General features: G+C 45.2%; 4 protein-coding genes, 4 long non-coding RNA genes and 1 pseudogene across 11 annotated transcripts; 5 read left to right on the top strand and 4 right to left on the bottom strand.

The window, feature by feature from the left end:
• Window positions 1-19,584: 19,584 nt before the first annotated feature.
• RARS1 (arginyl-tRNA synthetase 1) lies at window positions 19,585-45,994 on the top strand. Its single transcript, XM_032337067.1, has 15 exons — window positions 19,585-19,686; window positions 21,213-21,347; window positions 22,871-23,059; window positions 24,852-24,960; window positions 25,477-25,577; window positions 26,155-26,276; window positions 27,585-27,705; window positions 29,175-29,304; window positions 30,797-30,901; window positions 34,171-34,349; window positions 34,860-34,969; window positions 39,489-39,594; window positions 44,177-44,349; window positions 44,487-44,734; window positions 45,770-45,994. The coding sequence occupies exons 1-15, from the start codon at window positions 19,642-19,644 to the stop codon at window positions 45,877-45,879; spliced, it is 1,983 nt and encodes a 660-aa protein (XP_032192958.1). The 5' UTR covers window positions 19,585-19,641; the 3' UTR covers window positions 45,880-45,994.
• A 20,083-nt stretch (window positions 45,995-66,077) lies between these two features.
• Window positions 66,078-73,084, top strand: FBLL1 (fibrillarin like 1). Its single transcript, XM_032337066.1, has 3 exons — window positions 66,078-66,145; window positions 71,404-71,469; window positions 71,709-73,084. The coding sequence occupies exon 3, from the start codon at window positions 71,962-71,964 to the stop codon at window positions 72,967-72,969; it is 1,008 nt and encodes a 335-aa protein (XP_032192957.1). The 5' UTR covers window positions 66,078-66,145; window positions 71,404-71,469; window positions 71,709-71,961; the 3' UTR covers window positions 72,970-73,084.
• A 20,790-nt stretch (window positions 73,085-93,874) lies between these two features.
• Window positions 93,875-117,916, bottom strand: PANK3 (pantothenate kinase 3). Of its 4 annotated transcripts, XM_032334905.1 has the most exons (7): window positions 117,573-117,916; window positions 108,459-108,811; window positions 105,716-105,969; window positions 103,614-103,790; window positions 102,776-102,899; window positions 101,176-101,301; window positions 93,875-100,238 (listed from the first exon to the last, which is right to left on the bottom strand). In XM_032334905.1, the coding sequence occupies exons 1-7, from the start codon at window positions 117,598-117,600 to the stop codon at window positions 100,188-100,190; spliced, it is 1,113 nt and encodes a 370-aa protein (XP_032190796.1). In that variant the 5' UTR covers window positions 117,601-117,916; the 3' UTR covers window positions 93,875-100,187. The 4 variants fall into 4 exon arrangements, with proteins under 4 accessions (XP_032190796.1, XP_032190797.1, XP_032190798.1 ...); XM_032334906.1 differs by lacking the exon at window positions 108,459-108,811 and having other exon boundaries at window positions 117,573-117,913; XM_032334907.1 differs by lacking the exons at window positions 105,716-105,969; window positions 108,459-108,811 and having other exon boundaries at window positions 117,573-117,913.
• A 66-nt stretch (window positions 117,917-117,982) lies between these two features.
• On the top strand, window positions 117,983-193,400 carry LOC116585516. The gene is made up of 3 exons (XR_004283676.1): window positions 117,983-118,283; window positions 119,531-119,652; window positions 191,986-193,400. It is a non-coding gene; the product is annotated as an uncharacterized LOC116585516 (long non-coding RNA).
• LOC116585518 lies at window positions 168,789-185,243 on the bottom strand. Its single transcript, XR_004283678.1, has 3 exons — window positions 185,234-185,243; window positions 172,788-172,790; window positions 168,789-168,964 (listed from the first exon to the last, which is right to left on the bottom strand). It is a non-coding gene; the product is annotated as an uncharacterized LOC116585518 (long non-coding RNA).
• On the bottom strand, window positions 188,314-778,201 carry SLIT3 (slit guidance ligand 3). The gene is made up of 36 exons (XM_032334904.1): window positions 777,538-778,201; window positions 732,714-732,785; window positions 726,465-726,536; window positions 677,595-677,666; window positions 380,813-380,884; window positions 344,119-344,190; window positions 323,830-323,901; window positions 317,735-317,898; window positions 308,504-308,645; window positions 299,218-299,289; window positions 294,322-294,393; window positions 290,408-290,479; window positions 279,054-279,197; window positions 277,666-277,829; window positions 267,693-267,843; window positions 266,646-266,720; window positions 259,627-259,770; window positions 258,551-258,694; window positions 255,783-255,946; window positions 254,577-254,709; window positions 241,909-241,977; window positions 240,316-240,387; window positions 239,628-239,699; window positions 231,243-231,314; window positions 229,138-229,301; window positions 226,585-226,709; window positions 220,464-220,561; window positions 216,606-216,745; window positions 213,348-213,441; window positions 208,382-208,519; window positions 206,604-206,844; window positions 204,669-204,799; window positions 196,294-196,448; window positions 194,804-195,089; window positions 193,860-194,065; window positions 188,314-192,323 (listed from the first exon to the last, which is right to left on the bottom strand). The coding sequence occupies exons 1-36, from the start codon at window positions 778,173-778,175 to the stop codon at window positions 192,088-192,090; spliced, it is 5,010 nt and encodes a 1,669-aa protein (XP_032190795.1). The 5' UTR covers window positions 778,176-778,201; the 3' UTR covers window positions 188,314-192,087.
• LOC116585517 lies at window positions 267,850-277,425 on the bottom strand. Its single transcript, XR_004283677.1, has 3 exons — window positions 275,788-277,425; window positions 274,487-274,651; window positions 267,850-273,915 (listed from the first exon to the last, which is right to left on the bottom strand). It is a non-coding gene; the product is annotated as an uncharacterized LOC116585517 (long non-coding RNA).
• Window positions 505,634-526,984, top strand: LOC116585515. The gene is made up of 3 exons (XR_004283674.1): window positions 505,634-505,894; window positions 523,347-523,468; window positions 526,691-526,984. It is a non-coding gene; the product is annotated as an uncharacterized LOC116585515 (long non-coding RNA).
• On the top strand, window positions 776,833-827,434 carry LOC116585514 (annotated as a pseudogene).
• Window positions 827,435-837,830: the final 10,396 nt, after the last annotated feature.

The raw sequence follows: 837,830 nt of genomic DNA, 5'->3' as shown, positions 1-837,830 counted from the left end.
GAAACACAGTTCCAGAAATGTGGAAAGATCTGCTCTAGGTCTCTCAGATAACAAATGGCCAGAGCTAGGACACAAACGCTGTCTATCGCTTCCAAAATGTCTTTTGTGTTGTCAGCTCTGGTTTCTGTTTCATGGCACTGTGGTCATTTGTGGGCCCTACTCAAAGGGAATTTGGGGGGTGTCTGGGTGGCTCTGTCAGTTGGGCGTCTACCTTAGGCTTGGGTCATGATCCTGGAGTCGCAGGGTGGAGTCCCACATCGGGCTCCCTGCTCCGTGGGGAGTCTGTTTCTCCCTCTCCCATTCCCCTTGCTCTCTCTCTCTCTCTCACTCACTCTCTCTCTCTCCCTCTCTCTCAAGTAAATAAATAAAATCTATTTTTTTAAAAATGGAATTTGAACGTTTGGTTTTGAAGAATGAGGTCATGAAAGCCTGTGGTTTCTCTGCAGGAGAATCTAAGAAAGGTGGTGTGACTAGGACACCCTAGCCTGAGAAAAGACTGACCAGCTCAGCCCCATTCACAAAACCAAGGGTTACCTTTGACCACAAAGCCTTTGCCATGTACGCATTGGTGATCTTTGTGCTTCCTACATCCGAGAAGACTAATAAGATTTGTCCAGTTAACTGTGCCCCTGCTAATCAGACTCCAGCCACCTCAACCTTGCTTTTCTGTATTCTGTGTTTTACAATTCCGGTTCATTCTGCCCAGTCCACTCTTCCTTCACGTCTTCACCTGTCTTCATACAGCTCTCTGATTATCAGTATTTCGATCCCAGTTCAAGCCTCCACCCCTCAGAGAGACCTCTCCCTCTGACCCTGGGCCACCCTATCCAGCTTACCCTCCCACAGGTCCCTCTCTCAGACAACGACCCAGTTTGTTCCGAACAGTGTTCTCTGCAGTCATCTGGTCACATCCCCTCCTCTGTCTCTCCCCTCTAAAAACGGGAGATCACAGAGCAGGGACCTTGATGGCTGCACTTTCCGTTGAGTCGAATGCAGAATGGGTCCTCGGTAAATATTTGTGGAACAAATGAATGAGATCAAATGTCTTCTCCAGAGCTGTATGTACTCCCCTGTTTGTCATTCCTGACCACGGCAGAGGAAGAGTCGGGGTGGAACAAGAGTGCGGAAGGCTGTTCTTTGGGGTGTGGGGTTGTAGACACCCCTCTGACTCAGCTCAGGGCAGCCCTCCCCTCCCAGATACGCTCAGGCCACCCTACGGAGTAAAGAAGCAGAAGGGGTTGGGATGGTTAACACCCACACACGACGTTTACTTGGTTTGAGGGAAAAGTCAGGTTATTTACCCCGAAATCATTCCTCTCCTGTAACAATGAGTCGTGTTATGTTAAGAGCTAAGACGCAGATACCACACAAAATGCAAAGGGTTCACGGGAGCCTGGGAGCCCATCCTTCCCCTCACTGTGGGCCTAGGCGCTGTTCTAAACGTTGACTTATTTTTAACTCCTCACTCCAGGCCCATGAGGTAGGTACTGTTAGGATCCTTCCATTGAGGGAACTGGCTCAGAGGAGTAACTTGCCCAACATCACACAGAGAGTAAGGGGTAGAACTGGGATTAAACCCGCTGTCTGCTCTCAAGACGCTCACTGGAGGCACCAGGGACCCTTATCTGTGTATCCTTTTTCCACCTCAAAATGCACACTAAATGTACTGTCCTGTACCTTACTGTTCTCAGGAAGATATTTGTAAACAACTTCATGCTTTTATTTTTTTTTTAAGATTTTATTTATTTGAGAGAGAGCGAACACGAGCAGCAGGAGGGTCAGAGGGAGAAGCAGACGCTCCGCTGAGCAGGGAGCTGGGTGTGGGGCTCGAGTCTGGGACTCCAGGATCGTGTCCTGAGCCCCACAGGCACCCCAAACAATTTTACTCTTTTTAGCAGTGATGCAATATTCCACTGAACGGTATACCGTAAATCAATTGGTGGACAGTCATGTTGTAGCCAATCTCTTGCTTTTATAGCGTCTGATTGGTCTTTGTACTTCCATCCTTTCACACACCTATGAATGTATCTGTAGATTAAGGACGGCCTGTGGTTTTGAAGTGCACGATCAGAGCGCCACATGAAGCTGTAAACTGCCTCTCAGACATTTCTCAGCATGTTTGCTACCTACTCTAAGTGGCCTGAGGATTTGTAGAAATAATCCATTTAGGTCCTGAACAGATAGATGCAAGTTGTTAATGAATGGTAGGGAAGTTGTTATGTTCTTTACTTTTTTTTTTATTTGGAACTTTTTTTTTAAAGATTTTATTTATTTATTTGACAGATAGAGATCACAAGTAGGCAGAGAGGCAGGCAGAGAGGCAGGCAGAAAGGAGGAAGCAGGCTCCCCGCAGAGCAGAGAGCCCCATGCGGGGCTCTATCTCAGGACCCTGGGATCATGATCTGAACTGAAGGCAGAGGCTTTAACCCACTGAACCACGCAGGTGCCTCAAAGGAAGTTGTTATGTTCTATCAGGGGAGTATATTCTAATTATATTCTGGATGCTTTTGGGAATAAATAAATTTATTTTTTTAAGGTTTTATTTATTCATTTGACAGAGAGAGAGAGCATGAGCAGAGAGAGAGGGACAAGAAAACTCCCTGCTGAGCAGGGAGCCCAATGTGGGGCTCGATCCCAGAACCTGAGCTGAAGGTAGATACTTAACCCTCTGAGACACCCAGATGCCCCTTTCCTTCTTCTTTTTTTAAAGATTTTATTTGGGAAAAGTAAATTTAAAAGCTGTCCTACACCATCAGGAAGACTTCTTCTCCCCAGGGCACTTGGGACTAAATAAGTTTATTTAGGAGACAATGGTAAGTCATTAGCACAGAGCAAAACCAATTGGAAGTAACAAGGAGACATAAACTTGACAGTATTTTTTACCACTTGCATTTACCTATTTGATTTGTTTTGTTTTGTTTTGTTTTGGCCGTCTGCCCATGAGGCTGTTGGAGGTGTAAGGGCAGGTGTTATTCATGTCTTGTTCACTATTTAAATCCCTAAGGCCAGAGCAGTCCCTGACAGGTGGACCACCATCAAGCAATTGTTTGGTGAATAAATTAGGCTAAGACCAAAGTTCTAATTCTAGCCCTACTAAGTAACATAAACCGGATGAATATTTTCCAGTGGTTTTTGACCCTCTCAACAGGCTGTCTTGATAACAATGACTTGATACATTGTTTCCCAAAAGGAAGCATCAGATAAAATGTTAGATGGTACCTAGCTTAATTTTTGTCTATAATTTTAACATGCATATCAAACCCATGAGTTCGAAAATATTACAGCTTTGGATGAGGGTAAGTATGTAAGTTAAAGTGAATCAATACAGGGGCGCCTGGATGGCTCAGTTGGTTGGGCGGCTGCCTTCTGCTCCAGTCATGGTCCCAGAGTCCTGGGATGGAGCCCCGCATTGTCAGGCTCCCTGCTCAACAGGGAATCTGCTTTTCCTCTCCCTCTGCCCCTTTCCTGCACTTGTGCTCCCTCTCTCTCTTTCTCTCTCTCTGAAATAAATAAAATCTTTTTAAAAAATGAATCAATTTAAAGAAAAGATAGCATAATATAGTGGCACAAAGAAATGGCAAAAACACTGATGATGGAAACACATTTGGGAAAGACTGAGTTAATATATTTAGAATAGTTCTAAAGGGTCACCTTGCATGATCTCCCATTTCACAGATAAGGAAAGTAGGCTCAGAAGCCATGCCTTACCAGCAATAAACTGAGTTCTTGGTAACTCTGCCTATTTTTAAAAGCTTATATCTGCTCTAATTTATATTATTAAAGCAATGGTGCCCCTCCCAATATAAAAATCACCATATGGAATATATGGCATATGCTTTTTTTCTAATACATCTCCCTCATCCAGAAATTCTAAACCCTTGCCGCATCCATATTGTTAAGAATTACTGATCTTAAAAAAAAAAAAAAATTACTGATCTAGTTAAAAATGCAAGAGGCAGCAAAAAACAGTCACAGCAGTGCTATCCCCTCCTCCTCATTCAAGTCCCAACCTCTGTGTTGGTGCCAGCCCCCATGTCTGGATCATCTCCCATTACTACAGGAGAGAGAACACAGATGACTGCTCTGAATCTGTCACAAGGCTTCAGAAATAGTGCCTAACCCTGCCTCCACCGTCCCCCAGAACCCAGTCCTCTTCCCCTCCAAGTGCAGACCCAGAAGGCTAGAGAGAATGTTGACTCCCGAGTCCTATCCTTCAACATGGCCTTGTGTTCAGGTGCCACCTGCCTCTCCCCACCAGCAACATTCCTTTCTACTGGAATGTCCTTGCTCATCCCATACCCAGCCCAAATATCACTTCTAGAAACCCTTAACACCTATCACCCAGGCCTCCCTACCACCACCATCAACAACCCACACACACCTTCCTTTTCTTAAAGATGTGAGGGGCACCAGGGTGGCTCTGTTAGTTTGGCAGCCAACTCTTCATTTCAGCTCAGGTCATCATCTCAGGGCCCTGGGATCAAGCCCCATGTTGGGCTCCCTGCTCAACGGGGAATCTGCTTGAGATTCATTCTCTCTCTCTCTCTGCCCCTCCTCCCACTCTTCTCTTCCTCTAAAATAAGTAAGTAAATACATAAGTCTTTAAAAAAAGGGGGGGTGGGGTAGTTTATGTGATTCTCTCCCAATATACTACATTGTCAGCACCTTGTGAGTACAGACGATAATTCATCTGTGTTTCCAGTGCCCAGTTCTGAGCCATGGGGCCTAGTGATGTAAGGACGCAGGGAGATAAGACTCAAAGCTCTGTCTCCCCATGGAGTTAGTACAGGAAGCTTTTAATCAGGGTATTAGGGGTTGAGGGAAGGGAACTTGCATAAGCACCCTGGTTCATATGCACAAACCTAGCATGTCAGCATGCTAGTACATACATTGTATGTTCAAGAAATGGCAGAACCCTCTGCCCAGAGGAGGAGATCTTAGTATTATAATGGGCTAAGGTAACTTAGGGAGGGGGGGAGGTGTGGGAGTCTGTGTAGGTCCTCAGCTCTGATCCAGCTCAAACTGGCTCACACAAGGGCCTATCAGGTGAAACAGGGTATCTCCCTGGCTGGAACTCTTGGTTCTGGGGCACGGGGCTTGGGGGTGGGGGGAGGGAGTGGGGGTTGGATGTCCGGGGCCAAGCTATGCCCACCTCTTCCCTTTAACCCTCAAGAGTCCCGAGGGTGCTTTTCCAAGCTGGGGGAAGTTATGGGGAAACTGCCACTGTCCAGTCCGCCCCAACTTTCTCTGTCTTCCTCCTCCGTGAGTGTGAACATTGGTGTTGAGGAAGAAAAGAGTTAAGGTACAGGCAGGGAAAGATAGGAGGCCCCTATCTCCCCTGGCGAGACTCACTCCCAGGGGCTGTATGACTGGGCTTACAGAAATCCCAAATGTGGAGAAGCGCTGAGGTATACAAAACCAGAGATAAGGGAACAAACCAGGCCACCTGGCCCAGGATATCAGGGAGTAGATTTTGCTGGCAGCTACTTTGTAATCACAGAAAATGGCCAGACCTGAGAGAAGTAAGCCATTAAGGATGTCACTGATAGTCCACGCATAAACCAATATGGCCCAAGAGTCTCAAGGCCACAAGCTTCCCGGTCAGTTCTCAATCCAAGACTGCCAGTGAGAGCCCTCGGTGGCAGCCCATGCAGGACCCTGCTCACTCTGGAGAGCTTTTTCTTTCCTTTCTGTGCTCGCCTTCTCTTAATAAACTTTCATGTCACTTCCCCCTTTTGTATCTGCTGGATTCATTCTTCAACTCCATGGGACAAGAGTGCTGCCCCCCTGTAACTGAGGCGGCACCCAGACACAGGACGGCTCAGCGGGAAGGAGAGGCAGGACCACCTCTCCAGTCGCAGGGAGGGGATGTGGAGGCTTTCAGATGGGATGGGGAGGACGTGCCTCCTGCTAGGGCCTTGCCTCAGTCCCATCTCCTCTCTGTAGAAGTCACTCTGTGTGAGGGAGTTTTCAGGACCACCAGGCTAAGAAAGGGGGGCCTGCCCTCCTCTGGAGTCTCAGTTTGCGAGGGTGGCACCCGCTTTTTTTTAGTTCAGAATTTGTTTTCTGGGAGACCTGGGTGGCTCAGTTGGATGGGCAGCTGCCTTTGGCTCAGGTCATGATCCCAGGATCCTGGGATGGAGTCCCACATCGGGCTCCTTGCTTGGTGGGGAGCCTGCTTTTCTCTCTCCCTCTGCCTGCCACTCTGCTTGCTTGTGCTCTCTATCTCTCTGTGAAATAAATAAATAAAGTCTTTTAAAAAAAAAAGTTTATAAAAAAAAAGAATTTGTTTTCTATTATCATGTAAGTAAGGAGCGCACGCGGTAAAAAAGCAAAAACTCAGGTACCAAAGGACATAAGATGTGGAAGTCACCCTCATCTGGAATTTACAATTAAAACTAGCTAATCTATTAGTTGCCACTTTAAATAACTGACCTTGTTAAGCAGAATGCAACTGCATAAATTTGAGGATCTAATAAGTTTATTAAATGATTCATGAATCCGTGGCACCCTATCTAGCAAGTACCAGTGTGCTATGAGGAGTTGTGCAAAATGCAAGGTTTCTGTGGGAAGGAGGGTGGGGCAAGAAGTTACTAACAAAAGAAAAGGGTTGTTTCCGCATGATCACCTTCCCTTTGGGGGAAGGCAGGGTGTCCAATGGTGCCCATTATCTCCTACTCCTTTGGAGCAGAGAGAGGCTCCGTGTGGCAGATGACCTCATTGATGCTGGCCAAAAAATTCCTGACCTACCCATTAAGACTACATTTCTAGGAGAGGTTGAAACTGCAGTTAGATTAGGTGTTCAGTCTAGACTTGGTGACTTGGCTTACGTGATACCATCTAGGATCTGTGGTTTTCTTTTCCCCCCTTTGATTTGACTCCCAGCCTGAGAGATTTGCACAAAATTTAAGGCATTAAGTGCTAATTCCTGTTACCAACCCCGAAGCTCTTGCAGGTTCTCTTCTCCACTGCTGGTAACCACTGCTCACGACATTTTTGGGTTAACCCTGTGATACACTCAGATCACAACTCCAGGCTTATAGTCTAAATCACTCGTTCTCGTTGCGTCTCCAATGTTTCAGTCTCTGGAAGATTGAGCCCGCCTTGGGCTCTGCGCTGGCTGGGAGTGGAGCCTGCTGAAGATCTCTGCCGTCAACTCGGGTCATGATCCCAAGGTCCTGGGACGGAGTCCCTGCTCACTGGCGGGAAGCCTGCTTCTCCCTTTCCCACTCCTCCTGCTTGTGTTCCCTCTCTCGCTGTGTTTCTCTCTTTCAAATAAATAAATCTAAAAAAAAAAAAAAAAGCTTTTGAGAGTGTAGAAAGCACCAGGAAGATTATAAGAATGATAGTTCCTAATATTTGGAGCGTACTTTGGAGCCATGGTCCCTAAGACCCAAACCAATCAAAGACCCCGTTGCAGGAGTCAGCCGTTTAAGCCAAGTGGCTTGCTTAGTGATCTTAAGTAACTGAGTTTCAGCTTCCCCAGAAGTGTTAACCCAGATACAGCAGGTGGTGTTAGGCACAGCACAGACACCTCCTTGCTCAGCTAAAACATAATCATGAGCTATCCTATCAAAAATAATTCTGACCAGAGAGGCTAAAAATCTTCATCGGGCAGCTATTGCTTTAGTGGCAGATTCTGCAATGGTTTCAAGAATTAATTTTTTGGAAGAAAGCCTCATTGTCTTTATCCCTAACCAGGGAAATAGGGACCTGCCAAAATCCTGAATCCCGACAGCCTCCTGCCAGGTCCTTTGTAACTCCACAGTGTAAATTCGGGGCAGGGGGCTATCAACCAATGAGGTCTCTTATTTTGCTTGTGAAAAATTAGAGGCAGTTAGATTTTCTTCTAGCTGGAAATGAAAGGTTGTTCTAAATCCCAGGTTACACACTCCACCACCACCCCCCTCCCCACCCTTAGCGATGTCATGGGAAATAACAGATGAGAGCATTATTTTCCTAAGGGAATGTCGAGGAAAGGAAAAGAAAAGGAGAAAGTGTTCATGTTCACTTAGTATGAACTGGGAGCAGTCAAGCTCGATGTCAGCTACTTCTCTTTCTCATCAAGTTGATGTGGAGGTCTCCAGCAACGTCCGTGATCAGAGCACTTGGTAAGGAGCCTTCCACAGCTCCAGGGCCATCTTCCTCTTATATGTTTCCAGAATATCCAGTCACCAGACTTAAGACCAGGACTGCAGCTGGGGCACAGTGGTGCAAGAGCTCCTGGCTCCAGGGGTCCCAAATAGAACATGTCCAGCCACTTGCCGCTGACAGAATCCAAAGGCGGAGAGACATGTGGTGGTGAAACAAGAAAAGGATTTATTTCAGTGAAGCCAACACCAGAAGACAGTGGGCTAGGAATGTTCAAAGACTGTCTCCAAAGTGCTGAAAATATCCTAGGTTTATAAAAGAAAATATAGAACAAAGGTTGGTGAGTGTGTGCAGGTGGGCAGTGAAGGTCAAGTCCATCACAAGCAGTCTTGCTGGCTCAGGGCAGTCTATTGCTTGAGGGGTAATTTTGGTTCCCATCCCAGGGTGTTTTGCCTGTAGGGTCTTTTGCCTGAGTTAACAAATAGGTTGAAAAGAACTTACTCAGAAAATTTGAGGTCAATAGCAATTGCACTACTGGGTATTTACCTCAAAGATACAAATGTAGTGATCTGAAGGGGCACCTGCACCCCAATATTTATAGCAGCAATGTCCACAATAGCCAAGCTACGGAAGGAGCCCAGATATCCATCAACAGATGAATGGAGGGGCATCTGGGTGGCTCAGTCATTAAGCATCTGACTTTGGCTCAGGTCATAATCCCACGGTCCTGGGACCAAGCCCCTGCTTGGTGGCAGGAAGCCTGCTTCTCCCTCACTACTCCCCCTGCTTGTGCTCCCTGTCTCACTGTGTCTCTCTCTGTCAAATAAATAAAATCTTAAAAAAAAAGAAAAAACCTGATGAATGGATAAAGATGTGTGCCTCGTGCCTGAGCACCCGCCCGCGCCCGCGCGCTTGCACACACACACACACACACACACACACACACACACACACACCCTATTTTGCAGCCATCAAAACTTGAAATCTTGCCATTTGCAATGACATGGATGGAACTAGAGGGTATCATGCTAAACGAAATAAGTCAATTAGAGAAAGACAATTATCATATGATCTCACTGATCTGTGGAATTTAAGAAACAAAACAGAGAATCAACAGAGGGAGAAATAAAACAAGACGAAACCAGAGAGGAAACTAGACCAGAAGAGACTTAATCTCAGGAAACAAAAGTGAGGGTTGCTGGAGGGGAAGGTGGGTGGAGGGATGGGGTAACTGGGCGATGGACCTTGAGAAGGGCATGTGATGTAATGAGCAGTGGGTATTATATAAGACTGATGAGTCACAGATCTGAACCTCTGAAACCAATAATACATTCTAAGTTAACTAATTGAATTTAAATTTAAAGAAATAGTTTTTGATACAAAAAAAGTTTGATGTCAAATGTAAGTAAAGTCTTCTCATGACCAACAGTATCCTTTGAATTGAGATCCAAGAAACCTTCTTAAATCTGTTGATGATGAGCTTGAGCACAAGACATTAGAGACTTCCAGTGGCTGGTCATACTAGCATGAGACAACAAGAGATCAGCAGAAGGTTGTATGCCAATAGACATTGGTCTGCCAGTGACTCTCATGCAACATGAGTTTATGTTTCCAGAATGGGGAACTTCAGATTGTCAGCAAGACCAAAAGCAATACATTGAGTCAGGAGGTCCAGTAGCTTTGGCAAGTTTAGAAGTTTTTCATCTGAGGATCCCATTTCGAGTGAGTCCTGTTGCTCAACACTGGACCACATTAATTATTCCTTATTGCACTTTGGTTAGGCTTTGACAATGACTGCAACATTCCAACCCCCAGAGCAGAAAAAAAGCCCTGATAGCAATGGAATGCCTAGAAGACCACATACTTCCCCTTGTCACAGGCTTAACACCTACGGACCTCCACCCATGATCACATGCTCATCACTGGCTTTCTTGCATTTATCGACGCCCCCCCCCAAACCTCTTGCTATGAAACTGTAGGTGTCCATCTTATCAAGAGAGGTCAGTTGTTAAGGCTTGAACTTGCTACCTCCCCAGCTACCAGCACCTGAAATAAGTTTCTCCCTTTCTTTTTACAAACCCTCATCTCTTGAGTTATGGGCTTCTCTTGCAATGAGTCTATGGGAGTTTGCTCAGCAACTCCCATAGGCAAAGGCAGCCGGGAGCTGTGCTTTGGATTTGTCCAAACCTCTCAGGGTTCCCTGGGATAAGGTAGCTGGTAGCAGCACTGGGGTTTTCTTGTTCATTTCCTGAGTTGGTGGCTGCGATGGTTTTGGTAACACCCCTAGTTCTCTCAACCTTGCCTGGTGACTGAGGATGATAAAACAGTGTTAATTTCAGGAAGTCTGCAGGATTTTCATTAAGGTCATATGATTTGTCCAGTGAAGGGGGTGCCTTGATCCCTGAAGATGATGGAGGGTATAACCCAAGTGGGAAACATGTTCTCTCAGGTTTTTTTTGCCACTCTAAAGGCTCCCACCCTTCCAGAAAACATCCATACAAGAACATACTGATAAGGCATACTAAGTGACAGCTGAAGTCAGGCTACAGATGTTCAAAGGGTCCAGAGGGAGGAGATCTGAGGCCTCTGGGAGTAAAAATAGTTTTTCCAGGATTATGGGCCTGGCAGATCAGACATTGTGGGTTCTCTGTTTTTGCACTTTTATAGAAGTCTCCCTGCCAAGATCTATTTATAATTCAAGTCATCTTAAATGTACTGTGATAGGTGAAGGAATGCAAACACTGAAAAATGGAGTTTGTCAGGTAGCAGGAGGACTGTCTTGGATTCCCTATAACCCCAACTGTTTCATAGGCAGCCACTGTTTACCCATCTTCATTTCTCTGATTCAGGAGCAGACTGTTGCTGCGGTACACGGACATCAGGATGGCACAAGTCTGGTTTTAAATTACTGCCATAAAATAGATTTGATAATACAAAACGTACCAGTTATAAACTGGAGTTAAGCTTGTTTACTGGCAGATGGAATTGGTTAATTTTACCTGTCTAGATGGCTAAAATTCTGTAAAGTATTTGTGGAAAAGACACTTAAAGGTATGTTTTTTGTCCTTGACAGGTCAAGTTCCAAAAGACCTCTTTCCCCCACCTCCACTTTTTTTCCTTTTGATAGGAATTACACCCTCTGAAGTTGGCATATCTAAGAAATGGTTTAGATTAGAGTTCTGGAAAAGACTCTGGGTACACTAATTATATCTAAAGGCATGGGTGGGGGTTGGGGGGAAAAGCAAGCTTCTCCTAGGACTTTTGTTCACTTAAGGCCAGAGTTTTTACAATACCTACAAGTCATTTGAGGTAAGTAGGGGAAATTTGGGGATTAGTAAAAAGGATTGGTGAACTTGGAATTGCTTCTGGAACCATACCTCTGGTCCTGCAAAGACTAGTCTTGTAAAATAAGGACAGCTGTTTCTAACACCTCAAAGAATTGGGTTGCCACATAAATAATATCAAGGACTGACACCCCACTCACCTCAGTTATGATACCTTCCTTTCCCTCTGGGTACATTTAGCTTAGAGCTGAATGCCTAAAGAAATTCCTAGCAGGCTCCGAACGCCCCTTCCAAACTGGCTAGATTTCGGATCATAGAGTCATTAAATTCTTGCAAATATCTCATCAGGATTCAGCTGGGACAAACAGTAACTATTTCTGGCAGTATTAAATGACTTAATGGACCCAAGCGGTGTCCTTAAAGAGGGTGCAAAAGATACTCTCTTCACCAGGTCTAGAGTCACTCCCAAATATAGCGAGAGAAAGGACCTACAACCTACATGTACCAGGCAGGCAGAAAGCTAAGGCAAATCCTTAGGATGTGACATGAGATAAGCAAGAAGGCAACAGCTATCCCTGAGAGAGAAAGGATCAATAACCAATTAGTTTGGATTTGAAAAGGAAGGGACAACATGAATTTTTATTTTCCTCTCTCTCTCTCTCTGCTGGGCTCAGGAGGTAATCTATTTACCAAAACTTTTGAGGATTCTCCCTGGATTGAAGAAATTCTTTTGGCCGTGACCAAGGAGTGAAAGAAAGAAGTCTGAGAAGGATTGCCTGTAGCCTCAGGTCATCTTATGTTAAAAGGCAACCGTTTTCATAAGTCTCTTCCGAGTAGAAAGGCAATTCAGACGGAGGATTACGAGAATGGGCACTGGGGGATGGGACGACAGAGGGGAGCAAGAGGAGTTATGTCAGTCTTACGTATCTGTCTCAAAGTCTTCAGTTGTAGGTAACTTTCCTCTCCTTAATTCTTCATTTCTTTTGCAAGGAATCTCTCAGTAAAACTATTTTTCAGATTTGGAACCTTTAAGAGGCTTCTGCATGCAGTCAGTTCCCATTGTGTTTAGTTTGGGAACTCTTGCTTTCTTTCCTTTTTTTTTTTTTTTTTTAAAGATTTATTTATTTATTTATTAAAGAGAGAGCAAGTGGGCACAAGCAGGGAGGGGTAGAGGGAGAAGCAGACTCCTTACAGAACAGGAAGCCTGATGTGGGATTCAATCCCAGAACTGCAGGGTCATGACCTGAGCGGAAGTCAGCCACTTAACCGACTGAGCCACCCAGGCACCTGGGGAAGCTCTTGCTTTCAAATGCATAGATGATCTTATCTAATTGGACCATTTCCCCATAATGGCTATTATAACTTGAGGTTGATTTTAGTAAGATTTTGCTATTTTATTTTATTTTTTAAAAAATAATTTTGGTTATTTTATTTTTTATTTATATATTTTATATATTTATTTATTATATTTACTTATATTTTATTTTTTTAATAATTTTGGGGTTTTTAAAAAAGATTTTTATTTATTTATTTGACAGATAGAGATTACAAGTAGGCAGAGAGGCAGGCAGAGAGAGAGATTGGAGGAAGCAGGCTCCCCGCTGAGCAAAGAGCCGGATGTGGGGATGGATCCCAGAACCCTGGGATCATGACCTGAGCCGAAGGCCGAGGCTTTAACCCACTGAGCCACCCAGGCACCCCAGATCTTGCTATTTTACTAGATATTTGCAACTTCTGGGACTATAGTTCTTAGAAAAGAAGGTGTGGGGGCACCTGGGTGGCTCAGTTGGTTAAGTGGCTGCCTTCAGCTCAGGTTATGATCTCAGGGTCCTGGGATCAAGTCCTGTGTTGGACTTCCTGCTCAGCGGGGTATTTGCTTCTCAGTCTTTCTCTGTTCTTCCCCATGCCTGTGCTCAAACTCTCAAATAAAAAAAGTCTTAAAAAAAGAAAAGGTGTGCCAGAACACGGCAGGCTCACCTGCCTGGACTTAAAGAACCCCACTTCTTTCAGCTAAGCCTTTTATTTGCCCAGATCCACACTAATCATCTGAGAAGTGTGGAAGGAACTAAATGTGCAGGCCCAAAGAATGAAACTGTGGACTGATTCCAAACAAATGGAGAACTTCCACCAGCAATTTCCAACTGGGAATCTGGGAATCTGGAGATGAAACCAAAGGGCTGAGGTTTCTTTTTGCTGCCTGATGGGCCTGTCTGTATTTAGCCAGGTGGGCCCTGTGGGGCCTTTCGCCTTGATCAATTTCCATTGCTCAAGCCTGTTGTCTAAAAGTGGTCTCTACTCTTACCTATCAATCTGTCACAGCCACTAACTCAGGAAACAAAAAGGGAAGGCCCGGGAGCGCTGCCTCGGCCAATTCCTCAGTCCTGGCAACTCTCGAAGGAGGGGACAAATCAAAAGCACATTTCAGTTCTTGGTTGGGTTTGCCCAACTTGTTGCTGAGTAAAACTCAGGTAATCTCATTGCAAGAGAAGCCAGTAACTCAAGGGATGCCGGTTTGGAAAAGAGAAAGGGAGAAATTGATTTTGGGTGCTGGCATCCAGAAGATGTGCAGGCTCCAGCCTTACCAACCAACCTTTCCACCTGCAAGATGGACGCCTCAAGCTGCTTTGCTATATAGCAAAGCTTATCATCACTTTGCTATAGCCTTTGTTATACAAAACAAGGCTCACAACGCTACACCTTAATTTAGCAGCATCCAGAAATGTTACTGTGCCTTGGCCACAAGAAGATCCTGTAGGCATCGTCCCCGGTCGCCATAGAATCTGGCATGGAGGAAAAGATTGGACTTCCAAAGCCTCCTGTATTAGTTTGCTAGGGCAGCCATAACAAAGTAGTACAGACCAGGAGCTGACACACCAGAAATTTATTTTCTTTTAGTTTTGAACACTGGAAGACTGAGATGGATGTGTTGTTGGCAGGCAAGGTTGGTTATTTCTGAGCCTTTTTTCCTTGATTTGTAAATGGCATTCTTCGTCCTGTGTCTTCACATGATGTTGGGGGGGATGTGTCCTAATCTCCTTTTATAAGGACACAGATCAGATTAGATAAGGCCCTATCTTCTTGACTTAATTTTAACCTAATTACCTCTTTTTAAAAAAATTTTTACTTCATTTATTTGACAGATAAAGCCAGAGAGCACACGTTGGGGGGTGGGGGGATAGGGAGGTAGCAGCAGAGGGAGAGGGAGAAGAAGGCTCCCCGCTGAGCAGGGAGACAGACATGGGGCTCCATCCCAGGACCCTGAGATCATCCCCTGAGCAAAAGGCAGACACTTAACTGACTGAGCCACCCAGGTGCCCCTAATTTAATTACCTCTTCAACGACCTTCTCTCCACACACAATTGTCAGCTAGCCCTCTTGCTCAACTTTAGATCCCCAACAGTTAAAACCAGAAATAGACACGACTGCTTACCACATGCTCCAACTAAAACCCATCGTGCTTATTTCTTATCACACTTTCTTGAGGTATGGACAAAGATGTTTTATAATGACCGGAACATTCCAACCACCAGGCCAGAAAAGCTCTGATAGTAAGGGAATGACTAAAAGACCACGTTCCATCCCTTTCCTGGCCCAGGATCAGGCACTGAACACATACCAACCCCCACCCATGATCACGTGCTGCTTACCTGCTCTCCTGCATACACCCCCCGAACCTCTCCCTGCCAACACGAGGCCTCCATCTTGCAGGTGGAAAGGCTGGTTGGTAAGGCTGGAGCCTGCACATCTTCTGGATGCCAGCACCCAAAATCAATTTCTCCCTTTCTCTTTTCCAAACCGGCATCCCTTGAGTTACTGGCTTCTCTTGCAATGAGATTACCTGAGTTTTACTCAGCAACAAGTTGGGCAAACCCAACCAAGAACTGAAATGTGCTTTTGATTTGTCCCCTCCTTCGAGAGTTGCCAGGACTGAGGAATTGGCCGAGGCAGCGCTCCCGGGCCTTCCCTTTTTGTTTCCTGAGTTAGTGGCTGTGACAGATTGATAGGTAAGAGTAGAGACCACTTTTAGACAACAGGCTTGAGCAATGGAAATTGATCAAGGCGAAAGGCCCTACAGGGCCCACCTGGCTGAATATAGATAGATAGGCCCATCAGGCAGACCCACCTCAAAATATCCATAGACCCTAATGGACCAATGGGCTACTTAGAACCAGGCACATTTACCAAAACAGGGAAAACTCCATACATCCCCATACCTCCTCATCTGCCCCCTTTATTTCTTTTTAAGATTTTATTTATTTATTTGACAGAGAGAGACAGTGAGAGAGGGAACACAAGCAGGGGGGGTGGGAGAAGCAGGCCTCCCACTGAGCAGGGAGCCTGATGGGGAGCTCAATCCCCTGGGATCAGGTCCCAAGCCGAAGGCAGATGCATGACTGAGCCACCCAGACGCCCCTCATCTTCCACCTTCAGAAACCCCTAACCGCTCACTCTACTGTGTTGCAGCCAGTCTCTCCTTTGCTGTCCTGCCTGCAGCTCCCTTGCTGTATATTCAGTAAACTTCTATCTCCTTTGTTCTGCCTTTGGTGAATCCTTTCTCTGCCTGCACCACCAGTCCCCACCGGATGGTTGCCCCACATTTGGGGGCTCCCATCTGATCGGGATAGACATCCCAGTAATGCAGTCACATTCTGAGGTACTAGGGTTTAGGACTTAGACATGAATTTGGGAGGAATACAATTAATCCCAAAGCACCCCTTTTGGAAAACAAAAGATTATACTCCTCCACTACCCCATCCAAACCCTCTAATGGCTCCCATTGTGCTTAGAATAAAATTTAAAAACCCTGCTCTGATTTATAAATTCCTATGTGCTTCCCTTTTGCCAATTTCCCCACTTGGGTCATATCCAATCCCCCTCTTTTCTATTTGCAAATAAATTTATCTCCTGCCTCAGGTCATTTGCTTTGGATATCTCTCTGCTTAGAACCCTCCTATTCATTCAGGTAGGAAACAGTTTTTGAGCAAATCCTTATGACAAGCACCACTCTGGGTAAAGCATCTTCCAAACTGGGATATATATATACATATATATATATATATAGTGTGTGTGTGTGTGTATATACCTTGAGGTATAAGAAGACATTCCTAGAGGTTTGTGGATCTGGATACATTAGGGAAATCTCTCCACGGATCTTGAATTTTTGTATCCTTTTTCCTAAAATTGATTTGCCTGCAATGCAGTTACCCGACTTTTTATACTCCTCCGTCCACAAGAAGAGACAACACCTCTCCCATTGCCCTCTGTGTAAAATAACAGGAACTGAACAAGGTACACTCCAAGAATGAATTTCTCCTGAAAGCAAATCCTTGAGCACCAAGCAAAAGATCGTTTGTAAAAAGACGGCCCTTACTTCCTGCCTTATCTTGAAGGTGGAGATCTACCTGTCCATCGCTTTGTCCATCCACCAACTCATTCCTCCTTCTCTACATCTATCTTTTTATCTAAGAATTTAGAAATAAGAAGGTGTCACAGGAACATATATTCACTTTTACTTGGTTTAAAATATAAAAAATAAAGATATACTTTTAAGTTAAAAAATAAGTAAATATGATTTGAACGATTTGATTTGACAAGGAGAACTGGCTTTGCCAATTAATTAAAATGGTAACATTCCAGATGGGTTAAATATGCAGCTCTACAGGTTTTCGTTCATTTGTTGCAGCTCTACAGTTTTGATGAAAATACACTGAGAAATTCTTACACAAGAAACATCTTGCAGGGAGTCCTGGGTGGCTCAGTCAGTTAAAACATCTGCCTTCAGATCAGATCAGGATTGAGTCCCGCATTGGACTACTTGCTCAGGGGGGAGCCTGCTTCACTCTCTCCCAGCTGCTCCCCCTACTTGTGTGCTCTCGCTCTCTCTCTCTCCCTCTCTGACAAATAAATAAAATCTTAAAAAAAAGAAAGAAGGAAACATTAGGCCATGTTGGGCTGGCAGAAAGAAAGGGCTACTTAAGATGGCAAAGTCCCCGCAACAAAACCTGAGCTCGGACAGGAAAACAAGGACCCAAGCAGGAATCTGAAAACCCTCCTGCCCTGGGCTCCCGTGGACCCAATGGGACCCCGACAAGCAGGTGAAATATCCAAATAAGGGAAACTTGCCAAAAGACCCCTGAACTCCTCTCGAGGCCCCTTAAAAGTCCTCTTCTCCCTGCCTTGGGCGCGACTTCTGCCACTCTGCTTTCCAGAGTCGTGGAACCTCGCCCAAGGATGCCCACCTCCTCCCGGCACAACTTTCCTGGCTCCCCTTCTCCTGAGCCTTGAAACTTCACCGGAGAGTGTCTTTAATAAATCTGCCTTGCACCCGCTTTGCCTGGTGTTGTGTTTATCTCGCTGGAAAAACTTTACAGGCCAGGAAATAGGTCATTGCCACTATTTAAAATTGTGACAGGAGCACCTGGCTGGCTTAGTCAGTAAAGCATGCGACTATTGATCTCAGGGTTGTGAGTTTGAGACCCACGTTGTGTAGAGATTACTTAAAAAATAAAATCTTACGGCCGCCTGGGTGGCTCAGTTGGTTAAGCTGCTGCCTTCGGCTCAGGTCATGATCACAGGGTCCTATGATCGAGTCCTGCATCGGGCTCCTTGCTTGGCAGGGAGCCTGCTTCTCTCTCAGCCTCTGCCTGCCACTCTGCCTGCTTGTGTGCTCTCTGTCCCTCTCTGACAAATTAAATAAATAAATAAAATCTTTAAAAAATAAAATAAAATAAAATAAAATCTTAGGGGCGCCTGGGTGGCTCAGTCAGTTGAGTGTCTGCCCTCAGTTCAGGTCATGATCCCAGGAGCCCCATGTCATCTGGCTCCCTGCTCAGGGGGGAGCCTGCTTCTCATTCTCCTTCTGCCTGCCACTCTGCCTGCTTGTGCTCTCTCTCTGTGTTAAATAAATAAATAAAATCTTCAGAAAAATAAAAATCTTAAAAAATAAAAAGTTGTGACAAGAGTTTTGGGGTTTCAACTTAAAAAAGGAAATCTTTGTTGGAGTATAAATTTTTAAAATTCTTTTATAAGACACAGAAACAAAAATGTTTAGAGACCGCTGCTAAGCACTGGGGCCATAGGGAAGAGTGAAAAAAGACCATTCATATCCCTGTCCTCTCAGAACTTAAATTCCAAGTAAGGTGTTTAAAATTTTAAGTCAGATGAAAGGTCTTCCCTAACCCGTCACTCTACCTCATTATTTTTAAGAAGAAAACCACAGGGCCCAAATGGCATCACTTAGGACAAATCACCAAGCCCAGCTTAATACTTAATCTAATTGCACTTTCAGCTTCTCCCAGAGATGTAGTCTTAATTGGGCAGTTAGAAATGTTCGGGTCAAGGATGCCTAGCTGGCTCTGCCAGAGGAACAGGTGACTCTTGATGTCAGGGTTGTTGAGTTCGGTTGGATGTAGGGATTACTTAAAAAAAAAAAATCGTAAAAAAACAAGTTTTGTCTGGTCAGAACCAGTAATACCTATGTGGTATTATCTGACACCAGATTGGTATGGATCTGTCACTTGGACCCTCTCCATCCTCCCCCCAACCAAGGCAGATAACATAATCAACCTAAAGCCGTTTTGTCTCCCAAGAAAAGCGTCCGCACTCTAAATAATCCTTGTGGTTTACTAACTCTTTGTCTTATCTATAAATCCTATCTTTTTTGTAGCCCTTTAGATCTTCCCTCCAACTGCAAGATGGGAAGCAGCCTCATTCACGAATAACTTAATAAAGCCGATTAAATCTTCAGATGTACTTGACTTTGGTCTTTCAACACTTGCCTGGCAATTAAAACTACCTGAGAGTGTTTACTTCTTTTGTCTAGCATATCTCGTGAGGACCTTGTCTGTCTTGTTTCGAGGTCGTGTTCTAGTGCCTAGAAGAGCGTCTGCCACGTATACATACACAGTAAATGCCAGTTGAGTAAATGAATGAATTTTGTTAATTGTGTTATCATTTCACAGAGGGGCCGACTGAAGCCCTTGAGAGACAGAAGCGCTAGGTAAGTGTCTTTGTCCAGGTTAGACCAAGCACAGGGCATCTCTTGGCCGAGTCCCCCCCCCCCCCCCATTAGAGTCCAAAGGGAGCGGGCAACATTTCCCGGGGTGCGGTTCTCTCCGCAGTGTCGCCGGGATCCCGCCAGGTGGCAGCAGAGGTGGCGGCACACAGTTGACAAGAGCGGGCGGCGCGGGAAGGAAAGTTTCCGCTTCCGGAAGGGGCCGCTCGTTTCCGCTTCCGGACACTTGAAGTGTGAGTCGCTGACGGGAGGATGGAAGGTTTAGTGTCTCAGTGCTCCGCGAGGCTGTTGCAGCAGGTAGGGTCACATGGGACCAGTGAAAAGCCTGGGAGAGGAAGGACTAGGATCTGCCTCCCGCCCGAGCTGCATCGGGACAGCTTCAGGGAGCCCGGGGACCGTCCTGGGTCCCCCAGGCGCGGGCAGCGTTGTCCAGAGATCCGGGCCTGTGCTACCTCGGAAGCGAACACCCTCCCAGGGATGCCCCTCCGGGGTTGGAGGGGAAGAACCCATCCTCACAAGGCCCATGTGACAGTGATCTTCAGCCTTCCAAACCAGCATGCCCGCTGTAGAGGTCCTCGCCCTCCTAGAGCCCCCCAGATCAGGGTCTTCGGTACGCTGGAGCTTGGCGTGTTCAGTACAGGCTTTCTCCACTGTGGTCCTCCTTCCCCGCACACACACGTGCTCTCTCGGGATGCGGGGGTCGGGCAGAGAGGGAGGTGGGATAAGAGCAGGAGCCCTGGGTCCTGGTTCGCCGCTCAGCCGTCCTCTCCACTGATACTGAGCAAGAGGAATGGAACAAGCCCACACAGTGGTTCATTTGCCCCCCACTGTCCATATTCCTGGGGGAAAAACAGTCACAGCTTATACAAGTGAAAATGGGACATTTCCATTATTTTTTATGCTCAGGTAGGGAGGAGTAATAAGAAAGTGGTTTAAGTACTTGTATCAAGGGAACTGGTTTATATTAAACCAGCAATCACGACAAACAAGTGGGTCAAGTAAAATGGCAAGTTCTTCCTGGTTTGGAGCCATATATTCTTTGTCAGGGTGGGGGTATAAGTACCTTCATCGGGTTGTGATAAAGAATCATAGAGATAGTTTCTGGAAAAAGTTCAGCGCTGTACGTGGAATGAATATATATATACATATATATATGTATATATATAATGTATATATATATATATATGCTGATTTATGGCAGCCTGTTCTTGCGGTAACTATCTGCTGTAAACGTTCTCAAATTTCAAGTGAGGAATCTCCTCCTTAGCAATTCTTTTTATGTTGGAGACTATTTTCTTAAGAATTGGCATGTTTTTAGTTTTCGATATTAGAGTGAAATACTTGGTCTAGGACCTGAGACAATGGAAAGTAAGGGGAAAATTGGGAAGTCATTTTGTCTAAGAAAGGGCAAAAGGCACTTGAGGTATATTCAATGTGACAAAAGGCATTTCCTTTTTAAAACAGCCCCAAATTCTAAGATTTGGTAGTTGTGTCAGGCTGGTCGCTTTTGAACTTAGCTGGTACTCTCACTGAAGCAGACTGGTTTACTAAGACCAGAGAAACAGGATACATTATGTGCTTGATACCTCTCCTGCAACATACACACTTAATTCTTTCATACAAAAGGATAATATGCTGATGTAATCAAAAACCTCCAGGAGGAAAAATCACAGCTTATCAAAGGGAAGTTCCTTCGTTCCCATCACCTCTGCCATGCCCTGTTGGAGAGAGGAAAAGAATAAGTTTATGGTACTATTCCCATTACAGAAGTCATCAGTCATAAGTGGACTGTGGACTGAACAAAGTGCCTTTTTCCTTCTTAGGAAAAAGAGATTAAGTCTCTGACTGCTGAAATTGATCGGTTAAAAAATTGCGGCTGTTTAGAAGCTTCTCCAAATTTGGAGCAGTTGCGAGAAGAAAATCTAAAATTAAAGTATCGACTGAATATCCTTCGAAAGGTAAGTACGCCAGGTTGTTCTTCCTTCTGTAATTTGAATTACTGTATCTTTTACAAAACTTTTGTTATCCAAGATTCAGAAAGTATACTCAGGAACATGGAGACATGAAGAAAGAAACCCTATCTTTTCCCCTGTCTTAGGCTACTTAGGATTGAGTTGTTGGTTCAAGTAATGGAGAAGTTGGTATAGCCTTGTCCTTCCAGGGCCCCTTGAAATGTTTGATCATGCTAAATAATCTGACCAGCGTGAAGTAGGCTTCAAATAAGGTCGAGACATTTCTTTTAATAGTTTATGCCAGTCCCTTTTTTAAAAAGACCACTTTTGAATTTTAAGTAAATTGCCTCTTTCAAAAGAAGATATTATAGAATATACTCACAGTCCTCTGCCCTAAGTTGGTTATTTTATCATTTTATATTTTATGGTGTCATATTTGGTTTTTTTCACTTAGTAGTTCAGAATTTTTTCCCCACAAATCTTGTGCTTTATTTGTTATTTAATAACCTTAAAATCTAACAGTGTTCATCAGTTTTTTAAAAAAACTGAGCTTGATTTAGTGGAGGTTTTAATGTCTTGGTCTGCCTTTCAAGTCTGCTGATGACACATCCTGGAGGATGACCTCACCCCCATAATTGTTCTGCAGTGTGTGTAGACTACTTTCAGCCAGGCTGCACTGGCATTAAATTCTTTCCAAAGCTGACTCCATTTATCCAGACTCTGCCCACCCCACTCCCATGCAGTCTTTTTATCACCTTGTTGGGATCTCTTCTGTTTGAAATAACTTTGTCTTTGAGTCTTTTAAAATAACATTTCTTTTCCATGAAGTCTTCCCCCAGATACCTCACTTTTCTGATTACCTCATTTATTCTGCACTCATTGGTATTCATTTCTGTATTTATTTTAATTCACAAGTATTGTAATTATTTTAATTCAGAAGTATTATTAGATGTCTCTTGTGTGGTAGAAGGTATGAGGAAAAACACAGAAAATAAGTACAGTTTGTTATTTTAAGATTTTAAGTAGTCTCTACACCAGCATGGGGCTCAAACTTACAACCAAGATCAAGAGTCCCATGTGCTACTGACTGAGCCAGCCAGGTGCCCCAAGTACAGTGTATTCTAATACACGTTTCCATAATGCATAATAGCTTTAATGTGTACACTTAACACATTATACACAGAATACTGTCAGTTTCGTGGGGGGGGGTGCGGTTCATGGGTTCTTTCACAGATACTTTGCGCTATTGAAAAACAGTAGCTAAACACAAGGTGCACAAACAACAGAAAACAAGTCATAAATGAATAAAATACTGTGTGGGACACCCATTCATTCACTCTACTTCTTTCGCTGGGTCACTTTCGTCACACGCTCTGACTTATAACCACTTACTGGATGGCTGTCCTATTACGTTTGTCCCAGATATGAGCATTGCACAATGTATGTTAATTTTTCTCAAGACATTTAAAGGTTTCTCAAAATTTGGGGGAATATTTAATATTTTGTTGATATTTTCATTCTTTCCTTAGAGTCTTCAAGCAGAAAGAACCAGACCAACTAAAAATATGATTAACATCAATAGCCGACTGCAAGAAGTCTTTGGTTGTGCCATTAAGGCTGCATATCCAGATTTGGAAAATCCTCCTCTGATAGTGACACCAAGTCAACAGCCCAAGTTTGGGGACTATCAGTGTAATAGTGCTATGGGTATCTCTCAGGTGATTGTATTATTTTAAAGCATTCTTGGTGACTTGATTTTCTTGAACATTAATCATCATCATTACTTTTTTTTTTTACATCATAAATAGTAGCAAACTATTTTCCACAGTTCTGAAAAATTCAAGGAAAGGGGAAGTATGTTCTTAATTTTAAAACACAAGTTTGAATATTCAAATTTTATGTGTATATTTTATATGTATTTTCAGTATTTAAGGGTGGTAGTTGATACTCTCGGTACTTCTCTCCTGTTGTGTCCAGGATTGCTTGGTGTTACTAATGAGTATTGGAAAGTGAGAGATTACAGGTTAGCCATTGACCAATCAGTGTTGCCATTACATATGTGATGCAGCTGTGGTATCTGAGGTGGGCTTATGTATTTCATTTTTTGTTAGAGGAATACCTGCTCCTTTTTTAAAATAAGAACCATTTTGAGTTACTTTTTTTTTTAAAGATTTTATTTATTTGACAGAGAGAGACACAGCGAGAGAGGAAACACAAGCAGAGGGAGGGGAAGAAGGAGAAACAGGCTTCCTGCTGAGCAGGGAGCCTGTTGTGAGGCTCAGTCCCAGGACCCTGGAAACATGACCTGAGCAAAAGGCAGTCACCTAACACCTGAGCCACCCAGGCATCCCTTGAGTTATATTTTTTAATTCACTTTTTATTTTTAAAATTTCTTTATGAGAGAGAGCGGGTGAGCAAGCATGAGTTGGGAGGCAGCAGAGGGAGAAGCAGACTCCCCACTGAGCAGGGAACCTGATTCAGGACTTGATCCCAGGACCCTGGGATCATGACCTGAGCAGAAGACAGATGCTTAATTGGCTAAGCCAACAACATTCCCACTTTTTTTTTTTAAGATTTTATTTATTTATTTGACAGACAAAGATCACGAGGCAGGCAGAGAGAGAGGAGGAAGCTGGGTCCCTGCTGAGCAGAGAGCCCGATGCAGGACTCAATCCCAGGATCCTTGGATCATGACCTGAGCCAAAGGCAGAGGCTTTAACCCACTGAGCCACCCGGGCACCCCCATTCCCACATTTTTAGATTTTTATTAAATTATTCAAGAGAGAGGGAGCCAGGGGAGGGAGAGGGACAAGCAGACTCTGTGCTCACTGAGCGTGAAGCCTAACACTCAACCAACTGAGCCACCCAGGTGCCCCAGAATTCCCGAGTTTTAATAGCTGCATTGTATAATAGGTTTGTGGTTAAGGTATAAGGGTACTATTTTTGTTACCCAAGCCTGAATATTGCACACTTTGATGATTTGAAAATTCCGGATGTGAATATCCTGTTCACCAGCATCATAACTAAAGATTTTATTTTGTTTTTGTTTTTTTTTTTAAGATTTTATTTATTCATTTGAGAGAGAGAGTAGCAGAGAGAACACAAGCATATGGAGAGGGGGAGGAAGAAGCAGACTCCCTGCTGAACTGGGAGCCTGACTTGGGGCTCAATCTAAGGATCTAGAGATCATGATCTGGAGATCATGACCCGAGCTGAAGGCAGATGCTTAACCATCTGAGCCACCCAGGCGCCCCATAACTAAAGATTTTAAATCATAAAAGAGTTCTAGATAATATATAGATTTGTTTTGTTTTGTTTTGTATTTTGAATTCCTCTTGGCACTGTTGATGCTTGCTGCTCTAATCTGTCCATCTACAAGGTCATTGGACTTCTCTGCTTCTGCCTCTTGGTGGGTCTTAATGGCAGATGCAGTTCATGCTTTATCAGTTGTGTATTTTCGAGTAACTTGCTGGACTCTTGTGTAATGAATCATTTTACATTGTGTTATAGATCCTCAAAACCAAGGAACAGAAAGTTAATCCAAGAGAAATTGCCGAAAACATTACCAAACACCTCCCAGACAATGAGTGTATTGAAAAAGTTGAAATTGCCGGCCCTGGTATGACAGCATTACCCTTCTTAAGTAGTCGTATTGATGTTGGGTCCTTTTTGAAATAAAAAAGAACCATATAATATATAAGTGTAGGTTTAAACTGGTATACCAAACAAGGTGGTGAAATACCTTGGATTGAGAGTTAACAGAGCTGATGTTTTAGTCTAGTCTGAGCTGCCTAATTGTGGATGAGTTATTTCACCTCCCTGTGACTGAGTTTTTCTTTAGCAAAAAGGTGATAATTGCAGATAAGTCTGTTTTAAAAGGGCCACCAACAAATCATATACTGAGAGTGAAGGGGCCCACGGTTAAGTAGGAAGCTTCAAGAGAGTGGTAATATTTGAAATAGATACTGAAAGAAGGAGTTAACAAGAGGGCCTCAGGTGGTGTTGGAGTCTTTGTTTTGCCAGAGCCATATCAGCACTCTGGAGCCAGCGTAATTGAAATTTAGTCTCTGGAAGTGAGCAGTCTTCTAAAATCGGAAACTATCTGACTTCTTTTCTCTCTTTTACTGTTCATTAGGTTTTATAAATGTTCACTTAAGAAAGGACTTTGTGTCGCAACAGTTGACCAATCTCCTGGTGAATGGGGTTAAACTCCCTGCCCTTGGTGAGAATAAAAAGGTATATGCACAGTTTGCAATGATATATTAACACCTTAGAACTGTATGACAAGGGCTGGGAGGGAACCGTTGGTCACTTTTTATATTGAGATTTAATTATTAATATTCGAGATTATGAATATAACTGGAATAGCCTTTTGCCTGGGTCTTGATTGTATGTGGCTTTTCTTTCCACTTTATTCCACAAGCCATTTGAAGCAGTCTGCTGATATTTATGAGGTTTGGCTGAAACATAAACATAAAGTTTGTATAAACAATTTTGATTCTTTTTCAATTAATGGGCAAGTAGATTCACCAGAAATCTAAAACAGTTGAATTACAACTGTAACCTGTTATCTAAGTCTGAGTTTATTTTTAAATGTTATTAATGAATGTTAGCAGAATAAAATGTCTACACCTCTTTAAAAACTTTTTTTTAATTGAAGGTATTGAAATAACATGCAAATTTAAGATTTACCAGATGTTACTTTGATACATTTATATATTGTAACATAATTGGCTTTTGTACCTATATTTATCACATTAAATAATTAAAGTACAATATTGTCTAAAAAACTTTTTTCCTCTTCCTGTCTCAGGTTGTAGTTGACTTCTCCTCTCCCAACATAGCTAAGGAAATGCATGTAGGCCATCTCAGGTCAACTATCATAGGAGAGAGCATGTGCCGCCTCTTTGAATTTGCAGGATATGATGTGCTAAGGTATGTGCTCTTGCCTTTAGAAATTTCTTTAGAAAATGGAAAAAGTTGTTTGAGAAAGAATCTTTGACTAATCAGTGATTTGTAAGTATGGTTCTGCTTCTGATCACCCAGTGGGCTTTTTAATAGACTGTCTGTGGGTCAACCAAGGAAAAATTACCCCATTCATTCCACAAGTACTTTTTTTTTTTTTTTTTAATATTTTATTTATTTATTTGACAGACAGAGATCACAAGTAGGCAGAGAGGTAGAGAGTGAGAAGGGGAAGCAGGCTCACTGCTGAGCAGGAGCCCAATGTGGGGCTCGATCCCAGGACCCTGGGATCATGACCCTAGCCGAAGGCAGAGGCTTTAACCCACTGAGCCACCCAGGCACCCCCACAAGTACTTTTTGAGTGCTTCCTGTATCCATGGGGTTATATTCTATTAGGGGGAAGGTAGGCAAGAAAGAGATTATGCTGGGCCTGTAGGCCATGGCAGGAAATTGGAGTTTTATTCTTAAGTGTGAGGGGAAGCTATTGGAGAGTCCTAATTAGGAGGAGCAGTGTAATCTGATTAAGGATTAGTCTGGCTTCTGTGAAGAAACTAGGCAAAGAAGGCAGAACTGTAAGTTAGACAGCTCTTGTAATAGTCCAGTTAAGAGATGATCTGATGGTTTGAAATTAGTTAAAAACAGTAAAGGGTGTAAAGTGGTTGGATTGACACATTTTGAAGAATTTTGTCCACTGATGTTAGTTTTTAAATCACACTAAGATAATTGGTTGAAAGTTAAAATTTTCATGAAGTTGTGATGATCAACATTAGTTTACCTGCCTATGTCTCAGTTATCTATACAATAAACAAATCACAGTCCACTGATAGGAACTTCATTGACTACAAATCCTGGAGGCCTGTTATGTGCAGACTGTCAGTGGGTATACATTTAAAAAAAAATTTTTTTTTTTAAGATTTAATCTATTTATTTGTGTGAGAGAGAGAGAGGAACAGCGAACACAAGCAGGGGGAGGGCCAGAGGGAGAACCAGACTGCTGGCCAACGTCAGACTCAATCACAGGACTCTGGGATCATGACCTGAGCAGATACTTAACTGAGCCACCCAGGCACTGCAGTGGGTAAACATTTCTAAATGTACAGATGCTGTCCTTGCCTCTTCTGGAGCTTGCAGACCAGTTGAGGAGACGGCTGAATAAACAAGATGTTATTTGAACATGATGTACTGGCACTTAAATGTTAGTGGTTCATAATGGAATATAGTTTGTCTAATTTAAGCATGTTTGTCATTTAAATGGTTTTTTCTTTTGATTGGCATTAGATTAAACCATGTAGGAGACTGGGGGACCCAGTTTGGCATGCTCATCGCTCACCTGCAAGATAAATTTCCAGATTACCTAACAGTTTCACCTCCAATTGGGGATCTTCAGGCCTTTTATAAGGTTAGAAACCGTTTATTGTTACAGTATTTGTGTGTCTACCATTCATAATAATTATTAGTTTTCTTTAGGGAGTTCAGAATGTATTTGAAGCTACCGTGGGGTTAAAACTAAACTCTCTGCCATTTCACACAGCATTTTTGCATTTTTAATTAGTGCATGTTAAAAGTTGAACTCTACCATGTTACCCATTAGTAAGTGAATTTTTAGGAGCTTGTTGATCAAAAGATTTTAGTATTTAAAAATTTTTTTGATGTTCTTTTTTATATGAGTTGAAAATGTTATGTGTAAGAATAGTTATTAAAAGAAAAAGGTACTATATTTTAAATTAAGCACTGTCAACTTTCCCTATGTGACATCCATATACAAATCTTTATTACATGATTTGTGATTATAATATAATTTTTGTATTGTGTTATATTTCATTATCAACTTTCATGTTACTATATGGTTTGACTGCACATTGTTTTGTTGGATTGGTGTACTGAAGTTCATGCTAATCCCTATTTGTCCCCCCCCCCAAATTTTTGGAGTGCATTTATCCATTCAGTAAACAGCTTTGTACATACAGGTTTTTTCTGTTCTTAAAATTATTTCCTTTTGATGGACAACTTCCCAAGAATAGGATTACAGTATTAAAAAGTAAACATTTGTGTGGGTTTTTTTCTTGTTGTTTTTTGGGGTTTGTCTTGTAAGTATTTTCTAATGAAAAAATTGAAAACAATGTGTTGACTAATGTGGGGCTATCAATTATATAACTAATGTTATAATCTATTGGAGTTCTGTGTTCTGAATATAATAAGGTAGATCTGTTTGCTAGAAAGGGTTTATGATACATTACTAAATTTAAAAAGCAGTAAAAGAAAAGCCATATATTCCAGTTTTTGTTAAAACACATAGGTATGTTTTTGCAAAGAAATGTCTAGAATTAATGTGCAAAATGTGATCCATGGTTAGGTTGGGGTAGGATTAACTATATATTTTTTCCTTTTTTGCAGTAAGCATGTGTTATTTTCAGAACAGATAGAACCAATGAAAGCTGTTTTATTTTTAATTACAAAAAATTACTTATCCATCCAGGACCATATCTAGAATGGAAGATGAAGCACAGAAAATTCAACCCTTTCTGTTAGTTATTCTTTATATACTCTTAAGCCATTGGGGTGGAGAAGGTTTTTGTGCATTGGAAAAGTGGAGGAAGCACTGTGGTGAGAATTTGTATTTTCAAGAAAATGATTTCAGAAGAAGTCATAGGATTCTTTGGCACATTGATTCGTAACTATTGTTGACTATTGTGATAAAGCACCTGTTCTCTTTTTTGTACTGGTGTTGTAAATTTTCACTTTCCTCACTTTTGTTTTTGTGTGTGTGTGTTTGCTTTTTGTTTTAGAAATGAATAAATTCTTGATCTAGAAATAAAAGGCTGGCTCTTTCTTTATAAACATTACTTACTTTTTCCTTCTCAAACATAGGAATCCAAGAAGAGATTTGATACTGAGGAGGAATTTAAGAAGCGGGCATACCAGTGTGTAGTTCTGCTCCAAAGTAAAAATCCAGATATTACAAAAGGTTGGAAGCTTATCTGTGATGTTTCCCGCCAAGGTGAGTTTCTAGGCTTAATTCATTTATTCATCCCAGAAATATCATTGTGTGCAGTTTCCTTGGATCTTTACTCAGTTGTCCTTTAGTGACAGGTTAAACTTTGAAAGATGGGCAAATAGATTTTTTTAAAAAAATACTTTCTGACACTGATAAAACTATTAAGAAAGTTTATTAAGATAGTCAAGTGCAAATTTTAACTTTCTTAGAAACCAGGAAAAGGAAAAGTTAATTAGGAAAAATTCAATTCCAAAAAAATTTTTTTTTAATTAGGAAAGGAAAGGGAAAATCCTATTCATAGTAGCAACCAAAGATATAATACTCATTGGAATAAATTTGTTTAGAAATGTGTCAGACCAGAGTGAAGAGAAATAGACAGCAGGATATAAAACAGTTTCAGATTTTCAAACACGATCTTTTATTTTTTAAGGGTTTTTTGTTTGTTTGTTTGTTTGTTTTTTAATTTATTTGACAGAGAGAGACGCAGAAAGAAGGAATACAAGCAGGGGGAGTGGGAGAGGGAGAAGCTTGTTCATTTTTTCTTTTCATTTACATTTTTTTAAGGGTAACATTTCTAAAGTTACACAAGAAGCACCTGTTGCTTGTAGAAAAAACATAATGGACAGGGAAAAAATATATAGTCTCACTGACTGTTAATATTTTGATGGGTGTCTTCCAGTATTTTCACATTTTCAAAATGGCAGTATGTATATAGTGTGCATCATATTTTAAGCTTACTTAATAAATGAATTAAAATGTTGCAGCGTTGGTTTTTTTTGTTTTTTTTTTTTAAGATTTTATTTGATAGCACAAGCAGAGGGAGGTGCAGAGGGAGTGGGAGAAGCAGGATTCCCTCTGTGCAAGGAGCCCAATATGGGGCTTGATCACAGGACCCTGGGATTATGACCTGAGCTGAAGGCAGACACTTAACTGACTAAGCCACCCAGGTGCCCCTAAAATGTTGCAGTTAAATAATAAATGTCTTGGGCGCCTGGATGGCTCAGTCATTAAGCATCTGCCTCTGTTCAGGTCAAGATCCCAGGGTCCTGGCATCGAGCCCCACATAGGGCTCCGTGCTTAATAGGAAACCTGTTTCTCGCTCTTCCACTCCTCCTGCTTGTGTGCCCTCTCTCGCAGTGTCTGTCTCTGTCAAATAAATAAATAAAATCTTTAAAAAAAAAAAATCTTTTTTTAAAAAACAAGTCTTTGTACATGTATCCTTTTTTAAGATTTTATTTATTTATTTGAGAAAGAAAGAGAGAGTACAAGAGGGGGAAGGGCGGAGGGAGAAGCAGACTCCGCTCTAAGCAGGGAGCCCGATGTAGTCCTTGAACCCAGAATTCCAGGATCATGACCTGAGCCAAAGGCAGTCACTCAACCAACTGAGTCACCCAGGTGCCCCAGTAATAAATTTCATTTACTGTAAGATGCATGTCTCCTATTTGTTTAAATTCTTACACATTTTTTTTTTTTATTTGGTGACTTTTTTCCCTAGAGTTCAATAAAATCTATGACGCATTGGACATCTCGTTAGTAGAGAGGGGGGAATCCTTCTATCAAGACAGGATGAATGATATTGTAAAGGAATTTGAAGATAAAGGTAGGCATTCTACTTTTTGTTTTTTTCTTTTTTAAGCTTTTCATTATGGAAATTTTCAAACAGGTAAAAGTGGAGAGAATATTATGATCTTTAATCGTTAGGTTTTTTTTAAATCTAGACATAAATTACATTTAATATACATCTTAAAAATTAGATAAATCCTTAGAGTCCCTCCTTACTCCCTGCTTTTCCCTTTTGTTATTGAAGAAACTGGGCCATTTGTCTTAGAGAATTTCCCACATGGTATTTTTTTTTTTTTTAAGATTTTATTTATTTATTTGACAGAGAGAGATCACAAGTAGGCAGAGAGGCAGGCAGAGAGAGAGGAAGGGAAGCAGGCCCCCTGCTGAGCAGAGAGTCAGCTGTGGGACTCGATCCCAAGACCCTGAGATCATGACCTGAGCCAAAGGCAGCGGCTTAACCCTCTGAGCCACCCAGGCGCCCTTCCCACATGGTATTATTTAACAGTTCCTCCATCTCTGTCTTCTGAAGAGGCTTGATTTAAATTATGGTTTGTGTTTTCTATTTTTGTCTTTTGTTTATTTACAAACAGTCGTCAGTGTTTTGTTGGCTTTCTTTATGTTAAGATGGATTAGTAGGTTCAGGTGTCAGCCTGATCTGTCCACAGATTTTTTTTTTTTAAGATTTTATTTATTTATTTGTCTGAGAAAGAGAGAGAGCGAGCACAAGCAGGCAGAGAGAGAAGCAGTCTCCCCACCGAGCAAGGAGTCTGATGCAGGACTCGATCCCAGGACCCTGAAGGCAGCAGCTTAACTTACTAAGCCACCTAGGCGTCTCCTGTCCACAGATTTTCCTGTTAGACCCTCTCTGTTGTTTTTAGCAGCTATTGATGATCATGACTTTGATCCATTACTTCATTGGAGGTTGGAAAATGGTAGTGTTCTGTTGTTCCTCCTTTGTTACTTTGAATTCTCCTGTGCCAAACTTTGCCACATAATTATTTTGGGTTATCCTGAAGTACAGTTCACAAAAGACAAACAGTGTAAATGTATGATTCATCCATTTCAGAATAATAAGTTAGTTTTTAGCATCTTCTAGATTCAACTGAATTGTTTTTAGCATTATTATAAACAGCATGTAATATATTTCATATTTTTTAATCATTTGCCTTCTGTCCCATTTTTGGCTAAAGGTAGCCTCCTCAAATTGGGTTTCTTGTTTTTTGTCTTTTTCTTGACCCCTGTAGTCTCTAGTCTTTGATAGTTTGCTTGCTTTCAAGTACCCAACATTCTAAGATTATTTTGTTTATGTCCTGCCTCAGAGCTAGAATCAGCTAACCTGTTATCTCCAAGAAAGCCTAGTTCCTTGAATGGGAATTGATATTTATTAATCACAATCTGTGGCCTAGGGATTATACTTTTAAGACAGTAAAATTTTAGGGACTTTTTTAATGACGAGAAGGAAGCACAGAGAATTGAGTAACTTACCAAGGCAATGTAGCTAATAAGTCTGAGAATTAAACCTAGGAAGTCTAGCCTCAGTGCCTTTTTTTTTTCTCTTTAATTTCTGGTAGTTAACACAGTGCATTCTTGGTTTCTGGAGTATAGTTGAGTGATTCATCACTTACATAAAACACCCAGTGCTTATCATAAGTGCCCTCCTTAATACCTATCACCCATCTAGCCCGTTCACCACCTCCTTCCCTCCCTCAGCCCTCAGTTTGTTTTCTGTTGTTCAGAGTCTCTTATGGCCTATTTTCCACTCTCCTTTTTTTCTTGCCCCCTTCCCATATGTTCATTTGTTTTGTTTCTTAAAATTCTACATATGAGCGAGATCATATGGTATTTGTCTTTCTCTGATTTATTTCATTTAGCATTAGCATAATATCCTCTAGTTCCATCTGTGTTGTTGCACATGGCAAGATTTGATTCTTTTTGATGGCTGAGTAATATTCCATTCTGTTTATTTGCCACATTGTTATCCATTTATCATTCAGTAGACATTTGGGCTCTCCATAGTTGAGCTGTTGATAATGCTGCCATAAGCATCTGGGTGCATGTTTTTCTTGGAATCTGTGTTTTTTTATTCTTTAGGTAAATACCTAATGATGCAGTTGTTGGATTGTAGAATCACTGTATTTTTAACATTTTGAGGCACCTCTGTACTAGTCTCCAGCGTGGTTGCCCTAGGTTACATTCTTGCCAGCAGTGCAAGAGGGTCCCCTTTCTTCACATTCAGAACTTGTTTTTAACTACAATCTTATACTGCCTTTACCTTACCAAGCCTAAGATTCCTAAACTGTAAGAAATCAATACTAATAGTATATGTGCTACATAGAGTTATTGTGAAGGTTGAATTTCAGACTTAATGAAATTACTACACAGTAGTAATCAAATATAGCTTTGTTATTGTCATCATGTGCTTTCTTGTCCCTTACTGCATCAAAGAATTTTGCCTTTTTCTTTTTTTTTTTTTTTTTAAGATTTTTATTTATTTATTTGACAGACAGAGATCACAAGCAGGCAGAGAGGCAGGCTGAGCAGAGAGCCTGATGTGGGGCTCAATCCCAGGACCCTGAGATCATGACCTGAGCCCAAGGCAGAAGCTTAAACCACTGAGCCACCCTGGTACCCCAGAATTTTGCCTTTTTCAACATGAATATATGAACATGACTTTATTTTTTCTTTCCACTAATCATTCCAAATGCTAAGCCCTGCCTTGTTTGTTTCCTGGACCCTGGTACAGTTTTCACTTCCTTTCAGGAGGCAGTCGTAGAAATTGCATCTTTTCCCCAGAGAAAGTATATGGCTCTAACTTGAAAACGGAGCATGGATTCCCATTTCTGTGTCTTTGAGTAGGTGGGCTCCAGTAAGGTGTTTTTAAGATTTTATTTTTATTTATGAGAGAGAGGGGAGAGCAGAGGGAGAGGGACAAGCAGACTCTGCACTGAGTGCAGAACCCAATGCAAGGTACAGTCCTAAGACCCCAAGATCATAACATGAGCTGAAACCAAGAGTCAGAATCTCAACTGACTGAGCCACCCGGCACCCTGTAAAGAGTTTTATAAGCATTTGGAGCCAAGTATAGTGTGACTCCAGAAAACTACCAGGATATTTCAGCTGTGTCCTGGGAACATTGTGGGTGCCAATACAACCTTGACAATAGCCATTTTCCAAAACTCATAATAGGTTATAATGTGGGGAGGAAGTGTGATTTCTTGAGCTCTTTAGTAAATATCTTATAATGGCACCATCTTTTACATTCCTTTAGGGTTCTTTTAACATTATTAATAAAGATTTCTTTCCTAGGATTTGTGCAAGTGGATGATGGCAGAAAGATTGTTTTTGTCCCAGGATGTTCTATACCATTAACCATAGTAAAATCAGATGGAGGTTACACCTATGATACATCTGACCTGGCTGCTCTTAAGCAAAGACTATTTGAGGAAAAAGCAGATATGGTTATCTATGTGGTGGACAGTGGACAAGTGAGTTTGTAGATTTATGTTCTTACATCATCCGTTTGGAGCTGAGACAGTGTGGTGCGGTTTATGGCATTTAGCACTGGAAGACTATAAGTCTTCCCAAAGACTAAAATTCAGAACTGCAGTGGAACATAAGATGAAAAACAGGGTTTGGATTTGGTCATACTCTAGAACTTTCCAGCTTTTCAGCTTATTTCCATAAAAATCAGTGACCCTTCCTATCTGAAAAGGTGGTTGTGGACCTAAAATTTAATTGAGATTATTGCACAGGAAGCTATTCTTAATTCAGCCACTTTAAAAACCTCTGGACTTAGAAAGTACAACAGTTCTGCTCTTACTCTCTCATATTTACACTCTTACTTCTTGGGTATAAAGAAGAGTTTTTACAATTATGCTTGCCTTCTAAGATTTGTGAGTGGACTTTACAAATCTTTATCCCTCAGCACAGAGTTTTAAGTCACTTTTTTGTTATTAGAAAGCTGAGTGCGTGACTTTCTGTTTGTTTCTTTGTAGTCTGTGCACTTCCAGACAGTATTTGGTGCTGCCCAGATGGCTGGTTGGTATGACCCGAAAGTAACTCGAGTGTCTCATGCTGGATTTGGTGTGGTGCTGGGAGAAGACAAGTAAGTCTGGAGAGTCTTGAGTGTTAGTAATGTACCTGACCCGCAGATTTCTTTGGAAGAGACTACATTTCATTTGATACCATATTAGAATTAAAACGTGTACAATTTTCTATTGTCTGTATGTGTGGTAGAGGTGAATCCAGCTGAGGCTTTTTATACCTATATCTTATCACTGCTAGAGAATGTAGCCTTTTAGGGAGATTTGGACAAAGTTGAATAAAATAGACTTAACAGATTTACAGGAAGCCCAGTGTAGGGCTCACTCCCAGGACCCCAAGATCATGACCTGAACCGAAGGTCAGTCATTTAACTGACTGAGCCACCCAGGTGCCCTGAGACCTACGTGTTAATATATTTCCAGTTTTTCTATTTTCCAGTCATCTCCCCATGTTCTTTTCCGTGTTCATGAACTAAAAGGTTAATACAAGCAAATATATATAGATAGATAATATTCATCAATTCAAAGGCACAAAATTTTTAGCATCTTGCATTTGATTATGTTTTAGGGTCACTTAGCTACTTATCATGTCTCTTAAAATCATTTTAGAGTTAGTGATACAGCCCAAATATCACACAAAGGTGGTAATGGTTTTAAAAACCACATGAAGGGGGCACCTGGGTGGCTCAGGGGGTTAAAGCCTCTGCTTTGGCCCAGGTCCTGATCTCAGGGTCTTGGGATTGAGCCCAGTGGCGTCAGGCTCTCTGCTCAGCAGGGAGCCTGCTTCCTCCTCTCTCTCTGCCTGCCTTTCTGCCTACTTGTGATCTCTGTCTGTCAAATTTAAAAAAAAAAAAAATCTAAAAAAAACACAACTGCATGAAATTGCTCAAGATGCTTGGTTAGCCTATGTTACAAAAGCCTTAATTAAGCATTGTAAAAGTCAGGCTAGTTATTATTTTAGATACAGATTATGTGGAGATCACAGACCTTATTGGAATCAACATCAAACACTTCTATATTATAATATAGGACTCCTCTATAGAGTTGCACCTTTTTAGAATGAAAAGACACAAAGTCTTTATTTTGGTATTCATGGTCTCCAAAGAATGTGCTTAAAAACTAACCAATGAGTTGAGTATGGCCTATATTTTCTTAGTTTCTTAACTGTTCATTTTTTAGACCAATGTTTAGATGATTATTTTTACAATTAGGTGAAATTATCAGATTTACTTTTATATCCATATTAATCACTAGTATTCATATCTTGGCATTTAACTTGTTGGTCATATAATGCTAAGGGATTTTTTCCCTTTATTTGCTGTTTCATATTTATGCACTCAGCATCATGTTGTGGCATCCTAGGCCATAAAGAAGAAAATGAATTTTTTTTTAAAGAATTTATTTATTTATTTGACAGAGATCTCAAGTAGGCAGAGAGGCAGGCAGAGAGAGAGAGAAGGAAGCAGGCTCCTTGCCGAGCAGAGAGCCTGATGTGGGGCTTGATCCCAGGACCCTAAGATCATGACCTGAGCTGAAGGCAGAGGCTTAACCCATTGAGCCACCCAGGCGCTCAAGAAAAAGAATTTTAATGATAGCTAACGAGTGGCAGCTTACCATATTTTAAATATGTACATTAAAATGGTCAGATTCTGCTGTTTCTTAGTGAAATTTTGTTTTATTTATTTTTAAAGATTTATCTATATAGGGAGAGAGAGTGCACGAGTGCGGGGAAGGGCATGGGGAGAGGGAGAGCATCTCGGACTCCCCACTGAGTGTGGAACCTGAAACAGAGCTTAGTCCCATAACCTTGAGATCATAACCTGAGTTGAAATCAAGAGTCAAACACTTAACTGACTGAGCTGCCCAGGTGTCCTAAATTTTATTTTAAAGTGGTTTTTTTTTTTGTTTTTTTTTTTTACAGTAGTTAATCCTTTAGTCATCTTCCTCTTATTCCTTTGACCCCTGTTTATTGAGCACCTGTGCATGGCATTGGCTGGGTGCTCCAGTGTATACAGAGAGATAATAGAACATGACCTTCTTGAAGGAACTTATTTTATGAAGGGGAACAATTTCCTGGAGAGACTGTTAAACTATACATGCCAGGCCCCACACACCAGGGCAGTTATTGACATATTAGGTTCTGAAATAGGTGTTAGGTATTTTTTTTTAAAATATTTTTAAAAAATATCAGTATTCAGATATGGATCCCTTGTATTAGAACCAGGGCCGAGGAATAAACCCACAAAAATGCAGAAAAATTCAAGACAGGTGCAGATAAGGACTAACAGAAGAGACCAGTTATTATAGAGACATTAAGGGAAGGCCTCCCTTAGCATTTTGGCTAGCTTTTTGATGGGTAACATTTTATCAGGCGGAAGATTTGAAGGTTGCCGAACACTACTATTTAGGGGATGTCATAAGGAAAGCCACAGAAGTATTTAATGTATTCAGAGGATGGGTAATAAAGGGATTTTAATTCTGTGATAAACGGCAAGAAGATCCTTCCTGAGGTAACTCTGAAAATACTATTTTAATAGGAAGTATCTTGATTATTTTGGTAGGCTTTGTGTTGGATAGAAAAGCGTGCTTATTTGTACCATTATTGCATTGAAAATTTAAAAAAATTTTTAAGTAATCTCTGTACCCAGTGTGGGGTTTGAATTCCCAACCCTTAGATGAAGAGTCACACACTGTACTACTGACTGAGCTAGCCAGACACACCAAAGAATTTTTAACTTAAAAAAAAATGTTATAAATTCATTGTTGTGCAAACTTCTGTTTAATAGGTAAAATCCAATTTTTAAAAAGTAATCTCTGCTCACCTGACCCCAGAATCAAGAATCATATGCTGAGGGCACCTGAGTGGCTCAGTGGGTTAAGCCTTCAGCTCAGATCATGATCCCAGAGTCCTGAGATCCAGCCCTGCATCAGGCTTCTTGTTCTGTGGGGATCCTGCTGCTCTCTCTCCCTCTGTCTGCTACTTCATCTGCTTGTGCATGCTCTCTCTCTCTTTCCCCCTGTTAAATAAATAAATAAAATCTAAAAAAATAATAAATAAATTAACTTTTAAAAAAAAAAAGAATCATATGCTCTACCAACTGAGCCAGCCAGGGCCCCAGGAAAATCCAATGTTTATGAAATACTTTAAAATTTTGTTTATTTGAGGAGCGCCTGGGTGGCTGGCTCAGTGGGTTAAGCCTCTGCCTTCGGCTCAGGTCATAGTCTCAGGGTCCTGGGATTGAGCCCTACATCGGGCTCTCTGCTCTGCAGGGAGCCTGCTTCCTCCTCTCTCAGCCTGCCTCTCTGCCTACTTGTGATCTCTGTCTGTCAAATAAATAAATAAAATCTTAAAAAAAATTTTTTTGTTGTTTATTTGAGAGAGATTGAGAGAGAGAAAGAGCATGAGCAGGGTGGAAGGGAGAAGCAGGCTCCCTACTGAGCAGGGAGCCCAGTGTGGGACTTGATCCTAGAACCCGGGATCATGACCTGAGCTGAAGGCAGATGCTTAACCCTGGCGCCCCTGTGAAATAGTTTTAATGATAATGTTGCCTAAGACAGTGCTTATCAGTGCTTTTGCCGCATCCTCAGATTGATTTCAGTGGGTATGAATGGAGCCCTGGCATCCTGCTTTTCTTTTTTCTTTTTCTTTTCTTTTTTTTTTTTAAAGACTTTATTTATGTTTTTGACAGAGAGAGAGATCACAAGTAGGCAGAGAGGCAGGCAGAGAGAAAGGGGGAAGCAGACTCCCCGCTGAGCAGAGAGCTCATGTGGGGCTCAATCCCAGGACCCTGGGATCATGACCCAAGCTGAAGGCAGAGGCTCAACCCACTGAGCCACCCAGGTGCCCCCATCCTGCTTTTCTTAAGCTTTTAAGTTGATTTCTGTTGTGCATCCAGAGTTGGTTGCCAGTCAGCAGGTGGGATTATTATCTAGAGAAATGCAAAGGAGATTCCAGTTTGGAATTTGTATAGTCCCTAAACCATTCTAGGAGCAAACATGTATTTTATTAACTTTTCAGAGAAGGCAAAATAAGCCAGGCTTTTTGTTCATGAAAACAAGCAAATTAACAAATGTCTTTGTTTTCCTTTTGGGCAGTGTATTATAGGTCAACATAAAAAGAATGCTCTTAGGAGCCTAACACTAGAAAGCTTTGAGTTGAGGGCAATAGATGAAAGATAATTTTAAAGTATCACTCTTTTTAAAAATTATTATTATTTTTTAAATTAACATATAATGTATTACTTGTTTTAAGGGTACAGGTCTGTGATTCATCACTGTGCTCACCATAGCACAGACCCTCCCCAATGTCCATCACCCAGCCACCCCATCCCTCCCATCCCGCTCCACTCGAGCAACCCTCAGTTTGTTTCCTGAGATTAAGAGTCTCTTATGGTTTGTCTCCCTCTCTGGTTTTGTCTTGTTTCATTTTTTTCTCCCTTCCCCAAAGTACCACTCTTTATTTTGGCATCTTACCTGGTTGCCAGCTGGAACAAGGCAGTGTCAAACCTTCATCTTCAAAGATTTCTAAGTGAGAAGTTCTGTTTCAAAATCTACATAATTGAGACTCTGAAATTTTTTTAGGAAGAAGTTTAAAACGCGTTCAGGTGAAACAGTGCGCCTCATAGACCTTCTAGAAGAAGGACTAAAACGATCCATGGACAAATTGAAGGAGAAAGAAAGAGATAAGGTAATCCAAAGCCTTATTTGCATAGTTTGTACTGTGTGTTGTATTGTGATTTTTTCATTTTTGTTTTTATCAAGAGAACTGGGGAATATTATGAGGAGCAAATCCACTTAGGACAAGCTTATATTGCTCAGAAATTATTCCACAGTAAGTTTGTTCCCTTACTGAGTATTTAGTTTGAAAATACAGTTTATGGCTATTAAAAAGACTCTGTTTCCTCCTGTGTTAATGTGGCATAGTATCTCTGCTTCTTGTTAGCATTTTCCTATTTCCACTTTGAACCAATGATTCAAAACTCTTTCTATTTAAGAGGTTAGATTCTCCAGCTTACCATAGGAGCTACATCTACTGAGATCCTTTTTCTGGTAGCACTTGGAAAGTAGTAGTCCTGGCAGTCAACACCTACCACCCAAGGCCATTGGTCAGCCATCAGAGTAGCAACAATGTAGTGGGCTTTCATAGCACCCTTAAAAAGGACTGTGGTTAGATTTGTGTGTAATTTGAGTGATTAAAGCAAAGTGAAGAAAATTTGACAAGGAAAACATTTTTTAAGATAGGAAAGTCAAAGTGAGATTCAAAGGGTCTTGTGTCTCTTACTCTTCAGTAAGTCAAGTGATATTTTGGAATGGACATAACTACTATAAACAGTACAATTACAGAAAGAGAAATAGAGAAGGATGAAACACAGACATGAAAGAGCCAAACACAAAAGAAGGTCCTTTGAGGGAAAGCCCTTTTGTTTGGTTCAGATAGATCACGGACAAGCTAGAGAGGATGAAAGCAGGCTATGAGACTACATTGTCCCCACCCGCTCCTTTTCCATTGCCAACAAAATGAAATGTAAAATAGCTTTTCTCTCTACTTCTACTAGGTGGTTGCCAAGCCTCCACAGCTGGTATCTCCTGAGCAGTTTTTCCTTTTAGTCGTGGCTTTGGCATATCTAGCACAATCAGATGAAAGCTGGGAATTTTGGTCATCTCACCAATTTGTTTATTCTGAGTGATGGTAAAAACTGCTTTGGCTCTTTTATTTATTTGACCAATTTGCATACCGTAAAATGTGAAACATGATGATCTATCTCTTACACATATGTATGCCTGGTAACTCCAGCCATCACCCCAGAAAACTTCCTGTCAGCATGGGTCACTTTTATTTGTTCTAGGACTTCATAAAATATGGTGCTGTTTTCTAGGTGTATCAGGTTCATTTCCTTTTATTGCTAATGAATGGTGTTCTGTTGTATGAATATACCAGATTTTGTTCATCCATTCTATTGATGGGCATTATAGTTGTTTCCATTTCTTGGTTGATATTAATAAAATGTTAATTTCAATATTGTTATAGCCCTTTTATGGATATATGCACTTTCACTTTGGGATATATATCTAGGAATATCATTGGTGGACTTAAGTTTAGAGTTGGCTTATGCTTAATTTTATTAAAAATTGCCATGGAGAGTATTGTGGGTTTTTGGGGGGTTTTTTTGTTTTTTAGTTTTTATTTTAATTTTTTTTTTCAGTGTTCCAAGATTCATTGTTTATGCACCACACCCAGTGCTCCATGCAATACATGCCCCCAAGGAGAGTACTATAACCAGTATGCAATCCTGTCACTAATATATGACCACTTCAGTTGCCCCTGTCTGCCAATACTGGATTTGTCAGTCTTCTGGTGAAGGCAGTGGCATCTTACTGTGGTTAAAATTTGTGTTTTTCAGGGTGCATAGATGCCTGCCTCAGTTGGTTAAGCCTCTGACTCTTGATTTCAGCTCAGGTCATGATCTCAGGAACACGAGATCAGGCTCTGAGCAGAGCATGGAGCCTGCTTAATTAAGATTCTCTCTCTCCCTCTGTGCCTCCCCTCCATATGCACACATCCGTGCTTGCTCTTTTGCTTGCTCTATCAAAAAATTGCATTTCCCTGATGAGTCATGATGTTGATTATATTTTTTAATGCTTAATTGGCTGTATATTTGTCTTTTATGAAGGATCTTTTCAAGTCTTTTAACCATTATTTGTTGCAGACCATCAATATTCATTTATATTTATATATGTATTTACCCTTTCCTATGCACTTCCTTCCTGAAGTATTTTTGCTTCCATTAGGGATTATTGTCCTTCAGTCTGAAGATCTCCGTTTAGTACTTTTTTTGGTTGTTGTGCAGGTCTGCTGGTGATAAATTCTGTTGGCATTTGTTTTTCTGAAAACATCTTTGTAGTGCCTTTAGGTTTTGTTTATTGTTTTTTTTTTTTTTATTTCTTTTCAGTGTTCCAGAATTCATTGTTTATGTACTACACCCAGTGCTCCATGCATTACGTGCCCTCCTTAATACGCATCACCAGGCTCACCCAACCCCCCACCCCCTACCCCTCCAAAACCCTAAGATTGTTTTTCGGAATACATAGTCTTTCATGGTTTGTCGCCTTTAGTTTTGAACAGTATTTTTATCAGGCATAGGATTCTAGCCTGGTAGTTGTTCTTTCAGCATTTTAAAGGTGGCGTTCCATTGTCTTCTAGCTTCTGTACTTTCTTTGAATATCACTTGTCTCATTGTTTCTCCTTTGAAGATACTGTGACTTTCTCTGATACTACTTTTACTATTTTTCTTAGACTTTTAGTACTTTGACTAAGAAAGACCAAAGTGTGGTTTGAGGTTTTTGTGGGTGGGGGGTGGGGGTGAACTCATCCTGCTTGGGAAGTAGCTGGGCTTCTTTAATCTGTAGGTTGTAACCTTTCATTCGTTTAGAAAAATTCTCAGCCATAGCTGTTAAATTATTGTATCTTTGCCATATTCTGTTCTTTCCAAAATGCTGAGTACTGTATTAGAATTTTTGACTATGTGTCCTCCATGTCTCTCACATTTTTTTTTTTTTTTAAGATTTTATTTATTTGAGAAATAGCAAGAGAGGGCAGGAGCTGGGAGGAGGGAGAGGCAGGCTCCCTGCTGAGCAGAGAGCCCGATGTGGGGCTCCATCCCAGGACTCTAGGATCATGACCGGAGTCAAAGGCAGAGGCTTTAACCCACTGAGCCACCCAGGTGCCCCTCAGTATCTTTATTCTAAGCAGTTCCAAATTTAGAGTTGCTTTTGTTGTTTTTGTTTCCTTTTCTTGTCCATCTTACCCCCGACCTAACCCCCCCTCTTGATTTTCAGTCACATCTATTAGCTTTATTAAGCTGCCCTTTTTTTTTTAAACTAGATGCTAGGTGTTGTGAATGAAAAATTTTAAAAGTTCTCTATAATGTCATCTTCCAATAATCATTTCAATCTTCCTCTGGCAGATAGTGTACCAGCTACTATCTTAATTCTGTCAGTCTTGGTCTTGGGTTTTTTTAGGGCCGAATGAAACATTTCAGTTTTACTCTTGGGGTAAGGTTCTTATTGATGAAATAAGGCCCTTCTAATGTATTCACTAGTGCCCTTCCCCTTGCTCCTGCTGGATGACCTAGCCTCACACAGCTGCTGAAATCTGGTCAGTTCCTCAGCCACCCACTTGCTCTTTCCTGCTGGATTTGTGGGGAGTCCTGCCTTGTTAATGCCAGCCATTGGGTGGGTTTTCACTCCTCTGTGGCTCCCACTTGGTGATTTTGTCCTCACTGCTTTGGCATCTCCAAACTCAGCTCTGTCCTCTTAATCCAGTAAGACCACTTCTTTCTGCCCAGCTTTTGTTCCATGTTTGCCCACCACATAGTGATTTGGACAGTGTCCTAGGGGGAAAGGTCACATAAATGTGGAACTCAGTCAACTTCTGTGTTTCCCTTATACATGGCCCCTCAAACTTAGCTTGTGTTGATGTTCTCTAGTGACTTCATATAGTTGTTTCATATGATTTATCCAACTTTTAAATAGCTGCCTTTGGTAGTAGAAGGGTTGGTATACTACAGGCTACTCCCTCATGTCCAGAACAGCACCTTAATCACTTGTGGCCTGATAGTGCTTGAGAATACATGGCCAAAATTGACAGAACAGTGCATGAGTTCTTTCTCCTACTTCTGACACCATGTTTTGTTTTTTTAAGTTCCAGTGTAATTAACATACAGTGTTACTAGTTGCAGGTAGAGTATAGTGATTCAGCAATTCTGTACATACTTAGTACTCATCAAGATAAGTGTACTCTTAATCCTCTTCACCTATTTCACACATCCCCCCAACCCATCTCCCTTCTGGTAACCACCAGGTTGTTCTCTATATATGTGGGTCTGTTTTTTGTGTTTTTTTAATCTGTTCATTTGTTTTGTTTCTTAAGTCCCACACGAGCAAAATCATACGGTATTTGTCTTTCTCTGATAATTGGTGTTTTCTATTTCATCTCTACTGAATATGTTTTGAGGAAAGTATTCAAGCCGACACTTCATATTTTATAGATCAGGTTTCTCATAGAAACATTCTTTGTTATCCAGAGCTGATGAGTTGTATTTTCATTATTCTTCCCTTTGTACATTGGCCCATGTTCCCTCAGTGTCAATATTTATTAGTTTACTGATAAAGGAAAACCATTAGATGCTCCAAATCCCTGTCTTGAGCCTGAGACACCAGGACAAAGGCAGTGGTCAATAAACTATAAAGTATTTGTTTTTTCCCTAAAGGTCTTAACCGTAGAGGAATTAAAGGCTGCTCAGACATCTGTCGCTTATGGTTGTATCAAATATGCAGATCTTTCTCATAACCGGTTGAATGACTACATCTTCTCCTTTGACAAAATGCTGGATGACAGAGGAAACACAGCTGCTTACTTGTTGTATGCCTTCACTAGAATCAGGTAATTGTACTGTTGTTTTATTTTGAATTAGTTGATAGGATTTCCAGCTATATCAGTCATTTCTTACTGTGTTGTCTCTTAAGTGGAGAAGAATGTGCCTGACCATAGAAATTGATGGCTGTTGTCTGATTTCTTAGGTCTATAGCACGTCTGGCCAATATTGATGAAGATATGCTCAAGAAGGCTGCTCAAGAGACTAAGATCATTTTGGACCATGAGAAGGAATGGAAACTAGGGCGGTGCATTTTACGGTTCCCTGAGATTCTCCAGAAGATTTTAGATGACTTATTTCTCCACACTCTCTGTGATTATATCTATGAGCTGGCAACTACTTTCACAGAATTCTATGATAACTGTTACTGTGTGGAAAAAGATCGGCAAACTGGTCAGTGTCTCATTCATTGATCATATTGGAGGGTGGGGCTTCAGCAAGGCATTTCTTTGAATTGGGTGTAGATGGTTTTCAATTTGTTTTATTACTGGAACCCACCCCACCCCCCACTGCTTTCCCTCGCAAACAGTTATATACTGGTCCATATCATACATAACAGACAAAATTCAACTAGATCTCATAAGAGCATAAATGGAATTCTCATTCCCAGAGTAGTTTCTCCCACCCTCAGGCAAATGGCATAGAACCATAGGACTCCAAAGAAAACAGTTGAAAGAGGGCTAGGAATAGGACATTGCCAACAGAAGCAGAATTACTGAGGGTCCCAGAACGAGTCTTTGGGAGTTCTTGTTAATGGAAACTGCCCTTGGGAGAAAATTGGTATCTTTTCTTATCTAGGCTTTAAGGTTACATAGTTATTGAAGTAGACTGAATAATTTGTTATAGAGCAAGTAGGTGTTTTTGAGGGTCATGCCTGTGAACTGAAACTGTATTAAGAAAAAATAATCTCACTATTATCCTGGAATTAAGGTTTATAGTTTATATCAGACCATAATGCCTAAGATAAAAGTCTTGAAGAGTTTAAAAAGAAAGATAAATCATTGCAGATCTTATTTCCCCTTATCAGTTAGAAACAGATGTCTTGAACAGGAACACCTTTCTTTTTTAGATTGTCTATCTGTATTTTTTTTTTAAGATTTTATTTATTGATTTGACAGAGAGATCACAAGTAGGCAGAGAGGCAGGCAGAGAGAGGAGGAGAAGCAGGCTCCCTGCTGAGCAGAGAGCCCGACGTGGGGCTCGATCCCAGGACTCTGAGATCTTGGTTAAGACCAAGGCTTAACCCACTGAGCCACCCAGGCGCCCCTATCTATCTGTATTTTTTAATATGGAGGTAATTCTAGTTAAAGCTCTAAAACATGATGGAGTAGGCTGTTCATCTTTGAGTAAAATACAGAAGTAACAAAGACTCTTCAGTAATGATTTTTTAAAAGACACATTAATCCCGTTCTTCTTTTATTTTCTCAGGACAAGTGTTGAAGGTAAACATGTGGCGTATGCTGCTTTGTGAAGCGGTAGCTGCTGTTATGGCCAAGGCGTTTGATATCCTGGGAATAAAACCTGTCCAAAGAATGTAATCCTTCTTTGAACACTGTGTGTTTTTACCAAAAATAGCCATTTAACACTATTTGCTTTTTTATAATCATGCGGATACAAAAATAAGTAAAGGAAATTTGTCAGCGATCTATGTAATGTGTTTTTTTGTTTTGTTTTGTTTTGTTTATTCTTCTAACAACCAGGCCTCTGGAAAGAAAAACATTACTTTCACTAATATGCTGATTTCTGTTGACCATTTAAGCGAAAATTATGTAGTGGGGTCATGGAGTAAGAAGGTTTATTGTATACTTCAGTGAGAGTTTTTTTTGGGTAGGCTGTGTTGGATGTGTTCTTGTTCATTTTAATTTGATAAGGAGTCCCATTTATGGAGCTCTGCTATAGACCCAGGAATTTCACATGTCTTCATTGTCCCATATAGTCCTCATTTCATTATTCTTTTGTTACACTCACCCCTGTTTGGCAAGTGACAAAACTGAGGCTTCACAGAGGTAAGTATTTTGCCCTAGAGTACTCATATAGAAGACCAAAATTCATATCTATGTGTGTCTGACTCCTCAATTTAACCTCTTTCTTTTATAGCAAAAGGTGCATTGGGAATATAACAAACCTGGATTCAGGGGAAGGTCAAGAAAATTAACAGACTGGAATTTTTTCAGAAAGCTACAGAAGCTTTCTGAAGCTATAGATTAACTCTTCACATGTCATTGGTCATGTACCAGTTTAGTTGCAAGGGAAGCTGGAAAAACTTGAATAAACACAGAATTGCCATTATTAGCTTAGATCAGTCAAGATTCATCTCCTAGGCATGTTGAGTTTTTTCACTCCAAGAAACTGGAGTTACAGAAAGACTAGGTAAAGATTTCTGTTGACAATGAAGGTTGTCGGGGAAGGGGGTGATTGTTGGGTTAATAGTTAATGTAATTTGCCAATATAAAGATAAGATTAGAGTTCATGTAAAGAACAATACTTGGAAAACAAATGCTTAAATGAACATGAGCTGTGTTGTACCATGCTGTTTTTAAGCATCTCCAAGCCCAAAGGAACCTAAGAGATCATCTTAATGAATTATAACAGTAGCTACAATTGACAAACAAATGGGTATATAAAAGGTTGAGATGTTCACACAAGATCATTACTCTATAGCAAACATTGAAGCTAAACAATTATCCTTTTAGCCTGGTAACTGCAAAGAGAGAATCTACTACTGAGTCCACTGGTCAGGAGATCCAGGAGTTTTATGGGTGAAAAACAGGATTCAGTGAGATATAGGAGGAACTAATGGAAGACTGAGGTGCATGTTAAATTAACCAAAGGTCATAATTAGTTCGTATACTGACAAGTCAGTCTTCTGCTTCCTGATAAAGTAACTTTGTGCTTATTTAATCTTTAAAACATTGTCTTATCAGAAATTATAAATATCAGGTAATAGGTAATAACAGAAAGTTGTCCTTAGGAAATAATAGAGTTCTAATTAGCCTATGTTTAAGGTGCTAGTCTTTGGGAGAAAATGGGAAGACTGTCAGGAAACAAAGAATTCCCAGTGAGGGTATGAGATTTTGGAGGGAGAAAGTGAATATTGGTAGTCCGGACCTCTGGATGAAGGAAGGTTTGAGGCAGCTCTGTGTCAGAGCATTGTGTTGAAAGTCCTGGGATACAGAACTATTTCTTAGCCAACAGTTCTGTGTGTGACCTTGTTTTGGTTTTCTGTCTCCTAGGAAAGTGAAGGGGGAGGGGAGGTATCAAACTAGAACCTGTCTAATGTTCCTGCATTTCAACCCTGACATCTGATGATCTGACATGCATATGACCAGAGCCCCAGAAAACCATGTTGTCATGGTCTCTATAACCATCCTTTAGTAACTGACTGGCTGCTAGGTTCTAATTGTCTTTTTGTCATTGAGTTCTATTTTAATCATCATTGTTGGAAAACACATTTCTATTCCAAAATGCATTGTTTCAATTATTTGAAATTTGTTGAGGCTTGCTTTATAACCTAGGAGTTGTTCAGTTTTTTTTTTTTTTTTTAAGATTTATTTATTTGATAGAGCAAAAACAAGGGAGTGGCAGGCGGGGTGGGGGAGAGGGAGAAGCAGGCTCCCCTCGGAGCAGAGAGCCTGATATGGGGCTCGATCCCAGGACTCTGGGATCATGACCTGAGCTGAAGGCAGATGTTTAACAACTGAGCCACCCAGGTGCCCCTGAGTTGTTCAGTTTTTACAAGTGCGCCGCATATACCTGAATATGATGTCTGCAGTTTATTGGATACACTATCCTGTATAGTTCTTTAAGTCTTTTATATCCCAACGTTTGCAAAAATGGATTGAGGAACTTCATAAGTGTGCATTCCATAAAAGGAATGAAAAGCTGGCAAAAATTGTTATAGTCAACTTTTTCAGAACTGGAAACTAACTAAAAGTTTACAGACCAGGGCAATGTAATCAAGAAGAAACAGCTGAATCTTGGTAAGAGCAGACAGCTTTGTGGCATTTTAACTTTGCCTGGTCTCATTCCCCCTCTCCTTAGCTTAGCAGTGGCCTTGAAGATAACAGCCACATCCCCTGTGAGTATACCAGTACCACAGTGAGTATAATGGAACTGACTTGCAAAAAAATTGTGCTTGTTTCTTTTGAACCATCTGGTGGCTTCTTGGAGAACAATTTCAAAGGATTTGCCTTTGTCTTACCTAACTCATAATTCTCCAGTACGGAAATAGTTATCTAGGAGGCATTTATCAAAAATACTCACGGGCAAATGTATTAGTTGTTGCTGACTGGGGAATGAATAACAGTTTGGGGGGTGGTATAGAATAACCAAAGATCCTGGGAAGAGGCTGGGGAATGAGACTGCTTTGATGAATAAGGACTTAGAAAAGCGCTGACATACTACTGGGTATCTAGAAAGCCATGCTCATATCCAGGATTGTGCACCTACTCAACAAAAACTTTAAAAGGTCCACCTGCAGCTGATTTTTAAGGCTCTGCAAGCAAGAAGTAAATACTGAGGCAGAATTATGACCTTCCTGGTTGAGTGTTGAAAGTTGTACCAGCATGCACAGAGCAATTAGTGGGGAAAAGTTAACAATGACAACAAACATCACTAACAAACCCTGGGGTGGGGAGGATAGTACCTGATTTATTTATACAGAGTTGCCACATTCAAACATTTAAAATGTCCAGTAGTCAACAACCAAAATGTTACAGGAGCATGTAAAGAAACAAAATACAGCCCATAGCTAAGGAAATAATAGAAATTATTCCCCAGGAAACCCTGACATTGGACATGCAGGACAATGACTTAAATTAGCTATTTGAAATATATATATAAAATACTTATTTTATATATATATATTTATATATAAATATATATTCATTTATTTATATTTATTTGACATAGATCACAAGCAGGCAGGCAGAGTGGGCAGGTGGGGGAAGCAGGCTCCCCGCTGAGCAGAGAGCCCAGTGTGGGGCTTGATCTCAGGACCCTGAGATCATGACCTGAGCCGAAGGCAGAGGCTTAGCCCACTGAGCCACCCAGGCACCCCTGAAATATATTTAAGGAGTTAAAGGAAACCATAAGAATATCTCTCCAAAAAGAGACTAGGAATGAAGAGATAGGAATAAGAAGTCAAGTAGAATTATGGAGCTGAAAAGCATAACTGGAATGAAAGATTCACTAGAGGGGCCCAATGGAAAGTTGAATAGATAGAAGGAAGAACTAGTGAACCTGAAGATAAACCAACTGAAATTATCCAATCTAAGTAACTTTTTTTTTTTTTTAAAGAAAGATCAGAGTGTAAGAGATGTGTAGGACATCATCAAAAACATCAGCATGTGTATAATAGGAGTCCCAGAGGAGAGAAAGAGGCAGAAAGAAGTTCAAGAAATAATAGCTGAAAACTTCCTAAATTTTTTAAAAAGATTTTATTTGTGAGAGAGCACACAAGCAGGGGGAGTGGCAGACAGAGGGAGCAGGTTGCCTGCCAAGCAAAGAGCCCACCATGAGACTCAATCCAAGGATCACTACCTGAGCCAAAGGCAGATGCTTAACCAACTAAGCCACCCAGGCATCCCCAAAAGCTTCCTAGATTTGATGAAAAACACAAATCTACACATACAAGAAGCTTGATGAACTCTAAGAAGCTCAATAAATTCAGATCCATTCTTAGACACATGATCAAACTGTTGAAAGACAAAGATAATTTTGAAAACAGAAGAAACTACTCATCATGTGCAATTGATTATCAGGATAAGAGCTAATTTCTCCATAGAATCCATGGGGACCAGAAGACAATGGAATGGTATATTCAAAGAGGTGAAAGGAAAAAAACCTGTCAACTATGACTACAATGTCTGGAAAAACTACTTCAAAAATGAAGATACACAGTGGAATATTATTTAGCCATAACAAATGAAATCTTGCCATTTACAACAACATGGATGGACCTAGAGAATATAATGTTAAACAGAATAAGTCAGAGAAAGAGAAATACCGTATGATTTCACTTACATGGAATTTAAGAAACAAAACATACAAGGGAAAAGGAAAACACAAACCAAGAAACAACTCAAGTATAGAGAACAAACTGATGGTTAGTTACCAAAGGGGGCGGGGAATGGGTGAAATAGGTGATAGGGTTAAGGAGTGCTCTTGTTATGATGAGCACTGGGTAATGTATGGAATTGTTGAATCACTATTGTACACCTGAAACTAATACTATACTATGTTAACCATAATGAAATTAAAATTTTCTATAAATAAATAGCCCCCCAATGAAGACAAAACCGACATTCTTAATGAACAGAAATTGAAAGTTTGTCACAAGGAGACCTTCCCTACAAGAAATGCTAAACACTAAAATAAAAGGACACTAAATAATATTGCAAATCCACACAAATAAAGAATGCCAGTAAAGGTAACTATTTAGATAAGCATAAAAGGCAGAGTTAATGTATTTTTTGGTAATTTTTTCCTTATTTAAAAGATAGCTGCATAAAACAGTAACTGTAAATTTGTGTTTATGGGCATAAAGATGTAATTTGTGACAAAAACAACAAGAGCAGACATAGCAAAGATTTTGTATGCTATTGATACTAAATTGTTACATTAATTCAATTATAAGGAATGAAATCTTGCCATTTTCAACAACCAGGAGGTATCTCAGGGGCATTATGCTAAGTTAAGTCAGAGAAAGACAAAAAATACCATATGATCTCCCTTACATGTGGAATTTAAAAAAAATGAAAAAACTCTCCTGGGGAACAGATTGGTGGTTGCCAGAGATACGGTGGAGGGTGGGAGATATGGGTGAAGGGAGTCAAAGGCAAATAGAAAATAAATATGGTGCATTACTTAACAACACCAGCGACTGGTTTACTATTATCTAGTAATTTGTGACCAAAAACAAAACTCAAGAAAAACAACCTCAAATTATGTAAACTGTATACATTCTGAAACTAAATGGTGGCAACAAGGCCATACTTCAAATTCTGGAAGTTATATACAATTTATACCTAGATGTACTCTGTAATTAAGCAAGTATTACCTATAACCCCCAATATGACAGAGTTTAGAAGGTGGGGGAAAAAACCTATTCACATTAAAAAGATTTTTCATGTGTCCCCACTCTGAAATGTTTGTCTCTCAATTGCTGGAATTACTGCATGGGTCATATGGCCATTCCTAGCTGAAAAGATCTGAAGAGAAAGCAGTTTTCAGCTGGGCATATTGCCCTTCCCTCTCTCAGGGGAGGAGAGGATTGAACTTCTCATGAGATTCTCTCATAATATCTTATAGTAATAAATAAAGGGGGAAATACTGGGCAGATGGTCAGCAGTGTTTTCCACATCAAGTTTTTTTTCTTGAAGAAACAAACTGGCTTAAGTAATGAGGAAACAAAGTCCACTTGTAGAGATTGCAAACTGAGTTGACTCATTAACTCTGTGGTATCATCTGGAGCCCTAGTTGTTTCCCTATCTCTTCTCTGCCATCTCTTAGCACTGACTTCAGTCTCCAGTGGATAGCAAGATGGCTGCCACAACTTCAGGTGTAATTTTAAAAATACTACTTGCATTTCTACATACTTGGAATGAACAATACAAAATGAAATTAAGAAAATAGTTCCATTTATAATGGCATCAAAGGGAATAAAATACTTACAAATACATTTAGCCAAGGGAGTGTAAGATTTGTGCACTAAAAACTACAGAACCATGTTGAAAGAAATTAAAGAAAACCTAAATGATGGAATGACATTCCGTGTTCATGGACTGGAAGACTTAATGTTGTTAAATGGAAATACTCCCCACATTAAACTACAGATTCTACCTAAACTTTTCAGTAGAATCCCAGGTGACTGGAGAACTTGACAAACTGATTCTAAAATTTATATGGAATTGCAGGAGACCCCAATTAGAGAAAAATCTTGAAAAGAAAGAACAAAATGAGAAAATTAAAAATTCCCAATTCCAAAACAATTCAAAGTGATAGTAATCAAAACAGTATGGAAGGCTGCAAGCCTTTTCCCATTGAGGATGATATTTGCTGTGGGTCTTTCATAGATAGATTTTATGAAGTTCAGGAATGTTCCCTCTATCCCTATACTTTGAAGTGTTTTAGTCAGGAGTGGATGCTGGATTTTGTCAAATGCTTTTTCTGCATCAATTGAGAGGACCATGTGGTTCTTCTCTCTTCTCTTATTAATTTGTTCTATCACATTGATTGATTTGCAAATGTTGAACCATCCTTGTAGCCTAGGAATGAATTCCACCTGGTCATGGTGGATAATCTTTTTAATGTGCTCTTGGATCCTGTTGGCTAGGATCTTGTTGAGAATCTTAGCATCCATATTCATCAGTGATATTGGTCTGAAATTCTCCCTTTTGGTAGGGTCTTTGTCTGGATTGGGGATCAAGGTAATGCTGGCTTCATAGAAAGAGTCTGGAATTTTCCTTCTGCTTCAATTTTTTGAAAAAGCTTCAGGAGAATATGTATTATTTCTTCTTTGAAAGTTTGATAGAATTCCCCAGGGAATCCATCAGGTCCTGGGCTCTTGTTTTTTGGAAGGTTTTTTTTTTTTTAATATTTTATTTATTTATTTGAGAGAGAGACAGTGAGAGAGAACATGAGCGAGGAGAAGGTCAGAGAGAGAAGCAGACTCCCTGTGGAGCTGGGAGACCGATGCGGGACTCGATCCCGGGACTCCGGGATCATGACCTGAGCCGAAGGTAGTCGTCCAACCAACTGAGCCACCCAGGCGTCCCTTTTTGGAAGGTTTTTGATCACTGCTTCAATCTTGTTACTAGATATTGGTCTATTCAGGTTGTCAGTTTTTTCCTGGTTCAATTTTGGGAGCTTATAGTTTTCCAGGAATGCATCCATTTCATCTAGGTTGCTTAGCTTATTGGCATATAACTGTTGATAATAACTTCTGATGATTGTTTCTACTTCCTTGGTGTTAGTTGTGATCTCTCCCTTTTCATTCATAATTTTATTAATTTGGGCTTTCTCTCTTTTCTTTTGGATTAGTGTGGCCAATGGTTTATTGATCTTATTGATTTTTTCAAAAAACCAGCTTCTAGTTTCATTGATACATTCTACTGTATCTCTGGTTTCTACCTCACTGATCTCAGCTCTAATCTTGATTATTTCCCTTCTTATGTGTGGAGTTGGTTTGATTTGTTGTTGATTCTCCAATTCTTTAAGGTATAGAGACAGCTGGTTTGTTCTGGATTTTTCAATTTTTTTGAGGGAGGCTTGGATGGCTATGTATTTCCCCCTTAGGACCGCCTTTGTTGTATCCCATAGGTTTTGGACTGAAGTGTCTTCATTCTCATTGGTTTTCATGAATTGCTTCAGTTCTTCTTTGATCTCCTGGTTGATCCAAGGATTCTTAAACAAGGTGGTCTTTAGCTTCCAAGTGTTTGAGTTCCTTCTGAACTTTTCCTTGTGTTTGAGCTCCAGTTTCAAAGCATTGTGATCTGAGAATGTGCCGGGAATAATCTCAGTCTTTTGGTATTGAGTCCTGATTTGTGACCCAGTATGTGGTCTATTCTTGAGAAGGTTCCATGTGCACTTAGGAAGAATGAGTATTCTGTTGTTTTAGGGTGGAATGTTCTGTATATATATATGAGGTCCATCTGGTCTAATGTGTCATTCAATGCTCTTGTTTCTTTATTGATTTTCTGCTTCGATGATCTATTTCTGAGAGAGGCATGTTAAGATCTCCTACTATTAATGTATTCATATCAATATGACTCTTTATCTTGATTAACAGTTTTCTTATGTAATTGGATGCTCCCATATTGGGGGCATAGATATTTACAATTGTTAGATCATCTTGGTGGATAGTCCCTTTAAGAATGATGTAGTGTCTTTCTGTATCTCTGACTACAGTCTTTAGTTTAAAATCTAATTTATCGGGACGCCTGGGTGGCTCAGTGGTTTAAGCCTCTGCCTTTGGCTCAGGTCATGATCTCAGGGTCCTGGGATCAAGCCCCGCATTGGGCTCTCTGCTCAGTGGGGAGCCTGCTTTCCCCTCTCTCTCTGCCTGCCTCTGTGCCTACTTGTGATCTCTCTCTATTAAAAAAAAAAAAGTCTTAAAAAAAATCTAATTTATCTGATATGAGAATCGCTACCCCGGCCTTCTTTTGAGGCCCATTGGCATGAAAGATGCTTCTCCATCCTTTCACTTTCAGTCTGGGTGTATCTTTAGGTCCAAAATGGGTCTCTTGTAGACAACATATGGATGGGTCCTGTTGGGACTTCATCAAAATCAAAAGCTTCTGCACAGCAAAGGAAACAGTCAACAAAACAAAGAGGCAACCCACGGAATGGGAGAAAATATTTGCAAATGACAGTACAGACAAAAGGTTCATATCCAGGATCTATAAAGAACTCCTCAAACTCAACACACACAAAACAGACAATCATATCAAAAAATGGGCAGAAGATATGAACAGACATTTCTCCAATGAAGACATACAAATGGCTATCAGAGGGGCGCCTGGGTGGCTCAGTGGTTAAAGCCTCTGCCTTCGGCTCGGGTCATGATCCCAGGGTCCTGGGATCGAGCCTCGCGTCGGGCTCTCTGCTCCGCGGGGAGCCTGCTTCCTCCTCTCTCTCTGCCTGCCTCTGCCTACTTGTGGTCTGTCTGTCAAATAAATAAAAAAAATCTTTAAAAAAAAAATAAAAATAAAAAACTTAAAAAAAAAATGGCTATCAGACACATGAAAAAATGTTCATCATGACTAGCCATCAGGGAGATTCAAATTAAAACCACCTTACACCACTTAGAATGGCCAAAATTAGCAAGACAGGAAACAACATATGTTGGAGGATGTAGAGAAAGGGGAACCCTCTTACACTGTTGATGGGAGTGTAAGTTGGTGCAGCCACTTTGGAGAACAGTGTGGAGATTCCTCAAGAAATTAAAAATAGAGCTTCCCTATGACCCTGTAATTGCACTACTGGGTATTTACCCCAAAGATACAGATGTAGTGAAAAGAAGGGCCATCTGTACCCCAATGTTTATAGCAGCAATGGCCATGGTCGCCAAACTGTGGAAAGAACCAAGGTGCCCCTCAACAGACGAATGGATAAGGAAGATGTGGTCCGTATACACTATGGAGTATTATGCCTCCATCAGAAAGGATGAATACCCAACTTTTGTATCAGCATGGATGGGACTGGAAGAGATGATGCTGAGTGAAATAAGTCAAGTAGAGAGAGTCAATTATCATATGGTTTCACTTATTTGTGGAGCATAACAAATATCATGGAGGACAAGGGGAGATGGAGAGGAGAAGGGAGTTGAGGGAAATTGGAAGGGGAGGTGAAACATGAGAGACTATGGACTCTAAAACAATCTGAGGGTTTTGAAGGGGCGGGGGGTGCTGGTTGGGGGAACCAGGTGGTGGATATTGGAGAGGGCACGGATTGCATGGAGCACTGGGTCTGGTGCAAAAACAATGAATACTGTTACACTGAAAATAAATTTTTAAAAATTTTAAAAAATTAATTAATTAATTAATTAATTTTTAAAAAGTATGGAACTGGCATTAAAGATAGACCTGGATTAATGGAGTAGAAATAAACCCATAATCTATTGTCAGTTGATTTTCTTCTCTTTTTTTTTTAAGTTTTTTTTTTTTTTTTTAATTTGACAGAACAAGCACAAGCAGGGGGAGCTGCAGGGGGAGAGGGAGAAGCAGGCTCCCCACTGAGCAAGGAGCCTGACTCATGACTCGATCCCAGGGCCCTGAGGTCATGACCTGAGCTGATGACAGATGCTTAACTGACTGAGACACCCAGGCATCCCTATTGTCAGTTGATTTTCAACAAGTTTACCAAGATTATTCAGTTGAGTGAAGAGTAGTCTTCTCAACAATTGGTGCTGTAATACTAGATATCCACATGCAAAAGAGTGAATTTAGACCCCAACCTCAAACCATATGCCAAAATTAACAAAATGAATCAAAGACTCAATGTCAAATGTAAGAGCTAAAAGTATAAAACTTGGAAGGAAATATAGGTATAAATCTTCATGACCTAGAATTAGGCAACTCTTTATTAAATCTGACAAGCAAACACAAAATCCACAAAAGAAAAAATAATTTGGATATCATCAAAATTAAAAACCACTGTGGATCAAAGGGACACTATCAAAGTCAAAAGATAATATTTTGGAAATATAATGGAACAAAATATTTGCAAATCAAATATTAGTGTATTGTCCAGAATATATATCTCCTATGCTCTCTTACAGGATAAAGAACTCAATAACAAAAATACAAACAACCCAGTTTTAAGATGGACAAAAAACTTGAATAAAAATTTTTCCCAAGAAGATATATAATGACCAATAAGTACTTGAAAAGATATTCAACATCATTAGCCCTTAGGCAAATACAAAACCATAATGTGTCAACATTTTACAACCACTGGTTTGGCAATAAAAAAGTAGAAGTATTAGGATGTGGAGAAATTAGAACCATTATACACAGCTGGTGGGAATGTGCAGCTGCTATGGGAAACAGTCTGGTTAAACAGTCTGAAAAACAGCTTTTGAATAGTCAAGCATAGAGCTGCTGTTTGACCCAGCAACAACAGTCCTAGGTGTACCCAAGAGAATCAAAAACATATGTTCACTCAAGAATTTGTACGCAATGCTAATTGCATTATTCATAAAAGACAAACCCCCACCCACTGATGAAGGGATAAGCCAAGTTGTTAATCTATCCAATGAAGTACTAGCCACAAAAGGCAGTGAAGTACTGATACACCCTACAACATAGATAAGCCTTGAAAACACACTAAGTGAAGGAAGCCAGACAAAATTGTACGATTCTATTTAAATGAAATGTCCAGGATAGGTAAATCCATAAAGACAATGAATTAGTGGCTGCAGGAGCTAAAAATAAGGGGGGATTAGAAATGGCTGTTTAATAAACATGGAGTTTCTTTTTAAGATGATAATGTTTTGGGATGAGGTTGTGGTGATGGTTGTATAACATTATGAATATATTAAAAACCAACAAATAGCACGCTTTTAAGTGGTTAAATTGATGAATTGTGTTATGTGATTTTTGTCCCAATTTAAAAGTCTTTTATGTTCTGATTATTTTTTTATCTGACATTTTATCAGTTGCTGAAAGAAGTTTGTTAAAGTTTCCCACTATGCTTTTATTTATTTTTTTTGAAGATTTTATTTATTCATTTGACAGAGATCACAAGTAGGCAGAGAGGCAGGCAGAGAGAAAGAGGAGGAAGCAGGCTCCTCGATGAGCAGAGAGCCGGATTCGGGGCTCGATCTCAGGACCCTGGGACTATGACCTGAGCCAAAGGCAGAGGCTTTAACCCACTACCCAGGTGCCCCCCACTATGCTTTTAGATTCATCTATTTCTCCTTTTAATTTGGTCAAACTTTGCCTTGTGTATCTTAATGTTCTATTATTTGATATATAACAATGTAAAATTTTTATGAAGTCATTTCTTATTATTTGTGGTAGTTATGTTCTATAAAGTTGTTGTGAGCATTTAATTCATGAAAACTTAACCATTACTCCTTGAAAAATAACAGGATTAGATTTCCTAGAGCCTCTGGTCACATTTTCATTAACTGATCAATACATAACTTTGTTTTATGTGTGTTTCTTTTGTAAGACATTATTTAATATAGTTGATTCATCAACATTGAATTCACAGCCAACAGCAGTATAACTCATGCTTGAAAAAGCTTATGTAATACCCGTTCTTTCTGTAAGGCGCACCACAACTTTCTTGCACTGAGGAACAAACACCTCAGCACTATGCCTGGGGGCCATTTTAAACAGTGAAATTACCAACAAAAAGCAAAAAAAATGTGAAAGTGTGACACTAAGTAGGCATAAAAAGGACAATTGTTCAATAGCTGAAATAAGATGGCAGAACACTGCCTTGTAATTCAGCTGGGAATGTGTTCATTGGATCAGTCAAACTTCTCACTGCTCTGTGAATATCCATGAATGATTGCAAAAAATCTTCATTCATCAAGTATCAATTTTGGGGTTACAAATAAATGTTACCAAAATGGTAGATTCACAAATACGAATCATGAATAAGGAGGACTGTATCTTGCTGGTGACATGATGTTCTGTCATTTTGTATGTCCCTCTGGACTATATTATCTTCCGTGAACCTGTGCAGCCCTCAAATTCCTACACACATATACACATACACGTGTGCATGTGCAGGCAGTGCTTATAAAAAGGGAATTGGGAATGCTGCTGGGTCACCAGCTCATAGTTTCTGCCCTATGGAGTAAACGTTCCTTTTTTTACAGTGATTGTAATTGTAACATATCCTAATGGATAACACTTCCAATCACTGTTGTAATAAATTACCACTAACTGGGTACTTTGACATCATTGAGATTTATTCTTCCATCATTATGGAGTCCAGAAGTCCAAAATCAGTATCACTGGGACAAAATCAAGGTATTATCAGGGCCACACTTCCTCCAGAAGCTCTGGGGGAAATTTATTTCTTGCCCCTTGCAGTTTCTGGTGGCTTCCAGCTTTTCTTAACTTGTGGCCACATCATTCCAGTCTCTGCCTCCGTCATATCATCTTTCCTTCTGTTGGTGAAAACTCCCATTGCCTTTCTCTTGTGGAGTAACCTGTGACTGCCTTTAGAGCCTACCTGGATAATTCAGGACAGTCTCCTCACCTCAAGATCCTTAACTGTATGTGCAGAGACCCCTTTTTTCATACATGGTAAAATCACAGGTTCCAGGAATTAGAACTTGATATCTTTTAGGGACATTTACCAGCCTACCATACCTAATCTTGCCTACCCATGTGCTCTGTGGGCAAGAAGCCTTTACTCAGAGTCCCACTGAACCTTCAGGCTTGGGTCACCATCCAGCTGAGCCTGGGAAAGATGTGTCCATTTCTAAGGCAGGGTAACACCCCTCAGAGGCCAGAACAGGGACCAGGAGCCAAGAAACTGGTCTATTGTCAGCTCTACTGTGTACCTTGGACAAAAGACCCAAGCTCACAAAACCTTAGTTTTCTTATTTCTGAAATGGGTGCAGTGGCATCTGCTCTTCATCACCTGGAGATCCCAGAGCTCCGGATGGACTTGTTAACTGCAATCCCCTCCTTATTGAAAGGAATGTTTTCAAACTTCTGTAAATGCTTTCCAGAACCAGATTAGATATGAATAAATATATTAAAATAGTGAATTGAATTACTTGAAAAAGTTTAAGCCTCTAATTTTGAGGTCTAGGGTGTGGCTGAAGGGCTTCCTCCCAACCCACTTTCTTCAAAATAGATCAGAACAAGAATTCTTCACTTTAGAAAGCAGTAAAAAGCCTCCAGCACAGTGGTGTGAAGTGGGACGGAGCAGGAGGAGCTTGCATCTTTGGAGACTAGCAGCTTGAAGAGAGATATATAGGACATAGTCTATACAGTTAACCTGGGGGGAACAAACAGTAACCAGAGACAAGCATTACCGTAATTTTCAGAAAGTTTGAGTCGTTTAGTTTGGCAAGGAAAAGAGGTTTGGGACATAACAAAGGCCATCCAGGATTGGTCCCTGTGTTCTGTAAAGGAAAGAGAAGGACAGGCCCCATTCTCAGGTAGTTCTTAATTGAACATAGAGCTTAGATGCACAGTAGGGACCTCAGTGGAGCTGAGAGGGTGCTATGCCACAAAGAATGCCAGGCTGGGTGTCCTCTCTTGGCACCTGACACAGGAGGAATCCAGAAATCCCACATATCTTTTGCAGACTGTGTGTAGAGGGAGTAGAGCCTGTGTTAGACCACCCTCAGGGAAACCCCTGCTTTGCTGGGATCACCACCTTTGCCCCCTCCCCTAGGTAAGAAGGAATGGTGACAATGATGCAATCTTCCCTCAATCCCAGTTGGCTTTCTCAACACTGCTTCACCCTCCCCAGTAAGCACTAGCTGTAATTATGAAACTAATTTTAATAAAATTAGTTCTTTAAGGAAGATAAATTGTGTCTGACAAAACTCATAGAATATATAACACCAAGAATAAACCCCAATATAAACTATGGACTTTGGTTGATAATTCTTTATCAGTGTAGGTTCACTGATAGGAACAGTGTACTACTCTGGCATAGGATGTTGATCGTGGGGGAGCCCGTGCATGTGTAGGATTGGAATCATATGGGAATTCTGTATTTTGTACTCAAATTTGCTGTGAACCTAAAACTTCTCTAAAAAATAGTCTATTTAAATAAAAGGGTATGGGGTTTGTGTAAGGGCTCTTTGCTAACTTTGACCTCTGGCGCTTCTAGACCAGCATACTTTCCTTGCTTTGATTTGTATAAAGATTTGCAGAATATCAAGGGCAAATTCAATAGAGAGTTTGAGTCAACTATTCAAGAAACTCCTAATTTTAAAAAGTGGTGGTTTTTCTCCCCCAAAATAAATATTGGCTTATGGTTAGGAAAGCAGGGTCTGAGCATTGTATTCTACATGAACCTTACGTATTTCTGGTCTAGACCACTCCCTTAGTGTATTACAGAAAAATGCAGCTTATTTTTCTGAAGCTGGAATGTAAAGTTTTTATTATTTTCCTTCTTAAATATTTTCTTTGTTTCTATGGATACTCAAATTGTTTTAATTAAAATTCAATTCAGAGGTAATTTTATAGTTATTCTTTTAAACAGTAATGTTTGTGGGGTGGGTGCCTGGGTGGCTCAGTTGATTAAGCATCTGAATCTTCATCTCTGCCCTTGATCTCAGGGTCGTGAGTTCAAGCTCCACGTTTAAAAAATAATGTTTTTTTTTCTTGCAATGAAACTAATTTTAGAAACTATGGATGAAGCAGAAAAGAACATAAGTTATCAATAATCCTATTACATTTATTCTTTTTTGTGTATGAATATCTGCACATGTTTACATTTATAATGGAATAGAGTCCTATTTTAACCAGTCTTTTTTTAGTTAATATGTCATGGTCATTGTTCCATGGCTTTGCATATTCTTACAAAACATCAATATTAGCTGAAATCTTTTTAATTTTATGTATATACTACATAAATGACTAATTTATATTATTTATTGTTGAGCATAGAGCTTATTTCTCAACTTACGTTTTTCAGGTAATACTGCAGTGAAGATTCCTGGAGTTAAATTTTTGCACATATCCATGATCATCTCCTAATAAATAGCAAAGAAGTGGAATTGTTGCGTCAAAGGGCACACTCATATTACAGGATTCAGCACACATTAACAAACGATTTCCAGAGAGAGGGTACCCATGTCACAGTCTCAGCAACAATGTCCTTGTACCTTCATCAATGCTGGGCATTGAATTTGACAGGTTTGGTAATGCAAGGTTAGTACTGGAAAACTTAATCAGCCTAAAAACTGTACCCTAAGTCTGTAAAATACACGAGAAGGACATGTCCTTCCTCTGAAGAAATTCACAGAATATGGACTGGATTTTTACACATTTCAAACACTTATTGATTGCTTAATCTCTCCTCACCTTAATCTTGCTTATCGGTTCTGAGGATGGTGAGTTTATGGACTGAATTTTGTTCCCTTTTCCTCCCACACCCATTCATATGTTGAAGCCTAACCCTCAATGATTGTACTTGAAGATAGGACCTTTAAGGAGGTAATTAAGGTTAAATGAGGTCACATGAATGGGGTTCTACTTTGACAGGACTGATGTCCTTATAAGAAGAGGAAGAGACAGACACCAGAAGTATTTCTCTTTCTCCCCCCTTGCACATGCACAGAAGAAAGGCCTTATGAAGACACATAAGAAGGCAGCCACCTATAAGGCAAAGATAGAGTTTGCACCAGAAACCAACCCTTCTGGGATCTCGATCTCACTTTTCAGTGTTGAGAATGATGAGAGAAGAAATTTCTGTTTTTTAAGCCCCCCAGGCTGTGGCATTTTGTTATGGCAATTCAAATAGACTAACACAGTGGGGATGTGGCCAGATAGCATTGCAGGTAAGGGTGGAATGTGTAAGATTGGATGGATGGTTTTAAATCCTTGTTCTACCAATTATTAGCTGTGTGACTCTGGACACGTTATTAATTTTTTTGTGTGTCTAGTTGAGAAAGATAAATGAGGATGTGTGTGTATGTGTATATTCTTATTTACTCTTCCCACCTAGACAGAATTGCAGAATTATATATTATATATTATATATGAGCTAACAATTATATACGTATAGTTACTATAGGCACAGTGTTCAACAATGATAATTGGTACTACTACTACCAGTAATAATAATTGAGATAGCTCTGAGCAGACATTCATCAAATGTTAGTTACCACTTACAAGTTATATACCTTGGCTTAGGAAACTTATTTCTTCCTTCAACTATGAGCTTTCCCAACTGTCCAATGGAGATAATAATACCTTCTCCCCGAGGTTCCTCTGAGGACTGTAAGAGATAAAACTGTTAGCTCAGTACCAGGAACACAGACAGAACATTTCTTCCCTTAAGAATGTTTTAGAAATTTATGTCAGAAAAATAATGTGTAAGGGTGCTCAGTCAGAAGAGTGTGTGACTCTTGGTCTCAGAGTCCTGGGCATGAGCCCCATGTTGGGTATAGAGGTTACTAAAAATAAATAAATAAACTTTTTTAAAAAAAGCATTTAGAGCAATAATGTACAATGCCTGACAAATTAACGACCCAAAGAGTTTCTTCTCTGAGGAACTCTAAAATCAGGGTTGAATCAGTGAGACTTGGTCAAATTAAGTCTTTACCTTTGTCAAGAGTCTTTCCCCTTTCTCTTGGAAAAATGATCCTTTCAATTCCTTTAGGCTGATGTTGAGTTTCCTGTCACCAGGCTTGCCTGACTGAATGAAAAAATCTAAGAAGACTGAAGCACCAATTGAGGAGACTGAAATAAGAGTAGGGATTGGAAAAGAAAGGAAGAAATATTTTCTTATGATTTTGCTTAGTAAATACCTATATGCTTAGGAGATTTCAAGCATAGTTAAAATGTGCCAATATCTAGCAGCAAAGGAATTCTGCCAACATCATAAAGCCCCTCTGTACCTGCTCTACCTTAATAGCTTTGGTAAGAACTATTCATTTGAGCATTTATCATAAGGCTCTACGATCCTTATAACCACCTGATTTTTCCACTGAAGACACAACTAACAATTCAAGGAGCCACGACTGGGACCTATGCCCATTTGCTTTGAAGTGTATGTTTTTCCTTCTCCACTTTCTCTTTCTCTCCTCTTTTTCCTCACTACTTTTCAGATTCCTTCCTTTTCCTTCGAGTCTATCCAGATTTCAGGCCTACCTTCGCACCCTTACCAGGGGTATCACCTATCCCTATGGCTTCCAGGTCATCTGTTCCTATGACCCTGCATTTGGTGGACTAAGAGGGATACTGGGTGCCCTTTCTTTGCAGGGCACAGAGCCCTCAATAACATACCAAGTTGCACAGGGGCCCGGGAGCCAAGGAACCCAGAGGAATCTGAGTCCCGGAGTCACTGAAGACAATGCAGGTGTTTCAGTGAAACAGTCTCAGCCTTTCCAAGATAAACAGAGAATATTTTGAAGGTGCTGCTTTTAAAAATGGCATGTTTGGAGAATCTGAATATTTCTGGCCAAAACAATTTCATACTGTGACCAAGGGAACAGAATAAAGGAGTTCAGTTACAGTACTATGTGGAGGCAGAATCATTGTACTTCAACAGACCTGTGTTTTTTTTTGGGGGGGGGGTTAAAGATTTTATTTATTTATTTATTTATTTGAAAGAGAGAGAGAGAGAGAAGCACAGAGGGAGAGTGAGAGAGGGAAGCAGACTCCCCACTGAGCAGGGAGCCTGATGTGGAGCTCAATTCCAGGACCCTGAGATCATGACCTGAGCCAAAGCAGATGCTTACTTGACTGAGCCACCCAGGTGCCCCTTAACAGACTTGTGTTTTAACCTTTAAGATTTTTATATTTTTTAAAATTTTATTTTCATTTGTCAGAGAGAGAGAGCACAAGCAAGGGGAGCAGCAGGCAGAGAGAGAAGCAGGTTTCCTGCTGAGCAAGGAGCCCATTGCAGGACTCAATCCCAGGACCTGGGATCATGTCCAAAGCCAAAGGCAGATGCTTAACTGACTGATTTGCCCAGGTGATCCTAAATGTGTTGTTTTAATTTTTATGGCTATAATTGTGGTTTCCCTACTGGCTATCAAATTCTTAGAAAGCAGAACAAACTAGTGGTACAAATGGGGTCATAGAGAAATTATTCTTAATATATTGGGGCAAATGATGAGTCATCTGGCAGCCTTGATTTTTTTCTCCATTGAACAATTAATTTTTACAAAGAATTTACACTAGGTCATGATGTAATTTTCCTGTCAGTCTTTGACTTCCTTCTTAGCCAATATCAGCTAAAGTTGCCAGCATTAACTGTCTTGGGAAATTAGTTAAATAATATTCAGTTGGTTTATAGAAGTTTTATTGAAGTTGGAGAAATTAGATGGGGTCGGTTGAGGTAAAAACTTTTTGATTTTTTGTTGTTGTTGTTTGATGCTTTGTATTTCCAAATAGCCAACATTTCCATGACTTAAGTATAGGCAATGCTTATAAAATGTAAAATGTAACAAACTGATAAAAGCCCAAATAGATCCACTGTATTTTTGTAGGGATTTTAGGTAATTTTTTTGTAAAGATTGTAGATTAGAGGATTTGTAGTATGGACAAGCTGGCTCCCTTCTGAATCTCATTTTCCATGAGGAATTACTCATGATTTCTAAGGTTTCTTCTAGAAGGAAGATCTTTGAAAAGGTAGGTTGTTATTTATAGACTAAATTGTGTCTCCCCAAAATTCATATGTTGAAGCCTTAACTCTCAAAGTCTGTGTTTAGAATAAGGAAATAAATAAGAGTTGAGGTCAGTTGAGAAGAGACACCAGAGAGTTCACTCACTCTCTCTCCATCAATTGAGGGCACAGTGAGAAGGCAACCTTCCACAGACCAGAAAGAGAGAGCTTTCACCAGAAACCGACCAGGCTGGCATTCTAAGTGTGCACTTCCGGCTTCCAGAGCTGTGAGAAAATAAATTTTTGTTTCTCTGGAGAACCCTGACTAATACACCCATCAAAGCTTTCTAAACATTAACTAAGCTCCAGTCACTAATTTTGCAGAGGGCAATAGAGGGCGAGTCTAAGCCACCCTAAACACAAAGTGCCACACCCAGCAAAGGAATAGCCAAATATTAATGGAATCCCAATTAAGGAACTTAAGCTGTTCTCTAGGGCACAGACTAGGAAAGGAGAGACATTTTCTCTTTTTTCTACTTCATTTAACATGCTATATTAGAAACATGGTTGGGATTTGATTATGGCTCTGGGTTTTAGTCCTGTGTTAGTAAAAAGATACTGATATTTTGCCTTGATTAGTAAATTTAAATATATGTACATTGAACAGTAAATTTCATTTGTGATGTTTTGTGTTGGAAACACTGGTCAAGGTGTGCCAGCCTGGCATTATGCAATAAATACTTCTGGCAAAAACATTTTACCAATCACTGACTATCTCACTCATTGTTTCCCAGATGCTTTCCAGTTAGACAGGGCATATAACTAGTTCCAGCCAATGGGTTGTAAGTAGAAATGACTACATCAAACCCTAGGCCAAACCATAGGAAAGGGAATGTGAGTTCTTCATGCACACTTTTCCCCAGTGGTGACAATATAAGCCCTCCTGTTTCTCATGTTACAGCCACAAGACATTGTTACCTGAGCCCTTCAGTGACTACATGGAGCAAACCTCCAACCGATCTTCAGTGGACATGAAAGGTAAGCAAGAGGGGCACATGGGTGGCTCAGTCAGTTAGTGTCTGCCTCAAGTCATAATCCTAGGGTCCTGAGATCGAGTCCCACGTCAGGGTCCCTGTTCAGCAAGAGCCTGTTCTCTCTCTCTACTATCTCTGTCTCTCTCAAATAAATAAATAAAATCTCTTTTAAAAAGTAAGCAAGAAATGAACATAGTTTAATTAATCCATTGAGATTTGAGGGTCACATTGCTGAATCTTGGCCCAGCCCACCTTGATCAAATACAGCTATGGCTGTCACTTGGGATGGAGATGCAAATCCCGGGAGTCACCTTTGGAAGTGGACCGTGGTTTTTAGAAACCGGGTTGGGGAAACCACTTCACGCATGACTGTTTAAATACGAATGAGACTGGGAATGAGGCTACACAGCCTTCCAGCTTGTTTTATCTAAATCATGGCTAGTCATTTGTTAGTCAATTTACTAGAATGGTATATGAGAGAAATAAAACAAAGTTGCTCATGTATATTTTTAAGTCTTTAAGTAGGACTGGTGTACTCCATATTAACTATTAAGGCCCTATTATTATAGGACGTATCATGGAATACTAAGTCCAACTGTAAATAGAAATTTAAAGTGGCTATAGTCGTTCTTATTCACTGTCAGAGAGAAGTATCTGAATCATAATGACAAATTATCTGGGGCTCCTGGGTGGTTCAGTCAGGTTAAGCATCTGCCTTCGGCACCAGGTCATGATCTCAGGGTCCTGGGATTGAGTTCTCCATCAGGCTCCCTGTTCAGGGAGCCTGTTTCTCCCTCCCACTCCCTCTGCTTGTGTGCTCTCTTTCTCTCTGCGTCAAATATGTAAATAAATAATCTTCAGAAAAAAACAGATTATCACTTTAGGAAGCACCTTGAGTAAGTAGAACCCATTGTTCATGAACCTTTGAGATTTCAACATTATCAGTGGCTCCAAATGAAAATTTTAGTGGAAGGGTTTTTTGATGCCTTAAGATGCCAATACTTGGCATGAGTCCTTGCACTGATAGCATTCCGGGGCCATGCACAGCTCTTGCTGGCTCATGGGTGCTCCCAGGTTACAGCATCACAACAGATAGGTTATTCAAAAAATGGCTTTTCCAAGTAGGAATCAAAGCCAGGAGACAGAAAAGTTCTCCGGGAGTCATCAAACCCTGTTCTGGGCAAGGATGCCTCTGGTGAAAAGCAAAACTTGAAAACTTAAATTTTAGCAGTTCTAAGGCTGTCACCAGCAGTGGGACAGAGGTCTAAGAAAGTTCCCAAGGCTTGCATACATAAGGTAGGGTGGTTCTGGAACTCTTAGCAGATTGGAAACCTGCTAAGCAAGTTGGAAATGACAGTAGTAACATAATGAAACTGATGGGGGATGGGGTTGGGGGAGAAGAGATCTGGAGAATTGTCTCTGTTATAGTAAAGTAGAGGCTGCCTCAAGCCCTGGCATGAAATCTGGTGAGCAGAGTGGGCCACCAAAACCTGAGGGATGGTACCACCAGTGAGGTATCCCACTGCTGTTGCCAGTGGCAGAAATTACTCCCAGAGAATGACTACAAATTCAGGAAGATGTTGTTATTAGATTTAGAGTTTGAAATCACTAGCCACCCCTCCCAGGAGATTCCATGTAATAAATCACAAGGAAATGCATGACATTCTTGACTATTTCAGTTCTGAAATGAATAGCACGTGCACTGGAAAAGCCACCTCAGTCCATGTAACACAGGCTAGGAACAGGAACCTGAGAGATGCTTGCTTGTATTGTGGTAAAGGGATGTTAATAATAGTATAATAGAAAGTGATAAGACAAAGGTTGGAATGTGTCAGTAGCTGTGACCTTAACGGCTTATACCTGGAATGCTGTACAGAACTATCTAAACTAACTCAGGTAAAAGTTGGTGGATCTCTTGGTGTTGAATATGGATCCTCTTCAGTGGTCTGGAGGCATAATAGAGAGGGTTCATTGTGGAGGATTGTGCTTTAATACCCTGAATAAAAACAACAAAGGAATTAGCTATTCAAATACAATTGCAGACCTCCATGATGCTGTCTACTAGAGTGAAAAATACTGAGGAGAGGGCCCCTGGATGACTCAGTTGGTTACATGTCTGCCTTCCACTCAGGTTGTGATCCTGGGGTCCTGGAATGGAGCCCCGCATTGGGCTCCCTGCTGGGGGTGGGGATAGGAAGCCTGCTTCTCCCTCCCCTGCTCCCCCTGCTGTGCTCTCTCTCTCTGTCAAATAAATAAATAAGTAAATAAATCTTAAAAAAAAAAAAAAGAAAAATACTGAGGAGAGTTTGTATACCTATATTACAGATGATGTTAGGGTATTTATATTATGACTTTCTTTCCCGATGTAATAAGCTTCCCCCCATGCTGAGGTAAACTTTATGAACTCATGCACATTTTCTCAGTTACAAAGTTCTGGTTGTATATGAGACAGTGTAGCCGAGTGAACTGTTAGTGCCTTACCTAATATTCCCTAGGCCCAGCTCTGAGTTTATCTGCAGCTGTAATAAACAGTTTCCACCATGACAGCATCTTCCTACCCCAGAGCCTGCCTCTCTGCCTGATGGCTTTCTGCGGCATTAGAGGAGTTCGCTGAGCCACACAGAGGAGCAACTCAAAGGGCAGAAGAGTTAATGCCCCAGAAACAACTCTCAGCAATAGAGAAAGGGAGAATGGTGAATTAATGCCCTAGCCTCCCAGCCTGTGATTGAAGACTGCTTGAATGCCCTCCACAGAGGGTGCTCAGGACATTTGAACACTCATCTCCCACTGTGGTAATCTTCTAATTAATGTACCTTATCTTAGCCTTTCTATTTTCCTGTCTTATTTCCCCAACCCCTATATGTGCTTCCTGGGATCCCCTCTCAAAAAAACCACCTGGACCCATGTTCTTGTCTCAGAGTCTGTCCTCCAGATAAATAGATTGATCTGTATCTCATCTAGAACTACATCCACAGCTACATCTGTATATAGAGAGAGATTGCAAGGGAATCGTTCACCCAATTATAGAGACCAGTGATTTCAAAATCTGCAGAGTCAATGTTGGAGTTTAAGTCTGAAGGCAGGCAGGCTGCTATAGAACCAGAAAGTCAACGTGCCAGTTCAAAGGCTCTCAGGCAGGAGAATTCTCTCTGGGAAACGTCAGCCTTTTGTTCTATTTAGGCCTCCAACGGATTGAATAAGGTCCACCCACATTATGGGGGTTGGGGACAGACTGCTTATGTAGTCTACGTGTTTAAATATTAATTTCATCCCAAAACACCCTCACAGAAACATCTGCGTAAGTCTGATCGAACATCCAGGCACTCCACGGTCCAGTCAAGTTGATCCATAAAATTAACCATTATAGGGTCTGGCTTGGGAGAAATACAAACCAAGGCACCAAGTGTAGTTCATCAATTTGGAGAACTCCTCAATTGCAATGAGAGCAGAAACCTCCAAGGAGAATGTTTTATAACAATCATCACTTCAGGAACTGTACATTGCACTCTTTAACTGCCTGTCCGCATTCCAACACATAAGTTTATGGCCCTTATTAAGGAGGCATTTTGACCCTCTGAGAAAACCAGATTTGGTGTTGCTGTCCATGAATTTGAAACAGGAAGAGTTCTGGTCCAGGATGAAATAAAACCTTGACATGTGTGTATTCAGTACATCCTGCCTGATATTTGCCCTCATCTTCAGGTATGTTTTGTCTTTCTCTGGAGCAGGCACTTTATTCCACTAATAGGGAGGTCCACAGGTTGTTTATACCACCTACATACACCACCTTCCCCCACTCTTGGCTGAGTCCCAAACCAGTGAGAGTAGGTAAAACGTCTGGGTTGGTGTCGCTGTCCGAGGTGCTGACTGAATGCTTCTCTTCCTTACAGTTTTCCCTGTTGTATTGTGCTGCCTAGTGTTTTCGTCTTTGTTTTTGTTTTTAATGCTCAAAAAGATGCTGTGGATGGAAAGAGCACAGCTTTTGAAACAGACTAGAATTAGGGAGTAAACATAAGATTTTGGCTCCTACTGAGTTGTGTTACAGGATTTAGGGCTTGAGCCCATGAATACTCATTCACAGTGAAGAATCAAAAATTTCTTGCTGTTACATATTCCCAGAACAAATTTTGGGATTTAGCACAGTTGATGGAAGAGAGCAAAGCTAAGTAGAGAACAGCCAGGGCTGCAGCTTGTAGAGTATTAACCAAAAAGGGGAGGCACATGGGTGCCTAGGTGGCTCAGTTGGTTAAGTGTCTACCTTTGGCACAGGTCATGATCCTGGGGTCCTGAAATCTAGCCCTGCATTAAGCCCCTTGCTCAGCAGGGAATCTGTTTCTCCCTTTCCCCTTCCCAATCCCAATCCCCCCTCACCCTGCTTGTCTGTTCACTTGCACTCTCTCAAACAAATAAATAATTTTAAAAATATTTATTTATTTATTTTAAGGGGAGTCACTCTACTTCGGCAATCTCTGACTTGGAATTTTCCTCTTTCTGACTTCCTATATCCAGTCCATCAGAAAGCCCCATCACTTCTATCTTCTAAATACTTCCTTTGGCTTGGTTAGTCCACTTCATCTCATCTCTGCCACTTCTCTGACAACAGTAATCATTATTACTACCACCATCACCACCCCTGCTCTAGCAGTTCTAATTACCATCATTGGTAGGATGCCTGGGTGGCTGAGTCAGTTAAACATCTCCCTTCAGCTCAGTTCATGATCCCAGGGCCCTGGGATCAAGTCCCACATCAGGCTCCTTGCTCAGCGGGATCCTGCTTCTCCCTCTGCCTGCTGCTCCGCCTGTTTGTACTCTCTTCTCTGACAAAGAAGTAAATAAAATCTAAAAAAAAAAAAAAAAAAAAAAACCAAACAAATTACCATGATAATTGCTGGGATCATCCCTTTAGGATAACATTTTCAAAGCAGAATAAGTTAGAGTATGGGTCTATTGGTTAAGTGTTTTGTCAGAATACGTGTACCAATTTGCTCATCAATATGGTATAAGGGTACAAAAACCACTCTTGCACAAGTGCCAAAAGTTCTAAGACGCAATACATTTACTTAGAGGAAACAAACAAAAATTAATGCATTTTATTTTATTTATACCTCAATTTATATTTATTTATACCTCAATAAAAAGACCAAAAGAAATGCATTAAAAAAACAAAACAAAACTAACACAAAGTAATTATCATGCGCCATGGCTGGGATAAGTGTATGAAGCGCTTTAACACAAACTTTTGAGGTATGTTCTGTTTTACAGATGGGATGTTGAGACTCAGCTCAAAAAACTTGGCTAAGTTGAAACAAGAATTTCAGAGAGGGTCAGGTAAGCTTCCTAAGACCACACAGCGATTAAGTACTCTCATCTTCATCTGCAGCGGAGAGATGCTTCCTTCTCTGCGCCCCAGGAGAAGTGCAAAGGGCCCCTAAGAAACCAGGAGATGAGGAAAGGGAAGAGTTAAAAGGAAGCAGGTTGCGTCTGCTTGAGGGTTAGAAGCGGGGCTTCCGGGGCTGCAGGGTCGCCAAAGCGGCTGTGATGTAATCACGCCCATCTTTGCGTCAAAGGGCGGCTCCAGGGATGCGGGCACTGCGGTAAAGCTGTTCCCGACAACTGCGCACCTTGCCCCAGTCTCCTGCTGTGGCTAACCAGGCCAGCAGCGTCCGCTGTCGCCATTGTCCCACGTCAGGACCACCATCCAGAACCACCTGTGACTCCTGACAACGGCTCCAAGCCACTGGTAACCCCTGACAACCGCCGCCAGCTCCGAGACACCGTAAAATCACCGCTAGCCACCCACCCGGGTGCCCAGGGCGCGCCATGAAGTCTGCCTCCAGCTCACGCGGGGGTGGGTCGGGTGGCCGTGGGGGTGGTAGCTGGGGCTGGGGCGGGGGGCGGGGAGGAGGGGGCAAGGGAGGAGGAGGCGATGGCGGCCCTGGGGGCAAGAGCGGTTTTGGCGCGCGGGCGCGTGGCTTTGGCGGCGGTGGCGGTGGCGGTGGCGGCGGCCGGGGCCGGGGGCGCGGAGGGGGGGACAGTAGGGACCGTGGTGGCAGCGGGCAGCGGCGTGGCGGTGTGGGCAAAACCAAAAACCGCCGCAGGAAGTGCGCTAATACTGTGACGGTGGAGCCACACAGGCACGAAGGCGTCTTCATCTATCGTGGAGCAGAGGACGCGCTCGTCACGCTGAATATGGTGCCGGGCCAGTCGGTGTACGGCGAGCGGCGGGTCACTGTGACAGAGGGCGGTGTGAAACAAGAGTACCGCACATGGAACCCCTTCCGCTCCAAGCTGGCAGCGGCCATCCTGGGCGGGGTCGACCAGATTCACATCAAGCCCAAGTCCAAAGTGCTGTACCTGGGCGCTGCCTCAGGGACCACGGTCTCTCATGTCTCTGACATCATCGGCCCGGACGGCGTGGTCTACGCAGTTGAATTCTCCCACCGCGCTGGCCGCGATCTGGTGAACGTGGCCAAGAAGAGAACCAACATCATCCCGGTTCTGGAAGATGCCCGGCACCCGCTCAAGTACCGCATGCTTATAGGGATGGTGGACGTGATCTTTGCCGACGTGGCCCAGCCTGACCAGTCTCGGATAGTGGCTCTGAATGCCCACACCTTCCTGCGCAATGGGGGCCACTTTCTCATTTCCATCAAGGCCAACTGCATCGACTCCACTGCATCTGCGGAGGCGGTGTTTGCTTCCGAGGTGAGGAAGTTGCAGCAGGAGAACTTAAAGCCCCAAGAGCAACTGACCCTGGAGCCCTACGAGAGGGACCACGCTGTGGTCGTGGGCGTGTACCGGCCCCTTCCCAAGAGCAGCAGCAAGTAGCACCCAGCAAGGGCTGTCCCCGCGATGTCCCCAACACTGTGCTGTGTTCAGTATAACTATGTATGTGTTTTCTTCGTGGGTTGTTTTTCTTTCGTCTATTAAATGGCATAAAGAAACAGTACTGAGGCGTATCATCAGTAAGGCCAGACAGTTTTACCGCAATAACAATCAATCCCTAAGTCTCTAAATCTTCAAATCCCTAAAGAGCTAAAATAGCTGGTGATAGGAACCCACCAAGAAAGAGCATGAGAGTTGTGCTTACTCTAATCACTTAGCGCCCTGATGTCCCAGGGCTCCTCCTTACACATGCTTTCCCATCACAGGGATATGGGGAAGAGGGCTGGGGAATTACTAATGAGCCTGGAAAGTCTCATTAGAACTGAGGGAGCACTTGGGTTTACATTGGGTAAGTCACATGACTGACCCTGACTCCAATGAGTGGTCCTGAATATTGATGGACCATAGTATAGTATAACACACCCAAGTGTCTGACTTTAAGCCAGAGTTCTGGTACAATATGTATTTGGTACTTTCTTCTTCAACTAAGCCCTTTTTGCATCCCCTAGTACTTATTCACCCCACCCGCTGGGATGGCTTTGTTTTCGATGCCCCTTTTACTTGCAAAACAACAGGGCTTTTAAAGGTAAACTGGTTGCCCAAGTTTGCATAATCAGTTAGAAGATAGAATTTAAATCCCACTCTTTTGGGCTCTAAAGCTGCAGCAATTTCCTCTATACCACTGGGATCATAGCTCTTCCCTACATGACCCACACTGGACAAAATGCAAGTCCTCACTTGTGGACACATACAAAACAGAGTTCTGTGGTTTTATTGTGTTCTTTCTTCCACCTTCCTCTGCTGCCCTTAGATTTCAAAATAACAAAATAAGGTGGGGGTGGGAGTAGGATGTGGGTCTACTTTGCAAAGTGTTCCCACTGCAAGGCAGAACATACTCAAGATGGTATCACCGAGTGTCTGAGAAACAACCAGAAAAATGCCTTCAGAAAGTATGTTACTGAAGGGCATTCCCTGCAGATCCTGAGTTGCTGGACCTTTAATTCTGGCTCTCTAAACCAGTTCAAAGGGAGTGGGAGAGTAAGCAATCCCAGGGGAACTGGGAATGTTCCCCAACTAGGCCTTTAGAAAGACATTTTATTTATTCATTCACTCATATATTTAAAAAAAAAAAATCCCCATTGCCAAGGTCATTGATACTGAGTCTGGGGATGATTGTTCACTAATGCATTCTTTGGAGAATGGTTCTGCCTTCCTAAAGACGGGCAGGGGCAGAGATTGCCTTAGTCTGCATTCTCTGAGACGGTATTTCCTGAGTAAAATAATATAAATCAGATTTTTTAAAAAGGCGTCCATATCTCCACTCCTCTCCTCATTTCCCACCACATGCACATAAATGCTATAATGCAGGGTGAAAACTACCATTCAGGTGTGTTGGCCCCGACAGACTCAGGAAGAATAGGTTGAATGGAATAAATGCCTACAGAAACCCAAACCTGTTATTTCCAAAAAGAATATGAAATCTTCATGACAATCCTGCAAAGCAATGATGATAATTTCCATTTAACAGATGAGAAAAAACTGCAGTTCAGAAAGATGACATAACCAGCTTAAGACCTTCCAGTAGGGTTCACAGCCAGAAATCAAACCCATTGGAAACAGATTCCTAAATCTGTGGCCCTTCCCTGCAGATCTATACTGGCTCCTTTGCTTTGAAAATCCCTCTCTTCAATCCTAGGCTTATTTAACTTGATGCTGGAATGAATCCCTGAGGCTGGGTTTGGACTCCCAGGAAAGTTCCAGAATGTGACAGGATCCAGTCCTGGTCAGAGCTGGCTCAGCCTCAAAAAGGAGCACTTGTTTCTTCTTTACAGGGAAAACTCAGCCTCGTTCCTTGGCATGAGCACTCCTATGTATACCCACAGGGCCAATTTATAGTCCATGTCTGATGCTGCTTACAGTGGGGACATTAATGGAGAAATGACACAAAAACAACCGCCTAAAGAATATCTCTGTGTTGTAGATGGGTTCCTGGGCCAATGGAACAACACAGTAAGTACCAAGAGAAATATGGGACTAAGACTGAGGGAACAAATGAAGGAAGCTGGAACCTGATTTGGAGAATAAAGGCAGGAAAAGGATGGAACTGTAACTCCAGTGGGCAGCGTGGCCCAGAAGTAAGCAGCAGTGACACTGGGCACCTGACATGCTCAGAGCCAGAGATGCTTGGGTTCCTAGAATGTATTAAATTATGATCTCTACCTAGGTGTCTTAGACCACTTGGGCCCTCATCATAAAATACCACAATCTGGGTTGCTTACGCAATACATATTTTCTCACCGTTCTGGTGGCTGAAAGTCCCAGGTCAAGCTGCCAGCAGGATTGGTTTCTGGTGAAGCCTCTTTCCTTTGCTAGTTGATGGCTGCCTTCTCCCTGTGTCCTTAATGGCCTTTTCTCTGTGTGTTTGGTGGGGGGCAGAGGGGATAGGGAAAGTTATCTTTGGTCTCTCCTCCTCTTCTTGTAAGGACACCAGTCTTATCAAATTAGGGCCTCACCTTTATGACCTCATTTAAACGTAATTAACTCTTAAAGGCCCCGTCTCAAAATATAGTCATATTGAGGGTTAGGACTCCAACACTTGACGTTGGGGGAACATGGTTCAGCCCATAACACAAGGGTGGGGCAGGAACCTTCAGCTCAAATGCCTGTCTTACTGGTTTGTGAGAACTGACTGAGGAAAGCAACGTCCAATGTGAAATACTCGTACCGAGCTCCGCGCACTGTTTCTCCCTCCCATCTTTCCTCCCCTTGTCCATATAAGATGACGAGGTAGCTGAGAATTAAGGAGGAGCATAAAAGCCTGGGGCTGCACTGGAGTTGAGGGGAACTCAGCAGGGCTTTCGGAGGGGCCTGATGTTCCAGCTGAATGGTACATGCAAGTGGCTGCTGAGTTTCAGGGAATCAGCAGGCCGCCAAGAGCCACAGTGGAGCCTGGCCCAAGCGCCAGTGCGTGACCAGCTGTAGGCTCCCCTGCAACAGGTGCAGGGAGGTAAGAGGCTGATACTCGAAAATCAGGAGTGATGAACTCTGCGCCAAAGCAAGTCAGCAGAAGCTGGGCGGGGTGTGGTGTGGAGAACACACAGATCCAATCTCTCCTACTCTCACCATCACCCTAATGTCCGTCAGTTTCCTTCCTCGCTGCCGTCCTGCTGTGAAGCTAGGTGCACACCCATGTTGCAGTGAGTATGTTTGCGTTCTGCCTCACTCGTGTTTTTTGCTTAGGAGGTCTCAGGCTGGGAGCTGAGACCATTTGATTTTTTTTTTTTTAAGATTTTATATATTTATTTGACAGAGAGAGAGAATACAACCAGGGGTAGCAGCAAACAGAGGGAGAGGGAGAAGCAGACCCTGCCGAGCAGGGAGCCCCATGTGGGGTTCAATCCAAGGACCCTGGGATCATGACCCAAGCCGAAGGCAAAGGCAGATGTTTAACCCACTGAGCCACCCAGGTGCCCCTGATTTTTTAAAAAATATTATTTTAAATTTAATAATGAGAACAAACGTACCAGAAAAATACTGAAACGTTAATGTTCAGTTTAATGGAGTGCTATAACATGAACACTGGTGTTGGAGTTAATTCTAACATTTGTGTGGTCTGAAGCAAGAGAATGTATGCAAGCCTGTGGCCTGTCCCTTCCCCTCTTCGACCCCTGGTCTGCCTATAACCTCAAAGGCCTCATGCGCATGTCTGTAGAATCCCTGCCTTCAAGTCCAATGCTCTTTAATAAACTCTTCAAGTTTCCCCCATGCTTTTTAATAAACAGCCTCCTTTAAGGCACCCCACGGAGCTAGAGTGTCAGACTGGGAGTGTGACCCTCTCTCAGGAACACTGGGCTGGAGAATACAATAGAAGCAGACCCAGGCTGCTCAGGCTGGGTTCTCGTGCCTGATCCAGGATCTAGAAAATGGGGACATGGATTCCTGGGGGGCATGGCCTTGTTCTCTATGGATTCCTTGCCCTGCGGGGCAAGGTGCAGACATAGGAAAACCAGAGCAAAGTCCTGTAAAGTCCAGGAAGGGGCTACTGGTTGCTTCTGCCTTAAAGTGGCCTCTTCACCTCTCCACCCATCCAAGTGTCAACATTCCTTCTTAAGGAGGCAAATCCAAAAAAAAATTAAAAAAAAAAAAAAAAAAAAAAAAAGGAGGCAAATCCAGTTCTTCCAAGGAGTCTTCCAGACCTTTGGCTCCCAGGAAATTCCTCTATCGAAAGCCCTTGATTCATGCAAATTCGGATTGAGGTAGCATTTGCTAGGCTTCCAGACACCTTGCTTAACTTAGTCCACCTTGGTCAACTACCCCTGGGAGGTAGGTGTTATCACCCCTACATCACAGATAAAGAAACCAAGGCTCCGGAAAGTGATATGAGTCACCCAATGTAGTTTAGTGAGGAAGTGGGAGAACAGGGGCACGTAGGTGGCTCAGACAGCTGAGTGTTCCACTCTTGGTTTCGGCCTGGGTCTTGATCTCATGGCCTGTGAGATGGAGCCCACATGGGGCTCTGCACTCAGCAGGGGTACGGGTGGGTCTGCTTGAGGATTCTCTCCCTCTTCCCCATTCCACCCCCACTCTCTCTCAAATAAATAAATCTTTAAAAAAAAAAAAAAGGGGGCGCCTGGGTGGCTCAGTGGGTTAGAGCCTCTGCCTTCGGCTCAGGTCATGATCCCGGGGTCCTGGGATCGAGCCCCGCATTGGGCTCTCTGCTCAGCAGGGAGCCTGCTTCCTCCTCTCTCTCTGTCCGCCTCTCTGCCTGCTTGTGATCTCTGTCTGTCAAATAAATAAATAAAATCTTTAAAAAAAAAAATAAGGAAACTAGGAGAGCAGGACTGTGTTGGTTCTTTAAGTTAATGAAATGAAAATCAGATGCTCCAGGGAAAGACATGGCTTCAGTGTTTTTCATCCACCTCGCAGGTGATTCTAATGTGTACCCAGGGCTAACACCCACTATTTACAATTCCATACCATTCTTGTCATTGATTGGGAAAGGCAGATTTATTTATTTATTTATTTATTTATTTATTTAAAAGATTTTATTTAAGCAGAGGCCTTAACCCATTGAGCCACCCAGGTGCCCCAAGGCAGATTTATTTTTTATTTTTTAAAATATTTTATTTATTTATTTGACAGACCGAGATCACAGGTAGGCGGAGAGAGAGGAAGGGAAGCAGGCTCCCCTCTGAGCAGAGAGCCCAACGCGGGGCTCAATCCCAGGACCCTGGGATCACTACCCGAGCCGGAGGCAGAGGCTTTAACCCACTGAGCCAGGGTTCAGTGGCTCTGAAAACTTTTGTTAAGTTTTTAAATGAAGGGCGCCTGGGTAGCTCAGTGGGTTAAAGCCTCTGCCTTCGGCTCAGGTCATGATCTCAGGGTCCTGGGATGGAGGCCCACAGTTGGCCTCTCTGCTCAGCAGGGAGCCTGCTTCCTCCTCTCTCTGCCTGCCTCTCTGCCTACTTGTGATCTCTGTCTGTCAAATAAATAAATAAACATCTTTTAAAAAAAAAGTTTTTAAATGAAAAACTCTTTTTGTTAAGTTTTTAAATGAAAAATTTCCCAGGTGCCCCGGGAAAGGCAGATTTAGTACAGTATTTTGAATAACTGGAAGACAGTAGCTGAGCTTTTCTTTGGTTGCTGGTACTTGGGGCCTCTGTAACAGCCAAAGTACTCCCTAAGATTCCAAAGAGGAGGAGAGGTTTGAAGTCTGTGCCTGAAAACAAAGTTATTACTGTTTCTGTGCATTTGGCCCCTGAGAGCTACATGCAGATCATGTTGGTCAGGAGTTCAGCTGAGCTGCCAGGTATCAGAGTTAAGTCCATACTTACTGCCATGGAATAAGCAAGAGGCAAAAACTAGAGAAAGTGGTGACTCCCCGTGGTTCACTTCTCCCATGCAATGGCCCTGATTGAGGGTCAGCGGGCTGAGAGCTACGTGGGGTTCGGGAGTAAGGCTCATCTCACTATTTCCAGCACCTGGAACAAAAGACACTTTTATGGACTCTGAGGTGGGTAATGGGGGATGAGAGGAAAGATGAGGAGGAGTTTTTGAGTTTTGAGTCAGAGAGGGAAAAAGCATCTTCATTTCCCCCTGCAGCCTCCAACAGGTGGCAGAGAAGCCTGAAGGAGACCTCTAAGGCCTCAGATAAGGACACCTAGAAACAGGAGGAGACAGGGTAGAAATGTGAATTTATCTGCCGGGGGCCCCGAGTGCTTCTGAGACTGCAGGGTGCAGGCTGTGCCCCGAGACGGGCATGGGAAGGCACCTTCTCCCTACCCCACAGCGGGTCTCCCGAGTGGAGCCTTTGCGATCCCCTCTGATCAGACGCAAGAGACTGCGCACCCATATTTAATCAGGAGCCAGACTCTAAAAGTGCTCAACATTTAAGTTGCTTTGAATGGGCTTTTCTGTCTCTTGAGCAAAAACATTTATAGATTTCTTCCCAAAATGTTGCCTTTGCATTTTTCTTTTATTTTTCTCCTGCTTGCCGTTTCCATTCTCCGGTGGCCACCCAGCCTCCCGTCCAATATGGCTCCATGTCCGCTGTCCACTAGACACTTCTCCACCTACTGCCTCCAGCCATGCCTCTGCCTGCAGGACTTGGGCCTGAACACACCCCTCAGCAGGGGCTCCTCTGATTCATAGCTACTCAGAAGCACAGGCAACAGCCCTGTCTTGTTTTTGGCGTCTGAAGTTGGGAGGGCGGAAATATTTTTTTTTCCTAAAGATTTTATCTATTTATCTGACAGAGACACAGTGATAGAGGGAGCACAACAAGGGGAGCCGCTGAGGGAGAGGGAGGAGGAGACCTCTCGCTGAGCTGGGAGCCCGATGCAGGATTTGATGTCCAGACTCTGGGATCATGACCTGAGCTGAAGGCAGATGCTTAATGACTGAGCCACCCAGGTGCCCCAGGAGGGTGGGAATCTTGTGGGGCTGAGCCCTCAGCCTGTGGAACGGAGGCTCTGGAGTGTGTCAGAACTGAGTTGCGTCATAGGGCAACCAGCTGGTGCCGGAGAACTGCTGACGGAGACAGGCCCCGCTTTCACAGGGTGGCATTGGGGGACAGAACCGACTCGGAAAGTGATTAGGTCATGAGGGCAGAGCCCTGTGGAATGGGCTTAGTGCCTTATAAAAGAGATGCTGTCTCTTAAAAAGATCTCCCCCGCTTCGGCCACGTGAGGGCATAGCAAGAAGCTGCAGGTCTGTGAGCTGGAAGAGGACCTTCTTCAGCGCCCAGCCATGCTGGTGCCCTGATCTCAGACTTCCAGCCTCAGCACTGCGAAAAATAGGATCCTGTTGTCTGTAAATGACCCTGCCTCTGTCACCTGAGGGACTAAAACAGCATGGCATTCAAAGCCCTCCAAAGGCCCGTGAACTACTTCTTCACTCTTGTTTGACATCACTCTGAATGTCAGGTTTCAGTCATTCTGAACTGCTTGTATCCTCTTGTGCGTCAGAAGCGTGGGCCTTGCCCGTGATTATTTCTGCCTATAATGTACTTTCTTCTCCACATCATCTGTTTGACTTCCTCCTTCCTTGTGCTTCCAGACTTAGCTCAGACACGTCCTATGGACGGTTTTCTCTGCCTCCTGTTCCATCCATCCATCCATCCCTCCCTCCTGCGCTTAGGGGAGAATAAAGTCTCTCCTCCCTCCCTATTCCTCTTGCTCTGCATCTCATTTGCTTGGGAATTTACATCTTATTAAAGTTGTTGCTTATAGTTAAAAAAAAAATTTAGGGGCGCCTGGGTGGCTCAGTGGGTTAAAGCCTCTGCCTTTGGCTCGGGTCATGATCCCAGGGTCCTGGGATCGAGCCCTGCATCGGGATCTCTGCTCAGCGGGGAGCCTGCTTCCCTTCCTCTCTCTCTGCCTGCCTCTCTGCCTGCTTGTGATCTCTGTCTGTCAAATAAATAAATAGAATCTTAAAAAAAAAAAAACAAAAAAGAAATCTGGCTACATGCAGTAGCCATTATGTGTGGCAGAGTGTTTCATCTCCGTCACACAAGACGGCTTCCAGAAATGCTGGACAAGAAGAGCTGAGGAAGAAACTGGAAGTTGTTTTTATGGTGAACCATGTCTTTCTTATCTCCTCCTATGATTCTAATATTCTCTCATCCAAACCTTCTTCCTTCCCACTTATTTGTCCACCTCACTGCCTTTAGGACTGGTAGATCCAACAATCATTCAACCCCATGAAGACCCCCAACTCTCTGATCCACCCTCTTCTTTTTTTTTAATTTTTAATAATTTAATAATTTTTAAAATAAACATATAATGTATTATTAGCCCTAGTGATTAGCCCTAGTGATTCACCATTCACCACTCCTTCAACTCCCTGCTTCTTGTCCCCAAGTTCTCACCTCCTTCTTTACCTGGCTAAGATCTCATGGTTCATTATAGTTATGTCCTGGCTGAATTCCTTGTCCAGTTCTTTTCTGAACCCAGCTGTTTCTTGGAGCACTTGATCAAATGGAAATAAAGCTGCCAATAGATGCTACCAACACTCTTTTTCAACCTCTCCTAAGGTCCCAAGTTCACTGACACGTTACCCACCTTCCATGTTATTGGGTGACAAAAGCTTCTCTTCTTCATAACATAATTGACTATCCTTCCATCGTCTCCTAGCTGCTGGCCCCTAATCCAGTGCCACGTATTTAAAATTTTTGGTGTTCTGTGGCATTCCATTTCTCATCCAACACCTGTATCAGTTGGGATAGGTATATCAGATGAATTATGCTATGAACCAAGCCTTAAAGCCTAAGTGAACAGTGGTTTCCTCTCTCACACTGCAGCACCTTCGTTATTTGGTGGTGGGTGAGGGAGAGATAGGGCCACTGTTTATTTAAGTCACTTAGTGTCTGCCCTGTTAGCTTGATCTCTGTCTTGAATACTGCTAGTTGTTATACTAGAGGGAAAAGATGGCTCTGGAAGGTCTCAAACAAGTGATTAAGTGATCTAGCTGAGAAGTAGTGCACATCATTTCCAATCACCATTCACTCACTAGTTGGCCAGAACTAGTCTAACCACAAGGGAGCCAGAAAGTGCAATCCTGCTATGTGTCTGAAAAGGGGAATATTGAACATTTCTGCTAAACAACATTAATGAAGACCACAAGATGGTACAATTATTAACCTTGTCCTGCATGTGTGAGGCACATGGAGTTAAGAAATTTGCCTAAAATCATGTGCCTCATAAGTCAGAGCAGGATTTAAATCCATGTTATAGAACACTTGCTTCTAACCACTGCTCTACACTTCCTCTCAAGCCATCAGCAGACATTGTTATTATCATGTAATTTAATTGTGATATGTTCAGAGACTGTGGTCTTATTTTTTGAAATTTAGTGAGACCCTGTGGTCTTGTAAGTGATCAATTTTGTAAATATTCTGTGTGCTTGAGAAGAACGTGTACTCTCCTACTGCTGGTTGATAATATAATGTTAAGACCTTTAGGTCTAGCTTAACTGTAGTAGTCAAACCTATATTTTGCTGAATTTTTGTTTACCTGAACTGTTTTTTTTTAAAGGTTTTATTTATTTATTTGACAGAGAGAGATCACAAGTAGGCAGAGAGGCTGCGGGAGAGGGGGAAGCAGGCTCACCGTTGAGCAGAGAGCTTGATGTGGGGCTCGATCCCAGGACCCTGAGATCATGACCTGAACTGAAGGCAGAGGCTGAACTCACTGAGCCACCCAGGTGCCCCTACCTGAACTGTTAATAATTGAAAGAGGTGTTGAAATATCCCACTGTGATGGCAATTTTATGACTTAATGTTTCATCAATTTTAGCTTTATTTTTGTGGCTATTCTATTACTTGCATATATATTTTAAATTATCACATCTTTTGATTAATTTAACATTTGTGATTGTACAATGGGCCCTGTTCTTAATGATGGCCTTTGTCTTCACATTTATTTTCTTACCTTAATATAACTACCTAAGCTTTCTGTTAATGTTTGCCTGATCATTTTTTAATTTTATTTATCTCAAAATTGAGCTATAGTTGACATACAATCTTATATTAATTTCAGGTGTACAGTGTAGTGACCCTATCTATTTATATATCTGTAACAAAATGCTCACCATGGTAAGTGTGGTTACTATTTGTCACCATACGAATTTATTACAGTATTACTGACTGTATTCCCTCTGCCATACTTTACATTATTATGACTTACTTATTTTATAACTGGAATTTTATACTTCTTTCTTTTTTTAAAGATTTTATTTATTTGAGAGAAAGTGAGAAGGAGAGGGAGCAAGAGCACAAGCACACAAAGAGAGAGGGAGAGATAGAGAAGCAGGCTCTCCGTGGAGCAGGGAACCCCATGCGGGGCTCCATCCCAGGACCCTGGGATCATGACCTGAACTGAAAGCAGATGCTTAACCAACTGAGCTACCCAGGCGCCCTGGAATTTTATACTTCTGAATCCCCTTTTATTTTGCCCACTTTCCCATTCACTGGCAACTACTAGTTAGTTCTCTGTATTTATGAGTCTATTTCTGTTCTGTTCAATCATTTGTTGTTGTTGTTGTTGTTGTGTAGATTCCACATATAAGTGAAATCATATGGCATTTGTCTTTGAGTTATTTCACTTAGCATAGTACTGTCTAGGTCCATCCATGTCATTGCAAATGGCAGGATTTCATTCTTTTTGATGACTGAATAATATTCTAGTGTGTGTATGCACACACCACATCTTCTTCATCCATCAGTCGATGGACATTTGGACTGCTTCTCTATCTTGGCTATCATAAATCATGCTGCTAGAAACATAGGGGTGCATGTGTTTTTTTGAATTAGTGTTCTTGTATTCTTTGGGTAAATACCCAGTAGTGTGATTGCTGGATCAGAGCATAGTTCTATTTTTAACTTTTTGAGGAACTTTCATACTGTTTTCCACAATGACTGCACCAGTTCACATTCTGGCCAAGAGTGCAAGAGGGTTCCTTTTTCTCCACGTTCTCACCAATACTTGTTGTTTCTTCTGTTGTTGATTTTTAACCATTCTAACATGTGTGAGGTGGTATCTCATTGTAGTTTTTTTTTAAATATTTTATTTATTTATTTGACAGAGAGAAAGGGAACACAAGTAGGGGGAGTGGGAGAGGGAGTTGGGAGAGGGAGAAGCAGGCTTCCTGCTGAGCAGGGAGCCTGATGCGGGACTGGATCCCAGGACCCTGGGATCATGACCTGAGCCGAAGGCAGATGCTTAACGCCTGAGCCACTCAGGCGCCCCTCTCATTGTAGTTTTGATTTGTATTTCCCTGATGATGAGTAATGTCGGGCATCTTTTTATGTGTCTGTTGGTCATCTCTGTCTTTGAAGAAATGTCTGTTCAAGTCTTCTGCCCATTTTTAAATTGGATTGTTTGTTTTTTGGTGTTGAGTTGTGTAAGATATTTATATATTTTGGATACTAACCCTTTATCAGGTATGTCATTTGCAAATATCTTCTCCAATTCAGTAGGTTACCTTTTTTTAAAAAAAAAATTTATTTATTTTTTTAGAGAGAGGAAGAAAGAGAGATTGAGAGACAGAAGGAGGAGCAGAGGGAAAAGGAATGGGAGAGAAGCAGACTCCCTGCTAAGAGTGGAGCCTGACGTGGGGCTGATCCCACAACCCTAAGATCATGACTGAGCCAGTAGCAAGAACTGGAGGCTCAACCAACTGAGCCACCCAGGTACTCCTCAGTAGGCTGCCTTTTAGTTTTGTTGATTATTTCCTTCATTGTGTGGAAGATTTTGACTTTGATGTGGTCCCAACAGTTGATTTTTGCTTTTGTTTCCTTTGTCTCAGGAGACCTATCTAGAAAGATTTTGCTATGGCTAATGTCAAAGAGGTCACTGCCCATGTTTCCTTACAGGATTTTTATGGTTTCCGATCTCACATTTGGGTCTTTAATCCCCCCCCTTTTTTTTAAAAGAAATTTTATTTATTTGACAAAGAGAGAGATCACAAGTAGGCAGAGAGGCAGGCAGAGAGAGAGGGGGAAGCAGGCTCCCTGCTGAGCAGAGAGCCTGACGTGGGGCTCGATCCCAGGATCCTGAGATCGTGACCTGAACTGAAGGCAAAGGCTCAATCCACTGAGCCACCCAGACACCCCCTCTTTAATCCATTTTGAATTTATTTTTGTGTATGGGGGTTCAGTCTCATTCATTTGCAAGTTGCTGTCCAGATTTCCCAGCAGCATTTATTGATGATACATTCTTTTTCCCATTGCATATTCCTTCCTACTTTGTTGAAGATTCATTGACCATATAACTGTGGGTTTATTTCTGCATTTTATATTCTGTTCCATTGTTCTATGTGTCTATTTTTTGTGTCAGTACCATACTGCTTTAATTTCTATAGCTTTGTAATATAGCTTGAAGTCTGGAACTGTGATGCCTCAGCTTTGCTTTTCTTTTTCAAGATGGCTTTGACTACTAGGGGTCTTTTGTGGCTCATAAAAATTTTAGTATTGTTCTAGTTCTGTGAAAAATATGGTGATATTTTGATAGAGATCACATTAAATGTGTATAATATTTTGGGTGGTATAGACATTTTTAACAGTATTTGTTCTTCTAATCCATGAACACAGAACGTCTTTCCATTTCTTTGTGTTGTCTTCAATCTCTTTCATCAATGTTTTATAGTTTCCAGATACAGGTCTTGTCTCTCTTTGGTTAGGTTTATTCCTAGGTATCTTATTATTTGGGGTGCAACTGTAGTGGGATTGTTTTCTTTTTCTTTTCTTTTCTATTTTTTTTTATTAACATAGAATGTGTTATTTGCCCCAGGGGTACAGGTCTGTGAATTATCAGTCTTACACAATTCACAGCACTGCCCATAGCACATACCCTCCCCAATGTCCATTACCCAGCTACCCTATCCCTACCCCCTCACCCCTCAGCGATCCTCAGTTTGTTTCATGAGATTAAGAGTCTCTTATGGTTTGTCTCCCTCCAGATCCCATCTTGTATCATTTTTTTCATTCCCTACTTCCCACAACCCCTCACCCTGCCTCTCAAATTCCTCATATCAGAGAGATCATATGATAATTGCCTTTCTCTGATTGACTTATTTCGCTCAGCATAATATCTTCTAGGTCCATACACATTGTTGCAAATGGCAAGATTTCATTTTTTTTAAAAGATTTTATTTATTTATTTGACAGAGAGAGATCACAAGTAGATGGAGAGGCAGGTAGAGAGAGAGAGAGAGAGGGAAGCAGGCTCCCTGCTGAGCAGAGAGCCCGATGCGGGACTCGATCCCAGGACCCTGAGATCATGACCTGAGCCGAAGGCAGCGGCTTAACCCACTGAGCCACCCAGGCGCCCCAAGATTTCATTTTTGATAGCTGTATAGTATTCCGTGTGTGTGTGTGTGTGTGTGTGTGTGCGTATACACACATACATGATATATATAAATATATATATATATATATATATATATATATATATATCACATCTTCTTTATCCATACATCTGTTGATGGACATCTAGGCTCTTTCCATAGTTTGATTATTGTGGACATTGCTGCTATAAACATTCGGGTGAACGTGCCCCTTCGGATCACTACATTTGTATCTTTAGGGTAAATGCCCAGTAGTGCAATTACTGGGTCATAGGGTAGCTCTATTTTCAACTTTTTGAGGAGCCTCCATACTGTTCTCCAGAGTGGCTGCACCAGCTTGCGTTCAGTGGGATTGTTTTCTTAATTTCTCTTTCTGCTGCTCCATTATTGACATAGAAATGTAACAGATTTTTGAAAATTGATACATTGATTTTTTTTTATCCTATGATTTTCTTGAATTCATTTATCATTTCTAGTGGTTTTTTTGTTGAGTCTTTGGGGTTTCTGTATAGACTATCACGTTATCTACAAAGAGTGAAAATTTTACTTCTTCTTTACTAATTTGGGTGTCTTTATTTCTTTTTGTTGTCTGATTGCTACAGTTAGGACTTCTAGTTCTATGTTGAATAAAAGTGCAAGTGTGCATTCTTTTCTTGCTCCTGATCTTAGAGGAAAAGGTTTCAGTTTTTCATCATTGGATATGATATTATCTGTGGGCTTATCATATATGGCCTTTATTATGTTGAGCTATATTCCTTTTATACCCACTTTATTGAGAGTTTTTATCATGAATAGAAGTTTAATTTTATCAAATGTTTTTTGCATCTGTTGAGATGACTGCATGATTTTCATATTTCATATTGTTAATGTGGTATATCATGATTATGGATATTGAACCATTTTTGTGTCCCTAGAATAAATCCCACCTGCTTATGGTGACCAGGAGGCACTATGAGATGTTTATGGACAATAGTTCTTTGCCACTGCATCTGGATATAGTAGGGCAATTTCACAAAGTGTGTGAGGTCCTTTTTGGGTTGGATGTCCTGACTGATATTGAAATTCTTGGGCCTTTTCTCAAACAGTGGACTGATTACCTTCTTGGCCTCCTACTTCTTCACAACAGCAGGGGCTGGGGTCATCTTCCCCTTAGCCTTTGGATGACTGGAGGAGAGAGCTTAAAATAAGTGTTGATAGGTTATTTATTTGTTACCATTTTGTTAGTTGGTTTCTGGTTATTCTTGTAATTCTTATCTGTTTCTTTCTTCTTTTGCTCTCTTCTCTTGTGATTTGTTGACTTTCTATGGTGTTATGCTTGGATTTATTTTTATTTTTTGTGTATCTCTTTTCAGTTTTTATTTTGTGGTTACCATGAGGTTCATATATAACACCCATATGTGTAACAGTCTATTTTTTAAAAAGATTTTATTTATTTATTTATTTATTTATTTATTTATTTATTTGATAGAGATCACAAGTAGGCAGAGAGGCTGGCAGAGAAAGAGGAGGAAGAAGGTTCCCCGCTGAGCAGAGAGCCCGATGTGGGGCTGGATCCCACGACCCTGGGATCATAACCTGAGCCGAAGGCAGAGGCTTTAACCCACTGAGCCACCCAAGCGCCCCTATAACAGTCTATTTTAAGTTGATAGTCACTTAACTTTCTTTTTGTTTTAAGATTTTATTTGTTTATTTGAGAGCAAGAGGGAGGGAGAGAGAGAGCACACAAGCACAAGCAGGGGGAGCAGAGGCAGAGGGAGAGGGAGAAGCAGGCTTGCTGCTGAGCAAGGAACCTGATTCAGGGCAAAATCCCAGGACCCTGGGATCATGACCTGAGCCGAAACCAGATGGTTAATTGACTGAGCCATCTAGGTGTCCCATCACTTAACTTTCTTTCTTTCTTTCTTTATTTTTAAATTATTTTATTTATTTATTATTTATTTATTTATCAGCGAGAGAGAGAGAGAGAGCACACACACAAGCAGGCAGAGTGGCAGGCAGGGGCAGAGAGAGAAGCAGGTTCCCTGTGGAGCAAGGAGCCCAATGCGGAACTCAATCCCAGGACCCTGGGATCATGGCCTGAGTTGAAGACAGCGGCCTAACTGACTGAGCCACACAGGCATTCCATCTTTCAACACATTCTAAAAGCACTACATTTTTCTCTGCCCTGATCCACAAGATTTATGTATTTTGCATCATCTTATTATTTTTAGTATCCCTTAATTATTATATAGTTGATTTTACTACTTTTATCTTTTAACTTTCATACTAGCTTGATAATGACTGATCTATACTACCTTTACTATATGTTTGCTTTTACTGTTGAACTTTTTCTTTTGTAATTTTTTTTACTTATGACCTTTCATTTTCCACTTAAGTCCTTTTAATATTTCTTATAAGTCTGGTTTAGTGGTGATGAACACCTTTAACTTTTCTTTGTCTCTGAAATTCTTTATCGATCTTTCAATTCTGAATGATACCCTTACTAGATAGAGTATTCTTCATTGTAGGTTTTTAAGTGGTAAATCCACAGGGGAATACCAGGGTGGGATGAATGTTGCTAGCAATGTAGTTGGAGAGTGTCTGCCAACATTGGGCAAGCTAGGTTGAAAAGGGTCAAGAAAAATGGTGCCCGGCATCACTTTTATTCCCAGAGAATGTTCCTACAGATCTCTGTCCCTCTGGCATGCACCTAAAATCAGTCAATAGATCTACATTTATGGCCCGGTGCTTTTCAAACTGCTGACTCTGTTCTGGGCCTCAGAGTGAGTGAGATGGTGCCTCGGCCCTTTAATAGCAGAGATTTAGTAATCCATAGCCCTCAGGCTCTCCTGGAGTTAAACACACTAATATTCAAAGCCCCTGGAGTTAAGCCCTGCCAATTTTCAAAGCTAGATCTCTCCCGGACAGATCTCCAGAGCAGTAGGTACTGTTTGGAGCTTCAACCCCTCACTCCTGAGGAAAGTCCTCTGTGTCTGTATGTTTGTGGGTTGCTGATGGCTACACACAAAAGTGGGTTCCAACTTTTTTTTTTTTTTTTCTGAGTCTTGGGGTTAGTGAGACTGAATATGAACCCTCCAGGAGAGGAACCTGTTTCCTATAGCACTTTCGGATGCCTGGACATTGGTTCAGCTCTGTTGGTTTCCTTTTTTTCTTTTCTTTTTTTTAAATTTTGTTTTTTAAGTAATCCCTACACCAAAATGTGGGGCTCAAATTTAACGATCCCAAGATAAAGTGTCACACGTTTTACCCAGTGCGCTGGACAGGTGCTCCACCCCTGCTTTCTAATTATTATTTTTTTCTGTTGGCTTTTTAAGCCAGATGTTCTGGAACTTTTCTCTCTGGGATAGATCCTAAGGGCTGGACTGCCTGATGTGGGGTCCCAAATTGGGTACCTCCTGCCCTGGAGATCTGCCCTGGGAAGAATGCTCAGGTATATGGTTTTTCACTTCTAGAGAAGTGTGTATCTGGTGAGATCCTTCCCTATTGTATTGTTGCTCTGGGTATTGGGTTTTTTATTTTTCTAAAATTGTTACTCTAAAATGGTTACTCTGCCTCTCCCACCTTTTACTTTAGTTAATATTCTACATTATAAAGGCATATATATGTTTTCCTCCTTTTAAACCCAGACTACTCCTTTAATTGGCAAATTTAGTACACTTATATTTATTGTGTTTATGAAGATACTTTTTCTATGGTTTTGCTTTTGTACTTGTAGTTGTTCTGATTTTTCTATATTGATTGTTCTTTCTTGGATGTTCTAACCTTATTTTTTTTAATTTGAATAACATTCTCTTCCTGTATGCTACTTGCCCAACAGAAGGAGGGTTAAAAACACCACCACCACCACCACCACCACCACCACTGCGTGGGTTAAGAAAAGCTAGAGTTCAGTTAATAACCTGCTGTGTGACCTGGGACAGGACAATTGACTTCCATGAGCTTTATAATTCCCTGTAAAATCCTGGGTTTGAATTAGCAGTCTGTGAGATTCTTTTTTTTAAGATTTTACTTATTTATTTGACAGAAACAGTGAGAGGGGGAACACAAGCAGGAGGAGTGGGAGAGGGAGCAGGGAGCCTGATGCAGGACTCAATCCCAGGACCCTGGGATCATGATCTGAGCTGAAGGCAGACGCTTGATGACTGAGCCACCCAGGCGCCCCTGCAAGATTCTTTCTAACTCATGGATTCTCTATGCCCAAACTTGGCTGGTCACTGGCTACTGGAGTGTGGAGATACTAGGGCAATTGAAATTTGAAGTTTACTCTTAGATGAAGAGTCTTTATTTTTTTTTGCACAGTTTCATTGAGATAAGACTTGGATTCAAGATAGCTTTCCTTTCTTTACAGCATTGGGACAATTTCAGACTAAAGTAGCATTATGGAAAGGAACCCAAGAAAAAAACAGAATGTTAGTAATATACTTTGATATATATAAATTGTGGTATATTCACCCTATGGAATATTTACTCAGCAGTAAAAAGGAATGAACTACTGATCCAACATACACTAATTTCAAAAAATATGCTGAGAAAGTAATATGAGTACATATTATAGGTAAATCTGTAGACAGAACATAGATTGTACTCTAGAAAGCCTAAAGTAGGGAGGGATGGGGTATTGGGAGGTGAAAAAAGGATGAATACCCTATGAGCCCACTTATCTTTAAAGTCTAGGAAAGGTAAATTGAATCTACTATCATAAAGCATTTCTCAGTTGCCATAGGATTAGTATGGGAGGGGACCAAGATGAGAGGCCAAGGGAACTGTTAAGAATGATGGAAGTACCTTGGGAGTGGTAGTTGTGGAGGTGTATAAATTTATCAAGCTTACTTAAGTATATAATTAACTACTATTTTACTTCAACTATACTTCAATAAGAGGATTTTATACAATAGGTCCCAGGGGCACTCAGTGGTTCACTAGGTTAAGTGTCCAACTCTCGATCCCAGCTAAGGTCTTGATCTCATGGTTGTTGAGTTCAAGCCCCACACTGGGTTCCATACTGGGCATGGAGACTACTTAAAAAAAAAAAAAAAAAAAAGTCCAAAACCAAAAATAAACAAAAGCCAGTATCACAAATTTACTGAAATCATTTTTTGAAGTATTAAACTGTTATCCTGAAAAAACCTGAAGAAATGTTCTAGAAATCTGAAACATCAGGATTTTAAAATTTCAACTCTTAAAACAGGATATTTAAAAACAACAAAACCCAAGCCACATGCTACATAATATATATTCATTTATGTTTTTCAAGTTGAGAGCCTTGAGTTTTCTAAATGATGTAGTTGATGTTTCTCCCTGACCCCCCCCCGTCCCCCCACCCCCAGAAATCAGGGGTAGCTGACTCCAAACTCTTGCTAGAGAAAAACAAGCAAATTAGGCTCTTCATTCCAAAAGAACATACCATCATGGTTTCCATAATCTTTCTATTTCCAGAAACTGTAAAGTTTACTTTTTAAAGCCCTGATTGGAGATGCCCATTTATTTATATCAACATCCATTCGAATGCACTTCTGGGGTTATTATTATGTGGGAAAAGCAACATTAAAAAGACCAGGTTTTTTTTTTTTTTTTTCATGTAAAAGAGGTACAGTCCCAGAGATGTTAGGTTTTCCCAAGTTTATTTTAGAAAAGAACCCAAAGCAAAGCTCTTTAAAAAACCCTCAAATCCCAGAAGCATAAAATAAGAAATACACAAAGCTTTTATAATAGTATGTGGCTGGCTGAGTTGGTAGAATGCGTGACTCTTGGTCTTGGGGTTGTGAGCTCAAGTGCCATGTTGGTGGTAGGGGTTACTTAAGAATAATTTGGAAATCTTGGGGTGCCTGGGTGGCTCAGTGAACCAAGCCTCTGCCTTTGGCTCAGGTCATGATTCCAGAGTGCTGGGATCGAGCCCCACATCGGGCTCTCTGCTCAGTGGGGAGCCTGCCTCCTCCTTTCTCTCTGCCTGCCTCTCTGCCTACTTGTGATCTCTCTGTCCAATAAATAAATAAAATCTTTAAAAAAAAGAGAATAATTTGGAAATCTTAAAAAAAGTTAAGTGATAACAGACCTTAGATGCAGAAGCATTAACAGTGTTTGCTCAATATACAATACCTTTAATGGAGGAACACGTCAAGAGAAAGGAGGCATCTTGCTTTCAACATTTGTAAGCTTGTGAATAGAATCCAGTATGAGCTTTCTTTCCCTCCCAGAATAAGTGAGTTTTGAATGAAGCACTTACGTGTAATAGCCTTGAACTACTTTTGCTCTTCAGCGACTTGATTTCCAGTTGCTTGCGGTACTTCTAAACTACATCTCAAATTTGGCATTTCCACACCAGACTCATCATCTTTCCCCTTAGTCACCATCTTACTTTTTTTCATCCGAACTGTTTATTGGATTTTTTTTTTCTTTTAAAGGTTTATTTCAGAGAGAGCGAGATGTGTGGGGAGGGAGAGAGGGAGAATCTCAAGCAGACTCAGCGCCGAGTGAGGAGCCCAATGCAGGGCTTGATCTCATGATCCTAACTAAAACCAGGAGTCTGACACTTAACCACTTAAATGACTGTACCACCCAGGCATTCCAAGGGATTTCTTTTTCCCTTAAACAGAAAGGCTATGTACTCCCCAGGTCATATTGGTAGTCTTCATGTTTTCAACCATTCATATGTGCCTGGAATGAACATTTGATTTGAAAATGATAAACTTTCCAAATTAATTCCTCACATATTAAGATCATCTTTTTTCCCTTTTTTTTTCTTTTTTAAACAAATCTAACAGTCATTGTCTATTAAAAATAAGTAAATGAGGGATGCCTGGGTGTCTCAGTGGGTTAAAGCCTCTGCCTTTGGCTCAGGTCATGATCCCAGGGTCCTGGGATCAAGCCCTGCATTGGGCTCTCTGCTCAGCAGGGAGCCTGCTCATCCACACCACCACCACCCCCCGCCTGCGTCTCTGCCTACTTGTGATCTCTGTCAAATAAATAAATAAAAATCTTTAAAAAATTTTTAAAAAATAAGTAAATGAAGTTTTGGTTTAGAGGAAGCATGTATGAAGTTAACACTTCCAAAGACCACAAAGTTCTGGCATCTCCTGTAGAGCATATCCAAAGAGTTTGGAAGAACCCCTCTGTTAACATTCATTCCTTATATATGGTAACATGGCCTCATTTTGAGAAAAAGTTATGTTTTCTACATTTTAATAAACGTTAAGTTCTGTATTTCATGAAGGTTTGTATGTAAGAACTTAATATGCTTTCTGGGAATCAGAAGGTGGGGAAAAACTATAATTCTGTCTTACACAGGCAGACTAGATAAGGACACTCTACAATGAATTCACTCAGCAAGTATTTATTTACTGAATGCCTTCTCTGTGCCAACTACTGGTGACAGATTTAAGGCTGTGCCATGTTCTTGTTCTCAGAGTTTACATTCTACTGTAGGTAATTTCAGTTAAAAATTTAATCAGAGTGAAAATGTGGGAATACAATATATAAAATGAAATAATAAAAAGATACACATATATTAAACAACTTAGAGAATTTATTTGAAAAGTAGGAAATAAAAGGAATGATTTTAACATTTATTTAGAATATGAACAAATCTAGAAAAAGTTGAACTACAGGAAAGAAGGCAGAGAGTACCGAAGTTGGCTTAATGGCCATCCAATACAAACAAGCAAAACCCAAGTTTCTTTCATGCAAATAAGCATTAAAGAGAAGAGCACAGGAATGTTTATAGAACAGGCCACAACGAGTATTCTAAAAATTTACATTAAGAAAATGTACATAAATGAAAAAATAAACTGGACAATTTACAAGAAATGTTTTATAGGTTACAACAGGCTGTAAGTTAGTTTATTATGAATAAAATTTGTAACACATCATACATTTTTACATCACAGATTCAGTGTTCAAAGAATTCCAACATGACAAAGCTTAGACTTGACAAGAACAATGCAATAGAATAAGGCAACTTAAACTGAAATGGCCTGTATAAATAAAATTAAAACATACAAACACCTAGATATGATTTGGTCAATAACTGGGCAGGATTAAGACAAATGCCATTCAACTTCAGTTAAAAAGTCGAAGTCTCAATGTAGTTTCAAAAAAAAAAAAAGGGAAAGCATACAGTGTATAAAAAAATAATAAAACCGTCTTAACAGGACTTACATCCTAATTCCATTAATTGTATTTGGGACAAAGAAACTAAGATACTGATGTTAGGTGTATAAAGTTACCTTTTGTTTCTAAACAAAAGTTTGCAAACTAAAAAGGGCATCTCAGAAAAAAATTGTAAATTTAAAAATGGCTGATCTGCAATCACTACTAACTGTGCCAGGTATGATGTCCATGATTCAGAGATACAATGTAAAGCTAAAATAATCTCAAACTATTCGCATTATTTATGTATACTTTACAAATTATGTAAAAGCTCAAATGTTTTCTTTGAAAGCTACTGAAACTGTAAGCCATGTAATGAATGAAAGATGTTATTAGCAAAAAAAAAAAAAAAGTCAGCAATATCTTAGAATGGAAATTCAGTTGCATATTTTGTAAATTCAAAACTTTGAATTTTAACTTCATTTACTCCTTTGAAAAATATATTCCTCATTAGTTCTTTTAAACACAGAATTAGTGGCAGCTGCAGCAAAATGACTGAAAATTTAAAAGAAAAATAATCTCTTTACCCAAAGAGCTAGAATATAAAGACTTCTAGATTTTTTTTCTTAAGGAAAAAAATATTTATTTCCCCTCAAACACATCATTCAGCACAACTATTTAGTACTTGAAGTCCCAGTATCAACTCACTGCTACATTTATTTTCATAAGCTAGGAATGTCAGAACCACGTACAGTCTTTTTATCCTCAATTCTAAAGATAAAAGTATTTCAGGTCTTTGTATTTGATGTAAATGACTAGAACACATGATATTTCAATTCACTTGAAAGTAATTAGAATTGTTTTATAAATTTCTTTACAAAATGTGTTTGACAAAAGCAGTAAATAATTCCTGAAGGGGTTTATTCCGTATCTGTTCCTACTCAAAATGACCAGAAAGAAGAACAGCTTAAAGAAAAGGGCCACTAAAAATCCCAAATATAACTACTATTCAAACATACATGAACCTACCAGGATGTTTCTTTTTGTACAATGGAAAAGCTGTAATAATGTCCACGTAATTTTAAAGTTAACACAATAAAAATTCCAGATACTTCCACAGATTCAAGTGGACACACCCACATACACACTCTTTAATAATATATATAAAACCCCTCATATTACTTTAACTACTTGGCCACCATAGGCAAGAACATAGCATTACGAGAGAATAACTAATACCATTCTACTGGCTTGGTGAGAATCCAGAATCTAGTACCTCTATCAACATATACAAATCAAATTAACGCCAAAACAGGACATAACATATCTAAACATTTTAATCTTTCCAAATGTAGCCATGAATGGAGAAACTTTTTTCAGGATCCTGATGATAACGGAGTCGTTTCCCATTGTAATAAATCACTTCCCTCATTTTACAATGAAAGAAAATAACATTCAAAGAATTTAGACCAGTGGCTGGCACTATTTCTAATATAATACCAAGTTATGATCCCACATCCACTGAATACACAAGCAATAGAGACTTCTCTGAGAAGTCTTTTTGGAAGTGGAAACTGCTCAGAATTTTAGATATGGTCAAAAAGCTGGGGTGATTTACTTTTTATACCACCATCATTTTTATTGGACTATTAAAAATAACTTAAAAGGAAGAAAAAAAAATTACGTCTTTTGGTCTTTGATTATTAGGCTCAGTAAAAATTATAAGACCACTACTAACTTAAATATTGAAAACAGGCAGTAATACAGATAAAGCACATTATTTTCTGAGGTTATCTGATGACATAAAGTTGGGTGAATTCCTTCGGTATTAGAATAAAACCCACATTTAATAAACTTATTAGGAAAATAGGACATCAATGACATTTCCTGGTAAATCATCTTAAATAAGGTCAAAGAGTATTACAAAAAGGGAATATATTTCTAGTATTTTGCTTATACATACCACAAAACAATGAGTTAAATGCTAAATAAAGCACACTCATTTATTTCTGATTATCCTTTAAACAGTTTTTACATGGCTTTAAATAAGAAAGGATTTCTAAACTATGTTTCCTCAAATGCAGTAAGACTAAAAAGCATAAAGTGCTCAACAGAAAAAAAAGATACACTACAAAATATAACATTTTTTGCATATAGAAAGCAGAGTGGTTATAAAGGATATCTGGAACTGTTGCCTTCCTAAGCTTTCCGCAAAGAATGCAACCTTAGAAAGGCAAGATGTGACAGACTGCTCTTACAAGGCAAAAGTTCCATCGGATATAGAGGAAAACCATTCCCTTTAGCTGCATCATTTTTCTTACAGAAATGGGACTTTCAGGAACTAGTACCTAAAATACAATAATCACATTTGCATGCAAAGGAAAAAACTCAAGAATCTTTACAGAGTCTAATAATTTGGCAGACTCTGAACCTCTTGAAAGACTGTCAATGGCCACGTATATTACTGGCAATGGCACTGACTTAACCCAAATGAAGAGGCCACCTATTCAGAGTAGCTGAAAAAGGAATACCCCTGTTGACAGGCAAGCCAGTCTAATATTATGCCTTTGGGGAAACTGGGTATAGAATTGAACACCATTAGCTCTAAACGTCTCTAGTTAAAAGGCAGACTTTTTTTTTGGGAGGGGGGTGTTGGTGCACCAAGTTCTAGACCTTGTGTTCTTCATCAAGCCCAAGACAACCTGAGAGTGCTCTTTGTATCTGAAAGTATTTTACCACTTCTAAAGAATGGAAATTAAATCCAAAAGTTATAAAGAAGATTCTGTGTACAGAATTCAAGAATTAAAAGGGTCTCTTTTTAGTCCTTTAAAATTGTCTTCTCAAAGTTCAATTAGATAAGGTTGGGGGAATTTAAGTCACTGGAATCATTGTATTTGCTTCAGTGAAGAAAACCGACATTTTAGAGATTGCTGATGCCAGTCAGGATGGGGCCTGGGCAACTTTATCAGTATCACTGGAAAAATGATACACAGTATGATAAAATGGCAGGATCCAAAGTAAGACATTTTTGGATTGGTCAGAAATACAGCTAGTCTGTGTAAAATAGACTAGCCCAAATGAGCTACTTCTTTATCTCCTTTTGTATTAAAAAAAAAAAGTTCCCATATTTTCTCATAAAAAATAACACTTCCCATATCACCTCTCAAAAATTCTTTAAAAAGCCCTTATTCATAAAGTTTTATTTTTAATATTCATAAAGTTTTAATGGATATGCAATAGTGTTCATTTTTAAGAGCTAGTTCTGGACTGCACTGTCTAGTACAGGAGCCACTATCCAAACATGGCTCTTGAGAACTTGGAATGTGGTTAGCCTAAACTGAGGTGTGTCCTGTTTAAATATACACTGGTTTTAAACACAAAGTTGAAAAAAAAATACAGTATCTCCTAAATAACTTTTTATAGCGATTGTATATTGAAATGGTGACATACCAGATATACTGGGTTAAATAGAAATATATAATCAAAATGATTTTCACCTCCTCCTATTTAAATATGCCTACTAGAAAATGTAAAATTACATATGGCTTACACTTCATGTTCTTAAACTGTAGTCTATTTCTATTATAGAACTTTGAGGCATTACGCTGATTGGGCTAAGAACTAAATCTGTTTACCTCTGTATGCTTATAAAGAATTTTGTGAGACTGTAATAAAAAACTAAAATCTTGGCAGTCTTTATCACAACTCTGTATTCACACTTATTATTCCAGTAATTCTTGACTATACATGAGAACAGCCAAGAACAAAAGTGGTGAAATGGTTGTTCACTGTATATGCATTTTAACAGGTAACTTCAAAGGACATAAAGTATGAATTAAGTCTCAAATTAACCAAAGCACTGATCAAATTAACTTACATGGACTCCGACCATTCTGTTTCTTTCTTAAAGATAGCCCCATGCTATGGCTAATACAGTTTGCCATGAACATGAAATTGTCATTTAAAAACAAAAACGTTTTGTTCAAATGTCCAAATCACAAAATTTTAAAATAAACTGAACACATGGCTTTTTGTAGTGACAGAGATATCTAGCCATAACAATGGAAACATAAAAGTAAGAAACATTTAGTCATTGTAGGTTTTCAAAGTGACTTACTGACCTGACATGAATTCCAAGTTCCAAATATTTTAAATTCTAAAAAATTACCTTACATGCTTTTCCCTCTGAATATTCACTCCTATTATTCGTACCTTCATGCTTTTAGATAAATAAAACAGAATTTTAAACATCTGAGCATGAAACTTGAAAACTATAAGGAGAAATGTCTTTATCAAGCACCTCTATGCAAACTGTTCTTTATGGAGCAAAATTATGTTCCATAAAAACATATTAATACTTCTTTCTTCCTGTAAACAATTTTTAAGCTCTTCAAGGCATATCCACACTTACTAGTAATTTAAGGAGGTGAATATTTTCCCCAAGTCTACTTCTTAAACCAATTAAGTAACAGGTTTGAACAATTTTGCTGAACTAGACCTCCAAAAGTTACTGCCAAAGTAAATACCTGAAAAAAATTAGTAACATTATAAAAAATGACTTCAAAATGGAGCACAAATTCCAAGGCAAAAGGATTTACAAATTCTGGAACTATATTGCCTTTATTACCAGAATGTATAAAACACTGATCCTTTCCTAATTCTGCAATACTGCCCTCAGACCCCTACAGTTTTGAAACAACTCATCTTTCAGATTTCCAAGAGATCTCTTTAGAATAAATGTGATTTTTGCTGCTATTTATAATAATGAATTTGAATTTGAAGTTTCAGACCTAATTAAAGAGAAATGACTAAGTTCAGGCCCAAGATAATGTGGTACGGAAAGAGCACAGGTCTCTATCAATGCACACAAACCATATTCTATTAGTATAGTCCTGGGACCTCATTAAATGGATTTTCAAATAAGTAATTAAGTCTCTAATTATAATTAATTAGTAATTAAAATTAATTGTAATTAAAAATTACGAAACATTTTAAAAATATAATGATTAACATAAAATACAGAAAGTGCAATTATCACCAATTATGTGATTTTCTAGGACTCATCTTAAAATTCAGGCTAATATTTAACAATAGTATTTCAATTAAATTATGGCATTTGAAAGAGCTTATACTTTGGGAAAAGATCACATTAACATGCTTTTTTGGTGGGAGAAATTTTAAGAAAACTGCAATAATAAGTAATTCATACTGCCTTACCATTTCTACAATCACATCAAAACAATCATCTTTGATAGCCATTTCAGTAAGTTTGATACAGGGTATGTTACTGCCCATTTACTAGTAACCAAGACACGTAAGAACACAGTTTTAACAAATATTCAGATCCAATTATCTTCAGGAGCTAAACATTTCAGAGACTTTAAGATTTGTGTTTGAGCATACAGTACTGAAATAGTTGGCTACATAAAATAAATAGGAAAATCTTCTGCGAGGAAGCTCAATAATCAGAGGCTGTATTGCATTTTAAGGATTTAACACTGGATATATACAGAAGGGAAAGCATTTCAATGAGAAATACTTCATATGTTACCAAGCTCCTCCTTTTAATATGGCAACTTCTGGCAGCTTACCATCTTGACATTTAAAAATTAACAGGAATAGTGCTACTCTGTTATCCTTTGGTTCCCAGTGACAAATAATGCAGTAATAATGCCTCTGGTTTTCAGTTCCTCATGGATGACATTTATTAGTAGAGAATAACCTGATGCCTTTTAGCTGAAATTTGGCAGTCCAAGAAGTGCACCAACTGCTCCAAAGTATCCCTGCATAATTTTAAAACAATTATTAATGCAGTTCAGCTTTTAAATTAGCATATGATATTAACAACTATTAGGAACAGATATTTATATATGATCTATTTAAGAATTCTTATTCAGAAACCTATTTGTGTTGTAAGCTAGTATTTGAAAAACATGAAATACATAATTTTAAAGTATGGCTTACAGACACTGAAAAGCTTCTACAGAGAGCCATTACTACAATTCTGAGCCCTTCTCCTCTTTCTTCAATACAATTCTTTTTGTTCCACCTGCCACTCTCCTGGCATCCAGCACGGCATGTGGAGCCTGCACAGCAGTACACCGTAGAGAGAGCAGTGACAATGAAACATAAACACAAGAGAATACTCTGACTCTGTGTTATCAGAATTATTAATACGTCCATCTGACCAGAAACAAAACAATTCAAGGTAAATTGACTTAATCCAAACCACTATATGAACTGACAATTTCAGACCAGAATAACTGGATGTAATGAACGAACACGAAAAAAGTCCTGAAGAATGAGCTCCAAAATTTTAACAGTGGTCCCTCTGGAGGTAGGGGGTGAGGTTGTGGTGGGGGGATTAAGGAGAATTTTCACTGCTAAACTATTTATTTTTGTGGTGTTCACATTTGTTATCTCAGGGGAGAAAAAGAGAAAAGAATACAATTTAACTAAGTACACAAGCAGCCCCAATAACTAAGGAGTTCACAAGATCTAATATCACTCTCTCTTGCTCAGAGGAAGTAGGAAACTCCATGTTAATGGGATGCCTACCAGGTTACAGTAAACCCTATCCCCCCAACTCAAACTGAAATGAGAGACTCAATATACTATTTAGGTAAATCATAGTTTTATGAGTACACAGTAAGAAGCAACATATGAAACCTGTATGCTGCATGCTGTTAAAATTCACAAAGCATTATTTTCCTATCATACCTCATGCTCTAGAAACAATGCTTTCAGTTGACCTTTTGACCAATAATCCAGTGCATATGCCAAAAGTTTCATTGAGAGAGTATTGACACGTAAAAAGTTCCCAACAAAGACAACTCGGTTTATTTTCTAAAAGAAAAGAACAAAGAAAATGAGTTGAAATAAAAATTATCAAGTAGAATTTATAATATAGAAAATCTCTACTTTAAGATTCCACTCACTAATTTGGTTCCATAGATAACTTGAAGGAAATCTTATATGGAGGAACTGGTGTTTCAATCTTTCTACTCACAATAATATACTGAACTTTTGAGCATATATTTTTGCATACTGAGTTCGGTTATTGTAAACTATGGCCCTTAATTATTGTCAAGTGGCTGGTGAAAATCTAGATCTATAGGGCAAAGAAAAAAGGTTCCAGATTATTGTCAGCCCCCCAAAGTGAAATATTCCCTAAACTTGGGTTAAAACATCTGCTAATGGCTCCCTTAGCTAACTTACTACACTGTTATTGAGAAACTTAGAATCCTGGATTTAAATAGAGTAATTCCAAAGAATTAATTTGGGTCTTTTCACAGATGTTCTCTGCTGGAGCTTCTCTTTCCCCAAATATCTGCATGCTGATTATTTCACCTCCTTTCAGTATTTATCCAAGGGTTACGTTTTCAATAAAGCCTTCCTTCAACAATCCAATTACTCAGCAGTTTGTTTTCTGCTGGTCTATTCTCCCATCTTATTTAATGATTTTCTTTTTTAAAAAATAGATTTATCACCATATACACACTAAAAATTTATTATATCACTAGAATGGATAAAGTTGCACAAAGTCACAGACCTTTGTTTTTTTTTCACCAATGTATCCCAAGTGCCTAGAACAATGCCTGGCATATGGTACTCTATAAAATACTTCATGAATAAATGAATGAACAAATGAAGGGTTTCCTCAAAAAGCAAAATTCCCAATTCATTTTAAGTATCTGATATTTACAAAAATTAAATAGGTAAATACATCTATTACATGCAGGCAGAATTATATATATAATCTCCTTCAAATAAAAATAACCCAACAATGAAAGTAAATATAGGAGTACATGCTTTTCGTTAAGTATACATCATTCAAAGTTCAGGTGAAGAACAAGTCTCAATGCCTTCATAGCCCTGTACAATGCTGCTTGATCCATATGCAACAAGGCAGCACTGTAAAGAAGCCAAAGGCAATAAGAAAACTTCTAAGCACCTCACCAATCAAATTTAACATTAACAGCAAAAAACACCCTTTTCAATAATTAGATACTTCAGAACCATCCTGTTTGGAAAGATTTTTCTTTTCTATCTTCAAGAAATTTAGGTTGTATATTTCTGAAAAAGTTTCTAGATAAATTTGAAAATGCAAGTATTTCTTTTTTCTATTTCCAATTTGAATTATCTGCTACTTTCTTTAAAAGTAACGTAACAATTAGGTGCACATGGTATATACAGCTAATAAGCTTTGGGATTTAAAAGAGATCTCCATTCTATAGGCCTCCTTAAGGAACACAAAGAAGCTCTGCTGCATGTACAGGAAGCTCCAATCCACATTTTTCGAAAAGTTACTTTTTTTTACCTCATTAACAGCACACATTCGTGCCACAGAACCAATGTTATTCGTGATAGTAACTAAAGTAGCTCTTGCTAGATCTTCTTTACTGACAGATTCTCGCTTCTCCTTATAAATCATATTCCCAAAACTGCAGAGAAATGAAAAACAAAATTCTGTTGATTATAAGCAACATTTCATATATTTTTGGAATTTATCCTACAGATAAATTTACACAAGTACAAAATAAAGTATATAACAAGGTTACTGACTGACCCACTTAACTACACATAGCAGAATACTGGAAAGCACCCTCAAACTCGGATAAATTCACACAATAAAATACCAAGAGGCTGTCAGTAAGGAGGAAGAGTAGGAGGGTGAGAGGTAAAGGAAGAGAAGGGGGAGGGAGGGAAGGAGGGAGAGAGAGAGAGACAGACAGACAGACAGAAAAGGAGGGAGGTAGAGAGGGAAGCTGGCAGAGAGACTAAGATATATTGCCTATTGACTTCTTAATGTATGTATTTTTTTCTTTTTTTTTTTTTTTTGAAGATTTTACTTATTTATTGAGAGAGAGCAAAAGCGAGAGAGATCAGATGTAGAGGGAGAAGCAGACTTGCTGGGGAGCTGCAGAATGCAGAACTCAATCCCAAGACCCTGAGATCATGATCTGAGCTGAAGGTAGAAGCTGAACCAGCTGAGCCACCCAGGTGCCCCCTTAATGTGGATCTTATTTTTAAACTACATGAATGTTCAAAACTTGGAACCTAATGTGGGTAAGAGTAAGCCCCCAACAACTTCCTAATATGTTGCCTTCTAAAAACTAAATAAACAACTTTAATTATAATATAAATATTAAACTTACCTAGATGCTACAGCCCAACCTGGCAGACCGAATCTTTCATAATCTCCTCCATAAATGTCACGGACCAGCTTGTCAGCTTGGGTGCTGTCACCTTTGGATGCCATTTCAAGAGCCTCTTCAAAACTTTCACAGCCAGTCAACAAACAGCATAAACCCAGAAAGGTACCCCCTCCAAGGCTTTAAAACAAAACAAAACAAAACAAAACACTAAGTTACATTTACACATTGTATTCTTCCTCCAGAGTAAAAAGGTTGAATATCCATGTAATTAATAACACAAATAACGAACACACTGCTAATGTCAAGTGCTGAAATATTAACATAATGAAGATAAGAAAAATGCCAAACCAAACTTGTCAGATGGAAGAATAAAAAAGCAAGGGTTGGGTGGGTGGGGGGGATCAGTTGGTGATAGCAACAAAAAGGCAGAAAGAGATTAACTTCTAATATCTTTACCCAATTCCTTAAACTTAGTAACTGCTAAAAACTGCTAAAAACATGTAAAAACTGCTTTTACATGTGGAGGGGAAAAGCAGTAAGTGTTAAAAATTAGTACCAGATGAATGAAAAGGAGAAAACTTTTAACTCCAAAGAATAAATGGTTTCCAGGAAAGGATTTAGTGAAAGGCCTACTTACTTGGTCTGACATAGCTGAAATCAATTCAATGTGACACATTAGCATTTGAAATAACCCAGAAATGAGTATGGTGAGAAAACTTATGTTAGGTTGGTCAATATGTTGATGACAAAAATTTACTTGGTTCTATTATTCTTTTGGATATGCTGATTAAAATGAAATCATGCCCCTCTAATCCCTAAAATAAAAACCTTTGCTCCCCAATCTCTCCTAAATTTCTAACAGATTCCATCTATCCCTGATCACTGCTAGAATTTAGTTAATGGACTGAATTTCTTTTAGAATTGATTGAAATAGGCAATATTTCCCTGTAATTCTTTGGCTCAGAGTTACAGTAAAGGTAGATTTTTAGCCACCAGAGAGATAAAATACTAATTAAATTTAAGTGCCTTTTGGTGCCTGGCCAGCTGAGCTGGTAGAGCACATGACTCTTGATATCAGGGTCTTGAGTCTTGAGCCCAACATGGGTTAGAATTTACTTAAAACAAAAAAATTTAAGTATCACTTTAATAAAGTACTACTTTAAAACAAAAATGAGTTTTTTTCATAAATCTCCAAATCTTTCTTCCTCAAACAATTAGAGGAGTTTCACCCCCCTCTTTCTAAAAGATTTTATTTTATTTGACAGAGAGAAACACAGCAAGAGAGGGATACAAGCAAGATGAGTGGGAGATGGAGAAGCAGGCTTCCCGCTGGGCAGGGAGCCCAATGCAGGGCTCAATCCCAGGATCCTGGGATCATGACCTGAGCCAGTTAGAGGCTTAACGACTGAGCCAACCCAGTAGCCCCCGTTTCTATCCTTAAAAGCTTATCAAGTACATGTATCAGAATCATAAAAACAATTATAAAACTTCATTTCACAATAATATTTCAGGCATTATAGAAAATCTTAAGGGATATTTAAAAGATCCATGTTATCCCATAATGAGCTTATGTTAAATTGATCTTGTAAGAATTATTTCACTTGGTTGAGCATCTGATTGATTTCAGCTCAGGTAATGATCTCAGGGTAATGAGACTGAGCCCTGCATGGGGCTCTCTGCTCAGATGGAGTCAGCTTGAGATTCTCTCTCCCCCTCTACTCCCACCCCCCACTCTCTCAAATAAATAAAATAAATCTTAAAGAAAAAAAGAATTATTACAATGTTGCCCACTTAAATGTGAATCTAATCTAACCAGCATGCAAGCTGACCAGTGGCAAACTTCAGGCTTAAACAGATCTATATGACAGGGAAAAACAAGGAGAGGAATGAATGCTTTGGAAAAGAGAAAGTCATTGGAATCATTCCAGATAAAAATTCCCTCTTACAATTATGGAAATTTTGATAACACTCTAACTTATACTTACATATCTACATTTTCTGCTACTGCACAAATGTACCTTAGAGGCTAGCATCAAGATGATTTCACAACTTCTGTGTATAAAACAACATGAATGCTGCAATAAGAACAGAAAGGTCACTACCTTGTCCCGGTTACTCGTTTATAGTTGTCTTTGGAATGGACTGCTAAAATACTGACTCCTGAACCAATGTTCACTATCAGCAGTGGATAGGGATCATCCAGGTTAAAAGGCATCTTTTGGCATCGCTCAGGTTCTGAGGCATTAGCAAAATAATAGCACTCTGCTTGTCCATTGAAACTGACAGAATCTATATACAGCAAGCCCTTTACAAGGCAGTCAAGTTCATCCAGTTTGTGCAGGTGGAGGTTTCCAATCTATAAAAAACACCATAGAAGTTTTATAAAGTGAACAAGGGACAGTATTCAAAATATCTGACTCAAATGCACTGTATAATTTTCATGTACTTTATAAAACTTCAAAATCATCTATGACCCATACATTTTCACTTGTTTTGTTTCATGTCAGAATCTCTTAGTCCAGAGGTTCTCAGGGATGGTGGTATTACCTCTGGATACATTCTGGGAATTTTTAGGGATATTTCAGTTTTCACAAAGATGGAGAGGAGAACAGGACCAAACTAACATACAGTGGGAAGGACTTGGGATGCCAGATACCTGCAATGGGTAGGGCAGCTGTGCAAAAACAACAAATTATCCCACTCTTGCCTAATCTTTGAGCATTCTGACAGACATTTTTTAAGGCAGCAGCAAGGAAATTTGTTTGTAATTATCCGAGCCTATGGAAGCACAAAGTATTCTTCATCTGGCTTTAATATATATATGCTAAATTTGCTAGGAATGCAACCACCATTTAAACTGAGGAAGTAACAGACGTTTTTATTGCTTGGAATTTTCCCAAGTGTTATGTCACAAACAGCAACACCATTTATGGTACAAGATTCTCCTAAAACATACCGTATGAATCTACCAGCATTTGTGGGTTTAGAATTCATGGTGAATTTATGTTTAAGGGCCAGCATCTAACTATCTCATTATGCCCTCTCATGTGATCATACCAGAGAATCTACCCATTTTCTAAATACCTTCATTTCCTGTCTCTATATTATAGTTTGGGTAACTAGTTTGAAATTATTAAAGTCATTTCAGGTTAGTAAAGAATGTATTATAAACTATTTGTAAAAAAGATCTCAGCTTAGAGATCACTTCCTCTGGGAAACTTTTGTTCTCCACAACTTGTTAGGTAATACTACTCTGGTGTTCCCATGACCCTGCTTTTCATAGCTATACTATTAATTATAACACACTGTACCTTTACTTGTAACCCACTGTTCTGTGCGGTCTAGGTATTGCACTCTTTCAAAGCTAAGACTGTGTCTTATTCCCAGCTGAGTTCTGTGTCTAGCCTAATACCAGACACATGCTAAGTGCTCAAGTATTAGCTTAATAAATGATTGAGTATTAATATAAAGTTATTACAGAACTTCATCACTAGATAATACTGATACTACTGGGGCACTTGGGTGACTTAGTCAGTTAAGTGTTGGCCTTCAGCTCAGGTTGGGACTGAGCCCTGTGTATGGGCTCCTGCTCAGCATGGAGTCTGCCTCTCCCTCTGTTCATGCTCTAATACATTAAAACACACGCACACCCCTTAAAAAGAAAAAAAAAAAAAAAAGAAAATATTGATACTTCAATGGGCAGGTAAAAGCTGGCTTCTAAGATGCCACTTCTGGTAAGAATTCTGGCAAACACTAAATATCACATGTTCAAGCAAACTAGTCTCAAATTTACGAAATTTATGTTAAAATTACTTAACAAGTTGAATACAAATTTAGACTTTTAAACTATCCCATAATTTAAGGGTCTCACTTATGTGAGCCAAATAAATCACTTATATTCTATTAACAAAACTTAAGAAATTAAATGGTTTACATGCATATTTTCAAAGAAAACAAATTTTAGTAGCCCCAAATGCCAACATTCTAATCTTTATTCTAATGGAAAGGACTAGAAGCTTGATAAACCCCAGTAGCACTTAGATCAGTGTTTACATAGTCCTCTTGCCATATCCAAATGACCCCCCCTTTGAGACAGGAACATGGTAAGGCTGGTGGATAAAACCAGATAAAAGGGGTAATGGGGACTCTCAATGTCTACTTAATCAAAAGACACTGGCTTCAGCAGATTTATTTATTTTTTGGTGGGGCGGTGGGCAGGGAAAGAGATGGCCCTGGGAGAAAGTACTATATGGATAATACATAAAAGCAATGCAAACACAGGGCAATGCAATAATAGTGAAAATAATTCAAACATCACTTATATCTGGCTTTGTATACCACCAAATTCAGACACTGACCCTTTTACTGTAGGTTTATAGTAGTCCCTAAACTTAGCAGGTTTTACCAAATATTATGGACAATAAGCCCAAATCTGGATAATTTTCTACTCAGCCTATAAAGGTAATAATTAAGGGCCACAAGTGAAAAGCTGGTCATGAATACATACTTCTTCCATATCCAGCATGGGGAACTAATCTAGGAAGCATGCTAGATATAAACAGCCTTGTATTTTAAAAATTAAAGAGGGGGTGCCTGGGTGGCTAAGTGGGTTCAGAGTCCAACTCTTGGTTTTGGCTCAGGCTATGATCTCAAGGTTGTGAGAGTGAGCCCCACGATGGGCTCCATGCTCAGTGCAGAGTCTGCTAGTCCCTCTCCCTTGGTTTCTCATGCCCACCCCTCCCGCCACACACTCTCTCTCAAATAAAGAAATCTTTAAAAAAAAAAAAAAAGAGAGAGAGAGAGAGAGAATGGGTATCAATTTTGGGTTTTGATTAAGATACCTACTGTGCGAAAATCTTCTTCAAACTTATAAGCACCACCTCCTGTAGCACATAGCACCGTGTGTAATGTTGAGAAGTTTTTATCTCTTCCCATTTGAATAAAAGTAGGCAGGTCGTGGGTTGGAAATCTGATAAAGTGCAAGTTCCCTCTTCGCCCAAAAAGTGTTAAATCCTTCAGTTCAAGATGTACATCCCGAATACCAGTGGATCCATATGCTACATTAGAAGTCAAATATTTCCGGATACTTTTTAAGCTCTCAACTTCTTCTTGCTCTTCCTCTGCTGTGATATCAATAGGTTCAAAGTATGAGAGCTTTACTAGAGTCCCCCCAATGTCCATGCCAAACCATGGGAAAGCTGTGGATAAAAAAACATACATATATATCAACTCTAGAAATGCAAATTAGGAGCTAGTTAATTATCCACAAACATCATATATCCTGAATTATGCAGTCAGGGGTTAGATGCTTCTTCTATATGGAACTCAAACTCTTTCCCTTCAAAGTATTATTTTATATGTTTCCTAAAAACCTGTAACAAAGGCCCAGGACCTTTTCCCTGGTCAGGTAGGTATTCCTTTTCATTTATTAAATACTTACCATATGCCCCAAGGGATCAAGAAAAATTTGGACCAATTTTGTTTTAATAAATAGGTCATCACCTATGGCTTGGTAATGTTTCTAATAAGATTTTAATGTAATAAAATTGGCCTATAATTACTTCAAGCAACCCAAGGGAAAAAGTACCTCCTTAAAAAGAAATCTTAGTCTTTGCTCATTAAACATTATATTTCTTTGGTACATCTAGTTAATAAAATTAGCTGTTAATGTTGAAGATAAGTCTACTTAGGCACATTTGGACAGGCAGTTATATCATTTAGGTTTGGAACCTGGTGCTTTTTCACTAACTGTACTTACAGAACTTTGGAAAAGCTATTAAATTAAATTAAATTTTCTTAAACTAGTTTTTTAAGGTCTGTTTCTATTCTCTGGGATCTTAAACAAAATGACAGAGACTCAAGAATAATTTAATACTTAAGATATACACATTACAGGTGCGTGGGTGGCTCAGTGGGTTAAAGCCTCTAGAATCAAGCCCTGTTATCAGGCTCTCTGCTGGGGGGGGGGGGACACACACGACTGCTTCCTCCTCCTGTCTCTCTGCCTGCCTCTCTAGTTGTGATCTCTGTCAAATAAATTAAAAAAAAAAAAATCTTTAAAAAAAAAAAAAAAAGATAGACATACTACAGAATACTTCAGAACAAAATGTATTTAACAGTTATGTCTAAGTTGTCAAGGAAAACTAGTTCCCTCCAAAATCTGTTTCTTAAATATTGATATTTTATTTGAAATATGTGACTATTAGAAACCAGGTTCATACAATTCAACAAGAAAAGATTCTATATATTTCTCTATTTCAGAATTTATGTAATGAGAAAGGAGTAGTTCTCATTATCTTCTCTTGGAGAAATAGTTCACTCGTTTTTTTTTTTTTTTTTTTTTAAAAGATCACTTGTATTTGTATTTGAAACCCAATTTCCAGATTGGGTTTCCAGATCTACACTGAAGAGTATTAAAAAAGAAACTTCTTAAAAAAAAAAAAAATGACTATAATCTGAGGGGCAGTAAGATCCAAAACAGGCATAACACACTAGTGTCACCTATAGATTTTTATAAGCAACTAAAATATTAAAGAAACAGACTAAATTTTCTTAATTTTTAAATCCCTAGTAGCAAGCAGCAATACTAACAGTTATAGAGGTGAAATTTACAGCAACTGTTTGCTTGAACAACCCGTTGAAAGAAAAAACAATATGGAGTACCTCTACTGATCCAATAAATCAGAGATACCTCCAGAGTTTTCCCAATCATAATTAGGACACTTTTCAGTGGACATTAGATAAAACATAGGAATGCTACTGGTATAACTGAAATTATTTTTAAGATCTTATTTGAAAAAGAAAAGGGGGGGAAGAGTGGGGAAGGGAAGAGGGAGAGGGAAAAGCAGACACCTTGCTGAGCACAGAGCCTGACATGGGGCTCCATACCAGGACCCTGATACCATGTCCTGAGCCAAAGGCAGACACTGAGCCACCCAGGAGCCCGATTTCTCTTATTTGTTGATGTTTGATTCTAGATTTCATGGGGACAGGTGTGCAAATCACTGTTCCACAAAAAGTGCATTTTGGGATAGAAGAATTTCTACAAGGTAAGATTTATTAACCCAAAAAACCTTTATTTTCCAAAATTAAAAATACTTTAAAAACCGTTTTAAGTTTATAGTTTTCCTTTCTATGTTTTTGTCAGGTGTCAAAATATACAAATAAAAATATTACTTCAGAGAAAACTACAATGCTGCAAATATTACCAGGTTCAAAGTTCATGATATTTTTATTTTCAGTCGTAAGTCCCGGTCTGCTCCCAGGTTTATAAATATGTGAAAACTGCTGTTCTTGAAAGAAAAAAACCCAATTAACGTTTATGTGAAGAACTTTTAATTCTTACACGAAAACATCAATTAAGTTTCAAAAGAACCTTACTTAACATTTATGTGAAGACCTTTTAATTCTTTTTTTTTTTAAGATTTTATTTATTTATTTGACAGAGAGGCAGAGAGGCAGGCAGAGAGGGATGGGGAAGCAGGCTCCCCACTGAGCAGAGAGCCTGATGTGGGGCTCCATCCCAGGACCCTGGGATCATGACCTGAGCTGAAGGCAGAGGCTTAACCCACTGAGCCATCAAGGCACCCCAAGAACTTTTAATTCTTACATGAAAACATAAATTAATTATCAAAAGGACCTTACAGACTAGGAAGGTTATCTGAAGTTTACAGATTAAATACTGGAGAGTAATAAATTTTCTACTTTTCTAAAGCTATGCAGGAGCACCAAGGTTTTTGCGTCCAAAGGTCAAGGCCAATTCTAATACCTAACTGTGGAGTAGGCAAGAGAAAGGCTCACTGAATGAAATCCTGTTTGTGAGATCTAGGGTACTCAAAAGTATTAACTAGTTCTTTCTCAGAGAAAACTACTGCTTAGATATAATTATAGTTAAATTGATAAGGAAAAAGAAACAAAACCTTCCACTGCTTCTTTTAAAAGGCTTTTGTTGAGGGATGCCTGGGTGGCTCAGTTGGTTAAGCATCTGCCTTTGGCTCTCAGGTCATGATCCTAGCCAGACTCCTGGGATCACGTCCTGCACCAGGCTTCTTGCTCAGCAGGGAGCCTGCTTCTCCTTTGCCTGCTTTGCCTGCCGCTCCCTGTGCTTGGGCATGTGCTCTCTCTCTAACAAATGCATAATATCTTAAAATAATAATAAAAAAAAAAAAAGGAAAAAGCCTTTTGGTGATATATTTGCATGAAACAACCAAGCTTGTCCTATCTGAAAAAGAAAACTCCACACAGAAAGTAAAAAAATTTGTAAACAAAGCTATGTTTTATTACTACAGTATATCAAATCCCTCGTTTCTTTTAAGTTACATTAATTACTGAAGAATACTCTAAGATATGTTATGACATGTAACACTCAAAGAACAACAACCACCAGCCTGGGTGGTTCAGTCAGTTAACTGACTCTTGGTTTCAGCTCAGATCATGATTTCAAGGTCGTGACTGACCCCAGCATTGGGCTCTGTGCTTAGTGGGGAATCTGAGTGATGATTCTCTCTCTCTCTAAAATAAAAAATAAATAAACAAATAAAAATGACCACCAACAACCACCATGAACTCATAAAACAGTATTCCCATTCAACTTGAAATCTTTGTGTGACCCACTTTTGTAGACTGGACTACAGGAACAGAAGGTTCTATGAAAAAAACTGCAAATTAAATTGGAAAAACTGTATGATTTCTTTAACAGTTACTGACTACAGAGGTCAGTTTTTAAAATTAAGAATGCAAAAAGCCCAAACTCATCTCACATCTAGCATATGACACACATTTGTTCTTTTAGTGCCGTCTGTTCTTAAGGGAAGGGTAACTAAAGATGCTATATTGTAGTCGTTTTCTCAGTAATCATGTGCAAACTAGAACATGACATGTGCTTTCTATTTCTTAGTAAATTTCAATTATGACAATTTTCTTCTTAAAATCAGGAAGGTAGGGATTGAAAGAAGTCAGCCTTGCCAGTGACTCCAAAGAAAAAAGTTGAACAGCCACCTTTGGCACAGTGAGACATTTAACTCAGCAGAGTTCTGGAATTCATTTCTTTAAGCCAGAGGGGGGAGAAAAAAAAAAATCACATTAAAAAAGTATGGGGACCCTCTCCCATGGAAGCCATGGAGGAGCAGAAGCCATGGCTCGAGCAAACTGAGGCACAGCCCTGGGCGCCTCACCAAGCACACCAAGTTTGTGTGGTCTCAGATGATCCCAGGTATGCCATGTCGCCCCAGATGAGCAGAATGCACAAGGTCTCCAAGGATAAGTGCGCCCCCAAGTTCATCAAGAAAAGGGTGGTGACATATATCTGTGCCAAGAGGAAAAGAGAGGAAATGAGCTATGTCCTGGCAGCCAGGGGTAAGAAGCCGCCAAGAAGGACTGGCCCCTCTCCCCACTCTGTATATACTAAAGCCTCTTTGGAACTTGAAAAAAAGGAAAAATTAAATTTTTTATTTTATTTTTAGGCACTCTGTATACCCACCATGGGGCTTGAACTCACACCCTGAGTTCAAGAGTCCCATGCTCTACTGACTGAACCAGTAAGGTGTGTCTCACAGAAAACACAAATTCTTAATTATGATCTACTTCTATCATTTAGTAAGTGGTCTGACTACTGATCTTTACATTTTCTAGTACATTAAAAAATATATATATATTTTGTCACCAAAACAGGAAGGGGAAAGGACATGGAGCTCAAACTTTATTTACAATTCTAAATATGAGGGAACTATAAGGTTATTAAGTACAACCACAGGTCCACTAATAGATCATGAGGTTAAGAAAAATACCAAGTTTCCTAAAAAATCAGGCAAGCATCTATACCGATAGTTTTGTTGCTTCTAGCCGAGACAGGTTAAAGGTCGGTCACCAGCACACAAGCAGGCTACTTACTGCATATAACGTCAACATTTTTTATTCTTTGATAATAGAACTCTCTACTGCCAAGGTGAAAATAATGAACCAAAATACACATTTAAAAAGTAAAATACACACTTCATAAATACAAATGAGTACTTTTGATGATGGGAAATATGCACTGCCTTCTCCAGACTTTTCTAGAATCTATTTGGCGTTCAAAAAAAGTAACAACTCCTATTCTGTTTCCCAGCTGAACCTAACAGAGCTGTCAGCTCCCCATCGGTAACAAAACATCCAGAACTACCATAAGCATAAAGTGCTACCAAGAATTTTATCTTTCTTACCAGGTAGACTGTGTGTGAAGAAACCTGCCAAGTCCAATCCCCTTGATATCTAGCAGGGCAAACTGTTGATTTCTAACAAAATATCTTATAAGAGTTTGGTGTCCTGCTAGATGTGAAGGGGTGGGGGAGAAACATTAAAGAACTGTTTAACTGCTACTGGCTCCATGAAGATTTCAGCCCAAAGGGATCCTATGCCAGATTTAATTCTTTAGCAGAAAGAGGGGCCAAATGATGAAAATGTTTAAAACATTAGTAGATTATTTTAAGAAACAAAATTCTAAAATGGGCATGCGCACGGGTAAATTCCATTGCCATTAATTTTGCTCTTCCCGATAATCATTCCAACTAAAAATGCTGGTGTTTTGAAATAGACTAAGAAAATAACCATCTTCACACCTTCAGTATCATAATTCCTTAGAAGAGTGTTAGGTAAATATTTCTTTTTCCTTTGGTAAATTAGGTACATCCAAGGGAATACTAGAAACTATCACATTCAACTGTACTTCATTATCAACTGGAAGGGACAATTCTTTTTTTTTTTTTTTTTTAAAGTATGCTCCACACCCAGCATGGAGCCCAACATGGGGCTTGAACTCACAACCCTGAGATCAAGAGTCAGATGTTTAACCAAATGAACCACCTAGGTGCTCATGGAAGTAAAGATTCTTAAGTAATGATTCAATGTACAAACAGGCCAATCAAATTATATAGAAGCAAAGGCACATATGCCATATAATTCTCTCTGCTCTTGACAAAAGCTTTAGGTAACAGCCTGGGTTAGCAAAGCAGAGACTCAAAAACCTTCATCTTATCAAATTAAAAAATGTGTCTTTTAGTATCATCGTGTTAATTAGGCTCCATGCCACAAAGGTAAGCAAAACAAAGGTTGAACATACCTTAAGACATCCCATCAGCTGAGGTACAAAGGAACCCATAATTGTTTGGCTTTTTAGTATCTAATATTTAAGCACTGTGAAATATTTAAGTAAAGGTAAAGCAAACAAACACTGCCATTTTTCAGGTTTCCATATTTTCACAAGGAAAAATTTTTTACTAGGTTAATGTTTGACTTCATCCTTCCCTTGGAGTTGAATTAACACATACTTCCAATGCTAACCTTTTACTTGTATTATACAGTCCAGCAGATGAAACTACTTCCTTTTCTTATTTTCTGATTAAATACGTGCATTTGATTTATAACCTCCTAATATATTAGTGATGTATCTAAAAACAATGTTCTAACACTCAGGGGAAGGTAAGAAAGTGTGAAGCCAAAGCTACTTGCTTTGCATATAATGCAAATGCATGTAAAGATAAAGCCTTACACATATTGAAGTGCTCACTAAATTTATAATCACGAAAAAAACCCACAAACCTACCCAACTACTCAAAACAACACAAATATATTTTTAGGTAATCTGAGTGTTAATATTCCTAAAAATATTAGAAATAACACTCTCCAGTTACGTATGTTTATTATTTACAATGGAAATAACTTCCCTCACAAAAACAAGATGTTCTTTACTTTTCGTATGAAGAACTAATGAAGCAGTAGTATCATCTTTTACACATTAACAGGAAATGTTACTTTAGACTTCTAAATCCTATTAACTGACTAGTGTTTCAACATGACTCTTTCATCATTAATAGCCTCATACTGTAATAGCAAGTAACTTAAAAAAAAAAAAAAAAAGTGTTCTTGGGGCACCTGAGCAGCTCAGTTGATCAAGCATCTACCTTCAGCCCAGGTCATGATCTCAAGATCCTGGGATGGAGCCCTGCATCAGGCTCCCGGCTCTGCAGCAGGGAAATCTGCTTCTCCCTCTTCCCCCACTTGTGCACTGTCTCAAATACACAAATCCTTAAAAAAAAAAAAATTTTTTTTAAAGGCACTCTTTTCTCAAACTAAAGTTTATTTAATAAAACTTTATATCTTTGCGGAAACACCTTTGACAGAGGTGGCATCCATACCTGATTACAAGCGTGACCAAATCTAACAAATCATATTACTGTCATGGAAAAAAAAGAAAATACCGTTAATAAGAGTCTGCATATGAGCTTGTCATAGTTAAACTTACTTTACTAAATGGAAGTTCTTTTTTTTTTTTTTTAAAGATTTTATTTATTTGACAGAGAACACAAGTAGGCAGAGAGGCAGGCAGAGAGAGAGAGAGAGAGAGAGAGAGAAGCAGGCTCTGCACTGAGCAGAGGCGCCGATGCGGGGCTCGATCTCAGGACCCTGGGATCATGACCTGGGCTGAAGGCAGAGGCTTTAACCCGCTGAGCCACCCAGGCGCCTCCTAAATGGAAATTCTAAGACAAGCAGGGAAAATGTATGTGTTAAGGGAAGATGTCCAAGTGTTTTACATGACTGCATTTGTTCAAAATTAGTAATTCAGCAAATATAAAACAATTATAAGTGGTTTTACAGTACTGTTATTTAAACCTTCACATCACTATTTTATAGGCTCCTTGAACAAGAACTCTAGTTACCACAGGATATTTTAAAAATTAAAAAGAATTTTTTTTCAGCAGGCAGATAAACCCCCCCAATCAGAAAGGTTTTCTTCTCTAAGTATTTGGACTAACCAATCCCTTTGGGTGCAGAAAAAACACTGGAGTATGAGGGAACCTCACTAGCACAGAGTTGGTTGGTACAGCCTTGGAAAAGTTACTCTGAGGCTAAATAAATTCAACTCCCTCATCTGTAAAATTAAGACCAAATTATCTCACATTTAAATAACAATTAGTCGTTTTCAAAGTGCTTTGGTATGTTGCCTTTCTGGTGAGGTTTCAAGAACGCTCAAGGGCCAGAAGGGAAGGTGTCAATGCTCCCTTTTTATAGATTTCTTAGAACTCTAAGATCACATGAAGACATTAAAAACTGTTAAATACCAATACAATCGTAAGATAAGCATGGTTCCCCACATTCCTGGTTCCTCTGGGAGAATACACTTACTAAGTATGAAAATCACGATGAGTGATTAAATAAGCTATTCACAGGAGTAATAAAAGGCTCCTAATAAAAAGGAAAGGAAAGCTGATCTCTTTTAAAACACGTGAAGAATGTTTTATTAAAAAGCACGTACAAAAACAGTCGTAGAAAAACCTCTAATAAGAACATCTAACAAAGTATTAATAGTGGTGAGCTCTGAGTGGCGGGAATACCCGTGATTTTTATTTTTTTTTGTTTGTCTCTTCTTTTAAGCAAACACGACCTAGTTGTTATTCTAAACAAAAACAGGCCAAGGCAATTACCCACTGGTAGGTTACAGACGTGTTTGAAAAAGATTCTAATTTTAACAGCAGGGACAACTCCCAGGAACACACCGGTATTTCAAGGACACAAGCGGGAAGCACAACAATTAGTGAAAGAAAAAGAAAAAAAGAAAAAGGTGGCAAATGCCCCCACGCAAATGACACCCGTTTTCAACCCGACTTCAGAGGAAGCTGGGGGAGTGGACTGGTAGCTCTAGCCTTGCCTGGCAAAGGCAAACCGAATCAAAAATTCCCAAGCGCGTCCCAGATCTCGAGGAGGAAGTGGGAGGAAAGGGCCAGGGGGCGGCAGGCGTTCGTCACGCGCGCACCGGAGGATGGAGAAGAAGGCTCCATCCCGAGGCTGAAATAGTCCTTGCGCCCCCATCCCGTGCAGGGCGCCGGCGACCAGCGACAGGCCGGGAACGAGGCCGCTCCGTTAAGGCGCTTCCACACGGGGCCCAAAGTGCTCTCCCAACCCGGCGGCCCCAAGCCCTCATCTTACAGGGTTTCTTGGCATCCTTGATCTTCATGGCGTCTGCGGAAGGAACCAGGGGGCAGGTTCGGGTCCGGAGCACGCAGGTAGTGCCGGCGACTCTGGAGCTGCCTGGGCCGCGCGGGAAGGCCCAGCCGGTTCCTCCCCTCAGGCCGGGCGGGGCGGGCCTAGGGCGGGGCGGCGGCGCCTGAGGCGAGGCCCGGCCCAGGGGCGGCTTCCCCACCCCCGGAGAGGGTGTGCCGGGACCGAGCGAGCTGGGGAAGGCCGCCGGCTTCGCCGCTCCGGGGCCCCCCCGCAGCCGCTCCAAACAAAAGGCCCCGGTCCCCCGAGCCGCCGCCGCCGCCGCCGCCGCCGCACTAAGAAATAGCCCGCCCAGGCCGAGAGCCCACGTGACACAAGCTCCCCCTCTCTCCGCTCTTCGCGGGCTGCTGGGGATTGTAGTTCTCCGGGTCCTGACGCCTTGGTCTTTGGCTGCAACTGTAGGGTCGGACTACAAAGCCCAGGATCCGTCGCGGTCCCTCCTTTGAGGCCCCTCCACTTCCGGAGATCGCCTCAGTGTGGTCCCAGAGAGAAGGGGGAAGGGCCTTAATCACGCCAGCGACGAGACGACCAATGATGGCTGAGATGGGCGTGCTGTGGAAGTCGGGGGTCTCAGGCCTCACCCCGCCCTTGAAAGATAAGGGAAAGGGTACTCCGTGCTGGTATTGGTGTCGCTGTTCTGTAAGTCGCGGACGTCCTCTGGAGGTAGAAAACGTGGTCGTCGTACCATGGAAAGCCTAAATGCCGGACTGTAGGTCCGCTGTTCAGGCAGAACATTGAATGCATTTGTAAATTCAAGTCATTCACAACGCGACCCTCTGACTCCGTAGAGGCACCTCCAATGTTGTTGGGGTTGGAATAATAAAAATAATGGCAAAAATAATAACATTTATTGAGAGTGCTTACCATGTCCTAGACACTCTGCTAAGCACATTTTAGTGAAATTATTTAGTTCGGTCGAGCAACTTTGTAAACTGCGTTACAACCATTCCCACGCATTTTGAGTGAGGATGGGGTGGGATCTGAGAAGTTAAATAACTTGTGGGACACGTGCTGTTTGCCACAGTTCCATGCAGTCCGGCTCCGTTCTTCCAAAGGGGAGAATCTCCGGAGAAGAAAATTAGACGCTCCAGTTCTCACAGGAAAGACGGAGACCCCTTTCCCTCCGCCTCCTAGATTCTGAGTTTTCTAGCTGGAACAGGAAGGGATGGCACTGGGGATCTTCTCCTGGCCTCCCTTCGGCCCCTCTACCTCAGATGGTTTGAGAGTGGGCCCTGGACGATTAAGCTTTACTGTCCCTCCCCTGTGAAGGATGACACAAGGATTGTGAATATGGACAGAAAGGGACACAAACTACCCAAGGAGCATGTCCTGAGAGCTGGCACTTCGCAGTTAAAATCTAAATTTTAATTTAGATTTAATCCTCACAACCACCCTTTGAAGTATAATGAATAAGAACTTCAGATTTCAATTTTTGGTCCAGTAACTTGACAATAAATTTGGGCAAATTACTTCATCTCTCTGATTCTCATTGGAAATAATGATGTCTATATTCCATGGGATTGGGATGAGGATTAGACGAAAGAAGGGATAAAAAGTGGTTAACTCATTGCCTGTCATATGGGTTGTGATCAGTAAGTGATGACTACATCTATTATTGCTATTGTTATCCTTATTGTAAATATGAAGAATGGTTATCTATGCTGTTAGGCTAAGGTAATTAGGATTGGACCTCAGGTCTAATTGGTACTTTGAGGTACCTTATTTTTGTTATTTTGACCCCAGTTTCCACATTTGTTGTTTGTTTATTTTTATTTTTTATAGAAACAGTCTTTTGAGTTCCCAGATGTGTGTGTGACCCGATAACTCTGAACCATGACTCGTAGACTTAACCTTCTTTTCCCCTCTTCCCATTCCATCACATACAGAACTATGGATGTCCTCAAACGGTCCTGTTTGCCAAAGTTTTATTGGTTGAGAATCACGATTTCTGATCGGATATAGCTTCAAAAACTGTGAAGTATCTATTACGGGTTCACCTGCTGTTTTTGTAAGTATTGTGTACATACCCTGTTCTCTACCAACATATATCTTCTGGTTATTTCCGGCCTCTTTCTGATAGCATCAGCTTGGAAATCAAAGGGGAAGTGATAAGTGTGTCTTGTGATAGGTTGGCCATGGACTGAGAGGCAGGAGAGCTAGAAATGAGAACTCATAAAAATTTGGATGAGTTTTGGACACAGGCACTTGCTAGTTTCTGTGGCCACAGAGATGAATGACATGTGGATATGACTTAGCTTAATTTAACTTAAAAGTTAGGTTTATAGTGGTGATGATATGTGCCAGAAAACACTGAACTTTGAATAATGAGAATTCTAGTCTTAGATCAGCCACAGAATTTCGGTGTGATCCTGGGAAAGTCTCTGGGTTTCAGATTACCCATTTTAACATGAAACAGTTGGGGTTTCTTCCCTTTCTGATTTTTGAGGTTCACTAAAATGTCTCTTTTTCAGGAACATTATGAGATGTATTCAACTGTGCTTTCCTTTAGGTTTTTCCCAGTGTTATTGAAACTGATAAGGTTACCCTGATTCAGATTTTGACCGGAAAGTTTCTTCTCTAGCCCCTGTTGCCTGTCGGCCCAGTCCCTCCCTCCAGTACTGTCTGGGTAACTGCATTTTCTCTCTTCTCTAGCATGTTCTAAAAACCTCTCCAGGCAGAGCCAATGTGGGAGCTGGGGAGAATATCTGAAGGGGCTAAGAGACTGTCTTCCTGTATCAATACTTACCGTTTACAAGACACCAGAAATTCACGCTATCTTGCAAAGGAACAGAGGAGAGCTACCACATCCTCATTTTACTTTTACCAAGTGGGTATCCATTGAGGCAGGTGGTAGATTGTACCTAATGATGATTATGAGGTCTCTTGGCATAAAGTAAACACACACACAAACACACACACCCCTAGCTTCAAAGCCCAGACCAAGCTTGTGACAGTGGATTCTGTCTCTAATTAGATGGTCGAGAATATGTTCCAGTCAGTACTTGGATCCACAGACACAAGCTAGCATCTCACTGTGAGAGGGCGTCATTTGTATGAGCATCATCAGCATCACCATAAAACCGGAAGCACAGTTTTATACAAAAATGTTAATTGAGCTTTGACTATGTTCTGGACACTGGAATACATGCTAGGAAGAGAGAGAGGTGAAAAAGAGAGAACTAATAATCAAGCCAACTAATCGGTGAACAAGAATAGGCTGTGATATCTGATGTGAAAGAAGTAATCAGGCTGATGTGCTAGGGCAGAGGAGGAAGGCTTTATTTTATTTTTTTGTTTCATAAATCATTTGTGCATTTGTTTATTTTTTATTTTATTAACGTATAATGTATTATTTGCCCCAGGGGTACAGGTCTGTGAATCATCAGGCTCACACATTTGACAGCACTCACCATAGCACATACCCTCCCCAGTGTCCCTCACCCAACCACCCTCTCCCTATCCCCCTCTCCCTGGCAACCCTCAGTTTATTTTGTGAGATTAAGAGTTTTTTATGGTTTGTCTCCCTCCAGATCCCACCTTGTTTCATGTTTTCCCTCCCTAGCCCCCACAGCCCCCTGCCCTGCCTCTTAAATTCCTCATATCAGAGAGATCATATGTTAATTACCTTTCTCTGATTGACTTATCTCGCTTAGCATAATACCTTCTGGTTCCATCCATGTCTTTACAAATGGCAAGATTTTGGGGTTTTTTGATGGCCGCATAGTATACATATATATGTGTGTGTGTGTGCACGTGTGTATATGTATACGCACAGGCGCGCACACACATACATATATATATACACACACACACACACATACCACATCTTTATCCATTATCTGTTGATGGACATCTAGTGGACATCTAGGCTCTTTCCACAGTTTGGCTGTTGTGGACATTGCTGCTATAAACATTCGGGTGTACATGGGAAGGCTTTATTTTAGTTTGGGCAGTCAGAGAAGGCCTCTCCCAGAAAGTAGTGTATGAGCTAGAATCCTTGCAAGTTGCTGGGGAAGTCACAAGTAGGCAGAGAGGCAGGCAGAGGGGGATGGGGAAGCAGGATCCCCGCTGAGCAGAGAGCCCAATGCGGGGCTCCATACCAGGACCCTGGGATCATGACCTGAGCCGAAGGCAGAGGCTTTAACCCACTGAGCCACCCAGGCACCCCAGTAAATAAAACATTTTTTAAAAAATGAATTAAAATGAAAAAGAAAGTCAACTATCTGGTATATAACAGATTGATTGATTAGGAAATGGTTGACTTGAGAAGTTTAAGAAGCAACCAGTTATGCAAAAAACTCGAGGATGAGTATTCCAAAGTAGAGGGTAGAGCATGCACTAAGGCTCTGAGGCATGTTGGGGAAACAAGGTGACCAGTGTGCCTGGAGTACAGTGAAGCAGGGAGGTAGAGGGTGGGGAGGTGAGGTCAGATAGGATCCAGTTCATGCGGGTCTAGTAGAACATAGAGGAAGGGTTTGGATTCTGATCTTAAAGCAATACAAAACCTTTAGAGGATTTTACACTAGGTCATAAAATTTCTTGGAAACCATGTTAAAGAGTTTGGACTTATTCCAGAGAACAACAGAGACCCTTCAGAGATTTAAAAGCAGGCGAATATCAGGATTAGAACCAGGGTTTAGAAAGTTTACTCTGGCTGTGGTAAAGGTAATAGCTTAGATGGAGCTCAGGCAAGAGACCAGCCAGGGGAAGACATTCTGACTGTGGAACGAGGGCATAAGTGTAAGAGTGATTGAGTTACCATCATTAACTAGACCACAAGCTCCCTTATGTCATGAGCCTCACCAACTCTTACTTTGGATGTTTTACAACATAAGCATTAGGTCTTTGTGAAAGTCAATGTTTAATTCATATACAGCTCGTTGAATTGACTAGCTAACAGAAAATCAACCTAGCTTCTCCATCTCCTCTACGGAAGCTGAATCATTGTGCAGAGCACTGATCATATCCATGTTGTATTTGTCTGTCTCCTTAACCTTGTTCACTTCTTGTCTGTTTACATTGACACCCACTGATGGTTGAGGCTACAGGTGAGTCAGTTTCCAGCAGCAACTGAACTGGAGCAATTAACATCTGGAACCAAATAAATGCCCAAGCCCTGTTTGGAATGTCTGCTTCTAGAGTCATCCAGCCACAGAGTCTGTTGCACAAGGCAAACTTTCATTTGGCGTGCTTACTAGAATTGTCAGTTCTCCTACATGAGAGAAGACCTATTCATTACCAGAGGCTTTGCTAGCCAACATTGGCTCAGTCAGTATCAAGGAACAGTGATGAGTAATGTTTATTGACCAGCTACTGTGTACCAAGCTCTGGGCTGAGGATTTACATTTTTTCTCTCACAACAATCTTATACAATAGGTGTTCTTAACTAATTCCTTTTATTTATTTATTTATTTATTTATTTATTTATTTTTTACATGTATGAAGGTTTTTTAAAGATTTTATTTTTAAGTAATCCCTACACCTTATGTGGGGCTTGAACTTAAAACCTTGAGGTCAGCAGTCACATGCTCCACTGAGTGAGCCAGCCCTTAACATTATTTTAAAGAGAAAGAAATTGAGAATTAGAGAGACTAAGTAACTTACCTAATGTCATATAACTAATAGGATGGTGACCAGGATTTATGCCTAGTTCTCTTTGATTCCAAAACCTTGTGTCATTTTAATAGTAATTTTAAATTTACTTTATATGTAATGACTCTTTATAATTATTAAGATTTTATATGTTTATTGTCATAACTCAAGCAATTTAAGATTATATAAAGTAACTATGGGAGCTGTCTGTTCTGGCTATCTATCGCTGTGTAAAAAATCACTCCAGTGCTTAGTGACTTAAAAAAAAAACAGCAGTGATTTAGGGGATGCTGCGGGCCATGGCTGCTGAGCAGCACGTGGCCCCAGCAGCCAGGTCTGAGGTGGCTGTGGGGACATGGGGCTGGCCTGGAGGCCTTGGGAGAAGGCAGGCTGGGGCCAGGGTCTGGAATCACCGGCTTGTCTACACTTGTGAAGTCTGTGGGACACTGTCCTCCAAGCACATCTCTAAACTGGCCTATCACCAAGATGTTGTCCTGGTGACCTGCCCCTGTTGCCAGAAGCACTGCATCATCCTGGACAAACTGGGCTGATTCTCAGACCGGATAGGAAGAGAAATATTGAAGAAATCCTGCTGGTCAGAGGGGAGAAGCTGTGCTGAGCGGCTGGTGATGGGGCCCTAGAGCTGGTTGGGAACCCCAAATCCACTGCTGCTCTAGAAGGGGGTGAGGACGAGGATCTCACTTATCCTGGCAAGGTGGAGCTCAGCTGACCCTTAACTTTTGCCTTCGAGAAGATCCTTCAGCCACAAGCCCTTCTAGACTTGCCTGTTTTCTATCAATAAAAAGATACACTTGGAAATAGAAAGCAATAATTTAATTCTCTCTCATGGTTCTGAGGCCTGTTTGGTTCATCTAGTCCTATCTCACTCATTTTCTCTTACGTGCTTATGGTTGGATCTCAGCTGGGGCTGGAATCTTCTTAGTTTTCTTACTCCCATGCTGACTACAGACTGGGACCATAGTGGCGCTTTCTAGAACACAATCCCTTGGCCTCGCCCTGTGTCCTGGGCTTTCCTCACAGCATGATGGGTGGGATCCAAAAGTGAGAATTCCAAGAAAAGAAATAGACTCTGCTCATTTCTTAAGGCCTGGGCCAGAAACTGACAAAGTACCACTTATGCTGTTTTCTATTGATCAAGCAGTTACAGAGCCAAGATGGAAGGGAAGGAGACAGAGCCCACTTTTACATGGTAGGAATGTCAAAAAACTGGGAGGTCAGATTTTAAAACTACCATGGTCTGCTTCTGACCACAAATTATGTTCTTTCTTCACTCAAAATTCAGTTGTCCCATCCAAAGACTCTCCCAAACATCTTGTGCCATCTAGGACAGGCATGAAGTCCAGGTCCTTGTCTTCTGTATTACTTCTAGTTACGGATGAGGGGCCTTGAGTCTGGATCTTTAGTAATAGCTCTTCAGGAATGATTCTTCTTGATCTGAGTATCTGTGAACAAAAAGACAGATTATTGGGATGCCCCAGTGGCTCAGTTGGTGAAGCATCTGACTCTTGATTTTGGCTTAGGTCATGATCTCAGGGTTGTGAGATCCAGTCCAGCATCTAGCTGGCTCCACACTGGGGGTGGTGCTTGCTTAAGATTCTCTCTTTCCCTCTCCCTTAGTTCATCCCCCTCCCCATCCTTAAAAAAATATCTATCTATATTTATATATAGATATAGATAGATATATAATATAAACAAAATAAAAAGACAGGTTGTTTTCCACGCCCAACATACAGTGGTGGGATAGGCATCAGGAAACGACAATATAATTTTTTTCTTAGGATCCAATTCTATTCGGTGATTCTCTACAGCTCTGTCTTCAGAGCTCTTGGTTTTACCTTCTAAATTTAGCTGTCCTTTTCCATGAAATGTAAACTGTGTTTGCCCTGAGTGGTTTCTGAGGTTTCTGAGCCTGCTTCCTGCTCAGAGAAGTTCTGGAATCCAAAGCCCCTCTTTTTCCCCACTGTGCACTATTTCCTTCTCTTTTAGTTCAAACTGATTCTAAAAAATGTTGAGTTTTTAAATGATTCTTCCTCAAGTTCCTTCCATTGGGGAAAAAGCCATGACCACAAATCTCTTCAGCTCATGTATGTACTTTCTACTTTGGATGCTTTTTTAGGGACATCCTATTGTTTAATTAAGACAGACAAGTGCAGTCTGAAATTCTTCAGGGTCATTTTGGCTGTTTGAAAGGGTTAATGAAGTAGTGAGCAGGACCCCTTTGCTTGAAGATCACTTTAATTTGAGAAGAGTTTGCCCTCTGGAGAGGCTGGGCATTAGAAGTCATTTTATTTCCAAACCCAGAAAACCCTGACACTTGTATATACTTTCTAAAATTTGCTCTAATACCAAAAAGTTTCTTTTGTTAGCTGCTCTTTCTCCTTTGCATTTTACTATACATAGGTTGGCCAGGTCATCATATTATGGAATATTTCCTTTTCCACATTATAGCAGACAACAGTGCACCAAATCTTCCACTGCCCACAGGGGTCCCCTTCCTTCCAACTTCCAGTAGCATTTTCCTTTAAGTCATCATCAAGACCCTTTAGATTTCCACTAACATGCTCTTTGAGGCCCTTCTAGCTTTTGCCTGCTGGTCAAACATGATAATTATAAAATTGTGATTTATAGTAAGAAATATTGCTAAAAACAATACTCATTTTTATGGCTTATGGTCCTCTGGCTTGATGGGGCTCATTTAGCCCGTTCTCATGTAGGTGTCTCATGAAGTTGCAATTGTCTGGCCAGAGTCATCTTGAAGGTTAGCCCAGGCTAAACCAATCTCATCCCTCCTTGGAGAATATATAATAACCAGGATATGGACAGATTAAGCTAGTTAACTATGGAGAGCCAAGGGGAGAAGCCGTGGAGACTTCTAGAGTCAAAATGTTGCAGAGGCTGATATGTTAGGTCATATGCAAGATGGTTAAACAAAGCAAGTCAGCTGTTGGAAAAGAAAACCAAGGTGTAAAGATGACAGAGAGCACGAGGCACTCTGATTTCCAAGTCCGTAAGTCCTGGCTGTGCTTTGTTTCCATTATACCTCTGTATTCTTACCATAAACATCCGTTTTTGCTGTATTGGCCTAGGGAGATTTCTGTTTCTGACATGCAACATATTGACCTGACATGAGGATCTTTATTATTCTCAAGGAGTGGTGGGAAGAAATGAGCATGTACTTTAGGGCCATTGATTGAGATATTCATGTTATTCCCCAATATTAATGCAAAGAAGTCATTGTACTTCCCTCGGTTACCAAAATCTGCGAGACACGGGGTACGTAGAGCTGAACAAGGTTGGCAAGGTCACTGTCCTCATGGAACTCACAGTCTAGTGAGACTCACGCAGAGCTAAGTTCAAATTCTTCCTGTGTCAGGAACTAGCTGAGTGAAGTCCCCACTTCTCACCTGGGAAGTGGGCAGCACTTTGTGGACTTGATGTGAAGATTAAATGACATCTGTGTATGTGCATGGAAATGTGGAGACCATATGACACATGAAAGGCAATTAAATATTTTGGTTTATTTTTACTTGTGTTTTTTCTTAAATTTGGGGCTGGATAATGCTTTGTTGTGGAAGGCTACCCTGTCTTTGCAAGATGTTTAGTAACGTCCCTGGCCTCTACCCACAAGTTGGTGGTAGCACTCCCTCTGACCCCAAGTTGTGATATCCAAAAATGTTTTTACATATTGCCGGATGGGCCAAGGGGTAGAGATTGGGTGGGCAAAATGGCTGCCTGTTGCAAACCATTACATCAGATAAAAGGCAGACTTTTATGCCTACAGCTATAGACTCTAACATCCACTTCTAAGTTTAACTTCCCAATCCGCCTAACTCCCTTTCATGGTTTTTTTTTTTTTGCTTCCAAAACTAAATGAATGGCATCAGGAGGAAAGTAGAAACTAACGCCAATTTGGTAGTGCTGACACTGAAGGAAGGAAAATCTACACAGCCCCCTCCCTCCTTCCTTCTCTGAGGCCAAGCCCAGTTTTGCCTGTTTAATTACCTGCAGTGATTTCAACATTAACCAGGTCTGCTGATCCACCCTGGCAAGAGAAATAACAGAGTTGGCCAGATCTGATAGTGCAGAGAAATTGGAGGCTTTCCCTAGCACTGTTTACACAGACCTCATCTGGGGGTTGAGGGTCATAGCTTTGGTGGCTTATAGCTGGAACACTTGTCATTACCTGAGGCAGAGGAAAAGGATTCTATTTCCAGTGGTAAGCGCAGAATTTCACAAGGCGAGGGGGCATGGGCTTAGCAGTCTGATTTGTATGGGAACTAAATTTGCATGGCAAGAATATGATTTATCCATATATTCTGTTTAAAAAACTATACAAGTATCTTAGTTTTCTAAAAGGCCTTTATTTATACTCCACATAAGTTTGAAAAAAAGTCAGTTCATTTTAAATAACACAGTGCTATGATAACAATTTTGTTTAGGATGGGGCTTTCTTTTGGCACAGTACTATTAGAGCCTGTCGGGTAAGACTGACGTGACTCTCTGACTCTCTGTCTTTCCACTTTCTCTCTTGTTCATTTACTGGCCTTCTGCTTTTCCTGAACACCAAGTTTCCTTAAGGCCTTTGTACTTGATGTTTCCTTTTCTTAGAACTTGCGCTGTCTTAGCTGGTGTGCAAAATGCCTTCACAGGTTGAGTGGCTTAAACAACAGAAATGTATTTCTCACAGTTCTGGAGACAGGGAAGTCCAAGGTCAAGGTGTTAGCAAGGTAGGTTAATTGGGAGGCCTCTTCTCTTGGCTCCTTGGTGGCCTCCATCTCTTTGTGTGCTCACATGGCCTTTCCTATGTGCATGTACACAGACAGGTGGGAAGAGTAAGCTCCCTGATGTCTTTTTTTTTTCAAGGACATAGGCCTGTTGGATCAGAGCCCCATTATGACTTCATGCGACCTTAATTTCTTCCTTAGTGGCCCCATCTCCAAATACAGCCACACCGAGGGTTAGGGCTTTACTGTATGTATTTGAGGGGAGGGAACACACAAATATTCAGTCCATAACACTCTCTATTAGGTCTAACTTGGTTAAAAAAAAAAAAAGAAAAAAAGAAAAAAGGGTGCCTGGGTGGCTCAGTGGGTTAAAGCCTCGGCCTTCGGCTCAGGTCATGATCCCAGGGTCCTGGGATCCAGCCCTGCATGGGGCTCTCTGCTCAGCAGGGAGCCTGCTTCCTCCTCTCTGCCTGCCTCTCTGCCTACTTGTGATCTCTGTCTGTCAACTAAATAAATAAAATTAAAAAAAAAAAGGTCTAACTTGGTTTAGTTCTTGGCTCTCTATAACACATCTTTCCTCCCCTTTTTTTTCTGTCACTCACTATCCTTCTCTGCTTTGTTTTTCTTCCTGCACTTAATACCACCTAAAATTATTTTACATTAAATGAGTGGTGCTTATTTTCTGTCCTAGGTCTTAGATTAGTTAATGTTTAAATGTGCTTGCTTAAATAAATTATTTGTTCAACAGATTTTTATTTTGTGCCTACAGTGTGCAAGGCACTGGACTTGGTTCTAGGATTGCAGTGATGAAGAAAAGTAGGCATATTCCCTGCCCTCATATTGCTTCCAGTGTGGGAGCGTTTATTGAATACTTAGTAGGTATCAGGTATGGTGCTGAGAATTTAACTTAGATGACCTCACTTGATCTTTATAAAAATCCTATCATGTGGGTCCTATTGTTTCATTAATTTTACGAAAGGGACCATTGGGCCGCACAGGGATAAGCCACTTTTTCAAAGTCATTCAACTAGTTGGACCTGGGCCCTAGTCGATGCTCTTGACCACTGTACTACCCTGCATATGGAAGGCATCTTGGAGTACAGAGCACATTTGAGGGGGTGAACAAAATCATGTATGGCTGTAACCTCACTATCAAAAACCTCAATATCAAAAAGTATTCAATACTAGTTATTCCCATTAAACATCAGAATAACTATAGGTACACTATACTGTAAACAAGTTTAGATATAAACCTATATGCACAAGATTGATATTCTGAGGCATTATTAAGAATGTTATAAAAATCACTGCCACGGAATTCCTTTTCTTTAGAATGTGTGATAGAAAACCCAGTGGAGGCTTTGGAAGCAGGCAGGGGGATTTGAGAGCAGACTTGGATTCATGTTTTTACTCTGTCACTTACTGCCCTTGGAACTTGAGCAGGTTCTGAGACTTAAGTTTTCTTAGCTGTGAAATGAGGATTATAATACCTACTTGATAAAGTGTTGAAATATTCCTGCAAATAGAGGATACCTAATGAATAGTAGTTAGTTTTTACTGTATTATTTTCACAGTACATTTAAACTATAATTTGAGGGGCACCTGGGTAGCTCAGTCATTGAGCGTCTGCCTTTGGCTCAGGTCCTGGGATGGAGCCCCACGGTGGGCTCCTTGCTCAGTGGGGAGTCTGCTTCTCCCTCTGCCCCTCCCCCTGGTCATGCTCTCTCACTTTCTCTCTCAAATAAATAAATAAAATCTTTTAAAAAATAAACTATAATTTGATCTTTAAACAACTAACCTGTACAGAAGCGTGGGTGTTACGTATGGTGAGGCTAACCTGAAAGACTGAGTTGTGTAACCTGATCACTAGGAAGGAGCCATTTCTCCATCAGTTCCCCTGAATGCCTCAAGATAATCTCATCAGTCCTAGATTCCCTTTCCCTTGGAAGAAGTGTTTCTGGGACTGGCAGTCTTCCAAGGTTCTAGGAGGTCAAATGAATCCAGGTCCCCTTGTTATGTTTCTTTCTCTTTGCCTCTAGATTCAATAGGAAGAAGTCCGGGTCTGTGTTAGTGGGTTGGATAAGGAAGAAGTGAGAACAGGGAAAAAGAAAAAAAATTGGACATGGGTTCAAGTTATACCCAGTTCCCATTGGAGCCCCAGAAACTATCCCCTTCCCTTGGGCGGGACAGAAAGAATTAGAATCTTGCTGTCAGGGGTTTGTCAGACCATGTGTTTTCATGCTTTTGGCTGTGGGTATTTGGAAGGCTGTGGGTTGTGCCTGCTGAATATTCATTCTCACTTCTTATAAAAATAACTTGACTTATTTTCCTTTGGGAAACTAACCTCCCCCTCTTAGTCCCTGTTCCAGGTCCAGGTAAGTCTGTAGCCAGGCTTAGCAGTTGGTGCCTTCCATTCCTCTTTCCACAGTGATGGTTCCAGGATGGCAGTATAATCCAAAACTGGCCAATGAGGCTCAATTTCTGTGCATTTTTTGGCCGCCTCGCCTCAGACATGCTAAACTCTGGGCCTGTAATCTTGCTTCTGCCTTGACCCCCTAGAGAGAGCTCAGCTCAGAGTGGAGGCAATCAGGCAAGAGACCTTACAATATCATTCCAGCTCCTCCATCTTATCAGGCTCCCCTTCCAGTTACTTGAACCGAAAAACCCAGTTCCTCTGTTTTTTTCTTTTCTTAAATCAAGTTGTTTTTTTTTTGACACTTGGAGTGAAGAGAGTCCTGAGTAATACATCTGACTTTGTGGAACTGGAATGAGCAGACAAGGCAACCAAGATGTGAGGGGGCGTGGGAAATCATGTCCTAGAGAAATCATAGGGAGACCAGCAGTGTTCACCTCTGCCTCAGGGGCTGCTGCTGGGTGGGGCTGTTGTTTGTCTTGTCTAGTTCCTGTTCTAGAGAGTAGAACTAGACCAAAGAGGGGTTAAGAAGTAACAGATGGTAAGTATGTTGTTTTCAATAGTGATTGCTGGAGAAAACAGGTGGAAATTTCTAGTTGGGGAACGAGTGCCCCATCACTAGAGCTGTCTGATTCCAGGAAGCTGGCCTGACCCTGCTTGAATATTAAGCATGGTGGAGGGAGACATATTTAGATTGACTTTGAGCCCCTTTTTATTTTGGGAGTTTATGATTAGATGCAAATTGTTTGAATATATCATTTTGCCTGGAGTATGTATAAATGAGCCTATATTTCACTAACAAGATGTGCTCTTGTAAGGACTGTGTCTTGCATACCTCTCTAGCTTAGGGCAGACAGAGGACAGGTAACCTGGTAATGAAACTGAAATGCTCTGTATTCTAATCCTGAGTCTATCACTTGTTTGATGAGTGACCTTGGGCAGTAAGGTTGTGTCCTCTTTGTAACAGGAGGATCCTATTACCTACTGCTGAGGGTTAGCCTGTGGGTTGGCCGTAAGGCATGGTAAGCACTTCTCTGATAGCTGTTACTATTACGTGCTCAGCCCCTGCCTGTGGAGTGAATGGACAAAGGTGCTGGGAGAACCCCAGAGAAAACCCTGCCAACTGGTTTTAGAGAGGAACTCAGGGTGAATTTGGGAGAAAGAAAAGGTGTGGCAGTCAAGGAGAGCTCAGGTCTGCTCTTGCTGGTGGGACACATTGCCTGAATTCTAGTTTCTTCTTTCCTGGATAAACGGGCATGTATCCTATGTCAGGTTCTATAGAAGCTGTGTGGGAGAGGGATAGGGACACTGTTCAAGTGATTTATGGGGGACAATGCTCTCAGGAGACAGGGAGTGAGCAGGACTGGCTACACAATTTTTTGGGTCCAGAGCAAAATGAAGATGGGGGGAGCCCATTTTCAAAAGAACAGGGAAAAAGTGTTGTTAAAGATACTAACATATAAAACTTATTTCTTTCTTCTACCATTTTTCTTACAACTTGCCATGGTATTTTTAATTTGCTATTTAATGTAGTTCTAAGTAAAGGAAAAATAAAAATTTAAATTATTAGCATGAATTTTACCATTTATCTTCATTTTTTAAAAAAAGTAAAACAATCATCTAATTTATTGTTGGGCTATGGAACTGTCATTTTCTTCTAGACATTGATAATTTAAACAAAGCACTGGTAAAACTATCCAGATAATCAGACATTAAAAATTAGTTTGTGGTAATAGGTCCTTTTTCTTATCAAATATCCAATTGAGGATTTATTTATATACTAAAATGTTAGTTATATTTTTCCAAGTTTTCAAAAATGAGGACAGTAGAGTATTTCTCCAAGGTGGTTAGGTTTTTAAATGGCCCTAAGGTGCTCTGTCCTGGGGCGCTGGGCTGGCAGAATCAGGAGAGCGAGTGACTCTTGATCTCAGGGTTGTGAGTTCAAGCCTGACATTGGATGTGGAGATTGTTTATTTATTTTTTAAAAAGATTTTATCCATTTATTTGACAGAGATTACAAGTAGGCAGAGAGGCAGGCAGAGAGAGATAAGGAAGCAGGCTCCCCGCCGAGCAGAGGGCCCATGAGGGTCTCAATCCCAGGACCCCGGAATCATGACATGAGCCGAAGGCAGAGGCTTTAACCTACTGAGCCACCCAGACACCCCTGGAGATTACTTTAAAGATAAAATCTTTGGAGTGTCCGGGTGGCTCAGTTGGTTAAGCATCTGACTTCAGCTCAGGTCATGATCTCAGAACCCTGGGATGGAGCCCATCAGGTAGCTCTCTGTCTACCAGACTTTCTGGAAGAAGCTCTTCATTATCTGCCTTTATATAACCACACACTTTTGGTGACTGTAGATATGAAACATTCTTGATATTTTCAGATTTATGAACTAATTTTCCTTTGTCTTTAGTATCATTAGTCTCCAAAGTGGCTCTACATTATATTCTGCCCCATCGGTGTTGATTCTTATTATAATATCATCATCTCCTGTGTGGGCAAGAACTGTAGAGTCAGGCTTACCAACCACATGTCCACTGAAGGAGTCTTGCAATTTGTTGGTATACTCACTTTGATCTTTACCATCTACCACCACGACTTTGAAATTTTGGGAAGAGTGTTCAATACTTGATGTCAGGTATAATTTTTTTTTTTTTAAAGATTTTATTTATTTATTTGACAGAGAGAGAAATCACAAGTAGGCGGAGAGTCAGGCAGAGAGAGAGAGACAAGCAGGCTCCCGCTGAGCAAAGAGCCCGATGCGGGGCTCCATCCCAGGACACTGAGATCATGACCTGAGCCGAAGGCAGCGGCTTAATCCACTGAGCCACCCAGGCGCCCCGATGTCAGGTATAATTTAAACTGCCTTTTCAAGGCTGAAAAAGTCGGTAGTGTTTCTAAATGTGTTGAGGTCAATCGACCCCTTTTTCTTACTGTGTGCTGTTGGATATTGGATAAAGAGAGGGATTTGTAGTCTGAGAAAGAATCAAGCTTTTCCAGTCACTCCGGGGAATCATCCGCAGGTGGTGGTTCCAGCACAAAAGGAACCACGCTGGTCAAGAAGACGAGAGACACTGCTTCATGTTCCCGGCCTGGCCACTGGCTCCACCTCTCTGGGCAGCCTCTGCCTAACCGGGGCTCAGAACACTGCTCACACTGGGAGAGAAGGGGATCTGCCCAGCCCTGCCCCTCAAGCCTCTTTTTCCTCCCATGCCACCTACCAGAAGACTCCCACTTATTTTCATTTTGTACAGTGCCAATTTTAAGTGCAAGTATCATCCAAATTATATTAGTTTGTATTTTTGTGCTTCATCCCCAGAAGGTGCCTCAAGCTAGTCAGAAGACACAAACACAAGCCAGATCCAGGAAGGTTGGAAGGGAGGGTGTGCAAGGCAGAAAGATACACCAGCACCTGACATGCTGCCTCTGGGCTCAGGAAGTTGAGCTAAGAATGTCCTCTTCCCATAGATCACCCATTCTGGTCCACAGTGGAAGGACACCCTAAGCTTATTTCAGCCTCTGTGCTGGGAGTCTAGCTACCTTCACTGGGGGTAGGTGAGAGGCTTGCTCTTCCCACAGTGCTTGCCAAATGTGCTATGCATTGCCAGCCAGAGGTAAGAACAGCCACCACCTTGCCCAGCCCCACCTTTCCTTGTGTCTGCACTCAGGCCCTTGCTGTGGGCAGAGGGCTGCTGCCATCACTGGGCAGGGCAGGGAGGGAGAGGTGGGGCAGAAAGAAGGGTGTAAGGAGGTGGAGGTGGGAAGGTGCTGGGAGGTGACACTGCCTGTGAGCTGAGGCCCTAAGTCCCTGCTCATCCTTATTAATTTAATAGGACTTCCCCTACAAACAGATTCAAAGATAAACTTTTTAAGAATTTCAAGATGGCAGGTGCAGAGCAGTAAACTTCAAGCTAGAGGCCCTTATGAGCATTGGACCCTATGTGATTGCTTTGGTCTTAGGCTTGTGAGTATCTCTGACCTCATTTTTTGGCCCATCAATTCTTGATCTCTTTTCATTGTGTATATTAAGCAGTACCCTAGTTGGATGTCCTGATTTGCTCCCAAGATTACTGTGTTCGATGAGCCATCTATCTAGATGCCTGCAGGTTAGGGTCCCTGGCCACCATTCTACCCTCGTTGCCCTTTATGGTAATTGTACCCATCTTGTTTCTTATGGTTGAGTGCTTTGCTGGTCTTTGCTATTCTGGAATTTTATTATCCAGTTTTTTTCTATTACAGCAAGTCCTTTAGAAGACTGCTACTACAAGCTTCTTGAGGTACTATTGCCAATCTCACCAGTATTTCTTTTTTTTAAAGATTTTGTTTTTAAATATTTTTATTTATTTATTTGTTAGAGAGAGAGAGAGAGAGAATGAGCGAGCGTAAGCAGGGGGAGCTACAGAGGGAAAGGGAGAAGCAGGCACCTGCTGATCAAGGAGCCTGAGACAGGACTTGATCCCAGCACCCCAGGATCATGACCTGAGCTGAAGGCAGACGCTTAACTGACTGAGCCTCCCATGTGGCCCTCACCAATACTTTCTTATCTCCCTGGTAAAGGGAGAGTCCTCCAGGCCTTCTCAAGGAATATGGTCTGCTGGTGGGTTTTCCTGTCTCATCTGGTAGGCCCATTCTAGCATGCCCACTGCTCTGAGCGGGTCAGACCTTCCCTCCAGTTTGCAGTGGCAGTTCTGGCATCTCTGAATTGTTATTTGGCTTATTGCTTTTTCCAGTCTTTCAAGAGCCTCTCTTTGGCATATTGAAAACATCCCCTGGGGCTATCCTGTGACACTGGAGAGAGGACCCCTCTTCATCAACAAACTCTTACCCAGCTTCTATATCACCCTCCTTGATTCATCACCCTTTTAATCCTCCCCAGACATTCTCCCCTCCCCCAGTTTGGGCTTATGCATGTTGGCCAGGTCTAATATATAATCCCTTTCTTTCCTCAGTAGGCCTAGCACTTTCTGAGTTGGTCCATGCTCAGGTTTTTCCCCCATGATCAGTCTGGTGGCCAGGAGTGGAGGTGGGGCAAATCTCTAGGAGGGCAAACATTGTTTATAAAGCCCCCGACTCATTTTTCAGCAAGGTAGAGTGGAGGTGAGGGCTTATCTTCCAGCACGGGAACAGGGACACTTGGTAGGCCCAGAGAGGCTTCAAGTGTACCTGGGTTTATCTCTTCAAATAGCCCCTCCCGAGAATCTGCATCCCTTCTTTCCCTGTCAGGGCCTCGTCTTGGGTGTGAATAGATGTTCCTAGCAGAGAACTGGGCTGCTCTATCAGCCTTCCAGCTGTGGGAGATAAGGGTCTCTCTAAATGCTGCCATTCAGGCCCTCTGAAATTGTTTATCAGTCTGTCGTCCTCTCTCTTCAGCACATCTTAGAACACCTAGTTCCATGGTCGCTTTGGTCTGCATTTGTCCCAGACCTCTCAGATGCCGGAGGGACTGTGGAAAGCAGATTCTCAGACTCAGGGGAGAGATCGAAGTTGTTTGGACTTTGGCCCAATTTCTCTGAAAAGTGATTTCAGGATTGAAGATATTTTAAGTCATTGTAATGCATGTCACTGGTACTGTCTCTACTGGGATGGCTTTTGTTATGGGATAAATGAAGAGGCCTGGCAAAATGTGGCTTGCTGCTAGGATTGCTTTCTGGGATCCCATAGCTGGATAATTATGGACCACCACAGGGATCATGTTGGAAAGGATTTTGTTTCCATTTGGTTCCTGGGATGTTCACTCTATGTTTTCTAATTACTGACCAAGTTGGAGAATCAATACGAAACCTGAAGAACTTAGAGTATAAGCATCGATTTTCTGGGGTGCCTGGGTTGCTCAGTTGGTTAAGCTTCTGCCTTTGGCTCAGGTCATGATCCCAGGGTCCTGGGATGGAGTCGTGCATCAGGCTTCTTGCTTAGTGGGAAGCCTGTTTCTCTTTCTCCCTCTGCTGCTCCCCTGCTTGTGCTCTCTCCTTCTTTCTAATAAGTAAATAAAATCTTTAAAAAAAAAAATTGATTTTCTGTTAGGGATTGTTGGGGAGCCTGGGTGGCTTAGTCCATTAAGTGGCTGCTTTCAGCTCAGGTCATGATCCCAGGGTCCTGGGATCAAGCCCAGCGTCAGGCTCCCTGCTCAGTGGGGAGTTTGCCTCTTCCTCTCCCTCTGCTCTCTCTGTCTCTCTCTCTATAAACTAAATAAATAATAAGTAAATAAATAAAATCTTAAAAAAATGAATTGTTAGGGTTTCTTACAGTTAGTTTTAGGTATCAACTTAGCCAGACCACAGTACCCAGATATTTGCTCAAAAACCAGTCTAAATGTTTCTGTAAAGGCATTTTTAAGATGAGATTAGCATTTAAATCAATAGGCTTCGGGTGCCACGGTGGCTCAGTCAGTTGAGCATGTAACTCTTGGTCTCAGCTCAGGTCTTGGTCTTGGGGTTGTGAGTTCAAGCCCCACACTGGGCATGGAGCCTACTTAAAAACAAAAAAAGTAAATAGGCTTTGAGTAAAGCAGATTACACTACATAATGTGGGTAGACCTCATCCAGTCAGTTGAACGCTTTAGGAGAAAAAAAAAGTCAAGGTCCTCTGAGCGAGAGGGAATTCTGCCTCCAGACTGCCTTCTAAAATCAGTTCCTCTCTCAGTCTCCAGCTTGCTGGTCTTTTCTGTGGCGTTTGGACTGGGCAACCCCAACTTCAATCGCACAAGCCAGTTTCTTTTTAAAAATTGCTCTCTCCTTTCTCTCTTTCTCTATACACATCCTAGTGTTCTGTTTTTCACAGAACTCTGACTAACCTAGGGATATAGTTAGATCTTTTTCTTCAACTGTGCTAGATAATAGTGTAACTCTGATTGTAGAATGAAGATTTAGGATTCATTCTCTTAAGTGTGACTGACTGAATTTGAATCCTGCCTCAGTCACTTACTGTGTGATGTTTTAAAAATTTTAAATGCATATAGAAATACAAACACATAATAAGATACAGCTCAATGGTGCCTGGGTAGCTTAGTTGTTAAGCGTCTGCCTTCGGCTTAAGTCATGATTCCAGGGTCCTGGGATGGAGCCCCACATTGGATTCCCTGGTCGGTGGGGAGCTGTTTCTCCCTTTCCCATGCCCTCTGCTTGTGTTCTCTCTCTTGCTGTGTCTTTCTCTGTCAAGAAAATAACTGAAATCTTTAAACAAACAAACAAACAAAAAAAGATACAGCTCAATGGATTTTCAGAAAATGAACACACTAATGTAACTAGCAAAATAAAAAAAACAAAATATTACTAACACTCAAGAAATTTCCCTTGTGCCTATTACCAATCACTACTCACACTGTCACTAAGGAAAATCACAATTTTGACTTCTAAAAGAGTATTTTTTTATTGTTGTGTATTGTGTTATCAATTTTTGCATTTTATATGTAAGGAATCAGCATTTTTAAAAAAAGATTTTATTTATTTATTTGACACAGACAGAGATCACAAGTAGGCAGAGAGGCAAACAGAGAGAGAGGAGGAAGCAGACTCCCCTCGAGCAGAGAGCCCGATGTGGGGCTCGATCCCAGGACCCTGAGATCATGACCTGAGCCAAAGGCAGAGGCTTTAACCCACTGAGCCACCCAGGTGCCACCAGCATGTATTTTTTGTATCTATCTTGTGCTCAGCCTTTTTTTGGTATGATTAATTTAGGTGGCTTTATGTCATTATAGTTCCCCCCATAAAATTTGTTTATTTTTTTAATTTAAATTAAATTAACATATAATGTATTATTAGTTTCAGAAGTATAGGTCTGTGATTCATCACAAGATTTCATTTTTTTGATGACTGAGTAGTATTCCATTGTACATGTGCGTGCGTGTGTGTGTGTGTGTGTCTGTCTGTCCGTCTGTCTATCCATCCCACATCTTCTTTATCCATTCATCTGTTGATGGACATTTGGGCTCTTTCCATAGCTTGGCTATTGTGAACATTGCTGCTATAAACATTGGGGTGCAGATGGTCCTTCTTTTCACTACATCTGTATCTTTGGGGTAAATACCCACTAGTGCAATTGCAGGGTCATAGGGAAGTTCTATTTTTAATTTCTTGAGGAATCTCCACACTGTTCTCCAAAGAGGCTGCACCAACTTGCTTTCCCACCAACAGTGTAAGAGAGTTCCCCTTTCTCCACATCCCCTCCAACACATGTTGTTTCCTGTCTTGCTAATTTTGGCCATTCTAACTGGTGTAAGGTGATATCTCAATGTGGTTTTAATTTGAATCTCCCTGAGGGCTAGTGATGATGAACATTTTTTCATGTGTCTGATAGCCATTTGTATGTCTTCATTGGAGAAGTGTCTGTTCATATCTTCTGCCCATTTTTTGATATGATTGTCTGTTTTGTGTGTGTTGAGTTTGAGGAGTTCTTTATAGATCCTGGATATCAACCTTTTGTCTGTACTGTCATTTGCAAATGTCTTCTCCCATTCCGTGGGTTGCCTCTTTGTTTTGTTGACTGTTTCCTTTGCTATGCAGAAGCTTTTGATTTTGACAAATTAATATGAGAAGAGAGAAGAACCACATGGTCCTCTCAATCGATGCAGAAAAAGCATTTGACAAAATCCAGCACCCGTTCCTGATTAAAATGCTTCAAAGTATAGGGATAGAGGGAACATTTCTGAACTTCATCAAATCTATCTATGAAAGACCCACAGCAAGTATCATCCTCAATGGGAAAAAGCTTGCAGCCTTCCCGTTGAGATCAGGAACACGACAAGGATGCCCACTCTCACCACTCTTGTTCAACATAGTATTAGAAGTCCTAGCAACAGCAATCAGACAACAAAGAGAAATAAAATGTATCCAAATTGGCAATGAAGATGTCAAACTCTCTCTCTTTGCAGATGACATGATTCTTTATATGGAAAACCCAAAAGACTCCACCCCCAAACTACTAGAACTCATACAGCAATTCAGCAACATGGCAGGATACAAAGTCAATGTACAGAAATCAGTGGCTTTCTTATACACTAACAATGAAAATACAGAAAGGGAAATTAGAGAATCGATTCCATTTACTATAGCACCAAGAACCATAAGATACCTGGGAATAAACCTAACCAAAGAGGTAAAGGATCTGTATTTGAGGAACTACAGAACACTCATGAAAGAAACTGAAGAAGACACAAAAAGATGGAAGACCATTCCATGCTCTTGGATTGGAAGAATAAACTTTGTTAAAATGTCTCTACTGCCTAGAGCAGTCTATACTTTTAATGCCATTCTGATCAAAATTCCACCGGTATTCTTCAAAGAGCTGGAGCAAATAATCCAAAAATTTGTATGGAATAAGAAGAGACCCTGAATCAGCTAAGGAAATGTTGAAAAGCAAAAATAAAACAGGGGGCATCACGCTACCTGATTTCAAGCTTTACTACAAAGCTGTGATCACCAAGACAGCATGGTACTGGCATAAAAACAGACACATAGGCCAGTGGAACAGAGTAGAGAGCCCAGATATGGACCCTCAACTCTATGGGCAAATAATCTTCGACAAAACGGGAAAAAATATACAGTGGAAAAAAGACAGTCTCTTCAATAAATGTTGCTGGGAAAACTAGACAGCTATATGTAGAAGAATGAAACTCAATCATTCTCTTACACCGTACACAAAGATAAACTCAAAATGGATAAAAGACCTCAACGTGAGACAGGAATCCATCAGAATCCTAGAGGAGAACATAGGCAGTAATCTCTTCAATATCAGCCACAGCAATTTCTTTCAAGATATGTCTCCAAAGGCAAAGGAAACAAAAGCCAATATATTTGTATTTTTTAGGTAAATACCTAGTAATACAACTGCTGGATCATATAGCTCTATTTTCAACTTTTTGAGGACCTCCATACTGTTTTCCAGAGTGGCTGTATCAGCTTGCATTCCCACCAACAGTGTAAGAGGTTTCTCTTTCCTCTGCATCCTTGCCAACATCTGTTGTTTCCTGATTTGTTAATTTTAGCCATTCTGACTAGTGTGAGGTGGTATCTCATTGTGGTTTTGATTTGTATTTCCCTGATGCTGAGTGATGTTGAGTATTTTTTCATGTGTCTGTTGGCCATTTGGATGTTTTCTTTGCAGAAATATCTGTTCATGTCTTCTGCCCATTTCTTGATTGTTTTTGTTGTTGTTGTTGTTGTTTGGATGTTGAGTTTGATAAGTTCATTATAGATTTTGGATACTAGCCCTTTATCTGATAAGACATTTGCAAATATCTTCTCCTATTCTGTTGGTTGTCTTTTGGTTTTGTCAACTGTTTCCATTGCTGTGTAAAAGCTTTTTATCCTGATGAAACCCCAATAGTTCATTTTTGCTTTTGTTTTTCTTGCCTTTGCAGACATGTCTTGCAAGAAGTTGCTGCAGCCAAGGTCGTAGAGGTTACTGCCTACCTTCTTCTATAGGATTTTGATGGATTCCTGTCTCACATTTAGCTCTTTCATCCATTTTGAGTCTGTTTTTGTGTATGGTGTAAGAAAGGGGTCCAGTTTCATTCTACTTCATGTGGCTATGCAATTTTCCCAACACCTTTTGTTGAAGAGATTGTCTTTTTTCCATTGGACATTCTTTCCTGCTTTGTCAAAGATTAGTTGACCATAGAGCTGAGGGTCCATTTCTGGGTTCTTTATTCTGATCCATTGATCTGTGTGTCTGTTTTGTGCCAGTACCATACTGTCTTGATGATTGCACCTTTGTCATACAGCTTGAAGTCCAGGATTGTGATGCTTCCAGCTTTGATTTTCTTTTTCAGGATTGCTTTGGCTTTTTGGGGTCTTTTCTGGTTCCATACAAATTTTAGGATTGTTTTTTTCCAGCTCTGTAAAAAAAAAGTTGATGATATTTTGATAGGGATTGCACTGAATGTATAGATTGCTCTGGGTAGCATAGACATTTTAACAATATTTGTTCTTCTAGTCCGTGAGCATGGAATGTTTTTCTATTTCTTCCTGTCTTTCTCAGTTTCTTTCATGAATGTTCTATAGTTTTCTGAGTACAGATTCTTTGCCTCTTTGGTTAGGTTTATTCCTAGGCATCTTACAGTTTTTGGTGCTATAGCACCAAAGGGATTGATTCCTTGATTTCTCTTTCTTCTGCCTTATTGTTAGTCTATAGAAATGCAACTGATTTCTTTTTCTTTTTTAAAGATTTTATTTATTCAAGAGAGAGAAAGAGAGCACACGTGGGCACGAGTTGGGGGCAGAGACAGAGGGAGAGGGAGAGGGAGAATAGACTCCTTGCTGAGCAGGGAGCCCTATTTAGGACTCTATCCCAGGACCCTGGGATCATGACCTGAGCTTTGAAGTCAGACGCTTAACTGACTGAGCCACACAGGCACCCCGAAATGCAACTGATTTCTGTCACTTTTCTGCCACTTTTCTGAATTTCTGTATGAGTTCTAGCAATTTTAGGGTGGAGTCTTTTGTGTTTCCAACATAGAGTATCATGTGAGTGTGGACTTTAAAACAGCCTCCTGATAACCGTATGAACTTGGGCTAGTTAAGTTTGCACATCTGTGAAATATGGCTGATAATGGCATCTGCTTCAGAGGGTTGTTTTGGCGCATAGTATCAGTTAACCATTGTTTTTGTTCTTACGTTATTATGACAGTGTGTGGGCAGGCTTCAGTGGGGAGCCAAGGCTGATGGTTGGTGTTGTGGATTTGAATGTCACATCCCTATGGGAGTAAGTAGAGTAAGGAATGAAGGTGGTTTAGAGAGTGGTCCTGGCATTTAACGTTTAGTGGACAAAGAAAGAAAAGGAGATGGAGAGGGATGGTGTATCCTAGGAAAAGGTATGGCCACAGAGGCCAGGGGAAAGTTGAGTCTCAAGAGAAGGAAGGGGGTCATCCTCTGAAACAGAGAATCTGGAGAAACTATCTTTTCTTTTAGTCAATCGGATTTTGCAGTTAAATGCTCTCTGGTGAAATTAGATCAGTTTCAGTGGAGAGGAGGGGACAGAAACCAGATTAAAGCCAGTTGAGAAATAAATTGGAGGTGAAGAAGTAGCAAAAAACATAGAACTTTCTCCCAGAATGTTTGGCTGTGAAAAGGAGAGAGCTTAAGGCAATGGCTGGAGAAAGTGTCCTGTCAGAAGAAACAGAAGTGGGTTTGTTTCTTGTGGAGAAGAGCCAGTTCCATCTTTCCCATCTCTTTCTCCTTCCTTCTTCCCTTCTCCTTCACCCCTTCCCTCCTACCTCCTTCTAGTTGTCTTCTCTAAGCCTAACTTTGTATCATTCTGGAAATGAAGCAAGTGACTAGGAAGGTTTAGGGGGAGAGAGAGAGCAAGAGTAAGAGCGAGAGAGAGAGCGAGAGAGAGAGCGAGAAGCTACTTGAGGAGGGTGGGATAAACCATGAAAGGCACTTGTATTGAGGAAGTAGAGCGATGGGGTCCCAAGTCCAGGTGGGCCTTTTATCCTTGCCCAGTGTTACAGGAAGGGAGGAGTGCTAAATCAGTGGGTATCAGTGCAGGAAGGTTTGCAATGGGGAAATAGGGCAGGGCGGGAAAGTAATCAGGGTTTCTTTCATTGTATTTAGTTGGCTTATTAAGAGCATCAGTAGGCTTGAAATGGGCATCTGTATCTTTCCCAGAGATGAGTAATATTCTCTTCTCACAGAGCTCTGCACAAGACTGGGAAAAGTGAGGTGGTGTATGAAGGGTGCTGGGAACTGAGAGCCATGCATTGCTGACAGGGGAAAGACATTCACTGAAAATATCTAATTTTGCCTGGTTATTGACTCACATGATGCCAGGACTCAATGACATAAGAGCTGATCTAGTGATGACCCCTGGGGGGACCCAGGCACAGGGGTCATGGCCGGATACTTTCTTTTTTGGAATGATTTGATTGTAAGTATTAGGGGACTATTATGAGGTTCCCCTGAGGGCTTAGAAATGAGGAAATCAGAGGGCCTCCCATAATCTGATACTGAAATGAACACAATGATGTGCAGCCAGAGGGGGCTGAGTATATCCTAGCTTCAAAACTTCACCTTACACGCAGGCCAGATATCTCCACAGGCTGACACATATCAGGTACTTTGGGCACCAATGATATCTGTGGAGATACCGTCTCAACTACTAGACTCCATTTTCAGCTGTTGTATTTGTATGAGTATGGGAAATGCATGTGTGTTTGAAAGCATGTGTGCAGATATGCACATATATTTGGGGGGTCTGGAATTCATCTTCTGTATGCAGAAGCACAAAAAAGAAAGAAAGGTAGGTGAGTGGTGTACAATATACTTAATTTAAAAAAAAAAGATTTATTTGAGAGAAAGAGAGGGTGTGCACAAACAGAGGGAGGGGCAGAGGGAGAGAGGCTGAGCATTGGAGCCATGAGATCACAACCTGAGCCAAAATCAAGAGTTAGATACTTAACCAACTAAACATTCCAGGTGCCCCAGAATTCTTGATTTTCTAATATTATACTTATCTTGCTCATAAATATCCATGAAGCTGAGAACAAAAGTTGTTAATAACCTCTAATTTCTAAAGGGAGGAGTTAGCCCAGCTATGTAGAATATGCTAAGTGGGGATCAAAAAATCTGGTCCCATTGCTGCTTTGGGAGTATAAAGAGGTACATAGATGATGAAGAGAGATTGACTAAGAGCAGGAATCCCTGCCCACACATACCCAAAGCGAAGGGCCTCCCTGAGAACCACTGAAAGACTGACAAGTATCGCCTGGAGTTTAGAGGGAAATCTGGAACAGAGAACTAGTCCTTTCTAAAATTGAAGGCAAGAAGTTGGCTAGAGCCTGTCTAATGAGTCAAGGCTACCACGAGTGGCATGGGCTTCCACCAAGGCAGCTGGTAAAGAAACCCAAAGGATGCTGTCCAGGACAGAGACAGTAGTGATTGGGTTGGCCGGTGTGCTTGTGTGTGCTTGTATGTGTACGTGCATATGCACACATGCCCGTGTGGGAACTCCAAGTTTATTCTCTGTAGGCATAGTGATGAGGGTTGTTGGGAGATACTCATTATACTGACTTTCTTCTTCAGAGAGCACCAGCTTCCAGTGGCCTCAACACTTCCAGCTAGAATCTCTTCAGCCTCCAGAATTCTCTAGAGGTGACTAGAAGTAACATGTGCCTCAGAGCCAAGGCATTTCACCAGCTTCCCCACGTCTTGTGATATTCATGTAGAAATAGAGGCACGTTGTTGGGCCAGTCTGGGCCTGGTAGCCAGGGACATGGCCCCTCTTGACCTCCACTTTCATTGAACCTCCACACATCCTGCTGTCTATCACTGGTTCTTTGACCTGCTGTCCCCTGCCAGAGAGATGAGGTAACAGAGCCACTACCAGTGATGCCCAGGGCTTGGGTCACAGGAGTTGTAAGATCTGCTCCTGGCAGAACTGCCTGCCCAGCTGAAGCAAGGATGAAAGATTGGGAAAAGTCATAGTTTACCACACTTCAGACAGAGAATGTGAAATCCCAGTACCATGCGGAGAGCAGCCTGCTTCCTGGAGGTTTCTCCACCCTCGCTGCAAACTCTCACTGAGCCCCAGGGGCACTGGCACATATTATGACTGAGGTTCCCCTTCTGTAGTCAGCATCTCAAATCAAGATGGGACCCACTCACATTATTAGGCCTTTTCTTCAGAAAGGGTTGCGCTTTCTGTTGGTCTACATGGATCCTAAGCCTGGCTTTATCACTTAACAGCTGTGTGACCCTGTGTGTTTTTTTTGTATGTGTGTGTGTGTTACTCCCCCCTGAGCCTCACTTTCTTCATCCTTGCAGACGATCAGATCTATTCTAAAGGATTGTTGTAGGAATGAAATGAGATGAAACTAATAAAATGACTTGCGTGATGTTTGGGGAAAATACAGGACACACAAATTGTTTTCTTTCCTTGTCAGCTTTACCTAGAACCTGACTCCTAATAGCACTGTGAGGTGAGCACTGCTTGCTGGGAAGAGGGAGGGCAGCCTCTGTCCCAAACACTTGTATGCTTGCTATGATGGTGGAGAGAATGGGCCTACTCCCCTCAGCCAGCTGCTCTCAGGGGGATGCCACTGCCTGCAGGAGGGGCATCAGCTCTGTGGGCACTGGGGGCCAGGTGTGTTGCAGGGTGAGAGGTCCATGCATAGTGCAAAAACTTACAACCTGAAAGAAAGACCCTGCTCAAGACCCTCTCCTCTGACACCCATCCTCAGACCTAATGGGCTTTTACCTGGCTCCCAGTTGAGTCTTACAACTTGAGACCATCTTTCATGCTGCCCCAGAGGGCATTTTCTGAAATGCTAGCCCATTTCACATCCCTCCTCTCCTTGAAACACTCAGTGGATCCCTAGTATTTAAAACTGTACTTTTCAAATAATGGAATATGACCTTTAGTGGGTAATGAAATCAATTTAGTGAATTGCAACCAGCATGAAAAAAACTGAATAGATTAAATGTCAGCTTCAGTCACATGTAAGTATTGTTTTGCAAAACATTTATTTCAGAGTATTTTAAATGTAAGCTTGTAATCTTGTATTGAGGTTTTGTGGGTTCAGAACTCTCTTGGGAGCTTCCTGAGTATAATCTGAACTGCCCACCTCTTGAAGGGCAGGGTGCTCCAAGTTAGTAGGTGGCAGTTTTAACAAGCAAAGGGAACTTACATACGAGGCTTGTCTTGGGCAACTGCAAGATGAATGGACCCCCCAGATCCATTCCTCAGATCTTAAAAGCTTACATAAAAAAAAAAAAAGATTTTATTTATTTATTTGTCAGAGAGAGAGAGAGAGAGTACAAGCAGGGGAAGCTATAGGCAGAGGGAGAAACAGACTCCCCACTGAGCAGGGAGCTCAATATGGGACTCTACCAGAGGACCCTGAGATCATGACCTGAGAGGAAGGCAGGTGCTTAACTGACTGAGCCACCCAGGTGTCCCAAATCTTGAAAGCTTTTTAAGAGGACTCAACTAGGCTCAGTCACATATACCATGCAGGTGTTCTCAACACCACATCGCCATCTCAAGGTTATGTTCTTGGAGCAGCCTCTGGGAGTGGGAAAGGCAAGAGGAACCCACATTCCCAGGACAGAGGAGAGGATGAGGAGCCCTCCAAGTGCACAGGTCATATTCATAGGTCAACTGGCAGTTACATCTTTTTAATGACATTTCCCAATAGGTACAACGTATTCAGTAAAGTGCACAAGGATTAAGTGTGCCGCTTGATGGGTTTTTTTATGTGCACACTCTCATTTAGCTACCATCTAGACCAAGACATGAAACATATCTAGTACCCCAGAAGGCTCCCTCATTCCCCTATCCTAGTCAAAACTAGCCCACCCTTGCTGCTAGATAATTACTTTTCTGACTGCTCTAATCATCAATTAGGGTTTTTTTTTTCTCTCCTGTTCTTGAACTAAGTGGGGTTTGGAGATTGGATTCTTTAACTCAATATGTGTGAGATACATTTCTGACATTGCATGTAGCTGTAGTTAGCCCATTGTCATTATTGTATTCTATTGTGTGAATGCACCACAATTTCCTTATCCACTTCTCATGTTGATGGACATTTGAGTTGTTTCCACTTTTTGGCTATTATGAACAAAGCTCCTGTGAATATTCTTATACATGTCTTTTCATTTCTACTCATTTCTTTTGGCCATACTCATAGGAGTAAAATCTCTGGGTCACGGGGTAGATGTATGATAACTATTAAAAGTACCAGTTTTCCAGAGTAGTTACATCTGAGATTTATATGCACATATGTTCACATACATGTATGATATATGTATGTACATACCTATGGTCCAGGTAGTCACATAAAATGATTTTATTATTGTGGGTCTTGGTAAACAAAACAAAACAAAACAAAAAAACAACCCACGCACAATGAAAGCTACTCATGAGAAGAGAAAGTCAAATTCTTTGTCACAGCTCACAAAACAGGGCATGGCCTGTTTCTATCTCTGTGGCCTCAACTCCCACCCCCTCTCCCAGTGTCTTCTCCTGGCTTGCCTGAAAAATCATTTTCCTCTTTTTTGTTTGTGGACTCCTACTTTTCCCTGAATATTCATTTCAGATTAATAGTTTTTCTTTTTAAACTATTACTATTGTTATTTATTTTATTAATGTATAATGTATTATTTGTTTCAGGGGTGCACGTCTGTGATTCAACAGTCTTACACAATTCACGGTGTTCACCATAGCACATACCCTCCCCAGTGTCCATCACCAGCCACTCCATCCCTCCCATACCCTTACCAGTGTCCATCACCCAGTTACCCCATCCCTCCACTCCTACTCCCCTCCAGCAGCCCTCAGTTTGTTTCCTGAGATTAAGAGTCTCTTAGGGTTTGTCTCCATCTTTGGTTTCGTCTTGTTTCATCAAATGAATAGTTTTTCTGAGAGGTCTTCCCCGATCACCCCTTTCTCCTCTCCCTTTTTGCCCCTCTGTAACCCATGCATCCCTCATCATCATGTTTAGTGTTTTGTATCGTCTCCTATGCCAAATTGTTTCCTTATGTACAAGGTCCCTGAAGGAAAACTGTGACCCACCTTTAGCATCTAGGGTGTACATTTGTTCTTTACCTTCCCACTTCCATCATCCCCTTTTAGTAACAGCCCCTGGTATTAATCCAGGGAGCTACCATTCCTGCACTCTCAGTCCAAGTAACTTGCTCAGGTGTGGTCCCATTCACCAGGTGTCATAGTGGTGCTCGTGACCACAGTCTAGGTCCCTCATATCCAGTATCCTTGGCCATAGAGCTTGGTTGCCTAGCTAGTTGGAAAGGGCTTTGGGAGGCATAGACCCCATCGTCTATATCTTTTCCATCTCCTGTCCACCCTGTGGTCTATAGCCCAGTATCTGCTAGGCATTGTGGTAAGTGCTTTACATTTACAATTTCATTTAGTTCCTCTAGGAGATGAAGGTGATATTATCATTTCCATTCCCATAGGAGAACTCTGGTTCGGAGAGGAAATAGCACATAGCTAGTGTACTTTCAGAGCTGGGCCTTAGACTAAAAGCTCTGGCTGCCTTTGTAGCAATGAGAAAACATCAAACTTTAATTCTTATTTATTTATTTAAAGATTTTATTTCTTTATTTGACACAGAGAGAGAGAGAGATCACAAGTAGGCAGAGAGAGAGGGGAAGCAGGCTCCCTGCCAAGCAGAGAGCCTGATGCGGGGCTTGATCCCAGGGCCGCGAGATCATGACCCAAGCCAAAGGTAGAGGCTTAACCCACTGAGCCACCCAGGTGCCCCAAACTTTAATTCTCTTAAGAGTAGGTGCTTAAAGAACATAATTTTCATGTATGAGTAGGTTTTTTACTGGTGTTACCCATTTACTGGTGTTACCCATTCTCTAAGCATTTTAAAGATGTCAGCCCATTGTCTTCTGGCCTTCGTTGTTTCTGAAAAGCAGTAAGCAGTAATTATATTTGTTCTTCTGTTTTTGTCATATGTCTTTTTTTTTTCATCCTGGGTATAATAAAGATTTTCCCCTTGTCTTTAGTCACTAGTAACTTGATTATGGTATGTCTTGGCATGGTTTTGTATGGGGATGTGTGTCTATTTGTTATGTTTGGGGTTTTCTGAATTTCTTAAATCTGTAGATTGAATTTGAAAAATTTTCAGCCATTATGCCTTCATATATTTGCTTTCTGTCTAGTTTTCTCTTTCCTTTTTTTCTGGGATTCCAATGACACAGATGTCAGATTACTTAAGGTTTCTCATTGAGGCTTTGCTCATGTTTGAAAAATATTTCTTCCCTCTGTGATTCTGTTTGGATAATTTCTGCTGATGTATCTTTACATTCATTTCTACTTTTAGAGTATGCAGTATGCTGTTATCTTAGCTAGGGAATTTTTTTGATTTCAAATATTGTACTTTTTGTTTGTGAGTTGACATTTGGCTTACTTTTTAGAATTTTCTTATCTATCTTCAAATTCCTCAGCTCTCCAGCTATTATATTCATCTTTTCCTATAAAATACTTTAAATATGTCGATTATATTTAATTTCAAGGTTCCCATCTGCTAATTCCAATATCTGATTCCTCTTCTGGGTTCTTTGTATGCCAGGTAATTTTTATTGTGTACTTATATATGTAATAGACTCCAGAGTCTTTTGATTCTGTTATCTTTCTCCGAAAAGAATTGGGTTTTGTCCCAGTAGGTGGTTCACTTGCTGACAAATCACTTTAATTCCAGGGGAGTGTAGTTTCAGCCTTTATTAGACTTGTCTCTTGCAGTTCTATCCTAGTCTTGGGTATAGACCCTAGTCCTAGTATGTGGTCCTCAGTCCTAAGGCATGGTCCTGAAGGAGTGCCAGTGGAAAGGTCATGTGCTTACCAAGCTTCTCTAATGTGGCTGTGTTTGCTCAGTTTTGTAATCTCCTTGCAGTTGCTTTCCTCTGGGTAATTTAGTCTTACCCTGTGTATGAACTATGGACACTCAGCCAAGTAGTAGAGGAGAACTGGCACACTGATTTTAAAAGGAAGTCTCTTCTGTGCTTCTATCATTGCTGGATTTCACTCCTCCATTTCCAGTCACTCTGGCCCTATACACAGTGTAATTAAAGGGATGTGCCTTTAGGGGAAGATCTTACCCAATGTGCTTCATTTCTCTCAAGGGTTGGATCCCCTTAGTTTCTGCCTGCATTGGTGGCTGTCCAGTGCCTGAAGGTAATTGTTTTTTAAAAATATTTTATACAGAGTATTTAATTGTTATGTGGGAGGGTTAGTTTGATACAGGCTATTCTGTTATTATCAGAACCAGAATCTCTTGTTCACGTGTCTTCCTACAGTCTCAACACCAGTGAAAAGGGAGAACTAAGGAGTAAGAGAAGCGATGGCACAAAGTCCTGAGGGGCAACTCAACATGGCTAGCTGGAAAGAGGCAGTGTGATACTCTCTGATACTCTGCTTGGTCACAAGCAGAGACTGTGGGGGCAGATAACCAGGCCACTTATCAGCTGTATGAGTTTACACAAGCTCCACCCACTGGGTCTGTATATTCTTATCTGCAGAATGGGAATGATAATATCACTTTCATAGTTTTTTGGGAGAGTGAGAAATATATGAAGTGCTTAGCACCAGATCTAGCATATTATCATAACCAAAGGTGGTCATTACTGTTAAGAGAATGATATGTTCTTTTACGGAGGGCCTAAAGGAGAGAGACAAGACTAGAAGAATCTCTTTTCCGTACAGTAGGTGGGTGACTTCTGTTGGGGCTTTTTGGACTAGAAGTCTGTAGACATTCACAGTTGTTTGGAAATGAGCAAAGTCTCACACCTTCGAATTTTTTTGTGTGTTCCAGGTGGGGCTTATCAAGAGCTGGAGGGTCTGAACCAGATCTATGCAGAATTTTAAAGGGACAGCTGTAGAGTTAAAGAAGAAGCTGACTGAAAATGTGTATCAAGGGCAAAGGCTTGGAGATGACACTTTCGCCCAAATGGTATTCCAGTACAGATTCCTTCTCTGAGCACTCCAACCAGACATAAAGGAGTCTTAATTCCCAAACCCAAGCATGTCTGGAAAGATCCTTTGTATTGAGGTAAACTTCATATAATAGAAAATTCCCATTTTAACTATTTTAAAGTGTGTAATTCAGTGACTTCTAGTACATTTATGTACTACTAGAAGTACATAAATTCTTCAACCTTCATTACTAATTCCAGAACATTTTTATCACCCCAGGAAGAAACCCCATACCTGTTAAATAGTCAACCACTGATCTACTTTCTGTTTCCATGATTCGTGTATTCTGGACATTTCATGTGAATGGAATCACGCAATATGTGACTCTTTGTTTGCCTTTTTTCACTTGGTGTAATGTCTTCAAGGTTCAACCATTGCCTGGAAATTTTTAGATACTTGTTTTTGTATAAACTCGTGTGTCTTTTTGACTTCTTCAGGTTACCTCCTCCATGAGGGTCTCCTACAGGGAACAGGGAACCTTGAAGAAGTGAGCATGGGGAATGGTGGGTGCAAACAAGTGGGGCACATTTGATGAAGGACAGTTGGAAGGCAGGCAGACTGGCAGGGACAAGCGCTCCCTCACTCAAGAGGAAATCACCCTAAAAGGATTTTACACCACCTTGGAAGGAGCCCTCCACCCTTTTCGGGTGACAAACATCAGTGACAAAAACCTGATTGGATGACAGGTGCAGGGAGGGTTAATCAGATTAAAACAACCCACTAACAAGCCCATAAACACCCCTAAACTTAGAAATTCCAGTGGCAACTGTCTCGGGTCCCCTCCCTCCTTGGGAGCTTTGTACTGTCCCTTTGCTATCACTCAATAAACCTTGCTTTGCTGCCTACCACTCTGTCTGGTCTACGCCTTCATTCTTCGAAGCTGCGTTACCAAGAACCGCGGGCACGGACAGAGGAAAAAGAATCCTCTAACACATTGACACACTTCCGTTTGATAGGTTTCTATTTCTGCATCCCATTTGCAGTGCTCTTGAGGCTCTTCTGTTGGAGTATCTGTTTCAGTTTTTCCACCTAAAACCCCCCACCTCAACTGTAGTCCAAAGATGGATGACTTTCTAAGGCACCCAATTAAATATAACAAGGTGATGTGCAGGAGGAAGTACCTGTGTTTTAAAGTCAGGTTGGATTTGAATCTCACCTCACAGACTGCGTATAGGTTTGGGGAATTCCAGAGTAGAGATCTGTGTCCACTTTTGCAGGTAGAACCTGGCGATAGGATGTATCCCTAGGGATATTACAGATGCCATAACATGGCATGAAAGGAGTAGAAAGAGCTGCTGGAAACCATGACTGAGTCAGTCTTGAAGAGTTCCCAAAGCCCTGTGCAGTGGGGGAGCAATCAAATGACTTTTCTCTGTGTCTCAGAGGGGCAAGTGAGTGGGTAAACAGCCTTAGCTCCACCTCATTTCTTGTCACGAACATGGCCGCAGCATGGCAGAGGGGCCACCCAGTGTTCCCATTTGTGGAAAACAGGGAGGGGGCACAGGGAAACCGCAAACTTGGAGATGACCTGCCAGATACTTAGGGCAAAAGCAGGACAGGTGTCCAGAGGTCCAGGGTATGGGGGCATTTTGGCAGCTTGCAGGAATACATGGAAACAGCAAAAGGTGGACACCCTCAGAGGATACCTGGAGATACCTGGAACTCAAGTGTGATTCTGGAGAAAGGGGGTGGCAGATGCTGAACTGAAATTAAAATGTTGCCTAGTGCTACAGGATGGTGGCTTAAAACAGGAATTCGGTTCAGTTTAGAAAAGGCAGTGCACATTTTAAGCACTTCTGAGAAGCTAAGCAGAGAGTCCTAACTTAAAAAAAAATGTGTTTTTCCCACTGTACATCATTCCACTTTATTTCATTTTAAGCTTGTGAAAATGATTCAACTGATGCATTGAAGAGGCAGGACTTTGTAGCTTTAGGGTTGGGACCAGCTGGCTCAGGGCACAGTTTCTCAGCTGAGGTTCCTAGGGAAACTGCCACAGGCACTTAGCCAGCCGCTCTGTGCTAGAAGGGCAGGGGTTAGCTGACATTTGCTCTGGGCTCTTCTGGAGGCTGGCTGCTCTCAGCTGCAGGGCTTCCTTCCTCATCCTCCTCCCACCCTTGTTCTCTTCCATTTTGAATGTTTTTAAAATTATTTATTTTTTATTTATGAGAGAGACAGACAGAACATGACCAGGGGGCGGTGAGCAGAGGGAGAGGGAGAAGCACACTGTGCTGAACAGAGTGCAGAGCCCAATGTGGGGTTTGATCTTATGAATCTGAGATCATGATCTGAGTTGAAACCAAGAGTCTGCCAAATAACCGACTGAACCACCTGAATGTTTTTTAGATTGAGGTGAAATTCACAGAACAGAGAAGTAACCATTAGTGAGTAAACAACTCAGTGTCCTTTAGTACATGCACCCTGTTGCGCAACCATCACCTCTCTCCAGTTCCGAAACATTTTCATCATTCTCAAAAGGGACTCCCCAATTTATGTAGTCACTCCCAAAAGACCCTGGCAACCACTGATCTGTTTCCCTTCTCTGTGGATTTACCTATTCTGCACATTTCTTACATATGAAATCGCACAGTGACCTTTTGTGTCTGGCTTCTTTCCTCATCCCTCTTGTACCTTTCAGTCCTATCTCTTCTCCCTGAAGCACTGGGGCCCACCCAAAAAGTCCCTCAGGCATTTCCAAACTCCATTTTCCAGGATTTAGGCCAGAGAAAGCAAAGGTTAAAGGGTGGGGGTTGGGGTTGGGATTGGGAATTAAATTGGGTTAGGAAAAAAATGCCAACAATTTTGATTAGGTCTCAGCCACTGAATTTGGTTTAAAGGCAAATGATCTCTGGGCACTGGGTTTTAAGTACCGTGGCTGTGGCTTCTGAGCCACACCACGTGTGAGACAGGCTTGCTCTAGCTCCTGACTTGAAACAGATGCTCTGTGCCCTTGACGGAATGTTGGGTTTTGGAAAAAAAAAAAAAAAAAATGCAGCCCTGTTGAGACACTGGTGTGGCTAGAGTTCCACAAAGCCGTGTTTATCATCAGACAGAAAACCAGGGGGAAACAGCTACCGGATCCAGTTGCCCCTTACATCCCCAGTGGCCACACCTGGCCCCAAGAACTGGGGACGCAGCAGAGAAGCACATCACAAACTTGCGGTCCAGGGCTGCCACTTCTCTAATGAATTATGGCAGAGTTTTGAAACTAAGGGGAGGAAATTGTAGGCGGAGGAAATTGTAGGCGGTGGCTTTTCTATGTCTGGTAGAGGAGCTAGCTTGTGACACACTGCAGGCTCTGCGGTTTCTCTCTCTGGCCTCAGTCGTTTTTCTGTGGACTGAGATGCCTCCTTGTCTTTCCTGGGTGGGAGAAATTGAAATTATAGAACCTCCTTCTGGTTGTCTTCATGCAGGATGGGCTTTTTCATCTTGACCTAGGAGGGCCTGTCCATTGATGAAAATCAGTGTCCATGCTTCCTCTGCCTCCAGCATTGGTTATGCATGCAAAGCTGTATGGCCTTGGGTTAGTCATTTCCCTTTACAAAACTTGAGCTTTCTCAGCCGTAAAGAAGACATTAGATTGTGTAGGGAATTGAATAGTGTCCTTCCCCTCCAAAGTTCATGGCTACCCAGAACCTCAGAATGTGACTTTATTTGGAGTTGGAGTCTTTACAGATGTAACTAAGGCAAGTCCTGAGATGAGAGCCTTCTGGATTAGGATGGGCCCTAAATCCAAAGGACAGTGTCCTTATAATGTTGTTGGGGCACAGGGTTGCAAGAGTACCAGGCTTCATGGGTCCCAAACAGACCAGGTTTGGCCATTTGCCACTAACAAAATCCAAAGAAGAGAGATGAGTGGTAGCCAAACAAGAATTTATTTCAGCAAACCGGGAAGACAGTGAACTAATATCTCAAAGACTGTCTCCAAAGTGCTGAAAATACTCCTTGATTTCTATAAGGAGAAGGTGGGACAAAGGTCAGTGGATACCTGCAGTAAAGGGCAGGTTGATCATTATCTTGGGTCAATCACTGGCAGGGTCTTGCTGGTTCAGGGCAGTCCTTATTGCTTGATGGGGTAGTTTCTGTTGCTGGTTCCCGTGCTGAGAAGCTTTGCCTGTAGGGTCTTTTGCCTGCTTTGAGAGAGAAGCTGGAAAGAACTTAATCAATTAGAAAGTCTGAGGTAAAAATGGAGGTGTCCTTCAATAAGAGAAAAGGGCATACAAACACACAGGGTGGAAGCGGAGGTAGGCAGAGATTGGAGGGATCTGTCTACAAGCCAGGGAATGCCAAAGGTGGTGGACAAATTTCAGAAGTTAGGTGAGAGGCAGGGAGTTTCAGCTTCCAGGAGTCAGTTTTGCTGACACCTTTATTTCCCACTTCCAGCCTCTTGAACTGTGGAGGGAAGAGACTTCTCTTGTTTCAAACCAGTTTGTGATACTTCATAACAGTAGCACCAGGAAGTTGATACAGATTAGATACTGTTTCTAGGAGTAATCCATATCTTCATGGTGCTTGTAGTTTTTACAAAGTGTATTAATGTAATTTATTTCTCCTGGTAAATTCTTGCCAGGTATGATACTGTGGTCTATAATAAGAATTATATATTTGGTCTTCCTTCTTGCTCCTGGCACAGAGCTCCTAAAACCTTTGAAATTCCTTGTGATGAGAGCCATAATGGTGTCTTTTGTTACGGGAATGAGGTAACTTTGGAGAGCAAAAGGCTGGGGGCTGGTTGGCAGTGGAACCAACCTAGTGATTAGAAGGTTGAAACTTTCAGACCTATCACCTGACCCACCAGGGAGGGGAGAGGGGCTGGAGATTGAGTTCAATCACCAACAGCAATGACTTAATCAGTTACACCTGTGTAATGAGGCCACCATAAACTACCTATTAAGCCCTGGGTTTGGAGAGCTTTTGGGTTGATGGGCGCATGAAGCTCTGGAGAAAGCAGTGCCCTCAGAGGGAGTATGGGAACTCTGTCCTTTCTCCATTCCTTGCCTTCAGCGTCTCTTCCATCGCGTTGTTCCTGAGTTACATCCTTTCACAGTAAACCAGTAATCTAGTAAGTGAAAGGTATTTCTGAGTTCTCTGAGCCACTTCTGCAAATTTATCACACCTAAGGCAGGGGCAGGTCCTTAGAACCTGCAGTCTGTAGCCTGTTGCTAACAACCTGAGCAAGTAGATTCTGAAATTGGGGGAGGGGTGCATCTTGGAAGACTGAACTCTTACCTCGTGGAATCTGATGCTATTTCAGGGTAGTGTCAAAAGGGAGTTAAATTGTAAGACACCCAGCTGGTGCCCGAGAATTTTTGGTGGTGTTTGGGGGATAACACTCTCCCCACCCGCCCCGGCCTCACTGGAAATTGATTTATTGCAGAATCTTTTAACCAGGTAACGTTTTTGGGCTTTAGGTAGATTTTACCAACCCATTCCCTTTTTTGTGGATGCCCAGAGAGATGACCTATTTATGGAAATGACCTAGCAAGTTAGAGGCAGCTCTCGGCCTGCAGTTTTTGTGGCTTTTCTCTAGCGCAGTGGTCCACATGAGCTGAAAAGTTCCGATCCATGAGGATGTATATGGAAGAGGGCTTTCTTAGGCATGAGCTGAAGGCTGTCTGGTGGGAAGGGCAAGCCTTACCAGCTGCACTGGGGTTACCGTGTTTGAGGCCTGCTAGCGAGACTCTGGTTTCTGCTACCTTGGACTCACAGCCTCTTCTCATCTTTAGAAACACTTCCTGCAGTCCCGCCCCCCACCCATGGTAAACAGAGATGATTGTTCTGGAGGCCAAAGGTGGGATAGCAGGCCTAGGTTTGAATCCCAGCTCTGCAGTTTACTAGCTGTGGAAGCCCCGGGGAATGACCTCACTTCTCCAAGGTTCAGGTTGTTCAGCTATAATCTGGAGATAACAATCCCAGCCATTAAGAATTTTTGTGAGGAGTAGGGATAAATGTGTAAAACCACTGGCCCACAGCCGGTGCTCTATAAAAGCTGTTCCCATTATTTCCCTTAATAGTTGCCTTGGCTTTACTCCAGCGCTTACACAAGGTCTGGTTTCAGTCTTCCACTAATTAGCTCGCCAGCTTTCCTTAATCCCATGAGCTCCAGTCTCTTGCACAAGACCCCCTGAATGTGGGCAAGCAGCCAACAAGAGACGTTTACCAAGGGCTTGTGCAAAGTATGGTGTAATAGTGGAAAGGACAAGGGCTTTGTTCTCGGCCAAACCTGATTCAAATGCCCCCTCTCCTATTTCCTACTTGTGGGATTCAAGTCTTTCTCACTCCCTGGTGAAGTGGGGAGAGCAGAACATGAAGGCAGCATTGCTTTGGTCTTACACAAAAGGATAGCCTGTGCTTCATGAATGTTGGTTTTGTCACCTCATTCCGTGAATCTACCCTCTCTCTTGTGACTAGGCAATCCTGTACTTCTCCAAACACTGCTCTGATATCCTATTAGCTGCTGTCAAAATGAGATGGAAGATGAAGTCCTTTTCAAAACAGCGTCACTGAGAAGTGGTCAACCTGAGAATCCTTCTCAGCTCATTCTATTTTACCTTAGGACTCCAAGCAGGGCTTAGCAGCTATTCTTTTTTTTTTTTAATTTCTTTTCAGGTTAACAGATTTCATTGTTTATGCACCACACCCAGTGCTCCATGCAATACGTGCCCTCCATAATACCCACCACCTGGCTCCCCCAACCTCCCAGCCCCTCTCTTTTAAAACCCTCAGGTTGTTTTTCAGAGTCCATAGTATCTCATGGTTCGTCTCCCCCTCCAATTTCTCTCAACCCCCTTCTCCTCTCCGTCTCCCCATGTCCTCCGTGTTATCCCTTATGCTCCACAAATAAGTGAAACCATATTATAATTGGTTCTCTCTGCTTGACTTATTTCACTCAGCATTATCTCTTCCAGTCCCATCCATGTTGATACAAAAGTTGGGTATTTGTCCTTTCTGATGGAGGCATAATACTCCATAGTATATATGGACCACACATCTTCCTTATCCATTCATCCGTTGAAGGGCATCTTGTCTCTTTCCACAGTTTGGCGACCGTGGCCATTGCTGCTATGAATATTGGGGTACAGATGGCCCTTCTTTTCACTACATCTGTATCTTTGGGGTAAATACCCAGTAGTGCAATGCTTAGCAGCTATTCTGCTGCTATTCTTTCCCCCACCTCCTCTTCAACATAGGGAAAGAGGCATTTTTATTTTATTATTTTTAAGTAGGTTCCACACACAGCATGGAGCCCATTGTGTGGCTTGAACCCACAACCCTGAGACCAAGACCTGAGCTGAAATCAAGAGATGGACGCCCAATCCACTAAGCCACCCAGGTGCCCCTAGCCTCATTTTTAAGTTTAATTTTTTTTTAAAAGATTTATTTATTTATTTATTTGACAGAGAGAGATCACAAGCAGGCAGAGAGGCAGGCAGAGAGAGAGGGGAGGAAGCAGGCTCCCTGCTGAGCAGAGAGCCTGATGCGGGCCTCGATCCCAGGACCCTGAGATCATGACCTGAGCCGAAGGCAGCGGCTTACCCCACTGAGCCACCCAGGCGCCCTTAAGTTTAATTTTTAATGCCACGTGGAAAGTGCATCTTGAGTCCAATGATGAAACTTCTAGATATTCAAAAATGTTAATGAGAAACTTAGTGTTAGGGGCGCCTGAGTGGCCCAGTTAGTTAAGTGTCTGCCTTCGGCTCAGGTCATGATCCCATGATCGAGATGCTCATTGGGCTCTTTGCTCGGTGGGGAACCTGCTTCTCCCTCTCTCTTTGCAGCTCCCCCTGCTTGTGTTCTTGAGTACGCTCTATTGTCAAATAAATAAATAAAATCTTAAATTTTTTTTTCACTATTTTTTAGCTGCCAAATGTTGACCTCTGCTGTATATTTACGGGTACTTGGTGAATTCCTAGTCTTAGCTTATCTATCCATATTATGTCATAATTGTTTTTTATTGAGATAATTGACATAATGTTACCTAAGTTTTGGATGTATAACAGTGATTTGGTATTTGTATATATTGTGAAACAATTGCCATGATAAATCTAGTTAACCTCTATCACCATACATGGTTAACAGTTTTTCTTATAAAGAGAATTTTTAAGATTAAGCAACTTTTACATATCTAGTAGAGTATTATTTGCTTTTTTTTGAAGATTTATTTATTTGACAGAGAGAGAGATCACAAGTAGGCAGAGAGGCAGGCAGAGAGAGAGAGGAGAAAGCAGGCTCCCTGAGCAGAGAGCCCAATGTGGGACTTGATCCCAGGACCCCGAGATCATGACCTGAGCCGAAGGCAGTGGTCCAACCCACTGAGCCACCCAGGCACCCCTAGAGTATTATTTTCAACTTTAGATCTACAATACACTCCTGTAGTTACCATGCTATGCATTAGGTTCCCAGGACTTGCTTAATTGTAACTTCTGTATTTGTAACTTTTGACCACCTTCTCCCTCTTTCACCCCCCCCCACCTGTGCAGCCTAAAGATGTCTCTTTCCCTACATTGGAGGAGAGGTGGGGGTGACAGAATAGCTGCTAACCCTTGCTCTGACCCACCAGTTTGTTCTCTATTCAGTTTTTTTTTTCTTTAGATTCTACATGTATGATCATATGTTATTTGTCTTTTCTTATTTTTAGTTAGCATAATGCCCTCAAGGTATATCTGTGGTTGCAAATGGTGAGATTGGCTACTTTTTTATGGCTAAATATTCCATTATGTGTGTGTGCATATATACACTATATATACATAAATATACACAATATGATATTGTATTTACAATTTTAGTAACTAATTATTATAGTAATGGTCATCTCTCTGTCACATATTCTTTATCCATTCATCCATCAGTAGCCACCTAGGGCATTTCCATGTCTCAGCTATTATGTTATGCTGCAGTGAACATGGGTAGTGCATCTATCTCTTTGATAGCATTCTGATTTCCTTTTTACACATACCTACAAGCAGAATGCTGGGTCATAGGATAGTTCTATTTTTAATTTTTTGAGGAACTTCCATTCTGTTTTCCATAGTGGTTGCACCAATTTACATTCCTACCAATGGTGCACAAATGTCCCTTTTTTTCCACATCTTTACCAACACTTATTTCTTGCCTTTTTGTTTTTTTAAATAGCCATCCCAATTAGTGTGAGGTGATACCTTTTGGGTTTAATCTGCATTTCCTTGATGCTTAGTGATGTTGAGCATTTTTAATGAACCTGTGGGCCATCTGTATGTTGTATTTGGAAAAATGTTTATTTAAATTCTCTCCCCATTTTTTAATTGATTTATTGCTCCTAAGTTGTCATATGACTTCTTTATATATTTTGGATAATATCCCCTTATATATATGATTTGCAAATATTTTCTCTCGGTAGGTTGCCTTTTCACTTTGATCATGATTTCTTTTGCTGTGCAGAAGCATTTTAATCTGATGAAGTCCTACTTTTTTTTGTTTGTTGTTTTTTGTTTTTACTTTGGTTGCTTTTGACTTTGGTGTCATATCCAAAATATGATTGTCAAGACCAACATCAAGGCATTTATCACCTGTTTCCTTCTAGTTTTATGGTTTCAGATCTTACATTTAAGTCTTTAATCCATTTTGAGATAATTTTTGTGTATGGTTCAGGATAGCAACATAGTTTCATTCTTTTGCATGTCGCTGTCCAGTTTTCCCAAAACCAAAACCATTTATTAAAAGAGATTGTCCTTTCCCCATTGTATACTTGTAGCCCCTTTTCCTAAAATTAATTAACCTTATATGCATGCATTTATTTTGGGTTCTCAATTCTTTTCCATTGGTCTGTGTCTGTTTTTATGCCAATGCCATAGTTCTGATTACTATAACCTTATAATATGGTTTGAAATCAGAAATTATGATGCATCCAACTTTACTCTTAAGATTGCTTTGGCTGCTTGGGGTCTTTTGTGGTTTATGCAGTTTCAGGATTGTTGTTTCTGTGAAAAATGCCATTGGAATTTGGATAAAGTTTGCATTGAATGTGTAGATTGCTTTGGGCAGTATGGACATTTCAAGAATATTCTATTAAGAATATTCTCTTTTTTTATTATTTTAATTTATTTTTTAATTTATTTTCAGCATAACAGTATTCATTACTTTTTTCACCACACCCAGTGCTCCATGCAATCCGTGCCCTCTATAATACCCACCACCTGGTACCCCAACCTCCCACCCCCTGCCGCTTCAAAACCCTCAGATTGTTTTTCAGAGCTCATAGTCTCTTATGGTTCACCTCCCCTTCCAATTTCCCCCAACTCCCTTCTCCTCTCTAACTCCCCATATTCTTCCATAGGCGCCTGGTGGCTTATTCGATTAAGTGATTTTACTCCTTAATTTCCTCTTGGGTCATGATCTCAGGGTCATGAGATCCAGCCCCATGTCAGATTTTGAGCTTGGGATGGAGTCCGCTTGGAATTCTTTCTCCCTTTCCCTCTGCCTCTCCTCCAGCTCACTTGTGTGCACATGCTCTCTCTCTCTCTCTCTCTCTCTCTCTCAATAAATAAATAAATAATCTTCAAAGAAATATTCTTTCAACTCATAAGTGGGAATATCTTTCCATTCACTGGGGTCTTCAATTTCTTTAATAAGGGTCTTATAGTTTACAGTGTATAGGTTTTTCACTTCCTTAGTTAAACTTATTCTGAGGTATTCTTTCTGAAGGAATTGTAAACAAGGTTATCTTCTTAATTTCTCTGATAGTTCATTTTCAGTTTATACAAACATAAGATTTTTATATGTTCATTCTGTATCCTGCAACTTTACTGAATTCATTGATCTAATTTCTCTCTCCTTTTTTTTGCTGAGTCTTGGGATTTTCTACATGTAATATGTGTTCTGCAACTAGTGACAGTTTTACTTCTCCTTTCCAATTTGGAGGCCTTTTTTTGTTGTTGTTGCCTAATTGCTCTAGCTAAGATTTCTAATACTATGCTGAAATAAAAGTGAGAGTGAGCATCTTTGTTTTGCTTCTGAACTTGGAGGAAAAGCTTTCAGGTTTTCAGCATTGTGTATGATTTTAGTTGTACATATGCGGTATGTGGCCTTGATTATGTTGAAGTATGTTACCTTTGTACCCACTTTGTTATGAGTTTTTATCATAAAAGGATGTTAAATGTTACGGTATCTATTGAGATGATATGATTTTTATCATTTAGTTAATATGGAAGGTCACATCAGTTGATAAAGTTGAACCATTCATGCATCAAGTGGGAATAATGATGATCCTGTTTTCTTCTTCTTCTTCTTCTTCTTTTTTTTTTTTAAAGACTTATTAATTTGTCAGAGGGAGCCCAAGCAAGGGTAGTGGCAGGCAGAGGGAGAAGCAGGCTCTCTGCTGAGCAGGAAGCCCAACGAGGGGCTTGATCCCAGGACTCTGGGATCATGAACTGAGCCAAAGGCAGACTCTTAACCAATTGAGCCACCCACTCGTGTCTCTCTCTCTCTCTCTCTCTCTCTCTCTCTTTTTTTTTTAAATTGAGATATGATTGATATATAGGACTGTGTAACTTTACAGTGTATAGCACAATGATTCAATTTACATGTATTATGAAATGATCATAACAGAAAGGGTTAACTACCTTATCTCCTCTCATTCAGTAGGTTGTCTTTTGGTTTTGTCAATTGTTTACTTTTCTTTTCTTTTTTTTTTTAAAGATTTTTATTTATTTGACAGACAGATCACAAGTAGGCAGAGAGGCAGGCAGAGAGAGAGAGGAGGAAGCAGGCTCCCCACTGAGCAGAGAGCCCGATGCGGGGCTCCATCCCAGGATCCTGGGATCATGACCTGAGCTGAAGGCAGAGGCTCTAACCCACTGAGCCACCCAGGCGCCCATTATCTGATACAACTAGAAAAAAATTTTCCTTGTTTTGAGAACCCTTAGGGTTTATTCTCTTTTGTAAATACCATACAGCAGTGTTAACTATAATTATCATGTTGTACATTACAACCCTAATATTGATTTATCTTAGAATGGAGTTTGTACCCTTTGATAGCCTGTATCCAATCTTCCCTCCCCCCACTTCCTGCCTCTGGTAAACACAAATATAATCTTTTTCTGTGAATTTGGCATTTGTTTTCAATATGAAACTGTTTAATTATTCACTTAAAGTGACAGTAAAAGATATCAAAGACAAATACATCAAGTCAAATAGCTGTAAGCAAATTTAGCTTTGTAGAATATTGAGATTTTTTAAAAGGTAAATCAAAGATTTGATAAATGTAGGTAATTATTCTGGCAAAACAGAATCCTTGTTTTATCGGCAGTTAATTTTAAAGATAAAATGACACATGTCTTATTAAGAGCAGATCAATAGTTTAAGAAGACTTAAATTTTTTAAGTTCAGTTTAGGGTGCCTCAGTGGCTCAGTGGGTTATCGCCTGCCTTTGGCTTGGGTTGTCATCCCAGCATGCTGGGAATGAGCCCCATGTCTGGCTTCCTGCTCAGCAGGGAGTTGGCTTTTTCCTCTGACTCTCCCTCTACGTGCTTTCTCTTCTTTCTCTCTCTCTCTCTCTCTCTCAAATAAATATATCTTAAAAAAATAAATTCTAGTTTAGTTAACACACAATGTTAATTTCAGGTGTACAATACAGTGATTCAGCAATTGCATATATTATTCAGTGATCACTGTGTTAAGTGTACTCTTAATCCCCTTCACCATCCTCTTCCCTTCCCCTACCACCATCTCTTTTCTGGTAATCATCTGTTTTCAATAGTTAAGAGTCTGGGCTTTTTTATTTGTCTTTTTCCCCTTTGTTAAATTCCACATGTGAATGAAATCATGGTATTGGTTTTTCTCTGATTGGCTTATTTCGTTTTAGCATTATAGTCTCGAGATCCATCCATGTTGTTGCAAATGGCAAGATTTCATTCTTTTTTATGGTTGAATAATACTTCATTGCCTATGTATACCACATCTTCTTTATCCATTCATCTGTCTGTGGACACTTGGGCTGCTTCAATATCTTTGCTGTTGTAGGTAATGTTGCAGTAAATGTAGGGCTGCATGTATTCCTTCAAATTAGTGTTTCTAATTCTTTGGGTAAATATCCAGTAGTGCAATGACTGGATCATATGGGAATTCTATTTTTATATGGATTCTTTTTTTAGTTTTTTGAGGAACGTCTGTACTGTCTTCCACAATAGCTACACCACTTTGCATTCCCACCAACAGTGTACGAGGGTTCCTTTTTCTACATACCCTCACCAGCACTTGTTTCCTGTGTTTATTTTAGCCATATGACAGGTATAAGGTGGTAACTTATTGTGGTTTTGATTAGCCTTTCCCTGATGATGAGTGATGTTAAGCATCTTTTTATGTGTCTGTTGGCCATCTATATGTCTTTGGAGAAATGTCTGTTCATGTCTTCTGCCCATTTTTTTGGGGGGGGGGCGTTGAGTTTTATAAGTACTTTATGTGTTTTGGATACTTTCCCTTTATTGGGTATGTCATTAGCAGTTATCTCCTCTCATTCAGTAGGTTGTCTTTTGGTTTTGTCAATTGTTTACTTTTCTTTTTTCTTTTTTAAAGAGTTTTATTTGACAGACAGATCACAAGTAGGCAGAGAGGCAGGCAGAGAGAGAGAGAGGAGGAAGCAGGCTCCCCACTGAGCAGAGAGCCCGATGCGGGGCTCGATCCCGGGATCCTGGGATCATGACCTGAGCTGAAGGCAGAGGCTCTAACCCACTGAGCCACCCAGGCGCCCCGATTGTTTACTTTTCTGTGCAGAAGGCTTTTATTTTGCTGTAGTCCCAATATTTTATTTTTGCTTTTGTTTTCTTGCCTCAGGAGACCTATCTAGAAAGATGTTGCTATGGCTGTTGGCAGAGAAATTACTGCCTGTGCTCTTTTCTAGGATTTTTATGGTTTCAGGTCTCACAATAGGTCTTTAATCCATTTTGAATTTTTGTCTATGATGTAAGAAAGTCGTTCACTTTCATTCTTTTTTTTTTTTAAATATTTTATTTATTTATTTGACAGAGACAGATCACAAGTAGGCAGAGAGGCAGGCAGAGAGAGAGAGGAGGAAGCAGGCTCCCTGCTGAGCAGAAAGCCCGATGCGGGACTCGATCCCAGGACCCTGAGATCATGACCTGAGCCGAAGGCAGAGGCTTTAACCCACTGAGCCACCCAGGTGCCCCTCACTTTCATTCTTTTGCATGTAGCTTTTCAGTTTTCCCAACATCATTTGTTGTAGAGACTTTTTCCCATTGGATAATATTTCCTACTTTGTCAAAGATTAATTGACCGTATAATTGTAGGTATATTTCTGGTCTTTCTATTCTGTTCCATTGATCTATATGTCTACTTTGGGGCCAGTACCATACTGTTTTAATTACTACAGCTATGTATTATAACTTGAAATCTGAAACTGTGATACCTCCAGCTTTGTTTCTCTTTTCAAGATTGCTTTGGCTATTTAGGGTCTTTTGTGGCTCCATACAAATTTTAGGATTTGTTCTAGTTCTGTGAAAAATACTGGTGTTATTTTGATAGGCATTACATTAAATGTGTAGATTGTTTTTGTAGTATAGACGTTTTAACAAAATTTTTTCTTCCAATCCATGAGCATGGATTGTCTTTCCATTTCTTTGTGTCATCTTCAATTTCTTTAAACAGTGTTTTATAGTTTTCATAGTACAGGTCTTTTACTTCCTTGGTTAAGTTTATTACAAGGTATTGTATTTTTGATACAATTGTAAGTGGGATTTAAAAAAAAAATTCTCTTTCTGCTCCATTATTAGTGTATAGAAAAATGCAACAGATTTCTGTACATTGATTTTGTATCCTACAATTTTACTGAATTCAGTAATTCTTTCTAGCAGTTTTTTTGGTGGAGTCTTTCAGATTTTCTATATATCGTCTCAAAGAGTGAACATTTTACTTCTTCCTTACAGATTTGGGTGCCTTTTCTTTTTGTTGCACTATTCCTGTGGCTCAGACTTTGAGTATCATGTTGAATAAAAGTGATGAGAGTGGACATCCTTGTCTTATTCTTGACTTTAGGGGAAAAGCCCTCAGTGTTTCCCATGGAGTATGCTGTTATCTGAGGGTTTTTCATTCACGGCCTTTATTATGTTGAGGTATGTTCCCTCTAAACCTACTTTGAGGATTTTCCTCATAAGCAGATTTTGTACTTCATCAAATGCTCTATCTGCATGTTATACGGTTGAAATGGTCATATGGTTTTTATCCTTTCTTTTATTGGTATGATGTATCCTGTTCATTTGTGAATGCTGAACCACCTTTGGATCCTGGGAATAAATCCCTCTTGATTATGGTGAATGATTTTTTTTTTAAATGTATTGTTGGAGTGCATTTGTTAATATTTTATTGAGGATTTTTGCATCTCTGCTTATCAGATATATTAACCTATAGTTCTCTCTCTCTCTCTGTCTTTTTTTTTTTTTTTTTTTTGGTGTCTTTATCTGGTTTTGGTATCAGGGTAATGCTGGCCTCACAGAATGAATTTGGAAGTTTCCCTTCTCTTTTGTTTTCTTGGGAAGTTTGAGAAGAATAGGTATTAGCTCTTGTTTTAAATGTTTGGTAGAGGGTTCCTGGTTGGCTCAGTTGGTTAAGCATCTGCTTTTGGCTCAGGTCATGATCTCAGAATCCTGAAATCAAGCCCCATGTCAGGCTCCCTGTTCAGCAGGGAGTCTGCTTCTCCCTCTCCCTCTGCCACTCCCCCCCTCTCTCCCTCTCTCTCTAATAAAAACCTTAAATGTTTGGTAGAAGTCACATGTGAAACCACCTGGTCCTGGACTTCTGTTTTTTTGTTTGTTTGGTTTTTTGTTTTTGTTTGTTTGGGGGGGTAGGGAGGATTTTTTTGTTTCTGTTTTTGTTTTTTGTTACTGACTCAGTTTCTTTGCTGGATAGCAGTCTGTTCAAATTTCCTGTTTTTTCCTTCTTCAGTTTTGGTATGTTATGTGTTCCTAGAAATTTTTTCATTTCTTCTAAGTTATCCAGTTTGTTGGCATATAATTCTTAATAGTATTCTCTTGTAATCTTCTGTAATTCTTTGATGTCAGATCCTATTTCTCCTCCTGCATTTGTGATTTTATTTGGGTCTTGTTTTGATGAATCTGGGTAGAGGTTTATCAGTTTTGTTGATCTTTTCAAAGAACCAGATCCTGGTTTCATTGATCTGTGTTTTGTTTTAGTTTCTATTTTTCATTATTTTTGCTCTAATGTTTATGATTATCCTTCCTTCTGGTTTTGGGATTTATTTATTTATTTAAGCTTTTATTTGTCAGAGAGCACACAAACAAGGGGAGCAGCAGGCAGAGCAGACAGAGGGAGATGCTCAGCAAGGAGGCCCATAGGGGACTGACTCAAGCTGAAGGCTTGGGGATTTATTTGTTCTTTTTCTAGCTCCTTTAGGTGTAAGGTTAAGTTATTTATTTGAAAGTTTTCTTCTTGAGGTAGGCCTGTATTGCTTATAAACTTCCCTCCTAGAACCACTTTTGCTATATTCCAAAGATTTTAGACCATTGTGTTTTTATTTTCTTTTATCTCTGTATGTTTTTTGATTTCTTTTATTTCCTGGCTGACTCATTCGTTGTTTAGTAGCATGTTGTTTGATCTCCATGTAATTGTGCTCTTTCCAGATTTTTTCCCTTGTGAGTTATCTCTAGTCTTACTGTATTGTGGTCAGAAAAGGTGCACTATAGGATTTTGAATTTTTTTTTTTTTAATTTGTTGAGACCTGTTTTGTGGCCTGATATGTGATCTATTCTGGAGAGGGGTTATGTGAGCTTAAAGAATGTGTATTCTGTTGTTTTAGTGTGGAATGTTCTGAATATATCTGTTAAATCCACCAGGTCCGATGTGTCATTGAAGCTATGCTTTCCTTGCTGATTTCTGTTTAGGTGATCTGTCCATTGATGTCAGCTGGGTGTGAAGGTCTCCTACTATTATTGCATTACTATCAGGTATTTTTATGTTTGTTATTAACTGTTTTATGTGTTTGGGTGCTCCCATGTTGGGTCCATAAATATTTATAATTATTTCCTGTTGGATTATTTTCTTTATTATTATATAGTGTCCTTCTTTGTCTCATGTTATGTTCTTTGTTTTAAAGTCTATTTTGTGTGATACAAGTATTGCTGCCCTGGCTTTCTTTTCACATCAGTTTGCATTGTAAATATTTCTCCATCTCCTCACTTTCTTTTTTATTTTTATTTTTTATCTTTTTGAGATTATTTATTTATTTGACAGAAAGAGACACAGTGAGAGAGGGAACACAAGCAGGGGGAGTAGAAGAAGGAGAAGCAGACTTCCCACCCAGCAGGGAGCCTGATCCCTGGACCCTGGGATCATGACCTTGAGCAGAAGGCAGGCACTAAATGACTGAGTCACCCAGGTGCCCTCTCCATCCCCTCACTTTCAGTCTGCATGTGGCTTTACATCTGAAATGAATCTCTCCTAGGCAGCATTTTGGATGGGTCTTGGTTCTTTTGTTTGTTTGTTTTGTTTTGTTTTGTTTTTTGTTTGTTTTTTTTAATCCCTCCTGTCACCGTGTGTCTTTGGTTGGAGCATTTAGTCCATTTACATTCAAAGTAATTATTGATTGGTATGTACGTATTGCTATTTTGTTACTTGTGTGGTCATTTTTGTAGTTCTTTATTCCTTTCTTTGCTTTCTTTTCTTACTATAAATTGGCTTTCTTGAGTGTTATGCTTTGATTCCTTTTTCTTTATTTTTTGCTTATCTGTTACTGTATTTTCATTTGTGGTTAACGATAGGTCTGTATATAACATCTACTCCTATATTAAGTTGATGGTTGCTGAAGTTTGAACCTATTCTTTACTCTCTTCCCCACATTTTAGGTATGTGGTATCATAATTCATACCTTTTGTTTTGTGAATCCCTTGACTAATTTTTGCAGGTATACTTATTTTACTGCTTTTGTGCTTTCTACCTTTTTTTTACCCACTCCCCACCCGCCCAAGAACACAGAAAGCTTTATTCATCCACACCATTCCAGAGAAAGGCAGGCTCACTTTAGTATGTTGTCATCTTGGGCTTCTACCGGTTTCTCTCTTAATCTGTTTCTGTTCATCCTCCTGCTTTTCCTCCTCAGCAGTTATCCTTCTCTCCTCTTCTGCCCGAGGTTTCAGGTAACCTTGATTGGTGGGGAGACCTGCACTGGCGGCACCATCTTGTCCATAACCTTCATGCAGGAAGCACAATTGCGGAGGATGCTGCAAGGGTACCTTTCTTACTTTTACTTATGGTTTTTCCTTTCTACTCTACCTTTAATATTTCTTGTTAGGTTACGGCTGGTTTAGTGGTAATGAACTTTTTAACTTTTGTTAGGCTGAGACTCTTTATCTTCCCTTCTATTTTAATGATAGCTCTGCTGGATAGAGTATTCTTGGCTGCAGATTTATCTCCCCAACACTTTAAATGCATCTTGCCACTCCCTTCTGGCCTGCAGTTTCTGCTGAAAAATCTGATAGGCTTATGGGGTTTCCCTTGTATGTAACTGTCCTCATTTCTCTTACTGCTTTTAAAATTCTGTTGCTACTTTTTGCCATCTTAATTACTATGTGTCTTGGTGTAGACCTGGGGTTGACTTTGTTGGGGGTATCTTTCTGCCTCTTGGGTCGGAATTTGTTTTCTTTCCCAGATTTGGGAGATTTTCAGCTATTATTTCTTCAAATAATTTTTCTGCTCCCTTTTTCTCTCTTTTGGGATCCCTATAATATGAATGCTGTACTTGATAGAGTCACTGAGTTCCCTAAACCTACTCTCATTTTGCATAATCTTTTTTTCCTCTCACCCTCTCAGCTTGTTTACTTTCCATTACTCTTTCTTCTAGGTCACTGATTTTTTGTTGTTGTTCTGCTTCCTCTAGTCTGCTATTTATTTTATCTGATGTATTTTTAATTTCAATTATTGTATTCATCTCTGATTAGTTCTTTATCTCTCTAACTGTCTCATTGATATCCTCCAATCTCTCTCTCTCTCTCTCTCTCTTTCAGGACTTGGGAGTATCTTTTTTTTTTAATTTTTATTTATTTATTAAAAAATATTTAATTTATTTATTTATCAGAGAGAGAGAGGGAAAGAGAGCGAACACAGGCAGACAGAATGGCAGGCAGAGGCAGAGGGAGAAGGAGGCTCCCTGCCGAGCAAGGAGCCCGATGTGGGACTCGATCCCAGGATGCTGGGATCATGACCTGAGCCGAAGGCAGCTGCTTAACCAACTGAGCCACCCAGGCGTCCCTAATTTTTATTTTTATTAGAGAGAGCGAGATCACAAGTAGGCAGAGAGGCAGGCAGAGAGAGAAAGGGGGAAGCAGGCTCCCTGCTGAGCAGAGAGACTGATGCCGGGCTTGATCCCAGGACCCTGAGATCATGACATGAGCCACCCAGATGCCCCTTCGGAGTATCTTTTATGATCATTACTTTAAATTCTCTGAGATACTAATTTCCATTTCACTTAGGTCTCTTTGTTTGTCTGTTTGTTTGTTTTTTGGTCTTATTCTTTTATGATCCCCTCCTCCATCTCATTTTGTCTAACTCTGTGTTTCTCTATGTGTTACCTGAAAGTAGTGGGTAGCAAGCTCAGTTTAAAAAGGTGTATGCATCCTCCACAGAAGGTAACCAGCCGCTGCCAGGATCGAGACCCCGCAGAATGTACATTAGGGAGACACAGTGTTCACAGGGTTTGTTTCAGTCTTCCGAAGGGGGCAGGACTAAAGTGCTGGCACTGAGGCAGGCCCAGCTGGAGGTATGGGGGGTGTGGGGGTGCTGTGTAAGCAAGTTAGGTAATGAATGCTGGCACCTTGCCGGTTACTGCAGGTGGCTATGTGTTTATGCTTGGGGACTGGGGAGGAAAATGGCACCTGCCACATTTCTTATTCCTGAAAAAGTCACTCAGTGATCCCTGCGCTGCCTTTCTGAACAAATGCACTCTGAGACTAGTGAATAAGTCTCCTTCCTGTATGCCCCAGGCATTTTTCAAACTGCTCCTTCTATACTGACTCTCTGTGAACTATTTTTAATACTTTCTCTTTAACCGTGGCGACCCAGGTTCTTTCACAGTCTGGGCTCTCCCAGGCCCAAGCCTGCTGACTTTTAAAGTCCCAGGCTTTAAGTCCTGCATGTTGTAAGAACTCACACAGTTCTTTGATTTTCAAAGCCAAATGCTATGTGGATTTGGCTTCCCCATGAGGCTCCCTTGTGTGAGGGTCTGTTTCTTCCATTAAAAATATATATATATATATTTAATTTCAATGTAATTAGCAAAGTGTATTATCATTTTCAGAGATAAAATTCAAGGGGCGCCTGTGTGGCTCGGTTGGTTAAACATCTGCCTTTGGCTCAAGTCATAATCCTGGGTCCTGGGATCAAGCCCTGCATGGGGCTCCCTGATCAGTGGGGATCTTCTTCTCCCCTGCCTGCCACTCCCCCTGCTTGTGCTTGCTCTCTCTCTCCCTCCCTCTCTCCCTGCCACCATGTCAAACAAATAAGTAAAATATTAAAAAAAAAAAGAGGTAGAATTCAGTGATTCATCAGTTATATACAATACCCAGTGCTCATTATTTCAAGTGTCCTTCTTAGTGCCCACTATCCAGTTATCCCATCCCTCCACCCACCTCCCCTCTAGCAACCTTCAGTTTGTTCCCTAAGAGTCTCTTATGGTTTGCCTCCCTCTCTGATTTTTGTCTTATTTTTCCCTCCCTTCCCCTATGTTCCTCTGTTTTGTGTCTTAAATTCCACATATGAGTGAAATCTTACAGTATTTTTCTTCCTATGATTGACTTATATTGCTTAGCATAGTACTCTCTAGTTCCATCCACATCATTGCAAATGGCAAGATTTCATTCTTTTTGATGGCTGAGTAATATTCCTGTGTGTATGTGTATGTGCATGCACATATGTGTGTATGTATACAGTGTGTGTGTGTGTGTGTGTACACATTGTGTGTGTATGTGCATACGTATATACACATACCACATCTTTATCCATTCATCTGTTGATGGGCATCTGTGCTCTTTCCATAGTTTGGCTATTGTGAACATTGCTGCTATAAACATTAGGGTGCATCTGCCCCTTCAAATCATATTTTTGTATCCTTTGCAATTACTGGGTCATAGGGTAGTTCTATTTTCAACTTTTTGAAGAATCTCCATAGTTTTTGCCAGAGTGGTTGCTCAGCTTGCATTCCCACTAACAGTGTAGGAGGGTTCCCCTTTCTCCATATCCTTGCCAACATTCGTTATTTCCCGAGTGGTTATTTTAGCCATTCTGACTGGTATGAGATGTTATCTCATTGTGATTTTTGATTTGTGTTTCCCTGATGCTGAGTGAGGAACATTTTTTCATTTGTCTGTTGGCCGTTTGGGTGTCTTTTTGGAGAAATGTCTGTCCATGACTTCTGCCCATTTCTTGACTGGGTTGTTTGGTTTTTTGGGTGTTGAGTTTGATAAGTTCTTTGTAGATTTTGAATACTAGCCCTTTATCTGACAAGATGTTTGCAGATATCACCTTCTATTCCACAGGTTTCCTTTAAGTTGTTAACTATTCCTTTTGCTGTGCAAAAGCTTTTTATCTTGATGAAGTCCCAATAGTTCATTTTTGCCTTTGTTTCCCTTGCCTTTGCAGACATGTCTAGCAAGAAGTTGCTGCAGCCAAAGTCATAGAGGTTGCTGCCTGTGTTCTCCTCTAGGATTTTGATGGATTACTATCTCATATTTAGCTCTTTCATCCACAGTGAGTCTGTTTTTGTATATGGTGTAAGGAAATAGTCCAGTTTCATTTTTCTGGATGTGGCTGCCCAATTTTCCCAACACCACTTGTTGGAGAGACCGTCTTTTTTTCCAGTGGATATTCTTTCCTGCTTTGTTGAAGATTAATTGACCACAGAGCTGAGGGCCCATTTCTGGATTTATCCTGTTCCATTGATCTGTGTGTTTGTTTTTGTGCCAGTACCATACTGTCTTGATAATTATAGCTTTGTCATACAGCTTGAAGTCCAGGATTGTGATGCTTCTATCTTTGATTTTCTTTTTCAGGATTGCTTTGGCTTTTGGGGTCTCTACTGGTTTTAGGATTGTTTTTTTCCAGCTCTGTGAAAAAAGTTGATATTTTGATAAGGATTGTACTGAATGAATAGATTGCTCTGGGTAGGCTAGACATCTTAACAATATTTTTTCTTCCAGTCTATGAGCATGGAATGTTTTTCCATTTCTTCCTGTCTTTCTCAATTTCTTTCATGAATGTTCTATAGTTTTCAGGGTCCAGATCCTTATCTCTTTGGTTAGGTTTATTCCTAGGTATGGTTTTTGGTGCAATTGTGAATGGGATTGATTCTTTGATTTCTTTCTTCTGCCTCATTGTTAGTGTAAAGAAATGCAACTGACTTCTGTGCACTGAGGGTCTGTTTCTTTCCTTTCTCTGTGCCTGTCGCTCCCTCCCTCCAGTGGACGGACTTGAGAGTCTGATGTGTTCCTGCCCTTCCTACCATCTTCATTGTGGCCTCTTCTCTGCATTTAGCTGTGGAGTTTATTCTTGCAGTCTTTGGGTCATTTACACTGATGTGAATGTTATCCAGTTGCATCTGTGGGACATGAAGTGAACTTAGGATATTTTAGCAATTCTCTTCCAAATTTATGAGCACAAAGAATTCTTTACGTGTATTTGTATTGTCTTTGATTTGTTACCAAAGTCTTGTAGTCCTCAGAGTAGGGATCTTTTTACCTCTTTGGTTAAGTTTATACCAAAGTGTTTTATAGTTGATGCTATTGTAAATGGGATCATTTTCTTTTTCATGTAATTCATTGTTAGTGTATAGAAATGCTATAGCAACACTGGTTGAGTGTCTGGCTCTTGGTTTTTGGCTCAGGTCATGATCTCTTGTGTCATGAAATTGAGCCCAGCCTTGGGCTCCACACTCAGTGGGGAGTCTGCTTGAGATTCCCACCCTTTGTCCCTTTCCATACTTGTGTGCATGTACTCTCTCTCTACATAAATCTTTTAAAAAATGCAATTGCTTCCCATGTTAGTTTTGCAATCCTATAACTTTACTGAATTTTTTTAATTAGAGGTAACCATTTTTTTCCCCTGGGGTCTTAATGATTTTCTATGTAAAAAATCACGTCATCTGCAAGTAGAGAGAGTTTTAGTTTTTCCTTTCCAATTCTGGTGCAGTTTATTTATTTTATTGCCTAATTGCTGTGGCTAGGACTTGCAGTACTATCTTGAATAAAAATAGAGTGAGTACTTTTGTCTTGTTCTTGATTTTAGAGGAAGAGCTTTCAACTTTTATCACTAAGTATGATGGTAGGTATGGGCTTGTCATTTGTGGCCTTTATCACGTTGAGGTAAAATCCTACTATTCCCAGTTTGTTGAGCTTTTATCCTAAATGGGTTTTAATTTTGTCAAATGATTATTTTTCTGTGTGTGTTGAGATGATCATATGATTTTTCCCTTTCTGTTTATGTGATGTGCTGCACTATTTGCAGAGGTTAAACTGTCCTTGCATCCCAGGGATAAATGTCACTTGAGCATGGTGAATAATCCTTTAAAAGTGCTGCTGAATTCAGTTTGCTAGTATTTGAGAATTTTTGTTTTTATATCAATGAGGAATATGAGCCTATAATTTTCTTTTTGGTAGTGTGTTTTTTGGCTTTGGAATCAGTGTAATGTTCTGGTAAAATAAGTTTAAGACCGTCTCCTTCTTGTCTTTGTTTTATTTTTTGTTTTTGTTTTTTGAAGACTTTGAGAATTGGCATTAATTCTTCAAATGTTAGTTAAGATCCACCAGGGATGTCATTCTGGGTTTTCTTTTTTGGGATATTTTATTTATTTATTTTTATTATTTTTTTAAGATCTTAATTTTATTTATTTATTTTTTCCCCAGTGTTCCAAGATCCATTGTTTATGCACCACACCCCATACTCCATGCAATACACACCCTCCTTAATATCCACCACCAGGCTCACCCATCCATCCACCCCCTCTTCCAAAACCCTCAGTTTGTTTCTCAGAGTCCAGAGTCTCTCATGTTTTGTCTTCCCCTCTGATTTCCCCCAGTTCACTTTTTCTTTCCTTCTCCTAATGTCCTCCATATTATTCCTTATGCTCCGCAAGTAAGTGAAACTGTATGATACTTGACTTTCTCTGTTTGACTTATTTCACTCAGCACAATCTCTTCCAGTCCCGTCCATGCTTATATAAAAGTTGGGTATTCATCCTTTTTGATGGAGGCATAATACTCCATAGTATATATGGACCACATCTTCCTTATCCATTCATCCTTTGAAGGGCTTCTTGGTTCTTTCCACAGTTTGGCGACTGTGGCCATTGCTGCTACGAACATTGGGCTACAGATGGCCCTTTTTTCACTACATCTGTATTTTTGAGCTAAATACCCAGTAGTGCAATTGCAGGGTCATTGGGTATTTCTATTTTTTGGGATATTTTAAAATCATTCAGTCCCTTTACCGATAATTGGTCCGTTTAGGTTTTTTTTTTCCCCCTTCATGATTCAATTTAGGTTGTATGTTTTTAAGAATTTTTCTGTTCTAGGTTGTCCAGTTTATTGGCATATATTATTCACAGTAGCCTCTTTTAGTTGTAATGTTTTCTTTCTCATTTTGAATTTTATTGGTTTGGGTCTGCTCCCCTTTTTCCTTGGTTAGTCTAGCTAAAGTTTGCCCAATTCTGTTTCAAAGAATCAATTCTTAATTTTATTTTTCTATTGTCTTCCTCTTCTTATTTTATTTATTTCTGCTATAATCTTTATTTCTTCCTTCCAACTTTTGAGTTCATTTTTTTCTTGTTTTAGTTCCTGAGGGCACAGTTAGGTTGCACATTTGAGGTCTTTCTTTTTTCTTAACATAGATGTTTATTCCTATGAACTTCCCACTTAGATGTGCTTTGCTACATACCATAAGTTTTGGTATAGTATGTTTCCATTTTTGTTTATCTCAAAACACTTCTTATTTCCCCTCTTTTTTCTTCATTCATTGGTTGTTCAAGAGCTTGTTTAGTTTCCATGTATTTTTTAATTTCCTAGTTTCTTTCTTGTTATTTGTAGTTTCATATGAAGGTAGTCAGAAGATTCTTGGTATGATTTCAGTCTTCTTGAATTTGTTTGTGGCCTAACATAGAGTCCTAGAAAATGTTCCATGTGTGCTTGCGAGTAACAGGTATTCTGTTGTTTTTGAATAGAATATTCTATATGTGGCTAGTAGGTTTATTTAGTCTATAATGTTCAAATCCACTGTTTCTGTTGGTTCTCTGGATGATCCGCTCATAATTGGGAGATGGGTATTAAAGTCTCTAACTATTGTTGTATTCCTGTTTATTTCTTTTTTTTATTTTAAAAAAGATTTTATTTGTTTATTTGACAGACAGATCACAAGTAGACAGAGAGGCAGGCAGAGAGAGAGGGGAAGAAGCAGGCTCCCTGCTGAGCAGAGAGCCTGATGTGGGGCTCGATCCCAGGACCCTGAGATCATGACCTGAGCTGAAGGCAGAGGCTTTAACCTACTGAGCCACCCCAGTGCCCCATATTCCTGTTTATTTCTAAGGTGTGTTTTGGCAGTGTTAACTTTTGCTTTATTTTTGGGTGCTCTGATGTTGGGTACATAAATATTTACAAATGTTCTACCATCTTGGTGGATTGACCCCTTTATTGTTATATAATGACCTTCATTGTCTCTCTCTCTCTCTCTTTTTTTTAAACCCTCTTTTGGTTTAACATCTGTTTTGTCTGATACAAGTATAGTTGTCCCTGCTTTTTGTTGTTGTTACTTTTGTTTGAAATATCTTTTTAAGTGCCTTCACTCTCAGTCTATGTGTTTAAAAGACTAAAATAAGTCTTTTGTAGGTTGCATATCATTGTACCCTTTAAAATAAAATCCAGGGGCACCTGGGTGGCTCAGTGGGTTAAAACCTCTGCCTTTGGCTTGGGTCATGATCCCAGGGTCCTGGGATCGAGCCCCTAATCGGGCTTTCTGCCGAGCAGAGAGCCCTCTTCCTCCTCTCTCTGCCTGCCTCTCTGCCTACTTGTGATTTCTGGCTGTCAAATAAATAAATAAATAAATCTTTAAAATAAAATCCACTCAGCCATTCTTTGACTTTTGGGAAATTTAAACCATTTGTATTTAAAGTAATTTTTGAGAGGTGTGAAATTATTGTTACCATTTTATTTTGTTTGGCTTATAGATCTGTTGTGCCCTTCCCCCCCTGTTGTATTGTTTTTGTGTTTTGATGTCTTGTGGTATCCATATACTTTGACTTCATCATGTTCTTTTGTGTAATTACCATAGGTCTTCCAGTGTGGTTACCATTAGGCTTACAGAAAATACCTTAAAATTGTAAAACCTCCCAACAACTTTCCTTCAGTAGAATTCCAAAACTTTACACTTTTATTTCTCTCACATTTTAGGTTTTATGTTCAAATTACCTATTTCTTATATTGTGTAACTAATAAAGGTTAATGTAGATATGGATGTTTAACTTTTAAACTAGACTTGTAAATGAATTATGGATCACCAATATTCTATAACAGAATCTAACTTTGAATATATATTTACCATTACAAATGAATTTTATACTCCTTTCTTAGGGTTTTACCTTTTACTTCAAGTCAGAGAAATCCTTTTAGCATTTCTTGTAAGGCAGGTCTCATTGTCCTAAATTCCTTCAGCTTTTGTTTGTTTGAAAAAGCTTTTATCTCTCATTCATCTCTGAAGGACAGCTTTGCTGGGTATAGAATTCTTGGTTCTAAAATCAGTCAAAAGTCAAAGACAAAATTTTAAAAGCTGCAAGAGAAAAGAGAAATTAGATAAAAGGGAACCCCATAACACTATCAGCAGATTTTTCAACAAAATGTTGCAGGCCAGGAGAGAATTAGATGATATATTGAAAATATTCAAAGAAAAAAATTCTGAATGATTATAATAAATCTTGCTTTACACCTATTTGGATTCAAACTATTTGGGATATTTTGGAGCCTCATGGAGATGGATGTTTATCTCTCCCCTCAGGTTTGGGCAATTTTCAGTCATCATTGCTCTCTATATACACCCTCTGTCCCTTTCTCTTCTGAAATTCCCGTGATATGGGTATTATTTATTTTGATTATATATCATAAGTCCCATAGGCTTTCATCACTTTTTTTTCATTTTTTAAAAAAGTATTTATTTGATAGAGAAAGAGTGAGTATAAGCAGGGGGAGTGACAGGCAGAGGGAAAGAGAAAAGCAGGCTCCCAGAGGAGCAGGAAGCCCAGTGTGGGGCTGGATTCTAGGGTCCTGAGATCATGACCTGAGCCAAAGGCAGATGCTTAACTGATTGAGCTACCCATGTGCCATCATTTTTGGTTTTTTTATTCTACTAACTGGGTAATTTCAAATTTCCTGTCTTCTAGATCAAGGATTCTTTTGTGTGGTCAAGTCTCCTTTTGAAGCTCTCTATTGAATCCTTTATTTTAGTCTTTTTTTTTTCAGCCTTAGAATTTGATTTGTTTTTGTTTCTGTTTTCTATTTCTTGAACTACTGAATTTATTCACATACAGTTTTCCTAATTTCATTTTGTTATTGGTGTGTTTTGTAGTTCACTAGACTTTTCTTTCAGTAGACTTCTTTAAAAGAACTATTTTATGGTTTCACTTATTTGTGGAGCACAACAAATATCATGGAGGACAAGGGGTCTTAGAAAGGAGAAGGGAGTTGGGGTAAATTGGAAGGGGAGGTGAATCATGAGAGACTATGGACTCTGAAAAACAACTGAGGGGTTTGAAGGGGCGGGGGGGGGTTGGGGTACCAGGTGGTGGGTATTATAGAGGGCACAGATTACATGGAGCACTGGATGTGGTAAAAAAATAATGAATACTGTTTTTCTGAAAATAAATAAATTAATTTAATTAAAAAAAAAGAACTATTTTGAACTTTTAAAAAAGATTTATTTTAGAGGGAGAGGAAGAGAAGGAGAATGCATGAGTAGGGGGGGACAGAGGGAGAGAGAATCTCAAGAAGACTCTGCGCTGAGTGTAGAGCCCATTTCGGGGCTTGATCCCATGATCCTGGGATCCCGACCTGAGCTGAAACTAAGAGTCAGATGTTTACCTGACTGAGCCACCCACGTGCCTCAAACTATTTTGAATTATTATCTGATCCGTTATTGAGGCTGTCCTGGTTTCCTTTGGTGGCTTCATGTTTACCAGAGTTTTCCATGATATTTGTTTGATATATTTGTCTGTGCACATTTGAGTAAGTGTCTCCTCTTCCAGATTTTACATATTTGCTTTGGCAGGGAACTTTCTTCACCATTCTGATCTGTTTGAGTTTCTGGGCATGTCTGACTGTAATGTCTTTATAGGTGAGGATTTCACTTGTGGTCTGTTTTTTGACAAGGCCACTGCCCAAGCTCAAAGGTTGGGCTGTGTGTGTTGTTGGCTGAGAACTGTTGGCGACTACTGCTGGCTTGTTGGCTTGTTTCCCTGCCTAAATGAGGCTATAGGATGTTATCTGGGTTCTCTAGTCAGGCTTACCAAATGGGTGCGATTGGGTAATATACTCAGTAGTGGGTGGGGCTATGAATTAGCTTCTCTGCATTGCTGGGGCAGTAGGATGGGTCTGAGGATCTGTGTGCTTGGTTTTTGGGGACCCAAATCAGACAAGACTGTGCACTGAATTTGCTGATAAGACAGAGCCCCTGGTTTTGCTCAGCAGATGGCAAAGTCGGTATTCTGTGTTTAAGGCCTCTGTAAAGAGTGCTGTTGGATGGGAATGTAGCTCCCTGTGTACTCTGGTTAGGTTCTCTGTTCAGGTAGGCTGAAGACTATTCACCAAATGACTGAGCTACAGATTAGTTTCCCTGCCCAGGTACAGCAAGAAAACTAGTTCCAAGGCTGCAAAGACTCTTTGTGGTCTTGATTCTAGGTGTGCTGTCCCTAATTCTCCTGGTCTAATGGGGCGCCTGGCTTTGTTCTGGAGACCATGAGTCCTGGCTGCTGGACTTTCTGTTTCAGTGTTGCTGGATCACATAGCTTTGCTGGCGTTCTGGCCAGGCTTTCTGTGTGGGTGGGTCTGGATGCTTCATAGAGGTGTAGATAGGGCTACAATTTAGCTCTGGCAGGGTTCAGGGCTGGGGAGGGACTGGGGGGCAGATCCAAGCAGTTTTCAAGAATTTCCAAGTATGAGGCTTTGTGGTTGGGAGGGATCAGGAGCTATACTCAAGCAGTGGGTAAGGTTCTGAATTAGCTCACCTATCTGGTCCAAGCAGGATAGCTGGCTTCAAGGCCAGCAAGGCTCTTTATGCTTGAGCAGGACAGGAGCACCTAGTAGTGGGTGAGGATATGATTTCACTCCTCTGCCTACGGGGGCTTGTGGGGGGTGGGGTCAGCACACAGACTTCATAGCTCTTGATTTAAGATGCCAAATCAGGCAGACCTATGCCCTGCTGAGGTCCCTGTCAGACTTTGCTACCGTTTTGGCTCTGCACATCAGCAGAGGTGCTGGATGGGACATCCATTTGGGCACGGTAGGAAGTTGGTCTGCCAAGATTTGAGTGCTGGTTGCTGCAGGTCCCTTCCCCTTTCTACTTCACAGTCATATTACCAGTGGTCAGTGCTTGCACATTCTCTTGAAATCCCTGTGGTATGAGACCAGAGTGGGGGTTCCCAAGAATGAGCCCACAATGTAGGGGAGGGCAGATCTTCATGCTGGGTTTTTTTTTCCTACTGGAGGAAATGTAGGCTCTGGGGAGACCTCTTGATGTGTGTTGCAGTGGTCTGGGGAAGGGACAATGCAATCAGCATGTAAACACCTTTCTTACCCTTCTAATGTTGTCCATCTTGGTCTTGGGTGCAGGAGGATGCTTTAGCCTCACCCCCACTTTCTAGATGGTGTCTCTTCTACAAATAGTTGTTAGTTGTTTTCCCTGTGATAAGCAGCAAAGTCAGGAATGATTTAAGTCTCTGTGTTGGTGATGTTCCTTTTGTATGATCCTCCTCCTCTTTTTTTTTGTTTTTTTGTTTTTGTTTTTTAAAGGTTTTATTTATTTGTCGGAGAGGGAGGGCACAAGCAGGGCGGTGGCAGGTAGAGGGAGAGGCAGGCTCCCCACTGCACAAGGAGCCTGATGCAGCACTCGATCCCAGGACTCTGGGATCATGACCTGAGTCGAAGACAGATGCTTAACTGACTCGGCCACCCAGCTCTCCCTTGTACGATCCTTCTAATGTATTTTTGAATTTGGTTTGCTACTATCTTGTTGAGGAATTCTGTATTTTCATCTGAAGTATTGATGCATAATTTTCTTGTATTCTTGTCTGGTTTCAGTATCAGGGTAATACCAACTTATAAAATGAGTTTGGAAGTGTTCCTTCCTCTTCTATTTTTGGAGTTTGAGGAAGATTGCTGCTATTTTTAAGTGTTTGGTACAATTTACCAATGACATTATTTTGGCTTGGACTTTTGTCTATTGGGAGGTTTTTGCTTACTGATTCAGTCTCCTTACTCTCATTCATGGTCTGTTAAAATTTTCTACTTCTTGTTACAGTCTTTGTTCGTTGTACGTTTCCAGGATTTGAACCATTTCTTTTAGGTTGTTCAATTTGTTGGCTTATAATTGTTCACAGTTGCCTCTTGTGATCCTTTGTATGTCTGTGGTATCAGTTGTAACATCCCCTCTTTCATTTCTCATTTTGAGTCCTTGGTCTTTCTCTTGGTGAGTCTAGCTAAAGGTAGCCTATTTTGTTTAACTATTTATTTTTTTAAAAAAACCAGCTCTTAGTTTAATACATTTTAATGGGTTTTTTTTGTTTGTTTGTTTCTATAGCATTTATTTCTGCTCTGATCTTTATTTTCTTTTTTCTACTAATGTTGGGCTTGATTTTTCTTTTCCTAGTTCCTTGTGGTATAAAAGTTTATTTGACATCTTTCTTATTTCTTAATGTAGGCATTTATTGCCATGACCTTCCCTCTCAGAACTGCTTTCACTGTGTCTTTAAGTCTTGGCATATTTTCAATTTCATATGTTTGAAGGTATTTTTTGATTTCTTAGAATTCTAATGTGGCCTATTGGTTGTTCAGTAGCCTGTTTAATTTCCAGATTTGGGAATTTAATTTTCTTCTTGTAATTGATTCTAGTTTCATACCACTGAGGTTGGAAAAGGTGCTTGATGTAATTTCAGTCTTTTTAAAATTTATTAAGATTTGTTTTGTGGCCTAAACTGTGACCTGTTCAGAAGAATGTTTCATGTGTTCTTTAGTAGAATGTATATTCTGTTGCTTTAAGATGGAATGTTCTGTATGTCTGTTAAGTCCATTTGGTCTAAAGTGACATTTAAGGCCAATGTTTTCTGATTTATTTTCTCTGGATGATATATCCATTGATGAAAGTGAGGTATTAAAGTCCCCAGTCATTAATGTGCTGCTGACTTTTTCTCCCTCTATGTCTGTTAATATTTGCTTTGTATGTTTAGATGCTCCACTGTTTTGTGCAGAAATACAAATGTTAGATCTTGTTTGATATACCCCTTTTTCATTGTATAATGACTTTCTTTTGTCTCTCATTAGTCTTTTTCTAAAGTCTTAGTCTAGTTAGAAGTATAGCTACTCTAGCTTTCTTTTGGTTTTCATTAGCTTGGAATATCTTTTTCTATTCTTGCATTGTCTGTGTGTGTCTTTACATCTGAAGTGAGTTTCTCATGGACACTGTATAGATGGGATTTTTAAAAATTATTATTCATTCAGCCATTCTGTCTTTTGGTCAGAGAATTTAGTCTGTTTATATGTAAAGTAATTATTGATACCTGCTGGTGTCTTGGTAATTGTTTTTTGGCTGTTTTGTAATTCCTTTTTCTCATGCTCTCTTCCTTTGTGATTTGATGATTTTCTGTAACATTATACTTAGATTCCTTTAACTTTTTTCTGTCTACTGTAGGTTTTTGTTCTGGTTACCCTGAGGTTTATATAAAATGATTTATAGTTTAAGTTTCAAGCCCCTGGGTGGCTCAGTCAGTTAAGCATCTGCCTTTGGCTAACTAAAGTCATGATCCTGGAGTGCCTTCTCCATGGGAAGTCTGCTTCTCCCTCTGACCCTCCCTCACTTGCCATGCTCTCATTCACTCACTCTCTCTCCCTCAAATAAAATCTTAAAAAAAAAAAAAAAAGTTTGAAGGGGTGCCTGGGTGGCTCAGTGGGTTCAGCTTCTGCCTTCAGCTCAGGTCATGATCTCAGGGTCCTGAGATTGAGCCCCACATCAGGCTCTCTGCTCAGTGGGAAGCCTGCTTCCCACTCTCTCTCTTCCTGCCTCTCTGCCTACTTGTGATCTCTCTCTCTCTGTCAAGTAAATAAATAAAATATTTTTTTAAAAAAAGTTTGAATACATTCTAAAGCTACACATATTTATTCCCTGCTGCCCCCATGTCTTATGGTTTTGATGTCACAATTTACATTTTTTAAATCCTGTGTATCTATTTATTATGGTTTTAGGGTTTTTAAAATTCCTTTTGTCTTTTAACCTTCCTACTAATTTATGTTATTAACCCACCATCTTTACAACATCAGTTTATTCTGAGTTCCCTATATTCACCCTTAACAATGAAATTTATACTTTCAGATGTTTGACTGTTACTAGTTAGTACCCTTTATTTCCCACTTAAAGAGGCTCTTTAACATTTTTTGTAAAGTCAGTCTAGTGGTAGTGAATTCCTTTTAGCTTTTGCTTACCTGGAAAACTTTATTTCTCCAGTTCTGAAGAATAGCTTTGCTGTGTAGAATATTCTTGTTTGGCGGGTCTTCTTTTTTTTAAATACTTTATTTACCTAAGTAATCTCTACCCTCACCATGGCGTTTGAACACATGACCCTGAGATCAAGAGTCACTTGCTCTTCCGACTGAGCCGGCCAGGCACCCTTGTTGGCAGTTTTCTTACTTTCAGCCCTTTGATAGTATCAGCCCTGCTGCCCACGTGAGCCAGGGGTGACCACAGGTCATTCCCCGGGAGGCAGCCACAAAAAGACAGGGCACTTGACATGTGCACAAGCTCCTTTCTGGGAGACACCGGTAGTCTGAAGCACACTGGGGAGAGTGTGAAGATAGCACCTTTCCTCCTGGGTCTTTGTAGAAGATTGTAGTCAACTCTTAGATGTGTGTTTAATTAGGCGCTGGTCCCTGAGGCTGAAGTTATAAAGTAATTGGCCTTTTTTGTAGAAACCCTGAGTACCTCAGTCTATTGCCTCCCCACTATGCTGTGGAGTGTAGCCGTGCAGAAGTCTTTATCAATGTGTGTAAGCCCCATGGGCCACCAGAGTCACGTGGTCAAGAGTTTTTCCCTGGGTGGCAGCCACAAAACGGGGGTGCCAGATGGGTACACAAGCTCCTTTCCAGTAGATACTGGTGAACTGGATGCAGGCAGAGAGAGAGGGCAAAGATAGCATCTACTGGCCTCTGTCTTTGGAGAGTATATGTGTGGTATATGAGAGTTTATGAGTATATGTGTGGTATGTGAGAGTTTATGTGTGGTAAATCAGATGCTTTAAGATAAGCTTTATATACAGAAAAACTGGTTGCTTTCCTGCCTCTGTGCTGTATTCTGGGGTGGGTGAATCCACAGGCTTTTAAGAACTGTTCCTCAGTTTGCTATAGCTTTGTGGGTCTTAGGGATGCAAGCCCTGTTTGTATTCAAAGCTGGATGTTTTGGGGGCTCACTTCTGAAGTGTAGGTCTTAAAAACTGGGATGTGGGATTCAAACCCTTCACTCCTCAATGAGAAACTCAGGGTTATTAATTTACTTCTGATTGTGGGTCTCTGTGCCAAAGCATTTATGAACAGATTGTGTCTTGGCCTTTCCTTACTGGTTTTGATGTGGGTTTTTTCTGGTTCACCCAATGTGAAGGAGTGGGTCAACGAGTTCTTAGGTTTCTTTCTGTAGAAACTGTTGCATATGTAGCTGTAGATTTGTTGTCTGTGGGAAGCGAGGAGTTCAGGATCCTTCCTGTGTTACCACCTTGAACTGGAACTTGTCATTTTTTAAAATAATTTTTTAATAAGATTTTATTTATTTGTCAGAGAGAACACAAGCAGAGGGAACATCAGGCAAAGGGAGAGGCAGGCTCCCTGCTGAGCAAGGAGCCCTATGTGGGACTTGATCCCAGGACCCTGGGATCATGACCTGAGCTGAAGGCAGACATTTAACCAACTGAGACACCCAGGCATCCCTAAATAATTTTTAAAATTTCTTAGATTTCTTAAATTTAAAAAAATCTTCTAAATCTTTTAAATCTTCTTCTAAATAATTCCTTGTGGTGAGTAGTTTCTATATGCCATTTTTGCCCACCCAACATCTATTACTTATTTTCTTTGGGGAAACACTTGTCTTCACCTTCGACTATCTGTTTCTGGCTCCAGGGATGGTCATGTGATACAGGCTTGGCCAATGAATGAATCTTATTCTTTTGCCCATAATGTCTGGTTCGGTGGTGGACATTTGCCTGAATCCAGGCCTGTCAGAGACAGTGACTCTGCTGGCAATGACTCTGCTCAGATTATTGGAAAAAAGCCCTTTTCTCCTGGACTTGAAATTAGTAGTATGTACTACTTTGATTATGCAATGGCTGAGAGTCACTTTGCCAACTCCCCAGGAGGGCCTTCCTGAGAATGAAGCCCATGCAGAAGAAAGCCAAGTATGTGTGAGAGACCCAGAGCCGTTATGACCTTGTATGAGCTCTAGGATAAGCACATCTCTGTCTGATGAAGTGAGAACTATCTTAGATTTTCCAATGACTTGAGCCAACATATTCTTCTTGTGGCTTAATCTGAATTGCTTTTTGCCACTTATAATTTTTAGAGATTTATGCCATCCTTGGATTTATTGCCATCCTCAATTTTTAGAAGGGGAAACCGAAACTCACAGTGATATTTCCAAAGTCAAACAGCCAAATAGGGTAGAGAATGTGGAGCTCCTTAGGGCCAGTGGAGTTGGAGCCAGATGGAGGCCTGCTTACTTATCACTTAGACCTTCCTCACTTACCATTTAGACCTTCTTCCAGTCCTGCTCTCAAGGCTGCCTCACCTCTAGTACCCCTGCAAACATGGACATTTACAAGGTCTATTTACAGAGCTCTGGTCAGGTGCTGAGAGCCTCTCCTATCCCTGCAGCAATTTCCAAGATTATTTTGAGTGAGCAAGGTTACTCTGACAATGAGTTAATCCTGCCCTCTTTACTGGGAGTTTGTTCAACATCCCTTGCCCCATCTTAGAGTCGGGCTGCTTATGACTTTTGACCTATACTTTCTGCACTCACCTTGGACATTACATAGACACATCCACAGTCCTCATGTTTTGATTTGATAACTTTCACTGTTCTTCCTGCAGGAGCCTAGCTGAAGGGTAGAGTTCCAGGAAATAGAAACCTCATTTTTTAAAAATCTTATTTTGCCAGTGGCAGGTCCAAAGATGAATGCCCCCTGCTCCACCGTATTTTATATCTTTCACCTAAGCATAACAAGTCCATAATCCATTGTTCTGCACCCATTTGCCATGATTATAGTAAGGACAGAGTGGCAAAGGAAGCATGATGGTGGCACCTCATTGCTGGAAATTGTCGCAGCCCATTTCCCATCAATAATTGTGTTCTAAATACAAGGACAAACCACCAGCCTGCTATGTATTTGCACCAAGGGACCAGGTTCCCCCGAGGAGGCCACTATTCATTGCCTATTGAGCACTTTCACCCTCTTCTTCGTTTATAAATGATTCCATTCAGGTCTTGCAGGAAGGATCTGAGTAGTCCCAGACAGGGTTTCTCAATCTTAAGACTACTGATCCCTTCCTTGGCGGGCTGCTGCTTTGTTGTGGAGGCTGTCTTGTACATGCTCGCAGCATCCCAGGCACTCCCCCTGCCCTAGTCAAACAATCAAAACTGTCTTTAGGCATTGCCACATGCCTCCTTTGGTGGCAAAATCTCTCCCAGTTGAGAAACTGCAGTTAACACAGAAGGGAATTTGACAGGATCCCTGGGAGAAGGGGCTACTTGGTCTAAGCTTGGAAGGTGGAGGCTATTGGTTCCTGGCCAGCAGCTCCTCCTGGCAGGGATGCTCGGGCAGCCTGGTCTAGGAGGCATCAGCACAAAATCTACTCCCCACTTCCATCTTAGATTCTTTGACACAGAAAGCTTTGAAGCTAATATTAAGGGCATCTTAATGGAGGCTCAGTGCCTCCCGCCCCGGCCTGTGTGGCCATGTCTTGCTCTGGAAATACCAGGGGAAGAAGGAACAACAGGCCTGGGTGCTTATCCAACACTTGGTGCATCCGCTGCCCCCCATTGTCTTGCTCTCAATGGTGTTCTTCACAGAAGTGCAGGGCTATCTGCTAGGGAAGCAAAAGTGACCTTCAGTCAGCTGGTGGTGGCCTCCAGACCCATGGCATTCTTCATTTAGAAAGGCCATGTGCTCCCAAGGATTCCTCAGGGCTGGGAAGCTGAAGGGTGACTTCTTCCCTCACCTACAATCCCACTCTTTGTGCTTGCTCACCCACGTCTTCGCCTCTGGCCTCCTAGGATGCTTGGGCTCTCACTCAGATTCCACCTGCATGGGGCCAGTTATCTAGTGAGTACTGTGGGGTCAGCCTTCCTCTTTATGTTTCTTGGTACTTCACCTGTCCCCAGGTCCCAGTTCTTCAGAGAAGCTTTCCTTGATTTCACCATGGAAAGTACCCCCAGCTCTTTGGTCCTGTCAACTCGGGTGTGTGTGTGTGTGTTTAATATTATATGATGTCTTTACTTATTTGTTTGACACTCAATTGAAAGTTAAGTTCCAGGGGCACCTGGGTGGCTCAGTGGGTTAAGCCTCTGCCTTTAGCTCAGGTCATGATCCCAGGGTCCTGGGATCGAGCCCTGCATTGGGCTCTCTGCTCAGCAGGGAGCCTGCTTCCTCCCCTCTCTCTCTGCCTGCCTCTTTGCCTACTTGTGATCTCTCTGTCAATTAACAAATAAAATCTTTAAAAAAATGTTAAGTTCCAGGAGAACAAGGACTTTGTCTTGATCATCTTTGTGTTGTCCTCAATGCCTAGATGAGGACTGGCACATAGTAGATGTTGAATAAATGCTTGGGAAGGAATGAATAAAAGAGGGGGTTTAATTAGGCATTGGAGTGCCCAGGACCAGTCTTCTTCCACATCTTACTGAATGTTCTCTGCCCTGGAGTGGCTTCTTCCCCTGTGCCCCTTGGCACCCAGTCTGTGACCATACAAATCACACACCCTGCAGACCTCAAGCCATGTGTTGGGCCTTCTCCCCCATGTCTCTAGAGACCTCTGAATCCTTTTTTCCACACTTCATGTTTCAGGAAACCAATTGTTTTCATTAACTCCATACCAGACTTGTCCAAACCCCATGAATGTAGTAATCTTTGCCCCAGGGAGTGAAGGTCAGGAATAAAAATAAAACACACACCAGGGAGAAGGGCTGAGTTTATGGTATTCATAAGAACATCACATAGCTCAGCTCTCCTGTGACTCATTCATTTATTTTAATGATATCAGATAATGACAGTCTGTTGAATCAAAAAATGCACATTATTTATCCCATAATGGTGAAGTGGCACTATAACATTGTTTTATAAAAACCATCTTAAAAGTTTTTTTTGTTTTGTTTTTGTTTTTTTTTTTTCCTTAGAACCTATTGTAGAATTAGAGAAATAAGCTTTGCCAAGTGCCCTACTCTGTCTTTGTTTGTTCTGGCTAGGAGGCGTCTCTCACCCACTTTCCCCAAGTGTTTCCTTTGGTACCGTCTAATCCAGACTGGAACATATGGATAAGTGCCCCCCAAACCAGGCACTGCCCCAGCTTCCCAGCCATCACCCATCTGTTGTGGGGGAAAGATACTTTTCTGGCCACCTAGAAGGTATCACAGGGTCTGTATCAACCTTCACTCTCCCTGTGCTCACAGTGGAGCAGCAGGAAGAATGATGGCCTGGGTAGACACCTGAGTCTGTTCCTGCCTGTGGTGTTAATTTGTTGGATGATCTTGGTCTCTGGTTTAGACACTCCCTTTCTCTGATTCTCAGGTTTATCCCTCACCACGGATTCCTTGAGCTCTGATACCTGTGAGTTTTGAGAGGCAGGTTCACTTAGGCTAGAGGCTTCTCCTCCCAGCAAAGGTGGTGGGGGGCTGCTTGGCCGTAGGGCTCAATCTGATGGAAGCTTTGTATCTGGTGGAAGGCGAGGTTAGCTCCATCCCGCGCCTGGCCATTCCCAGGTTCCTAAGGGTCATTCTGGGGGATTTCCTCTTTCCCTGGCCCCAGGAAATCTCCCACTCTTTCCTTGCCCCTCTTTCCCTTATCCTATCCTCTTTCTGAAGCATTAGACTCCGGTTCCCTTCTGAAATTGAAAACGCAAAGCCATCTTCTCCATGGGGCCTGTTGGCATGTCAATCACAGCAACAACCATAGCAGTAACAGCTTACATGAAAGATTTTTAGTTTACACTTTACAAAGAGCTTTTAAATACATCATCTCATAACCATTTTAGGGTCCCTTGGTTGAGTCAAAGGGATTCTTCCTTCCCCTGAATCCTGCTCAGGAGGAAACAGAGCCCAAGCCCCCTTTCACATATGCCCGTCCCCACACGCAAACACCGAACCATACTTTTAAGCATGCAAGTTACCTGACTGACCTCTTCCTGCTCTGGGGGACTAGAATTTAGCTGTTGAAATAAGAACATTTTAATCTGCATTTGTTAGAGAAACTTCCTTTTGGGGAGCATTTTCTTAATCTTGGATTAGGCATTTCATAAAGTCAGTGCTTGTAAAATTGAGGGGAAGTCTCAAAATTACCCTCAAGCCCCACTAAGACCCTGGCTGACTGCAGCTGGGCTCGGGAGTAGGTGCAGGGCATGGCTGGCAGAGGCAGGGCTTGGATTCCTTGGGGGTGGCAGAGGGAAAGCTGGCAGCCTGTGAAGTCTTCCCAGAAAGTCAGGGACCCTGGGGCATGGCTCTCAAGACGGCAGGCTGAGTGGGCTCATGTCGCATGAAGAGAGGCTAGCTGGGGGTGTTGGTGGTAGAAGAAGCCTAGGGTTTACCTGTGTGAGTGAGGTGGACTGAAGGCATGAGGGATGGGGAACGGTACTGGGGAGATCTCAGTATACCCCTTTCAGGACTCTGGAGCTACCGCAAAGACTTTTGGGACCTATCTGGAAATCAGCATTGTTTAGCTACAACAAACTCAAGTGAACAACTGGGAAGCCCCCAGAGCCATTTTGGGTGGCAGAGTGCTCTCTCCTCTTCCAAGACTGTCTCATCTTTGCCACCAGTTCTCTTCCTAAAACAGACCTTGTCTTACTAGTCCCCTGCTTAAAAACCCTGCTGGGTCCCTGTGTTTTAGCCTGCCGTACCTGGCTCTGACTGCTTGAACCCTTGCCTGAAGTTCCTCCATCTTATTTCTCCCTCCTTTCCCCTCCTCCTGGTCGTCCCTTTCTTCCTTCTGTTGCCCCCCCACCATCCCTTCTTTCCTTTTCTCCTTCCCTCCTTGCCACTTGCCTTGTGCTCTTCCGTCTTCCTTTTCTGCCTCTCTCTTGATTCTTGGACCCTTTGGCCCACTGTTGGTCCTCACAGAACCACTAGGCTCCTCTGGGGAAGCTCCATCCTGGAAGGTCCTCTGAGTTCCACATCGCCCTCCCTCACGCTGCTGCGGGGAGGCTCCCAAGGGGCAGGAGGGGTGAGTGAGAGACAAGGCACTGGGCTGAGCAGTTGAGACCCTGAGCGCCTGTACTAGTCTGAGGGAGCTGACAGACAGGGGCAAATCTCCACTGGGTGAGCTGCCGTTGCTCACATTCCCTGATCTATAACTCTGTCTGGAAGTTTTCTGGATACTGGGGGAACAGAACCAGACTTAAACACAAGCAGGAAAAATAGTAGTAAAGAACATCTACTTTCTTTTCCTGGTAGGGCTTGTCTGATGAGCTACCTGTGAATTTCTTATGGTTATGCTATTTAGAGAAGGAACCCAGAGCTTTGAGTCTGGCTCCTCTACTTATCAGATATATAGCTTCAGGCCAGATACAGAGCTTGAGAGAGGCGTGTTTGTCTGTGAAATGGGGCCATATGGCTTTACCCTTCTTAAGGGAGCAGGAATTGCACAGAGCAGGGATGGCACAGATGAAAACAGGTGCAGCACCGATATGTGTTGGAAAGTGTTGCAGATGGGCAGGGCGTTTTGATGACAGCTCATGAGGGTGGTCTGGAGGATCAGGTGGCAGAGGCTTGTCCCATAGCCAGATTCTCCCAGCACTTTCCAGAGTTGGACATCTACCAGGGCTGTGGGCAGTCTGGGCTCCTGGCCTTCCTCATCCCCCTAGCCCTGGCTGCCTGTTCCTCTAGTCCTGCATTCCAATGTGAAATGGGCTGGAGAGAAAAGGATGGTTCAGAACTTTCAAAGGAAGGGCCAGTGGATGGGGCCTGAGGAGATGTCATTGACCCCTTCCATTGACTCACCTGGAGAGGGGCAGGGGAAGAGGCGGTGTTTTAAAATTTGGCAAAGCAGGCTCAGATGAAGCCTGTGGCAGTTTCCAACAACCCTGTAGTGGCAGGGAGGGCCAGCCAGGAGGGAGAAGGGGGGTCTGCAGGAGGTTTCAGAACCTGCTGGTGGCCTGGGGCAGGTGGGGGCAGCGACTGTGAGGCGGAGGTGGCCAGGGTGCAGCGGCTTTTCCTGGAAGGATGGCCTTCGGCAACCAGGACTTAAAAGCTGGGTGCTTTTAGGGAAGAAAAAGAGAGTCATTAAAGTAAGAAGAAACAAAGAAAAATCTTTTCCTTCTCTTCCTCTTATCATTCCTTTTCCTGAGCTCAGTAAGCAGGTCTTGGTTTCTGCTGACACGATACTGTTTCATCAGCATGAAAACTTCCTTCTTTCTTCTCCGACAGGCTATCACTTCTTTATTCTTATCCTTTTGTTTTAAAACATTTTTATTAGTCTTTTTTCTTAAAAATTTTAACAGCTGTTTATAAAAACCACAACAAATACACAGGACTTGGTAAAAATAACTCACTATATGGTACATATACTCAGACGGTGTGATATTTATATAATAAAAGATGAAAATAGTCACTTTCCATAATAAAAATAAGTTCTATTTTTTGTTTATTTTACAATATACTTAATATTCTCTTCTTCTGCTTTCTCTCCAGCTTCTACTTCTTCACCTCAAATCTCAAGGGGGGTCCCACATGGCTGTCCCAGCCCCACGAAGCTGGAGTCTGAGTGGTGGGGGGGCAGGTGGGCAGTTGGCCTTAGGAACATGGGCGGCAGCCGCACTCGAGGTGTCTCTCCACCTCCTCGACGAATGAGGAGCCGTCGGTGCACTGGAAGACGTATTTCCGCCGCTTGCTGCGGGTGGGTTGACAGCACTGGGGCCCACAGCCCCCACGACATTCCATGATGGGCACTTTGGAGGCCGTGGCACATGAGGCATAGCCCTTCTGGCGGCGGATCACCTCTCGGACCACCTCCCCCAGGCATGGGTTCTCTGCAGGGGACAGAAGAGGCAAGGTCAGGGCCTGGGTGGTACAGATGACCGGCCGGGGGCCATTCCTGGGCCGGCTGTCCGCGAACCTTGGTGGCCTGAAGACCCTTTGTACTTCACGTGTTCTTCCACCTGCCTGTCCACGAACCCATGCAGCTGTTGCACAAATACGGAGTGCTTCTTCTGCGCCTGCCTTGCTGCTAGATTTACAACTAAGGCCTGAGCATTTCCTGGTGACAAAAGCAGGCCCTGTCCTTTCCTTCAAGGAACTCAGACACCACAGTAGATGTGGCCAAGTAGTAGGCTACGGGCTAAATCCTGGCCCCAGATTTTGATTGTGCCACCTAGACTTAGAAACCAAATTAAATGTCACCATTAAAAACCCCACAAGATCAATTAAATACTGGGATTTCTGGCTTTGCCAAAAACCAGGAAGTCTCTAGTTTTGCCCCGTGCCCACTGGATAGAGTTGAGATACTAATTCTCTCCTCCCCGAAGTGAATGCGTGGTAAGGATAAACCGAGATGGGGGCTACAGACCTGAACAGCCCAAGGCGTTGGATGTAGCCCAGGGCTGTGTCTAGGGGACCTGCCGTGGAGGGGGGGAGCTGAATGAGGAGTTAATGAGCCCCGATAACAGCCTGAATCTTCCACGCCCAGCCAAACTCTCTGTGTGGACACTAGGAGGAGGTCTAAAGCAAGGCCCTGAGGAGAAGGAGGAGCTTAGACCCCCAGCCCTGCAGCCTGGTCAAGACACTGGTCATCCCTGAGCCACTCTCCTCGTCTGGAAGACGGTGACCCATTTCCCTGTTCTTCCTACTGCTTCACAGGTTATGAGCCTCAGGGGAGACTGAAGGAGAAAGGGTTCTATTCATTTTAATGAATTTTGGTAAGCATGATGTAACAAGCTCATAATTTTAAAAAAATTACACATTAGTGCCTGTGTGTACAATGCGGGGTGGTGGGCGAGATCCCATTGGGGAATCTGGTGACAGGAGTGTGAACGCTATTTTTTGACAAGTTTTCTGTTAAATCTCAGATTATTTCAAAATGTATTTCTTAATAAAAAATTTCAAAACTTGGTCTGTTTTGCTCGAGAATAGTATTGCAACTAGGTATAAATGTGAGAGTCCTTTAGAGACCAAGGGGTCTACCTAGAAATCTGGGCCCAAGGAGGAAGACTTCTTTTTTACCATGCAGGAAAAAAAAGCCCTCCTGGGGGAGGTAGATTTGAATTTTAATAACAGTTCAGTTTTAATTTTCCTGTTTTTGAGCTTATTTCAAAATGAACAAACTCCACGGGTCAAGGTCACGGAGGAGGGGAAGGAGGAGGGCTTGGATCCCCGGGGTTTGTGGGGCTAGTTACACTGCAGTGGACAACTGCTTCAGAGAGGGAGGGTGTTCCCACATTTTCACGATGAAGGTGCAAGAGCACGCAGCCTCTGGGCGGGAACTGGACTGTTGGCAGTCTGGATCCACAGTCTAGCTCTGCCTCCCATGGCCGCCTCCGGTCCCCCTCCCCTGCGCACAGTGAACCCACCTTGCTCGCAGTGCTCCCCACTAAAGCCAGGCTGGCACAGGCAGAAGGGCTCCCCTCGATCGGAGAAATGGCATTGCCCCTGGTGACACTTGAAGGCAGAGCAGGCGTTGGAGTCATTCTTGTGATCACACGTGGCCCCGCTGTAGCCTTCTGCACACTTGCACATGTACGAGGTCCCAGCTGGCACACATTTCCCGCGGTTGCAGCTGTTGGCAGAGGACAGAATGAGAAAGGGGAAGGCAGAGCACTGCAGAGGTTTTCTCTGTCCACCACAGCCAAGGCCCAGGCTCAGAGCGGGTCCTTGTAGGTCTTGTCCATCCCATAGTCTGCCCTCTGCTAGCTCAGGGGCTGAGCAGCAGCATCCGACCTGCTGGAGGCTCAGATCGCCCCAAGTCAGCTGCCAGCTGTGGCCACGAGGCTGGCTGGCTTGCCAACTCCCCTCTCCAAGTGGCAGGTACTTGCTCTGAAGCAGCTAAGCGTTCTCTAAATGTTGTAATTGCTCTGGCAGCTTAATTGATAACATCACTAGTGTACACCCCCTCCCCCCAGCACCTCCCACCCACCCGCAGCGGTGCCAGGCAAGGGGGTAAGTGCTTTACACCTGACATCATTCTTACCGTCTACAATCCCCTCTCCTCTGCGGCTTTGATGCTGCACATAGTCTTACCCACATCTCTGAGAGGGAGACACTGATGCTGAAACTCACCGTCATTCCACTTGACGGAGATAGGTGCTCTCAGCAAGGCCCTCACACACGGTCTCTAAGGCGGACCTGCTGTGGGCTGTGTGAGCTCTTGCCCGCTTGAGCAGTCACACTGACGTGGGTTCTGGGGACCGTCTGACCACAGTCCTTCCAGCTCTCCTCAGTGCCGCTTTTTGGGCAGGGAAGGGCTACAGGCAGGGACTGAGTCCGTGTGGGGAGCCCGGGCTCGCAGGGCACTGACCTGTGGCCCAGACAGGGGTCCCGGACTTCCTGGTCGCATAGCGGGCCGGTCCAGCCCGGGTGGCACTCGCACACCACGCTGTCCTTCTCCACGGAGCGGCACAGGCCGTGCTTGCACACGGTGCAGGACTTGCAGCCGGGGGACACTCCCAGGGCCTGCGGCGGGAGGGCCTTGAAGTCTTGCAGCTCGTTGTTGATGCGCACCTCATGGATGCAGCCGTGGAAGCCGCCCAGCGGCCGGTCTGTGCCCTGGCGCAGGGCCGAGAGGCCCGTGGAGGTGGGGATGCCTGTGGGAGGGGTGCCAGGACAGCTGCCTGAAGACCCTCCCCTGCCCACCAGCCCCTCCGAGCCTGAAGGAGGGCTCGGGGTGCTCAGAGTTGAGCACTCACAGCTCTGAGCATCTGCTGTTCAGATGGAGGGAATGGACCGAAGCCGGGGCCCACAGCCACACGAGGGCTCCTAGCCTTTGTCCTGTACTTGAACTCTTTAAAAAGCGTGAATTTGCTGCCATCATTTTAAGTATAGAAAATACCCCCCCCGCCAAACCCTTATTTCAAACTTCTTTAGAAATAGAAGGTCTGGCTCGCCACAGGGCCACACCTGCTGGACAGAGGAGGACCACCCCCTCCAGGCAGGGGACAGAGGGTGTATCCCATTCCTCTGATGTCCCCACCAGACCTCCCCTGCCCCTTGTCACGGCTCCACAGAACATAGGGCGGGAGAGCTAGAGTTTGGGAGATAAGGGGTTTTGGGGAGCAGCCTTGCTCTGTGGAACTTCGGGGATTTCCAGTGGGGGAGAAACTGTGTCCCTTCTGGGACTGCTCTTGATGGAAGGCTTTCTCTGGGCCCCTGGCACCTGGATCAGCTGTGAACAGTACAGATTCCTGAGCCTTCCAGAGGGGTGTCCTCGGCAGGGAGGCCTTGGGAATCTCTTTGTTGCACAAGCTGCTCTGGTGACTTTTTTTACTTTTGCACATAACCCTTTGAGAATTACAGGCCCTGGGCTGCATTTCAGGCCCAGGCTCTGCCAGACAGATGGCTACTTCCTTTTTGGCCTTTGTATGACCTTCATCTCAAACGTGTACTACATACGTCACCTGAGCCTCACAGTGTTTGACGTGGTGGCAGAGCAGAGGGAATGTGACCTGAAGTCTGTGGATGGTAGGGCCTGGATTTGACCTCCCATCTCCTCCCACCCCTTTCCACCTTCACCTTTCCCCACTATTCCCATCATCTTTGTCTCCTGAACCACTTGTAGTTCCCCAGAAGGGGCCTATATTCTCTCCTTCTCCTCCTCGCCATGATCTGCCTATTTACCCTTTAGGGTAATCAGCTTGGTTGTCACTACCTCCAGGAAGCCTTTCCCGATATGCTTTGGCAGTGGATGGTGAGATCAGGGGAACCCCGGGCAGTAGGCCGGGGTGGGTGCCCAAGCACAGAGGGTGGGTGGGAGGTGGAGGTGATGGGGATGGGAGAGGAAAATGGCCTTACCTCCAAGGTAGAGGGGGCTGTTGATGCCTACTGCCGGCTGCTTCTGGAGCTTTCCCAGGCTCTTGGGGGCTCCTTTATCCACCACCAGGTTCAGGGTCTGGTTTAGCATCACCAGCTCCACACTGTGAAACTGCCCATCATTCACGGTCTCCACACTGGGCAGGAGAGAAGGGGCGAGAATCAGAGGGTTTGCTGGGTGCCTCCCACAGCCAGGCACTGGCCCATGAACTTGGCCAGCATTCCGAGCATTTTGTATTTTTCATTTGGAAATAACTTCAAACTTAAGTAAGTTGCAAAAGCAGAAACAGTACAGAGAATACTTCTTAAACCCACAGATTCTCCTATTAGCCCCACTTGCTTTATCATGAATTTTCTGTCTCCATACCCATCTATCTCCATAGACATGCATACACACAGATGTATATACATATATACACTGAATCCTTTAAAAGTTACATACCTTTCCCTTATCCCAAAATGCCTCAGTGTGCATTTCCTAAGGACATGGATATTCTCTTACAGAAGCAAGCTGCAATTTTCAACTTTGGTAAATTTAACATTGGTAACATACTTGTATCTCTACTCAGGCTGGATTTTAATTTTTCAGTGGATCCAGTAGTATCTTTATAGCACTTTCCCCCCTTTCCAGTACAAGAGCCAGTCTATGGCCATGTCATGTATTCAGTTATATTATTTGCATTTCTTTCTTGAATTTTATAGAGTTAAGCAGACTCATCCTCAGACCGCCTTCTCAATATTTGCTCTAGGGTATGCCACTAGGACCATTATTAACATGTTTTTCTTCAATTACTCCATTTCCCCCATAAGCATCAGTAAGGATATAAAGCTAGCATTGTTCTAAGGACTCCTGCCCATGAAAAGAATATTTCAGGGTGATTTATATTTTTCCTAGTACGTATGAAAAATAAAGGCTCTCAATTAAAGTGTCAATAGTTTGTGGCATCTAATTCATCTCCTGCACCTCCGGCAGTCTGCTGACCATACGTGGATTAGAACACCGCACAGCACTGCTTCACATGTTTACAGCATTACAGAAACGAGGAAAGAGGGGTGCCTGGGGGTGCTCAGTCAGTTAAGTGTCTGCCTTCGGCTTAGGTCATGATCTCAGGGTCCTTGGACCAAGCCCTGCATCAGGCTCCCTGCTCAGCAGAGTCTGCTTCTCCCTCTGCTCCCACCATAGGTAATCTCTCTCCCTCCCCATAAATAAACAGATAGATAAATAGATAGTTAAAATCTTTAAAAAAGAGAAGGAGACAGAAGGTCAGGGAGGTCAAATAATGCTCCTAGGTCCCCACAACTAGAGCAGGACTGTACACTGAGGTCCATCTAGCTTTAAAGCCCACACATACGCTCCTTTCCCGTGTTGCCTCCCTTAGTCCCAGCAGCCCTCAGTGAGGGCTCAGGAGGGAAGTGCAAGAGCCAGACATCGTGCTGAATGGCTCTCCGCTCTTTTTGGACCCTCACCATCATTCTGTCAAGTGACATCAGATACCCCATTTCACAGATCAGAGCAATGAGGCCCAGAGAGGTGAAAGGATTTGTCTGAAGTCATCCAGCTAATATGTTCCAAAAAGAGAATGCATAGGCAAAACTTTTGACCCCAAAGTTCTGCTCTTTCTGCTATTTGATCCTTGGTCGGGGCTGGGAGGGAGCCTTGAGTGCAGGTGACAGGCATTTGGAAATACTGTACTCTTTCTCTGAGCGCCCAAGTGGAGAAGGAGCCTCCGCATTCACCACCGCCATCCGACTGGAGAGGGCAGAGTTCAGCTGCCTCCTCAGCCCTTTTCGACTGAAGGGAGTTTCAGCAGAGAGATGAGGAAAATACTTGGGGGAAGAGAGGCTCACGTGGGGTGGAGTGGAGAAAGCGGAGTCTGTCCTAGCCCCTTCCTTGGCGGCCCCGTGACCACTCAGAACCCCTCTGGTCTTCGTCTCCTCATCTGTAACAGGGGGAGGACAACCTGACAGAATTAGCGTGATGAGCGAATCAGAGGAGGTACTTGAAGGTGCTTTACAGACTGTAAATCACTGGGAAAATGTGACCATCATCAGTAGCGTTGGCTGGTCCGTTAACAGCAGCAGGAACCCACCATTGCCTGCAAACTAGCGGCTCCTGCTCTCATGCTGATGATCTCTGGGAGAAAGGGCTGGTTGAGGGGGACGTGCAGGGGCGCAGGACCCCCCCAAACCCATCATAACCGTTCTCTTCCCTCCCAGCCATCCACCCTCCGTCCGTCATCTGCCCTTGCAGCCGTCCGTCTCCCACCCACTGGGTGTCTGCTCTGAGCCCCACTGTCCCAGGAGCTAGAGATCGGCGGCAAACAGGACAGACACTCACAGAGCCCACGCTTCCTCAGCCTACCCCAAACCAAACAACCAATATGTCAGCGTACGGGTAGGTCCAGAAATAGGGCAACAGGGGTGGAGCGGTAGCTAAGAGTCCACTGGAGGATCTCATTTGTGATGGGGAGCCAGGAAGTTAGAAGAAGATGGAGCTGTTCAATTCCAGTAGCTTCTAACTGCTCTAAGTAGTGAGCTGAGGAAAAGGCTGAGACCTGTGCTCCCGAAGATGAGTTGATGGTGGGTGGGGGGAATGAGGCCCGTGTGTGGAGACTACAAGCTTCCGAGTCCTAACGCAGCTTTTAAACATACATGCAAGAACATACAGCTGTGTCCCCAGACCATCTGGCAAACTGACGCTGTCCTGAATGAGCTCCCCATCCCCGAGCCATGTGACTAACGCTGGGCAGCCACCTGTCAGAGACGGAGCTGTAGAGAGGCCACGGCTCTTGGCATTTCCTTCTGACCAAAATTCAGGGAGTCTGAGGCGGCTGTTATAAACACACAGACACAGTGAACAAACACACGCCACTAACCCCTTCCTGGCCACGGGCGCCAAGCCCGTTGCTTGCTTCCTTCCTGGGCTCCACGTGCTGGCCCAGGCCCTGGCACGCCTTCGCTGAGGGCCCCAGCCTGGAGACAGTGGTTTGGTAGGAGCCGCAGGAGCAGAGAGGACGTGAGGCCACCCCCGCCCCTGCCCCTGAGTAACTGCTAGGCTCCCCAGTGCCCTAGCCATTTAGGTCTGTGGAAGGCCTCCTCTGATTCCCACAAGGGGAGTCATAGGCAGGCCCCCTTCCTCTGGCTATAGTCTTCTGCTAGGTCATGCTTGGGTGTTGGAGAGATCTGCTCTCACATGGGCCTTCCAACTGAGGTACCCTGGGCAAATCCCACCACTCTGTAGACCTGAGGTTCCATTTCCACACTCCAGCAATGGCACAGAGGTCGACCTCACCATGCTCTGATGGACAGCACATGGTTCCTGATACCTAGCAAGCACTCAAAGGTAGAATGATGATCTCCTCCACCCTGACCCTGGGCTTGGAGTTGGGTGTGGCAGGAGGGACCGAGTCGGGGAGCAGGTTCATGGACCCTAGAAGAGCTCTTCTACCTTCCAGCTGCCCAGGGCTTTTGGTTTCTGTTTCCGCTGGCTAATAACCATCTCTGAGGAAGGCACTCATGAGCCCCATTTTACAGGGAAGGAACCAAGGACACATTGCTAGGAGGTTCAAAGTCAGGACTTGTTCCAAATCCAAAGCTCCCATAACCTGTGCCAGTAGGGGCTCCTGGGTTAATAGGATGCCTTCTCTGTTAGGGTTTCCTGGAGGTGATGCCTAAAGCCAGTGGTTTTCAGACTGCAGGTCTCTGGAGGTTTGGGGTAGGTGGTGCTCCAGGTTCTGATTATCCACCACCATCTCATAAATCAGGATGGCTCCATTTTCTCTCACTGTTTTCTCCTTGGTAATCTTGGCCCTTGAAGTAAATGAGAAAAATGGCTCTGCTGCTCTAAGAAAAAAGGTTGGGGTAAAACAGACAAAACCCCCAAAAAGCAACCTGAAACTATCTGCTGTTAACTCTAAAAGAAAGGATCCTACTAAGGTTCCAAGCCCCATTAATTAGTCTCCTGGAGAGAGATATAGGGATTACAGGGGAGACAACTGGGCTCTGAGAGTCTTCCTCAGTAGCCACTGGGCCAGATGAACCAGCACCACGTGGGACGTGGAGAGCCGTGGGCATGTCCGAGCTAGCTGGGGGGCTCCTGTCTGGGAACGGCATGAGGACATTTCGAGTTCTACTTCCTCCCTCCCTCTTCCTTTCTTCTTTCCTTCCTTCCTTCCCTGCACTTCTCCCTCCCCGCCTCCTTCCTTCCTCCTCCTTTCTCCCCTCCCTTCTTTCCTTCATCCATCCTTCCTTCCTGCCTCCCCTCCCTCTGCATTTTTTAAAGTAGGCTCCTTGCCAAGTTGGACTCACAACCCAGAGATCAAGACCCGAGCTGAGATAGAGACCTGAGCTGAGATTAAGAGTCAGGTGTTTAATTGACTGAGCCACCCAGGCGCCGCCTCTTCTGCTTTTAATACCAATAGCAGGCTCATGTTCTGTGCTACTCTGTGCGAAGCACTTGACCTGCATTCTCTCACTTAGCCCTAATAACCCCCACAGGAGAGGTACAGTTTTTTTTTCCATTTTAGAGATAAGGCCTAAGGCTCAGAGACTTAAGGTGTCCAGCTCACAGTCTTAAAGTGGAAGTGGTGGAGGCAAGACTGAAACCCAGGATCCCAAGCCACAGGACACGACTCCACCATGAAATGAATCATCATTCCTCCAGGTACTGGGCATGTTCACCTGGATGCCGTTGTGGCCACTAGGTGGCGATAGAGCCTCACAGGACCAAATCGTCCCTGGGAGTTCCGTTAAGTGGTAGCGGGAGACATCAAGACCAGGAGGCAGAGACACCAGCCCCCTCCCTGCCCTGCCCCCCAACTCCTGGACTGTGCCTGCATGGTCTTTCTCTCCCTCTCTCTTGCCCTGGCCGTTATGCCCCAGCATGGTGGAAAAGTGGGTTCTGGTGGGAACCTGACCCTGGCTTGACTCTCTGTTCCGCCACTTTGCTGGCTTGTGTGCTACGGGGCCAAAGACTTCATCTGCGCATTATGCAGCTCATCCCTAAAATAAGAGTGATGACACTTGCCCGGGACTTGTGCGGAGGGGCAAGGGAGAAAAAGACCTTGGCAGTGGATGGGACTATGGTAATTAAGACTCAGGGAGCCTGCACTGTGGGCTAAACAGAGTTGTCTTGTGGCCCACATTTAAACACTGAGCTATTTCACATAGAAAGCCCGGGTTTCTAGCTTCTCTTAATGATCTACATTCCCACAAGGCAGCATCTGCTGGAGCTGAGGTCAGCAGTCCCTTTGGACAAAGCCTCTGCTCTCCAGGCTACCACAGTCCACTTTCCCAAGTCTGTTACCTTACTTGGCCCCTTGGCCTCGCTGGTAGGAAAATAATGCCTGAATTCCCTCTGACAAGTCTCAGAACTCAGCAATAGCGCAGCCTGTTCCCATTCTGGGGCAGGTAGGGGCTCAGACAGGCTTTACTGTGTGTTTGCCCTAGAGCCTAGGGTAGGACCTTGAAGTACAGCACCCCCACCTGTGACTACAGCTGGGCAGATGAAAAAAATCAGGCATCCCCATGAAAGCGGCCCAGAAAGCAGCTGCTCCAAGCCTACAAATCCCTGCTGGGGGTGCTAACTTCTCATTCTCACTCTGGGGGCTGTCCATGGGGCCTGAGTGGGCAAAATTTTGCAAGCTGCCAATTCCCCTGATTAAATCAGCTTTGGTTTGACACCCTGGCCCTGAGGCTGAGGAGGCCTTCCTAGGTGGCCAGAGGTCACCACAGTGACTCTGTGCTCTGCATTAACTCCAGCCCCTAAGCATGGCTTCTGTGCATGCAGACGGGGTCTGGGAGACACTGTCTCCCCCTGCCCAGGGCCTTCTCACTTCTCCGCCTGTGGAAATGCTTGTCAGCTCCAGTTCCAGCCTGAGCTCAAATGTTACCTCTTCCTCCAGGGAGCCTTCTCCGGTTCTTTGAACAGAAATGTCTGCTCCTTCGATGTCCCTTAGCATGTACCAGTGTCTTCTGGGAGACCTATTCAATTCTGCTTCTGTGACTATTGCTTGTTTCTACACCTGCCTTCTTTTCTGGATTGTGTTTTGTTTAACTCTGTGTTGCCCATACCTAGTCCAGGGCCCGGCCCACATAAGGCGTCTGGGAGATGTTTACTGAGTGAAAGAGCACACTGCTGGGGCACAGTGGGTGCTGCCTCCGAGAAGCCTAGAAACAAACCCATTTTAAATACAGGATTTCTGGAGACTTGGGTCCTTTAGGACTGTGAGTGGCAGGACACTAAGGGTCTGTCCCTAGGCTTGGCGGGCAGACCTAGACATGGGCATCCTTTATTGGGTTTGTCCCAGGGGTAAGAGAAAGAGCCTGGGGTCTCCCCGGAGCCCTGCACCAACCCTCAGCCCACTGGCTCCCTGGCAAGGGCTGTAGGAGAAAATTCTCTAGCTTCCCATTTCATTCCTCACATCCCGAGTCAGGCATTAGCAAAGGGTTCCAGCATTCTCACCGCAACATGATCCCTTAAGAGCTCATGTCAGTGTGGGGCATGGGCTCCCAGCTCCGGACAGAGCCCAACCTCTCCTGAGGCCTTCTTCTGCAACACTTCTGTCTGAGACATGCCCAAGTCAAGGCTCAGTTTGTCAAACACCTTCGCACCCCCAGCCCTCAACAACACCCCCAAAAATGCATCTTGCGATTATGTACAGTGCACAGGGGAGGAAAGAGACGTTTCCAGAGTGTGTGAAAGAGCACTTTACTGGGGCATCACCAGTCCTGCCACAGAGAAGACTGTTTGGAAACAAACCCGTTTTAAATATAGGCTTTCAGATGTGTCTGACACCACAGGCCCATGACCATGACCAGTGGCTCCAAGAACGCAGATGTTGGGAGCCCCTGACTCTAAGGGAACTCTTGAGGCCATTGAGGTGAGTTCCTTCTTCTGGTGTCCATTGTAGCCCACTGTCCTAACCTGCCTGGGATTCCCTCCACCCACCCTCTGCTGTGCACCTTCTGTCTGGTCCAGCCCTTTGAGCTGTCCCTTAGGCTGGTCATTGCTCTTCTCCTGGCCTGCTCGCCCACCTGCTCTCCCTGCTCATGTAAACTCCACCCTTTCTTTGAGACCCATCACAAAAGGCTCTTCCTCCAGGAAAACTTCCTGTGTAAGCTGCCACTTCAAGACTTGTGCATTGAAATCGCCTGGAGGCTCCTTAAAACTGATGGCTGGGCCCTAGCCCAGAGCTTGTCGGTAGGTGTGGGGTGAGGTCTGAAAATGGGCATGTCTGACAAGTTTCTGGCCGCTGCTGCTCTGGGACCCCACTTTGAGAACCACTGGTTTAAACCAATGGTTTTCAGCTGGGCTTGTTGGGAGTTGTTTTGGGGGCCTTCATGAGAGTAAGTACGAGGGAAGAAACTTTGCTTCCTCTCAGCCCTGACAGGGGACAGTTTTGCTTCGGTGTATTTAATATTTTGATTTCAGTATAAAGTTGTAACTGCATAACTGACTTAGTTCCTGGGAAAAAAAGTCTGTAAACTGCTAGCCATCCCCAATCCCAGTGAAACGTGCGCCTGCCTCTAGAGGGGAAGGCTGGCCTCCAGATGTGGTCTCTCTCGTATACGTGCTTTCCCCCCAAGAAAGGGCTCTCCTGCCACCGGCAGTTTTTATGTGATTTTAGGTGTAACACAAATATTTCTCATTTTAATGGTGATTTTTGTAATAATTACAAAAATAGAACTAAAATAACTTATTAGTTTAGTATTTATTTTACTGAGGAGTAGGAAAAAAACACTGAACTAGCATATCTGTGATTTCACCAATGATACGACTTAAGATGAAGCTGAAAGGGAAGAGGGCGCGGATTTAAAAGCTGATGTAAAGCGGCCTGCTATGGAACAGGACAGCTGATGTGCCGTATTTTTATAGTTTTACAGAAAAATCAGGGTGACTGTTGGAAAGACTGAAGTTTAGGGAAAAACCATCCTTCAGAACAGTTTGAAAGTCACTTAAGGAAGAGTCCTGCTCCCTCGTGCTCTGGGATGTCTTCCCCTTGAGTTGCAAGCTAATCTCCCCCTGTTTTCTTTCTTAAACTAATAAAAGATTAGGATGACATTTTGAAAAGGGCAGCTCATTAAGCAGCCTCATCCGCATTGGCGCACGCGCTCCTGCACAGTAGCCAGCTGGCCATTTATCTTATGGTAATGAGGTGTCATCTCCCCGCGGGGGTCGGCCTTCCCGTCCTGCCTCTTCCTCCAGCATCGCCCCTCCCCCTCCCGCCCGCAGATCTGAGCTGGGGAAAGTGGGGTGGGGGGGGGGCGTGGGGCGGGCAGGGAGGAGCGGCTTCAGAGAGTTCCCTGGCTTCTCCTCTAGGGGTTCGTGCCTTGACAGGCGGCGCTGTGGTTCCTACCTGTACACCGTGGTGGGTGGGGAGCTCAGACTGTCATAGACAAGCCTCACGTGGCCCTGGTACAGCTCCAGCGCCAGGGGGTCGTTGTCTCCCTTGTAGAGAAGGATGCCATTGTCCTTGTCCGTGGCCACCTGGAGAGAGGCATGTGAGTTAGGGCTCGCCTGAGGCCTGGCCTCCCCAACCCCGCCCTCACAGAGACCTCTTGCAGAGGGCATCTTCTGGAAGAACCCCAGATCTGAATCCACGTTCCCATTTCCTCCTCTGTCTAGTCTGGGAGTTTCCCAGAGCACAGATAGTTACCCTCCAGCAAGTGCGGATGGAGCAATTCAATTCAGTAACTATTTACTGAGGACCCACTATGTGCCACTTTATTTATGTGCAGGAACATTAGATTATTATGTATAAGATATATATACATATACATATGTATATAACATATATAGAATATATAATCATGTATTTTATTGTGTGTGCGGGTGGTGGGGGTGGGGTCAGGAGCCTTGAGTGCTAATTGCCTCTCCCACCAGCACACAATGTGATCCCACCCAAATCCTCACTCCCCTCCGGGCCTCAGTCTCTCTGTATAAAGTATGATAATAATCATGAACAAAATGCTAACAATGACCATTGCATTCAGTGTTTACCATGAGCGAGGCACTGTGTTAAGAGTCATCTGGGGAGTTTTTAAAAACACCTGTGTCTAGGCTTTACCCCAAATCAACTCCAGATGAATCTCTGGGGGGCAGGGCCCAGGCAAAGATAATTGTAGGAGTTCTCCAGGTGATTCTAACGTGGTGCCAGGGCTGAGAGCCCCTGGTTTCAGAGGCTGCTGCCCAGAGGGCACCGTGCTGCAGGGATGGGATCCTCTGACCAGCCTGTCTACTCCCACCACCTAGCACAAGTGCAGCCTGAAGGACTGGAAACGGAGCAGATGGTCTGACGGGACCTCTGGATGTCTGTGGCGCGGGCTAACCGGGACCCAACATTCAGGTGCCTGGGTCCGTGGGACAGAGAGGGGAAGGCAGGAGGGCAAGGAGGAGAATGCAGGAGAGGCGGACGGTAGCCAGAGCCGCCTCCTTGTGAGTGCCCAGGGTCAACCCTCATCTCAGAGGCCTGCCGGCTGCACTGGGTGCTCCAAAAGCCAAGGCAGTCTGAACGCTGTGCGTTTCTGCAGCCCCACGCACCTGCCAGGGGCCTGGACACAAAGGCACTCAACAGATCTGTGTTGAATAAATATTTTTGCCATAAGCTTAAAGCTGGGCCAGTGCAGCCATAAGCGAAAGGAGAGCAGGGCCCTAGTTAGTGCCACGTGGCGGGGGCCACTAGCTGGTCTGCATCCCTTTGCTGTGTCTCTGGGGTTCTTCTTCCCCAGCAAGCTGCTAGGCAGGGGCCTGCTGCTTCTCAACCCCATTCTATCCCCGTTCCACCCCTCCCAGAAGCATTTAGGTCACCCAGAGATGCATTTTGGAATAAATGTGCTCGGGTCCACAGGTAAGGAACTTGAAAGAAGTTAGCTGGAAAAGAATTTGGTTCCTACTAAATGTTTTTCCATTCCCTAAAAAATGCCCTGAGTGTTGGTGCCTCTGGGCCTTTGTCCATGCTGATCCCTCAGGTGAAAAGGGCATCCCCTCATCCTTCTAGCCTTCTCTAGGCGAACCCCTAGAGCTCCCGCAACACCCGGGGCTGGCACCGGCCCTGTTTGTCATCTTCTCTGGACAAGGGGCCCTGTCTGCCTTGCCCACTGTCAAATCCCCATTGCCAGCACAGTGTCTGACACAGAATATTTGAGGGACTATTTTCTAGGTAAATGAATGGATGTGGCTGGGAATGGGGGCTGTCATTTGCGGTGACAGCCAGTCAGGAGTTGTCCTAAGAACAGCCGTGGTTCTCAGAATGGTCCGACGGAGCCTGGGGGCATGCTGGGGAGAGGCGCACCTGCAGGGAGATGTTGGCCTGGGGCCGGACCTTGGCGGAGGCCAGTTCCACGTAGGAGTCTTTGCCCACAAAGTTGACGGTGATGAGCTTCTCGCACCTCGGGCCGGCGAAGCCCGGCGGGCAGCGACAGGTCGGCTCCTGCTGTACCACGATGCACTGGGCCCCATTCTGGCACTCGTACTGGTCACAGGGACTGGTCTGAAGCAGGACCATGGGTGGGGGCTGCTCACAGAGGAGCCCGCTGGGAGGAGGGGAGAGAAGATGGAGGAGGAAGGAGCGGAGGACAGTGAGAGGAGGCAGTCAGAGTTATTTTGCCCAGAGGGCCACTAACAGAGAGAGGAAAGAAAGATGGGAACTGGGGCTTGTTCCAGCCCTCCCACTAACTGGGAAAAGTCCTTTTCCTTCTCTAAGCCCCCATTTCCCCATTTTTACAATAACGGGGTTGGAGAGTGCTGGTCCCCAAATTTCAGTGTCATCAGAATCTTCTCGCATAAATTTGTCAAAAGCACAGATTCTCACCCACCAACAGAGGACTGGCCAAACAAAGGTGGCACATACAGACAACGGAATATTATTCAGCCTTAAGAAAGGACATTCTGACACCTGTTACAAGGTGGATGAACCCTGAGGATGTGAGATAAAGCAGTCACAAAAATGCAAATACTACCAGTTCCACTTACATGAGGTACTTAGAGCGGTCAGATTTATGGGGTCAGAAAGTAGAATGGTGGTTACCAGGGGTCATAGGGAGGGGGAGGGGGCAGTTAGAGTTTAATGCATGTAGAGTTTCAGTTTTGCAAGATTAAAAAAAGTTCTGGAGACGGAGGATGGTTGGCTTACTTGATGCTACAGAGCTGCACACTTAAAAATGGTTAAGGCGGATGATTTTACATTATATGTATCTCACCGGAATTTAAAGACATTAAAAGAAAGTGCAGATTCCCAGCCCCTTCCCGCCCTCCCCTGGCTCTCCCCCTGCAATTCTAAATTAGTAGCTCTGGGGTGGGGCTCAGGAATGTCTATTTTCACAAGCCTCATGTAGATGGTTTCAATCAGGCTTTGGAAAAACCAGACTTCTTCATGATTCCTTCTCAGAGTCGGTGACCAAGGGTCATTTGCATGGTTGTGTTTATGCCGTGCGGCAAGTACTAATGTATATGGAACTTTCCCCAAACTGACCCCCACCCCCCCAACCTTAAGTCTGGTCCCTGGTGCCCCTCCAGCGCCCCCTGCACCTTTCCCTTCCAGTCAGTGTGGGCGCTAGGGCGGGTACCCAGTGTCTCCATCCACACACCCCAAGGACCTCTCCTGACCACCCGCCAGTGCCTCCCATTCCCTCTTTCTCTTCCTACTTCACTGATTCCAGTGATTAACCCCAAGCTTTTCCATTTACCTCCATTTTTCTGCCATTAGGGTACAATAATGCTTTTGTTCTCTAGCCTAAAAAGAAGACCACCGCCCGTGTGGCCATCTGACTACCCCACCGTGTAAGCTGAGCTCCAAGACGGTAGCATCTTCCGTTGGAAGGAATCACGCCCAAGCTTGACATCACTTGAGCTGCATCTTAAGTCCAACTCCCACACAGTTGCCCTGGATGGCTCTCCTGTCTATTACATGGGCTTAACAGCATCTGCTCTCAGACATGGAAGGGCTGACCTTCCAAGGACACCCAGGAGGCCCAGGGCTAGCGCTGCCTAGGAGTGGGTCTTCATTCTGCCTGCCTTAGCCTGCCCGTCCCGCAGCCTGAGGGCTCCTTCCCGAGGGGCCCCCTGCCATACCTGAAGCCCTGGGGGCAGATGCACGTGTAGCCGTTGACCGCATCCACGCACTGGGCCCCGTGGTGGCACCTGTGGGCCACGCAGTCATCGTTGTCCACCTCGCAGAGCTTCCCACTGTAGCCGGGGAGACATTCGCACCTGAAATGCAGCAGAGCAAGGCTGTTCTGTGAGCCAGGGTGGCTTCCAGGGGGCCTCCTGTCTTCTCTGGGTACCCACATTCCTGAGTCCCTCTCATTTCTCAAGGGCTCCCTGAAGCCGGGCCCACGATCGGCTGCACCAGCCGTCTGTGGGCTCTGGGTTCCCACAAGCTGATGTCTGCTTATGTCATGCGGGAGCTCCTGTTTTTAGGAGCTGGTGGCGGCACTCAGAGAGAAGGGTGGGCACTGCAGCCCAAGCACCTGCTGGCCCAGAGGCACCCAGCTGCACATGGGGACCCCCGGAGTGTGCACCTGGAGCACGCAGCCCTGGGCTCCTCTGTCTGGGTGACACTGGCCAGAGTCCCAGCACAAAACAGACCCTGAAGGGACTGCATTGCTCACAGGGGCAGGGGCACACACACAGGCACACGCAAACACCAACACTTCCTGGCGCTTCTGCCTCCTGCAGGCCTGGAGCCCACGTACTGCTGTGGGCCCACCAGCTGAATTCCACTGGGCTGAGTATAAACAGTAACCACAGCCCACCCAGATCAGAGGAGGAAGGTGGGCCGGGTGGCCAAGGTGGCCAGGGAAGCAAGACCTCTGAATACACATGGGACAGAGCAGCCCGACCCGAGAAGCCACAGGACAAAGGGATGGTCCTCCCTCCTCCTCTCCCTGCTCCTCCTCCTGTAGGAGTGGATGGAGTGGAATCACAGATGCATCTCGGCATTGCTGGGCTCGCTTGGCAGAGCACAGCGTGTGCCATGGATTCGTGGCTAGCTAAGACTCCGTGTTGGGTGTCGCTGGAGGAGGACAAGTTCCAGCGCCTGAGGATCTGCTGAGCCTGCATTCAGAAACTGGAATCAACTACTATCTGACCTGTTCACCTTTACTGATCTGCAGGGTAAATTCAAATATGTGGCCTCCTGCTACCCCAGAAAATGCAAACTTTGATGTCATAGCCCTCACTCTGCCTAGGTTTTTAAAGAGACCAACTGGGCAAGCTTCTTGGTGGGGGTGGGGCACGGGCTCAGTATACCTACTAAGGTGAAGCCAGGCCCCTGGAGGCATTTGTCTAGAAGTACCTGCCCCACAACTCAAGCTGCACGAGCCCCTCTGAGACAGCAGCGGCCGCTCAGTCCTTGCAGGGTAAGGTCCAGCCTGGGAGGCATGGAGTCAAGGTGGCCGAGGAGGTCTCGTTGAGGACTCGGAGGCCGTGTGCCCTAGAAGACAGCAGGTCTGGGGGCGAGTGTGTCCCTGTCCTTCTTCCTGGCAACGCTATAGCCCTCTTCACACCTGTGCTGCTCCAACAAAGCCCCGGGGCTCCTGTTACAATGCAGTTTCTGATCAGGGCGGCTGGATGGGGCCTGGAATCAGCACGCCGCACAAGCGTCCCTGGGATGCGACTGCTGCGGGTTCCTGCACCTGGCTTCCCACAGCAAGGATCTGCCCACCACTTCTTCATCTGCTCAGAGGAGCATCTGGGGGCATAACGTGCATTCCCTAATGTGCTCCCGTGTTTCCCCCTTGCCTTTCTTCTCAAGCGTAATAAGGCTTAGATGATTTTGTTATGTATAGAACTTTTTGATTCTGGACAAGGGGGTATAACCAAGTGATCTCCTTGGTCCCAGGAACATCAGGAGTCTCCCGATGTAGCTAATAAGCCAGTCAGGTCTGGACTGACTCGCAGCCCCAGTGTTTCTGCGTGTGACTGCATGGACGGCTTGCTTCGGCTCGCGGCACCTGGCCCCGGCCTAGCAAGCGGAGAGTTGTTTTTATAGCCGGAGACTGCGGAGTGTGGTGGGAGACAGGCCAGCGTGCCTGCCGCAGGCAAAGTCCTCCGCGCACGGTAATCATTGTGACGTGCTTCTGTCATTCTGACTGCCTCGGTTCATGCGCAGTGTGCTTCACTATCTTCCAGGTTTGGTACGTTACGATTTCAGTGTTTGTGTCACAGATAGGTATATGGTTTTATCTGTTCTGTTGCGTCCTCATTACAGCATCACACGAGGACATCAAGGATGAACATCTTCAAAGTTGGGCCAACCCTGCATTGGCTGCATGTCTCTTATTACTGTCCCTGCAGCCTGCCTTGGGATATGGGTGAGGAGGGGAGAGGAGGGGAGGGCAGAGAGGAGGGGAGGGAGGGGCACTAAGATTAGGACATGCTGCACTGGGAGAAGGGGTGTTTGATTTAAATGCATTTTAATACAATCCACACTACTGAGCTGGCTATAGCCCTCTTCAAGATGCTGGGAGACACTGTGCCTAATTACATCATCTCAAGATACTAAGAATTAGACTGATTTCCTTCTATGTTCTATATTCTTCCTATTCCGTATTCTATATTCCCGCTAGAACTCAAGGGGCCTTGGTTACAGTAGAGTGAGGTTTCTAGGGACCAGTACCAGAGGATCCTGTCTCTGGCCCCAAGTCCCTCACACCCCGACCCTAGACCTGTACCCCGATGGGCCACTTCTGACCAGTTCTCATGCTCACTGTGCTCTGTCAAGTTGGCGTCCTCTGAGTTTGAGGAATGCCCCGGATCTGCTCTCCAGCTCTGGGTCTTCTACTAGTCTTCACAGCTCAGATGCCTGGCCACCATGGTTGCCCCTCGTAGGCACACCCAGAGCGCTCTGCTTGTCGGTGCAGCCTGCTCTGGTTTGGGTTCAAGACTGTTTTACGCATCTCTTCCTCCCCTTCAGTTAAAGAGCAACTCTGAGTTGAAGGCAAATCCAGGAGTAGGAAAAGTAGGATTGGGGGTTGGGAGGCTTCCCTCACCCTTACTTACACTCCGGCAGCCCAGCTACCTCCGAGCCCACGTGGCACCTCTCAGAGGGGAGAGGAGCAGAGAGGGCGGGTTTGAATGAGGGTGCGTGCACGGCAGGAGGCGGGACGGAAGCTTCCTTTGGGGTCGGCAAAAAAAAAGCCCCTAAGAGGCCTCTAGCATTTTCTCTGGGGATGAGCTCTAGGCTGGAGTAGTCAAAACGGGAAAGGAAAACACCGGACAAGATATGTTCATGTCCCTCCCTCACCTCTACCTGTTCTAGACCCTTCTGCTGCTGGTGGGACCCTCTCCCGTTCCCTCAGCTCATTCAAATCCCACCCATCTCGGCTCACCTCCGAAAGTGTGTAGGGGCTTCCCTTTGCTTTAGCAGGTTCTTCTTTCCCCTCCTCAGCTCCTTGGTAGCACTCAGAGCCAGAATTGAGGGCTCCAGAAATGCCTTCTTTCTACACACTGGTTTTGTGTCACATTTTCCTCCCCTGGGTCCACAGCAAGGGCCTCGAGAGTGAAGGAATCAAAAACTTTTCACAATACCCGTGGCACTTCCACAGTGAGAATCAGAGGACAGAAGGGTCGGCTCACTGAGGGGCAACAACCAGAACCCACGATTCCTAGATTCTAGGATCACAAGATTTCTCAAGTTCTTAAGTCTTGGAGAGATTTATGAATCTAAGAGTGCCCAATTCCTAAGTCCCTAAGATTCTGTGATTTAATACTGTCATTAGTCTCAGAATTTCTATAATCTTGGGTTTCCATGAAGTGCTAAGCTTTGCAACATAGCATTATAGTCTCAAAACCCCCAGAGTCTGGGAACTCTTCTGCCTTCTGACTGAAAGCTGGACACACGCAGACTGATGACAGATCCTGGAGCCACCTAGACCCAGAGCATGAGCTTTGCTCCAGAGGCTGGAGATGCTACTGGATGGAAGTCTGGTCAGGATTTTTTTGAAGACTCATCAGCAGAGGCACGGAGCTCCAGACCCACATCCCTTATCTTTAGGGGTGACTCTGTGGAGTCACTTCCAAAATCTTTGCTGAAGGCTCGTCTGGGGTGCCCCCAGCTGTTTTGACCTTTGCATGCTCCCCCAGATTCACTGGTGCTAGAGGCTCCCACCACCTCTCCAGTGTTGGACAGAGTCTGCTGGGGATGAGGGGAGCCAACTGTGTGTGCAAGGCAGCTTTGGGAGAGGATTTAGGGGAGACTGTTCTTGGTCCTAGAGATCTGCGACGTTCCTACTGATGTCAGTCGATCCCAGGACTCAAGGATCTCACAGTTTGCTCCAGAAGAGGCAGTGGTACATGTTTTCATGAAAGAGGGGTTGTGGAGGAAGTAGGGAAAGAGCCTGGGAGTGATTTCCTGGGGTGTCATCTGATTCTCAGGCTCTGGAACTGGAACCTTCTGAGACAGACACTCCTTCCACCCTTAGAATTGCTCCTGAGCTCTCCGATCTCCCCTGGGCTCTGCTGCTCACCGTAGAGAGAGCGCCACCCACGGCCCTACTGTTGAACCAAATCAGTGTCCCTTCGCCCCTCCCTGTGCCCCCTCCCCCTTCAGCATACCCAGGTACATAAGCTGGCAACCTCTCCAGAGCCACAGAGGGCAGAATGCTGCGAAGGAGGCACGCAAGGAAGATGAGCAAATGCCCTTCAGCTTCCTCAGTGGGCTTGTTCTATCATACTAGCCCTGGAGAGGAAAGTATGCTGGGGTTGGGGTGTGGTGTGGGAAGACAAGGAAGGAGGGGAAGAAGAGGGTAAGGGAAAGAGGGAAGATCTTAATCTCCATCTGTCTGTCTGTCTATCTGCACAGAGAGACGGACTCACAGAGAGAACCACAAAGAGACAGACAGAGGCACATGCATAGGGAAACAAAGAGAGACGGGAAGAATTAGACCATGACCAGTCAGAGACATAGAGAAGCACAGAGTAATGAATGAGTTACAGGCAGAGAGAGAGATCGGGAGTGGGAGAGAATGGAGAGGGCCCCATTAGAGGCAGAGCCCCCAGGACCCTGTGTTGCTGGGGACACAAAGCCAAGCCTTACCTGAATCCTTTGTCCAGGGAGATGCACTTGGCCTCATGCTGACAGAGGTTCATCCCGGGCACGCAGTGGTCAATCACTTCATCGCACAGCTCACCTGCAGGGGTGGGTAGAAAGGTCAGGTGCCTGGGAGACCCTGGCTAGAAGGTCAGATCCATCCAGCCCCCAGTCAGGAGGTCGTGGATCTCAGGTGCCCTGCATTCACTCTCTTGGTGCATTCTTTCTCTTGTACCCCTGCCTTGGTCTCCGTAGCAGTGATACTGGGAGGACTTGAGGATTCCCCTGGGCACTGTCACAGCACCATCCTTCAGCTGTTTCACTTGATCATTCAGGGGCTGCTGCAGCTGAAACCATAGGATGCCAGCCCCTGACCTTGGTCTATGCTTAATTGTATTTCTCCTTCCACATCCATTTATGGAGCACCTCTCGCGTGGTAGACACCTTGACAGGCACTAGGGACACAACCGTGACCTAGTCTTGTCCTCCCCATGGCCTGGGGTGGGGGGTGTAGATCTACAAATTAGTAGATGACTGTAACACAGAGATGTAAGTGTGACCATGGGGTAAAGTCCGTGAAAACTCAGAGGCTTCTTGGAGGAGTGGATGTGGGTTAGCAGCAAAGTCCACCTGCTGTAGATAAGTAAGCCCCCCTGGATTTTCTCAGAGAAGAAACTATGAAAGGAATTCTGAAGTTGAGGTCTCTGGATACACTCCCTTTGAAAGCCATCATGCTGAGAAATGCCTAATGGGTCAGAAATACCCAGGGATGGCACTTGCACACAAGCTCCCCAAAGCTCACACCACCTGAGATGTACTCTGGGAATGTGGAGCAGAATGAGATGGGACAGCAGGGTAACGGCAGGGGCAGATGCACCCCTGAGCTCTGGGCACCCCTAAATTCAGCTGGTCAAGCCAGGTGGAGAGTGACCTAAGAGAGGAAAATGTGACCCATGGGATTTCTTTCGGGGGTGGGGGCTGGAACACGGGCAGTGAGGGCTGCTGGGACAGGGCAGAGGAAGGTCTGAGGGTGGCTGGGGTGGAAATGGATGACACACACAGCCCCGGTGTCTGTTCTGTGCTGTGATGCGAAGAAGCTGATCCATACCTTATCCTCATTTTGCCAGCCTCTCAAAATCACAGAGGCTGCTGTGTTTTTTATAGGCATTTCCTTTTCCTCACTTCCTGGGGAGACCCAGAGAGACAGTTGTCTGTGTGAGACTGGCATTTTCTAGGACAGAGAGGTCCATGGCATCCCATTCTCAGGCAGAGATGCATTTGAGTTAACTGCAGACACAGGCCATGGTATCCCACTAGCAGGAAGCCACCTCAATAAATGTTTCCTCAGTACCCCCACCACTGCTCATTTGCCCACCATAAATTCAGTCCAACTGCCCTTCCTTTGCCCCAAAGTTTATTTTGAGTTGCTTTGCTTTCTCTCTCTTTTAAAAAAATTTTATTTATTTATTTGACAGAGAGAGATCACAAATAGGCAGAGAGTTAGGCAGAGAGCCCGATGCAGGACTCGATCCCAGGACCCTGAGATCATGACCTGAGCTGAAGGCAGAGGCTTAACCCACTGAGCCACCCAGGCGCCCCCGTCTTCTCTTTTTAACTGCTGGATTTTTACTGTCTCTCTTCTGGTACCAAGTGGATTCTTCTGGATCAATAATTTAACCCTATATGATGCCTCCTCTCCTCTAGGTAGACCAGATGCCCCTTGAGAGCATACTTTTAGACTTCTTGGTATCCCTTATAGCTAATTCAGTGGTCTGTATACAGTAGATTCATAATAAGTGTTGCCTATTGCTAACTTAACTCTTGGCTACAACTCTGCTCTGGGAAGGTAGAAGATATAGAGAAGGACACCGTCAGCAGACTTCCCTGCACTTTTCTCCGGCAGAGAGCCTCTCCTGGGACCCAGGAGGCTGAGGGGTAGCAGTGTTTCCTCAGTCTCCGTTGGCATGCTCTACTACAGTCCCAAGAGTGCGCTTGGGGGATACCGGGCTAACGGGCTGGGGGTCTGCATATGGCACAGGGACCTGAAGGGCACTGGGGGCTACTTGGCTTCCTTCTCCATGGCCTCAGAATGCCTCTAATCACTGTCCATGTATTCTCATCTCCTACCTCGTTCCTGATGTCAAGCCAGGTGCCAAAAGGACAGGCTGCTGCCGTCCCTGGGATGCCCAGTCCTTGTTTTCATCCTTGCCTTGGGCTGCTATTTCCTAAAATACGTTTCTTGCAACACACCATGTCTGTGTTGGGAAGGAGATCTGGGGTAGGGTAGGAGGGAAGCTCTGACTTCAGATACATCTGGGACTTGCAGGGTTAAACAAAGTTAAACAGCATTCTTTCAAGCAAGAATTGTCGGAGCCTCTAGCGTGCTGCTTCTGTATCATACGGAAGAGAACTATTACTACACACAGCGCCGCTCCAACTCTCGTTCCTGGAGGCTTTTCCTCAAAGAACTCATGGAATTTATGGAGTTGCATTCTTGAATATGCCACTTTGGGTTGCTCCTACAAAGGAGGCTGTGCTCCCGCCACTGGGCGGCATTTTGCTTCATCATCTAGTCTATGTAACTGTTCTCATCAGGGGCTGTCAATACAGGACATAGAGGTGCTGTGTTTTAGGGGTGGATGGGTAGCATGAGGATACTGATGAATGACCTGTGGGAGGCTTCCTGGATTCTCTGTCTGGGTTAGGTTCTTTCTCTGTGACCCCACGACTCCCCGGGGGCTTACAGGTGTTGTATTCTCTTTCTACATGTCTCTCTCTACTTGACAATGAACTTCTTACGAGAGGCCACTTTGTCTTGGCCATTTTTGTATCCCGGCTCCTAGCAGAGTGTCTAGAAGCTGTGAATTTTTAGAGAAAGCAGACTAGACCTGAACAAAGCAGAAATGGAAAGCAAATGCCTTTCGCTGGCCTCAACCAGCCCTGGCTCTCCAGGGTTCCCAAAGGAGGGGATGGCCATCAGCCACTGGAGCAGACAGCTGCAAGTGCCCTGGGAACCTGATTCAAATGGGGAGGAGCTAGGGATGTGCCGGGTGGGGTGGGTGAGGGGGGCGGGGGAGGGATGGGAGGGGCCAACAAGCCAAGAGGGCTTCTGGGAAGCCCCTCCTGGCACAGCACCACGTTTGGGGGATTCACATCTCTGTCCATGGGGGCAGAGGGTGGGGGCCCTGAAAGAAGCTAAGAAAAGAGAATTCTTTAGCACATGACCCCTGGCCCACCGCCATGCGCAGCTGCGGGGGGCCTCACCCGTGTAGTTAGGAGGGCAGACACACACGTAGTTGTTGATCCCGTCCACGCAGGTGGCATTGTTTTCACAGTCGTTGTCCTCACAGTCGTCTGGATTGATCTCACAGCGCTGGCCCTCAAAGCCCAGAGGGCAGGAGCAGCTTTGGGGATGTGTGGGAAGAGGAGGAAGGGAGTGGGGGTGGGGGGGGCGTTGACAGAGAGTGGGGTGGGGTTGGGGTGGCAGAAAAGAAGGTTGGGGGGAGATAATTAGTCAGGTTTCTCTCTGGATGGAGGTCCCAGGCGGCACTCTATACCTGAAGCCCTGGGGTCCTGAGCAGGGAGACCCTTAGGGCCACAAAGGTCATTTCATCTAGTCTGTGTCTCTGGGCAATAGTCCATCCCCTGGCCCTGGATGGCTGCCTGCCTCCATGCCCCCAGCCCCCAGGTGGAAGTGGTTTCCTGGAGAGAGCTTAAATTCTCCAGCTGTCTTCCTTTGGTTCTTCTCCGGAAGTGGTTTGTAGACAGAGAAACAGCAGAACACACATCCCCCTTTGAGTGACTTTCTACTCAAGGACAGGCCTTCTACCTCGAGCAGGAATAGGACACAGTGGCCAGATCAGGATCCGCGGCCAAGTATCGGGAATGAATTCTGGGTCTGCTGCTTCCTGGTTATGAGACCTTAGGCCAATTAATTAAATCCATGTCTCAGTTTCCACATCTAGTGACTGGGGGAGTATAACCTTCCCCCATGGTGGTTGTGGGGCGTGAGGAGATGACACAAATAAAAGGCTTAGTGGAACCCTGGCACACAGAAAATGCTCAGAACATGTTCGCTAGCTTCACTTCTAGATACTTCTACATCTGGCCTCCTTACCCTTTCTCAGGGATGCCACTGTTCCCTGTGTGTACTCCTACTTCTGGGACCCCTCCAGCTTCTGGGGTGTAAGCGGACGGGGTGGGAGGCTGCTTTCCTGCCCACGCCGCGGCTCTCGGGTGAGCTTCGCTCAAAACACTGGATTGCACGCAGCATTCCCCTAACTTGTCTCTGAAGCACTACATCTCTTGGATAAAAACCTCAAACCTTGGCAGTCCTCTGCCCAGCTTTAGTCACATCCCAGAATTAGGGGTGCAATCTAAGCCAGGACCGAGAACCCTGAGCGAATGAGAAGGGGCACAGGTGGGAGAGGAGTATCTGATTAAATGAGCTGCAGGGACTTCCTTCCTCCGTGGCTCAGCCCCCCCCATCAGGGATTTACACCCCATTCACGGACATCTGTTCCAGCTGCAGACTCGGGATTCTAGGCCTTTCTCTGTTTTAGAGACTGCTCTGATTTGGGATTGAGGCACTAACCTAAACTAATAGGAAGTGGGTTTCTAGAATCCTACTTAACTTCCTTTCCTCTACAACCTGAAAGCTGTGTCACATCTTCTACAGAAGGCTCGGGGCGGGGGGTTCTTCGGTCTGAGCTCTTGAGGTAAAGCAAAATGATGGATTCTTGTTTTCTGTGAGGGACTCTGGTGTTCATGAAAAGCGATTTCCTCAGAGCCAGACAGAGGGTAGGTTTTCGAAGGTCTGAAACCACAGTATTGCCTGTTTTCTTGAAATGAGTTACCAGGGCTGTGCCCAGAGCCTCGGGATTGCATGAAACTGGGATACGGATGGCTGGCCAGGGACCGGCTTTGCTCGTGCAGTGGACAGAGGGTGGGAAGGAGACTGAAGTCTCCTCTGCCCTCACTGGAAACCTTGGCAGGCGGTTGTCAAGGAGACTCCAAGAGCACCCAGTTAGCTATCTCCTGTCTTGGTCTCCTGCCCGCCCAGCTCTTCTGGCCTTCGCTCTTTTTGTGAGCAGATAATGCACTAAGACTGGAGAAGCATCTGATGAGGAGGCAGATGTAACTTAGATGCAGTTATCCCGGGGGAGGGACCATATCCTGGTCCCATATGACTGCCGTCCTTGTAAGAACACAGCCGGGTAGAGACAGAGACCCAGGCTGAATGCCGCATGATAATGACGACAGAGACCGCAGTGGGGCAGCTGCCAGCCGAGGAAGGCCTGAAATCGCCAGCCACCCGCAGAAGCGAGGATGGGGCGAGGAAGAATCCTTGCCTTTCCCCTACAGGGTTCAGGGAGAGCGTGGCCCTGCTGTCACCCTGCTGACACTTCGGGCTTCTGGAAACGTGAGAGAATACATTTCCGTTGTTCCAAGATACCCCTGTGTGGTACTTCGTTACAGCAGCCTTAGCAGACGGACACAGGAAGGAAAAAAGGAGCACAGCTTCCCCGACGAGTGTCCCTCACTTTGACAACCTATCAGGGGTTAACCTAGTGAGGGAACGGGCTGCTCCTGGGGGCCCCCCATAAACTGTGCTGCCCCCAGTATGTGGTCCTCACTGCCTTAATCCTCCACTCCATTTCCCTAATCCCGGAGGTCTGGGCCCTTTTTCTTGAAAATGAAATTTGAAAAGTATTTCCAGTTTCTCAGTATCCCCTCAGCAACTGAGGTGGAAACAAGATCCTTCTGCTCACCTGCAGCTCCAGAGAGGGAGGCACCCACAGAGAGGAGGGCGGGGCGTGTTTGGGGGTGGGAGGTGTACTGCAATGGCGAACCAGAGAGGAGAGACATGGTCGCCTGCAGGGGCACTCCTCTCTCTTGCAGACCTCCATCGCTTGGCTGGGTGGGCAGAGCCAGGCTCTTAACCTGGAGGTGTTTCCTGGCTGGGGCCACATGGCCACCTCCGTGAAGTTCCTGTGTGGTTTCTCCCCACCGATACCCGCTCCCAGCGATAAGGTTGGAGTGGGTGGTTTGGCTGACTTCAGGCAGGAAAACAAACCTTGCCTTGAATTTCACTTTTTAAGAGCCAGAGTTTGATGGGGCTGGCTTGGCAGGTAGACGCAGGGGCAGGCTGGGTTCCTTGGGTAGGAGAACTGGGAGCCCAGAACCTATTGTAGACCACATGGCAGCCCCAAGCAAGTGCCTCTGATACTCGTTTGCAATCTGAGCTCTGACACATCCACACAGCTTGGCTCGGCACCCCTTCCTCTCCTGCCTCCCACCCACTCACTAGGGGTGTTAAAGGAACCGCTTCCTACTGGTCTGCTTTTGCCAGGGCCAGGGGCCAGGAAAACTGGGCATCTGAAAGCAATCGAGAAGGGTGGGAAGTAGGAAGGGGGCCTGGGGATTGGCAGAGGCCTTGAAAGCCCACTTTTAGAACAGGGATGGGAAAAACATAAGTGGCTTCTCTTCTCTTTTCTTCCTGAGCTCTTAAGGAGGAACAAGTTTGGGTGGGAAGACCCAGGAATGAGTGTCAGGATAGGTGACTGAGCAAATCCATCTCTGTGCCTCAGTTTCCTCATCTGTCCAATGGGGCTAGCCCTAGCCTCCAGTGGGTAGGGTCACTATGAGGATTTAAACGAGATACTACAGACTAGCTCGTGCCCAGAACATAATGAACATGTAGTCAATGTCACCTGTTATTACTGTTTGTAGCACCCAGAAGAGTGCTGGAATTCCCATGCTGGGGGGGCCCTGAGCCATTGTGCCATCCTTCTCTGACTTCTGCCAGCAGCTGTAGCCTCCCCTGGTGCCCACCTGGCTCTGGAGACAGACTCCCTGAACTCCCTGCACCAGCACTTGCTAACCGTGTCACCGCAGAGGATGGCTCCTGGGGGTGCCCCGACCTTCTCATCTGTATCGTAGGGATCACAGGAGCTCCCTCATAGGGTGAGAAGGGCCTTGAGCTCATCCGCGTGATGGACTTGGCACAGTGTGGGCACATAGTAGGCCCTCAGGGAACAGCTATGCCTCTTCAGCCTGCCCCAGGAGTCGGCCCAGAAAGCCCTCTGACGGAGGGAGGAGAGGCCCACAGGGTGCATTTACCTGAACCCGTCCTTGTGGCTGTCGCTCAGGTGGCAGGTGCCCCCGTGCCAACAGGGGTTCTGGATGCAGGTGTTGATGGGCACGGTGCAGTCTTTGCCCTGAGGAGAGGAGGGAACAGCGCCGGGTTAGGGAGGCTTTCAATGGCCTTTCAATGGCTTTCAATGGCCCATCCCAGAGGATGGGGCCGGGCAGATGGCCGCAAGGAGGCCCCGGGACCAGTGTGCTGTGTGGCCTGGAGGAAGCCAAAGGGGACCCTGGGAGTGAGTGAGCGAACTCAGGAGTTTGGGCCTCAGCTTCACTAGTTCCCGGAATTCACATCCTGTTCTCTATCCCGAACTGCAGGGCAAGAATACAGGAAAACCTGGGTTCGCGGTCCAGCTTCATCTATTTCTGGTGGGCTGACCATGACCTTGTGTAAGCCTTCTAGCCTCTCCCAGTCTGCCTCACAGAGGTGTAGTGAGAATGAAATGCGGTATTTCCCATAAGGAAATACCTCAAGAATGTGAAACATCTGGCACACAGTAGGCGCTTGGTACATGCTAGCCGGTGACTGTATTCCTAGACCTGCGGAGGCTTCCATGAGGCCGCAACATGGGTAGGGCAGAGGAGTGCTGAGGTGTGGCCAGCAGACATCGCCCCTGTAAAGTGACAATGCCCCCAGTCGCCCATCTTTGATGGGTCTGGAAGTGGGCCCGGGTGTTGGTACTGAAAGTTCTGATTCTTTCAGAATCAGAATCAGCCGGACTGAGGACGCTGTGACAGACAGCTGTGGGTGGGGTGGCATTCCTCTGGGGTGGGCCCCTCTGAAGGGGCACACTGAGCTGAGAAGGAGCCAACTGTGTGGTAGGCAGGGAGGAGCACACTGGGCAGGACAGTGAGGGCGAAGTCACTGAGGAGGGATCCGAAAGCGGACACTGTGGCCGTTAAGCCTCCGCCAAGGGAGCCGCCCACTGCTTGGCCCCAGGCTCCAGCTTCTCCCGTAGGACTGATGCCCCAGAACCGCGGCTAAGTCTTGACAAGCAGTCCCCTGGAGGACCCATGGGGTCTGGGGAGGCATCCGCTGCATTCGTTTCTGGGCTGTGGGCTTGGTGTGGGCAGCATGCCAGGCGGGGTGATCACGGGAGCCCTCCCACTGCCACACCACCTGCTCACCATCTGCCTGAGAAAATCCTCTTCCTGCCGAGGCTGCTGCCAGGACCTGGGGCGGAGTGAGGCCGGGCTCCCTGGCTTGGAGGTCACTGCCAACGGGGCCTGCGACCCTCTTCCCAGCTCACAGCCTGAAGCCACAGGCAGTCTCCAGCAGCCTGGAAGCACAGCCGCGTGGGTCTGGCCCTCACGGCTCTCCCTGCAAAGGGCCAGTCTGGGGGTTTCTCAAGGAGGAGAAGGAGAATGCAGTTTGGGTGGGATCTGGGCTTACTCTAAACCGGAGCAACCCGGGATCCCTTTCAGAGACTCATTGTGTGCGATGGAAACTGCAATACTCATTCTCAATTTATTGAGCACATTTTCCATTCCAGGCCTCACACTAAGGGTTTTATGTTCACGATCACATATAATGTTCACAACAACCCTCTGAGATTGGTATGGTTGTTATTACGGCCATTTCCAGATCGGGAAGGCAGGCTTGGAAAGTGAGCTAATATGTCCAAGATGGCACGGCAGCAAGGGGAGCAGGCAGAGGCTGAAGCCAGCCAGCCAGTCCGTAGCCAGCGCCGGGGACCTCTCTGCGGGCCCTCTCACAGCACGGCTCCAGGCTCAGCACGCCTGGGTAGACGCTCCCGTCCGACTGCTGTGCACCTTCAAGGGATTACCAGCTCTCTCTGAGCCTTGTCGGCACTATCTCTAAAGTGGGGATAATAATGACCTCACCTACGGGGACGAGAAATCACGCACGTATATAACACGCACCTGGCACGTGACGGTAGCGCTGGAAGGAAGAGCTCTTGAGATGGGGATGACGTCAGGGGTCTGAGGCAGGGCTGGGTGGGGGTGGGGGCGGAGAGCCAAAGACTTTTTCAGGCCTTTGGTTGGGACTGAATTGTTCAGGAGTGTGAGTGTGTGTTAGACGGATAAGCCGTGAAGAGCAGGACAGGAGGACCTTGATCAGGTCAAGGCGGTGGCCTTCCTCGCTCCTACCGGGGCCAGCCTCTCCGCTCTGGGGAACTCTCAAGGATCAGGGACTCCAGGTGGGATCCTCCCTTGGGGGGTGGGATGGGGAGACGTGGAGTTGGTGGGGTCTCCTGCAGTCCCTTACGCTGAGCTCAGAAATCCAGGAGGCAGACCCTAGCTCTTGACGATGTGCTAATTGGGCCTGGAGGCGAGGATTTCTGTCACTTACGTGTCCTTGAGAAATAATCACCATTGTCAATGCCCGGCTAATTAGCTCAATTCAACTCTCTTCAGCCTCACTTTGCTCAAATCTACTAGATTTATGGTGCTCTATGGTCTCCCACCGCTGTGTGTGTGTGTGTGTGTGTATGTATGAGAGAGAGAAAGAGGACAGACACCATGGCTGGGACTTCTGGCTTCTTTTAAAGGAGTTTGGGAGTCACTGTCCCCACTGGAAACCTCTTTCTGAGATGGGGCCAGGTGGGCCGCTCCAGAACCTTGCCTAGTCAAAGTATGGCCCTTGGGCTACTAGCACTGGCATTCCCTGAGACCTTGTTAAAAATGCATAAGCTTGGACCTGACCTCAGCTCTTATGGGTCAGAACCTGCATTTAATAAGGTCTCCAAGAGGCTCCCGTACACATTACAGTGTGAGGAGCGCTGTGCTGGGACACTGAACAGAGCCACATGAAACTAAATGGCTGAAAACAGAATGAGCCCAAACACACAGTCTTTCCCCCAGAGTTAGCATAGCTGTAAAACCGTTCTCTCTCTGAAGCAGCTGTTGAGTCTTGGCTCTGAGGCTGCCAAAGTGCATGCATGACCTGTTCCGTCCTCACAGGGGCTCTGCCGGTGAGGAGACGCTGCGCATGTGCAGGGCGGGGATGGGGAAGGGTGGGGGGCACGTGAGGCTCAGAGGGAACTGGTTCCTTGTGGGGTGTAGACTCTCCTGCAAGGGAGATGTGGCTTCTGGGTTTAGCTCATGTACTTCCTAGGTGTGGGAGCTGCGGATATTATTTAATCCTTTGAACCCCAGTTTCTACCACTACCAGAAGAAGACAACAAAACCTCTTTCAGAGGATAAAAGAGAGTATGAGATCAGGTGATGTGCTTACGTTGCTTCACAGAGGCCTGGCCTTATAGATGAATAGTAGCTGTTACTAAACATTACGCAGTGGGGGGTCATGCTTTTTGGGGTGATATTGCGGCTTCTCACGGTCACTCAGACAGTTAGTGGAAAAACTGAGATTTGGGGAAATAAGGAGATAAATGTCAGAATGCTGAGCTTGGTTTCGTGGGTGTCTGCTGATTGTCGCTAACTCTGCAACTCACCCAGGACTACTCAGTCACTCTGCTCGGGTGGGCTCTGACCCCAGAAGAAGGGAACACAGGGGAATAAACACACGGCAGGGGGTCGGATGGAACCCATGGTTTAAGGGATCTCTTTGGTTCTACCTGCTGCATTTTGAGGTTAAGGAACCTGAGGTGGGGGCCGGGGAGTAAGAGCTGTTCCAGGTCACACAGTCAGGTAGAGACAAGCTCTAGGGGTCCTGCTTGGTGTTCCTTCCACCAGCGCACCCTATTCTGCCCTGGTCTGGAGACTCCAACAGCTCCCACACGGCCACGGATTCATGGTGCTTGCCAACAGGCCATGAATGTGGTGGTCAAGAGCATGGGTTGTGGAATCAGGTGGTTCTAAGCTCTGAATCCCAACGGTCTCCTCCACTATCAGTTTCCTAAACTGGAAAATGGACCCGGCCTCCTAGAGCTTCAAGGAGGGGTAGGCAAGATAATGTTTGCACCTTGTTCAGTGTGCTCTCGGTATGTAGCAGACATAGTAAGTGCTGCCTGCTCATGTTCCTGCTGTCCTAGTCATCACCATCATCACCGCCACACTCCGTCCCACCACCAGCCTCCTCCACGTACCCCAGACCTGTGCGAGCCCAGCAGCTTCCTAAAGGCCCCAATCTCTGCTCAAATTCTTCCACAAGGCATTCAGAACCTTGCAAGCAAAGTCCAAACAAGCGGCATTGTCCCGCCAGAGCCCTGTGCTTGCACTCTGCTCTGACACCGAAGGCCAGGCCAGTTTCACAAGCGTAGCAGGAAGTGGGGCAGGAAGCAGCTGGGGGCTGCAAACCCAGCTTCCGGACTTTCAGACACAGGCTGATTGGACAGAGAAGGAAGCAAGACTCAGACTGTGAAGTGGTTTCCCTTCACTGTCAGAGAGGGATGACATTGCCCGCCTCAAAGGCGATTATAAAACTTAGGGGAGGGAATAAATGCAAACATCCAGCTGAATGCCCAGCACACACAGTCAATGCATAAAAGAGAACAACATACATCTGGAACTGGGGATGTCATAAATGTACATGTCTCCTTTCTAGGAGAGCAACTGATGGCCTCTGACCATTCAAGGTCATGGACCGAGAGTCCTGGGTGAAGGTGAAGCCAAAGGCCGCAGCAGGCCGGCTTACTGTGTGCTTACTGAACAACTCTCCTAGGTGCGCTGCACATGTTACTGTGCCTGTGATTCGCACCGCACACCTGTGAGATGGGCCCTGGTTTGTTGATGGAAGGCGGAGAGGAGACCCCTGGCCACCACCGCACAGCACAGCTGGAGCCCACACTCGCCCTCTGTGTAATTCCACAGCCTGTTTTCTGCATTAACTTAATACAAGGGAGCCTGAGGACCTATGCCCGAGGATGTCATCTTAATTTCTCTACTTCCCCCTGCAATGTCTGTGCACATGCACACGTAGGATGCCTGGGTCTGGCGTGGTTGGCTGGGTCAAGACTGGCTGGCAGGCTGCAAAGGGAATCCTCTGGCTCTCCTGTGCCAGGCCCATAGGTGGCACTCTGACACTGTCGGCTGGAGACACAGCTGGCGAGAAAGAGCCACCGGGAAGCCCTGTTCCCCAGAGTGAGTCTGCCCCTCAAGCTGGTCACTACACACACAGATGCCCCTGGGGACAGCAGGCCCAGCGATGCCGGCTCCCTCCCACTCTGCCACACTAGCCATGGGCGTTAGATAGGCTCTGGTGTGGTCCTGCAACTCCTGACTTGCCCACTCCATTTGGATGGGCACCCTGGGGAGGTGGGAAGCGGGGGAGGTCCTGGGGAAGAGGATTCAGCCACGGCTTTGCTGACCCCAGTAAGGCGCTGGGAGGGGCTCGGCCATCCAGGGGAAAGGGTGGGGACCTTGGAATCACATAGCGCTAGGTCCTATCCCAACCCTTCAGTTTATGAGCTTTGGGACATTGAATCAAGCCCTTTCAACAGTCCAAGATGCAGTTTCCACATCTGTAGATGGAAAGTAATTAGTCTTCCCCATAGGGTGTGTTTAAAAAGTAAAGGTGAATAAAATGCCAAGCAGACCACCTGCCACGTAGTCTATACTCTATAGATGTTAGTAGGGAGGCAGGATAACATGTTCTAGATGGATGAGAAGAAAGGAGGAAAAGTTGTTCTGGAGGTAGCCTGGATTTCTGGGGAGGACACCCAGGAGAACCGGCATCTCCATCCCCTTATGGGCTGACCTGAGCCTGTCAATGTTGGTTTGGCAGCCCCCAGGCCTTTCAATCGACCATCCCTCTATCCTTCTTGAACTTGAGCTGGAGCGGTGCTTCCAGCCCTGGCCATCCGAGGGCGGAGCTGGGGAGGTAGAGGGGAGGATCTGGAAATCCCCTTGAAGGGAAGCCAGGATGGTGAGTTCCACGGATGCCTCTGCTTGGAAACATCTGAACTCTCTGAGACTTAACTTCCCCATGTTTAGCAAAGAGCATACAAATATTACATTTCCTCCTTATCGCTGAGTGTCACTGTCAAGACTGTAGGGGTTCTCTGTGGTTTGCACGACTGGGCAGCAGTAGATGAGGAGTGGTACTGGCAAAGACCGCTCTAGAGTGACCAGCAAAATGGAGTTGTCCAGGCTGCCCTTGGAGAAGGGAGGGTCAGCAGGGCACAGGGTCCCCTCCTGGGGCCGTGGAGGGTGGGGGCAAGGCTTCCTGTCTTACCTTGTAGCCATAGGGGCAGGTGCAGCGGTACAGCTCCACGGGATCCTGGCTGCACGTCCCGTTGTTCTTGCATGGGCTGGAGAGGCAGGCATTGCACTTAGCTGCAATGTTGATGTCCACTGGCCCTGGACAGCGAAACCAGAATGTTGGTAGCAGGTCACGGTCACCCCTCCCTCCCCTCCTCTCCTCTCTGGCCCCATCCTCAGCCAGCTGCCGGCTCCTCTCCATCTCTACACACAGCGGGCAGTTGGCCCTCCCCAGCCAGCACCATCCAGTCTAGCTAAAGTCCCATTAATGAAGTCACTGTCCAGTGAGGGAAAAAAATCACAGTGGGGCATCATTCAGAAGCACTTCTGCAGTCAAATCAATTACTATAATTAGCCTGATCCGATTTTGGAGCTAATCTACAAACAATGCACCTTAATTAGAAGCCCCTTGTGTATCTTTTAATGTTCTGGGAGCTCTGAGTCCAGGCTCTATTTGGACCTTCCATTCCTCTGCCCCCAAGCACCCCTCCCCATGGAGTAGTTCAGGCTAGGCTAAGGAGGGCGTAGTGCCTGGGCCAAAGGAAGTCCTTCTTGTGGAACCCTTGAACTGGCAGGAGGAGGGAAGAGGTGACGGCAAAAGACACAGCAATGAGGTCAGTGGTGGCTGGCAGACTGTGCTCAGGCGCACATTGCCTCTAAGACAGTTCCGACCACGTCCTGTTCTCTTCAGCTGTAAGGGTGTGAGTGTGTGTGTGTGGGGGGTGGCCCTCATGGTCCCTGCACAGACCTTCAGAGACTGGGTTGAGACTGACCCGCGCAGGCAAGTCTGACCATTTGTGGGTAAGGGAACAGAAAGAATGGCCCGACGGAGCCTCGGCCAGCTGACTCAGCCCCAGGCTTCACATTAGGAAAGGGACGTTCTCTGGCCTGGTTTGCCGGGGACTGAGGGGATTCCCAGGATGCAGAACTTTCAGTGCAAAAACCAGGAAGGTCCCAGCCAAACTGGGATGAACAGGTCACCTTATGATTTGAATAGCCAAGGTGATTTTAAATATCCCCAGCGCTTCCAGGCTGTGCCCCACCCTGACTGAATTCAAAACCTGGAGCTTGGGGCCCAGGCACTAGTAGAAAGGTCCTCAAGTGATTCCAAAATGTGCAGTTATGATTGAGAAGCACTGTTTTAGAGTGAGCTGGGCCTCTTTAACATCAATCAAGTCAGATGTTTTGGAAGCAGGAGGAGGAAAATGAAAAATTAGCTTAAAACCAATGGAATGTTTTCCTGCTTTAAGCAAAAATGTGAGACACATGAAGTTTATAGAGTAATCAAAGCATGTATGTAAATCAAACTCAAGGCTCTAAGAGATGAGCAAAGGACATTAACAGAAAATATATAATACAAGCGGAAAGTAAATTTTTGAAAAAAATTCAGTTTCCCCAATAAAGACAGACAAAATAGGAGATATGATTTTTTTTAAGCCTCTCTAATTAGAAATGAGATGAAATGAGATAAAATAATGCAAGAGTCTGGTCGAAAATGCACTCAAATGGTGCTATTGAGGGCATAAAGTGGTTTACGACCTTTTTGGAAACCAATCGGCAATATGCGTGAAGACCTTAAAGATGATCACATACTCTGGTTCGGTAGCTTCTGTTCTCTGAATCTTACTAAGGATATAATTGTGTTTTATTTTCTTAGAGGGAGGGGGCAAAGAGAGAGAGGGTGGGGGGAGGGGCAGAGGGAGAGGGAAAGAATCCCCAGCAGACTCTGTGCTGAGTGTGGAACCTGATGTGGGGTTTGATCTCACGACCCTCTGCTGAAATCAAGAGTTGGACTGAACCCACTGAGTCACCCAGGCGCCCCTAAGTGTATAATTTTAAATAGAGAAAGACCTTTATGCATCAGTGGTAAGAAAATAATTGGAAATATCAGTGAGTACTATGGGTTCAGAAGCAGGAATTGGTTAAAGGAGTTATGGCAGAATATTAGCCTGGTGGGCAAGACTGTGAACTCTGGGATCAGAAAGACCCGGAAGCCTCCTAAAACAAGTCTTGAGAAGTCCCTTAATCTAGGTAAGCCTCAGCTTTCTCATTTTTAAAAATAAGGGTAATACTGAAGTCTACCGAGAGTGTTGGGGAATACTTGGAAATTAAGAATTAAATGAAATAACACACAAAAAAGGGCTTAGCATCATGCCCAGCACATAAGAACTCAGTAGCGGTTTGTTATCATAATGATATAGTCTATTAAAATCTCATGTACCAAAAGCTTGCCATAGTAAAAATGGGAAAATGCTCATGCTTTAAGAATGTTGGGTAAAGAAATGCAGGCTAAAGATTTTTCTCTGTGCAAAACTACATAGAGAAAGAAGTCAGCGAGGAACACATAGGGACGCCAGCAGAGGGACCTGGAGGAGAGATGACAAAGCGTCTGAGTCTCTCCAGGTGGCCCATGGAAGAGACGGGGCAGTGGTTGCAGAAGTGCCATCTGTTGAGATGCCCAGCTCTGATGGGCTGTCGGAGACAGAGCAGACCCCTGGGCGGGAGGCAGGGGACAGTCAGTAGGTACCTTTGCACTGGAACCGGTGGGTGGGGGTGGTGAGCAGGAGTCTGTCAGCCATGGGCTCGGGGCTACTGCAGCGGGCGATGCCGGGCTCCTTGTACCCCGCCTTCACCCACTCTGAGAGCCAGCGCAGACTGCAGTCACAGTGGAGTGGATTGGTTCCCAGCGCCCTAGAAGGCAGAGCAAGATGTCAGGGCCCCCTGCTCAGCTTGGCCCAGAGGCTCCATGGAAAAACAGAATCTTCAGACTCTGGCAGGATTAGGGGTGTCTGACTGGAGGCCTAATGGAGAAGTAGTTTCCACTGGGCTAGTTTCCACCAGACTCCAGATAGTCCTTCCAATTCCTCCAGATGTTTCCACCCCATCTAAGGCCCTCCCACATCTGAGGTTTTGCTCGCACCTGCCCTGCGAAGATTCAATCCTCAACTCAACCCCAATCCTAGCCCTTCCAGGATGCTTCAAACTTTGGCCGGCTGATTCTCCGGCTCACTTGCCCCGCTGAAAGGGTCTACTCTGCAGAGAAGGTGCTGGTACACAGCAACCTAGGGAGAAGCTTCAGACCATGGAAAGGGCTCAGAGCCTGCCACACCTACACATTCTGTGTCAGTATATTGATGATTTTGAGCTAAAAGTACTTGAGAAATGGCAGGTGACAGAAGGGCTCTCTGACTTCCCTCTTTCTTTCTCTCATTTTTAAAAAGATTTTATTTATTTATTTGTCAGAGAGAGAGAGCGAGAGAGAGAAAGAGAGAACAGAAGCAGGCAGAGTGGCAGGCAGAGGCAGAGAGAGAAGCAGGCTCCCCGCTGAACAAGAAGCCCGATGCGGGACTCGATCCCAGGACCCTGGGATCAGGACCCGAGCCAAAGGCAGCGGCCTAACCAACTGAGCCACCCAGGCATCCCGACCTCCCTCTTTCTACCTAAAAGCAAGTCATAAAGTTTCCCGTGAGAAAGCTGCATTCCCTGCACTAAAAAGAGAAGATTCTTACCACCAGAGCCTGGGAGTCAATGCCAAAATGGACCCCTACGAACAAGCCTGTTCAAATAAACCTCATCTTCCAACAGTCCCTTGATATATTTCCTGGCCACCACCTCTTAACAGACTGCCCCAGCCCAAGGCCCTTTGTCTTGTCCCATCCCCACAGGTTATCATTTTTTATATAAAAATGTATATAAGCTTTTGGGCCCAATGGTGGCTTCGGGTCTTCATTTTCCTTTTAAAGACACCCACGTACACATAAAAATACCAGATACATTTGTATGCTTTTCTCCTGTTTCCCTGTCTTACGTTCATCTAATTCTTAGGCCAGTCACAGGACCCAAGGGGGTAGAAGCTGACTACACCAGTCAGCTTAAAAATGCACAGGAGAGGGGATGGCACGGGCTGGTGCAGACCTCTGCACGGGGGTGTCCACACAGAAAATACAAGAACTTTTGCTTCTTTCAAAAATCATATCCTTTAGCATTTCTACTTCTTGAATGTTTTATAAGGTGCATACATAATGTATCAGTATCACAGTATATGCATGCCCTATGAAAATAATTAAATATGCATGGAGTTGGTATACAGACTCAAAAACGGTCACTGGCAGAGGTATGTAACAGCTAATACGCGCAGACCTCGGTTTCCCCTGCATAAAATGGGGAGGGAACACCTCATGCCGAGTGGTAGTAAGTTTGTGCTCTAGAGTCGAGGTGAACCAGGATTTGAACCAGGGCTCTGCTGCTTACTCGCTGTGCAGCTCTTGGACAAAGTCTTGAGCTCGTCTCAATTTTTAAGTTTCGCCACGTGTAATAAGGGGACAGAAATGCTTTATTGCTGTAACAAGTGAATGAGATAATTCATCTAAAGAGTTTATCACATAGTAAGAGTTTTATGTTAGTTCTTCTTATTAAACATTTACGTTGTTTACATAATAGATGACACCCCTGAAGGTGTCTGGAGCAGAGAACACACGAGGTGCACCATGTGGGCACGTTTTTATGGAACGTGCCCTGTGCGTCCCGGAAGGAACATACACTGAAATGCGTACAGGGACGTCACGGTCCCTAGCACAATCAGGATACTCTGTCTTCAGCGGATCCACACCCAGGAGAACTGAAGCTACTTACAGATGGGAAAGAGACGTCAGGTCGCGGAAGGAGCCTTCAGGAACACTGGAAATGTCATTGCCGTGGAGAGTCCTGAAGAGGAAGCACAGGGTGGAGGTTAAGCCCCAGGTATGGTTCTGAGCTCAACAGGCCCTTGGGGTCCCAGACTGGCCCCGATGCCCCTCGACTGTACTCAGAGTCCCACTGTTCCTAGAAGGAGGTGCCTCCTCTGTGGCAGGTGTGTGCCTATATCCATGTCCAGCTCAGCCGTGCGGATGGTGGGGGGTGGGTAGAGGGTTTGAGGGAGATGCGGATGGAATTTTGAATCTGACAGGCCCAGGGTGGAAGGAGAAACTAGTCCCTTTTAGCTGTGGGATCCTGGGTGCATTAGCTTTACTCTTCCGAGCCTCCGTTTTGGCACCTGAAACATGGAGAGAGATGTCTATGTAATGGAGGCAATGGAGAGATTCTGGGAAGAACCATGGTCAAGACTAAGCTCCAGAGCGACGCTGCTTGCCTTCAACTCCTGACTCTGCCACTTACCAGCTGTGTGACTCTGCCCGAAGCTATTTACCTCTCTGTGCCTCAGTTGCCTATTGTTCCCTCAGCGGGAATGAAAGTAAACAGATTTGTTAGAGAAGGTGGTTGTGGGTGCATTAATCCATACAAAGTCTAGCATTTTCTATGTGCTAAATGACCAACCATTATTCATATATGTGAAAGGGTCTTGAAAAATGGCTGGTACAGATCAATAAATTAGTTCCCTTCACATTCACCTAGAGAGGTTTGGGGCAGACTGAGAAATGTGATGAATCCCAGCTCAGGTGACGGGGGGTGGGGGTGCTCCCCAGCAGAGTCCATGGAGCTGGACACTCATCCAGGTCTGGCGTCTGCCGTAAAGCCAACGTATCTGGTGCTCGCGTGCCTCCAAGTGCATTTCCTGACAGCATGTCCAAGAGGCCAGGCGACGCGCTCGGTGTTCATCCCACCCCTCTCCACCTTGTGTGGCAAGAGCTGGGAGCCATTCTCACTTGCAGAATGATGGCATAGACGGCGCTTTTAGTAAACGGCTGCAGAATAGGTCCACAAGAAAAACGAAATGCACACTGCGTCAGCACTCAGGTAGCACTAGTAAATCCGTAACTCATGGCTTACACCCTCCTTTGAAGGACTGATCATCAAACGCCCATAGAAAGTCCCCATCCCGATGACTTCCTTGGGTCTGGCCTGAGAAATGCACGGTAGGTGAAATTCACAGACACTCAGGGGCTCCGCTGGTGACTACTGCACACGGCCGCCTGTGCTGGAAAGGAGCCCACCAAACAATGGGGCAATGAGAAGTGACTGCGGGAAGTGTAGAAGGATCCTAACTAATGAATCTGCCCTTTTGTTTTCCTTGTAGCTGATAGCCTGCCCTGGGCTTTGAGCTAGAATATAGACAGGAGCTTAATTACACTTAACACAGAACAGAGCCTCTCCGACAGACTGAGTGCCAGAGCCAACAGATTTCCGAGACCCATCCTCAGGGACTCTGATCCCATGTATTTGGATGGGGGCGGGGGCAGGAGGCTGCATTTCTAACCAACTCCCGAGTGACGCTCATGCTCTCGGTCCCCTGAACCACATTTAGCTGCCCTAGGTCATTACCCTCATCACCTCACGCCCCTTCCCCTTTCCTATCCCCAGGACAGCTGGAAAAAGGTGCCCAGTCCTCCAAAGAGAGCTGGAGGTAGCTTCTCATTCCCTGGATAAGAAGGGGCCAGAAGTACTTCCTAACACTCACCAGTATCATCTAGTCTGGAATGCATGTGGTTATTTATGAATCATACCGGCTCCTGCCTGCTATTAGCTTGGATGACTTCATGGCTGCTTGCTGTTCAGCAAATGCACCCAGCCCCGTTGTTAATCATTTCTGAATGAGGCCTGGGCCCCTGGAGAGGCACGAAGCCCTAATTTAAAAACACCAAATGACCCAAAGGCAGCTTTGGCGCTGTGACTCCCGCAAGTCACGCTCCCATTTATTACGAGCTGAGCCACTGAGATCCCCATAAACTGCAGAGTAACGGGGCTGTAATTTACTGGGACAGCACTAAAGAAATCTGTCTACGCTGCAGGTTCCCACTCCCGGTTTGGCCCCCAAAGAAAGACTCTTGGCTGTCCCGCCACCATCCTCAGGGCTGTCGGAAGTGGGACAGCTCATCTTCAAGGGCCCGGGACTCCTTCCCTGCTGACTCTTAGGAGGTGTTAAGGCCCAAACTTGGGCATTTTGAGGTACAGATGAGGGCATCACTTGGAGTAACATGAAAGCGGAACCTTCTCATGACAGTTCTGGGTTTCCTGAACCTCAGGTCTCCAGACCCTCAGGTGCTCTCGGTATATGTACGTGAGGCAGGTGCTCAGGGTTCGTGTGACAGATGGCAGGGACGACCATCATCCTATCCTGTATGCGCGTGGGGGTGGGTGGGCAGATTCTCTTCTGAGCAGGCTAGGTCACTCTCAGGTGACTTGGGGGTTAAGTTCTAGATCAGAATGCCTGGGTGTGCATCCCTATTCTGAACACCATCGGCTATGTGATTATACGATTCAAGGCACTTCATCTTTCTGCTTCAGTTTTCTGATCTCTCAAATGGAGGAATTCTTAGGATCCACTCATAGTAGATATCTTTTCAGGGGTGTGGGTTGATTGGCATCAATCTCTTTTTGGTAACAGTTCTTTTGCCATGGGGGAGTCACCTTTCCCCACCTCTCAGTCCGTCTGTGCCCAGTCCACACGGGCACAACTATGGCCCAAGTCAGCGTCAGCCCAGAGTCTCTGAGAGGGGTTGGAGGCTGAGTATGTGACCTACGTGGACCAGTGGGAGACATTTCTGGGGCTTTCTCTGGAACTGTTAAGCCAGAGACAGTTTCACTTGGAGAAGCAGAAAGAGGCACATTTCTGATAGTACAACAGGAGCTCCCACACCCAGTCCCAGAAGGTAATGTCTACTACTGACTGTTTCAATTACCTGCATTGAGAAATTCTCTTCCTGCTTACGGTGGTTTGAAATGATTTTCTCCTCCTTCAGTCAGGAAGGGATCTAACATACTGTTTCCTAAACCAGTTGCAGAGATTCAAGATACAATGCAAAAGGTTCAGATGGCACAGAGCTCAGTGCAGAGGCCTGCCCGAGACGCGTACTCGCTCATGTGAGCTGTGAGTATGGCTAGCTTCATCATGATTCCGTCCCCTTGAGGCTCCGGGACATGTTTTGGGCTAGCCCTCTCAAAACATTCCCCCCACATAGTGGAAGCCTGAAGCTATGCAGTCTATACCCTGCAAAGGCACTAGTGAGTCAGATTCCCAGGCTGGAGAAGAGACACCTTGGGTTTTGGCAGAGTGACCCTGCGCCCATCACCTTCCGGCCTGTGTCTCTTTCCACCACACTCTTTAACTCTCATCAGAGGATTCTCTAGGCCATGTTTCTCCAGTCATCAAGGAAAGTCTGAAATGGGCAGCAAGGAAAAGAGATAACCTCTGGCTGGGAAGGAGAGAATGTGGTGGCAGGGGGACTGGGCTGGTCGCTGGGAGCCTGGTTCCCATCCAGCTTCTGCTCCGGCCTTGTGGGCTAGTCCTGCAGCACTGCTTCCTGCTCCCGCCCCCAGAAGCCGCACTCCCCTCCCAACTGCCGCTCCTTGGAGGGAGACTCAACCTTGCTGAGCCTGTTTCCTGGTCTGGGGGATGGTGATAATAGTGGTACATTCTTCAGAGGGTGGATATGAGAAGAGGCTATGATTAACCAAAGCACGTAGCCCAGGCTGTGTAGTACACACAGAAGGTTTGATAACTGTCAGCCGTGATTGTGATATCCCTCTCAGAAAGCCTTCTCAGGGGATGGCCAGGACTGGGTCACATGCCTCCCCTGTGTAGTCCTGTGGCTCCCTCCCAGGTACCACCACGTGTGGCAGGAGGTTATCTACTTGTCTGTTTCCTCTTCTAGACTGTGAGCTCTCTGGGGATGGGAATTGTGTTTCATTATTTTCCTCTCTGATGTCTAGGACAGTACTCAACTGATGGGGGGCACTTAGGAAAGGATAAACAAGTGAATGTGGACAAGTCGCTAAGCCTTTCTGAATCTGTCTTCTTATCTTATAAACAAGAGGTTGGGATAGGATAATTTTTTAAAGATTTTATTTATTTGGGTTGGGGGGAGAGAGAATGAGCAGGGGGAGGAGAAGAAGGGAAACAGACTCCCCCTCCCAGACTCCCTGCTGAGTAGGAGTCCGATGTGAGGCCTGATCCTAGGACCCTGAGATCATGCCCTGAGCTGAAGTCAGACACTTAACTGAAAGCCTCAGGTTAGAATAATTTCTGAGACTCACCTCCCATTTCTAAAATCAAAATTAATTTATTTTTGGTAGCACCAGAGGGCCAAACCAGAACCAGGGTTTAGAGGTCAGAAGGAATCACCTTTTGGCTCACCAGAATTGTCTAATGTTCAGCAGCCAGTCAAACATGGAGTAGGAGTGGAGTGCCTGGGTGGCTCAGTTGTTCAGCGTCTGCCTTGGGCTCAGGACATGATTCCAGGGTATGGAGCTGGAGCCCTGACTTAGTCTCCATGCTTCTGGGGGTGCCTGCTTCTCCTACGCCCTCTGCCTCTCTCCTAGCTTGAGTCCTCTCACTCTTTCTCTCAAATAAATAAAGAAAATCTTAAAAAAAAAAAAATGGAATGGGGTTGGGATGCCTGGATGGCACAGTTGGTTAAGCGCCCAACTCTTGATTTCAGCTCAGGTCATGATGTCAGGGTCTCGAGATCATGTCCTGTGTCTGGCTCTGCGATGAGTGTGGAGTCTGTTTAAGATTCTTTCTCTCCCTCTTAACTAATTAACTAACTAACTCAATGGAGTGGGGTTATCTGGGAAGGGAGCAAGCTCCTGGTCTCTAAAGGTAATCAAGCAAAGGGCAGTGGAGCCCTTTGCAAGATGCTACAGGGAGAACCCATCCAATTGGTAGAACGGGAATGAATAGCCCGGTGCACATAAATAGCAAGCACCATCTTCCTTCAGGGACAAGGGGCTAAAAATACTGAGGATGATGACTGATAATCCCACTCCCTCCCTCATGAGCAGAGCTAACTGATTCCAGGTGGCCCCCCTGCAGCTGGGGCTGGGCACTGACAGTTGGGACCACACACACACACACACAAGGCATGTGGCTCAGTGTGGGGCAAAGATCAGGGAACATGCAGATCCCTGAAGAAGAACCAGAATGTCCATGAGAATGTTCTCTTCTAGCTATTTTTAGATTAGGAGCAAACGAGGAAAAGCAAATTTTCACCCAGCGTTTTGTACTCAGGGTTCCCTGACAACTCTCTCTTTTTTTTAAAGATTTTATTTATTCATTTGACACAGAGAGATCACAAGTAGGCAGAGGCAGGCAGAGAGAGAGAGAGGAGGAAGCAGGCTCCCCGCGGAGCAGAGAACCCGATGCGGGACTCGATCCCAGGACCCTGAGATCATGACCTGAGCCGAAGGCAGCGGCTTAACCCACTGAGCCACCCAGGCGCCCATCCTGACAACTCTCTTGTCTCAGAAATGTATTCGTATCCGCTCACCATAACACACACACACACACACACACACACACACACACACACACACACACACCGTCTCACTCTAAAATTCTCACATCTTTCTAGAATACTTTTTGGCCCTTTTCTTTGGCTAAACCTGATGCTCATTCTTTTCCCCTACCCCAAACTGCCAGCAGCCGTGGATCTCTGGTCATTTCTGAAATTTTCATCAAAGTAATGAAACCATTTAGAAATGAGAAAAGACATAAATGCTCAAATGTAGTTGTAGCTATTACAACTCCTGATTTCACAAAAACCTACCTTTTCCCCCTAACCCTCTAAATTGCGAATATCCTACTATATTCATTCATCTTTAACTCTGCCTTCTTTTATTACAGAAACAACTTCACATTAGCGGATAGTGATCAATGATTTCTTTTTTCATTTGCTATGTTCCCTTATAGTCCTTCTTTATAAGGAGAAAGGTAGGCAAGTTATAATTGTAACATATATACCAATTAGGTTCACTTTTCCACATAAGGCTATGTGGTAAACACTTCCCCATGCTGCTACCTTGTTTTCGTCTTTACCTCTTTTAATAATTGCCCTTCATGGGCCGCCTGCGTTATGCTTTTCCTTAAACATTTCCTCACTGTGGCGCTTGTGGGTACTATATAAAATGTAGGTTAAAAATAACAGAGCAACCAAGACCTTAAAGCAGAGAACCTTTCCCTCATACTGTATTATTCCTTAGCATAAATTCCTAGCTGTGCAATTACTGAGGGAAAGGAGGTAAATATCATAAAAGAAACGTCGTCCATAAACATTTTTATTTTTCCTGAATTGGCCTTTATGCAGAAAATGGTTGCTCCCCACTGAGGCAGATGGTTGCAACAAGGACCTCTAAGACCACTTATTATCTATGAGATCCCATGACTCTAAAATGATGATGCCATAAGCCTACTAATTCTTAATTCAAGAAACAAGCAGAAGTATGTGGTGTGTTGCTGTGTGCTCCCGATGAGCGAATGAGAGCAGTCTGGAGTGAGACAGGCGAGGTGCCCAGACTGCAGGAAACCCCAGCGATATTCACGTGGCCACCCTGGGAGACTAGACAAATGGACAGGCAAGCATTCTCAGTCTCCCTCCCTTTCCTGGGCTGGGTTGCCGCCCTGGAACCACTCGAATTTGGCAGCACACCCATGCAGAGAACTGGAAGACCAGGATGGGAGACAACAGTTGGGGATTGGGGAGGGATGGTGGGACGTGGGAGGGGACAGCAGGTCCGCCCCAGTCCCGGCCAATGAGAGGAGCCCATTTTCCACCGTGTTCAACTAGAAACAGGGAAATGGTTCTGCTGATGTTTCCATTCTCAAACTCCCCAGAGAAGGCGGATAATAAATAAGTGACAATAACAGATTGCACACTGTCAGCGCGGGCACTTCTTTGCCCCGAGAGAATTGATTTTTAATAACAGCGCAGATGACATGTGGCGGGAGTTGTCGCTGACACCAGTGTTTTGTGGGCTCCAATAAATCACATCAGCCTGGAGGCTCTGGAATGGACGGGCTCATTGGGTGCTGTTTGCTGATTGCTAGTGGATCCTGAAAGGGTCCCAGGGCTCTGAGTCAGGGGGCTGGATGCTGTAGCCTCCTGATGGCTGGATTCTGGGCCAGTTACAACCCGGACCTCAGTTTCCCCATCTTTAAAATGGGCACAATCCCCTCAATCTCACAGCACTGTTGCAAAGGGCTATATGAGGCAATGACCATGAAAAGTGGCCTTTCTGTCCTCATGGGAACATCATTCAAAGGATCTTCCTTTGCCAACAAAATATGCAGGATGACAAGGCACAAAGATGAGGTGATAGACAACAGGGCCCCGGGATGGGGGTGGCACAGTGAGGCACCATTCCTGCTCTTGTAAAGTAATACAGGTACCGATAGTAACAAGTGAATATTTATAAAGTGTTTACCACGGACCAGAGCTATGCTAAAGGCTGTATATACATCATCTCATTTAATCCTTGTAAAACTGTATGGGGTAATTACCACCTGTATTTTATGCAAGACACATGGCTAGGGAGGGGCAGAGCCATGCTTGGAAAGAGGTAGATTCTGTGGCCGTCTTGTCTTTGCTAGGAGCTCACCCGCCTCAGTCGGCTGCCCTCTACCCTGGGTTAGGACAGGGTGAGGCAGGTGTCATAATGGTGATGGGGAAGGGGGGGTGGGTGTGGAGGCTGCAGACTCTGGAGCCCCATCTAAAGGGGCAGGGCTGCTTGGCCTCGTAGGAATGTAGATAGGAAGCCCTGCAATGGCCACGCCTCTCCATTTTCTGAGAGATTAGAAATAAGGATTTGTATGAGAAGCCCTCTGATGTTTAATTCTTAGCAAATTCCTAAATCTTTGTTCTTTTGAAAGGATGCTCTGTGAGTCCACTAACTCTACAATGGCTGACTCATGGCTGTCTGTGAGCTGAACCAGGTCTCTGGGCTTCTAGCCGTGAGCCCTGACACTCCTCGCAGAGGTTTACAGGGCTTACGCTGGCCCTCGGAAGCCAGGGGGACCAGCAGCGGCGTGCTCATCAGCACAGTGGCCACAAGCCACACGCTGGGCTCTACTGGGGTGCAGAATACGCCTGCGTGTGCTAATCCTCCCTAGAGAGGCGCTGCTGATCTCACTGGGCACAAAAACCAGCAGAAACTCCAGGTGTTTGTGATTTGCTCCTGGTCCATGGGCGGTAGTGGGTTGCCCCCCTGCACTCCCCACCCCATTGAGCCCGCAGGAGCGCTGGGCTGGGGACATTTTGGCGGGGGGGGGGGATAGGAGACTTGGTGAAGCCCAGCGAGGGTACTCACAGCACCCGGAGAGACCGCAGCCCGTCGAAGGCGTGGATGGGGAGGCACCGCAGCCGGTTGTAGCTCAGGATCCTGTGGAAGGAGACACAGGGTGCTCTTGGCCACTGCTATTCTCAGCTGCTTAGGGTGTACCGTCCACGCTGTGAACCAGTCAAGGCAAATGCTTTCTTTCTCTATTTCAGTTTTAAGATATTGACAAAAAACATCCCAACAGTAAAAGGAAGAGAGATGCTCTCCACTGCTCCACTGGCTTTGTTTCCCCAGCTTCCTCTCGTGTTCCAGGGCAGGCTGGCCTCCTAACCAGCTTTGCCATTGCCTCCCTCTACGGTCAAATGGTCAGTGCTCACCCTGTGCCGAGCTAATAGGAAATAAATGGATCTGAGCAAAACATAATTGTGGAGGGAAACCTTCCACTGGGAAGGAAAATTCACCAACCCCAGAAGGTATTCCAAAGAGGGTGTTCTGCAGAAATAATCAGGTCTTATAGTTCCTCTCTTACCGCCCAGACAGTAGGGTTCTGACCTACTTTGTTTTCCTTCTGATGATTAAGGTTTGCACTATGTGAGGGCAGCCATGGCCCTGAGGACCACCAGAGCAGAGAACACCGGCCCGAGGGGGCAGGGAGAGGGGATGGCCACAGGCCACTTACTGCCAGGCCCATGTTAGACACAGCACCCCCTGTACTCACAGCGTGGAGAGGTGAGACAGGTTACTGAACGTGTAGTTGGTCAGCACGCCGATGCTGTTGTTGCTCAGGTCACTAGGAAGAGGAAAACAGAAGGGCCACACTTGACTGTTAGTTGCATCTGCAGGGGTTCATTCCCAACTTTCGCACATCCGTGCGTACCGGCTGTCCACCCATCCATCCACCCATCGATCCTTCCGTTCCTCCATCCACCCACTCACCCGTCTACACACCTATCCACCCACTCGTCCAGTTTTTTTCGCTCAACATTTATTCAATCACTCATTCAAGCATTTGCTGTCCATTCGTCCATCCATCCATTTACCTTGTCAACCAATTCCAAGTCTACCCTTCCATTCATCCTCCCACATCTCTGCCAAGAACAAGCTCCAGCTTCTTGGCAGGGATAACTATCCCAAGCTCTGGTTTTTAAAAGCAGCTGCGCATTACAGTCCCCTGGAGAGTGCTTACACCCTCCGAGGCCTGGGTACCATGTCCAGACACTCTGGTTTGTAAGTCAGATCTTCTGAATTAATTGCTTGAGGGTGGTTTAGAGCATCAGTACTGAACAAACAAACAAATTAATCAGCTGGGTTCTCGACTCAGGGCACGTTTGCTTCCCCAGGGACATGTGGCAATGTCTGGAGACATTTTTGGTTGTCACTTGGGGAGGGACATTACGGGCATCTCATGGGTAGAGGCCCCGAAATGTTGCTCAATGTCCCACAGTGTCCACAGCCCGACAAGCAAGAATGACCTGGCCCCAAATGCCCACAGGACTGAGGGGTAGAAATCTCATCTAGAGGCTCATCTGGGGGATATACAGGAAGCCAGGCTGAAGGAGGTGACAGGTGGCTTTCTTCCACCTTTCTTCAGTAGCCACAGTGATTCATTCCGAAAGAACATTCCTTTTCCCCCGGTGAACTGGCTCCCTGCCCCCTGAGCAGCCAGGGGGACCTTCCAGTGACCACTCGCCCCAAAGAATTATTTTGTGCCCTATGGGTCCCCTCCTGGCAAGGCAGTGAGGCTGTCAAGGGACAAAGCTCACGGACCACGCAGCTTCCTGGGCCCCACCCACGTCCCGCAGTCCTGTTCTTTATTTGGGAGTTTTTCCTGGATCTTGGCAGACTTGGAGCCAGTAGGAGCTGCCACCTGAAGGAACATCAGTTTGAACTTGGAACATTTTCTAGGCAACTAGAGGAGGAAGAAGAAATGCTCGTTTAAGTTCCTGGCAAACCTCAGTGCAGCCACAGCTTGCAAGAACCTGGAGACTGAGGAGTCTCCTGATTCAGCTGGGGCCCCAGAAAGTCAGAGGCTCCCCTACCTGTCCCTAAGCCCAGGGGGAAGGTGATGGGGACGGTCAGTGATGCCAAGCTCTGGGGATTTCTGTGTGTAGTTCTCCCTGGTAAGGCCTGACACGTCAGACCGGCTCACGCCTGCCAGCTGCCTCTCTGTGTTCCACCCCAGGAGGAAGGGCAGGAATGCCGAGAAGCCCGCAGACCATCCTCCTTTACCCTCCGCATGAGTTTCCTGAGCCTCCCCAGGGGAGAACATTCCATGTCCCCCCACCCCCGCCCCCCATGCCAGGCTCCTTACATAAGTGTCAGGTGTCGGAAGGCAGACAGCTCCCTGGGCACGGCTGTTAAGTGGTTTCCTTCCAGGTACCTGCAAGAGAGGTGCACAGTGACCCCTGGTCCAGAGATGCTGCACATGTAGTCATTTCACCAACATCCCTCCTCCGACTTTCTAAGCGAGGTCGGGCCTCTGTTTTACTCTCTCATAGCTCCTTTTCTCCCCCACCCCCCATCTCAAAGCACATACTACATTTGTCACTTAATATTGATTTGTGTGATTATTCAACAAACGACACTTTTCCCCACTGGTCCACTATCCTCCATGATGGTAGGGCTGTTGCCTAAAACAGTCCAGTGGTGGACCTCCCCACCCTCCCTGAGTGTGTATAGAACTGGCATACAGTAGGTGTCCAATAAACATTTCCTGAATACATAAATCACTCACTCTGTACCCAAACCTCACAATACTCTCACGTGGCAAGGGTTCACAGTTGAGGAAACAATTTCAGGGATGTTAAAACACTTGCCCAAGTTCACATGGCAAATGAGTGGATGAGCTAGGATTTGAACCCAGGTCTCTGACTGTCGTCTCACTACAGTTCCCTGTGGCCTTTACTTAGCTACTGGAAGGCACGGGAGAGCTGAGCCACAATTCCTGCTGAGAACCCTAATTCAGGGTTGCACCGGGAAGCTGAGGAGCAAGAGTGCATTCCTGGAGCACTATGCTGTGGTTCCCAGCAGGATGACTGCCTGCGGGTGGGGACCATGGTTCAGACCCCAGACGTCCAACAGACAGAGACTCCTCCTGGACAGGCAAAGGCTGTGGCTAGACCTGTCTGGACTTCAGGGTCCTGCACTGACCTGCTCACCTAGGATGAGGTCCCCTCCTCCAACACTCGAGTGTGCTTGAGGACAAGAGAAGGAAGTCTTGTTTTGATCATGAATTACGAAAGTCATGACTACTCTCAAGAGGGGACATGGGCCAATTCATTCAATCCCATCCTTGCTGTAAACTCCTTCTCCCTGGGCTTCCTGTTGCTCTTGGGAGAAAATGACAAAATCTTTAAGATGGGTTACGATGGCTGATCTGGTCTCCTGGGCGAATCTCCCTTATGTCAAGGGACATTGCTCTTGGAATGGTGCTGATGCCCAACAGCGCAAGGGTTGCCTTGAGCTCCAAGGAGGCAGATCCTCTGTCTTTCTCTCTAGTCCAGTGCTTCTCATACTTTAACATGGGTACACATCACCTGGAATCTTGCTAAAAGGTAGATTCTAATCTAGTAGGTCTGCGCCAGGTTGGAGAGTCTGCATATCCAACAGGCTCCCGGGTGAGCATGAGAACTGTTGGTCTGCAAGCTATATTTTGAGTCACGAGGTGCTGGCACACTGCCTGGCACCCAGCAGACCCACTGCCAAATGGTTGAATGGGATGACATGGGTTGAAACAGGATGGGAGTCAGCTTGTCAATGGCCAACCCAGGCTTATTTTTAAGGACAAGTTGGAATGGGTGTTTCCTTAAATTAGGGCCAAGTGACTTTACTTCCAGGGCTGGCCCCTGGGAATCCTCATGGGCCAGAGCACTGGCAGGACCCCATAAGGTATGAGGTGGCCATGGCATGCTGGATTATTGTCCCTTTGGTCCTTAATCCTTTGGGGTGTACCTATTATGTGCCGAGAGCAATGCCAGATGAGGGAGGTAGATACAAAGATGAACCAGAGCCCATTTCTGCCTTCAGGGAGCTTGATCATCTGCCCTAAAATTCAGCCACATACACTCAGATCATGCCCACCGGCAGAGGAGCTAAGAGACATGTATTCGCGGACGCATCTGTGTATTCAGGCAGAAATATTTCTTGGTGACTGCAGTGTGCTGGCAGTGTACGTACTGGTGGAGAAGACAGGCGTGATGCCTGGTTTTCCTGGCACTAGAAAATCGAATGTGGAAAGGAGGGGGAGGGGCCTGCGAGGGTGCAGGGAGGAGAGAAAGCCTGGGGGAGATAGAGAGAGAGAGAGAGATTAAGGACATGCACAGAACGCGACAGAAATTACAAACTGATGCATGCTTTGAAGGAAAGAAGCAAAGTTCTGGAATGGAGACGCTGCTGAGGTGGGGGGCTTCGGACGGCCGGGGAGGAGGGACAGCTGGCAAAGTGAGGCCTGTGGAAGGCCCTGGGCTTGGGTGCTGCTGAGGCAGAGAAAGAAGCCTGGGAAGCCGGGCTGGGGGCTAAGGGGGAGGGGCGGATCACACACTGCAGCCTGGGAGGGGTGTCTATTCCCGGGGCAGGGCAGCCCCAGAGGCTTTAACCCACTGGCCGCAGACAGGTGCAGGGGGCTGGGGCACACAGGGCTTGCCCTGCATTCACCCTTCTGCTCTGCACTGAGGGACGGGTGGCGGGGCATTCACATCCTGTGCGGACACGGGCCCTGTGGCTCAACCGTGGTGGCAAGGAGCAGACGTGTGAAGAGCTTCCAGCCTTCTCCGCTGTGGGAGGGGCGGGATTCTGGGGTCATGCGGGGCCACCTGCTTTCAGGGAGTGTTTTGTGGACAGTGTGGCACGAGGGAGGGAAAAAAGGAGGGAGGGAGGGAGGGAGGAGCTGGGTGAATGAGCAGGGCTGGTGCAGAGGCACTGGTCCAGGGAGCATCTCTGCTGGAGGCAGGCTAATTAATCACGAGGGAGCCACTTGAAGGGGTCTAGCCTCGGGCTGGCAGTGACGGCTCACCCTCTCCCATGCTGCTCATTCTGTCATTCTTGTCTGTTTGCTACAGCTACTTAGCAAACTCGAGGCATCTAAGAGGAAACCCAGAATGAGACACCACAACCCCAAATCTCCCTGCTGGGATGTTTACAGAAGGCCCCATGACAAGCACATCAGAAGCAAGTTACTTAACCTCACAGACAAGGAAACATAGTGACAAGGAAAATAACAACACAGAAACAACAGGTACATAGCCTAGTGCTGTGGGATCCAGAGACTCTGGTCTGTTATTTAATCCTCTAGATATTTTGCTGGTGTTTTGTCCATTTTGTTGATGAGGACACGGAGGCTCTGAGAAGGGAGGAATGAGCCCAGGAGCCAGGATGGAAACTCAGGGCCACTGGGCTGTGCCATCCAAGAAGCCAAACCCACGGTATTTCAACTCTCCCCCTGAGGCTTTTTATTTATTTATTTTTTTAATATTTTATTTATTTATTTGACAGAGAGAGAGAGGTCGCAAGCAGGCAGAGAGGGGGAGGCAGGCTCCCTGCTGAGCAGAGAGCCCGATGTGGGGCTCGATCCCAGAACCCTGGGATCATGATCTGAGCCGAAGGCAGAGGCTTTAACCCACTGAGCCAGCCAGGCGCCCCCTGAAGCTTCTTATTGTCACCTTTGGCCATCTCTGTCCTGAGAGGAATCACTCTACCAGAGAACTTACTCTCTTACTTCTGCTAGAACAGAAGATGCACGCAGCAGGGATCTGGGCCGCTTCTGTTTCCTGCTGCATCCCCAGAGCACAGTCTAGGGCTTAGCACACAGTAGGACCTCAAGTATTTGCTGAATGAATGAAGAGAAGGGCTGTCTACAGTGGTGTCAAAGATGCCCTGTGGCTGGCCCACGTCCATCTGTAAGGCAGGCCACACGCTCTGTGGATGCGGGCGTTTGCTGAAAGTTGAATGAACACATCAAACCACCACTGGAAATCAGGGAGGCTGACAGCATGCTCATCAGAGGTGGGGAGGCTCGGGGGTCCCCGGAGGGTAGGCAACATGACACAGAAGCTTCTGGAACCTCTGGGCAGCCGTGCCAGTCCCCTGGGTTCCAACCTGGCTTTGATCAGTGCTCTGCCGAGGCCGACCGGATCGGCCTTGCTCCCTGCTAAAAACCCTTCCCTGGCTTCCACTGCTTGCTAGAGAAGGACTACCCGAAATCCTGCCCCAAATCCTGTCCAAGCTGTCTGAGGCCTGTCCCAAGTCAGTCAGGGTTCTCTAGAGAAACAGACCAATAGGAGAGATACACACACGACACACACATATGAATATATATACAGAAGGAGAGAGAATTTGTTTTTTAAAATTTTAAACAAATATTTGAGAGGGAGAGCAGAGAGGGGCAGAGGGAGAGGATTCTCACGCAGACTCTCCGCTGAGTGTGGAAACCCACGTGGGGCTCAGTCCCAGGACCCTGAGATCATGACCTGAGCCGAAAGCAAGAGTTGGCCGCCAAACCGACCACAGCCCCCCGGGCACCACGAGAGAGAATTTACTCTAAAGAAGAAGGGACAGCAAATCGGAAACTCAAGTAGGACCTCAGTGTTACCATCTTCAGGCAGAATTCCCCCTTCTACAGAAAACTCCAATTTTTTGCTTTTAAGGCCTTCTATGGATTATATGAAGCCTACATCCACGTTACTCTGGGTAAGCTCCTTTACTTAACTGCACCTACAAAATACCTTCTGGGCAACACGTGGGCACCGCAGCCCAGGCAAGCTGACCCATGAGATTCACCATCCCAGGCCCTGCCTCCCTCTGATGTTCACCCCACAGCAAACTCTCCCTTAGCCTTAGCCCTGCCCCCCCGAATGTCCCATGCTTCTTTTGGAGGGCAAGTCTGGGCACACACGCATACCCCCATCCCCCACTCGTTCACTCCAACGGCTGCTCAGAGCTCAGTTCCAGCACTGCCTCACCGACATCATCCCCCACACCCACTGCGGACATGACAGGCTACTCAGTCCAAGCTCTCAGTGCATTTTCTTCACAGCATCGCAACCCCTCGCGGTGACCTCCACATGCGAGTCTGTGATTAGTGGGGCGGGACCGTGTCTGTTTGCTCCCTGTGGCACCCCAGGACGCTGGCTGGCAGCGGTTGAGGCGCAGGAAACATTGTTTGTGTGATGCAAATCCCCGAAGTCCGCAGGAAGAGCTGGATGCGGCCCTGCAGGGCTGAGAGGGGCCCGTGTGGGACCCACTCTAAGGGCACCACGTCCCTGGCACCCTGGTGTGGCGGCGCAGAAGACATGAAATCAAAAGGCTTCACTTCACAAACACAGAGGTGGCTGTGCGGGAAAGCTCTCTTTGTGCAAAGCCCTTTGTGAAGACTCTGAACTCGAAAAGTTGCCTGCAGCCTGCAGCCCAGGCCCGGAGGGACGCTTTCAGAAGATGCCACGCTTGCCCTGCCGGCCTCGGAACGATCAGAGCCTCTCTAGCGGGTCAACCTTTGTGTCGCTCTGCATTTAAACACTCTGTGTTAGTCCCGGCACCAGCCCACAAGGACGTGCCTGCCTCACATGAAAATCCACACAGAGCTCTGTCGGATGGATGCTCCCCTTCTCTGTTAGGAGTTTGGAGGCGCTGACGGGCGTCACATGAAGAACTCTCAGACCTACTGAATCATGAAGGAGAAGGGCAGCTGCCTTCCAGGAGCCCCCACTCATGGCCAGTTGTTTCCACAGGAGCGTAGGATGATGTTCATGTCTCTAGCTCAGGAGTCAGGCAGCCCAGGCTCACATCCTGGCTCCACAAGCTAATAGCTGTATGACCCTGGACAACTTACTTAACCTCTCTGAGTGTACGTTTCATCTGTAAAATGGGGGGGCTTATCATGATCACCACCTTGAAGTGATTATGAGGAGTCTCTGTGGAAAGCTCTTGGAGCAGTGCTCAGCACATTGGTTTTCAGTGTTTTGAACACACTCACACACACACTCTCTCTCTCTCCATCCAGTAATATATATGAATATTGGAAAACAGATAATGATCCCCATGCTGTCTATTCTCTATTCTTGTTCCAGAGTAATGTTTCTAAAATGAGAACTGCATCGTGTCACTTTCCTGCTTAAAATTCTTCCTTGGCTCCCTCATCTCCCCTGGGATAAGGAGTCAGCCCTCACCACAGCCTACGGGAACTGCAGATCCTTCTGGAGTTTTCAGGACACACCAGTCTCCTTTCCATTCTATTTGCTCCATCACTGGTCTTCTTGGTCTCTTGACTTTCAGATCTTTCCACATTTGGGTTTTCTCAAAACAGTTTCTTTCTTTCTACTGCTTCCCACGTCCCACCGCCACCACCTTTTCCTGGGAAACACTATTCTCTGTCCTATCTGAAATGCCTAATTTTCTGACTAGCCTTCTTACTTCCCCCCCCATTCTAAGTTTCTGATATCAGGGGTCTCATCTGTCACCTTAGCTGCTGTGCTCCCAGCTCCTGTGACATTATCTGGCACAATAAATTCAGTGAACACGTGACAGCATGAAGAAGGCTTCTCTGAGCCTGTGGCCTGTGCTCCCGCTTCCCTCAGGCCCTCCCACAGATGGCCGTGACTGCCCACTAGCCTAGAAGTATCCCCTACTGAAGCCATCTGCTGAAGGCTTCTCTGTGCCAAGGCTTGTGCCTGGACTCCTAAGTGCTGCTCTGCCCAGAGCCAGCTGCCCTCCAGCTGGCTGCAGGCAATCTCTGTCCCTCTCCTTGGGCCAGATAAAGGCAAGGATATAGCCAGTTGCTCTTTAAAGTGCTCCGGGGAACCGCCCAGTGCGTGTGGGTGGGGGGACGTGGTGAGTACATGAAGAAAGCAGCAGCTGGCATTATTAGACAAGGCACAGCTGTCAGGATGGCCCCAGTTGGAACCAGACAGGCACCTCTAGCATCATGGCAGGGGTGCTGGGTTTGCCTTCTCCCTGCTGAAATGCAGGTGGCAGGTGATGTTCATGGCATCTCAAGAAGACACATGACTGCCTCCTGCAAATCACCAATGAGCCAGGCCAGGGGATAGAGCACATGCGGACCTAGGCCTCTATCCATGGGGGTAGCTGAGTGGCTAAAGGATGGGCCTTGGGGTCGGACCGCCCTGGGCTCATGTCAATGCTCTGCTGCTTCCTGGGAGTGTGATCTCAAGAAATTCTTCAACCTTCGTGGGCCTCAGTGACCTCCTCTGCAAGATGAGAGTAACAATACCTGCCTTGTACGATTCCTGGGAGGATTAAATGAGATCACAAAAGGAAACAATCGACCACCGCAGCGCCTGGCACACAGTCCACGCTCGGATTGCTGGCTGTGGCCGATCGCAGCTGGACAGACACATCTTCCCTTGCTTCCCTAAAGGCTGGGGTGGGCAGAAAGGCCTGCACTCCTCCCTATCCCTGCGCATGTACGTCCCCGCCATGCCTCCGTGCTTGTCACTTCCTACATTGCTCTGCCCCTTCTCTAGCACGTACCTCCATCGCCCTAGGCTTGAGCTGCTGGCTGTGCCCCAGACCCCCATCCTCTGACCTTCTGGAGCTAACCAGTGCCAGGCCAGGTCGTCCCCCCCTTCCTTCTAGCAGCGCATTCTCCTCATCTCCCCCTGCCATACACAGTCTCACAGAGCTGTGTCTCAGCCTGTGCCCTGATGGTTAAGCCCCAAACCCTTTCAAGCCTCCTATCAGTCCTGTGGATGTGGGGTTACTGTGAGCCTGCTTCCCCCATGTCCCCAGCCTCCACACCCCAGCAGAAGTCCCCTCTTCCCACAATGGTGCCTGGGGGAGATATGTCATCCTTCCCTTCTCCTCTCCTTGGGATGTTAGTGGTGGGACAACAAATCCATGCTCACAGTCCTCACATGAAATCAGTTTGAAAATTTCCTGGATTTTAAGCAGGAGAGGACGGCAGGGGATGGGGGGATGGAGGGGGTACGGTTTGCTGACACTAGATTCTCATTCTCCTCTTTAGCCCTCAGGAAGGTGTGGACTTGCAGGTTTGTTTCCAGAATCAGGAAGGTCTGATGTTAATAAACATTCCCTTAAATGCAAGCAAAGAGATTTGTTAGGTTTCAGTTCTTCTGGAATGGCAAGCCTGAATCCATGAGGCTCGTGGCCCAGTGAGAACAGAACTCTTCTGAAGCTGACGACAGCCTACCTTTGCAGACTGAATTTGTGTCACCTTCCTTGGGGGGCAGGGGCTGACATGTCTGCTTCTGCCCTGCTGTCAGTAAGCTTTTGCAGGCTTGCTTCTAAATCAGGACCTTAGTGTCCCCCTCCAGAGGGGGTCTGGATGGCTTGCAGGGTCATGTGTAATTACTTGAGTGGTTCTTAAAAGGTGTGGTCTACGGGCTACTGGGGCTCCTCTAGACTTTTTCAGGGCTCTGGGAGACTAGAACTACTTTTTTGATAACAATTAAAACACTGTTTTCCATTTGCATGGGTCAGCGAAGTCGCCTGCACCTCAGTATGAGTCGCATCTGTGGCACCACGTGATAACAGGGGGCATTATTCTTCCCCTCTAAGTACATGCAGGTGAGAAAAAAAAAACAGTTTCATTTAAGCATGTCGTCTGTGAAGCCATGAAAAATTATTAATTGCACTGAAGATCAACCCTTGAACACACATCTTTTTACTATTCTGTGTGGCAAAATGGGAAACATGCATAAAGCATTTCGGCATTGGTTTTCTGGAGAAAAAGCTGTGGTGTCATGGAGTTACCAGCTCAACTAGCCATTTTTAAACTTTTCTTCCATAAAGCATTTCTACTTTGAAGAATGGCCAGCAAACAGGTAACTTCGGAATGGGTATTTAGTTGGCAATGTGTCAAAAGTAAATACTGGAAGCCTGTCACTTCCAGGAAAACCACTAATAATACTTATTGGCAGTGATAAAATTCAAGCTTGCTTCCAAGTGAAAATTCAAAGTTTAGAAAACTTGTAACTGCCACACTGAGCAGTATCCCTTTCCTGGGAGGCTTTTCTGAGGGGGTCTGTGGTGATGTTACTGACTATGACTTTCTTGATACTGTGTGATGCAATGTGCCAACCTCAGAAATTTCTGCATAACTCAGTGAACCAGTATCTTCCAAATGACCAGTGCATACTGTTACACGATCATTCATGGGGGAAAGCGCCATTCAAGTAACATAGGACAGAAAGTCCACTGACACAGCTTTGGGTTTCACACAACAACTAGCCTTTACGAAACTACCCCATGTGATATCAAAGAATGTTCACAATTATTTGGAAGGGCTATGAAAATCCTCCTTTTTCCAACTACATGACTTCGTGAAGCCAGATTTGCTGCTTGCACTTGACCCAAACCATCATGTTACGACACAGGGAATGCCGAAGTGGTTATAAAAATCCAGTTGCCTGAGGACGTGAACAGACATTTCTGCAAAGAAGACATCCAGATGGCCAACAGACACATGAAGAAGTGCTCCACATCACTCGGCATCAGGGAAATACAAATCAAACCCACAATGAGATACCACCTCACACCAGTCAGAATGGCTAAAATTAATAAGTCAGGAAATGACAGATGCTGGTGAGGATGAGGAGAAAGGAGAACCCTCCTACACTGTTGGTGGGAATGCAAGCTGGGGCAATCACTCTGGAAAACAGCATGGAAGTTCCTCAAAAAGTTGAAAATAGAGTTACCCTATGACCCAGCAATTGCACTACTGGGTATTTACCCTAAAGATACAAATGTAGTGATCTGAAGGGGCATGTGCACCTGAAAGTTTATAGCAGCAATGTCCACAGTAGCCCAACTATGGAAAGAACCTAGATGTCTATCAACAGATGAATGGATAAAGAAGTGGGATATATACACAATGGAATACTACGTAGCCATCAAAAGAAATGAAATCTTTCCATTTGTGATGATGTGGATGGAACTAGAGGGTGTTCTCCTGAGCAAAATAAATTAATCAGAGAAAGACAATTATCATATGATCTCCTTGATATGAGGAAGTTGAGATGCAATGTGGGGATCTGGGGGTAGGAAAAGAATAAATGAAACAAGATAGGATCGGGAGGGAGACAAACCATAAGAGACTCTTACTGTCACAAAACAAACTGAGGGTTGCTGGCGGGGAGGGGGTAGGGAGAGGGTAGTAGGGTTATGGACATTGGGGAAGGTATGTGCTATGGTGAGTGCTGTGAACTGTGTAAACCTGGTGATTCACAGACCTGTACTCCTGAGGCTAATAATACGTTATATGTTAGTAAAAAATTAAAAATTTTTAAAAATTAAAAAAAAAATCCAGTTGCCTTCTACCACATTTGTAAAAATGTCCCTTTTCTCAATTAAATTTCTTTTGGTTTGTTTTCCACAGAACTTTGCTGTTTATATAAACATGCAATGAGAAATTGTTATTTTTAAATGGATTAATAAGTATATTTAAAAAAAAATCCTTAGTAGTTGTTTCCAATATGGTAAATGTCATAGTTATAACCACATAAACAGAAGTAAGAGTCCTCATTGGCTTTTGAAAAATACCTAAAGGGGTCCTGAGACCCCCAAATTTAAGAACTTCTGGGGTAGGGGACAAGAGCATGGCATGTGGGATCAGACCAAGCTGCCTTCTGATCCTGACTGGCTGCTTACTGGGGATGAGGCTTAGGGAGTGGCTCTTAGTTCTCAGCACTGAGAGAGAGCTGGGGGATGGCATGCCGACCTCAGGGACTGCTTGAACCTGCCAGGGCGAGAGCCACAGGTCTCAGGTGGCCCCTCATCCAAGAAGAGAGCAGGCCTGACAGGGGAAAACTCACTTCCCGCCTCTGTGGTACCACCTCGCTGGTGCCTGTGGTAGGAAGCACTCCTCCTCCCTTTGGAGAAATGCTGTGGACCTTTTTTTCTCTGCTTCTCAATGAATTAAACCTAATATTGTTTTGTACATTGGCAGCTCTGCCTGAGACCACTAATGATGCCTAAGGGAGCTGGAAACCAGCACTGGATCCAAACACTGAATCTGGTCCTTGAACCGAAGGCTCCAAGCCACTGCTTTCTGGGCCTGTTGACTTGTACTTTTTCCAGCATCAGTTTCCCTGCACCCCTTCCTCAGAAACCCTCCCCAGATCCTCCTACTTCCTTCCCTCCAGGAAATAGTCTGCGCTCATTGGTGAAGGCCGCCATCTTGGGTGTGCTTTGGAAACCAGCCTGGCTGAGGGGGCTGCCATCATTTCCAAAGCAGGAAGTTGTGTTTCCCCAAGCCAGGAGTTGAGTTTATCATTACAGCCAATTATCTTTGTTATTTCCATCTCTATTTCATGAGCTTTGAGGAAAAGCATCCACAGGCCTGTTTTCATGGCATTCTTTTCCTCTTTGGCATGTGTTACTTGGCACTCAGTTGGCCTAGGAAGGAGGCGAGTACCTGGGTCATTTCTGCGGCCCCCACCCCACGGCACTGGGGGAGGGACGGGTCTGGGGCTGGCGGCACTACATGGTGGTGCTCGTGCTGACCTCTAGCAGCACAACCAGAGCCTGAACGCAGGGTTGTTGTGGATGTTTCAGTGACTGTCAAGACCTAGCGATCTCCCTCCCTCCCTCCCCATCTCTCTCTCTTTTCTTTCTTTCCTCCCTCCCTGCCCCCACCCATCCTACCCTTCCCTTCCCCTTCCCCTTTCCCCCTTCCCCCTTTCCTTTCCTTTCCTTTCCTGGCATGGGCGGCCCAGGTCACTGTCTCCCTGAGTGTTGGGAGGTGTCGGGAGCCACAATGCGCATCGAGGCATTGACCTGCTATCTTATGTCACTGCCCTACTCTGGATCCCCCGGGGAAGCACAGGCAGAGCCAATCACAGAACAGTCCTTGCTAGTGTCCGGGTCACTTCTGCCACTTGTGTCCGAGGGCAGGGTGCATGCTAAGCTGCCTCAGAGGAAGGGGCATGTCCGGGGTCTGGGACACGGTGTGCACTTGTGATATGGGTGGGGAGTGGCAGGCAAGTGTGTCTTCCCGCGCTGGCACTCTGGGTCCTGGTCACACCTGACCTGGCTCTGCCACAACCCACAGCAGCTGCCGTGGGGTATGTGGGGCAGCCCCCCCCCCCCACCGCCCCGGCCCTTCGGGCTTCATCTCCATAGGGAAGCTTTCTCTGATTCTCTGATCTCCACACCCAAAGGAAGTGTCTTCCTCTAGGATGTCACAGTGACCTTGTCCTCTCTTTTGTGGCACCGTGATAGCTGTCACCTCGCACACGCTGCTGAGATGGCTGAGCATACGTCAACCTTCCACAGTGAAGTGGGGGTCCCACATGGGTGGGGGTCTCCCCAGTGTGAGCAGAGGACACACCAGGCTCTCAACAGACAGGTGCTGAGTGAATGAGTGGCCAAATGGAAGCCGGAACACGGCGTGTGCGGTCTGGGCTCCTGGCCACTTGAGAGACACCTCCCTGCCTCCGGACCGGCTGAGCTCTCCATGGGGCGGAAAGACAGCTTCCTCCACAACGTGAAGAGTGCTTCAGGAAGGGAATGAGACCTCTTTTGTGTAAGTGGGAGTTTCTGGGGCAGGAGCAGCCCCGAGGAATTCATGTGGGGAGCTCGGGCTGTGGAGTCAGATGGCTCCTGGGTGGAGCACGAGCAAGACCCAGGGCTAAGATCTCATCTGTGATGTGGGGGGCTGTAAGGGGGGCACGGATCATGTTGGCAGAAGTGCTCCGGAAGCCACAGTGCCTGCTGGGCAATGTTCTTACTATTAACCCTGGGCTGTTTCTGGTGTCAGACTGAGACTGCTGGGGAACCTGGAAGGTAGAGCGCAGAGCAGGGGTTTTGGGGTGATCTAGAAAACAAGACGGTAACCTTCTCAGGGCCTGATGGTTGTCACCTGCCAGGCAGGGGCACTGGGGAGGAGGCTCTGAGGCCACTGCTGGGGTCCCCTCAAGGAAGGGCACCCCAGGCAGTCATGCCGGAGACCTTAGAGATGGAGTGCGGTGAATGCTGGCGGTGGTGGGATTCGAGGGTGGGGGTACTTACAGTTCGGTCACGTCTTTGGGAATGCCTTTGGGGAGGGCGTGCAGTCCCCTGTTGCTGCAGCGAACCACTGTCTCCACGCAGGCGCACTGCTCCGGGCAGTGTGGGCCCAGCTGGCAGCTGCTCTCGTCATTGCCTGTGGAGGATCCTAGCATGAGCACGGGGTACACTAACTTCTCGTGGGGGGGGGCGGCGGGTGAGCAAGGCCAGGCGCCAAGGACCAAGCCGTCTTCAGGAAAGGGAAGCCCTCCACTCGGAGCCCAAACCAGAAATAAGAAGCCTTGCTGGTCTCCATGGGCAAAGGGGAAAGAACGTATGCCTGGGTTGGGGAAAAGGGCACCCTCTGCTGCCACCCTCAACATTACCTGAAGACTTTAAAAACTTGATTAGCCAGAGAATTAGATAGGGAAGAGGTTACCGAATCAGGGATAAGCCAAACTGACTGAAGGAGCTGCCCAGGGTAGGTGGACAGCCCTGTCTACTACCTCTTTCTCCTCCCTTTCTCCACTCCTTCCAAGGACACAGTCCCTCTGCGGTGGTGAATGTGTCCCCAGCCCCCATTATACCTTAACCTTAGTTAATCTGCTAACCAGTTAATTTGTCTTTAGATAAGCTATAGCTGACCAAGTACAAATTGTGCTGGCTTGAATTTATGTTAATATGCCCTTGGGAATCCTGGCACTCAAAGCCTTGGACCTCCAGGTGTTCATAACCGCCCCCAGCCAGTGACAGAAATTTCCCAGGAGCTCCTCTTGAAGTCTGTTTCTCAGGATACATGAGCCTCATGACATAGACAGGAGAACTGAGGGCCAGGGCTCTCATGCACAGTTGTGTAGGTTGCGTACTACACAAGGGTGCCTCATCATCCATTGGGCTGTGGATGAGATAGATTAAGACATTAGTACAAGAGTATTCTTATAGCCATAAAGTGTCTTGTTTTAAAAAATCAGTGTACTATGATACTTTTCTGACAAAAGTAAAGAGACCCCTTTTAGAAAGAGACCCTTTTTCTTAATTTGCATGAGGGAGCCATAAGGCTAGCCCCATACCTGCAGAGCTCTTCAAAGCCACAGCTGCATGCCAGAGGGAGCCAGAATCGTGTCAGATCTCAGGGGGTCCTGACCGTTAAGTTCCCTGGGGCATCTCTCTTCTCTTATATGCTTCTTGGCTTCTCAGGTACTGCCCTTCTGCCCTGCCCAGCCTCCTCACCTTCACAGGTAAAGTCCTGGATGGCCACATCCTGGATGGGGATCTCCTTGAGGAAGAATGGCTTTTGGCACCGGGGGTTCCCGCTCACGACCCGCCGCTTCCTCAACCATTTGCCGAGCCAGGCCAGGTGGCAGTTGCAGTTGAAAGGGTTGGACAGGAGGTTTCTGGGAAGAAAGAAGGGGCCTCTCTGAGTGGTTAGGACCCACTCTTCTACCGTGGAAGCTGGTCTTGGGATCCAGGACTGCAATCCTGGAGCCCAGCTCTCCAGGGAGGCCTGCTCTGGGTTCCGGGGAAGGAGGGAGAAGGTCCGGGAAAGGAAATGCAGACTCTCTTCTAGAATCCTGAGGCCATCTTTGCAAGGCCCTCGCTCTGGACCTCTGAGGACGACAGGACCGTGGTCTCCTGCCACACCCTCCCTTCTCCGCTGAGCTCCAGCTGCGGACTGTCTTTAGCCCCTCAGCACGTTCTCTTACACTTAGCGCCCCCACCGGCGCTGGTCCCCGGCCTGGCATGACTCTCTCTCCTGTCTGCCTGGCTGCCTCCTTGCTCTCCTCCTTCAGTCCTGGCTTACACGGAAATGAGGCGTTGCATCTGCCCCATGTGGCTGGCACAGCGCCCACAGAGCGCATACTGGCCTCCGTCCTTAGACTCTCGGCTCCCCCAGTGTGGGCATCAGACCGGTCTGTCCATCCTGTGTCGCCGGGGTCCTGCCCGGTACTAGCATGGCCACTGTGTATGTATCTGGGGAATGCGGTGACTGGCTTGGTGGAGGGACAAGAGGAGAGCAGCTGTGGGCGGGTGCGTGTTGCTAGAGGACTGGGACTAGGCTCAGCGCTCCATGAGCCTGAGGATGGACGGGACATTATTCCCATCTCACGCAGGAAGGAAGTAAGGCTTAGGGAGGTTACCTAAGAGGCCAGACAGCCCTGAGTGGCTGTGGTAAGACAGGACAAATTAAGAGCTTGGCAGTCAGACAGCCTGAGCTTGAATTCTGACACTGATGTGCCCCAGCTGTGCCAAGTCAGGCAAGTTTCTTCTCGTGTCAAAGCTGGTTCCCCTGATGTGTTGTGACTCTACCTCTCTGGGCATCTTGTGTGTCTCTGGATTCTCAGTGCGGAGACACACAGGAGGGGTGAAAAGTGGACTCAAATAAACCAACCTGCTGGTGCCAGTTCCTAGCCCCCTGCCCCACCCCCGTCTTGCTGTCATTCATTCATTCCATTCATGCCCTGATTCTCCAGGTATATGATGGGCACTCAGTGCCAGGCACACATACAGGCATGGTGGACATAGCAGTGCACAGAAGAGCTGCACTTCCCTGTCCTTCTGGAACTCTCATTCCAGCTGATGGGAGGTGGACAGCACGGATCAACAAGGCAAAGGTTGGTTGTATGGTCAATTAAGAAATGGTCCACGCTGGGGAGGTCAGCACAGCTGGGCTGAGGAGCTGGAGGGGATGGCATGGAGGCAGAATAGGGTGAGGTAACCTTGAGCAAAGACTGGAAGGAGGCCAGGGGAAGGCGCTTCCAGGTAGTGGGAGTGGGTCTAGGGCATGGGGGCCAGTGAGGAGTCTTGCGGGGGCGGCGCTGGCCTGGAGGGAGGGTAGGAGGGACCGGATGGTGTGGGCCCTTCAGGACATTTATAATTTGGCTTTTATTCCCAGTGAGGTGGGATACAGGAATAAGAAGCAGCAATAGGAGATGCAACCAAAAGCCTTCTCTTCTATCTTTCAAAGAGTCACTGGGAAGGAGAGAGAGAAGGATGAACCAGCAACTAAGGTTAATGCAGCCACGTGGAAATACTATGTGCAATCATAAATGCTGAGTAGTGTCTATATGTCAGACCCCTCCTGTCCATTTTACAACTACAGATTCAATCCTCATAACAATCTACTAACAATCATACTAACAGATTCAATCCTCATAACAATCCTATGAGATGGATTACACAGAAGGAACAATTGAAACACACAGAGAGGAAGTAACTTTTCTAAGGCCACACAGCTAGTAAGAGATAAAGCCAGGGTTTGAACCCAGAAAATTTGCTTTAGATCCCATCACTTTATTATTCTAAAGCCCGCTTTACCAATACAGTGAATTATCTGGGCAGGAGCACTCGTTTAGGTGTCCAGAAGGCTAGATTCTAATTCTGGTTCTGACACACATTTAAGCAGCCAGTGACATCATTTAAAACCCTGTCAGACCATGTCACCGGCCTGCTTAAAACTTGCAGTGGCTTCCTGACATGCTTTACATGGAGACCAAAATAGTCCACGGCAAGCCTGTAACCTGGCCCTAGCCTCCCTCCTGCCTTGCCCCATACCTCATCCTCCCTTACTCTGTGCTATGACCATGTTGGACCATGCTCTGTCTCGTATATCTGCTCTGCAGTGATCCACCACAGGGCCTTTGCACATGTTCTTCTGATAGAAAGAAATGCACTTCCCATTCTGTTGAACAACCTAACACCCACTCACCTTCCAGAACACGACTCCAGTGTTCTTTGACAAAGTCTATGTTGGGTTTTGCTATTACTGTGGACCTCCGTTCTGTGATCATTCACTATGCTATAAGCTCCAGCAAAGAGGGACCATGTCTGTGAATCCTCAGCACCAAAGGGTGCCTGGCACATGAGGGAGCCCAGCAAATGGTTATTAAGTTGACAAATGGGTAGGTGACCTTGGCCAAACATAGCAGGGAGCTGCCAGGGGAGAGGTGTGCAGGAGAGGAGCCCAGAGTCAGTGTGCAATGCAGGTACAGGGGACTTACATGGTAGACAGGGAGACAAGGGTGGTGAAGGCGCCAGGGGTGATGGTGGTGATCCGATTGTCATAGAGGGACAGCAGCCTCACTGAACTCAGGCCAGCAAACGTGTCATTGCTCACACAGTTGATCAGGTTACTCCTCAGCATCCTGCAAAGAGAGGGGTAGGGATGAGGGAACACAGGCATGATCTTCTCCCCATCGAGCCACAGGGTGTGTGTGTGTGTGTAGGTGGGATGCTTTCCCCAACTGCAGGCCCAGACCAGTCGCAATGCTGAGGCTTGTTCTGTGATAGCAGGGTGTGGGGTCCCACTGCAGCCCCCCATGAATGTGTGCGTACACTCTTGCCTGTGCGTGCTTTATGTAAATGTGTGTGTCATGAGTGCATACATGTGCACATGTATGTTGTGTGGTAGTCAGTGTCTGCCTGTATATTTCTGTGAGGAGAAAGGAGAATCAAGGTGCGGCTGGGGAGGACGCCTGGGTGGCTTAGTAGGTTAAGCCTCTGCCTTTGGCTCAGGTCATGATCCCAGGGTCCTGGGATGGAGCCCCACATCGGGCTCTCTGCTCAGCAGGGAGCCTGCTTCCCCCCAATCCCCGCCTGCCTCTCTGCCTACTTGTGATCTCTGTCAAATAAATAAATAAAATCTTTTTTTAAAAAAGGGTGTGGCTGTGGGCCATCAGCTTGTGTGTGTGTGTGCTTGTGTGCACACGCTTGTTTGTGTCTGTGCTTATCTGCATGCTGCTTGTGAGTGTGTCACATTTAGGCACATGTGTCTGTGTCTAAGTGGGTAAGTGTGTGTGTGCCTCTCTCAGCACATTTCTGGCATGAATCTGTCTATGTGCACACCTCAAGGCAAGGACTTTTTGGGGTGTGTGGGCTGGGGAGCCGAACATGCTAAATTCTTGCCCATCAAGGGCTGGCAAATATCCAGCACCTCTCTGGCTCCAGGAAGGGAGGGGCTCAGCTTGTCGGGACAGGACCCAGGCCCAGGGGCTGCCCGCCCCAGCCTCAGAGTTCCCCACCGGTCCCTTGCCCTCCCATCTCCTTGCAAGCCTTGGCCCAGGCTCCAGGTGCTCACAGAGTCTTGAGGCTGCTGAGTCCCTGGAACATGCGTCCGTGTAGCGTTTCCAGCTGGTTCCCGGTCAGCATCAGTTCCTGCACACCGGCCGCTCCATCGAAGGCACCCTCTCTCACCTCTTTGATCTTATTGTTACTCAGGTTTCTAGAAAGAGGGTACAGAGTGGGTCAGGATGCAGGGAGGGAATCATGGGCCCTGCAGTCAGAGGGGACCCTCAGGTGCCCCTGGACCAAGAACTGCATGGTGGGGCTCCCTGATGTCTGGTCTTCAGCACCTGTGGCTGCGGAGGGACCCCAGTCCTGCACGGTTGGAGCTTGCATGTCAAACAGGTCGCATGCAGCCGTAAGTCTTTTCAGGGTGATCCTTTTTTCTAAAGCTCGAGGATGAGCACATTTAAGAGGGTGAGTCTCAAGCTGAGAGTTTCTCCTTTCATCAGAAACTCTCGCCTAGCAGTGCTTCTCAAGTGGAAGGCAGGAAAAAAATATAAAATGTGCCTTCTGCGGGGGTGGGATGTTTGTAGAGCTTCTAGCTTCTGGCTCTACAGTTGAGATCCTTCATATAAATGGACACTTTCTAGTTACTACTTTCTGAGTACTTATCACGCAATGGGTTCCATGTGAGGGGTCTGGCCCACAGAATCATGTCAAACCCTTCAAACAACACCTATCAGAAGAGTATTATGTGTATTATCATTGCTTCATTTTATGATGAGGTGACTGAGGTTCAGAGAGTTTAAGTAACTTGCTTGGTGTCACACAGCTCATAGAACTGGGGTTGAGGCCAGGCTTTCTGGTGCATCAAAAGTCCGCCAGGGAGCGCCCTCTTTCCTAAGTAAATATTCCTTTGGTTGTGTGGATACGTGGTACCCTTCTGTTACTGCTTTGTGGGATTCAGGGCTTGGGATATTGTATTTTCTAACAGCATGGTCTCACCAAGACATGGGGCCATCCTTTCCAAGTCTGCCCGAGCTCTGAGGAGGCCTCTCCCCTCATGCCTGATCACCACACGTCAGGCCTCTTGTGAACTCCTGCAGGGTCCCCAGGGCTGCGCGTCCCCCAGGGCGCTCCTTGGCAAGGGGCCTCCGTGGACCACCCAAACGGTCGGGCCTGAAATGCATCCCAGGCGAGACGGATGGAGTGGAGAGCAATGGTGTTTACACAAACTGGAGGAAGAATCCAGTCTCGGGAGCAAAGAGCCTGTCCATGCCTTGCACAAGCAATGGTGTTCTGTGAATGGTGAAATCTGGTGGTGTAGACGGAGCCTGCTAACCCTCTAAGCACACTGAGGATATCAGGACCCAGGGCTCACCAGAGATGGATAGGCTGGCCCACGGTCGTGCTGGGAATGAGAGAGGTGAGGACGCGGCTCCAGGTCCCGGTCCATGTCCCCACCCCACAGAGCCCCTGGTGCTTTTGCTTCCCTCTCGCACCCGTGCGCAGCTCTGGGCTCACTCACGGCAATCCCAGGGGGTGAGGCCTCCCTCGGGAACTGGCTCAGAGCCAGTGACTGGACTGGGAACCCATGAGCTCGACACCAGCTTGTTGCCTCCTTCCCAGACAGGGCACAGCCTGCAAGGCAATGGCAGTGCCCACGCCTGTGTGCAGGTACAGAGGAAACAGTTGGAGCCCCGTCAGCACCCTCAGCGCTCCTGTCTGGCCCTGCTCCCCTCTGTGCTCCGTCCTGCTGAAGAAACAAGAGCAGTACTCCTCAGTGCCCTCCCCCAAGGTCTGAGAGGGTTGGGAGACTCTCTCACTGGACTTCTGCCCACACCCTCCCCCCCACTTCCTGGCTGTCCTTAAACTCAGCCTTTTCTTTTCTTTTCTTTTCTTTTTTTTTTTTTTTTCTTTTTAAAAAATAAATCCTGGTAGTCCTGGTCTGGGAATAACCCAGGAATGAAGGTAGCGCACAGGGGAGACTGCAAATTACCCCCAAATTAGACACAAGAGGAGAGATAAAGGCTCCCCCAGTAGCTGTAACTCATACGAACGCCGGAGGAGAAGGATTTTGCTCCAGAGAGTTAGGCTCCGTGGGGAATTAAAGTCCACAGGACGGGCAATGAAGATGAGTTAAAGCAACCATGAAGGGGGAGGACTCCCATTTCCTGACATCTGTTTCTTCAAATGAGCAAAATTAACATCACATTACTGTAAGGTTTGTGAATTGGATTTCCTCAGGCTGGGAGAATGGAAAACATAAGGAGAACAAAAAGGGAGGGGATAGAATTTTCTAGAAGACCAGGCTGTGGCTGGCTCTCCATTCATCAAAGCGCTGCTCAAAACTACAGGCAGCTTGGGGCAAGCACGCCACACACAAAACGAGAGCATCCGGCTTCTATAGGAATTCTATCTTACTCTCAGAGTACTATCTTCCTGAAGACACCCAGATCCCAGGGACCACAAAATGTGAAGCCAGGACCACTCAGGCTGGTGGCCTTTCCTCAGTTTCATATCTATGAACACACCTGAAAGAATACAGTTTCATCCTGGCTTTGCCTCTGATGAGGATGGAATCTTACATTGAAAGAGCCCAGCCTTGGAGACTCCCACGTAGGTTCAGGAGATAGTTCAGAAGGGCAGTGTCCTGATAAACCCAGTGTGTCCCCACTGCCTCTGCTGGCTGTCCTGAGAAACAATGAGGCCCCTGCAGGCTGGGGATTTGTCTGGCTTCCCCTGGAAAGCCCGAGTTTGAGAAGGCAAGCCTGGGCCTCTTCTAGCCCATGGCTTGTAAGACAGCCCAAGCACTCTGGCAGCATGGAGGCATCTGTAATCCTGTTTCAAGCCCAGTCCCAGAAGAAAGGGTAGTAGGGAGAGAGCTAAGTGGATTTTGTTCTAGAAACTGAGGATACTGGGTCATCCTGGAGCACACACTCTGCATGCTGTCAGGGCAGGGAGGTCCTGTCTACCCTTTTGATGAACCTCTCTCCGGCCAAGGTGGAAATTCTATTTCAAGCTGGGGTTGAAAGCTCAAATGTCCATAGGGCCCAGGCTGGTGACTTAATGCAGGAAGCAGGTCCAGGGGGATAGCCAGTCCACAAGCCCAGTGACCAGAAAAGCACTTGTCCTTACTTAGTGGGGCAGCTGCTCCTCATTTTAACTCAGCTGGAGACATTTGGCCCTGTTCTGCTAGATCTTCTGCTTTTCTGAGAGATCCCTGAAATTTGGATTTTTTTTTTTTTCCCCGTGAGTACTCCTGATTTTTAAAGGTGGGCAACAAATTCTTACTAAAAACACAACTACTGCCAACAAATGTGCCTGCATGTACCTGATTTTGGCTAGAGGGCTGCCGGGTTTCTGCCTGCGGCTGAGATCCTCCTTCCGTGTAAGGACTGACCTAGAAGTCTGCCTGAGAGGCCGTGACCACAGTCTGAATGTGACGTCATTTGAAAAGTCGTCCCAATAATCCTTTTGGGTAATGGCTTATATATTTTTCTTTGGCAGGGGTGGAGGGAGGACATCCCTTAGTACACATGATATTCTTGGAGATCTCATTGTTCCAACAAGACACGTCACAGTCCTTGAGGAAGCTCAGCAGACTTGGCTTTAACCTTACTCTGAGCCAGCTTGCCCACTACCTCTATAGGGATGTGGGGACAGCGACGGGTCCCAGTTAAGACCCTTTACTTAACAAAAAGAGCTGCCATCAGGTTATTTTAAATACGTGGTTGCAGCCGGTGGCCTTTGGGACCAGATCGGTTCCTTTGGCACTTGCCTGGTTGGTTAGTGCAATGAATATGAACTTATGCCCACACATGTGCACACACACGGGAGTACTGCCTTCAGATAGTGCACGCATTCCCCAGCCCATCGGCACTGTTAGCACTCCTGGCTCCGCTGCTTGACTTTTAACCTCGGATAAGTTACTTAACTTTCTGTGTTTCAGCTTCCTTATTTGTAAAATGAAACAATCTCAAAGCTTTTTTGTTTTTCTTGCGGAGAGTTACATGAATTAAGATCAGTACAGTCTCGCACGGAGTGAAGCGTCTCGTAACTGTTAGTGGTTATCTATTTCTATTACTATTATTATTGCCATGCACCGAGCTCCTTTCCACATCTGTGCTACTCTCTGGCTCTTGGAAGTATCTGAACTTGCAACTCCTGTTTTAAATATATAGCTAGCCACCCTGGTCACTCAACCCAGATGTACTCCTCTGTCTTCCTGCACCTTACCATCCCAGGTCCAAGGTCAGAGGCACGTCTTTCAACAACCTCTTCACACTTATTTCTGATCCTCATCATAACTTACAAGGAAGGTAGATTTCTTTCTACCATGCACAACTGTAACTAAGGCTCAGCAAGGTTAAGGGTATTCCTGGGGTGACACAGCAGGAGGGAGATTAAGCTGAACTCAGAACAAATGCAGGTAAGGCCTGCACCTGGATTTCTGGCTGCTACGGGGAATGTCTGGCAGCCCAGACCTTCGAGTTCCAGCACAGCAAACAGTGGGACAAACCCAGCGACCTTTGCCTCTTTCGGCGAGAACCGGGTCTGTGTTTTGCCGCAGTCCCCACCACTCTCTTGTGGCTTGGATGCTGAGGCTGGGAGTTGGGGGTCACTGAGCATCGTGTTCATGTGGTTGTTTTTCTCGATGCACAGAAATGGTTCTCTATTCTCCCATCCATGTCACAAGGGGGAAGACGAGAGAGAGATTCCAAGTGTGTGAATCTCATCTCACACGGGAGGGTAATGTCTCTCCAAGGAAGCAAAGACTACTTCATCCTGTTTACTATATCGTTGTGTACTTGGGCAGCCTCACTCATTTTAATACCTGCCTTCTGGGCAGGGCAGTTTCTCTGCTGAGGTTTAAAACAGTACGCCTTTCTCAGGTTGGAATGAAACACGACATTTCCTCGCAGGAGATGGAGGATATCTGTGCTGGGCCTCCGAAGCTTGACCCTACAGACAACCACAGTCCTCACCAGGACCCACGTGTGTCCTTCTCTCCTCTGTGCCTTCAGAGTGCTCCTCTCCTGCTCCCAGTTACAGAGCAATCACTGAGGCCACAGCAAAGGTGGTGGCTGTGGGCGGGGAGGGAGGGAGGTGCAGCACAGGGCAGGGGAAGGCCTTTCTCCTTCTGGTCTGCAGGGGGCTGACGGGTGGAAGCGTGGAGCACATGAAAAAGGTTTATCATCAGTTCTCATTATTCACGTAGTTATAGTCTGAAAAGTCCTGGGGGAAAACTGAATTAGGGAATGCCAAACCACAGCTCCTAGGAGAAATGCAGGGTTATGTTCCTGTGAGCCTCTGCTCACAATACTGTCATCCGCTGATCAGTACATAACCTTGCCTGATGGGTGCTTCTGCTTGACGACATCTTATTTTATAGATGTGGCTGATTTACTGACATTGCGCTCACGGCCCATAGCACCAGTCCTCGTGTCTGAACAAAGCTAAGCAATGCACGTGTTTTCTCCACGAGGCCCATCGCGACCTTCCTATGCTTCGGAAGGCTAGATGCCGCAGTATGTGTCCAAATCATCAACAAAAGGCATAAACATGCAAAAAGATGTTGCACCAAATATGCTGTGAAAAGCACACTAGTTCACAGTCTGAGAGCTGAAACAAGAAATCAGAGCAGGGCCTTGTTCGGTATCAGCTGAGAACAGGCGTGCAGGACAACTCAAACTCCCCACTGTTTTGTCCATGTCTACAAATGAGCACAAAAGCACCATGACTATTGATTCTGAGATGACAAAGAAGTTTCAGTGAGTAAGTGAATTAGCAACTATGGGATTTGTGAATGATGAGGATTGATTTGTATTTCCTTTGTTCCAGAGGCAAACCCAATGCTGGGGCCAGGAGGTGTGGAATCTGGGGTGGGAGCAGGGAGAGGGGCCGAGGAGAAGGGAATCAGAGGGTAGAGAGCCCCTGCTTGTACGGGTACCTCCACGAGGGTCCCTGGGAAGGGAAGATGAGCGGAAGCAAGCCTCACTGGACACTGCTGTGATTACGGATGGACCCCAGTGTGAGTGCCAGCCCCGGCGTTTATTGGCATGTGGCCTTAAAGAAGCCCTGCCAGCTACATCCCCCATACAAAGGGCAACGTGAGGCCAGCACTGGGCAGGTGTACAAGGACGACATGAGATGATGCACATGAGGCAGGGAATGTGGCCTCTGGCCCGGGACAAATGCTCCCTTAGCTCAGCCACATGATTCTTGTTTGGCCCAAACTCGGAGGCAGGGAGAGGGTTATGTGGATGGGCAACTCTGGCACTGGAGAAGCCAATGCAAGCATGTGGGCCCTCTGCCTGAGGTCAGGCTCAGGTCAGGGCCAAGGACACCTGGGCTGAAGCCCCATGTGCAAGACGTCTAGCACTTCTGCTCCAGTGTGCCTCCCCGATGCAGAAGCCTCTAGAAGCCATCTAAAAACAGAACATTTGTCACCTTGTGAAAAGTCCTAAGTGCACTGGCCCCTAGACTCTTGGGTCCCATTGCTGGTTCACCTGACTTCCTCTTGCCACCCCTTGGGGTAGAAGCTGGAGGTGGAGGATCAGGACGAGCAAAGGACGCCTGGACTGAGTATTGGGGTTAGTGCTGAATGGACACTCTGCACAATACGTGGCAATTTAAAAGCAGTGAAGTTTTGGGGCACCTCGGGGGCTCAGTCAGTTAAGCATCTGCTTTTATGCCTCGGGTCATGGTCTCAGGGTCCTGGGCTCGAGCACCGCATCGGGCTCCCTGCTCAGCAGGGAGGCGGCTCCTCCCCTCCCTCTGCTCCTCCTCCCTCTCCCCTCCTACCACTCCTGCTTTTTCTTGCTCTTTCTCTCTCAAGTAAGTAAAATCTTTATTAAAAAAACAAAACAAAACCCAAAACAGTGAAGTTTCATTTGGGTCTGTCTCTGCATGGCTGTGCCTTACTGTCCTGCTTCCAAATACATGCCCGCAGCAGGGGGCAGGAAGAGGCTGGGAGGGGTTGGAGCAGAGGGTGAGGGAGCCACCGGGGCCCTGGCCTTCTGCTCTAGTCGGCAGCACAGACCCTGGCCAGGCCTGGAGGCTGCTGCCAGGTGCTGGAGGCTGACTTACATTTTCCGCAGGTTGGGCAGCTTCCTGAAGATACCAGTGGCCTCGAGAACGGATATCTCATTGTCGTTCAGTCGCCTACACGGGAAACAAGTAGACGAGGTGGTGGGTTAGCCGGGGAAGGGGGCATCCCCTCTGCCGCCCTCCATGGAACCCTCCCCAGCTCCCCCATGGCTTGACCTAAGTAGCCACCTGGCCCTCACATTCAGCCAAGGTCAGTGGAGCCAGGGAAAACTCAGGGAGAGCAGCACGAGGGCCCAGGAGGCTGTGCCTGGCCGTGTGCTTCTGTGATGTGTCAGGTGGAAGGGAACGCTAGCACGAGCACCGCTGATCAGGAAGGCCGCCATCGTCCATGCAGGGCTCACTCCCTGCAGGAGTCAAGGTGAATTCCGTGCTTGCATTCTCTTGCTTGATCTTCTTAAACCCCTAGGAGGCAGGCACCTTCCCCCCCATTTTACAGTGAAGCATAGGACACTGAGGTCTGAGAAGCACCTTGCCCAGACAGAAGAAGGTGAAGATGACGGGAACCAGAAGTGGGTCCGACCATCACGCACGTGCCGCGCCCTCACCCCTACTGTGCTGTAGCTCTTTAGCTCTCCCGCTTCTGCACAAACGAGCACACCCTTCCAGTTACGAGTGTAACCGGAGGCTCAGATACACCTCATCGTTCCAGCATCTTCTCGACTTTGACAACTATTTACCAAGCATCTTTCGGTTACGTGATAAACTTCGTTAAGGGCCTGGAGGGACTGTCTGCTTTGCGCAGTGTGGAAGCCGGTGGGCCTAGCACCGTGCCTGGCTCACAGTGGGCGTTCAGGAAATGTCTGTAGAATGAACTAATGGTCTTTACTTTCGAGGAAGCAGTTCCAGGCAGTGGTCAGTAGGGGGTGCCTGGGTGTGCATCCTCTGCTGAGGACGTGGAGGATGGCCAAGGAGCACTCGTGGGACTGAGCTGGGAGGGGGCTGCCTCCCAGAGACGCCGCTCTGGCTGGCTTAGGGTGACAGGGTGCTTGGGGCCGTGTAGGGAGTTCCGGCCCAGGTAGTACTTACAGATCGGTGACGTATTCGGGGAGGTGACTTGGGATGCGGGCCAGCTTCTGGTTGGAGCAGTCCACGATGGTACCCTCGCAGCGGCACTTCTCGGGGCACACGAGGTCCATGAAGCACTCACTGCTGAACCTGCTGCGGTAATCCTCTGAGCCTGGGCGGGGCCAAAGAGGGCAGTCAGGATCACCGGGGGGCCCGGCCTGGGCCGAGATTATGGGTAGTGGCAATTGGGAGACACGTGGTGGTGATGGTGGGGGCTGTCCCAGGCATAGACACAGCATTGTCTTCATTTGTGACCACCCTCCCACTGTCCATTTGGTCTTTGTCCCTCATTGAGTCCTCTGGGAAGCCAGGCTCAAGCTCTGTGGGCTCTTAAGCTTTTGTGGGTCATGAACCTCTTTGAGAAGCTGATGCAAATTTATGTTCCAGAGAAATGCTCCTAGGTGCACATGTGCAGAATTTGGGCTACAATTTGGGGTGGAGAGTACTTAGTTCTGATGCCCATCATTTGTGGACCCTCTAAACGTTCATGAAAATCCCAAATGAAGAGATTTTGATGGCATTTTGATGGGGGCTGTGTCGGGGGGGGATGAGGTCAGGGAAGGGGGTCACAAACTCAGTTCTCCTCAAGCAGCTGATGAAACAACAAAGGAGACCCAGCGTATGGAGGTCAACGATCACTGACACCACGTCTCAGCACTGGGAGAACAATAATGAGGGCTGCAGACCTGGGAAATTGGAGCCCAGGGCCCTAAATGCGTGTGAATCCTGCCTGAGGATCCTCTTTAAAACCAGTAATAGCAATATATTCACACTTAAAAACTGTCAAGACAAGCACAACTCTTGGGAGGGTCCAAGTGATTTGTCCCGTCTCTGAGAATAAGGTTGGTTTAACTACAGTGAAAGAAGCCAGTTCTGATGAGCTAAGAGTGGTTGGAATGAAGATTTATTTATTTATTTATTTTTGCCATCGAATCTCTCCTGAGATCGCACAGTAACAGCAAGAAGATCAGCAAGTGACGTCTCAGGACAGGCCCGGGGTGCCGCTTTACTGATTAGAAATGATCCCTTGGCACCCGGGCACACCTTGTGAGACCAGCAGGCTCAGCAGCGGTCACTGGGGAAGCCCTGGTTTTTCCCAGCTGACAGGGGTCAACGGTTCATTAGCACCGTGCTAGGCACAAAACCCAGGCTTGGTCCACGTTTGTCCGGTTGTGTAAGCAGGGCACTGTTCGCACTCCGGCTGTCCTGTATGTGAATGTCCCCAGAGTGTTTTGGAGAACGTGAACATCACGGGGTTGCTTAAGGGCTTGAGGCGGACCTTGGTGATCTGATCCGCGGTAGGGCCAGTGTGGGCCGCTAGCAGTGCAGAAACTTTAGCAGTCGTGGGCTTGTCCAGGCTCTGGCACTTACTAGCCTCCGCCCCTCCACGTGGGAGATGGGGATCTTGGACTTGCCCCCGCTTCGTGGGGATGGTTGTGCAAATGCAAGGAAGAGCGTGACAGTGGAGAGGCTCTGGGGAAGGGAAAAGAACTGCATGGACATTTGTGATCCTATTACTGTTATTTTCCAGAACCTCGTAGAACATTTGGCCTATCGGAGGCCACTAAAACATCCGTGTAGCTAGTGATCATAGCTGACTTTTACGGAGCATGGAGCACGAGCCGGGCACTATTCTTCAAAATTCAGATGGGGGAGCCCATTTAGTCCTTGTAACACTCTGAGATTATTGTGACTCCATTTTACAGATGAGAAGACTGGGGCCCTTGGTACACCACAGAGGGACGAACCCAGGCAGGCAGATACCAGGGCCTGTGTGACCAATACTGTGCTTTCCTGCAAATGTGCGGGATTTTTGACAAAAACCTTCATCCCGGTCTTTTCTAGGACTGATTATAGAGTCCAACTTGGCAGAGGGAGACGGAACAGCGCTTTCCTGCAGGGGGCAGTGGGAGGTAGGAAGCAGCCATCTTCCACGCTCATGGCTTCTCACCCCCTCACCTCATCAATTTACGCTAATCCCTGATAGCTGATGAACTTGGTGGTCCTCTGATTCTGAAGTGAGACCTTCTCCTGAAGATGGGATCGGAGGCCTGGACCTGTCTCCTTTCCCTCTTTGCCCGTTCCCCACCCCCTTCCTTCATCCCACCTGCCACCCCCAGGTTTGTGTGAGCGAAATCTGTGCACGTATGCCCACAGTTCTTTGGGCTGCTTCCTAATCCAATGCATTATGCAAATCTCTTGCCCTTGGCTTGCCAGCATCCATCCCACCGAATAACTCTGACCTGGGCCATCTTCCTCCAGACACATCAGCGTGCGGAGTCCTGGGTGAGTTTCATTTTGCAAACCCTGCTAAATGACAATCCTCTCTTGTTCCTGCCGGTGGCTCTACATGGTGATGGCATGGATGGACACTTCGTACGCAGGCATGTTATTTTTCCTTTAGAAGGCGCCTACAATGGAATCCTCGCAAAGTAGAGGAACCCTGAGCGCCGATCAAATTTTGCCTTTGGAAGACAGGAGGGAGCACGGTTGTTCTTCAACAGAGCGAGCCTGAAGATGTACACCGGCTGGGCTGTGGCCGGGGACTGCGGCCGATTAAATGCGTTTTCATTTAATCAAGGGTGAGAGCGTCTGTAGTTAGCAGGAATCGCTCTCTGTAGTATAGTTAGATTATAACTGGTGGACCTCTGCGATGGAACCGCTGACCCATTTTAATGAAATGATTTTGCAATTAGATTCGATGGACTAATATGTTCTTTCCAACATTTCCCCCCTGCTGTTTTTGTTATTGCCCTGCTTTGTCATAACGAGGGGGTCGGAATGTGGTATTTTATAGGCGTGGGAGCCAGAAATGTTAATAACGGCATTTGCCCAGATCCCAAAGAGTTCCTTCCCCAGCCAGAGCCAGCCTGAAATGCCACCCCCAGTACTTCATATTTCATTACCCAAACTACCCAGGGTTTCTCGGAGCCATTTGTTATGCCTAATGCTCATAACTACCCAAAAGTATTTTTAACTTTTCCAGAGCTTTAAAAGTCAATTTCAATCTCAGTGCATATTTGTCACTGCCAGAAATACTTAGTAGGAGGGGAGAAACTGAACGGGCTGCGGCTGCTTCTCTCTGGGGCGAGTTCAGACAGCGGAGATCTCAGAGGACTGGAAGAAGGGCCATAAAACAAAACGACGGTCCTGGGAGAGCTGATGTCATCAGGCCTCTCGCCAGCTCCTGCCCCTGAAGCCCTCCTTCCTTTCTGCTTGAAGCTCAGAACAACGACACTTGGTACATGATCACAGACAAGCTTTAATAGTCAAGGGGGTGGAAATCCACAGCACTGTGGTTTTATTACAAATCCTTGCCCTATGGTGCTTTCCCAGGAGAGACCGTCTTTGACATTTGTATGGTCATGGGACTGGGGCAGGTAGGGAGCCACAGCTCCCATTCTTTGGATGGCCCTGGAGGCTGAGGCCAGCGCTGGGCCCTGGACGGCTCCTGTCATTAGCAGTTCGATTTGCGTCATTCTCTGGGCAACCCGTTTGTTGAATGAAAGTCACCTATTTGTTGCCATCTGACGACCACAGCCCTGCCAGTGCACGTGTCCAGAACTCTCCTCTTCTACCTCCAATATCCCTAGGAGGGGTAGGATGAAAGGAGGAAAGCAGCAGAGAGAGGAACTGGGTTGGGGGGGCGCAGTCCAGCAGCTTGAAGAGAGAGTCATGTGGACAAGCAAAGGGTCATAAGTAATGACTGGAATCAAGAGAACATGGCTAGGCACACAGTTACGGGGTCACAGGCAGAGGCTAGGGGATTAGACACCCGTGGCTGGAAGATGTCCACTGCTTTCCCAGGACTTTGGTGATCAGTGGGGCAGACAGCTAGCTGTCCTCGCAACCTATTCCTATTAGGATCGATGATGGATGCAGCCATCTGCCTGAGAGCAGAGGGAAAGGCCCATGGCCTGTGGCTGGGCACTGCCTGCCTGCAAGTCTGCTGCTGCAGAACCAGGGAGGTGCCCAGAAAGGTGCCATCGTAGACCCACAGCAGAGGCCCGGCCCCTGGCAGGGTAGGCACAAGCTCCGAGAACCCAGAATGCCTCCCCTGTTCAGGATAGGGAATTGCTCCAGGCTTGGGGGTTTTGTTCTGTACCAAACAGAATCTTGGCATGTCCATGCTGGACAGGGGAGCCACTTAAATACCGTGCTCCTTGCTTGCCTGCTTACTCACGTTTTCCTCTATTAACAGAAGCGAGCTGGAAACGGAGTGGTAACATAGTTTTTCCCACTCCCTGTCAATTCAAGTCAATCCTATCATTCTTTTTCCTTTTTATAATTTGAGGCAATGGTTTGTCCACAGCTGAGAAGGTGGAGTATTATAGCTGGAGAGAGCAGCCATGTGACCCTGGCAAGTCAGGTAACCTCTCTAACTTGGTATCTATCTGCTTCTGTGCAATGGGCCTTATCAGCTTGTTGTAAAAAAAAAGTAATGATGGAAAGAGTTCAATCCCTGACCTATAGTCAGCACTCAAGGTATGGGGAAAGCACCCAGAGAGGCACGCAGGACTCTTGGGTACTCAGCAACAGTGAGGCCCTGGCTCTGAGGGGTGACCTCAGGGAGAATGAACCAAAAACAATCTTCTAGTTACACTAAGGATTTACCAAGAAGCAAACAGAATGGCAGGTGCCACCATCCCTTTATTGTCAGAGACAGCTGATTTCTGCACAGCCCTTGGGGGCATGGAATCAGCACCATGTGAGGAGCCCAGCACCTAAGTCACCATGTCAACTGTTCTTAGGAGGTGAAGGACATGGACTGGACTTCAGGCTGCATGGCGGGGGGTGGAGGCCTAGGGCCAAGGTACTCATGAGGAGTGGGGGTTGGGTTCAAAAGAGCCACAGGTTAAATCCAAAGTCTCAGACTCATGCCACTTTCACCCATTCTCATTGCTTCACATGCATCCCCAATACTTCCGGTAAAGATGGTGGGTAGAGAGTGGGTCACACCAGTATGACCTCTGGGTTAGCTACCACTTGGGAAAAAACCTTGCGCTGGAACCCTGCCATGAAACCATGGGGCATATGCCGTCGGGGACCTGTTCTCTCTGAATAGAAGATAAAACAGTGGTTTCTGAGCTTTGACCTGGACTTTACCCCTCGGCTGGCATTCAGTGTAGCTCTGGGGGATGACGACTCCACCTGGGGTAGGACATGCGGATATAGATCTTAGCGTGTCCCCAGTTAGCTTCTCCGTACCCGTTTTCAGCCCATATCTGCTACCTGGAGGTGGAGATTGCTCTGGGACTCCTTCGAGACTGTTCCCTCCCCCGCACCCCCCCCATTGCCCTTTGTGAGGCTAGACCGGGACAGGCGGGTCTGGCGGGTGCTGGGCTGCGGTGCTCCAGAGCAGAGAAGAGGTGTCCAGCGGTGGCGGCGGTGGCGGCGGGCCATGCTGCAGGAGAGCGCGGTGCTTTCCGCGGTGCTTGACAGAACCATGTTCCGTTTCCATCGTTCCACCACATGGTTAGATCAAGCACAAAGGAAAGCCCCGCGGCGACCGGTCAGAGTCAAGGTCAGGAAGCAGCGTCAGAGAGAGGACAGGAGCACTCAGAGGAAGCAGCGTGGAGAAGCGGAAGCCGGAGCAGGCCCCCACTGAGCGTGATTAGTACCAGGAGCAGGGTTCCACAGGAACACTTCTGAAGACCGGAGCCCCACCGCCTTTGTAGCCCGTTCCCAGGGGAGGTACAGGGGAAGGGGAGAAGAATGGGCGGGACACTGTTAGAAACCTCTACGCAGAAGGAGCAGGGCACACTGGAGCCTTCCCAAGGGAATTATGAGCGCAGATGTCTCTGGTCATATCACAGGCCTGCACTGAACCTCTAAATCCCACTCAACCACACCATCCATCTGCCCAGATATCAGACTTAGCAGAAGCATCCTCCTCACGCTCTGCAACACGTCCGTCCCCATAGCTGAGTGGATCTGTAGCAGTCTGATCTCCCGGCCTCTTCAATGAAGAGACAGGCACAGCTTCCGGTGGGCTAACAAAGCTGCAACGCTCTTCTTCAGGAAAAGAGCCTTTGATATTCCACACCTCAGGAGTTTCCTCAGGACCCTTCCAGGCGCCCAGAAACCCTCGGGCTGACAGACATTCATCCCAGATGACTCGACGTATCGTGCGGGGGGTGGGGGGGTAGGGGGGTGGGTATGGCATCAAAAGAAAATACAGGACCTTAGCCAGGGAGAAAGACGGGAAGCGATGGAGCCCTGGGTTTGGGACTAGGAAACCTACAATCCCGACTGTCTGCGAACACTGACTTTCACAGAGGAGGCGAGCAGTTCCCATCAGGATGAGTGGTCTCTTTTAGAATAAGAGAAGGAAGGGGAGGGGGAGGGCACCAGATTCTAGGGTCCTTCCTGATTTCCAGATTTCCAGGGATGGAAATGGAGTGGGTGGAGGGTCCAACAACCAACTCTTTCTGGGTGCCGCGGACCTAGGTGAGGGCACCCAGCCTCCAGATCCCTATCCGCAACAGATCAGGGGCAGTTTTTATGAACTTCCTCCCAAGCCACTGGGAGGACATGTGTCTATCTTGAAGAGGCCAGAGTCGGGGCCCAGGGACTGGGACCCTCCCTATTCTTGCCCTCTGACAGGAGAGACGGAGTCGCTGCTCCTCTACAGGGTGCTTTTGGGACAAGATGGTGCATCTCGCCTGTGCATACATAGGTTGTCTGCAGTGGTTGGTCAGTGGTCAAGGTCACATCACAGCCCCAGATCTGACCTCTTTCCAAAGCCCTCCCACCTGACCAGCAAGAGGCAGTCACTGCAACCTGGTCTCAACCTTGCTTCGATCCCTGGACATGCAGGGCTCTGCCACACTCTGGTTTGGGGATTTCATATTCCAGTTTGATCAGAGCAGGGAAAAATCATCCCTGCTTCCAAGCCTTCAAACGTGCTCTTTGATTTCCTTCAACAAAAAGAAAAGGGAAGACACTGGAGAAAATTTTCTCAGTACATCAGAGGTGCTGGTTTTCATATCTTGCAAATACTACTCTCTAACCTCGGACGATACGTTTCTGCTGTGCGGGCCTCCATTCCACCATCTCTGGCAGGGACCGGGCGATTACTGAGTTCTCTAAGACTCTTAATGCCCTGAGTGGGGTCATGTCTTTTGCCTTCTCTGTACATACCACAATCACCACCTTCCGTGCTTTTCCCCGTGAATTTCTTCTTGCCAACAGATCTCTACACACAAAGGGAGGGGGTGTGACGGAAGATGGGCAGCATCTTCCAACTGCCAAGGGCTCCCCTGGGGATGGGCTTGGGGTCCCAGCCAGCCAGACAGTGCCTTTTCAGGGGAACTTAATCCAATGGCCAGATGACCCCAGCTGGCAGTGTTTCACCTCTAACCCGATATTGTTGCCCAAGCGGCGGATGCAGCTGATAGAGGCAGACACAGGGCAGCTGGGAGCCAGACGCCCTGCCTAAGGAGGGGCTTCATGGGCTGCAGGAGCAGCCCTCAAATTGGATTCTAATTACATCAGCTGTCTTTGCAGTGGGGGTGCTTTTAAGGGAAAGTAAAACACAGTTATTATCTGTCAACTCCAGTATGTGTCACCTGCCCCTCCTTCTTCTGGAGCTTCCTGGAAATACAGAGCTTTGGACCTATGGCTTCTGTATCCCCTAAAGCCAAGGGAGGTCTGGGCCCCAGTGTCTGTCAAAGCCCAGGCCTCTGATGCTCCCCAGTAGCTCTCTCTACCTCTCCTCTCTGCAGCTAGATGAAATAATAGCACACAGAACGTTCTATGTCAGGCGTCAGCTCTGACATTCTCTACCTTTATAGAAATAATCTGCTTAGTATTGATTATAAAAAGGCTTTTAGACAGGGTCAGTCCAAGAACCCTGCACTTCTGTTTCTTTTTACAATTTCCAACCACTCCTGCCCTCCATAGGAAAAGCAGCCAGGATCTCTCCCATACCAGTGTAGGCAGGTAGGGAAAGAACAAGAGAACGGGGCGTTATTGTGTCCTGGGTCAGGTAGCTGTTCGCTTCTTTACTTGGTCTGTCTGCACGTCCCCCCTGCCACCCCGAGTCCCAACCTACAGTCATTCCTAGGCACTTGTCCAGATTCGGTCCCTGGGAGATGCCGGTCCTAGGACCCTGGGCTGATTCCACTCCTACTCTGCCCCCCCCAGGGTCTTGGCATCAACCCGGAGCCTTGACATCACGATGGAAGACCAAGGGGTTGGGGTCGGCAGATGGTACCCCGTCCTCCTCTGCATCTTACTGCCCCTCTTCTGCAGCACCACTGCTTGTCAGAGCTAATGAACTCAGCCCTGGACAGATTTGGAGAGGAACAGAATGGGAAGAGGGAATAAGAGGGGCGTGTTATGAGAAAGGCCCTGGGGAAGAAGGGCTGCTCTTCAGGAGACGCCTCTGGGCTGGGAGAGGGTTTTCCTCCCAGAGATGCTGCTGGCCCCAAGAAGGAACTTTAGGAAGGGTTGCAGAGAGTGGGGGTCAGGCCATGAGACTGTGAAAGGAGTCACCCAAGCAGTTGGACTGCCTTCCCAAATGTTCCTTCTCTCCAACACGCTGTGCAGCATCGAGGAGTCAACCAGACTTGGGGTCTGGTCCTCCCATGTGCTTGCTATAACTGTGGGGTGGGTGCCCTTTGACCTCTAAGGCTCTGGCTTCCTCAGCTACAGAAAGGGGACCCCTCCCCGCTGAGCTCAGAGGACTGACTAGTGGAAGAACCAGATCGAATGAGGGGCACTCAGCCCAGAGTTTATCACTGGCCAGAAACTGCTCTTGTAATTGACATTGTTATTCTGTGGAAGACAAAGTGGGACCAATGCCTCATTTGGGCACAGAGTCCCTGTGGTACCGCCAAGCCCTTTCCAGGTATTAGTTGCTGAAAAAGCAAATGGCTGAAGTTTACCCCTCTGGAGACAGGGACTAAATGATCTGACTTAGAGGCCAAGAACAACATGAAAGAGGCAGAAGTCTGTCTGCTGGTCTTCTCCTGGCCACCAGGGCCCACGCTGCCATTCTCCCCGGGAGAACTCGCTTCCATAAGATGCTCTTGGGCAGGAGAGAAGAAGGGCTCTTGCTGACACACAGATTGTAAGGGCTCGTGCCAACCCCTCAGCCCATCATACACAATGCAGCATGGTGATTTTTTCCAGCAGCAACTGACACACATGGTTGGCATTTTTTAACGGCCTGTTCATCTAGCTCCTGGATCAAGGACAGCTACGTCTCTTTCCAAGATGAACCAAGAACTCCCCTGCCATTCACCCCTGGTATCTTTCCTGGGTGTGGACAGGAGGAAGGTTTCCAGAGAGAGCTTGGAAACGGAAGGGCAAGGCTTTGCTTTCCCACCGAGCACAGCTCTTCATACGCAGAGTGCATCAATCTAGGGCAGAGGAGTTAGCCTACAAAAATGTCCATGAATCTGTAACAAACTCTGGCCTAAGGGCTGTACCAAAGGTGTCTCAGAAGGGACGGGAGGCCCCCCAGATTACACGCCGCCTGCAGCCTCGCCTGGGACATATTTATTTCCCTATCTGCCATTTAGGTAGCACACCTTGGGAACTAAAAGAAAGTAAATCGTGGCCTCTAAAAGGCACATGGGCAGAGACTGGCCTTCCCCTAGCTTCCACCTGGCCCTGGAGATGGGCTGCCACCTGGGTTCTGTCTCTCCTGAAATTGTGCACCCTCCTCCAATGCTTTTATTGTGTGTGTGTGTGTGTGTGTGTGTGTGTGTGTGTGTGTGCGTGTGTATGTGTGTGTGTGTTTTATTTTAAATCCATAAGGTAATTGGTTTTCTGCAGGCCTAACTGAATTTCCCCAATTTAATTTGCAAAGATGCTCCCTAGGAGCCATTACAGTGCTTGCTGTCCTCCAGATTGGATTACTGGCCTCTCTGGGGCTGCTGTGCTCTGAGTCGGAAGGTGGGGCCCAGCCCCTTAACCTGATTACCTGAGCAGCGGAACTTCTTGCTCTTGATCTGGCCGATGCGCTTGTTGGCCAGCCGGCGCGGGCTGCTACAGCGGGCCCCGCTCGTCTCGATGGGGTTGTCCTGCAGGTAGTCGGCCAGCCACTTCAGGTGGCAGTCACACACAAACGGGTTTTGGGCCAAGTGGCTGCGAGAGGGAGGAGAACGGATCAGGAGTGACCCAGGGTGCCATGCTCCACCACCACCTTCCTGGTGCTGGGCCCCTCCCTTGGGGGGGGGGCAGCAGGGAGCTGAGCGGGGGAGGCCTGCTGTGGGCCAGATGCTGTCCCAGGTGCAGCTGGCAGCTAGCTGGTGGGCGGTGGCGTATGGAGGGGGGACCATGTCCCTGCTCTCCTGACTCGGGCAGGACCCACCACTGATCTCGCCTCAGACCCACACCAGTTCTGATGGGCCACATAACGTGGCAGGCTCAGGGTCTGTCCTTACAGCCGCCCAGATTGGACTTCTTCAAGCTCCATAAGGCCAGGCACAGAAAGCGGCTGGCATGGTGACTGGCACATGGCGGGCGTCCCACACAGAGTAGTGGGTACTGCTGCTCGCCTCGTCGCCGGGCCAGCACCGTGGTTTGGCTTCCTCTAGCTCATGAGAAAACCCTTCTCAGCGCCAACGCGGTGCTCAGCACGTGGTTGCTGTTCAACATACAGCGGCCGTTCTTAACACTCTTATCAGCACCTGCCTCTGTCTACGCGGAAGTGCCAGGTGACTTGGAAGGTGTCCAGAAGTCCCAGGTTCGAGGTCAGGCCCAGGCTGGGCTGAGATCTTCCTGCGTGTCTTGTACCTGACGGGGTGACTTAGGAACATCTGCAGTGCTCAGGAGTGGGGAATTGCTCCCTGAGGATGGAGGGGAAATATTCCGAGTGCCTGCACCAGAGCTTTGGTTTTGCAGGGTGGGTGGTGGGGTGGTTTTTGAGGGGGACAGGACTGGGCTATCAGCAGAGACGGAGCCAGCTCAGAATACACTGGCCACAGTGGTTAAGAGAGCAGAGGAGGTGCAACTCTGCCATTCATATCCTGCTTCTTACTAGCTGTGCAACCCTGAGTAAGTTACTTAACCTCTCTGTGCCCTGGTTTCCTCACAGAGAAATGAGAGATCATAACAGCACCTACCTCAAAGGGTTGCTGAGGCCTAAAGTTCTGACTACAGGGGAAAGTCCTCAGCAAGGTGTGGAGTACCAGGGGAGTGCTCGGTAGGGGTGAGTGAGAACCACTGTTACTAGTCCTTCCTCACCGCAGGCTCTGGACCTCCTCCTGGACATGCTCACTTTGCCTTCTCTGGGATGCTCCGTGTGTCTGGGCATCTGGGGTCACTTGCTTTCTGGGCACGTGCTGCCACTTGCGGGGGTGTACTCACAGGGTCTGGATGGCCTGCAGAGGGGCAAAGAGTCCCTTGCTGATGGTCTGCAGCTTGTTGTCATAGAGGGAGAGCAGGTTGAGGTTCTGCAGGTCCTGAAATGTGTTCACGCGCAGACAGTTGATCTTGTTGGCATTGAGGAGGCTGCAAGCAGGAGAGAGGCCAGTGACTCAGTAATCCTGCCACTTCCCTGTGGAGCAAGGCTGTGCCCACAGGTGACAGGCTACAGACTCCGCGTGCGCCTTACAGCCACGGCCCCTGCTGCTGAGAGTGGGTGGTGGGGGGTGGGGGGGTGTTCCTGCATCCCTGTGGCCCCTGGAACTCCACACACATCTGGGCACCTGTACACCACTTAGCATGGGTGCTTGCGTCACCTGGAGCCTTCCCTGTGCCCTCGGGGGGAGGCTGGAAACAGCATGGCCATGCTTTCCTTTCTGCTTTAGAATGCGGAGCTTCCAGGAATTGCAAAAACAATCACTGGGCACCATCGTGCTAAAGCTTGTGTTGATTGACGAAGGGCAATTTTGACTCAGAGAACTCCTTGGAGTGCTTCTGAACCACGGGTCCCGCTGGAATCTGATGGCGGTTATAGGCCGTGCGATCTCCCAGAAAATACACCCATGGGTGAGCATCCTCCCTTTGATGTGTGTGCACATATGCACGCACGCGGATGGAACCTCGTGTGACCTGACCTCTTGCCCCGTCCCTCTCACCCACGTACACACGCTCATGACACTTCTGTTCCTCCCACACGCTCATGACACTTCTGTTCCTCAAACACCCCACAGCGTTTAGCCCCAGGTCCTTTGAACACACTCTTTACCCACTTTCATCAGGCGGTTCCTTCCCCTCCTCTGGTCTCAGTGTGGATGTCACCTCCTCGGAGAGCCCGGCCCCGATCCCCTCATCCCACAGCAAAGGCCCCCAGGCTCCCCACCATGGTGTCCCATAGCCCAGTTTACTGTCTTCGTAGCAAGCGTCTCGATTTGTGATGGACGTTCACTGCTGCTTATCATTTACCTCCCGCCTATGACGACTAGAAGCCCCGATGGCACAAATGACATCTCTTTTCTTCCCTTTCTTCTTAGTGCTTCTTAGTGACTAAGAAATACACCCAACCCCATCCACAACTCCAGGGGGCCACAATCCGGTGAGGGAGGCACCCATCTGCCCTGGTTTAGAGCCTCAGACCCCTCCCTCCACCAAAAACAAATAAGCAAGCAAACAAACAAGCAGCACTAGAGGAAGCTGCCTTTCCAGAAAAGCTCTGGTCCAGCACAGGGGATGCTGTGAGGCTTCTAGGAGCATCCTCCAGAACAGGGTTGGCAAGTCAAGAAAATCTGAGTCCTAAGAATTTCCCTTACAATGTTAGACCGACTAGTTGTGCCCTCTTAACTGGTGTAAAACCAGTTCTCATTCCCTCTTGGATTGAAGAGAGGATGGGGAGAACTAAACTAACCAGTAAAAATGTTAAATTTTTTCAAATTTCCCTTTTCAAGGCTGGCTCAGTGTTCTCCCATGTGGGAATGGCCCAGGAGACTCGTCGTGGGCTGGCTTGCCTCTGGAGGCCCAGACACCAGGGTCCAGGGGGACTGGAGTTGGTGATGACGAGGCTGCCCACGGGAGCCCCGTCATCTGTGCCACGGCTCCCTTGCTGCAGGCCCGTCCTCCCAGTGGGCCCCCTGCAGCCTGTGTGTGGGCAGGCAGCTGCAGCAGCGACAAGGGGGAAAAAATGCCTGTTTAATCTGGCTAATAGTGGGCAGAGTCCCAAGGGTTCACACAGATGTCCTCCTGGAGGAAAGCTCCCACTACTAGAATACTTTTCTTGTTTTCCAAAGTGCTTTCCTGGCATCCCATTGTTCCCACGGTAACCTGGGCAGATGGGCAGGGGCCAGCCTCCTACGTATAGGTGAGAAAACGGAGGCTGAGAGTGTGGTGGCTTGGTCAAGGTCACACGTGTTGCCAGGGAGCATGCTGGAGGCAGTTACAAGAATTGAGGTCTCTGGAGGGTGCACTTTCTTCTTTATGAATGTCTTATACACCCCACCCATCTGTCTATCTCCTTGGTGGCAGGCCCCCAAGAGTTTCCTGTGCTTTGTGTATGACACTTCAGTCAAGGTCACTCTCCAAGAAGGGCACCATGGAGAAAAGCTGGGGGGACCCATCACGGCCGAGCACCCACAGGGAGGGAACGGACCCGTCACACAGGCTTGTTTGTATCTGGTTTGCTTGTTTACAAAGAAGAATAAAGTATGTGGTGAGAGATGTGTTCCAAACCTTGATATTCAGGGCCTTTTGAGGACATCACTTTGCTAGGAAACATTGAACAATTCAGGAAAGAGACCAAGTCAAGGTCTGATGGTCTGAGGAGGGACCCCCCCACCCCAACACACACACAAGATCTTACAACATCCCACATGCAAATCTGTTTATTTACCCTCCCAGTGTTTTAAAATCAGGAAATCTCTCTCTCTCTCTCTCTCTCTCTCTCACACACACACACACACACACACATCAGATTTCTATTTCCTTTAGAAAAAAACTTTTTTTTAAGCAGCTCTAGTAATGTTGCATCCCCTAGAGGTGGCCACGGAGTGGCCGTCCCCCTTAGATAGGACCGCTGTCCCCTTTGCCACAGTCCTCACTGGTCCCTATAGTACCTTTCACTAGTTTCTTCTCCCATCTCTCCTAAGTGGGCACTCATTTTGGGGACCCTCGTGCAGATGAGCGAGCCCGGCTGCTGCTCTGGGGAATGCTGGACGTTGGACAAGGACGAGGCCCACAGGGCGAGTGCCCGCGGTGACCTGGACCTGCCTTGAAAGGGTATCCCAGTGGCCTGCTACTCTGGCCCTCCTCACTCATGGGAAACTACTGAGGCTTCTTGTTCCCTGCTGCTTCTAGATGTTTTAGTGTGGGATGCTAGCGCCAAGACCGGAGGCATCAAACAAGCCGGGCTGGCGGAATGACCAGGCAAAGACAGCATGAGGCACTGAGCACATGAGGAAATGCAGATGGGCAGTGTCCTGGTCACTCGTTCTCTCCCAGGATGCCTGCCTCTAAGGCAAGACACGTAGGTGCAGGGAGAGATAAAATTAAGTTGCTTATCCAGATTTAGATGCTGGGGACAGCCTTGCTGATCCCTAGCTCCAGCAAGATCTCACAACCTGTCCTGGCCTCTGTCCTTTGAGAGGAAGGTTGGTGGCTACCTCAGCTCCATCTGCCTTCCACGGGGGGGACCTCCGAGCTACCTGGTACGCGGACAAGAGTTGGAGGGGAATTAAGAAAACACACTGGGATAGAGCAAAGAGGTAGTAGCTATCTGGAATGGGGTTCAGCACTTCCCTAAGAAGTCCTGAAGACAGGCCTTCTCAGTATTCCACTGGAGGGACTCGTTCTCCCTCTTTCTCCTTCAAGGCTGCTCCATCTGTCCTGTCCCATGACATCACCCCCCTCTGAGGAGCAGCCGTGGAGCTGCCGGTGGACGGATACTGAAAACACAGTGTCATCTCTAGAGATACCACTCTGTGCGGCACTAGGATTGTCCTCACTTGGCTGGAGAGGAGACCGAGGGTCAGAGTGGTGACGGATTTGACCAAGGTCATCCAGTGATAAGTAAAGGGTCAGCCTGACTTCAGACTTCAACTCTTTCCACCATATAATATCCAACTGTCTTTTCTGTGCCCATTGGAGGGTGCTCCTTGACTCTGGGAGTGGCTGTTTTTGCTAGCTTGGAAATGTACCCGGGCATAGAATGCACCAGGTGGACATAGGCCTTGCCTCTTGGTTGTGTAGAGGTATCAGGAATCCTGCCAACTCTTAGGAAGGACGTGGCAGCAAGCTGTCAGAGATGGGACACTCTTTGGAACACTCACTAAATTGCCATTGGCACAAAGTGGCTGGTTCTTCACCGAGGGGCTCACACATGTACAAAGCAGGGTTCCCATTGCCCAGCGATCACTGACCACATGCTGATTTGGGAGCTGGTATGCATGGCTCCCCTGAATTCTCACTCCACCCTGGGCAGATCAGGGGGCAGTGATTGAAGCCAGAGACAACAGTGTCCCTCATGCAAGATGAGAAGCTCCAGGGCGCCTGGGTGGCTCAGCTGGTTAAGCGGCTGCCTTCAGCTCAGGTCATGATCCTGGAGCCCCAGGATCGAGTCCCGCATCAGGCTCCCTGCTCATTGGGGAGTCTGCTTCTCCCTCTGACTTCTCCCCCTCATGCGCTGTCTCTCTCAAATAAATAAATAAAATCTTAAAAAAAAAAAAAAAAAAAAAGATGAGAAGCTCCAGCTTGCCTCTAACTCATAACTTTGACCTCCTGACTTCATCCCAGCTTAGTCTGTTGGATCCAGGGAATCAGGGGCTGGGGGCATACCATGCTCATAAATATTTCCCCCCCAAGCATATTGAACCACTTTGTGGGGCCACCTGCTCCCAGAGCTACCTGCTCCCAGGCCCACCTCCAAAGGGCCTCAGAGGTCTCATAAACAAAAGAAGAGGGGGCTGAGATGGTCAGGCCAGACGAAGAGCAGGGCCACATGACCCTACCAGTAACAAAGCACGATGCTCAGCCAGGTACCCTCCAAAGCCCTTACAAACACGAACTCATGCATCTCCACACATTCTCCTGCAGGACGAGTGTCATCTCTGTGTGACCGATGACATCACTAGGACAGAGAAGGCTTAAGTACCAGTGACCAAACTTGCACAGCTAGTAAGTGTAGGCTGAGAAGTGAACCCAAGCTATCTCAGCCCGAAGACTTTGCTCCCACCTAGGTGCCACCCTGATGCCCACAAAGGGGCCTGGGGAATCACCTAATGCCTCTGGAGGAGGTGGCCGAATGTTCTCCGTAGAAGCTCCCACAGACTTTGTGACTTTGTGATGATTCTGCAATAAAATAAAACAAAACAAAAAGAGCCATGCTCCCCTCAGAGGAGATTAAGGAGAGTGGGAGCGCACGGATATCGCCTTCTACATTTATTTCCAGCATGAGCCCTAACGAGGCCCTCGGCCGCCCCTCTTCTCGGAGCACGTTCAGCTTCCCATATGTTCCGTGTCAAGAGGTATTAGCACTCAGCCACCTGACTAACCAACGTAACGACGCTGCTGAGAGATAATCCTTTCCAGAGCTGTTGCCTTCAGAAAAGGCAAGGCTGGAAGCAAGCCACTGAGAACCACAGAGAGAGAGAGAGAGTGTCTGTGTATGTGTGTGTTTGGGGGTGGGGTGGGGGGTGAAATACCCTGAGTCTGTGTTCAGGAGGGCCTTGTGACTCAGGTCCTTCTGCTAGGGGACTCGGCCTGGCCTGGCCACAGAAGTCCCAGCTGCTCTCCACATGGGGAGCAGCTGGCAGCTTCATTCCTTCAAGGCCCAGGTAGCACAGGAGAAAGAACCACAGCAGGGAGATGAGGTCCACCCTGATCGGTGAAGAGGACCCACCACCCCCAGTTTCCCTAAAGAAGCCAGTGACACAGAAGGCCACTGAGCCCCCAGTGTTTGCCCCTGTCCTTGCCCACATATCCTCAGGGAAGAGTCCCATCGAGCTCATAGGCCTTTGCTGCAAGGTTTGGAAAACACGAACATCTGGAGTTGGGTTTACTGATAAATCGCATTAAAAATCACCTTGGCACTCCGGCAGTCCACGTGTTGATTCAGTGGCCCGGAGCTAACATTCTGGGTGGCATTTATATCTCCACACCTGCCCACGGGTCTGTGGCAGGACAGCGGAGACATTATCCCTCCCTACTTCTGTGGTGTTTGTCGGGAAATGCCCTGAGCATGTTTCAGACCCCACAGTGCAAGGTTTTCTCAGAAAACTGGTGCCAAGAAAGAGTAGTGACCCCCTTCCTGGAAATAAGCAAAACCCTTGCAGGAAAGACCATGGGACAGGAAGATGGCCCAGGCTCCTGCCTTGAGGGGCAGGGTGGGGGGTGGTGCTTTGTGGGTCCCCTTTTCCTAACGCAAGGCTGGGGAGTCAGTTTTCTGTCTCATAAACACTCAGACGCAGATACACAGGAGGGGAAGGATGGTACCAGCAAGGGCCTGGCATAGCCCTTTCTACGGTTCCTTCTTAGAAGAGCTCTCCCTGAAAGTATTTACCACTATTATACACGGGCATAAACTATTAGCGAGGACACCAATCTGGGGAGGTAGTTTGGACCTCTGATGAAGCTGCTGGGCACAGAGTCAAGCCTCCCTCCTTAATCTCTTCCTCTTTTTTTTCTTTTAATTTCTCCAGAATTAACCTCCGACCATCCTGAATTTCTTTATCTCACTCGTTTGCCTTAGAACAAATATTATGCTCTCACCCTTACCGTATCATGTGGGGGATTTGCTCCGACCTTCAGGAACCTACTGCAAGCAGACCCGGAGAGGAGCCAGGTGATTCCAAGGGCTAAGAGGTCAAGAGTGTCTAACCTTGCCCTGTCTTGCTCTGGGCCATGTGGGGCTAAACGCCCATGCGAGGAAACAGGAGGAGCCCTCCCAGGCCCAACTAAGGACAAAGGGGACTGTTTCCTTCTCTCCTGATCATGGCTGCACTGCTGGTCACCAGCTGTGGGTTGTCATGGTGATTCCTGATGGGAGGGAAACTGCAAATGTAGCAATGCCAGCAGGTGGCCTGTCTGAGAAACAGGACCTCCTTGGAGTCCACAGACACAGGATGACTCTAGAAAGAGGGTTCAAGCAGAGGGAAGTGGAGACTGAGGGACCAGACAGGGAAGCCATCACTGGCTCTCTGGAGGTCAAAGGCCTTGCCTAGTGGGACCTGGCTTGGCTCCCCCTCTTCCTTAACAGTGACTAGGGTGGTCAATCGCCTTTCCATTGCCTCCTGCTTGCTAATTGGTCCTTTAAGAGGGGTGAGTTATTCACTCGATGACCAAGCATGGGATGACCCCGGACTTTCAGTCTCCCTGATGACCTTCCTTGGGAAGCCCCAGGTACAAGAGAAAGGGGAAACAGCACTTCTCAGGAGTGCATCAAAAAACAAATTTACTTCTGCAGCAGGGGAGAGTTCTCATCTTGCCTTGACCCAGTCTTTAAGGACAAGCAGCATCTTTGAGCCCACTCATGGGATTAGCAGGATGTCAAGGAACTGGAGGAAGTCCCAGGGAGACAGCAGCCCAGGACTGATACTGAGGCACAGCCAAAGGAACGAGATACAGTTAGCTCAGCGGCACCTCCTCCTTGGCGTGAGCCAGTGAGGAATGTTCCATGGATCCCCAAACTAGCTCTGTAGATCTGCTTGGGACTGCGGCTGAAGCAGAAGTCTCTGGCATGGACTCCAGAATTAGACTGCCTGAGTGCCAATGCTTTGCCACTTACATGCTGAGTGACGATGGCTATGTTCCTTAATCCTTCAATGCCTCAGTCTCCTCATCCATAAAATGGGCCTTTCAACAACACCTTCCTCTTAGCATTGTTGTAAGGATTAGAGAAGCATATAAGCACGTCAAACTCCTTTAGTACAGGCTCTGGAGCATAGTAAGTAGTCAGTAAATGTTAGCGGCTACTATTAGTAGCAGTGATATTACTTGAGAAGCAGCTGGTGAGGAAAAGTGAGCTACGGGAGTGGAGTTTTGCTTACTGCCCTGTAATTGGCATGTTGCTTGGCAAACTCCAAGATTCTCAAATGGTTTTGTCTGCTTTCCAAGAAAATCAAACAACAGGTGCCTGGGTTGTCTTAACTTATTCCAGCCCCAAGACAGTCTGGTTTGGTTTAAGACCTCCTGGGGCAGGCTTAACATCGATCACAGCCAGTATTTACATGAAAGCTTCTGCCTCAAATGATGGCCCACCCCACTCAGGTGACTTCTATGCAGGCCACGCAATCAGTGAATGCTTTTTTTTTTTTTTCCCCTGGGGAAGCTGAAGCAGCACAACTGGCGGCTGTCTGTCAGAAGAGAAAGTGATGGTTCTAGAGACATGCTGATGGCTTTTCTTGCTTTGGGAGAGGTTGACCTTTGAGCTACAACATGAGGGATCTGGGGGCACCTGATTGGCTAATGTCCTAGGAACCCAGGAGCCTGGATAGGCAGGGGAATGGACAGGAACAGGAGCATCCTAAATACTGATTCTAAGTTTCTGGTGAGGAAGGGGACAGGTGCAGCCCCGGACAAGAGGACAGGTCATCTCTCTGGTCATCCAGCTGCCTCCATCCCTTGAGTTGGGAGCATATGTGCAGTGGCATATCCTGTCCTAGCCGTGGCTTCTGAGATGTCTTCATGCGGGATATCTGACTTCTCAGAGGTTTAGGAGGGAGTCTCTAAACATATTTCAGGTCCCATTGGGCACTGGGCTTGCTCCCCAGCTGTCTGTTCTAAAGAGGGAAGCTGATAGACCACCACATGCTCCCCCTGGTGAGTGTCTGCAAGAACCGAACCTGTCTGGGATGAATTACAGGGAGACATACTAGCTATTTTGAAACATTCGAAGACTTTGAGAATAGCCTTTTCTGAGTTTCCCAGAAGCCATTACTGAGGTTTAGTATAAGAAAGGTAGCTTCCTAAGCTTCTCAGCACACAGTGATGACGCATTGCAAACACCACCAGTAAGAACAGGTGGGCTATGTCATAGAGGGCATGGGGCAGGGGTTTCTGTACCAGCTGGGTAGAAGACTGTGCTTGGAGCCCCGAAGTTCCTTTGACCTCTAGGATTCTGGGACTTAAACTAAAGGAGGTGACTCTTTTGAGGCTGACACCCAGAGGACAGGGCGTTGGGTTTAGGGGTTTACTATGAAGCTTTTCCACATAGACCCATTTGTGGCAGCTTCTGAGAAACTTGGAAGCCCAAGATGGCCTAGTGTTGGCCATCTGCTGGAACCAAGCTATGAAGAAATTGACCCGGAGGACGACCCAGGGATGGGGCAAATTTGGTGGGATGGCTGAAAAATTTTTTTTCTTTGGTGGAGAAATGGGACAAGGGGGTGCAGGCAGGACAACTCAATGTACCCACTTTGCTACAGGCAGCCTCACAAGTGCCAGGAAGGAAAGAGCTGGGATCACTTCACCGCAGAGACAGCTTGACTTTGTGATGTACCAATAATTTGAGAAACGGAGAGAGAAAAATAAACACAAACCTCTTGCAAAAAGCCTTGAAGTCAAAGGAGAGGAAATTACCCAGACTACCAGGGTATTCTAATCAGAGCCTTCTTATCAGAGTGTCTCCAGCCTAACAAGGAGAAATCCAATCTACAGTGGGCTGGACGCTAAATTCGATCTAATCAGGCCGTGCTTTCCAACTGCTCAGCAGCAGGTCAAAGCCCAATGACAGGCGGTGGCTGCTGCTTCTTTCTGGAAAGCAAGCCCTCCTAAGTTGTGTCAACTTTTGGGAGCGTGTGAGGGGGATGCTTTGTCTTTGCTCCCAACTACTCCATTCCATCTGCTCAAAATTGTGGTGGGATTGAACTAGAGCTGCCTTCCCTGCCCCTGCAAAGTCCTACGAGTTCTATTAATATCACTGCTGTCAGCTCCAAGCTGGGAGACATTTCCTTTTTTAAAAAACATGCATCCCCTCCCCCAACCCATGCATTTATTGATCTTTGCAACAAGCAATGCCCTGGGCTAGGCACTTTGATGCAAGCTAGGTTTCTCCTTAATGTATGCAAGGGCATTTTCCCGATCAGACATGCTGCATCAGACATGCTGATTGTAAAGGGATATTCACCCCAGCCCAGTGGAACACAACACCCCAAAATCTCCCTCAAGGCCCACGCTATTGTTACACTTCTTTCCAGGCATTAATAGCTATAGTTAGCTAGTTGATGGTGGTGGTTGTAACTTACAGCTTCTTTGCTAGAAGCAAAGGACACCATCTGTGAAACTCCCAGCTCCCCGCAGAGCCCTGGCGTGTCATTGTTAACTAACAGCCTTCAAGGCTCACCTGAGGGCGGGGGACTTAAAACCCGTATGCCCACACAGACTCAGACTGAGACGGACGTGGAGACGGAGGTGACGGGGGATACAGACAAAAAGACCCGGAACCTTCCTTCCCTCTCCTGCCACTTCATTACAACAAACCCGACGACTGCTCACAGACGGCCATCAGGCCGGGGCAGCCACCGGGCGTTATGTTCCTGACTGCGTGGTCCTGCGAGGACCTGTCCAGACCCGAGTCTTCCAGGACACAGGAAGGGTAGGGAGTGAATATGCGGAAAGGGAAAGACTGAAGAAAATTCTCACATCTTCTTCCTTGAAGAGTCTTTGGGCATCACCCTGAGAAAGTGTTGCCAACCTTCCTCTCTCTGCTCGAGCCTCCGGCCTCCCTTCCAGCCAGAGACCAGCTTGACTCCCTGGTCCACAAACGCCTACCGTCAGGTTTGCTTAACTGCACGCGGGGACCTGGGGGGTCCCTTCCTCACTGCCTGTGACTTGGAGATGGTTTTACAAAGATACAGGCACCCACTTGCTCACTCGTCTGCCCTCAGAGGCACTCTACTCAGGGGGCTGAGCGACTTCTCCAGGCTCCACGCTGATTCTGCTGTGTGCCCAAGGGCAGGTCATTTACCTCCCTGAGACCTTGGTCTACTCCAGTGCTCCCAGGATACTCAAGATCAACTCCCAGGAACTGCGATGGTCACCGAGCGGGCAAGGAAGTGTGCGCGCAGACACACACACTGACACCCACTGCACACGCACGCACACGCCACACTACCACATCACAGACCAGAGATAACTCACCCCCATCATAATATCTTTAAATACAGGACCAGCTAAGTTCCTCTCCTTATCAGAGTCCAATTATCTTCTTCAAACATTTAAGCTCAAATGACCAGAATGAAATAATTGCAAATAAATAATCCCAGAGCTTAAAATTCGAGGCAACAAATCTTCCTTTAAATTAAATAAACACATCCCCCCTCAGCCACATCTTAGCAAGAAAGAGTCGCACTGGTGACGGATTACCCTCTTCTGTATAATTATTTCACCACCCCTCCCCCACCCGTCTTCAAGGTCACATGCCTGACAGCAGCTCCCCCGCAGCTTTCTTGCAATATGGTGTGTCAGTGTTTTAGTTCCCTACTTTCCTAGCTCACCCCTGCAAGACGTTGCCCCTTGTAGATTCAACGCAGGCTACATTCTGAGCCCCCAGATCTGTGGTCAGTGACTCATGCCCAGGCCAGGCTCCTGAGCTACAGCATTTAGATTTGTTTACTTTGACCTTGGCCTCCCTCTGCCAACTCCCTGGTTTTCCTTCCACCAAAAAGAGGTGACAGAGGTGTGGGGTGGACAGCTCAGATTTTTTTTCTTTTTGGTATGTGTAAACTCAAAAGAACTGTACAGTGTGTGGCTCGAAGTTTACAGAGAAGAACCTGCAGAGTCCCCAAGACATACACAGTGACAAGGGGCCTACTCACAGCAGCTGTAGGGATACCAGTCCATCAAAGAGTCCCTTGGCAAGCTCCGTGATCTTGTTGCCATAAAGTACCCTGCAACAGAGCAGAGAAGAGCGCGGTCACTGTGGAGGCAAGGCCACTGGGACTCATTCCCGTAGAGGCCACCACCTCGGCCAACTCCAGCGGGTGGGTGGGTGGGGTTTCTCATAGCATCTTCTTCTCCGGCCGGCCTCAGCCCCGCTCCTTACCAGGGGCACAGTGGGCGAGTGCCACCAGGGGCTGGAGAGGCAGGCTGTGTGGGAGGCAAGGAGAAATGGGCTCTATCCTGTTTCACCCCTGGGCAGGCCAGTTCAATAAACCACAACAGGGAGCAGCAGTCCCTCTGTAGTGTCTCCCTGAGCGGCTAGTATAACTCACACCTCGGCAGTAAATAAGACGTGTAGGAAGCTGGTCAGCCCCGTGTCTTCTTGTCTTCAATGGGTATTGATCAGGCTGAGCCCAGCCTAGAGAACATTTCCTTTTAATATCCCGTTGCATCCTAGGAATTCCTGAGCGGAGTTCCTTAATCATCCATTCAGACGGGGCTTTGGGGATCTGGGGTCCTATCCGGGTGGCACAGAAACTGCTGGGTCGAGGATTGGCTCTTGGGAAACACGGGAGAGCAAGGAACTGTGACCTCGGAGCAATGCCCCTGCGCTCCAGCCCCTCTTTGAGCTGCAGGAACCAAGAGACTCTGAATTCTTTTACCCCTCTCTCCGTCACACCTCCAGGGTCCCTCATACTGTGTCTCTTGTTCATGGCCTTCTGAAACTTGGTGGGGGGATGGGGCTTGGGGGAGAATTCTGCAGTCAGCCTCTCTGGCCCAGCGCCCAGGGTGTCTGGTTGGCCCTCTGCATAGGCGCTGAAGGCCACTGCTGGCCTCTTTCCGCTCTCCTCCGTGGCACAGCCTGCTTCTCTCGGTCTGGAGGAAACTGAGCGGGGAGAGCTTTTTTCTTTTTTCTTTTTTTCCTTTCAATTCCCTCTTGGGCCCTGAAGTACACTGAATGGGTACAATATTCAATCCCCACTCAGACTTCAAATCCAGGCTGTTCCACGTCTTTGAGAAGACAAAATATTAGGATGAGGAAATAGTAAATGGGAGCGATAAGCCAAGCCCCGTTTTCCAGACGCCACCGGGAAAAAGTGTCTCACTCAGCCGGCGGGTGTGTTTCATTAATGTTTCAACAAATTAATGAGTAAATAAAAGTCAGCATGATGGCTCAGACTCACATTTGTAATTCATATTAACGTCCCACCGCTCTCTGTGCCAAACGTTGTAGCATCACTGTCTGCTCATCTCAGCTGATGTCAAAGCTTCTGGTGTAGCAGCAGCTGGTGGGGTGGTGGGACCGGGGACTTGGGGCAGGGCATTCTCCTATAACCCATCATCCCTCCAGATGGGACAGCTCTAACCTGGTGGGTCAAACCACTCTCCGGCAGACTGGAGAGGGCTGTGGGGCTACCCTGGAGCATTCTGGGAGTAAACCCACCTGGCTTTGCTCTCAAATCTTTCCTTGACTGCCTTCTTCCCACCTTTCAGGTCTGAGGGACCACATCCCTTCCTTGGGAAGCTTCTCCTAAATATTTTAATTATTATTATTATTATTTTTTTACCACCTGTCACCCTGTTTTTATTTCTTCATCACTTTTCTTTAGGTTATGTTCTATTATTTCTGTATTCATTTATTTAAACATTTTTCTGTGCCTCTACCTCTCAGCTCCCTGGAATGTCGGTTCCATGTGGTGACGTGTGGCGAGCTCATGGCTGGAGCTCACGGCTGGAGCGCCTCCCTAGAGCTCAGAGCTGACACGGCCTAGCACAGTATTTGTTTAAACAAATGAATGCGTATGGGCAAGGCTTTCCTGCCTTTTAGTTAGCTTGGCCACTCCTGAGTCTGGGCTGGGTGTGTTTGCGTTCCAAGCTCCACGAGACCAAGGGTCTTGTCTATCCAGCTCATTGTCACATGCTATGTGCCTAGCAGGCCTCTACTTGAATGCATGAATGCATAAATTAGAGGTGAGAGGCACTTCCCTTACGGTCCCAGTATATTTCAACACTGGCCAGTGAGATGCCAATTTCATGTTTGGCAACCAGGTTTTGAATTTTTTCCCCCCTGCAGGACCAGAAGCATCTCACAGTCCTCAGATTGTGCCCAAGTTCTAGCAGAGGGAAGCCAGATAAGGGGAATGGGAGGGTAGGGGGGCAGGGATCGGATCCTGGCAGCACACGGAGCCTCTCTCTCTCTGCTCCTCTGTGATCTTCAGCACAATAAGCAGACACTAATCTCACATACAATCCTGTCTTTGATATCCCAGCCAGATGTTCTATTCGATAAATGAAACTAATTTACTCTGCAAGCAGCAGGCAACAGCTGAATCAAGAGACTTCCCTGTCCTCAGCCCCTTCCCAGTGGGATGGGGCCAGGTGGGGGAAAATGTGTATCTTGTTACCTGCCTACTCATAAATTAAGCAAGCAGGTTGCAGAGAGAAGCGAAGCCTCAACAGCTTGCTTCTGAGCATCCTCGCCCCTACTCAGTGGGCGGGTCATCCAATAATACAAATAATATCAACTGATGATACCTTTCTTGGGTCTTAGTGCGTATTTTTCACATTATCTGGGGAGTCAGCATCGCACAAGAATTGAGGGCACGGGTTTTGGAGTCGCACTGCTTGGGTTCAAATCCTGCCTCTCCCAGTCATGGACTTTGGATAATTATACTTATTCGACAAACTTTATTTTTGTGTAATTACTATAAACCAGGTGCTGTTTAAGGTGCCAGAGATTCAGCCAGGATCAAGAGAGGTAAAAATTTCTGTTCATGGGGCGCCTGGGTGGCTCAGTGGGTTAAAGCCTCTGCCATTAGCTCAGGTGATGATCCCAGGGTCCTGGGATCGAGCCCTGCATCGGGCTCTCTGCTCAGCAGGGAGCCTGCTTCCCTTCCTCTCTCTCTCTGCCTGCCTCTCTGCCTACTTGTGATCTCTGTCTGTCAAATAAATAAATACAATCTTTTAAAAAAATAAAGAATATTCCTGTTTATGTAGAGTTTAGATCACCTGATTCCTTCTATTGTAAAAGAAATGAGGATGGAGTCTCTGTTTTAGGTTGTTAAGAGCACGAAACCTGCAAGACCCCTGGCACACCCTTAGGGCTTCATAGGTACTGCCAATTATTTTAATCATGGTCACCTCTGAATGTGGGTTAGACAGGAAAGATAGCCCCATCCCCATTTTGTCTGATGGGAAAATATACAGTAGACTCAAGGGGCATCCCCTGTGCCACATGACAGGTGAGTCACTGACAGAATCAGGACAAAGCTCCACGCCTTCTTGCCCCTGTGGGTCTCTGAGTCCTCAGTGGGCGAGGCTGTGGCTCCACCCAGGAGGCTGCCCTAGGACTGCAATATCCAAGAAAAGAAGGCCTTCCAGGATGGGAGGGATGCTTACTCAGAACAAAGGCCGTGAGGTTGGTTTGGAGAAAAAGCCTGAAAATCAGGGGAAGAAAATTAGCTTCTCCCTTGACAAGGTCACACAGATGGGCAAAATGGGTGCACTGGTCATAAACATACATTGCCATTCTGTCTCTCCAGTTCCCCAGAGAGCCCTGCTGAGGCACACGGGAGGGAGGGGGAAGTGCGGGTAGAGCAGAAGATGCATTTGAATTAGAAGCCAATAACTGGGAAGGCTGCTGGGCACTTAATCAATAAAAATAATGCATTTGGTTGTAGAAATATTCCCCAAGATCAATTTCCCCTGAAGAAATATTTGTTTCTTTTACCAGGTTGCCACAAGTGTGTAAGGGAACATAAAGCCTTGATAAACACCTCCTGAAATATACACATCCCTCTCGCACTGCCAACGCCCCCCCCACCCCCACGCGACTCTGCTCCCCACTTACAGCGATGTGAGTGATTTCAGACCCTGGAAGGCATCCGGAGCAATGTCCGATATCTGATTCTTGCTGATGTCTCTAAAACACATTAATGGGAGAGTCTGAGAACACAGCTCCAAGGTGTGAAACGGTCATTCCTAGTTCTGAATCAAGCACTTCAGATATTTAAAATGGTGAGAATTAATCAGTTTATTCCTAGTACAAGAAAAAGGGCTTAAAGACCATTCAGTTCAACTGTGTCTTGATGAAATACGATACATTTGTTTCACTCTTTCTTGGCTTTCAGAGAATGCTCACCCTCCGCATCTTGACTTCAGCTTTGTCCGTGTGAGCCCTCCCTTGGTAGGGAAGACCGCACCCGGGCACACCGGGGCCTTGCGGCATTACCAAGCAATTACAGCATAAACAAAGGCCAAACGAGGGCCAGGGTGCAGGCATGCATCTTCTTGTCGCATGCCTCAGCCAATGCTGATTTCCTTCCCCGTGTTGTTCTGAGTCATTTCACCTCCCCAGTGATCTTTCCTTCCTGACCTGAAAAGAGGTTTTGAGCGGTGACTTAAGTCTCTGTCTGGTTCGGCGCACCCTCCGGGTCACGTGAGAATCATAAGATTCTTACGGGATGGCTCTGAGATGTGGATCTGTCACTGGCAGGGCATGAGCCCAGGGTGGGGGTGGGGTGGGCAGCAGGGGAGTGATGTCCAGGGCTGGGGGATAGCGGGGATGAGCAGGAGGCTGCGTGAGGAGTGGCCCTGACCCGGCTCCTCCTTGGAGCCCAGAGGCTGCCCCTTTCCTGCAGCCCAGTGACTTCCGAGCCTCCAGCCTCTAGTTCTTGTTAATGGCACCTCACTGAGGCTGAAGACTTTCTGTGAGTCCTTAGCTTGAGTTTGGCCCCTGGGCTCCTGTCATTGGAAGGTGAGCTGTTCCCGTTTCCAGAGACAGTGCCCCTCTCCAGTTCTTTCCTTTAACAAAAGAAATCAATGGGTCTTTGCTTTTGTGTGGGAGAGAGAGAGCTGGGGTCTTGGAGGGTCAACAAGGAGGAGACGAGGGAGTATGGAGAAGAAAGCACATCTAAGCAGAAACTTAAGCGACTGCCTCTGGCGAGGCCAGACACCCTGCCCCCAGCCTCTGAAACACACTCCCCGGGTCTGTTTCTCCCCTCCTTCTAATAGCCTTCAAAGGGCTGCGCAGCCACCTTTCCTAGGCCTCCGCTCCCTTCCCTCCCTGGTTCCAAAGCCAGTAAGTTGAAAGATATTTCACAGGTTAAGGCTTCTTAGGCACAGCTGTCGAGCTTATCCCTTTAGCTGGCAAGATCGCCTCTCACAAATCCGCAGATTGTGCTCACAAACCCGTCAGTTTACACCAGGCTTTTCTCTGGCGCTCCACTTTTGTAGAAGGGTCTTAACAAGCAAATGCCCAGGATTATCCCACTCCTGCTCGCCCTCCGCCTGCCTGTCTCGCAAGGCACGTCAGGCCAGCACGTGGGGTCCGTGCTCCCGTCAGCCTGCTGAGCGAGCCTGGGGTTTTGTTTCATTTTGTTTTTGGGCTCTCTTTTGTCTTCTTGATCATGGGATGTCCCTTCAAGCTCCTTAGACCTCTAGCCTGCAGGAAGAAGTTCTGGAACAGCGGGGTGGGGAGGAACCCTCCGCTTTAGCCTCGTTGGGGCCAAGTGGTTTTCAGGCCACAGCTGGCCTTTCGGACATGCTCTGCTCTGTAGCATGGGAGGGATATCTGGTGGTCTTGGAGATGATGGGGAACATAAGTGGACTAGTGTTAGTTCAGCTGGGAATTGCCCCTGGTGGTCACTTCATCTTAGTTCTTAGTTCTGCAGAAAGCAAATGGCAGCCTGAACAGGTGAAGGACCCAGAGTCACAGGTGACCTGACACAGCTATGTACTTGGCACCTCAGGTCTCCCCTCGCTTCCCAATGATGGGTACACTAGGCAGTGGCGCTGGACAGAAGGCAGGCTGGGAAAGGCTGTTGCTGCTCACTGACCTCCACGCTGGACTCCTCCAGGTCCACAGCAGGTGGCCCTGAGCTGCCTCCCGGAGTCTGGGTCACTCTCGGTCAGCGGTTCTCAAACATCACTAGGGTGTTTACTAAAGTGCACCCCCAGGGAGTCTGCTCTGGCCAGCAGGGGGAAGGGGGCTGGGAATCTGCATGCATAGCCCATCTCCCGTGACTCCCATGCACATGGTGCCAGGGTCATCCTTTGGGCCATTGTGCTTTCCAATCTGGTTGGTCTCAGACATACCCCAGTGTCCCAGGGCTTACAGCCTGGGTCGCTAAGAGGCAGTGGACTTTCCAGATGGTTCAGAACCAAGGTGGCAAATTCCCTGCTGGCAAGGCTCAGAGTAGGGGACATAGCTGTGGGACTCTAGCAAGGGCTGACACCTGTGGAATCCTACTGTATGTAAGAGCATGGAAACAGGAGAAAGAAACGAAAGAACACACCTTTCTGGCCAAACCACACAGCTGTGGCTCCCGTTAGCCAGCGCCACCAGGTAACCAGCCCTGGAAGACCAGGGGCTCCTCTCTATGGCCTTCTACTCTCCTCATAAGTGGCTTCTCTACTGTGATACTAGTTTTTACCTGGAAACACTTTTTATACTAAGCTGGCCATGAGAAATAGGCATAAAGTCATCCCTTCCAGGACAATTCTTTTTTTGTTTTGTTTTGTTATTAGAGGTAAGAGGAGGGTGTGGTTCATGTTTAGTTGAGGGGAAACATCTGTTAGAGAGAGTGGTTATGTATACCCAGAAGCAATTCACACTTAGGGTTTTAAAATCCATTCTCACCAGGGGCCCTACTTCTCCCAAACCATCCTACTCCAGTCTTGGCTTGTAAAGTTCTGTTAATCAGAGAAATTTTTAAGTGGTCTCTCTTCCCCACCGCCATCTCCTTGGGGGAAAAAAAGGGCATCATAATAAATATCAGTAGCATCAGAAGTGATCAAAAATTAAATTCCCTTCCCAGATCGTGACTGAGAAGGTCTTATGAATTTTGAATGCACAGATCATGGCAACTCCAATGGGATGAAGAAAGGACAGTAAAACATAGCCAAGCTCTAAATTACCTGGACTTCACAAAAAATTAGAGCAGTAACTTAAATCATGCAAGAGATATAGGTTGGGGCAGTGACTGAACTTGTCATTTTTCACTGAAATTACTATCTGGCTGCATAATCAAGCTAGGCTTTAAAAATGAATTGGGGGGGGGCGGTATGGAGTGAGCTGGGGAAGCAGGGAGACCAGGAGATTAATGGCCCAAGGTTTTAAATATTAAGGCCTATATTTATACAGCTCCTCCAGCAAGAATGCTGCCAAGGGGAGGGTGAAAAGTCCGTGCCCGGGGCGAGCTCATTATGTTGGTTTCTACTGCTGGAACTGTACCAGGAGAAAATCTTGTTTGGTTTGGATTTCCAGGGAGAAGGGAAGTTGCCTTCCCAAGATTGTACGGTAAAGCCTACCAATGCCACTGTTTCTTGGGGATGTTTATTTTTAACATAAAGAAGTCAGCACACACTTAACCTCTTTCATGGAGGCCCTCCTACTCCAGGGAAACCGAAGAATCAGCCTTCAGCGGAAGGACGTGAGATCGGTCGGTGCGTATTTCTACCTGTTCTTTCTTCCTCTGTGGGGACCAGAGAGGGTGAGGAACGGGGATGAAAACAGCATTTTGATGATCGGACTACGATGAATGATTTCGCGGCCCGGCCAAGGGAAAGGTGTCTCTTCCCAGATTCTTAATATCTACGCTGGCAATGGCTGGACCGGTTTTGAATCCCACTAGGCTCTCTTCCGAGCGCCCTGGTCTGAGCGACTCACAGAGCGGGGCTCAGGGCAGTCACAGGCTGGGGAAGGGTGCTGGTGATGATGGTGCCACCATGGGGGGGGGGATGAGGGCCATGACGCCTGATGCTGTCAGCGGCGCTGTGGTAGGGAAGGAACAGCAGTGTTGTTGTCCCCCGGGTACTGATAGGGTACAGGGGTGGCAGTGATCCTGGACGCAGTGGTAACGGGGATGGTGGGGATAATCACAGGCAAGATATATGTGCTTGGAGGATAAGGAAGGGCCCAAGGCTTCTTATTTCACTTAGAAAGACAGAAAGCCCTTACCATGGCCTAAAGGGCCCACAGGGTCTGGCCCCTACGTACCTACCTTCCACCACAATCCCCACCACTGCCTCACCCTCCAGTCCTCCTTGCTGCTCTGCAAACCATCAGCATATGCTCCCCAGGGCTCTTCACTCGCTCTCTCCTGAGAGCGCCTCATTCCCACCCTTCATTTGGGTCACCTGCACGGAGAGGCCTCTGTGGGCCCTTCCTTAGTTTTACTTCCCAGTGCTTACTGATTTCTGGTATTTGTTTCTTTCCTGTGTTCTCCCACTCCGGTACGTAAGCTCCACGAGAGCTGACCTGGCTTTAGCGCACACTCTGTCCACAGACCCTGCGGTTCCTGCACGCGGCAGACGCTCACTCTCTGTTAGAGGAGTGTGTGCGTGGCTGTGGACATGTCGGTTAGGGCGCTGGAGACCGACACGAGGCCACTGTCCCAGCCTTCCTGACACTCCTACTTCAGGTCCACATCAGGAAAGCGAGGACAATCCACATGGTGGTATGGGTTTCTCAGCCAGCTGGGCTCCACCTCTCACCCGGATGATCTTACTGTGCTCTAGCTGGAGAGACCCTGAGTTCTGAAGTGTCTAAATCCGTATACCTCAGCATCTGAAAGCAGCGCTCGTGAGCCACACCTCTCCATCTCAGACAGCAGTCCAGGTCCGACCATGACCTCTCCAAGAAGAATGTGACGCAGACTGTCCGCTGGGCAGCTTGCCCATGAACCAGGACACATCACCCCCCACATGGAAACATCGGCCTTGTCTCCCCCCAGGGAAAACTCACATTCGCTTCAGCTTCTTGTACTGGGTGAAGGCTCCAGCGGGGATGGATCTGATGGAGTTCTGTTCCAGGCGTCTGAGAAACAGAGCAGAGAAGAGTCAGTTAACCACCCACCTGTCTACAGGGGGTGGCTGAGGGCCTCGAGGACAGGATGGTCCCTCTCATCACACACATCCAGAACACCAGGCAAAGACCATGTGAAAGCTAGAAACTCGTGTTCTGGTGGATGGAGCACCCGTCCCAGGATCTAATGGGCTCTGGAAAAATTAGAAAAGTAATTGAGGATTCTGGCTCTTGCTTCTTATAAACCATCTTTGAAGGCAGAGGCCTTCTTCAAAAAGCTGTAGCACCAGAGTGCTGAAAAAGTCAAAGGGATAAAGGGAAAAAGAAGAAATGACCCGTGGGCTAGCAATGCCCATTGGCCAGAGAAGCATGTCACCTTTCAGTTACAGACTCAATCCCCCTGCCACAGGGGGATCAAACAGGCAGAAGTGACAATGGCTGACTTCACTTCTGGTTTCTTAATTAAGGTATAACCGATTGATTAGTTTTTAAGAGTATGATATACAGTATATAACAACATTAGATATTTGTTTCTGGGGTTTTTCAATGGGCTATTCTAATGTGCTGGAGAAACGGCCTTCAAGTCTTTAGGCTTCTAGCCTGACAGCCATCAAAATGGCTCCCTGGCACCCTGAGGGCTCTAGAGGCTCCAGCTGGACCACCCCCCACTCCAGGCTGCTGCTAGAATCCGTGGCGTTACCACCTTATAGACTTTACTGAAGTGCTTCCTCTCCTAGGACTCCAGAATAAGAAGTGCTACAGGCCCAGGGCCCAGAACTCCCTTGAATATAAGGAGCCACGGGGAACAAGTGAGCATCTCAATGCTTTCCTCTCCTGCTTCTTCGATGACTTCCTGTCACCAAGAACCGGTGTGGTGGGCCATAGGTCTCCCTCTGTTAGAAGGGATGAGGGATGCCCTGGCTTCGGCTAAGGACTCAGCCTCTCCTCGTCCATCTCCCTTTTCTCCAAGGCACGGATATTTTCATCACCTCCTCATCTGGCATGGATGTTCCCTGAACCCTCGGCTGGGAAGACGCCCAAAAAAGCGTGTGCAGAGAGGGATGGTGGGAGCAGAAGGAACAGACGGGCGGAAGTGGCTCCCTTGGAGGCTACATCTAGTGGGTGCATTTCTGGCGGGGATGAGCCCATTCATCTTGAAGAGTAATCCCCGCTGCAGAGTCGGGGAGACAGCCGTATTAATTTGTGCCTCTGCGATCTCATCTTCATTGGGGGAAGAGAGTATTTGTTACTGGAACCGCTAATGGAGCAGTTTGCCAGCAATTTTCCCATTTCAAACAACATCTCGGCCGCTAATGTGGAATGGTTTGTCAGGCCTACCCATAACACAGACAAATCACTCTCTGGGCCAAAGGAAGGGTTGGGGGCGGGGGGGAAGGGTGAGTGGGAGGAGAGAGGAGCATCAGGATGGATCATTCTTGGCTGCTGGATGAATAGAGTCTACAAATGAGACTGCCACGGTCTATTAGGAAAGCCTTTGTGGCCCGCCGGAGGGGGCGGGGAGCATATTCTGCTGGGCACATGGGCACAGGCTGGCTGGATGGCGGCCCGGCTGGCTCACGGTAAGGCACAAGAGCAAGCCATCGGGTCTTGGAGTCTGGGAGCTCCCAGATCCAGCCACCCATGGAGGCAGCAGACTCGGGGCCAGCTGCCTTGACTGAGAAGTTCCAAGGACATTCTTGTTTTCCAGCCGAGCAGGGTTGAGCAGGCATCTCTCAGCCAAGGCGGCAGCTCCGTGGGTCTGTGGGACTGCCAGTCAGGTGGAAAATGCTCTCCGGGAATCCTGTGATTCACCTGCCACTTCAGCAAGGGATCATGGCTGGAGGATGCCTCTGGGCAGAGCCACTGTCGGTAATGAGGTAACTCCCTCAGTTTTTGCAAGAGGACCTACCGCTCCCAGCCACAGGCCAGGAGCCCCGGTGAGTCAGGTCAGCACCATGTGCAAGGTCAACCAGCTCTCCGTGCAATTCATAATCAGTTGACCTCCACTTTACTGATGGGTGTAAGGGCCAAGGGAAGGATGAACCAGTGAGCACCAAGGAGTTTAATAACCTGGGGCCAGCAACAGCCCAAGACGGTCCATCAGAGAAGCAAGTTCCACGGCTCACAGAACAAACACGAAGAGCTACCATTCATGAGGCCAAGTTGATTTGTGTCTGTTAGCTCTTTTAATCCTTACATTTATGAGGCAAGCTGTGGTGGCTTCCTTTTGCGGATGCAGAAAATAAAACCTAGAGGGATCAGATAGCCTGTCCAGAGCAAGAGAGCTAACAAGGAGCAGGACTGACATCTGTTTCTACTCATTGGACATACCGCCTTTCTTTCTGAAAACAGAGAAACTGAGGCCTACAAACCAAAGTGACTTCCCCAGAGTCACAGAGGCATTTGGGAGGGTAAGACCCCAATGCTGATGCTGAGACATCAGGCAGCCTCTGCAGAGGTCGGTGTTTTGTACAAAGGCTGTAGGAGTTGAGGGAGATGCAGTACAGATGCGAATATATATAAATATGCAAATAGAGTGCAAAGGTGTGGTTTTGAACAAAGAACGCCAGTCTCGGCAGGGACGGCTCTGTGCATCCTGTACTCGGCAGACGTGCACACCCCAGGGATGGTATTTGTCTCTGTAGTCTCTCTACTGCTCATGCTGCTGTGGGTCCTGGCTAGACACTGGAGCCCTTACGGAGGGCCAAGGCCATGGTGAGAGCCACGATGTGGAGGTTAACCTTGCCCCAGGGGGAATCAGAGTTTGGCGGGGGGTGTAGTTGTGAATAGTGTTTCTTCAAATGCCAAGTAAAGATGAGGGTAGGGAAAGCGACAATAGTAAGAGCTAATAGCTATCAGGAGCTTGTAAGTCGGGCATTAGGTACACCTCTCTAGTCATCCTCATCATCCCCACTTTAAATGTGAGAAAATGGAGGCTCAGAGATGTTAAGTCGCTTGTCCAAATTCACACAGCCAGGAAGAGCTATATAGCCGGATGACACCTGAACTCTCCATCCCATTCAACAACCTGAACTCCATCCCTGAGCTCTGCCGAATCCCATTTGGAGCAGAGGCATGTCTATTTCCAGTCACTGCCGGCTCATCCTCAGGGAAACGGCCCCTTTGTCAAGGGGGTAAGCCCACAGTGCCACGTGCACATACAAAGTTTCTATGCAGCAGATAGCCCCCGGTGGGTTGGATATAGCCTAGCACACGCATGCAAAGATCCATATTCCCAGTGACAAAATTTCGGAGTGAAGGATGAAAAGCAGCATTAGCATCAGCAAAAACTGTCACATTTAGAGAGGTGTCTGAAGCCAACAGCTGTTTCAGGTCTCTCTTAAACGGCACATGTGTCTTTCTTTGTCTGGCAAACACTCTTCAGGCTGCAAACTGATTTAATAGAACTAGCATAAAAACAAACATACAAATCAAACATCTGAACATCTTCCGCAACCAGTAAACACAATGGGAACATCTGATGGGGATTTTAGCCATTTGTGCTCTGTATTGATTTGCCCTAGTTTCTCGGTGCTTCCTTAATGATCTGTCATTTGCAAACATGCGACTGAACACCATATATTTCTAGCAGCGCAGAAGTCAACATGATGCCAGAGAGACTGGCAGGGGCACGGCAGCGCCGGGTCATGGCCACGAGTCTCCTGATGGAGCGGTTCTGGAGCAGGGTTCGAGGGCTGGTGGCGGTGATGGCTGAGGGGACAAGAAGGACAAACATCTACCATCTCCTGAGGACCAGCTTATATGTTAGACACTGGGCTCTTTGCATGCTGGCTCATTTCATTCCTTCAACAATCCGATCAAGCAAGTATCATCATTAGCGTAATAACAACAAAGACGCGGCGGCAGGCACATGCGACATGAGTCATTCGTAACCTGCTCTGCACAATACCTGGCATTTGCCTATGGAAGGCAGAAGAACAGGCACAGAGCCAGAGCTGCTCCTCTGACTCTATGCATATGCCCAGATGCCTCTCCCAGAGAATTTTTTTTATCACCTTAGGAAAAAAAAATGAAAGAAAAATAGTATGGGGAACTTGAGACTATAAACCATTCTACAATGTCGTACATGTGACCTGGTGAATAGGTTTTCTATTTAGGTTCCATTCAATGTCTTCCAAACATTGTGCTAATTTTCTGCACAACTGTGCTATTTAATCTTCATAGAAAATCTCTAGTAGGTCTGATGAGCCCCATTGTGCAAAGGGGGGAGGTGACTGAAGCAGGAGATGTTAAGAAAGGTGCCCTAGGTAAGAGGCAAAATTGGAATTTAACCATGGACTATTTATCTCAAGGCTCTGTTCCTAATTATTCTGTGCTTCCTCTGCTTCTACTGTTTACCACTGCCCCATCCCACCCCATCTCCTCTCTTTCCACGTGGCAGTCCCTCAGAAACCTGGTGCTCTCAGAACGTTTAAGAATCCCAGATGGTGACGGCTTCCAGAACCCTCCAGTCCTTTTGTTCTGTTGGCTGCTTTTCCACCACCCCCCACTCTCTCTTTTTAAAATCCCCTGGTGACCAGTATAACGGGAGAATATTTGCTTGTGCTAAGCAGATAAACACTGTTTATCTCTTCACCCCAGATCAACAGGGGGGTTGAGGTGAGATGAGGTGCAAAGTGGGGCTACTTTACCCCAGACGCTTTTGCTTATGACTTGCCAGTAAGCCCATCCACGGCCTTTCTCCACCAACTGAACTGAGCTGCTAGAGCAGAGGGCATGAGACACACTGGACGGCGCTGTGGGTTGAGGGGGACAGAGCAAACCGGAAGATGGAACACAGATTAAGAAGAAGCTCTAGCTACAGAAGGTTCTCTCGAGCCTTGAGAAGGACCATGGAGGGAAGACAGAAGACCACAGAAGAGAGGAGGTGTAAGCCTCTGGCTCTTCCCAGAATCTACCCCAGCTAAAGGCTAGAGCTGGTGGAGAGAAACGACAGGGAGTGGCAAGAACAGTGCTGTTGGTGGTAGCTCAGTTTCGAGGAAAATCTGCAGGGAGCTGCCTCACTGTGGGTTCTCTGGAAGAAAGCTATTTCTAGAGGAATTGGCTCTGCCATGCGGGGAGACCAGCATACAGTTCTCTGAGCTGCTTCGGCTTTGAAAAAAATTTCTGAAAAGAGTTCGCCAGATTGCTTTGCATGAGAGATAGGCCTTCCTCCCTCTAAAATGTTGGGGAGCACAGAACCCCTCCCGAGGTGTTGGAGCACCACTGCTTGCTAAGGGTTGTGCATAGGGCCTGGAGCGCCTGATAGGGTGCCCAGCATCCCTAAGGAGAGAGGGAAAGTCTGCATTGTATGCGTGCCATGGACAAGAGGCAGAATTCTTGACAGTAAAAAGAAAAAGTCACATTCAGATGTCTTTGGGATGATAAATCAGACACTTCTTATTCATCCTGGGGTGCGTACTGCAGTTTCAACTCTCTACTCTCTGTCTCATCTTTCAACCTCCCCCATCTGCTGGTCTTCTCTCCCTGCTAAGAGGATGCGTTTCAGCTGCTTTCAAGACTTCTGGGCCAACACACAGGTCCCCAGGCAGGCTTTGTCGCCTTGAAGAATGAGCAGGTTTCTTCCTCAAAGGTCTCTCTTACGTGTCACCTCTCCCCATATATTCCGAACCAAAGAATCTTGCCTCGTCTGCTTTAATGTCTCAGCTTCATTTCATCACAGAAGGAGAAATCCTGGGCAATCTGTCTGGTGGGCCATGGGTGCTCGGGAAGCAGGGGCAGCCTTATTTCCATGTCTGCATACATTTGCATGAAGATGAGCCACTGTCCGGCTCCATTCCTAATGCAACTGGCCAGCCTGTTTTTTGAATCTCTTCTCTCACCCAAAACCCTCAAAAGCTTGACATAGCGTTATGAAAGGTTCACGCATGCAGGTAGCTCCAGTGCCGATGATATGGTCCAACCTTTCTCACTGAGACTGATACAAGTGGAAGTGGTAGTAGTTAAACAGAAGTGGTAGTAGTACTAGTACTGGTACTAGCAGTAGTAAAACACCAACAGTCCTGGCTAACAGAGTCTATCCTATGTGTCAGACACAATGCTAAGCATTTGGCTGCACACATTCATTTCACTTTCACAAGAACTGTTAAGAAGGTACCATTGGCCTCTGCATGTCTCAGTTGAGGAAAACAAGACTCAGAAAAGTCATTTATCAAGAGCTAAAAGGCAGGGCCAGAGCCAGTACGTGGAGCTAGCTCCCTGAATTCACCGTCTACACTCAAGAATCCGGTTTCTGTTTGCGGCTGTTTTTAGAAGCACTCTAGCTAGGTTGGTTATTCCCAGACTTTTAGATCTCACAGGCTAGGTGGTTCCAGACCTTTTACTTTGCCAGTTAAGGTGCCCTGTGTGTTATATATGATACGTGTTTATACAGAGACATACATTGATAATTACGTAATAATTACACATGTAATTACACACATATTTGTCATGGACCTGTGCGTAGGCACACAAGCATATGTATTCTGCCTTTAGTGGGCATTTTTAAAAACAACAATAACAGAATAAGGGAGCCCAGGAATTTGAAATAAAGGATAGTCCTTTAAATTGACCAGTTTTGCTTAACAGAAAAACATCACATTGTTTTTGTTTTTCTCACTTTACCTCACATCAGGAAAAAGATATCAGTGATCAGAGAGCCTTTCAGAAATCACTACACTAGTTTGTTAATATCCCTTTAAAAATTTGGTGTCCAGGTATGAAGTCGAGAGTCCGGGAATGGCTGGGTCTGCGCGGATCCCACCTCTGATGTGGACATCTGCACTTTCTCTCTCCCAGACACCTGTGCTCTGTGCCTGTGAGGCCCAAGTTGGAGGTATAAAGATGAGGAGCAGAGAAGGGGCTGGTGGGGGTCAAGTTACCGCTTGACTACTAGACTGGCCTCTTTCATCAGGCTGTGGTTTGAGGAAAGAGCTATGGTTGTCGAGGAGGGAAGATAAACCTGGCAGATGGAGGGGGAAAGGAACAAAGTGGGGCAGAGAAAGAAAGCAAAGATCTATGGGAATCGGAAATGAGGTGAACGTGGGCAAGAATTCTGTCTTGAACATCTGTCTTGGGAGAGCCAGAGGCATGGATGGAGAGGGAAGGTGGAGGTTCTTATGACAAGGAGCAAAGTGTTACCTGGGTGACGAGGAAGAGGGGGCTGGGAAGGGGACTGGGAGGATCACGGGTGGGAGAGGGAGAGAAGGGGGGAATGAATTAGGGGAGGAAGATGAAGACAAGGGAAACAGTATGGAAAGGAGAGAGCATAAGGCCAGGAATAAAAGGAAATGGGAGAAGAAGAGAAGCGAGGGGATAAACGGGAGAGGCATGGGGTCTAAGTGAGCTCCACGGAAGGAAGGGATCTCCAAGGCTAGGGCAATAGACCCTTTCGTGAAGGGACACAGCAAAATGTGAAGTGAATTAATTGCTGGTTGTTGCTGAAAGGAAGACTGAAGGTTGAGAGAAGGCCACACAAGGTGTGGGTGTCAGGACAAAAGGACGCTTGATGGACTAGCTCCTGCCCACAGGAAGAGGTGCAGGCATGAGTTGTGTCCCCCGGGGCTGGGGAAGAAAATGTTAAAGGGAATTAGGGAAAAGTTGGTAAAACCAATAAAGAAAGAGGAATCCGAGTCTCCACTGTGGTAAATCATGTTTCTTCTCATCTCAATCAGGATGAAAGCAGAGTCCATAAAATGCCCCCCTGATCTGGCTCCACATTGCCTCTCTGATCTCATCCTCCAACACTCTCCCTTGTGTTCACTTCACTCCAGCAACACTGGCCTTCTGGAACAGCAGACACACTTCTACCTCTGGATCTTTGCACGTGCTGTGCCCTCAACCTGCAATACTGTTCCTCCACATAGCCACTTTATTTTCTCCTCCTTATTTACTTTGAATATTTCCTTGTTTTATTTTTCTCCACAGAAGCTACCCCTTTCGATCATATCCTATAATTTGCTTTGCTTTGGTTATTATTTATTACCTCCCCCACCCCCCACTAGAATGCAAGCACCATAAAGGCAGAAATTTTATCTTTTTTATTCACTGATGCTCCTCAAGCACAGAACTGTGATTGGAACACAGTGGGCTAACAACACATGTTTGTTGGATGAACGTATGAATGGCTGGAAGAGTTGATGGGCCATCTATCAGACCAGAAGGGCATGTGTAGGAGGAGGAAGGCGGAGGAGAGCAGCAGAGAGGCTAGGGGAGTGTGTGTCTGATTTGGAGGATTTTATCTGATGATATTTGGAGCAGGAGGGTTGTATCTCACTGTGTTTTTAATAAAGCCACCTTAAAGCGAAGGTAGAACATGAACACACTTGTGGTCATTTAATGAGTGATCTTGACGTCGGTGTCGACTGACCTTCTACTCGATCCAGAATGAGAAACCGGCTATCATCTAATGCGCGGCAGAAGCGAAGACAAGATTGAGCTATACGGTCAACCAATTTTTGGTGGAACTTTTAGTGGATCCGTGCACACACGTGGACACGCACAATCTTGTCTGTGTTACCTACAGACCGCGTCTAGAGGACAAGAATCTGATTTGAAATGATTAACAGTTCAGTCTCTTGTTCAGTTAATGGCAGCCATGAAAAGAGTTCGTCACTCATGTACTTTCTGCCAACACTACCACACTGCACAGAGCACTTGCTCATGTGCCAAGGACCGAATTAAGGGCTTATGCGCTGTATTTCACTGTTTCCACAGTGACCCACGGATGATACTATAATTACCACATTGTTAAAGCTGAGAGAACTAGAGATGAAAGAGAGCAATTATGCTGCCCAAAGTCACACAGCTAGTGGAAGGTAGAGCTAGAACATGATCCCAAGGCGGCTCCAGGGAAAGGACTTGCAAACTGCCACCATAAAGGGCCAGAGAGTACACGTAACGGGGCTTGGTGGGCTGTAGGTTACAACTACTCAATCCTGCCTTATGAGGACAGCCACTGACAATGCCTACACAATAGGTGTGGATGTGTTCCAAGAAAATTTTATTCACAGAACTAAGTGTCGGAGTATTTGGACCCCTAGGCAGTTTGCTGACTGCGTTCTGGAAACTACCACACCTGGGAGAGCCTGGAAGGATAGCAAAGAGATTCCTGAGTGTTCTCCATAGTTAGCTCTGACAGGCCATCGTGCTGCCAGACCACCGGGGGACTGGCTGAGATGGAGAGGTAAACTCGCCAGGGACAGAGAGTGGCAGATGGGGCACTTACATTTCGACGATGCCCTCTGGCAAGTTGGCGGGGATCTCAGTCAAGCCCTTCCCTCGACAGTCCACGATGTTATTACTGCAAGTGCAGGCCGAGGGGCAGGAGATGGAGTTGGCATTGCAGGATGGAGGTTCTGAGTGCGGGCCTGTCGGGCAGAAACACAGCGGTCAGTCACGGCAGGGTCAGGAGCTGCCTGGCCTTCTGTGCCCCTTCACCACTTCCCAGCATTACCTGAAAAGCTACCTGAAACACGTTCGCCAGCTGACATCTCCCCTTAGCTGGGAGACACAGCTGCCACTGGCTAAATATTTAGCCAAGAGGAGAGATTCTGACCTTGACCTGCTTCTGGATTGTCCCACCGGCTCTGTCATCCCATCAGCCTCGTCTTTCAGAGAAAGGGTTGTTCACAGAGTCAATCCCGCGTGAAAATATGCCACAGGCATGCAAACAGCACACGCGGGGACTACGCTCTCAGCCCAACATTTGAATGAACACCCACGTTGTTTGGCTTTTATTGGAGGACTGGATGCTGAACATAGACACATTTTCCTTCTTTTCTCTAGAGGCTAGAACTCATGACTAAAACCAAGTGGGAGGAAAAAAGGCGTCAGAATTTCATTATTTGGGCACTGATGTTGTCCAACCGTCGATAGTACCCAGCAGTGACAACATCCAAGGCATTTTCAAACAGCTTGTATGTCCAGAGAACATGCAAATAAAACCTACCTCATTGGAAAAAATGGGAAATAAGTTAGTACATATTTTGGAGTTAGTTTTTTGTTTTGAGGTGAGAACCAGTGTGAGTTTAAAGCAAAGTAGTAAAAACTCACGTACTAAGGCGCTTACTTAGAATATCAACTGCAGAGAAGTACATAAAATAGCAAACTAACTCAGGGTTCCAACAGTCACAAGCAGCAAATTCAGATGTTTTCAAGACCGAAAAACTTTCATGCTATCCCTATTTCTTCAACGTAAGGCAAGAATCTCGAACCTGTGGTTAGTTTTCCAAATGACAACATTGTGGACCAAAAAGTAGACTCAACCCTAAACCCCCTCAGGACTTTATATCCCACACCGGCTAGATCCAGTCAGCAGGGATGCTGTCAATGTCTTTCCAGACCCCCAGCCCCAGAGCAGAGGGCCACGGGCTGGGTAAGCTCAGACCAACCCTGAAGATCTCCTCGTTGCTCTGACATGGGACTTCTGGCTGGGAGCCCTTGGAAAGAGATGAAACATGAAACACAAAAATGTCGGCAGGGAAAAACTAATTTTGGTGTGGCCTCTGTTCACTGGAGAAGCCAAGTCTGGGAAGCCAGAGAGGGTCTGGTTACAGTGGTTGCATCAGAGACCAAGGGGGCCTGTAGCAAATGCCTTTTCAGACACTGAGACTCAAAGTGGAAGCCTCCCTCTCCACACTCGACAGTCCCTGTGCCTGGGGCTCAAAGGAATGTGGAAGGCTTGATGTGGAACGCTTACCTCACTGGACAGTGTTAACTCAATAACCAAAGATTCTTATTTCCTTTGGCTCCTCTCTCTCTCTCTCTCTCTCTCACACACACATCAAATATTTAAAAATGTCCTCCTAGCAGGGACATTTGAGAAAATATTCTTGTCAAGAGCACAAGGACGTCCAACTCCCCAGTGTTGCACTAGCGCATTTCATGGAGACCAGAAAAATGCCGAAGAGATGATGACTTATACCGAAGTTCCCAACTGGAACATTCTCTGAGAGAAGGGATACCAACTTAGTTTGAAACTGGAGAAGATTCCCATTTCTGAGAAAAATGGCAATCCCAGAGAATCAGTCTGTGAGAGTCTCAGATCAGGAACGAGGATGCTGTGGCCCTGGAGTCCCACTGCCTCAATTTGAATCCTGGTTCTGTAATTTCATCCTTATATCCTGTGCCTCAGTTTTCCCCATCTGTGAAATGGGGGAAGATGACAATATTTATTTCATAGCATGGTTTTGTTGTGAAGGTAAAGGAAGTTAATGCATGTAAAAGATTTAGAAGAATGCACAGCACGGAGTCAGAGTTTAGTACTGTTAGTTGTTGTTATCATTACTATTAATGAGTCTGGCTCTGCCACTAATGGTCTGCAAGCCATAATGCTCCTCTGAGTTTTTTTGCTTCGATCTCAGTCAATAAGGAGTTTGGACTGCATGACTTTTGAAGTCCTTTCTGGATGGAAAGATTCAGGACTCCTGGTTTTCAGAGGAAGGGAAGCAGGAGTAAGACACCCAACAGCACCTCTGCATCCCTGGCACCACCGCTTTGCAGGTGGTCAGGGGGATCTATTGTGGGAAGTGCTCCCTCCCTCTCCCCACACTCGCAAGAGAGGCTGGGAGAGGCATGGCTTCAGGTGTCAGGGCTTTTGAAGTACAGATCATGCTCCCCAAAGAAAAATGCTAGGCCTGGCCCTCCACATCCTGGGGCAAAGGGCACCTAACAAAGTCAGGGAGAGTCATCACACCCTGGGCACCTTCCTGCTTGGGCAAGTCAGGGGCTACACGGAAGGCTGAAGTCTGTGCCCTTGAACTTCCATCCACTGAGGCAGAGGCTGCCCATCTTTTGATCTGTAAAAATATTACTTGGTTGGGGTGTGTCAGAAAGGGAAGTCAGGGAGAAAGACAGTATAGTCAAGGGCTCATGTGGGCGACAGGAAGTTCTAAAATGGAGTTTTTTTGTTTTTCCCAAAAATGTCCCTTTTGACATCTATGCTGAAATTAAATCTGTTTAAACCAGACCCAGGTTGTAGTCTGGAATCCCTCTGGGGATGAGCTGGGTCTTTCAGAGGGTGGCTTTCATTCTGCAGGCAGCATGTGCTACATTTCAAGGGATGCTGTCAAGGTAAAAAAAAAAAAAAAAAAAAAAAAAAAAAGCCTTTGAAAAAGATTCCGTAACCAGGTCACTAACAACACCTTTAATTACGAAGAGAGAAACAAAGGTAATTATAGCCTCTGTCGGCATCCTGGACTGGCAGCTCCCAGCCAGGCATTCACAGGTGGTGAGGGTGTTATCCTCTTGTTGAAACAAACATGTCAGGTTTAAGATGGGGTTGAAAGATGGGTTCATTTCCCCTGGAAACCTTCCCCCCTGATCAATGTCCGACAGACTGAGCCCACTTCCCTTTGAGCCTGGGAGTGCTGTGATGGCAGAAGTCCCTCCCCTTGGCTTTTGTCTTTGGAGAGATGGCAACTAGCATGTAAATTCTATAAGGGCAGTGACCTGTGCTGTCTTCTGACCTCTTCCATCCCCAGTGCCCAAAATAGGACTGAAACACAGAGCAGGAACTCAGTAAACATACCTTGGGTGATTGAAAGGATGAACACATGGATAAAATTGGTCTAGAAGCCTGGCAGAGTGGGGGCTGAATGTCACCAAGCTATGTGGGGGGGGGGGAGGCAAGCAATCCTTCTAGAAGGGTCCTGAAGGGAGGTCACCTGAGTTCTGAGGGCCCTGGGCTCCGCAGTAGTGTGGAGGAATGGAGTGGCTATTAGGTGGATGGGACTTTCATGCCTGAAGTTCAGGTCTTTCTACCACAGCTCAGTGCCAGCAAAGGCCAACTGCCCAGTCCCCTGGGGCTCCCTCTGAGCCTTGTTGACCTGCACAGCAAATCCCTCCCTCCCAGCCTCTCCTGTCCACATGCGATGTGGTTGGTGCAGGTGACAGTGGATTCCCAGGGGGCCAAAGTGATGAAACACCCACCTTTCTTCTGAGAAATTTTAGTACTATACAAGCTGGGAAGCCGAGAGGAATGAGAACAGAGTGTTTTGATCAGGGTGGAAAGAGTCTCCACCTGTCTTTGAAGGGAGGGGCTGATCTGGGCCGGTGTCTGCCTACACACACACGGGCATGTTCCTGTTGTAGGAACATGTGCCTACGTCACCCACGAACATTCACAGTCCCGAGCAAGCCTGCCTGCTGCTATCACCTCCTCCTCTTCCTGGCAAAGAAAGCAGCTTAAATCAGAGCGTAGTGATTCACTAGCACACAGAACCCCTGTAGTCCATGTTCGGAGATGTTTCGTGATGAACTTAGGAGAGCACATGAACTTTGCTCTTTGTTTTTAAATGGGTTCCCAAACTATCTGCCCTGAGCACTCTTTCAGTGGGATGAAAATGTTGCTGCCTTGAGGTGGAAGGAAGTTCTCATGCAGAACAGGGAGACGGGGAGATGGGCCAAGTACCTGTCTGCCCTTGGGGCTTGTCTCCCCTTTCTGAATCACTACTGGGAATTTCAATGTGGAACCAGAGCCACCTTGGTGCCACACAAGGAGCAAACAGAGACGGTCCGCCTTCTGGTGTCTCCTGACGCCTCAGACCGTGGTCTGATGTCTTGAAGGAGGGCAGAGCAGAATGTGGGGCAACCAGATGCTGGCCCTTCCCTGCTCTTCCCTGATCGCCATCACAAGGCAACTGCTTCCCGGTGCGGGGAGGGGGCCCACAATGAGCACGAGGGCAGGAATGTGTCCCTGGCTAGCCCTGTCACGGGGAAGTGCCTGTGACGGCTGGCATGGACAGCGATCATGTCATCCTGTCTCTGCTGACTGCGCCACACCCCCTCCGGTCTGAGAGAGAAGGAGGAGAAGTGAGGACTGGGGAACCTGGCTCCTGCCGGCTGCCTCCTCAACTTTGTTCTTCTACTCGGCATCGTGCCAAAAGGGGAAAGTCCTAACTCGTGCCCAAATGAGTGGGGCAAAGGTCACCAAACTTCAGACCTGAAAAGGGCCACAGAGATGGTGAGGAAACCATCCCTTGGAGGAGAGTACTTGCCCAGGGACACAATGGTGGCCAAGCTGAGAATGATGTCATTCTCATAATAGCAGCTAGGGCTTAGGGGCGGTTTCCTATGTTCCCCATATTTCATCCAGTGCTTTGTGGGCATGATCTCACTGGGTTCTCACAAAATCTGTGATACAGGTTCTAATATTATTTTTTTATTACTTCCATTATACCGATGAAAAAAGAGAAGAATAAAGAGGTCAGGCAAACTGTTCAAGATCATGTTGCCGATGAACGACAAAGTTCTAAAATTTGGTCCAGTGCTCTTTGTACCACCTCCTCTACCAAAAAAGACACCCGACGCCTCTCTTTACTGCCATGATATTGAAAACGGTAAGAGCCTGGCAATATCAGGAGGTAGGAAGAGGAAGCTCAGGGGCCAAGACACAGACTGTGTAAGCTCTGCTGGAGATGGCGGGACACTCTTGTTAGAGCTGTGTTTATTCCTTTCTGTCTTTAAAGGGACTCCCACCCAGCAGAGTGCACAGAACTGAAAAATCCAATGGCCTCGTGAGCATGTGGAAATAAATTAATTCCCGCATTCAAATTAAGCATCCCTGTTGGCCTCTGGCCTTTCAAAAGCCAACAACAGACTGCAATGACAATGGGGCTTGAGCAATTATGATGAGAATATAAATGAATGTGATTTAAATACCAGAGGCATGATAATTTTAGGAATGGCTAAATAAACCTAATAATCTCATTCTTGCAATGTCCAATTATGGTGTTTTAATTAAAACCTCCTAAGGAGATGGGCGGCTAGTCATGGCTTACCTTAATTATCTTTATACTTAGTAACTAGTCCCAAATTAAAAAAAAAAGGAAGGAAGGGGAAAGTGTCTTGTTTCCAGGGAGATATGCCTATTTCATTTTTAATAATAAATGAGGAAGGATTTCTTGAGAGGCTTTTAAGAGCAAGTATTGTTCTAGGCATTGGGGCACCTGAAAAATGTCTGATGTGAGCCTTTCGTACTAGAAGACAAGACTGACCTTCAGGAAAGAGTAGCTCACCCTCAAAGACGATGCGGAGGTTAAGTGTGAAACAGGTGGACAAACCAATGAATACAAAGATGTCTAAAGGAAAGAGATAATTGACTCAAGGGGTCAAATATTTAACCAATACCCTTGAATTACAAATTGTGACCAGTAGAAACTTTTTCAGATTAAGGAACCAGAAAATTGATGCATGGAAGACAAATCCTAGCGCTTAAACCCCAGCATAAACCCTTTAGGTAAGGATGGGCTAAAACCCAGAACGTGGAATGCCCATGAGTCCAGTAATGGCCAAAATAGAACCTTTTCTCTGGCCTGTTCTTATGAATTCAATAAAGTCCCAGTCCCGTTCAGGCATCAAGCAGCAGGGACCACAGCCTCTTCTAGTCCTAGGGCCCTGACCCTCTTCTTAACAACAAAAAAATTCACAGAGGAATCCTTGCAGCAGTGGCTGAAGGAAACCAAGCAGTCCAACTGTATACCTGAGAAAACGTTAATAAAAAATGAAATATAGTCTCCCACCCTTTGAAAAATTCCTAGATGTCTCCTTAGAGGAAGAAATAAATACCTTCAATCGGAAGGGTACGTTGACAGAGGAGATGATTTTGGCCAAAGTGCCCTGCTGGCCAATTTCTGGGTTAGCTGGAGTGATAAGACGCCCGCTGCCAGGAATCCTGGGGAGAAGAGGCCTGGCTCCGGTCGGCTGGATTTCATTCACAGGGAGATAGCGGGGACTTGAACAGGCAGGGCCTGCCCAGGCTGAGCGAGATAAAGCTCTTTCCTGTCTCTGGAGTCATGTGTTGAGCGAATTTTTTGATACGGTTTAAGGGCCCTAGAGGTTTTCTGACGCTTCCCTGACAGGGGCTGTTGGTGATGAAGCTACACGCAGGGATGGTTTAATTGGCGCCCCAAGCCTTTTTCTCTCCAGAGCAGATGACCTCTAGCTTCCCGGAGATGCTCTTACTCCTGCCTCTCTCCACAGAAGTCCTCCTCTGGGGAGTCACCGGGGGAAGAGCCTGAACAAGGAACACTGATGGTTTCACAGTCTACAACTGACAGGGTCAGATTCCTACCAAACGGCCACATGCGGATGCCCTGTGGGATCTGCCACGGGTGGAGCCCGCACTCTACCTGGTGGGTGTTGGGGTGGCGGCGGTTGGTGTGTGAAAGCAGCCCTCCGTGTTGGCCTCCTGAGTGTGCACACATGGGGTCTTGCTCCGCGAGGCTTCCTCTGCCATCCCCCGCACACAGCCTCACAAACTACCTTTAACAGTTATTGAAGAGGTCGAACCTTCTAGAGGTAATGTTCCTCCTGCACCCCACTAGGATGGCGGTGCTTCCTTCGTCGGGGACAGTCAATTCAGCTAACCATGACATCTGACTTGGACCCTCAAGGAAGGCAACCCCCTGCGCAGCTCTGTTTTTAACCCACGAGAGCCTGGAGAGCCTCCAAGAATCCCTCCCGCAGAGGGCTTCCCACACTGAATTTCCCACAGTACATTTATCCTACGGGTGAGGGGTGCAGGTGAATGGTGCATTCATGTCTGGAGCCTGCGGGCCAGATGCTGATATCTTCAGAAAACACCCAGCTTCGTCCTACCAAGCGTGAGGGATCACCACAAGCCCTGGGCTGAATGGATATAAATGTGGAGGCAACAGGGTCGCTCGTACTGAACCATCAACCCACCTGCTAGATCTAGCCTTTTCGAAGCAGGGAGGTTTAGGACACCAGCACGTCCAGGACCTGGGAGGGTCAGCCTCTATCACTGAGCAGGATCCAGGGTTTGGATCCTGATGGTGACAGTTACCAGGAAGCAAGCTGCCCCTCCTTGATAGGGAAGGTGCTTTCCTGACGAGGTGGTACGCGTGTTGGCACGGAGCGTCAGCCTGGCACCCACCAGTAATGATGTGTTTTCACGTTCTCTCTAATTAGTTTTTCTCACTAGCTCTTGGATGACTCCTGCACTCTATAATTATTTCTTTCACTGGCACTTATGCCGATATTGTACTCTTTGCCTAATAATTACTGTAATTATAGTCAGTGTATGTGAGTTGGGTGCCTGTGTGATAAACGGTTTTATTATATGTGTTTGACGGGAAGTGATTTCTAAGTGGGCGTCTATAGGAAATTATTAAGGTGCTGCTCTGAGACATGTTAAAATGTTTTTGGATAATAAATAACTTGATGAAGTAGTAACATGACAAGAGAGAGCAGGAGGGAGCGCAAGATGAAGTTGAATTAAAAAAAAAAAAAAAAAAACTTCCGTTGCCAATGCCACCTAAGAGCAGAAGGCGGCCGGTTTGCACTGCTGGCTGGGTCGGGGCCCTGCAGTACCCATGGGGCTCAGGCTGCCTTCAGTTCTGAAAACAGCAATGGTCAAGAAATGTCAGGGGTGCACTTCCTTCCCTCCCACCCCAGTGCCGAGGTCCCTCTCCTTCCTCCTTCCTTTAGGCCGACCCCCTAAGATCAGCTTTCAGAGGCCACTGGGCTCCCATTTCGGGATGCCTGGAAATCGGGGATGCCTCTGTGAGAAACTCAGCTGAACACTTTCTGTTTTTGAGGAAATTCAGGGATGGGCTCTCCTGCTTTGCCACCAGAAGAAGAGAACTGGTGGGAATGGAAGGTGTCAATGAGAAGTAAAAACAAATAGGCAAACTTGGAATTGAGGGCTTGGGTTAAAAGCCACTACATCCTCTGGGAAGATCTCGGGTTGCTCAGCCACCTCCTGTCCCTGGAGGTGTCCCTGGACAGGTCTGCACTGCCTTCCATCTTGTGCACAGTTCTGTTTCCTGTACTAGACACTCTGTGCTTCTATTATACTTCAGTTACTCACAGATCAAACTCTGCTGTTGGCTCAGTGCATTTTGTGGGTCCACTAAACTATAAAAATTAAGCTCCACTTACTAGCTCTTACCAAAGTGCTGAGTATTATGCTAAGGGCTTTCTATGCATTAGTTTCATTTAATCCTCCCAACCACCCCTAGAGTTACATACTATGATTTTTCCATTTTGCAGACATGCGGTAATTTGCCAAAGTCACACACTACTGAGGGACAGAGCTAGGGTTTCCAGCCAAGCAGGCTGACCCCCACCACCTCCACTCACTTGTCTCTCAATTTCTATGAGCAATTAGATAATAGGCAAGTGTTTAGGAAACGATAAACAATGCACTTAACGCATGTTAAGTTTCTTAGCATCGATGGACTACGAAGCTCAACAGAAACTGATTGATTCATGACTTCGTGGAGCAGTTTCCTTTACTAGAGGACAAGAGCTTCTTTCTCAGGACTCTAGTCAGGGTACCCCAGAGTCCAAGGGACTGTGCGGTGCTGGGGAACCTAGGAGACTCCATGCCCAGGTCTGGGCTGGGTGTGGGCTCATGCCCACAATGATGCGAGAGTGGGCTCGGCGGTGCGTGGGTCACAGCACAGAGGAGAGAGGGGCGGGGCAAGCTCACCTGGACACACGTACTCCTTCTTCTGCACATCTGCCACGTTGAAGCCCCTCAGGTGCACAGGAGCCATGCAGAGTGTGAACTGGCCAACTGTCCGCCGCTGTCGCAGCCAATCCGAGAGCCAGGCCAGGTGGCAGTCACAGTACAGGTGGTTGGAATGGAGGCGCCTGGGAGAGGGAGGGACAGAGGTAAGACGCTGTCATGGCCTGAAGTGAACATAGCAGGCCAAACCTCCGTGCCCCTTTGCCCGGCGTGATAATCCTCAGGAGCCCCGGGAAGCATTTCCCTCTGCGCTCGTGAGTTACCACAGGACCCTCAGCCCTTTATAGCCAAACCACAAATGACTGTTATCTTCACGTGCAGGCCACATCCGACGGATGCCTCTGGGGTTCTGAGCAAGTCCCCATTTCTTAATAGTAATTCCACCTTTTTTTTCCCCACTCAAGAAAGCCTCGGCATACAGAAGGAGGAAAAGTGACGTGATTAAAGCAATGGTTCAGATGCGAGTCAAACTTCTAAGGAGGTGACCTGGTTTCAGATTTCAGGACCATAGTTAGCCTGGGCTCCCGATGGCTTGAAACGGCTCCGCAGTCTCAATGTCTCAGTCTATAGTGACACCATGGCCAACACGGGCCATCGCCTTCACTCTTTCTCCTGTATTTCCTCCCTACAGTGAATGAACCCTCCACCCCACCCCGGGAATACTGGGAGGCTTGTGTGCACTGGCCCAGGGAGCAGGGCATGCTGGGAAGGGTCCTTTCTGTAGGAGGCATCTTTTCTGTATCCACCCCCATTAAAAGCTTTTATTTATATACTTGACAAAGAGAGGGAGAGGGAGAGAGAGGGAGGGAGGGAGGAAGCAGACACAGCAGCAGGTAGAGGGAGAGAGAGAAGAAGGTTCCCTGCTGAGCAGGGATCCTGAGGGGGCTCGATCCCAGGAGCCTGGGATCATGACCTGAGCTGAAGACAGACACTTAACTGACTGAGCCACCCAGGTGACCCTACCCACCTCCATTTAAATAAGGAGCTGCCCATGGCAGACTCCTGGAGCCCACTGCAATGTCTCCACAGTGCCCTCTTCTTCTCAAGTTCAATTCCACCAGGTGTATTTGCTATTCTGGTTTAGGTGCCCCTGGAAAAACCCTCCTAGCTAGTTCCGGGACTCTGTGGCTTTCCTCCTCCAGTAGCTGTGATTCCAGATCAATTTATTGCCTCTGAGTGATTAAGAGTTGCTAGAGGGATCTGCACGTTCTACTTCTGAAAGGAATCCCATCTGGTTAAATGACTTGAATTTACCTTCCATTAATTGAGGGACAAACTAAGGATATCTAGGGATTTCTACAGGTTCTTTCCTAAGGTTTTGCTATCGGGGGCTTCCAATTTCCATATTTCCCGCAACCCTAGGTCATTAGCAGTGGTGGTGGTAAGTTTTAGTCACATCAGCTTATCACACACTTGGGTTTCTGCTGCAAATTTCAAGCGCCCAATCCTGGACATGCTAATCAGCCAGTAGTATCTTGAGACTTTCAAGTACTCTGTGTCAAGTTGGTTATTATTGAGTGGCAGCCTGAAACAGTGGCTTGGCTACCACCATGCCTGAAATGGAGAGCTCTGAAGGGCTCTTGACTACACTCCACTGAGCATAAAGTCAGCATTGCTCAGCACTGGCCACGTGCAGCCAACTGGAGGGGCGTGCCGGCACAGCCTTCCTGCCATGGTGTGGGTGCAAACCTTGGGCAGGCCCGGGCCACTGGAAGCCTCAACAGCCTCAGGGGGTTCCAGATCCCATCATTTCTGTCCAACTAAATGAACCCACGCCCATGCAGAATGTAATTCTTTTTTTCTGCTAAAATTTTTTGAAAAGATTTTTATAATTTTTGTTTCCAAATGATTAATTTTGATGTTGCAATGTTCTTGTGGATTTCAGAGTCAATACTTTAAAGTTGAACACATTTTCAGAGGCTCCACATCCCAAGATCCTGTGCCTGGAATGGGCCCCAAGCAATTCTCCCCTTTGAGTGTCAAAGCTCAGACCCCTTGCCACTTCCTCTTCATCTGGCATTTCAGAAAGAGGTGTCACAGGCGGGAAAGGGTAGGGGAGGCACAATCTTCAACTAGGGGAAGAATATGAAGGAGATGAGGGAATTCCTTTTCGATCCTGGGCCTTCTTGGGAAATTTCAGCATGCGTGAAAATGATCTGCTTCCTGACCTATCAGTGAGCTACAGAGAGAGACAGACAGATGGACAGGAGGGAGAGAGAGAGAGGGAGAGGAGCAAGAGAGAGAGGGGATGGGGTGTTGGCTCTGTGGGCACAAAGAGACCACTGGTGTAAGGATTGCTGAGGATACTGGCGACAGTGACAAGTGACGGCATACGTGACAAGATAGAGCAAAGGCAGGCCGCAGTGCCAGCATAGGCTGAGGTGCTGGAAGACTTCTGTGCGTCCGGAGGATCAGAGCCTTCTAAAGAGAGTCTAGCTTCAATGAGGAAAGGCGGTTGCCTTCTTTGGCAGTGACGTACGGAAGCTGAGCAAACAGGGATTCCTATGAAGGGCTGAACATGGGTCCACAAGGTAGATCAATGTCAACGACTTCCCATCAGTTCCCATCAGGCGTAAGAGATCAATGGAATGGCTAAAGTGAGGTTTAGGTCAGTCAGATCCTTATTAAGCAGATTAATTTCTGGGAGACTGAAAATGTTGGAGGTTTTCCTTTTGGAAGATGATGCCAGGTTGGTTCTTTCTCAACCACTGCAAGGTGGCCCCAAGCTACCTTTTCTTCCTTACCTTCCTCCAGATGGTTCCTAACCTTTTGTCTGCCTTTGCGGGGATTCCTCCACTTCCAAGAGGGACCATGGAAAACAGGTGGCCAAAACAGACCTGGAATCCACCTAAAGGCTCTTGTCAAAAGCCTAGAGCAGTGGACGGGCTCAGATCCTCCCACCCGTCCTAGAATTTTAAACACCGGGAGTGCTGGGAGAGTTGAGCTGGGCAGACTCTTCCAAGCTCCAGCCTTTCAAACCAGGTTTGGGAGATCAAATTGAGGAGTATCACCCCAAATACTACTATCGAAAGGAAAGTTATCACATCGATGAGGAAACGTAAGTCTGGACACTGCCAGGAGTATTCCTAATCTCCTCAAATGGGAAGAAAAATTATTTTATTTCCTTTTCATGACTTTGGTGAATTGGGATGGCCGTGACCTGGGGGGGAGGTGGCCTCCAGTGGCCTTTCAGGCCTTCCTCGGCTCCTCTGCTTTTGTTTCTGCTGAATGGAATGAGCTCAGGCTCTGAGGTCAAACTGCCCAGATCTGACACTGGCTCTGCGCTTTTCCGACTCTGACTTTGGGCAGTGATTGAACTCGGGGCCTCAGTGCTATGAACTGTAAAGTGGGGCTTATTAACGGTGCCCCTTCCTAGGGCTGTTGTGAGGACTGGAACGGTTCATGAGAAGGACCCAACACAAGGCCCTGCACACTATGAGCCATCAAAGGAATGTGTGCAGCTACTACAGTTGTGAGGGCACTGGCTCCACACTTCCGTCTCCTCCCAGCCCGGAGCCCTCCCTGGACAGGGCGCCATTTCTTACTTAGACACCAAGGCATCAAGGCGCCGAGGTGGTTCCTGCATGCATTTCTACGATCTTCTGCTGATGGAAACCTCACATCCCATGTCGGCAAATCCACCTCCACAGAAGATAAGGTGAATGCATACAAACGCCAATTTGTAAAAGGTGCCTTTTAGCCACAGGCGCTAAATTAAATTTCCAGCAAATCCTTTTAGAGAGGGTCAGTGTTCATTTTCTATAAAATGTGGCTTTCTGAATTAAATATAAAAGCTTTCCTTTAGAAATCCCATTTATGACTTCCTTCCTCGCTCCTCTTCCCCCCTTCCCCACCCCCCGTCTCCCGCACCCCTACTTTAATTACAGTGAAGGGGGATTAGTCAGTGCAAGTCTCTGGGGAGTTCTGTACAGAGCCGTCTCTGAAATTAAACTAAAGAGAAAGTGGCAGCAGGCACGGAGCAAAGAGAACAGACGAGATTGATTGATTGATCTCAACTCATCAGATGAGTGCTCGGGACCGCGGGGAAGGATGACAACAGAAACAAGGAGAAGACCCTCCTCCACCGTCCTTTCCCACCGGAGGCCGCCAAACAAGGGACCTGAGAGCCAGACCCAGCTCCCCAGGGGCCCCGTCCCGTGGACCCAGCCGAGCCTCTGTTATTGCTGCTCCTAGATGGAGAAGAGCAAGGGGGAAGCCGAAGTCACAGAGAAGGAGCCACAGGAGCTGGACTGCGGGTTTCTGCAGGGGAGCATCCTTTTTCTTCTATTCCACAAGCCCATGTGGGGTGAGGCAGGCCCTGCACCCGGAGGCTCGTTTTCAGCTTTCAGGCCAGAAGCCCCGGGCACACTCCTCGGCAGCTCATTTGTAGCTTGCCGTGGGCTCTGAGGTGGTCTTTGAAGACCCCCATGGTTTCTCCTTACAACCCCACGACTGCACCATCCCATTTCAAAGGGCAAGGAAAAGGAAAGATTTTCTTGGTGGACTGATGCTATCACCTGAGGGGTCAAAGGGAGAAATGGGGAGCAATGAGGGACACTGGGCTTGGATGCTTCTTCGCAGTAACCAGTATCTGTTGAGTGGACCTCATGACACAGGCCCTCTACCTGCAAGCGTACCTCATTCTCACCACTGTGAGATAAGCACTTACGAACTCCCTGTTCTTGCAGAGCAGAGAGAGGAAGAAACTTGCCCAGAGTCAGGGGCAGTGAGGGCTCGCCTTTACACTCAGGTCTGCCCAGGGAGGTCCGTGCTGTTCCCTCACACAGGGCTCCACCGCTCTCTGCTTCATTCCCTGCCCACCCCCCACCCCGCCCTGATAAGGTCACTTTCTCACTCACGCAGGGGTTCTCAAACATTATGAGCATCAGAATCTCCCTGGGGGCTTGTTACACCCCATGGCTGGCCCCACCCCCCCAGATTGCGATTCCTTGGGTCTAATCTCATTCCATGATGCTGATGCTGCCGGTCCAGGGACCCAACTTTGGGAACCACTGCTCTACGGATTTTTAAATCCCTGTGGATCCCATGTTGCTCAGGGGCCACTGATGAGCTGGTGGCTTGGAACTTTCAGTGCAGATTCCTGGACAGAGTGACGGTAACAGTGATGGCCAACATCATTCATCATCTACTCTGTGCCAGGCACTCCTCGTACCTCCTGGACGCATCGGATCCTCTCCAGCGCCCCCATTTTTAGCGGGAACAGAGGTCCTGGAGCTAACAAAGGGAACAGCAGAAATTCCAGCTCGCTGCCTTGGCCCTACATGTATTTAGCTGAAAGCTCTTGGGGGCTGGCTCTCCGCTATTACTGTAATGCTCACGCTGGTGAAGTTGCCCCAACACAAGGAAACCATGCCTGTGAACCCCTATGGAAAGGCCAACGGATTCCATTTGCAGAGAAACTTACAAGGCGTTCTGGTTGAGAGGAGAAGGAACTCCCCAGGTAATAAAGGCACCGGGACTGCCCTCCACATGGGGTGTTGTGGGAAGATTGGCTTTGGGAGTACACGGAAAAGGAAAGCGGGAGCCTACCCCAAAATTAACGGTCAAGAACAAGTTCCTGTATCCTACCAGAATATCATCAAGGGAGTAGGGCACTCTGTTGGGTGTGGGACACAAGGATGGGGAGAAGGAGGGGTTAAGGCTCCCACTTGGCCACGGGACACAGAGGGGAAAACATGACCACGGTGCTACGACAGAACTGACAATGGCAGGTGACATCAGCTCAGGAGACACCGAATCATTACATCCCAGTTAGCCATGTTCTGTCACAATGTAACACTAATAAACTTTTCCATCAAGATGGGACACACAAAGACGCATTCCCCCGTCAACAGGATAAAGAGAAACGCGTCTGTCTGCCGTGGAATGGGGTTTCAGAACTGTGGGTGGCACTGCGATGCTTCTCCCCCATCTGTGGCTCACCAAGATCTCCTCGTCAATGGCGGGAGGAGGCAGGTTTGCTCTAGGACCCACGTGCAGGTCAGGGCAGGGCACATGGGGCGGAGTGTGGGGCAGAAGCAGGGACCTTTACTCACAGAGTTCGAATCTTCGGCATGTGGTTGAAGCTGGTGACGAGGATGCGGCTAATGTTGTTGTTGTTGAGGGTGCTGTGAAGGTAGAGGAAGAAGGGAAACAGTTAACAAGGACGTAGCATGGGGGGGCAGTAGCGATTTCTGGAGGGTGGGGGGAGGAATTGGTGCGACTGTCAAGAGGATCATAAATCCATAGCTATGGGGCAGCTGGAGACAAGGGGGTGGGTCTCCAGAAGAGGAGAGAATCCCTGACTCCGTCTTTCAGAGGAAAGAGAGGCTCTTTCCTCTCGTCAGCTGCCCTCTCAGTACTCTCAGACCCACCTACGGCAAGACTGTCACTTCCTGAAATCCTATCAGGTGCTGAGCACAGAGGACCTACGACGACATCTCCAATTCTCACAAGCCCAGTGTCAGCTACGTATCACTGTCCTACTTTTTGAGAGAAGAAAACAGATACGTGTCATTCTGGTTAGCGACACACGTCCCTGCGAGGTGGACATTGTCCTCGTGCTACTGATGAGGAAGTGGAGGTACGGAGGGGACGGAATTCTCCCAGGGACCCTTAGCTGTTGAGCTTGGGAGACGGGATTGGAATCCAGCACTGTCTTGCTCCAATTTCCCTGCTCTGCCCACTGCCCATACCGCCGAACCCAGGGTGCTACATGGACAGTTAATTCTGGAAGTATATTCTCATGAGCTCACCCTTGTTCCCCTCCATGGGCCCCCGCTGGCCCAGGAAGGAGACTTTCTTTGGAGCCTTCCATGGTTAAGCTGACTTCTTTTGTCCTCAGCTCTTGAGAAACATATTGCCTTTCTCTTAGAATGCCTTCCAACGTTTCCTATCCCGTGCGTGACCGTAGCCCCACGACCTGGTCCATACGTGATTCAGACTGAGTCTTATATGCCCTAGTTGTGCGATCTTGGGGAAATTACCAGCATCTCTCAGCCACAGGCCCTTCATCGGCAGAAGCAGGCGGGTAACGATACCTCTCCCACAGGCTGGTAAAAGGCTCAGTGTGCAGTCTATATTCGGTAAATGAAGCCTACCATTTTATGGACACTGGCGGAGAGAATCTGGTCCTGTCCTGGTCATTCATGGTTCCCCCCACCCCAACCTCCATGGAAGTGGAAATCCAGCTTCACCCAGCACAGTGGCCCCCATACCCACTGCAGCCAAGGTGCCTGCCCATCCTCTCCCTTTCCACCCACCACAGGGGGAGCCCACCCCCCCACACCCCCTTGCCTCAGGCCCTCCCTGGAAGTCCTCAGGGCCTACTTAGCATTTGTTTGGTTAATAAGGCCAGAAGGAAATCTGTTTACCTGAAGACACAGAACCCAGTACGTCTCTCTACCTCATCTGGTATTTACCATGGGTCCAGCACTAATTCTGTGGCTTATCTTTTCTGTGAAGTGTGTGTTAACCCATCCTGTCTCCCCACACCCAGGTAGCCTTTGGAATATCTCATCTGACGAGGCTGAAAAGTCTGTCACTCTACTTCCTTGGCAGGAAGCTTCCTGGGTGTGGGGACTATGTCCCCCTGCCCCCCGCCAGTCCTCCATCAGATGAGGAATACCTCTGGGGCTGAAATGATGCCTTCATTTCCCTTTCTGTGCCAGAGTTCTAGACTCCACACTTTGGGGATACCTCATTAGGGTCATGGACTCAATACCAGACAACAGTCTAACCATCTTCCTCTCCCAAAGGCAAAGAGCACGAAGCCTTTGGAGAGAAGAGGCTTCCTTCCAAGCATACCCAGCCACTCACATCAGGGAGAGTCACAGACAGCCCTAACTGAGCTGAACACACAGTGCAGGGCTTGACCGTAAGTACATCTGGCAGCAATGACTTATTAATGTATTACTACACTGATGTTTAAATGTGAGCTGTAATGAGGGCTATAAAACATTTACGATAATAGCAATTATTCCAGAACCAAAATGACTAAACACAGTCTTCAGACTTTCCTGATTTGCTGCAGGGGGCTGGCCAGCCTGGGGATGACAGAGGGCTGGTGACCTCTTGGATGCTGATCTCCATGGCAGCTACAGGTTTTGTTTCCCTGATAGACCTAGATTTATTTGATCTCTAGTCTTGGTGGCTTGCGCCCATGCATGGAGTATGGCGCTCTCTCTGTTGCCCACACCCCTTAGTAGTCGGCTTCCAAAGAAGGTGGTGGTGTTATAACCACCCCTCCCCGCAACCCCCGCAGTGGAGCAGCATTGGGGAGCATGCGCCTGGAAGGGAGACCTGGTTCAGACTCTGGCTCTGCCACGTACAGCCCGTGGAACCACCAGTAAGTTCTCTGAATCTCATTAGGTTTCCTCCCTTAACGTGGAGATAATAATAGCACCAATCTCACAGAGCTTTAGGGGTGATATAATACGATGATACTAGTATTCCCAGTGTTAGCTGAGAGCTTATTGTGTGCCACGCAGGCACTGGGCTGGGGGTACCACTTGTACCATCTCTTAGTTGCTGCAAACACCCTATGAGACAGGCACTTTTGTGATCGCCTCCGTTTCACGGACGAAGCAAGCCCAACTCCAGGAATGATGCCTGCATTGGTCACCTTCTGCTAGGAGAACAGATTACTAAAAATTTTGTGGCTTCAAGCAACACAGTCTGGAGGTCAGAAGTCTAATGTGGGTTCAGGGGACCACATTTCTTATGGTGGCAGCAGCAGGAGAATGTTTCATTGTCTTCTGCTGCCTGTCCTCAGCCTGTGGTCCATTCCTACAGTTCCCCGACCTCTTGCTTCTGCTGTCACATCCCCCCCCCCCCATCCACTCTGACCCAGCTCCCTATTAAGAGGAGCCTCGTGAGACATTTAGGGCCGAAGTGGATAATCCAGAATAAACTGCTCATCTCAGGATCCTTATCTTAGTCACATCTACCAAGTCCCTTTTGCCATAAAAGGTAATATTCCTAAGTTCCTGGGATGAGAACATGGACTTTTGTGGAGGGAGGGGCCTGATCCAGTCAACCACCCTGCCCTGAAACAAAGCACACTTGTGAGCACACGGCCTGGCTCCTGGCAGCACTCAGGAACCCTCAGTTGTTGTTTGACCTTGTGTCTCTTTACTCTTTTATGGTTTACAATAAGCTTTTGCATTCACTTTATTGGATATTTGTAGGACTCTGAGGTTGGAATTCTTATCTCCATCTTGGAGACGAGTGGTTTGAGGCGAGGAAAGGGACCCCCATGGTAGCTCACGAGCTCCTGGGAGGATCTGGGAATCGCTGTTATTTTTTATACCACAATTTCCCCCAACTTACCCACTGCCTCCTGTTTTCAAGCCAGTTTGTTACCCCAGTGTGGATGTTTTCTGTCATGTCCACCCTGGCACCCAACACTAGAAAGAAGTGCCCAAGTGTCTCTTGTTCTATGAACTTCCCTGAAAATTAACCAACAGGAAAATAAACAGTTGGGTCTGATGATGACCCGCCTCTGGAGGGCTTTGGCCCGGACTAAGCTGTGGGGACCTCATCATCTTGTTTTATGTACCTCTATCTTCTGGAGTTCTGCCAGTTCTACAATCTAGCTTTAACCTCACCGCTCTGCTCCTTTGGAGATATTTTGAGAAAATACATTTTACCCCAAGTCACCCAGGTTGGAAGTTTCTCCTCAAGTAAATGCAGTGTCAAGATCAAGATCAGGGTCAAATTAATTCTCTAAGACTTCAGAACTACGCTGCCCTCCTCCCAACTTTTGCACCATCACAAGCTACTAAATGGGCATCTCAGTATTAACTAGAAATAAGGCCACTCCCCCCATGAGATTTAAAGACAGTCTGCCTACCTCCCATTTCTTTTCCCTAAAACCCTTACCTGTTATACTGTTATTTATATTGAGACTAAGGGTGACCTATATACTGTGCAATCACTTTTCTGTTTTGTCATCATCAGAACATAAATGTTTAATGAAAAAGGATCATTTTCCATATTAAAATGATCCATGTAGGCAATGCTACTTCTCCCAATGGATCCCACGCTCTCTCAGTTCTGAGCACGAGAGGGAGGGCATTAAACTGGTTTTCCCCAGGACACTAAGGGATTAGTGAACTTACTGCTCCTGGGGAGCACAAACAGAACCTTGATACCCAGAAAGAATGTGCTTATGTTCCTCAGCGGAATCCTGTGTACTGTGGCGAGACCAGGGCTCCCCAGTAGGGAAGAACGCACAAGGCCAGGAGATGACAAACTACCGACCACAAGTCAGATCCCATCTCATACAGCCTGTTTTTGTAAATAAGGTCTTACCCATCCATTTATGTATTGTCTACGGCGGCTGCTTCTGTGTTACAAGAGCTGAGCATATGCGACAGAGACCACGGGGCTGGCCGCGCCTAAAATAGTGCCATCTGCCTTTTTATAGAAAGTGTTTACAATCCTGGTTCTCTAGAACTGGGAAGTTCCCGACGCGCCTTTGTCAGTAATTGCCTGTGATGTGGGCAGGCAGCATAACCGCTCTGTAAGAAGAGGGGATTAGGTCAGAAGCTCCCAAAACCCAGGTAGGAAGCCCCAAGCAGCAACTGGTAGGGCTGGGAATCGAAAGCAGGAGGTCTGACTCTAGAATCCACACTCCTGGCCCACAGCACAGGCCCACCTGGACGATGGGTCCCAGTGCTTCCAGAACCTATGATGCTGCAATGAAATCCGAACCAAGAGAGGACCCTGCTCAAGGGACAGGGCAGGTGAATCCACCTTGGGCTGAGTGTGGAATGAACTTGGGTAGTGGTTCTCTAAGTGTGGTCCCCAGACCTGCAGCATCATGTCTTCAGGCCCCACCCAGACCTACTAAAGCAGATGCTTGGCGTGGCGGTGGGGGGTGGGGGGGATGTCCCCCAGCCTCGTGTGTTTTAACATGAGATGCTCCCTCCATAGTTTTCTATGCAAGCTCAAGTTTGAAAACCACCGAGCTAGACAAAAAGCTAAGAATAGAGCCTTTTACCTGAGTGGGAGGACAGCGTACAGGCTACCTTCTTGCTGACTCTGGGACTGGAAGCCTCTTCTGCGGACCGCATGGGGGGTTTCCTGCCTAGAAAGAGCCCCAAGGTCTGAACTAGTACACAGCCCTCCATGGAACTGCTGTACTCACCCTTGGAAAGCTCCAACTTGGCATCTGCCCCCGGCTCCCTGCTGCTCTCTGCTCTGTGCTGACATGTGGCTCTCCCTCACGGCCCTCAAGATAGCCATCTTCGGTCTGGAGGGGCCAAGTCCAGCTGCAGCCACGCCACCCTGGCAACCTTAATAAGGCTGACATTTCCCTCTGTCTCCTCCGATTAGGCCCTCGCTTTATCACTCTGTGCTTTCTTGGCTCTGGCTGTAATCTGCGTGTTGTGTGTCCATAGCACTATGTAATTGACTCTAATGCAGCAGTATTATCTGTGAGCACGTATCACATAATTGCAAAGCCAGGCACCCACAGTAAGTGCCACCGCAGACTCCCAGAGTGCCAGCCCTCGGGGTACTCCTCGAGCCCCTCCTCTTCCCCTCCGCACAGGTAGGGATCCAGGCTCCCTGGGTTGGATAATCCCTCTTGGAAGATAGGCCTATTTCAGCCCTCTTCTCGAGGCAGGCTGATTGTTCCTTACGACTCGTCTCGATAAATAAGGTGGTTCCCTCCTTAACACTCCCCAGGAAGGACATGCATAGTGAGTCATCAGCAGCCATGGCAGTGGAATGTCTTTTTCAAGGGAGCTTGGAGGTGCCCTGACTTGTCCTTACACATACCCAGGTTCCACGGCCAGCCCTCCAATCCCTGAAGCTGGAACTTCTCCAGCAGGGCCTGTATTGAATTCCCAGGGGCAGAAACAAACCAAAGGAGGCAGCAGCATTGTCTGAACAGCAGCAGAGTGCAAAAACTGCGGCGGCAGGACCCCGCAGGGAAGATCTATACTGCCGGCCTGGGGAACGGGAATCACAGGGGATTCCGGCAGGCAACCTGAGGGCCTCAGAAGGAGGGGCTGAGGGCTCACGGCCACTCCGACAGGGAGAGAGGAACGAGGCTGAGGATGCTTTAGATGTCTGCTCCCTTCTCTGGCCTGTACGTCAAAGCAGGGCTGACGTGTCTTGGTCTTGCTTGGTGGCTGCTGACTGATCCACTGTGGCCCCAGGAATAAGGCCCGTTGCTGGTGACTAGGCCCTTCCACATGCTCCTAGGTCCTGGGGATGTGAATGCTTTGGGCTGGCTGAATCCATGATAACGGGGGTAGGTGGTGTCTCTTTGTGGCCTGGCTGCGGGAGAACACACACCGAGTGCCCACGGAGGTTAAGGGAGGCATCCCCAAGCCTTACCCCCAGCCCAGAATCTCTCCCCAACTCAATGACTCAGTCATTTCTGGAGGAAGCTCCCCTGAGCGTTCCCTTCCTATCACCCAGCTGCCCACTTTCTGCTTCGGCCGGAGGCTCTAGGAAACTCTAGAAATCAGGAAGAGCATACACACACACATCCTTTGAGAAAATCTAAACTGAACGTTATCGGTTCTGCCACGAACTCTCTGCCTTCTCTCATCGGCGAGACTAGCGAAGTCTGTGGCTTGGAGGCGAGCCTGCCGAGATCCTCCCGTAAAGATGTCAGTGAGAGCAAGAACAACACTGATACTAATTATTAAGGAGTCGCTATGTGAGGACACTGGGTTGAGCACTTTTCACATGTCATCTCACTTAATTCTCCCCACAATGCTGAGGTAGTCCATTCCATTTTGGAGCCTCAAAAGATCTGCTCTGACCACAGCTCTACAGCTGTGGAGACGGTGTTCAAATACAGGGAAGCGGGATGCCAGGGCCTGATTTTCTTTACCGTTGTGCAAAACTGCCTCTCACGGGATGGTCTGACAGAGGCTGGCTGCCCAATTTCCATGCCTTTTCCAAGGCCGAGATGAGTCCTAGAAGCCAGTGCTGTGCTCAGCCCTCACAGGCTTCCACGTGGTGGGGACCATGGCGTTTGCCTCCCTGCCAACGCTACTCAGAGGCCTTAGCACGACCTGAGCCTCCTCTTGTCTGTAGAGCACAGAGCTTGGCACGGACTGTGAGGACCCTGAGAGAGGCTACGCAGGAGAGGGGCGATTTGGTCTCAGAGCCCTCTGAGCTCAACGTCTGTCTCAACGCGTCTAAGCATTGTCAGCAGCCGCCCTTGCTGTTGGATCGGTTGGTTGGGATTTTTAAGCATTCCCCTCCAAATCAAGAGTACAGATCTGCTTCTTAAGCAAAGCTCATCTCTGGGCTGTTTGGAGCAGGTAGTGAGTCTCTGCGGGCAGACGGCGCAGGAGGACTGAGAGGGACGGAGGGAGAGAGGAGAGAGGATGTGGGAAGCCCTCTCTCGCACACTACCTGCTCCTGCTCTCCGGGACTATCCTGGGTGCCGCCTATTACTGATTTCCTTGATCTCCCTGCGGACCGTTTAAATTAAAGCTCATAACCATTGTGTGGGCATATAATGAAACCAACTGATGCTGCACTGATTAGTCCATTACTCTCAACTGTTAGAAAACATAATGATCTCACAAGGGGCCTTATTCACTGACGTATAGCAGGCGAGCTCTCATTTGACACCTCAAATTAGCAGCCAAAGCAATAACAGCTGGGGTTTTTGTCTCAATATTTGTACCCGACTCTAAAGTGATTTGGCATCGGGTGAGTGTTATTTTTAAACACAGAGCTCTTACCGCCAAGTAACATTTTAAACAGTCTCCAGGTGTCATGTAAAACCTACAGAAATAAATAAAAACAATCAGCTGCCAATGTGAGTCTTTGATGAGACGGATTCCTGAACAAAAGGGCTCGTCTTTGGTTTTCCTTTCATTATATATTCACATTGTGACAGGAAGAAACTCATCTCCTTCTACCCAGCAGAGCCTCAGTGTTCAAAGGGGGTGGGGGGATGCCTCCAAAATAAATGTAGAAAGTGGAAGATCAAAAGAGAATGACGCATCTTCAAATCCTGTCACTGCCCGGTCGGATGTCCGGTAGCTTGGTATTCCTGGGGCTCCAGTATTTTTGGTCCTTTAATTCTCCTTACTCTTTTTTTGAGATCATCACAGACACCGGCTGGTGGTGATTCAGAATGATTTCACTGCCTCCCAACGACCAATTTAATTGTAAAATATACCTTCAACAACAAGAATGCGTGGCCTCTCCCGGTTCTGTTTCGTCATCCTTGGGCTGGGAAACCGGACGATCCGTCTTGTCTACTACATTATTTAGAAATCAAGAAGTTGCCAGTGTGCCAAGATGTCCACAGCGGACTGAGAATAGAAGAACGACCTCCAGCTTACATAACTGAACAGGTGAGCGTGCGGTCAAGGGGGGCGGGTTTGGGGGCGGGCAAAGAGCGATTCCCCACCTCTGCCGCATTTCCGCCCATAAGAGAGGAAGAAGGGGCAAGTTTTTCAACGCCCACTAACGGGGACACAGAGAGAGACGAGAGGACATGCCAGTTTTGCGCCCTGTGGTACAGGCCGGGCCTTGCCCAGTGTTTGGCACATAGAACAACTTGATAAATATTTCCTGCATGGATGGATGAGTTTCCAAATGTGAAGGGTCATGCTTTCGGCATCTTTTCATCCAAATAAATTTCCACTCTGAACAGCCGCCTGGGCTGATCCGGGAGTACAAACTCAATTGCCTGCAGGAGCCAGGCTTTACATCTGAGTAAGTGGGTTGCGTGGGGTCTGCAGTAAACCCCGCTCTGCCACCTGGGATCCTCACTTCTCGTTTCAAAGGCTTGTTGCTATGCCGGAATGTGGGTGCACCTGCTGTTGGTTGTTCCTCTTTGTTTGTTTTTTTAAGAGAAAACCAGACATGTGGAATTTTTATGTGAAGTCTCCTTTTTTTTTTTTTTTTAAATATTGGTGATTAAATCATATAAAGGAACAAAAGTCACAATGAAAAATAACTTGGGTTTGGCTTGCAGATGACAGTTTTTAGTCTCTGAACCAAAAAAAAAATCAATTAAACAATTTGAATCATATATATATCACGTATGTATCACACATACATCATATATGTATATTCAATACATATCCTATATATAACATACTCTGAGACATGTTGAGATATATAAATGTAGCGGTGTATGTGTGTATACACATATGTATATTTATACATAAAATCGAAGTACGTTCATGGTGAAATGTGGTTGACACCTTCCTTCCATACTGCAACTCCAGGAGGGCAGCCACCAGGAACCTACCATTCAAAAGAACTATCTTAAAATATATATATATATATTTTTTTTCTTTATTTATTTGACAGAGAGCACGAGCAGGGGGAGCAGCAGGCAGAGGGATAGGGAGAAGTAGGGTCCCTCCTGAGCAAGGAGCCCGACGTGGGGCTTGATCCCAGAACCCTGGGATCATGACCTGAGCTGAAGGCAGACGTTTAACAGACTGAGCCATCCAGGTGCCCCTCAAGTAAACTATCTTAAGTGATAAAAAAAATTATTCAAGTTTCTTCCACCCCCACCCTCTCCAACTATCATTACCTGGAGACAAAGAGTCTTAAGAAAGTTTCTGTTTATAAGGGTAAGTCTGGGTCCCACCAGGAAGGTGCGTTCTTGCCAGCTTTCCACACACCGTGCATCACTCTTCTGGCCAAATCTGTAAGTTATTTCTTATGTACGGTTTGGAGTTAAGCCACAGGGCGCATGAGGCTCTGTTCCTGGGCTTAGATGCTGGCAAGGTCCAGGTTTACCCTCTGATATTTACAAGGGAAGGGTTCTCTCAGGAAGCTAGACACAGTTTACTTGGGCTACTTGGGTTCAAAGAGATGCAGGGTGCTTCCGCGTCCAGCCTCTGATCACCACTGGTAGCCAGGATCAATGATGTAGAATTCAATCTCTTCCCAGACTGCCTTCCTAACAGACAGCAACCTGTTGGCTACTGCAGTGGTCATCTCCCAAGCAGTGGCTGCAGGACTACAGGGCCCTAGAAAGGGAAGGTTTTGGTCTCCATACTGAACATACGCTGTTCTCTCTGGAAAAACGCTAGAGATTAAGAGATGATGGGATGGATAGTGCATAGAGACTGGCATCACTATTCCTCGTTTCCCTTCTGCCAATACAGGGGAAAGGTAGACGGCAATACAGAGCACTGGATAAAGAGTCAAAGGCTTGGTTCTTCTGTGAAATTTTTCTATGGCAATGTGTAAGTCACTCAACCTTTTGGGGGGAATTCCTTTCTCTTAAAATGAAGCAGTGGGACTGGTTGACCTCCAAGGTCGTTCCAAGTTACAGTTCCACTCAGCTTCTGTGGGGTTAATGGGCTTGCTTCCCTAACTAGATCTCTTGTCTCTATTTTATTAATGGAGAAGGGACGGGTCCAGACATGGGAGCGATTTTCCTACCCAGTTGACTTGGTGGAAACGATTTGCAAGGCTGAAAAAGTGAATAATTGGGATCAGGAAACTATTTCTCGCAGAGACAGAAATTCACATGGGTGGGAGACAGTTTTAATAATCATACTCCTGGGTTTTAATAAAAAAGGGTCTTTTGCAGGTCCAAGATCCAAATGGTTAAATTCAGAAAGAGAAAGGACAGAGCTGGGGGGGTGGGGGTGAGGGGGAGTGGCAGATATCTCAAAGTATTTAACTTCAGAAAATAGACTGTTTAAAAGTGTCTCTTAATGAAGGTGAAACAGCCCCAGTGACCTGGAACAAAGCAAGCAGGGAAACAGGCATGGTGGGAGCTGTGGGGACTTGCAGAGGCCAGTCTTGTCCAAATGGGGTACTTACTCGCCACTCAGCTCTAAACCTGCGAGGTCCAATGAGGTAGCCACAAGCTGAAGGTGGTGATTTCAATTTGGATCAATTAGAATGAAATAAAAATTCAGTTCCTCGGTTGTATAAGCCACACTTCAAGTGTTCCAGAGCCACACTGTGGTTTGCGGCCATCATGCTGGACAGCACAGATAAGAGGCATTTCCTGCACCACACACAGTCCTATGAGACAGCGCCACTCTAGACCATCAGAGCCACATGCCGAGGACTGCCCCAGATTCCAGATATTCTGGGGAAGTTGAAATTGTATAACTTTTAAATAAAATTACCTGGGTTCTAAACATTGGCAACAAATTCTATTTTTTTTTAAACACCGCAAAGACTAAAACAATTAAAAAAATCACACTCTCTATCTGAAGTTTTCAATGAACTATGTGCCAATAGATGGGGTCCTCTGATTTAGTTATAAGTCAAATGGGAATGGGTGCTCTAGAGTTTCTATGAGCCCAAAGAGTCCAGAGATGACCTTGGAGAAACAGAATCAGATTCCCTCCATCCTTCCTCCTCCCCATCCCCTGTTTCTAAGCCCTTTTGCAGATAAAAGCATGGAAGCTGAGAAAGGTACAGCTGATGCTCTGATTCTCCCCCAGCCCTGCATCTCCACGTCGTCCCCATGCCATCCTCCCCTCCACAGAGCCAACTAGCAGGAAGGGGTGGGTCAATTTCCTTGAGTTCCTAGGACCTTGACTTTCAAGACACAGTTCTGCAGAGTAATGGACTCTTGGCCACAGGTGAACTGAGCCAGCCAATATTCTGCATCCTGGATGGAAGTGGAGGTTGAGAAAGGGGCAGGTTCAGCTCTTCAAGGAGTCACAGGTCCCTGGCCTGGAGACCCTTGACAGCCATGAGATAAGAGCTGGACAAGGGCAGGATGCTCCCTGAATACACTCATACACTGCTCACTGAAGCCATTGCTGGCTGCTGGGGGAGAGAGAAAGGAGAGAGGCTGACCATCGGCTCAGGAGTGTGTTTGCAAATCGGTGTAGAAGCTCCATTTTGGGAGTGAACTGACCCCTGTGTGCACTTGGTAGCTCTGTGGTGTTTCCCCACTGGCCTCCTCATCTTGCCGCCAAGAGCAAATTCTCTGGAATCTCTTTTGAAAGGTGCAGTTATTTTTCTAGTTCATTTAAGGTGGGATAAAGCAAAGCTAGTTTGTCAAGCCAGAATTTCAGGCCAGAGACCTGGTGGCTGGAGGAGTCTGTGGCCGCTATGAACAGTAAGACTTCCAACACCTGATTGCACCTAAGTGGTGCTCACGGGGCACCACTTACCAATTCCCAGATCCTCTGTGCTCAAGAACAGTTCAACGACCTTCACCATATCCTCTTAGCCCAGGAATGTACACCAGTGCATTTTCAATCCAGAGACTAAACAGGACTTTAGTTAACAGGAAAGTACAATCGAATGGGAACCCTTGGAACAACCTCCCCCACCCCAATTCTAGCTACTTGAACTTTAAAGTGCTGCGTATTTAAATGGGAAAAAAAAAACCAAGCCAGCCATTTTAAGAACATGGCTATGACTGAGCCTTGAGCCTGGGTTACTCCGAAGGAGGAGTGTGTGTTGTATGGCCCATGTGAGCATTCACAGAAAACCTGGTTCCATTCCTAGGATCCTGGGAGTTCAATGGAAGTTACTGGTGCCTTCCACAAAGTCCAATTTTAATTCTGATTGCCTGAACAAATCACAATTTGTAGCACAGTACCAAAAAGAATCATATTCTGGCAGTATTTTAAGACTTTGAGTAGGCAGTGACAATTCTATGTTCAAAGCTATGTTGTGACGAAATACCTTGATTCCAAAAACATTTTCAGCTCCTAGAGAAGCCCAGGTGAAACACCTTGTCAATAAATGAAAACAAGTCTTGTCTGTTAGAAAAACACCACTTTTGGGGGGCACCTGTGTGGCTCAGTTGTTAAGTGTCTGCTTTCAGCTCAGGTCATGATCCTGGGGTCCTGGGATTGAGCCCCGTGTCGGGCTCCCTGCTCTGCAGAAGGCCTCCTTCTCCCTCTCCCACTCCCCCTGCTTGTGTTCCCTCTCTCACTGAGTCTCTCTCTGTCAAATAAAACCTTTAAAAAAAAAAAAAAAAGAAAACACCACTTTTTACTATGGCTCTAATTTTGTTCATAGGTAATAAAAAAATAATGCCATTTAGCCGGAGGAATAAAAAACCAAAGGTAATGTGAGAAATGTGCTGTTTCAGTAAAATACTACATCATTCAGTATTTAAAATAATTTTGGGATAATCACAGCTTTCGTTCTATTCAGGACTGAAGCGTAACAGAGAATCTGGAGGCTGGGGTGGAGTAGGCTTCCATTTGGTTAGTTAATTTCAACTGAATTTGGTTCCATGTACTTTATCTATCTATCTATCTATTTATTTATTTATTTATTTTTAAAAGTTTATTTATTTGAGAGAGAGGGAGAGAGTGAGCCCTAGAGGGTGTGGTGGGGAGTGGAGGGGACAGATGGAGAGGGACAAGCAGACTGCCTGTTCAACAGAGAGCCCCACCTGGGACTCGATCCCAAGACCCTGAGATCATGACCTGAGCTGAAGGCAGATGCTTAAATGACTGAGCCACCCAGGCACCCCAGTTCCATGTACTTTAAATGACCACCTACTTTGTTTCAGGTTTGTGTGAGGTTCTAGGGTTAAGGCAGTGAAATAGTGCAGGCATGTCCATCTTTGGTTGTGGTGAGCATCCTGGTTGGGTGTTTGTTGTTTGCTAGACTTAGACCTAGGGTACCTCCTTCAATCCATGTACTAGCCTACAGGGTAGGTCTTACTGCTTCTATTTCTCGATGAGGAAACGAACCCCAAACCACCCAGTTTGGTGAAGCTGGACTGGCAGCCAGTCCTATGGGAAGACTCTAACACCCACAAGGTCAACTGTGGCCTTATACCTCCAGGGCCAGTGTGGTTCTGTGGAATTGGATGTAATGCTGATTAAGCTAAGGTCACAGGTTTAGATCTGAGCACCCTGTGGGTCAACTTTTGAAAAAGAAAAACTATCATTCCTGAATCATTAGGGGCATTTACAATAGCCTGTAATCCTATTAATGCATATAAATGTTTCTTTGGCATACGCGCTCCAGAATGCATTTTTAAAATTTTTTTTGTAGCAGAGCAGGGAAGTTCAGGGGCTCAAACACCAGGCAGAGCTTGATTTGCTACTTGAAGAGCAGGCCCAAGTACTTTCCAGGGGCACTTTGGGAAAGTCATTTAGCTTCTCTGAGCCTCAGTTTCCTCCTCAGAAAAATGAGATTTAGAGGTTCTATTTTGTAAGGCTGTGGTGAGGATTTGCATAAAATGCAGCATTCTAGTATCTTGTCATAGTCCCTGGAAGATAGCAGACACTAAGAAACGGAGGCGACAACAGTAATTATAATATCTATAGTGACCATACTAATAATTGTTATCATATCATTGTATTATATGTTGTTAATTACTATTTGTTAATCAGAGCATCTAGTTCTTCACCCAGAGGAAGCTCGGCTGAAGTGGAGGATAGCTCTCCATTCCTATAAAGCTCTGGGTTTTCTGTATTGGGCCGACAAGATCTAGAACATCCTTATACCCAGTGCCCAGCACCCTTCAGCCAGGACAGCAAGCCCATGCTAGAGGAGTAAGCACACCCTGATCTGGGTATCAGGTCTATTGTTAATTTCTTGTCACTGACTTCTTCTTAGACTAGCAAAGGACTTTCTTCTCCATCCTTCTGTGTCTACAAGTAGGGCTTGGGGTCAGGCCATGTTGTACCTGCAGGCATGTGGTTGAATATCTACCCTAAAAATCTGGTCGATTCCCACCCACCACTGCTTTAACTCGTGAATCGTTCTTCTCTAAATGTGGACCAAGGTTGCCTGGGTGGCTCAGTGGGTTAAGCCGCTGCCTTCGGCTCAGGTCATGATCTCAGGGTCCTGGGATCGAGTCCCGCATCGGGCTCTCTGCTCAGCAGGGAGCCTGCTTCCCTTCCTCTCTCTCTCTGCCTGCCTCTCTGCCTACTTGTGATCTCTCTCTGTCAAATAAATAAATAAAATCTTTAAAAAAAAAAAAATAAATGTGGACCAAGAAGGAGCTCAGTACATGGGATAGTGAAGGGGTCCAGGAAACAAGAAACTGGGTGGGGAGTGTTTATCTCACTTCTCATCAGTTCCATAGACCCAATGACAATTTAAAATCAAAGGGAATTTGGAGGCTAGTTTAACTCTTGAGAAGAACTTTCCAGAAGATGGGGCATGAGAGATTCCTGCTTGTTTCTGTGATGTCCTCGCTCAGTTTGGGGGTCCTCGACTCCCATGTCACTTGGTTCTGCTTATACATGTCCATTCAACAATTCTGGTAATCTCTGGCCTCTAGACTTTGATCTTCCAGAGAACTGCTCTTCTGAAGCTTTACTGACTCTGGCACCTGGCACCAGGCTGGCACGCAGTGTGTCCTTGCTTCTCGGATGGATCATAGCACGTTCCACCCCGGCTGGTAAGTAGCTGAAATGAATGGAGCTCGGTGGGAAAGGAGAGTCTATGCATCCCTTCTAAGGAGGGAATGTGCTCTTTAGCCATAACTGTCACAGTGCAGAAATGCAGCCCAGGGTTGCCAATGCTTCTGGTTTACCGGAAACCCAAAGCTGGGCACCTGTACTTTTATGAAAAATTTTATAATTTTAAAACACGAGATGCTAATGTCAATTAAAAAAATACTCCACAAGATTGAAAAAAAAAAAAAAACTCATCTGTGGATGCAACATAGTCTGTGGTCTATCTAGTTTGCAACATCTGGTTTCCAGAGAGCAGAAATCAGGATCATTCCTTGATTCTGTCATGTACTCAAGTCTGCCTTCCTCCCCAAATCTCCTAAATAACATACTTAATAATGGCTCTGAAAGGACAGCTGTGCTTGGGATCCCCTGTCTTACTGAGGGGTATTTTTCTGGACTGCCTAGTTGCATGAAGATGTCCAGTGTGGGCAAAGAGCACAGGATCAGGGGTCTGCAGACCCAGGTTTTAGTCCCCTTGCTGCCACCAACTTGCTGTTTCCCTTGACAAATCCCTTGGCCAGAGCCTGGCCAGGGTGAGGGACGGGGGTAGATACCCAGGTGCAAAATGTTATATGGCCCAGGCCACACTCCTGCCTGTTCTTGATCTCTCTGTGTCTTATCTCCAAATAAGAGGTCATCCTGAAGGTCCTTATAGGCCCAGCTTATAATAAAGCCGATGAATTTCCAAAATTGGCAAGTGACATAAATGAAGGGAGACCTTCAAAACAACGCACGCTGGTTATCTGCAGATGTGTTGGACCTGCATGCAATTTAGCGGGTACCGTGATTTATCAAGGGCAGGCCACTCACTGGGGTACGTGAGCATTTTCAGGCTATGCTCCCGATAGCTTTTGCACGGCATTTTTGGCAGTGTATATCTATTGAACTTCTGATTTGCTGCATGTTGTCAGGAAACAATGTCTGAAAATAATTTTTTCCTCTCCCACAGGACTACTGAAAAAATTATTTTATTAACTAGGTTTTCTTGCTTTTGTTTTCTTTGTCCACACTCTTAATTTTTTTTTTTTTCATTAAACATATTTCTGGCCCAGGACAGCACGGTGGGCAGGGAGGTGCCTGGCTGTCCTCCACCTAGCTGGCCAGGAAACCAGCTCAGAGAGCTGTGACGGAGTGGCTCCTGATCACACAGGGTCAGAAATGCAGTCTTGGCATATGCAACTGCAGTATAACCCCAACTTGGAGGAGACCGAGTATGTGAATCACCAAATGTATAGAACAGGTGGAAAGGAAAGGCCAGTGATTTGGGCAACAGAAGGCCATCTGAGTCATAGCAACTCTCGGTTCAGAACCTTAAGGCCATACAGAAAGCTGGGGCCGGATCGTTGGAATAGCCCGCAGACCACTGAATGACAAAGTCAACTGGTGACGTGCAGAAGCGAGAAGAAATCACCTCTGGGACTAGAATGTAATTCAGTGAAAAAGCAGGACTCTTTTCTTTCCCTGGCAAGTCTGATTTACCTTCAACTTTGTGGGGGTCCACTAACAGGGTAAAGGAAATGACAATTTCAGAAGCATGTGGGAGGCTCCACCACTCTTCTGGGCAGGACTGTGAATCGCCGCTAGCTCGCATAGCCCAGCTCTCGGGGGCCAGTTCGCACTAGTCTGTGGCACCCACTGGCCATGCTTTCTGGGAAGCCGATGCCTTGAGAGCTTTGGCAACACAGATTGGGAAAGCAGCTTGGTAGGACAGTTAGTCACATGGGCTCTGCCACTTACTAGTTAAGCAGCTACTTGGCTTCTTTGAGATGGGTCTTTTGCAGAAGGAGGGCTGTGAGAATATTGAGGGAGAAGGTCCATAAGAGCACCATGGCCACCGTCGGGCACGGGTTACTGCACAGCACATGTTACCAAGGCAGTACCCTCTGTGCTGTGATTCCCCCCTCCGTGTGGCATGGGGGCTTTGAGAAGTTTCACCTGCACTATGCTATTTTCCTTAGTCCCTTTTCTGGCTACCTGGGAAGGGGAGAAGGGGGTGGCTCTTTTCCTTTGTTCCCCATATTCTGTGCAAGATATCCCCCACTGTGCAGGAGCCAAAAATGAGGATGAAGCGAGCAGCTGTCATAGCCTTCTCCAGCCTGGTACCCACTCCTCTCTCTCTACCTCCAGGGGTTCTCACGGGCTCCCCTCAATTCCCATGATGTGTCCTGTAGGACCAACCTCAGCCTGGATGGGAAGAAATTTCACAGCAGTTCCACCCACAGAAAACAATGGAACAGGGGGATCCTATGTGAAATATTTCCACCAATAGTTGACGTCCACAAACTTTCCTTAAGTTAAATTTGAGGGAGCTTTCCATGGGAGTTATCGTGAGTCTTTCCTCGTTTTTTTATTTCATTATGCCTAATGTCAGAGAGAAAACACCTCGAGTAAGACTCTATTTTGTCTTCTTAATTTGAAGACTTCTAAAGCTTTGGATAGTTAAAGATGACCTTTCTGGGGTAGTGTGTTTTGAACCTCTCTCTTTCAGGAACTTATTAAGTTAATATATGATGCCTTCACTTAGTTCCTATTTATTATTTCATTGTCAAGATTCTTTTCGGTGCCTAAGTTGTGATTACAGAGAATTGATATAAAATGTCAATGTGCAGATGAGATTTGGAAGGTCTGGGGGTGGGGAGGGGAGATTCTTTCAATGGAGATGTTGGCTCCTGCCAATTCAGAATGGCTCACCATTAAGATAGATGGTTCCAAAGCCGCATGCCTCTGCTGGAAATTAAGAACCCAGGGAATAAATGATTATGATTAATTTTGAGTACTTAGCCATGTGAAGCCAAATGAGAGTGTCTTTAAAACAAAGCTATTGATCTGGCTTTGTTTGGAACTGAGAAGATAAACTCATCAGATCCCGTGATCTCTTTGTAAAAATACGGAATGAGAACTTTTTTTTTAAACCCCACCATAGGCTTTCAAGCTTCAAGTTTGAGAAACCTGGTGTATCAACATGCTATAATGTACCAACATTTTAAAAATAGCAAACACTGGGGTAGAGAAGAGCAATCCAGTTCTGTCCCAGACAGGGGTTTGATGGGGATGAGGGCACGACAGGGAGGAAGTTAGGGGAATGGAAAGGACAGAAGCCACCGCTTCTTAAAGTTGAGGGAACAGACTCAGAGAGGTTGCATAGCTTGCCCAAAGTCCCACTGTGCCCAGGTGTGTCTGACTGTCCATCCCCATCCTCTTTCCCCCAGACAACCTTCTGGTGAGACGAGGCACCACTCCTAGTACAGAGAGCTAACATGCGGGCTCTCAGGTTGTCACAGCTGTTCCATGGCAGCTGGTGATTTCCATTTCCTGGTCTCTTCCCAAGGAATTCTCTCATCTTCCTGAAGAAAGGGGTGACATGCTCCTGCATCCCTCTCCAGAAATGCTCTTGTGCCGGCGGGAAAATTGCACCTACCCTTCCCAGCCCCTCTCTCCTGATCAGAGAAATCCTGGGTCACTGAACGGGGCTGGCATCCTCTCCCTAGCAGACAAGCATTTGTTGCCCATTCCGGGGTCAGAGTTTGGGTGAGAAGCCACCATCCATCTTAGGACTGACAGCCTGACCTCCCTGGCTGTGGGTCCAGCCGTTTCTGTCCCGGGAATTCGCGGCTTTCATCAGATTTCCGGCTCCTTGCAGTATCAGCATCCCCTTTTATTTCCCGTGATTCCTCTTGGAATCACCTTCCTCTCACACAACGTGGAGAGGCTTTCTCCAACCCGTGCCCACTGTCTGGGGGGCCAGGTGAAAAGAAAGGGACATTTTAATAAATCCATTCAGTCATCGGTTCGACATTTATTCATTCCTCTGGAAGTCAGAGATATATAACCTGGTGATTAGGTAAGGGTTTTGTGCTTTTTTTTTTTTTTTTTTTTTTTTCAGGGGGATGCTGAACAAATCCTACCCTATCCTTCGCTGGATAGAACTATACCATCAGAGCTATTTTTAGAACCAAGCAATTACAGAATTTGGAAAGGGGAAGCCATCCGCAAGTTACAGCAACAAACCCTTCACTTTCCAAATGGGAAAACCGAGACTCTGAGTGCGGAAGGGACTTGCCCAAGGTCACACAGCCAATTAGGGGCTGAGTCAGGACCGAACCACACATCTCCTGGCACAAGTTCTACTAGGCTTTATTGCCTTCCTTTCTAGGTTTCTCCAAATCAGGGACCGCTGGAAGTGTTGTTTGAGTGACAACCATCAAAATGTTTTCTTACACAATTTAACTTCAGTTTGAATGACCCCAAGATGATTCCTAGCTGAATTCTACCCCCAACCCACCCCTGGAAATCAGGTTGGAACCACTGGAAAATCCAGAACACAGGAAGGCAGCTCCACAAGGTATGGGGGTGGGGGGAATTACACCTCCTCTCGCCTCTCCCCCACCCTGCCACTTTAAGGTTACTGCTTAAAGTTTGCACTGAAACCCGAGGCGAGATCCCAGGAGCAATGGCAATGACTAGACTTTACCAGGCTGTTTGGCATCCCCCTGCCCCGTGCCAAGGTCCCTTTGTGATCCTGGGTAATTCCAACTGACCCCTTGGTGCTGTCCCCTCTCGCATCTCCCAGACCTGTAACCTGTCTCTCCCCATGCTCACACTCAAACAGACTCTCCCTGAATGCCCTGGCAGGCGCCGGGGGGCTATTCTGGCCCATCTGTTCCACCCAGCAACAAATACCGCGGGAGCACCGGGGGAGAAAGGACTCAATTGCGACTTAATTAGCAGGAACCCCAGTTTGCGGGAGGTGAGAAATCACACTTCGCTGCCTACAAACACTTTGGCCAAGGTGAGCCAGAGGGATCTCCCGGTTCCCAATTTTAATAGCACTGCAGCAGAAGACACAGAAATGCAATCCACACGGAGCCCCCCTGCACACACACGCCCCCTCTCTCCTCCTCACAGGGACACACACACACACACACACACGCACACGCACACGCACACAAGGCAGCACCGGTCGCAAAATCAACTCACAGGATCTCCAGATCGCGCAGCGCCCGGAAGGCTCCATCTTCAATGCAGCTGATGTGGTTGTTGTCCAGTTGCCTGTGGAAAAGCAAGGGGAGGGCGTGAAGGCTGAGTGGGGGCAGCGCCGAGGAGCCGGGCGGCCCGGGCCGGGCGTCCCCGGCCACCCGAGTGCCTGTCCCTCCACCCCTGGCAGTCTCTGCTCGTCCCTGCCAGGAGCTCGCGCAGAGCCAGCCTGTCTGCCACGCTGCTCCGTCTCTGCTCTCTGACTGTTTGAGAGAACTACACAGACGAGCGCACCAAAGGCTGTCAGGTCTCAGTAAATATTAATTGCGCATTTTTTTTTTTTTTTTTTTTTTAGGCAGAAGGGAGTAATTTCATTACATTAGGGCATCCAATCCATTACGAGCTCTTACCGTCATGTCACTGAAACAATTTCATTAAGCTAAAGGCCTGTAAATCATTGGAGGTCACTGCTCTGCCCTCCGCGACCTCCCAGAATGCTTTTTTCCCTCTCTCCCTCTCCCTCGTCTCCCTTTACTGGAAGTTGCAGTCTTCTGCTCTGACACAGTGCTAAATCTCAAGGCTTTATCTGCCCAAGAGCAGTGAGGGTGCATGGGGAATATACCGATTCCAAATTAGACTCAACTAATCTAATTTTATAGTCTTTTTATTATTCTAAGCACCAAATGTCTGTGGTGGTTTGATGCCTCTGTGCTTTGTTATGGGGTCCATCTGGTAGGTCATTCTATTGAAGCATTTTCTGACTAACTACAGAGCCCCTCAAACTGCACCAAACCACCATCAACATTAAAGAAATCCATTGATGGGGGAAGAAAAGGAATATTGTTATTGCCTTAAAGATGTACCACTTAAATTTAAATTGGGGAGAATTAAATGCACCTATTCTGGGACTCCTTTTTTATTTCCCGTTCCATCTTATGAGCACGAAAATAATGTCTCTTAAAAGGATGCCTTAACTAATATACATTCTAGTTGGGGACTGAGGTATTTTAGTTGAAAGATAATGAATATATACCATTATCCCTAAATCAATATAGGTCTTAAGTGTAAGTCGCGACCACACTCCAACTCAAATCTCGCATTATGTATTAGTCATTTGATTTCTAAAATAAAGGATGATAATACAGAAAACATTTATTGGCACCAGATTGTCTGTTGTATTTTGTGTGCAGAACACACCACGGTCTTTGGGGCGAATGGCTGAAAGAAGTACGGCTGTCCTGAAAAACTCCCTTATTGACTTCTTTTTTTCTTTTGTCTCAGAAAAAAAATCAGCCCCTCTCAGGTGAAGGGATTTCCTGATGCTGGAATTTTCATTTGTGACTTGTACTAATCTACCTCAACAACTCTGTGCAAAAGATGTGTCGACAATACGTTCAGTAACCCTCACGGAGGGTTTTATATTCTGCTGCAGGAAGGTGGATTAAACTTAAAATACTATCATCATCGAGAGACCAGATAGATACAGGATTTCTGTAAAGGCACATGAATGAAACACGTACAATCAGAATGATGTTGTGTGTCACAACAGATGGGCTCTGCCACGATATTACAGGGAACCGAATCATCTCCATAAATGCCCCCGATATAAGATTTAGACATTTAGGGTTTAAAAATAAGCGGCAAATGGATATCACAAGAAGCAGAAACACTCTTTAGGTGGACAACTTCTACATCTAGAATTCAAAGTTCTTACTGATGCCCACTTCCCAGTGTCCTCGCTACCCGGAATTCTTCCCGAGTCTTTCTTAACGTGAGTTTGCTGAATATCCTTCCCCAAGATTTCCTGTAGGTACTGGGGCTGCGGATTTCCCTGCAAAGGTTCTATTAAGGCAGCCTAGTCCTGCTGCCTGGTTTCTAGATTTATCATCAGTTTAAGGGCAGATGATCAACAATGCCTGCCCCACATCAAGGCCACCAAACCTTACCAAGCAAAATGCAATGGAGTTGGCTTTTGGCTCCAAGAAATTCTTCAATAAATATGCTGAATTCGGCAAAAATGGCCCCATCCACCTAAGTACAGAAGTATCTAAATCATCAGATTGAGAAGTCTGGGGTAGTGTACAATGATGGCCGTTTGTGGTGCATCTGCTTCTGGGCAGACATTTCAGAGAGGTCCTTGCTATTAGAATATTATTTATTTGCTGGATTTGTGAGATGCTTCCTGTTGCTTTTCTTTTCGATCATGAGAAACCAAAAATGTACAGAATGTTACGTGGAAAGAATGCAGTTTGCAGGGGAGAAGTGAAATTCATAGAAAGAAGGGAAAGAATGAAGAGGTAGAAAGAGATTAAAAGGGTGGGGGAAAGGTCAGGTGCAAAAGATGACAAACCAAACCAAGCCCACTGTTCAACGTTCCACCAGAGTCCTGCCCGGCGATTACTGGAGCAGCGGAAACAGAGTCTCAGGGAGGGACTTGCTCGCTCTAAGGCTAAAAGCAAGGAAGGTCTCCTACGTGATCAGTTCTGTGATGTTTAAACAGGCTCACTGGGCGGCACAAGCGGACACCTGGTTGTATATTAGTAATGAGGAAAACTGAGCAGTAACAGAAGCGTCTCTGTGGGTGAGTTTTCATAGATGCTCTTAGAATGTATGAAATGTAACAAAATTTCAAATATTTATGCAGAAGTGGGGTGTACATTTATTATAACCACGATTGCCTCCTTTTACTCTACCCACAGATAAACAGTACCCTGGCCTCGGTCGTCAGTCATTCCCATACGCATGGTTTATCAGGAAAGTCTTCGGGCGTATGAGGCCTAGGAGGAGCGTGTCAAGCAAAGGAAAACCTGAGAATTGCTTCATGGCCCAGCTATTAATATCTTCATGGCACTGAGCATCAGAGTGTTCCGTAAAGGTCATTAATTGTCTGCAATCAATCCTGATATTTCATGCAAATAAGCTAGGCCCCTAAAGCAAAGTAAATACATACTTTTCTCAGACAAGGTTGCTTTTTCTTTCAAAATCACATCTCAGATACACAAAAGTTAGTCCCCAAGCACGGGGTGGGGGATGCGAAATAAATGCAAGCCCAGCATCCCTTGGCAGTTGTTTGGAGTGGGGCACTACCAAACACACAGAGATCCTTCTGGAGTTAAGGCCAAAGCCTTTGACTTAGCAGTTTGCTTCTGAGGGTGGATGGAGGCTGCTGAACTGTGTTCTGAGCTCTTGGGTCAAAGGTCCATTTTGCAGCTTTGTAAGGACTCTTTCAAAGGTCCTCTCAAAAACAAATTTAAAAAGCCCATTGCTCACTCCATACTCCGTTGCTCGGGAGGCATGAATGTGCAGAAGGAACTCTGGATATGGGAGCACACAGAACTCAAAGAACTCAGCAAGTCTTGGGATGCCCGATCTTTCTATTTACCCCTGGCAGTAAGAGGTATATTTCACAGATACTGAATCCATTTTTATCACACAAAATGACCTGCCCTGGTGCCTAGCACAGTGCCAGGGACTTCCCAGCTGGCCATGCTTGGTTGCACAGTGAGTCCTTCTACTGAAGGTATGGCAAGGTGGGGTTCAAGCCATGAGCTATGATGTCCTGGCTGTGGCCCTATGTGATGGAGCACTCCTTCTCTGACTATACGGGGAGCATTCTGCCACACACACGTCCGCTGGGGGGGTATTTGGAGAGGATGTTTGGAATAACCTGAGATTTCTGTGGTGAAGATGAGGAGCGGGAAGGCAGTGGATGGAGGGAAGTTTGGCTGGTTTTTTTTTTTTTGGAGGCGACTTTCATCGTCGTCTACTCTATACAGAAAACTCAATTTGATTTACACTCTCCTGCCTGTGACTAAGTCTGGAAGCCCCAAAACATTCATGATATTAAATTAGCTGCTCTAATTTCCCTGGGCAGCTCAGGTTTCACCAAACAATGTGTGCTAAAATGATACCAGAGTCCATTTAGAAAGAACTCCTCCAACAAGAGCTCACAGCCGACTCCCTGAGAGGAGCCTCCCGACTACTGTATTTTTATACTCTGCGAATATAAACAAGTCCGCAAGGAAAGCCAGCATGAGTGAGGACTTAAAAATAATCTTCACCAAAGGCAGACGGGGGAGATAGCACTTTTGTCAGAATTCCCCTTCGTAAGCATAATATTATCACCATTCATCTCCTTCAATCACAATTTCAAATTTCATAATTGAAGCAGAAAAGAAATATTTTTGCAGTTCAGAAACTTAAAGAAGCATATTTAAATCCTTTTCAAAGGGCTTTAAAAAACCTGATGACAATATTAAGAGCCATCTACCTATCTCCTAACCACCCCCCTCACCCCTTCACCGCCCCCCCCCCGCCCCCGCCAACAGCAACAAACAAAGAAAGAAATGTCATGATTTCCATGACACTTTTGAGTCGCCGTGAGGAGAAAACACCTGAAAGATCTCCAGAAACAGGCTTCTGGAAGAAAAGTAGAATTCCCAACTAGTCATCTAGATGCAGGGTCTACATACCGAGGCACATCCATCCAGATGTGTGCTTCTCATGCAGATGTTCTGGGAGACCCCAGAATCTCTGCCCTTGGACAGTGAAACTTAGCCTAAGGGCACTGCTGCTCCAGGCCCCCAATCCAGTCCCGCACGTGCTCCAGGACGGCGCAGCTAGAGAACCCGCAGTCCTCATGCTAAATGGAGAAGGAGCTAAGGTTCAGAGCTCTTTGGAATTAAATAGTTTGCTAATTTCCAAGCAAAATGATCTACACAAAAGGCACACAATAAGGAGAAGGACTTCTGCATGAAATCCACAAGGGAAGCCTTAGAAGAAATTAAAAGCAAGCCTATGGGCTCCGAATCCAACGATTAACTAATCTGTAAGAGCAACTGAGGGTTAGTAGCTATTCATGCTGTGTTAGGTGCCTAGGATACAGAATGAAGTGTAAGACATCCTTTGAAAATTTCTGGAAGAAGCCAGCACCTGTGGTGTTTACATTTCAATTATCTTAAGAGGTCTATGGGAATTCTAAAACTAAACTAATCTAAATTTGTTTTTGATGAAATATATATGTTTCTACATATAAAGTATACTCCTTTTTCCAAAAGAAGAGAAACAGAGTGTTGTAACTATTAAAAAAAAAACAAAAAACAAACAACAGTAACAAAAAACCTGGGGAATCCGTGTTTTCTTAAAACAAAGCGAAGTAGCCCAGGTTTCTTTTCTTCGCATTATCCAAATGTCCTTTAAGCAGAAAACAAGGAATCCAGTAGTGCTTCTTAAGGTTGTTTTTCTTTAAATGACAGTTTAACATTCTAAAAAATCATTATTGAAGAACAAATTATAGAAGTATTTGTCTGTTGCTGGCTGGGGTCTTCAAAAGAAAAAAAAAAGCTCAAGGTTATTTTAACTGGCAAAGGGGAAAAAAATATGTTCAAAAAGAAATGTATACACTCCATATAATTGAGTACTGGCCACACTTTGTAGGCAAATCAAACACTTGATCTAAGCCACAGTCTGCTAATGAATTGTCACTGCTTCTCATCATTAAGGAGCTACTGTAATTCCACATTAAAATGACATCTCAAATGAACAAAAAGAGGTGAATCTATTATTTTGCACATTTGGTACACTTGTCCACCAGACCCAAGAATACATGCATATTGATATGTTTACCGATCCATGAATTATTTATGTATCCACAATGGTTCCTGTCTATAGAACTGACAACTTTATGCCTATTTCCCCTACATAATAATTACATGCAATATCTCCCTACTGTATGCATGTAAATGCAAGTGCTTATTATAAATTATATATATACTTTATAATATATGATACACATATAAATTATATATATAAATTTTATAAGTTATATAATTATTAAATTATAAAATTTATAACTATTATGAAATAGTTAAAGTGACTGCTGACCTCTGAAATTCAATGTGCCCATATCTGGTCATACTTACAGATACATTTAGATAATTAAATGATTGAGAGTATTCCAAAGAGTTCTACCAACTAAACCTACTTCGTAAAGGACAGAATCCTAGGTTAATCAAGCTCTCTGATCAGAACACCCCGCTTAGAACTCAGTTAAAAACTGAAGCATGAATCTTTTCCAACAAGCCTCCTTGTACAGACTTTGCCACATGGCTGGCATAATACCTTTTATCAAGTACATATCCCTATTGCTGTTCAACATATGCAACTTCTCAGCAGAAGCACAACCGCATCCACTCCAGTAGATGCTCCCGAAACCAAGCCCTACAGTCATGCAAACACAGATGATGGATTAGCACAAAAGAGGCAAGCCAGACCTTGGAGAATAAAGGGGTGTTTTACACATCACTGGGAAATATCAATAACTCCACTTCTGTGTTTACATAGTTTCCGGTTTGTTGGGGATTTGGCAAATGACTTTGTGCTGAAAAATGCAGGGGGTAGAATCCCCGCAAACCAATTTTGCATGAAGGATAGTTGCTAGGAAGAAACCGAGCTCTCACTTAATTTGGGCTACTATCCATTTGAAACCAATTTCTAACATTTCTAGATAAATAAAACAAAAACAAAAACACCAACCAACCAAACAAAAACCAAACCAAACGGACACATCCTGTATTCAGGATGAGAGAGTTCTGTTCGTTTCGCAGCAACTTTAGACCACGGGACCAAGGAAGTTGGGTTCTTGTTGCAGAATGTGCTCTCATGGTTCGAGACTTGTCTCCAATCCATCCTTTCTTGTATCAACCTAATATTAGGGACCAAAGGGCTTCATACCCAGGATGTCCAAACTGCCAGGGTTTGCCTGGAACGTTCCCATTTGAGCCCTGAAACTATATATATATATATATATATATATATATATATATAATTTTTTTTTTAATTTACTTATTTGACAGACAGAGATCACAAGTAGGCAGAGAGGCAGGCACAGAGAGAGGTTGGAGAAGCAGGCTCCCTGCTGAGCAGAGAATCTGATGTGGGGCTCGATCCCAGGACCCTGAGATCATGACCTGAGCCGAATGCAGAGGCTTTAACCCACTGAGCCACCCAGGTGCCTGAGCCCTGAAACTTTTGAGACCCATCCTGGGGGACTCATCAGTCTTGGCAAACTGTAGTGGCTGTGCCCAGGTGAAGCCCCAGGGCCTGACTGCATGAGAGATAGATGGACTCTGGGCACGTCACTTCTTCACCAGTGTTCCTAAAACCGTAAAAGGCGTGCTGATTCACAAACTCAGCCTTCAGTTAAGTCTACTCTAATAGGCTCCTCACTGCATCTCCTGTAAAATGGGCTGTCATTTTACAAACACACCCACAGCGGGAGCTCTGGAAGTTGCTGAGATGTCCTAACATACATTCCCAACTTTCCTCCCTGGGAATTAAAATGTCTTTGTACGAAGCACCAGCGTGTTTTACTGGCCTCCTTGCTGAGGTCATGAATACTCAGAGGCCAAACAAATAAAAGGCTGTCTCCATAGTGACTGGGGCAGGTTTGTGGTTTCCCTAGTTACACTCTTTGAGCAATAACCGTCTGGGGTTCCTCCCCAGTGGAGGGGAGAGGGAGTGAGAAACCAGAAGATGAAATGGGCTTTTGTTAATGGGCCTGAAAGTTACCCTCCACGGATCTGCTTTTTTGTGTGTGTTTGGTCCATCAGCATACATTGTCAAGAGTTTTAAAATTTTTTCACTCCCCATCCCTCCAAGGGTTTCAGAAGTTTTTCCCACTGGACTCTAGAGAAACTGTTCCAGCAACACGAGTATGAGCAGCAAGAAGCAGGCAGAGCAAAGTATTTCTTCCCAGACGGGACAGATGCAGGCATCAGAGCCCGGCGGGAGGCTGAGCTCCACTCAGGCACGGGACGTAAGCAGCTCGACTCTGTGCTGGTCAAAGGGGTCTCTCCCCGGCAGCCCATCAGAGTCGCATCAAGGGAGGCCAGGGAAAGAACTTTGTCTCCCTTTAAGAGAATCACACGGATCTCTCACGGAGAAATTAAAGACCTTCTGAATTTACTCAAATTTCCAACCCATACGGAGGAACTTTTGAACGCTCTCACCATTTGCTACCATTTGTTTTTTGTAAAACAAAACACCATTTGTTTTTTGTAAAATAGAAGACTAGGTCGCCTATAAATTTCTAGCTAATGAATGAAGGGACTCCTATCTGCCCCAGTGGGGCCGGAAGGTTTTGCGCTTGCTCGGGACCTGCCTGTCACTCCTTTCCTCTTTGCTGTCTCTCCCTTTCGGAACGGGAATGCTTGTCCTATGCCTGTCCCACCACTGCACTTTGGAAGGACATGTCTGATTTCACAGGTTCATAACTAGACAGCAGTTTGGCTCAGAATGAATCATACCTGTAGCCTCAACTTATTTATGTTTTAAAAGAGTTATTTATTTTGAGAGAGAGAGAGAGACTGCACTCAGCCGGAGCCGAGGGAGAAAATCTTCAAGCTGACTCCCTGCTGAGCGTGGCACCTGACACGCCACTCAGCCTCAGGACCCAGGAGATCACAGCCTGAGCTGAAACCAAGAGCCAGAGGTTTAACCTACTAAGCCACCCAGGCGTGCCCCTTCGGCCTCAATTTAGATGAGACTTAGGACTTTAGATTTTTAGGCTTATGCTGGAATGAGTTTGAGTCTATTGAGATGGAATGAAACATATTTTGCCTGTAAGAAGCCTATGAAATTTGGGGCGCTAGGGGCAGAATGGTAGAGACTGAATGTTTCCCCCCACCCCAAATCCTATGTTAAAACTTCTTCTCTAAGGTAATTCTATTAGGAAGTGGGGCCTTTGGGAGGTGATTAGGTCATGCCAGCGGAGTCCTCATGAGTGACTCATTCATATAAAAGGGAATCCAGAAACGGATTCCTTGCTCCTTCCACGATGTGACATTACAGCGCAAACACAGCTGCCCCCCCGCCCCTGCCCCAGGAAGCAGGCCCTCCGCAGATACGGAATGGGCTCGCACCCCGGTCTTGGACATCCCAGGCTCCAGCAGGGCGAGAAACAACTTTTTGCTGTTTATAAAGCACCTAGTTTATGGACAGCATCCACGCCCCCGAGTCTGTTTCTTCATTTGTGAAATGGAATAACATTTAGCCCAAAAGGAAGTTTTGAGTATGAAAGGAATGAAATATATGCACTCTGAAAAGGTATTTGTGGCATTAATTTTCTTTCCTTTGAAATAAATAATCGTAAAAACAGGAATTCATCTTCTGTAATCTCTAAAGTCTCCTTCAGATTTGAAGCTATGCAGCCTGAGGTCAATTTCTTATGAGATTCTTAAGAAAAAGTTCCTGTTCATCTCACTCAGATCCTTCTGCGCTTTGAGCCTATCCCTTTATCCACTCTTCCTACATCCCAGGCCAAAGAATCTATTATTTGAGGTATTCAATACATTTTTTCTAGACTGAGGGCAGTAGTTCAGACCACATGCTTTTGGTACTTCTCCAGGTGATAGGAGATTGAAATATGAGAAGCCATCAAAAACCTCCATGAAAGAAAATACAAATTTTTCTTTTACCAGGAGAATGAATCAATATGGGCCCATATTTATAATTCCTATAGGTGAGAACCTTTAGGGAGAGTGACTACAAAACTGAACCCCATTCCTTAGTGACCTTTTTCAATTAATAACCAACCAAGTTATGTGTTGAGCACCTAAAATAGTCCATTGCCACCCTCCTGTCCCTGGTGTGTCATTTCCTTCTTTTTTGTTGTTAAGATTTTATTTTTAAGCAATCTCTACACCCAACATGGGGCTTAAACTCACAACCCCGAGATCAAGAGTCCTACGCTCCACACGACTGAACCAGCCAGGTGCTCCAGTGGTGTGTCATTTCTTAATCTTAACATGCCTTAATCGGGACATGGATGTTTAATGACTCCCTGTGGCCTACACTATAAATGATGACAACAACACAACCACAATCACAACTGCACATAGTAGTACTCAGTCACTGTTAGGCAGCAAGTACTGAGCTAGGCATCTTCAAAGTCTTATCTCAGTTGGGTCTCATAATATTGTGATTCCCGTTTTACAGATAAAGCAACTGAGGCTTGGAGAGTTCAACCTCTGAGCTTGGCCTTGAACCCAGGTCTGTCCCTGCTCATGACGACGACAGGTGGTGCTGCTTCTCTGTGAATAGCCCCAATGCCTCAGCACGGCACCACTCCATCCGCTCAATGGTATGTGAGCGTGCCAAGGGTGTGCAGGGTTCCTCATCATGCCGGTCCTTCCTGCCTCTTCTGTTTGGGGCATCCCCTCTCATCCATCAGGGCTTGCCTCAGAGGCCACGACACCCAGCAAACCTTCCTGTGCAAACGCAGCAAAATGAACGGCTCTCTCCAAACCCTCCTGACCCTTTGGTCATCCTTCCATTAGAGCACTTTTTTCACAGCAGTAGGGCTAATTGTAAACACATAAGGAAACCAAGGTTCCGAGAGGTTACGTGGCATCTTCAAGGGAACTCAGCTCATGCATCGGAGAATCAAGGTCAAACCTGCCTTCCTGATCTGGGAGTTTACCCGGGGCTTAGCCGGGGCTTACCTGGCATTGCTATCTTTCCCTCTCTGACTTCCAAAGTGAGAAGAGAGGGAGCCTATATTAGGAGCACGTGGAATTAACTCAGTTATATTCAGTTGGGAAGAGAACAAAGTCAAGGTTTGGTCTTGGCAGTGGTTGCTGGAACGCAGTTGCTTTCACTGGCCTGAAAGCATTCTGACCCAAACAATGGGAGGTGAGGGCAGTACATTTCACAGTGTCCCCTTGCTGTCCCCTGTGTGCGTCTCAATGAGATTCCCTGGAAATCCCAGTCTATTTAACTTTTAGGACCACTGGCGGAAGCAGGCACCTATGCCTTAAGGAGATGCTACAATATCCTGCTGACTACTGGGACCTGGCAGGTGGCCTCCGACCCGCCTGGGACAGCTTTGTGCTTTCTTGAGCAAGGTGGAGGCACGTTCAAGGAAACGGCTCTCTGTCCTCTGGGAGACTTTCAAACGGCCCGGAATTTCATCAGTCTTTCCCAGGCACGGCCTCCCCCAGGGGCGACACAGGCCTGTCTTCTAAAGTTGCACAACTCAAAACAACAGGGCAGTACTAACCAGGTCATGTACTGGGATGGGCAGGGTCAGCGGCCATTAGTGAGGTGTCACTCAAAGGTGTCTTTGTGGCAGCAGAAGCCAATTAAAATACGTCTCGTAAGCTCACTGTAAGGGGATATCAAGGTCCCTGTAATTAACTGCTGGAAAAAGGGGCATCAAAACTCAGCAACATGGGCCAGGCTGATAACTACTTTCAATCCAGCTAACGCACAGAACTGAAATACTCTAGGAAAAGGCTGGCTTCTCTTTCACTATTCTTGAGGAAGGAGGGAGAAGGCCTGGACTCACTGGCAATGGGACAGCAGGGGCAGGATCTGTCTGGGTCACAACTGCACCTGCCCCAGAGCACCTGGCACATAGGGAGTGCTTGGCACACACCCCCGGGGGCGTCACAGTGAGCCACCACTTTATACTCACTAGGATGGTGAGAATCAAAAAGATGGAAAGTGATGTGGACAAACAGGGACCCTCTCACAGTGCTGGTGGGACTGCAGCTACTCTGGAAAAGAGTTTGGTGGCTCCTCAAAAGTTAATCATAGAGTCATCTGATGGCCCTGTGATTCCACTCCTAGGTATATGCCTCCAAGAATTGAAAACTGGTGTGCAAACAAAAACTTGCACACAAATGTTCATAGCAGTATTCTTTGCAATAGCCAAAGGCAGAAACAGTCCATATGTTTATCAGCAGATGAACGGGTAGACAAACCAATGCAATCACATGGTGGAATATTATGCAGTCATTAAAAAGGAAGGATCTCCTGACATGTGCTACAACACAGATGAACTATGAAAACACTGAACTAAGTGAAAGGGCCAGACATAAATGGACACATACTGTATGATTCCATTTCTGTGAAATATTCAGAACAGCTAATCTACAGAAACAGAAAACAGATTAGCATTTGCCAGGGACTGGTGATATGGGTAGTAAATGCTTAATAGGTATGGGGTTTCCTTCTGGAGGGATGAAATGGTTTAGATAAAACATGGTGGCACAATATTACGAATACAGGAAATACCACTGTATTGTGTCTACTTTATTTTTTTTAATTTTTTAAAAAGATTTTATTTATTTATTTGACAGACAAAGGTCACAAGTAGGCAGAGAGGCAGGCAGAGAGAGAGGGAGGAGGAAGCAGGCTCCCTGCCGAGCAGGGAGCCCAATGCGGGACTCGATCCTGGGATCCTAAGATCATGATCTGAGCCAAAGGCAGAGGCTTAACCCACTGAGCCACCCAGGCACCCTAAATTTGTCTACTTTAAAATGATGGATTCCGTTACATGACTTCTGACTTCCTGACTGCCTCCCCCCTCAAAAAAGAGGGGCTTGCTCACTTGCTCTTTCTGTGGCAGAGAGGAGTCTTATGAGAGCATCACACTGTGAGGGTAATTTATACGAGGCACCATCAGGCGGCAAAGCCAATTCTATCTGACGTGAAAAAAAATATCTTGGCATACGAAGAGCAAAGAGAATGAAAGAGAAAAATATGGGGGGTGGGGGAGAGTTGATCCACCTACTTTTGGGAATTATTTATAGCAAATTTTAAAATTCTCCTAGCTGGCTTTGGGGATACCAGCAGTCACTCAGCACTCAGCAAAAAATAAAACCAGTTTAAGCAAAGAGAATGAGGCTAGCAAACTTGATGGGGAGGGATTGGGGGTGGAAACAATGGGCTTGCTTCCCAAGTCAAATGATTAGCTACTATGCTGTCTTTTCTATACCACTACTCCCTCTTCCCCATCAGTATCCAGCACAGATAACTCAGTAGGTTGTACTGACTTTCCTTCTTGCCTTTCTTCAGGTTGGTTCTTTGGCTCCCCACCAAGAAGGCTAGCAAGAAGGCCAAGCTTTTCTCTCCTCGGTCCAGAGAAAGAAGAGTCTCTAACCAGAAACTCTTGCCTGACTAGACCTCTGGGAGCCCCCTGGCAAGGCTCCCGGGGAAAGACATGGGGGCAAAGCCTGGGTAGGGTGCTGAGTTGTTTTCTGTACTCTTTCCTCCCCAAATTCTCAGGGCTCTGGGGCAGCCACATGGTCTCACTGAGTTGAACGAATCCAAACAAGTTGGAACGGGAGGAAGAGGCCAGAAAAACAAAAAACAGAAAGTGCTGGAAGCCATAGGGATGAGGCACCACTGGGACAGTTCCTGCCTGGGTGCAAGGTGAGGACCAGTTCTACTGATGAGGTTCCAAGTCCCAAGGGAAGGTTTCCAGCTTTCCACTGAGGCTGCTGCTACCTCCTGGTCATGTCAAGACTGAAAAGAGCTTCTGAGCCCTCCTGTGATTCCCAGGAAAAGGAAATGAGAACATGGCTTATGCTTTGAAACTGAGGATAAGCAACACCATGCTGGGGAAGAAAAGAACAAGAATGATTTTCTTTTTCTCATTTGCCGGCAACAGAGTTTTATCTAAGATGGAGTGGTTTAGTGGAGAAAATAAAGTTTGTTTGGGAATCAAATGACAAAGATCTTTGACCTTCCTGGGTCACGACCTAACTTCTCTGGGCTAAAATTCCCCTATCAGTAAAACAAAGCTGTGAAAAAGACGATGTCTGTGCACCCCTCCAGAGCTGAATAGTCAGGGCTGCGGAATTTTAATCCAGCCCCTGAAGTCCTCGTGTGAGAAATTTCTCATGATGTGGTTACAGGTACTATTGGAGGAGTCAGACTTTATTTTTAGTGCAGTATGTTGAGAATGCAAATATGAGTTTCCTTCTGGCTGGAACAGTTAAGATGGGGACCCTGGAGGTCTGCACAGGTAAAGAAAAAAAAATACAACAATGAATGAAACATGGTATTAACTTCTGCTAAAATGTTCCACAGAAACCCACTGAGCTCAGCAGTCTGAAACAGTGTCTGATGGGTAGAGATCACGTAGCGTTTCTTAGGTAGGATAAGACCAGCACTCTCATGCCTTTGAATGTTTGTGGGATTAGAAATAAGGGGTCAGGCTGCAGTGGCTCCTTCTACCTCATCTTGAAATGTGTCCTCTTCCTGGTCAGAATGGCATCTTTCTCCATCCCATGAGTCACAGAGACGACTTCTGAAAACCAGTAATGTTTACAGTAAGCCCAGAAAGCTAAGGCTAGAGTCCCCAGTCAAACAAGGGACAGGCAAACGGAGAGTATCGCTGTGGGAACACAGCCTCTGAAGGCCCGAGAGGAGAAGACCATCCCAGTGATACTCTCGAGTTGAGTGATTCACCTTTATCTCTCAAGGAGGTAACAGGGCAGAGAACGCCTTCTAGGACTTGGCTGAATTTGCGCCTGAAGTACCTTAGAAATGAAACCCCTCTCCCCTCCACATTTGATCTTAGCCTAAAGGCTGAGAAGAGATTCCATCTCCTCTCCAGCAATGATCTCTGGACCCACACTGCTCTTTCTGGCAAACTCACCCTATTTTTACATCTCAGCTAAAGCCTAGTTGTCTCACAGCCCTTGGTTTAGGAAAAGCAAGGCCCTTTGAAGCTGAACCTAGAAGGAAAAATGCTCATTTCCAGGTTAAAAGTGCTATTTTCCCAACCCTCCACTTAGATAGGGCCTGGCTTTTGTCCACAAAATGCCCCGAAGCAGCCTCCCTTACTTATCCAGAGTCAGCCTCCTTTTTGGTTCCCTCAGCCACTGCTGGCCCTTCTGCAGCTGGTGCCTGATGGATAAAAATACATAAGTTTGTGTCTTCATATACTTTCCTGAACTCTTGAATTCTGGTTTTTTTCCCCTTAAAAAATTCTTAGTTCAAATTGACCACCCCAGTTTCCAGTGCTCCATCGTAAATCCTTACTCACTCTCTGGGCACTCACACTCTGGGACTAACCGTACGTTTACAACACATTCACATCCCAATACACTTCGGTCCCCTTGCCCCTGGCCAGCCTGGGTGCAGGGGGTTCACATATGAAAAGTGGAAGGGGGTAACCACTGCCATAGGTCTTCTCTGAACAGAAGATAGGCAAGGCTTGGGGTGGGGTGAACCTAACAGTCCTCCCCCAGTGAGTGATGTCATCTCACAGGACTTCAAAACGGAAAAGTCAGGACCCATCCGATCAGAGGAAAGGGTTGGATAGTCAGAGCTAACATTTCCTTTGTCTGTGATGGATAGCACTTTGGAACTATTTCCCGTCCTGATTTTTCCTTTGGTCAGCACTGCGGTGGAAGTAGGGGGCGGAGGGATGGGGTCTGTATCGGTCACGCTGTTCTATATGAACCCCTCCAAGAAGAGCGCAGCACCAGAATTGTGTCTGTACAAAAGGTTTGCATTAACTGTAATGAAGCAAATGACAAAATCAATAAAGCGGGGATCGCGCGGCTGTCATAAAGATGATGTAAATCCAGGGTTCACCATGGTTATGAAGCCATTTAGAATTGTAATTAAAACCAGCACCATTTTTTTCAAGATAAAAGCCCCTTTGACAACCATAAATGCAAGCTACAGGAAATTTTCAACAAATATATTCAAAATTAATGTATGGCACAAAGATGGCATAAATTAACTGAGGATAATCCATAAGTCCGGGCTTCGGAATCTAAGAGCACTGAGTAAAGAGATTTCGATTTTGCGTTTGGTTTGCAAGCAATGTGGTTTTCAATTTTAATCAAGTTAAAGCTTGACAGAGCACTTAGAGACTCTGAATGAATGGCATATTTCTGACAACTACTTTTCAATGAGACTGAAAATGCTGTCTCTGTATTTGCCCAACTTGAGATCTGACGGCATTTGTTATTTTATGCATCCCACATATTTCAGAAGAGAATCTGTGTGTGTGTGTGTGTGTGTGTGTGTGTGTGTAGGAGAAGATGACCTTTTTGTTTTATTCGGGAGTGGGAGCAGGAGGAGGTAGAGAAAGGGGGTGGGATAGCAAAGTCTTTCAGTCCTAATGAGCTCCCTGCCTTGGACTTATTTTCTGAGCCCTGATTGCAAACTGTAACACTGGGATTTCTTGGGAAACAACCACCTGCCTACCGTGTCATCCACTGAACTTCAGAGCCTCACTGTTCATTTCTAGGTCATTAACAGTATCACCTACTATGGCCCTCTGTCCTGCTGAAGGACATTCCAGCCCTCTGGGTGATGGTAACTGTTGAGTTGTAGAATTTCCATGTTGGAATCAATCTTGGAGACTATCTGGTCCAAGTCCATCATTTTTACAAAAAGAGGAAAGAGGGGTTCAGAGAGGGGAATAATTATTTCAAATCCTAAGATAACACTTGGCAGAATACTCAGGGCTTGATCACAACCCCCTTAGGTCACACTACTTGGGAAGGGAAGAGTGATGTACGATACGTCAGGGAAAAAACTGAGACAGTGAATGATGATTAAACTGTATTGTCAAGTCTGAACGCCGCTGGAACCCAGGGATGCTTGAACCTTTCAATCCAGGGCTTGGAGTGCAGTGAGGAGGTGGGGGGCCAAAAAGGAACGGAGTCCAGGGATTAAGGGATACAGGCATCATATTTTTCTTTTTTTTTCTCTCTCTCTCTTTATTTTTTAAAGATTCTATTTATTTATTTGACAGACAGAGATCACAAGCAGGCAGAGAGAGAGAGGAGGAAGCAGGCTCCCTGCAGAACAGAGAGCCCGATGTGGGGCTCGATCCCAGGACCCCAAGATCATGACCTGAGCCAAAGGCGGAGGCTTAATCCACTGTGCCACCCAGGCGCCCCAGCATCATATTTTTCATTTTCTGTATTTTATGATTGCCTGACATCTTGGAGGTGGGTTCTGGAGGGGTGTCTTGCTGACTGAGGAGAGAACGCATCATCCAGAGCTAGTTAAGTCCTGGAGATGGTAAACAACTTGTCAGGAAGCCGGTCTTTCCTATGCAAACTACAGTATCCTATCATCCATACCTGCAACCCTGCTTCTCTCTCACACACACACACCAGGCTGGTATCAATCATGCAGACCCAGGCAGCAGAGTTTTTGGAACAGCTCCCACACCCCAAGGCCCACTGGAGTGATTCAGACTAGCCAATCCCAAGCTGTTTACCCCACCCTGCCTCTCCTTTCCCAGGGAACCTCAGTAAAGGCTGTGGTCTATGCTTTCGCTTTGCTTCTGCCTCCTGACCTCAGTGCTTCCCTATGTGGCCCTCCCCACATGCCGTGGTGAGCCTCTCATTTCTAACACAGCTCTAAGTAACAACGAACTATTTTTTCAATGGCACTGACTCCTGTTTTATCACTTGGTCACCTTTTATAAACCAAGACCCAGGGACAGGTCAAAGGGACCCAGGTTTTGGTCACAATTCCTGCTCACTGTCTGAATGATTCTGGACAAGTTAAATCGCCACCTTTTAAAAAAAGGAGAGGTGTGGACTGTATTTGCAAGTCCTTTCTGGCTGGGTTAAGTCTAGGACTCTAAGTAGAGCAACCTGAATTCCAGGTCCTCGAGTCAGCAGGCAGAGGCTGGCTGCAGGGGAGGAAGTACATGATGGCCAAACCACTTATTATAAAAGCACGGCTCATACTTGTCTCAGTAGTGAAATGGGCAAAGAAAGGAATTCATTTTAGGAAATCTAATTGCATTAAGGAGCTGATCCCAGAAAAGGCATTTGGATTAATAGTCTACTGAGAAGGCTCGTCTTCTGTGATGAACAATCGGGCAGAGAAAATTTACACATTCACAACTCAGTTACACTGGTGGACGGCAGGTTCCCCAAGCTGCACATGGGCCATCTTAATTGCTAGGAAGGTGTAAATGCTATGAACCAATTTCATAATAGACACAAAAGGAAGTTGTGGGCCAGCCCTTGCTTTAAAATGGCCTGAGACATGTGAAGATGACCCGGAAAAGCTTGACTCAAACCATTCAACCTCTGAGACACACAAGAAGAAAGTCCCTCAAAATTCAAAGCAGAAAGCCCTAGCTTGGGGCCGTTGGGATTTTTGTGCCCAAGGCAGAGATGAGCCCTTTTAAACATTAGCAGCTAGTCGTTAGCAGTGAGAGCATCACTTATTGTTCTATGTATGCGAGACGTAACTAGTAGAGACTGTTCTTCTCTTTGGAGAACATGAGACGTGACCCTTTCTAAGGCAGAGGTCAAGTTTAGAATCTTGGCTTCGTGGTCTGTATATTTTCCTTGTAGCTGGAAAATATACCTAAGGCTGACTTGGGACCAAAAAAATCCCTTGGTCCCTATGTAAAATAAGACACAGGCAGTAAAAGGCAGATAAAAGAGAATGGGGCCAGGGATAATCTGCTTAAGGAAATGTTGGGAAAACCCCTTTGGTTACAATCCCAGTGAAATGTCTTAAAGCCTGAGTGCAGAAGACTCCAGAAACTGGTTAACAGCTAATTGAGGTTTTACTGGCTGGCGGTGTCCTCTTACTGCATGGTTCTCGGTTGAATCTTTTTATTTTTTTTATTTTTTTTTTATTTGACAGAGATCACAAGTAGGCAGAGAGGCAGGCAGAAAGAGAAAGGAGGAAGCAGGCTCCCTGCTGAACAGAGAGCCCGATGCGGGGCTCGATCCCAGAACCCTGAGATCATGACCTGAGCCAAAGGCGGAGGCTTAACCCACTGAGGCACCCAGGCGCCCCATGGCTGAATCTCTATTGCTCAGCCATCTCTTCTTCCCCATTCATTTCTCTCTTATCTATTTAACTCCTCAAGATCCCCTGAGTTGGGTTTTATCTTCTTCATTGTGTGGTTTAGAGAACAGCGCAAGCTAGGTGTGAAGGAGGAGGAAAACGTGGGCATGAGACCTCGGGGCCGTGAGACCAGAAGCATTCACAAACCCAAATTAAACGCAGTCTGTTCACAACACTATACGGTGTGATTTCCCTGACAGCTGAATCATGACTCAATATTTGTATCTTCCCAATGAATCGATACACTGGTTTCTTTCTGTGACCAGGCAGAGCCAGGAGCACACTTTGAACTTGGGTGTGGAGTCTTTTTTTTTTTTTTTTTTTAAAGAATCAAGCAAACATTGGCGGGTTTGTGAGCTGAATGTGCTTAAGTAGACAAAAGCGATATTCAGCCAGTGATCTAATTGACATTTTACTTGGGCAAGAGAACTGGGGCCGGCCCAAAGGCGGGCAAATTCATTTTCCAAAGGTCATGGGGTTGGCTGCTGGTGATTCGTTGTTGAAAGATATCTCAGGGCTGGTCAAGGCCACAATCAGAGATGCCTACGGAATACAAATAATTCCCCTCATTCAAAACTGGCAGGCAGAACTGTGGGTCAACATGGTTGTACTTATGCAAATGGTAATGATCATAGTTTCCAGTTACGGAGGGTCAACTGTGACAGAGACAGGTGGGCACGGGGCATGGCCGGCTCGGAGTCTTTTGAGTTCTTGCTCTGAAAAGCACTCTCTCTTATCTATGTTATACCAGGGAATCAAATGAAAACAGGAGAGCTCCCGTTCTTTGGGCTGAGATCAGATGGATTTAACCTACAATTTTTTAATATGTAAATATATGCACATTATGAAGAAAGGTTCAAGGAGCATCAAAAAGTCTAGAGTGAAAGTAATACCCCTCCTGCCCTATTCCTCCCGTTCTGCAACTTAGCTTCCCAAGCAATAATGTCAGAATCTCCAATGAATGTGTCCACAAATATCTCACCATAGGTAAAAGCATAGGAGAACAAATGCAAGTGTCCTATTTTAAAAGCATAAATGGTAAAACAAACAAACAAACAAACAAACAAACCCAAAAAACAAAAAACCACAACTGTATCAACGTTCCTGCACCTTGTTTTCTCATTCATCAGCTCTGGATGCTGTTTTGTTCCTGCACCTTGTTTTCTCATTCATCAGCTCTGGATGCTGTTTTGTATCATATACAAAGATCAGTCCCACTGCTCAGTCGGGTGAATGACATACCACGATTCATGTAACTAGCAGCCTACTGATGGGATTTTAGGTGGCTCCCAAGACATCTTTGCTACAAATGACACTTACCTACATGCCTTTTGAGAACTTGTATAACTTTATCCATAAAACAGATTCATCGAAGTTAACTGGCTGTATTGAGGAATATGTGTATTTTCACATTTGATAGTGGTTGCCAGATTGCTTGTTAAGGGGGTTATACTGGGGATGCTCCCTCTGTCAGTGTAAAATAACCACTCCACATCCTTGCCAGCTGAGTGCCCCATGAATTCTTAGCAAGCACTCAAGAAAAGCAGCTCTCTAATCACATCCAAATCTCATGGGGAGCAGTTGGACACACTACCCCGGAATAAAGACAAAATACAGTGAGGTCTTTTTTCTCAACTTCTGTCAGCCTTCTAACAGTGGGCTATGGGCTATGGGACATGAGATACTAGCGTACTCTGGTATCTGTTCTGATTGCTGTTAAGTAATGCATGTTCACTGTAGATATATCAGAAAAGAGACAAAATAAAACATAAAATAAAGTGAACTCATTCTTAAGTATTTATCCAAGAGAAACAAACACACAATTCCAAGTTCATAGCAGCTTTATTCATAATAACCACAACCTGGAAACAACCCAAATGCCCACCCAGAGGAGAGTGGATAAACATACTGTAGTCGATCTGCACAGTGGAATACTATTCAGCAACCGAAAAGAACAAATTGACGATACAACGGAAGATGAATTTCAAAATACTACAGAAAGTGAGAGAAGCTAGTTACGCAAGACAACACACTGATACGAGTCTGTTTATATGAACCAGTTCCTCAGGCAAAGTGGTAGCGCCTGAAAGCCCGTGGGTGGCTGCGGGGGTCGAGGCATGGGTGAAGGGAAGCCGGGACTGACTGCATGCAGATACAAAGCACGTTTTGGGTGGTGGTTACAGGACAATATCCTCATCAAAATGCACTGATCTGTATAGTTAAAAGGGATGCGCTTACTGTAGGGAAATTATACCTCAATAAAGCTGATTTAAAAATTAAAATCACCTGAATACACCGCCATATGCACACTTTAAAATGTACCTTTCATTGTATTTTTAAAAAATAAACGAGAACATAGGGTTCAGGGATCTGAATTTTAAAGACATCTTAATGACATATTGGCTAGATTCTTTAATAGCTTATTTAACAGCTTAACTCCTTATCTTATACTGTTTTCTCATTCCTAACAGAAATAGTAGTGGGCTTCCCCTGAACCGCCCCCCCACCGCCATCGGGTAAAAAAAAAAAATCATCCTTGTAGAGTAACCGAGTTTGAGGAAGAATAATGAGTTTTGACATCTCTTTTTTTCAGATGCCTTTTCCTTTGTCCCTATAAGATGTGTGCATTACACTGGCCTTGGGCAGATGGCAACCCTCTGGGGTCGTGGTTCACGGGGTAGCAGAGTCGGCATAAACTTAAAGCGAGGCCAGGCTCATTCCCCAGCTTGTAAGGCACTCACAGGGAAAAACCCAGAAAGCCTCCAAAGAAAACCGGAGGTCCTCAGCTCTACACTGTTTGGGGAAGACAAAGGCCTCCAAGTAACTGAAAGGGAGGCTTTGTTTTCTGGCTTCACTCCAAAGGAGGCCCTCCCACGTTCTCCAATCCATTGTCAGGACATGGGACCTCCTCCACTGACAACATTCCAAGGGATTGACAAATTAAGAGCAACAAAGGCCAGAGCATTGGACACAAAGGAGTCAATGGAAGCCACGACCACCGCCTCTACCGGGAAAGCCCAATACAGACCACAGACACTGGCCTCATAAACAAGGCTGGGTCCCCCTATCCTTTTTCCTCTAGGCCCCTGTGCTCTCATTTCAATTCTGATTTGATTTCCCACTACTGTTTTCAGAACAGTTAACAGTTTGAGTCAGATTGATGTAGGTTCACATTTCAGCTCTGCTGCATGATCTCTGCAAACTACTGAACCTGTCTGAGTCCAGACTTCATCTTGAAAAGTGGGACAATGCCCCCTACCTCACTGGGTGGTTACAACAAACCCCATGAGATAAAAAATGCACATCTGAAGTGCTCGCTATGTGTCAGTTCTAACTACTTTATAAACAGTCTCTGATTAGTCTCCATGGGCGGGGGCAGGAAACAAAGCTCAGAGAAATTAGCCACTTGCTCAAGATCAGTGGGGAGGGCTGGGACTCGGCCCCAGACTTCTCTCACTTCAATGCCAAGTCCTTATCCAGCATACGAGTCATTCTCAAGCCTTACAGAATCAAGCTGGAGGGGGGCTAAAATGCAGATTCCTGGGCCCCAACCAGAAATCACGATTTAGTCATTAATAAGGTGCAGGAATTTGCCCTCTTGCTGAGGTCTGGATCTGGAAGCAGAGCATCATCAAGCCAGATTCTGGAAACACTACACGTGACTATAATGAAGATAGGTGACCATTACTTCACCATTGTTCCTTTAAAAACCAACTGCAGATACCATGGGGGCGGGCAGGGAGGAAGGAGACTACAGGACTCCACTGCTGAGCTGTGAGAGGGCAGGCAATCAATGATGGCATTGAGATGACACTGGTGCCAGCGGAGCACACAGACGAAGCTGTGTGCATTGAGTAAATAGTCTAGTCAAAATAAATAACCTGGAGTCAAGCTGAAGAATGTGTCAGTCCCTCGGGGGACTGGCAGCGTTGGGATGCTTCCGTGAAGAGGACCACTGGGGTGTGACTTTGCAAAAAGCATGGCAAAGTCACTCACTTCAGGGATGGGCCAAGGCCGTACTCTGAGGCAGCAAACCCAATTCCTGGAAGGGTATTTGGCCTCAAAACCCTATGGGATGTGGTGAAGAGGGAAGTTCAAGTCCAGGGACAGTGCTCTGCTTAGCACAATTAGCAGTGATCGGCACGATGTGGTTACAGGAGTATGGTTCTTAAATTCTTCCCTCTGCAGCCATCCCGACAGCCACCGTTTATAGTCACTCTTCCACGGCCTTCGGACGCTGGTGGATTTTAACTGGTTTAAGGAATTATGGCACTACGGTCTGCCAACACATTAGCAAGGATCAAATTACTGACATGTGGGGCTTTGGGACAAACCACCAGAACCTTCCATTCACTTCTGCTCCCGCAGCCGGCACTCCTGAGGGAGCGGGAGGCACCATTTAAGTCAGACCCCTGTTTGACCCACAGATGGTATTATGTAGGCTGCACAGTGAGGATACTCAGTGTTTAAAGAGATTTTGTGTTAGGTCTTAGCATCACAAAATCAGATGATTTTACAGAAAAATTTCCATTTCTTGCTTCTCGCAGGAAAATGAAAAAAAAATTGTGCTAATGGTGAGCCTGTAGGTACCTGCTGGAGCCAACCAGTAACGTTTAGATAGAGCCATCGTTCTCCAGAGAGCCATAGCATCTACTACTTCCTGTTCCTCCCTCAATAGCATCAGGCCCTATCCCCGCACCATTTGTCCACTCACGGTATGCGAGCTTACAACCCCCCACTGAAGAGCTTGTCTTCAAGATGCTGGGACAGAGAGAATGCCCAAGCCAACCAAACCAAGTTCCCAAACCTTCCCTTTCCTCCAACCCTTCATGCCAATAGGCCGACTGTGGGGTTCTCTCTCCTTGCATCAGTGAAGGTGAAGGAGAAAGAATGTGGGGGGATGGGGTGCAGAAAATATATATTTACTGAGCATCTACTTTGTGCCAAGCTCTATCATCAGGCCTTTCCACTTGTTATATCATTTAATTTTAACCTGAAAATTTATGACTTGGTTAAAGGCTAATAATCATCATTTTACTGAAAAGGTAATGAAGGCTTGAGGAAGAGAAGTAGTATGCCTCAATAGTAAAGCAACCGTTGCAGACCAGGGACCCTTTTAGGGAAGAGGTGGGTTGGTTGCTCTTTCTTTGGGATAGCTCTCCACAACCACGGGGTGCTTGGGAAACTTGTAGGACTAGGCAAGCAGGCCGGGTGGGGACAGCAGAGCACACTGTTTCTAAGAAGAAAGCTGCAATTCAGCTTCAGGCCACTGTTTGCTAAGCAGACTTGAGCGTCCAGTGTTACCACATCTGATTTTTTCCAGAGAAGCTGGATATCCATATTTCTCAAGCAAGATTTACTGATCTCTGAAAGCCCACAACGACTAAGAAATAAAACTTGTCTGGAGGTGGGATTTTGTCCATTGGTTCTGATTTTCATTAAATGCTTTTCTAAGTACAGGCAGCATTGCATAGCGGTTATAGGTGTTAGACTTAAACCCTTTGGGTTCAAGTCCCAGCCCTGCCACTTACTAGCGTGTGACCCTGGGGTTTAGCACTTCACTCCTCTGTGCTCCAGTCTGATCATCTGTAAACTGGCAATAATCATCATAAGGGTGTCATGGAGACTGAGATGATAGGCATTAATTAATAAGATTAAGGGCCCTATAAGAACTTATTACTAAGAAGAATGACTGTCTGTTTTGAAGCTACTACTCCTTTCTTGATGCAGCCTCTGTTTATTCTGTGAGGGAGTGGAGAGGAGATAGGAGCATTTCAGGTTACATTTTGGGCTTTAGAGGGATCTCAGCACACATATCCCATCCTTAAGCCCAAGAAATGGTATAGCTTCTAAGAGCAAAGAAAGAAGTGCAACTACCCGAATGAAATGCTAATGAACTATAAAATCTCAGAACTGGGGCGCCTGGGTGGCTCAGTGGGTTAAGCCTCTGCCTAAGCCAGGTCATGATCTCAGGGTCCTGGGATCAAGCCCTGCATCGGGCTCTCTGCTCGGCAGGGACCCTGCTTCCCCCCTTCTCTCTGCCTGCCTCTCTGCCTACTTGTGATCTCTCTCTCTCTCTCTGTGTCAAATAAATAAATAAAATCTTAAAAAAAAAAAAATCTCAGAACGGCTGCTGGGCCACGTGCCATGTAAGCCAAATCTTATCTACTGGGTACTCATCTGTCCAGCTAGGTAGTTTTCCTGGCAGACACAGTAACTGAGAACGGATCATTGGCATTTAGAAGTAATTTAGCTTTGGGCATTTGTGCCTGGAGCCTGGTTAGAGAGACAGCTTTAAAGGAGAGTGTTAACAATGGCAAATAAGGGCTGTCTTCTAAATGGAAACACTGTAACACATTGTCCATTTAGAGAGCTGAGCACTTGCGGCAGACACAGAAGCGCTCCACTCCAGCAAAGCCAGCTCCACTCCAGCAAAGCCTGCGCGTGTGGATTTGTCAGTCCTGATATACAGTGAGGCGCTCTGAAAACACCAGCTCCCGTAACACACCCGTGAGCTATGCTGGGGCTGACACCTCAGGCTCTGGAAACCACCGTCTCTGCCCCTGCACAGAGGACTTCCTTATTCATCCGGCAAATATTGCTTGAGTGCCGTGGCTGCCCAAGTCTTCCCTCCCCGAAGCAGATATTTCCCTGAGATGCAAACCAGTCGATCTGGTGAGGCAACTAGGAAGGGAGATTGTGCAGGAGAGCTGGTTGAACTTAGTCATGCCACAGAAATCTGGAACCCCTCCCAAGGATGTCCCAAAGATTTCGGGTGCCTTCAGCCCCATTCCAGAAAATGTCTCCCAGTCAATATTCAACTTTCTTTTTCTCTTTTCCTTCTCTCTGAGGGTAAGCCCAGCCCTGACCCTCAACCTGGGTGGTCACCCTTCTAGGCACTGAGAGAAAGTGTTATTCTGATCTTCTTCTCCGCTGGGCCCCACCAGATCCTGGCTTGTTGATTCTGCTGCCCAGAGTTTTCTCTCAGTGACACAACCTAGCTCCTCCCTGATGGTCCATGGTCCCAAAGAATCATCACCCTTTGCAGTCAGAGCCTACCTGAAGGATTGCCTAGGCCAGTGACTTTTCAAGGTTTTTTGTTTTTTTTTTTTTTTAAATAGGACTCTTGCTTACTCAAAATCTCATGTTGAATATCAATGTCTAAAAGAGAGAATTAAAAACCTTATCATTATTAAAAGTAACTTTTTCTTTGTAGGCTCCTGAAGCACAAGAGCATCTCAGAATACACACGGAAATCCACAGATGACAGCGCACCAATTCCTTATCTGAACAGAGGAGGAAGCCAACACCAAGAGGTAAAGTGGCAGCCCAAGGGCAGTATTAGTATTGGTTTCCTACTGCTGCCATAACAAATTACCACAGACTTAGAGGCTTAAAATAGGAATATATTTTCTCAGCATTGGGAAGTCAGAAGTTCTAGATCGGTTTCACTTGGGCTCACGTCGAAGTGCAAGCAGGGCTCTGCTCCTGAGAACCTGCTTTCTCACCTTCTCCAGGTAAGTTCTGTCCTCACTGGCTGCATCACAGGGTCTCTCTCCCTCTGCTTCCAGTACTGTCCTCTTTCTTATAAAGACCCTTCTGATTATATTAGGTGCACTTAAATAATTCAGGATAGTGTATCCATCTCAGGAGCCTTCATTTAATCACATCTGCAAAGTTCTTTTTGCCATGTAGGGTACATAGTAATATATTCCGGGGCTTAGGATGTGGCCATCTCCAGGGGGGTTGGGAGGTATGATTCAGCCCATCACAGGTAGACAGCAGTTAATAGGACAGCTGAGACGGAGCCCATAACTTGTGTGGGCTCTTCTGGTACTTTCTGTGTCTTGATGGGGACAGGGAGATGGATCAGGGTGGGGAAGGTACACCTCCTTTTCTCTGACCTGTTTTGTACCTTGCCTATTACAAGCCATAAAGCAGAACACGGTAGCCCCACGGGAAGAAAGATGAGAAGGTGTGATGAAGTTAAATATGTTTAAGAATCTGAAGCAGAACACCGTAAATATAACCTTTTTCTTTGGGCATGTATTTTGTCTCAGAGGGGAAGACAGACAATGAGATGTGATAGTCTGATTCCAATTGATTCTCAAAGATGAGATAAAGGAGCAATAATTATTATTAACCTTCATAACAGCACCATGAGAAGGTTAGTATTTCCATTTAACAGATGGGGAAACTGAGGCCAGAAAGGTGACATATTTGGCTATAGACCACAAAGGTGGTAAGAGCCAGGGGTCACGTGACCCCATGCAGGCTGACCTGGGAACCTGAGATTGAAACCATTATGGAGACTCTGGGGAGCTGATGCAGAGTCTGGAACAACACCAGGCCTGGGTGGGGCTTTGATTACCGGTCTTTTCTGAAGGAGCAGTACAGGTCTTCTCTGAAGGAGCGGCGTCAGGAAGAAATTCTAATGCTCACACCTCAAACTACAGGTGAGAAAGTGGGGACTGCTCCTGGCTTTCTGGCTGATGAGCTCTATGACCCTTCACTCCCCCTCTCTCAAAGAAGCAAAAAGATGACGTGGGTTGTTCGAGTCTGAACAATGGAATAAATAGAAGCTATTACGAAGGGCTGTGAAATGTGAAGGGATTCCCCTGTCCATTTAAAAACTCACACTCCAGGGCTTAGGAGAATGGCAGGGGGATGGATGGGGGAACACAGGGCACTCTCAGGGCAGTGAAGCTATTCTGCATGTTACTACAAAGGTAGATATGTATCGTTAGACATTTGCCACAACCCACAGAATGTATAACAGCAGGAGCAAACCTTACTAGAAACTATAGATCTTAGTTAAATGTGTTAATATTGGCTCAGCAATTGCAACAAATGCACCACAGCAGTGCAAGATTTAATGGGAGAAACTATGTGTGTGGGCAGAGGGTATATGGGACTATGGACCTTCTGCTTAATTCTTCCGTAAAACTAAAACTGCTCTTAAAAAAAAATCACGTCTATTAATTAAAGAACTCACACTTCCAGATACTCCTGCTGGTCTTCTCAGAAATTCTTTCCCAGATGGTGACCATCACCATTTATTCCTGCCTCCCAGGGGCTTGGCTGGAGCTGGGTGCCAGAAATGCTTTCCCAGCATCCCCCCATTAATCTATACCTGCTGCTTCCAACAAAACATCACCCATGCTCACCAAATCTCAGGGCCCTTCCTAGCTAGCCACTCAGAAAAGCACTGACGCATCCTGGGATTCTGCCCCAGCCTTGCCACTGATCAGCTCTGCTGCTTCCAGAGAGTTCCTGTAGTTCTTTGAGCCTGCCTCATCTATATCTGGAGGTTAATAGACTTTTCTCTAATCTGGCAAGGCTGTTGTGGTAATTAAACAGGATAATACCTATGGGACACCTGGGTGACTCAGTTGGTTAAGCATCTGCCTTCAGCTCAGGTCATGGTCCCACGGTCCTTGGATCGAGCCCCGCATCGGGCTCCCTGCTCAGGGGGGAGTCTGCTTTTTCCTTTCCCTCTGCCCTTCCCCCAATTCATACTTTCTCTCTCTCAAATAAATAAAATCCTTAAAACAAAAAAGATAATATCTATGAAGGCTTTGGGCAAACCATGAAGCATTACTGTTCATACATGTAAGGTACACACTTTCCTGTTAAACTCCTCACCAGTAATTTCCCCATTTTATAGATCTGGCGACTGAGGCTCAGAAAGGTTAAAATAACTTGCCCAAAGCCACACAGGTCATAAGTGCAAAGCTGGAACTAAACAACAAAAAATCAAGTCTGACTCCAAAACTCATACTTTACATCTACACTCTTCAAAACTATACTACATTGTCTCCAATGAGACAAAGAATGAAAACAACATTCTAGTTACTGGAGTCTCCCAGTGTAATCTCCACTGTAACACTCGTATTTCCTCTTCTGAAGACCCTTTTTTAAAGATTTTATTTATTCGACAGAAAGAGGGAAAGAGAGAGAGAGAGAGAAAGAGAGAGAGCACGCACAAGCAGGCAGTGGGAGAAGCAGGCTTCTCACTAAGCAGGGAGCCTGATGCGGGACTTGATCCCAAGACCCCGGGATCATGACTTGAGTCTAAGGCAGGCACTTGACCCACTGAGCCACCTAGATGCCCTCATTTCTTTGTAGACCTAAAAATCTCTAGGCAAAATGCTCAGCCCTATGGTGAATTTCTCATAAGACCACTAAGCCCAACTCTGAGGAGCCCAGAATCACTATGCCTTCTTGCCAGGGTGCAGGAAAGATGGGATTCTATTTTACAGGCTTCTTTAAAATCCTCATTTTCTGTGGATTTAATGCTTACTGGGGTTAAACATCTGTGATGAGTTAAAAAAAGCATTCTGCCCACAAATAAAAATATCCCAGATAGTAAATTTCGGTGCTGGCCTCCGAAAAAAAAAAAAAAACAACACAGGGATTCTCTGGGTTGGTTCTTGAGGCTTTGCTTTAATTTTCCTTTGTCCCCAGATGTAATCATGCTCTTTCATTCAGGGTTTTAGTGATTCTCCAAGCGCTGGAGTCTTTTTGTTCTGAAAGTCATCCACTTATTAATTTTCATTGTTTGAGCATCTATCACATGTGCCAGGCATAGAGTGACTCTTGGAAACAAGCAGACAGTGAATAAGACAGACTCGACCTCTCCATTTACATAGCTTCAGGCCACCGGAGGAGAAAGACAGCTGAGCAGACAGTTATGACTTCGAGTGAGCATAAGAACTACCCAAAGCCCAACAGAGGACCCCTAACACGGACTACAGCCTGTGTGATCTGGCTGGGAAGAGACTGTGTGGGTCACTTACAGCCTCTAATTCTAGGCCCAGCGTCGGGGATGGGGCACTGACCACTCCACCTCCTTGCCTTTGGATAACATAGTAACATAGCTTTTCCAGACTATAGGATTGAATTCACCGGTGTCTTCCACGATTTTTCTCACTTCAGTGGATTTACTTGAATAAATCAACTGCTATTTATGGAGCACTTGCATTGTGGGCCATGGGGCAGATAAAGAAGACGCTCTGGGGATATATTTATCATATTACATATGCCCCGTGTGTATCTGTTTGCCTCCCTCTGCAGATGAAATTTCTCAAGAACAGGGACTGTGTCTTCCTCATCTGTTTCCAGGACTGGTTTGGGGTGTGGTAATGGTTTGCGCTCAGTCGTGAGGTATGGAAGGAGGAATGCAAAGACAGAAGAGCAGAAAGAAGCGGGGAAGGGAGGGAGGGAAGGAGAGGGGGAAAGAAGGGAGGTGGGTTGACACGATCCCTTTTTAAGGATAGCTTATTTGGGTAGCACTTCACAGACAGGGATCTAGTCCAACTTTCTCCAGCAGCACTTCTGAACCTGACGTAGTCAGAGCCACGAGCGCAGAGGGAGGAAAGGCTGGAAACCCTGCCGCCCCTTGGGCAGGTGATCACACAGCATCTGGTTGCCTCCTGGGAGCAGACTTTCCAAACCCCTGCCGAGAGGCAAGCATGGCTTTCTTCAGGAGGGGCAGCCACCACTCCTGGGCCTGAGTCGGCAGAGATGCCTGGCGTTGAAAGCTACTTCTGCCTTTGGCCTGCTAGGCCCTGGTGACCGGCACGCGGTTCACGTGGCCAGTCTGCCTGCACTGGCTTCTGTAGGTTTCTGCAGTTTGCCGCTGCCTCTTCAGGTCCACCGAACCTGCCTCTGGGGTCCTGCCATCTCTCAACAGCTTCACGAGTACCCCAGCAGCCATCTGGACTTGAGTCTCCCCTCAGCTGGCCATCCTCCCCACTGTCATGAACATCTGACCACACCAGTGCCCTCCAGTGGATCTCATGATGTCATGGATCATGACATTTGAAGTCCTCCCTTCCCGCCAGCCCCAACTCCCGGCCTCACTAAGCTTGGCAGTCTTCAGTGCCTCTCTTGCTTGCCGTGTTTCAGCCATCAACTCTTCCAAGCATTGACTCTTTCACATACCTCTGTGCCTTTGCAGTAGTGGGTGATTTTTCACATGCTGTTCCAACTGCCTGGAAACCCCTTCCCCTGGACGAGCTCCTACTCATCCTTCAAGACCCAACTCATGTTACTTCCTGAGTGAAGCCAGAATCGAGCCTGCCTGGGGGCTTTCCTAACCCTTCCTCCATTATCTCCAACTGCGTCTTGGTACACAGCCTACACCTGCTCATTTACTAGTTTGTCCCTTCCCTAGACTGAGTTCTTTAAGTACAAGGATGGTACCTTGTTACTTCTATAATATTTTTTCCATATTCAACATTTTAATGATTGTGAATGATCTCCTATATGTGACAAGTCAACTGCAAATACTCAAGGAATGACTGAACAAACATTCATTCAATGCATTTTTAGTCGACTGTACTCTCTGCCACGAACTGTTTTGGGCACCAGGGACCCCACAGTGACAGAGGCAGGCAGGGGCACCGCGTACTCATGGTCATTCTGTGAGACAGATGGAGACAGGGTGACGAATAAGTGAACAAGAAAATTTCAGGGGCAATGAGTGCTCTGAAAACTATAACTGGGTAGTGGGATAGAGAGGAGGGACAGTGGGGGATGGAGCTGCTTTGGTTGGGTCAGGGAAGGCCACCCTGACAAGCCGATGTTGGAGCTGAGACCTAACGGATCTGAAGGAGTTGACCACGGCGAGCTGCCAGTGCTTAGCATCCCATGCAAAGGGAGGGGTGAGCGCCAAGTCCCATAGGTGGGAAGCAGCTTGGGGTGTTTCAAGGGATGAGATGGAGCATGGGGAGCATGATGTGGGGGAGGGGGGTCCGGCCATACAGAGTCTTGCAGGGCATGGCCAGGAGCATGAACTCGGTTCCAGGCACAGTGACAGAAGGAATGGCTGCGGAGATTAGCAGACGCGGATGCTCCCAGCGAACGGGTGCTTCGAGTCCCTCCGCACGCCTCCCTCACCCTCACATGAGATTACTGGCTGCTCACCGGGCGGGCGGAGACAGCCCTCATTAATCTCAGGAAGCAGGAGGGCAGACTCGGGCAGTGCGGCAACCCAGACTAACTAGAGAACACAAAGGCCGCCTGCCCAGCTTTGTTTTGAAACCGTCCATTCCAAATTCTGCTGGCTGGCAGAGACAGGGGGTTATTGATTTTCCCTTCTGGAATGCATGTCCTACAGAGTCCTCACAAATAGAAACTGAAAAACAGAGAAAAACACAAGTGCTGGGAAAGATAGGGCAAGGCGACATTTTTTTTTAAAACAATCTATTCTGGATTTTGTCTTTTTCTTCTTATGCTTTGTTGGATTGTGGCTTGTCATCTGTTTTTTTTTTTCCCTCAACTCACTTCTTTTTCCCTCTCTCTGCGCCGTCCTGGTGACCCCCCCTCTCCTCCTCTCTCACCCTCCCTATGTCTCTGGTCCAGAACCGGGCACGGCGTTGGCTTATGGGAGGCACTGTGCCGTGCTGGATACTGCTTTATCTACAGGTCAGTCTCTCTGAGGGTTTCTTCTCCAGACCTGTTTGTCCAGCTCTCTGCTTCTCTTTAAATACAGCACCTCTCCCCCCTTCCAGACAGGCAGCAGAGCAGGACGAGCCCGTAAAACCAGCTTTTAGTAATTGCATAGAGTGGTATCCCCGGCTAAGGACCTTTTCTCTCTTGAGAACCAGGAAGCAATCAGGGACTTCCTTCCACTGCCTTGTTGGGGTAGGGGCCATTAGCCCCCATTCCCACTGGGTTAATTGCCACCTGTGTCCCGCCCTGGGCTCTGACGAGAGCTACCCACGTACCTCTCTGCCTCTGTGAATCAGGGCATCACTAGCTACAGCCTTCTTGGTTCCTTCCTGCTGTGAGCCCGGGTGAGTGGAGAGGGATCTGGGTACACAGAAGTGTCTACGGGTAGAGTCTGGAACATGGTTGGGGGAAGAAGTATGAAGAGGTATGTAGGGAGGCCTAGGCCCAACTGTGTCTGCTGACTTTTACCAAATCAAACACTGATCGGAACTTAACTTTATCAGCTGGAAAATGGGTGTATCACAGTCTCTTCCTTCTTAAACGGGAATGGCAGGACAAGCAAAGAAAATTCCATGTCAAAACTACAAAAGTTAAAAAAAAAAATAGACAATCCTTGATCTTTCTCCTAATGAAAAATATGGTGTCTTGGACAGGCCCAACTGTTGTCATTTCATAGTCTGATACTCCAATCACTTATCTTCTATTTCTATTTTACCTAAGAAATGAAACAGTGTTATGTTCCCTGAGCTCACACAAGGCGGTAGAGAAGGCGCACCAGGGGGAATGGGAGATGCTTCTCAAACACACTGATGAGAAGGATGTACATTCCTGAGATTTTAAATTTGTAACAAGAGAGACAGTCTACATGTGGGTAATTGAGGTCTGGTAGGAGGAGGAGTGTTTCCTTAATAGGTTTTATACAAACTTAATTTCTGCAAAGCGTCTTCTATTTTACATGTACTGATGCATATTTAAATGTATAACTTCAATTATCACCTCAACGCAGATACTTCCCCCCCTTGAACTTGCTCCTCAGCTCTGCTCCTATGTCTCCAATTACCCACGCGGTATTTTGTCTGAAGGCTCTAAGCCTATTTCCTCTACCTCCCTCTTATGAAAACCATGGAAGCTGAGACTCATAGACATAGCTGTGGACCAGAGACCAAAGTCATTTACCCAGCAGGAACAAGAGGATGGGATGTCAGGCTCCCCAATTTCCGAAGACACAGAAGATGCTCCATTCACGCTGCCCGTGGAAGACCTGACATCCCTTCACACCCAACTTAGGGTCTTCAAGTCTGGCTCTTCTCCGGACCTTTCAGTCTTCGCAGAGTGGAAGCTCCAAGAAGGCAAAGCTCACAGGTCTACAGATCTCACTTTCTATGGCTTCCTTCAGACCTGGCATTTAGTAGGTTCAAAAACCATTTTGGTGGCTGCATAGATGAAAGACTATGGAAATTGACCATCATTCTTTGTATCATCTGAGCTTAGAAACTCGTCGTTTTCCACACACGCCTTCCCTCCCCCCGGGCCACTTACACCTCATTAATTGCCAGTTTCTGTTGACTGGGCCCCTACTGGCATCTTTGGATCCTCCTTCGCTTCTGATTGCTCTCTTTCCCAAGCATGAGCCCTGACCCCTTACCCAGGACTCAGCATCATCTCCTGTTCCCGCCTTTCCTTTTTCTCCTCCTCCTGTCCTAGGCTCCTCTTCCACAATAAATGATTTCATCCTGACTTTTCCCACATTGGAAGCCATCTACATTCTCAGTTACCTACATCTAAAGTCCATACACCCTGCAGGCAAGTCTCGCTGCCTCCTGGCTTTCACCTCTCTTCCTAACCTTATCATCTGTTGTTCTGCCTCATAAATCCCCACCCCCACGAGATGGCTCTGCTTGTGTCCCTTGAAACATGCCTTATACAGTCTTGCTTCTATATTTGCACACACTATTGCCTCATTTACTTTGTGAATTCCAACCGTCACTCAGGCCAGGGTAAAGTCTTTGCAATTATAACAACAACCAAGGAATACATCAGTAACAATAGCTAGAACTTTCTAAATCTCTTCCATGTACCAAGGATAGTACTAAGTTCTCCATATTATTTTATTAACCTTCACAAAAAGCCTAGGAGGTTAAGTACAATTCTTATCCTTGTCTTATAGTGGAGGAAATCTAGGCTCAGAAGGGTCCAGTAATGTGCCTAAGGTCACAGACTCGTGTGCACAACAGCTGAAAATCAGACCTAGATCCACCAGGTGGCCAAAGCCATGTTTCTAACCTTTAGGCTGTGCTCCCTAAAGCCGTCTTTCTTCTCTGAGCTCTGATAGCTACTTATTTGCCAGTTTTCACCTGGATTGTTAAATCACTAAATATCGTCTGGTACACATGTGTTTCTTGTCCCCCAGTTTTACCGTAAGCCACCCGAGAATGGAATACTTCTGGGCTTCATAGGTTCTGCCCCACAAATGCATGCTGAAGGAACTGATTCCAAGTGTAATCAACCCCCCTTCAGTTCTGCTGGCTGATTCATTCCTTCAGCAGTGTGTTTACTGATCTCTCCTCTCCCCTCGGGACCACATGCTGACACTGGCTATAAAAAACAAAAGAGAAAATCCTCCCTAAATTCAGGCCTTTGAGTCAGACCTATTTGCAAGGCCTGGAGAAGGAAGGCCTGACACTTGCCCCCTGAGTGACTCAGGAGTCTGTGTTTGCAGAATCTTGAATCCTGGAGTCCCTGAGGCCTTTGTGAGGTTAAAGATATTACAGGAAAACAACAAGCCCCCCAATTCAGCAGCTACCGTGACCCACTGTGAGATTTAGTCACTTTCTTGAGAACCCAAACTGCAGCTGGTGACTCCACAGCCCTGCGTATACATCCCTGCACGGTTTTGTTCTCGCTGTTGCTGTCGTTGTTAACTGGCCCATTTAAAATTAGAGCCAGGAGACAGGACAGATAAAACACTTTGCATATGTAAAATGTTAGTCTGGGGATCAGCCAGTTTAAGAAGCTGGTTGACCTTGAGTTAGTCACGTCCTGCTCTAGTCCTCAATTTTCTCACTGTTGACTGGTGGGGTTTTAGAGGATCTCTAAGTTCCCCTCCTGACTTGCCTTTCTGAGATGCTAATTCACACAGTCTCTTAGTTTTGGTTTATATGCAGTCTTCAGTCACATTCTCCAAGGCTTTGCCTGCTCCAGCCTGCCCTCTCCTCCTTCAGAGCAGACACCCCCAGATGAAGCAAGAGGGCAGCTTCCTGTGTGGGATCCCCTTGAAAGTCCTCTCTGCCCTAGGCTCCCTTCACCTTGAGAAGCCTCTGCCCTCTTGTGTGCTTTGCATGTTAAACAGCTAAAGCTTCCCGCCAAGTTCTCCGCAACAGGGGAAGCAGACAGCCTGTATCTGGAAGCCATCACCGGCTTCCCAGGACACTCATATCCCTGCAGTCCTTATAAGGAAAACCGATAGCTAAAGTAGTTTTAAAGAAACTTCCTTCAAGACTTCTCAAGTTGAGCGTGAGCCCGTAGAGGCCAGTGGACAGAAAGGCCTGCCTAGGCAAACCCGACTCCCTTCTGTGCCCCTCTCCCAACACACGCTCTGAACACACCGACACGGTGGCAGGGAAGAGGATTTGGAAGGCACAGTCCTTGTGAAAGTAAGAGCCCAGGAGTCACTGCTAAACAGGAAATAGGGGAGGCCGGGTTAACAATGACAAAGGTTATTTGGCAAGTTAAGAACCGTAGTGATGGACGAGTTCCACATGGATCGCATCAATGGACACAGGCATCTGCATGGGGTAGAATTACACAGAATCACTCGGGCAGGAACGCACACAAACGAGGGTGTGTAATTATCTGAGATCTGAAGAATAACATCTGTGGGTTGTACCCATGGCAGTTTCCTGGTTTTCATACTGTACTTCTTATGTAAGATGTTACCACTGGGAGGAAACTGGGGTCAAAGGGCGCATAGACCTATGTACTATTTTTGAAACTTCCTGTGAATCGATAATCACTTCAAATTAAAACTAAACACACCCTCAAAACCAACCAGCGAGTACAGTGAGTGGACATGGCTGTGTTCCCCCACAATCTCGGGACCCCAGTGGGTAGGCCCTCTCACAAGATCTTATAAGTAACAGTGACATCTTCGCCATCACGATCATCACCGCCATCGTCAAGGCTCCTGTTTATTGAACACTTACCACATACGAAGCACACGTCCTCATTTGTGTCAACACCCCCACCAGTCTGTCGTCCCCATTTTATAGAAAATAACGACCCTGGGAGTAGCTGAGTCAAGTCCCAGGCCACAGAGCTACTGTGGGGCCCGGGTCTGACCCAGGTCTGGGACTCCAGTGCTCACACTTGGGGCCGAAAAACCAGAGCGCGACAGGACTCCGTGGAGCTGTCATGGCATCCGACGTGTGTTCCCTGGAAGCCACTCAAGCACATCCCTTCCCCTGTCCCAGAGGCGCCTGCACTGAGATACCACACAGCATGGTGAGACCACCTTCCTGTCCCATCCCTCACCCCTATTCTGGCCAGAAAGCCACATCTGCAGAGGAACAACAGCGATAACAACAAAAAAATCACTTACAAGTTCTTCACGTTGGCGATGCCCCGGAACGCCTTCCTCGGGATCCCCAGGATCTGGTTTTCGCTCAGATCTCTAAACAGGAAGAGAAGAGGCACACCGCGTTAAGGACCCAGGCCCGGCGTTATCTGCATCTCATTATGACAACAAAACCCCTGGGCTGGCTGCCTCTGCGGTCAGGAGTGGTGGAGGGACTGTTCAGTCTCAGGCCCCAGGCTGCTACAGCCTCCACATTGTTCCTGCCGAGATGGCCTTTGCTGGAATGGTTACCAGGCGGGAGCAGCTTGCCTCCAGGGCGGGCTCTGTGGGTGGTCTCGCACCTCCAGGCCACGAGCCAAGACGCTGGGTTGTTTGTTGCGCATACCGCACCCAATTCTCTGTTTTGCCACCTCCCAGAGAGACCCCTTGCCCCCCTCCTCTCTTGCCGTCCCTCCCCCACTGCAGGGTCAACAGTACTCAGTCTCCCACTCTCAGGGACTCTCTGCCTTTGTCATCTGGAATTGGAAAGGAGCCTAGCCATCCTGATTTTCCGATGGGGGTGACCATCTCTGTTTACCCCAGACACCCCCTGGGGGCCTCCTGGGCTTAGTGACAGGCATGATGACTTCAAATTGCACTTCTACAAACCTTCCCCAAAGTGGAGGGTCCCACAGGCGCCTCCTGTAGCATTAAGCAGTGCTAATGTGTTGTTTCAAGGAGGAAAGGTAAGGGACAAAGTGACAGGTGTTGAAACTGTCTCAAACCCAGGTCTCGTGCCAGGGTCCTCGTTAACAATCCCCCAAACCTCAGTTTCCTCTCCTAAGACCCATGTGGTTAGTTTTCTGTTTCCTTCCTCCAAACCCCCACTCAAACCAAACACATGCACTTGTTTTCATTCATACCTCAAGCTTGCTTGGAATCTCAGTAATCAATCATACCAGTGTATGTCTACACACACATACACACACACACACACATCAATCGTATGCATATACATCTATAGATACAGATATATAGCTCAATTATTGTGAAAATAACACAAAAACCATTAGATACAAAGGTAAAAAATCACCTACCCAGACCATAACCAGAGTTACAAATTAGGAGCAATATATATAAATTTCACCAATGTGATCTCACAGTATATAGTCAGTAATAAACTTTTTTCACTTATTATACTGAGAACATCTGTTCATGTCATTAATAGTCCACGTATGCCAACATTTTTAATCACTGTATATCATCCAATTGTATACAGGGCTGTAGGATCGCGTACTGCAGGGTCGGGAGAAGGGATTTGTCATTTAAGGGAATGTGAGGATGAGGTTTCCTCCCCACACCTTTCCGGGGCAATTGTTGACCTCCTTCCTTGGTAGGAAGTCCTGTAAGGAGAAGATACTGGGTCTCAGGGTCAACATCTTTAACTGTCAAGTTGTCCCAGAGGCAGATTGTACTAATGGATACCCCCCAACCCTGATTTTCCACAGGAGCCTAATCAACAGCTAAAGAGGAACTCCTAATATATTTGGAAAGAGAGGTCAGCCAACCATCCTCCACAAAAACCTGGGCTGTCTAAATTAACCTCGTGTGAAGGAGCAGGAGGAAAAACAGAAAGCAGGAGAGAGGCGTTCCTTTCTGCTTTCCCCTGTAGCGAGGAGTTACCACACTCCGAGCAGCTGGCTGGAACCTTGGACACTTGGGGATTGTCTGGGGCCACGGTTAAGCCCCAAGGCAAGGCTCAGAGTTGGGGTAAGGTGTAGCTATGACTAGCGGTGGCTTCGGGGGCTGAATAACACGGTGTTCCCCATCTGAAATCCAGTTTCCTTTGTCTGCAGGCTCCCCCGGCTGAGCCTGATTCAATGAACAGGGCTCCAGCCTGCAGTCAGGGCACTGAACAAAGCCCACAGAGACAGCAGAGGTCAGGCAGGGTCACCAAGGTCACTCCTCTGCTCTCCATCAGACTCCAGGAGAAGAGGGCACAGGTCCTGTCATCTGACTAATGCAGTTTCCACCAGGCATCTGGGCTGTACCCAGGGCTCCAGCAACCACAATGGGCCTAGTCTTCTCTGCCAAGTGAAGGCTGGTCTCCAGGACAGCGAGCCCCTGCCCTCTCCCCTCCCAGGCTTGGCTGCTACCTTTGGCCGCTCTGGGAAATGGGTCCGGCCACACTTCTGGCCAACCCCTGATGATCAGAATCCGGGCCATGGGAGCAAACAAGAGAGAGGTTTGGACGAGTCAGCAATAACCATGCCTGGGAGCCAGGAGAAAGCACATGTGCTTCAGTAGTTCACTAACCCTTAGAGTTTACTATGCCCCAAACACACTGAAGAAATAACCATCTCCTGACGGTTCTGACTTATAATACAGCGGGATGATAAGAGGAGAGCAGCATTTTAGCGAGCTATCCAGCCTAGCTACTGGGAAACGTCCCACAGAAGCAATCACGCGGGTGAAATCCTACAACCGCCCAGGGCAGCCACTCGGGCTGCTCAGCCCTATTTTGTTGCTGGACGTTGATCCAATCTTGCTCCTAGTTTAAGGGCCCCAGTTGAAAGCACAGCTTTCTTTCCACCTTCCTGCCATGGCTTTCCGCCTGCTGCCAACTGAGCAAAACGGTGGGTCATAGGGAATTTATCTGTTCCCCATGACAATCTGCTTGTAAATTTTATTAATTTTATTTTCCATTGAGCCTCTCTTCTCCAGCTAACAATACCACCGCCATCCATCTGCAGGATTGTATATTGATTTCATAAATACCTCCAGTAGGCTGACCAACTGACAGCTTTAATGGTGTTACTGATGGGGCGTGGAGGAGGGTTCAGGGCTGGGTGCTTCGTTTTCGGTAACTGTCCCTTCACAATTATCTCGAGGCCTTTGTGAAGGCTCCTAATAGCCTGTTTATCTCAGCGTGATGCCAGAGCGTGGAGCCAGTGCTAAGCGCTACCCTTGAGAGAGACAAGAGGCACCATTTTCAGCAGACATTTAAATAAAAATAACAAAATCTATCCATAGTGCCCCAGAGCCTAGTTCCGGCCAATCGCTTGCCGGGAGTTTCATGCCTTGCCCCTCCTGAGGGAAAATGCTTAGAAGGAACCAGGGAAAAATAACTTTTTTTTTTTTTTTTTTTTTTTAAACATTAGATGAAAGGTACGAGGCTGGAGCTCGGCGAGAGGGTAAGGGGCGTGCTGAGATTTTCTGGGGGAAGTAAAGGAACACAGCTGTTGGGAAACGCTTTCTTGGTTGGGAAGTCGGGCTACAGGTTGGGATGTCTTTTTAAATAATTAGGACTCTGAAAGAAAGGGGGACTGCATTAGCTAAAGTGCATTTTCCTGCTTCCGGAAAATGATTAACCGACGGATTATTCCATCCAAAAACACAAGACCAAAGAGGACTTATTAAGGAGACAGTAAGTCAAATAGGAGTTGGCAAGAACCAATATATCCCTCTTCCAGCCAGCGCCCCCCCCCCTTTTTAATTTACTAAAATGCTTTGGACACAGATTAACTTTCTTCACAAATTTATTATGGCTTCATCTACCTTGAAACGGGAACTGCAGACACTTTGATAAATGGATTGAAAGGCTGTCTAGTTCCAGTGGAGCTTTGAAATGCTTCCCGGGGCTCTTCCTGCAATGTCAGGCGTGCTTTGTTCTCCAAGCAACAGTGAATGACAGTCCCCACCTTCACCCCCACCTCTGCCCACCCCGTGTTTTCCAGGGACGACGGCAAGGCAGTGTCCTCTTTGCTGTGGCGGGGACAATGCGCTTGTCTCAGTCACGTTCATGCTCCCAGGAAGTCCCGTGTTAAATGGCAGTTAGTGGAGGGTGGAATTTACTCCTAGATGTCAATCTTCAATTATTCTAAAGGTACAGGATGGGGCTTGGAAGCTCCCCCAACCTTGGGGCATTCTTGTTTCTGAGGTGGGGCAAGCCAGTTAGCTGGACGATCATTGCAAACTACTGAAATGCTGCAGTTTCCCCATCTTTACAGCAGGGGCTTTATGGACCTCCTTGGTTCATCATGGGGATGAAAGGAGTTGATATGTGTGTGTCTTGCATATCACCTGGAACCCTGTAGGCATTCACCAGATGGCTGTATTTATTTCTTGGATTTTCCGCCCATTTAGTCCTGCATTTTACATTGCTGAAAACATCCTTTATGAACCTCTTCAGGACATATGTCTACAACTGTGCAAAGAATTGAACACATAAACATTGCTAATATTCTTTCCATAAAATCTGGGGGAAGGATCAAAGTTTCCCTCCTCTATCATCGAGATAGGAGTATCCGTATTTTATTCTAGAGTCTTTTGAATGGGAGAGGAGAGCTTAATTCAGGGGAAAAGGTTCATCTCAGATTGGGCTCTTAAAGCAGCTGACAAGTAGCCAAGTGATGGATTCACAAAGTGCTCCTGGAAGACACCAGTAACGGCTGCAGGAAGCAGGATCAAGAAGGGAAATAAAGGTTAGGAAAAGTCCTAGCCTTAGCCCCATACCCTGGGAGCTCCTGTTTCTAACCAAGGGATCTGGGCCTTTAGAGCTCTGCACCAGACAGTCCTTGGTTAGAGAACACCCAAGAATAACACAAATTGCCCGGCTCTGCCTGTTCTCCATAAGGCTGAACAAGGTGACCATAAAAACTCAAGGACACATTGCTGAAGAGGTTCCTGGTCCTGATCTTTATCCTCAAAATCTGAAGAAGCAGGAGATGGGTACCAGTGTCAGTAAAACGACCCAAGGGATCCAACCCAATGCATTCATACAAAGGCCATAAGGATAATTCTCCTGATTGAGAAGTTCTCAGAAGATTAAAAAAATTATTCATGAAAGATGACCCATTCAAGGAGCAAGAGGTCACGGGGGAAGGTTAGTGACCAAAGGAAATTGGAAAAACCCAGTCTGATACCTTCCTTTGTCTACCTCCCCAGATTCCTTGCGCCGAGACCAATCAGGTACCTTTTTACTAACTTAAAAAAAAAAAAAAAATCCCATCAACTCTTGATTAACCAGACTAAAAGATGGGATGACCTAAAAACATTTCTAGGGGCACCTGGGTGGCTCATTCAGTGAAGCAGCTGCCTTTGACTCAGGTCACGATCTCAGGGTCCTGGGATCGAGCCCTATATCAGGCTCTCTGCTCAGCAGGAAGTCTGCTCCCTCTCCTGTACGTGTGCGTGCTCTGTCAGATAAATAAATAAAATCTTAAAAAAATAAAAGCACTTCTATTTGGAACCATTACTGGATTTGAAATCAGGGCTGTGGATTACCACTCTGATTCTTTTTGGCCTGAGTATGTATTAAAATTACTTTCTTGGTCACTGTCTAATAGGAGGAAACCAGCCCTATCAATCAAAAGTCATTTAGGGAGCTAAAAATTTTCTGATGGATAATCCATGAATCCAAAAATTCTTATACTCTCCCTGCTGCCATCTCATACAAAGCTGAACTCTGCTCCCCTTAGCCCCAACTCCTAATAATAGAGGAACTTTAACATTATCACTCCGCCCAAGGAGCCCAAGAGAAAGATGGTCTTGCTTTCCTTATTTTATACAGTGGGAGGGACAGAGAAGCAGGAAAAATTATTCCCTGGGGATTTTACAATGTGGACTTTGGGGAGGATTTATCTTAAAAGGAAAATCTCTTCTGCAGGCAATTTATCTTAATAAGCAAGATTATATGTTTGCGGTTGGGTCACTGTCAAAACCAAGTGAGCCCCGAGCATATGTCCCAGCTAAGAAGCCCTGGTGCCTCCAGCTGGGTGCCTAGTCAATGGCATCCTTTGTCTGAGGGAGATTATAATGGGATAACTGAATCATTCCCTGAAAGAACTGCCAGGAACGTCAGGGACCCAGAGAATCAAAGGATCCATGGGGGACAGAAAACCAAAACCCAAAACATGACCAACAAAACAAAACAAAACAAAAAGCTTCAGTCATTTTCCACCACTCCAGTTGGCTTCTGAATATTTCATTGCATTAGTTTACAGGCTTGCTTTCTTGATGCTGAAGTTACTGAATGAAAGAGAGGAGGAAAAGCTCCTTTCATTCTGCCTCCTCTGAGAAGCCCATTAGCAAAGTCCCAGCCCACCATTCAGAAGTTTAATATGGCAGATTAAGTGTCAGCTCAGATTCTTTCTTTTTTTTTTTTTTTTTTTAATTTTCAGCTCAGATTCTTAATTCATGCAGCAAAACATAAATTTAGCACCTACTATGTGCTATGCTGTGTCACGTGTTGGGACACAGAAGCAAAAAGAACCGAGTTCCTGTCCTCCTGGAGCTTGCATTCTCTTTGACCCCTGATGCAAACAAACAGAATTCTTCCCACATTTAACTGGAAAGTAAATATCTAGATGTTCCCAAATGTAACAGCTGCAGTTTTACTGTTCTGTTTTGTTTTGTTTTTTCCTTTTCAACCAGAAAAAACTCTGTATCTAAAATCCCATTGCGGACTGTTCCTAACCAGCAAGGAAAAGAATTCACAGCTTTGTTTTACTCGAGGCTGGACATCTTTTTAGTTTTTGGGGGGGTGGGGCGGAGGAGGGAAAGATGCCGATCTGAATCACTGGGGCTTGCAGTCTTGTTTCATCAAGTACTTGGGTTCTGTCTTTCAAAGTGGACAGTCTGATAAAAATAAGGACTGTCTGAAGATATGAGGAGTCGGCCCGGGATGGCACGGGCAGCTGTTCTCACAGCGGGGCTCATGGGCTACCTCACCACAATTTACCGATGATGCTTCAAAACAATGCAAATCCCTGGTTTCTAAAATAATTTAGATAGGATAATGGTATTGTGGGCTATGTTCCCCTTCATTTAGGTCTTTATCTTTGAGAGATACATACTGAAGCAATTAACGATTAAATGATGATGTCTGGGTTTTGCTTCAAAATAATGTGGAAGAAGGGGGGAGTGGGTGGAAGTGGAGAAGGAGTAAGATCGGCCGTGAATGGGCACTTACTGGAGCCAAGTGTTAGGTGCAGAGGAGGTTCATTTATAATTTGTGCTTGACATTTACATATGTGTGAAATTTTCCAGAATTAAAAAAAAAAATAATGCAGATTTCTGGGACCCATCCCGGACCTACTGAGTCAGAAACCCTGGGGATGGGCTCTGGAGCATTAACTTTGGACAAGTTTGAGAGCACAGGTAGGATGATCTATGCTGAGTTCACACCCCATGCTACTTAATGGGCTGTGTGTCTGTTAAGAACATCAATTCAATTCTGAGCCTCAACTTGTGCTTCTGTGAAATCAGGATAAGCAACGAGAGTAATGAAAAATCAAGTACTTTCTATACTCTAATGCAGGATATAAATGCAAATCACTATCTTTGTTTTATTAGCATGAAGCTCACAATTACAGTATCCTACTACCTTGAGTGTCTGGGGAGATTTGGGGTCCAAGATGCAAAGGCCTCCTGTGTCCCAGGTGTGAGTGAGCCTCTTGGTGTTGGACAAAATGCTTATGGGATAGTGTCACAGAAGGCTAAAGGGGGACAGAGTGACAATATCTAATTCGTACCTGATGAAGCCATTCAGGGGCCCCGTTTGGAGGTTGACCTAGAAGAGCTAAGAGTCCATAGGTGGTTACACCCCTCCCGAGGACCCCAGCAAATCACCAGGAGGGAACCAAGCCCTTTGTCCCTGGACTGTCCTAAACCAGCAGGGAAGACACTGGCAACTGGGATTAGAGCGTTCCGGGTTGGGCCTCACAGACAAGTGTTCCCCGAGGTTTCTAGGAGGACTGAAGCGGAGGGGAGAAACACTGGAGGACAGGTCAGGAGCAGCTGGGCTCTGAGGCAGATCCTAAGCGGTGACCATTCTAGAGCAGGTGGAGACCTGATGTCTGAGCACCCGGAGTTAAGGAGATCCCCCAGGCGGAGAGACTAAAGGCTGCTAGTAAGGTTAGGGTTATTGGTTTGCTCTATGATTAGTTACTAACATACACACCTTCTGGCTCCTTAGGAGCAGATGTTCTAGAAATCACAAATTCAATTGCATTAGGATCACACAGGTTCAAGAAAATGAGCAAATCAGGCTGACCATGGACCCACAAACATGGAGGACACAGGGCCCAATCCACTGAATTCCCCCCAGTTCAAATCAAATAACCCTCCATGCTGGTGCCAGGACACTGCACCCCAAGGCTGAAGGGTACAGAGGCCAACACCCCTCCAGAGGGGATCTGCTAATTCTAGGACGGGATCATCCCATGGAAATATAGCATAAGACACTCATGCAATTTAATTTGTTCCATTAGCTGTATTAAAAATAATAAAAAGAAATAGTTGAAATGAATCTTTTTCATTTTCATTTTACTTAACCCAATATATCCAAAATATTTTAACATGTAATCAGTATGAAAATATATTGAGATACTTTATATTCTTTTCTACACCAAGTCTTCAGAATCTGGTGTGTATTTTACATCCATCTAAGTCAGACCAGCCACAGTTCAAGTGCTCAGTAACCACACACGGCTAGCACCTGTCATACTGAACAGAGCTCTTCTAGAATAAGGTGAGGCGCTCGATGCTGGAGTTCTGCACCCACTCATCGTCAAGAGAGGAAAAGAATATCAGCTATTGGAACGAATCTAAAGGAATCCAGTGCGGGACTCCTCAGAGGCTGGGGGCAGGGTGGATGGGTAAACAATAGGAAATATGGAAGGGAGCCATTCAAGATAGAAACATTTGGATTTAAGGGCTTGAAATATCCCAGTCATTCAGCCATTCCTCCTCCACAAAGAGAACCTCCTTCCAGCCAAAGGATTTAATTTGCGTCTTTCTGAACGAACTTTCCAGGGCTGGCAGGGTTAACCAATGCTTGCAGTCCAAACAGAAGCTTTCCTCATCGAATTATCATATGCAACGCCAACTAAAGCTCTTTGCGTTCAGGAAACAGCATTATAATTGACTGATCATCTCCAGCAAATGGTACAGAAGCTGAGCTTCTCAACAGCTCCCTAATTCCTAGAATTATCACAATTTAGCGACAAGGTAGTTACATCAGATGGGATTGGGGAGCGCTTGTTATCAGTCTAATTGTGCCTTCTGTTCTGGTCCAGAATTCCCTGCTTCACTAAGTGGCTAAGAAACATTACCAGGATTCTTTTCTTTTTTTTCTTTTTAAAAATATTTTATTTATTCATTTGACACAAAGAGAGCGAGGGAGAGATCACAAGTAGGCAGAGAGGCAGGCAGAGAGGGAGGGGTGATGCAGGCTCCCCGCTGAGCAGAGAGCCTGATGCGGGGCTTGATCCCAGGACCCCAAGATCATGACCTGAGCTGAAGGCAGAGGCTTAACCCACCGAGCCACCCAGGCGCTCCCATCACCAGAATTCTAACTACCTGCATCTGACTCGAGTTCGTGAGTCCACTGCCACGTACCCTTTAGGGGATGGCACTGAGACTGTGGTGTTCTTACATCGTGGGCTGAAACCTGATGCTGAAAATCACCTGATCCTAAGGATTGAATTATATGCCCGAGATAGCCCTTTGCCAATTTTAAGCTCAATGGAATGTTTTGGTTTAACTTCCCAATCTTGATGTGAGTGAGTGTGTGTGTGTGTGTGTGTGTGTGTGTGTGTGCGCGCACGCGTGCACGCGCATGCGGTGGGTGGGGGGTAATCCACCTAGTTCAAAGGGATGGGGACCAGGGTTTTCCTTTTTTCCTTTGTTTGGAGCTGTGCACCTGCTCAATGGAGCTGGGGAAAGGGAGCCCGTTTCTGTGCAATCCGTCCTCCTTGCAGGCCGACATACTGTTCCTACCCCCTCCCTTCCCTCTGTCCCTCTCCCTTGGCAGCCCTCTGAGTCTTTCATCCCTAATTTGATTGTCGTAGCTGACACCGTCAATCCGAAATCCAGTAGCACGTCTAAGGCTGGCTGGACGAGGGGAGTGGATGGGGAGCAGAGGGGGAGGCAAATTCATCTTGAGAATAGCTTTATGTAAATCGATCCTCCGGCCGAAAGCTGGAGCCAAGCATTTGCTGATTAATTGGAGAAGCGTCCTTGTTCCCGTGTCTTCTTTAGAGAGATGGCCCAAATTGAGTCCTCTCTTCTTCACAAAGACATTCTCGTGCCAAAAAGCTTTTGCAATTAGGAGATGAAACTTTATGAGCAGGGGGTGGAGGCAGCAGGGGTTGGGGGAGCATTTATGGAATCGTTCTGAAATGAAGTATGCGCCTTTGGGCTGCTTCAGGATTAACCGCGGACCTAGGCACCTTCATTTGCCTCCCAGATGGTAGCCTGATAGCCTAGGTTCTGAGGCAGAATATCCCAGAGGCAAGGCTCCGCTTGTACAATTAGCAAAAATTAAGGGGGCTGGAAAGTGTACCTTCTAACATGTTTTTCTGGCAGATTCCAAATTCATATTTTCAATGACCACTTGGGCCCATTTCTGTTGGCATCAGGAAGGACAGCGTGTCTGTGATTGACTTAATCTCTTTTCTCTGTACCCCTTACCGCCTCTGAAAAAGAAAACTCCAAAGAAATGCCACACCATCCACCAGAAGTGGTCCTTTAACCCTGGGCGCTGTTAAATCTGACCTTACCCAAAGGCTCAAGGCAGATTAGGGACTTAGCCACAGGTAGAAGTGAGTTTGAATCCAGAGAGATCACATGCTTGCCAATCCTTGTGCTGACTGAAGGTCAAGCTTGTATGGAAACATAGTCATTTCCACGGGCTCCTTCATTAAATTATTAGCCTCACATGGTCAGAAACTTTTGCTGAGCCCAAGCGCTGACACACCACTTAAAAAATATTTGTTGAGTGCATTAAAAATAAGCGAGAATGATTTCATGTCATTGCCTGGTTCATGAATGGTCAAGAATACAAAGCTACGGGGATTTTTCCCCAAGTCCCGTCTATCCCTTTAGATTATAGAGAGCTCTGTCCCTGTGCTCCTACCCTTCTATCTCAGCCTCGCTGATGCAGGGCAGGGTTCAAGAACTAATGCCACTAGAACAGGCTGCGCTCTAAAGAGCCACCGATCAAGTCTGACTGAGATGGGTTTAGTGAGCTACCCTGAAGACTGGGAATGAGCCGGTACCTGGGAAGGGAGGCTAAGCAAATGGTTTGGCTTTTTAGAATAGGGTTTAAACCTGGTCTGAGAGGACACCAAGAATTTGGAAAATGAATTCGGTTCAGAAAAGGGCTGTGTGCCTGACAAAGACACATCTCCAAGAACACCCCCTCCTCCCCTCCTCATTTCTGGATTCTGGCACTCACTGGGACTAGGAGAATACTGATAATCAAACCCCGGGGACAGAAGGAGACACTTGTAGCATCACACTATAGGACATGTCAGAAAGGGGATGACTGGCAGGGAGAAAGCTTTGATTATCTTTGTGATAATTTGCTCTGTGATCACTCTCCCTTCTGCCAAAGGGTCTAAGAGGTGTGGAAACCCCCACGGAGCCTGAGAATTAAGGAGTCCAACCGGGGAAGGTGGGAGCAGAGAGGCAGGCCAACGGGCTGAGGCACTGTTGTCTGGGAGCAGATAAAGCCACTTCCTGATTTCTATCCCTGTAATGTTCGGTGTTCAGCTTGGTCATGAAGAAAGGATCCTTTCTCTGGGTACCCTGTGTGTGTCTGACCCAGGACTCATGTTTTATGGACTGAGCAACTCCTCCTTCCTCCACTGGAGGATATGCTACTGGGCTCGTCCTCTGCCTCTGCTCATTTTCACTGAAGAAACGGGAGCCCCTAGGGGTCAGGGGGTGTTGGGTTGGGAGGGATTATGCCTTGGCCTGTGGCTGCCCAGTGGCTGGAGTCTGGAAGGCAGAGCAGCAGATCAAGGAAATGGGGCTTGTGTATGCCTGTTCTTTCTTGTAACTTTTCAGAACCCCATTAAATAAGTGAAACCTCAGGGATGAAGGTGAGATGCTATCCTGGGGCCATCCGCTGGTAAAATCAATGCAGTCTCAGAGAGGCTCAAAATTATCTTCTGCCCAAGCAGGAAAGCAATTCAGCAAGAGCTCAGTGCCCTGAGCTGCACAGCCAGCTTCTCGAAGCCCAGGGCTGGGTGAAGCATATCACGGCTAAAGCCATTAAGCTATGTTAATACTATAGCATGACATTTCTCGCCGTGACCCCCTGCACTATTTATTGTTCCATTCAAAACAATTACAGCTATTGCTAATAACTCACACCTGTGGATGTCCTGGTATCGACTCGGGCGGAAAAGATGATGTTCTCTTGCTTATTTATGTAGGAACGGATGCAGCCCAATAGGCTGACACCAAGCCTGAAGTTAACTCTGAGGTTTAATCCCGGACCTGCTTCTGGCCATTTAGCTTGAAAGGCAGGAGATGAGGGGCGTGCGCTGGAAGAACCCAGTGATCCGCAGAGATGAAAGTAAGCGGTGATGAATGTGGGGCTGCTGTCACTGGTCTGATGCCCAATACCACGAACTCCGCTGTCCCAGGCAAAGAGGGTAGGAGATGGGGGTGGAGAAGAGGGATAGAGGGGGTGACTCCTTCTGAAACACCTCCCTTGCCTCTCTGTTCATTAACCATTGCCCGAGCCATACTCTGCCTGGTAACTCTCAGCTCCCTTCTTTCGTAAGTGACCCCAGATGTCCAGCCTATGGTCAGGATTCCAGGAGACAGCGAGGCACGCTACTGGAAGCATGGCTCAGGAGCCAGAAAACCTCGGTGTGATTTCAGACTTGGCTTCTTGCTAGCTGTGTGACTTTGTATGAGCAGATCACCCTCTCTGAGCCTCAGTTTCCTCATCTGTAAAATGGGGACAATTGAACATATTCATGGTGGGGATTATTATAAAATGGCTAATGAATTTAGAGCTGTATGTTACCTGGCTGGTAAGAAGCACTTGATAAATACCAGTTATTATGAGTATCTGTTCAAGTCTGCGTTCAAAACACTATGAGTAGACGACAAGAAAATCTGCCCACATTCCTTGTCCCAGAGAACATTACAAAGGAGCTCAAACTGCAAAGCAGCAATTCCCAGTCAAATTTAATACCAAAGAGAGCAACACTTGGATTCTGCTCAGCCTGCCGTGCCTCAGAGCTTCCGTGGGTCCTGCAGGGAGACCTGACCTCACAGATTCTACCAGGCTTTTCCTGGGATGCAAGGTCAGGATGGACAGTCACAGAGTTAAAGCCCCACAGCTCTCTGCACGCCCTTTTGGAAGCTGGCTGGAAACTTACGGCTCCAACAGCAACTGCTGTGCAGAGAGGCCAGCAGGAGGCACCACAAAGAGGCGGGACAACGATGGGGCCGCAGGAGGCAGCTGGGGGGACCACTGGTAGGAGAGCTGGTAGGAGGATCCAGTCAGGCAGGGTTTAGATGGGAGGTGTCCTCAACGCTAACTCGGGCTCCGGGCTGAGGACAGGCTGGTGACCAATCCTGGTGACCAATCCCCAATTTGTCCTTGGGACAAATCCAAGTAGCCCTCCATCTTCCGAAGGAAGCGGGGGAACATGACCTTGCCTGGGGTCCACAGCCGTGCAGCAAACAGCCACAAGTGGAGAGGCTGAGATCACTCAAGATGGGAAGGGGAGTTGAATTTGCTACTAAAGCAAATTCCCTGGTTATACTTCCTACCCCGTTAAAACAGTCCTGTGGCTTACATTTCAAAGCAAGGTCATCATTAATAAGGTGACCATGGAGTTAGGGGCTATGGGTGAAAGCTAAGAAAAGGAGAAAACATAGTCTGTGGGAGAGGACAAAAAGGGACAGCACGTATGACGTCACCTCTTAGGAAATGAAAGTCACCTCTGCGACAGACTCAGCTGTTCAAGGCAAGATACTGGGCTTCTGTCCTCTCTCCTATCCCCAAACCCACCCTGGAGGCTGCCGTAGGAGTCAGAGGAAGGAACCAGAAAGTTAGCCTCTGAGTGCTGGTGTGGAGGGGCCGTGTCTGTGATATTCTTTAAAGTCAGCTATGGATGGTTGGGAGAAGCCAAGCAGAGAGGGACAGAGATACAGAGAAATAGACGAGATTGAGAGAGAGAGAGATAGGGAGATAGAACAATAGAGAAAGAGGGAGGGAAAAAAGAGGCAGGGACACAAAAACAAAGAGGAAGGGAGATTGACAATGAGACAGAATAGAGAAAACAAAAGGAAAAAAAAAAAGAAAAAAGTCAGAGAGAAACACACGTGCACAGAAACAGTGATTTCCCAGAAGAGATCATGAAAGGCAGAGATGCACAGAGAAAGAGAAAAGCACAGATGTGAGACAAAGGACACCGGGTCGAGACCAGTGCAAACACGCGGAAAGAGCTGGGTTGGGAGAATGAGGGGCAGAGGACAGCAAGAGGCAAGGATCCGGGGGAAGCTCTGCAGAGATCCCTCTCCACAGATCCTTCGCGGCTGGGCTTTCTCCGGATAAGGGGAGCAAGAAAGGGAGGGGATCCAAGGTCTCTTTTCCATCAGACATGGGGGGCTGCTCTGGAACCAAGGGACTGTGATTCTCCTGCCTGCACCGTGCACGGAACTCAGGCCTCCACCCCCTCCTGAGCCTCGTACACAGACCACAGCCCCCTACACGGAGGGGAGCGGGGTATCACCCAAGCGCCCATCTCTAAGGAATGGCTCCAGTCCCTGCATCCCTCAGCTCCAGAAGGCAGGCACAAGAGGTTCTGGCAGAGGAAAACTTGCGGAGGTTTCAAACTTTTTACATTACGAAGCGAGTTTTTAAAAGCTCCATAAAATTTCAAGGCACATACTTAATGCTCAAATGGCAGAATATATCGATCCCTGACCATCCTCTAGTATCTTAAGTTTACCCAGAGGACCATTTTATTTAATTAACTTGATGCTTTATTAATATAAATATTCTCCTATTGATCATAAGAGGGCCTGACAGGCACTCAAGCTGGGTATACATCACCGTCCCTCTGAGCAGCACCATTTAGAGGAGTAGCTGGCTGGGAATCAAGAGAGTGGCAGGAAGTGGTCCCCTGGGACATCAGGCACTGATGAATCTATGGCAGTTTTTATGGAGGGAGACTTTTTTTTTTTAAGTTCCAGCTCCTTGATTCTCTTAAAGCAGAAAGCATATGGAAATGAGATATGAAAACGGTCTTGGCTTACATGTATCAATTAAGCATGTCAATACTTTAATTAAATCACTCGACCTAATGAGATTTATACCAATGAATATGTTTTATAGTTATAATAGCTTTTCTGGCCACTGTTCAAAACGTCAAATAAATTGTAAAAAGAGGATTAAAAAGAGACATAACTGACATTCTGAACTGAGGCCAGGCTTTTTCCTTCATTCTTTTCTTTCCCCTTTATTCATGAGATTTTTGGACAATATGTGTAACGTAATGGGCCCTATAATGGATTAGGTTTTTTTAAGAGTCTTTTTCATTTTTCAGTTCTAATCCTTCTTATCAACTTCTCTAAGCCTCAGATCATTGTACCTGCAAACGCCCTCATTTTCTTCTGGTCCTTCGGAGCTTACTTTTTCAATCATCTATACTTGGAACTCCCTGATACACACACACAGAGGAGGGCACATCCCCTCTGCCCTAACATAGAGAACCCCAAGGAGGCCAAAGGTTAAAAGCATCATGACTGAGAAGGCTATTACCAGAACATCAACATATCTGGGTAAACGTATTCTAAATTTCTTCTGTAAAAGCCAGGCTAAAAAGCCTATCTTCTCTAACTAAATAATGTGGCAAAGGAGGCCAAGACTCTTGCTTCTCTCCTCTTACGCTTTTGGTCTCAGCTTTTCTCATCAATTTATTTTTGTATATAAGTGTCATACTGTAGTCTCTGTCCCCAAAGATAGAAAGCAAAGAGAAGACTTCTAGGCAAGTACAAATGCACTCAAAATGTGAAAGTGAGCCAGTTAAGCAACAGGGAGCATTCGGAATGCTGTAGTGGGGTCCCCCTGGTACGTCCCAGGCAGAGCGAGCAGAGCTGGGAGTAATATGATGTACATTCAGAGTTACTATCTGAAATTGGGATTGCAAGAAAGAAAAAAAAAAAATAGAAATGATTTGGGGGTGCTGATCTGAAATACACACGACCTGAAACCTCGGCCAGGCCCACTGGTTTGAACACTGCCCTAAATAAAGCAGAATGACAAGAAGCAGGAAGGGAGTGTTGCTCAAACATTTGGGCTCCCTGGTTCCCCTGAGGCTCTGGTGTATGGGGGCTGTATCTGTGGCCCCCCACCCTTTCACAGCCAGCGTCCTGCCAGTTCCTGGGGGAGGGTGGCACCGAACAAAGGCTTCAGAATCAAGAAACAGCTTAAGTCTTCCCAGTTTGATTTCCTTTGCAGACGTGATCTGGCTAACATTAGGGAAAAGGAGCAAACACCCCTACCATCACTGGGTATTATTCGGAATGAAGCATTTTTGCACAGAATCTGTGATTCGCAACAAATTTTAGGGTAGAAGATGGAAACTTCTGGGTCTACAGATGGCAAACTGAAGCCCCAAGGGAGAAAGGATAGTGCCCAATATCACACAGCCTGAGGCCAGAAGGCAGGACCCAGAGTCTGTGGAGAAGGCTTCTGCCCTCCACACGTATTGTTTCTGTTTTATTATTTAAAAAAAAAAAATGCGTGGGCTGTCAGGGAGGTCTGGATGCAGTAGTTATCATTTCCCAGGGAGCATACGGCCGATCTGGCTAACTGGGCAGGTGTGCTCTTCTGTTATTTCTCTGCAACATACGAGCAGCCTTCCTAATGCTCCATCTGCATTTGAAATGGGTCGTCTTTCTAGATTCTTCCACACAGCACACATTTATTAAGCACCTACTACATGCTTGTCACAGGTGGTAGGTGATGGCCACGATCTTTGTTCATGGAGTCTACGGAATTATAGGGAGGATAAACACAAGCAAACAACCATACAGATGAGCATTTATAATTCAGTTCGACGCTTGCATGATAGGAACACACATAACAGGAACACTCAGTAGTCTGTGCGAGGCAGCCAGGGAAGAGTAAAGCTCGAATGGGTGAGTAGGAATCAGGCAAGGGAAATGGTGGGGCTGGTGTAGTCTCTGGACTGGCCGCATTAATGTCAGCCGGAAACCTACCAGAAATGCAGATTCCCAGATGCAATCTTAGACAGTCTAAACCGAAAACTTGGGGGTATGAAAAAGCCACTTGCATATTTTTTTTCACTGAGGAAATACACGTTATTTTTTGGTAGAAATTTAGAAACAGACCCAAAGTAGGGAGAATGGTATAATAAACATCAACTTGAACAAGTATCAATAGTGTGTTAATTTCATTTCACCCCTCCCCATCCCTTCCTTCCACATACACACTTTTTTTTTTTCTTTCTGGGGTAGTTTAAAAGCAAATCTTAGACATCATTTCATTTTACCACACATATGTGTATGCGTGTGTGTATTCCAGGATGTCATTCTAATCAAAAAGGACTTTAACCATCGGGCATTATTACACCTAACAAAACGAACAGTAAGTCTGTAGCCAAGATTCTAACAAAGTCCGGCACGGCCTCTGGGCCACCTGAGTTTTAACCAAGGCTTCGGGTGAGGTCAGCATGGCCAGAACTGCTGGCGTAGAGTCCGCCGGTGTGGGGGGCAAGGGGGACGGTGCGGTTTGAGGAGCAGACCAAGGCTGAGAGTGGTCAGAATGGGGCGAGGGCAGAGTGTGGGTGAGCGGAAGCTGGTGGGGAAGAGAGGAGGTGACGGCCGATGGGATCAGGTCTGGACATGATTTCAGGACAAGAAGAGCCACTGGAGGGGCTAAGCAGGGGAGGGGACAGTTCTTAATGTTGATGAGACTCTTGAAATGAAAACAGCAGACCAGCAGGAATAGGTCTTCCTTATGCTCTTTTGTTAAAAAATAGCTGATATTTTAGCGCATTTCCACTTACAGGTGGATTTTCACAGAAAAGGCCACAGACAGTCATGGTGTCACCCTAAGCCTCCTCCTCTCTCAGCTCTCTGTGGGAAGGCGCAGCCCTAGTCGGTAAGCACCAGAGGGCAGGGCGGCAGATGGGTGGAGAAAGAACTCAAAAGCAGCTGGTTTCCCTGGGGGTGTGAACCTGGTGCCCCCGGGAAACCCAGACAGAGTTCTTGCTTCAGCAGGTTTCCTGGCTAGGGCTTTAATTGTCTTTGCATCTTCTAATGGGTCATAAACGTATCTCACCTCCGCACTTCATTGGGGCCGGGATGGGGGTGGGGGTGCTGGATCCTGTTCTCCAGAGCAGAGAGCTGCAGCTTCGCTCCAAAATCCCAATGTTACAGAAAACTAGGGCAGGACCCTCGGATCCCTTGTTCTTTGTTCTGGTCCTGTAGGCAAAAAGGCAGCCCTTGTGGGGGGCACAGAAAGAACGGCTTGGGGGTCACCGGCCCTGGGTCATCCCTGCTGTGCAGGCTGGAGCTCAGTGCCCCCTGGCTGGTCCTCCTCCAGGTCTCCACCCACCTCCCTCCTCTCCCCACCCCTTGTCATTGCCCCTGACCCCCATCTCTACTGTCTATCCCTGCCTACTCCCCGTAAACATTGCAGAGTCACCGTGGTGCCTTCCAGCATGTTTTAAACTAGTTTGGTGGGTTTCAGACTGCTATTTACATGCAGAATTATTTTGTCTGTTGGGTGTTTCCAATAGTATCCTGATGAACAAGACAGATCACACTGGAGCTTCTCTAGGTGGAGAGGGGACAGGGGAACCCGGCATTGTCACACCCCTAGTAACGAGAGTGCTTTGTCAGACTTTGAATATTACCCACTGCTTCCTCGGAAGCTGAGGCACAAACGTCAGTGCCTCGTCGGAGCATTCAGCAGAGAGGGCTAAAACCCTCTAGCCCACGGCACCTGCTTCTAGCACTCTGTCCCTCTTGTGCCATTTCCAGAAGCTGACCAGCGCTCAGAGTCGGGGACCGCACACTCCACGAAGACTCCGTTTGACCTCATCTGAACTTGTTTATAGTTAACGGACTTGGGGGACCACCCATTCTAGATAAGAAAAAAACCTTTCTCTTCCGCCACCAATCCCCGCCCCATCCTGCTAGGGTGCCTGGGGTAGGAGACTAGCTGAGAAGCTGAACAGTGAGGGAAAAACCCCATATAGCCTTATCCTTCATTCCTGCTCATCAGTGTCTGTGTATTCACAGCGGTGAATCAGAGCTCCCTCAAAGAGGAAGCTATGAAACTTTAAACATTCTGACTCTTATGTCCCCTGTGGGGCTAATCCAGAAAACTTTACTTTAGAAAGAACAACAGTGATAAAAATACCTTGCACATGCTTAACTAGCCCTTATCACGTTTTCTGCGATCCTTAGAAGCATTTTGGCGTACGTTTCAAATTTCTCTTTCCTATCAGGAGAACAGAGGAAAAACTCCCAGACATCACTGCAAAATGCAAATTCCAGCTTTGGGGGCAGGCGTAATGGCAGGAGGGTGAATTGCTATGGAGATAATACATGGTGATGGACACACGTGCATAATTAGAGGCGCCCATAACGAAGTGGGTCAGATCACCGGTTTCCGGGGGAGGGCAGTTCTTCCGTGCCACAGTGTTAGCAGTCCAAAGGTGCCCTGGGCTAGCACAGGAGTTTTAGATAATCCTGGGCCTCCTCAGTGTTATAATCCCACAACCTTCTTTAAAGAGAGATTCCAAACTCTGCCCTCCAACGGGGAGGTAGCCATTAAAGCACCACGAGATCCTAGGGGGTCTTAGCTCAAGTCTGCACTTAAACGCATTAAGACCAACACTTCAAGAGGACCTACTCTGTGTCCACTTCCACTGGAAAAACAACGCAGAGGCAATTACCACCTTTGTAATTTTATAAGTAAGGAGACCTCAGGGCCAATACTACGGTCCCAAATGCAACTTGCCCAGGGGCCCAAAGCAAGGAGGAGCTGGGATTGAATGTGTCTGCCTGACTCCAGAGCCGTGCCCTGCCTTTGCAAAACCCCCAATGGTTACTTGGAAGAGCTCAGTTCACCCCATCCACCCTGTACCCCCACTTTTCCTTGATGTGGCCCAGTTAGAGGGAAGGGCAGATTTCCATAGCCATGCACACGGAGAGGACGTCTAGACTTCTGACTTGGAAAGAAGCTGGTATTTTCCTGGTTTAATACTGTCAAATATTCAGGAGTTAAAGACTACTTTTATTTCAGCAACTTTCATTTATTGGGGTCACACTAAAGCTTTAGCATTACTGAGGCGATGGGGCTATGACAAGAATTTGAAGGGGCAGTCTCTTTTGAGAAGAGTTTCATGGACAGTGCTCATCACATAGCATATACTCCCACGTGGAAGTTAGTTTCTGAGTAAGTTTTGGGTTGAGGTTTTGACTATTAGGCAGCAAAGCATTAGGAGGGGATGGAAACTAAAGAAATAGAAGGTCCTGCGAGAGCTCGGTGGGTGTGCTAGACACAGCAAGCCCGGAACCCTAATCATCAGCAAGTCCAAATTTCCGCTCCACATCACTCGGAGTCTGCAGAAATGGGGTTAGCAATGTTTTTTCTCATAAGGAAAATATCACATTACCCTCCCCACCTTCCCTCTATGTTTTAACGTTTGAGAAAGAAAAGAATGAAAAAAAAATATCTTAACACACCATACCACGCTATTACACTTAAAAATACAGAAAGGATTAAAACTGCCAGACTGCATTAAAACTAATGGCTGGTTTGGTGCGACCCCTCGTTGCCGTGGCATTGTCCATTGTCTGCGTCAATAAAGAAACATCACAGGCAATTTATTGGGAGTTATTCTCAAATGAATTGCATTTGCTGAGAAGAGCACATTTAGCATTTGGTGATTCGTATGTGGAAAACATTATTGCTCTGGAAAAGAGCTTTAGAATAAGTGAGATTAAAGCCCATGGGGATTAAAAAAAAACAAACCTGGAGAGTTTAAGTTTAATTAAAAAAAAAAAAAAAGCATGCATTCATTATGTATCTGTGCGTGATTGTGGGTTTGGAAGCAAGTGCATCAGGAAAGTTCTGTCTAGATCCCAAATAGTGTTCTCTTCAGCGAGGAGTGGAATTGGGAGATAAAGGTTAAGGGGAATAATTTATATTTTTTTGAATAAAAAATAGAGGACAAGAAAAAATATATGACCCAAACCGTACACTTTATAACTTTTGATATTTCTGTACTATAATTTTTATAAGAAAGTATTCGTAATTTATTCATGTGTACTTGAAAGTTAAAAGTAAAGTGAGTGAGTGTACGTTCAGAGCCCCCTTTCACTGCTCCCGGGAGCAAGGAAGGGATTTTTTTTTTACACTTTCTCAGCAAGCATTTTAAACCTCTGTGCTCCAAGCGGCTGAGGCCAGGCCCTCGGCTCCATCAAGCCCCGTGTCCTCACAGAACCACAGCGTGAGGACGACTCAGCCTGGTGCTGGGATCTCACATGGAAAGGGGGAAAATCACTGGAGCACACTGGCCACTGTCCTCTTCCTCGTCTCCGTTCCTGGCTCATCAAGTTGTAAATTTACCTACAGCTTTCCAGCGAGAAGATCTGTTCTTCTTTCCTTCACACCTGTATCCTGGTGTGCACAGTATTTTTCCTTTGAATTACCCCTCTCTTGGATAGGTAACAGAAAAGATATCCTGAATATTCTGTTAATCAGAAGGCCAGTTATTCAGCAATATTCAAGTATGAGCACATCCATGGCAGAGGCCAGGAAAGCAGTTTGCAAAAGTATCAATCACCATCGATTGTGAGTTCTGGGTTGCAACGAAACGACTGACTTTTCTTTCCTTCCTTTTTCTTTTTTGGATGATTGGTCATGTCCAATTTTCCCCTACTGACTTCAATGATGGTATCCTATGTAAAATAAAGAAACTTACTATTTCCTTAGAGTAACACTCAAAGACATTTTTGAAAATATAGGAAGGTAGAAGCAATTATCTATAATCCTTCTATCCAACCGTGGAAAACATTCTTCCAGCCCTCTAGAGATATATTTGTGTGTGGACACATGCTTATAAATAAACACATGAATAAATATACATATCTTTAGAGAGGGAGGGAGGGAGGGAGAAAGGTTTGGCTTTACGCTCTTTCTTCACTTAATAGCATAACCTGGGTGGCCATATATACAGGGGTGGGAAGAAAAATTTTCATTGTATGCCTTTTGAATCTTTTAATTTCAAATGATTTGAATCACCTATTTTGAAGTAGATTAAAATGTAATTTCTTATTGTAGTCAGCATTTTCTGTGCTATTGTACTTGCATACTCTTCTTTTTGAGTGGTTGTGTTATATTCCTTGCAAACGTGCTAGAAGAGATAGACGGTGACCAGGTCAGTCACATCGGTGATGGTCAAGTCACCTCTTCCTTCTAACCTTCTCATTCTTGCCCAAACTCTTCTCCCAGTCTGCTCCACTAGCATGCAGCCCACGGCTGGTCTGCGGAGGACTAAGGGCAGGTTTCCAGCAGAGCTGATGTCATTCTATGGAGTGAGTCTTGATGTCAAGCAGCATGAGTGGTAGAAAGGGCAGGAGGTTGTGAAGAGTCTGAATTAATAGCATCTCCAATTCCCAGACTTTTCATGGGCCACACTGCTAAGCCAAGAAGGGACACAGTGCTATGGATAGATTGTTCCTAAGGTGGCTCCAGAGACTTCTTCCTCTTAGGACAAGGGATTTTAGAACACATATAATCAGGGTAACAAACAAAGGAAACAAAGGATCTGCACTTAAAAAAAAAAAAAAGTAATCGTGAAGACCAGGGAACATGGCTTATTACATATTTACCTTGGCCTGAAAGAACATAAAAATGCAGACTGGATAGTAAAGTTCACTGCAATTCTTCCAAACCTGATTACCCTATTTCATATATGTAAGCTCTATTTCAACGAAAAATGCTTTCCACGTAAGACCTACGGAGGAGCTGCAATCATTTCTGATTTATACAGAGGCACACATTCCACGAACCCTGTGGAAGAGGCCCCCCGGGGGCACTCTTAACACCTACCTAACCCTGACCTTGACTTGCAGCTCCCTTACCGATTGGGACGTGATGAGGAAACCACATCAGGATACCCATCCAGTGTTTGCATTTTCTCCCAACATGCTCAAGGACTCCTTTATGCAAACCTGTATCAGACACACAGATGTCTGTCCTCCAGTCACACATCTGTCCTGTCCATGTGTAGATGTGAATAAGCAGCACCCAAGACAGCAAGGGACAGCCCCCGAGCTGTTCTCCCACGGAGACCAGTATTTAGGGCACAGTTTTGCTTCTTGTGGAGTCCTCCTTTGTCTAGAGGTGGTGCGAAGTGGTGTTTGATTTGGCCAGCCTGCTCTTAAAAAAAAACCTGAGCCAACATTTAAAATCTGGGAAATTTGTAAAAACATCTGAATTTGGGGCTACTCTTGAAAACTCCAAGGATCCATCAACTTAGCCTCTCCTGTTTCATGAATCTCCGTGACAGCTGCCCTCTGCAGAAGACGCAGGCAATTTTTATCTTGAGTTCGGTTTTGTCCACCAAAGTCCCTGTTGCCTCCTAACATTAGGTCCCTGTGTCCACTGCCGTTTGTCATTGAGCTCACATTGTTGTTTTACTCATCATAGAAAAATAATTTTATTATGCCTGCCCGCTTCACTCAATTACTTTGCTTGAAGGCATTTGAGTTGTAATCCCTGGCCTAGAGTTCTGAGAAAACGGCCTGAAGATTTATTTAGGCATTCCAGAAAGTAAGAGACGCAAAAAACAAAACAATGCCTTCCTCTGCACTGTGCCGGTCCCCCGACTCAGCTCCTTCTTGCATCAAAAACGGGTTTTTGGTTTGAGCATATTCTGAGGTATTGTAGGTCATGATCCCCTGAGCCAAGACTCCGGACCTTTCTACTTAGATGTGGCCATACTCTCCAGTTGTCTCCCAAAAGAAGTCCCACCTCCCCCCTTTGCCCTATGTGCTTTAAACCCATTAACTTAATTTGTTACAAATGCGCAGCATTCCCTTTCTTGTTAAACACGGACAAATCGGTACATGATTTCAAAGCTGAGAGAAGCACATAATCAGATGATTTTGTGCAGAACCAAAACATCTGGGATGAAGACAAGCTTCTTAAAACAATTGTTTTCTCTTTAACTCTTTGGCTGGTTTGGTCTAGCTGCAAAGATGAAGTCTGTTTACTTAAATAGTAATGAAACTAAAGATTCAATGTAACTTCCTCTCTCCTGTCCTAGAAAAACCAACTTCAAGATGAAAACCTCTAAATGAGCAGAATTTTCTTTACATTAGCTTGCTCCAGTTGTTCAAAGAAATTTTTTTTATCCACAAAGACACACACACACACACACTCATATAATCTACCTCTGCACACCTGTGTGTTTTACATACATACACACATACTTGGCCATGCATCCATGTTGGATTTAACCATCCCACAACACTTGCAGAGTTAAATGGTAATGCCAAGGGGGTCTGTACACTTGATCAAAATGACGTCTGCAAATAGAACCGCTCACAAAACACACTTTATGCTTTGTCTTCATTGGAGACTTTCCTAGGAGACGGTGAGGGAAGCCACAGCCCCCAATCCTCTGTTATAACAAAAACACCAATGAACATCCGAGACTCTGGGAAAGAGAGTATAGCCTAATTTTTTGCACCAGGTACAAAAGCAAAAAAAGCTGGGTTTAAAATCATACAGCTTCTCCATTGGTTTGATGAAAGCCAGCCTCCTCTCTCTGCCCTAACTCCCATCTCAGGCTGCCTTCCCAAGACAAATAGTGCACGTAATTAAATACCAAATGATTAAAAACACTTGTGAGGGAATAATTATTACGTATGTAGCAGATCTATGTATTAGACCGCAGTGCATACGTTTTGAATAATTGATGAAGTATCTGAGCTGTAGTGGCAGTCCTGGTAGGTTCCCCCTTTTCTGCACAATCTCCAAACGCTGGTAACGAGTGCATGTGGGAGAACAGCTGCAATGTGGATTTAAACTCATTTTCTCTCACTTACCATTAGCTCCCAATGAGTATGCTTTTAATGAACAGTCTGATTAAAAATGGGGTTTTGCAAAATGTAAATTAAATGCATGGCTTAGGAAATTCTTGAAACATTCTCACCGCATGTAATGTTAGGTTAGCCTATTGAAAACATATACATGCACTCTGGCCATAAGAAGTAGCCATCATTTGACCATCCTCCGATTACCTTTCTAAGTAATTCCAGCCTGATTTCAGAGTAAGGGAGATTTCCGTTCGGTGGCACATTTGTCGTTGGGATTGCAGCAGGCAAAGTGGAAGTTCAGAGCTTTAACAGATTCAGATTTACATCTGGGCTCCGTAACATTTTGGAGAAATCTTTTTCACTGCGTCTTAGCTCGCTTGCCTCACTTATCTTGGACAGTCTTAGGAGTCGCTATAGTAATGCTTGGAAACTGCCAGAAACCTAGCCTGTGTAAATGAACGTTGGCTGTCCCAGACCACCCTCAACTTTCTGGACTGACCTTCACTTGCACGTCACTGCCCTTTATCAAGTGCTTAGGATGCCCCAGTTTTTTTTCACTTTCTCCCCATTTAATAGACAGGAAAACCAGGGATCTGAGAGGTCAGGGAAGCTGCCTACTGAACAGCCCGGAAGTAGAGTGACAGATTAGAGTCAGACCTTTTGGCTTTGAGCCATTTTTACCACAGGCTGCTTCTGTACTTCCCCGTTCATGAACCCCTCTTTTCCTCCATCTCCGCATGCCCAGGCAGGAATTGGGATGTTCATCCCACATGGACTGACCACTGAATGCGCATCAGACCCTTCCATCCCTCTAATGACTCTAGGATAGAGTTTACATACTTTACAGATGAAGGAACTGGGTTGTATATACTTGCCCATGGCTTCTTGACAAATGGCCAAGTTGGGCTACAAATCCATCTTCCACCAAACCAAAGCCTTGAACTTTCTGCAGTCACACTCACCTGCGTTGCTCTTATTTCTTATCCCTCCCCCGTCTCTGTGCCTATCCAGCCTGATGCATCTATTACTATGCATTTGGCTTTGGGATTTTACCCCAGCCTGCCAGTCTCCTGATTAAGAGATTCTCTCTTGTGGCCTGAAACTCCCATAGCCTAGAAGATAGGATGAGCATTTAACTCCAGTCGGGCCGTTCTTGCTAGAATCATTTTAGGTCTGTCGGTCTTTTCTCCCTAATTTGACAGCAAAAGCTCTTTCCCCTTGTCAGTACCTTCCCCCCTGTACCTGGCTCTGTAGAGATTCATGACTGCCGCTGGTCTGAGAAGCACGATTGCCCTTCTGACCAGAAGACCGGGTTTTAAAAAAACTGCATCCATTAACTTTCCCCAAACCCAGCTGCTTTGTTTGAACGCTCAACCTTGTTTATTAATTCAATACTTAAAAAAATGGATACATGTCCATAAAAAACCCATAAAGGTATAAAACAGAAAGTAAAACCAATTATTTTTTTCCCCTCACACTGACCTCCCGTCTCTACACCTAAAGAATTTAATATTTTGTGTCTCTTTCTTGAAAACATTTCTATACATACTGGCATTTATACATATTACTTAAAATATACACAAATAAGAAAATAATATACACACTATTCTACATTTTTCTTTTTTTAACTTAATGGTACCTTTTAAACTTCACTGCACCTTGCCCCTATCTGCACATGCAGGTCTCGCTCTTTTAAATGACCACGTGCTATTCTTTTACATATGGACATGCCGTAAACTATTAATGTGTCCCAGTGAAGGCTGCTTCCAGCTTTCTGCGAGGACAGTGAGCTTCAAGGCACATATGTCTTGGAATATTTTGTGAATGTATCTGTTAGGCAAATGCAGTGCAATTGCTGGGTCTTAAAGGGTAAATGCACTTAAAATTTTGATAAATATTGCCCAAGGGGTCTCCAAAGAGGCTGTACTAATGCTATTTATTTTGAGTAGTTCACGTAGACTCTATAGGTCATGGTCCCTAAGGAGGGCCCCGAAGTAGGGCTAATGCTGTGGGCAGCGTCAGAATCTGCCCAGGGTTTGGGAAAGATTTAATCAGATTTAATCAAGGCCAGAGAGAACCACAGTGGTAGCAGTACGAAAATGCAGGGCACACACTGAAAGAGCGCCTTCCGCTAGCTGCTGTATCGTTACTCAGACTTTCTGGAAACAGCCTCCGGGTTCCGAGGATGAGCACCGCTCAGGATGAGTCCTCTGGGGAGGGAGAAATTCTAGCTGCTAGTCCCAGCTCTGCCCCTCATGATGCTGTTTTACCCTTAGCCAGACCCTTCTCTCTGTTCTTTCATTTCTTTATTCCTGATGTAAGGTGGACTCAGGGTCACACATTGAATACGGGGAGGAGGCAGAGAACCTGACTCAGTGGCTGGACGCAGACGTCCAGTTTAAGAACTGAGCCAAACTCGCCTCCAGAGGACTCCAGGGGTGGGGCTGGGGGCTAGTGAACACGTCAGCCTACTGCTTCTTGAGCCCCCAGTCTCATGGGAATCCAGGAATACAGATTTTTATGCAAAATTACTGAATTTCTTCTTCTAGATTTTTAAATGATAGAAACTAAAAATTCAAAATCCTATTTGATAATTAATACACAAAAATCCCTCAGTTCACAGTAATACTCAAAGTAAAAAACAAAAAACAAAAAACAAAAAAACAACCCTTTGTCACCACTCTACAATTCTTTATACTGGAAAGCTGGTTAGTTACAGGGCAGCAATCAAGTGTTTATCTGATCTTTCCTATAGGAACTGTGTTTCAGGGTAACCAACTGGTCTAGGTTTCTGAGCTTTTCTTTACATAGAAATTCTAATTAATAGATCTAAATAGAATGGTAGAAAAATCATTTTGAAACTTAACCTCCAATTAAATGATTAATTTGGGTAACAGCTATCAATGAATGTTAAATCATTAAGTTAAAGACTGATTCAGGATGCCAAATACTTGGTCACAGATTATTGCTGGTAATGAGGGTGGAAAAACAGCCCCCCCTTTTAAGATTTATTTATTTATTTGATAGAGAGGTGGAGAGATAGAGAGAGAGAACAAGCATGGAGAAGGGCAGAGGGAGAGAGGGACAGAGAGAGAATCCTCAAACAGATTCCCTGCTGAGGGCAGAGTCCAAGCAGGGCTTTATCTCAGAACCCTGAGATCATGACCTGAACCGAAATCAAGGGTCAGACACTTGACCAACTGAGCCACCGAGGTGCCCCCAAAATACAGCTTTGAAGAGAAGGATTAGACAGTAACCACCTGAACTCAATGATTAACCTTAGCATGACGGCAAGAAGACAAAGATTAGGGGTGTCTGAAATACAGTGTCACTGGTGGAGGCTTCTTGTGAAAAAACCTAAACCTGAATCGGAGCAAGCCGAATTAACCAGCTGTTAGAAATACAAGGATACAAATTCAACTGTAGCTTAGAGGAGCCATCAGAAAAATCCAGAAAGTGGATACCTCAGGACCTGGTTTCCTCAGTAAGTCAAGGGCAAGAGAAAAATAGAGGAAGGAACTCTACGAAAAGCAGAGGGTAATGTTTTTCACCAGCGCTATCTAAGAGAAATAGAATACGAGCCACAAACGCCAGCTCCTGCAGAATCTTAAATTTTCTAGTGGCCACGTCGAAAAATAAAAAACACATTAAATGTATTTTATCATATCCACGATATCCAAAATATCATAATCTCAACATACAGCTGATATAAAGTTGTTAAAGAGCTATTTTACATTCATTTTTGGTGCTGTCCTGGAAATCTGGGGTGCATTTTACACTTACAGCCCATCATAATTTTGATAAGCCACATTTCAGGTGCTTGTAGCCACATGTGGCCAGAGGCTATTGCTAAAAGAGCAGTAACGACCAAATGCAGTGTGTACATGGTGTTTGGTTTGTAATGTGAACAAAACAGCTGTTAAAATATTTTTAGAAAAATGGGGGACTTATCATGTGGACTGGATATTGGATGATACTAAGGAATTATTATTCATTTTTTGAAAGTGTGATAGGGGTGTTGTAGCTTTGGAAGAGCATATTTTTACTTTTTAATGAGGCATACTGAAATATTTAGGGATAAAGTGTCACAATGTCTATAATTTACTTTAAAATACTTCGAGGAAACCACCCCAGCGATCCCACCAATAGCAGAATATTTACAACTGTTATCTGTGTCAGTTTCAGATGGCAAGTTTCAGCCAGCAGCATAACTGCGTTGGAATTCCACTGCTCTGGGAAAGGAGACGCTTATACAGCAAATGCCAGACTTGCTCTAACAGGACTTCTCTTCTCTCCTCTGGAAAGCAGGCCCAAGAGAAGCTGCAGCCAGGGTAGGCTGTTCCTGAGAGCCCTGCCAGGCAGAGAAGAGCATGGCTGAGGCAGAAGGACCCAGTGAAGTCAGAATCCTAGCTGAGTGCGGAGCCGGAGGAGGGGGGCCCCTGCAGGCACCAAGCCCGTCACTTACCGGACTCCAGGCAGGACGCATCCCGCACTGTCCTTCATTAGCGCTAATGGAATTTCAAGGTCAATGACCAGTCATAAACATCAGCCCTAAATTAAGTGTATCTGAGGCTCCTTGCCCAGAGGATTTTTTTTTTTCTTTTTTCTTAAAAGCCAAGCTGCTTGGGAGATAGGGGAGTGTCAAAAATACTGTTAACCTTTCAAGATGAAAACATTATCAATTCTATTGATTTAGATCATAACTCGCTTCCACTTAACTCATCAAAAAGGATTGCCAATTTTAGACATCATGTATTTCTCAGTCTTAGGGAGCCTTTTCTTACCTCCTCCTCCCCCATCTCTTTCTCCGGGCAACTTTTCTCTCAAGTCCACTGGGGGACACCTCATACAGGAGATTGACTGGGGTCTGGCTAGATTGCTGACAACACTAAAATGCTGTACATCTCACCCGTGGTGCTTTGTATTATTGATAGTGGCTTCTCTGCCTGTCATTTCTCCCCCTCTCCTTCCAAACAGCTGGGAACATCCCTGCGATCCTTGTCATACAACATGACTAATATGTTCAGCTTCAGAGGTACAAAGGAGACAGAAATAAATGAGGGGATCGCTAAATAGGAGTTTTTCTATCCCTCCAGTGGGATGATGAGTAACTAGGAACAGACGGCCTCAGGCATCATCGCATACTCATCATCATCAGGTTGAGAGCCTGAAAGACTCTTAAAAAAAAAAAAATCTGATATCAACACCCTATCTAAGGTCAAGTGGATGTGAGCTTAGGGCCAGAGTCAACAGCAGCTTCTAGCTAAGCCCTAGTGTTACCACACCTTGTGGTTTGTAAGCCAGATTTTAGCGGCTCCAAACTCCTCCTGCTCTGCTCTGTCTGAGGTGTTGTGCCTTAGCTCTGTATCAGCTTGCTTCCTCCCCTACTACCGATTCTGTGTGTGGCACTGCAGCAAGGGAAAGAACTGGTCCCCTGACAAAAATCACAGTCAAGCTCCCTATTTGCTTCTTACAAATACTCCGTGTTGAAAAATTCCGACCAGAACTCCAAACAAGGCACCCCTTGCCGCAGACACTAACGACAGGTTTTTCTTTTGTTTTGTGTTTTATTTGCTTGCTCTACAAAATTCTGTCTGTATTGAAGAAAGATGGACATAGTCCTTCCACCATGCCCCTGTGGCTCCCTGCCAGCCTTCTCTCTAAATCCTGGGGTCTGTTGTAATGACTCCTGCATCTCATAAAAAAGAACAATCTGGTATTGCTTTTATGTCCGTATTATCTCTGGAAGCATACCCTCCAATATGGAAGGTTTTGGTGTGTGAAAATCTAATTCCTCTTCAGAGAAGCCAAGAAAACCTGTGTGGTGTTATTGTGTAATTCTTTTCTCCCCAGGCTGAAAGGGTTAGCTTTATCAAGCTAATACAATCTTCTCTCCCAAGACAGACTAACTCTGACTTGAAACAATCTGAATAAATAGCTCAGCCTTCCCCCAAGTCTCTTTCCATTCATCTCAGCTGAGGAATGAGGGAATATGGATTATCATTTTGATTACAAATATATTTCTATCTAGAGGAAGATCTACAAAGGGCTAAAGTCACCTCTATAAATTTAAACAGTCTCCAGTTAGCCCTGAAGAGTTAAACTGCCCTTTAAAAACAAAACAAAACACATCCTGGTGCTCCAAAGATGTTACATTAGATAGATGTCACATTGATATAATAAACAGCAATGCCAAATCTACTGAATTAAAGGAAAAGAGAACCACATGCTGAGATTTTCAGATGAAATCAGGTAATGACAGGGAAGAAAAATGAAGCTGCATTTAAAAACGGCTTGAGAGTCCAAAATTCAAGGTGTGGAGAGACTCCTAGCAGGGGAAGTCTCAGCTATACACTGCATTCGTCTTACATATATATGCATTTCTGCCTGGTGTTCCGAGTTGGGTAAAAGAAAATGAGATTTAGAGGGTCCCTGGGGCCGGTAATACTTGGGTAAAGGAAGTTCATATATCAGTTGTCACTGGGGCCCCAGCCACGATGTCAACGGCTGCGCTAAGGTGAGGGTTTTTAGAAGATGTTTTATAAGAGGTTTGTGAACCCGATTTGTGTTTCCAACAACTTTCTTGCACTCGCCATTAATTACAGTCCGGTGGAAGAATTCAGCTCTCAGCGGTTTGGCTCCATGGACAGAGGCGCGTGGCAGGGTTATGCCCCGGCAACAAGCACCCAGGTGAGGCGGCAGGGCAGCCTCTGGGCCTCATTTGGGGGGTGGGGTTCTCCCTAAAGCTCTTCAGAAAAGACGGTGTCACAGCCTCAGTGATGCATTCAAGGTGATACAGAGATGGCAAAGCTTTGCTTTTTGTCTAGCTCAAAGAACCCCGGCTTTAGTTTGCGGCCATCTCATTTCTTCTTAAAAATGGTCTGCTCCAGCCATTCCACTTCCAGAGATTTCGCCTACAAACATCCTCAGAGCCATGTCCGGAGATAGACACAGAAGGGTGTTTACTACAACACTGTCTCAGTGATGCTGGAAACAACTTAAATCTTGTCGATGGTTGCCTGGTTAGTGTTAGACTAAATTCTGGCACATCTAGATCAGAGAATACCAAGAAGTGTATTCAAAAATAATTATGTTCCGACATGGAAACATTGCCACGATATGTTAAGTGAAATGGTAAACTTCAGAACAATATGTAGTCTGATTCTATTTGATTAGGCATAGGAACTTTCTGGAAAGATACCCAAGCTGTTAATAATGGCTATGACTATGACAAGGAACTTTTAGGTTGTAAGATTAGGTGTTACTTGATTTTTATAAAAATAATAATGTTCTTTATTTAAAACACTTTAGAAGTCCCTTATTTAATAAAGACAAATTGAATCACATGCTAGGCTTTTTTATTTCCCACATTAAATACCACAGAGTGCTTTAATTTTTCAACAATAAGTTATATTTTGGATTCTATACATTATTGGTTAAAGTCACTTCCTCCTTGATAAAAAGTGGGAACATAAAAGCTAGGAGCTTTTTTCCATGCCGTGTTTTGGGGATCTACACTCAATTTGATTTTACTTAATATGGTTTCTTCCATTTAAGGACTTCGCTTTGAGAAGAGTCAATGTCCACAGTCAGTAGTACACACTCAGCGATTTAGAACAGATAAAATCAAACAGGGGCTTTGGCTTTTCCTATGTGGAAATGAAAGTCATCTCTTTTTAGCAGGAATTATGGAACCCAGTTTCTGGAACAGCAGACTCTAACAATGGCCTTGATTCTGGAAGATAAGTGACTTTGGGATGTCTGATCCCATTCGGACAGAATTCTAGAAGAGGACATTAAAAGGCTACAGAGGAAGCAAGTCTGCCCTGCCTTTGGGGAAGATCAGGATGCTGACTGGATTCATTTGGCCTGTATTTTGGGATCATGGAGAAAGAAGGTGGTGGTTTGGGAAGCAGTGCGGAGAGCCCCTGACTGCCCGTACACTCCACTCACCAGGGCTGGAAAGTGCACTAAACTTGCATAAGGAAGTGGGTGAGATGTAGCCCCCCGGGGTGGCGGGGTGTGTGTGTGGGGGGGGTTGGTCTTTATTCCCACCTGCGGCTGCGACGACGTGTCTCACTGGTGAATAATTCATTCTGAGGTGATCGTCCTCACCTCTAGTTACGTTGTGCTTGCTCTCCACAGGGCCGGCTGGGTGTATGAGCAGTTATGCTGGCTAGGGACGAGGTGTCCTGGATAGGGGCCATTTGGGGATGCAGGGTCTCCACACAGCCCCCATGTGTGGAGACCCTGCATTTCCAACTTCTTTCTCCATCTTCCACGGCAGGCTTACTTCTCTGAGAGTGTGTGTGTGTTGGGGGCAAGCCTCTTCTCTCAAAACCACTTTTGTATAAGTCAGTTTCTCAGTCTCGATCTTCCTGGCTTATTTAAACTGAGTTTCTCTCCCCCTTTTTTTTTTTTTTAAAGATTTTATTTATTTATTTGACAGAGAGAGAGATCACAAATAGGCAGAGAAGCAGGCAGAGAGAGAGGGAGAAGCAGGCTCCCCGCTGAGCAGAGAGTCCGATGTGGGACTTGATCCCAGGACCCGTAGATCATGACTGGAGCCGAAGGCAGAGGCTTAACCCACTGAGACACCCAGGCGCCCCACCCCCATTTTTTTTTTTTTTTTTTAATAGGAATCACAGACCCCATCCACTCAGTCTCCTAGGACGCATTCACTGATAAACCAGGCACAAGGTGTGGCATCGCTCATTCCTTCATTTATGGAATGGAATCACTGCATTCTCCTCAAATGACCCCTTGCTACGCTCCTTCAGTGGGGGAGCAGCTTCGCACGATGGCTGAAGGCAGAGGCTCTGGAGCTGGACGACTGGAGTTTAATCTCAGGCCTCAGATTTAAAATCCTCATCTTTTCCCTCCAAATCTGTGTATTTAGACATCATCGGTCACAAGACATGTCGAAGGGAAAGTGATAGAGAACCTCCAAGGGGATATTTCCCTGCACATGATCATGCACAGAAGATGGCGTTCCTTTTTCTTTTTCTCTTCTCAGTCTTCTTGAAAGCGCTTACAACTGCACGGTCCTCATGTTCCCAAACACCCCATTTCCTCCACTGCTTCCACCCAGAGGTGCACACTGGGGCTTGTCTATTCCCCTCACGTGCAAGATGAAGAGGGCAATTTTATGTAGTAAAGAAATATGGGACAAGCCAACCTCAAGTTCACATCCGTTAAAGCATTTCTCTGTTGGCAACATTTTTACAAGCTTCTCACAGCTATATGCTTAATTAAAATAAAAGGGTGATATACATCATTGCACCAAGTCCTTGCTGATGTAGAGGAAGGGGAAGGGGGATGACTGCATTAGTTTTCCTTTATTAAAAGAGTTATTTCAGCATGACATCTCAAATAAAGACTAGCCATTAGCAAAATTAAAAATTAGGTGAAGTTGATTTTGGGAAATGCACACCATTAGAGCCCTCCTCCTGCCTCCGGCTGGCTGCTGCTTCTCCCATTCTGGCTCCAGGCTGCTGCCCCGCCCTGCATTCTTGATCTGCAAGTTCCCCAAACTGATTATCATAATGATGGAATGACCCGCAGAGGGAACAGAGTTTATAAACTCTGCTTGACCCACTAAGGAAAAAAAAAAAGGTCAACTTTTACTGAGCACATACTACATGCCAGTACTTTACCTGTAAATGCTTGCTTAATTATTTAAACCACCCTTAGGGGGCACCTGGGTGGCTCAGTATGTTGAATGTCGGACTCGATTTCGGCTCAGGTCATGATCTCAGGGTTGTGAGATCAAGCCCTGCGTTGGGCTCTGTGCTGGGCATAAAACCTGCTTAAGAGTCTCTCTTTCCCTCTCCTCCCCTACCCCCCACCCCCCGCACTCTCTCCCTGTCTAAAAAGAATTAAAAGTAAAAATAAATAAATAAATAAGAACAACAAAAGAAACTACTCTTAGGGAGTGCGGGAGAAGGAAAGCAATATTAACTGAACACTATCACATTCTAAATGCATTCTGTGAGTTAAGACTCATGCCCGTATGTTATTCCTCCTATTAATAAAATGAATCCCATTTTACAGATGAGCAAACTAAGGTTTTGAGAAGTAATTGGCCCCATCCTGCAGTGTAACTATGTCAAGGAACAAGTTTCCAAGGGAGGTAGGTCTTTATCTTTGCAAACAAGATTAATCCTACAGACAGGGTGGGAACCAATGTGAAGAAAAATCTGCAGAGGTGGGAATGTGTGGTGCATTTGAGAAGGGACTGACCAAGACCAATAATTAAGCTCTGAAGGGGGAGAGAGAGAGAGACCAAGGTGGCTGTAACTGCAGATGGTGAGGCAGAGCGCACAGATCACATACTTAATTAGGGAAGAGCAGGACTCCTAGGAAAAAAGGAATTAAGGATGATTCCAGCCTGGGGTCTTGATGATGGGACAACAATAGAGGGCCCATGAGCAGAAAAGAAAGGCCTGAATTGAAAATATTTTTGGGAAAGGGTTTAACAAATCATTAGCTGGAAGAAAAAATAAAAGAAGCATAAACAAGCTGATGCCCAGAACAGCCTACAGGCCAGAGGTCTCGGCATGGGTCTGGATGTTTCCCTCTCCCACCCCTTCACCAGGTTCTATCATTTACATTTCCAAGTCTGCGTGCAAACTCCTTCTCTGTGTCTGCTGGCAACGCCTTCCCTGAGCCACCATGACCTCTTCCTGGGCTGCTCCAAACCCTCTGCTCCCCTTAATGGGCTCTCCACCCTGGAATGAGAGGGGTCTTTTACAAACATAAGCATGATGGGGTAACTTCCTTCTCTTCTAAAGCCTTCTCCGTGTCCTTAGACCAGGCCAGGCATCAGCAAACTACGGCCCCAGGGGGCCCAATCCAGCCTGCTGCCTGTAGTAAAGCTCACTGGAACTCAGCCTCTTGTTCACTGATGTATTTATTGTCTGGGGCTGCTTTGGGGGCTGCTTTGGGGGCCACAGCAGCAGAGCAAAATGGTTATGACAGAGACTGCCTGGCCCTTGGCAGAAAATGTTGGGTAACTGCTGGACAAGGAGTCCTTAAAATAGTTCACAAGACCCTGCCTGATTAGTCCCCAGTCTCCAGTCTCTCTTCATGCCTCTGACCCTTTTGCCCTTGGCACTCCAGTGGTTCTGGCCAACTCCCTGCTGAGCACGGGGGCCACAGAAATGGGATTCAGCGGCCATGCGTTGGCATGGACTATACAGCATCCTAACTCCACGTGTTGCTGGGAGACAGTCCTTTTGGAGGGAGGACACTCCTAGCTCCAGGCTTTGTCCGGCTTCCCTTCTGGGTTCTGCAGACTTCTTTCTTCCCTATAGACAGGGGTCCAGTACCCGCATACCTCTTTCTCCTTCCTTCTCAAGTCCCCCTGTTAGCACAGGAGCCCAACTCAACCACTGCGCCTCATTTCAACACAAGCCAGTGCAATGAATATAGGAACATTTGAGTTTTGAGTCTTACTTCTAAATGATAGCCTTTTCCCTTTATAAAAACAAAAACAAAAACAAAAAAACTTCCCTGGGGATCTGTAAGCAGGTGGGAGGACTTGGCAGAGAGGAAAGAAAAGGTAGAGAAATCCCTTCCTCGTATCCTTCAGATTCTGTCATAGAGGAAAGCAATGGTTTCTTCCACCGAGAAGAGTCCCAGTTTCATTCTGAGCCAACGGGTACTGACTGAACATCTTCCAGCAGTCAAGAAGAGTGCTAGGAATGTTATTTTGTGCTGTCCTCCTAGACATGTAAATGAGCCTGGGATTCATCATAGGTTAACAGGAGCTCCTCTAGAGCTTCAGCAAGAAGACCAACAATTTTGTAAGCATCTATCAATTTTGCAGCAAATGGGATGAAATGCTTATCAACTTGTTGGATGGGTTCCAGGGTATCCCTCTGGGAGTAGCTCCCAGGAATAATACCACAGAACTGGTCAGCCATGGGAGCTGCCACAATGCATGCGCTGGGGAAGCAGGAAGCAACTGCCCCAATGACTGGTTCCAAGTCAGACCACCTAGCTGTCCTGTGGGGATTTTAAAAGCTACATCCAGAGAATTTGGCTGCATAGCCACATCAGGCCTGCGGGAGCCACACCAGCAAGAAGGATCCTTGGCAGGCCCCCTCTCTTCCCAATGGACTCAGTTCTGGATTCCAGTCTTGTAGAAGTGTCTCAGATGGCAGATATCCAGTCACCGCCAGAGCCGCAGGGAAGTCTGAGGACTGCCATGTTTAGCTTTCCCATCTCTGCTTTACAGGCAAGTACAAAAGGAGGATGTTGGTGTGAACACAGAATGAGGCAATATGTAGTCTGCATCTTGTAAAACAAAGTGGGGGGGGTGCCATTTCCCTGATTTTATAGAAGCAGAAACCAAGATTCTGAGGATGATGTGCTCAGTCTCAAAGACAAGTCCAGGTTTGTCAACTCTAAGCCTCATGCCTGTTCTGAAGAAAGAGAATGTCATTTGTTATATATCAAGGCAGTAACCAAGTGAGTCTTGGCCTTCTTACTGCCTTAAATGACACATTTCAGAGCTCAGCTAGCTGCTGGAAAACAGATTAGAAGTCAGCTGACAAGGGTCAGCTGTGAACCCAGATGGGTAAAATCTGGGATCTCTATCAGCTTTTCCAGCAGCTCCCCATTCAGAAAATGATTTGCACAGGCTGTGTTCCACACACCAGGTCGCTCAATGACAATAGCGCTTTTCTCCAGGGGCAGTAACTCAGAAGTCAGGAGCACCATAAAACGACAATCTGTGGGTCCCCAAACACAGGAAAGCTAAGTCTATCCATCCACCCAACTCAGCATACGCAGTCCTGAGCAGAAGCTCATCTCTCCAGGAGAGGACATAGATTTCCAATCTGGGGATGCAATTTTCTGGAGCAGACACGAGTCATTATTCAGTTGGTCATTACCACCTTGTCATTTCACCATGGGGTCATCACAGCACCCACCCCGGGAGCCCTGGTTTGTGCTTGTACCCTCCATTTCATCTTTCCTATTGCCAGATGTGTACTTACAATCTGATCTATGTTAATGTCCTGCTCAAGAACCCCTGAGCTTGTCATTGCTCTGTCACAGATAAAGTCGACTCAACAACAAAAACCACCCAATTAAAAAACAGACAAAGGAGCTGAATACACTTTGCTCTAAAAAAAGACATGCTAATGGTTGACAGGTATATGAAAGGATGCGCAGCATCACTAATCATTACGGAAATGAAAAGCCAAACCACAGTGAGATACCACACGATATGCTTTAGGATCCCTACTATTTTTAGAAGGATTAAGTCCTAATAATATGTTTTAGAGAGGATCTGGAGAAAGTGGAACCCTCATGCAGGGTTGGTGGGAAGGTAAAATGATGTAGCTGCTGTGGGGAATGGTATGACAGTTCCTCATAAAGTTAAAAATGAAATGATCAAATTGATCTAGCAATTCTATTTCTGGGTATATGCCTCAAAAAACTGACATCAAGGTCATGATGAAATGTTTGTACACCGATGTTCACAGCAGCATTACTCACAATAGGAAAGGGGTAGAAGGAACCTGAGTGGATAAACAAAATGGGGTATATACACAAAATGGACAGTTACTTGGCCCTAAAAAGGAATGAACTTCTAACACGTGCTACAGTATCAGTGAACCTTGAAAATATGAGGCTTAGTGAAATAAGTCAGTCACACACACACACACACACACACACAACCCCACACTGTATAATTCCACTTAAGTAAAGTACTGAGAGTAGTAAAATTCACAGAGGCGGAAATCAGAGTGGTGGCTGCCAGGGTCCAAGGGTGCTGGGGCAGGTTATCTTGGGGTATGGAGTTTCAGTTTTGCAAGATGAAAAGAGTTCTGGGGATGGTTTGCACAACAGTGTAAATATCCTCAACATTAGTGAACGACCTACTTAAAAATGGTTAAGATGGTAGATTTTGTTATGTGTATTATACCACAATTTAAGGCCTTTAAAGAGAGATCTAAAGTCCCAGGTGCCCGCTGTGGTATTCCACGCCTTAGGCCACTGTGCTCCCACCTGTTCTAGCTTTACCCTCTTGCTTCTTTCTACAGTTAACTATACTGACTGTTCCTGAAGTTCATCACGCCCTTTCACATCTCTCGCGCTTGCTCCAACTGCCCCCTTGACCTGGTGTCCATTTCTCCAAATTTGTTCATGACAGCTCCCCCAATCCCAATCATTCTTCTTGACTTCTCACCGAGTTTAGAATCAAATCCAAACTCTACTCTGGTCCGGAAGGCCATTTGAGACTCTGGCAATGGACCGCTTGCCTTCCTGTTCTCGGACCTGCAGTCACACTGGCCTTGTTTCTGTTCCTAGAATATCCCAAGGTTCTTTCTGGCCTCAAAGCCCGGGTTTGCATCTTCTCTGCTTGGAACACTCTCACGCCACCCTTCCAATGGCTAGTGGCGTCTTGTCTTGCATTTCAGCCTTATCTTTGAGAGAGGACTTCTCTGACTGTTCCCGCATAGAAGGGCCCTATCCTTATTCTGAAGCTCATTTCCTTTGTGGTATTTACGAAAACTTGCATTTGCCTCACGTATTTCCTTATCATTATGTCTGAGCCTATGTGACCTGTGAGCAGGTGAGCTCTGTGGCCGTGGGGACACTGTTCAGCCCAGTACTGCTCATGTACCATTAACTGGAGGACTGAGCATGCTCGACACGCAGGGAGATGTCATTCTTGTCTGAAGCCCTTCTCATTTGCCTCATGGAATGGACCCCTCCTTACCTGGTTTACTTTGCACTTTCTTCCACGGCTAGCGTATCGCCTCTCACATCGTGTCCTAGTTAGTGTGGGCATGGCTATTTCTCATAGTAGATGGAAAGCTTCAGGCCAGGGATGATATGTTATTAAATGGGACATTCCCAGCAGCCTCCTATAGAGTGCTTGGCAAGTAACAGGTACTCCATGAAGAGGTGTTTAATGTAGCATTTCCCAAACGTTTGTCATTTTTTTTTCCACTTCACGATTTTTGGCATGCTTACTTAACTTACACTTGTAGTAAGTAAATTTTAAATTTTAAATTGGCTCGCATTTTAAAAATTATGTAAAAAGGAAAAACAGTAATATCAGTAAAATCAAGAATTTAATGGGTGAGTTACAGTTTTCTCTATTACACGTTAAAAATAATTTTTTAAAAGGTTTCCCATATATCCCTAAATTGGGTGGACTATCATTCTTTGAGAAACACGGGTGTAAAGACTGGGAGCCTCGCCTCCCTGCCATGCCAGGGTCCCTCCAGATCTCTGGATTTGGGGCCGTGCCTGGGAAAGATGGGTGAAAGAGGCTGCTGTGTATATCACATCTGCCGCTCATGGACCCTCCCTCTGTTTAGAAACCTGGCTCGGGGGCTGCTTCTTGCCCCTCTGTGGCTGTTCGAGCCTTTTGCAAGGAGGAAATGCCAAAGAGATGTAGTGTTTGACATTACATTCTTCTTTAGAGGATTTGTTTGTTTATTTATTTATTTTAACATCAAAACAGCCGGGAGTGATTCTAATTAATATTTCAGGTACTACTTTACTTAAAATAGAAATTTTAGAGCCAAAACACCTTCACACTTGTTCTCCCCACTTTCTCTTCATCCTGTCTTTGGAAGGGAAATGGGCACTATTTTATACATGGAGAGAGTAACCCTGCCTAAGGTCATCAAATTACCTCTGCCCAAAGTCCCTGGGCTGGTGACACAGGACTTCGACCCTCAGCACGACTCTTCCCATCAGGGCATAGGTCGTTGACCCAGATCCAATAATAAATAATAAATTACTCACTAAAAATACCAAACAACCACAATGATAATCCAACGGCTACTACTTGGTAGTGCTTATTATTCCCAGGCATTGTCCTAAGAACTTATTCAATCCTCACAACAACCCAATGGGTTTGGGCCCCTTATTGTGTCCATTTTGTAGATACAGAAACCAAGGCTAACAGAGTTGAAGTGATTCCCAACCCCACCCAATGTCCCCAAATCATATTAAGCATTATTATTGTTGCTGCTATAATGGCAATAGCTAACATTTATTGAGGACTTACCATGCGCCCAACGCTGTGTTAAACCTTTTATGAGATTTAAATCATTGAGTCATCACCGTAATCCTAGGAGTAGGTGCTATCAGGACCGCCACTTTACAAATGAGGAAACTGAGGCACAGAGGGGTTAACGCACTTACTCGAAGCTGTGTGGGCATGCAGAGAGTGGCAGAGGCAGGACCAAAGGCAGGCCTGCTCCAGAGCCAGGGTGGGTGTGGCTCAGAGAGGAGCCGAGAGAGGGGTCTGACCAACGGGAAGTAAGACTTCCTGGGATTCCATCTCCCTCGCTTACTCTGAAGGGATAGCTGTCTCTCCTGACTGGCAGGTTATTTATCTGAAGACTACCTGAGGAGTTTTGTGCCCGGGCAGACAGACAAAGCCTGGCTCCATGGGGGAGGGGAAACGCCGGCAGAGACGGCCTGATGGCTCACACTGGCGCCTGGGTGGGAGAATGTGGACCACTGGGAAGCAGCTGAGGCCACCAGGGGAGGTGGAGGGCTCCTCACAGTCAGGCTCTGGCCTGCTTTATTCCATGGGGTCCCCCCACCCGCCACTTTTCGGCCTGGAACCAATACTTAAGGCAGGCAGGCAAGGAGGAGACATGGTGAGTCCAGGCACCTGTAGCACGCGTCACCCTCAGGAGACAGAGAAGGGGTTCCAGGCAGAGTGAGGCAGGGGAAAGCCACCCACCCATATCTCAGCACAGGTTCTTGGATATACCCTCCAGATGAAACAACACCCATGGGGAGGAGGACTGGTCATTCCAGCATCTACTCTCAGCTTTGGGAACCCTTGGCTGCATCTTTGCCTAAAGATGGCTCCCAAGCGGGGGAGGGAAGGGGACGGGGGACCAGCCATTCTACCTACGGCCATCAGTGTGGAGGAGATGACTCCTTTTTCAGTCTTCCCCACACAGGGAGAGAGGCCTATATTTAAGCAAACAATAAACCAGGCAGGCATGCTTGGAGGCCAAATGGCTTGTCCTCTGGGGCTCCGAGGTCGGCCGGTGTGGTTTCCAATATGCGCCCTGCCACTCCTCACCAGACATCGGTTACTCACACCTCCCACAGCTGGCTTCCAGGCTCCTCCTCCCCAGCTCGTGCCTAGAAACAGAACCCTGGGGAGGGAGCCACAGGCGACACCTGCAGCTTCGTTCATATAAGTTGCAGAAGTCCAGTTCTGGAAATTCTCACACCAGAAGTTCCCCAGGAAGCCTGTTGCACCCAGCACAGAGCCTCTCGTCCCATCTCATGCTGCCACGGGCCCTGGTCAGTAACTTGTGTGCTTCTGGGCCCACAGAAAATGGAACGGCCTATTTCTAAGGACAAATGCTACAGAGCCACTGCCTCCCTCTACAGATATGGTGTCCCGCCCTGACCACTGACAGCCAGCCCCGGCCCACTGCCCTCCACGTCCCTGTCAGCCCAGAAAGCCCGGGAGTCCCTCACAGACAGGCTTCTTAGTATTGACCGTGATTTGGCAGGAAGGAAACCTTCCTTCCTGTATGGAACGAACTCCCCAGGTAAGTCAGAGCAGCAGCCACCAAAATGGCGCCCCCAGAAGAGAAAGACCACATTTCACTTCAGCTCAGGTTATAGGTATGCATATGTATGCTGTTACCTGGCAATTGCCTTTCAGGGAAAAAAAAAAAAATCAGGCGGAATCGAAATAGCAAATGACTGACGGACGGACGTGCTCCTTCATCCACCCCGCAGATCCCACTGGACATCTGCCATGTGCCGAACATTGTGTTAGGAGCTGTGGATAGAGGGATGAGCAGAATAAAGTCATGGTCCCTGGCATCACTGTGCCTAAGCCTGAAGTGAGAGAGATGTTGACCCCCTCCGCCCCTCTGCAAGAACTCAAGTCCTACGTTGAGAGTTTCAATAGCCGTTCTCTGGGGAGGAAAGTCATCGTGTGTCTGAGTGCACGTAATGAGGGGTGGGAGCCGGGCCGGGTGGCACGGGGTGGTCAGGCCTTCAGTGGCCCTGCCCCCCTACATTGCACTGAGTGTCAGCGAACAAAGCGGTGATGTGTGGCCAGAAGCTCTGAGGTGCGGGTGTCTGTCTGCAGACGCTTCCGTGCAGGGAGAACTGCCAGGACCTGCTGGCCGAGAGGACTCCTGGAGGTGCCCCTCTCAAAGCCTGCCTTAACAGCTTCCTGGGGACGTTTTCACCAGGTACCCAAGCCCTGGAGCCTTACTTTAAAACGTTCTTTGACACATCTACTCTGAGTCACAGACCTGCGGGGGGCGGGGGGGTGGGGAAAGAGTGGGCTGAATCTGACCTTTTTAGGGAACCTGCCTGTTGGCTGGCCTGTTGCCATCACAGTGCTCCCAGTGGGACAGTGGGGATTTCAAATACAGTGGAACTGAGGCTACACTTTACCACAGAGAACCACGGCCGATGAAGACAGGGCATGCTGCCTGCTGCAGGGAGCGCGGCTGCCGTATGCCTCCAGCTCCCGGATGCCTCCAGCTCCCGGGTACGGGGCAGGCCCTGTTGGGACAATTCTCCCACTTCAGCCCCACATCCCAACTTCTACTCTACTCTGGACACTTTTCTTTTTCATAGAAGGCACCATAAGTTTTCAAGTTATCCTTCTGGAATAGATAAGAAGGGCATGAGAAAAACAAAAACAAAAACACAGACCCCTGGATTTCTTCTCTTTAAGTCATCTCTTTTCTGCGCTCCTACCTTACAAGGAGGCAGATAAAACAGTAGTTTTTGCCCCCCGCACTTTTTTTTTTTTTTGACAAAATTTTTCCTTCTGTTTGCAGACAAAACCCTGGTGTATTCATCTCAATCAATCAACATGTGGCCCAGACACCCCGTGGGGCATCACAGTCAGTCACCAGTGAACCTGGAGGGAAACAGAGCTGGGTTCTGATCCCTGCCCCTCCACATCCCAGCTGTGTGACGGGCCAGTTCATACCTTCTCAGTCTATTTCCATATCTGTAAAATGGGGACATATACTTCCTGTTCGTTAGTGAGGTCATGCGCTTCTACACCAGTCCCACATACACAAAAACTCTGGCAGCACAGACCACGGTTTGGGTAGCGCCCCTTGGAGTTGAACTAATTCTGTGCAGCATGCATAACCCCGTGTGGTAGGCTCCCGTAGCAAGAGCTCAGTCAGTAGCAGCTCTCAGCGTAAGATCCCAGCCTTTGGAAGCTGACACTATTAATGAGTCTGAGTATTACCACCAAGAATACCAGCAAAGTGGGAAGATTGCCAGCTTATAGAGACGACACTCACTATCAATGGATACAGAGAACCTCGCAGCACTGGAGAGAAAAGAACATAAGCAAGGATGCCAAGATATGCATGGGGTGTTAAACACAACAGCTGGGTTAAAGTGGAGGATATTTAATAATCACTAGCACACTCGAAATGACTTTGCAGTCTGCTAAGTATTTTGGACCGGCATCTCTGCTAAGTCTTATAATTGGTAGAGGAGGCAAAACTCAGGGTTCCCTGCTTAGGGAACATTAGGACATTGAAGCTCTAAGGAGTGGTGTCTCTTTCTCTACAGAGCACCATTAGTAAGTGATGGAGTCTGGACTTGGGTTCAGGACCTCTAGTTTCAAATCACAGATGTGGGTAAAGACTCAGAGAGGAGGGGCACCTGGGTGGTTCACTAGGTTAAGCCTCTCCCTTTGGCTCAGGTCATGATCTCAGGGTCCTGGGATCGAGCCCACATCAGGCTCTCTGCTCAGCGGGGAGCCTGCTTCCCCCTCTCCCTCTGCCTGCCTCTCTGTCTACTAGTGATCTCTCTCTCTGTCAAATAAATAAATAAAATCTTTAAAAAAAAAAAAAAAAAAAGACTCAAAGAGGAAAAGGTAAGTATCATCTGGGGCCAGACCCAAGCCAACAATGGCCCAACAGGAGAATCTGGATTTTATAGAACAAGCAATGGGGAAAGAAGGAAGGTCTTCCAGCAGAAGAGAGGCACAAGATGTTTTGGAGGATGAACCTGGTTGGGATAAGCTGAGTGGCACATGGAATAGTGACAGACAAGGAGAAAGTCATCATCTATTCAACCCATGTTTGTTGAGCGTGGTGTTGAGAAGGGGCTGCTCACTCCGTCTTCTCCCTTTCTGACCAGCAGCTTGCATTCTGCTCTACCGGGCAGCAGGGGTTCTGCATATGACAAACATGAGATCTGCAGTACTGAGGGCACCACGGGCTTGACTTGCCTCCCAGAAGCCCACCAGGACTTCCACTCAGTCATCCTCTGAAAAGATACATTTGCCAAGGTGGGCAGGGCCCCTGGCAGATGGCACAGCCATCATCACTCATCCCGAGCTCCCGAAGGACTAATTAACCTACGGGGAGCACCTGCTTTGGGAAAGAGCCTGGAGAGCTGACAGACAGTCTGCTCTCCCTTCCTGTTTGTTAGGATTCGACTTAAATAGTCAGTCGCTAGATGATCCACTCTGGATTCACATTTTCTTTGCATGGAGCAAAATTATAGGAGAGAAGGAGCTCACTTGTTCCTTCATTCATTCAACTAGTAATTACTGAACCTACTGTGGGAAGAAACAGAGGCCAGTGTGACAGCGTCAGAGGTCAGGCTGATGGGAAGTGTCAGGCTGATACTACGTTGTGTAGATGTTTTGGAGGCATAAGGCTCCAGAAGCCACACAGGATGAGGGGGAGGCTTCTTGCTGAAACTGACATTCACATCAGTCCTGAAAGAGGCAGCCTTTGAGACAGGGCAGGAGTGGTTTGGGAGGGGGTGCAGAGAGCCCGTGCAAAGGCAGAGGCAAAGCAAGCCTGTTTTGAGAACTAAAACAACAACAACAACAACAGTAAGCTATTATTCTTGAATAATCATTATTATTCAATTATGCAATATAATAATTACTATAATATATTCTAACTATTTTGAGCACTTACTGTGGGCCAGACACTATGCTAAATGCTTTATGTACATTTTCTCATAGATCTTTAAATGCAAAACAAGAATAACCCTAAAAAGTAGGTCTTGCCCTCATTTTGTAGACGAGAAGTTAACTTAGAGAGGGTAGCTAATTTGTCCAACATCACCTATTAAAATATAATAAAGTCAGGATTCAGTTCAGGTTGTCTTTGTTCTGAAATCAGAGCCTCCTTGCTGTGCATCCAGGACCTCTCCGGCCACACCTCCTCCAGGAAGCCTTTCCTGACTTCATCAGTCTACAAAGACGAGTATTCCTTCTCCACTTATCACTGGGTCCCCTCTTAGCACCATAACCAGAGAGCATCTTCCCCAAGGCTGGGGGTGTAGCCTCCACTCTGTTGTTTTGGTGTGTTTCTTTATTTCTTTGTTTTAATTCTCTCATAGCACCTTCAAAAGTATTTGTTGATTGACCATTCTTTTTGCCCCAGTGTCATACTGATAAAATGATCTTCTTACATGGAAAAGCTTGTTAGGTCTACACATGTCTCTAACTCCTGCCCAGAAGGGAAGTTTGAGTGCATTTCTGTTTTCATAAATAAAGATGTACAGGGTTACGATGAATACCAAGGAAAGAGTTTCAGCACAAATCACGACATTCTGTTCTGAGCTCCCAGAGCCCTGGAGAAAGTCTGAGAAATCCCATCACAGCACTCACAGACACTGTGGTGTGGTTTGAGAAGCATCCTTTGTATTTGTGTCTGATTTTTGTTTAAAGAATATTCTTTCTGGGTGCCTGGGTGGCTCAGTAGGTTAAGCCTCTGCCTTCGGCTTAGGTCATGATCTCAGGGTTCTGGGATCGAGCCCTGCATCGGGCTCTCTGCTCAGTGGGCAGCCTGCTCCCCACCCCTCTGGCTACTTGTGATCTCTGCCAAATAAATAAATAAAATCTTAAAGAAATATATTCTGTCCAAGATGGCAAACATTAAAGAAGCAAATCTGTTTATATTTGGTAACTAAAAAAAGTATCAGACTATAAGCAAATTTCAAACAATGAAATGAACAGGACCTACCAAATAAAGACTCTGGAATCCCATAGTTCTAGTTTTCTCTGCACAATTAGCAATGCTTAGCCTAGGGAGGACTGCATAGATGTGAAATTAGTGAAACGGAACAAAGAGATTCTAACGAAAGCAGCCCCTCGGCACTAAGGTATTTGGATCTGATTACTTGTGGATGGGAAATCAACAATCATTGGGCCAAAACCAAAGGTGGGGCCAGCTCATTCACCTGCCCCTCCTTGACCACAGCTTTTCCACTCAAAGCAAGTGGTCAGAGACCTCCCAAGCCACAGTCTCTACCCTGAAAGAATAAATGTCCCCAGAAGGGAGAGAAAATTAACTCAATGAGCAGCCCAGATCATGCTAGAATAACAAGCACACAGCTTCCATGTCACTGGACTTCCTTTAATGCTCTGTTCCCAGGCTGGGTGATACCCGGACACTGATCCTCAATGGACGCAAGGTGGTGATCAGCAAAAGGAGGGGGCTTTGGAATAATTAGGTCATTTAGTCAATCAACATATATTTATTGAGCACCTACTAGGTGCCTGTCCTGTGCTAGAGTCTGGGGCTACAAATCGTGAAGATTTAAATGTAATCCCTATTCTCCTGGAGCTTCCCATTTGGAGGTGGTGCCTAGAGATTAAATAACAAGTAACTCTTTAATTGTAACTAGGCTTCGTGCTGTGGAAGTGAGTTTATCATACACGGAGGTGTGCGTGTGTGTGTGTATGAATGAGGCTGCAATCGGAGAAGTCTTTCTGGAGAAAGGGGATGAGAAGTTCAAATGAGGCCTTGGGGTAGGAAGGAGTCCAACACACTGGAGGAGCAGGGAGAAAGCCAGTGTGTCTGGAACACAGGGGCTCTGGGAATGCATGTCGTGATGACATTGGGTGAAATCACGCAGGGTCCCTACAGGTCATGTGGAAAGATTTTCATTTCTACCCTAAGAGAATGGGAAAAACCATTAAAGTGTTTTAAGGAGGTCAGTAAGGGGATCTGATGTGCATCTGGGAAGAGACACACATTTCATGGAAAATGAGTTGGATGGGGAGAAACCTGCACAAGGAGAAGCAATTTAGGAGATGGGAGTCCCCGCGGCGGCCATCTGGCCTTGGGCGGTAGTGGTGGCAAAAAATGAAGTGGATCTATTGTTTGTTTCAGAGGTAAAACCCATGAGACTGACACGAATCTCCTGCAGAGCTGGATGGGAGGTTCTAGTGTTCTCTGAGCCTAGGACACTGGAAGCCACTGGGAGCTGGGGAAGAAGAGCACAACATGTGTGAGAACCGCAGATTGGCTACTCCCCAGCCGTAGGACCTTGGGTAAGTCATGTGGCCTCCCATGCACCTTCGTTCTCTTCTCTGATTAATAGAGGTCAACAGCTACATTGCCCTTCTTTCAAGACGTCAAATAAAGTGTGGTATCTAACACAATGTCCAGTATATAAGAAACTAATAAATGATAGTCGTTACAATCATCCTGTGTATTTTTCCCAGCGCAAGCCACCAAGTCCACACTAAAGCTCCCTGACTTCCTTAGTGAGAACATCTGACTTCCAGAGGCAGGCACACAAGATGGTCATGATCCTGGTGGGTCCATCCACATAGTAGACACTGTACATCTGTATCATTATTATGTTTTCCTCCCCAGAATCTGGCTGTAAAATCCTGTTCTAACAAACCAATACATCATACCAGTTTTCTGACACAATGGAGGAAACTACTAGGAGGAAGGGTGAACCTCTTCTGATTCTTACAGTTTGCTGCCGTCCTGTCCACGTGCGAGAACACGAACTGTATGTATTCTGGCTAAACACAAGACAAAAAAAGTATCCAAAAAACCCTGTTGGCATTACCCATTAGTATGCATGGATTTTAGCCCCTGACTTTTATAGAGAATGTGTAGTTCTAATCCAAGAAATTAACGTGCAGGAGAAAGGGACATTGAAACAGGAAATAGGTAAGGAATGGACAGAAGTGCTCGGCACATTGCCGGGGCCTGAGTGACAGATCCATGGAGGTAGGACTGTTCTGTTGCTACTGCTGCTGCAGACACTGCTGTTCTAGAACAAACTCAACGTCCAAGCATTATACATTAGAAGAACCCTTTCATGTCACTCAGTGAGCATCTCAAATGCCAGGGCTTTACATCTGATAATTTAATAAATTTAGCTTTTAGTCCCCTCTATCCTGGTTTATCCTCTTTTCTCTATAATAATTGTGGCAGAGACCAATCTGCCTTCATTGGGAAGACAGAAGACATGATATACCCCCAGATCTACAGCTGGACAATGACATGAAAAAGGGTCCTTGCTGGTTATAGGAAACCCTATAGGCAACACAGGAATGAACAGCCACAAGGAGGCATGCAAAGAACCAGAAATACGGAATAAAGGGGAAGCCAAGACAGACAAAGCAGCAGCAAGCCAGATCGAGGCACGCGGGCATAAAAGAATTCCAAGCGGTGGCAGGTGAAGGCTGGGGCAGACGAGTGGGGGTTCTTCAGGTGCTACTGCTGTGCATGGGCATGTTTTGTCATGTGAGCCCAGTGCCTCCTGGCCCTTGACTTACTATGTCAAAATAGGTAACAGGCAAGAGCTCAGATGTGTGTACCTGGCTTGGAAGTCTAGCTAGAACTGCTGTCTGAGAAGTATAATATATCCTAGGAATACAATAAAACTTATGGATTCTCATACTTCCAAAATTTGGAATTTTTGCTAATTCAAAAAGGTTTGAGATTGATCCATGTATATTCTACAGAGGGAGGCTTGGCTGAACAATTTACAAATGTAGGCAAGACAGAGGGGGACTTATGTCGCCAGGAAAACCCTGCATTCAAAGTACATTGGACAGTTTTAAGTGTTCTCTTATAAAGTAAGCTGCCTTAAGCAGCTCTACTCTATTTCATGTTAGGATATATATATATCCTATTTTTTAAAATTTAGTGAAATGGATCTTTTCTCATAAGTGTTCTATAATCAAGAGTGTTTAAGGAGGCATATTATCTACTTTTATGTAAGGCACTCTGGTATACGAAACGGAAAGTAACACTTAAGACCATGTTTTAATGCTATTAGTAAGTATTACTGCTCCTATATTAATCATCATAATAATAGCCACCATGTATTAAGCACTTTTCATGTGCTTTGCACTGTTAGAGAGGTTTCATACATTACTTAGTTTAATCCTGTTATCCTATTTTTGCAAATGAGCAAACGGAGATTAGGGGCTAAATTAAATAGCCATGGTTACCCAGGTAGTAAGTGGCAGAGACGGGAAATACACTGGATAGGACTAACTCTGGGACCCATGTCCTCACAGCAGATGGTGATACGGGGTGGGGGGGGGGGATAAAAGCTAAATAAAACTGTCAGGCAATAAATGATAAGTGTCAAATGAGATGTGGGTGATAAATGCTAACAGAAGGTAATAGCCCTTGGTAAGTGCCATTGGCTGTTTTGGTAATAACAGGTTTGTTCTGTTCAAGTCTTCATCTTGAAAAAGTGTGCTGTTGCCCAGGGCTTAAGAACAAGAAGACTTAAATGATGGAATGTTTCTGGATGGTGCTTCTACAGGTTTGTCATCTTGAATGCCAGATGTCACCAGTCCTTCACGTAGAGTGGTGATTCCAGAGGAAGTAGGTGACTTCCCACTGCTGTAAATCAACAGTTAAGAAGGACCACATCCTTGAGTAGATTTACCACTCTATATTCAAACAACATCACTGATAGCAAGGAAGAAGGAAAAAAAAAAAAAAAAAACTACCCAGAATCTCCGAGACACATAGAGTTACAAAGTATTTTTATCATCTCTGTTTAAAAAAAAAAAAAAAAAGAAGCAACTGGAGTCTTCAGATTTTTACACCCTGATCTATTTTGCAAACACCAACCATCATATTAAGGGTATCAACAAGGCGAGGGTGATTTAGCTCCAACCTGGAGATGTGAAATAAACTAGGAGGCAGGTTGAATTAAATCAATCCTGAAATGAATCTTGCAGATATCAAATCTGGGTTTTTCAGGACAGTTTTATTTGCTAATAAGCCTAATAAATTGAAAGCTGCCAGCGTTGTCAGGAGACACGTACCTTGGAAAGTATAAACGATGTGAAAATGCAGGTTTTGCAGCAAACAGACGTGGCGAAGGATGGGGTTGTGAAGAGGAGCGTATAAGCTGTTTCAGGGGAGCTCTGGCTGGCCGGCCCTTGTCTCCAGATGGAACCACTCAGGATCCCCCAGGGACTGTTGTCATTCCCGAGTGAGTTATAGGAGCAAGAGAAACGCAAGACTGTCCTCTAGAAAGCAGACAAGCCCCCAAGGCTTGGACAATTAAAATCTAGTCGATTTTAACTTTTGGAAATCTTTGAAAGATGATATTCTTGTTTTAGCCTGTAGCTGGCCTCCTTATTTCTTATTATTTTGGTTTAAGGCCTTTTGAATCACCAGGAATTCATCTACAATCTAATTTTCTTCCATTTTTTCCTGCCTATCACCCTCCAGTTTAGTATGGATGCCCTTCTCATCTCCGATCTCTCCCCAGTTTTCTAAAGGATTCTAATTAGTCAGTGACTGAAATCAAAGACACTGGGCTCATTCATTTGTTGGTAGGAGAACAGAGTCAGAGCATAGTTCGAACTCTGGTTTGGCACACTATCTAGGTTAGGTCATTTCAGCCTTTCCAGACTTGCTTTTCTCAGCTGTCTAATGGGAATAAGAAGTGCTAGTCCATGGGGTTGTTCTTATCATCCATTGAATAATTTTTAAAAGTGCTTCCATAGTGCCTAGCATATAATTACGTGCTCAATACACCATAGCTGATATTATTTCTTCAATGTACCTGAGTGCTGATGAACAGTGGAGGAGACAGTTTTCCTTGGTGTAAATCCAGCATTTGAGGCTTGTTCCTCCCCTCACTCCCCACAAGATTTATCTGAGAGAGAGAGCATGCACGAGAACATGAGCAGGTAGGATGGGTAGAGGGAGAAGCAGGCTCCCCGATGAGCCGAGAGCCTAATGCAGGACTCAATCCCAGGACCCCACGATCATGAGCTGAGCTGAAGACAGCTCCTTAACCAACTGAGCCACCTAGGTGCCTGGAGGCTTGTTCCGAAGTGGAGAAACTGAAATCCAGTCTCTGATTTGCCTCTTTCGGGTAAAGGAGTGAGAGGATTTTCAATTTTTCATGTTAATCTTTTCATGTGTCCAGAAACAGGGCTTAGAGAAATGCAATAGAATTTGGCATCAAATAAATCAAAGTTCAAGTGCCAGGCCTACTAGAGTGGATAACAGAACCCTCCTGAATGTAACTTTCCTCATCTGCACAGAGGTAGTAATAAAGATATCTACCTTGTGTTTGTCAGGGTCAAATAAGATTATTTGTTTGAAAAGAGCCTGCAAACTGCTAAGCTTTGGACCTATGGGTCAAGGCTTCTTTCAGCATCTAGCACTGGGCCACGTACACAGCAACAGTCAACGGAGCTGGGCGCCTGGGTGGCTCAGTCATTGGGCAGCTGCTTTCGGATCCCGTAATGATCCTAGAGTCCTGGGATCTAGGCCCACATCGGGCTCCCTGCCTGATGCGAAGCCTGCATCTCCCTCTCCTGCTCCCCCTGCTTGTAGTCTGTCTCTGTGTCTCTCTCTGTCAAAGAAATAAATAAAATCTTTAAAAAAAAAAAAAATCAATGGAGCTTTCCCTCTAGTTACTTTATCATTTGGAGTGTAAGTAGCTGGCGTTGGTGGGGGTGGGGTGGGGTGTGTGTGTGTGTGTGTGTGTGTATGTTAGGGATGGAGAAGGGAGTAGGGCTGGTCTCCAGAGTCTCCACATGACTCAGGCCTGGCTCAGTGCAAATAGAATGTCCCCTGGCAGCAGTGGTTGGCTCAGGGATGCGCCCACGACCAAGCCAGACCCAATCCAAGTAAGTTCCAGAACTTTTACAGGAACGATTGAGGGAAGAAAACAGAACAAAACAATAAATGCTTCTTTTTTCTGCCAAATTCCACACTGAAGAGGTAAGTGTAGAAATGCTGGGAGCCATTACACAGAAAAAGTCCCAATGACATTAGTGAACTACTAGGTCCAGCCTTGTCTGAAGCCTTTAAATCTTGAGTTTAATGAGCCAGTAAGTTTCTTTCTCGATTTTTTTTTTTTTTTAATAGGAGTCATTTTGAAATTGGGTTCTATTATTTGCAAATGACAATCCTGGCCATACTTCAATAGTCTAAATTGGTTTTGCTTGTTTTTTAACCTTGGTCTCTAGGCTGGACAAGCTTAAGGAGTAAACATTTGTAGGACATAGCATATCTGTGTGTATTTCCTTTAGGGGAGGAGGGGGGTGCATAGAACCACTAGTCTGTAGAAATCTAGATTTCTGCTTATGCATAAACTTTCTTTACTGGCATACTAACTTCTGCCCTAATATTTACTGTAATGGTATTCTGAATATATTTACTACCTAAATGTAAAGGTTTTTGATCATTTCACATTCTCCTTGACCTTCCCCAGGTGTCTCCAGTTGCTGATTATGAAATGAGGCCCTAAAGATGGTATCAGACATAAAGGGGCTGAATGGCCAGTCTGCTGGTGCCTCTCGAGTTTTGTGGGGTCACTAAAGTCTGAGATTGAGATGGTAATAGATGCCACCTTGCTAGCCAACTCCTGATTTCTGAGAGGTGTTGGAAGCACCAGCCCTGGCCAAGTGAAAGTGTGTGATAATCCACTGGCAGTGTTCACCATCAGGAGAAGGAAGGGGAGCAAGTGCTAACCTTGAAAAAGGTTGGGGTCTCCTACTTACCTATTTGGAGTTTTAAGTCTCCTTAGTTCACCCAGAGGGTTTGGGGGTCCTCAAAAAGTGAGTGAATTATAAGAGATTGGCTGATAATTACCTCTTTTCACTAACCCTAATATTCATGTGTCAAATCTCAGGATCTTCAGCAGGGCCTTGGGCCTTTATCCTACAGAGATGAAGTGATAACCAATTTTCCAAAAGGAGGACAGACTCTAGGGAATATGCCAGAAGGGTTTTGCGTGACTCCCCAAAACCAGTTCCATGATGTTTCCTGCATACACACTTTTCTTGAGCCCAGAAGAAAGAGAAAAAAAATTTTAGCAACTAAACTTGTCTGCTCGAACTTTTATCTAAAATAGTTCTCATGGGGGCGCCTGGGTGGCTCAGTGGGTTAAGCCGCTGCCTTCGGCTCAGGTCATGATCTCAGAGTCCTGGGATCGAGTCCCGCATCGGGCTCTCTGCTGAGCAGAGAGCCTGCTTCCCTCTCTCTCTCTCTCTGGCTGCCTCTCTGTCTACTTGTGATTTCTCTCTGTCAAATTAATAAAAAAAAAAAATAGTTCTCATGGGAAATACAAAACACTGATCTCAACCCACTTGGCTAATCCAAATAGTCAACTGCCATGAGCTGAACACACACTTGGTATTTAAGATACATAGAGAAACGGAGTTCACATATATTTGTAGAGTTCTGGGTTAGGAAGAGCAGATTGGAGTAGTAACCTCAGTTCTGGGACTGTCTCGCTGGGGTGGCCGCAGGTTAACCTCTCAGAGACTCAGTTTCATTATCTGTAAAATCATTATAATAATGCCTATTTATTCCAAAGCATTGCTGTGTGGGTCAAAATGAGAAATGGGCAAGTGCTCTGTACCGCTTGGAAGCATTATGCAAATGCAAGGTATCATCCGGGCTCGAGCTCTCCATGTGCATATATACACATAGCTTATGAATAATATATAAGCTCCGTGTGGCTCAGACCCATTTTGATCAATAACGTCACCTCCATGCTCCCATAGAACATTAGGGACAAACATCTTGAATTAGCAATTTGACAATAACCATAATGGCACTGAAGAACGGTGTTGAAAAAAGGAAAACAAACAGGAAACTGCTGACCATCCCTTTAAGCCACAAACTATCTGAACAAAACTCCTTGGCAAATCCCTAAACGGTAATTCAATAAACAAAGCCATTCACTTGGTTTTATCCCCAAAGTCCTTGGTGGCCCAGCAGCACACATTCTGAAGGTTCACTTTGTTATCCACAGTCCCCATCCTAGGACTAATCTTTTTATAATGAACTTAATCGAGTTAGAACTCCCTAGAATGGCCACATGTCAAAGTAATTGGATAACAGCCTGAGATTTTGTAATTATTCCTACTCTGCAAGCAGAGCTGGTTTGAGTCCGCCTACCCCTCCTATCACTGACGGCTCTTCCAGTGATCAAGCGGATGCCAAGGGGGAAAGAGTTGTATGAGCTCTGCCCTGGGGGGCAGCGGTGTTAGCAGGAGAGAAGTGGGAAAGAGAGGGAAAGCCAAGAGGGGTGGAGAGTCAGCTTCTTGGTGGTAAACCATCTCTCTAACAGGCAGTAAAGAAACGCAGACCTCGCAGACCTCACGAGGCGTAGGTGTCTCTGCACCATGGGGGAGAACCATTAACCCAGTTGAGAAAGCAGTTTTGAACAATTCTGCAGCTGCTTGGGCACGGCCGCCCTCCTCATTTTCCAAGTTACCTTCCCCCACTGAAGCATGCCACCCTGGTCTCTGTCCTCTTCACTATCCTCCAGACTCAAAGGGCACAAAGCTCCTCGTGGGGCACAGGCCCAAAATGCTCTGAAAGAGGAAGCAGGGGTTGAGTCCGTGATGGGGAAATGACGATGTTGAAAGGGTTCCCTAAAAACGGAACATTCAAACGCACAATAAAACCAAAGGGTGTCTTCCCTCTCCCAGTTTGTTCTCTGTCTATGCGTAGAAGTCCCGTTAGCAGGTCTGGACTCCCCATTCTCCAAGCGCTTTTGTGTGGGGGTAAGGATGGCCCTTTATTATCAAATGGGTCTCTCCCTTGTATCTCTAATTGACTTTGAGTGGACAGCGCGGTGGTCTCACTGAATCAGCCCATTTCAATACTCCGAGGGGTCTGTATTTCCAGTCATCGAAATGAGGCTGAGGGGACAGGAGCGTTAGAACCCCAACTGGGAAGACCTGGGCTACCAGAGGAAAGGAGAGGGAAGGGGGAGAGAAAGGGTCCTCTCCAGCTCAGGTCCTCAACACGGAAGCTTACCTTGGGCAGTGGGAGTGGGCCCCTGGGGAAACTGGCAGCTTCTATAAACGGAGACCCCAGCCGGAAAACTAGCCCACGCCACCCAAAACCACACTGCACGGATTCGCATCTGGGAGTTGTTTCAGTCTTTACCGTGTGAAAACTCATTCTTGGGAAGAAATTCAGCAGGAGATCACAGGTTTCTGGATTGGATTGCACCACTAGGATGGGGGAGAGGCAGACACATTCGGGCCTGGCCTCACTGCCGAGGGTCTCTACCTCTTCCTGTTAATCACTACTGGTCACCCTGCCTGGAGCTCTCTGCACACGCTTTATTGTTAGTATGCGCCAAGTCTGCTTCCAGTTATTCTAAATACATCAACACTATGATAGAAAAAAAGCCCTTGGACTGCTTTAGGGGTAAACTTAGGTGCTTCCTCTCAACACACTGATCAAAACACATGCATATGTGGCTCTGTGAAGAGGCCACCAAACTCAAAATCAAGTAAAGAAAAGAGAAGGCGCTTCCTCTAGGAGGCCTGGGCCAAATCTCTTGATTTGTTCTGCTCTCTGAGCTCGTGCTAATGTTCAGGATTGGAGCAGGCACAAGACTGGCCTCCCAGGCAGGCGAAGGCCTTGGAAGGTTCTTGGTGAACTCTTCCCCCGTCCCCTGCTGGGCAGCCACCGTCTGTAGAGGTGCTGCGGGCAGCCTTCCCAGCTGCTTCTTACAATGACGCCACAACAGACTCTGGGCCCATTTAATGCCCGTGATGAAACAGAGGCTCTGAGCTCAGAGACAATTTCACCCCCCTTGCTGGACTGTTGACCATGACGATGGGATCTGGACTCACATACCTGCTCTCAAGCATCACCCACACTGGCCCGGAACCTGCTTGGCAACCGAGGGCCCGAAAGCCTCAGTGGGACCAAGGCGCAACAGACCCCACTTTCCTCAGCCATCGTGGCCTTTCCGTACTGAAGACTTGGTCCTGTCCCACCAGCACCAGTCGGGGCAGAAAGCCTTGATGTCGCCCACCACTGCTATCAGGGGGCAGCACGGTTCAACTGGGGAGGCGAGTGGGACACTGAACCCCGATCTCCCAAAAGCCTTTAAGTTGGCCTGGCCGTACCTTTTCCAGCTGGGCCTTCCCAGCCCCAAGGGGCAGCCGCTGCCAGGGAGGGTTTTCCATGGTCCCAGAAGTGCTCCCCAACGCTCCTTACACAGCACAACAGTGACATCCAGGGGAGAGGCTGGGTGATGGCAGGGACCGCCAAGCTCCAGCATCTTCTACAGTGTTCAGGCTGACTTACAGGCACACAGACCCTGAATCAGCAGGGGCTGGGCATCTGGGGCTCCCCAGTCAGCGAACCCCCTGCAGTTTTCCGGGGTCCTTCTATACCGACTGCACAGCCTCCCCTTGCCTGATCCTCACCCCCTCTCCCCCAGCCGTTGGCTCAGGGACCCCAGCGTTCAGGGAAGGAGGCTCTCACTCAACCTAACTGAATACACCACAGCTTTCCTCACCCCTAAACACATCTCCATTCATGAGGTCTTGTTAGTACTACCTGATGAAAACAGCGGCTGTTTCTGAAACTAAAAATGAGCTCAGTTCTCCCCTCAAAGAGAAAGTTTTCACAAGCAAACAGCAAACGTGCTGGGTGTCACATCATTACTATTATGTCTCTCAGTACCATCCCATTCATATTCATCAGGCCGTTTCCCTTGTTTTGATCTGCACTATAAAGAAAAAAGGTTGTCTATGGACCCAAGGAACATATACTGCACACAGAATTAGACCCTAAACACACACACACACACACACACACACACACACACACAGGCAAGCATTTCAACACATAAACAGACACCAGGGGCAGGAGAAGCTAAAAGGCTGAAAGAAATGCAACAAGAGAGAAAACAGATCCTTGCCTCTGCCGGGACCATTTTCTGGGGGAGCATTTGGGCTGGTGTCTGCCCATCACCTGTCCATGGCCTGTGGGTGCGGTCTCGGCAGCCTGTACTCCGGGATGTTCCCTGAATCCCTCAGGAGCTGCGGGAGAGCTGAAGTCTGCAGCCTGGGCAGCGGGACTCCTGCTCCCTCAGGCCCCTGCTCGCTCCTTATTTTGGCCAGGAGGTGGCAGGGCAGAGATGCTGTGCAAGACTGAAGCCCAAAGGGATGGCAAAAAAGGAAAACCAGATCGGGATGCCCTGATCATCCGTGCCCTGTATCCCTGCCCAGGGAAGGAGCAGACCACTGTCTGTCCAGGCTGAGCAAAACTCCAGGTCTGCCAGCGCAGCCACAGGGGGTCAGTTCCTCTGCACAGTTTGTGGGGTTTGGTGAAATCCTTCTTGAAGCGTGTGCCCCATATCCAGGGCCTGAGGGAGGGTAAGGAGCCAAGGCCTGAGCGATAGATAAGGAGCCTGAAAGGTAGTTTGCATCATCTTGGAAGAAAAGTAGGAAAGGAAGGGCCGTAGAAGCTGCTGCCCCCCGGAAGGGTGGTGACGGACACATTCATCCCTTTGTCTTCTCCCCAGCCTAGACTGTGCACCCGAGCATCACGCCTGCTTTGTCCAGAGCCTTACACGGTGTCTGACACACACAAGGTGCTCAACCACTCTATGACTTACAGTCACGACCACAGGAGGCACGGGAGCTGCTTGGGTGAGCGGTTTTCTGGGTCTGGAGCAGAAGGAGAGTAGGAAGGAACTCCGTTTGGAGTAGGCAAGATTGAGGTACAAATCCCGTTCTGATCCGTACCTGTGGGAACTACAGATGGACCGTCGGTCCATCTTTCTCTCTGCTTCTGAGAGAAGAGATCATGCTGGGGATACTGTGCCGGTTTAGGTAGTAAACTCTCCCTTGAGATTTCTCAGAAAAGGAGATTCTAGTAGAAAAGGTTTTGCTGCAAGATGCAGGGTTGAGACTTCCCCTTTTTTGCCCCCCCAGCAGACGCTTTCTTCCTGCCAGTTCTTGCTCTAGAAACAAGATCTATGGAGAATCTAATACATAAGAGAGGCACGTGAAGGGAGTCTGGTTGAACACGAACAAGGCCAGAGCCCTGTTCTTTGGACTACGCCCACCCCCGCCCCATTGTCATTCTTTTCCCAGGGCAGCCTCAAAAGCATCCTTGTGAACCCCCAAGGGCTCTACTGAAGTGGACTGGGAAACCACGGGTAGGGACTGATTATCAAGGCCCCCAGAATTTGGTCCTGGCTGGTCATCTGCTGGGCCACGTTCAGGCTCATCTTCCTGAGCTCTCAAAGGTGGCGTGTGGACTAGATGAGCAGCTCCCACACGGGGTTGCTCTTCAGAATCCTTGGTGGGGTTTGTTAAAAGAGATGCCTCCCCACCACGTCACATCCCTGAGAACGGCACTGCCTGGGGCAAGGCCAGAGCGTCTGTATTTTTCACAAGCATTTTTGGAGAGACTCATGATTGGGATTGGAAGCCCCTGGACAGCGAGCGGACCTGTGAGAGTCTCTCCACCTGCAGGAGTTCTAAGGCTCTGTGGCCTTGCTTTTAACCCTCAGTAAACCTGACTGGGCTTGGAAAATCTAAGCTTCCTTCCCAATAATGTGTCCCCAGAGCACAGGCCACAGCAGATGCTGGCAGTCATGGGGATCATTCAGCATCTGCAAACATCGTAAGAGAGAAGCCACTGTGAGAAAGTATCAGGTCATCAACAGGGGTGCCTGTCTGTAGTATGTCCCTCACATGCGGCTGCGCGAAACCCCAGTCCCCAAAACACATCACAGGGATGCTCTTGCTCTCGTTACAGCCAGCCCGTTCTCCAGGGAAGGATTCCTTTGAGAACCCTCCCAAAGCAAGTGCTGTGACTACACACACACACGAGCCCAAAAACTGCTGGCTGGATTGGGTTAAAAAATAAAACCCAAAACCAACAGCCAAGTGCCCACAGTAGAAGGGAGTCTTCTGCTGGAGTGACAAACAGAAGTCAGTGTGTCAGGCAAAGTCATAGCTAGTTAAGATGGCCCTTGAAAAGTCCTTAAACATCCATGAAACACCACACAGGACAGCTCTGAGTCCACAGATCTGTACATTAATATGTAATTGTTGAAAACTTCTTAAAGAGCCAGATGGTCAATATCTTAGGCTTTGTTGGTCACACAGTCTCTGTCACAACTATACAACAGTTCTGCTATTGTAGCAAAAATAAATAAACAAATAAATAAAGCAGCCAAAGACATAAATAAGTGAGCATGGCTGTGTTCCAATAAAACTTTATTTGCAAAAACAGGCAGTGGGCCAGACTTGGCCCTCTAGCCCATTTCCCAGGCCATACTTTGTCACCTTAAGTTATCGAAGGCAATAGCGGGAAGGACCTATTTTATAAAAATTAGGTCTTAGAATAAAGTAACACAGGGAAACCCAGATCTCCACAAAGGAATGAAGAACACTGAAAAAGGTCCTTCTTGTATCAAGAAGAGCCTCCCATTCACACATGCATACGCTTTAGGCTGTTCATCGAAGTTCAGTCAACAGTGTCAGCTCTACAACGAACAACTGTTCCCTTTTAAACAACCCTCCGGAATGAGAGATAGGCCTACATGGGTGGTCTGACCTGTGGAAGACTGACTGGCCATTGAAAGTTTAACTAAACTCTTCTATTATATTGCTGCCTCAGCATCCAGTTTGTAAGCTAAGTGGCTTGCAGGGCCCTTGAACGGACACTAGCCCCCTTTTCAAGTGTATGCCATTTAGGACAGCCGGCACAGTCACAAGTGTAAGTTTCTGTTAGGACTTCCCCAGAAGAGGCTGATGACGCAGTTTCTTCTGCCTCCCAACTCCTTCTCTTGTGCACCCATGAGATAAGACCACCATAGAGCTTACCAGAACCTCCCATTTTTGGTTTGAAGGACCAATGCAGCCTTAGCCTGGGAACCCCCTAAACACTCTACCCACAGATCCTAACAGAGGCATGTGCCGCAGGTCCTGCTGCTGCTTGCTCTCTGCCTACCCCCTCCCCTGACCTCCCCATGTGGCCACTCAAGGCGTGCCACGTACTTCCTCCAGGGCTACGAGTAATAAATTTCTCTTTAAAAAAAAAAAAAAAAGGTCTCAAAACACTACCACACGAGGATATGGGGTGAGTGGTGAGTAACAGATTCATGTTTTCTTTCTCAGAGTCTGCCTGGGCATACAGGGACCAGAATAACAGGTGAAGTTGCCCAATATTTAAGTGACTTATCTGCCTCTTACTGCTCAGCACAAAGTTGAATTCCGTAAGTTGACTATTACCCTTTACAACCCAATATGTAAATATAAAAAACACCAAGCCTGTTTATCTTTTTCCTAATTTCATTGATTTATGCTGCATTCAACAATAGTTTGAAACTGTGGCATATCTAAACCATGGGTGGTAGGAAGGCAAAATATTAGAAAAAGTCTGGTTTCATCCCTTTATATCAGGAGATGGGCCATCACCAAGAGAAACATCAGCACTAGCATGAAGATTAGGGAGGGACTGCTGTTGGCATGGAAGGGGAGAGCTCTGGGTTTTCTAAAAGTCAAGATTCAGCAAGAGAACAGTACCTTTTTTTTTTTTTTTAAATAAGAGTCAAAGTATAAAAGTTCTCATGAAAGCCTTACAGACATCTGGCCTAGTGTTCAAGGTAGAGTGACTTAATGCCCACATTGGTCAAAGGAATGGATTACTAGCTATAAACAATGCTTACTGTTAAGAAAAATATAGCTCCAGGCAACTGGAAGGAGCTGCACCATTTGATAGCAAAAAGTCTGAGAAATAAGGTCCCGGTTTACTCCTTATAGAAGGGAACCCTCTTTATAGTAAGGGTTCCTGCTGACCAACAGGCTGAGCCCTGAGCTGGCCTGATAGGTCACTCCTTCTGTCTACCTTACAGAACCATCTCTGGAGACACCTCTGCTAAGGAAAGACACAGGGTAAACAGACCTATGATGAAGCACTTAGACACACACAGCTTTGATGGATGTGGGAAACCTAGCCCAGCGCCCAGAGACACCCTGCTGGAAGGTCACAGTATATCTCCCTCAGCCCAGGCTTCCCCCTCCAACACTGGGCTATCCACCTTGCCCCATGGCTCAAACTGCTCTTGAATTTCCCGACATTTCTTGGAGGTGGAGGCAGCTCCAAAGAGTTGGGAAATAGATTTAATGAGAAATATTCCCCCAAATTTCCCAAGTGCTACGGGTTATAAATGAGGCCATGAATCACGGGGCTGCCTGTAATATTTTATAAGTGGTGTTGGAAAACCGCCTCTAATAAACTTGGTGGAAGATAGATCACCTTTCTACAAAAGCCAAAAGGGATGGTGGAGGCAGAAATATATGCAAAGACCAGATCTGGATCCATCTCTGGTTAGGACGCAAGGCCTCTTTCCCCCTCCTTCTGGCATTGCCAGCCCTCCAGCTGCAAGGGCTTTATTCCTGGAGCTCTGCACACGTTTACATTTCACACTGATTGTCAGCACCAAGGGCACATCTGGTATTACTTCCCCCAAGTGGCTGATGCTCCCTCGGGCTCCCCCAGCCCCCGAAGTTCTTACAAACATTTCCCCTGCCTTCTGGGGGGGGCGGGCTGAGGGCTAACTTTGTGGGGAGCAGGAGGAAGAGGAGGAGCAGGAAGGAAGGGAGAGAGGAGGAGAGGGAGGGAGGAGGAGGGAGAGGAAGGAGGGGAGAAAGGAGAGAAAAGAGCAAGAAAGGGGGGATGGGGAGGGGGTGGGAAATGCCTCCAACAGTAAAGAATAGAAGAGTAGAACAAAAATGAGACTAAAAAGAAAGTGAAAAGATGATGAAGGAAGAAGAGGACAAAGGGAAAGGACAGGAAGAAAGGAAAAAGGAGAGAGGGTTGGGGCGCCTGGGCGGCTCAGTGGGTTAAGCCGCTGCCTTCGGCTCAGGTCATGATCCCAGGGTCCTGGGATCGAGTCCCGCATGGGGCTCTCTGCTCAGCAGGGAGCCTGCTTCCCTTCCTCTCTCTCTGCCTGCCTCTCTGCCTACTTGTGATCTCTGTCTGTCAAATAAATAAATAAAATCTTTAAAAAAAAAAAAAAAAGGAGAGAGAGGGTCAAGAGAACGGGGAGGGAAGTCCTTCCTGTAACACGCTGATCCAGCGGAGGATTCTTTGCTCGGACATCTCCTCCACGGAGATGTAGGAAGCACCCACGCGGAGCTCTCTCGTCCCACCACCTTGGCCAGGAGTAGATTGCTACAACTTGATTCCACCATCGAGCACGCAGCTCGGGAGGATTCACAGCAATTCCAAGCTCTTAGAGGGGCTGCTCCTGGGAAGGGCCCACGCGCGTCTTCGCAACTGTTCTCAATCTAGCTACTCTCCAAGGAGTCTACAGCTTAGTGTGAAAAGGAAGAGAAAAAAAAAAGAGAGAGAGAGAGAGAGAGATTTTGCTTCCTGGGCTCACGTTGAAACACAACAGGCCAGAAACAGCCTCAGCTGGTTCTCATCTATAAAATGAACGGTTGCGGCAGTTAAAGGAGAATTAGTGCGAAGCACTAGGCGGGTCTCCAGGCACATGCAAGCACTCCGCGGCTGGTTTCCACAGGCAGGGCGACGTGCCTGCACGGAGACGGTCGCTCTAGCCTTGTGGAAGGGGTGTAGGTGCTGAATGCTTATTTGCTTCCATGCTCTCTTCTGGGCTCCATAATTTACTCTCAGCCCAGGGAATTGGGGCAACAGAATCAAACATTTGCTGTGCACAAAGAGCCCTCGTACATAAATATTTATTTGCCCTTCAAAATGTTTTTCCTGCCGCCAGCGCCTGAGAACTGAAGAACTGTTATATTTAAGGATCTGAGTTGACGGCTTCTAGAATGCAGCCATAATGGGCCCCCAAATAGGTTTTTCCTGTGGAGCTGGGAGCTGAGAAAATTTGACTTCAAAGGTGTCATTTCTGCTCTGGGGAAACAGGTGTCACTCCAGGGCCTAGCAATTCACAGAAAATTGTCTTATTCTAGGTGATCTAGCGCAGGAAGGAAAGAGGCAGTGGTGGTGGGAGGAGGAGTTGGTGATGGCCTCAGGGCAGTACCTTTGGGCAAGTGATTCAGCCTCTCCTGCCCTACCTGCTCGTGGATCACCTGGGAATCCTTGTCCCAGCCTCGCCAGGCGTGGAGGAGCACGGATAGCAGACACAAGGTGAGAGAAGTGTGTCTGGCACAGATGGTGCTCTCTGCAGATGTTGTGACTGTTGAGTAAAAATTTGGCTATTTGGTTGGGGAGGGAAAGTGCCCCCAACGAGGAGAAGAGGCCCTGTGAGAGGGAAGGCATTAGCCTCAAAGATTCCAGTCGTACAGATGAAAGCGGGTTGACACTTGGAGAAAGAAGGAGTTCTCCGAGATGATTATTCTATTGGTGAATGGACATAGTACTACCAGGTGGGCTTCCTTCCCTCCATTTTACTGAGGAGCAAACCACGGTTGACAGGCAGGACAGGACCTTTCCAAGGTCCTTTGAAGCCAAGGCCCTCTATTGCCAAAGCTTAGGAACTCCGAGTTCAAACACACAACAGCAGCGGCCAGGCTGGTAAAGCCAAAGAGCGAAGTGTCCGGAAGGAAAGCAGTTGTGTGGGGAGATGGAGGGTAAACAGTTCATTGAAAGGGCACAACTGAGGGTAAACAGTTCATTGAAAGGGCACAGTTGTTCTGACCGTGGCTGTGAGAGCATGTGGCCCAGGGTCGCCAGGTCTTCTGATTTTTAAGCAAAACAAAAATTGTGGCTTTTTAATGGTGACAAAAGGAAGACAGAAGCACCTGTGATGAGGGAGCAGAGCTGAGGACAAAGCACGAGAGAGGGGACAATCTGCAACCTCCCCGCTCCCCACTCCCAGGTGGGATCTAGGGGACATTGCTCTAGGGAACTTCCAACTGTCTTAATGGTAAAGTTTGCTAGAGGGAAAAACAGCCTTAGCTTGACAATAAGGCCTCTGGAATCCTGAGTCTTCTTGAGCATATGAAAGTCCTTTTGGACACTTCCCTTTTTCCCAACCTCCCCCAATTCCCAAGTATACAATCAGCCACTCCTCACAACCCCCAGGCTACTGCTCTTTCTACCCACCGGTCCTGTCCCCGTACTTTAATAAAACCACCGTTTTGCACCAAAGACATCTGAAGAATTCTTTCATGGTCGTGGGTTCCGGATCTCAGCCCACCAAGCCTCACCTATATTCCAAAACTATATCATCTGCACCTCTGTGTAAGATTTGACCCAAAGTCCAAAGTCCTCTGGGTTTGGGGAGCAGGGGGCATCCTCCCCACCCCCCTGTCTCCAAAGATGTCAGAATATCCCTGGTCCTTCTACAGGGGGGCCTGTTCCTTGGCCACACTCCTCTGGCCACCTAGTGGTACTCCTGGCTTCCTGGGGGTGGGGTGGGGTGGGGGTTGGGGGAGCGCTCGCCAGGTGTTTCCTATTTAATTTTGATGTGCAAGTCTTAACAAGAGCAATTTATAAGCCTGACATTGTCAGTGGTGGTCTGAATAGCTTCTCAGGCTAATACAAAGGCTGCCAGAACCCATTAGCAAATCACTTGGGTAGTGTGGCGTTTTGAAAAGAAAATTATTTTTCTATTTTTGCAGGTTAGACAGCAGTGCTCCCTGGAGGCTCCCCCAAGAGGGACTCTGTGTGGCTGTTTTCTCGGAGTAGCGAATACTAATGGTCAGGACTAAGCTGCTTCCTGCTGTCCCTCCCGCACCTCCCACCCCCCTTCTAGCCAACTGATTCCAGCCTGTTCCATAGTTCAGGTTGGTGGCTTAGTGAGCTCTTGCTCTGGGTCAGGCTGTTCCGAAGACCGAGAGATGGGAAGGCAGGAGCTCAGATTCTGTGGTTTGGACTACACCCTGGGAGACACGCTCCAGTATCGGCCACACGGTCAGGTGAACTGGTGTGTGCAAAGGGCAGGCTTGGGAGACATGTCACCTTTGGAACCACTTCCAAATCTTGGGGCCACTGCTGAAAGGTCTGGGATAAGAGCGGGGATTTTTAAGGACTGCATGGTGCAGGGAGTGAGGGAGAGGACACCTAAACCAGTACCAGCAGGGAAGAGAGCTCTAATGGGGAGGCTAAGTTTTGTTTCGTGAGCGGTGATGCAACCTTCCCTCCTGCCCCCTGTACCCCCTCATCCCAGCCCAACAGGTTCTGCAGGAACATCTCCGTTAGTGGCTAAGACTGCAGGTTTGGTGGGGGTGGGAGGGCGAACTCCCACTGAGTTTGGCCTTAACTTGCTCAAGAAACAAGAGGAAAGAGCAGCCGACAATACATTTGGGTTTATTCAAATCCATGCTAGCAAAATAGCAGGGGTGGCCATCTGCTGGCCTCCTTCAACATAAACTCTGCAACCACCTCAGGCACAAGGGAAACTTGTTCTGGGATTTAAAGGAGTTGTGGGGGAGGGGAATGCCCACACAAATGGTGTAATTCTAGAAATTACAGAATAAGCTTTCCTAGAAAGAGATTCCTCCCCACCTCATTCCAGATGTAAAGGCTGGTTATGGTTCACCCCACGACACCCACTATTCGAACTCACATCAGAGAAAAACTCTTCTTCACCCCCAATACACCCCACAATACACCAAAGGACATAAAAAGACCCTGAACAGCTTTATGAGAATTCAGAGTATAAGAAAGTGAAGATGTTCTCAGGATGTGAGATAAGGACCACTTGGAGAAACTCGTCTGTGTTTATGTAGGCAAGGATAAGACGGATGCCAAGACATTTGAAGAAATATTAAGGTTCACTAAAAAACACATCAAGTTACTCTTCCCCTGCAGTGAGACGTTTCCATCAGCTGAAGCACGAAGAGACACAGAGGACGTGCGTCTTCGAGGTCGCCAGGTTTTGAAAATATTGCTGATACCCACAAGGTCAAAGGCTGAATTTGACCTCATCCCAGGTCTGTATTATCTCTTCAGTGCAAGGCAGATACCTGTGTTCATTCTGCCACCTTTTAAAGCAGACTGCTGTTGGAACTGGCGGTGCCCGCGGGGTGCTTGAGCGTCTTCACGGACCTGGCATTTCCGACATTCGGACACGCCTGCCCCCCAGGGGTAATCTTGTTAGCAGGCAGATTCTGATTCGGGAGGTTGGGACGGGAGCCTGGGCTCCTCTGTAGTTCTTAAAAGCTCCCAGGTGATGCCAATGCTATCGGTTCCTGGGTCCCACTCTCAGTGGCCAGGGCCTACCCATGGTTGACCAACCTGACTGAGCCTCATAATCATTGGTGTAGCTACTGTAGTCACACCTGTCCCTGCTCCTCACCCCCAGGCTCTGAGTACATGGTACTGAGGCATGTATTTTTTTTTTTTTAAAGATTTTATTTATTTATTTGAGAAACAGAGATCACAAGTAAGCAAAGAGGCAGGCAGAGAGAGAGGGGGAAGCAGGCTCCCTGCTGAGCAGAAAGCCTGATGTGGGGCTCGATTCTAGGACCCTGGGATCATGACCTGAGCCGAAGGAAGAGGCTTTAACCCACTGAGCCACCCAGGCATGCCTGAGGCGTGTATTTTTTAACAAGTTTCTCAGGTGATTCTGTGGCGCCCTCTACTGTGTGTCCCTGGAAATGGGGAGGGACCATGGTGCCAGGGATTCCAGTTCTGGTTCTGCTACTTACTCACCGTGTGACCTTATACGAGTCCCTTGACCACTCTGAATCTCGAATTCTTCAATGCAAACACTGGGTTGCAGTTTGATAGAAATGGCCCAGTTTGATTACCTAAACATCATTAATTCCTTTCTATTTTAAGTAAAAATACTTTAAATGCTGGAGTGATTACCAAACCGCCTTTTTTCTCTCCCTCCTCTTGCCTCGGCTCCCCCAACTGCCTTTCTAAAACTTTGTTGAGGAGCTGTTGAGAACTGGTGCCTGTCGATCAGACGACTATCCTTCCTATGGACCGATGAGTCCTCTCATTCAGACGCCTCCTGTACCTTGCATGGATGGAGTATTCTGATCACTGAGGCATCCTAATTAACCCTATACACTCTACAAGCCATTGATTCATTTTTTCAAGATACAGGGATATCATTTATTGAGCACAATGAGTTTTCTAAAACTCTCACTGTTGATTCAGAAAACCTGGTAGTGAAAGAGCTCCGAGGGGCCTCGCCATGCTTGGAAATCTGTCACCCAACCGGAAGAATGAGTAGTTCCCAACTCAAAGGAACCCTGCACAGCACTTTATATATTTTTTAAAATTATGTTTTTATCTTAATTCCAGCACAGTGAACAGTGTTATATTAGTCTCAGGTGTACAATATTGTGATTCAACACTTCCAGACATCACCTGGTGCTCATCGCAAGTGCACTCCTTAACCCCCATCACTCTTTCACCCATCCCCCACACTCCGCCCTCCGGATGACCATCAGCTTGTTCTCTGTAGTTCAGAGCCTGCCTGCCTTCCTTCCTCCCTTTCTTTCTCAAAGACTTATTTATTTATTTATTTATTTATTTATTTATTTGAGAAAGTGCTTGAGGGAGGGACAGAGGGAGAGGAAAGGATCCCAAGCAGACTCCCCACTGACCAGAGTGTGATTCAGGGCTTGATCTCACAATCACAGCCTGAGAGGAAATCGAGAGTCGGATGGATGCTTAACTGACTGAGCCACCCAGGTACGCTGAGAGTCTGTTTCTTGATTTGTCTGTCTCTCTTCTTAATTTTTTTCCTTTGTTTCTTAAATTCCGCACAGGAGTGAAATCATATGATAATCTGTTTTTCTCGGACTTATTTCGCTTTGTATGACACTTTCTGGCACTATGTCATTGCAAATGGGAAGATTTCATTTTTTATGGCTGAATAATATTCCATTATATCTATCTATCTATCTATCTATATCTATATAGATATATATATCTATCTATATAGATATCTATATAAAGAAGATATATCTTCTTTATACTTCTTTATACTTTCATCAATCAATGGACACTTGGGCTGTTTTCCTGTCTTAGTTTTATAAATAATGCTACAATAAACATAGGGGTGCATGTATCCCTTCAAGTTAGTGTTCTTCTATTCTTTGGGTAAATACCCAGCACTGCGATTGCTGAGTCCTAGGGTAGCTCTATTTTTAACTTTTTGAGGAATCTCCATACTGTTTTCCAGAGTGGCTGCACCAGCTTGCATTCCCACCAACAGTGTAGGAGGGTTCCCCTTTCTCCTCATCCTCGCCAGCATCTGTCATTTCCTGACTTGTTGATTTTAGCCATTCTGACTGGTGTGAGGTGGTATCTCATTGTGGTTTGCATTTTCCCGGTGATAATTGATGATGAGCATCTTTTCATGTGTCTGTTGGCCATCTGCATGTTTTCTTTGGAGAAATGTCTTTTTATGTCTTCTGCCCATTTCTTAACTTGGATTATTTGTGTTTTGGATATGGACCTTTATAAGTTCTTACAGAGTATGGATATTAACCCTTTATTGGACACATCATTTGCAAATACCTTCTTTCATTCCATAGGTTGTTTTTTAGTTTTGTTGATTATTTCCTTTGCTGTGTAGAAGCTTTTTCACTTTGATGAAGTCCCAGTTGTTTATATTTGCTTTTGTTTCCCCTGCCTCAGGAGACGTATCTGGAAAGATGTTGCTACGGCCATGGCATTTTATATTTCCAAGATACATTCATGTTCAGCTGCCATTTTATTATGGGACAGCTTATTTTATGCTAGGAACTGACCTCAGGATTTTATGGGCTTTCTCTCTTTTAATCCTCACAAACCCCCCTGTAGGACCGGCAGGCATTACCATCCCCACTTTACCGAGAAGGAAACTGAAGGCCCAAGGTGCTCTGTGTAAACCAACTATCGGGTGGAAAGTTGGGATTTAATGCCAGAACTCTCTGGCTGCCCGTCTACCTGTAACCACCATGGATGCTCCCATCTTTCTCATCAAACCCATAACAGTTCCTGGGCAGAGATAGGGAGGATTTTTACCTTGAGAATGAGAGGAGGAGGGGCTGGAGAGGAGGGAGATTAAACGGCTGTCTGCAGGGGGCATCTGGATTACCTTCCGGTTGAAGGGAGAGGGTGTAGTCCTCTACCGACATTTTCTCTTCTGCATTCTCCAGCCCACCCCAAGTTAACACCTCAGATTCTCCTTCCTACCTGCCGCCTGCGATTGAAATTCCACCACCAGTGGTGCCTCTTTTGGCTTCCATCAGGCTGAGAATAATGACTGTGTGGGATACATATGCCCCACATGCCTGTCCATGGCAGACATTGCTAATCGATTACAACTCTTTTCTCCTGGAGACTGAATGTGGCTTCCCCACCTTCCTTTTCAGAGCACCCCAGGGAGGCACAGCCAACTGACTCAGGTTGAGATCTGATAAGAAAGTGGTTGCCTTTCAGCATTAAGCCTTACTGGTGCTACGGCAAAGCAGAAATAACCCTTATCAGGGAATTTGGAAGCCTGAGATCCAACCCTGGCTCTTGCACTGACCTGCTTGTGACCTCATGCAGGTTACGTGTCACCCCTAGGCCTTGGTTTACTCATCTGTGAGACAAGGGGTTGGCCTATGCCCTGGAGAATCTACAGTCTCTCCCAAAAATAACATCCTGGGTTCTGACAAGTACTGAAAGCCAGGTGGAGCTTATCAGGGGAAAGAGAGCCTCTGTTCAAATGACTGCGCGATCAAACATGTACGAGAACACCCCCCGCCCCCCGCACGTGTGGAAACCATGCCAGAGGGGCCACTATGTCATGTTGTCTGTGACTTTGTGGGATAAAGTGTCTGTAAGTAGAAGAAAAAGCAAACACAATATTGTTTGTTCAAATTAGGAGTGACAACCTGTCAGAGGCCTTGCTTCCCAGGCTGTCTGGAGCAGGTGGTCTCTCCAGAATGGAACCTGAGATGGGGGCCAAGAATCCGTCCCAGTGATGGGGGCAGAGGGATTTGGAGTCTTGAGGACATGGCTGCTTGGTTCTGTACCCTCAGGCCCCCAGATCTGTCTTCCCTGTGTCTGGGAGTCAGCTTGGAGATGCTGCTTTTCTGTTCAGCTCAGACATGCGGGACCCTGGTTGTGGCATCCCCGTGAAAGTCAGCATTAGTGAGAACCATGTCACCCAGGGACTCTTACTGACTGTTCTCTTTGTGCCAGGCACAAGGCACTGTTATGTATGCCTGCGCCCTCGCACCAGTCCTATGAGGCAGAACTATTATTATCCTCATGTTAGAGATAAGGGAACAAAGGCTCAGGGAGGGTCAGCGACTTGCCCACAGTGATACACCAGTAGGCCAACCCAGGACTCAAACCTGAGTGATGGGACTCAGCGCCCTTCATTTTCACCATATATTGTATCAATTCCCTAACATGGCTTCTAGCTGGAGAGAGAGAGTATCAGGGACTCTGTTGCATAATGTCTACACATTTGTTTAAGAGATGATCTTCCTTCTTGGATAACAAATGCTAGGAGCGCAGGAGCCACACCTTACTTATTCGCTATTGTACCTACGGTGTCTAGCAAATCCATGCACATTGACAGTGCTCATTGATTTCTGATCAGTGCTTGCATAAAGAGATGAGCACAATCTAGCAGACAAGAGTTAAGCAGCATTGCCTCATCCCTGGAATTATAAGCTTTCTGAAAAGAAAGAGATTAAAAACATTTGTTAAATTCCCGCTTATATGGCAGATCCTGTGCTAAATGTTTTACACGAAGGGTTTCTTTAATTACAAAAACCAAATGAGGTACAATTTCATACTTCCTTTACATATGGGGGAAACGGAGGCTCAGGGTGCTTAAGTTAATTGTCCATTCAAGTGGCAGAGCTGGGATTCAAGCTCAGGGCCAACTGGCCCCAAAGTACCATGATCATTCCATGACAGTGTGCCCTGGTCAAAGATAGCTTCTTGGTCTGGATGGTTTGGTTTGGGATAAAAGAAAGAAGTACAACATGGTCAAATATAGATAACATAAAACTGAGTGTAAGAAATTGTGGATTTTAGGGGCACCTGGGTGGCTCAGTGGGTTAAAGCCTCTGCCTTCGACTCAGGTCATGATCCCAGGGTCCTGGGATCAAGTCCCTCATCGGGCTCTCTGCTCAGCAGGGAGCCTGCTTCCTCCTCTCTCTCTGCCTACTTGTGCTCTCTGTCTGTCAAAAAAATAAACAAAATCTTAAAAAAAAAAAAAGAAATTGTGGATTTTAGGTTGGGTACTTTTATTAATTTAGTTATGTGCTCATAGGCAAGGTTCTCCCATATCTGGGACCTCTTTCCACCATCTGCAAAAGGAGAAGGCTCAAGCAAATGGCTGTTCCCAATTCTGATGGTCTGTGACCCGAGGAAAGAGACTCAAGGGGGCCAGGAGATACAGCAGTGGTCTTGCTGGAGCTGGGAGAAGGTGCTCTCCCTTGGCCAGCTGGAAGTGGTGGTGAGGAAGACAGCAATTAGAAGGTAGGTGTGATACTTTAGATATTTTTTCTAATTTTTCTCATCATGCCTGAACCTTGTGAAACTTCAGAGCTCTTAAGTCATCCAGACATTCATTAGCTCAGTAATGGGAACTCAAGGCTGCTACTTCAGTGTTCCAGAGAATGTTAAGATGCAAAGACACAGCTGGCCACACAAAGCCAGGTTAAGACTATTGGAAAGAAAATATGGGGGTTCTAGCAAGGATCTGTAGTTAAAGAACCAAAGAATATTAAAGTTAGACACCTACAGGGGCGCCTGGGTGGCTCAGTCAGTTAAGCATCTGCCTTTGGCTCTGGTCATGATCCCAGGGTCCTAGGACTGAGCCCTGCATCAGGCTTCCTGCTCAGTGGGCAGTCTGCATCTCCCTCCCTCTTCCTCTGCCCCTGCCCCTGCTCCTACTCTTTTGCGTGCTCTCTCTCTCATGTGCACATGCTCTCTCTCTAAAAATAAATAAATGGAATCTTAAAAAAAAATGAAGTCAGACCACTAGAGAAGTAGGCAGTGTGGCCTGGGAGTTCATAGAGATGCTTATTTGGCCAACATGGTAATTTTTTTTAGTTTGTTTGTTTATTTATTTATTTATTTATTTATTTGACAGACAGAGATCACAAGTAAGCAGAGAGGCAGGCAGAGAGAGAGAGGAGGAAGCAGGCTTCCTGCAGAGCAGAGAGCCCGACGTGGGGCTCGATCCCAGGACCCTGGGATCATGACCCGAGCCGAAGGCAGAGGCTTTAACCCGCTGAGCCACCCAGGCGCCCCTTGAATAATGTAATTTAAGCTAAAAATCCCAACTCCCACATTTACACGAGGGAGAAAGACCTCAAAACTGAGGTTCTGTATTCTCACATGGTAAATATTGGATGAGGCTCAACTGAGTAAGAATCTTCTTACAAGTAAAAAAACAAAAAACAAAACAAAAAACCCGACCAAATGCCTAAAAAGCCTGGAAATTGCTTAGAAATAGAGCTCAATAAGGTCATTGAGGACCCAATATCTTTCTGCGTCCTCCATTCTTCCCTGGCTGCCTTCAACATAAGGAGGCCTTCCTTGATGGGGGCAAAATGGTGACTGTGGTCCTAGACTTTACAGCTTTATCACTGAAACGTAGCCAGCCTTCATGTGCCTCAAAATGTCCAGTAGACACCTGAGCTTTGGGTTAATCGAATCACCTTGAAGTAATACTTATGGTTATAGGAATATCTTGCTGTGGGCTGGGATGGGTCCCAGCCTAAGCACATGGCTTCTACCCAGTGGGGAAGGGGCAGGATTGAGGTTGGAGAGACAGCCTCATTATCTACCAGATTCTGCCATCCTGTCCAGCTCAGTGAGCACATGCCCAATGAACCATGCTCTCCACCATTCCCCATTGCCTGACACTTGGCTTATTTTAGCCATGCCAGGTATGAGATAATGAATCCAAGTCATGCCTCCCCTTCCCCAATTAAGTGAAAGAACATGCATGCATGTAGAAACATACAGAAGGCAGTCATTGGGTCAGAATCATTGTAGAGATGGGGAAGTTAAGGCTTGGGACATATTCCACACTTCCAGGTCAGGAAGGGAGACTTAGCTTCAGCTAATGGGGCTGAGCCAGTGACAGAACCCAGGGTGTTTTGCACTGTCCACATGGGCCTGAATTTAGAGCCCACTTAGATGGGACACATTCCACTTAAGATTTCACTTTCAGTTCATGGAGAGATGGAAAGTGACAGAAAAATTAAGTCAATTCAGTTTTGATGAGCAGCAGTGGTCTTTAACCTACGCGTGGCTGGAGTAATCCCTGGGAGAATCCCCATTGCACAGGTAACAACTCCTGCTTTTTCTGCTGAGACAGGGCTGACCGATCCAAGTAGGGTATAGACTCCCATGCTGGTTTAGAACATGTCCCAAGTTCCTATTGCTTAACAGCTCCGGGAGGGCCTGGGTTGAAAGTGGGTGTTATTAACTGAGCTGTGCTGCATATAAACCCATGAACACAACTAGGTGCTTTGTCTGACAGTTGAGTCAACAAAGTTACAAATCAAGATATCAAGCCTATAGAATAGGTAAGTTTTAAAGATGATGTTAGATTGGGAAGGCTGGGCATAGGAGGCACCCTCTAGAAGATGCCGGGCACCCTTGCAGTGGAAAGGGTCATTGGGCCTGTTGGTGGTGGACACTGAGATTGGAGAGAGAGAATCCAGGAGGGAAGGAAAGGAGATCCTGGAGCTTTATTAGTTTGGCTAATCTTGCTTTAAGAAAAAAAAAAAAAGGGCGATGAACTCAGGAAAGATCATGCACTATGACTGAGGGCAGGCAGCAAGGTTTTATGTAAGAATTGGTGTCCGAAGTACTGACAATTGAGGCTGTAAATATGGCTGGTGATGTAATGATCCCTTGACCTTGAAAAACCATCTCCTCACCTGTATCATGAAGAGTCAGTAGATAATCTCTACAATCATCTTTTGTTCAAAAAACCTTCATTTCCAGAAAGGATTGTCATTATTCACCAACCTTCCGCCCTTTCCTTTTCACTGCTGAAATACCAGTCAGGGACCAGCGCATCTTTGATTAGATAAAAGCCCCAGCAGAGGGGAACCCCCAAGATACAAGTACTAGACATTATTCGGGTGCCCACGGTAGGAAGAAACAGCCAGGAAATTCACCCATTCATTAAAAAAATAGTCTTTAGTTTTGGCCATGTACCAGACACTGTTTTCTGTACCAGACATGGTACAATGATGAATGCAAACAGAACTAAACAAAAAACAGAATCAATACAACCAAAACCTATGTACGGACCCTGCCCTGTTTCTTGTCCTAGGACTGATGAGCAGGGTAAGGGGGCGAGGTGAGAACCAAGATTAATCAAAGATTGATCAACATTAGTCAAATAATACAAGTAAATGTAAATCTACGTAGTAATGAGGGCTTTGAAAGAGAAAGTATAGGGTGTTTTAGGAGTTTAGGGAAGGGAAAATGGACCTGAGTAGGAGGCGAGGTGTGGGAGTTGAGAACAAAATGAAGAGGTAATAGGGAACAGAGCTTTCCATGCATGTGCAAAGGCTCTGTGGCAGGAAGAAGTAGGATGGATTGGTAGAATTGATAAAAAATTTAACATGGCTGGAGAACAGCACGAGATGAGTAAGGAGAAGGAAAAACCCAAGGACCTAAGTGTAGGTATATTTTGTGTCTAAATGTTAGAAACTTTTTTCTTTATCTTAAGGACAACAGGACACCATTTAAGGTATGTATATATATGTGTGTGAGAGAGACAGAAAGAGAGACACACAGAGGGAGACAGGATGCCGGGGTGGGGGGAGGAGGAGAAATAGCTGGTCAGAGCTGTGCTTTGAAAAGATCATTCAGAGCATCTTGTGGAGTGTGGATGGGGAAGGCCAGGGATGTGTGACAAGGGCACAGAGCCCGGTGATTATGCAGACACCTCCACTGCACGGGACTGTACTGTTCCCACCCCCTCTGCCTGGCAGAGCTATGGATTCTGATGCTCTAGAACCCCTGGCTGCCCACCTGCCCCCCGCAGGGATCTCTGGCCAGCTGCAGGACCCAGAAGGAGTTTCAGTATTCCTCAGGGTTCAGGGCATCTCTCTAGCGGCTGGCCACACCGAGACTGGGCTTCCAAATATAGAATGCATAAGCATGCTGCTCTCCAGACGGACCGGACAATGAGACTCTGCCTTGGAAATCAAACAACAACATCCTCTCTACCCCTCCCCCCCAACACACACACTGGTACCCTGCATATCTGTCAGAAACCTTCTCCCTGGACAAATGATGATTTATGTGAGGCTGCTCTATTTCCCGCCCCTTTCTTGCTCTATTTTAGGAGAATATATCCAGACCATGTGTTTTTGCTTAGCCTGACACATTCCAAGCAAGCTTTCTGTATTCCGTGTGCTGGTGAAAGGTCCTCCCTTAAGAAGTAGAAGGGCAGGAAAAAAAAGCAAAAGTGATCCCAACCCCCACATTCCCTGGGTGGCTAGAGGAGAGGTCATTGCCTGCACACTGAAAGTGCTGAGGAGTCCACGGCAACCTGAGCTGTCCCTTTCATGGCCAGATTCTGGGGCGTGCCAACAGACTCCCCCACATTTCACAGGAGCACCCCACGTCAAGCACAGAGGAAGTGGGGAGGGGTGAAAGTGGCGTCCCGACTCCCCAGCTCCCCAGGTTCGCCAGGCACTTTCCTTCCTAGCAGCCTTTGGACATGCAGTTTTCTCACTGCCTGAAACCCCCGACCTCACAACACGGGTCATTCACCTGCTTCAGGACACCGCTTACAGGATGCCTTGGCATCCTGTAAGAAAGCCCCCTTTCTTCCCAGAGGACCCCATCCAACACGAGTGCCCCGTCACCACGTAGCTCAGCGCCTAGCTTCTCTCTTTTATGGAAGTGACTGTGCATGGCAGTTATATTCAGTTCCTTGCTAATTTTCACTTCTTTCTTTCATTTGGCTAGGGGTCGCCCACTATGGTCCATGAGCCAAACCCGATCCGCTGTCTGTTTTTGTAAATGAAGTTGTGTTGGGACACAGTCCCTCCTGTTCATTTCTTCACAGACTGCCTGAGGCTGCTTTGCCACACATGGCAGAGTAGAGCTGGGACAGAGACCATATGGGCCTCTAAGCCTAAGACGGTTCACTCTCTGGCCCATTACAGAAAAGGGTTAATGACCTCTGTATTGGACAGTAAACTCCATGAGGGCAGAGTCCAGGCCGGTCTTGTTTATCAGGTTATTACTGGTTTCTTGCCCAGAGTCTCATATTTGAACTTGAAACACATTTGCTAAAAGACCCTCAGAAATGCTGGGTTGGGATTGCTGAGTCAATGGCCATGAGGATAATCTTCATTTGTAAACCTCAGACTTTGTTGTTTGCTCTATTTATGGCTTGCCTTATACTTAGTTTGGGGTTAAAAACCGGGAGAAGATACTTTAGTTCCATAATATGAGAACAAAACGTAAAGTTTTAAGTGGAGGGGGGGACCCCAAATCCTCCAACTGGATTTTTAGAGACCAACAAAGCTATAAATATTAACAATTGTGATTTATGAGGCCACAGAGATCATCCCGAGTTACAACAGCAAGCTCAAAGAAAGCGGCCTGAATGGAGAGAAAGGCAAGAGGCTGGGAAAAAGGAGGAAAAAAAAAAAAGAAATAAGAAAAAAAATTTATTAGCTTGAGTTTTCCCCAAGTGGGCAAAGACTTCCTGCTGGTAAAAGGTGAGCATTTGTGCAATTCTTAATAAAGCATTTGGGAAAACACTTTTGTAGCACAATCAAGATTTTTAAGTCACCCAGTCTTGGGAAAACACTAGGAACAATTTAACTGGATTCAGATGGAATACTTTGAAAATTATAATTTGATCAGAGACATCAATGTGGGTTTATGTAAGGGAGACTTTAGTACCGAACCTGTTATAAATAAGTTTCTTGGGTAAATTACTACCCTGGGAGATAAGAAAGAGGTAGATATTGACATGCATTTACAGAAAGCCCGGGGCACAGTTTCACGTATTATTGGCCAACAAGACATATGAAGGGAGATTAGGAGACTGCAGAATACACAGTGTCAAAAACACCTCATTTCATTTTTCAAGCTGAACAAAATGTAAGAAGCCAGGTGAACCAAGTGAATTTACTGTTTGTAAACAAAGCAAAAGCTGAAAAAACATAATCTAGTTGAATATGCTCAATCTTCGAGATTTCTGGTCACGTGGCGGTATTTATTTCAAAACTTTTGGCCCCAGTGTGAAAATGGAAGCAAAGACACAGCGCAGACTAGGCTGGGCACTGAAGAAATTGTGGTCAGTCTGTGTTAGCAGTCTAGTCACCTGCAGATCAGCAAAGAGGAGCCCCTTTAGCGTAAGGGTGTCTGTTCTTTATTATTTGGGCACACCGCAAAGTATGTCTTCTGACATCTAGTAGAGCCCTTAATCCATTTCTAGTGAAGAAGGCTCTAAAAGCTAGATTCCACTGATGTGTCCAAAAAACGTCTGGCTCAGAGCCAGGTCCCCGTGAGGCCAGTGGAGGCATTAGGACGCCGTTAGGGGAGGTGCCCAGACACAGGCGTGACCCTGACCGTACAAGTTTCTGAGGGTGAGGGCCTCCTTCCACGGTGCCCCCTGAGTGCCCTGCTTGTCTCATCCCAGTCTCGGCTCTAACAAGGACTTTTTGTTCTTCTCAGAATAATCGAGCCCGAATGGATCGCTCTCGGAGAGGAGAAATGATGGTTTCCTCCATCTGGAGTTTTGTGAGAGAAAGAATTTAAAGATGATAAAATATCTATTGAGGCCAAAATGGGAAGAACCAGATTAAGGCTTGAGCATATTCTCAAACATTTAGGGGATAAGCAAGACCTGCATTGGGCGTGAGAATTTGCTTTCTGCAACAAGAAAAGAAACTAAAACTTCAAGTAAAGCTGGACGAGGAAGATGAACCTTGTGACTGTCATAGCTCAGAAGCAAACTTTAGTAGGGCCTTTTTTCTCGTTATTTTATGGTATGATTTTGAGACAGCTCTAAGATTCTAGGTTATTTTGTCCATTCTCATCAGTCCCAAAATAGAGAAATTGTGACTTTCAGGGGATTTTTGACTCATATTAAATTAGCTCAGGGAAATATGATGAGTTCTGCCTCTTTAAGAGCTGGTCCCTTACGGAATATCTCTTGTTGGTCATCCGAAATGAACTTCATGCCAAGAGCACTCTGACACCCCAGTGTGACAAACTGATATCATACGGCTACTCTAAGTCCAGACAGAATTCTTCTCTTTTATCACTTATCAGCAGTCACACGAAAACGTTCACTGTCTTTCTGAAGATGAACCTTTCACTTGATTCCGAGGTGGTGCCTACAGGTTCTAGGCAAAGAGCTTAACAATCGCAAATGAAATGTGTGGTGATGTGTCTGTCTTCCCAACTGTGAACCCGTCCAGTCGCTCGCTCTAACCCGCCGTACCCTGTCTGGTTGAGGAAACAAGCCCTGCCTTCCACATGCTCCCCGTGACAGCATCTTTGAACAGAGCATCTCCACAAAGCAAAACCAGCAACAGCATCTGGTTCCCCTATCTGAAGCAGGCCAGGGCTCAGGCGCTCATCACGTGCAGAAGTGCCTGAAGAGATGCTATATTGATTGTGGGATACAATTGTGAATTTTATGACCTTCTGGGAAAAAATAGGAAACATAAAAGCAAGAGTTTTGTGCCAGATGTAAGAACTAAACGCTCCGGTTATCTGATTAGCATTAGAGACATGTGCTTTGAATGTGAAAACACTGGTAAGTCTCCCCAGGTGAGCTCTCGATCTTATCTGCGCCATTTATGTCAGACTTTTATATGCCTGCTCTTCTCAAATGGGGCCCAGATGAAGTCCAATCTTTTGCCTAGAAGAGTCAGGAGTGCCCCAGATTTCTTTATTTTAAAGCCAGAGTGATTTTTACAACAGAGAGTCAAAATGTGGGGCCGTTGCTTGGAATCACAAACAAGAGGAGTAAGAGAAGGCGGCGTGGGGCTTCCTTTCCATGCGACCATGTTTTCCCCGTTACCAGTGTCAGCCCCTCTCTCAGGTGTCAATTCGGATGGCAGAGGCTGTCTCTGGAGTCTACGTATTAAAACCGACAGAGAGGGGTGCCTGGGGGGCTCAGTGGGTTAAGCCTCTGCCTTCAGCTAAGGTCATGATCTCATGGTCCTGGGATCGAGCCCCGGATCGGGCTTTTGGCAGGAAACCTGCCTTCCCCCACCCGCCCCTGTCTCTGCTCTGCCTACTTGTGATTTCTCTTTCTCTCTCTCTCTCTCTCTGTCAAATAAATAAATAACATCTTTTTTTAAAAAAAGTAAATAAAACCGACGGAGAGAGAACCTCCCAGTCACTGACATTGCCTATACATTAAGTGCACTCTCCTGTATATGGTTGGATCCCCCCAGTCCGTCTTTGAGGGCTCTAAGTACCCCCACTGCCTGAGCCTTTTCTGCCTGAGGAAGTGCTATGGGGGGGGGGGTTCAAGGCAAAGTTAGGTCATGGTGCTCCTTCCAGCCTCACAAACTTGAATAGCACTAACCAATTTTTCCCACATGATACCTTGTGAAGATGAGGATGGGGAGAGACAGATGCTCCCATTCACTTCTGGAAGGAATGTAAGCTGGAAATGCCTTTCGGTTGAGCAACTTGGCAATATATCCCAGTAAGTCTTCCTGTGTATAACCTGTTGTTTAGCAACTCTCTTTGCAAGGAAATAGTCTGACAAAGGCCCAGAAAATGATTGGACGAGACTGGAGCACATCTGATGATGGAAAAAAAACTGGAAAGCACCTAAACTTCCCAACCGTAGGAGCTGAATATCATAGCCTATCATTACCGTGGAAGACCAATAGCCATTTAAAAAAGGAAGAACCATGTTGATAGGCTTAGACAAATGTTCTATGCATTTTAAGTGAAAAGGGAGCTTTCCAAAGAGCATGTGTGGTGTAATCCAATGCTATAAATAGAAATGTGTGTGCCTGTGTGCACGTGTGTGTGGATGTGTAAGGGGGAAGATGATCTGGGGAGAAATTGCGCCAAAATATGAACAGTGATTTTCTTTTTCTCTAGGTGAGGGATTATGAGTAAATAATTTTTATTTTTTGGCTTCTCTGCATCATGTAATTTTTCCACAGTGACTATAAAACACTCGTGTGATAATTTCTTTTTAAAACCATTGCATGCCTCCAGCACCCCTGTCTTCAGTCTTGGAAGGGTTTTGGTTACCTTTGTTGCGCCTTGCCCTCCAACAGCTCTCCACCTACCATATCGGAGGTGGTCAGCCTGCCTCTGCAGAAAGGACAGCACGTGGTTTCCCTCTTTCCTCCCCACCGTGGCAAAGCTGGCAGAAAAATGAGGTCTGCGCTCTCAGACACTCTGGCCCCTCCTGCGGCATCGCCTGCTTGCACTGGATTCTCTTCCCAAGCCCTGCTCACCTGCTCTGGCAGGCGCTCAAATTCCTTCCACCCTGCACTCCCTGGGCCTTGGAAAAGAGAGTGGGTTTTTAAGATTCCTCACCACACTCCTCCCTGAACATAAAGATAAAGAATTATTTATTTCTGCCCTCCTGTTAAACACGGCATTCTTGTCTCAGAGCTGATCTCCTCCTCTGCTTGCTCGGGTCAGCGGAGCTGGGGATATTGCTGTCACCACCCTTATCCACAAGCGAGCCTACCCACTCTCACCCCCCACCCCCGTCCCCACCGCCGAGCCCTGCTCAACTGTTACTCTTCCTGTGTCTCCAAGCACAACGTGTAAACCTTCTCCTTTGCCTCTCCCTGCTCTCCTGGAATTTCAAACTCTTCTCTTCCCAAATACGGCTGGGATGGAAGCTCCGGTCTCCACAGAAGGGTGGCAGAACCCCACCCCTGTCGTCACCCTGGCAGATGCCAGCCTTCACGCCCATCATTGTCAACCGCATCACTCTTACTTTGGAAGACATCTGTAGCTGTCCGCGGTGTTGAGCGCATTACAAAAGGAATCCTTCTGCAGACCTAATTGTATACCCTTTTAAGTGTTCGTCTTTAGGGAGCAAAAACTCTCACTGGGGAGAGATGACAGAAACCTTTACCCACTCACCCACAGAAATCTGGTTCCTCCCTCACAAGTCACCCAAAACGAGTCTTCTAAACTTGGAGTCAGTTCTCTTCTTTACCACATCGATCTCCTACCTCATGCCTTGGCTACCTACCTCTGCAGGTCTTTGCCCTAACAGACCGTAACCTCCTACACAAAGCTCAGGCAAATGTGGACGCTCTGACTCAGAGTCTTTCATAGGTCTCTTGATAGCTCTGTGACGTCGGGTCAGTCATATCATCTCTGATCTTCATGTAAAAAATGATGACAACAATGTCTACTATGCACTGATGTTTTCAGAAGCAGGTGAAAACCCAGAGTTGGTCTGAAGCAAGCACTTTTTCTGGTCTACAGAAACTTTTGCTCAGACAAAACAAAACAAAAATACCCAGTGTACATTTTTTATGAGACACCAAACTTATGATAATCATAATAATTAATCATTCTGAGGCAGAGCCAGTTTTGTCTTAACCAGCAGAGAGAAACAAAGCCATTTGAGAAGTAAAATAAAAGCACTGTTGTTGCCGTTGTGTGTTTTCGTTTCTCTTACCCCCTGAGCTGATTCTTCTGTTTTCTCTTTAAACAGACACAGTGGAGGCAGCTAAATGGACTCAACCTGAATGCAGACAGGCAGGGAGTCAAGTTGGGGTTGTGAAGAATAAGTGACATGGGGAGGTTTGGGCTTTGATTTTTCTGCACCTGGAGCTGCGGAGCGCCCTGGCTCCGTGTGCGACTGGACAAACACGCTGCTGGCCTGTGCGGACCCAGCCACTGGCCCTTCCCCAGCTGGCTGGCATCTCTATTACCCCAAATTGTGGGGCTCCCCTTGTTTGTTTTTGATTTTCTTCTGTTCCGAGAAACGGCGGCAGGAAGAGGCTCCCTCCCTCAACCAGGTTGTTCTGAACACAGACATCAAGCTATCAGCATGCGGCTGCTCTGCTCAATCAGGCTGATAAACTTGAACGCATCTAGATGGTTTTCTGACAGGTGAGGGGTTGACAGCCTGATAAACGGGGACGAGACGCCCTAAATTTGTCTGTGACAGGTGCACTTCTGTGCGCTTGCTTCCCTTCCAGGTGGCTGCCCCGGCTCCCAGGGGTGGGCAAGGGATGCTGCTGGTCTCAGGTTCTCCTCGGGGTCCTTGAAACCACATTTCTCCTAGTGATGTGAGGTTAGTTAACATCCTGGCTCCTCCTTGCCATCCTTTCCTTTAAAACCAAGACCAAAACCAAAACCAAATCCAAAACACACTCTCCTAAAATGAACGGCGTAAGAAGACCCAGGAACAGAACCTCTGCCAAAGCCAGTGGCTGTACCTCATGTGTGCTAAAACAGACAGGGGCTTTTCTTTTCCTTGACAGTCCTGCCCCTTCTCACACCCAGTCTGGGGACACAGGCTTCATACCTGCACCATGTGGGCAAAATCAAACCTTAGCATCAATATTTCCTGCCTCCTGGGATATCTGCTTTCAATCACTGAGAAGTGGATTTTAGTCTTTTATTGTAAATGTTCAATAAATATCCCTAGAAACAAATTCACGGGAAAGGTGTTCAGATGTTCACAGCAATTAAGCAGAAAACCAGGGTATCCCAGAGCCCTCTGCTGCATAAAAAAGTCCACTCTGGGGCTCTTTTGGTAGGGTACCTCCAGGGGGCGCCCTTTCATTTCCTATTCACATTATCTATCTTGAGCACCTTGTAAGCAGGAGGCACTGTTCTAGGTGCCAGGACTCTGTTGGGAAAGTCCTCCTGGGCTTACATCGTAGCTAGGCACATAGGGAACAAATAAGACCATCTGTAAGTCAAGCTGCAAAAACAAGGTGCAGATTTAGGTAAGTGTGACTTGGGCAATAATTGTAGCGACGGGACAGAACATACTTAGAAGAGGCCACATTAGATGGGTCGCCAGCAGTTCTCTCAGAAGAGGTGGCAACTTCTGACCTGGGATCTAGAGACTGAGAAGGAGCCGGTGGTGAAGAAGACCTGGACGGGCATTCCAGGCAGAGGGAAGCACGGTTGCCTTGCTGCGGATTGGGGGAAAGAGTGAGCAAAAGGCAGAGAATGGTGCAGGATGACCAACGGCGCAGAGAATGGACAGGGACGGCAGAGCCAGGCTGTGCGTGACCTGGAGGGACCAGGCGAGGAGTGTGATCCATCCTGGCTTGCTGATGGGCTGATGGAGGGTAAAGAGTGACTCCTAGGTTTCTGGCTGGAGTCACTGGGTGGATTATGGTGGACCCATTTCCCAGGCGTGTTTTAGGGCAATATTGGTAAAGACACCCAAGATGTGATGCTCGAATCTCAGTTTTCCTACTGGTTCATTGAGTACCTCCTGACAAAGGGGTCTCTGAGCCCCTCTCTGAGTCTCTCCTTAACTGTAGAAGCGGTGCACTGACACCTGCTTTTAGGGATGCTGGAGGGGGTAGGGGAGAGGACCTGGTATGGCAACTCATCACGAGAGTTCCGCGGCTGCTGGCTCCCTCACTTTCTCTTTCCTTTGCTGCCTTCTATACGCTCCTACCCATCTCTGCGGTTTAACTCAGGGTTTGCTTCTGCCCCTCAGTGGGTGTGAGCAGCGTGCAACATCTCACCCACACATCGGGGCAGCTGTTGTCACTCTGTTCTCTCCTTCCGTTCACGGGATCAGATGCATTCTTTCCCAAGTCCTTTCTCCTGCCCCATGCTGCGCCACAAATATCCCCCGCATGGATTTTTTAGGTTCCCTTCTCCTCTCTAGGTGTAAGTTCCTGGTACAAGCAGAGATAAGAAGTGTTTGGTTGAGCCAAAATGCTGGCAGTGACTGGGGCATGCTTTCCTCAGATGACCTCTGAAATGCTTTCCAACTGCGGGATGCTAAGCTTCAGCTTAACACAGACTCTGGGTATTGCCTTTGCAGATCCCAAAGGAATAAGGGTACACAGACAGGTTCCTTCTGTCATGTTTCCATATCTGTCATGAATATAATGATAGCGTTCTAACTGTTGGCTTCCGACTCGTGGTCAGAAGAGAAATCATCTGGAAGTAACTTCTTCCCCCCACCCCGTTCTTCATTAAAAATGTCTAAACAGCTTTATCAAGACATAATTCAAATACTTTGCAATTTATCCATTTAAAGCAAGTAATTTAACGGTTTTTAATATATTCACAGATAGGCGCAACCATCGCGATAGTCAATGAATGCTGTTTTCATCAACTCGAAATGAAATTCCATATCCTTTAACTATTACCCTGTCCCTCAACCCCCATCTCTGCCCCACCCCCAGCCCTAAGCTCCCACTAATCTACTTTTTATCTCTATAGATCTCCCCATTCTGGGTTTCCGTATGAATTGAATCATATAGTACGTGGTATTTTCCCCATGTTTCAAGATGCTTCCCTGTGGGAGCGTACATCCCATTTTATGGCCGAGCAATGGTCCACTGCATGGACATACCCTATTCTAGTTATCCATTTGTCTATGACGGACACTTGGATTTTTTTCCACTTTTTGGCTATTACGAATGCTGCTACAAGCACTTCTGTACAACATGTGTGGACCTGTCTTCATTTCTCTTTAGAAATAACTTTTTAAAACTTCTCCTTGAATAAATTTCCCTCTAACAGTATGGTAATAACCATGATCATAGCAAATAACATATACTGTGTTGCTAGCCAGTGTCAGGAACTATGCTGAGTTTACCTCACTGAATCCTGACCCAACTGGCCTGAGATAGGTATTAGTATTACCCCTAGTTTACAGATGAGGAGTCAGCGGCTTACAGAGCCTGAATGACATAAAAGAAAAGAGAAATGCCTAGGTACTACTCACCTTCGGGTCTCTCTTCTTAAGAGAACCAAACATGAAAGATACAGTTAGACTGAGTCTGAAAATTATTTTTTTCTTCCTAAGGGTCATATTTCTGAGGACACTAGGCTCCCCCCTCCAATTTTATATTCGTTCTTCCAGAAAGAAGCGAAATTCATCTTCATAGGTTTGCATCCCAAACCATCATCCCAAGCCAGTCCTCTAATAACTTCACCATAGAAAAATAATGCTGCAAAGACCACATGAATATACCCATTAATAGACACAGATTTTACGCTTGTCCCGTAATCCCGATAAAACAAAGTTCCCTGTGGTCCAGTTTCTACATAGAGTTATGTGTAAAGAAGAAGTTAGGCCACCAAAGATGGTCAAAAACGAATTTCAGCATTTACTTGAATCTCTTAAATGACCCTCATCTGGAGGCAGACTTTTCAGGCACCCTTTCTTTCTGATCTCCACGTATCATGTGCTCACCTCCTGGATGTCTGCACACTCCTACTTGCTAACACGCCCCCATCCCTCAATCAATCCTGCCATTTTACCACCTCTCAGGTCTTGTCTCTTTATCTGTTTTCCAGATTTTACAGCACAGGACAGGCAGGAACTAGACTGGGAGTCTCTTTTGAAGGGGTAGGAGTCAGGGAAGGCAGCAGGGAAGGGTGGGGCAGAGAAAAATAGGGGTGGGGAGGAGAAGGAGGGAACGGATACATATAATTACATTTTCTATTTATAATGCATGCATTTTTTTCACTTTGTTTATTCATCAATATAAGATTTTGACTTGTTCAAGGAGTCCCCCCCTCCTCGAGATCACCTGACCAACAGTTGACCAAAGCAAACAGATACATTAAATGCACTGGGCATATGACCAGCAGAATAGTAGAATGAATAACTTCTCTAGCTTTGACTAGAATGCAAATGGCTGGCATTACATAAATAGCAGATCCTCATTATTTGCAGATTCCATCTTTGCAAATTCGCTTACTTGCTAACATTTATTTATAACCCCAACATCAATACTCACAATGCTTCTGCAGTCATTTGCAGACATGCGCATAGTTAAAAAATTTGAGTCGTCTGATCAACGGGTTCCCAGTTGAGGTCAGACAAGGTGATGCTCTGGCTTCTTGTGTCAGGTGTCATACAGAGATGGTGGGGGGACGGGGGGGGGGGGGGGTTGGGGAGGGGACACCTTGGGAGCGAGGCAGTGTGGTACAACAAGGTGGAGCTCTTAGGCCTGTTGAATAGTGTTGAATTCCAACTCAGTCACCAGTTACTGGGGTGGCCTCAGGCAAGTCTTTTAACAATTCTGAACCTTGTTTTTTTTATTTCATAAAACAGAGAAAGTAGGATCTATCAGAATGAGTTGTTTTTATAATTTAAAATTATCACGTGAGGTTTGTGTGTACCTATTTGCCCTAGGAGCAGTGATTCAACATGCACTAATTCAGTGTTCGAGGTGACTTTATAGACTCTGACTACTATGAATCATGAGAATCCAACGCAAATAGGTTTCATGGCCCTTGGGTGACTTGGATGATGGGAAGGAATCTACAGCCGTTCTTGGAAACTAGCGGAGGACTGGGTATTCTGCTCAGGTCTCCTCGCCCCAGGACTCATCAACTCAGATTTTTGTCTGTTTATCAAAGCCTCACAAAAACATGGACACAGGAGACCTAAGAGTTTAAAGATCATCTATCTCTTTTCTTTTTTTCCCCTCATGATGAACCCTTTCTTTGAATGAAATCCGACATGGACACCTTAATATATAAATCAGATCAAAGGAAAGCCATATCCTTGAAAGAAGGGGCAAAGGAAAACCTGGAATCTTGACAGAAAGAATGTTCCTCATGTCCTTTCTCTTTACCCCACTCCTGACAGGGCTGGTGGGCATTATCAAGAGATCAAGGAATGGGAAGGCCGTTGATTCTGCCCAACATCCCCACAGTTTGTGTGGGTACTTTCAGACTCTGAGATGTAAATTTCCCAAAAGTCCAGATCAACAAAGTCTTAAATAGGAAGGCCCTCCAAATTCTGTAAAATATTACAATTCCTCCAAGAGTTGTCTACCTGAGATACCGAACAGTCAACCAAGACTTTCCCCTAATTTATCTTCTTTATCCCCAACATACATGGCATCTAGAACATAGTGAGGAAGGATTTTTCTTAATCAACAAGCTTAATCAAAAATGTTTGCGGATTTCAATTCTAAAATGGGATATATTCAGTATCTATATAAATTCTGGCTACATAATTGTAGTCCAATTAGACAATATCGGGGAGAGTCTGGATTTATAACTCATAGGGCTTTATGAAAAATACAGAAAACTAGAAAACCATGATTATAAAACCGTTCCGTTTTCCTCTTGTTTAGAACACTTTAAATTACATACATATTTTTAAAGCTGGGAACTATCTACCTACCTACCAACCTATCTATTTTTTTTTTCACTGAGTTTGTTTTAAAATTTGGGAAATCGATATCCAGAGAGATCAAAATCTTGTTCAAAGTCCCACAACCAGTTTGCAGTGGAGCTAGACCTCAGCCTGAAGTCTTGTCTCTTAGTTCACTGCCTTCTCCACTTTTAACACTATTGGCTTAAGTCATACAGGGAAGTGGAGGGGCACCTGACTTCTGACTCATGAAACAGAGCTGGACTGCTCAGCAAAAAGAGAAAAATCCTTTGTTGACCCGATCCTCTTTCCAGTTTGAACCAGATCTCAGCCTCTACTACTCGGTGGGAAGTCAGATCCCAAAGGAAAACAGAATTTTAGAAAGTCGGTTCCTTTTTTGGCGTTCGAGTCTTGAAGGGACCAGGCTCTGGAGACTGAAGGGTAATTTAAGGGATTTTCAAGGGTACCTCGGAGTGTACAGATTTTCCTATCACCAATCCCTTTAGAACTAAATGCTTACATTAATGGTACTATATTGCACTTCCCTCTAAAAATAGTTGCACTTTACAAGAGCCAATAGGCTCTGAAGTCACCTTGAGAGAAGAGGGGAGCTGGCTCTTTAAGACAACAGCAACAACGTCAACAACAATAACAACAACAACAACAACCAGTTCAGACAGAACCTACCCGCCTCAGTCTTTAGGGAGGGGCTCTCACCCACCTACTCTCTGCCCTGGGCCCTGTCTTCTACCTGCAGACACAACTCTGGCCTCTCCTCTGAGGATGGGGAAAGGACTGAGAGTATCCCTTCCAGAAACACTGCCCATTTGCTGGGTCTTCCTCCTTGGCCTCCGGGGGCTGGCCTTCCACCATTCTCTTTCTCAGCGTTGGCCACACATCCCCCGGGCCTTCTCAGACCTGTGCTCCAGTTAGGTAGAAAAGTCACCACAAGGGACCAGCAGACCCTACTTTCAGCAGAAATGCAGGTAAACACAGGAAGGAACTTCCTGGAAAAAGGACTTCTGCACACCTGGCAGGGGACGTCCAGCCAGACTCCCAAACACACAGGCACACAGAGCGTTGGCATACAGGGTACACACTCATGTGAACGTTGAGGGGATGAAGGGAGGCTTAAAGTGAAGTTGAAGCGCCTCCGTTTTTTTTTTTTTTTTTTTAAGATTTTATTTATTTATTTGACAGAGATCATAAGTAGTCAGAGAGACAGGCAGAGAGAGAAAGGAGGAAGCAGGCTCCCCGCTGAGCAGAGAGCCCGACGTGGGGCTCGATCCCAGGACCCTGAGATCATGACCTGAGCCGAAGGCAGAGGCTTAACCCACTGAGCCACCCAGGCATCCAGGAGCCCCTGCGCCTCCGTTCTTAAGAATCTTAGCTACCGTTCTCTGCAAGGCTGCGCCTCCTCTATGCTTCCCTGGGTCCTCTCCTTTGCTTCTTCCTCTTGAAAGAGTCCCCTGGAAGCCTGGGGACTCCAGGCTTCCAGGCAGGACAGTTTAACTCTGCCAGATCCCCTGCCCCAGGTACAAGTCCTACCTTGGCAACGCATCCAGACCTATCAGCAGGCCCCTGCCTGGGGTCTCACTCATCGTCGTGCTCAGAGGCAGAAGGCAACGGGACACAGATGAACGCCTACAGCGGCGCTACTTCTTTAAGAGCCAAAGTGCTAGCGTTGATTTTTAGTTCAAGCAACATAAATCTCTCTCCATAAGCCACAGACTTCACCTTACCCTCGCCTAGTGACCCCATGACCAACCACCAAGAGCGATGTCAAACATTGTGGATACCAGGTGTCAGCCATGATTCTAAGTACTTTCCATTCAAACTCATTCACTCCTGGTATGCCTTATGAGGTAGGTGCCAGCTGCCTTGGTGGGGGGGGGGGGGGCGGGGGCGGGGTACGACACTGAAGCTCAGAGAGATCATGTAACTTGCCCAAGTTTATAGGCCTGAGGCTTTCTCTCCAAGCTTGTCTTCCTGATCTTTTATTATGCTCTTCTGCTAATGGATTCCACTATCTTCAATACGGCTTCAGAACTGACCTTCTTGGGACACTGAGGACCCAGAACTACCAGGTACGAGAAGAGGAGGAAATGCATGTAGGCTGGGCACACCGCTGCCTAGTTATTGCGAGAGAGCTTTTTCAACCTCAGAGAATGTGGCATTCCATGCTAACCAATCATTTTAAATTCCTGCAATAAATGAAAAAATAAACACACAGCTGAGGATATAATTCAGCTAACCTCGCTCCCAAATGAGGCTGATTCCAGATAGAAAGCAGATTTTCATATTTACTGTATGTGACAGCTGTAGGAATTAAATGAATCATCTGTCTATCTCTATCGCCTCGTTCCTCTTGTGCTGTATGTATCTATCCCTGGGGTTGTCTGTCTTCCCGTAGCAGGAAGACAGATCAGTGTAGTTTCAATTATTAATTCCATGTTTGGATCACAGTAACACCAGTTCCAGTCCAGTGACCTGCAGTTCCTATTGATTTAGGTGATGAATTATCTACACTGCAATGTATTATTAACTTTATTTTGTCTCTTATTCCTTCCGCATTCATGCATCAAAATAATAAAGCACCATTCATAGGCTAAAAGGACCCGTTTCCCTTCTCACATTCCCCACAAGGCAAAGCCAAGGCACACCAGGGAGGTAATTACACAGAGCTGGGGCTAGGGGTTGGATATTTATTTTGCCTACGAATTATTTACCTCAGCTGCGAATTTAGGGGAGGGGAGAGAAGGGGGATCTTGAGTGGTGGCAGGGATCGGAATGGGGATCAAAGGGGCCCAGGAGGAAAGTTAATGAAGACAAGTGAAGATGGGAACCTTGGAGACGCAAGAGAAATTAGAAAACCTCAACTCAGAAGGTCAAGTTCTAGGATCAATCACAAATCAACCTTTGTGATGCTGGCCGGAGGATGGCTGTGGGTGTGGGTGTGTGATGGTGGTCCGGTGAAGGGCAGGGAACAAGAGAAGGGAGCGTCACCAGTGTTTCTTTCTTTTCTTTTCTTTTTTTTTAAGATTTTGTTTATTTATTTGTCAGAGAGAGTGAGCCCAGGCAGACACAGAGGGAGAAGCAGGCTCCCTGCTGAGCAAGGAGCCCGATGTGGGACTTGATCCCAGGACGCTGGGATCATGACCTGAGCCGAAGGCAGCTGCTTAACCAACTGAGCCCCCCAGGCATCCCAATCACCAGTGTTTCCTGTAAGAACGTTCATGTTGCTCTGCTGTGTGCTCCCATGGCAAGACCTACCGAGTGAAGTCACATCCCAGTGAGACGTGGCATTGCAGGTGTATGGCTGAAATTCGTTGGTTTTGGGCGGCCCATCATTGCCTTCATCTTTGGATAAAGGAGAGACACACTCTCTAAGCTATCTGTTGAGGCATTGCTTTTCCCTGTATACAATCCAGTCAGCTTGTTAATCAGGATGCCCTACCTTTCCTGGGGCCAAATGCAGACCCAGGCCGGGCCAGTGACATTCTCTCCCCATCAAATGGCATTTGAATTACAGGCAACAGAACCAAAAAAACCCTGAATGTGGGTGGCATGTATTCATTAGCACTGGGGCCTGGGCAGGACTATCAAGCAATCACTGCTCTCAGGACCCTTGGAGGACAATCAGGGCCCGTCTTTGCAAGCTCTGTTCTGCAACATCTCTTTGATTTGAGATACCCCACTGCATTTGGTTTCAGAAATCCCTTTTCTGAAAGTTTTGTTACTTTCAGCCAGAGCACTTGGACTCAGCTGTCCGGGGACTTGGCTGCATCTGGAATGTCACTGAGCCCTGAGCGCTGGGACAGGTGGAGAGGGAAGTGATGGCTATCTTGTCCATGTCTCCAGCCCCAACCAAGCAACAGTCACACAAATGGAGAGAGCAGGGCAGCCGGGAAAGTGAAAGGATTCCTCTGTTCACGTTCTCCCATTTCTTGTTCCAACTGAACTCAACCTCCCAGCCTCCAAGATTCCTCTGGGAGAGTCTCCCAGCATCAGAGAGCCTGAAGGGATACCCTATCTGGCTACCCCCTCCGAAGGGAAGACCTCAGCATGGGGTGCCTGGGGTCAAGCCCCCACCTATGGGCCAAACCCAGAGAGAAAGGAGAGGCACTCAAAGACGTCCCAGCTTGAAAGGGAAGAGGAACATGTTAAATGTGTAAAAGTTTCCCTGTGTCGACAATCGGAGGATTACCTGGGTCTCATTTGTAATTCTGTTCGACTCAAAGGCTTTGTGGGAGGATGCCTGCCTCGCCCTAGGCCACTCCCGGTGTGTGACTCACTGCGTGGGAGGCCTTCCTGATCTCAGGGAGATGGCAGGACCGCTGTCCTGCAGTTTCTACTTGGCACCATCATCTCTCTGACTCAGACGCAAGAGACATGGCCTTCCTTTCCTCTCTTTTCTTCCCGTATCCCCATCTGCCCCCACTGGTAGAGCGCGGAGCACAACATCTCACACAGGTAGAGCTGACTCTACCTGTCAGCCCAGCCCCTGGCAACAAGTAGAGAACGGCCAGTGGTGCGGGAGAAGCGAGTCCTTTCTCTTTCCCCTACTTGGCCAAATAAGGAGAAGAGGAGCCGAAAACCACTGTGATTAGATTATATGGAAGAGGGTCAAAGATTAAAAATCCGCTGCCTCTCATTATTAGAGGAGGGATGACAGATTCAGACCAGAGCACAAAAGAAAATACATTATTTCAAAACAGGATATGAAACCCAGTCCCAGGCGATTAGTCTCTGTTAAGTAAATTTACTATCTAATCTTTTAACTGTCTCCCGAAATTGCCTGTCCAAAGTTCCCTCCCTCCTCAGTTGGAAGCTCAGCCCTGGGCGGCGCTGTCGTCTGCTCTGACTCCATCAGCACGCTAATGGGACCCGGACCCATCTCCAGGGGCCTGGGGGGACATGGCAGGAGCCGAGGGGGCTGGAAGCAAAATGCACCTCATAATAAAAACAGGATGTGAGCACCACAGACCAGCCCCAGCGGAGGAAGGACAGGGATGTCGGGCAGGGGAAACTGTCCGGGCTTTGGTTTCAAAGCCGGGCCCGTCGTCCTGGAGGCTGTCTTGAACATCGCTTTGGGCTCGTCCTGGGGAAACCAGACTTTGCTTTTTCCACTTAGCCCCAAGAGGCCCGCATGCCAAGGAATCCCATGCTCCCAGATTGTTCTCAAACCAGACCAACCTTCAAAGCTTTGATTTTAAATGAATGCTGCGTTGCAGGCCAAATACCACAGGCCTGTTTGGGGAGCCCGGGGAGGACAAGATGTGCGCTTGGAGGCTACGCGGGCTCACAGCGTCATCCAAGCAATGAGAAAACAAAGAGAAAACAGGACACAGAGAGAGGGGGGGCCCGTTTCTCAATATCCTTCTTGGCTTGGGGGCTACTGTCAACGTGGAGCCCATCAATCAGAGAGGTAGAGAGCATTAAACGAAAAGCGACCCCTTCCCTTTTCTATTTACCAAAAGGAACGCTCTCTTTCTCTCTCCTTTTCTATGCTTCACTGTGTTCGCATCATCTGTTTAGTCTAAAAGGCTCAACTACTGCACAAAGAAAGTTCGCTCCAAGAATGAGTTTTCCAGAAAGAAGCTCTCAGACAAGGGTGGTGTGTGCGGCACTCTGCGCGGCCTGGAGAATGGGGCATGTGTTCAACAGGAGGGGGCTGGCGCAGAGCTGGCCTCCCTGAAGCCTTCTCAAGGTGCTCTGTTTGTGTGATTTATCCCTTCTGGAAAATCCAAACATACAAATGCGTCTGCTGTAAAAGCCAGGGCAGACCTGGGACTCGAGGCCCAAACAAAGCAAACTGCATACCACTCCCCTTCCCTGGGGGCTTTCTCAATTTTAACCTTTGTAGGTTCAACCCAAACACATCAAAGGGAAGTGCATGGATTTCTGCTGGGGATCAGTGGCTGTCATTTCTCTCTCTCTCTCCTTAGCTCTCACCAAGCGTCACAAAGAACCCTGAGAGAGCAGCACCTGGGCAAAAATCGCCTGCTCTCAGCCCCTGGGATTTCAGAACCGGACATCTCCGTCTTGCTCATCAAACCACACAAATCAGAGGCCCCCACTTTTAGATAATGGGACACAACCCTCAGAAGATGCAAACCCCAAACTCTCTTTATCTGGTCACCATTTGCTCACAGGAGGTTTGATTCATATTCTCGAAGAGGTAGACCAGTTCTGCCTGCCTCTCAAATTCCAGCCCGCACACCGCTTCCTTCTGCTTAAAATGTACTACGGAGTGATGCCCAAGTTTGAGCCTCGTGGAAAAAACGGATGGAGATGGCAGACAGGGTTAAAGATGCGGTGTCCCTTGAACATCAGCTGTCCCAGGGAAAGGCCATTTCCTAGGCTGGGAACTGTGCTCAGGGCTTGAAATGCGTGAGTTTGTGTAAGCTTCAAGCCATTGTGAAGTCAATGCTTTTGCTTCCACCCCTGTGTTATACTGAGGCAACTGAAGCTCAGAGAGTGTCAGTCCCTTACAATGGTCACACAGTTTGGTAAGCGGCAGAGTGAGAATTAGGACCAAAGCCTTTATGCTTGAAGTTCTTATTTTCCATATTGATTTGCATAATATGGCAAGGCCTCGAGAAGGTCCCACACTCTTTGATCCAGTACTCATGAGGCTATGGAGACAGAGATAATGGTGAAGGCAGACAAAGATATAGGTTCAGTAACACTACTGATAGCAGAAATTTGGGAGAAAAAATATGGCATTGGACAAAAAAAAAAAAATCACACCCATATAAGAAAGTACTATGGAGTCATTAAATGACTAGGATAGGATAATTTTCTAATGACACGTGAATGTTTACAACGTAATGTTAGGTGAAAAAAAATGTGAGACCAAATGTCCGCAGATAAACCAATGGCTACGTCCATTCTGGGATAGCCTTGCAATGGATTATGGTCACTCCACGGGAAGAGAGCAAGTTCCGCACAAGCGCTGACTGAGAAGGATGTCTTCTTTTTGCTCTCATTAGTATTTTTCCCTCAAAACATATTCTTTTTTTTTTTTAATAAGAAAAAAAGTATTAAAAACAATTTCAACCCTCAGATGAGGGCACGGGTTTTAGAAACTGTCTCGGTCATACGGTTTTGCCATGGTACGTGTGCTGACGATACTGCGCATGAACGAGTTGCTCTGGTTCATCAACATACATGCGGTTTGACTCCCACATTGGTTTATGCACCAGTGTGTGCCTGGCCAGCTGCGGGGGGCGTGCTGACAGGGATCTGACCGCACGACAGGTCCGATTGTGGTGTTGGGAGATCCGAGGGAGGTTGGAGTCAGATCTGAATAGAGGCAGCAGAGAAGACGAACACGCGATGAGGCTTGGAAGCACTGAGAAAAGAGGTGGGGGGGTCATTCTCCTCCTAAACAGCTACACCAGTGCCTCTGGTGGGTGTTCCAGACCTAGTCCCGCCCCCGTGCCCATCCAAATAAAATAGAGCCTCAGGTGACGGGGCCAGCAGAGCCAAGAGCAGGCCAAATCAGCTGGCACCATGCCCAGCCAACACGGCCTGATTTTAATTATTGCGGATGCAGTTGGAAGGTTCCTTACTGCCCCAGGGCACTGCTGCCCCCACCCCTCCCACCCATGACTATGATAACCATGCGTCTTCATTTCTGCCCTGATCAATAATTCTATGCCTGAATTCTAAAGATACATCAGCTGCTCTCCTAGTCCTCTGATAAATGGTTTCAATCAATGTCAGTCAGGAGCACGATTCCTAGAGCCCTGGGTTATTGTATCAAAGGCATCAGGTTTCCCAAGAAGCTTCTAGGACCCTGGATACTCAGGGGCCTGGAAAGCTGGAGCCGAGGCTGCAGCATCTCTAAGTCTCAGGAGATCGCTGCCGGTCCCTGAACTGTTGACTCCTGGTCTCTGAAGACATAAATACAGAGGCTGAAAGTAAGTAATCTAGAAACTTTTATAACAATCTGCCATTGCCACACCCTAGTACGTGATATCCATAACCTATCCATACCCTTTCTATGAGCACTGTGCAGTGCTATAATTATTATAATATAACACAATATAATGCTATAATACACAATATATATGTATAATATATAATGTAATATAATATAATTGCATGATTATATTATTCCCAGTTTTCTGATTATATTTTTTGAAGTGTCATGCCCGTTTCATCTAAAAATTAAATATGTGGACCTCTATTTTCTATGTCCTTTTATGTCATTTTTCTGATAGGTCATTTTCATTATTTTTTTATTAATTATTTTTATAAACATATAACGTATTATTTGCCCCAGGGGTACAGGTCTGTAAATTGTCAGGCTTACATACTTCACAGGACTCACCACATCACATACCCTCCCCAGTGTGTATAACTGAACCACCCTCTCCACAGCCCCCCTCCACCCAGCAACCCTCAGTTTGTTTTGTGAGATTAAGAGTCTCTTATGATTTGTCTCCCTCCCGATCCCATCTTGTTTCATTTTTTCCTTCCCTACCCCCAAAGCCCCCCATTTTTATTATGTCCTACAAATACATTCATCTATACCTTGGAGTTTTTTTTTTTTAAGGGAAAATAATCCACCTCCACAGATAGTTTCAGAAGTAACTAAGTAGGTTTGAACTGAGTCTTCTCAGCTTTTTTGTTTTTTTATTTTAAATTAATGGAGACGATCAAGAATTGAATAGAGAGGTATCTAGGTGGCTCAGCCGGTTAAGTGTCTGCCTTTGGCTTAGGTCCTGATCACAGGGTCCTGGGATGGAGCTCTGCATTGGGCTCCCTGCTCAGAGGGGAGCCTGCTTCTGCCTCTCCCCCCGATTGTGTGCACACATGCTCTCTCTCCCTCTCCCCCTCTCTCTGTCAAATAAGGAAAGAAAGAAAGAAAGGAAGAAAGAAAGAATTGAATGGAGTTGGCATTTGGGTTATAACTGTCTCTGACTAGAACTGTAGCTGGGTGGCAAGTGGAAGGATCATCAGGGCCTTCTAAGGCTCTTTTTGGCCTAAGCTGATGAGCAGGTCAATGGAATGGGATTTTTCTAGAGCCTAACATCCTTACTTTGCTCTGCGGGACTCCCATTGTTCATCTCCTTATTTCATACACGGTCATTATCCCCACTGCACCCTGCTTTCTTGAAATCTTACTCAAACTTTTTGGTCTGCACAGCTGTGCCCAACAACATTAAATTTTTATTTAAAACAGCTTTGGCTACAAGAAAATGTATACAAAAACCTGGGGGAGGATAAGATATTGCCCACAGCTTTAACTTGGTTGCTTCGTTTCCTTTGAGGAAGAAGAATCACGCATTTCAAGTCACGCTGGGTGAGCCATTGAACAGTCAGAACCGGAAGGTGAGAAGTCGTCCTACCCCCATCCTGAAGGCTTGGGTCAGCTGATGCCCCTGTCTCTAGTGACATTTCCATTCGCACTGAGATGGATCTGAATGTCAAAAGGCTAAGTCAGACTTCCCGATAGCTACTGGCTCCCGAAAACCCAGTGATCAAAACATCATTCTCTGGACGATAAAAAGCTCCTCTCTTCACAGACTCTCGCCAGCCTCATCCCCCAGGTAAACTCCCAAGATTACCTAATGCCAGGGATTTCCCTGTCTGGTGCCAATTTATCTTTTCACATAAATCAATAGTAGGTTAGTGCTAAGATTTTCTCCACCTAAGCCTTGCAATCTCTTTCCCAGGATGGGAGCAAATATCTTCTTCATCAAAAATATTATAAATCCCAAATGGGGTTTTGATGTTGTGTCATTTCTGTGAGGCCAGAATTCTTTGTGGGAGGTGGCACAGGGTGGTGGAGAAGGGCCAAGGCCCGAGGTCTGTTCCCTACTCGACCACCTTTCAGCTATGGACCTTGAGGGAAATCACGTCATTTCCCTGGAGGGAAATTCTCTGTGCCTCAGTTTCTTCATCTGCAAAACAGGAGGAACTGATTCCTAGACTTATCATGAAAATTAAGTTGTAAAGTACTTAGAATTGTGCTTGGCACATAGTAAATATTAGCTGGTGTAATTATTTACTTTTTAAGAGGGTATAAGCTATTTCCAAAAGATTTTTTGAGGTACGCGAGACAGACAGAGAGATCACAGAACATCTTTCCTTCCTCAAAAGAACCAGGCGCTCCAAAGTTTGAGTCTTGGATGGAAGCTAAGTTAGGAGAGCATCAGCGTATTAAAACGAGGCCAAGGAAGAAAGGGAAAGGAAAACAAGGAAAGGGACACGGAGAGTCTGATACGAAAAAATGGGTAAAAGGAGGGCCAGCATTGTCAAATATGGTGGTGACAGACCAGAGTATCAGTCCACATTGAAACTCACGACCATAACATTAAAAAGCCTAACAACAGAACTTAGAAAATTCCCAGGGTAGGAGGAAAAGAGACACATACCAAGAGAATTTAAAATGCCAGCGAACCCGCGCAGGAGCAAGGACTCCGCGCAGGGCTGGCTGGGCTGTCTGGGCCTGATGCAGAACTCCTCCAATTGCATCTCCCCCGTTCACAAGGGAACTGGTTATTCAATCTGAATTTCCTAAATGAGAACCAGCTACCCCATCTGAATTGCCCAAATTCAATTAAGTCACCTGGCGTGCTTCCTGTCAATACTCTCTCTCTCTCTCAGCTGGCTTGTCATTTCACTGTTCTGGCTTCTGATCCTGAAGTTCGGGCCACCACGCTGTCTCTGTAAGGCCGACAACAGAAGAACGCGCTTTCCGGTCCCCTTGCAACACCAAGGTGAGACCGGATGGGGCCCAGTGACCTCTCGTTGGGAAAATGTCGGGGTAACTCCAAGGCCTTGCTTGCCCTACTTTGTCCAAGAGAAGGGGCCCTATTGACAATGTTTTCTCCTCCTAAATGGACTACTTCCGGAATTCAGAAGGAAACAGCTGGAATATGAGACTGATTTTCAGTGAAGAGCTGATAAACTGAGTTACAGGGGAAATTTACACGTAATAGAAGAACATCTCAAACCTCAGTGGACTTAGTAACCCAGGGTGCTTCCTGAACCTGCCGATTCCTGCTCTCCCCACCCAAACCCCCGTTCTGAATCATGAGGTCTCTAACAGCACCGGTTCTGTATTTTCAAGCACCCAGATGATTCTAGTGGTAAACTTTCAGAGATGATCTAGAAACATCACACAGGAGAGAAACAGTAGGAGGAATGCTACAAGAAGCTATAAGGGAGTCAGCTACAATTTTCAGGTCACTTCACAGAATCACAGTGACTTGACCATCGAGTGCCTTCCCCACCCGACAGGATTTCTTACCGCCAGGGATTTCTGGTGCTGCACCGGCAGCCACCTGGGCTCTGCACCCCGCAGGACTTCAATTCCTGGATGGGGAACCAAACTGCAACCCAAGTACACTTGGGTGCTTTCAGTAGAAGTCAGGACCTCACTCCCTCCACGGCTGCCATAGGAGCTGAGCCAGGAATATGCCATCCTAGCTCCAAGGTCACTCTGGATTTTGCAAAGTCTTCGGAAGTAGAGATACAAGCTTCAGCAACCTCTGCTTTGCCGTTCATCAGCAAGTCATCAGAGGAACAAAGTAGCAGCTTTGGTGCTGCTGAGCGAGTCTGTATCCCAAACTGAAGGTCAAGGCAATGATGGGGGACATGTGTTGATTGATACCCATACCCTATCTCTCCAGCATTTCTCTCCCTACTTTTTTTTATTCCAACAGCCCCCATCTTTGTTTGCAAAGTCAGTCCCCCCTCCCTTGCATTTCAGTTCTCATGCTTGGGTGGGCAGAGCATGGGGCCCTGGGCTGAGCCAGAGCTGCTCATTCCTCTGTCTCCAGCTGAAACCAACAGGAGGGGGTGTGTTTGCAGAAATGCTGGAACAGAAACAAAGGCAGGTATTATTCTCCACTCGACTTGAGCCTGGATGATGTGAGGTCTGGAGCTGTGGTGGCCGCCTTGCCACCGTGAGGGGGGCACCTGTCTGCAAATGGAGGCAATGTAGAGAAAACTAGTCCAGAGAGAGAGAGAGGTGAATTGGTGTGGTGGCTGTAATCAGACCCCTGATTAAGTCATTCTAGGGGTGCTTTTCAGACCCATGCAGCAATCACCGTTTTTTTTTTTTTTTTAAAGATAAGCTTGGGTTAGCTTCTCCTAAAACTTTGTAACTGAAAGACATCTAACCGATGTAGTAAGGCTTTTTAAATGAACTGTCCAGCCTCACAAAGAAAATCCCACTTTCACATTCTTCGTACAGCATGCTGACACTCAGTTTTGGAGATCAGAATACATTCTTGGGCTCACACTTCCCCACGGTCCTTTCGAATCCCTTCTTACAGTTAATTCTGTTTCCCCTCCCAGGATGCTAGATGCTAGCTAGGTAAATACCATGATGGAGGGCAAAAAACAGTGATCCCCATATCATAGGTGAGAAGACTGAGGCTCAGAGGGGTGGTTTAACTTTCTTGAGGTCAATGGATGAGTGCAGGTGTCCTCTCAGTGCACTTCCTGGTGGTGTGAATAAGGAAAAGTCAACCATGGGACTGTGGGGTCCTCCTCACCCGCAGGCAGTGCAGAGTCCGCTCTCCGCCCACACCGGTAGCCAGACGCAGAGGGCTCTCAATGCATTGCCAGTTGGGTGCCTGCTCCAGTTCCTAGACCCTCATCCTTCCGCGCTGTACAAACCCTTCTCTGCTGCTGCCGCCTGACTTTGACTCTCCCACACATGCTAGGCGTGTTGCCCTCCACGTCTGCGCCAGTTTTGTTTTCCTCCACCAGCACACATGTGGCGGTTTTAGCACAGTTTCCGAGTCATAAGGACCTGGGTTCAAACTGTGACTCCCATGCACCATCCATATGACTGTGGGTAAGGGACAACCTCTCTGAGACTCTGTTTTCTCACCTATGAGATGGGGGTCCTAATGCTACCGATCTCACGGAGTTGTTGTACATTAACGAGATACGTTTCAGGCCCCTAGCGCGGGGGTTAACTCATGCTAGCAAACATTGGTCATAGAAGCTAACATGCATTGCATAGACTGTCAGCACATCATTTAATGGTGGCTAAGTGGAGGCTCACTGTGTTATCTGATTCCCATTGGCCTTTCCATGGCTGCTCCATCCTGCCTGGTGTCTAACCCGTCATCTCCACCACTCTAGTTCTAGCCCTCTGCTCTGCATTCACTGCACTCGACGGCAGAGCCTTGCATTCACCCGTCACGCCCCCCCAGGTGAGTGTCTCCTGTGTACTCAGGATGGCCCATCTCTCCCACGAAGACTCTATCTGTTCAAGCTCATCTCACCTCCACTCCACCCAAGGGGCCGAGGCCATGAGCTAGGGTCAAGCTCTCCTGCTTTCAAGCTCTAGTTCTTTGTTTTGTCACCTTAAGAAAGTGACAGGCTCAGTTCCCTCATCTGTAAAATGGTGACGATAATTCCCACGTCTCTGGGGGTTGGGAGCACCCGTGGGGATACGGCCTGCAACGTGCTAAGCCTGTACGTTTCTCCTAGACACAGCGAGCTCCACCCAGGTTAATCTCATTACAGCACTTAGCTTGCTGCCGGGTAGGAGGTGGGAGCTGAATTGACTTTGACCCAGGGGCATTTCTTCCTCTGTGGTTACCCGCACTCGCCCACATTCCCCTATGGCCACAAGGTGGCAGCCTATCCATTGCGGAGGAAGCTTCCATACCCAGAACGGGAAGAAGATGAAATGTTTTCTTGCGAAATACAGAGATGACTTTTCTTTTTCCCTTTTTGGTGGTGGGGGGGGAACAGGGGTGAACTGAGAATCCTCGTAAGCACCCGCCTCCACCGTCTGTGAGTTTGTGTCGGTACACAGCAGCCCAAAGCAGCACAGCTAAAGCAGATGGAACAAGTTGCCGGTACAAGAAGGTGTTCCCTTTGGCATCCTTTTAGATCAGCACCCATCCCCCTCATTCCGCCAGCCAGGCTCCATCAGAAAGCCCTCCCGGGTTTAGAAATCCCCTCTAGGCTGGGCTTCCTCAACCTGTACCTACTTTAAGCTGTCAGGGAGGCTGATGTGGGGCCTCTAAGTGCACCTGGGGTGACTATTTTATCCAGAACTTCCCTGGTTTTAACGCTGAAAGTTCCATGTCCGGCGAAGTCCCTTGGTCCCAGGCAAACCGGGATGCCTGGCCACTGTAAGACGACTCTGCCACATTGCTCCTCTCACTCAACCACGTGGTTTTCCTTTCTTTCTCAATGACATGGGCACACAATTTGCCAAAACCCTAGAATTCTATAATTGCATATTTGGAAGAGATCACAGACAACATCCAGTTTCCCCAGGCTGGGAAACGCCGCTCTTTCCATGGGCTTCCCGTCCACTTGGAGCCACAGGATACAGAAGGAGGGGTGTCTGGCTTCCTGGCCACTCTCTCAGAATAACTTCTGGAAAACAGCAACTCAGCACAGGACGCACCCAGGGAGACTAGAAGATCTAACCTCACCTCACACCAGATGCTTAGGGATGTAATTCATGTGCCCCTCAGCTGGCACACATTATCTGGGATTTCCACTTCACCTGGACTGGGCACGGCTTCCCCCTCACTTTGGTACGGTGGGGTAGGTTGGAGGAACATGAACTAGGAGATTCTCAGGGACCATCAGGGTACCCACTGAACCACACAAGCCCGCCTGGATTTTGCCTCCAGAGAAAAGAATGCCCCGGCTTTCTCCTGGAATTTCTTTGGCACTCCCCATCTCAGCAGTGGCACTTCAGAGGGCAACATTTTCTGGATTTATTTTCATTAACAAATCCTACTGAAGCAAACTCCTGTCCTCAGTGTTACCAGACATTTACATCTCCACAGTCTCAGCCCCGGCAGTAAACTGATTTGCTCAGAGACACACACTGAACTCAGGTTTTTTTTATTAGAAAGCTAAAACTGGAAGCAGGGAAGCTTTGCAAAAACAGGATAGAAAGAATCCTTCTTTTACAGAGCCATGCAACCCAGGCAAACCCATTAATGATTGACTATGGTGAGTATACATCTTAAAGAGGGGACTTTTTTTTTTTTTTTTTTTGGTTAAAAATTCTCACAAAACAATTCTTAGGAATAACAAAAACTTTTAGCAATTGGTTTTCCAAAACAAACTTTGCAGGGAATGGAACTATCTACACGCAGAAGGAACACACCTAAGTGATTCTTCCACAAAAGAGGACTCAAACTTGGTTCGGCTGCTTGAAAGGAATCTGCTAAGAACACAGTAGACACGGCCGGCAAATCTCCTGTGGGATTTACCCCATCTGTCTCCCTCCTCAGGGTTTGCAAGAAGGAGAGCCCAGCTAGGGGAAGGCGGGGGACAAGTCAGAGCTGAACTCCTCTGCGCCTAATGTAATTCCAAAAATTCTCTGTGTGAGCAAGCGAAATTGTAAAAGAGCTAAGCAAATCAGAGTTGTAACCAACACCCACAAGAATGGGAAAGGCAGACACACACTAATGCAGAACAGTGTGGGCAAAAGTCCTGGAAAAGGAAGCAGTAGTCGCTGCCCCCACAGCTTGGCTGAAATGGGAGCACAGGAGAGGGGGAGCTGAGAAACCGATCATCGTCCGAGAGATCTGGGGTTTACTCGCAGGGCGGTCAGAACCCAGCAGTGGGACCCGGAACAAGTTATTCACCTGTCCGAGGTTCAGTTTCCTTCTCCTCTAAAGCGATGGGGTCTGGTTGAATATCCTCTGAGGTCCCTTTATTTCTAACAGTTCTGTGGAGAGATGTGTAGCGGGCACATACCAGTTAGGAGGTTAAGCTGAGAAGACAAGAAAAGGGCCGACTCCTGCCATAAAAATTTCACCGCAGCCTCTCCCGCTATTTATTTGGGTTCAAGACAGGGTTTGAGCTCCTGTTCTCAGACCAAGTGGACAGATCCTAAGCAACCTTCCAGAAGAAGTGAAGGGGATGAGCTCTGAGGACAGCCCAACTGAGACGAGACGGGGGGGGCCTTTGGGATGGTGGTGGGGTGCTTTTGCCAAGGGTGAAAACGGGCACCCCGCAGGGGGTGGGGTGTGTGGAGAGAGTGGGACAGGTAGAGAAAGTCCTACCCCAGCTTCAAAACGCTCAGGAAAAACCTTTGCTTTCATAATCCACGTTTTTTGGTTTTGTTTTCTTTTGTTTTAAGTGATTCAGATCCTGTGAAGTCCTGTTAATTCGACTTCACTTTCCTAGCTAGGGCTTTATCTTTCACCATCTCCTCACAGCCTTAAACAGCATTATCTTTATTAAATGTGATAAGAATCAAACAAAACACTGAAGACAGTTATGTCCCTGTGCCAGCCGAGAGCCAGGAACAGCTTGGCTCCCAGAGGAGACTCAAGGGCACCAGGCTGCAGGCCCCATGGGGAGGCCGACCCTCTAGGGTGTATCAGTACTTAGGTCCCTCACCTGACCACGGGTTCAGCTTGGGGCACACACTCTGAGGAGGTTTTGCAGGCGGAGCGGGGCGGGGGTGGGGGCGAGGAGGAAGCAAACACTTAAGTTCTCCTTGGAGAGAACACCATCCGTGAGAGCTAGCAGCAGTCATACTGAGGTCTGTCTTCATTCGCTGCTTGGGAAGCGCCATGCCCCGTGCTAAGCACTTCTTTGCATTCTTCCCTGCTGCCTTGTGAGAAGGACGCTGTCATCTTCATCTCGCAAAAGGAGAAGGCGAAGCTCAGAGAGGTCAAGGAATTTATCCGAAGTCACACAGGAAGCAGCTGACACAGCTGAGACTGGCACCGAGGCCTTTTTTTTAATTGCAAAACACACACTTGTTCGATGCTATGTTAGAGTGCTTGCTTCCCCACGAGCAGGACTGAATTAATAATAGCCACCATGTGAGTGGTTACTAGGTGCCAAGGATGGAGCAGGAGTTTCCATAAAGACGGTTGCTCTTCATCCTTCCACAAAGCCTATTCAAGCAGGTCTGTTCTTGTGCCTGTATTAGAGCAGAAGAAGCTGAGGCTCAGAGGGCCCACAAGGAGGAAGGGGCAGCTCCTGCTCCCACCAGCAAGTTCATGGCCTTCCCCTGCCACCTGCCCTACCCTGAAGAGAGCAGGGGGCCCGCAGCCCCCATCTCAGGAAGGACACTGCTGCCCCAGGTGCAGAGGTGGATTATGGGCCTCATAAGCCTCGCTGTCCACCTTGGCTTTCTTCTCCTGCAGCAACCCTGCGGCCAGGGCTGCAGGAAGGCTGGCCTGGGAAAACAGAGTGTCGGGAGGTGTGTCAGGAGAGCCTGGAAGAGGCTTGCCCTTCTCTCCTTTTTTTGCCAGGGACCTTGCAAAGATCTCTGTTAGTCTTTCTAGCAGGCAGATTGTTTTCAAGGGCCCGCCCCTGAAACCTGAGAGGAGAAAGCCCCTTGCTTGGAGTGGCCACCCCTGTTTTCCTTTACAGAGCTTACAAAGCCAGCCCAGGCTCCCCGGCCTGCCTCTTCCCTCAGGTCTCCCTCTGGAGGGACAGAGAGATGGAGAGACGCTGGTTTGCAATCCCCATCTGCCTCTGACCCAGGAGCCTGGGAGTGGGGGTGGGGGCAATACTGTGCAGACCCTTTCAGGGCCTGAGGGGCCCCCTGCCTGGCAGGCACTCATTTTTTATTTAAAAGCAAAGCAAACAGCAATATAAAAGGGCCCATATAAGAACTCAGTGTGCAAGTAGGGACCTGCCTCAGGCAAATTTTTTCTAATTTTCCTGAAAACGGCGCTTTTAACCTTTGGCCCAAAGCCATTGCATTGGCCTCTGGACTCCGCCCTTCCCCATCCCCCTCTCTGGGGCCACCATTCAGTGGTTGAAAAGTTGCCCCTTGCAGAAAAGAGAGTGACCCCCTGGGTTTTCTTCAGATGCTTTATGGGAGTTGGTGAAGATTATGCGAGTAGAGCACTCTTCGGCTAGAGCCCATGGAAGTTTCTCGCAGACAGTGCAAGGCAGCCTCACTTGTGAGGGGCAGGGGGGCTTGAGGACCAAATGCGAGGACCCTCAAGCTACATCCAGAAGATTATGTCGGCTCAGAATCCTGTAGAACTCTGCTGAAGTTTACTTTCACTTTATGCAAGGGCTAATTAAGCTGGATTTGTCAATGGCTTTTATTTATTTTTTTCCTATGGATATAATTATAGCTTGAATCCTGCAAACAGAACCTCTAAATCAGCCAGTGGTGTTCAAACTCTCTTTAAAAGCATAGGAAACTTCTGTCTGTGGAGCAGCCCCCAGAACCACGACATAAAGCAGAGATGAAAGCAGAAGTTCTGGAGGAGGAAGGCCTGGAGCCTTGCCACTGGGCTTCCCAGTCCCTCCCCTTTCCTCCTGAGCCCTGACCTCTGCCTCACCCTGAGACATGCGCCGTGGAACCTCAGGATTCCGAAAGATGCAGTTTGAGAAACTGTTCTCTATGGCTGACTACTCCTCAGAACATCTCTTCTAGTTGTTGTCTCCCCAAGATTACTGAACACAGAAGGGAACTGCAGTCTCATATGCCAGCGTCAGCAGCATTTCCGTTTCGTGGGGGTTGATACAGTGTCCCCCTTGTACTGGAAAGTGCCAGTGGGTATTGGCAAAGGCTCTTTACATGCGAATAATGACCACCAGAGCTCCGCAAGAGCTTCAAAGAGTTCTCTTTGTTGGAAAGGGTGACAAGGGTGCGGGATTTACCCTCGAGCCTCTCAAAGAGGGTCAGCCTCTGGGACTTCAGTAGGTGGGTGTCTGGAGGCCAGGAAACCCACGCAGATCTGTCAGGCCCCAAATGAAAACGGCCCTTATGTACTAGCTCTAAGCCTCAGGTCTGACATTTAGAGATTTATCTTCCTTCCCAAACTGAAAAATACACATTTCCTCTCCATCTCCGAAGGGACTACGGAAGCCTGAGATGTCAGCCCCGTACAGAATGGCCAGGTCCTTGGGGAGCCACTGATAAGCTGTTCTGATAAGGGGGACTGAGGGCTCTGTGCTCTGGTCCCGGCTCCTGGTGTTGGGGAAAGAGCTCTGATACGTTAGTCTTCGCTTCCACAGGCCCGGGCGTGGTGTCCAACAGGCAAGATCCTGCCCTTGAGACCCCTCCTCTATGCCATCTGAAGCAGGCAGGACAGACAGTAGCCCATTGTACGGGTATGGAGAGTGAGGCAATGTCAGGTGAAGGTCAAAGAAACCCCCAGGCGGGTGTTCTCTGCTTTAGCTCAACGTGCCCTCAGGCCCTGCTCTGAAGGTGCTTTCAGTCCTGTGTTTTCCGGTTTAAAGGACTACATGCTTTCTCTCATCTCATCAAGATTCATAGAAAGGGTTTTTATTTTCTCTTATACTTACTCAGTAATGAGGGGGAAAAAAAATCCCAACTACATGATGAGAGGCAGAAAATAAAGACAAGAAGCTACGGCGACTGGCATGAGAAGCCACCACCGTCCTCCTGGGCCTTGCCCACCTTCTCTGCTGTACCCTGCCTTTCCCCCATTCTAGCAAAGCCCTTGGATTTCTCTTGATGTTCTATGATAATATAAATAAAACAAAACATTACATTTACAAAATGTAGGCTTCTAGCAGCAGCTGACTGAGGGCTTCTAGAACCAGCTGGGATTACAGGGCGTCTGAGGATGTTGCTGAGAAATCAGAGGCTGGGGTTCTTGTTCTGGCTGCCCCTAACAGGCTAGCTGTGTAGCTTTGAGAAAAGATAGAAGAAAATGACTTTATCAGGCTGTCTGAAGACACCTTGTCCCAGAGGCACTGGAATGGGAAGGCTGTGTGGACTCCTTGGAAGGCTCCAGAACCCCATGGAATAAAGAACAAATGGGAAATGGAACCCTTGGTGCTGGGAAGGGTGTGATACAGGGTTGCTGTGGCTGGTGAAGACCTTCTTTCAGGGCTACATAGGACATAGACACACAATCAGAAGACATCTTCTGGATTCGTCTTGAAAAACAGCCCTAACTTTTACATGGTCTTTGACTTTTACTTTCTACACCTTCTCACCGGGGACTTGCTCATACTCCAAGAATGGTGACAGGCATATCCCAGGATTCAGTTATCTGTCCCTCTCGGTGTCCTCGGTGCCCAACCAAATTACTTATCTGTATGCCCACATAAATCCCATCTCTCTTCCCAGATTGACAGCCGTTCCATCCCCTCGTCAAAATGGAGATGCACAAACTAACAATATTTAGTGGTATTAAGATTCACCACACATCAGGCTTTCTACTTTGCATGAATTGTCTTATTTCATGCCTGTCACAAGCCGACAAAGTTAGGAGCTATCACTACCCCCATTTCTACATGAAGGAACTCAGGTACATAAGAATCTGCTGTCTTGCCTAAAATTACACAGCTGGCAGAGGATAGAGGCAAGATTCAAACCAACCTCACTTAAGAGCCCATCTTTTAAGTACGTCCCTTAATGGCAGCATGGACGCTACACCCCGGGACAGGCCCCTGAGCGTGTGAGTACCCCACCAAGCCGACTGACACAGCAGGAGAGCGCACAGGACCTTCCCACACACACAGGCAGAAAACACAAGTGAGCTGCTTCAGGCTGGACTACTGGAGGGGGCATGTGGACGGAGCAAGGGCAAATTAGTTACGTGCATAATCCAATGGGGTGGGTGCTCAAAGTCCCTTATTCTTCTATCAGATTAATCACACAATTTTCAAATTTGCTTCCTCCATTCTTAATCGTGATACCTTAGTCACTTAATCATGATACCAAGCCATAAATTGTGGCTTTATGACCACAAATGAATACTACGCTGAGTTCGTCTTCCTTGGGTCCTCAGTGACAAAGTGATGAAAAAAAATGACTGGAATTGTGTTAGGGGATGAAGAAGAAAAAAACTTAGCTAATCTACTGTCAGAAGATTGAGAATCATCAGTGTCAAGAAAACTCTTCCCCTGAGAGGACCCACTTGACACATTTGCAAAATAGATGATTCTCATTAATTAGACGGTAAATGGTTCCTACGGATTGGGAACTTGTGGTCTCCAAGGTGGCTTCCTTTGCTACCCCACTTCCTGTCCCTTTCGTAGCATAACTGTTTGCGTGGCAAACCAGCATCCAGCCGGCACCTGCCAACTCTGCTCACAGCCCAACTCCCAGATAGCAAAGCCAAAACACGCTGGACATCTGAGCCTGCATTCTTGTACACAGCTTGAGAACTACGGTTGATTTCCCAGAGCAAGATCGCTATTGAATCCGATTCCCCCAGCACTGTCCTTTCTGGCTCCTCCCGACCAACCATGCACATGTCTCCAACCCCCGCCCCTCCCAAACATTCAACCCCCAAATGACTGCCAAGATCATGAGTGTACAAGAAAGCATCTTAGCACAGCGCCGGGCCCAGAGCAGGCATGCCACAAAGTTCACAAAAGCTTAGGAGGTCTGGGGGCAGCTGGGAAAAGAGGGGATGACTAGACTTCTGCTGTGGGGAGGCTCTTCCCTTCGAGAGGCGACCTCACCCTTTCAGATGGAGAAACAGATATAAAGGCGCTCGGTCTGCAAACAGAACCCTTCCAGAGCCCGGTCTGCTGTCCTCTTCCTGGGCTGAAGCCAACACTGGGACATTTGAGCTATGAATATCCTTTCCCATTTTGCACCAGAGGGACATGAAATGGTTCCATTTTAAGCTGATGGGAGGTGGGAAAATGGAGGACTGGAGCTAAAGCTTTCTTTTTAATGAACACCAATAAAGTATTCTCTCTTAGGTACTTATCCCCCCAAAACGTACGCAGGAGAAATCATCTATGACTTCTAATGACCCTAGGCTTGCTTAACTGTCCTTGGGGGCTTCAGCTATAATGCCAAACCCCTTCACGATGCCACTGCAGGGTTTCTTAGAAACAGTGAATTCAGAAACTCGTAAGGAACTCTGTCGACTCTGACCATCAACAGTTCTCGGCTGGCGGGAAGTTACCTGATGAAAGTTAATGGCAGCAGATTGTTCAATGGCCCTTCCTCTGTGGGCTAGTCGTGATTGGGCATCCTGCCAGTCCATCCAGTCCCCAGGCAGGGTGACAGGAAGTAGTGCTCCTGACAGCGAGGGGCCCCAGGCACCTATGTTTTTATGGCCTGCACCGGTATGCAGAATGAGACTTAGGCTGGCCTCGTGGGGTGGGGGGTGGGGGGATGTGGAGGGGTGGTGGGAGGGGGGAGAAGAGCTGAGCTGGGGAGGAGCTCATGAAGGGTAGACTCTGGCTCCCAGTCTGAGCAGGTTTCAGAGCCTTTCATTGTGGCAGGACAATCAAGTGACGGATGTGGCTTTGCTGTGTCACGAGGTCACTCTTACAGCTGCGAGACAAGGTAAGAGCACCCCCACCCCCAGGAGATCATGGCAGGAGGGAGGGACTCACTGCCCCGTGCAAAGGTTCCTCAATTTCTTTGTGTTCTCTGCGTCTAGCCTAGTGAGACTCTGTTTCCTGCCCCATATGTGAGGGGATGTGACAATGCCAGCCCCTTCCCTAAGAGTGACATCTGCAAGGACCAGGGCACAGGGCCTGGAAGCTACTGCCCTGAGAGTTCACATCACTGTCTAGCAAAACCTGAGCTCAGTGCCCCTGGTGTGCTGCCCCTCGAGAATGTGGAGGGCTGGGGGGTACACACCCTCCCACCGAGAGCCCTGGCTTGAATCTAAGGTCGTCACGTGGCTTTATGACCAAACCCATGCTCTGCTGGCTTTCTGACCCCTTCTTCCATTCTGGAAGGATAGGATGAAATTACTTTTCTGCACCTCCAGGAAAGAGCTGAGTATTATGGACTCTGTGTCTAGTGGGTATCAAGTCTTACTGGGGAAGGACGCTACTGAAGGGAGAGTGGCCTCAAAACAAGGTGGGAAGCCGCTTCTCTCCCGAAAACTAGAAAGGGTTTAGAGAGAGAAAAATATGTAGGGGGCCCAAAATTTTGGGAAAGGCTTTACTCCTTTTTGCGCCCTGGGGAGAGGAAAGACCCCAGGAATCATACCTGTTGGCCTATCTGGAAGTCAAAATTGCCCCAAATTCCCTTTCCTAGCAAAACTTTTTCTGAGTAGGGCTGCGGTTTTCATGGGTCCTCTGTGGGACTGATCAACACTGCGGGGAGCGGTGCTAGCCATCTTTGGTTTCTGCCACTTGCCAACTCTTAACTGTGCTGGGAAGGATGTGGGAGGGGAGAAGAGGGTGGGAGACCCAGATAGTGAGTGACAGAGCATTTCCAACCGGCCTGGTATGTAAGATGGGGACTTAAAGGTCAAAATCAGGTTCATGGGAATGGTATTTCTGGTATATCCAAGTTTCTCCTGGGCACTTGAAAACCTACTTAGAACTCCTGTCTGGCCTTCTCTTTGGTGTCTATTAAAGGACCAGCGGCCTTGTTCTTCGTGTAATCACTTTTCCCTGAATTGGGGACCAATTTCCAATCTCTCTGACTCTCCCTCTTGACTGTTCATGTTATAAAACCAGGTGGGAGCTCTCAGTAATAAATTCTAGGAATCTCCTGGGACACAGGGATGGTTCCTGGTTTCACAGTTACAAGAAGGAAAGCCATCCAGATTGTCTCTAGAATAAAATGTCACCAGAAAATGTATTTTAAGAATAAAATACTCCGTCGTAGCTTAAAGTGACACATCCCTTCATCCCTCCCTTGATTCATTTTGGCTTGAGAAAGTACAACAAATCCTAAAATGTCTTCAGACGGATCCATCTTTATGCAAGACTGTAGATACCTCAGTTAATACTTCAGATAAGCTTACTTTCCCAGTTCTAATGTTTTGCACCAAAATTTTGTACCACCTCATGTACCAATGGACTCTGAAGTCCGGAACGAAGAGACAGCTATTGGATGGTACGTGGTTTGGTATAGAGCAGTGTTCCCACTGGACCAGCGCCAGCTGGGAACTTGTCAGAAATGCAGATTCTCGGGCTCCATCCTAGATCCATGGAATCAGAAGCTCTGTGAGGGTGCCTACCAGCCTGTGTTCTAATGAGTCCTCTGGGGGAGCCTGGGTAGACTTCTGAGTACGGGAACCTCTGGGGAGGCTCAAGGCCCTGAGGTGTGGGGTCAGACTGTTGTGGGTTTGAATCTGGATCTTCAGATACCAGGCTGTTCGCTTCACGCTGCTGGTTCCACCTCTCTCAGCCTGGTTCTCTGATCTGATCAAGGTCCTAATAATCCCCATCTCCGAGGATTGTCAGATCACAGACAATACCCACACCCACAGAGCCTGGTGTGGGTATTTGGGGGTACTGGTAAAAACTAGTCCCAACCCCATCCCTTCCAAGTTCAAGACCAACGTGAAGCAAGCAGATAGAGAATATTGGCTTTACTGCTCTTAAAGGTGGTCTGATAAAAGAGGTGACACCACTGACCACTGGACCTCCTAGTATTGTCTCCCAGAACTTTGGACAATGTGCCTGGGGCTGAAGGGCGGAGAATGTAGAAGGGGCCTGTCTAATCGGAATCCTTGGCTCACGCTGACATACTCCAGGAGTATGGATGGAGGGTGTGTCCAGAGGCCTCACAAGGGCAGCCCTGGCTCCATCCCAAGGGCAGACTCTGTGGTGGCAGGCACAGAACTTATGCCATCTGTGAGCTGGCAGATCTATATGACAAGAAGCCTGCTGGGCTCTAACGGTGCATTGAACCTCAAAGATGTCGTAGCTTAGGGCCTGGAGTAGGGAGAAGTGAATGTAGGAGAGGGGAAGACAGCCAGAAGGCCCTTCATGATTTTTCCTCTTGGGGCCTGGATGTCCTTGCCCTGCTAGGGAAATAGAAGAAGTGGGGGTCAAGCATTTCCCACTGTTTGCAAAAATCAGTGCTCATCAATGTTGTGATCGTTACTAAGAAGTTATATGGTATTTCTAGATTCCTATGTGGGGAAATAAAAAAAGGAACACAATGCTTTCTGTCAGTAACATTAAACAGAAAGAAAAGGGTATGGGCCAGGCCCATAATAATCAATATACTAACTCATGCATTCTTATCCTCTGTGGGTAGATATAGTACTATTCACTTCCATTCTCTGTTCTACACATGAGGACACTGAGGCACAAGACACTCTACCAGTAGCCAAGGGTGACACAGGTGAGTAGGGGGCCAAGTTCAAGTCCAGATGGTCTGCCTGCAGGGCCTGTGCCCCTAGCCACTGTGTGGGGCCAGCCAGGAAAGGCTGGGGATTCTGAAAGACGTGTGTGCCTTGCCTTAAAAAAATTAGTTAAGAACACACAGAATGGAGGGCACCTGGGTGGCTCAGTGGGTTAAGCCTCTGCCTTTGGCTCGTTGGTCATGGTCTCAGAGTCCTGGGATAGAGCCCCACATTGGGCTCCCTGCTCAGCGGGGAGCCTGCTTCCCCCTCTCTCTCTGCTTGCCTCTCTGCCTACTTGTGATCTCTCTCTCTCTCTCTCTCGTCAAATAAATAAATGAAAAAAAAAAAAACACACAAAACTGTAAACACTACTAACCCGACCCTTCCCAGAAATGGGAAGTTCTTTCAGCTACATTAATGCTAAACTCTACAATTCAGAATTATACAAAGAGAAACACAATGAATGCTCAACAACCTAAAAACAATGGGGACAACAAAAAACCTTTAGGTAAGAAGGAATAACAGAAACTTTATGATGTTAGAAGTCAGAGCATGAGATGAATCATCCAGAGTCAAACATCACAGGCCTGGTTTGACCTCACTAAACAATCACCAGAAATTACCTTTATGCAAACACAGCCATAAAAAGGAAGACACACACCTGTCAGTTGTAAAAACCCTGAGCATCCGGTAAACATCTATCTGATAAATACGAATCCGCTGTTCAGTAATAAGTCCCGAGAATGATTTTTTAAGTCAGTCTTTATTTTATTCTAGATGCTTGCTCTGGGATGAGCATCCAAGTCCTACACATCTTAAACTATTCCTGCTGATCTGCAATTTGAGTTGTTTCAGAAACCGTTTCTATGAATTCTGCAGGGAGCAAGGTGCCTGTAAGAAGCTATTACTTTGTCAACTTATGTATTAGTAAAGTTGTGATGTGTCAGAGGGGCATAAAGAAGCCCATTCAATTGAAAAAGTGTTTTTCTGCCAATACTTTGTACTCTTCCCATTTCAAACCACTTTCACGTTTATCCAAATGCTTTGTTATTTTTATTTTTTTAAAGATTTTATTTATTTGACAGAGATCACAAGTAGGCAGAGAGGCAGGCAGAGAGAGAGGGAGGAAGAGGCTCCCTGCTGAGCAGAGAGTCCGATGTGGGGCTCGATCCCAGGACTCTGGGATCATGGCCTGAGCCGAAAGCGAGGCTTAACCCACTGAGCCACCCAGCTACCCCACTTTGTTATTTTTAATGAATGTCTGATGGGGAATGCAATAAAAACACGTCAGCCAACACTTCCAGAAGTTTCTCACATCTAGTGCCTCTCCATCCCTCCTTTGGTGAACCTGCATCTTCTCTGTCTAACCTGAGAAAACAAAAAAGAAACAAAAACAAAAACAAAAAAACCTGCATCTTCTCTCTAACCTGAAGTGGGGGGGGACCCCAAACAAAACGACCCCCACAGAGCAATGTGCGATCTCTCTCCCGGACTAGTTCACTTCAAATTCACCTTCTGTTTGGAAGGACGGGGGAGATCCTCCATCTTTTGAGTTTGGCCTTCATGATTAAAAAAAAAATGCAGATTAAAAAATGCAAAATATCTATAAGAGGTATGTGCACATTCCCTGCTCATGCCTTTATTTATTTATTTTTTTTCCCTCCTCAAGTGTTTACAATGGAGCATTTCAACTTGTTATAAGAGCGGGAATAAGAGAGTGAAATAGACTGGAAACAGACCAATTTCATCTTTCTGTCAGCGTCTCATGACAGGTCGGAGATAAACCTCATAAACTGTGAAAAATGAACAATTCTTGGTTTTGATAACCTACGCTGGGACGAGGACCAAGGAGTTAATATCTCTGGAACCCAGAAGTTTATCTCACTTGTTTTTCAAAGATTAATCCCAAACTTATCCCATTTCGTCAACAAGTTCAACAAGCCAAAAGGGAAGTTTTAGACTCCTGGCTGTGGCTCCTCTCTACGTCTAGGCTTACTGGTGCCAAACGAAGTGGTAATTAACCAAAAGTCTCCCTTTTTTCCTGACATGCAGAATGGCAAGGCAGCGGTATTCCAGAGAAGGAAAACACTGGTGAGAACCGCAGATTTGGGGGAGGGGGGGAGGGGTGGCTCAAAAGAAAAACAGGAGGCAGAGGATATGGAGGTAATTACATGGCAAAAGCAACAGGGCAGAAATAAATACAGAATTTGGGGAGTTGGGGAGGATGGTGAAAAGAATGGTCTGGCAGGAGAAGAGTTTCCAAAGCAGGAAACAGTGAGGCTGACATCAGGTAAGAGGCTGGACTTGAAAACCCCAGTTAGAGGATTTGGGACATAATGTGATGGCCACAGGGAGCCATTGTGTGTTCTGGAGCTGGAGAGCCTTATGACTGGAGTGCATATTGGAATGCACAGTGGTGTGCAGGCAGCTGGTGGGAGAGACTCAAATTGGGGGTCTAATTGCGAAACAACTCCATGATTAGGACAAGGGATTGTGAAGGCTGGAATCATCCACGTTTTTCTTCCTTGATCAAAGTATTTCCCAAATTCACCCTAAGTGAATTTTACCCCAAATAGATAGAACTTCTACTGCTATATACTCATTTTATCTTTACCCACTAATAACTTGACTGTTAGATATACTCAACATAATCTGCATAATCTACAAAATCATAAATGTGATATATTAGTTATATATATATTTTTAACCCACCTGAAAACAAGTACACAGATAGTAAAATAAGTTTTTACTTCTGAAATAAGTAAAATGAGTGACGTACTTCAAATAATTTCAGACCATCAGTGAAAGTTGCCTTAGTTCATAGGCTCTTAAGCTTGCTGCAGTCAGAGACCCCTCTGTTTAACCCAATAACATCAATAGAATCTTTTCCCAGAAAACCAAGTGTATGTCTGTGAGCATACACAACTTCATATGACCTTCATATGTCCCTTGGGTTAAAACCCTTTGACTTATATGAAGCCTGCAAAATGTGAACCTTAGCTTCTCAGCAGGCCAGGTCACTGGACAAATCTTCCTGAAACTCACCGTGGCTTTAGAGTAGTCTATTCAAGAGCCTGCAACTTCTCTGGGGAGGTCTGATCCCACTCAGTTTCTAGAATGTTCTGTGGTGAAAGCCATTCCTAACGGCTCCCAAGGTACCCTTGCTCTTTTCAGAAGCCCCCACTGAACAACTGCCCTGAGGACACTCTTCCCATGGCACCGGTCTGCACGGTCCAGTGTAGGTGAGGGCATGCCCCTAGGCCCCCGTGTCCACCCCAGGGCAGAACACGGACATGGCTGGACTAGCCCAGGGAAGTGAGTTGCGCAGTCTTGTCCGTTCTTCCAGCCTGTTGCTGAGAGAGGCCTTTGGTCTCACCCATGGTCCGTGATTGCTCTGTCAAATCAATTCAAGAGACTATAAAGATATAAGAGCTGAACAGCCACAGCAGGGACCCTTTTTTTTCTCTTTTAAGGCTCCCTGCCAGATAAAACAAGAATAAATATGAAATAGCTTCATATTCCAAGCATGAACTAATGTTGGGGTTGCGGCCGATACGTTAAGAACAGCTAAACAGGCTTTGACACCGTGACTCTGGAGAGGGCAGCGTTCTCACTGGAAGTGGGGGTGTGGGGATTTATCGGGGCTGTTGGGGAGTGAGCTGTCTGGAAGAGGTTCCTCCCTCGTAAAAACTCGGGCCCCTGCTGACCGATTCTCACATTAGGAAAACATTGGTAAATCATCAGCATAATCCAAGAATTATTCCCTTCCTCCGCTCTGAGCACGGAGGCCCTTCTCTTCTTATCTGTTTCTAATTTTCTTCATGGGTGCTGTTCCTAGTCCATTAATTGAAAGGATTTTTGGCTAGAAGCCCATGACCTGTCTGGGGGGGGAAAAAAAAACACCATGAAACTGGAGGGGCTGATCCTCTGTGCGTCTAAGGGAAACACAAGTGAGTGGGAATGGGTTCTCCAGAGTCCCTGCTGGGTTAGGTTCAGAGCCCTGAGGCACAGGTAGGGAGAGCTGGTCGCCTGGACATCTTCTCCTGGCCAGGGAGAATGGTAAATCACCGGCTTTCACAATGTCCTCCAGAGAAAACAAGATCATTACAAGACTTTTAAGATCAAGCATAATAGACTCCCTACAATTTGTTTTTCTTCTGCTGCTTTTACTGTAAACCCCTCTGGGCCTTCCTCCAACGCTGAGTCTGATACTGCTCAGCAAGACAGGGAGATAAGGGAAGGGACTTTGGGGTTGCTCAAGAGCCTCCACGCCTTCCCAGCTCTGGGGCTCTGGACATGTGGGTTAACCTCTTTTGAGCAACAGTGACTGGGAAATAGAACTTCAGTAACCGCACTACCGAACCGCTCTGAAAATTCAATGAGACGACGCACGTAAAATGCATGAGTTCCTGGCACACGGCAGGCTCTCAGTTAATGGCAGGCATCACCATCCCCACCATCCCAGTCCTCCCTGATGACCTGCTGAACCAGAACAGAGGCATTAAGTTCAACTCAGCTCCGTGCCATTTAGAATGGATTTGCAAATGGCACTGGTGACAGGGCCAGCGCATACAGCCCTAGTTGCATTTTTCAGCTGGATAACCAGGGTACAGGGCAAAATGCAGCTGGAACATCCATTCTCTCACTCACTCATTCACTCATTCATTCATTTGATGAACATTTATTGTACCCAGGATAGTCCAGACATTCTTCTAGAGTGACAGATAGGAGGGAAGCAGGGAAGCATTAGCAGGGAAGACGTAGTCCCTGTCCTTCTGGAGGGCATAGTCTCCTCTGCTGTGGGGGTGGGGCTGAAACACCAGCGCAGCAAACTCAGTGCAAGATGCCTGGAAGGCCGTCGGCATTGTAACTTAAGGCTCATGCTGTATCCCAGTGGCAGGATATAGAACTCGTCAGGGCCACAGGCAATTAGGGGCTGTACCTGCCCCAAACGCCTGCAGAAAATCCAACAGGAATTTGCTGATCTCTCCTCAGGACAAGGCACTGTGCTGGGCTGAGGGACACCATGGGATTAGGGTTCACAACCTGAGTGAAGGGGAGGAGGACGGATAAGCAAAGAATCATCTTAGCCAACAGCAATGCCTGAGTCCCAAGGCACCCGCTACATCACTGTATTTCGGGGCTTTACAGCATAACCATCTACCAACCAGGGTGTCTTCTGAAGCAGGGTATATGCTAAACCTTAAAGCAACTTCACATGCCCTCATCATCTATTTCACTTACGGGACAATCCTAAATAAAAGGAGAGCAAAGATTCCCTTCCCGCCTAAGAGATGGTGCAAGAGCTGGAGAGTCAGCAGATCGGGATTGTATTCCACTGTCCATATGGTTGGTTCCCCTATCCCTTAACAGCGCAGCCCCCCGTGGGATCCATTAGGAATCTGCCCCTCCCCTCCTCCTTTCTTCACTAGCCCCTAACCTCCCACATTAGCACGTAAGTTGTGGTCTGGGACTAAGAGGGTTTTGTTTTTTAAACAGTTAAATCTTTCATTGCAGACCAATTAAAATTTAAAGACTCCCCCCCACCCCTCTCCCCCTGCCCTCTCTCTCTCTCTCTCTCTCTCTCTCCACACACACACACACACACACACACACGCACACACACATGTACACACACACTCCCACTTCTCTGAGCACAAAGAGCCGATGACAGCCTGCTGTTTACTATTAGCAGCAGGATCTGAAAGCCCAATGAGAGAAAGCCAGTTCCACACCTCCACTTGTTTTTTCCTGCCCAAAGTTTCCTAAATAAGAGATGACTACCAGAAACCAGGAGCGCCTCCCATCCAAGCCAGTCAGAGAGTAACACCGAGCCCGCTGGCCCTCTCAGCCGTCATTCCCTGGCAAAGGCTGGGGAAGGCACATGTGGTGCCCAGGAAGCAGCCTGGGTCCCGGGCGAGCCCGGCCCTCCCCTCACACGGCACTGCCCGCCTCCTTCCGCGGCTGCCACCTGCAGGCCCACATGACTCTCCTGTTCTGTCGTCACAGTTCCTTGGCAACCTCAGGGGCCCTGCCCTGACCATCAGGGATGAAGGGCCAGCGCGTGAGCTTACTCTCCTAGCCCCAGCCTCATTCTCTATTCCTTGATTCAGAAAGACACAGACTTTAAAATGAGATTAGGTAGAGAGAGCTCAGGAGTCTCGGGGTAGTTGAGTAAATGTGTTTACATCAGACCTGTGCATGTGTGTGTGCACTTGGAGGTGTGTATTTGGGGCGCACAGCCCGGGTATGTTTGCTGACATACGCCGCAGTCTGTCTGCTTGGCGGAATGCATAGCTACTGGCTTTGCTACCGTTCTGACTAACCTGACTTGCGTAAAGGAAAAAGCTCCTCTCCACAGCTTTCCTTCCTTGGGTTTATCAGAGCTGAGGACCCCACGCAGTGGGGTTGTACGCACAGAGGTATGTGCCCACACTTTGCCTTTAGGGACCTTGGGTTGCCCAGGACCTCTCCAGCTGGGACACTCAGAGACAACGCAATCATCTCGGGCTGTTGTTCATTTGGATGTCAATCTTCCCTGCTAGCCTCCCTTTTCCCTGCTGCCTTGATGGGGCACCAAAAAATGACCCTTGCAAAGCAGCTGGCCAGCCAGAAGGTTCTGGTGCTGGGTTTCCCGGAGCCCAGTCTGAGGAGAACTGTCACTTTCCTGCGGGGTTGCCAGCTCCAAGGGGTCCTCTTGCTGCCATGTTGGGCATATGCCCCCAGCTCTATATGGTTCCTGGCGGAACAATAACTTCATCCTCCTGGGTGAAGTCCATAAAGGAAAAGATAGAGATTAAGAAGCAAAAAAGAGGGGCGCCTGGGTGGCTCAGTGGGTCAAAGCCTCGGCCTTCGGCTCAAGTCATGATCCCAGGGTCCTGGGATCGAGCCCCACATTCTGCTCAGCAGGGAGCCTGCTTCCTCCTCTCTTTCTCTCTGCCTGCCTCTCTGCTTACTTGTGATCTGTCTGTCAAATAAATAAATAAAATCTTTAAAAAAAAAAAAAAAGAAGCAAAAAAGATCGGGGTGTCTGGGAGGATCAGTTGATTAAGCATCTGCCTTCAGCTCAGCTGCCTTCAGCTTATGGTCCCAGGGTCCTTAGATTGAGTCCCGAGTCGGGCTCTCTGCTCAGTGAGGAGCCTGCTTCTCCCTCTGCCTCTGTCTTCCATTCCCCCTGCTTGTGCTCTCTGTCTGTCAAATAAGTAAATAAAATCTTAAAAAAATAAGCAAAAAAAAAAATCAGTTCCCTGTGATGGAAAGAAACCATCTCTGGCAGGATGTGAGGTAGAAACAACTCTGGGTCCCGTGGAGAAGGCGGCCTCCAAACTCCTACAAAACAAGGCAAATGATTTCTGGGATGACTCATCTCCGGGTCCCCGCATCATCTGTGGCAATGGAGCTGTGGGGCTGGGAGGAGCAGCACGTAGAGAACGGGGCCCGCCTTCCTGGCCAGGCGAGGAGCACAGGACCCGGGAGAAGAGTCCAGAGTCGGAGCTAGAGCTGGCATCTGGAAGGAGCCGGAGAAACGCAGGGGGTTTGTGGTCCAGGTCCCTCTCTTCACTGAGGAAAAGAGGCTTCCAGCCCTTGCAGCCTAGACAAGCCCCTTGAACTCACCATCCCCTTTCTAAGAGAAATCTTCCAGCTCTCACTTTGCCTCAGAGCTAAATTATTCCAAAAGCAGTAACCGCAAACACTCCCCATGCCCTTAGTATCTGTCGGGTCCTACGGCAAGCCCTTTCGCACATTTTCGCACGTGACCCTCGCACCAGCTCACGGTGAATGTCTATATGTGCTATCACTCGCATTTCACTGACGAGGAAGCCCAAGTTCAGAGATGAGCTCACTTATCTGAGGTCGCGCCGCTAGTAAGCTGGTGAGCTGGGATTTGAGCGAAGGCACCTTGAGCTTTCTGTACCCAAGGTCACATTTTAGTATGAGCAAAAAGTCACTGCTCTTTTTAGAGGAAACCAGGAACTGTCAACCAGGAGAGAGGGATCACGTTGGGACACAAAGCCAAAGGACCCCAAAAGGTATCAAGCCAGAAAATCATCTTCCTCCTCTTGAAATTTCCGTTCTATCTCGAGTCCTCCCCTGCAACTTTGGAAACCGGCAGCTTGCTAATTCACTTTCCAGATCCCGTGTAGCTGTGTCTCTGGATGATCGTAACTGGACTGAGTCAGCTGACGAGGTCTGCAAGACTCTCAGAAAGATATCATTAATTTGAAACAATGCCAAGTGTCACTGGGTAGTCCATCTGCAGACATCCTCCTCCTTCTTTTGCCAAAGAGCAAGCGTGCGATGCAGCTCCCAGCTCCCTTCCGCATCACCTCTCTGTGCCAGGCTCCTCCAGCCCAGGCAGCCATCTATTCTGATGAAGGGCAAACTATCGGTAACCCGCGGAGGTGATATCTGGTCCGCTGCTGTCTCCAGAGCAGCCCACGTTCCTGGAAGGCACTTAGCATCCTCATAGCGCATCCCAACATCACACGAAGCAGCCATAAGTCACCAAACCCGTTCAAGAAACACTCTCTGAGCTCTCACTCCAGACGAGGTAGCAGGCACGCAGAAACACAGTGCCTGGCCCTCTCCCACATTATACACATAGTGCAGGAAATGACCAAAAGAGGAATGCACCAACACGGGGTGTAATTAAATACATGCTAAATGAGCATCATTTTCGTGACGGCTGGAACGTACTCTGAACTAATCATTTGCATCTATTTTTCATCTGTTTTCTCCTCTCCTGTCTTCTCTCCTCAAGTGCGTGGCCAATCAGCCTCATTGCCTTCATTGCCTCAGAGATGGTACAAAGCAGAGAGAAAGGAGGAGTCCCTCGCAAGGCTCTCTGGCTTTGACAGTCTGAAAGCTGATGCCTGGAGTTGAACCAGCAGGGTTTGTGGAGAGGGAAGGGGGCGAAAGAGGAACTGGATGGAAGAAAAGGCAAAGTGAACTGGAGAGAACCAAGGTAGAGACAGGTTTTTTTCCAGAACAGAAAGAAATATCCTGGGGCTTGGGAGCAGAGGGCAGGAGGAGAATGAGGGCACGAGACACTGAGAGAGGCAGAGAGACAGAGAGAGACCGAGGCTGGGACTGCTGGGTGCTCAGGCAAGGAAGACTCAACCTCATGACTCTTGCCTCAGCAAGACCCTCCAACCCCCACAGGCAGAGGCTGTGTTGTACGTCCAGACAAACACAGGACCGGAGATAATTGGGCAAAATGATTCTCAGCTCTGCAGTGTGAACACAGAGAGCAGGTGGCCCTAACTGCCACATGGAGGGGGTCAGGGGCATCACAGAGGTAACTTGCTTGGTTTCCACAAGGCCCTAGAACAGTGGCCCAGACTGAGAGTGGAACCCAAGCCACGCCCACCATGGTTTCTTGGCAGCCTAGAGGGATAGGGCCTCGGTGGCCAGAAACAATCCAGGACGTCCCATCCTGGGTGGGTGTCCTGTACTTCTATTTGCGGAGTCTGGCAACACTGCAATGGACCTGAAGAAATTAAGTTGACACAAACGATGTGGACAAAAATTCGTATCTGAGATTCGTACACAAATTCATTTGTAGAACCGAAATGGTCCACTGCGATTTGTACTCATTCACATATAACACCTTTTATTTTTAGAGTTTTACAGTTTATACAGTTCCTTCACTTATATTGTATTGTTCAACCCTCCCAATAACCTGGTGAGATGAGAAATGTGAGTCCAATTTTTTTCCAGAAGAAGATAACGGGGCTCAGGGAAGCGAAGCCCGCTGTAGACACTAAGTCCACGCGGGCCAATGCTGTAACCCAAAACTGGTTTCGGCTGCTCTGCTCTGGGACCCTGCACTGCTTCCGAGCCCCAGCCTGGCCCAGGCACTAGCAGTCCAGACTTCAGTTCCACATGCCTCACATGAGCCTCTGTGAAGTGTGAACTTTTAGAGCTGTCTGGTTCCAGATGATTTCTCTCTGGTTTGCAGAAGAGCCAGAGCTGGAAAACGCCTTTACTTGGTGAGGGTCTCCATCACCTGGGATGACGAGACTTTGGATGATAAACCTTTGGGTTCATTGTAGTCCAGGTCAGGTGACAAGTGACAGGTGACAAGTAAGATGGCTTGATTCTAATGTGAGGATGGTGATTTCTGGAGAAGGAGGCCAGACTTTGGGATGTTTTGCAGACCCCTGAGGAGAGCGGCCGGAGGAACGCTCTGTCCTGCACACTCGACAGTTTCTGCCTGGTGGGGGTGGGGGGCGCTGCTCTGTCAGAGCTCTGGGTTTTACACATCCTAAAATCTTTACTTATGGATGTCAGGTCAAAGGGAAGAGGAAAAAAAGCTCAACCAGACTTGAAAAGTTACCTGGTTCTGCTGTCAGCAAATGGGCTGCAGCTGTTTTTGCCATTACACAAGCTGGCGCTTTTTTTTTTTTTTTTTTAAGTATGTTGTAGGAAATCAAGAATATGATCCTGGGGAAGCCCTATGTGTACTACTGCCCACTTTGATAAAAATTTCATTTTTTCACTCTACACAGAAGATTTCAATGGCAGGAAAATGTTCTCTCTCTCTCTCTCTCTCTCTTTTTTTTTTCCTTTTCTTTCTTTCTTTCTTTTCTTTTTGAAGTGCTGGAAGATGGAAACCAGTCTTATTGTCCTATTTTACTTTTTATTGCCCACTAACAATATTATTTATTAACACTAACAACGATAACTCCTCATTGTTGGTTGAAGTCATTTTTGGGGGGTGAGAAAGGGCATCTTATAGATTGGGAAATGAGACAAGTTTTCGATGATCATCGAAACATTCATTACCCAGTATCTATTTTGTAATGTTTCCAAAGCACCATGACATGAAGCTCAGCAGACCCATGATAAGTGTCTCTGAGAATTTCTTTCAAACATCTCATCAACCGGCAGCCACTGACATGGGACAAGTCCTCCAAGGAGCCGGGGCTATTCCTGCACGAACATCAGGACTCTTGGTTGATGTGTCTGGGCAGGAGTGATGCCCTCAGAGCCCGGGACTCCTTCTGACCAGGCTGGCTCACCTGAATGGGCCACAGCTCAGCAGGACTAAACTCTGCGCCAGATTTCCGTGTTCCCTTTCTCCGCCCCAGGGCCAGTGACTTACAAACGTAGAGACTCTGCTAAGCCCTGGGATTTCATTAAGGGCCTTGTTAAAATTTACTACAGTCAAATAAAGAAAAGATCCAGCCTTGGAAATCATTCTCCACTCATGTCTCTCCTTCTCCCTGCTTCCCACCCCCACCTCCAATCCCACTTAGTCATCTATTAAACAAGTAACTACTGAGCGAGTTCTGGAAAGTTGCCCATATCACATCTCTTTAGAAATCATTTCAGAAAATGTCTTGAGGAAGGTAGGTCACCTCTTCCCATTTGTCTTACTCTGTCAGGTCTGGTGCCTAAGTAAACAGGCAGTGAAGCACAACCAAAAAGAATAGAGAGGATCCAGATTCTTAAGTGAGGCCCAGGGTACATCCTGGCCATTGCATATGACTTGGATGACCTTGGGCAAGTTCCTTCACTTCTGTGAGTCTCACTTTCTGCATCTATAAAATGGGAGGAGTACTGTGACCTACCGTGTCACCTATGGTGAGGGTTAAGGAAAATAATGCATGTCTACTGTCTACCCCAGTGTCTAGCACAGAGCAGGTGCCAAAAATGTGAGCTATGAACAGGGGGTCTTTTGCAGACGCTGCCTATCTTTCTGCTGCATCGTTCCATCTTGTGTTTAGCGGAATTTTTGCTGACTACATGGGAACTGAGGAGAGGAAAAGCCATGTTCTTGCTCCTGGACTCACAAGTCGTCCCATCCTTCTGTGATGTCATCATGTGAGCCACAGCTCACAAATCTGAATGCTAACAACCCAGCAACCAGTCCTCACCTCCCACACGCTTTTCATCACCCACTTGCATCCAACATCTGGGGCTTCTGCTTCTACCCTACCATCTCATGAGCTCGCCACTAAGGTTCCATGTCCAACATTACTCAGACAGGCAATATCTGCAGGAGGTAAGCACACCAGGGCCTCCAGGATCCAAGGCAAGAAACCCCTTTTCCAGGGGAAGCTGAAATTTTGCAAAATGGAATATAAACAGGGGCATCTCTTTGGTTTAATGATTAAAACTGAAACTTGACTCCTCTGTTCTGGGGGACCAGACCGCAAGTTTCATTTTTCAAAGGACCCAGATGTTTATGAAGGGCGGGCTCATCCCTAAGATTGGTTACTCTGCTTTCAGGGGCTGCCTGACCTCTCCTCAAACCCACTCTGAGGCAAAGCCCCCCATGGAATTAAACATTCGCTAGACAGGGAGGCCAGGGCAGCCAGGGCTCCTTGGGTGACAAATATTTTTGGAGCAAGCCTGGCTCCTTCTACTCCTTTGGGTCTCTGCCCAGGTGTCCACCCCTTAGAGAGTCCTCCCCAGACCTCTGCATATAAGGTCCCATGCCTCCTGTCTCCTCTGCACATCAGCCTTTTCTATGACCGCCTATCACTTAGCTCAAAGCCTCTCATGTCTGTGTTTGCTGACTTGTGCTTGCTTGCTGCCCCTAGACTGTCAGATCCCCGAGAAGAGAAGTTCTACCTGTCTTGTTCATGCCATAGCCCAGGCGCATGGTAGTTTGTACTGAGGGGGAGAGGGAAAAGGGTAAAAGACTTCTATAATGCCACACAAAAATCTTGAGTTCTGCCTGCCATTGGGGCTTGGAGTATAGAGAACGCTCAGTGCAGGAAGGAAGGAAGGGAGGGAGGGAGGGAGGGAGGATAATTATGCTGTTTTGCTTTTGATGTCATAAAGCTTTATGACACACATACACGGACTCACCATAGTCTCTGACATCATACACAAGGCCTGAGTAACTCAAAGTCATTTTATTCATAAGTGTCACCAGCCATTGTATATTGCACATATCCTCTCTCCTGCGTCCTCTGTCTCACTGTACCTAGTGACTGTGCTGAACCCCGATTGCTGAGAGCCTGGCTATCTAAGTACACAGGGTGGTAAGTCAGTATAAATTTGCAGAGAGCCAAGAAATCTCAAGCACTGGGGGCAAGAGAGCCTGGTGAGACGGGGGGAGGAGAGAGAACAGAAGTCTGGGCTTTCCTTTGACTTAAGTCTAAAACAGATTAACAGAAAAGGACAGGTTCAAGACTCATGTCAAGCTAGTTTCCCTCACCTGGCGATGAACGCTTTCCTTGGCTCCTCTGAGCTGGGCAACAGTGTTCTGTGTACAGAGGGCTGCGGAGAAGGGGTAGCCGTGTTTGCAGGACGATTAAGAAGCAACCTTGAGGCTGTAATGACCTTGTAGATTACAGAACAAAACTTCCAAAAGGGCTTACAGCAAAACCTGGTCATTGAGGAGGGCTATACATCCATGCAAATCAAACAGCAAACTAACTAACCAAACAAAAACAAAGCAACACTCTCCACAAGTAGATATATTTGCCCCAGTGTGAAGTTTCCATTGTGAAAGAACAAGACAGAAGTTGCTCTGTTCTGCCAGCCGCCCTCCCCCCACCGCCCCCTGCCCCCATCATGGCAACTACCACGATGTGCCCCTTCCTGGGCTGCTGTTTGTACGCTCAGGGTGGAATGCTCCCACTAGGGCAGGTTTAGGGCATGTTTCCCGGGGACCCTCAGTCTATTGGTGGGAGAGCTCCTACAGGTGTGCCTTTAATGGCTGTAGGCACATCTGCAAAGGGAGCTGGGATTCTGAGTGTCAGCAGCCAGCGAGCCGTGGGGTTCCAGAAGCCAGAGTTTGGCAATATGCGTGCATGCACACACATGTGGATGGGAAAGAACAGTTTTTGTTTTTGGTAGGATTGTCCAAAAGTGATACCGAATCAGTAGCTGTGGAACTCTGTATAATAACCTGTCTAGACTGTTCTAACCTCATTGATAAAATTAAGACATGGAAACAGGTATTCTCTAAGGGTCTTCCAGTTTAAAAATTCTATACTTTTATGCAAACATTATTTTCTTTCTATGCTTTTTTGATTTTTTCTCTCCCTTGCTCTTTCTGTCTCATCTTCTGCCTTTTTTCCTTTCTTCCTCTTGGCCAAGTCCTCTTCAACTGCCTCAAAGGGGCCTCTGACCTCCCCCCGCCCCCAGTAGCTGACCAGAAAAGCCAGCAAATCAGCAGCTGTTTTCACAAGGTTTGGAGTAGCTGATATCCCATAATTCTGATTCAACTGTTTCGTTCCGAGGCTCTAATACGAATCCCCAAGTCTCCTGGTGAGCATTAAATAATACATACCAGCCAGTCAGCAAAAACAAGGCTCCTGCTTAACTCCAGGCAGTACAGAGCAATACATCTATCTAGCCACTGCACCAAGAAGTTGAGTCAAACACAGAAACAGGTGTCCCCAGAATTGCAACATTTCTGTTGCAGAAATCAAGACAGAGTGAAAGGGGGAAATCTAGCAACTATGGTATGGGAGAAGGGAATTTTAGGGATCTGGAAAGCCTTCCTAGGAAAGGCCATGATAATGGATAATGTGCAAGTGTAGCAGAACATAATATCATCATTCCTCATTAAGTGCAACTATACTCCTATAAATTGAGAAATCACTTCATTTGGGGATGAACCATCCATTAAGTACATACAACACATGTAGTTATCATTGGCTGAGCCCTGTATGTATGAACTGTGCTAAACTCCTCATCCACACCTCATTCAGTCCTCATAATAAAACAGGAGACTGATGTCAGTGCAGTGTTAAGAGCATGTTACTAGTCACACGGATTCTGCTCTTCTCTGCACCTTAATATTTTCATCTGTGGAATAGGTCAAATAACAGTATTTGTCCTTACAGGACTGGTGTTTGTTTTTTCAATTAAAAATTATATAAAACACTTAACACAACGTTAAGAATGTAGTAAATGGCCCATGAACATCATTTGTTATTGGTGGCGATGTTTTCCCACATTTGGCTATTCATGTCTGGAGAGTGTAAGTGGCCTCTCTGAGGTCACATGGCCAGGAGGGGGTTTGAGTGCAACTTGGTCTGTGATCAAACTCTCTTGTCCCTTGTGATGTAAACTATCACTGCTTAATGGCCACTTCTTGACATTTTCTGGGAAACTTGGCACCGACCGTGGACTTGTCCTGCAATCTACCTTCGAAAGTCATTGTGGATCTGCAGTTCTATTAATCTTACCTTGGAAAAATCATGCAAATGTATGACAGTACACAGTAGGACCCTCCTTAGAATTAGAGATGTCTGCGGTCTTTACTCTGAGAGAGGCAGATGAGGCTGCTCTGTCATTTGTGATTCCTCTTTGCCCATCCCTATTTCTGGACTCTTCTGGGACATTTCCTTCTGCTCTTTCCTAATGACCCAGCCCACACCAGACCCTGGGGGTGCCCAACAAAGAAAAGCCAAGGACTAAGCCGAGAAGAGCCTAAAGGGCATGAAATGGGGCTGGAAAGGCACAGACCCGGCAAGGCGCCAGAGGCTCTCACCAAAAGAAGCTTTTAAGGAAAGGAAAGCAGCCACCTTGGGGGACATTCGTAATGCTTATGCCAACCTTTGCCTGCAGCAGGGCTGGGAAGGGCAAGCCAAATTGCACACCATCTACAGCCAGTGCCTCCAAATCCGCCGAATGTTTCCCACGAGCCTCTGCAGAGCAGCGGGGCCGAACTTGCCCTAGAAATGGCTGATCTCAAAGGCGTGCACTGTTGCGGTAACTAGGAAGGGTGGCAAAATGGCATGGATCATCAGTCCTAAGAGGGTATTCTAGAGGAATTTTGTCTATAAGGAAAAGAAGAAAGAGACTTAAGAGAAAGAAAAGCCTAAGGAATGCCTAGGTGTCGGGAAGCAGCTCTGAAGTTTTATTTGGTTTATTTGCTCACATGGGGAGAAGTCAGAGAAGGAATCTGGAGCCAATGGGGATCAAAGAAAGGAAACGGGGCTTAAGCTGGAGAAACATTCCAGTTGGACAAAACAAAGCCCTTTTTGAATGCAAAGCTGGTAAGACTGCCAGGTTTTATTGCAGATTGAGGTTATGGTTCTACCTGTAAAGCTTCAAAAAACAATTCTAAACACCCCTCTCTCCCCCCAATCCTGTATGCTTCCCACTTATACCACTTGTCTCAGAATTACCAGCATCATTAAATCTGTATTAGAATTATCTAGAAAGCTTGTATAAATGCAAGTTCTCAGCCCCGCCTCTGACGACTGAGTCAGAATCCCCGAGGTGGGGGGGCGGGAGGGCCTCTCCATAACCCACAATTTTACAGCTCGCAAGGTGGTTCCTATCTACATGGAAATCCTTGAGCGCCCCCCACCCCCACCCCCCTCCGCATGAGGGGCATGAACCAAGGCAAGGTGACTTCCACTTTGAATTTTCTGAATGTATGCATTTTATCAAACTCATCCAAGGGTTGCTGCAAAGGGCACCAAATAAAATGAAATGAAAACTGCCTTTTCTAGGGAGATGGGCTGCTCAGTGCGGGAGCCCCACCGTGACCCCAGGGCACAGCCACGCTGCTAAACTGAAGGAAAGGGTTGGCTTGGGCAACCTTCTTTATAGACAGACAGCTGAGAGCGGGCAGGGGAGAAACCTCAGTTCAGGGCAAATTCCGGTACCCAGAAATCAGATCTGAGTGCAGCACTGCCATCCTCCACTAGAGAAAGAAATCTTAAGAGTAATTTATCTTTCTCCCTCCTCTTATCTCTGAGTTGAGTGCTCAACTGTGGAAACACACACCCGATTTGGCTTCACTCCTTGGTGCTCTGTGGTCTTCTGACCAAGGGACTGAAAACATCTGCACTCACTCGGAGGTGGGTGATTGCTGGTCCTAGGGGAAAGGAGAGGGCTCCACGGCAGTCTTCTTTCTTTAGGGTTTTTTGGGCCTGCAGGGTTTTTTGGTTTGTTTGTTTTTAACTTGTCTGTGTGGCTTTTTTTTTTTTTTTTTTAAGTCTAATTAACATGCAGTGTTATAGAGGCAGTTGTCTTTTTCCTTCTACTGAAACTACATCTTTGGAACATGAACACATGGGCCGACATAAGGGACTCCCTTCCTTGGGCACTCCTGCCCTGACTTTCTCAAGGTCATATAGAGCGCATTTTTCCCTCTCTCTGCGGGGGTGCCCATTAGCACCCAGCAATGATGGGTTGTTTCAGGCAACTTTGAGCTGCAATGGTGGAGAGGGGAAGGGAAGTGACACGGTGTTAGGAATTGAAATCACCCAACTGTGTCAACTCATTCTCTACGACTGTGGGCTGTGACTCTTTCGCTGGTGCAAACACTGTCCCTTTTCAGATCTGGGAGTTGCCATTTATCAGAGGAGGGAAGCAAGTGGTGGAATGCCTAGAAAAAACAAAGCTGCCTGCCAGTCACAGCCTCATTGGAAGTCTTGATTCTACTCCCTGCTTCACAACCAATTGTGGGTTGCGCCATATGCAATTTGTTCCTAATTGCAGTCCCAAGCTAATTCAGTTAAAAAATAAATTAGAAAGACCTGTAGGATCACTTCTGCTTCCATACATTCTGATAGCTTCCTTGAAGGAAAAAGAAAATTAGGTTTACCTAGATCAGTGAATTTGTCTGTACGTTGCATCTTATTTCTTATGAACTCAGAAGGCCCATAATTATATCATAACTATTACATCCATGAGCATCACAAAACCTAAGGGCTTTGCAGTATTTAGCAAATTGTGGTCTCCTCACCTCTACCATTTACTTAAAACCAGTTGAGGATAATGCCAAAATTGCAGACTCCTGGGCCCTGTCCCAAAATACTGAGAGTGGAATCCTGAAATCTACATATTTAATAAATGCTCTCTTCATAGCTATCATGGCTTTCCTTCGAAGTACAGCTGAAAACATTTCTGTTTTATAAAGGACTAATTAAATACGTCCTTCAACAACTCCTATATTTTCTGAATCCATTTTCTTCTGCTGCCTCCAGCACCCAGAGAAAATGCACATACTTTTTTTCAGTTCTTTGCAAGTAGTCTAAAATGTTCCCATTCTGTGCGTTCCCAGGTCTAGAAAAGAGATTGGCAAACTACAGTCCTCAGGCTAAATCTGGCCTGCTGCCTGTTTGTGTAATAAAGTTTTATTGGAATGCAGTCATGTCATTTTGTTCACATATTGTCTACGGCTACTTTTATATTGCAAGGCACAAGTGAGTATTTGCAATAGAGACCATATGGCCTGCGAAGCTGAAAATATTTCCTATTTGGCTTTCTGCATGAAAAGTTTGCTGAGGGGCTCCTGGGCGGCTCCATCAGTTAATCATCTGCCTTAGGCTCAGGTCATGCCCCGGGGTCCGTGGATCGAGTCCCATGTTGAGCTCCCTGCTCAGTGGGCAATCTGCTTCTCCCTCTCCCTCTGCCACTCCCCCTGCTCAGGAGTGCGCTCTCTCTCTCTCTCTTCCTCTCTCAAATAAATAAATAAAATCTTTAAAAAAATCTTCAAAAATTAGAGTTAAGGCGTGAAGTCCTTAGCATCTTCAAAAGCAGGATGGGGAATGAGGGGTTGCTACTTGTTTACGGGGCAAGAGAAGGGTAGAGGAAGATTAGGACAGTGGTTGCAGGAACCATTTATATGAGGGCACTCCGCACATCCTGCAAAGCCAGCATGATGAATTTATTCCCCTCACTGATGACTGGTAGGTGCCCTGCCACACACAGTGCTAGAGGAGGAGACTTGCCCTTTCCCCCAAGAAATAATTATTTCCAGGCGAGATGGAACAGTCTAGTATCAAGGCTGGAATCTTAGAGAACACTAAGAAGTATAGGGGAAAGAGTTCTCATAAGGTGCGGCCCACCTGGCTCTCAGATCTGTCCTGCAAAAATTAGCTATGTACCTTAAGACAAGTCACCACCCCTTGGAAGGCATGACTTCCTCATAAAAACAAGTCTACATCTTGAAAATGTCAGAACCAGACTGGATTTTAGATATAACTAGCTCAGTGATTTCCAAGCAAGTTCCATGGACCCCTGTGATCCTTCAGAAGTGCCTCAGGATCTTCTGTAATGTTTAAGGGATGGGCGACGAGCAGATTCTGGGCTTCCTAGTGATTGAATCAGCCTAGCATGACTTTTTATTTATTTATAGTGGGAGAAAACTTTGAAGCGATAACTGATATGTTCCACGTCGCATCCACCAATACTCATACACTTTCTTGTGTCCAAACACTCAGGAGATAGCCTAACTTTGCCCTAGGGATGGACTGTCCTATACAATATAGAGAACAAAGACATCAACTCCTGGCTTTTAAGTTTGAAAAATCTCGACCTGTGCTGTCCAGTGTGTGGCTATCCGAATTTATGTCGATTAAAATTAAACAACCAGTTCATTGGTCCTACCAGTCACATGTAGCTGTGGCTATACCATAATGAACATGTCCATCATAGAAAATTCTGTTGGACAGTGCTGATTCAAGCTCCAAGCGTACTTGGGGTATACTGGATTAGTCAGGATTAGCAAAAATCCAAAGATTTTTCCTTCTGAGGAAAATATTTAAAAGGATCATGAAGGGAGTTGAGACACAGGGGCACAGGGTAGAGACCCCTTTCTTAACCCCTCTCTACCAAGTACCAGGACTGGACATGGATGGGATGAAGGGGAATGAGAGAAGCTGGGGGTCTGAGGAGATATACCTCTGCCAGGTGGAACCACGTGAGGTGGTCAGGTCTCTCAGGATTCCCTTTGCTCTACCCTGGTGCAAGAGCCTTAGAGAAGAATGGATTCATGGCGGCAATTAGCAGCCTTGCAGGAAAGATAGTCTTTGAGAGTTTCCCAGAGCCTCTGAGGAGCAAGGAACTAAAAAGATCATTTCCTGTGCTGGGCAGAATTGCAGGGAAGAAGGGAGTTGGATGAAGAGAGGTGGTTGTCTTATTGGATGCCAAGGTAGACAGACTTAAGTACCATGAACTAGATGCCCATCACCTCCTCCTGTCTGTGGGCACCATTCAAATACTCTGGAGCTTGGACACAGCCCTGGGAAAGGGGGCAGGGGGACGGAGAAGTGCCGAAGACTTAGTTTTTGTGGAAAGTGGGCATGTGTGAGAAATTGTTCTATATACTGGTATTTGCAGACTGAGTTTATATACACTATGTATTTCTTATGTTTGCCTTGTACAAAAATAATCATGCTGCTGAAAATAATGGAAGGTTGTATGTGAGCCAGAGACCAATGTTTCTTGCATCTAAGGGTATCCTGTTGAACAAAATGTGTCTGGGGTAACGGGTAGATATAAGAAGCGGTTTCAGACCTCTCACTGTTTAGATGAAACACAGGGTCTGTAAAGGTGATAGAATTCTCTGGCACTTGCTGTAGTGGAGGAGAACAAGACGCATGACAAGTAAACACCAGAGTAAGAGCTCTATGCTTAAACACAGAAGCACACTGAGAGGGAACCCACCCCACCCAAGCTTAAAGCCCTGCTTTGCTCCACAAGAAAATGAGCCCAAAGTGAACAAGTCCTAAGCAGAAACACATCACCTTGTTGGCGAAAGTGCTAGTGGTACTACTGGTGATGCCCATTCTAAAATGATGTTCTCTGCCTATATGAAGGTGCCTAAGGAAACGGAAGCTCTAGCTTCCATTATCTGAGCACACTCTTCTTTCTGTGTGTTCCTGAAAATTTTTTCATCTAGTTATTTACGGTAGCACCAGCCCCATTTTGATCACTCTGAGTGCCTGTCTTCTGGTGCAGAGCTGCACAACTGTCCAGATGCATGCAGGCATGGATAATATCAGTGAGCCTTACCAGAAGGTCCTGAGGACCAGGACCTCGGGGTGAATTCCTCCTTGAGGCCCATGTGCTGGTATCCGGGCAGGCAGTTCCTCAGCAAAGAGGGCCTTGGGGTTTCATTTACTCCATTATAATAAAAAATGTTTTGTTCATTGCAAAAAAAAAAAAAGCTGTATTACTTTAGGGCTCTATTAAAAATGGGGGGGGTGCAATTTTTATTTAAAAAAGAATGCTTATAAGACTAAAGGTTTTCAAGGGCCTCTATGTTCTTTAGCAGTAGTTCTGGACCTCTGGGTTGGAGGCTGGTGGCATTGAGAAGGGAGGCACAGTAAACTTTCCCTAGGAACCTAGGGGACTTCTAAACTCATTGGGAAGTCTCCTCTCTCTCAATCTCTTTCTCTCTCTCCCCCCTCCTCATTACCGCCCTCCCTTTTTTTCCTTCCCACTCCTAGCTACCTTCTCTCATGGTTGTCGTCTATAATCTTCACTCTGCCTCCTGTGTCTCAAACACTTAGGCTCCCCCACCACGGTAAGGTCATGCCTGCAAGGTGCTATTGGAGACTGTAAAGCCCGGGTGGGTGTGTCCATGTGTGAGTAAGGGAGTCAGCGTCTGGGTTTTCTACCCATGCTTCACCCATCTCTTCAGACACAGGGGAAGAGGAATCCTAAAGGCAGGTGCATTTTCAGAAAGAGATGAAGGACTGAATGCAGGGAAAGGGAAAAAGCTGTTTTCTCTCCCCAGTGGAAATATTTATATCCTGAAGGTGAAGAATTGGATTCTCCCAGAGGGTCACGTTGGGTGTGTCCTGAGCTATGGACCTCAGGCATGCTGCTTTGTTTTTCCTCAAAACCAGCTTCGAGGTAGGCATAACTATTCTCCTTTTATGAATAACCCACGGGAGGATCGGAAAGGTAAAGAACATGAACAGTCACCGAGCTGGTAAGCCTCTGAGCCAGGAAGCTGGTCCTCAGAGCCGAGTACTGAATGTGAATGCAGCCCTGAGGTCTAACAACGGCGAGACTCCGGGATGGCCAGTCCACCCTGGGAGGAACAGAGGTGCTCAAAGGGACTGTGAAAACAGCTCGTGCTTATTGTACCTTATCTCGTGAGCAGCAGGGCTGGGATTCGGTTGAGATTCTCAAGTTTGAGTCTTCTAATAAATTATACTCCCCCAATGTGAGCTGTGGGCCGACACACCTTCTCTAACTTCAGGAGTCAGACCTTCCCAGCAGGGGGAGAAAGCCGTTGGTCACTGGGCAGTGGGAGAGGATACACTCTTCCTGCCAGAAGTTGCCAGAAGGGCTGTGAGACTTTGAGGTTGACTAAGCCATAATCCTACTCTAGATCGTGCTGCTGCTTCCGTTTCCAGAGCAACAGCAAGGAATTGGGAGAACATACGTGTTATCAGATTTGGACAGGGAGGCGAGCAGCAGTGTTTGTCACTGGGAACGGAGTGTGACACAAACAGCCTGGGCTCCGTGCCTTGCCCAAGCTGTCACATGCAACCCATCCTCCAGAAGCAAACTGATAGCTACCCAGAATAAACCACCCCCTACTTGTCTTTAAAGAAGAGTAGTAGAAGAGTGGGCTCTGCGGGGGGCGGGGGGGGATGGGGGGAGGGGTGTGCAGGGAAGGAGACGAGATGAAGAGAAGGCACGGACCTAAGACACAGGTACAGTTTCAAGCAGTTCCTACCTAGGTGTAGAGAATTCTCACAGGGCCAAGGGCCTGGAGGGGGCAACTGTGACTCCTGAAGTCTCCAGACACATCCGATTCTCACAGGAGTAGAAGACAATTGGTGCAATGATTCTATTTCTCATTAGGACCTGGCTCTTCATTAGTGGGGCTGGTGCTTTTTTCAGAGAAGAGGTCTGAAAGTGTGAGGGCAAAAAGTGCTGGAAGTTTCAGAATGCAATCCGTCCTCCTTTGCTGGCCCCAAATCAAAAAAGGATGTTAAGAGGGGATTTCTCCGGCTACAGTTCTGAAATCAGTCAGAGAATTAAGAGGATTTGAAAAATTATCTTGGATCCATCTGGAATCTTAAAGAAATGATCACTGAAAGAAGAACAGGAGTGAATTCAGACAGATCCAGCCCAGTAGTGGAAGCAGCAACTCAGGGTTCTTATGTGCCTGGATCATTCTGGAAGGTCATACTTCCTGCACGTCTCCTCCAGCACCTCTGCCCTGCAGTGGATTATGTAGATGTGATGTGTAAGACACCCAACCAAGGGGGTCCAGAGAAAAGTAGAGAGACTCAAATTTCCCTGGAACAGATGGTAAATTCTTCACTCTTTTCTTGTCTTTGATTTTGTTTTCTCATGATTTCCTTCTATAGGATGCACTGTGGTGATCCAGGAATCTCCTACATGCCCAGGCATGTAGGAACATGGACCTCTGTGTGGCAAAGAACCCAAGGGATGGCTGAGACCAACCTTCCTCTGGATAGAGAGGGAAGCACCCAGCTCTGGGGCCTCCTAGAGTCACAGTATGCAAATAATTCAACAAATGGTCCAACAGCAATGTTGTCAGAAAAAGAATTTCCAATCCTATCACCATGGTGACAGCTCATCAAAAAAAATCTAAATCTAAAAATTGCCTTCTTTTAGCTGATGAAAAATAATAAATAGGGCGTCTGGGGCTTGCATTTGTACTAGCTCTCACTACCAATGCCCGAAAGCTCCTCCAGTTCCACCCTCACACCTGGCTGGGTCCTCACACAGCTTCGGTCACCTGTGATTCCTCAGGATGTACTTGGGCCCGGGGAACTTGAAACAGGAGGGGCTCATTCCCCAAACTCCCAGATCCTCAGTCTGACCCCCCTCTCCCCACGCTCTTGCTGGCTTTCATTAACCCTTGACCCCGGGGTTTATCAGCTGTCCCTAGCAATTTCACAGATAGGGCATTTCTGGAAATAGCTACGAGCCCCAGCGAGTCCAGGGATGGAGCGCTCACAGGAGAAGAGACAAGAACCTCCTGAGGGATTGAGGCAGAAGTGGGCCGTTGTGACTTCCTTCTGTTTTAAGGGCAATGCCACAGCCCAATTTTCATATTAGAAACTGGACTGTCTACGTCTCCAAGGCATCCTGCAACAGACAACTTATATATTCTGCCATTTCTAGAACTGGGATCCCAGCAACTGTTAGGAGAGTGCAGTTTCCAAGAAGCAGGGCCAAGAGCAAGGACTGAAATACAGGAGCAGCAAGTTGTCTGCGCAGATGTGCTCGCGGCGTCTTGCCTGGACAGGCACATACCAGGGAGCATCCAGCCCACCAAGCGCAGATAAGTGGATGCTGACCCGGCCACACAGTGGGACACTGCATGACTAGGACAGATAAGTGGATGCTGACACGGCCACACAGTGGGACACTGCATGACTAGGACATAAAAACAACTGAAGATCTGTGACTATGGAAAGGCAGAGATATCCGTGATACGTTGTTAGCAAAAAGTCAGGCTCTAAAACGACGAACATAGTGCAATCCCATTTAAGCTGTATCTTTATGTGCATACACACATCAAGAGACTAGCAGAAGATCATATACCGATGTGTTCATGACTGTTACCTCCGGGGGTTTCTTCTTTTTGTCTCTATAAAATTTTGGTGCCTAAAGCAATATCTTATGTGGTGAACTTGTATTAATATTATAATCAGTATAAAAAATTCACTTAACCCTAAAGTGATTTTAAGAGGGACTTTTCAAAAATATGAGATAGGGACCAGGTGGCTCCTCTACCAGGCACTGTGGTGGGAGGCAAAAAATGAAAGGACCGCATGGTCTGTGCCGTCAAGGGACCTGACATCTAAATGAGTGGATACATGAAATCATCACTAGGTCCTCGATCTTTAGGAGGAAATGAACTAAACATTGGATGATGCAGGATCCTGTTCACACAGGTAGACACAGTCTGGTGGCTAAGAGGGGGAGAGCTCTAGATTCTTCCCATCCCAGATGGATGTGACAAGTTGCTTATCTGCCTAGACTCCCCATCTGAAAGTGGAGTAATGAGAGCAGAGGATCCACCTTACAGGACTGCTGGAGGTTTCCGTGGGGTCAAGACAGAACACAGTGCCAGCTGGGGGACATTCGGGACATGCCAGCTACTACTATGACCTCACCGAGGGCTCTGGGAAAGCAGGGGTGGGCACACTTTAGACATAGGAAAGCCCTTTGGGGTCACAACTCCTGATGCCAATGATCATCCGCTTTCTGAACAAGACCCCTCCTTTAGCTTAAGTGCTGAAAGAAGTTTTAAAGTAAGTGGCACTCTTTTCCGGGGGACACAGGAAGCCTGGCCCGTGGCTCCCAGGCACACTGCGGTGTTTATCATAGTGCTTCATCTGTGGGTGACCTTGTCTGTTGATGAATCCAATCACTGGCTCCCCCCGCCTCAAGCAAATGACCTGCTCCCCTCCAATCAAAAGGCACCTTTAATCTGATTCCTTTTCACTCAACTCTCCACCATGACCCGCATGTCATTTCATTCCTCCTTTCCCCTCCTGCAAGTAATCAGCCTGGTCTAATTTGCTTGTATAAACAGGAGGCCTAGGTGGGGGGACGTCACTTGGCCATGGCAGTTCTGCTTTTCATACATCCCCCCGCCTTGTTTCCTGAGACCTTTCAGTAGAGCCAGACCTGGAGGAGAGTTATATTAAACAGTTGGACTCCAAACCTAAACAGCCCCTAAAGCATTAGTGGTTCAAAGATCTCCCGGTGCATTTATGAAAAGCCATTGATCTGCGAAGAGGTGTTAGCGGACTTGAAATGCACCAAGAAAACTCCTTTGCTGGCAGGAGGCAGAGTGGTTTTCATTAAGGATCTGCCCTTTATCTTGTCACATCACTGACCTGCCCAAGCCGGGATGGGTATTTCCCTCGCCTTGAGAGGCGGCGGCCTCTGGTTGGAAGCTGTGATAAGCGTTCGTTTTTAAGACAAACACAAAGGAGAGAAGTGACTTACTTTTCTGAGTCTGAACCCCAAATCACCTTTAAATTCTAACTTTTGTGATCACCTCTGATACATAAAAGCCTTGAGAAGACCATGGGCCATTTTCCCAATGTTGGTTCTTGGGACTTGGGGGAAAAAAATGCAAATCCTGGGACATCAGAACTTCAGGAACTTGAAATATCACCTAGAACAGGGTCCCTTCCTTAATCTAGAGGAATTTACCAGCCTCAGAACAGTGCAGATGGCCTTAAATCCCCTTTCTGCTGCTTCCTACCGGGTGACCTGAGATACATTCCTTCTGGTCTTTGCCATGATCTTCTCAAGTCGAAGCTGGGTCTGACGACCTCAGAGGTTTGTTGCAAGGATTAAATAAGGTAATAGATGTAAAGCGCTTTGCACAGAGTCTGGCATAAAGTTGGTAAATGCCCACTATTATTATCGCTTGCTATTACCATACTATTATTTACGCAGTCTAACAACTGTAAGCAACATTTTGCATGTCATACACATGTGCGTTTTCCTGGGAAGAGGTCTATATATTCAATTTTCACTTTCCCCTAAAGGGGAAGAACCACTCATCTAGCTAGACTTTCCCCTTTAATCGATGACTAAAATCATGCCCGGAGGTTTAGCGTGTTCTTTCCATAGTCACATGGTAAGACAGATGGGAGACCAGAACTAAAACCCAGAATCTGTTGATTCACTGTCCAGTGCTTTGCAATGTTCTAGAAGCATTAGCAAAAGTAGCCCAAGCCCGAGCCAGTGTTGCAGAGAAGAAGTAATACATGTGGAACAGGACTGGACATATATTGGTGGGGTTAAGGCAGAGGGTTAAGTTCAGTTCAGGGGCCTGGAGCTGTGATGCCTGCGGAGGTACCAAAATTGGCTGACAACAATAATTGGCAGAGAAAAGGTGTGTAAACCAGAGTGAAGGGGGAACGAGTGGGGCCCACCAGCAAGCACCTGCCCCACTCCCAGGCTCCTTTGCATCTCTCATGCATTGCAAGGAATGTTTATCCCATAAGCTTTACAAAATCCAAGGGAATATGCACCTTTGACCCAGGAAATGAATCATTCTGAAGTTCTGAGTGGTTGTACCTCCATTTCCCTGAAGATGCATCCCCAGGATTTTGAAGTTTGCATTCTTTTTTCTTTGACCAGGTTTTTAAAAATACTTTGATTTTCCCAGGATCAGTGGTTCTCCAACTGTGTCTTGGGACCGCCCCCATCAGTGTTACCGGGAAACTTGCAGCAAATCCAAGTTTGGGGGACCTCCTTAGACCCACTGAGTCAGAGAGTCCTGGGCAGGGCCTAGGAATGTGTTTTTGGAGGGTCTCCAGATGACTCTGAAGCACGCTCAACTCTGAGAACTGTTTTTTTTCTTAGGCCACTGGTGTGGCAGAGACCCAGCAAGGAAGGAGGGCTCAGAATCATCTTCCAGAAATTTGAATCCCTGGAATACATTTTTTTTTTTTTTTTTTTGGTTGGTATGAAACAAACTGAATACTAGACTAGTAACTTAGTTCCTCTTGTATTTTGCAAACAAGAGATCTGGAGGGAAGTGGAAAATAAATTTCATGGCCTTTCATCTCAGCTACAATGACATGTTCATTTAGCATTGTGTGGGGAGGAAGGAGGGGCCGCTGTTAGGCTTCTAGAAGAGAATACACAATTCCAATGGAATCCGCTGTAATTTAGGGGCAATTAGCGTCTGCACATTCTCCATCCTTGAGGCTCCATTAATCCAGTTAATCCTTATCTTCCAATCGAAAACAAACACCCTTGAATGTACTTGGGATCCTTTTAACACGTTCTGCCCACCTGGATGCTGTCCTCCGCCTTGTAATCCAGAGCTTTTAGGAGCCACTTCAGCTCCTGGGAAGGGGGGGATGACCCACCGTATTGGCGGGTCCTGCCAGTCCCTTGGAAATAAGCCCTGTCCCAGGCTGCACCCTCGCCCGAAGCACACGTTCTCTGGCGAGACCTGCCCTCTCTCTGTCATTACTCAAGTTGTTCTTGGTACTCCCTTGCTATTCTGGGCAGCCTTCCCTGAAACTTCTTGACTTCCTTTTGCCTAAGTAATGCAAACACTCGGATAATACTAATGCCTTGCATTGCTAAGGCAATGTGCTGTTTCCAGAGGCCTTTCTTATTTGTGTCATGAGATCCTCCAAACTACTGTAGTATCATTGCCTTTCTCCACTTTCCTATCCACTCTCATACCCTCTGCAATTTATAGGTGGGGGGCTTGAGGCTTCCCGGGGTTACACGACCTACCAGATTCCCACAGTTAGTAACTAGATGACAAGGTAGGTTCAAACTCAGGTCTCCTGATTTGCAGGCAAAGATCTTCCTGCTACAGAACACTTGTCTCTTTCTGACGACCCACCTAAATCCATAACACCAATGAATAATGCATTTGTTCTTTCCCTGTGTTTATGTCTTTGGGACACCTTTGTATCTATGAAAATCACTGTGTCTTCCTTCATTTAAAAGCCCTTAAGGAGAATAAATCATATCAGGCTCAAATAATAATAATGTAAAGTGCTTCTACCTATTCAAAATATTTTCATTTTATCTTATTTTGTCTACAAAACAATTCAATGAGTTAAGTAGGATAAGCAGTATTATACTTATTTTAATGGTAAGGAAACTAAAATTTGGCCAATAAAAGCAACTTACTGGCTCAGAAAGTAGAAAGTGGTATTGCTGGGAATCAAATACAGATTTCTAACTTCTGGGGCTCTATTTTTCTACAAGATGTGTGGTGTTAACACTGCATTCTGAGACCTGCAGGGTTCTTATCTGCTGCCTCATAACTTCTGGAGGAGCCATGGAAAAGGGGGGCTGGCAGGGCTCTGGGTGTACTACCCTGGGTTTAACTAGAATGTTCCCTCCCTTAAAAGCAGCTTGGGAGCCACTGATCGGTTGTCATTTCCTGTATGGAGTACCCAGCAGGGCAGGAGTACTGGTCAGCTATGGACGGTAGCTTCAGGAGAGTACTGCTGCAGTGGCTTTGAGCAGCCTTCACCTTCTTGCAAACACTTCTGACTCCCTGACTTGCTCTCAGTGTAGGAGGTGACAACGGCACCCTGTCCTCAGAGGGGGCAGGCTACCCCTCAGCCTTTTCATATTCTGTTCATAAATTCAACAAATACTGGTTAAGCAGCGACTCTGTACTAAGTTCTGTGCTAGGATCTGGAACCAGAACGGTAGGAAACCAACACGGAAGTGACTCTTCCTCTGGCCTCATGGAGCTTCACACTGATAAATAATTCCAAATCACAGTAAGAGCTATTACGGAAAATCTGTCTGTTGCATGGAAATAACGGGGGGGGGGTGGGGCAGGAAGAAGGGCAGGGGCAGGTTTCTGATCCACTTCGGAGGTCAGGGAATTCCACTCCATGGAGAAACCACTGGCAGGGCAGACAGGGAGAGGGAGAGCGTTCCCATTGCAGGGAAGAGCACTGTCGAGATACGGAGCAGCAAGAGTGTGGCCTGTTTGAGGGACGCCCAGGAGATGAGCTGGACCAGAGTGCCAAGTGGGGCAGAGCTCAGAATTTCTGCGAAGCAAAATGGACAGCTACCGCTGCGATTTAAATAAGGAATGTCATGATGGATTGACATGTTTTCCAAGATGGTTCTGGCTACTGTCCAGACCACAAAAAAGGTGGGGTTGGTCAGGAGTATAAAGCGAAGAGACGTTCGAGGAGCCTCATCAAGGTGGGTTTGTATATAGGTGACGTAACTGGCCCAATTAATTTCTTTCTTTTTTTTTTTCAATTAATTTCTAATACTGGAAGTAAACCTCAGTCCTCGTCAGTGTGGAGCAAGTGATCCGAAAGGTGATCCACGGTCACGCAGTGAGAGGAGCCCTTGAGAAATTTTATAACTTCACCTGGAAGACTTCAGAAGCGCAAGAAGGGTAAAACACAGAAAGTTCTACTGTAGATTTAGATGACAAGGTTCCTGTCCTGCCCTCCCACAAGTCATCCGTGTAACGTGAGACAGGCCATCTAACTAACCCCTTAGGCCTCATCGTTTTTCCCAGTTGGAGGAGGAGCCCCCAGCCCAACCACAGCAAGTTATCAGGCAACCTGATTACACAATGGAAGTGCCAGTGCTTTGTAAATGGTTAGGCATTCTTAAAATACAGGATGCCATTATCATTAACCATGTCGGTATATACAAAGTAATTATAATTAGAGTTCTGAGTAAATATGGAGTAACATTTTTCTCTCCAATTGCATCCCAAAAGAAAGTTACTAGACACCAAGGAGTTTATGTTTTTAGATGGGCTAGAAGTTTCAGCACATTCCACCATAAATCTACCTTTATTTTTTTCGACAGATAAAAGTTATAGAACTACTTAATAATTTGATTCTTTAGAGTTACCATATTTACTCAGAATTATGATTGCAATCATATTTGCTTCATACCATATTTCCCAGGCCTTAGTCATCTATGTTCCAAAGTCATACTTTTAAACCCAGGAATGTGTAAATATTAACTTGATATTTTATTTAAATTGAATATATATGTATATATATATATATTCCTTTCCACTTTGAGTTTTAATGAATTTAAAGCTAAAGAATATCGCTTTGAAATATTTTTTTCTTAATTCGCATGACAATAGTTGGAACTCTGTTAACATACAAAGAACTATCTAACAGAATCTCACATAACACCAGGGGTAACCACTCTGCTTGGGAAGTAATATCTTATCCCACTCATATTTCAGGAACTTTTTTCAATATCAAAATTAATAGAACCTTTCCCTGGCCCAGGGATTCTTAACATTAGAATCATCAGGAGAGCTTTTAAAACTCTTGATGCCCAGCTGGACTGCAGATCAATTAAATAAAACTCTCAAGGTCTGCAACCCTCAGTATTGTTCCAAGTTCCCTGGGATGATCCTCATGTGAAGCCAGGTTGAGAAGCATCAACCCAGATTCTTGGGTGCCTTCCAGGACTGCCTGGGCATGCTAGGATTGGCCAGATATCAAGGACAGACTATATGGGGAGACTGTATGGCAGTAGGGGAGTCGATTGCTGTTTCTGTCTCATTCAGAAGGGAATGGCCATCTGGATAAAAATAATGTATAGCGGTGCTACCACTAACAGGCGGTATGAATTGACAGCTAACTTTATGTCAGTTACTCCTCCAAATAGTTTAAAAGACTTATGTCATTAGTATTCACAGCAACACTGCAAGGAGAGCTCTGTAACTATCTGTCTCCGAGACAAGGCATCTAAAGCCCAGAGAGGTGCAATGCCTTGGCCAAGGTTACACAGTAAGTAGTAAGTGACAGAGCTGGGACGGAGCCTCCTTGAAAGCAACCCCAAGTTTCTATCCTTTCATATGGCTTCCTGCTTATAACAGATACCTTAGAGCCTAGAATCCTATTATACAGACCAGAACCTCCTTTCCCTGTGCGTTTTTATTAGACATCATTCCCGACCCCTAATTTTGCAGATGAGTACATTTCGCTGATGTGACAATGAAGGCCTGCATTGTTTCCTAGGTCATATAACCAACTCCATGTGTGGTCTCGTGAGACTTCTCCTGGACATCCTTGTTCTCATTTGAGTTGCAACAATAAATGCTTCTGCCTCATAACCATTAATGTTAGAAGAAGAGGCATCTGGAGCGTTGGGTCCCCACTGCTCCTTGCCCTGGAGAAAGCTCCCCTGGGGAGGGGGAAAGACGGTTTCTAGCAGCCCAGAAGTCATTTTTCTCCTTTGTAGGATCCAGTTACACCCAGCAGACTGCAGTCTGAATAAACAAAACTGGAGGAACACACCTAGGGGATCTCTGAGTCGGGTCTCAGATTTTAGCATCTAGCTACAGGGAGGGGAGAAGAGCTTGTTGTTTTCTAGAAGCACAGATGAAGAAACCACCCTCCAATTATGCAGCAGATTCGGCTTCCCAGTTGAAGAAAGGGCATGAAATCGGATGTTCTTCAAGCTCAGAATAAATCAGTGGAAAATCTACCTCCCTTCACCCTCCATAAAGAACAACTAACACATTGCGTTTAATTTCCGAATAGGGCAATGTTCTTTTTAAGGGAAATGTTAAGCAGGGATTAAAGACACGATGGGCTGTGTAACTCTATCCTCAGCCCTTTCATTGTGAATAGTATTTTTTTTTTTTTTTTTTTGGCGGTGTCTGTGCAGAGATGTGGGAAAAACCAAAGTCTTATGTAAATGAGAATTGACACACTGATAAACCAAGCGCCAGACCTGAGGTCTTAATTACACAGGAGTCTAGATGTCAGAGTGAACGCAGCTTACTGATATTCAGAGATTTCACCCAGTATTAAGCTGGATGACCTTCTTCCGGGAGCAGAGAGGCACGGGTCTCTCGTTACGCAGGGTACACGTTCACGGGCAGCAAAGGGCTACGTTCATGCCTGGGCGCCTTTCTGGATAGGATACGTCCCTGAGCTTGGACACCCCGGCCTGCTTGGTGTGGCACAAGAAAAGCAAGGTGTTTGCAGGTATTTCCAGCTGTGGGGTAAGCAGCTGCTAACTGACAGTTCTTAAAAGCAAAGGTCTCTAATGGCATCTTTCCCCCCGCCCTCCCCTCTACATGGCCTTCCCTGCCCATTTGGCATCATTTGTGGCCTCTGCAGCCCTGTCAAGGCATTACCTCACTTCAACACCTAATACTCTGATGATATCTACGAAAGCATTAGTAGCTAGTTTTTAAGGCTGCAAGGTCGAGAATTAACAAGCATTTATGTTGCTAAAGATGACACGTGGGAGGCGTCTCTAGCTCACACAAGGTGTTGCCGGTGGACTGGAGTCTAGCGAGGTTTGTACCTCCCAGCCCACGACTCTTTTCATTAGCTTGACGCTCTGGTCATTTGTTTTTAAAAGGGGCTTCGGCAGAACCTAACAGTTCTCAGTGGGTGTCAGGGTCTTTGCCTTGAAACAGAAAAATAATACATCCTTTCCTTCCATGCGTACTAATTAAAGTGTCAGGATGGAGCCCCAACACTGATTTGACACATGACACGACGTCCCATATAATCTGACGTGTCTCGCGCTGACATCAAAGCCCCATCAAGGAAAAAGAGCGGGATATTTAGTGCGGGCCCGTTGCAGTCTGACATCTAACTCCGTCCAGCTTCCTTCACAGGCCCTCGCTCGCCAGGAGATTAACCCGTCAGGCCGCCGAGTGAGAAGGGACAGAGCAGACCCGGACAGGAGGCCTGGGATGCAGGGGAAATCCAAACACATCCACCTGCTCAGGGAAGACTCTCCAGACACCTCGTCCCCCTACGGCCATCTGGGGCAAGCGCTGTCGCAGCCACTGTTGTGGCACCTGGTCATTTACGACTGCCTCATGACATTATTTCTCACTGTTGTCTTTGCATTGTTGTTTAATGACTTTCTGTAATTGTCTCTTCTGACCCCAAATAAACCTCAGCACTTGGAAGGCAAGAAGTAGCTCTGGTACGTGTCTGCCCTAGCAAACGTCTCCTGTGATTCCACGAAGGGCTAGCAGGCTCTTTCTGTTTTTGTTTTTGTGTTAATTTTCCATCTTTCATGCACCAGTCCTTTTTTAGACTACAACAAAAATGAAGTATTACAAGAACAAACATGGGTATGGCTGTCTTAGCAGTGTCAGGCTATTGTGTGTCTAAATGGCTACTCTCAGTTTCTGCACTTATCTGCTCCAGGCCAGGAACACACAATTTGCTAACTGCTGCAAAGCCGTAGGCCACACTTTGAGGAGCACTAAACCAGAACACGGGGATGCCCGAAACAGTATGGGACATAAAGGAGCTCCTTGATATGTAACTGTTGATTGAGTAGATATGTAATGTATAGATAACATATATATACACACATTATCCCTATGATACATTATATCAAATATAGCTATATGCACATACATCTAATTAAATCATACGTTACACGGTACATCAATTAGGAGATAGGATTACAAAACAGACACCTAAGCCTAGGAGGCACAAGCACGTATTAGCTAGCAAGTTGGCACCAAGACCCGCTCAATGAAAAGGCACATGTGGAAAGGGAGTTAGGAATGAGCTGTGCCTACCCAGTGTTCTGTGTGCCATCTTGGTGGGTCATACTCCTATTTTACCCAACGGGCAGTGAAGCTCACGGAGGGTAAGTGATCCACAGGTATTTAGTGACAAGAATAGGATTCAAATGCACCTCTGACTCCACACGGCCTGTGTTCCTTCGGCTGCACCATGTGAACTGGGTGACGTCATGGATGGCTATGTCTTACTCACAAAATGGGTATGTTCCCACCACCACTTCCAAGCAAAGACGGCTGTAACATCATCATCAGTGGACTGGCCGAGGTAGGTTTCATGTGAGAGCAATTCTACTAATGAGCTTCTAGGATGTTTACTCCTTCAGAGAAATGCCTAGAGAAGAGATGACACCTTGGTTTTGGTGGAAACTCAAGCATTAGGATGTGATAGCTGGGATGTCCTACAGCCATCTAAGTCCTAGTTAGAGAATGGTGTCAACACACTGGGGGAGGCAGAGCACCAAGAGAGCCATGGAGAAGCAGGACAGGAGCTCTAATATCCTGCATCTGAGGTATCCCCCACCTAAAGACTTCCATCGCGTGAAGTAAAGGTTTTCCCTGCTATCCAAAAGTAGAGGATTCCTATGAAGCCTTTGGTAAGCTGAAGTGGCATGAAGCAAAGAAGCAGTCACCATTTTGTAAAAGCAAAAATCCTCTCTGGATTTCCTGCAGTTAGCAAAAACAGGTACTAAGGTGGGCCTTTCATAAAAATATGGTGGGCATCAAGCGAACTTTCAGAGAGCAGGGAAGCCTGTACACCTTATGAAAACTGATCTGAGTGGAGATTTTTCTGTTACTTGCATCCAATGACACCCTGTTTCATATAACCTCCTCCTCTAACAGGACACTGTCCCCTTTCATTAAAGCCAACGTTTGATTCATAATGTCAGACCAAAATGTGAAGGAGACGATCATCTAATGTATGGCAACAATACACATTTTTCAAATCATCCTTTGAAATGAAATTTAGATGTCTTGAAGGGCCCCTAAGAGTTGAACTTGGAAATAAAAAAAGAAAAAAAAATGAATGAATACCCACAGTATGCAATATAATTCCTACTGACTATATGCAGGGTTTAGTTCAACTTTCAGGACACAGTACCCCAAGGCATGTGCAATCACAGCCCGTCAACTCTGTTTAGGAATTCCCCTGCTGCTCCTCACATGTTTACACAACTTTAATACTTTTCTATATTGGCTCAGTAAAGCATTTTTCTATTGAGATGGCATTGTTCATCTGTATTTATCCCACAGTGAGGAGCCTGAGCTATCTTAACAGTCCATTTCGGTAACTGTAAAGCTGATAAATTGTGTATAAACAGCTCAAATATTTCTCAGAAAATAAAACTGGAAAGGAGAGGATTTTGCTTCAACCATTGAAGACAGTCTTGCATATTTAGAGATTAAGGCTGAGGTGTGGGTTTCTTCTTTCAGCTAAATCCACATCCCCCCTGCCCTTGACAACTTAATTTCCTGTCCTCTTTGGGAGACAGACGGATGAATATTTAGTGTAGAACATGATTGTGATTAAGCTTCCAAATGTATCTTCATCTGGATTCCAGCTGGTGTGGCATCTCAATTACTCCTCTATCCCCCTACGGAACCGTCTTATTGATGTAGTAAGCTTTGCATGATGGCACTAGATTAAAAATCTCCCAGGACTCTCCAAAACTTCTGACCTCAATCAATTATCCCTTAATAAAGGCGGGGGGGGGGGTCTTGTGCATACATTATGACCTGAAGAATCCTACCAGTAGGTATCCTACCATTGCTACTTAGCTACTACCATCAGAGAACAGAAATCTTTCTTACAGCCTGCTCCTTTCTCCTACTCCCCACCTCTGCAAATGATGATGCATTAAGTGAGGCTCCGAAACTGATAGAGCTGGTGAGTAATAGTGAGAAACAGCCGCCCATAATTTCCTTACTGGCCCCAACATTCCATATCTGTCACTCTTCTTGTGATTCCTGGTACCATGATGCCCAAACTAAATTACAGAAGTACAGTACCGTTCTCTGAATCAATTCTAAATACCTTGGATATGCACATACTGTTTTTCAGGATCATTTCTTTGGAGAAGCCCCAACTAATTTACACGGCTCTTTCGTTCATGAACAACTTTATTCATTCACCCAACATGTACTGAGCTGTATGTAGGCTGTGTGCTAAGCACTGGGCATGGATCTGCAAACAAGACAGACACAGAACAAGTTCCTTGTTCTCGGGGAACATAGTATAGTGGGGGTACCAGACAGGCACATGACTAGTAACAACTGAGTGTGAACAGTGCTGGAGGAGCCAGGTCCCAGATACTGTGGAGCATCTACCTCAAACACAGGAGGATGTGCAGGGAAGACTTTGGAGAGCTTCCCCTCACCCCCAATCCATGACATCTGCGGTGGCCTCAGCACTTAGATTAAGTTTTCTGAACTATAGAACAACCATGGGCCTGCCTTCCCTCCCTCCCTTCCTTTGTACCTTCCTTCCTATAAAAGTAAATGTCAGGCACGCTTCAATTCTTGTGCTTACAAGCTAGTGAGATATGACATATTTATAAAATGCTGGGAAAGACAGGCTAAAAGATCGTTTCTGTTTTTTTCATGCCATGAATATATATTACTTGATAAATGGCTGTGGATGATTAAATGCTACACCCGATGTTGCAGACTGTATGGTTCCTATAGGCCTTCAGAGAGTGGGGCCAATCTGTGTGGAGTAGAGTATTTGGAAAATACTTCCAAAAATAAGGAGGCTGAGTTTGCTCTCTAAGATAGGGTAACGGTAAAGTAAGTACTTTCTATTTCCACTAGACAAGACCCTCATTTCCAGCAACCAGACTTCTGAGGATAGAATCTCTTAGGAACACAAGTGGGCTGGTAGAGAGCCTTAAGAATCCTTCTTGGAATGAAAAGGAAAAAATAAGCAATGGATCTCGTTCCTCATTCAAATCTTACAGTTCTGAAGAAGGCACTTCTCTCCAAGAGGGTAGCTTGCTTCCCCGACTTGCCTTCTGGATTCAGTGGCTGTGTGTACATTGCTGGTCCATGACATGCAAGTAAAATGGAAGATGGTAGAAGAATATTTAGAAGCAAAGTGAGATAGGGCTTATTGGAGAATTTTCAAGCTCTTGAGAATCCCTCATTCAGTGACCAAAGAGAAAATAGAGCTCCCCAAAACCTTCATATGGAGATGCTTAAAACAAATCACCCTTAAAAAAAAAAAAAAGCCTACACACTAAAAAACAAAAACAACAACAACAAAAAAAACCCCAAACCTAGAAACCAGGAAAAGCTGGAATAGTAGCCTAAAGCACTATGAACTCATGAAAAATTAATTCAGTCCTCAAAGTCAGCACCAGTAAGGACTGCTCTACATAACAAAAAGTTCTCAGTTGCATTATTAAAACACTGCTTTGGAGTGACCCATTAATTTCAAAGGCGCCAGTCTCTGTGTTAGAAGTTATCAAAGACAGATGTGCTAAAAGGGTCCTCTATCAAATCCGGTGCCCATCTGCTCTCCCAGGGTTATAATTGAGACCCTTATTATGGTTTGAACACTTTGCTTTCATTTTAACCAAAACATCTTTGTGAGATTTCTTTTAAAATCCCAATGGAGAACAAGATTAGTAAAACTGTTTTTTTTTTTTTTTTTTTTTTCCCAGGAGCTGGTACCTCCTTCAGTCCACAGACACTGGGTTCTCACACATAGTCTGCTCATGTCAAGGTTGATGGTGGGGGTGGGGAGGTTGTGTTTGTTTGCCTCATCAGCATTTGCCAACATGAGAATCAAACCGTGGTATTTTTCAGAAACAGGAGATGGGGCCTTAAGATTCTGGATAGGTGTGTCCTGTTTCAAGAAATCCTAGTATTAAAAAATGAAATGTATCTCAACCGAATAAAACTCGAAGCGATTCATCCATTTACAAAAAAGTGTTCCTGAAAAATCAGTTTCCTAATCTAGTTAATACGTTTCATTATCCACAAGACAAAAAAAAAAAAAAGGGTTTACTTGCACCATTTCTGGAATATACCAATTATTTAAATGTACTACTACTAATGGTTTCCCTTTATTGAATGCCTGCTATTTATGTGACTGTCCCTGTGCTGACACTTTACAAAAGTTATCTCATTTACTTCTCAAAACAGCCCTGAAACCTATATACTGGAATCTCATCTCATATATTGAGAAAAGTGACTTGGCCAAGGTCATCTAGCCAGAGCAGAGCTGGAATTCAAACTTAAGTCTGTTTTGCTTTGCATTTCACTCTTCTGGTCTTGTTAGAAATCCGACTGAATAAAAACCTCATTAATATGGGCTGGTTGAGACACATGGCCATTTAAATTTACTAGAAAACTTTGAGTTACAAAATATGCACAGATTACCCACAACTATATACAATGAGTTGATGATGTCACTGGTTGCTGGAGATCCTTCAGGACTTATTTTAATGATAAGGATTTTTAAGTCATAACCCCAATGCATAGAAGTAATAGGAACACGCAACTAAAATACATGAAAACACTCCATTCCCTGAAGCTGGTTTAATATAATTTAATAATGTGTATATTAAATTCTCTCCTGAAGACACTTTACACTAGCTATGTTCTAGCTGGTGCTAGGTTCAAGCACAAATTCTTGAAGAGTAAGTTTTGACGTGATTATGCTTTGCTTTTAATTTCTTCCGAAGAAAGTTGTACATTTCATTAACCCCTGGGTTTGGAAATAAAGAGAAGAATGTGGAAACAATGAGCTCCTTCTCTCCTCCCTCCAGCTGCCCAGGGAGGGAAGGGTGGCGGCTTTAAGGGGGAGTCGCTATCTATGGTTTCTCAAATTCAGGTCATAAAATTAGGAAAGAACAGGAGTAAAAGGGAGCTTGGTCTTTGGAAGGTATGTGATTTGGGAGGTCAATATTGGAATTACGCAGATTCTGGCTGGGTTAACAAGAAGGATGTAACTACGAGAGATACAAAATATTAAAAATTGTCCATCATTTTTCTTTTTGTTCTAGGAAAAATTCTGGATCATCGATAAGATGGCTATGGGTAGACAGAAGTAGAAAAAGCCTGTAACAGCCGAATTAGTAGGCATAAGAAAGGGCCCCGCTTCACATCTCGTAGGCACTAGAATGGACACACTTTAAAAATCAAGGACAATAACAAGTATTGGCAAGAATGTGGAGACAATGGAATTCTCGTATATTGTTGGAACTCTCATATACTGCATGAACGTGAATGGTGAAGGCAGTAGTGGAAAACTCTTCCCAAGTTCCTCAAAAGAGTTAAACACAGAATTAACATACAACCTACTAATCCCACTCCTAAGTATATACCCATGACAACTGAAAACACCTATCCACACAAAAGCTTACACATGAATTTCCACTAGCAGCATTATCATAACCAAAAGGTAGAAACAAGGCAAATGCCCATCAGGTGATGCCCAGATAAACGAAAAGTGCTCTATCCATACGACGGGATATTACTCAGCCACAAAAAGGGAATGCAGTACTCTTAAATACTTATAGCATGAATGAATCTTGGAGACATTATACTAGGTGACAGAAGTTAGACATAAAAGGGTACACATGAGTGATTCCATTTATATGAAATGCCCAGAACAGGCAAATCTATAGAGACAAAAAGTAGATTAGTGGTTGCCAGGGCTATAGGGGAGGATGGAGAGAGGGAGACTAATGGATAACAGGTTGCTTTTTGGGGTGATGGAAATGCTATAGGATTAGACAGCAGTCATGGTTGTACAATATAGTGAATATACTCGAAATTGAACTATTTACTTTAAAATGATGAATACTGTGTTACTGGAATTATACCTCGAGGGAAAAAAAAAGACAAGATTTTGCTGGAAAGGGAATGACGCCAAACAATGGTACTTTACCATCTCTCAATTCAATGGGGCTGAAAAACCTAGCTCTGCATTCTGGAACCAGAAAAGGAGACTCGTTATGGCTACATTTTTGGAGCGTCATGATAGCAATAAGTCTAGCCTTCCCTGGTTCTGTACCGTGCAAGTTTATTTTCTCTGGAGAAGTATCCCCTGTCCATCCCAGCACAGGGAGGACTCTTCCACGGTTCAGAGCTGTTCTAGGGCAATGCAGCCGTAGAGGCGCTGGGCCATGCTCAGGTCTTGGCGAACAGCACTGGCTTACAGACTCTCTGCCTCCTCTGTGTGAGGGTTCTAAGCAGCTGTAGCTGAATGTATCAGTAAGATGGCCAGGTTCTCCCTCAGGAAGAGCTCCCGGGACCGGTGCATTTTATTTCCAAGAATTGCAAGTATTCAGATGCAGTGGGTGTTGGTCAAACCTTCAGGCACCCAACAGACCTACATTTGAGATGGCGTTTGGGAGCAATGCGGTCCCAGGAGAGGGGGGACTGCTGTAGGCTGCAGTGAGTGGGAGCCAAGCGGAGCTGAAGAAGAGCCTGAGATGTGCACGCTGGACTGAGCTACACCTGCTACTAGTTCCCTGCCTGGGCTCTCCCTCACCCCTAGCGAAGGCCTCTTGATTGCAGCTTCTAGAGGCAGCAAAAGGAATTTCTATTAATATCACTTCAAAGACTTTCTCCAAATAAAGTCCATGCAGGATAAAATGGGCTGGGAGGAAGTAATTTACTTTCTAGAAGAACTGATTTTCCAAGACCTGGCCATACCTCTTCACACCTTCAGGAACATTGTCCAGCACATGGTCGGTACTCAGCAGGCAGTGACTGAATGAGGGAGTCAATGAATGAATGAATGAATGAATGAAGTATACTTACTAGGTGTACTTATTAAGCATTTACTATGTGCTAGGTACTTTACTAAGTTTTAAATTCATTATCACATTGTAAAGGCACAGAGGTGTTAAGTAATTTGCCCAAAGTAATACAAGTTGTAAAGAGTAGACCTGGGATCCAGGAACCAGACCATAGCATGCCAGCTCCTACTTCCTATGGAAGGCCTGCACTGCCTCACCCTGGTAAGGGGCCCAAGTTCTGCGTTCCCAGAGCACCCTGCAATTGCCCTTACCTTAGCGTCTACATACCAGATGGTATATTTATGCTGACTTCTCTGTCATCTCCCTCACTATACTATGAGCTCCTGGACTCTTGACTCTTTGTTCATGGCTATATCCTTGGGGACACACAGGCACAATACTTACAATGCCACTCAAAACAGACATATCGAATTAACAAATGAAAGCAACCTGTTGAGAGGGAGCTGTATGGCCTGAGGTGAGAAGGCAGAGAGTATGGGGAGAGTTTGATGAGCAAAGGCAGAGAAGTAGAAGGCCATGCACAGAGGAGACCACATCCTCCCAACGTGTCCTGTTTGTGTGCCTAGCTGCAGGTAAACGTATGGCCTAGAGGGACTGTAACTAGCGGGGGATCACAGAGCAAATTAGGGGGCACCAGGGTCTGGCCGTGGAACATCTGCACAGCACATTGTGAGCGCAGGATGAAAGGCATGCATAGAAAAGCAAAGATCACAGCACCATTTTTGCAGAAATGAAACATTCCTAAATGAATACAAGAAGGGAGGTGAGGCTTCTAGAATGTGATGTAAATTGCAGAAGATGCTGGTGACTTTCGACCTTGCTTTAAAAAGTAAGAAGGTAGGTAAGTAAAAGTAAGGTGCGAGAGAGAGTCATCATAATCTCTGGCGTATATCTGAAACTTCTCCGGAGGACACTCCAGGGTGCACTCTGGGCAGATCGGAGGGCTGAGAGGGGGCTGCGCATGTAGCAAAGCATGAAGAAAGCCATGAAAGTCGGGAGAGGGTTGGGAATCGCTTTCTTGTTGATCATCACCCCAAATCCATTCTGTGAGCACCGAAATCAGTCCAGGGGAAAGCAACAGTGCCCCCCAGCCCCTCAATAAGGGAGGCTCACTCTTATCTCTCCATCTCTCTCCATCGCTAAGCCCTGTTCCTGCAAGTATTATGAGCCCCATGTGTGTAAAATTAAAAACAAAAGTGATTTCTTCTTAGAGATAATTTGCCTGCCTTCCCACCCCCATCCTTCCTCAACCCCCTAGCCCCCTCTCCAGGCCTAAACCCCTACTTAGCAGCTGGGAGCCTGTCCCCGACTGCTAACAATCACCATTTGCTTTCTGTATTCTGGGCTTTGCTACAATAGCCCTATTCCAGCCACAGTCAAGACACACTAATGCTGACATTATTTTTACTGGCAACTTCACTTCTCGAAGGAGGATTCAAGTTCTATTTGCAGACTGTGAAAAAATAAAAACAAAAACACAAAACACAATGCATAGCTGAAAAAATACACTTCTCCACCTGGATGGCCTGCAGGCATCTCGAAAGGCAACATGTCTCAGATTGCACTGGGGATGTCTCCCCCACGTCCTCGTCAAGCCACGTCCTCAGCCTCAGCCTGGTGGACAATTCCAGCTGACAATGACAATTTGTCTCTAAGCCCTGTGGATTTTACAACTGAAATGTCTTTTGAAGTCAACCCTTTACCTCATCTCTGATACCTTCTGTCCTAGCACAGGGGCTGGCCTCCATCTTTACTAGGATCTCTTCCTCTAGTCTCCTCCAAATGTCTCCATAGCACGGCTTGAAATGACATTTCCATTTAGCCTTATGATCAGCATCTTGCACGAGAGCTCCTTCAATCCATTTGGTCTGACCAAACTCCCCCGGATGTGTTGTCTCTCCCTGACTATGTTGTGTGCCTTCCTGCCTCCAGGCCTCCCATATACCACGTCCTTCTTCGCTGGGAGCCCTCCCGCCCCTGTGCGGCAGGATGCAGGGGCGTGGTTCCATGAAGTCCCTCGGCCTGCTGCGAGGCAAGGAAGCACTGTATGGTCACCTGCTTATCTAGGCGACCAGCGACTTGAAAGCGGGACCAGGCTACAGTCGGCTTAGCACAATGTCTAGTAAGTGGTTGTGTAAGGGAGAAAGAAAAGAAGGAAACAAAATGGAGCAAAATGTCAAATTCACTACTCTCAAGATCCACATCTTGTCCCCCAAACTCATTTTGTTTGTTGGTTTTTTTGAAAGCCCTTTGAATGAAATGCAAAGCAGAAAGGAGAAGCTGAGGGGATTCAGAACAGACTCGGCAGCAGACTAGGTTCAAACACTCACATTCAGTCCACGGTAGTCTCTCAGACAGCTTGCTTGACGTCCCAAAGCCTCAGTTTCCTTCTTCTTCTTTTTCTTCTTTTTTTTTAAAGATTTTATTTATTTATTTGACAGACAGAGATCACAAGTAGGCAGAGAGGCAGGCAGAGAGAGAGAGAGAGAGACGAGGGAAGCAGCCTCGCTGCCGAGCAGAGGCCCGATGCAGGGCTTGATCCCAGGACCCCAGGATCATGCCCTGAGCTGAAGGCAGAGGCTTTAACCCACCGAGCCACCCAGGCACCCCTCAGTTTCCTTATTCTTAAACAGCATCGTCAGCTCATTTACAGAGTTGCCCTAACCTCTGGGCAACGTGTTAAGGTATAAAACATTCTAGTAACAAAACCAGGCATTTGGTAAGCATTCAATGAATGCTTATTATTATTCCTTATGACTGTCCTTAGTGATCTTTTACCAAATACAGCTCGTCAAACTGTCAGACATTCTCTGTCCTGGTGAAGCTGGTCGTCGAGTTGGGGTGACAGATGAGGTGGACAAGAGTAAGGACAGTGACTTTCCTCATCAGACTTACTGGAATTCAAGCATCACCACCAATATCAACATTTGAAGCAAGATATTTAGTTTGCCTATAGATTTCCTCCATTGTTGCTGCCAAGGACTCAGAATTATTTGTACTTTTGAGCTTTGAGTATAGAAAGCAAGTTCCGATCCAAGTTCTGAGTTTCAGATCTGAGGAACAGTAATGCACGTTAAATGCCACAGAATTTTTGCTTCAGCTAATAGTAGCCACATTAAGTTGTTGTAGTGACTGACTTTGTCTCATCTCTGCAGGTGGCATGGGATTCCTCTGGAAGGAATCACAATCTGGAAAGGGAAACTCAGCTCCCTTCCTCCACTGGTTCAGCTGCTCAGAAAAAATCCCCCACTTAGTTAAGCTACTGCTCTTGGAATGTTGAGCTTCAGATTAGATTGAACAAAGAACAGGCCAGAGCTTGGGGCCTTAGGAATCTAGCAACACCGTGACCAGCATTGCCCTGGACCTTCTTCAGTGGGCGACTGCAAACCCAGCTTGAACAGAGAGGACAATCAGGCATGTGACTTATGAAGCCAACAGCCTGCCAGCGGCCCCTTGGGCTGCTGCAGTGGGTGAGGCCATGTCACGCGTTTGTCAACTCCCGAGGCACGGGAACTTTCTGGGCACAAGCAAATATCTGGGGTTGGAAAAAAATATATTGGCTCCAATATACAGAAAAGCATGAAATCAATATTATAGGAAGCAAAATGATAAAAACTGCTTGAAAGGGAAGCATCAGAAATACTCGCTTCCCTCTAGGAAGTCCGGTTGAGGGCTCTGGCCTTCCTGCAGGAAGCTGGGAACTTTCTAATTGTCTGAAGATTTCTTGTAGTGGTAAGGGGAAGTGACATTAAGACACAGAAACCGGCATTTGGGGCTGACAAATGATAGCCAACACACTTTAATCTGTTAGACACAAACCTATATTCGGAAACGGGTGAAAGCGAAACAAAACAGAAGTGTCCTGTAGCTCCCCGGGTGGGTTGGTGGTGCTGTTTTTATTGGTTGTTGGTTCCATTTTGGTCAAGAAATGCTGCCACAATTGTTGGATCTGCCCCAGGGAGTGAGCAGCCTTGCAAAACCAGACTGGGACCCTGGTCTCCCAGCAGAGCTGAACCATTTATTCTCTCTTGGCTGTCTCCCTTCCTCCTCATTTGTCCTTCGAGTAAGTGGCATGGCTCCAGAACGAGAGAGAAAAGAAGAGGTGTGTCAGGAGAGCACTTTCTCCGGTCAGTAGAGTGAAATGAACAGCCCCGCTGGCCCGGGACTTGCCGGACCATACTGCTTGCTGTCAAGGGCCCTTCTGCCATTCTTCTCACTTATCGCTCAACCCAACTAAAGGAGGGTCACTCAGCAAACAGGGAGGCAGTGCTAGGTACAAACACTCAGTCTGCAAACTCTTGTTTGAGTATAACACTGAGCTTTATTAGTTATCCTATGATGTTTGTTCAAAATCTAACTTCATCTCATTTCTTCTAATCTCACCTTATCCAGTCTGCCCATCGGTCCCATCATCCGATAATCATTCTCTCTGCCCAGCCTTCTAAACACAAATTTGGCCCACATTTCTTTGAAATTACTGGGTCTGTGCCCAGAGAATTCATTCATTCAACAAATCGCCATTCAGTATCTGTGACATGCCAAGCACTGTGCTAGGTTATTGGAATGTGGTGATCAGCCAGACCAACAGTGCGTCTGCTCTAATGAAATTTATAGTCAAATAAAATGCCAATCAGTGTGACGATTTGCCTAACCACTTGCCCCCTTTGAACTGGATACTCTAAAGACTGTATTAGTCCTTTTTTTTTTTCCCTTGGCAACCACAGAACACTGTTCATATTGAGCTTGCTGCCAACTATAACACTTAGATTTCCTTTCTGGCCAAAAGGAATACACATGGAGGAAAGGGGATGCCATAGGTATCAAGGCCAAATCACACCCACCCTTCTAGAAGTTTCCATGTTCCTGGCACATAATGGGCAGAAACGTAAGTTGAATGAATTTGTTGGCTCTCTTTGTTTTATATTGCATAGTCAGGTTCAGCATCATTCCAGCCCTCTGTTTTTTATAGGGCCTGATTTGTTACCAGACACAACCACCCTTTTATTTGCTTTTTTGTTTTTAATCTGAAAATATCAAGAAAACCATCAAGATCTGCATCCCAAAGATGGAAAGCTGAAATGTGACTGTACTAGAAAGTTCATGTCAACTTCTGAACTTGTCAGAAGTAATCAGGAGTAGATTTTTGTGGGTCTTTCAGAACTGGAAAGGAAAAGGAAATCAAACATTCACGGGATCAATTTAGATTCATAAAAAATAGAAAAGAAGGAAAAGGAAAGCCAATAGAATTAACACTAGTTTGATTCAAAAGTAATTGCCATTTTTTAAAAAATTGCTAGGCTTTTTTTTTCCCCCCTGCACAAGACACTGTGGGACTGTATATAAAAGAGTAAATCAGAGCTGTGGGTGCCGATTCTCAATTCTCTATTTAAGTTTCCTCCTGCCCAGGAGTGACTCCAAGAAGGAAATGAATTCTCAGTGGGGGACCCTGTAGTTGATTAGCTTTTACCTTCCAGAGGAGATGTCAATCATGTTAATTGGAATCAATAGACAGCTGTTCAGGGGCCCAGGATAATTAAGCAAGTCATAAAGGGTAGAATTAGAGTTCCCTTTAAAAATTAAAAGGGATCCCACTGTTTGCTAACATTTTAAGCCACCTTGGCTACCCAAGACCTATTCTGATTTAAACTCACTGATCAAAAGAGAGGCCAACTTTTGTGTGGGGGACAGAGAGCATATGCTTATCCTGTGGGAGAGAGGCAAATCCAGGCTTCAGAAGTCAACTTCCACTGCATTCCAAGGGGAATCTGAATTTGTTGGTTGTGAGTTGATGAGACAAAATCTACAGAAATGGAGAGAGAGAGGACGGAGCGAGAATGAGTGAGGGTGCACACGAGCCCTCTGGGCTCTTGACCATGCCATGCGTGCACACTCTGGTGTCCCCTGAGCAACCTATAGATTCCATCACTTGTGACCCAGGTCCTCCCAGAGGGCAGCACAGAGAAAACTTCACAGGAGCAGAAGGAAAGAAGACATACTGACAGCAAGTTACAATAACCGGACATCCCCTTCAAAAAGATGCTCCCCCTGCCAGAGAACTTCTTCACAGACATGCATGTGCATTTTTATGCCCCTTTTAAAACTTGAAAGGGAGCTCACATACCACCACCAACCTCCCCCCCTCCCCCCGCAACACACATTTGCTTAAAGACAGAGAGGGCTCCTTCACCCACATGGCAACATGAAAAGAAAATGAAATTCTGTCCCAGGGCTTGTGATTTTTTTTTTCCCCTTCCTTTTCCTGACTCAATGAATGCCAGATGTTCTCACAAAACGTCTTCATATCTTCAGGACAGCCTGCAAGAATTCTATTTGTTATTGCTCAGAGGTCAAGAGGCCATAATAGATTTATAAGAAGGCTGTGGTCACTCTTTGTGTCTCTTATACTTAGGTGATATATGTGGCAAGAGTCACAGACAGCTCCTCTTTCTACATAATTTACTTCTTCAGGGCCAATTAGCTGGGTCAGATTAAGAGCAGAGGTGGTTTCCCGGCCTCAGGCAACAGAAAGCTTGTCAAGGGCAGCTAAGCCACACAAGGCTTTCCGACTGTCAGGAGAACAAGAGGGAGGGAAAATGTCCAGAAGAATCCAGAGTGTGAAGGCCAGTAAGCCCGTCTGTCAGCAGTCTGTAAAATGTGGTAGGTCATAGCCTCTTTGGCCTTGACCCGGCAACGTCTCGGTCCCAATAAGCCAGCCCGTCACTGGGGTCTTCGGAGGTGGACCTGGGCTCTGAGTGGAAGGAAGGTAGATTTCATTCCACACTATCCAAGCTTCCTCTCAGCCCGGTGCTGAAACACCGCATCATCGCCTCTGCCTGGTGCCTGCGAATCCAGTCAGCCTTTTCCCAGGGGTGGCCCACCTACCTCCGCCCCACTCTGTTTCAAAGCATGGGTGGGCGGACGTCGCCCAGAGCCACCGCCTCCAGGTATGCGTGCGGAAAGGCGTCGATGCCCATGGGAGAGCGGGTCGTGTTTGGTCTGGACATCAAAGAGGCTCGGCCACAGGCACCGGATGAACCATGTCAGAACCAGACCCTGGGCGGCTGGGGCCTCCGCGGAGGATGCTTTACCTGTGTAGTCGGCTGTTTCCTGCGCTTGTGAATGCTCTGCTCAAGAAAGCTCTGGCCTACGCCGTGGCCTCCCTTTCCTAAGGTTTTCCGACCAAACAAGACACTATTGATTTCAGCTTGGCTCCAGAATGAATGAAGGGTCAATAGATTAGGCTGGGAAAACAGGCTTCTTCTTTTTCCTCCACAAGGAAAACTCAGGTTGGGTCTGTGGCTCTCATTTTTAAGAAATCAACTGAATTCAGTGATTTGATTTCCATTTTGGCTTCTGGTCTGAATTTTGAGGGAGGTAATATTCCCTCTTTACTTGTGTGGTTACCTTTTTTTTTGGCCATTTCTTCCTCTCTAAGGAAGTTCTTTAGGCTACTAAGATTACTTTGGCTGATGGGCTAAGCATTTGAAGAAGAGAAACAGGGATCTTGTGTTCTACATCCTATATGATATAGTCTATATTTTAGCGAATGCCTCCACCCTCTACTTGATCACATAAACCAAAAATGTGGGAATCTTTCTAGGTCACCACCTTTCCTTCAGACTTTCACATCTGCTTAGCTTCTAAGATTATTGAATCCATTTCTATTCAACTCTGGAGTTTCCCCCTTCTTTCCCTTTACTCCCTGTTATGGGTTAAATTATGTCCCCCCAAAAGATGTATTGAAATCTAAACTCCTATGCTAAGAATCAAATATTTGTGCTCCCCCGAGAAAGTCATATGTTGAAACCTAATGCCCAATGTGATGATATCAGGGAGCGGTGGGGGAGGGGGGCGGCTCGGGGAGGTGCGTAGGCCATGAGGGTGAAGCCCACATGAATGGGATTAGTGCTCTCATAAAAGAGGCCCGATGGACCTCCTTAGCCCTCTTTCCACCATGTGAGGATATAACGAAAAGTCAGCAGCCTAAAATCTGGAGGAGGGTTCTCACCAGACACTGAATCTGCCAATGCTTTGATCTTGGATTTCCCAGCCTTTAGAACTGTTAGAAAGAAATTTCTGTTGTTCATATGCCACCCAGTTTGTAGTATTTTGTTAGGGCAGCCTGAAAACACTAAGACACCCAAGTGCCTGTGAATGTGCCCTTGTTTCAAAATGGGGTCTCTGTAGATATCATCAAGATGAGGTCATTAGTGAAGACCTTAGTCCAACATGAGTGGTGCCGGTGTAAGAGGGGGAAAACACCATACTGAGACAAGGACAACCAAGGAGAAGACAGTTATTTGAGGACAGAGGCACAGATAGGACCGATGCAGACACTAGCCAAAAGCACACCTGGGGCCACGAGAAGTTGGGAGAGGCAAGGAATGATCCTCTCCTAGAGACTTCAGATAGAACACGACCTACCCGTACCTTGACTTTGGACCTTTGTCCTCTAGAACTGTGAGACAATAAATTTCTCTTTTTTGTGGTAATTTGTTACAGCAGCCTTAGGAAACTATCACACTCTCCTAATCCAGGCCCACAGGGTCTCTTAAGACTAATATTTTCTTCCTTTGACAGACACATCCTCTCTACTGGGACCAAAGTGATTATCTTAAAAGTTTACAGTTGTTTCAAGATGAAGTCCTAACTCCTTAATGTTACAAAGGTCCTACTTAATCTGGCCCTATCTGCCTCTTTAGCTCCTGCTTCTCCTTCATGAGAATCATTTACTCTAGCCAGATGGAGGAGCTTCTGATACTTGCTTGCGCTGTTCAGAATACTTCAACTCCTTGCTTGCCTAATTCCCATACATCCTCCAAGTTACTGCTCAAGATTTATCTCCTTTTTAAAAAAAAGATTATTTATTTATTTAGACAGAGAGAGAGAGAGATCACAAGTAGGCAGAGAGGCAGGCAGAGAGAGAAGGGGAAGCAGGCTCCCTGCTGAACAGAGAGCCCCAGGGTCCTGGGGCTCAATCCCAGGACCCTGGAATCATGACCTGAGCTGAAGGCAGAGGCTTTAACCCACTGAGCCACCCAGGTGCCCCAAGATTTATTTCCTTTTGAAATCCTTTCCTTGAAAAGCCCTGACCTAAGGGTTCATTTTCTGAGTAGATCATGTACACCTTTGTTATATTTGTCACCATGTTGAAGAAGTTTCATGGTGTTTTCTAGATTTTGATTTCTTCGAGGTCATGGACTACTCTGTCGCCCTGTTGTACAAGGTGGCAAACAATAGGGAGTTGGTGAATATTCGCTGTGGAAATAAATTTGAAAAAAATGAGTGACTGAACCTCTGGTAAATTTTAATATGTTATTTCTTCAGGTAGGGGGAGAAAGGAATTAGTCTAGTCAATCCAGATTCCCAGGGATTCCCATCATAAGCCAAATAGCACTGTAGGTACTGGAAAGAAAAACTCCTTGCTTTTGGGAATCTTCCATAGCAGGCAGATGAATAATTGACTCAAATAAGTAAGTTTCAGATAAAAATATGTGCTAAAAGGAATAAAAGAGTATAACCTGTTTCTGCTTCAAAGAGGAAGTAATGTTTTAGGGCACCTGGGTGGCTCACGGCTCAGGTCATGATCCTGGAGTCCTGGGATCAAGTCCCACATTGGGCTCCCAGCTCCATGGGGAATCTGCTTCTCCCTCTGATTTCCCCTCTCATGCTCTCTCACTTCTGTCTCTCTTTCTCTCTCTCAAATAAATAAATAAAATCTTAAAAAAAAAAAAGAGGAAGTAACATTTTAAATTAGACTTGAATAATGTGCTAAGTTGAAAGCTAGTCATTTGGGCAGAAGTTGAACAAAGGCCCAAAGGGCATCCTCACTTGTTCAAGTAAGATCAAGAAGGCCAGAAGATGGTATCTGGGTGGCTCAGTTGGTTAGGCAACTGCTCTGGTCACGATCCCAGAGTCCTAGGATGGAGTCCCACATTAGGCTCCCAGCTCCACGGGGAGTCTGCTTCTCCCTCTGGCCTTCTCGCCTCTCATGCTCTCTCTCACTGTCTCTCTCTCAAATATATAAATAAAATCTTAAAAAAAAAAAAAAAAAAAAGAAGGCCAGAAGAGGCATTCTGGGTGTAAGTGTGAGAAAAAGTCAGAGAAGTAGGTAGTGGTCAAAATATGTAGGGCATTATCAGCCACAATAAAAAAAAAAAAAATTATTCTAAATACAATGCGCCATCAGTGGAAGTGAGCTCGGGCAAGACATGATTGACCTTAGTTCTCAAAAGACTGTTCTGACTTCTCTATAGAAATGGATTGTAGAGGGCAGAGTAGAGTCAAGGAGGCTGGTTAGACAGCTTCCATACAATTCCAGGTGGGAACTGAAGGGGGCTTGGAGAAGGCAATGGAATGGGATTGTCCCATCTTTTCTTGCATAAGAGTATTGCACAGAATGGGGCCCGAGTAGGCTCTGGAACCTTTGCTGTGGGCAGTGGGAGCCTCCCTTCTTCCTAAGCCCAGTGGGTAAGGAGACGGCTCCTACTTGATCCAGGGGCCTTGTGGATTCATGGCTGGGCAGGTTTCCCAGCCAGGAGAGGGGGAGTCCGAAAGATTCCTCAATTATTATGCCAGTTTTTATTCCTTCCACACTCCATTAAATATATATGTTTATACATACTTATATATCCATGTGCTGCCTTCCCAAGCCACCTTTGGAGAGACCCAGGGATAATTGATTTGTCTTTTCAATGTGTGTTGTTAAGCTGAGTGATTTCGACATCACATTGCCATCAATAGAGGGGTTTGACTTACAAATTATTAAGTGCTTACAGCAGATCGTTGGCCACCTCCCAGACATTCATAGCTGGCAATCTCTTTAAAAAAAAAAAAGATTAAATGAAGCTCACGGTGACTTCAGCATTAACTGCTGGCTTCCAGGATTTGTGCCTATTTGAGGCAGAATGCCTGCCGTTCTTACAGCTGCCGATTTCATGGTTTCTACTTTATAATCACTTTAAGAGACAGGGGAGCAGATTGGTGGAGCTGATGGTACCCCATGGCTGACTTCGCAGCCTCTTGGAGGAGAAGGGAGTCCTAGCAGGGGAAGCGGCACAGCTCCACCGAAGGAGCGCTCAACCCCAGGGTCAAAACAGCCACGTGCTCTTCCCAGCTGTGCCACCAACAAGCTGTGTGACCCTGGCAGTTTTCTTAACCTCTCTGAGGCTCAGTTTTCTCAACTGGAAAATAGGAAAATGTTATCTACCATATCTACCATATCTGACAAAAGTAAGCATGCTATAAGTGAAATGGTGCTAATATTAAAAAAAAAAAAAAAAAAAAAAAAAAAAAAAAAACCAGGGGCGCCTGGGTGGCTCAGTGGGTTAAAGCCTCTGCCTTCAGCTCAGGTCATGATCTCAGGGTCCTGGGATCGAGCCCCACGTTGGGCTCTCTGCTCAGCAGGGAGCCTTCCTCCTCCTCTCTCTTTCTGCCTGCCTCTCTGCCTACTTGTGATCTCTGTCTGTCAAATAAATAAATAAAATATTTAAAAAAAAAAAACAAAAAAACAAGTCTTCCTGATATATTTCCCCTTTTCCGGTAAACAAGATCCTTTCTTTCTATCCTATCTGCCATTTAGTCCATGTAGAGGTTTAATGTTCCAGGAAAGAAAAGAGCAGCTATGACCTATAACCCAGGAAAGGTGAGAGGAAGATATGGCACAGTGATGAGTTTCCTTCCATCAGGAAAAGAAAAGAATGCTCTTTGGACAATATGGGAGAAATTTAGAGGTGCCAAGCCTTGGGGGGTACTTGGCAAAGATAACCCTGAGCTGAGGTCTGGAGGACAGGTCAAGGAGAGTTACCCGATCTAGACTGGGAAGAAGCTTAGCACAGCGGGGCGCTACTCCTTCTTCCCCGCATTGCCAAGTGCCCTGGTAGGAGCATGGGCAGCTAGGGAAGCCTAGAAATGGTGATACAGTCAGCTTAGCCAGAGAATCCCAAGAGTAGGGTTTTGAGAGTGGAAAAGTGAAGAGTCCCCATGGACTCCTGGGGGCGGGGTGGGGGATGTGGAAGGTGGCTAAGGGAGCCAGGGGCCCATCATGAGGATAACATGTGGGGGATGAAAGGATTGTTTAGTGGAAGCAGAGGGAAGGATACACCAGGGGGCTGGAAAGAAAACATGTCTGAGCCACAGAGAAACTGCGGAAGGTAGGTGGGGTCCAGGCTCCGAGGGTGGGTGGGGTGGGTCATCAGGACTCCCCACTAGCTGGAGAGAAGAGACAGCAAGTTTCATCAGCCACGGACGCCAGCAATGGATGCCAGATGGCTGGGATGGGGCAGCACAGGGATCCAAGGATCTGATGTCCACCCCTGCCATCAGAAGTATGAAGTTTCCTCTCTATGCCCACAACAAACTACATGTTCTTTTTAAGGTTTATTAATTTATTCTAGAGAGAGTGAGAGAGTCTGAGCGGGGGAGGTGGGGAATGGGACGGACCAGGGGGAGAGGGAGAGGGAAAAGCAGACTCCCCGCTGAGTGTGGACCCACGTGGGGCTCCACCTCAGGACCCTGAGATCATGACCTGAGCCGAAACCAAGAGTCGGAAGCTCAACCGACTGAGCCACCCAGGGGCTCCCCATAACAAACTACGTAAGCAAAAAGAGATGGCTTCTTTTTTCATTGGAAAGGTTGGGGATCTCCCCCTCCCCTTGAGATCAAGATAAGACTGGCAACAGAACATAGGTTACCTGGTTGCTTGCCCCACTGTGTAGTGAATCAAAAGATCAGCCCCATTCCACAAGGTGTAAAGAGTGGAATTTCCTTCAACGTCAAATGAGATGAGCATTATCGCAGATGTAGGGATTGCCCTGTTTGTCCATGAAAAGTCTCCTCACACTGCTTCTCTACCATTCTGCCTGTCAAGAGAGTGTTCTCTGGAATGGCTTCTCCCTGAGCCGGTAACCTCTGCTCTACGAATGCGATGGGGAAGCATGTGAGCGCACATGCACTCACAGCCTTCCTAACCAGCAGCATCCCCATGCAGACTCTGTTGCCCGCTTGCTCTTACTGCGCTGCTTGGCGTTCTGGCCAGGGGCGCAGACCAGGAGAAGGTGAGCCTGAGTCACATGGGAAGGCAGAGTTAAGAAGATTCTAGAACTGGAAGGTAAGAGAGCAGGTCAAGGAGACCAGAACAGCTCCAGGTACATTGGGAAGAACATTTGGAGGAAACTGGGGAGCAGGCAGCAGCTGCCGGATATGTGAGATGTGGAGAGAATTCCCAGAAATTTTGTTGTGTGGTATGAATATAATTCTATTCTATTATATACTATTTGGAAAAAAAAAAAAACCCAAAAAAACCAACAACATTTTAAGACTGAGATCCTGGGGCATTCTTTTTGAATGCTGGTCTGTGGTTCCGTCCGAACACTTCGCTCTGCTGGGACAGGCTGTGGAGCAACTTGACTTTCCACGGATTGCAACAATTTATGATTCTCCTACTCTGGTGACACCCTACATCTAACCCGGGTGAGCAAGCCCTCCCCTGTCTCTCACTCCTTTTATGAGATTCAGACAGCAGGCTGAGCCCGAGGAAAGAGGAGGGTGTCCTCAGATTTAGAAAATGCATCCCCTCTGGGGAAAGGACTCTCTGCTGCTCCAGAGGGTGGCACGTCCAGAACATCCAGAACATTCCATGCAGGGAAGATGCCCTCTCACGTCCCTTTGCATGGACCAAACGCAGGATGCTGCAATGCCCAGTGAGGAGCACAGGTGCTGGGGAGCAATTCTGAATAAGAGGGGGAGTTCATTTTAAAGCAGAAGCTCCAGGAACACTTGCTTTTGTCCTGACCAATCACAAGCCCATGGCATCCTTTACTTCTCAGTACAGAAGAACTTGCTGCCAGAGTCTTCCTGGCAAACAGAAAGCTGACACTTCTTCAGGGCTAGAGGACCACAGGGATTCTTTAAAGGACAGGATACAATACAAGCACCTCTCCTGCTTCCTCGGAGAAAAGTCAGGCAGCTCCCCCTACACACCTACTTGACAACAGGGGTAACAATAGCAACGTACCTTAAGTACTTACTACCTGACAGCCACTGGACCTGGTATTTTAAAAGCCAGGCATTTCATTATCCGTTTAACTTACAGCAAGCCTGCAAGAGGACATTAGGATCCCCGCCAAGATATCAAGTCATTTATCTAACTTGTACTGCTGGGAAGTGGGAGGGTAGGGATTTGAACCTGGTGCAGTCTGTCCCAAAGCCCTATACTCTTATACCCTACTATCCTGCAGAAATCTCAAAGGCACAGTCCCTGGGCTTCCTTCTGCCCACAGACATACTTAGTATGCACAGCACAACGTTAAAAACAATTTTTAAAATTGGCTGCTAATATTTTAAAAATGGAAGATTACATCTTTAAAAACCCAAATTTCCGGCTTGACTTACAACACAATTAAGAGACCTGAGCACAACAGCCCTATGTTTCCCTGGGGCCCAACAGGTTAAAGTTGGCAGTATTTGGCTGGCTTCTGTCCCTTAGGTGACCTGCCCAGCTCTACAGGTGTGTGAGTTCTCTAGTTTTGTGTTTGGCCTCATGTCGCCACCACCTTGGGTATCACTGAAGCATAAGCATCTTGGATCAGGGCTCTGTGTGTCTCCTGCTCTCTGCTCCACCAAAGGAAGCAGCTCTGTCCCCTGCTCCTTGGTGAGGTTCTAGCCTGAGGTTGACCAGAAGCCCAGCTGCAGGCAGAGAAGAACCTACAAAGACAGGATGAAAGCAGTGCTTGCCAGACTGTGTGAGGCACTGCTCCCTGTCAGGTCCAATCCAGGTCCAATCCAACTAGAAATCTGGGCAGCTCTGGAGTGCCGCTGGGACCTCTACCTGCCTACTTATGATGAACTGATCATCTGTCTTAAAAGGGGACTGCAGTGGTACCCACAGGGACTGTGGGGTCCTAGACACCTGGGCTGACGTTCTGCACAGTCACTTCCTAAGCTGTGTCCTTGAGCAACTTTGTAACCTCTCTACACCCCACTTTCTTCATGTGCAAATGGGGTAGAAAGAGAATCTCCCTCATTGGGATGCTGTGAGAATTCAGTGAGGTAATTCACTAGCATAGTGTCTAGAATAAATACTCAATAAACAGAGGCAACTCTTAGTTTCCCATTACTGTTTCCTTCCTGAATGATTCAGAGGGACTTTCAATTTGGTCAAGGGAGGAGAATGCTCCTTTACAATGGGGTGAATGCTGTGTGTGGCTTCAGTGGTATCTTGGTAGGGCTCTTTCAGCAGTTTGGTCTATGTGGCCAAGGAGAGAAAGGCTCCAAACTGATGCTTCCCATACACTGTACATGTGATTGGATGTTGGCCAGTGATGCATGCTGGACTGGAACCCTGGTCTGCTTGGCTTAGGTTTCTATCCATTCTGCGTGATTCTCCCTTTACTCATAACTTAGAGGCCCACTTACCTGCCACTCGGCTCCCTCCCACACACCCTATAGTCCTGACTGCACAGAACATCCTGTTAGCCACACGTATGTAGGCAGATAGAGAGACACTCCTACACAGCATTTGGTCCCCTATCCCGTGGTCTCCACCTGACCTTACTACAGAGCTCTAACAGAGTCCTAGACAAGAGCTGGGTAGGCCAAGGCTGGCTTCATTTCTGTCCTATCAGTCATTGACAATGGAGCACAAAGAACCTTGAGTGCTTAGATTAGGAACACTTGAAAACAAGCATCAGTGGGATGTTGCCAGACCTTCCTGGGAAAATGCTGGAACATCATTCATCTAAGGTCATGACTTATGCCCTGAGAAACACCCTCCCTTCCCTCCAGCTGCAGACCAACGTCATGATGACAGAATCATTTCCCACCCCAACCCTCCACCTCTGGGTCAGGAATGTGCCCAGGGAGGCTGAGTCCATCCCTCTACTTTGGGGACAGTTAGACTCTAGATCACCCTAGAATAAACTCCAGAGTTCATCTGACAGACACTTGCCAGTCATCCTCCTTGGCAGAATCCTTATTGCTGGAAGATAAGCCCGCCCAATTTGTTTAGCGCTCACTAAAGTGTTAAGAAAAACATTATTGCTCACTGAGTTTACAAAGATGTTTAGGAAAGACTTTGTTAACTGCCTCGTCCTTTTCCTTCCCATAATGGTGTAGGCAAGGACTCACATCTTTGAGTCCCCACCTTGACCCTGTACATCTGGAATCTTCTGTTTCTCGGCTTTTATTCTCTTCTACTCCCCCTCTCCTACTCAACTGTGTTCTCACTACACTCACCCCCTTTCTGCCCCTTGAACGTGTCAAGTCCAGGCCTTTCTTCTTTCCCTTGTCACCAGTCCCAACTGCATGATCCTATTGTGTTTTCTTATGATTTTATACTTTAAAAAAATATTTCACTTATTCCTGTGTCTGGTTTTTACAGTCTGCTCTCCCCAAAATAATGTAAATTCCATGAGCGCACAGACCCCGTCTTGTGAGATGTGTCACCTGCGAGTCCCCCTGATAGGGAGTTGGGCCCAGTAAGGTGTTACTGTTGCAATCGTTTCCCCATTAACGTGCTCTCCTTGCCTTATCTACCTGGATAAGTTCTCAACATAGCCAGGGGTAGGGAGAGAACCTTTACCTATGAACGAGAGGGAGGATCAGGAAGAGCAACAAGAGTCATAAAGAGACTCTGTGCAAGTGTGCACGCACACGTAAACCTCTTCAAAACCAAGCCTTTGCTAAGATGTTCCCTTACATTTCAGAATGGAAACATGACTTGTATCAATTGTTTAAAAAAAAAAAAAATGCAAGTGTTGGATTATCTGCCCAGCTTAAAGATGATGCTTAGGGACAGGTAAGCCCCCTGGCTGCTGCAGGTGGCCAGAGGAGGGAGGTTTGGAATCCTAAGTGTCCGTGGAGCCCCAGAGCCAGCTGTGCACGGAGGGCCACAGCTTGCTGTGGTATCAGACGTGGGACCTTGACGGTCAGTTCTGTATTCTCCAGTTCTGTATTCTGTATCTCCTTTGGCGGGCTTGCTCCCCAGAGTCCCATGAGATCCACGTCTGGAAGGAGGGGCTGTGCGTTTCTTTCCTATCAGGGGCAGGCGAGAGCCCCCAGAATGTCTTCTCCTCTATGTCTCCGCTCCTTCATTCTGCCTACATTCTCTTAAGTCTTTTGTGGCTGATGGCAGGAGTTGAGAGAGACTTCTCAGAACCAGGCTTCCAAACACTGCCACCACACTCCAACTGGCTTCTGGATGCTCTTGCCTGGTCTTTTCACCCTGCTGGTGACAACCAGCTCCACAACCCATTCCACCTGCGGCCACAACTGACTTCCTCCTATGTGTGAGAAAGAGGGAGATCCGAGGGAAAGTTTTATGTGTGTGATGCGGACACCGTAAATCAGGACCCTGGCAGTATTTAAATCTGTGAAATGCAAAGGGAATTTATATAACAAGCCAGCTATGCAGGCAGGTGGCCCATGAAGCTCCGGAACGTTCCTCTCACACGAACGGCTTGCACATTTATATTGTGGTACCAGAAGCAGGGAGCGGGAGTGGAAGGTGTTAACAACTACTGCAAAATATTTCTTTAAGGGTACATTTCCTCCATTTCCTCTCAACATAAATTCTGACAACACAAATGCAGCATTTATCCTCGAAATCATGTATCTGGGAGGACTGCTTTTAATTTATGGAATGATTCGAAAAAGGAGTCCTTTAATCTAGACCGGGAGTAGTTGGTTAATGTGATGTAATTAGCAGGGTAAATTATTTTCATAAGGAAAGGGTTTAAGGCATGAAACCAGCCCATTACAAAGGAACACCTTTCCATTCTGCTGGGTGTCAAAAAATGGATTCTGGTGCTCCCCTTTAAAAAGATAAGCAGAGGCACCTTCTTAAATTATTAAAGGTCGAACTGAACGCTTACAACTCACCTGTGACTTCCTGGAAGGCCCCTAATTGAAGTGGGAAGGAAAGGAGAGGGGGACAGAACACAGAGTCTTTGCCTACTGAAACATTTCTTGGCTCTGGGCCACTGCCTCTGGATTCTTTTGGTGGCTAGAATAGAAACTTGTCTTCTCTGTTTTAGTCCAATAATAGCAATGGTGGTCACATTAGTGAATGCCCTCTATGTGTGAGGTCCTATAATATACAAGTATTTTTGGACACACGACCTTATTTGCCACTCATAAAAACCCAGCAGATGTGCTATGCTTTTATTTATTTTTTTACAGAGATGGAAACTGAGGCCAGAGAACATTTCTAGTGACATAGCTAGAAAGTGACAGAGTCAAGAATTGAACCCAGGGGATCTGCTACCAAATGTACTGTACATTTTAGGCAGTGCTGCCTGTATGCTGAGAATTAATCCTGCTTATGGCTGAGTGCAGCTAAAAGACAGGCAGTCTCTTCCCTCTGTGAACATCTGTCCTGTGAAAGCTGGCTTTCCTTCCATATTGACTCAGTTCTAGAAGCACTGTCTATGTTTTCAGGACTGACTGTGCATGAATCCTTTTGGACATTCCATGTACATTCCCGGGATAGCATAGCTATTAGGGATCAAGTTCAAACTCCTCATTTTACAGATGGTGACATGAAAGCCTCAGAGGGCTTTTCCTGGTAGTTTTGAAACGAGAGCCCAGACTAATTGCTCATCTTGACACTATGAGTTTTGACCTTTCACTCCCACTATATTTTCCTCAAAACTTCTTTGAAGATGGTGTGGAAATTATTACTACTGGCCTTGAAGAAATGGAAGTCCAGAGGGGTAAACTTCATAGGGTTACAAGTTGTATATGGAGGGGGGCCTGGGTGGCTCAGTGGGTTAAGCGTCTGCCTTGGACTCAGGTCATGATCCCAGGGTCCTGGATCGAGCTCCGCATCGAGCTCCCTGCTCAGCGGGAAGCCCGCTTCTCCCTCTGCCTCTGCCTGCTGCTCCCCCACTTGTGTGCTCTCTCTCCCCTTGACAAAACAAAACAAAACAAAAAACAAAAAACAAAAAACAACAAAAAAAACCAAATAAGTAAAATCTTTAAAACGAACAAATGAAAACAGTTGTACATACTACTGGTGGAGAGGCTCAAAGCGGGAATTACTTCTACTACCTAAAATTCTCAAAGAGGATTCCCTTAGAGAGTCTTAGATGTTCATAAGAAGTAAGATTAATGCCTCTCTCAAACTAGTTTCAAATGCAGTCAAATCTGCCCCCTAATGACCAGATAAACATCCAGCACCCACCTTTACAACGGCTACTGCTTATAGCATATCCTAAAGGGTGCTAGAATAAAAAACGACAGAACAAATTCTTCCTACTCCATACCAGTGAATAATGTGGAAGCCATCATGCGGAGCAGGGCCCAAGGTTCCTGCCAGAGTCCTCATAAATACACTCCCCTCCACTTGGGTGGCTCCTGCAAAGTGTTTGTAAAGTTGAGCCAACGTCCTGGCATCCCCAGAAGTTCTAAGCCTGCGTCCCTTGGGAACGAACTGGAGGAGCATGACCACCAAAGCAATCCTCTTTTTGACATGACCTTTGACTTGACCACATCAGGCATCCGACTCATTGCAAGGGCAATTGGAGGCCAAGTCACCCTCCAACCCCCAAGATGCCCTTGGGTCCTGGGAGTGCTTCTATTCCCATAGTATTGTTGGTCAGGATGAAGGTGGGAAATCTGAAAATCCCCTAAGAGGGCCCATTCATGGGAGCTGGGAGACTTCTTTCTGACACAGCATGCACCTTTCCCTGCTTGTCCTATTAGCAAAGAGGGAGGTAGAGAGGCTAAACGCAGCCTCAACAGTTATATCAAAACTGCTTATTAAAAAATTTTTAAAAATCTTTTCCAAAGAGACATGTTTCAACAGAAAGTTGGACATCATTTTGCACAGTCACTTAAATGATCATAATAGTGTCTTTCACAGCTGCCATCTTTGTGCCAGGCACTGTGTTTTGTAAGCTTTAGCACATTTGCTACTAAAGAAGGCTGTGAGATAAATATCATCATCCCATTTCACAGATGAGAAAACTGAGGTTTAGAGGAGTGAAGTGACTTGGCCCAAGTTCACAAAGCAGGAAATGGCAGAGCCAGGACTAAGACATGGTCTAACTATGATAACACAAATATCACCTGCAATGACATTTTAAATTAGCTTTGGGTAGTCTGTAATTTGTTGTGTATACTTTGCTGGACTTGACTGCAGTGGTATCATATTTTCCCAAACCCAAACACAGAGTTGATCCTATCCTCCCCTTAAGCATGAATTATATATAGCCAGTAAGTTACCTTTTTTTGGTAAAGTAGGATAGCCTGAGCCCCTCAACAAGTAATTACACCAAAATTAACATCATAACACAGAATGGGAAAAGGACAAGAGAGTCAAGCCACAAAATCAGATACTCAAATAGCCGACACATGCCTGACAAAAAGTTCAATCTGAATTACATGGAAAGAAAAAAGCTTAAATTAAATCGACTATCGTGGGGCACCTGGGTGGCTCAGTGGGTTAAAGCCTCTGCCTTCAGCTCAGGTCATGATCTCGGGGGCCTGGGATCAAGCCTCCCATCGGGTTCTCCGCTCAGCGGGGAGCCTGTTTCCCCCTCTCTCTGCCAACTGCTCTGCCTACTTGTGATCTCTCCCTCTCTCTGTCAAATAAATGAATAAAATCTTAAAAAAAAAAAAAAAGCTGGCTATCGTTCTCTGTGCCTTGAAACCTAGAAAAGAATATTAATCATAAAAACGATTAATTCTCAGTGTTGGAGAATGTAAGCAAAAACATGAAATTCTCCACTCCTTTTTATCAGCCTTTAAAATTTTTACCCAAGGAAATAATCATAGTAGTGTTCAACTATATTTCTAAAAGGATGTTAATTGCAATGTTGCTTAAAATAATGTCTTAAAAATAGTTCAAATGTCTAACAATAGGCATAGATTAATAAATTATGATACATCTATGTAATGACATACTTTACAGATCTTAAACAATGATTTTGTAGAAGATGATTTAATGACATGGGAAAATGGCCATGATTTATTGCTAAGGCAACAACATGAAACCATTTCTGAAAATAATGTGGAGATAAATATATGCCTATAAAAACACAAGAACAAACATGCAGTATTAATAGTAAAATAAATTGTGATTATTATTCTGTTCCTTCTAGGAATTTTCAAGAATTTCTACAATGGCAGTATCTTTGTGGTCAAATGAATGAATATACATATGTTGAATGAATAGATATATGAATAAATGAATTTTATATATATATATAGACATGGCTCTGAGAGTGCTCTATGTCCCCTGCATGTTCCTGTGTTTGCCGGCTTCCTGCCTCCAGCACAAAACAGTGGCTCTGTTGTGCACCCAAAGAAAAAAAGATAGGCTGAGGCCAGCTATATACTGCAAACACACAGGGCTGTAAACCGGGCTGGAACACTTGAGGAAAATTATTTAGTTATGATCATTATTAGCCGCTTTTAATCACAATAATGAACTAATACAGAAGTACTTATGCTTGGGAAAGTCAAAGAGGATCCATTAAAAATCTAATTAAAAGCCAGTCCTTAAGAAGAATCATGGCTTATTTATCTCTCTATTAGGTAATATAAACTAGTGAACTGTGCAGCTTGGAAATTTTCCACCAGTCAAGCTGGTGAGGACTATTCCCTGTTCGGCTGTAAAAGTACAATAAATCCTACTTTAAGGGAACTCTCGCTATGTTTTAAGAAGAGACAATGAGGCCGGAAAAAAGTGAGGGGGAAAGGGAAAGAAAAACAGTCAATAACAAGGTTTCTTCATTGATATCTTGCCATTTTCTAAAAAGTCCCATATTTATATTTCCATAGAAAAAAGTATGAAGAGTATTCTGTTGGTAATAGACTTTAAAATCTAGACTGTGGTTAATATTGCTTTACTGTGGGCGAACCACTGAGCTAGATGCCGAGATAAGGAGCTTAAAGTAAAAGGAAACTAAGGTAGGGCACTAAGAGGAAGCCCAGAGTAAAGTCAGAAGACAATATTGTTCACCAGAGGGACCTGTTGAAGGAAGGCTGTAAACTATATCCTGAGCTTCCCAGTGGCCAAAGTAAAGAGAGATGTAAAAGTTCAAAATGTAGCAATCCCTCTATAGAAATAAAGTCATTTCTGGCAACCAAAAGCTGGAAGGAATTTCTTCCGTGAGTCCCAAACAAACAAACAAACAAACAAGCAAACCACATGTCCCCAACAATACCCTTTAGAGGCCATGTCCTGGCAAGTTTCAACACTGTTTCTTAGGATGGTCTCCAAAGCCCTGAGGCAAGGAGGTCCAGGGAGCTAGGTGTCTGATCAGACAGAGAGGTGAGGAGACTGCCTGTGGCCGAGCACACCTGAGTGTGTGCATACACACACAGCACACTCACAGCCCACCCAGCTGCAGAAGTTTGCTGCAATGCTTCCACCCTTATTATGGCCCAAATCCTATTAAACATGTAAACTTTAAAAGCCTCAAAAAGAGTGCAGAATCTTTTTCTTATGATCCCATAGGGAAAGGTTACCTTCTAACACCCAGAAGCTCAGGGGCAACTCAATTTCAATTAATAAACTTTTTAGCCTTTGCAACATACAGGGAAATAAGTGGATAGCAGAAACTCGGCTACAGTGGAGAAGGCACCAATAGGAAATAATACGGACCGCTGTGACTCCTTTACCAACTACCTGGACACGGACAACATGCTTGATGGAATCCTCACAACAACCCACAGAGAGTGTTACAAGCACTGCCCCCGACGGACAGAAGAGGCATATACCAAGAGGCACAGTAATCATCAGTGTCAGACACTGGAGTTGAATGCGGGACCACCTATCACGGTGGGGACTGACTTCTAGATGCCTTCATCTAACGAGGAGCAGCAGGGTCGCGTGTGGGTGGCAGTTGAGGCATGTGGAGAAGAACTGCCATGTGGGGCCCCAGAAAGCTCAAGGCGGGAGATTTGCAACCAGAGTCAGCAGACGGAGCAACGGCACCGGAAGGTACCTTCGGTCCTCATCTGCTTCCCTGGGGGCTTTCCACGTTGACCAAGTCCTGGCTTCTCTGCAATTCAGTATAGAGCGAGGGCGCCTGTCCTGGGTTCCTGAGGAACTCAGACTTGTAGGAGTGGTCCCAGAAAGCTTGGGAGGCTGGGAGAAAGATGTCTAACTTCCACTGGGGGCTTTGCATACTCTGCGAGTAGTAAGACGATTACAGTAGAGGCAACGGGACATGCAAATGCGGAAGAGATCATGCGCTATTCGGCGTTCGGGGAGAGTCTAGGGAGGCCGGCAGAAAGAAAGGAGGAGAAGAGAGAGTGTGAGGAGTGTGTGACACACGAGGACAGGCGAGCAAACAGGGGCCTGTCCCGTCCACAGAAGATTTGGGGCTTTATTCTGAAAGCAGTGGGGAATTCTGAAGCATTTTAAGCAGGATTAAGTCAAGGTGGGGGGTTCTATTAGAAAGGTCACCCCACCTGCCTATGGAGGCGGCACAGGAAGGTGGGATGAAGACAGGGTAGCCGCGACAGGCTGGGCAGAGGCTATGGGATGTGAAAGGGGGCAGCGGCAGTGGGAACGGAAAAGGAAGAGGAAAGAGATGTGGTAAGATGAAAGTTGAAGCAGGTCCCACGCTGAAGGTGGCAGGGGACGCTGAAGGAACTGGGGGTTTCGGGGGCTCAACACAGTGATATTGTGGGGCTTGCAGGATTCAGACGCTAGATGCAGGAGGACGCGGGATGTTTCTGGGGTTCAGGGAGCATCCCAGGGATGAGAGTCCCCTCGGAGAGGCTGCTACCTGTTGCCACGCTGCAGTCTCAATGTCTAACTCTGCTTCCGGCCCCGAGGAAGAGAAACCGTCTGATCACCGCACGTCCTGTGTGAGGTATGATCTCAGGCTGTCTCCTGTCACTGACCATATGTTGCAAAGAGGACGCAAATTTGAGGTTTCGGCTAAAACTCTCGCCAGGGAAAAGCAAAAGGCAAACTTGAACTAATTGCTCCGCTGGTTGAGATGACCTTTAGAAACAAGTCTGAACTTTTGTCAGTGCGTTATCGGTATTTCCATCAGGAAGTATTTCAACCAGCTAATGTTTTGCCAACTGGGAGGACCAAGTGTTCGGTTCAGCATCAGGGTTTCTGTGCTAATCTGACCTTCTGAGGTATTTAAAGATGCAAAGGCCAGATTCCTCACTTGAGTTCCCAATCCCATCGCCTGAATGCCATGGTGCTATGTTCACTGACACATGCCTAAATTTTCTCCATACCTTTTCCTGCAAAAAAAAAAGAGCCCGATGACCCAACTTTCAAACTGGCCTTACACATCTTTTAGACTCCCATGCTGCTAATTCACCTTCATCATTATCAACCCTCTTCCATAAATTGTGGCACAACTAGGCCCTTGGGCTTTGGAGCCAGTACACTGGGTTCAAATCCTGGCTGCCACACTTGCTAGCTGGGTGACCTTGGGCAAGCCATTTAACCTCCATTAGCCTCAGTTTCCCATCTGTGAAGTGCTACTTCTAAGAGAACTCACCTTCCAGGTAAGGCAGTTCAGAGGCTGATATGAGACGGGTCTTAAGACGGTGCTCATCACGCCGGGTGGGGGGAGCGCATGTGGGTTGTTGATATATGTGGCCGTGATGGCCAAGAAGTCTTTGGTACATTTAATCTTGCAGAGGGTGCTAGCTAGCTTCAGGACCTGATGGGAGCCTAGTAGCTGACACAAAACTGGGGACTGTGCTCGTTTTTCCTCTTCTTTGAAAGCAGAAGCAACAGATAAAATCATTCCTGCACAGTCCAATACCTCCAGCTAGATTTCACTGTTCCACAAAGTAGCAGCAGGAAGAGCCTAGAGTTTAATTCGATTCTTGTTTTGTGTGACGTAAGGGAGGAGAAGGCGCTTTTCAGGAAAGGTAGTTCCTAAGACACTGATTCCTGGGTGGAGGGCATGGAGAGGGACAAATGGCGGGCTTAGAAAAGGATACCAGACGAGGGCTTCTTCTCACTCCTGGTGCTTTCTGTGGGTTGCTGTCCCTCTGATGAGGCCACAACCCTTTAGGATACCCTGTGCTCTCCATTTTCGCCTAACAAAACGAGCCTCCGCATTAGGGGGGTTTCTGCAGTACCCCTTTGACAGGGGAGCACTGCTGGGGGCCAGCTTAGAATCCAGAGGTATGACCGAAATGGAAATTCTGCCTGCCTGTCTCTTTCCACCACACAGGCCTTGTGTTCTGTAGCGACCGCTACGACTGACTCGGCCTCTTGTTCAGGAAATAGCCATTCTTGCCTTCTCCATGCTTTGTGTGAGCTGTTGAGACAGTGGGCGGGGCAGAGAGAGGAGGGATATTGGGTCACTTTGGTTGGAAGAGAAAGGGGGAAACGACAGGTGCAGGGCTCTGAGAATGTCACAGGGAAATGCTAGAAGGTAACAAAAACTCCCTTTGAAGTTTCTTGGATCGAAGTTGGCTTGAGCTGGGACTAGAACAATAGCTCACTTTTGATCCCCAATGAGCCAAAGAGTCGTTTATGAACAGGGGTGAGAATTACTACCTCCAGATTCCAGAAGCCAATGAGAGGAAGAGGAAGATGGCCCCCACGGAGACGTACCGGATCAAGAGAGAGGGGACATTAGGCAGTATGGAGGTGTGGGGGGAGTGCAGACAGCTAGGAGTATCCCAGAGAACAGCAGAGAATACTGATGAACATGATAAATGAGAACATTATGACATTACTGAGCGCTATCATTTGGCTGCTCCAAGCTAAATCTTCTTTAACCCTTACAGCAACGTGGGAGGTCTGAGTCCGGTCCCTAGGACCAGTGTTCTCCTACCTCCTGCACTGATGAGTCACCACGCAAGGAGAGCAACAGGTGCACTGGACTGGGAGACCGAAGACCTGAGATGAGCTCTCCACTTACTGCTGTGTGACCTTGGAGAAGTCACATAAGCCTCCTGAACTTCAGGTGTGCCCCTGTTCTATCACATGAGGTTTGTAAACATCTGCTTGCCCTTCCTCAAGGGGTTGAGAGGAACAAATGACTTAAAGGCATGGATGTCTCTGTATAAAACCAACTCTTCCATTATTCACATCAGGTCCCTCCAGCTCCAAGAGGACTATGACAACAGGTGAGTACACATGAAGAGGTGACTTATCATTCAAAGCTGAAGACTCTCGGGGTGACCAACCGAGCCACCATGCTAGGTCTATCTAGCCTGTCTGCTGAGGTTTTGTCATTCCGACACAGCCCCCCAGGGAGAGGGTTAGGGATGTTTCTAGACTCCAGCTGGATAGAGGTCAGCACAGACCAGTGGGAGCCTAGCCAAGAAAGATAAAACTCACACCACCTATGAGGCTAGGTCACTGGCCAGTGTAATCTCTTGAGCAACATGACCCCTGACCCCGGTCTGAGCCTCTGGATGCTCTTCCTGTTGTCTCTGGCCGTTCTCAGCCTCCCACAGTCTCCCTCTGGCTTACCAACGCTGTACCAAGCAGCAGTTCAAACTGTTCAGGGAAAGGCACCTGCCTCCATGCTGAAGCACTGCCAGCCTCCGCAGCAGACCCCAGCCTACCTCCAACACAGCGGTAGCTCCAGGTAGCCAGAGGGCTCATCCAGTAATGACACACATTCATTTAATATTTATTGGTAAATGCTCATGCAGTGTGGGTTGCATGTAAGCCCTGGAAATTGATCCTTCAGACCGGAACCTTCACATCCCATCAGGCTTTTCTTCTAAAGCCCCTTTTCGGGGTGCCTGGGTGGCTCAGTGGGTTAAAGCCTCTGCCTTCGGCTCAGGTCGTGATCTTGGGGTCCTGGGATTGAGCCCCACATCAGGCTCTCTGCTGAGTGGGGGAGCCTGCTTCCCCCTCTCTCTACCTGCCTCTCTGCCTACTTGTGATCTCTGTCAAATAAATAAATAAAAAGTCTTAAAAAAAAAAAAACAACTCCTTTTCTTACACCATAGTCTCCCCTCCCCCATTCCCCAGGCTCCTTGTTTTCTCCTTGTGTTTAGAAAGCCTGAATTTCCTAGTTCTAGACTTCCACAAGCACCGGCACTGCAGGTGGGGGGGATGAGGCTTGTGTGCATGACGGTGACCACCATACCAAAGCCCGTCCTTCAACCAGCACTTGCGGAATTCTCCATATTTTGAGTCTTGCTGGGAGGCAGAGCCCCCTTCCACAACAGAACCAGATAATGCCAGATGTTTGTTTCCTAGACCCCCCTGCAGTAAGCTAGAGGCATGCTGCTGGGGCTCCGGCAATCAGAGAGCAGAGCCACAAGGGAGCGAGGAGAATGCTCGGAGAGGAAGTGGGGATTTGGAAGAATCCTTCTCAGAGGCTGGGCCAGATAGGGTGCCGGGGCAGCTGTGGCTGGGCTGGGCCGTGGTATGTGCCACTCTGTCTCCACAGCCGGGTGCGGACTGCGTGTCGCCCTCCAGGGCAGGTCTGCGCGGTGATTTTGGGTGTTCCTCCTGGCTGGGTGGTTTCCTGGTCTCATTTCCCATCTCTCTGACAAACTCTGTAGGCCACCCAATATCATTTTTAGTGCATTCCTTTTCTGCTCAAATCAGCAAAGTCTGATTTTGTACCTTGAAACTAGGAATTCTGAGTAATAGACTCAATGACACAAACAATAATATAATAGCAATACTGATAGTAGTAGCTAGCATCTATTGAGTATTTCCACATTCCAGGCATTGTCTCGAAGCTCTTTATATAATAACCAATTTACTCCTAAAACGTACACTCAGAAGTAAGTACAATCAGTAATCCAATTTTACAGCTGAGGAAGTAGAATGTTGGAGAGGTAAGTACCTTTGCTGAGGTCTTAAGGGTCACCCTTTCCTCCTACCACCTCCTAAGGAGTTAGGCTGAAGGAGGGAATTCCTAATTAAAGTCATCATGCTTGGGGCTGCCAACTGTGGCTCCTCTGGGGGCAGACCAAACTGTGGCCCTCTCCCTTGGTCAGCCTTCCTACGAACAACAGCAGTGAGGGCCCAAAGTGGACTGGTCGCCAGAGTTCTCTGGGTCCAGGGACACTGTGGGGTCAAGCTCGCTGCTGCTAAGGCAGAGGGAGTTCTCTGAAATGCCACTGTTGACCTCTTAATCACCATCCCGTGATTGGATTAATTAGGCTGAGAGCTCAGCCGGTTGAGCTCTTCTCTGACAGGGAGCAGTTTCACAATGCAGGAAACCCATCCCACAAGGCCAACCATCGAGAAGGAGAGCTGGATAGAAATGCAACACATCACGGAGGGACCGGGTCATAATTCATCACCTGAAAGTCACTGATTGTCTTGTTTTTTTTTTTTTTTTCTTTAAGAGATTTTATTTATTTATTTGACAGACAGATCACAAGTAGGCAGAGAGGCAGGCAGAGAGAGAGACGCGGAAGTAGGCTCCCTGCTGAGCAGAGAGCCCGATGCGGGGCTCGATCCCAGGACCCTGAGATCAGGACCTGAGCTGAAGGCAGAGACTTAACCCACTGAGCCACCCAGGTGCCCCTGATTGTCTTGTTTTTATTCTAATTTTGGAGTAGACACTCTGGGATAAGGGTTGGGTTTACCATTTTAGTTGCCTTTTCTCATTCCATGGGACGTCCACAGTAACTGTGACTCTGGTAGGAGAGGGAGGGAGGAGAGGATCAACTGATGCCAGGATTTTTATGTCATTTTTCTTGAACCGACTACCATAAGCACATATTTGGGGAATCAAGTCTCTCTGCATTGGGGGTGAGTGAGGATCTGGAATTTTCTCTCTTGGTGTGTTTTTGGTGCTGCTTGTGTACCTATGTCTAAATCCTGGGAAATCATAAAAGCTGTGTCTTAGGGGCGCCTGGGTGGCTCAGTGGGTTAAGCCTCTGCCTTCGGCTCAGGTCTTGATCTTGGGGTCCTGGGATTGAGCCCCACATCGGGCTCTCTGCTCAGCAGGGAGCCTGCTTCCTCCTCTCTCTCTGCCTGCCTCTCTGCCTACTTGTGATCTCTCTGTCCAATAAATAAATAAAAATCTTTAACAAAAAAAAAATCTGTGCCTTAAAATTTTGTGAGGTTGAAAGCATTTTGTTAAGAAATTCTCCACAACCCCTCCCCCGCCCCCCCCCCCCCCCCCCCCCCCCCCCCGGCAAACTTCAGAGCAAGGGAAGTTGTTTCGCTGAATTTTAGCTATATGGAGTGGGCTATAGGAATGCTTTCTTTGCAGCCCCTCCACCCCCCTTCCCCAAATCTGTGAGAGGTTGCTTGAGCTTGGTTCCTGCCCAGAATTATCTAGGCAGAAGCACAGGACAGACTTGGCTTCTTATATACAGATAGAACAACAGAGGGAAATATTACTAATGACAGCCCTCTATTTGGAGTTCCCATTGCCCTCCACGCAAAACCCTATAGGATATGGTTCTTTCTTGCCTCTTAGAGCTCATCTGGCACTTTCCCCAGCCATGCTAGTCCTCATCTGTCTTTCCATTGGCTCTTTCCCTGCCTGGAGCACTCATTTCACAAGCAGGTCCAAAGCAACCCTCACTGGCATTTGGAACCCTGCTACTCAAAGTGTGGTCCAGGGACCAGCAGCATGGGTATCACTGGGGAGGCTGGTCAGAAACGCCACCTTTCAGAATCAGAATCTGCCATTTTTAACAAGATCCCCACGGGATTCTGTCCACATGAAGGTGTGAGAAGCCCTGAGTTAGGGCTTGGCTTGAATGTCGCCAGCTTCCTGACCAGAACTGAGCACCACTGCTCTCTTGCCTCGTCCCACCCTGCTGGCTTTCCGCTTAGGGCTGATCACAGGGTGATCTTCCATTTTACTCTCAGTTCGTCTGGATGCTTCTATGGAACCTGGCTTGTCGGTTTACCGGACTGCCCTCAGGGCTCACACCAATGTCTGGTGCATAACTGAAGTAGACCCTCCACAAATACCTCCTTTTTCTTCCAAATTTTTATTTTTTCAGCTTTGTGGAGATAAAAATGAACAAATAAAGCTGGCAGCCATGTACGGTGCACAACGTGATGATCTGATAAACACACACATCGAGAAAGGAGCCCCCCATTCGGTGAATCAACACACTACCCCCGCCCCCCACATATTTATCTTCTTTGTTTCAATAGATATGTCTTGAGGGGGTGAAAGAATCAAGCAGTCGGTTACAAGAAGATGCAACCTTCCCTCCCTCCCTCTCCACGGATGGAGCCACTGCTTCATCTAGTCTGCCCTGGGGGCTTTCCTACCACACATCCCCACGAGGGGCAAAGGCAAAGGCCCCGGCCCCTTGGCATGGGGAGAGGATTCCACCCTGCTCTTTGAGAATCTGCAGTGTGGTGAGAGGTGTCCTGGAAGGTTCCCACCCAAAGCAAAGTCCCCTCAAACTGTAGGAGAGCTTCCTGCACAAGGCCCCACCAACAAGGGCACGACCCTTCGGGGAAGTTTCATTCAGGAAAGAGCAGGCCTGGCATTGCGTTGGTCTGCCCTCGGCCATTGTGAGGTGTAAGGGGATTCCAGAAAAGAAGATAAATTGAGTTTCTCCAATGCTTTATGAAGAATGTTATCCAAGGGTTAAGGGGGTTGGGGGTCTTTTCCAGACTTCAGAGAGATCAGAGAGCGTATATTAGGGCAGGGCTTGTTCAGGAGGTTGTGATTATTACATAGGGCTGGCACATGATGGACATGTGGTAAGCATCAGCTGGACAAAGGACTATGGCACGTCCCACAGCAGAGGACACCCCCTCACCCCTCTGCCTGTCTTCTTCCACTGTCTTTGTCTTCTCTCTCCCCTTCCTTCCCTATGTTCGCCTTTTGTTTCTACCTCTCTCTTCACTTGCTAAAATGCTTTTTTGTGGAACATACCCTAAAAAACAAGAGTCAAAACTGGGTTTTTTTCCTGCTCTCATACTTACTCTAAGAGAAGAGAGTGGGATGAAGAAATGTGTCTTGAGAGCCTAAGAGAAATAGGGGACATGTTATAACTCAATCTCTGGAAAGTCTATTCTCTGGAAATTCTAGAATAAATTGTAGAATATTGCAATTAACAACAGTTCCCAAGAAAATTCTTTTTAATTTCAGACTTGAGGAAAGCTAATCAGAATCTAGTTCAGGATTTCCTATAGAGTCAAAGAAATATTATTTAACTGATGGGTCTTGGGAAAACTAAATACTTAGAGGATAATAAAAATATACCCCAATTTTACACACCCTCACCCAAAAGAAAGGTATGCATGTACACACACAGGAAGGAATTTATATCAAAAAGTCAGTGGTGGATTATCTTGAACTTAGATTCTTTCCTATATTTTCCAAAATTTTCAGAGTAAGTGCCTACAACTTCCTTAATTATTAAAATGAAAATGCTGTTGCCAAAATATTTAAAGTTACTTAAAAAAAAAAAACTCCCAGGACTTCACAGGTGCCTTTTCCTCAGGCTGTCGCTTTGTACACACAGCCACGTTGTTGTCTGGCTTGACAGAGAGTCACGGCATCCAGCCCACATAGGATCAGGACCGCTGTCAGTTGCAGAATCCCAGGAAACTACAATTAACTTTCTAGGAGCGTGGCTGGGGCCCTCCCTTCCTTTTGCTTCCCCCATAGTGGCTGTGTCCCGTGTGTATATTACCCAGTCCTGACCCTAGCCACCCACTGCTTTGATTGAATCCCATCGGGTTACAAAATACAGGGTTCGGCAATAAGGTGGTATCCAAGCACGAGGACTTCTCAGACCCAAGTGCAGGCCATCCAGCATCCAGAAACAGCAGGAAATGGTTGTGTTTTGAAGCAGAAACTCCAAACCTCTCCTTTTGCTTCCCTTGCTTCATAGTTTCCTTCTTTCTATTTTCTTGGCTCCTCTTTTCCTCTCCGCCTTCAGATTTCATACCATTTTATACCTAAAGCACACCAGGAGCTCCAGGAACTGTCTCCACAAATATATTTCTCCTTAGATACACACCACCAGTAAAATGAATGCTTTTACTCCCATCTTACAGATGAGAAGCCTGAGACTCAGATCAGTCAAATGGCCAAGTGGACATCAGAGACCTAGCGTGTGATAAAAGGCCGGCCTGCTCCCAACCCTGAGCCCTACCTGCTTCAGCCTGCTCGCCTGCTCTTCCTTGCTTCCTTATTTTCCATCGCCCCCTTCCTATCACTTTCCTTTCTTTACCCTTCATCTTTCTCCTTAGAGCATGTCTCAGATGAGAAAAGGAAAAGTAAACACAGAGTGAAACTCAGTGTGGGCCAAGGGCTTTCACTACACACAGTATCTGCACAGAGAATCCAACAGCTCAGTAAGGCGAGGGGCGCGTGTTCCCTTAGACATGTACCCCGTGCTAGTGGTGGGGCGGCCACTGCTCGAGATGCTCGGAGTGAAAGAAGTGAGGGAAAAAAACCCCAACAAACCCATTTCTTGTCTTCAAGTTGCTTATGGTCTAGTGGATGCTCCCATTACCATTTGTTTTCAAAAGATAAAGATACTGAGAAGATACTGAGGCTTGGAAGAGTTAATTTAGCCTCCTCAATGTCATGGTCCAAACCCAGAATCCTCTTTCTTAAGACGCTCCAGATTTTGGGGCACCTGGGTAGCTCAGTGGATTAAAGCCTCTGCCTTCGGCTCAGGTCATGACCTCAGGGTCCTGGGATGGAGCCCCCACATCGGGCTCCCTGCTCCGCAGGGAGACTGCTTCCCCCTCTCTCCCCCTTTCTCCCCCCACTCTCTCTCTGCCTGCCTGACTACTTGTGATCTCGGTCTGTCAAATAAATAAATAAAATCTTAAAAAAAAAAAAAAAAAGATGCTCCAGATTTCAAGCTTCTTAACGGCAGACAATTCTGGGGATATCAGAAAAAGCACAGCTTCCCCGAATCAGCCTTTCCCTTTGGCTTTCTAAAGAGGAAAGAAGAGAGAAGGAGAGAGGGACTTGAGGAGAGAGTGGGGAGAGAGAAGCAGATCCTTGTCCCTCATCCTGCTGCTATAGGGAATGACTCCCTGATGCCTTTCCTGCTTTTCCATGTGGGAGAGCACACGCTTCCCTGGGGCCCCCAGCTGCCAGGGCAGTGCTCGCCCAGGTGGATGTGTAAACCAGGGAACTGACGGGTGAGCCCTGTAGCACCACCTGGACTGCTGTCAGCTTGTGTTCAACACTCACAGCCTCCAGCTCAACAAGGAAGCTTTGCTTCTCATCCTTGGTCTCTGACCAAGAGAACTTCAATTCTTCTAACTGAAGAAAAGACACCCACTGACCAGAGAGAGGAGGGTCAGAGATAGGATGTCAAGCTTTGAGGGTACTGGGTGGAGGTGGTGATTATGGTGTTGATGAGGACGTGGACCGCACAGATTGTCTATTGAACGTTTATGTGCCAAGCGCCATACTAAGGGCTTTTACGTAGTATCTCATTTAACCCACAATAAAATAACTCTGTGACCACCCAGGCACTACCACCACGATCGCTGTAAAGACAAAGAGTGTCAGGGTGAGAGACATGACATCATTTCCCCAAGATACCCTTCCCAGGAGACGGAGCTGGGAGCCGATCTCAGGCACTCGGGCTCTAAAACCACCCACGCGCGGCTGCGTGACTCGGTCTTGCTGGTGGAAACTATAAAGCGTGTCCGTGGTTCGTCTTCAGTAAATAGTAGTTCCCTCTTCTATTTTTAAAACTCTCCTGGGGAAGTTGTTTTTAACAAGCCCTCCCAGTCCTCTGACCCCTCAGCGACTCTCCTCTCTGCCATACAGCCAGCTCTGTGGTCAGGTGGGGAGACCTTGTTAGTGTCCAACTCCCATCCCTCATGCTGCGGATGAGCCCTCAGAGTCCTCGGCTGGCTGCCACCAAATGTCACCTTCGTGCTGGAGGCTTTCCCCAGCAACGCCCGGATTCCCTGGTGATTTGCTAGCACATTAACATTTAAGAACCACTGCCCTAGAGAGCATTTTGTGCTTGGCTTCTCTGTGCAACCATTTATCATATTTCATGGTTTTAAAGAAAAAAAGCAAAAACATAAAAAGCCAGGCACACTGGAGGAGCTGACAGGCTAACCTCTGACCTGTGGCTTAGGATGGGAACAAATGCAGAGCCAGCTCTGTGGCTGTGACTGCTCCCCCCAACCCCCACTGTCTCCTCTCCCTCCTGGCTATGTGGACTTGTAAATGGCCCCTGGGAGCGGGGAGGTGGGGTGGGGGGGAGAGGGAAGATGGGAGAGGGCTCAGCACACATCACAAAGGGCCCTGCGCCAAGCCTGGTCAGCCAGGTGCCTGCCACTTACAAGAAGAAATTTTTGTAGGTTGAACTCTCCCTCTTGCTCTGGGGACCTCCGGGTGGGGGTGGTGCCTTTCTTTTTCACTAAACAAGGGTAGGGGGTACACGACAGGATGGGAAGGAGCCTGGGAGGGGAGGAGAGGTAGAGGGTTTCAGGCGGTGCCTGCAGGGGGCCAGCTGGGCCTCCGCCTCCTAGCCTGGGCCAGACAGAGCCACAGAGACCCACAGGTTCATAATTCATCTTAATGAAGGGCCTCTGTAAACCTGCCATACCCTTGGGTTTCGGCAGGAAGCTCCTGGCCATTCTGCTGACTTGGGTCTCCAATTGTGCAGGTGCTAACGGGGCCTTCCTTCCTGGGATTTTTGTGGCATGTTTTGAAGCGACTGGATGCTTCAGAACCTTCTCCCATCAGGGCCTCCAAGGAGAGGGGTCTTCTCTGGGAAGGTCCCAGAAAATCACTGGGAGCTCCTCCACTGAGCAGCACACACCCCTCTTCCCCAGATAACCAGCGGGAGGTGTGAGCAGTGGGCAGAGGTGGTAGTAAGAGGCTGCCTAGAATGAATTATATTTAAAGCAGTTAATAACATCCCAGACCTATAAAAAATTCATTCTCAGCCAAACCCTGCACTGTGCTCTTTTGCACACACGGTCTCACTCCTCACCATGACAAGCGTTATCGACACAGGCTTTCAGCTGAGAGAATGGACAGCTGGAGTGTTGCAGAGACAGCCTCTGAACTCGGGTCAGTCTGTCTCCAGACCCCCACTGGAAGGTTCAGTGAGGACCGTACAAGGTAAGGCATATCCGTTTTCCCTTTTAACGTGAACAACTCTCTGGAAGGTCCTTATTGTGAACACTTGTCACAGATGACAAAGACGGAAGTCTGAGAGGTAAAGGGATTTGCACAGAGCAACACAGTAAATGTCCTTCACTAGAACTTTCCAGCCTGCGGCCATTCCAGCAAATGGGTCCGTGAGTGGGAAACCATGCTAAATAAACCACTGCTTTCTTTGGGTAGTTGAAAACCCTTCTTCTTTTCTAGCTTTTTTCCCCTTACACTCCCAAGGAATCTCACAGATACCAAAGATATAAGTCTCATATTTTATACTCTGAATTATTTTTTAATCTACAGAACTCCCAGTCTGAGTTTTTGGCAAAGATTTTAGTTAAGATAATGTTGGAGTAATTATTTTTTTCAAACTGTCTGCCTTGCCTATTTCCAAGAATAATGAGACATTTTTATTAAAAAAAAAAAAGTAACACAGAAACCTCTGGAGGTTGGACGTTTGTCTACTGGTTGTCTACACTCTGCTCTTCCCACCCCAGTGCCCAGGGTTTTAGAAAGTATATGTGTGCATATGTGTGCATAAAACCATGTGGCAGAATGGGAAAAGGGACTGCACCAAGACTAAGAGTGAGCATAGCTGGCCATTTAATCAGTCCAGGGGTTCCTGGAAAGAAGTAGAGAAATGACAGATCTACATGTGGTGTTCATTAACCCTTTCTCTCCCGTGAGACCCGCTTTTTACCTTTTGCTGTTGGTACCTTCATCAGCAACCATATGCAACTTCACGCTCTGTTCAGCTACATTTATCCCTGCCTCTCCCTTGCCTCAACAGCACCACTTGCACAGTCATGGCTAAGTGTGTTCCGAGTCCAGTACGGGGTCCACAACTTGAACTCAGCCATTTTTCTTAAAGCTCTAAAGCAAATGAAGTCATCTCTGAATCAGACCTGATCTTTACTGAATGACTACCACATGTGACATAACTTATCTAAGATGAGAATTTGGTTCTCTTGGTTGTCTGTGAGATGCACTGTCTTCCAGTGCTGTTTGGGAACCAACTGGTCACCCCAGAGGGGGAACAGGACAGGTAAAGCCTCTAAATCAAACTAACCTCATCATTGACTCGATTTCCATATATATTACATGTATCTGCACTTATCTATCAAATGCATATTATAATCTCGATACATGTGTGAGAAGATAATACATGGACAGAAGGACACATATCTGTTCCTTTAACAGAACAGAGTCCGTGAAAAGATTAACTGGGCCATTAAAACTTGACTGACTACCTCCCCACCCCCTCCAAAGCACATATACCTGACAAAGAAATGGGAGAAGAAAAGAGATCATCACCCACCCAGGATGAGAACTTTTCAGCAGAGGGGACATGGGTGTTGAGTGCTGTCACATGCCTTAGTTAAATTTAACACAACAGTGAGATCTGCGGTTGCAAACTGGCAAACAGGAAACTGAACTTAGGATTTCCCGCTCTTCAAAAGCAGGCCTCTCCAGTGTGTTTGGCAGTTCAGAGTTTAATTAACCATCTCTAGGAGCTCAATCTGGGCTCAGCAGGGAAGAACAAACAGTGTCACGGCTGGAGGAGGCCATCACAGGCCTCTGGGAAGCCCAGAGCTCTGTCCACCAATAAGCTGGCATACCAGTCACCCTCCAGAAATTCCTCCTTTCCCTTCCTAACTTTTAATGCCGGGGGTCGGGGGGCTGGAATTCTTCGAGTCTGTCCAGCAGTTAAAGACTTAAAGCTCGTTATGGGCTACTGAAAATATCCACCTGGATCAGAACTGTCCCTCCTGGTTCACTCTGCCCGCTTCACCCCACACACCTGTGCCCTTAAGCACCCTGGCTCTCCATCCCTTAGGATTTCACGGTCTTTAAAACATCCGAACATGTTCGAGCTTGGAGTTTGGTCTTTTCCAAATGTGTGCTCATTGGGGCATAAGAATCAAAGACAAGACTCCCAGGATCTCCCACTCTTTTGTCTCAGGTGTGTGTGTGTAGGAGCAGAGAGCGTGTATACGTAACTCCTGCACAGTACAGTACCAGAGCCGGGACGCTGGAGCCCGAGCCATGCCTCCCCCGTGCCTTGCTGGTACACTCTAGCCCTCCTCAGAGGAAACAAAGAATTGAAGCGGTGGCTTACATGTTAAACTTGGGATATTTCACACACACAGATTTCCAGTTTATTCTGAAGCAAGCAAGCGAAAAAGCACATCAGACCCAGCTGGGAAGCTGGGTCCCACAGCCCTGCCTGATGCATGTCGTCCCGAGCTGAGCAGGGCACGGCTCTTTTTTTTTTTTTTTTTTTTAAAGATTTTATCTATTTATTTGTCATAGAGAGAGAAGCGAGAGCGAGCACAGGCAGACAGAATGGCAGGCAGAGGGAGAAGCAGGCTCCCTGCCAAGCAAGGAGCCCGATGCGGGACTCGATCCCAGGACAGTAGGATCATGACCTGAGCCGAAGGTAGCCGCTTAACCAACTGAGCCACCCAGGCGCCCCTGGGAGGGCACGGTTCTTAGGTGGGAGAGCCACTGCATTCGGCTGTGTCTGCTGAGGGGGCCCAGACAGGCTGAAATCAAAGCTGGACTCGCCGGCTTCCGTGGGGAGGAAGGGGCCCCTCTCCCAAGTTCACACAAAGCCTTGCCGTGGGCCAGAGGAGCGCGGTTCCTTCCATGGGGCACCTGACCCACGTCACCCATTCACGTGGCCTGCTTCTCCCGGTTGGGGTGGCTAATCCCCGCCACAGACAGCAAGAACTTACAGCTGTTAACTTTTGACAAGTTCAACAGCACCAACACGTAGATTAGATTTCCACCCGGCTTTCAGAGAAAATGGTTACCGGGTTGCTATCCAAGTCCAGTCTTCTCTAGACCCCAGTGTTCTTGCTTTTGGAAACTCAGTCCTCCCCATCCGCCTCTGCTCAGGCTTACTCGCTTCCCTGGGCCCTGGAAAAACAGAAAACCTGACTCTCCACGCGAGAGCAGGTCGCTGGAAACACAGGCGGCGTAGTACCCCGCCGAGTCATAAAGAATGAGAACGGTGGGCCCACTTTCCTCGTGGAGTGGCCTGCTGTCTCGGAGGCTGTCAGCAGCCTCGGGCCTCTGCTTTTTTTTTTTTTTTTTAGTTTTATTTATTTATTTGACAGACAAAGATCACAAGTAGGTAGAGAGATAGGTAGAGAGACAGGCAGAGAGAGAGAGGAGGAAGCAGGCTCCCCGCCGAGCAGAGAGCCCGATGCGGGCCTCGATCCCAGGACCCTGGGATCATGACCTGAGCCGAAGGCAGAGGCTTTAACCCACTGAGCCACCCAGGTGCCCTCGGGCCTCTGCTTTTAAGACATCTTCTGACCCAGTGAGCAGACCTGGGCAGTAAAATGCAAACCATTCCGGCAGTCAATTAATCCCACTGAAATTGCCTCAACGAACACAGCAGTAAAAGGGTGAATGAAAAAAAAGAGACTTTTCCTCTCCGGTCTCTCTCTACTCAGAGATAACCTGCAAAACGTAAAGAACTGTTAATTGTCCAGATCCACCCCGGTTCCCCGAGTCCAGGTCACAGGCATGGCTGTTTAAGCCTTAATGAAAATTCATGAAACGGAAACGAGAAGGAGGTCACCGCTGTGAATCAGAAGGGCCTGGAGTCAATCCTCACACCAAACACAGCCTGCCCCAGTGCCCCAAGACCGACCGGTCTGAACGGCACCTGCAAGGCGTGGGCAGTGCTCACCCCAGTCCTAATCCCGATCCATCCTCTCCCTAGTTTCTGGAAGAATGACAGGTCTGGTGAAAATTCCTTCTGTGATTTTCATGGCCGGACAGAAAGAGGGGCCCAGCCCTGGGCAGAAGTAACACGGGTGTTACCATCAAGCCCTCTTTCAAAGCTGGCCCAAAGTTGGCTCCTTGATCTGCAGCTCACTCGGCCACCGCACACGAGCCTGAGGCCCAGGGAGTTAGCACCGACCTTCATTCCACACGGGTGCTCCTGAAATCATTTTTCAGGGGCCTTGATTCGAGGTGGTCATCTTCCTGAGCAAAAACGGAAACCCTCCTCTAAAGCCAATGGCGTTTCCACTCGCAGCCACGGGGTGTGCTTCAGAAGCTCCAGCAGCCTCTATAATCCATTTTTATTTTCCTGTGAGAATAGTCAAGGCCAAGGGACACAAACACCTTTTTTTTTTTCTTTTTTTTTAAGAGCTTAGGGGTTACAGGTCAACCACCCCATTTTACACATGAACAAAACATAATGACTTGCAGGAGGCCCAGAGCTGAGATTAGGACCTGGGAATCCAGAATCACTATTTTGAGGGTTTTTTGTTTGTTTGTTTGTTTTATTTTAATTTTTTTTTTTTTTCTATTTTGAGTTTGAAAAGTGTGTTGGCATTGTCCCAGTCCCTGCCCTATCCTCTTTATTCTCCTGCCACCTTGTTTTTCCCAGACTGCCCATAAGAGGAGGCTTCCTGGCTTCTAAGAAGATGGGGTGATGGAAGCCAGGGGGCAGGGGGCACCCCCAGCTGCAATGCCAATGCCCGCCTACGTTGGCAGATGGTCCCTACAGCTATCTTCCAGGCTGATTGCTCTCTGAAGTAGGAAATATAGGAGAACAGCTTCAGGTAAGGTGGGGACTAAGCATCTCCACCTCCTACAGTTGGGGGTGGGCTGGAGGGAGTGGTCTGCCTGGCACTGGTGAGTGAGAAAACCCTGTCCTTCTTCCTAAGTTGTTCTCATCTTAGCTAGGTGGTACTGGGTGCTTCAGAAGTTTCAGAAGACAAAATACGTGTTACAGAACGTCTAGGAGGGTGTTTGCAGAAGGCTGAGGTCCACAGGCCACTGCCCCCCCCGCTGAAGTCTTTCTTACAAGAAGCTGTTGCCACCACCACAACAAGAACATTAACAACAACAGAAGCAACGGGCATCCCAGAAAGAACCCCGGCATAAAACCAGCATTTCTGAACGGGGGTTTACAACCAGCCTGGGTGTAGCATGGAGGAAGCAAGAATTACATCACCGAGACATGGGCAGAGTCTACAGAAGAATCAGCCTGAGCCCTGGTTGATGAACTTGGCTGTGCATAAGAATCTTGGGGTGGGGCACCTGGGCGGCTCAGGTGGTTAAGCAGCAGCTGACTCTTGATTTTGTCTTGGGTCATGATCTCAGGGTCATGATATTGAGCCCTATGTCAGGCTCTGTCCTGGGCATGAAGCCTGCTTAATATTCTCTCTCTCTCCCTCTGCCCCTCTGTTTGTATGCATACACACATGTTCTCTCTCTCTCTCTAAAAATAAATAAAATAAAATAAAATAAAATCTCCAGGGGGGCTTTGACAAGTTCAGATTCAGGCCCTTCTTCGGAAATAACTGCTTGTGAGTCTCCAGGGGTGGGGTCAGGGAACCTGTGTTTTGAGCAAATGTGCCTAGGATATGACCAGCTCTGGACTCCTAGCCAGCATCTAGATGCTAATTAAGTCTTAAGGACTCCTTTCCAGTTCAGCTGGAGTCTTCTCCATCCTTCATTCTGGCTATCCATCATTGAGTCCAAGCACTTCTTTGAAGATGGCAGGCCCCTCTGTGGTTGTAAACTTCTAGAAACTTCTTCCTAGAGTCTGCATCCTGCAGTTCTCTCACATGGTTTCTGTGCATTATGTCCTTTCTCATTTCATTTTTTAAAAAAAGATTATTTATTTATTTATTTGACAGAGAGAGAGAGATCACAAGCAGGTAGAGAGGCAGGCAGAGAGAGAGATGGGAAGCAGGCTCCTTGACAAGCAGAGAGCCTGATATGGGGCTCGATCCCAGGACCCTGGGATCACAACCTGAGCCGAAGGCCGAGGCTTTAACCCACTAAGCCACCCAGGCACCCCTCCTAACTCATTTCTTGAGAAACAAACTGGATGCTCAAATCCAGGCCGCGGGGAGGAGGGTAGCATCTGTCCCTGATCTCCTGTGCCCCAGCTGAGGCCTTCCTTAGGTGGCTGCTAGCCCTAGATTATATTCTCTTCTGTTCCGAGAAAACCATACCACTTGACTGCCATTCCCAAACCCAAATCCCATAAGACCCTGTACAACAAGCTGCCTCCTGCCTATCTTTACTGCCCCTTTTGGTGAAGCTTTTTAGAGTTGGAGCTCTAGTTGCACTGACCTTTCAGACCCTTGGGGGCTCCCTCCTACATCAGGACTTCCGCCTATGACTCAACCCATCTTTGAGCTGCCTCGGCTGGAACATCTCCTGGCTCAGGTCTCAATGCTCAGCACAAACATCACTCCTCAGGGAGCCCTAATGACCATTTATGCCAGATTGGATGTCCCATCACTGTTTTTCCAAAGCTATCCTACTTCCTCTTTATACATGGACCATTGTTTGTCATCATATAGTTATTTGGGTGATGAACTCATTGATGTCTGTCTTTTCCATCTGAGATCTGCCTGCCCGGTTGACCTTGGGACAACAATCCCCTCCCCCCTTTCCTAAACTATTTATCTTTCAAATCTGAGCTTGGACCTGGTGTTGGTTGAGGGCCTAGCAGAAGAACTGAAGCCATTGTATGTCCTACAGAAGGACTTAAATGCAGGGTAACCGGTTACGCAGGTGAGCAGAGCCGAGAGCCCAACAGAGGATGCTGAGTTCTCCCACAGACAGGCCACAATAAGAAGCTGTTCCCATTCCTGGGCTGGAGGAACAGGTGGTGGTGTCAGAGCGCCGGGACCCCAATGGCAGGAGATGTAAGCACGGAGGAGACACAGCCACTCCCAGAGCTGCTACTAGGGAAAGAAGGAAAAGGATCCCTTGGCTTCTCCCTCTCATCCCCCTCTTCTCATGTCTCCTGGGAATGACTCTGCTAGGAAGCACTCAGCCGGGAGCCAGCTGACACAGGAGCTCGGGAACCGCAGCTGGCAGGGGTTGGACCCTGACTCAGAGAGAACAGCAGGGGAAGGGTAGGGCCCAAGACCTCTAGGGAGTTTTCCTTCTCCCCATCCCAAGCTGAAAAATGGTTCCCTGAAGATATAATCCTCAGAACCTCTGAATATTATCTTATGTGATGGTCTTACTTTATGTCCTGAAAGATAGGATTACGTTTTCTTGAGAGAAGGAGCTTATCTTGGATTTTCTTGGACAGGCCCAGAGAGCCAACCCATGTATCCTCATAAGGGGGAGGCAGAGGGAGCCGGACACACAGAAGAAAGGCAATGTGAAGACCAGGTGGAGGCAGAGACCGGAGTGGGGCGGCCGCAAGCGGAGGACTGCCGGCAGCCAGCAGGAGCCGGAAGAGGAAGGGAGTCCATTCCCTCCCGGAGCCTCCAGAGGGAGGGCAGCCCTGCTGATACCCTATTTCTGACGTCTGGCCTCCAGCACCATGAAAGATTGCATTTCTGTTGTTTTAAGCTGCACATTGAGGACAGTTTGTTACAGCAGCTACAGGAAACACCACCATAGCCCTCTATTCATTCCCAGTTAGCGTCGTGCTCACCTCCCACCTCCATGGTCCGCTGTTCCTTTGCATCTCTGTAGCCTAGGCCAATGCTGATCTGTCCAGCTAGACCGACCTCCTTGAGGGCAGGACTGCGTCATGGGTACTTATTTTCCCAGTGCTCAGCAGAGTGGCTGGCAGGTCATGGATGACCAATAAGCGCTGGTCAATTGAATTTAGGTTTTAAGCCACATTTGATCTTTGACCTCTTCCTTAGGACAATATTGCCCAAATGAAGAGGTTAATATGCTGATATTTCTAGCCATCTAGCCAGACTCTACTGTGCAGGTCTTTCTGTTCTGTAATCAGGTCTCCCAAGCCCAGGGCCCTGCAAGGAACATCTATTTAGATGGCAGAAAACCCAAGTTTCCTAATGGCGGCTGGGGTCCCAGCCACCCTACCCAGATCCAACCCATGGTGCCTGAAAGTGACAGTGAGCCATGGGGGAAACAAGCCCCTCCTCCATCCAGCTTTTCTCTTGAGTCATCCAACTCCCAGCCATGGGCCAGGTCAAAGTTTCTCTGGAGTCCCTTGTGTTAACAAGCCGGAAACCAAACAGCAGAGTGTCGTACAGCATTTTTCTGAGTAGTTAATTAACGAGGGGATAAGCTACCTTGACGATCGCTGAAGCAAGCAGCCTCACTGTGCAGTCGTCAAGAGGAATGGGATTAGTTTCCTGGGAGACAAAAGGGAAATGACAAGAAGGGCAGGCTTGCTGGGACCTGAGACTTCCTCAGTGCTGCTCCTTGCCCGACTCCCCTTCCGCCCACAATGCAGAGCAGACGTGTGCAGAGCCTCATGGCGGGGCTGGATGGGTCTGATAATTAGTTACCACTCAGTGCTGTGGGCGGATTTAGAGTCGGCTCACAGATGGCATGAGCTGGGCTGAGGGCCTTCTGGAAATCACACTGTCCAAGGCTGACAGCCTGGGGAGGTAATATGTCCCCGTGAAATCACGGAGTGGCCCAGAAAAATGCCTGAGAGGTAGGCAGGCAGCGTTGAGAAGGTTCTGGGTTCCGGCTGACCCACAGCGGGTAGGAGATAAGCTGTGGCAGTTGCTAGAGGCCGAGGACGGTAAGCGGGTCCCCGAGTGGAGTGGCAGCGTTTCTAGGAAAGGGAAGATGAACTACCGTGGACATATGCCATTTTATTTTGTTTACTCCTATTCACTCCACTCTGTTCCATTTCTGTTTTTTGCTATCCAGAGTCTCACGGGGAGGTGTAGTCTGCCTTCCACTCTCGAAGTCAGAACAGTCACATCACTCTGCCAGCTTCCTTTATGGCCAGGGTTCAGGCAGGGGACCTAGGCTCGGACAATCGATGCAATTGCCTGGGGATTTTGAATCCTGAGCTTTCGGTGTCAGTCACATGTGGAATTCTTTCAGGAAGGCAACACGGTCCATTTCTGGGGCAGAAGCACCAGAGAGGACTGTCTCTAGCCAGGATCAGCGTCCAGTCTTGGCGGTAGCAGCGGCCTCTCCAGCCAGGCCCTTTGTGGTGCTGGTGCCCCCTTGTTCACACCCCCATCCTGAGCACCGTCCTCAGGTCTCTAGCAATTTCTATACATTAAGTTGCTGTTTATCTCAGCCGGTGGAGACTGCTGTTCCTTTGGACTATTACCCTGGCCCAACCCAGAGGGCTGACTGGCTTATTTCTAAGTAGTTGGAGGAAGTAAGGGAAGTTTGCCCTGTTTTATCTGGAGGAGAGTTCTGGAAAATGATTTTCAATTTTTTTTGTTCTGTCATAGCATAATAGGTTGGATATATTTGTCAGGCCTCTATGAGGTACAAGTGACAGAAACTGATTTAAGAACAATGGGAATTTATTTATAACTGTAAAGTATGGGGGTTAACAGGATCCAGGTACAGCTGGATCTGCTGAGGTAAGTCATGTCAAGAATTTAACTCTCTTGCTTTTGTCTTTTCCCAGCTTCATTCTTAGGCAGGTTTTGTTCATGTAATGGTCTTTGGCCCTTCTAGGCCTGGAACCCATCAGCTTAGCAATTCCAGTAGGAAGAAGAAAAAAGGCTTATTTTCCCCCAAAGTCCAGCAAAATCCTGGGTCTGAGTATAACTGGGCAAATATGGGTCACCTGCCTGCTCTAACCTGTGGTCAAGCTTGAGTGCGGTGGAGGTCAGAAGTTGACTAGCCCCGGTCTGGACTATGATGTGGGGTTGCTCCCTGAGTTGCTCCTTTCGTTAAATGTTCTGAGATTCTGCTGTAGACCCTGACCCTGCCACCCTTCCTAGTCCCCCAATTTATGGGAAGTAAAATTTCACATTAGAGTAACTCATGTTTTTAAATTTTTTAAATTTTTTTACACAGTTAACATGCCATTAGTAGAATTTAGTTGCTTCCTCCAGTTTGTGCTGGATACAAGACAGACTGTTGATTATAAGTGGATGGTCTCATTTGTTTCTTGCCCCTCTCAAGAAAAGGTTATTTTGCAATGCAAGTAAGAGTGACCTTATTATAAGGGTAGCCTTAAATCACATTTATTATTTTTTAAGGCAGGTAAAGATCTATTATTATGTAAAACAAAATACTTATCATAGAAGTAATTACAACCACTTACTACCATAGCTGATGTTTATTATGAGTGCACTATGTTTCCAGCACTGTTCTAAGCTCTTCCTATCTTGAACTCAAATCATAGTCCTAACATACTATGAAGTAGACACCTTTACTAATCTTATTTTTCAAATGATGAAACTGAGGAATGGAAATAAAAAGAACCTGGTCCCAAGCCCTGGGGCTAATAAATGCTGGGGCCAGAATTTGAATCCAGTAAATCTGTATTCTATATTCTTAACTACTACACTATCCTGCCCCCATTGAGTAATCTAACTTACCATTCAAAAGAGCCTAGTGATACAGATATTATTTGTTTTATAGATGAAGACACTAAGGCTCATGAGGTTATACCATTTGTCCAAGGTCACAAAGGTCATAAGGACTTTGGGCCAGAATTCAAAGCCCCTGCTCTTAACCACTCCCCCCCAATACTGCAAATCCCCTGGGGAGAGAATAGAGTGTTGATGCCCCAAGGTGTGAAATCACTGCTTCAGAACAGAGTCTGGCAAACTGTGGCTCATGGGCCAAATCCAGCCAGATGCTATGTTTATAAATAAAGTTTTATTAGGACACAGCCATCTCTATTCATCTGTGTACAGTCTATAGCTGCTTTTGTGTCACAACAGCAAAACTGAGGAATAGTGACAGAGACCACCTGTCCTGCAAATCCTAAAATATTTACTATTTGACTCTTTATAGAAACAGCTTGCCAACCAACCGCTGCCTGGAGAGGACCCAGGAAGGCTCGTGTCTCACTAGTTCCACCTTATGCCACAGGGATCGCTGTGGAGTGCAGAGGGAGTACAGGGAATGACTGCTTCCCTAACACCTAATCGCAGAGCTGAAGTTTGACAATCATCTCTGTAGATTTGAAACTTGCCTTTCCTGCCCGACTTCCTGTCTCTGCCAAGTGCTCACAGCCTGGGCCCACCTTTGTTTCAAACAAGAGCCCCGGAATCTGGCCGCTTACTCAGTTTCTTCTTGGTTATTGTATAACTGCCGCTCATCCCAGGAAGCACATTTAAGTTCTCCTCCAGCTGGGTGGATTTCCTAATGTTAAAAATATCAGTGCAGAGTCATCTTGCCTCAAGCCACAACTGACTGGCACTTTTTCATGTTATAGCAACTGTTTTAGAAATAGGCATTTTTTTTCTCCTAATGCTAAAAACCAAATCTAATTGTCCAGTTGTTTTATGAAGCCCTGAGAAGCAGAGCGAATTCTGTTTTCCTTCCCCCAAAACATAATCTGAGGAAATTAATAAAAAGGAATTAAAGGGGCATAGGTGGCTCAGTGGGTTAAAGCCTCTGCCTTCGGCTCAGGTCATGATCTCAGGGTCCTGGAATTGAGCCCCGCATCGGGCTCTCTGCTCAGCGGCGAGCCTGCTTCCTCCTCTCTCCCTCTCTGCCTGCCTCTCTGCCTATTTGTGATCTCTGTCAAATAAATAAATAAAATCTTAAAAAAAAAGAATTAAAAAGGGGAAGAACTAAAAAGAGCAAGCCCTTACCCCCTTATCTGGCAGGTCAATGGACCCCAGGGCTCTGTTCAGCCTCACTGTAAGTGTCCATGACCTGTGCACCTGCTGCCTGGAAGGCGTGGCCCACTGTGGCATTAGAGGTAAGGCCCTGATTCCCCTTTCTGACCTTTACTGTGATAAATAACTTCCCTAATGCTAACTGTCTGCTTCCCATCCCCAGTCCTCACCTTCTTCTCCTGCCATTCAGCAACATGCCACACTGTCACTGTCCTCACTGCCCAATGACACCAGTGCCACCCCTCCCCCTCATTCTGCTCTTGTGGTTCCTCTGCTTGGCATCACACTCTTTCCTCATCATCCCGTTCAGAATAGCACCCACATCTCAATGTTCTGCCCAAGTGTCATTCATTTTATATACAATGTTTTTCCAATCCGTTTTAATTAAACAAGAAATACATGACTGCGTCTGCCTGGCCCTAATGTAAAAGCATCATGGAGAGGGTTAAATTCTCTATCGACAAAAACCCCCATGCTCCGTTCCTCCTCAAAGGCAAGCAATATTCTCCATTTGTTGCATATTTTTCCAGAGCCCTTTCTAAGCATTTGCATATTTACATATGAACTAGTATAAAATATATAATATGTTTGGCATGTTTTACACAAATGGTAACATCCTTGCTTTTTTTACTCAACAATCCCTACTGGAGACTTTTCCACAGTACTCAATATAGATAGAATGCTTTCTTTTTATCTGCCATGGTATGAGTATAGCAGGCCTTTTCTGATTGACATTTAGATTGTTTTCAGCGATTTGAGAGTAAAATAACCATGTTATAAAGACAGCCTTGTCTAGGCCTCCTTGTGTACTTATGAGTTTCTCCAGAGTAGATCACTGCTTTCTGACTGTTTAGAGTGGGGGTTGGCAAATGTTTTTCTGTCAAGGGGCAGGTAGTAAATATTTTAGGCTCTGCAGGCCATACATTTCCTATCATAACTGCTCAAGTCTGTGCTTGTGGTCTGAAAGCAGCCATAGACTATATGTAAATAAGCAGGAATGGCCGAGGGCTAGTAAACCTTTATTTACAAAAATGGCCAGTGTGCAGGATTTGGCCCATAGACCGTAGTTTTCTATCCCTTGGTTTAGAGCACACCTTCAAAGTAGAACACTGGTGTTTAATGGGTATTTCTAGACTACCACAGCACCACAGCACCAATGATCACTAATTTACTGAGCCTCTCAAATGCACCATGCCCATTGCTACAGGCTTTCCCAGTGTTATCTCTTTTAGTCCACTCAACACTCCAATGAAGTAGCAGAATGAGCTGAAGCTCAGTGACATTAAATAATTATTCAAGGTCACGTAGCTGTTAAGTGATAGAGCTGGCATTATCCAGGTAGCATGGCTCCAGAGTGTTTTTTTAATTTTTTAGCTACTACGTCGCAATGTTTTTCTCTCAGTGTTTTTAATTTTTTAGCTACTACGTCGCAATGTTTTTCTCGCAATGTTTTTAATTTTTTAGCTACTACGTCGCAATGTTTTTTTCCTTCTAAGAGGAGAAGAGGTAGAGTGCAGATGCGTCCACACATAACTAGTCAGTAATTTAAGTCCCAGATGGCTCTCACCACTAAGAATCTGGTGGTTTGGTGGACTGCCCCCTCAGGAATATCAATACGTATTTTGCCTATAATTTCAGGTCATTCAGAGAGCCCCTGAGTGCTACCCGTGAGCCTCAGGTTAAGATTCATTGTATTACACTCAGTGTGGCTGGGCATCTACCCAGTGCTGGAATGCTACCTCCTGTCAGCTCTACCAGCAGCGTGCACCACAGGCTGCCTACGGGGTTGGGATACTGCAGCTCTCAATTCCCTTCTTTGCATAGGGATCCTTGCTTTTCTTCCCCCCTTGGTCCAGGAAGTTTGAGAAGTGACATTAAAACTGGCCTTCCACTAAAGGATGAAAAGATGGATGGATGGATGAACAAGTGAATGGAAGGGAGGGAAGAAAAGAGGGAAAAGGAGGGTGGAAGGGAGGGAGGTAGGGAGGTAGGTCAAGAGAAAAGAAAAAAGAATACTACTGTTAAATGTATATGCGCTTTTGTAATTGTATTTACTGACGTGCTTCCACCTCTTAGAGGCAGTCTGGCGACCACAACCATCAGGGAAGACTACCAGGGAGACATGTATACTGCCAGAAGAGCAGTTATGGATAATGTGAGCTGAGGAGCCACGGGCGGATCCAGCCATAGGTGGTTTGGGGGAAGTGGTCAGGTGAAGTGGCAGTACAAGGAATGTTCTCAACTTGACATTGGTGTTCTGCAGCTTGCTCTGGAGCCCCCAAAGCTCCCCAAATGCTGCCTCTTATCTGTCCTCTGTTAGGTTCAAACCCAACTCCAGAGGCACAACTTGGAGGATCAAGTGCATTTTCCACTCGGCCTCACGCCAGCTGGAAAGCCAAGACCTGCCAAAGCCCAGGTTTTAAAAATATAAGTGGGGAACCCTCAAGGGGCCTGAACCAGGGACCATTCCAAATGTTCTCCTCCTTTTTAATGTTCTAATATACTTGACAAGTGCTTATTCCCAGTTTAGGGGAAAACCGGTCAGAAGGGATGCCTAGAGTAAAGGAAAGCTCTGACTCCGGGCAAGCTGCCCATGCCTTCCTGATGGTTATCACTGGGCCCAGCTTGGTTTTATTTCTTTTGGAGAGCTGGCTTCTTCTCACACATGGGGTTCCATGGCTTGGGGATCATTACTCAGTCGGAAACTACGCCAAGAAGAAGTCCCCTTTCCAAGGAGCCGAGTGACCAAGTGTCTTTCCTTCTACAAAAAGAAGTTCATCCTTCTGAACATGGGCAGCCCGTGCCCATACCATGCCCATGCAAACACGTACCCCACACACATAACCCATAACTGAGCACAAACTCGGGCACATTTTTGGCCTGAGGGAGAATCCATTCCTGGCAGATGCAGCAGGCTTTCTTTACTGAGCCCAGAGCTTCAGGGCCGACTACCTTGATGACATTGAGCCAGAATGTGAACAAATGCTGGTAGGCACCGAGGACCCATCTGCCAGTACATTCACCATCTATGATTCCACACATCACACGAGTCCGGTTCTAGATATTTACAGCCCGGATCATTCCAGAAAGTGATGTTGCTCATAACCTGGTAGACGTGATACAGCTTGGCCTACAAAAGCATCCAACGATGTAAGTTACATGTGGATGGTTCTTGACAAAGATGTCATCTGAAATCTTAGACTTCTACCTCGCGGCACACGGTCATTACAATGGAGCAATTGTTCGGCCGCAGAAACAGGATTCGCATTTTCCCAGCCTGTTTGTACTTTTCCCTCCCAAAGGGGCATTTCTTGAGAAGCCAGAGGCATTCTGCTGATTACATCTCCAGCACAACCACATTCCAGGGGGTAGGAGGGTCACACACCTGGGCAGGCAAGAGGAGGCCAGAGCGCTGAGCTCTGAGGTCGGATCTCGGGTGTCTGCACACCGCTCCCCCCCCTCCCCCCCACAGCGCAACGGCTCAGGATCTCAGGCCTGCTCCCTGTGGCCTGGGGAAGGGTTCATAAATCCACTGCCTCTGCTTGACCTTCTCCAGAGATGGCTTGAAGGCTAAGCAAGTGTCCTCCCTGGCTCACCCCTTCTCCCTAGACTTTTGCTGTCTTTTTGGACTTCCCTTCTTTGGGACCCTCTGATTAGTGTGGAATATGCTTCTTAGATTACACTTTGTGTTTGCACAAAACAGGGGATTCATGGGCCCAGTAGCCCCCAGAGACAGTGGCCTTGACATATCAGCCTGGTAGGAAGGACCCTGGGTACTGCTGGAGGCCTTGTTTTCATCTTCGTGCTTGTATATGACAGTTAATTTTGTGTCAGCTTGACTGGCTGTGGGTGTCCAGATTAAACATTGTTTCTTGTCTGTGAGGGTGTTTCCAGGTGAGATTAGCAGTTGGTCTATGGACTCAGTGAAGTACCATGACCCTCCCCAGTGTGGGTGGGCTTCATCCAATCCATTAAGGGCCTGAATAGAACAAAAGGCAGAGAAGGAAGGAATACGCACCTCTCTTCCTGCCTCACAGATTGCACTGGAACATCTTAGCCCATCTTCTGCTCCTGAACCGGGATTTACACCACCAGTTACCTGGTTCTTAGCCCTTTGGCATCAGACCGAATTACTTCTGGATTTCTTGGGTCTCCAGTATACAAATGGCAGATCGTAGGGCTTCTCAGCCTCCTCCTCCATAGTCGCAAAAGCTAATTCCTCATAATAAATCTCTATCCATCTATCCATCATCTCCTTCTGGTTGTTTCTCTGACTAATACACGCGTATGGCTTGTTCATCAGCCATTCAATCATTCATCATTTCTTAATTCAATCAATTCTTCCTTCCTTCCACGTTTCCTCCCTCCCACCTCCTCTCTCCCATTCATGTGTGCTAACTAGACATTGGCCATACAATGTAGTAATAACAGCTGGCATGCTGAGCACCTACTGTGTGCCCTCCCTAGTGCTCAATACTTTCTATATACCATGCATCTCATCCTCATAATAATGTTTTGATCAGGTATGATTACTGGCTCTATTTCACAGATTGCAAACATATCCTCTAAAAGGGTGCACTAGAGCTGGAGATTAAACCTAGGCAGTCTGATTTGTAGTCCATCCTAGTCCTAACTATAAGAGTGGCCGGCCACAGGACCCTGGTCTCGGGCTTGGCGGCTCATGGCACAGTGGGCAAGGTGGTGAGGTAATGCATAGATCACAACACAGGTGCCTAGGGCTGCTGGAAGGCTAAGTGCCCTGGAGGGGCATGCAGGCCAGCTCGAGGGGAAGGAGGACAGGGACTGTTCAAGGAGGTGACAACTGAGGGGAGTCCTGAAGGCAAGTGGGATTTCTGTCACCTGGGAGAGGACGGTCCAGGCCCACTTGCTGGGTTTATTTAAATGAGAGCCAACTGACCATGAGCCAGAGAACAGCTTCTTCCCTGGGGAGCAGATGTCAGAGAAACAACTGGCCCTGAGCTTGGAGCACCTTACTGTGCCTCATCCCCACTTCACTACTCAGCCTGTCAAGCCCGCCTCTGCTACCACGGGTGCTTGGGACTCAGTGATAGCAGAGAGGCCTGGAGCAGACAGAGTATGGAATCTGGTTCAAAGCAAGGAAAGCCAAGGAAGAATGGCACGGCGGGGCTCCCCTGAGGCCCAGGAGACAATGTCAAACACCACCAGCTGGATGGGGAAGACAGCACAGCCAAATGCTCTGAATTTAACAGCTGGGTTCGGTCCTGGTGCAACCCCTTGCATGCGTGATGGACTTGGGCTGAGTCCTCCAAAGTACGCTGGCTTCGGTTTGCCTATTCATCACAAAGGGATGAGGGCACGCACTTTCACAGGGCCACTTCAGACCTGAAAGAAAGAGTGCCGAGAAAGTGCTTTCCACATGAAAGCAGGTAAGATGCTGTAAAATCCAAGGGAGTCAGGAAGATAGGCCCCTGTTCTCACCTGGACAGAGGATGGTCACTGGCCACTCAAAACATGATGTGTGTGAGGTCCCCGTCCAGGCTGGCTCATTTCTGGAGACATTGAGGATGAAGAATACAGGGGATACAAAGATGCTGAAAACATTACCCACAACCTTCCTATGAATACCCAAGCCAGAGCTTCCAACATAAGCCTATGGTGGGGGGGGAAGGGGAGGCCAGAGTAGACACTCATTCATTCCATCTTTCCCTGTGCCTGTGGCTAATTCAGGTGCTGCCGTCTTTACCCAAGGGCCAGGGGTGAATAAAGATTGAGGATCAGACTGACTCATCAGGGTTCTCTCTATGGTCACTAATGACAAGCTGACACAGGGAAACCCCATCTGTCGTTGAAACCCGCTGGCAAGAAGATGTTAGCTGGTGCCTCTCTAAACGTCCTCTTGGTTTTTAAACAAACATCCCAGTGTGAGAGCCCAAGTGAAAGTTGACAATCCATGTCCTCTTCCCAAGGACTCCTCCTAGCTAACTGGTTTGGCTTCTGTTTGCTCACAAAGGAAAAGTTAGTGTTGAGCATTCAGCCTCATCCTGAGTCCTAAGGACATCTGAAATTAGGATTTTCATGCTGAGGGTCTTGTGCAATAAAGGAAAACTGGCCATTATCATTCCAGAAGAAAGCCATAAACATGAACATCAGGGGGCAAAGAGACCTCTGGTTTGCTGTACAATGGTGAGCCCCAAAGAGCAGCCCATAAATGTCCTACTGAACATCATCACTAAGCTCCTGAATGGTCCCTCTTCATAGGATAGGATCTGGGCAAAATCATGATGAGGTGAGGTTTGTTTTTTATGCCCTAGTGCTTTCTACAGTTCCTACATGGAAACTTGCTCTTGGAGAAGGTCCCTGAACTCATTCACAATGAAGTGTGATAGAGATTAAGTTCTTATCCCATATAGAATATGACAGGATTCAAAGCTTTAACGCTTGGAATGGAAATCTTAGACTTCCAGACATCTTCTGGGGCAACTCCACAGTCACTTTTCCTACAACTTTCCCTCTCAATTCATTCTCCTTAGTGCAGCTAGACAGATCTTCCTAAAACGGAAATACATCAGTTACTTCTCCACAAAAAATTTGGAATAGTCTTGAATCATTTTCAAGAAAAAGAACCTGATGATCCTGTGGGACCCCACCGCTACGGCCTCAATACCTGAGTGCTGCCATATGCTCCCGCTACGGCAAACCGCTCTTCAAATCCATGCTGCTCCTCTTACCACAGGGTCTTTGCACAGCCTATTCCCTCTTCTTAGAGTTATCTTTCATCTTCTTCCCCACTTATCTAAACTTCTGTGCAAACTTGAAGACTCAGCTCCACCATTCCTTGCTTTCCAGTGGCCTTCCTCAACATCTGCATCCCAGACTCCAGAAAACCTGGCCCTCCGTCTGGTCTAGCACTTACCACTCAGCACTGCAGTATTCCACTTAAACGTCTGTCTTCTCCTTCCTACTATGAGCTCCTTAAGTGATGTCTTATTCACCTGCCACCTACCAGTGAAGACTGACTATATGAATGAACCCTGCATTCCAAAGGGCAACCAACTTCCCCAATATCTCTCAAAATTTTTCTCTACTCCCTATGTGGAAGCAGCTATTGAGGATGTGTGTTGTGTCAAGGTGAGAACTGCAGATCACACGTCCTGTATGATGGGGACAGCTGAACTCACTTCCAGCCAATTTGAGACTACTGCTGCCACAACTCAAAATTTTCAAAGAACATGGATATTTGGATTATTTTTAACATGAAAACATGTAGAAAATCATGCAGACATATGTGTGTATGCACACACACACGTACACGTACACATTACTGAGGGCCAAATGTAGCACTTAGGTCATGTATTAGGGTTTTCCAGAGAAGCAAAACCAGTAAAGTTTATATAGATATATATACACACACACAGATTTTATATATATATATATATATATATATATATAAAAATATATACGTTATATATATTATATATATCCTGTTATATATACCTGTTACAAATATATTACATATTTTATATATATATATAAATTAGTGTGTGTGTATATATACACATAGACACACATATAAATATTTATTATGTAGAGACTGACAAGTCCAAACCTGCAGAGCCGATGTCCCAGTTTGAGTTCAAAGGCCAGTAGGCTGTTACAGAACCAGAAAGGGTTGATGTCCTGGTTCATAGGCCATCAGGCAGGACAATGTTTTCTTATTCAGGATTGGGTCAGACTTTTTGTTCTATTCAGGCCTCCAACATATTAGATGAGGCCCACCCATGTCTTAGAGGGAAATCTGCTTTATTCCCTCTAGTGACTCAAATGTTAATCTCATCCAGAAACACCCTTACTGAAACACCCGGGATAACATTTGACCAGATATCTGGGCATCCCATGGTCCTGTGAAGCTGAAACATAAAACATACTATTGCAGGCCAATGGATTTCAAATTCGTTCTATCCTTCAGGAAACCCCCCTTTTCCTTCAAACTGAGTCTTCCCTACAAGTCTAACATGATAATGACCATGGCGATACAAATAAATAGTAGTAGTCGTAAGCTTTTTTGGGTGATTATTATATCCAGGCCATATTTAGAGTGTTTTATATACATAGGTCACTGACTCTCCCTAGAAACCCTATTAAATAGCTACTATTATTCTACTCCCATTTCTCAGAGGTGGAAACTGAGGATCCAGAGGACGGAAGGTAACGTAGTCAATCACACAGCTTGCAAGGAGTGAGGACTGTGTTTCACCCCAGTGGGTAGGGTTTCTCTGCAGCATGTTAGGTAAAACAGACAAATCAAGCCTGTTTTATTGGAAGTGGACCTGTGGCCCCTTCCTTCTAGCAAAGACCCTGGAATCATAACCTGGAAGGAAGGGTTTGAGAAGCCCCAGCTCAGGTGATCCTCAGGGCCTGTGAGGGAAACCAAGCAGAGGATATGTGAGCCTGTGGTCTCCAGCACAAGAAAGGTCAATTCTGCCTGGTGAGTTTTTGAAAGAAAGTGGCTGCCAGTATCCTGAGTTGTCCCCTGGGCCGAAGCCAGTAGTGTATGTGGGGAGTGAGACCCCTTTCCCACTCTGGGCCATTCATTTTCCATTTGTGAAATGCAAGGATTAAATTACACACCACAGAGCCCCTTCCCCAAGGCCCCCATGCTGTGCCTGGGAGATGGAAGGGTCTGCCCCTTTTCTAGGCCCAGATGGAATACTTGCAGCCTTCAGTCCAGGAGCTTTCTGAAAGCATGCCCCAGTCTCCCACTCCCATGCAGGCCCAGACCTCTGGCTAGGGCAGGCCTGCACAGCCTGGGGCCAGCCACGCTGCCCAGAAGCGCTGGCTCCCAGCTCTTGTCTCTCATCAGCAGGAAGGGCAGGGAGACCAAGGGGAGGGTGAGCTGTGGCTGGCTCTGTGTCCCACCCTGCCACCAGAGTGGACTTGCCCCTTTCTGCTCCGTGTTGGGGTTTCCTCAAGACCGGTCTGTGAACTCCAGAGTCCTTCGTTAGCAGGGCTGGCTACAACTTGTCAGGGATCCTGTTACTCCTGAATCCAGTTCCAAAAACAATATAGGGCCTGATATATTAGCCCTAATTAAATTGGCCCACAACATGCTTTTCATTTAATTCACCTATTTTTCTTCTTGCCTCTCCTTCTTGGGGCTCCTCCTCCCAAAGCTCAATTTGGAAATACCCCCACCTTTGATCCAGAGATGGATCCCCCTGCCAAGAAGTGAGCCCGTGAAGCCATGCCAGCAAGAAACCAAAAGCCATGGAATCACCTGCCTTTTGTGCATTTCTACATCTAAGCCCCAACTGGGGACACGCCAAAGAGCAAGTGCATGAGAAATAAATAAGCCCCGGCGGAAACACCAGGACAGAGGGAGCGCACGCTCGACTCCATCACATTTTCCAATTTTCCTTTGTATATTTTTCCTGACATCTTTGCATAGGGTAATTCTAATGAAGTTTTCACCTGTCAAAATGAAAAGGCTTTTAAAACCAACAGCCGATTTCACACAGGGGCCCTATTTAATCTTATATCAAAGACCCATTGAACACGACCGGGGACTCAGCATCCACTAATGGATCCAGGGGTCAGTACTCTCTGCAGTGACGGGGCACATGCGTTCATGCCACCTCGGGCCACGCTTGGAGCCTCATCTCCTTCTTCTGGACATGAGCCTTGGTGAGTTTTCTCAAATTTTGGAGGCGGGGGTGGGGAGCTTTTGGGAACCATCCACCTCCTCGTCTGGTCTCCTGGCAACAAGGGAGCTGTGTGGGAGCCAGGCAAGGACATCATACCCTGGGGGTCAAAAATTAGCGACTCCAAGGAAACCTCCCAGGGGAGAAAAGGAAGAAAACCACAGTTTTTGCCCAGTGTTCAGGAGCTGGGCTGGGTTAGCCCCGCACACTCTGCTCTTCTGATGTGTGCCCTTCTTGACTGGGTGCGACATTTTGAAAGCAGTATGTACAACATTTTAATGTCAAGAGAAGAATTAGTGTCTCAGAAAAGCCTCAAGTACGATCACATGTAATTGTTTTATAGATGCTGGCACAGGTTCAGGGAAGAATGGGTTTTTAATACCAAATCTTTCCATTTCTCTTTGTTTCCCTGTGATTTGTGGGCTCTATGAATGGCAGGTTTCTGGCAGATCCACAATTCCGATTTCCCCTTTGTTTTCTCACGCTCATAGAGTTCAAGGTTTCTTTTCTTTTTTTCCCCCATGCATCACAAATAGTGTTTAATGGGGTCAGAGGCGGTTTTCTCCCCCACTGGAGACACATCGTTTGGTTAAACCACACATAAATTTTACCTCTCTTCAAAGAAACATGAACAATTCTAATGCACATATATGCACATGCTCACAGACTGAGGAGGCCTTTCTTTTTTCCTTGGAAACCAGGGAAATGCCCAAGGTACAACTTCGTGCTCCGTCTTCATCTTCACGGAGAAGCAGTTTACAGGCAGAGGGAGGCATGAGGGCCATTCTCCACTGTGTCAAGAGCACTTTCCCCTGTCCCCCACCCCCAAAGGCATGCTGAGTGTTACCAAGGTTTGAGGCTGCCTTCTGGGTAGAGGGCAGCCAAGCTCAGGAGGCATCAGGCCTGTGAAGACAAGGCTCATCTCCCAGGTGATGCCCTTCAAGGTCATCCTTGGACAAACCAACATGTTCCAGGGCAGAAGGAAGTAGAAGGAATAGGATCCAGAGACCAGAGTCAGCAGCCTTGGGTTTATATTAGGAGGCAGAGTCCAAGGATCCTTTTTTTAATCGGATGTGTTTAAAAAAAAAAAAAAATCTCTCTGGCTGATGCATGGAGGGTAGTGACCACAGAGTGACCAGTGCTGGGACTTCTGCAATAGCATGAGGGAGTGATACTGAAAGTCTGGGCCAAGGGTATGAAAGAAAAGGAGAGATGGGAGAACTCCTGGAGATTCTGTCAAAAACATACTTCTTCTGCGCTGCCAAAGCAAAGTGGGTCATTTTGATCTGATCGTTTTGGCACCATCATTCCAATGTTACAACTGTTGCTTCGACACATAAAATACTGTTTTAAAAATTACCAGTATTGAATGCCACCATCGTATCCCCGACCCTTTCCTATTTCTGGCTTGTCTCCTCATTCTGTGTCTCAGTCCCGAGCTTCCCCCGTCCCTGATGCTACTGCACATGTCTCGACACCCCCTCCCTGTCTCCCTGCCGTGTGCTAAGGCATCACAGTCCCCACCGACAATTCACTGGCTTGATTTCTAGGTCATGTCAAAATGACCCTGTGTCAAGACAGCCAGGTCAAACTACCAGCCGTCGCTGTGCTAAACTTCTAAAGAAGCAAAAGTCCTTCAGTTTTTGCAGACAGACCCTCAAAAGGGAGAGCTGGAAAGACAGCCATTCCCTGCAGAAAGCAGTCTCCAGAACCCTGAGCCAGACCCAGCTTTCCTGGGCATTCCAAGGTCATGGGCATCTTGGGATGAGCTGTAGGAGCGGGAGAGAAGCTGCCAAAAGTGTCAGAGGAGGCAGCACCTGTCGGCCCCCTCCTCCAGGGCTGCCCGCCCCGTGCAGGAAATGGTCCCCGCTGGGTGTCCTTGCAGCCACTTCAGCCATGCCTTAGTTTGCTTCTAATTAGTGCTGAGCAGGGCACACAGTCTCTGCCTCCTCAGGACTGCCCATATGGCTGGACCCTGCTCCTTGCTGCTCACGGACAAGACGAGTGAGTCTGTCTGTCTCTCTTTCTCTCTTCCGTAGGTCAGTCTTTGCAGCTCATGCTCCTCCCAGCTCAAGCTTGCATTCCCAAACCCAGAGGCCTAGAAAATCAAGCTTCTCTCTCTCGTTTTAGAGGTCCAAATGCACTTACTGGCTGTATTCAATTTACTCAGACCCGTGGCCGGCATACTACCCTTGTGCTAAGAGTGGTAACAGGGGTCTTTCATTCCAAGTAGATGCAGGTTTGACATTTTTGAAGGCTTGAAAAAAAAATGGTTATTATTCTAAGCTGTGTGCCTTGAACATGGTAAGAGGATTGGCTGGATTTCTGTGTGGTGATAACCTCTCCCAAGGGGTGACAGCCCCAGGGAGGAGCCTGGCAGGGCTCTTCAGAATGATAAATGGGAGGCCCTGGCATGCGGGGATCACAGGGAGCCTGGGAATGAGACGGGCGTAGGGCCTTTGCACTCTCTCTGTTTGGGTCTGGCTGTCTGACTTCAGATTGAGCAAGAACAACCACCTGGCCCTCTTTCCTCCAGCCCAACTCCACTTGGTTCATTTCTCCAAACTCTCTCCTACTTCAGGGCCTTCACCTGCGTTATAACCTCTGCCTGGATGACTGTTCTTTTTTTTTTTTTTTTTAAAGATTTTATTTATTTATTTGACAGAGAGAGATTACAAGTAGGCAGAGAGGCAGGCAGAGAGAGAGAGAGAGGAGGAAGCAGGCTCCCCGCTGAGCAGAGAGCCCGATGCGGGGCTCGATCCCAGGACCCTGAGATCATGACCTGAGCCGAAGGCAGCGGCTTAACCCACTGAGCCACCCAGGCTCCCCCTGGATGACTGTTCTAATCCCCTTGTGCCCTTGGCTTAGTCGACTTTTCTTCCTCCTAATTGCTGGTCGAGAACCCCGGAGGCAGGGGTGCCTCTCCTGCCCTTGCTGACCAGCTCAAATGCTGCCATGGGCTCTCTCATCACCACACTGGGTCACTCTTAACATTTACTACAGATGAATCACATGCCATTTCCACCTCGGTGCATGATACTTCAATCCACACCTGTCTCCCCCACTAGGCTGTAAGTTGGCTAAGGGCAGGCGTCCAGCCTGTTTCCAGCCTAAGGCACTGAGTAGGCACTCACTGAATACTGATGGAATAAGTGAGAGATCAAAAATTCTCCAGATGAAGGACCAGATCAGATACTCTCAATCTTAGAAAGCAAGGTGCAGTGGAAGAGAAAGGTCTTCAAGGTCAGGTGACCCGGGTTCAGGTCCCGGCCCTGACGACTGGATGCTGGCATGTCTACACTGAAGAACAGATTTTTGGCAGAATGAGAGAGAGCTGACCCAGCATGCACTAAGGACCAATGGCACAGCAGGCCAAGGAAGGCATCCTTGGAGTCCAGAGGGATTTTTCAGACAGATTTTCTTGAAGGCTAGGGAAGAAGCCAGGTGGAGCAGTGGTAGAGGCAGGAGAGGGGCACAAGGCCATGGAGGGTTCCTGTAAGACTGAACAACAGTAGCTTCAACGGTTAGGAAGACCGGGGGCATCATAACCCCCGACATCTGAGGGATGGTTAAACCAATGGCTGGGCCAAGGACCCTGCCTAATGCTTTTGGGGATTGGAGCAGGTTTGACAAGGAAAGCTCTCTACGTGTTAGGCTGTTGGGAGGAAGATGCCCAAAGACCACTCCAGGCAAAGTAGTCTCCCCCCTCCTGCATACTTTAGCTACCCTGAATGGAGAAGTTCCAGGAGGGTAGGTTGTTGGTCTGTCTTGTCCTCCACTATGTTCCCAGCACCAAGAATGGTGCCTGGTAAGAGGTGTCCTCCATCAAGCCTATGTAAGTAAAAGAGGGAATAGTAGATACCCTCACACAATTCTCTGTCCAGGCTCTGTGGCGGACAAAACCTCGAGTCACCCCTGATGATTCTCCACCAACTGGTATCCGTGCCTTTGTGAGATCTCTCCCCTTGGGTATGGGTGGGACTTGTGACTTCCGTCTAACCAACAGAATATGGGAACGGTAATGGAATGTCAGTCTGTGATTTAGTAACATTACATAGCAAAGGAGGTAGGAGGCCCCTCGCATGATTACTCCACGTTACATAGCAAAAGTGATGGCTTGTCACTCAAGGATTCTATTCAGTTACACCAGACTCTGTCTTTAGTGGACTGAGGAGAGGTTCTCCTTGTTGGTGAGAGGAAGCAAGGCATGTTGGGGAGGCCCTCGTGGCAGAGAATGGTGGGAGCCTCTAGAACATGAAGGCAGCCTCTAGCCAACAACAGCAAAAAGCAGGCCCCAGTCACACAGCCACAAAGAAATGATTCCGCCAAAAACCTAAAGGATCTTGGAAATGATTCTCCCCAATCAGGCTTCTAGATGAAAATGCAATTCAGCCAACAGCTTGACTGCAGCGCTGGGAGACCGCGCGTGGTAACCCTAGCCAAACTGTGTCCAGACTCCTGACCACATAAACTGTGAGATAGTAAATGTATGCTGTTTTTGAACCTCTACGCTTAGAGTAATTTGCTACACAACAATGAAAAAGCCTCCAGGCCTTTAATCATGCTGTCCCTCCATCTGGAAATGTGGGACCAAGGGAGACTCAAGAGACAAAGTTTGAGCATCACCTCCTCCAGGAAACCTTCCCGATTCTTACCTTATTCCCACTCTAGAAGCCCCTCATCTGTGCTCCCCCAGTGCGTCCTGTGTTTGCCTTATCAATGTGCAAACAGAAAATGACAGTATAGGTTTTCACACTATACTGTCATTTTCTGTTTGCACATTGATTGCGCTCACTAAGCCCTCAGCTCCTCAGGGGCAACGGCCCTGACTGTCTTCCCATTCTCTTTCCTCAGTTCTCTTCACCTTAACAGATGGTTTTGGAGAGCTCACAGTGGGCGGGGCAATCCTAGTTGCCAGGATATAAAGGCAAACAACAACAGTAGCTTGAAGAGTCTTGTCTTTCCTCTTGAATCTAATGACAAAGACATTAAATTCAATGACATTCAATGACAAAGAGACTCATCAGTTCCAAAATCACACACACTACTCCTGGAGCATTATTATTATTTTTTTTTCAAGATTTTATTTATTTAACAGAGAGAGAGATTACAAGTCGGCAGAGAGGCACACAGAGAGAGGGGGAAGAAGGCTCCCTGCTGAGCAGAGAGCCCGATGCGGGGCTCCATCCCAGGACCCTGAGACCATGACCTGAGCCAAAGGCAGAGGCTTAACCCACTGAGCCACCCAGGCACCCCCCTCCAGGAGCATTATGTTGGAGAAGTGTGATGAGCTGCTAATGCGCGATGTGACCTGGTGGGGGAGACAGGGACGTTTAGGACATTCTATGAAGGATGAGTGAGGGCTGAACTGGCAGAGGTGAGGGGAACAATGGTGCAGGCAGAGGGACATTTTACATACAGACCCTGTCGAGGAAGGATATGAGGCAAGTTCGGACACCAGAAAGAAAGCCAGAGAGGTGGCGACAGAGACAAAGTGCAGGCAGGTGGGGTACAAAGAAACTGCAAGGTCTCCTAGAGCGGAGGACGCAGCACGCCACAGATGATGGTAAAGTTCAGCCTCTGCCCATGGGGTGTGCCTTGGAGGGCGACATATCCTAATGTTCCTGTGAAATGACTATGCTGAGACACGGGAGGCGGCTTGTGGGCTAAGGGTTTGAGAATGGGGTGGGGTGCTGTGCACAGAGGGTTGTGGAAGACCTGTTAGGAAGCTCCCGCCATAGTCCAGGCAGAAATAATGTAGCTTGGAATTATAGGCTGAATTGTGTCTCCCAAAATTTGAAATCCTAACCCCCAGTGCCTGTGAAGGTGACCTTATTTGGAAACAGCCTTACTTGGAAATGACCTCTGATCACCCACAGATGATTGAGTTAGGATGAAGTCATGAGGACAGGCCCAAATCCAACATCTGTCCAAAAGAGAAAATCTGGACATAGAGATAGACATGAGTCGAGGGAGGACAATGTGAAGATGCAGAAGAATGCCATCTGCAAGCCAAGATGCCCGAGGCTACCAGAAGCTAGGAGAGGCATGAATAGATTCTCCTTCTCAGCTCTCAGAAGAAACCAAGCCTGCTGACACAGTGATCTTGGACATCTAGCCTCCAGCTGGGAAACAATAAATGGCTGTGATTTTCAGCCACCCAGTTTGTGGAACCTGGTAGGGCAGCCTGAGCAAACTAATGTACTTGGTTTAGGTCAGTACACACACACACACACACACAGGACTCTGGAGACCATAATGTCCCTGTCATAATTACTCAACTGAGCTGTCATAATGTGAAAGCAGCTACAGCCAATAGATAAATAAAGGGTGTTTGTTTATCTATTGTGGCCCACATGGCATGGCAATGACCCTTGGTACCTTAAAATAGCCAGCAGGTGGATTTAGCCCATGGGCCATAGCTTTTGGACTCTGGGTCTGAGTGATGGTGTTGCAGATGAAAAGAAGCAGATGGTATGGTGAGAGACCCAGGTCTGCCTCTTGGGTCACCCCCACACCTAGCTCACACTGCGCATTAGCCAGGTGCTCAGTAAATGTTGAACTTGTGACCTGAACTCACCCTGGACAAACAGGTCATTTTGGCCCAGGCAAAATGAAGGGGTTTGACAGATGGTTTCAAGCATATCTTTTAGCTCAACATTCTGGCATCTGCTGACAGGGGAGGGGCTGTATTTTGAGTTCGTGTTTGGTGTGGCTTGTTACAAAGTAGATGCCCTGGCCTGAAGGCTTAATGGGGGTAGGAGAGATGTAGGGTCTGTGCATAGTAGCCTCCTTTGTCCGGACACAAGGCACAATGCAGCCCTTGCTCAGTGACCGCGTCCTGATGCTGGTGATAATGGTGGTGACAGTGAGTGACTGCCTGCCTGAAGGTTCTTGAAATTGGTGGGAAGAGCTCAGCTTTGGAGTCTGAAATCCTGGATCTGCAGCTTATTAGCTGCCTGACCTGGGAAAAGTACTGATTAAGCTCTCCGAGTCTCTCTTTTCTCACTCACTCGAGGAGGAGAAAGTATACTGCTGGGCACTTCACAGACCTTCTGGACATTTCAGGCCTGGCCTTTCCTCCAGGAGGCTCTGGGGCCAGCAGGGTTGGAAGCCTGCTCTGTATTCACTTACTGTGTGACCTTGGATGAGTTACATTACTTCAGAATCCTCATCTATGGAATGGGAGTACGGTAGCTACCCCAAATCCTTTCTGCTTGCCCCCGAGACCTACCCTCCACTCTCCCCCAACCTGTGAGCCCTGGGGAGGCTGAGTCACAGGAGGCCAACACCAGCTTCCCCTGCCCTCTGCTTCCGGCTGGGTGAGGACAGGGGAGTCATGGGCAGGAGGACAGTGGTCTGGGCATTTATCCACGGGTTCCTCTCTACTCAGCTGTGCTTTGCAAGTGCTGAGTTCGCCTACCTAAGCCTCACCTCCTGTTCGGTGGCCCTTCTCCCATGGCTACTCTTCCCACCTGTCCTGGTAACTGCCCCCTCCCCTGTTTACCCCTCAGGTCTCTGGGCGGATGCAGCTTCCCATGGTGCTGCTCCCTCTGCACCATACCATTACTCGCTGGCACCTAGAACTCATTTAAATCTTTGTTAATATCTTCTTCTTAAACCCACCTTTAAACTTATTCTTAATTGTGGTAAAATACGCGTAACATAAAATTTACCATTTGAACGGTTTTTTAGCATACAGATCAGTGGCACGAACTATCTTCACATTGTTCTGCCCGCATGACTACTATCTTCCCCAGAACCCTTTTCTCCTTGCAAAATTGAAACCCTGCACCCACCAAGCAGTAAGTCCCCTCTCCCCGCTCCTCTGGCCCCGGCAACAACCACTCTACTTTGTGTCCGTGTCAAGTTTTTACTCGAGATACGGCATCTAAGTGGAGTCATACACGGTTTGTCTTTTGTGGTCGGCTCGTTTTACTCAGCATAATTATTCTCAGGGTGCATCCATGTTGTATTATAGTACCACTGGGATTTCCGTCCTTAAGAAAGACTGAATAATACTCTGTTTACGTATACACCACATTCTGCGTACGCATGCGTCTGTCGGAACACCTGGGTTGCTTCTACCTTTTGGAGGATGAGGAGGTCACTGTCATGAAGGTGGCTCTCCAGAGATTCTTAAACCCTCTCTAACTGGTCCTCTGCGGGTCCCACTGCGCTTCTCTCAAGACCCTGGCTGGTGTGTCCTGTCTGCATAGAGTCTCCTCACGTCATGTTGATGGAGTTAACACAGGAAAAGCACTAACACGTGTGCTCCCTTCATGCCTGCTGCTACTCGGAAGGTCTCTGGTGGCAGAGACAAGGGGGCAGGTTCTCTTCATCTTGAGCACCGGCTAACGACCCTCCCTGGCTGAGGTAGGCTGCAAACACATGACTACATTCTTTCTAGAGGGTGGAATGTGACCGGGGTGAAGCGCCCTCCCAACCCCCTTCTAAGCCTGGCCCATCAAAACTTCTGACGTCCAGTCTTTTATGCCTTCTCTATGGGTGGGCTAGACATCCACCTTCGGAATGATCCTGGATGCCAGGGGTTAAAGGAGGGAGTGCCACCATCTGTCCAGGTTCCTTGGTTTGTGGTGTGGAGACAGGTGCTAGGATTTACCATCCACATTTCACAGATGATAAAATCAGGAGATTAGGTCTCTTGCCCAGCAAGTGGCAGAGCCTAGATTTGAACTGAAACAAGCAGTCAGGCTCTGGTCTCCACAGGCTGCACACTGTTTCTCTCTCAAACTCAGGAATGAGTTTTCACAATTAGATTTTCCTCTTCCGGGATGACCCTTGGACCGAATGTGAACTCAGGGCGGCTGCGGTGAGAGTCCACGGAACTGACCACGGCACCACGGTGTGGCACCAAGGGACATGGGCTGTCCAGCCGGTGGCGTTCCATCCCGTGCTGGTGCAGGCCACGGAGGGCTGGGAGGGGTGGGAGGCACGCAGGTCAGTGCTTGCAGCAGCTCGCTGGGCCACCTCTGTGCTCTTCCACGTCCTTTCTTTCTCGTAGAGCCCGTGGCATGCTCTACCGCTGGGGCAGTCTGAAGCAAGAGGGCTGCTCCTGGCTCCCTGGTGGCCGCGCGGGGATTACCTGCTGACATGACAGCTGGCAACCCCGGCCGCTCGCACCCTGGCAATTTTCCAGCTAAATTCTCCCAATTAGGCAGTTAGAGAAACATGATCCACCTCAGGATAAAGCTGATGAAACGGACGGGCAGGGATGAGGAGGACGGGTGCTAATCTGTCTGCCTTGGTCCCCACTACCAGGAGCACACCGTCCCAGGAGCACTCAGTGTTCCCGAGGAAGGGTCCGCAGGACCTCGTGAGCTGCCTGGGGACATACAGGTGACCTGTCTGCCTCGGCCACTTGAAGAGCCCCATCTTTCTAAAGTCTCCAGACTCTCCCAGCTCTTGTCAGACAGAGTGGGCCAACGGTGGCAGAAGAGAAGAAGGACAGGAAGTCAGAGCCTGAGGAGGCTTCCCTTACCCGCCCTAACCAGGTTCAACAGAGGCACTAGGGAAAGCAAGGCCCCACAAGCAAAGGCCCAAAGGAGATGCAGGTCCCCGTTCCTGGTCACTTTATTCCAGTAATTCTCAAAATTCCGTAGCTTTCACATTAACCAAGCCTTTCCTGAGCATCAGCACTTTAGACCCATCATCCCATTCAGTTCTTACAACAACCTGGGATGCAGGGACTCCTCATTTGTCCTACTGACCCACAAGGAAAGTGTCAAACTGTAAGTTAAACTTACAGACGCAGACTAGGGTTTCCCCAAACAGCCCAAGCCAAGTGTCCCAACTCCCCAGAAGGGCCCTGGGTCCTGTGACCAGAAGTCTGTCCACCAGCACACCTCTACTTAATGAGAATGAGAATGATAGTGCGTGTAGCACCCTGCTAAGTGCCACATCCAGGATATCTCATGGAATCCTTCGGACTATTTCTGTCAGATGAGTCATCACCCCTCATTTTGCCAATGCGGAGACTCTGGAGCAGAGAGATCGACGGACTTGCCCAGAGTTGTGCTTTACAGTGGGATCCAAGGCTCCATGTTCCTGACCCAGGCCAGCACTCCGGGGCTCCATGCCAGTCCACCTCTGCTCGGGAGAAGGCCAGCCTAGCAGAGCAGGCTCAGCAGGCTCTGCAGAGAAGCAGAGGACGTTCCCTGCACTTGGGTCAGGTGTTCTATTTGTTTTTGGCGAAAAACAAATTCCCAGTTTACAAGTATTTAAAGGAGCTCCAGGAGGGCAGAACGGGACAGAGAGGGCAGAGAGAGAGAGACTCTGGGGTTGGGGCTGTCATAGATGCCCTGTGAGGGATGAGGAGTTGAATGGAGCGTTGTTCAGGAAGTCCAGACAAGGGAGGCCATTCTGAGCAGAGATGTGGAAAGGCAGGTGTCCAGTCTGGTATTCACAGAAGCAACATGGGGCATGATGGCATAAACAAGTCTTGAGACCACACTGCGCGAGTGTTTGGATGTCATATACAAAGTTAGGATTTTACCCCTGGAAAATAAGAAGCTACTGAATGTTTAGGTGGGAGAGGCTAAGATAGCTGTCCAGGCTGAATGGCCTGGTTATGGTATTTGGGATGGATTTGAGACGGATTTGAGGAGGGAAAGACTAGAAGCCCAAAGGCATTGACAATGGAATGAAGGGGGAATTACAAACGTCATGCTGGCAGAACATGGCGGCTAACTGGAAAAGTATCGGCAACCAGGCCTATGATCGTCACTGATAAGATGAGAGTTTGTGGTCCACTCTGGAAAACAGCATGGAGATTCCTCAAAAAGCTGAAAATAGAGCTACCCTATGACCCAGCAATTGCACTACTGGGTATTTACCCTAAAGATACAAATGTAATGATCCAAAGGGACACGTGCACCCAAATGTTTATAGCAGCAATGTCCACAATAGCCAAACTATGTAAAGAACCTAGATGTATAAAGAAGATGGGGTATACACACACACACACACACACTGGAATACTATGCAGCGATCAAAAGAAATGAAATCTTGCCATTTGCGATGACGTGGATGGAACTAGAGGGTATTATGCTTAGTGAAATAAGTCAATCAGAGAAAGACAACTATCATATGATCTCCCTGATATGAAGAAGTGGAGATGGAACATGGGGGGTTAAGAGGGTAGGAGAAGAATCAATGAAACAAGATGGGATTGGGAGGGAGACAAACCATAAGTGAGTCTTAATCTCACAAAACAAACTGAGGGTTGCTGGGGGGAGGGGGGTCAGGAGAGGGTGGTGTGTTATGGACATTGGGGAGGGTATATGCTGTGAAATGCGTAAACCTGGCGATTCACATACCTGTAACCCTGGGGATAAAAATACATTATATTTTTATAAAAAAATTTAAAAAGTAATAGAAAATAAAAATTAAAAAATGAAATTCCATAATGCCATTAAAAAAAAAAATGAGAGTTTGTGATCACTATCTTTCTGTTAATTACATTTCCTCTGGCCATGAGTATTCCTTACCCTCAACAAATCACTGAAGTCAGAGGGAGAACCGGGCTAATCAAGCCTGCATCACAAGAGGCTCTAACTGCTTGGCACCAGCACTGGAGGAAAGTCCTTAACCATCAAACAGCCTACCGTCCTCTGATTCCCACATCACCGTAGCTTGGTTGTTTATAGGGAATCTAATAAAAAGCAAGGGATCACCGATTTGTTGAGGTTTCCCTTGGCTGGACTCAAAGTCCACAGAACCTTTCAGATTTGCATAACCCTTCAGGAAGGGCTACATCCTCATGCTTCTTTCATTCCCACGTTAATTAGGATGGGCTTGGGGAGCCTCAACCAGGGACATAGAGTGGCCCTGGACCCAGAAGAAACACAGCTTTCTACAAACAGCTCAGGGGAACAGTCCTTCTCGATGATTCGAGGATAGTGTGGAAGGAGAAGGAACCAATAAATGTGCGAGTGTGTTTCTACGGTCCCACTATGAAAAATAAAGAAAACACTGCTTTACAAACTGCTAGGATACATAACCTCACAATGGACTTACAGTCTATAAAAAGCACTGCTCTGTGCCCGGCCTGAGGGAGTGGGGAGAGCCAAACCAGAAGTGAGTGAGCAGAGACCCCATGAAATTACTTCCTGGATGTAGACCCTCATCATTGGGCCATTCACAGCGATTACCCTGGACGTGCTCCCCTCCCCCTCCCTCCTCTGCCCCCGCACCTCTTGCCAGTCCAATTTTGTCAGTAATTTTGAAAGCCATGGATATGTTTCATTGGGACTTGGCTCAAGTCTGCCAGAAAAAGCAAACTCAGGCCAGAAATAGTGGAATTCGAACATGATGGCAGACCCAAGTTGCTGCCAACCCGAACTTCACCTCAAGTTTGATGCAGGAAAGAGGAAGGCAGGATTTCTAGGCACTCATGGGCAATGTTAGCCAAAATTCTGTTTGTTTAAAACATCCTACCCAACCCACAGTCAAGGGTTCATATTCCCTGGAAATATCTGACAAATACTATTTCATGCCACCAGAAGGTCTCTATTCTCAAGAGAAAAAATCCTGTCTGCCTATGCAAGGTGAGCTCTGAATATTGCCAGCGAAGTCAGAAATAGATTTAATAGATTTGAAAACTCTGAGTTTTCTCTCTTGGCCATTTAAATAGTACTTGAGAACCCTCCAGAGTGTTTCTTAGGCATGAGTTGACATAATAAGGGGAAGGTGCTCTGACATGGGCCCAGAACAATGTTGTAGTTCTGTGACTCTAAGATACACGCTTTCCACGTTAGTATTTTGGAAATGTGTGGCTTTCTGATGTGTATGTATAACAGCATCTTTATTTTCCCAGGAATTTGTGTTAGATGGGTCATGCGTCACATTCAGTGAGGTCTTAGATGAAGACATTCATGTGTTGGTGGGGAAGTCTTTGGCGGATGGTGCTAAGACCACGCACTAGACTGAGTTTGCCTCACCAGTGACAGTGCCTGGAGCTGTTTCTGGACTGAAGTCTTCCTCCAGTCTTTGCCCCACGACCTTTGGAAAGGCAGACAGGACCAAGAAGTGGGAAGAAGATCTGGAGTTAGTGGTTTCATCCTGCTGCTCTTGAAACCCTAGGTAGAGTCAGGTCAAGGCTAGCCTGTTAACCCAGGAGAATGGTGTCAAGGAGCAGACCTCAGTCCACACTTTATGCTAAAGGGGCAAGATTAGTCTCCCAAATGGTCAGCTCTGGGTCTCTAGGTAAGAACTAACCCAGGAATATGGATGGTATAGAGTTCTGAGGAATTTAGGACCTTGGCCATCACTAAAAGATGAAACTTAACAGCTATTAAAAGGGCTAAATGTGTCATTTGGCACCTGCAGGAACCTGTCTATATTCAAGCCTGCCACTCTTCTGGTGACTCACTTTGAGAGTAGGGAACACTCCAGCCATCTCTTCACCTGAATGGCATTTATGGCATTCTTTGGTTTTCTTCTGCCCCTCAGGACGTGCTCTGCGGTTCAAAAGTCCCAGAAAACAGACTGGAGTCTCATGACATTTTCATGTCATCAACAATTTCAGGGGTCTCTGTCTTTACACTGCCATTTATGAGCCCTAACTATGTTTCAGGTACCACATCAAAGGAATGCACATGGATGATGATATTTAACCTTGTGTTAAAGTTTTCCCAAGGTCCCATGACCAGTTAGTGCTGGAGCTCATATGTGAGCTGTCTAGATCTAAAACTCTACTACTGACCCATGATATCTGGACTGCCTCTGCAGCTATTAAAAGAACCAGAGTTGATACATATGGAAGTCAAAGACACTGGCTGACCCAGAGCAAAGGTCTTGGAGTTCCACCAGAAAAAACTTCAGTCTTGCCTTGCAGATGACCCCTGAAAACTATCCAAAACTAAATTTCCCACAGGCACATTCCCCTGACATGCACATTCCCCTGACATGGGCACATACGGCTCTCCTGGAAAGTGTACCCACTATAGAATGAATTTCTGATCTTCATGCTGGTTTGATAAAGGGACCTCCAATAGGCACAAAACCTGGTTTTGCTGTTAATGACTAAAAACTGTTCTCATTCTGATTAATGCTGCCATTGTTTAGAACAATGATTAACTCAGAAAGAAGGACCCAAGGGAATGAAATAGTGACTAATCAATCTCAAAGGAATTGCCAGGTGATGTTTATTTCATGAGAACTGGAGGGAACCAAAGATGCAATCATTTTTCCTTGACATTGACAGGTGGGCTTGTAGCAAAGTCAGAACTCATCTACATCCCATTTCAGGTGTACAGTGAGCAAGTCCTCATGCAGGGGCAGCAAGACAGGGATGGGGGAGTCTGTCTCTGGCTGAGCACCAAACCATGGTAGCTGCCTCTGTGGGTCTCCTGTCCCCTCTCCAATCATAACATCCACTTCCTCAAGAGTCAGTGCTCACCTGAGTTGCTAATTAAGTAATTTCCTTGTTCATCTGCCTTGGGTGGTTTTCTTGTGAACTGCCAAGTGGAAATGGCTTTTGATTATGTCAACTCATGAAACCATACCAAACACAACCTTACCAGAATGCTCATTTGTCATATTATTTAAAGAAAGAAAAAAAAATCAGCTAACTGATGGGAGGCCAATAAAAGCCCTTTTATCAAAAAGCTCTTTGTCTCTGTACCACTCATCAGCTTCCAAATTCTGCCTTGGATCTGGCTATTAAAAACTCTACTCCATGGGCAGAATAGAACCAAGAAGGATATCTTTTCTTAAGTAGAAATGTAAAGAAAGTTCTACCCTTCTTTCCATCTAAAATTAGACTTAATTTGATCTTTCAAAAAATACAGTTGATCACAGATATAATGTCAGAGTGCCTGGTTTGGGGGTAATGGTACAAGACATAAGATGGAGAAGCAACAGGGACCTAATTTTCTAGCCTTCCCCATGTTCCTCATAGAGTCACTCTGGAAACAGATGCTTTGGAGAAATCCTTTGAATGAGAAGTGATTTCTGGGGTACCTGGTTGGCTCAGTTGTTTAAGTATTTGACTCTTGATTTTGGCTCAGGTCATGATCTCAGGGTCCCGAGTTCGAGCCCCATGTTGGGCTCCATGTTCAGCACAGAGCCTGCATGAGCATTCCCTCTCTCCCTCACCTGCTATCCCTCCCCCTACTCGCATTCTCTTTCTCTCTCTCTCTCCCTCTCTTTCAAATAAATAAATCAGTAAATCTTAAAAAAAAAGTGGGGAGGGGGGAGTGATTTCTGTCAGTGCCATCCATCGCAGTTCCACCCCGAGCCCAGGAGAAGAGAGAAGGCGATGTGGTGATAGAAAAAGACAGTGAGATTTAAATGCTGTGCTGCTGCTGCTTTGAAACAATGAAGGAAGGAACCAGGAGCCAAGGAATGCAGGTGGCCTCTAGAGTCTATAAAAGACAAGGAGATGGATTCTTCCCTAGAGCCTCCAGAGGGAGTGTGGCCGTGCCACCATTTTTATTTCAGCCCACTGAAATCCATTGCAGATATCTGACTTCCAGAACTGTAGGATAATACATGTGCGTGTTTTTTTATGGTACTAAAGTATAGTACTTACCATAGTAGCAGTAAGATACTAATATAGCATGTGGTCCAAGACTTCTGCTACCTTGCACACTCACCTGCTCTGTGTCCACCCTCATTGTTGCATCCAGTTCTACTTAGCTTCTCGCTGTTTATTTATTTATTTATTTATTTATTTATTTATTTATTTTTATTTACCACAGTCTTGATTTACCTGCCTCTGACCCAACATCCACATCCTAGCCATGAGCTAAGACCCCTTTTCCCTGTTTTATTGCTGCTGGGTTGGCTCATAGTATGTGGGTTTTATATAAATTGAAGTATAATTGGCATAGAATATCCTATTAGTTTCAGGTGGACATCAAACTAATTTGATATTTTTATACATTACAAAATGATCTCCATAATGAGTATAGTTACCACACAAAGTTATTACAATATTATTGACTATATTCCCAATGCTGTGTATTACACCTTCAAGACCTATTTTAGAAATAGGTGAGAGGAATGAAGTGGTACAAGCTTATAATTTTAACATGGGTTAGCAATGATCCTAGTGTTTTTGTCTCAGAATTGATATAGGATCCTCTCTTATAATCCTAGCTTCCATTCCTTGGGAATCTACCATGAGATCTCTTACTTCTCACAAGTACTTACTATAGAGAAATACTATATTCTATCCGCACCCCCCCCCCCACCATTTAGCAACAAAGAGGTTAAAGGTAGACAAATATTAACATAGCTACTAATTACTGAGGCCAGGATTGCAATCCAGATGCTAAACTCCAAATCTGTGTTCTCAAGGACTCTTCAGCACGGCCATTCTTAACTGCCCCTTTTCGTGGGAAACCCCAGGGACTATGGTCCAGGGCCTTATCTCTGAACCCAAAGGCTCAGAATTAATTTTGGGACTTTTACTGCCTATACATTTCTGGTAAGCACTGAAACTGAGTAATCTCACCTAATTACACTCAAGAGAGAGCAAGAGCAAAAGTTCTGAAGTGGCATACTTTGTATAGCTTTAGATTCATCAACCACAGTAATGCCAAACACCCCCCGCCCCAACCATGGACTTGTGTCTTTGGGGCCTCCAATACCTGATTCTTTCACAGGGAGACTCTTCCATGACCCCTGATGTCCTGTCTACCCCAACCACTGACTGAGACCAAGGCCGTCCTATACTGTTGATGTTCGAACTCACAGGGCTTCGTTTTCATAGCCAACCATGGATCAAGGGATCACTCCTCTTGATAGTCCTTGCGGCCCTGCGTTTACTCTGGGAGGCCATTCTATTAGGGGAACACAATCTCTTCATTAACATTTTGAAGACCTTACTGTCCGTAAAAATTGGAGGCATTTATTCTGCAAAGAGAAGGAAAAACAATCAACACACCTTTCAAGTTTTAAAGCTTTTCCTCTGGCTATGAACTGGAGATAGTAACATCAAGTACAATGATGCACCTAAGGTTACCCAGGAGTTGCTGTCATTCCGCTTCTGTGCATTTTCCTCTACCCAATGTTACTGAACACCCCAGTTCTAGTGATTTCTTGGAGAATTCTAGATCTGCTCAAAAGCCGCCCTGGAGGAATCCCTCTGCTACCAAATGGTAGTTCCTTTTATCATCCCCAAAATGCTGGGGGTGACTTTTTGTTTCTTTTCACTGAGAGTGGGGAGTTGACCAATTTGGCCCCAGAATGCCCAGAGATAAGGCCGCTTCTAAGTTCCGCCCCACTAGGGCCTATGTTTAGGTGCTCCCAGTTAGGAGGGGGTTCCAAAATAGAAATCAAAGTGGAGACTGTCACAGGATCATTGAGAGCACAGTCAGACGTTATTACACACTTAGACTACACAAGCCAAGGTCTCAAACCACACTCTCAAGAGAAGAACCCAGAATAACTATTTGGTTGTTCATAAAACTGTCATTATTCCAACCCTGAAATTAAAACAAGGCCTCCCCAGTCTCTGGGGTCAGAGATACTATTTCTGGAGTAAGCCTGCCTTCCGCATGTGCATCAGAGCCCTGGGCCCTGGTACCCAGAGTCCTTGCGGCTCATCACACTTTTCTCTGGCACTCTGGGAGCCATTGGGTGCCATTATTTCATACTGGCTGGATATCTCATGGTAACTGTATGTTCTCTCTGTTAAGCTAGCCCAGTTTCCTCAACATCACAAAGTTGTGACTATACAAAGAGATATATATCGGAAAGATGATGAAAGAATTTGATCATCTTCCGCCCCCCGGCATAGCCACATGGTCACGGTGTCCCTTGATTTTACAGGGCTGGTGACACCATCACTATCTCCTAAAACAACGAAGTCTGCCTGCATCCTCGTGGCACCAGGAGGTTACCTGGTACTTTTATTGGTCTATGTCTATTACTGACATTTCGAAGTCACACATTCTTACTCTTCCCACAACCTATTCTGATTCCTAGGAAATACAGATTTCAGCTTATAAAAGAGTGGTAGTTAGGCCCTTTTGAAAATGGTCTCTTGAATGACTCTTCAACTTTACTTACCCCTCCAGAAACCCATTTCCAAACTCTCAATCAGAGTATTGAATCTCCTGCCACATTTAGAGTGGAGAGTAATTACCCTTTATAAATACAATAAGGTCATCAAATAGAACGGCCAAAAGTGATCAACATGAACACACACGCGTGCCCGCGTGTGTACAGACACACACACACACACACGCACTCATGCACGCACACAGGCCTGCAGCAAGAAATCCAGTGTTACTACATTGTTACTACATGAATTAGAAAAAGGCATCCCTTCTGCTTAGATAAATTAGAAAAAAATGTTCCCTTTTATCTAGGAAGACATAGTCCAGGAATAGTTTGGCAACTAGATCAAGAGACGGATTTCAGACCCCACTCACTGCTTCTAAGCCAGTGCTGGTCCAATGACTGCCTAGGCCCCTGCAGAGCAACCCTGGAGAAAAGTATGGATGGATATGGACTATGGACATAGGTAGAGCTTGCTAGAATGAGAATGATCATAAACCATTAAGGGAAAGAAAAAAGTTTGGCAAACAGAAAAATCTCAAAGGAAAAATAACCACCAGAAAAAAAATACCTCCTTGAGAAATAATGACTATTCAAATCTTTGGTGTACTGCTTTCCACTCTTTTTATTTCTTTTTTGCAAAGATACATTAAAAAAAGAGAGATCAGAGCATACCAGTATGGTAATGTAAATGTATTATACGTACTGTTTTGTGGTCTTTGGCTTTCGCCTATTATATCCGGCACATCCTTGCACAGGAGCTAAGACCTATCTCTAGCATCACTGCACCAGCAATGCAGCATCCTCTTGAACTGTAATGCATTTGGGCAAGCCTGTGGTTGGTACTTCAGGTTAACTAGGTCTCTAAATTCCTGTCTTAACCACCTGCTTGCCATGGAAAGCCATCTGTTTGGAAACAGAAGCAAAGGGAACACCAAGTCTCACAGTTGGGATAGAGCCATGACTGATTAACAGTGCAGGGTTAGGAAAAACCCTTGTTGGCGAGAATATATCCAGGGTAAGCTAAGTCCCGGCAGCTTGCTCCTGACTTGCAGTGAAGGTCTACCTTGTCTCTCTCACTGGTCACCCTGCCCCCATTATTAGGCACATTCCTGGCTTCCACGTTCACTGAGCGAGAAGCCATTGTTGGAATCCGCTGACAAGTGACAGCTGGCTGAAACTGAGACAGCTTGTTCTGCACCCCTCTCCCTGCATAGCATCCCCCTCCACCACAGTTTTTTTCCCCAAAGCTGAGAGAGGAGGGATAAGAACATGACTTCCATTTGTGCCCGGGCACCAACTAATTCCTGCCGACAAATGCATTCCTTCCACACCTGTCCATCAGCTTGAGAGGCAGGAGGTCTGGGAACAAGGGCTTATGTTTCCTGAGCAAAGTACTTTATCTTTCCTCAGGTAGCGATGAAACCAGCTTGCCAAGAGATGAAATATGCTTCTAGGTTGGCTGTTGGGACAGCACCAAGTGGTGTCCCAGAATTCACACTCCTCAGGGACTTCGTTTTAGTTAACTTGCTTTTTAGCTCATCTCACGACAACATGTTTGCATTGGAACTTACAGAGGAAAGGGGCCCCACAGACCTAGGAGGACTGACTTAGCTGGATTCCAGCTCTCTGATGACACACCCTTTGACCTCAAAATACCCTGTAGTAATGTCTTCCCATGCCTGTGATACATTTTCATTTGAGATTTTTTATTTTAAAAATCATCAACTTTGGATATCCTATTTATGTTCTGAAGTGACAGATACTCTGACCAATTAAAAAGCAAATGTATATAGAAAAAAATGAAAGAGATAAGAGAATGGGAGAGACAGAGAGGAAGAGAAATAGGAGAGAGAGAGAAAGAGAGACGCGAGACCTCATCCAGGGAACACCATGATGTTGCTGAAGGTAAAATATTTAGAAGTATTTTGAGGTAAAGGTAAAATATCCTCATGGCCTCTTTCTTTTTTTACTAATGACTAATGAAAAAAGCTAGCATAAGAGAAACTGTGATTCAGAGCCAAGGGACTTTAGCAGTGACATCATGAAGAGCACAGCCTGGGATGATGACTTTCAAATGACATCATGGCTGACACTGGGCACTACCTTTCACAAGTTGCTCCATGGCAACTTTGCTCATAGACATAAGCTCTGCTCCCTTGATATAGTGCTATCGACCACTTGAGGCATCAGAGGGCATGGGGCCAAGCTGGAGAGGCACAAACCTGCCTGTGTGTCTGAAGCTTTCTTATAATGAGGCTGGGGAGGCAGGCCCTGATGAGTCAGAGTTCCTAAATGACACAGGGAGACAACACACTGCAAGAGGTTGGCCACAGATGGGGACCGCCTCAAGCACTGTCCTTGGTTGCCCAGATTTCTCTCCCCAACTGAACCAAATGACCCCATGATCCATTAGTCACTCTTTACTGACATCCACTGGGAGTCATCAGGACTTCATGATCCACATAATTACAATGAAAAGTCTGCACTGACTTCAACGATTTAAGTGATTTAGACAAAATGTTCCCCAGACAACTGACCATGGCCTCATCATCAGACAGCATGTCTGAGAGTTATTCCTATAGACTTTGGTCACAGGCTGCCAAGAGGCAGACGTTTGTTCCTCCAATCCTTTTGGGTAGTCATTTCAAGATGGCGCCTCTCATACCCAAGCAAATTAACAAAAAGGAATCAGTCAAATGAAAACTCTTTGCAGGAGGTTAAGAGGACCAATGAGGAAGATCTGAAGAGCCATAAAACCAGGGACTTTACTCTCCAGTACAGAGAACAGTAAAATAGGTACTGCCTGCAAAACAGTTGGAGAAACCCCTTAAACTGCACTTTCCATTGTAGTGAGAAATCTGAGTGTCTTTCCATTGTTAAAAGGAGGCAGCAGCAGCAGCAAGGCCCCAGCATCAGCCTTGCAACCAAAATGGTTTTCCCACCATAGACAAAATTCTTTCAGTTTTGACTCCTGGGCTCAAATCAAAGGCCCCTCGAATTGAAAATGGGGCAGCCAACTTTCTCTGAAGTCAGAACACCTCAACTGGGCAAACAGAACTGGAGGTAGCTAGTGAGCTTCAAGCCTCTGATGAAAAGAGATGCTCACCAAAGCGTTCATCTAACTCTCTTCTCAACCAAATCATGGTCTTCCTGAGCCAGATGCTATATTGGACACAAGAGCAGGAGCTTTGGTTTTGGCTAGCATCTTATCCTCAGCATCTGTTGGCAGCCTGACACCAAAACTGATGCCTGAGTGACCGACTGAATGAATTAGAACCTTCGTTGTTGTGGTCAGTTCAAAGTTTGTTTAGCTCTAGAGAGCAAGCGATGACGCAGGACAAAGTTAGAAAATGTAGCACAGTTACTTGGCTTCAGCAGAGCTCTAGTAAGACGGGTTGGCCTTTTACTCCCAAACATTTATACGTTTACAAATGTTTATAATCTGACCAACCAGTCCCACTTCTGGAACTCTATTTGATGGAAATAACCAAAGATATAAGGAAGGGAGAGCTCTACTTTCAAAATATTTCTTTCAGGATCAAAATTAACCAACTATACCATAGAATGATTAAGTAAATTAAAGGTTATTTAAATAAGAAACTGTTATGTATTTATTTGATAGTTCCTTAAAAGAAATAAGTAAATTGCTTATGATGATATCATAAGAAAAATTTTTTTCAAGTATGTTACATAATATATTCTGAAAACAAAAGCATAAATGAATGGATGAAAAGAAGCAAAATATCAACAGTAATGGTCTTTTGGGAAGTGGATCACAGAAAAACATTTTTGGATTCTATTTTCTGAGAAATTTCTAAAAATTTTTCAGCGACCATTCACTTTATAATGGGGTACAAATAAACAAATTATATACATATATGTACATATATACAAACTCAAATACACATATACATATACAAATGTAAAATAAATTTAAGACAAAATAAAGTTAATATACAAACTTACATATATAAATTTAAAACAGAATGTGTCCCGAACACTGCCCTTCTAAGAAAGCAGTTGGCTATTTAGGCTCTAAAAATTGACCCTTTCTGGGTTCTTCCATCTTTCAATCAACAATCTGGATATTGTTTTTAATAGTTCTCTGCGCCCTCCATGTTGCTGCCAACATGGACAGTAGGTTTGTAAAATTTAATTATTAAATTCCTTCTGTTGAGAGCATCACAGAACCCAGGCAGTAGAAGCTCACTCTCATCCCTTTGTGACTAAAGAAGGCCTTTTTATCTGGAGTAAAGACTGACTTTTGAGAGGTACAGATATTTAAAAAAAAAAAAAAAAAAGGCAGAGCTGGGGGAGATGGAGTAGTGTCACATTGTGTTTATGTGACACTTGGAACAGGGCTTGAGGGGCGGGAGGTTAAAATCTCTTGGTAAGCCACTGAAACCTGCTATTTGCCACAGCCAGCAAGTATCTGGCCCCTGTAACCTCCAGACACCGTGTCACTCCACTGTGTCCCTGCATCCTTGCACCAAGAGAGCATCAGGCTTGCAGTGTCAAAAAGATGCGATGTGCTGAAATGGCAACATCCCTTTCCTGCCAGGACTAACCTAACTCATTCTCAGGTGAGGTGCTTAACAACTCTCTCAACTCTTGATATTGCCTCATTTGGACACTGGAATGAACTCCACTAAATCAATGACTCAGTACACTGATGAGCAAGGTGACAAAAAATAAGGAAAGACTGAGAAGTTGTAAGAGACCAGTGGCTACTGGGGAGACAATAAAGACTAAATACCTTGTGGTGCCCTGGACAGGATCCTGAGACAGGGAGGACATTAATGGAAAAACTGGTGACATCTAAACAAAGTCTGAAGTTTAATTAAGAATAATAAGCAAATGTCAGTTTCATAGTTTTGGCAGATGGATCAAAGTGATATAAGACGCTAATACCATGGGGGAAACCATGGGGGCCTAAGTGGCTCAGTTGGTTAAGTATCTGACTCTTGATTTCAGCCCAGGTCTTGATCTCAGGGTCATGAGTTCAAGTCTGGTGTAAAATAATAAATAAAGTAATAATAATAATAATAATAATAATAATAATAAAGAAAAATAGGCATTCTCTGTGACTTTTCAATAAATCTAGTAATATTTCCAAATTAACAGCTTATTAAAAAAGGAATCAAGGCCCAAAGAGAGTTAAGATGAAGAATGGTAATTGTTTTTAGGTTCACCAGAAATCTTGGTGAAATGTTAGAAGAATGTTGGAATTAGAGAGAAAAGATTTAATTCAAAACTCCCTGCTCTTTTCAATGAGAACCTGAGTGAACTACTTAAAGTCAGAAAACTTTAGTTTTCTCACCTGAATAAGAGCACCGGTGGGACAGACTTGCTACAAGTATCCTACAAAGTAAGCATCATGAGGGAGGAAGGGAGCTCATTCCCTGCAATAGTCCCTGTGCCTAGAACAGTGCCTGGCACAGATTAGCTTCCTGACAAATGTTGCGTATGTGAGTGAATATATGAAAAAATTTCAAAATGGCATCCCACTTCAATTTATTATTGGTATTAAGAGCAATATTAAAACCTTACCAACCCTATTGAAAATCATTTGAAACACGGCATATGAAAATGGAATGCTATCAAGCAGTTAAAATAAATAAACTACATTGAGATATTTCACTATGACCAGAGCTCGACATAACATTGAATACAATATGTAAGTTATGGAACAGTACATAGGACACCGTTTATGCAAAATGTCTGAAAATACATAAAAGGTTGCCATAAACGGTTTCTAGATATTTATTTACATGGTGAAAAATATCAAGCAACATGGACCAGAAAAGTTCATTAGATGTGTGGGAGTGGTTATCTTGGGGCAAGAGTGGAGTGACCGAGGATGGACCACTCTTCAACCCTTTTGGGGCATGGCCAACTCATGCAAGCAGAAAGACTCTGGCTTCCAAACAACATGACCACTGACAATTCCAAGACGGAGGTTAGTTGGCCCGCTAACCACATTGATTATCTGCTACTGTATTATTTAGTTGCTAAAGAACACATACAAAAGCACAAATTAAAATAGCATAATTTAGGAAAACCTGCTGTGGGAGCACTGGTTGTAACTGCAGGCTTGCAATTGGCTGGCACAATGATTCTCAAAGGGGGGTTCCTGCATCAACACTACCTGGGAACTTAATAAAACTTTAAAAAATGCAGGACACCTGGGTGGCTCAGTGGGTTAAGCCTTTGCCTTCAGCTCTGGTCATGATCTCAGGGTTTTGGGATGGAGCCCTGCATGGGGCTCTCTGCTCAGCAGGGAGCCTGATTCCCCCCTCCCCGCCCCCCACCTCTCTCTGCCTGCCTCTTTGCCTACTTGTGATCTGTGTCTGTCAAATAAATAAAATATTAAAAAAAAAACACTTAAAAAATGCAAATTCTCAGGTTTGACCCCAGACCTCCTACATTCTGAACTCTGGGGGTAGGGCCCAGCAGTAGGTATTTTAACATGCCCCGTTCTTGATTCTGAGGCTCGCTCCCGACGAGAACCACCGGATTAGCAGGATCTGCCGAGAAGGGTTCTTGACCTGCTTAGCCAAAACTAAGCCCCTTTATCTCTGACTTCATCTCTTAAAATATGGATAAGGTCCAAATGATCCCTAAAATCCTTTTCAATTCTACGAATTTCTGACTTAAAATATTATAAGGCAACTTTTCATCAGACTTTTTCAACTTGGGAGACCATAAGGCCTGAGCCCAGTCCTATTCTCTCTATTGGCTGACCGTGGCTCAGCAATCCCTAAGGCATCCATAACCTTGTTCTCCTCTGCCTTCCTCTACCACTGAGACTACAGATATAAAACACAATCTCTGCCCACTCCCCTTGCAGTAGGGACATCCATATGAAACAGTGCCTCCTATGAGATGTGAGCAAAGGGTTGAGCTTTCTAGTCCGGAGGGAAAAGGGCACTACACAGGCATAAGTGCTGTGTGGCAGCCTTGTTGCACACACAAAGGTCACGTGGGAAGCCTGGAGGCCCAGGAAGACTTTGATGGCCTTCTGGAACAACTGCACCAGCTCTGCTCTTTCTTCTGCAGGATTCAAAACCACTACTTCTTTAAGCCACGGCGTGACTTCTCTGTTCCTGCAGCTAAACACATACCTGTTTGATTTGCCCCCTACATGCCCAGCACACATGAGGCTCTCCGGGATGTCTGCGGAGAACCACAGAGAGGAGGAAGAGGAGAGAGGAAGAGAAAGCCAAGCAGGGGAAAGAAGCGGAGCAAGGACCAAGGGCTGGCCTGAGCCAGGTGGATTTACTGAGGACAGGATGCCTAAAAGGAGTAAATTTTGAGCAAGTTTGTAAAGTGAGAAAAGGCCTGGCAGAGAGGAAAAAGAAAGCATGCCAAATCTGTATTTATACAAGAAACTTTATTATATCCATTAAAACATGGGTTTGATGTGCTGGTTATATATATTTTAATGCATATTAAAATGAATACCTAACTATTAAAATACACACACACACACAGACGTCCGTGTGCCACCAAAAATCATCTTGTGAACCAGCAGAGGTTTACCTGGCACTTACAAGGAGTGTTGAATTATGCAAATTTCTGGCCAGAGGGTTTGCAGCTTTAGGTCTGAAATAGCAAAATGCAAGCTGGAAAGATCCAAATCTAAGATCGCTTGAACTCAGCAGGAACCAGTACTTCTCAAAGAGCACATTCTGTACCAAGCTGAAGGTCTTTATGTCTACTCTCCTTATTTCCCTAAGGTACACTACATTTCTTAGCTAACCCCAAGTATACAAGGAAATATAATGAACACAAGGAGGAAAGAATGGCTCCTCCTCGGGCCTTGGGAGGACTCTGTGATCTCTCAACCCTTAGGACACTTATTTTTACCCATAACAAGACTGTGTGTGTATTTTAATTTGCATTTGCTACATGTTGAGATTTGGAATCCTGTAGCAAGGCTCATTTTTTTCAAGATGCCTTATGGTGTTCTGGTAGCTTTCATTTTCAAGCCATTTCTTCTTTCTTGTTCTGTTCTCATAATTCCCCCCACCCCCCATTTCAACTGCCTCCCACCAGCAGAGAGACATAGTCAGCATTTCCTCTTTGTGGGGAGGCCATTACAGACACACCAGCCAAGAGGACACAACCAGCAGGAGATGCTGATCTGCCTCCCCCCCCCACTCCCCCTTCTCCTGCCCTTAACCCAGCAGGGTCTGGCATTTCTGCTCATAGGCAGGAGCTTTCTGTCCTTCCTCATGCCATTCCCCAGTCTCCCAGCCCCCAGGCCCATCTCTGCAGGCAGGTCAGCACCAAGCTTGACATGGCTTCATGGTGTCTGTCAATGGCCCCCTCTGATGGGCACGCTGCAACCTTGGTCCAGCTTCTTGAGTGATGAGCCCACCTTTGTCGCCTCCCTGTGAATGCAAAGACATGCAAAGACTGGAGCCTGTCTGTCTACCACCCAGAGCTGTGCTGAGCTGCGTCATCTATGCACAGGGCCATGGGAGTCAGCTTGCCAGCGGTCTCCATGGAGAAGGGCAGAGGTCACGAGAGAAGCCACTGAGAGACACGCCAATGTCTCAAAGGATGCTCAAGGTTGACAGGGATCACTTTCCTTTCTCAAAGTGGAAGAAAAAAAAATTAACATCTTTATAGTAGGAGCTAGATCAAGGGGGGGGGGATGGGGCAGGGAGAGGCAGAATGGGAGGATGAGAATGACATCTGTGTCAACTGTTTATTTTGGTGATTGTCTGCAAGTTGCAGGCAACACGGCTGAGCAAAGCTGTCATGGAAACACGATTTCGTCGCAGATGACAAGTTGGCATAAAGACGACATAGGTGGGAAGGAGGGAAACAAAACTACCTGTCAGGCAGGTGGAGGGAGGAAGAGAATCCGCTCTCGCATACTCGCCCGTAATTAAATGTCAGATGTACACAATGCAGTAAAATAATTAGCATGCCATAATTACTGTTCAGATGGGGTCCGTGTATATGCCAAATGAATTGCTGTACTAGAGCACAAGCTGTTAAAACAAATTGAGTTACTTAATTTTTACACGTAGCAGCCTGTTTTATCATTTCCTGAGATGCCAATGTTTCATTAATAGTGCGGTCTTTCTAAGTGTGCACAGCTCTGGGCCATTGCAAAGGCAGATCCGCTGGCCTCCCCCTGGAGACGATGCAGACAGGAGCCAACCGATCTCCTTCTTTCCACACTTGCCCCATCGGATCTTTTCTCCACAGAGCAGCCAAGGGAGCATTTGAAAGCCATACGTCAGACATGTCACATACTTGATTTAAGATCTTTCAGTGCTCCCACTGACCTTAGAGTAAGGTCCAGAGGCCAGAAGTGTTCTGAGCCTCCTCCTGACCATGTGGGGTCTGTGTTCTGTCACTGTGCTCCAGCCGCACTGGCTTTCCTTCAGTTCACGCTCAATTCTTCTTGGACCCAAGGTCTTCATTCTTCTCACTCCCCTTGCATAAAACCATCCTCTGCTCCTCCTCCGGCTCCCACCGTCTCCCACCCCTCTGTAACAGCCTGGCTCTCTTCCATGGGACTTGACTTAACTTTGGTAGCCCCAGAGAGAGCTTTCTGACCACCCTATAAAAAGGAGTCCCCGCCTCTCCCTGACCCCGGCTGGTCTCTACTCAGGCTCCCGACTTGCTCCCCCTGTAGCAATGATCACATCTTGTACTATAATTTTATATGTCAGCTTGTTCTTTCATTCGATCAGTGTCGGCTAGCCTCAAGAGACTCTCAGCATCTGGAGGGCAGAGCCACCCCTGTTTTCTCACCACTATATTCTGCCTATGGCCATTCCTGGCTAGTAAGCCTATCGGATTCTGTGCAGCCCTGGGTGTCCTTTCCCTCACCCTGCGCCTCTTCTCTCCTCCACAAAGGGAGAGTGCAGACCGGATCAGGACTCTCTCCACCTGTGGATGGTTTCTCCTTCTGGATTCATGAGACCGGTTCAGCGGTTGTCAAAGGCTAATGCTCTCAAAGCGTGAGACAGCAAGGGACTACCAGGCACACGGAAACAATGCTTTCACTGCCAGTGAAACCAAAAGGGTAAGTACTGTTTCAGGAGACCCTTCTTTCGGCATCTGTGTGCATGCCTTTCTTCACTGGATTGTGATGGAAAGGATCCATGTCTCTTCCTGTGGGCCACAGACAAAACACCTCACCAAGTTTTACAACTGTGGGATGCTGGAAAAGGACTAGACTACACAGGGTCCAAGACCCCTACGCCGGCTCCCAGTCTTAGCCTTCGTGGGTCTCTTACCCCACTTCGCCTTTGCTACCGGGGCAGGCTGGGAAGGTCTCTCTAACTGCAAAGGAAGCAAGAGACTTCAGAATTGGTCCCTGGGAAAGGGTGTTCCAGTCAGTTCTGCCTTTACCACCTTGACTTAACAAAAAGATCTTCTGTGCCCCAAGCAGGAAAAGACATGTCACTTTCTCAATCCTGCTCCTTCCTGGACAGTCTCCTAAACACAGCGTGATGGGTCAGAATGCCACACAGAACTAGAAATAAAGTCCGTCTCAACATTGCTACTCTGTAGGGAGGAGCCAGGCTGGACACAACAGGCAGAGGCCAGCGCCGGGAGGAGGGGCCGCTTCCCCAGAGTCCTTCTCCAGAGCGGCAGACTTCTAGGGAGGTAACACCGAAGAGGGCCCATCAGGAAAAGCAGCAGGAAACACAAGATGGAAACATCCGTGCTGAACCTAAAGACTCCGGATGAAAGGGAGCCGGTGGGCATCGCCTCTTGTACTGGTTTGCCGTTTTCTTAGCATCTCTCCAAAGCCCATGCCACCACGTCCCCACGTCCCCATGTCCCCATGTCCCTGCCACTGCCTTCCACACACCTCCACCACCTGCCCCCGGAGTGGGGGGGTGGGGCTCACTCCTCACTCCTGCTCACTCCTCAGCTCCTGGAAAATCAAGTAAGCACCTGCGTTCCGAAGGCATTAGGAAATAGCAGCCGGGTCGTGGGGTCACACTGGGCCATGTGTCAACAGTGCAACTGCACCACCTTAGAGGTTAAACTTGGTGACCCCAGACCTTCCTTTCAACTCCCCAAAACAAGTATGGACCTGGGTTCAGCTTTCCCATCTGGAGGATGGGCCAGTGTTTTTCTGGCTACAAGGAGATTGTGTGTGTGTGTATGTGTGTATGTGTACACACACACACACACGAATATGTATGTGTGTTATATCTATGTGTGTGTGTGCTCAGCCATTCTAGGCGAGGGTTCAACCTTAGGGACCCAGGACCCACTTTGCTTTGAGGCTTCTGGGCTTTAGGTCCTAACCACCGTCTCTGACTCTTCCCCAGGAAACTTCACCAAAGGACAGGATTATTCACGAGTTACATGGCCCCTGGCTTTCTGACAGCTTTTCTTGTGGGGTGTGCAGATTACTCAGAGGCAGGTGATAGGGACTTTCAAAAGCATACGGGCCGATTTCACTTTGCCCAGCCCTATGGATGGGGTAGGAACTTAATGGGACATTTACTCATTAGATTAATTCAAATGTACATCACCCCTTCTCTCTTTCTCTCTCCCCACCTCTCTCTCTCTCTCTCTCTCTCTCTCTCTCACACACACACACACACGCACACACACACACAGAGCAAACAGCCTGCTTCAAAGCGGGAGGCAGGAGAAGGGTATCTATTTCTGGCAAGCTCCCCGAGGAGGCCTCAGGGGGCTGGTAACTCACTCCCCTCCCCTTCTCTGAGCCATCCAAGTCTCTCCTCTCATTAGCCCACCCTGGATCTCAGACCACCCTCTCTGCTCAGCTCCTGGCCAGGATAACCTCCTGCCACGGGGTTTTCCTGGCTTTTCCCCCCTTATCCATGTCCCCCCAAACAGCCTCTAGCAGATGAGGCTGTGACTTAAGAGCCAAGGGGAATGACAGTTCTAATTACCTTTAACCTGCCTCACCTTTAACCTACATCCAGCACCATAAACACAGACTCTAGCATCCTGACGATGCTCCCATCCAGAAAGTGAGGCTGACTGCCAAGCCCGATTTGGGCAGGACTGAGGGCTTCCCTGAATGCAGGGTTTTCAGTGTCAAAATTAGGGAAGTCCTGGGCAAAGCAGGATGAGTTGGTCACACTACAGAAGCCTAAAGCCTTGTCTTGCCGCTTGGGCTTCCTTCATGACCTTAACCTTATCTCCAGGCCTCCCGAGCACTTGCCTTAGCTATCTCTGGTTTACTAATTCCTACCTAGCCCTTAGTTGGGACACTGGGGGAGTACAAGTCAGCAAAGGCTTGGAGGTAGATGCCTGGGTTTGACTCCTGACTCCACACAGCCATGGACCGCTTACATAAACACTCTAGACCTCAGTTTATGGATATGGAAAAGGGGCCTCCCCACGGGAGTAAATGCTCTTGGTGCCACACCCAGATCCCTTTTTCTAGGTTGATACACCCATCCCCTACCTGGGGTTTGCTACTAATAGGTTAAAGTTGCCCTCAGAATATGGGAGTGACTTCAGAAATGCATAGGAAGTTCCGCCACTTGCTCTCCTGGGAGGTGTGACCTTTCACCAGGGACTGATTGACAGGAGAGAACAGAAGCCCAGTTGCCTTGCCTCCAGTGACAACAGATCTGTGATGCTACGTACATGCCAGTGCTCTCTGCGGGGTCAGGCAGAGACTGGATTTGTCCTGCAGCCACATCTTTGTTGGCTTCCTTCCCCATCCGATCCTGTTGTTTTCTCAACAACTCACTTGTCCAAGTATCCCTGGCTCAGGCTCCCGCTCCTGGAGAGCATGAGCTGAGACACCTGCCTTTGAGAACTGCAGAAAAGACTAAACGAGATCGTGCACCTAAAATGCTTATCATGTCGGAGCCTGAGCACATACTAAGTTCCCTGAATGGAGCTGCTCTGTCCTGACCCGTGGGACTGAGTCTTGTCCCACGGCACTGCAGGTCTTGTCTTCCCCTGCCCCCCTGTGGTGCTAATGCCCTTATGCAGGATGCAGGTGCACAGGCATACCCAGGGCTGTGCCAAATGCTGGGTACCCCGGCTATGACGCCATCCCTGACCTGCGACTTCAATTTCAGAATGGAAATGGCCCTCTACCATTGATAGAGGGGAAACTGTTTTGATTTTTGTACTAATCATCTGCAAGCACCAGCTTGCAGGACAATAAGTAGGTTTCTTATACTGATCACTGCTGAGAAAGGCTGCCTACATCTAGCCCTGCTGTCCCAGCTCTCCCAGGAGGCCTGGGGCCTCTTTTAACCTGCTCCCTAAAGAGATCACAGAAGGTTCCTCCTCTCATCTCTCACCCATCCCAAGTCCAGGGACAAGTTTTCTCCTTGGCGCTCCTGGTTTCTCCATGGGTGCTACTTCCCATGGCAATGAGGGCACCCACCTTCGAGAGATTTAGATTAAAGCCCCAAAGTTGTGGGGAGGGAAGAAGAACTAGAGAAGACATGAAGGTTTCCGTCCATGTCCTCCAGAAACTTAGGACAGGCAAAAGTATCCAAGAATCACCAGATATTTATGGAAGGAGTAAAACATGATTAACAAGATCCAGCCTTTATCAAGCACTTACTATGCACGGGGTGTTTTGCTAACTGCTTTGCATATGTGACATTATTTAATCCTTTACAGCTCTTCTGTCATCCTCCCTGCCACTTCCCAGAGGGAGATCTGAGACCACGAGAGAAGAGGGAGCTTGCCCAGGGTGTATGTCTAGGCAGCGAGAGCAGGACTCGTCCCAGCCGGAGTGATTCTGGTCTGTGCTCACCTCTGCTAGGCTCCCCACTCCCTAGTACTAGCCTGATCTTGGGGCGCTTTCAGTCTGTGGCTGAAACGACTGTGAGTTTCAGGAACAGAATTTCAGCAGAAGCAGAGTGAGTACAAGGCACGGGGAGACAGTGAGTGATGGGGACAACTCGAAGCCCTGACAACATCATCCAGCATCAAATTGTGAAATGCAAGTATTCATGAGGAAAGTAGGGGCTCCTTTTCCATGCCTTCTTGTCAGCAGCTAGGAACCCCTCCATCCCTGCCAAAAAACAAAGAATGCGACAAGAGGAGGCAATCTATCTGCCGGCGTCCCAGGGCCCTGCTCTGTGCCAAATACCCTCCCGAGCAAATATTGATATATTAACCGCAGCTCAAACACTGTGAGGGCAGCGAGCATGCCTCAGCAGGGAGGGGGATGTTGGCCCCCTGCCACCTCCCCATGGCCCTTGTCGGAGCCAGAAACAGGCTCTCCTTCCTGGTGGAGGAATCTGCAAGGCTCTTGAACCAGGGCTGGCTTGGGGGCAAGGGTCCAGGGGATGCTAAGACCTCCCACCCCCATGATGGGATATAGCCATGTCTGTCCATGAAGAGCTCCAGGAACTCCTATCACTTTCTTCTGTGGGCTTCAGAGATGTGTGATTAGGCCAGGAACAGGGATCTAGGGGACAAGGAGCTTAAGAGATGTGATAAAGATGCCAGAAGTCTAAGCAGAGACCCGGCACTGAGTCTGGCTCAGTCATGGATGACAGAGATCTTATTTATATGTAGATATGTGGCATATATACAGTAATAAAAACCAGAAACCCATTGTTCTCTTTCCCTTATTATTTTCTCTATCACTAAAGAAAAGACTGGAACTTAATTTCTTAGATTTCAAGGGAAATATTTTCATTCATTAGATCAGAAAATGCCAGAGCTGGACGGGATGCAAGACATCCCTTTACCCAAGCTCTCTCTTTAATGATGAGGAAACCAGGACCCACAGAGGTGACCTAATTTGCTCAGGGTCCCAAGGAGTAAGTAGGCAGCCCAGAAGAGGACCGGGGCTTATGTCTTCTGCAGCATTAACTCCTAAAAACAACACTTGCCTCCTGACTGGGAAGTATCAATGGCCAGTCTCTAGGAGAGGCCGTTGTGTCTATAGAAAGGGTTGGGTGGATGGAAAGATGGGCAAAAGGCAGGGACAAGTGAAATGGGCTGTACATGGGCCTCTAGGCATGGCAGGAAGACTTGTGTGAAGGAATCGGGCATGCCCCAGAGGTGTTTAGTGAGGATGTCAGACATGCAGGAGCAAACCTAGAAGCCCATCTAAATTTACTAACTGAAAATTGCTGTCTGGAGCATTATGTCAGGAATGGTTCTGAGGCATCTTCTGGGCTCTAGGAGATGGTGTTTCGTGATTGGGTTATGATGTCCATCATGGATACCAGGGGAGAGTCTCAATAAATATGGCCATTACTTGCCATGCCTTCCTAAATGTATGAGGATAATGATGATGCTTGAGGCTGTTTTCTTTCTTTCTCAAGAAATCCTTCTAGGTCCCTCCAAGGAGGAAATGGAGCACTCTATGCAGAATGGTAAGTACACAGTAGGCGCTTAATAAATGTATTTTTTTTTTGGAAGGGAGAAACAAAAGAGGGAGGGAGGAAGGATGTAGGCAGGCTACCTCTCCAATCCCCTGGAGCTTTCCTGCCTTTACAAACTCCATCTTCACATCTGGGCTTCTTTTCCCTCTAGCAAGGCTGCTGCAGGAAGGCCTGCAAGAACTGTTCTATCCACCAGGGGCCAAAGTTTACTTAGAAACTTAAAGCACTAGTAGGTCTTGGGTAAGAAATTCAGAGATACTCAATTCGCAGAGGCCCTCAAGTTCCCCCCTCCTTCCTTCTAAGAGCAAAACTTCACGCAGAGGCCCACTTCTGGAATTGGAGCAACCCCAAAACAGGAGGAAGGGAAGCAAGGGGAGGGGGAGGGGCACTCCGGAGAGCAACACAGGGCTGCTCTTTCCAGATCTGGGGAAGATGCTGGCTAAAGGGGGAAGAGCCATTTTGAAGGGATGGTACCAGTCGGAAGAATCACACAAGCCAACGTTTAAGTCCAACCATGCTCCTCCCCCACTCAGAAAATCAGTGCTTCCCACTACCCTCTAAGTCAAGTATAAAAACCCTTCTGAACCGGCCACCACCCTCCAGCAGGAGACACTCTCCTGGAATCTGGTCTCCCTTGTGTCATCTTCATGCCCCTGACAAATTGATTCTCATGCAATATCATAAACAACCTCAACTTCTTCCCTTTACTATGGATTTCACTCATGTTTTTTCCCCTTTCTTTCTGTTTTTTGGTCAGAATCTGATCCATTCTTCAAGATTCAGCTCAATGCCATCTGCTCCATGAAGCCTCTACTATTCCTTGAGATGTGCTCCCCCTCTCTCTTCCTGTCCCCCTCTCCCTCCCTCTCTCTCTCTCTTTCTCTCTCACACACACACACATACTCATGCACACTCAAACAGAACTAGATCTAAGTCCACCCCAATCCCAACCCCCAATCACAGAACTGGATGAGAAGGCACACTGCCTGCTCTATTGTCAAATACACAAACACTAAACAAAAAGATACTGAACAATGAAAAAAAAAAAGAAAGAAAGAAATCCACTGCCACAAAGCAGATTTTAGGATCTTAAAGTCCTCCATGCTAAACCTCCCCTGCCTTTGGAAAAGGTTTTGTCTAGGCCACAGAGACCTTTACAAAAAATTAATAAAGTTAGCTCCTGAGTGTGCATAATTCTGTGGTGAGTGCCCACCCACTGCATATTCGCTGTGGATATAAACTAAAACTTAACCAGTTAACTTTATTTATACTCTGGATGGAGCCTTCTCTTTTAATAAAATAGAATCCGTTAAGGATTATAAACAAACAGTGTTTTATGAACTAAAACTGCAGTGCACTAGTCACTCAAGGGCAAAACCTGGGCTCTGGGAGGCTCAGCCAGCTATAAATAAAGATAAGGCCCTGCCAGGCATGGGCTTGGGCAGAGTAATTGCTGACTCCATAATCAGCTTCTCCCCTCCTCCTTCAGGCCCACAAATCACTTGGGCGTTGGGTCACTGCCCACTGGATTCAGCCCAGAGCAAGAGAGGAATGGCAAAGTAGTTCATGAGCTGTGAGACCGACTGTAACCTGGGACTCGTGGAATGTCTAGGTCCCAAGTCAAACTGTGGCACCCTTGTCCTCTTGGCCCACATGATGGGACTGGCCAGGGCAAGAGAACTGGCAGGTTGAACTTATGATACGCTCTGGACATGGGCCCTCATCACGGTCTGTCTCCACTCAACTCCCCCAGCTTCTCTGGAACACCTGGCCCCCACTCCCCAATACCCATCTCCCCAACCCAACCATGTGGCTGGGGGCTGCCAATTGCCCAGCTCGGATCCCAGAGGCCGTGCTAACTGGTCCAAGTGTGAGGCACCTATGCTAAGCAGAGCCAATGACAGCCCACATGGGGGGACTGTTCACATTGGAGTTGGACGAAGAGAGCCCTTTTCAGGTGGGTTACCTGATGGAAGAAGATGACTTTGGAGCTACCAGAGACCACCTTTCTTGCTACATGAAGAAAACCAATCCACAGTGAAAATGCTCGATGATACTACAGAGACCCTAAAGTGCCCCTTCCTTCTAAGAGCAAACAGAGGTCCACCTCCAACTTTTGTGGCAACCACAAAACCAGGAGGGAGGAAAGGGATGCATCTCACTATACATTTCTCCAAACCCATAGAACGTATGAGGAGTGAATTCTAACGTAAACCAGGGGCTCTGGGTGATCAGGGTGTATCAGTATAGATACATCGGTTGTAACAAACATCCCCTTCTGGTGAGGGAGGTTGATCATGGGGGAGGCTGGGCCTGTGTAGGGGCAGGGGTTAACGGGAAATTTCTGTACTTGCCTCTCAATCTTGCTATAAGACTGAAGCTGCTCTAAAAAAAAAAAAAAAAAAAAAAAATCTTAAAAAAAAAGAAAAAGCCAATTTGCTCCAGGGAGAAGGAAACTGAGATGCAAAAAGAAACAGAGAGGAAAAGAGGATGAGTCCTAATAACCAGTAGGTGCTAGTTTTTGTGTAAGCCCTGTCCCTGCTCTTTTCCTAAAGAATCCTTATTAACCCTACTTTTGGTAACACACTAGTTGTGTATCTTTCATTGCACACACACTAGTTGTTAGGCGTTTTAATAGGCCATTCAGTGCTAATAATGTTATCACTATGATTACTATTTGTTGAGGGCTTGTAGTTTGCTAAGGGCTGTCCATGATTGCTGCATCTAATTCAAACACCACCAGAGAAATAGATGTTCTCACCTTCATTTTGTGGATGTAGAAACTGAGGCTTAACATTAAGTACCTTTTCAAGATTATAAGGCTAGTGATTAGGAGAGCCATTGGGATATAAACCCAGTGACACCAGAGCCCAGGCCCCCACACCAACTCTCATATGACCTTGCTGCAGTGTGATTTCAATTTTGTTTGCATAAACAATCAATGCACGTGTGTGTGTGTGTGTGTGTGTGTGTGTGTGTCTGTGAGAGAGAGAGAGAGCCAGAAAGAGAGAGAGCTGGGTTGAGAGGGCTCACAACAGGCAAAATTACATGGGTCCATGGTAAAAAATGGGGTAACAATATAGAAAAGCCAAAGCAGAAGGCCCTATTATCTCACATGGCTCACATTAAACAGTGTCATTAAGCCTCGGCCTGTGATTCCAGTCTTGACTCTCTGTCTGCTTCAAAGGAACAGACTAGTGCCCGGTAAGAGTTCACTAAACACTCTTGCACAAATAACACCCCCATAGTTATTCTATTCCTTTTCCCTCACAAGTGCTCTATGGTGTAGACAGAGAAGGCAATACCATCTTTATTTCATGGATAGGAAAACCGGTCCACGAAGCTACCCAGCTTCTTCCCTTTATCCAGTGACACTCAACCCCACCTCTGTGCTGTGGTCCACTCTTCTTTCAAAGTGTCACCCTCACTCCTGTCTCGGGGCCCTTGTACCTTTCCCTCCCACATGACCTGGCTAACTGAGTTCGACTCCTGCTCTCAGCTCAGAGTCCCTTTCTTGAGGTCATCTTCCAGAACCACTCTGATTCTCCAGTTTCTGCTCCCACAGCCCCCCTTTCTTGCACAGCACATTTCACTGCTTCGAATGATGAATCTGGTTATCATTTCATGAACATCCAGCGGGCCCGTCTGTCGATAAACTCCCAAGGCATGGAACGCACTTGCTGTGCTCACCATTTCATCCCAAGAGTCTAGCATGGTGTCTAGAATGCTCTCAACAAATGTCTGACAAATGACGAATGAAGAAATGGATGTGATCCAGGATGACACAGAGATACAAGTACCCCTAACATGGAAAAATCCTGGAAAGGAGTCTGGTCTCTTCGGAAAGCCAAGCCTACTGATCAGGGCTTCGGGCCACTGACGTGGGTCCAGACCTTCTCGTCAACTTTTATGGCAGGAGAAGGTCCACTGGCCTAAATGCCCAAATTGAAGACCTAGAAGAGAATAAGTCTCATGCCCTCAAAATGATGGGCTTGTTGTGAACTGAGAAGAGAGAAGCCCAAAAGAAAAATGTTGCCTGCCTGGGACATAAGCTCCTTCTCTCCCTCCTTCTTTAATCGGCCAGGGAACACCTCTTACATCCAGCTGATTATGTCTAACCATGGGCTTTTTGTCTTCGCCTTATAATCACCGCCTTTTAAAACCCAGCCGCAAAATTAATTGCCCCTTAATGAAGCAGGGTAGCAATTAAGGGCAGCGAACCTTGTGAGGCAGGAGAAACACACATGTGTTTGAGGCGTATCGTCAGGAGCCCGGCTTGGGAGACACCGTCATTGTGGTTGTAAATACTTTCCAAGGCTGTGTGACACTTCCTTAGACCCAACTGGAACTTCCAGGCTCTGAAGAAATCCGTCCTTCAGAGTGAACTGGGGTCCCCTTTGGAGCTTCCTGTCTCCTGGACTAGAAAGGAAATACAATTTATGCCTGCTTGATGCCTGCTAGGTCCACTGAGGACAAGAAGCCTTCCTTGGAAAACCGCTGCATCGCATGTCGGCTTCTCCCCCAACAACGCAGCTCAGAAGGTACAAATGTGCAGATGCCCGAGGAGCCCAGGGCTGCAGGCAGAGCCATGGACCTCCCCCTGGTGAGGCTCTCTGCTTATAAGGACACACACCTAGGTTCATAGCCTTATAGTAAGGAAGCCACAAAGAAGGGCATCATAGTCAAGGGGCCAGGCCACACTGTCTGGGCTCCCTGTGACCCTTTAGCAGAGCTAATGACCTCACAGGGTTGAGAACCAGGGAGAAGGGTAAACCTACATACTCAGTCTGTTCCTGCCATTCTCTGGGCTCTGGAATGATGCTCATGTCTCAAAGCTGAAGACGACAATGACAACCACATCAGCGGCACCACCAAAGGAAACGATAATTGCTAACACATATCGAGGACCCACGAGGTGTCTGGCACTTTAATTCAATGACAATAATCCCACCAGGAATGCGTCACTCCATTTTATAGCACAGAGAAGACGGGAGCACAAGGAAACTGAGTCACTCTTTCACAGACCCATAGCTAAGTGGCAGAACCGGAGCACAAACCCAGGCACTTGCTCCTAACCACAGAATGGATTCCCTCTCCGGCACAGGCTGATGCTGTTGTCAAACAGCAAGGATGCAGGGCTTAGTGCATGATCCCGCTAACTGACAGTCATTTCTGTCTTTCAGGCAAGGAAGCTGACTGCCCCGATGGAGCCCAGTCCTCCCACCCCCTCCCCCAACCAGGACTCTGCCAGCTGTGGGGCTTTAATCACCTCATTTTCCCTGGTTCTGGTTTGATGACAATGGCTTCAAGTTCAAGGCCCTCTATGGGCCAGCTGTGCCAGCCATCCTCCTGCCCTTCACATACCCTCCTCTGCCACCTGCTCGGACCACCCCAGCGCCTCCTGCCTCCACGGCCACCTGCAAAACCTTCTCTGACTGGGATGTTCTCCCAGCTTTTCTCCATGTTTGTAAGTTCTTCCAAACACAACGGGCACCCCCTTCCCCAGGTCTTATGACACCTTTGCCAACCCCAGCTCATAGAGACCCCTTCCTCCTTGAAACGTCTATGACCGAGAGCTTTTTCAGGCTTTGCTTGGTACATAAATTCGCCAAGCTGGTATACACACCTATTTGAACTCATAACCCCATTATATTATCTTTTCATGCAACAGAATCCTTGAGCTGCCCCTCATAAGTTGTGTGACCTCAGGCAAGTCACTTAGCTTCTTTGTGCCTTAGTTTCCTAGACTGTTAAATGAAGATAATGATTATACCTACCATAAAGAGGCATTCGGAATTAATGCAGGCAATGACCTGACTTCCCCTAGTGCTCGGCTCATTAATCTTGGTTGTTACTCTACCACATAGGACTCCAGCTCCTTGAGCCTGGAACCATGTCAGATGCTCGTGCGCAGGTGTGACTGGCAGGTATGTGTCTACCTGTGGACTGGTCTGTGTCTGTTTCTCTACACCTTCCTTCGGAACTGCTTTGGAGGTGCCAGACTGGGAGTACGGACAGACTGGAGCCTCCTGCTTCTTAGCGGTGTGCGTCTGGTCTAGCCTGCCCCAAGTTTCACGTCCCTGGGCCTTGGATGTCTAAGACCTGGAACCTCCTTTTTGCTGACTCACCATACACACCAGCCCAGAGCTGTTTGCCTTTCCCTCTGCCTCCATGTGCTCCCCTGTCCTGCAAGGGGCTGGTGCCCTGCACCCCCGAGGACAAAGGAAGCCCCCCTTACTTTTTAGAGAAAAATCCCAAGCTGATATATCCTGTTTTTGCAAATCAGAGAGAAACAGAGACATGGGTTAGCAGTTTTGGAAGCCAACAGCTATACGTTCTCGCACCCAGATTCCTGTCTAAGCTCCTGTATCCACACAGCTTCAAGCTCTGGGGACTTCCAGAGACTTCCAAGCCTTAGTCACCATGGCTGCTTATGTTCAGGGTCAGAATGGTTCAGGGATGTTCTGATGTTGCTGGAAAAGCCCACTGAGTTCTGAATACTGAAGGCAGCCCCGACAGCCAGCACTGGGCTTGTATTTAACGAATTTCACTTTGCAGAATGTTCCAGCTACTCGCACGCTTGGGCGGCCGCTGCCGCTCGGCTTCTCTCTTTAAAAGGCCAGAGAGGAAATAAACATGAATGATGACGGAATGTCCACATGGCTAGAAAAACAGAATAGCCTGAAAGCTCCAGGGCAGGAACTGACACAATCTAATTAACTATTTGGAATAAACATGTTTGGTGCCGTTAGCAGGGCTGTTTGTTTGCCTTCACAAAATCATGCTCTTAATAAGTCTGAGATTAAACCTTCTGGAGATTAATTAAATGCAACACCTTGACTTGAAATGTTAGGAATGGCCAGGAAGGCACAATATTTTCTTTGCACATTGTTCAGTGGTTGTTGTCATCTTGCATAAATAGTTCCTGCCCTCCTGTTAGGTGTTGTATAAAAATTGTCACTAATTGTGATATGGCACTAGTGTGCTATACAAAATGCTTATTTCTTAAATAGTCTTAACTAAAAATGTTTAACAAGGAAACAGGATGGATCAAATTTAAACTGTGACAGCAGGAGAACTGAAATACTTCATCATAGCCTAAAAGTCACTAAGTTGCTCTCCAGGGCAGATCAGGGATGTTTGTGACTAACACTGGCATTGAAAATAATCAAATAATCATAATATCTGTCATGTATTAAAAAGCTACTATATCCAAAACATTATATTCACTATCTATCTACTATCCACAGAAATCCTTTAAAGGAGTACCCTCAGTTCTATTTTATTTCAATTTTTTTTATTTTTTATTTTATTTTTTATTTTTTTTTTTTTAAAGTTTTTATTTATTTATTTGACAGAGAGAAATCACAAGTAGATGGAGAGGCAGGCAGAGAGAGAGAGAGAGGAAAGCAGGCTCCCTGCCGAGCAGAGAGCCCGATGCGGGACTCGATCCCAGGACCCTGAGATCATGACCTGAGCCGAAGGCAGCGGCTTAACCCACTGAGCCACCCAGGCGCCCCTTATTTCAATTTTTTAAAGTAATTTCTATACCCAGTGTGGGGCTCGAATTCATGACCCGAAGATCAAGAGTCATATGCTCTCCCAACTGAGAAAGCCAGATGCCTTTCACCAGTCCTATTTTATGGAGGAGAAAACTGAGGCTCAGAAAGGTTACATGACCTCAAAGTCTACATAGCTGGTAATGGAGGAAGCTGGGATTTTGAGCCAGAGCTCTCTAACTCTGAAATCTGTGGCTTTCAGCCACCTCGCCTCCTAAAACAGAAGAAACACAACCTGGGAAATTCTAATCACACACTAATTACATGACTAATTAAGAGGAAATGATACTAACAGATTTTATTCGATTGCTTATAGAAAGGCATTTTGTACTCAGTGATTGGGGGTAAAATCACTGTAAATGGTCTTGTTAGAAAAAGATATAGCCTAACCTCACAAAGGAATACAACATGGGCGTTTTTTGGTCATGTGGTAAGAATCTTTGATTAATTCCAGCTCCAAAATTTTGTTCCCGTCATCTGCACTGCAGTCTGGCTCTTTCCTCTGAGGCGTCTGTAATTACTGACTTGACTCTCCAGCCTATCAGCAGGAGACCCAGACCCCGGAGACCCCTGGGGCACCCTCTAGTGGCTATCAGCACAAATCCGCAGAATCAAGACCCTGGGAGCTTCCTCGAACCAAGGCGCGCCCCCCCCCACCCCCCCACACCAAATAAACATCTTTCTCTTGTGCCTGTGAAAGCAAAGAGGGACCAATTACCAGATATTGCACAACTGAGGGATCAAGCATGTGAGTAATGTGGAATGATTTTTTAAATCTGGTTTTGCGATGATGTCGCCTACTAAGAAGGTCTGGGGGTACTCCCTGGATAGTTAAATTCCAAAAGAGTCTTCATTCCCTGGTCAGGAAAAATCACTGTTAGATGGCCCTGCACCAGCAGGAATCGGAGCTGTAGGCATGCTGCGTACAGCTGGGCACAGGGCAGCGGCGGGGTGGGGAGTGGCAGGTAGGGCTGCAGCAAGCTGGATGGGAGTTCCTACCTTTGTCGACGCCCCTGCATGCTAGGGACACTGCCAAGCATCTTTATGGCCCTCCTCTTGTCGTGCCTGCTTTACACATAAAGAAATGGAGGCTCTGCAGGAGAAAAAGGTGCGCCCAGGACCATGCAGCCAGTGGGAAGGGTTCCAGCCCTGGCAGCTACATGCCAAATCAGCTTCCTCCCCATCATATTTTGATGTGCAACTGGATACTGTAAATATTCCTTATACAAGCAACAAACAAATAATTGGTTTCTGGTTTATAAAGCCTTCTGCAAATTAGCGAGGGCTTTTCTGATTTTTCCTTCCATATCCTGTTGTATTCAAGACCTCAAAGTTAATTACTATACCAGACACTCCACAGCAGAGATAAACATCAGGGCCCCTTGTCCTGTGTGTCTGCCGTTATGATGGGGCCCAGGCAAGGCCCACAAATGGCTAATGAGGTTAAATATAAAGTAAGATAAAGATAAAGCCGTGAGGCTGTGCAGGTTCTCCGGGACAAGCAGATGACACTTGGGTCTAAACAAAGGTCTAAATAAGGAAGGGAAAATGGTCTCAGTCCCAGGCTGGGAACAGGGGACAACTTCCCATCCCACTTCACACACACACACACCCCTGTAAGGGATGTAAGAATTTGGGTGAAGTGGCCACTCTGGTACCCCTTCACCTTATGGAGGCACGAGGATATAGAGGGTGCCAGGGAAACAGGTGAACAAGGCTTTGGGAGCAGATAATCTGAACTCATGACAGGTGCTAGAAACAATTACTGAAATTGAGTTCCTAGCAATCTGGGCAAAGGAAAATTCAAACTTCCCTTCCCCTAGGAGAGAGGACCGCTAAGCATCTTGCGCTGGACTTCCGGACAGGCGGGCTCCAAACAGTGTAAGAAATGTCAGGAACACCACTGGGGACTTGGAAGCTGGGTGGCAGGCCCGAAACTGGGGTTGGGAGTATGGGAGAGAGGCTCAGCATAAGGGACACTGAGATCAATGTGTGGCACGGAAACAGCCATCACCCCTGTCTCCTGCTGAGCCCAGGCTCCTGGCCCGGCTGGGGCTGTCTCGCTTAGCGCAGCGGGCGGCCATGTATGAAGGGCACCGTCAGTGGACCGAGAGCACGTTCCCTCTGCCCCGTGGACCCTGCCTCCCTCTTCACTGGGATCAATGAAGCCTCCTTTTACTTCGGAGACTTCCCTGAGCTCCAGCTGTCCATCAGACAGAGGGGTTTCTAATGCATGGTGTGGCACTCCAAAGAACTCACTAACTTTAAAAGTTAGTCTGAGTAACAGCTTTGGCAGAAGGAAAACCAGTGCAGGGATAACCCTCCTATCAGGGACCTGGATGTGCTCCCGCTAGAGAGTACAGTGGGCCATGTTTGAGGGACTCGTCAGCAGTCTCCCCCTGTGATTCCACTTGCCATCAGTGTCATCCTTCTCAGGGACTCTATTGAGTCAGACGACAGTGTCATCTGCTATTGACTTCCAGGTCCACGATCAAGAGCAAGCCAGAGAACCCAGGGTAAGGTGCCCAGGCCTGCTCCTCCTGGCATCTAGAAGGTTCGCCTTCCTATCAGAGTATGTGGGCACAGGGCTCAGTGGTCAGGAAAAGGGTGAGACAGAGGCAGAAGAGCTAAGTGGTTAAAAGCAGGGCCTTGGAAGCTGCCTAAGTCTGGGTTCAAATCCTGCCCTTTACAAGCTGACTGACTTGGTTCAAATTCTCTGTGTCTTCGTTTCCCTATCTAAAATGGAGCACCTATCTCAAGGTGTTGTCAGAAGAGCAAAGAAGATAACAACACTTACTGCAAGATGACATCCCAATACTTGTTGCTATTATTATTATTACTGAAATGTTAGCCGACACAGTTCCCAGAGCCAGGCAACACTGGACCAAGGGAGGCCAGATGACAGTGGGGCTAAGAGCTCCGGGTTTGAGGTCAGGCGCCTTTGGCTGCAACGTGTGCTCGACAGCTTACAGTACAATCCCAGCACACGCACATTTCAATCGGGCCAATTCAATGACATGCATTTGTGACAGAGAAGAAGAGAGAGAAAGTCAGTTAGCCACCACGCGGCTGGGAAGGCGACTGTCCCCCTCGAATGCGGACCAAGGACTCACACCTGCCCTCATGCACAGCCTCAGCTTCTACGTGCTTTTCCTGTATGTGCATCCCAGCAGGCTGAGCATTAAGAAACTCCCCCTGTTTCATAAAACATGACTCTAGACTCAAGTCAGCGACAGCAGCTGGCAGGCTACTGAAGGAACCGAGCTCTGCCAGCTGGACGGCAAGCAGGCCAGGCACTGACTTGCATTATTTTTCTGGTAACTGTGACTCTCCATCATTTTTTTTGCTTTATGTACCAAGTGTAGCGACTGAGGGCCTCCAGGATGGGTCTCTCGTAGAGCCGTGTGGACATGTGAGACCCCCAAGATCCTCAGCAGAAGTGGGGGGCAGGAGGCCTGTGTACCGGGTGCCGTCACAGGCATAAAATCTGTCCATGTGTTCCGTAAACCACATTCGTAAATACAAGGAATAATTATTTCCTTCCCTGACACTGTTGGTGTCCCAGTCTCAGGCTCAAGAGAGGGGGTGGGGCGGCTCTGATGACAGCCAACCCGGCATGTCACATTCCCAGAGCATAACAACCGGCGCCTCCGCCCCACCCCAGGGGAGCAGCCCGGGGCTGCCCCCAAATGAAGTATTAGCCTGGTTTAGCTACAAGCCATTCTCAGCTTCGTGGTCTCCAGAAGGGTAGCACTTTCCCTTTTTCAGGTTAAAAGCATTCTAAAAATACCTTCGGAAGGCGCTGAGGTCCCTACAGCCTTCCCTGCTCTGATTTCAATCCAGTTCATATCTCCTACGGCGTGTGTCTGGCTAAGACATCACTCGTGCTGATGTGGGCCAGGTTTCAGAATTCACAGCTCAATACTGACAAGCTGCCTCAAATCCAGTTCCCCCGGCCCGCCGCTCACTCCTTTTGGGCCCAGGAGGAGGGCAGGAGGGCCTGCAACCCGTCTTTGACTCACAGTAGGTTTCCCGAATTTGGCACACAGACAATGATTTTTCTTTCCCTGAACGACCCAAGTCCAAAAACTTCATTTCCAACTTCCAGACTTTACAAAGCAATGGAAATTATACTGGGCAGTTTACAGGTCCCTTTGTAGAATTCCCATTCTCTCAACAAATATTATACCCTGTAAACTGTGGCAGCAGAGAGGGTTTTATTCGTGTGAACAGCTAGGTGGTATTGCAACACCCAGGCCTGCTGTTTTCCTATCTCACTAACAGACTGTCAGACAATATTCAGATACTTGGCATTTTTTTTTTTTTTGGAAACGCCCAGGCCTGGGTTTTCTCTTTGGCTCCAGGACAGGCTGTGTGTCAGGCAGAGCGTGCTTGCCTTCTGCCTGGGGGGGTTGTCTTGAGTCAACACTAGGAGTTAATTATCACTTGGGCAGAGAGGGTCTGGGGATCTCTGCTGCCCGTGTTGGGACTCTCCATCATCAACGTGGCTTCAGGTCTCCTGGAAACCTTGACCTTTCCAATCAAATTTTACCTTCAGTCTCCACTTTGGACTCTGGTTCTGGTTATTGGTTCCAGACATTTTCCTGTAGCCTGACCCCATCGAAATGAACTATGTGGCACCCGAGTTTGTTCATTTGTGGGTCCTGCCTCTGAACCCTACCTACCCAGCGGAGACCTTGAAAAACTACCCTGATGCTGCCAACCCTGCCAGGTCTCTGGGTAACACAGACCCCCTGGCTTCATCCTTTGTTCTGCTCTCATTACTCCTAATTGTAGCCCCCCATGCTGACAGCTCCTTGGCAGCACCTGAGGCCACATTCTCCCCTTCCTGGGTTCTTCCTATTGTCATCACCTACACTATGTTCCTTCTGCTTATTCCTTGAGTTCTACGTCCGGCCTCTGCCTGTCTGTCTCATCTCAATGCCAGGAACGGGGCCGTGCACAGGCCTGTCCTGAAAGAGGATCCCTGGTCTCTGGGGTTAGACAATTGGCTTCAAATCCCAGCCCTAGAATTTGTTGGCTGTGAAACCATGAACAGGTTCCTCACTCACTCTGTGCCTTAGTTTCCTCACTGTAAAGTCAAAACAGCCTCACAGAGTTGCTGAGGGAACTAAATCTGATAATGAATAGAAAGGAGAGCATGCTACTTGGTACCTTTTAAGGGCACAATATATATTAGTTATTATACTAATTATGTGGTGTTGACATTTGGGAATTCTAAAATTTATTATGAAATCTGTAGCAAACTGAGAATGAGAATCAGAGAAAATGAACGTGTCTGGTTAGAATGTTTCTTTTGAATGCATAAGCACACTAAGGCTTTTCCAAATAAACCTTCAAAACCATCTCAGACCAAGCCATTTTGGGGGCCTATCTCAAGGCAAAAAGAATGCTTTACTTAGGAACATTAAAAGAGGAAGCCATCTAAAGATCAGATCTAAGGATCAAGTAGGATGAGAAAGTTAAAGACATTTTAGCCTACTAGCTTCAACTAAGACCCTGGTTAAACTAACTACAATATACACACACGGTTGCAGTTTTTGGTAACCTAGTGTTGGTGGCTGGTGCTTGAGCCTTTGAACCCTCTGTCTGTGAGTCAGATAAGAACTAATTTACAAAGCACATCCACGTATTTGCCTCGACAAAAGGACAATTCACTCAAGTCTTCCCTATCAGTGCGGTCAGCTTTCCGAGGTTGCATTCCTACTCAGACAAGGCAAGACTGTTCCAACCGCTGTCAACACCTCGGTGTCTGCAACTGATAGCAATCAGAGCCTTTCTCCTGGCTCGAGTCACGTTTACATAATGCAACATCATGAACAATTTGGATGTGAAATTAACTTATTGAAAACCCCAATGCCCCACAAGCTGCTAAGGTACAAACCTTTGGTCTTAGGTTGAAACCAAATCATTGAGGCAAATGGTCCCTAAATGAGCAGAGTTTTCAGTTCTAACGTGGATACAGGGCTGTAACTAAGAAGGAAGGGGGAAGATATGAAGCTTAGTCTTCTCATCAGTGGGCTGATCGTGTACCCCTATGGAACTCAGGAGAGTTGATTCTTTGTGGGAAAACCACGGCAAAGTCTTGGGACTTTTCTTTTCCTTTAAATAAGCATTTGTGGAAGACATGGATCTAAGACATCGGTAGCTAGTTCCCCAATTGACAGATGCAAACTGGTGTTGCCCTTTCTGGAGCAACAGAAGTGGGCATGGGTGCGGAGAAAGTTTGTGTGTGCACCTTGGTTATTAGAAGGGCCATCATGACTCCTTCTTTTTAAAATTGTAAAACCCTCAACCTTGTCTATGGCGGCATATTTCCTAGAAGATTTCTCTCTAGGACACCACCATCCATCATTACCCTATGACAAAATGGATCTACGGATCTATGGAGTTATGACTGAGTACCTTTGGGAAACACTGCAGATTTTACAATGCACATCATTCCATTTAAGATTCTCAGAAGTCCCGCAATAAAGGAAAGTATTTAACTTATTTTAACCATGGATTGCTCAAATGTTTTTGACCACAGGCCTTTGTAATTTCTAGTCCACAGAAGCTTCCTAAAATATTCCAGGAATTGTCAAGCTTACTATAAACCACCTAGTTCATTCTTCCGACTGCTAAAGGGAACACCAACAATTCTTATCCTAGCTCATTCCATCCTGATGAAGTAAGAAATCACTATAATGGTAAAGGGAACACTCTGAAAACATGGTTTCCTCTAAGACACATACCTTGCAGAAATCCACAACACATGTGTGTGTGTGCACACACATACACACACACACACACACACAACACCAAGCAACATCCCATTTAACAGTCCTTAGAACCCGAACTGAAGATACTCTGATTGATTCCCCCCTCAGTGGCTACTATAACAAATGTCCTGCTCAGCCTGTCCAGTCTTCCTGCTCCAATAGCCTGGTTCTGGTATCGGCAAGAAGAGAATTTCTAGGCTGTGGAGGTGGGAAGGCCCATCTCTACCCCTTCTTTTTCCTTTTTTGCCCTGTCTTGCCTTGTTTTCTCCCACTGAGAACAGCTTCTCTCAAGAGTTAAGTAGAAAGCATCTTCCATCTCATTTCTGATGGGCAGTAAGCAGAATCTACTAAAAAAAAATCACAGGGATTTAAAGGTAGATTTATATATGGACAAACCATAGTTCAAATCATCAAAGGTCTGCTCTGTCAGAACCACTGAGATACCTGATGAAATACTTAAAAAGCCCTTTTGACAGGACTTCCCCTTCTGGGAAACTGGAGTAGATGGAGATACTTTTCCTTATTCTTCCCACTGAGTTTAATTGAAAGCCCTGGATGTAATATAAAACAAATATCAGAAGACTCTAAAAGATGGAGAGAAGAAGGCAGTCTGGCTAGGTACTTGGAACCCAAGAAATAGGATGATGGTATCCTCTGGATATTTTTTCTGCCTCATGTATCCCAGATCTGGTGCTGGTGAAGTCAGCAACTACAATATGCCAATGGGCACAGACAAATAAAGCCTCCTCTCCCAGTCTAGGGAGCAGAAAAGAGGCAGCCTAGCAAACAGAAAACCTCCAGCCACTCAGCACTTTACTCTAGCCAAACACTACAGAAAAATCTGTCATCTCACCTCCTCCAGGACTGGCTGAGTGGGGAAGTTAAATTTCTACTCTCATGAGCCTCACTCTTGCTCATGAGCCCCAAGCTCTTGTTGGATGGTATCAGATAAAGGCATGTTATCCTTGCTGAGTGGCAATGAAATTCTTCTCCATGGTATCAGTGGAGACCATGTGGAGAGCCTGGTCTTCTAGATTTACCTGGTGGTAGGTAACAAAGTGGCTCTTCTCAGCCACCTAACCAGTGGAGTGGCATCAGAGGAGTCCCAAGGAAGGTCAAAACTTTTACCACTGCCCAATGATACCACCCTCTACCCTTGTGATGTTGGTGAGGTCATGTGAGAAGTTGTAATAAGGTATTCTTTCCTTCCCGGCTAGATAGCATCAACAAAAATTTAGTGGGGATCTGAAATTCCCATTCCTACTCAGCTATAATAAGTAGTCCTCTCTTCCAGGTACTGATGGAGCCCAAATGGGAAATGAGGATTCATACTGCCACCTGCCAGTAATAAGGCAGTGCTCCTCCTTCCAGAGCAATGTCAGGAGCCAGCAGAAGCAAAAGATTAAAATAGATCCAGAGTCTTATTACATAATACCCAAAGTATTCAATTTTAATTGAAAATCACCGATCATATCATAAACAAGGAAAATCAAAGTTTAAATGAGAAAAGACAATAAAAAAATGCTAATACTGGCATGGATGTTAAAGTAGCTATCATAAAAATGCTTCCATGAGCAACAAAGAATATACTTGGACATACTTGGTATAAATGAAAAACTAGAAATTCTCAGCACAGAAACTGAAAATAAAAGGAGACTCACATGGAAATTTCAGAACTGAAAAATAAATTGATCAAAATGAAAAATTCAGCAGATGAGTTCCACAGAAGAATGGAGGGACAGAGGAAAGAATTGATAAGCTTGAGGATAAAACAATAGAAATGACCCAATCTCAACAACAGAGAGAAAATAGACTGAGAAGAAATGGACAGAGCCTTAAAAATCTAACATGTCACTGGAAACCCAGAAGAAAAAGAAGGTGGCATGGCTGAAAAAGTACTTGAAGAAATAATGGCTGAAAACTCCCAAATTTGGAAAAAGACATAAGCCAAAAGATTCAAAAAGGTAAGCAGACTCAACAGGGTATATAAAAAAGAAATCCATACCAAGACACATATATCAAACTTCTGAAAACTATAGACAAAATAAAAATCTTGAAATCAGTGAAAGAGAAACACCTTACATACCAGGGAAAAATAATTCAAATAACAGCAAATTTCTCATCAGAGGACCATGAAGTTCAGAAAGAAATGACACAAGTTTTTTCAAGAGCTAAAATAAAAACAAAAACAAAAATTAAAAAAACAACTGTCAACCAGAATTCTATATAGCAAAAAACATCCTTCAGAATGAATTCTCAGATGACATAAAACTAAGAGACTTTGTCACTAGCAGATATAGCCTACAAGAAAGCAGGTTTAAAGGAAATTCTCTAAACAGAAAGGAAAAAAATCAGAAAAAAAGAGAAAGAATAATGAGAAGAGTAAAAATATGGGTAACTTTGGTGCCTGGGTGGCTCAGTAGCTTAAGCATCTGCCTTTGCCTCAGGTCATGACCCCAGGGTCCTGAGATTGAGTTCCACATTAAGCTTCCTGCTTGGTGGGGAGTCTGCTTCTCCCTCCATCCCCCCATCTTCTTGTGCTCTCTCTCTCCCTCATGCTGTCGCTCATGCTTTTGCTCTTTATATAAATAAATAAATATCTATAAATAAATAAATAAATAGTATTTTAAAAATATGGGTAACTTTATTCCTTTTTCTTTAAGTTTTCTAAGTTATGTTTGGTGGTCGAAGTAAACATTATAATGTGGTGTGTTTCTCAGTGTATACAGAGGAAATATTTAAGATTATTATTATAAACCAAGTATGGTAAAGGGGAATAAATGGAGGTTATGAAGACTTCTACACTTCACTCAAACTGCTAAGTTGTCAACACCAATAAAATGTGACTAGTTGAGTACATATAATGTAATACCTAGAGGAGCCACTATGCTATATAAAAAGGAGACATTCAAGACCACTATAGATGATTCAAAATGGAATTCCAAATAAAATGTTCATGTAACCCACTCTGAGACAGGAAAAAGGAGACAGAGGAAAAAGGAAAAAAAGAACAAACAGAAGACAGAAAATAAAATGGCAGACTTAACAGGCCAATAATTACAATAAATGGTATTAAATGTAAATGGTATAAATACACCAATTTAAAGATAGAGATTGACGGTTTTTTGTTTGTTTTTTTAAAAAGCATGATCCAAGTATATGCTAATATAATATAAGCAAAATTGTTATTTGGCTAGTTCCCCTAAAAGGCAACTGGCACACGTCCTTTTTTCTTGAGTCATCCTCCATTCTATCTCTTAGAAGATGTAGGTGATGACTGCCATTCAACTTAGTTTATTAGGGTACAACATAGGGGTAATGGAACTAAAAGATAGAGCAACCTGGCTTTTGGAGTACATGTTAGAGCAGAGCTGTTACACCAACTCTGGACTTCTTCAAGGATTCTTAGTTCAGAGATAAATAAATCTCTGCATTGTTTAAACCCTGTTACTATGGGATTTTTTTGTGGCTAAATCCTCACGAATACCAAAGAGTTATACTTACTGAAAGCTACTGTGGGTATATCACTGTACCAAGCCCTTCAGAGAGATTATCTTAATGAACTGAAAAGGAAAAAATATTATTTTCCTCATTTTATAATGGTGAGGAAACTCCTCCTCAGAGAAGTTAAGTGGCTTGCCCAGGGTCATGCATCTCATCTGCCCAGCGAAAATGTGAGAAGTCTAACTGTAGGGCCTGACCTGTTAACCTAAACAGTGTACTGTGAAACCCAGTGAAATCCTTTTTAAAAACCAGGCTTGTCTCACTTCCTCTAGCCTGACTGAAAGGTTTCCTTCCATAGTCACACAGAACCATGATGTTACCAGAGAAAGTTTACATCAATCAGGTGGTGTTTCTATTGGACACAATCAATCAATTGATCAAGCCAGTCCCCTCATTCATTCAACAAGCATTTATAAAGGCTTCATGGTACTGGGCCTTGAGATAAGCCTACTAGAATGAATCAGGTGACCTGATCCATTCCCACAGGGGTCCCCATTTATAGGCTGGGCACTGACTTGTTTACTCTGAAAATGGATTTTCCACATCTCATTGGTCAGCTCCAAGCCCAACATGTGAGCTGAGCAGACTATAGGGGTTCACTGGAGTCATCTGTTCTCCCAGAAGCCCAGTTGTCCCAAACCTTCTACACTTTGAGGCATCTAGGTCAAGTATCCCCTTTCATGTCCCTACCATGGCAATGAGAGTCTTTGATGTCTCACCTTGCCAAGAGAAGAAGAAAGGGCAAAAACGCTTCAGAGAGGGTGGCCAAAAAGCTTTGAGATTGCGCCAAGCCCCAGCAGCATGGCTTGGTGTTTCCTCTATGTTCCCTGGAATGAAAAGTGGATTTTTCTAGCTTCGCTCTCACTCCCACGTCCCCACCCTGCTCTCGGCTCCTGGCAGTGCCAGCACTCATATCCAGGGATAACAGTCAAAATCGCTGCCTTCTCTGACAATAAAATCCAGCAGCCATTTGGCATCTCAGTGTGCCCCCGCCTCCTGACCCCTGGCTGGGTCCCAGAGGATTTGTGGTCGGCTGCTAATCAGAGCCCTGGCCATAGCCATTTCCCATGACATAGCTGGAATTCTCCCACTGCCTGCCCTCTTGGCGTCAGCTACCCGGCCAGGCTGAAACTATTTGCTCCCCTCCCACCCTGTCCATCACTGCCCCTTCCTTAGGCTGTGCCTCTGCACCCGCCTGCTGGCTAGAATCCCGAGGCCCTCCGTGGGGGAGCTGCAAACCTCTCTCTGCTTTTATTACTGACCCGCAACCCACCTCCTATACTCCTTCAACCCACGAGGCTTCTTTTAAGCACCCTCCTCCTGAGCAATGATAAACCTTGGTGCCAGAAAAGTTTAAAGAGAAAACAGCCGCTCCCTACCAACCATACTGGTATCAGAAGGGAGGTCAAGCGTGAGATTTTCAAGCTGTGGTCATAAAACAGTTGTCTTTTCTTTGTCATTTCTGGTTAATATGCCTATGAACTAGAAAACTAGCCTCTCTCCCCTTTTGGAGGGCCTGTTCTTAGCCTGCCTGGAGACAGGAAAGAATGTGTGCCAACAATGGGCCAGGTATGGTGCACTGTATGGCACTGAGCATGTGGACCCTGGAGCCAGCCTGCCTGGGTTTTAACCCAGTTCCACAGACTTAGCTAGATGACCTCAGGCAAGTCACAGAACCCCTCTGGGCCTCAGTCATCTCTCTGAACAATGAAGAAAATAAGAAGACCACCTCCTAAGCTCATTATAGATATTACCTGAGTTCATATTTATAAAGGACAGCCATAGCTGTGCCCACATTTGGTAAAGAATACTACATACATTTATATGATATTCAATTCATTTTCACAACAGCTTGATAAGGTCATCAGAGAAACCCTTTGGAGAAAACTTTACTGGATCTCTCAGAGTTGTAGAAACTCGCCCATGGTCAGACAGTAAGTGGCAGAGCTGGGACTAGAACTTGGGTTATACTTCCCCTATGACAGTGATTCTCAAAGTGAGGGTCCCATGACCACGTAGGGACTTGATAGAAATGCAAAGCACCCAGCCCCATCCAGACTTACTGACTCAGGGACTCTGGAGGTGGGTCCAGCAATGTTTTAATCAGCTCTTCAGGAGGGGGTGATGCCCAGAGGTTGAGATGCACAATCACCACCTCTCCCTCACAGCAAGAGGAGAAGCTCCCTTTCTTCCTGTCTCATGATAACTAATACAAAGTGGGCATAACACACACCTTTCAAACAACACACAGAAACACAGATCTTCTGGGTGCAAAGTACTGTGCTAGATGCCACGGGGACACAAAGAAATGTGAGCTTGCTACCCGCAGAGTATTCTCTGATTATCAAGCCCAAAAAAAGCATGTGCACGGAGTCATCCAACAGCAGAGACCACACTGGGAGTCAAAAGCATCAGCGTTCAGAGGTTGGGGGTCCCATTCTCACGAGCTGGGACTTTAATGAAGTCATGTGACCTCATTGTGGTATGGCTTCTCTTCCCAACTCCTGGGGCTGCCTCTAAGGATAAAATGAAATCAGGGCAACCCACCTTACATGGTAGCCAGCCCATGGTACCAGGCTTAGTTACTAAATGGCTGGGGCCATCATTAAGATTTGTCACCACATGCTACTCTAGGTTTCATGCCAAAATCATGACAGAAAGGTAAGGTGGGGGTCGGGGAATGGCACTGAGGAGGAAAGCTTACAGAGAATGGGGACTTAAACTTGATTTCAATGCAGGGTGCAAATCTCAGCAGATGGACATGAGGGAAAAGAAGAAAATGGTACCATTGCTTAGGAAAGAGTGAGTTAAAAGGCATGCCAGTCTCACAGTTAGTAGGCCAAAAGCAGTCTGACCTACTTGACTTTCACCTTGGGAATGCTGACTCAAGATCTCAGAGTATCTTAGACCCGGACACAGGCTGTCCCAGCCACACCCTGTTTATTCACCAGGTTTAGGAAAAGGGCTGAGGATATTCCTTAGCTCTTCCTTTCTCTCTGGATACTCTCTGATGGAGCATCCAAAATATAACTTGTGGGCTGGGAAAAAAAATTGAAAAAATTTTAAGTTGTGATTGTCTCACATTTATTTCCTCCCTATTCTGGAGGCCTAAAACCTCATGGAAGTGATGAGACGGCTAGCATGAGCTATTAGCTCAGAGCAAAGGCAGAAGATCTGGAAACTTTGGTTTACCTTTGCCCGGGGCAAATCAGGAAATAAAGATGTCCAGGAACAGTCTCCAGGACAATGGAAGGAAGTGACACGATCACTCCTGTGTCCTCTTCCAATCATAACTTTCAGGCTAGTTTTCCTGCAAACTTACCAAGACAAATTTCTGGGATTTGTGCCATGTTAGTTCCTTCTGAGCCTGGGCAGCACTGGTGCTTGTTGGCCCAGTAGAGAGCCATTCTGGGACAGAGGACAGTACGCAACTGGCAGATCATGGGAGAGAGGCAATGGGCCCATCTCACAATGAGCTCTGACAGCACCCAGTGATTTGTGTTCTGGAAGGATTTTAGGCAAGTCAAGTTATTTTGGCTGTTCCTTTTCCAAGCCAGGGTAAAGTAACCCAAGACATCTCAACATGACCACATATTTGAAAGTCTAGCCTATTGTTTTAGAATTTCCCTTGAAGGCCCTCTAAATACCACCGACAGACTCCCCACCAAGACCAGTAAATATAAGTCAATGGGAGGGAAAATATGATCTGAAATATTTCTGGCTAATTCAATTCCCTTAAAGGAAGGTTGGCTTCCAAAGGTCCTATTCTAGAAAGCAGTGATGGGGTGGGGCGGGGGGCGGAGGCTGCTCAGGGCCACAGCATCTTTTCCTGAAGAAGCAGCGGAGTCTGTGGTTCCATTTTGCTTTATTGTTTCAGTAAAAATCATCTCTGCGGCTTCAGGGTGTGATTCCATTCTGGGTGGGATGGTAAAGGGAGTGATCTGTCTGCCACATTACTCAGCCCCAAAGTATATGCCACTGGGGGCAAACTTGGCTTTTGCATTTTCTCATCCTCTCTGGGCTGTTCTCTCCTCCCCTGTGAGTCAGCCTTTTCCTGGGCTGGACCCAGCCAAACCCTCCAGGCTCAGGCTCTGCTGGATAAAGAGCAGTTGTTTGGGTTGGGGGGCAGTGCCCCTTCCTGCTGGTATGTGGAGCTATTGTTCTCTGGGCCCACAGTTGCTTTTAACTCTGACATTCTTAGGATCAGGATTAGCAGATCTATGCCTGTCTCCCAGGGTTGCTTTCCACTTCATTTCAACTGCAAGCCTCCCACAAGGCCCTGTCCCCTGGATTCCCATGCTATCCCGAGGTGGCACTCCAAGGTTACACATAGTGACAAAGATGCGGGCAGGCTCACTACATGAGCCATACAAGACACTGGACCACAGGATGCCAGGAGGTCCCCAGCTGGCCACTACTGCTACGCCTTGCTGAGCCAGCCACAGCCCTAACCTCACTTGGTTTTCTCACCTCTATAGACAGCTATAGACAACTCATGTCCTAATGGACTTGGACCTGGGAGGATTTGCAGAGCACCTGTCTCTGAGAGTAGCTGCTCAGGAAATGCTAGATCCTTTGCCCTTTCTAAGGGAGGTGGGCAGCTGGGGGACACCTGCCTTACCTACCCCATGGGGCTGCTGGAAGGAACGAGGGATTCAGGTTATGCAAAAGTATGAACAAGCTCCAAAAGGCTACATGCATAAAGAAACATGATCATGACCCTTGAATGTGTGATGAGTCTTAACTTGTACCCAGGCCAACATGAAAGAGAGGTGGCGTTGTATACTGCCAACAGAATCAGAAGAGGTTTCTGCAGCCTTCCTTCCTGCCTACCTTGAACATGACTTTTTAGAAAGCTGGAAGTAGAAGGAGCAGCAGCAACTTCAATGATTAATCTGATAAATATAAAAGTAGCTAATACTTATTGAGCACATACTATAATCAGACACTGTTTTAAGTGCTATTGCATCCACATGACCCCATGCATGCATTCTTTAAGAGTGCTTTTTCCCCCAGATATCCACCTAGTTCTTTGTCTCACCATCTGCAAGTCACTGCTCAAACATCACCTTCATACAGTGGGCCCTAAAATTCCGCTAGTCACCTGCTGTCATCTCTGTGTAATTGTTCTTAGCCTGTATCACTATCCAACATACCAGTTGTTTTATATATTAACCTTGTTTATGATGAGCATTCCCAACTGGAACATGAGCCCCCTGGGGACAGACATTTGCTGTATTTCACTCCCACCTGTGTCCCTAGCACCTGAAACAGAAGGGGACCTGAGTGTCTAGCCCAGTGTGGGTGCTCAGCAGACATTTGCTGGCTGAATGAAACTGATGGGGTCAGCGATATCAGCATCATTATGCCTGTCTTGCAGATGAAGAAAGTGAGGCACAGGAAGATTGAGGAATTCGACAGCAGTCCCATAGTAAAGATAAAAGCCAGGATTCAAATTCAGAAACCACACACTATATTTTCTCCCCTTTCTGTCTAAGGTCAGTGTCTGCACTAATACTACCAGTTTGTTTTTGTTTTTTTTTCCCCTTCTCCTCTTCTTCTGGGATCACTGCTTTGTTTCTGGCCTTCTTTTCTATGGAGACCAGTGACCCCCCCCAAAGGACTCATTGATGCCGAGATACAGACTCATTTGCTAACACGTGTTCTTAATGAGAAAACTGCCTGCCTGTGAATGATTCACTCAGTGTGTTCATACTCATGCTTCATTTAGCAGCGGACACATCAAGGTACACGATAACGGTATTATTGTTGGCAGAGCTATGGGATCTTCTTGAGCAGCAGGGAAGCAGCAGAGGTGACGGAAACAGCCTGGGTCCCAGAGCTACCCACGTCAGTCTGTCTGGTGAGACTTTATTATACCAGAACTGTGAGATCTTGGTCAAGTCAGTTCACCTCTCCGGGCACCCATCTCCTTACTAATAGAGAAAAACATCCTCCTACATTTTGGTTAGCTAATCTAGTAGTAAGCACTTAGCAGAGGGCTGGGGGATTGGTAGGTACCCCCCTGCCCCACCCCTCATGCCAATACCCCCTTCTCTAATGCTTCAGGTCTCATCTTTTCCAGTTTCTGGTTACTTAGTAATAGAACTGAAATCACAGGTAACAGAAACTCAGGAAAGACAGAAATGAGGAGAATGAACCTTCCTATCTAGAAAATTCCATGTATGTTCTTAGGGGAATCTGGGATTGGAGAATCTGGGAGATTCTCCAAAGTGATCTTCCCACCTCCTTCCCCCACCCTTGTGTAAATAACAATAATGTTGCCCAACATGAACCGAATGCTTCTGGGTTCCAAGTACTATTCTATGTGCTTACATACATTAACTCATTTAATTTAGGCACTGGTCCTTCTGCTCACCCCGCCCACGTCCTCACACCCCTTTTCGCTGATCCTTTTGCTGCAACAACAACAGATGAGTGATGAGGAGGAGGGACAGAGGGAGAGTGAACTCTGGAAAGTGTTTTGACCTGGGGGAAGGGGAGCACACAGCTCCTTTGGAGCACTACCAGAGAACTTCCTAACTTCTCCACAGTGAGGATCTGGATTTTATATTCTGTTGAGGTTTCTGGCAATGAAGACGGGCATTAATGAGGGAGCTTCCTGTGGGAGCACCTCTTCATCTCTTCAAGCGTTTCTCCTGGACCGTAGGTCAACAGAACCCAAACTTCTCATATCCTCCTGGGTCATTCATTCTGAGCATGGGGTCAGCCCCTTTCGACAACCTCATGGTAATGAAAACAGTTTTAAGAGAGTAGGCTATATGTCTTGCTAAACTGTAATTTAGTACTATTTCCAAAATTGTTGTCTCAAATCATTTTTAATTGGTGAAAAGTAACTTTAGAAAATAATATATATTCTGCCATCTTGTTTTCTATTGTTCCAAGACTGCAGAGTCCCAGAACCTTGGTAAATTTTTTACCTCAGATCATTTTGATGGGGGAAAATGTGCTCCATGGCATCAGAGGGTAAAATGAGTGTATGTTTACTGAGACGGTATTGACTGAAATGCTATACTCTGTGCTAGAAGCTTTACATGCATCATCTCATTTAATTTTTACAACCGCTCAATGAGGTAGGTGTTAGTATCTCTACTTCAAAACAAAATAAAACAAAATTTAATCTCTGGGAAATGAAGAAACTTGGCAAGGACCCCAAAGTGGCGAAGTCAGGATTCAAACCCAGGTCTGTCTGGATTTCATAGTCTTCAACCACTCAGTTATACAGAATCCCCTTCAAGCTCTCAACTCTCAGGCATGTTCCTAATGGCTGATGGCTGATCTGCCTGTGTCCTTCAGAAGGGACAATAGAAAATGGTGACAGGAGGCAAACTGGAGAGAAGCTTCTTGACCCCAGGGATGTGGCCAGCGGCCAGAGACCTTGCCGGGATGCTCTATGCCTCTCCACCCTCCACCATGGTAGTGGGAACTTTTCTTTAGAAGTCATTCATTTAAGACACATCCCAAATCCGTGACCTTGCAGCATTGTCAGCCCAGGAAGTGTCTCCTTTTCCAACTCACACTGGGGTGTTGTAAGGCCCAGAAGCACCCCAGTTGCCTCCAGTCTGTGAGCACAAGCTCCTCACATGTAAAATGGGGAGCCTAAATCTTCTCAAGGGGGACTTCTACCGAGGGAATGTGCTGCCATTCCAGGTACTGGTCCCACGGTAACCAGGTCTAATATGTCCCAGGGTGCCTTCTAGGGTTTAGATGGGCCTCAGAATTCTTCTCAACATATTGCCCTGGGCACCATTTATCTAATCAGTTGGCATTTAAAATGTAATCTGTCGCCATGCCTAAATGAGAAGATCTCAAAGGACCCTTCCAGATTAATCTATCATTTTATGGTATGTCTACACCCGCAGTGTATGAAAACACACATTTTTCTGGACTAAATAATGGAACCAGCTTTCAATGACATAACTTGGGAAAATAAATTAGCTGCTTCTCCCAAACCTTTCCATGTAAAAGTGTCCTGAGCCCAGGAACTTCAAGATGTCAAACGAGAGAGAATGGAAGTTTCCACGGTGCAGAAAATTAGAGAGAGGATCCCTGGCAAAGGAAGGCTCTCTTACCACAGAGAATTGCTGCTGGGTTCAGGCAGTAATTAGCGCACCCCAAATCACTTGCCGGCAACAACGTAAGTAAGACCTGGAGACAGAGAGGCCTGAACTTTAGAGAGAGGCTGTTTTACCACAAAATCAGGGCCCTGACCCACGGACTCTGAGATGAAGTGAAGTAACTGTTTTAATTAAAAAACAGACCTACCCATTCCTCTAAACTCCCTGTTTGCAAAGCCTGACTAGGCAGAAGAGCTATAAGACCTGATCTTGACCATGTGATGCTGCTGGCACCGGGTCCAATGAGCCACAGAGACCAAGTCCAGCCCTCCTCCCGAGAGGAAGGCCTGTACTGTGGGTTGGGCAGCTCAAGTGTGTCTTTCCTGGGACAGAGAATGGTGTGTCAAGGTGAAGGACTCCTGAGGGCATGCCGTGGTGGGATTCTCTCCTTGCCTCCCTGACTGCACCCAAAGAAGGGGATGTGGTCTTGCTGGACTGCAGGTGGCAGATCACTCAGATACCCACACTTGAAAGGCTTGGGTTGCTTCCCTCCACTGGCTTTCAGAGTCCCAAGAAGAACACTGAGGACCTCAACTTTGCTGGCCACCCTACTGTATGGGATAGAGATCGTGAGGTTTGCCCTGCCTCCCTCTCAGAACTAAAAGAACTGTGAAAACCATCAGAGAAAGGTCTAGCAGGGTCTTCAACAATTTCCAGATCCAGCAAAGGAAAAGGGAACCCTGTTAGGGACCTATTCTTCATTTAGGGGAATGAAGAAGCAGCCTGATGGTCCTCTACCCATCAATGATCTCCACCATCACTGACCGATCAGTGGCCCTGGCTTTGTGGGCCTCAGTTGCCTCTTCTGTGCCACACTACTAGGGGACAAAGAAGGTCTTGTCCCCTTATGTGAAAGACTATAAGGGTTATGAAAATAAATGCACAAGGCCCATGTGAGGCAGTGACAGCAATGGGAATTTCAGCAAAATGGAGAAAGCATGCTCTTCAAAAGGGCTCCCAAGACTTGGCTCTGAGGACTGCAGCCAAATGGGAATCAGGGCCCCTACAGCTGCCAAGGCTCCTGTTGCAGGGGGAGGAACAAACAGTCTGGATTTTTATATGAATTCGCTCAATTTTTAAATATAGTCAGCTCTTTTTTTTTTTTTTTTTTTTTAAACGCAGGCCAAACACAATATATCCGCGGGCAGGATTCCATCCGCGGGATCACCATCTTGCACACCCCTTAAATGAAAGGAGAACAAGGGTGATTTTTCCAAGTCTTCGATTTTAGCCAATCGTGTGGCTGAATTAAACAGACAAGTAAATCAACTAGCCTGTGTGTGTAGTGGACCCCGGCAGACAACATGACTGTCAACCAAATGGGTAGGAGAAGAAACAGCCCTGTGTAATAACACTGAAGATGAACAGCAGTCTGTTAAAACAGTGCAAACAGTATCATCAGAAATTTGATCAAGGTGGTTCTGGGGATCACAGCGAGGAATTTGCGGGACCCATGTGGCATGAGACAGTCACAAGGTCTTCACTGAATGGGGAGGGTTGGAGGCTTGAGGATGAGATAAAAGCAACTGACATTTACTGAACACCAGGCACGGTGCTAAATGCTTGATAAAAATACCTCATTTAATGGTTGCAATGATCTCTTAACTTAGAACCCACAGTCTTTTTTATTTTTATTTTATATATTTTTTTAAAGATTTTATTTATTTATTTGACAGAGCGAAATCACAAGTAGATGGAGAGGCAGGCAGAGAGAGAGAGAGGGAAGCAGGCTCTCCGCTGAGCAGAGAGCCCGATGCGGGACTTGATCCCAGGACTCTGAGATCATGACCTGAGCCGAAGGCAGCAGCTTAACCCACTGAGCCACCCAGGCGCCCCCCCACACTCTTTTTTAAAAAAGGATTTTATTTCTTTGTTAGAGAGAGAGAGAGAGAGAACAGCAGGCAGAGGACCCTGGGATCATGACTTGAGCTGAAGGCAGACACTTAACTGACTGAGCCACCCAGGTATCCTGAACCCTCAGTCTTTAAGAACCATATGGCACCTTCTCTAGACTTGGATGGGCCTTGGAAGAGAAAGCAGGGCATCCCAGGCAGTAGAAAGGGCATGGGCTAAAGCACGGGAGAAGTAATGGGTCAAACAAATGAGTGGGAAGATGGGGAGGGGGAGATAAGAGTGTGTGTTGCAGGTTTCCTCTGTGCTTCTGACACCGAGATTCCAGAGGTAACCACAGCCCTGAGATGGTGTAGCAGTGCCTTGATATGAGGCTTCAGGCACGAGAAAAAGTATCTGAGAACAATTCAGTACTTCCTCTGGGAGCGCCATGGTGATCAGTCCAGGTTGGCAATTCTGAGGCCCCATTTAACTGCTATTTTCACCACAGGAGGGGCATGGATCAGAATACAGTCCTGAGGGACAGAGTGGCAGAGCAGGAAAGATCCCTAGGCTGGAATGTAGCGCACCCTGTGAATGCATAAATATTCTTTGTTTGGGGGAGCTGCTGAGTCCTTGCAGGCATCCACTGCATAGGATTCAGCTGGGAAGAATGTGCTCCACCTCTGGAGGGAAACTGGGTGGGGTTGGGGTGAGAATATTGGATTCAAGTAGGGATCTGGGTTCCCACAACCCGCCTGGAATGCCTCCGAAGTCAACAGCTACTCTCTGCCCTTGAGCCTAGAGGACTTTCCCAAAGACAGAGTCAAAGAGGAAATGTTGAGGGGGGGTGCGCTTGGAGAGGGAGAGAGAGGACCAGCAACTTGAGACAAATGGCATGGAGGGAAACTGACACCTTTCTTCTAGCAAATCAAGGAAAGCTTTGAGAAAGACGTGGGGTGTTATGAAAGCCTCTGAAATGCTTCTCGACCTCAGTGGACGGAAGTGCCTGGAGGGAGAACTTGGCCCTGTATCAGAACCAACAATGAGAAGGTGCTTGAAGGCCAAACTGAGATGGCAATTAAAAGGCACCTCAGAATCACCAGCGTGGATTGATCACCATAGCATTCCCAGACAAAATACCGAACTGCTCTCAGTATTTTTTTTCAGGCTCTTCTTATGGCTCTTTCACCTATGGATTAACCTAATTTTAAAAAGTTCTAACCTCATCTTTTCTTAATACCAGTACTATAAGACTCAAGTACTACCCAGTGCACCACGAACACAGATCCCACAGTCAAAAAATGTTTGGGAACTAGTTGCACACTTGTTTGCACCTCCCGGAACTTCAGCATCTTAGCCAAGTAAAGTGTGGAAAAGTCCTGCAATCAAGAAGCCTGCCATATTTCCTTTAGAACACTTCCCAAACTTATCTGACCAGGATACTTTTTTTTTTTCTTTTTTTGAAAATCTATTAAGACAGAACACATTTGGCAAGTGAATATCTAGACACTTAAGGCTGATGTTCAAATCCTCCACCTTGAATACGTCTGAGGTAGTGAGTTCTACAAAATCAACATTGGTCTGTGGCTACTACTTCCTATTTGTTAAACTGAGCATTTGTTACTGGAAAAGTCAGATTGTGAAGTCCTAATCTGTGGATGGTATTAGGAGGTGAGGCCTTTGGGAGGTAACTAGTTTTAGATGACGTCATGAAGGTAGGGTCTTCCTGTTCAGATTAGTGCCTTGATAAGAAGAGAGCAGAGAGTTTTCTCTCCCTCCCTCCCCCAACGCCTTCCATGTAAGGATACCACAAAAAGATGGCCATCTGCAAGCTAGGAAAAGAGTTCTCATTCATACCCAACCATACTAGCACCTTGATCTCAAACTTCCAGTCTCCAGAACTGTGAGAAATGAATGTCTGTTGTTTAAGCCACCAAGTGCAAGGTATTTTGTTATAGCAGCCTGAACTAAGATATCACTTACTCAGTTTTTCCATTAAAACTATTTTAAACTATTTTAGCTCTGTTATGAACTCTGTAAAAATACAAAACACAACTCCCCATTCACAAGTAGTTTATAGTCTGGTAGAAAGGCAGGCAAAGCATCAGTCTCAAGAGTGGATATGGGGGTATCTGGGTGGCTCAGTGGGTTAAAACCTCTGCCTTGGGCTCGGGTCATGATCTCGAGGTCAGGGATGGAGCCCCGCATCAGGCTCTCTGCTCAGTGGGGAGCCTGCCTTCCTCCTTCCTCTCTCTCTCTTTGCCTGCCTCTCTGCCTACTTGTGATCTCTGTCTGTCAAATAAATAAATAAAATCTTTAAAAAAAAAAAAAGAGTGGATATGGCTGAGGCCTCAGATAAATAGTTCACCCAGGAAGACAGGGCCAGAGGAAGTCTTTCTAATACATAAAAACCAGTGTCATCAGGGAGGACTTCCCGGATGAGAGATGAGAGCTGAGTTTTAAGAGTGATATTTACTCAAGCAACAGGTTGTGAGTAGAGCCTTCTAAGTATGAATAAGAAGGCATAAAGATGCAGGACAAAAGTGAAACCTGGTGAATTTTTGAACTGCAAAAGACCATTTTGAAATGACAGGATTAAAAGAAGCGAGTGAGGAACATGGCAGGAATGCAAGCTGGAGAGGGAGGCAGAGGAGGGATCTAGACTTCCAGCAAGTTTTCTCTGTTCTACAAAGGTCCCGCCAAGCTTCATGGAAGCTGCCTCTTAGCTCTGGAAACAAGAGGCATTGGCTTCCTGAGTGCATACCTCCTTCCCATTATTTCCCCAGGCTCACAAATTCAAATGTTGCTGCTCCTCCAGCAGCCTTAATGTCTCTCCAGTCCTACTTACATGTACTTTTTTGTTTGTTTTTGGCTCCCTGGGTGAGTCTTAGGAAGAGATGCAGATGCGTTTCTCTATTTTATGAAGGACCAGGAATGACAATGGCCAAGGCACTCTTGACAAGGCTATTGGCTTGAAGATGTGTAGTGCTCTGGACATAAGGGGACTGTGACCTTGGCATTACCAGCCTCATCTGGTTGAGGCATGTTTGCTCTCAGCTCTGTAAGCCTCAAATCCATCTGGTTTTCCTTCCAGCAATACCAGGTGGGTGTGTGACCTAGACTGGCTGAACATAGGCCCAGACTCTGGCCACATAGTCCCAGGGACTGCCTCCAAGGACCAAAGCTGTAAGGATAAGTTACCTTACCTACCCGGGATTCATCACAGGGTGATACCTGAGGGAATGGTCCTCCCAGGTAGAGGGATACAGATATGAGATTCAGAGAATCACAAAGGACACCCCCCCCCCCCCCGGGGCTCCAGGCCTCGGACTTGTGAGCTTTAACATCAATCCTATCTTATGGCTTTGTGTTGTCATTATTGGCGCTTCTTTGTTTTTCCTTATTTTACTTTGCTTCAGGTTTCTGTCAGTGGTAATCTTGAGAGTCCCAAAATGCCCAATCCCTCTAAGCTGGAAGTAGTCAGACCTCAAGAAACTGTACGCAGATCCTGGAATAATTCCTAGAAATTCTTTGGAGTCAGCTGGGATGTCATAAGAAAGGCAGAGGGCATGAAGAAAGTACCTCTCCTCCTCAGAGTAAAGACATCACCTGGTGTGTAGTCTATAATGAGTTCTGGAGTTGGGAAGGCAAGGGTTCTGGTCTTGTTTCCATCTCTCCGTAACTCAGGACCATATGTTCTTTAAGCCTCTTCCCTTGGAATCAAATGGACATAAGACTAATATCCACCTCACAGGGTTGGAAGGAAAAATGCCAGAGAAAGTACTTGTGCAGCATGTAGTACAATGAGAAACAATGGTAATTCTTTTGAGTATCATGTTCCTCTACTGAAGTCCAACTCATCGGGGATATCACAACCTTGCCAGTTCCAGGCGGGGAGATGACTGAACCAAGAGCCTTTGCAGCTTGATCAAAAGACAAGTGACAGCCAGCCCTCACCTGTCCCATCTGCATACTTGCAGAACTCTCCTTGCTTTCTATTTCCCAGAAGCAGGAGCCCAGCAAAGATGAATGAATTAGAAAACTGTCTTCCTCTAAAATGCAACTTCCCTTGATGTGTAGTGATACAAATACATCTTGCTCCATTCCCGTCTGGTGGAATTATTCTCTCCCCTTGCCACCGTCCATAAATGAATATCCATTTATACATGGAAAAACATATGTCCACCTCAGGTGGAAAATGCCCTTAAAGGGAGGGGCTGGCTCTGTGCTTCTCACTCCCTGAGGAGCTCGGCAGAGTATCATGGACAATGATGGTAGTGACCGGAAAGGCTTGGATTTGTGTTTTATCAGGCACAGGAAGAGGAGAAAAAATGGAGAGGGCCCCGATGAGCTCTTACTATGAGTCAGACAATAGGTTTAGGCTGAAATATACTATCACCTCTCATTGCTCCATAACCCTGGTTGTCACAGCCATTCAAACATTGGATACCGAGGCTCAGAAAAGCAAATTATGTACCCAAATGGCAAAGCTACTCCATGACAGTTTGGCTTTATGTCTGTGGTTTCCCCAAACCCCCAGCCCTGGTCTGTGGAGTGATTGGGTGTCAGGCAGATTCTGTTCTCAGCTGCACTCTTTACCCATTAGCTTGAGCAAACTTTTTCCCGTCTCTGAGCTTCATTTCCTTTTGAGAAAACGGAATAGTTATACCAACCTCACAGGATGGTCATGAAGATTAAACGAGATCATGGAGATTATGGGTTGAGAACAATGGCTGGTGCTTTTGTAAGCGTTGGAACAAATTGTAGCTGCTGTTACACGGTTGTATTATTTACCGTCATTTCAATGTGCTCTCTTGTCTTCCTAGGTTCAGAGCCCAAAGGCTATTTTACAAGAGGTGCTTTTGGTCTTGTTTTCAACCAAAGCTGTCTACAGGTGACAGCAGGCACAATGGTGATGCCAGGCAGGCCTGTGGACACACCACCTTTCTCACACCCACTGCACGAGTTCAGGGCATCTGAACCTGGCTCCAGGCTGCCCCAAAGCTTAGAGAACTGCTTCCAGTGGGTGCAAGAGCCAAGGCCAGCTTTCATAGCTGGTGGCATCCATCTTTCCCATAAGGAAGCCACACGGACCAGGCTCTGTCTCCAGCAATCTGCATTGCACAGGCAACGATGGCCATGAAATGAGCTTTTATCACCCCAGGTCTTCTTCTTCTTGGATTTTCCTGTTGCTGCCTGACAGACAACTGCTATGCTTCCTAGCATGACACAGTATCCAGGGTTTGCTCACCATCTACCCCAATTGAAGAAAGCAAGACCCCTCACTTCTCCTTTGGCTTTTGTGTTCCTTGTGACTTGGCTGCTCACACAATGCCTTTGAGCAGCCTTTCTGCTGAAAGAGGGAAGCCTAGATACATCCTCTCCCTCTGCCAAGGGCTCTCACCTTCACCTTGAAAAGCAATGAGGCTGAGCTAAAAGGAGACAAAAGTGGGAATCAGACAGACAAGGTATGAACTGAAGACACTGGGCAAAACTGAAGAACACTGAACAAAACACTTGCCCTTTCAGAGGCTCAGTTTTTCTTTTTCTGTCAAATGGGCTCATGATCCCTACTAAACCACACAACCATTGACAGAAGCCAAATGAATGGTTTCAGAAGCCCTACAAAGTAAGATAACCATTCTAGTTCCCTTCAAATTTCCTTGTCATGGGACTGAACTTCTCTGAAGGAAGGTTAAGGGGAGTCATACAAATTAATCTATCTCCATATAAAATAGTTGAAGGTTCTTATAGTAGAACAAGGATCAGCACTCATTCTGTAAAGAGCCATATTATAAATATTTTTGACTTTGGGGGCCGTATGATCTCTGCCACAACCAAGCAACTCTGCCACTGTAGCACAGATAGGGTCACAGATAGTATGCAAATGAGTGGGTGTGGCTATGTGCCAATAAAACTTTATTTACTACAGCAGGTGGCAGTGGGCTGGACAAGGTGGAAGGCTGTAGACTGCCCATTCCAGTCTTAGATGTTTAAGGAGTTCAGAGCTCAGGAAGAGCATCCATCCCTTTGCCAAGCAAATCAGAGGGCCAGTATCTTTCTACCAACATCCCTTTGGAAACCCACTCATCAGAAAGGCAGAACTCATGCCAGCTACCGAAATTCTCCCTCTGCCTTGGAGAAACTGGAAGTTTAGATTTATGCACATGGCAATTTGTTTCACATAATTCTGTCAGTAATTACACCGACTTCCACTAGCAGCCATTAGGTAAATGATTTGGCCCTTTCCCCTGAGTAATATTTTCCCCCACTGAAATAAATGGAGGGTGCACTTCTCTCCCATAAGTTAAGCATATTATTTGCCTCATCACACAAGGCAAATGTGGTAGCTCCGAGCTATTAGTCTATCACCGCAGCGATCAGACGGCCAGGAGCCAGAAGTAATTTACAACAGGGAAGTAAACAGGGCCCCAGATAAATAAATAAGAGGCCTGGGCTGGTCTGGGGCCTGAAAAGATTAAGTAATGAGACTATCTATCGAGAGATTTAGTGCTAAGTGAGCTAGGACCAGAGCAGCCTCCCATGGAGGAATCAAATTATATCATTGGAAAGAGATATTATTGAAATCCCTCATGCTGAGCTGGGAAATCAGCCCTTCTTGGGAGGGGAGGGCGGCCATCATTAGCATAGCAATTTGAGACTCCACACTGAAGTCTGGCTAATTAGCTACAGGTAAATGGGTTATTTATGACAGGTAAGCAGGGTACAGGGCCCCTGCCCCCTAGGAAAACCTGGTGAGCTCCTCAGTGTCTGCTGGTAATAAGTAACAGGCTAGGGTCTTTTTGCTTAAATGCCCAGCCTCCTTACAAAGAATGTGTCCTTAGAGAAGTAACTCACTAGGATGGGAAAGAAAATCATGTTCAGGCTGATACCAAGCTGACTTTAGCTTTTTAATTTCTGAAATTCGTAGGGGGTGGAAATTCAAGTATCCCAGGGCTTGTCATCCCTGGGGGCAGGCTCCATTACCCTACTTCAAAACTTTCCTCTCTTCCTTTGTTAGTACCGCCATTTTCCCAACACCAGGCTGAAAGCTTCGGGGAATCATTGATTACCTGGTTTGTTGAGTCTTTCCTTAGAATGGCTCTTATGAGGGGTCTGACCTTTCAATTCCCTTCCTCAGATATGTCATGACATAACTATCAGGAGGCAGTCATCACGAACCTCAACAACCCTATCATAGATAAGAATCACTCATCCTTACTTCCCCCAGCAAATCTGTTGCCAGTATTACAACTATCAAAGGAATATCCTTTAAGATAACTTGCTACCCCAGCGGGCCTGACCCCTCGAGCATCAATACTGATCCCTTACAAGCCAATGATCCTTCTTCCATGGTTTCTCTTCCCTGTCGCTTAATGAAAAATCATGGCCAAGGTAAGAATGAAGTTTTGGGCTGTGCCCACAGTATGAGACCAAGAATCTGAGGGCTGGGATTTTTGAGTTCCCTACTGCTCCGTGCTTCAGGCTCTCCGACTGTAAAATGAGCACACTGGTCTAGAAGTTCCAGAAGGTGCCATTTGGATCTGGTCATCTGTGAAGATGATACTTCTTTCTCCTGAGGGGTTCCTGTACAGACAAGGGCTCACACACATCTTGGCACAGAATGAAGAGGAACACGTGTGATCAAAAATTTTTGATTTGCCTTGGAAGGAACGAGAAAAGGACAAAAGCACAAAAACAAATCTGAAATACATCTCCCCCCCAATATTCCTATTCTCTTGCTTTCCTTTCCTTTGTCCTCCACTGATTCTTTATCTTTACCACCTCTGCCCCATGTTTCCTTTTTGTTGGTGGTGGTCTTCCTTCCTCCCTCTCTTCCTTATTCTAGGTTTTCTTCCTTTTGTTCGTTCTATCCTATCTTCTTTTTTCTCCCCATTCATAAATGAGTATGCCCTCACTGAAAAGACACTCTTCTTTTCCCCAGTCTGTTGAATTAAAAGTGGTGAGTAGGTCAAGCTGTGCAGAACAGCAGCATCTCTCAGACCACTGAAGCAGGACAGGGGGTCTGGAAGGCCTGCATTCCACAGCATGGTACAGATGACGGGCACATCACTGAAGGCTGGTATGTGTGCAGAAGGGAGGAGTGGCGGACAGGGGTGGGAAGCAGGACCGGGGTGGAGAAGAAGAAACGGGTTGGTGTTGCAGTTTTAACACAGCACCAGCCAGAGATTTGGACAGAGTTAGTTTGGAGAACATTAATGATGCGATGTTCCAGTGTGGTTCTGGTTCAACTGATTCAGAAGATAGGGTACACTTCGGGTTTGGACTAAGTGACCAGATGTCTTTTGAACAATCTCTGGTTTAGATCTCAGATCAAGAGGAGAATAGTTTGGAGGTTTAGGTCAGCGTTCAGTAAATTAGTGTAATTTATTCTTTTTTTTTTTTCTTCCCCCAGACTTAGGTTTGGTTTTTGTTCGATTCCCTACTAGTCTTCTTTTTCCTTCTTTGTAAAGCCTCACTGAGCTGAGGCTCCTAATAGGTATGTAATCCCTTTCAACGCCCATTGAAAGTAAAAAAAAAAAAAAAAAAAAAAAAAATCAATGAGGCTGAGAGATGAAGCAAACACAGTTTATCTTTTCATTTCATTGTATCAGAATATTATCCTCAGGTCTTTGAAATAAGCATCAGAAAAGAACACTCCCTCCCCAGCTCTTGGTCTCAGGCACTGGCTCCCAGTGCAGCAAAGGATCTTGGATGGGCTGTTTGTCTCGCTGGTGGGAGTATGAAATCCTACCCTGCTGGCTCCTGAAGCCAGTTCACCTCCAGGCTGCATAGTCCAGCTGGGCTCATCCCACGCAGGCCCTCTCAAAACTCCAGGGCAGGATCCTCCTACTTTTTAAGCCCAAATAATTTTTCTTGCAAACGTGAAACAGAGGCCAGAAACAGCAGAAGGAAATGTGGTGTGTTAGTTTCATCCTCACTTTGTGTGCATCCTTGATGAGTGTGCACACATGTGTCTGTGTGTGTATATGTGTTCATATGCTATTAAATAGTGATTTGGGGCTTTTTCAGGGCAATGATTCGGAACAGAAGGCCCTTTGACTATACATTGAACAAAAAGCAGATTATAGAGAGACCAATATACCGTCTCTCAGTCACTCATTCGCAGAATATTATTGAATGCCCATGACCATGCTAGATAAAAATATTAAGGCAATTATAAGTCAACAAACAGACAAAATCCTGTTCTCAAGAAGCTACATTCTAACGGAGGAATGGGAAAACAGACTATAAAACAACTCCCTGTATAAACAATTCTTTTCCCTGAGCAAAGAATTTCAGGGAGGGTAAGTGCCATGAAGAAAAGAAAATTGGGTCATATGATGGACAATGGCCAGCAAGGAAAAAAAACAGCACTGCAGGTAGGGTTATTAGAAAAGGGCTCTCTGTGGAAATCGTGTATGAATCAGGTCCACATTTCAAGAAGGGCCTACCCAGGCCAATGTCTGGAGTCAGAATGTCCCAGGCAGAAGTAATAGCAAGGCCAAGGTCCTGAGCTGAGAAAGACTTAGAAGTGTTGGAGCAAGAGGAGAAGGCCGTTGAGATGCGGTGGTGGAATTAGAGAGAAGCTTCAGATGGCACCAGGAAGAGTGACAGAGGCGAGAACCGTGTGACGTAGGAGTTGGGGTTCTTTTTTAGAACAACAAGAAGTCACTGGGAGATTTAACTGTGGAGTAAGGAGATCTGATTTATCCCAAAATGATCCTGGCTTCTATTGGATGGACCTTGGATGATGAAGGGACACAAGTAGGAGCAGGAAGACTTAGTGAGGCGGTCCTTGAGGTCATCTAGTCAAGAAAGTATGGTGGCTTATATAAGGTGACAGCAGCAGAGATGAAAGGTGGTGGACAAACTGGTAAAGACAGAGCTAACAAATTCTACCCACCCTCCTGTCAATGATTCTACCCTTGGGGAGAAGCTTGTGAGTAGAGTACTCTCCGGGCAACCCATCTTCCCCTGTTCCTGCTTTTCTGGCCTCATGAGGCCTAATGATCTTCCATCTTTCACTCTCATTTAAATAAGGAAGTGCCATGCACAGGGGAAAAGGATCTGCAGAGAACGCCATTAGTGATGGAAGCCATAACAATTATTCCCAAAGATAATTTCGTTCAATGGCTGAGCCCTTGGGAACTGGTGGTTGACAATGCTCTGTTCTGTGTTTTTAAAATGGAATCAAGTCCCGGAAGGTCTCGGGTAGAAGCCTGACCATGCACATCTCTTCCAGGGAAGACAGAAGCTCTCTCTGGCAGACTAAAAACATTTTACACTAATAATTTACTGTCTCTGACACAGATCTGCCACTAACCATCTTTATGCCACCTAAAACACCAATTATGAGCCAAGGAGACAAACCATCTTCCCCCTCCACCACTGCTGCTGCCTTTCTGACCTCTGATATCTTCTTACAGTGTGCTCAATAATTCAAGCTAATTTAAAAATCAGTACTTGCACTAAAGTGAAATTATATCTGTGCTTAGATTTAACGGCCTGGAAGGGATTTTCATTTATCTGTCTGGGACTCTTCTATAGAGAGAAGGTTTTATGTGTACATGTTGGTGGAATGTGATGTGTAGTGGCATGTGCTTTGGAAAGAGGAAGGGCAGAGTAGGAAATGTGGAGACACAGGAAGGAGATGATTAAGGCCGTGATATTAATAAAATTGATGATCCAGCATTTCTTTCTATACCACTATCAGCAATTCCTATCAAAAATATATATTTTTTAAATTATTGAAGTCAGGTCTCTCTGAGCATCATGATATGTAGCTTAGGATCTCATAAATCTCAAATTTAATGAAATTTAATGAAATTAAATGAAATTTAACCCTCTTAGAAAGGCAGTTTTTCCCCTTGGAGCATTTTGACCTCAAAAAGTCAGGATGCTTTCTTCACTGGGAGAAATGTTGGCATGATTCTACGTGTATTTCAATCAAAAGCTGACTCATTGATGAGAAATTCTAGTCCAGGGCCCTAGACACACCAATGGGAGGCCAAACCATCAGTTTAATAGCTAAATACTCCATTTAGCCAACCATGGGAAGTTCTTGGCTCTACAACAGGCAATGCCAGTCAAGATGAGGCCAGACTTCCAAACAGGCTCATCACCTTAAGCAGAGGGGGGAGAATTAGAGAAGGAATCACAGGAAGAAAGAAACATCATGAATAAAACATTAAATTATTTTTCTAAACCATGAACCAAAAACTCTGGTCCAGCATACCACATTCAAGCAAGGAACGTAAAATTTACTAAACTTCTCCATTTCTTTTCTTTCTTTCTTTCTTCCTTTTTTTTTTTAAACTCAAACCAGATCATATTTATTTACTATTTTTTAATTGAGGTTTAGTTGACACATAATATTATACTAGTTTCAGGTGTACAACATAATGATTTGATATTTGTATATAATGCAAAATAATCACCACAGTGAGTCTAGCTTCTACCCATATAAAATCATATAATAAGCAACACATTATTATTGACTATAGTCACAGTGCTATATATTACATCCCCATGACTTATTTATTTTATGACTGAAACTCTGTACCTCTGGACCCCCTTTTCCCTTTTCACCCAACCCCCAATCCTCCCTCCCCTCTGGCAACTGCCAATCTGTTTTTTCCATCTACATGTTGGTTTTGTTTGTTCATTTATTTTGCTTTTCACATTCTGCATGTAAGTAAGATCATATGGTATTTGTTTTTCTCTATCTGACTTATTTAACTAAGCATAATACCCTCAAGGTCCATCTAAGCTGTCACAAATGTCAAGATTTCATTTTCTTTTTTAACGGTTGAGTAGTATTCCAATGCATATGTACACCACATCCTCTTTATCCATTCATCCATCAATGGCACTTAGATTGTTCCGAATCTCAGCTACTGGGACCAATGCTACCATGAACATAGGGATGCATATGTTTTCAAAGTAGTTTTTTTTTTTTTTTTCAATAAATACCCAGAAGTGGAATTGCTAGATCATATGGCATTCTATTTTTATTTTTTTGAGGAACCTCCATACTGTTTTCCATAGTGGCTCTATCAATTTACATACATACATGAGGCTTCCCTTTACTCCATATCCTCACCAACACTGGATATTTCTCATCTTTATGATAATGGTCATTTTCACATTATGAGATGATATCTCATTGGTTTTTTATTTTTATTTAAATTCAATTTAAATACCATATAGTGTATTATTAGTTTTTAGGGGTAAAATTCAGTGATTCATCAGTTGCATATAACACCGAGTGCTCTTTACATCAAGTGCCCTTCTTTTTTTTTTTTCTTTTAAATTTTTTATTTTTTATAAACATATATTTTTATCCCCAGGGGTACAGGTCTGTGAATCACCAGGTTTACACACTTCACAGCACTCACCAAAGCACACACCCTCCCCAATGTCCATAACCCCACCCCCCTTCTCCCAACCCCCCTCCCACCAGCAACCCTCACGACAATGTGGATGGAACTAGAGCGTATCATGCTTAGCAAAATAAGTCAAGCGGAGAAAGTCAAGTGCCCTTCTTGATGCCCATCACCCAATTATACCTTCCCCTCCAGCGACCCTCAGTTTGTTCTTTATGGTTAAGAGTCTCTTAGGGCTTGCCTCCTTCTCTGTTTTTATCTTATTTATCTTTTCCTTCCCTATGTTCATCTGTTTTGTTTCTTAAATTCACATATGAGTGAAATTATATGGTATTTGTCTTTCTCTGACTGATTAATTTGCTCAGTTTAATACCTGCTGGTTCCATCCATGTCATTGCAAATGGCAAAATTTCATTCTTGTGGCTGAGTAATATTCCATTGTGTGTGTGTGTGTGTGTGTGTGTGTGTGAAGATGTGACAGATAGATAGATAGATAGATATCACATCTTCTCTATCCATTCATCTTTTGATGGACATCTGGGCTCTTTCCATATTTTGACTATTGTGGACATTACTGCTATAAACATCAGGGTACACTGTGGCTTTGCCTTTCATTTCCCTGGTGATTAGTGACATTAAGCATCTTTTTATGTGCCTGTCTGTCTTCTTTGAAAAAATGTCTATTCAGATCCTCTGCCCATTTTTTAACCAGACTTTTTAGTTGTTATTGAGTTGTATGACTTTTAAAAATATATTTTAGATATTAAACCCTTATCAGACACATGATTTGCAAATATTTTCTCCCACTTGGTAGACTGGATTGAAAAACATTGTTGATAGTTTCCTTCACTGTGAAGAAGGCTTTATGTTTGATATAACCCCATTTGTTCATTTTTGCTTTCATTGCCATTACCGTGGAGTCAAATACAAAAACTATCTCTAAGAGTGATGTCAAGGAGCTTACCACTTATGTTTCCTTCTAGGAGTTTTATGGTGTCTGGTCTTATATTTAAGTCTTTAATCCAGTGTGAATTAATTTTTGTATATGGTGTAAGATAGTGGTCCAGTTTCATTCTTTTGTATATGGCTCTTCAATTCCCCCAGTATCATTTACTGAAGACACTGGCCTTCCTCCATTGTATATTCTTGCCTCCTTTGTCATGAATTAATTGACCATATATGAAAGGGTTTCAGGGCTCGCTATTCTGTTTCTTTGACCTATGTGTCTGTCTTTGTGCCAATACCATACATTTTTCATTACTATAACTTTCTAATATAGTTACAAAGGGCACATGGGCATACCTCTCAAAATTGCTTTGGCTATTCAGAATATTTATGGTTCCATAAAAATTTTAGGATTGTTTGTGCTATTTCTGTGAAAAATGCCACTGGGATTTTGATAGGGATTGCACTGAATCTGTAAATCGCTTTGGGTAATATGGACATTTTAACAATATTAATACTTCTACTCCATAGGCATGGAATAGCTAGCTCTCTATTTTGTGTTCTCATCAGTTTCTTGCAGTTTTCAGTGTACAGGTCTTTTATTTCCTTTGTTAAATTTATTCCTAAGTATTTTATTCTTTTTCTTTTATTTTTTTTAAAGACTTTATTTATTTATATGACAGAGATCACAAGTAGGCAGAGAGGCAGGCAGAGAGAGAGAGAGAGAGAGAGAGAGGAAGGGAAGCAGCTTCCCTGCTGAGCAGAGAGCCTCAATCCCAGGGGCTCAATCCTATGGGGCTCAATCCCAGGACCCTGGGATCATGACCTGAGCCGAAGGCAGAGGCTTAACCCACTGAGCCACCCAGGAGCCCCCTTGGTGTATTTTTTTTAAGTTAACTTATATTCCTCAACTCTGCGACTTTGGCTTGGTACTTTCTTATATTTTTTTTCTCTCTTCCTTAAAATTATCCCGGTGTTCATCCATTCTTGTCCTGATTGACGAATATCTCTTTCTTCCATTCCCTTCCCTGCCCGCCTCCTCTCCCCTCTCTTCACCTCCTCTCCTTACTCTCCTCTCTCTTCCCCTGCTCTTCTCTTGTTTCTCCTCTCCTTCTCTCTCATCTTTATGACCACACTTTGAACTCTTTATCAGGTAAATTACTTATCTCCATTAAGAATTTTTCCTAGGGTTTTATCTTATTTTTTTACAAGGAGCATATTCCTCTGTTGCCTTGTTTTGCTTGACTCTCTGTGTTCATTTCCGGTATTAGGCAAACCGCGTACCTTTCCTAGTTTTAAAGGAGTGGTCACAGGAAGCCTGGGGGTGTGTGTTTCAGCCTGATGTCTATGCACTGCCCCCAGTGTCTTAGCCTTCTAAGAACTGCATCTTTTTTTGAGACCCCAGGAGAGTGCCAGGTTGGAAAAAGAATGCCAGGCTGGAATGAGCTTTCCAAGTCAGTTTTGCAGGGTGGAGGCAGGGGGGAGCATTGCGCCAGGGCAAATAGGCCCACCAGGTTTTGCAGGGCAGGGCTATGGGGGCATTTGGGGCTGGGATGAGCTTACTTACCAGGTTTGGGAAGGCTGCAGGAGAGCACAGGGATGGGATAAGCAGCACTAGAAAGAGGGAAAGTACAAATATGGTGCCTGCCTGTGCCTCTGTCCTAGAGAGAGCTCTAACAGACTCCTACACCTCTGGTAGACCCTTTAAGCTTAGCCAATGACTCTCCTTCAGAGATAGTCTAGGCTCCTTTCAGTTTGCTGCTTTTGAGCTGGGTCTTGGGGTGAGTCAATCTTTGTCTGAGCCCTTTAAAAGTGGAGTCTCAGTTTCCTAGAGCCCTGGAGGTCCCTTGGATATAAGCTCCCTCAGTTTTTAAGGTCAGATATTTTGTAGGCTCATTTCTTCATTGCATGTCCCAATGATTGGGATACCTAATATGGGGTTTGAATCCCTTGTTCCTTAGAGATACACTCCATATTTGTGGGATCCCTCCCACTATTGGGTAGACCCCCATTAGGGGTGGGGATTTTGGCAAGATCACATCTCTGCCTTTCCTAATCATTCCAGTGTGGCCTTTTTATCTTTTGTTGTGGAGGAGCTGTTCAGCTAGTTTACAGGTGTTTTTCATAGAGAATTGTTCTGTATGTAGCTATACATTTGGCATGCCTGCGGGAAGAGGTGAGTTCAAGGTCTTCCTATGATGCCGTCTTGAATTGCCTCCTCAAATTTCTCCATTTCTATTTGTTTCAGACAGTACTGTGTTAGTATAGTTTGGCTCTTATTAATATTGTGTGAACATTTTCATTACAATCTTCAGTCTCCAGGACTTTGTAAAGGACTACAAACCTAACAAATGAAAATGAATGTTCAACATATAGGATACTGAGCCCACAGGAAAGACAGAAGAAATCCAAGTTACAGACTTTTTTTTTTTTAAATAATTTGAAATTATGCTAGGATTTGGGACATCAAATTAAAACATTATTTGTCCCCTGGAAAGATTCCCAAATGTTGGTTGAAAATAAGAGATGATTAGGCTCTTTAGAAATGTTTCTGTTGATGCTAAATGTGGTTCAAGAACAAACAATTCAAGATTATTAGATGTGGGTACATTTGCATCATTCAGGCAATTGAAGAATGTGTGTTTGCGGTCCACCCACCTCAAAATGCTCATATTTCTCTATGTACAATGTGATAATTCCCTGATATTCTCAATTCCCTTGAGAGTTTCTAACTCCAGAGAAGGGGAACAAGGATCCCAGGGTATGTACATAGGCTGGCCTCTGGTTCTCCTTCTCATTAATGGCCTAAGTTGCCACTGAGAACACAGTCTTTATGTGAGCACCCTCAGTGATGGCCACACAGCCGTGCTGAGGCTAGCTGACTTTATCACATGCCACAAGGTGCTGAGAGCAGCACATGGTGTTGTAGAGAGAGGTTCCAACTCTGCAGGTGGGTCTGAGCCAAGGAAGTCTGAGAAGAAGCCAGGTGGCAAGAAGCCCATGCTCACACCCTCCAGGCTCAGATTAGACATGTCTGCATTCTATACTCAGCATCCCAAAAACCAGGACGTTTCTCTCTCTCTCTCTCTCTCTCTCTCACACACACACACACACACACACACACACTAGGTGTTCAATGAATATTTTAGTTGTCCCCGATCACACGGTTCTCTTCCTGGGGATTGAGCAGGAATGTCCCCAGTAGGGAATTGACTACGTGCCAGGTATCAGCTGGGTGTTTGTTTTATTTTTCCACTTTCCCAACTCACTGTTTTCACATACAGCACAGAGAACACACCACCATATGAAGGCTTCCGGCTGTGTGTGCAAGGAGCTGAGCTCTTCTTGCTGTGAGCTGTTTAATGTATCACTAGAACAAAAATTCAGGAGCTTTTCTGAACCCCTTACACATATAACCTTGTGTCTTTATATTTTTCCTTTTTCTGTGGCACTTCAGTTGGCCCCAGGGTTTCACCATTATTACCAGTGTCCAGTTTTGTCTGACTTCCTTCAAGGGTGCCGTTTCTCACCCTGATCCATGGCACGGCTGTACAATGGTTAACCCTTTGCACACATCTTCAGAAAGCCATCTTGGATCCCCCACCAAGTAGACCAGCAAAAAAACCTTACCTTCAAACCAAAGAAATACTAATCCATGAAATCACTTAAGCCATCCTTCCAAAGAGAGGGAGAATCAAAATGTTTTATGCAGCAACCTATAAGAAACTCATTTTGTGGGATGTTTCACATTCCAGCCCATGGTTTATTCCCCCATATATCCCTGCCAGTAATATCAACCAGATGTGGCCAAGAAGTCTGTGCAGAATTGTAAAAATTACAAGCATATTCTGTAATTCCAAAGCATTGTAAAGTCACAGCTTGGTTTTTTTTTTTCTGGAAAAAAAAAACCCCAAAAACAAAAAACAAAAACCACCAAAAAAACTTTTCCGTCTGACAGGATGTTCTCAGTTCAAGTATTACCTGATCACTTTAGAAAGTTCTTCTGTTGGCCCAAAGGGCAGAAGAGTTTTAAAATATAAAACCCAACTCTACTTTTGATACGTTATAGGGAACTTAGGAAGGTCTACTTGCACACATTTATTTAAGTCTATAAAGTCTTAAATGCTTTAGATATCTTAATGCTTTAGATATCAGATATGAGCATCTGCCCATATACACTCATATAAGCATAAAAGTACAAAACACTGAAGCTTCAGAGATCCATGATTATTTTCTCTCTCTTTGGTAAGGCGTGTTATAGCACAGGAGGCATATGATAAGGTTGAAATCAATCCATAGAATTGGGGTCAGAAAGCCCTGGGAGTACTCCTGGTGAGTTAGTCTCTTAGGCTTCAGTTCCATCATCTGTGCAGTAGGCACAAAAATACCAACCCCACAGGAGAACTAAAGAAGACTGTATGTGCCAAGGGTGTCTAGTACATAACAGGTGCTCCCAGAAATGTCTGGGTTTTTTGCCTACTCCAAAATCTATAAAGTAACTATACTAGATTTGTACTAGATCAAATCTAGTACTAGATCAGTGTTTCTCGAAGTATGCTTATGTGTGACACACACCAAAATCACATAGGGTGCCTATGTACAAAGTCAGAACCCAGGTCCATTCCAGATCTACTGAACGAGATCTCTTGGTTACATGGCCTGGGAATCAACATTTTAATCAATATTGCAAGGGAATTTCCCCCCCACAAATTCTAAGTCTGAGAAGCAGTGGAATCTAGATCCTTGCTCACCAAATGTGGTCCTGGGCCAGGGGCATCACCTGGAAGTTTGTTACAAACATAGACTCTTAGGGCCACCCTTGACCTACAGAACCAGAACCCACATTTTAACAAGATCCCCAGGTGTTCAGATGCACAGTGAAGTTTGAAAAATTCTGGCCTATATAACTTATTCCTCACTCTAAAATGTTACCATTTAAAAGTCTATAAGACAATCAAAGCATTAGCGTGTAGTCAGCGCTGTGGATAGTCTGCAGGCTTCTGTGCTCAGCCGGATAATGCCTCAGTGGTGGAGAAAAGAAACCTTCCATGCCTTCTCTCCTGGCTTTAGCTTAAAGTACTACAGCCAGATTGCAACTCACATGAAATAGAAATCCCAGGAGTGACACAGCCCCCGCTGTAACCCACTATCTGCTCACATGAAGATTAAAGCTAAACCTGTCCTTAAGCACATGACGAAACTTGTAGTTGGTGAGGCCCTCTGTAAAGCCAACCGAAGGCCAGGGCCTCACTGCAGTGTTCAGGGAGTGGGGGAATGCAGGAGGAGGGGGGGCAGGAGCTCCAGTTTGCAGGGATATTTTCCATGAGCTTTTGGTGGCTGTGCCCCTGGAAAAAGTGACCCCACGTCTGCGACGGTGAGGCTGGTCCATCCCTGGCCTCTGAAGGCAGGGCTAGCACAGGGGGAGCAGGTCTCTGGGACCGAGCTCCAGGCAGGCGGGCTGTTTCCGAAACCCGCACCGTCCTGACGGATTGGTTTCCCCGTTGTCCTATTATCATTTCACCACATCAGATAACAACTCTGCTGGAAAATTGAGTAGTATGATTTTTGTTTTCTCCACTGGTTTTTCATTTTTATAGTACTGTTTCACATCGATATAGAGTTTTACGGCGACACATACTGCATGTAGTTATGTTTTCAAGTTTAATGCAGAGCTGAAAGACTAAGGTGGCTGCGAACGGATCTACGAACAGCAAAAGGTATTACCTAGAGGTATGGTAATACCCAGTCACTCACCAAGCCTGGGCTCATTTAAGGCTTCAAAGGCATAAAGGGACAAACGTTAACTGAGGTTCTACTAGGTGCCTGGCACTTTCATATGTTACTAACTTCTCATAAATACAGTAAGGAGACTGTGGTTAGGGGTGTGGACCCTGGAGTCAGGCAAGCTTGGGTTTGAATTTTAGTTCTGCCAGTTGCTGGCTCTGACCTTGGGCAAGCTGTCCATATCTCTAGGACTCTGTTTCTTTATCTCTAAAATGGATACTTTATAGTATCTGACACCCTAAACCTGAGATTAAGTAAGAGACTATAGATAGAAGCAGGTCATAAAGCACCTAATCCACGCAAATATATAATACGCACTTGGGAACTATTATGGGCTGATGCATCATTCCCAGCCCCTAAATTCATATTTAAGCCCTTGGCCTCATTACTTCTGAATGTTACTATATTTGGAGATCAGGTCTTTACAGAGGTGATTATGTTAAAACATATGCATTAGGGTAGGGCCTAAGCAAGTGTCACTGATGTCCTTATGAGAAGAAGGAGAGACACCGGGGCTGAGCACGAACAGAGGACAACCATGCGAAGCAGCACAAGAAGACCGCCATCTCTAAAACAAGGAGAGAGACCAAGGAAAACAACCCTGCCAGGATCCAAACTATGAGAAAATGAATCTCTGTTGTTTAAGCCATCCAATCTGAGCTCCTTTGCTATGGCAGCTTGAGCAAACCAAGACAGGCACAATTTTGCAGTGAATCAACCCAAGACCGAGAAAGTTGAAACTACTTGCCCAGCGTCACGGGAGAGCAGGATCCAAACCCAGGTCTATACCCTTCCAAAGGCCACATTCTTTACTTTCCCACTGGGCTGCCTCAAAGGGACACCTAGAGCACCTTGCTGAATGCAGCATCCTGTCTGTTTGGGGGTACGGGGCACGTACATGCAAGGTGGCCACAAGGGCGGCCAATGGTGAAGAGGAAGGAGAGGTACACTCAAGCAGGAATGAGAGTTGGGAGGAGGGCTCCCTCACTGGATGTCAGTTCCCTGGAAACTGAGGCTTCAGAGCCTTTAACTCTGGATGCATGCTGATCTATTGTGACAACAGCCCAGTGACTCCAGGCTGGTCAGTTGGCCACACTTCCTAGTGTTTTCAGCTGCCTCAGGGATTAACCTTCTAAGTGTCTTGCAACTCTATAGATCCAAGTAAGGGCCAGGGGGTTTAACCACAGTGGCAGTTTTTTTTAAAGCTGTCACATACCTCGTAGAACTGAGTGGGGAAGAATTGCGGGATGGGGGCGGGCAGTGCTGGTCTGCTACGAAATACTGCTTGTTCAGCTACGGGCTTTAAACCACCATCATATATTGAATGGGCTCTTTGGTTATGAATCCAGAACAGATGGGCCACAAGGACCTCAGTGGTCTGCTCATCCTCATATGGAGAAGTCAAACCCTTAAAAACCACAGTCACACTTGAGAGAGAAAGAGTGGGGGTGAGTCAGAGGGGGAGAATCTGAAGCAGACTCTGCACTGAGCCCCGAGCCTGATGCAGGACTCAACCTCACAATCATGAGATCACAACCTGAGCGAAGTTCAAGAGTCGGACGGACACTTAACCAACTGTGTCACCCAGGTGCTCTGGTAAAATGCAAAGGACTTTTAATCACAGTTTTTATCTCATCTTCTGCTCCTTCTAATGATTTTTGGCAACATTAACACTTTAACCACCAAACAACCAGAAATCCTTTGTTCCCTCTCCCATGTGTAGGTGAAAGAGAAAGCTAGAAGGGGATACAAAAAAAGGGGGGGAGGGGAGGAATTAATAACCTATAGACCATGTAACAGGCTGTGTTCCATCCTGTCCTCTCTAGATGAGATAACTGAGGCCCAGAGAGGGGAAATAACATGTCTAAGGACACAGAGCTTGTGAGTGGTGGAGCCTGCGTGAAGACCAGGATCTTCCCACCCCAAGTGCAGTGTCTCCTCACCCTCATCTCTTTTGGAATCTGAAGTCTTTGCCAGGTGTGGAAGTGTTAACCACAGATATCAAAGCCCTGACCTACATACGCTCACATCAACTAGCAACGTCACCCAGAGCCATCTTTCCCTGAGCATGCGCTATGCGCCAGAGTCAAAGCTGAAGGTTGTGCATGGGTTACTTTCATTTATCCTCACCACAGTGTGGAGAAGTAGGTTATCTTGTTTATTTTACTGGCGAGGAACCTGAGACCCAAGGAGGTTAAGTGACTTGTCCACAGTCTCACGGCCCCCTTAACCCCTTCAGTCTACTGCCACCTCCTATGCTCAGCTCTGGGTCAGGAATGGTAGGCAACTTAGGAAGAGCAGAAACACATTCCCGACACTTGAGAACCTCATGATCTATGTCAAGATGGGGGTGGGAGAGGGAGCTAATATTTACTGAGTGCCCAAGGCACGACAGAGACCTTGCTGGCCCTTTATCAACCACAGTGATGTTACCTAAACCTCAGGGCACTTCCAAGCTCTAGGATGCTCTGGCTTGTACTCTGGTGCTTGAAAACAGGGTAAGAGGACAGACATACCACTAATATGCATATGGACCAATGAATCAATGGTGCTGGATCTGGGGGTGAATGGGGGTGGAGAGACCAGCAAAGGTCTGGCAGAAACACTTGGATATATGACAGGTCCAATATCAATCTCTTTTTTATCATCACTTCAGGCCGTCACAATAGCTAGCTTGGCATGGCAGGAAAGGAAGGACCCTGCAGGAACACAGACACACATTCGAGTCCCAGTTCCATTGTTCCTTGGTTACACAGCTATGGGGTAAGTTAGATAACCCCTTTGAGCTTCAGAAGAAGATTTGAGAATGCTCTCTTTGCAGGATTGCAGAGATTGTAAAGGTTAAATCTGAGAATCGAGGCACAGTCCCAGGGTAGAGCTTCTTCTTAGAAATGTGGGCCACGTGGGCAAGTAATTTAAATTCTGAGTTGTAGTTTCCTCTACTATAAAATGGGAGTATTGAGGCAGGGAGCTGACTGTAGTAGAGAAAAGCACAGACTCCAAAGGCAGACTACCCAAATTTGAATTTTGGTTCTGTTACTTGATAGTTGTAGGACATTGGGTGAGCTCTTCACCTCTCTGAGCCAAAGTTTCACACTGATGGAACAATAATAGTCATAGCACCTAACCCCTAGGGTTGGTAGGAGTAGCAAGCGAGTTCTACATAAAGTGCTCAGACCAGCACTTGCCAGTTCACGGGTTTGCTACTGTTATTACCCTGAAGTGTTACTGAGGACCCAAAGCTCTCAGTTAAAGCACAGCAGTCTGCACAAAGTAGTTGCTCAATAAACTCGCAGACATCTGTCATTTTTAAGCTTGGCATCACTCCCCCTATTTTCTGATAACAGAATTATTATTTCTTTTGGGAAACCCATGCTCTTATCCCCAAACAGGTGAGATGAACCCATGACCCAAACTTGGATCAGTCAAAGGACACCACCTCTTTGGCAACAGTGATGTGCTCTGACATAGACGCGTGACCAAGGCTAAGCAATCCACCATTGTTTCACTGCTGCAGGTGTACTGCTACACATGATGGAGGAGTTAGATGAAGTTCTAATGACATCACCAAGCCCCTGGATCCAATTGTTCCTGAAGCCATCCTTAACTATTTCCGGACTTCCCGGGTATATAAACAAATATATTTTCTCTTTGGATTAAACTAACTTTAGTCACAGTTCTGTCACTTACTGTTTAGTAGCATTATTATAATTGCAGGTTTTCAATAAATATTATTTCCCTTTCCAATCACTCCTGAAAACATCTTATTACATGCCCATAGCCTTTCCAAAAGGTATTCTTTGGATAAACACTGAGTATTAGGCAGTTTTTGTCTACAGATCTAACAAGAAAGGAAAAGGCGTGTCCAGAATTGCTACTTATCCCACATGGCATACTACAGAGTAGACAGCCACACAGTACCCACATTTAGCATTCCCTAGTAAATGGCTCACTGTGTCTATTGAGATGCAATGCTCTTTTAAAACAGAGCTAGTGGCATATGTATACACACTCATGATTGCACATTTATTGATTTCTAATTTGTACCCAGCTTACTTCCAAAAAGGCCCTGGAGTGGCTGACAAAATAAGACAAAGACACAATGGGGCCATTAAGAAAAATCAAAGATCAAGCCCAGAGAGAAAAAAGGGATTGCTGATTATAGCTGAAACCTGGGTTAATATAGTTCCTTCAATAAAAAAAAAAAAAAAATTATATTTAGCTCTCAGCTTTTTGGCAGCCATTCAGAATGTGTTATGATGAGGCACACAGAGAAGTGGGCATCCTTCATGTCTATAGCCGAAAACCCAGCAGAAGCCAGGCTGGAAAAGGGATAGTGGAAGAGCTTGTTGAATGAATGAATGAGTGAATGAATGCATGAGTGAAAGGGGGGATAAAAGAACCAGAGCCTAAGGGCATTGTTTGTACACCTAGGCCTGCATCCTTCTCTTCTCACTGGGAGCTGATATATGCCAGCCTCGGTGCCTGGCTAGGACCTGGAGAGGGACGGACACCACACCGAGTCGAATGTCATCCCCGCCTTCCCGGCTGCAGCTCTTCCGGCAGTGTCACCCACCTCGGCGCTCACAGCAACTCCCAGTCCCTTCACGCATCCCAGAGAGAGAGAACAGAGAGCCAGGTGGAGGGGATGGGGAGTGTAGGAGTAGTCACAGTTATCTTGGTGAGGACACTCACGCCGCACTGTAAACCCTAGAAAACACACCCACACTGTGATCTCGTCTGAGGCTTACAACTCCTCAGTGAGGAAGGTGAAAGGGAAGAGGGGCGTCTGCCTTTTACTGATGAGGATATTCAGGCACAGAAGGGAAAGTGACTCCCTTAACCTCTCTCAGAAAATGACAGGATGCCACCCTGGGATTTCCCATGCCCCGGGCTGTCTGCCCGGGCCTGGCCCCCAGCATCTCGATGCTTGAAATTCCTCCTCTGATCGGATCAAGAGCAGCCTAGAATAAAAGAGGCATCACTTTGATGGCCATGGGGAGCAGCTGGGAGGCCACATTCCGTGAGCAAAAACCAGCCCACCCAACGTTCTACAACAAGCAGAATGGTCAGACCCCACCTGCTCCAAGCCTTCCAGCAGTCCCAGCCCCATGGCCACCCTCTGTGTGCCTAGAAAGTGACGCTGACGTTCCCAATGAAGAACAGATAGCCAGCCTTAATTAGGAGCCAGCTGAAAAGGCACAACGTAGTGCTGGGTGCAGAGACGGCTAGTAAGTGAGCACAGAGGGAAAGAACGCTACAGGACTAGGAAATTAAAAACCCGGTTGTTGCCCCTCATGCCCATTTCGTACTGCTTATCCAGCTCGGCTGGACACCCAGGCTGCCGAATGTCCCTTTATCCACCCTCACGCTCATCAGGGTGGGCTCAGAGAGGAATGGTGGAAGGGGGTGGGGTCATGTTCTTGTTCATGTTTAGCAAAGTGATCCAGGTGGTCTGAGCCAGAGAAATGCAGTAAACAGCACGAGGAGACTTTGACAAAAGGTACAGGTGTGTCCTAGAGAAGGCGAGCCACGCTGCTTACCACTTAAACACAAACCAACCCTTACTGTTCTTGTTCCAACAAAGTACCCTTTCAAATACACTTAGGTATATGGTCTCTTTCTTTGTGTGTACCCACAGATACAGATATGGATACAGATCCCTAATTCAGAGCTCATTCTTAAGTACACACAGTGACATGTGTTTCATATTGCCCAATGTATCCTGGAGCCTACATACATTGCTCGACTGCATAAACAGGTATTAAACACAGCCACTAGGAATGTGAATTGCGGCCACAAGTTTGGAGCCTCCCCGGTAATGTTAGAGTCTTCCCAGCGAGGCTGTAAATCTCACTGCTTGACGACTAAGCAGCCAGACTCTGTCTCTCCATTCAGAAAACCAAGGCTTGGGCCAACCCAGCATACCCCAAGAGCTACAAGAGTCAGTATGACGTGGAGGTTCAGGGTCACGGAGCCGTTCACCATCAGTGCACAAGCACTTGCCTAACACCCAAGACATGCAAACCACAGTCTCCATTCTGACGTGCATCTCCAGCTTCTGACCCTCCACACTCTCAGACTGTAGAAATGCACAGAAGCATCTCCAATCTGCCCCCCTGCATTATACCCTGGATCATTCCAGAAGAGAAAGCCAAATTCAAGGTGTTTTTTTCCTTTTCCCACAAAACCACAGATCTCCAGACCCAGAGTTCCCAGGCTGGTGGTGGTAGGAGGCAGGAAAAGGGCAAGAGGTGTTCTAATCTGCAGGGTGGTGAGGCTGGAATGATCTGTCCAATCCAATGCCTTCCGACACCACTGCTGTCTCCTGTAAATAAACCCATCTTGAATCCCATCCTCAGAGCATTTCCCTGAGGTAAGGTCAGACCCATGTTAAACGACATCATGTCTTTTCTTGCAAAGAAGAGACCTACTGCAAGTCACTAGCTCTCAGTGGTCACTTACGCCACTGGTCTCTGAAGAAAGGGGGCAAAAAGTTGGGTGTGGGGGCACACCACGTTGAAGCCCAGCTCCAAGTCCCCGTGCAGACGGTTTAACTGCCAAGCTGTGCCTGGCACCAGGCTCCACTCACGAAGGCAATCACAATATACATATCACCAAAGCCAGGCAGGACACCAGGCAGAAAACACAATTCAATTCTACTCACAGTCTGGTGAGCTTCGGTGTACTCTGAAAAAGCAATTCCGGGAGGACCTGGAGCTTATTCTTGTTCAGGCGCCTGCAGATAAAGAGAAGAATGAGAGGATGTCAGGGGACATTAAACTGGATCAGGTGTATTGACAGATATCACTTCAATCAATTAATCAATCAATCAACAGGTATAAAGAGATCTTCCAGATTTTTCAGCGTGGTATGCACATCACGTTAAGGCATATTCTGTCTCGGAAAGTGGGCAGTCAAGTCGAGGACAGAAGGTAAAGGTCAGTCACAGGCAAGAACACAGCATGCGTGCTGCCATTCCCCCAGCACGAGCCTAGGACAGACAGACAGACATCACTAACTGATCCCACATTCTTTCCCACAGATCCCACGCAAGGCTTTTGAAACTCTCTGGCCATGTGCTCTGGGTAGCTCTTGCCAGTGATGAAACTAAGCTGCAAAGTGGGTCCCTAAAAAGAAATAAACTACCAGAGAGAATATTCTATCCTAGACAGTGGTGGTGGTGGTGGTGTGGTGGGGAGACAGCAGTTATTATGGGAGTTGAAGAAGCCACAGGTTGAGGAGACAAATGGAATCCCTGCCAGCCTGGCTCTTTGGCCCAGAGCAGGGCCGCATTCTAACTTCCATGGGCCCTTGGCACTTTTGCCTTTGCGGGTCCCTGTCTCTATAAAACATTAATATATTTTATAAGTTTGTAGGTATAAAACATATTATACTATATATAATAAAATTTACTTTGACCTGAAAAGTTTTTTTTTCTTTTTCCCTTATAATTTTAAAAGAAATTAAAGCACTTCCTTGGGCCTCTGGAAGTAATGCTGGCCCTGGACCCTGCCCCACTGCGCCTAATGGGGCAGTCGGCTCCAGGTCAAAGGTCACAGTGTGGGCATGCCACGTGGCTGGAGGTAAACTCAGCCAGAATGGATGCCCCACGTTGGAAGCCAGCCAGGCACCCTCCTGAGAATGGTCAATACTAATGCCAATAGTAAAGAAGGCCACAAGTGTTTCCAAAGGACCCGGAACCCTTGTTGTGGCCTCCAGGAGGGCTGCTCTCCTGGGAGTGGGAGGCCAAGAGGGAGACCTTGTTCCCTGCTGGCTCCCACGCCCCCCTCTCCTAGGATCATCAGTGAGTGTCCAAATCAGTGTCTCCAAATCTGTCCCCAGAATGTCCTAGAGAAAAGAACAGTTGAATTTCTTCCTTAGAGTGAAGTGCCTCTTTGGTTACCTGGGACAACCATTATTATCTTCTTAGAGTTAAGCAAACTGAAGAAAAGGTGAGCTTCATCTCTGCTTCTGCCCCCAAAGCCCACACTCTCCGAGGGGCCAAGCAGATACAATTCCCTGGGTGGGATTTTGGCATTTTCCCCCTTTCATCCCAGGTTGATGGCCAAATACTTGAGAGGGACAGGGAACTAGGAGGGGGTTAAAAAGGGCAAAGCATGTAAGAGAGGAGCATTTAAGACGCCAGAGTAAGGCTCTTGTCAGCAGTGTGCTGCTTAACCCTAAAGGGGCTCACGTTGTATATGGGCAGGTACAGACCAGTGATGCTGTTAGTGAGCCCCATGATGGCAAGGAGGCCAGACAAGAGGCTGGGAAGTTGGACGGGATAAGCTCAAATTCCCTGCCTCATCCCCACCGCAGCCTGACTCCCACACCAGTGCTCTTTTTAAATTTCTTGTTAATTGTGGTTAAAAAAAAAAAAAAATTCTTTTTCCACCTTAACCATTTTTAAGTGTATAGTTCATCAGTGTTAAGTACATTCACATTGTTGTGCAGATCTCTGGATCTTTCTCATCTTGCAAAACTGAAACACTATCCCCCTCGGACAACCCCGGCCCTGCCCCATCCAGTCCCTGATAGCCACCACTACGCTTTCTGTTTCCATGAGTTTGACCAGTGTTCTTTTGATCATTCCCAGTATCTACTCATTGTGCTCTTGTCATTAAAATGGAGAGACAAGGGGGGCCCCGGGGAGGGTGAGGGGTAATCTAGCTGCTTATTTAGATCAGTTCCCCAACGGTCAGCGATAGGCCCCTTTACATCATGTGGGAGCACAGATCCCAGGGGAGACGTGGTGGTATGACTTTGGGGCCGGCTAGGGCTGGGGCCAGGTCTAATGATACCTTGATCTCTCTGTGGGACCTAGCCTAGCCCTGCTGAGCCTCAGGGTTCCATGTGCAAAATAACCCTATTCGTTGTGTTACAGTAATTCATGATGACACAGTATATGCCTAAGTGTCTAGCACTGCAGTAAGAACATGGTGATAATAACATGGTAATATTATGATAATAAATGATGCATGTTGAGTCCTAACTGCACGTCCGATGCTGGGCAGGATGGCAGGCAGTAGAACCCGGATGAAGGCACCATTATGATCCACACCTCACAGCTGAGGACGCCGGTGCCCCGAGCGGCTGGGCACATTTCCACAAGGCCATGGCGTGAGGAAGGGGTAGGGACAGCATCAGGACCCAGGCATTCGAACTCCAGAGCCCCGGTTCTGAAAAACGAACCACTGGAAGCCTTGCAATAACTGACAGCTCCCTTCCTCTTTCCTTTTCTTCTTTTTTCTCCCTTTGGCTCCCTTTCATCCTCGGTTGCCACCCCCTGTGCCCCACCCCACACAACCATCCTCCCTGGATATGCTTCCCTCCCTGAAAAGGACTCCCTAGGAGGTCCCTAAGGCCAGAACGGGTCTCTCTGTGGGTTTGTCTGGAACCACCCTCTATTGTCATAGCCCCACAAAGCAGAGTGAGAGCTACATTCAGGCGACCGACGCTCCAGTCTAGGCAAAAATGCGAGAATCTGGCCCGCCGTGGCCTGTAGCGGGGTAGGGTGTTTAGTTCTAAAAGCCCCAAACCAGAGTTGAAGCTAAAAATAAAACCAGCTTGGCTCCAGGGCTCCAGGAAGGGAAGGAATCATTTTTCAGTATTTGTGGCTGGACAAAAATAAAAACACAACCAAACTGAGCCAATTGTGCTCTGCCTGCTGCTCTGTAAACCCTGATGAGCCTTCCAGGGCAGCTGGGCTAGGCTCTTCTCCCACAGCCTCCGGGTTTTTCCGCGGCGGCCTGGGCGGGCCTCGTGCTGGTTTCCCCTATCCCAAGGAGTTCGATGCTCTGTTTCAGTTCCAGTTTATTCCAGGATTTACACACTAACCAAGCCAGCCGAAAGGTCTTCCTTGAAGAGCCGATGAAGGCTCCAAGCTGCGTAAGGTGCATTTCCCCATGTAGCTGCTGCACAGCAGCCCCTGAGCAGGAAAATAGTAGGTAAGGTGTCACTGTCCTGGTAAGTGGACAGAAAAGCCCTGGGCTGCAGACGGGAGTACTGGCCGTGAGGCCCTCGATCATTCATGCCATCCGAGGCTCTGTCATCCTGGAACCAAAGGTTGAAATCCCCTGCCACGGTTCCAGCTGAAAATAGATCCCTGATGCCTGGATGGAGAAAAGGACTGAATGGGACCCATATGAGGGCAGACCTGAGGAGCTTGACAAACAGGCCACAGGCCAGGTCAGTGAGGAGATGAAGTCCACCTGGCTGTCCCCCTCCCTCTGAGATCAGTACTCATTTTTAGCTTTCCTGCTAGAACAATGGGCAGCATCAAGGTCAAAAATCCACTGGCTAGGAGTTTCAAGGTCATACTGCTTTTCAGCCTGAACATCAAAGTTTTATAGTATTGCTATCACCTTCCTGGAGGCACCTGGGTGTAAGATCTGATTAGAGGTTTCGACACTTTTTTTTGTTGAATTAGTCCATTTATCTACCCTTTCAATCATCCATCCATCCATCCATCCATCTAGCTTTCCATCCAACCACCATCCATCCTTCTCTCCAGCCCTTTTTCAATACGAACATACAAAGATGAACAAGAAAATTCCCTTCTAAATTAGCAGACAGTAGTGGAGAAGATAGGCATGAAAACAAAGATATCATAGGAGAACAGAGTGGGGCCAGTGAACCCAGACCTGGTAAAGGAAGGCTTCCCAAAGGAAGTGGTTGGAATTTAGTTCTGAAGCATGCGTGCAACTTTTCAGGGGACAGGGACAGAGGTTTAGAGACTTGTGCCTGGCCACGGAGGGCCATGAGACCCAGGAGCACTTAGGGAGTGGGTTGCCTTGCTGGATCGTGAGGATGACATGAGAAACAGAAGCGATGAAGCTATAAATCTAGGCAGGGGTCCTACAGCAAGGACCCTTGTAGGTCATGATAAAGGGGCTGGGCTCGGGTGTTTCCTGAGAGTAATGGGAAGCCACAGGAGGGGTGTGAGCAAGGGAATGATCATCTGGTTTGGATTTTAGAAAGTCCTCTGGAGTATCAATAAACCCGGTTTAGCAGAGAGCAAAAAAAGGAACCAAGGAGACTAGTTAAGAGGGCTCTTGTGTAATTCACCTGGCTGTTTGAGGACCTGGTTTAAGGATGAGAATGGGAGCGGCACCTGGGTGGCTCCGTGCGTTAAAGCCTTTGCCTTTGGCTTGGGTCATGATCCCAGGGTTCTGAGATCAAGCCCCACATCGGGCTTTCTGCTCAGCGGGGAGCCTGCTTCCTCCTCTCTCTCTCTCTCTGCCAACTGGGGATCTCTGTCTGTCAAATAAATAAATTTAAAAAAAAAGGGATAAGAGTGGGACTGGGGTGTAGGAGATACATGGGAGGCATCATCAACAGAGTGGGAAGGAGTTACAGGGGTGGAGGTATTAAAACCTTTCCCTGGGGCTCCTGTTAACTGAGTAACTGATCAGTTGAGATTACCAGTCACTGCTAAAGGAACAGAGAAGGGAGACCAGCACACAGAATGTGGCGTGTTCAGATTCCTGATTTCTGTACTACTGGGGTCTCTCAAATACGTTCTAACAACTAAGATCAGTAGCTGGTAAAAACAGTGAGGCCATGACTTAGGCACTGTACTAGGCACATTACCTGCACTGCCCCACCTAATTCCCACAGAAACACATGGAGGCTTGTACCCTCAGTAGCCCTATAATAAGGAAACAGCAGACTAAAGAGGTTAAAGCATCTGCCCAGAGTCAAACTTGATCAAAATGCGGGTGATGGGATTTGAACCCAGACATCAGATGCTGTATCTGTGCTCTTAGCTGCCATGTATCATAATAATATTTAATTAGCTCTTCATGATACACTGTCTCAACTTATCACCTAATGTGTGAGTCTCATCTACCCATTAAGTTCTGAAGGTCCTCCAGAGTAGAAAATACATCTACTATCTTCCTGCTGTCCCAGCTTTAGCCCACACAGCCTCAGGCACGCAGTGGGTGGTGTTCAGGAAGGGCCTGCTGAATTTTATGAATAAATCATAAGGGAAGAATGGCAAATTTGGGGAGGCTGAAGAATCAACAGCCTTCCTGGGTTAGGTGACAGGAGCCATCCTGTTTGGAGGCGAACATAACTCCCAGAGGGCCCACTCGTCTATCTGCATTTTCCAGAAGCTTCTTGCAGATTCCCCTGCCTCACTGACAGGCAAGGCAAGAACTGCAGGGCTCATTCAGTACTTCCCCCGCTGGGTGAAGGACGTGGGGCGAGAGGCGTCCAGGAAGAAAGCATGTATGTCAGCAGCAGGCCAAGGCAAGGCCACCGCACGGCCAAGCCTTCCTTTCCTCAGGGAACAGTGGCATGTCCAGCTGCCCAGCTATGGCCTGAAGGAGGGGAAAAGTCAAAATGTGCTAACTCCCAAAGGTCACCGGGACTGTTTACTTTAGTAATGAAATTAATTGGTTCCCTAGCCCCAGGCACTTTCCTCGACTGCCTAGATGCTCTCTGGGTCAACTGGTACTTTCAGAAATGTCAACATGTCTAAGCAACAAGGCCAAAGTGTCCCTGTCGCTCAGAGCGGAAGCTCTAAGCCTCCCCTGGTGGATAGATGGAGAGGACCACGGAGCTGAACGACCCTGTAGGTCGTTCTTCTGTTGAAGCTCCCCAGCACGATGGTTTGGGGTCCTGGTCCTTCTCTTTCCCAGCTGCCCCCGTTTTATTTATGTTTCTGTTTACAAATTGGAGTGCGGTCCTCCACGGGGCCAGGGCAGCACTCCCCAACCCCAACCCCGGTGTCGCCAGGAGAGGGTTTTGGATTGAGCTCGTCTGCAGAGTTGGCCTCGACCATCCCTCACCCCACCAAGGACCACACTGTGAAGTGAGAACTGCCTTGAATCCCTTGCTGTTTTATTAAACTAGATTTGAAACCCTCCCTCCCCCCAAAAAGGAGGGGATAGATAGAGAGGACCCCGGAGCTGAGTCTCCAGCTAAGCCCAGAGGAAGGGCAGCCCCCAACGGCAGAGGTCTCAAATCCTAGCTCAGAGGGGGCCACCATCATCCATGAGGGTAAGCAGGTGTCACTATACATCAAGGGAACTCTGTGAGCATTAGGGAAAAAACTTGAATGTCGGCAAGTGAAAAAAGCTGACAGCCCTGACGTGGTGCTATTTCTACAGTTGTTCCCTGTAAACGCTGATGTCCTCTTATCTTCTTGGTTTCCTCACTGGTCAAATCACATTCAGGCTTTTTTCCTGCTATGCAAATTTCATAATGCAAACTATATGTCATCTGATCAGTTCAGTAAGAAAACGGACTTGTGATGTTGTTGGTTTACATCACTGTCATGACCGGAAATGCTTCCCACATGTGTGGACAAAAAGCCTATTTGCTTCAGCATTCATGGCCATGTCTATTGGGTGACTGATTCTTCTTTGCCACTGGGATTTCCATTTAAAATTTATGTATTTATTTATTTATTTTTGCTAGCAGCTTTCTTGAGATCTAGTGGGGGCTTCCTTTTAATAGCACTTCTGGTCCAAACCACAATTTATTTTGATGGTTCAGGAGCAAGTTGACCTGAGTCTTATCTTCCACAGAATTCAACATTTGCTCACTGACATTTAGGCTGGTTATGCCAATTTTGAAAATCTGTTATTTTTAGTTTGTAACTTCAAAATGTCCTTAATAGCAATTAAAACCTTTATTTTTGATACTTCTGTGAGAGAAATAACTTTCTAAAATTCTACCCCCTAAGCAGTTTTTTCTTCATAAACCCATTTTATTTGTTTTTATTTTTTAAAAAGATTTATTTATTAATTGAGAGAGAGAGAGAACAGGAAAAGGCGCAGACGAAGACAGGGAGAGACTCTCAAGCAGACTCCCCGCTGAGCACAAAGCCCCGTGCAGGGCTTGATCCCAGGGACCCTGAGATCATAACCTGAGCTGAAATCAAGAATCGGATGCTTAACTGACTGAGCCACCCAGGTACCCCAGAAAAACCATTTTAAAAATAAAGTTTATTTCAGGAACACGATTCCTATGTAATAGCAAAATCTTTACTTCATGAGGTCCCTAAGAGGAATGAATAGCTTAACATCTGCACAGGTCTCTCCCCTGCTCCTCAAGGCTCAATAAACAGCGACTGTTACAGCGACTGTTCTTGTCACCATCATCATCCTTAGATCCCCCAGGAGGCCAGAAATAGATTTACTTCTCCTGTATGGACGACTGTGCTGGTCTGCAAGGCTATTAGCATAACAGATGAGTTCCCCAATCTCACTGGGTTAACACAGTAAATGCAGATTCTACACTCACATAAAGGACTTGCTCAGTCTTGTGAGATGACGTAGGGAAGGCACAGCCTCCAAGGCCGCTGGGCTGGTGGAGACAGGAAACAAGGAGCCATACCAGTTCTTGGGTTTCTTGACCAAGTGGTGACTCCTAACACCTCTGCTCTCAGTCTGTTGGCCAGAACTAATGGAAACCTAACTGTAAAGGAAGCTGGGACATCAGCAGGGATCTTGGGTGTTTGGTGAAAACTATCACAATAGCCAGCTTGTCTTAGCATCACAGCAACAGTCATGACCTCTTTGTCCGTTTTGTGTCTTTTTTTCTTAGTTTTTTCTCTCAAGATAGGGCACTTACGCTATATGGTATGAGATGTTTTATATATACTCTCTCTTTTTACCCTTAAAGTGACTCTTAAAAAAAAAAAAAAAACACTGTTAACTGCCATTCTATTACATAAGGAAACTGAGGCATAGATAGATTCAGTAACTTCTCCAAAGTCACACAGCTGATCAACAAGGTTTGGAAAGAGATCTCTCTCACACCAGAGCCTGTGCTTTGAACCACTTCAACATTCTCCTTCCTTAATACTTTGGTGCTTGGTTGACCAGCAGGCCTTGTGACAATCGTGGGAGGGAGGTCAGTAACAGAGAGCTTTTGTCTGTTTTACAGCTAGAGAAACTGAGTCAAAGCAGACTAGGAAACTGACCCTGTGCTCTCTTGGCTTTACTGTCCAAGGCCTATTTAACGATACTGCCCCTCTGGAAGGCTCTAAGATTCCCAGAATCACTGTTCCCAGAACAGGAGGGAAATCCGGAGCCATTGCTACAAGCCATTTATTCTTGTTCATGTTTCAGACCCAAAGGATCTGTCTATTGAGAACTTCCCTGCCTGCCCTTGTAGGTGACTTTGTACTGAGATTTACATATGGTTTCAGAGAGCTCTGGGGCTTGCCCAGGATCTCACCTTGCTGGGATCTAACCCAGGACTCTAGCATGAAAAGAAAACAAGCACACAGACTCCCAAACAACCCTTTTTGAACTTTCCTGCACCTCACGTTGGACCAATTTTCCTCCAATTATACAGTCGTTAGAAAGAAAGCAGAGCACATCAGTGGCTTGAGCCTGCTTTGCCTCTGACCCATAAGCCCAATATCCCTCCTTCCAGAAAGCCTTGAACCCTCTTGTTCCAGGGTGGCTGACCTATAAGACCTAAGTCACTTTTGCCTAAAACAATTCAGAGAACCCCAGGGACTATGACTAATAGGCTGCTTTATCCAGGACTAAATTCAAGAGCAGGGGTCTCTGGGAATTTCCCAGTAGACTGTACATGAAACCACATTAGAACACTGAGGACTCAGACTCCAGGAAAACGTATCTAGGGGGAGAAAACATGCATTTATGCATGCATGGGAACGCACAGACCCAGACAAGGCACCTAACATTTACCACAGATACAGAGCATGCAACCTCACAGAGTCACGTATATCTGTCAGAGCTGACCAGATCCATTCCAGACAAGCAGACCCCTTGACATTGGCCACAACTTGCATCCCCAAGGTGACGTCCTCACACTGACAAGGCAGGCAGCTCCTGACTCAAAAATCATGCCTTGATCCCTTCTGGGACATTCTAGTCTTGCATCCTCTCCTGCCTCAGGGTGTTTACACATGCTCTTCCCTTCTCTGGGAATTTTCTTTACCCAGTGACCAGGGTGGCAGCCGTGGAGGTGTTAAGATAGGAATGTTCTGAAGGTGGTGCAGACAGGATTTGCCAGTGGACTGAAGTGAGGCTTGAGAGACAGGGGAAGGAATGTGGACACTGTGGTGGGGCCTGCGCATCTCAAACCGTAGAACTACTGCTACTAGAGATCGGGGAGGAGTATGGGTAGAGAAGGTCTGAGGATCAGATCTGGATATATTAGATCTGATGTGCTTAGAAATATCCATGTGGAGACACCTGATAGACCACTGGATATGCCAATCTGGGCTTTAATTATAAGACCAAAATAGGAAGTTGATGATATTGAAAGGCACGAACCATGGTCTTGCCATGGGAGATGAAGAAAGGAGAAGAGGAATGAGGATGAGTGGTGGGGGGTACCATCTGCTGGAGAGCAGAGATAGCAAGAAACAGCCACCAGTGGTAGAAGGAGAAGCAAGGGAGGGCAGAATCGTGGAAGCCAAGTGAGGGGAGAGAGTTCCTAGGTGGGGTGGGACTGCTGCTGAGAGGTAGACAAAGAGAAGGATGACACTGCATCTAGAAAGGAGGAGCTCACTGGTGACCTGGAGAGAGCAGCTTGCTACAGAGGTTGGCATGACCTATTCACTGGAGAGGCTCAAGAAAGAGTGGGAGGAGGAAATCAAGGGCAAACAAGGATTTTCAGGGGGGGTTGCTATCAAGGAGGAGAGAAAACAGGCTGGTAGCTAGCAGGGGATATGGAGTCAAGAAAGGCTTTTTGTTTTTAGATGGAGAGGGGAGTTGCAACATACTTCTATGCTGATGAGAGTGATCTGGTAAACAGGGGAAATCGATGATGCAGGGGATGACGGGAAAATTGTTAAGAGCAACGCTCCTGAACAGGTGATAGGGAAAATTCCAGTGCACAGGTGATGGCAATGGCCCTCGAAAGGGCCAAAGGTTGTCTGTGGCAACAGCAGGGCAGGCAGAAGTTAGGGGACAGGTGATGGCAGACACAGTGGTGGGAATCTATGAAGGTCTCCTCTGAAGCTAGATTGTCTGCAGAGATTGAGGAGGGGAGAAGGGTGGTGGGTGACTGAGGGGAGAAGGTAAGACACAGTTTTCCAAGAAAGAGCAGGAGCGTGAACCGACCAGGAAAGGCTAGAGGTTGGTGGGTCAGCAGCTGGTGAGGTTAGTGATCCTGAGTTGTAGGCGAGATCTGCCTCCATAAGCATGTGTTTGTTCTCCGGACACATCCAAGCTGCCTGGGTGATGGGGTGCACACAAGCGAAATTGAATTCAGCCTAGGTTAGGGTTTTTGCAGGAACCACAACAGGGAGAGATGGACAAGGGAGTTCAGGGAGTTAGAATTCTTATGAAAATGGGCCATGATATTTGTGTGGATTAAGAAAGTAAGGGGTGTTGTCACCGGCTGAATGCTTCTGTCCCCCTGCCCCTACCACATTCATACGCTGTGATCCTAACCCCCAAGGTGATGATTTAGGAGATGGGACTTAGGGAATTGATTAGGATTTGAGAGCAGAGCCCTCATGAACGGGATTAATACCTTTCCGAAGCAGGTTCCAGAGAGCTCTACTGCTCTCTCCACCAGGTGAGGAATGACAAGAGGTCAGCAACCTGCAGCCCAGAAGAGTGCCCTCCATTGAACATAACCACGTTGGTACCCTGACCTTGGACTGCCGGCCTCCAGATTGTGAGAAATAACTCCCTGTTGCTTTATGCTACCCAGTCTGCGCTATTTTGTTACAGGCCCAAATGGAGTGAGACAGAGGTCATTAGGTGGGTATGAAACAGTGACAAAACGACAGAGCCAATGAATTACAGACCAATGCAGGGGCCAAGAGCTCATGGATAGGGCACAGGCCTATGGATTAGGGAATCTGGGTGATGGTCCTATTTCTGCCCCCAAGAGCTACATGGCAGCACCCTGCTTTTCTTCATAAACAGAATCAATGGGTTATTGAGATGATTCCTAAGATCCTTCTATTATTCTCCTTATTCTGAGATATGGATAGGATACCTAGATCCCACATCCAGCTCTAAATGAGCTGTAAATCCTTAGGGTTTAATCTCTCTTTCTCTTGGCTTCTTCATATTAAAAAAAAAAAAACAACAACGAAATAATGATACCAATTAGATCATCAATCCAAATATGAGGTGCCACAAGAAGAGGGTTTTTTTTTGTTTTGGTTTTTTGTTTTTGATTTTGTTTTGTTTTGGTCAATTTTGTTCACTGCAACTCAGTATGTAGAATAGTTCCTGGCAACTAGTAGGTGCTTAATAAATATCTGCTATTTGGTTATTCAGTTGGCTGGTTGAATGAATGAATCAATGAGGTGAGGGGATACGTAATTCACCTATCCCATGAAATTACTAGGGAAAAAATGAGAAAAAATATGGTAAACTCTGCAAAAAGCCTGCAGTGCTGTAAGTTGCTATGCAGTGCTGCCCAGGCACCCCTGAGCTGGCCATTTCACTCTGGCTGTTGAAACCAGAGTATCTTGTTGGGGACCTGCTGGAATGGCGCAACCAGGTTCCCGGAGAGCTGCAGTCCCAAGAGCACAGACTGATACCCTGGGCCACAGTGCTGGAAGGAGGGTCCTGAGAGTATGGGGCACGATTTGTAGAGTGGGTGAGGGGAAGCAAGGAGAGCTCTAGAACCGAGTGAAGCCAGAGGGAGGCCGAGAGTCCCTACACCACAGGAAGCCGTGAGGAAGAGTGAGGTGTCTGTATCAGCAGAATGAGGGGTGCGGACGTGAGAAGGCAGGAGGCTCCTAAAGGTGAACTCACTCTTGTGTGTGCTGCCTGGGAGTGAATATGTTGGGGAGGGCAGGGGAGGAGGACTTAGATGTTCTCAGACATTGGCACTGCTCCGCAAAAGCATGCTCCATCAAGACATTAAGCATGCCTCGAGCGGCCTATGGTTGATGTCGAGTCATTTCTACTAGGATTTAAGAGAAAAATACGTTTGAGGATTTTCTCCCTTTCAGATCTCCAAAACAATGCAGCAAAGCTGGTTCTAAATAGAATGCCATGAGCAGAGCCTATCTCAGACTTCCTATGCTTTCTCTGGCTTGTTCTCAGTCTGTCATCTGGGTCTCCAACCCCTTTGACCCACAGGTAGGAAAATGACAGATGCAAATTGAAGGAGAAACACACTAGTTGGTGGATGTCGCAGGGGGCAGGTGCAGCTCAGCACAATTTTCTGGAAGTACACTGTTTAAAATGGTCCCGTTTGAACCCACTGGCCCTTGCTTTTGTTTTAAGAAAGTTCAAAATAAAAAAAAAAAGAAGAAAGAAAGGGAAAAAAAAAAAAAAAAAGGAAAAGGAACAAAGGCCTGACAGCAAAAGATTCAAACATTCTTAGCTTGTAAATGACAAATTTCCCTTTCGTTTCTGTTCTAAACACTTGGGCTCTGCAAGATCCGTTAATGATGGTGTGCTTCTCTGTGTTTTTATCTAGGTATCTAGAAGTATGTCTACATATCGAGCAACAAAAAAAAGATCTCTGCAGCCTTCTCGGGCATGAGCCAAGGAATGTAGAGTAATTTTCTGTGACCAATTCTCATCTATAACTAATTAGAATTTTACTTTCTCATAGCATTTCCTTCTTGGTCTAGTTCCAAGGTTTTTCCTTTTTCTTTTTCTTTTCTTTCTTTCTTTTTTTTTTTTTTTTCCTAGAAAAGGAAGATACCTGGATATATTTAGAACTGTGGGATGGGAAGGGAAGAGGGGGAAAGGGGGCACTTTTCAGGTTGCATTATTGCTTTAATCTGATTGAACCTTCTTTGGTTATTCCTGGTTGTGAATGCTTTTCCAGCCTGGGAAGGGTTTCTCCACCCTCTGGCTGTTGCATTTGAACCGAAGTCTGCAGAATAGTTTAAGATCCCCTGCTCACCCCTCTCACTCCCACCTCAGGCGAGCAGCTCCCCATCCCAACCGCAGCTTTGAGATCCCTTCCAAACATGCTGGCGTCTCAAACTGAATCCCAGATGTTCACTTAGCAAGAAATAAATGAATGGCCCAAGCTGCGGACGGAACCAGTGATCCTCACAAATAGAGGCCAGGTGTGTTGGCATCTGGATTGCTGTCTCCCTTTTTCTCCATTTTACATGCACGCACGCACACACACACACACGCTCACACACATACACACAGCACACACACACACAAATACCAGTTCTATCCTGAAAAAGAATTCGACACCATCTCCAGATGTAGAGCTAATGCAGAATGGACAGGACTAGTTACCTAACATGAATTACATCTCTTCCATCACAGACAAAGGCTAAAGGGCTCCAAACACATCCCCCGTTGCCTTTGATAATCAAAACCATGATACATTTAATGTTCAAAATCAAGTTAGGCCTGAAAGCACTTAGAATTGCTAAACTATCTTAATTGGCATCAATTTTCATTGTCAATCCTAGCCACCTCCTGCATTTCCTATGAAACTCACCTTACTGGAAATTTAACAAGCACCCACTATTTGTCTATTTGGGACAAGCAATATAGGGAAGGAAAAGGAGAGAAGGCAAGACTTAAAGAACAGAGTCTGGTAGAAACAGCAAAGTTCAAGTCACTAAACTCATAAACTGATTGAGAAATGTCATGTTTACTCAGTGCCTGTTTCTTTTACTTTTACTCATTTTTGATGCTTCCCTCTTTTAATTCAAGTATAATTAACATACAGTATTATATTAGTTATAGGTGCACAAGATAGCGACTCAGCAATTCCATATGGTTCTCAGTGCTCCCAGCATAAGTGTACTCAATCCCCTTTATCTAGTTTACCCATTCCCCCTCCGCTACCACCTCCCCTCTGGCAACAGTTAGTTTATACTTAAGAGCCTGATTTTCTTGTCTTTTTCTTTCTTTGTTTCTTAAATCCCACTTGAGTGGAATCATATGATATTTGTCTTTGACTTACTTCACGTAGCATTATACCTCTAGGCCCATCCATACTGCTGCAACTGGCAAGACTTCATTCCTTTTTGTGGCTGAGTAACAGTCCATTGTGCATGCATATCGCACCTTCTTCGTGCTTGTTCTGTGTCATGCTCTGGGACACAAAGTCCAGCAAGGTCCTCTCCTTAAAGAGCTTACAGGCAGTCCATTGAACAAGGAAGAGAAGTACGTTGATGACCATAGGCAAATGCGATCTGTGCTGATGGAGAAGGGAATTGAGGAAGCTGTGGGGGAAGTTTGGATGACTTCTTGGAGGAGGCACTATTGGATTCGCATCCGGCAAAAGAAAGAGGAAAGAGCTAGGGAATGAAAAACAGAGAAAGGGCAGAGAGACTACATGGTCAAAGGAACTTTGATGGGACACCTTAGGCATGGCATCTATGTTAATGTGCTGAATGATGGCTGGCGATGCCCTGTGGGTGCACGGAGTAAGACCTGGCAGGCACAAGCCACGTGAGGCTAGGTGCACCTGTGCATCAAGTTGGTAAGGTCAGAACACGTGAAGCAATGGGAGAAGCATGATCTAGAATACAAGGTGATGGGCATCAGCTGTAAGCAAAGCAGGAAGGGAGAGCCAATCAGGGGCCAGGGGACTTGTGGAGGAGGCAGGTCTTCAAGGACAGGCGGGGAGAAAGTGGTAGGGTCTTCCAGGCTCAGAGATCAGTCTGAGCACAGCTAGAGGCAAATGTTTTTCTATGACAGGTGCACAGATAGTGAGGCAACCATCATGGTCGCAGCAGTGGAAATACATAGAGGCAAAAAAGAAAGCTAGATGGATAGGATGAAGCTATAGGGCTCGTGGGAGGCCTGGGTCCCCGAAAGCAGTCAACAAACCTCTAAAGTGATTTCAGAGCGTAAATGCACAAACATGCTTATCAATCAGCATATATCCTTATGTTTTTAGAAAAATGTATAACTCTTGTGATTATTACTTAAGATAAAGCTAAGGGGGGAAAGTAAGTCGACTGAAAGTCAAGTTAAAAAAAACATTAAATAATAACAGTACAGGTGTGACACAGATTGCCCGGAAACATGAAGGGGGTACAGAAATTGCTCATATTTGGGGGAAATCTGTGTTGCTAAATGGCTGGCCCCTGAAGTTTCTTGACCAGGACATGAAGAAAAGAACACTGTAGGAAGAAGACTCAGGGCACGCAGGAAGTTGTATCAGTGAGAAGTAAGAGCTGATGGGGGAGAACACGGAGGTGCCCATTATGTGAGGCACTATGAGTCACAGGGGACCAGAGTTACAATTGGCTGACAAATAGGAAGATGACAAGGATAGCTGGAATAGAGAGAAAACATGGCAGATGGGTTTACTGTCCTAATTCTTCCCTCCTCCTCTGTGATACAATCGTATACTGAAGACTTTGGCAACGTGTCCTTGCAGTATTTCCATGAAAGAGGGGCGTGTCTATCTCCTCTCCCTGCTGGAGTCAGGCTTTGACATGTACCTTAATTTGGCCAATAGAAGGCTGGTGGGTATGATGTGAGCAGGGGCTTTAAATGTGCTTCTGTGGTTTGGCTTGATCTCATCTCTTCCTCCACCTGCCTTGAGAAAAAACATGGCTCTGGTTGTCACAAGCCCAAGGAGAATAAGAAATGGTCCTAAGCCCACCGACAGCCTGAATCCAAGCCCTGCTTAGCCCAGCTGAGGTCAGCTGAAATCAGCCAAACTGAGCCACCTTATGACCCATAAAGCAAGGAAAATAAACACTTATTTTCCATAAGACACTGAGGTGCTGAGGTTGTTTAGATAAAAAGGAAACTGACTAACACAGAGGAGGAGGAGTTGCCTTCAGATTTGCAGTAGTCTCCTGTCTGGTCCCCCTGCTTTCACCATTGCCCACCTACATCCTCTTCTCCTCTAACAGCTAGAAGGATCCTTTCAAACTCCACATCAAGTCATTCCTTTGCTGAGAATCCTCCAATGGCTCCCATCTCACTCAGTGAAAGCTCATGTTCTTGCAATGGGACCCATGTCTCTAGGCGCTCTGTCTGTCCACCGCCCTCCCCCTTTGCCTCTCAAACTTCCGCTCTTTCCACTCTCCTGGGTTTTCAAACTGGGCCAGCCACATGGCTTCCCTGCTTCTCCTGGGACACATCAGGGTGCTCCCCTCCTTAGGCCTTCTCCTTGATTCCCTCCTCTTAGAAAACACTTCCTCCAGATATCTAAATAGCTAACATCGTCACCTCCAGTCTTAAAGCAGTGGAATGAATGACACGGCCTGCTCTGAATCCAACTGGACATCTCCCGGGCAACCCATCGGCATGTGGATACTGCCATCTCCCTGCACCCCACACTTGCTCCCACCTACACAGTCCCCATCTCAGGGAGTGACCCCTCTCGTGCTTCTCTCCTCCTCACTTGACACTCCCCACGTGCCACAAGTCACCATGTGCTGTGAGCTTTGCCTATGAAATATGTCTCCAAATCTTTCTCTCCCCCAACCTCCACTGCCTCTTTCCTAATTCTTGCTACCATGCTCTCCCCTGCCAGCCTTCTTGCTTCCAGTCTTACTCCTCACCCAGCCACTCAACTCCTAAAGTGATTCTACATATTCCAGGTGAACTCATTTCCCTATAAAATGAGCCTAATTATATTGTTTCCCCTGCTGAAAATCCCTCAAGACCTCCCCACTGCCCTCAGAAAATACTGAAACATCTTCGTCTTGCTTGGGAAGCACGGTGTCACCTGTCCTTGGTCCCTTTAGCTGTGATGAATTTCATTGAGCCCCCGAACATACCTCCAGGCCTTTGCGAATGTTGTTCCTTCTATCTGGAATTCTCTTCCTTTCTCCTCTACTTCATTAGCTCCTCTTCAGCCTCCAGGTCTCCACTGAGATGGCATCTCTTCTAGATGCCCTGTCCAATCCTTCTCTCTACCCCTATGGTCTTCTGAAATTATTTCCTATTCCTTCTGAAATTGCCTATTGACTGGCTTCTTTCATTACAGAGTGAGAGCTGTACTGAAAGGTGTCCCTACACCAGGGCTGGTCAGTGTTCTCTGTGAGAGCCCGGTGGAAATTACTTTAGCCTTTGCAGGCCTTAGGCTATCTGTCACAACCACCCAGTTCTGCCAACCTAGCATGAAAGCAGCCATAAACAATACATACATGACTGGGCATGGCTGTGTTCCTATAAAACTTTATTTACAAAAACAGGAGTGCATTGGATTTGGCCCATGGACTGCACTTTGCTAACCCTGCTCTAGGTTGTCCCTGTAACCCTGGGACTATCAAAGGGGCGCCAAAAGGATTTCTTGAATGAAGAAGGAAAGATCACATGAGTATCTGAGTAAATGAATGGTATGTTTCTAAAGCCAAGCTAATCTGGTTTGAAAAACATTTCTTACACTTAAACTCGTATTTTAAGAACTGTGTCTTTTCTTATTCCCTCCTGTTTAAAACCCTGTCATGAAATAGTAGTATTTATTGAGTGCCGCCCTTTTAAACACTTGATGATGATTAGTCTATTTTATCTTCAAAATAACCCTATGAGCTATGAACTATTTTATCTTCAGTTTGTGCAGGAGGAAATCTCAGAGAGGTTCCACAAAACCAGAGCTTTGCCTTCAGCAGAGCCCCCCTACCCTAGAGACCCTGGCTCAGTGCCAGTGATCCAGCCCCTCGGTTTGACTCCTTCCCTCAGTGTCTCTGTGGTCAGCCTGACCCTTGCCTCCCCGAGGCCTGCTCTGTCCGTGTGCCACGCACCCAGTCTGGGGTCAGCCATTCCTAATTCGGATCACCTGCCTGCCGAACTGTCCAATTCCCTCACTCACAATCCCTGGTGTGAGATTTCTTGCCTTTTCCCCAGAGGTTTACCACTGCTCTGGGCCCTACCGACCCTCAGAGCTCCATTCTATCACTTTCCCCCTCTCTCACCTTTATTCTGCCCCGGATCCGAGGAAGTTCTAATACCAGCATGACCCGTTTCAAAGTCCAGGGCACAAACGATCGTATCTAGAACTTGAAAAGTGTGAGAAAAATCCAAGAGAAGAGAAATGCTCTGATAGAAGCAGTAGCAAGCTCAGCGGTCTTCCTACGGAGATTCGGCCAATTACCGAAACACTTCCTTTGGCTGAAAGGCTCACCATTGAATTAGACTGAGGGAAGAACGCGCTGTAATGTTAAACCCCAAAGGGCCTCTCTTTGCTCCGAGGCCCCGATTTCATCTGTAATTTCTCGATGTTTATCAGAAGTATGTTCCCGGAGAGGATTTAAGGGCTCCCAACAAAAGCAGATCCCTCATTGAGAAGCTGGAGGCGGCACTTTCAGCCTGGATTTGTCCTCTCCCCGCTTTTCCAGACAGGGGTCTCTGCCTCTCACCCTGAACTCAGCAGCCCCTGGCGGCTCACGGCACTGGTCGGAATCTAAGCTACGAGCCCAGGGGTATTGCTGTGGCAGGGTGGGAGGCTGCGATGTTAATTGCTCATTAGCCATCTGTGCGTGCTGCGCCTCAGCTAGAAGACAAGAGAAGAATGTGCGCGGCCAATACCTGGGAGTCCGGCTACCGACACACGTGGAAACTATCCAGGGGGACCTCAGGTTCAATCCACAGCTTGGCCACATATTTATTTCTTACTAAAATAACATCTGGCTTTCATTTTTTTGGTGACAACTCGTTTGGACAAGACCTTGAGTAGGTTAAAAAAAAAAAAAAAAAAAGACTCTACACCCTTCCCCCAGCCTTGGGGAACTAAACTTTGTTTAAGCCGTTTTGTGAGCCAAGGGTGTGAATAAGAAATTGGTGTGGGGACTGCAAGCTGGGGTGTAAACAAGGAGTTATTTGTTTTTTCTTATTAAAAGATGATGACTTTGTGAAGTTCACATACTCCCGACTTGTGTGCAAGGCAGAGTTCCTGGGGAGAATGTATAGCAAATTACGTACAGGTCCCAGGAGTCTACAGCTCAATTACTAGGCAATTTGAAGGCTCGACTTGGTGGCCAAGGCCTTTGGGACCCAGCGTAGGATGGCTGAGTCTGGAGAGCACGTTTGAGTTGTACACTGACCCAAGAGAATAAGACAGAATACCACAAACAGTCTGCAGGTTCCACAGACAGCTAGTGGCCCTCGCTGCTACAGTCTGGGATCTCTGGGGGTCCCTGCCATAATACAGGCTTGGTGAGGTCAGGGACACTATGGCTTCTGCCCTTGACCACAACCTCAACACCTAGCAGAGCATCTGCCTATAGTAAGAACTCACATGTGTTTGCTCAGTAATGAACAAATGGTACAATACACAGGTTCTCTTGTGATTCCAGCCCCTGTCTATGGTCTCATCTCCTCCAAACAATACCTTAAGTATTTTCCACAGTCCTAAGGGGTAGGAGGTTGCCAGCCATGTACATTATAAAGAAGCTACTCTGGGACAAGAAACAAGATTCCTTATTAATTGGAGCCTCCACAATCAAGAGATGGAGTGGGGGCACCTGTTCCCTGGCTCTCCAGCTGGGGCATTTCTGAGGAGGAAACAAGTGAGGCTGCATCATTTGTGAGACCTTGACTTCACACAACCAAACATGAAATTTAATTCCATACCCACTATGTGCAGAGCAAGGCACCAAGTACTTTGGAGATTTCAAATAAGAGGCATGGAGGGAGATGGTGCTTGTTCTTGGCTGGGTCTCTCAGAGATCTTCAAATAGGCTATGCTCTTTTCTACCACGGGCCATTTGCACATGCTAGCTACTTATCTTGCATGCGTGCCCTTCATGCTTCCCAACCTTCTTTTGAGTAGCCTCAGATTTTTGCCAATCATTACTACCTCAGGGAATCATTACTATTTTCCCCTGATTACCACTCCCATCTGAGTAGGTCAGACCCTCCAGTATGCCTTCATACAACCATGTACTCCTTCTGCACAGTACTTAGAATGACTGTAATTTTCCATCATTTTCTGTGATTATTTGACTAACAGCTTCTTCCTACTACCTGCAATGCCCAATAATATCACTAACCATGTGGCTATTTTAATTAAAATTAATTAAAATTAAACAATATTAAAAATTCAGTCCCTCAGCTACATTAGTCACATTTTAAGTGGCGAATAGGCACATGTGGCTAAGGGCTATCATACTGGATGGTGCAGAAGAGAGAGAATACCTCCATGACTGCAGAACATTCTACTGGACAATGCTGTGCTAGACAGTACACTTTGTGAAGACAGGTGTCCTGGAAGTTATTATCTCCATTCTATACCGCTATAGGTAGCACAGTGCCTACCACATAGTGAGTGTTCATGAAACATCTGCTGAATGAATGGGGAACCAAGGAGGCAGACTCGTACTCTAGAACACAAGGCAGCATGATTCAGTGCTATGTGGGAGCCAGAGGACAAGACGATCACGGAACAGAGCACTGTTCTTATAGGTGAGATTGAAGCCTTAGAGGAGGCGGCAAGATTACTGCTGGCCTTTGAAGAGTAGGTAGGAGTCTGACCGTAGAGAAGAGGTAGGGTGTCATAAACAGCAAAAGAAAACAGCACTTGAGTCAGGTCATGGAATTGGGAAAAAGCGTGTCCTACCTGGGGAGGAACAATGATTCATCTTGGGGGGCACATGGGTGCTTGGGATAAAAGTCCTGAAATGGCATGCTGAGGAAGTTAAATTTCATTTACATGTGGTTTCAGGTAAGATGCGGTCCATCTACGATGTGCAACATATGTGACCTCATTGGATATTTGCAGCATCCCAGTAGGGTAGGTACTATAATGATTCCCCACTTCCAGATGAGAAAACCAAAGTTTGTATGGGTCACATAGACTCATATGGGTTGAAAATCCCACCAAAAGTCACATGGCTAATAAGTAGCAATGATGTGACTACTGAAATGAAGCTCCAGACAGACAGGGAGTACACCTGTCTCACTCTCCACGGTAATTACCAGCATGTCACATAGTGCTGGAACATACTAGAGGCCTAATCACCAGCTGGTGAATGAACAAGTGACCAAACTTGGGACTCCACTAGCTTGGGTGGAGACGGATGGAAAGGAGAAAGGCAGTATTGCAGAAGATTCAGAGTGAGAGTTGGGTTGGACTCTTTGGGTTCAGTCTTGGAGCCAAAACTTGCCTTCTGGGTGACCTGGAGTGAGCGAGTCTTTTGACTCTTGTGTACATCATCAGACCCACGGCAATAATTGATAGTGTCTTTGCTGGACAGTGGTAAGAGCTCCATGAAGTAGATAATGCACATGTTGGCTATCAAATAAATAATGGCTCCTTTTATCAGGAGGTGATCAGGACCTTGTCCCTTTCTCTAGGTTTTAGAGGGCAGAGGTGCTACAGATATTATGCGGGTTGAATCAGTCTGGGACTTGACGATGAAAGGACAGCTGGGATGAAGGAAGGAATCAGATCGCAGAAAGGATTTGAGCCTAGGGGAATGAAAGGCTAAATGAGACCATGACCAGAGGTGGGGAGCACAATAAGAGAAAGAGGTTGGGGTGAAAAATCAAGGTCATGGTGGTTTCCTCTGCAGAGACTAGAAAAACAGACACATCCAGGGGCACAGAAAGGCCCTCACTCAAACAGGATGGATTCCTAGACCTTTTAAGAGCAGAGCACCTGCTTCATCAAGTGCATTCCCCCGACTCTAAGGGCTTATTGTGTCGCTTGCTGAGAGCTCCATGTGAGATCATCTTCACCATGAATGCTGCCAGGGAGCTGTGTGTGAAGTCAACCATTAGGCCCAAACAAAATAGATAACATGTGAAGCCAAGGCTGGGTGCCTTCCTGGTTGGGTGCCATGTCGCTCAAAGCGTCTAGGGACTGGCAGGTGAGCATCACCTGGGAGCTAGTGAGAAATGCAGCCTCTTAGACCATGCCTGGAATCTGCTACACCAGCCTCGGCCTGTTAGCCATGTCTCTGGGTGGCTCTTGTGAACATTAACGTCTGATTGTCAGAGCTCTGTGGACAGGCTGCCTAAGTTCTGGTTCTGTACTTACTACATCTGTGACCTAAGCAAGTGATTTATCATCTCTAAGCTTCTATTTCTTCATCGAGGCAAAGGGGAAAACAATCCAGCTGACTCATTCAGTAGTTCTCAGTCTTGCCTGGGATTATGCATATGGAAGTGGTTAGCACAAGCTTATAACCGGTCAACGTCCAATTAACACCAGCAATGGTTCTTAGAAACCCAGCGTCCAAGACAAGGGGCAGAATGATGGTCCAATTGACCACTCCAGGTAACAGGATGTTCCCAAAGGAATGAATCAGTAAAACCAAAATGCAGCTACCACCCACCCAGCCACCCTCCCCAGATACATTTATTTATCACTCCAAACATGTGGAAGACTCCACCCTGCAGAGTACTTGAACCAGATCTGGCCCATCTTCTCAGTCTTACAGTTCAAGATTCAAGACTGACAAGATTAGGCTGAGAGCCAACATAAACACTGGAATGGGCCCGGAATCACTCTCCTGATTAGATCAGCAAACACACCAGGGCCGCCTGGAGGACACATTCCCGGAGGGCAGAGGCAGATAGGAATCAGGTCAACCTCAGGACCTGCCCGGCACTGGTTTACGGCCAGAAGAAACAGAAAGGCCGTAGTGCTGGACGGACCCACCTGCATTTTAGAAAGTGGCATCAGTTGACAACAGAAGCAGAGGAAGATGCCAGAGTAATAGCAGCAACACCTAAGCCTCATTGAGTGCCACAGTGTTCTAAGGGTTTTGTAGGTTTTAACTAACTGGATCCTTTTGACAACCCTATAAGGTCCAGACCATTACTTATTTTATCTCATTTTACAGATGATAAAACCAAGGCTTAGAGAACTTCAGCCACTTGCTATACGACTCATCACACCACTAGTAAGTGGCAGAACCAGGATTTTGGTCAGGTGCACAGTGCCCCTCTCACCTCATCTGTGCCTTCACTGAGCACTACCCTCCTGCTGTCTGTCTATCCGGTGTGGCCGAGACATCCTGGGCTGCCCAGAAAAGGCAAGGGTGGGCTGGCTGAGGCCTGCAGCAAGGGGCTCGCCCCACTGCCCCACCTTCGGAGGGACAAGGATTCCAGATCCTGCCGGAGGGAGGGCTTTTCATCTTACTCAGCCTCAGCTACAAGCAAGTGGTGACACTTTCTGGGATGCCTATTCCTATCCCAAGGAACGGCAATAGGGAAATTGAAAAGATGAAATCGCAGAAGCGGTTTATCACCCTAAGTACAAAGACAGGCATCTGTCGACAAAGGCACAGGATTATAGGTGAGTGTTCACTGACCGCCTCTTCCTCTGTTGCTCTTGGAAATCTTTTGAGACCCCAAGTTGTCAAGAAGCCTCTAGGTGCAGAGACTCAATGTCTCTGTGTGGAGACAGATGCAGAGGCAAGTATGGAGGCTGTGATCTCTCCTCCGTGCTGTCTCTTCCCTACGCCCATTGGCCCATGCACCCGGTAGCCAATGCAAGAGAGTCTGGGCTCTTGTCCCAGCCCCCAATTCTCCAGTAGTGTGTCTCTGGCTCCCCTCCTCAGACATGGCCTCACTCTCCCCACTCTGGTCTCGCTGTACTCACGGCTTTCCCATTCAGCCCCTGCCAGTCCTTAGGACCCCACACTGCTCTGTGTACTTCAGTGCCCCGTGTGGCCAGTGCCCCCTTGAGACCCCCACAGATAAGATGAAAGATAAGATACTAAAACCCACTGGCAGACTGGCCTTCTTCATTCACACGCTGGCAGATGGATCCAATCAAATGCAAGAGAAGTCTTAATTAGGAGGTTTAAAAGAAAATCTAAATCCTAAGCCCAAAGAATGGGTAATACAAAGAATGAAGCTAATGGAAACTACAGACTCTGGGTGATTTAAATGTGTCAAGGTAGGTTCATCAGTTGTCACTAATGTCCCACCCTGGTGGGGAATGTTGACAACAGGAGAAACTGTGGGTGTACGGGGGAAGGAGGCATATGGCACATCTCTCCGTACCCCTCAATTTTATTGTGAACCTAAAACTGCTCTAAATAGTCTTAATAATTTTTTAAAATCTAAAGAATAATTTTCAAAGAGTTAAAAAAAATCTTGGACCCATGGTAGGTCACGGGCATGTGTTTTTTGGCTACTGCACCTTCTGGTTTCCTTCAACCATACCAAAGAAATGATAATCTTCTCCATCTATGGATAGAGCTCTGATTGGTGTATGAAATCACATATAGATACATGCATACATATGTACATACAAAAACACACACACACACTTTTATAAGATTGTATACGAATAATTTCTGGAAGCATCCAAAAGAAACAAGACAACGACTATGTTTAGGAAGGGGGAACCAGGAATTGGGTAAAGCAGGGACACTTCCTTTTGCTCATTTCCAATCCTTAATTGTTTTGTACCATGAATATGTAGTACCTACTAATTTCAATTCCAACAACAGTCAATAACAACAATAAAAAACATGTAGAATTGGTGAGAGAAATACGGTCCTGTTATGTGTCCACTCTAGACTGGGTCTTCAAACCAGCCCCTGCCCCCCGACAGAGCACAGTACATACGTGTCAACAATGCGAAATGGTGCCCTTCAAGACAGACGCACCGCAGCCCCCTCAAACCCGCCACCCACAACCATAACAGATCTTTCCAGTTTGTGACCTTAATTGTGGCCTCTACTTCCAGCTCCTGCTCTTTGTATTAATCAACTGATCTGTCTTCTTAGGACAAAGGACTTTGCCCGTGACCTGCGCTCAGGTTTTTCCTTAGTGTGGGGTATCTTGTGTTGATTCCTGAGATCCCAAACCTACAGGGCTTCCCCTTCTCTCCGCATCACAGCAAGGAGTCAGGGCTCCAGAATTCACTTTTTCTATCTGGCAAAGAGGTCTTTATGCTTACTGCCGACTGCCCTGTGTAATCAAACTTGAGCTCTTTTGGAACTCCAAGTGTACAGGTAAACTTAGATACACATCAGGTTTCAAAGTCTCGGCTCACACAGATAGAAGAAAATCTTGTGCCTAACTGAGAACAAATACGGCTCAGAAAATGAGTGCTCCCCCCACCCCCCACCCCGGCCCCGCTCGGGCTGTTTTGTTTACGCACTACTTCTTCCCATTCAACAGGCTGTCATTATGTGAGCGCCAATAAACCGGGCGGAATCGCGGACACAATATATCACTGTTCAGCCCTGCCAGAATTGGAACATAAAGACCACTTAACTCAGAACAAAATCAGAGAGCCCACAAATTAGTCACCACGGCGATGCCAAGATGCTGTTAGCCTACTCACTGCACTCAACAGCATTACACATCTGAATGGGTTTAAGGCTCCTCACGGGGGGCGGGGGTGCCGTGGGGTTTATTCACAGCTTCTGTTGCAGGGGATGGGCTGTCAGTACTGTGGCTCATCAGACCAGCAGTCCCCACGCCTCAGGACATCCTTTTCCTTCTGTCCCCCCTCTGACCTTGGACCATCCAGCCTGTGGCGCTGCGTCCGCCCTCTGCCAGGTCGCCAGCATCCCCCTTCCAATTCTAATGTGTGAAGTGGGATGTGTGAGGTTTAATGGGAAGCTCATTTCTCTCCACCATGTCTCCTCTGCATCTAGATAGTCAAGATTGCAGGGAGTGGTCTATATCTCAATGTTACTATTAGTGGATGATGGGAAGTCACAAGGACGTGTGTGAGAGCAGTTTCATTAAAAGTCCATCATGACTTGGCTGTGCAGTGAGCCATGCAAGCTAATGACCAGGTATTGTCAAATACTCAAAGGCCCTTGGCTTACCTCCCTGAATAATAAACTGACTTGCTCCTTGGGGGTGTGTTTAAGTACATTTAGGATGGTGGCTTTTGATACTCTAATCATTCACAAACTATCTCGTTATCACTTTTAGGGATCATCTCGATTTTTTATTTAATATATGGCTGTAAATTAACTCACCTCCTTTATTGTCCTTAAGTGCCTGCTTTACTCTCATGCATAGCAAAATTACCCACAAGGCTATGACTTTGAACGGCTATTTATCTAATACACATCACAAAAAATTCATAAAAGTGAAAATGAAAATGTTAAGCCTCTCACACCCTGGCACACTTGGAAGCCAAATCATCACTCAGAAGTCAATAGACTCCGTTGTACCTTGAACTCTTTTTATCTCCCGTCATTGCTAGCAAGGGATTAGTGCACACAGTAAGTGCCCAATATCAATTTGCTCATTTGAATTGATCTCAGGTGCCATTTAACCAAACTCTACTTCTTGGGATTGTGATGGGGAAAGAAAAAAAAGAGAGAGATTCCAGGATCTAAGCAAATTATTTCCCTGCTTTGTACGCCTTGAGATTTGGAAGCTATTCAAAGGACATCTTTGCCCTGAGCTTCTTGGTTCAATTAGAAGGGGCTAAGGAAACTGACAAAGTGATGCTATAACTTATTCTTAGCAAAACAACAAAGAATGCAGGAAAGCAGAGCTTGCAAAAAATGACGCAGAATGCTGCTTTAAGTGTCTTCAGGAGGAAAAATGTCTGCAGACCCGATCGTGCATGGAGAGCTGGTATACGCGTGGTAATCCACATGCGTGGGTGTCAGCTGTAGCTACTGTCATCAGATACAAGTATGGAGCGCCGCGGAGAAATGCTCCCAGCCCATCTCTGATCAAAGCTCGTTCTTAACCAAAATGGTCAAGGCACGGGCATTCACGCGACAAGGATACAAAACTGAACGGGAAGATCTGCTTCTCACTGGAGAAACTGGACTATGCATGGAAAATTCCATGCCACAGTTCAAAGGGGCATTGTGACCTAATAAATTTAGCTGCATGGGTTATTAAAGGCAACTATAAATTCAGCCGCATTTCCTCACCAACCCCCCTCACCAAGCTTTTTTCCCTCAGCTGAAACACATGTTAAAGTGGAGAAAGTTCCCAGGCAAGCTTGGTGCCCGTTTTCATTGCATCTGACATGCCATGGGCCAGAATGAGCGATCACTCTAAGTGACCGTTGTCGAATCGGAGACCCCAGGAACACTGGCCTAGAATCTCTGCTGAAGGCCTCAGAGTGGGCTTTCATGGACCTCCAGGTAAAGACCAACAGTAATGATATCTGCAGCCAGCCAGAGCTGGGAACGTTTCCTTTTGCTGGCTGGTGGTAACACCTGATCTCACCGAGAAGCTCTGTTAGAAAGTGAATAATTCATGTGCTCTTCCTCTGTGGGGTTTAGCAACATAGGTGTCCTGACAAGTCAAACAACAGTGATAGAGATGTGTCTTTAGGGATTAGTCAAAATTGGACTCCTACCTGCTGGGATTTAAGCTCTGCTCAGCCCCTATTCCACAACCCGTGTGATCTCAGGGTCAGAAAATAAAAAGGCAGAGCCCTGGTTTAGAAAGCATCACACAGGGAGTAGCATACATGCCCTCTCTTTTATTTTCTTCAGCTTTTTAAGACAGACCTTTGGAGATTGAAAAAAAAAAAAAAAAAAAGATTCTGAAATTCCAAAATGGATGTACAAAATGGGTTCTTGTCAAATAAATCAACCAAGAAAAATAAAACCAGCAAAGAGATTTCTTTTTTTCAAGGGCTGACTCAGAGCTCTGTTTCTGTAGCAAGGCGTGCGCATGTCTCCCAGGCCCTCTGCAGGGATCTCGAGGGAAGGGAAGAGGCTGCGGAGAACGGCGAGGGCTGAGAGAGGAGCCCTCCACCTTTGGTGCTACCTTCAGAGCCTGGTTACAAGTCATGCAGAACAAGCAGGCTTTTGATTTGTAACCGCAGCTTGTCCTCACCACGTAGGTTTTAAGAAGATACACAGGAGCAAGCAATGACATCACCTGCTATGGAGGCAAGGAGAGCTGCTTTCAAATCTTGCCTCCACTTTTCAAAGCATCAAGACTTCGATGTCCAATCATTTAACCTCTCAGGACCCATTTCCTTACTGGCAAACATGAGGCTAGTAACAAGTACTCCCTAGGGTTACAGTCAGGACTAAATAATGAAAGAATGCCAGACCCCTAACAGGACATCACTGCAGAGATCAGATGGTATACAGACAATTCCTAGGCGAGGAGACGGTTCAGCCTACCGACCTACTCTAATTACTTGACCCGGCTCCAAATGCATTACTCAGTTTTTAAATAAAATGCACAGTCCAACCGGTAATTACGCAACACTCCAAATGTATATATTTTCTTTTATATAAATTCTATCTCAATAAAAAATATTTGCTACGAAGAAGGATGTTCAAGCATGATGAATGCCGCTGAGCATTCAACAATGTCCCCAGAACACCACCTACTCTGTGCCAGGTCTTGTGTGGACTGCCAGGGGAGAGGTGGAGGCAGTTCTAGAAGGGGAGTTCCACAAATGGGTTCCTCACTGGAAAGCATAGGGCCTCACGAGGTAGTGAGTGTGACAGGCAGGTACCCTGAAGGAAGTTCTGCTTGTCATTCCCATTGGGGGCGCAGTGGGGGGAGAGCTCAGCAGAGCCGATCTACATGGGGATGGAAGGGAAGCCACGTGGGGTAACCACAGGACCCTTGGCGTAGCTACATCTGTGTGAGTGTTCTGCCTGGGTTTCTTAAGCACAAGAATCACCAGTGACACTGCTCACTCACACAACAAATGTTAACAAGAGCAGGTTCTAGGCTGGCCTAACGGTAGAGGCCAGCACTGCTGTCATGAGGGAGATCAACATTGACTGGGCATTACTAAGAAATGTATAAATACAGACTGAGATGATTGAAGGGTCAGAGGCTTGTAGGAATGTGTGAAAGAGGCCCTGAACAGACTGGAGGGGCACAGAAGCCACCCTAGAGCAGGTGACCTTGTGGCTGATTGCTGAAGGATGAATGGCGTTTACGAGCTGAGGAGGGGACAGGGGAGACTGGCCATGACCGAGCTAATGAAGTAGATTTTAGAGGCTCAGAAGCGTAGAAGGATTTTAAGCACGATCTGTATTTGAGAAGCTCACTCTAGCTTGCTGTAGAGTGAAGAACTCTTTCCCTGACACCAGAGTGGAAGCGGGTGAGTAAGAGAGATCTGTGGTCCTTCAAGCAAGAGATGATGATGCCATGGGTGGGTTCAGCAGCCATGAGGATGAAGACAAGGGGAGAAACGAGAGGCCGTAGTTGGAGGCAGCCTCCACTATCTCCCCCGTTGCTCTGTATTCCTCCTCCAGGACTTGCCAGCCCCTACAAATAGGAAGGCTCTGCTAGCTCCTAGGAATAGTGATGTGGATGTGAAATCCCCAGCATCATGTCCACTAACTACCCATCGCTGAACAATGGGAGCTCCTGAGAACTCTCAGGTAAATTCCAGAATGCTCAGGGAGTACAGAGAGTGGAGGTGAATGGCTGGACCCCAGTGGCAGACAGTCTCCTGCCCAGACATGCCTTTGGGAGGCAAGAGGGACTCCTCCTCAGCCCTTGTCTTCTCCCCGCCCCTTCCCCACTCTTGAGGTGGAAAGGAAGTGGCATTACAACCACTTCCCACCAACTCAGCCCCCAACACAAAACCAAAGACCCATAGGGATCCAGAGCACTTGGGCTTGGTCTGAGTTTAGTTCTCAGGCTCCAGTCTCTGTTTTGTGGGACTGAAAAGGGATTCACCCTCCCTAAGAGTCAGTGACCTCATCTGTAAAATGCTGACAATAACCTCTACCTGTGGGACAGCTCAGAGAATGCAGTCAGACGTATCTGTACAGTACCAAGCACTGTGTCTGACTAAGGAGGTGTTTAGTAAATGCTAGCACATTCACTATTCTAAGGGCAAAGCTAAGACCAAAATCACTAATGCCAGTCTGTTATTCTCAGTTTCTTTTCTTACACTGTCACAATCTGGAGACGTACTAATGCTTGGGTCTCAGCATGCTCAAAGACTCAAGATGCAGCTTCAATTTTTGCCAAGATCCAGGCCTGCAACCTCTCGGACATCTTACAGCGTGGATATGGGAAGAGGCAATCTAACATTCTGCGCCCAGGAAATGCTTCAGTGAGATATATACTACGGCTGGAGGAGTGGCAGGGAATTTACCTGAACTTCCCATATCTGTGGGCCCCCATCCTTCAGTCCTGTCACTACAGCCCTCACCCTGCAGGAAGTGGGGACCAGCTGGGAAAGTGGTGGCTTTTGAGTGATACAGCAGGTCTGCAAGTTCATGGGTGAAGGGGAGCACGGAGGCCACTGGGGAGATGAGGGTTGCTGTGCACATGATCAGTGTGGCCAACCCTGCATGGGCATCAGCATCTATTCGAGCATTCAGGAGCAAGGGAACAGCTCAACAGTCAATCCTTACATTTACATTTGCTTCTATTTTTGGAAGAGGTATATATATATACACTAAATTGTCACTTATATCTGATCATGATGACAATAATCATGTAATTAATAGTTTATATACATATATATATTAACCACTCACTCTGTTTCATGTCAGGTGCTTTGTTAGACACAAAACATGCATTAATTCATTGGATCCTCTCAACAACTCTGGGGTAGGTAATTCTACTACCCCTCTGTACAGATAAGAGATAAAGGCATTTGCCTAAGGCTACACTGCTGGCCAGTGGAGAACCTGAGCTTCCCAGGGAGGTAGCCTGAGGACACAACCTGTGCTCTTAATCACTAAGCCCATCTCCAATGAAAATCAGTGTTTTAGTAGTACAATTTGGGTAGCACTTCGCAATATTCTACAAAGAGCTGCAGTCCTTTTCTCAAGGGATCCAACGGAAACAACATCAGAGTACATGCCCAGGTTCCCAACAGAGGGCTTGATAGCATACTTTTCTAGAAATGACCACAATTGCCCTACTTAATCAATTATAAATGGTATATTTGTACAATGTATGGTAGAAAGTTCTCTAGTGCATGCCTATATCAAATAAATAAAGCGGTACAAGAACTAATCACATACATTTAGTCACATTTTATTGACTTAGGCGCTCCTGGGAGAAGCCTAGCAGCACTGGGTGGGGGGCGGCTGGGGACTTTGAGGAAAGAGGGAGAAGAATTTTGGGGAGAAGGTTTGAGTCCAGGAGTCAGAAAGAGTGCCTAAGAGAGGGGAGTTGCCATTTAAGAGAGATTTCCTAAACGACAGAAATAAGAGGACATGCTCTGAAAACACAAAAGCTGTCAGGGAGTGACATTACTGGGTGACAGGGAGTGAGGATGGCCAGACAGAAATTCTCTGAGTAGTGACATGGGCGCCCTTGACAGCGGCCTCTAACACGGGAAACACTCCAAGCAAAGGTGTCCTGAACACTTTAAAAAGTCTCTCTAAAGTACATTTCAGAGAAAAATGGTTTCACAACATATATTTAATATATGCTCGTTTGGGGCTGTTCGGTCTCTGGGTCCCTAAAAACAGAGTTTAGCACACAAAACATCCATTTAAAGAGAAAAGAAATGAAAATGAAAGCATCCTGGAATATTGTTCTTCATTTTAACTCTCGAAAGCTCCTAGGGATCTTCCTGGTTTGAACCTTAATTATGGAAATTCTCATTTGTATTACATGATTTATTTAAAACCCTGTCTTTCCAAGAGAATAAAATCCAGGTTTTGAAGCACCTCTCAAAACAATTTATTCTTCTCCATTGACTAACTGCTTTGGCCAGCGATCGTAAATTTATAGTACTTTATGCCAAAGCAAAACACTCTAATAACTTAATCAAACATTTAAAATCCAGCTCACAGTCATATAATATACAGAAGCAGTTCTCTCTGCTCTCTTGTTAAAGGTCAATTACCATTTTCATTCCAAACCGCCACATCTCGGAGAAGCCCAACACACACACACACACACCCCACAGCCCCCAGAGTCAGACAGAGAGACATAAGCATTTTGAGGTTCAAAACTTGGCTGGCATATTCCCAGACTTAGAGCAGTTCTACTTGTTATACTTTGAAATGCGAAAATGGACTTTTCAGCTATTTCTCTACTTCTAACAAAACAGTAAAAAAGAAAGACCGTAAAACAAACAAACCTAAAATATTAATTCTTTTGCTCTTAGGCATCCGGAGGAAAGACTGGGCAGAATCTAAACTGCTGTGTTGCTGTGCCCCTCTCAAGGGAAGGAGTATAGAAATAACCATGATAATTTGCTTTGTTTAGTCTGTTTGCCTTTTTAGGCTACGTTAGCGGATACGTATTTTCTGAAAATGCCCTTACTCTTATCAGACAGAAAATACTAGTAAGCCTGTTTTCCAAATGGGGGGGGGAGGGGAAAGGTTAGGCAATTTTTGATAGGAAAACAATAACAGGAGTTGGTATGTGTTTGGTGTAGGGTCTTTGGCCTAAGAGATGAAAACAAGGCAATGACTAGTCCTTTGGATCACCTGGTCAAATAAATTGCCCTTTTCCTCTATCCATCACTCTTAGCCCGTGATGATGATGAAGGGAAGGAGAGTCTGGGAGGGTGCCTGAGTATACCAACTCGATGATAATTGTGCCAGTCACTGTGGGAAGCTCCTCCCACAGGAACTCTCATGAGAGCTTCAAGACGTGGGTTAGTGGAATCCACGTGTGCATTTAACTCAAAGGTAAACGCACGTATAGGCACTCAGCAAAAATTAAAAGAAAAGAAAAAGGAATACAAGGTAGACAAGGTCCTAGCAATCATTCTTCTTCTCAATGAAACTGTGCCCCCAAATGACAAGGATGAGAGATGAGAACCTCCTCTAGTTCAATCTCAGTCCCCATGCGCTGCCCACCAGGCACATTCTGTTGGTGGAGACTCCAGTGGTCAACTGTCTTTGTCAGAATAAACTGTCCCTACATGTCTTCCTTATGGGAGACAGAACTGTCAATAATTTGAATAATGATTATCCCATTTACCAGATGGCACTTGGAAGCTACTAAGAAACTTGCCTGAGGCCTCATGGTTGGTAAGAGAAATGGAAAGATTTATCCCGGTTCAAATCTAAGTCTTTCCTAACTTTGAGTCCATGTTCTGTTTTTTTTTTAACTGTTTCTTTTTTTAATTTAAAATCCATTTAATTAACATATTGCATATTATTAGTGTCAGAGGTAGAATTTAGTGATTTATCAGTTGCATACAACACCCACTGTTCATCACAGTATGTGCCCTCTAGAACGTCCATCACCCAGTTACCCCATCCCCCCACCCGCCTTCCCTCCAGCAACCCTCAGTTTGTTTCCTATAGTTAAGAGTCTTCTATGGTTTGTCCTCCTTTCTGGTTTCATGTTATTTCATTTTTCCTATCTTCTCCATGGTCATCTATTTGGTTGCATAAATTCCACATATGAGTGAAACCATATGATAGTTGTCTTTCTCTGACTGACTTATTTCGCTTATCATAATACCCTCTAGTTCCATCCATGGCATTGCAAGTGCCATGATTCCACTCTTTGATGGCTGAGTATATACATATACCACATCTTCTTTAATCATTCGTCTGTCGATGGACATCTGGGCTCTTTCCAAAGTTGGCTCTTGTGGACATCGTTGCTATAAACATTAGGGGGAAGGGGCCCCTTCAGATCACTGTATTTGTATCTTTGAGGTAAATACCTAGTAGTGCGATTGCTGGGTCGTAGGGTAGCTCTATTTTTAACTTTTTGAGGAACCTCGACACTCTTTTCCAGAGTGGCTGTACCAGCTTCCAGTCCCACCAACAGTGTAAGTGGGTCCCCCTTTCCCCACATCCTCACTAACACCTGTTGTTTCTCATCTTGTTAATTTTAGCCATTCTGACAGATGTGAGGTGGTATCTCATTATGGTTTTGATTTGTATTTCCCTGATGCTGAGTGATGTTGAGCACTTTTTCATGTGTCTGTTGGCCATCTGTATGTCTTCTTTTTGAGTCCATGTTCTTTTTTTTTTTTTTTAAGATTTTATCCATTTATTTGACAGAGAGAGATCACAAGTAGGCAGAGAGGCAGGCAGAGAGAGAGAGGGAAGCAGGCTCCCCACTGTGCAGAAAGCCAGATGCGGGGCTCGATCCCAGAACCCCGAGATCATGACCTGAGCCACCAGGTGCTCTTCAGTCCACGTTCTTAATATTTAAATCATTAAACTAAATATCCACCACATACTCCAACTAAACTGACAGATATAAGGGCCTGAGGAAACTTTTAGAGAGTGACTCTTGTTCTTGCCTCCATCCTGAATGCTAGATGTATTATTCTTGGTCACATGATTTGTGCTCCCATTAGATCTTCAAGACTTGGTTCAGGTGATGCCTCCTGGGTAAAGCTTTCCCTGGCCTTACCAGTAGAGGTGGTCATTCCTCTGTACTCTGGAGGGTTCACCATCTGCCCTGTTGAAAGTTTTGTGTTTACATGCTTGCCTTCCTAAGTAGACGGTAAGCAGCTTGAAGGCAAGGGTTCCACTGTATTCTTCTCAAAAACTCTAGCACTGACACAATTCCTGGTGGCATAGATGCTTAATAGATATTCATTACCTGGAATTGTCTGGAGATGGGTGAGCTGCTGTGGGGTGAAGTGGGAGAGGATGTTGCTGGAAAAAGTTTGAAAATACCTTTCTTAGAGGTTCTCCACGAACATATAATCAAACTTTTTTTTCCCCCAGAGCCTGCTGTGAAATGCTTATGAGCATTTACTACAAAATAGACACTGTCCTAAATTCTTCTCATGTCTAAATTCTTCTCACACTATTTAGTTTTCACAACAACCTCTGTGAGGTTGGTATCTAGATACTTTACAGATGAGGCAACTGAGGCTAAGAGAGGCTCGTTAATTGGTCCAAGGTCATACAGCAAGGACGTGTGGGCCAGAACACCAGAACCCACATTCCTTACTACTTCATTACACTTTATTCCTACATATGCACTTAAATTCCTGCCATCAAGGGGCTTATAATCCTGAGTCTTGTTGTCCAGGGAGCTGGCCTCATTACCTACTCTACGAAGTTATAGTTATAGTTACAGCTGATGAGTTTAGGCTTAAGTCTCCCAACAGCCCCCTCCTCATCTGCCTTGGTCCTTCAGTGCAGCCGGAGAGGAAAGGGCTTGGTGGGAGAGAATCAGGCAGCACTGACCCACACCGGCCTCTGGGCTTGCCCAGCTCAGAGCATCACATGGCGGTGAGCATTTTCTCTAGCTTTTATTTTTTCCCCCTAACATTTCCCTAGTTTTAAGTCTCCCCTTCACACTGTCTTGCAATTCTTAAGGAACGAATGGAAAATACATTCCAAGACAGAAGTTACTTTTTTTCCCCAAAAAATAAGGAATAATAACATAAACCAATCAAAAATCCGTGAACGGTGGTGTTTCTGGTGTTGGCAACTATACACCCACACAGACACTGGGTTTTTTTTCATAGACGTAGAGTAATTTAAGTGTAGACACTGCAGGCGATAAATTGCACAAAGAAAACCCTGTCCATAATTCTGAGTTAATAACAATGGTCAGTGTTTGATGTTGATACAAATGAGGCCAAGGAAGAAAAAGCCACATTCATGGGCCGTTGGAGTGTCGAGTGTCTAAATGATTGGCTCAAGGAACATAACACATTTCAGTTCTGGTGGGACAAGTGGGGTTCTATCTTACCAAGAACAAAATAAGTCCTGCAATAATTTAAAAATATATATTTGCGACCCATATGCGTTTAAATATATAATCTAATTATTTACTTCACATCTAATTAAAGGGTAAGTGGGAACTCAGGCTTAGAGCTAAGAACACTATTGTGTTCTGCTCGTTGGAAAAACTGAGCTAACACCAAGGCAACTCAACCCCTCCAATACTGCACGCTGCATTAACATTTCATAGAAGTCAAATTCCTCTCTAGCCCGTTTCCTTGTCTGTAAAATAAGGAAATTGGATAATACAATATCACGATCTCATTCCAGTTCCTGACGGTTATGTTTTCTTTTCCTAGCACCTGAATTTGGAATAGTCTTGGATTTAAATCTCAGCATGGCAAGTTACTTTAATTTCAGAGAGTCAGAGTTTTTTTTTCTCCACAAAAAGTACGTGATAATTTACAAAACTACATTTAGAAATTTTTAATAAAAAATGCTGAAACATAACAGAAAATTTTAAAAATGTATTTTGAACTTTTGTATACCCACCACTCAAGATTCAGCAATTATTTGCATTTTGCTATATTTGTTTAACTCTGTGTTCTCTATGGAACCATTTAAAGGAAATAAGGAAATCAGGACACTTGACGCCTAAACACTTCTGCATGCATCTCAAAACACTGAATGGGTTTCCTCCATAACTAGAGTACCATTATCACACTTAAAGTTAATAAACAATTCCCTGACACCATGTTCATGATACCCAATCCATGTTCAGATTTCCCCATTTGTCTCAAAATTTTATTTTTTTAAAAAGATTTTATTTATTTATTTGAGAGAGAGAGAGCATGAGAAGTGGGAGGGTCAGAAGGAGAACCAGACTCCCTGCCAAGCAGGGAGCCCAATGCGGGACTCGATCCCGGGACTCCAGGATCATGACCTGAGCCGAAGGCAGTCGCTTAACCAACTAAGCCAGCCAGGTGTCCCTCAGAATTTTATTTTATACATTAGTTTCTTCCAACCAGGCTTCAATTAAGAGCCAGGCACTGAATTTGGTTGTTATATCTGTCTCTAAAGTCACCTTATAAAATAAAAATTTTTTTGAAGTATAGTATATACATAGAAAAAAGCACAAATCTAAATTTTATGGCTAGAAGCATTTTCACCTAGTTGAACAGATCCACAAAACCTCTACCCAGATCCAGAAATAGATGATGATACACCCCAGAAACCCTTTAGTGCTCTCTTCCATTTACACCCCTCCAACGATAAACATTACCCAGACTTGTAATACCATAGATTAGTTGTACCTGTTCAGAAGGCTATATAAATGAAAACAGGTAATATATATTCTTTTATGTCTGGGTTATGTCACTCATTCCGTTTCTGAGATATATCGTGTTGTTCCATACAGCAAGTTTTTGTGGGTAGGAGTTGGGGTAATTTTTCATTTTCCATCAGGCTCTCCCAATATATGAAGAGACCACACACGATTTTTGCTCATGCTGATGAGCATCTGGCCTGTCTCCACTTCGGGGCTATTACAAATACTGCTCCTATGAATATTCTTGTGTAGGTCTTTTTCTAGGATGTATATCCAGGAGGGGAACTGCTGGGTCATGGGGTATGTGTATGTTCAGGGGTAGATGATACCACCCAAGAGTTTCGCAGAGTAACTGTTTTCGTCTTCTTCCTCAGAGATTTGTATTATAAATGTGATAGAATGTCTTTGACCTCTGTATCTATCACTTCCTCTTAAACCCTCTTAACTTCTATACTCACTTCTTATTGATTGAAAAAATACTTGTTTTCCATTTCTCTTAAAGCATTTATCTGCCCTCACGTTGTATCTACATAAGTACGTATGCATGCATGTTTGGTGTAAAACAATAACATTTATTTTGCTTATGAATCTGTAATTCAAGGAGGTTTGCCATTAGTGAACTTTTTAAAAACAGACTTTGTAGAGTAGAATAGATTCAGATATACGTAAAAGTTGGGAAGACAGTACAGAGCAATCTTATACACCCTACACCCAGTTTCCCTTATCAACATTTTATATTAGTATAGTGTATTTGTCACAATTAATGAGCCAATATTGATATGTTATTATTAACTAAAGTCAATACTTTATTTGGATTCCCTAATTTTTTATCTGCATCTTTTTTTTTTCTGTTTGAGGATAACATCCAGGATGCCACATTACATTTAGTCTTCACATCTCCTTATGCTCCTTTTGGCTCTGACAGTTTCACTGACTTCTCTTGCTGTTGATGACTTTGACAGTTTTGAGGAGAACTGTTCAGATGGTTTAAAGAATGTCTCTCCATTGGAATTTGTCTGATGTTTTTCTCATTAGAATATAGTTATGGGTTTTTGAGATAGAGATCACAGATGTAAACTGCTATTATCATTTCATCATACCAAAGGTGCATACTATCAACATGACTTAGCATTTTGGATACTGGCCCTGATCATCTGGCTGAGGTAGTAGTGTGTGTTATAGTTCTCCACTGTGAAATTTCTATGCTCTACCCTCTCCTTTTCATACAGTACTCTTCTGAAGGCAGTTACTGTGCAAAGCCTTCATTTAAGGAGTGGAGAGTTATGTTCCACACCTCTGCAAGGGCAGAAAATCTACATAAATCACTCCAAATTCTTCTGCATGGGAGATTTCTCCTCTCCTCATTCATTTATTTGTCCAATAATTTATTTATGTCAGTATGAACTCATGGAAAATATAAATTTGGTTATAATTGAATACCAATTTATTTATTTATTGCTGAAATTATTTCAGCTTTGGCCTTTAGGAGCTCTTTCAGTTTTATTTGTTAATATTCCATTAGCATATCCCCTAATTGTGGCTTCAGTTTTGTTTTGTTTTGAGCACTTCCTTTATGGCACAATCTATCTCACGTCCAGTCCTAGAATCCTCCCATTTCTCTAAGAGCCTTAGCTTCCTTTTATTGGGGAGTGGTATTAGAGACCAAGATCTGGGCACTAGGTGTGCTCACTGCTATTGCAGTGTCATCACTTCTAGGCTTTCCTGCTAACAGCAAGGAAATATGTGCTTATATACAAATAGGTCTATTTACATATTAATATATTTCTATGTATATATCCATTGTATTAAGTGAACATATCTATATTAGGCTAAACATTTGTTCATACTGATGTCTCCAACGGCAATCCATTGACACAGGATCATTATAATTTTCTTCATTGCCTGTCTGTAATCACCCATTTCAGCCACAAGAAATCCGTCTCTACCATCCAGCATCCATTGTTCAATTCCAGTACACATGTACAGTGACTTCGGAATTGTTAACTCAGACTCCTATGGGAAATAACTTTGTTAACTACAGTACAGTTCTTACATGTGGTTCCTTTTGCCTTTTGTTGCACAGACTCATTTCCAAATCTCCTTAGGTCAGCACCTTTCCCCCATCACCTTCAGGAGGCTGACTCATACATTTATCACTGTCTGTATTCCATCTTGGGATCCTCCAATTTTTTAAATAATTTTTAGAAATGTTCATACAGGGTTCCTGGGTGGCTCAGTTGGTTGGGTGTCTACCTTTGGCTCAGGTCATGATCCCAGAGTCCCAGGAACGAGTCCCATGTCAGGCTCTCTGCTCGGTGGGGAGTCTGCTTCTCCCTCTGACTCTTCCCACTCTCATGTTTTCTCCCTCTCATTCTCTCTCTCTCAAATAAATAAATAAAATCTTTTTTTTAATAAAGAAATGTTCATGCATTAAGGTTCACTCTGTATGTTATAAAATTCTATGGGTTTTACCCTCTAGTACCATCCATGTCATTGCAAATGGCAAGATATCATTTTTTGATGGTTGCATAATATTCCATTGTATATATATATACCACATCTTCTTTATCCATTCAACTGTTGATGAACATCTAGGCTCTTTCCATAGTTTGGCTACTGTGGACAATGCTGCTATAAACATATAATTGATAAGTCAATTAGAGAGTGACAATTATATGTTCTCACTGATTTGAGGAATTTGAGAAACAAGACAGAGGATCACATGGGAAGGGAGGGAAAATTGAAACAAACGAAACCAAAGAGGGAGACAAACCTTAAAAGACTTTTGGTCTCAGGAAACAAAATGAGGGTTGCTGGAGTGGAGGGGGATGGGAGGAATGAGGTGGCGGGTGATGGACACTGGGGAGAGTATGTGCTATCGTGAGTGCTATAAATTGTTAAGACTGAAGAATCACAGAACTTTGCCCCTGAAACAAATAATACATTTTATGTTAATAAAAAAATTTTATGGGTTTTATCAATGCAAATGTCATATATCCACTATTCCAGTATCATACAGCATAATTTTGCCATCTATAACCCCTCCACCCCCATGGCTTCACCTATTCAACCTTCCATCCCCTCTTCTTCCTTGAATCCCTAACCACTGAACTGGACTGCAAGATATGACTGTGTTTAGCTTTGTAAGAAACTGCGAAACTATCTTCTAAAGTGACTATAACATTTTGAATTTCCAGCAGCAACAAATGAAAGTTCCTGTTACTCTACCTTCTTACCAGCAATTAGTATTATCAGTCTTTAGTATTTTAGCCGTTGTAACGAAAGGGGACAATACTACTTCATTGTTGTTTAACTTGTCTTATCCTAATAAGAAGTGATATTGAGAATTTTTCATATGCTTATTTTATATATATATCTTTTGGTACAGTTCTTGTTTAAGTCTTTTGCCTGTTTCTTTCTCTTTGTAGGATAGGGGTGTTTTCTTGCTGTCAAATTTTTAAAGCTTTTCATATATTTTATATGCAAATCAGGTAAGCATTTTGCAAAAATTTTCTTCCAGTCTGACTTTTCATTCTCTTAACAGTGTCCTTTGTGGAGCAGAAGTTTTTAATTTCAGTATAGTTCAACTGATCATTTTTGTTTCTTTTGTGGATCATGTTTTTGTTATGTTGAAAAACGCATCCCCAAAACTAAGGTCATGTACTTTTTTTTTCTTGTCTCAGAAGTTTAATAGTTTTACATTTCACATTCAGGTCTATGATCCACTTTGAATTAAATTCTGTGTAAGATGTAAATTTTGTGCCTAGGTTCAATTTTCTGCATATGAACATCCAATTGTCCTAGGACCATCTGTTGAAAAGATTAATCTTTCTCCATTGAATTGTTTTTGCACTTTTGTCAAAAGTCAGTTAACTGTATTTCAATAGATCTATTGCTGTTTTTTTTTTATTCTGTTCTGTTAATTCATATGTCTGTTATTTTACCAATGCCATGCTGTCTTGATTACTGCAGCTTTATAGTGGGTCTTGAAATTGGATAGTGTGATTCTTCCAAGTTCATTCTTCTTCAGAATTGACAGTATGTATTTTGAATAAAATTCTTTTATTTCAAAACTGTTCCCTGAGTTCTTTGTCCCTCCTTTCACATTCCATTTTTCTCTAGTCGGCTAATTTCCAAGTTTTTAAAATTCAAATTTTTGTTGTACTTTTATAGTTTATAAGACCTTAAATTTATGTGGCTAGTTTTGAACTATTTACAGTTTTCATCTGTTTTGTGGATACCTCTTCCTTGCATGTTTTCGTTGTTTCTAGAAGGGCTGTTATACTTCTTACTCTTTTTTATTTTTCTTGTGAAAAAACATTTTGTATGTGCTTTAACCATAATCTTTTTGGTTGCTTAACCTTAATGAAATGAAAGAAATTCCTGTAGTTTTATGAGGGGGGGGGTGGGAAGTGATAGCTTTTTTAGCCTCAAGAGTCTAGAGTTCATCCTTTGTTTTTTTTGCACAAACTAATGAAAAACATGGCCTTGGATTTTCTAAAACCTAACTCTTCTGGTGATTTCTAACACTTTCATCAAGAAGTTCTCTTTTCATTTCTACTATTGTTCCTGTTCTGATCTACTACACTCAGGAGTTTCTTATCAATGCTAGCCCTTTCTTTGAAAAAGAGCCCTGTTTTTGTTAGTTTGAAGAATTTATAGGGCCTGGAATACTCCAAGTACTAGCAGTCATTATCACATCACAGTTCCTTTGTACTTACCATGAATTGGAGCTAATCCAACTCCCTTCCATTTTTGGCAGCTTTTCTCAGGTTGGCCACTGTGTTTTCCAATGAGTACGTATTGGTTATTTAAGCCATCTCCTGTTCTCAGAGTTATAAGAATTTCAGTTGGCTTCCCTCTGCTTTGTCCCATACAGATGAGATAACACAACAGTCTTGTAACCACCAGTTGTTTTTCCCTGCTTACTTTTATTGGGAATGCAGAGGTTTATTAAGATACTGTGTCAACCATTTAGTATAGATGTTGCCTATGTCTTTGGTTTTGCTACCCTAGTTGTTCAGCATTTTTTAATTTGGAAACAGCTTTTCAAATATTAAGCCAACCTGGTCTTCTTTCAATAATCCAAACTTGGCTGTATATATCTTTTTCATGTACTACTAGATTCACTTTGCTAATATTTTGTTAGGAACTTCATATAAATATTCATGAAATATGTTGGTTTATAATTCTTCTTGAAATGTTCTTGTTGGATTTTGCTATAAAAATTATATTGTCTACCCTGCCACCTGCTCTGGCCTCAGCAGGACTGCCCTCCCCCACCACCACCCTGCTGGCCACTGCCTCACTGGCCTGTGGGACATTCCTCTCCCTGGTAGGAGCTGAGACCCTGTAATGCCCAACCTCGGCCTGGGCCCCGCTGCTCATGGACCATAAAGCTCAAGTAACCAGTGCCCTGCTTGGCAGTCACACAAGAATCTCCCACTCTCTGGTTGGGAGAAAAAAAAAAAATTATATCGTCCAAATGACAAACATCTATTCTTTTTATAGAATCAATTTATGTTAAGTTGATATTATTTATTCCTTAAAGCTTTGGTAAAATTCCCTAGTGAAGTCATCTGAGTCTTGATTGTTAGGTGGAACGTTTTAATTAAAGATTTAATTTCTTTAATAGATATAGGGCTATATAGACTTTCTATTCCTCCTTGCTTCAGTTTTCAATTCCACTTAATCTTTAAAATCACTGAACTAACATTCTTCAAAATCTACTCATCACTTTAATCTGTAAAATTCATAGATATGTTCTCCTTTTTATCCTTTATATAGGCAATTTGGTCTTCTTTCTTTTCTGTTTTCTGATCAGTCTTGCTAGTTTTTGTGATTTTATTGTGTCAAGAATGAAAGTTTGGCTTTTCAGAGTTCTTAAACACTTTATATATGATTCTAGTTCATATACTTCTGCTCTTCCTAATTTCTTCCTTTTACTTTGTTCTTTTTCTAGTTTCTTGAGATGGATACTTTCATCAAGATTTTATTTGGGTGATGGGTATTAAGGAGAGCACATGTGTTGAGGAGCACTGGGTGTTACAGGCAACTAATGAATCCTTGAACACTACATCAAAAACTAATGATGTATTATATGTTGGCTAAATGAACATAATAAAAAAGAAAAAGAAAAAAATTATCCTTATTTCTTTTAAAATATATGATAGCATACATAAGTCATAAATTGAATGATGTAACTTAAAGGCTATCCATTTTCTTCTTTCTTTTATTAGCATATAATGTATTACTTGCCCCAAGGATACAGGTCTGTGATTCGTCAGGCTTACACACTTCACAGCACTCACCATAGCACATACCCTCACCAATGTCTATAACCCAGTCACCCTATCACTTACCCCCCACACCCCAGCAACCGTCAGTTTGTTTTGTGAGATTAAGAGTCTCTTATGGTTTGTCTCCCTCCCGATCCCCTCTTGTTTCATTTTTTCCTTCCCTACCCCCCCAAGCCCCCCACATTCCCTCTCAAATTCCTCATATCAGGGAAATCGTATGATAATTGTCTTTCTCTGATTGACTTATTTCACTCAGCACAATACCCTCTAGTTTCATTCACATCGTTGCAAATGGCAAGATTTCATTTCTTTTGATGGCTGCATAGTATTCCATTATATCTATCTATCTATCTATCTATATATCTCACATCTTCTTAATCCAGTCATATGTTGATGGACATCTAGGTTCTTTCTATAGTTTGGCTATTGTGGACATTGCTGTTATAAACATTTGGGTACACATGCCCCTTCTATCCATTTTCTGAGCATGGCTTTCGCTAAAATTGACACATTGTAATATGTTGTATGTTTAATAACATTCAGAAAATATATCTCCCAATTTCCCCTATGGTATGTTCTTTGATTCAGGTGTTACTTTGAAGTATATTACTCAATTTCCAAGTATTTTGCAATTTTCAAGTTATTGTTTTCTTATTGACTTGAATATTTCTGCTGTGGCTAAAGAAAATACGCCATATGATTTCAACCATTTGATATTTTTGAGACCTGCTTTGTAGATCCATGCTTAATAAGAGTTTCATACCCACTTGAAAAAAATGTTTATTTTACATTTTTCTGGTTGCAGTATTTTCTAAGTATCAGTTAGGTCAGGTTTGCAAACTTTGTCATATTGTTCCATATTGTTACTAATAGTATTTCATATTGTTACTAATATTATAATACTCCAGATTGTTACTAATGATTATATCTCCTTATCCCATTAATTATAAGAACAGTATCTTAACTAAGAATGTAAACTTGTCTATCCTCCTAATTCTGTCAATATTTGCTTTATGTATCCCTAGGCTATGTTTTTACACATAAAAATACAGATTCCTTTCTGGTGTATTTATTCCTTTGTCATTTTGAAATAGCCCTCTTTCTCTCCAATAAATTTTTTAAGTTTATTTTATGATAGACTGGGTACCTAGGTTACTCAGGCAATTAAGCATCTGCCCTTCAGCTCAGGTCATAATCCCAGTGTCGTGGGATTGAGCTCCACATTGGGGTTCCCTGCTTAGCAGGAAGCCTGCTCCTCCCTCTCCCTCTGGTCTTCCACTCAATTCAGGTACTCTCTCACTAGTTCTAATACTTTCACTAGTTTTGTGTGTTCCCTCTCTCTCTCTCAAATAAATAAACTTTAAAAAGTAAGTCTATTTTATGTAGTATTAATAAAGCCACAGCATCCTTCTTTTGGTTAGTATTCATGAGATCTTTCCCACCCTTTTACTTTCAATTTTTCTCTATCTTCTTGTTTGATGTTTGTCTTCTTAAGAAGCATATAATTGTTTGTTTGTTTTTTATCCACTCTGTTTTTTATCCACTCTGTCTTTTAAGTGGAGGATGAATCCATTTACATACACAATAATTATGATATTTTTGTGTTTACAATCATCTTACTATTTGTTTTCTCTTTGTCTCATTTGTTCAATGTTCCTTTTTCTTTCCTTTATCCCTTATTTGAATTAACCATATTTTTTTGGTATCATTCTATGTCCTTACTCCCTCTATTAGGTTATTATGTTGTTTAAACTGTTCTTTTTAGAGGTTATCCTACAGGTTGCAACATGCATCCTTGATTTAATAAGGCAATAAACTTTTATGCTATTATCACTTCCTGGACAATTCAAAGATCTTAGAACACTTATATTCCATTGACCCTCCCAACTTTTTGCTACTGTTTCTATCTTAAGTGTCTTTTAATCTACAACAGTTAGCTTCCATCTCATTCATGACATTTTTGAAGAGACCAAGGCAGTTGTCTTGTAGAATGTTCCATCTATAGGATTTACTTGTTCCTCTTAGTTCCTTCATTTAACTTGGTCCTCTATCCTGTCTACTCTTCAGAAACCAAAAGTGAGATGTAGCTAAATTAGATGTAGGGGAGACATACTTAGCAACAATACTTTAAAGCCAATGTTTTGAATTATATATTGTCACATCAAGGACACAGAATTCTAAATTTGAAAAATTGTTGTATGGATTAAATGAGATGGCATAAGTCAAGTGTCTATAATACCATCTGATACATAGTAGGTAAAGAGCAGAATTTCTCAACCTCAGTACTGTTAACACTCTGAACCCGGTAATTTTCTGTTGTGGGAGCGATCTTGTACATTGTAGAACGTGCTTCAACAGCATTCCTAACCTTTACCCATTATATACCAGCAGCATATCCTGTTGTCAACAACCAAAAATATCTCAAGACATTGCCAAGTGTCCCCTGGGTGAGAGGTGGGGGGAATTGGTTCCAGTTCAGAGCCATTAGTATAGAACAAAAACCCAAGTATTTGATAAGTATTCCACAAGTACTTATTATCATGCCTTGTGCAAAGCTTTGAGATTAAGACCTAATGAAACATGATTTCTGACTTCAACATACTCGTGGTTTTGGAGAGAGACAATAGGCAAATAGGGAATTAATAGACGGCATGATAAGCGCTGTGATAAGAACAATCATTGTAAAAAAAAAAAAAAAGAACAATCACTGTTGTATGTGAGGAGAGACACGCAACTTATTCTGCAGCAGAGGCCATTTCATGAAATAATGGAGAACTCTGACTGGAGACCTGAGGGACAGATTTCTCTCCCCTTTCCCAGGAAGGCTCAAGAGATCAAATGAATAAAGGCCATTCATAATGAAAATCAATACTTCAGAAATGAATTATCAAAACCCATATAATTTCCAGGCTTTATTTCAGAGTAAGATCGATAAAGATAAATCTACTACCAAATATAGAGACACCAGTAAGGTAAGTCAGGAGTGGGAGCTAAAGAGGACACCCTCAGCCATCTAATTCTTCAGCTGTTAGCCACAGACACATTCAGTTTTCCCATTCTATAGCTCTCAGTCTGTTTGGGGACCCAACGGATAAGCAACACCAGATTAACACGTCAGGATAATGTCACACACACCCTCTCTTGTTGACACTGGAAAGCCTTAGCTAAGGGGGTCCATCCAACTGTGCATACTGGTCCAGCCACCTATGCTTTCATTCTCCTTCCTGCCCAAGTACTTCTTTAAACCACTTGCAGTGTAAGTCAGAGACAGGTTACCTGTTCACTCATTTTGGTCCTCTGCTTCCTGGGCATACACCCTGACTACTTTTCCCAGCCTCTTCTGCAGCATACTGTGGCCGTGTGAACAATTCCTAATCCAAGGTATGTAACAGGGGAAGTCATATGTACTCTTTCCAGGTCTGGCCCCTAGAAACCTCCCATGTGCAATCCTTCATGCTGTTTTCCCTTCCAGTGGTTTGATTCAGACACACACATTGGTTCCTTGGTAGCCACTGTTTAAAGATGGCAGAGCCGAGGAATGAAAGGAGCCTGTGTTCTTGAGTCTCCCCTTGGAGGAGAGAGGTCCAGCAACCAAGAACACCCTTCCTGGGTTGGATATGAACAAGAAGTCAACTTCTGCATTCAGCTGTAAGAACTGAGGGTTTATCTAGTAGAGCAGTGAGCGTTTGCCTCCTATTACACAAAAGTGGAGAAACAGCCAGGTTTACCCTGCGACTGCAAGCTGCTGGGTCCAGCAGACGTGCATGGGATTTCTGCTGTGTTCACCAACCCGAAGAAAAGCATCTTTTAGCCAGCATATGTCGCTGATAGTCCCCGGAGCTAAGTGGGTATGTGAGAGGCTATTTGCAGGGCCATTGCTAAAGATCACACTTCATCTAATGTCCGCAGCACAGAACTATGAAAGGCCATGGGCTTTGATGTCAGACAGATGTGGCTTTGAATCTTGGCTCCCCACCCCCACCCCTGACAATTCTTTGGCTTCAACTCCCTGGGCCTCTGTTTCTTCATCTGCAAAATGAGGGTAATAACACCTCATAGGAATTTAGTGGGGATAAAACAACAGATAGCATACAAAACATCAGCATAGTTCCAAGCATGTCCAAGATACTCAATGATCAATTAGTTCCCTCCCCACAATCATGAAATGAATAAATTAGGAGTTTATTTACCTTTCTAATCAGAAGACTAAGCAAGACGTGGCCTTTTCACAAAGAACTGTATATTTACTCTTCCACAGAAATGTTTACTACCTCATACAAAAAGAACCAGGTTCAACAAATACTTCTTTTTCCCTTAGTCTAAATAAGGAGAATTTAGGTTTGAAGCAACTTAAAAATATAAGCATAAACAGAGGCAGCATTCATTATTTTTAGAACTCTTTTCCTTTATAAGAAATAAATGTCATATTTTTTAAACCAACAACAGAAACATACGCTGACCTTTAACCCAGATGGAGAGCAATAAAGGAGAGGGTTCACACAAAGCAGGGGGAGTACCGGATTCTGCTGGATAATACCCGTGTCGCCCTAGATGCAAGAAGTCCAAGGGAAAAGGTGGCAGATGATAAAGCCAGCACGTTGGTGGCAGGCCCTCCACCTGACCCATGCCCATCTCTGTAAACGAGATGTGGCGACAGGACAGGTAACTCGAGCAGGAACCTTCCAGGTAGGCTGCTGGAGCAGTGAGTTGTGGCAGCCCTGCACCCAACTGCAGGAGAAAGAGGCTGAAATGTCAGGCCAACCAGGATGCAGAGGGAAACGTGGAGGAGAACCGCCCACCGGCATGACTAAGTGCTCTTGGGGACAGGCCCCACTTAGAGGGCAGGAAGCAAATATCCAGATGTTACGAGCTGCCAGATGTGATTAACTGAGGAAAGGTGAAGCTGCCCACTTAACCATCTAAGGAGCAGCCCCATCCGAGTGACCCAAGAGTTTTCTGCAAAAGCATTAATCATCACAACAAATGGAGGCTTCATCCATCTCCATCCCCACTGTCTTCATCTCTCCCTCTGATAGAATAGCAGCCTATTTTTAAACCCTGGCACTACATTCTCTTGTGGAAACACGTGGGCTTCCTGACAGGCTGATGCTCAGTGGAGATGCAGGCACACTGAAGGTCCTGCCCACTCTCCCGTCCTTGCTCTCCCGTGAGGGGCGGGGGCGGCTCTGGGAGGAGGGGGCAGCGAAATAGCGAGTATCCAACACTGGCCTCCATGACAGCGAAACCCACTGCTGGCTTCCACCCTCTGCAAAAGGGAAGAGGCTTGGGCAAGGACCAGCGCCATGTACAGATATCGATAGCAACAGCTCAAGCCTGGGAAGAAGACAAATACACCCCAGATGCCAATCCTAGCATCTTTTAAAGAAAAGAAGTTTTAAAAAAAATTAAAATAAAATAAAGAGAAAGAGTTTAAAAGGATCTCCATGTCTCTTCAACATGTATCTAAAATGCTTTAAATGAAAGAGCAAACATTTCATTAAGCATTGGAGACTTTTTTTGGCAAGGTCGCAATGAAGTCAATTTACCAAAAAAAAAAAGACTTTTCAAGAAAGGAGGTTGTATTATACTTACAATCGCTCCAGCTGCTTCAAATCCTGGAAGGCGCCTCTCTCGATGACGCTGACCTGGTTGTCTTCCAGATGCCTAGAACCAAAGAAACAGCAGCGGTCAAGGACAAGGGGCCTGAAGGGTCTTGGTGCTAGGCTCTGGGCCCAGCAGGCAGGGTCACTCAGCCCCTCCCACAAGACTCTGCCCTGCCCCCCACCCCAAGCCAGGATCAGTCTGGTGGGACAAGATAATTCACATGCCAGCTTGGTGTCACGGTAACCAGGGTTTCGCCGCCTGCACACTTCTACCTGACAGATTGGTTTCCATGCCTCTATTTTAAGAATGTTCTCAGCAAATGTCCCCCCAAGCACTGCAGGATGTTGCACAGAAAAAGAAGAGGTAAAAGCTGCTTCTTATAAAAACCACACAGATATTCAGCATCTCTTCCCTTGGAGCTCCCTCCTCTAGGGATGTAAAAATACTTCATTAAAGAGGGCCTTCTCTGTGTACTCTGTCTGTGGGTCACCTAGTAGAAAGAGTGACCTTACTGTTGGACAACAGTCTGTGCCAGGAAATCTCCTCACCCAGAGCCTGACCGTTCCCAAAGTTGAGGGTGATGGTCACAAAAGCTAGTCCAGCCACAGACTCTGCTGACCTCCAAAGTCCTCCATGCAGATGATTAAAAACCTAAACACTTTGCTTAAGTGCATATCCTAAGAACTGAGTATACAATGAAACATTTGTTTCCCTAACTTACACACACACACACACACACACACACACACACACACACACACACACTGGCAGCTTAAATTGGATTAGCTTTAGGCTAAGGGAAGCAATGAGAGAAGGAAAGCAATGAGGTTGCCCAGTTTTCATCCAGAACCAATCCTGCTGGCTGAATAAGACTTAGGGGGATGCAACTATGTTTGAAAGATGAGTCTTTGGAAGGAGGAGTTTAGGAAGGGCTGTGGGTGCCCCTGGATTAGGCAGAAGGAGAGGTGCCCCGAGCACCTAAAGGAAAAGCAGAAGGATGGGAGGCAGCTTTAAGGAAGCTTGACCTTCATCTCAAAATGATTCCATCCATGCCAGCCCCACGTCTCCGAGGCATTTCATAACCTCCGTACTTTTTGGGCTTAACACTGGGGTCCTGGTGTTTATTTTCAAGTTCATCTTCCCCAAGATGCCTAAGGACTAAGAGGGTAAGAACTTCTGTTTATTATTATACTCTTCACCCTAACACCGTTGCCTAGTGCAGCAGCCACTTAAAAAAGGCTTTTCAATAATGAAAAACTAAAGATGCCTTGGGGCCACAAAACATATGATTTTCCATCAAGGGAAAAGCTAGTCTAGGGCATATGATGTGTCTGACTCAGACTACCAGTGTGATAAGGGATTTTGTTTGGGTTCAATGACATTTTACATTTTTGATGAGTTTTTTGCAAACAATTAAAAATCAATATCACACACACACAGCCGTATCACAAAAGAAGCTCCTTTTAAAAACCCAGCTCCTGTATTTCCAAATACCAACAAGTGGTGGGAACTGAGTATGGGGTCAGGCAAGGCACAAGAGCCCCTCAGTCTGTCTCAGTCCTCGCCCACTCCAGTTCATACCTTCATGTTGCTCTGGCCCCTCACCATCTTCTCACTTAACAGATGTGGACACCATGAAGCAGGGAGGCTAAGAGACTTGCTCAGGGAGAAATTATTCGGATAAAGTGACACAGTCATCTAGGACAGGCTCTCTAACCCCCAGTTTAGTGTGCTTGTCAAATCTGGTGTAAAACCCCTGTCTTGCTTTCTCACGAGCTGATGGTGTGACACTGGGTCATTCAGTCAACCTCTCAGGGACTCTGTTTCCTCATTTGTAAAATTAAAAAAAAAAAAAATTCTCCTAAGTCCTTGTGAGGGTAAAAATGGAATAAAGTGTGTAAATTATCTAGTCCAGGATCTGGAGTACAATCAGAGGCTTAATAAATGTTCTTTTTCCTTCCCTTGTCTTTTCCTCTATCCTGCCATATGGCGAGGAGGGCCTTGGAATGCCAACAGACTCACACTAGCACATCTCGCTAAACAGGGAACCAGTTCAATATTAGTGACTGGGGATTTGTTTAGCTGGGTTTTTACTATCAATCAATCCACAGTGCTTGTTGTCATAAGTTCCCAATTATAACAAAGAGCAACACTACAGTGACTGAGTGTTATATTCTTGCTAGGTTTCTGAAGGAGTTTAACTCCAACTGCTGATGAATCTTTTAGTTCTGTACTAATTAATCTAACACTACTAGCTTCTTTCAGAAAGGAGAGCCAAAAAAAGCAAAGACATCTGTATTAGATATCTGCCCCTTTTCTACTTTGCTCAGGCTAGGAGGCTAATTTTTATCACTTTGAGAAGGTTCTTGGACTCTGGTTTCTAGTTGAATCAGCCAATGGAAGGAACCAGAAGAAAATAAGAGGGTGAGATGGAGGGATATCCCGGGATATATTCCCACCTCCTTCCCTGCCAAGTAACTTCAGCTTGACTGTGTCTCTCTACCTAAGACCACAGATCCTTGGTGGGACCACTGAGGCCCAGAGTACTGGTGTAGCTCCTTATTGCTAGCCCCAGGAAACTGCACCACGTCTTCTAGGTTTCCCTTAACTTTGCCCACACCTTTGTAAATAATTCCTTATTTAGCTCTCCTTATTTGTCCTGAGTGAGTGTTATCTCTTTCCTGCTGGAATCCTGACTGGTAAGGTAACTGGGGTCCCTTTCTAGATCTACTTCCTAGACCTATGAGAGTCTAGCCTAGTACCTGACTTTTAAAGGTGCAATAAATAATCAACATCTGATCAACGACTGAACAAACAAACGAACGAATGAAGCAGCTGGGAACCTTCCATCCAGACTTGCAGGCTGAGATGCAGTGCAGGAGCTTGGGCTAACGCCATTGCTTTCGCTCTCATTCTACTGACCAGAGGCAGGCAGTCAGGGATCCAGGAAAGGCTGGATGCCCAGAAAGGCTGTCCATGGTTTGAGTCTGTTCTGAGTTAGAGACACACAGACTGTGTTCATTTTCGGCTCTTTTAGCATTGATTTTTTTTAGTTTTAACACTGGATCAGAATTGGAAATCGCCCCATGTGATGATGGCTGGGGAGGAGTTTAACTCTTTTATTAACCCCATTTGGCATAAAGCTGGCTCCCACATTGTGGGCATAGCAGAATTCTTGCAACAGACGACTAAGAAATGAAATGTAATTGATAAAACACCAGAAGAGATCTTTTCCTACTCTCACCCTGTGGGAGAAAGAATTGTTATGGGCAATTCTTCTATTTCTCCTTGAATGTACTTTATTTGGGGTAAACTGCCTTGGGATGAGACCAAAGTCCCCCAATCTCCATTTTATCTGCTTTTGCCTATTCACTTGCGCTGTATTAAAAGTTCGGCACGGAAATATGTGGCAAGCTCAAATTATTCAAGACTGTTGAGTCTTTCCTGGCTTCACTATAAATTGTAAATAAGAAACAGATATAGGGAATGTGCCAAGGTGTGATGAAAGCTTTTCAAAAAAGATAGTTGTCTAGGTTACTCCGCTAAAAAGAATAGATTGAGGGAAAATATGGTTTAAATGTCTGGGTATTTTACTGGTGTGAGAAAGCATTTCAGCTATCCCACCTAACAGATTCTTTCACAGTAATAAAGGGCCACTTGAATGGGATTGTCTTTGAGTTGATAAGGAAGATAATGAAACACAGTATATTAACAGAGTCTGTTAAGGGCGGGAGGGGGAGTGTTTGGGTGTTGCTTATCAAAATAAGAAGAATGTGCCAATTAAACTGGAGTCAAAGCAATGTTTTGTAGACCATCCAGAGGATATTAATACAATCTTTTGTGATTATTTTAAACTTTCTATTTGCAGAGAGCAGATATGGAAATTGGAATTTTTATTAGCCTTTTTGATGTAATGGTAAGAAAATCAAAGGGTTTTCTTTTCTGACTTGGTTAGAAAATGAAGCATTAGGTGAAATTTCTGACTTGTATGAAAGGAAATCTCTCACAGATGCAAGGGGAAAATGGAAACGAAGAGAGAAGTTAAATGTTTGTTTTTTAAGCTGTCAAATGACCTGCAATCAGTTTACTGCCTCTATCACGTCAATAAAAGTTACTCTAAAACGGAGCCCCGGAATTCGCTCAACCCACCCCAGTCTCAATTCTGACCCCCACGCATCTCCTGAGAGCTGCCGGTCATTTGACAAACATGGGACTGCTTAGGGCAAAAGACTCGCCAGAGGGTAGAGGCACGGCCTCCTGCCGCCCGCCCTTTCCTCCTGAGGATGGTGAGAGGAGTATGAACATGCCACAGCTGGAGAATATATCAAGGAGGAAACATCTGGTATCTGGAGGCCCAACATACAGATCCTAGTGTCCCCACACACTGATGTTCAGGGAAACTCAGGTAAGCCGCTTACTTGCACACCAGGGCTGCATTTATAAGACGGGGCGACTACTCCTTCTTGGTTTTCAAAAATTTCTATAATGCAAATGAACAGCAGTTTTCCCTAGAGGTTAGAAAGCACACATTCCGGGTTCTGATTTCTCCTTGCCATGTGAAGCAGGGACAACTTAACCAACTGTGCTTCTGTTTCCTCTGGGTGGACAGGAGTTACTAACCATGTAACACAGAGCTTGGTCTGTGAAAGGTACCATGTATCTGCTGGTTATCCTCACCATTGTTACCACTACCTACTTCTCCATCAGAAAAGCAATGCTATACAAGTAATATTCCACAGGTTGCGGTGAGAATAAACAGACTTTGTGAAAATGTTAAAACCATAGAGCGTTAACTGTACAACCATGAGAGTTAGGAGGACTTCTGACAATTTGTTATGGATGGAATTATATCCCCCCCTACATTCATATGCTGATGTCCTAATTCCTAAGCTATCATAATGTGCCCTTATTTAAAGATACTGTCCTCACTGAGGTAATTCAGTTAAAAAGGGGTCATTAGGGTGTACACTAATCCAATACGACTGGTGTCACTTGTGACAAGGGAAAATGTGAACACAGACAGAGATGGCACAGGAGGAGGACAGTGTGAGAGACTCAGGGAGAAGATAACCATCTAGAAACCAGGGATCCCCCACCAGAAGCTAGAAGAGGGGCTGGATCCGATCCTCGCCCTCAGCCCTCAAAAGGGACCAACCCCATGGACACCCTGATTTTGGATTTCTGACCTTGGAAACTGGGAGACAATACATTTTGTTGTTCAAGCCACCCACTGTGTGGTTCTTTGCCACAGCAGCCCTGCTGAACTAGGGCTTTACTTACTTACACATGAAAAAACTGAGGTCCAAACAGCTATAGTGATGCCCCCCAAATCACACAGGCAGTTAATTTTGATGTAGGGCCAGAACATGGTACTTCCTATCCCTACAATAAAATTCTTTGTATTACAATGGGCTCTTAGTAAAAAGAAGAAGATGGCTTCAGATACCAAGACTCTGGCTGCTGCTTCTAGTAGGGATTCGCCATCCACAATTACCTGACAAACACCAAGGCAGTGGCCAGATTGCCCGGACGATGTTCCCGGGCTGGAGCCACACCTATGGGGCAAAATCAGCCCCTGAGTAAAGCAGAAAAGAGGCTCCAATTGCCTCTCTTCTGTACCTCTAAATGCCTCACACTTGGCAATGGACAAGCAGTGAGACACATTCTGAACACTCACAGACTTAGGCATGGGTGAAGGTGTTCAATATTTAGCAAGGAAACCTGGTATTTCTTGCTCCCCAGTTGCATCAATACCCAGCTCCAATTTTGCTACCTGTCTCTGTACAGCTGTGCGTCTAGAGCAGGGGCTCTGACCCTGCCTCACTCTCTCTCTCCCTTCTCCTCTCCTCTCCAGTAAGCAACAAGATAAATAACTTTCCTTCTGGTACCCTTTTAACACACAGGCTGGAGAAGGAATTATAATCTCTATGAAGAGTAGCATGGTTAGTCAAGCTGGTATTGCTGTCATCCTAGAAGCTGGGGATGTTGATTTATTTGTGCAGAGCCTTCTGTTTTCCCTGTCCCGACTTCCTCCACTGGTCGAGCCCAGCCCGCAGCATGGAGACACAGAATGAGATACCTGTGAAAACCCGGGTACACGAATGAAGGGTTTTCTGTTGCAGAATGGTACATGCCTGTCACCCAGCGCAGGGGAGTGTGATGTCAGGGCAGCAGAACATTTTCACAAGGCCGAAGAGCTGAAAATGAAAATGCATCAAAGAGCCCTGTGTTACTTACAAGACCCGGAGGTTCTTAAGCCCAGCGAAGTCCATCTTGGTGATCCTGGTAATGTTATTTCTGTCCAGGTCACTGCAATAGAGAGCAAATTTGGGTCAGGTTTTTTTTTTTTTTTTTTTTTTTTTTTGCAGGTTATACTTATGGTCTATTCAACTCAGGCGGGCTTGAAAGAATGTTGCTTGTTAAGCAGAAGGTAATTCCAATGATTAATGTCATCCCCTGAGCATGCCCAACCAACCTTAAGGATACTGTATGGAATAAGCTATCCATTATGTAGGTAGTAGAGCCCTGCTATATTTAGCCGCCTGGCTTCTGTGGCCCCTTCTCTGGGTAACAGCTCTTTCTTTGGAAGTCTCCTCCCCCAACTCTCAGATCGGGTCACGTCACTGAGGCTGACCCCTCTTCCCAGGTCCAGACCGAAGCCAGACTAGGCTTATAAGCATCTTTACTCCCCCTGATCACAGTACTTGTTTCAGGAAAGTATACATGACTTAGATTCCTAACAGCTCTCTCCCTGCTGGGTTTCCAAGCTGTTCATCATTGCCAGAAACCATTTTGCCACCATGAAGAAAGAGTTCTCCAGAGTCAAACAGAGACTGATTCCTGGTGCTGCCCTGTGAGGAGGTGGGCCTACCCAGGCCTGAGTACTTCCTCATTTTGAAATTACTTGAGCCAATCTACCCCCATCTCCCTTATATTTTGTCTTAAAACTATTTGAGTTGAATTTTCTACCACTTGAAACCAAAAGAATCTTGACTGACTTTGGTACCTACTTAGGTGTTTGTTTATTTTCCAGCTGGTTTGCAAACTCCCTGAGGACAAAGGTATTATCTCATTTTATTTCCATAGCCCAATCTAGAGAGTATGTGCCTGGCACAGAGTAGAAGGAACTTTGCTGATCTCATACATTAGGTAAAGACAGTTACGTGGATTGCTCCTGCCTCGATTGGTAGGTTTACGCTCCTAAAGACGGTCCCAAAGAGAAGAATTTGCTATGGAAGGACTGAAAGCATTATGGTGGTGTTTGTGTTGGGGAGAATGGGCACCATGGGTAATGGAAAACCAGGGTTCGATAAAACCAAAGTCAAGAATGAGCCTATGAATAACTGTACATATACTCTGTGTTCACTAACATTATCTAAGACTAGATGCCAAAAAAAACCCAAAACCATGAATAATATGTTACAGTGCTTAATAACGATGCTGAATGACTAATTCTTATCTACCATACCTTTCTGAGAAACTTCTCAGGGTTTTGGCCATGTTGGGCGTTCAACAAGTCACTTGTCAACTGGCTTTGCTCTTGTCCTGAACATTCAGAAACCAAGGAGGCCATTTTCCCTATGACAAATCCCCATCCACATGGTCACTACTCCTTGGGTTTTCCTAGCCAGGACCCGAAGCTCTCCTCCTGCCATCAAGCCTCAGAGGGACCTGTGAGCTCTGCAGCAGTGTCAAAGAAACAGGGAAACAGTCTTCAGATTCTAGCACTTTATGAAGAGGGCTTATACTCCCGACTTGGAAAATAATACCAAAATAAAAATCAAGTGAGTCCTTGGGGAGCCTCACCTGGGAACCACCTCCCTTCCTCATCCAGTTTTCTGCTGCCTCAAAGAGCACTCAAGTTGTTTCTTGACTAGCCTGCGATGGAGAGAGGCAGTCTATAGCCTTCCCAGACCAAGCTGAGTGCTGGTAAAGGAGGAGCAAGAACTACCCAGGGAAAGAAAGAAAGGTCGCCTGTGTGAGAATGAGACAGCAGCGTGCGGCTAGGAACGCATGCGCGCTCATGCTCACCCTGAGTGGTATCCTCAACTCCCGTCTCAATCGGGACTGATGTTTGGGGACACCGAAAACTGCAGATATGACAACGCAACTAAGGGTTTAATTACCAGGACCCAGCGTGGTATCTCAGCAGCTTGTGCTGGTGGCTGTGGCACCAATATTTTCAATTAATATTTATTATGTGAAGGGGCACAAAGCGTGCTGCTGAAACACTGAGGACTTGGCGGTGGGGGTGGGGGGAGGGACCGGTCATGGGGTTGCCCCAGGCACACAGTCCATGTTGGGGAGGCAGAGCTTCAGGGACAAGCAGCCCTGAGTTTGAATCCCTGCCCTGCCACCCGCTGAGTGACCTCTGGGCAATTCACCTCATCTCCGAGGCTCAGCTGCTCCATCCACAAACAGGGTGGTCACCTCAACCTCCAGGACTTTTATGAAAGTCAAACGAGATGACACATACACAGTGTTCACCTGTAGCATGTGTTAGAGACTCAGTCGTGGCAGCTATTGTTACTATCATTAGTCGAACTACATCCTTCTCCCCTGCACCCACCACTTCCGGCCTGAAATTCCAGCGCCTCGAGAGCAGCTGCCTGCACCACCCCAAACCCCGTGCCTACAGATGAATCCTGGGAACTCCAGGACACTATCTTCCTGTAGATGGAAGGGGGGTACATTTTGTGATCAATACGTGGTAAATTGGCACCACAAGCAGCCCCTCACGCTGCCCCTCCCTCTCACATTTCTAGGACACCTATTTCCAAATCCTCCCCGGGCCCGCCAGCACACACACTGCCCACCTGCCAGGAGGGAGGTCAGGGAGCACGTTTCTGGGCTCTGAGGTGAGACAGGTCAGGGTTCAAATCTCTTCCCTATCCCCTACTCCCAGCTGTGTGAGTTTTAGTATTTTACTTAACTTTTCTGAGCCTCCATGCTTTATGGAAGCCTCTCCTACTTGCAACCTTAGAATGGCGAGGAACATAACACCTTGACTGCAAGCATGCTTGGCTGAAAATGGGAATTAATTAAATGGACACGGAGAACAGGCTATACTACTTCATGTGCCCATCGCTCCCCCAGCTCCCCTGGTTCTAGTCCAGGCTACTCTGGAACTTCAGCCTGATTTCTTAGCCTTCAGCCTTGGCTGTTGAGGGAATCAGAATCAGTATATCTTAGCCTCGCACGAGCTCAGAACCACATGCAAGCATGAACACTAGGTGGGAAGCCACTGCAGTTCTAGCTGTGGGCTAGGGAAGTGGGATGGTATGAAACATGCCTACAAGTTGTTTCATTGACAAGCCTGCCATCGAGAGGTGGAGTCTAGGTCCCTTCCCCTTGAAAGTGAGCAGGCCTCATGACCATCTAGACAAGCCTGGGGCAGGAATGATGTTGTGGAATTTCTGAGGCTGGGTTAGAAAAGGTAGTAAGCGACTGCCTGGCTCTCTCTTGGAGCACTTGTACAGGAGCCCTGAGCTACCATGTGGGAAGACCAGGAGGCCTAGAGCCACCACTGGTACAGCCATGTGAGAGGACCAGAGAGAGGGAGAGACAGAGAGGTGCCAGAGGGGCCCCGGCAGTTCCACTCTGGCTGTTTGGTTGTTTCCAGCCTTGAGGGCAGGCACGGAAGTGCAAACACCTTGGACTTTGAGGACTCCAGTCCAAACGCCTTTGAGGTCTCCAGCTCCAGCTATCATCTGGCTATGACTTATGAGAAACTCTGAGCCAGATCGCCCAGCTGAACCACTCTTGAATTCCTGCTCACAGAAACTGTGAGGGAGAATAGTAAAATGAGCACTGTGTCTTAAGCCTTTAAGTCTTGGAGTGATTCGCTTGGCAACAAAAGGGAGATGGAAGAGAAAGGAAGAGAAAGACACCTTTTGAATGTTTAATTTACCATTGACAATGGAAGTCCCTTCATATGACTCTCAATGGCATGCCCTTTCTATGCTTGCCTAAGATCCTCAGTCCCATCGTTATGGTCAAAGATGGCTCACAGGTGCAAAAAACAACCATTCTAGGAACGAAGTGAGAACGGGCTCTTCTCTCAGGAGTAAAGGCTGCATAGTTATGGTTGCCCATCTCTTCAAGTGAGCCTTATGATACCATGAGAATCCCCCTGGTGTTATGTTAATAACCGCAGTAGTGGGTACCATACCATTCTCATCATGGTAGAGACTGGCAAATCGTCCAAAAAACCATTTCTCCTCTGTCTGGTGAACACAGCGTAACATTTCTCAGTCTCCCTGGCAGGGATGGGCAACCATATGACCAAGTTCTCACTATTAACACAGGCAAAGGCAATAAATACTGCCTTCAGGCCTGACCAGTAACACTTCCTGTCCAATCCTCTGTGCTCTTTTTCTTCCCTCTGTTTGGGCTGAGTTCAGTAAATCCAGTGGAGAACTCTAGAAAGGGCAGCCAGGAAGGGTCTGAGTCCTTGAACAACTGCGTGGAATAGCGACCTTCTCTCCCCTGTCTCTCCAGTTACCTACATAAAACTCAGACACATTCAAGAAATAATTCTTAAAGCCACTGAAATTTTAGGCCTGTTTGTTACAGCAGTCTACACTGACAAATGCAGTATCTTTGAGTCAGGATCTTCCCATCTTTTTTATTTTTTCTTTCTCTTCACAACAGTTCTGAAAGGTGGGTGTTATTATCTTCCTTAAACAGATAAAAATACTGAAGATACATCTTAATAAGATCTGATGTTTGCTGGGCCCAAACTATGTACACTGTGTTAAAAACTGTATGTTCATTTTCTCTTATCCAGACACCAATCATATGTGGTAGGTACTACTATTATCCCATTTTGCACAGGAGGAAGCTGAAGCATAATTTCCCCCACCCCAATCCACCTTAGATTTTACTGATAAAGCAACTTGCCATGAAGTCACACAACCATTAAGTGGCAACAGCCGGGATGTGAACTTGAGCTCTCTGAATGGACATTTTTTTTTTTTTAAATCACATCATGCTCCTCATCTACAGCTAGACTCTAAGCATATTCTATTACAACAGGTTAGCTGCTGACTGAGAGAAAAATGAATGAATAAATGAATAAATAGAACAGTACAGAACAGAATTTCCCATCCCATCTTAAAGAAAGCAAAGGGCACTCCTGGTGACTTCAGTGGTTCCCATTTCAGCCAAGGTGGCCCATTTCCTTTTCTGTCTCCTAGTGCGGTCTGGGCCAGTGGGGGTGCTGAGACCCTCTGCAAGCTAGATGGGGTGGGGGTGTTTTCCTGCTGTTTTTGCCCATGTCTGGTTTCTGCCATGTTGCTCATCATCTACCATATTGCCTATATAAATAGGCATTGCCATGGTAATCCCCTGCATTATTTTTCCCCACCCCAATCAGTGAATCATAAACCAATGCTGTGAGCTGCAGCTTTGTGGTATTTTCACATCTGTTTGACACCTTGGGTGGGGTGGGGAGGATGAGGAATTCAGAACAACATTGGAAAAAATGAAACAAAAATATTCTGGGGCCGGCCACTGTCCCTAACTTGGCACACGTATGTTTGCATTCTTCTTTTGATTCATTCTGTGGCATTCCAGCAAAATGTTCTTTTTGCTGTGGCACATCTGGGAAGAGGGAGCAGTAAAAACAGTGTAGTGTGGAGAAAAGGGCTTCACTACCAAACCCAAAAGATGTAGATTTCAGTCCCCTCTTCCTTCTTAGCTGGGTGGCTTTGGGAACATTAATTAAACTTGTTTAACCCCAGTTGTTTGTATTGTTCTTGAGACTTTTATAAAATATGACCAAGAACACCAGCTATACAGGTTGACCATGAGGCTCAAGAGATAAACTATGTGAGGAACTATTCTTAAATAGCAAAATAGTAATCAGAGTAATTAGTTTTTTCACTCACAGCCAACAACTTGCAGGAAGAGGATGCAGAGGTGGAACTTAGGACTGGTGTCCAAAAAAAAAAAAAGATGTTTCCTATGATGGTGCATGTTTTTTGAATCATCAAAAAAGAGGATTCTCTAACTACAGAGTTAGAGAATACATCATCAATTCGAATCAGACTTTAAGACCACCTGCCCCATACAGCAAGTATCTACAGAGTTCAGGAAAGATGATATCTCTGTCTAAGGTAAATTTGGAAGGGCTGTCTTGCAATGAAGTAATTCCCTATTACAGGGGTATATAAGCAGAGGTCAGTAGTTAACTCATGCCAGATTGGATGTACTTGTGATAGGTAGGAAGCTGGGTGACATGACCTATAAGTCTTAATAATTTTAAGATCTAGAATTCTTGTATTTTGGGGGCCCAGAACCACATGGGCTTAAAAATATGGCCTGGTCCTTGCCCTCAGTGTAGAATCTAGTTGAGCAGATGGACTGAGACTCATGAATTACTTAAAGAACAATATAAGAATATACAAAATAAGAGGTTGAGAGATGTGGTCTAGATTCCATAGCGAGTGAGCAATCAGAGATTTGAGATAGCTGTGAAAACAGGAGCTCAGAAGACCTGGAGCTGATGAGAAGGACGTACATTGTGATGCGGTGGTGCCAGCAAGGGCTCTGATGGGGATTACAGAGAAGTAAAGGGTCTGAGGACAAGGACAGCAAACTTCTGAAAAAGGATGGTGTGATGCATTCATGTTCAAAATCTCAAAGCCTAATCTGGGGAATTCTGCTTAAGAAAGTGGTAGGAGGGGCCAGAATTAAGATGTCTTATGGTCCAGCCTGACCCCTTATTTACGGCCAGGAAAGAAGTTCCAATCAAGTCAGAATAAATTAGTCAAGAGGCTTTGGTCTCCACTTCAGTTACTCGCTCTTTACCTCACAAGGCTAACCTGACGGGACCACATCACAAGGTTGGCTGCTGTGCCCTCTTGCTTCACTTTGAGTTGAGCAGGAGGTGGGGGAAGAAAACAGAGTGACAAGAGTGTATTTATTCTTCTGGTTCCCTCCCAGAGAGGTTACTCAGGTTAGCTAACGTCTCCACCAAAGATGATGACTCCTCTTCACAGTTGACCATTTCCTGGTTCCAGAACAGTTGCTTTCTCTAATCTCTTCTGGCTCAGAACATCTCTATTGCTTCTAGTCCTGGTTCTCTGAACCACACCCAACTACTAAAATAGTCCCCTTGTACATCAATCTTCTTTACATAATCCTAACTTGAGTTTTTCTACCTATTTTCATTTTCTGACTGATACATCATTCATGTCATTCACTCAGTAAATTGTCTTAACCACTAAGTTTCAGGCACTATACTAGATGCTGCGACACAGGTGTAAATAAGACTGGCATGGTCTCCGACACTGAGCAAGTATAATGAGGAAGAAATAAAGGGTCAACTCCCACACACTGTGCTAAACAGTCTACACGAAGTGCCAAACTTTTTCTGTAAAGGACCAGACAATGAATAATTTAGGTTTTGCCAGTCATATTTTTTATCACAACTATTCAACTCAGCTCTGTAGCATAGACAATACATAAACTAATGGGTATGGCTGTGCTCCAATAAAACTTTATTTGCAAAACAGGCTGAAGGCCAGATTTGGTCTGGGAGCTACAGTTTACAGACTCCTGTTCTATATTGTGCCAGAGCTATACACAAAAGCTTACAGGAGAGGATACCAAGTTTAAAGGGTCAGAAGAAGCTTCCAGGAAAAGGTAATGTTTTAATCGAGACTTGAAGAATGAGTTGGCCACAGCTAGGATGGTTGGCATGGGAACACATGAGAGAGAGGAAAAGGATTCTAGGGAAAAGCAGCAGCATGTGTAAAAGCCCAGCATCACTGCTTTAGGATAACTGCAAGATTTATTTGGCTGTTAAAGCATGTTACAGGGGAAAGCAGGACAGGACACTCCTTTCCATCTTTCCTTTCTCCCTTCTTCTCTCCCTTCCTTCTTTCCTTCCATCCTCCCTTTTTCTCTTGCTCTCTTCATCCTTCCTATATTCCTACAATAGGCCTTTACTATATACTTACTCTGGACCTAGGTATTGTGTTTATGGCTAGGGTTAGCATGTTGAACAACAAAAATTGTTCCTTTCAGGGAAGTTTTATTCTCTTGCTGAGCATGGCAGATAGACACTAGGGTGACTTACATGATCCCTATCTCTTGGTATTAGCACCCTTGAGTAATCCCTTCTCCTTAAGCAAGGCAGGACCTACTGACTTGGTTTTCATTAATATAATATGACAAATATGACAGGATGGCACTTCTGTGATTGTGTTATATACAACTTTAGTTCCCATCCTGCTGGGACACCCTTCCCTTGTTACCTATGAAGAACAAGCGACCATATTAGGATCACAAGGCAAGGCACTGAGGACAGCCCCCACAAACAACCAACAAGGAACTGAAGACAACCACCAAGAGCCTCAAGACTTCAATCTAACAGACTGCAATTTTGCCAATAACCTCAAGAGCTCAGAAGTGCATCCATCCCAGCTGAGCCTTCAGATGAGACCACATCCCACCGCCCCACCCCCCATGAACAGCTGTGTGAGACCTTGAAGCAGAGGCCCCTAGCTAATTGGAGAGTTGTTTTAAGCCAAGTTTATGGTAAGACTGTTACACACCAACAGGAAACTAACACAGGGGGACAGAGGTAATCACAGATTAACAAAAGAATTACAGACTACAAAGAAACAACTAGAAAATCATTTCAGGGTGAGGTGAGGAGAATGAAAGTGGGCATGGGAGGAGGTTGGGCCATTAGGTTGGGTGGTCAGGAGAGACCTTTGGTCTGAGCCTTGAAGGGAAAGAAGGAACCAGACAAGTGGAGAGGCTGAAGGGAGACATTTCTAAGTACAGAAGAGAATCACAAAGGCCCTGAGAGAGAAAGCATTTGGAGGGTCTAAGAAACAGAAAGGTCAAGTGACTGGAGTAGAATAACACCAAACAGGATCACAGAGGCAGGTGGCAGCCAGACTGTGGAGCACCCAGGGGCAGCTCTCATGCCTTCAGCACTTGGAACCACAGAAGGGGTCAAGCAGGGAAATAAATGGTTTAAGCCCTCCACCTCTTCCCCCTGACATTAAACCTGCCCCTTACAACCAGACACATTTCCCCAAGATGCCAGTGCTTTTCACAGTGCAATAGCACTGCAGCTGGGTGGTCTCACAACTGGGCTTAGCCTGCCTTATTGAATTCTTCCTTCTTTCAGTCCAAAGATCTTTACTGAGCACCTTCCTGATTTGGGACTCTGCAAGACACTCCATTGACATTTATGTTCCTGCTACTTGCTGGCCTCTGAAGCCCTCAACATCTTTTCTCCAACCAAACCCTACCCTATGTTGTGGTTTGAATTGTGTTTCCCCAAAAGATATGTCGAAATCCTAACTGCCAGTACCTGTAAGAGTGACTTTATCTGGAAGTAGGATCTTTGCAGATGGAATTAGTTTCAAATGAGGCCATTAGTGTGGCCCTAATCCAGTATGACTAGAGTTCTCATTAGACAACAAGATAGAGACACAAGGAGAATGCCAGGGGACACCAGAAGCAGACACTGGATTGAGGCAGCTGCAAATCAATGAATGCCAAGGATCAGCAGCCACTACCAGAAGCTAGGGAGAGGCAAGGAAGGATTCCCCTCCACTACAGATTTCAGAGTGAGCATGGCCATATTGACTTCTTGATTTCAGACTTCTGGGCCCAGGAAGTGTGACAGAATGCCTCTCTGTTGATTTAAGTCACCCAGTCTGTGGTACTTTGTTTCAGCTGCCTCACGAAACATACGGCCTCTCTTCAGGCTTGGTGAAGCACCCCCCACCCCACCCCCACCAAGCCTCCTCTCTGCAGCTTTCCCAGCCTCTCCACCCTGCACTGATCTCTCCCTTCTCTGAACTTCTGAACTTCTGCATCATTTAGCCTCTGCACAATCCATTCTGGCCTTTCATCACATTTCCTCCCACCTCGTGTGTGCTGCCTGTTTCCTGTGTGTTTGCCTCGTCTCCCAAAGGAGTGTGAAGCTCTGTGGGAGCCAAAACCACAGATCATACTCCCCTCACTTCCTCCCAGACACCTTGGATGAAGTGAGGTCCCTTGGAGACACTTAGAGAAATGTACACTAGTATTCTCTGGATGCTGGGGCAAAGAGTTTTTGTTGTATGTGTGTGTTTATTTAATTTTATTTTTTCAGCATTCTAAGATTCATTGTTTATGCACCACACCCAGTGCTCCATGCAATACGTGCCCTCCTTAATACCCACCACCAGGCTCACCCATCCCGCCCACTTCCCACCCCTCCAAAACCCTCAGTTTATTTCTCAGAGTCCATAGTCTCTCATGGTTCGTCTCCCCCTCCGATTTCCCCCAATTCACTTTTCCTTTTCTTCTCCTAAATCCCCCCATGTTACTCCTTTTTTTTTTTTTCTTAAATATTTTACATTTTGCTTCTTAGCAATGTTTTCCACAGTAAATATGTATTACTCACGCACTCTCCCGTCTCCCTGCCAAAATGTTGAAAAGAAGTGGCCCAGCTGAAATTGGACTCTTCTCATGGCCAAAGTGACCAGCAGAGCTAAAGCCATTTAAGACCTGGAAGTCTGGCCAAAAGAAGAAGCTCTTTGATGGGCTCAAGGACAATTCTTAGAAGCTGCTCAGATGGCCCTACCCATATGGATGTCTTTCTTCTCTTTGCTTTCTCTCCCCAGTCATCCACTCATCTTCCCTGATGGAAGAGAGAAAGCAATACATGTTCAAGAATCACCAAATCACCATCCCAGTAGGTCAGGTGCAGCCACATTTCACTGTGGATCCCCCCCATAGAGCTTCCATCTCATGTCTTACCGCACAACGGAGACATTACTGAATTATTCTCTGACTTTTTCACTTCATCCTCATCAGTTACATAACCACATACAAGTTTAAAAACACATACACGCATTCGGGAGAGAAATGACTGAATTTGATTTAAAAAACTGGCTTCACACTACCTCAGTTGTTTGGGAACTAAGCCTCCCTGGGCTAAATTTCTGGCTTGGCAACACTCTCGCATATATAATTTTACACCTGCAAAAGTTTGCAGCCAGTGCTTTGCAGACAGCTACCTGCAGGGAAGAGAACAGCCAGACAGAGGGGCAACCTGGATGGCTGGATGTGGGGGTGGTGAGGGCTCTGCACGGAGGAGGGGCGAGTGTGGGTCTCCACTCTTCTTCTCCCTGCTGCAGGAGGGCTCCCTGCTGGCCCCTGTCTCGCTCTATTCAGTCTCATGCTCCAGCATGAAGGGCGTACAGGGGACATAGCTAGCTCTTTGCTGGAGGCAGTAGAGTAGAGCTTGCAAACTCATAGCCCATGGGCCAATTCTGGCCTGCAGACATGTTTAGTCTGGTTTTCAGTATGATTTTAGCATTTATAAACTAATTGCCAATTTGGAAGCATTTCACATACAAATCTGGAATTCTAGATTATCTCTAAAAAATCAGATGATCTGACCCCCTGGGCTTTCATGGCCACTGGAAACTGGAGCTGAGAGGCAACAGCCCATTCTGGACAAGGTATAGACTTTGCTATTCATTAGTCCCATTCATCTGCTTCCCTCACTTATGCCACCTGCATGGCCCTCACAGGCATTGGAGTTTGAGATCTCTGCTCTGGAGCATAATGCTTAAGAAAGCAGGTGCTAAAATCAGACGGTCTGGGCTCAAATTTTATCAGACAGCGTTAATGGTTTTAGGCAAATTCCTTAACTCATCCCTAAGCTTCTGTTTTCTCCCCTGTAAAATGGGTATAATAACAGTGCCTATTTCCTAGGATGTTATGAGGGGTAAAAGAGATGATAAGGTGATTTAGCATAGGGTTGGTCAGGTAGTAAATACTCAACGGGTAATCATTACCATCAATTTGTTGACTATTATTCATACAAAATGTGACCACAGAAAGATGCAGAATAGGTTAATGGGACCTCAGTGTTTAACAAAACTTGAAGGAGCATAAAGTCTAATCCATAGTTCTTTTCCCCATATCCTCCTAGTCTATTCAACCACATCCTTCAATTCCTCCCTTCATGACAACTCCCAGACTAGTCTAGCCCCGAGTCTCACAAAACAAAAAAATAAAATAAACAAATCATTCCCAAATTCTTCCTATGATGACTTAAGGCAACTTATTTCTTCCTGAGCAATAACCTCTAGGTAACAACTATCAACCTAGAAGGGTTCAGTCTACATGTCTACTTTATCATGCCCAGAAATCTCATACCTTTCCAAATTCTTCCCAGAATGCCCATTCTTAAAATACTCCTCCACCCTATATATGAGAGCACCAAAAAAAAAAAAAAAAAAAAAAAAAAAATTGGCTCCACAAATCCCTGGGAATTAGGAGACCAAAATCAAAAGAGATTGGGATTAGCCTTTGAAAATGGGTCAAGAAACATTGGGCACATGATATGGCAGGAACAATGCTATGAGTTCACCAAACCATTTCATTTCCCTCTTAGGTAAACAGCAATATTAAATTTCCTGTCATCCCTTGTATCTAGGTGGTATCATATGATTGATTTCTGATTAAAGAAATGTAGATGGAAGTGATATAAGCCATTTCCAGGAAAGACCATAAAACATCCTTCACATTATACTCTTTTCCCTTGTCTTCCTCAAGATGTGTAGACCATGTGTCAAAAATGGTGGAGTCCTATGATGGAAGGAAACCGGGTTCCTGAGAGACCATATGAAATAGCCCACTACCCAGACCAACTGCACTGGACTCTGGTATAAGGAAGTAAGATAATTTTGTTGTTTTGCTTCTGCTACATCCGGATTTACTTGTTTCTGTGGCATAGCCTTATCCGTGCTGACTGATACACATGATAGTCTGGCGGAGTGGGAAAGAAAGCCTCAAAGATAAACATCCATGATTTTTCCTCTGTGCTCTGTTTCTAACCATAGCATTATCTTGGAGAAGCTACCCATCTGCAATGTTTAAAAGGAGTAAAATAAACTGATCAATTCCCATAAATTCAGAATCTCACTAACTCTGAACTCTTACCCACGAAAATTCTCACAGGCTTTGAACTCCATTAACATACTACCTTAAATTACATTTTTAAGAAGGCCACCTAAGTTCTAGTCAACAGAGGTAGAAAAGCTGCAGCCAGCCCACATTACAGTCTAAATAAATATCTGTGGAGTGAGTAATTATTATGCAAGAGCCAACGTGTGTTGGGTGTTTACCATGTGCCAAGCACTATTCTAAGTACTTCACATTCGGTGTCTCTTATAATCCTTACAACCAGCCTGCAAGGTTGCTGCTATTATTGGTCCCATTTTATGAATGAACAATAAAGGCACAGGGAGATTAGGACCCTTACCTTATCTATGATCACAAGCTTATACGTACACCAAGGGCATTTATATCTAGACAGTCAGATGTCAGAGCCTGAGAACTCAGCAATCAACTTGCAAGAAATAGAGTCCTGAAGGGTGAAAGACAAACTGAAATGACCTGTTTAGACAATTTCCTTAACATACCCCAAATATTAGCTAAACCAATAAACTCTGACTGCTTGGGAGTTGCAGCCATATACGTTTGAATCCCCAGGGTCCAGCACAATGTCTGGCACATAAAAAGCACAAATAAACATTTGTTGAATGACTGAAGGTTCCGAACCTAGTTCTTTATCAATACTTTTAACTGAGTTTCATTTGCCTTTCATTGACAGTGCCTTGAAATCCAAAGTATTTCATTTGTACCAAAAAAACGGAGAAACTGGAGTGATCATATAATTTCTCATCCGAACCTCAATGTTTCTGTGAGTCCAAGGGAATGGCATTAATGATTATATCAGGGAAAGAGGCAGAAGTTGGGACTGTTCTGAGCCAGTCAGCACAAATTGCCATCCTTGCTAGAGTCACAATAGCCTACCACAAGGTAAGTGACAAAGGGAGTACTCACAAGGGGTCCTGACTGTCCACCATGTCTTTGTTCTTTAAAGACTGCCCCTTCCTGTCCACTTCAAAGCTTACAATATTTGCAGGACAAGTTGTGGTTAAGTGTCATTCTCTGAATGGGTCATGTACCATCTCCAAACCTGACAGCCACAGAGCACACGTACTATTCACTTTTAATTTAGGCGCAGCAATCGACTTAAGAAAACAGGAAGGAGCAGCCCAAGGAATGCAATGATTGCTGCAGATATAAACACGGATCACATTGGAACAGACGACATACTTTATATAAACACTAATAAAGTGAGTTCAGGCTGAGCTGTGACTTTAAAGGAAATTCTTCCCCATAAACATGTCCTGCCATGCCCTAATAACTCTTTAATTTGATGCACATTTGGGAAGGATGATGCGAAGTAATCACAGAATAATGTTAAGGTCTGTTGCGAAGGAGGAGGGGGTGGAATGTGATGCAACTTGGAGCTAACACCATCCACCAGAGAGTTGGCTCCATTGCTCATTTCACACATGGAGGGAATTTGCTGAGTGACATGCAGGAAATCAGAGACAGGTCTTTGCAGGTTCAGCACAAGAAAATTCTGGGTGTCATCTGATGGTACCATAGAAGACTCCTGGCCAGTCCATTTCTGGCCTGCTTTCTCTCGCTGGACACAGCACAAGTGGATTTCACTTGTATATAGGCTCCCTACTTCCTAGAGCAAGGCTCTTCAAATCTCAACCAGACTATAAGTTCCTTGAGAGCAGAGAACATGTCGTACATATCTGGACATCCCCTGTGGGGCTGATGGGGCCCTGTACCCCTGCAAGGAAGCAGAATGGAGCAGAGTTGATGACAACCAGACCAGGAGCTACAGCCTCAGGGCTCACGACACAGCTCCATTAAGTAAGTGGGCAAGTCCCTGCTCATCTGCAGAGGGGGTTCATAGCACCAACTGAACTGTAGAGGGCTTTGGAGATGATGAAATATTCACGAGAAGGGCTTCGTAAATTAAGAGAGAGTTGTACAAATGTAGAAAATTATAACTGCTGGAAAGCATGATACTAATTAATAATAATAATAGTTTGACATGTATTGAGTTCTCACTACGCGGCAGGCATTGTTCATCTCCTTTAAGTGCTCACAGCAATTCTAAGAGTAGGTACTATTATTATCCCCATTTTACAGAAAACCGAGCTCCCTAGAGGTTAAGTAACTTTCCCCAGTTCACACTTCTAAGTATTACCCACAAGGTAATGATTCTGGAGGGTAGGCTGGACTGTCAGGGCTCCCTGTTCTCTGCTCCTCTATGTCCCAGGGAACAGAAGGATTTAAAGGAATGGACTCTGTCTACTTTATCATGAACAAACAGAGGGCAAGGGTTGTGTGGGACTTCCCTCCACATGCCAGGATCCAGCAAAGAAGGAGAAATTAAGGTTTTTGGGTCAAATGACTGTAGCTCCTCCCTGACCCAGACACTCTTACTTCTGTGTCAACTCTTGGAGTCCACGTCCAACAGCATCATCACGCTTCTCTCCCTTCAGCAAGGCAATAGACCTCAGCCTTATGCCCTGGCTGCCTCCACGTGTAGTGCAAAGAGCTCATCTATCCGGGCAGATCCCCCACATCCACTAGGCTAATTTCAAGCACCACGTCTTTGCTCAGGCAAGTCTCCCATTTGTAATGCCCTCTCCCACAGACCAAAATGAATGCATCTATCAGGAAGCTTGGCTGAAGGATAGGGACCTTTTTCAATGGTGTGCTAAAGAAGTAGAGCTGGAAAGAAAGAGGGTGTCTTTAGAGTAAGCCACTGAGACAGCGATGGACTCAACAACCCCATTCAGGCAGGAGCCACTCTCCCCCATCTGGCACTGATAAAATGCCTAGGGACAAGAACTAGGTTGAGAGAGAGAAGGGCTCATCCGATCCTCCAACCATCCTGCAAGTCCAGACCCAAAGAGGCAAATATCTCTTTCATCATTCATGAAACCATATCTTGCTTATTATGACAATCTAAAAAACTTCTCTGATTATTCCTTTGAGAATCCAATTTGTTTCCTTTGTAAAGAGGAAACAATTCTCTTCTCAGTTTGGGAGGTGGGGACATTCCATTTATCTTCAGGGGGAAATCTGTTTCCTATTAGGAATCACATTCTGTAGGTCTATTTGCAAAGAATAAATCTCTACACTTCATGTAGAAAAAAAAAATTTCTCTTTTCACTGTTCTACAAAAATCCCTGAAGGGAGGCTCCTGCCCTCTTCTAGCAATTGTGGCAAAAACTAGATTTCCAATCCTTGCTTTGAGAAAAGGAAACCCTGTACTCATTCTCTGAAATGAGAATGTACTCATTTTCTCTGAAAATCAGCAGTATCCCAGAATCATCTAGGATACCTGAGACAGAGCCTCAGTAAACCATGCAGGAATTCATTCAATCAGCACTTACTGATGGAGACTGAGGGTCAGAATCAAGAGAGATCCTGGGAAGGCACAGATTTAAAACAAATACCCAACCTTCCAGATCTCTGTGCTCTAGAACAGAGGTCAGCAAGCTATGGCCCACAGACCAAATCGAGCCCACTGCCTGTTTTTAAATGGCCCATGAGCTAAGAATGGTTTTTTATATTTTTAAAGGGTTGAAAAATCAAAAGAAGAATAATATTTCATGACACATAAAAATATATGAAATTCAAATTTCAGTATCCATAAATATAGTTTTTCTGGAACACAGCCATAGTCATCCATTTATAGATTGTCTATAGCTGCTTTCGTGCTACACGGGCAGAGCTGAGTAGTTGCTACTGAGACTGTACAGTCTCTAGGGCCTAAATACATACTATGTGCTCCTTTACAGAGCGTGTTTGCTGACCCCTGATTCAGGAACTTACGTAGCCCAGTAAGGTTCGAAAATAAGGAAATGTCAATGTTATTGTCTCCCCAAAATTCTTATGTTGAAGCCTTAATCTCCAGCACAATGATATTTGGAGGTGATGTCTTGGAAAGTAATTATGTTTAAATGTGATCATGAGGGTAATGCCCCATGATGAGAAGAGTGCCCTGTGAGAAGAGGAAGAGACATCACAGCATCTCTTCTACATGTGAGGACAGAGAGAAGACAGCTATCTGCAAACCAGAAGGCACCTTTCATTAGAACTCAACCACGTTGGCACCTTGACCTCAGATTTCCAGCTTCCTTGACTATGAGAAATAAATGTCTATGGTTAAAGCCACAGGCTATTTTGTTATAGCATCCTGAGCTAAAACAGGCCACACTACAATAACGAGAAGAATAAAAACCACAATATTACCATGGAGGGTGATACACAATGGTTAAGTATGGGCACCAGGGTCGGACAGAAGGCTCATCTACACATGGCTTACTTAGCATCATGATGCAGGAAGCTATTTAAATTCTCTCTGCCTCCACTTCCTTATCTATAAAATGGAGATTAATCACAGTGTCTTCCTCCTTGGGTTGAGAATTAGTGTAGTTTTTTAATATCAAGAGGTCAGGGTAATGTCTAGCCCATAAATACTCAACATCTCTTTGCTCTTACTACTACCAGTACTGGTGCTTGCACAACTCCAGGGAACGTTGTTCAAGAGTATACAGTGAGAATGTCACCCATGAAGTATACAACATGCATAGTGACCCAGGAGTTCAGCAGCATGGTGGCTCTCATCATAGCTAATATTACGACAATGCCTGCACAGAGTTTTGAGGAAAGAGAGGGAGCAGATACACCATTCAGATGGAGTAAGTAGCTGTCATGTATTTTTGTTGCCATGTAATTCACTCTCCCACTGTGAAAAGAGATTCAAGAAGATAATATTAAATGAGCTGTGGGGGACTCCAGACCAGACCCCCAACCTCTAAGCCTGTCTTTCTCTCAGCCCCTAGCCCCCACTCAGTCATCCTGGGGTGGCTCTCCTATGCCCATTCCTGCGATTACACCTTGCTCCTGGCCCCCCCACCCCAGGCTGTGGGCTATTTTAAGCCCAAATTAAAGACTCCTCTTTCCTGAATGGTTGCAATTTCAGCCTGTGGTTTGTTCACTCTGACGTGGCTTGGGGCCATGGTGTTGGCTGTGTGGGGCACTGAAAAGGGGTAAATTGTTTTAGGAAGGAGGCAAGGGGCTTTACAGAAACTGTTTCACGGCAGCATACTCACTGTGGAAAATACAAGCACATGGGTGAACAAATAAAATGAAAACAGCAGTGGGAGTGTCCCATATATCTGGAGAATAATGCTAAAAATAGCATCACGTCAGAAGCAAATAAGCACTGGAAGCTATGTAGTGCTTCAAACCCCAGAGAAAAGGACTTGCCCCTCCAAGTTCATAAGCCCAAGTCTGTGTTTCTTCATAAGCCATTCAAAGGGAGGACATCTGAGGCCCTGATACAGGTTTCTTGATCTACAGAAACCTTGCCATTGACCCTAACACTGCAGGGTAGAGGTCAGGAAACAGGCCACAAGCAAAGCCTCCAGCTCTTCCCCAGGGAGATCTGAATCCACAGTCCAGTGATGGGCCAGTGAGCACAGTGCTGAAGAAAGCAGGCAGGTTAAGGAGAGGCAGACCAGAAGGAAACCGGGTGGGAACAGGGCAGAAGCACCAAGCTCTCCTAAGTCTAAGTTGGAGGAAACATGGACCAGAGTACTCGGGATCCCATTCTGTTCCTTCCTCTGTCCCTTGCTTCTCATGCTCCTAGAGGGACAGAACAGGAGAGATCAGCCTTCAGATCACACCTGGAGGGCAGAGTCACTACAATCTCTTCCCTATCACATCTGCAGCCTGATGAGCTACCTCCACACTGACCCACTAAACCAGGTGAATTTCCAGTTGGGCCAGTGGCATTCTGGAAGCTTGCTCAGGGGGCTCAGTCAAGGTGGGCTCCCTAAGCAGCAAGTGCAGATGGAGCTTGGCTCCGGAAAAGAACACCTCCAGGATCACGAGTTCATTCTGGAATTTGGGTTTCTAGAACCTCACATAGATGTGAGGGAGCTGCAGTCCTTTAGCTGAGTGCTCTCCCATCCTAAGTAGTTAGAAGTGGGTGTTGTGTCACGTGGGTTCCTCGCCAGTGAACTTCACTCTACAGACCCTATTATGTTTGCTTGGCAAAGAGGGATTTTAAATGGTGACTTTTTGCTGGACGTGTGGTCCCCAGTTCACTGATGGCCCCCATCAGCTCTCATCACTCCGTATATCTTCAGGGGCAGCCCAATTCACCCATTTATATCACCTGTCTGACTCAGGTAGGTGATTGGATGTGATCCTAGACTTTATCACGATTAAATGCTTTCCCACTAGTGTAACCAAGTCTTATGAACCAGCCCTTGCTCCAGTGGCTAGCACAGTGCCTTACCCAGTGCAACTGCTCAAACAACAAGTAGGCAATTTGAATGTACTAAGGTGATCGTGTCTCTTACGCACAGCTCCTGAGACCATATGAGGAGAGAGAAGAGAAGGGAAAGGAATAAGGAATTGTTCACCCAACCATCTCTCTGGAATACTTGATGTTACAGGTCTACTGGACCACAACCCAAATGCCTGGGAGAAATGGGTGGAGATGGCTCTAGGGGAGCCAAGTCTCGGCTTCAATAAAATTGAGAACAGCTGGTACTTCTGAATGCTCTGGTCCCGGGGGGCCTGGGCTGAGTGCACACTGGTAACCACCAGCCCTTTCCCCTTTTTCTTCTTGTCATGCTTAATTACACCAGGATTGTGCTGAGTCAAGCAACCCGCTAGGCTGGGGGCCCAGGCATGACCTTTCCCATTGCTCTCAGCCAGTTCGTGGGTCTCAAGTAGCCGTGTGCATTTCCAGCAAGAAACCCAAGAATAAACGTAGCCCTGATGTGCATGCTGCCAAACACTAAGCCCCACACCTCAGCCCCTGGGAGGACGGCCCCTTCTGAACTGAGGGTGAACAAAAGGGCCTTGCAAAAGCCACACCACCTGCATTCAGCCTTGAAACTGAGCCACCTCAGCCATGGAAAGTGGCAAGCAGCGGTCAGCTGAAGGCAGCCACAGGAGACAGAGGCAGGCCTGCTCAACACTCTTCAGGTACCCTCTGGCTTTGCCAAGCTTTTACCTAAGGCTTGACTTCTAATTCTGTGCCCTTATGCTCACTCTGTGCCACTCAAGGACTGCAGAGCTCTGCACTGCTCAACACACGTGCGCACCCATATTCCCCACAGCCATATGCGTAAACAGCCCTCTCCAAATGCACAAGAGAAATACATGCAGCCAAATGCTCGGGGTTCCCATTTTTGGCTGGCCATTAGAATCACCCAGGGAGCTATTAAAACTTTGCTGCCCAGGTCAGACGGAGCACAATGAAATTAGAAGCTTTCGGGGTAGATATCAGGCATCAATATTATTTTAAAGCCCCCCAGGTGATTCCAATGTGTAGCTAGAATTAAGAATCATGACTACAGGTGAACTGAAAATCCTGGAAAATTCTATCCACCAAACTATGCTTTGAGGGTAAGCCCCCAAGCCGGAACTGGGCTCAAGATATCAGAGAAACCTGAGTTTTTTGGCCACAAAGCCACAAACACTGGTGATATTCATTCAATGAACACTATTGAGCACCAACTTATTCTGGTCCTCTTCTAGGTATATAGAGATCATCTCAAGAGCTGTACTCCCAGAGTTCAAGTGGTTTGCAAATTCGGTCTTGGTGGGTTTGGTCTCTGAGTCAACCAACCAACCAGCTGACATTTACTTAACACCCGGTGTGTCCAAGACTAGGTCTAAGAAGTCTGAGAAACAAACTGAGGGTTTTGGAGGGGAGGAGGGTGAGGGGTTACCTGAGCCTGGTGGTGGACATTAAGGAGGGCACGTATTACAAGGAGCACTGGATATGGTGCATAAACAATGAATCTTGGAACACCGAAAAAATTAAATTTAATTAAAAAAAAAAAAAAAGAAGAAGTGTAAGTTGAAATTTCCGACCCCCAGGAGTTTAAATCCTAAATGGCAAAGCCTAAGAATTGGTACACTGAAAAATAAAAACACAATGTGATATACAAAGAAGAAATGGATATACGATCAAACAATTCAAAATGACAGGGATGCCTGGGTGGCTCAGTAGGTCACACGTCTGCCTTCGGCTCAGGTCATGATCCCAGGATCCTGGAATCAAGCCTTAGGTCAGGCTCCCTGCTCAGTGGGAGTCTGCTTCTCCCTCTCTTTCTGCCCTTCCGCCCCCCCACCATGCTTGCTCACTTCTTTCTCTGTCTCTCTCTCTGGTGCAGTCTCTGAAATAAATAAATAAAATCTTAAAAAAATAATAATTCAAAATGACAAATACAGATCAAACAACTACTTTGTGCCAGTCACTGTGCAATGCTAGAACAACAACAAAGATAGGATCCCTGTCCTCAAAGAGCTTGGACTAGAAGTGGTTCCCAAAGTGGGGTCCCCCAGCCAGAAGCATCAGCATCACCTGGGAACTTATTAGAAATGCCCATTCTTCAGCCTCATCGAAGCCTACTGAATCAGAACTTTGGGAGGTGAGGTCCATCATTCTGTGTTTGAACAAGCTCTCCAGGTGATTCCGATGCCTCCTCAAGTTTAGGAACCACTAGTTTAGAGGACTAGTTAATGTTAAAGGCATTGAGAAAGGGAAGACAGTTCCTTGGGTCAAGAATTGATGAAAGAATTTGGCACCTAGTTCTGACATACTTCTTGGAATCTTAAACAACTACTTTAACCTCCTAATGGCCTCTGTTTTGTCAACTGTAAAGCAGTAATAAGTGGTGAGTGGTAATGAAGTCTATCATGTAGAGATGTATTAGGAATACCAAGGAAAATGTGTAAAAGTCACCACGACTGTGCCTGGGGCCTAGTAAGTACCCAATAAATGATCTCCAGCACTAATAGTCATGGTTCAAGAGAGGTGTTGAGCAAATGAATGTTGACAGGATGAATGAAAGAATGAAAAACAATATATGATTGATGGGGACTGGATTTGGCAAGCCTGGAAAAGCAACAAAGAATGGATACTTGATTCAATGGGCAAATGGGGAAGATTTTCAAGATAAGACATGGGCTTCTAAGACTGAGCAGTCAAAACACATGACAGATCTTGAGACTGGCATCTTCTTGGCTCAGCTTGCAAAACAATCCCAAAGAAGGTTTTCCTGCCCACAACAGCCAGTGTGTTGCTTATGTACCTGGGCTCTGAAGTCAAACTATCTGGGCTCAAGTACTTACTAGTTGAGTGGTCTTGGATGAGTCATTTAACCTCACGAAGCCTCAGTTTTATCTTCTGAAAAATGGCTATAATAATAGTACCAACATTATAGAGTTGTGAGAATTGAACATGATACCTTGCATAAAGCAATTATCTTGGTGCTTTAAATACAGTGAGCGATCTCTACATGTTAGCTCTTTGTATCATGGCACGCAGCTGGGTGCTACTGTAACCTCTGCTAAATTATGGCTGGCTTGGATTTCTCAAGCAGACCAGCATCAATAGACTCTAGCGCCAGAACCAAGCAACACAAAATGGCTGCTTGGTATCTTCATAATAGCTCCCAAGTACTAGGCAGCTGCTTACTTATAGGCTGTGTGCAGGGGCTGTTCATTTAAGGTGCTGTACATGTGAACCCTGAGACAGGTATCCTTGTGCCCATTTTATAGATGAGGAAACTGAAGTTTAGTGACTCATCAAAGTTATATAACTATTAAGTATCAAAGTCTGGATTCAAATTTAGCTGTAATTCTAAATCTCATGGTCTTTGTATGATCATGAAATCAGCTCCAGACTTCCTTCAGAGGCTGCCTAAGGACCTTTCCAAATGGGGTTTACCCAGCAGCTGCGTTAGAGCGCCAGGCTCTTTCATGGTGTTGCCATGTCCCACAACACATGAGAAGGGAATACAGCTCACAACTCTACATCTGAAAGAAGGAAGTCACAGGTGGGCTGGGTACAGCATGGTGGATACTGCAGGGGATCAACCTCTTGGATTCCAAGACTGCTCCCTCTGTGCTAATAGTAATTCAATGTATATATTTCATGTCTATGTGTGTACATCAATCAAGATGGAGAGGGTGTTAGAGGGGAGAAGAGACAATGACGTTCCTTCCTCATCCAAAAATGGTTATCTCAGCCTCCGTTTACAGAAGAAGCACAACAAAACATAACCCACAATTCACATCAGCTTTTAGAAACCATTTTCTTTCTCTAAAAGAAGCACTGGGCCCATGAAACACCAGGGCAAGATGAAGCTGTCTTCTCTCCTCCCAGCCTATCTCCTGAAATGCCAAATTGTGGTCTTTCTTCTTCCCCCTGGATAGCAGCTGTGACTCTGCTGACAGCCGAGGACATGCGGAGACCCACAACACCTCTTCTTGAGGATTTGAACTGTATGTCATGAATAAATGAAAGACGACAGGTGGCCTCCTGTCTGCCCTTAGGAAAGCTTCCTTCGAACAAAGATTCCTGGAGTCCAGTACCAATGGGGACTCCACCCTTCCACACATTCTGGTTCTGCTGGTCCAGAGCGTTCTCTGAATGCCTCAACCAGAACAAAGAGGACACAGCCCAGTTGCAATTCTGAGTTTTTATAACAATTACTAACAATTCACTCTCCCTCAAATCTTATATTTACCTGCAATGGGCCATGTTACCTCCGGCTGACCCTACCTGCCAAAAATATTACTGCGTTTTCGTATTTATTGTCTTTGTGTTCCACAGTTGCCATGGTAGTAAAATTTACACTCAACAGCCTCACTGCCATTTTCAACTACAAATGAAATTAGTCTGTTCCCAGTTTGGTTCAGCAAAAAAAGGAATATGTATCCACTATATACCAGGTCCTGTGCTAGGTGTAAGGCCTGAGTGCTGAGATGAGTAAGAAAGAGATTTCTGCAAGATTCTGCTCCTTTGCAAAAATGATTTTTTGCTTCTCTTATGAGATTGTTTTTTATTATATTATGCTAAAATATATACAGCATAACATTTATAATTTCAACAATTTATTAATTTAAATTCAATTAACCAATGTATAGTACATCATTAATTTTTATATAATGTTCCACGATTCATTAGTTGAATATAATACCCAGTCCTCATCATATCATGTGCCCTCATTATTTCCCATCACCCATAACCCGACTCAAGTCCCTTCCCTCAACCGTCAGTTTGTTTCCCAGAGTCGAGAGTCTCTCACGGTTTGCCTCTCTCTCTCTAATTTCTTCCCCTTCAGTTTTTTGTCCCCTCCCCTGTGGTCCTCTGCCCTATTCCTTATGGTCGACATATGAGTGAAACCATATGAGAATTATGTTTCTCTGATTGACTTATTTCTCTTAGCATAATACCCCCCAGTTCCATCCATGTTGATGTAAATGGTAGATATTCATCCTTTCTAACTAACTATTTTTAAGTACATAGTTCAATGGTACTGAGTACATTCACAATATCATACAACCATAACCGCTATCTATTTCTGAATCTTTTTCATCACCCCAAACAGAAACTCTATACCCATTAGCATTGAGTTCCTATTCTCCAACCCACCCCACTCCCAGACCCTGATAATCTCTAATCTACTTTCTGTCTCTATGAATGTGCCTATTCTGAATATTTCATGTAAGTGACATCATGCAATACTGGTCCTTTGTGTCTAGCTTATTTTGCTTCACATATTTTCAAGGTTCATCCTTGTTGTATCATGTTTCAGAACTCTCCATTCCTTCTGAAGGCTGAATAACATTCAATTGTATCCCTAGATCACGTTTGCTTATTCATTCATCTGTTGATGGACACCCGGGTTGTTTCTACCTTTTGACTACTGTGAATAATGCAGCCCTGAATAGTGGCACAGACATTTGTTTGAGTCCCCCCACCTTTCAATCCTTCTGAGTGTAAACTTAGTCGAATTGTGGGATCATCTAGTAATTCTACGTTTAACTTTTCCAGGAACAGCCACCCTGCTTTTCACAGAAACCATTTTACATTGTATTTTAATTTCTCCACATTCTCACCAACACTTGTCACTTGCTGGGTGTTTGGTCTTTGTTTTGTTGTTTTGATAACAACCACCATGGAAGGTGTGGTGCAACTGCTTCCTGTTAAGAGCAAATTGAGGAGATAAGAAATGGCTTGGTCACCAGAGTATCACAGGTGCACGTGGGGGCACCGAGTACAGCTTTGCCAAATGAATGCACCGGCTCTCCTGTTTACAGTACCCTATCAGTCCTTTGGACTTGACTGCTCGTACATACAACTCCTTCCTGATTCTCCTGCTCACAGGATTTGAAACTTGGACAAGGAAGCATAGCTCTGCAAAAGAGACCCAGGCAGCAAGTGAGATCACAAGTATCTCAGGGCTTTAATTTAGGGACCAGCTGCATCAGCTTCTGCATTTGTTTCCACAGCTAGAATTCAGTAAAACTTACTACTTTAGCATCAAGGAAGCCAGCCCACTTGGTAGAAGTTCAAAAATGAAGACAATAAGGTGTAGAGTGTGGTGGACCGCCCTGAATTTCCAATCTACTGATTGTCACATGTGTGACCATGGGCAAACTCTAAGTCCTTTCTGTGCCTCAATTTGGCCCTAATTAGTCTTGGGAGGATTAAATAAAACAATAAGAAGCACTCAGCATAGTGCCTGACACAATGTGATGCTACTCTAGTTTTAGTGCACAGACCCAAACTACTTCCTACCCCACTTCAGCTACTTCCTCTAGTCCCCAAGACCCCCAGAAGGGCTCTGGGATGAAGGCAGACTCATCAGTCTCCTAATGATCTTCCAGGCTAACTGCAAGGACTCCAAACACCCGTCCGGATGCACAGCTGGGATGTGAGATGAGGTCTTAGTCTTATTTCTTCATCCTGGCAAAGCGTTTAGGGAAAGAGAGGGGCTATCACCACTCAGCTCTCCTGCAAAGTCACAAAGCCCACACCCCAAAGGACCAGAAAGAACTTTCAGAAAACCTACAGATGGGACTCAAGTTGAGTTTCCAAAGAGAAGACTGACTGACAAAAATTCAGTGAGAACAGCAGGGGGCTTTACCATGTGGCCCCAAGGGAAAACACAGAAGGAATGAGCCATGAGGCTAGGCAGGGTGGTATTTCATGCTGGCAGCACCATAATTCTTAAGTGAGTGGAAGGCAACACATTCAGCTTGGCCTGACAGGAAGCTTTATATTAGACTGAAGCATATTGAAAATATCAAAGTCCATGGAATGAAAAATAGCCCCTGAGCCTAATACTTTGCCTATAACTTAAAAGTTTTATTGGACATGGACACCCTCAAGCCAAAAGCCAAACCACTGGGGGTGAGAGAAGGGCTATTACATAGCAGGACCCTGCAGGTGTGTGAGGAGCCATGGCTGTGACTGGAAAAAAACAACGGATCCTATTTTTCAAGCACTGTGCTAGGTGCTTTCCAATCACGGTCTGACTGATTCCGTATGGCAGCCCCATGTGTTTGAGATATCAGCCCCATTTTATGGAGGGGGAAACTGAGGTTCAAAGTTAGGAATTTGCTGAAGGTAAGAGAAGGAAAAATTTCTGTGAAGTATATATCATTTTTTAGGATGAACTCTACAAAATTACTACTTGTCAACTTTTCTACTAATGAGAATGGCAATTCCATAGGGTTCCACCTAATATAGCATATTATATATTAATTACTTATATATTAATTATTTTATATACAATAAATTGTATCACACATAAATGCCTTATTATGTTGATTATACAGTGTCACCTATACATTATATAATACGTATATGAGGCAGAATTCTTGGTGATCAAGGTGGATTCTTGACTCAGACCACATGGGAAACCTGACTCTGCCACTTACTAGCTATGGGACATTGAGTAAATAATGTATCCTCTCAGTGCCTTTGTTCTTCTATAAAATGAGCTAGTAATAGTATCAACCTCATAGAATTGCTGTAAAAAAAGTAAGAAAACATAGCAATGTGCTAGAACAGTGCCTGGTATGTATTACTTTAAGCAGTCATTGTGCACGCATTTGCTCACTAATTATTTGCAACAAAACTTGGCAATGGTTAATGCTACCTTGGTTTCACAGTGTGAAGCCCAAGACTCAGAGATCTGCCCAGGATAATACATGGGGTCTTTCTGAGTCTCAAGTCTAGCTGTTCCTTAGAAGCTGCCAGCTTCCTCTGGTGGTCTCTCGAGGCTCTCGCTGCCATTTGGTGAAAAAAAAGAGATTGAACGAGCTGATTCTGTGGTTCCTTCCAGCATCCTTGTGCAAGGTGTGGGGGGAGGTATACCAAAGCAGCAGAAATAACAGGATCAAATGCCTTAGGTTCCACTGAACACAGTATCCTTAGCCATGTAGCCAGAAGCATTCTGTATTTAGAGTTCCAATTTTTTTTTCTTTTTCAGCTATTTCTTTCCAGAGTCCTCAGTACATTTCCTAATTAATCACTCCCACTTAATTTCCTAAAGCAATCACAGCCTCCCCGCAGGCAAGCCGCCTCATCTTAGGCAGAAGCACACACACCAGCTGGCCCTTCGGCTATGTGGGAGTGTGTGGAGCAGCCCTTGGACACAGACCAAAGAGTGGCACAGACACAGGGGAAACGTAGCTTGGAAGCTACACTCAGAGGACACTCTTCCTATGCTGGTGACATACGGTCTCCTGGTGAGCAAAAGGACGGTGCGATTTGGCTCTCCAAGGAAACCCTAAGATGCAGAAGATCTGGCTGGAGGGTCCTAGGATGCAGGGAGATTCTACCAGCAGCTATTTTGTGAGGGCTGGAGGCTATGCTGGCGAGGAAGGAGGCTCAGACTTCTCTCCTAGCTGATGTGTTGTTTGAACTGGGACGAGCGCTTTCCTCCGGTTGAGCTTCAGTTTTCCCACTTTAAAATGGGAATAGTAATATACACGACACAGTGTAGATGGAAGGAAGGAAGCCGCAAATACAACCACCTAGAGAAACCAGGCTGAAGATACCAGGGAGGGAAGCTGGGCTAAGCAGGAGGTAACTAACACGACGCCAAATGGCATCTAACATACTTGGAGTTACAACAAGGAACGGTGGGGACTGTGGTGCAATGGGGACATGCCTCATCTAAAAGCCAGCCAGTTACCGCCACGGAGCCAAGTTGACCCTCCTATTTGCCACATTTTACCAATTTTTTAAAAAAAGAAGCTAGTGGTAGATTTTTATATGAATTCACCCAATCTTAAAATGTTGGCAAGAAACCGACACTAAAAAGACCAATTATATGAGCCAATACCTTGTGAGCCAAGTACAACACGTCGGAAGGCTTGACTTGGCCTACTGGCCACTATTTGTGAACTCTGTCAATGTAACTATTAATTGGGACAATGTAATATATAAAGAAAGCACTTACCCATGCACATAACACATAATAAACACTCAATAAATGGTAGCCAGTGGTTATTATTATTATTATTAACTTTTCTGTAATTCAGAATCCCCATCTGTAACAATGGATGTAAGGATTCCTGATAGCTCTCTGGCTCAGTAGCATTGGAGAAAATCTGTGAGGGCACTAGAGAGATTAACCATTGTACCTTCACAACATTTATGGTACTTGGTGAATTTAAACCCACTTTACTGTGACTGGGCTAGAGGAGTAGTTCTCCACCAGAAATGGTTTTGTCCCCCAAGGGGCATTTGGCAATGTCTAGAGACATCTTTTGGTCGTCAGAGTAGAGAGGGGCTAAGACTGGAGTCATGGGCAGAGTCAGGGATGCCGCTGGATAGCTAAAGGTGAAGAGGACAACTCCCTACAATCAAAAAATGTCCAGCCCTAAATATCACTAGTACTCAGGTAGAGAAACCCTAGGCTAAGATGGAAGTTTCCCTTCGCACCTTCTCTATAGAAAGCCCTTTATAAAGACGGAGGTTTGGATAGGTTCCTACGTAGTAAGATATGGGGAAGTCTGTGGGGTAGAGGGATAGGGGAGATGGCAGATGGAAGAAGTGAGATCTAGAATTATCTTCTCTAAGAGGCTCAAGGCCCTGCTTTCACTCTGCTTCCTATAGGAATCTTTTCATCAGTGTCTTAACAACTGTCACATCAACATATTTCCTTAAAAATTTCTGTTGAAGCTGTACCCATTGGCAAATGGGCTCTGGGGAAACTGAGGACTTGAGAAATGAACTGCCTGAGCCAAGGTCACTCAGCAAGTTGCAGGACAGATCTGGCAGACCTCTCGGATTCCTGATCCAGATCCCTCAGGAAGACATCATTCTATTTTGCTGTTGCCATGGTAATTATAAATCAATTTCATTTTTCATTAAAGCAGTTACTCCATAGAATGCTCTCACAAAACATTGTTGAACTCGTCCTGGCTGTTGCACGGATGTGAAGGTAATCACATTTTTGTATATTCTACAATTCTGGCTATGTCCATGATTGGCCTTCACCTCAAACGGTATAAATAAGCAGGGCTGTATTGCACTGTGCTTGTCATGCATGGCTCTGACTACTCCAAACAAAGAAAACTATACTAGAAGCAAAGAAAGGCAAGATATTCTGGTTCATCTTAAGAAGGAAAGGAAAGGAGAATGACTTTTATCAATCTCTCCATTATGCTAAGGGTTTTATGTAACTTGTATCATTTAATCTTCTCTATAATTTGAAGACTTTTTTCAGGTCAATTTTCTCAAGTGCTTCAGCACATTAGAAACACCTGGGAACTTTATAAAATCCCAACACCCAGGAAAGCACCCCAAAATCATTCAGAAGAATCTCTGGGGACCAGACCCAGACATTGGTAATTTTAAAATCTCCCCAGGTGATTTTAAGGCACAGCCAAGTTTGAGAATCAAGTTTTCAGGACTCATTATCCTTATTTTGCAATGATGCTGACATCCTAAGAGAAAAATGAACTTGCCTAAGGGTACCCAGCTGGTGAATTGGTAAAACTGTGATTCAAACCCGGGTCTGCCTTTTTCCAAATGCCAGTCACAATCTTTTTCATTATGCCACTTCCCACCCCAGAAGTCTGTGGCTTTCTCAGAGTTATCCGGTGGCAAGTTTATGAACCTGAGCAAAAGGGAATTCACTAGAAGACTATCAGGAACTTCTAGACTCAAAGAGATTCTTAAGGACAGGGCTGGGAAGAAGAAAAGAAGGAAATCTCTGGTCATTGCACAAGTGCTTAGCTGAAATGGCAAGAAATCATGGCTAATCTCTCTGTCCTTTGGTCAAGGTTCCATTTTCAGAGAGGAAGCACCCGATGGACCTGACTGTGGGGCATGAGCTCATCTTCTGACCACGGTAGGGCAAGGCCCCAGATGACACACCAACCCATCTGTACCCTGTGGGTACAGAAGATGCTACTTGGCTAGGAAGGAAGACTGAATCCTCAGCCGCCAATCACAGCACATGTCTATCACGATGAAGGAAGTGCAAGACATGGAAAAACGGGAAGACCTGAGTCTCACAGGTATACTATGATCCTCAAGTAGAACTTAGCAGAAACCCAGAAGCCCATGAAACAGTGATTCAGAAGAAATACACCACTTGGGGAGGTGAAAACAAATGGCCTCAAGATCATTCACAAAAGATTGTGAGTGTGTGTATTTTTCCAAAGGACAATTTATTTTATCAGATTATCTAGACTTGTTTTCTAAAAAAAAGGCTAAGGTTGGCGCTTTGGGGAGATCTTCAGAAAGAAAGGGAGGAGCTCCTAGTCAATAGTTCCTAAGAGCTTCAGGTCCCCGGAACCACCTGGAAAAATTAAATTGGGTGTCCTGGTTGGCTCCACACAGACAAGACTGGTACGGTTCGACACATTTGAACCAGGAAAACAACACTTTTTTAAAAGATCACACACAACAAAAACAGACACAAAGAACTTGCGTGTTGCCTGTAGTTACATGGCAGTGAAGGAGAAGACAGACCCAAAGAGGAAAGGACACGAATGTATATCTGAGCAAAATGGCTATACCTGAAGGAAGCCAGGGGCATTCTGGGGTCAAGAATCAACAAAGGCAATTAAAACTCAACTGCACCTGTGTTCAAAAAGAACCTTGTCCCAAGCAGCTGGCCTGGACCCAGGAGCCAAAGGACCAGTTCTCCATCCATGAATAATCTTCCCAGATCTGGGCATCCACAGACCCCTAGCATGCACAGACTTGAGAAATGACTCTATTATGAGTTATTAGCATTAAATAAATAATTGTTCAATGTGTCAATTCATGGGTAAGTCAATATTTGAAAAAAGAACAACAATTTTTAACTATGGCTGTTCAATGTGCAGGTACTAGGTATTAAGGTCCTTACTATGCGTCAGGAACTGAGCTAGAAGCTTTACATAATGTATTAATCATCCTCACAATAAACCTAAAACATACATACTATTATATCCATTTTACCCATAGAGATGAAAGGATTTCTCTGCAGTCCCACAGTAAGCGATAGGATTTGAAATCAGTCTATCACCTTGAGTACTGTGTCCTTGCCACAGTGCCACAACGCTTCACAATGTCCACTAACATCAATTAACTATGTGTTGGCCACTTTGCATATATTATCCCTCATTCTTCCAACAATGCTTGAGATAGGTATTAGTGTCTCCATGGTGGGGTGAGGGGAGAAAGTTGAAGGTAGAAAGACGAGTAATTCGCCAAAGCTCTCATTTTTGAACACAGATTTCTGATTTTAACTCTCTTTGGCTCAGGGTCTTTCCACTAAACCTCCTGCCTACTCAAGCCAATTTGCTATTTTAAACTGGGTGTGGTGCATACACAATGAATTCTGGAACACTGACAAGAAATAAAATAAAATAAAATTAGAAATTTTTAAAAAAATGTGTTGACTTAGTCTTACTAAGCCCCTGTAGAGAAATGTATAGCTTCTGCCCTCAAGAAGCTTTTACCTACTTAAGATATCAGTTACACAGTATAGATAACAACAGTGAGAATTATATGGCTATAGAGGCCGTAAAACACGGTGGCAAGGGCCACAATTCTTTGGGACTTCCTTTGAGAGGTGATCCTCACCCTTGAAATCTGGGCTAACTTGTGCTGCTTAGAACAATCACATACAACAGAAGGGACAATTTTTGCCCGGTTCCTAGAAAGTCATGCAACCTCTTTGCTGTTTATTGTCACATTGTTTTTGGAGTTCTGAGCCTCCAGGTGAGAAGTTAGAGCACTCGAAGGCCACCATGCTGTAAGGAAGCCCAGGCCACATAGAGAAGTCACTTTCAGGGCCTCTGGTCAATGATCACAACCAAGGCCAGCCTTCAAGTCAACCCAGTCTATTCGCCAGGTATGTGAGTGAACAGCCTGCAGATGATTCTAGCACCCAGCCATTCAACTCTTCCCCCAATCATTCCCACACTGATGTCTCAGACATTAAGAAGCAGAGACAAGCCATCCCATTAGAGCTATGCCCCCAACCCTGACTCAAAGCAGCATAGGGCAATAACCAGTGACATGGTTGTTGCTTTACAACCTTAAGTTTTGTGGTGGTTTGTTAAGCAGCAATAAGTAATCAGGATAATGGCTTTTTGAGTGGTCATTTAAGGTTAGGCACTGTCCTCTAAGCTCGACATGTGTTACTCATCTGAAACTTCCAGCAACCCGATGAAGTAGCTTACTATTAAAGAACATGCCAGGCCCCATAGCTCAGGGGTTAGAGCACTGGTCTTGTAAAGAACATGCCCAAGATTACCTAGTTAGCTATAGCATTCGAGCCCAGGTCTCGCCAACTCCGGTATCGATAACTCCACACTGCGCTGCTGTAGAGGGAGGAAAATTATGTCTGTGCACAAAGTCTACAAAACCCAAAGCCAATCAGTTTGAAGAGACACCAACTGCTATTTTTGAAATGAAACATCTTTTTCTTTCTTAATTTCAGAAGGCTAACTGTGGAGCTGAGCTCATTATTTGAGCCTTAATCAAGGACCAGCCACTCCCTGAAGCAGTTGTCCCGGCCATTCTACTGCCTCTAGAAAGTCCCTTGGGTTGGCTGGATGTTGGCTCAGGTCTAAACCTCAAATCCCAGCCCCCAGAAGTGAGGACGTATAGGGCTGAAAGGATCCTTGGAGATCATCCAGCCTGTTCCCTTCTTCCCCTCTAAAGACGAGGAAACTGAGACCCAGCGAGGTCAAGTGACTTGTCTGAGGGCACTCGGTGTGTCGGACACGCAGCCAGGTCTCTCCGAATTCCCATGCAAGTATTCTTTCCACTACACCATGCTGCAGTTGCTAAAAATTCCCCAGAGCTGCCTCCCTCGGCTCTCCTCTTGACAAAGCTGCTTCCCCCACCCCGCGCAACTACACACAGTCACATTTGGCAAGAGGTCCTATCAGCCCTGCTATGCTCGTGAAATGCTGTTTTGCAGTGGGGCCTCTTTGTTCGTTAGCAACACAGACAAAGAAAACTGTAGCACAGTCTTCTCAGAAGGAGATGTTTCTTGTTTTAAAGACGGGAAGAGAGCTTCCTGGCTGAATATGGCTTGAATCAGCATGCAGCTCCAGTCAGGAAAGAACGCAGAGGAGATTTAGGTCTTTGCAAAATTTCTAGAACATACAAGGAGGGCACATGGCAGGAGGAAGCTTATGGGAAATATTTCAGAAAGTATTAAAATGTATGCCTAAACAGAGTAAACAGAGCAGATTGGTTACCATCTTGTGGTATGAAGTAATTAGAAGGGGGGGCACCAGACTCATTAAAAACTCCCATGAAGTAATTGGCCTTCCCATTCTGGATTCCTGCTCCAGACCTGGTTCCCAGCGTTCCTTCCCTTACAGTTTTCCTATCTGAGGTCTTCCCTTTCTAGACTCTAAATAAGCTACTTTGGTGCTTAGGGCCTTGAGTATAAGCTACTGTCCCAACTCACCCATTTTGTGCCTCTCCCCTCCAGATCCACATTATTCCTTGTTTTTGTTTTTTTGTTTTTGTTGTTGTTGTTGTTTTGTTCTTTGGGTTTTTTAGTACTAGATTTGGTCCCTCTTCTGTCTCCCTAGCTTCCCAGATTGGCAGAGGCTTCCTAAGGGTGAGAGATCTTTATTCTAGACCAATGCTATGAACAAGGCTGACATGAGAAGGGGCAAACTTCTCAGGAGGTCGCCTCTTATGATTTCTCTAAGACACTTATCTGTCCAGGAGGCTGGATCAATGGGGAAGGAATAGACCAGATGATCCCTAGAGATACCTCCAAAGCCTAAAAATCTCTTGGCTAGGGAAGGGAACGAGAGGGGGGAGGGACAGAGCCGAGTTCCACGGCAGAAATTCAGAATTTTTCAGCTGGCAGCAGATGGAAAGAAAACCGCCAGCTTCTAGTAGGAGGAGATGTGGTGTACACATTTCTCAGGGCTATTACAAGTCGCAGGCCTTCCAATCAAAGGACCAGGTGAATGCCGCCTGAGAACCAGCCTCCTCTACATACACACAGCACTAGGTCCGAGGCACAAGATGACATCTCCAACAAGAAACTGGGCCAAACCAAAGTTCTCAGCTTCCCCTTCCCCTCTAAGCTTAGTCTAGCACATAGCCCAGCCCTCTCGCAGGCAAACCTGCACAAAGAGCACATGCCAGTCCAAAGCCCCCTGTTTCATTTTCCCCTGGGAAAATCCCTACCTGTTTGTTAAACCTAAAAGAGAAGAAAGGGAATTAGCACCACAGGGGAATAGTGTCTAGTGGTCTAGCAACAGCCGCAAACACCCAGGAGGGGAAGCTGGCGGCGCAGAGGAGGCCCTGGATCTCCTCGCGGCCTCCAATGCTGCTGCACTGTGTGTCAGTGTTTATGAAATGCTTCTCAAATAAGGTCAGTGTTCTACACAGAGTTAGGGCTCTAATAAAATGCAGAACTGGTGCTGTTTGCCAGCTAGCTGCAGAGGCATACTTAAATGCTTTCTCGGATACAATTGTTCTCAGATTAATATTTTCCCCATGAGTTTTTTTAATTCTACTGTACTTTTTTTTTTTATGACATGTGAGTTTTTCTGCATATTTGTATCCACTAAAAGGGATGAGTGGGACTAGTTTTCATCAGTGGTTCCTGAGGGCTTGGTGTCACCTCCCTTATTGTTCTAGCATCTCCTCCCACCATTCCATCCTCTCTGAACCAAGCATGGTGGCCTTTGCCTTGTCAGTCACTGGGTGGGAAGCAACAGCCCAGACTGCATTCCATGTCATTTTGAGCTATTCTAGTTATGAGGACAGTTCACTTGCTTTATTCATTGTTGTTCCTGGCACATAGTAGGCATTCAATCAATAGCTCCTTTAAACACCTCCATCCTTCATACAGCCCCATTCTGTGGTTCTACTTTCTTGGAAACTGCCATTTCTCAATTACTCAGGCAAAAATTCCTCTAAACTTCCCCCGGTTGGGTTGCTGACTTGGCTGGTGAGGTGCTTTATTTGCATTTGTAAAAGATGCCCCTTAAGAAGTGAAAAGGAAAACCTAGCAAAAGTCTGAAGGCATGGGTGACTTTGAACTCATTATTGAGTTTCCTCTTCTGAAAATGCACGCTGATCGTCTTTCAGATACAGGATTTAGTGGTTAAAATCAGATATCGTGGGTGGACTCATTAAGGTATTCACAGAGCTCTAAATTTAGGAGGCATCTGCAGACATCTGATCTCATATAAACCTTGCATCAGCCCCATAGGAGAAGGGTTAGTCCTACCATTCTGAAGGTTTCAGATGAGAAAACTGAGACTCAGAAAGACACTTGTACAAGGTCCCACAGTTAAAAGAAAAAGTGGGGGTGGTGATAGAAACCAGGATTTGGCCTCAGTCTTTTTACTCAGTTAAGGTTATATCAAATTGTACTGATTATTCGTTTCTCATTAATACCAGTTAGAAACCCCATATAATCACATGCCCTCCTTAATCCTGACACCCAGGAACACTGGATGTTATACACAACTGATGAATTATTGAACACTACATCTGAAACTAATGATGTACTATGTTGGTTAATTGAATTTAAATTAAAAAAAAAAAGAAACCCCATATTTAAACACTTATCTACGTACACTCTAGAGCTGGGCAGAGATGGAGAAGAGAAGAAAGAATATCAGCAAAGTGCTAGACAGGCCAGAAACTTCTGTACCACATTTCTGAACAGGACATCTCTTCAATGAAATCATCACTGCTGAGCTTTTCAATTGCAGAAAAATCTGCTCTATTCTCTCTTTGGGTTGTAGGAAACTCGGCAGCACACTGTAAGTAACTGCACACTGTAAGTAACTGATCATGCACAGCGCCCAGCCCTGGAGCATCTCTACACTTCACCCTGGGCATCATAAATGCCTTCAGGTGGCCATGAAAAGGAAGTCTGAGGTGTTTCCGGGACACAACTGAAAGCTGGGCGTCTCCAGTCTCCAGTGAAGGTCCAGGCCACAAAGAACCTCCTGAAATACAATTCCAGGACCTGAGGCTTAGGTGGTGAATGTCCAAATTCAGTGTCGATGTTATGCAGAGCTACTTGAAAGGGAGGGCAGGGTGAGGAGGCAAGAAGCCAAGCTGGAAGGGTCAAGGCAGGGGCCCGGAGCAGCTCAAGTTCAAGGAGGGAAGCACAAAATGTACAGGTCCATGGTTAAGCCCCCATATCTCAGATTAGAAGAGGACCATGGGCTCCACATCTTATAGACCAGCCTGAGTCAGGGCATACACTAATTCTAGAGGGCAGGGGAGCAAGTAGTGAGTATGCCAGGTAGCAGACAGGAAGTACAGGAACTAGGGAGCCCGAAAAACTCAAGAGGGAGTCAAGGTGGGTGGCTAAATGTGCTGGCTCAATTTCAGGAACCACAATCCACACTACTGCCAAAGTGCAGAATGAATCAGGGGTCGAGAAGCCAGACTGGCGTTTTGGACAAGAGGAGTCGAAGCCCACACAAGCAGTATAAGGCTGTGGAAAGTGGAGGCATATTTACTCCAACTGTGATGCATCTTCTACATGTCCTATTCTATCAGGACCCGATTTCAGGGTGGGGGAGCCCAGAGATCAAGGCGGAGAGAAGCCCAGTGGTACATCTAACTGGGAAGGAAGGCAATCGCAGCAAAAATTTAAGCAAATACTTCTGGGGAAAATACTGGTCAAGAAGCCTCCTCAGAATTCTTCTTAGGGGGTTTATCCCCTCAAATCCAAAATAAAAATATTAGCCATCTAACCACCGTGATACTTTTCCTCAGACTTGACCTAATGGATTCTTCTCTAAACACCCTTGTTAGATGACACTTCTTCAAGAACAGTTTCTATTCATTCTAAATTGGGCTCAGGCTCTCTTTTGTTCAACGTAACCATGAACTCCCGCAAATCTGTACCACATTTCCATCACTCCCAATGGGAACGCTATTCATCCTTCAAGCTCCAATCTGAATGCCGCCTGCTTCTCCAGACTGGACATGACGGCTCTACCACCAACTATCCAGAACGCAGCCCCAGCATTCCTTTTGGGATGCCTCACATCAAACAGGTGCTCACTGTTTTGACCGGGATTCTTTTTTTTTTTTTTTTTTTTCCCCGTCTTTCCTCCTTCTTATTTGAGAATTAGGTTTGGAAAACAAGCAAGGAGGCTGACTTAGAAGGCTTGTTGAGGAATGATGGCATATCAGCGGGGGGAGCTCAGATCTGAGACCAGTCTGCCTGAATGAGCCCTGACTCTACTGCTCAAACCTGGGAAAATTACTTCACCTCTCTTAGTTTCCTTATCTGTGAAATGAAGACGGGATGGGTTTCTGCCTTGAATGATTGTTAAATTAAATGAGAGAAAGTATGTAAAGAAAGTGTGAGAGTAGTGCCAGGCACAATGAGGGGGTTAACCACCCACAGCTGTTGCGGTGGCAGTGACTGTTGTTGTCATTATCGTTATCATTGGTTCAAAATTTGGGGAGAGCCTGTGCACCTCTATGCCTCATTCCCCAGCACGTCCATGCCCAGCACTGCTCAAGCAAATGTGCTCTGTGCCAGTGGGCGCCCAAGATGTTAAAGGAAATCACTTCACAAGAGTGAGGCTTCTCCATGGTGCTCTGCTGCTGACAGAAGAGCTAACTTCACACATTACAGTACTTTACAGGAGAGAACACACACATGGGTGTGTCTGCACACACGCACACACACACATGTCCTATCAAGGCCCATCCCATGCTGGTGGGGCTTCTGATACCAGCCCAATAGGACAAGGATGAAACTCAAATCATAACAGAAAGGGCCAAGAGTAACCAAGACTTTAGAAAGTATTTGACAGAGGAATTAAGCATTAATAGGAAATCATTCCAGAGAAAATATGAACAACAGAACCCCAGGGGAAGAAGATGCTACTGGCCAAGAAGACTGCAACATTTCTATGCATCCCAGCCAGAAAGAACAGGACAATATATTCATGTAATCCAAACCCCAGCCATAGAAAGACTTTAAGCAAGCAGAGAGGACTCTGCTGATTCCATTGACAACCTGGATCAAGATCCACAGGGCGAGCTCAGGAACCCTGCAGAGGGAGAAGGGGGAGGAGTAGTAACACCCTAGATGAGCGAATCCAAACAGAAAATGTCGCTGAAGAGCTGATGAAATTAAACTATTTGCCAAAATTTAATTACGATAATGCAGAGTGTTGCACTTAGACTCCAAAAAGTCAACTGTGTAAATCTGGGATGGAGAAAATAGGACCAACAGCAGGGAGGGCTGGGTGACACCAGGGATGCCAATGAACAGCCTGGTGGGGAAGAGCCAAGCCAGGGGTGTGGCTCTCTGAAGTGAAAATGTCCCTTTGGGATGTTGACAGAAGTTTAGATAGCAAGGGAGTGGAAGGACTCATTCTAACTCTTAAGACCAGCAAAGAAGACTGGAACCTATTTGGAGGACGATAACTAGGAACGGGAAGAGGGCCTGTCTCAGAGCCTAACACACACAGAATAGTTGAGGCAATTATAAAAATTTATGGAAGAAAGAAGAAGACTAAGATAAGTGGGTAGTGAGAAGCACGACAGCAGTAACATTTTTGAAATCCTACCATTTGGAAGAAGGATTATATTTGCTCTGTGTAACAACAGTCAGGGGGAGATAAGTTCAACCCCCAGGCAAAGAAAATTTTCTTGTTAAAACTGTTTTCTAAAATGGAATAAATTGCTTTAGGGAAAACTGAGTTCCTCCCCACTAGCTGTAATCCAGCAAAGGAGAATGGCCGCTCTCTCCAAAATTATGCCGGTGAAAGATCAGTCTGCACGTGGTTGGAACATGAATCAGAGGAGCCCTTTCAACCCTGACAGTCTATGTTGTTCCCATCAGGCTGTGACTTGGGCTTGTCCAGGAAGGAGGGCTATAGTCAGTAAGAATCACTATGAAAACCACACTAGGAATACTTCAGGAGGATGCACTGTGATCCGGGCAGTCCGTGTGAGTAAATTCAGTACTCACAGCATCCTACAAAGGGGGTAGTTTTATCATCCCCACCTTACAGATGAGAAAACTGAGGTCACCCAACTGGTAAGCGGAGAAACCAGGAGTGGGCCCTGTCTGCCTCTGAAGTCTAGGCCTTTACCCAAAGGTTGTTGGTTTTCCCACCTCCCCATCCACTCACTATTGAGGGCTTTTAACAACACAATCCTGATGAACGTTTTCCAGGGAATGCTGTATCAAATACAGTGCTGGCCACAGAGCTACAAAGACCACAGTGAGTGGGAAGGAAAGGATACCTTTCGGCAGACCAGCCCTAGCAGTACTTACAAAACACAATGCTGGTCTTCAGAACCGAGAAGCAGAAGATTCCCACTATGAGCGCTTCCCACCTGGGCAAGGCTGGAGAATGCCTTGGAAACTCAACACCACGCACCCAAGCAAGATACCCTCTGCATCTATCCTATCTGGGATTAGTAATGGTCCAGAAAAGCGTCCTGGAAAAGCCTTCGTGCCTCACTTTTTCCTTCTCAGCCGTTCTGAAAAGGGTTAAGACCACCTTACGTAATGAGGGTGGAGCGTACTAGTAAATACAGCTGTTTCAAGTAAAAGCAGTAACAGAGGCAGACATGGGAAGTCAGTAAAAGGTATTTAGGGAAAGACAGAAAGAATGAGCTTTGAAAAAAAAAAAAAAGTCAGGGCCAAAAATTCCCCCATGAAAATGCAACCCCCCAAAATAAATAAATAAAATACATTCCTTATTTAAATATACCACAAAGCAGCACGCCCATGGAAAAGATATAAACCACTTCAACCGTAATCCCCTTTTTATGGAACCGAGGCCAACCTGGGCTTAGCTGGAGAGGAGAGGGAGGGGACCAGGCACGAGTTACGCCGGGCACAGCGTACGTGCAGGCGAGGAGCTTGCCTCAGTGGCGCACACTGAAACAGTGGGCATCTCCAACTTTCCAGCTGGATGGGGCCCGAGATGAAGCAACAGAAGAAACGGCCATGGTCACCACTACGGATAGCTGGTGGAGGCCTAAGCGCCAGGTACTGTGTTAAGCGCTTCCTGTTCATTATTTTCTCTGATTGTCCCCTAGAGGAGCATTTATGACGCACACTTTACCGGTAGGGAGCAGTAGCTGGAGAACTGGGCACTGTGCTGAGTGCCTGACATGGCTCGTCCGGGGCCACACTCACAGCATGCTCACTGGGCCAGTGTGATCCTCGTCCCAGTATTACAGCTGCGGAAATGCAGTACAAAGGGATTCAACAGACTACAGCCCAGAGGAGCGGAGTCATTCGCCCAGGGTGCAACAGCAAAGCCCTGACAGAGACAGAATTCAAACCAGAGCTGCCTGTCTGCAGAGCCCACAGCCTGAACTGGGAGGCATGGGGTTCTGAAACCTTGTCGCAGTCGACTTAGTCCTTGCAAAAGATCCCATGGCTCTCAGATCTACCATTCTCACTTTGCAGGGGAGGAAGAACTCAGAGACAACAAACAGAAACGGAGAGAAACAAAATAACAATCAAAATGCAAAAAATGCAGAAATATACGAGACCCAGATGATGTGCAAAAGCAAAACTTAATAATGATCCTACAAATACATCAATTAATACAAGAAGAGCAGCAATCAAAAACCACAGAGAGCTCAGGATGATGCTGATGAGGTTCTGATTAGAAAGGCCTACAGTTTAAGTGTTCGGGACTGCCAGCTCTTTTCATGGGCATGTGCACAGTAGGAGTTTTGCAAGGTTGCTAAGCAACGCCTGGCAACCAGACTCCAGAGTGCATCCCTCATTAGGAGTCCTTGGTAACTCTAGTAAGGCAATAATTTTAGTTCATGAAAGCCAAATTTTAGAAACCCTTAATAACTCATGTAATAGGTTACTAGTAAGTCGCCCTTGGCCATACATAAAAAACGCAAAACCATAATCACCCATCTTTTACTTGTAAGAACTAAAGAAAAACTTGTATTTTTGAGACTTACTTATTTAATCAACACATACCGGTTGAAAACCTACCATTTGTCAGGCACTGGGGAAGAGGACGTACAGGGAAAGCTATTAGGACTACACTAGACTTCTGCTTTCAGGAAAAGGAGGCCCAGAAAGGCAAAGCAATCCGTCCAGTAGCACAGCACACTGGAGGCAGGTGCGCTTAACTGCCCCCGTCCAGCCCATGGGTTCACCAGGAGAGCACTGTGCTTTTCTGAAAGGCCACATCACTATGGGTGGCTCAGAGAGGGCCTGTGATTCACCAAACTGCCCCTCGTCTGCTGGGCTGCCTCCAAGGCTAGAAGTACCAGGATGCAGGGCTTGGCTGTGGAGCATCTTGGAACGTCTCCCACTTGACCTGGAGACCTCTGTGGTCAAGTGAGGGAAAGCCTGTGACATGGTGTCGGTTTTTATTGGACCCAACCACCGGCGAAGCTTGCCATCATCTGGAGTGATGGAGAAAATTAAGTTACCACATTCTCACGTTTCAGCCTTTCGCCCGTTTTCCTTCGCAAACAGGAAATGTTTATTTAAATACAGCAGTCTCCAGCATGTTCCAGAGCCAAGTGAAAAACCAAAGATGTCCACTCTTGCCCCATTCCGTGTTTAGGCCACCACCTCGCTGCGGGTGAGAAGTAGGCCTCTGCCTGCCTTGAGGCGGCATGGGGAGAAGGGGCCCCTTGTGAGAGTTCGTTTTCATCTGTCTCCTCTTTTTCCAAGCCGAGATTGTGGTTGGAGAAGAATTACATCTGTGGGCTCCTTTTGTACTCAGAAGGGTAACTGCGACATCTGTTTACTCTGTGCTCCATGGTAAATGTTTTGTTTCAAGCACCACCACTCACTTCCTCTCCTCTTGTCCGCTATCTTTGCTGCACGGATAATAAATTACACTGAATTCTCCCCTGCGTTGATTTAGTTTTCTTGTGGGTGTCACCTCCTCACTGAGGGGGAAAAAATGTCAGTAGTTTATAAACGATAGAGAGTTTATCTTTCTGTGTAATGTGCTGACATTATGGAGAAGAAGCTGGAACACAGACCCCCGACTCTGATACCAGCTTAATCATGAACAATGAAACAAGCCCCATTCCAGGCCTGAAGCAAAGTCCAAATGGTGACCACATTATCCCCATACAGATTTTCCTTAAGGGGTAGCATGAGCACATAAGGCCTCAGAAGTGAAAACCCCCAGAGAGACAATGACACACATTTGCACATGTATGTGCACACACACACATACACACACTCCTCCAGAGAAGTCTCTCTGGGAGGCCAAGTAGCAGGAATGGAAAAAGGGAGAAAATGCTTCTCCTTTGTTGTAAAACACAACATAAACATTAGAGATCAGAAAACTGGATTTGAGGAAAGTCCTGAGCATGTGATGCCAATGCTGACAGACCATATGCCCCGTGAAGAAAACGAGTGCTGGGGAGTTTCAAAGCCTGACTAAAGGAAGTTTCCTTCTTCTGTCCTCTGCTTACATTCTTTAAGCTGAATTGCTGGTTTTCTTCTGTATATGCAATGATTTTATATACAGTTACTGGAATGCCTAGAGGTTCAAGAAATGTTTGTTGAATGAATGAAGAAAGGAATGAATGAGAAATTCCTCCCTTAAAAAAATCCTTCCCATAGCTTAGAAATGCCAAACATCCCCCCAAGAGTTTGCAGAACTCAAACGTTCCATCTGCGTTGATTGACGGAGGATGAGAGGTAGTGAAGGACTGTGGGTGGGCTGGTCCTCCCCCGTGCAGCCCTCCTGACCAAGCTTTCTTCTAAAGGCTGTCCCCTCTCCCAGGGTAGGAAGACCAAAATGAGGAGCCAACCTTGGCAGCCACGTCACTCCACACACCCCAGCCCAAGAGGCACCAGTGCCCGGAACCAAGGTAGTTGAGACTCAGATATTCCAAAGTACTTCCCACTCTGCCAGTGCCTGCGAACGACAGTGACTGCAGCAGGGGGACATGGGAATCCCCAGGACTCGGTCTCCACCCAGTGTCTCCAGTGGTAGAGCAGATGGGGCGCTCCAAGCTGCCTGGGTCTCCCGGGGAAAGAGGTCGGTGGCATACTGACTGCAGTGTGTGTCTATAGCTTTTGAGGACTTCCCTACCTGCCAGCAGGAGAAGGGCTCATGCCCACCCCCACCCGCGGTTTCCCAAACAGGTACCATGATTTTGAGGATGGAGGAGAGGTAGTCTCACGATTCCAAACAGGAGAGCCAATGTCACAGCAAGCTGAATGCTGGCGGGGTCCACCCGAAGCAGTAGCAAGAGCAGGCTACCCTAAGACCCAAGCCCAGCCAGAAACCTCCCAGGAGCATCTATTTACAGATCTTGGCCCCAACTGACCCTTGTTCCAAAGACGGCTAGTAGAGGGGGAGATACCCAGAAATACCACTACGACTAGTTTTAAACTGGTACTGTAAAATATAAGATCTGAATTAAGCTGTGGACACCTGGATTGTGGCCCCTTTTTTGCCACTAACTTGCTGCGTTACCTTGGGCAAGTCTTCTTAAAAGCCTGAGCCTCCTTTTCTACTTATGTTAATGAAGGTTCGGCTCCAGTGCTCTAGAATTGCACGACCACACAGAATAAAGAATGCACTTGGAAAAAAAAAAAATGTATGTTTTGAGCCACAGGAAAGCTCCAGGAGAAAGGAAAGCAGTTATACTGAGTCTCTGCCTAGGGACACGCGGAGTTAGAGGAAGAGACGTGAGGTGACAGGAGGTGATCAACAGGAGTAACACACTGTAGGACAATTCAGTCTCGTGCCACTCTCTTACAGCCTCAAGTCAAGAGAGCAGAATGGAAGACCCAATGCACCCACCCCTGAGATGCAATGGGCAAGGGAGACAGAGGGAGAGCAAGACACGGAGAAGTCGATTACACTGGAGCAAACCCTCACCCACTTCTGGGCTGTGTTCCCAGGCCGGTTCCAACCCCCTCCTCCATTTCTCCTTCTTTCCTTACTCCCCAACTGTGGGCTGGGAAGAGCCCACCCTCGGAGTCCAAGTTTTGAATTTGGTCCGAGGATCAAAATGATAAATGTTTCCAAAACGTTGACATATGAAAAGTAAATATTTGGTTGCACAATTGGGGTTAAAACGAGGGTCAATCCACCCCACTCTCCAAACGCCTCTCCTCTTGCTGCCAAACCCAGGATCCGAGGCTGAATGCGGTTTGTAAGATTATAGCGCTCGGTCTCATTTAAAGGGCTGTCAGCATTTCCATTCTCCGGCCCGTTTGGGGAGGCATTTATAACCAAGCCATAAAAAATTCACCCGGGCTGCAACTTGGCATCTGGGAGGCTGCGCTCCAGGCAGGGCGGGTTTTGCAAGCACCCACTCTCAATTCGCTTGGTTCCTCAGAAGTTAGACCTTTATACACATTCTCAACTTCGCTTCTAAGGGCAGCCGGAAAGTGACTGGCCCTTTCTGATCTTCAGGCAGGTCGGAGTCTCGGCCCTCTCCCGTCTCCGTGCCCTTACGCCCCATCACCTTTCGGCTTTCTCCTTCGCCCACCTCTTAAACGTGCGCGGATCCCTTGCCCTCGTCCTAAGACCTCACTGGCTGCAGTGTTCTTTCCTCCCCTCGCTTCCTGCCAGCGTTCTGCTGGAAGCTGTCACCCGGCCCTGCGTCTGGAGCCTTCACCCCCTGGAGAAGCACTGCTCTTTGCCCATCGCAGTGGGCTTCAAGACCTCTCTCCCTAGACCTGACCAACGCCACAGACCCCAACTCAGGGGATGAAGGATCCGACCCGGGAGAGGTGACAAGAGACTGCATCCAGTGCGGCCAAGGGGAGAGGAAAGATCTGGTGCCTGGGGGCCCCACTATGGACCCAGGTGGGTGGCCCGGGTTGGGTGGGGCGGGGGTACTCACAGGCGTTCGGCGTTGCGGGGTATGCCCCGGGGAACCCCCCGGAGGCCCAGCCCGTGGCAGTCCACGCTGGCGGCGGAGCAGGTACACTTGGTGGGGCAGGCGGCGGCTGGGGGCCCGCTCAGGACGCTCGCCAGCGCCAAGGCCAGCGCCAGGCGGGCGCGCACGGCGGCGTCGGCCCCTGTCCGCCCGGGGGCCATGGTGTGCAGGGGCCCGCGCCCAGAGGAGGCTGCCTCGGCGGGGCAAGACGCGTGGAGCCCGGGGAATCGCGCGCGGAGCCCGAGCGGCCTGGGGAGCGGGCGGCGGAGTTGGCGCGGAGGAGGAGCGAGCTCGGCGCTCAGGCGCACGGGGCGCGGGCGGAGCGGGGCGCGCCGGGCGGCGGCGGCGGCGGCAGAGGCAGCAGCTCCATCCGCGGGGCTGCTGCTGCCCCGCTGCGCATCGCTCGGAGTGCCCAGGTACAGAGCGCCTCCTGGGCCCGCTGGCCCGCTGCCCGGGGCGTGGGCCGGGTCGGGGACCTGGGGGCGAGCGCAGTGGGGCACGGCGCCCGAGGCGGTCCGACTTGGGGCTGAGCTCGGGAGCGCGGCGGCGGCGGCTGGGGCACGGGGCGGCCGGGTGAGCTGGCCGGCGCTCGCTCTCTCCATTCACTGAGCAGGGCAGACACCGGAGACGCGGGGCCCACCCCTCCCGCCCCCCACAAAAAACGCCAGCCCCGCCTCTCATTGGCTGCGCCGCACGTCATGTCGACTAAGTTGGGAACTTTGCTGGAGCAACCCAGAGCCCGGAGGGGAGGAGGCAGGAGATGTGTTAGAGGGGAGGAAAAGGGGCTCGGCCAGCAGGGTCCCAAAATTGAGACCCATTCACTGTTACGGAGCCAAGGACTGATCAGGCTGGTGGCACTTTCTCTTTATTCTGGCACTGAGCTAGGCACTCAGCTCAGTTTTCTTTCCTTGGGTTTCAATATCGTCCCGCAAGAGGGCATCTGAGTACCCCATGTAATAAATGAAACAAAGTTCAGAGAAGTAAAGGGACTTGCTCAAGGCCACACAGCTCCTAGGTACCCCAAACCGCAGTCCTCACATTCACTCATATTTTACACCACAGCCCATCGAAGCTGTGTCCTCATCTAGGAAGATCCTCAAAGATCCTACCTCATCTTGGCAAAGATCTGCAACTTCTTCCTAAAGGACCTGTTTTATTGATACTACGCATTTCACAGTCACACGTGTCACATAAAATGTTTGATAGTGTTGTTCATCAGGCTGCTGCTGACAAACCCCACATGCAGACGGTTCCTGCTTTGCCTAGACCCAACGCCCGCTGTGCAGCTAAAAGTCACGATGGCCGGAACTAGGATCCCTGGACTGACAATGCCTGTCCATAGTCAGCTTTTGCTCCCTGACTTGGTGACTCCGGGCCAATCATGTCACCTCTGAGCCTCGGTTTCCTCAAAGCAAGGGGCCACAGCTCTGTTTGGGACCGCCTATCTGGGTTGTTTGGAGCATCAAAGAAGAGAAAGTGCTTTTGCAAAACAGTCATTCGCATGTGAGACATCCTTTCGGCCCCAGAGCCTTCATTCTTCCATAGCGCTCTAAATTGGCCAGGTCTGAGCTTTTCCAGATGCTGGTGGGGAGGGGCGCGTGTGTTAGAGGCTCCATAAATACTTGTAGGAATGATTTTGTTTGTTTGTTTGGAGGGAGAGGGCAGCAACTGGAGGAAGTATTGCCCAGACTTCTTTAAGGTCTGCTCACACTGGAAAAGTCTAAATGAGCCCTGAACATGCACGTGCGTGCACACCCCCCCCCCGCCACACACACACTTGCATGCACACACATGCTTATACTGAGGCTCACACACACACCGTTATACACCCTCACACTCACATACCCACATGTGTACATGCATCGCCTCACACTATGCACAATCACACATACCACAATAATAATTATGCTACTGAGAGCTCTTTCCTTTTCTTTCATATAAATACTATTCTAATTCCTTCTGCCTCATTTTCCTTGAAGGAAATTTTCAACGACTTGACCGTATCCTGTGAATTTATAGTAGAGGTGTAGATTTTATTTTATACTATTTAACATATTTTCAAAATCATAGCTCCAGGCACCCGAGTGCACGTACGTGTACACGTACATACACAGTCACACACACTTCAGCCCCTCCATCATTCATAAACACATTAGGCGTAATTTACTGCTGTTTTTCTTGGGAGCAGCTTTCTGTACCGATGCTGTTCTCAGCGCCCTCTGGTGACCATAGAGAGTCTAAGCCCTGGTCCATAGAGTGACTTCAGCTTCTAAGAACTCTAAACATCCTTTCCTCTGAAACTTTCCTCCAAACCTTGAACCAATTTAGTACCAGGACTGAGGCAGATGAGAGAACTGGGCAAAGAACCAAGGGCACAAAAGCGTCTCAGACTGTCTGGAGCAGAAAAGAGTGGAGTTTTCTTTGTTTTCCCAAATGCACGCTAGAGCATGTTTTGCAATCCTTTTAGGCTGGGCCTGGGTCTGTGCTCTGAGCACAGTGTGAGGGTGGGGTGGAGGGCAGGGACTTTGTTTTCCATTTAAGCTGATGGGAAATTTCATGAGCCTGACTAGATCTTTAAGTGACTTAATAGGCATTCAAGTGTGCTTGCTTTTCTTTGGGAGAACACTTCAGAACAGAGCCTGGGAGTCAATCATCCCAAAGAAACAGGCGGTGAAGAGGGCATGGGCCGTACAAAATTAGGGAGCAGCGCTGGAACCACCTTGAAAGCCACCTGATCCAGCATTTCTGCAAGTGTGTTCTGATGACTACTAGTTCTACGTGTTTCTTCAAGAAAGTGGGGAAGGGGGGGGGGGTTCTTGGGCAAAAATAGGGTGAGAAATGCTCGCTTTCACCACTCTTGGAGATTGGCATCACCAATGAGCATATTTAAGATTCTGAGAAGTCCTGCCGTAAGGAAACTGGTTTAAGGTTTGTTGAACCCAGTTTCCCTGGTATAGCTGACCCTTTTACATATAAACTTAAAATTCTTTTGAAATTTTTGGAGAACACCCAATATAATTCAGCCTCTGTATTCAATAATGTGGAAACTGAGGCTCAGAGAGGGAGGGTCACTGGTACATGGTTATCCAGCTAATTAATGAAAGAGCCAGAGCCAGGACCCAGGGCTCCCAGTGCTTAGAATTAGGCTCTACCCACTCTCCCTTACGGCTTCTGAAGCATTACTCTTCCCAGAGAAGTATGAGTAAGTCCTTAGGAGGCGAGTTTGTTGGGTAGGACTTATTATGTCTAAGTACCAGAGATGGCATTTACACCTTATGGTGTCATTTTCAGAGTTTCGCATAAGCCTCCAGGGCCAACTTTTGGATTTTTTTCCTTTAGTTCTCTCGAGGCTTCTCGAAAGCAAACTGCCCACCCATTCCCCAAAGAAACTCACCTCAAACTTTCTCCTCCACCTGTTTTCTGTCTCTCAGTGGAAGGCACCATTATTTACATGGCTACTATAATTAGTTGAGGTTTTCTGGTTTCAGCAATAGAAACTAGCTAATTGAAGTTAAAAAGAAATAATTTTTATGAACGCCTTCGGGTAGCATACCAATTTAAGGAGGAAGAAACTAAAGAAGGAAGTTTTTAAAAAGACACAAACCAAGCAGGATCTAGGATCAAGCCCAAACTTCCAAAATCCCAAACTTCCAAATTCCCAAGACACAAAGACTGGCCTGGCTTAGGTTATGTAATCACCCTGTTAACCACAGAAGGCCAGAATCTGTGGATAACAGTTCCGTGAAAGTTATACTCAGCGAGGCAGGCAGGAGCAGTGTTCTCAAAGGAAAACTGGGGAGCTGTAAACTGAAAAAGTAAGGGGATGACGAGAAGGCCAAACAGCACCAAAGCATCTTCCCTCTGTTTCATACCACAGCCATTCAGTTCCCGAGTCCCGTTAATTATTCCTCAGGAGTATCACTTGCATCTGTTCCCTCTTCATCGTTGGGTGTCCAGCTCTATTGTTCAGATCCTTGTTTCAGGCACGGCCATTGGTCACACCAGCCCCCAACTCAATTCTCTTTCTTACTTTTTTGTTGTTGTTGTTCCAACAATTCATCCTTGGTCCGGATGATCAAGGGATTTTTTTCTAAAATGCACACATTGCAATGCAAACCTGAACTTTGAAGTAGATTTCTACGTCTGTACCTCAACTCCTCCTGCTCTCCCACACCCACTCCGCATAACATCCCTCCTGAACATTCTTCCTGGCTCTTTCCCGTCTGGCTAGCCCAGAGTTAGTGGAGCCTTTCATTTCTCCAGGAAACCTTGCGGATCCAGTCTATTAGATTTTCAAAGTCAGGGAATGTATAGAATCTATTAATTCCAACATTTATTTTAAAAATTTTCAAACATACAGAAGTATCTAATTCATTTTTGCATGCTTGATGCCTAGAGGTACAAATTCATCTCTGATGATTGGTGAATGACTAATTTACAAGTATGCAAATGAATCATCTCTCCAATCACCTAGCTTATTTGACACCCTCTTGCTGCAGTTTTACTCAGTGTTACTTGATCTTCTGTGGGAGGAGGAGGAGACTATACTCTTCTAGAAACTCTGAGTGGGCTTTTGTTTTTTGTTTTTTGTTTTTTGATAACTATATACATTCTCCGCCCCACCCCACATTCTGATATGTTTGCTTCCCTCCCACTGAAACTTACCATTTGTGCTGGTTGTTCCCCAGTGAACTGTCCAGACTGCTCTGCCCACTATATGGACTGTATCACCTGTGCTCCCTTGGGTCTGCCCATGTGGGGGACTAGCCCAGAAATCTGGAGGAAAGTCAGCGCTTCCTCTATAAGGAGAGCAGTGTGGCAGTGGCTACCTTCCTTTACTGAAGGTCAGAGTTCATGTCCTCCAGCTGCCCCTCGCATCCCCTTATCTCTTTAGGGAGTAGGAGTAGCTCTCCGTTACTGCTAAACCTTGGGCAGTCCCCATCTCTTGATTCCTTAACCCTATCTCACTTTTCTAAGTAGTCCCTCTACTTCACCTTCTTCAGATTACTCCTTTGGGTTGTGTTGTCTGCTTCTTACCAGGGGCCCTGGAACTGACACACTCCCTCATGGAGCCATCCTAGTAGATCTCTGAGGAATATGTGAACGGGGAGGGAAGGGAAAGAGGACGAAAACTCCAATTTGAGATTAAGACTGTGATTCCTACTAAATCTTCCCAGGGGAGGGAAAAATTCACATATGTGAATTTTAGGGCATTTCTGGGGGAGCAGGATTGAGTAAACGTACCATCAGCTGGACCTGGAAGGTCATTTTTTTTCATGCAAAGGCTTCTTTTCTCTCTGTTGAGAAAAAAAGAATATTAAAGTTTTACTGCCAGTTACACTATTGAGCTTCCCAAGGGGGCAAGATCTACTCTGAATAGATAAATGTTTGATGACTGAATACATAACTTTAAAATATATAACCTATCCTGGGGAACAAGATAAAGCAATAGAACCTTCCAAAATCCAGAGCCGCCTGCAATGGACAACTCTTCATCTTTCACTCCAACTATGTGATTATAATTTAGAACTTTCTTGTTATATGATCTTGCCTCTCTCTCATAATAGTGATTTTCTAGGAGTGAGCACTGACATAAAGCCAATCAGAGTCTTCCCTGAAATTTTTCCAACTGGAACTGGAGAAAGAGATTCAGTTCCTCTGTGACTGTAAAGTTGGAACATGTGAGAAACTAGAATGAGTAGACATATTTTCAGTTGTATGGCCCAGCTGGTATAATAGAATGGATTTGACCCATTTTCTAGAAGTGTAAGTGGAATCTAGCTTAATTTAGCAATCAAATAGCCATTTATTGGGAACTTTATCTACGCCCAGAAGAAGACACAGCTCACAGCTGCCAACAATCCAATTAGGAAGAGAAGTTTAAGATATATGAAAGAAGATAAAAGATATGGTATATAATTAAATGCTAATTAATGTGAGTCAGATAGTAAGTGCTACAAAAATTCTAAAAAGGAAAAAAAAATCACTTCAAACTGGATTGGAAGTGCTGAGGAACGCCAGTCAGTTTTTGGAGAATACACAGATTTGATGAGCTCAATGTGAGGAAAAGGGTCTTCCTCTTGAGGGAAGCAAACGCTATGAACCTATGGCTATGAACAGGCAGGAAAAGAACGGTATATGAGTGTAAGGAAAGGGCTTTGGGAATGTGGAACACAAGAGAGTTTAGGACAGATTCCATGGTTTGAGAGCAAATTCGAGAAAAAGCTCTGATACTTGATTTGCTTTTGGACATGGGTTGGCCATCTGGGCTTTAGGAGAGATGATACAGATTGGAATCCCCAGAAAGGAACCAGAAATATATCCCAGATCAGCTTTGCCCTGTCTGAAAGGAGGCCAGATGAAGTGAAGAGCTCTTTTTTCTCTAAACTGGTACATCAAGATGGTGGTGATTCAGCCAGATGTGGGGTCAGGCTCTTGGTCCTCAGCACCAGAGGGCGGACCTGAGAGGCCTGGCAGACAGGTGAGTGCAATCATGGGTCTGTACAAACTATGCAATGAAGCTTTGTCTCACATTTGAGCAAAGCAAGAACTGTCACTGGGGAAATGGCTCTCCAATTTGAAGAGTATTAATCACCTAATTAACCAGAACACCTGCTCATAAAATTCATCCCACCCAGGGAACCAAATTAAACAAAGCATGAGGATGTGCCACACGGACTTGGCGGTGGCATCTGCATTCTTGGCTGGCTTCCTTGGGCACTGGGGCTCAAAAAACTCTCCAGCCAGCTGTTGGGCTTGACAGAAACTTTAGAATGCCACCCTTGTTTAGCAAGCAGTGATTAGTGCGAAATCAGAGAAACTCCTCTTGCAACTTAACCTGACATCATGGATGCCCCCAATATGCTGGGCCTGTTCTGAGTATTTTACATATATTAACTCTCTAATCTTAATAACAACCAAAGGAAGTCCCCTCTTGTGGCAGAGGCTAGCTTGATGCTCACAGATCCAGTTTCTTCTTTTTGGGAGTACAAAAAGACTATATTTACCAGCCTCCCTCCCAGCCTTCCCAGCACTTAGGGTGGGGTCATATGCTTCATTCTGACCAATAAAGTTTGTGTAGAAGTGATGCACACCACGTCCAGACTTGATCTGTGAAACCTCTTATGTAACCAGGCAGGTCTTCTCTCTGCCTGTTCGCTACACAAACAGAGGGGATCCAGTGAAGAATCACAGTGTCCCGCCCAAGAGGATGGTGGAGCCACAGAAAGGAAGACACTGGAATCCTTGAATCACTACATAGAAGGCAATGACCATACAGTCTGTAATAGGAGAATAACCTAACACCCCCGCTAAGATTTGGAGTTGTTCATTATTATTATTATAGGCTGATATACCAATACAATCTTTTTTTTTTAATGTTATGTTAGTTACCACACAGTACTTCATTAGTTTTTGATGTAGCATTCCATGATTCATTGTTTGCATATAACACCCAGTGCTCATTACAATACATGCCCTTCTTAATACCCATAACCAGGTTAACCCACCCCCACACCCCCTCCCTTCTGAAACCCTCAGTTTGTTTCCCAGAGTCAAGAGTCTCTCACGGTTCATCTCCCCGTCTGATTTCCCCTCCTTCATTTTCCCCTTCCTTCTCCTCATGTCCTCCATGCTATTGCTTATGCTCCACAAGTAAGTGAAACATATGCTAATTGACTTTTTCTGCTTGACTTATTTCACTCAGCATAATCTCCTCTAGTCCCGTCCATGCTGATGCAAAAGTTGGGTATTCATCCTTTCTGATGGCTGAGTAATATTCCATTGCATATATGGACCACATCTTTTTTTTTTTTTTTAAAGATTTTATTTATTTATTTTACAGAGAGAGTTCACAAGTAGACAGAGAGGCAGGCAGAGAGAGAGAGAGGGAAGCAGGCTCCCTGCTGAGCAGAGAGCCTGATGTGGGACTCGATCCCAGGACCCTGAGATCATGACCTGAGCCAAAGGCAGAGGCTTAACCCACTGAGCCACCCAGGCACCCTGGACCACATCTTCTTTATCCATTCTTCTGTTGAATGCACTCAGCTCCTTCCACAGTTTGGCTATTGTGGACATTGCTGCTATGAACATTGGGGTGCCCCTTATTTTCACTCTATCTGTATCTTTGAGGTGAACACCTCAAACAATTGATGGGTCATAAGTTAGCTTTATTTTTAACTTCCTAAGGAAACTCCATACTGTTTTCCAAAGTGGCTATACCAACTTGCATTCCCATCAACAGTGTAAGAGGGTTTCTTCACATCCTCTCCAACATTTGTTGTTTCCTGCCTTGTTAATTTTTGCCATTCTAACTGGTGTAAGGTGGTATCTCAAAGTGGTTTTGATTTGAATTTCCCTGATGGCTAATGATGTTGAACATTTTTTTTCATGTGTCTGTTAGCCATTCATATATCTTCTTTGGAAAAGTGTCTGTTCATGTTTTCTGCCCATTTTTTGGCTTGGTTATTTGTTTTTTGGGGGGTGTCGAGTTTGAGAAGTTCTTTATAGATCTTGGATACCAGCCCTTTATCTGTAATGTCATTTGCAATATCTTCTCCCATTCTGTGGGTTGACTTTTTGTTTTGTTAACTGTTTCCTTTGCTGTGAAGAAGACTTTTCTCTTGATAAAGTCCCCAAAGTTCATTTTTGCTCTGCGAAAGCAAGGGATAACAATGCAATTTTGAAATTATGTCTTCCCCAAATCCCACAGGATGAATCTTAGGAAAAGCCATTATCTATGTGGTATGATTTCAGAAACAACAGGAAATTTCTCCCTTCCCAAAATAATACCTCCTCCTATTGGTTAATTAATTAAATGCTTTTAAATAGTAACCCTAATTGTCTGACTTATTTATTGATTCAACATATATTTACTGTGTACTTTTGGGTAAAGGTCACATCATATATGTTCTAGTGAAGACATGGTAAATCATAATTGTTACTCTTATAGAGTCTTATGTGGGCAATAGATGTAAAACAACCAATTAATTGTAAAAAAATCAATTAATAATAATATATAATTAGAAATTATAAAGTGTTGAGAAGGGAATCAACAAGGTGATATGATAAAGGCTAACTGAGGCTGGAAATGTCTCAAAAATGGCCATGGAAGGTGATGCAAAAGACCTGAAGAATATGATATATATATCATATGTATGATATATAGCTATGATATAATAAGGTACGGGATAGGTCACTATTCCAAGAGACAAACATCCAAAGGCCCTATGCTGTGAGTTCACTAGTTGAGGAACATAAAAAAAGGGCACTGTATGGATCCTAGAATATGAGGGACACTTTTTCTGGGAAGGCCAGAATTATTTCTTCTTCATGTTGTACTGATCCCGGGCTATGTGAAGTACTACAGTAGGTGGTATTACCCCTATTATTTGTATATATGAAGAGAAACCTAAATTTTTGTACTAATCTCACTGGACACAGAATCAGTTGCAATTCCAGGGATATTTGTAGATAAAGGGGCTAGTAAATGAACATTAATTAGGGGATTTGAGTTAAAGATATCTTGCATAAATAGCAACATATTTTTTTCCCATAGCTTTTAAGTTTTTAATGTGGCTAGGGGATAAGGGATGGAGTTGATGAAGACCACTGGAGTAGGAGGTTAAGGATCTTCTAACCCACTCTTGGAGCCACCAGCTCATTGAGGGATTATCTAGTCTTGGGTAAGGAGTGTGTTTTTCTGTAAAATACTTTATTTCCCAACTTTAGCTAATGGCATCACCATCTACCCAGTTGGCCAAGAAAAAAACCTAAACATCATCTTTAACTTTCCCCTTTTATTCCTTTTAATTTACCCCATCCATCAGCTCACCCAGACCTCTTGACTCCTCAGCTTTAAATGTTGTGATTTCATACCCCAAATGTTCCATCTCCTTGGATTTGTTCTGCCCATAATGGCCTCTTAACCAGGCTCTTACCTAGCTTCCCTGCTCAACTCCTCCAGTCACATTTCAGAGCCTTAGAAGTATTTCCATTACTTACAGTGTAGTCTAAACTATGTACATGGTAAAGAAAGGTCTTTGTCTCTGCCTTTATCTCTTGCTTCACTTTTTCCCAAATCCTTCTTCCCACTTTAGGCTGAACCATAGAGAATTAGAATTTCCTGAAAGTGTTGAGTTGTCTACCATCTGTCAAGTTATCCCATTCTCTTCACACTTTCTGCAATGTCATTGCCCACCTCCTCTGGTGAAATTGTCCTGGTCCTTTGCCATGCAGCTAAAGCATCTCCACCTCTGTGAAGTATTTTATGCTTCTTGATTTGTGGCTGTAAACTTCTATTCTGCACTCCTACACTGATGTAATTATCTACTTATGAATATTCTGCTTGCCCAACTAGATTGTGGGTCTCTTGACAGATGGAATGTAATTGATTGACCTTCTTGAGAGAGCTGTCTATCCTCACTGTGTCTAACTCTTCTATTCTTTCTTCAATCCACCACCCCTTTCAGAATTTCTCCCCAAAGCTGAAACTGTTGTTTCCAATGACTCCCCCATTTTCTAGTTAAGTAAAAAGTCTTAGAGTCATCCTTCATTTCTACCTTTTCTTCATACACAACTAAATAATCAGCAAATCGCATTTATTTTTTCTTCGAGTCCAGAATTCAATCCTTTTGTTTCATGTCTACCTTTACAACAAATGATGGTCACTTCTGGCCTGGATTCTGGCAATCATCTCCTAACTCCTTGCCTCCATCACTCCCTGACTTCTATAGCCAACCTTTAACTCAGCAGCCCCACATTGTTAAAATATACATCAAATCATGTAATTCTTGTGATCTAAAACTTCTTATGGAGACTTCTGCTTCTATCTATGATGGAATAATTGAAACTAGATTTACCTTTCCACCTTAAGCCTACAGGAAATAGGACACAATATATAAAAAAGATGATTTTCAAACATCAGAAGATAGGAAGTATATGACCCCTCCCTAAAATGAGAAACAAGTGAGGTGAACTGTACAATTACGCCTTATTTCCTATAGATAATTTCCAGATTGCAGTATAGGGATGAGAACTCAGCATTCTAATTGAAGTTGAAGAGAAAGAGACTGGAAAGACAACTTTGTGTAGAGTTGTAACACTACAACTAGAGTTGTAACCAAGAGGTGGGAGCTGAACAGAAGAGAAATCTAGGATCTACTGAGAGATTTCCTTGAGTCTTTGGTGAAGTATTTATTAGAGAAAAATACATGAGGCTGAGGAGAGAACTCTCTGACAGGAATAGGCTGAATTATTCTTACAGTTCACATAAGACTAGGAATAGATAGTGTTTCCACCAGCCACACTGAAAGACCCTCATAATATAATGCATTGAGTAGAAACCTCAGAATAATATTACCTCTGCAGTGGAGCTGAAGACGTTTGGGGCCCAAATGTCTCCAACTGATTGTCTCCAACTGATTCTATGTAACTTAACTGTGAGAAGAACAAAGTCCATGCTTTTTATTATTTATTTATTTATTATTGTTTTTTATTAAGTTATATTAGTTACCATATAGGACTAGTTAGTTTTTGATGTAATGTTCCAAGATTAATTGTTTACGTATAACACCCAGTCCTCCATGCAATACATGCCCTCCTTAATACCCATTATGGGCCAACACATCCCCCTACCCACTCCCCTCTAAATCCCTCAGTTTGTTTCCCAGAGTCCACAGTCTCTCATGGCTCATCTCCCCCTCTGATTGCACCCTCCTTCATTTTTCCGTCCTTCTCCTAATGTTCTCCATGCTATTGCTTATGCTCCACAAGTAAGTGAAACATATGCTAATTGACTTTTTCTGCTTGACTTATTTCACTCAGCATAATCTCCTCCAGTCCCACCCATGTTGATGCAAAAGTTGGGTATTCATCCTTTCTGATGGCTGAGTAATATTCCATTGCATATATAGACCACATCTTCTTTTTTTTTTTTTCCAAGATTTATTTATTTATTTATTTATTTGACAGACGGAGATCACAAGGAGGCAGAGAGGCAGGCAGAGAGAGAGGAAGGGAAACAGGCTCTCTGCTGAGCAGAGAGCCTGATGTGGGGCTCGATCCCAGGACCCTGGGATCATGACCTGAGCCAAAGGCAGAGGCTTAACCCACTGAGCCACCCAGGCGCCCCAGACCGCATCTTCTTTATCCATTTATCTGTTGAAGGGCATCTCGGCTCTTTCTACAGTTTGGCTATTCCATGCTTTTTAAAGAAATACTAGAGCAACTAACAATGGAAATTTCACAATGACTGCCATCCAATCAAAAATCACCTGGAACACAAAGAAGCCTGAAAAATATGATTTACAAAAAAAGGAAAAAAAATCAATATAAACAGACACAGAAATGGTAGAGGTGATAATAATTAATAGATAAGGATATTAAAACAGCTATTTTATTTTATTTATTTATTTTTAAGATTATTTATTTATTTATTTATTTGACAGACAGAGATCACAAGTAGGCAGAGAGGCAGGCAGAAGAGATGGAGAAGCAAGCTCCCTGCTGAGCAGAGAGCCAGATGCGGGGCTCGATCCCAGGACTCTGGGATCATGACCTGAGCCAAAGGCAGAGGCTTTAACCCACTGAACCCCCCAGGTGCCCTAAAACAGCTATTTTAAACATAACTTCCTAAATATTTAGGAAGCAAAAATAAAAGTAGATATAAAAAGAAGCAAATGGAACTTCTAAAGATATAAAATTAGTATCTAACATGTAAAGACACTGGCTGGTATTGGCAGCAGGTAAAATTCACCAAAATCTTGTACCCAGAATTCATTAAAAACAAAACAAAACAAAACAAAACAAAAACTAATATAGCTCCATAATTAAAAGACAAATAGCCAAATTAAAAATAAACCCAAGACTTAAAGAGGCACTTCATCCAAGGAGGTAGATGAAGAGATATAGATAACAAGTAGACACATGGAAGAATGCTCAAAATCAGTCATGGGGGGGTGGGTGCCTGGGTGGCTCAGTAGGTTAAAGCCTCTGCCTTTGGCTCAGGTCATGATCCCAGGGTCCTGGGATCGAGCCCCGCATCGGGCTCTCTGCTCAGCAGGGAGCCTGCTTCCCCTTCTCTCTCTGCCTGCCTCTCTGCCTACTTGTGATCTCTGTCTGTCAAATAAATAAAATCTTTAAAAAAAAATCAGTCATAAGGGAAATGCAAATTAAAATCATAATGAGAGACCACTACACAGCCATTAAAAAGGCTAGCACTGAAAAGACTGAAATTACTAAGTGTTGAAGAGGATAAATAGAAACTTGAGCACTCATTCAGTGCTAATAGGAATAAAAATGGTACAAACACTTTGGATAACAGCTTGGCAGTTTCTTAAAAGTTAAACATATACTTATCATATGACCCAATAATTTCACTCCTAAATGCCTACCAAACAAAAAAGGGAAATATATGCCTACACAAAATCTTGTATAGCAATATTATTCATAATAGCTCAAAATTAGAAACTATCCATATGTCCATCAACTGATGACCAGATAAAACAAACAAAATTAAAAATGATATATCCACACAATGGAGTATTACTCACTCATTAAAAGGAACAAACTCCTGAAACATGCAACAACGTGGATAGAGATCAAAATCATAGTGCTAATTGCAATAATCCAGATGCAAATATAAGACTACATTTTCTATGAGTCCATTTACATCAGATATAAAGAAAAAGAAAGTTATAGATACAGAAAGCAAATTAGTGGTTTCCTGGAGATGGGTGTAGGGTAAGATGGGCAGTAGAAATTAACTGCTAACAGGTATAAAGGAAATTTTTGGAATTGTTCAAGAGTGGATTGTTGTGATGATAGTCACTCATCTATATACTTACCCAAACTCAAAAGTCAACTGGACTTAAAAATGTTTGCTGTATTTCGGAGGAGTCAAGATGGTGGAGAAGTAGCAGGCTGAGATGACATCAGGTAGCAAGAGATCAGCTAGATATTCTATCAAACTATTCTGAACACCTGCAAATCCAACAGGAGATCAAAGAGAAGAAGATCAGCAATTCTAGAAAACCCACCACTTTCTGAAAGGTAGGACCGGCGGAGAAGTGAATCCAAAGCAATGGGGAAAATAGACTGCGGGGGGGTGGGGCTGGCTCCCGGCAAGTGGATTTAAATTATACCTCAATAAAGACGCTAAAAAGTTCATTGTTTAAAGTAAAATGACAACAGTTTACCCCTGAGATTATAATATATGCAAAAGTAGAGGATATGAAAATAATAGCACAAAGGAAAGGAGAAGGTAATGGGAGTATACTGTGTAAGGTTATTATACTATAGGAAAAGTGGTATAATATTATTAGAGAGTAGAAGATAAACTATGAAAATTTAAAATATGTGTTATAAACAATATTTTAAGGAAATCATAAAAAAAGACATATAACTAAATGCCAGTAGAAGAAATAAAATGAAGTGATAAAAATTTCTCACTAAAATAAGAAAATAGGAAAAAAGGCAAGAAAGAGCAGATGGAACGAATATTAAACAAATAGCAAGATGGTAGACTCAAACCTGTATGGCCATAATAACGTTAGATATAAATGGTTTAAACAATCCAATTTAAAGCCAGAGATTTGGGGCACCTGGGTGGCTTAGTTGATTAAATATCTGCCTTCAGCTCAGATCATAATCTCAGAGTCCTGGGATCAAGTCCTGCATCGGGCTCCCTGCTCAGTGGGGAGCCTGCTTCTCCCTTTCTTCCCCACCTGTGATCTCTGTCTCTCTCTCTCTCTGTCTCAAATGAATAATTAAAAATAATTTTTTAAAGATTTTTATTTATTTAACATACAGAGAGAGATCACAAGTAGGCAAAGAGGCAGGCAGAGAGAGAAGGGGAAGCAGAGCAGGATCCCTTCTGAGCAGAAAGCCCAATGCCGGACTCGATCCCAGGACCCTGGGACCACGACCTGAGCTGAAGGCAGAGGCTTGACCCTCTGAGCCACCCAGGCACCTCAAATAATTAAAAATCTTAACAAATAAATAAATAAAATAAGCAAAGCCAGAGACTTGTGGGATTGGATGAAGCAAAGCAAGACCCAACTCAATGATATCTACAATAAATCTTCTTTAAATATAAAGACACAGAGTGTAATAATAAAAGGATGGAAAAGAATGCAGCATGAAAACCCTACTCAAAAAAAAACTAGAGTGGCTATATTAGAGAAAGCAGAATTTAAAATAAGCATTATTTCTAATCAACAGAGAAAAGTAATTTTCATATGATTTTACTTAGATGTAGAATTTAAGAAACAAAACAGATGATCATAGGGGAAAGGAGGGAAAAAAAAATAAGACAAAGTCAGAGAGGGAGACAAACCATAAGAGACTCCTAACTATAGGCAAACTGAGGGTTGCTGGAGGGGAAGTACGTAGGGGGGATGGGGTAGCTGGGAGACGGGCAATAGGAGGGCATGTGATGTAATGAACACTGGGTGTTATAATGCAACTGATGTATCACTAAACTCTACCTCTGAAACCAGTACTACACTAGATGTTAATTATTGAATTTACATAAAACTTTAAAAAAAGAAACAAATAAAAGAAGCATTATTTCCCTCGATAAAGAGAATAGGTTTCATAATGATAAAGGTGTCAATTCACCAAGAGAACATAACAATCCTAAATGTGGATGTACTGAAAACAAAATGCAGTAGAGCTAAAAAAAAAAAAAAAAAAAAAAAAAAAAAGAATAGACCATTCCACAATTATGTTGTGGGTATCAACATTCTTATCTCAGTAATTGCTACAAGTGGACAAGAAATCATTAAAGATATAAGAAACTGAAAAAAAAAATTAGTAACCAAATAAGACTAATTGACATTAGACAACTCTCCACCCAACAATAGCAGAATACACATTATTTTCAAATCCACTTAGCATATTCACTAAGATAAACAATAGTCTGGGTCATAAAGTAAGTTACAATAATTTTAAAAGGATTCAAATTGTATAAAAATATTCTCTGACCACAACGGAATTAAGTTAGAAATCAAAGACACAAAGATACATGGAAAATCACTTAAAATGCTGAAAATTAAACATCACTCTTCTAAATAAACTATGGTGAAAGAAGAAATCACAAGGGAATTCAGAAAATATTTTTAATTCAGTGAAAATGAAAACACCACATGTGAACATTTGTGGAATGAAGCTAGTGTTTAAAGGGAACATTTTGGCATTAAATGCTTTTATTAGATAAGAAAGAAGGATGGAAATCAATAACCTAAGTTTCTACTTTAAGAAACTAGCTAAAGAAGAGTGTGTCAAACCCAAAGTAAACAGGAGGAAGGAAATAATGGAGAACAGAAATCTCTAAAATTGAAACAGGAATGCAACGGAGAAAACCAATGAAATCATTTTTTTTTCTTTGAAGGGATAAAGTGGAAAATCTCTAAAATAATAATCATGAAAAAGAGAGAAGACGTAAGTGATCAATACCAGGAATTAAACAGGAGACATCTCTATAAAGCCAATGAACATTAAAGGAAGAATAATAGAATATTATGAAAAGCTTGATGCCAAACATTTGATAATTTAGATGGAATGGACAAATTCCTTGAAGAACACAAACTACAAAAGCTTATTCAAGAAGAAATAACCTGAGTAGCCCTACATCTATTAAAATTTGAATTCATGGTTTAAAAACCTTACCACAAAGACAATCCAGGTTAGATATTTTCACTGGCAAATATAACCAACTTCACATAAACTGTTCAAGAAAACAGAAAAAAAGAGAAGTGTTTCCAACTCATTATGAGGTAAGAATTATCATGATATCAAAAACAGAAAAAAGACATAATTGGACATAATAAAAAAAAACTTTGCTGCCCACCAAAAAAGGTATTATAAAAAAATAAAAAATATATACCAATATATACCAATGTCTCTCATAAATATCAAAAATCTTTAACAAAATATTAGAAAATGGAATTAAGTAATAAAAAAGATAATACCTCATGACCAACTAAAGTTTGGCATAAGTATGAAAAATTGGTTCAATTCTTGAAAATTAATCAGTGTTGTTTAACTGAGTGTAAAAAAGTGTGTAACAAATAAAAGCAGAGTGCAAAACATGAATAGACTGTAAAAAAAAGAAAAGCATATGATCATCTAGAGAGATGGGGACAAAAATTAACAAAATTTCACATCTATTCATGATAGAAATTCTCAGAAAATGGGAAAGATGAAACTTCCTTAGACTAATAGCATATATCTACAAAAATTCTACAGTTAGCTAAGATGAAAAAACAAAGGCTTTCTTCTTAAGATCAGGAGCAAGGAAAGGATGTCTGATTCATCACTCACTTCCAACACTATGCTGGAGGTCCCAACTGATGTTGTAATATTAGAAAAAGTAAAAAGGCATGCAGATTTTAAAGGAAGACATAAATTTGGATTTACAGACAATGTGATTGTCTACATAAGAAATCTTAAAGAATCTACTTATAAGTGAATTCAGTAAGGTTGTATGATATAAAGTCAATATATGAAAATCAATTGTTTTCTCAGATACTAGCAATGAATAACTGGAAACTGAAATTACAAAAATAGTACCATTTACAACAGCATTAAAAAGTATGGTGACTAAAATAACAATAAAAAATAATAAAATTTAAAATAAATAAATGAAAACAAAAAATAGCATTAAAAAAAACATGAAATACGGGACGCCTGGGTGGCTCAGTGGGTTAAGCCGCTGCCTTCGGCTGGGGTCATGATTACACATCATGAGTCCCACATCGGGCTCCTTGCTCTGCAGGGAGTCTGCTTCTCCCCCTGCCTCTGCCTGCTACTATGTCTGCCTGTGCTCTCTCTCTCTCTCTCTGACAAATAAATAAATAAAATCTTAAAAAATAAATAAATAAATACTTAGAGGCAAAACTATGTATAGGATTTAAAAGCTGAAAATGACAAAAAGGTTGATTAGAGAAATCAAGAGGACCTTATAAATGGATAGCTATATACCTGTACTCATGGATTAGAAAATTCAATATTGTTAAGCTGTCAATTCTCCTCAAATTGATTTATACATTCGGTGTAATCCCAATCAAAATCCTGGTGTGAATTTTTTTCTTGTAGAAATTTACAGGTTAATTCTAAAATTTATATAGAAAAATGAAAGAACTAAAAGACCTAAAGTAGGTAATTTTGGACATGAAGAACAAAGTTCGAGATTTCAGATAACCTGATTTGGAGGCTTACTATAAGGCTGTAATAATCAAGACAGTGTGGTATTAGCTGTAAGAGAGACAGAGTTCAAGGGAATAGAATCTGCAGTTTAGAAACAGACCCTTACATATGCTCTTTGATCTTCAACCAAAGTGGTAAGGTAATTCAACAGACAAAAGATCATCTTTTCAGCAATGGCTGCTGGAATGATTGGCTACTTATATGCTAAATAAGGAAACAACCTGGACCGTTTCCTGCATCATATACAAAATTAACGTGAAATGGCTTATATTTAAATGTCAGTGTTAAATGTATAAAAACTTCTAGAAGACGAGACATAGGAGAAAATCCTTTTGCTCTCGAATTAGGCAAAAATTTATTAAATAATATGCATAAAGCACAGACCAGAAAAGAAAAAAAAATTGATAAGTTCAACTGAATCAAAATTAAAAACATCTGTTCTTTGCAAGATATTGTGACATACATGAAGAGGTAAGTGACACATATCTGATAATGGGTTCATATCCAGAATATATAAAGAGGTCTCAAAATTCAGTAAGACAAGAAACCAAATAAAAATGGGGTAAAATCTTTACCAGAGAAGACACACATATGACAAATAAACTTGTGAAAAGAAACTACACATCACCAGTTACTGAGGAAATGAAAGTTAAAATCATAATGAGATATCACTAGATACCCGTTAGAAGAGCTTAAACTGAAAAGTGCTCTTGAGTATATAAGGCATCTGGAAGCCTCATACACATGAATTATGGGAAGACAAAATGGTAAAGTGTCTGGTGCTTTCTAGGAAAGTTAAGCATTCACTTATTGTGTGACCCAGAAACCCTACTAATACTTATCCAAGAAAATGGAAAACCTATGTCCACAAACCATGCATATGCAAAGGTTTATGAAAATTTTGTTTATAATAAAGAATAGAAGCAACTCAGATGCTCATCAACTGCTAAATGGATAACCAATTTGTGGTACATTAATATAAAAGAACACAATTCGGCAATAAAAAAATAAACCATCAAAACAGGCAAAAAGTAGGTGAATGTCAAAAGCACTATGCCACTATGTGACTGAAATAAAGATAAAATATATTTATGACTAAACTTACATACTTTATGATTACATTCATATGACATATTGAAAATGCAAAAAGCAGATCAGAAACCAGATCGCTGAGTGCTAGGGACTGGGGGTGAAGGGAGATAATTGACTCTAAATAGACACAAAGGAACTTGCTGCAGTAATAGAAATGTTCTGTCTTTAGTTATGGTTTGGTTATAGGACTATACCCATTTGTCAAAACTTACTTCATTATACTCTTAAAAAGGAAATATATTATTGTCTATAAATATCTCAATGAACCTGATTCCTCAAAATTTCATCTAAGTCTCAGTTTCTTCATCTATATAATTGCAGCTACTGTTATAATTTTTTTAAATGATCTTTTCCATGAAAATATCATTCTGGCCCTGATTTCTAATTCATTGCTCTGACTACTATTTGCCATTTTGAAATAAAATGAAATAAAGATAAAATATATTTATGACCAGCATCTTTTATTATGCTCCATATGAACTGGTAAATTGGGCAATACTTAAGTGAGAATGACATTTAATAAAAGAGGAAGACAGAGTCAGTCTTCTCAGGGTGAAGCAGATACCCTGGAATTCAGACTGTAGTGAATACATTCTGCTTTTCGAATTCACACCCTAATCTCTTTTCTTAGTTTGCATTGGAATGTTGTCTGGGTTGAAGGAAAAATTCTAGAAAAATGTTTCTATTTATTTCTTGTGGCCTAGGAGGTATCAGAGTTCTGACATACAACAGTACAACATGTAAATGAATTTTCATAGCTGACATAATTACACTTAAAGTAACTGAATACATTTTGTGTTTTCTTCCACTTTCTCTGGAGGTGGGCTTACTCCTTCATTTGGTCTCAGAACTCAGCCTGTATCTAGGTCCCATTACAACTCTAACAGTAATGCTTGTGGTTTGACCTTTGTATCTACTGCCTTCACAGATTTTCTTCCCCAACTGTCCTGAGGTATCACATCTTATGGGCCCAATTTCTAGTCATTTATTTCAACTGGAGACAAACTCCTTAAACATACCCATCGCTAAATGTCCTATACCAGACCAATCTGCAAACTGCACCACCATAATCATTATTTTGCTTTTTAATTATAACAATTATAATAATGATAATAACATGGCAATCATTACCATTCATTGGTAATTGTATGCAAGATGATACTAAATACTTAGAACTAACGCCCACAACTATCAGGTGACATAGGTATGGTTCCTATTTCACAATGATGAATTAAGGCACAGAGCATCTCAATGGCTTTGCCTTGGGCCATATACCCTGTGCCTCACAGATCTGGGCTCTAGTACCTATGTTTGTTGTCCAAAACCTATATTCTTCCCTGGCTGAGAAGGAGCAAGAGCTCACTCTATCAGCAAGGACATGTTGACCCAGGAATTAATTTAGATCAAACTTTTGAAAAGAGGGGAAGAAATGAGACTTTAAAAAAAAAAAAAAAAGGCACTTTGATAAAACTTTCCTTTAGATCTCTTCTTTTATTGTAATAGGGTCAATGTCCAGAGAGCTAAATTCCTGGTCTTCCCTCTAAAACTTTGTTGTCTTCCCCATCTCAGTGAATGGCAACTTTATCCTTCCAGTCTCTCAGCCCCAAAACTGTAATCATCCCTGACTCCTTCTCTTTTCTCACCTCTACTCCAATTTTTCAGGAAATCCTGTCAGTTTCATTTTCAAAATACATTCAGATTCTGGCTAATTCTCACCCTTCCATGACCCTTCTCTAAACCATAATGACATTTTTCTTTGTTTATTGCAGTAGTCCCTTAATTGGGTTGTTTCTATCATTGCTGCCACAATACTCCAGTGACTTCCAATTTCACTCAAAGTCTTTATAGTGTCTTAAACTCCACATAGTCTGATACACACCCAGATTACATCTTTGACCTTCCTTATTATTCCCCACTTTGTGTATTCTACTCCAGCCCCACTGACTTCCTTCCTGTTCATTGAATATACCAGGCACCCTTTTGTCTTGCTTTGCTCCAGACTTTCCCTAAGCCTAGAACAAACTTCCCCTAAATACTCCCTTGTCTCACCCTCCCCTCTTATAAGCCTTTGTTCCTATCTGACTATTCAGTGAGTCCTATACTGACCATGTTATTTAATATAGCAATCTACCTCCATTTCTCTACCTATTCTCCTGACTCCTCCTTGTCCTATTCTATTTTTTTCTTTTTTTGCCAAGCACTTATCTTTTTTTTTTTTTTTTGGTACAATATATCACTTATTTTTCATGTGTACTGTTTACTGACTATTTCCTATGCTAGAATATGAACTTCCTGAGGGAAGGACCCTCTATTTTAATTAGTAATATAACCCAATGCTAAGAATAGAGCTTGGCATGTAATTGGTATTCAAAACAGTGTCATTGAATGAATAAACTAATAAGCAGATTGCTTAATTTCACATGGTAGGTTATAGAGCTGGGTCTATCTGAGTCCCAAACCCAACCTTTTCCATTCAACCCATGCTAATATAAGTTATTCATATGCTTGGAGAAAACCATTTATTGAAATAAAATCTTGAAAAGAATAATAGGCATGTTGTATTTCAAGGATCCTTAGAAATCTCTGTTCTTCTTTCAAATATACTTTGAGGAAGTCTCTTCCCATCTTTAACTCTGGGTTTAGGCTTCGTGATTCTGAAGGTAGATCCCTGTAACTACATCATGTGTGTAGGAAGGAAGTTATTATACTATTACTGCCCATTATTCTCTAAACATTATTATGTAAAAATGGTTGTCCATGAGGTGGGGCCATAAATATCTTATGGTAGGCCATAAAATATCTTATGGTAACTGGAATGAGAGATTGGAAAGATCTTAGATCTATGAGATGCTAAAGCTTAGGGAGAAGAGCCTTAAACTCAGGAAAGCAAGCAGGACAGGCCCTCATAGTACAGCTTTGGAAGCAATCAGACCCAGATTAGAGATCCGGGCTTTCCATTTGCTAGGAAAATGACTTAATAAACAAGAGTTTAATTTTCCTTATCTATGAAAAGGATTCCAGTTGTACTCTTTACATTGGGAAGCTATAAAAAATTAATTTTAGGGGTACCTGGGTGGCTTAGTCAATTAAGCATCCAACTCTTGATTTTGGCTCAGATCATGATCTCAAGAGTTGTGATATCAAGCTTCATGTCAGGATCCACACTCAGCGGGGAGTCTGCTTGGGAATCTGTCTCCTTCTGCTCTTCCCTCCACTCACACACACTCACTCTAAATAAATAAATAAAATATTTTTAAAAATAATTATATGATTCAACCAAATAGTTTAGTACAATATCATTGTACTGTTAGTATTTATCATTTGTCACAAGTGTGATGTTAATTGTAGAGTTTTGTAGATACCTTATTACTAAACAACTGAATGTTTTCTCAAGAATAAAGTGAGGATATTTATGTGAGGCATGAAACAAAAGATTTTATGTTAAAGAGGAAGAAATAAAATTGTCTATATTCACAGATAACATGATTGCCATATAGTAAATCTCAAAGAATCTCCAAAAATCTGCCAGAGTAACATGTTACAGGATAAATAATTAAAAAATCAAATGTTTTTCTATATACTACTAATGAAAAATTAGATCTTTAAATAGCAGTGTAATTTATATCACCAAAAGTCATGAAGTAAATAGGTATATACCTAATAACATTTGTGCAAGATCTATATGCTAAAATTAAAAAATATTGAAAAACAGTTTTAAAGATTTAAAATAGATTCTTTGGAATTATAGAGTGATAAACACAATATTCTACAGATGTAAATCCTTCCCCAAATTGACATATAGATTTAAGATAATCTTAACCAACATTCTGGTAGAAATTGACAAATTGCATCTAAAATCTATTTGTAAAGGAAAAAAAAACTAGAATAGTCAAAACAATTAGAAAAAGAAGAACAAAGATGGAAAACTTAAACCACTTGATTTCAAGACTTAATGTCAAGCTATAGTATTTAAGGTAGTGTGGTATTGGTGAAAAAGTAGACATTTGAATCAATAGTACAGAATAGTGTCCAGAAAAAGACCCACACATATATAGACAATAGATAAATGCATAAAGGTAATTCAGTAGAGAAGGTTGGTCTTTTTAACAATTTGTGATGGAATAATTGGGCATCCACATGAAAAAATAAAATAAAAAACAAAAGCCCTCCACCCATATCTCATACCACGAACAACAATGAATGAATTTAAAATAGATATAGACCTAAAGGCAAATCCTAAGACTATAAAATCCCTAGGAAAAAAGCATAGGAAAAAATTTTTGTAATCTAAGATTAGGCAAATATTTTTTAGATAGGACATCAAGAGCATCATATATTTAAAAAATTCACAAATTGAGCTTCATTTAAATTAAAACTTTTCGTTCTTCAAAATATAGTTAAAACAATTAAAAGACAAAACCAACAACTGAACTAAAATGAGCAAGGATTTGAATACTAAACCCTTGAAGTATACCAGTGATAAATGAGTACATGCAAGGATACAAATTAAAATGGCAATGAAATATCACTACACACATTTTTAGAAGAAAAAATGGGTACTACAAAGTGCTGGTGAGGATATAGAAAAAACAAAATTCTCATATGTTGCTGGTAGGAATGCAAAATGGTACAGATACTCACAGAATGATATGGAAAATCATTAGTTTCCTCATATAGTTGAATATACACTTGTCATATATGACCCAGCAATCCCATCCCTAGGTTATTTACCCAAAAGAATGGAAACATGTTTACACAGAACTTTGTATGCATATATTTATAGTAATTTTTTTCCATAAATTTTATTGACTTGAAACAACCCAAATGCCTTTCTACTTGGTGAATAGATAAATAATCTGAATTACATATATTCAATGGAATATTGCTCAGCAATAAAAAAAATGACTCTAGATACATACAACAAGATGAATTGCAAATGCATTATATTGAGTGAAATTAGTTTTTCTGAAAAGCCCACATTCTGTATGATTCCATTTATATGATGTTCTGGAAATTACAGAGACAGAAAATAGATCAGCGGTTGCCATGGACTGGGTGGGAGGAGGGGTTGATCACAATGAGGCATGAGGGAATTTGTGTGTGTGTGACGGAAACATTCTGTATCTTGACTGTAGTAGAGTTTGCATGACTGTATGCATTTCTCAAATCTCACAGAACCATATGCTAAAAAGAGAGAATTTTACCTTATGGAAACTAAGTTTTAACCTGAGTTTAAAAAAAAAAAATACATAGGCTGACTGCTCTGCTTCTGCCTCAGAACTTTGAGCTTATTATTCCACTGCTTTCAATTCTCTGTTGTTGATAATGGTATTTCTAGGCTTAACTACAATATATAAAGGGATGCATTTATTTTCATCTTTTTAAACCCTGCTTTCTAAATCTGAAGTCTCCTATCTTCTATTAGGCCTGGACAATTTTCGGCATTACCTCTTTGAATATTTCCTCTTCTATTTTCTCTACTCTCTCTTGATGTAGCATCTATTATAGATAAATTTGATCTTTCTCATGCTTACACTCCTTTCTATATTTTCCATCTTTTTATCCTCTAGTTGCATTCTGGAGAATTTCTTCAGATTTACTTCTCAGTTTTCAATTTTCACCCTTATTGTGTCGATCTGCTTTTTAAGCAATCTACTGCCTTTTAAAAGTTAAACTAGTTATTGAAATAAAAAATACAAACACAACTACACATAAATCACAGATTTCAACTCATTTTCCACAAAGCAAACAATGAGACCACCACCCAGATCAAGAAATTGACTGTTGCTAGCACCAGTAGAGCTGTTTTGCACCCTTTTTCAGTTATCCAGATACCTGCCAAGGTAACCACAATTCTGATTATAATACCATAGGTTAGTTATACTAATCTTAAGCTTAATATAAATGGAATTTTCTACTTGAGCTCTGTTGGCTTCTTTTAGTCAACATTATGTTTGTGAGAACCATCTCACCATTGTGTGCAGCATTCATTTTTCACTGTGGTTTAGTATTCCATTGTATTAAGATGTTACACACGATCCATTTGACATTTATGTAAATGTGGGTAGTTTCTCATTTTAGGTAATTATGAATAAAGCCATGTGAACCTTCTTGTACATGTCATTTTTGTGTATGCATCTCTGCATTCCTGTGAGTACCTATCTGGGAGTAAAATTACTGGGTCACAGGATAGATTCATTTTGATGTTGTAACAAACTGCCACAGACAAGTGGCCTAAGACAACAAAAATTTAATAATATACAGTGTGTAGGTCAGAAGTCCCACATGAATCTCACTGGGCTAAGAGCAAGAGATTTGAGGGCCTGCCTTTCTTTCTGGAGATTCTAGGAGATAATCCATTTCCTTGCCTTTTCCAACTTCTAGAACCCACCAGCTTTCCTTGGCTTGCACCTGACTTCCTCTAGTAACTTCAATACGGATCCTTCTTGTTTCATCCATTCTCTCTTCCGACTCCTTCTTCCACTTTTAAGGACTCATATGATTACAATGGGCACATTCCAGTAATCTCCCTCTTTTAAGGCCAGGTGATTTGTGAACTTAATTCCTCTTTGCCACGTAACCTAACACAGGTTCTGGAGATTAGGACACAAATATCTCTGGGGATCTATTATTCTACCACATAGAATATGTGTACGTATATATGTATATTACTCTGTAATATTTCTCTACCAATTTACGCTCCTATAGCAGTAGAGGGGAGTTCCATTGCTTGATATCTTTGCCAACACTTATTTTATTTTTTCATTTTACTCATTTTGGTGGTGGATTGTTGGATCCAATCCAACAATTGGATTGTTATCTTACTGATGTTTTAATTTGTTTCTTTTAAAGATGGATTTATTTATTTATAGTGGGGGGAGAGGCAGGAGAGGGAGAGAGAAAACCCTCAAGCAGACTCCGCACTGAGCTTGAAGCCCAATGTGGGGCTTGATCCCAGGACCCTGAGATTATGACCTGAGCCAAAATCAAGAGTCGGCTGTTCAGCCAACTAAGCCACCCAGGCACCCCACTGATGTTTTAATTTGTATTTCTCTAATTACTAATAATATTGAATATCTTTTTCAGTGCTAAGTGGCTTTTGGAAAGCTTTCATTCTGAAATACTTATTTTAAGTCTTTTGCCCATTTCTCTATTGAGTTTATGTCTTTATCATTATTCTGTGGTAGTTCCTTTGATATTTTGTCAGATATACATACTATAAATATCTTATCTCATTCTATGGCTTGCCTTTTCACTTTCATAGTGGCATTTTTAGGCAAGCAGGAATTTTAATTTCTAACACAGTCCAGCACGTCTTTAATTAATATTTTATAGTTATTCTACTTAAGAAATCTTTGCCATGAATATTTTCCATGTTTTCATATAGAAACTTTATTGTTATATTTAGAGCTGCAATATACCTGGAATTTTTTTTATAATGTGAAGTATAAATCAAAATTCATTTTTCTCATATGGGTATCTAATTGATGAAAAATTAAATTATTGAAAAGAGACCCTACTTCCTACTACATTTCAGTTTCACTTCTGTCATAAAATGAGTAAATATACGTGTGTGTGTGTGTCTTCTTTTCTTTTTAATTTGAAATGCAATGCTTTTCCTTTTTAATAGGTCTGTTAATTTTTTCAAATAAATTATTAAAAAATTTCCCAATACTACCCTGTATCTCTGTAAATGGCATTTCAAGTATCTAAAATGTACTTTTTAATATATTCTCTATCATATAGTTCCATTATCTCAGACTTCTGGGGCATTATTCCCATTTTGCTATATCTGTTCTCCTTATAGTGGATGGCCTTCCATGATAATTTTAATTTTTGTATGAGATCTTCTTTTCTTTCTTTTTTTATTTTTTTAAAGATTTATTCATTTAACAGAGATCACAAGTAGGCAGAGAGGCAGGCAGAGAGAGAGGAAGGGAAGCAGCCTCCCTGCTGAGCAGAGAGCCCAATGTGGGGCTCGATTCCAGGACCCTGAGATCATGACCTGAGCCGAAGGCAGAGGCTTTAACCCACTGAGCCACCCAGGCACCCCAGTATGAGATCTTCTTTTCAATGAGCATTGGTTTTGTGTGCATTTGTGTATAAGAGTCACACGCAATACAAGTTTTGGCTTAACACATGAAAGTTTATTTTTCTCTCATGGAAAGTCAGCAGCTCCTTCCAAGCCGTGATCTGGCAACCCAGTTTTTTCCATCTAGGAGCTAAACTATCTCAAGATGGAGCTGCCATTGTCACTGAGGAATTTTTCATGAAGGCCGGGAGATCTCATGCCTTCTCTTCTATGCTTTGGTCCAGAAGTAACCCATGTTACTTCCACTTCAATGCACTGCTTAGAAATAGTCACATGGTGGGGTGCCTGGGTGGCTCAGTCAGGTAAGCATCTGCCTTCAGCTCAGGTCATGATCCCAGCGTCCTGGGATCAAGTCGCATATCAGGCCCTTGCTCAGTGGGGAGCCTGCTTCTCCCTCTCCCTCTGTTTGCTGCTCCCCCTGCTTGTGCATTCTCTGACAGATAAATAAATAAAATCTTTTTTTTTTAAAGGAAAAAAAAAAGGAAATAGTCACATGCTCCTATCTAACTGTAAGTGGCCTGAAAATTGTGAGGAACATATAAATATTTGGTGAACAGTACATGTTTCTGCTTTTTAATAACTAAATACTCTTTTGCCCCCTTCTTTCCAGTTGTAGAACACATTCAAGCCATCCCCTCCCCCAAGGGAAGCTACACAAAGGTCCATCCAGTCATTTCATTCAGTTTAAATTCCATCAGATTCGGACATGGTTCCTTTTTGACTTGAGGTCTATGAAACAAAAAGTATCTATCTCCCCCTCTCCCAGCACAGCAATAGAACACCAGCAGGATAATTTCAGGGAAAAATGTATTTGGAAAGGGGGAAAAGGAAGATGCATATTGTGATGGCCCACTTCAATAGGGATAGGAACTTCTTGATTGTTATTTAGTTTCTTTAAGAATGTTCTATAATGGGGCACCTGTGTGGCTCAGTGTTGGTTAAAGCCTCTGCCTTCGGCTTGGGTCATGATCCCAGGGTCCTGGGATTGAGCCAGCATCCGGGCTCTCCGCTCAGCAGGGAGTCTGCTTCCTCCTAGCTTTCTGCCTGCTTCTCTGCCTACTTGTGATCTCCGTCTGTCAAATTAAAAAAAAAAAAAAAAAAAGAATGTTCTATAATACTCACTTCTTGGAAGGCACATTCTTCATTTAGTGGTGTCCACTGACTCTTCTTCATGATGTACTACTTTCTACTTTTTGTTTGTTTGTGAGCTGATTATCAGTAGGGATTTATGTGTGCACGAGTGTGGTAGTCAATCATGTGTACCCCAAGTTGTGAAAGTGTTTCCAACGTATGTTTTAGGCATTTATCAGTACAGGACTGCTTTTATTAAACACCAGTTTCTCAGCTGGAGATTTTTATGTCATTCAAGTACTGTAAATTTAGACTCATATTCAAGGGGAAGGGAGGGAAAACTGAATGGGAAGAAATCAGAGAGGGAACCAAACCCTAAGAGACTCTGGATACCAGAAAACAAACTGAGGGTTATAGGAGGGAGGAGGGTGGGGGATGGAGTAACAGGGTATTGGGTACTAAGGAAGGTACGTGTTATGATCAGCTCTGGGTATTGTACACAACTGATGAATTGTTGAACACTACATCAAAAACTAATAATGTACTCTACGTTGGCTAATTGAAAATTTAAAAAATATGGACTCATATTCATCTAAGCAATAAGCATGGGGATATGATTTCTCAGCCACAGAGCATTCAGTTAAAGCTTTTCTTATCCCCTTTCCAACTCTTCCCCAGAAGTGATTCATATTCTGAAGATGGCTTGTGTCTTTCCTATTCATGTATTGATACTTTGACTAAGTGTCTAAAACTAGTATATAGTGTTGATCTGTGGTTTAAAATTTATACCAATTCACATTATATTATGGTTATATACTGAAGCCTATTTTCTTTAAAGTAAACGTATTTTCAAGATTTAAATATGCTGACAGATACAGATCAAGCCCATTCATTTTAATTGCTGTATAGTAATCCACTATAACATTTTTTCCATTTTTCAAAACTCAAAACCAACATTTTTTCCATTTTTCTATTAATGGAAATTTAGGTTGTTTCCAATTCTTCACTATTATAAATTGTTGTTGCATGAACATTCCTTGTACACATTTGTGGAAGTGTCTTTGGGCTATACACTTATGGGGTCATAGGATTTAGACATTTTTTAACTTTATTAAGTGTTGGTAAATTACTATCCTAGGTGGTTGTGCTAATTTATAGTCATAAGCATTTTGATAGAGAATATGATCCTGACTTTTCAATATCCAACTCAAAACGTGGTTTTGTTAGACCTTTTACCTTTTTTCCATCTGATACAGAAAGTTCTCTCATTACGGTTTTAATTTGCAATTACAAGATTACTATCAGTTTGAACTTTTCTCCATGCTTATGGTTTTTCAGGTTTCTTTTGTGAATTATCCATTTTTTCTATCGTAATTCAGTCTTCCCTTTATTTGATTTGTGAGGGAGTTTTATAATTTCTGGATGTAATTCTTTGTCAGCTGTGAATTTTAAGTAATTTTTTCCAGTTTGTGGTTTGGAGACTTTCCTTAGGGTCTGAAGAAAACCTTACTTGATTGAGATTTCTGTAGTCTGTTTGCTAAAATGTATTGCTTATCCTTTTCCACCTTGCTATAGTGTGGTGGAGACACCATAGGACTAGGTGAATTTTCCATGTTCTTCTGGGATCCATGTAGACACTGCTCTTGAAGCTAGACTGATCTTCCTAACTGATTTGTGTCTTTCGGGCTCTTGACTGCCAGTAGAATCTAGGGTTCACTGATCACCCAGACCTCCTGAACCATTTCACCTGACACCATCAGAATGAGAGCTAAAAAGACTGGAAACCTAAAATGTCACCACTTGAGCAACAACTGACAAGCAGCCAGGAAAAGATTTCCCACATGTTTTTCACAGACTGAAAATTGTGCCTAGATTCAGAATCCCTGAACGAGAAACTTTATATTTCACACAGAAAAGTTACAAGCTATTCAAAAGATTACACAAGGTTTCTACCACAACTTGTAAGGTTTAATCTTTGAGAGAGCATCTCAGAAACAGGGAAACAGATTATGATACAGCCACCCCACATATGATCTCTTGGTAGTTATTTAAAAAGCATTGGTGAGACTTAGCTGTGTACCCCCAGGCAATAACTGCTTTCTTTTGAAACCTTGTTCTCTCCAAATACAAAATTAGGAAAAGGGATTTGGTATCTAAAATTTTACCACTCTTTTTTTCTCTTACCCACACAATTTCTATTACTAGAAACAATTCCCTGGTTTAGTTGTTAATCTCAAACTTTGACTACCAAGTACTCTAATGGGGAGTTTCCATAAGATCTGTGCAGTCGTTCTAAGAAGCCTCCCAAAATGCAAAACAGGGCACCTGGGTGGCTCAGCTGGTTAAGCAATTGCCTTCAGTTCAGGTCATGATCTGGAGTCCTCGGATCGAATCCCAACGTTGGCCTCCCTGCTTGGTGGAGAGTCTGCTTCTCCCTCTGACCTCTCTCCTCTCATGCTCTCTCTCTCCTTCAAATAAAATAAATAAATAAATAAATAAATAAATAAATAAATAAAATGCATAGCATTTGTAAATTCTCTTTCTTTATCCTGATTTTCATGTGAATTTTTTAGTCTGCTGCACATTATATCTGGATTTATTTTAAAGTAAACATGATGTATTTGAAATTTAATTTTCAAGAAAGTTGAAGCTCCAGGAAGACATACTGTGTTATTCTGTGACTTTGAATAGCCCAACTTCATGTGTAAAAACACCCATGGGGCTGTGGTTCCTGGAGAAAAGACTTCCTATAGCCACATGTTTCACTCCTGGCCAAACACTCGCAGGGCAATTCAGTCCTATGATCTATTTGTTGTCCTTTGAACTTTCTATTTCTTACCTAAAGATTTTTACTGATATCATTTTCCAGTCCAGAGTACTTCTCCTGTTAATTTTTCTGAGAACTTAAAGACCCTGCTTCTCTGATAAGATTTCCCAAGCTTATGGAGCTATTCTTTTTGTGCTCAGAGTATCTGCTCTTTGTGCTGTGGACTCAGAGCTCACTGTCTTGTATTGTTGGTTCCTGTATTGCACACATTTATCACTAACTGAACTACAAGCTCCTGCAGGTCAGGTCCGTGTCTCAGACCTCCTTGTCTTTCTTGGTCCCCATTAGGGCAATCCTTTCTAGTAGAAAACTTCTAACTTCTACTTCTTAAAAAAAAAAAAAAAATCTGTAAATATTTTTAGGCCATGATGAGATTACCCTCATAAAATGAATGAAAAGAAGGGAAGGGAGAGAATTCATATTTTAGTTCATTTAGCTGCTGTTAAGAAAATAACACAGAATGGGTAGATTATAAACAGAAATTTATTGCTCACAGTTCTGGAGACCGGGAAGCCCAAGATCAAGGCACCTGCATGGTCACACTCTTGTGAGGGCTCTTTCTGGTTCATAGCTGTCACCGTCTCACTCTGTCCTCACATGTTAGAAGGGGTGAGGAAGCTCTGTGGAGTCTCTTTTATTTATTTTCTTATTTATATATTTTTAAAGATTTATTTATTTGAGACGTGGGGACGGGCAGAGAGAATCCTCAAGCAGACTCTCCACTGAGTGCAGAGCCCGATGCTACTCCATGCCATTACCCCTGAGATCATGACCTGAGCTAACACCAAGAACCAAGAGCTCAATGCTCAACCAACTGAGTCACCCAGGCACGCCTGTGGAGTCTCTTACAACAGCATTAACCCCATTCATGAGGGCGCTACCCTCAGAATCCTATCAACTTCCCAAAGGCCCCACCTCCAAATATCATTACATTGGCCACTGGGATTTGAAAAATTGAATTCTGAAAGGACACAAACATCCAGACTATAGCAAGAAGCTGACACTGACTGATGCTAACTATGTGGATGCGCTGTGCAAACAACATGAACATGCTGTACATATTACACTTGGTCTTTACAACAAGGCTGTGAGGTAAGTATCGTTGTTAGCCACATCTTACAGATAAGAATACTGAGGTTCTGAGAGATTAAATAACTCCCCAAAGATCACAGAACTGTGAGTGAGCTGGAATGCTGGCCACTAATTCCTGCTATTGGATCTTAAGTTCTTAACTATTAAGAGGAAAGAGAAATGAGAATATAGGTCAGACCAATTTAACATAGGTGGGGGTATTGGTGTAACACAAAATATTACCCACGGTTAGGAGGTGGGAGGCTGTGCTCTTTCTTGTAGATGGAACTACTATTTTTCTAGCAGGAAGTAGATGCTTGCTAGTAAAACGGTTGTCTTAATGAGGTCCAGGAGAGACTAAGAGGTCTGACTCAGGTCAGATACTCTGACCTGACCTTGAGGAGCATGCAGTCTAGTTAGGAATATGTGTGTACAATACAGGAACCAAGGATATAAGATGGTGTTCCGGGCTCAAATAGGCACCACTGCACAGCAAGAAGGCCCAAGGCACCGGTGAGAGGGACAGAAGAAAGGGCAGTGAGAACACAAATCCCCCGGAACCTACTTCCTTTCTTCTAGCTGACCCCTCATAAAAACCAAACTCTTACTCAGCCTGTCAGTCTGATACCATGCCTGGCCACAGCAATTGTGCCTGCTCAGCACTCCCACAGATGGATATCATTTTCCAGAATGGAGGGCAGAAAAATGATATTTTTCTTCTGCCATGATAACATCCCCACAATTAGGGGAAAAATAGCCAGGAACTGATATTTTACAAGGTCACGCTTCATTTTCTCTGGCTTGATGCAGCCCAGGGAGGAGGGTTTAGTTTCTAAGAAGCCAGTGGGAACTCTGGGGGATGAGAATCTAGTAGAGTCTGTGCCCCCAGAGTTTGATGGGTCTTCTGCAGAGTCTCCTTAAGTGGGAGAATATAAAATTGTACAGCGAAATGGTTTAACATGCAGCCAGTCAGTGAGGTTTTGTTGGATCAATGAAGGCCAACTCTGAGTGTTCCCTGCTGGGCTTCCTAACGCCCTGGGACACTCAGCTGAACTATCTATTAAGACTATTTTCCCAAGTCATTTGTGTTAGATTATAGGCTATAAACTGCTTATTGTTGCCCGTCCACCGTAAATATAAAGCAATCATTTTTAATGCAAGCAGCTGTTGGGCTGGCTTCTCCAAGATGCTTTGCCCAGGGACTCACATTCTGCTGTTTTCTCCTTCATCAAGTGCTTTTCTGATTGTTTTTCTGCTCTGCTGCATACCACACACGTGGTGGTGGTGGGGGTATAAATTTTCCTTGCAGAGCTTTGTTTGGACACATGGTTTCTAAAAATATCCAAAAGGAATTGAAGGTGCAGAGGGGCAATTTAAGTCGTAGGAAATCTGGTGACTCAAGTCCTCAACACGGCATCTAATTTCTTAAAATGACCTTGGAAGCACCAACTCATTTTTTCTAACCTCCTGTGGTAAGATCTGGAATTTTGGATTATATGTATTGATTAAAAAATTCTAAATGTGCCAGGGTACCATGCTAGATGTTGGGGATGTAAAAGTGAGCCAAAATTGACATGGTGCCTATTCCCTGCCTCTCCCCACCCCCAGTTTTACTGAGGTATAATGGACAAATAAAATTGTAAGATGTTTAAAGTGCATAATGTGATGATTTGATAAACATACACATTGTGAAAGGATTCCCCTAGTGAGTTAATTAACAGGCCCATCACCTCATGTATTTTCTCCCCCACTTTTTTTTGGCAAGAACATTTAAGTTCTATTCTCTTGGCAAATTTCCATTATATAACATAGTATTATCAACTAGAGCAACTATGTTATACGTTCAATCTTCAGACCTTACTCATTTTTTAAAAGACTTTATTTATTTATGTGACACAGAGAGAGATCACAAATAGGCAGAGCAGCAGGCAGAGAGATGGGGGGGGAAGGAGGCTCCCTGCTGAGCAGAGAGCCCGATGCAGGGCTTGATCCCAGGACCCTGAGATCATGACCTGAGCTGAAGGCAGAGGCTTAAACCACTGAGCCACCTAGGCGCCCCCACACCTTATTCATCTTATACCTCAAATCTGTACCCTTTGACTAGCTCTATTTCCTCCACTTCCCAGTCCCTGGCAACTATTTTTCTACTTTCTGTTTCTATGAGTTCAATCCCCTGCCTGTTATAGTCTAGTAGGAGAGACAGTCTGATCAAACAAATGCATAAATTGTGATATAAATATGAAGGAAATTTAAGAAACAAATAAAATGCCCAATCTAGTGATTTGTGGAGATTTTCCCAAGCAAGGAGCATTTGAGCTGAGGGTAAGCTGAGTGAACTCTGCAAGGGAAGTGGAATAATGAGGACAGGATTTCCAGGAAGGCTTAAAGGCACATTCAATGGGAACGAGCATTGTAAAAACTAACTTAAGGGCAGGGTACTAGATGCAGAGGAGACAAACAGCCCAGTGGGGCTAGAGAGGCAAGCAGGGTCTAGATCTAGCAGGGCTATGGGGCCCTTGTGAAGAAGAGCTTGGGCTCCACCCTGAGACCAATAGGAAACCACTGGTGGATGTAGCCCTTAAGACGTTAGGAGGTAACTGCTGGTTTGCTTGAATCATACTTCAGTGAAATGTTGGGATAATTTACAGAGGGAATTATTTTCCTGTGCATGGTGGAGTTAAAGGGACCAAGGCAAGATGTTAAGGCACCCAAGCAAAGCTACAATGAGAAGCCATTTTTACCCCTAGGCCTGAAGAGGCAAGAGGACGAAGCAGTGACAGCTGGAGCCAGGATGTGAGTTGCCCTGCAGAAGCTGTGGTCATGGAGTATCACAGATAATGACAGAACTGCAGCATTCCATTGGGAAGAAATATTTCAAACTCTCTTGCCTTGTGCCCTTCAGTCTCCTGCTGGATCCTTCATTGACTGAACCTAAACAGAAGCCAGAAAGCCAAAGGAATTCATTGAGATCAGCATCCTCTCCCACACCCCAAACAGGTACAAAGAAGGGAGGTACTTATTAACACCCTTTCACAAATGAGGCAAAAGAGACTCAGACAGGTTAGACAAATTGCCCAAGATCCACAGATGGTAAGTGGAATATCCCAGACTCAAACCCAAGTCTCCCTGCCTCTATACACCTATGGTCTTAACCACTACTCTATACTGGTTCTCACCTACATGGCACAGCATTATGCTGGGCCCTTTTGTTTGGGGTTGGGAGGGAGAGTTTGAGACTTGAAAGAGTAGGAAGTGGTAAACAGTCAAAAATGGCAAGAACCAATCCTTTCCCTCCCTGTGGGCATGTACTCTTCATGTCAAATGAAGTTGTCTAATTTCCCTCTTCTTGAATCTGCCTCAGTGACTTTATTCTAACCATCTGAAATCTGAGATTTCTGAGGCTAGGTCACAAAAAGATTTGCAGTTTGCTCTTCCATATGCTCCCTCTTAGAGGACAGCTGCCATGCTCTAAGAAGTCTGTCCCACATGGAGAGGTCACAGGTAGACATTCCAGGTGGAGCCTCAGCTGAGTTTTAAGCTGAGAGCCAACAATAAATGCAGCCAGTATTAGTGAGCTGTCTGGGACATCCAGGCCAGTCGAGCCTTCAGATGACTAGCCTTGACCACCATCTGATTATAACCACATGTGAGATGTCTAAGCAAGAACTACCTGGCTGAGCCCAGCCAACTCAAGAACTGTGAGAGATACTAATACATTGCTTTAAGCTGCTAATTTAGGGGTGGTTTGTTATGCATTTATGGATAGTCAGAACATAGGGTAAGGTTTCTGACTTCATGGAAACATTATTTAGATAAATAGGACATAAGCATACCACACGCACTCCCTCTCCCATGTAAGTGTTAATAAGGAAACTTACTTTTTCTGGAAACTCTCCTTCCTCTGCACAAATCTGGATGTCACTAATTCTTGAGCCATCTCCTTGTTAGTCTGTAAGGCTTTCCCTTCCTGTGAATGCCTCAGGGTACAAATGAAAGGCCCAGACAGGGAAGATGGGGAGTACCTTGTATCAAAGCTCCCTGCCTTCCCCTCCATCCCAGCTTCCGGCCCCTCATGCTCTCCACCAGTATGGAATAAAGGTGTGGAACATACTCTAGGTGCTACAGGACTCAGACAAGAAGAAGGTAAACCAAGGTTGAAGCAAAGGAAGATTTGTAGGAAAGCTTTTATTAGAGAAAGGAAATAAAAGATTCATAAATTATCCTAGCCCAGGACTAGAGGTAAGCCTGGGTCTAGCAGGGTTTCTCAGACTCAGCACTACTGATCTTTTGGACCAGATAATTCTTCATTGTGGGGACTATTCCACGCATTATAGGATGTTTAGCAGCATCTCTGGTCTCTACCCACTAGATGCCAATAGCACCTCTCCACCAGTTGTGACAACCCAAAAGAAGTCTCCAGACTTTGCCAAATGTTCTTGGGGGCGGGAGGAATGGCAAAACTGAAAACCTCTACCCCCTCCCTTCTTTCACTGAAGACATTCCTTCTCAGATGGTGAGAAAAACCTGTGATTTCCTGCCACAGCCCTCCTTCACCCTTCCAGGTACATGACCAGCACCAAATTCTTTTATCTGTCTCTACCAGGTTCCCCTCTCCCCAGTCTTCTTCTGGCCAGATGGCACTCAGGCTCTCTGGGGGCTTTTCAGAGACATGACATGGTATTTCAGTCTGAGTCCATTCTATACCCCAGGCTAAGAATGATACAGGCCAGATTAATGGGTGAACCACTAGGCAGCTGTCCAGAGCACCAGTCAAGAGGGGCTCCCAAAATGTTATTGGCATAAAACTAGAGTAGGGATCCAGTTAACTCAGCTCTCCACACACGATGGTTAACAAAACTGGTGAGGCATAAACTGGTTTGGCTGCAGTTAAACACTCCCTATTGCTGCCAACCTTTCTCTGTTGATATTTTTTTTGGTGGCAGTACATGGTGCATACAAGCCTTCACCACTAACTTTGAGACTGGCCCTCTGAGAGTTCTGTGTAACCAACCAGCCTGCTGAAATTCTGAAACTGAAAAATTCATGATGCTGTATGTGGTCTTTTCTGGGGATGGCTTCTTAAAATGTCTACATTTAAAGAGTTTAATATGCCTCCTCAAGAAATTGTCTAGTTCAAAAATCATGTGTAGTATGTACATGGAAAATATTTCTTTATCTTAAACATAAGAAAGCATTTACTCTTATTATTTTTTCCATTCCTATTAAATACTGAACAGACGTATAAGGAACAGACAAAATTGTGTAAAAAGGATCCAGGTTATTCACCTGACATGTCCAATGTCTCAGTCTGACAGGACTGCATGCATAGTGTTGCTGGGAGGTGAAGGGACAGAAACTCATAAAAATTGCACTGGATTTGTACTTCCCTGATGGCAAGTGACGTGGAACACTTTTTCATGTGTCTGTTAGACATTTATATTTCTTCTTTTGGAGAAGTGTCTGTTCATGTCTTCTGCTTATTTCTTGGCTGGATTATTTATTTTTGGGGTGTGAGTTTAAGATCTTTATAGATCTTGGATACCCATCCTTTATTTGTTATGTCATTTGCAAATATCTTCTACTATTCCGTAGGTTGCCTTTTAGCCTTGTTGGCTATTTCCTTTGCTGTGCAGAAACTTTTTATCTTAATGAAGTCCCAATAGTTCATTTTTGCTTTTGTTTCCCTTGCCTTTAGAGACGTGTCTTGCAAGAAGTTGCCACGGCTGACGTCGAAGAGGTTACTGCCTGTGTTCTCCTCTAGGATTTTGATTGACTCCTGTCTCACATTGAGGTCTTTCAACCATTTTGAATTTATCTTTGTGTATGGTGTAAGAGAATGGTTCAGTTTCATCCTTCTGCATGTGGCTGTCCAATTTTACCAACACCATTTATTGAAGAGACTATCTTTTTTCCATTGGATATTCTTCCCTGCTTTGTCAAAGATTGCTTGAACATAGAGCTGAGCCATTTCTGGGCTCTCTATTCTGATTCATGGATCTATGTGTCTGTTTTTGTGCCAGTACCATGTTCTTGTGATAGTCACAGCTTTGTAACATAGCTTGAAGTCAGACATTGTGATGCCCCCCACATTGGTATTCTTTTTTGACATTCCCCTGGTGATTCAGGATCTTTTCTGGTTTCATATAAATTTTAGGATTGTTTGTTCTAGCTCTAAAAAAATGTCAATGATATTTTGATAGGGATTGCACTGAAAGTGTAGATTGCTCTGGGCAAGATAGACATTTTAACAATGTTTATTCTTCTAATCCATAAGCATGGAGTGTTTTCCACCACTGTGTGTCTTCTTCAATTTCTTTCATAAGTGTTCTGTAGTTTCTAGAGCACAGATCCTTTACCTTCTTTAGTTAGATTTATTCCTAACCATCTTATGGTTTTTGGTGCAATTGAGATACCCCCTTACACTAGTTAGAATGGCTAAGATTAATAAGGCAGGAAACAACAAATGTTGGTGAAGATGTGGAGAAAGGGGAACCCTCTTACACTGTTGGCGGGAATGCAAGCTGTGCAGCCACTCTGGACAATAGTATGGAGGGTCCTCAAGAAGTTAAAAGTAGAGCTACCCTAGGCCCAGCAATTGCACTACTAGATATTTACCTCAAAGATACAGATGTAGTGAAAAGAAGGGGCACATTCACACCAATGTTCATAGCAGCAATGTCCACAATAGCTAAACTGCAGGAGGAGCTGAGATGTTCTTCAACAGATAAATGGATAAAGAAGATGTGGTTCATATACACAATGCAATATTACTCAGCCTTCAGAAAGGATGAATACCTACCATTTAAGAGAAAGGACATGGATGGGACTAGAGGAGATTATGCTAAGTGAAATAAGTCAAGCAGAGAAAGACAATTATTATACGGTTTCACTCATATGTGGAATATAAGACATAGTGCAGAGGAGAATAGGTGAAGGGAGGGAAAACTGAATGGGAAGAAATCAGAGAGGGAGCCAAACCATGAGAGACTCTGGACTCTGGAAAACAAACTGAGGGTTGAGGAAAGGGAGATGGAATGGGGTAACTGGGTGATGGGTATTTAGAAGGGACACGATGTGATGAGCACAGGGTGTTACACACAACCAATGAAGTCATTGAGCATTATATCAAAACTAATGACGTACTATATGTTGGCTAATTGAATTGAAATTAAAAAATTGCACTGGAAACCTTTTCTTTTTACTCCCATTTATTTCCATGTAAAAGCAGATCAAGATGAATCTTCAAAGTCATTTTAAAGTATAAATCAATTAAAAATAAGAAACAGTCTGAAATTTAAGTCAGGAAATCGGGAAGAGCAGATTATCTATCTGACCTTAGGGTCTTGAGGAAGACTGGGTGCTAACTGCAAGTATAAGAGTCTCAGATCTTTTTCAGCTCCATTAGGTAAGTCCACCTCCTCTTGTTTGAATTAATAATTCCTTAATGCACTGGCCAACCACTCTCTCCTGTACCACAGGCAAGAAAATGCTCATCAGTTATTGGGGTTGAAGAAGTCTCCCTGCTGTATGCTTCCTTTGTGCAATCTCAAGATCGTGAATGTGTTACTCCTGGTCATGCAAGAAACAGAGGCCAAGACAGAATTAGACATGCAAGAGATCCACTAGAAAATGTCTGTAAGAGATGCAGAGGAGCAGTTTGAGAAGGTAAGAAGAGATATCTGACCACAGTGCAGGGCTGACCCTGTGCAGGCCAGAGGGAAGGAAGGATAGGCAGCTGGGTTGGCAGAGTCTCCGAATATAGCACAGAGCTAGGACATTTTTGGCCAAGCTGAAGGAGAGTCCTAGAGCCAATGTACCTAGCACCTCATAAGTATGGGCCTGCCTTAGTACCCCTCTTGTGCTCAATCATCGGGTGAGAGTAGCCCAAGGGAAGCAAAGCCTCAGAGCAGATGGCATGGTAGATTTGAAGCACAGCATCTGGGGCTGTTTATCAATTATAGTCACAATGACACAGTAGGAATTTTGAGTGGTGCATCTTTAAGGCCACCATAGCTATGGAAGCCTTAGTGCAGCAGAAGGCCATGGGTGAAGAGGACAGTAGAGGAAGGAAGAGGGATATCAGCAGTTAAAGGAGGCTGAGACTGATTTGACCCAGTTCTGCCTGAACCCAACTTACACCTTAAATGAGGGTTGGGACTACTTAGAGGCTTCTGACTCCTGAGTCCCAGGTGAGCGCCAATAGCCACCAAATCAGCTAGTGAGTAATAGCTTGGAAAGCAAGCACCATTGACCATATTTTACCTAAAAAAATGTAATTCAGGTTCCAAACAACCAATTTTCAATTTGATTTTGGGATTGCAGACATACCAACACAGGGGACTGTCAACAAGAGAGTATTTTCACTCTTACAATGAAATAGCAATTATCAGAGAATATCCAATAGTACGATAAGATACCTATCTTTACACAACTGATACTGTTATGTAGCTGAGAAAACGCAATGATTTCTCTTAGAAATATTGATTAAGTGCCTCATGTGTTGTCAGGAATTGTCCCAGATGCTAGAAAAACAGATAGACATATTTGGAGTTATTCAAAAAATGAAAAACTAAAAAATGCAGGTACAAGTCATAGGGAGATAGATTTAGATTTGAAATACCAAAAAATATCTTAAATTTTTTCAATAATTCTGTTACACATCATCTTCCATTGTGCTTCCCAGGTCTTTGGTCATACAGCTGTTGTCCCATTGATTGCACTGTATTCCAGTTAGTTATTTAAGGATTTCTTTTCTCCTGAGAGTTTCCAAAATCTCCAAGGAACACATGTATTAATTCACTAATTAAATAACTCATCGCTCATATATTTATTCAGCAAAGGTTTTTTGAGTGCTTTGTGCCTGCTGTTGGTATATGGGGAGGCCAAAATAAATAAGACAGAAGACCTGTCCTCCAGGAGCTCACAGTAAATTAGGGAGAAAGATGATGAGACATCAGTATAAATCTGAATAGTGTGTGCTATGGTAGGTATTTACTGAGAAAAGCAGGAGCATCAGGAGGGAATACCTTGTTCTGCTGAGGGGGTGTCAGTGAAGGAAATTCATCATGAAACTGCTGACTCTTCAGCTGTATCATGAAGGACAAACAGAAGTTATCCAGGATTTTATCCCTAGTTTCCAGCACAAAACAAGTCCTCAATTCATCTCTGCAAAAATGAATAAATGAATGATACATAAATAGAGTGTAACTGAGAGTATTTTTTCCTGACCAGCAATAATTGCCTGGCATCCTGGTAACAGCACCTCACTACTGGCTCCAGAAGTGGGCCCATGACCCAGGTCATGGCAATCCCATGAACAGTGACTGGTTCTGGAGACTGGACATGGTTGAACTTGGTACAGTGAAACTCATCTAAGGACCTGCTTGAGCAGTTGAAGGATAGACTCTCTTTTTGCTGACTGGGAGCTGTGAGGCTGTCAGTCTGGGGCATCTGGGCACCTCTTGGCTGAGAGAAGTCTGCTGAGGGTGAGCAGGGAGCAGGGGTAGCGAGGGAGAAATTGTGTCCCGGTAACGTTTTGGCTCCTGGATCCGACAGTATAGCAAGTAGGTCTACTCCTTAACTGTTCTTTGGGTGATCAGTAAATTACCTTTTGGGGGTGGGGTATGTATGAGATGGGGTTAAAGCCAGTTTTAATGGGCTCTTCTATTACTTGTGGCCAAACATGTGTTAACTAATAGAGATAAATAGCTATTTATAGTATAAATTGCTTCACAAATTACTGAGTTCTTCATTTCCAGAATGGTTCATTTAAAATCAAATCTATCAGAAAAGGAAATGCTACATTACTAGAGAATCCTAAGTCTTTTTCAGCTTTGCTGATTGAGCTTAGGTTTCTGTCTGTTACCTGAGGAAGAGAGTGCTTGTGAAAGAGAAAGAGATAGAGAGAGAGAGAGAGAGAGAGACAGACAGGGGTGGAGGAGAGACGTGGCACCATAACATCACCAGATTGCCCACCATCATTTCAGAATTACAATTTACTTCTTGTGAGTGACAAAATATACCCAAACCAGAAAGAACTGACACACTAAAATTTTTATTAAAAAGAATTAACAAATGTGCAGGTTGGCTGAGAGAAAGAGATGTGGCCCCTGAGGCATAGTGGCTGAAAAAGGTATTTCTTCTTTTCCTTCCTTTCCCTAAGAGCACATCTAAAGGAGGAATTACTATCAAACACAAACATCCTCACCACAGTGACAACCTTGGCAGGGACCAGAGGAGAAAGTCACTGGCCCTGTTCTCAGAGGTCTGAGTCAAGAAGACAGGAATCTGTGTAGCACATCTGGGGCAGGAGAGCAGACGTCTAATGGAAGTCTAGGACCAGAGAAGGTGCGTTTTATGAAACAGAAATACAAATAAATAGCTGATACCAGAAGACAGAGCTTCTCCTGACTATTTAGAAACCACTGGACTCTGGTTCTATTTTTAAAGATGACATGTTCCACAGAACCAGTTTTCTCTGTTACTAATTGAGGCTAAAGTATCAACATATTCTAGGCACATGTGGGAAGGGATGAGAAGTGGGTTCAGGGCTCCGACCTCTTTAATGAAATCACTCTGCGTCTGGGTCAGGACACATGCAGAGTGATTTGTACTTTTTCCTCTCAGTAACTAGGAGAGACATAGATGCATATTCTTCCTCTAGATTTCTAGCCCTTCTCACCTTCCTGTCAGTTTCATCTTTCTTCTTTTTGGCTGGTCTGCCACCCCTACCTCTTTTTCATTCTCTTCTAGCAGAGAACATGCCTGGCTGCTTAAGGGACATGGATTCTGGTTTGGAACTGGCTATTCAACTTCAGGTGTCTTATTTAATCTCTCTGGACTCCAGCTTTCTCATCTGAAAAATGGGCTTAGATAAGTGTTTACCCAATTCATGTTTCCTAAAATATGAAAAACTGGGTTACCCACATGGATGTTGAAGACCCTGAGGCCTATTTCAGTAAAGAATCATATTCAGCTTTGTTTTGTCAAGGATGGCTCAAATTCATCTGAGAACAAAATCTCTTAAAAAACAACAACAACAACAAAACAAAACATGGAGACACCTGGGTGGTACAGTTGATTGAGCGTCCAGCTCTTGGTTTTTGCTCGGGTTGTCATCTCGGGTCCTGGGATTGAACCCTATGTTGGACTCCAAACTCAGTGAGAAGTCTGCCTGAAATTCTCCCTTCTTCTTCCTCTGCCCTTCTTCCTATGCGCTCTCTCTCTCTCAAATAAGTCTTAAAAAAATAACATGTAGCTACATGTCACTATTCCATGGTATACAGGTTGAAAATTGCTGGTTTTGGGCAATCCTTGGATTGGTTCTCTAAACTTTCTTTTTACCATTCTTCCATTTAGAATAGTTAGGAACAAAAATTACATTTCTCAGACTTGGGTAGCTAAGGTTTTGTATTTGGATTACATCCTACCAATGAAATGAACTCATGGGATATGGGGAAGACATTTTCATTTCTTGCCCAATCCTGATGGATACACTAACCTAGACGAGCTCTAAAAGTCTTGTTCAACTCTATGGGATTTTTATGTTCTCTCTATCGACCATACCTCTTCTTAGGCAAAAACCTCATTTAGCTATCATGAATCTGGTTTATTTATTTATTTATTTATTTATTTATTTTTTTCTGAGTTGTAATACATCCCAAGAAAGAGACCAAGGACAAATTAGGAAAGAGTGAATGCTAGCTGGGGGTCATCTTGCTTTGAAATTTCCATCATCTTCTATAGTTCATTTCTGATTTAGTGTGCTATAGTTCATCTTGGGGTCTTACAGCAATTCCAAAAAAAAGAGAGGCTTGCTAAAAAGTTGGAACTATAACCATGATGCCCCATTATGAGGCCACCATAATGAGGCTGGGTTGAGCTGGGTACACAGACTGTTTCCCTTCAGCATTCCCTGTTAATTTTATTGGGATGTTTATATTTCTCATCACATTTCAGGAGCATCTTAAATGCTGCTCCACTTCAAGAATACAGTCTAGGATGGACAGAGCCTAGCTCTGGCTCCCTGATGGCTTCCTAAGCAGCTTGGTCAGGACAAATAACTATTGTGTCTGTCCCTTTGATTATCTGGGTCTAAAATCAACGAAGCAGCATTTTCCCTAGCTGCCAGTGCTTTAGATAAAGAGCAGATCTTGTATGTAGTGTGGTGAGTTTTAAAATTGAGCTTTTTAAGTGAGTGTCAGATGTTACCAAACTCACTCTGGAACCTGATTCCATGAAGGTTAAACCCTGGAAGCTGGACTCATCAAAACATGAGATGAAGAGAATTTCTGGGCGGATGGTCCTTTGACAAAATTGGAAAGTGGTTAAAATGTGTCTTTTTCTCCTTCCAAATGACAAAAGTTCAGATTTCCAACTTCTAGCACTAGAAAGCTTTCCCTATTCTCCTCTGCCCCTTAGAACTGTGCAGTGTTTTAAGTCTGTCCTTCTCAGAGCAAGGAAAAATAGTAAGTTCATTTATCCTGAGGCTGTTGTTTTAACCCTGGCATCCCATCAGTCCTGGATAGTTTCAGAGAGCATAAATGCCAGGGTCCCACAGCTAGAAGCCCAACAGTTGGTCTTGGATGGGGCCCACATATACTAAATATTCCAAAGCTCCCAAGGTTTGAGAACCACTAGGGTATTGATAGCTAAACATGCCTCTTCAAAGAGAATCATGGAAAAATTTCCAGGGATCAACTAATCTCCCACTCCTACTCAAAATTTCCATAAAGCAGATTATTGCCATTCACTTTCATTTGCAAGCTTCAAGGTAACCAAACCAGAAGTACAGCTCTTCCCATAAATAAGAAGCTCATAAAATCTTGAGATAATGCCAAGGTTAGTTCAACATAAAGCTTCTATCTAGTAGCTGGTACTTTGTTCTAGAAATTCTGTGCCCATTCTGCTTCCTGATTTGACTTCTACTCGATTATCCCACCCCTGAATACCATCAGAACGTGGTTTTCATCCTTTGCCTGGTATCCTGTTCTTCACCTAATCCTCCAGTACTAACCTGATGACAAACACATGGGCTTTGAGTTAGATCTTGTACAAGTTTTGACCTCACCACTTTGTAACTCAGGATCCCTTGGGAAAATTATTTGGAGCCTTGGTTTCTTCATCTGCACAGTAGGAATGATATTTCTTATTCTATCAGTTCAGACTTTTACACACAGTAAATATTCAAAATTGTGAGGCTTCTTTCTCTTCAAATCTCATTGTTTACTTTGTACTTATTTCTACCTATTGTTTATATGACCATAGCCCAAAAGGTTTTTAAAAGCAGGATTTAGAGTATCAGTATAAAGATGTTTTAGACACAGTAAGACCTCTTAGCTCCCACCATAAGAGGTCTGACCAAGGCATTCAGGACAGTGACGGGATGGTGGAAACTAATGGGATTCAGTGGGAGGAGTGATTTGAAGAAACCCTTGGTAGTCACCACTGGGAAGCTGAAAAATAAATCCAGAGAAGACCAGGAAAGGGCAGACCACCAGATATCCAAGTAGGAAGCAGAAATCCTGACTGGAGTCTGTTTCAAACCACAGACTCTGAATTTAGGGAAGAAAGCATTAAAAACAATAAATTACCTAAAATGGCAAATTTAAGATTCAACTGCCTCAAACTGTAACAACTTAGGCACTTGTAAAAGAGAAATATTCCAGATGGCAAAGTGGAAGGATGAATTATAGAGAAGGAAGTGGCTAATATCCTGTGCAATACAAAAAAAAAAAAAAGCTTTCCTTGCAGAAGCCAGGCTGGGGAGACTGGTGTCTCTGGAGACAGAAGTGGGGTGCCATTTGATCAGGGTCAGCTGGCCCCACTGGCCAGCCCTAGGTGCTCAGGGTTCAGGTTTGGTTTCAAATTGCCTTCTGTCTTCTAAGAGATTCTGGAACAAATGACCTTGGTGTCTTCGGAGGGGCAAATAGAGTGACTACCTAACATGCATAGGACTTTTATTTGACTTGGTCCATCTGACCTCACTATTTAATTCAGGATCCCATGGGCCTAGGTATGATTTCAAATTGCATCTTTTTTTTTTTAAGATTTGATTTATTTATTTGACAGACAGAGATCACAAGTAGGCAGAGAGAGAAAGAGAGAGGAAGCAGGCCCCCCGCTGAGTAGAGAGCCCTACACGGGGTTTGATCCCAGGACCCTGGGATCATGACCTGAGCTGAAGGCAGAGGCTTTAACCTAGGTGCCACCCTAGGTTAAAGGGTGAGAGCCACCCAGGTGCCCCTCAAATTGCATCTTATACTTCTTATCTTATACATCTTATACTTATATTTTTCATCTTTTACTTCCTTTTATATCAGGTCACTCCAGCTCTGGAACCAACGGGATTGAATCTGAACGGGTAAACTGGAGACAGGTGAAGGAATCCAACTGCATCCTAGTCAAAGGGGCCTTAGTTCTGGCTTCTTAAAATGTAGTCCTCAGACTGCATGATCTGACTATATGATGCCTCAGTATCACTTCTGAGATTACTTGAAATGCAACACCCTGGCTGCTCAATAGCAAGCCACAGACACTAGTCTTTGTTCTGCAGGATGGGAGTTAAAAGTGGTCAAGAATAAGGCTTACTTCAAGAGATAGCATGTGAAATTTAGAAAAAGATGAGAGGGTAAAAGATTACTATACTCAGAAATGCTTGGTAACTCAGGATAAAAATAAGTACAACACACCTAAATACAGGATGATAGTGCATGATCAAAGGAGATGTCATTTGTCAGATTGTTTATGCCTGTAGAGAAGGAGATATGATAGTCTGTGCAGCTTATGCTTATGAACTCCCAATGTATGGCATGAAGGTTGGCCTGAAAAATTATGATGCATCATATTGTATGGGCATGTTGCTGGTCCACAGGCTTCTCAACAGGTTTGGCATGGACAAGATCTATGAAGGCCAACTGGAGGTGACCAGAGATGAATACAATATGGGAAGATTGATGGCCAATGTGGTGTCATCACCCACTATCTGGATGCAAGGCTTGCCAGAACTACTACTGGAAATGAAGTTTTTGGGGCACTCAAGGGAGCTGTGGATGGAGACTTGTCTACCCCTCACAGTACCAAATTATTCCCTGATTGTGATTCAGAATGCAATGAATTTAATGCAGAACTACAATAGAAGCACATCATGGGTCAGAATGTTGCAGATTATATGTGATACCTAATGGAAGAAGATTAAATACTTATAAAAAACAATTCTCTCAATACACAAACAATGTAACTCCAGACATAATGGAGAACATTTTTAAGAAAGCTCACACTGTTATATGAGAGAATCTATTCTACGAGAAGAAGCCTAAAAAAGAAGTAAAAAGGAAAAAAGTGGAACCATCCCAAAATGTCTCTTGCCCAGGAGAGGAACTGCATAGCTCAGAAAAAGGCTAGCTTCCTAGCACTCAGGAGTGGGCTGTTGAGAGCTAATAAACCAAACCATATTTTTCTATTAAGATTTTTCAGGTAAAGATAATAAATTTATTCATCAAGCAGCTAAAAAAAAGAAAAAAAGAAAAAGAAAGAAAGAAAGAAAAGGAAATCTACCAAATCAGAACCTGCATTGTATTATGATCTGCTAAGATGTTTCATATGTATGTTAAGGTATGAGAAACAACATACTCATAGATTTTATATGCAAAGGAAGAATACAGACCCCCAAAGAGCCCTGTATGCATCAGAAAGGACATTGCCTGTGTCTAATTGTTTCAACAATAGTGCACGTCATGGAGTCTACAAGTTCATAATAGCAATGCCAAGGCCTTGATGCCTAACAATAAAGGCCTTTTGGCCTGAAACAGGGTCCATAAGCAAAGGGCCATCCAGCACTCCATCTCAGCCTCAGCTGTTCTGTTCCATTGTTTCTCCTCCTCTCATGGCCAAGTGGAGGAAAGTCATAACATGACAGAAAGTTGTATAAAACTGGTTTGCTATCACATTCAGAATAGTTCAGATTCCTTATTGTGGTCTCATAGGGCCCCTCATTCTCTGGGCCTGACTACTTCTCAAAATTTATTTCTTGCCCTCTGTAATGCTGCCCCAGCCATTCTGACCCTTGTCTTTCTGGAACACACCGAATTCATTCCCAGCTCCTAGAATTTCCTGTTTCCTCTATGAGAATGCTCTTTCTTTCTTCCTGTCAGCATTGCTGAGTCCTCATCGCTTATGTCTCAGCACAAACAATGCTTTTCTAGAAAGACCAAGCCTGCTACTCTGTTTGAGATGCCACCTCACCTATTTTGTCTCTATCAGATTATGGGATTTTTCTCATTGAACTTAGTATTACCTGGTACTCTCATGTTTATATTGACTGATTTACTTCTCTTCCCCTACCACATATAAGCTTTAAAAGAGCAGGGAACAGATTCCTCTCCCTGACTGCTACATCCCAAGTGTTTAGAATAATACCTGACAAAGTATTTTTTCAAAGAATGTTTACTGAATTTGAGTGAATGATATCACTGGGGTGAAACTACTGGCTTTTCAATTATTTGTGTATTCCTGTTTTCTCTACTCTAATCACTCCACTCATGCCCACAGATAGCTCAGAAAGGCTTAGATGGCAGAGCCTGAGTCAATCATATTTTAGGTCTGGCCCACAAAATTGAGATAGGTCACAATGTGGTCACTTCAGGGCTGTGTAGTATTCCAATTCAGTACAGGTCTGTAAACCCTTATTGACTGCCTGTCCATGTACAAGGTACTGTGAAATACAAAGGTAAAATATAAATGCCAAAGGCATCCCAGGAAGACAAAGAGGCATTTACAAAGGTATAGAAGCAAGAAAGGGGGTTGGGAGAACTGCAAAGCTTGGTGATACCAAATGCAAAGGGCATGCACAGTTTGGACAGACAGAAGAAAAGAAGGTTAGGGAAGGAACCAGAGTGCTTGTAATAATACATATCTTTGAGGAGCTGGACCTACTTTATGTTCAAGGACAGATGCAAATATCTCAAATTCTTTTTAGTTGAAAAGAGCCAGCAGTGAGTTTAGCTGAGAGCATGTTGCAACCTCTAGCCCTCCTCTGTGCTCCCTTTGGGTACCATGAGCACTATACCCAGCAATCTCAAAAGCCCTCACATGCTGGACCCATTAGGCACTGCATACTCCACTGTCTGAGTCATTTCCCCTCTGCCAATAGTGACAAACCCAGAGGAACTCTCCACTAATTGAATCTGAAATGACTCACTCTAAACCAGGGACTTGAAACTTGAAAATCTCAGCGGCAATACCTTGGCGGTAAGACTCTTGGTTTAAGTTGTCTGGCTTATTGTCTGGGGAGCCAGTGGGCATAAGGGGATAGAGTAGAGGGTATCTGGGAGGAGGGTTTTGGAGCAGGACTTTTGGGTTTTCTCAGAGAGCTGGAAAGACAACGGCATCCACTGTATATCATTGATTGTTCGAGCTCCCAGCTGGTTGCCAAGTGCTAAAAAATGACACTCACACACGTTTGGCACACCTAGTTTTGTTTATAATATTTGATGCAGTATTTACTTATTTATTTTATTATTATTTTTTTTAAAGATTTTATTTATTTTTCAGAGACAGAGGGAGAGAGCGCGAGCGAGCACAGGCAGACAGAGAGGCAGGCAGAGGCAGAGGGAGAAGCAGGCTCCCTGCCGAGCAAGGAGCCCGATGTGGGACTCGATCCCAGGACCCTGGGATCATGACCTGAGCCGAAGGCAGCTGCTTAACCAACTGAGCCACCCAGGCGTCCCATTGATGCAGTATTTAAAAATAAAGAGCTTTCACATTAAATTCTCAGATTTCTGGATTCTTTCAAAGATTTAAAAAGACCTGGCAATAACCCACTACAAGTGAAGAGCGCGTGCCTTTTATACAGGCTGTATGCTCCCCAGGTTTCTGTGGTCTACACCTCAACTTTTACATTCCTAGTGCTCCTGCACTTATATCCAGAATGCCTCATTGGTTTATTATCCCTTTTGGCTCCTATAGGATTTCAGCTTGCAACCCCTATTCTGACACCATCATTGAGAGGACAGACTTTGATGACATTTTCAGTAATAGGAATGGACCTCAAAGTATGATCATTATGGAAAATTTCATCTGATCAGTGCTAAGAAATTTATTAGAAAATAATATAATAAAAGGGCATGAAAATGACCAATCTCTACCCTCCATTTCTTCTCTCCTAGAAGAATACATAGTACTTACATTTCAGGCTGGGGTTATGTTTTCTCTACTGTCTTACGTTCCTCATCATAATTACATCCTGGTGTATATTTAACTAATGCCCAATAAATAGGCAAGGAATGATATAGTGTTGCTGGTCCAAGTCTTATGCACCTGGTATCCTTCCCCAGAAGAACCTGACACCCAGGGTTTGACATCTTTTGTTCTTTTTTTCAACCATTCATATTTTAATGGTCTCCTTCCTTCCCTATGTACTTATCCACCTATTCTAAGAAGCGTTCCATGGCTTCCCCAAGTTGGAAATATTAGCTTTCTATGCTTTATTTAAAATTGGTACTGTAACTTCCTGAGTTTTTATTTCCCTCATGGGAAAAGCAATATCTACGTCATAAGATCATTATGTACATTACGTCTGGGTGTGGTGAAATAACCATTGCAAACACTTATATATCACTTACTATATGCCAGGAACCCTTCCAAGTGCTTTGTGTATGTGACTTATTTAATCTATACAACGTTGTTGTAAGGTAGGTACTGATATTATAATCCCCATTTTACAGACAAAGAAGCTGAGGCAATAAAAGCTTAACTAACTTGCTCAAAGTCACAAATCAAAAAGTGCTGGAGATGGACTTCAAATGCCAGAAGCTGGATCCAGTATGCATGGCCCTAGACACTAAATAATACTGCCTCTCTTCTGAAGTGAGGTCTATAATACATAGCCATATTCTTTGTGATAAAATAGAAAATTGCCTTTCCTTAACCCATTCTTACTAGTGCTATTTTGTGTTGTTAGTTACATATAGCCGGATTAGATCCTGTTTGCTTTTAAAGATTGATGTGATTAGCTGAAGAGAAAGGTGGGGACAGAAGTCTTAAATAAGATAAATAAAACTAGAGGTGGGATAAAGAGGAAGTCTTTCCTTCTTTTGCCTTATTTAGGCAGTAAATTCTTCAGGCGAGAACACTTTTGAAAAATAGCTTTATCAGCAGATCCCTCCTGAGAGTTCTTTGTCATCCAGAAGGACCCTACAGCCAGCCTAGTTGCAAAACATCCCTGAGGCCAAGCAAAGACTTGGAACTAAAAGAATGCAAATGGCGTTGGTTTTCCATTTCATTTTCAGATATGGATCTATTTCCCAATCTTACCTGTACAATTTGGTACAGACTCTCTTATACTTGTCCTTAGTTTCTTCATTTGTGACATGGAAGATTGGAAAAGGCCATGAATGGCAAACAGATTTGCTTTTGTAGGCCACATCCAATTGATTAGTCGTAAGTGCCTTGGCCATAAGCTTACCGTATATGAAGTATAGATATATCTGTCAGCATATTTTCTAAGAATTTGCCTCCCTGGATTAGATGACTCCCCATGCTCCCACTCAATTTTATGCTCACGTGAGAACAGCTACAAGAGGAAAAGGGAATAAGAAAACAAGAGATACAAATAAGATTTAAAAAAAAAATGATGAGGGAAAAAAAGAGTATGTCTGTCGAATTACCATTTATACTGGAAGCAGTGAAGAGCAGGATTGGTATTGCAGAAAATCCAGTCAGTACTGTGGTAGATAAATATGAAAGTAATGTAGAGGAAAAATAGCAAAGTGAGGACTATGGCTAGGAGTTAGGTGTGATTATAAAAGGACAACATCAGGGATCTTTCTGGTGATAGAACTCTTGTATCTTGACTGTGGAGGTAGAAAATGGACCAATGCATGTAATAAAATTACAAATAACTAAGTATGCATACACACACAAGGAATACAAGTATGACTGGAGAAATCTGAGTAAGATTGGAAAATAGTAGAAATGTCAATATCCTGACTGTGATGCTATATTATATTTTTGCAAGATACTACCACGGGAGAAAACTGAACAATCGGTATATGTAGAAATGTCAATATCCTAACTGTGATGCTATATTATATTATATTATATTATATTTTTGCAAGGTACTACCATGGGAGAAAACTGAACAATGGGTATATAAGATCTCTATATTTTTCTTACACCTGTATGTAAATCTACAATAATCTCAAAGGAAAAGTTAACTCACACACAAAAAAACAAAACTATAAGGATATTTAGAGAATTAGAGATAAGAGAATAGATACAATATCTAATAGATACACAAAGATAAGAGAATAGATAAATAATACATAGACAAATAGTATTATAAAATGGAACTAAAAGGTAAAAAGAGATTAAAATGTTTCTATGGTGAAAAAATGCCAATACTCATGGATTTAAAAGACTCATCAAAATTTAGGCATAATGAGAGAAAATACATTTTATTTATTATGCATGTCACCATACAGTACATCATTAGTGTTTGATGTAGTGTTCCATGATTCATTGTTTGCGTATAACACCCAGTACTCATGCAATACATGCCCTCCTTAATACCCATCACCTGACTCACGAAGCCCTCCACCCCCCTTCCCGCTAAAACTTTCAGTTTGTTTCCCAGAGTCCATGGCTTGTCTCCCCTTCTGATTCCCCACCCCCTTCATTTTTCCCTTCCTTCTCCTAATGTCCTTCATGCTATTCCTTATGTTCCACAAGTAAGTGAAACCATATGATAATTGTCTTTCTCTGCTTGACTTAAAAACAGTGTCAAACTTTCTGTATTAGGAGGCTTGTAGCCAAAAATGATAGTCCGATGAAGAAGCTAGGAGCCAAGAGCTTGTGATTAGCCCTGGGGGCCACAGTGGGAATTCTAAGCCAATGGCATTAATAAGCCCTGCCCCATGATTTGATTTAGGCATTCCATTCCCCCCTTAAGCCATGGACTGGTGACAAAACTGAAAATGCTACTGAATCACAGGTGCCACATGAGGAACATTTGCACTGAGAGAGAGATGGGATAAAGTTTCCTACCATTCTGAAGGATTCCCTACCATTCATAAATGATTTCTTAAAAAACATAAAAGTGACTTTTACAGTTATTACTTAGATGTAGATCTAGACACAAAGCATTCCTGTATTTATCCCAGAAATGTTTCTTTAAGCTTAAAGGCCATGCATTCAGTCAATGGACATTTATGGACAAGGCAGGCAGAAGATACAACACATGTATAGAAGTACCGATTTAGCATGACCCCTACCCCCAAACAGCCTCTTAGAGATAAGCATGTAATACTAACAAAAAAGGCTGTGATTTATTGTTATCTGCATTCCAGATACTGCATAGGTGTTTTATATATTATTTAATTTAATGATCTCAATTATTCCACTGAAGACAGAATTAGGATTTTACTTCATGTTTGCGTGATCCAATGACTATGATATTCTCTATGCTCATTGCCCACCATTTTTCAAGATGAAGGTCAAATCATAAAGCTACCATGACATATTTTATAAATAAGTATAGATTGATCATTCATTCATTCATCAACAGATATTTATTGGCATTATCTATGTACCAGGCTTTATGCTAGGTCCTGGGACACAATGGACAGGAATCCATCTCCAAGGATCTTCAAGTCTGATAGAAGAAACTGGTATTACTCAAATGATCAAATTTATGTATAACTATATGTATCCATAGCAAATGCTACAAAGGAAAAGATACGTGTTACTTTGAGAGCTTATAAGGAACCAATTTGACCTATTCAGGGAGTTAGAGAAGGTTTTTCAAAGAAGTGACTCTTATTTTTTATTTATTTTATTTTTTTAAAAGTTTTTATTTATTTATTTGACAAACAGAGATCACAAGTAGGCAGAGAGGCAGGCAGAGAGAGAGAGAGGAGGAAGCAGGCTCCCTGCTGAGTAGAGAGCCCTATTTGGGGCTCGATCCCAGGACTCTGGGATCATGACCCGAGCCGAAGGTAAAGGCTTTAACCCACTGAGCCACCCAGGAGCGCCTAATAACGCACATCTTTAACTCAATGGAATATTATACTTCCTTTGACTCTTGTACAGTGCCTGATATAATACTGAGCTGGTCAAAAGTGGAATAGAAAGAGTGCTGCAGTTCAAATAAGGACACTGAGTTTGTAACTAGTTCTGCTATGTACCTGAACAAGAATGACTTTGTGTCCCAGTTCACTGTTCTATCCTATGACCACATGACCCCTGAGGTTCCTCCCAGATCTACATTTTCTCTATGCAACAGCTGCTTGCCAACGGCTCTAGGAAGAAAACTTTAAGGCTTTTCTCTGCTAGACAGAGTGCCTTGCAGAGAGGTATGGGGACCACCCATACTTCTCCAGGTAGAAGGCGGTAGGGAATGTGCCTGGAAGCCATACAGTTATGAATAAGAGATAGAACACTGAAGACTCAAGAAATTGAATAACAAAGGAAAGTTTGTATATGCCTCATGTTAGCCAGAGTTAGGAGCAATGCAAGGGCTATATTATGGGTTGAACTCTGTTTCCTTCCAAAAGGTATTAATGTCCTAATTTCTAGTAACTGTGGATGTGAACTTATTTGGAAATAGGGTCTCTGCAAATGACCAAATTAAGATAAAGTCATTGGGATGGGCCTTAATCTAATAAGACTGTGTCCTTATGAAAAGGGGAGATTTGGACATGGAGGCAGACACATACAGAAGTACATCAAGTGGGTGCCTGGGTGGCTCAGTGGGTTAAAGCCTCTGCCTTCAGCTCAGGTCATGATCCCAGGGTGCTGGGATCAAGTCCCAAATTGGGCTCTCTGCTCGGCAGGGAGCCTGCTTCCTCCCCCCCCCCCCCTGCCTGCCTCTCTGCCTACTTGTGATTTCTCTCTCTCTCTGTCAAATAAATAAAAATTAAAAAAAAAAAAAAGTACATCAAGTGAGGTCACAGAGGGAGAACATCATCTGCAAGCCAAGAATGTCTGAGGTCAACAAAAGCTTGGAGAGGAAAAAGATTCTCCCTCACTGCCCTCAGAAGGTACCAATTCTGCTAATACCTTGAGTTTGGACTTCTAGCCTCCAAATTTTGTTTCAGCAGACTCAAAAAATTACTATGGCTCTTCATGAGAGAATTACATTACTACAGTGATTCAGAGTCTTTTACCTAGCATCCTCCTCTGCTTCTGAAAGAGCAGCAGATTATTACAGGCCAGGGGTTGGAAATACATAAAATTGAGATTACAGTTTGTCCCCCAACACTCTCCCACATCTGCTTTCTACACCTGGCAATTACTTCTCATGTCTCTGGCCTCAGGTACCAGCACCCCACTCTGTCTTCCCATAGCCAAGAATACCTTCTAGTGCTCTCCTCTGAGGGGCACTGATAGTGTTACCCTCAACCTTAAGTCCATTCTGCATCCTCCCTTCTCATTGGCCTTTATCTCATGTGTACTTTAAAAGTCAGTTTTTGGCACAGGAAAGGTATGGGGAATTTTGTGTAACAGGTGATAAATCTTGTGGGTGTCTGACAGAACTTTCCAATGAGTGAAACACCTTTCAGTATGCAAGATGGATTACTTTCAGGAGCCATTCTGGTGAATTGGAGGACACTTAACATTTGGTTTGATGGTTAAGACAATGTGGGACTTCCTCCATCCAAAATCTTCTTTCTCCTATATTGGCTTTTATTTTCATTCTGAATTAATAGTAGTCTATTTGTAGGTCAAAGCCCAACCCCAGTCACATCCATTAATAGGACCCCACCCATTAATGCTTCATAAATTGCTACCCTTCAAGGCCAAGACTCTACCATGGCCCCTTTCTCCAGATCCACAAGGATGGAGGGTTGACCTAGAAGGTAGTTAAGGTCCCTGCCAGCTCTAAGATAGAATAAACCTAGGATTTCATTTTTATTGAATAATCTCTGCTCACAGCCCCATGTCCTCTATAGTCACTTTCTCTTCTAACTGCCAAAGCTTTCTCATTCATACCTGCCTTTGGGGTATGCCTGGAAATGGGGGCTATATTGAAATACAAATTCTGTGCAATATCCACTGTGGAAAAATAATGTTAATAATTATATATATAGCTTTCATTTATTGAGAGCTCAGTGTGTGCCTCAGCTGATGTTAAGTGTTCCATAAGCATTTTTTTTTGCAGGTTTAAAATCTTTATTCTACCACTCTTCCCCTTAGGCAAATCACTTAGTTTCTAAATTTCAGTTTTCTTATCTGTAAACCTGGGATAATAATGTTAATTCTCAGTATTATTATAAATATAAAGATTATGATTGTAAAGTATTTAACACAATGCTTGACATCTAGAAATGTATGTTATAAATAGCTCCTATTATTATAAGAAAATATAACTTATTTTTCTTTACTTCTTTGCACTTAATATTTTTGGGGTGTGTGTGTGGTGCATAAACAATGAATTTTGGAACACTAAAATAAAGTAAAATAAAATTTAGAAAACAAAACAAAACAAAAGAATGTGTTGTTTAAAAGATAACTGCTGTTTTGGGATTAGAGTTTTCAGTGCTTTAAAAAAAGCACTTTTTTAAAAATTTAATTTTGTGTGTGTGTGTTCCAAAATTCATCGTTTACGCACCTCACCCAGTGCTCCATGCAATACCTGTCCTCCTTAATATCCATCACCAGGCTCACCCAACATCCACCTCCCTTCCCTCCAAAACTCTCAGTTTGTTTCTCAGAGTTCACAGTCTCTCATGGTTTGTCTTCCCCTCCAATTTCCCCCAACTCAGTTCTCCTCCCTATCTCCCAATTTTCTCTGTGTTATTCCTTATGCTCCACAAGTAAGCAAAACCGTATGATAATTGACTCTCTCTGCTTGACTTATTTCACTCAGCATAATCTCCTCCAGTCCCATCCATGTTGATACAAAAGTTGGGTATTCATCCTTTCTGATGGAGGCATAATACTCCATTGTATATATGGACCACATCTTCCTTATCCATTCGTCCATTGAAGGAAATCTTGGTTCTTTCCAGTTTGGCGACTGTGGCCATTGCTGCTATGAACACTGGGGTACAGATGGCCCTTCTTTTCACTACATCTATATCTTTGTGGTAAATACCCAGTAGTGCAATTTCAGGGTCATAGGGTAGCTCTATTTTTAATTTCTTAAGGAATCTCCACACTGTTTTCCAAAGTGGTCACACCAACTTGCATTCCCACCAACAATGTAAGAGGGTTCCCCTTTCTCCACATCCTCTTCAACATGTGTTGTTTACTGTCTTGTTAATTTTGGCCATTCTGACTGGTGTAAGGTGCTATCTCAATGTGGTTTTGATTTGAATCTCCCTGATGGCTAGTGATGATGAATTTTTTCATGTGTCTATTAGCCATTTGTATGTCTTCATTGGAGAAGTATCTGTTTATGTCTTTTACCCATTTTTTGACATGATTGTCTGTTTTATGTGTGTTAAGTTTGAGGAGTTCATTATAGATTCTGGATATCAGCCCTTTGTGTGTACTGTCATTTGCTAATATCTTCTCCCATTTCGTGGGTTGCCTCTTTGTTTTGTTGACTATGTCCTTTGCTGTGCAGAAGCTTTTGATCTTGATGAAGCCCCAAAAGTTCATTTTCGCTTTTGGGAGGTTTTTGATCACTTCAGTTTTGTTACTGATATTGGTCTATTCAGGTTGTCAGTTTTTTCTTGATTCAGTTTTGGAAGATTATAGGTTTCCAGGAATGCATCCATTTTGTCCAGGTCACTTAACTTATTGGCATATAACTGTTTATACAACCTTGCTATAAGCCTAAGATGTAGGTATGAATAGGAATCCAATTTTATAATAAAGACTGAGGCCCACATATTTTAAAACTTTTCTATGACCAGATAGGAAGGGTAGGAATGGAATTCAAACCTAGATAGGGCCAGGAGCCCATGCTCTTAATCACTTTGCTATAGTGACTTCTCATATTTGCTAATAAGGATGTGTTTATTTATGGTTTAGGAAAATCTCCTTTTATCAGGTAACTTGAATCAGTTCTGGAAATTAGGAAAGAATTCTTTAAAAGCAGAGTTTTTAATCTTAGAAAACATCTGAGAGATTTTTGTTTTCTCCCTCACTTTACAACTGAAGAATCTAAGGACTTCATAAACAAAACACTTGCCAGTGGATAAACACCTAAGATGGAACTTTGCACGAAAAATGCTCACCTCTAGTCTCCTAGGCTAGAGGAGTACAAGAGAAGAGGTACAAGAGAAGAGGAAGTTGCCCTAATCCTCGTACTACTCATTCCCAAACTTGAACTAGCATCAGACTTACGTTGTAGGGTATTTAAAACACAGACCCAAGGTTTTGATGGAGACCTGACAATTTTAGTTCACTTTCATTTCAATATTCATGCAATGCCTCTGGGAACCACTTTTTGAAAAATCAGTCTTTAAACCAGAGGACACTGTACTATTAGGTGAGTAGGCCTCTTACTCTGATCACTAAGGATGGGCTTTAATATAGTGGTTCTTAGCCTTGATCACATAGTGAAATCACCTTGGTCTGAGATATGAACTGATCATTAGGTGTTTTACAAGCTTCTGACATGATTCTCATGTGTAATCAGTGTTGGGAACCCCTGTCTTACCGCTTCCAACCCACCTGATTGTGGGTAAGCTAGATAAACTCTTAGTGCTTCAGTTTTCTCATCTATATAATGAGAATAATAATAATGGTATGTATGATTTTTGTGGCACATATGATTTTTGTATTAAACAACCCAATAAATTGAAAATATTTAGAAATAGGCCCAGCATTTAGTAAATGTTGTATAAATTTTGGCTGTTATTGTCATCATCACTGTAGTTGTAATTAGTGTTCTTTTCCTCTTTCCTTTCCTCTGTGTGTTCTGATTTTCATGGAATCTTTTACATATGGGCAAAAACTTAATGTTTTTTTTTTCTAATGAGCTATAAATTAAAGCAATTAAAATTAAGTAGGGCCAACAGCCTCACATATCCCTCTCCCCTGGTAAAAAGACATTTCTCTTTTCTTTCAGTCATCACTGGTTAGTGGAAGGAGCACTTTCCATCCTTGCAAGTGAGAGCTTTATTTTAGGACTTTCAGTTCTATTCCATTCAGTTACACATCTATCCTTATGCCAATATATACTCTTTTGATTAGTGTAGATTTTTACTGTTTTAAAATCAGAAAGTGGGGGTGCCTGCGTGGCTCAGTGAGTTAGGCCGCTGCCTTCGGCTCAGGTCATGATCTCAGGATCCTGGGATCGAGTCCTGCATTAGGCCCTGCTCAGCAGGGAGCCTGCTTCCCTCTCTCTCTCTCTCTCTCTGCCTGCCTCTCCATCTAGTTGTGATCTCTCTCTGTCAAATAAATAAGTAAAATCTTAAAAAAAAAAAAATCAGAAAGTGTTTTGGAGTTGAGGGGTTTGGGGGGTTGGGTGAGCCTGGTGGTGGGTATTAAGGAGGGCACGTACTGCATGGAACACAGGGTGAGGTGCATAAACAATGAATTTTGGAACACACACAAAAATAAATAAATTAAATTAAATTAAATTAAAAAAATTAAAATTAAATTAAAAAAATAAAATGGTCAAATTGACAAAACCAGGGAGTGGAATAACAGTTCCCAGGGCTGGAAGGATAGGAAAATGGGGAGTTGTCAGCCAAAGGAGACAACGTTTCAGTTATGCAAGATGAATCCATTCTGGAGATCTGTACACATTTATTTTTTGTACGATCTTTCTTTGCCTGCTATTTTTCTTCTTCTTCTTTTTTTAAATCTTCTTGCTCAGTGATCCCTCTGGTTTTTACTGCTTCATGCCCTCCCATTTATAAACTAGGAGAGTTTTTGTCTCCTGACTTGTCTGTTTATGACTGCATGTTTTGTCTATATGCACTCCTCTTCCAGTGTTCCTGG

This window comes from Mustela erminea, chromosome 3 (assembly GCF_009829155.1).
Source record: "Mustela erminea isolate mMusErm1 chromosome 3, mMusErm1.Pri, whole genome shotgun sequence".
In the NCBI taxonomy this organism is placed as follows: Eukaryota; Metazoa; Chordata; class Mammalia; order Carnivora; family Mustelidae; genus Mustela; species Mustela erminea.
The sequence above is the reverse complement of the archived record's forward strand: the minus strand, read 5'-3'. Positions and strand labels throughout refer to the sequence as shown.

Excerpts from the sequence above, each read along its gene's own strand:
- SLIT3 (XM_032334904.1), bottom strand. The coding sequence starts at position 778,175 with ATGGAGAGAGCGAGCGCCGGCCAGCTCACCCGGCCGCCCCGTGCCCCA. Across the intron at positions 240,388-241,908 it reads TTCCGACACCTGACACTTAT|TGACCTGAGCAACAACAGCA; the intron begins GTAAGGAGCCTG and ends TCCTCTTCCTAG. Across the intron at positions 195,090-196,293 it reads CAGCCCCCTCTACCTTGGAG|GCATCCCCACCTCCACGGGC; the intron begins GTAAGGCCATTT and ends CCCCTCCCACAG.
- FBLL1 (XM_032337066.1), top strand. The coding sequence starts at position 71,962 with ATGAAGTCTGCCTCCAGCTCACGCGGGGGTGGGTCGGGTGGCCGTGGG.
- RARS1 (XM_032337067.1), top strand. The coding sequence starts at position 19,642 with ATGGAAGGTTTAGTGTCTCAGTGCTCCGCGAGGCTGTTGCAGCAG. Across the intron at positions 23,060-24,851 it reads GTGCTATGGGTATCTCTCAG|ATCCTCAAAACCAAGGAACA; the intron begins GTGATTGTATTA and ends ATTGTGTTATAG. Across the intron at positions 29,305-30,796 it reads CTGTGATGTTTCCCGCCAAG|AGTTCAATAAAATCTATGAC; the intron begins GTGAGTTTCTAG and ends TTTTTTCCCTAG.
- PANK3 (XM_032334905.1), bottom strand. The coding sequence starts at position 117,600 with ATGAAGATCAAGGATGCCAAGAAACCCT. Across the intron at positions 103,791-105,715 it reads AAACGAGTAACCGGGACAAG|CCTTGGAGGGGGTACCTTTC; the intron begins GTAGTGACCTTT and ends TTTGTTTTAAAG. Across the intron at positions 100,239-101,175 it reads CATTGTTTCTAGAGCATGAG|GGATACTTTGGAGCAGTTGG; the intron begins GTATGATAGGAA and ends AAAATTATGCAG.